The sequence below is a fragment of the Felis catus genome, chromosome D1 (genome assembly GCF_018350175.1).
Source record: "Felis catus isolate Fca126 chromosome D1, F.catus_Fca126_mat1.0, whole genome shotgun sequence".
Taxonomy (NCBI): domain Eukaryota; kingdom Metazoa; phylum Chordata; class Mammalia; order Carnivora; family Felidae; genus Felis; species Felis catus.
The window spans coordinates 74,861,524-75,900,010 of record NC_058377.1 but is presented as its reverse complement, the minus strand read 5'-3'; the positions used below and the strand labels follow the sequence as shown (position 1 = coordinate 75,900,010).

The 1,038,487-nt window shown below is 47.2% G+C and overlaps 3 protein-coding genes, 5 long non-coding RNA genes, 4 other non-coding genes and 2 pseudogenes across 29 annotated transcripts in view; 7 read left to right on the top strand and 7 right to left on the bottom strand.

Annotated features, from left to right (window-relative positions):
• Positions 1 to 36,449: 36,449 nt before the first annotated feature.
• LOC111556905 lies at positions 36,450 to 36,556 on the bottom strand. The gene has a single exon (XR_002736610.1). It is a non-coding gene; the product is annotated as a U6 spliceosomal RNA (small nuclear RNA).
• Positions 36,557 to 41,018: 4,462 nt separating this feature from the next.
• Positions 41,019 to 60,942, bottom strand: LOC123380537. The gene is made up of 4 exons (XR_006586443.1): positions 60,447 to 60,942; positions 55,536 to 55,689; positions 43,864 to 44,027; positions 41,019 to 42,396 (listed from the first exon to the last, which is right to left on the bottom strand). It is a non-coding gene; the product is annotated as an uncharacterized LOC123380537 (long non-coding RNA).
• Positions 60,943 to 82,958: 22,016 nt separating this feature from the next.
• On the bottom strand, positions 82,959 to 148,618 carry LOC123380536. The gene is made up of 8 exons (XR_006586442.1): positions 148,436 to 148,618; positions 141,733 to 141,817; positions 140,782 to 140,858; positions 139,081 to 139,157; positions 138,247 to 138,396; positions 137,127 to 137,319; positions 134,615 to 134,818; positions 82,959 to 84,326 (listed from the first exon to the last, which is right to left on the bottom strand). It is a non-coding gene; the product is annotated as an uncharacterized LOC123380536 (long non-coding RNA).
• Positions 148,619 to 153,557: 4,939 nt separating this feature from the next.
• Positions 153,558 to 158,940, top strand: DBX1 (developing brain homeobox 1). The gene is made up of 4 exons (XM_003993062.3): positions 153,558 to 154,092; positions 154,725 to 154,826; positions 156,774 to 156,976; positions 157,422 to 158,940. Exons 1-4 carry the CDS (start codon positions 153,726 to 153,728, stop codon positions 157,779 to 157,781), a joined length of 1,032 nt encoding a protein of 343 aa, XP_003993111.2. The 5' UTR covers positions 153,558 to 153,725; the 3' UTR covers positions 157,782 to 158,940.
• Positions 158,941 to 160,967: 2,027 nt separating this feature from the next.
• LOC101083963 lies at positions 160,968 to 161,695 on the top strand (annotated as a pseudogene).
• A 22,857-nt stretch (positions 161,696 to 184,552) lies between these two features.
• On the bottom strand, positions 184,553 to 927,354 carry NAV2 (neuron navigator 2). Of its 17 annotated transcripts, none has more exons than XM_023239646.2 (41): positions 927,236 to 927,354; positions 921,474 to 922,129; positions 455,929 to 456,046; positions 445,139 to 445,191; positions 423,142 to 423,214; positions 413,002 to 413,260; positions 408,242 to 408,310; positions 399,665 to 399,831; positions 355,647 to 356,748; positions 350,526 to 350,638; positions 345,122 to 345,230; positions 342,824 to 343,213; positions 310,674 to 310,796; positions 262,000 to 262,138; positions 253,238 to 253,529; positions 251,788 to 252,490; positions 248,664 to 249,131; positions 247,923 to 247,988; positions 246,494 to 246,538; positions 243,873 to 244,033; positions 241,884 to 242,072; positions 235,747 to 235,799; positions 230,781 to 230,804; positions 230,592 to 230,666; positions 225,967 to 226,050; positions 225,469 to 225,580; positions 224,001 to 224,221; positions 221,214 to 221,222; positions 220,626 to 220,798; positions 212,625 to 212,778; positions 211,069 to 211,231; positions 210,245 to 210,345; positions 208,045 to 208,140; positions 206,073 to 206,241; positions 202,268 to 202,503; positions 200,381 to 200,535; positions 200,093 to 200,164; positions 198,381 to 198,577; positions 197,069 to 197,187; positions 190,700 to 190,903; positions 184,553 to 188,016 (listed from the first exon to the last, which is right to left on the bottom strand). In XM_023239646.2, the coding sequence occupies exons 2-41, from the start codon at positions 921,546 to 921,548 to the stop codon at positions 187,891 to 187,893; spliced, it is 7,257 nt and encodes a 2,418-aa protein (XP_023095414.2). In that variant the 5' UTR covers positions 921,549 to 922,129; positions 927,236 to 927,354; the 3' UTR covers positions 184,553 to 187,890. The 17 variants fall into 17 exon arrangements, 16 of the variants coding, with proteins under 16 accessions (XP_023095414.2, XP_044894994.1, XP_019667727.3 ...); XM_045039059.1 differs by lacking the exons at positions 921,474 to 922,129; positions 927,236 to 927,354 and adding exons at positions 241,255 to 241,350; positions 582,856 to 583,998 and having other exon boundaries at positions 224,001 to 224,146; positions 235,747 to 235,801; positions 241,880 to 242,072; XR_002145764.3 differs by lacking the exons at positions 921,474 to 922,129; positions 927,236 to 927,354 and adding an exon at positions 582,856 to 583,998 and having other exon boundaries at positions 184,553 to 185,489; positions 185,588 to 188,016.
• Positions 403,958 to 406,082, top strand: LOC123380534. Its single transcript, XR_006586440.1, has 2 exons — positions 403,958 to 404,882; positions 405,733 to 406,082. It is a non-coding gene; the product is annotated as an uncharacterized LOC123380534 (long non-coding RNA).
• On the top strand, positions 419,563 to 420,018 carry LOC123380533 (annotated as a pseudogene).
• On the bottom strand, positions 531,183 to 531,254 carry LOC111556837. The gene has a single exon (XR_002736553.2). It is a non-coding gene; the product is annotated as a small nucleolar RNA SNORD45 (small nucleolar RNA).
• TRNAQ-UUG lies at positions 671,109 to 671,193 on the bottom strand. Its single transcript has one exon. It is a non-coding gene; the product is annotated as a tRNA-Gln (tRNA).
• Positions 692,727 to 692,861, top strand: LOC111556847. The gene has a single exon (XR_002736563.1). It is a non-coding gene; the product is annotated as a small nucleolar RNA SNORA1 (small nucleolar RNA).
• LOC109492048 lies at positions 767,779 to 770,779 on the top strand. Its single transcript, XR_006586439.1, has 3 exons — positions 767,779 to 767,985; positions 769,580 to 769,662; positions 770,096 to 770,779. It is a non-coding gene; the product is annotated as an uncharacterized LOC109492048 (long non-coding RNA).
• LOC123380535 lies at positions 879,624 to 915,954 on the bottom strand. Its single transcript, XR_006586441.1, has 2 exons — positions 912,734 to 915,954; positions 879,624 to 879,815 (listed from the first exon to the last, which is right to left on the bottom strand). It is a non-coding gene; the product is annotated as an uncharacterized LOC123380535 (long non-coding RNA).
• A 94,831-nt stretch (positions 927,355 to 1,022,185) lies between the features above and the next one.
• Positions 1,022,186 to 1,038,487, top strand: part of E2F8 (E2F transcription factor 8) — a 17,096-nt gene continuing 794 nt past the window's right edge. Inside the window, exons 1-13 of one of the 2 annotated variants that reach the window (XM_045039051.1) lie at positions 1,022,191 to 1,022,323; positions 1,023,107 to 1,023,183; positions 1,023,513 to 1,023,639; positions 1,025,407 to 1,025,685; positions 1,026,077 to 1,026,233; positions 1,028,629 to 1,028,943; positions 1,029,169 to 1,029,330; positions 1,030,918 to 1,031,055; positions 1,032,799 to 1,033,002; positions 1,033,315 to 1,033,402; positions 1,033,653 to 1,034,184; positions 1,037,565 to 1,037,697; positions 1,037,812 to 1,038,200. In XM_045039051.1, the coding sequence (XP_044894986.1) occupies positions 1,023,625 to 1,023,639; positions 1,025,407 to 1,025,685; positions 1,026,077 to 1,026,233; positions 1,028,629 to 1,028,943; positions 1,029,169 to 1,029,330; positions 1,030,918 to 1,031,055; positions 1,032,799 to 1,033,002; positions 1,033,315 to 1,033,402; positions 1,033,653 to 1,034,184; positions 1,037,565 to 1,037,697; positions 1,037,812 to 1,038,200 (2,412 nt within the window). In that variant the 5' untranslated portion in view covers positions 1,022,191 to 1,022,323; positions 1,023,107 to 1,023,183; positions 1,023,513 to 1,023,624. Of the gene's footprint in view, positions 1,022,324 to 1,023,106; positions 1,023,184 to 1,023,512; positions 1,023,640 to 1,025,406; positions 1,025,686 to 1,026,076; positions 1,026,234 to 1,028,628; positions 1,028,944 to 1,029,168; positions 1,029,331 to 1,030,917; positions 1,031,056 to 1,032,798; positions 1,033,003 to 1,033,314; positions 1,033,403 to 1,033,652; positions 1,034,185 to 1,037,564; positions 1,037,698 to 1,037,811; positions 1,038,201 to 1,038,487 lie in introns of both variants that reach the window. The other variant, XM_019812163.3, reaches the window with a different exon arrangement.

Genomic DNA, 1,038,487 nt, shown 5'->3' with positions numbered 1-1,038,487 from the left:
TCCTATTAAGGTAGAATCTGGGGATGTAGGGTGGGGAGGGAGTATCCATGAAGTTTATGTCTTAATAATATTTCAGGTAACTCTTAAGCATACTAAAGACTGGGAACCATTGGATAGCCCTGAAAGAGCAAGGTTGGAAGAACATAGTCTATTCCAGATTTTCCTGTCACAACCTTTAATGACTATAAGGCTGTAAGCTAACTACTTGGTAAAGCACAAGTCCATTTATTCTTATTCCAAAGGTACTCAGAGAGAAAGAGGTCTGAGATTCATGTTTATACATGGTACTCTATAAACAAGAGCTCAGGTCTCTTGCCTGTCTCTTCGAACATTTAATACATACACCACTTTCTTCACATGGGAGTCTATAGAGGAAGAGGCAGGTGGAAAGTGAACTTACAAAGAATATCATTAAAATTTTTTTATTGCAACAATGAAAACAGACTCTGGCCATATTAGGGAAAAAAGAGGTCCATTAAGTAGACACTAGGTACTCACAAAATTGACAGGAGGCTGAGGGACCAGGCTTGGAGACAATGAAGAAAGCATGAGATACCTGGAAGGTTAAGCATCGGGATCGGCCACACCAACAGTCAAGCCAAAGTCTGTGAAATCTAGCACTTTGGACTTCTGGGGTAGGAACTAGCTACTACCTCCTACCAAGACTACACAAAAAAGAGAACTATCCAGAAAGGAAGTAAGAAGTGGGACTACCTACAATTCAATAGCAAAAAAACCCCAAGTAACCTGATTAATACATGGGTAAAGGACGTGGATAGACATTTCTCCAAAGACAATATATGAAATGGCCACTGATGCATGAATATGTGCTCAACATCACTAACATCAGGCAAATGCAAATCAAAACCACAATGATGTATCACCTCACACCATTTAGGAGAGCTATTATTAAAAAAAAAAAAAAAAAAGATAAGCATGGGCCAGGATGTGAAGAAATTGGAACCCTTGTACAATGTTGGTGGGAATGCAAAATGGTGCAACTCCTAAGGAAAACAGTATAGAGATTCCTCAAATAATTAAAAATTAAATTATCATATTATCTAGGAATTCTACTTCCGGGTATATATACAAAAGAATTGCAATCAGCAAATGAATGGATAAAAAAATGTGGCATATACACACAATGAAATACTCTTCTGCCTTAAAAAAGAAGGAAATCCTACCGCTTGCAATAATATGGATTAACCTGGAAGACAGCACTGGAGGTGAAATAAGCCGATCTCAGAAAGACAAATACCTAGGATTCCACTTACATGAACAGTCAGACTTATAAAAGCGGAGTAGAATGGTGGTTGCCAGGAGCTATACAAGATGAATAAGTTCTAAAGTTCTGCTGTACGACATCGTGCCTATAGTTAGCCTGGTATCGTGCGCTTGAAGATTTATTAAATGGGTGCATCTCGCATTAAGCATTCTTACCAGGATGGACACAAAAGAAAAAAGGAGGACACAAAAAACCTTTTGAAGGTGAAGGTTACGTTTATTACCTTCATTGTGGTGTTAGTTCCATCACATATGTCTAAACTCATCAAATTGTATATGTTAAATACGTGCAGTTTTTGTGTATGAATTATATCTCAATAAAAGGCATTTTTAAAACGTAGTGGGACTAATGGGACAAATAGTGGCAACTGCCCAGTACAGGGGCTTCTACACTAAAGCATTTTCCAAAGACAACTGAGCTTGCCATCTGAAAAAGCCACCTACCCCACCACCCGGGGACTGAAAGGTAGCATGATATGGGCAGCCAGACAGCACCACTGATGAGTACCAAGAAGAGACCTAACGAAGTTCCAAATTCTCATTTGTCTCATTTGTGTGACATGCAGGGTGTCTGAGGAATGGCTCGGGAAAGGTCCGATGGGTAGAGCTGTTTTCCCCTTCCCTGTGGTATTTATTTCTGGGATTCACATTTACTTCCAGTGAGACTAAAATTCAGAACTCGGGAGTTTTCATAGAATCCTAACAGCTCCACTCTGTAAAAATTGTTAGATCAAATAGCACGTTGGTTTGAGAATGCTTTTGCTTTGGACACCCTTCTTCAAAGCCTGGTATGCAAAGTAGATAAAAGTACGCTGCTGTGATTAAAGCCGGGTGCAGCCCTGAGCCACCTGTGTAGCTTCCCCTACTTCATCCACATCCTCCCTGCCCCCACCCGACAAGCCCCTCCAGGTACCTGTGCAACACTTCGTCATCTATTGCTGCAATAAAGCTGCATCATAAACCATTCCCCAAACTCAATGATTTGTAACAGAGGGCATTTATTTGATCTCTTATGGTTCTGCGGAATGCATGGGGTCTTGCGTGGATTAGGCAAAGAAAGCGTTACTGTTTAGGGCTTAACAGAATGCAAGCAGACCCTGCCACCATAGTATATATTGTAAATCCTTCCATTGATGACACCCTCCTTTGGGGTCCTCTTCCTCCACTCCTGTTTCAATCAAATTCTACAAATTTATACATTGTCTACTCAGTGCTTGGCCCTATTCTGGATGCTTGAGAAGCAGAATTCAACCTATGGTGGGAGTTTTTGACACTAATTTGCACTAAAGTGTGAATGACTATTGGATCTGTTTTCCTTATAACTGGTAGGACTTATAACCACAGAGAGCACAGATATCCAGGTGAATGAAGGCAGTAGGGCCATTTTGGGCAGAAGGGCAGGGCACAAACAGGGTTGCTGAGGGCTGCCTCTGCCTATTTTGCAAAAATCTGTGTCTTATACTTTTTAAAAAACATATTTCCCAGGACCCCTAACACAGAGCTGTATGTTCAGTCCGTGCTCAGTAAATACTTCACTAATTTTTTCATTTGATGAATATTCATGTACCTGCTATCTCCCAGGCAGCAGGTACTTGTCAACTGATTGATCTGTCTAGCAAAACAACAACTCCAAGAGATCATCAACATTTTTCTTGACTCACTATTTCTGAAAGGCACTGGTACCATAGGTCCAACAGGACAGGTTAGAGAGCCAGGCTCTGTGAACTATAGAGTATCACACAGATAATTAGGGATTTCCATTATTATCAACATCATTATGGAGCAGATTTGAGAGGTTCGAAATATGATCCTTGCTTCAGTTTCCAGAAGTCTAGAGCCTTGTGTTGATGAGGAAGGAACTCCAAAACTATTTTTTGAGCATTTGATCTTTTACTATATTCCCCAGACACTATGGTAGCTGCCAAGGATACAGCAGCAAACAAGATATTGCATTCGGTGTCCTCACGGAATTTACAATGCAGCAGGCTGAGGGCTGAGAGCCATGTGATGAATATAATTTCCTCCCAGGCCTGTGCTAGGGGTACAAAGATTAAAAAAAATAAAATAAAGGAGAACAACCACAACTCCTTCTTGCTGACAGGCTACTCACAAACACACAAATAAGCAGCTAGAATGACATACTAAAATTATCATCATCCAACATGTACTGGGACAGCTACAGGCACAGAGGAGGCTGCTGTTATTTCTTTGTTTTTTAATGTTATTTGTTTGTTTGAGAGAGAGAGAGAGACAAAGAGAGAGAGAGGCAGGCAGAGCATGAGCAGGGCAGGGGCAGAGAGAGAGAGAGAGAGAGAGAGAGAGAGAGAGACGGAGATACAGAATCCCAACCCGAGATGCCAGCACAGAGCCTGACGCGGGACTCAAACCCACAAACCTGTGAGATTGTGACCTGAGCCGAAGTCTGATGCTTAACTGACTGAAGCACCCTGGTGCCCCCACTGCTGTTACTTCTTTTTTTTTTTTAAATTTTTTTCCACGTTTTTTATTTATTTTTGGGACAGAGAGAGACAGAGCATGAACGGGGGAGGGGCAGAGAGAGAGAGGGAGACACAGAATCGGAAACAGGCTCCAGGCTCTGAGCCATCAGTCCAGAGCCTGACGCGGGGCTCGAACTCACAGACCGTGAGATCGTGACCTGGCTGAAGTCGGACGCTTAACCGGCTGCGCCACCCAGGCGCCCCAGCCCACTGCTGTTACTTCTAATTGAAGAGAGGGTGTCAGAGGAAGCTCCAAGGAAACAGTGACATGGGCTGAGCTTTGTCAGAAGCTGAGTTCATCAGACGGATCTGTGAATGTTAAGACTTGATCCTTATGGTTAATGCTGTAGCATTCAAAATATCCAGCTTCAGAAGACACTCATGAAACAGAAACTACTGCAGCAAGGTGGATTTAGGCTTAATTTGGCTCATTTATATGTGCAGTTATTTAAAAATTAGTTCTCCCCTGATTTTGTTAAAATGTCCCCGGTGAGACCTTGTCATCAGTAACATACCACCGTGAGATCAGGGATTTGTTGACAAGTGTGGTTGACAGTCACTTAGTTTCCTTTTTTAACTTTTTCTCTCCTAGACAATGTTTACCAACCTGAACAATGGAAAAGCAGAGAGAATGTGAAGGAGAGGGAAAGGAGAGAGAGAGAGGGAGGGAGGGAGGAGGAGGGGAAGGAGGGAAGGGAGAGTAAAGGAAGGAGGGCGGAAGGGAAGGAAGGGAGGGATGGTGGAAGCGAGGGAAAGAAGGAAGGGATAGAGATTATTCCAGAGACATGTTGATTTGGAGATTAGAATCCAGTGCAAAAGAGACACTAGTTTTAGGGCCACCTGGGTGGCTGTCTGTTGAGCATCCAACTTCAGCTCAGGTCATGATCTCATGGTTCTTGAGTTCCAGCAGGCTCTGTGCTGTCAGTGGGGAACCACTTCAGATCCTCTGTCCCCCTCACCCACTGGCTCCTTCTCTGTATCTCTCTCTCTCTCTCTCTAAAATAAATAAGCATTAAAAAGGAGAGAGAGTTTTAAAAAGGAACAGCGTGGCCCAGCACCAAATAAGATGTGAGACAAGAAGGTTAAAAGAGTCAAAAGAGGGGCGCCTGGGTGGCTCATTCGGTTAAGCATCCGACTTCGGCTCAGATCATGATCTCATGGTCCGTGAGTTGGAGCCCCGCGTCAGGCTTTGTGCTGACCGCTCAGAGCCTGGAGCCTGCTTCAGATTCTGTGCACCCTCTCTCTGACCCTCCTCCGTTCATGCTCTGTCTCTGTCTCAAAAATAAATAAATGTTAAAACAAAATTAAAAAAAAAAGTCAAAATAATAACAACCAAATAAGCAGCTGAAAACAACCTGGCAGGAGTAAGTGAGAAAAGAAAGGCGATGGAGCAGTACCGAGTGGAGGTGACCTAATTCCAAAAACAGGCAGACTAGGCTGTTGCTCTACTTACTAGAAAAAAGGGGTAAAAAGCACGTAAAATTTTACCCTGTGCACAAAATCACCTAAAAATAAAGATTGCTTCAGCAGAGGGAAAGCAGTTAAAAATTGGCTGTTTGCACAGAAAGAAAATGATCATTTCATATCCGGTGCAAAGTGAGCAGGCTGAAAACGGTCGTCCAAAGCCAGCTGAGTGCTGGAAAGCAGACCAGGGTAGTTTCCCGTCACTCTATTGAGTCTTTCACCCAGAGCTATTTCCCACTTTGATGGTGATTCCTATTTGTCCCCAGCTTGGGTTCCACTAAGAATCCCTTTTCAGCTATTTTGCAAGAGAACAGTTGGAAGAGATTCCCAGGGAAGATGATGAGGCCGTCCTATTTCTGATTGCTATGGCTGACTCCTAGAAAGTTCCAACCCTTGAAATGTTTGGATCCCAGGCAGCTGCACATGGCTTGATTTTCAAATAGAGTCCTGGGACCGTCACTTCCCAGGGGATTTTCCCCTTAAGCTGCAAAGCGACAGGCGTCAAATGATACCCATCCTGACATGGGGAGCCCAGGGAGAATTTTTACGTTTCACAGCTGAACCAAACTTCACAATGCGCCAGGGAAGAATTGGTAAAAGGTTGAGCTAGAGCGACAGTCTTCAAATTGGAATACTAATGATGACCTTTAATGAAGCCTGACAGTACAATCTGTTTCTCATTGTTGCTTAAGTGCCAGCTCCCAGGCTCACCCTGGCTTTCAAGGAAGGGACAGACTGGGATAAATGGACCCTGCTGGTGAGCAGGCCTGAGCACAGCTGATCTTTCAGCCGGGATTAAATTAATTAAAGTGATTCTCCCAGCCAAAGAATTAGTCTTTTTATCTGTCATTATTGTATTGTTTATTAATCTCCAATGGAGGCTAATTGGTATCTGAGCTTTTGGGGATGAGGGATCTTGCAGTGATAGGGATGAAATTGTTCTCATTTGGAATGGGGAGAACAGGAAGGGTTGTCTTAGTTCTAGATGTGAAACGAGCTTGTTAATTTAAGACCTTCATCAAAAGACTACAACAGCCCAAGGCAAGAACAGTAAGGCAAAATGAACCTATATGGAAAAAGGTTTAGCTGTGTTGGCTTTGCCCCAGATTAGTAATCAATAGAATAGTAACTAAGAAACCTACTGAAGCCATGGCATTGTGCCAGGGAATTAGAGGGACCCATTCATATGCCGTGGCTCCTTAAATAGGGTGCACTTTAGTTAATGAGATGCCTGAGTCCCATGCCCCAGAGGAATCTGGAAAAAAAAACTTGAATACTCTTATAGTTCAAACTCTCAATTTAACAGATAATAAGGAAATTGCAATCAGTAGTGATGAAGTCTATCAAAACTGGGATCTTTCTTAAAGTGGGAAAAACATACCAGGCCAGGCTTGGAACATCCAGATGTCGGCTGCGTTCAAAGGGAATACGGTCCCTCTTTCTTCTCTGCTTTCAGTTCTACTCTCAGGATGAACTTGGAGGGATGACTCCCAGAGGGGATCTTGGGTCTGGTAAGAGCTGGGAGGAGTATATACATCAGGCGTCTTGAGACATCCTCGCCAGGAAAAGAGAGAAACAAAGTTCTGTTTGTATTAGTAAAGGCTTTTTAGTTTGCAAGTGACAGAAATCCAATTGTCTTTTGCCTCGTGGCCACTCCAGGAAGGTATATTCTGGGGGAATTCCTGTTCTGAGGGCTGTACTGCTTTAGCAGTTCTGTCTACTGGTTTCATTTCTGGCATCTAGGGATTGCCAGATCTAGGGATCGATTTCAAGACATTATTTTGCAAGCTTGTGATCTCTCTGGCAACAACAACCCTTCAAATCAGGGTAGGCTGCTAGACTGTGAGTATTCTGTTAGTGGCAGTGGAGTAAGGTCCAAAGCCAGAAATCCTGTTTCTAACCCCTGAATAGAGACACCAGTCTTGTGGTTTGGGTCTCCTAGCAAGAATCTTGCCACTCTATTTCCCACCCTGATCACCAGGTGTCACCTTGGTGGCAAGCAAGCAAAATAATATCCTCAGGTAGGAAATAGTGCATGATCTCTTGCCTCCAGGCCACGTCCCAATGGATGGCTGTCTACGAGAGCCAGATAGGGATTACACAGCAGCAGATGTTTAGGAGCAACAGAGAGGGTCAGGCTTCCTTGTTGCATGGTTATACTGAGGTCCCAATATTATTTTCTCTTCTATAGTCTGTCTCCTTCCTCTGTTTGTACTATCCATAGGATTGCTAAAGGATTTAGGTTTTTTCCAACTCAAGGAGAAACAACCATCCTGAATTGTTGGCCACAGCAGAAAGAGTATCTCAGTAATGCCCCTTTGTTGCTGGTGCTCGCTTGGTATATGTTGGAAACTCACAAGGGCTCAGCCCTGTGGTGGAAACCTCCAACCACACCTATGAAGCTCACCTGGTAAAGGGTGGGGAAAATCCCAGGAGCTTCACACTGCAGGGGCCACTTCCAGTGCTGCTGCTGCCACTGAAGAGGAGGGGTGACCTGCTGGCTCTCATTCGGAGGGGGAGAGTCAAAAGACCTGTGTCTCACAGGACTCCCCTCTCTAAGTCATCTCGTTACAAAGCACGGGCTTTTCTTAAAGCCTTTTCTGTCAGCACCCACTTGTAGTTTTAGGGTATAGGCTGCCCTAGGGCCTGAGACAGGATACCTAGGAGAGGAAAGAGAAGCAGTCTAGGAGGTCCATTGCTGGGTTGTCCCTCAAACAATGGGTTTCCTGACACGATCCCCTGCGCCATCCCCCTTCCAGAGTCCTCTGATGGTTGCTTCACACATTCTATACAGGGTTTTAGTTGTAGCCAATGGAAGCAGTGGAGTGAAGTATGCGTTTTCCATCCTGATCAAAACTCCTCTGTGTCTTTTTAACGTGTCTCCATTATTCTTTGAACAAATCCTTGCCTTCTGATTCAACAAGATACTCTGGACCATATCTTCCTTGCCCTTGCCCTTGAATCAGTCATTTCTCGAAGGAACTCTGTGGTCCCTTTTAGTAGGAAATGGTATTCAAGAGCCAAGATCTGGGCACTAGATCATTGTGCTTTTGGGTCTTGCTTCTTCTAGGCCCTTTCCTGCTCCAGGTTCTCTCGGTAGTGAAACTTTAAAAGAAGAAGCCACAGAGCCACAGACAATAGTGCTCCCTGCCTGTTTAAATTCATCATTAAAATAAGTAAAATTAAAAGTTCAATACTTGAGTTGCACTAACCACATTTCAAGTGGTCAAGAGCCACATGAGGACAGTGACAACCACAGAGAATATTACCAAGATGGAACACTTTTACCATTGCTGTGCCAATGTAGTAATTTCAACCAAAAGGGTCTGCATTATCTATATGGTTTGTGAACATAAAGCATAAAACCTACATCAATGTTTTCATAATATCTAGTTATTAGAGTAAATATACAACATCACCTATAACAGGCATAGCATACAACCCAGGATTTGCTTTAGAGCAAAAGGATGATCAATACCTTCAAACAATCAAGCTGCTTTTGCGGCTAGCAGTTTATTTAGTCAGCATTAGCTCTCAAAGAAGAACAGGGATTATAACTGAGCATCTTCTTAAGAATGCAGTCCAACCACTTTCTTACACCATGCACAAAAATAAACTCGGAATGGATTCAAAACCTGTATGTGAGACATTAAACTATAAAGCTCCTAGCAGAAAACATAGGCAGTAATTTCTTTGACTTTGGCTATAGCAACATTCTTCTAGATATGTCTCAGGCAAGGGTAACAAACACAAAAGTAAATTATTGGGATTATGTCAAATTAAAGGTTTTGCACAGCAAATATTTATATTTATCATCATTTGTAAATGATATAATTATATGAGATAATGTACATATATAAGCTTAATATAAGACTTATAAGAGCTTAATATAAGATTTGGCACAAACAGTAAGTCCCTGTTACATTTTAGCCTTTGATTCCTTTTTTTTTTTTAAATGGAAGTTTAGTTTCTGAGTGCAAGTATATTTCTCTTTCTCCTTCTCTTATGCTGATGAATAGTAATTCCACAACTATATGGAGCCCTTTTTGTAAGCTCTCTGCATATATTATCTCATTTAAGCCTCAAATAACTCAGGGAGGTAAGTACCGTTAGATTAAATAACTTGCCTGGATCACATAGTTTCCAAGTAGTTGAGGACAGATTTTGTGCATGTAGTCTGTCTCTAGAGCCAGGATTCCTAATCCCCGTGTGAGAAATTCCAAAACGAGTTGCAAAATACTTTCACACCAATTTGTTATGTGAAAAGGTTCAGAAAATACTGATCCCTAACTATAAAATCTTATACCTCATAAGACACACCTAGCACTCCAATACCTAGCGAAAAGAGAGGTTGGGGACACAGACTCAGAAACAATGTTGATGATCAATGGTGATGAAAATGATAGTACACACATACAGTACTTATTTTGTATCAGATACTGTCCCTAGCACTTTATGTATTCTAACTCATTCAATTCACTTCAAGGTAAGTACTATTATTATACCCATTTTTCAGAAGAGGAAATGAAGCAGAGCGGTTTAGTGACTTACTCAACACTACATACAACCAGTAAGTTTTGAATCTGGGATTTGAGCTCAGGTAGTCTGACTCAGAGTCCACGCTCCTACCCCCCATATCATATTGTCCCAAATGTTGCTATTATATGGCCGGTGATGTCTGTTATTAGAGAAACCATCCAGCCATGCCTACCACTACCATGACAAACTTAAAAATTACTAAAAATTGAGGCTACAAAGTCTTTAGCCTTATCTGAAGAGAAGCATATAAATAAAAAAATTTAAAGAGTAAATCCAGCTGCTGTGGGTATTCTATTCCCATAGGCTACTGGAATTCTTATTCTCCACCACCCCTCTCCCACATTCGCTTATTATTTCTTTATCATTCACATAAACACACACACACACACACACACACACACACACACACACACAGTTCCTTCAGAAAAACTCAACCATTATGTTTGTCTTTCTGAATTATTCTGACTCTTCGCACTTGAGACTTGTAGCTCCTTGAGTTGCAATATGCCTGAAACAAAAGAGGAGATCAGTTGAAACACATGAGTGGATTTTCTTAGAAAATTGCATGCTTCCATCACAGGGCTGATGTGAGGATCAAAGTGAGAATGTGCGTGATCTCGCTTTGAAAATTCTGAAGGCCTTCAGAAATGTAAGGGATCGTTATTGTCACCACCCTAAAAACAAAACCCCAAGCTCTCTTCCGAAAACAATTCCCCCAAACGCAATAATCAATGGGACGGCAGAGTTGTGGTTCACAGTCTTTCTTTATATTGTGTTGGACTTGAGGGTTTTGGTGGGTTTTTTCATAGCCATTAATATTTGTTTCCCTGGGGCTGCACAAGGCTTACACAAGCTCTTGGAGACTGTGCAGTAAGATTCATTTATGAATTGGCCAACAGATGACACATTTTTTTTCAAGGAAATTTGCATTTGTCATTGCAATAATTGAATTCACTGCTCAACACATGAATAAATTCCTCAAAGAAGTCTTTGTGTTGTGCTTGGGATTAAGAGTACTTCTCTCTGTCAAAGCAAGGCAAATTCTGCCTGAAATGAGTTTCTTTTTGCAGCACAAAAAAAAGTGACTTGGTGAAAGGATGTTAAGACAATCCTTTGCATATGATGACCTCTGTTGAACTAACTTGCCCTATGGCCTGAGTAAAGTCAGAACATTTCCCTTGCCCTTAGTTTTCCTAACTACAGAATGGGAGAGTGGCCTGGGATTTTGTGATTTCTTCAGACTCTAATATTTTATCATTCTATGATTCTTCTCTTCCGAGGTGCCCCAAAAATTAAATGCGGCGCACCTAGTCCTAACAATAGAAAAACCTTAATGCTCCAGGAGTAAATGTGAGACTTATTTCATCCTACCTGCATTATAATCAAAAAATATGTACCTCTAACTTTATAGTTAACAAGGTGTTTTCACATATATTATTTCATTTGATCCCTACCATAAATCTTTGAAGTAGCAATTTTTATTCCATTTTACAGATGATGAAATTGAAACTCAGAGGGAGTTGTTAAAAGTCTCTTCAAAAATTCCACACTTAATAAATGGTGAGCCCAGGACTCAAAAAGTAGGTCTGGAAGAGTATAATTTCACCTACTACTCCATGATGCCTGACAACTTATTATAGGAGGAGATTTTTATTCCCTCCTTATGGATTGCAGATGTTGGTATTGAAAATTAGGCCGGTGACGCATATATTCTTGCATGAAAAGATGATAAGAAACTGGCTGAGCAAGAAAGTTTAAATCTTATTGAGCCTATTTCATAAGCATTGTAAAGGCAAAAATCCCACAAAAAACCCAAATGCTGTATCTCAACATTCACTCACTTATTCATTCATCCGTGAGTTCAGCACGTATTTGTCAAGCATTTAACTATTGCTGGGCTTGGTGTTAGGAGACATAGCATTATTCAAGCCAAAGTTCCTACTCTTCCAAAATGCATACATAACAGGAAAAACAGACAGAAAGGAATTGTTATGATTCTTCTGCTAGGAAATATTTAGGGTGCCGTAGGAGCATAGAGAACAAGCATGTGACTGTCTGGAGCCTTCACAAAGGACTTAATGTTCAAACTGAGAACTGGAGGAAGAACAGACCACTGCTAACATAAAACAAGAGGGAGATGTTCTACATAGAAAGAACAGCATGTGCAAAGGCAACCCTTGCTTTTACTTTAAAAAATATTTTTTAAGTTTATTTTTGAGACAGAGAGAGAGAGAGAGAGACAGAGCATGAGTGGGGGAGGGGCAGAGAGAGAGGGAGACCCAGAATCCAAAGCAGGCTCCAGGCTCTGAGCTGTCAGCACAGTGCCTGACACAGGGCTCGAACCCACAAGCTATGAGATCATGACCTGAGCCGAAGTCGGACACTTAACCGACTGAACTACCCAGGCACCCCTCCTTGCTTTTACTTTTTAAAAGTTACCCCCTCTTTCAAAAACAATGTTAAGATTGTTAAGCACAAAAATGATATGAGTATGTTGGGCCAAATGAAATGATATAAAGGTCTATATAAAATAAGTTAATATTCTCTCTCCAGTCCTCATGCCATTTCTACCAAACCAATATGAATTGCTCTTGTGTAGAATACTCTACCTCCTTCCTGTTGTTCTGCTTTGTGTAGCTAATTTGTTTTAAAATGCTTAAAACCAGACAATGTGACATTAACGTGTATTAGTTGGTTTAAGTCACAAGCCAAGAAAAGTCTGTTGCTTTAATTCAGATGTGGCTCCTATAAACTGCATCAGTAATCCTCATCTTTGACAATGCAAAGACATTTTGCTGATTAGTATAGTGGATATTAGAAATGGGTTTTCACAGGTGAAATTTGTAGCTTGTTTGCATGATAGATGTTTAAAATGGGTTTCCATTGGTGAAATTGGTGGTATTCAATGACTTACCTCAACTCTTTTAAGAGCCACTCCACTTCCATGCATGGATAAGGTTTAAAAGTCTAGCAAAGTCTGTATAGCCTGCTCCTTTACAGATGGTGTCTAAGACTTGATCCTAAAGGGTCCTGGGCCAGTCTGGGAGGATTTCTGATGGGAGCATAAAGGGAGCAGAATCCTGCTCCTGCCATATTGTCACATCGGGCTCAAGGGAACCTGTCATGCAGGATGTTAAGTAAAACAACTGAAGGATCGAGCTCGACTTAATTGAGCTTCCAGAACTGGTGATGTGAAATGAACTGTGTGTGCTTGCTGGCTATGAATGTCCATACATGCAGTGGGATTGAGTCTGAGACTCGCTAACTAAACCTACCTAAAACTTTTAAGGTTAATATTATTTACCAATATGACCCTAAAAGTGGTGCATAACTAAATTGGCTTAGAGAAGTTGATAGTATATACAGATACACATCCCCCCCACACACACTTGTAAAATTATATTTATAAAGTAAAAATGTACCATACCAGATTCACTTCTCTCTCTCTCTCTTTTTCATTTAATAAATACATCGTGGTCCATCTGGGTTGAGAGGTAAAGACATCATGTAATTTGTTTAGAAACTGAAAATATTCTATAGATATTCTAAAAATATTTATTTTACCATTTCTTTCCAAAAGAAGGTTGTAGTAATAGACTTTCCAAAAAGGTTGTAGTAATAGACTACCCACATCCCATTAATTTATGGGAGTAACAGTTTCCTAGCATCCTCTCCAATTCACAACAATATTGCTCTTTTTATGTTTTGCCAGTTTGATGGGTCAAAATGATACTTCATTATTACTGTATTTGGTATCTCCCTGATTGCTGAGGTTAAGTGTTTTTTTCTTGTGTTTCGGGACTTTTGGATTTCCTCTTATGTGAATTTCCTGTTTATACTATTTGCCCAATTCTAAGGTTTGCTTTTAAGATTTATGGGAGCACATAGTATAGTAGAAATATTAAGCTTTGTTTGCCATGTATTTCATATTTTTTCCTCGGCTACCCCTGCTTTTTAAATTTTGTCGTGGTATATCTGTCACATAAAAAACATCTCTCTTTTGTTATAGCTTCTGGGTTTCCTGTGAATAGGAACATTTCCAACCAAACAGGTTTCTACAAATATTTTTCTAAAATTATAATTTTATTTTAGGGGACCCTGGGTGGCTTTGTCAGTTAAGCATCCAACTTTGGCTTAGGTCATGATCTCATGGTTCATGAGTTCGATCCCCGCGTCGGGCTCTGTGCTGACAGCTCAGAGCCTGGAGCCTGCTTTGGATTCTGGGTCTCCCCCTCTCTCTGCCCCTTCTGTACTTGTGCTCTGCCTCTCAAAAACAAACAAACGTTAAAAAAATTTTTTTAAATAAAAATAAAATTGTAATTTTATTTTAAAACATTGAAATATTTAATCCACCGATAATTTTTATATAAGGTGTGAGTTAAGGGGGTCTTTTTCTTCTAGGAAGGTAGTCAATACCATTTATAAAATGAAACATTTATTTTTCCTAAAATAGAATGCCATGTCTCATATCTTAAGTTCTCAATGCATTAGATCTTTTTTGAGATTTTTTATTTGGCTCCAATGCTTTATTTTTCTTTTATTTTTCTATGCTCTTGCCAGTCCTATACTGTGAGAGCAGTAGACTTATGGTAAGTCCTACTTTCCTTGGCTGGTTGTTATTTAATAAGAAAAATGAATTAATCAAGTGAAACAGCAAATTATTTAAATTTTAAAAGTATATTATTCAAGTGAAAAAAGGAAATGGAAACAGGCAAGTCAGTTTTACCTAACTGAGCGACTTTGGAAATTTCCACTGCTTCTCTCACTGTTAGTTTGCTCGTCTGAAAACTTGGCATTTAGAATCGCCACCTACCCCGCAGGTTTACTGTAAGTAGCTAAGGAAGCTAGACATAGAAAATAATTTTGAATTCCAAATGGTGTCACAAATGTCAATTATAGTTATTAATATATGTTGAAATACGTGGCATACCTCTTTATGGAGTATGTTTGGATCTGTAAGCATGATGCCATTTTACCAAATGTCATGAGCCTGCTCTCATTTCTCATTGTCAGAATAGAGGAATGGTCTACAAGGCATTAGAATCACATGTGCTGTCAAAGCCCTGGCCAACTAATTGGAAAGAACTACAGAAAACAAATGCCGATGATGAACAATGCCGGGTGGAAAAGCTGCCTCCCCAAATCCCGAGGTTAAATAGACTTAAGAATCCCATGTTGTGGCCTTGCCTGGGGAGGATTCTAAGAGGATCATTCCCCCATGGCAGCCTGGGTAAAGGGTGAAAGGTTAACAGGCCAATCCCAGGACAAGGTGTCGGCCCAAATTAGGTGTTTAGAACATTTGCTGAAGGACTTAACTCTGCTGAGTTCTTTATTTCCAACAGAAAAAGTATTTAGCGAACAACAACAAAAAAAGACTTTTGTAAGGAAGAATTCAAGAAATCTAGTTGGGTCCTCTCTTCTCCAAGGGAACCAAAAACATTAAAAATTTCACCTCTATTTCAAGGAGACAATTAAACATAAAAAAATGATAAAGCTTGTTTTGTGTTCTGTGTTCTCAGCATCAATTGGCACAATTCCCTGTTGAACAACTTTCACTTGGAATTACTCTCCCACTGAGGCCAAGCAGAACTTCCAAGAAGTACCTACAATTGCCTGGTACTCTGGCATCTAAATACTTCCAATATCTTTTCTACATTTTGGGACTATGAATTCTCCAGTGAAATCCAGGCTTGGGGAAAGGGCAGGAAGAAGGAGACCATTTTAGAGCTGGAGGAAAGAAGAGTGTAATTGGACACCTGCCCCCACCCCCTAACCCCACGCACTCCAAAGGCCAGAAAAATTTTCTTCAGTCATCCTGCAAAGTACTTAAGCACTGACTTTGGCTATGTTGTTATCCAAAGATGGAATTCTAGAGCAATGAGATCATGTGCCTGGAAAATGACATTTTTGAAGGGAGAAAAAAGCATTTCTTCAGGCATTTGTACAACATACTCTGAAAAGGTACCTGGTCAATTTCATCTAGCACCAGAATTCTCATATCACCTCCCTGAGTTCTGAAGGTGTTGGCATAGATAGAACACACAGAATCACATTGGTGAATCCATAGGAAACTGATACCAATCAAATAAGAGTTTTCCTTGATTTTGCAATGACAGGGCAGAACATTTTAAAAACCAAGTTTTTGTACATGACACTAACTCCAAACTCTATAAAGTACAAAATTTAGAGAATTTAGTGTATGGATCCAGACAAAAGGTAAAAGGGGGAGGGGCAATGGCGGTGGCAAATACTCAGTTTACAGAAGGAATGGCAAATAGAATTCTTTCAGACTGCAAGGTGCCTTAATGGATTTAAATATGATATACAGGAAACAAAAAGGTGAGTCGTGTACCTTCTGTGTAAGCTAAAATAAAATGCCTCAAAGGTAAACAACAAGCCTGAAACCCCAACCCTTAGCAACATGAAATTCTTCTCATCTCTGGTCTCTTGTAACCAAGTGCACATTTTCAAAAGATGGCTGATGGCGATCGAGGTGCTATTTGTAGAAGATGGAACAAAGCTATCTCTCCTGGAGAGCCATCCCACATGATCTCACACATTCCTAGCTGCTTCTCCCTGTATCGCTGCCTGTGGGTACCTACCTCCATGGAGCATTTCTGTCTCAGTATCCTGCCTGCGACCCTTCAGGGGGCTTTGGGCTTTGTTTCCCTGTACCTGGTCAAGGGCCCAGGACATACTAGTTTTCAAGTGGAGAACTGAAGGGACACCCTTTTAGAAAGTCTTTGTCTCTGCTGTTTTTCTGCTAGACCCCATTTACTCATGTTCCATATTTTGCCTCTGAATAAGCCAAAGAAGCTATGTTCCCAGTTAAGGGGGAAGCAAGAAAGTTAATCATTCTCTGACTTTTGTCCTGAGCCCCAAATACCTGTTAACACCTAAGAAGAGCCAGATCCTAAACATGTTCCAAGATGTTAGCTTCAAGCAAACCTCAGCTAACATTGGCATCAATACCCCTACCTTCAGCAATTTGTCTGACACCTTTGATAGGACCCTACCCTAAATTCCCAAAAGAACACCTACCCTGGACCCCTTTCCAATATAAATCCCTAACCCCAAGCAACAATGAGACTTTCTTCTCTCCTTTCCTAGTCTCCCACACGCTCCATCTACTATTCTCTGTCACTCATACTATTCAATAAACTGTTCCCACTTTCTCTGGCTTGCGTTTGATTTCTATCCTGTGTGACGCCAAGGACACCTCTTGGCTGGTCCTGTGGGACCCTCCCCTGGGTTCTCGGACCTGGCTGGCCTGCATCGGTTTAATTAAATTTTGTCAAATAAAGTAAGCAAGGAAGAGGAGGCCCTCATTAGCCCTAAACTCTGAGAAAGGTGGGTGCAGGGGCTGCATTTATCCAACAAGTATTGATTCAATACCTGTGACTTACCAGACACTGTGCTAGGTGCTGGGATAAAGATAAGTAACACTACCTTCACGCAGTTTATAATGGACTAGAAATGGACTAGATTATAGGGAAGCCAACATGAGTTACAGCATTGGAAATGATGAAGCAACATGGAGAAAATACAACGCAAAGAGGAAGGGGATGTCCCGCCAGAGAAAGGGGGTTTGAATCCTTCCTCAATGTCATTCACGAGCTGGTTAACTTGATAACCAATTCGGATTAGTCGAACCTCTAATTATGTCATGCAACCTCTGCGTCAAAGTCTGAATAATACCCACTTTGTTAAACACCTGTAAGAATCAACAAGATAAAGCATGTTATACATCTAGCAATCTCTGGCATGGAGCAGGCATTCGGGTGTGTCCATTTTCTCTTTGCCTTACTGAAAAGTAAGGGTAGGATATAAAATTATTTCCAGCCTATGATGACAACTACATAATAATTATGTATGTGTGGGGGCCAACACTGAGAGAGACCATGAAAGAAAGAATAAAAACCGTGTGGAGGGGGATTAGAGGTAATTTGTCTTTCTTTCCTCCCCCCTTGACCTGAGGCTTTTTATTATGACTCACTGATCCTTGCAAAATAAATAAGAGTTATAATTTTTAAAAGTCCAACATATCGTGGGGCACCTGGGTGGCTCAGTCGGTTAGGCGTCTGACTCTTAATTTCGGCTCAGGTCGTGATCTCACGGCTTGTGGGTTCAAGCCCCACACGGGGCTCTGCGCTGACCCTGCAGAGCCTGCTTGGAATTCGCTCTCTCCCCTGTCTCTCTGCCCCTACCACGCTTGCTCTCTCCCCCCCCCCCCCCCTCTCTCAAAATAAATAAACTTAAAAAAAAAAAAAAAAGTCCAACGTATTGTAACATTGTTCCCAGGAGAGTAAGAGATACTCCTTATGACAACAGGCATGTAAATTTACTATTTTCCAGAAAAGATAGTTTGTAGAAGAACACCTCATAACATGTAATGGTCTTTCTTCACTAAGAGAACATTAGAGAACTCTTAAAGAGATCTAAAATTCTCTAAGCCTGATTTTGCCCTTTACACAAGCCCTTCTTTTCTTTCTGTTTGTGCCAAAGATCACTTGCATTTCAAAAAACCCTTGGACCAAAGAGAACCCTCACAGAGCGTGGAGAAGTCCCCAGTTTTGCCCAGTAGAGAGAATGTACCCATGAGTGTACCCATCTTCCCCTTGGTTCTCAGGTTCACACATCCTAAGGACTAGGAAGATAACATCAACACAGGGGTTGGGGAGTGTAAGACCACAGAGAATGATGGGGCCTGGAACAAGACAGTTGTCAAATTCTAAACTTTCAAACCACAGTGTCAGCTAAAGAAAACTTCTGAAACTGGACTCTCACTCATCAGCCTTTCGCCTGTGGATAAATGTGCTAAGACCCCTGGGGTCAGAGTGATCTTTCTAAGTTGTAGATCAGGTCATGACCCTGCTTAAAGGCTTCCTGTGGCTCCTGGATGCCACAAAATATGTAGGGAGGGGACAAGGCCCCCACCTACTCCTGCAGCTTTACAAGCTGTCTTTGCCCCAGCTTGCTCCCCTCCTGCCACACACACACACCTCATGCCCCGTGGTACTGACTCTCCCACGAAGGCCAAGTACATGTCCTCTTGGCTTTGCACTTCTTGTTTGATCTCTCCTTCCCATCACCTTCATCAAGCAAACTCCTACTCCTTGTTAATGACAAAAAGTACTGTTCATTAGACCAATGGTTCTTAAACTTTTGGTCTTGGGACCCCTGGTCACTCTTACAAGTTATTGAGAATGACAAAGGTTTTTGTTGGTAAGGGTTATATATCTCTTGAGACTTGCAGTATGAGAAGTTAAAACTGAAAAGCTTAAAAATATTTATTCACTAAAAGAAACATAATGCATCCGGGGGCCCTGGGTAGCTCAGTTGGTTAACTGTCCGACTTCAGCTCACGTCATGATCTCACAGTCTGTGAGTTCAAGCCCTACATCAGGTTCTGTGCTGACAGCTCAGAGCCTGGAGCCTGCTTTGGATTCTGGGTCTCCCTCTCTCTCTGTCCTCCCCTGCATTCTCGCACGTGCACGCTCTCTCAAAAATAAACATTAAAAAAAATAAAAAATAAAATGTTTACTAATGAAAATATAGCAATAATTAATTTTAAAAATGAAATTTCAGGGTTTTTTTTTTTTTTTTTTTTGGATCCCACAAGTGTGTTCCATGATGGTGATATTTGGTTTGGGCCAGATATCGATGTTACACTAGACCTTTTAGCATTTGATATTTGTCAATCTCTTATTGCTTATTGCTTTACCACATATATTGCTTATCTTTGTTCTTTAACTGAACTTTCTGTAAATGATATTGACTGTACATCGTCTCCTGGGCTTGCTTTTTTTTCATTGAACATTATATTTGAGATTTGTTTTCTTTACTGCATATTTTATGCATATGCCTCAATTTCTCCTTTCTGTCAGTAGACATTGGTGTTGTTTCTTGTTTTGTGTTTTACTATTATCAGTAAAACTTTTCTGAATATTAAAAAAAATTTAAATAAAAGCAAAATACATAGCATTTTTTTAATGAAAGTAACTATTTTCCAAAACAAAACATGTTTGGTAAAAGAGAGTGGCTTTGTTTCACATTTTTGCAAATCCTCTTAGCGTGTGGCTCAGTAGAGGACAGGTGCATTCTCCTATCTGCCTCTGCACTTGGCTTGTTGGGATACATTGTTTTGGTTGCAGTGTATGAAGACTATCTGGCCTCACAGATATGTGGCTGGGTGAAAAAATGAGCATTTTAATAAACATTTCATGTGACTGGGTTTTATTCTTCAACATTAAACCTAAACTAAACAAGCAGTAATTTCTTCTTTCTCTTAAAAAAATTTTTTTAATGTTTATTTATTTTTGAGAGACAGACAGAGAGAGCCAGGGAGGGATGGGGGTGGGGGGAGGGGACAGAGAATCCAAAACAGGCTCCAGGCTCTGAGCTGTCAGCACAGAGCCCGATGCGGGGCCTGAACTCCGGAAGCGCAAGATCATGACCTGAGTTGAAGTCGGGTGCTTAACCGACTGAGCCACCCAGGTGCCCCAACAAGCAGTAATTTCTTAAAGGTTAGAGTTGCAACATGAAATTTGAAACTGTTTTAATGGGATTTTCATACCTCTCGGTCTATCTGGCACTCTGAATGGATTTTTTTTAATCCATGCCTGATTTTATAACATCGCATGCTGATCATTTGGAAAATATCGGTTCACTCAGGCAGATCTTCCAAATGTTGACATATTTCATGATACAACTTTGAAATATCACTTGCACTAATATCACTACTAATCTCATATAAGTCTTTATATTGGGATGTGTCAAATTCACGACGGGGGGAGACAGCTTTCTAAGGTTTTAATTTTTGCTTGAAATCTCAAATTTTACCATTAGCAACAGATACGGTGAGTTGTAATGACAGACCCATCTCATTCATTTGCAAGAAAATGTCTGTCAAACAACCAGGTCTGAATAAGCATAGCTTGTCACTCTTTCAAGTCAAAATGGCATTTCATGAGAAAGCAGTTAGTTCAGAACTTAAACAATCAGTTCTTGCCTTGTAATCATCATGTTTTGGTGTGAGGACATGCTTTATATGCACTTCCTCAGTCGTCACACACAATATTAAAAAGACATGCATTCAAGGGTCAAGGTTTGATAAAATTAATGATTTTTACTGCTTCATCAAGGAAATTCTTAAGAGAGGCTGGAATTTTTTTGTTTTCCTGCAAGCGAGTGGCGGGAGAACACAGAGACTGTAACAGCGTTGATCTGGGCTAAGCGTCCAGTTACACCACCATTGTTTCTGCACCAACGGGGCAAATGTCAACCTGGGAAACAAAGGCAAGTAGCATCTTAGCATAAAGTAAAAATTTTCTGAGACCTCACAGACTCACGCTGAGTGACTGTGCTAGACTATAAGTAACCTGGGGGCAAGGCCTGTGTCCAGTGGGGTGCTGGAGCCACCTCGTGGCTCGCGAGAGCTGACTCGTTAACTTTTTGAGAATTCTTTGCAAGACGCTCGACGTCACATTGGCCATTTGGTGTGATCCAGGGTAGGAGCATTTACTCCATAGAAATCAGTGGACTCATGAATCAGGGCCTTTTTTTCCTCTTCTAGAGAGCTGATTGTTAAACATGTCTATGTCCCTGTTTCTTTGTGAATCAAAGTAAGTGGTGAATGATGTTGAGTCAGACTCCCTCTCACTGCTCCCCGGCAGTTTCTCAGGCCCTTCCCCCCGTGGGGAAAGAAAAAAGCCCCTACCAGAGGCCACTCTGATGTCGCTGTGTATGCCTAAACACCCAATGGCCGGATTTATTAACTTCATATCTTTAGCAAGGAGTTCATGTGAGACCTACCACAGGCCTAAAGATGGCTCCTGCTGGGCCCCCAGGACGAGGACAAATGTTTAGGCTAAGAGTGCAAGCGCAGCATGAATAGACCTAAATTAGGCCGGGCCTAATAACCCGTTTACTAACACCTGTATTAGTCCTCTATCACTAGGGGTGAACTGCTGTCGGACAAGCCATAATCCCATAAGCTTTTCATTTGCATATCCCTCATTAGCTGATTAAAACCTGAAGAAGGCAGGTTTCTGCAGCTGGTGGGCCCATTCCTTCACACTGTCTGCCTGGGTGGTTTGGGTAATGAAGTCATGTGGGTGGATGTGAGGTTTATATGTATGGAAGGGATTAAGAGTATTAGGATTTGTGTGAGCTGATGTTGCCATATTCTCTCTACTGGAACCCAGTAATTGGATGGGAGGAGAAATGGCAGACCCATTAGTTTTGTCTGTTTACTCAGGAGCAGGGTGCTAGAGATTCAATTTTGCTTTCTTTGGCTCCCTCGCCTTTGTGCAGCGGGCCCGCTTTGTCTCCTCTGGCCCTGAGCACCTCCAAACACCAGCCCTGCTAAGGCGATTCAGCCACAAAGGAGAGACGTCGGTGCCTAGGGGCCCAACGAGGAGAAAACGCAGCCCCGACTCAAGTACTACTTGAAGGCAGTCCCATCCTGCTAGTCCAATCCTGGGATACAGAGCAAGAGATAATTGAAATTTATCAACACTTCTGGGGTCCTTTTTTGATTATTTTATTAGTTCTCCACGTTTGGGATTAACAATCCTCAGCATCAAACGCACCGCAGGCTCCTTACTTGGGAAATGAATGGTTAGACATTTCGGAGTCTTAACAAAGCAATTGTATTTGCCGGGTTTGCATAATTTTAATAGACGAAACATAACACGAAGAAAAAAAATCCATTTCCTGTGCTGTTTGTACAGCTGGAGACAGAGCTCCTTGTGCCTGATGATGTAAGAGATGCGCCATTGTCTCGCCCCTAACCCCAACAATGCGGTCCCACTAATGTCGTTAACAAAACCGGACCAGGCAATTCTGAAAACTTTGAAGCTGAACATTGTCTCCAAAGTGTATGGGGCGCCACAGACGGAACGATGTTTATTCATCAGCAGTGCTGGGGTTTGCGAGGCTGAGAGATAACTGGCACCAGGAAAGAGTGAAGAAGGGGAATGTGGACGGATCACAAGGCCAGAGTTTGAAGCCAGGGAATACAGAAGGGAAACGCGGACGAGGAATTTTATTTTTCCTCCATAAAAATATTGGAGAAGTATAGGAGAATATTTCAACTCACTTCGATTCTCGGTGGGTTGATTTTATATTTTTAGTTTTCTTTATTAAAAGCCACAGCCCCTGCACACACAACCCAAATTCTGATGTGAAATGGACAGTGCAAATACTTTTTATCAATTGTTGAAATATTCCATTTCAATTAGGTTTATGCTTCTGAATGTCTTTACCGAAGGAACACATTAAAATATCCACCAAATGCAAGTCTGAGTGTCTGAGTTTGGTCATTTACGGGGTTTTTAGTGAAATTGGCTAGTGGGATTCAGGGATTCAAATGAGACCCCTATAAGCAACAGACAGAGATTCGGCAAGACCAGTTGTTATAAAAGGCTTCCCACTGGAAAGTCAAATCTTTAAAAACAAAATGAAAAACCAAGCTAGCAAGCCAGAAAAACAGATGAATAAAAACACCACATCATAATCATCCTATGGGCACATTGATGTGTGTTTTACCAGCCTGCAAAACAAAGATTTCCATTTCTATCTCCCTCTGCCTTTATTATTTTAATTACTTTGTCCACTCCTGGTAAGATTTTAGTAAAAGCGGTTGGATCATCCGTGTTGGATGCTCAATTTAGCTAACATTTTTGAGCCCCCACCCTCTACTGTGCTTAAATTAGTTAGCAAAGACATTCACTCGACAAATCATTCATAGTTTCAACCACAATTGGGCATTACCAGCATGCATTAAAGGAAATATAGTTAGGAAAGATAGGAAGGAAAAGAGAAGAGGAAAAGTTTTAACCTGGTTCATATGATCCATGATGCCAGAGATTCATCCAATCTCGAGAACAGAAAGAATGTTAAGGGTCCTCAAATCCAACCATGCAACCGAGACTCTGAATTCCCTCTTAGCAAAAATTCAATATACCCCCTTCCTTGTCTAGGCATTTGTGACCTACCATGTCCTTACATTTTTGTAATCCTAATCTACAAATTGATCTTCTAGCCACTTTGCATCCCTCTAAAGCTTGTCTTTGCATAATATATTCCTCATGGGGAAAAAACTTAACATTGTTTGAGTACCTCCTAATACATGCCAAACATAGTCTCCTGTGGAGTGGGAAAAATTCGTCTCACTTATAAGTGATGACATTGAGGTCAGTGAGGCTAAGCAGCCTACCCAAGGACACACAGCCTCTAAGCAGATCAACCTCCTGTTACATAACAAATCACTCCAAACCTCATGGTTGAAAACAACAGTCATTTTATTACCTCTCACGATTCTGTGGTTTGGCTCGGAGGTTATGCTGCTCTGGGCTGGTGTGGCTGGGGCTAGATGGTCTAAGATGGTCTCACTTACAGGGCTGATCCTCTCTCCACATCATCCTTAAGGAGGCTAATGTCAATCTGTTCAGATAGTGGCAGCCTTTCAAGACAGTGCGAACAGAAACTACAAGGCCTACTGAGGTCCAGGCTCAGAACTCATTCTGTTGATCAAAGCAAGTCACAAAGTCAGTCCAGGCTCAATGGGTGGGCAAATAAGAGTCTGACTCTTAATGGGAAGGGCTATAAAGAATTGTTGATCATTTGCAATTGAACACATGGTCTGTGATCTATGCTTTTAACTCTAGAGCCAGACAGTCTTTGTTTAAATCTTGGCTTTGCTAGGTGTTAGCTGTGATGCCTTGGGAAATGTAAGTGACCTCTTGTTGTCTGTTTCCTCATCTGTAAAATGAGGATAATACCAGGACTTTCCTAGAAGGGCAATTATGAGGATTAAGTGAGTAGATATATATAAAGCACTTAGAATACTGCCTGGTACAGAGTCTGCATGAGTATTAATAATGATTGTTATTGCTGTTGTTCATAATCCATATGTTGTAGTGCTATCTCAATATGTGCTAAAGTTTAATATGTGCTAAGAGCTGGAGACACAAAACAAAGGGGTTTGTGGGAGAGATTTAATATTCATTTCCCACCTCTTTATGTAGGCTCCGTGTTAGGTGCTTTACAGAGAGGTTTTCATTTGATTCTTAAAAGAATTTGGTAGTTTAGGTGTTATTCTCTCTGGCAACAGATCTCTTTTCTCAAAAAGCTCAGATTCTAGAGTGAGAAATATTACCCAAAAAATGTCATTTGTTTGGTTATTTCACAAGATACTGCTATGCATTACTAACTCGCTGGAGCTCAATAGCATTTTGTCATCCCTATTAAGCTCTGAAGACACTGGTGTGCTGAGAAGTTAAGCCTTGGAGAAGTCCAAAGCTAGCAGGGAGAAGAGCATGGATTAGGACTGGTGATTCAGGCACTCAGTTATAAGCTTTTCCACAATGTCTCAGTGTCTCACTTACTTAGATAAGTAATTGTCATGTGAGGAAGAAAAAGATGCCCAGAAATTGCTAAGAAAAACTTGGCTAGAAGAAGACAGAGCCAAGTGAAGGATAAGATGGCTGCCATTGGTGCATTCCACACCCTGGCATAACACTTGCAGTTGTTTGCTGAGATCATGCTTGGATGTGGTGTGCCTACTGAGAAGATCTGACAGCACTAATGGACCATGGCCTTCTTAGGCCTAGAGTCATGGAGGCCAGTTCATAAAAGGAAATACTTCCATGGCCAGCTTGGACTGTAATCACCTCACAAATGCAAAGCATTAACCAAAGACTAGGATGGTCATGACCGGAACAGCCTGTAAAAGACTGGGGATCTTCCATGAAATCTAGGATTGCTATAGCTCCAAGGCCAGGGCTGACTGGCACATGTGGGCTCCTTTTGCACATTGGAGGGGATCGAGAAATGCCATCAGAAAGAGCAGGGATGCAGTCAGACAGACCTGGTTTTTGATCCTGGTGGGATGGTCATGCACTGGGCAAGTCCTTCACTTTGTGAATCTTGATTTCCTCTTCAGTAATAAGAGTACCTTCAGATGGCTGATGTGTGTGGAGTATGTGAAATCCTGCACATGAAATGCTGAACACTGAGCCAGGTGCATGGTAAACTCTTCTTATGGGTGAGGGATGAATTGATAATATCAGAGTGAGGAGCCTAGGCAGCACCAAATCCTGCTCTGCAATCTCCCCTCCTTTTGAGGGAGCTAAACACGTGAAGAACAAAAGCAGATGGAAATCAAAGTTCCCTTTTTGGCATTAGCTGTTGGCACACCCTTGTTCTGCGTTTCGGAAAAGCTTTGGTGGAGCACATGGTTTCAGCTTGACAACCAGGTAGAACGTTTGCACTCTCCTCCCAAAATTCAACCTGAGAATCATCTACCTTCAAGGGGATTCACAGGAAAAGGAAGTAAAAAAAAAAAATCAGAAAAGAAAAAGGAAAAGTTGTCTGGGTTTGGAAAGAAGAAAAAGGGAGGAAAAAATAAAGGAAGCAGCAGCAGAGGAAGGAGGGGTGGGGCGGAAAAGGAAGAAAAAGAGAGATGATTGGGTCCACACTGATGTGCCAGGCCCTGTCTAGATCTGCTTATCACACAAAGTAGGAGGAAATGGTAGCACTGTTTTTTGTTTTTTTAAAGATTTATTTATTTTTGACAGTGAGAGAGAGCGCAATGGGGAAGGAACAGAGAGAGAGAGGGACAGAGGATCCAAAGTGGGCTCTGCTGAAAGCAGCGAGCCAGATGTGGGGTTTGAACTGATGAAGCATGAGATCATGACACGAGCTGAAGTCAGATGCTCCACCTACTGCCCCAACGGTAGCAGTGTTTTAGCATAGTGACCTTGTCTGTTGACAGCCATGGCCCATTCAATGTTTTAGATTCTTGTTATTCGTTTAGCAATTCTTCTTCCCTTGACAGGGGTCATGGAAGATGGTGAGTGGAGGTAGGCATTGGGAGACAAGGCTGGAGACTCACCTACCTTATAGCACCCAATGTACTGTAACTGTAATCACTGTCATTGATGTTGTTGCCGTTGTTACATTCCTGTGCTTCAGTGTCTTCACTATCAGTGAAAAGGAAATTGAATAGAAAGACTAAGGTTCCTTTCAGTTCTGGATTAATGATAATAATATTTTAGAAAAACTGTAGATAAATAAAAACCCATAAATCAAAATATTTATTTTCTAGTGATACACTGAGAGATAGCATGGCATAAAAATAGAACAGAGGATCATACTTGGGCACATTATTTAACCTCTCTGAGTCTTAGGTTCCTGATCTGTAAATAAGAACAAATGATAACTATCTCCAAAATTTGGGAGAATGAATGGGCTAATGTAGAATAAAGCTTTATATGTGGCCAAGATTCAAGATATGGTTGTTAATTATTATTATTAAATAGATGGTTTGATATATTCTCAAATATATGGCTTTATTTTATCATCAATTCAGATCTTCATTATGCTATTCGATGTACTCCTAATTTTCAGCTTTAATTTTATTATTTCTTACATATTATGAGCCCATGTCCAAGTGGAGCACAACTGTAGAAGCAGCATCAGATTCAGATTCAGTAAGAACTAGAATTGAATCTAAGATCTGCAGTGTTATGGTTTTGTGACTTGGAACAAATCATCTACCTTCTCTGAACACCTAGGTGATAATTCCGTGGCAAAACTTCCAGTTGTAAGAATGGGAGAAGATATTTGCAAATGACATATCAGATAAAGGGTTAGTATCCAAAATCTATAAAGAACTTATCAAACTCAACACCCAAAAAACAAATAATCCAGTGAAGAAATGGGCAAAAGACATGAACAGACACTTCTCCAAAGAAGATATCCGGATGGCCAACCGACACATGAAAAAATGCTCAACATCACTCATCATCAGGGAAATACAAATCAAAACCACAATGAAATACCACCTTACACCTGTCAGAACGGCTAACATTAACAACTCAGGCAACAAAAGATGTTGGCGAGGATGCACAGAAAGAGGATTTCTTCTGCATTGTTGGTGGGAATGCAAGCTGGTGTAGCCACTCTGGAAAACAGCATGGAGGTTCCTCAAAAAACTAAAAACAGAACTACCCTATGACCCAGCAATTTCACTACTAGGCATTTATCCACGAGATACAGGTGTGCTGTTTTGAAGGACACATGCACCCCCATGTTTATAGCAGTACTATCAACAATAGACAAAGTCTGGAAAGAGCCCAAATGCCCATCAATGGATGAATGGATAAAGAAAATGTGGTGTGTATACACACACACACACACACACACACACACACACACACACACAATGGAGTATTACTCGGCAATCAAAAAGAACGAAATCTTGCCATTTGCAACTACGTGGATAGAACTGGAGGGTATTATGCTAAGTGAAATTAATCAGAGAAAGACAAAAATCATATGACTTCACTCATATGAGGACTTTAAGATACAAGACAGATGAACATAAGGGAAGGGAAATAAAAAATATATAAAAACAGGGGGGACAAAACAGAAGAAACTCATAAATATGGAGAACAAACTGAGGATTACTGGAGGGGTTGTGAGAGGGGGGATGGGCTAAATGGGTAAGGGGCACTAAGGAATCTACTCCTGAAATCATTGTTACACTATATGCTAATTTGAATGTAAATTTTAAAAAATAAAAAAGAAAAAGAAACCAAAAAAAACCTTCCAGTTGTCAACCCCAGGATCCATGCTCTTCCTTTTTATCTGAGCATGTTGCTGCCTGATTAGAAGACTACATTTCCCAACATCCTCTGCAGCTAGCTGTGGGTCACATGACTAAATTGGGCCAGTAAGATTTAGTTAGAAGTGTCCCATGCCTTTCTTTAATTTTTCCTATTTCCTGGAACAAAGGCATGATGGCTAGAACTCAACAAACTCCTTGGCCCCTGAGGAAGACTGAACAGAGAGCTGGAGGAGCCTAAATCCTGACACAGTGGGTCTCCCGTGCCAGCCCTGCAAAGACTACCTCTGAATAACCTTATGAATAATTAAAAATAATCCACCTCTTTAAGCTAATTTTATTTTGAGTTTTCTGCCAGCTGTGGCCAAACCCATGTAAGATAATGAATGTTAAAAGGTTTGGCACATTGTAGGCCCTCAATAATTGTAGTTCCTTGTCTTCTCTTTCCATCAAGTTCATTCTTCTTACAAAAGCCAGAGAGCCTTTCTTGAATTCAAATATTAAACAACAATGTCCATAGATATGCCCATGTTATCCCCATTTAAAAGTCATTGGTAGGGTCATGATGAAGGTCAGACGAAATAATTCTGTAAGAGTACTTTGTATATTGTAAAACTCCATCTAAACAGGAGGCATCAAGACATCTTCTCAGTATGGCTGTAACTCCTCTGACCAGCCCTGTTCCTTCTCTCTTCTCCTGCCCATTCCAACCTCCCCTTCCAGGCATCTCATTTTCTAGCTATACCAAATTGAACACAAGTTTCGACTCTTTCTACTTATGGCAGAGAAGAATAAGCATAAACCCCAGGAATATCTGGGGAGACAGCCTGAAGCAGACTTATAGAAAAGCCCAGAATTTCTTGGAAGCATTAGATTTGATTTCAAAAAATTAATTTGAATTTTCATTCTCCTTTAGTATATACTTGTGTTTACATTAATAAAACCAAACTATTTAAATCACTCACCCTTGAGTAGACTGTGGTTTTGAGAATTCCTCACATACAGAACTGGGAAGGAAGGCCACATTTGTCATATCTGTGTTTTCTGTGTTGTTTTTTTTTCTGCCAGAAATGTCTTTCCTTGACTTTCTCCCTCCTACCCTCTTGTGTAAACATGTTCTTGATTCCTTCAAGCAGACTGAGTCACTCTCTGGCATGTTGTACATCCCTCCACTATACTACTTAAGGGTAGTATTATATCTAAACTAGTTTGGGGGTGGGGTGTTGGGAGTGTCTCTCTCATTAGTCTATAACACCCTCAGGGAAATGACTGCAATTTTGTACCATCATCACCACTACAACCACCATACCCCCATACCTAGTATGGCCTAGCACTGTGCCTAGTCCATAATAGATGCTTGTTCAAGATTAGATGGAGTGAACAAACTAATGAATGTTCAAATAAGTCAAAAGGAGAGGCATCTTTGTGGACCTTAAACCTCCAATTTCATACCCATGCACTATCTAGTTTGGCTTAGGTCAATGCCGGCTGTGACTTCCTCCATGTATATAGCTTAGTACACTTCTAAAATGGACCCTGAACTCTTCTGCATGTACAATGGAAAGATAAAGGCAACCACCTCCAACTCAAGTCAGCCTAGCCAGGAAAATCCACTGCCAATGTCCCAGTGGTGTCCGAAATGTCAATACTATGAAGGTTGACGCTAAGCTCCACACACCCCCACATTATCAAATGCCCGTTTGCTTCATGTTTTGTCTGGTCTGTCAGCACCATTTACTGCTGAGCAGGTCCCTTATCTTTATTGATCACTTAATTTATCTTTTCTTAACTTCCCTTGCACCGTCTGGTGCCGTGTGTCCGTCTGTTGAGGCTGTCATGACTGGTTTGCTCTTGAAATAATAGGGGCAGCAGGTGGTGTGACTAAGTCGACCCTTCGCAGAATGGGGGACCATTCCCAGTCCCTGTCTCAACCTGCCAGTGTGTCTACACCCTCCCAGCTGTTCCACATTAAAGCAGTCAACTGTGACTTTACAGTCCGAGTTTTACACAACTGTTTTACAAACCGGGAAGAAGGTCTTTTGTCACAAATCCTTTGTCAAGCAGTAGAATGGGGGGAGAGAAAGCCAGTTCTGAGACTTGGTGCATTTTAATGACTATGCAGATAGACGCATACTCCTTTGCTTTGGTAAAAGGGGTGTGAGTTGGGGGTGGGAGGCTGGCTGGGAGGAGAAAGCAAATGGACTCCTTGCTCTTGGGACACTTTAGTAAGAGGAGCAACTGTTCTTTCAACACTAGTTTCAGCTTCAAACACTGCACTTCATGAAAACCTTCGTTCCTCTTGTAAAGTGAGAATAAGGGCAATCAGTAGAGCCCTATGTCCCAGGGTCAGTACTCTGGGGGCAAGTGTTGTGCAATTGAGAAAACAGCAAGAAAATGATGCCTTTGGGACTCGACAGCCAAGTGCCTTTATGACTTGGGACTTGTAATCACATGTGAGAAGCAAAGAGACAAAATGAAAAGAGTACAGAGTTTTGAGTCCTACAGATCCCAGCTCCAAAGTTCAGTGACTCTGACATATCTCACTGTTGACAATATGGTATCTTCAAATTCCTATTTCTTAATACAGAAATCTTTGTTATGATATTCATATCTATTAACCAGAAGTTGATTAATCAAAACCTTTAAATAATGAAAATCCACATCTCTCTTTCTTTCTTTTCACACACACACACACACACACACACACACACACACACACACACACAGACACCTTCACTTTGACTATAAGCTAAAAGGCAAGGGAAAGATAATTTAAACTTACTATTGTGAAAAGAATACATTAGGCTAAGAGTCAAGAACTCTTTCATTCTCTTTGTTAACACTAACAAGCTGGTTGAGTTTATGCATAGCACTTAAGCACTGTGAGTTTAGTTAGGAAACTATTAAATATAATTGATTTTTAAGGTGGGCAAATCAGGGAAGTGGATGTAATAGGAGAGTAACAAGGCAAGTGGAATCATTGTCTCTCTCCTTATTTATATAGGTTTGTGGAGACAGAATTTCTACTTTCTTTTGGATATTAGAATGACCGTTAGTCCTTCCTCTTAATGGCTACTCCCTAAGGTGGGAGAGGGCTAGAGTCTGATTCCTTACAGCTATTTCTCTCTCCTGGGGGTGTGTGAGGCATTAAAGTTGCTGTTTCCACAAGGCCTGTCTCTTTCTCCTTCTGGGTGGCTGGCCCACAGGTTACAGGTGCAATAGTCTCCTTCCAGCCCTCACTACTTAATCCATGTGGTGAGCAAACCTGGGTTAGAACCCAGGTTCTATTATCTAAAGCAGAGATACTCAAATGTGACCTGCTGACCAAAATGATTATGACCAATCAATGATAAGTAACGCAGACACTGTCATTAAGCATTTAGAAATTGTCAATTCAACCTAGACTGGGTAAAATAAAAAGCATGAAACAAGTTCATTTTTCACATTCATGTCACCAAGAGGAAAGTAGATAGCACTAAATGTTTATATTGGAAAACAAGTAAGTCTTTTGGTCAATAATCTAAGATTCCATTTATGAAATTTAAAAAAATCAAATTAAAACCAAAGCAAGCAAAGGGAAGGACATAATAAAAGCAGAAATCAATAAAATATGAAAAATAGAGAAAAATCAATGAAGCTAAAAGTTTTTCTTTGAAAAGATCAATAAAATTGATAAACTTCTAGCCATGCTGATCACGAAAAAAAAAAGAGGGAAGACACAAATTACCAACATTAGCAATGAAAGAGAGGATGTCAATATAAGCCCTACAGAAACTAAAATTATAATAAGATAATATTGTAAACATCTTTATACCAATGAATTGATAGCTTAGGAAAAATGGACAAATTCCTTGAAAGATACAAACTACTTCAGGCCTAGATGGGTTCACTGGTGAACATTTAAGGAAGAAATATGCCAACTTTGTACAAATGTGTACATAAAATAGAAGAAAACATTTCCCAAGTCATTTTATGAAGCCAGCATCATCCTAATAGCAAACACAGAGGAAGACATTATAGGAAGAGAATCTTAGGAATCCTAACACAGAAATCCTTGATAAAATTTTGTCAAATTGAATCTATCAACATATAAAAGATTATATAACACAATCAAATTGAGGTTGTCCCCAAAATATTTGGGGACATTCAAATATTTAGGTTCATTCATTATTTGAAAGTTAACCAATCATGTCAATGAACTAAAAACAAAACGCTCTGCGCTCACATCAATAGATGCAAAAAAAAATTTGACAAAATCCAACATCCATTCATGATAACATTTTCAGCAAGCTAGAAATGGAAAGGCACTGCCTCAACCTTATAAAGGCCATCTATGAAAACCTATAGCTAATGTTATACTTAGTGGTAAGAAACTGAATGCTTTTCTCTTTAAAATCAAAGAAGCAAGGAAGTTTACTCTTACTACCCTTATTCATCATTATACTGGAGATTGTAACTAATGCAAAGATGCAAGAAAAAGAAATAAAATAATTGTAAAGGAAGAAATAAAACTATTTGCAGACAACATGATCATTTAAGTAGAAAATCCCACATAATCTACTTTTTTTAATGGTACTAGAATAGGTGAGTTTGGCAAGGCTGCAGTCTGCAAGTCAATATACAAAAATCAATTATTTCTATCTACTAGCAATGAAAAATCAGAAATTAAATTTTTAAATGCTATTTGCAATAGCATCAAAAAAGTGAAATAAATATAACCAAATATGTGCAAGATTTATGTGCTGAAAACTTCAAAACACTGATGAAAGAAATTGAATACCTACATAAACAGATATACTACATTCATGGATTGCAAGACCCAATACTGGGAAGATGTCAACTTTCCTCAAATTGATCTATATATCTGAATCAATCTCAATCAAAATTCCAGTAGGATATTTTGCAGAAATTATAAGTCAAAAGCTTATTCTAAAATTAATATAGAAAATCTAGTACCTAAAATAGCCAAAACAACTTTGAAAAAATAGAACATCAACTGATTTCAAGGAACCTTCGTGCACTATTGGCAGAAATATAAATTAGTACAGCCACTATAAAAAAAGTATGGAGCTTCCTAGAAAAATTAAAAATAAAAATACCATATGATCCAATAAATCTATTATTGGGTATTTACCCAAAGAAAACGAAAACACTAATTCAAGAAGACAAATGCACCACCATATTTATTGCAGCATTATTTACAATAGCCAAGATATGGAAGCAACCTAATTGTCTATCAGTAGATGAATGAATGGACACCTGGGTGGCTCAGTCAGTTCAGTGTCTGACTCTTGATTTCAGCTGAGGTCATAATCCCAGGGTTGTGGGATCGAGCCCCACGTTGGGCTGCATGCTGAGCATGGAATCTGCTTAAGATTCTCTCTCTCTCTCTCTCTCTCTCTCTCTCTCTCTCTCTCTCTCCCTCCCTCCCTCCCTCCCTCTCTCTCTCTCTCTGTCTCTCCCCCTTCCTCCCTCCCTCCCTCTCCTCGTCTCCCCAACTCACACACATACTCTCTCTCTCCTTCTCAAAAAAAATAAATAAAAAGAATGGATAAGGAAAATACAGCATATATAAACAAAGAAATATTACAGTCTTAAAAGGGATGAAATTGTGTCATTTGAGACAACATGAATGGACCTAAAGGGTATTATGCTAAGTGAAATAAGTCAGAATGAGAAAGACAAATACTATATGATTCCATTCATAAGTGCAGTCTAAAACAAACAAATGAATAACCAAACAAAAAGCACAATCAGACCTATAAATACAGAGAACAATCTGATGGTTGCCAGAGGGAAGGGGGGTGGGAGAATAGGCAAAATGGGTAAAGGGTGAGGGAGATACGGCCTTCCACTTATGGAATAAGTAAGTCACAGCAATAAAAAGCATAGCATAAGAAATATAGTCATGATATTATAATAGGGGTGGAATGGGATAGATGGTAGCTACACTTGTGGTGAACATAGCACAATATAAAAACTTGTTACATCACTAAGTGGTACACCTGAAACTAAGGTAACATTGTGCATCAACTATACTTAAAAAAAAAAAAAAGACTTACTCTAATGCTACACTAATAAAGACAGTGAGATATTCCAGTAGATAAAGACATATAGATCAATAAAACAGAATAGAGGGTCTACAAATATGTCACAGATCTAGTCAACTGATTTTTTTTTCAACGTTTTTTTTTTTTGTTTTGTTTTGTTTTGTTTTGTTTTAATTTTTGGGACAGAGAGAGACAGAGCATGAACGCGGGAGGGGCAGAGAGAGAGGGAGACACAGAATCGGAAACAGGCTCCAGGCTCCGAGCCATCAGCCCAGAGCCTGACGCGGGGCTCGAACTCACGGACCGCGAGATGGTGACCTGGCTGAAGTCGGACGCTTAACCGACTGCGCCACCCAGGCGCCCCTAGTCAACTGATTTTTGACAAAGGTTTCCATATATTTCAATGGACAGAGTGTAATCTTTTGAGGAAATGGTGATGGATAAATGGAACATTTATATGCCAAAAAAATTGAAATTAAATAAAATCTCAATGTTATTCACCATATATACAAAAGTTAACCAAAAATGGTCAGAGACCTAAATGTAAAGCCCAAAACTATAAAATTCATGGGAAAAAAATCTTTACGATTTTATATTTAAGCAAATATTTCTTAAATTTGAGACACATAAAAAGTCGACAAAATGGACTTAATAAAAAATTTAAATTTCTGTTCTTTCAAAGACATTACTAAGAAAATAAAAAATCAAACCACAAAGAGAAAATATCTGCAAAAAAAATTGATAAAGGGCTTACCTTCAGAATGTCTAAAGAACTCTTTATAACTCAGTAATAAGAAAAAACTGTTAATGTTTATTTATTTTTGAGAGAGAGACAGAGACAGAGCACGAACAGGGGAGGGGCAGAGAGAGAGGGAGACACTGAATCTGAAGCAGGCTCCAGGCTCTGAGCTGTCAGCAAAGAGCCTGACACGGGGCTCGAACCCACGAACCGCAAGATCATGACCTGAGCTGAAGTCGGAGGCTTAACTGACTGAGCCACCGAGGTGCCCCAGAAAATAATGTAATTAACAAAAAATCTGAACATCCACATCACCAAAAGAGAGATTTGGATGGCCAATAAGCACATGTAAACATGCTAACATCTTTAGGGAAACGCAAATTAAAGCTACAATGAGATACCACTTATTAGAATGGCCGTAAGGAAAGAAAGCTAGACAACAGGAAGCTCAAGTGAGGATGTGAAGCAAATGGAACTCTCATACATTGCTGGTGGATATATACAATAGTACAGTCACTTGGGAAAACAATTTGATACCTTCTAATAAAGTTAAAAATGTACTTACCAAATGACCCAGAAATTCCACTCCTAGCTATTTACCCAAAAGGAATGAAGACACACGTACAAACAAAACCTATAGGTGACTGTTGCTGGCAACTTCATTCATAGTCACTAAAAATTAGAAATAACCCAAATGTTTATCAACTGGTGAATGGATAAACAAAGTTTGTTAAATCCAGCTACTCAACAATGAAAAATACTACTCAACAATGAAAATGAATGAATGACTGATACATGTAATGACACCACGAATCACAAAAGCATTATGCTGAGTCAAAGAAGTCAGAGACCAAAGGCTATGTGCTATATGGTTCCATTTATATGACTTTTTATTACTTGTTCTGTTATTGTTTCTGGAGATTTTCTCTGTTCCTTTCTTGTCTTTGTCACTTCTGTCTTTCCTTTCCATTCAAAGAATCCCCTTTAATATTAATATGACTTTTGGGGTGCCTGGGTGGCTCAGTTGGTTAAGCGTCCAACTTTGGCTCAGGTCATGATCTCATGGTTTGTGGATTCAAGCCCCGCATCGGGTTCTGTGCTGACAGTTCAGAGCCCGAAGCCTGCTTCAGATTCTGTGTCTCCCTATCTCTCTGCCCCTTCCCTGCTTGTGCTTTGTCTCTCTCTCTCAAAAATAAAAAAATGTGAAAAAAAAATTTTTTTTAATTTATATGACTTTAAAAAAAAATATGGAATGCTTCACAAATTTGTGTGTCATCCTTGCTCAGGGGCCAAGCTCATCTTTTCTGTATCATTCCAATTTTAGTCTACGTGTTGCCAAAATGAGCACTATATGATATTTTTTAAAAGGCAAAACTATAAGGAACAGGTTCAGAGTTGTCAGGGGCTAGCATGAGGTAACATTTTGGAGATAACCGGACTGTTTTATATCTAGAGTGGTTGGTGTTTACGTGACTGCATGTATCGCAAAACTCATTGAGTTATACATCTAAAAAGGGTGAATTTTACTCTATGTAAATTATACCTCAACAAACCTGATTCCTTTTTTTAGAGTGTCATGACTGATGCCTCCTATAAAAGAGTTTGAAACAAAACCACTATGAAAACTGAGAACAAACTGAGGGTTGATGGGGGGTGGGAGGGAGGGGAGGGTGGGTGATGGGTATTGAGGAGGGCACCTTTTGGGATGAGCACTGGGTGTTGTATGGAAACCAATTTGACAATAAACTTCATATATTGAAAACAAAACAAAACAAAACAAAAACCCCAAAAAACAAAAACGAAAAAAAAAAAAAAGAAAGAAAGAAAACCACTATGTGAGATAAGTGTACCTCTTAAGGAACAGGTATGCTCCTGCATTTAAACTATTCCAGAGAACAGAAAACCATGAAGACTTTCCTAATGTTACAACATGAATATAGTTCAAAACTGATAGCGCATCTTAACAGATAGCAATTAAAAAAAAAATGCCAGGGTAGGATTATAGATATAAATATATCAGATGAAATAACAGCAAACCTATTGGGCATATTATTTTTTTTTTCATTTTTAAAACTTATTTTAAAGATTAAAAATTTTTTTTAATGTTTATTTTTGAGAGAGAGTGAGAGAGAAAGACAAAGCACAAGTGGGGGAGGGGCAGAGAGAGAGGGAGACACAGAATCTGAAGCAGGCTCCAGGCTCTGAGCTGTTAGCACAGAGCCCGATGAGGTGCTTGAACCCACCAACTGTGAGATCATGACCTCAGTCAAAGTCAGACGTTTAACCAACTGAGCCACCCAGGTGCCCTAAAACTTATTTGAGAGAGAGAGAGAGAGAGAGAGAGAGAGAGAGAGAGCGAGCAAGCTGGGGAGGAGGGAGAGGGAGAGGGAGAGGGAGAGGGAGAGGGAGAGGGAGAGGGAGAGGGAGAGGGAGAGGGAGAGGGAGAGGGAGAGAGAGAGAGAGAGAGAGAGAGAGAGAGAATCCCAAGCAGGCTCCATGATCAGTGTGGAGCCTGATGCAGGGCTTGATCCCATGACTCTGAGATCATGACCTGAGCCAAAATCAAGAGTGGGATGCTCAACCCACAGAGCCACGCAGGAGTCCCTATTTAAGCAAAATTAAAAAAAATTTTTTTGATGTTTATTTTATTTTTTGAGAGAGACAGAGACAGAGTGTGAGCAAGGGAAGGGCAGAGAGAAAGGAAGACAGAATCTGGAGCAGCCTCCAGGCTCTGAGCGAGCTGTCAGCACAGAGCCTGATGCGGGGCTTGAACTCACAAACTGCGAGATCATGACCTGAGCCAAAGTCGGACGCTTAACCGACTGAGCCACCCAGGCGCCCCTATTTGAGCATATTTTTAAAAGAGTGATGTAACATGGCCAAATAGGGTTTAATGTAAAATTTCAAAAATGTTTCAATGTAAGATTATCTATTAACATTTGTTCCTGACTTAAAACTTCAATGAACAAGTAACAATGTAACCTACTATGCTACTAAAATATGCCATTATGAGAAATTATCTCCAATTATCAGCCAAGATTCTTCTAAATAATAAAACACCAGAAGAAGATATGAAATGAAGAATCAGTAAAGTAGAGAAAGTGCTAATTATTTATAGATTATATGATTATATTGGCCATTTAGAAAATGCAAGAAAATAAAGTCAAGGGAATTGTGTTATATGGGACCGCATAGATGAACCTTGAGAACATTATGCTACGTAAAATAAGACAGTTACAAAAAGATATAAACTGCTTTCTCTTATTTCTATGAAGCATCCAAAGTTGTCAAACAATAGAGAAGTTACAATGTGGTTACCAGGGGCTGGGAGAGGGGGAAAGGGAGTCGTTATTCAGTGGATACAGAGTATCAGTTTTGCAAGGTGAGGAAGTTTTATAGATCTCATTGCATGACAATATGCATATAATGAACACTGCTGTGGTATACACTTAAAATGGTTAAGATTGTAAATTTTATGTTATATGTTTCTTTAACCACAAAAAACTACTGTTGGAACTAATTAGAGTATTTTTCTATTATTAAACAATAATTTATGAATAGAATGCTATAGAAAAGTAGCGACCAGTCAGAAAATATAATGGAAAAACAGGTGTCAGTATTAATGACAAGAACCACAATATAATATCTTGGATGAACCAAAATGTGCAGAACCTATTTGAAAAAATTATAATTTTCTAGATACATCTCCTGAGGCAAGGGAAAGAAAAGCAAAAATAAACTATTGGTACTACATCAAATTAAAAGCTTCGCTACAGCGAAGGAAACCACCAACAAAACTAAAAAGCAATTGGGGTGCCTGGGTGGCGCAGTCGGTTAAGCGTCCGACTTCAGCCAGGTCACGATCTCGCGGTCCGTGAGTTCGAGCCCCGCGTCAGGCTCTGGGCTGATGGCTCAGAGCCTGGAGCCTGTTTCCGATTCTGTGTCTCCCTCTCTCTCTGCCCCTCCCCCGTTCATGCTCTGTCTCTCTCTGTCCCAAAAATAAATAAAAACGTTGGAAAAAAAAAAATTTAAAAAGCAACCTACTGAATGGGAGAAGATATTTGCAAATAACATATCTAATAAAGGGTTAGTATACAGGATCTATAAAGAATTTATACAAATCAACACCCCCAAAAACAAATAATCCAATTAAAAAATGGGCAGGAGACATGAACAGACATTTCTCCAAAGAAGATATGCAGATGGCCAACAGACACATGAAAAGTGGCTCACCATCACTCATCAGCAGGTAAATGCAAATCAAAACTAGAATGAGGTATCACCTGAGACCTGTCAGAAGGGCTAAAATCAACAACACAAGAAAGAACAAGTGTTGGTGAGGATGTGGAGAAAAAGGAAACCTCTCCTACTGTTGGTGGGAATGCAAACTGGTGCAGCCACTGTGGAAAACAGTATGGAGATCCCTCAAAAAGCTAAAAAGAGAAATGCCCTATGATCCAGTAATCACACTACTGGATATTTACCCCCAAAATACAAAAACATTAATTCAAAGGGACATATGCACCTCTATATTTATTGCAGCATCTTATATAATAGCAAAATTATGGAAGCAGCCTAAGTGTCCATTGATAGATATATGGATAAAGAAGATGTGATATATATATTATATATATATATATAATATATATATATTGAATATAGAATATAGAATATATATATTGAATATTGAATATATATATATATATATATATATATATATATGAATATTGCTCAGCCATAAAAAAATGAAGTCTTGGGGCACCTGGGTGGCTCAGTCAGTTAAGCATCTGACTTTGACTCAGGTCGTGGTCTCATAGTTCATGAGTTCGAGCCCCACATTCGGCTCTGTGCTGACAGCACAGAACCTGCTTCAGATCCTCTGTCTCCCTCTCTCTCTGCCCCTCTCCTGCTTGTGTTCTCTCCCTCTCTCTCCCTCTCCCTCTCTGAAAAATAAATAAACACTAAAAAAAACAACAAAAAAATAAAATCTTACCATTTTCAATGGCATGGTTGGAGCTAGACAGTATAATGATAAGTAAAATATGTCAGAGAAAGACAAATACCACATGATTTCATTCATATGTGTAATTTTAAAAACAAGACAAATGATCAAAGAGAGACAAGCCAAGAAACAGACACTTAACTACAGAGAACAAACTGATGGTTACCAGAGGGGAGGCTGGGGGGGGGGGGGTTAAATAGGTGATGGGGACTAAGGAGGGCACCCATCATGATGAGCACTGGGTGGTGTATATAAGTGATGAATTGCTAAATTCTACACCTGAAACTAATATGACACAGTATGTTAACTATACTGGAATTAAAATAAGTAAACTAAAATAACTATAAAACTTTACTGAAGCACATAAATTAAAACTTGAGTAAATGCTGAGACCTAACATGTCCTTCAGTGACAAGACTGATTATTATAAAGATGTAAATTCTTTTCAGACTAATCTATAAATTTAATGAATTTTCAATAAAAATTCCAACTGAATATTTTAAAACCCAAATATAATTTTAAGTACATCCAGAACATTAAGGTCTGAGAATAGTCTAGAACTTTTTGAAAGGTATCACAAACAGTTTAAAAGGACACAGAGTTTGTCATCCTAGGTATTAGGTACTAGAACATATTAGAAAACTAAGTCAAAATGTTAATAGTGATTTTACTCTTTTTGTCTAAATTATCTAAATTTTCTAAAGTCAAAAATTTCATTCTAAATTGGTTCTTTAGCACAGATAGTTCTAGAAGTACCATTCTAGAGGCAGGCGTAGAGGCCCATCTGTGTGTGTGTGTGTGTGTGTGTGTGTGTGTGTGTGTGTATTCCCTTATAACTGCTTTGGGTCTCTGTCCATCCTGCAGACCCAATCTTCTCTTCATAAGCAGGTAACAATTTTAGAAATTCCACTGGATCTCGAGTACAAAAGTATTTTCCAATACAGCTCTACTGGCAATCTATGACTAATTCTCAACTCTTTCTGAAATTGGCAGGGCAGGGGGTATGATGGAACACATCAAACTTTAACACGAAGATCCTTCCAGTTTTAATACCCTAAGATTCTACCAAGGGTTTATTTAAAACAAACAAACAATCAACCAATGCTTGGGGTGATTGCCAGAGTCAATGCACGAGAAATCTCCTTACTCTAGTCCTTTTCACCATCGTGGACACTTCCCTTCAACCTCGCCAATGGTTATAGATACCTACCTACTCTTTACCAGGCGCCTGCTCATATAATAGCTCTATAACAGGGACGATGAACAAGGTAAAATCTGTGTCCTCCAAGAATGTATAGCTTATTTTATGATAAGAACTGTTCTTCAAAATGGTGATTTCAAAGCCAGTGAGATCAAAAATGGTCAAAAAACATTCAACTGGGTTTTCTTCCTTAGGTAACAGGCAATTAGATAATAAGCTTGATTTTGATAAACCACTGTTTTATCCTATTGTCTTGTGATTTTGCTTAAAATTTTTCTGTATTTACTTATATCTTTACTTAGAGGTTCTTCAGCCAAAATAATACACACAGCATTAATTTCCTCTGGTTTGTTGATACTTTCAAATGGTGGAATATAAGGTGTATATAGAGATCCTACCTTCCAGTCTTTTTCTCTGCTGAAACATGAAGGCCAGGACCTTAAGAGATAATGATCTAAATGATTTTCATTTTGAAACTAATTGTTTAAAACCCAACCATCAATAAAAAACTTCTTTCTGGATTTTTTTCTTTTAGAATAAGGTCTGACTTCCCTGATAAATCCATGTATTTCCATTAATTAGAAATTAGGATTTATATAATTTATCATATTTCCCTTTGGTTTAAGCCAAAAGTTATGTCTCTAGTTTATAATTACTTAATCTTTCCTTTATATGATCTTTAAAAAATCTGTCTTGCAACTTTATTTAAGCTCAGAACTTCTGTGGAAGTTGGCAGGTATACAACTCAAGAGCAGACTGATTAAATTAATATTGGCTGTTTAAGAACAGGTTCTATTAGATCCTTTCTCTATTTTCACTACTATTTTGTTTAATTACTTACCTCTTAAGGTCTTCCAAGAGCCTAGATGTATTTCTTTCAATGAAATCCACGTAATGATGTAATCAGGTAGAAATATTTATTACAGTAAAATTGGATATTGTTTATATTCCCTCCTAATGAAATCAAGGATGACTTATTAGGATGCTGAAAAAAAAAAGACTTTTTTTAAGCAAAAATTAAAAATTGCACAAGCAGCTAAATCCAGGTAGTGGGGAATCCTATTCCCTAAGAAAATCCCAGTGTAAACATCTGAAATGAGTCTTTAAGAACAAAAATCCAAAATAATATACAAGGTATTTGGGCTCCATGAATGATAAGCAACACGTTTTCTTAAGGAGAGCATCAAAAATTTCAACCTATGATCAAACTCTGGGGTTCAGGTTTACTGTGGAATACAAGCTTCATCAAAGATGATCCTATTTCCACTATCTCTTATACCCCTGCATCAGCAATAAAACAATGTGAGCAAGCAACTGAAGTGCCTGCCATCACATTCTGAAAGTTGGACTGTTTCTAAACATCTTCATTTAAAAGTTCTCTAGCTTGGTGTTATTTACTGTGGTCAGGCGATCAAATAGCAGGGTCTCTCACCTCAGGGACCCAGGGCGTAAATTAGAGAGAAAGCACAAGTGAACGGAGTTTGGTGGTCATTTGAGACCCTGATGGACATTTGTCTACCTCACAAAAGCCTCCATACAATTGGGCTCAATTTGTCACAACTGACAGTTTCTGCTCTAAAGAGGCCCAGATCTGGGGTGGCACAGATGTTATAGTTTTTCTCATTCCATTTTCTCAGTTTGGAACAGGGGGACAAAATTCACACAGCAGAGTTAATCCTTCCAAGCAATCTGTACAGCCCCAAACAGGCACCTTTTCTACCTCTTTTTTCCTATCTCCCTGATGTTCTGATATGTTTCCTTAGGGAGAGAGAAGTTGCCCCTCAGTCATTGCCAGATCTAAGCAGCAGAAGACCTACAGGAACACAATCATTTCATGAGCCATTAGAAGGGTCTAATAAATGCAAGCTGAGAGAACATCCCCACAGAAGTCTCTGAGCTTCTGGAAGGCAGAGCCCAGCCTACTCATTGCTGTATCCCCTGCCACATTTGGCATCCCAACTTGGCATCTCAGAATAGGTCCTCCATAAATGTTACATAGGATTGACAGAGGAGTTGACATGTCACCTTACATGTCAATGAGCTTACCTCATTCAAGTCCCCCTTACGCTAGTTTCAAAGAAAGCCCAATTTCTAATCAGATATCTACAGCAGAGCAACGAGAATGTACAACTCCAATTGTTTCTTGTGGCAAAACTCATTGAACTCCTGTGTTTTCTGTTTGTTCCCAGAAAAACGACTGAAGAAAGCAAAAATTGTGGTGTAGGCACCTTGCAGTGAGTACAGTTTCCATATAATTGTCTTAAGAGTAATTGAATCTGTCCTTTAACAACTCACAAATTATCTCCTGACAAGTTGAAATAATAGACTTTTTTGTTAAAAGGAGAAAGCTTGTGGAGACCAAAGGTTAAACAGGTCTTTTCATCATGATAAATCACTGGTTAATGAGGTCACTATTGTTGGGTATTATGACCATTCCCTTTAATGCCATTACCTCCTGGTTGTAAAGCTGACACTACTAATGGTCTGCATTCTTTGAACTTCTCCACAATATTGACTGGCTTCTCTGAGCAGATGTTCCTTGGATGAGATTGTGAGAGGGACTACAATTCTTAATCACGGAAAGAGTTTCAAGCAAGCTTCTGGAATCCAGACGGTCTAGGCATTTGCAGAGAGGCAGTAAGACATAGCAGAAAAAAACAAGGACACAGCTTTAACTCTGTGGTAATAACACCAATGTGCCATGAGAACCCGGCAATGTAAGGTGACAACTAGCACTGAGAGCTTAATGGTCATTATTTAGAAGTAAAGTGATAAATGTAACTAATATTTTATTACCTCTTACACATCATAATGGGATACACCATCTCACTTGATCCTTATGAAAACTCTGTAAGTTGCAAAATTATTATCACTTTTAGATAAAGAGGCTGCAGAGAAATTATTTTCCTAGGTCCTGCAGATACTAGATGGTAAGGAAACACTGACTTCAAACTTCATGCTCTCCCATACAGCCACTGCCACCAGGAGAAGAAATTAACCAATTATGCATCAGACTGTGTAGTATTAACAGCCACTTCAGAGAGTTCTCTCACAAACGCCAATTCCTCGATGGAGTAGTTCTTCCTCTGCATTTGATGACTGAACAGAAATACAGCTATCTACTTTTCACAATAGAGAGATTTTAGAGATCAGTGACACGAACGAATGTATCATCCATATCAAAATTGCAATAGCATTCTCAGGGCAGAATGGCTTCCTGGGTGCATCTGCAATTTTTGAATCACCAGATTTCCCTTCCTTTATTCTTGCTGTTGTTTTTGTGTTGTGTTGTGTTGTTGCTTTGTTTTGTTTTGTTAACCAGGGTCCAAACATTTTTAAATGAATAATCCAGATATATTGCTGATATGAAGTCAAATTTGTGAGATACACGTGATTAGTATTGTGTAGGCAAGACATGCGGATATTTTGGCATGAATTCTGCATTGTATACAACACCTACAGTCTACTGCCTTTGTGAAGGAAATCAGCGGAGGGATGCAATCGCCATCACTCAGGTGCTAGCAGTAGGCACACAATAAATAGTTGAGCTAAACCAAAAAACATTTGTATGAATTCATACCATTTTTGTTTCATAAAAATTGGAATCACTGAAATCAGGTAATGTTTTACTCTTCGACTTGCTATGAAAGAACTGTTCTCATAGTGGAATGAATGTGGAATGGCCAAAGTTTGCTGCCTTTTGTCCCCAGTAAGTGATCACATCCACCACTTTAGCCAACCTTTGCTGCGTCAACCTTGAGTCCAGCCAAAACAGCATGGGTTTGTGTCACTTTTGAAAGGACACTGACGATTCAGAGATGGGGGAAAGAACATTTTTAAAAAAAGGGAGAAAGCAAGAGAATCCTCTGTATCCAACATACTGGACTCTCACTAAAGACAAAGACTGTATCTTATGCACTTTTGTACCTGGCAGATAGAAGGCATCCAATACATGTCTGTTGAATTCATTAAATAGATACATAAAGACACAAATGCATGAATGAAAACTTCACATATACACTATAGATGATGGCTTAAGGACTTTAGACTTTATTTTCCAAAGGTGGCTCATTTCACTACTTCATTTGTTATCACAGTTTCCATGGGTCCATTAGGTGGGGAATCATCCTGCCTATTTTGAAAGATGAAGAAATGGACCCACAGACACCAAATGGCCTAAGAGTGAAATAGTAATGTCAACAATACTTTGTCCCATTTTTTAAAACTGTAAAAGGGAAAACTGATCAAGTTAATGCAAGAGACAGTCTTGGTTGTGTGCATTCCTGCAAAGAGGAAAGGGGTTTCTGTTCTTGGAAAAAGAGTTAAAATCTTTCCTTTTGCACAACAAAGAATGAAACCTGGTATTGAAACATTAAGTTAATCTCTCAAGTGCTTTGTCTCTGTACCACCAAAGACTGAAATGGGGGGAAAACTCTGGAAGTCTGGACTCCCATATCAAAGCCCTAATAATTAGCTCTTTTTCACTTTTTTTGAGAACACAACCCTGGAACCACAGGGGGGATTAGGCAAATGTTAATTAGCAGGGCTTAATGTCCAAACCAAAGCTCAGACCAGGCCTATTCAGCATTCAGATGAAATCTGAAAAAAAGTCAGGAAGACTTTGCAATGCTTTGCAATATATGAATATTAAGTCCTGTATTGGTAAAATAGATATTCTGCTTAATTTCATTTTTCAACACATCTCGGTGTCACAAAGAGTCTACATTGGAGATTAAACCCATTCTTTTACTTTACAGAGCCTCAATCACCAAATAAACTTTAAAAAAGTGATTCCAAGAAGCTTGGGACAGGTCAGTAGACAGAGATATAGTGAGAGGATGCCAATCTCCATTTCACTTCAACAACAGTCTTGTATGGTGTAAGGTTTGGCCGGTACAGTTATTCCTATATTAGACGAAGAAACTGAGGTTCTCAGAGGTAAAATGGGTCTAGGGCATAAAACTACTAAAGAAAGACTCTTGCCTCTCTGCTTGTATGACTAGGGGATTTTCCTGTCAACAGCTCAGTTTAGCGGTCAGCAGTATGCGGTTTCTGATGTCTGCAATGCCTTAAAACACCTTGGTGTAATTGTGTGATAGTATGGTTGGGCTGGGTGGCTCTCATTGGTGACGTGAGAGGCATTCAAGTCACAGGGATGGACTAAAACAGGTTAGGATCCCACCCCAACTTTGTGTGAACCGGGTGTTAGAGTCTACTGAGGCTATAGGCAACCCCTTAGGAATGGCACTCGTGGTTTGACCTTTAATTGGGCCTGCATTCAGCCACTGCCTTAGGAGGGTCTCTGGTTGTGTGATGCTAACTAGAAGGCAGAGAACATTACCCGGAAATGCTGCGGTGTCTACTGCAAGTGAATCTTTCATGCAAGTTATGGTTGGAATACCTGACAGAACAGATAGCTGGCACTTAATCAAGCCCACAGGACACAGTATAGAAACCACATACAACTGCTAATAAATGTCTGTATGTGTGCAGAGTTTAGTCTAAGACTTACCTTCATTACAGTCTTGTAACAGGGTTTGGGAGAAAAGCTAACTTACCCACCACTAACTACAACTATCTACCAAAACGAACCTGAGTTATTCATGGAGCAATTGGGTTAGGTCAATTCATAACAATAGGCATTAGTGTGAGCCAGACACAGGTTCAAGTCCAGCTTTGCAAATGAGTCACTGAACCACAGCTGTGGTGTTCTTGGTGATATTTCAGGCTCTGTGGTTCTTTGATTGCACATGAGCTCTGGGTTAGGATTTCTGCTAATGACCTGGACTAGTCACTTCACTCTGCATTTTAGTTTTCCCATCTATGAAATGCAGGTAATAATTCTGTCTACCTCATAGCATTGTTGTGGAGATTAAAAAAGATAATTATGCAAAGTTACATCGGTGCTTAACATAAAGTAAGTGCTCAGTACATGTGACCTGCTGGTAATTACTGTTGTAATTTCAAATATCCCAATTCTTCCACTTCATCTAAGATATGCTGTCTCCTGGAGGGAAAGGAGAGATTCTGCCCAGAGGAGAAGCTAGGCTCTACTGGAAGGCCTCAGCTCGTAGTTTTCTGTGAGTTGAATGATGCCCCACCCACAGCCAGCTGGCTGAGCAGCCATTCTGGCTGAAAGTTCTATAGACTGCGGTGCTCCTGATCCCACTGTTTCTATCTGGGTGGCTTAGGAGAGAAAGGAAGCAGAAGTAGAGTTCAGGATGCAAAGGCACCCCCCAGAGTTAGGCAGGTGAACAAAAAAGCATATTACCCACGTAGGCTCCTTGGGTTTCTCCTACAGTGCAGGAATGTATTTATAGAAAAAAAAAAGGCATCTCTTTGATTGATATTTCATTTCAAACAATTGTAGCAGACATTTGTCATTGTTTTTGGCTAGTAAGCACCAACCTCCCTGCCTTCATGGTCTTAGTATGAGAGTCAACTCTGCGTCCCACAGCAGTAACTGACAAATCAGACAGGCCCTCACGCTACATGACCAATGTTCCCATGGGGCCTCAGACACTCGGGGATGTATTCACACCTGCAGCAACACTGACATCCAGGATCCCCATGAGACTGTTGCTGTGTCATGATCTTAGTACTATTTCTTGCTACATAACCCTTTTCCTGAACCTAGCCCCCAACTTGCCCATCAGTTTGGTAATCTATCTTGTTCGTTAAAGCATGGTCCTCTTTGGATTAAGTTTTCCAGAGATACTTTCTGTGGCTTACAGGCAAAAGCCCAGGCTGATTTATCAAACTATTTCTGGCACTCCCTGATGCCCAAGGCATAGGGATAAACACTAAAGGAGCAAAACAAAGCGATCCAAACACCTGAGAAACTTGCCTTTGAGGAGGGGTAGAAGACAGGTACACAACCCATCAGACCCCCCCGACTCACTGCTGTGGTCACTTAGTGCCTACCTTCAGCCATAATGTTGCCCTAGTCGATAGGATAACTTCTGATTTCATATGCATTATATTCCCAGTGTTTAGCACAGAGCTTGGCAGGGAGATGGTTTCAGTATATGTTTGCTGAAGAAGTAAATGAATAAATGAAAGAATATATTATAATGATCTGATAGTATAGGAAGGCAGGATCAACGCTCAACTTTTCTCCCTTTGTTTATCAATTTTTAAAATAATGAGTTGGTTCCTTAAGATTTTCCAAAGATCACAAATGAAGCTCTATTTTGGAATCTTCTGATGAGCACTCTGAATTATGAATTTCATTATATTTAATGTGTTCAACCCATTGTCGCTATTAGACTCATTGATATTCAAATCGTGCCAGCTTAGGTCAGTAGAAGACTCTTCAAGTTAGCCTAATTAAATGGCTGCAGAAAATTTAAGAATGCATTTGAAAGTCAAGGCAAGGTGGTGTTTGAGAGTCAGATCAGCAACTGTTTAAAATTTCTTTTTAGTATTCTGTATTTTTTAACATTAAAGATGTTCTATTTTTATTCTTAAGAAAGTTATAAAAGTTGCTCTGTGTTCAGCCTGGTGAACAGTACTTGTGAGTGTCTATATCTGTGTCTGTCTTAGTGTCATACTTTGCCCGCTAGAGGGTCTTTTTCCCAGACAATTCTTTGCAGATCATGGCAACTGCAAGTATTGGGTAGTCCTAAGCTATATCCATGAAACACAAATGACAATCAATCACATAGGCACAATGAGAGCTCTAAGACAGTGCCACTGGGGTTGAAGGAGTGTAAGTTAATTAAAGTGTAAGTTAATTAAACAAGGGGACCATTAGATTCTGGTGGGGTCTAATGCAATGGGAGTGTATATATACAAACCAAAATCTAAGTGATCAGCAGGACGCGCGGTGAGCCCAGCGTCCTCCTACGCTGCCATCTTCCCAGGATCCTCTATACAAACCAAAATCTAACCCTATTAATGACTTACGGTTCTGGCATCAAAACCTAAGGACAATCAATCACCAACAGCGACCTGGGCTTTGAACTACAGCCGATCAAATAATTTCCTGGCTTCGCTTGTAACTCTTCTCTGTAAAAGTCTTTCCCTTAGCTCCTATGGTAGAGCACTCCTAACCACTTCTGGTCTAGTGTAGTCCAACTAGAGTCACTGTTTTCTCAGATAAACTCTTAAAAATTTTAATAAGCCTCAGTTTATCTTTTTTTCAAGTTTTTAAACATGTTTATTTATTTTTCAGAGAAAGAGAGACAGAGCATGAGCAGGGAAGGGGCAGAGAGAATCTGAAACAGGCTCCAGGCTCTGAGCTGTCAGCACAGAGCCTGACATGGGGCTCAAACTCACGAGCTGTGAGATCATGATCTGCCAAAGTCTGCCGCCCAACCAGCTGAGCCACCCAGGCACCCTGTAAGCCTCAGTTTATCTTTAAACAGGACGGAAAGACCACATCCTTTCTGAGATAAGAAATCAGGAAAGGGGAACCTGTATGGCTCAGCTGGTTAAGCGTCCGACTCTTGGTTTCTGCTCAGGTCATGACCTCCCAGTGCGTGGGATGGAGCCCCATGTCAGGTTCTGTGCTGACAGTGTGGGGTTGCTTGGGATTCTCTCCCCCCTCTCTGCCTCTCTAAACAAAAACCAAACAAACAAACAAAACAAAGAGGAAAAACTGGTGGGGATGGGGGTTGACTCTGAACATGAAGAAAATGAGTATGATTGTGGCAGATGAGGTAGATAAGGTAGATGAACAAAAGGCAACCACAGAGGTAGGAGAGCAGCGCGGTCAAGGGCAAAGCATGAAATCCGATGAGTTCGTAGACTGCTCAGCAGGAACATGAGGGCATAGGAGGCTTGTAGGGCATCTAGGAGGTTGGAGACACATTGTGAAGGACAGAAAGTGCCCACCAGAGTATGTGTAAGTGTTTCACTTTTTCAAAGGACTGGCCTTATTCTAGAAACCTTCCCTATATAGGTGCCTCTTGTAGGTCTGGTTAATGCAGCCTTTTTTCTACTCTCCTTTGCCTCTGACATTGGAGATAGTTCCCCTCTAACTGCAATACAGATTATCCTCTCCTCAAAAAGGTGAGTATATTAGTTTCATTTCCACTGTGACACTGCCCACAAATCCATAGACCCCAAGTTGGAGAACGAACTAAAGAGATTGCCAGGCCAGGCCAGGAGGGTTCTGTCACGTTCTCCACTGCCTGCACACATTCCTGACCAAAGCCCCACCAGCTGTGTGCCTCTGCTGAAGAATGCGGCTGCACAGCCTCCGCTCATTTATCAGGTTTCCAAGTGAAAGAAGTAAAATTTGTAAAAAATGCCCATTTCATGTACACTGATTAGCATAAAATTGCTCCTTTGTCTCAGCTGCTAGAAAGGACAAGGGCACGGAGACTCCTGCCTGAAGAGATTCTCCTTCTCCCTTCCTCTGCCCTGAGCACAACAGGCCAGGCCACACAAGGACCCCAAGGAACCAGGATCAGGCAGACTTCGAACTGTAAACACCAAGGGGAGAGCGTTCTGGCCCCAACCTCCTTCATGGCTGGGTTTAAGTATGAAACAGGACATGTTTAAGTATGAAACAGGCTGGACACCTGGACAGGACAGAAAATACTCCTCCCTAAAGTGCAATTTCTACTCTTGTTCAAGAGTTGAAAGTTAAGACAGGAAACACTTCATTTACTCATTTATTCTTTTGCTATTTATGCACTGGCTACTATGTTCTGGACATTTGCTAAGTACTGATTTTTCCAAAACCCTGGACTCTGAGAAAGAGATGGGAAACAGCAAATCAAGCCATTGTTTTTTGAAGAAGAACTTGGAACAATTCACCAGCCCCATGATACTGAGATCCAAATACATATACTTGATTTCCAAGACGCATAATTTTCTACATTTAATATTGTTCCAATAGGGATAAGCCACTTATAAATGGCAGGAAATTTTCTTTCTTGGTGGTATATAAAATAATGGTGTGGATAACAATTGAGGGTAACTTGGATTGGCAAAAAAACTCCCAGTGAAAGTCAATGACAAAATGTTTGAAATTGATAAACAAAGAAAAAAACCTCTTGTATTGGCAAACTCTGCTCATTTTGAAGACATTTCCCTCCCCATCCCAACCCACCAAAGAAATATCTTCCGGGAGGTGGATTTTGTTTTATCAGTCTGAATATGAGATTGTGTACTAGTTCACAGTCTGAATATGAGAGTACTTGGCTCCTAGCCAAACAGTATGGAAACAGACTCAACTTTGGGCAGATAGACTTGGTTCTAAATTATATTTGTAATATTTACTATCCACTTTCTGGGTTTGTTGTTGTTGTTGCTGTTGTTGTTGTTTTGAAAGTAGGCTTCATGATCAGTATGGAGCCCCGTGTGGGGCTTGAACCCACGATCCTGAAATCGAGACCTGAGCTGAGATCAAGAGTTGGATGCTTAATGAGAAAGAATGAAATCATGCCATTTGCAGCAATGTGGATGGAACTGGAAGGTATTATGCTGAGTGAAATAAGCCAGTCAGAGAAGGACAGATCATATGTTTTCACTCATATGTGGATCTTAAGAAACTTAACAGAAGACCATGGGGGAAGGGAAGGGGAAAAAGTTACAAACAGAGAGGGAGGAAGGCAAACCACAAGAGACTCTTAAATACAGAGAACAAACTGAGGGTGGATGGGGGGTGGGAAAGAGGGGGAAATGGGTGATGGGCATGGAGGAGGGCAGTTGTTGGGATGAGCACTGGGTGTTGTATGTAAGCCAATTTGACAATAAATTATATTCATAAAAAAAAAAAAAAAAAGAGTTGGATGCTTAACTGACTGAGCTGCCCAGGCATCTCTTGCTTTCTGTTTTGAAGCCTCACTTACCTGATCTGTAAAAGGTAGATTACAACATTTCTTTCCCAGAAGTTGTGGGGTTAAATGAGATAAAGCATGGCACATAGGAGATGCTCGATAAATGCTATTTCTCTTTTTATATAGAATTGTTTGTTATACTGGACAGATAGCTAAACAAAAATAAATAAAACTCATTCAATCTGCAAAACTTGCCCATCAGGTAAGGAACTGGTAATCTGAGCAAGGTCACACACCTGGTGAAAGAGACATAGCTGGGGTTTCCAGTCTAGTGCCCTACTTTCTATACAACAGCCAACTCCATCAAGATACTCATCACAGGCCCCAAGCCCCACACTCTGGGTCCTGAAGAGCCACAACCCATTGAAAGGACGAAGCTCAGAATAAACAAATCCAGAGAACAACATCAAAATGGGCTAGGGTACTTATAAGACGTTGACTGATTCTAGTGAACATCTGTGTGAGTTATTGTGTCAAAAATGCAGGGGTCATAATTAGCTCTGATATGATCCAATGCCTGCGACCCTCTTCCACTGACATCCTCTGGGGGCCACCAGTTCTGGCCCGACACAGCTGCTCTGCTACCCCAGTTTGAAGCTATATTGACACAGCCATTTTCATGGTAGGCCTGTTGTAAATTTGTTGTTACATGCTGCGTCTGCCCCAAATTGCACGGTGTACGTAAATTTTTGTGTGTGTGGCGGGCCTGGCACGGGGGTTGGGGGGGTACCGGGGCTGAATGGAGCGTGTGATGGGGCAACCCGCAGGAGACCTAACCCTGATAAATTGTTTACTTGTTAGCGATGGGGCTCAAGAGTGGGCCGGGGGGCTGCAGGCTCAGCGGGACAGACGTAGAAGGTGGACCCACGCCAATTACCAGCCATTGTGGTGTCCCACCCCATGATTGACACCAATGTCTCCCCTCTCACCATGGGTCCTTTTACTATCCCGGACCCAACACAAGCCCCACTGTGCTAATACCATGGTGTCTTCAATTTCCTCTGCTGCCAGCAAAAATTAACCTAGGTCTCCGGCCTGTAGAAAACCTAAGGCCTTTATTTTATTATGCATTTTCCCCCAGTTTTTCAAGGATGAGTTAAAAAATAGAGGTTGCTAAGGCCAGTTGGGCAACAAAGGAAGCAAAGGGACAAACATTATCTTTGGATGACTGACTTCAAAGTTAATGATCTTCCCCACTGAATTGCGCCCTCCACTCCTCAATGAGGTCTATGCCATCAGATAAAGAAGCGCTTCTTTAATCCACTAACACTTCTTTGTCCCTTTGTGGCAAAATGATCATTTCATCAGTTTTGGGTACTCTCTGCTCGGAGAGTTTTTAGCCTGAGTGATTCAGAGCAGGAGAGACAGAGAAGGGTATTTCTCTACTTCATTTTTCCTCAAGTGACGGCTGAATAACTATGCAAAAAAATTAAGGCATAATGACCCAGCAACAGTGACAAAACCTAATTAGTCACGGAGGCCACTGGGTAATGAGCCGCAAAACCTGGCTCTTGAGTGTGTAATAACTGTATTTTTCTCCATTTCTTCCCCTTTAGTCACAGCCTTGTGTGGCATTTTTAACAAACTAAAATGGCACCAGATGCAACAGGGTTCAGACATTTTAACTTGAATTAAGAAACCATATGTTCCGATAAGTCATGGTCTCTTCTTTCCCACAGACTAGGTCCTCCATCTGTGAGGTAACACTCCGGTGGCGAGGGAACGATGGCCATCGGGATGGTAACCCCACAAAGATGACTGCGTGTTGGGGTTGGGAGTGGGGCCTCCAGAACTCTCCCTAGACAAAGATTCCGGTTCCCGCAGGCAGCCTGGACGTTCCAGATGTGGGGCCCAGACACGCTCCCTGAGCACAGTAAGACTGAGAAGCTGAAGTAGGAAGAGAAGGCGGGAGGGGGTAGAGATGGGAAGGACTCTGTCCAAATAAGAGAGTCTGGAATGCTGAGCATTGCCTGTACCCATTTATGACAATGTTATCCACTTTCAAGTGGCTTAAGGCACACGTTAACCACGTCTGAGGTTCACAAAAACCTTGTGTAGGGTACAGGATAGGCCTTACTACCTCCAGCTTTTTAAGGTGAAGCAACCGATAGGAAATTGCCCATCGTCTGAGTTAGAAATGCAGAAATCAAGATTGGAAGCCACATCTATAATCGTTATTCCGGTATGTCTCTGATGTTTGTTGTCATTATTTTACTGTTTACAAATTTCCTCTTAAAATTAGAAAGTTTTTAAAGGGTAGAAAGTTTACAGATCACATATAGTTTGGCATGATATCTCTCTTCACCCCTGCCCAGGGTGTGCCCTTGGTCCTGCTCGAAGTTTCATGTGAGAGGTTTCCAATCTCAGTCCAGGGAGACACTGCCCCACAGAGTTAATCTGTATTCCTCCTTTGTTTTCTGTGAATATCGTCTTATTTCTGGCTATCACCAACTGTGGGGCTGTGATTGGGCTTATGAAACAGCAGGTATTATGATCTTTGTTCTGTGAGACAGGAAGGCTGGCTGACTTTCCTTTTGTTCCTCTCCGTACCTAGCAGACCAAGGAAAAGTCTCCCCAGGATGAATCCAGCTCCCCCTAGACTTCAGTAAGGACCTCATTTCCTCCTGAGCCTCTGGCCATGGAACCACATGAGAGACTCTTGAATGCAGAATCCCATATGGAATATGGGGTAAGAATTAGCCAGAGAACGCAGACACAGGTTTGGACAAAGACGACCACTTCCTTGGGGAATTTTAAAACAGCATGCATTAAAAAAGAAAATCCAGCACCGATTTTCTCCCTGTAACAGGAACAACACATAAAATGGAAAAAAACAGGACTGGCTATGCCAGTCAGGGATTTATAAAACATAAATTATATTTTTAACTCCCCATATAATTCTGACACAGCAAGGCCTGGTGTCTGGGACTGTGTAATGTGACAGCTCTTTGTCTCTCTAATCCAGGACCAGCTGCATAATTTGCTGGGTCCAGGGCAAGATAAAAATGTGGGGCCTTTGTTTAAATATGATGAATTTCAAGATAGCTAGAGCAGGGCATTAGACCAAGTGCAGGGCCCTTCCAAGCACAGGGTCCTGTATAACTGCACAGGTCACAAACCCATTAAGCCAGCCACGCAAAGAGAGCTACTGCATCAAGATTGTGTAGTAAAGGCACACACTAGACCACTGTGAACAGAGAAGGCCGCCCAGCATTATTCCACCTTCTCACTGCTAACTGTTCAGAGTTGACTCTTTCTTGTCTAAACTTTGAACTTGAGAAAGTCTACTTTGGCATCTCAGAAGTACTGTATGGAAAATGGGGAGTCTCACCATGCAGACAATGCCATTTCTTCTTGACTCTTCTCCAAACTTTCATCTATTCTCGTCCGGGCAAGCTTGGCTGCTCTGTTCATTGGGCCTTTTCCTGCACTCAAGTCAAGTCATTATCCTCTTTTTATATACTGCACTTCGTGCCCTTGTGAACCTGTTGAAAAATAGTGAAAGAGAGTTGAAAAGTACCACTGGCTCCTAAAAATAGTGCTGACTAGGAGGCAGAAAGGGGGAACTCCGGTTTTATTCAGTGCTAAAGATAACACCACCAGAATGATAGACTCCTCCGAATTGTTTGTCCCCACTGGCCATTGTCCCCTGAGCACTGAATGAGCCTCTTAGCAGCTCATGAGGGCCTGTCACAGGTAGGCACCCAACAGGGATAATTCCCAGCCTATGCTTGACTGCCCCTTTATAGACACTCACTCATGGTTCTGAAAGGGCTCAGACACTGTTGAATAAACTCCTACTCGCTTCCATAAACTTTTTCTCCCACTGAATTTTCCGGGGATGTGAGCAGCTTCCCAGCCTCGCCGGAGGATGCTTCTGAATGCACTCCTGTTCTGAATCAAAGCCTGACAGCCAAGCCTCTTTCCAAAACAAGAGAAAAAAAAAAACTGGGCCGTCAGTCCCCAGGAGGAATCTGTGCTTTCTTCTGCAGGTGAAGGCCAACTCCCAGTGGCTCAGACCTTCTTCCTGTTCTTATGGGTTTATTTATTTGAGTTGTAGGAGACTTTTTTTTTTTTTTCTGTAAAGGGAAAAAGCCACTGTCTGTTGTCTGAGCCCTGTCTCTTTTGGTTTTGAGAAAGAAGGGCATCCCTATAGGGCATAGAGTCTCTGGGGGCATGTTTGTTCAGAGAGTCCTAGAAGAGCGTGAGCTTTAGAGCTGCACCAAGCTGGATTTGAATACAAGCTCTACCTCTCCCTGGGCCTTGGGCAAGTCATCTGACTTTCAGAGCCATGGCTTTCTCAACTATAAAATACAGTTAACCCCTCTCTCTTTTCAAAGGGTAAAATAGATCATCTATGTGAAGCATTTAGTAAGATGCTCAGTATGAGAGAGAGCTCAATAAAAAGGTAGATTTCATTACTAATTATTACTCTGTTCTTCTTATGGTCTTTTTTGGATTTATCAGACTCTTAGGAGCCCCTTTAAACCAGTCTTTGGCTTCTGAAGGATATTTACCCACCTGCTATTCAGATCTCTCTAATCTGGCTTCTCAGTAAAGGAGACAATACTCTGTCCGTAACGCTTATAACCCAACTCTTTAAAATGTCCTAGGTAGATGCACATGGATATATTTCCCCATCCAAATAATTAGAGTAGAAATCCCTGGGACCCCAAAGGACTGTTTTTTTTTTTAATTTTTTTTTTCAACGTTTATTTATTTTTGGGACAGAGAGAGACACAGCATGAACGGGAGAGGGGCAGAGAGAGAGCGAGACACAGAATCGGAAACAGGCTCCAGACTCTGAGCCATCAGCCCAGAGCCTGACGCGGGGCTCGAACTCACGGACCGCGAGATCGTGACCTGGCTGAAGTCGGACGCTTAACCGACTCCGCCACCCAGGCGCCCCCCAAAGGACTGTTTTAAGGTCACTGAGGCAACAGGCATAAGAGTATCTAGGAAGGAAATCATCTGAGATTTTTATTATTGTTCTTTTTATTCTGTACTCCTTGCTCTCCTTTGATTTCATTGGGTGAAATAAACAAAATGAATGCTCTGTTCTCCTCTTCCACAAAGACTGAAAGATCCTTTGAAAGATCCTTTTAGCCAGAAAGAGGCAAATGAGTCAAAGCATGGTAGTGGCACCTCGCCCTTCCCTTTCCCCCAGCATGTCCCTCCCTGGAACATCACTGATACAATGTGCAGACTTCAAGGAGATCCATCTCTGAGATCTCAATTCTGAAATACCAGGCAAGCACTTCCTTGATGAAACCAGAAAGGATTTAATCCCCATGCTGATTGGTATGTGGATCTTCAAAAAACCAGTAGGGTTGGAGGCTAGAGAGGAGGCTGCCCCACTGAGCACATTAGGATTTTTTCTCTAATAAGAATCAACATATTCGTGCATGATTCTAGTTATTCCCCCTTTTGGATTAGTGCAAAGTTCCCTGAGGCAAAGCACTACCAGGATTTCTAGGAAGTCAAACCGGCATGACACTTGGTCCTTGTCCTCCTGGGGTCATGGCCCTGCTTCTCGGTCCTCTCCTCTCCCAACACTATAATGTTAACATCCCCTTTACTGTATTGAAATATAGATATTATCACATAGGATATAATCTACCGGCATATATCATCTCAGAAAAAGCAATGTATGCCCTATCAGTAATATAAAGGAGAAATAAAAAGAAAAGAATTTGTAATAGGACAACATGTATTTTAATATGTGAATACTTGAAGTAGGTTATGCTAGTCATTAAGAGAGGTCAGAAGTTTTCATCCACATATAGAATCGCTGTAAATGGAATAGCTATAAAAGCTGACTGTAATGTAATAGCTGTATTTTGTTGGAGACTCAAATACCACAAGCAGTGTTGCCATCAGTAGATGTAATTTTCTGAAATGGTGAAAAATTCTTGGCCAAAGGCCAAGCTAAACAAAGTATAATCATCCTCTCCCCCCCTCCCCCCACCAAAATGGTCCCTGCACTCCTGGAAAATTTCTATATGTTAAAACTGCACAGAAATTACTTAAAGTCTATATTTAAAGCAGACTTAGGTTTGAGCCTTATGGTTAATTATAAACAAGTCTTTAACTTTGGATGTCTAATAGAACATAGGAAAGTCTTACGGGCTATGGGATAATTCTTCATCATTGCCTGAGACTGTCCTGTGCACTGCCCTGCACAGTAAATAATAATGCTCCTCTCCAGCTAATGTGATGATCAATCCCCACATGCATACATTTCCAAAATGCCTCCTCGGGACAGAGCCACATCCGTTGAAAACCACTAACTTAGAGTTCAGTTGAGGGGCGTAAGTTCACACCCCAAAAAACAATCAACAGTATCATCTACTCAGTGTCAAATCAGTCATTCAGAATAGACATCAGATACTATTCAAAAGAGGGCAAAAAAACCATGGGTTCAAGTCCCCAGGAAGTTCTTCATAACTAAGTATAGTTTCAGAAGAAGTATAGACTTTGAAGTCAGATAGGCCCTGGGTTCAGATCCCAACTTTGACGCTTATTCCTTGGGTGCATTTGGGTAGGTAATTTAGCTTCTCCAAGTTTTCTTTTGTCTACCTATAGAATGAGAGTGAGAGTAACAATACCTACTTTGAAAGATATGGAGAAATAATTAAATTATATACATACATATATATATATATGTGTATATGTGTGTATATATATGTATGTATATAATATATGTATATACATATGTATGTATATAATATATGTGTGTATATATATATATATATATATATACACGTATATACATACACATATATACATATATAAAGTATCAAGAGAATACCTAGTTTGTGGCTGATGCCAAATAAATATTAACTGTCACTGGTTATAAAGAAAGTAAGTTCAGCCTGTCTTTGAAGGATGGCAGGAGTGGGGGAAGGGAAGGTAGGCACAGTATGAGCAGAGACCTGGAGGCAGGAATATGCATGGTGGGTATTTGGGTGCAAAGCAAATACTTCAGTTAGGCTGGCAAAGAGGGTGACAGTGGGTGGCATGATTGGCAGGGCAGACACATTCAGGAGTGTGAAGCCTTGGATGCTTGGCTAAGAAGGTTGTCATTTTTTCTTGTTGGTGAAGAAAGTAGTCAATGAACATGGAACAGTCCTAGATACAACTGAGGTTAGAGCCAATAGCAGGCAAGGTCTTCTCTAAACAGGCATGTTCTGTACCATGTGCTTCTCACACTGCTCTCTACACCTCAGCTGACATGAGCTGAAGTCAGTTTGGGTTTGAGGGCAGCCTGTCCATAACCTGTGATTTATGCTTTAACAGCCTGCAGCAAAATTAAGCTGAGCTAATCAGATTCTTCTTTGGGGAATTTGAAAAGAACAAGACACTAACGGCTAGAGCTGAGCAGAGAAATCTCAAGGCAGACCAGGGACCGGGGTATCCACTTGGGACCATGGGCACACTGAAGTTAGGAGGAAGCCAGTTGACAGACAGCTGGGAGACTGGATTAGACATAAACAGGAGTAGCAACTTCATTATGAGAAACCACATGGCCCATGAGAGAAACATAGAGAACAGATACCCATGATACAGGTAGTTTTCTGGTTCCAGATTCAGTTTATGTGCATCCTTACAAAAACCCCCCTTTCCTTAAGGTTAGTTGAGTGGATTTATGATCCTACATAACCAAACATCTCTAAGCATGGTCGTGTTTCTCTCCCCTGAAAGTTCCCGGAAAAAGTGATTCCAATCCTTTGAAAAGTCTTGATGCACATCAATATCTCAACTTTGGATGCAGTCTAGTTGTAGAGGGGATATGCCAAGTTACAATCCAGGAAACCATAAGAAAGACAAAGACTGGATTCTGATCCAAGAATGTGATAGTAAGCCTTATGTTTAACTTCCCTTCTCACGACAAAATTTCTACTAAAATTATCAAAGAAAATCAACTGTTATGAGGAAAAATCCATGTTATCCGTGGAAACTAGGGAATGGTGCCACTCACATGTCAACAATTTTAAAGAATTTCTGCAGACTGCAGTGTAAGCAGTACCATATTTCTGGAGGGACTAACAATATGCCATGTGGGAAAAAAGACTGCCTGAGTTATAAAGGAAGAAACCTCTATGGACCCAGACAACAGTCCCTAACTTGCATCATTTCTTGGGGAAATCAGTGAAGGGACAAATTTCAAGCTTTTTAAGCTGCAGAAGGAGAGAGTGCTATCATCCAAAAGAATCAGGAGCCCTGCTGCAGGAGACCATACCTGACATGGATGGACAGTCTGTCAGAACACCCAGAAGAACCCACCCTAGGTGGCTCCTAGCAAGAGTGGTCCTGTAAGGAAGAGAAAAGAATGTGGCGAGGTAAATTCAGACAACTACATCCAAGGAAAAAAGCAACTCACACACACAATTACATATCCCTGCTTTGACACCTCTGATGGCTGGCTACTTCCTTCTGCCCCATCAGGTGACGGTGTCTCTAATCAGTGAAAGATGGACAGAGACCAATGGGTTGCCCTTCACAGCCATTCTCCTCCTCTTCCTAAGTAATGACATGTTTATTGGGAAGGATGGCTGTTTAGAATAAAAAGAGCATTTCCCAGCCTTCCTTGCAGTTAGAATTTAGTCATGTGGCTAAGGTCTGGCCAATGGGGTGTAAGTGGGAGTATCACATGGCAGCTTCCATAAACCTCTGCCAGTCTCTTTTTTCTCCTTTCTTCTATCTGCTACTGGGAATGTGGGTGTGACAGCTGCAAATTTATGTTGGGCCATGAAAATAAGGAACACACCTTTATGGTGCTACAAGGAGCTACAAGGAGCCTGTATCCCTGAGGACTTGGAGAGAGCTGCCTTTCCACCCCTAGACTGATTACGTCCGAATTTTTATATGAGACAGAAACACATTTCTGTCTCATTTAAAATACTGTTATTTCATATCTCTAATACAGCCCAACCTAATTCTAACTGATTCAAAGAGTAAAACTATAGTAACTCTGAAGTGTGCACTTTCCCCTTCATCTGAGCTTAAAGAGCTATATAAAGGTCACACATAATTCATCACAGAACGTTCAATACTGGACAAATACTTTCCACTATAAACATGAGCAAAAGGAGAGACTTCCTTGCGTACACAGGAACATTCAGCAATTCAAAAGAAAGGGCCAATAAAGGGATGAGAAAATGTGGAGCCCTAAGAAACAAAGGAGAACTACAGAAACCAACTCAACTTGTACTGTCAGTAAGCTCTAGAAGCTACTGCATCTATAATATAGGATGAAACCTGCAACGAAAAGAAAAGAATGTATGTACAGGAAAGTTTTCTGAAATGAAGAAAGTATGACTAATGAACTTTAGAATGCAGCGAAGGCAATAAACAACAGACTGAATACTGCAGAAACCTGGGCGTCCCTGGTTGCCCACGTTGCACATTCCAAGCTTTTATTTTTCTTCCTCAAGCACAGTCTGTCCCACTCTTTCCAGCATTTGACATCACCATTTTCATGAATAGTTAAGTCTATCAGGTGTGAAATCTCTCCAACTTTTCTCTGTACACATACACCCAATTCCTACCTACCTGCACTCTCACCTAAAAATCTTCGAATCTAAGAGGAAAATGTTTATTTTCCTGTACTTTAATGCTGGTCTTTTCATCTCTAACCTTGATCCCCCCCTTTTCTGATTTGCCTAAGATCAGGACTTCTTTCTTCCTCTGTCTCCTACATCATTACCCTTTCATTCTTTGCCGAGTCCTTCTGTGCAGATTACAAATGTGTTCAAATCACCCATCTTTTTAAAAATCCTGCAATTCTTTATCCTTCACTAGTGCCACATCACCTATCATCTCCTGTCCCAGACATGGTGCCCAAAAGAATAGGTGACACTACCTCCATTTTCTCATTTCCCAAGCACTGTTCCTTAAATAAGTTGCTTAAACAAGCTGTTAAGTGAATTGGTTTTCCCTGTAGCAAAATATATTTATTGTAGAAAATTTGAAAAATGTAAAAAGATACATCAAATAAAAATCATCCATAGATTTGTGATTCAGTGACAATTACTGTGACTATTTTGGAGATTTTTCTATGCATCTAGTCTTTATATAGTAGAATATAAAATTGAATTCTACTGTAATTATAGTGTTATAGGCCTTTTATCACTTTATGTAATACTTTGTAATTTTTCTGTATCATCTTATTTAGTCCAAAAACATATTTATTTAAACAAAAACTTGTACACAAATGTTCATGGCAGCACTATTCACACAGCTAAAAGTATAAATAACTCAAATATCCATCAACTGATGAATCAATAAACAAAATGTGTTATAGCCACACAATGGAATATTATTCATCCATAAAAAGGAATGAAATGCATATACATGATACATTAATAAATCTTGAAAACATTATATTAAGTGAAAGAAAGAAGCCAGGCACAAAAGCCACATATTGTATGATTCTATATGTATGAAATGCCCAGAATAGGGAAATCCACAGAGAAGAAAGTAAATTAGTGGTTGCCAGAGGCTTGGGGAAGAAGGGCTGGGTTGATATGTTTAACAGGTAGGGAGTTTCCTTTTAGGATAATGAAAATATTCCAGAACTAGATGATGGAAATGATGGCACAACACTGTGAACGTAATAAGTGGCATTGAATTATATACATCTTAAAATGGTTAAAATAGTCCATTTTAAGGTTATTATATATTTTACCACAATTTATGAAAATGATAATAATTGCAAAAAATTACATTGTGTGGCCATGCCATAATTTATTTACTGATTCTTTTATTGTACAATATTTGAGTTATTTTAAGTTTTGCTTTTAACTCAATATTAAAATAAAGTTATTTTATCATTAATCTGACTCAGAATGTGATAAATGACAGTTGACTTGATATACATTTTAAAAATTAGATTAAAGTATTAATCTATTCTTAGTATTCTGACCAGAAATTTTAATCAGAAATTAGTCCTGAATTTTATCAAGCGCCTTTTCAACATTCATTGATCAAGATAATGACATTTTTTGTTTTGCCATAATAACTTCTACTTATATATTAGAGCAGACTGTTCTTGATTCCTGTTAATATATCTTACTTGGTCAAAAGGTACAACTGAATTCAGTGTAATAGCATTTTTTCCCATCCATATTCATAAATGAGAAGATCCATAGCAATGTTTCCATGCTGGTGCCTTGGAATATCTGCAGAACATCAAATACATTTGGAAAACATTTGGGGAAAGGCCTTTAGCAGGGTGTCTTTACAGCAGGAATCCTAGAGCCTTTAATATGCAAACATGCATTGTGAATCTCCAAGGCAAAGATCTGAGAATTTCCCACATTTATCTGACCACAGGACACATTTTTCAGGTCACACGTATTACTGGAACAGTGCTCATAATGTGGAAGTGTGTTGCCTATAATACCATTGGGAAATTCCGGCTGTATTTTTCTTGTGGGATAAATTTGTATATATTAACACTTTGTTTGCTTCAAAAACTAAAATTGGACACCACTTTATATTTTCCTGTGCTTTGAAACATATGTATTTTTACTCTCTCTCTCATGATTTTCCTGAGGCTTGTCTTTTTTATTGATTTTATCCAAGAACTACTGCATGATAACTGTAAATTCAGTCTCTCTCTTCTCTAATTCAGTGACTTGTTTTCTTATCTACATTATTTCCTTCTGTATCATCTAGTATCCTATTAGGAAAATAGAAACCACAACAGTATGTGAACAGAGAAAATGGATCATAAGGAATCAGTTATACTTATTTAAGTATGCAAAGACTTACAAGGTAGAGGGGCCTCTGAGGTGGCACAGAGCCAGTAAATACAAACAGCAGCTGCCAGTCCTCAGGGGAGCAAAGGCAAAGTTTGAGGTTTTAGAACCTGGAGTCTTAGAGGAGAGAACCCTGGAAAGTTGGGAGCTGGTCTCTGAGGAGGGGCAGTTATCTGCGGCTACAAGGATCTTTGAGGCGTCATGATGAGGCTGGCTCTGGGAGGGTGGACAGAAGCAGGAAACGGGACCCAATGTAGCCTCCATGCTGAAGAAACATTGTGAGACGATAGAGAAGCAGCAAGCAACAGCAGAAGCACATCACTTCCTCCTCCTCCAGCTTTCCAATCTCTCTCCAATTCCTCCTACGAGGTATCCACTAGCAGAAGAGGAATGAATGTGGTTTCCAGAATCCAGGCCCAGCATCACAGAGCAGGGAATAGCAGGATGAGTGTGGAGCTGAGAGATGGGAGCTTGACGGCCAGTGTGCCTTCCTTTGCTCTCATGTCTGAATGCTGCTTCCTTTTCTCCTCCTCCTTCTCTTCTTCTCCTTCTCTGCATATTTTGTTACTGAGATATAATTCACATGCCATGAAATTCACCTCCCTGCTTTTTTCCACCACTCATCTCCCCTCTGGCAACCACCAGTTCACTTTCTGTATTTAAGAGTCTGTCTCGGGGCACCTGGGTGGCTCAGTCGGTTGGGTGGCCGACTTGGACTCAGGTCACGATGTCGCAGTCCATGAGTTCGAGCCCCGCGTCGGGCTCTGGGCTGATGGCTCAGAGTCTGGAGCCTGCTTCCAATTCTGTGTCTCCCTCTCTCTCTGACCCTCCCCAATTCATGCTCTGTCTCTCTCTGTCTCAAAAATAAATAAAAACGTTAAAAAAAATTAAAAAAAAGAGTCTGTCTCTTTTTCCTTTGTTCCTTTGTTTTGTTTCATAAATTCTACATATGAGTGAAATCATATGGTGTTTGTCTTTCTCTGAGTTATTTCACTTAGCATAACACGCCTTAGGTCCATCCATGTTCTTGCAAATGGCAAGATCTCGTTCTTTTTTTATGGCTGAATAATATTCTATTATATATATATATACATACACCACATCTTCTTTATCTATTCATCTAATGATAAACATTTGGGTTGCTTCCATATCTTCATGATTGTAAATAATGTTGCAATAAACATAGGAATGCATATATCTTTTCAAATTAGTGTTTTTGTTTCCTTTGGATAAATACCCAGTAGTGGAATTACTGAATCACATTGTAATTCTTTTTTAATTTTTTGAGGAAGCTCCATACTGTTTTCCACAGTGGCTGCCTCAGTTTGCATTCCCACCAGCAATGCATAACGGTTCCTTTTTCTCTACATCTTTGCCAACACTTGTTATTTCTTGTCTTTTGAGTCTAGCTATTCTGACAGCTGTAAGGTGCTATCTCATTGCACTTTTGATTTACATTTCCCTGATTATTAGTGATGTTGAGCATCTTTTCATGTGTCTTTTGGTCATTTGTATGTCTTCTTTGGAAAAATGTCTATTCGGGTTCCCTGCCCATTTTTTAATCAGATGGCTTATTTTTTTGGTGTTAAGTTGTGTAAGTTCTTTATATAGTTTTACACTTGATCTTAGCCAAAAGGCTGAGAAGTGATAGTTCTTTATATAGTTTTATATTTTCTTCTCAAACTATTCCAAAAAGAAAAAAAAAGATGAATGACAGCTTCCAAATTCATTCTACAAGGCTAGAATTACCCTTATACCAAAACCAGATAAGATAAAGACACTACAAAAAAAGAAAACTATAGGTCAATATCACTGATGAACATAGATAAAGAAATCCTCAACAAAATATTAGGAAGCTGAATCCAACAATACATTTAAAAATCACTCACCATGACCAAGGGCAATTTATTCCAGGGTTGTAAGGGTGGTTCAATATTCACAAATCAATCAAAGTGATACACCATATTAACAAGAAACAGGATAAAAACCATATGGTTATCACAATAGATTCAGAAAAAGCATTTGACAACGTACAACATCCATTCATGATAAAAACTCTCAACAAAGTAGGTTTAGAGGAAACATCCCCAACATAATAAAGGCCATATCTGAAAAACCTGCTGCCAACATCATGCCCAATAGGGAAAAACTGAAAGTTTTTCCTCTAAGATAAGGACCAAGATAAGGATGTCCCCTCTTACTACTCTTATTCAACATAGTACTGAAGTCCTAGCCACAGCAATCAGACAAGGAGGAGGAGGAGAAATAAAAGGCATTCAAATCGGTAAGGAAGAAATAAAACTTTCATTATTTGCAGATCACATGGTACTATATACAGAAAACCCAAAACTCTACCAAAAAACTGCTAGAACCGATAAATGAATTCAGTAAGGTCGCAGGATACAAAATCCATATATAGAAAGCTGTTGCATTTGTATATACTAATAATAAACTAGCAGAAAGAGAAATTAAGAAAACAATCCTAATTACGATTGCATCAGAAAGAATAAAATACCTAGGAATAAACTTAACAAAGAAAGTAGAAGACCCGTACTCTGAAAATTTACCCTTTTAAAGTGAACAATTCAGTGATTTTTACTATATTCATGATGTTGTGCAACCATCACTTCTATCTAATTCTAGACATTTTTTATCATTCCCCAAAGAAACCTCATACCTATTAGTCACTCTGCATTCCTCACTGCCCCAGCCCCTGGCAACCATTGATATACTATCCGTCTCTATAGGCTTATCTTTTTGTACATTTCCTATAAATGGAATCATCCAACATATGACCCTTTGTGTCTTGCGTCTTTCACTCAGCATAATGTTTTCAAGGCTCATCCACATTGTAACATGTATTCAGTACTTCATTCTTTTCCTGACCAAGTAATATTCCATTATGTGAATATACCACATTTTATTTATTCATACATCAATTGATGGACTTTTGGATTGTTACCATTTTTTTTAGCAATTATGAATATTGCCACTATGAATATTCACATACAAGTTTTTGTGAGAGCAATTCTGTTGTGTATATAATCTTTCACTTATTTTCTTAATATAATTTTTTTAATGTTTATTTATTTTTGAGAGACAGAGAGAGACAGAGTGTGAGTTGGGAAGGGGCAGAGAGAGAGGGAGACACAGAATCCAAAGAAGTCTCCAGGCTCTGAGTTGCTAGCACAGAACCTGATGCAGGGTTCGAACCCATGAACTGTGAGATCATGACCTGAGCCGAAGTCAGATTCTTAACCAACTGAGACAGCCAGGTGCCCCAATCTTTCATTTATTCTTAAACATAATGTTCCATTTAATTATTAGTTATATTTAAAAGCTGATACCTCTAAGCTCATCAGTGTTGCTGCAGACACAGCTTTTCTGCATCTGATAGTGTCTGATATTCAGTGTTTTCACTTATGCCACTTCCTAAACAATTGTTAAAGCTTTGATTCTTTTTTTCTTTCACCCACTGGTTGTTTAGAAGAGTATTTTATTTTATTTTTTATGTTTATTTATTTTTGAGAGAGAGAAAGAGAGAGACAGAGAGCGTGAGTGGGAGAGGGACAGAGAGAGGGGGAGACACTGTATCTGAAGCAGGCTCCAGGCTCTGAGTTGTCAGCACAGAGCTTGACACAGAGCTCGAACCCATGAACAGCGTGATCATGACCTGAGCCGAAGCTGGATGCTTAACCAACTGAGCCACCCATGCACCCTCAGAAGAGTATTTTAAATTGTATACTTAAATTTTGTTTCAATTACAGAGGGCATTTAATGTTCTTAGAACATGCTGAGGCTTTCTTTGTGGACTAACATATTTTCAATGTTTTATATGAGTGATCCATGACTGCTTAAAAAGCTCTGTTATATACATTTTTCTAATTACATTCTGCAAACTGTCCTTTTTGTCTACTTGATATTGGATAATGATATCATCTTTCACAATAATTTTGTCTCTGTCGATTTCTCTTTATATTTCACACAATTTTGGCTTTATATATTTTTGATACTTCATTAGTTGACCCATAAAAGTTCTATTGATTCTCTCCTGTGAATTAAACTTCTTATCAATATAACTTGTACTATTTACTTTATTAAGGATTTTCTTTTACCATGAGCATACTCCAGACAAGAGAGTGTGCATGCCTTTATTAATTATCTTTTCTACCTTTGCAGTTGTTTTCAGTACTAATACCGAACTGTTTTTTATGGCAATCATTCAGCATTGATTCCAAGTATAATTTTGTCCCAAAATATTGCATGTACTGTCTCAGTCAGAGTGTCTAAAACACAGATGTATTTATTCTTCGAGCAAAAGATAGTGGAGTGACAATGTTTGGACAATGGTTCCCTAATACAAACCAAAAATACCAAATATTTACTGAGCATTATCTACCCCTAAAATATGCCATTATTATATGATTGCTCTCACAAAAACCCTACTTATATCAGATAACATAATCCTCACAAAAAGATGGTGACCTTAACCACTTCATTCCCTAACTCTTCACACCTCACCACCATGTTTCTTTCTTTGGCAGTGTCTCTTTCCACACCCCTGCCAGGAAGTCAAGTTCATATATAATGTGACATCCCTCCCGTGCCACAGCTGATGGGAATGGGGCTGGCTCGACATCTGAACCAGGGCATCAATCCATAGATTAGGCTGAATCACTTCTATATTTTGACCAAGAGACACAGAGACATTAGAAAATTGTGGGCACTTGTGTGACAAGTTTATACGGAGTTTGCTGGGCATCCATCTCCAACCGCATGAATGCTGACAATGCAGTCTGTGGGATTTTGAACCAAATGCCCAGGGAGAAGTTGTGTCAGAGATCATGTATCTCCTAAAGGAGAAGGAGATAGAAAGACAGCTTTCTGATCAATTTCCAGTTCCTCTGGGGCTGAGCTGTACTTCCTATATTTTGTTACTGTGAGATTTCCTTGCCTCATTATAATCTCCCTTTAACTTGCACTAGTTTGGGGGGCCTTCTGTTTTCTTGGATGAGCTCTGCTTAAAATGGGGCCCAATTGGGGCGCCTGGGTGGCGCAGTCGGTTAAGCGTCCGACTTCAGCCAGGTCACGATCTCGCGGTCCGGGAGTTCGAGCCCCGTGTCGGGCTCTGGGCTGATGGCTCAGAGCCTGGAGCCTGTTTCCGATTCTGTGTCTCCCTCTCTCTCTGCCCCTCCCCGTTCATGCTCTGTCTCTCTCTGTCCCAAAAATAAATAAAGGTTGAAAAAAAAAATTAAAAAAAAAATGGGGCCCAATTAGATGCATATTTATCTAGGTGAGATATAGTGGCTGAGATACTGAGACTGTATTTTCCAAAGAGGGACATGGTAACATCTCCTATACCATATACTCTTCTAGAACCTTGCTATTTTCAGCTGAAAGGTGAAATCTATGTCCTCTTCCCTTCAGTATGGGTGGGTCTTGGTGACTGCTGTTACCAATACTGTACAATGGAAATGACACTATGTGAATTACAAGGCTAGGTCGTAAAAGTGTCTTGTCCTCTTGGGATACTTGCTCTTGGAACCCAATTCCATGTTGTAAGGAAGTTGAAGCAGTTAGCAGACAGGCCCATGCCGAGGAACACGGACGGCTCCAGCCTATAGCCCCAGATGCACTCCCACCTGACAACCAGCATCAACTTGCCAGCCAAGCAAATGAGCCATTTGAAAATGAATCTTCCAGTTCTGAGCTAAGTTACCCCCACTGATACCACATGAATCATAGACAGAGCTGTTCTACGAGGACCTGCCCGAATTGCCAGATTCTTTTTTGTTTTTAATGTTTATTTATTTTTGAGAGAGAGACAGAGCATGAGTGGGGGAGGGGCAGAGAGAGATGGAGACAGAGTCTGAAGCAGGCTCCAGGTTCTGAGCTGTCAGCACAGAGCCTGACATGGGGCTCAAACTCAGGGACCCTGAGATCATGACCTGAGCCCAAGTCAGACGCTCAACTGACTGAGCCACCCAGGTGCCTCATTTTTCCCTCCTCTTAACGCACAGTTATTCCTTAGCAGGGACCTAGAAAACGGGACATGGAGAAGGAGGTTGTAAGATGGGAAGGCAGAGAACAAAGAGAAAACAGTCCACCTTATAGTGGCTCACATCAAGTGCATGTTGACACCTAAAGGGCAATTTACCAAAGAAACAAAGGGAAAAGGGAAGAAAGATTGGAGAAGAGGAAGACTGGAGCTTATTTCCCTGTGCTCATCAGCAGATGCTCCATGAGTGGCTTGGAGGAGGTGAAGGAGGCAGCGAAGGGAAATACAAGACGTGGACATGAACTGTAAACCCCTACAGAGGGTCTCCCCTGCCTTTTTCATTCATTATTGTATCCACAATGCCAGTTACATAGTAGGTGCTCAATAAATGTTTTAAATTAAATTAAAACACGGAAATTTCATAGTGCTCTAGCCACCGTATTTGCTTGTAAAGAACAGAAACCCCACCAAATTAGTTTAAGTAAAAGTGAGTTTAGTGTGAGGATAAAGGGGAGTTTCCCATAACCAAGCTTCTGAAGTATAGCAGGGTCTTGTGAGAACAGAAAAAATATCCACTCTTTCCCCTTACCTGAAGCCATGTGGATTTCTACCTTGGCTTCTTTGTCCATATCTCATCTACTCTTTCTCTATAAATTAGTTTCCTCTGTCAAGCTTTTAGTTTATATTCTCCCCAAATCCCATGTGCCTGCAGCTCCAATGACCAGCACTGACTACTGGCTCAATCTCCACCTAAATTTCAAACTTGCAGGAGAGAAACCCTAAATGGCTAATCTTAGGCCAGGTATCTACATCAGTCTAAGTACTTGTGACCAGGCTGGATTCACACAGTTCTTTGGGCTTCCTCTTATAAACTGTGAGGGAGCTAGGTTTTCTAAGATGGGGGAAATGGTGATGCTGTGACATGGGTAAACACAGAGTTAAGGGCATGGTTTTCCAACCTTCAAAGCTTTGGGCCACAGTCCATGGTCCTACGAAAATGTCTTTAGGATATAAACCACCACCATTTCCATTGAAATACCACCAGCAATCTTCTAATAATTGGCATCACCTCCCATGGGTACTCTCAGACTATTAGGGCCTATAGTCAGCCAATGATCAAGATCAGAGTCCCTCCCTAAGGGAGAAGTGCAAGTCCTTGCTGAACTTTCTAGGACCCCAACCTTCTAACAACTTGCATAGAAGCATGTAGGGACCAGTGTGTTTATTTGGATTAATCTGCTGTGTTGAGGCAGAAAAGAGAATGGTAGCTATCTGCAGAATACCCACGTAAGGCTGATGGTCTGGAAGGGCCTCCGACTCCGTGAGGGTCCCCTAGTGGCCTGAAGGGGGCAAGGCTACCACCCATGCTCCATCTTAGTCTTGGGGAGTAGCTCACAACAAAGACCATCCAGTTAATTATTTTTTACTCTTTGGGCCACATGCAAAAGAACACATATTAAGTTACAAAGTTAGACCTAGAAAAAGAATGACCTAAATATAATACATTCTAATCCTTGCTTGCATATATTGTTCTGATAAAAGGTGATCAAGACTGAAGTGGAATAGCTTTTAAAAATTACATTTCTTTTATTCTGGTATTCTATACTGTGTTCTAATTAGTGTGATGATAGAAGCCTCAGAAGCCATAATGTAGACTAAATTTACAAAACGATTTATTAGTGAAAGCTCCTAAATGCCAAGTTAATAGCCCATTCATTTCAAAAATGTCTATACGTAATCTGTTATTCTGTTTCTTAAAAAAGACACACACACACAAAAAGCCCACAAAAATCAGATCAACTCCAGTTCTTGCCTCAAAATACTTTTTTTTTTAAGAAATTCTTTTTTAAATCTTTGAAGATCCAGGCTGTTGGTTAACTGAGAGCGCCTGGCTTGATTGACAGTATCTGTCAGAGGCAATGAACTCCACTTCAACGTTGCCTTTATGCTGGTGTGTCAAGTTGTTCAACTGTGACCCTTCCATCTGTTCCAGCTAATCTGAAAGTCATTTAGACCCGCTTCCCCATTCATTTGAAACACAGCACATTCTCCTGTTAACACACATATGCAAAGTTGTCCCCTGTCAGCAACCTATGGGTTTTTTTTTTTGAAAAGTCTCACTTACAACATCTGTATAAACATTTACACAACAGAAAATCCATTTATTGACTATTACTGCCTCCCTAACTTACTTTTTCAGGCATTTCTCAGTATAGGGTCATTTTGAACAGACATTGAGAAGTTACTGCCCCAATTTAGTTTTTAAGCAGGAATGATCACTTGGCTTTGACATGTCAAAAAAAAATCTTTCTGTGTTGTATCTCAAGACTTCTTGAGAATTCAGTCTTACTTGCCGGGATTCAGTTAAAACTGAAAATGCTTGCATACTCCTTGTTTTTAAGCAAGTTTGGAAGGATGTAGTGAAGTTCACCTGATCTACTGAATAGACTCTCTGGGATGGGGCTCCGTGAATCTGCATATTCAAAAGTCCCCCAAGTGATTTTGGAAATCAACAGGTCTGGTTAGTTACACTTTACTAAGGTGCCTTATACTGCATGATTCTACTTTCTTATTTGTATGACTCATATGATCCTATTAAATAAAAGTACTTAGTGAAACATAAAAAAAAACAAACAAAATGTAAGAACACAAATAAAGAAAACAGAAAAGCTTACTTGACTGAGTTACATAAATGTTTCTTTGCTTTATGCGTGAACTGAACTGCATTTAAATGTGAAACAACAGGAATACGCAAACTATGCTAAATGAATTAAGACTCCTTTGGTCCAGAACTTTAAATTTGTTTTGCTTTATTTTAAACTGGTTTCTTCTCTGTACTCTGTTCAGATCCTACTGCATTTCTCAGGTGTGGCCTCAACCATGACATTGAAGCTCTGTGGGATCTTGAATGAATTAATTCTCCTCTATGAGATGTGGTTTGTATGACAGAGTTAGAGAAGATGATCTCTGAAGTCCCTTCCAGCACCGACATTGTCTGGGCATTTAAAACAAGTTCTAAATATCCTTCCCTCTCTGATAAAATCATCTCCAGCCCAGAATATTTATCTCCAACCATAAACATTTGGGGGCCCATGGAAGTACAAGCTGATCAGAGTATTTTAGGAAAGTATTTCTGAAGTATAAGAGCTTAAGGAACCACTCTTTATGAAATGTTCCTGAAATTTTCATTTATACCTCCAGCTCCAATAGTTTTTTTCTCACAAAACATTCCACTCTCTCCTTTGAGGTTGTATTTCCAATCTTCAAAGCTTGTTTTTATCACATGCATTGTATTTGTCCTTCCATTTCACCATCTCCTATTCTTTTTTAATTGAGATAGAATTGACATGTTATTATAACATTAATTTCACACGTATAAGCATAATGACTCACTATTTTGCATATACTGTGAAATGATCACCACAATAAATATAGTTAACATCCATGGTTACCCACAGTCAGAGACAAAATTTTGTCTTGTGATGAGAACCTTCAAAATTTACCCTGCTGTTCATTTTTGTATCTAGCCCTCTTGCTGTGGTCAAAAGGACGTGTAACACTCCTGCTGAGGTGTAAGACCTTGAACAAACCACTTAATCTTCTCAAGCTTTAGTTCTTTCATTTGTAAAATGGAAATAATATCTCCTTGAGTACAAAAGGAAATAAGTCTTAAGTACAAAAGGAGACAAGTGAGAAGTGCTTTCTAAACTGTAACTTACAGAGATGCCATTATTACTATCTTTCTTGTAATTATTATTGCTGTTGCTACTGCTGCTCGTAAATTGGTCCTTTCCTTTTTTTAAATTTTTTTTTTTCAACGTTTATTTATTTTTGGGACAGAGAGAGACAGAGCATGAACGGGGGAGGGGCAGAGAGAGAGGGAGACACAGAATCGGAAACAGGCTCCAGGCTCCGAGCCATCAGCCCAGAGCCTGACGCGGGGCTCGAACTCACGGACCGCGAGATCGTGACCTGGCTGAAGTCGGACGCTTAACCGACTGCGCCACCCAGGCGCCCCTGGTCCTTTCCTTTAACACTATCGTAAATACAGTGCTATCTGAAAAATTATTGCTTGGGACAAGTATGGAGAAAATAAAAGAGTATTGTAGACATGTGTATCAAAAGCCTCAAAAACATTCATAACTTTTGGCATAATAATTTTACTTCTAAGAATGTATCAAAATATACATCCTATCTTTTGTAAAAGGAAGTCCATCAAAGTAGTGTTTGCAGTAGCCCATTATCAACACCAGTCCAATGTCCATGAGTACATTATTTCTAGTCATCACTGAGATACTCTGTAGCCAATCAAAATAGTATTTTGGAATAGTACTTAATGACTGGGAAAATGCTCACAATACATAACAAGGAGCAAAAAAAAGCATGATGCACACTTGGATTCCAGTATTATTTCAATGTCATGGCGCAATATGTTGTCTAAATATGTCTTAAACAACAAAAAAAGATATAGTGAAGTATTTACAATGTCAACAATGGGAGTATAGACAACTTATGTTTTCTATTCGTCTCTGTGTTTTCTAAGCCTTTTTTGTAAAAAATGTATTATTTTTTAAAACTGCAACACAATCCTCCCTTCCCAAGTTTCAAACTATATGTTCAGTCATCCACCAAACAGTTGTTGAGTGCCTCCTGTGTGTCTTTGCCCTCTGTTGGACATGATAGCATGGTATTAGGCTTTAATTAAGGAGCTGATAGTCTAGAAGGAGAAATTGGTTCTTATACAGAGAAAAACAGTAATGAAAAATGGGTCTTAGAATATACAAATGCTTTGTCATAGAAATTAAGAGAGGAAGTTTCTCTGAAGATGTAACAGGTAAACTGTTTATTAAATCCTACAAGAACTGTTACTGAGGTGATAAGCAGTTCATAGGAATATTTTAATCTGAATAGAGGCTTCATAGACTATTTCTTCTCATCAGGAAATAGAGAGTGTTTCAGCTTCGTTTTTATTTACTCTAATGCACTTGTCAAATTAAGCCCCAGCCCATATTTGCCTAAAGAATGATAAAATTTAACTTCTCAGCAATCCATTGTTTAGAGGTGAGATAACCCAAGAAAGAATCTGAAGAGACTTCAAATAGCACGAGACCACCAAAATCATACGAGGGCACCTGGATTCATCTAGTTACTCTCAGAGTCCCCTAAACTCAGGAATACAACTCTAAATAGGCAGGAGCTAATGTAAAGAGAAAAAGAACACTTTCTATCCAGTCCAGGATCCTCTACCTAAGGGAGAAAATAAATAAAATATAGTTGGAGCCTGTGACACTGGAACCATAGTAGAAACACAAATGATCCACAGAGCTGTCCTACCATCCATCTTCTGCAGCATCATATTTTATTTGTGATTAGACTGCAGTTAGAATATTCTAATATTCTAGATGAGCACTAGAATAGATGAGCACATCTACGTCTAAAGCACGATGGGTCATGAACTTCCATTGCCTACAGTGGCCAAGCAGATATAGAGATGTGTGGACTGGAGTGATACAAAACACTGATACGGCAGTGCCACAATAAATTGGGAGAGTATGTGCCTCACCTAATGCCATACTATTTAAAATATAAAAAGCACCATGCCAGACCAATAATTTTACATCTGTAGGCTAGATTTGCCTCTCTATCCTGTAGCCAATCTGTGCCTTGTGCAGAAAGGCACAGGGAGAAATGTATCTATCAGCCTGTTATTCATGGTTCTGGATAAAAGCCATTAGTTTCCCCACCAATTCTAGTATCTGTTCCTGGAAATGATTCCTCCTCAATGAGGAACCTAGAATAAAGAGAAGCTGAGAGATAGCCCCATGTGACCAGAGAGTCAGGCAGAGCATAAGCCTTAACCAGAGGAATGTAAATGATGAGAGAAATCACAACAATCTTGGAAACAAGTTTGGTGTGGTTGAGGACAGAAATCTAACCCTGCTTCCCTTGGCCTTGTTCGCCATGAAATCTGGACATAAAAACAAATTGAAAAACAAATTTTAAATTCTTAATAGTATATTAGCAATCATGTTATAAATGGGGAAACCAAGACTCAGAGTCAAAGTAAGGTCATAAAACAAATCACTGGCAGAGAACTTGATCTGACTCTCAGTTTTGTACCCTTCTTAGGCATGGTGTTTTACCCATCACTGATATTGTTTCCTATCCTCCATTTACATAACATCTCTCTAAATAAAACTTACCGTGCAAGTACTTTAGGTATGCTTTTTTAAATGTGTTATCTTATAAAAGTATGCTGCATTATCTAATCATCACCATGATACTCTAAAGGAGGTATGAGTATCCCTGTTTTACAGATGGTAACTTAGAGATTCAGAGAGCAACTAACCCAAGATGACAGAGCTCATTAGCAGAAATAAGATGTAACCCAAGTAATGGCTGGCTTTAAGTTACTCTCCTGTGCAATACTCACCTCTTCTTGGTTAGATACATTCTAAAAGTCACCTGAGTGGTTGGCCTGCTGAAGTCTTCTGAAACTGTGGACAGAAAAAGAGGGCTCACAGCTGACCATCAGGAGCACTCCCAGATTTAAGTCCATGTAGAAAGGAACTATTTTCCAAAGATTATATACTCAGGGCTTCCTGGGATATAATTTTTCTCCCAGGTTTATTGAGGTATAGTTGACAAATAAAATTGTGTATATTTAAGGTGTACAATATGATTTAATATGTATACATTATGAATGATTTCCACAACTAAGTTAATTAACACATCCATCACCTCTCATAGTACCATTTGAATGTGTATGCATGTGTGTGCATGTGTATGTGTGATGGGAACACTTAAGATTTACTCTCTTAGCGATACATTATTATTAACTATTGTCACCATGAGGTACATTGGATCCCTAGAACTTATTCATCTTATAACTGAAAGTTTACATCCTTTGACAAATACCTCCCCATTTCCCCCACCACTCAACCGTTGGCGACTAACTACTCCATCCTCTGGTTCGGAGTTCATTTTTTTTTTTTTTAATTTCACATATAAATGAGATCATACAGTAGTTCTCTTTCTGTGTCTGGCTTATTTCACTTAGAATACTACTCTCCAGTTTCATCCATGTTGTCCTAAATGGCAAAATTTCCTTCTTTTCTATGATTGAACAATATTTCATTATGTATATATCACATTTTCTTCTTTCTTTAAATATAATCTATTGTCAAATTGGTTTCCATACACCTACTGCTCATCCCAACAAGTGCTCTTCTCAATGCCCATCACCCACTTTCCCCTCTCCCCCACCCCCCATTAACCCTCAGTTTGTTCTCTGTATTTAAGAGTCTCTAATGGTTTGCCTCCCTCCCTCTCTGTAACTTTTTTCCCCCTTCCCCTCCCCCATGGTCTTCTGTTAAGTTTCTCAAGATCCACATGAGTGAAAACATATGGTATTTGTCTTTCTCTGACTGACTTACTTCACTCAGCATAACACCCTCCAGTTTCATCCACATTGCTGCAAATGGCCAGATTTCATGGCTTCTCATTGCCAAGTAGTATTCCATTGTATATATAAACCACATCTTCTTTATCCATTCATCAGTTGATGGACACTTAAGCTCTTTCCCATAATTTGGCTATTGTTGAAAGTGCTGCTATAAACATTGGGGTACAAGTGCCCCTAGGCATAAGCATTCCTGTATCCCTTGGGTAAATTCCTAGCAGTGCTATTGCAGGGCCATAAGGTAGTTCTATTTTTAATTTTGTGAGAAATCTCCACACTCTTTTCCAGAGCGGCTGCACCAGTTTGCATTCCCACCAACAGTGCAAGAGGGTTCCCATTTCTCCACAACCTCACCAGCATTTATAGTCTCCTGATTTGTTCATTTTAGCCACTCTGACCAGTGTGAGATGGTATCTCAGTGTGGCTTTGATCTGTATTTCCCTGATGAGGAGTGACGGTGAGCATTGTTTCATGTGTCTGTTGGCTGTCTGGATGTCTTCTTTGGAGAAATGTCTCTTCATGTCTTCTGCATATTTCTTCATTGGATTATTTGTTTTTTGGGTGTTATGTATCACATTTTCTTTATGCATTCATCTGCTAACAAACACAGGTTGTTTCCATATCTTGGCTACTGTGAATAATGCTGCAATGAACATGGGAATAAAAATATCTCTTCGTGAGACTGATTTCATCTCCTTTGAATATATAACCAGAAGTGAAATTGCTGGATCGTATGGTAATTCTATTTTTAATTTCTTGAAGATACTCTATACTGTTTTCCAAATTGGCTGTACCAATTTGCTTCCCAACAAATAATGTATAATGGGTTCCCTTTTCTTCACATCCTCACCAACACTTGTTATTACCTTTTGTCTTTTTGATAACAGTCATCCTAACCAGTGTGAAGTGACATCTCATTGTGGTTGTAATTTGCATTTCCCTGATAATTAGTGATGGTGAGCATCTTTTCATGTACCTATTGGCCATCTATATGTTTTTCTTTTGGAAAAATGGCTATTCAGGCCCTTTGCCCACTTTTTGTTTTATTTTATTTTATTCTATTTTTTATTAAAAAAATTTTTTTAAACGCATATTTATTTTTGAGAGAGAGAGAGAGAGAGAGAGAGAGCGAGCGAGCATGATCAGGGGAGGGACAGAGAGGGAGACACAGAATCCAAAGTAGGTTCCAATCTCTGAGCTGTCAGCACAGAACCCAATGTGGGGCTCAAAGCTATGAACTGTGAGATCATGACCTGAGTTGAAGTCGGATGCTTAACTGACTAAGCCACCCAAGCACCCCTGCCCGCTTTTTAATTGAATCATTTGTTTTCTGTTATTGAACCGTATGAATTTTTATATATTTTATATAATAACCCCTTATCAGATCTGCAGTTTTTAAATATTTTCTCCTATTCTCTAGGTTGCCTCTTATTTTGCTGATTAGTTCTTTTGCTATACAGAAGCTTTTTGGTTTGATGTTTATTTTTGCTTTTGTTGCCTGTGCTTTTGGTGTCATATCCAAAAAATCACTGCCAAGACTAATGGCAAGGAGCTTTTTCCCTATGGTTTCTTCTAGGAGTTTTATGATTTCAGGTATTACATTTAAATCTTTAATTAATTTCAAGTTAAGTCTTGTGTATGGTGTAAGATAAGTGTCCAATTTTATTCACTTGTATGTGGATCCCTGGGATGGATGCCAGGATGGCTCAATATATGCAAAGCAATAAATGTGATACATCACATTAAGAGAACGAGGGATAAAAATCATAGTATTATTATCTCGATGCAAAAAAAGCATTTGATAAAATTCAATATCCGTTCATGATAAAAACTCTCAACATTTAAGTGTAGAAGAAATGTACTTCAACATAATAAAGGTTATATATGACAAGTCCACAGCTAACACTTATTTAACAGTGAAAGATTGAAAGAAAGCTTTTCTTCTAAGATCAGGAAAAAGACAAGGGTGCCCACCCTTACCAATTCTATTCAGTGCAGTATTAGCAGTGTTATCCAGAGCAGTTAGGCAAGAAAAAGAAATAAAAGGCATAAAATTTGGAAAGGAAGTTGCCTCTGTTTGCAGATAACATGCTCTTCCATATAGAAAGTCCTAAAGATTCCACTAAAAATTTGTTAGAATAAACAAATTAGATGAAGTTGCAGAATACAAAATCAACATATAAAAATCAGTTGTATTTCTAGACACTAACAATAAACTAACCAACAAAGAAATTAAGAAAAAAAAATCCCACTTATGATTGAATCAAAAGAATAAAATACTTAGGAATTAATTGAACCAAAGTGGTAGAAGATATAAACATTGAAAACTATGTATAAGACTTTGATGAAAGAAATTGAAGAAGACTTGAAGAAATGGAAAGGCCCTGTGTTCACGAATTAGAAAAATTAATATTATTAAATGTCAATACTACTCAAAGTGATTTACAGATTCAATGTAATCCCTATCCAAACTCCTATGGCATTTTTCACAGAAAAAGAAAAACACAATCCTAAAATCCCTATGGAACCTCAAAAGCCAAAGCAATCTCAAGAAAGAAAAAGATGGAGGGGCACTTGGGTGGCTTGGTCGGTCAAGCGTCCATCTTCGACTCAGGTCATGATCTCGCTCACGGTCCATGAGTTTGAGCCCCGCGTCGGGCTCTGTGCTGGCAGCTCAGAGTCTGGAGCCTGTTTCCGATTCTGTGTCTCCCTCTCTCTGCCCCTCCCCTGTTCATGCTCTGTCTCTCTCTGTCTCAAAAATAAATAAACGTTAAAAAAAAATTTTTTTTGAAAGAAATAAAAAGATGGAGGCATCACACTTCCTGGTTTCAAACTATATTAAAAAGCTATAGTAATCAACACAGTATGGGACTGGCACAGAAACAGACACACAGACCAACAGAACAGGAGAGCCCAGAAATAAACCCGTGCATACATGACCAACTAATATTTACGAGGGAATCAAGAACACTCACTGGGAAAGGATGGTCTCTGTATTTTTTAAAGATGATTTAATGTTTATTTTATTTTTGAGAGAGAGAGAGAGCAGGGCAGGGGCAGAGAGAGAGAGAGGGGAACACAGAATCCGAAGCAGGCTCCAGACTCTGAGCTGTCAGCACAGAGCCCAATGCAGGGCTCGAACCCATGAACCATAAGATCTTGATCTAAGCCAAAGTTGGACGCTCAACTGAGTCACCCAGACACCCAGGACGGTCTCTTTAATAAATGATTGGGGAAACTGGGGTGTGATCTTAAGGGCCAGGGAAGGACACTGTCTCAAACTTACCACACCCAGCTACTCACTCATGCTTTGAATTCCTTAGCCTGAACCAGCTTTCCAGAACAAAAGAACAGGCTTTAAATTGATGTCTCTGAGGGCGTTAGCACAGAGGTTGCTCATTCTAATGCTGAGGAACAAGATAGACCGGTATACTTCTGCCAGCAAACAGGCTTTGATGAGCTGGGGAAGGAGAGAGGGAGTGTGGAGCTGCTAAGGCGGGCATGGACATCAGAGCACTCCAAATTGCTGTCATTTCATCTCACTGCCCCAGAGACAGCACAGTAAGGGCTCTGTCAATACCGGCTGAATTGAGTGGAATTGCACTGGGTTTATTCACAATAGTATAATTAGGACAGTCTGGCTTCTGCCTATTGTCCTGGCATAATTATTCATAGCAGCCCTTGTACTCTCACACTGCCCCAGGTTGGATAATACATTGTATGCTCAGGAGCTCTAGGGCCCATGGACCATAGAAGCAGGGCAGCCCCAGGCAATGTTAAGATGGTCTCTGGTTGAATCTCAGCCTCTTTCTAACTAGACTCTGCTTAGGGGACAGTGAGCCAGCCAGAACAACAAACCAGCAATCAGCCAGGTGGAAGAAAGGCTCTATTCATTATTTGCCACTAGGTCCTATATGTGGCCTTAGTGGACACTTATTGCTTTTATCTATCTGTCGTTCATTCCCACACCTTCTGGAAATGCTCCTCACTGTGCTTAGGAAAACTCACTCCTATTACTATGAAGCCACAGGGCCTTGGGCATAAACATGTGCCCCAGGCTGGTCAGTCGCAGCATTTCAAATCCTTGGTCACAGGGTTTGGTTCAGGGATAGGCATGTGACCTAAGCCCGGACAATTATAGTTCAATACTGGATTGCCCACATTTGAAAAAAATTTTCTGTGCTACAAGGATGCCAGACAACCTTGAAACTCAATTCCAAAATATTCTGGAACCTGGCTGAACGGCTGAGAAGTTAAGTGGAAGCCTGGTGTCATTGCAAAGCCGGGCCAAGAATGGAGTCAACACAGAGGAAAGGCAGAACAGAGAATGGGAAAGAAAGAGATGAATCCTAAGGACAATGTTTAAATTCCTGTGTCCAGTGACCCAAAGCTAGTATTGCTCTAAGTTTTTTAGTTAGGGGTGATAAACTAGTAATTTCTTCCCCCTCCCCCCGCTTAATCCAATATAAACTGGATTTCTATCTTGTGGAAAACAACAGTGACAATCTGGCTAATATCAAGACATTAACCAAAAAAAGTCACCTTTTTACTTAAGAAACTTGAGAACAGATGCTAAGAAAGAAGAGTCACAGAACCTCGCCTTGAGCCATGTCCTCGTAGAAGCTCATTCGGGGCTGAGCAGTCGCTACAGTATTCCTGACAATCAGCTGCCCAGGCTGTTTGAACTCTTCCTATGATGGGAAACTCACTTCCGGAAGTATCCGCATCAGACATTCGTGCTGAGCTGAAATCTCTCCCTCTGCACCTTCTACAAATAGACTGAGTCAGTCCGCTGCAGCCACACAGAAGAACAAGCCTGCTTGCTCTTCCTTATGCGATGCTTCAGATACCTGAAGACAGATCTCTTTTCCCTCAGAGACAGCCTTTCCCAGAGCCTCTATCAGTGTTCGGACTCCTCTGGAGGTCTCACCAAATACACTCCCACGCTGTTAATTATAATCATAACCATAATGGCCAAGAGAGATTAAGTATTTACTATTAGCCAGGCATTGTGCTAGATTCTTGCCACAAGCTTTATCTCATTTAAGCTTTATCTCATTTAATCCTCACAACAACCCTCTACAAGACAGGTACTTTAATTATCTCCATTTTACAGATGGGAAAATGGAGGCTTATAAGAATTGAATTCATACTACATTCACCACTACATAATACTGCTTTTATGCCTGGGGCAAGGGGCTTTATACGGCACATAGGAACTTGGGTTATAACTCTGCATCATATTACATTTGTACAGATAGTTACACAATAGCAATACAATATCTATGAAGAAACACTTTTCTACTGTTTAAAACCACCAAATTTGTGGTAATTTGTTACAGTGGCCACAGGAAGCTAATGCAACTGCTGAGTCGTTTTGGATCCTAACTCCCTCTACCAATGATTAAATTATTCTCCCAACCTTAAGCTTGCAGCAATGTAAAAAAAAAAAAAAAATCACACCCTCTGCATGTATAATCATGTCACTGCTAAAATGTAGACCAAACACAGGATTCATCGATGTCATTGTCAGAGTGGGACTCTTGTCCCACAAAAGCAATTACCAGACAAAGGACTTTGTGGTTTAGTAAGGAAGTTTGGGAAACACTGAGTTGAAAATAGTTTTTTTAAGTTTATTTATGTATTTTGCAGGGAGACGGGCAGAGAGAGAGGAAGAGAGAGAATCCCAAGCAGGCTCCAAGCTGTTAGCTCCCAACGTGAGGCTTGAACTCAACGTACTGTATTTTTGTGAAGTTTCTTTACTACAGGACCTCTCAGAGCCTTTAATATGCTAATGGACACTGTGAATCTCCAAGCAGGATGTGGTCTTTACCAAGCTTGTTTGATTGTAATCATTCCACACCCCTATCCCCCCTCCAGGGAATACACTTCTAAGGACAAGTACTGAAAAGAGTACAGTTAGAAGGAAAATGTCTAGCCCAACCACCTCAGGGCCCTGATGGTAACACTGAAGTCCAGACCAGTTGCTCTGCCAAAATCCCACTGCCTACAGTGGCACGTTCAGTGTTATAACCCAGGCTTCCTCACATTCTGTTCAGTATTCCTTCTACAAGACATGCTGAACATCCAAAAATAAAGCACTGAATGTCATCTTTAAAATCAAGGCGTTGGGAAAATGAATAAAGTTTTACACCATAAGATGGCCAACGGGGCTAAAACAAGCTCTGGTCTCTAGCTTGGAGACCCCTCTTCCGGGTTCTTCTTGCCCTATTTGCCACGCGCGCGAAAACCCACCACAGATAGGGAAGCTGACAACTATAAATTACACTTCCCCCCTTCATTCGGAGCTCAGAGCTTTGGAGAAACGGTCTCCTCTGAGCCCGCCGGTGTTAAATAAATCTCCGATCCACCAAGATCTCCGAGTGCGGCTTGGTTTTTCCGCCAGCGTTCCAGCCTCGTTCCGTAACAAAGGGAGGAGGGTTCTCCAAAGACAACTTTATTGAAAGGAACATTTTCTGCAGTGAGTTAACAGCTTATAGAATGCAGCAATGAGATATGAGGAAAGGTGGATTTTTTTCCTATCTTTTGTTATTGGCATTGACCCTGAAGGCCCCCAGTCCTCCCCAGAAGCTTAAGGGGCTTAGATCAAGGGCAGATTTTGAAATTGAATTTATTCAGATTAAGCAAAACCTTCAGTGAGAGGATTTACTCGCCACAAGCTGTTGCCAGGTCGGGGCTGTCCAGGCCAGGCCCATTTTCCTGAGCCACAGTCGACTCGTTCCCAAGTTGCTGGCAGTGTCCTGGCAGCCAGTTTCCTGGGACATTAAACATTCACAGCCTCCTCAGCCTTCTGGATCCTTCTCTATTTCTCCGGTATTTTTTATGCAGGTTTCTGGTCAGCTGCAGGTTTTCTAACAATTGTATAAGGAGATGATCCTAGGGAACACAGCCAGAGATTCAGAGTCTAGAACAATACTCCTTCCTTATCAGTTAGCGTCTGACAAATCATAATGAGATTGTTCCTGGCAAAGAGGACATTTTGCCATAATACTCTAGAAGACAGGGAGCCGTTGGGAGCCCAGGGTTAAAAGAAGCTGTTTGTCTGGGGGTTTTGCTTTTAATGGTTTAAAGCTCTGGTTTGCCAGATGCTACTTTTACTTCCCAAATCTGAGAAATCGCCACTGATTTTGAGAGATGGATGTGACAGGGATAATAGTTGCAAAGATGTCTCTCAAAGTGGGTGTTCTGCTTCTGGGACGCAACATGATCAATCCTCTATTTCAAATGTGCTCTGCCTCAAACAATGAGTTTCTCTCGGTATTCGGAAAGCCTCGAGTCTCAAGCTCTTCTCTTTTGTGTCTGTATTGTAAAAAGAGCTTTTATGCTTTTTTTTCCTATAAAAAGTAATATATATATTTAGAAATGTTAAAAGAGAAACATGAATAAGGAAATAAAAATCTATAGTCTCACCTCTAAGAGATAGAGGTCATTAACATTTTAGGCTCCAAGTCCTTTTACTTATGATTATGATTATGATTAGTGTTCCATGTCCTTTTACAGTCATTTTTTTTTTAATTTTACATATTTATTTATTTTTGAGAGAGAGAGAGAGAGTGTGAGCAGGGGAGGGGCAGAGAGACAGGGAGATACAGAATCCGAAGCAGGCTCCAGGCTCTGAGCTGTCAGCACAGAGCCCGACGCAGGGCTCGAACTCACAGACCGTGAGATCATGACCTGAGCCGAAGTCAGACGGTTAACTGACTGAGCCACCCAGGCGCCCCTACAGTCATTTTTAAATACCATGACAGGATGTTGGTGAGTACAGACGTGGAGGTTGGTCCCTCTAATCCCTGCAAGATGGAAGGCAGTTCAGCGCTGTGTCAAGCACAAAAAGAATTGCCAATAATTTCTTGAGCTACTGTTTCCAGGAAATCTTAGTTTGTCAAGTTGGATGGAGTCTGAGAACCCCCTGAATAGGTGAGAAAACCAAGCACCAGAGAGTGACTGCCTTCCCCATAACACCTGACATCTCAGAGGGAGAACAGGGACCAAGAAAACCATCTTCTGGTTCTCATTTTAGTGTTTTTTTCCTATCACTATACCAGTTGTCTCATTATAGAAAGAATTATACTAATAAAATTCAATTTGAGTAAGAACATTTGGCTATGCCAGAACTCAAAGTACAAGGGCTTTTTATGTACTAATTATTTGGCATTACGGACAAAGAATCACATAAATACAAATTTCCAAACTACTAAGAGCCAGCTTTTTAAGCACAAAGACTTTTAGTTTAATTTTAACCAATTTCAGTGGAAATTATCTTAAATGTGCCTTTTTAAATACAGGCACATTTAATCACACTTAATCTTGTCTTGACTCAAAGTCATAATTATGAGCATCAGTTTCTAGTCTGTGCTGTAATACAGTGAGACCTTCTGGGGTTGGTAATTGTAAAACCCTGAATGGCTCCAGACTGCTAAGCTTTCATAGTTTTATGTTTGCTTTATATGGATTTTCTGTCTCCTCCTTCACAATCAAGCTGTCAGCTATTATTTCTTGCTGTTCCCAATATGTCTGAGACCCTCTCCTCATTTGTTTCCCATCTGCTATGCTGTTTTTAATCTATTGTGTGCTGGGCAGCAGATATCCATGTTTGTTAGAAGTATTTGTAATATAAGAGTAAATGGGCTCTGAGTGAGTACTAAGGGGCTCTCAGTCATAAAGCTAGTGAGCAGACTTATGGACATTTATTTTGATTGCTCAAAAGCCTTTTTAATTTTGTTTTCTCTTTAGATTGGCAAATAAATAATGCCTGAATAAATGATACAGCACAGTACTTTAATAAAGTAGATATAAACAGACATGAAGAATTCAGATATCTCTTGCTCATTTATGCACATCAGCCTTTTCTTGAGAAGACATCTAAATCTCTAAGCAAGAGTGGATTCTGGGTTCTTAAGTTATTGCTTTCATTTTTTTTTAAATTTCTAAAATCACTTTCCAGGGGCACATGGGTGGCTTAGTCAATTGAGTGTCTGACTTCAGCTCAGGTCACGATCTCACGGTTTGTGAGTTTAAGCCCTGCACCGGGCTCACTGCTGTCAGCGCAGAGCCTGCTTCCGATTCTGTGTGTGTGTCTCTCTCTCTGCCCCTCCCCTGCTCACTCTTTCTCAAAAATAAATAAACCTTTGAAAAAATAAAATAAAATAAAATAAAATAAAATAAAATAAAATAAAATAAAATAAAATAAAATAAAATAAAATCACTTTCCAACATAAAATTGGTCCTCCCTAAAGGAGAACGAACAGAAATATGGCCGTGGCTCCACTTGTGAGGGCCTGGCAAGTGGAGGGGACAGTCTCCTGTCTCAGGGTTGCTTTTGCCCGGCAGCTGCAACCCCTCCCCCCCCCCCCGGAAGTACAAAAGTTGCCAACATTGTCACTTCTTCACTTGTTGCTTGTGTATTTTTGGAAAGATTAAAACAAATGTCCCTTCTTCCAAACTCCACAATTCTTTTCAATGATCAGTAAGACTGATTTTCCTACTCTGTCACAATGTTTTCTCCCAGATTCTAGACTTCTAGGAATAAACCAAAACCTCACCAAGAATAAACAAGCACACGAGATGGACTAGTAAACAGCTAACGTCCAAGCTCACGTGATGCTGAAATAATTTTTAAAGCTACCATTAGGAATGGTGCTGTGGGAGCGGCATGGGCTGTAAAAGCCAAGCGATTTGCAAACGTATGCCAAGACGGGGAATTACTCAATGCAAACACCTGCTACGGAGCGATTATCAAATTATCCACAGCGTAACTATGACCCTGCAAGTTGACTTTCCTTCCCCCCCCACCCCCACCCCCTCCATGGTCTTTTGTATTTACCAGTAAACACCCACAAATCCCGCACTCTGCTAAACCAAAAGGCCAAATTAAGCAACTCACACAGGAGTTAATGAGGGGTTGTAATAACACCAGCCCGGCAACATCTGAACGAGGCATTAACAATTTGCTCAGGACTTCCACACACGGGATCTCACTTGTGGCTTGAAATCACTGCCACACTAAGACTGTGCCCTGGGAAAGTCACTACCAATGAGTTTCCTCAAAGAATGTGCAAAACTATAAAATTAAAAGTAAGGTTAAACTATAACCCCAAGATACCCTTCTATTTCATCCCACCGCCCCCCCCCCAACCTTTCTTTCCAGCTGTCAGTTTTTAAAGTGTATGTTTTAATTTTCCACGGTTGACCACATCCAAAGCTGTTTTAAGGGGCATGGGATTCTATTCTTCTCTAAAATCTATATGCAGCCGTGCATTGCCACAGCTGGCTCTGGTAACACTTGCAAATTCTAACTTACTATCTAAGACTATTTCTAAGGCTATTGTGAGTGACATTAGGCCCGTTTCTGGCAAGAAATCCTCTAGTTATAATGTAGACCATCTTAAATGGTCTTTTTGTGATCATGGTCTCTACCCTTAAACAAATGCAGGGCATATTTTCCCTGATGGGTGTCCCAAGGAGAGCTTGGGAAGAAATCATCATTATCAAGGCGGTTCACCCAGACACACAGACTTGCTTGTTACCGTATTTAAAGAAGTGGCCACAAAGAAATAGTCATTGGATTTACAATAGGGGAAACCTAGTATGCATTTCCAAGGAATCACATTTTGGGGAGAATTACAGAATAATTACACATATGCTTAGATCACGAGCATTCAATGAAGCGGACAGTATTTTGAGGATTTAAGATGTTGGTGTTGTGGTCGTCTCTAAGAAACCGGGATAATTCAGACATTCAAATGCAAAACTGCACCATTTGGAGAGTGTAATGCGGTCTGTTCTGGTCACTGTTACAAATTCGGAAAGGATTCCCTGGCTGCAGACATTAGAGGCACTTAATACTTAAATCTGTTTCCAAATGTAAAGCATAGAACAAAAGTGCTGGGCATTAATGAAACGTATCCTAACACTGGTGTGCTGACACATTTCATTAAAGTGTCACTTTGGGAGAGTAAAAAATAATGACAAGAGCTTTGCAGTGTGCAACTTGATAAGGTCCTCAGATGAAATATCATTAACTAATAACACATTAAACATCCATTTTAACACTATCAGGGTTTTCAGATTGGGCTTGAATTAATTTCATGCCTAGGATGTTGACTATAACCAATTACTATAAATGAGTCTCTTTTATAGGTCTAAATACTGATTGTTTATTCATGTTAGTTTTATTTTGACTGCCAGGAAATCGAGTATAATTGAAAGTTGTTGCAATTATCTTAAGAAAAAAATACTTTAAAAATATCAATCCTCACTTTCAAGACCAGCCATTGGTTATTTCCAGAAGGAATACGCTGCATTTTAAAAAATACACACTTTTCTCATTTTTGTTGGGTGAATGGCAAAATACTTTTCCATTGAGCTCTAAAAAGTTCAAGTGTTCTTCTAAGCTCAAAATAGTTTCTCTTCTTTCAATAACAAGGCAGATAAAAGTAAAGTTTCAAAAATATAGACGAAAACTCAGTATTTTATCAGTTCAAAAAGACTTCCAATTTGATGTTCCAGTTTAAAGCTAAGTAGTTTTCTCTTCAGGAAAATTTGTCCATGTGTAAATATATATAATTCGTATTTTCAGTAAATTTTCAAAACTTCCCTCTCAAAGACCTTGTGTTCAAAGTATCAAAATAACAAGAACTTTGCCATTTTAGCAGCTACACTGACACTCTTAACCGGCAGACTTAGGTTGAGTGCTTTCCAACATGTATAGATTTGTTTGATTTGGTGCAGAAGAGTCATTCTATAAAATGTAGCAAGGCAAGAAATTCTCCCAGGCTGGGCCTACGTAGCCAAGAAACGAGTTGCGAAATAACACAAAACAGAAGAGATGAAATAGAGAAATTAATCTAAAGCAAAACAAGAGAACCGCACAAGAAACTTGGGGCTGGCAATCTCGCAATGTGAAAGGTTAATCACAAGATTTAAAATCTAATCTTGCTTTCAAAGGCAGCTCATGTAATTGCATACATTGTAAAGGGACATGAGAACAGTGGGAACAGAAAAAAAAAATTAAACAAGCAGGCTCGATATAAGCTGTAAATTTAATATGGAGAAAAGCAGAAAATTAGCAAGAGCAGACACAGGCCTCAGTAAAGGGTCAGCCAGGGAACTGGAAGAGTAGGAATGGCCCCGAATAGCCATGTCTAAATAAAAGGGAACCTTTAACTTTGGATAAACATGTATTTGAATGGAATACCATCGAAAGATGTTTTGGATTAAATTGCACTCATTCATGTTGTCTAACAAGTATTTATAGGGGGGGGCTATCATGTGCTGATATTGTGGGAATGCAAAAATAAATTGGACACCACAGGAAGAAAGTCATAGCCCCCTGGACACCACAGGAAGAAAGTCATAGCCCCCTAAAATCCGAAGCAGGAAGTACTAAGTGAGGGTGGAGAGGTGGGAGAAATCACTCCATAAAAGGGATGGCATTTAAACTATGCCTGGGAGGTTGGGCGGGGCTTGGCCATAGGCAGGTGGGAAAGCCTGGAGTACTACAGAAGTCAGAAACCACTTCAGGCTGACTGGTAGTGGGGTCTACCTACACAGGAGAGGGTGGGCTGGAAAGGGAGATGTGTAGACATCAGGGGACCTGCAGGAGTTTGACTTAATTCTCTGGAAAGTGGGAAACCATTGGAGGTTTTGAATCCCAGGAAGGGTAAGATGCTGAAGGTGCTAACCTGTGTGGGGCAGCCTAGAAAAGGAAGGAGGAAACATAATCTCAGCAGACTATATTTCAGGACAGCAAAAATGTAGAGGTTTGTGTCCTTGGGCTAGAAAGTGCTAAAAGCATATTGATGAGTTAGGGTTTGTAAATTTCAAGACCGCCATTTCTTGCTAATTGGAAAAGCAATAAGAGGTGTCCCTGAGGAATACGCAGTTTATCAGAGAACCGTGGACGCGCCTCACGTCCAAATCTACTGGTTCCCCCAGAGAGAGAGGCAAGATCTGGGCTGTTTGTCCAATGCCAGGGACTGAAAAGATAAGAATCACCCCTGAGGGTATCTGTAATTCCTTATCGGAGCAGGCAATATTTGAGCTGCCCCTGCACCCACAAGTGTGCTATAACCAAGACAAAGACCTCATGAACTTTGGGGAAGGGGAGCAGGCCTCACCCTGTCAGCAAACATATTTAAAGGCTATGTGGGTTAGGGTTTACAAAAAAAGATAGTGTACCGGTGAGCACAAAAAAAAAAAAAAAATTTGGTTTGTTTTCATAGGGGCATTTATCTGTCATATATTTTACATTTCTTTATATTTATACTTTTCAAAATGACTTTTAAAAGTGATATTATTCAGAGTGCCTGAGTGGCTCAGTTGGTTAAGCATCCCACTTCAGCTCAGGTCAGGATCTCATGGTTCCTGCGTGAGTTCGAGCCCTGCGTCAGGCTCTGTGCTGACGGCTCAGGGCGTGGAGTCTGCTTCGGATCCTGCGTCTCCCTTTCCCTCTGTTCCTCCCCTGCTCACATTCTGTCTCTATCTCTCAAAAATAAATACAGATTTGAAAAAAAATGTTTAATGGTATTATTTCATTTCCCCCAATAACCCCATTATGTTCATTTTACAGGAGGAGTCACAGAAGCCCAGAGAGGTTGTGTGGCTTTCCCTCAGACCTCACAGCCACCTGGTAGAGGAGTGAGCACCCAGAACACAAGTCTTCTGATTCTCCCTCTACTTCATCACCTGGTCTCCTCTTATTTATCAGCAAAAAATACTTACTGAACAGCTATTCCATAGAAAGTGTGCTTCTCAAGTCTGAGGAAAGCCTCAAGTTTTCCCAAGAATTTGAACAGAAAAATCCTAGCAGGGTTTTTGGTCCCAAATGAAAACCTGGCTCGTCTTGCCTGCATTAGAGCCCCCTGGTGGCAGGTAAAATAAGAGTTGTGACTTAGGCTGTCCTGATAAGTTTTTAGGATCCAGACATGTTGAGAAGTTTTTAGGCTACGACTTTACGGAAAGATGAAAACACTGGGACATGGAAAATAATTTTTAGCAGGCTCATCTAATCCAGTGCAGTCACTTGGCATATTAAGAAACTGATGTCCAGGGAGACTGAGCAACGTGTTCGTTGCGGGACAGCATCTTAAGCTAGTGCTTCTCTCCAGGAAGAAAGGTACCCCTCAGCATCTTTCTCATTCACGCTCCTCTTGCGGATTAACATTAGTGCTATAGAGGCAACACTCTCCTTAGGAAGTAGGACACAGGGGTGCCTGGGTGGCTCAGTGGGTTAAGCATCCAACTTCAGCTCAGGTCATCATCTCACGGTTCATGGGATTTGAGTCCTGCGTCAGGCTCTGTGCTGACAGCTCAGAGCCTGGAGCCTGCTTTTTGGATCCTGCGTCCCCCTCTCTCTGTCCCTTCCCGGCTCATGCTCTGTCTCTTTCTCTTTCTCTCTCTCTCAAAAATAAACAAACATTAAGAAAAGGAAGTAGGACACAAAACGGATAAGCTGGTTCTTGCCCAAGTAATTGTACAGATGGATACCCCCTGCCTCCTGTTTTTACTAGTTACATGACCTGTGTGACTTCATCCTCCCTCATCCCACTCTTAGCCTCAGTTTCCTCATTTGTTAAGTAGGAACAGAGATAGTTCCCACCTCAAAGGGTTGGTTTAAGGGTTAAATGAAATAATGCAAGTCACATACTTAATACAAACCTTATTAAACACTTGATATGTGGTTATTATTATTGTTACTATTGATTAAATTTAAGATGAAATATAATTTATATTTATGAGAACACAGTAATATTAACAACAGCTATCAACAGAATGCCTGCTGTAGATTTGATGCTTACTTTATAAACAATAATAGCTACTTTGTTTGAATGCCTACCTATTTTGCAAATACTATGTAATTAGCTCACATGAAACCAATAGGTGGGTATTTACAGATAAAACCTTTGAAGTTGAAATAGGTACCATAACTTGCTGACAGCCTTATTTCAAATAACTGGCAAAGCCTAATTCTTCAAGTTAAATCCAGCATTCTTCTCACTGTGTGACTAACAACTATGTCATTAAAAGATTTTTGTTTGTCTTTATCCTTTGGGATTGTTGTATGGAGCAATCCTGAATTTTACTGTGCAAAATTGAATATAATATCTATCACCTGATGGGCACTTCACTCAATCTGTAACTTTATATCCCTTCTAAGACTCATATTTTTTGAAATCTAGTAGGAAAAATAAGACCCTCGCAAAATAAAATTATTCGAAGTTTTCAAGATTCTTTAGAGAATTAAATCAAAGCAGCGCAGTGGATATTTGTTTCTATGATAAATATTTGGCCCTGAATTTCTGTTATGTATCCAGAGGCAACTTGAGTTCATCTTGACAGAAACCATTGAAGAGAATGTTTGTTGTATCTATGTTCAGAATCTCAGGAGTCTATGGTACCTACGACAGAATATGACCTTCTTGGTGTCCATGGAATTAATTTTTAAGAGCACTCTCTTTCACCTTCAAAAGAGTGAAGGTTTGGGCAGTAAATTATACACCCACCCTACCAATAAATCCTGGGGATAAAGAAAATTTCCCATCGTCTTTGAAATTAAAAACTGGAAGGAGAATATTAACGTCCTATCATAAACTTCCATGAAACTTCCATGAAAACTGGACAAAAAATACGAAATAAGTACTTTCATACACTGGACAACAGTCAGCTCAGGGCTATGAGGTAAGTCATATGACTGTCCCAGATTTCTTTCCATAGGCATTTTCTAAACTTCACTGCAGATACAAAGAATCCAAGCAGAGCACAGTAGTCTCACTGAATAGAGGAGACAGAGGTCCGATTTCGGACAGGCTGAGACAGCCAGAATTTGGGGTGGGGGGAAGTACACAGTAGAAGATCCCTATAAATCTATATGAGGTCCCATGAGTCTTTGGCTAAATACTAAGCTGCACATGCACAGGGCGAGGCACCACGGTCCAGGCAGAGAATAACTGCTGGAGTGCTAGTTGCAGGAGCGTGCACAGGGCTGAGAACATTTGAATTTTCTAGAGTGGTGAGACCTGACAGAATATCAAGGACATGTAATAGAGATTCCAGAAAGATCACAACTTAAAGGTAGGGTTAAATTAGCCTAAGGGAAAAAGTTTTTCTAGTCTCACCCTAATAAGGCATTTTTTAAAAAGCCTTTGTAAGATAAATCTGATCTTCCAGAAAAACAGCTACCTGAAAAAAATAAAATTTAACACACTTTAAAGGAAGACCACAAGATCCAGACTCTCAAAGATTTAGCATCCGCAATGTCCAGAGTATAATTTTAAAATCAGAGCCTCAGGCACCTGAGTGGCTCAGTCGGTTAAGCATCTGACTTCGGCTTAGGTCATGATCTTACAGTTCGTGAGTTCGAGCCCCGCATCGGGCTCTGTGCTGACAGCTCGGAGCCTGGAGTCTGCTTCAGATTCTGTGTCTCCCTCTCTCTGACCCTCCCTCGTTCATGCTCTTTCTCTGTCTCAAAAATAAATAAATATTTAAAAAATAAATAAAAATAAATAAAATCAGAGCCTATGAAGAGATAGGAAATTATTATTCATGACTTACCAAAAAAAAGATAATAAATCACTAGAACAGACCCAGAAGAAAATATGGAAGAAGTGAAAAAAGATTTTAAAACATCTATTATAAATATGTTCAAGGACTTAAAGGAAAACATAAATACAATAAGGAGGCAGATGTAAACTATAAAAATTAAGTAAAAGGAAATGCTAGATTTTAAAAAGACAATTTCTTTTTTTTTTTTAAAGACAACTTCTGAAATGAAAAAACTCACTGGATAGATTTAATAGAAGATTAGGTACTGCAGAAGAAAATATTAGTGAATTTACCATGTATCATAAGTGATCCAAACTATAGCAATAGAGAAAAAAAGGTCCAGAAATTTAACAGTGCCTCAGTGAACTGTGGGATAACGTGAAGTAGTCATTTGACTCCCAGAAAAGAGAAGATGGAGTAATGGGAAAGGACAAAATTTAATGAATTGTGGCTGGAAATTTTCCAGATTTAATAAAAAATATTAATCTGCAGATACACAAAACACAGTGAATTCTAATAAAAACTTACAACAAGGTAGATCTTAATCAAATTGCTAAAAAAACAGTTATAAAAAGACAATCTTAAAAGCAATCAGAGGGGCGCCTGGGTGGCTCAGTCGGTTAAGCGTCCGACTTCAGCTCAGGTCATGATCTCATGGTTTGTGAATTCAAGCCTGTGTTGGGCTCTGCGCTGACAGCTCAGAGCCTGGAGACTGCTTCAGATTCTGTGTCTCCTTCTCTCTTTGCCCCTCCCCAACTTGTGCTCTGTCTCTTTATGTCTCTCAAAAAATAAATAAGTGTAAAAAAAAAATTAAAAATAAAAATCAATCAGAGAGGGGAAGAAAAGACAATACATATAAAGGAATGAAGAGAAGGATAATCATTGATTTCACAATAAATAATGCAAACCAAATGATAATGGAATGACATTTTTTTTTTAATGTTGGAAGGAAAGAAAAAAATGACTTTAAATCTGTACAATGACTTTAAAAATGACTTACAGGGGCGCCTGGGTGGCTCAGTCGGTTAAGCATCCGATTTCGGCTCAGGTCACGATCTCACGGTATGTGAGTTCGAGCCCCGCATCGGGCTCTGTGCTGACTGCTCAGAGCCTGGAGCCTGTTTCAGATTCTGTGTCTCCCTCTCTCTCTGACCCTCTCCCATTCATGCTCTGTCTCTCTCTGTCTCAAAAATAAAGAAATTAAAAAAATAATAATAATAATAAAAAAATAAAAATGACTTATAAAAGCATCAAAAAACATGAAAACCTAGGGATAGGTTTAACAAAATATCGTTAGGATCAGTACATTAAAACCACAAACCCCTGTACTGGTAAAAATTAAAGAAGTCCCAAATGTTCATGGATAAGAAGACTCGTTATCACTTAAGTGTCTATTTTCCATAAATTGATCTATATATTCCAAGTGTTCAAATGAAAATTCAAGCCGGTAAATGTGGAAATGCAAAATAACTAGAAAAATTAAGGCAATTTTGAAAAGGAAGAGTCAGTTTAGAGGGCTTTTGATGCCTGATTTTAAGACTGCTAAAGTTACAGCCATCAAGGCAGTGTGCGATTACAGTAAGGATAAACAAAGATAAATGGAAGAGAAAAGAGGAGAAGAGGAGAGAGAGAGAGAGATGAAGAGAGAAGGAGAGTTCACTTAATTTTCAAAAATCGTATCAATAACATAATTCAATGGTAAAAGAAAGGAATTCATTTCAACTAATGGTTAATGGCGCTGGAAGACTGGTTACCCCTGTGGGAGAAGATAAACTAACCACTGCCTCCCACCTCTACAAAAATAAACCCAAAATGGATCGTAGGTCTAAACGTAAAACCCGAAACCACAAAATGTCTAGAAGATAGAAGAAACCCCTCACGTTTGTGATAGGCAAAGATTTCTTAAACATAATATAAATACACTAGCAATAAGAGAAAAATATTGACAAATTGGATTTTACCAAAATTTAAAAGTCTGATTTTCAAAAAACACACACAAAAAAGGTCAATCTTAGAGGCACCTGGGTGGTTCAGTTGGTTAAGGGTCTAGCTCTTGATTTCAGCTGACAACACAGAGCCTGCTTGGGATTCTCTTTCTCCTCTCTCTCTGCCCCTCCTCTGCTTGCTCACTAGCTCTCTTTCTCTCTCTCTCAAAATAAATAAATACACATCTTTTTTTAAAAAAAGAAAGATCAATTTTCTCTTTTTTAAAAAAATTTTTTTAATGTTTATTTATTTTTGAGACAGAGAGAGACAGAGCATGAACGGGAGAGGGTCAGAGAGAGAGGGAGACAGAATCTGAAGCAGGCTCCAGGCTCTGAGCACAGACTCTGAGCCTCAGCACAGAGCCCGTTGCGGGGCTCGAACTCATGGACCGTGAGATCCTGACCTGAGCTGAAGTCGGACGCTTAACTGACTGAGCCACCCAGGCGCCCCGAAAGATCAATTTTCATGCTGGGAAAAAAAAAATAACCATGACACATATATCCGACAACGGACTTGTGTCCAGAATAAATACAAAGAGCACTTACAACTCAATACTAAGAAGAGAACCTACTTTAAAAATAAGCAAAGATTGGGGCGCCTGGGTGGCTCAGTCGGTTAAGCATCCGACTCTCAATTTCAGCTCAGGTCATAATCTCCCAGTTCGTGAGACAGCACACCATGTTCTGCTCTGTGCTGACAGCGCAGAGCCTGCTTGGGATTCTCTCTCTTCCTCTTTCTCTGCCCCTCACCTGCGTGCACGCACTCTTGCTCTCAAAATAAGTAAATGAACATTAAAACAAAACATCAAATTCATGTAAGAGAGTATGAGAAGGTATTTATGAGGAAGAGTATAATCCTAAAAATAAAATATGTATGAACAGTTTAAAAAAAATTTTTTTTAACATTTATTCATTTTTGAGAGACAGAGCACAAGCAGGGGAAGGGGCAGAGAGAAAGGGAGACACAGGATCCGAACTAGGTTCCAGGCTCTGAGCTGTCAGCACAGAGCCGGACGTGGGGCTCGAACTCACAAACCGGGAGATCATGACCTGAGTTCAAGTCAGACGCTTAGCCCACCCAGCCACCCAGTGCCCTTGTATGAACAGTTTCAATAAAAATTAAGAATAACTAAAACTAACATTTATTGAGTGTATGTGCCAAGCACTGATCTAAGCATTTTAGAGGTATTAACAAACTTAAGTCTCATAACAATCTTTTTCTTTTTTTAAGTTTATTTATTTATTTATTTCGAGAAAGACAGAGAGGGCTTGAGCGCGGGAGGGGCAGAAAGCAAGGGAGAGAGGGAGAATCCTAAACAGACTCTGGGTGGTTAGTGCACAGAGCCCAATGGAGGGCTTGAACTCATGAAACCATGAGATCATGACCTGAGCCAAAATCAGGAGTTGGGCGCTTAACTGACTGAGCCACCCAGGCGCCCCTCATAACAATCTTCTGAAGCAGGTATTACTATTATCATTTAACGTGTGAGAGAACTGAGGCACAGAAAAACTACAAAACTTACCCAGAGTCATACAGCCAACAATTAGGACAGTGAGAAATAATTTCAAGCAGCAATGAGTTGCCCCCACATGTCATAGTTCTTTCAACATTCAGTAGGTTTTATCATAATTTACAACAATACATTTTAAAAGAATAAACGCACTTATTCTCATTTTAAAGCCATATGAGTGGTGTAGGAAATGCAAAGAGAAGTAAATTTGTTATTATAAATGCTACCCATGGCTTTTACTTTGATTCGGGAAGAAAAGAAGAGCCAGACTTTTTAAGCACCAATATTGTAGGGCTCAAAAACAAGTGACTTTTGGAAACGATTTTGGCTTTCTTGTCACCTGAAGAGACTGGGCAAGGGGATGGGTGGGTGGAGCCCGGAGGGTGGGGAGTAAGGTCTGCCACTGACATCAACACAAAAGAAAGAGAAAGCAAAGGAAAGCCTACACCCAGAGGCATGTTCAAGCCAATATGAGACGCACCATATTTCTGATGGGGTCTTCACGCCTTCCTTGTCTTCAAGTGAAAACTGGAGCCATGAAATTCCCGTTTTGTTAACACTAAGATATGGTAATGCCAAGCATTCATGACCATAAGCATGGAAAATTGATGAAATTACAGTCTGTTCAGAGAAGTAATATGGGGATGAGAGAAAAAAAAAATCTTTGCCTGTGTCAGAATCCTGGTGGCAGCTTTTTGAAACAGGTGAACATTTTCTTCCCCCTCTGCTGGAAAACATCCCTTTGTGCAATATGCCAAGTTGGATGCTTATGGAAAAAGGCCAGAAAAAAGAAAATGACACAAATAATTGAGATATTTTTATGGGCATGTAAGTCAGTGAGCATTTCATTAGTATCATTTCAGCAATTTTCTGCTCTCAAAGAAGTAGCCAAATTGAAATTCTATCCTACTACTTACTTAATGAGCAAAAGAATGCGATTATGTTGCCATAACATTGAGATTCGAGACGGTCATATGACAGGCATGAAGAAAGTCAGGGTTAAAGAATCTAAGTAAAATTAACCTGGCCTTTTCCCATGAATGCTTTTCAACAGAATACATCAAAAACTCATCACTCCGTTATGAACTAATAACAGCCACAACGCAATGTTCAGAGCAACGCATTTCTGGCATGTGCGATACTGAATTTTCAAGCAATTGCTAAGTGTTGCTCTATGTAATCACAGAGCACTCAGCTTCCATCTTTCGTACTATTTCCCAAGGCTCAAGGCTACATAATTGTGTCAGCTAGTTATGGCTGTTTAGCCATAACCAAGTCAACCCAAAACGTTGTGACTTAACTACGTTAAGTTCTCAGGAGTTCGCTGATGTGGATGAGATACGGCTGATCTCAGGCTCACTCATAATGCTCATTGGGGGTTGACTGGTCTATTGATGGCTTTGGCTGCTCTGGTATGACTTTGCTCTGCCCTCACATGGTGAGGCGTCTTCCAGCAGACTAGTCCAAATTTATTTTTACAGCAATGGCAAAGTTCTGAGAGAATAAAAGCAATCAAGGCCTCTTGACCTCTCGCCTCAGAACTGACACAAAGTCTTTTTACCACCTTCTGTTAGCTCCAAATAAGGCATTGTTAGTTCAGATTCAAAGGTGGGGAAACAGAGTCCATCTCTGGATGTGAGGAACTGCAAAATAACACTGCCAAGGGGAAGAATGGAAGCCACCATAATGATCTCTTTGGAAAAGGATTGCCCCAAATTTACAAATAGATTGGAACCCAAAAGTACATTGTACTCTATTATTTGACTCTTGGAACACATATTCCCAAGATAACAAGTGTTGTTAGGTTCCCAAGTTAATTAACGAGTCTATTAGTACATAAGGTTGAAGAAACAAGTACGCATTGCTAATGTACTCTAAAAATAAATAATATAGTTTCTGGTAAACTAATGAAGAAGAAATTAGCATGAAACCAGAAATTGCTTTTATTGCTTCTAGAAAGGTGCCTTAGGAAAGCAAGTTTTGTTAGAGGAGGGTGCCTATACAGATATTTTGAACCACTAAGATAGTAAGGGACCTGTGAGAAAATGAGTGCCCAGTCTCCAAGCGCTTCTTCACCATCTACTACCCTCTCTGTGCCCTACCCACCAGACAGTAGTAGTTTCGGTTCCATCCCCCACTCCACTCCAATCCCATTCTTGTACTTACTAGTGGGAAATGCAGCCAACTAGAATAATGTTTAGGCTAGAGGCCTTGAGTCCAATGAAGATTTTTTGTGATGACCCTGAAAAGAACTACTGTTCACTTTCAAGTGATCGGAACTTAATGTTGTTTATTCCTTTTCTTGAAATTTATTTTTTAGGTTTCAAACGCAGGGAAAAATACAGAGAATCCCAAGCAAACACTCTTGTATCTACTCTTCAGCTCTACACAATCCTAAAATTGTGGTCACGTTTGCTTCATATTTCTTACAAAGAAATAAAGCCTTACTGACGCGGTTGTCCCTGTATTTCCCTCCCTGATCCTCTGTCTCTCCCTCCTTCCTCAGAAGTAGCCACCACCCTCAATTGTGTAATCATTTATCAGACCCATGAATATTTGATACTTCTCCCTGTGTGTATTCATAAATATATAGCTTTGTCTCATAGGTTTTAAACTTTATATAAATTGCTATCATATTGTACCTACAAATCTATGCCTTACTTTTTTACTCGATATTTTAATTTTTTAAAAAATTTTAAATTTATTTCTTTAAGTAATCTCTATATCCAACATGGGGCTCAAACTCATGACCCCAAGATCAAGAGTTGCATGCTCTGCTGACTGAGCCTGCCAGGTGCCTCTCACTCAACATCTTAAAAAGGTTTCTCTATGCCGGGGCACCTGAGTGGCTCAGTTGGGCATCCAACTTCAGCTCAGGTCATGATCTCTGCTGTCAGCACGGAGTCAGCTTCTGATACTCTGTCCTCAACTGTCTGTCCCTCCCTTGCTCTCTCTCTCAAAAATAAACATAAAAAAAAAGATTTTTCTAAGTTGATGTACAACACTAGTTTACTAATTTTCAGTGTTGAAGAGTTTTCAATTGCATGGCTATACCAGATATATTTTTCCAATCTCCTGTTGATGGACATTAAGTTGTTTGTCATTTTCTCTATTATAAACAGTATTTTAATTACTATTTGTGTGCATATTTTTGTGTAATATCTACAAGAATTTCTCTGGCATATATGTCTAGAAGTGGAATTTCTATATTTTAGTGTATGAGCATCTTCAACTCTATTAAATATTACCAAATTACTTCCACCAGCTGTGTTTGGGAGTTGATGCTAATTCACCTCTAGCATTGTCAGTTTTTCACGTTTTGCCATGAGTATGGTAGTGTATCTCAGTTATTTTAATTACCTTCATTACTATGGAGATAGAATTTTTTTGTTTACTGAGCTCTTCATTTGTGAATTACCTGTTCATCTCTCTTGTCGATTTATTATTGTGTTGTTCTTTCCTATGGCTTTGTATATTCTTTCAACATGAATATAATTAACCATTTGTCACATAAATTGCAAATATTTTCCCCTCTCTCACATTTATGGGGGTTTTTGTTTTACAGAATTTTAAAGCTCATACTCAAATGCACCAAAGCTTTCCCTAATTTTTATCAAATGCAATTTTCTGAGCCATGTCTTAGATCTTCATTACTCAAAATGTGGTCCACAGACCACCAGCATTAGTATCACTGGGGAATCACTGTTTGAGAAATACTGCTCCAGATTCTCTTCCCTCTCACTTCCTCCAGGACTGTAGGTACCCCTTCAGTTATTCCCTCTTTCTCTTGCATCATCCGAACCTTCCTCTGTTAAATCTTTCCTGTTAGGATACAAGTACACTCCAGCATATGCAATCTCAAACGTTCCTTGATCCAGATTCTCCGCCAGCTGCTCTTTATTTTTTTGTCTCCTTTTTGACAAAACTTTTCACATCAGCTATCCAGATGCATGGTCCCTCCATGATCAGCTTCTTCTCTAGCTGGCTTCTCCACCTGGCTTCCGCTCCCATCACTACCCTGAAAGTGACCCTGTTAAAGTCAGCAACCAGATCTTGGCTGCAGAATTCAAAGGTCATGTTTTAGTCATCATCTCACATGATCTTTGAGCAGCACTGGACCCCACCAACTGCACTCTCCGTGAAACACATTTCTGTCCTTGCTTCTATGAAACTAGACTCCTGATTTTCCTCCTACTTCACTGGCTGCTCTTTCTATGCCTCCTTTGCTGGTTCACCCTTCTTTCTCTAAGTCCCCGCATATAAGAATGTGGCAAGGTGTGGTCCTAGTCTTTTTTTCTCCAGATGTACGTTCTTCCCAGGCTTAAAATTGGAAGCATACCAAGGGCAGAGCAGAGGGTACTGCTCATCTGGTACCAGCAATAAGAGAGTGCATGGTCTATAGAGATTTTCAAAACAATAAGATCAATTACGTATAGGTCTGAATTTCAGTATCACCAATTCTAGGCACCATCAGTCATAAAATACTCTTTTTAGAGGGAGAGCTTTCTTTTATTGATTTATGTTCTAAACAATGGTTTAATTGTTGATTTTTAATAAACATACGAATGCTTCAAATTGTCATATTTTTAATACTTTTCTTTAGTAAGTGTTATATTCTACAGGGAATTTGGAAAAAAACATTTATTCAGTCAGCCCTTCCTTTCTCCCACAGAACACCTGCATACTCAGCTACATGCATTCCTTTCAAGAGAGGTTCACAATACTTTGAAGTTATTCAATTTTGTGTCAGATACTGTTCATGTCTCTAACCCCTGGAGTACCACATATTCCTGTGGCATTAGGCAGTTGATTCAAAATGAACAACAGCACAGTGACTATAAAAATGACAAAATCAAAGTTATTTCAATCCTGTCATTCCATGTGAGCATTCAGAGTATTTGTCTTCAACATTTAAAACAGTGAAGCTGAGTGTGAATGGCAAAGGGTAATATTTTTGTTGGTAAGTATAAAATATAATTCATAAATATTTTACTAAATTTGAAGAACATCTTTGAAACGAAAATTCATTCTTTTAATTTTAATTAATTTTTTATTTTAAAACTAAAGAATAAATCAAGAAAATTTGAGTATTACCAACTGTTACATGACTATTATGAAAAATATTCTGTCATGTAAAGGAGGGAGTGTTAAATGACCCATGTTGGTTATCAAGCACATTATTTGTGCTCCCACTTGAAATCCTGATTTATGTGTGCACTTCCAAATTTCAGTGTCTAGCCTCCATCTCTCTTAACAGCTCCAAATTAATGTGTCCGAGTGACTGCTTGATGACTCTACTCGGATAGCCTACAGACACCTCAGAATTAGTCATCTAAATGGACCTACTGATTTTATCCCATCCCACCACCCCAGGCTATAACTCCTTCCAGGCTTTTCAGTAAATGATACCACAATGACCCACCCAACTATTCAAGCCAAATCGCAGGGGACATTGTGGATTCCTCTCTTTTCCTCATTTCCCTATCCAAGTAATGCCCAATGGGATTTCTGCTAGTATCATCAGAGGTTAAATCATCTACAGATCGTTCTCAATTTATGTCTGGATAAATCCACTGTAAGTTGAAAATACCATAAATCGAAAATGCATCTAATACACCTAAGCTACTGAACAAAAGAATTTAGTCTTACCTACCTTAAACATTCTCAGAACACTTACATTAGCCTACAGTTGGGCCAAAGCTTCTAATGCAAAGCCTATTTTATCGTAAAGCATGGGATATCTCATGCAATTTATAGAATACTATACTGAAAGTGAAAAACAGAATGATTTAAAGTGTATTGGTTGTTCCACCACGTGATTGCACGGATGACCTAGAGCTGTGGCTCACTGCTCCTGCCAAGCGTGACATGAGAGGATCCTATTGCATATCACTAGCCCAGGAAAAGATCAAAATTCACACTTCCAAGTACAGTTTCTACAAAAGGCATATTGCCTTCAAACAATGGCAAAGTTGAAAAATTGTAAATTGAACCACCGTAAGCTGGGGATCGTCTGTAGTGCCCAAAGCTCCCCAGTCTCCCAACATTTGCACCCACCTGTCCAATATCCATGCCTCCCATACAGCCTCTGGACCCAGCAATGCTGATGCCTCTCAAAACCTTTCCACTGCTGAGTGTTACTGTGGTGGCCAGCAAGTGTTTCCTGTCCAACATCATCTCAGAACACGTGCATCCTCAACTCACTCTGTTATTTTAGAGGGCTTGCCTCTGATTCCCAGACCCCCATACCTTCCCTCCAACTCAGAGCCTTTGCACTTGCTCTCTCCTTGTCCCTGAGAAGCCTGGGAGGTTTTTACCCCAGCTCTTATAAGGGCTCACTCATTGTCATCCTTCAACTTATAGTTTAAGTGTCACTTCTTCAGAGCAGCCTTCTTTGATCTTATTTATACCCATTATCAACTTAACCTTGTTCATTTGGCTCTTAGCTAATGGTTTATCTCCCTTGTTATAATATAAGCTCCAAGAGAACAGGTCTGCTTTCTCACCACTATCTCTCCAGTGTCTAGGACAGTGTGGACACACATCGGGTACATGGTAAACCCTTGTTGAGAGTGAATTAATGAACTCTCCCTTCCTGCTCTGTCTGTATATGATTGCTGTAGAAGCTACCACACTTTTATGTGACGTTCCCCACTGGGCCAGGACAGTACATCTGGCTCACACTGAAACACCAACACTCTGCGTCAGAATTTTGCAAGTGGCATTAAGAGAGTCATTCAATCTCTCTCAGGTAGACAAAGTTACACCACAAAAACCTAGGGCCTCTCAATGACTTTGTTTTTTTTTTTTTTATTGTGTAGCCAGAAAAACAGAGACAACAACTTAGCAGAGAGATAAATAAAGCAGACATGCATAGGGCAGGAAATGCAAGAGACAGAGGGATCCTGATGGCATTCTTGTGCCTAGTCCCAGGTGCTCTGAGGCCGCTGCAGCCCTGTCCTTGGTGTCCACTAGATATAGCAGAATCCACATACTAAAGACCCCTTTTGCTTAAGTTTATTCAGATTAAGTTGCTCTCATTGGCAACCTTAGAAATACCATAAAAGCATACTTTTCTCATCAAGAAATCACATGAATAAACGATGGCTATAAATTGCTGTGTTCATCAAATGAGTAGGTCAGGAAGGTAAGGTTACATAAATGGACATAAGTCAATGTCATTCTGAAAAAAAGACATTGACAATCTGAACTGGCATTACCAGCCAAAAAAGATGGCAAGAAAATGAAATAAAGGACCAAAGGACTCACTGGGAAGAGTCCAGTGTGATGGGGCAGGAGGATGGTGGCAGCAAATAAGAAGGCATCCTCAGGGAGAAGAGAGTCGCCAACAGGGAGGGTGGTGTTATAGCACATGCCCTTTGGTAGGCTTGGTGTAACAATGATGAAACTAGGTGATTTCACAGCCTAGAAGACATTCAGCCATCAGATATTCACCCAGGCTCTGCTATGTGCAGAGTACTGGCATGACCTGCATCTTTGGTTTGGAATACAGTCTGTGCACTGAACAAAAAGTGGGTAGGATTAGTGGTCCAAAATCTAGGCCAAGCTCTGCTTTCCAACTGTGAGTTTATGGGAGCTGTAACTGCCCAGAGGGTCCCCTGTTTAAAGTTCACACAAAGATCAGTAGGGGTCCTGAAGCCCAAAACTTCTTGAAAGTGTCTCACCCTCCAGGTACTCTTACGCTAAATCCACACATTGTTATATTACAAAAGTCATCCCCAGTAATGGTCCTTTGAGCTAAATCTTGAATTATTTCAGGCAGGCAGCAAGAGGGCTAAGCATTTTAAGCAAAGGAATATCGTACAAAAACATGACACATGATGGTTTGTGTCAGGTAGTGTAAGCAAGTCATAAAAACTAGAGTGCATGCAGAGAAGAAATGGGCAGGAACGATGCCAGAAAGGAAAGAAGCCATCAAGAAGGGACTTGTGTTCTATACTAAGGAGTCTGGTCTTTATCCTCTAGTCCATAGAGCCACTGAGGGGACTTAAGCCAGAGAGTGACCTACATGGGGTGGACGAATTGAAGAAGGCCAGGCCTGGAAGCAGGGAGACTAGTTAGGAAGTTGGTATAACGGTCCAGGTCAGGGCTGATGAGGGCCTAAACCAAAGCAATGGCAAAGGCAAGTTAAAGGAGGAGATAGGTTAAGTGACATTTAAGGAGTACAGTGGAAATAATTTGGAGACCTTAGGTCCCAGTTTGCCCAAGACAATTTCAATTTACATCTGTTCTGGCCTAATCATTAACAGTACCCCCTTGGATTTACAAAAGGGTCCTGATTTGGGGGATAAATTATATGTTTTCCCTAGGTGTAGAGCACAAAAGAGAGAGAAAAGTCTAGGATTCCCTTTGGGATCCAGCTTAGACAGCTCTGAGCTTCATGGTTCTAATTACTAGTGCAGAGAATAGAAAAAGAGAATAGAAAAATATGTGGGCCAGGAAATAACACGATTATCACATATTGGCTTTAAGGTGCTAGTGCGACACTTGAATGAAATTCTAATAGCTTAAAATACACGAAAACATAGTACAAGAAATGCTGTAACTCAAAAGACCAGAAGAGATCATAAAAGACCATCTGTCATTGTTACAAGATACTTTCCCCCCAAATTGTCCTCCAATCCTCAAATGTATGAAGTTCTACATCGGAAACTCAAAATCACTGATACAAAGTGGAGACAGACACATGGAGAGAGTAAAACCTGTGGATTTTACCAATGGACACAGACAAAGGAATTTGGTTTCTGTTACTAAATTTTTCCCCAATGGGAACCTTCCTGCCTTGGATAGGAATTATTTTATAGAAATGTCAGCATGTCTAGGCTCCCAAAGAAGGGATTTAAATTATATACAATAGGCGGTGCCTAGGTGGCTCAGTCGGTTGAGTGTCCGACTTCGGCTCAGGTCATGATCTCACGGTTGTGAGCACAAGGCTGTGCTGACTGCTTGCTTAGAGCCTGGAGCCTGCTTCAGATTCTGTGTCTCCTTCTCTCTCTGCCCCTCTCCCGCTCATGCTTTGTCTCACTCTGTTTCTTAAAAATAAATAAATGTAAAAAAAAATTTTTTTAATTATATACAATAATTCAATAAAGGAACTTTTCATGTAGTCTTTTGAAGATAAAACATTCCAAAACATAAAGTAGAAATGTTCACAGACTATAATTAAAAGCCACTTTCTGCATTTGGGATTAAAATTAAATGAGAAGACTCATATAAGATAAACTGAGAAGTAGTTACTTTTGTGACTTCCACCAGGCATTCTACAGTTTCCTGAAATTTAGACACTTCCTTAAACAATCCCCAAAACACACACACACACACACACACACACACACACACACACACACACACACACCACTGATATGTGGGATGAACTTTAGCAAAGGAACAATTTGTCATAGCACCAGGTGAAACAGGAAGTGTTAGCAAGATTGATTAGACTTACTATTATAGGCTCCAGCACTCATCAGAACCATGCTGACTGTGCCTTCTTCTTATAGCACGGGTTAGGGAGAAATAATCAGGCAGAACCTGAAGGCCACGCAAGCTGACAGCCTGGCCAACTTTGCCACCTTCTGACATGACCACCCTGCCCATCTTGCCCTATTACCAGCTTCATTAGGCTCTATATACACCCGTACAATCCAAACTACACAGCAGTACCATCATGATTGATTAAGGAGACCTACCAAAGAGCAGTTTTGCCCTTTGAAATGTTTTTCAATTCCAATGGTATATCTTCGACAAAGAGGTATATTTTTGACAAGCCCTAGAGTGTGCCCACTTCTCTTCTGCCTTTGATTGGTTGAGGTTTCGAGAGGAAAGAAATCAGGGGAGGATGATGAGAAGAGGGGCAGAAAGATAATCTGGTCAAGGCCCTTGATTTACAAATAAGGAGAGAGTAGCAAGAGCAACTGGCATCAACAAGTTTGGGAACAGACAGCTCACTCTTGGTAAGCATACAGCTCAACCTCTGAGGGCAGACGCACATAAATATGCTACAGGGTGCTCAACAAGCCAAGAGTATTCATGGGGCCTCAAGCCTGGGTCTGTATAAAGAGAATGGAAAGCAGTGTTTTATCTGAATTAGTGAAGTGAAAATTGTTTAAGAGAGCTTCTGTAAACGTCCTTTCCATCAACATCATTCTATCACCCTCTTTGACTTTGACCTTCAAAACTAATTTTTTTTTTAATTTTTTTTTTCAACGTTTATTTATTTTTGGGACAGAGAGAGACAGAGCATGAACGGGCGAGGGGCAGAGAGAGAGGGAGACACAGAATAGGAAACAGGCTCCAGGCTCTGAGCCATCAGCCCAGAGCCCGATGCGGGGCTCAAACTCACGGACCGCGAGATCGTGACCTGGCTGAAGTCGGACGCTTAACTGACTGCGCCACCCAGGCGCCCCTCAAAACTAATTTTTTAATGGGGGCAGTCTCCACAGAGAGACTAGATTATTTAAGAAAGAGTAATTAAGGGGCGCCTGGGTGGCTCAGTTGGTTGGGCGTCTGACTTCAGCTCAGGTCACGATCTCACAGTTCGTGGGTTCGAGCACCATATGAGGCTCTGCACTGACGGCTCAGAGTCTGGAGCCTGGTTCAAATTCTGTCTCCCTCTCTCTCTACCCCTCCCCCGCTTGCACTCTGTCTTTCAAAAATAAACGTTAAAAAAAATTTAAGAAAGAAGGAAAGAAAGAGAAAGAAAGAAAGAAAGAAAGAAAGAAAGAAAGAAAGAAAGAAAGAAAGAAAAAGAGTAATTAAGGTCAAGAAGTAGTTAATACGTAAAATGGCTGACCTTAAGGAAAGGAGATTACCTTTGAGAATATGGGTGGGTGTCATTCAATCAGTTGAAGGTCCTAAGAGAAAAAACGGTTCCCCAAAGAAGGAATTCTGCCTCAAAACTGCAGCATCAATTCTGTCTGAGTTTCCAGTCTGCCAGCCTGCCCTACAGATTTCAGATTTGCTAGGCTCCAAAATTCTTTAAAATAAATACCTCTCTCTATATATGTCTATCCATATGTGTATATGTTTGTGCATGTGTGTGTGTGCGTGTGTATCCTATGGGTCTGTTTCCTAGGAAACCCTTGAGAGTGCCTATGAAGTTAGCACAGAATAGGAAGAATTTGATAATGTCCATTCTCATTATAGGCTTTTAGTTTCCATCTCAGAAAGAAGCAAGAAAAGTAGGCCGGGGGCTTTGACTCTAAATTCTAAAATTCTTTAAAAGTGGGGCACCTAGGCTCAGTCAGTTAAGCATCCAACTCTTGGTTTCAGCTCAGATCATAATCTCACAGTTTTTGAGTTTGAGCCCCACATTGGGCTCCAAGCTGACAGTGTGGAGACTGCTTGGGACTGACTCTCTCTCTCTCTCTCTCCCTCTCTTCCCCTTCCCCACACACTCTTTCTCTATCTCAAAATAAATATGCTTTAAAAATATATAATATGATTCTTTAAAATCACTGTAATATCTTCAGGTTGGCTACTTTTGTTATTTCCTGTTTCCCACATTATTAGTCATAAAACAGTTCAACGCCAAAATGTCACAGCTAGTTTCTGATGTGGCATAAAAGGGGCAGCAAATCAGGGTGCACTCTAGTCTCTAGCTATACTAATCAAGGAGAGAATCCCAAAGAGGAAAGTTGGGGAGGAGGACCTAAAGTCAAAAGAGTAGGCTGGGTCCCCAAATCCATGACAAAGAAGAAAAAAGCACACAGGAAGGCAAACCAAAGCCAGGTTCTAAGGCTTAAGGGGAGAAGGGCCTCTCACGTCCCCCCTTCCACAAAAGTCCACGATTTCCAGCGCTGGTTAGGGGATGTACAGATATCATCTGAATGTCTAATATTGCCTCTCTTTTCTGCGCTGATTTACTGCCCTGACTTGCAGGATAATAAGCATCTTACAGAAAACAAAACAAAACAAAAAACAAAGAAACAAAAAAACCTACCAATGAAACTGACAGGTGTCCCCACAACGAATTTAAGCTTTCCCAGGCAGTCAGGCTAAGAAAGCAGTTATTGCTCAGGGCCAAAGGGACGTCTTCAGCAGGTGACCCTTTCATTCTCCACTAATTCAATTTGTGTCGAAATAGGCATAGCTCATGGACTAAATCTTCTTTTCTCTTAGAGAGGAACTTGATAGGGCTTGAAGTTGCTAACTTAATTCTCATCTCCTGTTACAATCAGGAAGCTATATTTTTACTTGATTAAAGTGAAGAAATCTGAGATCTGGAAAAAAACGTAGAATACATCAAGTTTAGCCTCTCCATTAGTGGTAGGACCTGGAAGGGCACAGAGAAAGAGCCATGTAAGACATGGCAGGGAATGAGAGGTGGGACAAGAAACTACAGACTGAGGGTGCCCTCATAAGCTGCCCACAGTGTGTGGGGTCAGGCGAAGGTGAAGATGGTTCCTGGGGGTGACAGGACAGATGTTCCATCTGCCAGCAGGAATGGTCCTCTGGTGATCAGGCTCACTCTCTCTGACATCTGCTCAGATGCTTTCCGTGAAGGGGGTTTCACCATTTTGTTAGGCAGACCCAAAACAAAAGTTTGTTTTTCTGGTGGAAGTGAATCCGTTTCCTTTAAATTTCACATCCATTCCCTCAGCAGTTCACACTTTGGCTGACATTTAGGCTTACCTGTGGAACTACACCTGGCCGGTCAAATCAGAATTTCTGAGCGTCAAACCCAGGCTGATGAATATTGCCTACAGTGCCTCAGGTGGTCCCACCTGGAAGCCAAGTTTGATAACCCCTGCGTTTGGCCCCGTTCCTATATTCGCTAGGGCTGTCACAATCAAATGCTGCAGACCAGGTGGCTTAAACAACAGAAATTAATTTTCTCATAAGCACAGAGCCTGGAAGTCTAAGATCAAGGTATCGGCCTCTCTCCTAAGCTTGCAGATGGCCATCTTCTCACTGTGTTCTCAGTGTCCTCACGTGGCCTTTCTTCTGTACCTGTGTTTCCCTGATGTCCGTGTGTCTGTCTCTCTCTTCTAACCAGCTCCACCCTTATGATCTCACATAACCTTCATCACCTCCATAAAGGCCCTGTCTCCAAACACAGTCATGTTGGAAGGTAGGACTTTGCACATGAACTCGGGGAGATGAAGGACACATTTCTGTCCCTAACAATTCTGCTCACCGACTAGAACTAGTTAAGAGAGAGCACCTTACACAAAGTGCCACAGCACCCGGGTGTGTGCCATGGGATGTCAGCTTAGGAGGGTGGCCAATTGAATTCTGGGGCCGTCAGGGGTGCCATGCAGCTACCCAAGCATCCTCTGAAAGCAGCGCCACCGGACAGGACCAGACGCCATGCCAGCAATCTCATGAACCCCAAAACCAGCCAGTAAAGTGAGCCATGTCTGGCCCTCACTTTTCTGCCTGATGGGTTGAGCCTGGCCAAGAATCTCTTTGGCAGACAGCCGCAGAGCACCAAGGAGCTACTGGAGGAGTTCCAGGTGCCCGAGGAACACAGAGCATGGGACAAAGAGGGGCCAGAGGCCACACAGGTGAGGCTCCAGGTGGTGGCTTCCACCCTCTCCCTTCACAGAGATCAGATGACAGACTGTAACAGATGAGCTAGTGGCAAGCAAGCAGATTCTGCATCTTACAGCTTCATTGTTATTTCGATGCACTAGCTATTTAGGTGCCTAGAATAGTACCTGGCACTTAGCAAGCCTCGATGAATAATCGTTGAATAACAAATAGATAAGTGGAAATACTCAGCTGGGTTTGAAATCCATCAGAAATATTACAAGAGATTTCTATACACACCTTAAAAGTCCTTAAGTTTCATTTTAATTCTTGAAATTTTTGAATGGTTGGAAAACTATTTCAAATTCTGTCTCCTGTGTACAGTGACAAAGAGTTTTTTAAGAATTTGAAGAGCTTATCGTTAAACAGTCTTGATCATGATTGGGTGTAGCTACTTCAAGTTTGAAACCTGATATTAAAAGACTAAAAAGTCATGTTCACTAAGGCAACGTAGCTCACTGATTCCAAGCAGTGTTCCAAAGCAAATGCAGCATTACATTTTTTAAAAGATTCCATTGGACAGGTATTTTTTAAACATATTTGATATATCTTCCTTAGTACTTTGTATTTTATTTTTCTTATCATCATTACATGACATATAAAGAAAATATAAGGAAAAAAACTTCACTAGACCTCATGTAGACATCTGCAAATCCCCCTCAAGTTTACTACTGTATCTTTCGAATGTTATTTTTGTGTGTGTCATAACATGAAAAAAGTAAGGAGCTACGGCCTTCTACTTCTATCAATAAATGGTACCATCATCGAAAGTATTAAGTCTGACACCTGGAAGTTATCCTGACTTCTCTTTTTCCCTTGTGTTCTAAATCAAATCCTCCAACCAGTCCAACTGTGGCTACTTTCAAAATTATGCCTTCTTTGTCCATTTCTCTCCATCTCCAATGCTTCTACTTGGACTAAGTCACCATCATCTCTTGTCTGGATTATTGCACAAGACTCTTAACTGAGCTTCTGTTTTCTGTATTTCTTGCCCTTCTCCAATTCCTTCTCTACACGGCAGCTAGAGTGTTCTTTTAATATCTCAATTAGATCAGGTAGACTAGACTCCTTCCTATGGCCTCAAGGCTCTAATTATCTGGCCTTTGCCTTTCTCTCCAACTACATCTCTAGTGCCCTCCCACTCTTGCATGATATGCTCCAGCCACACTGGCCTTCTCTCTCGTAGGTGGGGAGAGAATATCCTAGGCTAAAAGTCAAGGCCAAGGGGAGATCCACACAGGCAACTGGATAGATGAAGAGTCTAGAATTTTGGGAAAATCTGAGCTGGAGCTGTAACTTCAGGAGTCTGGCCACAAGGTAGGAAGCCACAAGGTAGATGAGGTCACCAAGGAGGTGAATTTAGAAAAAGAGAAAACTGGGGCGCCTGGGTGGCGCAGTCGGTTAAGCGTCCGACTTCAGCCAGGTCACGATCTCGCGGTCCGTGAGTTCGAGCCCCGCGTCGGGCTCTGGGCTGATGGCTCAGAGCCTGGAGCCTGTTTCTGATTCTGTGTCTCCCTCTCTCTCTGCCCCTCCCCCGTTCATGCTCTGTCTCTCTCTGTCCCAAAAATAAAAAATAAAAAAAAAAAAAAAAAAAAAAAAGAAAAAAGAAAAAGAGAAAACTAAAGACTGGGTCTTAGCCGCAGCAATCAGACAACAAAAGAGATAAAAGGCATCCAAATCAGTAAGGAAGATGGAAGACTGTCACTATTTGCAGATGACATGATACTACATATAGAAAACCTAAAAAGGGGCACCTGGGTGGCTCAGTTGGTTAAGTATCTGACTTTGGCCCAGGTCGTGATCTCACAGTTCATGAGTACAAGACCCACATTGGACTTACACTGCTTGTGTGGGGCCTGCTTGGGATGCTCTCTGTCTCTCTTTCGCTGCCCCTCCCCCACTTGTGTTTTCTCTCTCTCTCTCTCTCTCTCTCTCTCTCTCTCTCTCTCTCAAAATAAGTAAGTAAACTTGAAAAGAAAACCCAAAAGATTCTACCAAGAAACTGCTAGAACTGACAAATGAATTCAGTAAAGTCGCAGGATACAAAATCGACATACAGGTATCTGTTGCATTTCTATATACCCATAACGAAGAAGCATAAAGAGAAATTAAGAAAACAATCCCATTTATAATTGCATGAAAAATAAGACACTTAGGAATAAACCTAACCAAAGAGGTAAAAGACCTGTACTATGAAAACTATAAAACATGAATGAAATAAATTGAAGATGACAAAACACATGGAAAGACATTCTATACTCGTGGATCGGAAGGGCAAATATTGTTAAAATGTCTATACTACCCAAAGCAATCTACACACTTAATGTAATCTCTACCAAGATACCAATGGCATTTTTCACAGAAGTAGAACAATCCTGAAATTTGTATGGAACCATAGAAGACTCCAAATAGCTATAGCAATCTTGAAAAAGAAAAGCAGAGGCACCTGGGTGGCTCTGGCAGTTAAGCATCCAACTTCGACTCAGGTCATGATCTAACAGTCTGTGGGTCCAGCCCTGTGTTGGGCTCTGTGCTGACAGCTGGGAGCCTGGAGCCCGCTTTGGGTTCTGTGTCTCCCTCTAACTCTCTGCCCCTCCCCCACTCATGCTCTGTCTCTCAAAACTAAATAAACATTAAAAAAAATTTTTTTAAGAAAATAAAAGCAAAGTTGGAGGCATTATAATTCCAGACTTCAAGTTATATTACAAAGCTATAGTTATGAAAACAGTATGGTACTGGCACAAAAATAGACACATAAATCAATAGAACAGAATAGAAAACCCAAAAGTGAACCCATGATTATATGGCCAATTAATCTTCCACAAAACCGGAAAGAATATGCAATAGGAAAAAGACAGTCTCTTCAACAAATGGTGCTGGAAAAATTTGACAGCTACGTGTAAGAGAATGAAACTGTGCCACTTTCTTAACACCATACACAAAATTAAATTCAAAATGGATTAAAGATCTAAATGTGAGACCTAAAACCATAAAAATCCTAGAAGAGAGTTGAGGCAGTAACTTCTTTGACATCAGACATTCCAATTTTTTTCTAGATAGGTCCCCTGAGGCAAGAAAGACAAAAGCAAAAATAAACTTTTGGGACTACATTAAAATAAAAAGCTTCTGCACAGTGAAGGAAACAATCAACAAAACTAAAAGGCAACCCACGGAATGGCAGAACATATTTGAAATGACATATCCAATAAAGGCTTAGTATCCACAATATATAAAGAACTTATAAAGCTCAACACCCAAAAAACAAATAACTCAATTAAAAAATGGCCAGAAGACACAAACAGACATTTCTCCAAAGAAGACATACAGATGATCAACAGACACATGAAAAGATGTTCATCATCACTTACCATCAGGGAGATGCCAATCAAAACTACGACATATCACCTGACACCTGTCAGAATGGCTAAAATCAACAATACAAGAAACAACAGGTGTCTACGAGGATACGGAGACAAACCCTCATGCACTGTTGGTGGGAATGCAAACTGGCGTAGCCACTCTGGAAAACACTTTGGAGGTTCCTCAGAAAGTTAAAAATAGAACTACTCTACAATCCAGCAATCAAACTGCTTGGTATTTACCCAAAGAATACAAAATCACTAATTCAAAGGGATACATGCACCCCTATGCTTATAGCAGCCATTATTTAAAATAGCCAAATTATGGAAGGAACCCAAGAGTCCATTGATAGATGAATGGATAAAGAAGATGTGATATATAATGTATGTAATGTATATATAATATTCATGTTAATATATAACATATATAACACATAATGTATGCAATGTATATATATGTGTATATAGATGTTATATATTATATATATATGAAACATATATAATATATAACATGTATATATAGCTCCATCCATGTCATTCCAAATGAATTTCATTCTTTTTTGATGGCTGAATAAGACACCATTATATATTTTTATATATACATGTTATATACATATATGTTTCATATATAACATATTATGTTTCATTATATATATTATATATACACGTTACATAGTGAATGTATGTATATATGTATGTATACATGTATACATAGTGAACATATATATATGTTTCATATATATAACATGTATATATAATATATATATAATGGTGTATTATTCAGCCATCAAAAAAGAATGAAATCCATTTGCAATGACACGGATGGAGCTAGAGAGTATAATCCTAAGTGAAATAAGTCAGAGAAAGACAAATATCATATGACTGCATTCATATGTGGAATTTCAGAAAGAAAGGGAAAAAGAGAGAGACAAGCCAAAAAACAAGAGTCTTAACTATAGAGAACAAACTGATGGTCACCAGAGGGGAGCTGGGTGATGGCATGAGTGAAATATGTAATGGGGATTAAGAGTACACTCATCATGCTGAGCACTGAGTATAGAATTGTTTTATCAGTATATTGTACACCTGGACTAATAGAACAGTGTATGCTAACTAACTGGAATGAAAATAAATCTTAAAAAAAATTTTTTTAATGTTTATTCTTGAGACAGAAAGAAAGAGACAGAGTATGAGCAGGGGAGGAGCAAAGAGAAGGAGACCTAGAATCTGAAGCAGGCTCCAGGCTCCGAGCTGTCAGCACAGAGCTCGAAGTGGGGCTTGAACCCATGAACTGTGAGACCATGACCTGAGCCAAAGTCAGACGCTTAACCAACTGAACCACCCAGGCGCCCCTGGAATTAAAATAAATCTTAAAAAAAAAAAAAAAGACTGTCCCATGGTGTTCTCTCAACGTTTAAAGGTCAGGGAAAGGGAAAGGGAAAGGAACCTGTAAGGGAGAGTGAGAAGCAGCGACCAGTGGCACAGGGGGAAAAGCCAGGAGATTTGGGGGCCTTGGAAGTTCTCTGGGAAGCTTGTTAGAAATATACATTTTTTCAGAAATATCCATTGGTGTTTACAGTATGAAGACAGGCACCAAAATTGTATGTGTATGTGTGTTTTAAGCAAGTACTCCTAGTCTTGTTACCATCAGAGAAGCCTAGGAAACATTACCCTAGAGCTCAGCCCTCTCAGAAGAATCACCTGCCTGGGGCCCTTTTCAAGCATATACTTTCCAGGGACCTCACCCCCAAATACACTTAATCTGAATCTCCAAGGGACTTCGAATTTGGAAGTTCATCGTCCAAACTTATTATTTCTTCCTGGGACTTGTTTTAAAACAACTCACACTTTTGCTCTTGAACCAATGAATCAGCAGTCCTCTCTTCATTTACAAAGACTGATACACCGTTTCCACCTAAATCTCTAAAACTAGAGATGCATTCAGGAAAACAACATGGAATTTATTTTAGCATATGCGTGGTATGTCCAGGTCCTGGCCGAGAGTCAGAGGTTTGAACTAGAATTAAAACCAACTTACAGGGAATCCCCAAGTCCAGACCTAAGAGTAAACCACAGGTTAGAGCTCTCCACTCAAATTTCCGAGCTGGTTTAGCTCTGAAAAGCAAACGGTGTTATTTTCTGAGTCTCAGGAACCACATTTACCTTTCCCCGATGTTCTGATGCTGGCCATGTCAAGATGATACTTACACAACTCCTGTTACTGGCGTCCTCGCGCTGTGGCTCCCAACCCCACATGCTCCAACTGGCTTTTCAAATTCTGTGAGCAGAGACCCTTCCTAAATTTCCTTACTCTGAACGTTAAAAACTGTCCCCATCCGTTTGATCAAAATGGGAAACTTTTTGCCCTCTCTGACAGAAATCATTCCATGTTGGCCACCTGATGGGTACTTGGGGTTAATTAGAAAATCCCCATCAAGAGTTCAGAGGCCAATATCAGCTGTCAAAATCCCACATTCCCCTCTCTCCTCTCTTTCAAGTGCAAAACAACCTGTGTCTGAAGATGTGCCCGAGATAAAAGGGCACACAGCAGCGCTGGGGGCTTTGACTCAGTCCTATTCACCGCCCCACCACCATGAATACGGCAAAATCTCAAATGAAAGTTTTAATCTCCTCACTGCATTCAGCCTAAAGAGAAAAGGGCTTCCTTTTAACATTTTCCCCCCTTAAACCTTTTGTGTTACAATGCTCCTGAAAAAAGCGGAGATTTCACTCTGACCCGGCGAGGGCTTTACGCCAAAGAAAGCAATGCACCTCAAACTCTTTGTGCTGAAATAAGAAGGGCCCGCCGGCCGGAGGAGGCAACGCGCGCGAAAGCAGCAACCCATGGTGGCCCGCGCCTCTGCACACGCCCGGCTCTGGGCTCTCCACCGACCGGACTACCGGGACAAGTGTGATCGCGCCGTGGGCTCCACTGCTCTCAAAACCGAGGAGTCTGGGATGGGAGCGCAAGTGTGGATGATTTACCAGCCAGGAACACCCGCAGACCAGGAGGCCCAATCAGGTCCTTTGTTTTCACACTCAAAAGGAGAAAGAACAACTCCACTCCAGGATCAGTGCTCTCCCAGCCAGCCTTGGGGAGGACCTCGGGCCCGGTGTCCACAGGACCCTCGATGATTGTAGGAAGCAGATCTGGCTGCCTCTACATGCCTACCTTCGGGCGCAGCCCCCACCCCCTCCCCGGGTTAGCGCGGGCTCCCGCCCTGTGCACAGCCCCTTTGCGTGCAAATCGTGCCTCCCCGGCGGGCCCTCAGTTCCCAGCAGGACCTGGAGAAAGGCAGAGCGATGGTTTTTCCTGCCTTCACAGTCACTCCCTTTGCATGTAATTAATGCTACTGGGGTGTTGGTGACAAGAAATGCAACCCTCCCCCCAGCTCTTCTAGCATTAAAACAAAAGTTTAAAAAGTATGACGTTTCCTTATTTCCTCCAAAGAGCTGCCCCAGATGTTTGAAATTCGCACCTGATAGGAATCCAAAACGTCGAGAATCAAACCAAACTCACAGTTCGAAGCCCGACACGTTTATGTTAGAGCCTTAATTTGGTGCCGCTTGATTCTGAAAGCTCAGTGGACGCCACTTTTTCAAAAGGGTGTTTTTGTCGAGCGGCCAGAGTTCAAAAGGTCCTAAGGGCGCGCCCAGCCCTCCGCCCGAGCTGCGTGCAGGGGCAGCCGGAGCCCGTTCCAAAGCAGCCCCTGCGGGTCGCTCCATTAAGTCTACAAAACGGTGGACGCACCCCTTTCCTCCGCGTTTCTGCCTCTTCTTGGTTCGCGGTCTGCCTCGCCTGACCTTTCCGCCATTTCTGAACATGATTTTTACTGACGGTCATAGACGGCCTGGCAGGTCCAGAGACTGTCACTGACCCTGGCAAAACCGCACCAACTGCATTCGATAGTTTTCTTTAAAAAATGTGTGTGCAAAATCCTCCTGCTTCCCTCTCTGACCAGTTCTTTTTGGTGTGAGTGACTCAGAGTGTGTGTCATCTTCAGTCTACAGGACTGCGGCGGGGGGGGGGGGGGGGGGGGGGGGGTAGTTTCAAAAGATACCTCAAATTCGCAAGTTTGAAAAAAGCATTGAGAAGGGGTGGGGTGGAGGTGAACAAAGGCCAAATAGCAGTTAACATTATTACATATATCTGTGCTGAATGGCATGTATTAAGATGAAAAGCACATACAGTGACTTTAAGATTCCTTCCATTTCCTTGGCCACTTGCCAAATAAAAGGTTGTAGAAAATGTGCCTTTCATCATTTTCAGGCTGTTAAATTTTAGCCAGTATCTTACACCAAACACAAACACACGTACAAACACTACCAAACTGAGAGCAGGTTTAAGTTGAAAATGCCTATCAGCTTTTCTCCAACTACAGCAAGGTCAACATTAAAGAACTAAATGGATACATGCCTCATTAAATGTTTCTAAATTCCCTTCCAGTTCTAATCTATAAATAACATGATTTCACTTTGAGTAATTCAAGTGAAAGTGTATCTTTTTTTTTTTTAAGCCATAACTATCTGGATAATTAGACCAATGCAATAAAACATAAGTACTAGTTTGAACACCAATAAGCACATACTTCTGAAAAATTCTGTGTATACAAGATCATACTACAAATGTACAAAAACTTCATTTAAAGGAACATGGGTGCAAATTATTCTGTGAAGAAGACTTTTCTAATGTGACTAAACACCCCTCTATTGATCTGTTTTGTATATCTGATATTTCTTAAACCAGCATAGCTGTTTTATACACACATAATGTACTCAAATTAAGAGTTCTCCAGAACCAAATACAAACTAAATAGGTTGGGTGGCATTTCTTTTTTGTAAGCAAGAAAAAAGGGGGCCTAAATGTCACTTTTATAATTATGTCATAGATTTAAAATCATATGATTTTAAGGACACTTGATATTTTCTCTCATTAGGGAAAATGATAAGAGATATATAAAACCTAGGGATACCTCTCCAGGGGTATATCTTGAGCAGTGAAAAAAAAAAGTCACTTAGAGAAGATGAAGCTATTTTTAACTCCTTCACTAACTAATAGTGTCAAATTTACATCTTTATGAAGAGGACATAAGATCATCAAATTTAAGTATCCTATGTTGTAGCTGAATTATGAGTAATGTACCTTTCACATTAGTCAATTTAATGTGGCTCTTTGAGGAAAAGTTTTCATTTGATTTTGATACTTTCTCCAGAAGTTTTAGAAAGGGAGAAAAGGAAAAATAATGACTGTAATTGCTTATAAATTTCACTTAAGGCAAGACAGAAGAAGAGTAAAGTGGTAGGGTATGGTGATATCCAAGCTTTATGAGAACTCAGCAATTTGGAAATTAATTTGTGAACCTTGTTACAAATTGGAATAATATTTCTCATCTAAACATGTTCTGCTTGCCTTAAATGAAAAGCCAAGCTGGTATAAGTCACCTGTTATGCTACCTAGCTAGTCCAATTAGACAAGTCTTTTGCCTTTGTGGGAATAATTACCCACATGAGTCATTACTTTCAGACTAACTGAATCTGAAAACCCCAGAGTGGCCTTTTCATGCTCACAAAGTCAGCAGGCATCTTGCCTCTCATAAAGCCTGAAATCTAGCAAGCACATGCAGAATAATTCACATCATTGCCCCTGAAACCCTTTGAAGCAAATAAACAGAAAAGAAAAGAAAAAGAAAAAGATTAAGATTTGATCTCAATCTAAACATGTTAACAGTAACCCTATATTATTCCAGATTTTACCCAGCTGTTTTGGATCTTTAGTGAATTTGAACAAGAGAGCAAACCTGTTTTAAGGATTAGAGAATATAAAGGTTCAAAAGAAGTTGAACCCTTTTCTGAACTACATATCTCCTACCCTGGCTTCTTGCTTGGCAGACTTTTAGGATTCAGTGCCATTGATTTCTTTCTCACTTTCTTTTGCTGCAATGATCTGGCTCTTATAATTACTTCCCAACCCAGATCCCCCATATTCTTAAAAACTATAAAGATCTTGGGTCACACAGGGTGGGCTCAAAATCATTTGTCTCATGGGCCATTGGGATTTACTTCTGAAGGCACTCATAATCATCTGTCAAGTTCAATGAAAGAGGGCTTCGTTTTACTCCCTTTTTTAGGAAGACATGAGAAAGAAAAAAAAATAAATATGACCACATTTAGGGTAAAGGGACAACCACTTATCAAATAATCACTCCCCTAAAAGGAATGAATTTGCCTAGTTTTCCCAAAACTGTATAGAAAAAGACATTCTCGTGAACAAGAAAGCTTAATGATTGATAGAAGCTGATTCTGTAGATTAAGTTCACATGGGAAATATTGAAGCGTGAAAGCAGGTAAAGAACTTTGAAAGTGAATGACTGGAAGGGAACTATTTGTATATAGGAGCAATCAGAAGGGGGTTTGCCATTACAATTGAGTTAATCAAGCTCCGTAGAAGGTACTTCAGAAGCTACAGTGAACAGTCATTCTTGAGTGTCCTTAATTTTTGGGTTAGAGATCAAGTGCCTGGAAAGGTACACTTCATTTGTTTGGGAAAGAGAGAAAAGGGTTTGGGGATAGAGGTGTACAGTAATATTTATTGAAGAGTCCTACTAGGTGGGTATTCGTCACAAGATTTCTCTGTGATCCCCATTTTTACAGATGAGTAAAATGAGTTTGGAAAGTTCAAGTTTCTTGCACAAGGACAGCAACTACTTGGTGAGGCTGAAATTCTGATTCAAGGCTCTCCTAAAATAACATGCTGCCACTCTACTCAAGACTCAGAAGGCACATGTTAAATGTTCATAGGAAGTGGTTCACAGAGATGTAGGTATTGAGGCCCCTGTCTTTTTTATTATCTGTTCTTGCATCATTCATTTCAACAAGTTCAAATATTCATTAAGCATCTTTTACTTTCCACCACTCCCCAAAGATTTTTGGTGAAGGTTATATGCCTTGTGTAAGGCTTCACAGAACCCAGGCAGTCTACAGTCCGTGCCCTTGAGTAAGCATCGTTCCTGACGGCTACTACTGTAGTCCTGCAAAACAAGTGATCCGGCCAAAGAAGGAGAGGACATTGTATAAAGTTAATGTGGCAAGAGGATGTGTGCTTCCTAACTCAATGGGAAATATGGCATGGAAACAAGATTCTAGAGTAGCAAGAATAAACCATTGACCCAACGTGAAAAAAGCAACAAGGATGGAGACTTCCAAACAACTGGGACTGATTTCCTACAAAGCAAAACAATAGCATTAGTACTTGCCTGTTAAATTAAGAATAAGTGGAAAGCCACAACACATACAAAGGAACAAATAACACTTGGAAAAGTTAGAAAACATTCAAAAATTATAAATTGAAAACAAAAGTAATCCAGTCCCAATACTCAGAGATAGTCACTATTTTCTTTTCTTTCTTTCTTTTTTGTTTTGTAAACATACATATATAGCTACATATATAGTATACATTTATAGGTATACTTCAAATAGTATATCTTATATGTAATTAAAATTTTTTTTAATGTTTATTTGTGTGTGTGTGTGTGTGTGTGTGAGAGAGAGAGAGAGAGAGAGAGAGAGAGAGAGAGAGAGAGCGCAAGCTAGCAGGGAGGGGCAGAGAGAGAGGGAGACACAAAATCCAAAACAGCCTCCAGGCTCTGAGTTGTCAGCACAGAGCCCAATACAGGGCTTGAACTCACCAACCATGAGATCATGACCTGAGCCAAAGTCAGATGCTTAACCCACTGAGCCACCCAGGTGCTCCTCTTATATGTAATTTTCTTTTTCATCACTAATTTTATGTCAGATGCATTCTCCCATGCCATTAAGAAGTCAGTCTTTGGAAACATTCTTATTAATATTGTATATGGTAATTTATTAAACCAATTCCCTATAGTTGAGAACCTAGTAACTCTAGTTTTTGCTACTATAAGTTGCTTCATGTTGTACAAGTATTTTGTATTTTGTGGATATCTCTGATGATTTCATCAACACTTCCAAAATGATTGTGTTCATTTGCCCTCCATGAACAAAATACAAAAAGAATCTTTTTACGACTAAAAAAAAAAGTCTACCAACTGAATGTAAAGGAGAGAATATATTATTACTTGAAATTCCTTCATTATTAGGCTGAATATTTTAACATGTTTCTTGGTATTTTTGTCTTTTATGCATAATCTCTAAGTCCTTTGCCTTTTCTGTTATTGGTTTGTTTGACTTGTTGATTTTAAAGAGCTCTTTGCATATTGAGAATATTAAATAATTCCAAAAAAAAAAAAAGAATATTAAGTAGTTGCATAAAACTACACTTTGACCTATTTTTCAAGGCCCAGATCAAATTATGCATCTTTCATTGTGCCTTTCCTGACTCTAACCCTAACTCCAGTCTCCTGCTGCTAAAATCCTGATACAATATTTAATATGGAATTATACACTTTTAACAAGCCTTTGGAGCTCTTTCTTTTGTCCTCCATAATAACTTTTCAGAAGAGAGTTTATGTCTTTTAACAACTACAAAGATGACCAACTTGGCATCTCTGAGTTCTCAGTGTCATTAGCTATGACAGTGTTGTAATTTAACAGATGATGGTACTGGGAGTTCAGCCTATACCATCAGCTACTACATGTTCACCCTAAGGACTTGACCAGCTTTCTGACTCTTCCCACAGTGCACCTCCCAATTCTCACATTAGGATGTTTAAATTGAGATAAAATCCTAACCTTATTTTCACATTTTCTCTTATATATGAGAGAACATTTTAAATATACGAGACACAATTCAAAGAGCTCACAAAAGAGACTGAGTTGATAAGAAACAGAACAAAGTCTTTTGGATTTTTTGTAAAGAATACTGAATTCTCTTTGTTTTTTTTTTCCTGATCATAATTACTTTATGATACTTTCTTTGCCTTTAAAGAATATAAAATTTCCCCAGAACCTGATTTTATGGGCTGTTTATATATAAAGGACTTAAATGAGTCACCCAATGGCTTTCAACATTTGGTTCCTCCCAAATCTTGCTCCAGAAGTCTTTACAAATCATTTAGATGTTCTGAATGAATGGCTTTATCTTTCTTTTTATTAGAATGGGAACCTACCCAGTACTCAGAAAACACTTGCATTTAAAAATCACTCTCTCTGTATTTACAATAGCCAAATTATGGAAGAAGCTCAAGTGTCCATCGACAGATGAATGGATAAAGAAGTCACACACACACACACACACACACACACACACACACACACACACAGGAATACTACTCAGTCATAAAAAGGAATGAGATCTTGCCATTTGCAACAACACGAATGGAGCTAGAGAGTATAATGCTAAGCGAAGTAAGTCAGTTAAAGACAAATACCATATGATTTCATTTAAATGTGGGATTTAAAAAACAAAACAACAAAGGAAAAAAGAGACAAACCAAAAAACAGACTCTTAACTATACAGAACAAACTGATGGTCACAGAGGGGAGGTGGGTGAGGGGATGAGTGAGATAGGTATAGGGGATTAAGAGTACACTTATGCTGAGCACTGAGTAATGCATGGAATTGTTGAATCACTATATTTTGTACCTGCAACTAATAAAACACTGCATACTAACTACACTGGAATTTAAATTTTAAAAGAATAAAAATTAAAAAACAAAATAAAAATCACTCTTTCTGAAGTGAAGAAGATTCTAGGGATGGCTTAGAATCTGGAAAGGAATCTGAAAAATGACTTTTTATTGGGGATGGAGAAGAAATAGAGAGAGAAAGAAAGAAAGGATCATATTTGATTTACACACAATGCATTCTTTTTGTACAATCCAATACAACTTAGCTGGAGCGAGGATGAGTAAGGAGAAAAAAAAAAGGCCATTCGAAAAGGTGAAATTCATGCCTCCTGTCTGGAATTGGGCAGGTATGTGTTTTAAAAAGGCCTTCAACCTTCTTCTAGAGAAAAGGCCTGATTTGAATGTCATTAACATGGCTGGACTTCCAGGCTTTCTAAAATGGTCTTTCATTTCCATGTGAGGATTGGAAAATGCCCTTCGTAGGGGTGGGGAGTGTGGGCAGGGGGACCAGACCTCTTTGCCTACATCTTGGCTAATTTACATGCTCTCCAATGGAGGTCATATCAATATGAGACCCAACCTCTGTCAGTTTTGCGGGTCCCTTAACCTGAGAACCTTGAAGCCCATTGAGAGCCATTCATACTTGGCAGATTGATTTCTTCAGTCATTTTGTCATAGTAACTGACAATTCACTGCCATCCAAGTGTATCTGGGAGCACAATGCCCACATAAATATTGTTGGCAATTCTCAGCATATCCTTTTGTGGAAATTGTAGGCTAATTTACTTCTGCCACTCGGCTTTCTATAGCTATGTGACAGAAGATCATTTCCTCTGCAACCATACAGCTGACAGACCCAGTAGGGCTTATTTCACAGAAGCACAGAGTTCAGAATCCCCCATCAATACAGAATAAAATGAATCAAAACTTCAAACACAGGTTAATCTGGAAGTGGAGACAGGGGGTCAATAAGAACATAAAAACTTCAGAATCAGGTGCAGCCCAAGTCCTAAAGCTATTCTGGAGAGTTTGGAGCATAGGCATAATAAACAGGGAAACAGCTCTACTTAAAAAAAAAAAAAAAAAATCACAAGAATGACAAAGGGCAGAGAATCCTCCTTAATCACACCAGCTAATTTGAAAGGTGCATTCTACGCTGTGCTGACTCACAGAGCAGGTGGGAAAGTTCCTGAGAGCAGTGCAGACAGCTCCAGGGTGGCCTTGGTCTACAGAGGATTTTCTTGTTGCTTCCCCAGCTGTGAAACCAACGATCTCTGGATGGAGAGATGGCTGCAGGTGCGACATGGCAGAAAGAGCAAGGGTTTTGGCGGTAGACATTCCTGGATTTGATACCTGCCCCCACTGCTTAGCCATGGAAACCTAAGCCCCTTAACCTTTCTGAGCACAGTTTCACCACCTACAAAACGGTAAGATTATAAAGGTACCCACTTTATGGGGTGGTCGTAAGGATTAAATGAGATCATTCATTTTCCATAAACTTTGCTAAGTTCCTTCTCGGCATTAGGCACAGGATTTAGGGCTGGGAAATGAAAATATTTGAGAGGGGATGTCTCTATCTTTGATTTTAGTGCATGGAAAATAAAATTGCTCTGACACAAGATGCGACTCTCTGAGTTGGCTCGGAAGAATGAGAGAGAGCTCAGAGAAGATAGCTCTTGAGATTTGAAAGAAGAGGGGTGCCCGGGTGACAGCCGGTTAAGCGTCCAACGCTTGGTTTCCACTCAGGTCATGATCTCACAGCTCATGAGTTTGAGCCCTGCATCAGGCTCTGTGCTGACAACGAGGGCCCTGCTTGGGATTCTCTCTCTCTTCCTCTCTCTCTGCCCATCCCCTGCTCGTATGCTCTCTCTCCCTCAAAATAAGTAAATCAACTTAAAAAAAAAAAAAAAGAAAGAAGAGAAGTTTGTCAAGCAGATTGCCAGAAAGGAGGCAACCCAGGCAGACACGAAGGCAAGAGGGGTAGGTAATAGCACTCTTCTTGTTGCTGGAGTATGATGTACAAGAAGCATGTGGCAGAATTCTGACAAGGCTGGGCAGGGAGAGGACCAAGTCGTAAAGAGTTTTGTGCGTGCCCAGTGCAGGAGTTCAGTTTTTATCCTGTAATTGCAAGGGGCCTTGGACACACGCCTGCTCTTGTTGAGCATTACAATGTACCATGTGCTGTGCTCAATCACTGTGGTACCCTTTGTCTAGTCAGCGGAAATCAAAGCTGATGTCTCCGTGGGAGTTTATTTTCCACTTAGTTCCTTGTGATGAAAACAGTGAATCAAGTTTGTGTCCGGGTGTGGGGGGAGGGGGTTTCAGATAAACCTTTTGAAAAATTCTATCCATGTCTGGGGTCAAGAGGCATGGACCCACCTCCAACTGGTTTCTTTATCTCTCTGAACCTTTCTCTGTCTCTCTGCTCTGTGTGTCAGTGACATCTGCCAAGCTTCAATATAGAACTTTTATGGCATCAGAGATTGCTAGCACCTTGAAAAACTCTGTGCTATCTAAGGCTACCATCTGCTCCGGTTTTCTCCTTCCTGTCTCCCGAGTGTGTGACCAGGACACTTGCATATCTAAAGGAGCCCATGCCCCAAGAGAAGGGAGCTCTAAGCCTCTCAGGCCCAATTAAACAGAATATAAATTTTCTCAGAGGGTTAATACCACCCGTTAGTTCCAAGGCCCACGTAAGGAAAGTCAAGACTTTTTGGGTACTGGGAAAACAAATCCTAGAAATCCAGATGCTTGGGCTTTATCTATCACTCACCAGCTATGTGACCTTGGGGATGTCACTTAACTCCTGTGAGCTTCAGCTCCCTGATCTAAAAAATGGAAATACATGGCGATACTCACACTCTGCTGACTGAATAGTACAGCAAGGTCTCTGTTCAGGTTATATATCGCTGCATAACAATTACTCCAAAATATAGTGTCCTTTTTTCTAATTTCTGAGAGAGAGACAGACAGACAGACAGCGTGAACGGAGGAGGGGCAGAGAGAGAGGGAGACACAGAATCCGAAGCAGGCTCCAAGCTGTCAGCACAGAGTCCAATGGCCCTATGTGGGGCTAGAACTCATGACCCGTGAGACCATGACCCGAGCTGAAATTGGACATTCAACTGACTGAGCCACCCAGGCACCCCCAAAATATAGTGTCTTAAAACCACAACATTGCCCTTGACCTTGCTAATGAATCTGCCATCTGGACAGGGCTTGGTAGAGATAGCTTGTCTCTGCTCCACTTGGTTCTATCAGCTAGGGCATTCCATGGCTGGCGCTGGAAACTCAGAAGGCTCATGCGCTCACATGCCTGGCAATCAGTGCCGACTGTTGACTATCTCAGTGCTTACTCATGACATGGCAGCAGGTTAAAGGGAAAGTGCCCGAGATAGGCAGAGCACCAGGCCAAAGCCATATTGTTCTGTGACCTAGCCTTGGAAGTCACATAGCATCGCATCCGCCATCTTCCCATTAGTTACAACAGTTGCAACTCCTACTATGATTCCAAAAGAGGGAACATAGACCCCACCTCTCCAGAGGTAGAGTGTCAGTGAACTTGTAAGAAGGTGATGTGAGATGGGATATTCATAGGGCCATCTTTGGAAAATACAATCTGCCACTTTGTATAGAGCAAACAGCTTTGTTAAGTATAAAGCAGCAGATGAACGGTGTTGCTGATACTCAGGCCTTCCCCTTAAGTGCTGTTCCACATATTTAAGAAGTACTATTATTATTAAGCTCGTTATTTGTCTAAGATCTATCAATGTCTACTAGACGCAGACACTGTCCAAGATGCTCTCAAGTGCAGGACCTCATTTCACCCATATAACGAGCATGAGAAGTAGGATATATGAGCCTGAGGCTCAGGGCATTTAAGTGACAGCTTTTATTCACTCACTCAGTAAATATATACTAAACTTCTACTTTCTGTCAGGCAATATGCTCAAAGGGAAACAACAATAAACAAAACAGGCATGATCCCTGTCCCATCTACTGGAGGAGAAAAAAAAAAACCAAACCAAATAATCATAAAATAAGTTAACTATCATTGTGATCAACACTGTGGTGGTAAGACCCCATGTAGACTGGCAATGAGGGAAGGCTTCCCGAAAAAATAACACTTTATTTTTTAAAAAAATGTTTAGTTATTTTTGAGAGAGAGAATGTGAGCAGGGAAGGGGCAGAAAGAGAGAGGATCCAAGCGGGCTCTCTGTTTCAGCACAGAGCCCAATGTGGGGCTCAATGCCACAAACCGCAAGATCATTTAACCACCTGAGCCACCCAGGTGCCCCCAAAATAACATTTTAAATGACATCTGAAGAATGAGTGGCAATGAGATAGGGGTGGGAGTGCAGGAGAGCATTGCAGGCAGGGGGGACAGCCCGTGCAAAGGCCCTGTGGTGGAGGGAAAGGGTTATAGCTGGAGTAAAGTGAGTAAGGATGAGCTTACATCCTTACCCCTTACCCCTCTGGATGACACGCAGCCAGAGGGGTAAACAGGAAAAACACCAAACCAAACCGAACCAACCAACAAACAAAAAACCACAACAACACGCCAAGCTTTGGCCAGTCATGAGCCAAAACCTGCAGAGTCAGGTCCTGAACTTAGAGCTTCTGGGCACCCACACCGCCCTGTATAGGGCTCTCTCTATACAGGACAACTGCCTGCATTGCATTAGGCAGACAGCCACTTTCCTGCCATCTCCAACAGATTATTACACAGGTTAGGGTAGGCCACATGTTTTCCCACTCAGATGACAGGTTTTGAAGGGCTAACGATCTCCCTCTATGATTAATCTCTGTACAGGATTGAAGTGCAGAGCCTCAGCAGGCACTAAGAGCTTGTTACTCAGCTCACTATTCTCAGCATGACAATGAACAGTGCAAACTTCCTCATATCAAACCCCCAAAATGCAGATACCCAGACACTGCTCTAAGAACAAGGAAGCTCCCTGGAATCTGGATGGCACTTTACTGTGTGGAAATGAGAAAGCAGGATGGTTTCAAGCCTCAATTGGCCCTTTTATGAAATGGGGGAAATTCTACTCAATTACTCCCTGTCCAATTTATTAAAAATTAATTGCACTAAATCTAAAATTATCAACTCAGTTATGCCCCCCCCCCCAACACACACACACAGGGACACTATTCCTTGCTGTTTCTGCAGAAGAATCAGTAAGGTGAGGAGGGTAGCATGGCAGGACTCCAAGGAGAGAGAATCTCAGTGCTGAGTTGGATAGTCAGAAAAGAATGTTTGCAGATAGAAAAATGTTTTCACAGAGCAGGCTTCACAGCAGCCCTCTGGATCTCTTGCCCAGAGGCTGGAACTCTTTCCAGGGTTCCGTTTAGGCTTTTGAAAGAAAACAGCCTGGTTTCTCTCCTGGCAACTGTTTAGGGTACTGGAGGCTTGGAATTAAAAAAATTTTTCTCTCTCTCTGTAGTAAAAGATTCATTACTGGGCACTCAGACACTGGGACAAAATGGGGGTAATTTTGGAGACGGGCACTAGGTACAAAATATTCTGTTTCACACTGTCATTCACAATGATCAGGTCTGTTTTATTGTGATATCAAGTAATATAATGATTAGATCATGATCCTCTACATAAATCTCTTACCACGTGTTTATTCATAATTCTAAAAAACCTCAAAAGACAAGTTTAGAATTACTCACCAAAGCCTGATAAAGCATCACAGAGGTAAAAAGAAAGGCCACCTCTTCCCAGATCCATTTCTGCAAGTGACAGTTTCATAGTAACTCGGTCATTCTTCTGGGAACAAGACCATAACTGTTTTCATCTTAAGCAGCTATTATTGGATGAGCTACACCTGGAACTGCCATGCACTCATAAGGATTATTATAACCTCACTACAAATTAAAAAAAAAATTTTTTTAATGTTTATTTATTTCTGAGAGAGAGACAGACAGACAGACAGACAGAGCATGAGGTGGGGAGGGGCAGAGAGAGAGGGAAACACAGAATCTGAAGCAGGCTCCAGGCTCCGAGCTGTCAGCACAGAGCCTAACGCAGGACCTGAATTCATGAACCTGAATTCAAGATCATGACCTGAGCTGCAGTTGGATGCTTAACGACTAAGCCAACAAGGCACCCCTAACCGCACTACAAATTTCTCAACAGAGATCATATTTGGTGAAATGATTCTTAGCTCAGAAACCATCCAAATAGCCCCTGAGATGAGAATAGGCTAGAAATAAGGCGGTGCTCAGGTAAAGAGATAACTCTTTGGGGAAAATATCCCCGCTGTAGTTTTCTTCTTTATTTACATAGCTCTCTACATAGCTATCATTATGTTCTTCCAAAACTTTCCCTCAGAATTATAGCACAGCTCTAAATACTGTCCTCTTTTCCACGTTGTCAAATGAATCAGATGATCATTAGCTCTCTGGCTTCTCCTGGGCCATTCCATCCACCTGCTTTTCTCTGGAGCCTCTAGTCCTGCTGCCCCAGACTTCCCTTTGCTTCTCTCCTGGCTTGGATCCCTTATTTCTAGGACCCCAAGTCTTCTTCCTTGGATGTGGTAAAGTGTCTCCTTCTGAAGCTTCTTGAGAAAAGGTGGAAGGAAGGTCTTCTCACTGCTACGAATCCCACTCCTCATTTCTGAGAATCCTGCTCCATTGCAATCTCCTTTAAAGCAGGGGTCATGGGCTATTTTTCTTTTAATCTCCCAGGCCATCCAGCACCTTTCCCCCATTAGTCATTACTCACCACAGAACCCTGACTTATCTTGGTCATTTATCTGTTCATTAATCGCTCATCTTTCTGCCTTGCATGCCTTATTCAATCAATGTATCCTTAGTGCATGGTAGCTGCCCGCCCACCCACCCAAACCGCTGAATGAATAAATACATAAAGGAATAAAAATGTGCAGAAGGAGCATGAGTTTGAGAGCTAGACAGACTTGTACTCAACCACTGGCTTTGTACTTTAGTTCTGAGACTAAGAAATTTACTTAACGTTGCTGAGATTCCATTTTCCCATTTGTCAAATAAAAGTAACTACTTTTCATTTGTCAAATCAGTAAGAATGCTGATGTATTTAGGGTTGAAATATGATATCTATAACTTACTTTCAAATGGTTCAGCTTCCTCCTCCCCAAATATATATACACACACACACACACACACACACACACACACACACACACACACAGAATAGATGTGGCAAAATGGTAACACAGGTAAAGGATATACAGGTGTTCACTGTACTTTTCTTTCAACTCTTCTCTGCATTTTACATTTTTCAAAATACAAAGTTGAGAGGGGGAAAAACAGCACAGCTATCTCAGAGGATCTTTGTTAGAATTAAAGAAATCTGATAATGAAGCACTTAGCAGTGTGCCTGTCAGTACCAGATGCTCAATAAATGTTAATGTCCTTCATTGCCTGGAACTAATCCCAACCACCTGCAGTGGGCCCCCTCTGACTTCACAGCCCAGCTCCAGAAACTTCTCACTCAACTTGACTCCCCACGGTAAGCTGAAAAATGCACCTGCCCCCACACCAAATATCCATGTCAAACGCTTGGAATCAGTGAATGTTACTTTACTTGGTAAAAGGGTCTCCAGGGATGTAATTAAGTTGTGAACCTTGAAATGAGGTCATTTTGAGTTATCTGAGTGAGCCCTAAGTCCAATGACAAGTCTCCTCGGAGGAAACACACTGAGGAAAAAGTCAAGAAGGGAAGGAGGCAGTATGAAGAAAGAGGCAGAGATTGGAGGCATGTGGCCACAAGCCATGAGGTCAAGGAATGCTGACAGCTGCTGGAAGTTGGAAGAAGCAAAGAATGTGTCTTCCCCTTTGAGCTTCCAGAGAGAGCGTAGCTGTCCAGTACTTTGGGTTTGGACTTCTGGGCTCCAGAACTGTGAGGGAAGACATTCTGTCATTTTAAGCCACCACATTTGTGGTTCATTTGTTGTGGCAGCCCTAGGAAATGCATACACTCCCCCTGACCAAGCTCTCAACGTGTCTTCCTTCCTGTCTGCCAGTAGCCTTCATTCAGCAACTTGACCCACATTTCTACCTCCAGGGCCCTGCTCCCTGCCATTGGCACTTTGTTTCTCTCCTTACAGCATCTCTGTCAGCTCTTGGCTGCAAGATCTCTCTGATGCCCGCTACCTGCTTGTTTCTCTTTGCATGGGACTTGTGCTTCCTATCTCTCAAGCCTCACTCTTGTGGTCTAGCTCTCTGGCCCCTGGGGTCTAATCATCTCTGATCTAACTATCAACTACCATGCCCCAGATTTGACATCTTAAAAATTGTTTTTAACGTTTACTTATTTTTGAGAGAGAGAGAGAGAGCGAGAGAGCGAGCAAGTGCATGAGTGGGGAGGGGAAAGAGGGAGACACAGAATCCAAAGCAGGCTCCAGGTTCTGGGCTGTGATCACAAAGGAAAAGAAAATTGGTTGCCAGGGATGTGGGCATGATCTGATATTTCTCCGCTTTTCAGTTCTGGTTGTAAAAAGAAAAAGAAGTAGAAAGACACCTATAGAATAAGAATACCCAGAATGGTAGTATAGTACCATTTATTTTAGTAATTGTTGTAGGGGTGGTGATATCACACCAACGATGACTGTCGTTTATGCATAGTATATATTTTAGGTCCTTTAAAAATTCACTGATTTCCCCCCAACGATATCCCTTTGAGGAAGTTACCTATTCATTTCTCTACTTTATGACAAGAAATTTCATATTTAAAAAAAAAAGTAAAAAGTAAAAAAAAAAATTTCTCTACTTTATAAAGAAATCAGGAGACCGTAAAACCAACACTACCCTATATGTTAACCAACTTGAATGTAAATAAAAAAATAAAAATAAAAATAAAAAAATCAGGAGGCCAGGGTTAAGTGATTGCCCAAGGTCACAGTGAGTTAAAAGAACAGCTGGAGCCATGACCTAACCCCTGGTCTCCTGGAGGCAGGATACAAATCAGAGAAAACTGTATGTCTGGAAGGAAATCGGTAATCAACCTGGCTCTGCAGACCCAAATTCACCTATGCTAATAATGCATAGTAAGAACTAACGATTTTACTTTTGAAACTACAGTCATTGAAGATTTTCTTCTTCAACATGGTGTGCAGGAGCACACTCTGGGAGGATGTATGTGCAGTTACAGTGACGGCAGTTCCCAGCACAAAGGGAAACTGAGAAACTCCAGGAGAATGTTTCCCTGAAATGTAAAGCCCCGTTGTCAGGCCAAGATGCCCCACTTGTCAGAGGCCTGGCTGTGTTGTAATCTCTGTAAAGGCAGAGGCCTCATTGTCTCTTTCTTTATATGCCCCAAGTGTAGTTTTTATGTAATATATGCACAACCTGCTTGTAGTGAATTAAACAGATTTCAGCGATGTAGAATATCTGAAAGGGCTTTTCACAGGATCCTGCACTTAGCTCCAGTGTTCATCAGTAACATCCCATTTGCCTGGTAAATTCCCCACCAACTTACCAACTTGCCTGAAACAATGGCTTCACCAAGACTTTCTACTTAAAAGTTCCCAAGGGTTCTTCACTTCCTACCAGAGTATTTGGTCTGGCTTTGAATACGTCTCACAACTTGACAGCAGTCAATTTATCCAAAGTGATTATCTACTCCCCACAATCTCATTCCTAGGCTCCAGCCATACGAAAACCACCATAAGCCCCTGAATGAGTCAAGCTCTTTCCAAGCCTCTACTTTTGGGACTGTAAGGGGTGGGGATGTTCTCCTTAAAACAGGGGGTTCAGGAAGAGACTCACTAGCTAAATTAAGGTGAGATTGGAGGAGGGAGGTGAGGGATGAGCCATGTGAGTAGCTGGAAGGTGAGCATTCAGAGGGAACATCCAGGCAAAGGCCTTAAATTGAGAATACACCTGTCAAGTTCAAAGAGCCACCAGGATGGCTACTCTATCCCAGGATGGATAGGAATCAGCCAGGATTGAGAATAACCTCCACACAGGCCCTAAAAGCACAGAAGAGCATGGCTCCTTCCAGGACCTAAAGCCAAAGGAGCTGGAACTTAGTGAACACAGAGGGAACATAGTAAGAGGAGGCTAGTGACATGGGCAGGGGCCATTGAGGTAGAGCACAGGAGTCCAGGGGGAGGGGTCTGGACAATGGGAAGTCTTGAACGGGATCTGAGCAGGGGCATAACTTGATGCAATTTATTATTATTTTTTTTGTTATGGGTTTTTTTTTTGTAAATCTCTGAACTATTTATTGAGGTATATCATATATACAGAAAAATGCATGTGTAAGTGTACAGCTCATTAAATACTCACAAATTAATCCCAATTATGTAAGTGCCTCCCAAATTAAAAAGCAGAACATTTACCAAGCACGTTGGAGCATTCCTCAATATTATCTTCTAAGCAATTTAGAAGGTTGCTGTCACTGCTAGGTTGAGACTAAATGGATTGGAGAGGGAACTATTAAAGTCTTATTTATATTCAGCCAAATATGGGTGCCTCCACTAGTCCCAGTTCTATTTGCTTGGGGCCATGTGGAATGGGCCTGATTTCCTTCTCTGAGACTCGCTGCAGTCCTCAGAACCCCTCCGCCTTCTTCAGCACCTCCCACATGCAGTTACCCAGGACTAAGTGTAGTATCAGAGCTGAGACCCACCCGGGACAAAACCAGATTCCGTGCCTGGAACCTGAGATCCATTGCTTACCATTAGTAGCAACCAGGACGAGCCTCCACACGCTGCTCACGAGGCTACATGCCCTGACTGGTCTCAGTGACTTCTCCATATCTGTGATGGGTTGCACAAAGCGAGCACCATGATCATTTTGGCCTTCAGTCCTAATGGCTTCTCACAAATGCTCAACTGGTCAGAATCCACGTATGTAGGAGGGAATGTGTTTGTTTTGTGTCCCTGAAATATAAGAAGATGTTGAGGGGAATGAGAATTGGTTAACTTCTCCCTCTCTCTTAGTAGCCAGCCTAATTTTATGTATATAAACCGCTAATTCTCTTTAGGCATAAGTATACTCTTTGATTTGTAACAGGAAAATGCAAATTAACAACATTGAGGGGTACCTGGGTGGCTCAGTCGGTTGAGCATCCCACTCGTGATTTTGGCCCGGGTCATGATTCCAGCGTTGTGGGATCCAGCCCTGCGTCGGGCTCCGTGCAGAGTGTGTGGGTCCTGCTTAAGATTCATCTCTATCTCTCTCTCTCTCTCTCTCTCTCTCTCTCTCTCTCTCTCTCTCTCCCCCCCTTCTCCCCCTCCGCTCCTCTCCCTCACTCACACTCTCTAAAATAAAAATTAAAACAACAATGAGATACCACCACATACCCATTAGAATGAGCAAAATCTGAAACACTGATAGCACTGAACACTGGCAAGAATCTGGCCCAATAGGAGCTCTCATACATTGCTGGTGGGAATGCCAAATGACACAAGTGCCTAGGAAGGCAATTTGGAGGTTTCTTACAAACTAAACCTACCCTTACTACAAAATCCAGCAATTGTATTCCTTATAATTTACCCCCAAAGGACTGACTTGAAAACTTATGTCCACAAAAACCTGCACACAGATGTGTATAGCAGCTCTATTCAAAATTGCATGGATGTGGAAACAACTAAGATGTCCTTCAGTAGGTAAATGGGTAAAGAAACTGTGGGACATCCAAACGATGGGATATTATTCAGTACCAAAAAGAGATGAGCCACCAAAGCCATGAAAAGACATGGAGGAAATTTAAATGCCTATTGCTAAGCAAAAGAAGCCAATCTGTATGAATCCAACTACATGACATTCTTGAAAAGGCAAAACTATGGAGACAATAAGATCAGTGGTAGCCAAGGATGTGTGGGGGAGAGAAATAAGTAGGGAGAGGATTTTTAGGGCAGTGAAAATCCTCTGGATGACATTACAATGATGGATTGATGTCATCATACACTTGTCCAGGCCTATAGACTGCAACACCAGCAGTGAACCCTAAGGTAAACTGTGGACTTGGGGTAAATATAACATGTCAATGTGGGTTCATCCCTGGTAAAAAGCGTACAGTTCCGGAGGTTGATAATGGGGGAGGCTACGCACATGTGAAGCAGGGGTATGTGGGAAATCTCTGTACTTTCTTCTCAATTCTGTTGTAAATCTAGAATTGCTCTAATAAAAAAACAAGTGTCTTTTTTAAAAAGCCGTTAGAGGCTTACCCGTGTTCATAGGAGATGGGGAGTACAGATTCCAAAGAAAGGGGGGTACTAGGCTGAGTGGAATTGTGTAGAACAGCCTTTCCCTCTACTTTATTAGGCTCTTGTTCCTTGATATTCCTAAGTAACGAAGGCATTTGCTAATTGTCATCCTGGATGCATTTAAGCAAAGAGAAAGTGAAAGTAACATTAATGGAGCATCTACCATAGGCATTTCTTTGATAGTAGGAAGTTCTCATGATAAAATTTGGAATTAATCATGCAATCAATTAGAAAATAGGATTTGCCCTGCTATTGTTTTTAAAGTATCTCCATCTGGAACTTGTAGAAATAGAACTTGAGCCAACATGGCAGCTTCATTTGAATGGCTTTGGTGCTTTATTTGCCACAACAATGGATGATGAGGGAATAAAAGTAATAAGAATGAGTAAGAAATACTAAAGATAGTATCTGTAGTCCTGTGAAAAGAGAGCTCTTTATTCTTGAGCAAAGGCTGGAAGTAATCAAAGCTGGATTTGCTAAGCAATGTTTATAGCAATATTTAAAGTTTCTTTTCTATTTTTGAAATGTAAGTAGGAAAAATCACTTTGATATTGAAAATCTGAAACTCATGAATCTTCAGCCCCCTTTCTTCCATTCTGTTTTTGTAATGTAAGTTTCTTTAAAAAAAATAACACTGATCCCACTGGCACACCCACCATCACATACTGAACCAGGCTGTGCTAGGCAAGTACTTATTAAATAAACATGCTGAGTCAAAACAGGTCATGAATGGCATGAAGTTTTGTAAACCAAATTACTTTGTTTCTCTCTGGGATGGCAAACAGACCTGAAAAGCTTTTCAGAAATACCAGTGAAGCTGAGTAAGTCAAAACTGAACCTATCTGTTTTCTCAAACTATGGATGTCCTTGGACCAGAACCTGAACCCACGGGATATTTCGCTTGGGCCAGACAGCCTGTCCCTTCTCTGAAGCTGACACTACCATCTGAGCCAAGAGCTAAGTCCCCCAGAGCAAGTACCGAGAAAGGGCCTCAGAAGGAGTTGCTTCATCCCAGGAAGAGTTAAACTTCTTGCACAGAGCAGGCCTTCCTTCAGCTCCAACCATGCTCACTCCAGAAAACAGCTCTGGGAGCCCCAGAGGGGGCTTTAGCTGCTCTGACTTCTCACACACTCTTCTTTCAAATGAATTTAAACCTTTTCTTGTCCAAATCCCTACAGAAGGAAAAAAAAAAAAAAAAGTAACCACTCTGTAGTTTTTCTACTATTATGCAAATAAATTAATCAGGCAATGCTCCTGTGAGAATTAATTTATATTTGAATCCAATGAGGCCTGGATGCTTGCTAACTGAACCCCCAGGCCAAAGCCTCAGCTAGGTAGCACCTCATATTATTCCTTTGACGAAATGTGAACTGACATAAATACTATGGCCCCCTTTCAATCCGATTACCCCGTAACTTCACATCAATGCTACCCTAGCCATCAGATTCTGGCGTCTTTCCTTTCACCGGCTCCAGGAACAACAGACAACTCCTCCTTGATAAACAAGTGCCCACGCTGCCACCTCGTACCCCCACTCTTAACCCATCATCCTCACTCAATGGGCTCCATTCGACAAGGTATTTTATTTTGTTTGTAGGAATCAAGGACTGAAAAACAGTTCGAAATCAGGCCTGGCTGGGGCTGTTCATTCAAAGCTGCCCTTTTCACACAATCAGTCACTAAGAGCCTCTGGAAATAACACCCCTGAAGTATCCACCCTTTAATGGACGTCATTCCCTTGGGACGCTCCCTACCCCTCCCCTCCCGCCCAAACCCATTTCATCTCCCTCCATTACGTCTTAAGGACTCTTTTTAAAACACACAAAAAACAAACAGCAGCACAGGTCTCCCTTGGCTTGCGTGACCTGAAGCTCAGTCAAAATGAACCTACATTTTAAACCATACCTTTGTACTAAACTCATGTTGACAACCACTAAATTCTTTCCGTTGCTCTGCATAGAAACTTAAAAAAAAAAAAAAAAGATTCATTTCGATCCCCACCCCCCAAACTCTGCCCATTTAAAAAGCTTGGCTAAATAATCCACCAGGTGGGGGAAAAGCTTTTTCTATGTGGGCAGCTCAGTTTCTGGAGCCCCTACCTTGGTAATTAGATTAACAGGCAAACGTGAACAGCGGCAACCAAAACAGTCCCCACTCTCTTCATTCTTTCTGCCATTTAAGCACGAAACTCATCGCAAAATATCTTGAACGGTGGCAGAAAAAAATATGGATTTGTGAAGTGCTCTATGCTGAACGTGGAAACGAGAGAGGAAGAAAACAAAGCAAGCTTTGTGTTAAAAAAAAAAAACCCGCAAGTAATCGTAATACTTGTTTTTTTGAGAAAAGGGCAGGAGTTATATATGCTCATCAACAACTATGTTTGTTAGCTTTGTAGTTAATTAGTTTAAACATTTCGGTGCCTCCTTTTAGCACAGTCTAAAATAGAGGACAGTGACCCTAGAGGCAATGCTTTTCTTTCTGAATCAATGAAGGCCAAATACTTTCTGTAACCACGGTCCCACAATAGGCTTTGAATTTTGAGAAACCCTTTGAAACATGTTCTAACTAAATATGTACATATTTTTTAATATCTTTTTTTTTAAACATTTTATTTTATTCTTGAGAGACAGAGAGAGAACGTGAGCAGGGGAGGGACAGGAAAGAGGGAGAGACACAGGATCTGAAGCAGGCCTTAGGCTCTGAGCTATCAGCACAGAGCCTGACCTGGGGCTCCAACCACGAACCGCAAGATCATGACCTGAGCTCGAAGTCAGATGCCCAACTGACTGAGCCACCCAGGCACCCCCCTAAATATGTATATTAAGAAGCTATTCACTTTTTAGAAATAAGAGAAAGAAAAATAAGTATATGAATTGAAACACATGAACACTCACTCAGCTACCTACAAGGAAAGTTATGGTTTTACCAAATACCTTTCATATTTTTCCAAAGCAACTTGCTTTCTGCTATGCCAGAGGAGAACATCTCTGTTTTCATATAAAGTAAACTTCTGTTTAAAAGAAAAAGAGACCCTTAGTGAATTTATTAGATTTTGGTGATAAATTATCACTAAAAGTGACCCTCTCTTTCCTTTCATCCTAGTACTGGTGACTTGCCCAAACATTTAAAATTTGTTGCCTGGGATCTGCCAGATGCAGGTTTAGTGGCTGTTCAAGAACATTGTTACATACCATATTTTTAGTCAAAAACAGGCACAACTGCTTTATTCCCTTCCCTTGGCCTGGTTGTTCACTATTCATTCAACAATGAATGGTTCCTAGATGTGCCACAGCGGCAGGCTCTCTTGTACTTAGGATGAACAGTGTGGTTAAAATCCTCACTCCACATCCTTCCTTTACCTTCAATTTGAGGCCACAGGAATCTTCTGCGGCAAGCTCAGCCCTACTCAGTCCTGCCCCCTAATAAGAAACATCGAGGAGACGTAGTTCATGAACTTCGGGGACTGAGCAGTCAGTCACCTTCCATGTTGTTGCCCTCATCAGGTGACAAAGGCTCCTAGGCTACCCAGATTGACCCCTTGGCCCTTAAGTTCCCGCACTGACCCTTTGTCTTCTTGTTCTTCAGTCCCTTCCCAGATCACCAGCCTGCCCAGAACGAGAATTGCTTCAAATATAGAGCTGGCCTTCCTCTAACCCAGTGGTCCTCAACCAGGGGCAATTTGGGCTCCCTCCTATGACTAGGGGGGTACCCCTGGCATCTAATGGGCAGAAGTCAGCAATGCTGCTAAGCATCCTGCAGTGTACCACATAGCACCCCAAACAAAAACTGAAGTTAAGAAAACTGGCTATAATCAGTCCCCTCTCCAATCTCACAGGCTGCGTAGGCTACCGAGTAGGAACACGGACATTGAGTCAAATCTACCTCTGCCACTGAATTAAGTACAGGATGCCCTGTAAGCTACTTTATGCTTTTTGAGTCTCAGTTTCTTTGTCTATAAAATGGACTTGTTGTGAGACAAGGAAATAATATATCTACGAAGCACCAGCACAGCACTCACTAAATGAAGCCATAATTCTCATTGCAACTATATTATCATCCCTAGAAATGTACCCCAAGATCCAACCCCCCTGAGTTCTGTTACTTCTTATAAGCTTTCCCCCCACTGCTGATAGTTTTCAGAGCACAGAAGCTATATGGAGGCGTGGGTCTACCATTCCTGCCTCCAGAGTCCTGGAGGCATTGTTAATTACCCAGAGTTGGTCTTAGAATCCTTCTCTACATAGTACTTTAGATGCCACTTCCAATCAGTGAGATTCAGCACAGGAATGAAAGTCTATTTGCCATCTATAATCCATGTTATCTCTTATTAACTAGAGGTTATTTCTTCCTAGAAATACTGTGTTCCCTATAGCTGCAAGTGTTTAAGTAAGGCTAACATGAAAGGGATTTTATTTTTAATATGCATAGGACTTCATGCATATTAGGATAACCATCTTGGTGGTACAAGACACGCACACCACATGTGCAACCCATATGCTCACTGGGCATGAGGAAGATGATTTGGGTGGGTCCATTAGTCAAAACGGGATAAATTCTCTGATAACTCCAAAATCTTATAATAGAAGCTTTTTTTCTTGTCTATGTCACAGACCAATACAAGATGGGTTGCTCACCTCCAAGCCATGACTCAGGGATCTGCACTCTCATTACATGCTGTACCTCTTCCACTCCATCATGGGGCCTCCTTGCCCTAATGGAAGGAAAGAGAAAAAGGATTGTGTATAAGAGATTTTATATGCCAAGCCTGGAAATGATGCACATTACTTCTGCCCACATTCTGTTGCCCAGAGCTGAGTGTATGGCTCCATCTAACTGTGAGGAAAGATAGGAAATGCTGTCTGTGTGTCCATAAGGAGGAGAAAAATGACTACTGGTGGGCATTAGCAATGAATATCTGTGATAATCATTAAAATTTTTTATAAAACAGGAGTCAGATAGTAGTAAAGAACAGCTACTAGGACTCAGCCGTGAGTCTAACTTTGGGTAAGGCACACTTCATGCACTGTGTTTCAAGATGTCATAATAGACCCTGTTTGTTGCATATATAAAACCAGACCCCTTTACCTTTCTTAATAGGGATCCTCTCTGTTCAGAAGTCTAATACCTATGTATCTCTAGGAAAGTGACCCTTGATCTATTTAATTAAAAACACTAGATGGGCACTGAGAAGGGCGCTTGTTGGGATGAGCACTGGGTGTGTATGCAAGCAATGAACCATGGGAATCTACCCCCCAAACCAAGAGCACACTGTATACGCTGTATGTTAACCAATTTGACAATAAATTGTATTTTTAAAAAATAACAAATAAATACCCCCAAAATGCTAATTCCAGGGATCCTGGGTGGCTCGGTCATTTAAGCATCCAACTCTTGATTTCTGCTCAAGTCATGGTCTCACAGGTTCATAGTATGGAGCCCTGAGCTGTCAGCCCAGAGATTGGGATTCTCTCTCTCCCTTGCTGCCCCTCCCCTGCTTGCATGTGTGTGCGCGCTCTCTCTCTCTCTCTCTCTTTCTCAAAATAAATAAACATTTGTTTTAAAAACGTTAATTCCATTTTCCTTACCAATGACTGGCTTAGATGTGAGCAACTGACACTACTCTGGCCAATGAGACAGGAGGAGGCATCTTCCAGGTGGGCTTTTTTCCTGCTGATAAAAGGAAAGAGAAGACAAACTGACTCTGCTGCTGAATGTTGTCACTTGCATGTGATGCTAGAGCTGGGGCAGCCGTCAGAGACCATGAGGGAGCTGGCCAGAGGACAAGCCAACATGTGAAGGACAGCAGAGAAGACAGACAGAATGAATCTTGATTTTTAATGTTATCAATGAGACAATGAGTTAATGAACTCTGAACCTGTTGTGCTTCTGGAACTCTTGCTTGATGACATAATAACTTTTCTTTACAATTTCTGCTATTTTTGAATAGGTGTTTTGCTAATGCAGCCAGAAGTACCACAGCTGACAGACAGATATGCACTAAGCACTTTAGATAAATGCTCTCCAAAATGGAGCCAACGGAGACCTGTGGTTCATATATATCTACCTCCCTTTATCAGAGCAGGGAACTAAGGGCTCTCCTAACTCTGGGTCCCTTGCCCACACAAAGTTCACTGTTTATAAATCTAATGCTTACTTTTATGAATAAAACAAGTGTTTGAAATACTGCTTCTATTTCTTAAGAAGTTTGTGAAGATTGACTTGATACAGAAGCACTTAGAACAGTACCTGAAATTCAGTAAATGCTAAATACTTATGTCATTACTACTAGAAGTAGAATTTTCGATTTTTATAAACTAAGGTAAATTTTATCAGTTGCGAAATGTCCTCTGATTGTTTGGCCTATGAGTATAAGGACTTCTTAATCCCACTGTACTTAAAAGCAGAAGGAAAGGGCTCCAGACCAAGCCACAAATTAGTTTAAATCCCAAAACTTTCTTCAGAGGTTGGTTCTGAGTCAGTACAGAATAATGGCTATGAACATAGGTCCCCGCGTGAGACCGAGCTCCAAACCTCAGCTCTGGGATTAACTGCGTGTCAGGATTCAATCAGAGAGGCAGAACCAATAGGCAATATACCATCTATATCCTATATGTATCACGAGCAGGCTGAAATCCACAAACATAGGCTGGAACTCCACAAGAACGGACTGGAATCTAGGTCAGTCCCTGCTGCATCTGACCTTGTGGGTGTGGCTGCCCTGCAAAATCCAGAGCCCTTCTCCAGGGAGGTACACACACACACACACACACACACACACACACACACACACACACACCTGGCCCTGCTCACGTGTGCACACATGCTCGCTCACTCCATCTCCCTTTCTCTCAAAATAAATACACATTTATTGATGTAAAGAATTTTAAAAATAAAAAATTAAAAAAGAAACTGTAATTTGAAGGATGAGCATGAGCTAACCAAATGAATCAAGCAGAGAGAATAATATAGGCAAAGGTATACTGATTAGAAAGAGCCTGGCACCTTAGAGGAGGGAAGAGAATGAGGAGGCAGAACTGTGGTAGAGGATGGGCGGGGACAGCAACTGTGTGGGGCTCATTCCTTCTACTTGGTCCTAAGTGGAATGGGAAGATCCAGGATGGCACAAGCTGTGTCTGGCTTGTTCACTCCAGTATTCCCAGACCTTGAATAGTGCCTGCTGGTACACTGTAGAATCTCAATAAATGTTTGTTGGTTGAAGGAAAGGATGGGGTGATAAGATATAATTTATATATCAAAATCTCTAGTTGCTATAAAGTATACCTCCTCCCTCTCTTTGGTTCCTCCTACTAACACAGAACTGGCTACTTATTTTCTTTCTCTCGGCAACCCTTCAAATGCTTGAATATGGCAGTCATGTCCCCCCAGTCTCCACGTCCCTAGACCGACAGCCTCAGCTTCTTGGCATCAGTTTCCCATATTCAGGAACTCTAGTCAATACTGTCCAAGAAACTTCTGCAATGATGGAAATGTTTTATATCTGTCCCATCCAATATGGTGGCCTTATGTGGCTATTGAGTCATGTGTGGCTATTGAGTATTTGAATTGTGGCTAATGTGACTGGGAACTATATTTTAAATTTTATTTACATTTAAATTATTTACATTTTATTTATTTAGTTTGAATTTGAATAGTCCCATGTGTCTATTGGCTACTGAATTGGACAGTATGGCACTAGCTCTCCACTCTCTTTCAGATAATAAGGTGGACATCTCTGAATTTTCCCATTTACCCATTTTATTTATTAGCCACCTCTGGCTTCCCATTTTATTTACCTTCCTTTCCACCAGAATTAACCAATTTTGCTACTCTGTACCCTATGCTGGGCTTCTGACTCATGTCAGCTAATTTAGCACCCAGCGCACAAAGATTAGCTGGAACCCCTTTCTTTGGCAAATGCCAGTTATCAGAATAGCAGCTTTTGGCTTTCTGGGTCACACAATTTCTCTCAGAGATGAGTTCATTCAGACACATATTTATACACATAGTTTCTGTCTAAGAACCTAAATGAGGGCTGGTTAAGGATCTGCCAGTACATCCATTAATTACACTATAAAAATTAAGCGTTTACTCCATTTAATGCTGTGAGTTAGTACACATGTGTTACCCTGAGTGTGGTTCCTGTGCTATGGGATGTGACTCTTTATTAAACATGTTTTGTCAACTAAGCATATTCACTGATAATGTCCGCTAATGGCCAACAGTATTAACTAAAGTCATCACCTAATCATTCAATCAGCAAAGAGGACTCGCCTAGGGCATACAGATGAAAATTAGACAGCCTTTTGACAAAATCTGAAGCTTCCCAATCTGACTATCATCTAGAGAACCAAACTGTATAAATGAAGAACTGTGAACAACAAGACTTTATAAGAGGCTAGAAGAGAGATCAGTGAATGAAATACACTGAACTTTAAGGCAGGAAAGGTCCTTTTAGATGAGACAAGAGAGTGCTCCCAGAACTTAAAGAACTTGTCACCCTGCACACATTTCTCTTAATGCATGCCACATGCCAGGCACCAGGACACAGAGACAAAGGATACGGTGCCTGCCCTCAATGAGTCTATGGTCTACGAGAGAAACAAACATGTAAATTATTCTAACATAATAGGTACAGCCGCCAGATTTAGCAAATAAAAATACAGACCATCCCATTAAATTTAATTTTCTGATAAATAATAAATAACTTTTTTTAGTATAGGTATATCCCACATAATATTTGGGACATACTTATACAAAAAATAATATTTGTTTGAAATTCAAATGTAACTGTGCATTTAGTATTCTATCTGGCAATTCTAAATACAAGGTCAAAAAATGCAATGATCAAAGGGGATATTAGGTACTCCAAGGGAATGCAGACCACAGAGTACATGTCAGAGAAAGGTTACAGAGGAGGCAAGGCTTAGGCCAAATCTTTCCCAACCAGCAGAAGTTCACCAGGCAAAGAGAGTACGGAAGGAGTGATGTGCACAAAGGCACTGGGGTTTGAGAGAGCAGGGCACACTTGAGGAAGAGCAGGTAGCTCAACAGGAATAGAGTAACTAATAGGTTATAATCTCAATAAGTAGGAGAAAAGCCCAAGTCAGAATCCAAGATAACACCACAAGCTAAGGGATGAACAGAGAAAAGCGAGTTCATAAAAAGAGTAAGAAGCAGTCTGACAAGGAAAAAAAGAAAACCGTGAGGCCAAGATGGAGGGAGAAATGAGGCCAAGATGGAGGGAGTGATGAAGGCTGCAGGTGGTCCAAGTAAAGTGAGTTCACTGACAATCCTAACGGGGACATCAGTGACACTGACAACAGCCATTTCAATGGAATGTGACGGCAGCAGGTTGAGAAAGGTCATGGAAGTGGCAAAAATAAGAGAACCCAAGGGTAGACATTGTTTTCAAAAAGTATGATTGTTAAAAAAAAGCATCATGCTTAGAACTGAACCATCAGGGAACTTGCCTGGGCCCTGAACTTTAAGGAGAGCCCCCAGTCTGGCTCCCCTCCGGCTCCACCCATGTCCATGTGGCTAAGGGGACATGCTCACCTAGAGCCCGTACACTCCCTTTTAGGCCTTGGAATTCTTTACTCGGTTGGAACCAAGTCTACTTTCCAAGATTACACAAGCCTCTTCCTAGGTCTCTCTTTCCATGAGTTAACTCAGCCCCTCGCATGCTCATTTCTAAACCTGAGGCACAGATCACGGATGACTGTTAGGGGTGGAAGGGTGTGGATGGATCTTGGACATGTGGACCAGGTGTCTGCACTCTTGGATGCATGACCATTCATGATGTAGGGTGGAGTCAGCATAGAAAGTGAAGTAGGGTGTGCCACAGGCTTCCACCTACAGTCTTATCTCAGGCTTCAGAAAACTTAGAGGAAATGTGTAAGAAGGAATTATTGGTGATGGAATGAGGCCAAGAGAGGGTGCTTTTGAAAATTAGCACTATTTGATGTTTTGTTTTACTTTTAAGTAAACTTTACGCCCAGTGTGGGGGGTTGAACTCACAACCCTGAGATCAAGAGTCACATGCTCCACTGACGGAGCCAGCCAGGTGCCCCCAAAATGAGCATCGTTCGGACAAATCTGTGGTAAAGGGGATATTGAAGCTACAGATAGAGAAACTAGGTCCCCATATTGGTGAGGAGTTCAGCAGCAAATATTTCCAAAAAAGAAACCAATTACAGACATGGGGACAGGGTTAAGGAACTAAAGAAGGGATGTCAATGCACCAAAGACGAGCAACAGTGAGAAGCCATTATATCCCATTATATCCCTAGGCCTGTAAGTGCAGTAGGTTGTCAAGATAATATTGCCAGAGCCTAGGGAGCTTGGGATCTGCAGCTGCAGTCACTCCCAGAAATTCAACAAATCAAGAGGAAAGCAAGAGGAATAAATACCTCAGCCTTCCTCTCCTCCAGCCCTTGACTTGGTGCAATTGCCTGCCATGGACTGAAACCAACTAGAAGAAACCAGCCAGCAAAGTATCCCGGGGGCAATGCATTCCCTAGAGGCCAGCCTCTTCAGGCAAAAGCAGGGAAAGAAGGGTTGCAAGTAAATTTGGAAGGGCAAACAAAGAATAAATAATTAATACTGTCCCCAAGAAGGCAGAAGATGACTTAACTAAGTGGAAATGTGAATACAGTGGAAAGGAAGTTGGCAGGAAGGAAATGGGAGGCATTTATGTCGAATAACCATCTCTTTTGCTCTCTGCAGTTAGAGGGGAAGGTTGATAGTGGATGAGGTAAGCAGGCAAGGGAATGTTTTGGCTTAACGCCTGTAGATGGCGGTTGACTTAAGGCCATTGTACAGTATAGGTAATACCCTAAGATAAGGCTATTTTCCACATGCCTTCTCAATGTAAGAGATGTCACATTTCCCAAGTCTCCCTCTCCTTTCCCTACATTAAACAGAACCACATAGCAGGTAAAAGTCTTGGGAGGATTTTTTCCTTCCCTCTTTCCTGAAATTACCTCTAGAACCACCTCAGCCTCTGCCAACAAACCTCCAGCAACTTAGAGGCCCACACACTTCAGAATACTTACCTCTGAAATACGGATTCATGATTCAAAACAGCCTCTCTAGGGACACCTGGCTGGCTCAGTCATAAGAGCATGCAACTCTTGATCTTGGGGTTGTGAGTTCGAGCCCCATGTTGGGTTTAGAATAAACAAACTTTTTTTTTTTAAGGCTTTCTATCTGATAGGTTCCTCCTCTAACCAAATCAAGACTCCCTACCTGTTAGAAGAAAAATATTTCTTACAGCTAATTTTCACCACATTATAAAGAACTAGTAGTCTTACCTCTAATCCTCCCATGGGTATCTGCACTGGAAAAATACCTCTTTGTCCCAAAAAAGCAATCTCTAAATTTCAGAGAAAATGAGCTTAAGAATTTGGGATGTTTAGACAAGGATATTTCCCCCACTACCCCCTCCAACCAACTGACCCTAAATCTAACAATGACTCCTTTTCCTTTATGTTTTAGAACATACCATCTGTTTTTGTTGTTGTTTAACAAACAGAGGAAGAAAAAGGAGAAGGTGAAACAAGATTCTGTTTTGGAAAAGAGTGTCTCAGTGCATAGGCAAACATCTTTTTCCCTTGTGGGCTCTTAAGTGTTGGACACGATTGGGTTTCATATCAAGACAACAAACCCAGAGGTAGTTTTAACATTGGTATGAACCTCACAACACCGACTTCTCACACCCACTCAAAGGAAACAAGACCAGTCTCCTCTGGGGTCCCCTGTTCGTGTGTGGGGGTGGGGGCGGTGGGCAGTGGGCCAGTTCATTTCTCCAGGACCGGTCACCCAACTCACTAGACCGAATTCCCCCCCTGCACCCTAGGGGGCAGCTCCACCCCAACACAAAACCAGACTCGCTAAGAGGCGTCTGCTCGGGATCCCGGGGGCCTGGGGCCTGGAAAGAAGGCGGAATAGATTCCATACTCTCTCTTCTCCCTCCAGCCGTCGACAAACGCGGCCCTTTCAGGCCCAGGGAAAGGTCCTATACCCTTTCCCACCCAGCGCCCCGTCAGGTCAGCCAACTTCACCTTCATCCAAGCCTCTTTATCCAGAAGGACTCTGGGACAGGAAATCAATAGTTGCAGCTCGAGGCGAGGGGAAAGGGCGGGGAGAAAAGGGAAGCTGGGACAGGTTGGTGGGGAGGTGGCGAGGCGGTGAGGAAGCGGTTCATTGTGGGGCCTCTACGGGTAATTAAAGCGGCTGAAAGGCGTTGCCAGGACCAGGGGAGCGTGCGGGGGGGGGGGGGGGGATCACCTGTTTTACCCCTGGCGTCGGGCCACACTTCGTGGCGGGACCAAGACGGAAGAGGAGAGCGCTCAGAGGGCGATGCATGGTAGGACGCGGGGCTGGACCCGAGGGCCCAGGGGCCCCGGGGCTTTGCTCTCCGCACCGAGGGGATCACGAGACCCGAGGCGCAGGAACCGCGCCGGCGCAGTCTTCCCGGGCTGGCCGCTCTGCCCCGAAGCCCCCAGCGCACTGGGCGCTCGATCTCTCCACGCCCGGCGCGCCCTGGGCACCCGGAAATGCTGTCTTTCCAGGGGCCTGACGGGACGAGGCGCTGGGAGCTGATGGGGCCCGCGGTGGGGCGACAAAGAGCTGAGCGTTTTTAAACTTCAGAAGGTCAGATCTGGAAGGAAGGGCCTATAGAGAGCTCGCTAGGGGAGTCCCTCCTTTCACACACAGGGACACTGAGGCCCGGGAGACAAGGGCTGTCACCAAGGACCCCCAGTGAAGTGAAATGGATCCAAATGTGAGTTAAAAGGATATTTAACTCGGCAGTCTGAGGGAGAGCTGGTCAAGCAAGGGAAAGCGAAGGCAATTTATTTTTAAGGCGAGAGAGAGAGAGAGAGAGAGAGAGAGAGAGAGAAACATTAGCTTTGAGAAGAAACAATACGAAAGTGATTTCCCAGACAAGGGGGCGGGGGGAGTGTGGTGTGATGGAGAGAAAAAGTAGTCAAGGTCCAACTCATCTAAATTTAATTTTGATCGTTTTGAATGGGCCGAGATCGCCTGTGCCGACGCCTCACCGTGTTAATATCGTTGGGCCTTGGCGTCCAAGCCCCGCGTTAAAGTAAACTCCCGCCAGGCAGGCACTGCTCGCCGAGCTGCTCTACACAGATCCTCTTTCTTCGGGTTCAAAAAGAAGAAGAAGAAGAAAAAGAAAACACAAAAAACCCACAAAAAAACACAACACACAGTTAACCACCTGTCAGGGCTGAGGATACAATGAGGCTCCTCGAAAAAGAGCTTTTCATGCATGCGTAATATATTTGTTCAGCTATTCACTTAATGAAGCTGATAAATGTGATGCAAGACAATAGTCAAGTTAATCTATTTAGTAAAATGTTTTGAGACTTTCAGGCTACGTTAAGGAGGGGAGCGTTGGGCGACATTTTCATTTAAATGCGCTCATCTCCCCTCTTAGGCTGCACAGGGGGGTTCAGGCAATCTATGTGAATATAATTTCTTATAAATGTGTCTTTAATGGGTTTAATTCACCCTTGCCAGCTGTTTTGGGGGCTATTTTGTAAGAGCAAAACAAACGTTTCAGGCTTGGAAAGCTAGTTAAAATTAGTTTCGGTCAGCGAGGCCAAGCTATATTTCCTGCAAACCATCTGCTTGATTGGCACAATAGAAGGATTTTCAAGGAAAAGAGGGGGGGAGTGAGTGTGAAAGGAATGAGGGGTGGGGAGAGACGACAGAAAGGGCTGGGGAGGCCGGTAGTTCCTAGTGGCCTATTCTGAAGGTGAACCCCTTAGAGGTGTCTTAATAGAGCGGCTTGCCTAGAGGGTGGGACGGCTGGAAAGCGCTTGCAGCCCGAGCCTCGTCGCCCTCCTCCTTTGCCCAGGGGGTCAGCTCCCTCTTTTCCCCCCAAGACCGGAGAAACCAGGCAGCGGGGCCCTTTCCCGGTTGCCGCCTTTCCGCGTCCTAACTTCCGAGGCGTGCTCCAACTGTCTGCAGCCCCAGCCCCAGAGAGCCACGGCCAGGGGATTCAAACCCTTGCAAAGTGCTACCTTGAGGTCCCAACCTTCCCTAACTTCCCTAACTGGTTATGTTTTCTGACGGCCGGGAATCTTAAGTCACTCTACTTTGCAGGCCCTTCTCCCTCTGCGGCCTGCGGTTACCGAGGTGCTCCCGACTCCGCCCATATTGCAAGGGGCCCCACAACTGCAAGAGCTTGGCGCGTGGGGCTGGGACCCGCCCGCTCTCCACTGCCGGGGAGGAAAGAAATTCCCCATAGCGGGTTCTGAGAGCCCACCCTGCGGTCCCAGGGAGGCTCTGGCAGCTTTGGCTTTGTAGGCCCCAGGAGTCCGGCCAGCTTTGCTGCAGCCTCCCGCAGCAAGCAGTTGCGCCCGCGGCACAGGCAAGGACCTTAAAGGCAGCCAGGGCCTCCGATTCTCTCTTTGCCTCTCGCGCTTTTTCCTTTGAAAGAGAAATAAACAACGCAGCTCTGGGAGAGAGGACGTGAGCGACTTCTTTGAAATAAACTTGAAGATAACGACATTACAATGAATGGCAGGACGCACAAAACCCCATGGGCTCAGGTCAAACGGCATTAGTCACAGGTCTTAGCCGCAGCCGCCGCGCCGCGCAGCCCCTTAGGCTATCGCGGAGTTTGAAAAGACGCGTTCAAGGAGATCACTTAAAGTAAGATCCTTTCGTCCGATTTCTTGCTTCCTTAGGATTTATTCTGCCTTTTCACGGGCGGCCAGCCCTCGCCCCCGCCCTCACTTTTCCTCTTTGCGCCTTAGGAATTCCTTAGGGGACTCTGCAGACGGACCGCTGGAGGCAAGGTCCACGTGGATCTCAGCAAGGGGTTGACCCACCTTCCAAAAATGTCAGGGCCCCTTTTACAAGCGGCGAAGTTAGCAGCAGTTAGTCTATAGTAAGACAGAATGACCCGGGAGCTGGGGAGGCATGTGTACGCGCGCGCCCGCGCGCCCGCGCGCGCGTGATAGTAAAGGGCCAATGGAGCGTGTCAATCTACAGGATAATAACTAAAAACTACACCCCAGCGAAATGCCCCAGCAGGAGAAGAGGCCTGGGGAAGAGGATGGCACTAGGAAGGCCCCAGACTAGCTTTGAGTTCTGAGCACTCCCCTCCTCCTCGCCAAAACCCCTGCAAACCGAGGCTCTATTCCGATCTTCCGGAAGACCTGGGCAAGCGCTTCTCTGATGGGTAATTCAACACCTGTTGTTACCGCTCTTCTCCACCCCTGGAACAAGCCACAGCTCCAGGCGGGGAGGAAAGGAACGAGGGAGGGAGGGAGAAGTGGAGGAAGGTGGAAGGAGGAGGAAGAGAAGGAGGCGTTGGCGATGGAGAATTAGAGATGAGAAGAGTTGGAGGGAGAGAATGCAAAAAACAGAGCCGATCTTCCAGCTTCCACAAAGCAGTTGGGGACGGGGGTAGCGGGAAATTGACTGCGATGGAAAACTTCGTCTTGTGGCAAGATGAAAGTGCAGGTGTTCAAACAGTTTAGACTTTTCTCCCCTATTTTATTGCAAGACTTCAAAAAGAGAAACTTTGGAAGTTCTTCACACACGTCCCTCGTCCGTTTCCAGAGGTCTCCAATTAACTGGAGCGATGCATTTCCCATATTTAAATACCCACTTATTTAGAAGTCATTCCTTTCCTTAGAGGTTTTCGACAGCCTGCCTGGCCAGTACGCCTCCATAAGAGTCTCGGGCTCAGAAACTCCATACTTGCGTCATCGTAAAGCATTATAATTCGGCTCCAGAGCCTGGCCCTAAATAACTTTTTAATTTGAATCAAGGGAGGGCTTTAGCGGGCTCCGTTTCTGGTTTAATGTGATATAAATCGCAGATGCACTTTTATTGAATGGTTAAAGCAGCGACATGGAGATCATCAACACAAAACGCCCTGAACAAAACCATCGAGAGAAATAAAGCTGGTTAATAAGATTTTTGAGAAAGCTTTGTGTTAAAAAGCAAAAAGGAAAACCAGCTGAAGGTGACAGTTAGTTCATGGTTAATAGGATCAGGGCGGCCTGGCTGGGCTGCACACTTCTCTTTGGGGAGGTTCAGCCACACCAGAGAAATGAATGGGACGTTTAACACATCTGTTATCTCGCCGAACAGAGAAACGGGGGGATCGAGGTTCGGCATTACCCCAGCCCCAGCCCCCCAGTGAAGAGAAAGACTGTCTCCGGGAAGACTCTCATTTGAGGTCCCCGATTAAGCATAGGGTCTCCTGACGTGGGACCAGCATTCTTGAGAACTGCGATCTTCCCAGGCTGTTTTCAGGCGTTTGTATACTGCAGTTAATTAAGAAGCTGCAAAACTTTGGCCAAAGTTAAGCACCCGGCAATGGGTAGGGCTCTCTCGAGGAATCTCAACTTTTGCTGCTATGGCTTCAAAAGTCCAGGCCGTAAGTTTCAAATGAAATTTCTGAGGGCTCCTTGAGGTGGGAAAAGGGCCGGCATAGCACTTCTAGCATTCAGGTCGCCTGGCCTGAGGCTGCTCAAGTGGAATCCAGCAGCCTGGACCCCGTGCGTTGCTCCCCTCTGATCCTCCCCCAGGCAAGCTGCGGAGTGCTCCTTGCTGACACTTCTAAAGAAATCTCGCTGAAATCGTTTTTCCAAGTTTCTGGGAGTTTGCAGGAGACACATTTTACTATTCAGGTATCTACCAACTCTCTCAAACTCTTAGTTTCCCGACCCGAAATAACTCAAATCCAGACCTCCCCCTCCATCCTTATGGACTCCACCCAATAACCCCAAAGCATTAATTCCAAATCTCCCTGTGTTGTCAGAATAGCACCCCACAAACACTGATTTTACCCACCCCTCACATCTGCTTTATGCCTCCGCTGGAGTAACCTATACAGCTAGAGACTGAAGAGGGAGTATATTTTCGTGTTCACTGACTTGAAATCTTCCGTTGCCCTCCCCACAAGGGGGAGGGCTATTTTACTGATTGCCTGGAGACGAATTTCTATGAATATTTATTGATTTATTTTCCAGACTCGGCAGGGGAGCTGCAAATAAATTTAGTACGTTCTTTAAATAATTCCTTTTCTATGAGGCAAGATGTCATCTGAAACTTCTAAATAGGCATTTAATTAGCCCGGGTGTTGCTTCGGAACAAAAACTCCCGGCGAGAGCTTTGGGGGCGCACTGTATTGCAAAGAGGCGGTCGATATGCAGAATTGATGCGCGCCAGCCTTTGTTGCCGGCCCATTGTGCGGGCCATGCTTATGAAGACTAATCCAATCATAAATTGCACCCCTGCGCCAATCAGAGCGCCCAGAGCCTCCGGCGAATGAAGCTCGAGTGGAGAACTTTGTTGAACTTCATTGTCAGAGCTGTCACTTTTCAAAGCGCTTTAACGGGCGGGCCACTATAAAACCATCACCTCGACGGGAGGACCACGGAGGACTCGCAGACGCCCAAGTGGGATCATTACTTGGAGACGTTTGCTAAGCCCAAGAGAGAGGGCATCACGGGGGCGGGAGGGGCGGGAAGCGAGGTATTTACCCTCAGGCCACTGGAAGAAGGGTTATTCCGCCCGCCCCGCGCCTAACATGATGTTCCCTGGCCTCCTCGCGCCCCCCGCCGGGTACCCGAGCCTCTTGCGCCCCACGCCCACCTTAACGCTGCCCCAGTCCCTGCAGTCGGCATTTTCCGGCCACTCGAGCTTCCTGGTGGAGGATCTGATCCGCATCAGCCGGCCTCCGGCTTACCTGCCCCGCAGCTTACCCACGGCCAGCATGTCGCCCCCTAGGCAGGGGGCCCCCGCGACTCTCACAGACACCGGGACCTCGGACCTGGGCTCCCCGGGTCCAGGCAGCCGACCGGACGGTTCACCTCAGACGGCCGCCGCCCCTGCCAGCGAGCCAACGTTTCTGAAGTTTGGGGTTAACGCCATCCTCTCCTCTGCTCCCAGAACCGGTAAGTGAGCGCAGGGCACTGAGGGCCGGTCCAGGTGCGAGTCCTTCTTGCCCCGGTTTCCTGTTTCCTTGCCCACTCACACATCTGCGCACATACACTCACGCAGGGTCCCCGGGACCCCACTCGCGCAATGTGAGACTCAGGTCCAGCCAATTCCCGGAAGAAAAGCCTCCAGGTTCGCCCCACCCTCAGAACGAACTTGATTACCTGCAGTCGGAGAGAGCGCCCGCCCCTAGGCGTGTTGTGTTTCTGCCCTCAAACTTTTGGAAGCCAGTTTTTATAAACCCAAGACAATATATTTACTAGCTTAGCTAGTATAATGGATCTACAATTCTTTTCCTACCCTCCCTAATACTACATATCTCGTTAGTACCTAGGATGAGAATCGGGACAGGGAGCCAACTCTGAGGTGGGGGGGGGGAGGGCGGGTGGTGGTGGAAGGATTCCACAGATGACATGATGTTAGGAAAAGGTTTCTTCTACTTTGTCAAAACATTGAGAAAGATGCCTTTGAAGCCAGCTGAAGGGTTAATCATATCATATATTCAATGCTCTGTACAATAACCAAGTACCTAATCAAATTCCCTTTCTGTCTCTCTCCCTCTTTTCCTTTCTCCTTTACTCTCTGCCAGAAACATCCCCTGCCTTACTCCAGAGCGTCCCTCCCAAGACCTTCGCCTTTCCCTACTTTGAAGGCTCCTTCCAGCCTTTCATCAGATCTTCTTATTTCCCAGGTAGGTCTCATCCCCCTTCCTGGGGGGCGGCGCCCCAGCCCCAGCCCGTCGCTCCCTGCTCCGAAAGCCATATTTCTCCGTCCACCCCTCGGGGTTATGCTCTGGTTCAGAGGTTGCGAGGCGTACAACATTCACGAATCCGTCGCGCCAATTTGATGCCCTATTTAGCACAAGCAGTGACTGCTTGACACTTTGCACCAATTCCCTGCTCTACAAATTAGCAGGAATTGTCATGGTCCCAATTTGAGGCGGTTCCCTTCCCGGCGAGGAGCTGTTGGCATCCCTTCACGCCGCCGTTTTCCCACAGAGTCAGTGCACTTGGCCACGATTCCGCCACAAAGGTTTCAGCACCATGACCAATTGGTCAGCTCCTCCGGGCAGCCACACACAGACCGGCCCTCGCCCCTCCACGCCGCCGAGAGACACCTACCAGCCGGGGCTAATTTCTCTTTAAGACTCATTCAGGGTTTCGGGCTTTTCACAAGACCACATGGGGTGCCCTCTTGTGTGGGATGCCTGGGGTCGCCCAGGGGGAGGGGGACTAGATCCTCCCACAACCCCAACCTTCTATTTCCAACCTGATTTCCCAACCTCTTCTCGTACCCTTCCCCCCACCGCCTTATCTTTTTTAAAGACCTTCAACTTCTAAAATAAGTCTGAGGGAAGCCCGTAATGGGGTCCTAGTCTGGAGGAGAAACACCTTCAACAGTTTACACGAGGTTTTTATCCATCCTGGAATCCCAGTGGTGCCTCAAAGTATAGCTGAAAACTCAGCAACCGGTCAAGACTCAGGAGACAGAGGAGAGCCTATAAAGAGAAGGGAGACTGGGCACGGTTGGTGGGGGATGGGTAGAACCACGACAACACTCCCAAATATCAGAGAAAGAAATAAGCAATTGATTTTTAAAAGGGGGAGAGAGAATTCACCAACAGCCCCCCACCACCATTCATGCTGCTGCTGATAATGGCATTTGCTGCCTTTCTCCCTCATCTCAATGCTCCAACAAAAACAACCCGAGCTTTATAAATAGCTTTTCATGTCCATTTAATGAAAATGATTCCGGGAAGAGAAGCCTCTGCCATCAGTATTCTCCCAATGGTCTTGGCCTGCAGTTGTGTTTAGTTTGAAAGTGTAAATCTCTTTTGTCCCAGTAATATATGGCTTTCGCTGCTTGTCCTCAGTCTTTTTCTGTTAGTTCATTACTACACAATTACCATTCACGCTTCATTAGAGTCTCTGTTTCTTTTTGGTTTTTTTTTTCCCCTCCCTTAAAGGAAAACTCTCCCCCTTTTTATCATGCCAATACCCATTGGGGAGCGGTCAATGTGCTAATTAGCTGCCACTTTTCATGTATTCGGGCCGAATTCTTTACGTTTTGTGGGGGAGGGGAAGAAAGATTAATATGAAAAAGATGAATGCTGATTGGATTTTTCAAAAAAAAAAAAATCCAAAGCGGATTTTCTTCTGTCAAATAAGTAAGGCACCTCATTTTCATCTAAAGAATGCAAAAGCCACCAAGGTGATAAAAGCATAAGGGGGAAACCCAGCGGCCTCAGCTGGATATTTTTATTTTTATTTTTGTAAATTTTTTCTGCTGCTATTTTAGCCGATATACGCAGGTTTGTTCCCTTGACACTGTTCCCCTGAGACTGTTGAATGGAAAAACGAAACAGGCTATTGTGGAGGCTGTTTTCTGTGTTTCCGTGGTTTTACCTAATCCGGGTTTGCCTGGTTGAAAGGGAAAGTTATTTGGGCGGAAAGCGCCTTTCAGTCTCGCAGGTTTGTAGGTTCCTGGCCTATTCTCCAAGGGGAGAAAAAGGAGAGCTTTAAAGAGATGAAGGGATCAGAGAGAAAAACCGAGGGAGGCCACGAGGGAGGGGCAGACGCTACTGCCGCGGCGGGACGCCGCCCACTCACTCGCAACCCCCCACCCCACCCCTCCGCAGCGTCCTCGAGCGTCGTGCCCATCCCGGGGACCTTCTCCTGGCCGCTTGCTGCCCGCGGCAAGCCTCGCCGAGGCATGCTGCGACGAGCCGTGTTCTCCGACGTGCAGCGCAAGGCGCTGGAGAAGATGTTCCAGAAGCAGAAGTACATCAGCAAGCCCGACCGCAAGAAGCTGGCGGCCAAGTTGGGCTTGAAAGACTCACAAGTGAGGGCGGTCTCCCCAAAGCCCCACCCTCCCCGCTTCACCCCTCCCCCACGCATCGTGCAATTGGAAGGGTCCTCTGAAACCCGTTAGGTCCCCTCCCACGGATGGGGAAAGTAAAGTCTAGAGAGGGAATGAGCGCACGAGCCAGCTTCCTTGAGGCCACTCGGGACAGCTTGCTTCTCTCCCCGGCTCATTGCCCCCCACCTGCGCCCAGCCGCGTCAGGTGCGTGAGGATGGGGCTAGAGGAGCGAGAAGCTGAGAAGGGGGTGAGGGTAGGGTGAGTCCTTGACCATCTGAACTCACTGGGCAGCGGGCAAGGAGGGGGAGAAGGACAGAGCCTCTTACCTCCTCGACGGTCCTGCCGGAGCCCCTCCCCCACGCCCTTGGTGGGGAGCGCCTGCGATAACCGCCGCTTGTCCCCCGCTCTCTCCCCTCCCCGCTCCAGGTGAAAATCTGGTTCCAGAACCGACGCATGAAGTGGCGGAACTCCAAGGAGCGCGAGCTTCTGTCTAGCGGGGGCTGCCGAGAGCAGACCCTTCCCACGAAACTCAATCCGCACCCGGACCTCAGCGACGTGGGCCAGAAGGGCCCAGGGGATGACGAGGAGGAAGACGACGGCCCGGGCAGCCCCCGCCACCGCCTGGTCTATCACGCGTCCCCCGACCCTGGGCACCTGCGGGACCCGCGGCTGGAAGGGCCGCTGCCTGCCTCACCGGCTCACTCCAGCAGCCCCGGCAAGCCTTCGGACTTCTCCGACTCCGAGGACGATGAGGAGGGCGAAGAGGAGGAGATCACCGTGTCTTAGAAGCTCTCCCGTGCCCTGCGTACTGTTTCAAAGTACTTTGAAATTGAAGAGGTGTGATTCAGTCTGCTTGTCCGCTTAGTCCCCGCTGTCCAGACGCTGCCGCTTCCCTTTGCAGAACCTCAGCCTGGTCAAGGGCGCCGCAGCCCCTTCCATTGCCCAAAATGGCGTTTCCTTGCCCCACACACCTCCCAGCAGCTCTCTCCACGTAAGTGAAGTTTAGGTCTTGGTCCCAGCCTTAACTTCCCACCGGAGCTCCTATTTTGCTTATTGCAAGCTATTTAAAACACAGTGGGGTGTTCACTCCTATAGCCTGGGTCTTGCTGTGAGCCAGGCCCTGCTGGTCTTTAGAAGCCACAACTCTGTAAGACAGGAAACTCTTTATGGAGAAGGAAACGGAGTTAGGAGTCACAACATCAAGCATATAACTCTAAGACCTCCGACTTCCTAGATCCACCCCCCTGTCTTAGGTGGAACGGTCTCCTACCCATGTCGACTCTGGTAACCCAGTCTTTCCATAGCAGCTCCCTTAGATATCTGAATTAAAAAAAAACCTTTTTTTTTTTTTTTAATTTTATACACATATACACCTTCTGGTCTAAGGCACAACATAAATACGGAGTCCTTCCTGTTGTATTCCAAATGCTCTCTGGGCAAAGAAGTGAGTTATTGAAGGAAGAGTCAGTCTCTATTTCTGTATGTGTCTTTCAGAGCTTTTTCTTTTTAATTTCTGCATCCATAGTATATGCACCAAGCACTCTACCTTGTGCCCTTTTATTATTTCTGGGGAGATTACACTGACCTGCAAGACTCGAGCACTGGGCATGACATAAGCAGAGAGAGAACCCACAGCCTCTTTGATTTTGATTTTTTTTTTTTTTACAGAACTTTGCTGTCTTTGCACAGCTTTTATGAACTGTACACTATTTTGTACACATGTGTTGTATGATATTTTATACCAATGTTATTTTGAATGACTATAAAGGATTGACTAGACTTTTCTCTCTGTCTCTCTCTGCAATGGCTTTTAAACTTTAAAAAGGTAGCTGTTGAATTGCATAACTTATAAAGAAATACTTATTTTGTATTTGTACCTTGTACAGATTTTTATATATGTATATATGTATCAAATGAACAAATGCCAAATAAAAAGTAGAATGGACATAGTGGTCAAGTATATCATTAATTCACAGAATGTCAGAGCTGAAAGGGATGATGAGCTTCTCATCCAAGCGCTACTGGGATTTCAGGAAGGGAAGCTGACATTCGAGAGAGAATGGCACATGTCTAAAGCCATCCAGCTGTTTAGTGGCCGAGCTGGAACTAGAACCCATCTCTGACTCTCAGGCCAGTGCCTTTTCTGCTTCCCTGTACCATCGATAACCACATTTGCTATGGTTACGAGGAAAGGAGCTCCAGTAAAGTGGTACCAACAAGTTGAGTCTGCAGTAATCCTTCTTCTCTAAGTCCTGAAATCATTGAAAGTCAGTTTAAGCTGTTCAAGTTTACGATGGCTTTACTTTCCCTTCTTGAAAGTTTATACAATTTCTATTCCCCAGCGAAGCTCAAAATTGGTCTTATCTTTTGTGTGTAAGCTGATTTTCTCAGGAATGTCATCCATAGCCATGACTTGTGGGCCCAGATACAGACTCTGGGGCTCACAAGTGAAACTAAATTTCTTTAAAGACTAGCTTTCAACAGAAACAATTTAAACAGCAACGTAGGAGCAAAAAACATCAGGTAGAACCCTGGTAAAGGCTTCTGTGGGCTTTCAGAGATTGGTATTTGCTGCCACAGCCACACAGACCCACACTTAATTATCCTAACCCATACCCCAATAGTCGGGGGGGGGGAGTTGTTAAACTTAAATTTCAATAGTTTGTATCCTATCTGAAATCTGAATTTTTCTATTCTCAGTTTAATTCTCTTTCCAAATAACACGAGCCCTCTCTCCATGTAAGGTTCTGATATCTTCCTGTGCTGGGACTGTTCCTGACACTGGTGATCACTATTTTCATTATTATTTAGAAATGATCCTGAGAACTTGAAAAAAAAATCTTATTGTCATAATTATCTTAATCCAAGAAACCCTCCACATTCCCCCCCCCCCCCAAAACATATGAAACCACCTAGCATGGTGTTCTGCCCATGGTAGACATATAACCTTTTAGATAAGAAATTCTGCTCTGAGTGATTCAGGCTATTTTTTCTCCTTCCCTCCACTGTTGCCTGGACATCCATAGATGGGATCCTGACCAGAGTGGCCCCACTTTACCCTCCCTGCTAGCTCAAGCCCACAGTTCTTACTTACCGTCAAGAACTATTTTCAGGCATGGGGGTAGATTAGTGTCTACATTCAAAGCACTTTGGGGGCACCCCAAAGTGGCATTGTTCACAATAGCCAAGAGATAGTCACATCTCATCATTCACATCATTCACAATAGCTTCTGCAACCTAAATGTCCACCGATGGATGAATAAATAAAGAAAATGTGGTATATACACACAACGGATTATTATTCAGCTTAAGGAAAGAAATCTTGTCACATGCCAAACATGAACGAACCTTGAGGACATTATGCTAAGTGAAATAAGCTGGTAAAAAAAAAGACAAGGACTATACGATTCCACCTATATGAGGTATCCAACACATTCAAACTCAGAAACGGAGAGTAGAATTGTGGTTGCCAAGGGTTGGGGTCAGTTGGGGAAACAGTTGTTCAACGGGTACAGACTTTCAGTTTTACAAGATGAAAGAGTTCTAGAGATTTGTTGTGCAACGATGTGAATACGGCTAACATTACTGAAATGCAATTTAAAAATGATTAAGATGGAAAATGTGTGATTTTTAATTTCAATTAAAACATTTAAAAAATTTTAAATAAACTGGAAAAATAACTCACATGTTAGAAGAACTAAAAGTCCAGTAATGGTCAAAATTATGACCAAATGAAAAAATTCATGGTAAGCAATATTATCATAACACAATGTGAATGTATTGCATAATATAATGTAAGAAGCAATATATGGTGTAAAAGTTTTTCTATATTAGGAAAAGTTAACAGGGCACCTGGCTAGCTCAGTCAGTAGAGCATGCAACTCTTGATTTCCAGGTCGTGAGTTCAAGCCCCATGTTGGCAGTAGGGTTTACGTAAGAAGAGACAGAATTTCCTCTTTTCCAGATGGACTCATGGAGGGTGCAGAAGAGAAGAAAAAGAAGGTTCCTGCTGTGGCAGAAACCCTTTAAACGTAGCAAAGGAATTTTGCAGAGTTGAAAATCAACGATCTGAGAAAGAAGTTTGCCCAAAAGATGCTTCGAAAGGCAAGGAGGAAGCTTATCTATGAAAAAGCTAAGCATTACCACAAGGAATATAGGCAGATGGACAAAAATGAGATTCTGTTGCCAGAAAAGCTGGCAACTTCTACAAACCTGAGGAACCCAAATTGACTTTTGTCATCAGGATCAGAGGTATCAATAGTGTGAGCCCAAAGGTTTGAAAGGTGCTGCAGCTCCTTTGCCTTTGTCAGATATTCAACGGCACCTTTGGAAAGCTCAACAAGGCTTCAGATAACTTGCTGAGGACTGTGGAACCATCTATAGCATGGGGGTACCCAAACCAGAAGTCAGTGAATGAACGGATCTACAAGCGTGGTAAGAGAAAAATCAACAAGAAGCGAATTGCCCTGACAGAGAGCACATTGATCGCTCTATCTCCTGGTAAATATGGCATCGTCTGCATGGAGGATCTGATTCTTGAGATCTATACTGTTGGAGAATGTTTCAAAGAAGCAAACAACTTCCTATGGCCCTTCAAATTATCTTCTCCACAAGAAGCAATGAAGAAAAAGACTACCCATTTTGTGGATGCTGGCAACAGAGAAAATCAGATCAATAGGCTTCCTAGAAGGATGAACTAAGGTATCCACCATGATTATTTTTGTAATCTGGTCAGTTAATAAAGGACTATGTTCAAATTCGAAAAAAAAAGAAAAGAAGAAAAGGGAAATGAGAGAGAAAAAGAAAGAGAGAAAAAGAGAGAAGTTAAGAAAACTCAGAAAAGGAAAGAAAAACCAGCCTAAACTTTTTAAAATGTGTATGCTACTCCCTTATAATCACAAAGGTCTACATCTTCAGAACTACAAATGCCATGTTTTGGCTTTTTAGTGTCTCTTTTAGCTGAACCAAAGGATGAGGACCATGCCCGTTTTGCACACTGTTTCCCTGGTGACATGCATAGCCCCTGACACATACTGAGTGTTTGAGTTCTGTTGAGCGAATAAATAAATTACAAGGTGAGACACTCAAGAGCCTAGACCATAAGTCTGGAAGTTATAAATCTTTCAAATGAGTTGAAGGATAACTTAGGTCAATAATTAAGACAATGAGACTAAATAAACTGGTCAAATGTGTTTTTCAAAGTCAAACCAATTAGCTTAATCCAAAAGACTGAAATAGTTGTATCTCTCCGCTGAAGGAAAAAAAAATACTAAAATGTGTGGCAGGCAGGCATTCCACTGGGTGCATTCTGCTGAGTGGAGATCTCATCGAAATGTAGATCAGGATTCAGAGCTCTGGGTGTGCAGCATGGCTAACCTCTGTTGGTTTACAGAACACACTTTAAGTAGCAACGACTTGATACTCACATGAGTTTTATCCTTGTGGTACGTCATCTAAGGTGGATACTATTATCCCCATATAGAGATGCAAAAACTGAGGCTGGGAGTTTGAGTGATTTCCCATGGGTACCTCAGCCAGAATTCAAACTCAGTTTCATTTAACTCTACGACGCCATCCTGCTCCCTTGACTAAACTGGTAAAACTCCACCTAACCAAACTCCAACCAGTAAGAACTCTCTATTAGAGCTTTATGCATTTTAATATTCTGAAGTTACCGGGAAAAAAAATCAATGGTTATTTAAAACCTTTATTATGCTCCTAAATCTCCTACTGTATCACCAGACTGCCTCTCTGTGGCCTAAATCAGTGATACTGAAACTGGTGTTAAAACTCTTTTATGCTTTTATTTTTTTTATTTTTATTTTTAAACGTTTATTTATTTTTTTGAGACAGAGAGAGACAGAGCATGAACGGGGGAGGGTCAGAGAGAGGGAGACACAGAATCTGAAACAGGCTCCAGGCTCTGAGCTGTCAGCACAGAGCCCGACGTGGGGCTCGAACTCAAACAGTGCGAGATCATGACCTGAGCCGAAGTCGGCCGCTTAACCAACTGAACCACCCAGGCGCCCCGATGCTTTTAAAAACCATTGAATATCTGAAAGATTTTTTGTAACCGTGAGCTTTATCTATCTACATTTTTGGTAGAAGAGATTGAGACTGAGGAAAATAAAATATGTATTCATCACTTCCTGTTAAAACAATTTCATCAAATATCAATATAAATACCATATTTTTGAAAAATAAATACATATTATAAAACAAAAAAATAAAGGAGTATTGTTTTTACATTTTTGCAAATCTCTTTCATGGTTGGCTTAAGAAAAGACAACTGGATTCTCTTATCTATTTCTTTTTTTAAAAAAAATTTTAAAATGTTTACTTAGTTTTGAGAGAGAGTGCAAGCAGGAGAGAGGCAGAGAGAGAGGGAGACACAGAATCCGAAGCAGGCTCCAGGCTCTGAGCTGTCAGCACAGAGCCCGACGCGGGGCTCGAACTCGTGAACTGTGAGATCATGACCTGAGCTGAAGTTGGACGCTTAGCCAACTGAGCTACCCAGGCCCCCTCTCTTAATTATTTCTTCACTCTATCATGATATGAAGAAAATTTGTCTTCACACAGATATGTAATTAGAAAGGGAGGCGTATTTGTACAGCTTTCTTAGATAATTGTGGCTATTCTTTGATACAATGGCAAAACTTGACAAGTGGTAGGTTTTTTTTTTAAAGGGTAGTCACAATTTGGAATCTAAAATCCTATCAATGAACTTTCCAACTCTGATACTCTGTCATCTATTGGTCTATCTTGCATGTTGAATGGATATTTTACCCATGCATGGTTTTGTAACATCATGCATCAGTCATTTGGAAAATATTGGTTCATTGAGTCATGCAGCTATGCTAAATGTTGACACTTTCACGTATTATCAAATAACACATTTGTTCATATCACCACCCATCTCATCATAAAAGTCTTTAAGTACTGAGAAACTGTTAAGTTCATGGTGGTAGATACAAGTTTTCCAAACTTTACATTTGTATTTGAAATCTCAGTTTTTATTATTGAGACAAGTTCTTTTTTGTTTTTCAAACAAAAGGCTCACTTCATTCATTTTTGAGAGAATGTTTATGAGATACTACTGTCAGTCATTCTTTCAAGTGAAGATGAAGTACCGCAAAAAATGCATTAGTTCAAACAGCTGCACAAGTTCTAGTCTTTGAAAAAAAAAAATCACACTTCAGTGCGTAGCAGAAGTGCTTTATTCACACTTCTCATTTCATTGTGCATACTATCCAAAAATCGTATGTTTTAGGGGCACCTGGGTGGCTCAGTTGGTTGAGTGACCGACTCCAGCTCACGCTGTGATCTCACCATTAGGGAGTTCAAGCCCCCATAAGGCTCTCTGCTGTAAGTGAGGAACAAATTTGGATCCTCTGTCACTGTCTCTCTCTGCCCCTCCTCTGCTCACGCTCTCTCTGTCTCAAAAATAAACATACTTTAAAAAAAAGATTATATACTCTATCCTTAAGTGTTGGAATTTAATGACAATAATTGTTACTGGCCCATCAGGCACATTCTTTTTTTTTTTTTCTTCTTCAAGTTTTTATTTAAATTCTCTTTAGTTAACTCTTATAGTAAAATTGGTTTCAGGTAGAATTTGATGATTCATCACTTACATACAACACCCAGTGCTCATCACAAGTGTCCTCCTTAATTCCCATCACCCATTTAGCCCCCCCCCCCCATCTCCTGCCATCAGGCACATCCTTAGGGGAAGCTGGCTGTCTGTAAGATGAGACAGTAGAGAATGCAGTGACCACTAATCACTTGCAGCATTTCCTTGATTTGTGCTATGGTGCCAGCAGTCTTACTGACGGTTGCTTTTGCACTACCAATAAAAATGTCAATAGAGTTGTTCCAGGATAGAGCATGAGATTCAAAAAGGCATTCGACACTTTGAATATTTCAGCCACCCTTGCGCTTGTTGTCAAGAATGCGCGTAACTTCTTTGATGATTAGATGTTGCGAATACTAAACAAACACAAGCAGAAAAGGAAGTCCAGGCGCTTCTGTAGATTTGTCCATTTTCGAAGCAAATCACCATTTTGCAGATGATTTGTTAACTCGGTCCTTGACAAGTTACCCTCTTATTGGAAAGTGGCACTGTTGTGATTTCTCTTACTGACTTTTCATCCAGCAATGCCAAGTGTACAGGGTTTAATTAGTCTCTATTACTTAATTAGTCTCTACTGTCAGCTATTGAGTATTCTTCCTTAGATAATGCAATATGCCAACTTACTCTGTAAGATGCTTTAGTGGCCTTTTCATCTCTAGTCTGAAAGGTTGTAACAATTTCTGGTTCTTAAAGAGTGTCTCACATCCAGGTCTTAAAAATTCAATTCCTTTCTTTAAACTTCAACAGCTGGTTTCGAGGGGCACTTGGGTGGCTCAGTCGGTTAAGCGTCTGACTTCGGCTCAGGTCATGATCTCGCAGTTTGTGAGTTCGAGCCCCGTGTCGGGCTCTGTGCTGACAGCTCAGAGCCTGGAGCCTGCTTCAGATTCTGTGTCTCCGTCTCTCTCTGGCCCTCCCCCGTTCATGCTCTGTCTCTCTCTGTCTCAAAAATAAATAAACGTTAAAAAAAAATTGTTTAAAAAAAACCAGTTGGTTTCGAAAGGAGAGCGCAATTTCATTAGAACCATGATACTATCCAAAAATTGTCTGTTGTGTAAGACAATAAAGGTAAGTTACTGACATCCTTGAAGCTGATGGGAGAGATAACTTTGGACACATTTTCTTTCTTTAAAAAAATTTTTAAAAATGTTTATTTACTTTTGAGAGAGAGAGAGAGAGATCATGAGCGAGGGAGGAGCAGACACACACACACACACACACACACACACACACACACACACAATGCAAACCAGGCTCTGGGCTCTGAACTGTCAGCAGAGTCCAACGTGGGGCTCAGACTCACAAGCAGTGAGATCATGATCTGAGCCAAAATCGGACGCTTAAATGACTGAGCCACCCAGGTGCCCCAATATATTTTCTTTCTTATTTACAGTTGCATCCATTTTTTTTTGGAGTGGGTATATTCCTCCCTTCTGCAGTCAGAGATCCTTGATGTGTTACTGTCATCTGTTTTGGTATCTTTGGAAGTAGACCATGCAGTTAAGACCGTGCCATGGGTTAAGAAAAGGAGAGTTCTAGCACCCCTTTCAAAAGCCAACAATTTGTCCTTAAATATAAGAACACATATGACAAACACATTTTCTTTTACTTTACAATAAAATCTAGGACTCTACAATAGTAGCACTTTTGGAGGAAATCTTACAGTACAGAACATTTACAAGACAATAAAGTGTACTTACTTCTTGTGTTTTGGCGTAGACTCAAGGAAAACTTGGGATTTCAAAACAATAATTAATGGAAGATTATGAGGTTACTGACGTTATAGCAGATATAACTGAAAAGAGTAAGAGCACAGTAGAAGTACTGAGAGAAGAAACTGAGTTAAACACTAAAAACGCGCATCAATCTAAGTCTACTATCTTAGAAAATTCTAAGAAACACAGAGTCTGTAATCACATATTCTGATAGCTGTCAGAAGAAGACACCATGACACATGCCACCTCTGGAAAATCCCACTGGAGGGGTCTTGGGGAGACTCCTGGGGTCCCCCAGGTCACACTTTGAGAACCACTTATTTAAAACCATAAAGAGATTTGCGAGAGGAGAGATGGCAGAAAACGAGCAGGCCAAGTTCCTACTGCCCCATGTACGAAACTTAGCTGCAACCACATGTGCCTTCCACACATCCTTATTTCACCCCCTCCTCTGTCAGCTCCTGTCTTTCCTGGAGTAACCCCTTCTCCATCCACATTCAGCCCATCTTTCTCTCCTGGGACCTTCCTATGAGCATTTAAATGCGATCAAGTCTATCCCTTTCCCAGAACACACCCTAAAACATCTCTTTCTGCTGTTTCCCTCTAGTTACTGCCAGATAGATGTCTCTCAGCCCCCAGAGCTGCCTGAGCCTCATTCTGGGTCTCCTCACCCTCTGTATTTCCCTTAACTGTCGATGTTCCTCAAAGGTTCTATCTATCCTTAACCCTCGCTGCCTCGTCCCGTACAAGCAACGTCAGTGATCTCTCCTCTCTGGTTCCAGCTAACATCTGTCTGATGAGTCCCAATCTCAGAGATCTCTCTCTTGAGTTCCAGACCTAATCAACAGGATTTGGATATTGGGCCTTGAGTGTCCCAAGAACTTGTTAAATTCCACATGCCCAGGACTAAGTGCCATGTTTTCTAGTTGCAACACTCCATTCAAACAAAGGAAAGCAAAACAAAATACTCTGGCCCCTAACTCCACAAATGCTTTTATCTCCCTTGCTCAAAAAATTTGCTCAAAAACCCAAGTGCTGTTCCTGACATTGCTTCCCCTCTCATCCACTCCGTACAAGGAATCAACCACTAAGGCCTGTCCCTTATTAACTCCTTAAGAGATTTTCTATTCTTCTTTTCATTCTTATTGCTACTATCTAAAAGAAAAGCTATTTTATTATTATTTTTATAGGCTAGATGCAGACTGGCATTATATATATATATATATATATATATATATATATATATATATTATTTCCTTTAATCTACACTACGAATTTTTTTTTAAGTTTGTTTTTTTGAAAGGGAGAGAGAGAGAGAACAGAGGAGGGGCAGAGAGAAAGAGAGAGAGAGAGAAAATCTCAAGCAAGCTCTGCTTTGTCAGTGCTTAGCCTGACTTGGGGTTTGAACTCACGAACTGTGAGATCATGGCCTGAGTTGAAATTAAGAGTCGAATGCTTAACCAACTGAGCCACCCAGGCACCCCTACATGATGACTTTTTAATTCCATTTTACAGATGAGGAAACAGACTCAGACAGTTTCCTGATTATCCCCTTTCCCCAGCACTGAGAGCATCAAGGAAGGCTTCATGGAGAAATGGGACCAGGGCCTTGAGGGATGGTATGTTTTTTTCAGGGGGTAGGAAGAGACAACCATATACCAGACCAGTTCAAGAAAGACTTAAAAGAAAGAGAGCAGAGGGCGGAATGTTTTTGGAATGTGTTTGAGGACACTGACGTTATGAGGAGATGTTTCTACTTGGAGGCAATGAGTTAAAACAAGCAACTGCTGAGCAAAACGTTTCCAAAAATGCCTCTTTCCTTTTCTTTAATATAAAAGAATAACAACAATGACTACTCAGCCCTGGTGGGCCGGGTAGAATGCTAAAGCTTTCATTTACTTTGCATGGAACCTTTGCTACAACCCTGCTTGGGAGTTCTCAGCATCTGCATGTGACAGTATGGGAAACTGAGGCTGAGTTATCCCCCCAGCTATCCAGATGACAGAGATTCAAGCACACTTGCTTTTTGAAAAGGGCAGAGGCGCCACAGAACCCAAACCTCCACCCCCTTCCCTACCCCACTACCAACTTCAGCCTCAACCCGGCTTCTTTCGGTGAATATTTACACCCTTTGAAAAGTGTCTTTAGCTGGAGCTTCACCATCTGAATTTGGAAAGACAGTATTCACTAACTGTGGAAATGGTTTTCCTGGCAAAGACCTGCCTAAGTCTCTGACTTTACACTCTTCAGAAAGAAAAACATTTCCCTGATTTAAAGTTGATGGCTTAACTTTAAAAGAAAAAAAGGGGGCTGCCAAGAAAGGGGGTGCCTGGATGACTCAGTCGGTTAAGCCTCTGACTTCAGCTCAGGTCTTGATCTCACAGTTCATTAGTTCAAGCCCCGTGTCAGGCTCTGTGCTCCCTCTCTGCTTCCACTTCTGTGTCTCCCTCTCTCTCTGCCCCTCCCCTGCTCATGCTCTGTCTGTCTCTCTCTCTCTCAAAAATAAACATTTAAAAAAAGATTTTAAAAGAAAGAAAGAAAGAAAACAGACTTTTCAGTGCTAGTGTAAAACCAAACCTAATTAAATGCAGATTTATTTGGAATCCCAGATGGGATCCCGGAACAGAAAAAGGACATTAGGGAAAAACTGAGACAGTCGGAATAAAGCATTGGCTTCAGTTAACAAAAATGTATCATTATTGGCTTATTCATTGTGCCAAGCGTACCACAGAAAGGTAAGATGTCAACACTGGGGAAGATGAGCACCCAACATCTGTACTATTTGTGCAGCTCTTTCTGTAAACCTAAAATTATCCCCAAGTAAAACTTGTAAAATTAAAAAAAAATTTTGAATCTAAATCTGTTTGCGTAGATGTGATCAGGAGAAAACGTGACTACATTCTGTCTAGTTTAAATGGCAAAAATACTGCCCGACTGCGGTACTTACGAGGAGGAAAAGCGAAGTTTCAATGCATTCTTTGGTAATCCAAAGCAACAAAAGTGTGCACTCCACCCCCTGCCCGAACTCCGTGGGGCTGATGATTCTATTATTTAACCCACTCATCCTTACTCCCCACCCCCACCCCCCACCACCAGGATAATGCCTCCTGGAATTCCTTTTGGCACAAACATCTTGTTTTAGGACCATGTGTAGACTGGGATGGAAAGAGGATTATTTACACCACATAGGCATCCCTACGTGAAAGGACAGGCCACCCCCTACACTTTCCTAAACTTTTCTGTCAATACCACACCCCAGCAATCACTAACCAACTAAGCAAAGCAGATCAAGGGGTGAGAGAGCTGAGTTTTTATTGTTCTTAGGGAAAAGTTTCATTTCAACTAACAGCTGTCACTAAACTCCTCATTCTCAAGTCAAAAGGACTTTTTTTTTTTTTTTTCCACTGGGATTGATGATTAAGTAGTGCTAAGGTTTGTATTCCAAGAAAACTCCCCATTTGGAAGCTGTAGTTATAAGGGGAGATGACCAGGAATGAACACTAATTAATTACTGACAAGGCACTGGACTGACTAGTTTACAGAGACCTATTTTGTGTACAAGTATTTGAGAAAGTAGGCTGCATACGAAGTTCACCCAAGGGCTCCTTGCCCCAATAGTAAATTACCCCTCATATGTGTTCAGAGTTTCACATTTTTGCCTCACATCATCTCCTTTGGTTTTTGCAGCAAACCCTCTTTGATAATCAGGGCAGGATTAATTTTTTTTCCATGTTCCACACAGGCTCAGAAAGGTTGATTGATTTCCCCAAGTTGGCACAGCTTGTAAATAGTAAAGATGGTGCTTAAACCAAGGTTTCTTAACTGTAAGTCAGGGATCTTTCATTTGACAAGTATATTTATTGAATGCCTCCTCTGTGGCTAGATCTCTGGTTGTTCCTGGGGTACCTGAAATAAACACAGACCTTGGTTTCAGGGAGCTTATAGTCCAGTGGAAGAGGAAAAGAATAACCAAGTCGGTGAAGGCAATGACAATTACAGATTATCCTAAGGGCCATCAGGGAAACAGGTGGCAAAGCTAGCTGGGAAAGCCTCTTTAAGATGACATTTTAGGGGCACCTGGGTGGCTCAGTCGGTTGAGCGTCTGACTTCAGCTCAGGCCATGATCTCACGGTTTGTGGGTTTGAGCCCCGCATCGGGCTCTGTGCTGACAGCTCAGAGCCTGGAGCCTGCTTCAGAGTCTGTGTGTGTGTCTCTCTCTGCTCCTCCCCCACTCACACTCTGTCTCTATCTCTCTCTCTCAAAAATCAAAAAATAAACATAAAAAATTTTTTTTAAAAAGATGCCATTTTAGCAGCGAGCGATCAGAAGGACCAGGGGGACATGTATTGTGGAAAGGATGTTCCAGACTTATTATGGAGGCTGCAAAGGGCATGATGAGGTGGAAGATGCTTCCAAGGAACTAAGAGACGGGATGTGGTCAAAGAGAAGGCTAGCCTGGACCAAGATGGAGTCAGAGGTGGGCAAAGAGGGAATCCCTCAGAGCTTGGTGGGCCCATAAAGGGGCTTAAGGTTCATTTCATGCAGGTCAGGAAAGTACAGAAGGGCTTTAAGTATGGATTGACATGATTTGATATGTGTTTTTAAAAAACTGTCCTGAACATAGATGAAGAATGGATTGAAGACTGATCTAGTTCTATCTCAGGCAAGAGCGGAAGCAGGATAATCAGTTGGCATTAGTTAGGAATTACGGTGGCCTGGACTAGGCGAGTGCAGTGAGGGTGAAAAGAGATCAGGGGCTAAAAGGAGAATCAACAGGTTGTAGGAATCGATTAAATGGGGGAGGGGAGGGAGTCAGAGGAATGTATTGTTCAGTAAAGAAATCAGCCACAGACCATATGTGGATTCATTTATGAAAAAGAAGAGGTACATTTATTAATAAATATTCTAAGGAATATATAGTCAGAGCTGGTAAGTCAATTTTGGGTGTAAGAGAGAGAGAAAATCCCAAATGACAACAGTTTACAAAAATATACACATTCTTTTTCTACATACACATATGGGGCTGGAATGGTGGCTCCAAGTTCATCAGCATCTCAGACCTTCTGGAACTTTCTCTGTTTTCCTCAATACACAGCTCCCATTTTGGGGTCTCTGATATTGTGATTTATAATAAGAAATTTGTATTTGGTTGTCGCCCCTGTTTCTGGCACAGAGCTCCTAAAATCTTTGCGATTTTGTAAGTGATTATTAGGATGGTAAAGTCATGTTAATGAGGTGAATTCTGGAAAGCACCTAAGGATGAGGGCTGGTTGCCCATGGAGCCAACCATGTGACTACAGGTTTGGAACTTTCAGTGCCACCCCCGCCTGGGGAGGGGTGAAAGGCTGGAGATTGACTTCAATTCCCAATGGCCAATGATTTAATCAGTTCTGTTTACCTAATGAAGCCTCCATAAAACCCCAAAGGATGGGGTTTGGAGAGCTAGTGGGTTGGTGGCTTGTGGAGATTTGGGGAGAGTGGTGAACACAGAGGGAGCACCCCCAATGACTTTGCCCTATGCATCTCCTCCACCTGTCTGTCCCACCTGAGTTCTATCCCTTTTTAATAAACCAGTAATCTAGTAAGTATACTGGTCTCTTGAGTTCTGTGAGCCCCTCTAGCAAATTAATGGAAGCCAAGGAAGGGACTGTGGGAACCTCCACCTTTTAGCCAGTCGATCAGCGGCACAGCTAACAACCGGGTCTGGCAGCTGGTATCTGAAGTGGGCATAGTCTCGTGGGACTGAGTCCTTTACCTGCGGGACCTGACGCTGTCTCTGGGTAGAGAATGCCAGAATTGAGTTGTACTGTAGGACAACCAGCTGGCATCACAGATTGCTTGGTTTGGGGAAAAACTCCATATAGTGGAGGGTCCCGGCGGGCTGCTCTGGCTGTGGCTATCAAACAGTAGAAGGGACAAAAGAGAAGGAGAAGGGCCCGTCCTTTCCTCAGAAGAAGAGTCCCTGCAGTTGAACGTGCTAATTCCACTTTGTTGCCGTGAGCCACAACTCCGTCACAGAAATGAACAGAACTGCAAGGGAGGGAAGTGTAATCTAACTCCTGGGAGCTTCTATGACAGAAGATGAAGGGGAGATTCGATATTGTGGGCAACTCTCATTCTCTGCTCTGTGCACCCAGCTGTCGGCAGTGCCTCTGTTGGGGAAGCAGGTGGTAAGCAGTGATGGAAGGACATTTCACATTTCCCCTTATGGTCAGGCTTTGCTTCATTTGTCTACTTTGGGAACGCATGCATGCATTATTTGTGTACTTTTTTTTTTTTAAGCCAAAGAAGGATTGGAGAAGGAGAAGGAGCTTGTGCCAGGACTGGGTAGAGTAGAAGGCACCACCAAAGGAGATGGAAGGGAGGCAGCCGTAGAGGTGGGAGGAAAACCAGGAAAATATGTTGTCGTAGAGGCAAAGACATTTCAAGAAGTAGGGGCATGTCTTTGTACCCAAAATTTCTAAAACAGCAGTAAAGATGAAAGTAGAAGCTGCTTGACTAGATAGAAATCACCGGGGACCCTGGGAGGATCAGTTTTGCTTGAGACATGGGGGTGTAAGCCAAATGGAAGTGAAGTGAATAACAGATGCCCCGGAAACAGAGGAAGTGATCTAGGAGGTGAACTTTCTCAGGGGTCGTGTACCTTGGGGTAGACTCAGGGATAGACGCTGAATAGGGCAAGTAGCAAAGGTGCACTGGGGAATCTGGGTTTCCTGCAGAGGGGGAGTGGAGAGAAAGAAGTGGGTTTTGATAAAGGGGAACAGAGGAGAGACAGGCACAGGGCTTTAAATTCCAGTCCAGAGATGGGTACTGGGGAGGCCAAGATGGCACTCTCATACTCAAGGCCAAGTTACAGGTAGACAGAGTAATAACATCTAAATACCTCTTACTGTTTCCTGGGTACTAGTCTACAAATCATACATTTATTTCCTAACTTACTCATCATAACAACCCTAGATGGTCGGTTTTGTTGAATAAATTGTTTCACGTTTACAGATAGTGAAACCGAGGTACAAAGTGTTAAGAAACTTGCTGGAGGTCACACAACTAGCAAGTGGCAAAGCAGAGCTTCAAATCTAAGCAATCCTGCCCCCGGAGGCCATGCTCCTAATCATTACTAGTCTATACCACCTCCAATAGTTAGCTACTTTATGGTAGATGGCACACAGTTATTCCAGACATGACTGGATCACAAGAGGAAGGGCAGTTATTAGGAAAATAACGGAAGAACCCCCTCCCCCACTCGGTGTCTGTCCTCTTGTGCCTCAAACTTGCTATTTGATCTGAATTACACCCACAAGTCATTTGCTGAGCATGTGCTGTGTGCTAGGCATGCTACTGAAATTGGTTAAGGCACTGCCCATAAAACCTCTCCTAAGCATAGTTGTGTTGCCTGACCGAGAAGAGCAGCAAGGCTTCTTTGATCTTGAACTAACTTTTAAGGTAAAATGTATATCATCAGAGAGGCAATATGATCTATGAGAAGACAGAGATCTTGGCTCACGTCTTATCTCTGCCATTTATTGCCGCGTGTATCTTGGCTAAGTCTGCCATGTATTCCTGTACTTTGGCTAAGACACTCAAGTGTTTAGTGTTTCCATAATTAAAATGGCAGAATATTGGCAGGGGCCAAAGAGAACGAGAAAGGAAACAAAGATCAGCTTGCTGAATTGGCTCTAAATGACCATGTTTTGATCTACCAATTAACATTGAATAAGATCACACATTTATGTTGAAATAAGAAAAGAAATTAATACGGAGCAACAAGTCACCAAGCAGCTCACAGAGGGTGTGGAGATCTGTGATCAAATGCCATGTTTCTTTAGCAGAAAAGAAACTGAAGCTGGAGTTCTCTGGCATGGTTTTCACGCTCTGTAGGTAGAATATTGCATACTAACAATTGTTTTATGCTTTCTTACCATTTGGCATCATCAACCTCCCTCATATGTTAAGCTTCTCGTTGGGAAAAAGGAGGTTTTCCTCTTAAATTCTTTCCAGTTTTTGCTTGGTAGTGCATCCACAATAGCCCTCTTGCCACTTAGAGCTTCCCCAAGGGCCATCACTCATTTCTTGGCTCACCACCATTTAAGACACTCGGACTCCTCTTCTAAGATCCTGCCACCTCCCCATGGGCAGTGATGAAGGAGTAAATGTGGACCAAGCCATGCTCCCCTTACTGCTGTGTCCCTAGGTTCTACACACCCCCCTACGCATGCTTTCTGAAGGGCAGAATCACTAAAGGGGGAAGGCTTCCAGCTGAACAGCAAACACAATGCTCCCTTAATCCTTGAAAAAAGCAGGTGTACTAGTTAGGAGTGTTTCGGATGCAAATCTCACTAACAGTGGCTTAAATGGTAGGAGCATTTATTATTTCCTTTCATAAGAAAATCAGATATAGGGCATCCTAGAGTTGAGTCAACTTTATCATCGAGGTCCATTTTCTGTTCATCCTTCACCCTCTACTCAACCTTCCTCAGCATGTGGGCTTTTGAGGTGCTTTTTTTAATTGAAAAATAGTCAAAGTATTAGTTTCAGGTGTACAACATAGTGATTCACCAATTGTACACGTTATGCTACGCTCAGCACGGTTAAGTGTAGTTACCATCTGTCGCCATACAAAGTTGCTACAATATTGACCATATGCCCATAGCTGGCTCATTTCATCCCTACGACTCATTTATTTTAGAACTTATTTTATAACTGGAAATTTTTACCTTTTAATCCCCTTCCCTATTTCACGCATCCCCCCACCTACCTCCCCTCTGACAACCACTAGCTTGTTCTCTTTGATTCTACTTCTCTTTTGTTGTTGTCTGTTTTGTTTTTCAAGTTACGCATATAAGTGAAAATCATGTGCTATTTGCATTTCTCTGACTGACTTAATGCACTTAGCATAATTCTCTCTGGGTCTATCCATGTTGTCGTGAGTGGCACGAACCCATTCCTTTTATGTCTGAGTAATACTCCATTGTGTATATATACCACATCTTCTTTATCCATTCATCCATCGATGGACATTTGGGCTGCTTCCATATTTGGCTATTGTAAATAATGCAACAATAAATATAGGGATATATCTGAACTAGTGTTTTCATCTGCTTCAGGAAAATATCCAGAAGTGGAATTGCTGGATCGTATGGTATTTCACCTTTTAGTTTTTTGAAGAACCTCTATACTGTTTCTCACAGTGGCTATCCTAATTTACATTTCCACCAAGACTGTACAAGTGTTCCTTTTTCTGCATCGTTAGTAACACTTGTTATTTCTCATCTTTTTGGTACCACCCATTCTGACTGGTGTGAGGTGATAACTCATGGTATTGGCATGCATTTCTGTGATAATTAGTGATGTTGAACATTTTTTTAGGTTTCTGTTGGCTATCTGTATGTCTTCTTTGGACAAATGTCTGTTCAGGTCCTCTGCCCATTTTTTAATTGGATTATTTGTGGGATTTGTGTGTGTGTGTGTGTGTGTGTGTGTGTGTGCATGTGTGTGTGTTCAGTTGTGTAAATTCTTTATATACTTCGGATACTAACCCTTTATCAGATATATCATTTGCAAGTATTTTCTCCCATTCAGTAGATTGCTTTTTTGTTTTGTTGATGGTTTCCTTCACTGTGCAGAAACTTTTTTATTTTGGCGTGGTCCCAGTTGTTTAATTATGCATGTTTCCCTTGCCTCAGGAGATATATCTGGAAAATGTTGCTATGGTCAATTCTAAGAGATTATTGCCTGTATTTTATTCTAGGAATTTTATTGTTCTGAGTCTTACATTTGGTTTTTAAATCCATGTTGAGTCTACTTTTGGATATGGTGTAAGAAAGTGGTCCAGTTTCATTCTTTTGCATTTGTTGAAGAGACTGTCTTTTCCCTATTGTATATTATTTTTTAAATTAATTAATTAATTAATTAATATATAGAGAGAAAGCGGGGAAGGGGCAGAGCGAGAGGGAGAAAAAGAGAATTACAAGCAGGCTCTGCACTGTCAGCATGGAGCCGACGCGGGGCTTGAACTCACCAACTGGGAAATGTGAGATCGTGACCTGAGCTGAAATCAAGAGTCAGATGCTTAGCTGACTGAGCCACCCAGGCTGTTGTATATTCTTGTCCCCTTTGTCACAGATTAGCTGACCGTATAAGCGCGGGTTTAAATTTTTTTTTTTTTATGGTGGCAAAATGGCTGTGGCAGTTCTAAGCATCACTTCACATGACAGCATTCATAATAGAAAGTAAGAGGGACAATGGCAAAGGGAACTTTTTTTCACACACGAATCTCTTTTACCTTGGAGGAAAATCCTTCCCAGAAGCCTCCAGCCGACATCTGACGTCTCATTGGACAGAACTGGACCCTTGTGCATCATAGGCAAAGCAGTTGTCAGTTTGGCTTTGGCCAATTATGATCAATTTCTGTGTTTGGGCACATTGTTGCCTGAAGAAAATTGGAACTCTGTTAGTCGAAAAGGGTAGGAGAAGGATTGGGCAGACAACCACCAGGGTCTTCTGCAGCAGCTAAGAACTTAAGTCCTTCTTTCTGTTCCTAACTTTGCCCTTCCACTCTACCTCATCATTGCATTTGGTCTCTCTTCAAAAAACTTCCCTCTTCACACACTAATCAGAAAGCTTTCCGTTGACTTTTTGGAAAACTCCTTACCCCTAGGGAAAAGTCTTACGTCAGTTCTAGCCTTTTCTCCTTCTGTTTTACATGACCATCCCTTCCCTCAACCCTGAAGGAGGTAGAGAGGCATCTGTATGACAAATGGGGCAGGTGGGGTGCTCCAGGTCTAGGAAAGAGAACTTTGATGCTCTCATTTTTCTCAAGTCCAGGAAGAATCTTTTCAAATCTAAACTTTATAAGTGGGAGTTCACCTCTTCACTCTCGCAATTGTTCTGTTAAGAAATGTTGAATCAAATACTGTCACGCACACACACTTGTCTCCTAATGACAGACACTAACCTCTCAGAGGCAGTCCAGTAGAAACCTGGATTCTAATGCCTCTGGGGGTCAGGCAGGTGACAGAAATCAGTGCAGAGGGCTCTGGTGGGGACCCTGGTGAGTCGCAGAATGTGGAGCACACTGAACAGGTTAAGTCCTGTTTGCTCTAGCTGATTGTTTCCATGTGGGAATGTAGGTCAGCTTGCCTGGTTTTTAAGAGAAGCTGGAAATCTAGAATTTAAGTGCATGTTCCTAATTAAAAAAAAAAAACTGGTGAGGACACATATCTGTGGGTGATTGCAGGATTTTAAGCCACTGGGTTTGGAGACCTTGTCTACATCTCTACCTAGAAGTCTCTATGACATCGCGTATACAGGACCGTGGACACTTCCTCTACTTTCCCCCAGCTTCTTTAAAATGGTCCCTTTTATGCCCTCCTGGCAAAGAAAGAGGCTCATGGCTGAGTTGTACGTGTCTGAGTAATGACACTCTCAGCCTTTTGTTATCGAAATGGACTTGCAGATTTTTGTTTCTTTCCATTATGTCATAATATATCACCACTAGTATTTCTTTTGATGTGCAGTTTTTTTCTGGACTTAGCCAAAAGGAGCCCCTTGAAGCTGGCTCCGGTGTCCCTTAGATATGTCTCCAACGGTTCTTGAGCACCGGGCTTACCTTGTAATTTTTCTGCACCATGCCTGAAATCAGCCACTTCTCCAAGAAGCTCAGGTTTATTTTTTCTTAGTGGAGGATGGTATTTAGAAATCAAGATCTGGCTGCTAAGTGTGCTTAGTTGTACGATAATATCAGTGTTTCTATGCCCTGTCCTTAGAGAGTTTTGGCAAGAAAGGTAAGCCAGCCAGACGGAGGATTGGCATTTACTGGGCTTTGCTGCCCCCTCGTGGCCACTGTGAAGGGTAATAAGCCGCCCATAACCGCAGCCTGCAATGCAGGAGCTGGGAGAGGTCGGCTGTCCCAGGCACATTCTAATTCCCCAGTACCAAGGGGAGGCCACAGTCTGTTTCTGTCCTGCTTCCTGGGCTAGTGGTGATGAGCCACACTAGGAAACCGCTGAGCTAGTCTAATCCTTCCATTAGACAAATGAGAAAACCATGGCCCTGAGAGTAGGTGGGACATCTCTAAGGCAGACAGCCAGCGTAGGAGCCAAAGACTCAGGTCTCTCCACCCCGACACTCTTTCCACTGTGTCCTGCCTGAAGCAATCCTGCCAGGCAAGCTAAACCCTGGACTCACCGGCCAACCAGGGTGGGGATCCCTCTGCTGCTACCGTGTCAGGTGGCCCTCCAGCTTTCGCTTGGACTCCCATGAGGATGGTGCACCCACTGCCTTAAAAAGCAGCCTCTTCCCTGTTTGTGACAGTAGGAAGTCTCCACTTGTCCGGAGCCCCGCACGCCTCTCTGCATCCTCCCCTTTTGCACCCAGTTCCAGGCTCTGAGGCCCCACAGCTCCAGCCTCTGACACTGCAGAGATCGCAAGGCCAGAAAAGGCCGAGCCCGGAGGACAAGGAAAATGGAGGAAGTGCTTCACGGCATTGGCGCGGTCTGCACACATCACCCCGCTGGCTCCTGCAAGACACGTGTGGTTAGTCCCCTTTCACTCAAGGGGGGCGGAGGCCTCGGGAAGTGGCATTCACCTGTCCAAGTTCCCACGTCCGTCAGTGTCAAAGGTGTAGAAAAACCGCGCCCTCGGTTTACGGATTCAGGAACCAACTTCTGAGAATTCAAACCATGAGCCAGCGGTGGGACCAGGGTCAAAACCTTCCTCTGTTCATTGTCAAGAGCCGCATTCCGGCTTCCCTGCAGCGCTCACTGAATGTGGTGGCCAGGCGGGCCACCTGGAGTAGTGTTTACTTCCTCAAAACCTCATTTTGCAGTATAACACTCACAGAAAAGAAGGTCACAAAAAACAAAGACACACAGCCCAGTGAACTCTCACAACGCAACTGCCTGTGGGATCACCATCCAAGTCAAGAAGTAGGATGATGCCAGCAGCCCCGAGGCCCTTTACCCCTGCCGACCCCTGCCCCTGCTCTCTGTATGGTTTTACCATCTACACACGCACCCACCCCTGAATGGTAGTGTGCACTTTATATAAACTGAATCACACTTTTGGCATCCTTCTGCATCTGGCTGCTTTCACTCAACATTCACTCAACATTTATCTACAAATATTTTCACTGCTGTGTGACACAGACCTATCGCGATTTTATTTGTCTTCTATTGCCAGTGGACGTGTGTGGATTGTTCCCATGGTTTGTGATGATAAATATTTGAACTGCTATTAACAATTGTGTGTATATTGCTTTTTTTTTTAATATTTTTTTTCAACGGTTTTTAATTTATTTTTGGGACAGAGAGAGACAGAGCATGAACGGGGGAGGGGCAGAGAGAGAGGGAGACACAGAATCGGAAACAGGCTCCAGGCTCCCAGCCATCAGCCCAGAGCCCGACGCGGGGCTCGAACTCACGGACCGCGGGATCGTGACCTGGCTGAAGTCGGACGCTTAACCGACTGCGCCACCCAGGCGCCCCAATTGTGTGTATATTTCTTTATACGTAAATATATGTGTGTGCGTTTCTGTTCGGCATATAACTATATCGATCAGCGAGAGTTGCCATCATGAAGTACCACAAACTGGCTGAAAGCAACGGAAATGTATTCTCTTTTATTTTGGAAAGCTGAAAGTCCAAAACTAAGGTGTCAGCAGGGTCAAGTTCCCTTTGAGACGCCAGGTAGAATCTTGCCTCCATCAGTCCTTAGTGCTCCTCGGCTTACAGCTACACCACTCCTGTCTCTGCCTCCATTTCCACACGGCATTCTTCCCTCGTATCTTTACACGATCTTCTTATGAGGACGCCAGTCATACTGCCTTAAGGGCTCACCCTACTCCAGTATGACCTCATCTTAATTAATCACATCTACAAAGATGCTAGTTCTAAATAAGGTCACATTTGGAGGTTCTGGGGGTGAGGACTTCAACATATCCTTTCATGGGGCACAATTCGATCCAGAATAGCAAGTAAGAGTGGAATTGCTGCATTGGCTCATCCGATTCTGAGAAAGGACGGAAGTGTAGATAGCTGAATTGTCCTGTGGTGTCAGGAAGCACAACTGAGGGTAGGGCTGGGACCAAGGTGAGGTAAGTGAGCTGTCCGGGCACAGAGTTTAAGGCAGACTCACTCTCAAGGGTATGCCCTCGCTCCATCATCCTCAAGCAGCCCCGAGGGAAGGAGGAGACAGATGTGACAAGGAAGAGGGAAAGCCAATAAAGAGCTCCTTAACTGCCACTGTGGGCAATTGGGACTCAGTCCCATTGGGAGCTTCAAAACAGCCCTGGAGACCGTGCCTCCCACTTATCCCACAGAAGGATGGGAATGCTGGGTGTTCTTCCACCAACTTCTATACCTTGTTGGTTGCAGGTTGTTGCGCAGGGCATTAAATCTCCCGTGGGCTGCTCTGCACTTGGGCTGAAGAAGCTTCAGTGGCACTGGAGAAGGGTCTCAGACACGGGAGCGGGGACACTTGGGGGCTTGTGGCGGGATGCCGTCAGCACGCCAGTTGTCCACTGCAGGCTCGGATGAACTCAGGGGTATGGATTGAGGTATCAGCAGTATCTGCTACAGCTCATGCCTTGCAATGTTCTCACATAGAGAACAACGTTCTCTCGCAAGAACGTTGCAACGTTCTCTCGCATGTCTCACTCGGTGCATTGAGTCTATTCTGTTGCTTATAGTCCAAGGTCATTGCTGGTCACAATCTCTAAAGAGAACACTTCCGGTGGGAGAGTTAGAGGAACATGCTAACAGCTGGTCCTTGGGCCATCACTGATACTCAGCACCTCTTTTCTCAGTCCTGCATTCTGTGCTACCCTCAGCCAGCGCTTCCTTCCTGAAGGGTCTGAGCAACTAACTTGGCCTTGCTGGGCTATGCTGGCTGCAAATGCCCTTTCACAGTTATCACCAGGCAGGGACATACTTGCCCCTGCTCCCGTTATGCAGCCCTAGCTCTTCGTGATAATCAGGGTCAGTTACCCTGCCAGCACAGTACCTCCAGTCACTTAGCACTGGAGGTCCCAAGCGGTCCGGTAGCAGAGGTAGTTCTAAATGCAGTGGTAGAAGAGAAGTATCCCTCCTCCCACCTTCCCCTGTCTGCCCACACACACCAGGGACAGGCACCTCTAATTTTGGAGAGCCTAAAGTTGTAGGACAGGAAGCAAAAAATTCCCTAAGCGGGTTGCTGGAGGGGCCACTCCCACTTCCACTCCTCATTCCCCAAACTCATGTATTCTATTCTTAAAATTTTTAATGTTTATTATTTTGAGGGAGAGAGACAGAGGGTGAGCAGGGGAGGGGCAGAGAGAGGGGGAGACACAGAATCTGAAGCAGGCTCCAGGCTCTGAGCTGTCAGCACAGGGCCCATCGCGGGGCTCAAACTCGTGAGCGGTGAGATCATGACCTGAGCCGAAGTTGGACGCTTAACCGACTTAACCTGAGCCACCCAGGTGCCCCCTCCCCCCCCCCCCCCAAACTCATGTATTGGGTGCCAGCAACAGATAATGGACAATGGTTGCAAATGTACTGTTTCCTGGAAAACAATGCTCTAACACAGAATGCCTTTCCCAAGCTGGTGTCCTGAGTCTTTAAGAGGATAGTTCAACCTCCAGCTTTACAGTAGGGATCAGTAGATCCTACTGTCATGAGTCCTTGGTCAAGTTCCCTTCTCCATGAAATAGGTCCTTTGGTCTGAGATGTTCACAATTCCAAGTAGGAAAGCAAGCATGCGTTGGGCTTATTTGGGGAACGTCTATTCTATCTTCTTGAACTATTGTCAGCTTTATAGTCAGTCTTGATATCTGGTAGAGAGATCCAGTTTTCTTCTTCATTGGCTACGCTTCACCATTTGCATTTCAAAATACATTTAAAATCATCTTGTCAATTCTGTAAGACCATGTTGAGCTTTTGAGTGGGATCTCATCAAACTATAGTCCATTTTGGAAAAACTGACCTCTTTACATTAACTCTTCTAATCCGCACACATAATATGTATCTCCACATTTCTTTGGGTCTTCCCCCATTTCTCCCAACAATGTTTTATATATTTCTGTATAGAAGTCTTTCACATCTTACATTCTTTTCCAAGGTATCAGGTATTTTTGATGCTCTGAAACTGGTACCTTTTCAAACTCTGGCTGCATATAGATATTGATTTAAAAAAAATTTTTTTAAGTAGGCTCTACCCTCGATGTGGGGCTTGAACTCACAACCCCAAGATCAAGAGTCACCTGTTCTACTAACTGAGGCAGCCAGGCACCCCTGTTCAGTTGGTTTTTGTGTATTGACTTTGTATCCAGCAAATGTAGCCAACTCATTATTTCTAATAATCTGTGAATTCTTTCAGATTATCTAACTGCATAGTGTCATCTGTGAACAAAAAGGGTAATTTTTTCCTTTCTATTCCTTTTGCTTCACTCCGCTGATTACGGTCTCTACTGTGATATTAAGTGGTGACAGGCACTTGATCTGCCTCCTACACAGGAAAACATTTGACATTTTATAATTAAATACGATTTCCGGGGTGCCTGGCTAGCTTAGTGGGTGGAGCATGTGACTCTCAATCTTGGGGGTGTGAGTGCGAGCCCCATGTTGGGAGTAGGGATTACTTAAAAATTAAAATAAACAATGCTGTCTATAGTTCCTGCTTTTGAATATTCCTTGTAAATATTTAAGACATGCTGATGGCAGCCTGGTGAGAAACTCCGAATCAGATGACCCAGCCACGCCACATCCAGATTCCTGCTTCACACAAACGGAGAGAAGATGTTCGTTGCCTGAAGCTGCTAAATTCTGAGGGTGATTTGTTACACAGCAATAAGTAACAGGCGTGGAAGGGATGTGTAAACCTCCCCCTCCAAGTCCAACCTAAGAGACTAGCATCATGTGGCACAAAGGGCGGGGGTTTTAGAACCAGACACACCGAGAACTCCATTTCTACAATACGGTAAGTCCCGTAACGTTACTCAGCCTCAGGTTTCTCCCTGTGAAACGGAGTCAAGAGCGCCCACCTCTTGGAGGTGCTATGACTGTGCGTGATGAAGTGAAGTTCTCGGTACGGCATCCAGCACACAGGAAAGACTTCAATGCACAGCTCCGTTCCTTCTTCCTTTTTGAAGTCCTCCAGCTAATCACGTCCTTTATAAATGCCGACCCCATTTCCTAGAGAACATCAGAAACGATTGTGTAGCCACGGGTAGAATATCTGATGTGGAAACGCTTAGAAACCAGGATATCTAGTTGCCAGACCACTGTGCCAGCTCCCCTTCGTGTTTTTGGACCGGCATTTAAAACTGCCTCTGCTGAACATCTGGATTCTCTCTCCCTGGCTGGGCCACTGCGGTGCATTATAGGAGCTGTGCCTTAGGAGTTGGACACCTCACATCGCTAGCAGTTGAGCTAGCTGTGTAGAATCGGGTTCAGAGCAAAACCAAAGGCCTCACTTCAAGCCTTTAAAATTTTTGTTGTTGCTGTTAAACGTGAATGCTAAGGCGTGATATCATCTCCCACCGCCTGTGCTCTGCAATGCACGCCAGCTGCTGCGTGGAATGGGGCCCTTCAGAGGCGGCCCAGAGAGGCAGGATTTGGATTTGGAAGATGAGGCTGAAACTCCCAACTCCCACACCTCTTAGCCGACAGGATCCTTGGCAAGTTGTTTTCTCTGAGCCTGTTTTTTTTTTCATTTGTAAAATGGAAGAATATTTACCTCCTCGGGGTCATTTTGCAGGTTATATTGGGGCGCTTGGGAAAGCAAGCTGACCATTAATAGGTTCTCAATACATTAAAAAAAAAAATCTTTCTTGTGCCAAGATGTTGACCGGGGGTCCAGCTGGAGAATGATATAGCTTGCTGCTCGAGGTGTGGTGTAGGGCCCACAGCACTGGCACTGCCTAGAAGGAGGTTAGAAATTAAGAACCTGGCCCCACTCTGGTCCCACCAAATCAGAATCTTCATTTCCACAAGATCCTCCATGATTCATAAAGGTGGAGAGGAGTCTGGTGTTTTACATTTCCAAAAAGCGCCACACAAGTAGTCACTTAGATGAGAAACTGCGAAGAGGTAGGATGTTGATGACAGAGCGGCAAAGATAGGTTTGCAAGTGTTTTGGGCTCTCCCTGGTTGCTGTACCCAAGGAAGAATGGCTTCCTGTCGGAATGAAATTGAACTCTGACAAGGACTTGCTCCAGCACAGAAAAGCCAAACCACGAATCTGAATAAATAAGCATCAATTTTATTGAATCATGAATAATTTAAGACTGGTACAATCATCAGCTTTATTCTCTATGACGTGGGGCATGATCTCCAGTAGATCATTGGCAAATCCGAAAACCTCATGACAAATGAAAATTAAATAGGGAGGGAGGGAGGGAAGGAGGAAGGAAACATACCGTACACAAAATACTCAATTCCTAGTTTTCTCTTTAAAAATGGCTAGAAAAAATTCATCAAAATGCAGCACTTTAATCAATTATTTACAATTTCTATGTTACAATGAAAAAATGTACATCTTATAGGACATATTTCATAAACTGCTCCACTGGAAACTAGATTAAAACAGCAAACCTTCCATTTAATATCCACAAAGTTGGATTATTTTTTCCTTTTGAAGTAGATTCGCCACGATCAAATTTGAATACACAGAATTTTGAAGTTGAAGCATCAACAGTAAAATAAAAAATGTCCCCAAGACACAACAAATGTCTAGGTAAGTCTCGTTCCTTGTCCCACCCCTACCCCACCCCCAAATTTAAATTAAAAGATATTCCCCTCTCATTTATGGCCTGTAGAATTCTTGGCAGTTTGGGAAGAAGACTTTTGGCTTCCATTGGTAACTCAACATAAATGTTGCATAGAATTTCATACATTTCAAGATTAGCCTAACTGTAGAAAAAGGCAAAATGGAAGCATTTTGGACAGAGCCCTAAATGAGTACAAAGTCACTTTGTCAAAGGTGAGTGACACTAAAGTAAAATATGGCCAAAATAAGAATTGTGCATATCAGACAACCCTGCTTCCCGAAACTTTAGGAAGGACACGGAGTTGTGAATCACACAAGGGCTACGCTACTTGAAATCACCAGTCACTAGTCAGGCAGCACCAGGGACAGAGATCTTGGTTCTGAGCCTGGACCCAGTGGGAGGGAAGTCTGTAGGAGAGGGGAGAAGAGAAAGAGAAGGTATCACTAAAAAAGAAAAAAAAAAAAAGTTAAAAAGTTTCAAACAATATTGACAGGTGTCTACTCACAAGGTGACTGGGAAAACTGCCCCCAAGGAGAAGTCCATTTTACCTCCTCCCAAATTCACAGTATGAGCGTGTAAGGTCATCGTTGGGAAACAGATTGAGAAGGACCACTCTTCAGGTTTACCAGAAGGCTCAGGGTGTGGCCCGTGGTCACAGGCTAAATTCATGGTTTCAAATTTTTATGGAAAAAAAAAAAAAACAAAAACAACAACAGAACAAGACACACACACCCAGATGGCTAATGAAGGCTGCGCACGAGAGAGTCTGAGTTTACGGTGAATAAAGCAAGGTCGGCACGGAGAGGTTTTCCGTTCACCAGCTAGTGGGACACATTCTCCTTTTCCTTTAAGGAGGAAGACAATGGTGTCGTCCAATATCATGTGAGCAGTTTCAGGTCAAGTTCTTGTGATAAGAAAATGAAAGTGTATAGAGATGGACCTTCAGAAATGGGAAAGATGGAATAAAAACCCTGATCATTAACAGAGACACCCCCACTGGGGTCCAATAAAGATTCTTTTTATAAAGCAGAAACAAACAACTTAAAGATTTACCACTCTCTGTAAAGAAAATACCAGTATGTTGAAGACGCATACTAGCAGGGTATGTATCAGCAATGTCATGTGAACTTGTAGGAACTTTTGCCTTTTCCTGCACAAGACAGATCATTGTCCAGTCAGAGTGTTAGCTGGAGACTGAGAAGAACCTAAAAAAAAAATGCATCTTTTTTTTTTTTCCTTCTTTTTCTCATGGTCACACATCCACACAAATGAGTCTTTTGGATGAGAAAAGTCACAGCAACTTGAGTCCTCCTAATGGGTAGATGACTTTTTAGCCCTGTTTGCTGATGGGGAAAACAAAAAATGGACCCCAGGCAGGCACAACACTTGTAAATGAACACGGTTAGTACAAAACCAGTAAGGCATCGCTTTGGGAAGGTCAGCACCGAAGAGGTCAGGCAAGACTCGTCCGGACAGAGGCCGGGGCTTCTGGAAAGGAGCGGCCGCCGGCCCCTTGCTGAGTTGCGTCGCTCGCGTTGGTTCTGAGGAAAGTGCAAGTCTTTTGCGAGGTGACCTCAGCACCCCCACCTGAGGCTGGGGCTGGCACGCCTGAGGTGTCAATGTGCGTTCTGAAGCCTCAAGGACGAGAAGGAAAGGCAAGGTCCCGGCTCACCCACGCGTGGAGGATGGGGTCCTGGTCCACCAGGAAGGACACAACCACCCCCCGGCCACAGCAGGAGGCGGCGAGGTGTAAAACGGTGAGGATGGACAACTGAAAAACCAGAACTCAGCAGGACCAAACCGAAACTCAACTCCTGCGGTTCTTTCTTTCACCAAAGGACTGATTCTGACCGAAGGGGGGGGCTGGGGTTGGGGGTGGGGGGAAATCTTCAAAATCAAAGAGTCAGAAAGGGGGAAACTCAACCTCACTGGCAAAGGGGTAACCAGTTCTCCAAAATAGACCAACTCTCACTGTACACAGTGTTTGTAGAAAGAAAAACCTGATTCATTTCTAGAGAAGGAGGAAGTAGACACGTGCTGTCTGCGTCGCGGCCACATCGGCTCGCGCTCGCTCCGCTCACGCGTAGGGATCGACTGGGGGCTGACGGATCTGAAAGGTGTGGTTGAACTTGAACAGGCAAAATACCTCTCGGGTAAGGAGAGCACCATTTAAAAAAGCAAAACAAAACAGCAAGCGCGCTTTGCTTTTCCCTAAGGTTTCCCTGTGTTGTAGCTCTGTAGTGCCCTAGTTAACACAGTTCTCTTCCGGGGTCGGCGGGGACGAAGGCGGGGAGGCAGATGCGGGGGTGCTGGCGACACCACCTGGTTGCGGTTTCTGGGCTGAGTGGAAGCTAGGGAGTCCACATTTCCAGCTTGGTTCCGGCCTCTTCTGCCCTGGGCAGCTCCTTGGCAGGATGCTGTTTGGTTTCAGAGCTTCTAGTGGGTTCTTGGTTTCCTTTTTTTTTTTTTTCTTTTATAATCTTTTCATTTCAACGGTGACGATCCTTTCCCGAGAAGTGTCTTCAGTGTCTTAGGGAGGTCACAGCAACAAGGCAAACGATAATTAAAATAAACGGAAGATAGTGCAGTTCTCACTGTGGAAGGAAGCGGTCCCAAGGCGGCCGGCCCGGGAGGCCTGCACCCGGGGCCAAGGCTGGAGGATGAGGGGTCTGGGTATCCCTGCAGCTCTCACGCTGCGGCCGGGGGGGGGGGGCTGGCTCAGGAGGGCATGTTCAGGATGGTGCAGGGGACGCAGGTGGAGCAGGGCGAGGACGGGGGGAGGTGGGCGGGCTCCATGGCTGGCCCCCGTCACAGAGTAGACTCTAGGGACGAGTCCAGGATATCATCGTGATGGCTGTTGCTGTTGGAGTCGCTGTCATAGCTCTGGGGGCTGGAGTAGTTGGCCGCCTCCTGCAGCCTCATCAGCATGTTCATCTGGGGGGAGAGAGGGAGAGCATGAGCAGCTTTCAGTCTGGCAGCTGCCCACCTCTGGCCTTTTCCAAGCTCACGCTACCCCCTCCACACTCGCTCCGGGTTGCCGCCCATAGTGGGGGCTGTGGACACAGGTGTGGGCTATGGGCCAGGCTTCCAGGGTTCAAATCCTGTCTTTACCACTTACTAGTTGCATAAGCATGGGTAAGTTACTTAACCTTTTTGTGCCTTAGTTTCTTCACTGGCCACAGGCGAACAATAATCGTACCTGTCCCACAACGTTATGGTGTGGATTGAGTTCACATATGTAGAGCACAGAAAACAAAATAGGAAGTCGTCTGTGAATACAGGATTTATTTTTTATTTGGAAGGGACACACTTTACTCAAACACGGGCCTCAAACTGGATAAAGATGCCAGTCCAGCGTCCCTGCTGCTGACATATGACGCACACGGCTCCCCATTCAGGGAGCATCCAGCCCATGGGTGCATCTGGCTCTGGCCAGAGGGCAGCCCGGAGCCGGTCGTGTGCCCGCTCCTGTCAAGGCCGCCGCGGGAGAGAAAGGTCAGCACCGGTTACAAGCAGAGCCACGAGGCACACAGAAACCTGGATTCCAAGTCAGAGAACTCCGAACAATTACCTAAGACACCTGAGCCACCAGTTCCTCATCGATAGAGTGGAGAGAACAATAGCGCCTGTATCTCAGAGGGTTGAAACAGGGAACAAGATGACGTGATGTGCATCAGACCCTCAGAATAGGGCCTGGTGCCTGGTTAAGTGCTCAATAAACGAGATCTGCAAGTGCCATCCTTTGCCTTAAAGAGCTTGAAGGGTGTTCCTCCAACCTTCCCTGGTCTATACTCTATTGGTCATTTGTTTAGGAGTGAAGGGGGGAATTGGGAACTTACTTGCAACCGTCAATTGGGTACTTTATGTTCTATGTAGCAAGTAAGTTAGAAAGTAGGGTCTCTCTGAGCTAAGGCCAAGACGTGATGCAGCTGGGCAGGAAATCCAGCTGCTTCCTCGCCAGCTGGCCCTCAGGATGCTGTGCGGCGTCCTAGGGTGAGCCAGGGCACGGGAACACCATCTGCTGGTGCCTACCCGCAAAGCCGCGAGGGGGGAAGAGATGGAGCCGTGGCACCATGGACGATCCTTTGCGGCCGTGATTCCTCACTCATCAACCCACCCCCGGACCCCCGGCACTTACAGCAGGTGTTCTGGAGCAAAAACCAGTCAGTCCTGTTCTCTTGGAGGTCTCAGTCTCACGAGGGAGACAGACCAGGACACACGAGAGCTATTCTAACAGAGATCTCTGGCGCTGGGCAGGGAGAAACAGCCAACTATCAAGTGGGGGGAACGGAGCTGGCGCAACTCCCTTCTGAGGGCCCGGGGTTGGAGGGAGAATTCTGGGTAACTGTTCCAAGAGCTCCAGGTTTTACCTAAATCCCCTCAGGTTTAATCAGGGACACAAATATTGCTGGGTAAGAAAAGAGGGTCTGGGGATGAGGGAGCCATTCTTTCCTCTAGATATCTGCTAAGTTCTCTTCTATTCCTGAGGGAAGATCTCATGAGCCTGCAGCCACAAAAAGCTCGCCATGACTCTGGCTTTCAGCCATCGTTAATGTTAGAAGCGGCTTCTTCAAGCCGAATCCTTTCCTCTGCAACACTGTTGTCTGCCAACGCTGTAAATGAGGTCGTGCATAGAACAAATAATAACACCATTTCGAACAGAGGTCCTGTTTAAAAAGTCTCCACAGGACCACAGCTCCTTGCTGCCAGTCGGGAGGATGGCAGACAAGCCAAAGCAGCTATTGTAATTTTTATCTAGCAAATCAGTTAGTCATCAGGCATAGAACAACACGTTAGCTGCCTTTTAATCCCGCTGCATCCCTTATGAATATGTTCTTTCATTAAGTAATGCCAGTAATAGTCTCTGCTGTGTTTTTCCTTTTGCCTTAGCTGCCAAGGTAGCTCAAGGGTAAACTGAAGGCGTGATAATGGTCATTTAAGTATGGGAGGCTCTGGGATATGTGCTTCCACCTTCTTTTATGGAGCTTTTGATTTATTAGATGTAATTTCGCAGTAGGACTATGTACAGGTCTCATAGGCAGGGAACACTGTAATTATAGTGTTATCGTCTCTGGTCCAGGTTCTTCTCAAAGGACCTTTATTTGCTTTAGCAGTGGTGGGGGTAAATAAGAAACTCAGGCAGTGTTAAAGGCTTAACTCATATCATTGGCCTTGGGACCCGTATTCAGGCCTCCCTGTCCTTTGCGAGTCCTTCCTGCCCTCAAACCTCTCCCTGCCTGTGCTCCTGATCAGTTGGCTTGGGCTTCTGCTCCTTAGGAATCTCCCCGCCTCTGCCCCGTTACTAGGGGGAGAGATAAATGGAGGACAGTACTTGATAAAGGTGGCACTCAAATCAGAAGGCAAAGAGTGGTACGGGGATGTTTGCGGGGAGGGGGATCAAATTCTTAACCTTTTACCTTATACCAGAACACATTTCAGAGGGTTAAAGGACAGTGAAAAACTGACACCATGGAAGAAAATATTGGCAAAAATGTGACTAATCTTGGGATGGGTCTGGCCTTCCAAAGCAAGACCCGGGCTCGGTCATGTCTGTATTCCCAGCATGCCTTGCATGATGACGGATACACAGTAAGTGCTCTGGGAGCCGAGGACTCACCAGCGGGTCTCCTTCAGCGTCACTGGGGGGCACCTGCTTGCTCGCAGACCCTTCCCGAGGTATGGAGTAGCCATCAAAGCCGACGTCCTCAGGCCGGAGCTGCAGCAGGGGAGGCCACTCGTGTTGCTGTGGGCTGGCTGCCCAGGGGTAGGTCTCCATCACCCACTTGGCAGGATCCTCCCAGGGGGCCCGCCTTCCGTAGAGCTGAAAACAGGCAAAGAAGGAATAGTCTGGGTGTGGCTGGAGACCTCTTCTGCAGGCCTGGTGTGGCAGTCATCTGAAAAACTCCTCAAGCCCAGTGTTATGCCTTCCCTGATGGCACAATTCCACTTCCAGAATTCTACCTTAAGGAGGTCACCCGAGGCACACACAGCTCGATGTATGTACTAAGACTGAAGGCAACATGACTTGGAGGGGGGGGGGATGAGGGTCAAAGGCGCCAACTTTGGAGTTCGGCTGACCTGGGTTCACCTCTTAGCTCTGCCACTGCCTCACCGTGTCACCCTAAGCTTTAAGCTTTGCTGACCTAATCTGAAAAGTAGCCACCTGGGGTGGGGGAACGACCACCATGTAATTTGAAGCGTTTGCCAATTTCTGTGGTATAAATAGACCTACTACGGCCAATTTCAAGCTACCAGTATGGTACCACTGAACCTGGAGTTGGAAGGAGGTGTTGACCATCAGCTCACACAGGCCGGTTCTAGTATCCCATTCGGTACACCCCTCTGCAAAGATGACCTCCCACACAGATCGAGTGCTGGGCATCAACACCACAGGAGGGGTCGCAAACAGCCCTGGTTTGAGAAAACCCCATTTCCTGAAGCAGGTCGGACTCTCTGAGGCCCTCTATAGCAGCGCTGGTCACTTTCAAAACAGCAGACTGTTAACAGAGGTTACACATGGGCGTTGGAATTTTAAATCTCTCTCTCATGTATCCTTCCAAACTAACAACTAATTTGCTCTTAAAACAGAAAACTACATGAGCAACTCAAGGCCTTTTCTTAAGCCTTAAATACTGATGCGACTATTCTAGTGATTTTCAAAAATATTTGTTTATTTCTTTATTTAGGGAGAGTGAGTGGGTGTGGGTGTCAGCAAGCATGCGAGCAGGGGAGGGGCAGAGAGGGAGGGGCAGAGAGGGAGGGGCAGAGAGGGAGGGGCAGAGAGGGAGGGGCAGAGAGGGAGGGGCAGAGAATCCCAAGCAGGCCTCGTGCTGTCAGTGCCGAGCCTGACGTGGGGCTCGATCCCATGAACCGTGAGATCATGACCTGAGCCGAAATCGCGTGTTGGACGCTTAACAGGCTGAGCCGCCCAGGCAGGCGCCCCCTCCAGTGACTTCTACGAGCAATGTCAAGAGACACATATACTCTTTCAAGGACAGAAGCCCAGGCTGCAGCACCTCCCAAGGCCGGGCTCTGAATGTGGCACGGCTAGGTGTCATCTCCATCCTTTCTCTGTAATGCCGGCACCGCGGCCACATCTCATAGGTTACGGTGTGCCAGCGGCGCTTTACGAATATCTTGTTTAACTACCATGTGGTTCCCAGGGACGACCCTACGACCCGAGTCTCCCAGATGACGGGACAGGCCCAGAGAGGAAAGACAGCAAAACTGGAGTCCAAGTCTGTCCGCGTCCACGCAGCACTGAGTCTAAGGAGATGGGGTAGATGTGCTCGCTCAGCGTGGTGCCGGCTGTGGCTCTGGAAGATGCCCCCTTCTCCAGGGGACCACGGGTATAAAGACCGAAGACTCCTGAACCACAATGGCGCAGGGGGCACCAGAGTGAAACTGCACCCAGCCCCCAGCCTGTCTGCTCCCTCTGCTCTCCCAGTGGAGAGGGGAGAGAGGACTGGCTAACAGAACAGAGCCGAGCTCTGACAAAACCACATCTACACAAGTCATAGGTTGTCCTGGCTGGAAGGAACTGGTGTCACCTAGCCTCATTGACCGGATGGGGAAGTCAGGGCCTAGACAGAAGCACCAGTTGTGGAAGGTTATGGAGCGGAGCTGGATCAGACCTCGGACCTCAGTTTCCTTGTCTGGGCCTTTTCCCTCTCCAGCCCTCCTGAATGACTCCACTCTGAACCCCTCGGTATCAGCGAGAGCCACGTGACTCAGCCAAACCCGGAGCAGAGAGATGCAGACCAGATTGTCCACCAGACAAGGACATGTCAACTTGGCTGACTCACCATTGCCTAAGGCACCTGTGACCTTTACGTATGATTTGCCGGGAAGCCGCCCGCCCTGCTTGCAGGGCAGAGGCGCTTACCCATCTCTCCCCGTCAGCCACTGACTCCTTCTGCACTCAGCACACACAGACACAACCTCCTATGACCTCACTGCTTTCTCAGACGCTAGCACCCCTCCCGTCTAGCGCTCTGACCCTGTCTGTCACTCAACCTTCCTTAACCCTGGGGCAATGGTGAGTCTCGGGCCTGAGCATTCAGTCTGGTGTTCTAAAGGCAACTCATAGTCTGAGCGAGAAGGGATCACTTGAAGGAAAGTGTGTGTGTACACATGCATGCATGCCGGGGAGGGAGGGAACACACCCGCATGTGGGGGGTATTCAGAACTGGAGAAGGTTGGTCTCGATTAGAAACATTCCTGCAATTTTTAGAAGCTTCTCCCTCCGAAGGGAGGATTGGACCAGCTTTCCCAAGCCAGACCTCCTGGATGAGGCTGAACCAGACCCTTACTTCTGGAGCCAGTCTGGAGGAGGAGAGGCTCCGGGCTGCAGAGCAACAGAGGCCGGGATGTGGAGCTCATCAAGCCCTTAGACATAATATGGCCCAGTGGTTTTTCAAATATTTACTCTTCCCCACCACCGAGGAATCTGAGCACCTTCTGGGCTCCACAGAAGACCGCTGGAGAAAATACGAGAAAATACTTCTAGTCTAAGCTTTTCAGATCACAGACAGGGAACCTGAGGCTTACAGACAGGAGACTTGCCCAGGGTCTCAGAGCAGATTGGGCCATCTGATAAATGGCCCAAAGCTCTCCTCCCCCCGGGGCCACCAGAGGGACGCAGGTCTTCTGAGCTGCTCTGTAGACTTGGGACACTTTGGCAAATGTTAACAGTGACAGCTCCAAAGGGTAACAGGACTGGGAACTGAGTCATAAGACAAATGTACATCAGGCGCGTGTGAACATCATCTGCGAGAACAGAAAATATTTTTACAAGCCTCCACACTTGCCACTAGACATGTTCAAGACCAGGTGATGAATGGTTGGGTAAGTACCATGGCAAGCACAGGAATTATCATAAAAGCTCCTCGGCCCCACTGCAGAGCCCCGAGGCAGCTCTGGGAAGCAGCAGAGACAGATGGAAAGAGAGACAGACAGATGGGCCATGCACTTGCCCCAAGGCAGGGAGGAGCCTGCCGTGCCCACTGGCTCAGGAACTGTGGGCCGAGACACTGGGAACTAAAAGCTGGGCCTCTGTGAGCCTTCTGACTCTGCAGCGCACTCCCCTCATGGCCATGACACTCACTCTGCAGGGACAGGTGAGGAGCCGATGACCCCACACGGCGCCCAGCACACAGTAAGTGTGGACTCAAGGTAACACGAAGGACAGTAGGGAATCAAACTTTAAGATAGAGGAATCCTTGGGGCACCTGGGCGGCTCAGTTGGTTAAGTGTCCAACTTCGGTTCAGGTCAGGATCTTGCAGCCCATGAGTTTGAGCTCCGCATCGGGCTCTGTGCGGACAGCTCAGAGCCTGGAGCCTGCTTTAGATTCTGTGTCGTCTTCTCTCTCTCTGCCCTTCCCCTGCTTGTGCTCTCTCTCAAAAATAAACATTAAAAAAAAAAAAAATCGAGGAATCCTTTTGTCACATGCCATCTCATGTAGAAAACCATTGTATAAAACACAACACTTTGTTCCCTGAGCCACCTGAGGCTTCTGGGAGTTATGGGGGTCCTCGAGACAGCCTGAAAATCAGAGAAGTAATGGAGGGGTCAGCCAGACCTGGCTCTAATGCTGGTGCATCACACCCCACTGTGTGAACCTGGGTAACAGTCAAAAACTCTTGTGAGCCTGGTCTCGTTTATGAAGTATACTCGCTGAGCTGTTAGAACTAAATGAGAGCGTGCACATCAGGCCCCTCACACGGTGCCCAGCAAGTAGCAGGCCCTCAATAAACGTCAGCAGACTTTTCCTTCAAAACCAGAGGCATGAGGAACACGCCAGGTTTCCTCATGAGCCAGCAGATGCTGTGGGTTTTCCTTTGGCTCCTCAGGATGAGGTCACAGGCAAGATGGCTCACTTTTGAGCAATTTGATAAAATGAAAATGCTAACTCTGGCTGCCTCCCCCTGGTAGCTCCCACACTCTTAAAAGATTGTCTTTTAAATGACCTCACAGGGGCGCCTGGGTGGCTCAGTCGGTTGAGTGTCCGACTTCGGCTCAGGTCATGATCCTGTGGTTCACGAGTTCGAGCCCCGTGTCGGGCTCTGTGCTGACAGCTCGGAGCCTGGAGCCTGCTTCCGATTCTGTGTCTCCCTCTTTCTCTGACCCTCCCCCCATTCATGCTCTGTCTCTGTCTTGAAAATAAATAAACATTAAAAAAAAATTTAAAAAAAATGACCTCACAGCACAGAGAATCAACGACTTTTCTTGCCTCATACTGAACTGGTGAGTCCCATCAGATGGTGGCATGTCTCTGTTCCTTGCCCAATGGACTGTTCTATAGCCATCCCCAAATTCTTTCAACCTGTTGCCTCCTCCCTCTCGGTGGGAAAGAGACCAAGTGCTCCTTCACAGTGAGCTCCAGGAAGGGAAGGGAGTTCAGACTCCACCTTTACAGCCATGCCCAGAAGGCCTTCTCTGAAATTCAGGTCCAAGGGAGCAGCGTCTTGGCATATCTATCCTTGGTGAGGACAAAGGGCCAGCTGATGTGTATGTGGTCTGGGGCTGCACGGCCTTACCACTGCTGGTTTGTGCCTCCTCGGGCAAAGGAGGCCCTTACCCAACAGAGCCCATGGGTGCTTCCAAGCACACTCTGAAGTTACTCCCCATCCCTCATCACAAGACAGATTTGGAGCAAAGAAGCAGCAAATGGACAACTGACAGGTGAGGCAAGAATAAGAGGAAACGGTACACTTCCTCCACTTCTAACTCCCCTGCTGCTTTTCAGCAGTGTGGGTCTCCCAGAGGTGCAGGGGACATCACAGCCCCCGGAGGCCCCTGATGGAGAACAGAGAGGGGCTTCTGAAACGAAACAGGCGTCAGGAATCCAGCACGTAGGAAGATGCTTCTACGGGCCCCACAAAATAGGAGTGGCTGCGTGGCTGCTTGGGTGTGTGGTGCTAACAGATCATGGGAATAAAGGCTTCGTCCTGAACGCCTCTGAAACCATAGGTGCTGCTGCACGTTACAAAGCAGCCAGGCTCAGCCAAACGTACAGAAGGGACGAGCACAGACCGCAGCCGTTAATGGGCTTTACCCCATACGTGCATGTGGGCGTGCCCCTCCCACACCCTCCACAGGCTCACGACAGCACCTTGTGTCTCCCGTTGCCCAGTACGGAGGACACCGAGGAGCCCCTGGGAACACGGCTGGTTCAGTTGTGCCTGATGCCTGCTGTTAACTCAGCAAGAAAGCTGCAGGGGCCTCCAGGCTCAACAGGGGCACCACTGCAAGCTTCAATTTACTGCTCAGCCCCTGGCATTCAATGCTGGGCTGAATGAGCAGTAAAGGGTGTTGCCTTCCTGCCGCGGCAGGGCCAGGACTTGCAGCCTTGTGGGCCCCAGGGTCACCCGGGAGGGGTCCTGGGACAGGTATAAGTGCACGGGGTCGAGGACTCAGAACCTGGAATTCGAGCCAGAGGCCTGGACTCCAATCCCAGATTCCTCAAGTTTCACTTTTATATTCTTGGGCAAGTCGTTGATTCCCTTTGAGCCTCGACTGTCCTCTTCTGAAAAATGAAGACCCAAAAACAAATGTTTACTGCTCAAGTCCCGAGACCAATGCCGGGCTTGGATCAAACAGCAGACAGGAGAATACTTTGCAAACTGTGACGTGCTACACACAGGTATGCTTCCATTTCTTGTGCACTGTGCTGAGCACTTGCCGGCCATGACCGCATTTAGCGCTCGCAATAACCCTTCGTGGCAGAGGATTATCATTCTCCTCTTCCATCAGTGAGGGCACTGTGGCACAGAGGCTGAACAACTTGCCTGGGGTCACACATAACAGTGGCAGGGCCCGGATTTACAGCTCAGTGTGTGTCCCACTCTGTGCTGGACTGATGGCCTCGCCGGTGAGGCGTTGGCACCCCACGTCAGACCCCTAAAGGAGGAGATGAAAACAACTCATCTGGTCACCCGAATGACCCCCGATTTTGAGGAGGCCAGTAGCAAGTGTGTTCCTCACCTGGAGTCCTTCTCTGACGGCTTCGAGGAGATAGGGGATAATTGAGTAGTTCCACAAGTCGGTGAACCACACCCTCGAGCCATCCACATCGATGGGGCAGGACAGGAAGAGCCGGGGGCCTGGGGACCAGAGGGAAAAATCAAGAGCTGAAATTGGGGTGTTAAGAGAAGCCACGTTCCGAACAAACCCCACACAGGGCTCCTGTGATCTTTCTGAATGAGAGCAGGAATGCCAACTGTCGGGTGCTGGGCACAGGGCATTACACTCGGGATCCCTAACCCCACCCTGGGATCTCTCTCCCCCAGAAAAATCGCACAGAAGCGAGGAGAGGCTTTACAGAGAAAGATGTTCACTGCAGTATTATTAATCCTGACCTTTGAAACAGAAGCGCATGAAATGTCCAAGAGAAGAGACACGGTTAAGCAAACAGCGGTACACCTGCGTTTGCCTATTTTGCAGCCTTTGAAAAGGACTGTAAAAACGGAGACTGCTCTTAGGACAAAGTGAAAAGAGCATCCTGTGTGCACACTAGGATCGTAACTACATGAAGCACATCTGTGTAGACACAGAAAACAGAAGCTCAAATTAAGATGATCACGTCAGGATGTGGGAATGATCGGTGGCCTTTTTTTTCTCTGAACCCTAAGCTTCAGGAATGTTGATAACACTTTATTGTTTTTTAAAAAAAATTTTTTTTTCAACGTTTATTTATTTTTGGGACAGAGAGAGACAGAGCATGAATGGGGGAGGGGCAGAGAGAGAGGGAGACACAGAATGGGAAACAGGCTCCAGGCTCTGAGCCATCAGCCCAGAGCCTGACGCGGGGCTCGAACCCACGGACCGCAAGATCGTGACCTGGCTGAAGTCGGACCCTTAACCGACTGCGCCACCCAGGCGCCCCAATAACACTTTATTGTTAAAGCAAAGCCAGTGTTGCAGGGTGGTTTGCTCCTGCGGGAGCCTTGTCGTGGGGGCTCGCTCTTTGCTGAGCCAGGAGTTTTGGCAACGGCCAAGGCTGGATGCCCCTCTCTGCTGCTGATCAGCCCTGGTGCACTGGGCCGAGATGGAGGGGCGGTGGAGACATTGCACCGGATGCAGATGACTGCCAGTCTAGGGTCTGCCTTGGGCTGTGACTGTCCCTCTGTCCCCTTCTCATCCATATGGACAGTGCAGCGTCCAGCTGACTTGTGCCTGCAAAGTGCTCTCCTGGCCAAGGCCCTGAGGACACTCATCTGAGAACACCAGAGCTCCAGGAGCAGTGCCTGTCCTCCAGCCAGGCCACCCACCTGCCCCTGCCCAGCCTCCCACCTACCTATGGTGACATCCGAGGAGCTGTGAGCCTCCAGGAAGCGGTTGAGGTGATGCCAGACCTTGGGAATCCAGTCAATGATTTTTACCAGCTCCACATTCCGTACCCGCCCACTGATCTCTGTTTCCATGAGCTTCCGCCTTAGGAACCGGCCAAGGAAGCCCTTCACGGGCTCTGTGTGGTTGGCACAAAGCACCCACCTGGAGGAAAGTCAGCGATAATTTTCAATGATGCTGACTGATAAAAACGACACCAGCCTCCCCAGTCAAAGCTCATTAGATCTGGAGAGTGTCTATGTTAATAGGACAGGCCTCACTATACAACAAACACTGATCTAATGCTGGACACACATGAACTCCCAATTCATTACAGCAGCCCTATGACTGCCATCCCCATTTCACAGACAGATATGCTGAGGCATAGACAGGTTGCACAACTTGCCCAAGAGCAAACAGCTAGTTAACAGAAGGGCTAAGATTAGAACTAGGACAGTCCTGCCCCAGTGTCTGGGCTCTAACCACCAAGGCTGCTGCCTCTTGTGTTGGAAGTCAGGCCCTGTGTCGGCCTCTGGAACTATAACCAAGGCTAAGAAACAGTTCCTGTTTCCTAGAAGCACACAGCCCAGCGGAGGAAGCAGAGAAGCAAACAGAGGAATGAGACATAATGAAACCTGGAGAATTAGGAAAGGCTCCTCAGAGGAGGGGATGTCTGAGACCAGAAGGGGGCTGGGGTGCGGGCCGCAGGCCATGCTGCACCATCTGCACACGTACGTGGGGTGTGTGGGAAACTGCCAGAGATTCAGAGCAACCAGTGTAATTCAGTGTTTAGACTTGACCAGCCCACCTAAGGAGTCTGATTCCATCCTGGAGCCAATGGGGAGCCCCTGAAGGACATTAAAGCACGAGGGCTTTATGGTCAGATTTGAATTCTAGAATGCTCACTTGGATGCCGCTGGCACAGGAGATTGCCTGCAGGGAGCCAAGCTGCAGGCAGGCCCACTGGCCACAAAATGATCGCAGTGGTGTATTGGGAGACGGGGTGGTGCCGGGGGCAGGAGGAGAAAGCGTGGACGGGACAGGACAGCCTGGATGCAGAGGTGGCCATGATGTCAGGCCCGGGGGCATCGCCATTTCTGATGGTTACGATGCAGGTCCACTTCCAACAGATCGCCCTCTAGGATGCGTGCAGTGCCGCCAGTGTAAGGGAGCCGGGGGGTCGCCCCAGAGCGGCTTCTCAGCCGCACGTAAGGGCCCAGGCAAGCAGCAACACAACCTCCCACGACTGATCTGGACAGCCCCTCCTGCACCCCCGCTGGGACGGCTCCCTACTACAGCGCTGGGGCAGAGGGACTCGCGGGGGACTCACAGGCCCACAGACCCAGCGACGAGGGGACATTCATAAGCAAGAGCTTCCGTTGCTCAAGTTCACTAGGGATGGAGAGACGCGTCGCAAGAAACGCACAGGGGACGCAAGCCCAGAGCTGCCATCCTGACACTGCCACCCCCGGGGCAGAGAGTCAGGGAGACCTGGGCTCCTGTCTCCACTCTTCCACGGGCCAGCTGTGTGACCTCACACGAATCAATTCTCTCAGCCCCGGTCTCCCCACCAGCAAGACAAACTAGTGACGCTGCCATGAGAATTAAATGAGTGAGGCTGGGGAGGATCCCCAGCACGACGCCCAACCCAGTGCTGGCCCTCGAAAAGCGATCCCTTACCTGAAGTTGTGGTGAAGCTGCAGGTTAGGGGTAGAAGAGGTAGCCTGGTTCATTGTGCCAATTATGTAAGGGCTGCGGGGGACAGGAAGGAAAAGAAGGCTCTGTGACTCGAAGCCAAGCCAGAGCAGGTGCTCACAGAAGCCCGTGTTGTCTGAGCGTCCAGGCAGGTGGCTGGTTGCCTCCCCCACCACCCCCACCCCAACCCCCACGTGAGCACGGTGCCCACGCAGCACACATCATGTGGCTGCCGGCTTCCTGGGGGCCAGGAGGCCCGGAACCGGCCTTTACCATTTATGGTCCTTGCAGTTGAGCAGCCCATTGAAGATCTCGCCCAGGGAGCTGACGTGATGCAGGTTGTCCAGGATGATGACGAGGGGCATGTCCGCAGCGTTGTTCTCGCTGGTGCATTGGTCAGCAAGGTTGGACAGGTACTGGCGCAATTCCTGTGGAGGCCAGGTAAAGAATAAGTGGGTGAACGCACCCCGGAAAGATGCACATACTCGGAGCCTTCACTTTGCCCGGGTCAACGCAGGTGCAAAGGCCTTTCAGGAGGCCGTGCGGTGAACAAGTGTTGCGTGCCCATCTACTGCACAGCACTGAGCTGGGCAGGGGGTGGGGAAGGCCTGGGTCCAGACTCCTGGAATTCACCAGGTAACAGAATTCCTTCCGCCTGGGGCAGGAGCACAGCACCATGGGATGCCCAGGCATGGTTTTATGTCTCTGCTCTGACACTTTTCTAGAAGTATTGTCATTCTTCTTGATATTGCTTACCATGCCCACCCTCCAGTAAGCTCGCACTTGCCTGAGAGCTGTTTACACAGAAGCCCTCGATGAATCAATACAACAAAGGAACCATCCCCACACAGAGGTAAGCACTGCTGACTGGTGCCATCACAGACAGAAAACCAACAGTGCAGGGGCAGAGGGTCTACATGCACGGGAAGCCCCGGGATATCTGGTGGAAAGGGTAAGCTCTGAACTGAACTGTGGAGAACACAAGGGGGATTGGCTTGATCTGGAGCTGGTATGCAGCCCAGCACGGCTAGGGTTAGGGATGTGTGTCAGGGGAGGAAGAGGAGGAGGAAGAGACTGAGCTGGCACAATTTCCTGGCCAGTTGGTTCCCATTCAACCTACTGAAAGCAATCATCTGGGAACGAGGTCTAGGAATCTACATCTTTGAGCATGCCAGGTGATTCAAGGCAGAAGAGTCATTTCCCAATCACCTTTGACTCAGGGCCAGCCAGAGCGAATCATCCATCACCTCCCACTGTGTTGAACAGTGATCAAGTTTGAGAAAACATTTCCCAACCCTCGCCCGGGCCTAGGTCTAAACGTCTCCACTGGTCCCCATGAAGCAGGATTGAGCCCATCTGCTAGCTCTAGAGTCTAAGACTCCGACTTGAGCCCTAGTCCACTGCCCTGTACCATTCAAGGGGTCCTAGGCACATGGCCACTTGCCTCAAGCCTCAGGTTCCTCTTCTGTGATACCAAGGTAACAACAACCTCTCCTGTGAGGATACTGCTGTAAGGCAGTCAGTTTGCTGGTCATGGGAAGCAGTGTGTGATGTGAGCTGTTGTTATTATTAGTGTCATCGCTGTTCCTGAAGAGGTTACATTTGGGAGAAACGACAGCACCGAGATGGCACGTGACAAGTTCTTGGTAAACTACAATAGATGCATTGGGGGCGAACCTAAAGACCTACTAACACTGAGCTTCATACGCGGCTCATAGCGGACGAGTGAGGAATGAGCCAGCTTGCCTTACAGATGGCGCTTTTCACTGAAGCTGTGGATGAAAGGCTTCCTTTCTGCTCCCCCACCGTGACTTCCTTCACCAGGCTTTCATAACCACCAAGGGAGAACACAGAGGAAATGCTGATTTCCCATCAGGGTGGCAGTGGCATTAACAGTTCTTTTTTTCTTTTTTTTAATGTTTATTTCGTTTTGAGAGAGACAGAGCACAAGCAGGAGAAGAGCAGAGAGAGAGAGAGAGACAGAATCAGAAGCAGGCTCCAGGCTCCTGTCAGCACAGAGCCCGATGCAGGGCTCGAACCCATGAACTGCGAGATCACGACCTGAGCCAAAGTCGGATGCCTAATCGACCGAGCCATCTAGGCGCTCTGCATCAACAGTTCTGAAGGGGCCAAACAGCAGCCTCTGGATGACCGCCTCACCTTGCTGGACTTGTGGTCCACGTTGAAGGTGGCGATGACGCCGTCTGTCAGCTCCCGTCCCTCCCGAAGCACCAGGTACTCGGACAGCCGGTTGGCCAGGTAGGTTTTCCCGGTGCCGCTGGGGCCGGAGAGGATGATCCGCCGGTGCTCCACCAGCAGGGAGACGTAGCGCTGCAGGATGGGCTTGGGGATCAGGGATTCGAACACCAGCGAGTCCAGGCTGTTCTCCGCAAGCCCTGCGTTGGAGAGGGACGGGAAGCGTCTGAAAACCACTGCCCACCCAGGTAGGTGGCAGGCTGGGCACAAGTGGCCGTTGCTCCCTGATCACGAGTACCACGTGCTCCAGCCCCTGGCTGGACACAGACTCAACTTTAATACCCGGGCCCTTGGGCCCCCGTCTGTCCTCTGCAGAGTTCCTAAGACTGGGCTCTGCTTGGCTGTCTGGATTTACCCACTGGAGTTTGCCCAAACCAAACCTGGGTCTCCCGTGTCTGCCAGGACCCCAGGGGTTGCCCTGTCACCCTGTTTGCTCCCGCGTGCCACTGCTGCCCACACTCACATACGCCACAAAGGCAGCAACGCTTTCATCTTTAAAACGAAGAAATGCAATTTGATTTGGGGATATGATGATCGGCAGGCAAAGGCTACGATGTTAAGACCTCTGAGTCTCAAAGTCAAGAGGAAATGCATTCTTCCCTTCTCCTACCTGAGACATCTCCACCAATCAGGGCTGTTGGCTTTTTTTTTTTTTTATAAATTTTTTTTAAACGTTTATTTATTTTTGAGACAGAGAGAGACACAGCATGAACGGGGGAGGGTCAGAGAGAGGGAGACACAGAATCCGAAACAGGCTCCAGGCTCTGAGCTGTCAGCACAGAGCCCGATGTGGGGCTCGAACTCACGGACCGCGAGATCATGACCTGAGCCGAAGTCAGCCGCCTAACTGACTGAGCCACCCAGGCGCCCCGCTGTTGGCTTTTTAAAAAGAGTTATTGTCTTGATACCATTCTCAAAAGAAGGTCCATCCAAGGTTACCTGTCTGAAACCTAAGGCAATTCTGTTAAAACTCACCTCAAGAAAACCAGTATACGTATGTGAAAAAAAAAAGAAGAGCATTTATTCTTTCTTATTTTATTTTTTAAAGATTTTATTTTTAAGTAATCTCTACACTCAGTGTGGGACTTGAACTCACAACCTGTGACAAGAGTTACATGCTCTACCGACTGAGCCAGGCAGGTTCCCCCATTTACTCGATTTTATAATAGCATCTTCCTTCCACATAATAATTCACTGCAAACAGACCCCTCAAATGCATTTATATGCTTGTCTCTAATCCTCCCCTAACCAAGAACAGTCCCTAAATGCAAGGGACTATTCCAGAATGACCAAGGTGGAGGCTCCTGAATGACTTGGCTTCTGGGTATAGGCCCGAGACTTCCCTGGTACTGAGTTCAGTGTAGTCTACACTGGCTCAAACTTGATGCGAAGTGCAGAGTGTAAGGTCTCTCGTCTAAACTTAATAGTAAGGGAGGAAAAAACCCACAAAAACAACTCTCTCTACATATAGGCTGCTCTTTTGGTCTTTTGCCCTAAAACCCCCTGGGAGTGACTATTCTGCAGATGAACTCACTTCAGGCATGCTTAGTCACATCCCTGCCTCTGGTACCACTTAGGTGGACCATCCACAGCCCACGGACCTCTTGGCTCAAACCCTTGCGTGGTTTATCATGCCTTGAAGGCGTAAGTTTCAAGCACCACCAGAAAACAGAAGAGTCAGGTGTCACTTAAAAATAAACCTGAGCTGGGGCACCTGGGTGGCTCAGTCGGGTGAACGTCTGACTCTTGATTTTGGCTCCCGTCATGATCCCAGGGTTGTAGGATTGGGCCCCACATCGGGCTCTGCTCTGAGCATGAAGCCTGCTTGATATTCTCTCTCTCTCTCTCTCTCTCTCCTTCTGCCTCTCTCCTTTGTTCATACTCTCTCTCTCTAAAAAATAAAAGTAAATTAAGTAAATAAATCTGAGCTGATGCCTTGAGATGCTGAACAACCTGGTGTGCTGACAGTGGCAGACCGGGATCCGTGGTGGGGTGGCACGTTCCACTGCGGCAGACCGCCTTGTCACTGTCTGTGCAGAGGTCTGGTCTCTGCAGCGGATCACTTCTTTCGCCCCTCAATGCCTGTAGCTGTCGCCTACAAGTGACGACGTGTGCTCACCAGCGTGGATGAGACACGGCTTAAACCGGCGACATAAGAGGCTTTCCTTGAAGCGTTCGTTGTTTCGGTGTGCCTGGTCCCCCCTCCTCCTGCCCCTTATAGCAGGACTCGTCTTCCTCATGGGGGGCTTGTTCAAGGTGGTTCAAGAGGGGCCGACCCAGCACCTTCAGCCACCAAGGGGCGAACGTGGGGCCAGGCTGGGCCAAACCATCTCCCTGGTCATAATAACTGGTTCGGTGATGGCCATCTGACCCAGGTGGGCCAGAATCACCTGTAAGGATTTTCTGTCATACCTTTCCAGAAGGACATTCTCTTTCTTGGTGAATCCCAAGCCAGAAGGATTTATCAGGGCTACCAGGGCCATTTTAGCAGCCACATGCAGAGAATTCAGATAATACGCAAGGCTGAGGCGGGTCTGGTTCTGATGGCACTCTTGGGATACCTGGATCCAGCAGTGTTTGAAGCGTATTCCAGGATTTTCCAGGTGCGTTTCCTTTTTTGATAAAGCTAGTTTGGGGTAGGTTTCTGTCATTTACAGCCTGAGACCACGTTTGTGCAATTTCGCTTGCTAGCCAGATAAGAAGGCTGTGGGTGAGGCTCAAGGAGTAGTAACAGACAGCTCGTCATTGTCAGAGCAAGCATATAGATTTTTGCTGATAAGGAATGGTGAGGTGCTTCTGGAAAACCTTGCAACCAGGAAACAAAGCTTGCATCAAACCACCCCCAAAGTGCACTGTTAAAACTCCAGTCAAGAGCTGCGCCTTCCAGGGAATTAAGAAATGGGACAACCTGAATGCTGAGCCTCATATACTGTTTATTGATCTATTCTTTGTGGGTTCATAAAATACAGGGAAAAAAGGGGGTTGCACTCAAATACATTGGTGTCAGACTGGATTAAACAGCCTTTTTAACGGCAAGAGTTAGTGTATTAAATTATAGAGTCAGTGCACCGGCACATTCTTCTCTTTCTGCCCCTACATCCAAATGGGTATAATGATGTAGTATTCTAGACTTATTTGGCCACGACACTGTTTTTTCCCCCACAAGATACTTTGTGGGCCTAGAGTTCCACGGAATACACTTTGGCCTGGGGCTTAACATCCGAGGTGATGAGGCAATTGGAAGCACCAGCAGCACTGTGTGTGGGCAAGAGCTTCAGAAATTTCATCAGAGTGCTCTGAGCAATGCCTCTAGAGCAGATTGTGGCTCCCATCCATAGAATGGGACCACGTCCAAGGCTAGCTGGCAAGAGGAGTCCACTGGTATTGGTGGAGCCCCACTTCAGCAGGGTTATTAAGATTCCATCATCTTACAGTCAGAAGGCTAATGGGACGTTTTGTTATATAATTTCGGCAATAAACTAAAATTGTTTGTTTCCGGTGGTGGTTGAAAAAGCTAAAAACCGTTCAACTTGCTTAGGTAAGAATGACTGCGGTTGCAGTGGGGCGGGGGGTGGGGGAGGAGAAACCACCCCCCCACACACACATGTGCAAACAAAACTGTGGCCATGGTTTCCAACCGTGTTTTGCCAAGTCACAAGACAAAAGCTCAATTCTTGAAAACTCCGACCTCCACAATCGGCCGAGTTACCTTTGACAGTCACGGAGATGGTCGTGTTCTCTCCGACCAGATAGCCACAGGGAAGAAGCTCGGGGGTCTCCGAGGTGTGGCTGCGCTTGATTTCCCCAATGCTGTAGCCCAGAACGCTATCTGAATTCAGCCCCAGCTGACTCACGGGGTCGACGTGAATGATGTACTCCTGGGAAGAATAAAATCAAGACCCTATCAAAGATGTGGCTAGAATCTGCCCATGACTCATGTTTTCCTTGGGTGATTTATGGTCATTTTCTTTCTCAGTTGACGCCTGGGTTGAAACCGAGCTGTGGAACGAGGTGAGAAGAGCTGGCTTTCCACGGGGATGATTCCCAAGTATCACAGGTCTCTTAAAGTACAGATTTATTTGGTTAGTGATGTGGGGGGAGCCCTAACACAATCGTGAACGTTTAGTCTGGATGAACCAAGCAAGGAAAACTTAGGCTGCGTTGCGTCAGTTTAGCTGAAGTCCTAAAGGTGCCAGGGCCTGTGAATAGTGCTGGAAAATGCACGAGAAAGTAATTCTGACAAGAAATCCCTCCACTGGCCCCTTTCCTTGGCTCAGAACAAAGACTACACCGATGACAAAGGGAACAAGCCCCGGGCTGCAAGAAAAAAAAAACAGCTCCTGATCTTTAAACAGGAAAAGTTGGGTTTCATTTGGAAGGTGTTCCCTCTGAGGTGAGTGACCAAAAGGTTTTAGGTCAGTGAACTTGGACCAAAGGTCCGTGGGCTAGGTGGTGGCTGGACAATGACTTGATGTGAAATACTGGTAACAGGCCTCTCTACCTTTAATGGTCTCATTTCCTCACATATGATGCCCCAACAGGCTCTTTTCAGCCCAAACTGTTGGTCGTTTTGATCCAAGGATGTCCCGACTGCCCATCAGCAGAATTAAGGTTTTGGTTCTAGACAGCAGGAGTGGGTTGCCCTCAACCATTCACATCTCTTTGCCCAGTCACATTTCTGCAGCCTGCCAAGATGGGGAATGATCTCTGGTCAGAGAACAGAAGTTCCTGTGTGTGAAACCAGCTGAAACCAGATGCTTAACTAGTATACTGGAGTATACTAGTTAAGTCAGGTTTTGAAGTCAGACCAGCTCAATTAGACCAACATGGTTGACTTCTAGGTCCACGACCTTGGGCAAGTGACGTGATCTGAGCCTCACTTTCCTCCTCTTTAAGTGGGAAACTAATAGGACCTTCCTCACAGGCCTGAAGATAAATTGGGGTTATGTTAGCATGACCTCTAGTACCAAAAATATAGGTTACCACTATTGCTCAGGGGATATGATTAATGAACACATAAGATTGCTGACTCACTTCAGAATGATAGAAAAAACATGTATGAAAAGCTTCTTCCAAAACCACCTTGTGATTGAAGGTTCACTTCAGGACTCATTAGTTATCTCTCCTGTGACAAACACCCACCCACTCCAGTAGAACAACTACAAAAATAACTATGCCGACATCCTTGACTCTGGCCATTGATGAGATGTTAATGTTACATGAAGCACAGATCACAGACTCTGCAGTGTTGGCAAGGATGCTGGGCAAGTCAGGTCAAATCCTCCCGAAATGAAGAATGGAAATTTGACGTTTTAGCTTTGGCCACAGGGCACTCACTCCAAAGCGTATTCAACAGGACATGCTTCTAAGGTGAAGGGAGAATTTGAACATAAGCAGCTCACCACAAGAGGCTCAAATACTTGATCAAGGCTGGGGAGATGACCCTCGCTGGCTGGCCAATCACTGCCAAGGGTACCCGAGAACAGTGTGGTCAATCATCAGTCTGTACTTACCATTTTCCTATTACTTGAGTGCCAGGGGACAAGTCCCAGCAACACAAGGATGGGGTGGGGAGCAGGCCCAAGAAGTGGCCAGGTTCGGGACACAAACCGCCCCTTCCCTCCCTGAGCCCAGGCACCCACTTCAGGCAGACTACTGCAGCTGTCTTCTTAGACACTTACTTTGAAGAGTCGTCTAACCACCCCATCGAGCACATCCCACTTCGTCTTGCCACTAACTCCAATGCAGCCAATAAGAAAGAGGTGTGGTCTGGAATCCTAAGGGTAAGGAAATGTATGCAGGGGAAAAACAGGTGAATCTTTTTTTGACACACGTTAGCAAGGACTCAGATTGCCTTAGAACTCCACCAATGGTTTGAGAGGGAAATAAAAGTCCTATTTGTTTTAACACCAGATTACAACTTAGATCGAATGCAATGGTCTTAAATCTTTCCCCGCCCCACTGCAAAAATACCAACCCGTGGGTCAGGAAAAGAGGATCTCCTCTCTGGAATCTAGGACCTTCTACCAAAGGTACACCTTGTGTAGGTGCGTAGATCACATCCCTTGCCTGGAATGCTTTCCCCTCTCCTATCTGCCATCTCTCCCTTTCCAAACCTTGCTTGCAAACTCACCTCTTCTAAGAAGCCTTCAATGATTGATCCACCAGGCTCAGAGCTGACACTGCTTCAGTGGTTCTGTATGTAACTTATATATTGATATCTTCTATACTTGTTTATTTTTAGGTATCTATGTCTTATTTGTAAATCAAGTTTGTCTCCTAGCCAAATCTTAAACTTCCTCAGGATAGAGTATGTTCAATTTCTGTTTTCTTTTTAAGAACGTTTATTGCTTTTCTGCTAATTAAAACATACTCGATTCAGAAAACAAAACTCTGGGAAGTTCATAAAAAAATACTCTTTTTCTCTTTCTTTTGAATTTGTGTGCACAGGGCTCTGCATGGTCAGGGCTAACTAATCACAACAGTAATAAAAACTAATAGAACATTCCGTTTTGTTGGATTTTAAAATCTTATATCTGACATGCTCATAAGGATACCGAAATATGAGGGTGGCAGCAGGGGGTGGGGACAGTGGCATATGTGGCAATTAAGCAAAATCATCAGAGAAAAGAGCACCGGCCTTGCAGTGAGAAGATCTGGCCTCCCCAGCTCCCTTGTAATCTTAAGTAAGTGATGCTCAGGCATTATGTTTCTCAGTTGTAAACTGAGGGGACATCATCTGGTCAACCAACTTCATCTGGATGCTGTGGTGATCCAATTTTTAAGAGGGACTCAAACTTTTGTGAAATGTACTATTTACCTGTTCATGTTGAGGACCACGAGAAAGATGCAAATCCACAGGTATCCCCTGATTTTTTTTTTTTTACAAGAATGTTCCAAGAATGGATTTTCCCCTGATAGTCCTATCACTAGTCAAGCTCTGAAAATGGAGCTCTTTATACGTATTGGATCTTTTTTAGGCTAGATGATGAGAAAATCACTGGCAGCTCCAAACTCTGGGCCTATCCCCTCCCGTAAGACTCAAGGGCCAGCCACACAGCGGAATCCTCTGGCAAAGAAAGTCTGGCCGCACACGCTTTGTTTCGGTGGGCACTGTGGGTTCCCTAGCACTCCGAGAGTACAAATAGTGTGTTGGCGAGAATGCTAAGAAACATCCAACAAAAAACTGAAGAGGACTTGAAATAGCGACTTGTGAAGTCTTTCTCCACTTATATGAGATGGTCATTTGGATTTAATCAGTGACTAAAAATGAACTTTGTCAACCCCCACCCCTACCCCAAAATAGTCCCTAGTGCGGGTGTGGCCTCCTCAGACTCTGGAAGAGAACAGAAACTCCTCAGAAAACTGAGATTCCTCAGCTTCGGGGAGTCAGGACGCCCCGCTGGCTTCACTTTTAGCCACGTGTGTCACCGGGCCACCTCAGTCTCCCACGTTCTCCGCAGTCTCTGAACACCGGGCAAAACGGGTGCTCTCGGGTCAGCTGGGATTGGTCAGTTTGCTTCTGTGCCTTCTGTGCTCACGGTGCTTAGCTGCCTCAGAAGTGCTTTGGGAACACATGACCTCAGAAAGGCCATTTCTGACTGATGGCAGCGTTTACTTGGTTCCGTGGAAAGGCAGCAGGGGAATATTTTTAGCACCCTTTATTACACTTCGCAAACACGAGAGGGAGGGAAGAGCCGTTCGCTCCCTTTAATTGTGTCAAGATGCTGCTGGGGATTATGGTTAGTGAAGGAAGGGGTTAGTAGTACTTCCAGATCACCTCAGGTGCTGAGGTGATCCGGTTTGACGATGACATCACTAAGCTAGGTAGTTCTACCTGGGGGAAGGGACAAGCAGAGCAGGGAAAGGGATCCAACTAACCTCCTTCCACTTCATTTCCTCCTGAAAGCTGACAACTATCTTAACATGCCTGCCTCCTTCCTTCCGAGCCGAGCATTCACCAGTGTCATCCAGCAACATGTCTGCGAATGGAAAACATCAACAGCCTTAGGCACATGGGGACAGCAAAGCCGGCTTCCTGACACCCCCGCTGCTTGTCCGCACGGCAGCGGGACAAACCAGGTGTCGGGGTGCGGGGAAGGGGGGAGGGCGGGATGGAGAATGCAACCACAGAAACCAACGGTGGACCGACCGAGGAGCCAGCAGGCTGACGATGTACCTTGCCAAATGGAAGTGCGAGGCAGAGGCTCAACCAAAATGACAGCAACGCAGCATCATGGGTAAGAAATCAAAGCGTCAGCCTCAATATGCTTACAAAGAAAACCTGGATCGTGTTGGCTAGTTACGGTGCCGGCCTGGAATCCACCCTGAAGGCGGGAAGACCGTACGTACACCAAGCCATTGCCCCAACTGGGACCTGCTACTACGGGGTTTCTATGCAGCATTCGGCTTGCAGGTCACAGCCTCTTCAAATGGATCAAACGGAAGTCAACACGGTGGACGAGAGGATCCAAGCGTGTGGCTTGGAGAATTCGGGGCACTGGAGCAAAGCATGACAGCAGTCTAACGGCTGGGCTCATGTTGGTAGCAGACGCACACCCAGACACACACACACACCCCAAGTGCACACACGCCTGTTGCCTCTCCATTTGATCTGTTCACCTGCTTATCTCGGGGCTCTTGCTTGGAGAGTGGAGTGCCAGCTGCAGGCCCCGACCTGCCCCCAGTCCCGTGATGCCACTCACCCAGGCTGGTTGACTCGGTGAGGTTCAAGCTGTGCTGGGAGAGGCCCATGGACTGCCTAGGGGAGGCGGAGAGCGACACCTGGGAGGGCGCCCGGCTGCACCCGCTGCCTTGAGACTCCGACTTTAGCCGGTCGTTCTCAGCTTTCAGCTTCTCTATCTCACTCTGCGAAGAGTAAGGGAGAGGTTCACTTACTAGGTGGAGGTAACGCGGACGAGCCTTATTCTGGAGGGGGAATCGGAAGGTTCCCTGCAGGGATCAAGTGGGTATCCCAGCCGAGGCTGTCAGTCACACCGCCAGAGAGATTCGGCTGTGCTTGCTGTTTGCATATATACAAGACCTGTCTGGCAGGGCAAGGGCCATCCTTTCAGAGAGATGGCCTCTGAAAAGAACTCAGAAATGTTTCCCAGAGTCTGCTGCCCGAGTCCTAAGTGAAAAAGGGGCCTACAATCTAAGAGGTTTCAGTGACTCTGGGCTTGACAGGTGTCTTTCCTGCAGGACTCAGAGGCTTTATGAACTCCTCTGCACTGGGGAGCTCAGAGGGGCACACAATGTGTAGCAACCCTCAACACAATTGATCAAGGAGTTCTCCTTTCGCTGAGCCTCTCCTGGAACAAGTGTTCCATGGAACCCCCTTTGGAAAATGCTGTCCTCCAGTGAGGTCCCGTTCGGCAGAGCCCACAGGGCTCTTTCATTTTTATGAATATTTAGAGAAAACCCTACTATGTGCAAGGCATGGGTGCTACAGCCTGAGAAAGGGATGCAAAAAAAAAAAAAAAAAAAGAAAAAGCTAAAAGACCCAAATGCCTTCTAATCCATGATGGAAGGCAAGGGGTTGTAAGAACAAATCTATAGGAATTCAGACGAGGGCACTAACGCTTCCAGAATGCAGGGCCTGGGAAAACTTTGCAGAGTAAGAGGCTCAACTTTAAGGAAAGGGTCCAATTCAGATATGCAGAAAGAGATCCTTGTGGAGGGAACTAGATGAAACAGAAATCCCTGGGCAGCCAAAGGGAGCAGGGGCTCCCTCTGGCCATTGAGTTGAGTCTGGAAAGTGGAACTGTGAATAGGTGGGTAGTAGATTATGAGCAAAAAGAGGGGCGCCTGGGTGGCTCAGTAGACTGAGCATCCGGCTGTTGGTTTTGGCTCAGGTCACGATCTCACGGTTCGTGAGTTCGAGCCCCATGTCAGGCTCTGTGCCAGCAGTGCGGAGCCTGCTTGGGATCCTTTCTCTTCCTCTCTCTGCCCCTCCCCAGCTCGCTCTCTCTCAAAAATAAATAAATAAACTTGCAAGAGCCAATGGCAGAGCCACTGAAAGTTACACAAAGGGGAGACGTATGGTTCCTCCTATACCTTGAAAAGACTCATCTTTGGGCAATATCCGGGAGGACATGAAAAGAGGAGGAGCCTTGCTGCTTTGGAAAAGAAAGAGAAAAGAGAGAAAGAGGCTAGGAAAGCAGAGGGCTGCAACGGTCTGCAGCTCTAGCTTGGCAGAGAGCAGCCTCCTGCCACTCCCTCCCCAGACAGCCTTGGGCCCAGCCCATGCTCCCGGGCTCACCTGCATCCTGTTCATGGCCTCCCGGAGCTGGTCGAGCTGGTGTGCGGAGCTGAGGGCTTCTAGGCGGATGTCTGTCAGCTTCATCTCCTTGTCTCTCAGCTCATTTCGGAGCTGCATGACTGTCTCGGCTTCACTATCCATGCACTCTGAAATTCTAGGGAAGGGGGGTGGGTGTTACTGATGAGAACAGCTCTGAGTTCATCTCCCTCCAGTCCTCCACTGACCACTGGTCCACTGGTCTGTGCAGCAGTGACCCTGTCTAACCATCTTCCCAGTGCTTCCTGGAGGCAATAAGATCAAAGCACCTGAAATTCACAGATTGTATTACCATCTTCCCTTGCAGAGCTCTGGCACTCAGAATGGCTTTGGTGTGCCTTTCGACAAAGTTCCAATAATCTGGGATAAGCAGGAGCTGGCCAAAGGGAGTAGTAATCTTTGGGGCTTGAAACCACCCCCCACTCCAATGTGTACCCAGCTGGGTCCCTTTAATGACACCACAGGCTCCTTGAGATCTGAACCCACTCAGAGAAGGAAGTGGGTTCCTTCCTGTTTTAAAGATTAGACACTCTGGGGCGCCTGGGTGGCGCAGTCGGTTAAGCGTCTGACTTCAGCCAGGTCACCATCTCGCGGTCCGGGAGTTCGAGCCCCGCGTCGGGCTCTGGGCTGATGGCTCAGAGCCTGGAGCCTGTTTCCGATTCTGTGTCTCCCTCTCTCTCTGCCCCTCCCCCGTTCATGCTCTGTCTCTCTCTGTCCCAAAAATAAATAAACGTTGAAAAAAAAATTAAAAAAAAAAAAAAAGATTAGACACTCTAAGGTCAGAAAGCTGAGGAGTGATTTTTATTTGCCCCCAAATGAAAGTAACCTAAAGATTCCTGTGGAGGGAGTTAGTCTATTTTTGGTCACATTCTGAAACTCAGTCTTTTGAAAGTATCTTGAGAGAACAACATTCCTTCCTTCCCCCACCCATCCACACTGCTTCATAAGCTCTCAGCAAGGAAGGGAAACATCGTGCAGAGTCAGCAGACAGGGTGATAGGATACAGAAGCCAGTTTTAGGTGAAAATTGAGCAACAGCGGTTTTCAGTGTCGTCCTTTCCACCCATATGCCATTATCACCTTCTAGGCTGGGTTCCCTATGTGATTAGTCAGATTTGCTGTTCAGATACCTGGCAGGTCAGCACTAAGTGGAAGACCAAATCTCCATGTTAGAAAAGGTGGCTCTATGAAAAAAAAAAAAAAAGGATGGTGATTTCAAAGATCATTGGTTCTGGGGTGAGGAGTGATCCAGAATAAGAAGCTTTGACATTTCTTGGACTGAAGACTGGAAAAAAAAAAAAAAAAAAAAAAAAAAGGACATGTTCCTAAAGTTACAAAGCTGAAGCTGATTATCTCTGAAAGATATGATGAACATGTGGTCTCTGCAGAAATAACTGTGCAGCCTGCTCTCCAAGACCAAATTCTGGATCTGAGGCCAAAAAAAGCCTGACCTGTAAAACGGGTTGAGGGTGTGGAAGTGTTCATTGCCAGGGGGAAACCATTTATAATCGTTGAAAGAAGTGTAATTGTATTTGGGGGGCAGAAAGGACTAGAAGAAAAATTTAACACCTGAATAGCCAAACTGTTCTGTTGTTATTTTCTTGACCTACACCTGAATGGTTTTCATTTGAGGGATGCAAAGAGAGGAAAACCACCTCCTACTTTTAAAAGTTGTCAGTAGCCAAGGGAGTTTCTTGGCTTTAAAATCTTCTAAAAACTCTGACGCCTGAAAATATTATGATCATTCCCATTCTATACCCATGACAAACCGAGGCCAACAGATCTAGGACTAAGAGGGCTAGAAAATGTCTCTAGAAATCAGATCTTGCCCCTCCCCCAACCCTCACCCCTCTCTGTGCTGTGAGTAGGCTATAGTTTGTAAGGTTTAACTAAATGGTCATGCCTTTCTGGTTTGCAAGGTTTGCAGTGGGAGCTTGCAAACACTAGTTTCTTCTTGAGAGAGGAGTACGGGTTCCTGGTTTAAATGGAGAGTAAAGTCTGAGCAAAATTCCATTGTGACACTCCAGGCTTCGCTAAACCACGCCCTGCACAGACTTGGAAGGCTCCAATTCACTGTAGAGAACAGTTAGCCTCCATTCACACCATCAGTCGGGTGCGTCTGGCGCTCCAGGGCAAGGCATTTTGCCCCAGTCTCCTTCACATGATCTGTACATTTTCCCCAGAAGCTTCCTCAACAAGACAGACAAGACTTCCTCAGCACCCACCTCAGTGGGCTGTATCACATGAGCTACTCTGCGAAGCTTGGCCAATGAGAGGGGATGTCCTCCTACTTAGCACAGAGATGTTGAAAATTAAGGTTTTTTTTTTTTTTTTTAAAGATTTTGTTTTCAAGCAATCTCTACACCCAACAACGTGGGGCTTGAACCCACAACCCCAAGATCAAGAGTGTCATGCTCCACTGACTGAATCGGCTATGTGCCCTGAAAATTAAGTTCTTCTGCAGCAGCCCCAGCTAGGTTTTAGTTTCTATCTATCCCTCTTGCCCAGGACAGCACTTTTTCCCTTGGTTTCTTCCATGCTAGACCTTTGTACATCTCTGATAATTTGGTTGCACTCAACAGGTTACCCCCTACATGGCTGGCTGCTCCAGGACCAGGGTTCTCTGCATCATTTCTGGTGTCTGATCACACTGATCAAATGTAACAGGTGCTCAGTAAATTCATATGGAATACACAAACGACTATGCCAGGCATGTGAAGCATATTATTTAATTTACTACATCTACTAACAACTCCTTGAAGAGGTATTGCCATGATCTCCTTTTAAAAGGGGGGGGGAGGAGTCCTAGAAATATTAACAGGCCCATTAAAAATGACAGAATCATGGGCAGCTGGGTGGCTCCGTTGTTTAAGTGCCCAACTCTTGGTTTTGGCTCAGGTCACGATCTCACAGTTCGTGAGTGTGAGTGCTGCACTGGGCTCTCTGCTGTCAGCACAGAGGTCGCTTTGGATCCCCTGTCCCCATCTCTCTCTGCCCCTCCCCTGCTCATGATCTTTCTCCCTCAAAAAAAAAATAAACATTAAAAAACAACAACAAGCCTCCCCGCTCCCCAAAATGACAAAATCAGGATCAAGTCTGGTGGGTCTACGTAACTCTAGAGCCCACGCTCCTGAATTATATCCAGCAGGCACTCAGTACATGCTCATCCACTTCATGGACTACTTCCTGAAGCAACCTGATGTAGATTTTCTCCTACTCAGTCCCTAACATGATACTCCCATATTTCCACTGTCTTGGCCCAAAGGCAGGGTTGGTGGCATACCTAATTTTAAATGCCTCCAGTATGGGAAACACTGCCTTCCCACGTTACCATTCCTTTCGCCCACAGGGTAGGAACTTTTCTGAGCCCCCTACCCCACCCTCCACTTCTCTGCCTCGGGTTTCTTCTTTGAACTTCCTCTCACATCTAGATTTGCACATTCTTACAAGCCCTTCAAGGTTGGAAAGAAGCATTTGCTCTCTGCCCACCCTTTGGAAAACCAGACCCAAAACAAACATCTCCAGTGTGCATGGATGCTGTGGAATGTCAGAGAAGGTCAGCAGTGCCCAGAGTCTGCCCCACCCCATCCCTCCGGGGAAAGTGGTTTGGAGGGAGCCTTCTCACAGTGGCCGCTGGGAACGCTGCACAGCCCAGTGCGGCATCCTCTCTCTTCCTCATCCTCCCTGGCCGCCCAGCAGCACTTGACCCTGCTACCAGAAGTTTCTTCTCTCTGCTTCTGTTTTCCTCCCACCTCCTCTCATCTCGCTGGCTGCTCTCCTTTCTCTTCAGAGCACCCAAAGTTCAGTCCTTGGCCCTCTGGCTCTTTTCCATCTCCATTCAACCCCGTAGAGAACCCTCCAGATTCCAGCTTTCGATACCACCTATGAGCCCATGTCCACCAGATCTACGCCTCCAGGAGTCCCAGGCTGGTTGGCAGGTCCATGTGGATGCCTCCTGAGCAGCTCTGACTTCAAATAGCCAAACCAGAGCTCCTGATGCTCCCCCCACTCTGCCCCATCTGCACCTCTTACCGATTCAAGAAACAATACCTTCACATACCCAGGTACTCAAGTTGCAAATCTAGGAATATTCAAGGATTATTCTTCTCTTTGCCCTCACACTCCACATCACCATGTGCTGTCAACTTTCTTCTTCTTGAACACATCTTAAACTCACCTGTGCTATGAATTACCATTTGTTTCACTTACGATCTGAACGTCTACAAATCCAATGGTATCTACCTCCATGCAGCTTATACTGTAGATTTTTGGGTGGCGGTGTGTGTGTTGGCGGAGGGTGGGGGGGTACAAAAAAACAAATAACCTGGGGCAATCTACATGTCAGGTGGTGGTATGTGCCATGGTAAAAAATAAAACAGGGGAAAGGGAGGTGATGGGGAGTGCGGGCGGTCATGGGGGCGTTATTTTACACAAGGTGCACAGACAAGGCATTACTGAAAAGGTAACACTGAACAGAGACGTGAAGGAAGAGAATATCTAGAGGAAGAGTGTACCAGGCAGAGAACAAAGAAAGGGCAAGGGGGTGTGATTAGAGTGCTCAAAGGACACGAACCAGGCCATCGTGGGGAGGATGAGGAGGAGAGTGCTATTGGCCTCTTATGTGGTTGCCCTTCCTCTCTATTCCTTATCTACAGAAAGGAGACTGATCTTTGTGAAACATGAATTCAGATGATCTTACATTCCTGCTTAAAACTCTCCAGTGAATGGGCTGTCTGGCTGGCTCGGTCGCTAGAGCAAGTGGCTCTTGAAGTCGGGGTCGTGAGTTCAACCCCCACGTTGTGTGTACAGATTACTTAAATAAACTTCAAGAACAAACAAACAAAAGAAACCTCTCCAACGGCTGATAACCCATCACACATAGAAGCAGATGCAAATTTACTTTGACTTCAAAGTCTCCCGTGGTCTGGCCCTGCCTATCTCCATGGCCTCCTTTCTTACCACTTTCCTACTTCCTAACCATGCCGCAGCCACACTGGCCACACACGGGCCATCCCTTGTTCCCAGTCTCCACCTGAGGCTCCTTGCATTATCTGGGGCGAAGGCTGCCCTGCTCACCACAGTCTATTTCCTTTCCCTCCTGGGTGCGGAGATTTCATTTCTTCCCTTGTGGGTGGGATGACCCTGTTCAGTGGACTGTGGACAGAGAGGACGTGTGTCTCCTCTAGGTCTGGCTCATAAAACTCTCTAAGAGAAACCCCTCTTAGAAACCCCTGCACTCTCTCCCCTCCCCCACCTCACCTGCTGGCTGGACACAGAGCACTCAGTGAAAGACTCAGATCCAGTGGGATGGCTGGATCCAGATGGAAGGAGTCTTCCACGCAGGCTGCCCGACCCAGAATTGGGTTCTGAGCTTTGGGACTCCATGTATTACAGCAGCTAGGGTCACTGACCAGAACTAACCAACGGTCCCTCTTGTCTTGAAGATCTCAGCTGCAATGTCGCCTCCTTTCCGGACCATTCTGTCTACAGTTGCTGTAGTACTCCGTATCCCAACACCCTATTTTAATTCCTAGCATTAACCTAACCCTGAGCTGTTTTCTAGTTTATTCAGATTTACTTGTTTGATGTCTGCTTTTCGCCCTGGTCTACCAGAACTGAACTTTATCCGTCTTGTACGTCCTTGTAACCGGTGACTGGCACAGAGCCAGAGCAGAAGCTCGGAAGTAAAACAGCTACACTGGGTGGTGTCCCCGCTGGTCCCTAATCCCTAGGGGTGGGACTCTGGTGAGCATCACCTTAGGCCTCTTCAGAACATCTAGAGTTGTGCCCCGCTTACATGGGTTGTTACATACAATGTTTAAAACCACAAATAAGGAACAGGCGAGTTCCTTTTTCTCCTGGTCAAACTGAGGTGCTCTGGGATGATGGCATGTGTGTCACAGGCAACTGGCCTCTTATTAACTTCTGAGGCACCTAGCGGGTCAAATAGGACTGACACTCTTGGGCATTTACCTAATTCTTTACACAAGAACACGGGCCTAGACGCACTGTGGCCCTGTCCTCAGTGGAGCTGCTAACCTAAGTAAAACGGAGACCCCCCCCCAACAGAGCCATACTTCATGGGTGGGTGGGACTGCTGAAAACTCAAGGCCTTAGGCTGTTTTCCTGTCTTCCACTTTCTGTCTTCCACGGTGACCACGTGGCTGGTGTGCTGCAAAGACCTGGCCAAGCCCCCTGCTCACAGGGCATGCACCCATCTGGTAAGCTGGCCTTCGGACACTTATGCAGGCTGCTGTCATCAGCAGGTGCTGCTGTCTTCAGCTCCGGCGGCTGGATGGCTAAGCGGACTTACAGTCAGCACCACATACCTGGCTTCCTGAGACTGAAGGAGAAGAGGAAGGAGGCCCTTTAGGCACAGTGTCTGACTAGGCCCTCACGAGGATCCAGGGAAGCAGATGTAATTAATCTCCTTTTTACCAATGAGGAAACTGAGGTGTCTACAACGACCCACTCCCTTGTCCAACCCTAGCTCAGTGGCTGTTTGGACCCCGGCCACAGCAGCTCTCTTCTCCTGGGTACTGGCTCATCTTACTAACGGTACCGCAAACCACACGAGCTCCAGGTCTTTCACTCTTGGCCTGGTATACTCATGGTCCCTAAGGGAATGCAGTCCTATGGGGCAAGGGTAATCTTTCTCACTACTCCAGGAGCTGACACTTGGGTCCCCATTTGTCCATCCCAAGCCATTCCTGACGCACTGCTCTCTGTGGAGTCTGGGCCTTCTGTTATTAGATGGGGCACAGGACTGTCTCCCTATACCTCTGATGGAGCAATGATCAGTGGGTGCTCAGTGGAAATCACGGGAGGTTGGCGACTCTTCCCTTCTACCTACCTAGTTGCCAAGGGGAATAGCAGAGAAGCCAAGGTCACGTGAGCAAATGCCTATCTCACTTAACAGGAGCAGTGGCGCTCCCGAGGAGCTCTGTACAAACTGACTCATCTAAAATTTACTATCCGTAGATTTCAGTTAATCAGTAAACCACTCAGCCATCAAAAAGAATCAAATCTTGCCATTTGTAATGACGTGGATGGAGCTAGAATGTATTATGCTAAGTGAAATAAATCAATCAGTGAGAGGCAAATACCCTATGATTTCACTCATACGTGGTGGGATTTAAGAAACAAAACAGATGACCATATGGGAAGGGAGGAAGAGATGGAAACAAACCACAAGAGACTCTTGACGATAGAGAACAGAGGGTCGACAGGGGTAGGTGGATGGGAGATGGGCTAGATGGGGAATGGGTATTAAGGGGGGCACTTGCTGTGATGAGCACTGGGTGTTGTATGTGAATGATGAATCGCTGAATTCTACTCCTGAAACCAATACTGCACTGTATGTTAATTCACTAGGGGAGTTCATGGAGATGAATCATTTTACCAAAGATAGAACCCTTTGGTAAAGACAATTGTCACCGAGTCTTTCTCCATTTTTTTAACTTCCAAATGCTGAGTGTTGACCTTGGAGAAAAGAGTCAACACCAAATTTTGATCACAGAAGGATGGCATCATCTCTTTACGCTCTGTCACGAAAATGAACTGGAACTTCAGCAAAAACTGTGAACATGCGTAACACCATCTTTCCTCCCGGTAAGATGGTTGTAGTTCTTTCCCATCCATTTATCTCGTTCAATCCTTAGGACTGGATAAGTAGCCAAGAACCATTATCCTACTTTGGCAAATAAAACAACGTAAACAGAGAGGTTAAGCAACTTGCTCATGGCTGCTACAGCAACGCCACTGGGACAACGGAAGATTCCTTTCTCTTTCAACCTCTCCAGTCCTGAAACATTGGTGGAAAATGCCCAGTCCTGTGAAACACGCCATACAAGACCCCAAGGGGCAGACGTATCCTAACAGGACACCTAGCCCTTCCTGTTTGAGGGAGTTCTTAGAGGCCAAAGGCATCATCAGCCCAGCGTGTGTCCCTGACAGACAGACTTACAGGGAGTTGGAGTGAGAGCCCCTCAGCAGCGGAGTGGAACCCGTGGAGCCATTGTGTGGTAACTTTGGCGAGGAAGGCAACGAAGAATCTGTCATCTCCTCGATGTCTGAATGAGAGGATGCAGACTTGGGGGACTTCTTCTTCCCGAAGGCTTGCTTGAAGGAGCTGCGTAACTGAATATCGGAGACTGTCAGCCTGGCACGGGCTGCCACCCAACACCCAGGCCTCGGCAACACAGAGACATGCAGACAAAAGAGCAATTAATTCTCCCACGACTCCCCCCCCACCCCCCAACCAATGACAGAGGTTCCCAACAGCTCTCTTGAATCAGTGCAGTAAGGGAAGAAGAGTTATCTGGTGCTGACAGCTCAAAGGACTGGACCTGTGGGTGACATTCCATGCCTACTCCTGCTTCGAGGCTAGATGCCAACAGCAAGACAGAGCCTGGCTCAGCAGATGGATGTCGGGAGGATGAGGTTACACAGCAACAAAGCAGGATGCTCAGACATGGTGGCGGATGCGGGTGAGATTAGTCATATCAATGGATGGGTTAGCTTGGTATCTGATATTAACGGTGGTCTTGCTTACCTCATTGACCTGCCAGGGAAAACGCAAGCAAAAATGGGGGAGGGGAAGGAAAAAAGACAATTTTTAACAGAGAAAGCCAGTGACAGGGAAAGCTACGGACTTCTCAGACACGACATGGCTAATGATAAACACCACACACACAGGAGGTTTCCGGTAAGAACGCGAATCTTTCAGGGCATTAGGGGCATCTTCCTCCGTGAGGAAAGGCAAGGACTAGTGCTTCTGGAAGGCCCTATAGTCCGAGTTCTTCCAGCTTCTTTGTCTAGTTGAAATGACGGCCCTCACCTTCCTGTGCTTCTCACCCTGTGTCTTTTGTCAGCCATCTCTCTGCACCTTAACTTGTTTGTGGCATGTCTGTGTCTTCTTGTCTCAGCAAGAAGGGCTTCACTGCTGCACTAGGCCCCAACGCAGCCCTTTGGAAGATCTCCTCAGGAGTTCCAGCTATCCTGGCGTACGCGTAAGAACAAGCAGGGAACTAGCCACCTCGCTTACTACTCAACCAGTGGGTATTTGTGAGAAATTCATTAGCCATATTGGGTACAGGGAACTGGTACCTCACAAATTCCCCACATCATGCGACGGATCTGAAAAGTCCAACGAGAGTATTCTAATGAGAATCAAGAGTTAAAGTGCAGGGTCTTCTCTGAAAGCCACAAGCACGTGTTTTCTAGAGCCGAAAAGTTAAGTTTTGTCTTAAAAAAAGGTCTTTTAAAAAAGGGATTTCCTTTTTCCTAAAATCCTTCTTTCCTTCTGAAAACATCCTGGAGGTTTTCTTAGCCATTAAAGAATTCAGAAACAGGCCATTCTGAAATAATTAATGGGATTTTTTTTTACCCATCAGGATTTCATCCATAATGAATGGCATGTCCAGCGTGTGGTTGATCAAGTTCCCGTTTCCTGCTTTTCACCGTATTTCCAGTTATAGAAACAGAAGGATCTAGTACACAAGCCATCAACCTAAATCCTTGCCTCTCCCTGTGGTAAAAGGCCAGGTGGAAGAGGAGATTGCAAAGATCAGACGGAATTAAGCTTCGGGATGATCTGAGAGTGTCAATTATCCATCCTCCCCAATTCTACCAATAACCTGGAACTGTCTTAAAGCAAATAAATATGTTTTATTTTTTGAATTGGAGAAAATGGATATACACTTTTTCATAGAAAAGAATTCTCTCTCATCACCTTGACAATCAAGTCAGACCATAGTTACCAACAATATATTAGAAACAGCAACATACGTTAATCCTCTAAAAGGCACGGCGAAGGAGTTGACTGAAAGCCGTTAGTAACAAAGAAAAAATTTAATCATTAGGACAGGGTTGCACTGAACCGGCCTTACGGTCTTCCAGCGCAAGCGATCAATAACCGAAATCACTCAAACCTCAACTCCTCTATTGGTAGACCTCGCCACCCATCCAAGATAACACGAAATGAGGGAGAAGTATGTGGTATGAATGAGGACGTTGAAGCTACTCTGAACACACGATGCGGTCAGCACTGACAGATGGGGCCCTTTGAGCACTAGCCCCCTTCAGATCAATCTGGGGTATCCCTGTGCTGAAGACAGGGGGCAGCAAATGTCTCAGAACTCCACAGCCTCCACACAACCAAAACTGGGTGGGTAGGGGGCTCCTGGCTGGCTCAGTCTGTGGACTGTGCAACTCTTGATCTCAGGATGGTGAGTTCAAGCCCCATGGTGGGGGTAGAGCTTACTTAAAAAAAAAAATGGCGGGCGTGTGAAATATTTCCAGGAGAATGGGAAAAAAACTTCTCCAGACACCACAGCACAGAAATTCAAGCAGTTCATTGGGATTATGGAAACATGGAGAAACAATGTATTGGAAACTGGGTCTATCAAACTCGCTGTTTTGAAGTACAACTCTCCAGTTTAAAACCTTGTCCTAACTCCTAACATCTAAATTGTGACACTTTTTTTTTTTTAATGTTTCTTTCTTTCTTGGGGAGAGAGAGAGAGAGAGAGAGAGAGAGAGAGAGAGAGAGAAAGAGAGAGAGAGAGAAAGAGAGAGAGAGAGAGAGAAAGAGAGAGAGAGAGAGAAAGAGAAAGAGAGAGAGAGAGAAAGAGAGAGAGAAAGAGAAAGAGAGAGAGAAAGAGAAAGAGAAAGAGAGAGAGAGAGAGAGAAAGAGAGAGAGAGAATATCTCAAGCAGGCTCCTCACTGTCAGTGCAGAGCCTGACACAGGGCTCCAACTCACCAACTGTGAGATCATGACCTGAGCCAAAACCAAGAGTGGATGCTTAACGGACTGAGTCACCCGGGCGCCCCTACACCATGACACTTTTACTTACAGGACACGGTCAAGAATTGTTTAGAGAAAAGTTGGTTTAACGCTGTCACAGCAGTCAATTGTGTCAGTAAGCAGATAAGGATTATCAATGATGACGGGATAACTGGTAACACACACCCTCCACCCCAGAATAGCTAAGAAGAAACCACTGCAGAGTACCCTTGCTCTAGTGCCTGGAACTCTGTGGCTATAACATGGGATGATGACGACATAACATGTATATGAAATGGAAGATGAGTATGCCACGTAAAGTCTCATGAAACAGAAAAACTACAAGGTGGTGGTGGTTTCGTAAGTCCTGGTGTTTGGCTGAGCACAGCACTGAATTTGGTAGAAACCTATCCATAGGCTTCTTTGGACCCGCTCTCAAAGGCCTATGCTCTGAAGTTAAGAGCGAGCCTGGGCTCTTTCGGGGGGGGGGGGGGGGGGGGAGGGCGGGGCACTGGTCTGCTAGGACCCACGGAAGTCTTGGGATGCACACTCACCCAATTCTTCCTCTTCTTCTTCTTCGAGTCACTCTCTATGTTGCTGCCCACACTGGAGTGGCTGGTGGCACTGTTGATGCTGGAGACGCTGTCAGAGGAGTGCTGTCTGCGGATGCGGAGGTCTGCAGACTGGGAGGTACCATTTCCTGGAGACCCAAGGCAGGAGATCAGCAGCTGCTGCCTGGAGCCCAGTCCTTTGTCCCAGGGAATGGCTTTTATACCTGAATCCACACACACCCGAGTATTTCCCATTAGACACCACCTTCTGCCCTCAGCAGCTGGTTTGAAGATCCGTGAGCAGGTGGAAGTTACGCCCCCTTTAGTCAATTCAATGAGGGCCCATTCTATCCGCTTCAAACAGAAGTCAGGGGAGGCGTCAAGACAATCCCCCCCTAACACCAGCTCTCTCAAGCTTGAGACAGGCACCCAATCCTGTTTCTGAACCGTGACAAGTCACCTGTATTGTCAGGCCACCCGAGCCCCATTCTGCTCTGTACGCTCTTGCTTCACGAGCCTTCTTTTGGCTCCTTGGAGATGCTGAGCCCATCTCATCTCGGGGTCCTAACGTGTACTATTCCCTCTTCCTGGAATGCCCCTTGCGCTTCCTCGGGCTGGCCGGCTCTTGCCAACCCCTCCCATTTCGATCCTGTCATTACTCTTCAGGAGGCCTGACAGCTGAAATAACGGTGACGCCAGAAATCACACTGTCTGAAAGAGCAGTGACACCGAAATAAAATTTGCAGCCAGTTTTCTGCACAAGCACAGAACGAAATCCAAGAGCACTGGTGTCAGAGTCAGAGAGACCTGGGTTCCAGTCCCACTTCTGCATCTTATACTCTGGAAGTGACTCAAGCAGCCCGATGCAGAGAGGACCAACACTGCACTCATAAGGTTGTTGCGGAAGCGAACGAGATAACTAATAATCAAAAACACTGAGCGGAGGGGCTTAGAACACAGCGCGTGTTCCATAAATGCTAGCTATCACCGTTACTTCTACCATGACCACTAAGGCCACCGTTGTGGGAGGTGGAGGGTAACTCCGCCTCACAACTCCATTTCTCCCCGTAAGTAAGACACACGCGGATGAAGCAATTCGCTCGGGAAGATTTTCCCGGGCAAACAAGAGATACCTACTTCAGGGTAGCCCGAGTCAATATGGAGATACCAGAGCACGACTGAGGTTAAGGGCTTCAGGCATAAGGACACAGGCGAAGCGCAACACTTCGCCACTTTGCCGATGAAACGTATTTTCTTCCATTTTTGAGACACAGCAGGGAAGAGGCTGAGCCAGAAGAGCTACCTTCCCGGAGGCCTGGAGTTACTGGATTCAAAGTGTTTGCCTCCCAGGACCTGAGTGACTGACGTGGACACACACCCTGGGGCAGGGAGACTGCAGCGTGTGTTGTCAGGGGAGGGCTCCTAAGGGCAGGCAGGTTGTTGGTCTAGAAGGCTGCTCTCCTTCCTTTACCTTTGCAGTTGAGCTCTGGTGTGTTAATTACTCCATTAATGGCAGCCTGAGCAGCTGCGTTCTGTTTCTTTAGCAGCTCGATGGTTTTTCTTAACTCATTCAGCTCTGAATCCTGGGGGACAGAAAAAAATACCGGTCACCCTACCATCATTCTGGACCGAGCTCAAAAGAAGTGCGACTGGGTTTCAGCACAGGCGGGGAGGGAATGAAGGAGTTCCACAAAACCTCTGTCCCATGTATTTAGGTTGCATCAATCTTAAACGGGCACATAAGCACACGGAAGCCGTAGAAATAGGACTGTGAGATGGGTCACGGGTGCTGGGGCCGCCCCTTCGTTTAGGTCACTTTTGCACTCAACAGACCTACTCTTCACGATTCAATTCCCATAGTTCAAGTGCACTAAAATCTCTACTACTCTCTGGAACCAAAGAGAGTATTATTCTTAGGTGTGCTGTTCATCCCAAGCAGGGAGGAGGGAGGCACCCTTTCTTGCTTTACCTTTTGCTCAGCCGTCATGGTCAGACTCTGGAGCCTGATTGTCATGTTTCCAAGACTCTGTTCAAAGGCTGCCACCAGGTGAGCCTGGAGGAGAAAAGACACCACCTCAGTCAGATCACCCTGCAAGGCAAGAGAGCCTATTGGGTGCTGGGTCTTAAGGACTGCAATCCTCACCGGGGCCATGTGAGTTAGCCCCCGCCTAATTCTTCAGCCCTTGGAGCCCCAGTCTCCATCTCTCTTTGGGATCCAGTCACTCCAGCTTTTCACATCCTCAAAAATCCCATGCTGCTTCCCACCTCAGGGCCTTCCTATGTGTTTCCCTGCTGTCTCCCTAATTTTTACACAACCTTCTCAAGAGATGGAAGCTCACGCCTTCATGACGGCTCTCTCACGTTCACCCTCAAAAGCACGTGGACTGCCGACCTATGTGCATTATGGTGTCACCGTCAGAGACACATGCACTCCTGTGACTGCTGCTTCATTTCTAGCTCCTCTGCTCTACGGCACTTTTGTTCACTAAATGCCAAGCTCACAGGAGAGGCTCGTATCAAGCATGTTTGTACAAATGGAGGAACAAAGGGGCGCCTGGGTGGCTCAGTCGGTTAAGCGTCCGACTTCGGCTCAGGTCATGATCTCACAGTCCGTGAGTTCGAGCCCCGCATCGGGCTCTGTGCTGACGGCTCAGAGCCTGGAGCCTGTTTCGGATTCTGTGTCTCCCTCTCTCTCTGACCCTCCCCCGGTCATGCTCTGTCTCTCTCTGTCTCAAAAATAAATAAAACGTTAAAAAAAAACAACGGATGAACAAAGAGGTTGGCATTATTTTGCTTGTTATAATCCTGGTTAATAAAAAGTCACCGAAAGGCCCATCTGCTACCTCCTTGGAGAAACCTTCCCCTGTTCCTCCAGGGAGTTAGGACTTTCCCCCAAGGCCCCTCTCTACTTTTATACGCTTCTGTTAGAACGCGACATCAGACACACCACTATGCTCTATAGTGCTAGGACATCTTGAAAAATACGTATCCCACTTTCCGACATGTTAAAAATGTAGGGAAAAAAACATGTGTCTTAGAATTGAGAAATGCGATGTTTTTCTGTCTGCCCCTTTCTCTGCAACCTTCTTCAAGGGTAAGATGCAAGCTTGTGTCCTAACATGAAGCCTCTTCCTTCCTCTGTACAGCAGCAGGTGAAATATCGGTTGGTTGACTGAGGATCCTGATAATATGGTTAAAACCGAGAATAAAGAATGGACAAGTGAGCTGATCCTACTGACTGTTGTTTCTCCATCTATAAAATGGGGGGCGATGTCTGTTTTCCTCCCAGGGTTATCGTGAGCCTTAAGTGAAACAACACAGGCGGAAATGGTCTGTACTGTTATGGAATTGCAAAACAAAGGAATGAATGGACACTTTGGGGGGAAGGAAGAGGTTTGGGGCTGGGAAAACAATAAAAAATAGGATGAGAACACAGGTGGGAAGAGATCAAGAAAGGACTCTAGGAGAGGGGTGGGAAGATACAGGAGGCAGAGGAAGTGGGAGTCTGGGGAGGAGGGAGAAGTAAGATATGATCACATATGTAACATTCTAGAGGAACATAGGACTGAGGTGCTCAGTGAAGAATAAAAGTGAGGTAACAACCAGGGGAGGGTTGGGACACTGTCCTGGGTTGTGGAGAGGGTCAGCAGACATGTCACTTGAAAGAGGAGAGATGGGAGAGAAGTCAGAGCTCTTGGTCACTAGACTTCATCAAGCAGGGACAGGTGAGGAGAAGACATATCCAGCATAAACTGTTGGGTCTTTTCTCTAACAGCTGTAGGAGTTATCAGGGAGCAGGACCGCTTATAATAAAAATATTAAGTGGTTACTCAGTTTCTTTCTGATTGCATTGCCCTCTCATCATTAAAAATTGAGAAAATGTCGATGCAGCTTGAAATCAAGAGATACGCTTTAGCATGCCTGGGGAGAATATGGCAAAGCCAACCAATTTAAGACAGTTTACACAGTGGATGAAGGAAACAGGGCCAGGGCAAAGACGGTGAAAAGAAATGACTGTTAACCTTGCCATTTCAAAGGAACGCCAAGGTTAAATTTAAAGGACTGAATTTCCATTTATCTTAATTCTTTGATTGCCACCCAGGCCTCTACTTGTAGGCACTCGCACTTTCCGTTCAGTTAAAGACAAAAACCTAACCCAAGAAGACTAGCTACTGAGAAGTGTTTTTGCAAACTCAAGAAGAAGCCGTGTTTGCTCTGAAGAGCTAGAGGTTTGCATTTTGCTGTCTAGAGAAAGGACCGACTTTAGGTCACGAGCAACTGTGAAAACACAGGCCGAGAGGCCGTCCCGAGCCTGGTTCAAAGCCACACAACAGCCTCCTTACCAAGTGCCATTCTCACATTCCCAGGAAAACAAACACGAGTGGTATAAAAACACCCAGAGAAGGTGGCTTTGAGTAGTTTGGCCTAGAAAAACAAATACAGCTTGGCCTGTGAGAAAGACGGCAGACAATAAAACACGTTAGGGCTGCCGGTGGTGTGTGGTAAGACTAAATATTTACTTTGAAACAATACTGGATTTCAATGGCTTTTGTGAGGAGCAAGACACACTTTTGGAATAATAACGATGATGTAAGAGACCTCACCCTGAGTCTTCTGGAGCAGAGGGTAGAGTTCCAAATGGCCCAGCGTAAGGCCCTTTGGGCAGCACGAGGCCACTGGAGGAATTAACCCGAGTTTTCTGATAAGTCAATTCATCTATTTTTTGATATGTAGGGGGCACCAATGGAGAGCAGTAATCCTTAACCAGGGGAGTAGCTCCAAAAATCATCTGAGATGGGGCTTGCTATTAAATCTCACATTCGGATTATATCCAGATTGCCTCAGTGAGTTTGGGGTTTGGTTTTGGATTCGAATGGTACCCACATGAAGACTAACCCACGGAACATCTCTGGGTTGTTTTTTTCTTTTAAATAAGTTCTAAGCTTCAAAATTCAGATCTCAATCTTTGATCTTCTTTTGATAGCGTTACTGACGGTGGAAGCCGAAAAGAAAACAAAGGAGGATAACGAAACACACAGTGGCCTGGTACATGAGGGTTTAAAAAAATTCAAACACTCCCAGAAATGTGAGAGAACTCAGGAGAATGAACAATGGTGACAGAAGTTAGCAGTTCCTGAGCTTTTAATTAAGGTCAAGTACCACATGAAGCATTTCATGTGCAGATTTTAAGAGAAATAGTTTCCTTCAGTTGACTCAGGCTCAAGCCAGGCATTACCTGGGCAAAAACTCCAGGCAAATGATTGCTTGGAGTACTGACTCAGCTTCCTGGTCCAAGGAAGACAACCTTTTGAAGTTGCTTTTCATCTTACCAGCATACTATGGGGTTGTGCAGGCTGCTTTGGGACAGGCTCCCACACATGTATCTGTGGTCTCAGATTGGCCCACGCGCTCCCGCAGGAAGCCTTGCTTCAGGAACATCTCAGTGCCTCCTAAAACTGCAGGCTCTGCCTGCTAAACTTCAGGCCTCCCTGGCTCATAGCTCTTCAGCAGGGCTCCTTTGCAGACCAGAGGTCTCTGCCTCCACTCGGACCCCTTAATTCCATAACCATGCCATAGTCAGGAAGCTTCATGAGGAGCAAATCGAACCACCACACTGCTCTGCTTCAAACACACAGATTCAGTAGGAAACCCAAACTCTCCCCCTAACAGCCGGGAGCCAGTGTGATGCGACCTGCCCCTTGCTTTTCTTTGCTGCCTCTTCCTGACTTCCTTCTCCCCTCCACCCGCGCCACTGCCCCATATCCAAGCCATAGATTCTAATTACAATGAGCTTACTTATACTTTCTAAACGCACCAAGACTTCCCCTTGGGCGTCTGCACAAATACATGTATGTGTACAGTGGGTAGAACGCTGCCCTCCCCATGCACCCTCCCCTATACAGCATCGCTCAGGTCACCTCCTCCAAGAAGCCCTTCCTGACCTCCCCCCCGCACCACCAGACTGAGTTCTGCACGCCTCCTACATGTTCCCACAACCTTCTGCCTCTCTCTCTTAACAGTTAGCCTATTATAGAAAAGTGTTTTGTCTCTCTGCCGTACCAAAGTACACGAAGATGACAGTGATGGTGTCTGCTCTGCTGTTGAACCCACAGTGCCCGGGGCACAGTTGGCACATAAACAGTTGTTGAATTGAATGCTGGTTGGCAGCCCTTCCTGAACACGTAATTGTGCATATTGTAATTACAGAACAGTCAGCTATTTATCTGGAGCCTTCGCTTTTTTTTTTTTTTCCTCCTGAAGATGAACATTTTCAGAAAGAGGAAGAAAAGGGAAATGAACTTTTCTGACCACTTAATGGATTCCAGAACTGATCACCTGACGACCCAGAGCGCTAAGTATCACCATCCGCCACTGCACAGAGGGGCGCGTGCAGGCTCAGAGGTGAAAGAAGCTTCCCGAAGCACAGAGCCAGAAAGTGCCGGAGCGGACGTTTACACTCACGATGCTCAAAGCTCCTGCCCTTCACACTGTACTGCTTCCATGGTGCTCGGGGGCAGGCGGCCGTGAGGAAATGTCGGAAGGGAGCAGTGGCTGCCCCCCCTCCCATGGCTACCACCCTGCATCTGTACTCACATTTGCTGTCAGCTGGGTGGTCAAAGCTGAAACCTTTTCCTGTGAGGCATCCAGCTCCCGCCGCAGCTTGCGAATCTAAAGACGGCAAGGGACAGAGTTACTTGCTCAAAGCGTCCATTCCCAGCTGGAGCTGGGTGAAGTAACAGATAATAGTGACAGAGGAAATCCAGCCGGCAAACTGTTCCTTACCTCTGACTGGCATTTTTCTTCTGGCTGTAAAGAAATCATAAGGGAAATTAGACCAGTTGAGGAACAAAGAACAGCGCAATGCAGCCCGTGGGGAAGAGCACATTTGGATGCTTACAGAAGTCCCGAAGTTATGAGTTTTGTTCCTGGTGTTATTTTTCTGGATAAACTGGTTCAGTTAATTTGACCAATCAGAACGGCCAAATACAAACGGCATATTATTTTAAGAAATTAGGGAGACTTTTGGTTGTGATTTTGGTTGTGAGGAGCCACTCTGCTCCCGTGTGGAGATAATAAGTTTGGGTGTTCAGGAGAAGGTGTGATGAGAAGGGGATGAGCCAGGGTAGGGATGCCAGATTTAGCAAATAAAAATAAGTATATCCCATGCTACACTGGGGACAATTTATATTAAAAGGTTATTTTTTTTTAATGTTTATTTTTGAGAGAGGAGGAGGAGGAGGAGGAGGAGGAGGAGGAGGAGGAGGAGGAGGGAGGGCGGAGGGAGGGAGGGGCAGACAGAGGGAGACACAGAATCCAAAGCAGGCTCCAGGCTCTGAGCTGTCAGCACACAGCCCGATGCAGGGCTCCAACTCACGAGTCGTGAGATCATGACCTGAGCTGAAGTTGGATGCTTAACCCACTGAGCCACCCAGGCGCCCCAGAAATTATGTGTTGTCAATCTGAATTTCTAATTTAACTGGGCGTCCTGTATTTAATCTGGCAATCCTAGCTGGGGGAAAAGGACTGTTCACGGGGTAACTGCCCATGTCATTCCTCCCTCTCCTGTTTCCAGGGCACTGCCTCCGAAGTGAGGGAAGCTGGAAGCCCCATCAGCCTGTCTGCTGATTCCCCAGGTTGTGAGGAAGAACGAGCCTTCACCTTCCTGCTGCCCCAACTCAAGTCCCCCAGTTTCCTGCTACTCTGGGAAGTAAAGGTGAAGCCCGTGGGCCCTTGACTGGCAGAATCTTCCATCCAGGGCCCTGTGTCTGCGGTGACACAGCCACCTGCTAGCCAGGAACCATAAGACTACCTCTCTCCTCCTATAGGGGGAACCTGCAGCAGGAGGAACCTTTCTTTCACTCTCCTTGGGTTCTCACAGGGGCCCAGAAAGGAAGACACCCCCCCCCCCCATTCTGGGCAATGTTGGAAGTGTTCCCACCTTCTTTCCACCCCTCCATTTGCACTTCCCCAGGGTTGGAGCAGTGACTTGGGAGCCAGGTAGGCGAGTGAAAATCAGTAAGGACTGTTTTGTCCTTGGGTGCTAGATGTGTGTCTTAAGCCAATTTCACCAGTGATAAACCCATTATTAAAATATCAGCATCTGACTCTGGTGTCTACTTTTGTATTAGTTCAGAATGCAGAACTACCAGTATGATTCATTAGACCCTGCAGACCCTACACCCATCGGCTGGGGCAGGTGGGGGCTGTTTCCTGTCTGGTCTCCCTTCGCCCTGTTCCTCACCCCATTGCCCTGACTCCTGATCCTCTCCAGGAGGGTCCTTCCTCCAGCTGGCTCCGAACAGCAGCAGCTGGGTTTTAGGAACACGGGGGCCAAATCGTTTAATTCTGGCAGTAACTCCACAGAGTAGGTCTGTATTCCTTCTCAGGCACAGAGAGGTTAGGTTATCTTGCCTGAAGTCACACAGCTGGACACTCTCATCTAAGAAACACTTTCAGGAAAATGCTGGGAGGTGTCCTCGGGACTTCCTCTTCCCTCTCTGGGAATATTCACCCGTCCCTCTTTGTTTATCTGTTCATCCATTCATGCCCACTACCACCACCTATCAAATATTTGCTGATATCCTACTACGTGCCAGGCACTGTTTGAAGAACCTGGGATACAGCTGTGAGCATGACCAAGTCCCTCACCGCATGCTGCTTACAGTCTGGTACTAAGTAGCATTTACGGAATGCTTATCGCGTGCCAGAGACTGTTCTAAGCCCTTTCTACTCTTTAGTCTTCATAACAACCCTTTGGGTAGGTACTAACATTATTCACTTACATTTCACAAATGAGGAAACTGAGGCACAGGGAGGTTGAATAATTTGCCCATGGTCACAGCTATTCAGAGGGAGAGGTGGGACTGGACCCAAGGTAGTCTGGCTCTCGAGTCTAGGATCTTAACAAACACATTCTCCTGCTTTTTTACTACAGCTACCTTCTTATGGAGGCCTTCTAGAAATAAGGTCCCTGACTTTTGAGTCTGACCCAAAGGACAAAGTTAACAGTGAGAATGTCACAGCAATCTAACATTTGGGTGGCTGACGGAGGTCGGTCCGCAGGGTGAACCATCCATATAGGATGAGCCCCACTTCTAAACACTCCTATCCACGGGCCTAATACTCCCCCCCTTCCCCGTACCTCTGCCACTGTCACTCTGCCCACTGTCTCAGGGTTGGACCCCTGTTCTTAATCTTACCCCCAGCTGCTGCTCTGGGAGCTCTTAAGTGAAGCTAGGAGCCTCCCTCCATTTAGCAGTTCCTGCCCTCTACCGGCCAAGAAAGCCGGTCTAATGCCCGATGTGGCACCTTCCATTTTCAAGGCAAAGTCTACTCCATGACTTCTTCATGGCAGTTATTCAGCAACTGTTGCCTTTTCTTTCCTTTATAATTAAAATCACAGGCAATTTTCAGCCAGAATGAGCATTCTTGAATATCCAAGAATCACAGAGATTTCAGGGAAAAACCTATTATCATCCAATAAGAGCCTTCAACAACACTCAGCTCTTAAACAGACTCTTTGGTCTGGGTTGGTGGCAACTTAACGAAACTCCAACAATCTCTTTTTAGAACGAGAACTTGTTCACTTTAACATTTGCCAAGGTGTCTGAGTCTCAGAATTCTATTATTACCAAGTGGCTGATAACAGATGAGGGACCACATGTCCACGCTTGGTGGCAGCAACGTAGTCAGATACAGTTTGGAATTCGCAGACTACTGTGGCGTGGAAACAGGCAAATGTTAGACTTATTTATTTTTTAAGTCTGCAAAAGTAACCTATATGCTCAGAGAAGGCACATGTAGAGGACAGTATAGGGGAACCTTTGATCAATGATTTGGTGGAATGTCAGAAGTTGTGGGCACCTACCTCTGAGACCACTGGCTTCCTGACAGCAAGGACAAACTGATAACTACCAGGAATAATGACATAATTTGTACAAAGTCATACAGTGAGGAAAAAACCAAAGATTAGGCCTCGGGGCTCTTGTCTAGTTACACATGAAGTTGAAACTTATTATTAGGTCTTTGGTAACGTGTGAATTTTTATCAACTCAGCATAATTTGAAATTTCATGAAAACATCAGCTTCCTGTCCACACACCCAGAGCAAGAGCGACCGAAAGGCCTTGGACGCTAAGAGCCTCCAGCGGGCTGCACGAAGGCAGTGCAGCCAGGAAACGCAAGTGATGGCTTCCTAGGTCCGAATTCTCACAGCGGGGGGATTCGTGCTCTTTCCCTCCAAGGCTGGCCGGTGCAGGCCGGCCCCCATTTCTCACTCTTCTGAGAAGAACCTTCCTGCTCCGCGCTGACGGGAAACCCCGGGCACTCCGCTGGGAAAACAAGGGGCTTGGGCATGGTGATGCCTGTGGTAGCCTCTGCACCCACCCTATGGAACTAGAGTCCCAGGTCCCGAGGTGTCCTTGGGTGCGTCTGGCCTCCTCCTTCAGCAGCAGGCTCCTCTGCCCACCCGCACCACATCCTTGGGGTGTAGCCCAGAGCCTCACATCCACACAGGGCCAGTAAATCCTATCAAAGCAGTAAATCTAGGTTTGAAAGTACTATCTTGGCGCCCATGTCGCAGAGTTGCCCTCTAGAAGACAGGACTTCGTGTATGTACTAGTTGAGAGTTAGAAGGTCATGTCTATGGCTTTCTTAGTAGGTAGTGGCTTCGGCAATCCCTCTTACTAACGAAAGTGAGGACTCTGTGATGAAATTTTGGACAAGGTGACCGGCTGAGGAACGAGGTGTTTGGAGGTGGCAAGGTGGGTCGGAGCAGAAAAGATCCTTTCTAGGTCCTTCAAATCAGAGCATGTCAGCGCTCACTCAAGTCTGTTTGTGCTTGCTATCGGCCTAAGAAAGAGCAGTTAGGCTCTGGTCTCTTTAACTTGACTCCAGGATGGCCTTTAAACTTCTAAGGGGCCATAGACAGTTTGTCCCGCGAGGTCTCTAGCCCAGGAGCCTGGCGTTACCAAAAACTGACTTACTAAAATATCTGTCCTCCATGGAATTAAAGGCTAAAGGATTTCCAATTCTTAATTAGTAAAATTTTTTTCCTATAGGAATTCCCAAGTTAAAAATTTTAAGATAAATAGTCATGCACAGAGCTATAAAAAGCAAAATCCTCTGAACAAATCCAGTACCATCTTTCGATTCCATTTGGCTTTTGTTCAGTAGACCACTCAGTGATGATAGCCAACCTTCGAGAGCTTACTCTGTGCTGTGCACACTGTATTTAGTGCTTCCCATGCATTTTCTTATTTCATTCAAGCCTATTTTCTGAACACCTACTGTATGCTAGGCTTTGCTCTAGGCACTAGGAATGAAAACAGAAAAAGTCCTTGCCCTCAAGGAATTTATACTGTCGTGAAAGGTCATCTCCCTCACAGTAGGGGCTGCTATTCTTTCCACTTCACAGATAAAGAAACTGAGGCAGACAGAAGACTAAGTTATTTAGGGCCTTTCTTTTCTAAGGCTACCAGCAGGTGGCCAAGGCTTTTCACACATTCTAACTAGTTACCACCCAAAGCACAATGCCACTTTAACAAAGTGAGCTCCTGCCTTATTGGTTGATACATTATGCTCAACAGCTGTTTGTGAATTTCAAATCTTGTTCCCTATTAAACGATTCCCTTATAAAGGAAATGCTTTCTCTAGGAGAAATGACTTTATATTTTATTCTTGATACACTTGATAAAGGAGCCCCAGTTCTCATGATCATAGCAATGCATACAGCATTGATTTATACTCACCGTAGAATAAATTGAAGACGTGCTGGAAACCAAGGAGAGCGAGGATCCGTGAACTGTTTAAAAAGAAAAAAAAAAAAAAGGTGAACTGCACAACCGGCTACTATGGAGTCTAAGAAGGAGAGAGAAACTCAACATTATAGGCAGCTTAATCTCGCCTGGACCCAACTTTTCCTCATTGGGTGACAGAGTCAAATAAAATAATTTGCTAAGGGAGTCTCTTCTCTTTTAGCACATTTTTTTCCTACAACCTCTAAATACCTTTCTCCCCTATGAAAATAACACATGATTACTAAATAAAAGTTTTCAAGTACAGAGAAGTGTTAAAAAAAAAACATACTCACTGCCATTATCTATGTGACTCATAATTCTATTACCCAGAGGCAACCTGGTACCTGTTCCATTCCAGCACATTTTACTCCTTTCTTTTTTTCTAACATATTCCTTCAGGGTTGAGATTGTGTTGCACATCTATTTCGTACCCTGCTAGCAACTCTCACTTGTGTATGCACAAAGATGAGCCGATTATTATCAACACAGGAGGCTGGCTGCTGACCATAGCAAATTCATTCTAGATCTACTTGTAGTAGAGCACTTGTCTAGAAGATACATCTACTGAAACAGAGATTCTTCTTTCGATTTCTACCATGTGTACAAAATGACAAGCAAGCGGTGCCCTCTTTTTCGTTCCTGACTGGTACCTTTGACTTAGAACCATCTTCACACCCTCTTCGCGCCCCTTCCTGTCCCCAGCCAGGGGAGACATTTTAATTGTTTTCATACAACTTTAAAACATGGTCTTTTCTTGGACTAAGTATCCCAGCTGACTTCTCTTTCTGGGAACTAGATTCTTTAATGACATTTTCTTAGGAATCTCTCGACAACTTTGTGAAAGATGTAAATATGCCCGTGGAGACATCAGAGACCTTTAATTGGGCACAGCTTTCCTGACCACGAGTGGAATGTTCTACCCCCACACTCGCTGTCCCCTGTGGTCTGAGAGTGGGAGGCCGGGGAGTAACTTTCCACGTGCACTAAACGGCTTGCACTTACCACCCAAGAAGCGAGCTCAACTTAGATCAGCAGTCGGCAGAAGCTACCTGCCCACAAGATATCCGACCAACAGTTCAGCCCGCCACCCAGGTGTCTCCACACTGTGTTCCCATAAACCTCCCGACCTCCAGCTCTTCCTTTATGCGCTCCTATCACATTCTGAATCCCGCACTTCTCTCTCGAGCATGCCCTTCATTGCACTCATCTGCCTCAGAGTCTCTGCCCACGCAGTTCCCTTTGTTTAGGACGCTTCTCATTTCTGCCTACCCACATCGCCAGGATCAGCTGAGACAATGTCTCTCCATGGACCTTTTCCTCGTTTCCCTGCCCGCCGCCACTGGATGCACCTCCTCCCTCCTCTGAACCCACACAGTTCCTTGCTTGCCTGTCCAGCCCTCTTCTCTCTCAGAAGGAGCCTGCTTTTCTGAGGCTATCCTTACACCATCACTCACATCCACCTTCCTTAGCAATGCTTAGGGTTACAGATCTTCTCCACCCACAACTTCTCTGGCCCATGGCCCATAAGAAATCAGTTTATGGTGTTCATGGCCAATAACGGCTTTCAGTGTTAATACGTTCAGATGTTAGCAGACACCTCTCATGCTCCAACCTAGTGGCCTCATGTTCTAAAGGGGTAAGTAACTTTAGTCCCATGACACGGGTAGCAGGGGCAGATTATACTGGAGGCCAAGTTGGGGGAACTTTTTTCCTTCTCTCTAGCTTGTACACACAGACTTACTGACACTGCCTTCAGGAATATCCTAGTGCAAGCTTAGGGCCGCAGGCGGAGAACAGCATATCTGGCAGGCTTCAGTGGAGGTAATTATTTTTCGCTGCAATTAACTCCTCTCACTTGGTAAATAGCAATAGCAAGGCCAAAAGAATAGCAATCCAAAAGAAGATTTCTTGATTTCCAGAGTCAACCCCAAACTGAATGTGGCTTGCCTGAACCATTACGGTTGGCCTTGTTTCAAGTGAACTGAACCAAATCAGAGCCTGGGTTATGTGGCTTGGATACTTTTGGACAGCAAAATGCACACAAGACCTACAAAGCCAGAACAGCAAAAGCACGCCATGCATTTCCCACCCTATACCCATAGCTCTAAAACTCTGAAGCTACGAGGCCCAGCAGAGGCTTGTGTGGGCCATCTCTGCCCCTGAGTAATCTCAAATCCAGAGAGGTTAAATGGTCTGCTTAAGGTCACACAGCATTCAGGAACGGGATTGCTGATCAGAAGTCTGGAGATACTTTTGCCCTTGATTTACTGGTTCTACTGGATTTACTGATTTCTGAAAGGCTTTTTTTGTTAAAGCCTTCTGGTATGTTTTAGAATGGTTTCCCCAGCCCCTCATCCAATGTACACAGACACAAGCTGCAACCAAACAAGCGAAAAATGCATATTTGAGAAAAACATGGTTTCACCCCCTCTTTAAGCACAGGTGTGTGTGTGTGTGTGTGTGTGTGTGTGTGTGTGTGTGTGTGTGTGTATAGACGCAGTGAAACAACAGGGCATATTCTAGCCAATAAAGCAATCAAATGCCCCTGCTGCTACACCTGGCATCTCATGTATATATACACATATATATTCAGCTTCATATTAATCAAAGCGCTTTCTCATTTACACTATTGTTTGAAGTGATCCCCATCACCACAGAGAATTTGTAGGTAATATTCCCAGACAGCGCAGGAGTGGCTACCACTAAGAGACAAAAGAGTCATTTAAGACCCAGAGAAGCTAAGTGACGTGGCCAAGCACACACAGCTCGTCAGGAGCAGAGAATGTGCATCTAGGCATTGTATCCTACTTCTTGCTCCACTGCTGGTACGATCAGATGACAAGGAGACACCGTTCAGATGGCAAATGGACCACCCTCTGGAAGGTGAGCATAAGTGAAAACAGAACACACCGATGAAGGATCAGGTAAAAAAAAAAAAAAAAAAAAAAAGCCCAGTTGTGACCAAGGCAGAGCCAAATGTCAAGGTAGGACTGAATAGAGAAACAGAAGGCTGAGAATCGAGAGCTTAGGACCTTAGCCCCCAGGCTACTTCTTCTGCCTGGATTTTGCCATAAATAAAACAGCAATGAAATGGCCCTTGGGGAGGAGGATAAAACCAAACATGACAATTTTAACAATAGCCACCACTGACTGAATACTTGCTATAAACCTCTTTCGAAGTCATTTTGCATTAAATGCTTTCCGGGATTTATCTCACCTAATCTTCCCTTCAATCCTCTGAAGGAGGTACAATTATTTTCTACCTTTTAGCGAACAGGAAATAGGCTGAGCGGGGCCAAGTCCCTTACCCAAGGTCTCATTCATGGCTAACAACAGACATGACAGGATTTAAATCACAAATACGACTCAGGGGCTAGAAACACAAGTAAAATGCAAAAAAAAAAAAAAAAAAATGGATTTATTAACAAGCTGTTCTGTTCCTATGGATTCCATAAGAACCGATTTAGATTGCACTAGCAATTAGGGATGATCGGTAAAGTCCCTGGATTTTTTTTTCATCCAAAGACATACATTTTAAAAATGCCTCAAGCATCTCCCTAAATGTGCGCTATTAAAGTTGACTCTGAGCGCATAATGCATCTGATGGAAATTAATTTACCTGAAATAACTTTGAAAGGTTGCATCTGGGCCATGCCTGCACCTAATCTACATATTTATGATTCCAACTTCCTTCAAAATGGAAAGTGCTAATTAAATCCCACAAAAACCTCACACAAGTACTTGTGCTAATTCTTTTTAAATTTCTATCCTGCTTTCTGGCAGATGATATACCTAATGGACTCTTGTAAGGAGGTTCTATTTGGCCCAAACATGAGATGTAAAAATTTCCCCCAACTGTTTCCACAACACGGGGATTTAAAAATTCAAAAGGGGGGCGGGACTCTTTACCCAGCGGAATTGAAAACACCTAATTGCACAAGCTCTATTTTGTTTTTGTAATGTAATATCCCTGGAAGAAAGAAAATCAATTTGATGCAAAATTTCCCAAAAGATGAAACTGTTACGTGTTCATAGTATATCGACAGCAGTCCCTACCTTCTACCTCTCAAATTTGAGTTTTACCTCTGCCCTTCAGTTCCACATCACCATGAATCATTAGGGTTTACAAAAGTCTAGACACTGCTTGTGGGCAAGCATTTTTTATCAATGTCACTTTGACATCCCAGATATTCAACGGTTGTGCTGCCTGACAGCTTGATTCCAGATGGAATAAATAAAAGCTCTCTGATGATGATACTGTAATGGTTCTGGATCTTTATGAGGCGAAGTCTGCTTGTTTGGACAAGTTTCAGTTCTGAACACGGTGCACTCAGGTACACACATGACAGGGAAGATGAATAGAGCACAGGACCCACTCCCTATGGGAATCGTCACCGGGAGGGCTGGGGGATGCTCTGTGGCCATGCTTTGGCCAGCACATTGACTAGAAAAAAGTTCAAGACAAACTGCCTATTTCACCTTAGGGTCAACATAGCCACTATTACTACTGCCCTGAGTGGTTAGAGAGCTCATTTCTAACTCTTCAATCCAGCAAAACACTCTTGGGGAACTCAGGCTCCACCCTTCCTTAATCCTCTGTCCCAGCAGGCTCCCAAATATGGATTTACAGACTTGCTCCCTGTCACTCACTGGATGTCACTGGACACAAGTGACACATAAATCAGGGTGAAGGAAGGGACTGAAGTCTCTAGGAAGATGAACCAGGGGGCTACTGCCCTGTAACTAAACTCTTACAATTTTTGTAAACAAGTATACACTGGGCAAAAGCAGAAGCTTTTATTCGGTTTCTTTCCCTCTTGATTTGTTCCAGGATTTCTTAAGACAAGTTTGTTTGTTCTCTCCTCCCAGAAGGATGCTGGGCATATACTTTCCCACTCTTACAGGGGCTGGGAGTAGAGGGAAGCACCTGTAACACCCTCCCCTCCTCCACATTCTCTTCTGCCACTGACACACACACACACACACACACACACACACACACACACACACACACACACACACACAAGGCACAACCAGAGCTATGGCCTTAGCCTGGGCTTCAATTGCTCTGGGAGTCCCCATCCCCTAGCTAGGGACTCCTAGTTGCCTAGCTGCCAAGACATCTCGGCTGACACTGAGTCTACAGCCTAGGACGTATAGTAACATTACTGGGTTAACATTTGTATATGTTATTGAATTCTCATAATTTCATGAGCTGGTTTCTATTACCACTCTCAAAAACAAAAAACAAAAAAAGGAAGTACAGAGACACGAAGCAACCCGTCCAAGATCATATACCCAAGTTGGAGTGCTAGGTTCAGACCTTCGAAGTCTTCCTCTATCTTTTTAACCACTAGTCAAATGAGGACTGATTCTAATGTCCTGTCATTCCCACCTTCAGGAAGCTTTTCAGGGGTGGGGCTGATGCCCCTCCACAGCATTTTGACTGCTTGCTTCCCTAGCTCCCACCTCAAGTGAAAGAACAAAGGGACAGAGAGATGAACCGAGTTAGGAAGACAGCTGGCAAAGAAGCCCACAGCTATGTTCTCCCAAATTCTGATTAAAATGAACAAAACATAAAGATCTGAGCCAACGTATTCACAATTTGTGAGCAAAGAAGAAAAAGGGCATACCTGAAGGGAAAGGGTTTAACCGAATAAACCTAGTAAACTGAGAGATAGAAACTTCTGGAGCTGCCCACAGGCCCCCAGAGCCACAAGGGTGCGTCAGCACAGGGAAATGCACTAACTCTCCAGAAACTCACTCTGCCAACATGGTGAGCCAGCAGCGGAACCTCAAGATGGAGGCACATGCCAAGAAGCTGTGGCCCGAGTCCAAGAGGGAGAAGCCCAGAGTGGAACTTGGTCAGCTCCAAGTTCACTCATGTTTCTTCAGAAGCCTCTTCCCTGAAGTCTGCGAGGTCAATGAAGAGCCAGACCCTGCTATTCAGAGCTCCCCAGCCCCAACCCCCAGAGTGAGTGAGATAGCTGGCTGGAAACCCTTAGAGGTGGGCTCTCAGGTCATGAACTTGGTGTGGAGGGCCAATTAACCACACTGCATAACCTCAGATGGTAAACCTCCTTGCTTACCTTCTTCAAACCCATCCCGGAATGACCCCGAGCGGCTCATGGTTCTGCTCTTCTCATCCAGGGACATGGAGCTATTCCGGAATCGGCTGTCAGTGTACGGGTCATACTGCCCATCGGCATTGGAGAGGCTGTGGGTCCTCAGCATGGTTGGGTTGGACAAGCTCATCTGGGTAACAGTGGTGGGACTTGCTGGAATAAAAGGAAAGGAACTGAAAGGTTGGAAGTTCACGTCTCTGTGCAAATCCTGGATGGGGACGGCGAGGGGACTGATTGGTATCAGCCACATCTGTCCATGCCAACTTCCCTCCCTTGTCTGTTTTCTAGAAGGTAGTCACACCAGCATTTGAATAACAAACTGAGAGCTAAAAATAAGGGAGGAAAGGTGGGTCAGTTCCAAAGCAAGGCTCTGGGCTTCAGCTTTCCAATTTGGCACGTTCGGACAAGCTGGTGTCACCTTCCAGGCATGAGCTAATTACTCCCTGGGCTCATCTGGAACAACTCCCTCTAAAGCCAAAGCCCAAAATAGTCTAACCAGGCTTTTGATCAGACGGGAAGCATTTGTGCATGACAAGAAACTCTTGCCTCAAAGAGTTACTCCGGGAAGGAACAATATGAACACAGGTCTCACTGCCTCCAATGGGGCCCACTTGGTAAGGGTGCCTAAAAGAGCTTCATTGCGAAGGGGTACATCCACCTTGGCTCAAATGAGCTTTTAAAATTAAAGCCCTTTCCATTTTAGTACAGTACAGTATTTCCAAAGTATCCATTCACAGTTAATTAAAAATGAAAAGTCAAGCCTCACTTGATTACAAGCCACACCTGTCCTTTAAAGATTCTGTGTTTTGGGGCACCTGGGTGGCTCAGTCAGGTGAGCATCTGACTTTGACTCAGGTCATGATCTCGCATTTCAGGAGTTCAAGCTCCACACAGGACTCACTGCTGTCAGCCTGTCAACGCAGAGCCTGCTTCGGATCCTCTGTCCCCCTCTCTTTCTGCCCCTCCCCCACATTTGTTTTCCCCAAATAAATATTAAAAAAAGATTCCGTGTTTATTATTCACAATATTCAGAAAAGGCTGCCCTCTGAAGAGTGAGATGAGATTGAGCAAGATGATTCCCCCCCATCAGTCTTTGAAGAGTGAGCTCCCATCCTTCCAATCATTTTTTAAGGAATGTTTACTGATTTATTTTGGGTGGGGGAGGGGCAGAGGGAGGGGGGAGAGAGAAAATCCGAAGCAGACTCCGTGCTGTCATCGCAGAGCCTGACACAGGGCTTGATCCCGTGAACCACGAGATCATAACCTGAACCGAAAGCAAGAGTTGGACGCTTAACCAACTGAGCCACCCAGGTGCCCCCCCCCCCTTCCCAGTGATCTTCTCTTTTTCTAATACTTGCTACCTGATCATATTCAGTTTTTATTACATGGTTTCATATAAAGCTTTGGGTTGTTCTCTTTTACCCTATTTATGAGTCTGTGTGGGTGTGTTTGTTCCTCTAAAAAAGAATCCATTAACATGTCATCAGGGACTGTGTTACAAATTCTTTTCCTCTCCCCACTGTGCCAGTCAAAGCATTATGTCAGTAGTAGGCATTTCCAAGAATAGTTGTTCACTCAAAACCTGATCTTTATTTTCCAGCTTAACAGAGCAATACAGATGACCAAACATGGGGTATGCTACTATTTCTTCAGATAGAAACTTACATCTTCAGAGGTCTTGGAAATGGAATACATTCTTCTCAAAAACGGAACGATTTGCTCTTTGCTACTACCCTACTTACATCAAACACGTAAATGAATTACTGACTAGAGTACCAAAATCTCTTCTATTTTTTCCTCTTTCTTTTGCCACCAATCTCCTATAATCAAACCACATTGCTGAGGGCTGATCAGACACGGAGAAAGATGTGACCACATGCCTCTTTCACAACAGAAGAGTGACCTCTGCCCCATGGAACTGATCAACGCAGCTAATGATCAGAGGCTACTCACCAAGCTGGGAAAAGTTGAATCTTGTTCCGGAGGGAGAAGTTACACTGGAGCCAGAGGAAAAAGGGGAACTGGCAGCGGTGTCCTGTAGGCCTCCTGCAGAGTGGGACCGTAACCATTCTTTTGCGTCTTCTTGTGTACGAAGCTGGGAGGTGGGAGTATACCTGGACAGACCGAAATTAGGCTGGGATTAACTATGAACAGCGCTTATGAAAATGAGCACTGTGGAGCTGATGATAAACATACAAAAAAGAAATACAGATCCAAAGATGATGTTAAAAAAAAAAAAAACCCACATCACTCCACATCCTGAAACTTATGAAGTTTCTCCAAACCTTTTTTGCTACTTGGCTGCCTTTGGGGAAAACTGTAATTCCTTTCAGTTTGGAGGGAACACATCAAGAAAGCAAGACCGGTAAATGCTCAAAGGAGCCGTCACTGGGCGTATCTGCAGCATGTTGATTCATGATAGTGTCATTTCAAAGCCCCCACCTTGACAGGACCGAACCAACAAAATGAGCTGCTGTCAGAGCTTCGAGGACGTTTTAATTAGATAGCTCATGGCATCTGCATTCTAGAGCGCAAGCAAGTAGCCATGAATCCCCGTGTATCAGAAACCAGACACGTAATGGAAGGCGTGAGGACACCAATGCTTACAGTCCTTGCTGCAATCGATTATCAGAGAAGTCTCCATAAAAGGAACCCCAAATCACTGGGTTCCACGGAAGTCACGGGCCCACGTCCTCCTTTATTAGGAAATGTATCTGGTCGTGGCCTACTGAAAGCCTCTGATGTGCTGGGGGCCTTCACAGACATTATGTTGCCAATGCCTCCAACCCAGCCGGCAAGGCAGATGCTGTCATTCCCATTTTATATTCATTGAAGGGGAGGGCCTGCCTCGAATCACGTGCTGAGATTCCAATCCATCATATGTCTGATTCCAAAATCCATGCTGTTCGCATTATGCCCGCGGGCAGCATCTCAAATTTCTGAAATGCACAGTGACCAGTGTGCCTTTGGACTTATATACAGATTACCATGGGGTCACTACTGATCAGGTCAACAGAGGGGTTTCACTTGATTCAAGAAAAAGAGTTGTTGGTGTTTTGGCATCGGACATGAATGTGTGGGGAGGGAGGGAGCTAGGAGGGGGAGGCAGAGTGGGAGGGGACAAAAAAAAAGTTTCTCCCTTAATGTTTTGGCTATGGTTGACGGACATTCAACTTTCTAGGTCACATCGACTGCATGAAGATAGCCTAGCGCGTAGCCCTATTCTGAAAATTTTTTAAATAATTAAAAAAAAACCCAGAGCTGCATCACTTTGATAGATTAGATCTGCTGCAGAAACATATATACACATATATCATTTCAAAATATTCATATTTAGAGGGGTTTGCTTGCTCTTAGGGCAACAGTGGGGCTTCAGTGTTGGACTCCTATGAAGAGTGGCCATGATGGAAGCACTCACAAGCAGCCCTCATAGGCATGAAGAAAACTGCTAAGCACAACAGGCCTTGCCAACTCCCCCCTCTCTATGGCCACGGTGCTGAACTTCCTCCCACAGGACGTCCTTTGGGAAATTTTCAATACTTTTATTCTTAAGATTCTCAGAATTGGCTTTCCTTGAGCCCCTACTGAAAGGCAGCATTGATACCTACCTCGCATTACTGTTCAAAAAGCTCTCGGCCTTAAGAGCGGCAGGTTATTAACTACAGACATACATGACAGCAACGAAACATTTCATTCCAAGTTCCATTTTTTTTTTTTTTTGTGAAAGCACTTAATGCTTAGTGCAGGGTGCAGCAAATGCTACAAAGAACAAGATGTTTAAGGAGCAGGAGAAGTGACAGCTGCGACCATAAGACCACGGGACAGGCGTTAGAACTGGGGTCCCGCTGGTCGGCACAGTGAAGGAGATGGTGTGAGCAATGGGGAACTTACAGCATCTTGTTTAACCAGGACACCCGCCCAAAAGTGAGCCATGACTTAGAAAGAATGGAAGGACATTCCTTCCTGGCAGTCTTTTCTTTCTTTACACCAAAGCCAATCACAGCCATGTTTTCTTGTTGGGCACTGAAAACTGACACACCTCTTGATCAGAACATTTAGGAAGCGCAAAGGCTCTGTCTTTGGCAATCTTCTGTGGGCCGAAAAGTTAAGTATTTTCAAATTCGAGGGAAATCGTTATCTCCTCTGCCCTTGTCCTGGCTAACAAACCAACATGCTGTAAGTCATGTCCTTTCTTTTGGAAGACAGCCGTGAACAGAATGATCATGGTGAAGAGCTCATCGATTAAACCCACTGGCCCCAGAAGTAGCAGTAACTGCTCTCTGGGCTTGCCCAGGGATGTCCTTCGTGAGATGGTTTTTTTACCACAGGAAGCCTGAAAAAGCACAGCCTCTGCTCAAGCAAAAAAAAAAAAAAAAAAAAAAAAAAAAAAAAAAGCCAACAAATGGAGAGAGGGGAATGAGAGGTGCCAGGGGAGCCATCGTTCAGAAGGCCCCGCTGCGGTGGCCAAAGCAGGGACCCCAGCCCAGCCCGAACCCCCGCCAGCCATGAGAGTCACACAGCCAAGCCCCAAAGCCACACCGGATGGCATGGATGCAAGGAGGAAACACAGATACCTGAGTCCTTTTTTAGGCAAAGTGTTCCTATCAAGGTGCGGGTCACTGTAGGAGAGTTAAAACAAAAATGAGAACTTCAGAGAAGCGCAGGGAAAAGCAGGCAAGGTGAGGAGGGGCCGAAGATACGGAGCAAGAGACTCACGTCACCAGGGAGTTTTCCCTTATCCAGCTGCACATGCAACACATCCACAGGAAACAAGAGAAGCCTAATCCTGGGGCTGGCTGACCCTAGTCCGTACCTTCCCCCAAGTCACCAGGAGGCCCGAGGCATCCACTCAACTCCGACTCCTCCTCCTTTTCCACAGGCTCACAGCACAACTCAGGGGCCACCCCACGTCGAAGCAGAGCCCACACCTCCTGCTGCCCAGTCACCCACCTTTGTCCTACCACCACTGCTTCTCGGGGAGAGAGAGAGATGCCAGCTTCCCTGCACCCCTAACCCTGGCCCAGCCTTAAATGCCACTGACAATGATTCCAAGCGAGAGAAGGGACTTGCTGGAGGCTTTCAAGAGACCAGCGGTCTGCATATTTGGAATTCATCTGTAACAGAGTGAATTCCAGGTCCCTCTTAGCTTGGCGTATCTGGGAGCTGAGCCCCCCCCTGGCCGAGCTGGGGCAGGTTACAACTTGCTGGCTGATAAAGTCAAGGCATTTGCATTTCCAAAGAACAAGGGTGTAAAAGCTTGGTCTGTGAGTCCAACGAAAAGCAAAGTTTTTGCCGTTGACGGGGTAAAGAGGGTTTTCGTTATTTTTTTTTTCCCTAGCATAAAACAACATCTGGTTATTATGCTTGGCCAAGCTGTGGCTCCCCCACAAATTGAAGGTCCGTATCCATCTCTGAGGCCCACCCACAGGGCAGCTGGGGGCACACAAGCCGCTTAGTTTGTAAAGCCTCAACACTCCACGGATTCTTTTTCGTTGTCATTACGGGAAACGGGCACACAGAACACAACAGCCTGCAAGACGCAACAGCCAAAGGGCAGCAAAGGACTTTTCCAGGGAAAAGGGCCAGCCGTGTGGGGAGTAGGGGTGGGGGAGACAAAGGTGAGGGTCGAGTGGCACGCACGGTGGGTGGTAGATCGGTTCTGGGCTGGGAGGGAGAGGGGAGAGATGAGGGAGAGAGGGTGGGAAGCCGGGAAGCAGGAACATGCCACGGGAAGGCTGAGATGCAGGTGAGAGCTTCTGCCGTCCCGGTCCCAAGGTCCCAAGCTGGGTAGGGAGAGGGGCCAGCCCGACCCCACTGCCTCCGGGGCTTTAGCGGACAGCGGAACAGACCCTCACTGGCATGTCTGGGGTCACAGAGTGCACCAGAGCCACGAACACAAGCGGAAGCCTCAGGCCAACAGCCTCACACAAGACGTCTGGCTCGACACAGACGGGCAGAGGGACCCGGAGGCTCGGTGCGGTCCCCGGCCTACAATGTCATTACCTGTCCTGTTTCCTGGGCAGAGTACTTCTGCAGAACTTAGGGCTAGCGGCAGGGGAAGAGAGAGGGCTAGAAGTCCAGGCAGGTGGAAAATAAGAGAAGGAACGTTAGACGGGAAGAAAGGGGAGGTGTGGTCACACACAACGATTAGAACATTCTTCTCATTCCCAGTGCTGTTCCCGGCGTTCTTGCCTATGTGGAGAGACTAACACACACCACACTGCAGCAGAACCCAGAGCGCTGAGGATGCTTTTAGCCTCTTGATGCCCTGCCGCTCGGGCTGGCAACCCTTCGGTAAGAGGGTGTCTGCCGTGATGACCACCGAATCCACCCAGCCGCCTCGAGTTTCCTGCCACCCACGCCACGGCCAGCCGGCCACCTACTCTGCCTGCACAATCACGGGGTGGGGGTGGGGGGGCGGTGTGCAAACAAGCAGCTGATGAGCGAACAGAATAAAAAGGAAGGACCTCAAAGGCGGAATGCCGTTTCAAACGGAAGCGTGAAACCTGCCCCCAAGAGACTTCCAGCACCTCCAAACACGGAGGATAATCACGCGGGAAAAGATGACGGGAAGCAGAGCCGAGCTTATTTCCATCCCAAACGGGCTTCCCCATGGAAAGACAGCAGCGGTTAGAAAGAGCGCAGCCTTCCAGGCAAAGGGGAATGGACGCTCGGGACTCCTAACATAACCCGTGGACTGCTGGAAGGGTGTCCTTCTGAGAGACACAGGTGCACGGCACTCACCTTTCCGACAGTGTGGTCTTTACACTGTTGGTTCTGACGAAGGGGGTCAGGGAGTCGTCTTTAGAGGGGGCGATGAGGCCCGTGGAGGAATTGTGACTCAGGCCCCCTCCGCTGCCCAGGGAGACGTCAATGGACTCGCAGCTGGTGTGGAGGCTGCTGACGGACTGGAAGCCCGGGCCGTCCTTGCTGACCGCCGAGGAGCTGCTGGCATTGGTGCCCCAGGTGAGGCTGTTGGAGGGGCCCGAGTGGCCTGAGCTGGGGCTGGAGGCTAGAGGAGACTGGTTGCTATCCACATTCTTACTGTAGAGAGGGCTGCTGCTCCCGCTGCTCAGGGCGCCGCTGCCTGAGGGGGACTCTAAGTTACCTTGCTGGGTGGAGGGGGCGTGAGGATTGGAGATCACCACCGAGTTTTTCATGGTTTCAGCTGTGGCAATGGGCACTTGCTTGGTCGGCTTCCCACCAAAGAGTCTGTGAAGAGACAAAGGGTTGTGCGGGTCGGACACCCAGCACCAAGGGGCGCCGAGCACTTAAAGGAGGGTGGGGCACAGGTACGGGAGCGGTGGGAATCCTGGGGAGGGGCACGGTCATCGCCACTGAAACGGTGCTCCGTTGGGAAAGGCCGCCACGCAGCGGGCCTGGACACTGGCCATCACAAGGCTCCAGCTTCAAGTGCTAAGCTGCAGCCGAGACCCCAAAGGCAATGCAGAATAATTTCTAATAGGCCTAGCCATGGTGGCCCCGGATCTTACTTCCCTCTATTTCCATAAACGGAGTAGCTGGGAAACTGCCTGGCCCAGGAAACATCTAGAGGGAAAAGAGCTACCCAAATCATCTTGGTATCTGAGACCCCAAGGACAAAGCAGGTGCTCAGTTTATGACAGCTCTGTTCCAAGGGACTCGGGTGCTTTGGCGTCTAAGGACAACATGAACAGTCAAGAACACGAGTCTAGGTCTGGATGGGGCCTTCAGAGATTTACGCTCACGTGAACACCCGGTCTGAAAGCTGGGTGGCTAGTCCTACCCAGGGATCTAGAGAGAGATCTTGCTGGGGTCACAAGATGTTAGACCAGACACATTGGGTCTTTGTGACAGAAATGTCATTCCAAGTCATCCCCCCGCCCGTGACCAAAAACGTGCTGTCCAAAAACAGGAAACGGCACATATGTCTCTCCCTTTGGCAACAGGGCTCTCCAGTAAGAGTGGAAGAACTGTCTTCAAGTCAAAGGGCGGGTATGTGCTCTAGTAACACAAATAATTCCGTCCACCGAAATCCTTGCGGAATGTGCATCTCTGCAAAGGGATGAAACTACTATGTGTTATGACGGGCACGTTGCCTTTCAGCCAGCTACTCAATGGTATGATCCCGATCTCTGTTCTCTCCAGAAGAGTCCTTAGAAATCCCAGTTATTGTAAACACAAACATCCACACACATCATCAATCCTCACTTGGGTGTCTGGTGACAGATTAGAAAACACTTTTGCCTGATGACAATCAGAGAATGAAATAGCCTCTTGCTCAAGGAATCTTGGCTTTAGAATGCTTACATACTTCCAGTAACAGGAACCTCACGACTTCAAAGGGTAACACCCTCCATTGTCAAGCACTTCCCAACCACTAGAAAACTGAAATCTGATCTACCTTTTTCCCTTTTACTCATTGCCCCTAATTCTCCACTACAGAGAGGAAGCCCAACTTTTTGTCTGCTAGTCCTTCAAATCATTTGAAGATTCAGAGCTTATCGCGTCATCTAAGATTTCTCCTCTCCATACTAATGCACAAAGAGAGAATTGAGAACACCTCTTAATGATTTAGGAAAAATGTAATTAACAGGCATTGGCTGAAAGTTAGTCGATCTAGAGCCTAAGAATCTGCATGCATTTTCCAGTATTCTATTACAGTAGCCTAAGGGTCTAGTAAAATACCTTTGTAGTTACTAAAGGAAATCTATAATACCAGAGAGTGAATATTACATATAATACTTGAGGCAAGAAACAGAGAAAACTTTCATTTACAAGGCAATCTGCTAAAACAACAAAGAGCAGCTCAAGAGGACCTTCCCCTGAAAAATTAATCATTACTGAAATTCTAATAATCAAGTCCAGACAAAGACCAGTGAACTGCTTCGTTACACCTTTCACATGGCAGGCTTCTTCTGAAGTCTTTTCAAACATTCCTATTCGCCCCCAAATACATACATGTGCACCTAGTTTTTATTTTTCGCGACTTAATTTTTTATTCTTGGGACTTCTACTCTTTCCTGTGATAAGACATTTCCAGGGAAGATGAGTTCTCCCCTATGCGGCTGCAGTTTGAGGACGGTCCAGTAGCCATTATAACGAGGCAATATAAACAAATAGAATTTGTCTAAATTTAAAAGGACCTGTTTAAAAAATAATAGTATTTTCACACGAGAATTTCCATTCGGTGTGGAAATTAGGGAGAATGTCTTTTTGAGGTAATAAGAAATTAATTTCTCTTTTTCAGAAACACTTCTGTTTTAAAAGTTTTTTTTTTTCTTTCTTTTTTTTAAAGGAAGCTCAAATTTCAGAGACAAATTTGGAATTAAGCATGCAGTATGAAAATAAGTAGGTGGGGGATATACCGGGCTATTTGAGAGAAGGATCTGGCTGAGATCACAGTCTGGCATAATGATGAAGAATCTCACCCACAGAACTAGTAAGACAAGGGGGTAAAAAAGCCCTCTGCCTTCCCCTCTGTACCCACTCGGGTCTAGGGGTATATTAAGATCTCATCTCGGACAGTAGCCAGCTTTGACTGTGTACTTCCCATGGGCCAGATATGGCCACACAGGTTAATCTTCGCAAGCACTCTCGGGTAGGTGTTCCATTTTACAGATGAGCAAACTGAAGCAAATGGTTAAGAAAGGATACGTGGTGGCTACTTAAGGAGGACCCAGGATTCAAACCCAGGATGCTGACTCAGGTTTTTCATCCCAATATGGGAAAATATAAATAACCAGCTGACTGCAAAACCGCTGGCAGGATCCGACCAAACAGAAGTGGAGAAAAACAGAAGCTTTTTTCACCAAGGCACAAAAACATTATTCATTCAGGAGGCCATTCCATGTACTCCAGTTCGGCTCAGTGCCGTCTACCCCCTTACCTGCGGAGCGTGGGAGAGGCCACATCGGGGTACTTGGCCCCTGGCTGGAGCGCAGCCTGAGCCGCACTGGACATAGGCTGGGATGCTGGGTTCACTTTCACAGAGTTACAGGAAGCCACACTCTCGTTGTCGGACGAGATGCCTTTCTCCTTATCCGTCTGGTTGACCAGACCCGGCAGAGAACTGCCCAGGGCCGTTTTGGAAGGCTCCCTCAGCTTGGGCACAGGCAGGCCTGCGGACTTGCTGCTGATGTTGGAATCTATGCTGCTGGTGCTAGACCTGTTCCCAGCCCCGTTCCGGCTGGCGGACTTACTGGGCCTGGGCAAACTCCGGTACTGCAAGTTCGTCCGGGAGCTGAGAGCCAGATACCCATCGTCCTGATTCTGAGCCCCATCCATGCTCGTCTTCCGGCCGGTAGACCGACCGACGAGCGCAGACGACTTTGGGATCTTGCCCAGCGTGGCCGACCTGCTGGTGACGGTAGCACCACTGGCTGTGATCATGGCCAGACCAGCGGCCGAGCCGCTCTGCTTCTTGAACCCAAAGCTGTTGGCATTGGCAGTGGGCGTCCTGGAGCTGCCCGAGAGGGACTTCTTGGACTCATCACCACTGCTGCGGCCTGCGTCGGATGGGGACCGCTTCACCTGGGAGGCTTTGGGAGACAGCCTTCCTTTCTCAGACACCTTTGCATCGTCTGTCTTTCCTAAGAGAGAGAGCAGCAAGGTTAGCTTGCAAACCGAGAAGCCAGCTTGTACGACTCCTTTTGTTAAAAACCCTCCCCTCCTCCAAAGAACTGGTTCACTTTTTCCTTGGGGAAAGCAGTAGCCTTGGGAGGCAAAGGAAAGAGCTTTTTATAAAGATAATCGAGCCTACCACTGTCACCGCGAGCCTTCTCGGAGATGTCAATGGTTTCGTTCCTTTGCAAAAGCGGTCTAAATTTACCCAGAACATAGCAAAGCCAGCCAATCACTGATACGTCTGGGAAAGAGATCCTGCCCTTTCCTGACCCCTCCTTCTCTGTCCATTAAGATGCTGTCCCTAACAGCACCCTCTGCCTTCCTGCAAAAACACCAGCTTTGTTTACACACATCCCTAAATCACGGACAACATTAACTCGACACGAAGACAGCTCGTCAACACGTGCCCTTGAAAAGCCTGCACTGGGGCATGTTGGCTCTTCCCTAGCACATGGTGAAACTAAATCAACACGTCTCAGCAGCAGGACCACCTTTGGAGCTTGAGGCTTGCACACTTACGTATTTCCGCTTAGAAAAAGGTAGAGATGTGAACCTTTCTGAAAGCTGGTTAATAGCAGAGTCTAAACTCTAAGAAGAAACACCTGAGCATTTCTGGGGACTTACAAACAAGGTCAAGTTCTCGCGAGAGAAACCACGGTTTTGGTTTTCAGACCGACAAGTGCAGAGGTGAGACGGCACAACCTCTTACTCACCAGTGCCTGGGGTCTTGAGCGTGCCTGCCGGGGCAGCCGCCTTCGTCCTGGGCATGGTGATGCCCACCTGAGCCGTCATGCCTCGTCGCCACGAGCCCGTCTGGGAGATGACAGAATTCTTCTTGCCCGACGTGCTTTTGTCAGACTCGTCAGACACGTCCGAGGGATTCCGCCTCCACTTAGACCCTGGCTCCATCTTTATGCCGCTGTCTGACCCTCCGTCTGACTTCTTGACATCATCGCCCGACCACAGGGAACCCCTCTCCACCTGTGAGTGCTTCTCAGCGTCGGTCTGTGGATGAGACTCTGAATCAGTCCTTCCCAAATGCCAGGCCAGGAGGCCCTCAGCCCAGAGTAAAAATGCCAATACGATGAGAGGTAAATACTTGAAAATGTTTGGGCCTCTGCAGTCTGGTTATCTCGCTAGAAAGCCTGTTTTGGTTCAAGGAAAGTAGAGGATATAACTATGTCCAAGAAGGGAGTACGGAGGGAGAGTAGGAGGGGGATTAAGGGGGCCAGAGCCCCACGGAGGAGAACCATGCGCAGATGGAGACGTGGGGAGAATTCAGCCAACTCTCTGCCACCTGGCTTCTAACTCCGGAGACCAATCTTCATCCAGCATCCAGCCTCCTGGCCTGTTTCCCTTTGTTCTGCCGTCTTCCTATCTCTCCACTGGCAGCAGTCTTTGAATACAGCACAGCACCACAGTCTAACACACAGCCCGAGCAAGCGAGGGTGGCTGCAAGTTCCACACGGATCAGGGAGAGAGAGGGGCTGGGAGGAAACAAATCCTCAAAAGCCACTCCCCCCCACCCCCCTGCCCGTGCTAGTCAGAGGTGCCCGCTCCCACCCGGCTCCATTTATATGCCACCGCTTTGCTCCTCTTGTGGGATTTTGTTCAGACAAGGGATATAATTAGCCAGCTTTCTTTGGAAGAGCCCTGACCTGCTGGCCATGGAACCCAGGAGGGGACAGAAGTGTGATGTTAATGATTCACTGCGGTGAAAAAGCGCAAAGCTAACCAGAATGCTTTGGGGGCCTCCCTAGGGGGCTGGGGCCAGTTGGGGGGGATGCCGGGGGGAGAAACAGTGCAGGGAATGGGGACGGGAGTTAGCGACACTTTAAGGTGGCCACCCTGAGTTACACGTCCTGTGTGTGCTATACTCAAATACCAACGGTGGGCAATGCCAGCAGGGTAGGAAATGAGAATGATTACCTGGCAAGAATCTGGCCTAATGCCTTTCCTCCCCGAGTAGTACCCGTGCCTTCCTCTGCAGACACACTGCCGAATGAGACAAAGCTAACTACTGAGAAGCAGCCCCAGTTAAATCGCCTGTCAGCACCGTGGCCTCTCTACCACCCCCCCCCCCAACCCCGAACCCCTTATAAATTCCTCTCATCCATCACAGCCACCCTGTGTGTGGCTTCGCTTGTTTCGCCATCCTCAAACACATACTGAGTTCCTTCTGGGTACTAGGCACCAGAAATAGGAGGGGGACAGGACGCTCACTCCCTGACTGTGGGAAGCTCCCCATTCACCTGTGGCAAGGGACACAAGACAGAGTGTTCCCACATCCGAACACAGAGCAGGAGCTCAACCAGGGAACCAAGGAACACAAGCTTTTCAAGCTACTGCACACTTCAACAGAATGATCTCTGATCCTGACCACTCTCTGGTCAAAGAAGGTAAGGACAGCACCCCTCAGTTTTACAGACGAGCAGAGACCAAAGCTACCCACTCCCGGTCCTAGTCCCAACTACCACAGCCCGTGTTCCTTCCTGTCAACACTTCAGTTTGTTAATTCAACCAGAATATCCTCAGCTGTCTGCTGTTTGCCAGGCTCCATGGACGGTCTGAGGATCTGTGGGTAAGACTAATCTCTAGCCCTTCTGTGGCATTTGCAATCCAGTGAAAGAGGTAAAGGTTGGATAAATACAAATAAATGAGTTGTCGTGAATTATGAAGAATCTTACATGAAAAAGGACACGGAGTATGCGAGTGAAGTACGTTGATGTAATTTAGACGATGATGATGAGGGTGGGGGGTGGCAGTCAGGTAATAAGGCCTTTTGGAAGAAGTGCCCTCAAGAGTGACAAGAAACTTACTGAGAAGAGTTTAGGGAGGAGGATGCCAGGCAGAGGAAAGAGTACATGCAAAGGCCCCGAGGCAGGAAAGAGACTGGCTCTGGAAGGATTCAATCCACAAATATTTACCAGGTGCCACTAGATGCCAGGCAAACTTACAGGGACTAGGAATACTACAATGAATAAGAACAAGTCCAAGTCCTTGATTTCCTGGAGTTTTCGTTCAAGTACATTCTGACCCATTCTTTTTTTTTTTTTTTTTAAACATTTATTTATCTCTTAGAGACAGAGAGAGACAGGCATGAGTAGGGAAGGAGCAGAGAGAAAGGGAGACACAGAATCCGAAGGAGGCTCCAGGCTCTGAGCTGTCAGCACAGAGCCCGACGCAGGGCTCGAACCCACGGACCGCGAGATCATGACCTGAGCCGAAGTCGGATGCCCAACCGACTGAGCCACCCAGACGCCCCCGGACCCATTCTAATGCACTCTAGGAAGTACCGAGAATGTAGCACATACCACAGTCTGGGTTACTGTATTATTGTTTTCATGTTCTCGTACCTTATTTTCCCTAATCAAATTGTAGCAATGCCAAAAGCAGTAGCAGTAACAACTAACATTTATTAAGTACTTACTATGCGCTGGGCACTGGGCTAAAAAAAAAAAAATCTCTGAGGAAGTTACAGTTCACGTTCTCAATTTTACCTAAGAAAACTGAGGCACAGAGTAGAAAAGAAAATTGCCCAAGACCACACAGTGAAAAAGCGGAGACACGAGGATTCTAGGGAATCTGAAACGCAGAGCCCATCTCTTAACCACTACGCCACACGGCCTTCCCGGAAAAGAGGTCCGAGGACATGACACATTTCCGCATGCCTAGCAACACCTAACACAATACCTACACCCAGTAGATTCTCCTTCCATACTGGCTGGTTGGCTGTTCCCCAAGTCCAGCCGTGGAGCAGCTCCAGCCTAGCCTTGGGTGAGACCCCCCAGAACGCTGACGTAACCAGAGGCAGAGAGCGCGTGCGTGGTCTTGACCCAGGACTGTGGTGTGAATCCCCCTCTAGAAAGAACAATCGTCCAACCATCACAGCCCCAAGTCGGTCCAGGGCGGGTAGCCTTCCCAGCTCTACTCTGCATAGCGGGCATCTGTCCTGGGACACTCTCTTGGCTCGTATGGGGGCACCACTAGGGATACAACGAAGAAGGCCCAGTGTCTCTGTTCCCAGAGCTGAGAAGCAAAGGGCAGCAGGCCAGCTGCAGGGGGACGTACAAAGAGCCGCTCCCTTCTCTTGGCTCTCAATGCCCTCATCAGTTGTTCTCATTTCAAATGGCGCCTAATTTTGAGAAGATTTCCCTACTGCCCCTACCTGGAAGTAGTCCACTCACTCCTTCAACATCTCAGAGGGAAGGCAGGGAAACAACCACACATAGGTGGGGAGGAGGCCCGAAATTCTGGAGGGCTCACCCCTGAGGGCCCAGGTCGCTCCGGGATCATAGGGGGGAAAGTGAGAGGGTGGAAGCCAGGTGGGCCTGAGAAGCGAGGTGGGGGCCACATGGCCCGATGTGGGGGGGAGAACACGGGCATGGCGTGAGCTCACATACTGGGTGCTGCCAGTCCTTTGTTGTGCGTGACCCTGAGAGCATGGCTTACCTCCTCTGGGCTCTGACCTGTGTATAAAATGGAGATACGACAGACGGGAGTCTTAGAGACCTGATGCGCTAAGTGTGGAGGAACTCAAACAGTGGCTCTTTTGTCAGCAACTCTCCCACCTCCGAAAATCCCTAGCACTTGGTTGTCCTTCTTTAGCACTTCTCCCGTTTCTGTGTTACATTAGGGTGAACAGGGTACTCGTCTTCCTGGCTTTCGGGCCACAAGCCTCTAGAAGCCAGGACCCTGCCCTCTTCATGCCTACATCCCCGGCAGATCAAGAAACTGAGAGCTTCAACTATCATAATTACAGAAAACATCAGCAACGTCAGCATTATCCCTGGCCACCTCTCTTGCCAGGTAGGCACCGTGTCCCTCTGCATACGTTATTAGTTCATCTAATCCTCTGACCTTGTACTATTATCACATTTCACAGACCAGGAAAGTACAGGGGTGAAGAAGGAAAGTAACCCGCCTAAAGTCACAAACAGCAGCACCTAGCAGGTGAGCAGAAGGGGCGCCCCTCCTCCTCGCCAAACCCTATCCCTGAATCCAGTCTAACATCCAGAGAACATCCAGAGAGCTCCAGGCTCATTTGAGGCCACACAGGACAGGAATCCCTGCCACGGAATTCAGAACTTTATTTCCTGGAGCAGCAAAAACTAAACTCACACGGAATTATCTGCCCCGCCTTGCATATTTTATTAAAAACTTCGGGGCGCCTGGGTGGCGCAGTCGGTTGAGCGTCCGACTTCGGCCAGGTCACGATCTTGCGGTCCGTGAGTTCGAGTCCCGCGTCGGGCTCTGGGCTGATGGCTCAGAGCCTGGAGCCTGTTTCCGATTCTGTGTCTCCCTCTCTCTCTGCCCCTCCCCCGTTCATGCTCTGTCTCTCTCTGTCCCAAAAATAAATAAAACGTTGGAAAAAAAAAAATTAAAAAAAAAAAAAAAACTTCACAGGAAGTGAAAATGTAAGGCGGTGTGCCATAGGCCTCTTTGGACCTTGGCACCTGGAATGGAACCTTCCACAGACCGAGAGGAAACACTGAATGACCAAGGGCGTGAATGGATAGACGATTACGTGGGGGAGAGATGCGTGTGTGTTTGTTAAAGCCATCTGCCACCAACACACCGTCCTAAAAATAAAACGCGGCACAACAGAAGGTGAATTGCAAAATATATTAAGAACACAGTCAAATTCTGGTTACTGACATGAATGGAGGAAGGAGGCAGAGGGACAGGTAACCCAGAGGAAGGAAGAAAGGGAGGAAAGAAGAAAAAGGAAGAAGAAACTTGAGTACCTACCAAGAATTAGACACCGAGAGAGCATGTTGAGATAAGTATTTCCATGCCACCACCACACTCATCCTTCAAGACAAGTCTAATTACCGTGATGCTATAGACCAGGAGGCAGAGGCTTGAAGAGTCTGATCAGCTTATCCAAGGATGCCACAGAAGCAGGAGCTCAACCCTGACTTCAGAGTCTTCTCCTCCCTGACACCGCAACTGGTTTGGCTGCTCAACCAGACTCACCAGTGCAAATGGGGAACGTCTACCAAGAGGCTGTCAAACCTCAAGCGGGGAGATCCTCTGCCCAGCCGCGCAGCAGTGACCGGAGGCCCAGTGCTGGACACCTGGGCATAGGCGTCCCGCTGAGGGCACCCTCAGTGCCCCTCAACATCCTCGAGGAGAACAGTCACTCAGAGACAAAGCGGACTTTCACCTCCCAGGGACGGCTCCTCTGTTATCCTCTCCGCTAACAAGGCTGCTCCTTAGGCTTCCGAACAACCTTCCCGTTCCTTGGATGTATTTCCTTTTAGCTGTTCCTCAGAGGCTTTCCAAATTCGAAAACCCGGCCGGGCAACCTGTCCTCAGCCTGCTTTCCCGCTGGACGCACTGACCCGCTGCTGCTCCCCGCCTCTCCATGCCTTGCCTGGAACACTGTGTGCTCCCCCTTCGATCGGGGGAAACCAGTCTGCGACAGAAACCTGAATGAGCCCTGGGGAATGATGGCAGTGCGCATCTTCCCGTTGCCTGATGCTGCTCAGAGAGGAGTAATGGCCCTTAGCTTTCCTCAGAGTGGTAAGAGGGGAGGAGTGGGGGAGGCTGCAATTTACGCTGATTCAAATATTTGGAGATGCTCCCTGGACAGGAACAAAGAGATGCCAGAGAAACCACCTCTGCAGGAATCCTAGTAACCATGGGTGCAAGTCTGCCTTTATTTTATTCCAAGACCTACCTGCTTAATTTTTCTTTAAATATTTTAAACTCAGGTAGTTTTATAGCAAAGAAAACGACGAATATAACCCCTTGCGTCCCTTGAAATTAACTTTCTAAGCCTGATCAAAAGACGTGTTTGTGTAACGTTTGAACCTTTTTTGAGGTGACATTTTCAAGATCAAAGCCAAAGATGGTCAAAGAGGAGGAGGTCCTGGCATTAACCAGACCTGAGTATATCAAATAGGAAATCATTTGCAGATCCCAGAGGCTTACTCTGTATCAACGTGGGAAACAGATGCCAATTTTGGCTTTGCGGGAGGGAAACAAAGGACAAGGAGATTCTTCCAACACAGGGTTTTGTTGGTTCAACGTCATCCTACCTCAAAAGTGAACAAAAGAGGGGCACCTGGGTGGCGCAGTCGGTTAAGCGTCCAACTTCAGCCAGGTCACGATCTCGCGGTCCGTGAGTTCGAGCCCCGCGTCAGGCTCTGGGCTGATGGCTCAGAGCCTGGAGCCTGTTTCCGATTCTGTGTCTCCCTCTCTCTCTGCCCCTCCCCCATTCATGCTCTGTCTCTCTCTGTCCCAAAAATAAATAAACGTTGAAAAAAAAAATTAAAAAAAAAAAAGTAAACAAAAGAGAAACCTAATGATTTACTCATCTCTCCCTCCCTCCCCCCTTTCCGTCTCTTTCTCTACCCCCGGCCGTCCCTATCTGTCTGTCTCTCTCTCTCCTCTCTTGGTTCCCCACCTCAGTATCTAATGAGAGTCTAAAAGCTTGGTTGTTATTGTTACCCTGAAATTAGAAAGAGTCTCAGAAAAAAAAAAAAGCGTCCATGAGGAAAGGAAAACAGGTAGATACTGTGACAGTTGGCAAGGGGTAGGTGGCAGGGACACAGGCTGGCTGGGTGTTTCTAACTTGTGTCTAATCACTGATCAGTGATGCTTCTTAGGCAGTGATTTAAATCTCAGGTGATTTAGATCACCTTTTTAAATAGAAGTATAACATCCATATACTAAACGCACAATCTTAAGTACACGGCTTGAATGCATTTTATAAAATTAACATACTTCTATAACTACCACTGAGATCAAGATCTAGAATATTATCAGCACCTCCAACATCTCTGTGCCTACCCACGTTTTTTTTCCCCTTAATAACCACCACAATTCACCTCTCACTCAACAATAATTAGAAATTCTGGCAAAAGTGCAAATTCAAAAAGTCACAGGCAATCCCAGAGCTAACACCTAATATATTTCCTCAGGCAGTCAGTGTCCACATTTCTGTGGGACAGAAGTACTCCCACACTCTGACATGTTCTTTATTTAGCCCTGTCCTCAAAAAAAAAAAAAAAAAAAAAAAAAGAAAAAGAAAAAAAAGATACCTTTGAAAGCACAGAAATTTCCAAAGCAGGTCCTATCTTGCAGAGAAAGAGCTGAGAAAGGAGACGAGTGTGGAAGGCAGTGAAGGCAGGGGGGCAGGGTCATTTTTGCCCTCCCCGAGAGCCTTCTGGGAGACTGGCCCAATCAGACCTTCACGTGGTTTCACTGGCGGTAGTGGCCCCCACTGGTGGGAGGGACCCACCATCAAAGTTCCCAGTCCCAGTGCCACCACAGTCGGCCAGTCCTTGTGCTGGTCAGTCCCAACTTGGAGGCTGGTCATGAGGAGGGCCCCTCAGTTTTCCACTAGTAAAACAGACTTGCTAGAACCAGTCCCCCTGACCACCAAGGAGCGCTGTGAAGAAAGTGAACGTGCCCACATGAAGCTACTTTGGAAGCAAATATAAGGTGGTACAGTACCCGGGGAATACAATCTCAGAGTTTCCAAGGAGGGGTTGAAAACTAACCACCTGGGCATCTGGCAGGTACACGGAAGGGCGCAGCTGGCCAGCGGCAACTGTGGCACACAGGGACATGTGTCTGAAGGGTGGGGACACTTGGACACCTGTTGACTGTTGCCATGCGGAGAACACAGGTTTAAGAGAGCAAGAGCTTCCGATTTTTGAGGAGAAGCCAGAATCTCATTTTTCGGGTGAAATGATGCAATTTTAAAAAGAGAATGATACCATAAAGCAAAGAAAACCCACCAGCAGGAGGGTGTGACCTACAGATTGACGGTTGCCAACCTGTGGGCAGGACAGGCTGGTCTTCCAGACCAGGACTGTCAGTGTCTGCTCCCACCTCATTACTCTACAGAGACCAGCATGTGCCCTGGACGGCAGTGGCTCCTGGGGCCCAGGAGGGGACACACTCCAGGTTCAGAATGACCAACTGAGTCCAGCATCCTCTTTAAAACAACAACAACATGGGGCGCCTGGGTGGCTCAGTCAGTTGGGCGACCGACTTTGGCTCAGGTCATGATCTTGCAGTCTGTGAGTTCGAGCCCCGCATCGGGCTCTGTGCTGACAGCTCAGAGCCTGGAGCCTGTTTCAGATTCTGTGTCTCCGTCTCTCTCTGACCCTCCCCCCTTCATGCTCTCTCTCTGTGTCTCAAAAATAAATAAACATTAAAAAATAAATAAAACAACAACAACAACAACAACAAGATGATTCTGAAACTAAGGTTCAGGAAGGAAATATGGTTTTATCAAGGCCTTCAGAGACAATGGTGAGGCGTCTCCACTCCTGTTTCTGGTGCCCCATTACCTGACCCCCTTTCTCTTGCAGGTGGAGAAATGAGTGCACGGGCACTGAGCGGATCAGGCCTCATCTCACGGACCTGGGGATTCTGCTCACCCCGCATGGCCCCCTTGGTCCACAAGCGCGAGGCTCCCTGCTGGCAGGGGCCTTTGGGGGAGCCTGTTCCTTACCTGCACATCGAGGTTTTTGCGAGAGGAGGCAGGTGTGTTGGCATAGGAACTGATGGAGGAGCTGGTGTTGATGTCATCGGTGCTGAGGTTGTCTATGGTGTCGCTGATGCCGCTGCTGACGGAGCTGCTGTCATCCCAGCTGCCGAGACAAACACATCCTGAGCACAAAAGCCTCACGTTGCGTCAGCTCAAGCCAACAATGTGGCCAAGTGCATACCGTCCCCGAAGGGTCCCTGTGTCCTAAGACCCCAGGCAAAGTTCTTGTGCCCCTAATGTGACTCATCTCAAGGGCACCACCTTTTTTTATCCTTGCTCTTCTGGATGGGCAGATGGGTGAAATGGCTGAAACAAACCTTCCCGCCAATGGAGAACGCTCTCCAGAGCAGAGGTGGCTGACCCACCCACCTGCCACCCCCCTCAACTTTATCTCGGGAACTCTGTAGAAGCCGATGGTTACTTCCCAGACCCGGCAGCGGAGGAAGAGTGACAGGTGTGGGGACTATTGCTGGATGCAGGACAGGGAGAGTCCAGAGCAGCATGCTCCCTGGGGTGACAGTGGGAAGACAGGCTGCAGTCCGAATTCTCTGGACTCCACTCCCGAATTGAGATGCCAAGGGAAGGAAAGCCACGGCAGTCGGCAGAAGCCTGTCAACTCCATTAGCAGCTGTACCTCTAAAAGCATCCCAGGACATATCTGAAAGAGTTCACTTCCCAACCCACAAATCCACTGAGACCATGCCTACCGCTCAAATCAAGTCTCCAAGCAACTGTTCCTCCTCCTCCTCATCACCGTCTCCCACCACCAGCAAGACTTTCAACCCATCACCCGGTCCTGCCACGTCTCCCTGCAAAATGTATCCCCGTGCGCACAGCCCTCCGCCTCTCCTGCCGCTGTGCCCTTCCAGCGGCTCTCAGCACCCCCTGGGTTACTGCAAAGAGGCCGCCAGGCCCGCTTCTCCCTAACAATCTGTTTCCCTCACAGCAGGCAGGACGATCCTTCCGAAAAAAGGAACATATCCTATGGCTCCACTGCCTAATACTTGAGAGCAGGGGCTTCTCAGGCACTGAAAGTCCCAACTCCTTACTCTGCTGCTCAAGACCCTCTGATCCGGCCTCCCTCTCCAGTCTGGCCTCGTGCCCCCCTCTCCATCGCCCGCTGGCTCTGGCCACGTGGGTTCCTGTTCCTTCTAGGCCAACAGGGTTCTTGTGTTCAAGACCCTACATTTGTTTTCCCTCTTTCTGGACACTGGCTCCTGCCTCCTTCTCATCTCAAGTGTTACCTCCTCAGAAAGGCCTCCCCTAGTCCTTGCATCTACAAGGCCCACCTCCCTCCCAACCAAGCCTGCTGCACCTTCTCCTCTGTTTGCTTGCAGGGTGGCAGGCACACAGCAGGTGCTCGGTAAACACTTGTGGATTTAAACTCACGGGAGTGAGAAGTCGAGTGTTCCGCCAAGTAAGCTTCCGACAGAAATGAAACCCCATCTACTTGATCTAGTGGAACAAGGTTTTTCTATCGCGCAGGTGGAGAGACCGAGGCTTAGAAAGGTAAAAAAGGCAACGCTGCCCTAGACCGACCAGCCAGCCAGTAAAAGGAGGAACAGAACCTGGATCCAGACGTTTGTGACTCCAGAGCTACCTCTTTACTGGGACGCCAAATGGCTTTCCATTACGTCAACTTTCAGTGCAGGTCGGAGTGTGGCGTGGCTCACTTTCTCAGGAGGAAGCCTGGGCTTGGAGGGCCTCACCGCAAAGGCCTCCTCACTCCCTGGCTCCGCCTGCAGGGTGAGTCTGTCCCCTCCACCTCCGGGCACACGGTACACGCTTATTAACCCCTCTAGACTGAACTCATGTTCAGCGAGACAGGACAAGCTCTGACGAAAAGTTGCCACCAGCTAGGGACTCTGAGTTCAGCCCCCTCCCCCAGCTCATTCTTAGACAAGTCACAACTCCCGTGCCTCAGTTTCCTTATGGGTGACACGTGGATGATACCACTAGGCTGGCTACCTATGTGAAGCTCTGTGGCAGAAAGCGTGACCTAACAGATGGAAAAGGACCCAAATCTACTCTCACGAGTGTGTGTGTGTGTTGGGGGGGTGGTGGTGAAAAATCACACGAGTCTTTAATTGTATCTGTTCTCTGGAGTTACCAATGTAATATATCTAAGATTTCCTATAATCCAGGGAAGAAGGAGGATTGAGGAGGGTAGGGTGGCTGGCAAGGAGGAAGGAGGGAAGTTAGGAACAGACGCCCATAAATCCAAGCCCCAGAGATTCTGCTCTGAATTTGAACCCGCTCCTCACGTATGGCCTTTCAACGCCAAGCTGTTACTCTGGAGGCGAGTGTGGCGCTGACTGTACACGAGACTGTTCTCACGCTGGTGCCCGGAGCATCACGGGGTTACCCTGGCTGAGCCGGCCCAGATGGGGAGAAGCCAGGGTAGGTGGGAGTGGGGAAACCAGTGACGAGGATGAAGGGGCAGGGACACTGAGGGAAGCCCCGGCTGAGCAAGAGCCTTCTTTCTGCCAGAAACCAGCTGTCCCTGCGGCCGGAGAACCAGTCACGCCTCCTTCACTTCTGGATCCTTCGGGATACTGGCCACGCTAGCTAGGTGTAAAATCGGCTACTTGGAACTTGCCCTTTCCCCCAAGTTCAGGGTGTAAGTGGCCATGAGCCACCAAGATCAGAGTCGGTGAGTTCCAAGACGGACTCCAAATACTTCCAGGAGACGCCCTGCGATAACAATGCCACCCTCGCAAGGGAATGTGGGCTACATGCTGGCTCTTCTGGGCCCCTCCTAGACATTCACGTTCTCTGTACACGTCTTAACAGCTGTGAAGTGCTGGGATGATCTCTTTCACTTGGCCTCAAACACAGTCCCCCAACTTGCGTGACCACACAGGAGATGCTGAGACGAACAAAGCACAACTCGGGAGGAGATGAAGGTAGAGCCTGAACTGCCAGTGGCCACTCCATCGTCACCTGCCCAAGAAGGCAGCAGAGTCAGGGGGAGTGATGTCGTGTGAGCGCCCGTATGGAGCCATACCTGAGGCTCCGAAGAGACAGAAGCACCCCTGGGAGACCGAATGTGAGGATAAATCCGTTCTTTTGCTCAAAACGAGTTTGCTCAGGTTTGTGTCAGTTGGTATCTTCGCGCTACTGAATGGGGAACTGCGATGTGTTTGCAAAAGGATTCCAGGCATGTGGCTGAGAGTCTGACAGGAAAGGTGCAGAAAAGCGTTCGGAATTCATTCATGCGGTTAACAAGAGGAGTCGCGTCCAAGCGAGTGGCAGAGGAAACTGTGTACGACCTGCACCAGGGGTTCGAAAGTCCACTGACCCAGGTCGGGGGAGAGATGGTGAAAGGGACTACAGAAACTGATTACAACAGAAATGTGAAAGAAACACAGAGGATCTGTGTTTGCTATGTGGCGAGACGAAATTTCAGCTACGAGGCTCAAGGGACCCGGGTGACACAGCAGAAAGAACTACAGTGTATTCAGCAACGGCTCTGGAACAATCACTCTGGAATATGATGTGGCCATCCGTGCATTCTGCTCTTGAATCTGACTGTGAAACACCATACAATGGCCCCGGAGCCTGCCGGAGATGATGAAGGTTTCAAAAGATGAAGGCAGATATGAAGTAAATCATAATATTAATGCTTAAATATAGGATGAAATCTTTGTCATCACTGGGATAATCTCTGTATATGTATAACACTTAAAAGAACAGGGGGGCATATTAAACAATCTAAAGAAAAAGGGTCTTGTGATTTCAATTTTGAATGAGTACTGATTTCTGACTTGAGATTTTTAAGATGAAAGGTTTAAGAACTGGGAGTCAGGCTGTAAAAAGAGTTACAGTACTTGAGAAAACTTAATTTATGACACATATAACTTTAGTTTATTTGACTTGCAAGAGTTATGTGCTTAGAAAGATTTTGCTCGTTAGGCCGGTAAGTCCCCACTGTCAGACATTTGAAGAGCTCGAGGAAACCATGCGTGTTAAACTTATGAATGCCATCTAAAATGTTTAAGGAAGCTTAATTATCCAAGTTTCCAAACAGTACTAATCATTAAAATTCAATTTGTTCAGTCTAAATTTATAAAGTACTAACCAAATAACAAATGGAAATCAGCTTAATTTATACAAAAATACTTGTTGTATAGATGAGATCTATAAGAAAACCTAGGTTTAAAAATTAACGCTTTTGGGGCGCCTGGGTGGCTCAGTTGATTAGGCATCCAACTTGGGCTCAGGTCATGATCTCACTGTTCATGAGTTCGAGCACCGCATCAGACTCTCCGCTGTCAGCACAAAGCCTGCTTCAGATCCTCTGTCTCCCTCTCTCTCTCTGCCCCTACCCTGCTTGTGCTCTATTCTTTCTCAAAAAAAAAATAAAAAAAAAAAAAATAAATAAATAAATAAATAAATAAGTAAATAAATAAATAAAAACTTAAATCATTAATAAACTGAATAGTAAAACCTAATAAATTCTAAGACGTTCTTTTTGGGCACAAAAGCGCTCCTTAAACATTAGCAAACTATTAAGGCAGATTTCGTTCTGTGAATGAATGAATGATTTCTATATGAACGACCAGAAGAACAAATGAACCCAAGAGAGCACCCCTCCTCGCCAGTTTTTTTCCCCGCTCCAGTTCATCTTTGCTCTACGTTGCAAGACTTCCAAAGCCATTCCAAAATCGCTCCCCAAATCTTGGTGGAAACGACACTGTGTTTGACATCCTTGGGAAGAAGCTGAATCCCAGGGCCTCCTCCTGCCTCACAGCCTGTATTATAGGAAATTCAGAGGAATGTGGGACGCAGAGCTTGGCTGGTTTCCCTGTCTTTTTTAAAAAATTTCAAGACAGCATATCATGTTTATGCCCTATAAATTCTTTGGCAGAGACACAGACAAATGGCAGGAAGATGCTTCCACTGATTCCTCAAGAACCATTAATGCCAACACATCGTTTCCCAGCCAGATCACAGGCATGTACCTTTTTCACTAATCAGTGAAGTGTCCCCCATTGGCGCAGTCATACAATGGCGTCTGGGAGTGATCAGTGATCCGATTTGAAAACAACCTTCCACCATTTGGAGCCAATGGGTGGGTGGAAGGAACTCTATCAAACATTCGCTATTGTTCTTTAAGACTCCTAAACTCAACACTTTTGGATCCTGATACAAGGGCTTTGAATTCATCTGTTCTTCTTACCCAGTCCAGTCAGCACCCTCTCTGTGCCAGACACCGTACAAGGCAGTGGAGACACAGTGATGACTCCCAGTTGTCCTTACCCCCGACAGCAAGGCCAGGGGATGTGACAGACAAGAATACATAGCCCAGACACAAATGAAAATGTAAATCGGGAAGGTGAGCAAAGGGTACCAAGTAGAAACTGCACTGGTTCCAGACATTTCTACAGCGTTTGATGTCTCAAGCCACCAGCCGGGTACCAGCACACGGTAACAGGAATAGCCTGCAGCGTGCCCGATCCCAGGCCCACCGACACTCGCTGCTATACGGCAGTCTCCTTCAAGGCATGGAAGTGGCAAAGGGGCCGGGAGAGCCAGGCCCTGTCCTCAGCCATCCCTAGAACTACTCCTTGTTACTCATTTTCTCTCTACGCCCCAGACTTCCAAATCAGGAGGGAGCTGAATGCAGCCATCCCAAAGGCTGCTTTCTTTTCTTTTTTTAATTTTTTTAATGTTTATTCATTTTTGAAAGACAGAGACAGAGCACAGGTAAGGGTGGGTGGAGAGAGGGGGGCGGGACACAGAATGTGAAGCAGGCTCCAGGCTCTGAGCTGTCAGCACAGAGCCTGACATGGGGCTTGAACTCATGAACTGAGAGATCATGACCTGAGCCAAAGTTGGCCACTCGACCGACGGAGCCACACGGGCGCCCCTCAAAGGCTGCTTTCTAACTGACATCCTAGGAGTTTAAACTCAGAGAAAAGTTGGTACAGAGACAAATGGGCACATGGAAGGTCCCCACGGATCTTAGAGCATCTCCTCTCCTTCAGTAAAAACTGCCCAACAGGTAACTGCACCTTCTAGTCTTTGGGTTTGTTACTTCATCACTAATTTCACCCCTCAGCTTATTTTTTTTAAGCCCACACAATCTTTTTTCTTTTTTTAGTTTATTTTTATTTACTTATTTACATTCAAGTTAGTTAACATACAACGTAATCTTGGCTTCAGGAGTAGGATGCAGTGATTCACCTCTTATATATGATGCCCAGTGCTCATCCTGAAATGTGCTCTCCATAATGCCCATCACCCATTTACCCCACACCCCCACCCACCTCTCCTCCAGCAACCCTCAGTTTGTTTACTGTATTTAAGAGTCTCTTATGGTTTGCTTTCCTCTGTTATCACCTGAGTTTTGAGAGGGAGATAGCAAGCAGGGGAGGGGCAGAGACAGAGGGAGAGAGAGAACCCCAAGCAGGAGTTACACTGTCAGCACGCGGGGCTGGAACTCATGAACCGTGAGACCGTGACCTGAAGTCAAGAGTATGATGCTTAACTGACTGAGCCACCCAGGCGCCCCTAAGCCCACACAATCTTTTAAATACTTGGAATAGGTGCCAATATCTTGTACATAGGAGACAATTAGCTAGCCCTGAGTAGTAACTGCCCTTTTTAGACAGAGATGCACTTTCCCATTTGACACAACCCCTAGCTAAGCCTCTTCACTCACCCTGCAATTTGAGTTTGCAAACTTTCCTAGAGAGGCAACAACCCAAGTCATAACATAGAGTCTGCGTTAGACCACACTATTTATCCACAAAGGAACAGAATGCAATCTTAACTAATATTTATAGGCACCACTGAAGATGTTTACCAAATGCCAGGTACCCCACTAGGCACATTATATATATTATTCCATTCCCATTTTCCACTGGATGAAACAGAGGCTTAGGGCCCAGAGCTCATCAGAAGAATGGGATTCAAACCAGACTCCATGCACCCTTCCAGCTCGTCTGAAATCAAGCACATACAGATCAGCTTGGAAATCTGTCTGCTAACCAGCCTAATCACAAAAGAACCTCCACCAGCTGATAGCAACCAAGTGTATCAAAAAGGGACCCCATTTTGGACAAGACACAGCATTTTGACCAGAACCATGGCCTCAACTGTTTGTCTACTATCTCTTGAAATACAGATGGGAAATGATTTGCCAAAAGTGATCAGAAAATCCACTCAAAAATGGAAAGACCCATAAAGCTAGGAGGATCCTATTTCAGTCTTATAAGAGATGCTGACATCACTGTGTCAGGAATTCAAATGCCACTCACAAGGCTTAAAGCACAAGTTTAACAGCCAAACAAGCTATCTGCTATGAAGAATGCAGGTGAAAGCATCATAAATTATTTTAGCTCCTCACATTCCCTGTTTTCCTCCCTGTTGTGGGGAGTGAGCATTCCACACAACCGAGGAGACAAACCTGCCTTCACCAGTGTACCCCCTTCCCCCTTCCCTGAAGAACCACCTTTAATCTGGACACATTTTTAATATCAAGCTCTTCCGGGGAGTTTCCAAATGCAGCAGGAATTGGTAATGGTCCTGAATTAATGTGATTTCATATTTGTAACTTCATCTCCCATAAAGCAAAAAAGCAAAGAGGAATGATTAAACGGATTTTTCCACTAGGATTTACACACCCATGTGTGAGGAATCCTGGGTTTCAGCTAAAGACTCCAACTCTGAGGAGTTACTGAAGGGTCCAGAGGGTCATTACACTCTTCAAATGGACTCCCTGTGAGATAATGTTGTTTACTCAAGGGAAAGACATGCTAACCCAAGTAAAAAAAAAAAAAAAAAAAAAAAAAAAAAAAAAAATCAATCAGATTGCAGATACATATTTGTTGTCTGTTCACTGATAAATCACCATGCAGAGAGGAAGGACTCTAACTATGGTTCTCGAAAGCAGTCTTCACAAAGCAGCAGCTCCTCACACCCAACCCCCCTAACCCCAAAGACTGGGTCCACTTCCAGAAGGCCCTTAGCGCGTCCTCAGGAGCAGTCGGGGGCAGCCCCTGCCCCACTTTCTGCCTCTCTCCTGGTGGCTGAGCGCTCGATTCAGAGACACCAAGGGCTGGGCCCAGGCCTTACCTGCTTACTTTTCCAGTTCTGCCCTAGAATCACAGCAGAGCTCATTTTCACGGCCCTGTGCCCCCCGCCAGACAGCTGTATTCAGTTGCAAAAGCCCAGACTGGTGGAACTTGTTTTCTGGCTATTGTTCAAGGCAATTGTTCCTGTGAAACCCCAGGGCCCGGGCGGAATGAGATCTTTTGGTGTGGATGAGTGAGCAAGCCCAACTGTAGGCTGAGTAGTAACCCCTGGGGAAGGGAAAGGGTTTGGCTACCTTCACTTCCCACCAGACAGGTATGTTAACTATTTCCTTCCCAGGAGGTATTCTCCAGGGCATCACCTCCTCCACCCACTGCTGGCAGTCTATTTAGAAAACCTACCTTCACAGAAAGCAAGAGCACTTCCTCAGAATCCCACCTTTCATTGTCTATCTGGGAATGATAATAGTGTAATAACCAACTTTAAATGAAGTTCAAAGTTGTGCCAGACCTCATGCTAATTACATGCATTATTTCCTTTCATCCCCCACAACTCCACGGTACAAATAACAACTCTTACTGGGGGCTTGCTTCCGTGCCAGGTCCTGTTCACTTACATTTTCTCTGGGTACTCACACTATACCCATTTTAGAGATGAGACAACTGAGGCTTGGAAAGAAAGGCCCAAAGGTCATACAGCTAAGAAATGCTGAAGCTGGTTGGGGCGCCTGGGTGGCACAGTCGGTTAAGCGGCCGACTTCAGCCAGGTCACGATCTCGCGGTCCGTGAGTTCGAGCCCCGCGTCAGGCTCTGGGCTGATGGCTCAGAGCCTGGAGCCTGTTTCCGATTCTGTGTCTCCCTCTCTCTCTGCCCCTCCCCCATTCATGCTCTGTCTCTCTCTGTCCCAAAAATAAATAAATGTTGAAAAAAAAATTAAAAAAAAAAAGAAATGCTGAAGCTGGGATTCAAACACAGATCCAAGAGTGTTCAACCACCCCCGTTTATTTAATCATTTGGCATCCTTTATTCCATGCCTATCATGTAAACAACAAGGACTTCAAAATTTTCCACACCAAAAAAAGAGACAGTTACTCGAAAAAAAGCCATAAGCAAGCCTCTTGTCTCTAGAGTTCACCTTCTGAGATCAGCCTACATGGTTTGCAAAATGTGCTAGAACTTGAGCTCGAATGAAAGTAGGGGCAGACACGAACCCTAGTGAATTTAGTCTCCTCTAGCAGTGGGCCAGGGGACCACTAAGCCCTGGAGGCTCCAGATGGAGGCAGCACACAGCTCCAGAGAGAAAAGTAAAATAGATTTATTTGAAGCCTGGCTCCACCATTTACTTTGTCAGAGGCACCTCCTCCCACTCCCCGCTAGCTCCCTACCCCTGCGCAGGAGACCCAGGCTTCCCTTTGTGTGATACGGTGCTAACACCAGGCCCCATGAGCCTCTTGTGGGGACCAGATCAGACCTGCAGGCACTCAGGAGATAACCAGCTCAGCTGCGGTACAGAATCCGGGGAGCCTGAAAGGACCGCAGGAAGGAAATGCAGGACCGCACTACAAAAGAGATGATAAAGTACCAGGGCAAGAACTTGCTTCTTGCGGCTTCGGTGTCCCAGGGGAGAAGCAGCCTCTACAGACGGTGCCAGGTGCAAGGCCAATCACTCGGGGTGGAGAGAAACAAGAGCCCCATAAAGAGGGCTCCGAGGGGATTTAGCAGCATTCAGAATGCCAGGGGTTGAGTTTCACCCCACAGCACCTTTGTCCCATTTTGGTAACTCATTCCTTTAACAAGTAGGTGGTCCCCTGAGTAAGCGTGAAATTCCTCCCTTTGGCTCCAGGGCCTTGGTGGGGCTAGAAACCCCAGAGGGATGCCTTCTGGCCTCATTGTTACAATAGGCACCAGCGTGTCTGCTGACCTCAGCTACACAAAGCCGTCTCTCGTCCAAGGCTCCTCCAGAGAGGGCTGCTGACACTTGGTCCACTGCCGGTCAGCTTTTGCCAAAGATCTCAACAAACTCATCCTGGTGTTCTGTTTACCAGAAGATACGTGTACCCTAAACATCAACGGGATTCAGCACATTATACACAGCTAAGGCAAATAATAGCAAACGCCTACAACGAGGTGACAAACTTTAAAGGTGGGATCTAGGCCCGCTGGTAGGTACTTTACACACATTATTCCACACACTCCTTTCTGTTACCCTATGAGACACAGACTATTAACGTTTCCTTTACATAAATGTGGAAACTGAGGCTTCCAGAGCCCAGGCCATCTGCCCAAGACGCCAGACCTAATAAACGGAGCTGGACTGGAACCTAGATCTGCCGATGCTAAACCCAAGCTCTTAACCACATTCATTCAACTTAAGAGCAGAAGGAAGGATTCTTTTAACTAGATCCCAGTCATATAAGAACTTACAACTCCCACATGTTATCCAAAAAGCCCAGGACACTTTTTCATGCAATCAAGTTATTCTTAAAACATCTCCAAGGAGGTAAATGAAAGGGGGGAGGGGCAAATCCCACACAGAGCCTTGGCTGGCTGCCTTAGGTCTAGAGTAGGTGAAGGGGGATGCGGAGTCCCAACATTTCTATCACCTACCCTGCCACACCCACGCACTCCACTCACTTTCAATTCCCAATACCTCTTTAGAGGTCTGGGACCTCTAATTCCCAACCTGAACGCACAAAACAGAACCACGACTGCCTCAGGGAAGCTGAGACAGGGGAGTGTCCCCCCAAAACCAATCCGCCCGGCCTCGTTTTGCAGTGTTGTCTTGTCGGGGGCCTGACCTTACAAGTTATCCCTTCTGGGGCAAAAGGGAAGCAAAGAGAACTCAGGTCCAGAAACAACCGCTCAAAATCAGCTCTGCAGCCCCCAAACACTTCAGCTCTAGCTAATTAGCCAAGCCTAGCACACATGTGAGCAGCTAGTGCCAAGCTTGGGTCAGCATTAACATGCCGGGCGTATAACCTCTCCTTCCAGGACTCAATAAATCCAGCTTCCCAGGAGGCAGCCCCAGAGTTCCAGGGCACAGTCCCAGGAGCCCAAGGCCAGCTCCAAGGCCACTGGCTGTCCCAGATTTGACTTCCACTTGGGCTCCTGCCCCGCTGAACCTGGTACAAGCAGAAACCCAGTCACTGGCCCAGAAGCCTCAAAGGGATGAGAGAGCTCCCAGGCAGGTCCTGCTGCAAAACAGAGTTGCTTTTTAATATCCCACCCCCGCCCTCTCTGAAATAAGCAGAATCTGAGAAGCCCAGGCAGGCCACGCTTGCCCGTCTCATGTGCGCTTTGGTGAGTCCTCTGCAACAAAAAGTGCCCTTCGTCCAGCTGAATCCACATTTAAACCTGTAGCTAAAACCATCCCGAGCCATCTGCCAAGCCCAACAAGGAAGGCAGAGTGGTGTCTAGACCCAGGTTCCCATGCCAGCTTGGCCTCTTACTAGCTGTGTGACTTTGAGCAATTCCTTAACCTCTCTTGGTTCCCATTGCCGCACCTCGAAATTGAGGATAATATTGCTGGCTCTGCAAAGAAAATTACATGAGACCGTGTCTGTTAGATGCTTGGAGAGCAGTAGGTGATAATGAACATCTTTTTTTCTCTTCCCCCTTGTCTGGCTTAAAATAGAAACGCTTCTCTTCGGGCAGCGTTATAGCAGCCCCAGCGAATAAGAAAAGTACTCATATTTAAATCTCCCATGCTATCTCTCTTGGAGCCCAGTTTCCAGAAAAAAAAAAAAAGCCACCCAGTAATTTGCAGTATTAGTAAACATAACCGCAAACTCACCCGGCTTCTTAGATTCCAAACAAAACCTCCAACTGCAAGTCATTTTCATCAGGGCCCTCCAAACCACTAGCAACCCTTGCTGGGGCCCACATGGCCTCTCTCGAGCTCTCTCCTCCCCCCAAACTGGAAGGTCCCCCCCTCAAAAAAAAAACAAAAAACAAAAAACAACACCTGGAATAAGGATCTAAGACAGTTGGGAGGTCAGCACCCAGTTTTTCAGTTTTAAGAGCCTCCTTTGCTAAGTTGGTCTGTAAAAGCCTGACATTCCCCAAATGTCCAGGTGGACAAGGACAATTGGGGAAGGCTCCGGCTTCCTCCAGGATTATCAAGGCTGGCGCGAAAGGAGTTGGGGGTGGCAGGGAAAAGGATGCTGTGATTCCGGACCAGCCGCTTCCCCCCATCGCAGAGCCCACGGGGATTTTGGCAGCTGTACCACTGGCTGCTCTGCAGGGCTTTCCAATATCACCCAAGGAACGACAAGGCAGGACACGCGGCACACCCCGCCCCAGGCCCCAGAAATTTGAGGAAATCATCCTACCTGGTAAGGTTCCTGGGCCAGAGCATTTCACTACATTGTGGTCCTTAGAGAAAGCGGACAAAGAAGCCGAATGAGTCTCACGATGGCAACTCAGCCAGCCAGCCAGCCGAGCTAGAGCTGGCCCACGTTGGGCCAGGGAATCCCGGGCACCCAGCAACTCTCCTACTGAAGGACCAGTCAGACGGGGATCACTATGCCCCAGCCCAGAAAAGAAATCTGATCCACCAACAAAATTAACCCCTTAAGTGCTGAAGGAGCGAGAGGTCAGGCCTGAGTGCTAGCATCAAGTCAGCTGTGAAAAGTTTCAGCCAGGCAAAAGCTAACACCAAACTCTGAAACCATTACCGTAAAGAACCTAGTGGGAGGGCCCTCGCTATGGTCCCGGGGAATCTGCAACAGTGGGTCAAGTTGAATAAAACCTAAACGTGAAAAAAGATTTTTAGTCCCCCTGGACTGTGCCAAAATGTTGGGAAAAGTCCTTTCAGCCAAAAGTGTTACTATTAACAACGACACAGAAAAACCACTCGTGATAACATTTCTCAGCTCATTCCATAGACCACTGAAAACAAAGTATTTGATTGAAATGATTAGCCTACACAAGTAACTTCTGAACCTAAAGGGGAAGATACCTATTTGTATAGTGAACAATGATGTACATAATTTCCGGTGATGTCAGTTTTGATGCGGTGCCAACAAAAATAGGCATTAATTCCTGATGCTATTTTTTTTTTAAAGGAGGCTCAGTCTATGCATGGCTACTTTAAACATTACGGTACAAAGGCTGGGAGGGGAGGTGGGATGGGAGAGAGTCCCAGTTCTGGGATGGGAAGGGGTTGCACCGGCTAATCCCTATTAAAACCTGTAATCAAGGAATTCAGAAGGAACTATGTAAACAGATGCTGTGAACAATGAACAACTGTTTTACTATTGAAAATTCAAAAGCAAAATTATGTTATAGCCACAAGCTTTTATTTTAAAACGAAGAAGGATTAAGATGCTCTCCAAAACTCCAACTCCCTCTCCAAAAAATCCTAACAGTTGGCTCCTGACAGCTTTCAAAGACTTTCTCTGAGAAAAGCTACCCGCTGCCCCCTCCCTACCCCCCCGCCCCCCCCCCCCCCCCCCCCCCCCCCCCCCCCGCCTTGGTTGGGCCGCCTCTCTAGAAGGATGGGGGAGTAGGGGGTTGTGTGTGTGTGTGTGTGTGTGTGTGTGTGTGTGTGTGTGTGTGTGTTGGGGGGTGGGGTGGGGTCAGGGAGAAGTACAGGGTCTTGTGTGGTCAGCCTTTGCTCAGCAAACAGAAGCCTTTCAAAGGCGAATGAAGAGCCATTCCTCCCCCAACCAAGAGGGAGGGAATAAAAGGTCAGCTCAAAAGGGAAACAGGGTCTAGTAGGGCTTCCCAGGTGAATGCAAAAGGCAAACGTGTCCAGGAGCAGAGATTGTAATCTTGAAGGAGTCCCAACCGAGGTTAATCATTCGCATCTCATCCCTCGGGCCCTCCCCCACTAGAAAAAAAAATGCTGCCATCATCTGTAGCAGGGGGGTGGGGTGGGGGGAAGACAGAGGTCAAGGGGTGGGAGAGGGGTGGATTTGGGGAGACGTGTGGCTCAGATTTGAGACAAAAAGTCAGGATGGATCCAAGCTCTGGCTGACAAAGAGGCTGTAAACCATTCTGTGTACTTTCTACACCGTCCTGGGAACTGAATTCATCTTTATAACAAGACTTGATAATCTGGTTGACTTCTGTGTTAATTTGGGTAGAATGAGGCAGTGACTATATATGCATGGACACATACAGACATATGTATACACATGCACATACACATGCAAAAAAATTTCCACTGTTTGCTATACTGTTCCTTGTTTTAGGCAAATGTGTAAAAATCCAGATTAACTGCCAACAGAAATTAAGGGCTGTGTATCCATGCATTTAGTCATTCATTCAACTAACTGCTATTTATTGAGCACTTGGTATAAGCCAAATCACATTGTTCTAACTGCTGAGGACACAAAATAGACCGAAAATTCCCTATGCTAATGGAACCTACCTTTTAAAGGTGGAACTATAAAATAAATGACATAAAATGTAAATTACATAGTATATCAGTGATAAATGTTAAGGAAGAAAAGTAACACAGGGAAGAGGATGTGATTTTTGGGGGAGCGTGGTGTCTGAAATTTTTTCATAAGGTGGTTAGGGAAGGCCTGCTGAGGGGATGATTGTTACTATAGACCTGAATGAATTGTAGAATATGGTTATGTGAATATCTGGGGGTAAAGAGCCTTCCAAGAGAGGAAATGGTCAGTGCAAATGTCCTGCGGCAGGATACAACTTACACATCATTCCAAGAACCACTGTGGCTAGAGCAGAGAGAACAGTGAAGCAAGGGAAACCCAGGAGTAGGTCAGGTCCAAGGGGCAAGGGAGAAGGGAGGAGGGAAGATACTTAAGGAGAGTCTGGCAAATTGCTGTATCTTGGCTTTTCCTCTCACAGAGGGTGCACGGGAAGGTGAATCAATGGAATTTCTCCTTGAATAAAAGTTTGTTTAAATCTCCTACAACACTAAATATATTTTAATTATTCAAAAATTTTACAAGGGCAAATTTATTGCACAAGACAACGTGCGTGAAGGGGGGGTCTCAGTCCTTTTTCTGTGGTTAAAACAATCACATCCTTAGGGGCACCTGGGTGGCTCAGTCAGTTAAGCACCTGACTTCGGCTCAGGTTAGTGTCATGGTTTGTGAGTTTGAGCCCTGCATCAGGCTGTCAGCTGTCAGCACAGAGCCCACTGTGGTTCCTCTGTCCCCCCCCCACCTCTGCCTCTCACTGCCCCCCAAAATAAATAAAGATTAAAAAAAAAGAATCACATCTTCAACATGAAATACTGAAGTTGTAGCTAGAGGTTCAAATTTAGGCAGGGCGTTTTCATGCTATGAAAGATAACCATCAATGTGGCTAAGAGATCTAACCGGGGGTGGGGGGGTGGGGAGGGGAAGCAAGGTAGGTCAACCAACTCTATCAGAACTGATGACCTTTGGCTCTTTTCAAAGAGCCAATCTTCCCCTGTCATTTCTGAACCTGACTTCTAAACAGGCCAAATTTCAAAGACCTTCTAGAACTCAGAGCATTCTTCTCCATAGAAACAGTGTTATCAATCATGTTAAGGCTCTCAGGTGAATTCACAGAGCCATTTTGTAAACCAAAAAGGAGCTAATAAACTCTGCCCAGGTACCAAAGAGTAGCAGGAAAGAAACATTATTCTTGGGCTACAGTATGTAATTAGAGAAAACAAAAAACCACTGAAGTGAATCTAAAAAGATGTTCACTTATATCTAATGAGTGCTTTATTAAAACAATAGTAATAAAGATACTTTACTGCTTCCTCCAACGTCGTTAGTTTCTCCCTTTTTACGGACTCTTTCCCATTGGCCATTCCACCAAAATAAAACCGATTTTCTTTAACCCCCATGTCTGTATTCTCCTCTGCAACCACGCCAGTCTTTGTTCCATGTTACAGCAAAACACCTTGAGGGGCACCTGGGCGGCTCAGTCGGTTAAGTGTCTGACTTGGGCTCAGGTCATGATCTCAGGTTTTGTGAGTTCGAGCCCGGCATCAGGCTCACTGTTGTCAGCATAGAGCCCACTTCAGGATCCTCTGTCCTTCTCATGCTCTCTGTCCCTCCCCCATTCATGCTTTCTCTCCCAAAAATAAAAAAAAATAAAAAAAAAATAAAACCCAAAAACACCTTGAAGGAGCTGACAGCATTCCAACTCCCCTGGCCTGTTCTCTCTTCATTCCAACTTGAGTCCCCACCACTTCAAGGAAAAAATGCTTTGTTTCTCCCAAGCGCATCCATAGCTTAGTTTCTGCTACAGCCAATGGCCTTTATCCTACCTGGGTTTTTAGAAGCTTGTTGCATGATGAGAGCGGCCTTCCTTCTTGACTGGGTCTCCTGTCTAGCTTCCATGCCTGGTTTCTTCCTCCCTCACTGCCTGTGCCTAAGTCTCTTTAGCTGGCCCTCCTCCCCTCCTCTCTAGACCTCGAGGGTTCCAGACCTCATCCCCTATCTTCTCTACCTCGTCTTTTCCTTGGGGATCTTACCCAGGGCTTCAAACATGAGACACAGACAGACAATCCTATTTGGGTGCTTGATGCATCTCAAACCTATTGCACCTTATGCGAAACTCTTGCTTCCAACTTCCAGCTTGTCTGCACTCTCCTCTCCCAGTCTTCCGTCTCAGCGAATGTACGACCGTCCTTATCCACCCTTGGTTCTGTCTTCCCTTACTGCCTCCTATATGATCCGTTAACAAGTCCTTTTGGCTACATCTCCCCAGTATACTGTGAACTGGTCATTACTCAGTGTCTACGGTAAGACAGCCTTGGTCTAAGCCACCACCATCTCTCCTTCAACAGCCACCTCCCTGGTCATTCAGCTTCCCTCTTGCCCCGCGGGGCTCCATCCTCCACACGGCAATGACAGTTCTCGTTTTCAAATGTACATCAGGTCGAGTTACCTTCTGCCCCAAACTCTCTAAGAGCTTACCAGGGACTTGGAATAAAATCCAAATTCGCCTAGAAGGTTCTATATCATCTGGCTCCTGCCCACTCTCTCTGCCACTCTGCCCCCCTCCTTCATTATGTTCAAATACAGGGCCTGGGCCCTCCAATGTACCAGCCTCTCCCCATTTCATAGGCCCTTTGCTAGGGTTCCTTCTGGAATGCCCGTCCCCACCTCTGACTGTGGCTGCCTTCCTTCTCATGGTTCAGGTCTTGGTTGGGATGTCACCTCCTCAGGGATAGCTCCCTAGACTCTGGCCCAGTTACTTTCTACCCCATGATACCTCCTGGCACTTGCCAGTCAGCACATTACCCCTTTTTGTTGGGGAGGGGTGTTTGTATTTTCCAAAAAATAAGTAAGCTCCTTGAGGATAGGTGTGATACCTTCTCTTGTTCTGAGTGATTTCCTCCCAGTGCCAATGGTACCACTGATGTGGTCCTGAACCAAATGGGCACAGGAATACAAAACAGGGAACTGAACATTCTATGTAGTCTCTGGGACTCTTGGTACTTCCAAGGACTTCAGCTCAGTGGTTTTTAATTGTATATTTGGTCAAAGACCCATTTAAGAATCTGATGGAGGGATGCCTCAGTTGGTCAGCTCAGTCGGTTAAGCCTCCGACTTCGGCTCAGGTCATGATCTAGCGGTCCATGGGTTTGAGCCCTATGTCGGGCTCTGTGCTGACAACTCAGAGCCTGGAGCCTGCTTCAGATTCTGTGTCTCCCTCTCTCTGCTCCTCCCCTGCTCATGCTCTGTCTCTCAAAAATAAATAAAAGTTAAAAAAAAAAAAAAGAATCTGATGGAAGCTCAAGTCTGCCTGCCCATAAGGAAAATGCATACAGACAACATTTTGCACACAATTTCAGGGATTAGCTGACCACCTGAAGCCTGTCCATCAACCCCAGGTTAAGGGCAGTTGCTTCTGAGTTTTATGGCACTGACTTCATACAAGGTCTAGTCCCACTTTTATACTACGATTGTTTCCTTCATTCACAAGCCAGTCTTAGATTCATTTGCTTTCGTTGGACTTGCTAATACACACACACACACACACACACACACACACACAAAGGGAAGGAAGGCAGGCTCTCCTGGATGGACAAAAAAGAACGGGAAGAGGTTCAAAGATCTGTGCAAACAAGAAGCATTGCTCTTCTGCTGTGGAATTTTGCTGAATGTGATCTGCACTAGATGGTGGAAAGCAGAGAAATACTCCAGAGGGCTTTAGCAAAGCTTCCAAAGTACAGGAGTCAACACTAGGGACTTTGTGATTGTAACAGAAATCATAAGAAACTAGGTAGATTAGGCCTAGAAAATGAACATTCAACAAATAGCCACGGAGTGTCTAACCTGTGCCAGACCAGACACTGGGAAACAGAGGGCGAGTAAGAGAAAATGCCCCAGCTCTGATGGGACTACTTACTTGAAAGAGACAAAGAAGGAAAGCAAAATCATTCTGCGTGTTATGGCAAAAGCGATGAAGGAAACAAACAGGGTGCCGGGAGACAGAGTCACAGGAGGCACCTTTTGAAATAAAGTGGTCGGGAAGGGCATCTCAGGAAGTGATATTGAAGCTAGATGTGAAAGGTGAGGGGGAGTTAGCTGGCCATCCAAAGGAGGGAAGTCAGGTGTTCCAGGAGGAGGGGATGTCAAGTGCAAAGGCCAAAGAGAGGGAAGAGCTGTGTGTTTGAGAAACCCAAGGGTGGCTACCATACTTAGAGCACGGGTGGGGAGGTGTTAATGGAAAAGGAAGTTGGTCCCCTGGAGAACTCCAAACCCATTAGTAACAAGTGGTGATCCCAGTGAGGCGTCAATAAGGAACTCCGGAGATACAGTCAGTGCCTCTGCCCCTCCAGCCTTCTTTCTCCATTTCCTCAATTCTTTTCGGGGCCACAGGCTCTGTAGCATAAATGAGAAATCCCCCTTTCCTGTTGAGGTGCTTGTGCAGAATCTCTGCTTGCACCCGTCCTGGCCCAGCTTATTCTTTGCATTTACACACATTGTGGATCCTGCCCTACTTCTCCAGTGAGGGGGAGAGGTCCTGTCCTCCAATTTTATTACAAAGACGACAGGCTGCATTTCGGCCTCAAATCTCTTATCTTGTGGACTTGCAGGTTTCTGTTCCCTTCAACTGGTTGTGTCAGGATCGTCTGGAGCCCACACTCGTGGGTCTTCAGACCTAAAAGCAAACATATTCCTCCTCTGTCTCTAAACAAAAGGCTTTCTTCGTCAGGAAGAGGATCTTCGATCTGTGATCCATGCTTACTCCCTTCCCATTCCGAATCTGAAACTTGATGCTCGTTAAGAAACATTGGACGGAGAAGCCTGGAAAAGCGACCACTGAGTGCCAGCATCTTCTGCCTCAATCAAATCAAAATGCAGACATTCCATCCTTAATCCAACATCAGAGATGCCTTTTTTAACAGGGTGCCGGTCAACTACAAACCCATTCCTAAACAGCCTCTTTTCCACCAAAGGACGCGTGAGGCCCGAGTTCTTTTCAATGACAAAAATAATTCAGGTTTACAGACTTTACGCCTATAAATCTCATCTAATTGCCACAACTATGCTGACATGCATTATTAGAGAAAAACAAACTTGAACTCAGAAAATTTACTCATCGTCCTACAACTGCTAAGAGACAGACTGAAGACCACACCGTCAAATGCTATAAACCCCGTTTGGTTTCTGCCACCACACTGAACAGAGCAGCGAACACCTCCAACGTATGCCCACAGATGCCACGAACACATTTAGTGGGGCATTAACAGGTTATCCCCAAGTCCTTTAGCCCACTTCTCACACTTTTGGGCTTGGTCCAGTCTAGGTCTACTCTTTCACCAAATTCCATGATATCACGGCTGCTGCTATACTTCCAGTTGACTGTTCTCTTGAAGGTACTGGCTGGATGTTGACTTTTATGTGCCAGACATTGTGCTGGGGCACCAGTGGTATGCAAAAGGCTTTATCCTCATGAAGCTTATAGTCTGATGTACGGGAGTAAAAAACACGTTTCGTTGCAAACCATTAGACGTGCCATGAAAGAACAGCGAGCTGTGAGAGCATATTACAGGGGAAAAGAGAAGATTACTGTCCATAAACATCAGAAAAATGTGTTGCTAGGCTGCCCAAGAATGCTGCGTAATGCTGAAAGTTGGCAATTTGGTGAAAATGTCCAAATTTGGGCCTAGCTTATCCCATAAAATCCCATCCAAACACCCTTGGCTAACAATGGCAGCCACAGAGATTCTGGTGCCATTGTGTCCAAGGCCAACAGGAGTAAGAGCACATCACAAGTCAGTTCATCTGGGGGCGCCTGGGTGGCTCAGTCGGTTAATCGGCCGACTTCAGCGCAGGTCATGATCTCATGGTTCGTGGGTTCGAGCCTCATGTGGGGCTCTGTGCTCAGAGCCTGGAGCCTGCTTCGGATTCTATGTCTCCCTCTCTCTCTCTGCCCCTCCCCTGCTTGTACTCTGTCTCTCTCTCCCTCAAAAATGAAGAAACATTAAAAAAATTAAAAAAAAAAAAAAAGAAAGTTCCTCTGGTATTTACGAAACAATTTAGAGCTAAGTTCTTCCTGCATCTTTGGTAATAAATGTGATTATTTAGAAGTAAATATGAAAAAAAAAAAGCCCCAAAGTGGCAAATCCATGCGGCAATCTGCTCTTTTAATAAACAGAAAAATTAAAGGAAATTTAAAATCATACCACTGACTATAAGGAATTGTATTTATATCATGGTGGTGCAGGTGCACAGGGCAAGTCCTAAGAGTTCAAATGCTTATTTTTGGAGCTGCAAGATGATCTCTATTAGAATGGATGGGTCATGAATAAGATATTTCAAAGCGACCCTTTGGCTTTTTCTAACGTGGCTCCAGCTACAAGGACATCTTTAAGCGTGCCCCACAGCAGGGTGAGATAAGGAGGGAGGGGGAGGGCCGAACTGGGAAGGAAACCTGGAAGGTACTAGTCAGGGTCCGCCTTGAGCCGACTGTGATGTAAGCCAGCAGCTCTCACACTGTGGAGGCCACGGCAGAGCAGTGGAGAAGCCACCAAACGGGAGCTGAGTTTGGCCAGATCGTGTCCTGGCTGGAGCTCTCAGATCGCTCACCTGTTTGAGCCGCCGACGGCCTCCCCGAGTCCACCCCGAGGTTCTTGAAGACGCCTCCATCTCCCCCTGAAATCCCTTTTCGAGAGAAAACTGATTTGCCTTGTGAATCCGACTGATGTTCCATCTGTCCCCTGCTGGGGACGACAGCCCTAAACTTACTGCAGACCTTCTAGGTGTCAGGTGTTGTAGCAAATGAGGCAAATATCTCATCCCACAGAACCCTTCTGGCAACACCATGAGATAGCAGTCTCTTGTAAGAAAACCTGTTCTGTACTTTAGCTTTGGTATTTCATTGTTTCCTCTGTGAGTTTATAGGGGCTATAAAATAGGTTCACAAAACCTTCCACAATCTCTAAACCACAATCTTGTCTCAGTCAAAAGAAAAAAAGTTAGGTTGGCAAAGAGCCCAACTCATTCTAGGTATTTGCCTAGTCGTGAGGCTAGCTGAAAAGTTACAGACTGGCTGAGAATTAAACTCCTTTTTCTTTTTTTCCAAAAAAAAATTTTTTTTAACGTTTATTTATTCTTGAGAGATAGAGAGAGACAGGGCACGAGCGGGGGAGGGGGACAGAGAGAGAGGGAGACACAGAATCCGAAGCAGGCTCCAGGCTCTGAGCTGTCAGCACAGAGCCCGACGCAGGGCTCAAACCCGGAGAACTGCGAGATCACAACCTGAGGCGAAGTCAGACACCCAACCTAGCCACCCCGGCGCCCTAGAAGAACTACACTCCTTCTATTCGACCACTATTCTCTAAGAGAAAAACTGCTCTGAATGAGGGAAGGGAAATAAAACACAGTAGCACATAATAACTGCTTACAAATTTTGCTAGGGGTATTAAAAACCACATGTGTGCCAGGGAGGTACAGTGTTGATATTAAAACTCACAATACCCTAGAGTAAGATAGATTTTATTATCTCCAACTCACAGATAATCTACTCTGAGAAGTTAGGTAAATTGTTCAAGGTCACACAGTTAATAAAGGCTAAAGCACACGTCTGCCTGATTCATAAATCAGTATCCTTGGATTTTTTTTTTAAGCTTTCATTTTCACTGAGGTCTCATCATGGAGGTTACTACGCTAAATTCTCTAGTTTTATTTAATCCTTCTGCCATTCCCTATGGAGTAGGTATTATCATCCCCAGCAACATGAAGATATTAAGAAGCAGTGAGCTAAATAGTTTGCCCAAGGCCACATCACTGATAAGAACCCACTGGGCAGAGTCCATGATTGAGATCACCTTAATTATCTCTGAATTTTGCCTTGAGCCAAGCATCTGGCACATGGGGGGACAATTTTCATGGTGTCACCAAAAGCCACTACACTGGTGGCACATTAAGAATGCATTGACAGGGGCGCCTGGGTGGCGCAGTCGGTTAAGCGTCCGACTTCAGCCAGGTCATGATCTCGCGGTCCGTGAGTTCGAGCCCCGCGTCAGGCTCTGGGCTGATGGCTCAGAGCCTGGAGCCTGTTTCCGATTCTGTGTCTCCCTCTCTCTCTGCCCCTCCCCCGTTCATGCTCTGTCTCTCTCTGTCCCAAAAATAAATAAACGTTGAAAAAAAGAATGCATTGACAACTTTTATCCATGGGGCCCTTTTTCTCCTTCCCTTCCTCTTTCCATCTCGACAGGAGTAGGTGACCCCACGGCTAGGTAACAACGCAGTTATTCCTAGGTCTGTGCTTTCATTTAAGTTCAGCGAGAAAGATAAAAACTCTCATTCAATTCAGAGCACAGTGTAACCAATGTTGCATTTGTAGGTTCAGCTGCAGGCAGTTAGCTGGACTTCCACAGAAACGCCATTCTTTGGCCAACCTTCTCCCATACGCGGCAGCGGGAACAATGGAGTATGGATACACAAAGGGTGTGAATGGTTCACGGCAGCCCCATCACCATGGCCACAACATACTTGAGACTATGTTCTTCCATGGGGCCTCAAGAGCATCATCTGGCCACACAAATGTCAGAATTATTAGGAAAATATAGAATACGGCCTTTATTCACAGCCCAAGCTAGTGTGCCTACGTTCAGCTCCAAGCATGGGCTTTGCGCTGTTGTCTCTTGAGAACAAAAGGAGTGGAACGTCGGGAACATCCATCAGTAGGGAAAGAGTTAAGCAAACTGTAGCTCCTATATAGAACAGAATACTGTGTGGCCATTAAAAATGATGCTGATAAGTCTGGATACAAAACGATGCCCATGCTGCAGTATCGAATTACAAAAGTAGACTATAAAACACGTCTTATTTTTTAGAGCCTGTAGAGTGTAGCAGTTACAATCAAGGGCTGGGGAGTCATGCTCCCTGGGTCTGCCACTTCTGGCTGTCTGACTTTGGACATGTGGCTTAAGCAGTGTCCATCTGTTTCATGCTCCATACAGTGGGTTCTTAGAGTTACTGAAAAAGTGGAATCAGTATATGTAAAGAGCTTAGAACGGTGCCTGGCTCACAGCAAGTACTCAAGGAATTTTGATCCTTTAGAAAATAAAATGTGTAAGGCTTACATGAATAGAAAATTGTCTGCAAGGGGCACCTGGGTGGCTCAGTTGGTTAAGCGGCCGACTTCGGCTCAGGTCACGATCTCACGGTCCGTGAGTTCGAGCCCCGCGTCAGGCTCTGGGCTGGTGGCTCAGAGCCTGGAGCTTGCTTCCAATTCTGTGTCTCCCTCTCTCTCTGCCCCTCCCCTGTTCATGCTCTGTCTCTGTCTCAAAAATAAAATAAATGTTAAAAAAAAATTAAAAAAAAAAAAAAAAAGAAAATTGTCTGCAAGGCACCAAGGTGCTACCAGTGGTCACAGCATATCACTGCATCATATGATCTTAAGACCTTTTACCGTTTCCTGTTTGCTTATCTGTATTTTCTATTTTTCCATAATAAAACATAAGCTTTTTTTTCTTTAATACGAAAGAAGACCACTTTTTTTTTTTTTTAAATCCTAAACTTTTAATGAGAAACAGAAACTTCACCAAAACTTGTGTTTTAAAAAAACTGTGGGTCAGGCCAGGCAATACAAACCGTGGAGTCTGGAGAAACTGCGTGGTGTTTCCCGGTCCTTTCTAGTTTGGTGCCCTAAGAGCAAGAAAGAATTTGCACCCTAGCACCTTGGCTCTAAATATGCATAGGCAGGACTGTGGAGAGGAAGAGAGCAGAGAGCTGGGAAAGCCTGATTTCATTTGTAGCAATCCACTTAGTTAAAAATGTCAGGAAGTTTAGTGGATTAAGGGTATTACGGCCGCTATTCATAAAGGTGTTTTGTTAGAACTTCCAAATAGCAATCTGGTGAAATAAGCCTTGCACAGCCTTAAATGAAAGCCTGTTACAGTACTTAAAGTTTCCTAGAGAAGGAAAAAGACCCCCAGGTATTAATTTACCTAAAGAGCAGCTGTCTCGAAGATACTGTAATGGATCCTATGTAGCCAAGCTATAAAATAGGTTACCCGTCACAGAACGAGGAGGTTTGAGCCCAGATCACCCAGTGGTAGAGCTGCAATTAACGGTAATGAGAGGCATGTCTGCATTCTGATAAGAGCCACAGCTGTACACATATTATAGACTTGGGTCCCTTCTTACAAAATCCAAGGACATTTAAGGCTGCTGGAATCCAAGAGACGGAAAGCGTGTTCAGATTTCAAAATTCACAATTTTTTTTTTTTTTTGAATAAAGGGGCCAATACACTTATCTCACAAATGCGCCTGGCATGGCAATGTTGTGACGAACGCTAGGAAGAAAATAGAGAGAGATTCGCTTACTGAGCCCCCATCAGCAAGGCACTCCCTCTTAAGCCAGTAGATGTAAGGCCTCAGTCTTACATCTGTGGAGCAGACAGTCTTGTCGATGAGGCTCTCAATCCCATGTCCCAGGGAAATTCCATTTTCCCTCACCATTTCTTACCAGATCATAGGAGGTAGCAAGAGAGAGAAGACTCCATCACAATTAGAAGAAGGTCAGGTGAAGGTGAGAAGTTTTACAGAGTAGAAAAGGGGTGGGGCTTGGAAACGTGAATTCTTTTTTTTTTATCTTTTTTTTTTCAATATATGAAATTTATTGTCAAATTGGTTTCCATACAACACCCAGTGCTCATCCCAAAAGGTGCCCTCCTCAATACCCATTGGAAACGTGAATTCTGAGGGGTGAATTCTGGCTCCGTGAACAAGCTGAGCTATGTGAACTCGAGCTCACCCACCTGTCTGAGCAGGCTCCTCATTTGGCCTGAGTACTGACAATACAATGGTGATAAGACAGGTCCTTGCCCTCAAGATGCTTGGCGTATAGATGATGTGGCAGGAGAGCAACAGACATTTAAAATATGATGTGTTTGGTACTACGGTAAGGAAAAGTTCGGGAGACTACGTAAAGCAAACAGGAGGGTCACCCAATCCGGTCTTGGGGATTGGGGTGGTTAGGGAAGGCTTCCCGGAGGAGGTAACATGTAATGTGAGCTCTGAAGAGTAAGAGCCAAGCTATGGGTGCGATGGGGTAAAGGTGGAGAAAACACTGCACTTAGAGGGAACGGCCTTTGCAAAGGCTATGAAAAGAGACAAAAGGCACTTTTTGGGGGAATGGCAAATAGTTCAGTGTGGTTGGAGAGAGGGGGAGAAGGGCCAAGAAATAATGGGGCCAGATCTCACAGTAAAGCCTAGTAACAGAGTTTGAACTGCCCCCCCAGGGAGACTGGGGAGCTCTGATGCATTCACTGCTTCTGGAAAAGCCTCGGGAAGCAGGGATGCAGACCTACCAAAGGCAAATTACCCCAGGTTTGTTTCCCAGTTCAGAAATCTCCCTCTACTGTGTTCATTTTACCTCATTCCTTTGACAACCTCAGCATTTTTCAAATTATGCGGTCTACCCCATGGAAACCTCTGAACCACACCACTATCTCAGAGCTCATCTGTGGACGGTCCCACGGTCTCCGTGCAGACACTACCGATCTCAACAAGCACCTACCTCCATGTAATTTACTTTCAACCATCAACCCCCACATCTTAAGCAGGGTTGGCTATCTGGTAAACTGAGGTCACCTCAGACGCGCAGATCTGAAAAGAAAGCTTAGGAGCCACTTGCCTCCGTTCCCTCATTTCAAGGCTGAGTTGAGGAGGAGAGCAAGTACTTTGCGTGACGTCTTGGGTGTTAGTGGTAGATTCAAAGTTAGACCTCAGATCTCCAACCCCTGACTCATGCTTTTGTTCTACCTCCTGCCCCCCACCCCCATCTCTCTCCACTGAGACCAGGGACACCAAATTCCCATCCCAAAGTCAGAGGGGTCTCTCACACACCTGTGCAGCCATGCGGGCACATGAAGTCTCATTTGCCAGGAAGCACCCGGGAAGGAACGGAAAAGATTGGTTGAACAGGATGGAAATGATAAGAAGGGAAGCTAGTTAGAGCGATCTTATCCACTAGAAAAAAAGCAGTAACATCACAGCAGTTGAGGAAAAGAATCAATTCCATTTACACCAAGCGCTTTAAGGTAATGAAAAGTGCTTCCAGCATTACCCTATTTCAAAACATTTATCAGATGCCAGGGAAATTAAGCATGTGCAGGCATACACATTATTCTGTGCAAATGGTTTATCTAGCAAAATAACCAGGGGGAAGAACACATCTGAGGAACTTCAATTTTCAAAGGCCAAGTGGATCAAAGACAAGCAACAGAAAAAGAAATACTAAATTTAGTCGTCCCCCACACTGGATAATTTCTTTTCCAGGTCTGTTGGCTGTTGCATGGCCATGGCCATGGTGTGAATGAACTTCAACTGAGCCTCTCTCTATCTTTGCCTGAGCCGAGTCCAAAGGGTCAAGCTGAAGGTGCTGATTGCAAGCATGCTTTGCTTGTGTCCCTGAAATATCTGTTGGGTGTTGGCGGGGGGGGGGGGGGCAGAGAAAACTCTGGAAGTTTTTGGACCTCAAGAAGTAGCTGAGGAAAGGATAAGAAAGGTGAGAGAGAAAGAGAGAGAGAAAAGACAGATACAGATGAAGACAGACATTTTAGTGAAAATGAAACGTCACCCAAAGAACATTTCAATATAAATTTAAATAAAAGGTCTAGTAGGGGAAAAGCAGAGTGATTGACTTAAGCTTAATATACAGGAGCTGAGAATTCTGAAACCCTCGCGTTCTGCTCCCTTGCCTCCACAAAACAGGGCTCCTGCGTTCAACAGTCTCATAAGACGTGCACAAGGTGTTAAGCATAATGATGTTCTTCTCCCATTTTGAGGACATAAAGTATTTTGACAAATTCTAAACAGCACCGTGAAACGAACGATCCAAGGTGCGGGGCTGGGTGTAGTGGCCGGTTACAGCTGATGCCGGCTGATCTGGGGAGACGGCCCCAGCACAAGTGCCCGCTAGTGACTGTTCCGCCTCCTGGTGCCCACCACTCCGTGCTCCTGTTGCAGCTGCTGGACGTGGGGCTCCCACTCCGGGCTCAACGGAAATACGGACTCCGCCCTACCTTTCAAAGGAGAACTGATTTCTTCAAGGGCTGGCTTCTGTCCTCTAGCCAACCTGTCAAACCTATCTTTCTCCCGACGACCACGGATACACTGCCGGCTAAATTTAGATGATGTGAGCATTTTCGAACCTCTCATTTCACTCCAGACAAGGGCAGATCAACGTGCCCTTCCCAGATCATGTTTCTCCCGTGAAAATAATACTGCCACCCCAAGCAATGGGGGGAGATGAAGCCAGACCCCAGGGGAACTCCCGGATTCTCTCTTCTTGGCCCTACACCTCCAGGAACGATTCCTGCCACACACCCTAGGTACACGGACAGGGCGGTGAGCCTCATTTTACAGACCTGTAGGAAAGGAAGTGCCACCCTTTTACGTAGGAGCCTAATTCTTCTGTTTCAGAAAGCTCACCGCTACAGAGTCCTTACTGATGCTTTCTGGGAGACGAGAAGAAAATGATCTTCGGAGACCCAGCCTCCAGCCTCAGCCGCACCTCCAAATTATCAAACCTCTTTGTACCTCAGTCCTCTCATCTGGAAAATGAGAGTGCCTCATTGGTTATCAAGAGGGCCAAGTGAGCAGATTTCCGTGAAGTGCCTGGCTTGTCCTAAGTACTCCATACGCGTCAGCTGCTGTTACTACTGCTAGGACCACTGCTTCTGTTGTTGCTGTTCCTCAGTTTCCCCAGCTGTCTGACCTCAGGCAAGCTCACCTCCCTGAGCCTCACTGTAGTTTCCTGACCTGACCAGTAAAGGTCACACTGACTTTGCAGGAGGAAGTCTTACAGGATGAAATGAGGTCAAATCCTTGGAGCATCTCGCCCACTGCCAGGCACACAGGAAGAGCTCAAAAATGTCAGAAAACCTCTCTTGTTCCAGATGGGAACCATTTCCCCTTGTTCTGTTGTTCGAGAATGACTTAAAAATAGGAGGAACCACTTGGGATTGAAATCATCCACAAACATTTATTCAATTTCTGGTAGGTGATGAGGACTTCCCAGGTCCTGGCTTTTAAGGTTATGCCAGGACAGACAGAGAGGGTCTCTATTGTCAGAGAGCTCAGAGAGTCTAGTGAGAATAAATCAGTAGACATTTCTGTTCCTGCCCTGCCCTGGAGCTGAATCTTCCTTCGGAATAACAGCTACCATTTATTGGGCTTATCACAGGCGGGCCTCAACCCCAACTCCACCAAGAAGGGCCTTTATTATCTGCATTAACTGACTCTTCAGTCATTTGGTTCGTAAGCGGCTGAGCTGAGATTTTGTTATCCCCGCCAAATTATTTAGGTAAGAGGCTATTCCAGGGCCTCTGTTCTTAACCACTGCATTATATTGCCTCAGGTTCAAGGTCTTGCATCAAAAGCAGCATGAAAAGAAAAAGAAAGGCAGACGAGAAACTCTGACTCCCCAAAAGCCCATTTGGTGGTTTCTGGAACGAGGGCCATGGCCAGTGCCGGCCAGGATGGGGGCTAGCGCTTGTAATCTGAAAAGCAACCCGGCGGATCTAGATGCATCTTCTTTTAGTACTGCCTTATGTTACACAAAGGCACAGGCAGGGAGAGGGAATTTGTGAGAAAAGCAGGGTCTAGACTCTCAGGGAGGGCGGTTCTGAAAGAATTAACCATGACCTGATTAGGACATCAAAAGGGCCCAGCATTCAAGCCCAAAGCTTTATGTTCCATTATGCTCCACCATTTCCTCGGTGGCAGCAGGGAGAGTCCGGGCTGCTCTAGCCAGGGCCCCGCCATTCGCAATATGGCCAAGCTCCTAGGGAGGCAGCAAACTCCACAGGAAGGGAAAGGCCAGAACTTCTGTGCCCATTTCACAGAAGGAGAAGCCGAAACACAAAGGTGGCGTGGATTACACTAGAAACGTAGATCCTAAAACTCAAGGTTCTTCTTCAGAACATTTCAGCTGGGTAGGCTCACTCTTTGACACGCAATACAGACGGAACAAGTTCAGCCTTTCCAGATGCCATGGAGGGGAATGTAGGGCCAGTGTAGGTACAACAGCTGCTGGGAATACCAGGTGAGCTTCTGGATGGCCTAGAGGTGTCTCCACCACCGCAGTTCCAAGAGCTCGGGTGTTTCCGAACCAATTCTCAACGATTGCTGGGGTTTGCCAACAAGCAAGTTTTTTCAGCTCACTCAGACTAGATGGAATTCTAGATGTTCTTTTCTCAAAATTTCCTTAATGCCACACAAGCCCTCCATGCTCCCCAGTGGCCACCAGATATTATTATTAACAGTATGCCCAAACCAGAAGCTAATGGAATGGTTGTCTTCCTCACTGAAGAATGAGAGCCCTGGATCCTAGTAATTCAAGATGGCCTGTGGCAAGTGAGGGCTTTGCTCTCATTCTTGGCTCTCAGAGGCTAGTGAGGGTCGGCTTCCCATCCACAGCCCGGGTCTAGCCCTTCTACACCACCAGGAAGAGAGTATGTGCAGGTAGGTGGGCATGAACCTTTCCTACCGGTAGGGCCTGGTGGCCTCCTTCTTGGAGGCAACAGACAGGAGCAGGTGTGTTTCTTTCACCTGTTGGACTCAAGTGCAGTTAACATAAAGATGGTGACAGTGGGTACACACAGAATAGGAGAGACAATGTCCTGCATCTTGTACTTGGAGTCACTTTACCCCGGGAATGGCTGGGGGCAAAGTGTAATCATTTGAGATAATGGAGAAGCTTATATTAGAGAGTCAGACAACTGGGTTCTAGTCCTGCTTGCTCTGTGACTCCAGACAAATGACCTAGTAGTCTCTCTGAGTCAGTTACATCATCTAACTAGAGGATGGTAGTGATAGTTTTCCCCTCATAGATGGGCATGCAGATGAAATGGAGTATCAATGCAGATCTTGTTTGAGTGCAGGCCCATCAATTACTACCTCTATTTCCACAACTACAATATCGAATCTGCCAGGCCGTAATGCATACTAATGCACAGCCCATTTAGAGCACCTAGCACAGGGGAGAGGAGGAGGGCAGTTGTTATTTTCCACTCTCAGTGACCTCAGAACCCTAGCTCTCTCCTCTCTGACCTCCCTCCTGGTTGCATAAATGGATCTGTTGCTTAGGGCAGAAAGCATTTCTCCAGCCTCACTTCCTCCCAGCTCAGAGGACAGCTGCTCCCCCCCCACCCCGGGTTTACAATCCATTGACAGTGGGACACCCGGGTGTTTGTATAGTGTTTAATCATTAGGAGGTGACCAGCTCTAACACCATGAGCCCCAGCACATCTACAAATAAGTCAGCTATTTGCCTCAGTCCATAAGTGTCTGTTTTCAGGAGGCTTCTCTTGAAGGACATGGGGATAACCTGGGAAGTAGCTTAGAGGTGGGGAGGTTACTTCCGAAGGGCACGGTGGGACGTGGCTACCAGAGGCGAGGCTTTAAGTGCCAGACTGAAGCACCCACCAGCCTGGAAAGTACAGTCAGCTTTCGGAGAAGGGACTTCCTCTCCCAGAGATGGAATCCCTAGGCTTTCCTCTTTCCTTCTGTCCCATTTCCCTCCCTGCCAAACCTGGATTGCTCTTTTTCCTCCTCACCACCTACAAATCCGAGTCTTACAAAGACCCACCTAAAAGTCCCCTCTTCCAGGAATCCTTCTCAGTCTACCTAGGCTACAGTGCTCTCATTTTGACCTCGGAACTGGAAAGCAGTGACATTCCCCTGTCTGCACTGCCCCTCCCCTCAGTCGCCCATGACCAGGTCTTTGAGATAAGGGAGAGGGCTTTGGGCTTTGGTATCTGTAAAGAAGGCTCCACTCCAGACCCCTGTGTCCCCACAGCACTAACACAACACCTCATACACAGTAAGCTTCTGGCAAGTGCCGTGCCAGATGGGTGGGCCGGCCACACCCAAGTCATCTCCATCAGACTTGCATCTGATCCTCATTGAAGACCTACTCTGCGCCAGCCACTCTGCAAAGGGCTGAGTCGGTGCTGAGAGTGAGAAAAACAAGGGTGTTCATAATGAAAAACCTGGGGAGACAGGACTCATCTGGCTAAAATCGGAGTTCAGTTCAACAAGTATTGACTGAGGACCTACTATGTGTCAGACACTATATTATTAGGTCCTAAAAACCCTGTGATAAATAAGATAATCCCTGCTTTTAAGCTTCAGAAAAAATGGTGGGGGGAAGGACAAGAGTTTGTTAGAAGTTAAAGGATCGCATGGGGTCCTTTGGGAGTGCAAGGAGGGAAACTTACTAAGTCTGAGATGCCCAGCAAGGTGACACTGGAACTGAATGTTGACAGAAGCATACGTGTCAGCCTGGCAAAGCAGGCTCAGGAGAGGGGATTCTATGGGCAGGGGCACAGCGACTCAGAACACTGTGCAGTATGCTGGAGACAGCTAAGAGTTTGGTGCTGTGGATTAGGACATGGACAGTGAGGCTGGTGTGGCAGCAAAGGCCAAGGCTGGGGGACCTCTGGAGGCTGGCACTCTATCTTGTCTGTGATGTGGGGGCCGCAAAGGATTTTAAGCAGGCGAGGGATGCACACAGTCAGATCGCTGTGTCTGTGCTGGGGACGGTGTCATGAGTAAGAGGACAGCGGCAATACAGCAGAGGGACTGTGCCAGGAACCACAGAACATGCCAGGAAGGGGGGTGGGGTGGGGAGGAGAGACAGAGAGACAGAGACAGAGACAGAGAGGCCGCTCTCTGGCTCCAGCTTTAGCAGAGCTCAAATCTGAAATCTGGGAGCTGACCTCAGTGGCACCAGAGTGGCTGAGTCATTAACATGACAAGTGCTGCTTGTGGACAGAGCAGCTCCCCTACAGACTTCCTGCAGGGCCATTCAAGGCCAGGGCTGTATTAGCCACACAGGCTTGCTGGCTTTGCTCTCTACCCCTTTATTCCAGATCATTAAGACTGCAGCCCTCTGGGAGACTACCTCGGGCCTCTGTTTAAAGTGAGAAGCAAGGACATTTAATTGCCTCAGCTAGACACCCTGCTTGACTCTCCTCTCCCCTCCCCGCCATACCCCCTGCCCGTTCAGCACCCCAGACCCTCCCACGGCAGCTTCACCGTCCCACAGCGTGTATCTTGAAACATAATCAGAGCACGATCCAAGGCCCTCTTCAAATTATGGCTCTGATCTCTACTTCCAAAAGCGAGAGGGAATTATAGCTTGGCGCAGAGAGACGTTCAAATCCACAGGGTCATAAACCCTTTCAAGTTCTGTTTTAAGACCTTTGCTAGGGATTTTCACAGGTTTGCACCTCTGATGTTGTTACATGGCGGTTAGTCTGCTGGTTCCAAAGAGCAGGATCTCCTGCCAGGACGTGGAGTGTGTAATGCTTTGGCTTTTGCCAGTTACCCACTGGGGTCTCAGGCCTTCAATGGCGTCATCTGCCTTTCTCCCGACAGAGTGCCCCAAGGACAGGAGAAGCAGGGGGACCAGGGCTGGGTGAGCAGAATCAAAGAGAAGGGTATGTTGAGGGATGGAGGGGCTGCCGGCAGGTGGCCACAGTGCTGGACCTGAGGCTGAAAGGACCCATGTCTCGTTCCTGGTTCCCCAGTTTAGCTACTGGAACTTTTCTGTGCCTCCCTTTCCTCATCTATGCCATTGGCATGCTAGTCCTTTGCTACGTGAAACCTGCTGCCAGGTGCTGAGGGTGTGGGCTGGGCTCAGCCACTGTGCTGACACCATCCCTGCACGACCCTCACTCGTCCTTCAGCAGCTCTATGAAGTGGGCTCATTAATTTTATTTTTCAGATGAGGACACAGGAGCTCAGGATGGTTAAATTAACTGACGTCTTATATAGCTGAGAAATCACGTAGCTGAAAAGTGGCATAGTCGGGGTCTGAACACGTCGGAGGGTCAAAGGTTTGAAATCATTTTTCCAAATAAGATAGTAGACTGACTCAAACCATTCAGTCTTCCATAGGAGAAGCTCCTGGACACCAATAAACCCATTTTTTTGAAGGCAGGTTGGGGCCATGGTTAACTTATTGCAAAGACTGGATAAGGACTTAGTGGGTTGGTTGGTTCACTATAAGCCTGAGCATCAGATTAATTTTATGAGGCCATGAGTTGTTTACAGCTGCTGATGCCTGATTGGCCAATGCCTTGTTCTGTTTGGTCAGTGTCATGTTCTGATTGGCCAGTGCCTTGATCTGACTGGATGGTACCTTGTTCTGATTGGCCAGTGCCTTGATCTGGTTGGGTGGTGCCTGTATCACATGGTTTTAAATATTTTGCACATTAGCCCTGCATCACAGAGCTGCACAGTCATTCGTCCATTCATGGTCCAGGTAATGAACACCCCTCTGAGCCAGGCACTGTGCTAGGAAGGAGAATAAGCTGCAAACAGAAGTGACCTGGTTACTGTTTTACTGATGCTTACAGTTAAATGGAGAGACATAACATACAAATAAAAAAATCACGGATGTGATATAGACTGGATCCTCTAAAAGACACTAACAGCTGAGACCTTTGTTAGATCGAATGGTCAGGGGCAGTGTCTCTGAGAAGGCGTTGATGTCTGAGTTGAGACCTGAAGGACAGGGTGAGTCGGCCTTGTAAATGGAACGGGAGAGGGGTAGGAAGCACATGCCAGGCAGAGGGAAGAGAAAGCTCAAGGGACTGGATGAAGGCATGAGTCACAGAGGGGAAAGGGGGATGAGGTGAGGCCAGAGAGATGGGCAGGGGCTAGAACATGTCCTTGGAGGCCATAGTAAGGAGTCTGGGTTTTATTCTATGTGTAGTGGGAAGCCACTAAGGTAAAGTTCTAGGCAGGGGGCAGAGGGGATCTGATGTGTTCAGAAGATCACAGTGGCTAGACAATGTACATGAAGCTTTCAGAGAACACAATGAGCCCAGGCAGGAGGCCACAGTAGGAGCTCGTGAGAGATGAGGGCAGCCTGGATCCATGTGATGGCAGATATGGGGAGGGGGGAGAGAGAGAGAAAAAGAGAGAACGAGAGAGAGAGAAGGGAGTAGAGAAGTTTGAGAGATCATTTGGAGGGGTGTGCCCACCAACACTTGCCAATGGATGGGATAGAAAAGGAGAGGGAATCTAAATTTTCAGTTAAGTCTTACTAATCATTCTTAGGATAATATTAATTAACTAAATATACAGCAAACACCTGCTACGATATATGGAGGCTCTGCAAAGCCTGGGAATGCCAAGGAGAGTAACATAGTCTTCTGGTTCCTCTCTCTTAGTTTAGCAGGAGGCACCACAATCCACATACCATATAAGTATTTTTAAGTAGGCTCTATGCCTAACATGGGGCTCGAACTCATGACCCCAGGATCTAGAGTCGCATGCTGTACTGACTGAGCCAGCCAGGCACCCCAAAGGAGACCATGTTCCAAATGCATGTTACTACCAGAGAGCAAAGCATAGGTGACAGGGAGACCCTGGGTGGATGAGAGATGCCTAGAGGACCCTGTCTGGGTTTATGGGATAAGGGGGAGAGGGCAGGGAGGCTTCCCAGGGAAGGCTGGAGCCAGTCCTGAAGCATGAGCAGAAGGTTACTTGGTAGGAAGCCGGGAGGTCATTCTTGATTATTCAAAGAGAGAGCTGGATACATGGACCAACTGTCATTGGCACACCCCACACCCACCCACCCTTTCAGAGACAGGCATCATGATGTCCTGAAGAGAATATCAGCTTTGAAGTCAGACAGACGGGGGCCACTCACTGGCTGTGTGCCCCTGGGCCGGTCACTTCGACTCACTGACCCAGGACTCCTCATCTGTGAAACGGGGATGACGCCTGTCCCATGGGGTCCTTTGGCACATTCAAGCAAATATGCACACCATCTGAGAGAATACCTGGAACACGCTGGGTGCTCAAGAAGTGAGAGCTGTTGCTGCTAACGAGACTCAGAGCACAGACTGCAAACTGCTGAGCCCTGCGCGTGCATTTAGGCAGCCTCCCAAGGAACCTCTGTCCCTAGCGCTCCCAGAGCCTCGTGACTTGCTTCCACCCTGACAGCGGAGAAATGGATCCCTTCTCCCCACAGGAACTCCTGTGGTCCGACGCAGAAGGTCCCAGAGTCCACCCTCCTCTGTCCACACGGTACTCAGCCAGCGAAGCAAGCTCTGGCTGACTGGAGGACACCCCAAATGACTCCTGTTCTCGCCTCCAGTCTACCTGAGCACCCTGCAAAAGGTGACACGGCAGATTCATCCCATGCCCTGTGGGTCCGCTGCACATCTGCATCTACTACGTGCTCGTGGGTTACCCCCAATGCACGTCACGACAGCCCAAAGCGGCGGCCAGCAAGTTTTTTCAAGCCTGATGTTGCCCCTGGTAGTGTTGTGAGTCCCTGTCCCCAAATCTCAGGGTTAAGCTGAGGGAGAGGTGCGGCTTTGAGCCCACCGAGCCATGAAACCACCTCATTTCCCTCAGTCCCTGTTTAATCTCCTCCACACAAGCCCGCGACATCCCTCAACATGTCAGAGTCTCTCTCCAGCTCTCATTTCAGGCAACATGACAGGGCCGAGCATCACGGATTAATGAGGGAGATAAATCAAAGTGCGCCGTGGACAAGGGGAAACAACAGGGCTGCGGGGGAGCAGACACAGCCGGCCCCCTCTCCCTGTAGCACTGAGACCCGGGGGTCTGTGCCTGGCAGTAGCCTTCTCCCTGGGAGAAGGCGGTGGACGGCAGACCCAAAGGTCCAGGGGTCCACTATGACAAAGGCAACTCCGAAGACGGCTGGAGGTTCAGACACCGAAGTCATTCAATGTTCTTCAGAGGAAAACGATATGCTCACGGCTTCAGGCATCCCTAAAATCCTCCCAAGTAAGGGACAGAGTTCCCTCAGCAAGAGCAGAGGTTGGCATGACGCTGAGCTACCCCCTGGGCTCTCCTTTCACGGAGCCTCCAGATGGGCACAACGAGACCTGGGGAAAGGACCATCTTAAAGGTCAGCAGTCCAGAGGCTGTCCCCTTTGCGAGTCTCTAAATCGGTGCTAGGCACCAGGAAGACGCCCAGCAAGTACCTGTGCAGCCCCACGTAAATTTCACCTTCAGGAGGGCTGGAAACTGAGCTGTTGAACAAAGGAAGAGGAAAACACAATGGTTTTGTGCCCAGAGAGCCCCGAGTTCGAATCCTGACTTGGCCCTGCACAGCACTGCGGCTTTGGCGAAGGAATGTCACCTTTCGGAGCCTGATTGCTCATACGGAAAACCCACGGTCTTCTTGTGTGAACCCACCCCACGTGCTGTTCTGCCCTTCAGGACTCCGGTGTATCTTGCAAAGCCTGACAACTGGATGAAAAGTCACAGCATAGGGAAGTCCTTCCAAATTCCTGACAACGCCCGTTCCCAAGGCGGGCTGTCCCCTCTCTGCATAGGCAGCTCCCACTCTTTGTGCTGATTTAGGGAGCGTTGTACATCCAAGTCTAACTAAATCCTGAGTCAAGACACCCACCCAAATAAACACAATTCGCTGCTTATCAGTCACTTGGAATTTTATCTCGATGAAAATAAGACTATAGTCCCATGAGCTGCAACTCCTAACGTAATTTTGGTGAAGCTCCAAGTTAGAGCAGAATCTACTGCAATGTATGACTGCAGAATCCCTCCAAAGCATCAGGAAGGTCCACGGTGCCATGACTCATGCACAGCTCTGTCCATCCCACAGTTCCCCTTTGCACGATTTCATCCTGGGCCTTCTATTTGGGGGCCTTCCCCTGCATTCACCATCAGCAGTAGCTTAGAACAGGCTTGGCTTTGAAGAGCAGTGAGGACAGAGGCTTTCTCTCTTCTGGAAGGGGTCTGCTAGCAGAAGGGGGCGGTGCTCAGCCCACTGGATCTGCATACACCAGAGGCCTTGGGAAAGAACCACACTCTTAACTGACACACCATCACACAATGACACCTGTCATCATGCCTATCGGAGATGAAAAGGTCCTGGGGTCCCCGCCCTGTGCGGATGAGCTACACTCATGAGTCATTCTGCAAACTCGGCCCTTAAGTGACAAACACGAACAATGACTCAGGAGCTTGGGGACCTTAGAATCAGCCGGTCTGAGTGCACATGAAAAACTGGAGGACACAAGGCGCCTGGGTGGCTCAGTCGGTTAACCAACCGACTCTTTGATTTTGGCTTAGATCATGATCTCACCGTTTGTGAATTTGAGACCCACATTGGGCTCTGCACGGTCACAATGTGGGACTGGGATCCCCTCTCTCTCCCTCTCTCTGCCCCTCCTGTGCGTTCTCTCAATTTTTAATATTTATTTCTGAGAGAGAGCAAGCAAGTGAGCAGGGGAGGGCAGAGAAAGAGAGGGAGACACAGAATCTGAAGCAGGCTCTAGGCTGCCAGCTGTTAGCACGGGCCCGACACAGGGCTTGAACTCATGAATGGCGAGATCATGACCCGAGCCGAAGTCGGACACTTAGCCGACTGAGCCACCCGGGCGCCCCAAGAGTTACTCTTGAGTTCATCCTTTCCAAATTCACACTGAGATGTCACCCTGTTTGCTAAAGCCTGGAAGACAGACTGGTCACTGGGCCACTAACAGTCTCCCTGGGCCTCAGTTTCCCTTGGCAAAGGGAGAGGGCTGCAACAGGTGACTCCAAAGGTCTCCTTCCCCACCAGCTTTGCTCTGTAACCTTCTATTCCATACGGACTGGCCTGGGAGAGGCAGTCTGGGGAAAACGCATTTACGTGCAAGGTAACCTTGAATAAAAACCCTGGGCTGGCACAGCTGTCCAGCATGACACAAGTCTAAAGGTTACACTGTAACCAGGGACATTTCACAGGCAGGTGTAAGGGCTGCCTTATCCACAGGGCTTATTTCCATCAGCTCTTCCATTTCAGTAACAGAAGTCAAGGCTATGGTGCTCTTAAAAAATGACCAAGGACATTAAAGGAAATAAAAAGAAAATCTCAAACAGATGAGATAAGCAGGCCTATTTTGACACTTGGGTAATGTTTCTGCAGGATCTTTCAAATCATCACTGGCAGGAAAAGAGCCTTCCCCTACGTTTTACTATGATAAGTTTAGAACGACATTTAACCCCCAGGGATACTCCTGGTCCTTTCTGCTCCCGTGCCACATGGTGGAAGTCTCTATGGCCCTGGGCAAAGTGCATTATGATGGCTTATTTGGCTTCTAACCCCTCTATTTGATTGCAAGCTTTTTTTTTTCAAAAATGTTTATTTTTGAGAGAGAGAGACAGAGCATGAGCAGGGGAGGGGCAGAGACAGAGGGAGACACAAAATCCGAAACAGGCTCCAGGCTGAGCTGTCAGCACAGAGCCCAACGCGGGGCTTGAACTCATGAGGCAGGAGACCATGACCTGAGCCGAAGTTGGACACCCAACGGACTGAGCCAGCCAGGCGCCCCTGACTGCAAGCTTCCTGACAGCAGGGAGCAGGGACTATGTCCTACTCATCCCTGGATCCCCAGGGCATAGTACATAGTACGTACTCAGTAAATATTAAATAACCCCATAAGCATTTCCCATAAGCTGTCACATATCAAAACACAGTCCAAATACTTTGTTGAAACACAGCTGACCCATAGCATTGGTTACAATGCCTTTTCTAACTCAGTTATCGTACTATTCAGCCATTTCCTCCCTCTTCCCAGCCCAGAGGAGCTACCAAAGACCATCAGTCAGACTGGCGGCACAGTGCCTGACGATGCAGAGGTACCAAATACGTGACAGACTGCATGATACAGAATTGGTTCAATAATGGGGAGGGGGTGGTAGGAAGCCAGGGCAGTCACCTGCAGGTAATAAAACAATGACAGTCACTAGTATCGTTCACCATATATTTTCTATTCTCACAGGCATGTATGTGGTAGAATTATACTCGCATTCACGTGTGAAGTGTAGCCACATGACTTCCTTCAGCCAACAACCAATCAGTGGAAGTCATATGGGCCATGTCTGGGCAGAAGTTTAAGAGATGGCACATGGCTCACCACACTCTCCTCCTCCTGGCCATGGTCTGCCAGTGCTTTAAATGGTCAGGACTCTGGCACCCTGGGTCCTGAGTGAAAATGATGTACAACACGGCCTCTTACTGAGCTGCAGTGAACTGGGTGTTTTGGAGTTGTTTGTCACACAGCACAGATGATCCCATCCTGACTGATGCAAAGACTTGCCCAGGTACCTGGATTAAAACACACGATGCCATTTTCTGCTGCAGGGCACAGATGTAGTCAGATTTTCGGCTTGGGGTTGGGGGCTAAGCTTTGGGTTGCTAAGGGAGTAAGCACAGAAAAAGGTACCCCATTTTGGCTTCTCTCTTTGACCTCGCGTGCCTGCTTTCATATTGCTAGATGTCTTCTCAAACTCTGAACCACCATCAAGTCTAAAAACTACCCGTACGCAACTACTGAAAAGGCCCTAGCTTTGGGAAATGTACTTTGGAGGAATGGTTGTGCGCCCCACCCCCACACGCACACACACTCAGCTGTGCTTCTGCTCGCGTGTGACCTGGGACACAGTTAGGAAGTCGGGCAGCAGTGACGACTGAAAGATTCTCCTGGGGCCACGATGCTGCCTTATTCTTTTCTTTCTTTCTTTTTTTTTTTTTTTAAGTGAAAACACGGCACACACATGAAATGATACTCCACAGACTATTCATTCTCTTCTCTGCACAACCCCTCTGGGAGAATTCCTTTGTGGCTTAAAGTGCAGATGGTTTGCTTCCTGTCAGCACCACCCTCCTGTTCAGCACAGGTGGCCCCTGCCCACCCATTCCACAAGAAGCAGCGCTTCCTTGAAAAGGAAGCCAGTGGTACCAGCAGCAAAGAGGCCCTTGGGAAAAGCCAATGCAGTAATTACTACCCTGTTACCACGGAAATAGAGATTTGCCTCTAAGGCTCCTTTTATGAGCTTGAAGATGAATGCGACTCTCACTCTCTCCCACTTTGTCTCCCTTGCTGTCCACAAGCAGGAGAGAAGGGGGAGAGGGACTGAAAGGATCATGGATGCTGGGTGCTGTGCTAGAGGCATCTTCTTGTCCCAAAATAGGAGCATAAGCCTTGAATGCAGAACTAAGAAAATGCCATGGAGCACTAGTAGGTGTTAACAGGCAGTCAAAAGGGGGAAGCAAGGAGAATGAGAGAGGGAAGAAAGGGGGTGGGAGATGGAGAAGGGGAGAGGGAGAAAGAGAGGGAGAGGGAGAGAGAGAGAGAGAGAGAGAGAGAGAGAGAGAGAGAGAGAGATCAGCTGATGGACCCAAGCAAGGAGAGATGAACGCAGACTAGGATGGGCAAAGTCACAAGGGAGGAGAAAGCAAGTCGAAGTTCACTTCACTTAAGCTGGTAGGAGGCTCGGTGCTGAGGTACCGCTAAAATGTGCCACCACGTAGGATCTTCTGGTGAGTTTGTCTGTATTCTCAATTCTCTCCTCTTCTACATGTCCTACTCTAACTTACATCCCCAGCCCACGGTCCTCATGCTTCACTGCCTTAATTTACAACCCTTCTATTTCATGTAGTTATTCTAAGCTGTTATGGAAAGAAGAGGGCTTAATTATGTTAATTAATATAAAGAAAAGAGAATCACAAAGAGTCAGAGCCCAGAGTGCTCCGAACGGCTTGTAGGACTGAGGAGTATCCGAGTATTTATCTTTGCTCAGTACTTTACAAAACGCTTTTATCACCTCCATCTCGTGTACTCAGGACAACGGTCCTGGGAGACATGTATGAGCGCTGTCCTCATGTTAGAGACAAACCCCCAAAACACAGAGAGTTAAGGAACTTGCCTGAAAGTGAAGACTGGAACCTGGGTCTCCTTACAGCCAACCCTGCCTCTTCCCTTCACTCCACAGCTGCCTTTTTAAAAAAATGTTTATTTATTTGAGAGAGTATGTGTGCGCACATGAGTGGGCAGGGGAAGAGAGAGAGGGAGAGGGAGAATCCCAAGCAGGCTCCACGCTGTCAGTGAGAAGTCCGACATGGAGCTTGAACCCACAAACCATGAGACTGTGACCTGAGCCAAAATCAAGAGTCGGATGCTCAACCAACCGAGCCACCCAGACGCCCCCATGGCTGCCTTCTGAAATATGACTAGGTGGTTTATCTGAGTGCTGTCCAAAAATACCTTCTACAAGGATGGAAATGTTCTGTCTACATTGTCCAGTAGGGAAGCCAGGAACCACATGGGACTTGCGAGCACCTGGAATGTGTGGCTAGTGCGACTAAGAAACCCACCTTTCAATTTCTGTTAATTTTACGTTCCGATGGCCACATTTCATTAGTGGCTCTTCTACTGGGCAGTGCCAATCTATATTCTCTCACTCCCACCACATGACTGTAAGGGAAACGGGGTTCAGCTACTGACACCTAGAGATGGCATGAGGTGGGATTAACAGTAAGAGAAGGAAAACTCCCCTGTGCCTTTCCTGGTGTTGGCGAGGAACTCGCAGCGCAGGGCAGACCCAGAACGGGGCAGTGAGTGAGGAGGGAGGAAGGGTTGGGGGAGCTCCTTAAATCATGGCCCGGCCATGGAGGCCCACTGCCCTCTACGCTCTGGGCAGAGAGACTCCAGCAGTGGTTCAGGGACCACTGAGTAGTTAGTCAGGACCGGGAAAGAGAATTTTTCAGATGACTGCAGGCTCTCTGCAGACTCTTGGTGGGGGTGGGGGGAGGGGGGTCCTGGATGTCCTGGATCATGAAAGGGAAGCACCAGCCCTCACTTGGGGAGGTTCCTCCCCTAGCCAACCATACAAGTCTGCAAGAGGTCAGATTTAAAAACTGAGCACCACTAGTCTAAACCCACAGGAGGCCACAGAGTAACCGGCTCATTCTGTGTAAGAAAGGGCCTTTTCCTTGAGGTCTGAGAGCAGTGATGGAAAAGGGGGTGAGGGCAAGCCCACCTGCAGTGTCCAGGTGCCAATAGTCTGGGATGGGGGGAGGGGAGAGGAGTCATAAAATATCCCCTTGTCCCTCTTAAGGCAAATTGTTTTGCACTCTTCCTCGAGGAGGTCCAGGTGCTTGCATTTTCAGTGACTAGGGGCTTATTTAAAGATATGATACCAGGGGGCGCCTGGGTGGCTCAGTTGTTTAACTGTCAAGACTCTTGGTTTCCGCTCAGGTCATGATCCTGTTTCATGAGTTCGAGCCCCGTGCTGGGCTCTGTGCTGACAGCGCAGAGCCTGCTTGGGATATTCTTTTTCTTTCTTTCTTTCTTTCTTTCTTTCTTTCTTTCTTTCTTTCTTTCTTTCTTTCTTTCTTTCTCTCTCTCTCTCTCTCTCTCTCTCTCTCTCTCTCTCCCCCCCCAACATAAAAAAAATGTGAAAAATAAATAAATAAATAAAGAGAGGACACCAGGATAAGGGCCTGGAACAAGGGAATCCAAGAATCTCTGCACCAAGGGCTCCCTGAAGAGGCAGTAATGTTAAGTGGTTAGAGCACCTGGGAGGGTCTGGAGGGCCTGGCTTTCCATCCAGCCTGGACACCTGTTAGGGGTGTATGTGACCTTCAGCACGTTTACTGACACTCTCAGGGCACCACTCCTGCAAGTCTATGAAACCGGGATCATACCGCCCCTCAAAGGCTCAGAGTTAGGAGGAAAGGACATCATGCATGTCAGGTGCTTGACATAGGGATCCATCGGGAAATGGCGACTATTACTGTTTTTATTGTCACCTGGTAAGGGACTGTATTAGTTTTGTATTGCTGCCGTAAAAAATTATTATAAGCATGGTGTCAAAAACAACAAAAACAGGGGCACCTGAGTGGCTCAGTTGGTTAAGCGTCTGACTCTCGGTTTCGGCTCAGGTCATGACCTCATGCTTTCATGGGTTCAAGCCGTGCAGACCCTGCTTGAGATTCTCTTTCTCTCTCCCTCTTTCCCTGCCCCTCCCCTGCTTGTGCTGTCTCTATCTCTCTCAAAATAAATAAACTTTAAAAACAATTTAAAAAAACCACACAACAAAAACGTACTATCTTACAATTTTGTAAGGCAGGGGTCCAAGTGGAGTCCTGTGGACCGAAAGCAATGGGTGTTGGTAGGGCTGCACTCACTTGAGAGGCTCTGGGAGAACGTCTGTTCCTTGCCTTTGCCCCTTTAGAGACGCCACGGGCACTCCTTGGCTGTGGCCCCTTCGGCGGTCTTCAGAGCCAGCAAGGACAAGTGGGGTCCCTCTTACATCTCCCTGCTCTGCCTCCTCTCCCGCCTACCTCTTCCACTTTTAAGGACCTGTGATCACGCTGGGCCTGCTAGGATAGTTCAGAGTAATCCCTCTATCTAAACATCTGCTGATAAACAACTGTAACTCCTCCTGGCCATGCGGTGTAACATATCCACAGGTTCTGGGTACTAGGCTGTGGACACCATGGGACCATTACCCGGTCTACGTGGGCTTGGGAGGGAGGGCAAGGGAGTGGTTCCCACTGGGCTTCCTCTCATCTGCATACCCCAGCAGGGGCTGTAACTAAGAAATATCTGAGTTGGGGACCTACCACCTGATAAGGGGTCCCACCGATTCCATCAGCTGGCTGGGGACCCTTGGCCTGGGTTAAACTCCTCTCTGCAGGTCAGGCCTGAATCTGTGAATACATGATTTGGTGCCAGGAGGCCGCCCTGTTCTACACAAATCACAAAGCTCAGCGGTGCCCTAGGGCTCTTGGAGATCTTGTGACATAACCGGTGAGAAGGAAGGCTCGGCTTGGCAGGCTGGTCAAATACCAGGTTGCATAGTTACGTCCTCACACCGTGGGACTCTCAATTCAAGCTGAAACTGGGACAGCTCTGAGCACCAACGTCAGGGCCCTAAATGCAGACGGTCAAGTCTGTACGATGACTGTGACTCCTAACGGAAAGTGCAATCTCAATAGCGAAAACATTCACAATTTGGAGGGGAATGAAAACCTTGTAAAGGAGGAATAAAAATGGCTTTTTCTTCCTGCTCGGTTTCTTGGCGTGACATCAGAGGGCAATTGTCATTTTGGGCAAGTCTCAGGCGGACATGCTACCACGCAAGCATTCGTGTTTTGCTATTTTTATTACTCGTTAATAAAAACCAGTGGAGTTCAATAAACATTCTAATGGTTTGGAGGAAAGTTACCAAGTAATTCTGTAGCCCCCCCCCCCCCCCGATCTAAATGTGCACAAAGAGCCTGGTTCCTCAGTGACACTTGTATGACTGGGGGATGCCATTTAGAAGCCTCTAACTGCATCAGCCCACTGCACACAACAGCATGACAGTGATGACAGAAAAGGCCACGAGCACAGCAATTGTTTCGGAGGGACGAAGAAATGTTCTTGGGGATGGAAACTTTCCAGAGCCGAGCTTTAAGCTATGAAAGCACTCAACTGGCGGGAGTGTAAGAACTTTTGATGGGTTCTGAGGGCACAGCATGCAGGAACCCGCGGGAGTTCAATAAACCATCTGACTGTCTGCGAGACTGGTCTCTGGGCTCTCCGTGTTGTATTTCTTCTTCCTCCCAGGCTGCCAACCCAGGGGCCTCCATGCCCAACTTTTCTTTATTTGTCTGCTATCTGGGGCCCGTGACTTGTAACAAGCTGCCTCCATTTGTCCCTTTTGATCCTGCTCCCTCAGCCGGCTGGCTCTAGTTTGCTGGAAGTCGCTACTGATGACTATCAGGTAAAAGCTGGAGCCCAGGGGTGGTAACCCCAAAGAGTGACAGGAGATCAAGGGCAGACGTGGCACTGTGGATTTATTATCATCATTTATTATTACTCAGAAGCCGGCTGCTGACATACAAGACTCACAGACCGACAAGGCCCCTATCTCCCAGGCTCCGAAGGTACACATTCCTATCGGTTACTTTTAATAGCCCTGAAGATACCCAAGCCACATCCTGTTGCAAACAGCCACGGTCTGTCTGGTAGGTCAGCATCTTTTGGGGCCTTATCCTGGAATAGCTGTACTCCACAGCCGAGCTGCTGTGGTTAATGATTTTCCTACTGGTGCGGTGAGGTGATCTGTCCGTCTTGGGCACTTCTTCCCTTGGCTGAGGTCTGATCACTCAGTACTTTCCTATTTCCTTTGTGGAACTCGTGTAGTCTGCTGCCTATGCATGAATCCTTAAGAAGTGGGCTTTTTTCCTTTTTTTTTTTTTTTTTTTAGTAGGCTTCATGCCCAGCGTGGAGCCCAAAGTGGGGCTTGAACCCACAACCCTGAGATCAAGACCTGAGCTGAGATCAAGAGTTGGATGCTTAACTGACTGAGCCACCCAGGTGCCCCTGAGCTGTCTCTTTTAAAAAGAACTTCCTGGGAATACCTCTGCTCTGGGAACTTCTTTTTTCAGGTTAAAAGGGAAGAATTCTGGAAAGGGGTTGCCTCTTTTGTCTATATTTTTTCACTTGTCTAATTTAAATAATGTAAAGGACATATTTCTTATTTAAAGGACTACCTAGTCTGCAGTCATTTGCATACTACTTTAAAAAAAAAACCTGCACACCATCTGTGATATCTTCCTTGATATTTCACATTCAGTTGTCTCACACCTACACTATTCTTTACCCTAAACAATATTTGTAAAATCTTGGGTTTGATGCACTAGTTATAATTTTTTTAAACATTACAATTAAAGTGTAATTGTTGAAAATATCTCCCTGTCTACTATCTAAAATTACTTCCTATAACACTAATGTTAGTCTCCCACTTTGGGAAACACTCAGGTAGGATATAGTTTTTGGAAGAGACGTACATGAAGAACTTTAGAGCAACAAATCTACTATTATTTCAACTTAGCCAAACTGAAGCATTTACATGGTCAACTTTAGAATCAAAGAAATTTAACATATTTGAGAACAACCTAAAATATCTCACTGGCTCCAGGTCCAAACTTACATGAAATAGGAAATTTAGAAGCATTATTAAATCCTACTTTTTTTTTTTAAGTTTTTTTTTTTAATGTTTATTTACTTTTGAGACAGAGAGAGACAGAGAGAGACAGAGCATGAATGGGGGAGGGTCAGAGAGAGAGAGGGAGACACAGAATCTAAAACAGGCTCCCTGACGCGGGGCTCGAACTCATGAACCGTGAGATCATGACCTGAGCGGAAGCCAGATGCTTAACCAACTGAGCCACCCATGCGCCCCTATTAAATCCTACTTTTAAAAAAACCCACCTGAATTCTTTTTCTTTTCTTTTCTTTTCTTTTCTTTTCTTTTCTTTTCTTTTCTTTTCTTTTCTTTTCTTTTCTTTTCTTTTCTTTCCTTCCTTCCTTCCTTTCCTTCCTTTCCTTCCTTTCCTTCCTTTCCTTCCTTTCACGTTTATTTTTGAGAGAGAAAAAGAGAGAGAGAGCACGCACGCGAGCAGGGAAGGGACAGAGAGAGAGGAGGACCGAGGATCTACAGTGGGCTCTGCACTGACAGCAGAGAGCCCGACGTGGGGCTCGAACTCACAAACTGTGAGATGATGACTGGAGCCAAAGTCGGACACTTAACCGACTGAGCCACCCAGGCGCCCCTGAAATCTTTCTTTAAAAGTTGGTCAGTTATCCATTTGGTCTTAAGTGATCACATCTGAGCAGTCCAGTCTGGGGAGAACCAGAAGACACTGTGGTCCAACTGGTCCCATCACACAGGCTAAACTAGAACGACATGACAAACACCATCCAGCTCTCTAGCCCCCACTGCAATCCTCTACCTCCAAAAGCAGAAAAGAGCTCAGCTGTGATCTATAATAATTCCATTAACCCCGCAATGAAGCATTAAATTAAACTGCCTAGGCACAGATTCTTCTTTTGCTACAAGGGAAAATGTACCTTGTAAAGCCCGAATTTCACTCTCATAGATTTACTAACCAGATACATGTTTACAGGAAAAGACCAATCACCAAAATAACTGGGTAAATTGTGAAATCTCCAGTGGGGGTGTTACAGCAGCTGATTTTCTCCCTGATAGTATTGACTCCAAAGATTTTAGTTACAGAGCATTTTAGCCTTAGAAAGAGCAGTTCTCAAAAGGTCCACCTTTCTATGGAATTTTCAAACCAATACTTTTAAATGAATTACAGGAACAAAGCTGACCTGAACTGGCACTGTGGTGAAAAGCCTTTGTCATGTGGGTATAAATCACCAGCCTGGACACCGGGGAGGACTCTGAGAAGGACATATTCAAGTTAGTGGCAGAGCCTGGGCCAGATCCCAAGTTCCTGACAACGAATTCAGTGTTCTCTACTGAAGCCCAGGCTTCTGAGCCTTCCCGGAGAGAAGATGAAGATTCCTCTTGAGCAAATGCCATTCCTGGGGGTAACTTCAGCCTCTCTTTCCTTACTGTGCTGTCCTATTTCTCTGAAGCCAGAGAATCACAGATGTCACTTAGCTCTTTGTAAAAAGTATGTCCGGCAAAGAGAATAGCAAGAAACCAGGTCTGTGCTACGAATATGTGGCTTTCTGGCACATGAGGATTAACACCCAAAAGTGTAAGGTGACTCCAAGCCCACACATCTAAATTCCATGTTCTGTCTCCTCACCCCACATGAAAGATGTCAAGCAAGCCAGTAAAATCCTTCAACAGTCACATCACCAAAAGGTATTGAAATCAAATACAGCACATCAGAGCTGCAAGGGATTTTGGAAATCATAAGGTCCAAACCCCTACTTTAATAGATTGCTCAAGGCCATAGAATCCATCTGTGTCAGACTAAGGATTACCAAATAGTCCTCTATATTGTAATGGTCTCTGAAGCTCTTTTCATCTCGAAAGGTGGCTGCAGCGAAGACTGGCCAAGCCCTATAATGTCAACTAATCACCATAAACTACATCCTTAGGCCTTGCTTTCTATCACCAGGCCACAGGAGACCTACAGTGAAGCCCGATCAGCCACGGCCAAGAGCACTCCCTTCTGCACACAGACCTTCTGTGTATCATTAGGGACTCTGTTCCAAGACATAATACCTAGAAAGCTTGCTAATAGAAGAAGTAAAGCAGATCCCCGGGGCCTGCTGAATTAAAGATGCAGTAGCAACGGTCAAAACAAAACAAAAAGTACCCGAGCCTGAACTCCCTCTATTATTGCTCTCAGGAGCACTACCCTAGCCAGAAGCAGGACTCAAGAACCCCTTTCAGCAGCCGCCTCCTACCTGCTGTGCCAGCTCCTGACCCCAGGCACGGCTTCAAGGCCTCCCAACCCCCCAGGTGGATTAAAACAGTGCCCATCGGCTCGCTCTCAATATCACACCCTCGTTCCTCAGCCCACTCTGGAAGGATCTCTGCACCTGGTCAGTCCCAAGTGGAGCAAACTTACCTGTCGGCATCTCCGAGGCCCAGGGAGGTATTTCTCTGTAGGGTCTCCCGCACCACAGCCATCCCATCAGGGAGCCGGTTCAGGCGACGAGTATAGAGGCCAAGTCCACCATCGGTCATGTACCTTTAATAGGAGCACAGGATGATGCAAATGTATGGTCAAAAGCAATTTGTGTACAGTCCCGTTGTTCACATCCAGAAGCTCTCCACGGCCACCCTGTGCTCTAAGGGGGGAAGGAACTGAGGCTTTCCCGAGGCTCTGTCACTAATCACAGCCCAGGGATAACTCGGCTGTTGATTCAACACAAAAGATCACCCACTTGATAGCAAAAATAGAACACAGCTTAATTAACCCAAACTCAACAGGAATCTATAGAGCAGAAGGGAACTAGTGAATAAAATTAACTGTCAGATGTATTCGTGACATTCTTTTTAATGTCAGCATTTATACAAGCAGGTGTTTTACCTAAGTGATGCGAATGGGACTGACAATCATCAGCGAATCATAGGGGGGAACAATTACAGAACAGCGCAGTGGAGAAAGTAGGCAAGCTTTTAAGAGTGGAAAGAAAAGACCGAGGACAGATGAGCCACCTTTGTCATCGTGGGCAAGTTACTTCTCTGGGCTCTGAGCCTTTCATCTAAACTATGGGAATACTACAGCTTTCCTGCTTCCCAAGGCAGACATGAGCATTAGCCAGATAAGGCACATGAAAGTGCTCTGCAATGTGTATAAGACCATACATGTGGGAGACATTATTAGGTTGTCATCATCTTGAAGTATCTACCTACAATGGTGAATTTCACCTTTGATACCAATGTCTTAAGAGGGCTGTCACAAAACTCTCTGAATAACACTCACACTAACTTACCCCTTTCCAGATCTCTTGCTGAGGCCACAAAGCTATCTTCCGAGGAAGTCAGTGTTATCGGGGGGGAAAGGGTAGCCCTGGAACTTCTGCATAGATGGCTGTCTGCCAACCAGACCAGTTCCCGAGAGCTTAGCCACCAGTAGGAGGTAGTTCAGGTACAAAGCAGCTTTAGCACTCCTACACTGCCTCCTTCACAATACCCCATAAGGGAGACTGCTTGCATCTTCAGAGAACAGGAAGACAAACCAAAGAGCAAGAAACCAAACTCAGATCCCTTTAATTCCTACACGGCCCCCAGCAGACAAACCTGCAAGGTGTGTGAAAATGCAGACGCCTTACGTTTCAAGTAAAATGACATGTACGAAGAAGACCAACGAGTGGCGATTTTCCTGAAACAGTCAGCTGAGCTGCATCACGGAAAGTTTTACTGCCTTTGGAATTTGAACTTTAGAATATATGGGGTAGATCCTGAGGGCTGTCAATTCCTGACTTTCTTCTACTTCTCGTTTGGGACCTTCTTGGGATATACTCTCAGAAAAATGGAATTAGAGGATACTATGGGAGGCGGCCCAGAACCAGTTAAGTTCAAGTTGGGGGCAGAGAAGAAAGTTCTCACTGGAGCATCTGCGGTAAGAAGAAGCTTCCACGTGTGTCAAAAGAATTCTTCCTTAGAGCAGCTTCGAGGACACCATGTCTAACTTGAACTTCTCCCATGTCCCCTCCTGCCCCTCCTTTATGACGTTAAAGATCACAGACAATGCAATGCCCACATAATGTAAAGTCTGTTGGAGCAGTCAAACCAATTATTTGTGGTTGTGCCAACAAAACAACAACAGATTAGAATCCATTTTTCACTCAATTGTATCATTTTAATTTTTTTTTAACATTTATTTATTTTTGAGAGACAGAGACAGACAGAGCATGAGTTGAGGCAGGCAGAGAGAGAGGGAGACACAGAATCTGAAGGAGGCGCCAGGCTCCAAGCTGTCAGCACAGAGCCTGACGTGGGGCTCGAACCCATGAACCGTGAGATCATGACCCAAGCTGAAGTTGGACGTTTAACTGACTGAGCCTCCCAGGCACCCCTCAACTGTATCATTTTAAAAGCAAAAAAAATTTTGTAAATACACCAAACACCACTAAATTATATGCCTTTAAAGGGTGAATTTTATGAATTGTATCTCAATAAAACAAAAAAAACCATAGTGACGACAGCTATAGTTAAACAATTATTTGTGTAATCACCTTTCATGCTTATCTCCTACACTACACAGTGAGCTCCCTGAAGACAGGGACTGTTATAATGTTGTTCAAATCTGTATCCCATGTACCTAACACGTGTTAAGTGCTTAAGACAAACGGGTTTTGTTGAATGAAGACCAGAATGGGGTCTAGCAAAAACTTTTTGGGAGGACACCAATTACAGGTTTTCTTTCCTCTTTTTATTTTATTTATTTTTTAAGATTTTTTAAGTAGTCCGTACACCCAACGTGGGGCTCAAACCCCAACATCAAGAGTCACATGCTCTTCCAACTGAGCCAGCCAGCAGCCCTTCCTTTTTTTTTAAATATTTTTTTTTTCCTTTGGAAAGTTTACTTTTTTTAGTAATCTCTACCCCCAACACGGGTCTCAAACTCATAACCCCGAGATCAAGAGTCACATGTTCTACCGATGAAGCCCAGGTTTTCCTTCCTCTTAAATGTCAGGGAACATGACATCTAAGACACATAGAAATGCAAATTAAACCATTTACCTGTCTGTGTACCCATCCATCAGTCCATCCATCCACCCACCCATTCAATGTGACCCAGGGTCCAGTAGTAGGCTCTCTGCACACATTCTACACTAGCACAACGAGAAAAAACCCACCTACGTCAAAATGCAGCGACTTTGCCGGAAGCTAGACTTCCCAGATCAAATGTCCTTTCAAGGAGAATTCAGGGGAAGCTCTTCAGAACACAATCTGTTGCACCATAAAGCAAGGCAGTTAATTTTGATTTTAGCAAAGCCCACTCAGCCATGGAAATGAAAACTTTTTAACTGCAGGGATCTTATCAAAGGACAAACAAACTAATTTTAGCGTTCATTTCCCTGCTGGATTTTCACCCCTGGTGAAACAACACATACGGATGGGCAATGACACGCACCCAGGCGTGCAGACGAGGCCCACACGTACACACCCCTGGCTTTCCGTGGAGGCGCAGAGCAGGGCCCAGAGAGCATTCCAGAGACCATGCTGAGACGTGCCATGGCCCTCAACCCAGTAACACCCCAACAGAGCAGCGTGGTTTTGTTGAAAATGACAACCTAGAAAGGTGGAAGGACCCTGGAGAGATGGCGACCTTGGCCTGTCCACTGCTGCGGGGAATTCTTTGTTTAGGCAGAGAGGAGGGGAAAGGCAAGGATCCATCGGATCCTCCGCCTTCTCCAATGCACAGGGAACTAAAGTGCTTTGAATGCAAGTAATCTGACCATGATCCAGCTTCGCGGCGAATCTATTTCATTCACTGCGTGCGGAAGTTGGGTGGTGGAAATGAGGAACTGGGGAGTTTACCTCTTTTCCCAGGCGATTGTGAAAACTATATTCAACCATGTATCTTTTAAGATATTCTTAAAAATTAATTCTGTTATATGTCCTCTCACTAGGAGACAGCATAGCATTGGAGACAGCTGTCACTACAACGAGGCTCACACTCAAGAATCTAACTTAAAATATTTCTTGGGGCACTTGGGTGGCTCTGTCGGTTGAGTGTCTGACTTCAGCTCAGGTCATGATCTCAAGGTTCATGAATAGGAGCCCTGTATTGGGCTTGCTGCTGTCAGTGCAGAGCCCCCTTTGGGTCCTCTGCCCTTCTGTCTCCCTCTCTCCCTGCCCCTCCCCAGCTCGTGCTCCCTCTCAAAAATAAACATTAAAAAAATATATAATAAAACATTTATTTCTAAAATATTACACGCTGATTCCAATAGTTTCATTTACAAAGAGCTCCATATATAAATATTTAAATAACTCTTCTACTCTCAATGAAAAATATAATTTTGGCTTGACCCAAATTTGTGTAGGAATTGGCTACTGAACGTATTAATATAAACTGCCTTCATCAGGTTAATCCCTTAAGAAAGCATAGTTTGCAGGTGAAGCAATCGCTGCTGTACCCATCTGAATCAGCAGCCCTTGTTCAGGAGGGCTTGAAGGCTGAGGGGTGGGGGGCCAGGAAGTGATAGCCATGCCCCGTCTTTGGAAGCCTTAGCAAGGCTCACCCTGGGTACAGATGAAAGGGCCTGCCTGAGGTCATAAGGAAAGGAAGCAGTTGATCTAGGGACTGAATCTCCCAGCACCAACACTGTAACGTTCCTTCTCTTTGGGGAAATAAATAATTAGTGCTGGAGCCTAATGATGCGCTGGTAACATCCTAATGTTTGCTTGGTGAGGTCCTAGGTCACCAAGCAACTCAACAATTTACTCATTATCCTCTCGAGTTCTGCAGTGATGGGTGCAGGGGCTCTGCCTCCACCTTCCACAGCTTCCCCAGAGGCCCCCGAATGGAGCCCCTGCTAAAGACACAAGGTGTGTGGTAGGTATCTTCTATTCAAGGCTGGGGCACCCTGGACTGGCCCATGAGCATAAGAGTTAGGAACAAGTCTCTGTTGTCAGAAAGATCTGGGTTCAAATGTCTCCTCTGTCCCTTGCCAGCTGGGAGACGTTGTATGCATCATTACTGATAAAAACTCATGGATATGGAGGCTACTTGGGTACTGTGCTAAGTGTTTCCCATAAGCCATGATACTGTACCTTCAAGACTCTCGTCAAGTGTATTATCTGTTTTTCAGACGAGAAAAATGACATTGTGGTCAGGATCACAGTGCAAGTAGGGGAGTTCAAATCCCAGCTTTGTCACCCTTTTTGGTTGTAATTCTTAGGAGTTTCATTTCCTCAGCTACAAGATGGGTAGAACTACAGATTAATCTCACAAGGCTGCGGTGGGTTAAATACGCCAGCGCGTGCAAAGCTCAGGGCCTGGTGTGTTGGGGGCACTTGAAATTTATTAGCTGCTGTGACTATCAACGGCAGCGATTGCCCATACCACAGGGTAGTGACTGTGTACCCTCTTCTCATTTTTCGATACCACAATTGTTAGGTACCAGGCTCTGTACCAGGCTGGGGTTACAGAGGAGGAAAAACCTAGTTCCTGTCCTGGTAAAGCTCAAAAGCTACAGGGGACCCAGACATTGAACAGATGAAGAGCAGTATTACAGATGGGTGCAGGACAGGCTCAGAGCACATGGGGAGGAGTCAAAGAGGAGCTATTTAAGCTGGTCCTTGAAGGGTGCATAGGAGTTTGCCAGCCAGAGGAGGAGGATCCATCTAGGCACATTGGTATCACATACAAAAGCAGAGAGAAACAGACAAGAGGGTAAGTTAGGAGAACGGCAAGTAGTTCACTGTTGCCGGAGCATCAGGAATAGATAGGAGCTGGGCAGCGTGGGGACCGGGGCTCAGTCAGGGAGGGTGTGGGACCCAGGTGGTTTGAGCCCACTGGCTGTGAGCCAGGAGAGCTATGAAGGTACAAAGCAAATGACTAGCAGGCTCTGGCTTTTGTGCCAAAGAGAGCACTGACTTGTCAAAACTTCCATCATTCAATACTCCAGTTTGGGGGAGCATCTTCTCATCAATAATTCCTTCTACAGACTTTTCAGAATACGCATTGTCTGAATCCCACCTGAGTTGTCTCAGACCTTTGCAGGATGACCAGACTTGTAGGGTGGCCTCACCATCGCTCAGGCCAGAAGAGACATGTGAGGGCCAAATGCCTCTTAAGAGGAACATTCTAGACAAGAAGAGTGCATCCTATGTAACTGACACCGGTTACAAAATACTTACGGAATCTAATAGGACCTGTTAGAACAGATACACCAGATTTTGAATCCAGTGCTTAGTTAAGAGATTCCTTCTTTAAACATGAGACAGCAACGCGGAATAAATGAAACTGGCTTTGTGACTCGCCTTCGGAAGGAGGGGGAAGGTGGCTCCCCATTCCCAAAGTTCACAGTTCAATGTGACCTGCGTAAGTAACACAAACTGACTTCCACTGGGTGCAGAAGAAATCACCTTCTGTCAAGGGCTGGGGGAGGAGGGGTGGACGGGAAGGGGAAGAAATCTGTACTGACCTGATCTGGCTCAGTGAGTTTCTAATGGAGCATGACATTAAAAGACAAAACAAAAGAACAACAAAAATACTCAGAGGCAAGAAATTAAAGTAGTACAAAACAGAAGGGAAAAAAAAAATCAAGCCAAGGTGATTATTTTTTCTTCAAAGACGTGTCAACCTGTCTATATGTTCTGGATGCACTTTTGATTTAAATGTGAAGAGAGCAAAGAAAATGGAATAAAAGAAACAAATACACACACACATACACAATTCCTTGCCAATATCAATATAACTATATAAGCATATATGTCAACACATACTTTGTCATCTACCGTTAAAGAAAACGATGTGGGCTGATGAAAAGTCTCTGCAGTGGAGCATTTCACCAGCGTCCAAGACCCTAAACAACATGTGCTTTCATAGTGCCCGCTGCTCTCCTGCAATGTGGCAGGACGCATGTACGCTCTAGGTTTATGAGGATGTTAACGGGGTTTCTGGACAAACCTGGAAAAGGATGCCTTTAGTGTCGGGCCTCTTAGAAGTCAGACGAATAAACTTCACTCCGGGTCATAGAAGGACAATCGGACAATCCAGTCCAACAAAACTGCCTACAACCTTTTGAAGAGAGCTGATCTCTAGGACAGAAAGGAAGTTGTTCCCCTTGACTTAATTAAGGGGAGAGGAGAAGGCACTGGCAATGCAAAAATAGGGTCGGGGGAAAAAGGTGGTTTAATTTTTCCGTGCTAATTTTAAAACTGTAGTACTAAAATTTAAGCAAAGACTTAAGTTTCTACTAAGGAGGCATTTGGAAACCACTTTGTTCTCAAAGTTTTTCGGCACCAAAGCTGAGGCAAATGCAGCAAGTTTCTTTTATCCAAGGCCAACCCACTCCCATCCTTCACCCCAAATGACAACTACACAGATACGTCACTGAGTGACTCTAATACCCTCGTCATGGCATATCTTTAATGGTTTTTTTTTTGTTTGTTTTTAAGATTTTTAATTATTTAAAATTATTTATTTTTGTTTTAGAGAGAAAGACTGTGAGCAGGGGACAGAGAGAATGTTAAGCAGGCTCCATTGCTCAGGGCAAAGCCCACCACGGGGCTCAATCCCACACCTGTGGGATCATGACCCGAGCTGAAATCAAGAGTTGGACGTTCAACTGACTAAGCCACCCAGGCTCTTCAAAATGAGTTTTTAATTTTTAGGTCATCTCTACACCCAACCTGGGGCTCGAACTTTGAGCTCTAATCGAACACCCTGGTGCTGCTGCTTCCCTATTATGGGCCATCTCAAATGGATACCAATGACACAGGATCAGCAGCTGCCTTTGGGGAAAGTCTCAGGTCTGAACGTCCTTCTCAGTAGGTTTCCCTGTGACAATAGGACTCTAACCTGGGCTAGAAGACACAAGTCATCAAGAAGCATTTCTTTGGTTTCCATGTCTTTGGGGGGCCCTTCCAAAGACTCTGCTGGCAAAGGCAGAGGGGAGACATGGACCCAGAGATCCAAGCAGTTTCCTACCTTCCTCCTTGAGGCAGAGCTGGGGTACCTTTGAGCCCTGTTTCCCACTGTGCTGTATAAGTGCCAGCTCTTCAGGACATCACTAGGATGGTGTACGGCTCTTTTTAGGAGGATGTGGGTGTTCACTTCTCATCTCCAGCAAAATCTTCCCTCCTTCTTTCATTCAAGTCTGGAGCAGCCACCCGAGGCCACGCGATGAGCCACCTCGGCTCAGAGCACACAACACAACCATGAGCCACCAGGTGGGAATACCCACAGCTCAACGGGCACCAGCCCCTTCCCTGGCTTGTCCGCATTTCCCTTCCATCTCACCGAGTCCTGGCTGCAAGGTAGGCCAGATGACCAGGCAGACCTGGCCCAGTTCTCTGATCCTGCTTGTGGCAGGAGGAAAAGCCTCTGCAGAAGTGAGCAGGGAGCAGGAGGCCTGGAGGCTGCTCTGGCTAGCCTCGTCACCAGAGCATGCCTCTCTGGGGAGCACTACAAAGACGTTGCTAAGCTAGTCAGACAAGAGCTCAGCTTCGGGAGGCCACAGGGACAGAGGGTGTGGCAGGAAAAGGCAGGCCTGGATAGAGGAGGAGTCAAAGGGTCCCAGGGGCCCCCTTTAAGCCTCAAAGGGGCAAACTGGTGCCACAGACTTCATCTCCTAAAGCTAGGTGCTGCAAAGCTGCTTGAAGTGAACTGAAGGCACACCGTAGAGGTTCCTGCAACAGAACTCAACACGTACGTGCCTCACCCTACCTGCCGCTCATAACGGGGGCCACGTGCTAGCAGCTTTAGTGTCACTGGCAATATTGCAGACCTCCCGAATCAGACTTTGGTTCAGGAAGACCCCCCATGCGGTTCTAATACACATCAAAGAGTGGGAAGCACAGGTTTCAGGCAGTGGTCTCTGCGATGAGGAAGATGAGACGACCCATATGAGCAAAAACTAAAGTATTTCTATTTGTATGTATTTCTTTAAAAAAATTTTTTTTTTCAACGTTTATTTTTTGGGACAGAGAGAGACAGAGCATGAACGGGGGAGGGGCAGAGAGAGAGGGAGACACAGAATCAGAAACAGGCTCCAGGCTCTGAGCCATCAGCCCAGAGCCTGACGCGGGGCTCGAACTCACGGACCGCGAGATCGTGACCTGGATGAAGTCGGACGCTTAACTGACTGCGCCACCCAGGCGCCCCAATTTGCATGTATTTCTTAACACGTCCCACTTCCTAAGTTTTGTGCAGGTTTTATACTGTGCACAATATTTGCGTAACGTGGTACATATACTGTATTTGAAAACACAGTGTTTAAAGCAGTAACAGTTTTTTTTTTAACACAATCAAAATGTTCAGAGACCATTATCTAAAGCAGAAATTGCTAAATTTTCTTAAGTTATGGACCCCATCTCACATATGTGTAAAATGTGCACCCAGTTGGAGTCAGCCCAAACGCCTCTGCCAGGGCCTCTGAGTTTGGGCAGAAGTGGATCCCGGCTGAGTGGGTCCCTTCGGCATATTCTGCAAATTTCCGCACAGGATTTTTGCCTCTGTTTGCTATAAACTGACTCAGCAGTGGCACATGGCATGGCTGTAACTCACACATCACCCTGACTTTTAGCACACAGACTCGATCTCACCATGGCCTTGGGCTTGCTTTTGCTTTTTCCTCAAACTCCTAGCTGGAGTGACTTGATCAAGTGGGAAAATTCTTGCTGCGAAGGTCCTTGTGTATTTGCAACATGCAATGTGAATATTCACAGGTTCAACCAAATTCCACTTAGCATGACTATCCAGAGTGTTCTGGTTTAGCTTAGTACCTAGGATCTAGACACACAGAAACTCGAACGAGCATCTGAATGCAAAAAACTCCAGAATACGTTCAATCACACAGCCAGCCAAGGATTATAATGACAGTGGATTTGTCCCCCCTATTTAAATAAATACACGTATGTAAAATTTTCATGATACTCCATAACTCTGCTTGTTTAAAATGGGGGCTGGTGGGGCATCTTTCTGAAGAAGGGCTGCACACTTTGGAGCTCTGACAGTCCCCGTGTCTGGAATCTGGTCTGGCCTGAATTCTCTCTACTGTGGTTCAACTGTCAGTGTGATGTTATAGTATTTCTAGCACTGGCAGGAAGCTTTCTGTCCACCTACTGAAAGATGAAACACACTCTCACACGCAGGAGACAATTCTCCAGACAAAGCCCCTTTAAGCTCTTTCTTGGAATGAAACAGATGGTGAGAGCAGACTGACTTATCTCCAGGAATCCTCAAACCTTAAAACGCACCTGAGTCAGTGGGAGAACCGAAGAAAATGCAGATTCCGTGGCCCCAGCTTTGTAGATACAGAACATCACTGGTGGGGCCCAAACTGTGCATTAAAACCACAACAACAACAAAATTTTTTTAAAAGAACGGTTTGAGGTTTACAGAGAATTTGCACAGAAAGCAGACTTCCCACATAGCCCCTCTCCCCTTCCACTGGCTTCTCTGTTGTTAATACTTGGTATCAGTGTGCTGCACTCTGATGCAACCAATGCTGACAGAGTTGCATTAACCAAACTCCATAGTTCACCTTAGGGTCCACTCTGTGTGGTCCAGCTCTTTTTGTGTGGCACAGGTTTTGACAAATGCATAATGTCATGTATCCTCCATTATAGTGTCATACAGAGTAGTTTTACTGCCCCCCCCAAATGCCCTGTGTTCCCCCATTCATCCTTTCCCCCCAAACCCACATTTTTAACAGATACGTAAGTGATTCTCCTGCAAGCGGTCAGGGTCAGACTCTGAGAAATGCTGCCTTAAATCTTGAGGCTTGGATGGAAGAACTGGGAGCTAGACTGGCCTCAGTTTCCCTAAGAGGTAAATATTCGCCACAATGGGACTACAGTATAATGGTAACTTAAATCTCAAATCCTCATAGTAACTAGTCTTGGACCTCCATATTATGAGTACCTGATCCCTGATGGCCGCTCCATCTCAGATCAAAGGTCAGTAAGAGTTGTTAGAACTCCAAGGCTTTACTAAAATACCAATTAATTCATAACCTTGGACTTACAGACCTGCAGACCTCAGAACCATGTCAGTGTGGAAGCCCAGGCCGAGAGGGAACGTGAGGAGGCAACACCAGGCGTGCTGAATAGCGAGGATCATGGGCAACATGTGGGTGGTTCAGTGAGGGTGCCATGAGTTGATGCCCCCCTACCCTGGAAAAGCCTTCCGCTTGGCCTGAAGAATCCCTCCTCCCAGGCACTTCTACACGGAGGCATGCCTGCCAATCCTCTGGATGCCACTACATCTGATAATTCTTGCGAATTTTTTTTTTAGTTTTTTAAGTATATTCAGAGAGAGAGAGAGCACGCATGAGTAAGGGAGGGGCAGAGAGAGAGGGAAGGAGAGAGAATCTCAAGCAGGCTCTGCACTGTCAGCACAGAGCCCGACGCGTGGCTCAAACCCACGAAACTGTGAGATCGCGACCTGATCTGAAATCAAGAGTTGGACACTGACCCGACTGAGCTACCCAGGCGCCCCTCATTCCTGTGACTTCTGATACATTTCACAGGAGGTCAGAGGACTTTTATGTTGGCATTTAGGACCGTGAGATCTCTTCCGGAGATGACTAGAACCTCAGGGTGGAATCAGACTTCCAGTGTCTCTTTCTCTTCGGATTTCACGGAGACACCCCCAGGTAACAACCACACTCACTACCGGACTGGGGAGAGTCCAGATGGTGCTCTGGTTCAGGTTCATGCAAGTTTCGCCCTGTCTTCTCTGGACTGCAGCTGAAAGCAATGTCAGTATGCACTGAGGATAGACAGAGACAGACTGTAACTAACTTTTCGGTGCAAGAAAGACCCCTTCTGTAGATCGAAGCAGGAAAGCAGGCCTGGGGAACATCATCCAACGCCCACAAACAACCTGGTTTCTGGAAGCACCTAAGGGTTGCAGGAAGCAGGGCACTAGAGTCTAGGCTGTTGCTCTAGAGGTGGCCCCCATTTTGAGGTGCTGTCATTTGCAAGACACATTTATGCAGCCCCTACTATAAGGCAGGCACTGGCCTGGGTGCTGGGCAGAGGAGAATCAGACTTAGTCCTAGGCCCTGAGGGGCTTAAGGTAGACATGCAGATGTTTGCATGGGATTCAGCAAAGGCCAGACCAGAGAGAGGGGCTGAAAAGCCTTCTTACAGCAAAAAAAGGTGCAAGCAGCATGCTGAAGGGTGAGAAGGTATTTGCCAGGCAGCCTTGGGGGGGGGGGGGGGCAGGAAAATTAGGTACTTCTCGGAGATACAGATGTGCAAATCCAAAGGACCTAAAGATGTACAATGAATTCACTGTGTGGCCTTAGATGCTAACGTTCCACCAGGTAGCATTTTCATTAAAAAAAAAAAAAAAATCATCATTCTGAGCACTCATTCTAAATGGGATTCAGTAAATGTATTCCAATTCAAAGAAACAGATATGCAGGGCCTCTGGCCTTCAAGGGTAGGGATTAAGCCAAAACTGGGTGACTGCAGGATGCTCAAATTACCTGCCACTAAACCCAGCAAGACCCGTAGACACAACAGCTGACACACAGATGCCTGACCCCATTCATTTTTCCATGCGTCCAAGTGCACTGGGTCACCTTCAGAAAAAGCACCCAGGCAGCCAGGCACACTGGTCATGGGTGGAAGCGGACCCACCTGGGGGTGGGGCAGGCGTCTGAACATACCAGATTTACCATTTTTTTTTTTTGTTACTTTTAATTTTTTTTTTTTTAACATTTGTTTAGTTTTGAGAGGAACAATGAGACAGAGTGCAAGTGGCGGAGGGACAGAGAGGGAGGGAGACACAGAATCTGAAGCAGGCTCCAAGCTGCGGGCTGTCAGAACAGAGCCCGATGTGGGGCTCGAACTCACGAACTGTGAGATCACAACCTGGGCCGAAGTCAGACACCGAACCGACTGAGCCACCCAGGTGCCTCCCCAGATTTACCGTTTTCAACAAACAAATAAAAACACCCAATGTTTTTTGTAATCTACTCTGTAAATAAAAGTTTGACACAATCTTGGTTGGTGTGGAACTGCTGAAGACACAATGGTTCTCCAAAGTCACACCTATTCTTACCCTTGCCACAGCCTGCTCTCCAAAAATCAGAGTGTGATCTCGTTATGCTCATCAGGAAGGGATGAAAACAAAAAAGTTGGAAAAACGGTGGGTTAACATGTGTGAGCATGAGAGCCAGCCATTTTTCCTTCAAGAGGTCAGATTCTGAACTACTGAAGCGGCAGGCCTCCATATTAAGACACTGTTCAAAAATTATGTCCGTTGTCCACAAATGGGCAGAGGCTCTATTCCCGTGGACATGAGAAGGCTGTGGCTGTGAGTGCAGAAAGGCCCACTCGTGCCTCAGCCAGCTCCGGCTGATCTCACAGCTGCCTCTTTGGGGTCCCAACCCCCCCCCCCCAACCCCCCCCCCCCCCAAAGCTGCACTGCATAATCCTGGTAAGATAAGCCATGGTCAAAATTTTGAAAATCTTTTTTGTTAATATTTATTTATTTATTTTGAGAGAGAGAGAGAGCACAAGCACACAAGCAGGGGAGGGGCAGAGAGAGAGAGGGAAAGAGGGAATCTCAAGTAGGTTCTGTGCTGTCAATGAAGAGCCCAACGTGAGGCTCCAACTCACAAACCATGAGATCTGAGCAGAAATCAAGAGCCGGACGCTGGGGCGCCTGGGTGGCGCAGTTGGTTAAGCTTCCAACTCTTGATCTTGGCTCAGGTCGTGATCTCGCGGTTTGTGAGTTCGGGCCCCATATTGGGCCGTGTGCTGCTGCTAATGGTGTGGGGCCTGCTTGAGATTCTATTTCTCCTTCTCTCTCTGCCCTTCCCTAGCTGGGCTCTCTCTCTCTCTCTCAAAAGAAAAAAAAAAAAAAGAAAAAAAAAAAAGAGTTAGAGGCTAAACTGACTGAGCCATCCAGGCACCCCCAACTGAAATTCCGAAAATCTTAAAACTACAACAAAATCCTAAAGTGAAAAGCGAAAACTGAGCCCAGCCTCCAGCTGGGCACATCTGGTGTAACATCTGAGTCCTCAGGTGAACCAGAGAAAAATGCCCTTTTCTACCACAGCCGGTAAAAGCGTGTCCTACTCCAAGAAGTGCCTGTGGGGACTGACACGGTACAAACCCCAAGATGATGCGCTCCTTAGTGACTAAACACGGTGCTCCTCTCCCCTGACGTGGGGTAGTCTCAGTCCACACACTCTGCCTCATCCAGCTCCTCAGAGCTGAACTACAGAAGGCCTTTGCAGACCACGCCCCCATCTCCCACTTAGGATGAGGTCCTACCTCTCAAACTTCACCTTAAATGCAACTGAACATTATGCAAAACACCAATAAAACGCAGTTTCACAGAACTACAGAATATCAGATCTGGGGGAAGGGCAGGTGGTTCTCAAGGATTAATGACTTGATCTAATGAGTTTTCTGATGCAGAATCGAGTCACGGAGTTTAAGTGATGTGCTCAGGGACTCATAACTAGAGAGCAGGCATTGATATGGTTTCATTTTAACACGTTGTTGTGTTCAATAAATTCACTGTGTTTTTTCACGTTTAACATTTATTAATTTTTGAGAGAGAGAAAGAGACAGAGTGCGAGTGGGGGAGGGGCTGAGAGAGAAGAGAGGGAGACACAGAATCCGAAGCAGGCTCCAGGCTCTGAGCCAACAGCACAGAGCCCATAGCGAGGCTCAAACTCATGAACCATGAGACCATGGAGCCGAAGTCGGACGCTTAACTGACTGAGCCACTTAGACGCCCCAACAAATCTGTCTTTTATAATAAAATAGAAGCTTGGCTCCTTTATTCTACATTTTGGGATAACTGCTTATCTATCTTCTTGTGCTCCAGCTTCTGACCCACCAAATTCAGTAAAGGCAGGACTGTTGCTGTCACTATTATTATTTTAGGACCTGTGTTTTTGCTTCACTATCCCCTGCCCCTAGAACTCTTGAGATAGGTACCTAAAAACATTTTTGGTGTACTGAATGTAAGAATAAATAACAACCATGGATTTAATTGCTTTTATGTCTAATGAATGTAAAGCATTTGGGGAATAGGAAGAAAAATAAGACATCCTTGCATCTGTTTAGATAAGCCAGACCCTTCTAATAGTCGGCTATGGAACCCTGAAGACTCCAAGGAAGACTCCGAGGAAGAAGAGGCCTTCCGGGTAGAGGAGGCTACGGATGGAGGAGGGAGGAGTCACGGGTCCCATTCAAGGGACAGCATGGCTTGAGCAGAGTCCACAGCGTACTGAACACTGCCAGTGCTGTACCGGGCGGCATCCCAGATCTGAGCTGACTGCCGTCTCCTTGCCCACGGCTAAATTCCCCACTGTCCGTGATTTTTAAAAAAGAAGTAAAAAGCAAAACCAGTAGAGCAGGGAGTTCAGTCTGAAAGGCAAAAACAGTTTCCCCCTAGAATTTTGACATGTATGGGCCTGGATGGTGCCACAGGCGTGTTCAGAGGAGGGACAGGTGTAGCACACGCCGCTGACAAGCACGTCTCTCTGTGTAGCAAGGCGGCTGCCAGGGCTCCCGGGGGAGCTCAGGCACGAGCCACGGGCAGCCCAGCGGCCAAGCACGCAGGCAAACGGGCCAGCCTGCGGACAAAGAGCAGCCCAGGGCGGTATGAACTGGGGGTGGCGGGGGCACCTCAGCGGCAGCTGGAGCACTCTGGCAGGAAGGGCAGGCTAAGAGGGAGCCGAAATACAGGCCAGTGACCTCCAGAGCAGGAATCAAGCAGGAGTTGTTGCCCACAGGATGCTCAAATTACCTTCCATCGGTGCAGGAGGACAGCTGTCTGGTGTCACAAAGACGAAAGAACAGGGCCCCTGACTTTTTCTCGCTCTCCAATTTGTCCCAGTGCTTCCACTTTCACAAGGATGGGAGACAGACCAGGTCGAGTAGTTACTCAAGTGGGGCAGGGGCAAATTCCCTAGAGCCTGCCTAGTTAGAGTGAGCGTATCCGATATTATAACATGTGTACGCTGTTAAAACCTATCATTTTCATTACACAAACTATAGACGGCAACGTTCACTAACGTCTCGCCTGCTGTGCAGACCCTGAGCTCACAGTGATTCTCAACAGCCACAGTCCACTCCGCCTCCAAACCCCTACATCATCCGGATCACAGCTGGGGGCCAGGGAAGGAGGCAACACACTTTTTGTGTGTATTAGGGGAGAAAACGGGGGAGGAGATTTTCAGAAGAAACGACTTGAGTACTGTTATCCCCAGGCTGGCATATGTAAACCTGGCTGGTCAAAGAGACATCTTCCTCCGGAACACCCAGTTCTGCTCCCTCTGTAACAGAACCTTGGTGATTCCTATGGGAACCTGGGCACCTTGACCTTACACCTGGGAGAATTTTTGAAGGTCTTCTCTCTCAGCTTCTCACCTCATGCAGGAATCCCTTCTGCAACATGTGGACCCAGTTTCCCGCATTCTGCTTGATTACTCTCAGGAACAGGAGGCTCATGCCTTTGCAAGAGGACCCACCCACTCTTTTGCAGATCTAATCTTCAGCATATTTTTTTCCTAACACTGATTAACGGTCACCTTGGGGTGTAGGAAATGAAAACTGTAAGTGTAACTTCCATCTACAGTTCAAGTTTGGTCCTCTGGAAACTACTGCTTCCCTAAGTATTTTCCATGCCAAGAATATCTAGTTTCTACAAACATTTCTATTATGCTTTGGGTTTTGAACCCTTGGCCTTCCTGGTTCCCCTTCCCTAAACAAACCTCTGCCTGATTCTGAACTCCTTAAAACATGACGCTGAGAACAAAGCAGGCATTGTCTAACTAACAGATTATCTGTTGCCTCCCACATCACTGTTCTGTTCATCCAGTTGAAGGTTAGGATGGCAGAGCTCGCTAAAACCTACAGAAACCTGTGGGTCTCAGAGCGTAAGGCCCAGCAGGTGGCAGCACCAAAAGGGAAGAGGCTAGAATCTCAACAGCAGAGTGAGTCCTCGAGCTTCCCCCAAACTTTATGGCCTGGACAGGTGACTTCACTCATTTCCACTGGGAAAACCAGTCTTGCCAAAGGCCGTACTCCCACTGACTTCTCTGTTTGCACATCCATAAAACGGGGATAATAACATGTTATATAGGCCTTCTAGGATTTCTCTAAGAATTCAAAGAGATAATACCTGGAAAGTGCCCACACTATGTGAAAGCACCCCACAATCACTGGCTGCCATTATTACTATTAACGGTAGCAGAGGTGACAGTGCTGCTGTCACCACCTTCTTCCTTTCTCCCTTTACTCCATGCACATCGCTAAGCATATACGGAAGGTCTGGCAGAAGTTGTTAAGAGATGCAGGAGTAAAAAGACATAATCCCTCTGCTCAAGGATATCCCGGTCTAGGAGACGGACAGTCACACAGACAAACCAGAGGAAGTGAGAGGAAGGTGTCCCCAGGGGTTAGGGTGGCCAGGGAAGGCTACCTAGCTTCAGCAGATTCTTAGAGGGCTATGGCAGGCAGGTGGGAATGGAGGGGGGAGGAATCCGTAGAGAGAACGGACACAGGCAAAGGCACAGAGGTACAAGAGTGTGGGACCGACATCAAGGACAACGTCAGTGGTCCAGAGTGGCAGAACCAGCAGGCGAGATGGGCAGTGAGGAGAAGGAGGAGAGATGGTAAGAAATGAGGCTGGGCAAGCAGAACACTCATTAGCTGCCCAAATGTAAAGAGTGCCTCCTGTGGACCATGCTCTGTGCTAGGCATAAGAGCTAGCTAGTAAGACAGACAAGGTCTAGGGCTCCACAAAGCTGACTCTTCGGCGTGGGGGCCATGCAGGGCCTTTTATGCCATGCTGGGCAAAATAGGGTGTATGACGTGGCAGGCTGTATCTTCCAGAGACGACCATAGCAATATCTCCCATCCCACAGGCTCTTCTTCAAGGTGACCCTGCCACCTTCTCCCCTGAGAGGACATCTGTGTTCCCTTCCCTCCTCTTAATCTGGAGGGCTGACTACTTTGACCAAGACAGTATGGTATGAGTGACACTCTGTGACTCCCAAGGGTAGCTCATAAAAGGCGACACAGCTCTGCTTTGCTTCACGGTAACACTTGCCCTCGGAGCCCTAAGCATCCAGGTAAAAAGTCTGCCAATCCTGGGGCCTCACGCTGTGAGGTAGCTAAGCCACATGGAAAAGCCACGTTCATCCTAACCCTGAAGTCACCTCAGCCCAAGCGTCAGACACGTGAGTGAACAGCTTTGGAATGGTGTGGATCCCCGCCGTCCAGCTGGCTCCAGACATGGTGGAGCAGAGACAAGCCATCCCCATTGCACCTCGCCCCAGCTCTTGACACAGAGACCCCGGAAGCACGATACAGTGGTGGTTTCAAGCAGCTAGACTTTGAAGGCATCGGTCATACAGCAACAGGAACCAACACACAGGGTCTCCTCAGCAGGCAACGTGGAGCCATTGTAAGCAGGTGACAATGTAGTCAAATATGTGCCCTGGACAGATTTTTCTAGCTGAAGTGTCGCGTGGACTTGTTGGATGGGCCTTGAGATCAGAGGTAAGGAAAGCGACCGAGGGATGCCTAGGGAGAGACAAGAGCGGCGAGGCCAGAGAGAATCACAGCGTGAGATACTAAAGAGCGATCCCATCACACTTAGCGACTCGTGTTCCAGGAACAATGAACTGAAGAGTCTGAGATTCTTTCCAGGTTCTGGCTGTGGCAGGGAAATGGATATGGAAACACAGGAGGAGACACAGCGCTGGCGGGGGGTGGGGGCGGGGGGAAGAAGAGGAGTTATATTTCCATCATGTTTACCTGGCTCCAGTGAAAAAAGCCTGAACCGCCACGGCTGAGTTCCAGCTCTGAGTCCGGGCTCCCTAACTCACCAGCTCTGTGACCTTGGGTGTATTACTGATGATCCTCATCGGGGATGGGAAAAAGAGCATGTGGATTCAAGCGAGGGTGAAATGAGATAATGCATACAAAGCGGGGCACACAGCGCCTGGCATTCAGAAACGCTCCGTAAGTGGTAGCTGCTGTTGTTACAGCCACGATCATTATTATTAACTCGTAGGCATACTTGGTCAGAGGCGAGGCAGGATTTTTGTCCCCAGAGCCCGGCTGCAGAGCAGCACATGAAAGTTGTTCCCAAGGAACTGCATACACGTCTCTAGTGAATGGTTCATTCAACCGTAAAGTCCGTGTCAACTTAACTAGGTACGCAGGCTGCAAAGGAGGAAAACCAGTGTGTGAGCTGTCCCCCATCCTTGCCTCCCTCCCTCTCTCCCAACTCAATGGTTCAGTGGTTTTAATTAACAACTCCCACAGAGTAAGGCAAAAGTCCCTCGATTAATAAAGCTCCACCTTGTTCTGCGCCGTTCTGAGGCCTTGGGGGTGGCGTGGAGTTGGTAATTGTGTGTTTTGTTTGGGTTCACAGCTGGTGGGGGCTACAGGAGGGAGGAGAATTCCCTTGGATGAGTTCATGTATCACACTGAAGACTGGAAACTGTAGGTCACTGAAATGCCTACTTGCATGAGATCTAAGAGCAGGAAGCCATACAGTGGCGAGGCGCTTCGGTAAATCACTGCGTAGACGACTCTAGATCTGAACCTTCCTGCCCCTGAGCACCTCCTCAGTTCTCCTTTCCACTGTTGCCCCCATCCACTTTCTACACAGGCGCCTAGGGGATGGCGCCACAAGCGATTCCAATGCTTCAGTAGAGGCCTGTGACATTTAATAGAAATGAAACCTGTAATAATGCTCTGGAGGCAAAGGTATCTGCCTTTATCCCTGCTCCAGCTGGCCCCAAGGTTCTTGCTCAAGCAGTCATCCGTATTTGCAAGTTCCCATGCAACTCAACTCAGCCCTCTGAGCCTGACCCTTTTGAACACCACCTTCCATCTCTCTCCTTCCCAAAATGGCACAGGGCTTCCAATGCCCCAGAGGGTATCCACTCTTCTTTTTTGGTCTTGCTTTCTCCATCTACTCAGAGCGTGGGATCTGGCAACAGCGGGAGCCATGCTGCAAAGTTCTTGGAACGCTTTGAATTCAGCCCGATCAAATACTTGGTTCCAGTAGTCACCACCCACGTGATCTGCTCAAGAAACGTATCCTCTCTGAGCTTGGTCTCCCCCACTCTAAAAAGGGGACGAAAAACAGCCTCTCTCCCTCAAAGAGCTGGTATAAAGAATCGGCAATGTGCAGAAAGAGCTCGATACAGTGCCCAGCATACGAAAGAGCCGCAAAAACAGTGTGGCCTCACCAATTCCTGTACCGCTGCCACAGGATGGGTGAAAAGACCCGTGCCGGCAGGCACTGCGAGGCCACTTCCCCAGCCTACCCCTCCTCTGCAAGAGCCAACACTACATTTATTCTGTCCCATGTTTCTGGCAACTTGAGTTGACTTTACCCTTTAAACTTCACTGCTCAAGTATGTGAGCTTTCTCATTTCAAAACAGATGACTGAGCGATTACAAGCTCAAAGCTCTGGGAACTAGGACCTGGACTCCGCGACGCAGCAGAGAACCACAGACGCCTTTCTCCCACTTGTCGCAAGATCAAGGAGTTGAACGCGGGCTTGATTTACAGCTGGAAGACGCTTAGAGACGGACTTGAGCTTCTCTTTAGACTCGGAATCTTATTTTACTTTGGGGTCTCAAAAATCACGAGCCCTCCAGAAGTGTCCATGCCAGGGTAGCTGTCTCATTCCACATTTATTTCAGGATTAAGAGAAGAGGTCAAAACCTCCATTTCTCAGGGAGATTTCTTATCAGAACCCTGGGGATTCTGGAAGGGATGTGCTGATTCTTCCAAGGCATGCACAGACCCTTGATTTGTGATCGTACCCCAGGCAGGACGCACGAGCCGGATCCTCATAGATGTTTCCACAAGCTGACGCGTTGCTCTTTGTCTCTGAGCCACAGGTAGCTGCCTCCTGCCCCCAGATGACTCATTCCCACTGATCGCACGTAAGGCCTGCTTGCAGACTGTGATGGTTAATTTGTGCGTCAACCTGCCTAGGCTGTGATACCAGATACTGGGGCAAACATTAGACTAGCCATTGCTGGAAGCCAGCAGACTTCGAGTAAAGCAGATTACCTTCCAAAATGGCAGTGTGCCTCATCTAAGCAGTTGAAAAAAGAAGAGAAAAAAGGCTGCCATTCCCCAAGGAGCAGGGAATTTCTGCCTCCAGGTGGCCTTTGGACGTGAACTGACACATCCACTTTTCTTCTGGAGGCCACTAATACACAGATCCACTCTGATGCAGCCAGTAGAAATGTGATCACTGCACTCAAGAGTAAGAAATGGCAGGAGATCATCTCAGCGCATATTCTAAGCAGGATAGAAAACAAGGAAGGCAAATAAATGCAACTAGTCTGAGAAGGCGAAAGGGAACTACCATTCTGTGTGTCAAACGCTTTACAAACAGTGTTTCCCACCACACACCTAAGTTGGCTACCATCTAACAGATGGGAAGAGGCTCAGAAAAGGAAGCAACCTCCCTGAGGTCACACAGCTGGCAAGCGAATATGAAGTCAGGTCCTCTGAGGGCAGAGTCCGAAGTTTCTGCCATTATACCATGCCTCCAGAGCAGCCGAATGAGAGGGTCATGAGTTCCCATGAAAACTACAGTTTCTTATCTTGATCTGAGTAAAGGCACATACAGCCTATTTTTCTTCCTTCCTCCCTCCCACCCTCCCTCCCTCTCCCCCTCTCCTTCTCTCTTTCTCTCTTTCTTGAGTCTTTCAACATGGACTGACTCTGTCTCAGGGCCAAAATACTCCTAACCTCATCCAAATGTTTCTTTTCATATTCACCTCAACTCGAACTTAGTATTCTCCAACCTCACCATCATAAATCTATTGAGCCATTCTCTAGCTGCTGACCCTTGAGAACTAATGGAGAAGGGTATTTTCAGTGATCTATATGCTTAAGATAAAAATAAATCTGGACTGGGTTTTCTAGACGAGAGCTACACCAAAACTTAAATAGCCACACTAGGGGGCCTTGGGGTCTATCAGTGACACCTCAGTTCTCTCCATTTGAGGTACATTAGGAGCCTGCAGACATCAGGAGCACTTCAGCAAGGAAGGGGGCTGTGAAGGATACACGATTGAGTATCTGACTATGGCAAAGCAGCAAAGGCGCCACAGTCGCACTGAAATTCCCGCCCACAAAGGGAAAAAACACCAAAAAATTAGACCATCTTTATCATCTCTTCTATTGGTTGAAAACATTATCCTCTTGGGTCTTCGTTTGCCTTAATGAGAAAACGGAAATACCATATAAGGCCCGAGTTTGGGGGCTGTGTAAGATACTCAGCCCTCAGAAGGGGTGCGATGTTAGCCCCTGTTCCCTGTCATCTCATGAGAGCTACGGGGTTGGAATGTGTTTTTCCTGTATGTGTAAGTACCTCTTGGTTCATGTGAGCTCATGGGTCCCAGGTTTGCCCTGAGAAGGACCTGCAATGATCAAAAGTGAGTCCCCAGAATAAAAAGTACCAAATGATCCAGCCCGGAGACTAAATTCTGTCAGTCATACCCCAGAGCACAGCCCGGGAAGGAGGAGATACTTGTTAAGTATTTGTCACCTTGACGGGGCACCTGGGTAGCTCAGTCTATTAAGTGTCTGACTCTTGACCTCAGTTTGGGTCACGATCTTGTGGTTCATGTGATGGAGCCCCGTGTCGGACTCTGCACTGACAGCGTGGACCCTGCGTGGGATTCTCTTCCTCTCTCCCTGACCCTCCCCTGCCTGTGCACCTGCACTCTCCCTCTAAATAAGTACATAAACTTAAAAGAAGTTTAAAAAACGTTTGTCAACTTGAGAGAACTTGAATACAGTCTCCCTGTAGCGCTGATGAATGGACCCAAGATGGAAGCTCCCCTGGCTGAACACCTGGGGCCAATCTGATGCCCAAAGGCTGCCAGGTGTTTTGTGGGCGCCGCTTACTGACAAAGAGCCCTGTGAGGGGCAGGGAGTCTGTTCCAACAGGACAGCGGACAGTCCAGATGATGGGAAGGGGTATTCACGCTTCCCACGTGAGTATCAGTTATGGCCTCACCTCAAACCCCATGCCTCACGAGATGTCTCACTGGGGTCTGAGGACGTGTAAGGGTGGAAGAGAAGGAAACACAGTGAGCACCTTCACCCCTCACCAGGCACTGAACTAGGTAATGTACAGACATCACATCCCACGGAGCCTGGGCAACGCCATCACGATTAAGAGGATGATCCGGGGGCGCCTGGGGGGCTCGGCTGCTTAAGTGTCCAACTTCGGCTCAGGTCATCTCATCTCACAGCTGAGTTCGAGCCCCGCGTCGGGCTCTGTGCTGACAGCGTGGAGCCTGGAGCCTGCCGCGGAGTCTGTGTCTCCCTCCCTCTCCGCCCCTCCCCCAGCTCATGCTCTCTCTCTTAAAATTAAATAAACATTAAAAAAAAATTTTAAAAAAAGGTATGCTCTGTCTGGAAGGATCCAGGATGCCCAGGCACCGTACCAGCACTCTGCATGCGTGATCTCATCCAATCCACAGCAACTCTAGGCATGGTTTTTCTCATTTGCAGATGAGAAAAGCTGGTTTCCCATAAAGACAAAGTATAAAAGATCACCCCCCACCCTCCTCCCAGGGCCCACTCTATTCTCAGACCCAACTTGGAGCCCACACATTTTGCTTCTCAATGCTAACATTGATCACTACCTGCCCTGTGTTAGAATTAAATGCTGACCAACAGGGCACTCTTCGCCACTGGGCCCGGAGCTATTTCAGGGCAAGGACTGGAAGTTGTGGGACTGGAGTTTCCCTCAAGCCCCCAGAGGGACATTCTGTAGGCTGCCGCGTACTCTGCTTAAACATTCAGCCAGCCCTGGTCTGGAGATTCCTTGGAGGCTGACGCAACCTGTGGGCCCTGGGGGGGGGGGGGGGGGTGCCCACGCGCAAGAGGGAAATCTGGAAAAGGACGGAGGGTGCTGAGGACAACTGCCAACTATTTCCCAGCCACTTACGGCACAGGCCAAAACCCGGGAGCCGTCCTGGAGCCTTCATGCCCTTCGTCCATCCGGCCCCCACGTCAGGCTGTGTTCAATGTGACATCTCTCTGACCCTTGTGCGCGTCTGTTCCCACAGCCTTGGCCTTCCCAGAGCCTGATCACTGCTGTCTGGCTCTCACAGCTTCTGTGCCCATCCCCCTCCAGTCTTCAGTCTCCAACCCACCATAAAAACATGCCCATGCCCGTATGTCTCCGTGCCCTTGCTCTTGACCTTGGTGTGGCTGCTTGTTTATCCTTCAAGGCCCAGCTCATAGGCCCTGAAGGTGTTGCAGTTGCTGGATGCTATGGCAGTGAGCATCCTCTGGGTGCTGTGCCCGTGTGCCCCCTCAGGGAAGCCACACCAGAACGCCGTGGGAAGGGATGGAGAAACTTGCTCAAGGACACACATCTAAGGGTGGGGGAGCCAGCTCCGGAATCCCGGAGGGACTCCACAGCCCACACTCTGCCTGCTGCCCCTAGCTTGCGGTCCACTCTGTGTTCCCCATCAGTGGTGCCCACAGAACTCACTGCGTCTCCACTGGTCTCCCGGGCACACCATCCATATTGACTTACGCACTTGCCTGTGGCATAAGCTTCTCTCCGTGACGGCAGGATATAGAGGACTGGTCTTGTTCATTTCTCTTGACCTCAGTGCCTTTAGCATAGTCTCTAACTCAATAAACATGTCTCAATGGAATTTTACTGGGGCGCCAGGGGGGCTCAGTTGGTTAAGCATCCGACTCTTGATTTTGGCTCAGGTCGTGATCTTGTGGCTCGTGAGTTCAAGCCCTGCATCGGGCTCTTTCCTGTCAGCACGGAGCCCGCTTTGAATCCTCTGTCCCCCTCTCTCTCTGCCCCTCCCCGGCTCACACATTCCCCCCCCCCGCCCCCAAAAAATAAAACATTTGAGAAAAAAAATATATGGGATTTTACTGCCTTTTACCTGGAGCCTCCCCAGAAGGCAGTCCAAAGAAGCTTTCCAGATTCCAAGTCCATGAGAGCCCATGCTTTGGGAAGCTCTGGAACCGGTACTGGTAAGGGTGGAGAGCAGGCAGTCAGGCCCCTTTAAGGACCATTCGAGGCAGCCTGAGGTATGGCTTTCTCTTCTCAAAGCACCCACTTTTGTTCCCTTTCCCTCCCCTTTCCTGCAGGATGCTGGGGGAAAGAGGGAGGTAGGAAGGGATTCAAATCCCAAAGCAAGCTAGGAAATTCTCAAGAAGTCAGGGCCTGGTTTCCTGAGAAGACAAGACACCCCCTTTTTTTCTCTCTTCCCCATAAATTACCAGGCCAACATTTGCTATTAGTTATGAGCGGCAGTCTAGCCTGCCCATGCCGAAAGCGGACCACACGTCATTTCATGGAGCTGTTCCCAGTAAATCTTTCTTTAATCCTGGTCTCTGCCCACTCAATCTATCGTCACCCACGGTGGCTGGAGTCAGCTCGGGAATGCTGGGGAATTTCTCTACTTTCAGCCCGTTGTCAGCTCGATTGTTCTTTCTTCTCTGATAAAACTGCCTACCCAGCTGCCGATAAGGGCTGATAGATCTCCCACACTCAGTAAATCAAGGGGGTCGACTGCGGGTTGAAGAAGTGTGCAACCCATACCTCTGCAGGCATCAGGGACCATGGACACTGGTAGCCAGAGTCATCGGTCAGCCAAACCACCCACGTCCCATGACACCACAACCACGCGGGGAAAGCGGTCCCTGGTTCTGCAACGCTTGGGGAAATGAATCGTGCCCCCCGCACGACACCCTGTGCTTGCTTGCTCTAAAGCGAGCTTTTTAGGAAAACAGGGGTCACTGTACTTGCCTGGGATACGTAACACTGAGGAAAATATTAGACAGGGAAAAGCATTTATGGTTTCTGTGAATTCATACACCATTAAGACCTGTCAGTGAGGAAACACTGAGGGAAGCAGAGAGGAACGAACAGGCTGTGCACTGGGCCTGGCCCAGCCCCATCACTGGCCTGTGGAGCTACTCTGGGCCTGTGGCTTCATGCTGGAGCTCCACTGTACTTTTTATTTTTTTCAGTTTTTACTTCATTTTTTTAATGTCGTTTTTGAGAGACAGAAAGTGAGTGAGGGAGGGGCAGAGAGCAAGGGGGACAGAGGATCCGAAGCAGGCTCTGCACTGTCAGCATAGAGCCCGACGTGGGGCTGGAACTCACCAACTGTGAGATCACGACGTGAGCCCAAGTCGGATGCTCAGCTGACTCAGCCACCCAGACGCCTGTACATTATACTTTTTACGTGTGTGTGCGTGTATTGTGTGTGCGTGCACACGTGCACGTGAAGAGGGTGCAGTGCATTAGGGACAAGTGACTTACCCAAGGCCTTACACATCAGTCTGCCTACAGGGCTGAGTCTTTACCTTTCCATGAGAATGAAACCTTTCTAACTCCACCAGGACCTGCCCAGTGGCTGACTGGCGACTTGGTCTTCCCAAGCTTCCTAAGAGCCCTAACAAAGCAAGGTCATTGCAGAGGGACCAACCTGGAGAAACAAGAACCCATCCTTCCCAAATGCCAGGGGTGTCTGCCGTGCCCTGCCATGACCCAGGGCCTTTCAGGACAGTCTCACCTAAAATCATTTATGTTGGCTTCCTCTCTTACCAATCTGCCAGGAACAACAGCCTGTCAAGGTCACTGTGGGTCTGGCCTGGAAAGACCATGAGAAACATTCGCCAGATAAGAAAGAGCCTTTCATGCCATCGGCGCCCTCTTTTCGACTCTCGGTGCTGTCTGCCGTGATCTATGCTGACTTGGTGAGAAATATCTCGCACATCCGACCATGATGGTCAATGCAGGAAGGGAGAGAACAGCGGCACCCCATCTCCACTACCCCCAGGGCACACGGCCCTACTGTTCTGGGCTGTCTCCCTTTTCCTGTACTGTCCGTGTCCAGCTTACTATGATAGGGGTGGTCAAAGGTCTGGAATAATCCGACAGAAGACAGGGCCAAGCAGAGGGCAGACAACGCAGCTGGGCCTGAATTAAACTCAAGGGGCTTCTAACTTAGCTACACATTCATTCAGGGCCGTGTGATTGGTCTTGCTTCGCTCACGGTCAGTAGCAGCATTCATTCAACAAATATTTATTGGCTATTTACTATGCAACAGGAACTGTGCCAACCAATGAAGACACGGGAACGTCCAAGACAGATGTGACTTTCACCTTTAAGAGGCTGCAACAGGTGTGGGCTTTGTACCTTCTTCAGAATTAACACACTGAAATAGTCTAAAAATTATTTTGTGGGGGTCCCTTGTTTGATTTTATACACACACATATTTATTTTTTTTAAATGTTTGCTTATTTTTGAGAGAGAGTACGAGAAGGGCAGAGAGAGAGAGAGGGAGGGAGGATCCGAAGAGGGCTCTGTGCTCACAGCAGAGAGGCCAATGCAGGGCTCAAACTCACGAACTGTGAGATCGTAACTTGAGCCCAAGTCGGACACTCAACTGACTGAGCCACCCAGGCACCCCCATATGCATTTTTATAATAATTCTGATGTAGTGCTACTATTATGGGCAAGTCAAATACCACGGGTGCCCAGAGTCCCCACCTCCACTCGGAAAGAATCACGGAAGGCTTCTGCGAGGAGGTGACCTGGCAGCAATGATGGGAAAAGCAATCTAGGCACAGGTGGTGCACATGCAAATGATACACAGAAGCATCAAACACCCTGTGTTATAGATTAAATGCTTGTCTCCGTCACCCCCACCAATTCGTATGTTTGTTTGTTGTTCACATGTTGAATTAGCTGTGGGAGGTAACTGGGTTCAATGAGGTCATGAAGAGGGTGGGGCCCCCATGATGGGATTAGTGCCCTCCTAAGAAAAGAGAGACACATCAAAACACTTCTCTCTGCCATGTGAGGACACAGCAAACCAGGAAGGGGGCACTCACCAGAACCTGACCATGCTGGCACTCTGATGTTGGATTTCAGCCTCCAGAACTGTAGAAGTAAGTGTCTGCTATTTAAGGCCCCCAGTCCAAGGTATTTTGCTAGAGCCACCTGAGCTAAGACACGCCCCGACATATTTACGGAGCTATAGGAAATTCAGGGGGCATGGGTTGCTCTACTTCCGAAGATCAGAGTCCCCCAGCAGGGACCAGCACACATGTACTATCTGTTGATGGAGAAATCCCTGACACCTAACGGGGAAGACTGCAGCTATCACAGAGCCAGCCCGGAAGACCAGCTTGCTCCCAACCCTGCTTTCCCTCCCACACCACACTCCTGGTCAGGCCACACGTGAAAGACAAACCAGCTACTAGACTTACCACTTCCTGAGCCCTGAGTCCCAAAGCAACAGAAGGCAGAATTAAAAGCAATCAAAACCACAGCGTCACATCCCATACTGGCCACTAGATGGAGCTATGCATCGCACCAAAAAGACAAAGCAGCTGAAGTTGATTTTCTCCCAGGTCTGTAGATAGCATCATTGGGTTTTATAGCTGATGGTGGCAAGTTATAGAAGCTCAAGGTCCTGGGAGGGTACGCATGGAGAACAGGTCATGCACAGATATTCATTAAATACCCACTTGTAGTCTCTGAGTTTAGAAAAATACTGAGCACTGCCTGCCTTCCAGGAGCTCCACCTTTGGTGGAGGATGTTTATTTTTTAGAATCAGTCAGATGGGCCTGAGGGAAAGGAACGCCATGGAGAAATAGCCATGTCGTGAGGCACCAAGCTTTACACATACAGGACACATAGTCTTTGGTAATGAATAGCAGGTAACCCAGAGCAGTGGGGACCGTGGGGCATGTGAGGTGGGCTGTGGCCAGGGCTAAGGAAGGGAGGGCGGCTGACGAAAAGACCATAAAGAGCTTCCCACATTCAGTTGAGATCTGTTCCTACAAGAAATGGGAAGTCATCAAAGGTTCTCGCAAAAGGAACATGATACAACTGAGTGCCTCCTCTGAAAGGAAAAAAAAAAAAAATCATCTTTCCAAACATATGGACGCTAAGCCGGTCCCTTTAATTTTATTCTATACCATATGGCACTTTGAATTTTTAGAAGATCAGTAAATGGATTGACTTCACAGATCAAAACTTAGTAAGAAACATCTTCGTCTGTTATTTTAATTTCTCTTCCATGAAGTACAGCCAAAGCCCAATTTATCAATCTAATAAAAGGAAGTGGTGAGGTCAGGTGACAACCATAAAGTTCTTTGTCATGCCTGGTGCATACTAAGTGCGATAGAAGAGTTTAATAAATACACACTCATAAAGACAAAAGGCATTTGCTATTAGGTTCTTAGCGAAACTCAATGGAAACAGAGTAATTTCAGCCCCACCTTAGGGAGAATTGAATGATACACACAGGTGCATGTGCATACATATCCAGTGGAGACAATGAACTAGAGACAGCAAAAAACAGCTGCTAGACCAAGCTGGGGGGTACAGTGTGTCATTTTAAACCCCAAGGTCATGGGTTTTCAGAAACCAAGCTTAGTTCCACATCAGGCATTCTAAATAAACTTGGTGTAAACTTTTACAAAAACTTTAAGAGCCTCCACACGGATTTATATATTACTCACACATCAAGGCCGCTCCCACTAAGCCAAACAAACATCTGGATGAACACTTTAATCATCTCACTGTTTTCAAGTGTCTGGATATTTGAGGTTGATAAGACATCTAGATCCTGTCTGAAACCCTGTGTCTTCATCAGATATTTGCCATTAACCAGATACAACCTCAAAGAGAACTATCTAATTGTAGAGGGGTAAAGACCATATTAATTGTAGTGCTGCAAGGCTTAGGGGCGTTAAATGTTGTACTAACGTCACAGAGCTTGCAAGGGGGCCGAGCAGGGTTCCAGCTCAGGCTCATGACTCAGTCTGTTTTCTTTCCACTACATCCACTGCTTCAGCAAGGACTTATTTAGCAGATTCCAAAGCACGGAAGAATAGCTCAGTCCTTCAACACCTACACATAGTCATGTGTATAAGGGGAAAAAGAAAAGAGTACAAAGAACCTTAAACCTGCCTTGAACTCAGCATATGAAGGCAAACAGGTAACTTGGCCTCAAAACAGAAAACTCAACACGCGTTTCCATAGAGCGGAGTCTTACTTAACTCGTGTTCCAGAGCATTAGATGCCATCTGGGCTTCCCTCTCCTCATTTTGAAGGTAAAGTTCTGCATTAAAAGAAATGGGGAAGGAAACCAGACCAGAGTTCTCCAGTGTCAATAATTGGGTGGTTTGCTTACATTTCCGCACTTTTATCTGCACTTGCTCTGAGCATATCTCACTTGCTAAAAATGTAAGCTTTCCCGAAGCAGGAACTGAAATGTAAACATTTGTGCTACTTAGCAGCGATAAAGGTTATAGTTGAAGAGCTAAAAATCTAGGACCATCTCACTGGGACAGCACTCAGGTTCAGTGGAGAGTGTTCCAATGACGCCACCTTGTGGAAACTGTAAACACTACCTCAAAATCAGACACTGACCGTCTACTGAGGATTAAAAGACTAGCTTGACAATAAAATTAACTAATAGAGGACACACGCACAAAAAATCTCAGAATCACTAAAAAATATTTTCGTAGCATATTCCAGTGGGAATTGGTAATGACAATCTTGAGGCCACACTGGACACCAAAAGTCTTCTAAATAATAATAAAAAGGTTAAATTACAGGCAATTTTAGTAATAGGTATATGTGATTGTTTTTCGTGCTTATGGAAAACTAGCAACATATGATTATGCTCTCAGTTAACCAGATTTTACTAGTCCATTAGTGTTCCCAGCCATTCTGGAAAGCAGAAATTTGTCCCACTATAAGGGTTTGGTGGCTCCTGTCTTCCAAGATTTTGCTCACCAAGATGGTTCTAAAAGGGACGGGCAGAAAGCCAAAGCATGTCTATAGCTGAGGTTTTCATGAAATGAAAGAACATTTCTACTAAGACAAGTAAAACTGAGCAAAAGTAAATTAATTTTGAAATAAACTCCAGTAGTTGTGCTATTTTAGTGTAGTGATAAAATGTTGGACAAGATGGTTTAATAACAGGCTCAGGTTCTGAAGCCACGAACCCTGGGCTCTGTCTCCTCATCACTTTGAGACCTTAGGCAAGTTCTTTAACCTTCCTACTCATTCATAAAAATGGGGATTATGATATCACCTACTTGCCGTGACACAGAACAAGATAACGTATATGAAGCACAGTGCTCGGCACGTAGTGGGAACATTAGCTATTATTAAAATTATTTAAATACTGACTCACCCATGGGGGTCTTGATCACTCTGTTCATGGAAATGAGCAGGATGATTATTATGACTGGTTTTTTTTGTTTGTTTGTTTTAATGAGAAAGCGAGCAAGAGACAGAGAGAGAGAGAGACAGGGTGAGAACAGGGGAGGGGCAGAGAGAAAGAGAGGGAGACACAGAATTCGAAGCAGGCTCCAGGCTCCGAGCTGTCAGCACAGAGCCCGAGGCAGGACTCGAACCCACAGGGTGCAAGATCATGACCTGAGCCAAAGTCGGATGCTTAACCGACTGAGCCATCCAGGTGCCCCACGCCTGATTTCTATTAGCTGCAATTCTGACTGCTAATTTCGGGAGAGGAGGAAAAGATCTTGGAGAGTTTGTGCACAAGTTCTCAAATGAAGAAGTCTCAGGCAAGTGAAATAAACAGGGGCTCCTTCAGTTTTCACAGAGATCTGGGAGTGAAGTTAATATCAGGAAGCCTTGCCTCGTGCCATACGTGGCCACAGGGCAACTTAGTCATCATCCCACCGCTCGCTTTAAGTTCCCATGTGAACAAATGGAGAAACAGGGTGGCTGGGTTTTTTCCTTCATCTCTCAATCCACACATTCATGAAGTCAGCCATATTTATAAGTTTCTGTATGTACCACGTATGGGGGATAAGGCGGCGAATAGGCCAGACGATGTCCCTCCTTCATGGTGCTTTATTGTGGCAAGCAGGAGGGGGCAGGGGGACAAGAAAATATAAACATGTCGTCAGGATAATTTCCAATAGGGACAAGCTTTCGGGGGAGCATAAGACGGCGATGGAGATGATCAGGGCACGGGGCAGGCCACATAACTACTTCAAGCTGAGTAGTCGAGGAGGGTTCCTCCAAAGAGCTGCTGGCCGAGGATCACAGGAACCGAATCCAGGTGGAGAGCCCACAGCCCATGAGGCAGGAAGAAGCTTGATGAGAATGAGGAAGAGAAGGAAGCCAGGAAGCAGAGGAAGCAAGACGGATGGAGAAGGAGGACCTCTAAGAAGGCGACGGCCGAACTAAGGAGTCTGGATTCCATCTTCCGCGCGAGTCTTGGTTTAAAGGACCAACACGATCAGTCTGTTGCCAAGTGCCACTCCGGCCGCTGGTGGAACCTTGCTAGACCTCCCCTAGCAAGTTACTGGCTAAGTCTGGACTGGGGGCTCAGGTCTGGTGACTGTCAGCCCAGAAAGTTCCCCCTCACACCACACCACCTTTGACAGGGACAGCAGAGTGCAGTAGACAGTCTGATCTCAGAGAACTTACACAAAGCCCCACCAGAGAGAAACCAGCTGCCAAGCCTTCTCCCGCTCTGTGGAGAGAGAGAAGCCCCAGGGACTCACCCGCTTGTGATGTCATCAGTCCGGATGTTCTTGCTCAGAACGTCCCCGTCACTCATGTAGCCGGGGGCGTCCATGCTGATGCCTTCCAGGTCCATCTCGTCTCCTGCCTTGTCTGAGACGTCCACGTGGCAGACGCTGCTTCCCCTGGAGGCCAGCTGCCTCCTCAGAGGGGCAGAGTACACGTAGCGGCCCGACTCGGTGTTGATGAACCGGCTGGCGTTGGCTCGAGGCGGGTACCCGTTGCCCATAGAGGGGGCATCTCCCGCTTGGAGCCGGGGGCTGGACTGGCCGAGTCTCCAGGACAGAGGAGTGGGTCTGCCTGTCAGGCTGAGGATACTGCGCCCACTTATCTCCGTGGTGACGTTGGTGTCAAATGTGGTTTCCAATGTGCTGAAAACATAAAAGCGGCCTTGGCTTAGAACCTCATTAACTCAGGATCCTTTGTAGCTTTTTTTATTTTTTTTTAGAATTATGTAATTTTTTTTTTAGAACTACGAAATACTTCCCATACACGAAATAGGATCAAGCAATAGCCACCAATGCACTACCCGCTGTATTTCCTGTTAAAAATGAGAAGACGAAGCTGTACATGAATAGAACACTCTGAGAAGCCCAGCAGAGACCTTCCCCCTAAAACATGGTACCAGATCCCCACTTACCCCTGACTTCAATGAAATGATCTTAACTACTGGACTCTTCTTTCCAACCCAAGAAAGGAAAAATGCCAAAATGACAGGGAGGGGGCATAACACATCCTCTGACCCACACATTCCAGGATGCTGTGTGACAGCTCCCCTTTTCCACTCCCGAGCTCCCAGTGTCACCTGTCACATGCTCAGCTCCCTCTACACCAAGCAGGTGGGGAGAGCCCTGATTTTCTAACTCTAAGCTCTATTTCCCCCACACTTTTGCTTCTCCCACGTCTCGTCCAAAAGGACAACTAAATTTCAGGGGCAAGAGGCTGGGAGAGTGGTAATTACCCAGGTTTAAGGTCCATAATAAATTAAGTTACAAGGATCTGAATCTGCCAGGAGACTGAGTGCATCCCTGGCCATTAGAAAGACTCTTCCATCACTCTTTCCAGCCCTGCAGATTTTGTGGCACAAGCAGGCTGGTTAATGTACCTCTGCAGAGCGCACTGGGGTCTCCCAACTGAGCTGAGAGAGCCTTCCCTGAAGAAAAGCCATCAAAGGTCTCCCCGCTGTCATCGTGACTGTCCTGGCCCAAACCAAGAAAGCCACCAAACTGCCACAACCCCCAGCAAGTCAGTTTCGGTGATTAAGGTGGAAAGAGGGATGTTTCATACTTGATCATGGCGTCACGGGGTCTAGCAGCTGGCTCCATGCCATCAAATATGTAAAGGTTTGGCAAGGGGGCACCACACTACGACCCGTCAAGTTTACTGTCCTCGGGAAGAACCAGTTTGGTGCCTCAACTATTTCTGTTTCCCTTTCGTCCTAGAAGCGGCCTTACTACCCTCATACTGGGGACCCCTAAGGTTCAGGCTCCTGTCTCATTTAAGATGGAACCCACAGCGCTCAGCCCCGTTCTGCCAAAGCTGCCGGGAGTTGGGGAAGCCCTGCTGTCCCTGTGCTATGTTCATTTATCAAAGAAACTGAAATTGGAGAAGCAAGGGAGACTCCCTGGGAGTTACCGGGGTAACTAGCACTTTGCCTTCATCATCAAGGCCAAAGGCAAACCGTCAACTTTGGTTCTGCCAAAATCCACGAAGGGGGTCAGAGGGTTGCAACCTCTTCGACTTCACGCTCAACAATGAAAACAACCTGATGCATGTTTCCAATGTAATCCTAGATCTCATCCAACGCAATCACAGTTTAAACACGATCATAAGTTTTTATAAATATTTCCTTACGTGTTTTATGCGCGGGCATGACTAACAACATTACAGAGCATTGTGTATCAGAAGACTGGGTAGGAATTCAAGTTATTCACTTTATCACGCAGGTCAAATATAGTTCACCTGCTCATTTTAACAGCACAATACAGGCTTGGAAAATGCAAGTCAAGTGAAATTTAAATGGAACTGGTCCACAGTATCCACTGACAAATGGATTTAGCGACCTTCTGCTTTGGGGAGGAACCAGTCTATACTGATTTTTGCCCCTGACATTTCTCTTCTGCACATTGTATGGCCTGCTCTGTGAATTCCAGCACATTTGGGGATCAAAATTATTCATTCCATTATTAACCAAGTCGCATTGCTGGTGGCATGAACAAACATGGGAGAAGCTGCATGAAAATCAAGTCGCCCGTGATGCAGTGAAGACATTCATTCACCTGTGTGTGACCTGAGTTCCCCGTAAACTAGACATGGTCTCCTCCAAGTTCTGCCGCAGGTCAGCGATGTTCTTCACTGTTCGCAGCCGTCGAGCTTCAGGGTCTTCCCCTGGAAAGATGAGGGGTAAGACTTTTAATCCTCTGACAGATCGTGAGCTCCATGGAACACGCCATGTTCGATGCTCAGGGCCTGGCTCACCGTGGGCGCTTAAGGATTTGAGGACAAATGGATGGATGGACACCCAAAGGAAGTCGCTAAATCCAAGGAGAGAAGTCTTTCTTTTCCCTCCAGGTCCCTTCTGAAACAGGTAAAGTCTACCTTGCAGGAGAAGCAAAGCACCTGGCCTGAAGGGCAAACACATTTACAAACTGTCTCCAATGAAGACAAACACAAGTTAGGTCTAAGCACCTCCCACCAATCATTTTCTGCCCGTGCAGAAGTGGGTGAAGCATTTTATTTTCTCACCCATTGGTGGTAACACTCTGCTTTCTACCAGCCCTATTTGGTAAACACAACTTGCGGCGCCTAAAAGATCTTCACTTATTAATCACAAATATTTCTACAGAGAGAGGTTTGCCTCTTTCTGTTGGATTTGTATGTCACCTCAAATTCTGGTTCTTCTAACTCACTGGCTGTGTGACCGTGGGGAAGGTGCTGACCTTCTCTATCGCTCAGATTCCACAGTCCTCAAAAGAGGACAGTAACAGTACTGACGTAGGACAGCTGTAAACGGGATAGGGCCTGGAGATTCCTGAGCACAGCATCCACCTCAGGCACTAAGTCATGCCAGCTGGTGCTGCAGAGCAGGAAGCCATCAAGAGGACCGAGGGTTTCTCTTCGGGGGATGAAACTTCCATTCTCTGGGCAAGATTTTCCACAGAACACCCGGCCAGTCAGAGGTCAAGCTGGCATAAGGGTACCAGCAGAAACGGGCCCTACACAAGCTAGGAAGCCACATGCCCTCCAGAGAAGCCTTGCTCTGGGTTCTCTGGCTCTTCTGCTTCGTGTGGGCTTACATGGGGCAGAGGAGATGGGGAATAATGACAAGAATGATGGAAGGAAGCAAACACCTGTCCCTCAGAATAATTCCAGGGAAGGCTGAGAAGCCTGCCGAAGAACCACAATCGAGGCTCCTTAAAAGCCTATGACTATCTCAAGCTTTGAGCAACATTTTTAAGGACATCTCCGCATAGAACTGGTACACATGAGCGGGCAGCAGCGAGTGGAATTGACATCAGGCACTACATGGAACTCCCAGCAGCTGTCATTAATAAGGGAACAGGCAGCTAACGGGGCACCTGGGTGGCTCAGTCAGTTGGGTGTCAGACTTCAGCTCAGGTCATGATCTCGCAGTTCACGGGTTCGAGCCCTGCATCGGGCTCTGTGCTGACAGTTCAGAGCCTGGAGCCTACTTCAGATTCTGTGTCTCCCTCTCTCTCTGTCCCTCCCTCGTTCACACTATGTTTCTGTCTCCTAACAATAAATAAACATTAAAAATAATTTAAATAAGGGAACAGGCAGCTAAGAAATGTTATGGAATTGACTTTCTTTCTGAGGCAGAAAGCTTCTATAGTTGTTCTTGACACGGTGCCTGGAGACCGGGCGATGGACTGAATGACACATGTGTGATTTTATGGAGGAAATTTGCTCTAGCAAACTCTCTGGTCCTTGAAAATACCAAGTGTTTCCAATTTTCTCCTCCTTTTGAACCAAGAGAAAGTTGGAAGGCATTTTTCTCTTATCTGAACAGTGGTCCAGGCTTGCATTTCCCACCCAATTCTTTAAACATACATATACATGTGTGTTTTCAAACAAAAGCAGTGATGAAAGTTTACTTCCCTTCCTGCATGGCACTGGAAGAATGTAACTACATCTATTTCCTGGCCTATCCAGTATCTTTTGCTGTCACTTTGGCCATATTCTATCATAAGAAGGCCAAAAAGGTACTGATCCTTGGGGCAGCTCTAGGCCCTGCAGTAAACATTAATCAAAGCTAAACCTAGGGGCGCCTGGGTGGCTCAGTCGGTTAAGCATCCGACTCTTTATGTCAGCTCAGGTCATGATCTCACAGTCTGTGCGATCGAGCCCCTCATCAGGATTCGCTCTCTCTCTCTCTGTCCCTCTCCCATGCACATATGTGCACTCTCTCTCTCTCAAAAATAAACAAACTTAAAATAAATTAATAATAAAGAAAGCTAAATCTAGGCACAAACTTCCCAATTAGTTAACTTAATCCCCTATAAAAGCATCATAATTGTACCTATTTTCCCATGTCTCTCCTAATTGGCATGTTCACCTGTAAACTCTCCTTTAGAAATTCAAAAGACCTTTGAGATGGGAAGGTATCTCACCCTTACTCTTAGTAACTCTCACACAAATCCGCAGTTGCCCGAGAGATATTTATTGTCCAAAAATGTTTGGTCAGCGTAGGGCTGAAAGAAAAAGCACACACTGCCTGCATCTCGACAAAGGTTTGAACTCTGGTGATGCTATCTATTAGCCGCTTGACTTCGAGCGAGCCATTTGATCCTTTCTGAATGTCATCTGTCAAATGGGGATAAAAACCTTCCCTGAAAGGGGCAGTAGGAGGATCGCATGAGATGCTTATGATACGCCTGGCACAAAATGAGGGCTTGCTGAATTCGAGTTTCCTGTTTCCCTTGTTGGGGCGTGCGGCTTTGTGCTGGGAAACGCCTGCAACCCCCCAGCCCCAGCCCAGAGCACGACACATACCAGATTCCAAGAGCAGCGCAGAAGCGCAAACCAGGACCCACCCGCCTCGCTCAGGTGATCACATTCTCAATTGCCATTTCTGTCTCCTCAGATGCTGCACGATGTGAGCAAGGGTGTGCACCAGCTCACAGCCTGAGCAGAATGAACACACAACTATGCTCCGGTGGAAATGGAGGCCCCTTCTGCTCGCGTACAGAGGTCTTAAGGAATTCCCTGTCCCTCTGCAGCTCTTCTGTATTCACAAGGTCAGCCCTCCCTTGGGCGACCGTCCACGATGGACAGAACACCACACTGTGACCCAACAGGGCTGACCTTGGAGGACGCCAGGGTGTTACAAGAGGAACTTGGAGGGAGCCCAGGATTTTCCCTTGGAGGGAGGAGGCTCAAGGGAGAAGCTGTTGTACGACAAAGAATGGAAATTAGCTGTGGGCTGTAAGAGGATGGCTTATATCCGGTGACTAGAAACGAAAGAATAAAGAATTTCTGTTACCAGTGAAGGCCAACAAAAAAATGGAAGGGCTGCCTTACGAACGAATAATTTCCTGTCGCAAACGTTCAAGCAGAGACTGAAAGACAATTTGTCAGTGAAGGACAGAAGGGATTCGTGGACTGGATGATCAACAGGTGTGTGTGCTCCCTTCTGACTCTATGATCCAAGTTACAAGGTCTCAACTGTAATGTCATACAAATGACAAAGCACCACGGGAAAACCCACCTAGTTCGCCACCTGAAGAGGGGCAGAGCTAAGCAATCGGTCAGTGTCATAAATGTCCATTTCTAAATATACCCGCTACTCATTGTCACTTCAAGGGATCAGCTGTGGATAGGTTCATTCGACCTTATACTACTATCCGTTGTGTCCATAAAATGATTCACAGCATAGTCACACATGTGATGTCTACTGCTTGAACGTAAAGACAAGTCACTCTAAGAAATTCCACTTAGCAATTAAAAAAAAAAGGAAGGAGGGAAGGAAGGAAGAAAAAAGGGAGGGAAGTGTGATGTGGAATGTTCTCTGGCCGCTGCTTCTGCTTTTCAAATGTGAATTTTGCAGAGCCTCAGAGTCTGACATGAATCCACACGACTCCACGGGACACACATCTGATATATGCCGGGCTCTCGGAGCTCTAGCCTGCCTCTTTTGATGTGTGCCCGTAAGAATACAGTCTGGAATGTGTGTGGAGACCTGAGTAGTCACTGAACGCCACACCCTTCTCGTAGCGGGCCCTTTTGCTGGGCTGGCCATGTCCTCATATGCAAGGAGGTACAAAGCTTGGAGGGAAGGAAGCACAAGATCAATCCCAAATGTGGGGTCCTGAACCACTGCAAGATGGATCACTTCTAAATGGCTTGAAAACTCTGCCTCATCACTGTGCCCGGCCAGCAGAACCAGAAGGAAATAGTTAAATAGCTCAGATCCTCTGAAATTAATACTCAGAGCTAATGGTGAGATGGGTATGATCCCCTCACGTGGGCTGCAGACCAACTCCACAGCTGTGATGTGGCTATTAAAACGGTGTGGTCGTGGATATTTAGCCTAGTAAACGGACTTGAAACATGGATTCGATTTTTAAGCCAACCCTGGAAGTGGTAAGATATGCAAAGAATAACACAACCACTGCTAAATGTGTGGTTTACCACTCACTTCCCTGATTAGAAGTTGCTGGAACATAGGACACAGAAGTGGGGAACGGGGCAGACAGACAGAGGTGGTGATAAACCCCGAATGCAGCGCAGTAGGAATCCTGACTCATACGCTAACTTTTCTCCTTTGAGGATGTGACAGGTTTATAACCTTAATAAATCAATACCCGTGGAATTAACTACATGGCAACCGTGGATTTTATGTTTTCATGTAACATAATAGCCCTTTAATCATCATCGTCTAGGTTAAACTTAAATAAAATTTAGATATGTTTATTTTTTTGGTAAAAAAAACATATATATATTTTTTTACCAAATGTTTATTTTTGGTAAAAGAAGCATGCTGTGTTCTCCTTTCCGATTAATGCAGGATGACAAGAATGCATTTTCAATCAGTGCTTCCCTACAGGAAAGAAAAAAAAAAAAGGCAAGATATGATAGTTCCAGATCTTGTTCAAAAGTGACTTGATCTGAAGAGTGAACAAGGAGATTCAAAGTTAAGTGTCAGAGCAGCCCAGGTCTGCTACTGAAATGGAACATGTATTAAAACAGGATTTGCCGGGGCGCCTGGGTGGCGCAGTCGGTTAAGCGTCCGACTTCAGCCAGGTCACAATCTTGCGGTCCGTGAGTTCGAGCCCCGCGTCGGGCTCTGGGCTGATGGCTCAGAGCCTGGAGCCTGTTTCCGTTTCTGTGTCTCCCTCTCTCTCTGCCCCTCCCCCGTTCGTGCTCTGTCTCTCTCTGTCTCAAAAATAAATAAACGTTGAAAAAAAATTTAAAAAAATAAATAAATAAAAACAGGATTTGCCAGTAAGCAAGAGATTTACTTATAATTCTGGGGACAAGGGAGTAGACTGTGCGAGAGAGGGCAGGGAAGAAAGAGAAGACGGAGGAAAACAAAAAATAACACTAGTAACTCTGTTTAGGTTATCCGTCAGTGCAACAGTAAGGCGATTCCAATCAGGCCGGGTGGTTATATGGGAGGTCTCATCGGCAGCAGACACAGACTTTCTGGGGCTCCATACTCACCAGTGAGCTCCTCCAGAGCAGGCTGTCCACTCTTAGTGTAGTGGGTGGGTTCCATGCTCACGCCCGCGGAGCTGGATTCAGCAGTAACATTCCCTTCGGTGTCTGTCTGGGACCTTCACACACAAACCAAAGCAGACACACTTGTCACGAGCAGTAGCTACCACATCTGGACCACTGTGGTCTGACCACAGCACACGCCATCACCCCCTTCAACGAGACGCTTTAGAACAGAGCAGACCAGCAGACTGACTCTAAATAATTCATCAGCACATGTGGAGCAATGTCCTAGAAACGGAGAGAGCCAGTGAACTGTAAAAGATGAAATATTCGTTGCCCAAACAGAGGGTCTGCAATCCCTCACTGGGGAATGCTTCTCTGAATCCCTATCAGGGAGCTAGGTCTGGCCAGAAAAAGGCTGGAGAGTACTGAGTGGTTTGGATCACTTAACCTCCGCCAAAGAGCAACTTCTAAGTACTCAGCAATACCAGAAAGTCAAGCATAAAGATGACTCCACTGACAGCCCCGTGGCCCTCCCCAAATCCTCCTGTCATGGCTCTCTCTGGAAAGGTGACTACAAAACCGGTCAGGAGTGGGTGCCAAGCAGGTGTGTTGGCCCTCTACGTCTCGGATTCAGAGCTCAGATCTTCGGAGATGAAAGGTCTCATCGATCATTATTTCAACACTTTGAAATCTGTACTTCCCCAAACCTTCTCTGTGCCTTTATTTGTCCAGTAAATCAAGGCCACTGCTTCATGCAATGCGTTCTTGCCACAACTACCTCGGCTGACCTAGGCGTGGCGTGCAAATGTGTAATTACACTCAGATGCGTAACCCTGGGTGTAGCATTATTAATTCATTAGCGTCCTGAACTCATTCACCCAGACTTCACTCTCCATGAAAAAAGTGTTTGCCAGGAACGTGGACTGTCTTAAACGTGGGGGACGTACCGAGAAACCTCAAGTCACCCATCCTTCCCCACCTTCGCCCTCCTAATGAAGCCGTCAATTCCAAATTCCTGCAGTCCCCACCCCTTGAGGATTTTTGGATTCGTGTTGCTCCTTTTGACTCACTGGCCGGAGTCCAGGCTTTCATCATCTCTGACCTATAAGCACTTTGTAAACACTGCTTCCAGCCTGGAGGTTGCAAACGGCAGCCAGGTGTCGGAACCAGCCCGTAGATTCTTATTGGTCTGTGTAGTATTTTGAAGCTTTTTGAATTCATTTCAACGTTTTAAAATTGGGAGATTTCACAAGAAATATCTGGATTTCTACCTTGTCCGTTTCTCCACTTGCAGTGAAAACAAGAAAGTCTACATGAACTTTCTTGCAGGGCGCCACCTGCTGGTGCCAAGTGATGGCTGCTCCCTCTAGACAGTCTAGCGCTCCCTCTGCCGCGGTCCCATTACCCCCGGCCACTCATTTCTATTACCTTTTGGGTCGGAATCAGGCATCTGAGTCTGTGGCCTCTATTCTAGACTGTCTATAGGTCCAGTCTACTCCCCGCACCATCCTCCACTGATTTTTGTGACACCGATACGATCACATCACCCTCTGATCAAAGGCCTCCGATGCTTTCCATGGCCCATAGAGTAAGGTCTAACGTCCTAACTGTGGTAGACAACGCCCTACATGGGTATTCATTTCCAGCCCTGTCTTGTGCCACCCTGCCCTGTACACACAGCCCTGCTGTGTCTTCTCTTCCACCTGTGTCTTCATTCCTTAGAGCACACCATGCCCTTAAGGGTTTTGCCTTTGTAGTTAGTGTGACCTGTGCCTAAAGGCTCTTTTCCTCTTCATTTCTCTCTTGCTCCTAATCAGCCTTTAACACACAGTTCCCGTGTCATCTTGGCCGGGAAACCTTCCCTGACTCTGCTGGCTAAGCGTTCCACCTGTGCGTTTCTACAGCATTCTTATTCTCCTGATGCCGATGTATTACAATGAGATCTAATTAATAAATCTTGCCTCAACTAGAGAGCTCTCTGAAAGCAAAGACTGGCTCTTTTGACATGTACATGTAAGAACTTAAGCTGTTCAAGTTCACATGTAGAGCGGGCCCTTAAGCAGGGTGTACTGAATGTATAAACGAGAAATGTTTAAGTCTAGAAAGATGCTGGGTCCTAGAAGGAGCATTAGACTTGGAGTCTGAACATTTCGCTGGCTGCAGGTAGCCAAGCACATGTGAGAAGTCACTTCACACCTCTGACCCTCAGGTCCCCCATGTGTACAGCAGGGCTAGCCACAGTGACCTCTCCTGGCTGCCACAAAAATCACGTGACAGGACTCAAGAAGCATTCAGTCAAGTGTAAAGTGATCCATGTCCATGTCACTTCTCAATATAATTCATTCAGTGTGATTCAAAAAGATGACTTATCTTTCTTTTATGCCTTGGTAACATCGCCAATGTTGACAGGTTCTGGGGAGGGGAAGACGGCAAGTTCTCTACAGTAAGTAACCCATGAACTCGAGAGAATTTTAGAGCACAAGGGGAGTCTAACCCATTTAAAAAAATCTTCTCATCTCATCTCATCTCCTTGCTCTATAGATGAAGACAATGAGGTTCAGGGAGCTGCACTGACTCAGAGAGCCAAGACTGTTTGGTGCTTAAGAACTTGGCCCCTCTAGTTAGACTTGGGTTTAGACACTAGCTCTTCTAGCTATTAGCTCTGGACTTGGTGTGAGTTATTTAATCGCTCAGAGCCTCAGTTTGCTCACCTACAGAACGGGGATCTCAAAAGTAGCGAGCTTGTGAAGTCTCGGGGATGATTCTATGGGCGAAGGCACGAAAAGCCTTAGCAGGGTCTCTGCACATATGTAGCATGTGCTCCATAGCTGTCCCCACAGGGAAGGGTCCCAGACCACCCAGGGATTTGTAAGCTAATAAAAGACAGAGCCCAGGCATCCTGACTCCCATCCTGGCTCACCTGAGAAGGAAAAGCACATCAGAGGGGCCAGAGGGACATCACACAGGGTGAACATGGACATTCAAGTACAGCTTGACAGATACGCATGACATTTTCTCATGTCTCGTATTTGTCAGACATTTGCTCTTTCGTTAAGAGTTTTCCTCTCACAGAGAAGCGTGAAATTTTAAAAGAGGTTAAATGTTTTACAATCTTTCAAATGATTCCAGAAAAAAAAGAAAAAGGGAGTGAAATGGATGGCGTCCAAACACCATCATATATTTTAATTTCGAAAATGCAAATCAAGACTCTGGGAGCAGTAGCTTGAATATGTATTACCTCAAGACTATTAATGTTACTGGAATGATAAAAATTTCATGGGGAGCAATTCAGCTGCCTCCATGGTTCAGAGAACAACTGTATTAAAAGCCCTGCATGGAGACGAATGCTGAGTCATTATCTAAAAGCCCTGGCACTCTTCTCCAATGGTTAGCTGAGCTAATGACTGGATGTAATAAAAAGATGACCTTCTCCCAATTAAAAAGTCCGGGTGTGACCCCTGTTGAGGGGGAGGGTACGAAGAAGAGAAAGAAGGAGGGATGGGACAAAGAGAAGCCTGGCCTTGCCTCACTGGCTGGACCTGCCTGGCTTTACTCTGAATCACTCAGGCCAGTCTTCCCACTCGCTGTTGGCAGGCATGGTAACACAGCCTACGAGAACACAACTCAGGCAGGGAGAGAGGGGATATCCATTTCTTCGGGGGGAACCATACAAACACAGGAAGCTGAAAGTATGGGCACGAGTCTGCATGCAAACAGGTGTGAAAATATATGTGTGCATATGCACACTAGCATTTTATATACGTATGTGAACTTGTGTCCATACTTGGACGTGGCTGTCAATGTACGTCCATGCCTACGGGCGTCCGGGTGTGTGTGTGTGTGTGTGTGTGTGCAGTGTATATGTATACATACTTAGGGCAGAAGCTGTAAAGTAAGTGCCTAGATAATGGCATTCACTCATCAGGCCCCTTTTGCTATGCAGAGGTATTAGTAACATTCTGCTGTGCAGAATGGCCAAATGTACTCCACGTCTCAAGTACAGGATTAAGCTGGGCACTGTGAGCAAAGCTCTGGGAGTCCCTTAAAGCACAGCTGCCATCTGTTGGAGAGGACTTGTCCACGTGGCCAAGGACCACCCAGAGCCCGTGTCCTCCATCCTGCAAAGGTGCGTGGTGCAGGCTGGGCAATGAGAGGCTCTCACAGGCCACAAGCACACAGAGCAAGCGGCACCTGGCTCCACGTGGTCTCCCACAGTCCTATGGATGTGCCATTAGAGAGAGAGGGTGTGGGGGACAGATAATGGACAGAATGGAGTCAGACAAGCAAGCATCCAGGCTTGTCTCCTCAATACAACCTGATTCTTTTGTTCTTCTAGAACTGATCTCTCCCTGGGGCTCCTGGGTGGCTTAGTCAGTGAAGCATCCAACTCTTGATTTAAACTCAGGTCACGATCTCACGGTTCGTGAGTTCAAGCCTTGCATCAGGCTGCCCAATGCACTGTCAGTGCAAAGCCTGCTTGGGATTCTCTCTCTCTCTCTCTCTCTCTCTCTCTCTCTGCCCCTCCCTCCCCCAAAATAAACTTAAAAAAACAAACTGATCCCTTCCTATCACTACCTTGACCTTTCACGCTGCTCTCTTGAAGAAAGATTCTAGCAAGGACTGAAAAAATACTTAACACGTGCCATGTGTAGGCAGCTGTGAGGATCTGGAAGCTCAAGACGAACGCCTCTGTGAGAAGAGGTCTCACCCACTCAGCAAGGTGACATCTGTGTTTCTCATTTTTTAAGGTACGTTCAGAAAACGTTAGGACCGATGTCGGGGCCGGTCACGCTGAGTGATACCAAATCACACTTACCGCGTCTGCTCCTGAAACGCCCCTGGGTCCCCACGTGCCTGGCCAACTCCTCCTCATCCTGGGGTCAGCTCGAATTTTGCTTCCTCTCTTTAGCTTCCTCTCCCCCTCCCCCAAGCCGTGTTGTACTAGTTGCTCCCTCAAGCACACGTGTAAGGCTCTACTGGGAGCTTATCGAGGCGTACGTTAGCTGTCAGCTTTCATGTTCCTAGAGGGCAGGCCGGGTTCCTGCCCTCAAAGACCTGGGACCTACCAGAAAGGCTCCTCTGCCCACGGCCCAGCAAGGGCGGACGGGCGGCCGCACCTACCTGTACAGGAAAGGCGCGACGGTGGCAGTGTTGGGATGGTTGTATTGCTGCTGGGGCTGAGGTAGCTGAACACTGACGGTATTGCTTCCTGTGGTCTGGGTGGTCCCGACGGACCCGCTGACGGTCTGGCTGCTGATGCTGTGGTTCAGGGTGGTCCCTCCAGGGCCTCTTCCTTCTGAGGACGCCAGGCTGGAGGAGGAACTGGAGTGTCTGCCGTCCAGCTGGGGCTTCTGCTGGGGGAGCCCCGAGCTCGGCTTCCCACCCCGGCTCCGCTCCCCCTCCTTGGAAGGGGCAGGGGCACTTGGGGACTTCCCGGGCATGCTCTTCATTCCTGGTTTTGGTATTCCACTGTGGGAAGGGGCTGTGGCCTCCTTCTTGGCACTGTTGAGCTTCCCCCCCTTGGGGATGAAGCTGGCGATCTTGGAGGACTTTTTTGGCATCTCGGTCACCGCCGCCCCGCTGGGGTCTTCTTTCGGCCCCTCTTTGAGGTCCGGCCTGTCTGTCACAGAGGCTCTCTTGGCGAGGTCCTTGCTTTTCTCCTTTTCCTTCTCCCGCTGTTGTTTCTCCTTTTCCTTCTCGTTGCCTTTCGGGGAACTCTTCTTGGTGGTCAGCGCCCGGCTAAAAGTTCTCTGGGCGATGCCCTTGAGGGCGATCTTGGGGCTGTTGGAAGCGGGACCCGCCGTGGACAGCGAGCGACTGGTGGCTTCCGTCTCTTCGCTCTCTTCAAAGCTGGGTAGAATCTCGAGCCGCTCACAGCTCGTGTCCCGCGACCCCGGGCCCTCGCCTGCCTTGGAACCCCCTTTGCTGTTGAAAAGCTTTAGTTTTTCCAGCATGGACCTCTGACTGTTGGGGGCTGGCTTCATGGCTTCAGGGCTGGGCCTGGGGGCCTCGGGCATGGGCTGCTTGACCGAGAGCATGGACGGTGTGGCACTGTGCTTCACGCTGACCGACTTGCTGCGCCAGGGCTTGGAAGCAGCACCGGGCTGGGGGATGGCCGAGGAGGTGCCGCTGTTAGCAGGGGAGGGGCTGCTGCCACTTTCCAGAGGAACAGGTGCATTTTCACTCATTCCGGGGTGGGAGGAGGCTGGGCTCGCCAATGGCTCTGCAGAGATGGGGAAGAGAAGGAAACCCGAATTACACCTGTGGACCTGCGTTGACGGCCAGGGAGGGTGGACCATGGTTCCACGGCTCATCACTCTCAACCCAAACGCTCAGATAGCTCCACCACCCTCCCGTGCCTTACCCGTGGTTAAGTTGTTGTTTTTTTAATCTTTATTTATTTTGAGACAGAGACAGAGTCTGAGCAGGGGAGTTGCTGAGGGGAGGGAGACACAGAATCCGAAGCAGGCTCCAGGCCCTGAGCTGTTAGCACAAAGCCCGGCGTGGGGCTCGAACTCACGAATCATGAGATCGTGACCTGAGCCGAAGTCAGACGCTTAACTGACTGAGCCACCTAGGCGCCCCACCGGTGGATAAGTTTTTAAATCCCACCTTGACTTCCTCCTGCTCTCCATCACACACAGTTCACATTTCCCGTCCTATCCTGGTATCTGCTGTGCAAATGCACACTGATCTTAATATCAACATGTGCAAAGCACAATTAAGCATGCGTTTCTGGTAAAAAACCAAAAACCTACACCACGAAAGATGTAGGAAACACATACTGTTTTTGAATTATTCAACCCACAACCCAATTTCCCGGTTAATGCGAAATAATTGAAAATTAGCCGCCTTTAAGAAAATGTAGGAGAGACATTAAAACGGAACAAAAAAGAAAGAGAAACCAAGCATAACCTTTACCGAAGAATAATTACCCAAGGAAGTTGCTAAGTCCTATCAAAGCATAGACGCTTTTTCCTATGTTGACATTTTGAAAGCGGTACCAGCATGATTCAGGCAAGACTTAAAAAAGATTTTTTAGCTTAAGAGTATAAACCGCACATCGATTTACTGTAGGCATGAAAACACACAGGTTATCTGAAAGTCAAGGTCTCCCCTTTGGCGCTTAGGGTGTATTTCCCCAGCCAGACTCTCTTCTCAGAAACGCCTCAAGATATTTGCAAAGTGGAATCAGAATGATTCTAAGAAGGGCGGGTTCCAAGCTGGAGTTCTGCTGGCCGAGGCGGCCCATACCACGGAAACGAGATCAGGGATGCCCTCCTCCACGAGCACTCAGAACCAAGCAGCTCTATCGCCCACACAGGGGCAGCTGTCAGACAGAAAGTGGCCGGGAAGGCATGTCACGGCTGAGCCCGGCGCCGTGCCACCCACACCCCACACAGCCCGGTGCACGGAACGGAGAGGATGCGGCCCTTCAGCCCCCGAAGAGCACGTCCGTGTCTGCAAAGTCACCACAACACGACTTACCTAGCGGCAGCCACTTTCTCCCACCACGGTTCCCTAGGAAAAATTCTCTGACCGGAGAGGCTGCCCTTCCAATTGTCACAAGTGTTTTCAGTTAAACTGCTCATGTTTCTAATTAACTTTTGTCATCCGCAACTGCTCCAGTGCCCAGAAGCCTGGCGGGATTAACGGCTGCTTCTTCTGCCCGTTTTTTTTTTTTTTTTTTTTTAATACCTATGTTCCGCTGCCTTCTAGCAACAGAGTAAACTGTGTATAGAGCGGCTTTTTATGATTTAAAAGTCAACGGCCGCCAAAGCCGAGTGCAGGCAGCCCCTGTGTGGGACATGAGCACCGAGCCGGGAGAACTCCCGACAGAGGAACGGCTTTCCTCCACTCACTCCCAGCTGCTCCGGGAAGCCACAGCTCCAGGGTGATCCAAAGCAGACCTCCCAATGTTTTAAAACACATACATCTTCCTGACTTACTGGGGATTTGGGTTTGGAGCGGGGGGTGCTGCACAATCCTCCCTAACAAAACTCACGAGGCGTTGTTGGATCTTTTCCTGGGGAGAGCTGGAGACCGGCTTGCAAACAGGGTCGGGAACCCACCCACACTGCCGGCCTTTCAGAGGGTCTCCAGCAGCCTGACGCTGCTTAGGGAGGGTCTCCTGGTATCAGGAGGTACGGAGCTAGGCACATTGTGAAGAGGGGCTCACTATCCCCCTTTTGTGAGTGAGGAAACCGCGGCTCATGGGAGCGCTAGTAACGGACCCTAAACCACAGAGCTAGGCATGGACATAGCTGGGACTTGAACCCAGGTCTCCTGACACAGTGCTCATGGGACTGTATCACAGCTACCTCCTTTGGTGAAGGATATGTTTAAACAAGAGGCACTTAAATGGTAGGAGTGCTTTTTAGGCATCAACTTTTCTGTTGCTAAGGTATGTTCATGACATCCTTTTTGGGGCACAGCCCAGCCCAGCCTCTGGAAAGGAGGCAGCCTATAGTGCAGAGGCTGGCTCTCTGCAGTAAATACTGGTGACCTCCAATCCTGAGTTCCACTTCTCATAAGGCAACTGTCTTTCCCTTAACCTGGGTTCAGATCTGAGGCAAAAGGATTCATTTGTTCACTGAGTATATTCATTCATGTCAATATTCACTCATTCAATGTGTATGTCAGATGCTGTTCTAGGCACCTGGGATACATCAATGCAAAACAAAATCCCTGCCTTCTTAGAATTTACAGTCCAGCAGGGGAACGGATAACTAACATGGCTGATAAATTTTATCATTTGTTAGAAAATAAGAGGTAAAGAAAAGGGGGTCTTTTGGGGCAGGTTGTAACAATGTCCTCACAAGAACTGCATCATATTCAGAGGTGTGCCCCTCTTTCCTAAAGAAGTCTTAGGCACATTCCACTGAGTGTAAGTGCACGGATCAGTAGGACTTCTCTGCTCCCACACATTCCTTAGAACCTCAAGAAAGCTTGCTTGCAATGGTTTGACAAATGCTCCTACTTAGCAGGTCTGTGTATTTCTAACACTAACAAACACAGGTAGAAATCAACCAACAACTAACTAGCCAAGGACTAACCCAGAGTGAAACAGACACCTGGCTCATCTAAGTGAAATGCGCAGACTAAGCTAAAGATGTTGTCTCCTTCAGATCCAAGGTGCCAGGCCAGGGGCGGGGGAAAGAGGGAGGCTGGGGAAGGGCTTGCACGATGTAGGTAGGACGCATACCACGCTGGGCCAAAACAGCTCGCTCCCAGAAACTTCCACGTGTCTTTTAAACCCCTGCTCAAATGCCTTCTGTGTCACGCTGAGACCTTCGAGCTGACTGACCCACTTGGTTGGCGTCACATGGCATTTTCCGAGGACTTTGCTCATACCTCCCCATAAAAGGATTTTAGAGGGCCACCTACATATTCTAGCCACTGGGAATACAGAGGAATACAAAATAAGGTCTACCCACTAGGAACTCACTGTCCAAAGAGGCAACAGGCCTCAAGCAGAGCAGAGAACAATGTAAAGGACTACAGAGGGCTGTGTAGGGTACCATGATACCTAAGGGTTGGGATCCATTAACTCTCCCATTTGGGAAACCTTCACAGAGCCAATGACCTCTGACTTGTCACACCATGTTTCTGCTCTAGGTTGGCTGGCTAGCCCACTGGTCCACGCTCCCTGACTCATCTTTGTGTGCGACAGCCTGCCAGAGCATAGGAAACCCTTGGTATGTGGCTATCAGATTGGAGGTTGGTAGTTTTGACTTTTGCAATTCACAGTTAAGGCAACAGAGCCACAGCCTTCTGATGAGTCATGAGCCAAAAGTTTTTAGCCTAAACTCCCGGCAAAACCAAAAAACACTATCAGGACTCAGAGCTCCAGAATTTCCACTTAGCATGTGGCGTGGGCTCCTCTGGTTATCAAATCATGGGGACATTTCAAGGCTATTCGCTGCAGCTGTTAACTGTAGAGATGATCTGAATTTGGTTTCTAGAACACGAGTTTCCTGAGTAGGGCTGCAGGGCACCAGATCACCTGAGGATAAGACAATCTATACTTTGCACTTATGTCATGGCTAGAAATCCCCTTAACAGTGAAGCGGGCTCCAGGTCACGAGTGGTTTTGCCATATTCCCATCATTCTGAAGGTTTCACACCAGTGACCTTGGCTGTTTAGGGCCTGTTCTTCTTTCTTTGGAAAACAGCCATTCCTAATGCCGGGATTTTATGATTCCCAGCATGAGACTGTCCTTACCATGCTTCTGAGACAGTGAAGTAAATATGAGAGAGATATGGGTAGGTGAGTGAAGCTTTAAGCTTTGTTACCAACCAACAGTGTGACCCACGATGTGCCATTTTGCCCCTCTGGGCCTCAGTTGCCCCATTTGTAAGAAGGATGAGCCGTTTCTCTAGAGTCTTTTCCACTCTGCTTCCATTCAAATCTCAGTGAGTCTCCGAGAGGCCCGGTGAGGCTGAGGCCAGAGAATGCAGCCCTCAGTTCTATCATTACTCTGTGCTGCGGCATACAGGTGTTTACCTTCAAACATTCTCCCTCCACAGCTCTCTTAGGATGTTTACTAGTAGACATCAGTGAAAACTGGCTGGGTCAAGGGACAGTCAGCCTTGAATGAGGGACTTGTGAATTCAGAAATTCTGGTATCCTATGAAAACAAGCCTGGGGAAGGGAAGGCGGGGAGAGGTCTATAAAATTAAGAGCACTTCGCTCCCTAATGAGGAACAGCTCTAGTTTCGGCTCTCATGTATACACACCTCTGTGAGAGTAAAGGAATCTAATAGGGAGGAAAGAGAAAAACATAAAAGAACGTTCTGAACATCAGTATTTCTCTGGCAATTAATGGTATGCGGGCCACTGTAGTAGGTGAGCCTATTTTCAATGGCACATGGATGAGTATTTTTATATTTTAAAAGTCATATATTTATCTTATTGCAATAGAACAGATAACTAGCCCATATATAAATGAACAGTTTCATGATTATTAGACATACATTTAAAACTGGAGCTGATTTAAGGAAAACAAGAAACAAAAACACACAGATTTGGTTCACAGATTTGGCAAAACTCACACAGGTCTGTGGAAGACTGAAGCTGGGGAGACACTTCTCCATTAAATCAAGAAATGCTTATTTTATATATAAAATCTGTAATAAATATTTTATAAATACCTACCTGTGTTAAGTCCACGCTTTTGGAAAATGTAATCAACAAAACAGAAATCAAACCAGAAGGTCCAAATAAGGACGAGGTTTAAAGCTAACCTGAAATGGCCACCTTTTAGAGTTTTATTTCTTTGTGTGTATTCGTTTAGAGAATTTTGCTGAGAGTGGCTAGCCTAGCACTGGCACCATGACCAGGCCTTGTTTAGCCAAAGACCATTTAAAAACTAACGGCTTTCCAAGTCTGGACTACTGACCAGTAAGAATGACACATTACATCACCCCCCGTAAACATCCAAATGTCCATATGCAAAACTGAAAAATATCAAGACGTACTATTATATGCAATAGACTCTGATCTACTCTACCCTAATCCATTTTTTTAAACGCCTATCCCTGAGCCCCTGAACAGATTTTATGACCCTCGAGGGGACTGTGCCCTGAAGCCTCAGCAGCTCAGTTCTAAAAGACCAGCTTCCAAGGTTCCCCCACCACCAACTGACAAACCACCACAAGAAGGAAAAGTCTCATTTGAAACAGTGCAGACAGGATGTCTTTGAAGAAGAGAAAGGGCTTTTTTGCTTTTTTTTCAGGGTTTACAGAGAACATTAATCCTCCTGGAGGGAGGGGGAAAGTTTGGTTTTTCTGGCAACCAGCCTTAACCTTCCCTGACAGTAACCAAAATACTTTCTAAATGAAAATACTGTCTAAGGCAGATAAATAAGCATTTCTTCCTCTCTCCCTCCGACAGGGCCAACACTGGCCGCCAGTCCCTTCTGTCCCCAGCCTCCCAGTTAGGGGGACATTGGTGGTCTGATCCTGATGCCAGCAGGCACCCAGGGAGCATGTTCTAGGCTGGCTGATCCCAGCTCCTGTCACCCCCATTGTGATTTTAAACCTGCCCTGGGGACATTTCCCCGCCTAAATCCTCTCAGTAGTCTTCAGGAAAAGACCTGATAATTGGGTCTGGGAAAATGTTTGCAATTTCCTACAATTTGTCAAGGTGTCAATCTTGAGCATTCAAATTTGTTAGGATAACTGAAACCTGTTTTGCGTGTGCGTGCGTGCGTGTGTGTGTGTGTGTGTGTGTGTGTTTGAAAGTACATGGACTCTAGCCACACAGGCTGGAGACGGTTTTCAGAGTTGCTCAGGTCAATTTCTCGACAACTCTGTTACCCACCACATCACAGAGGGGCACAGGAACCTCGCTCGATCTGCTAAATAGTTCTGGAGGATTCCTTAAACCTAGCCAGGGAGCATTCTCAGCACTGCTGTGATCAATGTCTAATCTTAATGGTGTGGGCTTAAACATAGTTTTCTCTCTGATCCTTCTTAGGGAGGATCATTGCAGGTATAGAAAGAGAGAGAAGGGGTATAAGAACCACCAAGGAAAGCGGGCAGGAAAGTGCCAGGGCACGGAGCTGGGTTTGGGACCCATACTTTCTTTTTTTTTTTTTTTTTTTATATGTTAATTTCTTTTTTTTTTTTTTAACGTTTTTATTTTATTTTTGAGACAGAGAGAGACAAAGCATGAACGGGGAGGGCCAGAGAGAGGAAGACACAGAATCTGAAACAGGCTCCAGGCTCTGAGCTGTCAGCACAGAGCTCGACGTGGGGCTCGAACTCACGGACTGCGAGATCGTGACCTGAGCCCAAGTTGGCCACTTAACCAACTGAGCCACCCAGGCGCCCCGGGACCCATACTTTCTAAGAACCTTCTTGTGTCTGCAATTTCAGAGGCTCTGAGAACATCCAAGTTAGAATAAGGATGATGATCTACATAAACAAACGTTTTTTACAAAGTTGCTCTGTTAATCCCTATCAAAATCCCAGTGATGACTTTTGCAGAAAGAGAACAACACATCCTAAAATTCATATAGAATCTTAAAGGACTCCAAATGGCCGAAATAATCTTACAAAAGAACAAAGTTTGAGGTCTCAGAGTTTCTGATTTCTAAACTTATTACAAAGCTACAGTAATCAAATTGGTGTGGTACTGGCCTAAGGACAAATGGACCAATGGATTAGACTTGAGAGCCCACAAATAAACCTTTGTGTCTGTGGTCCAATGGTCTTTAATACTGTTCAATAAAGTCACGGTGGCCTTTTTAACAAATGGCGCTGGACAAACAATATCCACATGCAAAAAAAAAAAAAATCAAGTTGGATTCTTATCGTATACCATATAAAAAAATTAACCCAAAATGGCTCAAAGACCTACATGCAAGAGCTAAATTATAACTCTTAGAAGAAAGCTTAAGGACACTGGATTTGCAATGACTTTTTGGATATGACCCTAAAAGCACAGGCACAAAAAAAAAAAAAAAAGAGAAGCCAGGTAAGTTGGATTTCATCAAAATGAAAAACTTTAGTGCATCAAAGGACACTGTTCACAGAGTGAAAAGGCAATCTACAGAAAGGGAGAAAATACTTGCAAGTCAGCTATCTGATAAGGAATTGGTGGCCAGAATAATAAAGCACTCCTATAACTTACAAACAGCGATACAACAATCCGATGGAAAAATGGGCAAATGGACATTTCTCCAAAGAAGATACACAAATGGCCGATGCACACATGGAAAGATGTTCAATATCATTAATCATGAGAATGCAAATTGAAACTACAATAAGATACCACTTCATACCCATTAGGATAGCTATTATCAATTTTTTTGTGTGTTTTTATTTATTTTTGAGAGAAAGAGACAAAGTGCAAGCGGGGGAGGAGCAGACAGGAAGGGAGACACAGAATCCGTAGCAGGCTCCGGGCTCAGAGCTGTCAGCACAGAGTCCGACGTGGGGCTCAATCCCACAAACTGTGAGATCATGATCTAAGCCGAAGTTGGACGCTTAACCGACTGAGCCACCCAGGTGTCCCTAGGATAGCTATTATTTAAAAAAAAACCAAACCCCCTCCCCCTCAAAAAACAAAACAAAACAAAAAAAACAAAAAAAAACCCAGAAAATAAGTCTTTGTGGAAGACGTGGAGAAATTAGATCGCTTGTAAACTACCATGAGAATGTAAGATAGAGCCACTGTGGAAAACAAAACAGGAGTTCCTCAAAAAATTTAAACCTAAACTATGATCCAGCAATTCCATTTCTAGGTACATATCCAAAAGAAGTGAAGGCAGGGACCTGAGCAGATATTTGTGCACTTATGCTCACAGCAGTCTTATGCACAATAGCCAGGGGCGCCTGGGTGGCTCAGTCGGTTAAGCGGCCGACTTCGGCTCAGGTCATGATCTTGCAGACCGTGAATTCAAGCCCCGCGTCAGGCTCTGTGCTGATGGCTCAGAGCCTGGAGCCTGTTTCAGATTCTGTGTCTCCCTCTCTCTGACCCTCCCCCGTTCATGCTCTGTCTCTCTCTCTGTCTCAAAAATAAATAAACGTTAAAAAAAATTTAAAACAAACAAACAAACAAAAAAACAATAGCCAAAAGGCAGAAGCAAGCTGAGTGTCCATCGGTGGATAAACAATGGATATTGTTTGGATAAGTACACGGATAAACGAAACACGGTATATACATACAATGAAATATCGTTTCAGTCTTCAAAGGGAATAACATTCTGACACATAGTACAGCATGGATGAACCTCGAAGACATTATGCCAAGTGGAATGAGCCAGCCATGAAAGGACAAAGACTGTGCGGTTCCACTTAGAAGAGGTCCCCAGAGTGGGCAAATTCACAGAAGGATGATTGCCAGGAGCTGAGGGGAGGGGGCAACAACGAGGACAGTTTCAGTTCGGGAAGATGCCGTCTGGAGACGGCGGTAACGTCCGCATCTGCAAGGTGAATGTACTTAATGTCATGGAACCATATGTTTTAAAATGGTTCAAATGGTAATTATCATATGAGACCTACTTCAGCACAATGAAAAAAATCAGATTGTATTTGGCCGCGAGTGACACGGAATTCTGACCGTCGTGGCCTATACCTCATTCCCAGCTCCTACCACAGGACTGCCACACCCCAAAGGGCTCAATGAATATTTGCTAAATTAAAGAAAAAGCTTCTGTTAGTGTGATGGTTAACTAATCACATGAGACTATGTAGTCAGCATATTACTTTATTAGTATTATTTTACTCCAGACTGAGAAAACAATTTCTGCGTCAAAGGAACAGCGATCCTTTTAACAGACCCTAGTAGACAAGCAAACTACATCACTTGAATTCCTCCTCCCTCAACTGGCTGTCACCAGCTCTCTGGCCAAGCTGTTTGCTCTGAACGGGGTGCCTCACTGCCCTCTTCCCTGCTCCCCCACCATACCCAACATTAGCCCCCGTTTATGTTCCAGACCTTCCATTTTACCTTCCATTCCAGGAAACCTCCAGAACCCCCACACAGAGGCCATCACTTTTGACTTGAGGCTTCTCTGGGGTCCCTGACCTTTCCCGGCCTGTATTGGGGTTATAGCAGCCGCACTTCCCTTACGTACAAGAACGGCTGATGCACTGATAGGTGCCCAGCATGGCTGGTGGAAAAACCAACAAACAAATAAAACCTACTACCCACGCTGGATCCCTCCACATGGCTCGAAATTAAAATCAGGTGTGCCGGGCTTCAGCCTCTCGGCTGATGATGCCAGTTCCCTTTAAAGCTAAGTGAACTGAAAAGACTAGAAGCTGTGGTGGTGCTTTTAGTGCTTTTCCTTCTACTTGTGGTGGAAATTTTGCTGCAACAGGTCCCCGAAAGGGTCACGTCCAAAAACTCCGGTATCCTGTAAGGGTGTGGCCAGAAAGAAATGGACGGAATGTACAAGTGCATTTCCCATTAGACTGAAGGCAGCTCTTCACCGTGTGAGCTGGGGGGGTTCCCGGTCTTCCTCACTGACTTTTTCACCCCGGAGGAAGTTTTGGAAAAAAGGGGCCCTCGACAGCTGCAGCAATTACAGTTGTGTTTCTTTTTAACACATGACAAGGTAATTCTTTTTCTTCAGTGGCTCCTTTCAGATAAAATGGAGTGGAGAGATGGGTAATGAGGTCATCCGTTTCTCTCCTGGCAGTGAAACAGCAGTCAAGGAAAATCACGAAGTGCGCTTTCCTACCCACTGTTCACTACATGGTCTGAAGTTTTACAAGACACGTTTTCTAATCCCACTTTAAGGCCGTGAGAAACTGGTAAAGCTACACGAAGGTTGGCTTGCTGGAAATATTAGTATGCAGATGGCCTTATCGACATAAGGACTTTGCAGTAAGGTCTTTAAAACAAACAAACAAACAAACAAAAAACAAAAACAAAAACATGGGGCACCTGGGTGGCTCAGTCGGTTAGGCGGCCGACTTCAGCCCAGGTCATGATCTCGGGGTCCGTGAGTTCGAGCCCCGCGTCGGGCTCTGTGCTGACAGCTCGGAGCCTGGAGCCTGTTTCAGATTCTGTGTCTCCCTCTCTCTGACCCTCCCCCGTTCATGCTTTGTCTCTCTCTGTCTCAAAAATAAATAAACGCTAAAAACAAACAAACAAACAAAAAAAACAACTTAAAAGTTTTACTTGAGAGAGAGGGAGGGGAGAGAAAGTGAACGCGCCTGCACAGGGAGGGGCAGAGAGAGAGAGAGAGAGAGAGAGAGAGAGAGAGAGACTCCCAAGCAGGCTCTGCACAACACGGGGCTTGAACTCACGAACCATGGGATGCTGACCCGAGCCGAGACTAAGAGTCGGATGCTTAACCGACTGAGCCACCCAGGCACCCCCGTAGTAACGTCTTAAAAAGAGAGTTCGTAAAATCTCTCTCTCCCTCCCCCATACACATCACACATCAAAAGGTGTCCTGTGCATATTTTTAAAACCCTCCCAACTCGGCTGGGTAAGGAGACGAATCATTTGCTGGCATCTGAAGGAAAATACCTTTAAAAATAAAAAGGGTTCCTATTCTTTATCTTTCATTTCTTGAAGGCACATCACCCTCAAAACACCCCCTTCCTCTCTCTTGAACTATTTGTTTGAAATCCCACGCAACAGGCTTCAGGAGAAAGCTTTTGTTTTAATTGGTCAAGCCATTTCTCTATCTTGTACCATATATGGCTATAAGAAAGCACAAAACTGGCCGCAGAAAACTTTCTCCCTTCTTTCAAGGGCATATGAAATTTCACAGAGAGATTATAAACACTTTACAAGGGGGCAAATCTTATTCTTACAAGAGGTCACTGTCCACAGCTAACAGCTCTTTGGCAGAGTGCAATGGCAGTATGCTATTATAAATACATCCAAGACAGAATTAGTTAAGGAATTCTGCAGGCTTTCTCCCCTAAGATACCAGCCCAATCTCCCTTACTCTCGGGGCAAAAGATGGACACTCTGAAATACAAGGCTCCACACCAGCGTTACACCAGAATGCTTTCCAAGGAACAATGCAAACGGGCATTAATAGAGAGAAGGAGTTCCAAGGTTAGGTAAGTTGGGAAAATAGAGGCCTAAATGGCGGTCAGTTTCCTTGCTTGCAGGACTTCTCAGAGCCTTTACTAGGCTTACTTGCACCGGGAAATATCCAAAATGATAATGGGATAGTATGGATCCTAAATGTATTTTTGCCACAAACTGATTTTATGGGGCAGTTTCAGGAAATAGCCTGTCATAGTATGCATTTTGGTAAACCCTGTCTCCACGGAGAGGGTAGAAAATGGCACGTAACCTAACTCAGATAAGATAGCTGTCCAACAGGTAACCGTCACTAACCAGGAAGGGTATACAAGGGAGAGGAAGAAGATGTACCCCCTTTCCTCCTGTGAAGTTATAATCTAGTAGACTGGAGAATGCTTTCCTGATATGCATTCTGAGCACAAAGTATCCTTAACATGTATCTGTTCCCTTTTGTTACAATAAGATTAGTCTAAGACTCTGCACTAAAGCCAAACGAGTATGATAACAGGAAGCAGGAATAAAGGCTGCTCGGTGGCATGCCTAAAATGATTTCCATCAACAGTTAGGCTCCCTGTGACTCAGGGCTGGGACACAGCAACCACAAAAACGGATGTGATCTTGACCTGTATTAATACAAGAATGACATTCAGAACAAAGGAAGTGAGGATCTTGCCCTGCGGTGCCCAGCTCAGACCGGAGCTAGGATGGTACACAACATCAGAATTTGGTGCCCTAGAGATCTGTTATTTTAAGTCACTCATTTCCCAAAAAGGGAAGGAACAGAGCTCTGGGCAGGTAATGACTTCTCCAAGGTCTCGCCATCAGTGAGTGGCACTGGACTTCAGTCTCTGAAGCTTGCTCAATAAAGTAACTTTGCTGGCCCTGCTCCCAAACCTAGCCACTCAGACTCTCTGGGGATGGACCCAGGGAGTTAGAGTTCTAACTAGCTCCTCGGGTGACTGTCATGCATACTGAACTTGGAAAAGCAGGTACTGAAGAATGTGAACACTACTACCGTGCACAGAGAAACCGCAGTTTTCCCAGGACAGGGGGTAGAATCTGAGGATGACCGTAAACCACTCTCCACAAAGAGCGGCCAGAAAGGATGGAGACATTCAACTTGGAAGAAAGAGGACTTAGAAGAAAGTAAACGTGGAAGAACTCTTCTACGGCGGCTGGTTTTCCCCTTTGATCCTTCTGCCCACTGACACTGAACAGCAGCAAAAACGGGTTAAAGCCACACCTGTCAGGACAGGCCCAGGATTCAGGTCTGTTCAGTGTGTGCTCTTGTGAATAGCCAAGGACCCTTTTTGGCACTGAGGGTGCAAGGCCCCGGGTTCCATGGAGCAGCTTAGGGGACAGCCAGAGCGGGTGGGGGATGTTGACAGCAGCTGTGGAAAAGGGGAGTTAAGCCAACCTGCTTTAATATATTCTCTGCTCCACTTCGACCAGAGCAGCTCTCTGTACACGGAAGATTCTATTTGACAAAAGGTTTCCTTTGGGGGGGGGGGACCCTCTGACCATATTAATAATCGTATGTTAGTAACAGCCAACATTTACGGAGCTTACTTACGTTTTGTCCCAGACACTGCCAGGAGGCATTTTTATTATACTGACTTTTTTCTTTTGTCATTTGCAGGGTAAATCCAGTGAGGTAGGTAATAATGATTCCACTTTACCAATGAGGAAACTGAGGCACAGGGCTTTAGTAGGTCACCCAAGATCAAACAGATTACTGCCAGGCTCCTTTACCTCAAAGTCCGCATACTTTAGCTGCAACCCTAGTGACCCTCCTGTCCTCCCCCCTTCCCCCCAAGAAGAGACAGTAAACTTTCAAAGCCCACGCTCCTTTCTTGGTACAAGATCCAGTATTTTCATCGAGTCTCTGTCAACAGCTTGCAGAGATCCTAAAGCAAAATCCTCTGACCTATAACTTCTTCCCCGAGGAAAAAGAGAATTTCTCCCTCCAGGAAGTTCTTTTTTAAAAATGGGAACGTCGGGGCGCCTGGGTGGCGCAGTCGGTTAAGTGTCCGACTTCAGCCAGGTCACGATCTCGCGGTCCGTGAGTTCGAGCCCCGCGTTGGGCTCTGGGCTGATGGCTCGGAGCCTGGAGCTTGTTTCCGATTCTGTGTCTCCCTCTCTCTCTGCCCCTCCCCCGTTCATGCTCTGTCTCTCTCTGTCCCAAAAATAAATAAACGTTGAAAAAAAAATTAAAAAAAAAATAATAAAAATGGGAACGTCAAACAACTGAGCAATAATTTGAGTATGGTTTTTGTTCTCCAAAATTTAGGATGCAAGCAAAATGTAATCTTTCTGCTGTTATTTTTTCTGCCAATCAAAATCAGAAGCCAACCAAAGAACTGGCTTATTGTATTTCTCTGGGGGAATCAATGCAGAAACCGAGAGCTGAATTGCGCTATTATTCACTACCTATGATTGTATTATGCCAAATGTGCAGGAACAGAAGGAAAAAAAGCAGTCATTCATCCTGATTCTGCCAAGTATACAGACACTTGGTATCAGATAGATCAAATAATTTCAGGGCTTCACGGACGTCACTGATCCACACAGACTTCTGAGCCTTTTTACCTGACAGTTGTCTTCTTAATGAAAAGACAGAATTTTTCTTCTGGAAAGAAAAAAAAAAAAAAGAAGAAGAAGAAATATGCTGAGGTAGAAAATGGCCCTGGAGACTGCTCACTGGCTTTACTCACCTAAATCAGGAAGCAATTTCCTCCAGGTGTCTGTTTTGTTTTATACAACAGCCCTGGCTGTGACAAGTTGGGGGCAGATGAAGGTTTTGTAAGTAGAGGGCTCATTCCGATGAATCCTAGTAACTTCTGTAAGGCTGAGACATCTTTGAGAAACAGGATAAACATGACGATGTGGAAGGGGTGCCAAGGTAAAGGTCTTGCTCTGCTCTGTGCTCAGAGCCCCACCTTTAGGACGTTGGGGATGGGCTCAAGTCCAACTTAATAGCTCGGTACCCTGGAGTTAGTTACTTAGTCTAGCTGAGCTCTGGTTTGTATTCGTAAGTAAAAATAAGACCAACACCAATAACTACCATCTGCTGAGAGCCAACCGTGTGCCAGGTATGGTACTAAGTGATTTATATAATTCCATTTAACAAATCCACTTAAGGATTTCCTTAGTGCACGTACAAGCATCTTGTGAAGTGGATTACTGCAGCTCAGAGATGTTAGGATGGCCAGGGAACGGTAGAGCAAGAATTTAAACACTCAAGCCCGTGTTCTTCTTAATCCACAGACTCCACTAAATGAGGACGCTGACCCCAGCTTGCCTTCTTCACCCCGAGGAACAAAGGAGTAATGACAGAAAAAAGCATCCTGCAAAAGAGCCCTGCACACAGATTTGTCTTCATTCCCCCTACGAATACTGGGTTTTCTCAGAGTGAGGTATAGTAGCCGTAGCCAAAAGGGGTGGAAGGGCTGTCTTCTGAGGCAGGATGGGCCCGGGGACCCGGCACAAGGGCCGTCTGACCCGACTCTATAGAGAAAGCGAGAATGCCCCCCGGAGGCCCTGTGCATTCTAAAGCTCCCACCTTTTGCAGGTAGCTCCCTGCAGCCCCACCCAGGCTGACTGCAGACTGGAGGCAAGCCCCTCCTAGTTCCTCTCCAAACCCGGGGGGGGGGGGGGGGGGCGGGCAAGGCAGGTTTTGGCCCGTGGGCCTCGTCCACCTCACCAGGCTTGCTGGAGGCAGCCTGGTGAACACACAACTCTGTCTGCTGAGATGACTCAGACACTCCTGGCAACATCTACTCTGTTTCTGTAAGACTCACAGGGCTCTTCCCATGAATGACGGTGAAAAGGAATTCAAGGAGCCTCTCGCCCGTGTGCAGGGCGAGGAGATATAATGTGGAAACCAGGCTGCTCACAGACCAGCTTGGAGGTTTTAATGCACACTTACACACGCCAAAGCTTATTAAAATGTTGTTCCAGGGGACCTCTGTCATCTTCAATAATGAATTCTGGAAGTACAGTAACCAGGGTATATGATTGGGGCTCCAAGTTATTTGGTGATGTTTGTCCCTGGAACCCTAAAACCACCATGACATTTAGTGTTTGCCCCTCCATCCATCCTATCCCATCCCATCCCTCCAACATTTTTGACACCTCTGTTCCAGGTACTTTCCCAGGTGCTGGGAACGTGTCAGGAAGTGTGGATAACAAAGAGGGTCATCCAACCCCGTCTGGGAGCAAGGTGGAAGAAAGGAATCCAGGAAGTCATTCCAGCCATGTTTCACCACCTCTGCCTAGAGCTTTTAGAACTTGATTCTTTACAAAGTATTAAAAGGAAGTAAAGTTTTTAGGTACCCAAGCCTAGTGACTAAAATCAAACCCACAAGGACAGTTTATATATATATATATATATATATATATATATATATATATATATATATATATATATTCATTCTCCACTTGATCAGAGTAATATCTGGTCAGCCAAGTGCATCTGTGATACTAATCATAACCAGGAATCTCAGGGGCATATCCATTGCATCCAGGCATAATGGAAAATGGGACGTAGAGCTTCATCGAGAATGTTCCTCTTCCCCACTCACCACGCACACACGTCTTCTTCATTCAGTGCACGTACTGAATTTATTCCCACAACGAAGGGTCCCTTACAAGTCACCTCCTAGTCTGGGCTGGGAAAAATAGGCACACACACTTGACTCTTTCATTCTTTCCCAAATTGGGCTGACAAGCCAAAAGCAAAGTTGGCGGTTTCAAATACTATCAAACGGAGCACTGATCTAGTCACTCCCAGTTGTCAATCCAGATGCCACGAGTAGATGCAAACGCCTACACTTCCTCCATCAAGAGTTATATATCGCAATAATGAAAACGTAAATGAGGGACCAAGACCCAAATGCAATTTTATACTCCCAATTTGAGACCTAGAGGAGGAAACGAAGGCAGGAAAAGACAACAAGCATTAGCCTCCCATCAACCAGGACTGAACATGGCAGCTGGGTTCTTGTCCCGAATCTTCACCGACACCCCTGAGGAGGGTACCGAGTCTATTTTACAGAACTGTACGCTTAAGTTCAGGGAGGTTGAGTCGCCAGCCTGATATCACACAACAGGGAACTGCAAAGGTGGGGTTCAAGCTGAGGTCTGTCCACATGGACACTATGACTTGTTGCTTCAGCCTCGTTCTCCTCTGTGAAAATTAATACACCTGCAGGACCAAAGCCACGGATGAGAGTGGGTGTGTGGAATGAGAAGGGGGTAGCAGAATATTTCTGGAAGCCACTGTTCATGAGGGTAATGAAGGCACCAGACTTTCTGTTAGGGTGGGAGAGCCATCTTTGGTAGGACAATTCCTTGATAAGCCACTTTGGGCCAGAAGCTCAAGCCGAGGAGAACTTGAGCACCTGTCTGGCAGAAGACAAGGAACAAATTGCTTGCTTACATCAAAAAGAGAGAAAAGAGGGGCGGTTAAGTGTCCAACTTTGGCTCAGGACATGATCTCGGGGTTCATGAGTTCAAGCCCCACATAGGGCTGTCTGCAGTTGGCACAGAGCCTGCTTCAGGTCCTCTGTCCCACTCTCTCTCTGTCCCTACCCCACTCGCACTCCCTCTCTCTCAAAAATAAGTAAACATTAAAAAAAAAAAAAAGCGAGAAAAGCAGTAAAAAGTGGGCGGGCCAAGCAAACTAGGGGACATGATGTGCACCATTTCCCTCCCTGTGACATCACAATAAACTGTCATCAAAGTTCCTAAACATTAGGAAATGCTTGCTGTGGAGGCAGGCTTCTGTGTGCAGGCTGTCGGGGCGGACTGGATACAACCTTCACAGAGCGCTGTAGGAAAGCAGAAATCCTTGGGGCGCCTGGGTGGCGCAGTCGGTTAAGCGTCCCGACTTCAGCCAGGTCACGATCTCGCGGTCTGGGAGTTCGAGCCCCGCATTGGGCTCTGGGCTGATGATAGCTCAGAGCCTGGAGCCTGTTTCCGATTCTGTGTCTCCCTCTCTCTCTGCCCCTCCCCCATTCATGCTCTGTCTCTCTCTGTCCCAAAAATAAATAAACGTTGAAAAAAAAAATTTTTTTTTAAAAAATAAAAAAAAAAAAAGGAAAGCAGAAATCCTGAGGAGGGGGTCAAGGCTATTGAGTCAGATCTCCCAAGAGCAGGAAGGTCTTTGTGAGTATCCGGCCTGATTGGTGCTGCTCCAGGACAGCGGCTCTCTTGGCTACACCAGTTTATACGTCAGGGCCCAGCCCTGCAGCTCCCTCTTGGCCTTAGTTAGCTCTCCCCTGCCTCGCAAGGCACTGCCATTTCCCTAAGCTATTCCCCCAGAGAGGGTCACAGCCCAACTCAGCCTCTTCTCTCCATCCTCTGTCCTTCGTGGATGGACAGCCCTTTGTGCTGACTGCCAGTCTGGTACAGACTAAGCCCACTTTAAGCACTCTTCCTCTAGCAGAGAGGTCAGCAGAGCAAATCTGGCCCACCATTTGCTTCTGTAAATAAAGTTAAATAAAGTTTTATTGCAACACAGCCATGCTCATTCATTTACATATTGTCTATAGCTGCTTTCTCACTATAGTGGCAGAACTGAGTAACTACAACAGGGACTCCATGGCCCACAAAACCCAAAATATTTACCATCTGGCCATATAAGGGAAAATTTGCTAGGCCTCGTTTCAGAATATTAATTCCTTGAGGCCAGGGGCTCTGTTTCATCTTTTTGTCTCTCCAGTTCCTGATCCAGGATAAATGTTGCCAGATTAAGTGGGTGAATGCATGCATGAGGGATAAACATGAAGTCAGGAACCTAACAGAGCAGTTACTACAAAGATGCTAATTAGAAATGCCTTAAGGGGTGCCTGGGTGGCTCAGTCTGTTGAGCATCCGACTTTGGCTCAGGTCATGATTTCGCGGGTCATGATTCGAGCCCTGCATCGGGCTCTGTGCTGATGGCCTGGAGCCTGCTTCAGATTCTGTGTCTCCCTCTCTCCCTCTTCCCCTCCCCTGCTCATGCTCTGTCTCTCTGTCAAAACTAAATAAACATCAAAAAAAATTTTTTTTTAATTAAAAAAAAAGTCCTTCAAAAACAGAGGCAAAATAAAGACATTTTAGAAATGCCTTAAACAACTAAAAAGAGATATTCTGATTAACTATATTCTAGTTACGCCAGTTAACAGCAATAGGAATTTGATTTTTTTTTTCTCAAAAGCACGTGATTCCATTTCTCTTCTTCAGGAAACTTGAGTCTAACTGGAAACCCTTTGTGATGGCTTCAGGCTGCAGCTCTCAATATTAGTATCGACCACCGAAAATCACAGATACAGTTTTAGATGTTATTTGGAAGTAGGATAATTTGTCTTCCAGTTAAACGCTGGAAGTTATTGCTTTTTGGTACATACACCAAAAATACCAGCTTATTTCCTTATCATTTGCTTTTCTGATTTCAATCATTCAATATGATTAATCATTAATAACTGATTGAGCATATGTACTGTATAAAAATCACTGTGTTAAGTACTTTACTTGCACTGTCTAATTTAACTCTCACAAGAACCCTAAGAAGTAAACACTGATACATGCCCCTTTTACAGATGAGAAAATTGAGGCTTGGAAAGATTAAGTAGCTTGTCCAATATCAAATGACAGGTACATATTTGCTGGGTCCAGTGTCTGAGCTGTAAATAAATTACCCTGTAGCTCATCCACAAATTCATTTTTTCACCTTACCAACAAATATCTATTGAGAATCTCTGTATACCAAGTTCTGTGACAGCAGTGGAGAGAGAAGAGAATAAGGCTCAGTCCCCAATCTCAAGGAGCCTGCCTGCTAGGGAAGGATTGGCAAGATAACCATACAGCATGATGAGGACAACCAGAGAGTAAGGGCAGGGTGCTGGGGACACTGGGAGAAGGGGCTTCAAACTCAGTCTCAGGGGTCAGCAAAGGCTTTCTAGAGGAAACAAAGTCTAACCTGAAACATACAAAAGATGAATTGGACATTTGGTGGGAAGAACAAGGAAGGAGGAGAATGGAGAACATTTCCAAAAGAGAGCACTGACAGACCGGATGAGACAGAGAACGGGTCCCTGCACAGAACCGCTCCTATGCCCTCCAGAGGGAGCTGCGTGGGAAAGCAGGCCAGCTCACAGGATCTCCTAGGCGATGGTGATGTGCCTTCACCCTCTGAAAGGTCCAACAGAGAGCAGAAAGGCAGAAATGGTACTTAGGTGTTCCAAAGTCCATGTTCTAGGGGTTTACCTAAGTTCCCTCTTCTGAGTAAAAGTCATTTTCTTCTTTATGAAAAACAGGTAACTTCTGATTGGGATTTCCACAGCCCCCACTCACCCTCCCCCCCCCCAAAAAAAAAACTAAGCCCTTGATGGACTCCATGAAACCTTAATGGCTAACGCAAAGTCAACACCTAATAAATGTGCACCAAATGGATACATTGGATTGGTGCAGCAGAGCTGTGTATCATCTATGAGTTAAAATGAATTATTAACTGGAGACAGTAGGCTACCCATTTGGAGAGGAATGAGAAAAAAACAATATGATTTTGACAGCTGCTACTAGAGGTCTTAGAAGCTCTGGTTAAAAGAAATGCCTTGTGGGGCGCCTGGGTGGCTTGGTCGGTTAAGCGTCTGACTTCGGCTCAGGTCATGATCTCACGGTCCGTGAGTTCGAGCCCCGCGTCGGGCTCTGTGCTGACAGCTCAGAGCCTGGAGCCTGTTTCAGATTCTGTGTCTCCCTCTCTCTCTGCCCCTCCCCTGTTCATGCTCTGTCTCTCTCTGTCTCAAAAATAAATAAACGTTAAAAAAAATTAAAAAAAAAAAAAAAGAAATGCCTTGAATATAGGCCACGCCAAGTATGGAAGAAGAGGCTCTGGAGGGCAGGGTCTGGAAGGAGATAAGAAAACAGAGATAAACTGCTCTGTATAAGAAAGGGAGAGGGTAAGAAGGACAGCTGAGTACAGCAGGAGGAGGAATTTTAAAAACAAAAGCTGGCCCCTGAGAAATTCCCAGTGACAGGGAAGCGGAAGGACTTTTAAGAATAAGAACATCCAGGGGCACCGGGGTGGCTCAGTCAGTTAAAAAACTGACTCTTGATTTTGGCTCAGGTCGTGATCTCATGGTTCATGAGGCTGAACCCCGAGTTGGGCTCTGTGCTGACTGTGTGGAGCCTGCTTAGAATCAGCCCCACTCATGTATGTTCTCTCTGAAAACAAATAAACTTAAAAAAAAAAAAAAGAAAGAAAGAAAAGAACAGGAACATCCAATATTCAATTTTAAGCTGTTTTCATTGCAACACTTTAACTCCTCCATGGCCTTAAACCTTCAGGAAAAATCTATGCCCAAGGCCTTAGGTCACTCTTTGGAAGACAGAATGAGTTGAGGCAGTTCCAGTGGGCGAGAGAAGGATATTGCACATAGAATGGTAAGATACATGACCTAAAGCTCAAGTATTTCAGCAAAACAGTAACTAGGAAGATACTGACCAACAGTAATGTAACCGGGTCCTCACACCAATCAAACAAAATAAGCAAAAAAAAAAAAAAAAAACCACTCCCAGAAAGATTGGAAAGGACATTAGGTCTTCTTCCACCTGTTAGCTGGTGGATCAATTTCATTTGAATTTCAGTGGTAGGCTGGTGAACATCTAACAGGCGATTCTCTGGAGAAGAGTAAGAAACGCTCTAATGCACAGAGTGTGCCGATTTCTGTGGTGTAAATATTCCGCTAGGGAAGATTTCCAACTACCAACATGGCATCAACAGTTTTGGAAAACGCCTAAAAATTCTGAAATTGGCTCTCATGAGCCAGTACCAGCTGGCTCAGCTGGCTCAGCCTATCGCTGGCTCAGGAGTCCACAGAGCTGGTATTGGTTAAAGGCACTTTCCAAGGATGAAGTCCTCGTTTTGGCTTTGACAAGAAAAAGGTTTATCCAGCGTCATGTTAGCTCTTAGAGACTGGGCAATACTTGTAAGGTAGTAAGGAAAGCAAAGGGATGAGAAAGGCATAGAAGTGGGCACCACTGAGTGATCAACGTACATTACAGCTGAAAGGAAACACTCAGGTGGGGGTGGAGAGGGCACATGCCTGACTTAGTGGGTGGAGCATGTGACTTTCGATCTCAGGGTTGTGAGTTCAAGGCCCATGTTAGGCATGGAGACTCTTTAAAAAAAAAAAAAAAAAGACCCAGGTCAGTTAGTGCAAGGCCCCTTCTGAAAGAGGAGAAACTGGAGACCCAGAGAGTATGATTACTGCTCAAGATCACTCTTTGAATTAGCAGTAGATCTGGAACGTGAGTGGGGGCTACCAGCCTCCCTCTTGTCTCAAAGCTTCCCTTCTCAGGGAAAGGCAGGCATGAGTGTTGCTTGTACCTGGCCGGGGGCATACACAGGCTTACCATTTACAGAACACCTGAATCCCTCTGTATGAAGGGCAACAGCTGTGTCACAGATCCAGGGGAGTTTAAGAAAACCGGCCAGAGACCCAGCTGAAAGGCAGAGAAGGCCCAACTGGTGTGGCCAGCAGCAAAGGGGTGAGTGGGCAGACTGCTCCAAGAATTGTACCCCAAGTGGGTAGAAGCAGTGGCTTGATGGGATATTCCTAAGTGTGAAAGGATCCCCCACTCCCATGCTGATCAGTGGGAACTAGGAGGGGCAGAAAAGGGAGGTCCTTGTATGTTCTTAATAAATCTCCAAACCCAAAATGTACCAGGCAATGCCTCCCTCTCATTGAAAAGATCAAATTAGGCATCTGAAATGTTTTTCAAATGATTTCTGGCCTGGTTATGTTACAGAAAACAGGGCAGGGTGATTCAAACCTGCTGTCAATACAGAGTGAAGGACAGAAAAATGCCAGCTATTCTGCAGCTGTCCAGCCCGAGTCCTGGAGGAGCCGCTTTCATGACCATTCTGATGCGCAGAAACAAGCCAGCTTCCAGAGCAGGAGTTAAACCAAATAAACCTGAAGGATATCAGTTTAGAAGGAGAGTCTTAAAATAGCAACCAGGAATGCATGGATTCTCTCAGACAACTCTGATTACATGCCCCATCCCTGCCTTTAGTAAAACTGCACACTGGATGGGTCAGCCTCAACGGGTTTCTTTCTCATTTGCCAGTAAGTTTTCAGCTCACGGAAATGAGTGTAGAGCTAAACATGCCGGGTGAGCAAATGTCGAACAAAGGGACGCTCCTTGGAAGGGTGTGCAGGGTACCTGGAAAAGTAAGACATAGTCTGGGTCCCCAGGAAACTCATTCAAGGGTTAGGAAGAGACATCCCACAGGGCCATGTTCCCAAGGGTGAGGATTTCCAGTTAGACTGATGGGATGGTCTTTGTGCAGATGGGTGTTTGATGTGGACTGTGCAGATGTGTTCATTCATTGAATGAAGGTCTATTCCGTGCCAGGTGCCGACGACACAGAGAGCAGTAGCGACCAGTTTTGTGGGGTGGATGAGGAGTCAGGCATCCTAAAATATTACATTTAAACACTCTTTTCCCTGTTTCCTTTACTTAACATTTTAGGAACCAACAGCAAGGACATTAAAGTCCAAGTGTGTTTAAGTAGAATGTAAACATCTGCTCAGAGCTGCAGGTGTTTGAAAGCAAAGCAGGCCTTTTCAAGAGATACAGAAAATGCAGAATCATTTTTGTGCATCTTTTCTACAAGTGAAGAGGCAAAGGCATCCCAGAGTCCAGATAAAAATTCCATTGAAAAAAAATTTTTTGAACATTTATTTATTATTGAAAGACAGAGACAGAGCATGAGCATGGGAGGACAGAGAGACAGGGAGACACAGAATCCAAAGCAGGCTCCAGGCTCTGAGCTGTCAGCACAGGGCCCAACGCGGGGCTCGAATTCACAAACCACGAGATTGTGACCTGAGCTGAAGTCAGACACTTAACCAACTCAGCCACCCAGGCGCCCCTCCACTTTCTTAATTTGAGTAACAATGGCCCTAGACATCTTGCTGTTCATAGTTCATTCACCTTTATTTAATGAGATAAAGTTAAAGCATTACTACCAAACACAGGCATTTTGCTTAAAAATTAGAATGTAAGCACCAAAAGAAGTTACATCCCTGCCGTCTATCATCTCACCTGTTAGAACTGCCACACTGGCTGTAAAAGTTACCGTGTGTGCTCCCAAAGGCAGGGCTGCCTTTTGCTAACAGACACTGAAAATTACTGAGAGCTCTGCCAGGTTCCCTGTGTCCACAGATAAGCCTGTCACTGGATCTGATGTCCTGTCTGTTTTTTTTTTTTTTACCGTAAGCCCATCAGGTCCACGAAGCCTCTGGACAGAACTTCGTAAGTTTCTTTTCTCCACCTCTGTTGCAGCCCTATCTCCAGGCTGGGGTTTCTTACTCCAGTACTGTGAAAATTGGTTTCTGCCATGACCGGCCTGTGTAGGCACACTAGGTCATTACAAGGATTTGGGGGAGGGGTGGGCAGGGGTAGTTGGTTTCCCCACACTCCCAAGCAATTCTCTTACACCAACTGGGTGTCCTACATTTCAACTCAGTTCTGACACGGTCTACCCAGAGTTTGCATGAGATCTCACAGGTTAAGGGCTCAGTCCCACAAGACTGTCCCCTAACCCCTGACACTTCAGACACCAGTCGAAAGCACAAGTTAATGCCTCTGTGCTTCTAAACAACTGGCTGTAGATTGGAGGTACCCAAAACCCCTCCTTGGGTTTGATTAATTTGCTAAAGCAGCTCAGAGAACTCAGAGAAACATTTTACTTACTAGATTACTAGACCATTATATAAGGATATAACTCAGGAACAGCAAGATGCAACAGGTGCATAGGGCAAGGCAGGGGGAAGGGCATGGAGCTTCCGTGACACCATTGTTCCCACATCTCCACGTGTACGTCAATCTAGAAGCTATCCAAGTCCCATCCTTCTGGGCTTTTATGGAGGCTTCATTACTAAGGCATGATTGATGAAATCATTGGCCACTGGTGAGTGAACTCAATCACTAGCCCCTCCTTCCTTTCCTGAGGTCAGGGGGTGGGACTGAAAGTTTCAGTCCTTCAGTCACTTGGCTGCCTCCACTGGCAACCAGCCCCCATCCTTGGGTGTGGTAGGAGTCCCTTCATTAGCATAAAGACAAACACCTTTATTGTGCTCATCACTTGGGAAATTCCAAGAATTCTAGGAGCTCTGTGCCAGAAATGGGGATGAAGACCAAATTTGGGACTTATTATAAAACACAATACTATAAACATCCACTGTCCAAGGCCAGTTTGGAATTTGTCCAAGGGTTCTCTGAGTGATATGACGGGGCAGAACACTAAACAGATTCAGGGAACCTGGGTTCTAATCCCATTTCGGCTACCATCTATTCTTTCGACAAGATTTTACTGAACATGATCGCATGCTCCCTGCCCTCACAGAACTCCATCGAGCCCTGATTTGCTGGGTAGAAGTGAAAAAGTCATTTTGCCTGCTTCAGACAGGCACACACACACTTAACTTTCATTTCCTTGATGAGGCCCTGCTTTTCCTAGTTTTGGAGCATGTGATTCCCTCTTTCTAGAACACTCTTTCCTCTTCTGTGTAATTAATTCAACACCTGTCTGACATTTGCTGGCTTCAGTCATTGCTGCATCTTGAGAAATTTGTACAGCACCTGACACAAAAAAAGGGGCTCGATGATTAGTGAATTTAGTCGAAGCCAGCTTGTCTGATCGTATGATGGTTAAAAGCAAAATACCAGATTCAGAATCACGTAGATCCTAGTTCAGATCTCAGCTCCGGCCTTATCAGCTGCCTGATATTAGCAACTTATTTAACTCTGAGCCTCAGTTTGTGCATCCATAAAATGGAGAAGATACTACTCACCCTCTTGAGTATGAGAAATTAAAGGAGGCCAGCATGCAATGTACCTAAAATAACTCCAGGCATACAGGAATACCTAATAACCATCAGGTACCATTATCATCACTTCGTTGTTACAAGTCCTTCTGTTTACAGTTCATTGCCTGAGCTACATTAAATACAGGCCCTAAAGTTACTTATAAGGCAGGTATCTGTAACATCTGCTTGTTGACAGACTATAGGCTTTATGATGGCAACAAAGAGGAGGAGGAAGATAACAGTAACAATTACTTCCTCTGAAGTCACTGATTTGTGACGCTTTGGCAGGCCTTTGTTCTCAAAAGCCCATAGGAGAAGTGGGAGAAGAAAAAGACCCGCTCAGACATGCTCCTGAAGAATGTCCTTCCCAGAAATTCTACAAACCACAAACCATGAAAAATTGCAGGATGTTTTACAACCAGGAATCTCCTCCTTGTCCCCTAGGAATCTTTGCTTGCTAAGGGTATGGAAAGCCATTTCTACCCATTAGATCAATTGACAACTCAAAGTTACGATCTGTTTTTATCTGGATCAAAGGCAAAACATATGACTATCTTAGCTGTTACTTAACCTTCCTAGACCAGCATCAAACGCTCTCTATACTGCAGTAACAGAGGGAATGGATGGAACAGGGAGGATAGTACTGGCTCAAAGCTCTGCTTAGTGCCTGGGGCTCTCCTGGAACCAGGCAGCTTCTGGGACTAGGTTCCCAGAAAAAGAGGGTGCATGCTCTATACCCAGGACCATCCTACCTGAAATGGACTAAAGTCATAAAGATACAACGGAGGACCAGAAATTCTCTTCTTTGCTACCCTTGAGGCAAAGGCAATACCCTTATTTTGCCAAGGAGAAACTGAAGCTCAGGGAAAGGTAGGTACTTAACCACGCACTCTACTGGGTAGCTGCAGAGCTAGGGTCCGAACATCTACTTGGATCTGGCATGAACGCAAACTATTTTGGGGGCGCCTGAGTGGCTCGGTCGGTTAAGCATCCAACTCTTGGTTTCGGCTCAGGTCATGATCTCACGATTTGGGAGTCCAAGCCTCACATCGGGCTCCACACCAACAGTGCGGGGCCTGCTTGGGATTCACTCTCTGCCCCTCCCCTGTGCTCGCGTGCGTGAGCTCTCTCTCTCCATTACCATCTCTCTCTCTCCCAAATAAATAAACTTCAAAAAAAATTAAAAAAAGAAAGCAAACTGTTTTGCTTTCTCTCAAAATAAATAAACATCACAAAAATTAAAAAAAAAAAAGAAAGCAAACTATTTTTAAAAACCACTTCACTGAGATATAACTCACCATAACATTCACCAAGGGTATGATTCCATACTTTTTAGTATATTCATGAAGCTAGGCCACTATCCCCACAATCTAATTTTAAAACACTTTGTTACAGGAGTGCCTGGGTGGCTTAGTCGGTTAAGCGTCCAACTTCGGCTCAGGTCATGATCTCACGGTTCATGGGTTTGAGACCTGCATTGTGCTCTGTGCTGACAGCTTAGAGCCTGGAACCTGCTTCAGGTTCTGTGTCTCCCTCTCTCTCGACCCTCCCCCACGCACGCTCTGTCTCTACCTCTCAAAAATAAATAAATGTTAAAAAAAAATTATTATAGCAAAAAGAAACTCTGTAGCCATTAGCAGTCATTCACCACGGCTCCTCTCTCTACCTGCCCACCCTGACCCCTAGCCCTGGCAAATACTGCTGTCTGTTGCTAGAGATTTGCCTATTCTCCACATTTTCATATAAATGGAATCTAACAGGGTGCCAGGGTGGCTCCGTTAGTTAAGCGTCTGACTTCAGCTCAGGTCATGATCTCGCGGTCTGTGGGTTCGAGCCCCGCATCGGGCTCTGTGCTGACAGCTCAGAGCCTGGAGCCTGGTTTGGATTCTCTGTCTCCCTCTCTCTCTCAGTGCCCACCCCCACCCCCTGCTTGCACTCTCTCTCTCAAAAATGAATATTAAAAAAAAATTTTTTAATGGAATCTAACAGTATTTGGTCTTTAGTGATGAGGAAGCCATTTCTAAATGATAGACTTCATTCAGAGATATGTTGTCAAATACCGGAGCCACTAGCCACGTGTGGCCATTTAAATTCACTAAAATTGAAAACATTCAAATGTCAGTTCCTCCTCTCAGCAGCCACATTTCAAGGGTCTCACAGCCCCACGCAGCCAGCTGACTCGCCTAGCGGCACCAATGGGGGGCACCACCAGGTGGAGCTGAAGAAAGGTCTACTGGATGGCACTACCCTGAAGGAATCAGAGGCGTCTGCTGCTCAGCCACACACTCGACTCGCTCTCTGGGAAATGTCTGTTCCTCCAGGTGTTGGGCAGTTACCTTCTCGGGTGGATAGCGACAGCAAGAACGGCTTAAAGGAGAAGACAAAGAATAAGCAGCGAGCCACCAAGAGCCAAACCTCTCTTTCTTCCCATCCTTCCTACTCCCCCAACCTCGGGGTGACTTCCAGTGCCCAGGGGGAGCTCCCGCCACCCAGACACCAGACCTGAAAAGTTCTCTGTTTAGTTAAGCTCATCCAAAAGGCAGACACGCCAAAGCCTTTGGAAGCACTTCAAGGAATCCAGCTTCAACCTCGGCCGTTTAATGGTTTCTGAAGCGTTTCATGCCAGAAGGTGATCTGAGGGGCTCCAAAATGAGACTGAACAGTCCTGGTCAGTTTCCGGCCAGCAGTGGCTACTTCGCTTGCCAAGACATGACCACGAAGGCTGACCAACACCCTGAGGCCAGAGCCATGGCGTCTTGGCATGCGCAGACGGAAGGGAGCTCAGAAATCGCCACGCTCAGGGTGGGCGCCCCTCCCCTTTCCTTGGACCGTTCTTTAGTTCAGCTACAACGTCTTTCCTTTCATTGTCCGAAGATGCTCCACTCGCCAGCCCCCAGGAGTGGGGCGGTAGGTTTGGACGCATTAAAAAAGATCAGAGAACGCAGACTGAAGGATGATGGACAAACAAAAGGAAAAATAGAATCACATTCAGGAAAAAACTCCTTTACTAGTCAAAGGGTCCTTTGTTCCAAAACACTGTGCAAATACCATCAATCATGACCTTTTAAGTTGTTTTAGGAGTATAATTAAGTTGGCTAATATCCTTTTGCTTAATAATATCCTTTTGTTCAGAACTCTGTTGAAAGATGTATCTTCTTTCTCCTACTTTAGCAGCCAAATTATGAAAAATACAAATGGCTAACAAATGCTTCTTCCAATATGTTCGCTTGTCTAAATCAATACTTTTATCCTGAACCTCCCCTCCCCCGACGAGTGCAGTGGGGGGATTTCAAGAATCAATAGGTTACACATTTGTAAGATAACCGAGCTATGACAAGTGTTCAATTGTTAGAAGCTGTTTTGTTTACTGAAGGTCACTCTGGGTTTCTTGGTCCTTTTGGTTTTCAAAAACATCCTTCACGATAGTTCATCCATGACAGATGTAGCTAAGACGCTGTAATACGGGCACTTTAGACGTCTGATCTGAAGCAAAATACCGGGAGTGGAGAGCTGGCTCCTAGGGGTTCTGCGTCCAGCTGCCGTGGTTACTTTGCCCATTGTAGTCATTTTAGACTGTATACGCTCATGAATTAATTCACGCGTTTGACAATCGCGACATACATAATTCAGTGTTGTTTTTTTCCATATGCTTCATCACATGTCACCCTCACCATAACTCTATGAGGTCGGTGCTACTCTTGCTTCCATTTTCAGAGCTGAGGAACCGGAAGTTCAGAGATGTTCAAGTCACGTGGCCATCAAGTGGGATCGCTGGGAACAGGCCCCTGGTGCCCTGAACGCCAGTCTGGCATTCAGACCACCTTCATCACACAACTCGCACCAGCTGGCACGAGAAAGAAAAAGCAGAGCAGCATGGGTATTTGAAGACCAAGGACTCCAGAGGCCTGACACGGCTGACGTGGAGCCAGTCCCGTTCTGCAGGATGCTACTCTCGCAGACAGCTCCTGGTGTGGCCAGAGGGGGCTTCAGACAGCAAGGGGGCTGTGTCTGCTCTTCAGAGACCTTCTGTGGGGCTGGAGTAAAAGGATCCTTCAGCCACTCACCCCACTGAGAGCTGGCAAAGCGATATACCCCCATACTTGCAGGAAACGACGTGTGTCTTAGCCTTTTATTAAAAATTTTTAATGTTTATTATTTATGTTAGAGAGAGAGAGAAACAGAGCGCAAGCAGGGGAGGGGCCGAGAGAGAGGGACACAGATGCCAAAGCAGGCTCCAGGCTCCGAGCTGTCAGCACAGAGCCAGACACGGGGCTCAAACCCACGAACCACGAGATCAAGACCTGAGCCGAAGTCGACGCTTAACTGACTGAGCCACCCAGGCGCCCCAGCCTATCTTTTATGAGCTCAGAGCAGGAGTCTCATTTTCATGGGATTCCATGAAAACAGTCTATTACCCCGACAAGTGGAATCAATCCATCAATAAGATACATGCATTGTGTCCTGCTTATTTACTGTGGTAGACTGACTGCAAAAACAGCCCCAGTCTCCACCCTCTCCGTATCACAGACGTTCTGCAGTGGGGCTCCGCAGCTCCTCCCTCAATTGGTGCAGGATTCCCAATCCCATGCACCTGGCCAGGTCATGTGACTTGCTCTGGCCAACAGAACGCTGTAGAAGAGAACCAACGTTCCATTCCTTTCCAGGGTTTAGGCCTCACAGGGCTGTGCTCTTAGCCCGTCTTGGAACTCATCCACCACGAGGACAGCCTGGACTGGCCCGTTGGAGGACCAAAGACCAGGGGGAGAAAGGGGAGCATCTCTGATGAGGGCAGTACAGATTAGCCAGCATCCAGTGGACGCCCAGACGACCCCAGATGCATGAGCGAGTCCAAGTGAGATCAGCCAAGCCTGGCACGCCTCAGCAGAGCCGTCCCATCAACCTGTAGGCTGGCGTATACATGGCTATTATTCGAAGCCCTACTTTTTAGGGCCTGGGGAGATAGGGGTCAACCAACAAGTCACAACTTGCTTCTCCAACTTTCTCAGGACGGGAGGATGCAGAAAAAGGTTAGCCCCCACAAGTTTCACTAATATTTATGATTTGCTGGGCAGTAACAGGATTGAAGCAGTTCCATGGCAAACAGTCACTATGTCTTTTTTCTTTTTTTGTAATTTTTTTAAGTTTATTTTGAGAAAGAGTGGGAGATGGTGTGAGTGGGGGAGGGGCAGAGAGAGAGGGACAGAGAGACTCCCAAGCAGGCTCTGCACTGTTGGCACAGAGCCCAATGCAGGGCTCGAACTCATGACTTGAGCTGAAGTCAAGAGTCAGATGCTTAACTGAGTCACCTGGGAGCCCCAAATAGTCACTGTTTCTCATTGGAGGGCTGGAGACTGCAAAGGCTCAGAACATGGCTAAAAGAACACAAGCTTGGCATCAGCCATCAGGGTCAGAATCTGCACCCTAGCATATACATCCTCTGTGGAAAAGTCACTCTCCCGCACAGGTGCTCACTGGTATAGACTCCAGACCAGATAAATTTCATAGGAGATAGGGTGATCCTGGCGCCCTAAAGAATATTATTACTGAAGGGCCAGAGCCTTGTCCATAAATGAGCAACAGGACAGTATGAGTGTCTCTGGTGCATAGAAATCTTTACAAACGGGGCCCAGTTTCTTCCCTAAAAGGTCTAAATAATTCCTCTTTCTGGCGGGCTATCCTCTGACTTTCCTTAATGAATGCTGCCCTCTACAGCATGTGCATTAAATACACACACACACACACACACACACACACACACACACACACACATATATATTTATTTATTTAAATAACTCTCCCGGAAGATATTTGTATCTGGCTCTTCTGAGAAGAGGACAAGGAAATGAATCCAAGTGTTAAATGATCGAAACTACCCCTGAACAACTTCTCACTCAGTAGCCATTACTTCTTTTACATGGTAGAGATCCTGGCCTGTGGCCTCTTTGATGGCCTCACAGTATGAGCTTTGCGAGTTCTAGACAACTTATCTGAAGTTACAGGAGAGATCTTTCCCAACTGTGTGAATGGAGGGAAAGAAGTCATCATAAACTGTACACAGGCCATTGCCTACATAAAACGCAACTTCTTTTGTTCAGCACAGAAACGAACCCCAGAATGGAAGCAGCACCACCCAGAATAAGATGTTGTTTTGGAAGGAATGAATACCTTCAAAGGAACCAACCCAAAGGCGAGCCTTTGTGAACGCTGATCAACCATGATGGATACGTGTCATTATTAGGCCTTTTCAGAACCATATCACCTCTAAAATCATACCAACTCTACCCTTTGCCTAAGATAATCAAATCCTGTATCGGCCAGGGATTTTAGAGAATATCTATCCCAGTCCATTTGCTAATACAGGAAACCCCACCTTTAGTAACGTCGGTGAGGGACGATCTAGCCTCTGTTTCTGTTTCTATGAGGTCAGGAAACTCTCTACTCCCATGATGAGCCTCTGTTCAACTGTGAGAAGAAAAATGTGAATAAGTTCTTTTTGAAATTTTGCACCAAAAGTTTGAGTCCCTGTGATTTTTTTTACTTCTCCTGTGACCAGAGAGAGAAAAAATAGATGGCCCAAGATATAGACTTTCATTTATTTTTTTATTGTTTATTTTTATTTTTTAGTGTTTTTGAGAGAAAGAGCAAGCAAGCACAAACAGGGGAGGGGCACAGAGAGAGAGAGAGAGAGAGAGAGAGAGAGAGAGAGACAGAACCTGAAGTAGGCTCCAGGATCTGAGATGTTAGCACAGAGCCCCACATGGGGCTCAAACCCATGAGATTTGAGACCATGACCTGAGCCGAAGTCAGACGCTTGACCCACCAGCCACCCAGGTGCCCCATAAATTGTTTTTAGGTTTCTTTATTATTTTTTGAGAGAGACACAGAGCATGAGTGGGGGAGGAGCAGAGAGAGAGGGAGACACAGAATCCAAAACAGGCTCCAGGCTCTGAGCTGTCAGCACAGAGCCCGACGTGGGGCACGAACCCATGAATCGCAAGATCATGACCTGAGCCGAAGTCAAACGCTTAACCGACTGAGCCACCCAGGCACCCTTAGACTTTCATTTCTAAAAGGAAAATGACCTCTCTTCACAAAACTGTTTACTAAAACATCCTTTATTTCTAAACTCTGGATGAGAGTGGCTGCTCTGTGCAAAGTAGACCCCTGCAGACTTCTCTGGGTGTCACCCCAATGAGGCTCTACCTAAACGCACAGAATTGGCTTCATCTCTCCTTTATTCTCCCTCTTAGCATCTTATCGTCTTCTTAAAAGCACTTAACACAGGACTTGGTGGAGAGGAACGTATGTTATTAGTCTTTGGGAAAAAAAAGCAGTTGACACAAAATGTCATGAGATTATTCGTGGTTTGATATTGGTCTCTTCCACCAGACCCCAAGTTCCACGAGGGCAAAGATGACATTATCGACTTTTTCGCTTTTGAGTATTTAGCATGAGGCTGGATATCTAGAGGGCACCCAATAATGTGCTGAACTGAGTTTCAAGTACATGAGTGCATAAAAGAAGGGAGACTCATGTACTCCACACTGTACAGTCGGGTCGGCATGAGTAAAAATACAGCCAGATCTAGCAGAACTTTTCCTGTAGCAAAAATCAACCAGTGCCTTCATAGATCCTTATTCTTAGGGCTAAATTGGATTCTTAAATCCACCAGCTGGTGGCTGCTGAAGGGGGCGGACGGCCCTGCGAAGATGAGTTTAGCTTGGGCCTGCTGTCAGCTCCTGACCGTGCCGCATGAGCCTGGTCGCGTCCAGAACGTGGCTTTTCTTCCATTCGCACGCGTTCTCTCAAATGAGGAAGCAAATGTGGGGAGGCCTTGTCCGGAAGAAAACACCTAGACAATCTCAAGTCATTATCCTCCCAGAGTGCCCTGAGAGCGCCAGGCAGGACACCCAGGCTCTACCCGGAGACACAATACAGAACCTGGGCAGTAGGGGGCAGCAGAGACTCAGTGTCTGGACCGCCCTGAGGCAAGCTTTTTTTGTAAAACTGCTTTACCCACGTGAGTTATTACAAGTCACCGATTCCCACCTCCATTTCATATTTCATAAAAATGCCGTGCTTCTCTCATTTTGAAAACGGCAAAGCGAGCATTAGGTGTTGAGGGGCCTTCCTTATTTACCTTTGTTCTCACAAGGCAAGCAGGCCAGGCTGCGGATTTCCAGCAGCAGCTTGTGTCTATCCACAAAGTTCCGACAGCCTTGCTCACCGCACGAGTCAACGTGACTGCAGCTAAAGATTCATGACAGGAGCTCCTGGGACACTAAGCACGTAAACTGTGACCACGGTGCCTTGGCATAAACCACTCTGCAGCATGACCACTAACATGGCACGATGCCTGCAGATGGCCTGTGCGTCACGCCTACCACGACATGGCTGCATGGGGACCGCTGTCTTGGAAACAAACGTTCTCCAGGTGACCCCCTCATTCGTCATTCTCATCAGGGGAAGACAGGTTCCCTAGCATATGTGCTACGTGTTGGAATCCTAACGAAACACACACTGGCAGAATTGTGAAGGCAGGCTATGGTGCAGAAATGGGCATTTTATCCATGAGGTTCATTTAAGCCCCAGAATGCCAAGTCCTCAACACAGAGAGAAGCCACGCACGCATGCACAAGCGACTCCCTGTCGAGTTGCTACGCCAGCTGCCGAGTTTATTGTTCAGGAGCTCTCCCCTCGTTTTGACCGGCCTTCTGTTCTTGTCCGTTTGATCAGCACAGTGTTCCTTCTGTGTGTCGTGAACACGGGCCACTTGCGCCCAGAGAAAAGTTAAGCGCATTTATCCCAAACTGTATTTACCTCCTCGTGCTCATCAACTTTGTCAAATACTTAAATATTTAAAAAGAACATTTAAAGGAATGACAGCAAGGCCCTGGCTGCAGATGAGACCTGGATAAAAATGACGATGAGAGCACCAAGAAACATAAATACTTTCCCCTACCAATGATCCTTGAAATTAAATTGAATTCACGTCTGTGTGACGCTTGCCACATAGCAGATGGAAGCAAAAGAAATGCGGAGATTTATCATCTGAAGATCAGAAGCACATCAACGAGCCATCTTCCATTCCTGACACAAGCTAATCAAATAGATACTTCATCTCCTGAAATGATTTATTTTTCTCTCTCCTTTACTCATTCTTCCTGTTACAACAGGCCAGGTTTATTGTATTTTAGAAACAGGACACACAGCAGAGAGCCATAAGCTCACACGTTGGCTTCGAAACACATCCATATTTAGAGGAAAGCAAACATGGTTATATCTGTCGTCTTCTCCGTGAAAAAGGATGGCTTTAGCATTAAAGGTTATTAATTTCCCACATTAGAAGGACTGATGCACCTTCTCTGAAGGCCCTTCTGAATTACACAGATCAAGAAAATGGCTCCCAAAGGTTGCCAGAGAGACTCTACCAGAAACGATTTCTTTCACCTTCAAGTCTGACTTTAATTTGATGCTCCAGCTAAGAACAGCAGCTAGGATGGAGTTTGGCTAGGAAGCTTTACTAGTGTTCATCCTTCCCTCTGAATAGGGCAGTGCCCTGGTAAAGTAACATCAAGCTCTTCGAGCGCCAAGTAGGGAAAGAACCAGAAGATGATTCTCCAATCGGAGAAAGGGTGGGCTGACTTCCCCCCCAAAACACTTCTTTGCAGCACACTACCTCTGCTACCGTACCGAGACCCCCACAGTGATGCTCCCTTTTTCATATTTCTAGGCTAAGTATGGGATCAAAATCCTTTTCCTTTGTTTTCTATTAGCTCAGCTGACACAAGGGAATACTGAAGATTTTTTTTTTTTAATTACAATAAGAATTCCACTACAGATTAGTGAGGCAATGGAACGGAGCCAAAAGAAGGTATGAAGACCCAAACAAGGAGGTAAGTTCACACAGTATAAGTTACGGGCGCTGAGAGTAAGTTTAAATATATGTACAGCAAAACATATATGCAAATTTGAATGGTTTCCCATTTACTGGGCTCCTGCTGCACGCCAGGCATTAGTCTGGGTGTCTCACTACGTTATCTCTATTCCCTACAACAACACGCTACAAAGAGGCTGCTGGGAATGGAAGGGCAGCTGGAGGGCGGCATGCCCTTTCAAAGGTGACCCAGAAGTCCTCCCTAGGAGAGGGGTTCTCAAACTTCACTGCTGTAAGAGTATCAGGGGTAGAAAACATGGATTTCCAGGCTCATTCAGAAATCTGACTTAGAAGGACTAGGTTTGCAAAGCCTCGGGATTTGGGTTTCTAGCAATTACCTCAAAGGATGCTGGTGTCCACGATCCATTAATCACGCCCTGAGAGACAACACTTCAGAGTCTTGAGTGTACTGTCCCACCAGATCATGGGACTTGAGCTGCGCCCTTTAGACTTAACAGAGACCTACCACGCTGTCCCTTCTTGGATTTGCATATGGGCAATTTACATACACTGTGTCAGAGTGGAACAATATTAGTGTTTAAGGTGTTATTTGGGAGACTGGTACCACGTGTTTAGGACTTTTCATCTATTCAGTTAGACAATGTCAATCCTTTGTTTAGAACAAAAGGAAACTGGTGTGAAATACAAACTAAAACAATGAAACCTGCGTTTGCCAAAGAGCGGTTGACCTCCACCTGCCCTGCTTGTGAAAGGGCACCATTAACAGACAGCAAATGAACGGACTCTACCACGTTTCGAACACTCAGAGCTCAGCAATTTTTTCACACCATGCAACGAAACCCACAAGGTCAATAAGCTCCAGCTATCAGGAAACAAGAAGTCATAATACTTCATAGCGATGTCTGCAATCGGTAGAGACAACAAAGACAAAACGTGAATTGTGCTATGCAAAAAAAGAGAATCCTTCACATCTGACTTTCTACCATCATTTGGACTAGGGCAGACTGATGCCACTCCACAGATGAATCAACTGGATCTCTGAGAGGTAAGCTGACCTACTGTGGGAGAAGGATTGACAAAATCTCTTCCCCTTCTGCATGAGAATTTAACCTTCAGTTTACCTTGTAACTCTGTTCCCCTGGAAACTTGATAAAGATAGAATGCCAGCTATGTTACTAAGCAACACTGCTCCTGGTAAAAATGACCCTTGGTAGTTAAACCACATCTGGACTGAGAAGAGCTATAAATGGAGTATAAACACCTCTTGGGGGACACCATCATTTTAGGTTTCTCTAAGTACTGTGACTACTAATCAGACCTCATCCTTGCAGGAACCGTAGAAGTTAGTTGGGCATACTGTGTATTTACGAGAGATCTTGGCTCCCACGGAGCATGTGGCCTTTATGCTAGAGTGACTCTTGCACCTGCCCTGTGGGAGTCTTGTAGCCTCACACCTGAGTGGTCCCATAGGTGGGAGGAGGCAGCGACAGCATCTGGGTGGCTATGCAGCAAACCCCTGGTACAGGACCATGCCTGTGGGAGAGAAACACTTTCCCTGCCAGCAACCTGTGATTCCTGTCTACATCCTGAGGAGGACAGTGCCATGTGGGGTTCATGGTGGTCCTAAGGGGGATCCTGAGCAGATGCCCCGGTGAGCACTACACTTGCCCCAAAAGCCACACTTCTGGGAAGTATTGGAAGGCCAGAGCTCAAACTCAATTGTCTGCTTCAGTGTAAAGTCTTTCTCTGTTCATTTGCAGGCTCTAAACCTTCCCCTACTTTCCCCCAAACTCCCGCCAAGATAACTATATTCTGGCCCAAGAGACTGGCGCAGCTTCTCAAATACTTGCTAGGCTTTTTTTTCCTCCCAGTGCCAGGTGTGAGGTCGCTTTTCGCTGGTCACTTTTAATTCATCCTGCTTGCCCAGCCTCAACAGCTGATCTAACAGTTCACTGATTCCATTTCCAGATGATCCCCCCTGAGACTCCTTTAAATTCAGCGATACCTCCTCAGTTCAAATCTTTAAACTGGCTTTTTTTTTTTTTTTTTTTTTTTTTTAGCCCTCAGACAATTAAGGCTTCTGCTCAGAGGGTCAAGGCGACCTCACGGTTGCTTCCCAACCAGAGAGGACGGAGCATGGACAGGCATGTGAGCTCTCCCTGGTCCAGGACTGCCCTGCAACTGCTGGGGTCTCCTGATGGCCAAGGGAGGCCTCACCCCACCGCTGAAATGATCTTGTAGACATTTCCCTCTACAGGTCTTCCATAGGACAAAAGTTTATTAACACAGTGACCCCAGCAGATGTCCTGTTGGATTAACACCTGGACCCAAACAGTGGGATGAGTCACTCCTTCCCAGCCTCCCGGTCTCTTTCCGTGAAAATCTGGAGCTAGAAATCACTGCACATGCTATCACTCCTCGGAAGTCCTCCTGGAGCCTTCCTGACTAAGCCCCTCTTTTTCCTCATGGCTTTGAAGGAATCTCTCTTACAGGACTTGTGAGCACCCCCCGCCCCTGGGGTTGTGAGCCCTGGAAACTCTGAATCTGTGTCTCAGTCCCTTCAGTCATGATGACAAGCCCAAGGCTGGACATAAGCAGTGACAAGATGAACAAATGAAAGAAACAACCTGAAACGGGCACACCCAACCGTATGCTTTTCTGTGTGATGTGGACCACTGAATTAATCCCATGTAACCTGTAATTTTATGCCAGGATCCTGGTTAATGGCAGGCCATGGGCAACTTCTTCACAGTTCTCTCTCCCAATCATTAACTCAGATAAATAACTTACTTTGCCAACCATAAAGTGACAAGTTTACAGAGATTCTAAATCAATGGCTCCAGTGTTACTCAGACAAGACATAGTGCTGAAGGCTATAAAACTCTGTCTCCACCCCTGTCTGGCTCTTCTTTTCTACTCATGACAGCAGAGAGTGAACAAGAGGGAGAAAATGACATAGGATGAAGACCAGGGGAGGGAACCTATGAGAAAGCACTTATAGGGCTCCCATTAGACAAGGCCAAGGGGCCAGGGAAAACAAGCATTCATACCTCACAGTGGCTTAGGGAGGGATGACCTCAGACTCACTTTACAGAAGGAGAAACCGAGGCCCAGAGAAATTAAGCATTTTTTTAAAAAAATTTTTTTAATGTTTATTTATTTATTTAAAAAAAAATTTTTTTTCAACGTTTTTTTATTTATTTTTGGGACAGAGAGAGACAGAGCATGAACGGGGGAGGGGCAGAGAGAGAGGGAGACACAGAACCAGAAACAGGCTCTAGGCTCTGAGACATCAGCCCAGAGCCTGATGCGGAGCTCGAACTCACGGACCGCGAGATCGTGACCTGGTTGAAGTCGGACGCTTAACCGACTGCGCCACCCAGGCGCCCCTGTTTATTTATTTTTGAGACAGAGACAGAGCTCGGGCGGGGAGGGTCAGAGAGAGAGAGGCAGACACAGAATCCGAATCAGGCTCCAGGCTCCGAGCTGTCAGCACAGAGCCCGATGAGGGGCTTGAACCCACAGACGGTGAGATCATGGCCTGCGCGGAAGTCGGATGCCCAACCGATTGAGCCACCCAGGCACCCCGAGAAATTAAGCATCTTGAGTGAGGCCACACTGGTTGGCAGACAGCTTGATCTCAAACCCAAGTGCTTTCTGTACATGCCAAAGTCTGTCCATGTCACTAGTCATAACTCATAGCAAGGCGGCAGTTAAAAGGGCCAGTTGTTAGCAAAGGATCTTGTTATTTCAGCTTACTGTAACCCACCTCATTTCAAAGGCAGTATTTTTTGTCCAAGAGAATGAAAACAAGTGCGTAGGGAAACTGACCTCTCACACGTTGCTGATGGGAACAGACGTAGGTATAACCTTTTGGAAGCAAAATCTGGCAACGTTAAAACACCTGCAAAATGTGTATACCCTTAAATGAAATGGTATACACGTGCAAAAAAGACATGAGGATGTTAATTTCAGTACTATTTATAATATCAAAGAATTAGGGGTGGCTCAGCCGGTTAAGCGTCTAACTTTAGCTCAGGTCATGATCTCACAGTTCGTGAGTTCGAGCCCCACGTCGGGCTCTGTGCTGACAGCTCAGAGCCTGGAGCCTACTTCTGATTCTGTATCTCCCTCTCTCTGCGCCTCCCCTGCCCGTGCTCTAAGAATAAACAAACATTAAAAAGTTTTTTTTAATTAAAAAAAAAAGAATTGGAAGCAACCAAAATGAAAGTAGTTAGGAATATTAAGGTGAATTTATGCGATGGAGTCCTATGCAACTATTATAAAGAGAGAATAAACTATAAAAAGGTTGTCCATGATTGGTTGATTTTATTTACAAGATTTTAAGTCATATACAATGTATGTCAGAGTGTCTGTGTACAGAGTTCCTGTAACAATTAAATTATTACTTACAAAGCCCTTAGAACAGTACTTGGCAAATATTAAACAGTAGGAAAAATTTATCAAAATGTGATAGTATATGCATAAAGAAAATACAGAAGAATATGAGTGATAAACAGGAGCTAATTCTGAGAGCAGGGGTTATGCAGGGTTCTCTTTCAATAAATTTATGCTGTTTAAAAATTTTTTACATGACGATTTTTATCACAAAAATATAATAAACATACACTTTCTCTAAAATGAAGAAAACCATATTATTCAGGAGAGACCATCTTCCATTTGCACAGACTTTAGTTTAGGAATAGTAAATATTTCAAATTCATAGGATGGACCAAATACTTTAGAAATGTATTTGATTTCTGGCAGTGCTAACCCACCCAGAGGATGTAAGTGAGGGGATGGAAGGAAAAGATAATGTCACCAATGTTGAAAATGACAGCTCTTTCCTCTTCCTGAAAAGCTGTGATTCTGGTCTGGAGCCGTAGGGCCAAGGGAGGAAGCGAGGAGCTGCCGTATTCCAGGCCATCCCCCAACAGATCCGCAGGGGAACCTGCTCCCAGCATCCTGCGGGCCAGGCAAGGTGCCTCACTGCTGCCCCCTGCAGGAGTGAGTGGGGGAAGCCAAAGAGGAACCTAACCACGCTAGTGAAAACTGCCCAACTAGCAGCTTTTCCTATAGGCTAAGGATTTGTAGACTTTCCTCCAAACCTCACAAATTCCTGGGATTTACACACCCACTGTGCACTTGGTCACCTCATGGACTAAGCCAATACAGTGTGTGTGTGTGTGTGTGTGTGTGTGTTTGTCCCTAGACTTTTTCCCCCCCCCCGCTGTGAAGTATTTTACATATCTATTCTTCTTCTGTTTCACATCTCAGTTGACCAGAACAAAATTCAGCGATGATGGCAGGAAGGCATTCGCTTCTTTGGACGTGATTTTCGGAGGAATCTTTCAGTTATTTCCTCACAAAGGATTAAGTGCTCTGGGGCTTTGGAAAAGCTGCTTGTTATAATTTCCTTTTATTCCTTTTTATCCTTTTAAAAAATCAAGACTAAGTGTTGAAATATTTTTGTCATATGTTGGAAGAGTAGTGAATTTCTTGTTCCCCTTTCTGGTGGGATCAGATCAACTCCTAGAAGAATCCCTGGTCCAATGGGTCACATGTACAAGCCTACGAAATGGGTTACCTGAGAGAAAATGCCAGCATGCAATGCGATCAGGGCCTGTCCGACTCATAAGACAGCTTCGAGAAGGATAGGTCATGAGATTATATCGTGGACTTTAACTCATCTGAAAGCAGTCCATACCTCAACTACAGCACCCACCACACTGAGCTACAACGTATCTGCTCACTAGTGTGCACCTCTCCAGGACCTGTCAAGATGAGGGATGCTACCCTGAGCACCCAAAAACCTGCTGTGCCTCCCGATGGCCAGGTGGGGGAGCCACTTCTCCCACCACATGATCCATGACGCATGGAGCTGGCTACCTCATAGGCTGCCGTCAAGGTCAGATTCAACAGAGGACACAGGGACTGTGAGAAAGGAGGAGGAAATACAAAAGCCTCTTTAGGTACAATTGTGCTGTCCCTTTACCTCAGGATGGTGGGAAAAGTATTAGAATAAAAACTACCCAGGTCTGCCGAAGCCTGCTTGACCTAAGCTCTCCAGGCTAGGAGAGGGATCATAAATGCACTCTCCCATGCACCTGGAGCCCCGGTCAGTTATTTTTATCATTCTGGGAGGGAATCCTTAGGGGATTTTGTGAGTCCCAGCTCACAAGATATTCTCACACTTACTACCTCGCTCGATCCTCCCAGGAGACAGGACAGAGCCCGAGTTCAAACCCAGGACTCAAACCTTGATCCGAATTCCAGTGCTCAATTACCAGAGAGGGCAAGTTACTAAATCCCAATTAGCCTCAGTTCTTTTATCTGTAAAATTGGGTTAATGATATTTACCACACAGAATGTTTGTGAAGACCAAGTAACACAGTGAAAATCAAAGTCCCTGGCAAATGATACTTATTTTTATTAATTTTTTTATTTAGAGAGAGAGAGAGAGTGCATGCGCACATGCGAGGGGAGACGAGGGGCAGAGAGAGAAACAGAATTTTTAGCAGGCTCCATACTTGGTGCAGAGCCCAACATGGGGCTCGATCCCACAACCCTGGGATCATGACCTGAGCCAAAATCAAGAGTCTGACACTTAACCAACTGAGCCACCCAGGTGCCTCTTAAACACACTTTTAAGAAGACCATACTTTTGAAAGGAACATGTTTGGCTACGGTTGAAGAGGAGAAAAGGAGGGGAGGGGAAGGGGGTGGAAAGAGGGAAGACGATGACAAATGACTTTCTTAAGGCAGGAGCCAAGGGCTGGATCACAAAGAACTTGACTGGTTGAGACCTCCCACTGCTGGCTGCAGAGTTTCCAATGCCCTGATGCAAAACTTTCTGCCATATATAGGTCAGCCATACCAAACCTCCCTTCCTATTTTCTCAAGTATGCTAGCTGAGGGTAGGGCAGAAACCAAGCTCCACTAAATGAAACCATCCCGGGCTAGAGGGTAGGTCCAGGAGCCTCGGATCTCGTTCACAGTGGGAGGGCTGCCCAGGCTCCTGGAACACTTTCAGAGTGGGAGGCAGCTCTCCTGAGTCTCGAGGGAGTTGAGGGGCACATCTAGGACAACTCCTACCATAGAAAATGCTTCCAAGAGATCTGGGCACATCACCCCCACCAAGAAGTCTAGACGACTTAGCCTGGGAGGAATGAAGGAGGGCTCTGCTTCTGACTGTACAATCTTCTAAGCTCAGTTTCTCCAAGGTCTCACGAGACACAGACCGAAGCAAGCAAATGTTTGTTTCACCATCTTCTGTGCAATAGCCCCCACACAACTACTCACCTCTTCCCCCATCCTAAGATCTCAGGGCTATGTAGAGCAAAAAGTCATATCCTCTTTTGGTAAAAGTTACATCATCGGAACACTAAGAATAATGTTGCATATTCCTCATATGTAGCCAAGATATTCATTTACACAACCCACATTTCTGCCTTTTTCAAAGGGTGAAAATTCCCTTGTTCTTAACTTCCCTCATATCACTTTTAACGGGTAGAAAGCTTATCAGGTCACAAAACGCACACTCCGAGAACCTTGCATTTCTGGAAAACCATCTACCATACAGAGCACGTTCTGTGACAGTTTACTTTCAAGTTGTAAATGCTATATTGCTTCTCTCTGTAGCCAGGTGTCTTCCGGACCCCTATTGAAACAAATACTCCTAATTCCTTCTGGCAACCATGAACCTATTTCCACCACTTTATTAACGCCTCTGCTAACAAAGTTCCTGCCAGCCAAGTATGTCCTATGGCCCATGCTATGTGCAACCTTGTTCCCAACCCTAGCAAACTCACCCAAAGGAACCGGATCTGTATACAGGAAAATGCCAGAAAGGACCCTCAAGAAGTTGACTTACCTTTCTCGTGGCTGCTTGGCAGTGGTGGTGGAAGTGGGGAGGTGACCGGTTTGGACTTGTCATAGTTGTTAAAGCTCTGGCTGCGTCGGTTGTTGGCAGTGGCTGACCCTCCACGTGTTTTGGCTTCACTGCCTGCAGTGGATACCCTTGCAGTAGGACCTGGAAGCCTAAAATGCAAAAGCAACAGGAAAATGGATTCAGTCTCAGGAGAACAGCAGTGTCTCAGAAGAAGGAACTGCAACCATGCAGGAGGTAGAGGAAACCATTCAAGACATTGGGTCTGTGGAGATTTGCCAGTCAAAAAATTCAATGGAACTACCACAAACATCTAGGCTACTAATGACCCCAGCAAAGTCCAACAGCAAAACATGAGTTTTCCTTTGAGCAAAGAGAAATTCTGAAGGAAAAGTAAATGAATATGTTTGCTGATTAAAAAATACGAACTTTATCTTCCTTTTTCTCTTGAATGAGTAATTTATTTTTCAATAGGGCCAAACCATGTCAACTCTAATTCTATCAAGTGTGGAACATAAGGGCCTACTAAGACTTTAAACTTTTTTTACCTTCTGCGCGCATCTCTTCTAGTAGGTATTAATATGGCCATAATCCGTATTAATCATAACGTCATAATCCAGGGTTGCAGTATCAAGAAAATGACGTAATTTATAATAGAGAACCGTTAGCACTCAGGACCCAATACAACTGCAACGAGAAAACTTACGGCCTGGATGAAAACATGTGTTCAGACATACATTCTCCCTCAACACCTGACAACATGTCCCTGTAGGTATTATTTAGAGACTGAAGCCCAGCTTCTCTGCACAGCAGACAGAAAAAAATCATACGTTCTTTCTGTAGAATAAGCAGGAATCTATTAACCTAAGGACAAACAAACACCTTCTCTTAAGTAAAGTACCTCATTTAGAGTGGTTTGGGAAATAAAGTTAGTGGACATTTTTGTAATATGTCTACAGATCTTACGGCCTCCTCCCCAAAGAGTTAAGGGTAAGACTCCCTCAGAATTTTGGGTCAGAGAGTACTAAGCAGGCTGTTTCTAATCGTTAAAAACGGAAAGAGAAACAAATAATGAAATCTTTAGTTATATCTTTCAGCTAAAACCCACTTAGCTGTTTAAAAGCCACTGGAACCTCCACTGACTAGCAAAAGATCTAGTGAGAAGTCTGAATTTTCAACCCATAAAGCTTTCAACTTTCTCTCCCCATTGCAAATCTGTAAGCGCCAAAGAAGTCTGCAGTCTGGAAGCATTTTAGATATAAGCAGGCGATCACTTTAAACTTTTTTCTTGCTGGCTGAGCAAGAAAGATGGTTGTAGAATAAACAGAGAACATGAGCTGGTGAGAGAAGACTGTAAAATTTATACAGTTAAGAAGGTGGCCCAATTCCCTGACGGGGAGCTAGGAGGGAAGGAAGGGGCTGAGTTCTCTCCCCTAACAAGAGGCAGAGGGAAGTGCACTTTCCACTGCACTAGGACGATTTGCCCCTTTTACCCCATCTTGTTTTGGAGAAAAGATTCACCCCACATAGACAGGCAAAGAGTGGGGTATAAAGCCAGCATCTATATTTGGATACCAGATGTGGCCAGCACAACTGAACAAGGAGGCCCAGCAAGGGGATTTTGGTACCTCTTGGTTCTGCCTTTAATACAAATGGCATCCCGAGAGCCCTCCAGGTCAGTGTTAGCTGAGTACTCAGAGCCAATGGCAGAGCTTCTGCAGATACAGACATGGGGTCCTCTGGGCTGGACTCCTTTAACCCAGCTATAGTCCGCAGGAACCTTAATGCCCACAGACAGGCCTGGGAAAGAATTATAGACTTCTTTCAAGATGATGTCACAGCAATAGTATTCTGTGGTACAGGGTAACAGGCCACAGCATTCTACTTCAGTAGGGAACTTGCAAGAAGTAGGTAAGCAAAAAGCAACAAGAAGGGAAAACAGGCTTCCTTTTGGAGTTGCTGCAGAGCTCCCACTGCCCCAACTCAGGGCTCTCCAGGGCCTCTATGGAAATAAGATCGATCAAAGCATAGGATGGGATGGATACAACCTTGAATTGGGTAGGCAATCTGGTCCTCTGTGAGGCAGCATGGAGTAATGGATAAAATAAGGACTTTTTCCACACATAGAACACTGGACCAGTCTTGTCATTTCTCCAAGATTCATGTTCCAGATCAGATAACTTTGGAATAATAATAAACTATCCAATGGGATAGTTGTTCGTTTGAAATGGGGCTTAATGTCGGGCCTGTTGTGAGTATTCAATTCATGTTAGTTTCCCCTTCTCATCCTCTCTGTTGAGCATAAACTTATAAATGAGTTGGGCATTGTCATAAAGGAAACATGCTTTGGTACAAAAAAGAATCAGACAAAATAATGAAGGAAATTGATGGATCTAGATGAAAGTATCAGAAGAAAGCAGATAAAAATCAACACACACAAGACAGAGATCTACATTTTCAAAGAGGTAAGCCAGGCGTTGGCAGATGGTACTTATTTCCCTAAGAAACATTCCAGAAGAGGAACTGCTCTATGGAGGAACATTCCAGAAGAGGAAGATCTGTGACTAAGACCTTCTACTTAGGGCATCTCTGAGCCATCTGTAGGCCCCATTCCCCACAGTGAAACATTCCTGGTCTTGGATCAATAAGCTAGTTCTGGTCTCTCCTGGGTCGTCATCATCAGATTCCCTTCACTGGGTCAGGACCTAGAGGTACACCTTGGATGAGAGTGGCATAGCCATCAAGCGGCTACAGGGTTGAACCAAGTTTTCTAGGACTTCAAGAAGGACTTCTTGAAGGCTTTGAGGGCAGCTGACAAGGAAAAGAATGGTTGGCACATACTTAGCAAGGGCCACCACAAAGTTCAAGCCAACTCATGTCATCTTCTACCCCCATCACTTTTACACTGTAGTCAGCTCAGCAACCTGAACTTGACCAAATGGGAAGACAGGGTGGAGACCAAGTAATTTCTTCCAAGTTTCAGTGGGTGTCTATGACAACACAATGCTTTACAATGCGAGTTGTGAATGGGCTTGAGTAGTTGCTTGCTCCAAAGCAAGCCCCCTCCATCCCTCTGAAATTTTCAACAAAGTCTGCCTGAGACACAAAGGCCATGAATGTGTGGTGGGTAGGAAGTAAGAAAAAAGGCTTCTTTGGATCCACCCATGAGGGAACCAAAATATTCTTTGATTGTGAGTCAATCTACCAAATTGATTCAGGCTGAATTATAAGTATAGGATTTCAAATGTTTCACTTCAAAGACAATGCTGACCTTGAGGACCTAAGGTACATGAGCAATCATTGGGGCATGACTTTCTGCAGGTTGAAGAAGAGTTTTCCACGGTGTGAATGTTTATGCCCCCTTCACATTCAGATGTTGAAATCCTAATGTCTAGTGTGGTGGTGTTAGAACGTGGGGGACTTTGGGAGGTGATCAGGTCATTACACAGAGCCCTCATGAATGAAATTAATGACCTTATAAAAGACAGTCCAGAATGCTGGCTGGCCCCAGGTAGGGATGGAGTGAGAAGTCAGCAGTCTGCAACCTGGAAGTCAGCACTCACCAGAACCTGGCAAGGCTGGCATCCTGATCTTGGACGTCCAGCTTCCAGAAATGTGAGTGACAAATTTCTGTTGTGTATCAGCCACTGAGTCTGTGGTATTTCACTGTGGCAGTCCAAACAAAGACAGGGTTCTAGTCCGATCTCATCTAGATCTTAAGGTAAGGCTGACTGATCCTAGAAAACATCTAAATTACCCATGTATTGATAAAAGAATATACAAAGGTCGGAAGTAATTCAAAGAAGGAAAATGATAACCTTGGAGGTTGGTGGGATGGTCAGGGAAGGTTCCAGATAGACGTGACCCCAGAGCAAGGTGGCATGTGGAATGGAAATGTGAGTGGAGAACAAGAAGGTACAGAGTCATGGAGAGAGGCAGAGGTCTCCGGCAGAGGGAAGCCTATTAAAAAAAGTGCAGAGGAAGGAGGGTCTGGTGTGTTCTGGGGAGTGGGGGACAGACTGGGAGGAAAGGAGGCTGAAGCGGGCAGGGCCAGAATAGAGAGGCCCTTGTACGTTGCAGTATGAATCTGGACTTTTTCCTGCTCTCCAGCAAATGAGTCATAAATTAGGGAGGCTGGGAGCAGTATCTTCTAGTTCACGGTAACGCAGACCTCAGGCTCTCCAGCTCACGTTCTCCAGTTCATAACTGTTAACATCCTGATGCATCACGGGAACTTCTATCAAGTCTCGGCCTGGAAACAGCTGCTGTCTGTACTTTAGGATCCTCTGCAGCAGAGGTGGGTCTCGCTCATGTGGAACAGCCATGGGTAAAACAGACGCTGCCCAAGGTACCTGCCTCAGTGAAGAAAAGCAGGGAGAGGGGAGCCCATCAAGTCAACCTGTATCATTTATGGTGCCAGAAGAGTTCCAAGGCTCTGTGCAAGCACAACTCCACTTCTCAAGACCATTCCCTGTTCCAAACGTAGTTACGAAATGACAGAGGACACAGATGGGTTCTTTGAAACATACACGTCGTATCAAAAGAATAAGTTTAAGGGAAGTGGCATAAAAGAGAGGCAGAAGAGAAATCCTGCTGCTATTGAAGCCGTGGTCAATTTCTCCAACATGTGCAGAGCCGAGCAGGCAGGGTGGTAAATTGTCATTCTCGGCACATGACCTCGGAGTACATCCCGGCTCCACGCGCTGTGTGTGCTGATGGGAGGAAAGCTGTTTTTCCCCTGCAAAACCACTTCAAAGGCCGGGAGAAGATGGCCCTCCCAGGGGGAATGGCAGCTTGTGTGCACATGCTTGGGACCTCAGGTGGCAGGCATTGTGATGGGAGATGCTTTCTGCCAGAGGAGGTTATTAAATGTTGAATCTCTCATCTCCATGGCCTCTGCTTTTCAGCAGCTGGACAAAGAGGACAGAAGTAACAGTCCCACTGCTTCCTCTCCACGAGATGGTCATGTGATCAACTCTGTGGGGTTTTGCTGGAGACAGGTGGTCTGGTGGCCCTCCCTGGCCCAGATCAACCCCAAACACCAACCTCACTGTATCTGCTAGTTATGGTGTATAGACCAGATATCAAAGGACTGGAAATGACTTCATTTAACCCATGTATCATGTGTGAGGCAGCACTACCCCGTTTTGCTGGTAAGCAAACACAGGCTCCTGGAGAAGAAAGAATTTGCCCAGGATACGTGGTAAGTGATGAAGATGGGCTTTCACTAGGTTTGACTAGCTGCACTCCCAGCCACGTACCTCTCTACCTCCACAGATAGAACACACCTGCAAACCCAGGGCTCACCAGGGTTGCCAAAGGACGATAATTGTAGTCGAAGGCAGAAATTCATGAAAATCCTTCATCCCTGTATGGATTCCCTCTATAAGCATCCAGATTCAACGGAGAGGCTTCCTACCCTGTTCAGTATCCCTGGTACTTATCCAAGGTGTTTGACTCTGGCAGGTGTTCAAAGTTTGCACTTGAACTCTATTTCCAAAGCTCTGGGAGAGTTGTCTTGCTTAGCCAGCAGGGGTAAGGTGGTTTCTTTTGACAACTAATTTTACAGCTATGTTTGGTGATGCTCGGATTAGCTAAAATGCTTATCAGAATTGTGCTCAAGGCTGGGGATGGGAAATGGAGGGGGGTTAGGGAAGGCAAGGAGGAGTATTAGGCAAATAATGAAAGAACATCCTTTCACTGGCCTCATCAGAGACAAAGATGCATCCAAAAGAAACCCTAGGTGAGGGATGTGACCCTGAAAGAAAGCCAGACCTTGGCTTTCAGTCAACTTGGAAGCCCTGTGCCCAGCACACCCTGGGGTCAGGAGCAGACATGGCCTCTTCCTTCGGTTCTTCCGCTCTTCCCACTGCCTCCTTCCATCATCTGGGACTGATAACCACTCACACTCGGGATGGGCATGTGCTTCCAATTAAATATTTTCCCAGCCAGCTCCTGCTTATCTTCTAGAACTGAGTACATCGTGGGAACAAACACCAGACTTCAGGTTCCCTCCAAGCTCACTTAACTTCCTTTCCTTTTATCTGTGAAAGAATTTCAATTTGCAATGGAACCGGAGAATGGGAAATGGAGAATCCCACACAGGTGCCCTCAGAAGACCCAAGTTTAAAAACTGAAAATCGCATTTCCCATAAACGCCTGACTTACAGAAGACAGAAACCTATCTCCTGACCAATGAATATCTGCCTAGAATCCCTCTCTATCCTCAAGCCAATGAATTTACCACTTGGACTCTGGCTAGATCTCCCCTTCTTGCACTCCTGGCCCATCAATACAGCACACCCCGAACCCTCAACAGACTCACCGGTTTCTTGCTATGGCTGCATTTCCCAAGCTGCAATTCCTCTGCTATTCCCAAATAAACTCGATTTGAGTTTGGTAATTTGAGCTCACCTCAGTTTACGTCTCTATTTAGGTTGACGCTCAAAAACTGGGAACCCAGTTTGCCAGTGCAGGGGGTGTCTGAGGGTGGCCTGGTGTGATTTTTCAGGGAAAGGAGGCACTCTAGCATGGAGTCATGAACTGCACGTTTAAGTCCTCCAGCCCCACCCTGGCCAAATTCAGGTGTCCTCACCCTAATCCCCACGTGATGGTATCTGGAAATGGGGCTTATGGGAGGGACTTCATGTGGCTGAAGACCTCATGATGGGCTCGGTGCCTTGTAAGAAGAGAATGGAGAGGGCTTCCTTCCTCTCTCTCTGCTCTCCGTGTGAGGACACAGCAAGAACATGGCCATCCAGAAACCAGGAACAGGGCCCTCATTACAATCTGACTGTGCGGGCACCCTGATCTTGGACTTCCTAGCCTCCAGAACTATAAGGGAAATAGTTTAAGTCAGCCAGTTTATGGTGATTTGTTGTAGCAGCCCAAACTGACAAAGGCACATGATTATGAAAAGCACTGATGAACGTCGGTTCCCTCTTGTCTCCCAGAACCAAGTCTGGGTAACATATGGACTTGTTCTACAGAGAAGCAATGGCCCCGTGGCTTCTCCCCAACAGCCAGGCAGATCCTGAGTTGGGTCTCCCTATGTCTAACTTTTTAGAAAAGAAAAAGTAAACTCTGGCTAGAAAAAGGCACTGAGAACTTGACAGAGTGGGGCAGCAAGTAGACATTCAGTATGTATTTGTTACACGAATACAGATAGAAATGTAGTGTGGCGTGGGGGCGCGCCTGGTGGCTCAGTCGGTTGAGCGTCCAACTTCAGCTCAGGTCACGATCTCGCGGTCTGTGGGTCCGAGCCCCGCGTCGGGCTCTGTGCCGACAGCTCGGAGCCTGGAGCCTGCTTAGGATTCTGTGTCTCCCTCTCTCCCTGTCCCTCCCCCACTTGCACTCTGTCTCTCTCAAATATAAACATTGGAAAAAAAAAAAGTGTAGTGTGGATATCCCTTTAGCTTTAAATGAGAATTCAATGAAAATAATGAACCAGCATCAGGTTCTATTAGGATGCTACAAAGGGCAAAGTGAGGCAAAAGGCCAAGAGTAACAGCTGAAACGTAAGATTTTTTAAAAGCAGCCTTGACAACCCCATAAATACCAGAATTCAAGGGGGAGGAAGAGAGAAAGAGTGTAAACACAGTGGTTAAAGCGAGGGTTCTGGAGTTAGGTCAACTGGGCTCAAGTCCTAGCTTTTCCATTTTCTGTATCATCTTGAGTAACTTAACTAACTTCCTAGACTTTAGTTTTCTTATCTGTAAAATGGGGATAAAACTAAAACTAAAGTGAAAACTAAAGCATGAAAACTAAAGGATGAAAACTAAAGTGAGGATTAAATAAGGCATTCAAACTGATGCATAACAAGCATTCAATAAATGTCAGCTCTTGCTGCCTTTAAAAGAAGAGTAGATCCCAAAGATGTGACTGGCATTTTCCATACCCTGGAATCGGTCCTTACAGTATGCAGTAAATGTCAAACTCTGTGTCAGGAGAATTAGTTAGTGAGCAAGACTAACTTTTATTTTTAGGTAACTGAGGCAACCTCTCCAAGGTACAAAGAGCATCCGGAAACGAAAAGGAGACACAGCCACCTTGCTGCTTTGTCTCCTCCGACCAATTGGATTCATGCTTTGGGTGCTTTAGAACTCAAGAGAAACCAAACCCGCATTAGTAATTTTAGCAATAACAGCAACGATAAAAAGCACGACACACATAAAGGAGGTGCAGATGACGTGGGATCAGGGCCAGGCCAGAGCAGGGAGCCAAACTCATCATAAAACCACCACAAAAACCACCTAGAAACTTACCTCTCCCTAAATCAGAAAAGATTTTGATACGAAGCAATGAAAGCCCAAATCAATGAAATGCATTGATTTGAAACATTTATATACACCTTAACGCCAGCCACACACACATTCCCCCTTTCAACGGCCCCACAGGCACTCTCCAAACTCTCCCACATTGGGTCATTAGCCAAAGCATGTTTGGTTTTCTCAAACTGCAAACATGAAACGGGCAGAGGGACCAAAAGGAAACTTAGCCAGAACAAAGCGATCAATGAGTTGGGTTGAAACCATGCTTTGCAGGACACAGAGAAAGTCTAACCTAGAGATCTTTTTCTGACCCAGAGTGAAGCGGATGATTTTGCTTTGAGAGGAGTCCTTGGATGATGCACTGCATGACAGGAAAGAAAAAAGTGGGAGAGATGAGTGAGGGGAGAGAAGATACGTTAGACACGCACATCACTAACGGGAGTCTGTGACAACGGGGACGCGCCTGGGTTGCCCTCTGCCCACTTTTCCCGTAATGGGCAGCCTTCCTTCCGAGTCTGGCTTTTCTGATTTGGTGACATTCCAATGTGAAGCAATTGCTATCAAGATTATCTAAGAACATTTGATTTCTTTTTTTTTTTTTTTCGTTTTTCTCAAGACCAAGTATCTTTTCTACTACCTGTGACATGAGGCCGCCTTCTTCCCGCAAAAAAAAACACTGAAGCGCAGGATCCTGGACACGTAAACAAACTTGACAACTTTCCCAGAGCATCTAGATGCTTCCATCTCACATGCTTCTTTTACCAGGGTGCTTTTCGGAAAACGTGTCATAAAATGTTGACCCAAAACAAGGGTACAGATGTGTACAAGTTTTGCTGGTCTTGGGAATATTTGCTCTCAGTGATATAGAAATGTTCATTTAAAGTCTTATGAGCTTGTTATATTCTAGATTTTGGACCGTAAGTTGGTGTAATGGAGAATCTTGATTGGGCTTCATCAAAAGGTAAGCTCATTTACTGTCTTGTGAAAGGAGAAATATTTATCTTTCTTGTATCCACACACCGTATACCAGGTTCAACCTGTACCAACCTGTGTTTCTCAACACACGTTCCCTGGAACCCTAATGCAGTGATCTGAGGCGGGAAAAACAACGTTGGTGTCACTAGACTCTGAAAGTAAAGGAAGAGACAGGAGAGACGGCAGGAAAAAAAAAAGAAAATCAACTGTCTGGATTTTTCCTAAACAGCTAAATATTGATAATATGTAAGGCAGACACAGAGGAAGAAGGAAGCGAGTCTTGGGAAGTATGCTCCTCTCCTGGACTCTGGGACTGGTGAGGAATTTCATGAGGTAGAACGTGGATCAAGTTCTCAGCCTCACACAGATTAACGAGAAGAGAGGAGGTAAACGTGAGCCTGCATTTGGCCATCATCGAGGAGTCGCTCTGATTCCCTCATGCCAGCATCTCGAATTTCCTTTGCCAGTTTCCATGAGTCCTTTCTTAAACAAATTTCATGGAAAAGCTGCCAAGTTTTAATATTTGCTACCCCATGAGGTACAGTGTTTAGGCATATTTGTATCTGGCAGAGTTCTAACAGAGGACTAAAACAAACCTGGCGTTTGGGGCTTCCATCAACATTTGACACTGATGATCAAAGGCCCAAACCATTACCCTTGGGATCGTGATTATCAGAGACAGAATCTGGGATAGAAATACAGCAGAACTAAGCCAGTGATGCCCTAATACCAGTCTTAAATCTACAGCCAGAGTGTAAGCAGGAGATGTTAGACCCCTAGAATTTGAGAATAAGATTGTCCTCTGGAAGTAAAATGATAAAGTATCAGTATATAATGGATGAGACCAGTTGTCTGCAGAAGTAACCCAGTCTGGGCCAGACAAAGGAGGAGTGAGGACACCGAGCAACTCTGAAGCCCAGTCCGTGTCACCACAGTGCAGAGTCAGGGGGCCAGGATGGGAGGAATCACTCTGGAATAAGTGGATATAAAAACCTGCCTTAAGTAAGTTTGGCTGCTATTTAGGTAAAGCATTTATTAGTAGTAGGGTTTTTTTTTTTTTTTTTTTTTTTTTTTAACTGGGAGATGGGCGTCCTGACTGGGACATCTGGTTCTTTTAAGAAAACAAACACTTACCATGGAAATGGGTGCCTCAGGCTAGCACAGCTTAGTGACACAACCCAGGGTTTCTCAACACATGCTCCTTGGAATCGTATATGCAGTGAGATGCTCTATGAAACAAGTTCCGTGGCTGAGCTGGAGGAATGCTTTCTACAGCCTCTTCTGAAGAGTCACAGTGCACACGTGTTCCTCTCTCAGGCTCCCTCGTCTCAATAAATAGCGCCATTTACCGCTGCTCACGCCCGAAACCCAGCAGTATCTGGGATTCCTCTCCCTTACTCCAGACAGGCCATCTATTCGGTCCCCTTGGCTCAACCTCCTGAAGTGGCCCATCAACATGTCAGCTCCACACCTTGGTTCAAGCCACTGTCATCCGGGGGACTACAAAAGCCTCTTAATAGTCTTATTCTCCAGAGAGGAGATAAGAAGTTATTATTTTTTTAACTGTCAGTTAAATCAAGTTTCTCTCTTGCTCAAGACTGCCCCCCGCCCCAACCCAGTGGCTTCCTGTTATCTATAAAATGAAATGCAGACTCTTTACCCAGTTTAACTAGCACTCTGTGACTTGGCCTCATGGCCAACAGCACTATGCAACTCCAGGGGCCATCGGTCACACTGTCTACCATGGAAACAAGAGGCTTTGCTTACAGGTACCTTATCATTTCCCACCTCCCCTCACCTACTAAACTCCAGCCACACCAGCCTTCTTTCTGGTCCTCCAACCTTCCAAGCATACTCTTACACCACAGGGCCTTTGCACCAGCTGCTTCCTCTGGCTGATCTATTCTACACCTAAATTTTACATGGTTTGCTCAGTGTCATTTCTATCTTCACTTTGGTATCATATCCCCAGAAAGAATTTCCTATCAGTCCAACCTATCAACCTAATCCTTCTGAATCCCATCATCTTATTGTAATACCACTATCTGATATTTCTCTTCCCTGTTTATTTGCCTTCGTCCTCCAGTAGAAGGCAGCGAGCGGGCACACTGGTAATCTCATTCATCCGTGAACCCCAAGTGCCTAAAACAGTGCCTGGCACACAGAAGGCATTCAGACACTAAAAATAAATAAATGAATGCATATGGCAGATGCAAGGATCTGAGTAGACCTGTCTGTATGAACAGTTCTAACAACCCAACCCAGATTATTTACCAACTTTTCCCCCTATGAAACCCTTTCCCTAGCAAGTTACCATCAAGGGAATAACCACTCTGTAGAACATAGTGTGGGAAATGATACCCTGATCATTCAATCACCCAGGGCCATCAGGGACCTCTGATCAGAGAGTGGCTCTCACTCTGGTGCTTCTTCAGGGGAGGGGTGCCAAGGCTTGCTGCCTGGCTGGCTGTTCTTCACCACTAGTCCAGGCATTTCTGCTAGTCTACAAATTTCCATAATGTAAATTGGATATAATTAGACAATTAATTAGGGGATCTGATGGACAGCACATCCATCACGTTGGTTTTAACACCATCATGAATGGGAAATAGCCCTTCTCGCGGGGAGGAAGATGCTGCAACCAACTATAAGGCACCTCTCTTGTGTGAACCACTCTGTGCTTTGCCCAACTACAATGGGCTGCTAAGCCTAGTGATTATTAATGCTGGTGCTTTGGGGGCCTGGAAAGGAAAAGCCATTACTCTTTAGCACATAGTAAATGAAATCAAGCAATCAATTTCATTAGTGACATCCAGGTTTGATAACAAAAGGTGTACACCTTTAAACGACAATTACTGTGGACTTTTCTCCACACAGTTTTGACTAGGAGTCAAAAACTTTCTAGTTCCTGGGGCAGCTGGTGGCTCAGCTGGTTAAGCGCTGGACTATTGATTTCAGCTCAGGTCAAGATCTCACAGCTCCTGAGTTCAAGTCCCACATCGGGCTCTGAGCTTACAGTGTAGAACCTGCTTGGGATTCTCTCTCTCCCCCCCCCCCGCCCCTCCCCTGCTTCCTCTCTCCCAAAAATAAATAAATAGGGGTGCATGGGTGGCTCAGTCAGTGAAGCGTCTGACTCTTCAGCTCAGGTCATGGTCTCATGGTTTGTGGGTTTGAGCCCCACATCGGGCTCTTCACTGATAGGGCAGAGCCTGCTTGGGATTCTCTCTCTCTGCCTGTCCCCTCCTCACACATGCAGGCTTTCTCTCCCTCTTCTCAAAATAAAGTTAAAAATAAATACACAAACATTAAAAAAAAATCTTTCTAGTTCCTAATCCCCTCCTTCCTCCATGCCCCTGCCATTAAAATGCAGGTTTTACAAGGCGATCTTCTGCAGAGCTGTTCAGGAATACACCTATGCCCCCTGTAACACAGTGGACGTAAGTGCCCTGATGCTCTGCTTACACGTCACCCTACAGCAAGTCCCGCTAGCAAGCATCGGTCCCCCTGGGAGCATCAACCAAACCTGAGCCCTAATCCTGTAACACTGAGGACCACCCCTGAGGCTGCTGCCAGCCCTTTAAGGTTAACAGAACCCAGTTGTGGGCCCTCTCGGGGAAGGCGGCTGCCCCCTTCCTTGCTAGGCATCTGCCATCTTCCTTCTGTGTTCTTGCTATCTCTTCTCTGGTGAAGCAGAGGCGTCTGCTGCAGAACTCTAACCTCCGCTAAGTAAAACGACTCACACATATGACATCGAATACCCAGCCTGTAGGCGAACATGCAAAGCAAGTCTGAAGTCTATTTTCGGGGCCGTTTCTTGCACAGGAGCATGTGCATAATAGGTCAGAGCAGCTAATTAGCTCTGGCCGCTGGCCATCGTGACCTATAAAAGCACACATCTCCGCCAGGCACAGGAGGCAGCCCGCCGCATCTATTTCAAGGTCATGCTAATCCCCCGCCACCAGTAGTTCTCAGCCCTGAAGAGGCCCAAACGAAAAGGCATTCGCCTAGGCTAGCATTCGGCCAGTGTGGAGGAGGACCCACGAAAAACAGAATTATCCGTTGGCAAGGAGCCCCCACCTGGACTGCATTTCAGCTTGTGCTTTTGACTGCTGATGTGGCGCTGGCTGGAGAGGCTGGCCCGGGGCTTGGGGAGTGGCCGGCACCTGTTGCTGAAGAGTGCCAGCCTGGCACTGGGAGGGGGCCCCGGCCGCCTGGGACGCGGCAGGCGGCAGTGGAGCAGGGAGGTGCTGCTTCTGGGGCTGCTGCTGCTGCTGTTTGTACCGGGACAGGCTGAAGAAGAGGCCTAGGATGGCCTTGAGGTTGCCATTCCTGATTTCTGCAAGACAATAAAGAAATTCTTTTAGAGAAGGAGTCCCATCCTGGGAGCCCTTTCTTGCTCACAAGCCTAGCTTCTCGAGGATAGGACCGAGTTCCTGCACACTTCATCGCCATCACCGTCGATCAGAGTCGGGCCTCAGCCACAAAGAAATTAGCTCCCTCTCCCCCACTGGGATTAGAGCGGATACGCCAGGCAAGTTTCAGCTGGATGTCTGGCAAGTGCCAGGAGGAAATTCTCAGCAAGGACACAGCCAAAAAAAGTCCGAGTCCCGAGCAAGACTGTGCTTGTTCTCAGGCAAAGCAACCAATCCGGGACAGAGGTGCTCTCGGGCGCTGGGGGAGATTCATGGGTCTCCACTCGAGAGCTCAGCCAAGTCTGTGCTCTGTGCCGTCAGCCACGTGTGAGTGCCAGGCGGCTCCTGCCCCCCTCCACCATCCTCCCTCTGCTCTCCCCGACCGCCCTGCCCCCGGACACACGGCTCTGTGTCCCTCTCGTCTACTGAATCACTAACTTTAATTTCGCACGGGTGGGGGATAGGACTTGCTTTCACAGAGAACGCACACAAAAAATAATGTATTAAAAAAAATGAAAGCAGAGTGGGGGTGAGAACATTTTTATTCCAGACAGGATTTTTTAGATGTTAAAATGCATTTGCCTCAAGGCATGCATAAAAAGCTGCAGGGAAGGAATAAAATATTTATTCACAGGCAGAAGCTATGGGTCGAAGGTGTTTCTCCTTGGGGAATCCCTCCTTTTATGTTCTCTTAACACCAGATCCAATGGCTGGGGTCTGAATTGATCCTGAGGGTGAGGTAATAGGGCCACCCAGCCTGAGGGACAGGAAGAAGGAATTTTAGGGGCTCCCTCTGCTTTGTGTCAACCTAAGGCTCAATTTCCTTCTCTCAACTGGTCAGGGGGGTGGAGGAAGAAGAGTATCTCCTGTTTGGGGAATGCCCATGTCCAGGTTAGCCCCAGGCAAGGAAGAGACTGCTGATAAAGGAGCACAGGTTTCCTCCGGCAGCAGTTGCTGGGCAGAGGGTATGAATGGGGTCCTTTCAGAAACAAGCCCATTCCCTGCGTGCCTGCCAGTGCCCTGGGCGTGACGATGAGGCCAGGCTGAATGACTGCCAGACTCTGAAGACACAGAGATTGCAACTGATGATGCAAAGACGTGGGTTCCAGTCTGGACTCCAGTATGTACTAGCTGTGCAACTCTGGGAAGTCACTTCATCCCTGGGCCTCACTGGCCTTATGGACGCAGCTTGCCCCATCACACAAGGTTGCTCTCGGATCCAGTAAGAGCGTATCTGTGAAAGCAAGCCGCGAACAGTGAAGTCCTTCACTGGTCTTGGTTACGAATAACTGGAGCTCCCAGAATCCTACAGGAGATTGCCATACAGGTCCCAATCCATATGCCTTAGACATGGCTTTACTAAGGTCATCTTATAACTTACCATGCAATCCATGATAGTTTTTGAGAGTGAAAGGGGGAAGCTTTTAATTGTGTCAGCACAGGTGTAAGCCAGGATTGATCTGGCCAAGGAGGAGGCTTATAAACTGTCACGTGCAATATGGCGAGAAAGCCCCATAGATCTGAGTGAGCTCCCCCCGCACCCCCCGTTTCTGAAAGTAGTTCAGCTTTAACCCTTCTGTGCTGTTTCCTTCTCCATGCTAAGGAAACCAAAAAAAGCAGCACACACACCCCTGTGGCTTGCTCGGTTTCTGCTTCTAAATGTTCCTACAAACACATCAGGGTCACAGAATGTGAGGTTTGGACGGGATGAATCAGTTGGCTCTGGAGGGTGAAGTGACACTCCCGTGGTCACCCAGCTGGGCACTGATGAGAGTTGGGAAATAATTTCCCCTCAAAATCAAATTCAAGGGAGGGGCGCCTGGGTGGCTCAGTCGGTTAACCGTCCGAGTTTGGCTCAGGTCATGATCTCACAGTCCGTGAGTTCGAGCCCCACGTCGGGCTCTGGGCTGACAGCTCAGAGCCTGGAGCCTGCTTCAGATTCTGTGTCTCCCTCTCTCTCTCTGACCCTCCCCCATTCATGTTCTGTCTCTGTCTGTCTCAAAAATAAACAAACATTAAAAAAATTAAAAAAAAATCATATTCAAGGGAGGGGGAAGGTAGAGCTAATCATGGAGATTGGTGAAATCTATGTAAGACTTGCTTTTAGTGCCTTTTATAATTGTCACGTTATTAGGTTTGTAATAACAAGGACTGCTACTAATTAGTACGTATCAGGTTAAGCTCTTTATGTACATGAGTTCACTCAATCCCTACAACCTGGGGAGTGAATATTATTGTTCCCCTTTATAAGAGAAACAGAGGCTCATAAAACCTTATGACCTCTCCAAGGGAATAAACGCTGGAGCTGGGGTTTGCGATTTGAATCTAGTTTTTTCAGCACAAAGCCCAGTCTCCCAACACTGTGTAACTTGGCTTACTTGTATACCCATCATATGTGGTAAACTTAAAAGTGCACCGGCTAATGTTTTATTTATTAAGCTAGCTGGTGGGCATCTAAGTATTCTTTATTCTTCTGTAAGTGTTCTATTATGGAATGTGCCAAACATTCCACAATACTTTTTTTTTTTGACCCATGGAAGAAAAAACAAAGGAGGGAGGGAGGAACTAAAAATTCAGCACATCCCGGGGCTGACAGTTTGTCCCTTGCAAGAGGCAGGCATGTCCACATGAGCACCTCATAACAGACCAGCCCAACCCAGGGCAAATGGAGACAGCTCTGTCATATTCTCTACCTACTGTGGTTGCGAAGTCACTTCCTATTCATATCTCAGCATTTTTCCCTCAAACGTTCTGTCAAAGAGCACAGTTCTCCTGCAAATATACTTCTTAGGAGGGAGCATTTTTATTACAAAGATCACGGATTTCTTTCTAGAGCCAGGAAAACCTGGGTTGGAATGTCTACGGTTCATGTACAGACTGAGTTTTCGGAAGACTTAAGCTCTCTGAGCCTCACTCTTTATCTTTAAAATGGGCATAGGCCCCGCTGCACCTTTTACACAGGGTTGTTAGAATTAAGTGAACATTAAATGGGGAAATGAGTACAAAACACCCAGGACACTGCCTGACTCTACTTCTCCTTTTCCAAAAATATAGCCACTCTACCTCTAGTCTCCTCAGAACCCACCACTGGGCTCTGCCCCTAAAGGAAGCCTACGAAGCTGTCCATCCTCCCTGCTCCTCCCTCCTTGATGCCGCAGTGACAGGCTTCAAGAAGGAAATTAATCGTGAATAATCTCCTATTAGAGGAAAGTCGATGGTGAGCTTCCGGTTCTTCAAACGGCCTTACTGAAGCGTAATCTGCATCCATAAAAGTGTAGAATGATTTTCAGTAAATTCCATAAATTCTAATCTTACACTATTTCCGTCACCCTGAAAAGGGTCCTCATGCTTATCTGCAATCAACTCGCAAACCCATTCCCAGGTGATGTTGAATCTGCTTTCTGTTTCTACAAGGTTGGGCTCTTTTAGACATTCCCTATAAATGGAACCATGTAACATGTAGCCCTTTGCACGCAGCTGCTTTCAACTTCGCACGTTTTGAAGGTTGCTCCGTGGTAGAGCAGTTCTCACTGGCTTGTTTCTTGGCATTGCTGAGTAATACCCTATTGTATGGATGCACCACGCCGTGTTTATCCGTTCACCAGTTGGTGGACGTCTGGACTGTAATTTTCTTTTCAGAGCACAAAAACTAGAGAGTGGTAAATGCGCTGTTTGGGGTTGGAAGCCACACAGTGTATGCCATGGGTGGTCTATAACAGACAGTATCCAAAATAGCTAGAATTGTATCCTTTCCACATTTCCAAGTGGCATGCGTCTGTGTTCTAGGAGGCCTCCTAAGTAAGCCGGCTGCACTGGCAGTCTAAAAAAATCCATCAGCCCACAAAAATGTTTCCCTCCTGACATTTCCCAAGGTTTGGAAAAAGAGTATCATTTTGTGTCTGATCAACTATCCTTACTCTCTTGATTTCTAGAGAAAGAAGAAGAAAACAAACCCGTAGACCTAGCTAGAACTGACACTAGCTAGCTAGTATCTAAACCAGCATGAGAACCCTGACTGCATTTCTCTGCTTGTGGCCACGCCCATGTCTAATGAATAAACTGCACAGACCATTTTTCCATTTCCATTAGGATTCAGTATCGCCTTGACTCTTAATTCCCTTGGGTACTGGCTGATTTCTTTGCTCCCCCGGGCTGGTACAAATCTGCACAGATGTGGTAGGAGATGTTGGGCAGGAAAGGGTAGGAAGAACAGAGTTCTCTGCTTGCAACATTATTGAAGAGAAATCTCAGGCCTGGTTTACAAAGGCACAAACACTGGAATACTCTAATACGAAGAAATCTGCTTTGGAAAAAGGGACTGATGGGGAGCCAAAGGGAGGGCTACCTTGGACCAGACCGCAGAGTCAGAATTCCTAACCAGTTCCCTTAAACCACAGGGCTGTTAAGGCTCACCCAGCTGATTCGGGACGTGGATCCTGTGGCCATCTGCATAACCGACATTCACCACATAACTTCCCACCCGATTCCTGCAGCCCTCCTGTGTACTGCTCACCAAGCCAGTCACAGGCTTCCTGACCGGGGAAGTGGGACGAGGGGGTGAGTGACACAATCGGTCCCACTCACTGCCAAACAGGTAATGTGGGTAGGAGGAAACGGAAACAATCAACCTGCTGCTTTTCTCCTAACGGTCCAGAAAGACCTTCTGCTCTCTGGCTCAGAATAAAAGGGGGACAAGCTCAGCATCTAGGTTTCTGGCCAAACCGGGTCTGAGCTCATCAAGTCAGCAAGCAATTTCACTCCAAAAGCATACACTCCTTCCTGGAGGCGCCTGGAAGGATCTTCCTGCCTCTGTCTCTCTACTCCACAAGGTTGATAAAGAGCTAGTCTTTGCTCCTGTCATATCACTCATGCTTCGTCTTCTGTCTCGATTTCCCTCTACCTGCCTTTCCTGTCTGGTGAATGCCTATTTATCCTGTAAAGCCCAGGGGTTAATGCCACTGCCTCTGTAAAGCCCCCTGACCGCCTCAGAGGGCTAATCACTGCCCTTCTTTGGGCACTACTGTGCACGTACTGCTCAGCTCTTGAACATACCATTAGCACAACTCTCCTACTAATTGAAATTAAAGTTCATTCTGTACGACTGACACTATGCCTGGCATACAGGATGTGCCCAGCAAACGTTTGCTGAACTAAATAGGATATGCCTCATCCCCAGACCTTCTCCGTGATAGGAGGATGGGCTCCGGGACAGGTGTTGTCGAAACTCCTAAGGATAAAGGCCATCCTTCCTCACAGGACGGGTTTACAGACAGTCATGACAGGTGGAGTGTGTGCTGGGGAGGGGGTTCAAGGGATCTTGAACATCACCCAGCTTAGGGTGAGGCCCAAGCTCACAGGATTCCAGCAGGTTTCCAAGAGCAAACAGATGGGCCCAACCTTCTGGAACACAGAGGGGGTAGGAGGGCCTAGTCCAGGGGAAGTGCTCCAAACCAGCAGTGTCTCCATGGGGATCTACTCTGGAACCAAGCTCTCTGTGGTCCTCTAACAGGCAGGCTGGGGCAGGGCATGGTCTGCTGGGATGTTTCAAGGGCAGGTACCTAAACCCTCCCGGGGTTCCAAACCCTGCTTTAGTCACTGGTAAAGGGCAGAGAAGTACCTATGGGGCTTTCCAACCGCTGATGGTTCTCATCAGAGGAGGAGCCTCGGGGCACTCAATAGTCTTCAAAAGGAAAACAAAAAGCATTACAACTGCATTATTTCTTTACACAGTATAATGCTTTTCTAGTTAATTATGCAGGTGGTTAGAAGTGTGGGCAGTGGGGAGTAGCAGAAAATACCAGGTCTCTGAAACTGACGTGAGTAGCTTAGTCACTCCTAAGTGGGCCTCCCTTTTCCCACGTGGAACTTCAATCTCTCTGGGCCTTAGTTTCCTCATCTGTAGACGATGGGGATAGTACGATTATTGATTTCAAAAAGTTGCTGAGGGAATTAAAAAAAGATATACAACATGTACACAGCACTTAGCTCAGTGACTGATACATGGTGGGTTCTCCACAAATGGCTTCTATTCCTATAATTTAACAGTATGTCGAGTGAGGTTTCCTGTAACCCTCAAATTGTAAATAAGGCCCATTTGAGGATAAAAGTCTCTAAGTACCCTTGCTTTGTAAGTTTAAGGAGCTGACAAAAGTTGGGGCCAGTTACCTTCCCACAAGACTGCATGAGTCCAGAATCAGTCTTACTACCAAACACCATGATCATCGCCCAACCCCAAGAGTCAGTGTAAGAAGATCTCGAGGACTCCTGCCATATTTCCGTGCTGCCACATGGCATGCATTAATGTCCTGGCAGATGTTCTCAAGAACGTTAACAATGCTGAAGAGAGAGGCAGATGCCAGGTTCTTATTGCGCCACGCTCCAAAGTCATCGTCCAGCTGACAAACACGGTTGATGACGAAGCACGGTTGCGTTGGCCAATTTCAAATCGTTGATGATCACAGAGCCGGAGAAATGGCTGTGAACCTCACACGCAGGTTAAACAAGAGTGGAGTGATCGGCCCCAAATTGGATGTGCAACTTAAAGATCTAGAAAAATGGCGGAATAATCTGCTTCTGTCCCACCAGTTTGGTTTCATGATACTGACCATCTCACCGGGCATCATGGACCAGGAAGAAGCAAGATGAGAATACAGGAGGGAAAATCCTGGGATTCTTTTTCTAAGGATGTAATATATATGTGCAAATAAAATGCCTCGATGGACAAACAAAAACAAAAAAAACCAACAAAAACAAAAACCCCAAGATCTAGATGAGAAAGTATCACAGAGTGGGGGAGAGTTGTAATGTCTGATGATCACAGAGACCGGTCATTTCCTCCCCTCACCAAAGAACAAGAAGGTGGGGTCCCTGTGCTCCTTGAAGACAAAGGAGGCACCAAGAAAATCACTCCAAGTCGGGTGCTGCATTCCGGTCCCCAATTGGACATCTACTCAGCACAGACTTGGCAGACCTGCCTCTTGGCCACTAAGTTGGGGATGAAAGAGTTGGGAGAGAAAGTGTATGGTGGGGGCTTCCAGGTGACAGAAAGACCGTTCCACCTACTGCAAGTGGAAGATGGTGTCCACGCCTTCCTGCCGGTTCTACAGTGCAGAATACAGGGATGATGAGACTGAGGTCTACGGTCTCACTGAGACCACCTTAGGTGGGGACAATGAAGGCCTGAATCAGGGGGATGGAACATAAATGCTACCCATTGAGAGTGAGCCAGAATTGCCGGGCAAATCTCAAGAAAGGCTCCTAATGTCCTGGGAGCAGCAGGGGATCAAGTCCATGGTTAGTGGGGCATGCAGAGATTCCCACGTGGGGACAGTGGCGATTATGGCCACCCAAGAAAATGGCAGCAACTTCAGCAGAATTCTGCCTGCTCTCTCTGTCCCATCCTGGAGGCTCAGGCGAAGGAAGGAGGGGAGGCAAAGAAGTCATTAGGCCCTCATCACTCTTCAATCTTCTAAACCCACTTGCCCTGGGGCACAGGGGTGAAAAAAGAGCTTTGAGTCTGAAATTAAAGTTTAGAAACAAACAAAAGAGTCATAAGCACTGACATAAAACTGTTCTAATAACTAACCATGACTGACAAGTTATGTATTCTGGCCAAGACATCAGCAAGTGAGTCTCGACAGCAGGAAAGATGGAGGGGGTTGACATCACACAGCTGGGGGTGGTTACTGAAACACCATGAACCCACTTCACAGGTATGCCCCAATGACTGATACCTCAGCACACGGGTTACACTGTGCTCTTCTAGGCTCAGAGACCCCCAAGGGCCACAAACTAACGTGGACAAGGCGGGGGCAGAGTATCTGTATGATACTCAGCCTCTGTGGGCTGCACATTATCTTCTGACGTTCCAGCCTACAAAGTTCTAAATCTTTTCTGATTTCTTTCACCTGTACACAACATGCCTAGACTTTACCCATCTGCTGTCTCAAAGGACACCATGAATAGGAGTTCTGAAATCACACAGACCTGGGCTCACACCCTGTCTTCCGCTCACTAGCTACAGGCCTTGAGGTTGTCACCTGCAATCTCTTTAAGCCAAGGTTTCCCAGTTCAGTTGTGAATGCTGGAGCTGCTGCATCGAAAAGCCTTGGGAGCACAGGCTTTGGGAGCACCTGTTTACTCAGCAAGTATGTGAAATAGATAATCTATGCCTGAAGGTATAAAGAGGATGGTGCAGAGGGACAAACAAGGCAGCAGGACAAGGCAGAGATAGATGGCCGGCTGTCACCTCCAGGCCACGGGAGACAGAGTCCACCCCCTCCCCCACTGCCTCGAGCCCTTTCTGCCGAGCAGGACTCTGAAACTCCCTGCTGATGCTCTGCCGGTGGGCAGAGGCCCGGGGTCCAACTCCTTCCACAAACTATGAAGAGTGTGTCCCAGACACCCACCAGCTAGCACAAGAACTCTGAACCAGAAGGAAGTGATATCCCTTGGAAAGGCAATTTGCATCTCTGTACTTACCCATGGAAACACCACACCAACACCAACACCCCCACGCCCCCCGGCAACTTGTGTCGCAAAGCCCAGACTCATTCAGCCCGGAGCTCCTCCCCACAGAGGAGAGCTCATTCCCCAGGGAGAAGGAACCCTCCAACCACCCCACCCCTGCCAGATCTGGGATTGGTGCTGACCACCCAGCAGCAGCAATGGAGACCTCTGGAAGGAGGGTGTCCATCCCTGACCTGGGGCAGGCCCGGCATAGGAGAGGTCGCGTTCAGAAACGACAAGCCCACGAGGCTCCAAGAGTAGCCACCCGGCCCCGATACCGGAAGAGACTACAGTTCCAACAGCCCGGAAAACCAAGCTTGCACCGCAGGGCAAAGACAAGGAACGGGCCCCAAACAGATCACGCTGGCCAACTTACCTGCTCCACTGGGCTGCTTCCTTCCTCACTGCCCGCCCCCCTCCCCACCCTGACCACCGGAGTCGATGCTACCAGGCATCTTTTCAAACAGCAACCTTGCTAGGGAAAAGGTGGTGTCATCTGAAGCCCAAACTGCTTTACCTGTTCTGGGAAAACTGGAGGCAGGTGCAGCCTAAGGAGTTTGGGAGGATGCCGGGGCCTGTGGCAGCTTCTGAGCTGGCAGCTGCTTGTATTTACAAACAGGAGAGAGCAAAAGATTCCAGGGCGAGATGTTGCCTGAGGCGGCTGAGAATTCGGACCAGCCATCTCCAGACCGATACCTAATTGAATAGCAAACCACCAGCACAAGCTAATGTGCTAATTAGCCACCCAATTGGAGTTAATTAAAAACTAATCGGGATGTCAAAACGCAGCATCTCATTAATGCATCACGTGTTTGGGGTTTGGTTTTCTTTGAGCTAGGAAAAGTGCTGCTGCTGCTTCTAATAAAAGTCAGAGATAAGGATTGGGCGTTTTTCCCTGGGAACTGTACAACTTAAATATGTGCTGTGGCTAAGTGTTCTCTCTCCCACAGATAAGGCCTGGCTTGATAATTAACTGAATTGCTAGCCGGGTGAATCGGATCAGTATTGTTTGATTAAGCCCTTCTCCAGAGAAGCAGCTCCACCGCTGGTACCCGCTCGGTGTGGCGGACACGGCCAGCATGGTGGGCTCTACGTTCCTGGAGTGATTCGGGATGTGTCAAAAAGCTGGCATCCTCCGGTCTAGACAAGCATTGAGCTGCCCTAAAACCAACAGGAAAACAAAAGCAGAAGAGCCCACAAGCACCCCTGGGCTGAGCTGTATTCAAGGCATCAGTAAGCAACAGGTGGGCGCTTCTAACGATGAGAAGGCAGCTTTAGAACCAGCGCTCTGACTCACCTTCTGCAGACAGCCCCTGGATGTTTATTCCCTTAGCTGCCAGGAAATTCAAGCAGGCATCTATGTTTTCAATCTAAGGGGAAAAAAAAAGAACGACATACACTCAATCAACGTTCAGCCTTCTCCAGAGCCATCTTTTATCAGGAACAAAGGGCTATGTCAGAGAGAGGGTTCATGGTGCATTTGCAAAGATTCACAACAAGCAAAAACGACTCGGAAACGGCAGATGAATGGACGGACGGAGGGACGGGTGCGGGTCAGGACTCTCTGTCTGTACTTGCACAGGAAAAAGTTACCTAATATCCCAACCACACAGCTCCAGAAGTCGAGGCCCTGGCTTGCTCAGGGCTGCCAAAAATAACCAGGGTGGAATGAGTCCCTATGTTCACCACTGTCACTACAGCTATCCTGAAAATTTGAGCAGCTGCCAGAAAAACGGAGTGGGGACGAAGGGGGATACCGGACCCACCCGTCCACCAGCAGCTGGGAGGAATTTCCAGCATGGAGGCAGCACACCGTCAAATGGGAAAACAGTGAACGGGAGTTTCGGCAGGGCCCTGGGCTGCGTTTACTCACAAAATTCTCAGGACGCCAGGCACTGCAGATGACGAGGGAGGGCTGTGACAGAACGAGCCCCTCTGTCCTTTGTGTTTTCTGTGACAAGAAGGAACCCACCTGCCACAGTCTGGGAGGCCTCCCAGGCCTGGCAGGGCTGATGCCACGGCCAAGGGCAAGCTAACATCCAGCCCTCGGGAAAGAACAATTAGGTCATTCCCAAAGGTCTGATTTGACTTCAGTTGTCAGGGCTAATGATTTTTTAGTCTACAGGAAAATGTTCAGGCTCGATTAACGTCAATGGTGACCATAAATAAAAGAAACTGCTTTTGGCTTGGCACAAGGATCTTTGAACTAACTGCAGTTTGCAATCCACAATGGAGAGCCTCCTCACCACAGCACACCCCCCCACCCCGCCCCCCGACTTCCTGGGCTCCATCAGCATTCTTATGAACTCAAATAGGTGTTTAACCCATAAAGTGGATCTCAAATAAATGACCATCTTTCACAGTGTACCTGTGACCGCTCCCCCCACCCCCAAGTGGTATTCCGAAGGCTATTTCACCAGGCACAGAGCTAAGCGTCTACAGTGTAAGAGATCTCACGAGTAGAGTAGGGTTCCAAGGCAGTCTTCCCGAAACGCACGTCTGGCATCTTCCTTCTCTGCTCCTCGTCTGCAGACCTTCCGAGCACTCCATTAAGCTATGGGCCACCTGAATAAAACTGCCCTGGTTTTACAGACTCCAGTACACCCGGAGCCTGAGACTGCTCTACCCTTTTTTTTTTTTTTTTTAAGTTTATTTATTTTGAGAGCAAGTGAAGCAGGGGAGGGGCAGAGAGAGAGAAGGAGAAAGAAAATCCCAAGCCGGCTTCATACTGTCAGCACAGAGCTCCATGCAGGGCTCAATCTCACGAACCAGGAGGAGATCATGGCCTGAGCCAAAATCAAGAATTGGATGGTTAACAGACTGAGCCACCCACACACCCCCAACCTTGCAGCTTTTAGCACAGGTTCCCAACTCCCAGCCTCCAGCTCTCCCTCAAAGATCCTCATCTGGGAGGTGTTTTATCTCCAGGCAAAGGGGCAAAATGCAATTTCCTGCAAACTAAGTCAACGCTGATGCTATGAGCAAGGCCTGCCGCCACTGCAGAAAGCCATTTCTTATCAAGGCGAGTGCAAAGGGGGGTTGCTTTTAACTCTTCCTTCCTTCCACATCAGAGCAACGGCAGTGACAACCAGGTGCTACCATCTTAGAGGGAAGAGGAAGGGGAAAGAAGGAAGAGAATGGCCAGGAGGGCCCCGTGGAAGGTGTTCTGAAGGCATATGCTTACATTTGTAACTAATGAAAATTCTCTCTCTAAATGCTCTTTCCCCATTACAAAACCCTGCTTTTGCTAAAAATAACCATCGGTCCTTAATTCCTCAAGTGTACACAAAGGTAATCTACCAAAACCACACCAGAGGATTTGTTGCCCCCACAAAGAAGCACGGATATTTAAATCATGATAGAACTATAAAATTCTTCTACCTTTTTCTTTGAATAACCCTACCCTACTTTCTTCAGTAGATCTTGCACATGGTGGACTAGTGAGGCTTTGGCAATTAGGTCCCCACAAAAAATGAGAAAAAGAGAAAGCTGACCACTGCTGAATCTGTTAATGTAAAATCAAAAATAGTACCCTTGGTATTTATCCTGGCAAGCACAGGTGCGCAGGCATGGGCAGGTTAAGGTTTTCAAGAACAGTGCAGCACAGTGACATTGATTAAAAAGACAAAAAAAAAAAGACACCCACCAACATATTCAAGAAAAGCACCGCTCTCCTAGAACACTGTAATTCTATAGAAATTCCCTTCCAAAGGGCATAAAGCACATTTACTTGGCACATTCACGGAGCAATTCAACACATTTATCACTTAAAGTACATGGTCATTTCTTCCTGCAAGGCTAACACTTGGTTCATTTCGATTTGGCCATCTACTGAGCTTTCTTTTAATTTAAGTTCTAGTAAAGGAATGAAGAAGTTTAAATAGGTTACCTAGACTACTTTTTCCTCCTGTTGCTTTTGAAAATCCCTATCATGCTTTCAAAGATTTCATAATTTAGATCAGTTCTCTACAGGGCAGGGAGAGTGGGAGAGAAGGGGCCATAGTTTCGCCATCCCCAGGGGGCATCTGCCTACATTCTGTTATCACGATGTGGGGGTGCCACTGGTATCTAGCGGGTTAGGCCAAGGAGGTTACTAAACATCCTACAATGCACAGGACTGGCCCCCATAACAGGAAATCCTACCCCAAATGTCAATAGTGCTAGGGATGAGAAACCTGCATTATAGGATTTTCGTCATTCAATCAATATAATTAATTGTGTAGATGTCTGCTCTGTTCCAGGCACTGTGTCCGATTCTTCTCACCATGTTGGTGCAGAGTCCTCCTCCCTGTCCAGAAGCCCACATTTACATAACCCTTCTCTTTAGGGTCCAGACACACCCCCCAACTCACATCCATCTCCGGGAGAATCAGAGCATATGAACAAAGGAAGCACCAGGATCTTCATTAGGCGAAGAGAGAAGGCTTAAGGTCATCAAGAATGCTTTCTCCTAAAGAGGAGATAAAACAGGGAGCAATATTTGGATGGCTGGGTTGCACTCCTGGAATATGTTAAAACTAAAAATAAGAACTCGGGTCATCATTTAAAAGACGATTCATAAGCTCATCAAGCGCCTTGAATTTGTTCCCCCTCCACTATGATTTCTCTGCTCACAGAAGGAGTTCAAAAAACATTCCTCAAGCCTCAAATCCACTCTTTAATAATGTTCTGTTAAGGTTAAAAATCACTCCTGACAAGGCTGCTGAGACCCACGCTCTTTTCATCTGCACCCCAGGAAGAGAGCAGGGCTGGGAAGCAGAATAGGGTCAGATGTGCATTCCAACCTCCTGGCTTCACTTGGAAGGAGATCAGAAGGGGAGAATGTTTCTTTGATCCAGCCTCTCTTGTGATTAAAATTCACCTTAAGGTTTTCTTCCAGTACCATACAGGTAAACAATTCATTCTCCTGCCCTGTTGAAACTGCAAACTGCCACCACACCAGGTAAGGGGCATGTCCCGGGCACTCATAGCACAAGGGTGTCCGCATGCCCATCTTTAATGAGGCTCATGGCTCATGTGCAATCCAGACCTGCAGTGTGAGAGGCAGATCTGGTTAAAGCTGGGATACAGAGTGATGGGAAAGGCTCTTAACCAGCAAAGTATGTAAATACAACCCAAGTTGTTCATTAACACATAGCAGCCAATATAAACTACTTTCCAAAATTAGCCAAAAAAAAAAAATCTTTGCAAAACCGGACATTCCAATGTTGCTGAGCAGGGGTGGAAAGCTGCACTTCACACCGGGTGAGAAGGCTGTCATAGTTGCTACCGTAGAAATGGGTCCAGGAGCTCTGAGATGGAGTTCCTGGAATTTGGAGCATCAGCTGGGGTGGAGCGGGGAAGCCCAGAAGTGGGACCACAATGTAACTTGGAGACCCTGGGAGCAGAAAGGGGCTGGATAAGGCACGTGTGGAGTAAAGGGAAAAAACAAGACTAAGATGCATTTCCCAGTCCTCCCTTTGTTTGGGGCCACACAGGGCCTCCACCATGTGCATCTGTGAAGATCTGGGAGAGAAAGGCTGCCATGGAGGCTCTCTTGCCGTCTCAGCTGGTATCTCCAACCCAAAGGTGAATCGTTTCTCAACCACCTTGGAACTGGAGACATGCAAGGCAACTTCCATGCACTGTGTCTGCTGTGGTCTTTGTTTCCCACTTCCAAGAGCACATCTCCACCCAGGCCAGCCAGAGAGCGAGGAAAGTCAAAACAAATGCCAAACAACTGGAAAGACAAGGGGGAGGGACAGAAGGCAAATGGAAAACTTTGCATTTCAACCATGATTAAGGCTGGACTGGGTCTCATGATAAAGTAAAATATGCAAAGCTTGAAAGAACTGTTGTAGATCTCCTTGGTAGCTTAGAGACTGATCAAATACCATCTGTTGTGGCAGTTGTCATGGCAGCATTTTTCTCTGAATACCAGTGTAGCTGAGTGCAAAGCGCATGAAAATGATTAATGCAAACGAAGACCATCTCTATGGGCACCACCACGGCCAAGGGGAGGATGGGCTCCAGGCATACAGGTAAATGGGGCACTAGTTTTCAGGAGTTAAGAGTGTCTCATCAGGTCCCTTAGAGATCTCCATCCTGGGAAGAGAGGCAAACAGCAGCTGCACTCAAGTCAGGCACGGTTACAGCCATTTTCTAGAAGTCATGAAATACCTAAAGCCTAGGCAATGGAAGATCCAGATGGCAGACAAGGTTGAGTAAGAACCTCCAGGTTCTGGGGACTTTAAAAGCACAGTGCAGCTTCTTCATGAGCCCCATACATCCGCTCAGACAGCTTCCTTCCAAAAGTGTGACCCTCACACCTGGCACTGCTACTTGTCACTTATTAACCCATTCCTTGACCCATATTCACTGAGCACCTACTGGATGTCAGGCAATGTGCGGTACTGCGTATACAGTGGTGAATAATCCCTGACCTCAAAAGAACCTAAAGTTTAGTGTAGGGCACTGGGCATTAAGTCAATGCACAAGTAAGTATAGACAACATCTATCATGTACAGAAGACCGGATCTAGCCAGGGGCATGGTAGGTAGGTAAAAATTTCTCAAGGAAGAGACAGCATGTAGGTTCAGAGACAGGACTTTTTGTTGGTCTATTCACTGATGTCGCCCCAGGCACCCAGAACAGTGAGGACCCCATCGCAGATATTCAGGACGATTTTGTTGACTGATGGGAAATTTGAGCAGAGACCTGAGTTAGCTGGACACAGAGCGGGGAGAAAAACCACACTACACCCAGTGAATCTAAGACTCAAAAGCTTCCAGGCAGGATGCAGCATACCACGTTCTGGCAACCAAAAGGGAGCTGACATGGCTGGCAGCCAGGTGGCAGAGGACAAGAGCTAAGAGACAGGACACTGAGCAAGAGCAGAGGGCCGGCCACATGGGGCCACATTCAAGAGCTGACAGGAGAGAGAAGGCAGAGGTCCTCCCAGGTGTTAGGGAAGCCTTGAACCATGTCACCTCCCCAACCATTACCAGGGCAACAGCAGCCAGACCAAGCCCTTCTGATCTGAAAGCTTGAGGACAGGCTATTTTGTGTCAGGGATGGCTCAAGCAGCATCCTTGATGTGGGGGCTCCAGTGACATCTGGGCTGGGCATGGAGACAGGGAGGGATGGGAAGGGAAGGTCAGCATCTGTGGTCACATGTACTAGGAAGGTCTGCTTCCTATCCAACAGGCCTCCGTGCCTTTCTGACACTCCCACCTCTGCCCCTTTCCAAAAATAAAAATAGAAAAGAGGAAGAAAAAAAAAAAAGAAATCCAACCGTGAAACCAAATCAAAAAGCAAAATGAACTTTGGGGGAACACTCTCCTAAATGCCCATCTGTGATGTCTCTTGCCTCTGTTCCTAGGCCGTGGCCTGATGCAGGATCTGTCCAGCTGAACTTTTTTTTTTTTTTTGGACACCTCCATCAGTGTTGGAGCCCAGCATCATCCCATGATCACAAGGCTCGTGGGCCACAATGTGGTCCTGGAGACACAATCCCGTGAGACAGAGCTGGTGGGGCCTAGACATTATAGTTTTCATTTTAGGAGACCCCAGAAATGGGAGTCATGTATGGTGGTACTTCGAATTATCTCAGGTGGAGAGATATTCAAGAGCATCTCCCCTTGTGAGTGCCACAAGCTGCGGCTAGCTTAGCTGATGCAAGAAGCCATCCTAGCCCAGTAGCACGAGGGGTTCCACGTCCTGTGTCCCAGCTTTGGCCATTCATACCAGCTCTCGCTTTCTTGGTGCCTTTCAAACAGCTGAAGAATGTGGGACTTGGGAGCTGGATGGGGCTTTGGTTCCTAGGTCTGTTCTTGCTAGTGCTTTGCCCAGCTCCTTCCTTTAATTTGGCAATGTTATCCACCTTATCGTATATGATATTTATAACTTCAGCTGAGATGTTGTCAAGAATTCCTTAAAAAAAAAAAACTTTATAGGAGTCTCTCTGCTGTTAAGGCACATGGCTAAGTCCATATGGATACAAAAAATCCTTTCAAGGAGAAACAACAATCGAAAACAAGAATCTCAAATTCCTCCAGTGATTATCTTTTTCCACTTTGCTTCCAAATGCTTAGACTATTTCATTTTCCTATTACACTCTGACTTCTCGATTTTTCCCTCGAGACAAAGAGAAATCTGGAAAGGGAGGTATAGCTCAAATTCTAGAAAGCAGTCCTTACTCTGGAGGCTCCCATAAAAAACGCTTACACCTGAGCTCTGTAGGGATGAGGGGGAAAAGTCCTCTGGGCATCGGCATGGTCAGAAAGGCGCACAGATGTCCCTGGGTGCGTTTATCTAGCACGCCATTGCCAACACCATTTTCCCTGCTCCGGTTTCAGAGGAATGTGGCCTAACTTCCTAATACTCCCCAAAGGGAGGAGCCTAAGCTCCTCCAAGTTAGGAGCTGGACCCAAATGCTAGAGGGAAGTGATTAGGGCTAGGGAGTGGCATTCAGGGATGTATCCCAGGTTTTTGAGTCAGACAAACCTGGCCTCAAATCCTGATTCTGCCCCTGATCTCCACTAAGTTACCTCCATGGTCTGATCTGTGGAATGAGCATTATAACACCCATTGCACAGGGTGGTGGAGGATATATACGTGGTGCTTCCTAAGTGCCCCATAACTAGCAGTTTTTGTTACAGTGTTGTCATTTTTGACAGGACATCCCTGTACTATACTTCTAAGGCTATGACATGCCCATGGCTATGTGTAGAGCTGGCCCCTGACAAAGCAGAGAGTTCGACAAGCTTATTACCTGGGCTGCCTTCCGTTTGCTCCTGACTTTCCCCTCAAGCCCAGACGGAGACTCTGGGTCCTCTCTATCACCTGATGTCGGGCCTAGGTCTCAGCAAGCTCACTCTAAAAAGACAGCGGTAAACTAATTCACAACAGGGCAGAGGGATTGCTGCCGTCTTCCCATGGGTTACGTCTCCCACGGGTACCTGTATCCCATCACAATTATTAGAGGACCATAATCTGTTGGAAGAATACAGACTCTGGGCTTCTCCCCGCTGGATTCTGGCTCTCTCTCAGACTACCCACAAGACTCTAGCAAAATTACTAACTGCTTCAAGCTTCAAATTCCTCCTCGAGAACATGGGAAGGTGGGTAACTATCTCAACAGAGATGCTGAGGCATAGATAGGCTGACCTCGACCAAGGGTCTGGAAGTTCATATAGCCAGAGCTTCAAAAGACTCTTTCTTCATACCCTTCCGTAATGGCAGAATATTATAGATCACTGGCCATCTCCTGAAAGGGATCACTCGGGAGTTATGAGATGCCCTGAAGCTCGCTAAAGTGCATGATGCTAGTATGGCCTCTCTACGAGGGGGTTCCTTGTAGCTAGAATCCATTTTGACCCTGTTAGAATTAGTACTTCCCGTCCCGAAAGATTTCTGGTCAAAGTCTCCTTTATCCTTTACTAAGTGACATAAAAAACCCTAAGACAGCAGACCAATAGTTCCGTTAAGAAGGAGCAAGTACTTTTCACAGAAAACCCTGGCTTTTCCTACAGAGAAGGGGACAAACCCAGGCGCCAACCTAAACAAGAAAATCCTGCTTTCTGGACCCCAAATGCGAGGCTGCTTCTTGAACCAACAGAGAAGAGTGGTACTGTGGATACTTGCTAGAGAATTCCACCCAAGAGCTAACTAAAACTTGGTCGCCTCATTCATTCCTTGATGAATAACGACTATACTCTCTTGCAGCCTCTGCTCTAGAGGAAGGAGAAACAGAAGTGACAAGCCAGCGTGGTCCTTCCTCACGTAGCAAACACAGCGCACACAAGAGCAGACTCCCCACTCAACAGAGGTCGCCAACGAGGTAAGGGTTAGCTTACACTTATCAGCTCACCAACTCAAAAGCCTGACGCTGACTCACTGTGCTCTTTTTAGCCTGGTTCTTTCTGTAGCTTTGTCATATTTACATCCTGAAACCCATAAACCACGCAAGGTCTTCAAGAGACAGAGTATATACGCAATAGAAAACAAAACAGCAGATCTTTGATATACTCCACAAGGGCAGCAAACCCTCCACTTCGGCAATACCACTAGAACAGATCATTTTACCCACAAAGCAAGTACATAGAAAGGAACAGGGTAACGGGAATCATTTGCAGATGAAGGCCAAGAGTTAAACTTGCTCCCCGGTTTGGTGGCCAGTTCCCTCATAGCAGCCTCTGAATGCAGTTTTGTGCTTCAGCCGATTTACCATCATCTGTAGCTATGGTCCTTCCAGGCTGCCCATGAACGGTCTGTCTGTGGACGTCAACCCTGCAATTCCAAGGATAACCGGCACACAAGTGCAAAACACCCTGGCAGCATCACTAACCTGGAAAGCAAAGCCAAGCAGAATGCCTCAATACTCAATCCTGTAAGACTCTGCCCTCCCACTGGTGACGGCTGGCATGAAGGCACCTGCTGTCATCCTGTGCCTGTACATATCACCCTGCAGTGTTCATTTCTGCAGGAGATGGAATTCAAAAATTGCCCTTCCCTTTCCACTCCAATTCCAGATGCTACTAGCAATTAGTGGGTCATTATTATATGCCAGGCACACTATTAGCACCTTTAATATATAGGACGTCAATCTTTTTTTTTTTTTTAAAGTTCTAAGAGCTGTTAGCAGGTATGGCTATGGAGCAGAGCCTGAATTCTAGACCACTGGTGATGATTAATATAGAATTTGGGAGATCTTGCAAGTAGTACACAAAATATACCAAGGAACTAGATGTGACGGATCTGAGCAAAGAGCTACATGACAACCCATCAGAAAACATAGGATATCAAAAGTAATTAAGAACATTATTAATAATGAAAATAATCCTCAACTCTGTTTCCTGCCACAGGCAGCATGTCAGAGGCATGAATTCCACTGGAAGAGGAGAACAAGCTAGACCAGGAAGGTCTCTATTTCAGGATATCCTCGAGCTTTCCAAGGCTATAAGATATCTAATGCACCTGGGAAGAAATAGTGACAATTTTTAACGTGTCATATAATGCTAATCTCTGCTACTATTTCTGTCCTTGTCAAGTATTCAGTCGAGCAAGGTTGCAATTTTTTGGAGGTAAAAATGGTTAAATATTGGCCACTTAATAAAATGTAATTTTACCTATATTATTAGGAAGATAGCCTCCTCCTAAAGGTGCAATTTAAGCTGTTGGGTCGCCATAAAAATGGAGCGCTTGAGAGCTATTCATAAATAAACTATTAGTACATCTTAAACTCAGAATAAAACCTCTTCAAGTCTCTGTGAAAAAGGTCTCACAAGACAGAGAGGGGAAAAAAATCAAGTCAAAAGAAATGCCCCATCCTCAGGCTAACCCTTAAAAGGCCTTCTGTTTTAGTTAGGGCTTCCTCTGTAGGATTCCCACAGAGAACCAGAATAGGCCCCAGGAAAGGCTTTAATTCCGAGTTGGTTTCCCCTCAAAACCTCCCAGAAAAGGTAACTAGTTATCCTTCACAATAGTGAAGAGAATCCTGATTGCATGTTCTCGGTCTTCCTGCTCCTTCAGGGCAAAGTGTGAGAATGAGGGGATTTTGTCACCTGCCCCCATCCCCTCCATAGGAAAAGCTCCCGTCCAAATGTCATTTACACGGTAACTGGAGCCATTACTAAGAGGAAGTTTTACCTTCCGAGAGAGGAATTAGGGATTTCACGGGACCAGAGGGGAAGTCTGGATTTCTCAGCTCCTTGGCTATTTTGGGGCAAGGTCCTTGATTTCCCTGAGTCCCAGTTTTCTTTTCAGAAAAATGGGGATAATTATCCCTTTCTTGAAAGCCTTACAGAGGCCTTCCAAGAAACTAATATTTACACTCTTAGAAAACACAAAACACTGGGATAAATTCTTTTCCATACATTATTATTTCAGTTCATTTTCACCACTAGATGAGGTAGCTACTAATGCCATTTTCCAGATGGGGAAATGGAGGCACAAGGGGCTTAAGTGCCTTCCTAAAACTGCGGTCATTAAACGGCAGAGTTAGAATTTGAACACTTAATGGAAAGGGATCTAAGAGGCCCTCTACAAACACGGAATATTAACAACCAAATGGCAGGAGCTTTACTATCGCTCTTGACCACTCCAGTCACCTTCCCTACCCTGGGACTCCAGCTGACCAGGAGACCAGGCAGGCAATCAATCCCTTTGAATGAAATCTCATCTTCACATCAAAAGGACGCAGGACACTTCAACAGAGGAAGGAGCTGACTTTTCCCATATTTTTTTCTACATGTTTTGCAGGAGACATTTATGTTTTTATACTGATGGAACTCTTTAGGAGCAGAAATTAATACAATATAAGCATTTATGAGCATCATTTTGAAGTACAAATGCTCTCCCAACAGGGCTCTTTCAAACCACCATATGCCAGTGCTTAGGATCCCTGAGCAAGTTCATGATACTTGTAAGAACAGGACAATTTGGGGGTCACAAACCTCAAATGTGTGCAGGGGGCAAACAGGTAACAAATAACAAAAGCTGGTTTTATGACAATAGAGAATGGTGGGGAGTAGGACAAATACAGCCCCTAACCATCTAAAAGGGGCAGCTGCTACCCAGTTTTAGCCAACTTGGGCCTAGGGAGTGCCAACCCAGCACTGGCAGATCATCTTATCTTTTCTTTAAAAACAAGAAAAAAAAAGAAAAAGAAAAAGCTAGAAGATCAATTTTTATGAAGTACATGGATTTTCAACTAATAGCATCTATTTGGTTTTTATTTTTGTTGCAAAAGGCCTTCTCGGGGCACTGGGTGACTCGGTTAAGCGTGCATCTCTTGATTTTGGTTTAGATCATGATCTCACGGTTTGTGGATTTAAGCCCTGTGTTGGGCTGAGCATGGAGCCTGCTTGGGATGGTCTCTGTCCCACCTCTGTTTGTGCTTTCTCTCTCAAAATAAACAAACATTTAAAAAATAAATAAAAGGTCTTCTGGGGCCTGACCTCAGATTGGCATCCATCCACCTCCCTTTGCTGAAGTGAGCACACCTACTGACCGGCTCCCAATATGCAAATGTCATAGGCTAACTGTGCTTTAACAGAATGCAAACAGGAATTCTTTGCTAAGCTCTGCTTCATGGAAAAATTTAAAAACAAAAAACAAAAAACAAACACATACAAAAACACTCTTTTGACATGATGCTGAAAGAGAAGAACTCCACAAAGACATATGCAGGGAGGTGGATCCAAGCATGAGGCCCAGATGGCTGTTATATAAACCACAGTCTACATGGTTATAAATTACCATCCGATTTCCCTCTCAGCTCAAAAAGATGTGTAGCTATTCTTCCTTCACTTACCCTCATATTTGCTAAGTTCTTCAACCTTACAGAGCTCCATGTTTGCCACTCATAGTGCCTCAGTCCTAAGGCTGTGCTGAGAATTTCTTAAGTAAATATTCACAAAGCATCTACCAGTGCCAGGTGATGGGGACAGGTGGACAGATGTAACAGTGCTCTCAAAGAAGTTAATCTCTACTTGGACATTGGCAGTAGAGTACAATGTGCTAAAGGATTATTGCTTCAATTTTGCAATAGAGGAAACCAAGGGTCACACAGGTTAAGTGAGCTAGAAGAGGTAGTAGAGAATGCACTTGAAGGCTCCAAGACCACAGCCACGTGCACAATTCAGATCTTATCCATGCAGAGCTTACTACAGTGCTCAGACAAGAGGATGTCTACAGCAGCTTAACCTTTCCAAAAAAAGCCAATTGACTGGCTCATTCAAAATATTTACATTTCAATAAACCCTATAGAGATACTCTTAATTTTTTAAATTTTAAACAACTCTGCAAACTCATTTATGTTTAAATGCATGTTTGCACAGGCAGAGCCCAAGAGACATTTTGTACTTGGCTTGAAGACAGCGTTGGCAAAGTGTGGTCACCAGGCAAGCAGCATCAGCATCACCCAAGAAGCTTGTTAAAAATGCAAATACTCCAGCTCCACCCCAGAAGTCCTGAATCAGAAACTCTGGGAGTAGGACCCTGTACTGTTTTAACAAGCACTCCAGGTGATTCTCATGCACACTAAGGCTGGAGCAGCACAGCCCTAGGAGGTTTTGCCAAACCAAACACTACTTCCCTTATTGATGAAAATAATCTGCTATAATGGTGTCTTTTCCACACACCTTTATCATGAAGTGAAAATAGAAAACTGTGAGAGATTTGAGAGAATTTCTTAGGACAACTCAAGTTTCTTTACAGCATTTAAAAATACAAAATCCATATTGCATATTTGACGTATTAGAATTTGATGTATAACATCACCCCCACTCTCTGGGAAGTTGTTGGACAGTTGGGCCATTATTTGTTGAGCTCACTCATCTAAGAAACACGGGCTGAGCACTTCCAACGTACCTAGCACCATGCCAGGTGCCGAGAATACACAGATTTTTATTGAACTAAAAGATGAAAAACACTATACGTATTATAAAGTTTTGATGTCATAAAATAACAAAATGTGACAAAGACCTCAAAATTTATTTAAATGTGCTATTAGTTACAAGACAAACGTGCATTAGTTGAAGAACACAAATACCTATACATAAGTATATGTCCACAAAGAGGTCAGGATACCTGAAGCCCAACTTCTAACTGGCACTTCTGGCTCCCATGACAGCTTAGTGTCTGAAGTGACCCACAACAAGGACGTGCAGTACTGAAAATGAAATGGGGGGCTCTGTTCTCCCCATACTTCCCTACAATGACCTGATGTAAACTCAGTACAAATGTGGAAAACTCTATTCTGAAGTGTTCTAACAATGGAAGCGACTTCCAGCCAACTCAGAAATCCAAGGAGCTTGCAGTAGCAAAATGAGCCTCTGCTAGCAACCCAAATAGCTTACTGTCCAATATAGCAAGAAATATTTTGGTTGGTTCCCAGAGAGTATTGGTTTCATACTGGTGCTTCAACAGGTGACCAAAATTTAGTGGCTTAAAGCAGCCTAAAATTATCTTATAATTTCAGAGGAAAATCATTATCATTCTCGGTGAGCTTGAAAATCAAGGAGTCGGCTGGCTGTATCCACTCTGGAGGTTCTAGGGGAGAATTTATTTCGTCCTCTTTTCTAGCTGCTAGAGGAGACGTGCAGGCCTTGGTTCATAGCCCCTTCTTCCATCTTCAAAGACAGAGAATAGCATCTTCCAATCTCTCGTCCCCCACTCTCCCACTGCTCCCATAGTTAAATGTCCTCGCTCACCTTCTTGCCACCCTCTTAGAAGGATTCTGGTGACCACACCGGGCCTGCCCAGATGATCCAGGATGATTTTCCAGTCTTAAAACCCTTAACTTAATCACACCTGCAAAGTCCCTTTTGTTATGTAACCTAGCATATTCACAGGTTCTGAAGATTAATACGTGGACATCTTTGGGGGTCCACTGTTCACCCTACCATATTGGGTGCCTACTTGGAGTATGAAAAAACCTTTCAATGCACAATAGTTAGGATATACAGGACCTGTAAGCGGGCCAGGGAACGGACATGAGACGTGTTCTCTCCACGAGCCAGGACGATGCCAGATGATTATCATCCCACTGCTCATCCATCCCTGGCAGCAACCCTAGGGGGCAGCTTCCATCATAACCCCACTTTCACAGATGAGAAAGGCTCAGATTTAGTAAGTTGCCCAGCACACATGCCTTGGGATGGGAGACCCAAGTCTGCCTGATTCCAGTCTTCTTATTCTTCTTCAAACCAAATCTCCTTCCCAAGATGGAAGGCCTCATCTCCAGGCTCCATCTAGACCTACACAAGTGCGAGTATTACAAATACAATCTTTGTACCTCCATGTCACATTCCATTTTTTATACTTCAATTTCCTTATATGCAGAATAGACTAACAGTTAAGGAAACAGACTCTAGAGTCAGGCTGGCTTCCAGAGTTCAAGCCCCAGCTTGTCACTTATTAGTTATGTGACCTCATGCACACTACTAAATCTCTGTTTCTTTATCTGTGAAGTGAGAATAAAGGTAACTGCTCTCATAGGGTTTTATGGAGCTAAAATCCATCAATGCAGAGGTCTAAGACATTGCCCAGTCATAGGTATATAGGATAGATGTTTGCTATTCTAATCACGTAAGAACACAGAATCCAGGACAAGGGCCATAACCCCAGGCTCTACAGCACAAGTGGAAAAGAAGGAGACGTTCTTTTAAAAAAAAACATTTTTTTAAATGTTTTTATTTTTGAGACAGAGACAGAGCATGAGCAGGGGAGGGGCAGAGAGAGAGGGAGACACAGAATCCAAAGCAGGCTCCAGGCTCGAGCTGTCAGCACAGAGCCCGACGCAGGGCTCGAACTCACAAACCATGAGATCATGACCTGAGCCGAAGTCAGACGCTTAACCGACTGAGCCACCCAGGCGCCCCAAGGAGAGGTTCTTTAACATGACTCACACTTAGCTTCTGGCAGAGCGCAGCATCAGGGTCTAAGTTCTCCAAGCCATTTAATGGAATGACAAAATCTATTTCCCATTCTAGCAAAATAAAAGGAGTTAAGATATGTAAAGCACTTACCTTTTTTTTTTTTTTTTAATTTCTGGTCATAAGGACACCTAAAAATGCTTACCTCAAGCAACATAAACGAACTTAATAAACTAAAAGTTAACTGCAATGTCCTATGGATAAACTGAGAAAAAAAAAAAAAGGAATTGAGAAGGAGAGATACTTCTAGGGTAATGCTGGAAAACTTCTAATACCCACATGGCTGCTCAGCCGTAGACAAGGATGAAGAGTGGAATGTCACAACCCTTCAGTCACATGGACAAGTCCAGGCCAGCTCCCTTCTTAGTCATTCCATCCATCCATCCGTCCATCCATTTAACATTTATTAAACGCCTACTAGACGCCAGTCATCTAAGTACATCCTAAGTTAGAATACTCAGGTGAAAGATATGGCATCTCCTTCAAGAAGATAATTCAACCACAAGGGAGTGTTATGAGAAATGCAGGTACCTGGGGACACCCAAGCCATCAGGCATCTAATAGATCTCAACTCCTTGAGATAACAATTGACCTGAAGGTTAAAGGTTACCTGATCCAGGTGGGACAGGCATCAGATCTTCCAGGCAGTCTGGAGAGCATGTGGTAAGTACAAAGACAAGAGGGCACAGTCTCTCTGTGGGCACCTCAAGTTCCAGTATGCCTGGGACGTAGAGGATGAGTGGCCGAGTGGCAAGAAACGCTGGTAACTCGATTGTGAAAGACTTTCCATTGTGTGCTTCAGAGTACAGAAGGGGAAAGGAGTAGCCGAGGAGGGTTTAAACAGAGGTGTGACCAAAGAGGCAGAGAGAGAGAGAGAGAGAGAGAGAGAGAGAGAGACACACACACACACACACACACACACACACCCGGAAGTTGCCTCCACGTTGAAAGAGACTGCTGGCCAGAACAGTACCACTGAGTCAAGTGGCAGATGCCACCTACTAACCTTGGCCCTGAACTCTTTCCACTTTGCTTTAAATTTTAAGTGGCCTGTAGACTTTTCTTCATTCCTTCTTGGTTCTGTAACATGTGTGTGCCCTTAGGGTGGTGTAAAAATAGGCCCGGGGCCCGGGGAAGAGGCAACTCAGCTGCCCAAGGAGCTCAGACACTCCCTAGGCATGTGGCCTGCTTTCTCTCAGCTGTTAGGAGGGCTCAAGGTCACTGGGCCTGGAAACCCGATTCTGTTGCAGATGGCCTTCCCGTGGCCCAGGAAGCTCTGTGGAGAACGCTGTGGGAGGTACCTGGCGCCAGGGCTCCCCAACGCCATCTTAACGGGCTGCCTCTCACTAGGGGCCCCTACTCCTTTTTCCGCTCTTATGGATTCATCAACAGGTCAACTCAGGCCCTTTCCAGAAATACTCCAGCTCTTCCCTTCTGCTGATTCTGCTGTATGCACACGTGAAAAATAAGAGCAGGGATTGGGAGGTGCAGACTTTTTATTACACCCCTTCTCTCCCACAGAAGCCAACACCACGACTAGACAGACCTGGGTTCAAGCTCCAACTCTGCTTCCTAGGTCAGTAATCTAGAACAACAACAACAAAAAGACCTTGAAAAGCCTCAGTCCCATGTACGATTTTTGGGGGGAGGGGAAAAAAAGGAATTCTGCTCACGTAAAGGAAGTTTGAAAACTACTGCCCGGTCCTTTCTCTGTGTCTATGTGCTAACTCCTACAGTCTTGGGAACTCAGGGCTACCATTTCCAAGGAGACCCCTGAAGGACAGGGCGGGGTGCAGAGCTGTGCCCAAAGCAGCAGGGGCACTGAAGTTTGGGTCTGTGGAGCCCTAGGGGACACGTAGGCCAGCCTCTGGGATCTACAATCTGCTCAGGCCATATGCAAAATTCTGGGGTGTGTGCAATCTGGGAAGGAGGGAGCCCTAGCTTTCCTCAGATTTCCAGAGGACTCCATGTTTCCAACACATGAACTACATGCATAAATCATCACCAGAGAAACTACCATGTTTTGAGTGCTGCTCATAGGCGAGGAGCATGAGGGTAAGATCACCTACCTGCAAGGGCTATTGGGAGGATGGAGGGAGAGGACGGCTGGGCAGCACTTAGCAAGGCACCTGGCACAAGGCCGACACTTTACAGGCTCCAGTTATATTTTATCATGGTGATCAGTATTCTCCATTATCGTCTCCTTTACCACCTCATTAGTACTGCAAAAACGTTTTGAGGGACGTATTATCAACCCCACTTTACAGAGCAGGAATAGAGCCTTCAAAAAAGGTTCACTAGTGAGCTCAAGGCCACAGAATAGCAGAGAAGGAGCTCGAACTTGGCCTGTCTGGTTCCCAAGCCCAGCCGGCCCTCAGTCTAGAAGCATTAAGTGAAGAAGGCAGAGCCCTCCCGGAGAGCTCAGGAGGAGGCTGTGGGCTGGAAGCCCCCAGATGACCCCGGGCCTGAGATCAGCAGCCAGAGGGGTAAACAGGCCTGGGGCTTTCCGCCGAAAGGGCCAGCAGGCCTTGCTAACTTTCACCTCTCCTAACCGACAAGAGAAAGTCAAGCCATGTAAGATAATAATGATTAAAAAAGAAAACCACTCCCTGTGGCAGCCATTCCAAGGCTCCAAAGTGAGGCCCTGTCTTGGAGTACAGGATTCAGGGTCGAGGAGGCAGGCAGTGCCCTCGGGCCAGGCTCCAGGCAAGGTTTCTCCTTCCAAACTAATGCAGAACTCTGCTGAACTCACGCTTGAAAGCCAAAAAGATGCCTCTGGGTTGCCATGGCAACGCTCAACAGACAAAACATTTTACCCGCCTCTGACGCACACACACAAACTTATTTAAGGGCCAAATGGATGGACTGGTGGGTGAAAGGGGGTGGGAATGTTTCCACGGCTCCGTCTCCAAGGACGCGGCCCCCACGGTGTCTAGGTCAGCCTGAAACCGGGCAAAGAACTCCTTCCACACAAGCTGAGGCCAGCTTGCTAGGGAAAGGGAAGTCCCTGCCGTGCCTGTCTTGTCACAGTCACGGTCTCGTCCTAGGAGGCCAAGGAGAGAGTGACAGTATATGCCGACGGTCCCGGCTCAGCCTCTTCCTGGGCACAGCCTTTCACCACCTGGCACTTCATTCTCTTCACCAGAAAGGGGGGCATGTTGTGCAGGCCCACAGCAGAGTTGGGAGGACAGGATGTGCCCGTAAGTATGAACGGTCTCACAAACCTCACAGCACTGTGCAGATACAAGTTAGTGCTGATATTAAAATCATGGACGACCATTTCCCACCAGGTAGGGTTCTCACCTCCCAGATCCCATGATTGAACTTCCCTCCACAAGGCTGGATGACCAAGGGTATTTCCCTTTAAAGAACTTCACTCCAGGGGGCACCTGGGTGGCTCACATCAGTTAAGCATCTGACTTCAGCTCAGGTCACGATCTCATGGTTCGGTTCGTGGGTTTGACGCCTGCATCGGGCTTGCTGCTGTCAGTGCCCACTTTGGATCCTCTGTCCCCTGTCTCTCTGCCCCTCCTCTGCTTGCATGCTCGCTCTCAAAAATAAACTTTTTGTTGCTGTAGTTTTTTAAATTTCACTCCAGGACCCAACAGGAATTGCCCTCCCAAAATGCGGTGATCCGGGTAGTGATGATGAATGTGGACCCGTCCTAGACCCAAAGACCTCCATGCCCATGGGGTGTGTTGTACTCTGGCTCTTCCGTGCCCCACTCCTCACCTCAGAAGAGGGGTCTCACCAGAGACAGCTTATGGCACTGCAGCAGGATCATCAACAAATGTTGCAAAACCTTCCTTTGCAAGGGTCCAGGACATCCTTTAGCAAAGGGATGCCCCAGGGATGTGAATCTTCTTCCACCTATCACTCCCCCGTGGTGCACCCTCTTACGTTTCAGACTCCCTCCCGAGAAGTTATTCTTAAACCTCCCCTTGTCCTCAGATGGAACAGGCCCCCACTGTGCCGTGCACAGAGGTCTATGGAAACAGCTGCACTGTTATTCTCTGGTCTCCTGGTTCCTTAAGGGCAGGGATCACATCTTGCCCACCTGAGCATTCACTTGGCCCACCCCAGTGCCTGGCATTGGTCGGCACTCTGTGAATGCTGACTGGCAGGCTACAAGTGACAATGCCACACCCATCATGTCTGTGCATCAGTGCCCTTGGGATTTTCAAGTCCATATGCCACAGGCATCTGCTCTCACTTCCCCATCCTCCTGGAAAAGGACATTTGAAGCAAAGCCTGGGGTGCAAGAGTTTGAGACCTGAGCTCCTCAGCAACCTAGTGGGTCAGAAGCAAGGGGGCTGGGCCTCCTACCCACCAAAATCAAAGCTCTTGGCCCAACCCCCAGATTAGCTGATGGACTGAACTTGCCCCTTAAAAACTGGAACAGCATCCATTCCTCCTGCTCTGAAACATCATTGTTTTTCTTTGGCTCCGTTACTCAAGGCCCCTGAAGAGTCCCTACTTTCTCAGGGAGTGAGCACATCAGCTCTGCTGATTATTTTCAGGGAGGTGCAGTTACCCTCTGAGCAGGTGCACTGCCCAAGTTCTCATCTCTCTGTAGGTCATCTCCCTTCTACCAACATGGTGCTCCCCACATGCTTCCCACTCGGTTTCCTCCAAATCTGTTATCACTGGCTGCCCTAAATAAAGCCTCCTTTGGAGTCTGACCTTCTAGGAATCCAGAAGTGGTGGCTCACCACTGTGCCACATCCCCAAAGGATGCTTCCCATGAGTAGAAATGCATTAACTCTGTATATGCCCATACGGATGCACGCGCGCGCACACACACACACACACACACACACACACACACACACACAGGGGTCCTCGTAGATGGAACACCACCCATGCTGGTCTAAGGAGCACTTCCTGCGTGCTCTAGGGGAGCTTCTGCCATAGGCATTTGTCACAGTTCGTGATGTAGGGAAAAATGACAATAGCCCTGTTGTCTTTATCATCTTTCTCATTTCCTATAGAACAGAATGATTGCGGTGGCGGTTTTCACATTTTCTTGGACTCACATCCTGTATGAAATATTCTGTGCTTCGTTCACCACCAGACCGTGTCTGCCTCCCCACCCTTACGCTGGAACTAATTATCACCGACAATTATAGGATTTTATATTCCTATGTTCAAAAAAAAAAAAAAAAAAGAACACAGGCCATAAAAAAACAATACTTTCACAGCTGAAAGAGTTAGAGAAGCCACAAAATTTCATCGGTGCCATGGTAGCATTTATAAATAACATTTTGCATGGAGAGCTAAATTTGCACCACGGAACCTGAGGTGGCAATATTATTTTATAATCTTGAAACTGGACTTTAACACCTCCCACAGAAGGCGCAGAAAATACAGAAGTGCCAAAGAGAATAAAAGGTTCATTGCCTTCAAATACCAGGTCTACACATGCATCACAATGGGCTGGGACAAATGCATCGGTATCTTTCCCAGGGGAAAGTACTGCCTCTCTTTCGCGCGAAGAGAGGACCTGCATGTGTAAAATGCTTACCCTAAATTAAGTCTTCTATCTTCCACGTTTTCCCAATTATTAATATACTAGACAGCTGCAGTAGCTCTAACAAAAATAGCAGCCAAGCTTTTCCAAAAGTCAAAGCGGCCAGGGGAGATCTGCATGGGGACTTTCCTATGTAAGGAGTGGTTGCTCTCTGGAGCAAACCAACAGAAAAAAATCTCCAGTGAAAGGACAAAAAAAAAAAAAAAACAACCAACCAAAACAAACAGAAAACTTGTTGTTTCAAAACGTAAACTGAAAAATGACTCCCATCACACCACACACACTCCTCTTTATAGTGAAAAATAAAGGTCACTGAAAAGGCTGTCTGGCCGACTCACTGGCATTAACAACCCTGAAAATTAAGAAGTAAAACCAAGGATCGCCAATCACTTTGCTATACTTTGGAATGAGACTATCAAATTGTGTCAACTCAAAGGGAGTAGGGGGAGGTCAGAAAAAACAGATTATGCCTTTTTTTAGTTTTAGATTTCTGAAAGCAAATTAAGGTCCTGGGGGAAAAAAAAAAGAAAAAAGAAAAAATTGCCCTTAAATTGCCACCTTCATATGTCAAGCAGGTAGGACCGTCATCTTAACGAACTGATATGTACACAATTCGTGTCAACATTCACATCTGAAAAGCACGATGAAGGGAAAAACCAGGTATTAAGAGCACTGCAATTTAACGTGCTCTGACCTCAACAGTGATCATGAATGTTAATTCAAAGATTATGAGGACACATAACAAGAACAGATGTTAAAAGGCTCATTTGTTTTTGTTTTTTTAACAGCTCTAATATCAGAGCTTAAGCAGATCACACCAGAGAGAAGATCCCTTGTCAAGGTCACGTTAACAATGGTCTGGATAGTATCGTACACTTCACATTTCCTGCCACCGTTCTGATTTCACATCATTCCAACCTTTGAAGGCAATCAGATCACATGCCCCCATTTCTGAGCAAGACGCCATGACCTCATCTGTGCCCTAGCACCATATACACAAACAGAAATCGCTGTGTGTCTTTGAGAAAGCAGAACTGAGTCCCAACAGTCCAAGTTCTCAACAAGCGTAGGTTTGCACCAGGTCTGCATAATGTGTTTCTACAAGAAAGACAGGGAACGTGAAATGCTGACCTAAGACTCTCTGTAAAAATCACGGCCACTTTTTAGTAAATGCCAACAAATATCAGAGAGAAGCAGAACACGGCTGCTTGGAAATAGCTGTTAAGTTTATTAATATAATCCCTTAGAGTAAAGCTTACAGTGTGGCTGTTTCCAAGACGGTCACTATCATTGAGAGGAAGGGCTACTTCCTTAATATAAACACTCACCAGCCATGTACCACTTACCATTTGTGATCTGTTCTTGGGACAGCCATTGATGTCTTCAATCTTCTCATTGGCTGAAAAAGGAAACACAAGTCAGAAAAATAAACAATCATCCCCAACACCTTGAGTAGTGATGTTCAGAACGCTTGAGGCCAACCAAGTCCTAAGGCCCATCCTGGGGTCTGTCCAATCAGCGCAGGCATGTGAAACGCTGAGCCGCAGCTAGCAAGCTTCAGGACTTACTCATCCAGCCACCGTCCCCCAGGGACAGCTGGGGCAAGGTCGTCGGCATCTAAAGCAGAGACAACTGCATTGACGACAGTCTTGGAGCACTGGGACATCACAGAAATGTGTGGAGACTGGGAAACAGAGCTCTGATTATGCTTTCGGCTCTTAGACAGCTACGACCTCCCCACAGAAGATGGGATGGTTCAGAGTGGGTCAGTCCAGCTAGAACTCCACTCCTGGGGACAAGAGGCACAGATGAAGTATCTTACCTCATCCTTTCCTTTTACTTAATTAAAACAAAATTAATTCCAGTGTAGTTAACATACAGCATTATAGTTTCAGGGGTACGATATAGTGATTCAACGGTTCTGTCCATGACTCAGTGCTCATCACAACAAGTGCACTCCTTAATCCCCATCCCCTGCCCACCTCCCATCTGATAATCATCAGTTTGTTCTCTGTAGTTGAGTCCATTTTTTGGTTTTGTCTCATTTTTTTCCTTTTGTTTCCTAAATTCTACCTGAGTAGAATAATGTGGGATTTGTCTTTTTGACTTTTTTCACTTCGCATTATATTCTCTAGCCCATCCATGTCACAAATGGCAAGATTTCATTCTTTATGGCTGAATAATATTCCATTGTGTGTTTGTCCATCTTTATCCATTCATCTGTCAATAAAGATTTGGGCTGTTTCCATAGTTTGGCTCTTGTAAATAATGATGCCATAAACATAAGGGGGCATGTATCCCTTTGAATTAGTGTTTTTGTAGTCTTTGGGTAGATACCCAGTAGTGCCGGATCGTATGGTAATTCTATTTTTATTTTTTTGAAGAACCTCCATCCTGTCTTGCAGTGGGGCTGCACCAGTTTGCATTCCCACCAATAGTGCACAAGGGTTCCTTTTTCTCCACATCCTCACCAACACTTGTTTCTGGTGTTGTTGGTTTTAACCATTCTGACAGGTGTGAGGTGATCTCATTGTGGTTCTGATTTGCATTTCCCTGGCAAGTTGAGTACCTTTTCATGTGTCTGTTGGCCGTCTCACCTCATCTTTAGCCAGAAATGCTAATATTGCTTAATACAAATAGGATTACTAATAATCCTATTCCCAGAGTGATAGCACACAGAGAAAATAAGAGAGCGAGACTTAAAAGGGATGCAACCCAGGCCACATAGTGAGTCCGGGTTAGATCTGAAACACGCTCCTAAAGTCATAATAGCACCTGGCTATTTAGAGAAGTGGGAGAAAGAGGTTGTGTTAAATTAACTGGAAATCGATCCAAGTGACAAGGAAGAAAGGCCCAGGTTCCCACAGTGAAGTAAGGAGGAATCCCTATAAGACACAGCCCAAGCTATCTATGGTGGATGCAGGGGGGTTTCAGTTTGCCACAGCAGCACTACATAAAAGCAACATATGTAGAGGTTGGGGCACTAGCCTTGGGAGGCAAAGATACCTCCATGTTTGAATCTCAGATCTACAGCTTGTTAGCTGTGTGATCTCAGCCATGTCCCTCAACCTCTCTGGGCCACAGGTTCCCCATCTATAGGATGGAGCTAATACTACCTGCTTTAGAGGAAGAGCTATGATAGACTATAGGATGCCAGAAAAATACTTCATGCAGTGCCTAGCACACAGTAGGTATCCTACAAATGGCAGCTATCATTTACCCAATAATACATACCATCTATGTAAAGTATGTAAGATATGAATTTCCTTTCTGAAGTCTCCATCTGAGTTAAGCCCACAAACTCAGCTAGGAGTCCACAGTCAAGCACTGAGGTTCTGCTGCCTCTGGGAAGCCCCTGTAAGCTTCCTCCCCAGTCCCTTTGGTCCTTTTACTTAGGGTCCCCACCCCTAGAAGAAGAAAGCACATGCAAGTCTGTGTTCTCTCAGCACTGTGTACCTTCCTCTGTTTTGGTCTGAATCATTTAAGGTGTAACTCCTTTTCTGGTCTCCACCAGCTATGCTGTTGAAAGCCTGGCAGACATACAGATTTTGGTTTTCATATTTGTGTGTTTGGGGCTCAAGAAGTGCTTACAAAATCAAATTTCAAAAACAAACGATCATGTCAGATTTTAATGAATATGATGCCAAAAATCCCCATGAAGAGGAAAGATATTAAAAACTATCTGAAAAGAATAACCAAATCAAAGTGTCTCAAGCTCCAATTTTAGAACTCCTGAATCTAATACATAATACAGCTCAGCATTACCTCAATTGGACTCCTCCCCCACCCCCCCCCTCTGGTGTTCTCTACTTCGAGAAAGAAGGGAGAAATAAAGCTAGTGTCAAGAAATTGTTTAAGGGAGAAGTGGGGGAGAGGGGAAAATGGGGAATGGGCACTGAGGAGGGCACTTGTTGGAATGAGCACTGGGTGTTGTATGGAAGCCAATTTGACAATAAATTATATTAAAAGAAAAAAATTGTTTAAAAATCTCATTCCTAGGAGATAGTCTGGTTAGTATACATTCAGCCTAATCTACACCTTCTTTAGAATTTGCTCAGGCTAACAGATACTTCACTCTATGATCTACCTTAGAAGATGTCAATCTTCAGAGATCCAACTCTTTAAGAACACTGGGATAGACATTTTAGGAAGCCTTTTCTACCCGTTTCCCTTACCCCCAAAAGAGGTGCCATAAAGCCTTTAAAAAGCACATAAGAAATGCCCAGTGAATGGGATGACTCATGGGTATCTGTTCTTTAGTTCACCAGAAAATGACAGAATTACAATCAGTCAGAATAGGTCACTAGCATGTCAGCTCCAGAAGAACAAGCTTTATCATCTGCTTCCTATTGTAACCCCAGAGCTTAAGATAGTGCTGGTCACACAGAAGCCAACTCAAATATTTGTTGAAAGGAGCTAAGGAATGAGTATCCTGAACGCTTCAAAGAATCAAAGTTTTACTGCCTATTCGGAGGCAATGGTCTTTTCACTTGTCAATACAGAGGCACATACTAAAGATGAAAAAAAAAAAAAAAAAAAAGATCCTGGACAAATGGCATGCCTTCAAACAAGGGAAATTATGGCAGGCCTGCACTCAGACCCTGGGTTTTGATATACAACAATGGAGAATAAATACGTGGCTTCTGAGAATCCAGGCCGCTCAAGGTATCTTCCAATTGGATACTCATGATGGCCAAAGTCATAAGTCATTAGATTCTGATCAATACCCAGTTCAGCATTAGGTCATTAGTGCTCATTCAAGTAAAGGATGGATGACTGTGATCTTAAGAAATCATTTTAAAGATTCTTTATATACCATCCAGATAAAAATGCCAAAGGACTTGGTCTAATTGTTACTCTACTTCCTTTTTGTAGTCTGTCACCTAAACCACAGTCAGGTGCTGCCTGAATTCAAATACTGCAGCTCCTAGGAGCTTAATGCCATTTTACAACATTAGAAATACACCAATGGAGTGGAGCCTACGGATGACCACTCTAAAGAATATGCGGGAAGAGATCAACTAAATGCCTAAGCCCAAACTCAAAAAGCTTAATAAAAATGCAAACAAAATCTTGAACCTCCTAGTTTCCAATTTCATGTAATTTAAATACTTCTCCTTTGCTTAAATTCTCAAGAATTTCCATAACTGTCATAAATACTCAGAGCAATAACAGCAGTTCTGATTCTGCCGAAAAGGAAGAAGAACTTGGTTAACTTGTGGTAGGGGGTCTTTGGCTGCAACACAAAAGTAGATAACCAAAGAAGCAAAGGCATTTGTCCCCCAAGTCTTCAACTACGATTCAAACTGGCATCCCTAAGTGCCAGTGCCCATTTAGGTATTCTAGCAGGTTCAAGACCTTCTCAATCCACAAATGCGGTAACCTGCCTGCACACAAGGTGACGAGTTATTAGTTGGAAAGCTTCAGTGCACTTTTCAAGAAAGGAGAGTGGCACCAGCTCACTGCTTTCCAGCGGACTTCTTTGGAAGGGATGACAACATGTCATATGCATCCATGCACAGGGCAGCTGGCAGCCCGGCCAACAGGAGAGAGAGAAACTGGCTGCCCAGAAAGGCAGAGGACTTACCCAAAGACACACAACAGTAGCAGGTCATCAATGGAAAGAGGGCACAATCCTAGGTGTTGTCTGAATTTCCTGGTTGTGCTCAGAGGCCACCCAAATGGTGATGGAAAATGGGCTGCTATCAGCTCTCGTCACCTCTGATGGGAAATCTCTTCCCTTATCCTCTGTCCTTGCTTCCTCCTTCTCTCCAATCCTCTTTTGTTCATCCTATTTCCCTCCTTCTCTCTCCTTTCATCCCTGCCTCCCACCCCTTTTCCCCTACCCTCCCTTCCACCCCCTTCTGGCATTCTCCCTGAGTGACAGCAATGTAAGCTGGAGGAGGGAGGCCTGTCTCTCCCTCTTGATTCATGCTGTTTATCCTGGCCTCGTAAACCTCTCTAATAACTCATGGCGATGGCACCATGATGGGCTGGCAGGCAACTGCCGGCTTTGGGCAGCTCATGACTCCAGAAGATAATCACACTAATAAGAGGTTGAACAGAGACCGGACCCTCGGTCACGGAAAGCAGGACACGAAAGGCAGGAGGGAAAGATCCATTTCTGCCTAAAGGGCAGAAGCGATGGTATAAAAGCGTGGGCTCCAAATCATCCCACTACCCGAGAAACCCAACTCCTGGGATAGGTAGACGGACTCTAGAATTGATCTATCCAGGGTAGCTGAAGACTCAGGAGCAGTGTCTATGGTTAACACTTCAGGGTTCCCTTCAAGCCACACATCTGATCATGGCACTCCCTGCTGTGAAAAATTAACTCTTCAACCACTAGCCTCGGTGCTAAGGCAGAAGCCCAGAATTCACTCCCCTGTGCCTGGCAGCCTGCCTGATTTTGCCTCGTTGACCCTTTGGCTCTCTACCCCCCAAGCATCTCTGCACACTCTTCATCTGCCAGGAATGCCCTCCCGACTGCTCCACCTAGCTAACTCCAAGTTTGAGGTCTTGGCTTAAAGGTAAAGTCCTCAAGGAACCCTTCCTTGATTCTACCCCCATACTCTATCATGGGTCAGGTCTCAAAGCACCACTGGTCCTCAATCATTATGTATTATACTCCCCGGCCTAGATAGGGGTTGTCCTCTCAAAGGGACCATCTCTCTGCTTGTAAGTTTTGATGGGCCTGCTCTTATTTATCTATCATTTTTCAAATTTGTTTTGAGAGAGAGTGAGTGAGAGATAGAGAGAGAGCAAGTGAGCTCATGTGCAACCCATGAGCACAAGGAGGAGAGGGGCATGGGGAAAGGGAGAGACAAAATCCTGAGCAGGCTCCACACCGTCAGTGTGGAGCCCGATGTGGGGCTCGAACTCATGAAACGCAAGATCATGACCTGAGCCGAAACCAAGAGCCAGTCAGGTGCCTCTGATGGACCTTCTTTTCAATGTGTTCTTTTCTCTACTTTGAAGTAACTTCACGCTGACAGAAAAGTCACAGGAATAGTACAGAAAATCCACATATACCATCCATTCTCATATCCTCCCTCCCTCTCCTCTGTATGTGTGTATATTTTTCTGAAATCATTTCAGTTTAGACTACATAGATCATGTCCTTTGCCCCTTATACTTAACATCCTGTTCTTTGCAAATATATACTATCTCATGGTACAATTAGAACATTCCAATTGTGCCAACTGCCTTAAAAATGTCCTTTATAGCATTTTAGTCCCCTAATCAGGATCTAGTAGCACATTTAGTTGTCACAGCTGTTAAATCTCCTTTATATTGGAACAATTTCTCAGCCTTTGGCTTTCACAGAAGTGATAGTTTTGAACAATATAGGCCTTTTTTCTTTTTTGGTAATAGAAAGTTCTACAATTGGAGTTTGTCTAAGATTCCTCATGATTAGTTTCAGGTTTTCCAGCCCTGACGGGAATTCAACATAAGTGATGTTATGTTCTTCTCAGGGCATCACATCAGCAAGCACAGGACATCCATCTACCCCTTGCCAATGATACAATTTTGATCTCCTGGTCATGACATCTGGATACTCCCCTGTGGGGATACCTTCCCCTTACAACTAATAAGCCATCAGCGGAGAGACACTTTGAGACCACACAAATAGCTTGCCCCTCAAACTTTCTCCTCCAGATGTCAGCATCCATGGATTCTTGCCTTAACTAATCTTTACCATCATGGTTGCAATTTCCTCTATATTTGTTAGTCAGTGTTCTCCAGTACAGTGAAGTCCGGTCTTCTCCTGATAGATGTTTCTGTCAGTACAGATTCCTATCCCTATTAAAGAGGAATTCCTAGTTTATTTCACAGTTCTAATCCACAACTGTCCTCAATTTTGAGGCTCCTGGCTCAGATTACGGTCATTCTTCATAGCCACAGAGGGTACAACTAGCACTTACAGGGAGATACTACCAAGGGGAGTGGATTTTGACCTAGTCAAGGAAAAGGTTCAAAAGGATTCCAAATCGCCATCAACAGAACTAGCTGATTGGGGAAGTAGTAAGCTGCCCATCACAGGAAGTATTTAGCTGTCTGTTGACTGCTCTTTCTAGAAAAAAAAACCATGTATCAGGTTGGGGCTTTTAGAGATCCCTTCCAAACCTTTGAGTTGAGACCTGCGACAGAATCCTGGAAAGGAAGAGAGCATGACATCTGGTTTAGAGGCATATTCAGAAGAATACTAGGCTGACAAGGGAAAACATCCAGCCACCCGTTGGACACAATCCAACCAGGCTTGTAGAAGCAGGAGCTGTGATGAGTGAAAGTCTAATCCCTAGTCCTCTTGATTTTTCTTGACCATCATTGCACGCCGGCCGCCATGTTAAATGCCAGGAGCCGAAAAAGACCACTCAGACCCAGGCCCAACACAGAAACCAGTGGAATGATAGAGGAGAGTCCCTCCAGCTCTGCCTGGGAGAGCTAGGGAAGATAGGGACTTTTCCAGAATGAGTGGAGGCTCATCAGCCAAAACAACTGCAACACCAAAACTCTGTCCAGCACACAACAGACTCCAATTCTGGGAAAATCTTAGACCAACAGAGATACACACGCACATATGTGCATGTTAAATACATACACACATACGTATGTACCTTTTTACATTTTATTTTAAAGGACACGTGTGGGAGAAGGCACGGACTTCAAAGTAAAGAGTACAACTGGTCAATAGTTCAGGATGCTGGTCAGAAAACGCCACTCCCCTCCTGCACCAAGAGATGGGTATTCACAAGACCCTCAAAGATGAAATGCTCTGAACTGGCTGATAAACAATCTAGAGTAGTCACGTAGAACTCCTACGTGTACCTACCTTTTCAGCTCCTCACTTTCTGGGTCTCTGTCCTCTACACACAGAGCACAGGGTGTAAGCCCAGTAAAGTCCAGGGCAGAGACAGAGGTGCTAATGCCTGCCTTGCTCATAGAGTCCCCAGCAGAACCGAGCCTCGCTTGGAGGGGCAAGGGAAAGCAACCTGGGGGCCTCACAGGCAGCCGGCCACTGGGACTAACGAGAGGCCCTGAAACTGGTCCAGTGGCTTAGGCCTAGAAAGGTCACTGTCTAGGCAAATTCATATCATCTCAATACATTCAGGGAAGCCTCCCCGTGAGCAAGGATAAAAACTGTGCTGGCAGACATTTCCGTAGCACCATACTTCGTCAATTCTGGACACCCGTGCTACCGTTCACCTCTTCTGAGCCCTGACAGACCTAACGCATCTATCATGCGTACTCTAACACGGACACCAAAGCCTGGTCATCCTCGTACTCCTACCTTTCTAGAGGGCGGTTACCAGGAACACTGGTTTCCAAACACGTTTCATGTTCGATACCTACCTTGCACTTCCTAAGACTGCTACAAAAATCAGGCCATGCCTATTTTAAAGACAGAGAAACAGAGGCAGCGGAGGAAAAGGGCTCGGAGGGCCCACGGTTGGAAGCAAGGAAGCTGGGATGAGAGTGAGGCCTCTTGCTTTCACCCTTTCCCCTTTATCTCTTGCTCCCAGGGCTGGAAGCAGAGAAGGTCCTGGCAGAAATCCTGCACCGCCCCCAGATTCAGCCACAGTCGTGCTGCTAACGTATCGAATGGGACACGGCTGATGTGGAGATCAAAACTCCGCTCAAGTGCAAGTCCTCTCTTCTCTGAGGACCTCACCAAGAAGATGCTGCTCTTTCTTCCAAGGTTACAGGCCTTGCACACTTGTCTCTTTATTCCTAGCTTGGAGCACAATGCTGGCACACAGTCAGGACTCCAGAAACAGTTACTAACGCGAAGTGAAAGGAGGTAGATTCTTGTACGGGGTTCCGTGTCTCTAGATTGAGAGGGGAGATATAGGATATAGCAGAACAAGGAACAGAAGCTTTAGAAGCAAAATAACCCAGGTTAGAATCCCCTTGCAGACTAGTTGGGTAATACTGAGCTGAGACTCAGTGAGCCTCAGTTTTCGCAACTGTAAAATGGGGTGAATCTCACCCACTTTGTAGGGATGTTGAGGAAACGGAAAGAAATTTGTCAAAGACTAGCATGAGTGATGAAGAGTGCGAGGAAGAAAAAATAGGTTCCAGTCCAAGATGGCCACAGAGGAAGAGGGAAGGGGAGGGGGTGGAAAAGGCAAAATGGGTGAAAGGGAGTGGGAGATACAGGCCTCCAGTTACAGAATGAATGAGTCATGGGGATGAAAGGCACAGCATAGGGAATATAGTCAATAATAATACAATTGCATTGTATGGGGACAGATCGTAGCTACACCTGCGGTGAGTATAACAAAGGAGTTGAGTCACTATGTTGTACACCTGAAACGCACGTGACATTCAGGGTCAACAATTGTCAGAAAAGTTTGTGGGGGAAAAAGCGTGGGAGGAGAAAGAGATGAAAAGGAAGAAGTGTAGTGGACAGACTTCTAGAGGACCCCCAACTCTCCTCCCACTCAGCTTCGAGCCCTTGTACCGTCCCCTCGCATCGAGTAGGACAGGACCTGCGATTTGCTTTTAACCAACAAAATATGGCAAAGGACATGGGATGTCACTCCTACGATCATGTTACATCGTAGAGGACAAATCGCTAGCCAACTTGCTCTAGGAACTTTCTCCCTTTCTGGCGTTGAAAAAAATGAAAGCAACCACACTGGCGGCAGGAGGGGGTGGGCACCTGGGTGGCTCAGTTGGTTAAGCATCCGACTTCAGCTCGGATCACGATCTTATGGTTTTTGAGTGCAAGCCTCACATCGGGCTCTCTGCTGTCAGCTCAGAGCCCACTTCGGATCCTCTGCCTCCCTGTCTCTCTGCTCCTCCCCTGCTCACTCACCCGTGTGTGCTGTCTCAAAAATATATACAGACATTAAATTAAAAAACAACCACACTAAGAGATGCACGTGGCAAGGAGCCGAGAGGGATTTCTGAGAGCCAAGACTTCCAGCCAACAGTAAGAAATCAAGACTTACCTCCTGTAACTGCAAGGAAGTGAATCCTGCCAACACTGAGTGAACCTGGTCCCCTCCCCAGTCAAGCCTCTGTGTGAGGACCCAGCCCAGGCCTACATCTTGACTGCAGCCTTGCAGAGGCACCGGCCAAGCCATGCTTGCATTCCGACCCCCAGAAACCACAAGACGATACGTACATGCAAAGTGTGTGGCCATGTGTTACATGGCAAGAGGCAGCTAACACAAGGGGGGGAAGACAGAAGGGGAACCAGGCTCAAGCTCATCTTAAGAAACCCATCTTAGGACATCAGGGACCCTTGTATCTGAGTGGCAGCAGTTCTCCAAAAGTCATCAGCCAAGGCCAGCTTGCCTATGTTTTTAGGTACAATCTCCACAGATGTGAGCAGGGCTACAACTATTAAGGCCGCTTTTCTCACACTGAAACGATAAGCAACTCTTCCAAAACAACACATGCCCAAGGGGCTGGGGTTTCTGTCCTTATGCCTTTTCCCTGGGCATGAGGCAGCCACAGAAGCTGCCAGCGACAACAATCAGCCTAATGTCATCTAATTGACCTCCTGCCTCCTGAGTCTGAGCTCTCCAGCAGGGATGCAGGGGGCACTTCCCTTAAGTCTTTAAGGCTGGAGGCAGAGCTGCGCCCAGCCTGTGCCTGACTTCCCAGGGAGAGCCCACTCTCCCAAGCATGCGGCCCCAGCTCCCTTCCCCCAGTATTAAAACCAAAACCAACCTTCTGCAAAATTCAATCCTTTGATTTCTCAGTCCCAATTAAAGTTGGCAGGACTAAACCAGTCGAGTAGCGCATTTTTTTGTTTTTGGTATTTACCAAATATTTGGAAATATTTATTTCCAAAATAACCCATTAAAAAAAAATACCATCAGAGGGGGGAATGGAGAGCCAGACAGATCAGGAGCAAGAAAGGGACAGAGAGCCCTCCCCAAACCACCAGCACTTCCCTCCAGCCCTTCTCAGAGCATCAAGGGGGTCCTCTTATCGGAAAAAGCAAACTGGCACCCACGACCCCCAAGCACAAAACAGAATCGAATAAATGGTCAACCCACGTGGCAGAAACACTGTATTCTCCTGAGATTTCAGTGTGCCATGCCCCTTGCCCAGCTCAACAACCCCTTCTAGGTCTCCACCGTAACTCCTCAATCCCTGACGTAAAACCCACTCTTACCCACAACCTGGATAATCTGAGCCAGGAGGACGCCGTCTGTCACATCTTGCTGGAGGTCCTTGATGAGACGTTTGTGGCCCGACTTGGCTAAATAATGATTGGCCCAGTCCGTGTAGATCTGCAAAAACAAAAACAAAAACCAAAGAGGCAACTTTAGGAACCCGCTCAGATCCTATCCCGTGTCAGAGGCAGCTGCTGGGGCCTGCGCAGCAGCCAGGGTCCCACCAGCTCGCTACCCTGGGCCAGCCGGTGCCATTAACATGCAGAGCCTCGTGCTGAGGGCCATTCAGCTACCCATAGCCGGGCTTTCGCCTATTGAGAGCTCTGCCATCAAGAGGCAGGGAAAAGCTAAAGAAAGCTTCAAAGCATGCAAAGGCCTGAATGGGATGGGGACACAGAACTCAACAGTCTGCTCCAGACGGCTTTGAGAGGCAGTGCCTCTAAAGGCAAGAGAAGCCTCCCCCGCCCCACCGCCATCACCCTCCTTCCCCCCGCCCCTGCCCATCTTTTTCTCTTTATTGAGAAAACGTATGGGGAGGTTACCACCCAACAGGCATCTTTTAATGGGCCATTTCAGGGTAAGGAGGGCTATTGAGTTAGCGGAGCTCTCAGGAGCCTGGGTCCCTTGTAAAGAAGCCAAGTACACAAACACAGAGCCCCTCAATTACTCGTGTGTGAGTGGCGTTATTTACGGCCTCACGATCGCCTCGAATGTAATCGGTTTCATTTAAAAGCCCAGCATCATTTTCACTGTTGGGATTCTGTGACTAATAAGAATTTTAAAAACCCAGCAAATTCTGACATATTTAAACACAGCACTGGTGCACACAGCATCCTGAAAGGCAGAGGCTAGGTCACCCATGGGATCAGGAAAGCAGACCCCCTTCGGGGACATACAGACCTGCTCCTGTCACAGAACTGTCACTACAAGAGAATCTTTTCTTGCAGAACAGCACAAGAAAACTCACCTGAGATCTTTCTCCCTAACTGAAAAAAAAAAAAAAAAAAAAAAAAGGCCAAAAAACAAAATTAGACACCTCGTCAATTTTGAGTGCTAGGTTCCACAGATTTGTGAGTCTACGGAGGGACATGTAGGCCCTATAGGTCGGCACCCTTTCTTCTCCCCTACAGGGATACGAACAAATGACTACTCAAAAGAGAATACCGTACCCCTGCTGGTCCATCTATTAGTAACAAGTTCACATACTAACTCCCATGACGTCTCCACCCAAACGGAGGTGATCACTGTATCTCCAGCAGGCCTGCTCGGGGATCTTGTGTGTGACTTCTAGAGCAGGGGGAGCCTTCCCCTCACCCTGGCTCTCCTCCATTCTATTCTTCCAATGGGCCCAGAGCAATCTCAAGCAATGGGGCACTGCCCCTTGAGGCTCGTAAAATGGGACAACAGGCCAGGGCCTGGAATCACAGAGTGGACCCGTTAGGGAGCCTCATTCTAAGACGGGGCGGCAGAGAAGCACTTCCTACTTCATCAAGAGCAGGGGACAGACACCCCCTGGCTATTCCCACCCCCAACCTCAGAGCTGGGTCTTCCACCGCAGAGACCCACGAGCTGAAGAGGTACGCCGCAGGATGATTCTGTGTCATACCTCGGTCCAAGGCATCTAATCCTTAAATCCATGTTACTTTCCTGCCCTAGGATTCTCAAGTTGTCAGAGATGAAAAGCCTAATAAAGCAAGATCATCTTCGATTCTGTGATCACCGAGAAAGCGAAGGACATGGGGAGCCATCTTGGTCATTTTACGGCCAGTCCTAAATGCCAATGATTATTAGATTGTTAAGAGGGAGAGAAAAAACATGAGAAGGAAAAGAGGCAGTCCCGGGTTCAAGTCCCAGTTCTGGAGGTTCCATGGGGTAGGGATTTGGATCGCTTTTGTCCAGTGATGTGTCCAAGGTGGTTACAGCATTAAGCACATAGTTCTCAATATGTGTCTGTGAAGAATGAATGAAGGACCTCAGGCAAGCTCTTTAAACTCACTGAAGCTAGTTTTTCTTAGCCATGAAATGGGATCAACACCATCTACTTGTCATTTATTATGAGGACTGAGTGATAAAACTTTTTAAAAAAGGGATTTATGCACAGTAGGAGCTTAATAAATGACCTATAGTGCCTACTGTATACCGGGCACCAGTATAAACACTTTGCACATATTAATTCATTTAATACTTATTCTAGGAGGTGGATACCATTGTTAGGTCTATTTTTTTTTTTTTCCAGAGAAATGTGAAACGTAGAGAGGTAAACTAACTTGTCCGAGGTAACAAGTGGCAGAGCCAGGATTTGAACCCAGGCTGACTGGCTCTGTAATCCCTTAGACATTCAACAATGCTCCTTCTCTGAATACAAATACAAATGTTATTCCTAGCTTTTACCTTCTCCATGACACCCTCCTACGGACTCTAGGCTCATTCCCCTATTCAGTTTTGTTCCGGCTGAAAGAACTGAACAATAAATAAACAAAAACCCAAAGCCTAGTTCTATCCCTTGCTGTCTGAATGCCCCGGGGCAAGTTACTCAACTTGTCTGAGCTTCAGTTTACTCAGCTGTAAGATGGGCATAAGAAAGACTACTTCAGAAAGCAGTTATGAAGACTTTTACATCTAAAGGGCATAGCATCTGCCACATGCTAAGTGTTCAGTAAATGAAGTATTTAGAAATGTGGCTACCAGCATTATGAAATGGGCCAGAACAAAATCAGCCCAGCCTCTCCCCTGAGCTTCCAGGACACAGACGACTCAGGGACTCCTTCTCCTTCTCCCTCACAAGGTAGAATTTCAGGAGCGAAGCATCCACCATCTGGAATCACAAACTATGACGGACTGAAAGAAAAGGAGGTCAGAGATTGACCAGGCTGGTTCCTAGAGCCAAGCTCCCTTCCCCAGCTAGGAGATGCACCCAAGATGCCCTCAAGCACTACAGGGATCCCACAAGCTACGTCTGAAGGACTGTGGAAACATTCCAAAGCTTAAAGCCATCCACCCCCAAGGTCATCAGCTGAGGGGAGAAGGGGTCATGGACAAGGATACTGCTGAGTGGGAGGTGATGCTGGTACCTCTTGCTCATTCTCTTCCTGGAAGTTAAAGGTACTTTAAAATAGATCTACTCTCCAAAACCAGTCTTCTGTGTGTCCACACAATCCAGCAAGAAACCAAGGTTAAGCAAACTTCTTTCAACAAGTATATGTGTGTACACACACACACACACACACACACACACACTCACCTTGGAGCCATGGTGGGGCCACGTGGGTATCTGGTATACCAAGGAGAACTTCTACAGTGGTCAGAAATGGCTCTGCCGAAGAAGTGAGCTTCTCTACCCAAAAACTATGTAAAAGAAGAGCCTTTCTTTCACTTTGGCCTACCACACACCACTGCAACTTTGTCTTCCCAGAGCACAGCTCTAGGAAGCTGTGCTCCTGCTCAAAAAAAAACAACTCATCAACAGCTCCCCACTTCCCACTGAACTAAAGTCTGGCTTTTCACACTGCTATTCAAGGCAGTCTGATCCACCCACTCTATCCCAGACCGCGCTCAACCCTTGCGGGGGAGGCGGTGTATGTGGAAGTTAAGAGGATAGGCTTTGGAAATGACCAAGTACAGCTGGCCCTCGGCCCCGGGCAAATGAATTTCCATTAACCTTTCTGTATCTCAGTTTTACCCTCCATAAAATGGGGATTATACCTAAGGTATTGTAAAACAGCTGGCAAACCGTGACCCAGGCCAAACCCAGCTGACCATCTGTTTTTTTTGTAAACAAAGCTCTATTTGGAACACGGCCACACTCACTTGTCATCTTTGGATGCTTTCATGCCACAGTGGCACAGTTGAGCAGCTGTGACAGAGAACTTTTGGCCTGTAAAGCTTTAAATATTTACCATCCAGCTCTTTACAGAAAAGATTTGCCAGTGTTACAGGGACCGAATGAGAGACCACGCCCACCACACCAAGTGCTCAGTGGTCATGATTACCATCACCTTCAGGAAAACTTGACCCCACAATTCCCCATCTCTGAATTCACGCCATCCTATCTGCCTGAGTACCGCCACCAGGGTCACCTGGCAAGACTCAATTTCTAGGTCAGTCCCTCCATGAGGTCACTCTGGATTTCCCGACTGCCTCCTGAGCTACACACGATGCGGAGAATGTAGATAACACGTACGTCGGTGCCATCTTCCCACCTTCACCACCAGATGAGGGCAGAGACCATGCATGTCTCACCCATCTTTGCTGCTCAGCAGTGCCTCCCTAGGTGCGGGCCCACAGCAGGGGCCCGTATGTGGTTGCCAAGTTGAGCTGAACACAGAGAAAGAGGGCAAATCTCCGGGAAACCAATTACATTGGAGATAAATAATGTAAGTCCTCAGCAAATCCTCAAACCAGGATTTCACAGCTCTTTATTGATTCAAACAGGAAGGGACAGAGAAAATAAATCATGCTGTGGCTCAAGCTCATTAATCAGGACCCATCCAATAAGAGTCATTAATTACCCGGAGTTTCCCCTCCCCTCCTTTCTCCCCAGCTCTCAACTTTTTAAAGAAGTCACAAGCAAACACCTAGATTCATTGTAAGAACCCATTTTTAGGGGCCAGGCTAAGCAGAGGTATTATTCAGCCCCATCTCCCCACTTGCTCTTTCAGTAGCACGTGCGCGGAGCACCATTCTTTCAAGGGGCACCCTTGGAAAATGAACTCACAACATCCCTAGTCGTCGGACTCCATCAGCTTTGGCAACTCACAGAAATGGCAGCGATGCGTGTTTCAAAGATTTTAAGCCAGGGCTAGAGCACGCAGAGCTTCCTGCCCAAGCCTCAGCGTCCCAGAATCAGCTGTTCCAGAGCAACTCGGATGGAGAGCTCCACGGCTGTAAAGACTTGGGGGCTGCGGATGCTGCAACCCGAGTGATCCTCGTTCTCCGAGCTTCCAGTGGCAATGGAGAAAAAAAGGACCTCGTGGTAGGAAAGAGCGCAACCACCATTCCCACCTCCACCTCCAAATCAGATCGTTCTAGAACAAAGCTCCGGAATAACTCTACACTAGTACCTGAGGAGCCTTTCTCACTCGGTCCTTCATCTCACCAGCTGCCTCTTCCCCCACCCCCTCCTAACAGGAGAATCAGTACTCCAGAAGCACTCAGCCAGGGAGAGAAGCTGCTGTCAGAAGCTGGAAGAGATAAAAGGGGGAAAGCAGGCAATGACAGCTGAAGAGCGAATTCGTTTTGACTCACTTATTACCCCTGACAGAATTTCAAGGAGTACGTCATTTGTTTGCTTATAAGCAATCATTCCGTATCCACATCATTCCGTATCACAGAGGCAGAAATCAAAGCAGGAAAATTTTGACAGATCAACTGAAGTCAAAAACCTGATTATTAGTTGTAACAAGAAAACCGATAATAATTGCACTGCGTTCAATCAGAGGGGATAATGTTGCTAAATTTATACGGCAATTAGCCCTCAGTGAAGGGGCGGGGGTAGCACTCCGCAAAACCCAAGAACAATTCCACTGAGGAACTGCACCAAAAGTTGGGGCCATTTACAACCCAGCTAGAAATCCCCAGACCAGTATGCCGGACAGCCTGATGGATCCAGAAGGCAGTGGGCAGGAGGTCAGCCATTCCAGGAGAGAGACAATAGAACCAAGCTTTCAGAAGGAAGTGCCAAGGCGGAGATTAAAGTCAACCAGTCATGTAGCATCAGAGGTGGTTTCCAGTCAAGCAGGTGCAAAGGAAATGCTGCTGTTTGGCTACAGTTCAGTGGAGGTCTGGCTCCAGACTTTGGCCACGTCATCAACCCAGTATTTCCATGACTAGGCAGTATGTGATTAAATGGCTTAGTTCTGATGGTTCTGAAGTAGAAGAACGATATTGCAACAACATCTAGAGCGCTCACCTAGTCCCTGAATACCACAAAGAATAACTATTCAATGACTAACAGTTTCAAGAAAATCAAAACGTACCATCTGTTATCAAGGGCAAAGCTGGAAACACACTGACTGCTGCATCTCCGGCATCTAGCAAGGAGCATGGCACCTACCCCACAGGTGCAGCCACGTGTCCACAGGACCTTTAACTGCATGGGATGGGTGAGGGGCGTCGGAGTAGCTGCTGACCTTTTCCTCCACACCCCCTCTCTCAATATAGACCTCTGCCTTGTTTAAAACCACTGCCTCGAGGGGTGCCTGGGTGGCTGAGTCGGTTAAGCACCCGATTTTGAATTTTGGCTCAGGTCATGATCTCATGGTTCATGGGACAGTGCTGAGAGCACAGAGCCTGCTTGAGATTCTCTCTCCCTCTCTCTCTCTGCCCCTCCCCGGCTCAGGCTCACATGCTCTCTAAAGAGGTAAAAATTTAAAATAAATAAATAAAACCACTGCCTCAAAACAAACACTCAGGTGAAATGGTATCCCTACACACTGGAGAAAGAGGTGGCACACAGAGAAGTCAATCTCTTTGTTCAAGATCACCCGGCACAGGAGAGGCCGGGCTGGACCAGCGGCCCCGCCCCTGGTTTCTCAAGAGAAGAATCCAGTTCTGTTCTGCGTCCCCAGTGCTCACAACATGCCCACCCTGAAGGGCAAGGACTCTCCTTCCATCCCCATCTCGGCCATCTGATGCATTACTCAGGTCGTTTGTGGTTTTTCCATCAACCGCAGCCATCACGAGGGCAGGGTGTCTACACAAGGGCAGTCTCAGGAGCTGGCACGGACCAGGGCGGAGGTCTGGCTCTGCGTCTTACCAGCTGGGTGGCCTTGGTGAGTCACGGCCCTGCTGAGCATCTGCGTCCCTCACTTGTGTGGCAGTGATACACAGGGTTGCTTTATGGACTAAAGAAGAGCATATATGTAAGTGGTTAACACAATGTCTGGCACACAGTATTAAGTAAGTGGGGGTTACTGACATTCAAGTCAATAAACCCTTGACTAAGTTAGGGGGAATAAATCATTCTAGATTGCTCAGAGTTGATCCTTCTGAGAGCCTTACCTATTTGGAAATCTTTCCCAAATGGATTATCGTGATCCTTGCTTCTTAAATTAACCTAATTTTACTTTTTTCTCAATGGCCCACAGACATTAGCATAGGTAACAGCGTTTTGACGCACACACAGATGCCCTTAGGGCCTGCTGAGCCCTCCTTAAAAGATCCCACAGTCCTTTAAAATTGGGTACAAAGTTAACGTTCAAGCAAGAACTTTGAAGAGACTTCTCCAGCAACGAAGATACGAAAGCAGAAGGATTCTGTGGCACACCTTGGGGTTGCCCCAAGGTTCAATAGGGAAGGCTTTTGGTCAGTCTCCAGTCAGGTCAGAGTGCGAGAAAGCTGGGCTCCAAGAGTGCTGAGTGAGACATTGACTGGGTTCTAGATCCCTTACCTGGGCACATGCAGAATAGTACTGTCCACTCTCAACCTACGTTTTCTAACACGCACTTATATATACCAAGGTATAGACCTCTTTCTCTGGAGCCAGAAGATAGGAGCAATGGGAGGGAGGACCCCACTGCCGGATTTCGTTGCTCTGGGTTTCCATCTTGCTCCACATTCTGGCACCATCCTTCCTCCTACTTGACCTCCGAATATCCAATCAACATAAACCACTTCGAACCACATGCACGCCTTGACAGCAACAGTCTGAGCACGACCTGTGCCAGGTTCTGCTCTTGCTGTGGGCTTGTGTAGGACAGCAACGCCCATCGGCCAGATGCCTGCGATGAACGGAGTAAAAGAACGCCTTCTAGAGTCAGACCACTTTAGTTCCGACCATGCCTCGACCGCTTCCCGGCAGACTTATCCTGGGCAAGTTACTTCAACTATCCAAGCCTGAGTTTCCTCATTTGTAAAATGAGCCAACCACCTATTCAGTGTATTCGGAGATTGAGCAGAGATCACCTAACAATGCCTGGCACATAGTAGGTATGTTAGCTAGGATTCTAATTACCATGAAGATGATGACCTACAAGGTGAACACCCTGCAAACAATGGACTCCTTTAGTGCCCCGCTCACTTGTGAGGAAGATACTATTTGCCCCATTCTACAGATGAGAAAGTTGAGGCTCAGAGCTGAAAGGACTCTCCCAAGATCACATGAAATGTATGCAGGGTTTAAAGGCAGTGACTGGCTCTTGGAAACTTTCCACTGCTACTGAGAGGCCCACCCAAGGAATCACCATCCAGAGAAGGTCAACTGTCATGGTAGTGTGGGAAAAGCAACAAGGGAGGAAGGCTTATTGCATAATAGCCACAGTGTCACCCTCTCCTGCCCCTGGGAACAGAGCTGGCCGCTTGTCACTCAGGACCTAACAGATCTAAGAGTGGAACGGACACTTTCCTATGTCACCAAAGTGCAAGGCTGACATGATTCACAGCAGCGTCACTATAGTAAAAACTGAAATGCCAATATAACACGAGTTACCATGGTCGGGCTGCCCCTGAATCGGGAAATGCTCGGGAGTCAGGTGCCTCAGCTCTTCCAGCCTGAAGTAGGGCAAGGCTGGCCTAGGACCCTGTGCGGATCTAGGGGCCATGCCTGGAAATAGCCCCACAGCCGTACAAGGATGGCATTGTCTGTCAGGAGCAATGACAAGCCACAGGTGGGTGTGCACAGCAGCTTCAGAGGTTTTGAAACGGTCTTTAAAAAAATAAATACACCAGGCTGGTGAACTCTCCAGGATGAGTACATAGGTTCCTGCCTATCCCACACCATGGAGTAATGCCTGGGATCCCCTCTCTTGCTGCTGTCGTCCTGAACAGGAGGTGCCCCGCACCATACCTCACAGGAGAGGTGGGACTCTCCCTTCTTTTCCTCACTTGATCACGACCACCTGCTATGAGGGGTGTGCGCTTCTGTGGAGGGCCTACTGTGCGCCACGTGTCTTATACCTGTGCTCTCATCTATAGGCTCTCCCCACGGGAGTGCCAGCTCCCAGAGGACAGGAATTCTTAGCTGTTCTACTCATTGCATTTTCCCCAAACATCTGGTAGAATGCCCAGCGTGTATTAGGTGCTCACTAAATACCTGTTGTATAAATGAATGATCACCTCCGTATTATACACTGGAAAACAGAAGCTCTAAAAGGTTAAGGCATGTGCCCAGGGTCATACAGCTAATAAAAGGGGATCCTCCACTTGACCCAGAAAGCCTCGCCCCACAGCCACCACCTCTCACAACAGCAAAATGCGGATCCAAGTCTCCCTTGGGCCTGCCTAAAAGCCAAATAAGGCCACCCAAGGATCAAGACTGGAACGCTTACTGGTTGCTTGAGAACAAAATCAGGGCCCCCTCTGCAGGACTTCCTCCCCACCCCCTCCAACCTTAGGCACAGGATTGGAACAACATTCAACCACGAGGTCTGGTGGCTCCGAGACAGCCAGATGTCCTAGCCCACTCGAAATGTCTGGAGTATTTTTTCTCCCTTCCTAGGTTCATTAGTTACTGAATACACATGCCCTCCTTCCCAGGGCTTCCTCCGTGGCTGTGATGGAAATCAGGCCCTTCCCAGAAGCTGAGGCAGCCGCTGCAAACACTCTCTTGACAGCAACCATCTCAAACCTCAAGAGCTTTTCAGGGATGCCTGGCAGGGCAGCCACACCTGAGGGGCTGACAACCACCTGAGCGAGTATTCGGGCGCTCTCCAGTCTGCTCATCAATGTGCCTTTTATGTATTAGTTTCCACCTGGCCTCCAAAAAGCCACAGTCCCCTCATCTGCAGACCACAGGTAGAGGGGATACCACCAATTGTGCTTCTTGGCCACTCCATCCAGCCCCAAGGCCTCAGCTCAGCTAGACAGGCACAGCACCCCCAGGACTTTGGGCCCCACCAGGCCCAACCAAGACCTTGGAGTCCCGCGTGACCTCTGACAGGCTGCTTGACCTCTCAAGTCGGTTTCCCCTTCGCAGGTTTGTTGAATCGACAGTGACTGGATATCACAGCTCAAGAACCCCCCATGTGTTTGGACACAGAGCACGCCAGGGCCTTTTCACCACGGGCAAACGACCTCTCTCTGGACCTCAGCTTCCACTTCTGGAAAATGGGCCATCCATCTGTTATCTATCATGAGGACTACGGTGTCCATCATGAGAACGGAAATAATGTTTCCAAGACGCTTAGCACAGCACCTGGCACACAGGTGGTACCTTCCTATGTCCGTTTCCTTTCCTGCCTCGTCTCCAGGTCCCCAACTACCAACCCCTCTGGCCCACCACTCACAGCACAGGCTCCATGCCATGCCAACCTTCAGTCGCCGCTGGAAGGGGGGCGGTTTCTGGTCTGGAATGTCCTCCCTTATCCCCTCCACTCAGCAGAATGTCCCCTTTTCCTAGACACCAAACCCGACTCCAGGCTTCTCTCCCTTTTTCTGAGATTCTGGGGTCCTCACGCTTCAAACATCCTGTGTGCTGGCTCCCCAAACCCTACGCTCTTGCCCACGTGGTCTTCTCTGCCAGCGGTGCCATCACTACCCCACTGCCTGGCAAATGTCTACTCGGTCTCCTAAAACCCGGGCCAAGGGTCAAGCCCTCTAAAGCCCTTCCCAGCCCACTTGCTCACGCTCATCAGAGTTACTGGTTCCTTCTTCTTGGATCCAAAAGCACTTTGCACGTGCTTTTTATCATGGCTGTTATACCTATTCACCTTTCTCCAGTCAGGAGCTTCCCGGGAATAGAGCACAAGTGTGGTAACATCTTTGAAACATTGGCGCCATGCCGGACTCACTGCAGGGGCTTCATCAACAAGCACGCGCTGACTTCCTGGAGGGTAAGTGGGTGGGTTAATGGACGCAAAATGAAGGAACAGACTGGTTAATGTTCAGATGGGTGGACATATGGATGGGTGGGTACGAGAAAAGATAGGTGAATGATTAAATGGGGAGAGGAGTAGACAGATGGATAGATAGAATGGGTGAGCAAATCTGTTCCTTTTCATTGCCTAGATTAGAAAGTCAATGAAATCAGGATGGTGTTTCACCTATCTTTCAGACCAGTCAGTGCACAAGGCCTAGAACAGGAACTAGTAGCTAACATTTTGCTGAGACCATTTCCAGGAGCATAGTAGCAGGACCCTCTTGACAGCGGGCATTTAAAAGCTATGTAACAAGATACATACACACACAAAACATACAATGGTCTACTAGAGTGGGCTTATACTGGGTCAGGAGAGTTGATAAGTTTTATGAACCTTTGTGAGCTGTTTGTTAAAAACAGTCATTATTTATAATGGCTCGAATTTCTCAGAAAGAGAAATTAGAAAAATACCATCAAAAAGAATAAAATACTTAGGAATAAATTTAACCACCAAGGTGAAAAGCCAGGTGTATTGAAAGCTGTAAACCATTAATAAAATTGAAAAAGACACACATGGAAAGACAGTCCATGTTCATGGATTGGAAAAACACAATGTTCATACTACCCAAATCAATATACACATTCAATGCAATTGCTATTAGAATTCCAGTGACATTTTCCACAGAAATAGAACAATCCTAAAGCGTGTATGGAAGCACACAAGACCCTGAATAGCCAAAGCAATCTTAAGAACAAAACTGAAGGCATCACATGGTCGGATTTCAAACTATATTACAATGCTAGAGTAATCCGAACAGTTTTTATTGGCATAAAAACAGACATTTGACAGCCACATGCAGAAAGAATGAAACTGGACCACTGTCATGCTATACACAAAAAGTGCCTCAAAATGGATGAAAGACTTGAATGTAAGACCTGAAACCATAAAAGTCCTGGGGGGGCAGGAGGAACAGGAGGTAAGCTCCTTGCCATAGGTCTTGGCAATGATTCATTGAATCGGACACCAAAAGCAAAGACAAAACAAACAAATGCAGACTCACAGATACAGAGAACGGGTTGGTGGTTGCCAGAGGTGAGGGAAAAGGGGGCAAACAGTTGAAGGAGAATCAAATACAAATGTCCTCTTAAATAAGTCATGAGCTCACGTACAGCATGAGGAACACAATGAATAGTACGGTATTAACTTTGTATGGTGTCGGGTAACTAGCCTTACTGTGGTGATCATCTTGCAGTGTATACAAATACTGAATTCCTACGTTGTACATCTGAAACTAACAGCGTATGTGACTTACACCTCAATAATTAACAACAAACAAGCAGGGCTACATGAAACTAAAAGGCTCCTGCACAACAAAGAGAATCATCAACAAAGGAAGGCAACCTACTGAAGGGGAGAAGATATTTATTTACAAATCATATAGCTCATAAGGGGCTACTATCCAAGATCTATTAAGACCTCCTAAAATCCAATCACAAAAAACCCAATGTGACTAAAAAACCAGAAAGATCTCAACAGGCACTTTTCCGAGAACGACCTACAGGTGGCCAACGGGTGGTTGCAAAGATGCTTATCAGTAACCATTAGGGGAATGCAAATCAGAACTTCAAGGAGCGATCACCTCACACCTGTCAGAAGAGCTTTTTCCAAAGCACAAGTAACTGTTGGCTAGGAAGCGGAAAAAAGGAAGCTCTCCTTCACTGCTGGTGGCAAGGTCACGTGCTGCAGCCACTACAGAAAGCAGTGTGGAGGTTCCTCCAAAAATTAAGACTAAAAATACCAGATGATCCAGCAACTCCACTTCTGGGCATCTACCCGGACAAAATACACTGACATGAAATGATACATTCACCCCACGTGCACTGCAGCATTATTTACAGTAACAAAGGTATGGAAACGAGCCACCACAGACAAATGGATAAAGCAATCGTGATACACCTACGGGAGTATTATTCAGCAACAAAAAGGAATGAAATCTTGTCATTTGTTTCAGCACAGATGCACCCTGAGGTCATTTATGGGAAGTAAAAGAAGTCAGAGAAAGACAAACACCGGGTCATCTCTCCTGTATGTGGAATCTTAAAAAACAAGCTCATGGATAAAAAGAACAGATTGGTGGTTGCCGGGGCGGGGGGGGGGGGGGGGGGGGGGGGGGGGTGTGGAGAGAAATGGGCGAACTGGTTTTAAATAAAGTGTCTAATATTTTATTCTTTAATTCAAAGACTGGGTTTTCATCTTTGGGCAGTTTTTTGCTTGTCCAACTTTGCATTACCAAATTGATCTAAAATTATTCAAAATATTCTCGGAAGGGATTAACATGATCTCTGCGATTAGATATTGCTGGTCCCTCTCCAGTGTTTTTCTGGAGGGATTCTGAATCCCCAAAGGCCACTTCATCCACAATTACGATTACAGAACCAGTAAGAAAAGAACCTGTGGTGATCTGAGACACCCCTGAATTTATAGCGGAAAAAAAGGCAATGAAATGGAATTATTTTTATATTATCCCCAACCCTAAATATATGGCACTGCATTTTCCTAAAAATAAGGCCGTAACTTGAAAAAAATAAATACATGAAGCAAAAATGTCGTTCTTGTGGATCCTCAAGCTTAACTTAGAAAAGTGAACAGTCTGCAGGGACCTGGTGGGGGCTCAGTCGATGGAGCGTTTGACTCTTGATTTCAGGCTCAGGTCATGATCCCCGGGTTGTGGGATCAAGCCCCGCGTTGGGCTCCACACTCAGCATGGAGCCTGCTTGAGATTCTCTTTCTCCCTCTGCCCCTCTCCCCTGCTCATGTTCTCACTCTCTAAAATTAAAAAAAAAATTAAAAAAATTAATAAAAACTGAACAGTCTGAAAAATATTTAAAATTGTCTCATTAAAATTCCTTTTCCAATCTTATTGAGATTTAATTGACATACCACAACCTGAATATACTGATAGTGTACAATTCGATGAGTTCTGACCCATGAAATCATCCCTACAATCAAGATAACAAAGTTTCTCCCAGCCCCAGGAACTTCCTTGCAACAATTTTTTTTGTTTTCAATATATGAAATTTATTGTCAGATTGGTTTCCATACAACACCCAGTGCTCATCCCAAAAGGTGCCCTCCTCAATACCCATCACCCTCCCCTCCCTCCCACCCCCCATCAACCCTCAGTTTGTTCTCAGTTTTTAAGAGTCTCGTATGCTTTGGCTCTCTCCCACTCTAATCTTTTTTTTCTTCCCCTCCCCCATGGGTTTCTGTTAAGTTTCTCAGGATACCTTGCAACACTTTAGAGTCTATCCCTCAGCTCTACTAAGGTTGCAAAGCTAACACGGATCTGCTTTATGTCATTACAGGTTCATTTGGCCTTTCTAGAACTGTACAAACAGTTTAATTTACATACAGTATAATTTTTGAAAAACTATATAAAACAATTAAATTTCATAAAGGTGGTACTACTCAAAACTCCTTGTTTCCTACTTTATGACATTTTACTATTGTTTAGGCTCTTTGGGTTATTTACATCTCTTAGATCTGTGTGAAGGAAACAGAGCACATCTCTTGCCAACCCTGTGCAGAGTGGTCATTTTGGTAAAGTCAGCCTTGATAGGAGGAGTTACCACGGAAAACATCAAGTGCTATTCCTCAGGATTTTTTTCCTTGGAAAACTGATTGTTAAATGCCACTAGGATACAAAAGGTGAAATGGGAAAAAATTATGTCACTTATTCCCACCCCCACCTTCCCCAAGGAGGTTTCTTTGTTATGCAGAAGAAGGAGCCAGGGGATGCAAATGTAGGGGAGTGTAGACGGAGATTAAATGCTTTGCATGAGAAAAAGTGAATTCAGAAGAGGGAGGGGAGGTTTGGAACTCCAGAGACTGGGAAGCGGAGAGGTTGTGGGATGGGAGGAGGGAGAAACCCCGGAGACAAGATCGTGAGGCATTTAATAAAGTTGTACACTATCTAAATGCTCCCCTCTGAAATCTTCAATAAAATCTAGACTCCTACCAGTGCTTTCTAGGGTAAGCAGACTCCTTCCGAGGAAGGCCTAGAGGTGCCAAGGCCTGCCTCCCAGCGAGCGAAGGGACAGGACGGGATAGAGTGAGCCTGAACCCAGGTTCGGTTTACTTCCGGCTAAGAGAGTGCAGGGGTCTACCCACAGGGCCAAGTGGGTAGACGGGGAGTTAGTTCATGGTGTCCCTTTGCAGCACCCAATGGGGAATTTGTCATGGGGGCACTTGCTCCAGGAATACTGGCTGAAACCCTCTCTCGGCTTGCGTCATCCCTCCTCCCGCACAGGCCTCCTGGGTTTTGGTGAAGGTCTCTCTAACCTTATGGTGCACAGCTTCCTGGCCCCTCCTGGACCCCCACACCGACTCCCCCCTGCCCCTGAAGGTGTCTCAACAGGCCTTACTTACAGTGGTCTCCCTGCACGGGGGACCTTCCCAGGCACGGGGCCTGACCTTGTCTCACCCCGACCAGGCTGCTCCCAACTCCCCTGACTCGTTTCTTTCCATCAGGCTTGTTAGGTCCCAGGCTCGCCGCTTTCCAGGGATGGCCTGGTGAGAATCACTGTTCCCAGCTAACATTTACATCTCTAAATGGGATCATCAGTGGTTTAAAGGCCAGAGATTCGGATGAGGAAATGTAATCACTCTAGCAGGCTTAAGAGTGATTTTTGTTTTTTTCTTTTAAATGGTAAATAGGTTTGTGGTTTTGGTTTCTTAGGGCCAATCCCAGACCACTGCAGGTGAGTGGCTATATAACCTGTAGATTGCTTATTAAAATTCACAACACCCAAGGCAAACCCTTGCGCATGCTTGTTGTTTAAGGATGCTCCCTTGCCCAGGAAGCCTGAGTAGTGGATGCTAGTTAAAGGATTAACCCTGGGTCAGATTTCTAAGATTATAGAGCAGCCTGATTTATCAGGGAGAAGCCCTCAGAGAGGGTCCCAAGCGTGGGGTATGGACAGTCCCCCTTTCCAGCAGGAGAAGGTGTGACTTAAGGCAAGGTGGTAGGGTCCTTCTTTAGTTCTACCTAGAAAAATTAGGAGGTACAAGACCTTAGGTAGGGGCCCAGATCTCCTTATTCTCCCCACTGCCAAACAGGTTTATGGTTGGCACATCAAGGGTAACTTCCGTGAACATCTATTTTGTGACAAGGAGAAAATGTTTGCATAGTTACAAGTGTGAAGTCAGATCAGACCTCTGCTGAAAACAAGAAAATGGGCCTAAAGGGAGTTGCTTATATTAACTCCCACATCACTGAACTCGAGACTTAATGACAGTTTTGCCTCCCCCAGAAAATCATCTTAAACTGTCCGTCAATCATCTGTTCAGCCCTAGCTAGGTAATCTGCCCAATTTTGCCGATAAAAGTCTTCCCTTTTGCTGATAAAAGTCTCCTCTGGGACCCTTTGCATCCGCTAGACTGGACACAGTCTGATTCGAATCGATTTTTTGTTCAAACAGGCTCTTAAAATGTTTAATATGGGGGAACCTGGGTGGCTCAGTCGGTTAAGTATCTGACTTTGGATTGGGTCATGATCTCACGGTTTGTGGGTTCGAGCCCCACATCAGGCTCTCTGATGTCAGCACAGAGCCTGCTTTGGATCCTCTGGCTCCCTCTCTGTCTCTCTGCCCCTCCCCCACGCTTGCTTTTGCACGCGCACACGTGTGTGCGCGCGTGCTCTCTAAGATAAACATTTGGAAACAATATTTAGTGTGCCTCAGTTGATCTTTTAATACCCTGGCTTTACCTCTTATACAAACCCAGGTAAGTCACTGAAACTCAAGCTCAGTTTCATCTATAAAACGGAGAAAATAATAGCACCTAGCATAAACTTCTAAGGATCAAAGGAGGAAAAGAAAATGTGAGCACCTGTGAACACGCACACACACAGGTACTCAGTGAAATGTAAAGGAGGACCAGGTACTCAAAGTCACTGGGCCCAGGGGGACCTTAGAAGGTCCGACATCCTCACAAGTGTTCAGGGAGCTACATCCCACTGGGCACAGTGCTGGCCAAGACACTTCTGTGCCATTTGTGGGAAAGATGCACAGGCTTTAAAATCTCTGGCGGGCCAGCAGTTCCCAGCAGGGGCTGGCGTTTCCCCGCCCTAGGAAATGCTGTCCTGCTCCTCCCCTTCTCAGGAACTTCATGGCCAAGAGACTTGGCCACAGTGGAAGTGGCTGTTGTGCCCCGGGCCCTTCTCCAAGCCCAGATGTCAGGCCTGGGGCATCTCAGGTTTCTTATGTTTTGTGTTTTTATAATAGGCTTTTACTAGGAAGACTACCAGATATCAAGCTGGCACCCAGGAAAGAAGGGGCGTCTCCCCTACCCGGGAGACAATCTGGCCCAGAGCACAAAGATAGTATTTATTCTATTGGGTCCTGAAGAAAGCCCCGATTGATTCAGCTCAAGAAGAATAAAGACTTAATAACAACAGCACGGCCTCGGCCTCCCATCCGCAGTGCTTACGATTAATAAGGCTCTTTCATAAACACAATCTAATCAGAGCCACACACATTCTCCCCATTTAACAGATGGGGAAAGGGAGAGCTCAGCTGGACAAGATTTAACATCAGCACTGCAGCCCAGATACTCAAACTCAGTCCAGCCATTTTGGGGTCACATGGCAGTCATAAAACCCAGGCCAGGTCAGCGGACGTCCAGGATAGGGGGGGAAGTTCCAGGATGAAACTGGAGAGCCCTCTCTTCCGGAGAAAATAGAAATTGGAGGTCAGTGTCTATCCAGGTTCAGCAGGAGACAGAGATCCCATGCAGCCTGTGAGAGGTGTTCATCAAAGCTCGGAACCACATACCATAGCTTCCTCTACTGAAATGTCTATTTTTAACGTCCTACCTCGAAAGGAATCTCTTTCACAGGGCAACGAGTCTAGATCTGGGGGCTAAAAAATAAGAAAAAAAAATCTAAAGACGCCCCCATTAATTGTGCTTAGCCTGGGCAGTGTTAGACATACAAAGCACAAAAGACACACCAGCTCCGGCATCCCAGCAGCCTGCCAGCTTTTATAAGCCAATGCCCCAGAGGAGTGAGGTAACAAGAGGATGAAAATAATTCAGAGAGCTCAGCAGAGCGGTTCACGTGGAAAAATGCCCTCAAAACGACATCAAGAGATAGCTTCTTACAGTGAGTTTTCCTATATCATTCATACCAACACCATTCCTATTCTTGAAGATAAGGGCAATCCAGACCTGCTCACCTAAGGAAATGTTTTGGAGGCTTAAACAGTTTACAGTGAACCATTCCAAAGTCACTTATACGCAGCCATCATTAAGCAAATAAGAGAAGTACACACGCCACCCTGGAAAAGGAGTCCTTCCCAAGCCTTATAACATGAATGATGCCTGTGACATTGGCATGGGGGCTGGAGGGAATAAACGGTCTCGTTTGGTTTTTTTTGCAAACTAGGCAAACCACATCAAAGTGACCATTCTGATTCTGCCACCAAAGTGCCACTGGACCAGGAGCATCTGGACCGTCATTAGCCCCAGGGCTGAAGGTTAAGGCGGCATAAAGAAAAAGAAGTCTCCCCCTTTGGCCCTGTGTTGCAAGTTCCCACACGGATTCCCCACAGTAAGTGGAAAGTCACGGAGGCAGTTACCAACTCGCTTGAAAGATCCCACGAGGGTGACCCCGGCCAGGGGTGGGAGAGGTCAGCAGCGTGCTTCTTCCCGGGCTTCACAGGAAGAGAAGTCGCTTCAATTTGCCCCGGAACAAATCCTTTCTATGGTAAAGCCCTCTAGAACACCCCCCCTTATAGCTCTTCAAACCCTTAACAGAGGTCAATCTTTCTCCCTATTTGCACCTGCTGAGGCCCACAATTGAGAAAACACACCACACCTGTTGGCTTACGCAAGTGTATTTTTTAAGGCCATCAACAACTTCCAGACAAGTCCTCTCTACCTGCTCTAAAAATACACCGCTGGGTCCTCACGAGGTGGCGGCCAGCCCAGCAAAGTGTTAGGCAGATGAAAGGCCTCCCGTGGAGCCCTTGGGGTCCCAGCCGGCATAGAAAACCACCTGGAACCATGTCTACACTGGAGCCTGATTCAAACAAACTTCATCATCCCTCCCCAGAGACCCTGCCGGCGTCCCTGAGCGTTGCTTACCACTTTGTAATGGTCGCAGGAATCCCGACTCTGGCCCCGGGCGGGAACCCACAAGTTGATGCTTATAGGCATGGCTCGTCCCCCACAGCCGCGCGGTGCGGGCAGCCACCGGCCTGCACCCTCTCGGGGTGTCTAGTTCAAAGCACTGTGGAGGCGTGTGAAGCCTCGAAGGTTAATTTTAGCTGAAGTCACGCTCCCGCTGTGGTCAGATTTTCTTACACGGGCCACCTCCTGAATAGCGGCAGCTTATGTTACCCCGGCCCGCTGGGCGGCCCTCTGGCCCTCAGCCCTGGCTGCAGAGCGCTGTGATGCGGCCCCCTCCACCTCCCCGGCCAAATTCTCTTCGCCCTCCAAAATAACCCGACTCTCTGTGCTGACATTTTCATGACACACTCAAGGGAAATAAATCGCGGTTCCTTTGGCTGTCCCAGGCGAACAAACCTGGGGGCTCGCTCCCCGCTTAGCAAAGGCCGAGCGAGGAAGCTTGAGGCCGCGGGGGCCGCGCAAACCTCGCGTCAGCCAGGCGGTGGCTGCGGGGGCCACACAAGAGCAGAAGCCTGACGTGCCTGCATCTCCTGAAGTGCGGTTTTGACAACCTCTGTCTGTGTGTGTTGCCTACAAGCGTCTCATCTTTTGCCTGACACACTCTCTCTCCGAGAGGAACGACAGGCCCTTCCGTTTCTCTGAGAGGCTGATGAAGGAGAGGAATCCACCTGTTCCCACCCCAAAAGTCTCACGCCTGCACAAGGAAGAGAGTGTGAGCCCTCATTCAACCCTGCAGGGGTTTGGAAAGGGCTACCCAGGCCCCCACAGGGCTGCAGGTTCCAGATCTCGGCGAGTGGATGGGTGTGGATACCAGGAGGAAGGTCATTAGAAGAGGCGCATTGCAGGCAGGCCTTCCTTGCATCCTGCCAAGCTTGGTAATCTGGGACCCGGCAGTTTGCCGAACCCGTCTGTAAAGGGTCGGTTGCCTGCCTGAGGGAATTCTGGTCTGCTCTCGAGATGACCTTTTTCAATGTGGAAAGGACCATGGAAAGGCTATGGAGCAATTAAATCCCATGTGGCCTATGACCTGGCAAGCAATACACTGGGGTACAATATCTGAAATAGACGCCACGGCCACACCATTGCTCCCTGTAGGATGCAATGGGATGTCTTTGCCCTCCCTGAGGTCTACCAGTTCCACTCCCATGGCATCCGAGGCCTCTCCTTTGTAACACTCACGCTTGTGAGGGTTTCATTCATTCAAGTATTTACTGAGCATGTTCTCTGCAGCAGATACTAGTTAGGCTTGGAGGAGTCAGAGTCAAAAGGCACGCTCTCATGTGCCTCTATTCTATTGTGGAGGAGGGGGGAGGGAGAGAGACAAAACGGCAATAAACTAACAAGCAAGCTCATACCAGAGAATGATAAATACCATGGAGAAAACGCAATAGAGAATGAATGGCAAGGGTGGAGAGATACTATGGTAAGGAAATCAAGAACAGCCTCTCGAAGGAGGGGACATTTACATAGGGACCTAACTGATAAGAAGAAGACAACCATGCAACGATGAAGGACAGTGGTTCTCCCAGAGCAGTATCAGCATCACTTGGGGATCTGTTGGAAATGGAGATTCTCAGGGCTCGCTCCAGACCTCCCGAATCCAAAACTCTGAGGGTGGGCCCCAGCAGTCTGGGTTTGAACAAACCCTCTGGGTGATTCGCATACACACTACACTTTGGGACCCACCGATCTAGGGGAATAGCATTCTAGGTGGAGGACTGTATAAACAACAGGAATCTTTGGTTCTGCTCACCGCTAAAGTCCCCAGCCACTAGCTCAGTGCCTACCACATAGTAGGAAACCAATAAATAATTCTGACTACTGGCCAGGCTTTCAGTCCCGGCCTCTAGAAGCCAGACAAAAATCACAAAAAGATACAAACTGTAAAAATGTTACATTCATAAAACTTCAGCAAAAGCACTCACAAAGGAAGCAGAGAAGGTCATTTAGAACCCAGGTGGCCAGGGGGAAGCTTTCTGGAGTGCCTGATACTGGCAGCCGCTAAGACTGACTCTTGCCAATCTAATAAAACTTGGCACCACGAAGCTGGCAATTAGATTTCCTGTAAAAGGCTAAATGTGGTGGCCTTCTGCTTCCTGATTCTGAAACTCAGTAAGAAAGGCATTAGTGTGTGGCAGCTGGGATAATCATTTAATTGATCTTTTCCACCCATAGAAGCCTCCTTTCCCTGCTCCAACCCACTGAATTGTAAATCAATGTCACCTTCATTGTGAGCATGAAAAGGAAGGAGAAAACACCGCTCTCCCCAAACCAAATTGGAGTCAATTTCCTAATGGGGCCTTGGTGAGACTCTAAATGGGTGCTGCCATTTCTCCCCCTCTGGCCTCCTCCTGGGCCACCCACACAGCTCCATCAGGGCCAGTGGCAGCTCCAGTGACATGCAAAGCAGGAAACAAGGGGCTTCCTATGGTAGGATTTCCGTAACATAAAGGGCTTGGATTCTGTTGTCAGCCAGACCCAATTCAAATCCCCAAAGTGGACCATATTGCAAAAAGCAGCTAGAAAGGTGTTGGGAATGTAGGAAGGGGTGTATAAATATTTATTTTCCCTTCCCTCATTACTGCCGTGTGTAATTGCATTCACTGATCCAACAAATACTTACAGTGCTTATGCACCGTGCACCCTTACTGGGGGATATAGAGTGATGAGCATAACAGACAAGGAGCTTACTGTCTTCAGAGAGTGACAAACATTAATCACATAAGGATATCAAATAAAGATATAAGAAGATGGCAGAGAACAATTGTGGCAAATGCTATAAAGATGAGTACATGGTTCTATGAGCCTACAGTGGGATTTTTCAACCTATGGAGAGCTTTTTAAAATACAGATGCCCAGGGGTGCCTGGGTGGCTCAGTCGGTTAAGCAGCCGACTTGGGCTCAGGCCATGATCTCACGGTCCATGAGTTCGAGCCCCGCGTCAGGCTCTGTGCTGACAGCTCAGAGCCTGGAGCCTGTTTCTGATTCTGTGTCTCCCTCTCTCTCTGACCCTCCCCTGTTCATGCTCTGTCTCTCTCTGTCTCAAAAATAAATAAACGTTAAAAACAAAATATGTTAAAAAAAATAAAATAAAATAAAAAATAAAATAAAATACAGATGCCCAGGCTCCAGGTGGGCATCTAACTCAACCTTAGGACGTGGGTCCTGGTACATGCATGTTTAACAAACCTCACAGATGCTTCTCACTGTTGTAGTCAGTGAGCAAGGGGGGAAGGCAGGAAGGGGGGGAAGCAAGGGGGGGAAGGCAGGAATGATCCATGTGGTAATTGATCAGAGTTGGAAATACTATATAAATTATCAGCTAAGTTTATAAACTAAATGATAATACAGTTTATCAGCATAAACTATATACTGATCTATATACTATATAACTACAAACTAATGTTTACTTTAATCTTAATATAATAGTTGTAGTTATGTATATATACATGGGTTAATATACACACATTTATTTCCTTGCTCTGCCAAGTGAAAAGGTCTAAAAACAGCGACACCCTAGTAACAACAAGCACACTCAGTACCCATATCTTGGTTTCTAACACCATTCTCCAATATAAGGAACCAGGGATCCTCAGAGAAACCACCGATTCTTGGAAAGAGACAGGAAATATTCAAGATGGGTCTGGAGCAATCATAGTGCCAGAGAGTAATGATGTGTGCCCGCACCAAAACACACTGATGGGGCTATGTCACAGAAACACGGGAGCTAACTGAAAGAGCTCCCGATGGCCAAAGGTGGAACAGTTTGGAGCAATGAGGCGGTACTGGGTTAAAACCCAAAGTATGAAACAAATATCCATGAGTCTATTCTGATATAACTAGGGGACCGAATAAATAAATAAATGGGGAGAGTAAAAAAAATCCTCTGTGCAAAAAGAATGCCAAATAATTTACGTAGATATTCTGTTCTCAAGGAAGTGGAGTGTGAACTGCCACTCTTCAAGTGTGGGCTGCACAGAGAACAGTACACAGAGGGGGACAAGAGTAGCTCTACAGGTGTGAAACCTGACAAACTCCACCACAGCCAGACAGTCGAGATTAACCTCACCATCAATAAGTCATGTTGATGGCACGTACCCTTGATAGGATGTGATGAAAATGGCACTTTGCCTTTGTGGTTTTTCCCTCCAAAACCCACAGTCCAATCATAAGAAAAGCACAAGACGAATCTCAGCTGGGGGTGGGGTAGGGGCCCATTCTACAAAACACCTGACCAGTAATCCTCAAAACCATCAAGGTCATCCAAACAAGGAAAGCTGGAGAAACCGTCACAGCCGAGAGGGACCTAAGCGGATAGGGCAACTAAATCTAACATGGCGTCCTGGATGGGATCCGGGGACACACAAAGGTCATTAGATTTTTTAAAAAATCTAAGGAACTCTGACTAAAGTATAGACTTCAGCTCATGATAATTTTAAAATATTGGTTCATTCATCGTGGCAAATATACTATAGTGAAAGGGGTTGCTAACACGAGGGGAAACTCGATGTGGAGTAAACGGAAGCTCTCTGTACCATCTTCACAACTTCCCTGTAAATTTAAATCTATTGTAAAATGAAAAGTCTACTTGAAAAGAAAAAGTATGAAGCTCCACAACTGATGACAGTGAGCAGCCAGGTTTGAAAACCGAACTCTTAAATACCCCATGAGTGTGTGTGGATTCGGCCATTTCAAGGGCAGAATGCCTTGCCTGAAGTTAGATTTGAGACCACAAAACTTCACAAACAGCATTCACTTGTATACACACACACACACACACACACACACACACACACCACACATGGGCATACGTCAAAGTTTATACGTTAGTTATCATGTACCAGAAGCTCTTCCAGTGTGGGTGAGTTGCCTGGAATGCTCATTAGTAACTCTGAATGATAAAAGGACTTAAAAGAGAAGCCATTCAAAACTCCAAGTTTTGCTTTGATCCTTTCAAAAGAGCCATGAAAAGAACTATTTGTGCCCAAAGAACAACTGTCGGGAATCTCCCAGTTAATAACCCTGAGCCCAATCTCAAAAGAGCCTATTTGTTCCGAAAGATTTTCCATTTGAGTCTTCCTCACCTTTAAGAGAAGGAATCAAAATCCCTGAGGCTCCCCCAGGTTAACCAGATCAAAAGTGATGGGAGACATTGTAATTCATAAGGTAAGTTAGAAAACACCAGATTCCAAGAACTTCAGCAGAGGAAAAGTGTCTCCAAAATGAATCAATGGCCCACTGTCTGAAGATTTTTAAGGATGATTTTTTAAATCCCCCATGTGCTTGGAAACATAAGCCAGCTTTTGCCAGCAATAGGTGGCAGCATTTCTGTTCTCTTGGCCACATTCTACATAATTTACTATTAACAGACAATTAGAATATAAGGGTTTTCAAGGTCCTACTACCTCCCTGGTTTTCCATTAAAGGATAAACTTTCTCGACAAATCGCTTTTACCAGAGACAAAAATCACATCTTTTAAGGAAAAAAAAAAAAAAAACAAAAGAAAAAAGTGACAAATTAATTTCCCCTAACATAATAAAACTAATTTCATCATCTTGTCCTGGCCATCTGCTTTGTAGACACAAATCAAACTGCGTTTTCCACTGCCTGATAACTTGCTTAATTCAGTTAGCTCTTGCGACCCTGCTTTTGTGACCAGTGCTCCATGAGACCTTCCCCTGGTGACTTCTAGACAAGCAACCTGCTGAGCCAGAGTGTTTCTCCCCAGAGCACCCATGAAGCAGTCCCTCTCTACAGCTGGCTGTCTATTCGTGAATGAAGTTTGAGAGAAGGCAGCTATGATGGCTAGAGCTTTAGCTGAACTGGGTTGGATAACGGGTACCACTTTCCTGGGTGTCAAGCACAAAGCCCTTTATACACACTTGTCACATTTAATTCTTACAATGTCAAACTTAGTGTCTATGACTGGTCCCATTTTAATTCTGAGAAATCAGAGATCCACAGAGGTTAAAACACTTGCTTAAGGTCTCAAAACCAATGCTGTCTGACCCCCAGCCTAAGCCTTTGGCCACTATGCAGGTAACTCATCGCGACAAACTGAGCTGCTTCTAAGCCTGGGCTTCAACAGAGGCACCAAGTTAAGTGTGAGACAAATGTGCAAAATGTAGGATTTCAAGGGAATATCAAAAAGCCAGTTTCAAGTCGTTTCCTGCTCCATCAGATGGTGGATATAAAAAGAGAGGGAAGTGTGGTGAGAGAGGATTTTTTGAGAGGAGGGTGTCATTGGAGAACTCTGTACTCTAAGCACATCCTCTTACCCACCTGCTCAAACCTGGTGCTTCACTGGGGTCATGAGGGGTCTTGAGATGAGCATTCCTGCCATGGTCTGAAATCTGCTTTCTGCCCTGAGAATCTTGAGGGAGAGAGAGGGCATCGCTGATGGTTCCAGCGGTGGAGCCAGGGACCATGACAGGTTAGGATTGGTCTGTAGACCACGCTGTTGGGGCAAGAAAATTGAGTATCTCCTTGGAGAGATTGCACACTGGGGTTCATCGCGGGTCCTAGAAAGGGGCCCTTGAAGCACCCCACAAAAGAAAACCACAGCTTTCAACAGAGCAGGGAACCAGCTTAGGAAGGCACCTTTGTGTAGGCATCTTTGAATTTTTTTTTTCCAACGTTTTTTTTTTTATTTAATTTTGAGACAGAGAGAGACAGAGCATGAACGGGGGAGGGGCAGAGAGAGAGGGAGACACAGAATCGGAAACAGGCTCCAGGCTCCAAGCCATCAGCCCAGAGCCTGACGCGGGGCTCGAACTCACGGACCGCGAGATCGTGACCTGGCTGAAGTTGGACGCTTAACCGACTGTGCCACCCAGGCGCCCCGTGTGTAGGCATCTTTGGTTGTGCACAGCTCCCTGGGAGTGGAGAGGGAAGGCCAACTGTTCTCACCCTCCCTTTGCAGGGTCTTGATCAGATTCCAAGTTGGGAGTTTTTGATTAGTATTACAGGCAGGGATATTCAAATTCCTCATTTGAGACTATCTTTGCAAATTATGGTGATCACAGGCCTCTGTATAAATGAGCAGAAAAGGCCACGGGCTGTGAGAGCCTTAGTCCTGTGGCAGGAAAAAAGAAAAAGAAAAAAAAAAAAACCCAAGGGGCTTTATCCATAATCCACACATCGCACTTGCCCCATTTGCTGGTTATACGAGTAGTCTCAATTCTAGCTGCTAGTCAAGAGTCCCTGGGGAGTTTTACTTTTTTATTTTTTTTAACGTTTATTTATTTTTGAGACAGAGACAGAGCATGAACGGGGGAGGGGCAGAGAGAGAGGGAGACACAGAATCGGAAGCAGGCTCCAAGCTCTGAGCCATCAGCTCAGAGCCCGACACGGGGCTCGAACCCATGGACTGAGAGATAGTGACCCGAGCTGAAGTCAGACGCTTAACCGACTGAGCCACCCAGGCGCCCCCCTGGGGAGTTTTAAAAAACACAGATGTCTAGGCCCCACTTTTGAAGAGTGATTCAGTACGTCTGAATGACACATCTGCCTTTTTGGTTTTTTTTCTTTTCAAAGTTTTCTAGAGAATTCTGATGCATAGGCAGGGTTGAGAATGATCAGATCATGCTCTACATATAGATAATCTGGGTAATTATCTCTGGAAAGAGGAAGGGGGAGCATTTCATCCACACCTGTTACTTCTTAATATTTAGATAATCTATATCACGTGGTGAACAGGGCAGCACGGTTACTAAGTATGTGCTACCAAGGAGGGCCTGAGCATTGTTCTTTCTCATCTCAAAGTATTATCTTCCAGTGGCACACACAGACCATATGGGAGTATCAAAAGCCAATTCCCTACCCTCTCTCCAGAGGGGAATCTTCACTTTATAAAGAACCGAGTCAGAGACGTTAGTTGCCTAAGGTCTGGCAATGAACAAGAAGCAGGGTTGACATTCAACCCAGGCCTTCCGCTTTCCCAAACCACTGCACCTTCATCCTTCTAACAACTGTCACTAATGTAGAGATCAAGACATTCTCTCCCCTGGCCCTGGGCCTGACCGTATTCCACAGTTCAAGCTAAAGAAGGGGCAGGTACTTGAGAAGGAATCTGATGACAGTACAGGTGAAAGAGCTTCAACGTCAAGGCCACTAAGAAATAAGGATCACGCACCATGTGATATCCCTTTGATGGAGAAACAGAATTCAGGAAGAGAATCTTTTCCAATGAGAAGTGTACTAGAGAATTCAACCATCTACCAAGTACATCGGATTAGAAAGCCCGAAGGGATGTTGCCTGACATTTTAGGGCCTTGTTTATTTTCCAAGAAGGGGGTGGGAAAGAAACTCTGGAGAGATGGCGCACTGTGACTACTGAGGCAAATTCGGCATGAACGAGCTTTTAACAATTGCACGTGTGATCAACTACTGAGCTCCGAGTGAGTGACACATCAGAGGACAAAATAAATAAAACCCTCGGTAGTGACATGCCAGGTTCAGAAATCAGACACGCATGGTTTCGTGGAAATTATCTAGGCTTTGATTCCAGGCAGGAGTCGGTTTGAATTCTGGCTCTGTGACTTACCAACTGACCTGGTGACTCTGGGTAAGCCACTTAGCCTTTGGAAAATCCCAGAAGCCAGAACACAGGAGTCCCCCAAGACTTTGTCGCTCATCTTTTTTTAAGGACTTAGACCAATGTGGTTACATATTTCAAATAAATGGAAAGAGACAGCCCAATAGGGAAAGGCAGCTTCACTGCAAATGAAATTTTAATGTCACTGGCAGTTCAGGTTTGGCCCTGGTCAATAGGAACCATAAATAGCTGTCACCTAATGGCCAGGTCCTCTTGAAAATGGGTTATTCATCTAAGCCCATCTCCCAGGGGACAGCTGCAAATACCATCGATGGTGGCACTAAGCAACGGCCTTATTTATAGCCAAGGAACAGATTCCAAAGATAGAAGAGGTCATGGAGGCTGAACTCCCTTCTCCAAATTCCCAAATTCCTGGAGGGCTGGGAGGTGAGGCTGGAGAACAGGTCTTACAGGAATGGCTGAAGACGGTGGGAAAAACTGTCAATAAAAGTGAGAAAAACCGAAAAGTAAGGAGAGGTTTGAAAAGAAGCCATGAAAGGAGAAGGAAATGTAGGTCGTGCTACATATGCCTGCTGAATCAGCCACCACCCATCAGTGAGACGGCCCCATCTCTCAGCTAATACCTACTCTTTAACGGGTAGAAGACTTCTCAAAATCTCTCAGCATGCATTCAGGTTTAGGTGAGGGCCAGAAAGTCTTCCCTTAGCCACACCTGCTGTGAAAGCATTCTCTGATGCCTACGGAGGCAAGTCCCAATCCTTAACTTGACTTCTACGAACTGCTGTTTACCTCGGTGCCCCTAAATGCACACTCCTTTCAGCCCAACGCAAATGCTGGTGATTCCTCACTCAGACCCACCTGTTTCCAGCCTCAAGGCCTTCACGCCTACGGTGAGGATGGACAGTTTTCACACACTGGGATCCTGTGTGTGTTTCTCAAACAGCAGTCGGTTCAAAGCCCACTCTTTCCCTCACCAAAATTTTCCTTGAGCTTTCATCCATGTACTTAAACGTCTTGACTCCCATTTTCCATTTTAAGGTCTCTAAGGGCAGGATCTACGATCATGACCTCCATATTCTCTGGCAGTTTAGTGCCAGCTATGCCAAGAAGTGTTTGCTGGCTGGCTGGCTGGACGGATGGACGGACGGAAAGAGGGACAGAAGGAAGAATGGAGGGATTTGATGGGTTACAAAGGCAACAGCAGGGAACACATGATCCACTATGTCACTGTCATCTAGTACAGCCAGGAAAGGGCATGTCTGGGCCATCACAACAGTCTGATGAAGACAGAGCTCCTCCCACGACACCATTCACAGATTTGGCCGCTGAGAACTACCATAAGACTGGAAACAAGACTGTCTTTGGTTGACAATTCACAAAGCACTTGGATATCCTGCAAGACTCAGGGTTAGGAATCTCACCATTGCTGCCATATTGTGGTGAAGGATGGGTTTGCAGAGTACTGATTAAAAGCATCACAGACGGGGCACCTGGGTGGCTCAGTTGGTTAAGAGTCCGATTCTTGGTTTCGGCTCAGGTCATGATCTCATGGTTCGTGAGTTTGAGCCCCACGTCAGACTCAGTGCTGACAGCACAGAGCCTGCTTGGGATTCTCTCTCTCCTTCTTTCTCTGCCCCTCCCCTACTTGCTCTCTCTCTCTCACTCTCTCTCTCAAAATAAATAAGTTAAAAACTTTTAAAAACCATCAGAGATAATTAGACATGTTTGGTGAAAACATAATTGAAAACACATAATTTTTCTACTTTCCCTTCTTCAGTGGAGTCTTATAAAAAGCCCATATGAACATTACACACTTTAAAAAATTTTTTTTAATGTTTATTTATCTTTGAGAGAGAGACAGAACATGAGCAGAGGAGGAGCACAGAGAGAGGGAGACACAGAATCCAAAGCAGGCTCCGGGCTTTGAGCTGTCAGCACAGAAGCCGATGCGGGGCTTGAACTCACAAACTGTGAGATCATGACCTGAGCCGAAGTCACACCCTTAACTGACTGAGCCACCCAGGCGCCCTGAACATTACATACTTTTAACTAGATGGCACTACAAATCAGCAGAGGGATAAGGACACACACACACACACACACACACACACACACACACCCCAAACTGCAGGAGATCGAGCTCTTCCCACTCTGATCCAATGAGCAGACCTGAGCTCAGAAAGTCAGTAGTATAAGTCATTAAGCACACCAGCCAGAGATCATTTTATAACATCACACTCTTGTCTCGTCCTTAATCCCAGCACCCCCTTGCCTTCAAGCTCTCCTCACCTCTGCCAAACGTCCATACACATGGCCCCTGTTTGTCTGACTACTTCCCAAACCCACCAGCCACAGATGGGGTGAGGCAGAGGAAACACACGTCAGACAAGTCAGGCTGCTATTATTTTTAACTTGGTTCCTCAGCGCTCACAGGTAGAACCGGTTCTGTCGTACACAGTCTCTGTGTCACAAAAGCACGGAGAACTGCGAGGGGCTTCCCTGGCTGGTACTTTATCCTCTGCCACCGGGGAGCTCCCAGGATTCCTGACAGTTCCCTCTCACAAGCACCTGCCTGCTTTTTCTCAATGATAGGCAGTGTCCCGATTAATCCTCACACCCTCTGAGGCATGAATTACCACCCCACTGTACAGTTGAGAAAACTGCCACTCTGCAGGGTGAAGTGACTCACTTCAGCCGCGCGGGATTTGAACCCACATCTGCCATCATTAAGCTCTGCTCCCACTACTTCAGCAGAGAACTCAGAAGGATGTAACATTCCACGCTGCCGCGTGCTCTCGTCCTCTGCCCCTGTCCCCGAGCGAATAGCTGTGGCAGCCTCTGCAGCTCGAGAGGAACGTGAAAGGTGAGCTGAAACCGGAGGAAATGTCGCCCGGCATGATTCCCGACGCGAAGCCGCCACACTCTGTGCAATCAGAGGCCCCGTCTGAGTTTAAACAGATGCACTGGTGATTCCCTTGTACAGTTTTGATATATGGCACCAAGCACGATATGCCCACCTGGGAGTTCTTTGGTGCCAAGAACGAACAGAAGGGAATGTATTGCAGAAATATTAACCTTGGCAGTCTCCTGCCACAGAAAACCGCTGGTTGAGCTTTAATGAAATCTTGCACAAGAGCAGAAACATCTGTATCGCTGGTAAAAATAAACCCCAGCCTGGAACGCGTGCCCTTCTTTGCACAAGGACGTGACAACCCTGGAGAGGAATGGAAAGGAAGCCTTTCCCTGTGATCAAAATGACTGTTCATAACAAACAGAGAGGACAGGGCTCCTCACCTCCACGTCCCCCAGTTAGGCTCACTGGCTTTTTGCAAATGAAGACGTATTCTGAGTTTGTGCAACTCAGGCTCTGCTGCCAGGCTTACTTGTGCGGGAGAGCAAAAGTCCTGCAAACTGCCTGTGCCCACTGACTCTTGTCCCACAGAACCGTTCTCCAGGATGAGTAAACATGGACCTACTGCTTTGAGCCCGGCCGGCACAATGAGGTCTGATTGCTTTAAGCATCCTGAAGTAATCATTCAGCCAAGCCAAAATTAAGAGCATGGACACTGTCTCACATAAAAGATGTCACAATAAGAAGCCAGTTCCCAGACCCCAGGTGGTCAGGGGAGGCCTCAGCAATCACATAGTAAACATCACCGCGTAAGGAGGGAGTGTGGCATCTTTTGCTAAGTGGCTTTTCCTAAAAGACAAACAGCACAGGGCCTCCTGGAACCCGGAACCGGGAAGTCTTCTTGCCCAATCTCGCTCCTCCCTGATGCACTTACCCTCTGTACGAAACCCCATGCCACATTTCCCCAAAATCCAAGGATGAAGACCCCCCCCGCCCTTGGGGCACCTGGGTGCGGCTCAGTCGGTTGAGCGTCTGACTTTGGCTCAGGTCATGATCTAGCGGTCTGTGAGTTTGAACCCCGCGTTGGGCTCTGTGCTGACAGCTCAGAGCCCGGAGCCTGCTTTGGATTCTGTGTCTCCCCCTCTCTGCCCCTCGCCTGCTCACACTCTATCTCTCTCCTCTCAAAACTAAATAAACATTTAAAAAAAAGTCCCCCCCCGCCAGCCCCCAAGGAAGTCATCCGACACTACCTTTAAAAGCTCTTCCTCGGGGCGCCTGGGTGGCTCAGTCGGCTAAGCATCCGACTTCAGCTCAGGTCATGATCTCACGGTCCATGAGTTCGAGCCCCATGTCCGGCTCTGTGCTGATGGCTTGGAGACTGGAGCCTGCTTCAGATTCTATGTCTCCCTCTCTCTCTGCTCCTCCACCGCTCACACTCTGACTCTCTCTCTCAAAAATAAATAAACGTTAAAAAAAATTTAAAAATACATAAATAAATAAATAAATAAATAAATAAATAAATAAATAAATAAAGCTCTTCCTCCCACTAAGCTGAATTTTGGTCTTTATTTGGTGGGGAGAACCCCAGAGATTAATCCTTCTGGGCCTTGAGCACCATGTCTCCTTCATGAGACCTCACATAATGTTTTGCTCTCCTATAAATACTCTTCGTGGAACAAGGCTTTGGTTCTCTCAGTCCCTCGCGGTTCTCCTCCAGCCAGGGTGATGATGAATAACAATGACAATGATTATGAAAATAAAAGCAACGATATCAGCTCTCACTCATGAAGCACGTACTGTATGGCACTATGTCGTGCACTTTATAGGCACTTCTAATTAAACTGTCACAGCAACCCTGGGAGTTCAGGACTATCATTCTGTTCGGCCCTATTCCAATCCAGCCATATCCTGCTAAAACGGCCCCTGATATGGTCAGTCTGCTTCATGGTACACAGGGCTACCGACGTCCGCGGGCCTGACATGTGCTCCCTCCAGTGGAGCCCCAAACTGCCTTCTACTGGGCAGACACAGATCTCGAACAAGCACAGGCAGCACTCCACCCGAGTAGAAGTAGCATTAAAGAGGGTCCAGCAAACAAAAGTGGGAGGCAGTAAAGACAAAGTGTGTGTCATGTAACAGTCCGGGGGGATGTTGAGCCTAGAGAAGGCACGGCAAAGGGAGAGGTGTCGGTGGATACAGCGGAAGGCTCATCCCTGTGGCTGCCAAGGAAGCTGCAGACAAGAGACCCAATGGGGGCAAGGGGGGAAATGGGCCGGTGTGCTGGCTGTAGGGGGCAGGCTGCTGTATGACAGGCTGACTCCGTGCCCACCATTTTTCACTCCCCACGCTCGGACGGGACCCTGCTGTTGCCAAACTGGTTGGACTAAGTCACAGACAGTAAAAATGACCTGTCTGGCTGCCATATCCCTGATCAAAGCAGACTCATTTCAAAGGCGAACTGTCAGCAACTAGGGAGATTGCAATCAGACAAGGAAAAATAAACGATAAGGTTACCTCAGGGGTTAAAAAAAAAAAAAAAACTCCCTGAAAAATAAAGTTCTCTTTTGTGCTTCTGAAATTCTCAGTCCCCATAACTCCATGAGGAAAGACAGACACTAATTAAGGAATATGTTTGGGTCCTAGATGAGACCCTCACGTCCACTTGGCCCCATGCTTTGTCTAAGGTGGGGAAATTTTCTGAAGCCGTGAGCTTCAAGAGCTTACCCAACACTAGAGATCAGGTTGGGATCCCAGGTGTTTGGATACCCCAACTTTTCTCCCACACATCCTCTTGTGTTAATCACGGTGCAATGAAACCACAAAAGGTTCCAAAGGGCACATACACACCTACACAGACGCACATACACACACGCACGCACACACACACAAACACACAGACATCTGTTCTCCTTCCTTTTCACTCTCTCTTGAGAAAGACAAGGAATCTCCAAGCCACCAAGCTAGACCCACAGAAAGCTTACACCTCAGGATAACTGGGTTTCAGACCAGTCCGGGGTCTGGATCTTCAGAGTAAAACAATTTGGTCATGAGAGGACTTTACTTGGACAGGTTTCCGGGGGTCTCCATAGAAATGGGCAGAATTACTTTACTTGTGATATGATGGGGAAAATGGAAACTCTACTTGTTCCTCAAGCCCTGGGGACTTGCTAACATCTGTGCAATGTACGGATGTGCCTAGGAAGGGGCAGCTTTGCCTGGAAACCAATGGGGTCCTCTCTTCCCCTTTCGTGAGGCACCCCCAAGCGCTGCAACAGCCAGAGGACACACACCACCCAGGCCTGTCAGCAACGGGCCCGGGGCCACTCTCTATGCAGACCTACTGGCAAGGACAGCACGCTCGAGTTGCCGGGGGAGTGGGGGGACTTCAGTCTAGCTGGGGGGAGGACGGAGGTGCAGCAGGGGCAATGGTGGTGGTGGGGGAAGCATTATAAAACCGTCACTAATGTCATACCTGCATTAATCAAACAAAGTGTGTCAATTTAGTAAAAGATGAGGGGCTCCCTTGGGCTCCGGAAAGCTGCCAAGATAGACTCTTTTATCCAAGTTTGAGGCCCTGGGCTGAAACCCAGGAGCAGTCAGTTAAAACAATTTCTCCATCAAATTGCTCTCCTGAAAAGGAGTATGCAGCCTCCTCTTGACTGCTGAAAGTCGCAGGAGTCCCACACAAAGTGGAGCCTTGAGGTGCTCTCGCCAATATACATGGAGTAAGGCAAGGAGAAGACAAAGAAAGGAGTGTGGATTGAGCACCCACACACCTGCTCTCTTCCTGCTGCTGGGGCTGCTGCTGCACTGGGGCCTCTATTTCCTTAAGGGTTTGCAAAAGCTCTGCGGGAGAAACAAGCAAACGCCGGACTGTCCTGGCAGAGGCAGGCAACAGGCTTTCTGAGGCTCAAGGGATTCCCCTGGTCCCCAGTCCCCACACCAGCACGGCAGATGCCCTGGCCAGCTGCAGCCCAGCACCTAAGGTGCGCAGACTTGGCAGAAAACCGGGTTCACGGCAGCGGGCCGCTGACTCCCGATCACACGCTGCCTGCCCACACGCGAGACCCATCGGGTGATTTGCTCCATTCACCTGGGGTTGCTGCTGCATCGCAGAGTTTTGGTGGCAGGGACACAACAGTCTGAGCACTTACAGAACTGCCTCGGTGAAGCTCTGTAACCTGGAATGCCCTCTCTCTACTCTTCCTCACCTTTCTAGATCCCGCAAAAATGTTCTCTATTGGCAGGTTCCCCACCAGGGGGCGTAGGATCCTTGAGTCTTGAAGGTAGAGCAGTCGAGTCTCTGAGAGTTCCCAGGCTCGTGAGAATGCTTCCAGTCAACCACCAGGAAGAGGACAAGGACGTGCACGTGTCCCACAGAAAAGACCATGAGTAACCGCTGACGTGGATTCGTGCCACTCTCCCGCAAAAGCCTTCAACAGCATCCCACTACCCTTGAGATGAAGCACCAACTACTCCCGAGCCCTTGGCAAAGTCTTTCAGGGCCCAGCCTGTGTGCACCTCTCCTGCCTTAACCCCCCGCCCCACCCCTGAGTGCAGCGGAGGAGATGGGTGCTGAGGGGTTAAAAGAATGCCAGCTAGGGCAGGCCCAGTGTCTCTGATCTATGGATTTAAGGATTTTGCTTCCAAGAATCCACAGATGAATGGGAGCTGTCAGTATACTGGAAAGAGACGGGCTCTGAAGTCAGTTAAAGCCAGACTTCAAAATCCTCTCCAGCTTCCGCTTGGTGACCTCAGGCAAGTTACTTAATACATCTGAACCTCAGTTTTCCTCTATCTGTACAATGGGTGTCACGTGAAGAGAGAGCAGTGAGATGACATACATAAAGCACCCAGCTCAGTGCCCGGCACAGTGCAAGTTCTGGATCCCAAAGCCCTCGCGCAGGATTCCAAAGCGGAGTTACTGTAAAACAGTGCTTGGTCCACAGTCAGAGACAAGTGCCGCTCCCCACCCACAGCCTCCCTCCCAACAGGCCCCATGCACTCTCCAGGCATCCCCATACAGGGGCAAGCCAGCCTCTCCCTGTGTCTCTTTCAAGCCATTTTCCCACAGCAGATGAGACTGGCAGTGATGATTTCAAACCAGATTTATGAAAACCCATAACTAGAAGATTAAAATTCCAAATGTCATCTGGATAAGACGGGCCAGATGCTTGGAGAATTGCAAAAGCCTCAAGCTCTGTGCCCTGGCAAAGAAGTTGTCAAGGAGCTCGCGTCAGAGGGTTTCACTCAGTTGAGAGGGGCGTGCACCTTGTCCACAACGGAAAAGAAGAGACGCATCTTATGTGGACCGAGTGCGCACGCTGCACCTGCTAGATGAACTCAAACACCATCGACTGGCGTTTGGGGTGGGCTCTCATTCGCTGGTAGGTCACCATGCTCCCGGGTTGGCTCGCCAGCCCTTCTCCTGGGTACGTTTGGAATGTGAGTCTGTCTCCCCTGAGACCTGTGGCAGGGACCAGAGGGAGGGAATCAGATCAGGACCACTAGGAGAGAAAAGCCCTAGAAGCTAAATCATCAGGACGAAGTGCACAGCAAATGGCTTCAGCTGGCTGGAACTACCTCCCACAGATCCCAAAGAGCTCAAAAGGGAAGGTGACAATTATTTCCCAAACTCCTATCATATGCACGTCCACACATGACTTTGTTGAGTCCTAACAACCATCTCATGAGGGTCAGCACTGCCATCCCTACTCTGTACAGGAGGAGACCGCTGCTCCGAGAAGCTAAGCTAGTCTTCTGAGTCCTATAAGCTCCGAACACAAAGTGGCAGAGTAGGAATTTGAACCCGGTATTTCTGATGAGAAAACTCATCCACTGTCTGGGGACGGGCTCCTTTCCACCAGAACTGCCACATCTCACGGTCCGTTTCCACAGAGGCTGGCCCGCTTCCACTGACTACCTGGACCGGAGCAGCTCAGGTAGGAATATAAATCATGAAAGTCATGGTCAGAGCATTAAAAAAAAAAAAAAAAAAAAAAAAAAAGGCACTAAAAAGAAAAGAAAAAAAGAATGATTTGTGTCAGAAAGTTGACCCTTGGCCATAGTCTAAGCTGAAAACTATCAGTGAATAGAGGAAAAATGCTTTTGAGAAGGAATCTGCTTCACCAACCAAGCTGAAAGCCTAAAATCGCCTGGGAGTCAGGAATCCCAGGCAAAGAGCTCACCCTCTTGGAAAACCAATGAGGAAGATGAGCAAGAACCTGCAGGAACATCTCATCTACCGCCCGCTGGCCCAGCTGCTCTCCACCCCTGGCCTTTTCCAATGTCACTCCAGCCTACATTCTCCTGCTCCCTCTGTCTGCGTGCCTCCATCATTTCACTCCCCTGCTCTCAAACCTCCAAAGATGCCCCTTATCATCTGAGATCAAGTCCAGAATCCCTAGCCTGGCACTCGTGGCTCAGTCTCACCTCCACCCTCCCTGCCCGCCTCAGAGAGACAGTGTGGCTTTGTCACTGGGCACACCGGCCTCAGTGTCAGGCTTACCAGGGTTTAGTACCAACGTGTGACCTTGGGTACGTTACTAAGGCTGAGGCTAAAATGGGAAGAAGTCACTTTCGGGGAGGGGGGGTGGAGAACTGAAACACTGTACGTAAAATGTGTTTAGTATAATGCATGGAACCCAGAGAGTGTCCAAGAAAAAGGAGATGGGAGATTTCAAGCCTTCATGCCAGAAGACAGATTGGTAGCATTATACTGCTCCATCTCTGACTTTCCCTGACCAAGAGCCTCTCTACCACATCCCCCCTACACACCCTGACCAGAATTCTGCAGGGTCCGGATCAAGCCCAAACGATTCTTCCCTTCCCGGGACCTCACTGGTAGTCACTGCTTGTTAGCACGTAGCTGGGATTTGCACGCTTCCCCTGGTTAACTGTCTGCCGTATCTCCCCATGGTTATATCGTCTACTGGCACACAGTATTTACTCCCACCCCTTCCTACACTCTCCTCCATCTCCACACTGCAGTCTGGACGCACATCCCAGACTCCCTTGCAGTTGGGCTTCCGGGTGTGATCTAGGTTCTGCCAATGAGGTCTGGAAGGCAGGAGCAAGGCAGAGGGAGCTGGCGAGCAACCCGCAACAGACAGAAATGATCGTGGAAGCCAGATTCCAGGTTCCAACACGTAGTCATCAGCTTCATGAGAGTCAGAGGCGGATGGGTGGCGGCAGCTGGGCAGCAGCACAGGGCCGGCATCACCAGGCCCTCTAGATCTCCGATGTGGTGGTACGGCCTCAAAACCAAGGGTACGACTGCATCCTCTTCTGTCCTTCCATCAATTCTGTATGCCATCAATATCTGGTATTAAATCCCTTCCTGCTTGAGTTGCCTAGAATGATTCCAAGTTCCTCAACGGACCCCAACTAAGTCCCCAATTTGCTCAGCACCTTCAGCTCAGTAACTATGTATCACATGATCTATTATGCAATTAAGGGTTCGGCCCTGGTCTTAGGAGCTGCTCACTACAAGAGTCCATCCAGGGTCCAGATTTCTATTACCCTTGGAAGCTGGCTCAATCCAAACAGGCACCACAGCCCCTCTGAAAGCCACTGGTCTGCGGGACTGACAGACTAGGCTGTGTATCACCCAGCAGTTCCCACAGCCAAGGAGGGCTCAGAACATCTGCAGAACTGTATTCTGGGAAAGGAAATAACCACCACCATCTGTCCCAGAGCAAACCTGGATGACAAAACCAGACCTGTCACAGGAAAAGATTTTTACCACACTTATGAGGTGGCTAGCTCAGCACTTAATTTTCAGATGAAATCTTTTTGACCATTCTGTGCCCTTTGATAGTCCCTCCTCCTTTCCCTGGTCTGTCTTCCTTTCGATTTCCTTTATCAACCTGTGTCACAAAGTATGGCAGACAAACTGCTGTGGCACACTTTGCAAAAGTTTGGATTGCGCTCTGGAAAACATGGTATTTAATTTTTTTTTTAATCTTTATGTATTTTTGAGAGAGAGAGAGAGAGAGAGAGACAGAGAGACAGAGCATGAGCAGGGGAGGAACAGAGAGAGAAGGAGACACAGAATCCAAAGCAGGCTCCAGGATCTGAGCTGTCAGCACAGAGCCCAACGTGGGGCTCGAACTCACAAACTGCGAGATCATGACCTAAGCCGAAGTCAGACGCTTAACCGACTGAGCCACCCAGGCGCCCCAACACGGTATTTTAATAGCTATGTATTTATTTCTAGGATTATGTTTTATTATGCCCAATGATTCTGCTTTTGCTTTTAGAGATGGGAATAGGCAGTTTCCTCTTTAAATGAATTTCTGAAAAGTAAGTGGTCAACCTGAAGGCAACTAGTAAATACATAAGCATTTACCGCTTGTAGCGGTAGACAAATATAGCCAAATAAATATGAATATGATAAAAGAACAGTGATGTCTGGGTGACACAGACTTAAATCTTACAAATATATTTTCTGGGGAATTTCACAGATCTAATCTACTTGGCTTATCGGGGTAGTAGGAGATAGCTCTAAGAATGTTCCCAATTCCTTTTGAATAATGTTCTGTCCCACTTCTCTTTGGGGCTCTTAAAGGAAGACTGTCAGATGGAGTTAGGAATTTCAATAGCCGTTTGCAGACTGCAGCACTGTGCAGGTTATTCAACCTTGTTTGCTTCACTCCCATGCCCGAGGAAAGACGCCAGTGCACACGCCTCTTGATCCACAGGGCACTACTAAGCAGAGCACAAGCATGCGGCTACATCTTCTAAATTAAGTCATTAAACTCAATGGTTACTTTTAGTTGAACTTATTTATCTAAATGCCATACATATACGCATACATACATACATACACATATATACATATGTATATTCCTAGAGTTGAGGGAAGATCAAGATTTGGAGTAAATTATTCAAATAAATGAATGTTAACTGGGAAAAATGTTAGTATCTGGATCTAGTCTTTTTTTAAAAATACTTGTTTATTTTGAGTCTTCGTGAATATTCATTAACACAAATGAAACTGAGGCTAGAATAAACAGCCTACCCCCCCTTTGTTCCAGTGTAGAGAGGGGGATGAGAACTTTCTGGGCAATCCTCAGAAGCATGGGCTTCTCCTGTTCCAACCAGATGTGACAGAACAAAGGGTCAGGCGCCCTAAGTGGGATGCAGATGCTCCAGCTCTCGTCTCAGGATCCGGCTTCCAAAGAAGGCAGGTAACAACAGCTGTGTTAGCATGCATTGGCCCCAAATGTAAGCAGCGCCAGGCTGCGGCTGACTTCCTTAGCCACAGAGCCATGACTGCAGAGCGAAGTGAACTCCAGGGTGCAGATTCACAGTTACGAGAGGGAGTGGAAGTGGGTGATCTTCTCTCTAGCCATCCCATAAGGATGCTGCTGGCACTGAGGGTCCCCCCAAACTCAGCATAAGAGGGCATACGAGAAAAGGCTGGAAACAATGCCAAGGAAGGGACTCACTACCAACAGTGCAGGATGAGACCAAATTCCCTATGGATCTACCGCAGTCATTTTGGGCAGAGATGTCACAAATCATAGCCTGGAATGTGCTTGGTAAGGGAAAAAGTCTTCTGGAGAAATAGTTGTAATACTCACTACAAATGACACATTTGCTCCCAATGTTTTCTGGAGGGTGGGGCCACACCTGCTACATAAAGCAACTGAGGTTCTTCAGACACAAAGTCTACCCACAAGACTAGGATCTCGAGAAGCATGCAAGAAACACAGTGTAAGAAAGACACTGCGGGGGCACCTGGGTGGCTCAGTTAAGCGTCTGATTCTTGATTTCAGTGCAGGTCGTGACATCGCAGTTCATGAGATCAAGCCCCACGTCGGGGGTGGGGGGGTGGGGCAGCTCAGAGCCTGCCTGAGATCCTCTCTCTCCCTCTCTCTCTCTGCCCCTCCCCCCTACCTCTCAAAATCAATAAATAAAACATGTTAAAAAGGAAAAAAGAAAGAGGCCACAATTCAGTATAGCCAATGCAACAAGAGCATGCTAATAGCTGGTGGGGGAGGAAACCTTGCTGGCTTAGGTGAGGAAAGAAGGATGCCTCCTCATAGCTCCAGATACAGGTTCCACTTCAGAAGACCCTGCTCGCGTGGTCTGCCCGTCTGCTCGGGCATCCATTCACTCGGCAAATAGTTTGAACCTTTGAACCAGGTGCTGTACTAGGTACCAGGAATTCAGCAGAATGTCAGACATGTCCCTGAAGTCATGGAACTTACCTACAAGTTGAATGAGATGGATGCTAAACAAGTTGATACATTTATAAACGCCAATTTCAGTGCCTGCGGTGTGTTATGAGGGAAGGACAGAGAGTGACGTGAGGTAGTGGCTGAATGAACGTCAGGGGGAGTTCTCGGAGGATAAAATGAGAAGGGCCGGGTGAGAATAATCAGGGCAAGGGAACGGCGGAGACAAAGGCTTAGAGGTGGCAAAGAGCCAGAAACTGTGAAAAGAACATAAAGGAGTCCCTGGTGCCTGCCCTCAAAGAGAAAAGGGTAATGTGGGGTACTACCAGGGGGTAGATGACATGAGACCCCCCCCAAGCCTCGTCACAACGGGCGGTCCTAGGGAGGCTTAAGTGGGGAGCAACATAATCTAAGCTTTCACAAGGTCACTCTGGCCACCTGTGGGAACAATGGAGGCACGGGCTCAGGAGTGGAAGCAGGGAGCCCAGGTGCCTGGCTAGAGGAATAGTCCAGGAGCAAGAGGCTTGGGTCCGGTGATGGGAGTGGAGACCAACGAACGTGAGGAAAAGCAACGAATGAAGACTGGGCGCACTGCATCACTGAATCAATACTTCCCGGATGAATAAATTATAACTTGGCTGGAATTCTACCTACCTGATTTGATTGGCTTCCCTCAATTCAATCATCCTGAAAGTGAAACAGATTATACATACAGCCACTGGTTCTAGAGCAGAGATGGGCAACAAACAACATCTTCGAATGCTACGACAGCCAACTGTTATACAAAATGTGCATTCAGACCAGCTCAGGGCAGCACCTCCATCCTTATTAAAGACAAATGGCTCCCCCCAACAGTAAGCGGCTGGGTGCGCCCTGTGTTCCTCTGCCTCTCCCCTCCCCCCACAATCCGAGCCCATTCTAACTTTGTGGTTTCAGAGTTAAGAGCCCGAAACCTCCCCAGAACAAGCTGTAACTTCCAAGGAGCAATGTGCTCTGGCATCATGCTTCAGTAAACCCAGAAGGCACGTGGAGATAAGAGTATTAAAGGTACCTATCAATGAAGCCGGAAGTCCTTAATCAAGAAGAGATGTTCCAAAGGGAGACACAAACTAGAGCCCGCATCCCGGCAGGGGCTGAGCTCCGTAACTGCTGACACGCTCGCAGAGAAGGCCTTTGCTTCCCAGCTTCCTCAAAGAGCAGCAGAGAGGAGGAGCAGGGAGGAGCGGAGGTTTCTCTCCATCCCTCCGGACGTTTGTCATGCATGCCAGACAGCAGAACTCAAGCCTTCAGCAGAACTCAGGTTCTTGTTTAAAAGGAGTGCTGTCCCCCGCAGCAGACCACAGTGTCGGGACTGGCACCAAGAAGGGACCGTGCTTCCACGGCTTAGGGGAAACTCCCCCCTGGCAGTGACGGTTCTGCCCTCCAGAAGAACTTGTGGAGGAAAAGGGAGAGGCTAAGGGGCTGATGGCAGGCAGGAATGTCACGACATAGTTCTGACAGCCTGTGACCTGGACCTAAGTACGTGTGTGTTAGAGAGACAGGCAGGCAACGAGGTGAATTTAATCACCTCCCACTACCATTTAGGTACATCAATTAGCCATGCATGTGCAGAACAGGTACCCCTCCCTGCCCCCACGCCCAGGGTAGTCCTTCCCGCATGGTGGCCCAGTGGGAGGGCTGTACGGAGCCATCAGGAGAAGGTGAACATCTGCAAAGCATCTCCTAGGGGCTCAGCACCGTGTTAGCATCTCTGCTGACGTAAGGCCTCTATATAACCCCACTAGAAATGTTCTTAGGTGGGAAGGACAGACCATCTCCATACCGGGAGGGAGTAAATGAGGCCCAGAGTCACATAACTGGTGCACAACAGAGCTGAAATCTGAAGGAATCGATCCCAAGTCCCACATGCTTTCCACACCTACCTAGCACTGCCCTCAGGATAGAACCAGGGTTCTATCCAACCACTCAGCTTGCCCCAAACTCTTACCTGGCTTAAGAAAGGTGCTCAGTCACAGAGGTTCTCACATGGAAACTTTAAGGGAAGGAAAGATCTCCACAGCACCCCAGCTCTGTGTATTCACCAACAGCAATGGGATGGGGTCTCTCACCTCTGTAGAGTAAGATCGTCCTTTGAAAAGCTCCAGGCACAGCTTCTTCCTGCCCGGCGCTGGGCACGGAGACCTGCCATGCCAATGTCTGCTTCCCATGGCTCTGCACCTGGGCCAGGAAGGGAACTTGGCCGGCTTGCCACACTCATGGGCTGCAGCAGATTGGTGTAGGTGGGTGTGGTGTGAGGTGAGGTGGGAAGGCAAGGGGAGGAGTCCCTTTGCCGTGCCCTCCTCACCTGGCAGCTGGTGAGGCGGCAGTGGTTAGCCCAGGAGGGATGCCCCATCCTCCTCTGGTGTCCTTGGTGTGAGTGATGTTAACCCCTGCAGGCCTCGTCTACAACCAGGCCTGGCACAGTTACTGGCAGTGACTGGTTAAGAGTATGGATTTTTCAAGCTGGACTGATCTGGGTTCAGTAGCGTGGCTCCCCTTCTCATTAACTATGTGAGTTGGGGAAGTTACTATCTGTGGGGATTTTGTTTCCTTATATATAAAATGGGGGTAATAACAGCACTTATAGTATAGGGCTAATGTGTAGATGAAATGAGATGATGCGTGTAAAGAATAATGCAAGTGCTCAGTGCCTGTTACTAGTAGAAAACATGCATACTTTCTAAACAAACGTCGCTGAGGTGAAAGGTCTTCCTTGGAAGCAGCAGAATATCCAACCTGCATAGTCCTCCCTTTTGCAAACCGAAAACGAAAGGAACAGCTTAAGAACCCACGTGGGGGCGGACTCTGCGTGGACTGCCTTGGAAGCACAACATTCTCATCCCTTTGGAGGCAATAAAAGATCCGGCCATTGCCTCAGCACCTCCTATCCAGGCAGGTGCTTCCAATAGGCATGACCTCGAGTCTAGTCAACCATCCCGCTGAGGCAGAATTACTCCTATAGAGGAATCTGAGGCTCAGAGATGTCAGGTAACTTGACCAGAGTCACACAGCTAGTGCATGGTTGGGATTCACACAACAACAAGAGCAGCATTTTGTAGTCCTTACACTGCGTCAGGTGTTGTTCTGAGACCTTTCCATGTATCAATCCACTTACTCCTCAGCACACTCTAGAGAGGGAGGTACTGTGACTATCCCTACTTCACTGATGAGAAAACTGAGGCCCAGACAGATTCAGCAAAGTCATGCAGTGAACAGCTGGGAACCAAGGCAGGCTGGCTCCAGAGGCTTTCTTTAACCCTAAGTACCTCTCAAAAAAAACCCCAAATACAAACAAACAAACAAAAAACCCAAACCAGCCCTTGTTCTGCTCACTGCACTATCCTGCCTCTCAGAAATGAAACCTCGTGGGAGTGGAAGACACGTTCCTAATAAGAGACAACTGTGCTGGAATAAAAAAAGAGCTGGGCTGGAAGTCAGGAGGCTCTGGGCTGTGACCTTAAGCAAATCACTTTCCCTCTCTGGATTTCAGTTGGCCCAAGGATAAAAGGATTGGTTTGGACTGGAACTTTGCACTGAAAATGTACAGCTCTAACAGTATATGGTTCTCTGAAATGGGCCTTCCCCCTTCCTGAGGAAGACCATGAAGTCCATGGAAATGTGGGCTGAGGTTGCTGACAGGCCCTTCCAAGAGCAGCCAAAGCACGTCTAATGGAAGGAGCCAGCATGTGGCCGGGGGCATGAAGGCCGGCCCACAAGTGAGCATCTGAGGCTGGGAGGTCCTGGGCAATTTACCAGGCCCTTGGTTTTTCCCCTTTGGCAAAGACAGGGAAATAACTTGCTTTAGTGGGTTGCTTTGAGGTCGTAAAAATGGTCATAAAGCATTTTCCCAGATTCAAAGTCCGGGTTTGCAAAATGCTCTTGAACTCAGCCATGAGAAGAGTAATCAGAGAAGAAGTCGGGACTTTGCAGGATTCCCAGAAAGCAGTCTGAGAATGTAAAGAATCTTCATTACTTCTCCATGCTTCTTACAGCGAAGAGTCTGGTCCAGAAAGAGGGGAAAAAGCCCCAACACTAATTTAAAGCAACTCAGAAGATACTCAAAAGAGTACCGTGCTGTTTAGTATACTTATATACTATCCTGTTCTCCAAAGACTTCATGTCTCCCATCGGACAGTAAATTCTCAGAGGATATGAAATGTGTCTGTCTCTAATCAAGACCTGCCGAGCTCCTGATTCATTTCCAAGGTGAGATATGAGTATACCTCCCTGTACACCAACCCACCTAATCCTCCTCTCCTTTCCTTGAGTGCCTTGATTCAAGTCAAGTCAACACACATGCACTGAACACATACTATGGGCCAGGCAGTACCCCATTTGTACATTCTGGCTACAATAATGTCTGAAAATAGCATCAGCGTCTTAGACTTTGAGCTAGGTATGAGGTTGGGGGATCAAACCTCCCCTATAAAGGTTTGAAAAGGTCAAAGAAGGATCCTGGGGTTTCAACTACTTGCTTAAGGTCTGTCTTAATCATTATGCATTCGTATAATACTTATCACGTACATTCTTACTACATAAGAACCAGTGATTCGCTCATTCAACCATTACTTCTTTGGCAGCCACTCCTTATCAGGCACTTGCTGACAGTCCTGAGAGGTTCAAAGAAGAAAACTGGCATATTACTTCTTTTATTGAAAGTCTAATTCCAAAGATGTGCTGTTACCGATTTTATTTTATTTTTTAATGTTTATTTTTGAGAGAGAGAGACAGAACACAAGCAGGGGAAGGGCAGAGAGAAAGGGAGACACAGAATCCAAAGCACGCTCCAGGTTCTGTGCTGTCTGCACAGAGCCTGGTGCAGGGCTCAAACTCGGGAACCTTGAGATCGTGACCTGAGCTGAAGTCGGATGCTTAGCCAACTGAGCCACCCAAGTGCCCCAAGCTGCTACCAATTTTAAACTAGATTAATGGCATCTCTCCTTAACTCATTTATTTAGTCAACATATATTGGGCACCTATCCTGCACCTTGACGTTTAAAAGCTGTCAAGCATGGTTCTTGCCATCTCGGAGGCCAGCAACCTGATTAAGGTGACAGCTGATCACTGCGAGAGGTGTTATAAAGGAAAAAACAAGGGCCTGAGATTTTAAAGAGGATGCCTACATGACGGACGGACCAGGGAAGGTCTCTGTTGAAGGATCTCCCCTGGGTTGAGTTCTAACAGATGGGAAAGAGCCAGTCCTGTGAAAAGTGGGAAGGGCACGCGGGTCAAGGGAATAGCACAGGTGCGCTCCCCGAGGTGGGAAAGACTTGGTGAGTTCAAGGCAAGATGCTGCAGCTGGAGGCTGGTGAGCAACCAAAGAGGATGCGGGAGAGAGAGGAGAGGAGGCAGAGCAGATGGTGCAGGGTCTTCTACGCCACGGCAAGGAGTTGGGGTTTTATTCTTTGTGGGAGGCGAAGCACACAAAACGCACTTGACGCGGGAGAGTGAAATGGTGCTGTTTCTATTTTGACCCTCCCCTGGTGCTGTACGGCGAAGGGACTGACAGCAGACAACCGTGAAACTATGAAGACTAGTTAGGAGACCACCGAAGTTCTCCGAGTGAAGGACGATGGTGTCCTAAGAGAAAACCAGAAGCGGTCAGGTTTCAGACCTGCTGGGGAGGTACAAACAGAAGTACTACGTGTTGGAGTGAAGGTCTGCGGGAAAAGGAGGAATCAAGGATTCTAGTGAGGAACTGAGCTCTGGCTTGAGCAGCTGGTAAACGGCAGGACCCTTTGCTGCAGTGGTTCTCGACCAGCGGTGATTCTGCTCCCTAAGGGGACATCTGGAAATTCATGGAGACACTTTGGATTATCGCCACTTGGCATTGCTACGGACTATTCTATAACGGGTAGAAGCCAGAGATGCTGCTAAACATCCCACAATGCCAAGATAGCCCCCAACGACAAATAATTCGCGGGCCCCAAACACCTACAGCCCCAAGGCGGAGAAAGCCTGGCTTCCAGAAGTGCAAAGAGTGAGGTGAAGAGACGGTCTGAGGGTTACCTTAGTACCACATCTGGGACATATTAAATCTGAAATATTCATGTTAAATTGTCCTTGGAACCACACTGCTCAGAATGGAGAAAGTAAAAAAGCAAGATTGATATCCTGGTTCCCTTGAGGAGAAGAGAACGAGTCCTCTCTCTCTCTGAGCCAGGAGAACCCGTGGTCTTACTCATAATCCTCTCACCTGCTAACTTGTGAAAGAGAGTTCATAAAATCAAGGCAACAGGAGTCTTTACACTTGCCATTCACCCTGTCTGCAACCCTTCCTTTCTCACGCTCCGAATTCTGCTCCGTGTGCAAGCCCAGCACTAAGTCCTAGATTTGTGAGGCTTCCCTAAAGACACCCATCCTGGCTGTGTCTGAATTCAGACAAGTCTGACTTCTTCAGCACCTGCCGTGTGCCAGCCCCTCTCTAGGTATGCCATCACGTTATCACATACATATCTCTTCAAGATTTCTGACATGCTTGGCAGGAAAAGATTCCACCAATCTTCCAGATACAGAAACTGAAGCCCAGACAAGTTAAGTAATGATTTGGACCAAGTTCTTTTGGCTTCCGAGATCAATGCACTATGCGGGCTGCCTCCCTCTCATCTCCCCCAGCGCTTCACCTACACCCTTTGGACGACGACTAGGTCCTGCCTCAGACCACAGCTCCCCGGAACACGGTTCACCCGTGCATGCGAGTAGCTGGCACACAGTTCTTGCTCAATAACCTGTAGATGCGTGTTCCCCCTGTGTTAGTCTGGCCTCACCAGCTGGTCTGTCAAGAGCTTGATGGCAGGGAGCATGTTGAGGAAATTCTCCCCTCTTCCCTCTTTCCCAAGATCCCACTTGGATTCCCTGAAGAAGGAAGTGCCACCGTTATTTCTGGCCTCCCTCTCCACACCCACAGGAGATGCGGTGTCTAATCTGACCTGGCAGAAATCAGTACTCTTAGGGCCCTGACTTACTGGCGGCGGGGGATGGGGAGGTGGGATGGGGTGGGGGTGGGGTTCAAAGGCAGGAATCAGGCTCCCAGCAGTCTTCCTTTACTTCTGGGATGCAGACACTCCTGGGCCCTCTTTTCCTCTCTGTTTTGTATCCACCCGGGAGTCTAGGTGGCAGGTTACATTCGCTGGACCCTGTGACCCATTCGGGGGAGCGAAGGCAGGAAGCCTTCCTTTGCACTCAGGCCTGAGTTGTGTTCTTTAGAATTCATCAGCAGTCCCGGAGTCGGGGAGTTACAAGGTGATTACCAAAAAGGTGCTCTGCCAGGTGAATAAAGCCCACTTGTCTTTGTCCCCAGGAGGGAGAGGAGGTGAGGGCACAGTCTTGATTTATGTTGCATTCTCATCCCCCCACCTAGCTTGCACCACAGTGTAGACAAGCATTCAGTAAAACCTGGAAAGTGATATAAATAACCTCAAGCATGGTCCTGCCAAACCAACCCATCATGTCTCGTTCTCCCGTCTTTCCAACCTGCTCCTCCTCCTGACCCTCTGACTTCTCTCAGTGACAGTGCTGCAGTCCAAATTTCCCAGGCTGAAAGCCTCAGGAGTCTCTCAATCCTCCTTCCCGTTTGCACGCCAGTAACGATCGGGTCAGCCGGCTCTGTCAATTCTGCCTCCACAACAGCATCCCTACCAAAAGAATGCCTTTGCCATGCCAACACCTTAGTCTTGGCTGGCCCTATCTACAGAAGCCCACCAAAGCGTAAACCCTGGGAGGAAGGCTACGGCCTCTCCATCACTTTTGTACTCCCCATAAATGAACACAGCACTGGGACACACCAAATGTCCACAAGCTGGAGCAGCTGTAAAACCCCCTTTCCCACCGTCAGTCTTAAGCCACAAAATTCAAAGAGGGACAGGTGGCACGGGCTGCAGCTTTTCTTCTTCCAAACGGGACATCAACGATCAGAATCGGTCAGACCCCCACATTCCTCTGCTGCCAGAGCACAGCCATACCTCACAGAGGGCACAAGGTGAGTGAACTCTACCTTCGGTCAACAACTACTAGCTTGGGACACACAGTAAAAGCCCGAGAGAGCTGGGCCTCACGATAGCTTGAATTCTGATATAAAGGGCCTGGTTATTTGCTCCGGAACTCCATCCAGAACCCCAATCTCAGATGACAGTAGGTAAAGATCTTCTCTTGTGTTCCGTGTGTGGGAGCATCTGTGTGCATGCATGCATGAAGGAGAGGGGAGGGAAGGATTGGGGAGATAGGGAGATGAGCACCCCCTCCTCCTTGGAAGGTACAAGGTGGATCCCCACATCTCTTGTATTCCCCAGGCCCCGTCTACCTGGGGAGCCACCCAGGAGCCACCACACTAAACTGCCATGACTTAGACAACCCAAGCAGCTACAAACCCAGAAACACTCAACCAACACTGGATCTGGAGTGGACCTCTACTGCAAGGGAGCCAGACTACACCCTGGACCAAGACCCAGGAATCTTGGCTAGCCGCTGCTCAGATTCACTCAAGTTATTTCATTAACCTTACGATAAGAAACCCTGCATTTTAGGTGATTCGACTTTGCATTATGTTGAAAATCAGAATGGTGATGTCAGAGTCGCCCCATTAACTGAACACAGAGTGTGTGGCAGGTGCTGTGTTGGGTCCGGGGAATACAAAGATGACAGAGATTCAACTGCTGTCTCCCAACCCCTGCCCCAACACTCTCCCAACTCCCAACCAAGGCTTATGCTTTAATAGGTGTCTGCAGAGAGTCAAGGTAAGCTGAAAGCAAAGGGGTGGCATGGCGGATGGGATCCTTTACCCACAATAGCTACTGTGAAGACGTGATGAATAGGGTTTGGCTCCCAAAACATCTTGGAACCGCACCATACATGGCCTTGAAACGCGAACAGTCTCCTTGAAGAAGTGTATTTCAGTCATACGTCAATCTCCATATTGTTAGACTATAGGAAACCTCCAGGAGTTAAGTGAAAGGATAATGCACACCAAATTCCTAGCATTGTCTGATTATACACATGCTCTTTTTCTCGTTTTAACCAACTTACTCTCCAAGAATATCCATGAATAGAACTTTTCTCCTCCTTACCTGGTGTAAGGTAGGAAGGTACCCATCCTTTACTGAGTGATAAGCATCTAGGAAAAAAGGGAGAGTGCAAAGTATATAGCATGTATTCAGGAAATATAATGGAAAACAAACCCCGTGGTCCCCAAATTGGCCAGGGTCAGAAATCGATTTATTCAAATAGGGGTCCCCTTAAACCACAATATGGCTCAGCCTGCAAAAGTACCTAACCAGAGAGGCAGAGAGACAACTTCTGAGGACTGAAAACTCCCGTGTCTACAGCTCCCCACTCCTCCCCATACAGCAGCCAGACATTACTCTGCAGAGAGAACATTTACTACCATACTTAGTGTTTAAAAAAAAAAAAAAAAGCCAACCGACGCAATAAACTCAGTTCATTTAATTTCAAAACATGAACTCACAGCTATCTCAGGAAATATCACCTTACTCTTTAGATTAAATGTTAGCCCAAGTCTAGAAGGCATTCAATAGTGAGAAAGTAGTGTACTTTAGTTGGCTTCTCCAGGCTCAAGTTTCACCAAAACAAGTTTCATACAAAGATTAGCCAAGTACTGGGTAATGGGATATGGCAGGCTTACATCATCTGTGGCCCATTTCCAAAGCAGCATAACTTTTCCAGGTGGAATTCTAAGTGCTCCCTTCTTGCTCTGTATAATCTTTGTTATACCAATTTGCAAGGTGGGTAACGGCAGATGCATTAAAACCAGTTACAGGCCAGGAGACCTTAGGCAGATCATTTCATCTCTCTGGGTCCCTGCTTCCACCATTGTGAAGTGGATTGTTGGCGGGCACCGGTCATAGGCCCCTTCCTGAACTCACTTTCCAAAATTGTCAGTCTTGGACTCAACTGTCTAACTCTTCCTCTGGCTGCCCCGGCATGAAGTCCCCCATCTGAGCTTTGAGTCCAACATTCAAGCACTGTGGGTCTTAATTTCTATGAGTATGGATGGAAGCAATTATTGGCAGACCCAGTCAGCTCACCTCCCAAGTGTACCGCTAAGCTACACTTCTAACCCTAGCATTAATGAATCCACTTTGCATCTCGCTAACCCCTACCCTACAGTGAGAGATACAAAAAAGAACAATGCTTGCCCTTGGTGATGATGATAATGAATTTTTATTGAGTGCTTATGAAGTGTTGGGTTCTACACTGAAGGTTTTACTTGCATTATCCCATTTAATTCTCACAAAATCCCTATTGCATACACATCATAGATGAGGGAACTAAAACATCAAGAGATTAAATGATTCACCCAAGATCTCGCTGTGAATCTGGGTCTGTCTTATCTTTTAGCCAATCTCCATACAGTAAAACCTTGGTTTACAAGCATAATTCGTTCTGGAAACATGCTTGTAATCCAAAGCACTTGTATATCAAAGCGAATTTCCCCTTAAGAAATCACGGAAACTCAGACGATTCGTTCCACAACGCAAAAATATTCACATAAAAATTATTATAATACCGTAATATAATACAACATAATAAAGAAAATACAAAACATAAAGGAAAATAAACATTAACCTGCACTTACCTTTGAAAACCTTCATGGCTGGTGTGAGGGAGACGAGAGAGAGGAGGGTTATTGTGTAGGACGTCTTTTGCTATCACTAACGGAATCGCTGCTATCTCTTGGCTCAATGGAAACGTTTTCTTCTCGCGCAACTTTAACAAGGAACCTATCTGATAACACTTGCTTTTGCCTCCTTTTGAGGATTTCACGGAAACGTGACATTGCATTGACAATCACCCATAATCCCGCAGTAAGAAAGAGAGACTGAGACAGAGGGAAGAACCATTGGCTCAGTTGTGATCATGTGACATTTGGCATCAGATGCTACTTGTATTGCAAGACATCGCTTGTTTATTAACAAGTTAATTTTTTTAAATTTTTTTTTAACATTTATTTATTTTTGAGACAGAGAGAGACAGAGCACGAACAGGGGAGGGGCAGAGAAAGGGAGACACAATCGGAAACAGGCTCCAGGCTCTGAGCCATCAGCACAGAGCCCGACGCGGGGCTCGAACTCACGGACCGCGAGATCATGACCTGAGCCGAAGCTGGCCGCTTAACCGACTGAGCCACCCAGGCACCCCAACAAGTTAATTTTTAAGTTAAAATTTATTAGAAATGTTTGCTCAGCTTGTGGAACACTTGTAGAACAAGTTACAATCCAAGGTTTTACCACACTCAGACTAAGCAAGTTTAAGTATAAAAGCATCTCACTTTGCCCAGGACAGGCCTGGTTTATACCCACATCCTACTGCAATTATTGATAGCACCCCTTTCGCTCTCAGACGTGCTCTAGCTTGGATAATAAATTATACCCATAGTCACGATGCCTCCCTGAGGAGCGATAATAATGATTGTTACGCAGTCACGTCACATTTGCAGTGAAGCCCTTCTTAACCACCCTATGTTAAACGGTGACCTCTCCCGGACTCCCTATCCTTCTTATCCTGCTGTATTTTTCTCCATACCACCCATCACCATAAAAAAGGAATATGCATTTTATTTATTGTCTGATCCCTTCACTAAAATACAGATGTCTCCTCCTTTTCGGAAGTTCACATTATGCCACTGTACTTTTATGAAACACCTACATTAGTACCTGTTTTCGCTCACCAAAAAAATATTCGGAGGGGATTTTCACTTTTACGAAAAAGAGCAAAAAGCAAAAATTGCATTCTGCATTTGTTTTGCAGGGAGCCCTGACCGAGGCAGCGCCTATCCCGAGCAGTGAGTGGCACCACCAAGCTCCTTCCCAGGGAACTACACTCAGCATCTCAAGCTGCCATGGGCTTTGAGCTGTGTCTGCGAGCATCTGTGCTTTATCTTGACTTATTTTGTGCATCCGTTAGCGAGCCGTGTCCTAAGGTATCAGAAAAACCTAAGAGAGGATGTCTTTGGGGTCGGAGAACACTCAAAAAAATTTCCATATAAATGAATGGCAATTGCTTCTTCACTTTACATGATTTCATCTTAAGAAAGGTTTTATAGGAACACTCTACTTTCAGCGGAAGCAGGGAGCCTGTATAAATTCCATGTGGCAAAAATTTCCTTTTGGTTAGGAGTGTATCCCCCAGAATGTAGTAACTGTTTCATAATTACATAAATATCTCTTGAGTGAATGAATGAATGTACCGACGTCATCATAACAAAAGCGAACATTTATTGAGCATTTACTATGCGCTGGGTGTCGCTCAAAAGACATATATTTTATCAAACAACCCCAACAAGCCCAAGTTTGGAATAGTTACCACCATCATGGAGAAACTGAGCCTCAGAAAGACGAGGCAGTACCTGCTCCAGGGCACGCTGCACTTGGTAGTTGAGCTGGGAGGGTACTGAGGCTGGCATTTTATACTCCTAACCTCTACTCTGGTAATGCACACCAGCAGCTCAGGATTTGGGGCAGTATGGGATCAAAGACAGGCTAGCATTACTGCCTCTCAGAGATCCCAGGAGGCGGTATGGCCAGGCAGAGCTTCACAGAAGAAAGGGGACTTGATTTGAGCTTTGGAAGATAGGATAGTACATGGAGACAGAAGAAGCGTTTAGTCCCAGGAAGTAGTAGTGAACGCGGAAAATCACAGCGCTGGCCATGCTGCTTGGATTGAACAAATTCTTGCAGAAGTTGCCCTGCAGAGTAAGATTTAAAACAGTACTGTCACCCAGAGAGCCTTGCACACCGTGGAGGAATCGGACTTCATTCACTAGTGAGCAGGACTCCTCACAAAAGGTTTCGGACCAGAAACAACTTAGTCTGCAATTTCAATTCCGGAAGCCTCATAATAACGTCAGAGAAGTTGACAGGAGCTACAGGTGAGGACCAAGGCTCACCTCTGGACCCTCTGCCGCCAAGGCATATACTGCAATTGGTAAAATCTCTGTTTAAAGCACCTGTTTTCCTATAGATCTGTTTGTGCTTAGGGTCCCTTCATGGTCCCTGTGAACGGGCAGCCCTTCTCTCACTATGCCAAAGAGAACGTATAATGCAGGCGTTTACTCTTCTCCCACACCACAGCATCAGGACCACATGTGGTTAGTATCTCTGGTGGCAAGGACAGTCCTCTCCTACTTCCCAGTCTTCCTAAATATCTCCATCACACTTTCTTGTTTCTCTGTTTAAACCTCTGTCAACTCATTTTAACCCCTCGTCTTGTTTCACGGCCTCTCAGCCTCCCTGGCTGCATCTCCTATGACATCACGTCTGCAACATCTGAGTCAAGAAGAATAATCCTTGGGAATAGCCCACGTGTCACCAGCCTTAGGCAGTCTGGTCCACACATCCTGGACAACCCTGGAGACAGAAAGAAAAGCTTAGCCACACACGCCTTCTGGGTGGTTGGCAAAGTATGATGGAAGCCAGAAACGAAACCAAAAAAAGAAAAAAAACCTTTTTTTTTTTTGCTGAGTCCACTCAAAAACAATTGCATAAGTAACACAAGAATGCTACATCACCAAAGGGACCGATTATAAATCTCTATGTCTCTATTAACATAAAAATGAGGGGGGGGCGCGGTGGTTTGGGGCGCCTGGGTGGCGCAGTCGGTTAAGCGTCCGACTTCAGCCAGGTCACGATCTCGCAGTCCGTGAGTTCGAGCCCCGCGTCGGGCTCTGGGCTGATGGCTCGGAGCCTGGAGCCTGTTTCCGATTCTGTGTCTCCCTCTCTCTCTCTGCCCCTCCCCCGTTCATGCTCTGTCTCTCTCTGTCCCAAAAATAAATAAACGTTGAAAAAAAAATTAAAAAAAAAAAATGAAGGAAAATGTGTTACCTCAAAATGTCATCCAAAGGAAGTCACTTACCACTTTCAGGGTTTTTCTTTCTTCTCTTCCCAAGATTTTATTCTTAATTTTCCCAATAATTAACCTGAGTCAAACCTTCCTTCCACGCTTTGGTTTCAGTTCCAAAAAGTGTATCAAGGTTATGATGGCTCATTACCCGCAGCAGAAATGCAGATGGAAACATTCCTGTATATTTCAACCTGGTTTCTCCAGGAAAGGATGGAATTTCTTCCCTCGAGATTTTTGGAATTAACAGAAAATGGACATGATTTCAATACCCTGGGAGATGGTAAAATCTATGCCAGTCACAATTAGTGGAAAGCAGGAGAAAGTTCTAGAAGTCCCCAATAGTGGAAATGACTGATATTTTCCAGCAGAAGAGGGGAGTACCTCCAAATGAGCGGTAAACGAGCTTTATTCAGAAAAAACAAAAAACAAAAACTAGAAGTTGTTAAGAGGGCAATCAGTTTTTGTGCAGAAAGCGGAGGAAGAGCTGAAGGATCGTAGTATTTTCAACACGGAACCTGGGAGCTCAGGACCTGCAGGGCCCATAGCATCCCTGACTTTGGGAGGGAGCAACAGAACTGCAGAAAGCCAGCCGGGGCCCTTTAACCCACTGACCTCTTTTAATCTGCTTGTTAGCCTGGCTTCGGATGGGCCCAGGGGGTCTTTGACCAACCTCTGGGGGGAAAGGTCAAAGGTCAGAGGCACATTCCCCAGTCATCATTACTCTCAATTATTCTTCATTCTGAGCCACTTTCTCCTTCATTTTGAGGAAGGGCCCCATTAAGTGTTTTCCAGGACACTGAAGGGCGATGACCCAACCCAGGCCTGCTCGCTATGTTCCCTTTCCTCTCCACTTCAATCAGAGCATCTCCCTGAGCAAAGCAGGTATCCAGGGGGTAGCAACTCACAGAAGCACCTAGCCCTGTGTATCACACGCATACTCATATGTCCTATACTGAGCACAGCCGAGGGCCCTGCCGCTCTCCAGAACATGCCCAAGCTTTTACAGTAGAGCAGTTCCAAGCACAGCCTTTGCCATCAGACAAAGCAGAGGTTCCACAAATTTCCAGTCCTGGAATCTTAGGGAAGTCCCTTATTTCTCTGAGCCTTAACTTCCTCATCTGAATAATGGGGATAATAATAGTTTCCACTTCACAGGCTTATGGAGAGGTTGAAATGAGTAAAGCTTAAAGGCTCAGTATACGTTAGCTATTAATATATTTTAGCAGTAACATTTTTTTGTCTTTTTTGATAAGCATAATGTATTGTCATTGACAAAATCTGGACTATAAAAAAAAGTATGGACCAACAACAACAAAAAAATCTCCCTCCAGAGCTCAGCACTGTTAACACCAGGAACGTTTCTGTTGTGTCTTTTCTCCACACATGGAGACATGCACACACTACTGGACCATTTTCTAATCCTAAGAGCAACCATCCACTGCCTACCAACCACACTTCTAACTCTCACAGTAAGTCTGTGAGTCGCTGTGGGACCCATTTACAGAGGAGGACACCAAGGCTGGAAGAGGCCTGCCGATGCCCCCAGGTCACACAAGCCAGCACTTCCTCAACAGAGCTGTGACTGCAAGTCTCTCTGGCTGGAACACTTAGCTCTTAGATCTAAGCTGCTCCAGAAAGGGTCTCATTCTTCTCCTTGCCCTGCCTAAGGTGGAAGAATCTAAAAGAAGGGATCAAGGGGTAATACGAAAGTCAGAACCACCCATGTCATGCTCAGGGGGGTGTGCCTGGAGCTTACCCTTCCCAGTAGGTGTTTCAGGCCTGAGCAGTCAGCCCCTCTCACTTCCACCAAAGGCCCTGGTGACCCTGTCGGGTAGGATTTGGACAGAAGGAGGATTTGTCGGCTCCTGGCTTCTACCCTAGGTGGGCAGGTGCATTTCTGACATTCCCCTGCAGGGATAACACATTAAAATTCAAGTTTTGCCTCTAATTACTCTTGGCCTTATTTTGATCCAATTAGCCTTAAAATAGAACATAAAGTAAAACCTTTGGTTCCATTTTTCAGTCAGAACAGTGAATTTTCAACCTGCAGGTTAACTGACTTCATGTTTACTGAACTGCATGGGTGATAAAAGTTCAGACACTCACCTCTGGCCCCAGGGCGCATTTGGGGATGGTTATTCACACACAATTGACTTCCAAGATGTTTCCAGAGAGCTCCTTCCTACTGAGGGCTACTCATGATTCAAAGGTAAGAAAGGTTTATTTTCCCCAAGCTCATTAGAAGACCAAACCATTCACCATGGAGAGAAAATAACAACAACAACAACAACAACAACAACAACAACAACAACAGCTGTTCCCATCTATAGACGCCCATGTTTCAGACTCTGCCGGATAAAGTGGAAAACTGATTCCAAGATTAGTAAGTGACCAGGCTGGAATTCAAACCAAGAATCATCTGAGAGCAAAGCCCTTCACAATGAACACAGCCTCCACCACCACTGGGCTCTGCATACAGTGAGCACACAAATAACAAATAACTAGTAGATCAACCTGCCAGTAAATGATAAAACAAAAAGCATGCTAATGATGTGTGAACAAATGAAGTAGCCATGGTTTCCAGGATTCTGCAGAAAAGCTGAGGCCCATGCTTGAGTAGAGCCGAGGCTATGGGAATGTAGGGATGCAGTCTGGGGGCAGTGGGGTGCACAAGGGCAGTAGCTGCTGCCCTCCCAGTGCTTCCAGTTTCTTGGAGCTCCTCCAGCCCCTCCTCCACCCGGTAGGGGAGTACTATGGTGGACCCCAACTATCCTTGGGTGGTCCTCACACACTTAATTGGAAAAGTGAGACTCAGGTCTAAAGACTCAGACAGACCCAATAAAGGCTGACCTTTGACCAACACTGGGGAAAGCTCCCTCCACAGGATAAAAAGGCAGCTATGGTGAAGCAGTGAGGACATCCCAGCCCTCACCACAGCCACCTGCCACCAAGCTCTGTCCCCTGGGATGCTCCACGTTTTCTCTGCATGCCAAGTAATTCTGTTGCTTCTCTCTTCCTTGGAAGCCTCTAGGTCTGGCAGCCTGACACTATCTAGTCCACACCAGGACCCAACTTTCCCGTGCTATATCCTGGAGTGGCATCTCAGGTGGAGCTTGGAGAGAAAATGTGTGAAACTCTGGGCTCTCCCACGACAGTCTGGTTGGAGAAAGATTCCAGGAAAGGATTAGGGAACTGGAGTCCTGACACAGTGCAGCAAAGGTGCATAACGTCTGCTAATGTTACAGCACATTAAAAGAAGTTGTAAAATTGTAGCTTAAAGTTAGACAGGCCAACCATAACACAAGAAGTATGAAAAGCAAGGTGCCATTTTTCCAACAAATAAGTTCATTATATGAAGAACCAATGTAGGTTGTTTCAGCATCTTGTTATTGAATGCGGCAGCTGTGACTTTTTTGGTAGCATCTTTAAAGAGCTCAATCAGCATGAATTCCAGTTTATTAATGATACCTATTCTTTAGGTAGAGGTTCTTACTATGTGCCAGGAAATTTTCAAATATGGTTTCTTACCCTTACACCAGCAATACAAGGTGAGAACTTGCCCCATTTTACTCAGGAGGAAGCTGACATCCAAAGGGGCAGCCAACTTGGCCACAGCACTGGCTGACTTCAGTGGGGAATGAGGGTCTCCTCAAACCCATCTGATAAAAAATAAATCACAAAAGCAAAAACCCAGAGAAGAGCCTTCTGATTACAGTTTCTCCTTGGTCTGGAGAAACAAGTCAGGCTCCCTAGGGCAGAGAGGAAAAGGCTGCTCTCCTCAGCCCTCCCAGGAGTGATGAGCAGTTATTTTTGAAAAAGGAGGGAAAAAGTACCTGCAGCCTAGATGGTTCTTGCATACTAGAAAGAAAACTAAGCCATTGTGAGAGGCGGGAGAACAGGACTGGATGCTATTCAAGCTGGGCTCACTCCCCACCCCCCCCCGCCCCCTGCCCCCCGCCCAAAACAAGCCAAACCGCAATACAGATCAACACCCGCGTGCAACTCTAAGTATCATAACACAATGGGGGCGGGGAGCGGGGGCGGATGCAGACCATGCCGACCCGGGACAGCAGTGAGGGAGCAGACCCACTCGCAGGACACAATCCCGAGCGTGTGCAACCCCAGGAATTTGTGGGTGGAAGGGACCGGGGGAAATTGCAGTCCATTCCACCCCTTTCAGTCGCGAGCGCGCGCGCGCACACACAGATACACACACACACACACACACACACACACACACACACACACACACCGACTTTCCTGGCTTAAAAAAAAAAAAAAAAAAAAAAGCCTGAAATCTATCTTCAAAATATTACGGGAAACACCAAGTACGAAATGCGTTTCAGGGGCTTTCCGTCGCGGGAGATGATTCCCAGCGGGGATGGGAAGCGGGGTGGGGGATAAAAAGTGGAACGGCGCCCCCGGGAGTGAGGTCTGCAGTCCACCTTACCAGCTTCATGGTGGTGTTATTCTGTTCCCAGCGCCACAGCATCACGCTCATCTTACTTCAGGGCGAAGAGGGAAGTGGGGGGAGGAAGCGGGAGAAAAAGGGGGAGGGGGCCGAAGCACCTGCCCGCGCGCCCGGCAGGTCGGGCCGGCCCGGCCCGTCGTGGTCTCCGCCCCGGCCCCTCCGGGCATCCCCGCCGCCCGCGGCCTCCTCGCCCCCACCCCGGCGGCCGCTGCTGAGCGCGCGGGGACCTTGCCCGGAGCCCGGCGCCCGCGCTGCCCGGCTCGCGTGCCTCCCCCGCTCTCTCCCTGCCGGCCTCCCCGCCTCCGCCAAATCAAACAACTCCCCCTGCGTCCGAGCGCCCGCGCCTCGCAGCGCGGAGGCCGCTGGGGCCGCTACGGGGTGGGGGCGGGAGTCGGGGCCGCCGGGCTCCCCGCCCCCTCGCCGGTCCGCGGGCCCTCCGCGTGGCCCCCGGCTTTCTCCGGTGGGCCGGTTCGCCCCCGCGGTGCGTAGTGGGGGGGGGGGGGGAGGGGACGGGGGAAGGGGCAAGACGGTAGGAGGGGGAGGTACTTAACTCTTTCGGGAAGGGCGCGGGTAGGCGGGCCGGCCTTCGGCACAAACGGAGGGGCACGGAGGGGGGAGCGGGGGAGGACTGCGGGGGGCGCGGTGTGTGGCTGTCGGGTCCTCACTCCGGACACGGCCAGCGCCTCTCCCCGTGGCTGCTCGGCTCTGTGCGCGTTTGCATTCGGCACCGAACTCACTCAAGTTGGCTGACAGTAACCACTCCGGGAACATCCCCTGCCCCCCAGCAGCTGGAATCATGAGTGTGGGATGGATGAACCAGCACGCGCTGGAGCACCTCCACCCCTCCGCGCGCGCACACACACGCAGTCGCCCAGGCCCTGCCCCAGCCACACGCTGCTCCCCAGCCTCATTTGTTTCCTGCTACGTGAAGGACGGGGCTCCAGTGTTTTTAAACACACCTGGCCGCTGCCACAGATGGGACTTCCGTGGGCCTCGGGGAGGAGGTGGGGCAGGCGATGACAGGGGAGGCAGACAAGGGGAAAGGCCGTGTGGCCTTTGTTTCCTTTTCTGCTCGCCCCACCTGCCACAGGCTCTTTCTAGGGAGCCTAGGAAAGCACCCTCTACCTGGTGCTTTCCTCTGAGATTGGGGGAGGGGAGCGCTGGACACCTCCTCACCTTCCCGTCCAGCCCTTGTTGGGATCCCTGGCAACTTTCAGTAGCCTGAAAAGTCTCAGCAACCCAGCTCCTCGAGGCAAGATGGCACCGGCTACCCAGATCTCAGGACGTGTCTCTGATTTGGGCGGCAGTGACATTTTAGGATGAATACCTGGCTGGCCCCTGCTGATAGAGAGCTATGATGAGAATTCACGGAATTGCTTTATTACACATTCATTTCAATAGGCAAAACTGTTTAAAATGAGGGGAGGTGATAAAATGGGTCCTAACCTTTTAAAAGTGATCTTCCAAACATAGCAATTAGATCAAAATGTTGCTATGCCTGAAGCTTTCAGGATTTGGTTTCCCTTCACAGATGAAAAATCCCAACTCTTTCCTATGGCCTACAACTTTATGCCCATCCTCTCCCTTTTACCTACTGTGCTCCAACCACAGTGGTCGTCTTTCTTTTTCTCAAACACGTTGAAATCCGTCCCACCTCAGGACCTTTGCACCTGACAGTCCCTCTCCCTGGATCACTGTTCCCCCTAGACCTGCCTATGGTCTCATTTCTAATGTCACCTCCTCAAAGGGACTTTTAACTTAATGTGGTGACCATATTCTTCTATTACTATTGTCTTCCCTTTGTTCTGTTCACTGTGTGAACTTTAGCTAACTTGTATTCTTGTTTATTTTTTGCCCTGTCCCACTGGGCTATGAACTGCATGAGAGCAGGGGCCTCATCAGTTTTGTTCCCCCACGGCATCCCCAAGTGCCTGGAACAGTATGTTGCACATAGTGGGAACTCAGTAGATGTTTCCCAAATGAAAGTCTGTTGACAGTGTCCTAAGTTCCTGCAGCTTCCTCTGCAATAAGGACAGAGCCAGACCAGGGCAGCACATCCCATATCCAGCCTGGGCCCTGACCTGAACTGAGTGACTGCAAAAGACCCTGTTATGTCCATCACCACGTATATTTCCGGAGAGTGAAACATAGGCAGTGACATTTGCTGCTTAAAGAGAAGGGGCACATCCTAGCGAAACACAGGAGGGGAAACAGCATATGTCATTTGAGAAAGCATATTCCATATTAAAGTATACTTATGTACTTAGAAAATGAGATTTTAAAATAACTATTCTTTTTTCCTCTGAAAATAAAGCTGGACAAGATCATATTGGCCAAGAGAGCAAAACACAAGCTATCACAGCTGTGTTAAGCCAGGGGTTCTTGGAGCTGGGTGGGAAGATGTGCAGCCCAGAAACCTTCTGGTTGTATGAAAATGCTATGAGACTGGGTATTTGTGCATTTTGGGGGGAAGCATCTATAGTTTTCTCACATTCTCTAGGATACCCAAAACATTTTTTAAAAACTACACATTCCCAGAGAGTCATTGAATGAGCATTAGTTCCCAATCAAAACATTTGCCAGGGGCGCCTGGGTGGCTCAGTCTGTTAAGTGTCCGACTTCAGCTCAGGTCATGATCTCGTGCTTTGTGAGTTCGAGCCCCGCATCGGGCTCTGTGCTGACAGCTCAGAGCCTGGAGCCTGCTTCAGATTCTGTGTCTCCCTCTCTCTCTGCCCCTCCCCCATTCACACTCTGTCTCTCTCTCCTTCAAAAATAAATAAACATTAAAAAAATATTTGCTGGTCAAAGATAGAAAATATCACTTATGGTGGAAGGAGGAATCAGGGGGTGGCAGTAGAGAGGATGCCCAGCTTTAATTAAAAAGAATAAATCCTGTTGCCTTGCCTTTCAGATCTCACACACTTCAGACCATAGGTATGCTGACTCATTTAGCCAACATTCCTTGAACATCCACCATAATGCATTTACCCAGCTCTGTGCTGCGTATTGAGAATCAGAGAGGAGTCCCTACCACCCACACATACGGTCTATTAAAAGATGAACACATACAATTACAGTTGCAATACAATGTGACAGGTACTACAAAGGAGGGCTGTATGGTGTGTAGCTGGGCCATAAAGGAAAACAGCTATGCACAAGACTGGGAAGCATGGAATAATTTCGCAGAGGTGACACTGACTTACATCTGGAAGGATCAAGGCAAATTCAATAAGAGGAGGGAAGCATTCCAGGAAGGGAGAACAGCATGTGCAAGGGTATAGAGGGGTGAAAAAGCATGGCAGGTTCTGTGTGGTCAAAAGGTGGAGATCAAGGGGCAGGAAATGGGGCTATTTGTAAGGCTGAAGCAGGTCAAGTCCCTGTAAAGGGGATCCTACCCCTAATCCTTATAAACCAGGGGAATGATTTGACTGACTTCCCATTTTAGAAGGACCCCTCTAGTAACAGCAAGAAGGCAAGTTTGAAAAGGTGGAGGCTGGAGGGAGAGAGGCCAGTTAGAAGGCTGCTGAAAGCACGCAGGGGATAGAGAATGAAGACCCGAATAAGGCAAAGTGTAGAGAAAAGGACGCTGACATCACCAGCAATCTGCTGATGCAATGGGTGATTCACAGGGGTAATGGCTTTGAGTTCATCCAAGCAGATGTCAGGACCCTGCAGAATTTCAGAAACAGAAGCAGCTCCTTAAAACCTCCTACATCTTGGAGAGCTATTTATCATGCAACAAGCTGCCTTTCCTGGCACCTTTCTTCTCCTTCCTCCTATTTCTGTGATCTTCCACCAAGTCCTTTGATGGTGATTTAAGGGAAAGACATCAGCCTGTGTTGACCACATGGGACAAAGCAATGGGAACAATGCTTGTGAAGGTCGGTCCTACAGTGTGTCCTTGTTCCTCCTAACCGTTGGCCCCTTTTTTCAGCTCATGGCTTTCTGACCCATTCCCTGAACCTGACAGTCCAGCACTCACCCTTGCAGACAGTGACCCCCACCTTAGCGTAGGTCCCTGAACGTGACCTCTCTTGTACTCTCATGGTAACCACAAGGTAGAGTCCTAGGTCCTAGTACTGTGCAACCCTTTGTGGCACTGACCCCCTCCCCTCCCCAGAGGCTGGGTCTGCCCTTTGCTGACAGTGTCCTGTTCCAGACCTTTCCATCCTCAGCATCCAAGAGATGTGCCCCATATGGCTCAGCATTTGCTTACTTGCACGTCCGTCTTCCCCACTCTTCTACTTCTCTGAATTCTTAGCACCTCCCCAGCTGGGGGAGGCACGTGATAAATATCTCCAGAACGAAAGCCGGAGTGTCTATCTTGTTCCTCAAGACAGGAAGAAGAGGGGAAGAGATTTGGGCCAGAAAGCCCGGTTTGAGGCCTGGCGTCCCAAAGACCTGCTCATTCGAAGTCCTCCTTTCCCTCACCTATAAGATGATGATCTATAAAGTTCCTTTTCCCTCCTACATTCTGCAAGTCCAGCCCCTGTCTGATAAACTAATTTGTGTCCAGCTGTTAATGGCTTAATGTGTTTCCCAGATAACGCACTCCAGTTTAACAGGGGATCTTCCACTCTTTCAGCCAAAGCAGTGACTAACGGGGAAACGTTCAGACACTGCAGGGGCCAGCCCGGGGAACATCAGACAAAACGAGCTCTCTAGGCTGCCCCGAATGTGGGCTGATGCCTTTCCACCCACGCGCGAGGCTGACTGTGGACAGATGTCAGCTCTTACGTGGCACGGTGATGACAAAGGAAAGACCACAAGCAGCGTGTCACCCCCTGAGGTAGGGAATAAGCTAATAGCTTAACATAGGGAGTCCGTTATTTTTTCCCCAAATAACCAGGAGCGAATAGTAAATTAGCACAGAAGAGTTCAGCATCATCTGTCCAGTGAAAATCCTAGCCATAGTAGCAGGTGTTTCATAAGTGTGGCAGAGGACAATTTCCACTTACTCATGGCAGCAATGCTCAGAAAAGCCATCTTCCCCATTTTGCAGATAAAGGCTCCGAGAGGGTAAGTGACTGGCTCCGTCCAGTCACTTCAGACACTGCCAAACAGGAGCATCACTTGAGACGGCCTGCCTGCCCCCTATCTCTGCAGCGTGCACGCTATTGCTGTACTATGTACAACAAAGGAAATCTCAGAAATGCCGTCCCTGGGAAAATGAAGACCGTCTGTGAGCAGACGTCTCTGCAAGTGGCCTTAAGGCTTAGTGTGAGTCCCCTTCCCTTTCTGGGAGGGCCTGGAGATCTCGGATATGGAGGAAGATGTATAAAAGTGAAAATAAAAGATTTGGGGAAGTACACAGCAGGCAGTCTTTTTAGAAACCGAGAGTCAAATCTAAGCAAAGCACTAATCCTTCTCGGGGAAGAAAGCTGGGACAAGGAGGGCGAGCACAGAAGATGCCATCTCCCCTCCACCAGCTTTGGAGGGGAGTGAGCCCCCTGCCAAAAGGTCACTGGGAACACTGGGGTCTGCAGGGGGTCCACAGCGATTGGAGGGTTTGAAAGTAAGATGTATGGCTTTCAGGAGGCAGATACAATGTCACACTGACAAGCCCACAAATGAATGAATGCGGCCCTCCTCGAAAGGGCTGGGCTGGGCTGGGCTAGCAAAGGATTTCCCTCCCCCCCTCCTCCCTTTACTTTTTTCTTGAGATAAAGAATTATGTAAAGGCATCTCCCAGTGCGCACGCTAAATGCCACTGCCTTCGGTTTGTTCCCTGAACAGTGTTTAATGTGTGGCTTTCTGGGTCCCCCCACAATTCACTTTCTTCCTTCCAGGGATGGGGATCAGTGTCTGAGTGGTGCAGTGTCTCCCATGGCCCCTCCAACACGCTGCTCACTCTCCTGGGGGAGGCCGGGTACAGCCCCATCTCCACACCTTTGCTCGGGCTGTTCCCTCTGCACGGAAGTGCTTTTGCTTCCATTCTCTGCCAAACGATATCATGTAGATCTGGGAGGACCCAAAGCAAAGTTAAGTCAGTTGGTGAACTTCTCTTAGATCCCTCCCCTTGGAGAACTCGCTCTCCTCTCTTCTGTGGTCCCCAGCTCTTTGTTTCCATCTTCTCAACAGCCTTTGTAACAGTCTGTCTCCTTCTGCAGTTGGGGGTGGGCACATCTCATTAGCTGGTGCAAGTGTTAGTACTGATGGGAGTATTATCACAACCGGCTTACAAATTGCTTAGGAACAGGTACTCTAACTTACTCACCTTTGAACACTCAGAATAGGGTTTGGCTTGTCACTGGCACTACAAACAGAATTAATACATTCAGAAGGTCAGGACTATAGGAGGCTTAAAGATCATCCGGTCCCCTCCCCCATAATTGTCCAGGAAAATCCAGGTCCCCTCTATAGAACGCCTTCCGCTGTGCCGTGTGAAGTGCACTGAAAAGAAATCCAACTGAACTGTGGGAGGCTGGACACAGGACACGATGGCATCTCGGGAAGGCTCTCAGGAAGAAATCCGAAATCCGCGGTGACCTCGCCACACTAAAGATTCCCTTGCTTGTTGGGAACCTGGATACTGGACATTTCCTTTTAAATATTGCTAGAAGAGTTTTTGGAGAGCGAGGATTATGTCTTATTTTTCTCTATGGCCTCCCAAACACTGCCAAACATAGAAGGAGCTTAGGGTAAAAAATAATTTTCAGGAAGAATGGACAAATAATTAAAGACTAACTTTAAAGCTCTGGGGTAAGAGGCTTTTGACTTCTCCAAAGCAGCCAAACTGGTCCCAAGCAACTTAGAGCACACTTCCGAAGAGCAGGCACGCTTTTCCCTCAGATCCCAGGGTTGCCAGGTGCCCCTGGTATTTATTTGCTCTATTCAACATCCCAGGCCCAGGGGCTCCTCCTCCAGCCCCCTCCCCTCCCACTCCTTCATTGAGGCAGATAAGGGTGGAAATTGTGCAATCTCTGGGTGACCTCTGACCCCCCCTTTGAAGGGCCTCCACACTGCCAGCCCTCCCTCCTCCCTCTCTCCCACCCTCTGAGCAGCCACATCTCCTGCTCTGACCCCAGTGAGGTGTCCGGGCATGGGGACTGCAGACATTTTTGGAGGTAGCATAAAGACATTTTAGGCTTATCCATCCCGTTCCATTGAGCTAGGGGTTCATGTAAGGTGAAATAGAACTGTTTAAAGCAAGCAAAAAAAAAAAAAAAAAGCTTAAAAAATCCTACCACAGAAATATGGATAGCTATTGTCAAAGCACTTAAGAAAGTTAAATGGTTTCTAATTTTTGTCCTCTGTTCTGGTTTCGCGACTGAGTGATTCAGATGAACGGTCTGGAATGGAGTTGTCCTCAAACTCTCACTGGGTTGTGTTGGTTTGTTTTGTTTTCGGTGGTTGTGGTTTGGTGGGGGAGAGGGTGGTGTGGTTTTGTTTATTTTATTTTCCCTGTGGGATCAGCCCTTTCATTCTGGGCCGGTTCTGGTCACCAGGGATTAAGGTCAGCAATTTACGAGGCAGTCTTCTTTCCCAAGGGGCTGTGGTCCACACTTCCTGGGCACCGTTGAGGAACTCAGTGGCTCCCCAGTAATACTTGTGCTGTAGGAAATACCATTGCTTTTCATGATAGAGATATGAAAGGGACACAGATACCCTCGAAGTGGGTTAAATATTATTCCCCAATGGGGGCTCTGGAGGCTTTTCCTTTGGAACAAAAGCAGCGGCAGGTAAATTGATTCCACTTTTGTTAGGCATCCTGATTTCACAGGAGATTGCTTCTCTCTCTCTCTCTCTCTCTCTCTCTCTCTCTCTCTCTCTCACACACACACACACACACACACACACACACACACACACACACACCGCTGAGGGCCTCCTCCTTCCCCCAGCCCAAGAGAGGCTACCGGTGATGAATGCCGAGGGGGCTGGCACTGTGGGTCTGGTACGCAGGGCATGAGATGAGGGTAAACAGGAGGAAACAGATGTCTGAGATGCACCTACCAAGACAGTGTGAGTGTACACAATCACCCTCTACTCCAAAGTCAACAAGGACAACCTGGGAAATCCCAGAATGAGGGCACCATTGTTTAGCAGAGGAAAACTTTCAGCACTGCTAATGACTCACTTTTGGCTTCTGTGCGGGCCGTGAAATTACCACTGCTATTGATCACATGGCCTCCACACTCGTGGGCATTTCTCAGCTCCTAGAGCACAGTGAGTAGCGGGGTTCTTCCCAGCCAGCCCCCTTCCACAGCTTCCTGCCTGGTCATGCTTGGGTCAAATGTGGACCTCGAGAACTCACGATGACCTAATTTTATGTTTGTCAAAGCACTTTCATGTCAGTTACCCAGGTGGTTATTCTTAGAACCATTCTGTGATCTAAGCTAGATGGCTGGCCTGATCCCATTTTCCGAAGAGCTCACTGAGGCACAGAGAGGTTAAATGAGCTGTCCAGAGTTGCACAGCTGCTTAATGAGCAGGCCACATTAAGTCTTAGACCTACGGGCTCCTTTCTAAATACCCTCTTCCTGGGTTCTCAAGACAAGTGGACTTTACGTCGTATTCTTATTTTCAACAGAATTAATAGCAGCAACCAATAGCTAATAATAAAATAGATTTCAGGAGTGAATCTTCCATGTGCTACGTACCATTCTGAGAGGTCTGCATGTACTATCTCATTGAATCATCATAGTAACCATACGATATAGGTGTGAAAATTACATTGCCCAGAGGGGAAACCAGGCACAGGAAAGTCAAATAACTTGCCCAAGGTCACAGAGCTAGTAAGTGACACTGCTTGGATTCAAACACCGTGTAGCTACAGAATCTATGTTCTTAACCTGTGCTGTTCCACCTCTCTGTGTGGTGACATCATAATCATAATGTAAGCCTAAGATCAAAAGTAAAATAAATACTTCGCTGAAAGGGTTTTTACAAATAATAGGTGCTATTCCCAGTTAGTGGAGGTTTTGTTTTTGGTTTTGTTTTTTGCTTCTCCTTCTTTGGCTTTAATGATTGCTGCCACTACAAATAAACTTCCATTGAATCCACAAATTCTTCCTCAGATCGCGCAATGGTAGGCAGTATTCTATTTTATTATTTTTTCTAATGTTATTTTCTTTATTTTGAGGAGAGAGAGATTTCTGTATTTTGATGCACGCGAGCAGGGGAGAGGCGGAGAGAGAGAATCCCAAGCAGGCTCCGTGCAGAGCCTGACTTGGGGCTCGATCCCATGAACCGGACAGAGATCATGACCTGAGCTTCAGTCGAGAGTCAGATGCTCAACCGACTGAGCCACCCAGGTGCCCCAGTAGGCAGTATTTTAAATAGCTCTGTGACCTGGGGCAAGTTGTAAACATATCTACATCTCAGCCTCTTCTTCACGGAAACGGGTATGATTGTACTGACCTCTTAAAATCAGGGGAGCTCCGACATATGAAGGCCCCTGAAAAACTCTAAGTTCCTAGAACTAGTTTCCCCAAACTAATTGACGGGAAACATTTCAGTCTGTTCAACCACCTCACTTATGTGTCTTAACTGTAGGACTTTTGGGAAGCTTAAACACGCTAGTGAGCAGCCCAGAGCTCTAAGCAGCCATTTGGAAACGGAGCACTGCCCAAAGGTATTTGCCGCCAGAATCCTTCAGGTGGAACACTTCTCAAGCTACCGCTCCAAGAAACACACTTCAGGATCGGTACCTGCAAGGCTGCACCTGGCATATATTTTCCCAGCAGGCCCTCCTCTTCGGCAATGTTCAGAGCAGCCTGAGGCCATCTGAAGGCACCCCTAGATTTTTTTCTCACTCCATTTTGAGACCCTGCGGCGGGAGACTTAAGCCTGCACTTCTATCATTATAACTATCGGTCCAAAGACCACAGGATATGAGTGATGGGACCATGGGGGCCTTGGGGCTCCAACAGAAACATGACCAGAGAACTCAGATGACCCCACCCCTGTGTCCTACACACAATCTGGTTTCTATCAGGCGGGCTCCTGCAGTCACACTGAAGGTCAGTCATTCAGAATATGTGGCAGGCCCCCGACACAAAACCAAGGTTTGAAGGATGGCCTTACTGATAATGAATCCCCATCCTTCCAGCATGGAGCAGAGGGTAAGGAATGCCAATGGGATTGGTCCTACATCAGCGGGGGTGGGGGGGTGCCCAATTGGAGGAGGATGTGCGCCTTTGCTCCGATACCACTGTCCTATAGAGGTGGACACGGAGTGTCTGAAATAGCCATTGTCTTATTCTGATAATAAAATTGCTAATATTTATCAAGTATTTGCATACTTAGCACATCCCAGACACTGAGCTATTTATCGACATCACCATCTTCATCCTCGCAATAACTCTCTGAAAGTGGTACCATCACCAGTATCCAGAACTGGTAATAGAAGCACAAAGGTGTTAGGTAAATTACCTATCATCACACAGCTCATAAATGGTAGAATTCCATGGTGGAAGTCCAACGTGGGTTTGTCTGAATCTATAGCCTTGTACCGATGGTTATAGGCTTTGTAGGTCTTCTAGAGCAGTGGTTCACACAGTGCGGTCCCTGCACTTATGGTGTCAGCAATACCTGGGGATTTGTAACATATGCCAAGTCTTAGACCACACCCGCCATAGACCTGCGGAAAGAGAAACTCTAGTGCGACCCAGCAGTCTGTGTTTTGTTGTTGTTGTTGTTGTTGTTGTTGTTGTCTTATAAGGCCTGCAGCTCATTCTGATGCCCGCGAAAGATGGAGAATCACTGATCCAGAGGAAAGAGCTTTGTACTCAGGCTGTCTCTTCAGAAAGCCCCAGAATGAGTCATCTGGCCCATTGTCCACTAGCGTCACCCAGCAACAAGCAGCGCACAGAAGGGCAGGGTGCAGGGCCCGTAGTTATTCCAGGAAGAAAAAGTAATAGTGAGGGCTGGCGGTCGCAGGTCACTAGGGACCGAGACAGAACAGGGAGGGAGACCTGAGGCCAGCACAAGGCATGCCTGCATTGAATATGCCACACCATTCCCACCCCACTTGCTCACACAGCCACAGGTTCACAGAGGGCTGTGCAGGCCTTAAGGATCCCTGAGTTCTCTTCCTACCCGTGTGCACACCCTGACCTCAGCAAGGCCCCTGCCAACAGGGGCTCCTGCCTCTGCTCGAACCCCTGCAGTGATGGACAGCTCACTGCCCCCAGGGCAGTTCTTCCTTCTGTGGAGATTTCTGCATGTTTCCTTGCACTGTTCCCTGCCATTCCTTCCCCCACCCCACCGAACTCAGTCTGAACTAGACTGCCTCAGGGCAGCCCTTCAGATATTTGACAGGGCCCATGCTTGCCCGGTCTTCTCTTGTCCAGGCCCAAGGCCTTGGCTCTTTCAAGACTTCCTCTTCTACCTGTTTTCGTGTCCTTTCACTGTCCCGGTCCATCCGAAAAGGCTCCTGAGGTATTCTCAGAGAGGAATCCCCACAAGCCCTCATCTGCCACTTTCCGTTGGCCGAACTCAGCACACTCCACTTAATGGAATAGTTTCTTCGGGCAAGCTGAGCCAACAGCAGCCGGCCTGGCCACGCTGTCCCAAAAGAGGAAACGGGGAGGGGGCGCTGACCGCCTTTCCTTCTCTTCTACCTGATCAAGGCATGGAAAATGGCAGCCTGTCCTTCAGAGATTGCCTCCCTGCCTCTGCTTTCTCTAGGAAACGTTCTCCCCAAGCCCACCCAATGTAAAGTGAGGGAGGCCCATCCTGGATGGGGAAGATCCCCCCTATGTGCCCGCTCTGCGTAACCCGGAGGAGCCCCTGCTCCCTGGCATCTCCTCCTCCTTCCCAGGATTGGCAGGGGTCCACCAGCCCCATTGGAACCTTTGGCTCTCGGAGGTGGTAAACATCAGGCGGTGTCAAGGCCCCGCAGCCTCTCGCGGTTGGCAGTGATCAACCAGTCTGCAGGGAAGAGATAGTGATGAGTCTGTTTTCACTGGACGGACTTGTGGTTATCTTCCCTGAGGAAGCCAAGGCGGGGGCTGGGTTGGGAGCCTGGAGATCTGGCTACAGGCCCTCAAGCTCCCAATGCAAGCTCCCAGTGCCTACTCTGGAGACAAACTGCTTGAATTCAGAGTCTGGTCTACCTCGGCTTGCTGTGTGACCTGGGGCACGTTGTTTAACTTCTTTGTGTCTTGTGATCTCATCTGCTCATCTGCACCTCTCAATGGTGAGGCCCATGTGAAACATGCATATGAACAGCGGGCATGGTAGCTGACACACGGTCCGTGCTCACTGGATCCTTATTGTTCCTATTGGTACACTGCTTTATACAACTGGGTTAGGGAGCAAGTGATGCATGACTAGAGCCTTTCTAACTTTACAAAGACTTCATTCTCTTGTTCGAGCCTAACAGCTCATGAGACGAGAACATTAAGATTTATCATTACCATTGTATATGTGAAAACACTGAAGCCCAGAAAGGTCAAGTGACTAGTCCAAGGTCACACAGCAGACCCATCACCTGATCCCAGACCATCTGATCTCCTGCCTTGGGCTCCTGGGGTGTGGCTATGAGGGACAGTTTGATTTATACTATTACTGCATTTTCCCTCATGTTCTACAGCTGTCTTATTTTCTAAAATCAAGAGCTACACGTGTGATCTTGGACCTAAAATCCCCAATCTGGACACCACACAGGCTCCCTTGTCCCATGCCTCCCGGTTTCTATCCTAAGGGGCATCCAAGGAAGAGATTTCTCTGTCTCTTCACTCCCTGACCTGGTTTCTAGGCCGGGACTTATCTGGTCCCTGCCCGGTGTTCAAGTTTACAGCCAGGCTCGCTGTCCAACCCAAGGCTCACTGTCTGACCCTGAGCCAGAACTTGAAAGTGCACAGTACCCAGTCGTCCTGGAGACCTCCATGGGACGCCCCATGCCGCGCATCTCCTGAGTAGCCACCTACAATGTCCTCAGGAAGGGGCCCAGGCTCTCTTTTGCAATGACACAGACCCAAACCCATTTCTCCTAGGGTTTCTGGACTGGAGCAAGGCAGGGTGGGTGTGCGGGGTGGGAGAAGGGTATACCTGACTGCTTCAGATGCACCCCTCTAGTTTGCAAATCCCAAAGCCCTTCCTTAGAAGGAGATTCTAGGAGACTTGTGCCTGGGGCTGGGAGACGCCATGTTCTCTACTCAGTGGCTCCAGAAATACCAGATTTTTACACGGTGTCCCATCTGGGCCCAATAAGCACCATCTCTTCAATGTCTGCACTAAGTGGCTTGCAGGCTGTCTTGGCTGTGTGTTCCTGGGAAGGACAATTGATCTCAATGCTCCTCCTCTGGCTCTAAGACATGCTTTTCTCCCTCCTCAAGAGATGTCAGGCATTGGCTCCACTGAGCACTTATCATCCAGGGGTGCTCTAATGACATCAGTTTCCTGAGAGTTGGACAGTTCCCCTCACTTCAAGACCCCGCTTTGCTCTCCCTCCTCCTCCTGCTCCTCCCCATGTCCACACTTGGCTTCAGCCTGCAGACCCTGACAGCACGTGGAATTGGGTTCTCACTGTCCTCACCGTCACTCAGAGCCCAGCTTGGTGCTGTTAATAGATACAACCAACAGGGCTGAAAATTTATAAAGAGGGCCGCCTTGTTGCAGATGAGTGGTATTGCAGGGGTTGAAAACTAGCTGCAGAGCAGAATTGTTCTTACACTTATTCATGCACGCAACAGATATTCTTGAATGACCACCAAGCGCCCCCATCCTTTTTTGGGTGTTGGGGAGACACACAGCTGAACAAGACAGACAAAGCCTGCCCTCAAGGAATTTACATACAAGGGCAGCAGAACTGACAGGCAAGTAAATGTATAGTAAGTACCACAAGAGGTAGAGCCAGGTGAGGGATAGAATGTGCCTGGGGGTGGAAAGGCGTGCCCTAGAGAGGCAGCCCAGAGAGGCTTCTCCAAGGAGGCACCTGCCAGCAGAGACTCAAACAAAGGAAGTGAGCCCTGTAGCAGACCTGGGGGAACAGTGCCAGGGGCAGGGGGACAGGAGCGCACAAGCCCTGAGCAGAATGTGGTCAGTGTGCTCAAGGACAGCAAGAACGCCACTGAGACTGGAGCAGAGAGAGCAAGGCAGAGGGTGAGAGCAGATGAGCTGGAGAGAAAAGTTGAGGCCAGTGCCCGCAGCGCAAGAGTCTGCAAACTACTGCAAACTGACTCTGTCAGCCAATGAGCTAAGAACAGTGACTACGCTTTGAAAGGGTTAGAAGAAGAAGGAGACAAAGGTGGAGAAAAAAGGGAGACAATGATGAAGACAAAGAAAGATAAGAAGATGATGGCGATGTGACAGACTCCTATGGGACCCACAGAATCTAAAATATTAACTTGGGGCACGTGGGTGGCTCAGTCGGTTGAGCGTCCGACTTCGGCTCAGGTCATGATCTCACAGTTCGGGAGTTCAAGCCCTGCATCAGTCTCTGTGCTGACAGTTCGGAGCCTGGAGCGGGCTTCCGATTCTGTGTCTCTCTCTCTCTCTCTCTGCCCCTCCCCCGCTCATGCTCTGTCTCTCTCTGTCAAAAATAAATATTAAAAAAAAATTTTTAACTAAAAATAAAAAAATAAAATATTAACTACCTGGCCCCGTACCGAAGAGGTTTGCTTGTTCCCCAATATAGAGATCTGAGGGACAGTAAGCCATCTGGCTTTTATTTCCAGCATCACAGGAAGCCAAGGAAGTTCTGAGCAAGGAAGTGGCACAAGCCAAGGCTGGCGCAGGTCAGGGCTCACTCTGGCTCCCCGTGGGGAGGCAGCTGTGGGGTCTGGCACTGGGTGCAGGCAGGAGATTTTATACTCACGCGGGAATGAGAGGACGGGGACGGTGGCTGTGTCTGGGATGGGGGCAGTGGCTGCGGAAAGAAGGGGCTGATTCTGAGGCACATCAGCAGAGTGGCCACACTGGATCCGGGATGTGAGGGAGGGAGAGGAGCGAAGGACAACTCGGGTTTTGAGGTGGGACAACTAGGGGAGTGTCGGTGCAGGAGGCTAAGAGAGGAGCAGCTGGCGGGGCAGGTTCGAGAAATCAAGAGTTCCAGTGTGGCCATGATCAGGCTGAGACGATGATTCAACATCACAGTGCAGACATGTATGTACACATTTATATATACGCGTGTGTGCAAAATGTACACACGTAACGTAAAGGATGACGTCACCGACGCTATTAGGAAAACAGAAAGGAAACAAGAATGTATAGAACAGCTACTCTGCTGCGTGAAGTATCTGATATTCATTCCCACAGCAATCTATAAGGAAGAATCTCTCCATCTGTCTCTCCCACTTTACTGATGAGGAAAGTGAGGCTGAAACGGTTGAGCCATTTGTCCAAAGTTGCACGCAGAGCCGGGTAGTGGGGAGAGCCGGGAGATGAAGCCAGGGGTCCCTGCGCTTAACCCCACGACCACTAAACAGAGCAGCACATCCCTGTCTACTCCGGCATGCAGCCTTCCTTTCTTGGCACCTGTGTTTGGGCATTTTTATGTGGGCAACACAATGGACAAGTTGGGTTCCCCCGGGTTTCCTGGAATTGATTCTACAGACCAGAGACGATAAAATGTTCTTGTTTTCTACCTCTGAATTGAGCAACATGGGATAAACACATTTTTATTACAATACCTTTTTCTCATTCAGTACTTTTTAAATTATGAAGTAACACGTGCTTATTAATTGAAATTTTAAAATGTGGAAAAATAGGAAGGGAGGAAAGTAGTAATGTTCACAGCCCTTAAATGTAGCCATGATTGATTCTGGGACTTTCTTCAACATTTTTCTTTCAAAGTTTATTTATTTATTTTGAGATAGAGACAGAGTGTAAGTAGGGGTGGGGCAGAGAGACAGAGGAGAAGACAGAGGATCCGAAGAGGGCTCCGTGCCGACACCAGAGAGCCTGACGCGGGGCACAAAGTCACGAACCATGAGATCAAGACCTGAGCCAAAGCCAAACACTTGTCTGACTGAGCCACCCAGGTGCCCCTGATTCTGGGACTTTTAAAAGGCTGCACTTGACCCACTGTATAGTCAGCAACAGTTTCTGGGGTTCAGAGCTGTGAGCTAAGGGAAGAGAACCCAAAAGGAACCAATAAACTGTGCAGCAGAGGAGTTAGGTAATCATAAAAATGGCAGGCATTCATTAAGACAATATGTAGGTGTTGCTAAGAGTTGTGCTAAGGGTTTTAACCGCATAATTTTCTTTCTCATGTCCCATTTTACATTTGGGGAAACTGAGGCTCTTGTCACTCCCAAGCACTCCCAGAGCAGAAGCTCTTCAATCTCATGTCACTCTGTGCTTAGAGAACAAGTATGCCCCACCAGAAGGCTCTAACAAATACGGCTTTTTTTTCCCCACCCAAGGGTTTAGTGTAATTTTAGAATTGACCTCAACTGTGAATTCAACTAACACATGCCACCATATCACCGACCTCAACACACATTTCTCGAACAACTAAAGAAAAACTAAAATCTGATAAACCCACAACAAAATTAAGGAGAGGAAGCCAGAGTGAAGTGAGGCAACCCAGGCTAGTCTCATGGATTCATTCATTCAACAAGTATCTATTGAGCCCCTACTAAGTGCCAAGCACTGGAGTGAGACACTGAGGACCAGTGCTGAACGTGACAGACTAAGATCCTGGCCTCAAGGTGGATTTTGGCCAAGGGATCACCATGGTTGGCTAAATCTGGGGAAACACTCGGAGTAGCTTCCCCTCAGACCCTAGAGGTCTGCCTTACTTCGCTCTGATGCACATGGCCACCCTGTGCCGACCAACTTGCAAAGAACTATCTAATTACACAGTGCTTCTGTTTTATTCTTTGGGCCAAACATTGTGTAACTTGTCCTTCCACGTCATTTCTTACTAGCTTATTTCTGCTCAGTTTCCAACCAGATCCAGTAACTGGAATTTTTAACCTGAGGCTATGGCCCTCCAGGGGTCTCCATGGATGAGAGGATGTTGTTATATGGATATATATTTTGCAGAGGGTCAGGGACATGAAGGGGAGCAAGGGTCCATTGCTTCTGTCAGAGTTGCAAAGGGGTACATAACCTCAAAAAAGTAAAAATCCACGGCCATAATCTTTTTCCACTTCAGTGGTATTTCCCATAATCTGTGAGTGAATGTTGACTCTTTTCCTCTGTAACAGACTCTCATAGAGCCGAGACTGAGTGGCATTTGGGGTTTGCTTTCAGAAACTACGCGAGTATAGCATTGGTATTTTTCCAGGCACGGCATAAAACGGAACTTAATTCATTCACTTCCACATTGACACAAGGGGGAATGTTCCAATTCCTCGGCCGCTGAGAAAGGCAATGTCCCCCACCAGGCTTCACACAACCCTCTTCCACTTGATTATTATTTGAGTCTCACCCCTGGCCCTGGCTCCACACTGTGGGTCTATACCGTTTCCCTGAGTACACACAGTCTTAGACTTTTTGGGGCCAAAGAAAATAACCCTGTTCTGATAGTCGAAGGCAAGAACAGACTTCCTAAGCAGGTTGTTCATCTGCCAGAATTCCTGCTCACTATGCTTATTCTTGAACTCCAGATATCAATCACCATCTCTATAGGGTAGAGAAAAGGAACAGAAAATACAGACAGTCTCCTGTTATTTCATTTTGTTGAAAGCAAGTAGCACATTCAAGTGGAACATTTAGGAGTCAAGGTCTTTGCGAGCACTCATTCCTTCCCTGCCTCAGCAAATACAGATTGAGTGTCTGTGCACCAGACGCTAAGTGCTGAGGACACAGTAATGGACAAGACAAGCATGGTTCCCACCCTTCTGGAGCTTATGGACTAAGGCAGGAAAGAGCCATTGCAAGCAAATATACGTGTGTTGAGAGTTAGGACAACAATTATGAAGCACTACTGGGAACATGGAAGCAAAGACCCAGTGTAATATCACCATGGTGAAGAGCAAGGAAGACATCCCTGCTGAAGTAACAGATACGCTGAAGCCTGAGTAGAAGTTGCTAAGGCCAGGGTGCATGGAAGGAGAAGAGATTAATGGAGCCATTGAGTCTTGTGCAAAGGCCCTGAGGCCAAAACTAGTACAGCGTATTGGAGGAACTGGAAGAAAGCCTACGTAGCCAGAACAGAACGTGGAGCCACAAATGGCTGGAAACAGGCTAGAGAAGAAATAAGGGTCTGTATAGACAAAGCCTTGCATGTCATTGTGGGGACTTGGGTCCGAATCCTGACCCAGCAATGGGGAGTCATGGAAAAGTACTGTGAAGCGTATGGGGCATGATTAGCCCTGAAAGGGTCTTTTTACTGTTTTATTTATTTATTTTTAAAGATTTTACTTTCAAGTCATCTCTATACCCAATGCGGGGCCTGAACTCACAACCCCGAGATCAAGAGTCACATGCTCCCCGACTGACCCAGCCTGATGCCCCTAGATCTGAGGTTTTAAAAGATCATTCTGACCACAGTGTGGAGAGTAGACCAGGGACAGGCAAGACCATGCATGAGAAACCAGTTTCAGAGGCCTTTCCGGTAGACCTGGGGAGAGATGCTGGGTGGTTTGAATCAGGGTGAAAGTGGTGGGCATGATGAGAAGTGGACTTCCTAAGAGAAAACGGGGAGCGTGAGCCCACAGACTTGATGGTGGGTTAGCTGTGGAGGTGAGGAGGAGGGAAGGATTACTCCTCTAACCAATCATTCCTGCTTGTCTCCAAAGGAGTTCTAGACCCTCCTTCCCACCCTGCCTCCAGGAGATGGCTATCCAAGTGGACACTGCAGTGGGGTGATTTAGCACGTCACGTATCAATCTGAAAAGGAGCCACTGATTCTCGAGGCTCCAGTGACACTGGCCATTGTTATACACATTGCAGGAGCCACAGCTGTCCCCACTCGGAGCCTCTGTGTTGGTGATTCCACTACCTGGATCAGGCAGGCTCCCCTGGTCTTCCCACGGCTGGTCGTTCAGCTCTAACATGGTCTAACATCACCCCCAGTTGCTCGTGAACATGTCACCCTGCCTTCCCGTCTTCACAGCACTCGCCGCTCTCTGAAGTAAACGTATTAATGCACTTGCCTACTTGTGGTTTGTCTGTATCTCCCCACGAGAAGGTAAATCCCATGACGACAGAAACCTCGCTATTCTTGTTTTATCGTGCCTAGCACAGTGCCTGGTGCACAGCAGGTCCTCAATAAAAAGAAGATGAATGAGTAAATGACTCCCCAGAGCCCCAAGGGCCCCCCGAGTGCCTTCTCCCTGGGCAACATAGACGTCCTTGGCTCTGGGCCTGGGCACAGACTGAGCGGCCCCTGTGCTCAGATTCCCCACGAGCCCTTTCAGACTCACTCTGAACCTCCGTCCGAACACAGGGCTCCGGTGAGTAATGGTTTTCCAAGAAACAGGATTCTCATGGGAGTTTCCTTTTATTCCCCAAAGCAGAAGAACTGCCAGGGCTGGTATTTTTCCAAACTCCACACTTTGGGGCACAAAGCAAACTCTATAGGACCCTGGGACAGAATTCCTTATTCACGCACACGGCTAGAAGAGCTCACAAGCAAATATCACTTATGCTGCTGATTCGTTACTATTTCTTTTTCTGGTTTTCCCTACAGATCTCAGGGCCAAAGTCAACTGCATTTGCAGTTCATAGCTGGTTCTTTTTAACCCAGGGTATTAGACAGGATTCAGTCCTCCCAGCTAAAGGATTCAGTTCTCCCAGCTAAATTCCTTCTTGGAAAGGGCTCTTGATTCTTCTCTCTTGTTCTTCTCATTTTGTTTTCGACAAGATGTTTCCTAACATGAAGATGGGGACTGCATTCAGCAGAGGGGAAAGAAACAGGACGTGGTGAGGCCCAGCCAGGCCCCTGCAGAGTCAATGCCGAGGGTCGAGTCAATGCCGAGTCACCATGAATGGTCAGTTCTCAGGGCCTGTGAGTCACTGGCTGTGCGCATGGGGCTTCTGGTTCCTTCCACGTGCCTGCAGTCTCCTCCCCAAGCCAGAAGGGAAATGACTAATCACAGACATCACTGTCCAGTGATGATTTCACCTGAAATCATAACATGGTACCTGTAGGAGAAGATGAGCTGTCATCCTACAAATCTCCTGTGTTGTCCTGGGGTTGAGTTGAGTTGGGACAAAAGATGGGATCCCACAACCGCTGGGTGGGGCTAGGTACCTCTCTTCCACCTGCCTGTCACAGCAACAGTGCCTAGGCTCACACCCTGGCAGATGAGCTGGGGCGGCTTGTGGAATAGAGACCAGACTCTGTTCTAAAACTCTAATTCAGATGCTGGGATAGACTAGGGGATATTTTTCTCTTAGATATTGCCTTTCAGGAAATAGAGGCAAATGGAAAGATAAACTTTTGGGGGGGAATGGATAAAAATTCACTCTGAGGGACGTTTTGGCGGCCTCCGCTCAAGGTCACAGCAATGTCATCTGTAGGTGGGCTTGCCCTTCCTGAGCATTTTCATATGCTCTCCATCACTGCTGATCTGCACCCCCAAATGGCAATAGCAGTAATCTTTTATTGAACACTCACTGTGCGATGAGCCCTTGATATAGGTTATGTTATTTTATTCAGTTCCCATAAAAACCCCTTTAGGTGACTGTCTATTATTGTCTCTATTTTACGGACCAGGAAGCTGAAGAATCAGACATTAAGGGACTTGCCCAAGAACCGCCAGCCCATGAGTCCTGCATGGGGGACCAGCCCCTCACTGGATATCAGAAGCTCCACTCTCATCTGCTGCTAGCCTCTGTTCAGTGGAAGGATCAGTTCATTCCGTTTACTAAGCCAGGAAAAGTGTATTTGGTCAGCTTTCTCTCTTTCCCCAGAAAGCCTTTCACCAACTATTTTTTGTAACGCTGGGTTAAGTACCACCCGAGCCTTAGTCTCTTGTCATCAGTGAGAGTGCTGGGCAGGACTGTCTTGAGTGTCTTCCCGGTCCAAAGTTCAGGATCTCATTCTGACCTATCACACAAAGCATCTCCTTCCTCTCAAGGGGGGAAAAAAATCTTATTAGGCTCTTTAGAACATACACCTGCAATTCTCCATAGACAGGGTCCTGCAGAATCCCCAGAGGAGGTTATTAATTAAGATCAACACTCTCCTGGGCAGGAGAGTGTGTGAAGGTGGGCAGAAGAAAGCTGTTCTGCCAGGGCGCCTGAGTGGCCCAGTCGGTCAAGTGTCCGATTGCGGCTCAGGTCATGATATCATGGTTTGTGGGTTCAAGCCCCATGTGGGGCTCTGTGCTGACAGCACAGAGACTGCTTGGGATTCTCTCTCTCTCTCTCTCTCTCTCTCTCTCTCTGTCCCTCCCCCACGCTCTCTCTCTCAAACTTAAAAAAAAAAAAAAGAAAGAAAGAAACTGCTCTGCCCCGCTGGGAAGGTCTCACTCCCAGTTCGGCAGCCAGCTGTTTAGTCACAGCCAGGCCAGTTCCTGGATGCACAGGACTATGACGACCAGCCTGTGTAGCTGTGGAGGGAACCCCTAAGCCCTCAGACCCGCTGTCCGTTTGCCCTGCAGCAAAATGGAAGATGGTTCCACAGGCTGCAAGCCACGGCCCACCCACCAAGGATGCTGCCCACCTGCCCGGGCCTGGGCCTTTCCTCAGCCATCATCCCATCATCCCTCACTGGACACATGGCCGACAATGCCAAGAAACTGGCGTCGGTGAGAGAAGGTCCCTGGCCCTCACTGCCTCCTTTGATAGTCACCTCACTTTCTGCCGTGGCCACTGCCTCCTGCTCCCGTGGCCCGATCCATGCTTCCTCTCACTCCCTGGGCTCCCCTCCTCCAGCTGCTCCAGCCCCGTCTCTATTCCTCACAGACCCCCACTGTTCCTCCACCTGAGAAAGCCCCTCCTCACACATCTCACTACCTTTCCGGTCTCAGCTCCAACGTCCCCCCCTCAGAGAGGCCTTCCCTGGCCTCCCTTCCCTCTGTCGCTTCACTCGGTTTTATTTTCATCACCCTCACCATGGTTTGAAATGATTTTCTCCAGGCATTTCACTACCTGTCTCCCTGGCACTAAAATAGAAGGTCTATGAAGGCAAGAACCCCCTCATCTTGTTCACGGTTGTGTCCCCACCGCCTTGGATGGAGTAGTAGGTGCCCAATAAATGGAGGGAACTAACGTGTACAGATTCCTCACTCATAAGGTGGAGGAGATAATTTTGTCTCACAAGGCTTCTGTGAGGGGGAGAGATGACATATTTTCAGGGTTTGTCAAGACGAGGTCCCACTAACTGGAAGCTTTAAATTCATTCTTTGGGCATGGGAGAGAGGCGGTATAGACTGGCGGTGAGGCCTGCAGGCCCCAGAGTCTGAACTGGACCCTCACAGCTAATTAGCTTTTGGGCCTTCAGCAAATTATTTAACTTCTCTCGGCCACAGTTTCCTCGTCGGTAAAAGAGAGATAATAATAGTACTAACTCCCAGGGCGATTGTACGCATTATATTAAACGATCCATGAGAAGTACTCAGAGGAACCTGTAGCACGTATCACACCCTCGATAAATGTAAGCTATTACTGCGTAGCAGATACAAGAACGCATACCCTCTGTCCCACTCTCCCATTGCACACGATACAGCCTGCAAAGCACATGTATGTAAATCCTCTCATTCATGCCTCTAAAACCCTCCGAGGGCCAGGCATTACCTACCCGCTCTATTTTACAGCTGAAAAACCTGAGGCTCAGGACAGCTTGCCCGAGATCATACAGCTAGCCGGAGCAGAGGGCAGAAAGCCTCCGATTCAGGACCCCAAAAGGCTCTTCCTAGCCCCACGCCGTGCTTGCTTCCTCGCCTGACCTACAGCCCTGGAATCTGAACACGTGGTCAGGCCCAGGCTGGGGAAAGCCTGCCATGCTCTTTGTGTATTCCTGCTCAAAATAAATAGAAGCCCTGGGCCTCTGCACACTCACTGAGGCCAACCGTGTCTCTCCCGAGCCGGCTCCCATGCAGGCGGGTTGAGGGTTTGGCAAAGCCACAAAGGCAGATGGGGACTGTGGCTTCTGCCACTAGGGCAGGGCCAAAGTTCTAGTGCTCTCCCAGCTTCAAGGCACATCAACATAGCCCAGCGTTTCTGGGGGTGGGTCAGAGCAGGGCACTGACAAGGTCACCCCAGGCTTTTACAACTGCTTCCAGCTGGCATGGTGTGTCCGCTGAGCGTCAGGGTCTTTCCCGCGGATCAGGCAAGCCTAGCGGCCCCTCCTGCTCTCACTCCCTGCCCTGCCTCAGCCCCTGGCCCTCGTCTGCCCTTTCCAAGGTGCCCCGACTAGCCTTTGGCAGCTCTCCCTGCATCAGGGACAACTCAGGAAAGGGACTCTGTGCCTGAATCAGTCCAAGCAATCCAAGAGGCTGGGTGCAAATGACGTGAGGGGGAAAACAAACCGCACTTACCCAAAAGAAGCTGGCGCCCTGTTCAGTCTTTTCAACTCCCAGCGGGAGCAGATTTGTTGTGACTAATGCATCAGGCTTTAAATAGTTTCAAGCGGCATAGTGATTAGCCCAAGGCACGACGGAGGCAGGCGCAAAACGTCTCCAAAAGTGCAAAGTTTCCAAGAGAAAGGAAAGGCTGCCACTCTCAGAAAGCATTCACCTGCTGGCGGAAGCCCACCCAGTTCAAGTCCTTAATAAAGCAACAAGGCACAAGGAGCTGTGGCGATAAGGAAATCACACGGAACCAGGCGAGGGATTTTCGGTCGGATCCTGCCATCCTCCTCCTCACAAACCCTTCATGATTGTTCCTTGCCCACCATCTGCATTTCTCAGCATCACCTTCCAGGACCTTTATGAACCGGTCCTATACTGGGTTGAATGGTGTCTCATCAAAGCGTCATATCCACCTGAAACCTCAGAATGTGACCTTATTTGAAAATATGGTCTTTGCAGGTGTAATTAGTTGACATGAGTTCGCAATGGACTAGGGTGGGCTCTAAATCCAGTGACCGGTGTCCTCATAACAAGGCCACGTGAAGACACAGCGACACACAGAGAAGAGAATGCCATGCGAAAACGAGGACAGAGATCAGAACTCTGTGTCTACGTGCCAAGAATCGCTGGCAACCACCAGCAGCCAGGAGAGGCAGAAAGCAGATTCTCCTTCAGAAGGAAGGAACCTGGAGGAACCCTCTAGAAGGAACCAACCCCAGTAATGCCTTGATTTTGGACTCCGAGCCCCAAAATGATGAGCGAACACATCTATTATTTGAGGACACCCTGGCGTGGTATTTTTTTTTTTTATGGCAACCCTGGAACCTAACACAGGTCCCAATCTACCTGTCTAACCCTGCTCCCATCCAAGTCACCTTCCTCACATTCCCTGTAGAAGAGGCGGCTGTTATACATTTAAAAAGTGACAGTGTTCAGGTCTCACCTTTGCCTTGTTGGCTGCTGTGTGACTTTGGGCAAAGCAATTAATTTCTCTTTTTTTTCAGTTGTCTTATGTATACCATGAAGATAACAGAAGGGTAGTTGTAGGAGGTTGAAGGAGAAAATGTGCATGTAACAAGAAGGAGACTATATCAGCCACGGAATTTCTCTGGGGCTTGAAGGCATTATATTTGCTTGGAAAATTGAGCCAAATAAACCTCCTTGCAGGACGGTGGCTTCCAAGTGCTAAGATCAAGAAACTGAGGGGCTCTGTTGACTAACAGGATGCATCGGTAGTATATAAGTTGGGTGGTAAGAGTTGGCTGATGCAGTGTGAGAAAGGTGAAGTTCATAAGCAAGAATCGAGGAGATAAAAAGGGCCAGTAAGACAGAGACTGGGGGAAGGAGGGAGCAACACCCCTCCACACCATGGTGTGAGTAGGGAGTTTGGGGGGAACAGAAATATCTAATGGATATTTCCAGTTCTTTGTGGTGAAGTCTAAAATGTAAGCCCATTCCCGCATCTCTTCTACAACATATGCAGTGAACTCTACACTGGGTACCAATGTGTTTATGATCATGGATTCCTTAGGCTTGAGTTTGGAGAGGTACTGAGTTTAGAGGCTGGGTTGTCATAGGAGTAAAGTGAGGAGAGCCCACACCGATCCGTGAGCAGGAGAACCAAGGACTTGGGGGACATCTGGTTTACCCACACATGCAAGCGGGCAGCATATGGAGGGCACTTTGTAAACATTATACACGAATGCTTGCTTCAGCCTCAGTCCTCACCTTCCTGACCGTAACTTACTCCTGCCTGAGCTTGGAATGACGTTTCCCCTTCCTATACCGCTTCTTTAGCTATTTGAATCCTACCCATCCTTCAAGAATCAGCTGCCTCCTGCCTGAAGCCTTCCCCCACCTTCCCCAGCTGGAAAGGGACATCCTCTATCTCTTAGCTGTGGGCAGGGCGTATTCCCATACAACAGGTACTGTATTCTATCTGGAGTTAGAGTTAAGCAATAAAAAACAAGACAAAAAGTCACCCAGAGGCAGATTAAGGGAAGATGACCTCAGAACAAAGACAAAGACCCAGGAGGGAGAGTGGGGAGGGGAGAAAGTGGGAGGAGCGGACACTGAAAAGCTCAAATGGCCAACTTCATTCACAGTCACTGTCTGGGGCTGGTGGCAGGTCCAGCAGGGGAAAGGTGATATCTTCAGCAGGCCTTTTCGTAAAGCTGAAACTCAAGCATTTCCCCTGACTGAGTATCATTGCGAGGCACCGTGAAAACAGCTGCTGTGCTGGTAACTGGTTTCTTGGAAGCTCTCTACAGCCATGTGGACACAAATTACCAAAACTTCCCTCTGCCAAGCTTTCTCCCCACTCTTGCTCAGAGCAAATAAATACATCCACCATGGTCTGAAATGGCCCCTCAAAGGCGGGGCAGGTGAAATGCTCTGACCTACCCACAAAGAGCTCTGAGAAGGAGCTCTCCATGGGCCTGGAATGAGGAAATAAGTCCATTTACCTGTTCAGCGGGGGAGAAAGGAGACAATGAGACCTGCTCCCCACCTACCCCTGCCCTCGGCACCTGTCCCGGGGCCCGGCTACTGAGCTGCTAGGAGCTGGGTATACAGGAACAAAAAAATACATGTTTGCTGTTCTCAGGAAGGTCCTGATTCAGGAGGAGACAAACAAGCGGGCAACGGCAATGCAATGTGAGTAGTAGTAGAAAGAAAGATTAGCCCATGGGTTAGGACAACCCAGGAATTACTGCCTGGGCTAAGCTGTGCCTTAAAGAGTGAAGAGGGATTATGTCTACAACTCACTACCACCACAAATCCACACGCTGGCCGTTAGATTCATCATCTTTTTAAATATTCAAACGTAAGGAAATGTATGACTTGGGGCAGCAGGAAGACCCTATGATAATCAGGTGAAGAAGCTTGGAAAGGGTTAGGCAAGTAGAGGGAGCAGAACATGCAAAGGTCCAGAGGCAAGGTCATGGTTGCCATATAGACACCACTGTTGTAAGGATACGTGGAGGATTCAGTGAAGCAGCTTCTATAACAACAGGAGAGGCTGGGTAGCATAAATATCAGACATTTATTTCCCACAGTTCTGGAGCCTGCGTGCCAGCACGGTGGGGTTCTTGGCGAGGGCTCTCCTCTTGGTTGATGGATGGCTGTTTTCTCACTGAATCCTCACATGGCGGAGAGAGCAAGCTCTGGTCCCTCCATCCCCTTATAAGGACACTAATGCTAACATGGGGCTCCCCCCTCATGACCTTATCTGAACCTAATCATCTCCAAAGGCCTCACTTCCTAACACGTTGGGGATTACGGCTTCAACGCATGAGTTGGGGGGAGGGGGCGGGGGGGGGGGTAGGTCACACACATTCAGTCCATAGATTGAGTTTGCAATAATTGACATTAATGACTATGAGAATAATCACTATCTGTTCCAAGAAATACCAATGAGAAAGTCCATCCCAGTATTAACAATCTAGAGTCGGAAACAGTCTATCTGCCCAACAGTCGGGGATGGGTGAAATAAATTACCTGCGTACAACTAAATACTCTCTCGCTAGTAAAAGCGACGGTGTGTAGCTTGGAGGGATGTCCATGAGGGATGAAGTTTTTTAAACTGTAGGTCAGAAAAAACACAGATGTTAATCAGTTGGGAAAGAAGACTAGAAAAGCAAAACTGACCAAAACAGTCACAACGCTTACCTCGGAGGTATCATTAAAAGTAACTTTTAGCTATCCTTTTACCCTGTCCATATATTCTAAATTTTCTACAGTAAACATGTAAGATTTTTGAAATAAGAAAGGAAGGGATGGGTGTGTGTGTGTGTGTGTGTGTGAGAGAGAGAGAGAGAGAGAGAGAGAGAGAGAGAGAGAGAGAGTTTATGTATTTACTGCCAGACGTGACCCAGGCAATATGAGAAAGAGCTTCACTGTGACCCTGCAGGTCAGAATGAGTGAAAAGGCGCTCAGCCCAGGGTCCCTGCAGCCACTCCCATTGTGGGCTGTTACCTGAGTCCTTTCACATTCTCTTCTCAAAGGTCATGTTCAATCAGCCCCAACCATGCTCCTTAAATAGCCAGTGTCAATGGCATAGCCACATTTACCTTCTAAGGTGGGAATGCCATTAGTTCTTGGAGTCAAAAGTTCCTTTTAGAAATGTGTAATAATTATTTGTCAGCAAATCAGCAATGATAGATGTGACTGTTGGCCTATTGGGCAGGTCGGGGGGGAAGTGTGGGGCGGGGGGGAGAAGAAGTTGAAAGAAGCAGCTCCAGGGTAGACAGAAGGCAGCTGTGGTCTTTGAAGGGCCAGCGAAGTCAGAGAGCCAAGGAGAAGGCCCTTTGCCTTCACAAGTGAACATCTAGGCTGGCAGTCGACCACCTAAGGCACATCTAAGAAAGGCAGCAGGTAGGATTGAGTAACAGCTGAGACTGAGCACTTTATCCATCCGAGCCTGCCCTAGTCTACACTCTGAAGCTACAACGTGAGCCCGACACGGTTCTAACTTGCGTGGAGCTTACGTCCCCCCGGAGAGGAAGACTTTGAAAAGCAAAGGCACGTGTGTCACGAAGATAGGCAACAATAAGTACTACGAACATAAATGCCAGGGTGTGAATAGAAACGGACGCGCTGCTATTTTGGATGGGCTGCTCGAGGAAGAGCACAGACAAGAGGGAGGGGAGGGAGCAAGCTCTGTGCTTCCCTGTGGAAAAGCATTTAAGGCCGTGGGCACAGCCACAAAGGCCCTGAGGTTGAGTGTGTTTGGAAGACTTAAAAGCACAAGACCTCCTGTGACGTCTGGGAAACGCTCTGGGGGCACCTTCCCCCGCAACCGGGTGTGGGTTCTCGGCAGGTGGGCATCTCACACCCTGCCACCATCCTACGTAATCAGACCCAAGGAAGCTGCTTTCTCTGTACCACCACCACCATCCACAGGGGGAACGAGTCCCCGAAAACCTGGCTTTGGTGACTGGCAGCACAGGGTGATGGCTAAGAGCTCAGGCTTTGAAGTCAGACGCCCGTGGGTATACGTCCAAGCTCTCTCACATCCCTGCTGTGGGCCCCTGAGCAAGCTGCTTAGCTTATACGAAGCCAAGGAGTGTGCTGATAACTTGGATCTTCTGGGGAAGAGGGTGCAGGAGATGGAGGAAAGCCTCGATTTGCAGCATTCGCCAATTCTGTGGTGTAAATACAGCCACGGTGGCTGATTTCAGCGAGTGACGTGCACTCACGGACTACAGAACTAGGAAGAGACAGGTACAGTTGGCTCTCAAGAGCCAGCACCCGCCAGCGCACATCACCTCAGTGATCACCTCAGTTTCCTCATCTTTAAAATGGATTTCACCTCATAGAGTAGTTGGTGACAATGAGATGAGGTGTATATGAAAAGCACTTAGCACCATGCATCACACACAGTTAACACTCTATAAGTGGGAGCTATAATTCTTCTTTTTTAATTTTTCAATGTTTATTTATTTTTGAGAGAGAGAGAGAGAGAGCATGAATGGGGGCGGGGGGCAGAGAGAGAGGGAGACACAGAATCCGAAGCAGGCTCCAGGCTCAGAGCTTCAGCACAGAGCCTGATGTGGGGCTCGAACTCACAAACCGTGACATCATGACCTGAGCTGAAGTCGGACACTTAACCGCCTGAGCCACCCAGGTGCCCCGAGAGCTGTAATTCTTACTCAGTAAGGATGTTGAATTCTGGTCTGGCTCTTGTATGTAGAAATGAATCCTCAAAGGAAGGACAGCAGAGGGTGAACAGGAGGGGTGGGGCCTTATTCTGGCCCTGTCTCTGCTTCCTGTGTGACTTTGGGCAAGTTGCTTCTCCTCTCTGTGCTTCAGTTCCTCCATCTGAAGTGAGGGACAGAGCTAGTTATAAAGTTCCTTCCAGGGCGCCTGGGTGGCTCAGTCGGTTAAGCGTCCGACTTCAGCTCAGGTCATGATCTCGCGGTCCGTGGGTTCGAGCCCCGCGTCAGGCTCTGGGCTGATGGCTCAGAGCCTGGAGCCTGCTTCCAGTTCTGTGTCTCCCTCTCTCTCTGCCCCTCCCCCGTTCATGCTCTGTCTCTCTCTGTCTCAAAAATAAATAAATGTTAAAAAAAAAAAAAAAGTTCCTTCCAGATTGGACATTCTGCAACTTCCTACTTCGGGGACTGTTCTAGAAGCACCACTGGAAAGAGTAGGTGCTTACGGGTTACCAGGGCATCATAAGGATAGGATGGAGCTCCCTGGATTCTCACCAGTATTCAAAGCTACCTGAACAGAGGTGGCAAATGGGTACAGAGTCTAGGACGGCAAGCCTGAGTGAGTTCTTTCCTGACAAAGACCAAAGAACTGTTTAAAAGGTCAAGAGGAAAACACCTTGAAAGAGAGAGAGAGAAAGAGACCTGACAGTGGGTTGAGAAAAAAGAGATCTGAGTGAGTGGTTTGAGGACTAATATGTTCTCAGAAAAATGCCTTTAATAAGCATTTTATTTATTTTTTTAACGTTTATTTATTTTGAGAGCGAGAGAAAGTGCACACGAGCGAACAGGGAAGACACAGAAAGCGAGGGAGAGAGAGAATCCCAAGCAGGCTCCACGCTGTCAGCACAGAGCCTGACGTGGGGCTTGAACTCACAAACCGTGAGATCATGCCCTGGGCCGAAATCAGGAGTCGGATGCTTAACCACCTGAGCCACCCGGGCGCCCCTAAAAAGCAATTTAGGAAGGAGGGCTATGTGTGCCAAACCTCGCATGTAAAGAGAGAAAAGAACTCGGGAAGGAGCTGCAAATAAGATGGTGGGTGAGAGGAGTACGGCAGAGACACAGGGGAAAATGAAGGTGAGGACGACTCGGCTCTAAGAGCACTGTCGCCAGGCACAGGCAGGGGAGCGAGAGGCTGGCTAGAGAAACAAAGTAACGCCAACCTCGTGGACTTGTACACCAAATCTGTACAGCTCAGTTCCTTGTGCCTCCGATGTCCTCATTAGATTCCCTTTGAAGTACATCAGACTATAATTTTCAGGAGTCAAGAACAAAGCTCCCTGTAGCCTTTGGCTCATTCGGACCATCAGTAGGAACAAAGTATCTGACGCAGCTCCCTCAAAGCCACAGACATGAGGCAGGCCTGCCCGCCGATGACAAATGGCCCTGAAAGATTCTGTGGACTTTGCACTTTTCTTTATAAAAGTCTCTGGACTAGCCCACAGTTCTTCTCTCGGGAGGGGGCGGGGGGGGTGGGGGGGAACGAATGAATATCGAGTTTGAATGCTGCGATCCCAGCAATTGCTTTCACTGGCTATTATGGCTTGGAACTCAATTTCTCCTCCCAAATAAGTAGTTTTCTCAAGCAGCCTGAGAACTCACGGCTCTTCTCGTCATGACGAGTAGGTAAACTTAACTGAATTTCCATCTCGGTAATCCCTGCTCGAACATTTTTGGGTCAGACATTGTTCCCATAAGGAGCTTAATTCCGATGCCTTGACATCCAGGGAAATGAAAGGCGGAAGTCGGAACGCGTATTTCATTCTGACTGGAGCTAAACTCTGACAGGTAAGCTTAATTACTGCCTGCCTGCAGCTCCTAATCAAGCGGCTTCTGACGGAAAGAATAAAGTCATAATAACATGTGATGACATTCTAGTCAAACTGGGAACCAAGTCGCAGCAGCCGGTGACTGTAGTGGCAAAGCCAGACGCTCCAAGAGGTGGGGACAACACTGTGACAGGGATGCCTCCACCCACTCTCCCATCTCGGTGTCTTCATTTTAATGAGGACGCAAAGAGTCCCGGCCCTGTGGAGTCAGGAGCCATAAATGCTGTGTTAACTCTGTCTATAAACGATTATCAACCATAGCCTTTAAGCTTATTAAAAAGAAGCCGAGAAAGGAATCAATCATTGTCACAGGCTCAGCGTGAAGTTGCTTCTAAAAATAAGAGTCCATCTGAAATTCTAAGAGCATCTTACAGGCGGATGGCTACACAATCTGTTGGTAAAATGTAAGTGAGTAAAAAAAGAGACCTCAGAGTGGTCCAGAAATGACACTGAGAGTTTAGAGTCTCTGGGTTTCAATGCTGTCGTTTGCCTGCCTTGTAGTTTGGTCCGGTTCTGCCCCGTCTTGGCCCGTCAATATCTTCGATCTTGTTCACACACACCTTTGTCTTTCAGCATCACCATCTGCCTTGGAAGCCTGGCTGAGAGACGCCTTCACTCTCTGCCAATCCTGCTTCTCCTGGGTCCGCACCTCTCTGCAGAAGTGGTACTCAGCCCTCCAGGGAGGATGAAAGTCATTGTCCACAAGCACTTCCCACAGACGCCCGAACTGCGTGTTTTACCCACATCATCAATTTAATACTCGCAGAAACGCTCCCTCACTTACTGGGTGTTTATTTGCCCGTACCCTGTGCCAGGCACCATGCCAGACAGCAGGCAGACCTACGGGAGCTTGTAGTATAAGCGTCATTATACCCAGTTTACAGGAGAGGAAACTGAGGCTCAGAAAGGGCTAATTAGGGGGAAGTAGCAAAGGTGCGACCCGAACCCAGCCTGAGTTGTTTCGCTCCAGCCGTCCAGGTATGTTTCTTTTTCCTGCCCCCAGACTCCTCAAAAATGGGGCCTGGGTCTCTTGTGTTTGGCTGTCTTTCTTACGGATGCTCACTAACCGGGGCTGGCTTAACTGAACTCTGCAACCCTTAGCTAGCCATCTGTAAAATGCAGGTAAGTGGGTCTGCCTCACCGTCCCCTGCGGCTGATGTGAGACCCCAGGGCACACACGGGCATCTGGAGGGGCCTCTGAACAAGTCAGGGGAAGCAAATGTCCCTTGGACGCCCTGTGCTCCACAAGAAACACGATCTCCCTGGTACCACCATTCCACTGGTCAGCACTGCCTGGGCCAGAGAGCTCCCTCCTCCACAGCCGAGCCATCCCCACAAAGTCTCCAGAAGGTCCCGTTCCTTGCCTGACAGATCCCACAAGTGCTGCACGCAACGGCCCACGAGCTTAGGCTTCCTGGGCTACGCACAACCTCCCCAGTGCCCAGTCAGTGTGCCCTGGGGGGCTCCCAGGGCTCCATCTGAGCAGAGAGTTCTTGGTTTCCAGATAGGATCACTGGCTCCTTCCTGGAAGGGAAATAGCTGCCCAGGGAAAGTGTTATGTGAATCGTCTACACCAGCTCGGCTTGATTTGGTTTCAAGAAAACACACAGCCTGAAACCAGATCAACACCACTGCCTGGAGACACTCAGGGAGACACAAAGGGGGCCGGGGATGGGACAAAAGTTGACTCGCTTTTGTCACAAGACGGTTCAAGCATGGAGGTTCAGTTCTTACCCCAGGTTCTGTTCACCTCTGGCCACTTAGTGGGTTTGTTTTATTCAGCCCTTTCTGACTGCCATCCTGTCTGAGAATGCCACAGTCAGTGTGATAGAAGGTGATTAACTTGAGTCCTCTGTGCTGTGTGACCTTAGGCTATGGACTCAACCTCTCTGAGCCTTAAGTTTCACATCTATAAACTGGGCATAATTATTCCTACCCCAAAGCATTACTGGAAGGTAAAATAACATGAGTGATGTCAGTAAGTGTTCGATACAAGGTAGACAATAACGATAATAATCACAGTGGCTTTTTTTTTAAAGAGGGGATACAATGATGAGAGCCCAGCTTTGCCAAGCTTAACCTGCGGCCCCTGCCAGTCAGGGGTACAGATTGTGGGGAGCATCCTGGAAGGTGGATATGACCGACACTGTGCATAGGGCAACAGAATGGGAATGGAAGCAGGATTCCTAGAAGAGAAATGGCGGGGGCACGTGGCAAAGGGGTTAGATGAACCAGAAGAATGCGGGAATCTGATGAAATACGACTAACAAGGAAATAAATCCATTTCTAATTTCTCCATCCACAACCACTTATTAAATCCACCTTCTTTTGATTAATCCTCCTTCCATGCCCTTCCACCATCCTCCTAGTTAACGACAGCAACCACGCTCCATAAATAAAAAGTGCCATCGAGAGGTAATTAATGCTGAGCCATCTAATTCTGAATTTCAAATCATGCTCTACTTACATTAAAATAAGATTGCAGGCATGTGTGACAATCAATTTTCCTCTAGTTTAAAAAAAAAAAACATACACACGCAAACTGAAGTTTCGTTATTTAGGGAGAGATTTGGGAGGCATGGCTGCAATTGGCTTCCATATGTCACCCAAATATGTGGAGCTTCACTTGTGTGCCTGTCAGGAGGTGGCACTGTCTTCTGTAAAGTTGCACACTTGAGGATGTTCAAAGGACAAAGATGTATCATAGTCTCCGGGCTAAACGAGGCCAGGAGAGCTGGCCGTGCGGGAGGGTGTGAAGCGGGCCAAGGCTGGGGTTTCTGTTATTCTATCTCTTACCAACTCTATGTCTTGGACAAAACACTTCTCTATTCTCTGTCTCACTGTCTCCATTTCCTAATCTGTAAAATGGGCTGTATTTTAAGATAACCATGTTGGTAAGACACTCTGGAAACTGCAATTTTCTGCTGCTGTTAGTGGTTATTAACAGCCCTGACCTGGTCCAAAGGTTGCCCGGTGCTCTATGTGGTGGCCAGCTATATTCAGGTGGCCTGAATTTCATACCTTTCCAAGCCAGGGTGAAGGAGGAAGACAACAGGTAGCGAAGCAGGTGCATGGAGGGCTAACCTGGGGAACAAGTCCAGGGCTACAAGATCCATTAGGCACAGTGCTTAGGGCCCATGATATTTACAGAGCCCATGGAAATGTTTTTTTTTTTTTTTTTTTTTTATAATCAGAAGAAAAAAATGGATATAATCCATCTTGGATTATACTTGTTTTATACCAATGCAGTCATTAAATAAACTTTTATATATATATATATATATATATATATATATATATATATATTTTTTTTTTTTTTTTTTTTTTTTTTTTTAAATGGAGGAAGGGGAAGGCAGAAGAGCCAAGGGCTCATGAAAGTCATAACGTGGCCCTGACCAAGGCCATCACTAATGAATGCAGCAGGCTTTCCTTGTTACCATTCCCAGAGCCCAGATTTGTTCCTCTGGGACTGATGTCTGTTCCTAGACATCTGTGTCCTCTGGAGACAGCGCCAGGAATGCCAAGAGGCAATGCCAATTCCAGGTCAAGGAATGAGTGAAAATTCCTGACAGCATGGCAGGTTGGAAGGGGAGAGTCCTGAAGGGGGAAGTGGGGAGTGGTCCCTTGGTGCCTCTGGAATCACGCCTTCTAAACCGGTGTCCAACTTCACTACTGAACTGACTCGTTTTCCAGGTGGAGATACTTTCTCCCCTCACTGTTGGTGGGAGTATAACCTGGTACAAACTTTCCAGAGAGCCATTTGGCAGTATTTAGCAACATCTGAGAAGTCTGTACTTTGACCCAACAATTCTGCTTCCAGGAATCCATCTCACAGTTTTTCCTGTGCAACTGTGCAAAGATAAAGGTATAATGAACACGATGTTCATGACAGTAAAAACCCAGAACAGCCAAAATGTCCACCAGGAGGGCAATAACCAATAAACTGCATATAGCCAACAACCATATAAGAGACCGTAATACAGAAGTTAAAAAGAGGTCATGTGATCACTGTGTCAAGAGATGGTGAAGAGTGAAAAAAAGACCTCTGTAGGATGTGAATATGGAGCGATTCCAAATGGGGGAGGAAAGACGTATTCAAATATGCTTGTTTTTGTACAAAAATTTCTGGAATGATGAACAAGTAACTAATCACAGAGGCGACGGCTAGGAGAGAGTAGGGATGAGGTTGGCTGGGACGGCCAGGCCTCGCCAGGACGAGGCTGGCAGAGATGCATTTTGTTTTTAATTTTTTAACGTTTATTTATTTTTGAGAGAGACAGAGACAGAGCATGAGCGGAGGAGGGGCAGAGAGAGAAAGAGACACAGAATCCGAAGCAGGCTCCAGGCTCTGAGCTGTCAGCACAGAGCCCGACACGGGGCTTGAACTCAGACTGTGAGATCATGACCTGAGCTGAAGTCAGACGCTTAACCAACTCAGCCACTCAGGCGCCCCAGCAGAGACACGTTTCAAGGGGTCTCTGGCAAAGTGTGTTATTGGGATCCTCTCCTCTGCTCAGTGAAGCCTGGGACTCACCCCTTAGTTTAGGCCTTCATTCCAGGTCTCTTTCTGGAATGTCCTGCATTCTCAGATGGCATAAAGATAAGCAAGGGAAAAGTCTGAGCTGAAAACCAAGCTCCGACTTCACTAACTGAGTGGATAGTGGCAGCCTCAGTTGCTTCATCTGTAATAGGGAAACAATGCCCTCGCCCTTAAAGCACTGCTTTGAGGAAGAAATGAGACATATCTAAACATTCAGCACAATGTCTAGCACATAGTAGGTACTCAGTAAACACCAACTGCCTATGAAGCCAGTGGAAGGGAGGGGATGCTATGAGCAAGGGAGCACATCGCAATGGGAAGAGGACCCTTAGGGGCTGAGGATGGGGACCTGACCTCAACCCTCCACTGCTAGCGGGGCGAACACACACTCCAGGCTTCCCGGGCTGGATCAATCCAGACAGCTGTCCTAGCAGGACAGCGAGGAGCCTCTGGGATGCCTGTCTGACCCAGGGCCCTTTGCCCATCAGCAGGAAGGGATGAGCTAGTACTTCATGACCAGGCCCAGATACCCCTGCATTCCCGGGGCTGGAGAAGCAGCCTGGGGCTGAGACCAGCCCTTCTCTACGGCCTCATCTTGGAATGCTGTGTCCCTCATTCAGACTCAGAATTTTGTCCTTGGGGGAAACCCAGGCACAAGCTCCATGCCCAGAGCTGAGAACTGCAGGCACTACTCATTCTCCACCTGAAGCTGCCTTTGGGTAAGCAGGCCTCAGGCAAGGCCCAGGAGGAGAAAGGGCCTGGGCACACAGCTAGGCCTGGAGACCTCGGTGTGCCTCTCACCCTAAAGATATGCTGGGCCAGCAAAGAGGGAGGACCCACATCCAGTCCTGTTCCTGCCTCCCTGCTGGGCCTAGGCGGTCTGTGGTCCCTCCCAACAGGGTCAGGGGAGAGGCTAGTTCAGGAGCAACGATATCGCTTTGCAGCTATCTCGTAACCACTACCTCTCCCACCTCTCCCACTTGTAAGCTTCTTGGAAGTTTATGAAGTCCTTCACAGGAGCCTCACAATGGCCTTGTGCGTAGATGTGGATTTTTATCACATTCTAGGTAAGAAACAGGCTCCTAAAAGTTCAGTCGTTTGTCTGAAATCCCAATTAGGGGAGTGGAAGACGAACCTAGGTCACATGACCCCTCTCACAAGGCTCCTTCTCCTAAACCTCACTGTTTGACCCTCTGGATCTCAGCTTCGTCCCTCCGTACTGTGAGCAGGTTGAATTAGGCTTTACTTCCCAGGATGTCGCGAGCTCAATCGCCATAATGATACTGCAGGAGTCCCTATGCATGTGTTGCTGCAAAACGCCACCAGGTGGCAATAGCAGCCACAGCTTCCCAGGGCAGCCGGCAGGGTGCAGGGGAACATGGGTTTGTCGGCCACCCACAAGGTTCAGTGCTCCAGAGCTATAGCTTCTGCTCCACACATGGATGCATCTGGACAAGAGCAGAGGCGGCTTCTTGATTTCCTGCCCGTCTGGGCACCAAAGCCGAAGGATGGCTGCTCTCTCACTCTCGAGAGACACGCAGGGCTGACACCAGGCCAGGCCCCAGTGTCCCAACTATCTGCACAGGCACCCAGCAGAGCAAGGCTGCGTCAACTGTCAGCCGTCAGGCCCTGCCTGGTGCACCTCACATGGAGGATAGCACGCAGTTCCTGGACCCTCACTCACACCACACACACACTTGCCAATCCTAGACCTGTGTGATGGCCACTTGGGAAATGAATTCTGTGTTCAGAGCACCTGTCTGTCGGGCAATGCCTATGTGCCAACCCCGTGTTAAATGCCTTGCACTTACCTCCTTCACTTCTCATGAGACATCTATGAGGCAGGTACTGCTAAGACCCATGTTTTACAGATGAGGAACAGAGGCTCAAAGACGGTAAGTAACCTGCCCAGAGTCATCTGAGGTAGGAAGGGGTAAGTCAGAATTTGACCCTATGTCCACATGACTCCTGAGCTCATGCTCTTCCTGAGCTCTTGGTTGGGCTGGACTATAAGGTGCTCGGGTGGGGTAAGTGGGAGAAGACAAACTAAGGGGAGGGCGTGCCACCCAGGAAAGGGCCTTGATTCCAAGCTTTGAAAATGGTGCCACCAGCATCTAACCCTCTCCCGATCTCTTGCCACACAGTCTGATATCCCTTGTACCAGCCCAGCAGGCCGCTGTTGGAAAGAGCACGGGGCCAAGGTCAGGAAGCATGGGCTCTGGGCCAGACTGCCTGGGTTACTAGCTAGGTGACCCTGAACGTGACCCTGAGCTCTTTGCATCGGCTTCCTAATCTGCAAATGTGATCATGATAGGAAGAGCGTTCACCCTGCAGGCTTTTTGTAAAGTTCAAAGGAGATGAGATATATAACGTGCTCTTAACACTCCCTAGATATACAGTAAGTGCTCAATAAGCACTTGCTCCTATTAATGACTGGTCTAACAAAGCAAGTTTTGTCTATGGCTTGGTTCTCTGGTCATGCTCCTCCCCTCCACATCTTCCAGAACATCAGTGACTCTCCTTCCCCAAATGCCATCTGTGTTTTCCGACCTCTGTGCCTCTGTCCATCATGTTCTCTATACCTGGAGTGCCATTTCCCCTACTTCTTTTGAATAAACCCCTCCGAACTTCAAGGCCCACCACAAATGAGTACAGTCTGCCTTTAATTAGTTCTTTATGAATGAGTTGTATTGTCCCCAGATGCATGCAGGCACCACTCCCAGAATCTCCCACAGTACATTGGTCATAGTAGGTGCTCCCAAAGTGCACAGTGCAAATAACACCTTGCCAAGGGCTGAACGGCTGCAAGGCCTGCCTGCTTGGAGCCCTGATAAATATGAGAGAACTTTCCTCTGCCTCCCTAAGGACAGGATAAAGCATTTCCCTCTCCATTGTCCCCTTCAGATGTACTATGAACCTTGAATTCATGTATGCTGAACTTTGAGCACAAAAGCAAAACCTAAGGCCCCAGAAGTTCTTCAGTCCTCTAAAGTCTGGAATGACTTTAGACCTTCTTCCCTCTGTTTTTTAAGTTTATTTATTTATTGACAGAAAAAGGCAGGGGGAGAATGCGTGGGGGTAGGGGCAGAGAGAGAGAGAGAGAGAGAGAGAGAGAGAGAGAATCCCAAGCAGGCTCCACGCTGTCAGTGCAAGAGCCTGACCCAGGGCTCTATCTCATGAACGTGAGGTCATGACCTGAGATGAAATCAAGAGTCGGCTGCTTAACTGACTGAGCCACCCAGGAGCCCCAGATCTGTGTACATTTCTAAGTACACCGTACCTTCTGGTATTAGCTGTGCGTTCTCCCCAGCTATTGCCTCTTCTCCCAACAGGTACCAATGTGTGGTCCAGGGCACGGAACCTAAATGGCCAAGCTCTAAGGGGGTTCTGGGCTCCAGAATACGGCTCTGCACTGCTATAGGCAGCCAGACATTACGGCAGCAGAAGCCTTCCACCTGCGGTGGTTAAAACAGCTTCAAAGAACCGTCATAAAGCCCACGCACTAAAACCTACGTGACCTCCACTGCGGGGAAGAGACTCACCACAGTGGCCAGGAATCCCCTCCCTGGTGTCCCCTAACAAGCAAGCCCCATCTGCCAACTTCGCCCACCACATCAAGAGGCAGGATATCAGGTTTAGGTGTCCACGTCAGCTGTGAACACCTTCTCCCCGCTTGAAAACTCACCCACAAGTTCCCCATTAGGAAAAGCCATCGTCCACTTATCATGGTCTCCACACTTCCTCCAGACCCAAGTAGATGGGGTTGTCTTTTCATCTCCTAGATGGGCCTCTCCCACATCTGTCACCCACATTTAAGATCTACATCTCTGAAACTGGAAATCCAGCCCGGACAAGGCTGACAGGCTCTGGATGGCTCTTCAGCAGACAAACATCTAGGGGCCCCTGTTCTCTGCCTGGGCCTAGACCACGTGGCAAGGAAAGCATAACTGGTACCCAAACCTTTTTTAGCCCTTTTTATCCCCCATGAAGTTCTGTATTATACGTTCTGATCTTCCCAAACATCAGAGTGCATCGAACAGAAGTTTACCTTTTCTTCATGCCCAACAAGCATCAAAACCATCATTAATCACTCTACGGACTGATCAGACTGTGGATTTTTGGGTCCCCTCTTCCTTTGCTATCAAGTTGTGGGAGGTTTCGCTGTGCACATTGAATGGGCTGTCAGAGCACCTACTTAGCCCTCCTAATCAGCTGCTTTGGGTCTGCCTAGGTCTGAGAAATCACATTATCACCAGTAATACCCACAACTCACTGGGCACTATACGGGGAACAGCCTTCTTGCTAAGTGCTTTCTTTCCATAAGCAATTTCACTGGACCCTCCCAAGCACGCTGCATGGTAGAAACTCTTATCCCCAATTTTCAGATAAGAAAACCAAGTGTAGAGTTTAAGCATCTTGCATAGGAAGGAGCAAGAAGGTTCTCGAATCCAGTCTCTGACTCCAAAGTCTGTGATCATAACATACCACTTTCCACCATGCTACCCTGCTTTGAATTATCTACTGGACAGCTGGTCCCATTCCTGCCTCTTTTTTCCCTCCCCTCCTCCTTGAAATGGTATGATTCATGCATATTTCCCCCCACCTGGCTGTAAGGCCCATGAAAACATGAATTCTGTCCTTCTTGTTCACCCTGTACTGCCCTCTCCCTCCAAACACTGGACTGAACACATAGACGATGTTTAATAAACAGAATGACTCCCTTCTTCCTTTCTTTCCTTCATATTGTCTTGTCTCTGTGCTCACTAGTGCCCTTAAAATCAGGCTCTGGATTGCCTTCCTAGAAATTTCAGTCTCCTTCCAGTGGCTGGGGGTGGCTAGGGTGCCCCCACTCTGACCTGGAATCATGGGGGGCCCTGTCCCCAATTCTCCCTTCAGGACCTCCACTGAACATCCACCTGCTCGTAGTGTCAAGCAGATGCCACAAGGAGCTCCAGCAATTACTCCAATGCTGTTGCCTTGGGCTCTATGGCCGGGCCTCTCAATTCCAGAAGAGCAAGCGTTTGCTCCTCCTGGCTGGACTACAGTTCCTTCATGCGACGGTGCAAGGTCAGCCTGTCCAAATGGTGCTGGCACATTGACTTTTGGTGAGAAACTTTTTTCATACAGATAGGAATCCCTCAAAAATACTTGTTGGGGACCCTAAATAGCCTAGGAAAGCTGGGTCTATGCTCTCCCCACAGGAAGACCACACCAATATGTTTATATTGATGAAATCTGATGAAAAAGAACACGAAGGGAAGCTGTAATCAATCTCCAGAACGGCAGAGTTGGGGGACAAGAGGTCTTGAGAGTCTGGGCTTTGGAGGGGGCAGATATTAAGTTCGAATCCCAGCTCTGTCATTGGCCAGCTGAGTGACATCGGGCAAGTTCCATCCTACCTTCCTGTGGAGTCAAGCGTAAGCACTTTGGCATAGGAGCTTTGTGATAGGCTTTTGAAAAATTTATTTTATTTTATTTGAGAGGGAGAGAGAGAGAGAGAGAGTGCGTGAGAGCAGGGGAAGGGGAGAAGGAGAGAGAGAATCTCAAGCAGGATCCATGCTCAGCACAGAGCGTGACTTGGGGCTTGATCCCGTGACCCTGGGATCATGACCTGAGTCGCAATCAAGAGCAGGACACCCAAACCAACTAAGCCACCTAGGCAGCCCTGTGATGGTTTTTCTAAAAGTCCCAAATCTTTCCAAATTACAGTCGACCCTTGAAAAACAACATGGGTTTGAACTGCTTGAGTCCACTTAATACGTGGACTTTTTTTTTTTTTTGATAAATACAATACTGTAAATATATTTTCTCTTCCTTACGATTTTCTTAGTAACATTTTCTTTTATTTGGCTTACTTTAAAAATACAGTATAGGGGCGCCTGGGTGGCTCAGTTGGTTAAGCGTCCGACTTCGGCTCAGGTCATGATTTCGCGGTCTGTGAGTTCGAGCCCCGCGTTGGGCTCTGTGCTGACTGCTCAGAGCCTGGAGCCTGTTTCAGATTCTGTGTCTCCCTCTCTCTCTGACCCTCCCCCGTTCATGCTCTGTCTCTCTCTGTCTCAAAAATAAACGTTAAAAAAAATAAAAAAAAAAAGAATACAGTATATAGTACATATAATATACAAAGTATGTGCTAATCAACTATTTAGGTAATTGATAAGGCTTCTGGTCACAGTAGGCTATTAGTAAAGTCTTTGGGGGAGTCAAAGTTATACGTGGATTTTCAACTGTTCAGAGTGTGGGTGCTCCTAAACCCTACATTGATCACTGTGCTCGCATTTTGTGATCGGACTCCAGATGGCTGGGAAGGCAGGCTGGCAAAGTGATTATGAGTGTGGACACCTGGTCCAAACCTCGGCTCTGCCACCAGTTAGTTCTCTGATTTTTAGCAAGTAAATTATACAGAGTAACTCTCAGTTATCCCTTCTGCGAAATGGATATAACTGTAATTTCCTTATAATCTTATTATGAACAAGACATGAGAAATCTTATTTTAAAAAATCAACTCATGGTAGGCACTCAACAAATTATGGTTATTGGGGGCGCCCGGGTGGCTCGGTCAGCTAAGCGTCCTTTTCTCAATCTCTGCTCAGGTCCTGATCTCACGGTTCATGGGTTCTAGCCCTGTGTCAGGTTCTGTGCTGGCTGTGTGGAGCCTGCTTGGAATTCTCTGTCTCTTCCTCTCTTTGTGCCCCTTCCCTGCTCACACTAGCTGTCTTTATCTCTCAGAATAAATAAACATTAAAAAAAAACACAAAAAACAAAAACAAATTCTGGCTACTGGATTTGAAACTGACCTTCAAATCAATCAAGATTTTGTTTAGCACACACCTAACACAGTTGGCCAGGTGCCCCAGGAGATCCAGACCTAAAGAGCAGATACTCCCTGAGAAGGATTAGAATATTTCCCTGGGTATTTAATGCTGATAAGTGTTCTCAGTAAAGCTCAGTGAAGGCTTTGCTCTTGTCTATTTACCTTCCATTTCAGCAAAGCTCCAGAGCCTGGCATGGCCGAAGGTCCTCCTAATTGTGCCCTGTGTCCACCAGTCCCGGAACTCAACGGGAGGTGGCTTAGAAGGCAGACTGACAGTGAGTAGCTCCAGTTTTCCTAAAAGGAAGCTATTTTTAATCCTAGCAGCAGTGGAAACTGCATATATTAACATAATCTCAACCTCACCAACTACTTCGTTTTTCATTTTTTAAAAACAGGCTTCATGATCAAAAGCCATGCCCAGTTTGTGTCTAGAGCTGGTTGATATAAAGAGAGAGAGCTATGTGGTCACTGCTGCACCCTACGAATGGACAACCTGTTTTAAATGGCACCTCCCCTCCCCCTGTGGACCTCGCTCCGTCCCTTGAGCTGCCTTGGGCCAAAGTCTCTTTGGAAAGACACTGGGTTCCCAAAGGCTGATGCTGGTGGTCGGACAGGTGCTGGCAGGTCGGGCTGATGTTGCCCCCAGGCTGGGCAGATGGCATCGCATAGGCAGGTGGCACCCTGCAGTCAACCTCCTCCCCCCCCCCCCCACCCCCACCGCCACGATGTCAGCCTCCCAGCCTCCATTTGTTCTCCCATCCGTGCAGGTTATTTTTACCACGGGGGAAAAAAAAGTGATGCTATTTCTCTGCATTTTACCCTGAAACAAGTCACACCAGCTCCCTCGAAAAAGCACCCAACAGATGGCTCTGGTCCCCTGTGCTCAGAGAAACAGCAAACCTCCCGGGCTGTTGGCAGGTTATTAAAATTTCATGCATCGTGCAGAAGTAATGGCTTGAAACTCCTTTGCCTAGAATGGCAGGGAGGTTAGGAGCTTGATCGTGCCTCTGATTTTGGCTATACAACTCCAAGCACGTGCAAGCGATCTGGCTTTGCTGCGCCTCTGTTTCCTCCCGTGCAAAATGAGAGTAACAACGTTTATTTTACGGGATGGTCGCGAGGATCAAATTAATCAAGCCGGTGCCTGGCACTTAGTTGGTGCTCTGTAAGTAATGGCTAGAACTAATATTACCTCTGATGTAAATCTTGGTGGAGCTGGAAAAGAATTCTACGAGGCCCCATCTAGGATTCCAGGGGTGAGGGCTGCTCCCAGAGCAACATTAACCCCGGAAACCCATGTATCTAGCAGAGAGAGCCAGGGAGGGCAGATAAGGGCCCAGGCTGAACTCACTACCACCGAGCAACAGTAGCACTGAGCTGCTAGGTACCAGGCTTAGTCACAACGCCCGTGGAGAAGGCTTGGATCTCCTAGAGGGGTTCAGAGTGGGACCAGGGCAGCGAGCACACCTTGCATTTAGTGAACACTTACTACGTGCAGGCCTTTGAATTAGCACACTCCAGGATTTCGCTATTCAGTTCTCCCAACACTACAAGGAAGGTAATACCATTATCCCCATTTTGCAAATGAGAAAACTAAGGTCACACAGTAAGGACCCACGAGGCCAGGGCCCAACTCTGGCCCAGCTGACTGGAGAGGCCACATAATACATACCACTGCGGTGGGACGGGAGGGCTGAGGGCTGCTTTCCACACTGCCGGCCTGAGAGGAGGATGGTGGGCCTGAGCTCGCCTTCCATGGCAGATCTGGCTACGTGTGTGATTTATGACCTTAGTGGGTGTCTGGGTCCAAGGCCTCTGGATTCCAGGCACTGCCTGCGTGAAGCCCAAGCTAAGACTCCAACTCTCTTACTGTACATTTTGTGGGGGTGCAGGGAGGGGGGGGGTTGGGGAATGCATAAGTCTCTCCTGTCCCTGCCCGACTCACAGGGATTGCCCATAGCCCCACCTCCACTAGCCAAACTTCTGACAGTCTGTTAAAATGCCAAGGTGCGGGGGCGCCTGGGTGGCTCAGGTCATTAAGTGTCCGGCTCTTGACTTCAGCTTAGGTCACAATCTCATGGTCTGTGGGTTCAAGCCTCACGTCCGGCTCTGTGCTGACAGCAAGGAGCCTGCTTGGGATTCTCTCCCTCTCTTCCTGTCTCGGCCCCTCCCCCACTCGTGGGCAGTGTCTCTAAATGAATGAATGAATGAATGAATGAATGTAAAAGAAATGCCAATGCGTGACCTGGAAGGAGGGATGCTTAGTAACCCAGGACTGGCCATAAGTGCTTGAGTATGGGTTGTTTTGGGTCAGACTGAGGATGGGTAGGAAGGAAGGGCAAGAGGTTCAAGACAAAGAGACCCAAGGCAGTCATGTTTTGAGGCGGCACGCCCTAATGGAAGGCACTGGCCAGTACGGGTCTCAAAACTGACCCATCAGGGTCCCCTCCTCTCAAGCCATCCTCCCCGTGCTGAAGCTGATGCTCTTACTCACGTTGAGCTGTCTGTGTCTGGTACTGGTTTATCATATTCTTCCTTGAACATATCACATTTAGGAAATGGCCACCTTGCTTCTGCTGGCCAGGTGGCAATTCTACCAATAACACCCGCCAGGAAACTGGCTCGTATAAAAAAAGCAATAGCTTACAGCGGGAATCCTTGCAGGGCCTCTCTGCCTTCCTCCCTTCCTCGACAGGAGGCACCAAGTCCTGTGTTCATTCTTCCTCTGATGGTCTTAGATCTACTCGTTCCTCTTCCGCCTCAATACCCACCCCGATTCCAGGCCTTTATTGCCTGTCGGGGCCACAGCTGCCCCATCTGTAAAATGGGGCTAATTATATAGTTCCTTCCTTAAAAGACAGTTGCAATCATTAAGTAAGCTAACACCTGTAAAATTCTTAGAATAGTACCTAGCACACAGTGCATCCTCGATAAACGTTGGCCGTCATTACTACCGTCAACAGCAGCACCAAGATTAGCAACAATCCCTGGTCAGGCCTCTAGTCTCCATCCTTTTCAGTGTCCTGAGGTGAATCCCTTAGACAGTATTTTCAGCCTGCCTTCCCCTATTCAGAATCCCATCACGGTTCCCACTTTCTGGGACTGAGACCAAATGTCCCCGACTATCTCCAAGGCCCTCATTCTTCAGCCTCCCGCCTGCCTCGCGCCATCGCCTTCCCTGACGTACCCCATCCAGAGCCGGTCTCCTCACATCATCCCTCACTGCACAACACTTCCTTTCCTCAGAAGGGCGCCTGGGTGGCTCAGTTGGTTAAGCGTCTGACTCTTGGTTTCCGCTCAGGTCATGATTTCACGGTTGTGGGATCAAGCGCCACATCTGGCTGGGCACTGACAGCATAGAGCCTGCTTAGGATTCTTGCTCTCCCTCTCTCTCTGCCCCTATCCTGCGCGCTCTCTCTCTCTCTCTCTCTATATATATATATATACACACACACACACACATACACACAAACTCTCTCTGCCCCATCCTTCTCTCTCTCTCAATATATATATATATATATATATATATATATATATATATATATATACACACACACACACACACAAACTTAAAAAAGAAAACCTTTTCTCCTCCCTCCATGGATCCAAAATCCTTTATCCTCTTTAAGAAAAGAGGTGAGGGGCACCTGGGTGGCGCAGTCGGTTAAGCGTCCGACTTCAGCCAGGTCACGATCTCGCGGTCTGTGAGTTCGAGCCCCGCGTCAGGCTCTGGGCTGATGGCTTGGAGCCTGGAGCCTGTTTCCGATTCTGTGTCTCCCTCTCTCTCTGCCCCTCCCCCGCTCATGCTCTGTCTCTCTCTGTCCCAAAAATAAATAAACGTTGAAAAAAAAATTAAAAAAAAAAAAAAAGAAAAGAGGTGAGATCAGAACATAGCTCTTGTCCCATCTCTCCCATCTTCTGTTCTGAAGTCGGGTTGTACCGGCACCAGGTGGCTTAATGTCCACTCTGTGGCAGGTGGGGCACCTTATGTCCTTAGCTAAAACCTTGAAGGGGAGCTGGGCACACGGGTGATAGCAAGGCAGGGACTCGGGAGTCACTCAAGAGCTCAAAAGTTGGTGCTACCATTTACCAGCCATTTGACTTAGATCAAATCAGCCAGCCTCTCCAGCCTCATTTTACTCATCTGCAAAGTGGCTCTAAGGCCTAACCCCAGAGGGCAGTTGGGGCACCTACCCTGATACTGCGGAAGGGGTCCCGCCGCAGCACGGCACACAGCGAGTACCCGGGAAAGGTTAGCTCCCTTCTCCTTCCCTTCGACACACAATCACCGGCAATAATGGGTTGTTGACTATTATTCTATTACCAACCAGAGAACGGCCTAAAGGAGCAATTTAATCCACCTGCTCCCACAGGAGAGGAACGTGGTCAGGGGAAGTTTGCCTTCTGTGAGAGGCCCACCTCCAGCCTCTTCCCAGAAATGCCCCCTCTTTTTAAAGCTGCTTTTGTGTTCAAGACAACGAAACTAGCATCCACGCCAACAGCATAACTGTGCGGGCATCAGTGAACAGAAAGGTTTAAGAGGGTAATAAAAACGCCCACATCTCACACTTCAAGCCCAGCAAAGGAAGAGTGGATATGTGAGGCACATAAATCCTCAGATGCCTAAAGGATGCTCTTTCTCCGCCCCCCCCCCCCAACCGCCTCCAGGAGGCTGGGCAGGGCACGACTTAACACAAATAGGCATGCCAAGATCTCCAGGAGACATCCAGCTATCTAGACCAGACCGCCACCGTGCAAGGAGGGCCGAATAGCGGCCAGACCCTGGGGAGGCCCCCGGCTGAAAGCTAGAAGGCAGAGTCCCCTCAAGGCTTAGCTGACCACAGGCCTCCTAGGAAGCCTGGGGTTTATTCTCCCACAGCTATTCCTTCTGCCTATGCCTCTTTGGGCTAGTTACCTAACCTCTCCGAGCTTCATTCTCTACCTGATAATGACCACCTCGCAAGGCTGGTCATGATAAACAAGGTCCTTTTAACAGCGTCCCACTTGCGGGGCATTTGCTATGGACCAGGGTCCCCGCTAAGGCTCCATTTTACAGATGAGGAAACTAAGGCACAGAGAAGGTAAGTACTTACCTGAGATCACAGAGTGGAGACAGGGCTTGAACCCAGGCCAGTCTGAATCCCCAGCCCATGCTCTTAATCAGTGTGCTGTGCCAACAGCAAAACACCACACAAACTCTGTTATCACTGTTATTCGCCTGAGAGACAAGGGAGATAATGATGCCCCGAGATGCAAGTAGAGACAGAGAACTAGCATCCGTAGGCGGTTGGTAAGGAGGGGCATGGAGCAGGCATGGGACTCACGCATTCCTGCCCACCCCCTGTATTTCTCCCCTCCTTTAACTCTTACTTCCACTCCCCAGCACACACACACATGTTCCATTTAGAACCCTACCTTGTAGGTAGTACAAGTTCACACTCATCATACGTGGAGCCTCACACTGGTCCCCAGAGGCAAGGCATATTGTTTCCACTTTACAGATGAGGAAAACCGAGGCTCAGAGAGGTTGAATGATGTGCCCAGGGCCACGCAGCTGGTCAGCCCTGTGACATGGGCTGCACATGCATCCAGCATATCCACTTGGAGCCTCTACCTCCACGGCCCGACTCTCTTTGTTAATCTGGCCCTGCAGGTGTGGGTGAGATGTCCTCCTGGGATTTCAGAACCCATGACTCCCTCCACCTACCCACGGTGTTTATGGTTTGCTGTATCATGGCCCCTCTTTGTTCACTGCTGTCTCCCCTACTGGCCTGTGAGCTCCTTTGAGAACAGAGGGTATGTCGGGCTCATCTATCATTAAATCGACAGTGTTCAGCCAGTGTGAAATCAGGTGCTCAATACAGAGTCACCAACTGGAAATGTACCTCGAAGCTTCCCTTCTTGCCATGGGAGTTGAGGGACAGAGACCCAGCTCCCGGAAGTGGGGGTGAGTAACAACAGGACGAGAGCTGTGTTGAAAGGGGCTGCATTTTATGTCTGGGAATTAGGAGGTGGACAGCTTTGTCTCCCCATGCCCCACTTGGTGGCATCCCAGAAAACCTAGCTGAGTGCTAGTGCCCCCAAATATGTGCCCATATGGCTCCCTTGGCTCGGTTTGTCAGATTTAGCAACTGAAAATTGAGGGTACCCAGTTAAGTTGGAATTTCAGAGAAACAACCAATAGTTCTTTTCTCTCTCTCTCTCTCTCTTTTTTTTTTTTAGAAAAAAAATAGTCTTATTTATTTTAAAGTTTATTCATGTATTTTTGAGAGAGAAAGAGAGAACCAACAGGGGAGAGGTAGAGAGAGAGGGAGACAGAGGATCTGAACCAGGCTCTATGCTGAGAGCAGAGAGCCCCATCTGGGGCTCAAACTGACGAGCCATGAGATCATGGCCCGAGTTGCAGTCAGACGCTTAACCCACTGAGCTACCCAGGCGTCCCAACAACCAATAGTTCTTTAGTTTAGGTATGACCCATGACATAACCAAGGGGCCCATATCTTGGTTCAGTCTTTATCATTCATTAATATTTGTTACATGCTTAAAACATTATTTATCTGAAATTCAGATTTAACTGCATTTTATCTAGCAACCCCAGCTGTGGGTGCCCTAAGTTGTTGGGAGGGGTGTTATTTCTCCAAAGGGGCTGAGGACAATGTTCCTGAGAACCAAAGGGACGCTGGAAAGGGCCAACCACAGTCCCCGGGGTCCAGGGAGCAGGGCCTAGCCCAGAGAGAGATGAGCAGGGAAAAGGCCCAGGGCTGGCCGTGGCCTCAGGGACGGGGTTCACGTGGTCTTCCTGGCATGGGGAGGAATGTGGAGCCCGCCCCAGCTGCTCCCCATTAAGCAGAGTTGGCATTTCAGAGCACGTCAGAGGCGCTGGCTCCCAGCCCTGGAAGTCAGCATCTGGCCTCTGAGCCGGCACTGCCTGCCCAGCCCCAGCCCTCTCACCTCAGTGGACCCTGACTGAGGGCCCCAACAGGCCCATTGTCATCCTGCCCGGCCTCAATGGGGCCATTCAGGGGCTTCGAAACAGGCCCCTCTGGAGGGCACTTCCTCCTCCCCCTCTAGAGTGCCCTTGGCCACAGCCTTCGCCTGTGTGGGTGGGGGGTCTGGCTGTGGTGAGAGCGGCCGGCAGCCGGGGCAACATTACTGAGGCTGGATTGTTGACAGAGGGCATGGAAATGCCCCACACGTCACGGGACTTCAGGGCGCTCTGCCCACACTGTGCCCCTCACCCCACCAGAGGCAGCCGGGCCTCGGAGTGGCCTACACCTGAGGACAGAGCAGCACTGCCTCCCCCCTACATTCACTGAGAAGCTGAGGTGATTCGCTGGAGGCAGGTAGAGAAAGTTCAAGCCCAGGCTTTACCAAATCCTAGCTGTGTGGATCGGTTAGGCAAGTTGCTTCCCCTCTCTGGGCCTCTGTTTCTCCATCTGTAGAATGAGCCTAACGATACCTACCTCCTCAGGTGGAGCTGGAAGGAGATAAATCACATTAGCCTGGAACATGCATCCTGGCACATAGGTGCTGAATAAACACCCCCTTCCCCTCTGTCCCTTCTTATGTCCAGCTCTTCCCGATCCACTCAAGACCCCAGAAAATGTGCTCTCCTGTGACCAGCAGATCCAAAGGCCACTGACGGGGATATCTTGGTTCAGACGTTATCAAGAGGACACCGGCCCTTTGCAGACCCGGGGACTCCAGCTGCAGCCCCACTCAGCTCACACTGCCTATAACAAGGACCACTGGCATTCAAATCCACAGCTCCTCCTCCTGTCTCTGGGGCTCCTTCTGCCACCCCACTCCTGCGTCCTCAGTATCTCACATCTGCTCTGCACACCCAGATCTCCCACCCCAGGTTGCTCGTAAGCCCTGATTTCCGGATGAGCACACAGAGCCACGGATGCTGAACTCTGCGGGCACGGTCGGGCAACTTAGAGGCAGCCAGCTTGGGCTCGGGCCTTCAATAGAGGACAAAGGGACACACACTCGGGGTTCATCACCCCTCACCAGGCGCCTGCCTAACCCTTCCCAGTGGCTGACATCCTCGTGTGCTGCCTACCCTACATGGCAACGCTAGCCGCTGGCAGCAGAGAGAAGGGCCAGGGCTCCCTGTTCACCATCTGCCATCTGCTCGCCACACCTAATCCAGAACATGCTGCCCCATTGTCTCTAGATCCCGGATGCATGCATTCAAGCCTCAGCTCCGCTCACTTTGTCTGGGACCCCGTTCTGGCCCGCCCGACCCACCTAGCTCCCCTTTCTCTTAATCATCCAATTTGATCTTTTACTCTGGACCAGTCTTTGTCAGAGCAGGGGCTACAGACCAAAATACAAATTCGTGGGCCCCACCCAGGTCTGCAAAATCAGAGGCTCTGAGGCCGGGGTCCCAGGGCTCTGCCCCTTTAACAAGCACCGAGGCAATGCCGATGCACACTGAAGTTGAAGAATCACTATTGTGGAGCAAGAGAGCACACTCCCATAGGACCACTCTTTGCACACTCCCTTTCCTGTTAATAACTATTACAAAGAATGCATTAGCTGGTTTCCTTATTGCCAAATAACACTCATATAACTGAGCTCTGCCGTCTCATTTCTCGACTGCATTCTGCCTTGGACTTAATTGAGAGGTTTCTATCCATATAGTAGGGTGCAGCAAAAAATACACACACACAAACCCAAGACCTAACATTTATGGAGAACTCATCACATGCCAGGTGCTTGCCACATGCTTCATATACTTTGTGGCATGTAATGCTCAGAGCAGCCCTGTGAGGTCATTCATCTCACGCCCCTAGAGCAGATGAGGAGGCGGGGGCAAATTTAGCAACCCACCTAAGCTGGTATCCTATGTGGAGAGAGCCGGAATCCAAACCCTGGTCTGCGTGGCCGTGACCACTTGCTCTTACCCACTTCATTATCCTGCCTTCTCTGACGGAGCTGGTCTCAAGTCTGAGAAATCGCACCCCGACGTGTACCTTGGAATCTGCTGCAGAACCCTGAGAAATACAGATGCTGAAGCCTCACCCCAGGCCTGCCTCTGTAAGGGAGACGTCTGGACATGTGTACTATCTGAATAGCTCCACATGCTCCTGGCAAAGAACTATGTGCCTGGGTCACGCAGTTTGTTAAAGGAGGGTCTAGAAAGAGAACTCAAGTCTCTTGACTCCAAGAACAGTGCTCTTTCGGCCTCCCCGCACTGCCTTGCTGCTATGGTGCTGCTAGGGGTCAAAATGAATTTTCTATAGCCTCTCAAGGAGCATCTGGACAGAAACACACACACACACATGCTTGTGCACACGCACACACGTACACGTGCCTGTGCACACACAGGCGCTCACACGCATACATGCACGTATGCATACACATACACAAGTACCTTCTGGGTATCAGGCTTGTCACAGGGCAGTTTCTCTGCCTCCACTCAGGGCCAGGGCTGGACTTGAGGGTGGCTGGGGATGTCTCCTCCACGTGGCTTGGATGGAGTTACGTGAGACAAGTCTAGAGGAGCTGGGGAGTGGGGAAGAAAGCACCCCTTTGCCCCCTCCACTACCTTTCTTCCTCCTGCAGACTCCCACGAGGACACCAAGCCTCTTTCTCCTCCTGCAATGGCCCATGCCTGACTGAGACAGGCGTGTGCACAAGGACAGGCCGTTTCTATGGCACCAGTGACCGTATGAGCAGCTTTTAAATAGCCCCGATTTATACAGAATGCAGCAGAAAAGCTCCAATGTCAGCATTAGACAACAATTTCACCAAACAGCCTGATTCAGAGGCTCAGTTAATCTGCTCCACTCTTATCAATGGGTTGTCCCCAAATCAATACATAACCACAGCATGACTGAAAGAAATGCCTCAGCAGGCAGGCAGATTGCATATGCACGGCACCTGCCCATTGAGAAGGCTTCCCTAGGCAGAGAAGGAAGGCCCAGAATCACCGCAGCGAGCCCCTCCCCCTGGTACTCAGAGGATGCATCCTGCCTCCTTCCCAACCACGTGCTGAAATCAAGCAATCTAATTTCCAATTGCAATTCAAGGAGAATGGGAAGGAGACTTCCAAACAGCAAGGGATTGTGGGAGTTGGGCTCTGTAAGGCAGTGGGAATGGCTGTCCTCCGTTTGCTGAAGGGGCTAGAAAGGATCTCACAGCCCATCTGTGAGAAGCTGGAACTGCCTCCAGCTTCTGGAAGATGCCATCTCAACTAGCCCAGAGCACACCCGGCAGGGTGGAGAGCTGCAACTCTAATCCTGAGCTCTTGCATCAAAGACTAGCTCTCCCCTCCTTCTGCAGTTACCAGAGAGATTACAGACGCCCATCGTGCTGACCAAACATCAGCTGCAAAGCCCAGCACACAGGCCAGTAAGACAGAGCAATGTAAGAAATTGAGTGGGCATGGATTCTAGAGTCTCTTTCATGATACCCTCCCTCTAGGGCTGCCCTGTCCATCCTTCCCATCCCTAATCACAGGGTAAAGTAATTGTAAGCAATGGGGCCTGTGCCTCCAGACAGAGGTGGTGACTGAGTATAGTAAGGGGGCTTCTCGTAAGTCCTGGTTCTGAAGGGGTAAGGGCATAAATGCTCCTCTGCTTCTTAAACTTTAATTCACCTATGACTGGGGCGGGGGGTCTTGTTAAAATGCAAATCTGATTCAGAAGGTTTGGGGCTAGGCCCAAGACTCTGCATTTCTACCAAGCCTCCAAGTAATGTCATTACTGCTGGTCCACAGACCGTACTCTTATTAACAAAGGTGAAAGCACAAAAAGAGGCCTGAAAAAAGACAGGCAGGGAGAGAGGAGGAAGGAAGGCAGGGAGGGAAGGAGGAAGGAAAGGGAGAAGGAAGGGAAACTGAAGACAACATGGGGCCAGTGCCTGTTGGCAAACCCAATTTTTAGCCCCACATTCTACTGTGAACATCTCAGAGCCAGCCCTAAACTTGGACAAAGTAAGAGTCTGCTCATAAGTTAAGAATTCCCCAACCTGAGCAAAAATATTACCCTTTCCCAGAAACCTACACCCACATCTCTGTGTGAAGACACTGACTTTTGGGCTAAGACAACCACCCACTCTTTGCACTAAGAGCCCCCATGAAAGACATAAAACTGCCAAAAGGGTGACATTTTGACCCATTAGCATCTTTAAAAAAATTTTTTTTAAGTTTATTTATTTTTGAGAGAGAGACAGAGCGTGAGCAGGGGTGGGGCAGAGAGAGAAGAAGACACAGCGTCCAAAGCGGGCTCCAGGCTCTGAGCTGTCAGCACAGAGCCCAACGTGGGGCTCGAACTCAAAGACCACGAGATCATGACCCGAGCCGAAGTCGGATGCTTAACCGACTGAGCCACCCAGGAGCCCCAGCCCATTAGCATCTTAAGGAACACACTGTCGATTTCTCAGTAGGGTGTGAGGAAACAGAGTCCGAGCCCTCGACTGGGAGTCATAGCTGGATGCTAGTCCCAGCTCTGCCTAAAATCCTGCATGAGCCCCTGTCACTTACTCACTAAATACTTAGTAAGCACTTACCATGTGCTGGGCACTGTTCTAGGTGCAGTGCACAAGATGGACAAACCCCTTGTCCTCATGGAGCTGAAAGTCTAGTAGAGGAAGGCACATAATAAACAAACACATAACACGCCAGGAGACTGCTCTGGTTCTGGAGAAAAACAAAGCAAGGTAAGGAGACATAAAAGGACAGATTGCTATTTTATACAGGGTGGTCAGAAAAGGTACCTTTAACAAAGTGACATCTGAACAGAGCCCAAAGGTCACGGAATGAACCATGTCAATATCTGGGAATACATTTCAGGCAGAAGGAGAAGTGCAAAGGCCCTGAGGCTTGGCTTTCTCATCCATAGAATAAAGGATAAGAAAACAGGGTCTTTGTGATATAGCTCTAAGGTTCCCAAGTCTGCCCAGCAGGAGCGGGAGAGGCTTTGGAGGTTGGGGGTGGGTCAGGGTGGTACAACCAACAGGACACCTTGCCAGTCCTTTCCTTTTTTATAGTCCTGTACATCTCTCTTTCTAGCTCTGTTTCGAGGAGCAAATGACCAATTGTTTTTAAGAAACAAAAATAATCTGCCCTGTTAAGGGTGAGATATTTTAAAACCACTGAATGGATTTTTCCTTCCTTGCTTTCTTTCTTTCTTTCTTTCTTTCTTTCTTTCTTTCTTTCTTTCTTTCTTTTTTTTTATTGATACATCTCCTCTCCTTCCAGTTCTAAAATAAGCACCCTGTCTGCCCATACACGAGTCCAAAGGCAACACACTGCAGATGGCGTGGGCCTGGGGAGAGCCAGATGGAGGTCGCTTGGAAGTCACCAGACCTGGAGAAGCCACCAAGCCAGCCTGGCCGGCCTGGCCTCACCCATGGTCTGCTTCCTCTGAATCCAGGTGACGAGACGCTCTTAAAAACAGCAGTGGAATGTGGTGAGAGTTGGCATTTGTAAATGACAAATTTCTGACCGAATTCCAGTTCTTTGGAATGGAAAACCAGCAGCTTCCTGTTACAAAATGTACCAACAGTTCATGCCTAATACATGGGTGTGGGCAATTCATATATTTCAATCTAAATTTGGCTAAAAATATAACAAAGCCGGCATATTTTTAGCCAGGTAAACATTTCTAGGGACTAGGTCAGATTTATATTGGTTTCTGCTCTGCAATCCAGAGGAGGAACGATTCCAAATGAGTGTGAAGGAGGGACCAAAGGGGAAAGCCACACAGTCTACCAGGCACTCGGGAGTCACTGATTCTTGGTGACCACGTCCAGTTTGGGAGTGCTTCCCAGGGCTGAACGGTTTGTCCCTTCCCATTGGAGAGACAGTGCCTTTTCTTTTTTTTTTTTTTTTTTAAATTTTTTTTTTCAACGTTTTTTTATTTATTTTTGGGACAGAGAGAGACAGAGCATGAACGGGGGAGGGGCAGAGAGAGAGGGAGACACAGAATCAGAAACAGGCTCCAGGCCCTCAGCCATCAGCCCAGAGCCCGACGCGGGGCTCGAACTCACGGACCGCAAGATCATGACCTGGCTGAAGTCGGACGCTTAACCGACTGCGCCACCCAGGCGCCCCAAGAGACAGTGCCTTTTAAAGAACTAAGCCCCACGCTTCTTTGGAAGGCAAGTCTCAGTTGGGTTTTACTACTTCTCTCCCTGGACAGCCTTCAACGAGTCATTTCTCCTCTCTGTGCCTTCAGCTCTATGTGTCTCTCTCCTCCCCGCCCTCAGCTAGCCTTGGGTTTAATTAGAAGCAGCACAGACGGAGGACCATGCAATGGGTAAAAGATTCAGGCTCTGCAGGTTCTCAGTTGCAAGCCCGGCTCTTGCAGTTATAGGTGGGGGACCTCGGACAAGTCGCTGAGCTCTCTCTACTTGCCTTACTTCAGCTACAGAGCGGAGACAATGACTGAAGTGCCTAACTCAGAGGCGATTGCTTTTGTGATGATTAGGTCGGAAAATCCACATAAAATGCCTAGAAGACTATCCAGCACATAGTAAGTCCTCAGTAAATAACAGCATCTACCCCACACCAGGCATTTTTACACACACGCTAATTGCTTGAATCTGCACGACCCATTGAGATGCCACACTTTCCCTGAGGAAACTGAGGCTTGGTGGGACTGTCTTGTCTAAGCTGCGGTTCAACAACTATTTCTTGAGCCTGCAGTGTCCCAGGCCCCACACCAGCACTGGGGACGTTAGGCACCTGGGCAATAAACGAGGCGGTAAGATTTTAAGCCGGGTCACTCTCACCTCCAGCTTGGGAGGTGGAGGGGATCCAAGAGGCTGGACAGAAAGAGCAAGGACATGAAATCAGAGTTTCAGTACTGACTCCGTGTAGTCTTGGTCAAACCACTGAGTTCCTCTGAGCCTCACACAAAACGTAGTCTCTTGCTACAATTGCACCAACCACAAAGGGATCCTGGTTTTCTGATCCACTGAACCAAATGCAAAAGCTTTCTAATACGAAGGGATTAAGAATACTTAATTACTTGGTAGAAGGAGGGGGGAAAAGAACATAGCTTAGGGCTGGTTCCACTTCTTCAAACCATCAGGCCTCCACTCAGGAGAGTAGACCCTCTCCTTACAATGCGTGAGGTGGAAAGAATCCTGGGGCCAGGAGACGGGAGGCCTAAGTTCCAGTTTTGTTCTGCTCTCATAGCTGGGTGACTGTGGGCAAGTCTTACCCCTCTCTGGGCCATGCTGTCCCCACTTGCTCAATGGAGCTGTGGAAATAGGCCTCTAAGGCCTCCAAGGCCCACCCTGGCTCAGATGTCCCAAGCGTCAAGTCCAGAGAGGCACAGATGGCTAAGCAGACATCCCAATGAGCCTGGTTATTCTGAATCTGGCTTTGTCACCTACATAGCGCTTTTCCCCCCAAAGCTGCATTCTTCTGTCCAGAGACAGTAAACAACCAAAGTTCCCACACCGGAAGGTCTGACAGCTCTAGAACACTTGTGGCCCACACATTTTGACGTAAACATGCGTCACTCCCAGGTCTGAAAAGAATCAAAGCAAATCAGCATGAAATGGGGACTGTCTGCAGTGCTGCAGCCGAGCGGCCTGTGGCGAGAGGACAGGAAGAGAGGTCCTGCCAGCTGTTAAGCACATGGACCCCGCTGGGCCCTGCAGCACAGGGGTGACCTGGGGGGCGGCAGCCACAGCAGTGAGAGAACGAGATCGTGCCCACATGGAGGCAGGATGTGGGCAAAAGCCAATGGGGATCCTTATTCTGTAAACGCGGAGCCTCTGGAGACGGGCTGGGTCAGGCACAGAAGGCCCCGGCAAGAAGGAAACAGGAGGCCAAGGCCAGGGAAGTGGGGGGCAGGCTCCAAGGAGAAGAGGGTTTGGACATTTGGTTGTCTAAAGCAGCACCTCCGTATGGGCTCAGGACTCCTCCAGTTACTGGCACAAGAAGGCAGAGGTCAAGAGATTTGGGAATTGGAGACACCCAGCTATGAATTCTGTCACCCGTCCATACCACCTGTGTGACTTGAGTAAGTTCCACGGCCCCTCTCAGGCTTATCTCCCTACTGACTCCATTTTTCTCCTTTCCGGTAAAACAGGATCAATATTGGCTCAGAACATTCGTGTGAGGATTAACTGTATGGAAATGGCACGTAAATGGTTGCTGTCATCATTATTCCTGGAAGGCTGTCCCATCCTGGGACTCTTGAAGCCCTCCCCTTTTCTTCACCAGCTAAAATCCTTCACAACCTTTCTCAGGTCCCCCTTCCAAAGTGTGTGCGCGCACGTATCTGCCGAAGCCCTCCAGAGCCCGCAGTGCTCTCTCCCCCTCCACCCCTCCAGTCTACCGCACAGTCATTGTCACATCCTGAGAGGTCTTCCATTGGATCAGCCGGACAGTTTAGACACTGTAAACAGCCTTGCGTAAGGGAATCTGCCTCCTTCTTCTACCCAGCCAGCCCAGCCGCGTTTCTCTAAGACCCGGTGTTGGAGAGCTTTGGTGCTGGCCTCAGCCAAGGTTCAGGTTGCCCTCTCTGTGTCTCCTACACTTGGCCACCCACCATCACATGATCTTCTCAGTGCACAAGCCAAGAGGGAGTTCTGCAGAACACATGGCTTAGCCATAGCTTCATGAACACAGCTGGTGCTCAATATCCACTTACTCCTGTGTTTCAATTCTTTCTTTCATCTTCCCCCTCCCATCCTTCTTTTCTTCTGCAAATATTAACTAAGAACCTACTATGTGCTGACCCTGTATCAGTAGAGATCAAAAGACACACATCCCTGACTCAGGGAAGCCATGGTCTGGCTAAATAAGCAATCACAGGCTAAGCTGTCGGGGCTACAGAGCAGGCTATGGGACCATATAGGAGAGATACTATCCTGGTGATGGTGGAAGGCTTCCTGGAGGAGGTGACACAAAGCCTGAGCTTGAATGGGTGAAGGACAAGGAGGATTTAGCCAGTCAAAGGAGACCTACGTAGTGGTAGATGAGTAAGACTCAACCAGGGGTTTTGATATTTTTAAAAGTTCCCTCATTAAAAACAATTTCTTTTATGCTTTCAACTTTGGAAACATCTTAGATTTTTACAAAAGATTATCAAATCAACCTGAATCTTGTGATTCCATAAACCGTCAGCAACTATTCTCATGAAAGAATAGGAATTAAGCCAAGATTCTCACACTGCACCAGAAAAGAGATAAAGAGTCCAGATCCTAAACCCAGTGAAATAAACTTGGCTGGGCTATTTATTATCAGCGAGCACACACAAACACACACACACACACACACACACACACACACACACACTCACTCACCCCTTCCTATCTCATTTATGTTCTCCTGGGTACACTGTAGACGTCAAGGGGACTGCTAATGTGTACTCTTTAGCCAGGGCTTTGCTTTGTCTCTCAACATTTTATTTTGAAAAATTTCAAACAGAAAAGTTGAAAGAACTGCACATGTATCTTCACCTAGATTTATCAGCTGTTAACATTTTATGACATTTACTTTCTCCTCTCTGCAGATATACTAACCTTTTTTTTCCCCTGGATGATCTGAGAATTAGTTGCTGACACCAAGATATCTCTAGATATTTCAGTATGTATCTCCCAAGAAAAAGGACATTTTCTTACATAACCCTAATACCATTAACACTGATAGAATACTATCTAATACACCATCTGAATTCAAATATCTCCAATTGTCTCCAAAAGGAACTTTCTTTTTTTTTTTTTTTTAATTTTTTTTAACGTTTATTTATTTTTGAGACAGAGAGAGACACAGCATGAACGGGGGAGGGTCAGAGAGAGGGAGACACAGAATCCGAAACAGGCTCCAGGCTCCGAGCTGTCAGCACAGAGCCCGACGTGGGGCTTGAACTCACGGACCGTGAGATCATGACCTGAGCCGAAGTTGGCCGCTCAACCGACTGAGCCACCCAGGCGCCCCACCAAAAGGAACTTTCTAGAATTTATGGTTTTGCTCATCCAGGATGCAGTCAAGAATCTCACTGGATTTGGTCATCATAGGTCTTTGGTCTCCATCTACCTTTTACAATTTTTTGTCTTTCATGACACTGTCCATTTGGAAGACACCAGGCCTGTTGTTTTAAAGAATGATCCATAATCTGAATTTACCTGATTGCTTCCTCATGCTAACAAATGATTCTGATCAAATTCCTCATTTTTCCCTTCTCTCCAGGACCAGCCCTGCCAGCGACACCATGATAAACACTTAGTGGACCTTGTGGCCTCAGTGCACTTGGAATTTTACAAATCCCAGAGGGATTTAACTAATAACTAAATAAACTAACATTTATTTAATTTTGAAAGAATATTTTCAATATTTCCAAACTCTAGGGGCAGAGGCGAGGGGCCAAATGTCACATGTGCCAACCCAAAGGAAATTTTATAGCGATTTACTTTGATTCAGTATTAACAATGGCTTTTCAGATTTCTTTAAAGAATTTTTAATGCTTATTTATTTTTGAGAGAGAGAGAGAGTGAGACAGAGCATGAGCGGGGTAGGGGCAGAGAGAGGGAGACACAGAATCGGAAACAGGTTCCAGGCTCCACACTGTCAGCACAGAGCCTGACGCGGGGCTCGAACTCATGAACTGCAAGATCATGACCTGAGCCAAAGTCGGACGCTTAACCAACTGAGCCACCTAGGTGCTCCACTTTTCAGATTTTTAAAAAATGTTTGTTAATTTATTTTGAGAGAGAGAGAGTTCATGCATGCACGTGAGCAGGGGAGAGGCAGAGAGAGAGAGGGAGAGAGAGAGAGAATCCAAGGCAGGGTCCGTGCTATCAGCACACAGCCTGATGCGGGGCTCGAGCTCACGGACCGTGAGATCATGACGTGAGCCGAAATCAAGAGTCGGACACTTGATTGTCGGACGAGAGTCAGTAGCTTAACTGACTGAGCCACCCAGGATCAGGTATTTTTTTCAAAGTGCTTTCACCCTTGCTATTGAGGAACCCTTGCTTTGGGGTGAAACAGATATGGGCTCAAATTCTGGGTCTATCACTTACTAGCCGTGCTACTTGGAAAAGTAGTTTAACCTCTCTCAGCCTTGGTCGCCTTAAAGGATATTTATGGTGTAAGGTGCTTAAGCCAGTGTCTCGGTCCTAATCGTTGCATCTGTTAAGCTTTGCAAGAACCCTTCAAAAAAGGTAGAGCAAGAATTATCCTCTCCATTTCACAGGTGAGGTAACTGAAGCTCAAAAGACAATGGGACCTGTCGAAGGTCATGCAACAAAGCGTCCAACGCGATCGAACTAGAACCAAAGTTGCTGACTCCCAGAGCTGTCATTTCCACTTCTCCTCAGGAAGTAGCATCTTCCTCATGGGATGTTGTGAGGCTTGATCGACATGATACATGTCTGGTGCTATGCATTATGCTCGTACAGAGGCTATGTTCAGTGTCAGTGACCCTTATTGTCATTATTTCTATGGTGTCACACTGCTGTGAGTAACGGATTTTTTGTTTCAAAGGCCCCACAAGAACTCTGGGAACCAGGCTCCTAATTATCCTGACTCCCACCAAGACAGGGTGGGGGTTAGAACAACCTAAACTTCACTGAAGGTATGAAGGTTTCGCTTGGAAGGAAAGACAGAATATTCTGAGGCTGTGGGGCCATTGTTTGCAAAACACAAGAGAGGGTCTGTTTTCTTGGGAAAGGGACATAAATCATGAGTCATGCTTTAGGTTCTGTGTGGGTGACTTGAGGTTCCTGAGAAAACTTTTGTGTCACTCACTATTGTCGGGTGTGGACTGAAAACACAAAAAGCCTGACCCAGTTTTATTCCCCAAATCACATGACCCATCCTGACCAAGACATTCTAGGAACACATTGTCCATCTCCTTGAACAATGTGAGCAGGAGACAGAGTAGCCATTCAAATTGGCCACGAGGCAATTAGTAAAACACCGTTGAGCAGCTGGCCATGCCTTGGGGCAACTCAATGACCAAACAGATCACAAGGTCCGGCTCCCACCGTAATCATGCCAGCCGCGAGGGAAGAGGGCTTTCCTTCTACCCTCGAAACAATAAGCAGCCATTCAGAAGCCCAATCAATGGGACTGTTCCATTCTTGGTCCTGGGCAAGGCCATTATATTGTCCAGTGGCTACAGTGCTAGCTCAGTGTTACAAAGAAGACTTTTCCATAAGTTTGGTGTGCAATAGATCCCTCAGCTTGGTTGGTGCTAGAGGGACGGCATGTCTGGAACCAAAATGTGGAGGTTTCATTTCACAACTCTGGATATGACTCATTTAGAGGCCATTGTTCTTAATTTATTCTTGCTTCCCATTCATCTAACCAAAGCCCTGCTACACTCTCTGTTTTCACATCTGTCCTTCTAAGTAATGAACCGTGCGCTGGGGAGAGAGGTAGGGAGGGTGGAAAGAACATGAGCTTGGAATGAGGCAGATCTGGTTTCTGAACTTGGCTCTGACCTTAGGTGATAAAAATAGGCAATACCATGCTTACTATATGCCAGGCACTGTGCTCAATAACCTACCTGTACCCGTTTCTACTTCATAGGTGAAGACACTGACAATTAGAGATGTTAAGTAATGTGCCCCAAGCCTGGATTCAAACCTTGCTGTGTCTCTCAGTGAAGCCCAATCTACCATGTAAAACTGCCTTGAAATGCAAATTTCCTTTGCTCTAAGCTTCCTCATATGAAACGCATAGACCACTTTACATTTTACCCATTTCTTGTGTCTCAAGTCGTATAGAAACAAATACACCCAAATATATATTTAAGAAATAGGTGTATAAAGCAATATATGTACAAAATACATTTACAAAACAAATATGTTTGTTTTATATATATAATATATGTATACATATGTTTAATAAGCACATGCGAAGGAACCGCTTGAGCTAAAGCCGACCATATATACATTTTTTTAAAGCAGCAGAAACTAACAGGCACGTAGCAGATACTCCATAAATGCCCCCTTCCCTGCGGCCGAGGCTGATTCTAAGATATCAAATCTCTGACCCCAAGCCAAAATCTCACTGGGCAGTTTGTCTTTTTCAGACGAGCCTCGGGAACTTCACAAAGGCTTAATTAAAACACCTCTCTCACGGCCCCATCTCTTGCCGTATAAGTCAATAACACAGGACACCAAGATTTGGTTGCCTCAGCCTCGGTCACAGAGGAAGACGGTGTGAGGAGGGGGGAGGCCAATCCAGCTATCCTGAAAGCTGGAAATCGGGCTGCAACTCCTCCAGCCGGGCCTTTGATGTGTGTGTGCCTGCTTCCATGTGCTCATTACTTTAAGCTGTTCCATGTGTATATGTTTGTATATGTGTGTGTATACATGTGTATTATGCATAGCCAGAAGTAGATGTATTTACATACATATAGACACACACATAACGATATCCTAAATAAGCCACCAGTCCCACCTTTAAAGTGTCTTCAGAAAATTAACCCACGGAATAAGCAATAATATGTGAAATATAAACATTCTTGCATGTTGGCAGATAACCATGCTATACATTCCCCTCGAAGAACTGAGAAGGAGAAGAAAGGGAATAACACAATGGCAGAAAAATGCACTAATCAAATCCATAATCAACTTTGATGATGGAGTAAGGAGTCTAATCAAAACACAATGGGACAAAGTTGCAACAGGTTGTAAGCTTGGAGCTGTGCTCTCCTCCCAGGGGCCTCGCCTGCTCTTTCTTTTTAAACATCTAAAACACCCACAGAGGATTTCAATCACTTCTAATTACTTTTTTAAAGAAATGAGTTGCAAGTTGAACACCAGGCTCCTAAAAACAGGAAATATCAAAGTATTATATATATAATTTTTTCCCTGCAGCTGCTTCTTAAAAATAAGCTAACCTCTCCTCAAATAGCTCATGCGCATTCCTTATCTGAAGGTCGGCCGGCCAGGGTTTCTGAACTAACGCAGAGCACGCCTCTAAAACAATTCTTTGCATATGGTCATAATTTATACACCACGTTAACAGAGCAGATGCTATAAATGTTCACTCTTGGGGGAAGGCCCAGGTATCCCAGCACCAGGAGGAGAATTCGGGAGGGATGTGCTGCTCCACAGCAGTCCCCTCCCCCCAGTGGGGGTGGAGCCGAGCTGTAGGTTTGTGGGAGAGGTTCAAGGTGAGGGGCCTGGGCAGTTGACAGAGGGGACGCACCTAACGCTGTCTGCTGGCTACCTTAGGTCTTCTCACACTTATTGGACATGGAGAGCCAGCTTGGGAGGAGAGGGCTGTCACTGGCCGAAGAGAGTGGCTGCATAATAAAAGGAGCCATGAGAACTGCCTCTCTTCCCCTGTAACTACCATGTTGAATATTCCGAACCCCAAGCTAATAACGATAATCACTGTCATTTCCCAAAGGTCTATTATGAACCAGGTCTTTATGGACACCACCTCCCACCTTCTCCTAAGGAGCCTGCATGCGCAGAATTCTCATTCACCAGCCAGCATGCAAAGCCCATCCTTCAGGGGCACCTGGGTGGCTCAGTCCATTAAGTGTCTGCTTAAGTGTCCGACTCAGGTCATGATGTCACGGTTCGTGAGTTCGAGCCCCACGGCGGGCTCTGCCTCTGCACTGATAGTGCGGAGCCTGCTTGGGATTCTCTTTCTCTGTGCCTCCCCTGCTCGTGCACATGCGTGCTCTCCTTCTCAAAACAAACAAACTTTAGAAAGGGCCAGTCCTTCAACTGCGAGATGCTTTTGTTGTTCCCTCATCACCATGTTTTAAAAGGAAGATACTAGGGGTGCCTGGATGGCTCAGTCGGTTAAGCGTCCGACTTCAGCTCAGGTCACGATCTCACGGTCCGTGAGTTCGAGCCCCGCGTCGGGCTGTGGGCTGATGGCTCAGAGCCTGGAGCCTGCTTCCAATTCTGTGTCTCCCTCTCTCTCTGCCCCTCCCCCGTTCATGCTCTGTCTCTCTCTGTCTCAAAAATAAATAAACGTTAAAAAAAAATTTTAAAAAAAAGGAAGATACGAGATACAGAACAATTACCTGTTGTATGAAAGTGCGGCTTCTCTGCAGTGACATCATCTTCTGCTCTGCACCAACACATGGCCCTGCTCCTCATCCTTCCCTCTCATGAGCGTGTCACTTCCTCTTCTCCCCACCCAACCAGGGCTGCCCATCTCTGAAGCCCAGTCTCCTCCAGGAGGCCCTCTGGATTTCTCCAGCCATCGTGGCCCTTCCCTTCCTTTGAGCCCCAACCATCCCTTCCAGCCCTCTCTGTGTTGTGTCCTGTTACGAGGCACATTGGTTACATCTCCCAACTAGACTAGGAAATCCCCAAGGCCCAGGCCATGTCTATGTACCCCATCCACCCGCCAGGGTAAATGATGGAGGTAGGCAGCTATGAAGGGTGCCGGACCACCAGTGTTGAAGCTACACCAACCTGAGTCGGACTCTCTGTTCCATCACACTGGAGCACGATGACTTGGAGCAAGTTCCCCCAGACTTGCAGAGTCTCACTCGCTCTTCTAGCTCAAGGGTTAGAGCAGTGGTCTCACTAGGGCCTGCCAGTAAGCCGAAAGTCTCTGTGCTTACCCGTGTATAGTGGTTAAGGGCATGGACTCCAGAGCCAGACCGTCCAAGTTTTAATTCTACTTCTGCTACTCCCCAGGTTACTAACCCAGTCTTTGCCTCAGTTTCCTTGTGTGTAAAATGAGAATACTAACATTTATGTCATTGCATTGTCATAAGAATCAAATGAGGTCTTTTACGTGCTAGTCTTTAGAACAATTCCTGGCATGTAGGAAGTAATTGTATTGTTTGATTTGTCATTATTATATCATTATTGATTTGTCATTATTATATCATTGGACTTGCCATTATTATATTATTGGATTGCCATTATTGTATTATTATTGTTATAGAACATTATTGTTATACAAAAGGTCCCATCTGCTTTAAATGTTACTATGGGTGAAATGATATCATATATAAAAAGCCGGGCACCGTGAGCACTAAACAAGTAGTCATGTCCTTCCCTCACCTTCCCACCGTGCCTGGTACTGAGAGATGCTCTTTAAATTCTTGTGAACTGATGAATACCTTTTCAAGGGCTAGAGAAATAAGCTATGCCTTTTCTCACTTAGAGGCTATTAGATCTAGGTTCTAATAGCCTTATCTCTTGGTTTGGCAATATAAATAGCTAATTATATTAAGTGTTGCTTACTTGCCAGACACTGGGCTAAATACTTCATAGGTTATTTTTCTCAGTCCTTACAATTTGTGTGGTTGTTTCTGCCCATTTGTACAGAGGGGAACACTGAGGCCCAGAGAGGTTAACCGACCAGGTCACTCAGCAGGTGCACGGCAGAAACAGGACGCCACGGATATCCACCTGACTTTAAAATCTGTGTACTGACCCCTGCACAACTCATCCTCCTGAGAGAAACTCCCCGAATAAAAGGGAGAGTCAGAGGCCCCAAGATATCATCTGCCCTATAACTCAACATTTCCTGAGTATCTTCTAGTGACAAATACCAGGTTTTGTATTAGAGACCACAGAAGTCCAGCCAGACACAGTCCTTAAGCTATAATAGAGAGGCTTTCCTGGATGGCGAATGGGCTACTATGTTAGGTAGAGTGAAAGAAGGCCCTGTCCAAAGAAGGCAAAACTGCCTTTGCCAAAGTCACTTTGATGCCAGTGTGGGGCAGTAAGTAAGGGCAAGGATCTGCTGCTTGCCGCAGGGAAGAGCCCTCAGGAAGCCCAAACATGGATAAGGAAAGCAGGCTGATAAGAAATAGGATAGCCCACCAGGAAGGAGTCAATTTCCTGCCAAGGAAATTGTCCATCCAAACCATCCTCATGATCAGAAGGATTGGCCTCCTCCCCCGAGGGCAAGACAGGTGCAATGGGGGCATTTGGGTATGGTGGGCCAAGAGTGAGGGAAGAGAGCAAAGCCGAGGGACCAGGCCCCTGCCAGCCCCTCCATGAACAGCTGGAGAATATTTTTTCAGGAAAGAAGGTGATGAATCACCTTTCCAGAACCTGCCCCCTGCAAGTCCTCCAACCATGTTTGTTAAATATAGGGTCAAATGGGCAAAGGCAGAACAGCTGCCTGGGTGGAAACAATCCCTGTGTCTACTTTCCCTCTCATTCCTCAGTTCCTTCTCATCAGGCTGGAGGGTGTGTGTCACATCCCAGAGTCACTGTTCTGGCCTCCCACATACCACCCACCATACCTGATAAACCCCGTCTCCAAGGATGGATAGGAAAACCTCCCAAGAGTGAATCCCTGAGCTCATTCCCATTTCGGAGCCCACTGGACAAGTCCTGTGGCTAACAGCAGAAAAAGAGAACACAGCACAAACTCCTAGCAGAGACAGGCCCTCTGGAGCACAGGGTGAAATCTTGCTTTCCTCCCACACGCCATCACTCAAACCTGTCAGCTTCCAAAAATGTTTAGCAAGTGCAGCAGCAAGGGGCATGCTTATCAGCCTGGCCTGGGAGCTTAATCTGCTTCGAGAGCCTTCTCCAGCCCAGAGTTCCAAAAGTCTGCTTACAATTAGCTCCCAGCTCCAGTTCCTCCATCGGAAAGGTTAGCAATGTGTTGAGTTCTAGCCTCTGATCAGAGAAAGCTCCAGGAGAAGGTGGAGACAGTGTCAGCAGAAAAGAAAGTGCCAAAAAGGTCAGCTGGTCTGTTGCCACTTCCCTGACACCAGCCCCAAACCACCTCCCCCTCTGGCTTCCTGCCTCTCCTGACTGGGACAGTCACATCCGTCAGGTCAGCCTGTCCCCAAAAGTCCCTGCTGAATGACTGCCAAGAAAATACAGCATGCCCCTGCTCCCTCCTACCAGATGAGGAAAAAAAAAAAAAGGGAGCAGGGAGGGCAGAAGGCCAAGAGAAACTGATTGGCCCTTGCTGATTTCCTTAAAAGAGATTGCATGGCCAAGGCCTGTCACCCAGCCGGACTGGGTGATGCAGGCTCTGTCTGGAAAGGTAGAAGTCACCAATTCTCTTCAAGCCCAAGCCATCAGCCATCCCCACACCCAGTCACCCAGGCTACCCAGGAAGGAGGGGCTTAACTTCAGGCAGCCATTTGGAAACAGCCACCCCCACCCCCACCGCCATCCTCACCCCCCACCGCCACAGCCAGCCAAGACGCCAGGAGTCTCCAGCTGCCTGCTTCCGCTGGTGCAGCGGGCACTCCTAGGGCAGTCCCAGCACAGTGCCTGGAATCCTGTCGGCCCAAGGGACGGGCAGGGGCAGGTCATCTTCAAACCGAGGGGAACAGGTTGACTGCACTCCCCAGACACCTTTTCCTGGATCTTGCAGCCAGACCAGGGGGCATCGAGCCCAAGAGACTTCAGACCATTCCTTGGCAGACACAGAATCTCTGCAGAACCGACAGCCAACCAGCCGCTGCAGAAGACACTGCCTTCTTGAGGCCAAGCTCTCAACATGCAGGAACTGACATTTCCAGAGCCGCACGGTTGTGTGTGTGCGTGCGTGCGTGCGTGTGTGTGTGTATGGACACGCCACCCGTATCCCCCAGAAGGAAGCTGCTGGCATACCCCCACCCCGGTCTCTCAAAGCTCCTGAAGGCAAACCTCTGGCACCCGGGCCACACCCACCGGCCAGCCCACTCTCCTAGCGCATCCCCAGATCTGCCAGCCTAAGTAGAACGGCTCCCTTCTCCGCCCACCGGGTAGCCCTTTCACTCCTCCAGCCGTGCCACCTTCCCCCCAAGAAGTATTCGCCCGCCCACCCTCCCAGAACAGTGCCCCGGCACACATCGCCTCTCACCTGGGTATCGAACCCGTTTTCCACCGAGCCGCTCTTCCGCAGCGGGAGCCCCTCCCCCGCCGGCTCCTGCAGCCCCTGGGATTTCAGGGGGATCTGGCTAGGGTAGGTAGTCTTGCTCACCTCCACCTTGCTTCCCAGCTTGAGGTAGCAGGGCTGGGGGCCGGCCCGGGCTGGGGGCACGTGCAGGATGGGCGCGGCGCTGTGCACGGGTTTGGGCAGTCCCGACTTCATTTTGGAGGCGACCAGGATGGCCGGCATCTTCTCCCGGGGCTTCGGCTTTCCCAGCACGTCCCTGGCAGCGGCGGCGGAGGCGACCGCTAAAGGCAGCGCGGGCAGCAGAGCAGGCGCCGGGCCTCGGCCCGCGAGGCGCCCACCACCAGCGGAGGAAAAAAAAAAAAAAAAGAAAAAAAAGAAAGCCCCGGGTCTGGGAGTCAGAGCAAACCGGCGAGCGCGCCTTCGGGTTGTAGGATGGGGCAGAGGACTGGTCGCTGCGCTCAGCTGGTTCCACCTGGACGGATGCTGAAGGCGGGTTTCTCGCGCGTCCTAGGCGGCCTGTTCAAGGGATCTGGGCGCTCAGGGGCTGTTCCCTCTTTCGATTCTCCTCCTGGGAAACCGAGGCTTGGACGCCCATATTAACTTGTCACTGCATCTCCGAAGTGAGGAGGCCCCTTTGGGAGAGGAACGGCGGGGCCGCGCGGCTTCCCGCTCCGGGAGGCTGCGGGTGTGAGAGGGTGAGGGAAGCAGCGAGCAGCGGGGGGAGGAAGGCGCGAGCAGAGGAGGAAGGAGAGGGAGGACGCACGGAGCCCAAGACGCCTCCACCAAGAGGCAGCTGCTGCCCTAACCGCGAGCACCGCAGTGTCACCCGCGACGCAGAGGCGCGGCGACAGCCCCCGAAAGGTCTCTCTAGGCGTGACAGTCACGACTGCTCATAAGTCCCCCGGACAGATAGCACCTTAGCGCCTGTAGGTCTGCACATGCTCCGTGAGCTTTAGCGCAGCTAGGCTGTGGCCGTGGGACGCGGGCACCCGGACGCGCGGCTGGCGGGCTGGGCAGGGCTGCGCTCGCGAGCGGCGGCCCCGCTTCCCGGGAAGACTGCGCTGGCTGCGGGGCTCCGAGCAGGGGAGGACAGGCTGCGGCCGGCGCTGCTGCGGCGCGCGCTGACAGCCCGGGCCGCCCCGGCGCGCCCATTGGTCCGTGGCGCGCCAATCAGCGACTGCAGCTCGCTCTGCAAAGGGGGCGTGGCCTCAACTCCCGGGCCGTGGCCGAAACTCCGGGGCCGCGCTTGGCCGCCAAGTACAAAGCCGGCTGGTGGCCGCTCTGCGGCACTGCTCCTGCTGCGCGCTTCCCAGCGGGCCGACACTCCCGCGACCCTGCAACCCTCTTTTGAAAAATGCCCTTTCGAATGCAAAGGCCCGCCTCGGGGCCCCGCGGGCGAGGCTCGGGGGGAAGTTTGTTTCCTTTTTCAAATTGTTCTGGTCACCTTAACGGTTTGAATCTTCCGGAATCGCGCCCGCCGCCCTGCGGCCCCCCATCTGGACTGGGCAGGGCTGTTCCTCGTCTCCGGCGTTAAGGACTCGCCAGCCATTTCTCCTCTTTTCTGCCTCACTTCCAGGCGGGCCGGGGGCCCTCCCAAGAGCTTCCTCTCCCGCTTTCAAAGCCTTCAGTTTTCACTTAACTATTTGAAGTATTTATAGGCAAATACACTACCCAGGGAAGCCTCCCGCCCCGAGTCAGCTCCCCCGTGCAACCTACTACAGATTCTGTCATCAGAGTGGCCGGAGGAAGCCAGGAGAGGTTCCATGACCCCGGCTGGCTCAGGCTAACCCTTGTTGCATTTCATGTAGCAGCCCCTCCCTGTCCGCGCCTTGGATGCACTGGCCCCACAGGTTCCTCGACTTTAATGCGTCCGAGGATTTCTCTCCTCTCAATTGCTCTTTGGGTTCCTCGCTGACGCAGAGTTTATGAGAACTGGAACGTATGATCCAGACAGGCCCGAGCCCTCTCGATTCATGGATTGGGACCCCCCACCCTGGAGAACTGCCTGGATTTAAACTGGGCGAGACCTTAAATCGTAATGCATCCTTAAAAAGCTTCGGTTTTCACTTGGAGCAAGGAGGTTTGAGTACATTTATATCATGCGCTGTTGTTTGGATTAAATGAATAGTGCATGACAGTTGTTAAGCACAAGTACCTGGCAGTGTAAGGGGTCAGTAGAAGTTGGGCATTATTATCCCTGTTATTAAATTACTACGGCTACTTCCCATCGCCCCCCTCCCCCCAGTCATCTCTGCTTATAAGTTGTTTGTCTTTTCTCTCTGTCTCTAAGATACAGGTTTTCCCAGTATGTCCACCCTGTAGCATGATTTACAATGCTGATAGCATTGATTTATCATTATCCAGACCAGAGGAAACCTCAAAGTTTTAAAACAACCTCTTGAAAAGGCATTAAGAAATGAGAAGGTGCTTTCTTACCCTGGCCTGCTCCCTCCCCAACCTTATCTTCCACAGATTCTATACGGCGACTTTCTACTCTAGCTAGGCTGAAGTACATAGTCTTGTATATAATTTCAGGTATTCCCCCTCTCTCTGAAATTAAATCATACGTGGTCTGTGCCACTTACTTAACACTCAGCCCTTCGCCATCTGATGCCACCGTTATTTATCATTTAATTTTTATTTTCTTTGAGAGTAAGCCTCATGGAGTTAGGAACTGTGTTTTGAACTTTCATTAGAGTCTCTCGGCATCAAGTATGCGGTGGACCCAACAGCTACCCAGAGTGTTATCGAATAAATGAGTAAGGGATGACAGCAGCAATTCTCCAGGAAGGGAGCCTTTTAGATTTAGGTATATAATGTCATAAGACACGTTATACTATGTTAAACCTTAGGACTCTCTCCCCAGAATTCTGGTTCATACAGACATACCAAGCGTCATGGGAAGATATTGCAGTCTTCGATAAAGTTCACAGAGATATTCCAAAGTAATTCCATGGCAGTGCTTCTCAAAGTATGGTTACCAGACCAGCTGCAGCAGCAGCACCTGAAAACTTGTTTGAAAACCCCACCCCTGAGCAACTCAACCAAAAGATCTGGAGGTGGGGCCTAGCAATCTAGGTTCAACAAGGGCTTAAGTCAGTGATTCTGATGCATATTAAAGTTTGACAGCTTACACCCTAATGAATATACCAGGCACTCAGTGCTCTTCCAGGGCTGCCTAAACCTTAATGTACATAGGAAGTACTGGAGATCTTGCTAAAATACAGATTCTGATTCAGAAGTTCTGGAATAGGGCTGAGGTTCTGCTTTCAGAATATGCTCCCATGCGATGCCCCTGCTGGTGGCTTGGAGATCACACTTTGAGTAGTAAGGCTAAACTGTAGGTAACAAAAGGGTTTCATCTCAAGGACCATCTGTACTTAAGTGACTTTCTGTCACACTGTGCTGAAAAGAATTGAGGCTGCATCTACCAGTTTAGTTGGAAACAGCAGCCTAATCAATTAATAATGTCTGTCATGGATGCAGAAATAGAAATAATGACAGACGTGCTAAGTATTTGCCATCTTTGATCTCCTGTTTAAATCATATTTGCTGCCAAGGTCATTTTTTGGGTTCTTAGACCCTCAACTATGTGCTAATATGAAAAACAGTACATTCTTTTTGGACTTCTTCCTAATCCTCTAGAATTTGGTAAACATTGAGCATGCACCTTAACCCTTTGTGAGTTTATAACTAAAGACTGCTAATTTCTCATCTTTCTTGATGGAAGCTGAGTGAATCTTTTAGTCTATTTCCAATTTCTTTGCCCACCTCTTCATCCTTCAATAATGTTATTTGCTCTTTCCCGGAACATTTTTCATTTCCCTTTATATCTTTCCTATTAACCTTCATTTTCCTTATTTAAAGCAAAATAATTTATCATCATAACCAGACAAAGTGAGAGTAAATCTACTTTTCCCCTGAGGCAAAAAAGGTAGTTACAAGATTCCTCCTTAAATAAGATCATTGCGAATTATAAAAATGCCCTATAAATTTACTCCTTTCATATGTATGCTATGTTAACATGTAAGAAGTCATTTTAAATCAATATGTTTGGCATTGGCAGCTAAAGAAGGTACTGGTTCAGAGAATAGCAAACTGCTTTGGAAAGAACAAACTATCCATATATATATATATATTTTTTTAAATTCTTTTAATATTTATTTATTTTTGAGGGAGAGACAGAGTGTGAGTGGGGGAGGGGCAGAGAGAGAGGGAGACACAGAATCTGAAGCAGGCTCCAGGCTCTGAGCTGTTGGCACAGAGCCCCATGTGGGGCTCAAACTCACAAACTGCAAGACCATAACCTGAGCTGAAGTTGGACGCCTAAGTGAATGAGCCACCCACGTGCCCCCCAAAAAATATTTTTAATTGTTTTCACTATGGATAGCGCACCATTTAAAAAAAATTTTTTTTTCAACGTTTATTTATTTTTGGGACAGAGAGACACAGAGCATGAACGGGGCAGGGGCAGAGAGAGAGGGAGACACAGAATTGGAAACAGGCTCCAGGCTCTGAGCCATCAGCCCAGAGCCTGACGCGGGGCTCGAACTCACGGACCGCGAGATCGTGACCTGGCTGAAGTCGGAGGCTTAACCGACTGCGCCACCCAGGCGCCCCAAGTGCACCATTTTAAATCTCAACTTTGACAACTTTCCTTTTCTCTAACTCTGAACTTTCCAACTCACCCATGTGTCAGTGACGGCCTAATTTGAAACTTACCACCAAAGCTCTCAGGATCACTGAATCATCCTAAGAGCTCCGACAGTTCCCAGGTTCTAAGAGCCATCCTCACATCCGGATGTTCCAACTGCATTGCTTTCTGATCCTCAATATCAGCCACTGGTGATTAGGTGGGTGTGAATTAGGCTTCAGAGCTGACCTGCAGTTGACCAGCCCCATCAACCCATCCTTCATCTGAGTGAAAGACCCCTCGCTGTGCTTGACCTCCCAAGAAGACAGTCCTGCGAAGAACCTGAGACATCTAAACCCCAGCCTATCACAGAAAAATGGAAGGGTCTTGAGAAAAAGTCAGCAGTCTCTTGGAAACCCTTGACTATAAATGACGAAGGGAAAGGTTGCAAGTCTCTGGAATAATATAAAAAGCATTCATGAGTTTATACGGGAGTAAAAAAAAAAAAGTCACACTAGCTTATTTTTGAAAACACACTTTTCCTTAATTTTCTATGGCATGGGTTGGCAACTTATGACACATATCTCAGAGGTGGTACAAATACCCACATTTTGGTAGGGCCCAAAGCGAGAGCATACCTATCTCAGACTGCAGAGAAGCCAGGCTAAGAATCTTAGCCCAGCTCTTTAGAAAGCCCACTCACCCTGCTCCTCGCTCACTTTTAACCTACCTTCTTCCAGATGGCTCTGTGTGCAGAGCAATATGCATAATGGTGACCTCTGGGAGACTGTGGGTTTGCCTACCTGTAGATGTTGGATTGTGGGGAGTGTGTTTGTGTGTGTGCGCATGCGCATGCATGTATGCTTGCGTTCACTCAAATAGGGAGGGGCTCAATCATTAATTCAATGAATAAATTGTTGAGGGTCATTTGTGTGCCAGGCTTTGGGCATTATGATAGAGGGTAAGCAAGAGTAAACTCTTGTTCCCTGCTTTCAAGGTCCAAAGAACGATGCACCTGCTGTTTCCCAGTCAGAGGATTGCCCTTTTACGCAATTAAAAAATGGAAATCTGAAAGCGATGGAGGTCAGCTCTGAAGCCTAATTCACACCCACCTAATCACCAGTGGCTGATACTGAGGATCAGAGAGCAATGCAGTTGGAGCATCCTGATGTGAGGATGGCTCTTAGTTTACGCAATTTAGGAAGGGGAGCAAACCGGGAAATAAATGACAAGTAGTAAAACTAATACGCTAATAGTTTTAGAGTACTGCAAAATATACTGCGATAAATGAGGCACAAAGGAGAATCCACTCTCTGTGAGGTTAACAGCTACTTTGATTAATGAAACTTTCTTTTTTTCCAATGAATTCCATTCATTATTATTAAAGGTTGTGGGAAAATGTTGATAAAACAAAATATACACAGCCAATTCCTCACAATTGTTATGACCCCTTATACTTAAAAATAAATTTCTGTTAAAAAAATAATAAACAGATATTGATCTACCCTGAAGAATTTCAGAAAACTCTCACATCAAAAGAACATTGAGGGGCGCCTGGGTGGCTCAGTCGGTTGAGCGTCCGACTTCAGCTCAGGTCATGATCTCACAGCTTGTAAAGTCGGGCTCTGTGCGGACAGCTCAAAGCCTGGAGCCTGCTTCTGCTTCTGTGTCTCCCTCTCTCTCTGCCCCTAGCCCACTCGCATTCTGTCTCTGTTTCTCTCAAAAATAAACAAACATTAAAAAATAAAAATAAAAAAAATAAAAGAACATTGATCTGCTAATAATGGAATTGGGTTTTTTTTTTTTTCCTGTAGCTGTAAAGCAACTTTCTGACCAACAAAACACTGAAGGGTAATGGAGAGTAATCTCCTTTCTCCACCATTAGTGTTGAAACTCTAAGTGACAATGGTCCACTCTCCCATCTTTGTAAGTTAAGTCTAGTAAATATTCTTTAAAAAAAATTTTTTTTAACGTTTATTTATTTTTGAGACAGAGAGAGACAGAGCATGAACGGGGGAGGGTCAGAGAGAGGGAGACACAGAATCTGAAACAGGCTCCAGGTTCTGAGCTGTCAGCACAGAGCCCGATGGCGGGGCCCGAACTCACGAACTGCAAGATCATGACCTGAGCCGAAGTCTGACGCTTAACCGACTGAGCCACCCAGGCGCCCCTAGTAAATATTCTTCTGTTGACATCTTCCCTCATTCCACAAAGGATTTGAGAAAAGCCCATATTCAATAAAATAACGTCTAAATATTAGTAGCAATAAATGCAACATGGGCGCCTGGGTGGCTCAGTCAGTTGAGCATCCAACTCTTGATTTCAGCTCAGGTCACGATCCCAGGGTCATGGGATGGAGCCCCACATTGGGCTCTGCCCTGAGCATGCTTAAGATTCTCTCTCTCTCTATCTCTCTATCTCTTCTCTCTCCCCTCTCTACAATTCATGGTCTCTCTCTCTCTTGAAAAAGAATACAATTTTTTTCAACTAAAAAAATAAAGGATAAATGTGGTAGAGGAAACATTCTTATTTAAAATGTAGACTGTGATTACTTTTGCCTTCTGAAGGTGGGGTAGGATGTGTAAATAAGCCATAGCAGTGGGAATACAAATAATACATCCCTTCCATATTCAGACTATCTATCTATCTATCTATTTATCTATATACATTATATATATTTTTATTATATATATAATATAATATATATTTTAAATGTTTATTTGGTTTTGAGAGAGAGAGTGCCAGTGGGGGAGAGCAGGGAGAGAGGGGGACAGAGGATCCAGAGGGGGCTCCATGCTGACAGCAGCCGGGTTGATGCGGGCTTGAACTCACAAACCGTGAGATCATGATCTGAGCTGAAGTCAGTCGCTCAACTGACTGAGCCATCCAGGCACCCTCTTCAGACAGTGTATTAAATAGACAAGTCTAGAATCCCAAATCAGCCAGTGCAGGGCTACTGAAGAAAGAGCCTCTGAGTGTGTGGTCTTAGAGATAACATTAGTGATCACTGAGATCTCTGAAGGCCAGCCCAGAGCTCAGGAGTCAAGCTATACGGTTGTCTATGACAAATAAGAGAGATTCAGTTTCCTGGGGAGGGTTTCATGTAAAGGGCCCCCTAAAACAGAGTGGCCAGAGCACTGTAAAGAGACCCATGACAGGAACCGAAAAAGCAGAGCATAGTGGCATAGGAGAACCCTTTCTTTTCCCCAAAATAGCAGTAAAGCCCACTGTGCTACGAAACGCTTGAGTGCCAAGATTTTTCTTTTGATGGGAGAGAATTATTTTTAAAAAGAGCTGAGTTTTGAATCTGGGTTCCTTTCAAAGCAGAAGAAAGAGAACAGTGAGGTTCTGAGTTTAATTGAAGCAGAAATTCAGAGTCAGGAATGCCAAGTGAATGGAAACTGCCTCGCTGCCTCACATCCTTACCCCACTCAGTGATTTGCAGAACACTGGGGGCGGGGGGATTGTCAAGCAAATCCAAATAAGAATGTCTCCCAACCAATAGACAGTACCAGGGAAAATGTAAATAAAACATGAATATTGAGATTATAGGTGTAGGCAAAAAGGGGAAGCAGGGGAAGAGGAAAATAAAATGTCTGGACTCTCTAGTCCATGCCTTTGGCTATCACCTAGTCAGCACGAGTGGCTTCGTTCAAACCTTCCTATGTTGTAGAGTGAGCACGACCTAGGACTATACCTGCAGGTAGTAAGGGTGAAGGGGGCTGAGCTGAATATGTCCAGATTATAGCTGGATCCTACCTTCAAGCTCTTGTGTTTGCTTGTTATTTTTTTTTAATTAAAAAAATGCTTTTAATGTTTATTTATGGGGGGAGGAGGGGCAGAGAGAGAGGGAGACACAGAATCTGAAGCAGTCTCCAGCTCTGAGCTGTCAGCACAGAGCCTGACGTGGGGCTTGAACCCACGAACTGTGAGATCATAACCTGAGCCGAAGTCAGACGCTTAACCCAATGAGCCACTTAGGCGCCGCATGAAGTTATTCTTAATATGTGCCAGGGTCTGTGGTAAGCATTCTCACAACAATCCCACGAGGTGGATCATTAATGGTCATTTCCATTACACAGAAAAGAAAACTGAGGTCCAGAGAGGGCTCAGTATTTTACCTAAGTCCCTACAGCTAATTAAGCAGAAAAGTTGGATTCGAACCCAGGCACTCAGACTCAAGAGCCTGGACTCTGAATACTCCTAGCCACAGACTAGTCTTCATAACAATAACAGTAGAGCGTCCCTGTAGGGAGGCACAATTACTGCATTTTGCAGTTGCAGAAACAGGCAAAAGGTTTGGTAACGGCCCAGGCTGTGAATAGTGGTGTTAATAGCGAGGCAAAGGATGAGCACCACACAGGTTATGGAGAGTCTTTTTGGGTGATGCTCAGGTTCTGAGACAGAGCTGCCTGCTGGTGACCACCGGGAGGCAAAGACGCCTGGACCAGTGGCCTCAGATAAGAAACCCAAGCATCACCAAGGGTGCCGGTTAAAGAAACAGATCCCTAAGCACCCTCTTCCTCCAAAAACACCCTGGAACGCTGAATCTGTGAATCTGCATCTTTTTAATTTTTTTTTTATTTATTTTTTATTTTTTTTTTCAACTTTTATTTATTTTTGGGACAGAGAGAGACAGAGCATGAATGGCGGAGGGGCAGAGAGAGAGGGAGACACAGAATCGGAAGCAGGCTCCAGGCTCTGAGCCATCAGCCCAGAGCCTGACGCGGGGCTCGAACTCACGGACCGCGAGATCGTGACCTGGCTGAAGTCGGACGCTCAACCGACTGCGCCACCCAGGTGCCCCGTGAATCTGCATCTTAAAGGGGGAGTCTGAATCAGCTAGTCCTCACTCTTTGCTTTGCAGCCTTGGCTGTCCATGACAGTCACCTGGGGAATTAATAAACTAAGGCTGCCCAGGCCCAACCCTGGACCAGCTAAAGCAGACTCTCTGGAAATGGGGCCCAGACACTTGCATGGTAGTAAAGCTCTCCGCATGTAGGCAAGTGGAAAAGCATGGGCTTTGAGAAACGCTACAAATCAACGCTTTAGAGGGGAGGATTATTATGGCAATAACCTGGATAGTTCCAATCAATAACGGCCAATCTGGAAAAACTCAGGCCTTCTACTACTTTCTGAGCAGGATTTTCTCTTTGAGAGACACACTCAGCCAGCTCAGCTGTCCCTGTAGCCTGAACACAGCTGGGTAAGTGCCCAAACGCTGCCTCCAGTCCGTTCTGCGGATGACATCAAGCAGCCTGACAGTTGCTGGGTGTGGGCCTCCAGGGAAGGAGCGGCGATGCTTCCCCGCTGCTCCCTCGGCCGCATTTCCTCTTTTGGTTACTGTGATCATCCTGGGAGCCTTCATGCCTACCCTCTGACTCTGCCCCAGGCACAGAGCCTGGTGAGCATCCACTGGGAGAGGCTAGGAGAGGCGCTCCTGGCCAGTGTCTGACCCACAGGGAAGGCGTGTGGTGCCCAGGGTTCAGGGCTGTCAAAGGAGAGCTTGGAGCACAGTTAACTCTTGGAGGTCTGTGTGCTCATAAAAGAATGCGCCGGCGTGAAAAATCCTGGCAGTGGATAACTTAAAAAATAAATCACTTAGGGCTTCGGTATCCATTTTGTGATTCTTTTTGCTTTATTTAAATGTATTCTTAGCGGGGGTATTTATCTTATTTACATGTATGTTTCATTACTATTAAAATTTACTCATATATTTGTGTGTTTACATATGTATGAATAAGTACGTTTACCAAGAAGGAAAAGGAAGGAAGGAATCATATGAAACATATGTCAACAGCAGTTATTTCTTAAATTTCTTTTAACGTTTATTTATTTTTGAGAGAGAGAGTCAGAGTGCGAGCGGTGGAGGGGCAGAGAGAGAGGGAGACATAGAATCTGAAGCAGGCTCCAGCCTCCGAGCCATCAGCACAGAGCCCGATGCGGGGCTCAAACTCACGAACCGTGAGATCATGACCTGAGCCAAAGTCGGACGCTCAACCAACTAAGCCTCCCAACAGCAGTTATTTCTGAGGGGTAAGTTAGGAGACGGATAATTTCTTCTTATTTTATATCATTGTTTTAAAGGGTTGGAATTATGAGTGATTTTAGCTTACTTTTCCATGGCATTTTCTGTATATTTCAAATAAATGTCTGAACTTGTTTTAATCTTCTATCCACTCAGGAAGCATTTAGTAAGCCTTATGGTGAACCAAGAACCGTGCCAAATGTCCATGATATGGAAGTTAGCTCTGCCCTCTGTCTTTGCAGGCAGGAGAGATGAGCCTTCTCCCAAACAAACAGGAAACAAACACTTTGTTAGCTATCAAAGATTAAAGATCCAGTCTTAATGAAAAAGCTATCTATGTATATGTAACAAAGTCACTGAACATAGGGTTCTCTCCTTCTAAGACAATCAGGACCTGTTACTCCGGAGAACCTGCCTAGTTTCCCTTCCTTCCAAGGAAGCAGCTCCTAGCGGAATCATTCTCTACAGAACTGCCAAGACCACCCCTGTGCAGAGGGGCTAGGAAATCAATTCTTTTCTGACTGATCTACCATGCTGTTTCTATAACCAACAATGCTGCAGACAACCTTTCTGCAGAAAGAGAGAGGAAGAAAATGGACCCCCGTATGGCTGAAATGAACTCTGCCGGGCACTTGTAAAAGGGAATTCTAGTTCACGCTACCCTTGGCTGAGCTTAAAGCTGGTCTAAAAACCGTCAACAAAGCAGAGACACCCGTGAGGATCTTTTGCGCCCTGAGATCATTCGAAGCCACTAAACATAAACAGCTGTGTTGATTTCCGCTCACTCTCCAAACCCGAGGCAAATAAAACCTCAAAGCGAAATGGGTGGAAAACAGAAAAATATACAGGGATTTTCTTTTATTTTCTGGCTTAGGAAGATGTTGTTTTACAAACAGTGGGGCAAGACACCATTAAATCTTAAAAACATTTTTTTTTTTGTTTTGGCTTGACAACTTTCTTGAAACTCCACGTTATGCAAGAATTTCAGACATTCACTGATAAATATATCAGAATGTTCTCCTCAAGGCAGTCTGGACATGCTTCAAATGTGAATCTGACAAAGTCAGTCTCTCTAAAGACTGCATCTGAGATTGTCAAGAATTGTCATCCTGGCTTCCTTGTTTCCACAAAAACCATCTTTTCAAACTTCGGGATGTTGAATGAACTCGAGTTCAGAATCATTTGCTTGTTAGGGTTTTATCCTTCCCGTTGTGGGGGTGGGGGGAGGGGACCATGATGGGGTTGGGGCTGAAGATGGAGAATCCAGTGTTCAAAGGCATCTGGCCTGCAAAGCTGACTTCCTGCTGAGTTATCAAAGACAGGTTTCTAGAATCCCCTCCCATGACCATTTTAGCCCTTTCCTTGCCTTTGATCCTTTATTCTTGACTTTCAATCCTGGCTGGCCTCCACAACCCCTTTTCTTCTGTTCTCCCCAGTGGAGGAACTTGAGCAGAGCCCCTTTATCAATACCCCTTGTTTCCAGGTTCCTTTTTGACAGAGTGGAGCAAAGGCAAGAAAACAGTGGGGGTGCAGTCAGGCGGACCTGAGTGTGAATCCTGACTTCACCTGAGATTGACTGAGCCAGGATCACTTTGCTTCTCTGACTCTCAGTTTGTTCATCAGTAAAATGGGCATGATCATAACTATTTCACAGGATTGTTGGGAGGATTTGAGATAATGGAGGCAGAGGGCCTGGTATGAGTCTAGAACCTGACAGGTGTTACACTCATTCATTGATTTAAATAGTATTTTAATGCTACTGAATGCCAGACAACATGCTAATCACCGGTGATATTAGTAAGAACCAAGGTTCATTTCTCATGGAGCTTATAATGTAATCAGGGAAATTGATAATAATTACGTACTCACATCAGTGAATGTGTAATTACTAAGTGAGCCAAGTGCTACATTCTCAGATAAAGAACTTAGACCCCTTTAGACTGTCAAAGCTTCAAGGCTTCTCTGGAGAAGTGATGTCTGGGGTGATGTTGGGGTGAGGTCTGAAAGGTAAAGAGGGCAGCCAGGCAATGGGGTTTTCATGCCCACCTGCCAGTGTCATCAGCTAGACCCCAAGAGCTGACCTTTACTCCTCACCTGCTTGTACCCACCGAAATTTTGTCCCACAGTTTTCCTCAAACTCTTCTTTCCGGTTTATTTCTTAAGTCAGGCAAAAGACCCGAGGGCCATAACATCTCGTGATGGAAACCGAAACTACCCCTCAAGCAGTAACAACTGCCTGGACAAGAGCTCTATTGGCCCAGGTGGCCCAGACCAGTTTGAGCTTAACCCCTGACTCATGCCTATGCAGATGGACCGAGGAGTGACGAAGGGGATTAGGACAGTTACCTTTACCTCATTAGAATACTAAAATCTCCACCCACAAAGGAGCATAGACCTCCTCGACATAACAAACAAGGTACGTATAGGCATGTTTCCTTAAGGAGCGTGTGTGACCTTATACTTGCCTCTACATACAGGTGACATGGCTCCCCATCTAAATATTCATCCTAACCCTAAGTAAAAGACACCCTTTCACCCTTGTTCAGGGAGTCACAAGTTTGCAAATTATCCCCTGGGATCTCCTTATTTGCTGCAAATAGTTTCTTTTGTGCTACAGCTCACTTGGTGGCATTCCTATCTGTGACTCCCCAAGGAGCAAATTCACATTAGTTTGGTTACACCAGTGTGCTTGGGGTAGAGGTTTGGGCTGGGTCCCCCCCACAATCTCCTCCCTTTTACCCTTGGCATACCCTCGTAAGAGACAATGTCAAGGTTTCCCTCGCTCCTTTGGAAGTCCCTTAGTGCAGTGGGAAGAGTCTGACACATGTCCACAGCCACTCAACTGGTTGCGTGGTCTTGGCTGAGTCATTTAAACTCTCTGAGCCTCAGTTTCCCCACCTATGTCATTAATAAGACCTGCCTCCTGGGACTTTCGGGGAAAATTAAACGAGAGGCAGTTACGTAGGACAGAGCGGTTAAAAGGATGGTGACTTTGGAGTTTGCATGAATGTGACCACATGGGCTTGAGCTCTGCCACTTACTAGCAGTGTGACCTTGGACATATTACTCAACCTCTCAGTGCTTCAGGTTTCTCATCTGTAAAATGGGGTTAATAACAGTCCCTCCCTCACAGGGTTGAAGGAGGGATTAAATGAATTAATATGTACAAAGCACTAAATCAGTGCTTGATACATGGTCACTGGTACCGCCACTATGATTATCATTTTTCCTGGCATACAGTAAGTGCTCAAGCCATAGTTCCTTTCCCACCCACCCTGGAGTCACCACATGACCCCTTGTGGTGGGTGTCGCTGTGTGTGGAAATTTCTGTTGCTAAGACGTCAAGTGAAGACCCAGAACCTGAGGCTATGAGCCCGATGGGGAGCAGTGCCTCTCTGATAGGGGCTAAGGCACCACCCAGCGCTCTGGGAGAGGGATCTGTATCCCCAGACCTGAGCATCCAGAATGGGCCAGGCAGGAACGAGAAGCTAGAGAGAAGGGGCTGGAACCTCTCCGTAAACAGTCTCCTTGCAGCTCTATAGGCCGCGAGACGCACAGCAAGGCCCAGCCTCTCTCCTTGCAGTCTGAGCTCACACCTGCCCACTCCTCACCTGGCCTCCCACCAGACCCGGTGAAGGGGTACAAGGTCAGGCCAAGAGCACGTCTGTTTCCTCTAAGACATTTCTTCAGGGCGCTGTGCCATTCTTCTGCCATGGGGTACCAAATGCAGGCATCTCCCCATCACCACCAACGGCCTGAGGCCATCATCTCCAGGGGAGATGCCTGGGGAGACAGGCTTTGTTTTCAACAACCGCCTCATCACCCTGGTGTTCTCTTGGGCTTGTCCAAATCCGCCATCAATATCAACACATCATGGCCCGGGCACTGTGATAACCCGATGCAGAAAGCCACTGGGATGGTGACGGGGCTTGGAGTGGGAATGGACCCGTTACGTGTCCGAGTCTCCATCTCTGTCTCTAAATGGTGCTTGGAAGCAAGTAATAGATCTTCCTTTTACAGATGAAGGAACAGAGGTGCAGACAGGTAAAGGAGTCCTTCTCCTATGATCACACAGCTAGGGAGCAGTAGAACTGGGATTCAAATCCTGAACTAATTCCAAATCCACGCTTTCTCCATGACACCCAGTTTGACACTTGCAACCTGCCCTGAGTCTCTGACTCTGCTCCTTGTTTGCTCAAGTTGAGGCAAATCACTGCCCCTCAGCAATGTGACCCCGATTCACCATGGGGTGAATGGGGATGCAGAGGACCCGAGAAGCATCATAGGGCAGGGGACTAAGCCATGGGGTGAGTTCAGGTACAGAAATAGTCTCTGGAAAATCTGAGGCTTCTATGTGCTCCTCTCCCTACTCCCTTTCCTTACTTCTTGCACACACATGCACACGCACACATGCACGCGCATGCTGTCCTTAGGCAGTTGCATCTGACAGGAAGGCATGCCAGCCGAGGTGTTGAAATCCACAGAGAGTCATGATTTGGCACCTGCAGAGTACTTTTCAGCACCCTGGAATGACAGCTTATTCGTCCACACAACCCTTCCAGAAAGGTTGTATCTGTGCCATCATGGAGGGAGGAAATCAGAGCAAAGGCTGTCAGTGGCTGCGGCCAAGCTGGAATTGAACTTCTCACCCCTGCTCAGTGAGGCCTCTCACAGGTACTTCTTGCCCCTGGCTCTGCTGTTCAAATTCCAGGTGATTTTGGAAAAGCCACTGCTCCCTTTCAGGCCTCAGTTGTCTCAGCTGCAAATAAGGGGTCCATCTGGGCTCTTCGGACCTGCAGGGTCGTCGAATATGGCAATGGCAATTAACCAGGCATAATAATAGCTGCCTTTGTTGAGGGCCTCAGAGACATTTATTAGATATTTTATGAATACCCCCAATTTTTAAAACAAACCTGTAAGGTAGGAATGGCCACCCCATTTTACACGTGAAAAAATTGATCTTCCTAGAGGTCAGTGATTTGCGCAAAATTGCATCGTGAGCGGTAGAGTGGAATTTGAACCCTGGCTCACTTGTGCAATGATTACCACCTACTGCTTCCAAGGGGGTAGCCTCTCTCCTGGCTTAGACCATGGGCAGGGACGTGGGTTTCCGGCTTTGGCACGGCCGCCCCCTCGGCACTCAGGCCTGTGCCCTGTGAAGAGCCAGTCCTGGACAATGGCATGGAAGGTTCTGGTGGGCTTGATGAGCAGAGAGGGCCCAGATGCTGGGTAGGCAGTGCAGCTTGTGCAGAAGGAAGGCACGGGCCAGCTGCTCTGGAGCTGCCCCCAGAGGTCCTGGTGATGTGTGGAAGCAAGAGTTCAGTGGGGCAAGGGGCGGGAGGCCTTTCTTGTATCCTTCCCTCCTCAGCACGAAGCCGCTGTCAAAACCAATTGCCATCACAGAGAGCCTGCGCCTCACAGCTCTCTTCCGAAGACACTGACCTACTTTTCTGTTGTGTAGACATGTATCCCGAGTCCCCCAGCTACTGCCTTCTTACCCCAGTTGATAGAGGTCAGAGCTATCCCGATGTCTCCTGGATAGAACCCAGCCTTCGAGGGTGGGTTCCTGCGGCCCTCCCTGCCCTGCTCTTGCCCACTTCTCCATCTGTTTCTCCTAGTTTTTCTTTTGCCACATGCTCAGCCGTTTCCAGACACGCTGCCCCACTTGTGCTGCCACACATGAAGAGGCCGAACGTTTCAGAGGAACGCGCAGCTCTCGGAAGGCAGACAGCCCATGGTCCTGTTCTGCCTCTGTGATGCTGTATAACCTTGAGCAAGCCGCTCTACCAATCCATGCCTCAGTTTCCTCATCCAAAAAATGAGTACAATGGCAGCATCTATTTTGTCAGATTGTTGTGAGGACTAAAACAAAAATACATGTAAAGAGTACTTTTAAAAAGCTCCAGGATGATTCCAATGTGTAGCGAGGGTCAGGGAACCTCTGGTATCAGACTAATGTCCAAGAGAGGGGAGAAGGCATCTTACCGTGTGTACTTCAAGTTCAACATGCTTCAGCGCACAGTGCCTGGCACAAGGCTGGCATTCTGGAAATAAATTTTGAATGCATGGATGATTCTATTTATTTGGAAGATTAAAGGGTAAACGATCCTGGCCCCAAAGCCAGACGTCCAATCACTACCAAAACCCAGTTTCAGCCTGAAACCACCAGACCATGATCCTGGTCATGAAAAGGTCCTTCTGGTTGAGGGCTCTGCTATGAGACGCTGAGCTGAACTGGGTCCCATCTGAGTACATAAAATAGAGATGTAAACCTGGGTCCTGGACACATCAGGAAGAACAGACTAAACAAGATGCACATAACACACAAAAGAGAAAAAGAAGACTTTCAACATGAGACAGAGTCTAGGTAAGTCATCGTTTGGACATTTACTGTATATTTCTTGTTTTTGTGACAGGCTTCCAAGCTTTAGGGACCGTGTCAGCCTCTGACTCGAAACTGGACAAATACGCTTTCTGAATCCTCACACCTGATTCCAGATGGAAACACGGGGAAGTGGTTTTGGCCAGCCCCGCTGCTGGGATAGAAGTTATTCTTAGCACAATGGTGTGGGTGGCAAACGAGGTTCTTTTCTTATATGACTGATGTTCAATTAGGCTGCTGGAAACTGGGACAGCATTTCTATGTATGGGGGATATGGGTGGAGCGGGGCATGACCCAGCATCTCAGTGTCATGTACCATTTTGCTTCTTTTCTTGTGGTATGCCATCCAAGAGGGCCTCATGTGAGGAGCTGTTAACATACGGAGTATAATGGAATTCAATGAAGAAGGCCAGGTGCTAGCTTTGCGTTAGTCAAGATCGATGGCGGGGGGGGGGGGGGGGGGGGCGGGGAAGCAGGCCATCCAGTGTTCTTTGACAGAACAGTAACCAAGAAGGGACAAAACCTTTTAAAACACATGACAATAAAGGACACATTTCCCTAGCCTGCACCCTGCACCCAATCAAGACCAGGGCAGCGAGGCTGTATTAAATGCACATGGTGACCCAAGGTTAAGACAGGTAATGTGACAGAAAACAATGCCAGCAAAGCCTAGAAAAAAAAAGGCTGGGACCAAACATTCCTAATGCTCACTCTGCGGTAGGCACTTACAGATAACATCTCATTTAATCTTCGCAGGGTATTGTTATTTCCTGTTCATAGCTAACAAGGTTGAGATACAAAGAAATTCACCGCCTCCGTTGGTACATGGCTGAACTGGGCTGTGAACTTAGATCCCAGCCTCTGGAGTCTCTATCCTTCCCACTGCGGTATGTGTTGAGCCAGAAAGTTCTGACTCAGCGCCCTCAGGAAGGCCACCTTCTCTGCCAAATAAGGGCAAGTGATGGCACTTGTCCGGGGGAGTGCCACGGTTGGTGGTGATCCCTCACCAGGTGTTCTGCTATTCATGTGTCCCTTGGTCTTGTTCAGGTGGGAGTGAGCTCCTCACCCAAGAAGCAAGAGGCCTCTCAGGCACCGGCATTGGATAGCTCTTTGGCCACAGCTATGGAGAGCAGTAGGTCACAGCTGCCTATGCAGGGGGACCCTTGAGTGGGAGGACAGACTCCAGGGACAGTAGAGGAACACAGCAGATCCCACAGAGCAGGGAGCAGGGAAGATCCCCTTTCCAGCCTACAGAGGTACGAGGGAGAGCTAGTGACGAGCTTGTTGTCAAATCGACTCGGACAAACTCTGGTGGCTGGCCGCTGGGTTGGGCCCCTCCAAATCCATCTGCATGAGCCAACTTGGTTCTAAAATCTCATTCTAAGGGAGGGAGGAGCCAGGTACCACCAGCTGGACCCCAGTGACCAAGGACGCTGGAGGTGACATTGAGTATAAGCCAGTGGCCAGTTCTGGCCCTGCCTCTTTGTGATCAGAGCGGAGTTACTTGGACCTTTCTGAATCTCAGTTGCTCCGTACGCAAAAACGGTGATAAAACGAACACCTGTCTCCAGCGGTCTCCAAAGATGCTCTGCCAAGGCCCATGGCCATCTCTTAGCATTGCCACTGGCCTCCCTCCCACAGCCGCCGTGTGCTTTGCCTCCCATAGCCAGTGCTTGTGGTCTTGCTCAGAGGCCTGCCTTTGGGCTACGAGAGTGCTTCACCCACGCGTACAGAGAGTGCACACGTCTCAGTGTTTACTCCCTGGGGGCAGCTCACAGCCAGTGAGGGACTGCGGGCACACGAGAGCCCGGCTTGCTTGTCTCGAGGTGGGACAAACGCGGAGGTGTCACTGAAGCTCCAGATCCCCCGGCAGGATCAGGCTGAGGCTGAGACCATGCCTGAAATGTCCCTGTCCTGCTTCTGTCCCCGAGCATTTCTTTAACAAATCACGGATCTTCATCTTACAGTCCACTTCTGGGGCACTCAACCTAAGATGCCATTCCTCTGGGTCATTGTGAACATTAAATGATATAATTCACGTACAGTGCTCAGTTCAGTGCCTGGTCCACAGACAGTAATCAATAAATGGTCACTGCCCTTTAGTTTTAGATGGGACCAGATGAAGTTGCCAATAAGGACAATTTGTAATTAAAAAATGGTAATTTGATATGGATCAGCCTAACGATCCAGTCTCCCACCAGCTACACTGAGAATATTTTTCTAACGAGGATCAGAGCCTGCCCTGGTGGGTTCCCAAGTCAGTGCCTTTTCTACCTGTTCTATCCTTCCCAGAATGGTGCTGGCCTCAACTATCTCCCCGGTTTGCTGGGCTGGGGCTGGGCACAGAGGCACTTGTTATTTTATCAGGAGACCATGTGAACCGGAGCCCCACCCGATTCAGCCAAAACAGGAGAAAGGGCAGGGGTGTGGGTGGGGGAGAGTGATCAATATTTGTGAAGTGGAAAAGAACAGATCATAAACAAGAAAAATGTTTTCAACTGCCCCCGAGGGCAGTGTTCTGTAAGTATATTGTTATTAAATCTCCTTGAGAAGATGACTTTGGTGGCTTCTTAAAGCAAGCCAACATCGTGGACCAACGCTTTGAAGGGCCATTTGTATTTGTGGCCCACTTTAGCTCCCAACACTGGACAAAGGAAGACTGTGTTCACGTGAGCATGGCACTCCTGGCTGACAGAGACGTAAAAAGTGCACGGAAAATTGTTGTTTATATTTCCTCTCGCTATCACTGCTCCAACCTCATGACGCTGGGGAAAGTTTACGGCACACAAACAACCCATCTGCTATCTCACCCCAAACACAGCGTCCCCTCCCTTCCCATCAGGAGAGGACTCTGTGGAGGCGAGAGTCATGTTCAGTCACGGCTTCAAACACAGAGGAAACCGAGAGCCAGGCAGAGACAGGCAGGTGGCCCGTAAGTGAAAGACAGAACATGAATCTGAAAATACGGGGGCAGGAGGGCACCAAATGACCTGCCTAATTGGCACGTCCCAGCCATTAATAAACAGGGAGCTATTGAACATGAAGAGAAGGTCTTGGCAGGGTAGCATAACCTGTTCTGTTTGGTGGGGGCAGGGGGGGTTGCTGCCTGCTGTCTGGGAGCCTTGTCTGCCCTGTGACCTCCGTTTGGAGCCTATCAAGTGCACACAGTGCACAGAATACTCCCTCCACCCCCGCCCCGGTACAATCCGTATGCTGCTCATTTGTTTCTTGTCCATCCCTGTCCCCCGCCTCATAGCGACACACATGAGCACATTTGCATATAAGCTCCACAGGAGCAGGTTTTTTTGTTGGTTTTTTTTTTTTTTCTGATGCATTCCCCAGAGCCTAGAACTACACCTGGTACATGACAGGTACTCAATACATATCTGTTGATTGAATGAACGAACTATAATTGCCTATACGGTCAATATACAAAAATGCCAGCGGAGGCAACTAATGATACTGAAGCATCAGATAACATTTGATTTTGCTCATTATACTCTCCTTATTAAGGCAGGAAAGACTCCATCCAAGTTTAGAAGGATTTGCAACAATAACCAGTGAAAGAGGAACAGTTTCTGCTTTAGCAGAAAACGCCATTCATGAGACCACCGCTATGTAGATGTTTTGTCTATAGCGTGCAGCGTATTTAGATGTTTCCAGATATCCATATGTTTAGCATCAGGTAGCACCACGCTACGTGTTTTCTTAGACAAAAGCAAACATTTGATTGAGGAGACAAATGACCAGCTTCTCAGACATGGGTTTCGAGGGGTACAAGGGAACAGAAGTGCCTGGTGAGTTACCCGCAAGTCACAGACTGGGAAAAATCCTGTAGCTTTCCTTCCGGCTCAGAGGACCCAGACCCCCAGGGTGAGGCCCTGAGCAGGTGCGGGGATTTCTCCCGGTGAGTCTGCGAGCTCAGCTAGAGCTGTGGAATGTTCCCATTGATGCCTCTCCGGCAGGAGAAGAGCCTCACCCGAAGTCACAGAGGGCCAGCGGATGTCACATTGGCGCTCCACCACGGAATCACGGCCTATGTCTCTCACCATCGTGGTTGGCCCCACGCAAAACCCTTCAAACTACCAGGCCCGACAGTGGCAGGGGCTGAGTCATGTGGAAAGTGTTCTCAGTCCCCCTTTTCAATTGAGAGCAGAGTGCACAGGCCTTCCTGCATTCAATGGTATATTCCAACACCACGGAGCCAGTCAGACTGAGGCCTTTTGGCTCAGATAAAATGAGTGTTACCCAAAAATGAAGGAGGGAAGGTGGGGTTTGGCCTTCCTATCCAGGCTGTTATATTCCCAGAAAGCCAGGGATGGGTGGGAGTCAGGGCTGTTATTCCTCATGGCTGAGGGCTGGAGCAGACCTCACCCATGACAAGGGTGCAAGGGTGGGCTAGGCGGGTCTGCCAAGGTGGGAAAAGCCAGAGGAAGACCCCAGAAGGCCACATGTGACTGGTGCGGAGGATGGGGCGTGGGGCTAGAATCCCCCCAGGGATTGTCTAGAACTGCCCTGTAGCCATTAGCCACATGTGGCAACTTCGTAACCGAAATGTGGCAAGTCGGAATGGAGATGCCCTCTAAGTGTTAAATGCACATTGAATTCTGCAGATTTTTGTACGAAAGTAAAGAATGCAAAATATCTCACTAATAATTTTTATCTTGGCTATATGTCGAAATGAGAATATTCTAGATATATTGGATGAAATGAAGTACATTAAAGTGAATGCCATCTGTTTCTTTTTTCATGTTGCTACTGCACAATTTTAATTTTTTTCAATGTTTATTTACTTTTGAGAGAGAGAGAGAGAGAGAGAGAGAGCGCACGAGCTGGGGAGGGGCAGAGAGAGAGGGAGACACAGAATCCGAAGCAGGCTCCAGGCTCAGAGCTGTCAGCACAGAGCCCATGAGGAGCGGAACTCAGGAAGGGCGAGATGGTGACCTGGGCGGAAGTCTGATGCTTAATCAACTGAGCCACCCAGGCGCCCCGCTACTATGCACCATGCAATTTTAAACTATGTGCCTCCTACACTATTTCTATTGGACAGCACTTATTCTTTTTTGTTTGCTTGTTTTTTTAACAATTTTTAAAATTTAAAATTTTAATTTTAATTTTAAATTTTTTTAATTTTTTAAAATTTTTTCTTTCTTTCTTTCTTTCTTTCTTTCTTTCTTTCTTTCTTTCTTTCTTTCTTTCTTTCTTTCTTTCTTTCTCTCTTTTTTTCCAGTTTATTTATTTATTTTGAGAGACAGAGAGCGTGCACGAGAATGCGAGCATGAGCAGGGGAAGGGCAGAGAAAGGAGAGAGAATCCTAAGCAGACCCACCCCCACGCTGTCTGCGTGGAACCTGACGTGGGGCTCAAACCCATGAACTGTGAGATCATGACCTGAGCCAAAACCAAGAGTCAGATGCTTAACCAACTGAGCCACTCAGGCGCCCCAAGATTTTTTTTTCAAGTAACCTCTACACCCAACATAGGGCTTGAACCTAAACACCACCACCCCCCCCAGCCCCCGCCGAGATTGAGAGTTGCATGTTCTATCGACTGAGCCAGCCAGGTGCCCCTAGAGCCTTGTTAACTCTAAGAGTGATTCTGGGGAGCAGTAGCAGTGTCCTTCCCGCCCCCCCAGCTTGTCAGAAGTGCAGGTTTTCAGGCTGCACCTTACACCTACTGAAATAGACTTTACATTTTTAACAAAATGCCCCAGGTGGTTCATGTGCACATTAAAGTTTGAGAAGCCCTGGCTTAAGTCTTTCCCTGGATATCTGACCTCACCGTAGGTGATTGGGCCAGCTTTGAGGGCTATGGCAGAACAGACCCCAAGAGAAAAACATCTGGTCTGCGCGGTGTTATGGACTTGTTTGGAAGTCATGGGATCTTGCTTCTATTCTTGGGTCTGCCTCGAAATTGCTATATGATTTTGGGTGAGTCACTGCCCCTGTGGGGCCAGTTAGTCATGCTGCAATTGTAGAACCTGGAGTAGAAGACCTTCAAAGCTCCTGCAAGAGCTCTCCCTCACATCAGCTGGTGTGACTGGAACTTCCTCCTTTTACCAAGCATCCACGACAAATCCCTGGGATGGTTTTGTTTTCACCCTGGCTTTGTATCCATCCCATTCAGAATGGCCACATACGGTGGGGAACCACTATGTATGTTCTACTAAGTCCTTCTTTGGGTCCTGAGAACTTTAGTTAATGAATTAATATTTTGATTACAGTATATTGAGCACTTACTGTGTGTTAGGACTGATTATATGTAAATGTTTGACATGGAGTATCTCCTTTAATACTTGCAATGACCTCAAGAAGTAAGGCTCAGTATAACTTCTTTATATCTGAGGCAATTAAAAAAACAGAGAGATCAATTAAGTTGCCCAAGATCACACAGCTGATAGGTGGTCAAATCTGGATTTTATTCCAGGTAAGCTCAACTCTTTGTTCTTGACCAAAATAAGGAACTCCCTCTGGGCTGTTCTGAGACTCCTTACACGTGTTCTCAGCCCCCAATCTGCCAGGGATGCCTATTCTCAACTTGCCACATTTGCTTTTTGTTTCCAGGATCCAAAATTTCCCCCTGACATTGCTGAAATCGAAACCCCAGAGAACATCACCTTTGTTAGTTGTCCCCTCAGCCTTCTGGCCCATCACTGGATAAGCCCATCCCTCTGTCCAGGGAGCAAGCACTAAACCCTGACTGCTGACCAGGGTTCCCAGCCTCTGGCTATGTGGTCATGACTGGTGAAGAGAGGAGTGGTCTAGATGGGCAGGCCGAGGTGGCAAAAATAGGCATGAAAAAAGGCAGTATTAAAATAGATACTCACGAATCAGATCAGTGCACGAGAACAAACCCTCAGTTCTTTCTGTACAATTGGTTGGATTGTCATACGAGGGTCAATATCGTGCATCTGATAGCCATGGTGATCTCTCTATTTCAACTCAGCACCCACAAGACAGAAGCCTCATGGGGAAGACACTCTGTCCTGTTGCTGCACTTGACATCAATACCCGGTACACACACATTATGGCAAGGTTGGTTTCAATAGACGGGCCAGGCTGATTAACTTGTCCCCAAGGAAATGATCTGAAAAGGGTTCATGCTAAAATAGCCCCTTTCTTTTTTTAAGCTCCCTCTCTTCTCTCATGAATAATTTCTTCTATAAAAATAACTACATATAAGTTAATCATAGCAATGCACCAGAGCCAGAAATCAAAAGGCAATTTGGTTGGCTGACTGTGAATGCACTTGGGGGTGGGCTTGTCCTGGCCAGTCGATGGCTCCTCCCCAGCCCTGCTGTACCCATTCTGATGCCAGCCTCCAGCCACTGAAGTTGTCATAGCCTTGGCCAATTTTGTCTGAGCCCTGTTCCCAACACCCCCTTTTCCCGTCACCCTGTACTCTTCTTCCCAAACTTTTCCCCCTGTTCCTGGTTGCAGGTTTCTTGCCTCATCTGATGATGTCTTTGTACTTATCCCTTGGAACTGACCCATTATTTTGACTTTAATGCCAACCTCCCCGACTTGTTCCCGGACACTATGCCTCTTTGGCTGCTCCAGAGACTGGCTGAGGCCGAGTCAGGCTGCCCTCCTTGACTCTGTCCTGGCATTGTCACATGACCCTGGCCCACAGCAAGTTTACCTTGACCAAGGGGGCCAAGAATGGACCACTGACAGTGGCCACATCAGGATTCTCCCTTCTTATAGATCCCCAAAGTCTCTGAGAGTTCTCTGGGTCGGGGGGGACATACAAGGCTCTCCCTTTATTGAGTTACTTCCAGCCAGGGAATGTGCGTCCAGGCCTCCTCCCCTAATCATCCTGGGTTTTCATAGCTAGAATGACTATACGATTTTTCATTCAAATTGAGCTCTTTTGGCAGTGGAAGAGGATGCTCTTAATAATGATGTCTGGACAACAGGCACAAACTGAGACTGCCCCAGGCTGACTGGGGTATAAAGTACCCTTACTCAACCAGCCCAACTTTCTTCTCAGTGATAAAGCCTGATAATAACTGTACTCCTCTGTTGTATAATACATACCGATTCTGTTTCGTATCACTCAGACCGGTCCGCCAAAGTACCCCAATGCAGAGGAGCGCTCACGTGTGTACCCCCGGGTGACAGGTTCACAGTACAAAGGGACACCTAAAGCTTCTTGACAGCAGAACTTTTCTTTGAAGTCTCAAAAGGGCATGTGAATTTTGTCACTCTACTTAGTAACATACTCTTGTTTTCTTTCTTAAAACAACTACCTACTACATTTTTTTTTGTCTCAAAAGTTAAAGTGAAATCGATGTCCAGGAAGAGGCTTCCCCGCGGTTTTGTGTATGTACCTCCTGACTCTACGCTGTCGTCTGAAAAACACGACATGACAACAGCCTCTCACCGGACAGGGGTGGGGGGGGGGTAGACACAGCTCACACTCACCACTTCTGCAGCATTTGTTGGAATGAATAGGAATCCCACAGCTCAGGGTCTAGCTCGGAGTCTGGACTTGCCTGAGCATTTGACTTTCCCCTCTACTGAATCTCTGTTCCGCCACGTACAGCAAATATAAGGCCAATAGCCCCCCATTCAAGAGTCTTAAGGGGCTTCCAGATCATGCACTCAAGGCCCCAGATGGGATTCTTCGTCCTTCATGTAGATTCTTGAGCTTGACAACAGGCCAACTCTGTAGGAGACCCTCTCCAAATGGGAGGTGTTTTGGGGGGGTGCCATCCCTTCTTCACCCCGTTCCACAGTTTCTGAAGAAACCCAAGGACAACTCCCCCAGCAGGCATACCTACTGGAGTCTGCAACAATGTCATCTGGATGGAGGATGGAAGGCAGGCTGGGCACAGAGGCCCAGGTCAAATCTTCTAAACTCAGCTAAGCGTGGCCCCCTTTGTGAGGCCTGACCTAACTCTGCAGATAGAGTGAAGCACTCATCCTCTGTGATATCACAATCTCCCTGGGCACCCTTCCCACCTAGTAATGTCCTACACCACACACACACACACACACACACACACACACACAGGGAGTCCAGTCCAAGAACATCAAGTCTCTCTTCCTTTTTTCTGGCACCTGCAGCCCTTTGCCATATCTGAAGGTTTAGTACATCTTAGGTTGAATTCCTCCCTTCCTCCACCTCATTCCTGCAGACTTACAAGTTCCCTGGAGATGAAAGGATAATTTGAAAATTCACTTATTTCAGCCTTTCTCCACAGCTCCAGGGAATGTTCTCAGATCAAAACACACAGGGGCTGGAAGGTAATGATTAGGAGGGGGCAGGATGGAGACTCTGGGTTGTTGGTAATGTTCTCTGCCTTGACCTGGGTGGTGGCGGCACGGGTGTGTTCGTTTTAAGATGATTCATTCCGCTGTATATGTGTAGTATGTGCTCTTCTGAACGCATGTGATACTCAATGAAAATTTAAATTGGAAAACAAGGACAGGACCTGGTTGCGGCTGAGAAAGAAGGCTGTAACTGGGAGACCTGCTGTTTGGGTAAGAAATACTTCCAGCTCTTTTCTGTGCAGCTCACAGCTGCTATAGCACTACCAGGGCCGCTCATGTTTCGAAGATGTGGGCTGAAGGCCGGCACTGTCTCCCTGCTTCCAGGGAGAAAGCTGTAGGAAGAGCATACGGGGGTCGCCTGGGGGGGGGGGGCTCAGTCAGTTAAGGGTCTGACTCTTGATTTCTGCTCAGGTCATGATCTCACAGTTTGTGAGATCCCTCTGCTTGGGAATCCCTCTCTCCTTCGCTCTCGGCCCCTCCCCTGCACTTGCTCTCTCTCTCTCTCTCTCTCTCTCAAATAAATATTTAAAAACATTTAAAAAATTTTTAAAAAGAGAGTATATTGGTCTTAGGTTTCACACTGCCCTTTCTAAGGCTCTGGGCAGATTCATACTCCTAGGAGAACAAATCAGGAGGTCGTTAGAGGGGAGGCAAAATGGGCAAGAGAAGAGCGGCTGGAGTCTGGCAGGTGAACCTGTGTTCAAACCCTGGCTCTGCCACTTTCTAGCCATGTGACCTTGGGAAAGTTATATAAGCTTTCTAATCTTCAGCTTTCTCATCTGTAAAATGGGGCTAATAACAGTGCCTGTCTTATATGGTTGCTGTGGGAATTACCTGCACTGCATATAAAGAGTTTAGCCCAGGGCCTGGCAAAAATATAAGTAGCCATTAAAGACTAAATGTTATAATCGAGTGCAACCCCCTCAGTTTGTATGAGGAAACCAAGACCCGGAGAAGGGACTATCTGGGTGAAGGTCACAGAGCCAGGATGTTACAATGACAAGGACCAGTATGCTGCCCTTCCCCCACACTGGGGACACAGGGCATGACCGTGCTGCCATACCTGACTCATTCAAGCAGTGTGGTTTCTATTGTGGGTCATGCAACTTTTAGACGAGGGTCTGGGGTGAGTGCAGTTTTGCTGGTGGGCCGATCCCCAGGTTGGGGGGTGGGGGTGGGGGGCGGGCGGTGAGCACCATGACAGGAGCGCTTTGCTGTGAATCACAACCTGAGACCAAGCAGTAAGACAGCTCGGCGGGAAAGAGAGACTCTTCCAGTAAACATGGAGGGTCTGCATGGTGGCCAGGCCAGGTGCTGGGGAGGACACGCAGGACAAGAAGGGCCCTGCCCTCCTGGAGCTCACAATATGGGAGGGCATGGGTGGAGAGATGTCAGACCATGGTGATGCCAAGAGATGGGCTGGTTATTTAAGGGAAAAGCAAGGGGGAACATAGCACGTGGGTGGGGTGCCTAAAAGAAATGAAGAGGGCAGAGGAGGACGTGTGGGAAGGCACTGGGCAGGGCAGGTGTGGGCATGAAGAATTGGAGCCTGAGCTCAGGAAGCCAGGGGGGTGTGCAAGAGCCACCCTGGGAATTCTGGACTTTATCCTGTGGGTTGTGAGAAGCCTCCACAGGGTTTTAAGTTGGGAAGTGACCTGATGAGATTTGCCTTTCAGCAAATCCCCGAGCCCTGAGAGCTAGCCCGGTCCAAAGGCACCAGCTGGTGCAGCAAGTCAGAGGGGTCCCACAGCTGCACGCAGTTTCCAGGGCCACAGCAGTAGGGGCCCCGAGGGACTGATGCATCTGCATTAGACAGATAAGGAAACTGAGGACCGGCGAGGGAGGGTGACTTACCCAGGATCACTCAGCACCTGACAGGCAGGGCTAGGTCTGGTCCCCAGGTCTCCAGGCACAGTCCCTGCTGCACCTGCCTTGCATGGTTGCCTCACTAGTTTGTGTGAAAATCTTTCAGCCCCAAATACACCAATAGGCTCTTAATGGGCAGGAACACGGCTTGTCTAGAGGCATTAAATACATCTTTGCAGAATAAAGGAATGTAAGTGCATGGCCTTTTGTGGGGACCCTGGATCTTCTCCCCTGCCTTCCATTCTCCCATCCTCTTCTTCACAGTATCCTGGAGTCTGCAGAGCTTGATGCCCCCACCTGGCCACATCTGCAGACCTTTCCTAGTCGACGGCTGCCCGAAGCCTGCTTCCCTCCACCCCACTGCTGGCATCTGGAATTTCCCAAGGCTTCTTTGTCAACGGGCCCCCACTGACAGATGAGATCAAGGACCTTTGAAATAAGAGGAAATCTGCTAGGCTGCAGGTTAAGGTGATGTAGAGCCAGGTGGCACAGCTTCTGAACAGAGAGGGTAGGACAAGTCATCCAAACGCCCCAAGCTGGAAGCCGGCTGGGCTTTCTGGAAGGAAGGTGTTGGGGTTGTGGTGGAGGCAGGGCCTGGCATGGCGGGGCAGGGGCTTCACCACCGGGCCCTCCTCTGAAGGTCAGGACTGGGGTCAGCATTTGGGCTTTCCTCCCATTCCACCCCAAATCCATGTTAACCGCAGGTAGAATCTTTGCCTCTTTCCCAGAGAGACTTCCAGGTCCCAGGCCCGCTTGAAGATGTGTTCTTGTGGAGTGAAGGACTCAGGATGGGAAATCAAGGCTCATCAACACCTGCGATGTGCCAGGCACTGTGCTGGGGGGGTGGCGCATGGGTTATAATGACCTAAACTGTGGCTCTTCAGCCCGCCCTGGCAAGAGCAGCCCTGAAATGCAGGGGAGGGCTCTCCCCCAGAAGGGAATGGGTGCTCCCATATTTGCTCTTCCTAAAAGGAGCAGGAAATGCGATGAGCCTTCGGGACTGGAGGAGGGAGACAGGAACTCCTCACTAGGGTGCCTGTGGGACCTGAAGTGCGGAGAGGCCGTGAGCAGGGGGGGTGTGGGCAGTGGCTACGTGGAGGCCCTCCAGGGGCCGGGAAGCCCCTGGCCTCCGCCACTGTTCACCACGGTGGAAGCAGCAGCAGCTCAAAGAAGAAACACGTTTTGGTGATAATCAGCATTTCGGCAATGCTCCAGGGCACGTCTGAGTGCCTGCCCTTCTTCTGAGAGGAGAGAGCAACCCCCACTGTCCCTTGGATCGCCTCTGGGGTCTCAGAGACAGCCAGGGGTGGTGACACCTGGGCCAGGCAAGCGGTGACCCCACATGGACATTAAAAACCCAGACTGTGCTGTGGGGACAAGAGGGATACCATGGAAGAGAAAGGCCTCAGGACTGTCTCTGCAGCACATGTGAGCCAATGCCCTGGGAAACTCCTCAAAAATGGTGGTGGCGGGGGGAACATGGCGACAAGGGCTGCAATCGTGGGCATGAAAAGGAAGTATAATTCCACTTCAACTGAATTCAGGAGCATACAGATTATATATGACCTCACTTTTCAAAGGAAATGGCATGACTTATCCCCATTTTACAGACAAAGAAGCTAGTATTCAGAGAGGCTATGTCAGTGATTTCCAGTTTGTTTGTTTGTTTGTTTGTTTTGAGGGGGGAGGGGCAGAGAGAGAGGGAGAGAGAGCATCCAAAGCAGGCTCCGCGCCCAGTGCAGAGTCCGACGTGGGGCTCCATATCACAACTGTGAGATCATGACCTGAGCTGAAATCAAGAGTCAGAAGCTTAACCAAGGAAGCCACCCAGGTGCCCTAGTGATTTCCAGTTTTTAGAGTTCACAAATGAGCAAGTTAAAAAACTCTGGGGAGTAGGGGCACCTGGGTGGTTCAGTCAGTTAGGCATCTGACTCTTGATCTCAGCTCAGGTCTTGCAGGGATGTGAGTTCAAGCCCTGTGTTGGACTTTACGCTGGGGGTGGAGCCCACTTAAAAAAAAACAAAACAAAACCTCTGTGGAGTATACATCGGTTGCTGACTGTAATTTTCCTAAGAAATTAAAAAAAACCCAAAACTGCTATATTTATATTCATCATCACTCGTTGGTAAAGGAAAGGATATTTTAATGTCAAGAATCTAGAGACAATCGATCAAAATAAATGTTGATATTTTAATACACTTCTATTGTGGAACCACACACAGCAATCAGTATATACTTCCTTCTGGGCACTTTGCTAACATCTCTAAGGCTCAATATTCCTGCCTGTTAAGTGGGGATAATGATTGGATTATAGGAGCTAATGGATGTATGTAAAAGGTTTAGCCCAGTGCTCAGCATATAAGAAGCCCATGGAAACAACTATTATTAGCATATTATCATTATCAGCTCTTTCTTTGTCTCTTCCCTTCTTCCCCCTCGCCTCCATGCCTTAATGCAGATAAGTGAAAAAACGCAACAAGTAAGGTGTACCATGAGTAAGTACATCCTATGGTGGGCCAGGGGCTATCAGGTGGGTTTACTGTTCAGCCTGAGGCTCTGGCGGTGGTCAGCAGCCCCGGAGCCCCACAGGGTGAAGTCTACTCCATTGGCTTGTCCCTCCCTGTGGTGCTTAGTCAGGGTCAGGTGGCTAACACTAGCTTCCTCAAGGATCTGGACACCTAGTTCCCAGGTCAGCGTATTCCGTCCGGCGTCCTAAATCCTGTGTGGAACCACGAGGCAGCCTCCGAGACTGTCAGCCACCTGACACATTCCATTCCACGAAATTCCATTCACATGTGCCCTTGGTGTCTCGGCAGATTCCCCAAGTGGCTTCCTGACCATCTGGTCTGGAGGAAATGCTCACTAGGCATTGGCGAGAGGCTCTGAACACTGTAGACACGTGCTGCGCAAAGGGTATCCCTGGACCTCACACCCTCCCTTGCCAGAGACTGGCCAGATCCTCTGAGAGCCACAGACCATCGGCCCGAAGGAGCAAGGGGGGATTCTGTTGCTGGATCCCATCAAACTGGTCTCCTGTTCAGGGGGATTTAGGCAGCCCAGTGGGTCACTGATGACAAATGGTCAGGTCAGTAAGCTTCAAAGACACCAAGTGGACCTGCTCCCCACGTGGCCAGTCACTTCACACAAAGTGGTGGAAATAAGCCGGACTTTTCGACACTTGGGTTCGGGGGCTGACTCTGGCACTAAGCGACGCTGGGTGTTTCTTCACCACTCAAACCCTCAACGTTCTCATCTGTGAAAGGAGGACAATTGAAACTGTCTTTTATAAATGCTGCGAAAATTAAGCCGAAGGTTGATGGTGCTCAGGATGTTGCCTGCCACACTGTCATTTATTTTTTTTATTTAAAATGCTTATTTATTTTTGAGAGAGTGCAGGAGGGGGAGGGGCAGAGAGCAGGAGGGAGAGAGAGGATCCGAAGCAGGCTCTGCACTGACAGCAGAGAGCCCGACGCGGGGCTTGAACTCATGAGCCGTGAGATCATGACCTGAGTCAAAGTTAGACGCTCAATGGACTGAGCCACCCAGGCGCCCCAACAGACTGTCCTTATTAATGATGACCCAGTCAGGCCAAAGTATAAGGACAGCCAGGCCAGGGACGTCCCTGAGAGATTCTTCCTGCCATGCATGACATCGTCTCCTAAAACCTGCTCATTTCTATTCAAACCCTGGCTCTGTCTCTCTCTAGCAAGTGAGTGAGCCTTTCTGTGCCTCGGCTTCTCTATATGTACTTGGGGATAATAAAAACACCTACTTCAAACGGGCTTATGATGATTAACTTCCCAACATAAAATGCTGAGCACAGTACCTGGTCCACCGTAAGTGCTCAGTGAAGGTTGTTATTACCAGTAGAGCTCAATGAATTACCAGCAGCCTGCAATAAACTCCAAAAGTATGAGTTTCACGAAGCTCATTACTGTTCTGTCTTCCTGAAATGATAGGTGAGCAGAAGGCCTGAGACCCACACCTGCATGAGCTCCTTCCTCAGCAGAGGAGTCCGCCTTTTGGATCATAATTACCATTCCTAGAATGCTTGCCAAGTGCCAGTTGCTTGACAGACTGCCTCCAATCCTCATAATAACCCTCCGAAATAGGCATTCTTCTCCTTTTACAGATAAGGAAGCCGGGGTTCAGAGAGGTGTAGTGACTTGCTCAAGGGAGCACAGCAGGGAGGTATAGAAGCAGGATTCGAACGTCAGTCTATCTGGACCCATCTCCACGGCTGCCTTGCTTCCCTGAACAGAACGGGGCTTTGTGTCCCTCGTGCGTGTGGGTGCGTCCAGCAGCTCTGCCGGCCTGGCTGAGGTGGTTGATATTTAAAAACTGGACGGTAGGGGAAAAAAAAAAACCCTAAAAACAATAAACGGTGATTCAGACTGAGTCTTTACTCAGGCAGTTACGGGAAACTGGCGGGAAGTGATAGCCTTAGTCACTTAGGAATGGCTGAGCCCCTGAGTCATGGGCAGGAGGCCACGCTGCTCAGGACTGAAGCCAGCACTGTTTTTAGTGCCAAAAAGGCAGGAACAAGCTCTGGTGAGGGGGGAGGGAAATCAAAGGAAAGATGAACTGGAGCCAGAGTGGCTTCTGTAAGTGAGGGGTCAGGCTTACCCTGGTTCCTGAAACAATATCCGACTCCCATGTTTGACGGGCCAGCCCCCATCTATAGCCCCCCTCATCTTTTTCAACCACATTTCCCTCCACTCTCATTCAAACACCCCCATCCAGAGAGATGGGGTGATCCACCGTGCCAGGGATGCATCCCGGTTCTCTTTCCTTCCTGGAATGTCCTTGCCCCTTGTTCCAGGTGCTTCAGCCCCCCACCCTTGCGCCTCCACAGGGGCCCTGCCTCCTGCCTTCAGCTCCAAATCCGGTCCCCCACTCCTCAAATGTTTATGGAGCACATCCCGTGTATTAAGTTCAGTGCACCTGCTGGAGGTACACACAGATGGGTTAGCCCCCGTCCCCACCCTAGTGTCCATTTGAGCAGGGAACAGATACCCACAGGTAACTGGACAATGACCTCCCCCAAAGAAGGGCTCTGATGGAGGGAGCACAGAGCCCTTCTGGGGGCCCCTAAGCTACTCTAGGAACCAGTGAGGTTCCCTGGAGGAGCGATGTTTGAGTTGAATCTTGAAGAGTGGGAATTCAGAGATGGTGGATTGGAAAAGAATACAATCACTCTCGAAAAAAAGAAAGAAAGGGAAAAGAAAGAAAGAAAGAAAGAAAGAAAGAAAGAAAGAAAGAAAGAAAGAAAGAAAGAAAGAAAGAAAGAAGGGGACATAGGCAAATAATATGTTTATTGTACAAAAAAAGGGGAAAATGGAGGAAAACACAGAGAAGCAAAATAATAGCCCCCAGAAATCCTATTTAAATTTTGGAGTAATTCCTTCTTCCTTGGCATAGTTTTATGTGTATAGACAGATACATTTAAAAAGAAAACCCCAGAATATAGTAACGTGACTGTTTCATAACCTCCTTTTTACAGTTAACAATATATTATGGAAACTTTTCATGTCAATAAATACTAGCCACAACTTATCTGGCCTGATGGAGGTTTTGTTTGGCCCCTGGGGGTGCTGGAAAATCGTGCACGTGAACACCTACCATTGGGGTATGTGCTAGCCAGTTCTCCGAAGACCTCGCCTTTCCTTGTTGTCCTATACAAATGAGATGGGCTTCTCTGTTTACATCACCTGCCCGGCTGATCCAGGCATTGGCATTCAGGGCCCTGATCCTGAATACTTACGTGGCTATTTGGTATTCCAGAATATGACATGCCTGGATTTCCCCGACATCCTACTTGTTCTTCTCTTTTGATGCTGCCAATTTCTACTATAGATAGTGACTAATCATCCACGGTTCACATCTGATTATGCCAGGCACCCGAGACAACTCCTCTGTGGAGAGCAAGGTGGCAGGCAGGCTGGGTGTGGTGCCACCGTGGCCTGGACCAGACCACAGTGGCTATAGGGATGTGGAGATTCCTGCTCTACAAGGCCAACCTTAGTGCCTCTGTGGCTGGCAGGCTTTGTTGTGCCCTTCAGAGTCAACGTCTTCACTCCTGGCCTGGTTAATACGCACGCAACACACACACACACACACACACACACACACACACACACATACACACACACACGATCACAGGGTAATCTTGTGGTCTTTACATCCTATGTTTTAAAGATCTAAGAGGAGTCAGGAAGCTCTCCAGACCCAACCAAATGCTGCTTTTATCCCCATAAAAAAAGCCAGCCAGCTGCTCTGGCCTGACCCACAGCGAAACAGGCCTTAGAAGATGAATAGAGTCACCAGTGGGGCCTGACCACAAGTCATCCTTGTGGCCTGATCGCTAAGGGACAGGACTGGGATAGCCTCAGTTCAACTGGGAGCCAAGGTGCCAATAACAATGACACCAGCATCAGCTTGGGCTGTGACTTCCATATCTTCCCTGGGGTACTGGGATAACAAAGGCTATGTCCCAGCACTGTTGTACAGCTGGGGAAGGCCGGAAACCAAGCTGCAGGAAACTGGTTGCTATGGTTTCCTTGAGTGTAATGCCATAGAAATTGCTTTCAAAAAAAAAATTTTTTTTTAAGATTTTTGTTGCTTTTTTTCAGGGAGAGGTGGGGAGGGAAACATTTATTTCAGTATTTACAGTAAGCCAGGCTTTGGGCTAGGTTCTAAATCCTTACAGCAAACCACTAGGCTTAGTAATATTCTCCCCATTTTTCAAATGAAAATATAGACGCACAGAGAGGCTAAGACACCTGCTCACAGACATACAGATGGAAGGTGCCAGAGCCAGTTGTGAACTCAATGTGGTCATATTCCAGTGCCTGCTCTCTTTCTAATCATATACTGGGGTTCAGGAGCTCCTGCAACCCACATTGCTCTTATCATGAGGCCAGGCCCTGGAGCAGGGAGTGGATAGGGGAGCTAAAGCATGGGAAGGAGCTCAATCAGAAATGCGAGCTGAGGAATGAGGACCCTGGTAGCCTCTGATGGCCTAGCAGCAGGTCCTCAGGGTAGATGGAAGGATCACAGGGTTTGGCCTCACAGGTCCCGAGGATAAGGTCCATTTCCCCTACTCTCAGTCTGAGTCTCAGTTCCTACCTCTGTCAAATGGGTGTAACAGCCCTATCTGCCTCACAGGGTGGTAAGAATTAAGCGAAATAATGCATGTCAAATGCATGGCACAGAGTAAGCACTCGGTAGATGTTAGCATTCTGAGTATTGTTACCACTGTTAATTACACTATTTGCAAAAACTTATAAATTATGAACTGCTGTGCAAACATCAATTAATTTAAGGGGGTCTTGGGCAACTTTGGGGAGGGACTCTGGGAATGGCCACGCCGGTGGTATGCTGACCATCCAGAGAGGCCCTGATTTATTTGGAGGATAGGAGAAAGCTTCCTACCATGCATCCCTCAGTGAGAATGGTGATGCGCGCATTAGTCCCACAGGTATTTATGGAACACCTAGAACGTGCCATATCCTGTGCCAGGAGGAATACAGGAATAGGGCACGGCCCCATTCTGCAAGAGACAGAAAAGGCACACGCACCGACTACTCATTTACAGTGATGCCTCATACAGGGGGGATGTGCAGTGGGGGTCCAAAGACGGGGAGGCACGTCCTACAGGGAATGTGAGTGTATGTGTGTGAGGGAATGTGAGGGAATGTATGTGTGTGTGTGTAATGGTGGGCAGGGAAGACTTCTCTGAGAAGGGGGCATTTAAAGTAAGTCTTGCAAGATCTGTAGGAGTTTATCAAGTAAGAAATAGGAGAGGGCACACCAGAAAGGAGGAACAGATATCCTACAAGGGTATCAGGGCATTTGGGGAACGAGTCATCAGTTTCCTGTGTATGTGCATGGCAGAGAGTTGGGGAAGTCCAGAGGAGTGGCGAGGGTGAGAGACGAAATGTGAAAGAGGGCCACGGCCAAGTGGTGTAGGGCCTTTTGCACTTTGCTGCTGAGGCAAGAGAAGGAGGCAGCTGGGTGCCGATGTGATGGGGAGGTCTGCCAGGCTCACGGGGGATGGGATAGAAGCCCGAGGCTAACGGAAGAGCCACCCTTTATCTCAGGTTCTTATTCTCTGCAAGGCACCCTGCCGAGCTCTTTCTAAGGATTCCCTACTTAATCCTCACCTCCACAACATGGTCCAACTATGTCCCCATTTTGTAGATGAGGAAACTGAGGCTTGGCAAATGTCTACACCAGATTTGAACCTCGGCAGGCTGGCTCTTCCCCTTATAGGGGCTTCTGCATCCTACTATGGACAGGGAGCACATTTCAAAGAGGCCAGGAGAGAAGTGTGACATCGGATGGAGGGCAGTAGGCCTGGGGCCGGGGGAGGAGAGACTGAGGGGGACGTGGTGATGGCAGAGGCCGAGAGTAGAAAGCCTGAGGTTCCAGGCAGAGAACTGAAGAAATACCCAGGAAGCCTGACACTCAGGAAAGCCTGCTTGTCTGTGTGACCTCGCTAGCAGAAACTTCCGGCTGTCACCACATATCCACTTAGGCTCCTTTCCAGGCCTGCCCCCACTTTTCCCTTGGAGAAGGTAAGCCTGGCCTGGGACCACACCTCTGAGAACAAACTCGCCACTCCAAAGCTGCAGGAAGGGAGCAGAGGTATTCTACCTTCAGGGCTGGTTGCTTAGAACATTCCACTGAGGAAAACTGCTGGCTGGGGGCTGCACCATTCCTGCCTGTCAAGGGTGGCCTTGGCCCAAAGGCTGGCCCCGAGAAGGGATGTCTTCCTGGGAAGAAGACACGTGCATGTGCTCCCCCTGAGATCCTGTCCTCACATCCCTCTTGTGCCAAAATCACCCCAGTGTGGAAAAGGAAATGACATTTGGGGCTCAGTGATCCTCAAGCCAGTCTCAGAAGGTTTCTAGGTAGCTCACAGAAGAAGGGGCGTCAAGGGTTCCTGATCACAGGGAACAGGGAAGGTGAGTCAGGACCGGCAGGAGAGAGGGCCGAGGGAGAGCTGGACACTCAGCCGGGAGCTCCTTCCACAGCCCAGGCCAGAGGCACTTGGCTCCCTGGCCCAGGCCTGATGAGGACCAGAGCTGCTCTCCAAGCACTCCTGCGTCGCTGTTACTTAATTAGCTCCATGGCCATAAAAGGCTGGGTCCGCTCAGAGGAGGCACCCGGGGCCTGAGAAGCAGCAAACTGAAGGGTCATAAAAACACAGCCCCAAGAAGGGGAAAGGGGAGGGCAGGTTAGTAAATTCAAATCGTCCTGGTGCGCTGTTGTGAACAGCTGCTGCCCACCCTGTCTGAAAGCATGCCGGGTCCCTGTCCCTGAGCCCTGCTGTGCCCAGGCCTAGCTGCTCATGGAAGGAAGGTAACAGGTCCCAGGAGGAAAAAGACATGGGCCAAGGGCTTTGGTCTATATATGCTGTTTATCAAAACCGAAGACAAAGAACAAACACTTCCAACCCACCATCTAAAACGAATTCTGAGATTTCTGGAAAGTTGCCTATTGTGTCACTCAATGTCCCCTTCTCCCCCTAGTTAAGAGTCTATGTGAGAAATTTCTTATAGAATTTAGTGCCGAGGAAGCTATTCTCGGAGAAGCAGGGTTAACAAGGTGGTGAAAGAAAGAGGTTTAGAACCAAACTCCTCTGGGTGTGAATCTTGGCTTGGGCACTTACTGGCTGTGTGATGTTGAGGAAATCACTTCGCCTCTCTGATCTTGGATGGTTCCTTGTCTGTTAAGTGATGATAACGATAATATTTACTTCTGAGAATTATTAAAAGAATTAGAATCCTGTGTGTGAGACATTTAGCACACTGCCCGCTATGTAGTAGATGCTTAATAAACACAGGCATACGGGAATATATTTTTAAAACACAACATAGTCTCTCTAACTTCTTCGTCCTGTAAATGGAGATCATAGTATTTATCGCCAGGGGGTTGTTGCGTGCAAATGCCCTCCACGATAATGGTGCTCACTATGTCCTCAGTATTCGTCCCTTGTTCTTTCTCTCCCTCGTCTCCGCTAATGCCTCAACTGCTCACAGGTTCCGAGCTAAATCCAATGTTTAATCCAGCTCTTGGGCTATGGCTGCTTCTGACTTCTCCATCAATCATATCGTAGACATGTAGTTTGCTGCAACCTGTCTCAAACTCCTTTTTGGGAAAGGCCAAGGGCAAATAAACATATAAACACTCACAAATCCACATTCTGCACCATAAGAAACTTTTCCTGTCTCTCCGTCTGCCTCGCTAAGACACATCTTCTTGCTTGGAAGATGCCTGCTGGCCTAGAGCCACATGGTCCCCTGGTCCCTGACTCCAAGACGGAGGGCACTCTGCCGGGCTGCAGGCCACTCCTGGGCCTGGCTCGTGCGGGATGTGCCAGCTCTGAGCTTCTGTTGGCTCCTTCCCCATGTGCTCCTACCCGGTCTGTGCCAATAATCCTCAGCGCATCCCTCCTGCCCAAATGCTGGTCCCAAATGCTGGTCACCATTTGCAGGATATTTACCAGACACTCACTAATTCCCAAAAACACTGCCAAGAGGCAGGCCTCATCATCATGCCCGCTTTGCAGGTAGAGGGTCAGCACTTAGAGAAGTGGAATAGCTTGGTCACTCAAGGTCAGTTAGTGACAGAGCTGGGAATAGAACCCAGGGCCGACAGTGCCCCTCTGACTCGCACTGACTCGCACCCCAGTGGGCTGCCCCACAGCTAAGGGTCAGATGTAGACCCACCCTCTGCCTTTATGAAAATAAAGTATCCCGAGAAGAAAAGCAACCACCCAAATCCTATCTCTCTCTTTCTTAAAATATCTGTTTATTTTGAGAGAGAGAGAGAGAGAGAGAGAGAGAGAGAGAGAGAGAGAGAGAGAAAGTACACTAGTGAGATGGGGCAGAGAAAGAAGGAGAGAGAGCATCGCAGGCGGGCTCCACGCTGTCAGCACAGAGCCCCACACAGGGCTCATTCTTACGAACGGTGAGATCGTGACCCGAGCTGAAGTCCAGAGTCAGACACTTAACTGACTGAGCCACCCGGGCGCCCGTAAATCCTGACTGTTTCTTGAGCACAGGCTCAGGACCTGGCGTGGAGGTGGCTGACGTGACGGAGCCGCTCGGCGCGTTGCACTCTCAGTGGGCACTTAATTGTGTGCCAGGTACTGGGCCAGCACCTCCACTCAGAGTTCCCAGAACACGCAAGGCTGGCTCACCCCTCCGTGCCCTCACCCTGCTGGTCCCTCTGCCTTGTCTCATTCCTCCTGCTTTCCATCTCATTCCTAGACATTCAGGCTCAGCTCAAAAATCTCCCCAGAAAGTCTGCATTCCCGGAGTCGTCTTGCGGCACCCATCACGCTGTGGCCTATTGGTGAGTGTCTCTGCCTCCAGTCAGGGCGTTCCCTGCGGACACGGGCTGTGCTTTGGACATCCTTGGGTTTCCCACACGCAGAATCATGCTAAGCACACAGCAGCGGCACCTGAAAATTTGTTGACCTAAATCAGTAGTTGGCAAGCTACGGCCCATGGCCTTTGGCCTGTTTTTGTATGACCTCTGAGCTAAGAACGATTTCTACATTTTTACAGGGCTGTAAACAAACGAAAATGCAAACATACAACAGACACCACATGTGGCCCTGCAAAAGCCCAAAATATTTACTATCTGGCGCTTTACGGAAAAAAAATTGCCAACTCCTGCTCTAAACTGTTGAAACTCAGTGTTGAGGGGCAGATGGGGCAATGGAGCTACTAGGATGAGTGGGTTCAGTCCGACCCCCAGGAGCTTATCTGGCCGCAGGAGAAGACAGGAGGCAGAAGGAGGAACAGAGCAGGGAGTGAACAATGCCAGCATGAGGCTGGAGCAGAGAGTGTCAGGAAGATTTCAAGGAGGAGCTAAGTTCAAAGGGTGAACACAATTTCCAGAATCACCATGAATAAGAGTATTCCCAGCTGAAGGACGGGACATAATGACAAAACGAAGTAAGAGGCCCTGTATGAAGGACACAATACCCAAGGGCTCACATCGTCAGAACCATGGAGCGATGGATCTGCGCATGTGTGCGCACGTGGGCTAGAGATCGTTCAGTATGTGAAATGAGTTTGTAAAGCATATACAAGCTGTTGGTGAAACAAGAACAGAGCAAACGATGCCAAACAAGGCAGGTCGCAAGAACGAGATCAGAGACGCATAGTGAAGGGCGCTAACTGACCACCACCCTCTTTTATGATAGGCTTGCATGCAGCTTCAAAACACCTTGCAACCCAAGTTCCAGCCCCCCGTTCCCATTTGGAGTTGAGGCACGAGATGTAACCTACTTGCCATCTTTAGACTAGATGGAGTCCCCAGATCTTGGCACAGCAAGGGCTTTGAGGACAGGAGTCAGGAGGGCTGGCCTAGCCAGGTAGGCTACACTAGGGTGGAGGGGGGCTGGAAGGACGTGCAGGGCTCCTCCATTATCTGCCCTGGCATTCCAAGGGGGCCGGATGAACCAGATTGTGGCTGGAAAGTGCTTAGGCCAGGCTGTCAGGGAAGACAGGGTGTCATTATTTATCCACACAAAGTGCTCCGCGGTTGTTATTTCTTTATTAATAATTTCCTGTGGGCTCAGAGGTGCCCACAGCCAAGGCATCTCCTCATTGGCTGCTTCCACCCCCTCCATGGCCCAGCTGCAGCTTCAAAGGCTGGGCCTTTCTTTGGGTGTGGAGGGATCAGGCAATTAGCACCCGCCTCCTCCCTTCTCTGCCCAGTGAGTCAGAGAGATGCTTGGTCAGCAGCCCCTTTCTGCTGGCCTGGCCCCTGAGGACTCCATACATCCTGAGTGTGGGGCTGTGGGCAGCATGGGGTGAGGAGCCACGGCATGGCTACAGCTGTCTCCTTAGAATGCCATGGAAGCGTGCACACTGTTCCCTCTCCACAGAGCTCCCTGAGCAATGCAAAAGCGGGCACCTCATTCTATGGGCACTTACTGAGCCTACACTCTATAGAGTTCCAAGAGAGACACCAGGGACACAGCAATGACGAGGAGAGGCCTGTGCCCTTCCTCTTGGAGCTCAGCAAGGCTGAGACTGCCCAGTGAGTTCAGGGTTAGGCAAGGAGGCAACACACTCAGATTTTGAGGGTTGAGACTTCCTGGAGGAGGTGAGGCCCAAGCAGACATAAAGCACAGCAAGGGAGGTTACTGGTGGTAAATATGGAGGTGTGGGTGTATGGTACTCCAGACAGAGGGAGCATGCGTGTAAGCGGAAGCCAGACAAAGTGTGTGTTACATCTAAGGGGCTGAGGTTCAGAGATACTGGGTCATCGAGTGCAACATGGGCATGATGAGGAGTAACTGGAGTCCCTAATCTACGTGGGTGGGAGCTGAATCACATGGAACCTTGTGGCAAGCTGACAGCATTAGGACTTTTTCCTGAGTGTATCAGTGGTCATATGCAGGGAAGTGATGTGATTAGATTAATATTTTAGAGGAACTTAAAATCTGGATGCCAAGTGGGATTCCATGTCTGACCCCCTGGGCATCATCCAGGACAAGGGAAGAAGGAATCCCACCCACTGTGGGCCATCATGGGCAGCCCAAGTCTACTTGTGGGCACCTGACCTTAACAGGATGTTGAATGACCTAGAATTTACTAAAACAAAAAGAATAGGATGTGATAGGATCCTCTAACCAAGCTCCAACCACTCAGCCAGGTTCATATAGACTCAAAAGAACAATAGAACAGATCAATAAAACCAGGAGCTGGTTGCTTGACAAGAAAAATTGATAAATCTTTAGTTAGACTCATCAAGAAAAACAGAGAGAGTACTTAAATAAAATCAGAAATAAAGTAGGAAACATAACAACCAACACCACAAAAATATAAAGGATTACAAGAGAATATCATGAAAAATAATATGCCACCAAATGGAACAAACTAGAGGAATGGATAACTTCCTAGAAATATATACATTTCAAAACTGAATCAGGAAAAAATAGAAAATCTGGACAGACCAATCTGAACAGTAATGAAATTGAGTCAGTAATCAAAGAACTCCCAACAAAGAGAAGTCCAGGACCCAGACAGCTTCAAAGGTGACTTCTACCAAACATTTAAGGAGGAGTTAATAGCTACTCTTCTCAAACTATTCCAAAAAATAGAAGAGGAAGGAAAGCTTCCAAATTCCTTCTACAAGGCCAGCATTACCCTGATACCAAAACCAGATAAAGACATTACAAAAAATAAACAAGCAAACAAACAAGGAAAAATTACAGGCCACTATCTCGGATGTATACAGATGCAAACATCCTCAACAAAATATTAGCAAACCAAATCCAGCAATACATTAAAAAAATCATTCATCACAATCAAGTGGGATTTATTCTGGGGATGCAAGAGTGGTTCAGTATTCCCAAATCAATCAACATGATACATCACAAAAATAAGAGAAAGGATAAAAACCATATGATCACATGAATAGATACAGAAAAAGCCTTTGACAAAGTACAACATCCATTCATGATAAAATTCTCAGCAAAGTAGGTTTAGAGGGAAAATACCTCAATATAATAAAGTCCATATATGAAAAACTCATAGCCAACATCATACTCAATGGTAAAAACTGAGAGCTTTGTCTCCCTAAATTCAGGAAAAAGAAAAAGATGTTCACTCTCACCACTTTTATTCAACATACTAGAAGTCCTTGTCACAGCAATCAGACAAGGAAAAGAAATAAAAGCCATCCAAATTGGTAAGACAAAAGTAAAACTTCCACTATTTGCAGATGAAATAATACTATGTATAGAAAACTCTACTAGAGTTTAAAGAGGAGTTAAACCCTACTAGAACTAAATGAATTCAGCAAAGTCACAGGATACAAAATTAACATACAGAAATCTGTTGTATTTCTATATGCTAATAATGAAGTAGCAGAAAGAAAAATTAAGAAAACAATTCAATTTACAAATGCACCAAAAAGAATAAAGTACTTAAGAATAAACTTAACCAAGAAGGTAAAAGACTCTGTACTCCAAAATCTATAAAACACTGATGAAAGAAATTGAAGATGACACAAACAAATGGAAAGGAATTTCATGCTCGTGGATTGGAGGAAATAATATTGTTAAAATGTCTATACTACCCAAAGAAATCTACAAATTTAATGCAATCCTTGTCAAAGTACCAACAATATTTTTCAAAGAACTAGAACAGATAATCCTAAAATTTGTTTGGAACCACAAAGACCCTGAATAAACAAAGCAATCTCGAGAAAGAAGAACAAAGCTGGAAGTATTACAATCCCAGATTTAAAGACATACTATAAAGCTGTAGTAATGAAAACAGTATGGTACTGGCACAAAAGTAGGCACACAGATCAAAGAGCCCAGAAACAAACCCGTGTTTATATGTCAATTAATCTATAATAAAGGAGGCAAGAATATACAATGGGAAAAAGACAGTCACTTTGATGAATGCTGCTGGGAAAACTGGACAGCTACATGCAAAAGAATGAAAGTGGATCATTTTGAACACCACACACAAAAATAAACTCAAAATGGAAAGAACAAGACCTAAATGTGAGACCTCAAACCATAAAACCTCTTTGACATTAGGTGTAGAAAAAATTTTCTAGATACATCTCCTCAGGCAAGAGAAATAAAAAACAAAATTACACTATGGGGACTACATCAAAATAAAAGCTTTTGCACAGTGAAGAAAACCATCATCAAAACAAAAAGGCAATCTTGAATGCGAGAAGATATTTGCAAATCATGTATCTAATAAGGGGGTTAATATCAAAGATACACAAACAACTTATACAACTCAAGACCAAAACAATGAATAATCTGATTAAAAATGGGCAGACGAGGGGCGCCTGGGTGGCGCAGTCGGTTAAGCATCCGACTTCAGCCAGGTCACGATCTCGCGGTCCATGAGTTCAAGTCCCGCATCAGGATCTGGGCTGATGGCTCGGAGCCTGGAGCCTGTTTCCGATTCTGTGTCTCCCTCTCTCTCTGCCCCTCCCCCGTTCATGCTCTGTCTCTCTCTGTCCCAAAAATAAATAAAAAATGTTGGAAAAAAAATTAAAAAAAAATGGGCAGAGGAAAAAAAAGAATGGTATGCAACCATAAAAAAATTACAATTATAAGGGGCACCTAGCTTGCTTAGTTGGTAGAGCATGTGACTCTTGATCTTGGGGTTGTGAGTTAGAGCCCCATGTTGGGCACAGAGCCTACTTAAAAAAATGCGCAGAGGACCTGAACAGACATTTTTCCAAAGAAGACTTACACAAGGCCAACAGACACTTGAAAAGATGCTCTGCAACACTAATCATCAGGGAAGTGCCAGTCAAAACCACAAGGAGATATCACTTTGCACCTGTCAGAAAGGCTAACGTCAAAAACACAAGAAATAACAAGTTGTTGGAGAAGATGTGGAGAAAAGGGAACCCCCCTCATGTATTGTTGGTGGGAGTGGAAATTGGTACAGCCAATGTGGAAAACAGCATGGGGCTTCCTCAAAAATTAAGAATAGAATCACAATCTGATTCAGTAATTCCACTACTGGGTATTTACCCAGAGAAATCCAAAACACTCATTTGAAAAGATACACACACCCCAAACTTATTGCAGCATTGTTTACAATAGCCAAGATATGGAAGCAACTCAAGTGTCCATCCATACATAAATGGACACAGATGTGATGTGTATGTATTCCACATAATGGACTATTAGCCATAAAAATGAAGGAGGTCTCGCCATTTGAAATGAAGGATGGACGCAGAGGGTATAATGCCAAGTGAAATAGAAAACAAAAAAGAGGGGTGTTAAATGATCTGGAATTTCCTAAGAGAAACGGGAAGAGGGTAGGGCAGGACCCTCTAACCAAGCTCAAACCGCTCAGCCAGGTGCTTCTGGCTCAAAGCCCCTGCTCACAAGTACTGAACTACATCAGAGGCAGGATATCACCAGTGAAGGAAGAGGAGGAATGCTGTGAGCTGCCCGGCATTTAGTAGGTTCTATACAGGTAGCACTTATCTAGAACATAGTGTGCCTCATGCACTGTGCTTTACATATACTAATTCATTCTATCAACTCAAGACTCTATGAAAGAGGTGCCATTGTTAGCCACATTTGACGGATGTTAACATTGAGGCCCAGAGAGGATAAGTAATTTGTCCAAGGCTATACAGCCAGCAAGTGGTAGAGCTGTTTCAAATGAATAAGTGAAGGAAGAGAGAAAGAGATGAGAAAGGTCACTGAGGGCTTAGGAATAGGCAAGCCAGGTGAAATGGAGCTGAGGAGAACCAAGGAGATGGCCGTGCACGTAGGCTCTGACATGTCTGGAGCCTGTGGGACACGGGCAGCGCTCCGGAGCCCACCTTGCAGATGTCTTGTACCGTTCAGTGGCCTTTCATACGGAATGGCCCGGTACAGCTCGGACACCAAGGGGCAGCTCAATACATCTTTAGCTGCCGGCTGCACTTCTCTGTGCTGCTGTCGCTCCTGCATCGGCTGGAGCTGTCTGCCTCTCTGATTGCCATGTGTGGTGGTCACTTGTCCATCTCTCCATTAGCCCACTTGTCCATCTGCTCGTCCTTCATTGTGCTGGCCCCGCAAGAGGATGGAGAGTAGAGGAAAACCCCAGTTTTCCTAACTGTCTCCCATAGGCCTGAAGCATAGATGGAATCACTTGATAAGAACGAATCGGGATGCTCTTCTCCATTGCAAATGTCCTGCCTCCCCAGAATCCTATTTAATACCTCAGCGGAGGGAGGCAGGGAGCCAGTGGTCTCACCTCTGATTCTGCGAGCAGATGAGTTGACAGGAAAGAGCCTGAATTCTGGGCAGCCACAGCTTGGGCACCCGGGCAAGGCGGCTCAGTGTCCCCTTCCTCAACTCAGCCTGGAAGCAGGGCTCAGTGAAAGGCCTAAATGAGGAGGGACAGAAAGAGGAGGATCTCACTCTAGACTTAAATGGTATGAGAGCGTCACAGAGCTGCAGACATACTTCAAATCACTGGGCTGTAGAACCCAAGGTTGCTTTTTGAGGCAGTTGATGGAATAGCATTTCACATGGGAAGGGCAGGCCTTACTTATATTTGGTCAAAAAAAAGTTCTCTTTGGTACATTTTAAAGTGTTTCCTTTCCTGCTCTGCCTGCTCAGATTCCCTCCTGCCTCTGTCCTCTCTCCTCCCCAGAGGTGTCCTCTTGGATGCGGGAGGACAGGGAGAGAGGAGTCTGGGCGTCTGGGCTGGGGGAACTGGGGAGGTTTTGGCTAAGACGGGCTCCAGGAGCACTGAGAGGGGTAAGGGCAGTGGATGGGAGTGCCGAAAAATAAGCCAACAGACACCCTGAGACGCATCACAGTGGATTTTCAGTCTCTTTCACCGTGTTTGGGAAATACAAATAAAGGACTTGAGTTTTGTTCAAGTTCCTTTTGGCCTCTGAAATGTTCTTTTAACTATGACACTGCTCCAGGCCTGAAGCCCGTGGGTCACTGTTTTACAAACTGTTCTTTTAACTCATCTCATGGCAAAGAAATCTAAAAAACACACATTGATATTTGCCCGGTGAGTTCCCCGGTTCCTGAGACTAGGCACTGATCGGCCTCATTCAATCATTTATTCACCAATTCGCTCAACAAGCTCTAAAAAAGCACCCAGCAAATTCCTCTCCCAGCTCCCCCCAGCTCCCCCAGCTCCCCAGCCCCAGTCCTGGATCCTACAACTCACCAATTGAGCTGCCTCCTCATTTTCATGTTCTTTCCCCACCTCCGGGTGCCCTCAAGGCATACCCACAGGTGTCCCAACTGGGGTCCTCAGGCTTGAAGACATTGTCAACCTTCCATCTGTGCCTCTAGTCAGATGTCATATCATAACTATTTGTTCACACGTCTGTCTTCCCTGTCTGACTTTGAGCATCTCAAGATCAAGGGCCATGTTGCACTGAGCCTTAAATCCCCAGGGCCCAGCACGGGATCTGGCAAGTATCCTGTGAATAAGTACCAGTGAATAACGGTAGAATTTCAGAATGTCTGTTTGGTCTCATTCCATCAGCCAGCCAATCAGAACATGTCCTTCCTAGGTGCATACACGGCACTGGCTGTGAGGCCCAGGCAGTGAACATGGTGGATTCGGTCGCTCTGCCCAAGAGCTAACAACTTCTTGGGAGACTGACTGGCTTCTTCTAGTCTGAAGATGGGGGCCCTGTGGTGGGGTGGGAGCTAGACTGGGGAAGGGTTTCTGGAGGAAGTGACATTTGAATCAAGTGGAACTAGCTAGAATCATCAGTTTTCAACACCGGCTGCATATAAAAATAACCTGGAGACAGGGACTCACTCCCAGAAATACTGCTTCAGTTGGTCTAAGGTGAGGCCTGAACGTCATCTTTTTAAAAATTAATTAATTATTTATTTTTTTAACTTCCTTGTTGATTCTAATTTGAGAGGCCAGGGTGGAGCCTCATTAAGCTGTATAAAGGTAGATATGGAGGTAGCTGTGTGTAGTGAGCAAGAAGAGGCTTCCAGGCCCGCATGTGTGAAGGTCCTGAGCTAGAAAAGAGCACAGCATAGTCTAGGAACTCAAAGAAACATAGGGAGGTGGAGGCAAAGACTGGGAGGGAGGCAGCATCTCAGCTCTATGCCTGCATCAGGACACCCCAAGTTCTACCAGCTACCTGGAAGGCTGTCAGCTACAGGGGAAAAGCAAACTTCCTAGGCTCCAGCCTCCCACGTGCGAGCTGTCACCTCCCTTGATGACAGCCATGCTCAGTGGTGGCTATCTTCTACTGCTTACAGGCTGCTGGAGGAGGCACTGTGACAAACACCTAGCCAGGTAGGGGCTGTGCACTGTGATGGCATCAGGGTGACCATCGGTTTCTGCAAAGGCTTAAGGTGGCCTTTCTACACTATCCCAGATGCTGATGGAAGGGCACCCGGCTTCTGCTGTACGTGCTGGGCCCCAATCCAGACCACCTGAGTCAGTGGGGCTGGTCTCACTGGCCGGTGGGGCCAGTGAAAAAAGACATGAGATACTGGAAGCCAGCTGATACAGTGGGGAAAGTGCGTGCTTTTAGAATCAGAGAGAACAAAGTTCAAATTCTAGCCCTGAGACTTTGCCATTTGAAGCTACACGGTTATGTAACTTCGCAGAAAGAAGACCCAGTTTTATTTTATTTGCACAAGGAGGCTGACGGTACCTCATTTGTAGGCATGTGGAGGGTCCAATTCCGTAGATGGAAGACTGTCATAGTGATGATGGGATAATGGTGATGCTGCTGCTGCTGCTATTTCATTCTTTGAAATTACATTGCAATTCATAATCATGGGATGACGTAATCTTCAATTATGCCCATAATTGATCATAAATACATTCACATACTATACTTTGGTTGATTAAAAAAGCTCTTTATGAGAACAGTGATGAGAACACTCTGCCAAGTGTTTCGTTGTTAAATTGATTTTGTCATGCCTTTCTGCTCTTCCCAGAGGAGATGATAAATACTTTTGATGGTGAGATGTTTGAGATAGATTTATCCTCAAATCTATATCTTAATGAATCAGAAATCAAGAGATAATAACAGTAAGGGCAATGGGGTATCGGTAATCTCTTAAGGCTTTTACATATATTGATTTTAATATGAGTGACAAGTTTTCCAGGTAAATATTAATATATCTTCATTTTACAAAAGGGCCAGTTCCTTAGAATGAACAAGCCCCAAGCTTCTTCTTGGCTCGTCACCCATGAGCAGGGGTGTCAGGAAGCCACCCCCTAGATCCTGTCCCACTTCCTTCCCCGCCTTGAAAATGGCATCTGCTCCAGAGGCCCAGAGGGACTCCTGGGTAATGGTGAGCTGAAGAGAAAGAGGACCCCAGCTGGTCATCTGCAGCCCAGGGAGCGCCAAGAGCCACAAGGTAGGAGCTGCTGTCCCTGCAGTGGATGCAAGCATGCCTCTGGTTTTCTTGGGGTTAAGTGCTCATTGTTGTGCTCTTGGTGCTGGTCTCCACAATGGCTTTCTCTTTGCTCAGTCCTTCAGCTCAGCTCTCACGCCTGGGACTGCCTCTCCCCGACGAGCCCCCACAGGAAATACAGGTGATAAGCTCCTTGGCTTTCAAGCCTCAAGGATGCATTCACAAGGATCTGAATTCCATTTCTGCTACTCACAAGCTATGTGGCTTCAGCAAGTTCCTTAACTTCTCTGAGTTCTAGGTATTTCTTGTGTGAGGGAGGGATAATCTATCCCCCATTTAACCGTTCTGAAGTTTGAACGTGGGAATGGATATAAATATGTCTTGCACATTGCAGGCACACAGTAGGTGCTCAGTAAATGTTCACCAATTCCTCCTTCTTTGGGCAGGTGGAGTCCAACATTCTCTTCCATGGCAAGAGCTTCCTGGCATCTTGAAGTTCTTGGGATGTACTGGTTCAAACACAGGCAAACTAAAGCTCAAGAATTGAATGCTGTCTGGCTCTCAGTTTCTAATGAGATTCAGAGTTCTATAATTCACCCTTTTTTAAAGCTTGCCAGAAGCTCTAAGAATGGCAGACTCAACTCATCTAAGGCTGACAGACTCACTCTCCTCTGGGAGACTCACTTCTCTGGTTAACCCTGTCACCACCACATTGACTTGTGGTGGTGGGGGCGGGGGAGGGATGCTTCTCTAAATGGCTCTAAATTAAGTCTGGACTCATGAGCTCCTCATTTATGTCTTGCAGACCAGTCATGACCAGGATCGGACATGTAACATGACCACTACAGACTCTGAGATAGCAACAGGGAGACTCAGGCAGTGCTAGGAAACTGGCGAATCTGGTTTGTCTTCAGTTTGGAGTCCTCATAGCTGCCCCCATACTGTTACAGGAAATCCTTGGCACCTACCCAGCTGTGAGACGTGCATCCATGTGACAAGGAGTCAACTTTCTTCTCTCACCCAAAAGAGCCTTCAACTAAAACAGACTAGGCTGAAGAGAGAGGCCAGAGAAAGGAGTTGAGGGCCAGTAGAAGGCCCATCGTTCAAGTCCAGTCTCTTCTAATGACTAAAGTTGGGTTTTGCCTTTCCCTTTGAAGGGCAGCCTGGTCTCATTTCTGTATAGTCATGGCTTCGCCAGATGGGAGGGAAGGAAGCAGGTTTCATTTTATGCAACTGGCCAGATCAGCTGGCGATGGCTTGCTGGGGCTCTGTGCCGTGGGTACCGAAACTGCGTCCAAGCTCCACAGGAAGGCGTGCTGTCATTAATTTGTGATGTCTGCCACGGGTATGGGAGCGGGGAGTGGTAGCCACATGCCACGCACTTGTCATCCCTGCCTTGCAGCAGAAAACGTGAGTATTATGAGTCCACGCCCCTAACCTCAAAGGTGTGTGGATGCGATTACACACAAAGCCTTCTCTTCTGCCGAGAACGTTGATGGAATCTGACATAGAAGAGGAGGCTGGGAACAAAGGGCTGGGGAGCCTAGAATTGTTCTCAAGAACACAAGGAGAAAGTACAGGAGTCTTCATGCTCAGTTGGAAGGAAGGAGATGCGGCTGAGGACTGAGAATGGGAAGAAAAGAGAATCTGTTATGGGGCTGGTGTGAGGCTAGAGAGCTGTGTGGTAAAGCAGACAGTGAAAAATCCAAGCCAGTCAGAGTGGGAGGTTGGAGACCAGGGGAGCAGTTGGGGTGACAGGCTTGGAACCAGACTGCCTGAGTCTGACTCCTCAGCCCTGCTACTTCCCAGCTGTGTCATCTTGAACAAGTTTCTTATCCCTTCTAAGCCTCCGTTTTATTTGTAAAGTAGGCATAACAATATGTCTAATCCATAGGGTGATGGAGACCATCAAATCAGGTCATGTATATACAGTACTCACACGGTGCCTCCTGTGATGATCAGCACCCCGTAAACGTCAGCTTTTGTCATTTTTATTTATCACACACAGTGCCCATTATTCAATATGAAACTAACACATTTCTGAAATACGTACCCCTTCTTTGTCTCACCGGCAAATTTTTCGTATGCTTTCGTAGGCTTGGTGTGAAAGGGACGGGGTTCCCAACCCGGAAATATGATGCAGAATCAACACGGGCATGTGGGAAGACGACCATTCAACTAAGGAGGCAACAGCGTGCGACGTGAGGCGACTGTGCCAACGGCTCTTTTGCCAGGACCCCAGCCAGGAACGGACTGAAATTGAGGAGACCTTTGGTTTTCCACTGGGTATGGAAGGTGGAGTTCAAGCTAATGGTGTCTGGCCCTGTGAATGGAGAGGGCTCTGGCTGGCATCGGGTTACACGTACACGAAATCAGGCAGTAGTGCAGCCAGAGGAGGGCACACCAGGCTAGGGAAGGTCCAAAATGCATAGTCCGCTTGCCACTGGACTTCGGGTGTGAGTGTCTCAGGCATGGCTGATGCAGGGAGGTGCTGCTATACGGAACCCTTGCGCCGCAGAGGGAATCCCTGAGCCAATGGTACAGAGTCATCACCAGAACGTGACTACATGGAAAGGAGGCTCAAGGGCAGGACTGACCGGTGCCTCTGGGGTGCCAGCTGTGCAGGGTCACACAACATCCCTGTAGCTACTTGGCACGTGGTGGTTAGCAGGAACGACAGACAGGGGCCATGAGGCTCACTTGGGGTCTGAAAGGTTGAAAGGCAGGTGGAAGGATAATCGCCACTCTTTCCCTGAGGACACAGGGATCTGTCTGATCCTACATGCAACAATGGATCTTACCAATGAGTTTCTATCAGACCATCCCACTGCCTGGCTCCTGGGGCCATCCTTGAAGTGTGGGTGGGAAACGAGGCCTCCTTGGGAAGGCTGCCTCTTTACTCTGAAATCCAGAGGGACTCTGATAACAGCAAGTACCCTTCTGGCGTGGGATCAGCTGCCAATTATAATATTGCTCTTAATCGCTTTGGACAACAACCTTCTGGTCTTTGATGGTAGGCAAACTAGAAATCTAACATCTATGCAATCATTTTTTTTTTCTATTATTTTTGCAATGAACATGTTTTTTTAAAAATACACAGCAGAGGTTCCTTCCCTTCAGAAGTTTAAAAAGTAATGATTTTTTTTTAAATTTTTTTTTCAACGTTTATTTGTTTTTGGGACAGAGAGAGACAGAGCATGAATGGGGGAGGGGCAGAGAGAGAGGGAGACACAGAATCGGAAACAGGCTCCAGGCTCTGAGCCATCAGCCCAGAGCCCGACGCGGGGCTCGAACTCACGGACCGCGAGATCATGACCTGGCTGAAGTCGGACGCTTAACCGACTGCGCCATCCAGGCGCCCCTAAAAAGTAATGATTTTTAAAATGCCAGAAACTATCATCGAGGCTAGAGGTAGCGGACATGTATGCGGCTGCCGTGGCCCAGTCCTCGTTCCCATACCTGGGGCAGACATTGCTAACCAAGCACAAAACTCTTCTACTACATTCCAGGCAGCCCTGGCAATCGATTGGGGTTTGACAGGTAATTAAATGTGCTTTGCTCCGTGATCATCCCTCACGTGACAAACAGGAGAACAGGGTTCCAATCTGACCTTTGCCATTAATCAACTGTTTTAGTGTCCTTACCCATTATATGAGACAAATGTCACACACCCTATCTAACCAGAAATTCTCATTTGAATCAGATGGGTGAAATGAAATAACATGAAATTAACAATGGCATCTATTAAATACAAGTGTCGGGCCTCTGCTCAACATTTTCACACTTGCTCTCTTATTTACTGTCACAATAACTGTCCATCCCAGGCATAATCGCCTCACTGCTTGGCACATAAGGATGCGGAGACACAGCACATCTGAGGACCTTGTTCCGAGTCATACAACTGGTAAGGGACAAAGAAAGCCAGGATCACAACCCAGGCCCATCTGGCCTTCAAACTCCTATTCTGCCACACCTTAGTTTCAAAAGCCTTCGGACAAGTTAAAAACACTGCACAAACAAAAGATACTCATGCCTCTTACTTCATAGGCTGTTTTGACTTTGAATCATGTCATCAAACCTAGCCTCAAGACTTACACTGCAACAACAGCCCCAGAGTGGAAGTAACCCAAGGGTTCGTCAGTGAATGAAGGGATACATAAAATGTGGTATATCCATGGGCTATACCGTGGGATATTATTCAGCCTTAAAAAGGAATGCAATTCTGACACCACACTACAATGTGGATGAACCTTGAAGACACTGTGCTAAATGAAACAGGCAGACAAGAACAAATATGGTATAATTCCACTTCTACGGAGTATCTTGAATAGTCAGATCAACAGAGGCAGAAAGTAGAATGGTGATTGCCAGGGGCTAGGAGTGGGGGTGGGGGAGTAGGAAGTTTATTGGTTAATGGGTCCGGTGTTAGTTTGGGAAGATAAAAAGTTTTGGAGATGGATGGTGGTGATGGGTTAACTTATCTTTTTAAAGTTCTATTTATTTGTTTCTGAGGGCAAGGGAGAGAGATAGCAGGAGAGAGGGAGAGAGAGAGAATCCCAAGCAGGCTCCTCCCTGTCAGCATGGAGCTCGATGCAGGGCTTGAACCCACGTTACCGTGAGATCTTGACCTGAGCCAAAATCTAAAGCTGGAGGCGTAACTGACTGAGCCAGCCAAGCGCCCCTTACGTACATTTTACAATTTTAAAAGAAAAGACTGATACTGCGTAAAAGCTCCATTTTCCCTCAGTTATTAGAGATTTGCACAGAAAATGGCTATTATTACCACCACCATAATCAGAAGGCAGCTCTCCATTCTCTACTGGGGCCACGCCACCTTCACACTCCTATCAGAACCGTGTAGCAGACATATACGGTTTAGAAATTATATTCAATATTGTCATTTCACATTTAGAAAGCAAGCAGAGTTACTGATCACTTTTGTAACATGCCCAGTCCAAATCTTCCAGGCTGCTGGGACATGGGACCAGGAGGTTGAGAAACCCTGAGTCGAGGCGTCTGAGGCTGGAGGTAGCTGGGAATCTCCGGCTTCCGTTAGGATCTGCCGTCCCCTCCCCCATGTGCTTGCCTTTCTCTCCTCCCCAGGGCCCTGCAGACCTCCAATTACTCCTGACATAGCCTAGTTGTACTGTCGCCCACTGTCCACTTGCTTTCTTCCAGACCCCACCTCTTGTTGCTGCCTGGATATCAGGTTCAAGAGCCTGTGAATCACAATGTCCAGGCCAGGAAGTGGTGAATGACAGTGGTGACTCACTCCATGCCACACCAGAAGAGGGACCAGACAACACAGGTGATGAGTTGCAGATGATGGCCCCACCTGCCAAAGTGGCCCACCCTGCTGGGCAGCCCCTGGGACGCAGCGAGCTGGCGAGGTCAGCATAAAGCAAGCCTGTTTGCTCCTGTCCTGTCCAACAGGGGTGTGTGTCTGGCCTTTGCTGTGCTGCCTAACCTGATATTTTCTGGGGCACCGGACCTGTGTTTATTTTGAACAGCTCCTCCTGCCAAACTCACGCAGGGGAAGGGAACACAAACACAGGGAAAGAGGGACGCCTGCGGTACTCGCTCTAGAACATTTTCTTTCCAAACAAGACTTGTTTGCCTTGCAAGACTCAATCTCTTGATGGCAGGCAGAAAAACTACCAATAGACTAATAATAATGACAATAATTCTTTTTTTCACGTAGTGCTCGCTGTATTCATGTATTATATCAAGCACGTTATCCAAAATAACTCATTGAAACCTCACAACAACCCTGTGAAGGAAGAACTCTATCTTATCGATGGGGCAACGGAGGCCCTCGGGGGTTGAGTCACTTGAGTCACTAGCCACTGGGCTAGGAAGAGGGATGGTCTCGATTTGAACTCAGGGAGTCTGGTTCAGGCCTCTTGTCTTCAGTGTCTTAAGGAAACTGAGCTTTAGACCAGGGAGACATCCTTGATTCTACCCTCTCTCTCGCCTTAAAGGCCATATCAGTCCATCAGCTTGTTCTAATGATTCTGCCTCCTGAAATACATCTCAAATGTGTCCCCATCTAGTCCAGGCTGTCATCGTCTCTTGCCTGAATCCCTACCATATCCTCTTAAGAGACCTCTCTCCTTCTGCTCCGACACCCTCCCGCCAGTCTACTTTCCATACCCACACCAAAGGCATTCTTTCATTACGAGAAACCGAAACATGTCACCAACCTGACCTAACTCCCACCCAAAACCCTTCTCTGATAGCTTCCCACTGCACCACACCCTTTCCCATGGTGCACAGGACACCATCTAGCCATATCTTGTGCTCTTTTTCTCCCTCGCCCACCACCCACTGCACCTGAGCTGGCCTCCAACATTTGCCAAGTTTCTTCCCAGCACCTGAACTTCACATGCATTCCTCTGTCTCCTGGGTCTTGCTGGCTTCTTTTCATCCCAGAGATCTCTGGTTTAAAGTCCAACCCCTTACAGTCGCCTTCCTTACCTCTTTATCCAACTACATTCTCCTCTATTTCCTTCACGATGACACAACTTGAAAATGTATGCTTACATTTCTTCATTTCTCCTTTTTTTTTTAATCCATCTCACCCACTGGACTGTATAAGGTTCACAGGATCAGAGGCATGTCTGTTAAAGTCACTGATATAGTTTCATGGCCTAATTTCATGACAACAGAGCACTCTTGAACACTAGGTATGCATTTATAGAATGTTTTTACTGATTTCTGCCTCCCCTAGGGCACTGGAGAGATGTACCTGGTTTTCTGACTCCACAACCCTCCTCCGGCCCCAACGGAGCACACTTGATTGTAAATGTCAGCTCAAGTCTAATCAGTGGTATTCTGGTACATCGGCTCTCTGGAAAAAAATAATCCTTGATTTGTAGCACTTGCTGATTTCCATGGTGTAATCACTCCCACTGTAGCTGATTTTAAGCAACCAACATAATGCAGTGAATGCAGAGTTGGAAAGAACGAGTGCAATTAGCTCTGGTGAGACAATAAGAGCCCACATCTGCACGTTGCTGGGGTCATTGGTGCTAGAGCCCATCTGATCCTCAGTAAGGGATTCAAGGACTTTGACTTCCATACTCAAAGGGCTCTGCATGAAGCATCCTCTTTGCCGGCTCCACCTTTGGCCAGGTGGCATGGTTCTGGTGCTATGGCTGGTGGTTCAAAGTTTGGACTTTGGTATCCGTAATCCACCTCCCCTGCCTCCCAGCTATGTGACCTTGAACAAATCACACAGCCTTCTAAGACTCACTTTCCTCATATATAAAATGAAGATAATAATGGTACCTATGTGGTTGTCATGATGATTAAGTGAGTTTCTCTGTGTAAAGTGCTCACTATAGAGTAGCAGTCAAAAGCCTAAAGTTGGAGTCAGACAGCCTAGGTTCAAATCCTAGTTGTGCCATTTATTGGCTGTGTGACCTTGGGAAAGCTACTCAACTTCTCTGTACTTCAGGCATCTTAAGTTGTAAAATGGAACAGTATCTGCCTCATAGACTTGCGAAAATGAAGCGAGTTCACAAATGTATGATGTCTAACAGAGTAAAAACTCTGCTGCTATTGTTTGGGACTAAATGTCAGTAGCACATATAAAAAAGTCCTTAGCATAGTACCTGGCACACAGTATGGGCTTGGTAAATAGTAGTAGCTTTCATTATTAATAATACCTGATGTTGGACTATGTTCCCAGCCCAAGTCCTCGGCTGTGCCCCAGATCTAATATATACCACTCAGTGCTTCTGTCCTTGATCTAATGATGTATCCAGAAAGCTGCTCTGTTACCCTGGGCTCCTCTCCCTGGGGAGGTCTTATTGTTTGGACCTATTGTTTGTCTAATCCTCTTGGAACACCGGCTCTTCTTCATGCTTCCCTTCCTCACTTCCTGCCTGCCCTGGAGCCTCAGGGCAGCCGATGAAGCTTGCTTGAGTGTTGAGAGACATGAGCACCGTCTTTTATGCAAGGTCCTCCCCATCTGGTCTAACCTGTCTGCTGTCACCAACTCATGTGTTCCTGGCCCTCTCGGGATACAGGACTGAAGTGCGTTCAGAGAGCCTACGGGGGTGGGTAGCACAGGATGGTGGGAAATGGGCAACAATTCAGACATAGGCGCATTTCCCTCATATATAGAATCCACTTGAAGATCAGCCCCGGATGGGGGCATAGAGTCAAAAGAACACAGACATTGAAAATTGACCTGAGTCCAGATCCTCAGCTCCATACCTACCCTCTCTGAACCTCACACTTGTTTTTGTACCTTTTTGCATATTCGATGTGTAAAACAAGTGCTACCTGCTCAGCGGAGACGTACAAACAAGCTAACAATATACTTATGCACCTGCCGTAAGTCATGTCCTTAAAAAGGAGTGGCCATGATGGTGGCTCTCCTAATTTGCCCTAGGCTCTCCCCCTTTTTCCGACTCTACATATTGCAAGGCTAGGTTCAGTCCTCGGCCTTACTCTATTCTCCTCATACTTGTGAGAATTCCCCATGGATTTCTTACAGTCAGATTTATATCCCCAGCCCTGACCTCTCCCCTCAGCTCTGGATCTGGAGAGCTAACAGCACCACTTGGGTCTCTAGAGGGTGTCTCAGATGTATCACAGTCAAGACACGACTCAGGTGTCCCCCTCCCCGCCACGGGCCTTCCCTCCTTGGCATTCTCCATCTTGAGTAAATGGCACCTCCATTCACCCAGCTGCTCAGGCTGAAAGCCTAGGTGACAGCCAGTAATTCCTCTGTCTGCCAGACACCCCACACCCAAATCATTAGCAAACACTGTCAGCCCTACCTTTAAAATGCAGCCTGAATCTGATCACTTCTTAGCTTCTCCCCTGTCCCCACCTCAGTCCAGAGACCATGACCTCCCTCTCTAGAGCAGTCCTCTCTGATTCCGAGTCAGTGGGTCTGGGGTGAGGCCTGAAGGTCCGCGTTTCAAGCACACTCCCAGGTGAGGTGGGTGCTGCCCGGTGCCCAAGTCATATTGGGAAGCACTGAGCCTCTGACAAAGTCATCCTGCTTCCTCTCTTGTCCACTTCCTCAGCAGCCAGGGGCTTGACATTAAAACGTGAAGCAAATAAAACCGCTCCCCTACTCAAACCGCCCCCCGACGTCTTCCCTTCCAACTTGGAGGGAAATCCCAGCCCGCAAGTCTCAGCCCAGTCTGGCTCCCTTGCTCACGGCACTTCACCACAGAAGCCTTCTTTCTGTTCCCCAAGTGAACCAAGCTGCCTCCCGTCTCCAGCACTTTGCATTTTCGGGTCCCTCGGTGAGATCAATGCTGAGCTGCGGAGTCCAGTACAGTGCAAAGCTCCGTGAAAACACGTAAGGATAGACTCTCTCCTGAGATGCGGGATGGGACTTCGTCCCTGAGAATCGACTCTGCAGCTGCTGCAGCCATTTTCCCTGGAAGTTTGGTGCCCCCACACAGTCCCTCTGTGCTCTGCCTTCTGTCATTTGTTTGCCATTTGGAGAGAAAGGTAGCTGGAGACGGTGATGTGAGATAACCAGGGTGCAGCAGGGCCACTGACACCTTCGAGCCCCTACTCAGAAAAGTCTTCTCCAGGTAACCCCCCCACCCCCCCAGCGCCCATCAGACTCCTGACTCCTTAGAAACCAAGAGAACAGCTGGACAATCTTTCCAGCCAGTAGCCCAGAGGAATGGGAAGCTGCCGTCTGATCTTTGCAATCGCCCCTAAAGGTCTGTCCTGTTGGGTCATCCAGAGGGTCTGGGGCCAACCTGCTCAGATTCAAGTCCCAGCTCTGCTAGCTAGGATTATGTCACCATGGGCAAGTTACATAAGCTCTCTCAGCCTGTGTTCCTTGTCTGTAAAATGGGTACAAGAGTGGCTCACTACCTCACACGACCAGAAATGTGTTCATGCACGTCGTGGGCTTAGAATGGCGCCTGGCACGTAGCAAGCGCCCAGTAAGTGTTCGCTATTATTGTCACGCCTCATTATCTCTGATGTCTTCCAATAATGCGGCACCCAGGGCGGCAGAGTTGGATGGGGAAAGCGTGAGGTGATGCCAGGCACGTCTAGCTTTTGAATCCCAGCTCTGCCTGTCTGTATGTCTTTGGGCAAGTGGCCGCGCCTCAGTTTTCTCATCCGCACAATGAGGATATCGCGAGCAACATCCTGGGTACACGAGGAGTATTCATGAGCGCACAATCTAAAATGCCTGGCACTCACTAGGGATCTAATAAATGTTAATGTTCTCCCTCTTGTCCTCCTTTACCTCCCTTTGGAGCTCGCCTCTGCATTCACAGTACTCTTTTCCCCCTCTTTTACTGTCACACTGAATAAATGAATACATTAAGTTAGCGTGAGCAGATACTTTAAGAATCCAGGCTGGTACATTTCCCAGGTTTCACCGCCATCCATCATGGAACATTAACAAGAGCACTTAAAGAAACACAGCGCATCAGAGACAGAGTGGAGCTCCTCCTTGGCTCTGTAGTTCTTGTGCCAAGTGTCACATGTTATTAAGGCCGAGGGCAGGAGAGGCTGAGACGAGGGGGAGCCTGAAGCAGAGCATGGAAAAAGAAAAAGATGATGACCGAGGAGGTCCCTTGTGCAGAGCTAGGGCTCAGTGCCGGGCGGCCTCCTGCCTTCCCCAGAGCTTCGCAAAGAAAAACCCATGCTTTGTAGTCTCGAAAGAGGTGGGGATGGCGTAAATACTCATCAGCAGGAAGCTAGTTAAAGAAATTATAGTCCGTGCAAAGTATGAAATACCCTGCTTCCATTAGAAGGAAAGAAGTGAATTTATATATGCTGCCGTGGAAAGCTGCCAAGCGAAAAAGCAAGGTGGAGAACGCTCTGTATGGGATGGTTCCATTTATGCTAACAAAGCTCTATAGTTGGATACGGACATATATGCATGTAAATGCATGAGCTGTGCACCAAACTGTTAATAGTGGTTACCCCCGCGCGGGGGGAGGGGGGAGGGCATCCAGGACAGGCATGGAGGCTGAAGCCACGCTTCTGCATTATACCACATATACATGGATGCTGTTGGTTGTCGCATGCATGTAGTACCGGGGAAGTTAAGGGAGGGAAAGAGAAAAAGGAGACGAAAACCAGTAATTCTCTGTCCACAAACCCAAGCACATCCAGTCAAGGATGTTCAGGGTCTGCAGGAAGCTTGGTCTCTCACTCACATCACGGTTGATTCAGAGAAATGTGCAGGCACACACATCCCTCGCTGCCAATCCTCGGCCTGCTTCTTGGGCACCTCTGCAGGTGGGGATTGGGGCTGGGATTGGGGCTGCCGTGACCCAGGGCTCCAGCAGAAACCCATCCTGTGGCTCAGCCGTGCCTGCCCAGGCCAGAGCAGCCCCAGGAGGAAGCTGGTCCCAAAGAGTGCTTGCCCAGCCAAGGCCCCTCCAAACATTCCCTCCCAGAACCCCCGGTCCTGGTGGAGACTCTGGATGAAGGCTTCTGTGAGCTGGGATCATAGGGACACAGACTGTATTTTTCCCAGTAAATTTCATTTGACTTGTTGATATCCTCGGTTCATCTTTGCCCGGTCACCCCTTGCTCCAGGATGCTCTGTGGTCTACCACTGCAACACGGTACATGGGATACAAAACAAAGCCTTTACCCCGGCACTCAAGGTCCTCCAGGATCTGGCCTAACCAGACACTCATCCTTCTAGGTCAGAAAGAAAGCATATCCTGTTAACACTGTGCGACTCATCTTGCCAGAAATGGTTTCTAGAAACAGATGCCATCTGTCAAAGCTGCCATCTGCCCTGTCTTCGCTCTGAAGCCTAGAGCGGATAACCAGCCAGTCTCCCCGCCTCCATTTCTCCTTTGGATCATCCGCAGACTCTTAAATGAAGCCAGAAGGGTGATGCCAATTAAAATGGTAAAACAGGTTCCCACACGTGGAGCTTTGACCTTATGCCACGAGGGGTTAAGTGCTCCACAGATATCGTCTCACTTATTTCTCAGTGAAATTTCAGTCGTATCATGTGCTCCCTTTACAGATGAAGAAACCGAGGCCCGGCAAGCATCGGGTGAAAGGGGGTTCTTGACCTCTCAGCCATACTCTTCAGCGGGGGTTCACAGCTGTGTGGGCGCCTGTGGCCTGCTGAGGTGGCAGTGAAGGATATTCAGTTGAGCATGTCCCGTGTATATGCCACACAATGTGTCCCACTGTGTGCAACACGTCCCAGAGTGACTCATCCCTCCATCCCACAGGGAAGTGCACCTGAGCCTCCCTTCCCCCGGTGGGGCCTGGCAGGTTGAAAATGGCTTGAGTCAAGCTCTTCCTTCATTTCTGTGCTCTTACAGGGCCCTTGAGAAAAGACATCCTCCCCGATGAGCTGTAAAGAATGCCTTCCAGGGAAAAGCTTTTCAAGTGTGTCAAGAGGGTCTATACAGCACGCCTAAGGGCTTCGCACAGCAAACCCGGTGGGATGGTGTTTTTCTCCCAAGAGCCGTCTTGAACTAAGACTCTGATAATGGGACTCATGTTCTCTTTTGGCCATCAGAACTGTGTGACCCTGGGCAAATAGCTCTCCCACTCAGGCCGACTTTATTGAGAAATAACTTACGTACGTAGAACAAAATGCACCCACTTTACGTGTTCAGTTTAATGGGTTTTTTAAATGTGACGCTGTAACCGCCACCCCACTCAAGACATAGACGTTTCCATCGCCCCAAAAGCTCCACCTTCTGCTTTCAGTCATTAAGGATTAAATTTGTCTTTTCTAGCATTTCACATGGATGGAATTATTCGCTATGCAGTCTTTTTGTTTGGCTTCTATCATTCAACATATTTTTGAGATTCATTCATGTTGGCACACGTATTGGCAGTTTATTCCTTTTAATTTGTGGCTAGTGCTCTATTGTGTGGCTATAACACAATTTGCATATCCATTACTTACTGGCTATTTGGATTGTTTCTAATTTGGGGCTATTACAAATAAAGCTGCTGTGCTCGTATGTAAAGAAGTCTTTTGTGTAACTCAGTATTTTCACTTCTCTTGGTTAAGTGCCTAGGCAGGGACGTTCTGGGTCACAAGTGTATACAGTTTTCTAGGACTGCCACACAAAGTACCACCAACTGGGGGGCTTAAAACAACAGAAATCTGTTGTCGCACAGAGCTGTAGGTTGGAAATCCAAAATCAAGGTGTCGGCAGGGCCCTGCTCCCTCAGAACCCTCTCGGGGAGTCTTTCTTCCGTCTTCCAGCTTCCGGCAGCCTCGTCTTCCAGCTCCGGCTCTGTTTCCTGGGCCATCTCACCTCTTCGTCTGTGTCATGACACAGTGCTCTCTCCTGTGTGTCTGTGGCTAAATTTCCCTCTTCTTAATATTAAGGACATTGGCCACACTGGGTTAGGGCCACCCAAATGGCCTCGTCTTAATTCGACTACATCTGCACAGACCCTATTTCCAAATAAGGTCAAGTTCATAGGTACCAGGGGTTAGGACTTCCACATATCTTCTGTGGGGGGGGCTACAGTTCAAACCCTAACATGTGGTAAATAGACGTTTGACTTTCCAAGAGCTGCTGAACTATTTTGCAGAGTAGTAGCATCATTTCACATGTCCACCCGCAAACATAAGAAAGTTCCGGTTGCTTCAGAGCCTTGCCAACACTTGGTATCCATCACACTTTTGTATTTAAGTATTCCGGTGGCTGTGTGGAGGCATCTCGTTAGGGTTTTATTTTGCATTTCCCTGATTACCAGTGATATTGAGTGTCTTTTTATGTGCTTATTCGCCATTCGTACATCTTCTTGGGTCAAGAGTCCGTTCAAACATTTTCCCCAATTTTTATCTGCAATTGTTTATCTTCTTATTGAACTGTAAGCGTCCTTTACAACATATCCTCCGCAGACTTTTAAAAACAGGAGTGATAGTCTCATGCTAAAATCCCTTAGACTTCTTTGTTTCAATCTCAAATTAAATGGCGGAAGTGGTAGGAACATGTAACCCACTGACTAGATGCAAATACTGGAGGGTATTATGTCCCTTATAACACAGCAGTCTTACTCTAGAGAACTTATCCAGAGGAGACATACAAAGATTAAGCGACAAGAATGTTCCTTCTAGCACAGTGTTTTCTAGAGAAAAACGGGAATTAACCTAAATGCCCTAAAGCAGGATGCGTCCATAAGTCTATATGATGCAACACTAAGACACTAAGCCACTAAGACAAATACCATAAAAATTAACATGGGAAGATGCTTATAATACAATGTGCAATGAAAATAAGACCAGTTATAAAACATACATGCAATATCATCTTTTAAAAGTGTTCACCAACCACGTAGAAAGATAGGTAGGAAATATATCTAAATGTTAACAGTAATTATTTCTAGATGGTGGGTGTTTGGGTCATTTCTATTTCCTTTTGACTTTTCTGTATTCTCGGATTTCTCTGCATTTAGTTAATAATTGTACAAGTGTTGAACTGTGTTACTGCCAGGGCATGATGGTCAAAGGACACACATTTGGCATTGCCTGTCTAATCCTAAAGGCCGACCATAGCAGAGTGGAAAGAGCACACCCCGGTGACCTCCCAGGGGTCCCCATCAGCAGCCACTCTCGAGAACTGGTCCTCCCTCGCACATCTTAGCCCATCAGCAGCGACAGTGGGACAAAACGACTTCCCAGCCTGGCGAAGAGCCATCCTCAGTGGGGACTGGGCTACTCAGACTCGTGACCATAGTCTCCTTCCTCGGGATGACTGGGCTGGCCTGAAACATGACACAGCTGAGGGCTATCGGGCAGTGGGGTGCAGGTAAATGGTAAACAGCTGGATGTCCAGGAAAAATAAAAACAGCCCTGATTTGGAGTCTTTGCCTTTTTCTTTCTTTTTTTTTTAATTTTTTTAAAGTTTATTTACTTTGAGAGAGTAAGAGTGCACAGAAAGGGGCAGTGTGAGAGGGGGAGAGATTGAATCTCAAGCAGGCTCCATGCAGTTCACTGGGAACCCGATGCAGGGCTCGATCCCACGAACCATGAGATGGTGACCTTAGCCCAAATCAAGAGTCGGACTCCCAGGGAACTGAGTCACCCAGGTGCCCGTGGAGTGTTTGCTTATTTCTGTGGTATGAATACCCACTCATGGCTGATTTCAAGCTACTGATGGGACACCTCTGAATGTGGCATTGGGAAGAAATGTGCATAACTAACCATAAGATAGTATTTTATTTTTAAGATTTTATTTTTTGAGTAATCTCTCCACCCAACATGAAGCTCGAACTCACAACCCCAGGATCAAGAGTCACATGCTCCACCGACTGAGCCAGCCAGGAGCCCCGCCCCCCTCTGTACAGTATTTTAAATAGTATTCCCATCGCAGTGCAACAGGTGACGTAAATAACTTCGAGCACATGCAGACCCGTAAAGTTATCGAGCAAGCGATTTGCACGATGACTTTGGAGTTATTACCTTTGTTTTTAATACTTTGAATTTCATCGACAGGTTATGTAATTGAACTTTTAACAACAACTGTCTTGAACAAGTAGCTCATGAAATTCCTAACGAATTAGCCACCGGCTCTCATGCACAGGCACTAGCCTTCTCTGGCACACCCCTGCAAACCTGGCCGCCCTCCCTCACAGACAGCCTCGGCCCCACACATGCTCAAGGAAGCTATTAAACTGCCTGAGCCTCTCCGTGTTCTCGTTTTTCTGTAAAATGAGACTAATACTCTAACTCGCTGCAGTGGAGGGGGGGCGGTGGATTAACGTAAAAGCCCTACACTGTGTCTGGCACACAAGAGGTGCTCCATGACCATTAGTTTCCAAACACTCCCTGAAGCAGACACAGGAGGAAGAGCCAGAGCTCACCCCACCCCTCACCCTCCCCCCCCCTTGGGCCCACCTCCTCTTCTCCCCCTTCATTCTCCCCCTTCGGGAAAGGGTGGGTCAGGAGGTCTGACTTTGCATCCATTCCACACCTGTCAGTGGTCAGGGCGCAGCCCCTAACGGGGACCGGCCACAGGGACAGCAAGGTGTGGTGGGCATCCAGGTTGGAGAGCTGGGACGTCTGGAAGCAGGTGCTGCTGCTGCCTCTTGCTTGTTGGGGACACAAGTCATTTCACTTTCTTAAGCCTCAGTTTCCTCGTCTGTAGAAGGGGCCCGGCTGCCTGCCTCATAGTCATTAACGGCGATGGAAGATGGGGCTGGTGCCGTTGGCGGTGAGGGCAGATGCCAGCCGTCCAGCACAGGCTCATTTTGCGCCGCAGTTAGGTCTTGGCTGGGTGGGGACCGAGGGGGCAGGGATGTTTCAGAGAGCAGAGGGCAGCTTTCACCTTGGGTCTGACCCGAGGACCGTTCCCCACGCTGACGCATGGTGCCTGCTTCTCCATGACGACTGGGAGTCCAGCAACAGATCCCAACCCGGGTCTGCCGCGGTGGACAGACGCACACATGGGCGGGTGTGTGGGCACTCGGCCTCAGCCCCCTCAGGGTTGTGGTTTTCATGCGCTGAGGGTAGTTTGGTATGGGAACCGTGTCGGGGCAATTCAGACCACGGACCTGCGGCCGGCTGGTTACAGCAGTTCAAGCCAGAGACCCGGAGGGAAAGTGCCATCTCCTACCCTGCCTCTGCTTTGCATAGAAGAGGCTGGCGTCTCCTGGGCCCCCACCCCCTCCCTGCGGCAGATCCTTCAGAAATTCTGGAGGCTCGGGCTTGAGGGGGTTAGTGCCGGCCTTCAGTACTTGCAGGGAGACACGGCTACAGAGTGATGCCTCAGTTCAAGTCCTAGCTCTGCCACATCCCAGCTGTGTGATTTTGTGCAAGTGCCTCAACCTCTCTGGGCCTCATGTTCCGTATCTCCAAACTGGGGGAAATCAATGATACGTACCTGATGGTGTTTTGAATAGGATTAATGATTTTATATTTTTAAAAAATTTTTTTTTAACATTTATTTATTTTTGAGACAGAGAGAGACAGAGCATGAACGGGGGAGGGGCAGAGAGAGAGGAAGACACAGAATCGGAAGCAGGTTCCAGGCTCCGGGCCATCAGCCCAGAGCCCAACGCGGGGCTCGAACTCACGGACCGCAAGATCGTGACCTGAGCTGAAGTCAGACGCTCAACCGACTGAGCCACCCAGGCGCCCCTAATGATTTTATATTTAAAGCACCTAGCATGGTGCCCAGAGCATAACCACTACTTGCAAATTGTTGCCTGTGATTCCTTCTAAACATGTGTACGGACCACCACAGGCCCTCAGCTTGGATGGCGTCAGAGATCCACATCCCTGCCTGCCACGTGTGGCTGTCCAACCCTGTCCGCACAAAGGACAAAAGGCAGGAGGAAGCCAGCCTGCCCGCCTCTTCTGCCCCACTTCAAATAGTCCTGATGTGCCGATTAGAATATTTGTATTAAAAACACAGAGCTCCCACACCACACACTCATTTTTTTCTCAGCCAGCTTCACTCCGCAGCCCCCTCGAGGTGGGTAATAGACAATTGGAACGCAAACCACGTTCACGCAAAGTCACACTCAGAGATGCTGGGTGTGCGTTTTCTGACGTTTGCTATAGAGGCCATGAGGATTTCTGCTGATGGGGCCGAAGCTCCCAGCCCTGGCCTCTCCCTCAAGCCTGCTTGCACAGCTCGGGAATACTCTGCAAGGTGGGCAAGGCTCCAGGGGAAAGCTCTGTGTCAGGTGCGGTCAGCCATCCGGCACAGCACCACTGCCCTTGCAGCCAACTCCACTTTAAAGGACTTGGTTTTGGGGTGCCCGGGTGGCCCAGTCAGCTAAACATCTGACTCTTGGTTTCAGCTCAGGTCATGATCTCACAGTTCGTGGGTTCAGGTTCGTGGGTTTGGGCCCCATGTCAGGCTCTGCACTGGCAGTGTGGAGCCTGCTTAGGATTCTCTCTCTCCCCCTCTCTCTGCCTCTCTGTCTCTCTCTCCAGATAAATAAATAGACTTAAAAAAAAAAAGGACTTGGTTTTGCATTTCTACCTTGTCATTTACCAGCTGGGTGACTTCGAGTGAGTCCCGTGACCTCTCTGGGCTTCAGTTTTCTCCACCGTAAAATACTAGCTACCAGTTTACCCAAAGAGTTGTGACGATAATGAAATGAGATGTGCCTCTGAGTCATATAGCAGGTGCCTGACACAGAGTAAAGGCTCAATAAATGTCAGTCCCCTTTTCTTCTTGTCACCCCTCACCCCCGCCAGCCTGTTACTGGCCCTCATCCAACTTGATGTGTAATCGGCTACCAGACTAGGGATGGTGAATATCTGGCATTCTTATCACCCCAAACTCCTACCAGGGCCTTGGCAGACATTACTAATCTATCCCTATTGTGGTAGGCAGAATCACGGCCCCTCAAAGATGTCTGCATTATAATCTCTGAACTCTGTGAATGTGCTACACGCCACGGCAAGAGGAAATTCGCAGCTGTGATTAATATGAGGATCTTGTGGCTGGGTGATCTGGGTGGGCCCAGGGCAAACACAAAGGTCCTTATGCCTGTAAGGGGGAGGCAGGAGGGTCGGTATCAGAGAGATGCAGTGTGAAAGACTCCACTGGCCGTTGAAGACGGAGGAAGGGGCCGCACACCGAGGAATATGACCGGCTATTGGACTCTGACACGGGTAGGGAAACCGATTCCCCCCTAGAGCCTCCAGAAGGAATGTAGCTCTCCTGACACTTTGATTTCAGCCCAGTGAGACCGTGTTGGACTTCTGACTTCCCAAACTGGAAGAGAATAACCTTCTGTGTTATAAGCCACCAAATTTCTGTAATTGGTTACAGCAGCAATGGGAAACTAATATACCCATCATCATCTTTCCCCATAATAATGTACTTGGCCTGAGAAGTCTTCCCAATAGAGTGTTCCCTGCAACCACCACTGAGAAATAGCAGATGGGGCCTTCAGTCAAGCCCGTCCCCCCCCCCCCCCGGGTACACATAATGCCACTAACTGGTTCATCTTGCAGTGCTCTGATTATAGCCTGCCCTGGCCCAATGGCCCATGTCCTGATTTGGGACCTTTCTGGTCCCACCTTTACTACCTCCTCACGCACACCTTCCCCTTAGCTTGAAACCCAATGACCCCAACCATCTCTGGACCTCTTCCTGTAGGCTCAGACCCCTTAATGGCCCTAGAAAGCAGACTGCTCCCTCCCAGAGCTTCATTCTCTAGTTCCAGCAAGGGCCTAGCTTCCGTGGCTGCCTCGTGACCCATAGCTGTGGGATCCTCTGAGCAAAGGAAGCCACATGAAATGGCTGGATCAGAAGGAATGTTAGACCACAGCCTGCCTCCTGGCCCCCACAACTCTCAGCTTCAGTACAAAGGCCTTCACCACAAGGGGTTATATTAGATGCATAAATTCATATCCACTGGCCTGTGGCCACCATAGGAACAAAGGCTTCTTGCAGCAACACCCTGCACAGAGGAATGCTTCCTATAGAGGAACAAAGGGTCTCAAATAGAGATGTTTTTCTTCCACTTGTGAATGCGGAGGAGCTACAGACAAGGACAAGGCTCCCAGGGGATGGGCACCAAAGGGGGAAAAATAATGACTTACAGTTCAAAACGCCCTGAGATCAAACACCTTTGCCCTCGCATCCGTTTCTGGCGTTCACCCCACGTAAATACAACCACACATGCACCCTTCTGTTGTGTGCATATGCCATCCTCCTCCAGGACACCCAAGCCACCAAAAGATAGCCAGTACACACGTGTAGGTATGCACACCACCCAGCATGCCACTCCACGGATGTCTGCGTGCACACGCATAGCCCTAGGCACCCACATGCTCATCCCCGCGATGACAGGGCACACGTGGAGGCATCGCTGTGCATACAGATGGGGCACCTATTTTCCACCCCGAGACACTAACACATTTGTGTGTTTGACTGCCCGGAGGTGGCTAAATACCAACTTCACGGTGAGCATGTGCCCAGACACGTCACGCATCCTTGGAAGCACGGATACGTCCATACTGTGGCATACATACGATAGCACCCAGGACCCACACCTGAAAACCACGGTGACTCCCACTTCACGCACACAGCCGAGGCCCACGCCAGACGGACAGCCATGCAGAACGCCACCTGGCACACCATCTCCGAATGTCTTCGTGAAAACAAGCAAAAGCCAAGTAAATAGAAGCAAAGGCCTTTGATGTTTTTGTTTCTCCAACAAGACTGCCTCTTGGTTCAAGGGGCTCCCTGCTGCAAGGTGCCCGCTCTCTCAGCCGGTGCACACTGGTAGCATGGTAATCATCTCCCAGGGGCCTTGGGTGCTCACATTAACATGAGCGCTCACACACACACACACACACACACACACACACACACACTCACAGGCATACACACATACCCCTGACTGTTTGCAGCTGCCTTTTCTTTTTAAATCTCTCATATAATACACTTGCAATCCAGCCCCCCTCCTGCTTGCCTGGGCTAAACTATTTTGGGAATTGGCACAGATGCTGAGAGCAAAGATATTATTCTGAGATGCTCAACAGAGATCAAAGCTGCTTAATCAAAGCCGTCAACTCAGTGCACGGTGCCTTGGTGCATCCAGAGCCCAGGTGGAGAGGAAGCAGCCAGAGCGATTGGTTAGGAGCCAGGGAGAGCCCAGCAGTGGGACGCCAGATCCGACAAGAACGGAGCCTTCGATTCCTGACTCCTGAGGTCATCTAAGGCCCTAGCTTGTCTCACTCGCCATCTCCAGACGGAAGTCGGCTCGCTCCACACAGCCCCAGAAGGACGAGAATCTCTCTGCTTAAAAAGCCCTCCAGGAAAGAAGATTTCCTAACCCTGTACTGAGCAATTGTCACACCGAGGAAAGGAAAGGGCTTTGTCTCTTGCTGTAGGTCTGATGAAACACTCCAGAACTTTCATGGACTGGCCCCTCTCCCAGGAGTGTTGCTGGGTGGGCCTGGCTGATATTCGAAGTGGGTTGTGTGTGGTATGAATGGGAAAGTCATGGTGGGGGGGCAGGTGCAGCTCTTTGTGGGACAGTGGAGACAGAGGGAGCTCCAGGGGAATCCTCCCGGCTTACATTCTTCCCCTATGGTACACAACCAAGAGAACCCCCATCGCTGCCACCCCTTCTGCCCCCCCAACACACATAAAGTGGTCACTAATTCATTAATTCAACCTGAATTTGCCACACACTTTTCTGAGAACAAAACAGTCTCTCCCCGAGGAGGCTTACGTTTTAGATGGAAATGGCAGGGATGGGGGAGGGAGATGGGTCAGGTTATAAGTAAATAAAACTTATATTTCAGATTATCAGAAGGGCCAGGAAGGAGACAAAGTGCTCTGAAAAACAGAGAGAGTAAGTACAAGCTGTGGGGCTGGAAGGCTGGATTCGTTTAGATAGGGTGACCACAGAGGCATCTTTGAGGAGGTGACATCCGAGCCCAAACCTGAAGGGTGAGAAGGACCCGCCACGCAGGGAGCAGAGGGAGCTGTATTTCACACAGCGAGCGTAGAGCCTCCTGTGTCTGCTCAGGGAGGGCTTTGCGGGTGGGTGAGGAGGGTGTCCTTCTTCCAAGAGGCTTAACTCCATCATCACTGAGGGGAATGGGTTAAAAGAGGGCAAGAGGAGAAGCAGAGAGACCAGCTAAGAGGCCACAGTACTCTAGGCAGTACTGGAGTACTCTACGGTACTCCACGCACAAGGTGATGGTCACCTGGAATAGCACGGGGCAGTGGAGGAGGACCGAGAAGGGTGCGTTTGAGATTCATCTGTAGATCGAAGTGATGGGCTTGCTGATGGGTTGAACGTAGCAGGTCAGGGGACTGGAGAATGCCGTCATCAGTCAATTCACAAAGTCCAACTACCCACACTCAAAAAGCCCATGGCTGGGAGAGACCTCCGTGAAATCTCAGCCAGAGTTTAAATGGACCCTTAGCCCACCAGGAGGTCATCAGCGCCTGCTCGCATGAGATGGCGAGCTGACCAGCTCCAGGGTCTACCTGCCTATGGCCCGATAGTCGGCAGTGGTCACGGGAGAGCTCTCCTTTGGCTGTGCTGAACTCTGTCAGAGTCACAATGTTCCTTCACAAGTGCGACACCCGGGTGGACTTCAACACATCCAAGTTCAGAGAATCCCCAAAGGACAAGAAGCTAAGATGTCATCTTTCTCGAACCCTGCATTTGTATCCCTGAGGTCATAGCGCTGCCACTTGGCCCCAAGAAACTGGGCTGGCTAAACCCTGTCCCTGTTCTTTTAGGTCTCAGGAATGGGGTATCACCATCTAAAACTGTGTTTCCCAAAAGCAGCCCTGAAATGATGACCCCATAAGATACTGCATAGCAAGAGATCCTTGGATGAATATGTCTGGGCAATGCTGTGTGTGTGTGTGTGTGTGTGTGTGTGTGTGTATACGTATATATATGCATATATACGTATATACATGTATATGTATACATACATGTATACATATACATGTATATACATACATATGTATATATATACGTATATATATGTATATACGTATATATATACATATGTATATACGTATATACATGTATATATATACGTGTATATATACACGTATGTGTATATATATATATACGTGTCACGTATATATATATATATACGTGTATATATACACGTATATATATATATATGTATATACATATATATATTACAGATACTTGCATAACACATACGTATGTGTGTGTATATATTAGAATACTCTACCGCAAACTTCTCTTAGAGTTTCACAATGCACATGAGCAGGCTCTCACAAGTGCTGCAGTGAAGATTCCCACTCAACTTTGGTGACTAGTACATTACCTAAACTTATCGACCAAAGCAACCTTCCTTCCCAGAGCACCTCCTATAAATAGCTCCACTTTGGGAAATACCATTCCAGGTGACCGAGTTATGACATGGAATTTGTTAAACGGGGAACTTCAGCCCCAAGTCCCACTTTGCTCTGAACCATTTAGATGTTTTCAAGCCCAAATGGTGTTTTTGAATTCAATAACTTGCTTAGTGGGTTCTGTCTTTTTTATTGGCACTTACAGACCCGGCTTCGTTTACATATACACACTGGGTTTGATGAACAAGCTGGAAGCCACTAGTTGCCTTTCCTCCTTCCTCTCAGCCCCGCCGAATTCAAATTCGTCATCCCATGGCTGACAACCAGGTCTTAGATGGAACTGAATGTTTATACTCTGTTGTCCATTCCTAAGAGGGGATCCCAATGGTTGGGCCCTTTCTCTGTGTTTTTCCCACTTTCTACTCTACCTCTCTGAGCGCACACAAGGCTGGTGGGTCAGTGTGGGGTCCCCTGGCTCCATTAGGACAAGTGGAACCCTGTGGCCAGCCCTGCAGCCAGGTCTCACTCTGCTGTGGGCCACCTGTGAGACACCCAGAAAATCTCTTTCCTCTGGGCCCCCATTTCCTCCTCTGAGGAGAAAGTAGGAGACCACGAAGGCCTCTATCAGCTACCTCAGCCTCTGTGGGCCTGTGGCGCTCAGTTTCCCAGAGAAGCAGCCTAAAAACACAGCAACGGTAAGTGTCCTCTCCGTGCACAACCTTATTAAAAACTGGAAAACCTCTTGAAATCAATACTTCCTTTGTTGAGAAAATATGTAGAAATATTTTGCCATTCGATGCGGGATACCAGTCCTAAAGAACAGTTATCGGAGGAATAAAAACAGTAATGGGGGTGGCAGTGGAAAGACACCAGGGGCCAGCATGCAGACTATGCCCCCTATTTGGGGGCACTCACAGAGGGCCTGTTTCATCGGCACTGCTGGTGACCAGACCCTCTCCAAAGCAGTGAATCCACTTCCTCCCCTCCTTAGGGCAACAGAGCCGAAGTAGAGACCTGTCAGGGGTCGTCAAGCAAAAGCCATGTTGTTTGCCCAAATATTTAAGCACAGCGAGGCACCCTTCTCAAGGAATAGTGGGAACCCTCCAGAAATCCACCTGACAAGGGACAACCTTCATAAGGAGAGCGGCCTCAGCCTGCTGTGTTAACTCTTTCCTGCACAAAGGCCAGTACTGTCTCTGTTTCCGGATGGGTAGGTTAAGGCTCAAGACATGCATCCAGGCACCTGTACACATTCAGGTACTCTGATAACCATGCTGGGCCTTTGTGTCCTCATGGGTAAAAAGTGTCCTTGTGAGGTGATAATAGAAACTACCCTATGTTGTTGTGAGGGCAAAGGGATAGTGTTTGTAAGTCTGCATATAAGGCATTTGGAACAGCGCCTGTACGTAGTAAGGACTCAATATGTGTTAGATAATATTAGTATTATTGGTCCAAACCACATGGGTAGTAACTGGCAAAGCGAGGCTTCAAAGCCTGGTCTGTTTCATCCCACCACATCTATCTTATTCTACCACATTATTGCTTCCAGAAAGTTCTGCTTTCTCAAGCCCAAGGCTTGTTTTTTTCGGTTCATGTGGTAGAAAGCATGGCTATGGAAGGTCTCCGTGTTTTACTCATTACTGTTCAGACACTGAGAGAGAAACTGATTTCCTTCTTTTAGTCCCAACACCAAACTTCTTAGGGAAGGAACTGGCTCAGCCATTGTCAAGTGCTCACCCTGGGATCACTCATGTGGGCTCAGGGGGTGGGGTCAGGTAGCTCCTGCTGAAACCACATGGATTTGCAGAAGGGACTCCTGGAAAAGGGGACTCGAAGCACACAATCCTGTAACCGTGCCTTACAAGTGGGATAATTATATGCACCTCCCAGGATTACTGTGAGGATTTGATAAAGTACCATGTGCAGAATGTTGAGCACACAGTAAGTGTTCAATAAATGAGTGCTTATTTCATCAGAAGTCTATACCTGAAATAAAAGCCAATTTGCCAGTCTAGCCTAAGAAGTCTCCTAGAAACAAAGAGAACCAAACTCCCACTAGTTACGATGGGCCCCAGATCACCTTACATGTGTCGGCACTGGCAGTCTGGATTGGGAAAAGGAACAGTGTCAGGGAATCATGAGCACAGAGGTAAGCTGGGACTCAAAACAGGTGTGCAGAAGTGGAAGGCAGACACAGGGCCAGTAGCCAGGGAACACAGAAGCTAGAAGTGCATGGTCCTTCATGTGGCCAGGAGATCAAACCCAACTCCTGGATGGACAGAAACAAGAAGGCTCAGAAATTCTTTCACCTGCTACTTCAGAGAAGCCTTACCTTGGAAGGATGAGCTACACTGGGACCAGCATTTGGCCCATTGGAATTTGTTTTTAAATTTTTTTTAATGTTTATTTATTTTTGACAGAGAGAGAGAGAGACAGAGCATGAGCGGGGGAGGGGCAGAGAGAGAGGGAGACACAGAATCTGAAGCAGGCTCCAGGCTCTGAGCTGTCAGCACAGAGCCTGAGGCAGGGCTTGAACTCACAGACCGCAAGATCATGACCTGAGCCGAAGTCAGATGCTCAACAGACTGAGCCACCCAGGCGCCCCTCCCATTGGAATATTTTTAATCTCCAGTGCTAAAACCCCCTTTTCTCAAGAGGAAACTCATCACTTTTCACAACGTGTGGGTCTCTGCCAAGTGGGTCTGGATGGACGAGGTCTTGTATCTTAATCCAGAAGGTGTGAGGCACCCTGAAGTTCCAGCACCCTTTAGAGTAAGTAAAAGACTCAAAGATTTCAAGAGAAGAACGGCTTGTAGGGACTTGGATCTCTTCTTTCACTCAGCACGAAGCAAAAGGGCAGCCTTCTGGACTCAAGAACTGGGGGCAACAGGGCCCCTTCTTGGTGGTGTGCCCTGAGTTTTAGGGGGCCTTCCAAAGAATACAGAGCCATGGACCCAGAGCCCCTTACCAAAGGCAAGCAAACCTCATCTTCCCCCTGACATTCAAGAGCGAGTCCTTGCTTCTCTAGGGGCAGACAAAGGTATTGAGAAACTGGCCTGGAGAACAGAGCACGACAGGAAGAAAGACACAGATGTTCAGAGAACAACACAAACATGTCTGATTCCTGCAAAAGCTAGCAAATGTGTTGTCCAAATCTATTGACTGGTCGCTAATGGATGAGATTCAGGCTGGTGGAAACAGCACTCAGACAAGCTGCTCTGTATTGACTATAATTTCATGAGCATGAGGTTCAATTAGCCATTGAACTAGATACGGAAACTAAAGCTATTTGAGGCTTTGCAGCGATGCGGATGCCAATCGATGACCCAGACTGCCTCTTAGGATGACTTCCAATCCCCACACTTCCTTCCAACCCCCACCTGCCCACTATCCTTAAGGTAAGATGGCCTGGATCACTAGAATATCTCTCTGGCTGGTTCCACTGCCCCCATTCTCTCTCCCCCAATCTATCCTCCACACAGCAGCTGAAGTAATTGGTCTAAAAAGCAAATCTGATCATGTCACCCCCTGCTTAAAAATTTCTGATGACTCAGGGCATCTGGGTGGCTTAGTCGGTTAAGCACTCAACTCTTGGTTTCGTCTCAGGTCATGTGGCTTATCTCACCTTCACGCTGTGGTCTTGCCTAACAATACAACCACGTCTCTTGCCACGCCATTGTATAACTTGTTCCCACTTTCTCCAACTCTTGGAAATTTTTCACACAGGTTGATGGAGATAGTGCTATGTACTCACTAAAAGGCACTTCATCTTCCTCCCAGGGACATGGCTAGAAGTGATGAATGACGAGGCTCTCAAGGACGGCAGAGTCATATACAGAAGGTGCCTGGGTCCCTGAATCATCGTTTGGAAGACAGCATCTAGAACCACCCAATCAGAAACACCACGAACAAGGAACAGTTTTATTGTATGACATCACTGACACTTGGGGACATTTGTTACAGCAGTCGGAAAATTCCAGCTAGTACACGGCCCGTTCTCTTGGCCAATAGGCCTTCGCAAGTGTGCGCTCTCTCCCTACAACCTCTTTCTCTTTATTTTTCTGCCCGGAAAATATCTACTTATCCCGTAATATTCTGGCATCACCTCTTCTGGGAAGCATACCTTAGTTCTCTAGGGTGAGTTAGGAGCCTCTCTCTGAAGTTTCCCAGAATTCTGTGCTTTTCTCAGTGCACACAGTGTACCTCACCCAAAGAATATGGTTTGTTTTCCCTATGTTTATTCATTTTTGAGAGACAGAGAGAACAGAGCATGAGCTGGGGAGGGACAGGAAGAGGGGGAGACAGAATCCGAAGCAGGCTCCAGGCTCTGAGCTGTCAGCACAGAGCCCAACGCGGGGCTTGAACTCACTGACCGCGAGATCATGACCTGAGGCAAAGTCGGATTCTTAACCGACTGAGCCACCCAGGGGCCCCCACCCAAGGAATCTTAATTATCTCTTTCCTTGCCCATCTGCTCCAGTAACTAGACTCTGGGCAGGGACTGTGTCTTGTTCATGCCTGCATTTCTGGGGTCCCTTCCCAGAGCAGAAGTTGAGTAAATGTTTTATGGACGAATGACTGAAGTAGGTTAATACATAGATTTGTGAACAGGCTATTCTCTGATGATAACCTATGCCTTTACATAACGCCACCTCCCTCACTTGTGTGTGTTGAGGACAATGTGGGGACAGTTAGGTCAGCAGCCCAGGCTGTAGGGAAGCCCTTATAGCAAACTTGCTGGACCGCGGTCGGTGTAGAAGCCAGAGCTCTGGGTTCTCTGCATGTTGTAGACACAGGTGAGAGGCAAGACATATGTCAGGAAACATTGGCATGGTGTGAAAGGAGAAAGGAATGTACCTTCATTAAGCACCTGCCATATGCTAGACAATTTAAACATATTATTTCAGTGAGTCTGTCCTCACAACAACCCTGTAAGTTTGCTGTTATTATCCCCATCTGGCAAATAAAGAAGCAGGCTCAGAGAAGTTAAGTGACTTGCCCAAGGCCACACAGCTGGTAAGTGGCAGAGCTGGAATCCAAAACAGGGCCTTCCCGTCTTCTGAGCAGGGGCTCCACCCAATGCATCTCAGCAGACAAAAGGAGAAGCCAGACATGCCTAGTTTCTCCACGACACCCAGGGCCCGGGCCTCGTGTAGATATGAGGCCCACGCATCAGTCCTGGCCTGACAAAAAAGCTCAGAAGGCTTCTCCTAGCAGCGGCCTGTTGAACACGGACTGGAGGAGAGAGTAAAGAAACAGGCTGCTTTTCCCCGGGCCCAGGCTCTGTCAGGCAGGCCTGATTTGTATGACTGCTCCAGACGCTGCAGAAACAAACACTGGGCTGTTGGGTCAGGTTCCCCTGTTTCTCAGATGAAGGAGCCAGACCGGAGCCAGCGCATTTCTCAACCCCCAGGCAACCGCTGACCAGGCCTCCTGGGCTCTGTCTCCACTGGCAGCTGTGAGCGGCGCAGCCTCCTGGCTGGCTGAGCAGCCCCCGGCCCTGCTGGCAGGTAAGGGCCCAGGGTCCTGCATGCCAGGGACCTCCCCCTCTGTCTGGGAAGCTCGGCCAGGAGCCCCAGGCCCCAGTCAAGCCTTCGCTTGCCTCGACGCCCTGGCAGCTGAGCAGAGGCCCCTGAATTGCTGGGGGGCAGATCGGGAAGGCAGAAGTCCTTGTGGGATGTGACTAGGAGGGGAGGTTAGTGGGGAGAGACTGGGAAGAGTTTGGGCGCCAGAATGAGCGCTCTCAGGGGCCAGCATCTGAAGAGGGGGCCTCTGCCAGCCACTCTGATGGAGAGAGATAGCTCCTGCCCCCGAGGAGCTCAGAGTCTGGAGGGGGTGATGGACGCAGGGCAGACAATCTCAGCAAGTGGCAAAGGGACTCAGCTTCTTCAGGCTGCACCCCTTATCGGCTATGTGGCTTTGGACTAGTGACAAACGCTCTGGGCCTCAGTTTTCTCGTCTGTGAAATGGAACTAATGATATCCACTTAACAGGTTCGGAGGAGAAGCGCATAAGTGCTTTGCTCATAAAGTACGTTGCTCATAAAAATGGTGCTTGCTACAGGATCTTGGCCCTTCCAGTTAGACGGACTGTGTAGGAGTCAGGGACCTGAGCCTTTATTTCTTTCACAGCACCCGTGGTTTCTTACTTAGTTTTCCAAGTAAGAGAGAGGTTGAATGTATATCCTGATGGGATAGAAACTGCCCTCAATAATAACTTCAGGAGATAAGTCTCCCTCTACTGGGCTTGCTCCAAGGAATCAGCCTCTTTGAACGGACCAAGAAGAAAACCACAAAACAGGCAACGACAGGCGGGAAGGGGGTAGCCAGAGCCTAATAATCTTCTAATAATGAGTCTGGATCGTCTAAACTTGATAAAACCTCCTTGAATAATCAAGGGCAGACTGCAATTGTGAGAATCAGTCCCCTCTAGACAGCACTCTCAGTCTGTGAAGCTCCATCACGAACATCATTTATGTCATCTGGGGGAGCCCCATCAATATGCGTTGAAGGACAGAGCCTTGCAACCGTCTCTTAATGCAAGGAATTAGGATCCTGATTTAACTGATAAGGAAGCCAGGGCTCAGCGAGGGGCATTAGATTTTGCTAGACAGAGATGGGTCCTGTTTGCTGCCACACCTAGTGTCCTTCACACCATTCCACGCCTGCCAGACAGACATATGGTGAACGGGGGTAGGCAGTCACTGGCCCTCCCTGGAGCCAGTCAGGAGGTCCAAGCGACAGAGCTCCTCTCAGTGTGCTGGTCTTGGGGATGGGTCTTTGAAGCAGCACGTAAAACTTCTTGCTTGTACCCCTACCCTGCCCGCCGGCAGGCGTGTTCCCCGGTGGGTGGGAACCGTGCAAAGCCGGAAGGGGGCAACTGGCACAGCTGGAATGCAAACAAACAATGAGGCTGGTGAAAGATTGGCCCAGGTCTCTTTTGCTGAGGGAGGGTGTATAAAATATGGAAATAAAAATTACACAACTGAGCTGTCTCCTGGGAAGATGATGGCTAATTAGATGTCTCACGGCACACTGGCTCCGAATCATAGAGCACTCTTCACTGGGGGTTGCAAACCCCAGCCACGAGCCAGGCACGATGCCCAGAGAGGCTCCCGGGACTCCGGTGGTCACCAAAGCCACCGCTCAGAGCACACTTTCCAGGTGCCGTGCTCTGCGCTGGGGATTTGCATTCATCACTCACTGAATACAAGTCCCTTTCTCTCTCTTTTTTAAAGTGTTATTTATTTATTTATTTATTTATTTATTTATTTATTTATTTATTTATTTATTTTAAGAGAGACAGAGATAGCACAAGCAGGGGAGGGGCAGAGAGAGAGGGAGAATCCAAAGCAGACTCCAGCCTGACACGGGGCTCGAACCCACGAAGCCATAAGATCATAACCTGAGCCGGAACCAAGAGTCGGACGCTCAACTGACTGAGCCACCCAGGCGCCCCCTGAAGACAAGTCTCCTTAAAAGCCCGAGAGTTAAGTGCTCAAGCGTCCTCATTTGCTAGAAGAGGAAGTAGAGGCGAGGGGAGGTTATCTACGCACCCCTGGTCTTGCTGGGGAGGTGAAAGGTGGTCACTGACTCTAGAAACAAAAGGAAAGACAGCCCTAAATCCGTAAAGAAAGAATTGCTTTTGCTTTCTCTTCCATGGGCATTTTATGAGGTGACACAGATGACAAATCCTGGCTTGTCAGAGCTGGAAAGGCCCTCGCACAGCATCTAGGCCCATGTTTTACAGAGTTTTCTTTTTCCTTTTTTAGCCACGGGACACGTTGTCTAGCTGCAATCTCGAGTGGAACCGTAGTCGACGAAACAGAGCGAGGAGCTGCCTCGCCTCGCCTGCTTGCCTTGCTCTCACCCATCACATTTTCCTGGAACCCTGGGATTCCTTAGAATCCAGTCTGAAAAGCACTGTCCGCATTCAATTCCTGTACCTCATGCGTGGGAAACAGAGATCTGGAGAAGCTAAGTGTCAAAAGGCCAGGAAGCGGTGGAGGCACAACCAGCCATCAAGCTTCCTGGTGTCCAGGTCAAGGGCTTTTGGCTGGGCCCGGCAGCCTTCCCTGCTCTCACCTACTATGCAGGTGGGTATAGCTGTAGGTGATGCAGATACTCATCGTGTATAGACACAGAGAAAAGAAGATAAAGGCATATCATTTATTGAGTGTTCTTTGTACCGGGCTGTGTGGCTGTATAGGGGGCCCAGAGTTGGGGGAACAGGGGCCCTATTCCTCAGGAGCTCACAACAGAGTTGGGGAGACAGACAGGGGCTCCCAGGGCTGCCCCACAAACCAGAGGGTGGAGGAAATTTTATCCAAAGTGCCCATGACAGCCCATGAGGAGTACAGAATGGCAGAGAGTCCTTTAGGACTGACAGGGGCAAGGGCCTTTGCAAAGGGGATACTTGGACCAGCAGAGTCGGGATCATTGATGGGACCAAACGGGAGAGCCTCGGAGAGTAAAGGCCAAGAGGCAGAGAAGCGCCGGGTGTGACGGTCGAACCATCCAAAACAGATCAGCTCAGCCTCTGCCCTGTCCCCTTTGCGAACAGGATTTGTCCTTCCCACCCTAGCCCACCTTGCCTTTCTGGGATCTGTTTGGGGGTTTAGCCTCTTTCTTTCCAGCAACTGTCCTGAAGATGGGAGGCAGAAGAAGGAGAGAGCAGGAAAAAGGAAATTAATTCTCCCAGGCTGTGTGTGTGTGTGTGTGTGCATGTGTGCATGTGTGTGTGTATGTGTGTGCACGTAAGAACAAAATACCACTGATATTAAATACTACCTGAAGCTACTTCTCCCTTCTTTTAGAGAGCCACAATTTACCATGGGGGAGTTGTTCTAACATAGATTTATTATTAACATAAATATTCTTCTTATTATTCTTATTCTAGGAAAATGCCTTGATGGCCTCTCTGGAAGGGGAAGGAGAAACAAAGAGGAGGCTAAACTGTTCTACCTGAAATGACATTTGAGCTTTGCTCCCTGGAAGCCCCAGAGGCTGGATGGGTGAAGGCTGGGTCGTGGAGCTGGGCAGGGCTCAGAAATGGAGTGTGACAAGGGAAATGAAGACAGAATCCCAAAACGGAGTAGGAGATGCACTCTATGGGGGACAGGACATGGCCACCCTCTTTCTGGGAACATCGAGCTGTTTCTGCCTACTCCTGTATTTCCAGCAAAGGTCTGGTGGCTCCAGGAACCTTATGTCGATGGCTTGTGGAATGGCGATGGGCAACAGGAGAGGGAGCTCGAGTCTCCAGTGCTGAGAGTGAGCTCAGGAAGACAGAAGCATCACGGATGGAAGGGGTGAACACCTGGGCGTGCTGGAGAGAGGGGGTTTCTCAGAGTAGGGGGGACTGGGCACGCGCTGTTTGATTTGGAGGGTCAAGCGATGGATGCTGCCAGAAGGCTAAAAGGTGAGGGTGTTTGACGTACCTGGCGATGTGTGTGCATGTTTCCACGATGCATATTTACATCAGTGTGTTCACGAGGGCCACTACCTGTGTGGTCGTGCAGGTGTGTGTGTGTGTGAGTACGTGTAAGTATGGAAATGCAGACATACCCCATATATGTAGGAGTACGTGCATAGGGGGCCTGGGCTTCAGGATGTGTGGTTACGTGTGTACAAATGAATAAAGATGAGCAGTGGCCATGTGGGTGTGGATGTGAGAAGGCCTGTGAGCGCAGCTGTGTGTCACTCCATGTGCGTGGAGGGCCGTGGGGAGATTTGTAAATGTGCAGACCCTGTGTGTGTGCACAGATGTGCCAGGGACCCAACAACCTCTGCAGCGTGCCTCCCTCCCCTTGGGGTCCAGCACAGCCGGCGAGGCTCCGGGCAGCAGGGAAGGGGGAGTAGATGTTCCCGGGCGTGCTTGCCCCAGAGTGTTGCTCCTTGCCCAAGAACATTCCCACTTTCCCATTCCTGGGAAGGAACATAATGTCCACTGGCTCCTCTCCTGCCCGATGAGTCCAACTCCCTTGTCTTGGGCTGCAAGGCGCTTCCTGACCAGGACAGGGAGCATCCAGGGAGCCAAACCCCGGGGGCAGAGTGGGAGGGAAACATACCGGCTCCAAGAGTGTCAGCAACAGGAGATCTTCCCGGGGTGATTAAAGTAGCCATCATTTATTGGGTGTTTGCCATGCGCCAGCCCCGTGCAGAACATTTCACATGAATAAACTCATTTAAGCCTCCCTACAGCCATAGTTGCTAGGGATTACCACGATCTCGTTTGGGCAGATGAGGACACTGAGGCTCAGGTGAAGGAACTTGCACAAGATGTCACAGGCAGAGCTGAGACTGGAACCGCCGAGGTTCCTATACCCCTCAGCCAGCCTCGCCTTTTCCAAATACCTTTTTAGAACTTGAGGTCCTACTATGTGCCAGGCCATGCGCTGAGCCCTTTCATATCATAAATGACACATATCACGCTTTCCATTTATTATCTTATTTCACCTCCATAACTACATTATCAGGTTGATGTGATGTCCATTTACCATTAAAGAAACTGAGGAACAGAGAGGTTGAGTCACTTTCCTAAGGACACACAGCTTGTAAAAATTGGAACCAGAACTTGAACTTGAGCCCATGTTTGTAATAAATTAGATTATCACATTTTAGACCTATGATATTCTCATGAAGTAGGGAATATTTAGCCCAGGATCAGAGACAGGGCACAGAACTGCTATGTAACTGAGTAAGGAGCAGAGACAGGATAGGAACTCAGGTCTGTGGGAACATCGATGTGCTTCTGTGGATGCACATCTGAGACTGAATTATAAGAATATGGTCAGGCATGTGCATGCGTGTGTGTGGGGTGTGTGTGTGTGTGTGTGTGTGTGTGTGTGTGTATGTGTTGGATCTTTCCATCTTTTTTCTGCCACCCCAACCCTTCAGCTCTAGCCCTCAGGGTCCCAGAGAGGCCCTCCTCCTTCTCACTCCACTTGTCTCTGTCCCTCTCCCACCCCTGACTCTCCCCTTCTCAGATTTCTCATGGCCCTCAGACCACATATCTCCTCACAGAGCCTGGTTCTCCTCCACCTGACTCTAAGTTTTTCGGCTGATTTTTCTTTGTCCGGTCCCATCTCCATGTCAGATCTTGAGCTCCCCATCTCCACGGCTTAGCGTGGGGCTAGGCCCATGGTAGAGACTCAGACAGTACTCACTGCTTCTCCTGATGATAAGGGTGAGCCTTGAGTCACCCGGAGCCCATCCATCCATCCATCCAACAAATATTTGTTAAACAACTACTATATCCCAGGCACAGTTCTAGATATTTGTTTACATCAAAGAATAAAACCTAACAATAATACCTGCCCTTATGGGTCTTATCATCGAAGAAGGAGAGAAAGACAATAACTGATAAATAAGTAAATTACAGAGTATGTTAGAAGATGATGGCTAACAGAAAAAATAGCACAAGGTGAGGAGACTCCAGGGCCCATGGAGAAGGTGATCTTTAATCAAGTCTTGAAAGAGGGAGTGAGGGGCGCCTGGGTGGCGCAGTCGGTTAAGCGGCCGACTTCAGCCAGGTCACAATCTTGCGGTCCGTGAGTTCGAGCCCCGCCTCAGGCTCTGGGCTGATGGCTCAGAGCCTGGAGCCTGTTTCCGATTCTGTGTCTCCCTCTCTCTCTCTGCCCTTCCCCCGTTCATGCTCTCTCTCTGTCCCCCCCCAAAAAAATAAATAAAAGTTGAAAAAAAAAATTTTAAAAAAAAAAAAAAAGAAAGAGGGAGTGAGTTAGCCACGTGGATATCCATGGAACAATGCTCCGGGTGGAACAGACAGCAAGTACAAAGGCCCTGAGGTGGATATGTGCCAGTATGGCTGGAGTGGAATGACCCGGAGGAGAGTAATAGAGGAGCAAGTCAGATTGTGCAGGGATGTGACAGCCACCGTCACGACTTGGATTTGGACTCTGAAGACGAGGAGGGCTTTAGAAGTTCCTCTTCCTCCTCATCCCCACCCCAGATCTTCGTTTTGCTGTCTTTTTCTCATTCAGGTCTGAACCAAAGCCGTCTCCTCAGGGAGGCTTGTCCTAGGACCACCTTATCTAAGTGGCATCCCGCATCTCACCACTCACTCTTCATCACAACGACCATGTTTCATCTTTTTCACAGCACGTGCTGTTCTGGAAGTTAGCTAATATGGGTTTCCTTGGTTCCTGTGTTTATTCTGTGTCTTCATCCACCCGAGTGAAAGTTGCCGGAGAGCGGGCCTTGTGTCTGTCTCGTTTCGTGTGGAGTCCCCACGGCCTAGGGGAGTGCCTCTCAGCACCAGAGTGCTATATGGCAATGCGGCATGTAGTGAGCCACTCCTCCTACCGGCCCATTAACAGCTGCACGTTCCCCAGTGAGGCCGGTTACCGGCTCATAAACCCGGCTCCTGTCGGGAAGGCAGGTGCGTGCCTCCTGCAGAAACTCCACCCTGCCCCTCCTGCCCGCTAACACCCCCTAAAGTTGAATATCGGGGTTTAAACCCAAGTTACCACAAGCTAACAGAAGCCATTTGCAAAGCAGAGCCTTTCTCTCTGCCCTTCGACTAGGTCATCAGAGATAAATAGCTCTTTTATTAGCGATTCATGGCATTGCCCTGCTGGTCCAGTCACAAAGCTGTTTCCCAGAGAACTCCACAACACCAAGCGGGGCAAGAAGTGATAGAGAATCTACTAAGGACTTCACATAGACCTCATCACTGGGCTCCTGAACAAGCCTGCAATGCCACGTTTTTACACCTGTTTTACAGGTAAGGAAGTCGAGGCTCAGGAGTGCAGTGACTGACCCTGTCTAGGTACTGTGTGATTCGTTTATGGCAGAGTCAGCATTCAGTCTTAGGACTGCCAGACGCCAGACTGCATGCTCTTTCTACACGCCCGTGCCAACCCAGCTTCAATTCAGCACAAAAATCTATCCTTCAGAGGTCTGAAAAGAACCAAGAAAAGGAAAATAAAAGTAAGGAGCCTGTCTCAGTGGGACTGGGGTAGGCTAAGAGCCGGCTCTGTATTCACGCCAGAAGAGCCGTCCTGAGCCCAGCATTGGCCAAACAGGGGCATCCTGCGCCATGGACAGCCTCGTCTTCCCCACCATCTGGGGCACTTGGAGCGGCCCTGGGGTCCGGCTCGCCCGCCTGGGTACTCCACGGGGAGTCTCGGCAGCCTGCCTGCCCGCCAGACTAAACATTCCCTCTCCCAGCTCTCCCAGCTCCACCGGCCAGAGTGTCCTAGGAGAGAGTCTCAACAACAGAAGAGAGGGATAGTTGACACGCATCTACGGACACCCTCGGGAGAGAGGGTCATATACCCAGGCTTCCAAACACACACGCACAGGGATGAATGGGTCTTTGGACACTGCCTGGGGGAGATAGACCAGCCCACAGACCCACGATGACCACTCACTCTCTCTCTCTCTCTCTCTCTCTCTCTCTCTCTCTCTCTCACACACACACACACACACACACACACAGAGGCAGAAACGGTTATCTTTGAATACTGATAAAGAGCGCTGGGCCCACACTAAATGCACACGCACATAAATACCCAGATGCCACTTGCCCTGGGCTCCTGGACACCCACAGGGACATGTAGGGCTAAATGTGGACACATACACAGTGTGCAGGGCTGTCTTTTGGAAAATAGGGGAAAAGATCCTGCCAATGTTTCCACTGTGTGCTGCGTCTAAAAATTTTGCAGCCAGGAGAGATGCCCCCAAGCTGTGTAGCTATGTGTGGGCTCTCAGATAAAGTGGGGATCACGAAAACAAACAGCCGGAGAACATGTCGGGGGAGGAGGGAGGACGGCGCTTTGCCGACAGGGTTGAGGTAAAGGCTGTATCGAGAGCGGGGTCCCCCGATGGCTGAGACAGAGACAGCTGGAGCCTGTAGCTGATAGGCTTATGGCTTCAATTTCCTGAAAGGAACAAAAACAAAAAAGCAAAAAACCGCAAGCCTACCCTGATGGTTGCTTTGGAAAGATTCACTGAAATCACATTGGAAGCACTGCGCCCAGCACATCCCAGGGACTGAACACAGGAAAGCCGTTAATGTGATTACACTCACAAATACCACCGGTGATGGCGACACGAATCAGTCCACTGTCACCTTTGATAACTGCCCCTTTGCGAGCTGATTCCTTACAGCACTGTATGTCTCAGAAATATTTTATGGAACACATATGTGTATGAGATGCATTTGTAATAAGTACAAAAACAACAACCAACACTTACTGAATATTCGCTCAGTGCCAGGCACTGTCCTGAGCACTTTACACGTATTATCTGTTTTAAGAAATTGTTTTTAATGTTTTTAAAAAATATTTACTTAATTTTGAGAGAGAGAGGAAGAGAGCACGTGCACGAGTAAGGGGCCGAAAGAGAGGGAGACAGAGGATCCGAAGCGGGCTCCACCCTGAGAGCGGAGAACCTGACGCGGGGCTCGAACCCACAAGCTGCAAGATCATGACCTGAGCCGAAGTCAGATGCCTAACCGACTAAGCCACACAGGTGCCCCTTTATATATATTATCTTGTTTGGCTTTCACAATAACCCTATGAGGAGGTAGCATTTTATACCCATTTTACAGATGAGGAAATTTACCCAAGTGGAGTTTGAATATGAATACAAATCCACTTAAGTGCTAAAAAACTGTGTGTGTGTGTGTGTGTGTGTGTGTGTGTGTGTGTGTTATATTTACTGTCAAGGAAGTCAGCCAGAACAGTCAAGTGGGCACCAACAATCCTAGCCTCTCATGCAATGAATTCTGAGTTTTCCTCAGTTTGGGGCAGGCAGCTATTTGGTGACAATTATGGTTCTCTTTTGGACGTTATCTTGAGCATAAAGAGACGGTGCCGGAGGTAGTCCAGATGTCACAAAGGAGGGGACCATGTCGGATGTTAAAAATGAGAATTTTCTGGTAGCCAGAGGGGCCATTAAGGAAAAGTTCCAAAGAAACCCAGAGAGCATATAGGGATCCGGGGAGGTTCTGATCATAATCCTCACTGAGGCCTGCAGGGCCTGGCCATCCACTGTATAGAAGGAGCTGAGGGACATTCTAGACAGAGGCTCCAAGGAGAAGACGAAAGCCAAAGGCGTCTCCACTCAGCATGACCTCGGTCACCTGGCCCACGAGCTGGGTGCCTGGGTTCCCAGCATCCAGACATGTACCCGCCATGCTGACGGGATGTATGTTCAAAAGACAGTGGGGTACCAGAAGTGAACCCTAAAGGAACCCACAGATTTGGGGTGACAACGCACCACGCTGGGGCAGAAAGTTGGTAGCAGGGAAGGCAGGGACGCAAGGTACGTGGGGGCATATGGGAACTCTCTGTACTTCCCTTTGTTTTTTGCTGTGAAAATAAAACGGCTCTAAAAAGTAAACTGTATTAGGGGCGCCTGGGTGGCGCAGTCGGTTAAGCGTCCGACTTCAGCCAGGTCACGATCTCGCGGTCCGGGAGTTCGAGCCCCGCGTCGGGCTCTATGCTGACGGCTCAGAGCCTGGAGCCTGTTTCCGATTCTGTGTCTCCCTCTCTCTCTGCCCCTCCCCCGTTCATGCTCTGTCTCTCTCTGTCCTAAAAATAAATAAACGTTGAAAAAAAAAAGTAAACTGTATTAAATTAAAAGGGAGAGGGAGAGAGGTGTGGCGCCCCCCAAAAAGGCACAAGCCACTCCAGGTCCAAGAGTCCCAGCGTGCTCTAAGTAGCCAAGGAGGTTCTGGGAGGCATCCTCCAGGCCACCAGGGCCGGCGAAAGAGCAGAGAGCAACAGAGCCCTCGGTGCAACAGCATGCAGCCCCTCGCGTCACACCCACGCCCCCCAGCCACTGCTGCCCTGTTTTTGTTTGTTCTATCGGTTGGGGTTCTGCATAAACCCCACTCGGTGAGGGTTGTGATGAAGAGTCATGTTTTACAGACCTCCGTTCAGAGCTCAAACGTGGGTGAGACCCCAGCCCTCCGTCTTCTGCGTACAACCTGTAGTTTGCAAAGCCCTTTTACAAAAGAGCCCCAAAGGCAGGCATCTACCACTAGGCCCTCTTGCCAGGTTGGGCATGTAGAAAGTGCTCAATAATTATTTACCATGGGATTGAATGGCTCCTGTGAGATTTATAGCAAATCTTAAGAGGTGGGCAAGGCAATTCGGGGCAACTTTTATGTCACGTTTATTGAGTTGCTTACAACAGGCCAGACACTGGGCGAATCACCCCACAGGAATTAACCCATTTAATCTTCATTACTAACCTAATATTAGTAAGTAATATTATTTTATTTTCTTAATGTTTATTTTTGAGAGAGAGGGAGACAGAGAGAATGAATGAATGAGTGGGGGAGGAGCAGAGAGGAGGAGACACAAAATCCAAAATGGGCTCCGGGCTCTGAGGTGTCAGCACAGAGCCCGACGTGGGGCTCGAACCCACACACCGGGAGATCATGACCTGAGCCAAAGTCAGACGCTTAACCGACTGAGCCACCCAGGCGCCCTGAGGTAAGTAATATAATTATTGATAAAACAAGGGCACAGTGAAGTCCACTAACTTGCTAAAGGTCACGCAGCCAGTCAACAGCAGACATCCCAACTCCAGCAGCTTGGCTCTGAACCACCACGAACAGTTGTTTCAACCCAGCAAAACCTGGGCTAGGAGAGTTACGGCGATCCCCCAAGTCCAAGGGAAGGTTATTGGTGGGGTCCAGGCTTGGATCTCAAGAACAGCTCAGATGCCCTCCCATTTCCTCGTGACGAGGTTACTGCAGTCTGGGCAGGGTGTGGCACGGCCAGCTCCCCACCACCTAGTAAACATCAGGACACGCCCAGCCTGGGAGGCCAAGGGCAGCCCTTTCCAGGAGATCCACCCATACCCAAGGCCTGTCTGATGCAGAAACAGGCTGGGGAAAGAAACAGGAAGACATATTCAGAACAGTAATAAAAAAGAAAAATTGAAAACACATCTCTTTTCCTACAGCCTCTCGTTCCATTCATATCCTCAGCTCAGACACCGGGTGGACCTCCGCCACTGGTGGAACTTTGCCCGCTAGGCCCCTCCGATCGGGGAAGGGGTTGACCTGGGCCCAAAGGGAGATGAGGCGGTGCTTAACGTCCAGGCACGTGGGCAGGTAGACTGAGGCTCCCGCTGCTGCAGCATCCGGGTTGTCTGCCATCCACCTGCTGGAACTACAAAGAATAAATGCCAACATCTGTTCTTAAGCCGATTGACCTCTGGGCTTCCTCGCTAAGACTGAAGGTCGCCATGTGAGAAGTGGATGTAGGCAGGCTGTGACAAAACCCCCTAAGCCATGAGGCATTTTAAGTGTGAGAGGCTGTGTTCTGTACATATTATACAGCAATTAGAGATTTCTGGGACTTTTTAAAAAATGTTTTCGTTAGTGTTTTTTTTTTTTTTGCACTTAGAATTATATTTTTAATGCATTGTATAATATTTATACAGTCCTTCCCTGTCTGAAACACACACACACAGACTCACACACCTAATCTATAGGGCAAAATCACAACCTATCTTCTGTTTTATTATTGTGTTGGTCAATAACGCCACTTTCCTCATTAACATTACCATATTCTATAGAAAAGCATTGCAAAACCCATGACTAGTTATTGATAGCACAAAGTCATGAGAATTGCAAGTGACAAGATGCAAGTAAATTACTCTGTTCAGTGGTAGAAACCAAGCTGGCAATTTCAAAAAAAGGGAAAAAATTTTTTGCATGGATGAATTCCAATAAAAACGTTTTGTTAATGTTTATTTTTGAGACAGAGAGAGTCAGAGAGACAGAGAGAGGGAGACCAAGAATCCAAAGCAGGCTCCAAGCTCTCAGCTGTCAGCACAGAGCCCGATGCAGGGCTCGAGTTCACGAACTGTGACATCACGACCTGAGCCGAAGTCGGACGCTTAACCGACTGAGCCACCCAGGTGCCGCGAGATTTCTGAGACTTTGAAGGGAGTTCATTTTATAGACAACTCAGTGCCACAATTATAGTCCACATGCGTGTAGCGTGTATGAGCCCAGGGCGCTCATTGCCTTGGAAATCATTTCCTGATTTCTTCTCTCCTTATTTTCCTCCTTCCTCTGACTTTCTTGACTGCATATAGGTTAGTACCTTGCATTAGCTTATATATTTTAAGCCTCCTCGCATCCTTTTTTGGAATCAGGTTGAATCACGAAGGGAAAAGGTGATTGCATTGAACTCATGCAGCTGGAGTCAAGAGGGGATTTATTTCAGAAACTGAGAGGAGCTCCCCGGCAAACCCCCGAGCAGAGACTTCAACACTCTCTATTACCCTCACCCAGATCCCCGAGGATGTGATTAAAGTGCTGCCTCTTGTTGGCCAAGGGACGGTAGCCTTTTAAGAAGCAACCGTGAGACCTGATTCGGCACATCCGAGGAGGGGGCTCCCGCTTTGGTGTTCTCACTGTGAAATGGGGATCCGATCAGCTCCTGGCCTGCAGGACTGCTGGGAAGATGTGTGGTAAGCTCTGTAGGGTTGGCTGTGATTGCTGGTGGGTGTAAGGTGGCCACGACTTCAGCCAGTTTAAGTCTTTGCACCAGAGCCTGTGTGGACAGCCTGAGCAGCGCCTTCTCCCTTCTGCTCAGCCTTTGAAAGTGGAGCAGGAGTGGAATCTTTGAGAACACAGAGGCTCCCATGGCCGAGAACCAATTGTTCAAGTAATCCCAGATACTGAATGGTAACAGCCCCCCTAGTTAGGGCTGGAGGAGGCTTGCAGGGGTCAGGTTGTCTGCTGAGCCTTCGGGGTATACAGAAGTGAAGACACGATCCCTGATGGCAGAGAGATGGGTGTCTACCAAGGGAGGCCAACCTGCAAACCACCAGCGACAGCCCCAGGAAGATCGAGCTGGGTGTGGCTCCATCTTGCCTTTAGGCCTTTGCCTACGCTGTTCCCTCCACCTGTAACACCATTCCATCCCACAAGCCTCCCTTCGCATCTCTCTCCTCTGCACGTCTTCCTTAACTTGCGTTTCTACCCATTTGTTCTTGCCACATTTTGTGATGCCCTTTTCTCCCTCCCTTCCTCTCCCTTTTGTCAACTTCGAGTTTTGTCCCAATTTTATATTTGGAATTGGTTACTGTCCTTTTGGTAGTAATGTAAATGGCTAAAATATGCCTGAATTTTTTTTAATGTTTATTTATTTTTGAGAGAGAGAAAGAGAGAGACAGAGTGCGAACAGAGGAGGGGCAGAGAGAGGGGGAGACACAGAATCTGAAAAGGCTCCGGGCTCTGAGCTGTCAGCACAGAGCCCAATGCGGGGCTCAAATCCATGAACCATGAGATCATGATCTGAGCCGAAGTCCGACACTTAACCAACTGAGCCGCCCAGACACCCCAAAATACACGTGAATTTTATTAATTTATTAATAAATCTCATGTTTTACTTGCTTTTACAAAGGCCTATGCTAGTGTGTAAGGCAGAATAATGGCCCTCTAGAGATCTCCATGACCTACTTCTCTGAACCTGGGAATATGTTACTTTTCATGACAAAAGAAATTTTGCAGATGTGATTAAGGTAAGGATCTTAAAACAGGGAGATAATCCTGGGTTATCCAGGTGGATCCAATGAAATCACAAGGGTCTTTAAAGATGGAAGAGAGAGGTTGATGAGCACAAGAGGGGACAGAGACACAAAAAAAATGGAGGTCCCAATGATGGGATGGATTGCCGGCTCGGGGACACCACAAGGGGTGTGGGAAGCCTCTGGAAACTGGGAAAGACAAGGAAAGAGTCTTCCCTACAGCCTTCAGAAACCCTGTTGGCATCTTTTTTTTTTCATGTTTTACCTTTTTTTTCCTGATTGTTATTTATTTTTTTAATTTACATCCAAATTAGTGAGCATATAGTGCAACAATGATTCCAGGAGTAGATTCCTTAGTGCCCCTTACCCATCTAGCCCACCCCCCCTCCTTAATCCCTCCCGTAACCCTCGGTTTGTTCTCCGTATTTATGAGCCTCTTCTGTTTTGTCCCCCTCCCTGTTTTTATATTATTTTTGTTTCCCTTCCCTTATGTTCATTTGTTTTGTCTCTTAAAGTCCTCATATGAGTGAAGTTCTAGGATTTGTTACTTCCTATGATTGACTAATTTCACTTAGCATAATACCCTCAAGTTCCATCCACGTAGTTGCAAATGGCAGGATTTCATTCTTTTTGATTGCCGAGTAATACTCCATTGTATATAAATACCACATCTTCTTTATCCATTCATCCATCGATGGACATTTGGGCTCTTTCCATACTTTGGCTATTGTCGATAGTGCTGCTATAACCATGGGGGTGCATGTGTCCCTTCGAAGCAGCACACCTGTATCCCTTGGATAAATACCTAGTAGTGCAATTGCTGGGTCGTAGGGTAGTTCTACTTTCAATTTTTTGAGGAACCTCCATACTATTTCCAGAGTGGCTGCACCAGCTTGCATTCCCACCAGCAGTGCAAGAGAGATCCTCTTTCTCTGCACCCTCACCAACATCTGTTGTTGTCTGAGTTGTTAATGTTAGCCATTCTGACAGGTGTGAGGTGCTATCTCATTGTGGTTTTGATTCGTATTTCCCTGATGATGAGTGATGTAGATAGAGCATTTTTTCATGTGTCGGTTGACCATCTGGATGTCTTCCTTGGAAAAGTGTCTGTTCATGTCTTTAGCCCATTTCTTCACTGGATTCTTTGTTTTTTCGGTGTTGAGTTTGATAAGTTCTTTATAGATTTTGGATACTAAACCTTTATCCGATGTGTCATTTGCAAATATCTTCTCCCATTCTGTCGGTTGCCTTTTAGTTTTGCTGATTGTTTCCTTTGCTGTGCAAGAGCATTTTATTTTATTCTATTTTATTTTATTTTATTTTATTTTATTAATGTTTATTAATGTTTATTTATTATTGAGAGAGAGAGAGACAGACAGACAGACAGAGCATGAGCATGGGAGGGGCAGAGAGAGGGAAAGACACAGAATCCGAAGCAGGCTCCAGCCTCTGAGCTGTCAGCACAGAGCCCAATGTGGGGCTCGAACCCACGAGATCATGACCTGAGCCAAAGTCGGATGCTTAACCGACTGAGCCACCCAGGCACCCCGGAAGCTTTTTATTTTGATGAGGTCCCAATAGTTTGTTTTTGTTTTTGTTTCCCCTGCCTCCAGAGACGTGTTGAGTAAGAAGTTGCCGCAACCTGTTGACATCTTGATTTTAGACTCTGACATCCAGAAGATAATAAATTTGTGTTGCTTTAACCACAAAGTTAGTGATAATTTGTTACAGTAGCAGTAGCAGACTAATACAGCTGGCTTCAGAAGAGAGAGAGAGAAACTGTTTCTCACAGGAAATTTATATTTCCTAGTGTCAGTACAACCAGAGTTTCTGGGAGAGAGAGAGAGAGAGAGAGAGAGAGAGAGAGAGAGAGAGAGAGAGTGTGTGTGTGTGTGTGTGTATGATGGGACTTGCCCAGATGGCATATGGACATCTTTTCTCTCCCAGACCATGGCTGACACAGGACAGGTTTCCTCAAAATGAATGGACGCTCTCCTCTCAATTGAACCTTTGTGTGGAGAGGGGCTCACATGCCGAAGTGGATTTGGCCTGCACACCCCCTCCTCTGAAAGACATCAAGGGTATCATTGTCTTCACGCACTAATAAGCACTGCCAGGCAGTTGGCTTTGCCTACCTTGTGCTCTCTGTTCGCAGTGACATCTGCGGGTCTTCAGCTGGCATTCCGGGTACCGTGCAAGAGAGGGCAGGAGGGTGAATGACGGGGGGAGGGCGGCCCCAGTCCCAATGGCAATTTTTTACCACTTGTAAATGTACCTACATTTTTGCCGTTAAAAGTGCGCTCTACAAGAAGGACCCCAGACCTTTTATTGGACAAATGGAGCTCTGAAAAGTCCTAAACCGGCCCACGTGCTCTGTTGGGATGTAGAACGGCGTAGAACACGGTGATGCAGAAGTGCCGAAAGCTGGATTTGAATGCTGGTTCCTACTGGCTGTGGTCCCTGGGTTTGTTACTGTTCTTTTCCTCATCTGTGAAATGGGAGAATAGGGTGGTTCTGGGTACCCAGTGAGATACTGCGTTTATGTGCATAGCACAGCGCCCCCGAGAGAAATCGCTCTCGACCCATGGTAGCTCTTGCACCTAGCCCCTGATCTGGTGTCAAAATGAAGGATGGTAAAGAAATAACACTAGGGTTCTGGGGGCAGTTATCTCGCTGGAGGAATCTCTGCGGAAAGGTTTCCAAAAGGCATGAAATATTTTTTTCCTGGGTTCCCTCTGGGCGTGAAGCCTCTCTTCCATGCTGTGATTAGACGCCTGTAATCTGAGCTTCCCATCTTGCGGTCCTGCTCAATGGACCTGTTTTCCTTCTTGTCCCCCCCCAGCAGTGTTCTCAGGCTGGCCAGACCCATCCATCAGAGGCTCTGAGGCTTGCAGGGGGAAGAGCTGAGCTGGGAGTGGAGCAGTCAGTCTGCAAGGAGAAGCGGCCACTTACTCCCACCTCTGCAGCCAGAAGTTCAATCCGCTGATGGGGCAGGAAACCTTCAGGATGGGCTCAAGTAGCAGCCGGGCACGTGTAAATGCAGGACCGGCCATCCGTTGGCCGCCACCTCAAATGACAGGTGCCCCAGCTCTGCCTGCAAAGGCAGTGCCTCCCTGCTCACCAAGGCGGGGGCTGCCTTGCAGAACTGGTCCCTGTGCTGAGCAGAGACAGGAAGGCTAAGAAGGAATCATCCTGTTTCTGCCCTGGGCCCAGAGGGTTCCCAGCTCCAAGGGCAGACAAGAGGGGAGATCTGGGAAAGAAGTCAGGATGGGGGGGTCACGCTCACCCCCAGGGGCCCGTCTGAGCAGAAGCTGAAAGGCTAACTGTGAAGCTGGGGTCACTTCCCCACTGTGCCCTCACCAGACCCCCGAGGATACGAAACAAGAGAGGGTCTCTAACCAGCGAGGAGGGGAACAGAGCCCAGCTGTGGGCAAACCCCTGCTCCCTTCCCTGGCCCGGGCCCTGGGCCGTGGGTGTGGAGGGAGTACCCCAGCCAGAGTAGCGCCCCTCCAGCTTCAGGGTGTGGGCCCTGAATCACGTGCGGCCTTGCTAAGATGCAGACCTAAGATGCAGGGCCTGACTCTGCATTTCGAGGAGACCTCAGGCGGGGCCGTGCTGCTGGCCCACCTTGCGGACCGCACTTGGCCTGAGAAAGCATCGGGGTAAACGACGACACAGAAACAAGGCAAGGGCTGGCAGGGGGCCTTTCTCTTGACTTCCACAGTGTTCTGGGCGCCACGCCTCTCAGCACAGGTAATTAAGAGCGCTCTCACTTCTTCTGGCCTTTGGGGCTCCCCGGAGTGCCATTCTGGAGAAGGAGCAGGGCTAGGGCAGGGCTCAGGGATTTGGATGTGGATTTGACGCTCACCAGGTAGAGACGCAGGGCTAGGACCCAGCATAGCCTAGCTGTAGCAGCTGGGGGTGGGGGCAGGCAGATAAGAGAGAGGCAGGTGGAAAAGAGAGAGGCGCGAGGGTGGAGTCACGGGGGAGCTCTGGACACAGGGCTGGGGCTCTGACCCTCATCGGCTGTGACACCTGGGGCAGGCTGACTCCCTGAGCCTCAGTTTCCTCTCGATAAGTGAGTACTAAACATTTAGACGTCAGGATTAGAATAAGGACTAAATAAAGCAACAATTGTGAAAGCATCCAGTGAACTGCTTGGCCCATAACGGTCTCCAATAGCCAATACATTTGGAAATAAAAAGCAAATAAGCCCATGCGGGATCTTGACAGGCAAACAAAGGAGCTTGGCTTGTGCTACCAAGAAGCCAGCCACAAATTAGCCCCAACTCTTCAGTAAAGCTAGCCACCCCCCTCCTGCCTCTCTGCTGAACTGCCTCTGAGCGATTATGAGCCCTTACACGGAGCTCAAACAGACACAATTATAGAATTCAAAACCAGTCCTGAATGCAGACCTCTTGCTAATTCCCATCAGTCTTTTGCTTTGGTCTGAACTGGTGTGATTCCACAGACCCCGACTTCCTGGAATTATTGGCCTGCTCTCGCCGCCCTCACAGCCTCCAAGAGCAGAGGCAGGTTGCAGGGGACGGCACCCCACCCGGGCGTCCTGGGGACACAGCACAGCCTGGGCCTGGGGCCTTGAATCTGAAACCTGTCGAAGGTAACAAAAGAAATGACCCATTTTTCAGGGTCCTCGGTAGAAGCTCTCAGAAAAAGGCAGCCTCCAGAATGAATCCTTCCCAAACAAATCAAGCCAAGGAGGCAGCGTTGCCAGGAAGGCTCTGTCTGCGAGGCCGGGCGTGGGCCCTCCTCCCTCCTCTCTGCTCTCCCGGCCTCCCCCTCTTCAGGCCTTCTGGGCTAGACACAGCCTAGGCCACTTTTCATGATTTTTTTTTTCATTTTTTAGGAATAATATTTATAAATGGTTTTGGACCCGGAAACTTTCAACGTTTCCACTGAGTTATTTCCCCGCCCCCCTCTCCCCCGCCCCCCGCCCGCCACGGTGTATTTTTTTTTTTTTTAAGTAGATAGAAACAAAGCCAGCATCTCACAAACAGACCAAGAGGGAATGATGGCAAATCCACTTAAAATCAGCATAGAGGAGCGCGACCTTACCCCCCTTGTGAGAGAATCTTAGCTGAGGCTGGGCTGGAGGGCCAGGAGTTTCTCCCCAAGCGCAAAGATCTAGGTGAGAATAGGAGCCGAGAGGAGGCTGGGTGGGGGCCCATCAGCATCTCCTCTGGGCGTTTTTCTCCCAAATACCCCTTGCCCTGCCTCCTCCCCTCGACCTCTCCAAAAGTCCAGTGGCCGTCCTATGTCGTGATCGGGAACCTACCTGAGCTCCCTCCCTGGGAGACCGCAGGGAAGGTAACTAAGTTCTCAGTGCCTTAGTTTCGTCACCAGTCAATGGGGCACTACCATATGCATCTCACAGGGCTGCTGTGAGTTTCAGAGGAGTTAATACCCGTGAGGCATCTAGAACACGGCTCAGCACAAAGCAAGGTTCAATAACTTAGTATGTCCCAAACCACCAGCAACAACCTCTTGATCCCACCTGGGACACCCCAGTCCTTCCTTGGTCCCCCATCTCAGTACGACAACCGCATCCTTCCTGTGGCTCAGGTCCCAAGGCTCGGAGTCATTTTTTTTTCCTCTCCTTTCTCTCTCATACCCCACAGGCAATCCACCTGCAAATTTTGTCAATTCCACACTCACATTCAGACTCCAGTGGGTTCAGCCCCCGACCGACACCACACTCCAAGCTAAGTGTCACCTTTCGTATACACTACTGCTGTAGCCTATGCTACTCTCTTGTCCTGGCCCCCAATCTCTCCTCCACACAGCCTCCAGAGTAATCCTTTAAAAAAGCCAAGTTTTCACTAGGGCCTAGAAGGTCCTACGTGACCCAGACCCCCCCTCCTCTGGGATGCTATCACCTCCTTCTCTTCCCCTTGCTCACTTTCCCCAGCCACACTCTCTTCCTTCCTGCTCCTTAAACCCGCCAAGAATGCTCCTGCCTCGGCATTTGCACTTTCTATTCCCTCTGCCTAAAACACTGTTCCCTCAGAAACCTTAGGGCTCCTCTTTCGCTTCCGTCAGGTTCTGCCCACACGTCACCTCATCAGAGAGGTCTTCCTCGAACCTCCTGTATAAAAACCTTTCCTCAGCAGCGCCTGGGTGGCTCAGTCGGTTACGCATCCAACTCTCGATTTAGGCTCAGGTCATGATCTCACGGTTTGTCGGTTTGAGTTCCTGCGTGAGGCTCCATGCTGACAGTGAGGAGCCTGCTTGGGATTCTCCCTCTCTCTCTTCTCTTCTCTCTCTCTCTCTCTCTCTCTCTCTCTCTCTCTCTCAAAATAAATACTCCCCCCCCGCCCAAACAAAAAGACAAAAAAGAAAAACCTTTCATCATGTGCTATGCCCATTTCTCTGCTTTATTTTCCTTTTTAGCTTATTGCTGGTTAATATTATAAATCTGGGGGTTTTGTGGGTTTGTTCCCCCTCTCCTTTCTCTATTTTAAGCCCTAATATAGCAGTGGCTTCGTTGCTTTTCCCCAGTGCTTTATTCTAAGTCTGCAGAAACATGCCAGGCACATAGTAGGTGCTTTGTAACCATTTATTGAACAACTCTCTCCCTCCATTCCCATCCCCCTCTAAGACAGCTCCAGGCTGTGCCCAGTTTCATTTGCCTACAACACAGATCACATGATGCTCCTTCATTGCTTAAGAACCACCTGTGGCCCCTTGCTGCCCACAGGGCAAAGCTACTGTATCATATAGAAGCTCTCTTGGGGTCTGGTCCCACCTGGCCTCAGATCCCTCTATTGCCGTCAGCAAACCCTGTTCTCCTGGAGCAGTAGTGTGTCATTGTCCCCTGAGTCACGGTGATCTTTTGCTCACACTGTTCCTTCAGCTTGGTCCATCTGTCAGACTCACTAGAGGGGGTTGAAGGTGCCCCCCCCCAAAATGATATGTCCATCCAGAACCTGTGTCGGTGACCTTTATATGGAAAAAGGGTCTGTGCAAATGTAATTAAGTTAAGGATCTCAAGATGAGATCATCATGGATTAGGGTGAGGTCTGCATCCAATCACAAGCTGTCCTTGTGAGAGACGAGATGGAGAGAAGACACAGAGGACAAGATGATGCGAAGACAGAGGCAGAGACTGGAGTGCTGTGGCCCCAAGCCAAGAAACACCAGAGCCACCGGAAGCTGGAAGAGGCATGGAACAGACACGTCCCAGACACCTGCCAGCACCTTGATTTTGGACTTCTGGCCTCCAGAACGGTGAGGGCATAAACTCCTGTCATTTTAAGGCACCAAGTTTGTGGTTATTTGTTACAACAGCCACAGGAAATTCGCATGCTCCCCTTCAAAACTGTTGCACAGATGCAGTCCTGGGCTCCCAGCCGTGCTGGGTCTGAGGTGACCTTTCTGCACTTAGATGCCCCTGCTTCCCTGGCCAAAGCTGATTGGACCAAGGATAGACAGGCGGCCCAGGCTGGGCCGGACAGTGGCACGGGCCTTGGGAACTGTATGGTGAGGCCACAGGGCGGGCGCTGATGGAGGAAGGTCATCCAGGCTCAGAGCTGGGACACATGGGGTCGTACAGGGAAAGGGGGCTGAGCAGAGGTGTGCAGGATGGACACCAGCGACAAAGGAGACCAGGGGTCATGACGACTCTCTGGCTCCCAGAGGGAAGGTCCTGCTCATTGCTTTCCAAAGGCTCCCTTGTACTTCTCTGTTATCCACCTCCCCACCCCACTTTCCCTTGACCTGGCTTTTCCTTGAGAAAACTGCTTTTCCTTCCAACCAAATCAATCCTGATCTAATGGCCGAGCTCCAGTGTCACCTCTGTAAGGGCTTCCTTGACTCCACTTCATGGAGACAGAAGGCCCGAGATTTGGGGCGCCTTCAGCTCTGGGTCCCCACCAAGATTCGTTGTCATCGCCAGTGGTGTTCGCATGCCAGTCTCCCTGTAGACTGAGCTCCTCTAGTCATGCGATGATCTCCATGTGTGGGTCCCCATTTCCTAGTCGATTACCCAAACGGATACGGTGGCTGGAACCACAGTGGACAAACAGATGAAGAAAGGAATGAATGCCACCCATCTCTGCCCTTGAACTTGGGGTCAGGGTGGGGAGAGAGCAGCTCGTGAGGAGCTTGTGATGGAGCACACGTCGGGGTAGGGGTTGGAGAAAGTAGAGGGATGCTCTGAGCCCGGGGGTGGGGGGGGTGGGGGGCGGTGGTCAGCGGGGGGGCTGCTGGGGGAGGCAAGGGGAAGGAGACACCACACTGCGGAGGCCGTGGCTTGGGTGACGGCGATCCCTGGAGCAGGCAGAAGACAGTGCGGAGTGGGACAGAGACAGCATCGGGGGCAAGTGGTGGGGAGGGCCTGACTCGGACAGAAGTTCCAAGGTGGGAGCTCTGACGGGAGGTGTGAGCGGGGCCTATCCTGGGCCTGTGGCAACTCATCCGCTTAGCTGACGTCCAGCCAGCCTCCGCGCCCAGTGCCAGCCGTGGAGCGATGACAGATAGCAGAGTTCAAAAACCAGACTAGAGCTCTTGAGCGAACAAGACTGTATCTGCTGTTACAAGGACTGAGACAGAGTCAGCACATAACCAAAGCATTTAGGGAGCACTTTACAGTTTATAAAGTGCTTCCTCACACATAAATGATTACAAGGTCATGTGGCAGAGTAGGCAAGTGGTGACTGTTGCTGCAGAAGGCCCGAGTTAAGGCCTTGAATCCACCATTTGATGGCTACACAACCTTCAGCTCATAATAACCTCCTTGAGCTTCAAAGTCCTTCCTTGTCTGTAGAATGACACCAATGGTTAGGGTTTATTGAACACTTAATGTATGCCAGCTACTGTTGGAAGTGCCTTTATTTATTTTTTTAACTTTTTAAGACGTTTATTCATTTTTGAGAGACAGAGACAGAGCACGAGCCAGGGAGGAACAGAGAGAGAGGGAGACACAGAATCTGAAGCAGGCCCCAGGCTCTGAGCTGCCAGCACAGAGACCGACGCGGGGCTCGAACTCACGGACCGCGAGATCATGGCCTGAGCTGAAGTCCAACGCTTAACAGACTGAGCCACCCAGGCGCCCCTGTTGCAAGTGCTTTTATATGTGTCAGCGATTTTGAGCATCAACACAACCCTCTGAAATAAGTACTATAGTTATCCCCATTTTGCAGGTGTGGAAACTGAGGCTTAAAGAGGCTAGGTAACTTGCCTGAGTCACACAACCAACCGCTCAGCCGAAAAGATGACATTTGAACCTACTTATTCCGGTTCCAGAATCCATGACAGCAGTCCTATCTCCGAGGCTTTGGGGGGCCGGTAAGGTTAATATACACATAGCTGGTTAGCGGTTAGAGGTAAATACTGGCCATGGTTATTGTTTTGTTCCACACTCGTGGTGGTGTTAGACCATCCGGCTGCTGTAGCAGATGCTGTTGACATCCAGGCATCGCTGTTGGCCTAGCCTAGCGGTCACTCACAATGGTAACAGTGCCCCTCTGCATGGAGGTGCTCTCTCTCTCTCTGAGGGGGATGCTGCACCATCGAAGAGGGCAGGCCGGTAGCGCTGGGGTGCTCACACCCCAGGAGCGTCCTGAGGCATGTGAATCAGTGAATAAATAGCCCATGGGATCACTTCCCAAATCAACGACTTGCATGGCCATCCCTCCCTCGGGGTCTGTTTGGAGGACGAAGCTAAGACATGACGCGAATCAGTTTGGAGAGAGAGGAAAAGAAGAGACATCACCTGTTGAGGCTTGCGGTTTTTCTGGATGCTGTCAGGAGAAGAGCTAGAGAGAGGAGAGGCACAGATAAGCCCTCAGACAGAAGGGGAAACTCCCAGTAAGGGCACCTGGACCAGGTTCCCCTCACACCGATTCTCAAGCAGAACAGCCCCTCAGCCCACATGTCACTCGACACTTCAAAAAGGCTGGCCTTCAAGGGATTCTGGCAAGATCCCCGGTGCCTACGGAGTAGCATACAGGGGCATTCCTTGAAGCTCTGGGACATGAGTGTAGAACGTGCACAAACGAGCCCCTCTGGCCTAAATAAACTGAGGTACGGTTTCATGAGGCCATTTTCTTTTCTCCCCACCCGCCCATACTCCTCTACTCAAAGGCCATGCTTGTTTGCTTACTTACTTAATCCCGGGCCCTTTGCACCTTCAAACGGCCCCTTTGTGTCGGGGATGAAGTGGAGCATTTCGGCCTCTTGGACACCGTTTTCCAAACGAACTTCCAAACACAGAAGAGCCCAGCTTATGAACCGTAAGACAGCACTGCGATGTGGGCTCAACGATTCAATGAACGGGAGGCAAGAAGAAAAAGCAAGAGACAGGATGAATTTTCAGCAGGTTCCTCCAGACAAACGGTTTGCAATTTCATTGAAAAGGATGCTCAGGAGGAAGGAGACCAAAGAACATGATGGAAAAAAGAAAATCACTGGCTCAGCAACGTGGCTTCTTCCCCTGACAAGACGGTCATGAGGGAACGGGGACAGGACACTTTGAAAAGGGCTGAGAGCCGGCCAGAATGATGGGGAAGGGGGACCGTGTCACCTCAGAATGAGGGCCACTGAAGTCACAGTCCCGGGGCTGGGTCCCAAAGGTTCCCTGCCCATTTTATTTGTGACGAATAAAGCTGTAGAAACACTGGAAATGGAGGTCATCTGGCTGGAAGTGCCCTGGAAGGTCCACATGGGGAGAAGCTTTCAGGGAACGCAGTCGGAGTGAAAAAGCAACACAAGAATTTTTTAAAAAAGAAAAAAAAACCCTGGCCATGAAAGATTATATATTATTCATATTAATATTTATAGGGTATATCTGAATGTATTATTCAGAACTGACTAAAGAAAACATGGGGGGTGGGGGGTATTTGCATTGCAATGCCCCCAGTTCCAGGGGTTCAGGCTCTTCCAGTAAGAGGAAGGATGACCCACTGGGCAAAAGCTTGGCTATGGAGCCAAACCTCCTGTGAAGGGATCCCCCAGCTATGCCACTGATGTGCTGGGTGACCTTGGGCAAATGCTTGACCTTTCTGTGTGCTTTAGTTTCCCCATCTGCAAATCGGAGCTGATGATAATAAACGTACCCACTTCAGAGAGTTGTCTGCGAGGATTGAATGAGCCAGTATGTCTAACGCACCCGGAAAAGGAGCTGGCGTATCCTGAGCACCCGATGCGTTACCTGTAGTTACCACACGGCTTCAGCAGACAATAGCTCCCCGGCACTACAACGTTCTCACGAGTGCAACAGACCGAAAGTTGAAAAGGCAAAGCGCACGAAAGCGGGTCAGACCAAAGAAGGATTCCCGGAAGCCGGGAGACCGTCGTGCCTAGAACAAAGCCGCGATGGCCTTACCTGTGCACAGCTGTGAGGGAGCACGGATGGCTGATGGCTGTGCGTGCCACAGGTGCAGTGAGAGCTCTGAGGTCCCCCCGGCATTCCCAAGTTCACCTCGGTGTGGTAGAAAGGCCCGGATAGATGGCAGACCAGAAGCGTGGCTGAGACTGGGGCTCTGTCCCCGCAAAGGAACGGGCACAGCCCCTGCTTGCCCTGGAAAGCAGCTCTGTCATCCGGCTGTGCCTGTCGCTGCTGTGGTTAGTGACCGGAGGCCGGCCCCCCGGGGCCGCGGAGGGGCAGGGCACAGGCACGGTTCACGACCGGAAGCCGGCAGCTCTGTGGTCTCTCTGCGAGGAGGGCGGCATGTCTCAGACCCACTTGCCCTCGACAGCAGAACCCCACCTCCATCCTTTGCTCACGATAAAGGCCCCGGGCTTTCCCCTGACTCCAGAGGTGTCTTCAGGGGTCAGGGATGGCCCTTTCAGACAGGTGCATGCACCCTAGCCACACCGACGGTTCCGTGCAAACATTCCTCGCGCACCCCCGGAACCCCCAAGTTTTTCACTCAGATTCCTGCAGCTTGAGAATGAAGTGGGAATTACAACGAAGACAAAGGGCCACTATCGGTAATTATTTCTGAATAACGAGCAACTAATTGGGACTCACGGTTATTAAAAACCTATATTGCAGGCAGTAATTAAACCACAGCTAACGAGGATTTCAGCACCAGGCTCTGCAGCCACCGGTCCAGCCCCCTGGTTCCCCGGGGCGGAGGGGTCTGTTGTTAGAGAAAACGAACGGCTTCTGCACAGTCCTCCAAGAGATCTTAGTCATTCTGGAGGTTTCTGCCGGGGAAGTCAGTACGGCCAGGCAGCGGAGCAAGGCAGGGCCCGAACGGGAGAAGCGGAGGAGCACATGGAGGTTTCTAGATGGGCTGCCGTCCCCCTGGGGATGGTGACATCATGCCTTTGGGAAAGGGCCGCAGGCTATTGTCAAGTCAGTGGGAAAAGAGCTGAGTTGGCTCTTTTATAAATAGATGCACTGAGCACCTCTAACTTGTCTCGAGGGCCAAGAGATGCATGTGTGCACACGATTTCATTTATTCCTCCTAGCAACCTTAGGAAGGACGTGCCATGAGGAAGTGCTTTAGAGATGAGGGTACCGGGCTCAGAGAGGTGATGTCACCTGTGGGAACTCACCTGGCCGCTACAGAGAGGGAAGCCGAGGTTGGAACCCAGAAGGACGGGGAAACGTTGGGTCGCGTTCTCACAGGCAACATGGCGATATGAGGCAGGTGCGGCGTCAGTGGGGACAGCTGGATGTGGCCCCCTTCTAGTCGACTGGAGAGCTTGTCGACTTACCAAAACATTCCATGCCTTAGTTTCTACATCCGCAAAGTGGGGATAATCATGCCTATCTAGCGGGTTTGCGATAATGACTACACAGCATGCTGCATATAGAGCATTCGGCACAGTGCTCGGTGCACGGCAGATGTCCAGTAAATGCCAGCTGTTATTACAAGAGCTGTTCGGATGCTCTCAGAAGCAGCAAACTCATCATCGGAGCATGGCAGAGTTTGTGCAGTAGTGGAAGCCATGGAGGTCTCAGTAGAGTGTCTGTCTGCCTCTGTCCCTTGGGAAGGGGGCAAACAAACCCAGAGGGCTGGCTCAGCTCTGAGGCCACTGCCCTGGTGTTCAGGGCAGCGGGAAGCTGGCCAAGCTCCCAGACAGCCTGTCTCGGGCCGGGAGCACAGAGCCGTTGCCTCACCAGCTTGTAATGAGCTGTGTCTCCATCCTGATTAGGGGAACAATCTCCACTCAGAAAGACTCAGGGGAAGGAAGTGACAGCATCGTGGGGACAGGGCATAACCTCGCCTCCCAAGGAGGGGCTGGCTTCTGGGGAGCTGGTGTCTTGAAGGTCACAGCCCAAGATGGTGCCCATCTCCAGGGAGGGGGCTGTGCAGACCCCACCGAGGCAAGTCCGGGTCAGAGCAGGAGACACGCTGGGGCCAGCCCAAGCCTCTGTCTGCAAGCCTGGAAGGCAGCTGCTCGCAGGCTCTGGTTTGCCAGGAAGGCAAGTAAGGAAACCAACATTCTCTGGGCACCTTCTGGGCACCGGGCCTGATGCCAGCCTATGACATCATCACTGCCATCAACATTGTCCTAGTAAACAGAATGTTAGGGCACCGGCTTTTTCCAAAACCGTGGATTGCAGCCCATTACTGGATTGTGAAACCAGTTTAGTGGGTAATAAATAGCAGTTTTTAAATTTTTAAAAATGTTTTCCTCCTTATTATTTCAAAAGACTGTTTTAAGTTTATTTATTTTGAGGGAGACAGAGTGTGAACAGGTGAGGGATAGAGAGAGAGGGAGGATCCCAAGCAGGCTGAGTGCGGAGCCAGAGGCGGGGCTCGAACTCACGAACCTGTGACATCCTGACCTGGGCCGAAGTCAGGAGTCCGACACGGAACCGAGTGAGCCATCCAGGTGCCCCGACAAATAGCATTTTAAAAATAACATGATTAAACAAACAAACAAACAAACAAAGAAAACCAGAAAATCTTAGAGTGCACTGACTGCACAGAGCAAGGATTAGCATTGCCTTGTGGAAGGTTGCGTTTCTTTAGCGTGTTTGGGAGCTGGGTTGTAATGGGGATAGAGATCGTGCCCATTTCATAGAATTGTTGTAGGCCCTGAATGGATTAACATTTTAAGTGGTTGAAGCAGTGGAGCAGAGGCCACCAGCACCACCCATGTCCCCTTGGAGGTAGTCCAGTTTCCCAGCATGTGCCAACAGCATCCTGAGTCACTCTCCTGAGGGTGCTCTCTGGCTGTGGGATACACTTAGCGCGAGCCCAAGGCAAGTGTCAGTGTGGTGGAATTAATACCCCAGGAGCAGCTCTCAGCCAATGAGGACTCCTCAGTGCAGGGATTCTGAATATCCCCCCCCAGGGGTACCCGGGTGGCTCGGTTGGTTCCACGTCCAACTTTGGCTCAGGTCATGATCTCGCCATTTCCGAGTTTGAGCCCCGCGTCGGGTTCTGTGCTGACAGCTCAGAGCCTGGAGCCTGTTTCAGATCCTGTGTCTCCTTCTCTCTCTCTCTGCCCCTCCCCCACTCACGCTGTCTCTCTCTCTCTCTCTCTCTCTCTCAAAAATAAACATTAAAAAAAAATTAAAAGACTGAGTATCCCCCCCCCCAGTCTCTCAGAGGGTGCCCAGTGGGGCTGAGCCCCAGTGGCCCATGGAAGCACTCCCTTCCTCGTCTCCTTGCCCCTCTCTCACTCTGCTTCCTGGGATCCCCTCCCAAATAAACTTCCTGCATCTATACCCTTTTCTGGTGCCTAATCTTATTTTGGATGAGACCAACTTAAGACAAGCAGACCTGGCACAAAGTCAGTGCTCAATAAGTATTAGTTTGTATGAAGCATATTCCTCTTGAGATAGGATCTGTGTAAATATTTGATATGCATCGTCTCATATAATCTTTGCCCAGATGTTCTGAGGTAGGAACTGTGATTGCCCCCATTTTCCAGATAAGGAAACCGAGGCTTAGAAATCTTAAGCTCTTGGGTCAAGGTTACATAGAAAGCTTACACAGAAACCCATAGAAAGGGGAGAGCCCTGCCAGTTAACAGTTAGCGCCTGTTGTTTCTCCCATTTGACAGATGTGCAGATGGAAAGTTCAGGAAAGTAAAGCACTCAGTTTCCACACTAGTCACCGGCAGGCTGGGACCAGCCCCAGGCACTCTGACTCCCGGCCCTGTGCCTCCCATGACAGCAGGCGGCCTCCCAGCACCCTGGAAAGGGCAGGCATGGGAGAAATCCCCTCCCTTAGAGACAAGACCCTGATGTGGACACTGGCCGGCTGTGCATTAAACTTGCAATTTAGGAGAGGGATAGGATGTCGATGGAAAGAAGGAACAGTCTTAGCAGGCTTACTGGGACTTCTGGACAGACGGAAATCGACTTTAATTGTTGTACCTCAACTTCTCAGCCTGTCAAATGGGCCTGCGGCCAGGTATTAAGTCCCCTATTTGCGGCTTCAACCTGCATCTTCTTATCTTATCTCCACCTGCCCCACCATTTCCACAAAAGCACCATGAGTTGTGTGTGCCTTAGTCTGAGCTCCATCTGTGTAAAGCTCCCCGTGATTATTCGCTAAACGTCTGCTGTGTGCTGGGCGCCAGGATAACCGCTCGGTGCCTCCACTGCCTCATCTAGTAAATCGCAACAATCTTCGTGTCCTCTTCATGGGAATGTTATGAGGATTACACAAGCAAATGGTGCAAACCACATAGGTAACGAAGGACTCGTATCTAGCATATAGAAGGGCTCCCCAAACTCCGCACTAAAAAACCAAGCAATTCAATTAGAAAACGAGCAAATGACAGGAAAAGCCATTTTACCAAAGAGGATATATAAGTGGAAAATAAGCACCTGAAAAGATACGCAACATCACTAGCTATTGGGGAAATGAAAGCTAAGTCCCTGATGAGATGCCACCATACACATATTAGAACAGCTAAAATAAAAAATAGTGATAACACCAAATGCTGGGAAAGATGTGAAAAAACTGAGTCACTCATACATTGCTGGAGGAAATGTAAAATGGTACAGCCACTCTGGGAAACAGGTGACTCTTAAAAAACTAAACATATCCTTGTCCTTATTATAACCTAACAACTGTACTCCTGGGCATTCATCCCAGAGAAATGAAGACTTACGTTCAAATAAAATCTATACACCCAGCCTTATCTGGAATAGCCCAAGCTAGAAACAACCCAGAAGTCCTTTAATGGTTAAACTATGGTACATCCACACCCTGGGATATTACTCAGCAACAACAAAGGGATGAACTATTTATTGGTACACAGAACAACTTGGATAGATTATGCTGAGTGAAAAAAATCCAGCTTTACAAGGTCACGTACTATGTCATTCCGTGTAGATAACACTGTTGCAGCGACAAAATTCTGCAGATGGAGAACATACGAATGGTTGCCAGAAGTTAGGGATGGAAGAAGGGAGAAGGCTGGGTATTCCTATAAAGGGGGAGCACAAGGGAGATCCTTGCCGAGACAGAATAGATCTGCATCGTCATTGCGGTGGTGGTTCCACAAATCTACACAAGTGATAAAACAACGTATAACTACACTCACACGCCATCATAAGGATGTCAGTTTCCTAGTTTTTATACTGTACTACAATTATGTAAGATGTAACCACTGGAGAAAACCAGGTGGAGGGTGTGAGGGAATTCTTTGTACTATTGTGCAACTTCTGCAAATCCATGTTTGTTTGTTTTTTTATTTTTTCCACGTTTTTTATTTATCTTTGGGACAGAGAGAGACAGAGCATGAACGGGGGAGGGGCAGAGAGAGAGGGAGACACAGAATCGGAAACAGCCTCCAGGCTCCGAGCCATCAGCCCAGAGCCCGACGCGGGGCTCGAACTCCCGGACCGCGAGATCGTGACCTGGCTGAAGTCGGACGCTCAACCGACTGCGCCACCCAGGCGCCCCTGCAAATCCATGTTTTAAACGAACGGTAAAGAGTTTAGATCAGTGCCTAAGCGAGTACTTAATCAATATTAGCTCTCATGCTTATTATGTCATTTTCATTATTACACCATAGAAGTCATTTCATTTAATGCTCACAATAAGCTTATGAGGAAGGGTTTTTTGTTTTTTGTTTTGTTTTGTTTTGTTTTGTTTTTACCATTTTTTGGACAGGAATGCTAAGACTAAGGTACATTAGATAACTTGCCTAAGCTCACACACCCAGAAAGACTGAGAAATTGAAGCCCAAATCCATAGACCTCCTATATATATATGTGGGTACAAAGACCACTAAGGTAAAAATCTTTGCTCTAGTCAAGCTTATAACATAGTGACCAAAGTAAGAGATATAACTCAAACCCAAGCAGAACCTAAGTTCTGTGGGAGGACAGGAGATAGACTATAAAATTTCAACTGAGGAGACCTAGGAAGGCTTCCTGGAGAAGGTGGCATTTGGGATTGTTTTGAAAGATGAGTAGGAGAGGCACCTGGGTGGCTCAGTTGGTTAACCGTCCGACTGCAGCTCAGATCATGATCTCGCAGTTTGTGAGTTCAAACCCTGCGCCAGGCTCTGTGCTGACAGCTCAGAGACTGGAGCCTGCTTTGGATTCTGTGTCTCCCTCTCTCTCTTTGCTCCTGCCCCACTCATGCCCTCTCTCTCTCTCTCACTCAAAAAAAAAAAAAAAAACAGTAAAAGAAAGAGGAATAGGGTTAAGTAGGCGTGGAAGGGAATAGCGGTACAGGAAAAGGCATTTCAGACAGAAAGAACCTGACGGTTAAGTGGCGGGAGTGCTTGGAGAACAGCAACGACCCAGGGTAGCGACAGCAGATGAAGGAAAAGCAGAAAGCAGCCAGTGAAGATGGGCTCTGGATGACAGGCTGGGGACTGGGCTCCTTCACTGTAACCTGCAAAGGCCCGGCGAGTTGAAAGGCAATGTGGAAAGTGCACGTGTAGTTAAAACAAAGTACACAAGGGGCCAGCCTTCTGTTTATGCTGAAACAGTCAGGCTGAGCTGCACAGTGGGTTCTGGGCTCCCAGGAAGCGGGGAGGTCCTTGAGGTCCATTTAAGGACCTCAAGACAAAGTTTTCCAGGGTCGTTCCAAGGCCCAGACCTAGCAGATCCTGAAGCAACCTCTGTTGCCCACAACAGAAGTCCCACCTAGCAACCTCTGTCTCTTGTGCGTCCTAGGGCCCCACAACAGTTATCCTGGGCTTTGGAGTTTTAAGTCTCAACAGTGAGTTAGGAACTCTATCACACTTGTACTTATTTATCTTCCTTCCCTGACAATAACTTCTGTGTGGTCAGAATCCAAGGCAGTCTGGGTCATCGCTGAACCCAGGCTGGAGTCGACCTCATAGAGGTGTCCAGATTCAACTCCATCCGATGGACCCAGTGTTGACTTATTGGGTGCCTGCTACACGCAGACCCTGTGCTCAGGGATTGGAGGTGAAGGAACAAGACGCAGTCCCTTAGTGGGGAAGAGTCAACCCCGGTGCACCACACTCAGGGCAACGGCAGGGCCGACCGCGGCCAGTGGAGACAGTCACATCGACATAACTTGTCTTAAAAACTGAGGAGGTGAAGCCTCACTTCCCATGAGAATGGGCACCGTCAGTCCCGGTGTCCAGAAATTCTTAATGGGGCTAACCTGAGACACAGATCATGCTTCCGTCTCAGTAAATGTCTTGCAACCGTGACAGCGAGACCTGCAATTTTTTTGCTAAGATCACGAGGGAAATTGAAAGCAACACGACCTCCATCTTACAAACGTATTAAGACATAATACTTTTTTTAATGTTTATTTATCTTTGAGACACAGAGAGGGTGCAAGCAGGGGAGGGGCAGAGAGAGAGAGAGAGAGAGAGAGAGGGAGACACAGAATCCGAAGCAGGCTCCAGTCTCTGAGCTGTCAGCACAGAGCTCGACATGGGGCTCGAACTCACAAACGGCGAGATCATGACCTGAGCTGAAGTTGGACGCTTAACCGACTGAGCCACCCAGGTGCCCCTGGAACAATATGTTTTAAAAAATATTGACTCATTTTCAGTGACAGTGAGAAAGAGTGTGCTTGTGCCAGAGAGTGGGGCAGACGGAGAGGGAGAGAGAGAATCTCAAGCAGGTTCCGTGCTGTCAGCACCGAACCCGATGCGGGGCTCATTGATCTCATGACTATGAGATCATGACCTGAGCTGAAATTAAGAGCTGGATGCTCAACCAATTGAGCCACCCAGGTGCCCCAAGGAATAATACATTTTATTTATTTATTTTTTTTAAGGAATAATACATTTTAGATCACTAGCCAAAAGAGCAATGTACTTTCTGCATTTCAGCTTGTAGAGACATGAGATCTTTTTTCTTCTACTTTTTTTTTTCTGTTTTTAATTTTATTTTTCTAATTTACATCCAAATTAGTTACTATATAGTGCAACAATGATTTCAGGAGTCTATTCCTTAGTGCCCCTTTACCCATTTAGCCCATCTCCCCCTCCCACAACCCCTCCAGTAACCCTCTGTTTGTTCTCCCTATTGAAGAGTCTCTTATGTTTTGTCCCCCTCCCTGTTTTTATACTCTTTTTGCTTCCCTTCTCTTATGTTCATCTGTTCTGTGTCTTAAAGTCCTCATATGAGGGAAGTCATATGATATTTGTCTTTCTCTGACTGTCTAATTTCGCTTAGCATAATACCCTCAAGTTCCATCCACGTAGTTGCAAATGGCAAGATTTCATTCTTTTTGATTGCCGAGTAATACTCCATTGTATATGTACACCACTTCTTTATCCATTCATCCATCGATGGACATTTGGGCTCTTTCCATACTTTGGCTATTGTTGATAGTGCTGCTATAAACATGGGGGTGCATGTGTTCCTTCAAAACAGCACACCTGTATACCTTGGATAAATGCCTAGTAGTGCAATTGCTGGGTCGTAGGGTAGTTCTGTTTTTAGTTTTCTGAGGAACCTCCATCCTGTTTTCCAGAGTGGCTGCACCAGCTTGCATTGCCACCAACAATGCAAAAGAGTTCCTCTTCCTCCTCATCCTCGTCAACATCTGTTATTGCCTGAGTTGTTCATGTTAGCCATTCTGACGGGTATAAGGTGGTATCTCATCGTGGTTTTGATCTGAATTTCCCTGATGATGAGCATTTTTTCATGGGTCAGTTGGTTATCTGGATGTCTTCTTTGGAGAAGTGTCTATTCAAGAGACATGAGATCTTTTAAAAAGGCCTATCTTTTAAAAAAAATTAATGTTTATGTATTTTTAGAGAGAGATACACACACAGAGTGTGAGCAGGGGAGGGGTGGAGAGAGAGGGAGACACAGAATCTGAAGCAGGCTCCAGGCTCCGAGCTGTCAGCAGAGACAAGGGACATGAGGCTTACACCCATGAACTGCGAGATCATGACCTGAGCCGAAGTCAGATGCTTAACCGACTGAGCCACCCAGGCACCCCAAAAAGGTCTATCTTAAAGATAAGTTGACTCAGACTTTGCAGGAACTAAAGTGACTCTGAGGGACAGTGGAATGAATCATAACATGTAAACTTTCTTAAATAAAAATTTACGGGCTTAAAAAAATGTGGGGTTGGTATTTAGTTGTCTGTGGGTCTTTGCAGTCAGGATTGTTGCTCGCGTGTCCACTTTGCTTTGCCCTCACTGGGCTATTCCTGGGGCCTGGCTCAGCTAATGCTTTTGGAACATGATTTTGAGCTGTACAGTTAGTTTTTCCAGATGTATACTCAAGCTACAGAAGGAAGAAATAGATAAAAAGGAGCAGCTGAGGGGGACCTCAAAGATCCTCTGGGACAGCCGCTTTCAATCTTGGTTTTCTGCAGCCTAAGGCTTCTGCAGAGGTGCCCCCGCTGGGCTGGGAGACAGCTCTGGGGAAGGGGGTGCTGAGGGTCTGGGCTCAGGGTCTCCTGCCTCAACAGGAAGAGCTTGGGGTGCCTAGGTGGCACAGTCGGTTAAGCGTCTGACTCTTGATCTTGGATCAGGTCATGATCTCACGGTTTGGGACTTTGAGCCCTGCATCGGGCTTTGCCATGATGGTGCGGAGCCTGCTTGGGATTCCGCCTCTCCTTCTCTCTGCCCCTCCCTGCCTTGTGCTGGCTCGCTCGCTCTCTCTCTCTCAAAATAAATAAACATTAAAAAAAAAAAAAAAGAGCTCAATGTAACCTTTTCTGCACGTTGATGTTCCAAATATGTTGGAAGAAAGGTTCCATGGTTTAAGATTTAAAACCCACTAAGCTAGTCCTACACAACCAATCATCATCACCGCCACTTTTCACAATAGCTGATTTGGGGAGTTTCACGCGTGCCAGGTGCCGTTGAATGTGCTTTGCATGTATTATCTCATGCAATCCCCAGAGCAACTCTAAAGAACAGGTACCATTATTATCCCATTCCACATAGGAGAAGACTTAGACCCAGAGGTTATGTAATTCGGCCAACTGATCTAAGCAATCTGATCTAACAATACGATCTAAGCAAGATCATAAGCAAGAGAGCCTGGCTTTGAACCCACGCAGCTGGCTCCTGCACCCGCATGGTTTTCCACTACCAGGTCCCGAGGAAGGGGGAGCCCAGAGGGCAGCAGGGACTTGCCCCACACCCCCCAGGGTGCTCAGCAGGGGCAGAGCAATTTCCTCTCAGAGCGTCTTCCTCCCCACGTGCTCCTTCCCTCTCTCCCTCATCCTCAGTGTGCCTTCTAGAACCAGCTCGCAAGTGGCTTTACACAGACCATCTCTTGGTTGCCACGCACCTGTGCTCCTGCTCTGGGAGCCGCTGACAGAGAGGAGCCGCCAGGGCGGGTTTAGCTGCAATGCTGTTCTGAATGGGGCTGGGGCTCGCTCCCTCCTGGCCTGAGGCCTCATTGCTCGCCCTCTGCTCTAGCGGAAGTGGGCTTTGGACATGGCATTCTAGGCACTTCACAGGCTTCTCTGTCTGAACACCCTCACCTCAGTCTCTCCCTCTGTGTACACGGTTGCAGATATGCATACGCCCTGGCCCTTTGCCGGTGCTGTTCCCTCTGCTGAGAATACCCTTCCTGACTTGTCGGCCTGGCACACTGCTCCTCAGATGTCCCCTCTCTAGGGCCCTGACCTCCCGCCAAGGCAGGAACAATCACACCCTCCCCACCATCCTCCCCGTAACAGCACAAAGCACCCGGTACTCTAGCCATTGATTGACTCCACTTTCTTGATTCAAAGCCGTGCAGGTGGTCCCATTTTTACTCTACTAAAATCGGGATAGTTCCGCCAACCCCGTGCTTCTCATTAATTTGGGAGTATTTCTTGCCTCCTGAAACACCGTTGCTGAATTGGTAACGTATTTTGTCGTCAATGTCGTCTTAGGATCCAGGAAACACATTACTCTTCTTAGCTCCAGACCGAGCTCACCCAGGGTTGGGAGCCGTGACCCTTGTGGCTCTGGACCCCCAGCCGGCAGCACGGGGAGGGACAGAGGAGGGACCAGTTGGTGATGGGTTGTGGGGCTCATGGACTGGATGGTGCCCTTTGTGTCCAGGTCACCATGAGATGCCTGCTGGACTCTAAACTCCAGGGAGTCCTAGAGGCCCAGGAAGGCCTCGAGCCATCTGCTCACTGCCCAGTGACTTCATGGGTCTGCCTTATGGCACATGCCCTAGACAGAAACGCAGGCAAGAACAGCAGACTTCATTTTCCCCTTCTTTTCCTCTGCTAGGGCTGCCATAACAGAGTCCCACAGACTTGGTGGCTTGAACAGCAGAAGCTTATCTTCTCACAATTCTGGAGGCTGGCAACCTAAGACCGAGGTGTCAGCAGAGTAGGTTTCTTCTGAGGCCTCTCTCCCTCGCTTGTAGATGGCCGTCTCCTCCCTGTGTCTTCACGTGGGCTTCCCTCTGTTCACGTATCCGTGTCCTAATCTCCTCTCCCTGTAAGGACCCTAGTCACATTAGACTGGAGTCTGCTCCAATGACCTCGCTTTAACTTTATGACGTCTTCAAAGACCCTATCTCAGAATACAGTCACATTCTAAGGTACCGGGTAGTAGGACTTCAACATATGAGTTTTGGGGAGATACGATTTGGACCACAACCCCTCTAAGGCTGACCAAGCTCAGTAGAAAGCATGTCAGTCAAAGAGTCGAAACGGTGCTCTGCCTCCACTTTTCTCTTTCGGAAGTAGTCACGATAGACCAGTCTTGTAGCCCCTGGCTCCCTTGGATTTCCAAGAGAATTTTCCAGCATGCCTTCTTCTGATCTCTGTCATCATCTACTTAGTTCCTGGCTCTAATCACCTCCTCATCCAGGCCTTCCAACGAGTCTCCAAAGGCAGCTGCCCACCACTCTCCTCTCTGAGCCTCGCCCCTATGTATAAATTATGGGGGATCTCAGGCTTGATAGGATTTGTCAAAAACTTAGCTTACCATATTGTCCTTCCCCTTGCCTGTGGTACACATCACCAGTCAATCACAGCACATTTTCCTGCAGACTCCAATGCCAGGCGGTCACTGCATTAGCTTGTGAGTTGGGACACATTTGCAGTTATGGGCCTAGATGTCCTCGAAGGGATCTTCTAATCAGAAATCCTGTGAAACCTTGGGTACAACACCTATACACTAGATTGTCCGGGATAGTCCCAAATTTATATGATTTTTACTGCCTTCAATAAAAGCAACTTGTAAATTGAATAAGTAACTATAAGCGTCTCGATCCCTTTTGGGGAAACATTGGGCCAGCCCTTGGACTCTGGGCCACTTATTTCTTATTTCTTTCACTTTCTCATTTCTGTTTCACTTATTTCTTTCACAGACATTTACTCAGCACCTACTGTATGCTTGGCACTGCTCTAAGGGATGGGGATTCACAGGCAAGGATAGTTATGGTCCTTATTATTGGCCAAATGGCATCCTCTCTGTATTTAATCTTCGATGGCCTTTTCTCTTTTGATACTTTTCTCTTTCTATAGCAAATACTGCTGATTGCCTACTAAAATTCATGTGCCCCCTTCCTTTGCACACAGCTGTCCATGTGAAGTGGTTTCCCATCAAACGACTGCAGTCCCCAGCCCCACGGGCATTTAGGTATAGCCGTGTACTTCACCAATGGAATGCAAGGCATGGTAACACTCACTTCTGGGCCAAGGCTTATATGAAGAAGGTGAGCCTTCCCTGCGCCCTTTTGCAACTCCATTGGCTAGATGCAGGTTACTTCAAGGCTCTAGAGAGGATGATGAAGCCATAAGGTAGAAGGAGCCAGGGTTCCTGAGTCACTGGGTGGATGAAAGCCACCCACTGTTAACCAGAAATATCAGCCTTGGATGACTATGTAAATGAGAAACAAATTTCTATTGTGTTTGAGCCTTTATCCATTTTGGAATCTGTTTGTTTTAGAAATGTACATTACCCTAACCAACACAGTTTTTAAGTAAAGTCAGTCTCATTAGTACGCTGATCGAGACACATCTTGGTAGCTGCATTGCCTACCTTCAAACGAGCTCTTGGATGAGGGCGCCCAGAGGAAACGTCCCTCAGCCAGAAATCGGCCCTTTCTCTAAGACCAGTGCCTTTTATGTAGACGGTGAGAGTTTCCTATGAGAGGAACTGAAACAGCCCGGTAAAAACAAGCTTTCAAAATTTAAGAGAAAAACTATACAGCTTCCCTGAGAAATTCCCAAGCACTCTATTTCTTTGCCTGGGAAATCAATCTGGGTCCAGAACAATATTTTAGCCCCTTTCGACCCCCTTCTGGGGCTCAGTACCCACTGGCTGTGGCTCACTGAGGCAGAGCAAGGACCACCTGGCAAAGAGAAATTAGCAAGTAACGGAAGCCCAGCCCCCCAACTGGATCAACAGCATGAGTCAGAGTGTTACAGAAATAAAGAAATCCCATTCATAAATTTTCTCTCGCCCCAGCTTAAGAGCTTTCAAAGTCATAAAGTCTACATAAAGCCAGAAGACCTACAATTGTCCAATTAGAGGTTTTATCCAGGAAAACACACATTTTCAAAGTCACTACTTGGTCCCCATGCCAGGAGCGTAGCAGGCTGGTTTGGCATGTGGTGCCTCTGGGTTTTATAGAACTTTCCACTTCAGTGAGACAAAACAGAGGACTTGTCAGAGCCTTTCACTCCCAAGGTGAAGTCCACGAGGGGCCTAGAGACACCCATAGCCACCGGTCCTGGGAAACTCAGGAAAAGCTGGAATAAACCTAAACCAGCTCCGCAGGGGAACAACAACTAAATGCTTACTATTTACTCTTCTGGATCGCCAGGTCCTGCGCTGAATACACAGCACACATTATTGCGTTTAATCTTTATTACTACCCTGCAGGGAAGGCTCTAGTTTTCCTTCCGCCTTTCAGAGAGTGAGGCTCGGAGAGGTCTACCGACACGCTCAAGGTTATGTGGCTCGGTGAGTAGTAACACCCAGCTCTGAACTAGTGATTCCCAAGTACTTCAACCTCTACATCCTGTTCCCACTCGTGATCCCAGGACCCTTACTCTATCTAGCCATGTAAGCCGTGTAGGAAGGACCTTCAGATAGAGGCTAGGATAGAACATGTCGTCCATTACCAGTCGGAGCTCAGTTGTGACCAGTGAGGGGAACCAGGGCTGGAGAAGGCCCCCAGTATTTGCCAGGCAATGTCCTAGCTCGGGAGGGATTCCTGTTCTAGCAAATCCCAACTCCACTTGTGCACATTTAATTGAGAACATCCCTGACAGTCTGGGGCACTGAGGCTTCCGCATTCATATTTCCTTTCAGGCCTGGCTGAGTAATCTTGAGAAGTGTCTCTAAACCTTCTGTGGGACTCACCAGCTAGACCAGGGGGTGGCAAACTTCTCCGGTCAAAAGCCGAAGAGTAAATATTTTAGGTTTTAGGGCCCATCCCATCTCTGCGGGACAACTGCTCAGCTCTGCCACTGTCTTGTGAAAGCAGCCACAGACCAGACAACATAAACGCGTATGGCCAGATTCGGCCCATGGGCCTAAAAAGTATGCAGGCCCGTGATCGAAGTGGCCAAACTGCCCCAGAAGTAAGAGCTAAGTTCCCACGGGGCAAGCGCTCTAAAGGAGAGGGAGCAGCCTGCTCTGAGAGTTGACTCCCCAGGAACCTGGTCTCACGGGAAGCGGCGGCTTGGACAAGGCCGCTCGGGGAGTCAGCACAGGGGTAAGACTGGAGTCCAGGGGTCGTGCCGTCCCCCTTGAGACTCCTCCTGATGCACGCGGCCTCCCCGGCCCCCAAGGAGTCTCCTGCAGAAGCTGAGGCCGGTGCCGTAAGCGCTGCGAGGGGCCGCGGCCGGAGAGGGGCCACCGCGGGGCTGGTGTCAGCTGGGACTGGGGCCGAGGGGCTCCCACCAGCAAACCGCTGGCTCGGTCCTCTCCAGCAGGGCCTGGCTCTCGCAGCCCCTCCTGGAGAGCTGTCACGGCAGCTGCGGCGAGCGGCACGCGCCCTGGCGCTAATTTATTAAAATCCCCGCTTGTAAAAGGCGAGCCCGGGGAGGCAGAGGCTCCTTGCGCCGGAACCCGCGTGAGCTGCTATTCCCTCCTCTTGCAGCCACAAAAGGAAATGTTGGCGAGGTCTTCAGAGAAGGGGTGGCTGGTGGGGAGGGGACGCTGCTGGGTTTAATAGCAGGAATACGAGTCATTTGTCTTATTGTAAAAAAGATGTGTGTTTGGACGCAGAAAATGCTCTGGATCCTTTCTTTCCTCCCCTCGCAGGCATGAAAAGCCTGGAGCAAAACAAAACGCCGCTGATTCCGAGGCTATTTTGGGCGCCTGTCACTGATTGTCTGCTTCCGAGGCCCCTCGCACACGCTGCCTTCTCAGAGAATGGTTTTAACAAATTGAAATGGGGGGGGGGGGCGGATGAATGAGCCTCTTGCTGCCACTGCCGTCGGCACCGAACACAGTCCCCCAGCGCCGGGCCCGGCCCCTGTCGCTCGTTCCTCCCTCTCCCAGATGCCCACCGGCCCCGCACCTCCTGCCTGCATGTGCTTGCTGGCACCTGAGTGAGGCTGCCCACCCTGTGCCAGGGAGCTATTTACCAAAGGAAATAACTCTGATAAAGGGATAAAAATAGCCAGCAGTGATGGAAAACATTTGTTGAGAGATCTGTTGACGGGAGGGGAAGCAGAGCTGTGAAAAAGATCGGCGGTGAAGGACACAGAGGAAGAAGAAGGGCTGACGGTGATAGTCCGGGGAACCCAGAAGTAGCTGGGACAGAGCCCAGAGACCAGGACGGCCACCTGGATGCCCAGTCTGCGCTCGCACTCAGGGGTCCCAATCTTGTGCTGTGTCACCTGGCCTCAAGGCAAGGAAAGGGGGTGAGCTGGCAAGTTCCTTCACGTAGGACAGATGTCGGAGGATGGGGATCTGAAATGCAGCCCTACAGGGGAAGCGGGTAGAGTGCAGGGTAGAGGCTAACCAAGAACTTGGCTTTTGGAGTTCCATCACTAACACGGTGACCGTGGACAAACCGCTTAACTTCTCTGAGCCGCAGTTTCCTTATGTGGTAAATAAACACAGTGTTAGAGTCATGTCATAGGGCTGTGGTGATAATCCCTGCATTCTAACTACCAAAGCGGCATTATTCGGATCATTTGGGCTTTTACGAACATGGACTGAGGACATTCTGTGTACCAGGCGCTGTCCTGGGAACCCGGCCTACTCTGATGAGGAAGATAAAATCCTGCTGTCGGGTATTTCGGTTCCTTGGGGGACACAGCAGGGAAGGGAGAACGCTCCTCTGAAATACAGAACCAGCACTGCTTGCCCGGAAACAGCTGAATCGAAGAGCCCCACGGCACCTTGTCAGGGCCACAGACAGTCCTTCCAACTCTACGTACCTACTATGCATTACATTCTGGAGAAAGAATAATAGAAAGGCTCGGTCTACCTTTTTGAAAAAGAAAACTGGGTAGAGAAGACAGGTAGGAGGTGCCTGGGTGGCTCAGTCCTCTAAGCGTCAAACTCTTGATTTTGGCTCAGGTCATGTTTCCAGGGTCATGGGATCAAGCACTCACGTTGGACTCTGCACTGGGTGTGGAGCCTGCTTAAGATTCTCTCTCTCTCTCTCTCTCTCTCTCTCTCTCTCTCTCTCTCTCTCACACACACACACACACACACACACACACACACAATTAAACAAAAAGACAGAGGTGAACAGATACATGTCTTTGGGGCACAAAAAGGACCACAAGAGAATTAAGTTTAAAAGAGAACCATGCACACTGCCTTGGGAGCAGCACGGAAGGCCTCAGGAGGTGATATGTGCTAAGTCTTGCAGGATGTGCGGGAGCCGGCCAGGCAGAAAGGAGAAGAAAGCATTCCCATGAGAAGGAACAAATACCATGGTATTTCTGAGACCAATGTCCATAGTTGGAAATGGCTGGTGTGCAAGATATAAGGACTAGTGGTATTCAACAGATTTAATCATTGCCACGGCAAGGGTCCAACCAGTCAACAGATGCTGGCCACAGTGCTGGAGAATTGGGTCCCTCTGTGTGCCTGGACCTGCCCCACTGGCTTCTGGACTGTTGGGAGGTCTAAGAACTGTGGCAGGGGCTGGATATTTGGAGGCTATTGAGCAGGGAGGCACATAGAGGGCTCAGGGCAGTGGATGTCACCAACTGGTTGAGATGTGGTTGTACCAATGTGTGCCAGCTAAATGTCTGCCCCCAAATGGAGGAAGAATTGGAGGAAGAGGAACTCTAAGGATGGGAACAGGGTCTCTAGAACCCATTAGGAGACAATGGTCACCCCAGTGGGCAGAGGTTTGGGATCCCTATCATGACTTTTGCCCAAACAAAATATAACCTCTCTATATAAGCTGTTTATATGCGTATCTCCCATTTAAGATTTCACCCGGAGGAAGTATTTTGATGTTAAAAAGATGACTCACATGACTAGGTTCTGTTGTTCAATGAGTGTACTGGCCATCTGAATGTCGCCTCCCTCAGCCCTTGCCACGATACTGTGGAAGGATGTATCTTAAAAGGTTCTGAAAGTCATTCTTTCTTCTTCATTCCCAGGGCAGCCACCCCAGTTCAGGCCTCATCATCTCTTCTCTGGACTAGTACAATCCTCTCTTCACTATGAACCTTCCTCCTTCCTGTCCTGCCTCCTTCAATCCATGCTCCAAGTGATGGGCAAAGTGATGTTCCAAAAATATGCATCCGATCATGCCACTGCCCCACCAAGAGCTCCCCTTGGCTTTCAGAAGAAAATACAACTTCGTTAGTCTGACATCCAAGGGCCTTCATGGCCGGGTTATCTCTTTACAAGTTTATCCCCTGTCAACCATCCCCGCCCTATAGAGGCAGGATGGACTCATCCAGGCAAGACTTGTGTCCGGGTCAGTTACATTAGGCAGACTCTGTCCATGTAAAGAGGGGCTAGGAGTTGTTATGGGCTGAATTATGTCCCCTAGAACACACAGGGAGACACTGGGGCACCATGTGAAGAGGGAGTGAGAGAACAGCCGTGTGCACACCAAGGACAGAGGACTCAGAGAAAACCAAGGGCGCCAGCACCTTCATCTGACTTCCAGACTCCGGAACAGAGACAGAATAAATTTTTGTTGTGTAAGCTATTCAGTCTGATACTTGGTGATGGCCGCCCTCGCAAATTCATACAAGGGGCAATAAAAGCCTAACGTAAGAGCAGGTCAGCTTGTCACCTTGTCGGATTACCTTAGCCTGGTGCCGTTAAGGATTTCGACTTTACAATTCCTACGGTCTGATTCCATGCCCACCCGGTACCCTTCGGATCCTATTTGGCTTCCCACATTGCTCTTCCATGCGGGGTGAATTCACTGATGAAGCCGACAGGAGCCTTCTAGACCCTGTGGTGGTTAGATTTCTCCTTGTGTGGCAGACACAGAGATGCGTGGCTCGAGTCCTCCTGCCAAAAAGGAGCGGATGCCCAGCTGCAGGGCGTGCGATGCGCCTTTGGGCGTGCTTTCCTCAGTGACTGAGCAAGGCAGTGTAGCAAGGCCCCAGCCACTTTTGTCCAATGTGAGACCCCTCTGGTGGCAATCTCTGCTTGGGCGCTTGCTCTCTCCTGGGCTGGCAGAGGCTCTGTCCTGTATGCATCACCATCCAGGCTTCTCCTGCACAAGCAAGCCTTCTGCCCTCTTCTTTCTAAGGTGTTACTCCCTGGGACGCCATCGACACCTCTTATCCCATCTCAACCTGCAGAATCCAGGCTCCAACACCCTGCAGATCAATACCTTCATGTCTGGAATATCGACTGGTGTGTGGGGGGTGGCTGCTACGAGGCAGCTTCTGGGCCCTACAGGCTTAGGGTCAGGCCTTGGGCTGCTGTCATCATGACAGGAGATCTATTTTGGGAGGCCTTCTGGCTGGCGGCCAGCAGAGGTGTCTCCCGGGGAATCTACAACCTCAGACCCCGTTTCTTCTTTCAAGTGCAGTGACTGCCACAGCTCTTAGCTGATCTCTGTGTCCCTTTCCCTCCTCTGAAGGCTGAGGTCTCTCAGCAACCTCAGAATACTGGGAGAAGCCTATTTCCCTGTGAGTCCCCCAGAGACTGGCCCCGGGTTTGGTCTGCCAGAGGGCTGGATAAAGAAATGATGGTGACATCCAGCCGTTGGCCATTAGTCACCTCCGCTTGGCCATCTCTAAGGGCAGCATGCGTGCGTTCTCTCCGAGGCCTCTGATAAGGATGTGGGACTTCACGACAGGGAGAATGAACATGCACTTTGAAAGCAGGATGGACCAGGAGCTCGCTCCCAGGCCGACTGCATCCCAGCTCTGTGCTCTTGGCTAAGGGATTACTGGTCTTGCCTCCTTTATTTTGTTTTCGGTTTTATTTTTTTAATCTGTCAAGTGGAAATAAGAACAACAGCCATCTGATGGGTCGCCATCAGGATAAATGAGAGAACGTCTGCTTCATCACAGAAGGGCGACTCTCGCATTGTCAGTACAAAGAGTGTGAGTTGCAGCAGGGCACGTGGTAGGTCAGCAATAAGAGCTAATTCTTTTTTTAAATTTTTTATTTATTTAAAAAAATTTTTTTTAAGGTTTTTTTTTATTTTTTTTAAATGTTTATTTATTTTTGAGACAGAGAGAGACAGAGCATGAATGGGGGAGGGTCAGAGAGAGAGGGAGACACAGAATCTGAAGCAGACTCCAGGCTCTGAGCTGTCAGCACAGAGCCCGACGCAGGGTTCAAACTCACGGACCTCGAGATCGTGACCCGAGCCGAAGTCGGATGCTTAACCTACTGAGCCACCCAGGCGCCCCCCCAATTTTTTTTTAACATTTATTTATTTTTGAGACAGAGAGAGAGCATGAACAGAGGAGGGTCAGAGAAAGAGGGAGACACAGAATCTGAAACAGGCTCCAGGCTCTGAGCTGTCAGCACAGAGCCCAATGAGGGGCTCGAACCCACGGACCGCAAGATCATGACCTGAGTCGAAGTCGGACACTTAACCGACTGAGCCACCCAGGCGCCCCAGAGCTACTTCTTTCACGCTCTCCGTCTTTGAGGTTTCCAGGCAGTAGAGGGTGCAAATCTTTACAATAAGCTAAATACATACAAGGTAATTATATTCATATATTTGCATATATTAATAAGCAGTAATTATATATTGTAGCGACTTCTAAATAAAATCCCAAAGTAACTATCTCAGTATGCCGAAACGTTAACAATGGTTATTTCTGGGTCGTGAAATTATGGGCGATTTGCATTTTCTCCCCAAATTTTCTACAATTAGTATGCATTATTTTGAAACGGGGGTGAAAAAAAAGAAACAACCGCCAGTAGGAAGCGAGCTGTCCCACAATACCCTGCGGTGGGAAATCTGTTCACTGGCCTCGGATTTTGCTGACAGTCTCTGCGACTCCAAGGACCTGGTGAGTCATCACAAGTCTGAAGTGGCTTGGAAACAGAAGATTTTGCAGCAGAACGTGGCAAGGCTTTGAGCAAGTGGGTCTGACACTTTTCCTTCTTACCCTGTGGGGCAGGATCAGAGAGGAGTGTGCTAACTTGGGGGGGGGGCGGTGTGATAGGCAGGGAACCCACTCTGGCACTGATGTGGGCCCCGATTTGAGAGCTCACTCTGCCATGCGCTACACGGGAGATCCGGGGCCAGCCATCCTACCCCCCGACCCTCACTGTCCTCCGTCTACGAGTCATGGCTATCACTTTCTCTGAGAAACCTTCCTGGGCACCCCTTACGAGAGCATGCACCCTGATCCGCTCAGCCCTCCGTGTCACAATGTCCCTTCATGGCCTGTCCCCTGTCCTAAGCCAGGAGCAAGCTAAGAGCAAGAAGCATGCTTCGCCCAGAGCTATTCCCCCTTTGCCTGTCATGGAGCCTGGGACAGAGAGGACATTGGCTGGATGAATTAACATTTGCTGAATGCATGATGTGCGAGGCCCCGGAAAGGCAGAGACGAACACCTGGGAGCCCTGCCCTCAAGGCGCTCACACTCCAGTGGAACTCAGTCTCCCCAGTTCAATTGCCACTACGGCCAATGCCTTAAAGACCATAAGAGAAATGAGGAGACTAAAGGAGAAAAGGTTCCCCCAGGGAGTGTCTGTAAAGTCTTTCTCTAGGAGGCAGATCCTGGGACAGTGAGCAGACCTTCCCATGTGGGGACAGAAGGCAGGGGAGGCAAAGGCACGGAGCTAGGCAGGAGGGCGTGCACAGGGAGGAAGAGGGAGGAGCCAGGTGGGGGCCAAGCCTGGAGCACCTCAAACGGGGGACCAGCAGGTCTGGTCGGCATCCTGGCAGGAGGGGGGCTGATGGGGCTTGACTTGCTTCTCACTGGACTGGCAGGACCTGGCACCCCCCCCCCCCCCACCTGTCAAGATGCCAGCCTAGCCCAGCATTCTTTTTGTTGCCTGCCATTAGGAAGGCTCAGAAATAGGACCAGTTTGGAATCTCATCTTCCGAAAACAATCCCTCTAATTTAAACCAGCATCTGTGAGAAGGGCCGGCTTTGGCAGGGGTCCTGAGGAACATGAACAGGATTAACCTCTGCCAATTGCAGCAAATTAAGTGCAGAAAGGACATCCTGGGAGCAGGATCTTAAGTGCAGCCAAGCCTCGAGGACGGAGCCTGCCTGCCTTGCCTGAGCCGGGGGAGCAGAGATGGGGCTTCATTTGGGGGCCCACTGTCCCCACTGAAAAGTACAGCCTTCCCCAGGGCCTTTGCACACGCTGCGCCTGCAGCCTGAGACCCCTTTTCCCGAGGCTGAACGTGGTGGGCCTACCCTGATCTTTCAAGTCTGGATTCAAATATCGCTTCCTTAGCAATGCTTTTCCTAGCTCCCCATTTAAAGTAGTTTTACTAGCCCTCCTTCAGCTCCTAGTATATGATTCTATTTTCTGCTTTTATAAGGCTTATTTTATTTCCTTGTATACTTGTTTATTTTCTCCTCCATCACCAGACTCCACCTACACTTAAGCTCCATGATAGCAGGGATCTTGTCTTGCTCACTGAGGTATTCACAGCACCTAGCACCGTGACTGACACTTAGTAGGTACTCACTAAAAATGAATTGAATAGAAGGAAGAAAGGAGAGAGAGACGGAGGGAAGCAAGGAAGGGAGAGAGAAAAGAAGGAAGAAGGGAGGGGGCTCCTAACATAATCGTTCCAAAATGACCATACCAGTCCCCCGTTAACCAGGAGCCCACAGAATCCCCCCCCCCCAGGGCAGGGGCAGGGATGTCACGTCCCCAGGGACAAAGAGGCCTGGAACTTGGCGCCGAAGGATGGGAAGGGGAAGAGCTAGGGGACTGACCTTTATTCAGTGCCTACTGTGTGCCAGGCCTGTTCTGCTGAATGAAACCTTTCATTCCACACTTCACAAGACAGGAAGTCACATGTTGCAATGGATACACATAAAACAGCTAGCATCTATTTTGTGCCTGCGGTAAGCATGCTGCTGACGTTGTCTCGTGGATCGTGCCCCCAAGTTTGGGAGGCATGCCTGGGTTACCGCTGGGGTTGTATGAGCAGAGGACTCAGGGATATTGAGCAAACGTAGTCAATTTCACACAACTCATCAGTGGCAGAGCCAGGATCAGAATCCAGGTCTTTCTAACTCTTGTCTAATATCTTCCTTGGGCAGAAAACACCCTTCACGCTATCACGTTGCCTGTCCTGGCCCTGCCCTGCACCCCGCTCCCCCAGGGAAGGAGGTGGAGGGCGTCCTGCTCCAGGCCACGGTTCTAGGCGGACTTTTCAGACAATCCCCAGTACGTCCACCCGCTGCTCCCGGAGCCGATAATTAGCCTGCCACCTCCGACCGCTGAAAGCTGCTTGGGCCACCTGACTCCGTGCACATGCCAAAAACGCCTCCGCACACAGACAGGTGAGGAGGGATGGGCCTTCTGGCCCTGCAAAGCAGCCAGCTCAGAAACCACCCGCGGAGGCCTCCCCGACAGGCTGGGGTGCGGCAGAGGGCAAAGGCACTGCTTTCTGTCCAGGATGGGAGGGCACAGTCCTTAGACTCTGTTGCCCATAAACTGTGTGACAGGGAAGCTTCTTCATCTCTCTGAGCCCCAACTTTCCCATCCAGAAGGCCACCGTGAAGATGGAAGGAAGTGACGTGTCAAGCACTACCCAAGGCTGGCCCAGACGGACAGCTCAGGGAAGATTGGTTCTCCCTGCTAAGCATATACCTGTATCAGGTGGGTTCTGAATTCAGAACCTGCCAACAAACCCTCCTTCCCACCCATACACTCAAATGCATAACAAACATGCACGGAGCCCGTGCTCTGTGCCTGGCACGTTCTGGGCCCTGGAGAAAAGGCAATGAGCAAAACGGTCAAAATCTCTGAGTTCAAAGACTTTGCCGTCTAGTTAGGGGGCTGGGGGAGGAGAGGGAACCATCAACAAGGCACCGATGATACAGCGGGTCGGATAATGTCTGAACAAGGAAAAGTGCGATCAGAGGGAGGTTCGGAAGTGGGGGAGAGGCAGCCGGAGGGTCAGAAAGGGTGGCCAGGGAGGGCACGCCAAGAGGGTGACTTCTGAGAAGTACAGACAGCGATGAGGCTGGCCCTTGGCCATCAGGGGGCGGAGGGTAACCTGTAGACAGTGGACACAGCCCGGGCACACCTGGAAGAAAGGGGACTGCCTTCTGAGCCGAAACGCCAAGGCAGAATCCTCCCTAGGCTTCAGAGAACAAACAGGTCCCAAACCAAAAGCCAACGAGAGATTTTGTAAAATGCAATTTGGGGCCAGGTTTTCAAAAGAAATGATGCTGTCCCCCTGTTGGTCTCGCGGTGTGCCATTTCTGGGAAGTTGTCCTTGGCAAGCTTCAGCGTGTTGGCATAGGTTTCCCCAGGTGATTATGCTAATTAATATCACGCTACGACCTATCACAAAATCACCGTCATTTATTAAGCACCTAGCACAGGCCAGGCACAGTGCCGGAAGCTTTCAGGTACACCGTTACTAGTTCCTCTTTGACAGATGAGGAAACCGAGGCACAGAGAGAGACGAGCCCTTTAAGCAGACTCACACAGAACGTAAGTGTGAAGCACGGAGGAGGGTGTGTCAGGCCGAGGGGACCACGGTGACAAATGAGTACAGACCCTTACTTATTCTCTAGCTTGCTCACTCACGCTCTCATCAACTGGATGTTTATTGAGCACCTACGGTGGGTCAGGCCGGGCATCCGTTGCTGGGGTTGCAGCTGTAAAGAAGCCTCCACCCTCAGAGAGCTCACGGTCGGGGAATCAGAAAATGAAATGAGAAGTCCCACTGAGTGCGATCAGCGCTGGGATGAGGGGGGAGCCTTTTACAAGGAGTGAGGCGGGCGACAGGGTATGTGCACTAGGGAGGAGCAGGTGAATAAGTGACGGGAGACCCCTCAGAAGAGGAGATCTTTAAGCTGAGCATGACTGTATGAAGGTTCCCTGAGGACCTTTCTTATTCAGAGAGGATAACATGAACAAAGGGAGTCCCAGGCAGCAGGAGCGGCCCCAGCAAGGTCTAAAGACGAGGAAGAAAGTTTCCGTTGGAGGGGTTGGTACACAGCAGGCCGGAGCAGAGAGGGCTATCGTGAGGTGCCCGAGGATGAGCTTGGGGACAAAGGCCTTTTGATTACAGAGCAGCAGGGGCAGTAGGCAAGGTCATCACTAGGGAGGTGGAAAGCCAGCACTAACTAGTTGCGAGGCCTTGGGCAAGTTATTCAACCTCTCCGAGAGGTACTGATGAGAAAGAAGAGAAGGGGACAGAATGGATGTGAGACCATTATAGCAGCAAGTCTGCAAGATGACCTCAAAGAACCACCTACACCCTAGCTTGGCTCTCCGGCAGGTGAGTCTTCCCCCAGGATTACCACAGGGGACCCAACCTGACCCCTCCCCTCCCCAGCCCCGCCCCCTGTCCTTGGTCGGGACCCTAGTTGGGTCACTTGCCTGCCTGCCTGCCTGCCTGCCTTCCTTTGGTGGCAAGAAGTCCACGGTCGAAAATGAAAAGAACCTGTTGTGTCCCTGTCTCTAGCGACGGCTAAATGTTCAAGAGGAAAGAAAAAGAAGCTGTGAAGCTGTCAACTGGGAAATTCTGGAATGATGGAGACAGAAATATTTACTCTGCAGGGATAAATATTTCAGAAACAACCTTCCGTTGTCCAGTCTCTGGTCTGACGTAGATTTCCCTCGCCAGGACGGTGTTCTCACTGCCTGCAGAAATGACAGCGACAGAAAGTATGGGCCCCTTCCCATAAAACAAATGAAGACGCACCTCTGTGATACTTGGGACGTTTTATCCCACAGGCAATAGTGAAAACGCATGGATTTGCGTTAGACCTACCTAGATTTGCTCCTGGAACCTTTCTGTGCCACTTGGGTGACCATGGGCTGGGTCCTATACCTACATGGAGTTTATACAGACATCTTCGTGATGTGACCATAAGATGCAGCATCTGGGTGCTGAGTCAAGGTAAATTCCCTTCTTCTGGTCTTCTGCTCCACCGCATGAACTTCCTATGTGACCAGCAGGTCAGAAATGCCTGAGTCCCCAAGTAGTACCAAGACGAGGCCATTTGCCACAAGCTGCCTGGGCTCCCCATCTCTCTGACACTGGGACGGCTATCACAACGACAGAAAGAATCTCAGAACTCTGCCAAATGGTGTTCACAGAACTCAAGTTTACAGATAACCTTGAGGCTTACGGTGGTATTCAGCCCCAGTCTCCTTTGGATTCGGAGAGGTCATTAGAGACGAGAGCCTGTTATCCTGCCTGTAACCACTATAAATTACAATGACCCCCGAGGCTAGCCCTCCGACAGGGATGCCGGGCGCTGTCCTGCAGTGCATCTTTTTTTAACGTTTATTTATTTTTGAAACCGAGAGAGAGCATGAACGGGGGAGGGTCAGAGAGAGAGAGGGAGACACAGAATCCGAAGCAGACTCCAGGCTCTGAGCTGTCAGCACAGAGCCCAACACGGGGCTCGAACTCACAGACTGCGAGATTATGACCTGAGCCGAAGTCGGACCATGGCCCCTCTCACCAAAGTACTCTTGGGTAAGAGGGAAGAGAGGACTTCAAACCATGGGGCAAAAGGGAATTTCAGCAACTTAAAAGACTGGGGAAACAGGAGAGTGGTCCATTGAAGGGTCCGGAGGCAGTGCGGAGTTGAGGGCAGAAGAGAGGCTTTACAAAGCTGGTTGTAGGATTGAGCATATGTGATGGGACTGCCGTGAAGCCTGCCAACGGTGAGGCTCTCAGTTAGTGGCATATGGCATTATCATCTTTGCTTGCTAGCTGTGTGGCTCCGGGCAAGTCACCAGACCTCTCTGAGCCTCCATTCTACCTCGGTAGAATGCTCTTGAGGTGCAGAACAGGTCACAGAGGTGCTCACACCACGGTGACTGGCTTCCTCGTCCCTTGTTCCATAGGGAACGGCAGCAAACGGACTTAGCTGGGGATCGGAGGGCAGGTCTATACACCTTCATGCCTCCACCCCACTCTCCACCCCCACTCGGAGGTGAAGGAAGGTTGCTAAGCATGGCCAGCCACCCCACGCAGTTCTGCTCCTTCAGACGGAGCGAAGAACACGAGGCCCAGCTCACAGCTCTGCCAAGAGGCTCCTTAGAAAGGCACTGCAGCCAGCAGTCTGCGGAGGGCCTGCCAGAGCCAGGCTGGGTGGTGAAAATAAAATCAACAGCTCATAAGGCGCTTTCTGAGGCCTCAGGGGAGGCCTCCAGCATCAAGCCAGCTCAAGTTCTCACTTTTTTCCAGCAACCAGAGCAAAAGCAGCACCTTGCCTTGTGAATATCCCCAGACACTCCTCTCCACAATGGGAGGAAGATTCCAGAAAACATGCTGATGCCAGCTTCAACCCATTCCCCATAGAAAGCCCTCTTCCTCAGGGATCGCCCGCAGGCCTGGCACTGAAATGTGTGTGTGTATGGCTCCCCCTGCAGGTGGCCATTGCCACTGCACCCACCAAGACCGCTGCCACTGTGGGGGGACAGGGTGGGTCCAGATTTCTTACACTAGCATATGCCCCCTGAGAGGGGCAGAGCAGGATTGAGTGGGGGACCGGCTCCTGGGACCCCCAGGACCTCCAGGTGGCCTCTATGTGGATAGCTGAAAACAGGGACTATGTCTAAACGAGCACTTGCAAGATGCCAAGGAGTTTACCTGGCTGACCTCCCTAAACTCTCTCAATCACCCTGTGAGGTAAGAAAAGAAAAGAAAAGAAAAGAAAAGAAAAGAGAAGAGAAGAGAAGAGAAGAGAAGAGAAGAGAAGAGAAGAGAAGAGAAGAGAAGAGAAGAGAAGAAAAGAAAAGAAAAGAAAAAAGAAAGAAAGAAAGAAAGAAAGAAAGAAAGAAAGAAAGAAAGAAAGAAGAAAAAAGAAAGAGGGTGGAGACAGAGGTCCCACTCAACACACTCAGTGTCCAAGAGGTGTAGGAAGCAGAAATCTTAGGAAGGGCTTTTCCTACCTGTAGGCTATGGAATTTGGGGTTCACCACAATTCAACTGAGATGCTAGGGAGTCCCCATCATATACCTAAATTAAACAAGTTGATGGAAATGATTAAGTGACTTCTGGATGCCTAGTAATAGTGAGTGCTCATACAATGTTCACTGATTTACTTTTCTTCCATCACTAACGGGGAGACACTCAAAGTATTAGCACAATAAAAGCAAAGGCCAGCCTCAAATGGCCTTTGGTGCAGGCCTTGGACTTCTGAACCTCACCCTTGTTATGCCAAGGTTGAGCCCAGCCAATGCGAAGTCCGGACGATTCCTGGTTTTCCCCAAATAACAGAGGGACCCCAGCACCGTGCCCCTTCCCTAGCCTCCCACTGACTCCCCCATCTCTGTCTCTGATGGAAGTTCAGCTTGGTTGGGAGCATCTATGCCCAGACATGTGCTTCACCGATAGCTGACCACACCAAGCTATACTGTCATATGAACAGAATTCATTGTAATTTTGGTGACAATCAACAATAAAAGGAAAAACCCCACATGCCTTTTATCATCTATGAGAAGTTCCTCTTTCTGACATACAGACAGAAGCAAAAGAGAGGGTTGGCCGAACGGCAGAACTGGAAGGGATGGTTGAGATCAGGCCGGCAAAGTGCCAGGGCATTCAATATAACACTGGTCTTAGTGGGAAGAGGGTTCTGTAGTCAGAGAGGTTTGGAAAACACTGTACACATGTATGTATTCTCCTTCCCTTATGCACTGTGCAGGTGGGCACTTTATTTTTAATTTTTTTCAATGTTTATTCATTTTTGAGAGACAGAGAGAGACAGAGCGTGAGCAGGGGAGGGGCAGAGAGAGGGGGAGACACAGAATCTGAAGCGGGCTCCAGGCTCCGAGCTGTTGGCACAGAGCCTGATGTGGGACTCGGACCCCCAAACTGCGAGATCATGACCCAAGCCGAAGTCCTGAGCCACTCAGGTGCCCCGCAGGTGGGCATTTTAAAGGCTCAGAGGAATCCTGCATAAAGATACCTGTTCCATTTTGTTCCCAAACTTATTTAACTTTGGAACTTTTTTCTATACTAATAACTATGGGCATAACACTTCTACCGGGTCCACTTTACTCATTTCCAGTACATTCCTGCTTACTGAAGGCAACTGAATTTGTAACCCATTACCTAGTCCAGATATCTGGAAAGCTAATGAGAGTTACCCAAGGCCAGATAGCTAATTATTACTATTATTTTTTTAGAGATAGAGAAAGTGTGAACAAGCAGGGGAGAGGGGCAGAGGGAGGGAGGGAGAGAGAGATTGAGAATCCCAGGCAGGCTCCACACTCAGCACAGAGCCCCCCCACATGGGGCTTGATCCCACAACCCTGGGATCATGACCTGAGCTGAAATCAAGAGTCAGATGCTCAACCGACTGAGCCACCCAGGCACCCCTCATGGCATTTCATTTTATCCTCAGGATATAATAAGAGTTGTCAGTGTTGTTGAGGACCTTCTCCAAGGCAGGGCTTTTTTTTTTACAGATAGGACGTTAGTTGAGCTATGCAGTAGACCCCTGAAGTATGTACTTACCTTTCTCATTGTAAAGATGAAGACACGGAGGCCCAGAGAACCCAATGAATGTGCCCGGGGTCACACAGCTGGGAAATAGCAGAGCCAAGGTTTGAACCCAGAAAGTTTGCAAAGCCCAACTCCCAGCCCCTGCCCAGCTGCCGAGCAGACGCTGTTTCCCTGCACGCAGGAAGCAGATGTCTGCGCTGCTGATAACCTGGGAATATCAGGGTTTTTCCAAAGCTATGATTAGTTATCAGATGTCTCAGGAAGCATATCCTTGCTCTCTTATTTTTTGTTAAGTGGGGGAAATAATCAAAGGAGGCCAGACCATCAAGAAAATGGGGGCCATTTTACCACTGACTCCAAACGAAGCAATGAAAAATAGCTTCAACAAAGAGCTAATTAGGAAGTCATAACTTGGAAAACTACCAAATGCAATTTTGATGGGGATGAAATTTAATAAAAGCACGGCTTCTGGTCCCTGCAGCTATAGGAGGCAGGCACGTGAGGTGAATGGCTAAGGGGGAGGCCACTCAGGAAGTGGAGACTCAAGGTAGAACAGGCAGGAGTGGGGGGGGGGGTCTGTCTGTCCACTCTCCAAAGAGCAGAAGGGCTCAGGGCGCAGAGCAGTTTACTGAGGCGGTGGGGGGGGGCGGGTAGTGCTCTGGAGACTTTACCAGAAGAGACAGTACAAACACCAGACTGGCCTTGAGAAAGAGAAAAGCCCAGAGGCTTTAAAAGAAAGCAACTTCCTGTCTCCAGATTCATCTTTCATATTAAAGAGGTTCTTGGGAAATTTTTTACTAAACAGATCAGAGTGGCTTGTAATTAACATTCATGTCAATGGCTGCTTCCCAAAGGCTTGGAAACGGCTACTGCTTGTGGGTTACGCACTGTATACCCGCTACAGTCATCTACCCTTAGCCGGCCTAGTTTCACTGCCAGCGCCAGAGAAGGTAAACGTGAATCCAGGTTCTATCAGCAAGAGACAAATTCCAGATGAACGAGGTTCAAAGTAACGTCTCCAAATAATGCCTGCTCCCACAATGCTTCATAGGTTATAAGATGATTTCTCGGGCATTTCCTTCTTTAATCTACACGGTCATTTTATGACGTCGTTCTCTCTACTATATCCGTCTGGTATCACGTGAGGAGAAAAAGGCTCAGAGAGGTTCAATGACTTGGCCAAAGGCACACAGCTTGCGTGGATGATGAGGTAAGTGAATGTGCTTTGGATTCAGAAAGCCTTGGGTTTAAATTCCAGTTCTACCCTTACCAGCTGTGGGAACTTGGGAAAAATCTCTGTAGTGCCTCTCGGCCTTGGTCTGCTCAGTTGCAACAGGGACTACCGTTTAGGGAGAGTCTCATCTGTGCCAGGCACTGTTCTAGGTATCTGTGCTCGACTGTTTGCAGAGATGGCCACCAATATTTCCGCCCATCGCTGAAGTGCAAGTCAGTACTCCCATCAAGAAACGGGGCTTATTCTCTCCTCCGTGAATCTGGGCTGGCCTTGTAACTTGCCTTGACTTACAGAATGTGGTACAAGTTCCTCTGTCAGCTTCTAGTCTGGGCCTGAAGAGGGTGGCAGCTTTTATACTCATTCCGTTGGAGTCCTGAGCCACCATGTAAAAACACTTTGATGATCCTGCTGGACAGAGAGGTCCGGCAAGCCCCTAGATGAGGTACCATACGTTTGAGGAAGCCTCGTGGATCATCTGGCCCCATCTGAACCGTCTCGGCCAACATCACATGGAGGAGAGAGTTGCCCCCCCCCCCACACACACACCCCCGGAGCTCTGCTCTAATTGCAGAATCGTGAGCAAACAGTTGCTGTTCTGGGTGATTTGTTTTGCGAAGGTAGACAAATAAACCAGTGCCTAATTTGTATACATTTGTTTACTCTTCATGGAGAAACTGAGGCACAGAAAGTTTAAAGAACTTGCCCGAAGTTACACACCCAACAAACGGCAGAGCTGTATTTAAACCCAGGCGAGCTAACTCCATCATCCACGTTTGTAAGCACCACGTTATAAAAGCCCATGCCTCTCAGAGTCATTAAAGAGACTGTCCCTCCAGAGTGTGGTCCCGCAGTGGCATCCCCTCCTCGGAGAGGAAGCTCCACGTGGGCTCAGGTAGTAACTGGAATCTGTAATCTGACTCAATGCTGCCCTCCAGTGGCCACTGACTATTATAGCCTTGTATTGGCCTATGACACATCCCCAAGCAAAGGCAGGCAGTTTAGGAATCTGTCATTCCTTCAGGAACCCTCTTGAGCCCCGCCCCCATGCTTCCCAATTGGAGCTGCAGCTCCCTTCCGTCCTGTTTGTATCTTGCTCCAGCCATGGCTTGTCGTGTTAACTGCTCAGAAGAAAGCTGCCCACCTGAAGCTCAAGCTGGGGTGCCTCTAGACTCCTGGAGAACCGACAGAGCAGTTGGGGAAAGAGAACGCCCCTGCCCAAACCATCGGCGGAAGCGAAGCTCCCAGAAACCCTTAGTTTTCTTCCTCCAAGCCCAGCACACCGAGAACTGCAGAGACAGGATGTAATCAAAGGCAGCTGTTCTTCAGAAATGGAGACGTTCACATTGAAATTGTTTCACAGTGGCTATGACAGACCAAGCAGACACATGCAACATTCACCTTACTCATCATTAGCCACAGACTAGAAGAATCAGTGGAATCTAACAAGTAAAAGTATGGGCTCTTGGGAAGACAGACCTGGGTTCGAGTTCTGGTTCTATCACTTACTGGCTGTGTGACCTCGGACAAGTCCTTTAACCTCCCTTGGCCTCAAAGTGTTCATTCGCAAAATGCTATCCTGACAGCATCTCTCTCACAAAGTTAACCTGGGAGTAAATGATAGGACACCTCAGAGCCCAAGCGATCGAGAAGTCTGAACCCTACTTTCTTTTCTTTGCTCATTTGCTTTTTTAGTTTTAATTTTCCTCTATTATTTTACATTATAGAAGTAATGCATGTTTGTTACATAAAATGTGGGTACTGAAAGAGAAAGAAAGAGAGAAAGGAAGGAAAGAAGGAAGGAAGAAAGGAAGGAAAGAAAGGAAGGAAGGAAGAAGAGGGAGGGAGATAGAGAAAAAAGAGAGAAAGAAAGAGGGAGGGAGATAGAGGAAAGAAAGAAAGAAAGAAAGAAAGAAAGAAAGAAAGAAAGAAAGAAAGAAAGAAAGAAAGAAGGAAGGAAGGAGGGAAGGAAGGAGGGAAGGAGGGAAGGAAGGAAGGAAGGAAGGAAGGAAGGAAGGAAGGAAGGAAGGAAGGAAGGAGGAAAAGGAAAGAAAGACTTTGATGCATGGGTTTTTAAATCAGCAGCCATTCAGAGGGTCCATGAACTTGGATGGGAAAAGTGACATACTTACTTCATCAGGCTCTAACTAAAATGCAGCATTTCCATCCATTATGAATACAGGCATCAAACCACAGTAAGTCTTGGCTGTACAAGCTACACTGTCCCTGATAGAAATCTCAGACATTTTTATGCCACATTTTAATTTCTGCAAGGATTTTGAAATTGTATTTGCGTTTGTCACTCCTTTGTAGGTATAGTAGTCATTTGACCTCCTGCTAGATAATCCTTATTACTCAAGGTAGTAAAAGGAAGCATACACATTACTATATGGCAAATTTGTTTCAACACTTTGATATCCGTATTTCAATATCATTGGGTGTTTTTGAAATTCTATGTTGTATATTTCACGCACTTAAAAACATGCTGAGAGGGGCCCACAGGCTTACCAAGCAGCCAGAAAGATTTTGTTGCCCACAGAGAGGTAAGTCCTACTGCTGTGGAGTCTCCACTCAAGCCCGTGAACAGGGAAGATTCTCTTCTCAGTCTTATTTCACATTGTTGTGATCAGGTTGTGTACTCCAACCTTGTACCCCGCATTGTTAACTAGCCACAAACATGTTTTCATGGTATCTCTTGCCTTATAATTTTTAATGGTGGCATAATAGTCTATTTTGTTGATCCACCATAATATACCATTCCCCTATCGTTGGCTACCAGCCAGGATGGTTTGAATCTGTCACTTTTATAAATGACATTGGGAGAAGCGTCTTCCTGCATACTTTAGTTCGTTTCCTTGAGCAAAGACTCCCAGCAGTGGCAAAGTGAACACTTTCAAAGCTCGGACATCTTCCCTGACTCCCAGAGTGCAGAATGCACTCACAATCAGGAGAGAGAGAAAAGAGAGAATGCTTTAAAAGGTACAGGAAAGAGAGGCTGTAGAGCCAGAAAAACAAATGGGAGGACAAGGCTGCCATGGACAGGTGTGCAGGCTGTGCACTGAGCAAGGGTATCTGACCCAGGTGATAATTATGCACTGAGCTTTCTACTCAGTCTCCCTTACAATCCATGCACAATGCCTGGGGCTGACAGCCCAGAGGAAGGCGTGTCTTTCCAAAAGAACCATGGGAACAGAGGCAGACCTACTGGAGAAATCCACCACTGCTCCCTAGTGGTGGCATCTCCTGCGGTTTCTGGGATATACAAGCATACCCTTAGATAATGCTACAAAGGAGGAAGCACATTTTTAGCCTGGGCCTATAGTATCTGGGGAAGCACAAATGTGGGCTCATGAGCATGCTTTACTTCCGAAACATCGAATAAAAATTAACAATGACCTTCTATAGGTTGAAGGTCATTGCAGTCTCTTGTTCCTTAAGAACACACAGTTATTATAGTGGATGCTGTGCTGTGCTTCCCAGATCCCAGTTTCAGGACCGAGGCCCTCATGTCCCCAGCTCTGTTGAGGGCTCCGTCCCTCCCCAGGAGCTGCACTGGCCTGAAGGGAGCTGTCTTACCCAAGCTTGTGGCCCCGGCCTGATTGATGTCTGGTCCACAGGCCCAGCACCCTCACTCGGTGGAGACAGTTCCACAGCCCCTCTGATCAGCACTGTCTGGGGATGAACTCAGGCCCTTGTTTCAAACGCATCTCGCCAACCTCTCTTCTGCCCACTCCCACCGCCCTCCCTCACTCCCTCACGGATGGCTTGCCACAGCAAACCCCGACTTTCTGCATTCTCTGGGAACCCTAAGACGGTTCCATATCTTGATTTAATAAAAAATCAGAGAAGGAATAAATGATTACAACACACAATGGTAGATATGATTTTTTTCAGAACATGGTGCCCATGAGGTAGGAAACCATTTTTACAAAGATCCTTGTGGGCTAAAACAACAACATCCAGTTCCAGTCCCCGCCTACTCCCTCGTTTTATAGATGAGGAAACAGAATCCCACAGAATCCCACAAGGCAAGTGACTTGAAAGTCACACGGCCCATAAACATCAGAGCCCGAGCTCAAAGCTGGACGAATGGTGCTTGTGTCCCACAAGACTGCCTCTCACTAGCTTTGTTTAAAATAACCCACTATCTAGACAGGAGTTGATTCCATTAGTGGGGAGAAGCAGGGCCCTGAAGGCTGGCGTCTCTCCCCACAGGGTCTGGCATCTCCCCTGCCCTCACTCTCACATCCAGAGAGAAATCCTGACCTGTATGGTGGTCATCGCATGGGCATTGGCATCAGGCATGCTGAATTCAATCCTGACTCTGCAGCTTGCTAGCTTTGTGTCTTCAGGACAGCTTAGTTATTCACTGAGCCACACATTAAAATAAAAACCTATATGTAGGTTTTTCAGCACTTCCAGGCCCTGGAGAGCACGACCCAGCCTTTGTTTCCTAGGGCCTCCCTCATCTTGCATTACCACCTGGGCATAGAGCACAGTATTTCCAAAAAGAAAGAACACTCACAGATTTTCAGGATGGAATTAGATCAGATTCTCTGTCCCCTTCTCTCCGTGCCAGAGGGCAGAAGCCAGCCTCCCTTTCCACTGGGTGCAAGGCCCTTTGAGCCTTACCAGGGAGGGAATGTCTAAGAAACAGTGCTATCCAGGCAGTGACTTAGCCCAGACTTGCCAGCAGAGGGCAGCACCACTCTGCCTAAAGCCCAGAGGATTTGCCACCCATTCAGGGCCTCCACCATCTGACTACTTCCCAGACTCCCACAGACAGCCAGGTCCAGCCTCGGAACCTCTCTTTTCCTGGAGCCAGGCAGCTGTGAAATGTCTCTCCAAAACCAGAATGGCTAGACCTTCAGCTGTTGCAGCAGCAGCAAAGGCTGGATTCAATTTGCGATGCCAAAGCATGTTTGAAAGGGCTCTTCTGTTAAACACCTCCATTTGTTACAAACAATGCAGCCTGGAGGTGGAGATTCGAACCAGATTGCAGCCACCAGCGACCCCAGCCCACCGTTTCCTGGGCATTTGACAACCTGGTGGCCAATGCCTTTGCTCAGCCATCCTAGGGGTGGGGGGAGGGAGAGACAAAGTGTATGTGTGCACGTGTGTGCACGTGCTTTGTCTTCGTCTGAGTATATGGATGCTCTGGAGGCCATGAGCCCTAAGTGAAGGGCACCAGGAGGGAACATGGAGTGAAGCAGGGGTGCCCCCCAACCTTTTTTCCTCCTTCCGTAGGGAATCTGGGCAAACTCTGGAGCAGAGCCCTCACATGCCCCCTGACAGATGGGAGTCCTGCTCGAGACAGTGAAATTAACAAGTGAGAAGCCCAGAGTTGGGGTCAGAGTGTATGCTGATTTCCTGTATCTCAGATTCTAGAGACCAGGCAAAGCTTTGGGGAACCTGCTAGAAAGAGGCTCTGGCTGAGGGAGTTGGGGTCAGAGTGTATGTTGATTTCCTGTATCTCAGATTCTAGAGACCAGGCAAAGCTTTGGGGAACCTTCTAGAAAGAGGCTCTGGCTGAGGGGCCTCCTGGGCTGGTCCAGGACCATGCATCCAAAGAGTGCTGCCCTTCTCAAGAATCCATCTAAGCAGGGCTCTTTCAAGGGACAGGGACAGCCTCCCCTCACCCTAGTGACATTTCCCAGTACAATGTGTTCATGGAGAGCATATTACACAGCCTTGCTGAGGGCAGAGACAGGGCTGCCGAAATTTGCCTTCTTTATCACTCCATAGATGCAGTGGACGAGAATTTCTGCTTACACATTAATTTCACCGTCTTGAGTCAAACACACACACGCTCTCTCTCTCTCTCACACACACACACAGGCACATGCACATGCACACACTCACAATTCAACATTAATGCTAACGGAGTAAGCAAATTCCTCCTTGGATAGAATTATTGCCCAGGAAACAGCTCCTCAGAGAAAGCTACTTTAAGGCAGAAAATCCTCACAGCATGCTGGCCAATGAATGTGGTTCAGCTCTTTCAGACTACAGCGTTGAAATAATCTCTCTCTTTTTTTTTTTTTCACTTTCTCTCCAAAATGCCTATAAGATCTGCTACTCTGAATAACTTACGGTTCTGCCTGTCCGTCATGCCTCAGAGTGGTTCCCCTGAATGTTGTTCCATGGCCTTGTGACACATAGAGCTTCTTCTTGGTTCTTGGACCCAAATGGGATTCTGGCTGGGGGAGATCCTGCCCTGCTCTGGGTGGGATGGCAGGGGGCCGGGAGTGGGGTTTGCTCCTGACCCCAGCAAGGCGGGCACTGGCCTCCGGGCCCCCTCGCCATGACGGGGCTGCCCTTGGGTCTCTAAGAATTGCTTCGGAGAAGAGGAGCACAGTGGGGAGGCTGAACACCCAGTGATGGTAAACTGTGAATTCCCTACAGGAGTCACACACACCCCTCCCCTCTCCTGGCTCCATCTGTCTGCAGATTCCCAGTAACCCCAGTGGTCCCAGGAGGAGCAAAGAGGAAACCGTAGGTGAGAAGCACTTTCCCCCTTGCAGAACCTCTGCCATCCGCACCCTACAGGCTCCCAAACTGACCAGTCTTGTGCCCTCTCCAGGGGCCCGGGCCACCCCAGCTTCAGCCCCGGACCTCCATGGAGTGCTGCGCTTCATCAATTATTCACCAGCCTCCCCTCTGCTCTGCAGACAAAGGAAAGGGGAATGTGCGGGCCTAGGAAGCGCCTGGAACCCAGGGCTGTAGAGTCAGGCAGCTAAAGTCCTCTCCAAAGGAGAAGAGAGGCGGGGAGAGCCAGGAGAGGATTCGAGGGGTGAGGGGCAGAGGGGGAGGAAGGCAAGGGTGAGGAAAGGCAGGAGAATCAACCTGACCTAGAATAACAATTCTAGAAGCTGTGCGTGCATCGCGCATGAAATGCACCATTCGAACAGAACTAAAAGCCATTTTTCCCCCCGCTGCTATTTTACCCCAGAAATGAGAGGAAGCAGGACACGGCTGGGTTTCACAGACTATTTCTTCACAGTTTCTTATTCTGTTTTGACAAGACATCTGCTTAAGCTACTAGTCTGAACCACGCACTGTGGAGCCTCGTCAGCCCTGCCAATTCCAATGTTCTGCAACACGGCGCAGAGGAAGCTGACTGCTCGCGCACCTGGCGGCTGCCAGGCCAGAGGGGAGGGGGGAGGGCTGAGGGCCAGAGGTGGGGGGGACGCTGCGAGCCAGAGGAACACTTGCGGGGGCCAGGCCCGGAGCAGCCACCTGGGTCCTCGGCTCGGCAAGGAGGACACGCTGGCTGACTGGGGGTATGTCCCGTGACCTCTCTGATGCTCAGCCCGGTCCCCTACCCCCTCCTCAGGTGGTAATTTTCAGGAGGTCCCTGTGGGCAAGAGAACGTGGGCTGTTCCCCTGCAGCGTGTACGCTCTGGAACCTGATCCCAAGTGCCAATCAGCCTGCTACCTGCACACAGTCTCGCGCAAGTTGCAGAAAGAAAGAGGTGGGTGAGCTACTCTAAGTCCCCCACGAGGTGGGCTTTGAGCAAATATTTATGGAGCATCCATGACGTGCCAGGCCCCGAAGACAGAGCAGCGAGCGCACGTACGTAGTTCCTGCCCATGTGGTACATGGTCTTGTAAATTCTAATCCCTGCTCCAGGTTCCACGTGTCCCTGCCCTCAGGCAAGTCACCTGACCTCTGTGGGTCCCCGTTTCCTTATCTATGAAACAGAAATTATTAATCGTTAATCCCAAACCCATGCGATTACTGGCAGGATTTAATGATGTTTTAGGTACAAGGGTTCTGGCATAGTGCCTACATTCAGTAAGTGCTTAATTAATGTGCCTCCTCTTCCCCTCCTCTTTCCTGTTACAAGACGGGCTCTGGAAGGACATTTGGAGTTTCTCCGCCGTTGATTCCCTTCACGTGGCCAGTTTATTAAATGAACGCCAGGAAGAGCTTTATTCGTGTCTCCCTTCAGATATTGCCCTGTCAGACTTCCCTTCCTTGCCCCTAGACAAGATCTCAGGCAGGTCCCAGGGTTTCTCTGGTTGCCTTTGGATATTTGAACAATCTCATTTTCAGGTAATAAAAAGTCCACTGCCATCTAAATCAAAACGTGGCTCTCTTCCAGCTCCACGTGTGTCCTCTGTCCCTGGCTGAGGTGTGAGCCGTGGATCCCGACAAGCCGAAGAGGGCAGGAAGAGGCGGTCTCCTATTTTGTTTTCCTGGCCCCATCTCCCTTCCACTTGCCTTCCTGTTCTGGCCCCTCTAGAGCCGGGGGAAGGGGATGAGAGGCTACGGGGAAAGGGCAGATTCGGACACAAGTAGTGTGAGTGATGTCATTGTCACCTGGCTTAGGGAGCCCTCGATGGCAGATGACGTGGTGCTCGTGGGAGCAGTTTGAATTCTGCCCCCTGGGGCCTCCACGTCCTGTGGGTGCCTCTTACTCCTCCTGGGAGCCTGCCCTCCGGCACTCCCCTGAAATTCTGCTGCTCTTGTCCCCTCTCTCTGGCACGCAGCCCTCCCTCCGGGATGGGGTCCTGAAAGATGACTCAGCCTGGCTACCACTCACTGTCCACTTGCCACACTATTGAGGAAAGGTCACACTCTCTCATGGTGCCTGCCTTCCTTGCTCTGGAGTCAAGGGCATCTCTTTTTGTCAGGTGAACCCGCAAGCTCTTGGGGACCCTTGTCCTTCAATCCCAAGAGACAGCACAAGGCGGACAGAGGATGCCTATGGGTTTCCACAAGGACTGACAGGCATATGGCTGGGATAAGATGCCAGTCTCCCTTCCTGAAGGCAGCCTCAGTCTCTCTGAGTGGTTCCAGGGGATCTTCCTTATCACCCACCCCGGGCTGCCTTTTTTCCCCCTGGAAGAAGGAGCCTCAGGAGTGATGTTAGTCACCTCTTAGCCAGTCCAGAGAGGACAGCTCAGCTCCTGCTTTACAAAGTGTGGACACCTTGGGGCGCCTGGGTGGCGCAGTCCGTTGGGCGTCTGACTTCAGCCAGGTCACGATCTCGCGGTCCGTGAGTTCGAGCCCCGCGTCAGGCTCTGGGCTGATGGCTCGGAGCCTGGAGCCTGTTTCCGATTCTGTGTCTCCCTCTCTCTCTGCCCCTCCCCCGTTCATGCTCTGTCTCTCTCTGTCCCAAAAATAAATAAACGTTAAAACCTTTAAAAAAAAAAAAACAACCCAAAGTGTGGACACCTGCCGTCAGCTCAGGAGCCTCAGACAAAACTCCAAGACAGTAAGAAATGTCCCTCTTAATATCCTGTCATAGTCATAAAGAGAAGAATGACTTTGGGTCCCCAAAGCTGAGACGTTCACCTACTTTGGGGCCCAGATGACCTCTGAACCCTTCTTGGAGAAGGGTTGGGGAATCAGTAATTCGAAAGGATAGTCTCATCTCTCTTGTCTGTTACCCCAGGTCAGGCAAGAAGGAAGGTGTGGAGAGAATCAGTCACCCCTACTTAACACAAATTATCTCATCTTTGAGGAGCTTACACATGTTTAAACACTCCGGAATGTTTTTAAATATTCTGTTACTCGTGGTTGGCAGGTAATCGGCAAAGGGCACCCTCTTTTGTTACAAAGGCAAAGTGTGGCCTCGACAATATGGGTCCATGAATCCCCACTCTTCCACTATCGGTGTGGCCTTGGGCAAATGACTTGATATCTCTGTACCTCCATTACTGCATCTGCAAGATGGAGACCAGAATGGGTCCCACCTCCTGGGGCCTGGGATGCCACGTCGCTCAGAATTACACCTGGCACCCAGTACGTGCTGCAGGGATGTTTGCGGGTGGGAGCAAAATGCTGTAACCGAAGTCCCCCTTCATCTGACTTCCCTTTGACTGCTCGTGTTTGCAGTTTCAGGATTTCACTTTATTGTCATGCCCTTTCCTTAAGTTTCTTTCCTTTTTGTTCATGGCGAACTGCTCTTTGGAGATACTCATTATAGACAGCCATGAAAGTGTCAAGTAACAGACATCATGGCTAACTAACCTCACCCTGTGAACAGAGATACTCAGGGTAGATCAATGCAGCCAGAGTGAGGCTGCCCGAATCTCAACCATTTCTTAAAGACCCACCAAGTTGCAGAAACTGAAATTTTACTCTCCACTCTGCACTTGCTGTGTTTTAATTAGCAAGGAATCGAAGCCCAGAAACATCTCAGAAAGCCAGCCCAATCCTCCAGCGAAAGTGTGTTCTCACGCCCTTTGCTGTTATTATTGTCATCGTCATTACCGCTATTGTGACTAATCCAGAAGCAAGGATGGGCAGGTCTTGGAGAAAAGGAGACGTGCAGGGCAGGGTCTTCCCCCAGCCTCTCAGCCACCAGCTCATCCTTCGTAAAGGGCCCCAAGGGAAAAGCCGCAGAAGAGGGAGAGAAGACAGGAACTGCGGCCAGAAGCCAGCAGCCTCTTGTCAATGCCTGACCGTCCGGCCTGCAGAGCAAGAACACAGTCACCTCCACCAAGGGGGGGGGGGGGGGGGCAGTGGCGGGAGAAGGAAGAAGGCGGGGAAACCAGCTTCAACCACTTATCCCGAGTCTGCAGTCAGAAAAAGCAGAAGGAAGCTATTTTCACGTCCCAGTTGTGTGTTTCGTGGTGAAGTATTGCTTTTATCTGGCATTACATTTGGGGGTGGGCGAGCGGGGCTCAAGTGTCTGCAGCCTCTTTGGGGCCCTCCATCTGCCGGGCCAGAAAGCAGGCACTCCACTGAGCTCCACCGAGGGCTTCACAGGCTCGGCTACCTCAATTAACAACTGCACTCCAACCTGAGAGTTGGCCTCCGGAGTCAAAGTTGCATCACTAAACCCCACATGCAGGGCTGAGAGGCCCACCCCCCTCTGTCAATATCTGCTCCCCACCCCCCACCCCCGGCAGCACACGTGACACGATCTCTGTGCACCCACCCCTGATTCTCTACCTGCCATTCAGAAGGAAGGTGCGAAGGCTAAGCCGGGCTTCCTGAATCCAGGTATTAACTATGGCCTAAATCTCAATGGATTTCCCAGATCCTGATCTAAAAATGAGTCAGAAGTGGTGTTGGCTAGAGGGTACCCAGAGGCTCCTTGTTGTATAGATGGGGAGATGTTTGCATCTGGGGGTTAGAAAATGACATGTATTAGGCATGGGTCTTCCCATCTCAAGGAGAAAAATGGAGGGAAAAAAGAGTCTAAAATGGTTACATTTACTTTGGAGGAACTTTAAAGAAAGAGAGAGAGCGCGCGCGCGAGCACTAGCTCAAAACCTGGGAAATAAAATCTTTTCTACGTTCCCCAAGGCAATCTAAATAATAGAAAACACCTCCAAATAGCCCAGGGTGATTAACGCTGGAGTTTGGACAACAGAGGGTGGTTACCACGGGAACCAGCCCCTCCTTCAGTGCTTCCCCCCTCCTCCCCCCACCCCTCCTCCAAGTCAGCCCACCCTGCAGGTGGCTTTGGAGAGCCTGGGATTCTGAGCTGAGGCAGTCCAGCCGGCTCCACTACCCAGCTGCCAGGCTGTTCTCCTACCTGCCCCCAGCGGCTCAGCCTTTGCCACCCAGACCCCACACCCTGGGCCCCCAGCACGGGCCACCACAGCGCCTGCATTAGTCACGGCAGCCGGACCCCCACCGGCCAGTCCGTCAGTCAGTCCCGCCCTCAGTATGGCGGCAGTTATGAAACAGCCAGGCTTGAAAGCAGAGGAAGTCTCTCAGCTAGGGACTCAGGCTGCCCTGTCATCCCCTCTTCAGAAATCCGTCGGGCCTTGTTAGAGGCTCCAAATTAAGACCAAATGGGGAGGAGATTTCTTTGCAAGAACACATCTATTTGCTTCCATGCCTGCTTGAACACAGTTTGGTGTGGTTTTCTGGAGAAGGACTTCCCTTGGCTATAAAACAGAGCTCCGCTGGGGTGCCTGGGTGGCTCAGTCGGTTGAACGGCCGACTTCGGTTCAGGCCATGATCTCATGGTCAATGAGTTCGAGCCCCACATCGGGCTCTGTGCCAACAGCTTGGACCCTGGAGCCCGCTTTGGATTCTGTGTCTCTCCCTCTCTCTGCCCCTCCCCCACTCCTTCTCTCTCTCTCTCTCTCTCTCTCTCTCTCTCTCTCTCTCTCTCTGTCAATAATAAATAAACATTAAAATAAATAAGTAAAACAGTTCCGTGGAATTCTAGTGTTCTCTGGCAGCACCTGTTGGAAACTTCCTCAGCAGGGGAGAAGCCTGACCCACTGAGAGCTGCTCTGCCTTCAGTCACAGCTCAGGTACAATTTTATTTGAGGACAAACAACAAAAGAGTTCCTCTGCTTAAACAAAGGTTGCAACTATTAGGTGACTTCCCCAAACAATTAGTACCCTCAAGGAAAAAAAAATGCCCTGTGGCCTATTCATCCTAAGTTAAATGGACAAGAAGCTGACTCCTAGTTATTCAACGCCAGCCTCCAGGCAGGAGAGAGGCCTCCAGGCAGGAGCGCCATGGCAAAGGTGACGACCCCCCAGGACCTTCGTCTTTGACCATCCTCATGGTGGGCCAGATGTCCTGTAGGAGGAAGGAGCTCTATCCCTGGAGGCCACACCCAGCACAACCGTCAGTCTTTAAACCAAACAGGGGCGCCTGAGTGGCTCAGTCGGTTAGGCGACCGGCTTCGGTTCAGGCCATGATCTCATGGTCCATGAGTTCAAGCCCCACGTCGGGCTCTGTGCTGACAGCTCAGAGCCTGGAGCCCGCTTTGGATTCTGTGTCTCCCCTTCTCTCTGCCCCTCCCCTGCTCACGCTCTGTGTCTGTCTCTCAATAATAAATAAACGTTAAAAAAAAAAAAAAAAAGAAAGAAACCAAACAAGAGTCTCCAAGGGAAAGAGACGAAGATCAAGCACACATGTAGCCAATAACTCCATGGGCTGCCATGTGCAAACCAAGCTGGAGGCAGCGTTGAGATGCACGTCTGTCCACCTTAGGAAACTTTACAACGGTCGCCAGTTAGGGCTGGCCAGCAACTTGGCCCTCTGGGAGCCCCTAATCATAAATGCCCACGTTGGCAAGGAGGGCTGGGGCATACAGGAGGCGGACGAGAAAACAAATGACGGATGAGAACCACAGGGCCCAGAGCAGCTTCGGTGGGAGGAAAGGGTCTAATCCCGGTGACCTCTCTCCTCCAAACTGGCTTCACTGCCTCCTGTGCTGAAAGCAGGGTGGAGAGGTGGAGAATCTAACATTGACCATAGTCTAGGCACGTGCTAGGTGCTCTACACGTGTGGAGCCTTTCGATGAGGCAGGTGTTATTCCCGTTCCCATCCCTTTGCTTTAAGTCATTTGCAAGGATTTAGGCTGAGGGAGAGGCTGGAAGATTTGCCTGTGGTCTTACAGCTAGTGGGTGGAGCCAGGCTCCTTCTACCTCCGCCTGGCTCCAGAGCCAGGGCTCATTCTGCTGGATTCAGTCGCCCACTCTGGCTTCCCATGCTTTCTTCTCACTGTTCCCGGGAGGATGGGGTGGCCAGGTAAGCAGCCAGGGGGTGAGGAACTGGGAAGAGGCTGCACAGGAAAACCCATTTCTTCTGAAGAGTGGATTCGCTCCCCAACTTTAGCCATCAGCACAGACAAGTGCCCCCAGTGAAACACGGCCCGCCCGAATCCTGCCTCACTTCAATTTCCCAAGTGTGGAACGGAGACTCCCGGGAGGGAGAACCCAGCTCAAGCCTTGATGGTTGCTCAAAACGTTGGGTTTCCAACTCTGCCTAAGCAGGGCCCTGGAACCAGTGAGTGCTGGGGATGACAGATCTGAACCGGCCTTTATGGTGACCTGCATCTACACTGTCACCCTTGAAATCTGTGGCTGGCTTATAGCATGGATCCCATCCTGCTCATCCTGGAAACTCACAGCAGAAAGAACTCAAGAGTTAGAGGGTCTGAAACCAAAGTCTATCTCCTTCTCACACCCCTTAAGTCACTTGGTTTAGATGGCAGCCAGCTCGGCCCGTGTCCCGCTACCTTGAAGTAATCCATTCATTCATTCCATCACTTATTCAGCAACCAAACATCTATCAAGCACTTACTATGCACCAGGCATAGTACTAATCACTACCCACCCACATGATACTCAAGAAATATTATCTGAATGCATGCATACAGTGCAAATCATATTGCTATAGTAATGTATTTAATTCACAAGATGTGGCCTGGAAGGACAAAAAGAAGTGGTTTACATTGGCATGCTCCTTTTTATAAGGCTATAAAGTACACTTGTGTCCATCGTAACACTTGATAGATTATCCTTCAGCTCGAACCAAGAGCATGAGCCTGGAAACACAAGAGGGAGAGGAGGTGATACTGCTGGGAGGTCGGCCTCAGAGGTGGCCAAAGGGAGAGCGCAGAGGGCAAGGAATAGGAAGAGAAATGATGTTTGATGGCGACGAGGAACATGTCTTTAACCTTGAACGACTCTAGCTCAGGGAGGCCGGCTCAGCTAGGTTGCCTGACTTGTGTGAGATCACACAGCCCACAGTGGCAAAACGCCTGACTCCAGAGCCTGTGGAGTTTAACTCCTACAACGGGCTGAACCTTTCTTAAAGGAGGAGTCAAGTTGGAGAGACTGGGTCAATGGGATTAGGTGGGGTTTGTTGTGGGGACAAAGGAAGCACAAACAGACATGAGAGCGTGCAAGCAAACACAGAAAACACAGGGATGTCTCCTCAGCCATAGCAGTGGTTGCTGCTATATTAGCGGGCAACACAGGTTATCAACAGCTCAAACTATGTTTCCTGGAACTTCAGAGATACCTTTAGAAAGTATTTCCAGGAGGGGGGCGCCTGGGTGGCGCAGTCAGTTAAGCGTCCGACTTCAGCCAGGTCACGATCTCACGGTCCGTGAGTTCGAGCCCCGCATCAGGCTCTGGGCTGATGGCTCAGAGCCTGGAGCCTGTTTCCGATTCTGTGTCTCCCTCTCTCTCTGCCCCTCCCCCGTTCATGCTCTGTCTCTCTCTGTCCCAAAAATAAATAAACGTTGAAAAAAAAAATTAAAAAAAAAAAAAAGAAAGTATTTCCAGGAGGGGGGGCACCTGGGTGGCTCAGTCGGTTGAGCATCCGACTTCGGCTCAGGTCAAGATCTCATGGCTCATGAGTTCGAGCCCCACATTGGGCTCTGTGCTGACAGCTCGGAGCCTGGAGCCTGCTTTGGATTCTGTGTCTTCCCCTCTCTCTGCCCCTGCCCTGCTCGCACTCTGTCTCTGTCTCTCTCTCTCTCTCTCTCAAAAAGAAATAAACATTAAAAAAAAAGAGGAAGAAAGTACTTCTAGGAGGAAGCCCCTCTTCCAAAACAGGCAGACTGACTACCATGCGAGGCAGTCATTTTTATCTCCATCCTGTAGACAAGGAAACCGCACCTCTGGGAGGTTGCTCAATCTGCTTTTAGTCACACAGAGGAGATTGGAACCCACGTCTTTCTGACTTTCAAATTTACATTGCTTTACATGACCCTCTTCTGAAGATGACCAAGGAGAGATGGAGGGATTCTTAGAACTCCAAACTTGGAAGAGACCATGAGTTGTCTCTAGTTGGTCCTCACACTTGGGCAATTAGACCCACACTTAACCAGCTACATGGAAAGCATGTTAAAGCTATTGGGGGAGACAGGGAGGTGGGTTAGCCTCTCCTCAGAGGGCCCTGTCTTGTCTTCCAGGACCCAGGTGACAGGAGAGGGAAGGCGCAGGGTTGGAGGTGAGCAGGAAGCCAAGGAAGAGCTCGTGGTCGAGTCGGGCCACCTCCTGAGTTCTGCCACTTCTAGCTCAAACCTCAGACAAACTCCTGAATTTCCAGAGTCTCAGTTTCCAGAATGGCAGCTTTTGACAAGTGTGGCTCTGCTGGTGACCTTGGCTGAATCACAGTCTCTGGACACTTCGGTCCTCATTTCTAACACAGGCACACTAAGAACTGCCTCACAGCTTGTTACGATGAAACGCGACAGCATATAGGGGACACCCCAGAACACAGCCCGGTTTCTAGTAAATATTCAACCAACATGAGCTCTTCTTCTCCAAGGCCGAAAGCCACGGGCTTACAAGTTCTGGAATGAGCCTTCCGGAAACCACCAGCTCCATCACTTACTGCCTGTGGGACCCTGAACAGCTTCCTGAACCCTCTGTGACTTGTTTTGCTCATTCTTCAAAGTGGGGATAATAAGAGTACCTACCTTCGAGAGTTATTACGAGGACGAAAGAAGACCTGCACAGGAAATGCCTGGCATAGTCTGGCAGATAGTGAGCATTCCTTGAAGGGCACACGTCCCTAGCTCCAAGTGGGGTCAAAGAACTGAGGGGTGGCCGGCAGCAGGCAGGTCTGCACAGTGAGGGAGTGAGTTCCCCGTCTGTGGTGGCGCTCAGCCAAAGATGAAAGACCATCTGTCAAGGGTAGGTGGAAGGGATTCCCATACGAGGTCAACGGTGGCCCTTGCTGACCTCTAAAACCCTGCCTGTCACTCCCATGCTGGGACTCTCACTTTGAATTAATAGAGAAGACACTGACCCTTCAGTTCAACAAATCAGAAGTGAAGAAATGACTTCCCGGCTTAGTTTTAAAAATCAAAGCCCCCCTTTCAGCCAAAGGCAATTACAGACTGATCCGCAGTAGGGCAGAAGCATATTTCAATTGAAAAATGGCATCTTCCTAGCCGTTGCCATATGGAGCCAGGACACCAGGTGGCCCAGGGCTGAGACCAATCACAGGGTCCAATTGGAACTAAATAAAATGACCCCCTGGAGGAAATGGCTCCAGCGAGGCCCACAAATCCCCATGACATGTCATTTGGGCATGTCCCACATCAGCCTGGACCTCGTGCTCTGCCTGACGCCTGAGGCTCTGTCCCTTCCCTCCAGTGGGACAAAGAGATGAGGGGTCTCAGCTGTGAGAACATCCCAGTGTAGAGGATGAGCCCCCGGGGCACAGTGGAGGAGCCCTGGCCTCAGCCTGCTGCTGCGGAGAGCCCCAGGGACAGCCAAAATCACATGGGGACCCTGCCGTGGGCTTCCAGTCCAGAGGGGGCAGGGCAGTAGAGTCTCAAAACAGCACTCTATCTCTCCTTCCCCGTATTCTGGAACAGTTTGTCTTTTTCCCCTATTATGGGAAAGCAGGTCACATGGTTAGTATCAAAGGTGGGATAGTCGACGCTGGAAGGTGGAGCTCTGAGCTGCCACCAGAGCGCTGTAAGAGGACGTGGCTGTGATTCCCTCGTCGGCCACCCAAAGCCAAAGCAGCAGTCAGTAGCTCTGCCACGGCTGGCGGAGGGGCTGAATGCAAGAGCTGCACACATTTAGAACTCCTTCTAGCCCGCCTCCCCGCACCAACACAATGTGGCCTTGACCTTAACTAAGTGTGATCTGGGCTGTGCAAAAAAGGATAAAAACTTGGGGTATACTGAGTTAAGCAAGTTCACAAGGTTCCTTCTTGCAGGACGTCCAGACCTTTGAATAAACTAAAGTGCATTGGGAATCTCCAAGAGAGGGACTGGGATGGAGTGGGCAGGTATATTGCACAGCATTTCTGAAACTTTGTCTCGGAGTGTCTCCAAGGAAACAGTCGCAGAACTTGGGGCGCGGCATTTGGACACTGAATAGCCCTGGGAGTTTGAGAAGGGGTTCTACAGTTTACCAGATGCAGGGCTCTGTTTTGCCTTGTTTAATGGGAACAATGACATTTACCCTGCCAAAAGCATTTGTAGCTAAATGAGTCAATGTATATAAAATGCTTAGTGTCTGGGCTAATAATAAGTGCTCGATAAATGGTGGCAATTCTTATTATTGATACGATCATGATTTCGTTGTGAAGAATGAACTAGAAAAGGCTCTTCGGGTTTGTCTTTAGAAAGAGTGAGAAGCAAGGAGGAGAGAAGGTGGGAAGGCCTCCTGCAACCAGTCTTGGCTGCAAGTTCGGGAGATGCCTCAGAGATAGGTCGCCACTGGAGGTGGGGATGGCAGTCACTGAAGGAAAGACAGGCCACGTCCTCGTCCGCCATCCTCCAGCTCTGCAGCTTAACAAAGAAAGGGCTTTGGGGGCTCAGCCGGGCCCTTCCTGGATGGTGGCTGGGAACAGCCAATTGTGTTTACCCCCTCAGTTGCTGGGAACAATTGCCCCTCTCAGACGGCCTATTGTCTCCAGTACCGCAGGCACATAACTCCCATTGGCGCTGATGGGATTATGCGTTCCTATCGGGCGAGAAACAGAGCCCAGGCTTGGATAAGGGATGGGGGTGCGGTGGGTCCCCCTTGGCGACCTATCTCAATGTAGCCATTCGTTTGATTATCAGCTCAACACAGTGAGGCCTCTTTCAAGGGAACTATTCAACCCTGAGCATTTGTAGCCTGGCTGCTTCTTGATAACTTTTCAGGGAGTAGACTAATTGCATCAAATTTGGGATGCAATAAAAAAGCTTCCAAATGCCAATGACATTAAATCTTGAATCAAAATGGCAGCTGATAATGGGCTTCCCAAATGGCTGTGTTGTGTCTGTCAGTGGCTTTCAATCTTTTTGCTCCAATCACACCCCCACCAAGAATGTTGAAAAAACATTTGTGCATTGTTAAACTGATCAGCTCAAAGTTGTCATTATGCATATACATAAGTGTACTTTGGGTCAATAGGAAGTAGCAAATAGTATACATTTTATAAGATGGAACAAAATTAGAAGGAGGTATAATTGGAATAAGTATCTCATGATGTGATTTAAAAAATAAGGTTGAACCACCTTAATGGAAGAAAGCATATCAAATAGGAAAGAGATCACATATCAATTTTATCCATGGATTCTTACCAATACAGCCTGAAAAAAATGGTCGTCCTGAAAAACATCCAAGCACCTTGAGAAGATCAATATCACCAAGCTATACTTCTTTGTGTATTCTGGATTCAAAACATCTCAACGCAAGCTCAAAGACCGTATTTCCAGTGCTATGCTTTGCCTATATCAGGAATATGCACAATTCAGGAAAAGACAGAAAGCTCTGTGTGTTTAAGGTACCATAGTTAACCATTAAAGATGACTTACTCCAAACTAGCATTTCAACTTATGCCTTTGTTTGACACCACAGGTGGTTTGAAATCCAAGGGCAAAACATCCTGTTGAGGTTTGGGAAGAGAGGGGTCTATTTTTTGTCAAGCAGGAGAAGAGCCTCTGTGAACCCTTCTGGGTAGGTCTCCTTCTTGGGCAGATCAGTCGTGGAAAAGAGAAGAACAAATTGAGTAAGTATCTGGAAACTGAGTCCCTTCAAACTATGCATACTTATTACCCCCCGCAAAATCTTCACCCCACTTTGAAGGCTAACTGATCTTAACAAGACTCAGAGACTCAGTACGCAGAGCTTGGATAAACTTGTGACTTTTCCATAGTAAGGCTGTCTGGGTATCACAGAGACACTAAAAGACTGCGTAGAGAGAGGGAACGGATGGAAAATGACACAGGCTCTTGCATTGTATTTTTGTATTCATATGTGTAGCAAACATTTAACACTACCCTTCTGTATGTCAGGCACTGTTCTAGATGTTGAGAATATTGTGCCAAACAAGACAACGTCACTGGTTTAATGGCCTAAATTTCTAGTGGAAGGAACTTTTTTTTTATAAAAAAATTTTTTTTTTATTTAAAAAAAAATTTTTTTTTCAACGTTTACTTATTTTTGCGACAGAGAGAGACAGAGCATGAACGGGGGAGGGGCAGAGAGAAAGGGAGACACAGAATCAGAAACAGGCTCCAGGCTCTGAGCCATCAGCCCAGAGCCTGACGCGGGGCTCGAACTCACGGACCGCGAGATCGTGACCTGGCTGAAGTCGGACGCTTAACCGACTGCGCCACCCAGGCGCCCCCCAAAAAAATTTTTTTTTTAACATTTATTCATTTTTTGAGAGACAGAGAGAGAGCACAAGCAGGGGAGGGGCAGAGAGAGGGGGAGACACAGAATCGAAAGCAGGCTCCGGGGCTCTGAGCTGCCAGCACAGAGCCTGACGTTGGGCTCGAACCCACGAACCACGAGATCATGACCTGAGCTGAAGTCGGACACTTAACCGACTGAGCCACCCAGGCACCCTGGAAGAAACTTTTTTTTTAAAAAAAGAAACACAATGTCAGTATCTTGGTTGTGATATTACACCATAATCTTACAAGGTTTGACCATTGGGGGGAACTGGATGAAGGATAAACAAGATCTCCCTGTATTACTTCTTATAGCAGCATGTGAGTTATTTCAAAATCAAAAGTTTAATTAAAAAAGACATTAAATAGATAGAACACAAACTTACATGCAGAATGGCATGAAGCATACAAATATAAATAAGAAAGCTGTAAATCGAAAATAAAACAGAGGACTATACGAGGATATGAACAGTGAGCTTCCAAAGCTTGATTGGTCACGGGAGACCTCTCAGAAAAGGTCACGGTTAGGGGGCGCCTGGGTGGCTCAGTCGGTTAAGTGTCCCACTTCGGCTCAGGTCATGATCTCACCATCTCACGGCTTGTGGGTTCTAGCCCCGTATCGGGCTCTGTGCTGACAGCTCGGAGCCTGGGGCCTGTTTCGGATTCTGTGTCTCCCTCTCTCTCTGCCCCTCCTCCACTTGTGCTCGCTTGCTCTCTTTCTGTCTCTCTCAAAAATAAACATTATATATATATAAATAATGTTATAAATAAATATATAAATAAATAAAAAATATATTAAAAAAGAAAAGAAAAGTTCACAGTTAAACCGAATGATAGGTGAGAGCCCTCTGGGCCAGGCCACTCTAGAGAAGTCACCTTTTCTAGCTCAGCTGCCTTACTGGACTTCACCTGGGCCCTTCCAATGTCAACGATTCGTAAAGGGATGGGAACCAAAAAGCAAACTGAGATTCTCCAGTGGTCTGAGTGGCTTTCTGTGTGGCATTTTGCCATCAAACCCACTGCAGAGCACAGATGGTGCAGAAGGTGAGGTGAGGTAAGTGACCCTGGCCTGGATTCCAGCCCCTCCTCTGAGAAGCCTCAGAACCTTGCCAAGTTGCTCCTTCCTCTGGAACTCAGGTGCTTTCCCTGCAAAATGCAACCTCCAGGCCAATTCTTTCACATATATTTTACCTCTCAATCCTCACTACACCCTAGGAGGTGGGTGCTATCGTTATTTCCATTTTAGAGAAACCAAAGCTTAGGAAGATGAAGAAACTTGCCCAGGTCACGCAGAAAGTGGCAAAGCCAGGACTTGAATCCAGGTCTGTTTGACTTGAAAAAGGCACTTGGTCTAGACCTGAAATAGCTGTGAGTTTGTGTCCAGAACTAGAGAAGCCAGTCTGCCAACGGAGAGTAAAGGTGACCGTGTCCAGAATTCACTTAAGAGAGGGAAGAAAAGACAAGGTCCACTTAGTGGCTGCTGAGAGAGGGTCAATTCTAAAGCCCTGACTCTGAAATGCTGAAGTGTAGCTGTCAACCTCAATGGGATGACATACAGAAGCCATGCAGCAGGAGAGGCAGGGTGCTGTGGAAAGTACTCCCAGGGTACCTGGGAGATGGGTCTGAATCCAGGCTCCATCATTTATCAGGTCAGTTGCCTTGGGCAAGTCACGTACTCTCCCCGAGTCCCCCTTTCCTCAGCTGTAAAATGGGGGTGACAAATGCATCTAATGGTAGTCCTTCCTCATAAAATTTTGGGAGGCTGGCTTAGAACATCAGCTGACACAGAGTGGGCAGTTTTTTCATATTGGATGCCATGATTATTATTAATATTATATGTTGCTGTTACCGTTGCAATTATCATAGGGTTAGTGAGAAATAGAGACCGCGTGTGATAACACCCATGTCAGCCCTCCCTGCAGTTCTATGGGTTTTCTCTTCTTTTAACTTGGAAATTTTAATTTTATTTTTCCAGCCCTATTGAGCTAAAACTGACATGTAGCATTGCATAAGTTTAAGGAGTACACTGTAATGATCCGATATCTGTATGTTTTGCAAAATGATTACCGCAATAAGTCTAGTTAGCACATCCGTCATCCATCATCTCACGTAGTTACACTTTGCGTGTGCGTGTGGCGAGGACTTTTAAAATCTGTTCTCTTAGCAACTGTCTAATATATGATACAGCATTGTTAACGATAGTCACCACACTGTCCGTTACATCCCCAGGACTTATTCAACTTTGAACTGGAAGTCTGTACCCTTTGATCACCTTCACACGTTCCCCTGAATCCCCAGCCTCCAGCCCCCCCACTTCTGGTAACCACTAGTCTGTTCTCTTTGGGTTTGGATTTTTCAGATTAAATTTATAAGTGAGGTCATACAGTATTTGTCTTTGTCTGACTTATTTTACCTAGCATAAAACCCTCAAGGTCCATCCGTGGTATTACAAATGGCAGGGTTTCTTTCTTTTTTTATGGCTGAATAATATTCCAGTGTGTGTGTGTGTGTGTGTGTGTGTGTGTGTGTGTGTGCGCGCGCGCGTGCGCGCACATGCACAAGTGCATGCACGTGCATAGACCACATTTTCTTTATCCATTCTTCCACCAATAAACACTTAGGTTGTTTCCATGTCTTGGCTACTGTAAATAATGCTGCAATAAACATGGGGGTGCACATCTCTCTTCAAGTTAGTGTCTTCCTTCCCTTTGGATAAATGCCCATTGAGTCACTCAATCATACGGTAGTTCTGTTTTTAATTTTTTGAGGAACTTCCTTACTATTTTCCACAGTAGCCGCACCAATTTACATTCCCACCAACAGGTGTGTGAGGGTTCCCTTTCCTCCACAGCCTCTCCAGTGCTTGTTATCTCTTGTCTTTCTGATAATATCCATTCCAACGGGTGTGAAGTGACAGCTCATTGTGGTTTTGACTTGCATTTCCCTGATGGTTAGTGACATTGGTCCACGGGCTTTCTTCTTCAACACAAATGAAAAGTTGTTACTAAACCCCTAGAGACTCCTTTTATAATCTCCTCCCCACTATGAACTTTGCAATTTGAAAGCCATTGTCTCCTATACACGTCAAATTTTTGAAAGGTAATTAATTTATGTCTCCATTTTTCATTAATCAAGGACATGTATGATTGCCAGTCCAAACTCCTTCTCCCCAGGAAATAACCAGTTTCCAGGATGGCCCATTATAATTCTTGCCAAAAGCAAAGGCATTTGTGCCTGAGCTCATGTCCCTACGATCTGACTAGGATGAAGTAGGAGATAACAGTTGGGCTTTGAGGAATGCTAAAAATGGCTCCCAGTAGCCATTACCATCTTCCTGAAGTCCAAGGACACCAACCTGAAAATAACAGGATAATCTCAGACCTCAGCTTCTAGAATCCAGGTCAGGGCCACGCCTAGGGCCCACATCTGGATTCTGCCACTAACTGCATATGAGACCCGGGAGAAGTCACAAACCCTTTTCCATGTTTGTTCAGTTGTAATAGCATTGACCTTGGCAGGCTGGTGCAGATATGTACTAGGCACGGAACAAATATCAAATCTCTAATCTGTCTCCCGAACTTTGGTGAGTATTGGAACAACCTGAAGGTCTTGTCAAAATGCAGATTCTTCACACGTGTTGTTTGGGGACAGAGATTCGGCATCTGTAACACGAACCCAAGTGAGCTGATAGTACTGGTCCCTGGACCACAGCTTGAGTAGCAAGGGTCTAACAACACCCTCCAGATGGGACCTTAAAGGACATTGGGGCGCCTGGGTGGCGCAGTCGGTTAAGCGTCCGACTTCAGCCAGGTCACGATCTCGCGGTCCGGGAGTTCGAGTCCCGCGTCAGGCTCTGGGCTGATGGCTCAGAGCCTGGAGCCTGTTTCCGATTCTGTGTCTCCCTCTCTCTCTGCTCCTCCCCCGTTCATGCTCTGTCTCTCTCTGTCGCAAAAATAAATAAACGTTGAAAAAAAAAATTAAAAAAAAAAAAAAGACAGGTCAGGGGGTTCAACCTGTTAGATCTTGGTTCTAACGCAGGCAGCATGGTGCAGTCAGCTGAGAGAGGTCTTTGATGGACAGACCTTGACTTTAACGCCAGTGGACCTCTTGCTAGCTGGGTAACTTTAGGGATATTGGTTAATTTCACCAAGACTTGGTTTTCTTTTTTGGAGACTGGAGACAAAATTGTCTACACCTGCGTAGCTGGCTTGGACTAGTACCAGGGACCATGAGCAGAGGGCACCTAACGTGGGACTTGGTACATGGTACATACCCAGTAAATGTGAGTCTCTGTTGATTCCCTAACCTTTGACTACCTGAATTTGTGACCCGAATCAGGTTACTTAACCTTTCTGAGCCTGGGGTTGAAGCATGAGCTACCCCACTAGCTCCTGCTGCTGTTTTCCTAGTTCTGGTCCTGGATTCCTAATATATCTGTGGCCACTGCCTCGGGCCTATCTGCCTAATCTAGGTCCTTCCTCAAAAGGTCTGCCCCCATGGGGTCCTGCACTATTGACCTCAGAGGCGCACCTGTTGTATGTTTGCCTGCGGCTCGGCTGGGCAGCAAGAAGATGGGTCCCTATGTTGTTGGGAGTCGAGGACCCTAATTCTCAAGCCCCAAGTTTGGGTCTACGGCACCCTGAATGTCAACACGGAATGGAGTTTGGCTCAGAAATGCTGCAACTCTGTGATCAAAGGAGGTGGAGGAAACTGCTGAGATACAATTTATTAATAAGAGATAAAGGGAATGCAAATTAGGGCAGAGCTGGCAAGAAGGCAAATTCCCAAAGTAAAACTTTAAGGAATGCTCAAATGATTACCATTTTAATTAAAAGTATATCACCCATGCAAACGGCAAGCCGCCCCTTCTCACGATGAGAGCTGTCTGAAACGCAGGGCTGGCTGTATCTTCCAGGGGTGCAGAGGCTGTGAGCCGCTGAGGGAGCCCAGGTCAGGCTGAGCCGTAGTCCCCACCTGTCCTCACTAGGTGTCTATTACCTGTCAGGCTTGGGGTCTCCTCCTCTACCCCCCATGCCCTTCCTTTGAGGGGTGGAGTATGGCCATACCTCCTGCCACTGCAGTTTGCCACACTAGAGGCTCCAGGTCCCAGGACACATGCCCCCCCTCCCCTGCCTCCCTTTTCATTCCAGCAACCTCCTAACTGGCTCCCGTCTCACCTGCTTTCCCACCGCTGCCTGAGCGACCTTGCTAAGATGCTACCGTCACATCCCTCGTCTGTTTGGAAACCCCCCAATGCCTCCCTGTTAACCACGCCAGGAGGAACAGCAATGAGTTCCCGAGTACTTACTATGTGCCAGGCCCTGTGCTAAGCACTCATCTTTCACTCACAACAACCCAACAAGATAAACGTTAACCCCATTTCAAAAACGAGAAAGTTGAGGTTAAAAGACATGACATTTCTGGGACAGTCACGCAATGCGGTAGCGTCAGAGTAAGGATTTGAACCAAGATCTGAAACGAACGTCAACACCAAAGTTCTTAACCGTGAGCCTGTGCTGCCTCTGTGGCTCCCGTTTGCTACGGGATAAGGTCACAGCTTCCTCATATGGGATATCCCAGGCCTCTTGTACTCCACACCCTCACGTCCTGCTGCATCAGACATTACACTGGCCCTCCTGCAGCACCCAGCTTTGGGCTACACTCCTTCTCTGTCCCCTAGCGTCACCCATGATCCCCTGTATGTCCATGACTGTGTGACTGCTGTGTGCTCCCCTTTCCCCTCGAACGACCTCCCCAGAGAGGACCTCCCCTGTCCGCACCTCCCAGGCAGGTTTACCTGCTCCTATACTTCTCTGTCCTCACTTCCTTCATTGCTGTCCCTCCACAAGGCACTGAGTTCCCAGGAGGCAGGGACTGTGCTATTCACCTTGACATTCTCAGCGACTAGCACAGTGCCTGGCACAGAGTAGGTGCCTAATAAGTGCTCACCAAAATCATTCAAGCAACAATGAGCCGATGCCCTGCAGCTGGCGTTGTGGATACAGCCAGGAACGGACTAGACCACGTCTCTGTCCTTGGGAAGCTTACAGTCCCGTGGGGGAGGAACGCAAGAAACCAATAAGCAAATTAATGAACAAGATGATACCAGTGTGTGGAAAAATGCTCTGAAGGAACTCAGGCAGAGAGATACAGTAAGTCATAACTGGAGTGATAATCAGGAGGGCCCATAAGATGATGCAGTGTGAATGGAGACCTGCATGATGAGAAGGAGATGCACAGACAGGCAGAACGAGGTGGGAACACATTTGGTGTGTCTGAGGAGAAGAAGAAGGTGCCCAGTGGACATAGAAGGGAGTGGGAGAAAGCACCTGTCCAGAGAAGGTTTCGCTCTGAGGTGGCTCTAGCAGGACAATTAGTAAAAGGACAGGGAGAACCTGGTTACACCGGAGTCCAGGTTTCACTCTCCCCTGCAGTCAGATGCCACGTGGAGAATCCCCAGGAAGTCCCCGGTACATGCAAAGAAGCGGTTAGCTGATGACCTTCTTTGGAGGGTAAGGAAAGTGCTCACACCGAGGTTCTCAAACTGGGGAAGGGGCTGGTGCAATTTTGCTCCTCGAGGAACACGTGGCAATGCCTGGAGATATTTTTTGTTGTCTCAACTGGGGTTGGGGGGCCGCTACTGGCATCTAGTGGGTAGAGGGCAGGGATGCTGCTAAATATCCTATAATGCACAGGACATCCCCCCAGTGCCAAGATTTACACTACAACCGTGATGCAGGTGCTGACAGCAACTGACCCCGGGCAGCTCTGGGCCTAGGCCAACAGTCAGCTCTGCCCCGTCACACAAACTCACTCAAATCCAGGTCTTCCCTCCCACCTCCTGCCCAAGAAACCCTCTCATGACAACAGAGGAGATCAGGCAAACTTGGCCAGCTGCTCTGACCAAGGGAACCCCATTCAGCACCACTCTGTGTAGACAATGGCCCTTGACATGTAAAAATGTGGTCTAAGAGAGCACTGGACTCTGAGTCCACAGGATTGGGTATGAGTTACCTCTACACCCAACGTCAGTTGCCCCACTTTCTATTCCCTTTTCCAGGAGCCACTCCATTTCCGTAAGAGCATGGGAGTTTAGTTCGAGAGAATTACACATCAGTCCCAGCAGGGGGACAGGTGGCTTGGTTAGAAGCCAGAGACCTTGGCTTTAAATACTCAGCTTTGGGGCGCCTGGGTGGCTCAGTCGGTTAAGCGGCCGACTTCGGCTCAGGTCATGATCTCGCAGTCCGTGAGTTCGAGCCCCGCGTCAGGCTCTGTGCTGACAGCTCGGAGCCTGGAGCCTGTTTCGGATTCTGTGTCTCCCTCTCTCTGACCCTCCCCTGTTCATGCTCTGTCTCTCCCTGTCTCAAAAATAAATAAAACGTTAAAAAAAAATTTAAATATTCATTTTTGCAGCCTGGCTCCACTGCTCTGAGTGGCCTGCCCCACTTCTCGATCTCAGCTACCTCATGTGTGAAATGAGACTAATAATATACTTACTTGAATGGCCTTTTTTTGTTTACCGTGTAAAAAAGTAAAACTTTTTGGGGTGCCTGGGTGCTCGGTCAGTTAAGCGTCCAACTTCAGCTCAGGTCATGATCTCCCAGTTCATGGGTTCAAGCCCCGCATTCCGGCTCTGTGCTGACAGCTCAGAGCCTGGAGCCTGCTTCCGATTCTCTCTCTCTCTCTCTCTCTCTCTCTCTGTCTCCACCCTTCTTCCCCTTGTGCTCTCTCTCTCTCAAAAATAAAGAAACATTAAAAAAAATTTTTTTTAAGTAAAACTTTGTATCACGTTGTTTTTTGTTCAAGAAACACATAAGTGTGATAGAGGCTGTGGCAAACTCTCGAAGGGATCAAAACTGGACGGAAAGTTGCTCCGAGCCAGCATGCTCCAGTTTTGTAGAATAGCTTGGGAGCAGCAGCCATGAAGATTGCATCGATATCCACAAGACAGGTGGCCGTCCCCCTCACGCACCTGGAAGCCGGTACTCAGCAGCACTGTGGGGACTTCCAGCCTGGAGCCAGGGGCACGGGGGCTGCAGTGAATGGGGGGAGCTGAAAGCAGGAGGGGGTAGGGCAGGCGCGAACTCCACTGGGTGCAGAGCGTACGAGGGCTACTGGGGTGACGCACGGGCATCGTGTGCTCACGTGGGTCTCTGGCGGCGAACCGCGTGCGGTACGATCTTGGGCAGAGAAGTAGGGTTTGGAGGCCCGGCGGGTTTGTTCTTGGCCACGCTCGGGTTTGCCTTTAGCAGCGTTTGTGGAACTTGGGGATCGAAGTGGATGCCATTCAAAGCTTGCTTTGTGGCTTCCGCTTCTGAGCGACTGTCAGAGCTGACAACACCTGCAGGCCGCTTAGATGTAAGCTTTATCAGAGAACCCTCGTAGCCCCGAAACGGTCTGAAAAGCAGAGAGAGCTCCCGAGGTTTGACATCCAGCGGGAGGTCACTGACCAACAGGGTGCAACGGGGTTTTGGGCTCTCGGTGGTCCGACCTTCTCCCAGGATGGCTGAATGGTTGTTTGTGATGATGAACAGCTCTGTAAATCACCTTGTAGACGCTCAAAGCCCTGCTGCTCACGTTATTGCCGCAACGCCCGAATTAGAAGGGGGCTGAGAGATTACTCTGGCCAACATCTTCATTTTGTAGGGGCAGAATCCGAGGCCCAGAAGAGAGACCGGCTTGTTTCCTGGGTTTGGGGAGGGTAGAGCGGACACGGTGTGCGTGTGTCTCTGGTGAGGAAACCGAGGCCAGGACTGAAGCCAGGTGAGGCTTTCTGGACGACGCCACGTAGCGGAGCCAGGTGATGCCGTGTGCTGTGCAGCCAGCCTGGATTCGGAGCTCTGAACCCTCAGGCTGGAGCCTCACGGGGAGGGGCCTGAGGGCACCTGCCTGTGAAGAAGAGCGTGACCCGCCTGACTTCGCATTTGGCTGGAACGGGGCCACGGGGGTGCCTGCTGAAAACTCTGCCGTCCGGCGGGCAGAGTCTTCAGGCTTCCATTTCTTGTCTCTCTCTAGGCTCCGTCACGCTCCCGGTGATTTCTTCCCTCCCCACCACCTTGAGTACCGTCTCTATTCTGGACACTCCCACGCTGACGATGCCCTGTTGATTCTAAGACACATTTTAATACCTTCGAAGTTGGGACGTGCCCTAGTTTAACTGGCAGCGCGTTTTCATACTAGTACATAAAATAATGGGGGTCCCGGTCAGTGGCATCTCATATTTGATGAAATATGGTACAGGCTTACTGCAGAATACCCTCTGAATTCCAGACTCATAAATCACAATGGCTTTTCCACATCTCCCCTTGGATGGGGGATAAACACCTCAAACACAAATAATGAAATTGAATTCCCGACCTTCCGGCCTCCCCCGGCTCGGCAACTGGCAATTCCGCCCTGTTAGTTGTTTAGCCTAAAATCTGGGGGGTCACCCTTGACCCCTCACTTTCTTTCTTAATCTACATCCAATCTATCAACAAATCTTGCTGATTCCCTTCAAAATAAACCCTGAATCCACCCGCCTCCCACCAATCCACCACCACCATCCTGCTCCAGGCCACCCCCATCCCTTTCCGGGATTATAGCAATGGCCTCTGCACTGGTCCCCTGCTGTCCCGCCCACCTACAGTGTCCACTCTGTGTGCCACTGGAGGGGGCCGGTGGTTAAGACAGGCTGCCGGACCCCCCAGCTCCCTACCACCCTCACTCCTGCTTCATGACTCTGTTTAATTTTTTAAGAAAAATTTTTAACATTTATTTATTTTGGGGAGAGAGAGAGGCAGAGCATCAGCGGGGGAGGGGTAGAGAGAGAGGGAGACACAGAATCCGAAGCAGGCTCCAGGCTCTGAGCTGTGAGCACAGAGCCCGAGGGGGGGCTCGACCCACGAGCCATGAGATCATGACCTGAGCCGATGTTGGACGCCTGACTGAGCCACCCAGGTGCCCCACTCTGTTTAATTTTTTAAATAACTTGTAATTCACTGAAATTACACAGGGTTATTGCTTTCTGCATTTATCGTCTGTTTTCTCCACCAGGATGCGAGCCCCACAAAGGAAAAGATTTTTGTCTCTCCTGTTTAGTGCCTAATCCCTGTCCTCTGGGACAGTGCCTGGCATATAGTCAGTGCTCCATAAATATTTGAGTGAATTATTTTCCCCAGGATGATGGTTCTGAGGGAGCACTGATGTCAGACAAACCTGAGTTCAAATTCTGAATCTACTGCTTTGTGGCTGTGTGACTTGGAAGATTCATTCAAACTACTGGGGTCTGTTTCTCACCTGCATTAATGGGGATGGGAACATGTACCTCTCAGGGCTGTCGTGACAATTAAATGAGTTAATATTCACTAAGCACCTGCACAGGGGCGCCTGGTGGCTCAGTCGGTTAGGTGTCTTACTCCTGATTTCAGCTCAGGTCATGATCTCACAGTTCGTGGGTTCAAGGCTCCCCATGTTGGGCTTCACGCTAGCAGCACAGAGCCTGCTTGGGATTCTCTCTCTCTCTCTCTCTCTCTCTCTCTCTCTCTGCCCCTCCCCCACTCATTTGCACACGCTCTCTCTGTCAAAATAAATAAACTTAAAAAAAAAGGCAACTTCACAGTGTCTGACACTTAATAGGTACTCTGTAGTCATTTATTACTATTATTATTCTTGTTGTTTCAACCTCTAGAATTTGAGCTCTGGGGCTTATCACCAAACCAGGGCGTGCTGGAGGTGAGCTCAGAGATGTGCATGCACTCAGTGGGAGCCGAGGAGGGGGCAGCGGGGGGTGGCAGGCAGCCTGGGATCCGAGTCCCTGCAAAGTCATACATCAGCAGTGTGACTGCAGGGGAAATACCTAACCCCTCCGAGCTTCAGTGTCCTCACGCATGAAGAGCAGATAATGATCACATCTATTTTATATGATTGTTATGAGCATTTCTGGTGCACGCACATAGCACATGGCAAATTCTGAGCAAATATTAACTCACATTATTACCATCTAACCGGCTTCTCCCACAAACGCAGAGCTCACTCTCTGGGTCCTGATGCCCAGGGCGTGGCTTTGAGCTTCACCTTAGCCTGCCTTCCTGTAGCTACACCCGGCGGAAGGAGCTTGCAATCGCTTCTCTGTAACTACAACGATCCCCTGAGAAACAACCACACTGTGCCCAGCCCCACACAGAGGCAGTCCCCACACCTGCCTCCTTGCCAGGGCGACGGGGATGCTAATGCCTGAGACCTCTCTGACCACTTCCGACGTGAGCCAGTGAGGGAGATCGTCCTGCTGCCCCCAGTGTGCTTTGCTGGGCTCGCTGACTTCCACTGGAGGGAGGGCAGTGGGGAACCTTTTCGGTTTTCTATTTTAAATATTGTCCATGACCTTCCAGCAACCTCTACATTCTGAGCAAAGGAACTAAATGGTAGACGGCAGATTTTTTTTTTCCCTTCCTCTAAAGAAACACTATTGTTCCACTCCAAGTTATTTTCCTGACTGGAGCTCCAGTGACTCAGAAGCCAGATCAGCCATTCATAGTAGCTGTCCTCCAATCTTCTCACCTGACCACTGAGTGGTTTGAGGAGGTTATGTGCAGAGTGAGGAGGCCCAGGATAGTGAGGCCATTCCTTCCAGCCCTTGCTCCAGCCTTGGGATCCCTCCCTACCCCAACCGCCCTGGGGAATCCCGGTTCCTCCATGTGGGAGCATCGGTGGTGAATCAGGAGGGAATGGTTTCTGCACCTCCAGGGCTTACATTCTAGAGAGCAGAGATGGGCCACAAAGGAAGATGGGCCACAAAGACACAAACTAGGCAATTTCCATGAAGGCAAGGGCTCTGAAGAAAAAAAAAAAGGTGACATTAGAAAATTACTGGGGATGCTGAGGGGGGAGGGTCTCAGCTGCCAGTATGGATGGGGTAGTCTAGGAGGACCTCTCTGAGGAGGTGACAGTTCCATATCCCAGACCCAGGTACACACTCCCTTGAGGTCAGGGAGCCACGTGTATCTCCACACAAACCCAGCGCCCAGGGAGAACTAGGCAATCCACACCCGTATGTTAAACACTGACATCCGGAAATGCAGTGATATGCCGCTGTTTGTATACACGACTGCACTTAACCTTGTGACTAATTCAGTGACTCCAGCTCATGCTTTCTCAGCTTTAATCCAAGAAACAGACTACAGTGAAGTTTTAACTTCACTGCAAGTGAGAAATAAGAAAAGTAAGGACCGTTTTCAGACAAAAGTCTAAATTCATTTATCATAAAGGGTTGTTTATTCTGAGATTAGGTTCCTTCCTACTTGGTGTGTGTGTGTGTGTGTGTGTGTGTGTGTGTGTGTGTGTGTGTGCGCGCGCACACTACGATGTCCTTTGTTTTATGAAATGATGGTGCTAGGAAATGTTCTTTTGGGTTTCTTTTTTCTTCGATGCCCTTCCTTGACAAAAGAAGTTTCTTCCCAGCCTTAAAAAATTCTATTGGTCTGTGAAATCCAAAGACACGGGAACCACTGTTTTCATAGCCTTTCTCCTTGGCAGCCTCAAGGTTAAAGGAAACGGGCTCCCTCCTAGAGGGAGATGGTAAATGCTCCTGAATAACTCTGTGCACCTGCCAGATTCGTCCCTGGTTTGGGGCTGGGGTGATGGGGTTCAGGCCTCTGGCAGTCATACTGCGCATGTGAGAAATACAGTCATCTACAGGCTGCCCCTAAACTGCAAAACACTCATTATTGTTACAAAGGGCTTGGGAAGGGGAAATGCCCAGGATGTACCAGGGCAGATTTAACGGGGGCTCATGCAAAAGGTCTTCTCTGAAACCATCTTCTTCTTGTTTTTTTTTTTTCCATTCTACCATCGCTCTTTCATTCCCTTTGCTGCCCCCTGGCCCTCTCTAAGATTGAAAAGTGCAGCTGGCCTGGGGGGCAGGCACTAAGAGTGTGTTATGTTTCCTTGGTGCAAAAGTTATTAATCCTTCATGTCTGCCACCGTATCACAGAGCAGGGAATGAAGGGATGAACGCGGTTTGCTTTAACAAAGCTCCCGGAGAAGTCTCCCCTCCCATGCCCCAACCATTTGCTAAGAGGAACAATTGTAGCCTAATCTTCAGGACTGGTGGGGAGGAGGGGGTTATCTCCTTGTGACCTGGCTGCTCTCAGCCCTCAGGGGGAGACTCAGGGAAGCCTGCGGATTTCTCCACTGTAGGAGTTCTGGTGGGAGACAGGCCCCACCACGCAGAAGGGACCAGCCCAGCCTGTGAATCAGGACTAAGAGTCCATTTCAGCCAAGACACGAAGACAGACAAAAAGATATTGTGTATTTTGCATAGTGTCGTGAAGGCCAGGATGCAGAAGTTCATGGTCAGTGTCTGATAAATTCAAGACAGTCCTGGATTTGAAGAGGGCTACCGGGGGCAGCAGTGGGGGCTGAGGGGGCCACTACCTCAAGCTTAGAGAAAGTGGTGGAGAGTGCTGGAGAGCCTGAAGTATGTCCACCGGAGACTGGAGGTTCATTGGGCCGGTGCCTGATACCGGCCTGAGAAAATTAAAGGCAAGGGAGCATGGTTGTCAGTAGAGAGACAGACAGACAGACAGAGGTGCTGTTGCACAGAGCAAAAACTAACTCTCCCTCCCCAGCAGTGGTTAAGGGGGCATGAACCCCAGGGACCTGGGACTTCTATAGAAATACCAGCCATACGGGATACTTGGACACAAAGAAGAGTTTCTGTTCCCCTATTCCTAGGGTTTGCGGGTACAAAAACGGTGTTTTCCAGACGTGGAAGGGAGAGCTATGCAGGAGGAGCTGACCGGGGATACGACGGACCTCAGCAGAAAGAAAGCTTCAGGCTTCCTGTGGGGCACCAGGCCAGCAGTGACTTCAGGGTCAAGTGCAAGCAGCCAGGGTCAGGAACTGCAGGAGCAACACGGGGGTCTCGGAGAAAGTGTGCAGGGGCCCGGCTGCAGAGGCAGCTTTAAGTGTCGGCCCCACCGAGGAGCCCAAAGCCGGCTGCCACGACATGCCAATTCAGTGACATCTTCTCTTTCCTGCTTTCCCCTTCTCCTTCTCTCTGCCCTGGCCTGGAGCCGGCAGTCTGTCAACCGAGGGTGAAGGGAGAACAGAGGGAGGAGAGTCTGATCCTACGCACGCCCAGAGACAAGGCTGGCCCTGAGGCTGGCCCCGGAAGGAGAAGTGGAGATTCCCCCTTTAAACGGCTTGCAGAGCTGGAGTTAGCACACAGGACCCGGCATCCCAGTTCCAGGGCGGAGACTGGGCTTTGTGATTTCCAGAGACGTAACATATGCCTAACAGTGCGTGCACAAGTCAGGGGCCCTCTCTGCGTTTTCATTTGAGAGAAGCAGAAAAACTCGTCAGAGACAAAGAGGAAGTCGTTCCGTTCATCCCCAGAGTTGTGCTTGACTAAAGCGCACAGGAATGAGGAACCAGGAGGAGCATTCCGCTGGCATGGCAGAAGCAGCAGAGGCCACGTTCAGTGTCCAGCAGTGGCCGTGGCAGCTGTGACAAGGGCTGCAGCCAGGCTGCCCAAGGGAGACAGCCGTGCAAGCCGACGGGGTCAGGGCCACTGCGGGAGCCCCAGCAGACTGCCCCTGAGGCACCTGGTGGGGTCCTGGCCACCCCCCGGCGTCCCCCCTGCCTGCCCATTCCTAAGCCTGGCCTCCAGCCTCTTGGCAGGTCCACAAGCTGCCTCCATTCCTATCAGTGAACTCATTTCCTTACTGCAGCAAGAGTGCTTCCTTGTTTCTTGTCATCGGGAACCCTAACACGCCCTTCCTCCCCAGCTCCTCGAAACCAGTCCCCAAAGCGAGCCTCAAGTCCTTCCCCAGCACCCCAGGCATCTATCTATCTGCCTTGCTTTCTTCCAGCTGTGGAGACTCCCGGTCTCACCTCTACCAAGGCGGGAACTTTTGCCCAGGCGACTCCGGCCCGAATCTTATCTCTGGCCCTTCCGATCTTGGTGACCATGCTCCCCCAAAAAGACTGTGAGGCAGAGCATGTGAAGTCCTACCCTAGCTCTGTCGCATACTAGCTGAGGGACCCCGGGAGGGTGACTTTTTCCCATCTGTGAAACAGGTATGGTAATCCTCCAAAGGATAAGGTCAGGATTAGAAGGAATTTTCACATTTCAAGCACAGAGCACATTAGCTGGGACACAGCACTACTCAATGAATGTTGGGTAATAGCAGTATTGGGAGCAGCGTGGTATGGTTATATACTAACACTAGTATAGTGGTAATGGTCGTTATAAAGGTAGACACTTATCTCTGGGTTCTCACATCAAAGAGAAACTTCTGCTTTGCTCAAACCACTGGTTTTAGGGGCTCTTTGTTAAACAAAGTAATAAAAGCTTATTCTGCACCCTAATAGAGCACGTAAAATGAATTTTATAAATTTTAAAAGTACAAAGAAAGTTATGTTTATACTAAAGTGACAGTTACGTGAAATATACGTGCCCACGCAAAGCCTGGAAGGAAAAATTATTATGATACGATGACGGGGTTAAAGGAGAAATGTTTTTTTTCCCATCAAAATTTCTTCCTGTTACCTTTATATTTTGATTAAAAAAACTGTCTTCCAAGAAGAAAAGGAGAAAATGTCCCCAAGACTAGATAAATTTTGATCATGGTTTTGTGTCCTAAGAGGGGAATGTGTGCCTGAACCCTCCTTCAGCGGTAGGGCCCTGGGACAAGTTTCTAAAATGACAAAGACCGGGGCGCCTGGGTGGCGCAGTCGGTTAAGCATCCGACTTCAGCCAGGTCACGATCTCGCGGTCCGTGAGTTCGAGCCCCGCGTCGGGCTCTGGGCTGATGGCTCAGAGCCTGGAGCCTGTTTCCGATTCTGTGTCTCCCTCTCTCTCTGCCCCTCCCCCGTTCATGCTCTGTCTCTCTCTGTCCCAAAAATAAATAAACGTTGAAAAAAAAATTTTTTTAAATGACAAAGACCAAAAAAATGAAATGAAATGAAATGAAATGAAATGAAATGAAATAAAATAAAATAAAATAAAATAAAATAAAATAAAATAAAATATAAAAAGACAAAGACAGGGGCATCTGGTTGGCTCAGTTGGTAGAGCATGTGGCTCTTGATCTCGGGGCTGTACGTTGGTGCCCCACGTTGGGTGCAGAGATTACTGAAAAACTAAAAAATCTTCAAAAAAATAAAAAGACAAAAAAAGGACAGGTTTGCCCCAGTGACAACTGAGAATAAGGCCATGGACATTCTTGGCATGATGCTGAGAGAGAATGAACCCTTCTTCCAGGACTTTTTACAATGCCCCCCTAAACCTTGGCATGTCCAGACAGGGGGGTGGGGAACACTGCCAGGGGAGGTGGGACCTGCCCCTGGGTCACCAAGACCACGTGGACCTCAGCTCTAAGACATTGGTCTCAGGAATCCTTTTCTCTGTCCTCTGATGACAAACTGCACATAAGGCTGAAGATTCAGGAGGACCAAGTTCTTCCTCACAGCGCCCTCAGCAGGTCATCAGATCAATACCTAGGATTACAGACCGACGAGGGAGGAAGGGGAGAGCGAGGGCCTACAGCAAATGGAGCATGGGAAGCACCGGAAGGTTCTCTCCAGGAAGTCTGTCCATTTGGTAAGAAGATTTGTTGAGGGCAGGTCATTACACCACGGGTATCTCTCCTACCAGCACTTACGGGAACCAATCCTGCCTGCAGCCCCCCATCCAAGAGAAGTGCCACGGCACAAAGGCTCCCTACTGGGGGACTCCTCAACCGTAGCTAACATTCTTCTCTAGCAGGGCTCCTTGTCAACACCTCTCACAACCAGACGTGTGCTTTCTGCATGACTAACAACAGACCACAGCCTTCCTCAGTCCACACCCTCTCTTCCGTTTGACTCAGACTGAGTCTGTTGACAGGCCATGGAGAAAGCATACCCCATACCTGTTAAAGAACCTGCTGGAGCGGTTTGAGGTGGGCACATGGCAAAGCTTGAGCATTTCTGATGATCTGAAACACGGTGTAGGGAAGAGGTTCCAGCTGGGCCACTAGCTTGCTGTGTGTTCTTGGGCAAATCAATGTACCTCTCTGGGTCCTAGTTTCCCTGTGTGTGGCGGGGAGGAAGGGATGGACAAGAAGATCCTTTCTAGCTCCATCTCAGGATAGATAGCAGGATAACTCTGGGATGGATTCCAGCTCTGTGAAACTCACTCTGGTTTAGGATACTACACTCTGGCTTGAATTTACGACCAAGACAGCCATCTGAATGCCAATCTGATATTTCTTTCATGGAGGAATGAGTATTCCTGAGCCAATTCAAACCAGGGATTAAAAGGAAGGAAAAAAAATTCTCTCCCCGAAGTCACCTAAATATAATTGTGTTTATACAAACATAGATCTTACACAACTCCTAATACTAAATTCTACGTGTCCGTTAGCTTAAGCCAAGGGGCCTGGTCATTACAAGTCTAAAAAATGATTGCAGAAAGCCGCGCAGAAGCTTCTAAGGAATTAATAGGAAAGGGACACCAGCTCCCAGAGAATTCTCTAGAGCTTAGTGGCTTGAGAAAATCAAGGGCTTCGCAATATGAAATTCAGATCTTTAAAAAAAAAACAAAAATGCTAGGATTAGAATGGCAGCAGGACGCGCTCCCAGCCTCTCCAAGCGCTAGTTCCAAGGCCTGGCCCTTTTAGGCCCAGCCCCCACCAACGCCGGCGCTGACGTCAGCTCACTTTTTCCATTGCCGGCAGCCCTGGGAGCTCAGACTTGCTAGATCAATGAAAACATCAACCTTGCCAGACGTGTCTGCCCCACTCCAAACCCACCGTGGAGCCAGGGGTTCAGGCACGCAGCCGGACCATCTGTCATTAGGCGCTGCTGTTAATTGCTGTGCTAATGAACAAGGTTTGAATTGGAAGCACGAAATGCACATGCAGATTTAGACACCGTTCTGCAGTTCTGGGTCCTGTCCCCTAACAGCCTGGTGCAGTCTCCAGGATGCAACGGCAAAAGTGGCCGAGTCACATCGTGGGCACAGACAGTGCATAAGCCAGTCAGCAGATACTTCAAATAGCAAGTGTTGAGAATTTTTCAGCCAGGCACTCATCCATCCATTCATCCCTCTATCCTCTCAACAACCACTGGCTTTACGGTGAACGCTGTGTCAAATGCCAGGGCTCCAAAAACGACCGTGACGTAGTCCCTGCCCCCAGGGGATCGCAGCCTAGCAGCCAAGATAGACAACTGGACAAATAGAGCAAATACATTGTGACAAGTGCTAGGAGAGGTCAGCAGAGGGGCCGAGGGAACATAGAAGAGGGGTATCTAACCGGACTGGAGTATCAGGGAAGACTTCCTGGAGGAGGAGAGACTGCCTGAACCAAATCTTAAAGGAGGAGCAGAAGCTACCCAGGGAAAGAATGGAGGTAGGCGATACAGACAGAGGGACTAGGAGGGAGGAGAGAACACTGACGTCTGAGGCAGCACAGGTAGTTGGCACGGTGAGGCACAAGTGTGGGATGAGGGAGTGAAGGGTCAAGACCCTGGGGTACGGAGTGAGGGTGCTGGAGAGGGAGACGACGTACAGACGGTGAAGAGCCCTGCGGCAGTTATTCCACAAATCTTGATCAAGCTCTTGCATGTTACAGGGGATAGAACTAGGTCAATGTCAGCCTCTGCCTTCAAGTGATATGATGAGCAAGGGACATACATAGTGGTGGCACAGAGTAGTTCAGAAGAAGAAATGTCAACTGATCGGGTCAGTCAGAGAAGTTCTCGATGGAGGGGACGATAGAGGCGACGCCAGGGCTGGGCCTCCAGTTTCAGGCAGAACTCGGACAGGTGAGCCGTGTTACCAACCAGGTGCTAAGCATATGTTGACTCATCGAATCAGCGAGGCCATGCCATGCTCCTATTTTCCAGGTGAGGAAACTGAGGCCCAGGGAGCCTAAATAGGTTGGCAGCTGGGACACGGGATAGCCAGGACTCCAACCCCTGGTGTGCCTGACTCTATCTGGAGCCTGTGTCCTACCCATTACACCATGCTGCCTCTTAAGGACTTCCTGGTAGAGGAATAGCATGCGCAGGCCTGAGGGAAGATGGTGGAAGGCACACAGGAAGAGAAGATTGGGCCTTGGCTCTATGGGTAATGGTCTTGTAGAGGGAGGTCTGGGCTCTGGAGTCCAGCAGCCTCTGGACTTGCCCTCTCTCGGCCTCAGTCTCCTCACTGGAAAACGGGGACCTAACATCTACCTCCTGAGGTCGTCATCAAAATTCAGCGAGGTAACACAAGCAAAGTGCTTAGGACATCGCCTCTCGCCTTGTGAGGCCTCAAAGGTAGATGGCTGATTATGTTAATCAACAACCATCATTATTCCCCATCACAACTATAACTATTAGTATGATCCCAGAGGTGGGTCCGGGTGCATGGAGAACTTTGAGTGTCAGCTCAGGCACGTGTTCTTGATCTTGTTGACATGGGAGAGTCATGGGCGGGGGGGCGGTAAGCACAGACACGAAACAACGGCTCGGCCGGAGCGTATTTTCCTCTCCTGAAGGATGACACCGCAGTCCCCTCTTCAGAAGTTTCCTGATTTTTCTCCTATGTGGAAAGATGGCTTTACAGTGAAGAAAGGCCCTTTTGACACATGCAAATGCAGGCCACAAGGTGCCCGTGGAGGGCCCAGTGACCGTCTGAAGCCTGGGTGCACACCACAGGGAGAGCAAGAGGGCCTCAGGCGCTCCTGCTGGGGTCAGAGGTCGGGGGGCTCGGTTGCCCCCAGCTGGTGAGAAAGCTGGGAAGGAGGAGGCATCTCCGCGGGCCCCTTGAAGGTGTGAGGCAGCTTTCCCTGGGCCATTCATCACCAGATCAGAAAGAAGCCTCTGGAGGCCACACTCCTGTAACCATAGAAACAGGAGCTCTGTGGACCATTCCTCTCTTATTAAAAAGGATGAGGTGGTGGGTCCCCTGGCACGGAGATGACTGAGAAAGGGCAGGCCTTTGTGAGGGGCCTACTCTGGCTTCATGTCCAGCCTGCCCCCAACCCTCTCGCTGGTCTGCAGAAGGAGGCTCTGTGGAGACTTCCAAGCTGCACAGCTGTCCCTGAGGAAGGGACAGAGATCTGGCATCTTTCTGGGCACTGGCATGTCCAGGAACTCCTCTATTCTTTTGGGATCTCTCTGTGAAGCAGACCTTATCTTCACTTCACAAACAGGGAGGTGTGATCCAAAGAGGGCAAACGACTTGTCTGAGCCATGCAGCTAGTAAGGGCTGGGCTGGATCCAGACGCTCGTCTGTCTGAACTCCCCAAACCTGGTTTAACTCCGGCTGCATTCCACCTCTTGGAGCAGGGGACGGAAAGATAAAGTTGGCCGGGGCCCTAAAGTTGGCTAACCAAATGACAGTGGCCAAAGAGAAAGGAAGGATCCAGCCAACCCCCGGTCCCAAGCCGGGCAGAGGGACAGGCCTGGGTTTGAATCTCCCGAGTGACCTTGGGCAAGTTTCTTATCCTCTCTGATTCCTGCGTTCTCACCTGGGAAATGGATCTCAGAGGACCTAGCGTGGTTGTAAGACCAGAAATATGCTATTTAAGCTCTGGCCTTTAAAAAGTGCTCCCTAAAGGCAGCTCTGGTTCATGGTTATTAGTACAGAGCTGCAGATAGGATGGGGGGGGGGGTCCTCAAACAGCCCCACTAACATGGAAGATAAGCCAAGAATGGAACTGTGCTCTGGGCAGGGCATGAGAATTTTCTCCCTCCCTGACAATTGGCTCTTGGAAGCCACCCTTTATTGCTAAGCACTTATGCACATTGTCTAATTTCATCTTCCTCACGGCCCGGAGAGGGGAGGATTACTCTCCCACATTACAGGTGAGGAAACTGAGACTCAGAGATGAAATGACCTGCCACTTGAAGCCAGCCAGGTCCTGCTGGTCAGCCTCCTGAGCCTATGCTCTCCAGAGCCCTGCTCCCTGCTGTTCTGGCTCCCCATGGCCGCCCAGGACCTGGGGACTGGCTTCTGGATCCGTGGTCTCCAGAAGGAAGTCCTGTGTCTACCCTTGGCCCCCACTACCCCCCTCAGAAAGTCAGCCCAGCAGCCACACATGACCTAGCACTCTTCTCAGCCCAGTGGGAACGACTGACCACCAGATGTGAACGATCCAAGCTGCCGATTTCACTAAGACGCGGGAGAAGCAGGGTTCGGCCTGGAATCTATGGGTCCCTACCCTCCCTGCCTCATCACCAAACGGTTACAGGACCCAGTCTCAGGCTCACAAGACCCACATGAACCAGCCAGGCAGACATGGGCCCCTTGAAAGGATTCTCAGGCTGGCCTTCCTCCCCCCACCCCTTCTCCATCAAAGCACTGCCACAGCTCACAATGAGGGCCAGGGGAGCTGTAAAATCCCCATTTGCCACAATTAGCAGATGAGTAATGAAATGACAGTGGCAGCTGGCAGTGGCCTCTGCTCTCTCGAGGCCCACACCCCTTCCTCCTGTGAATGCCAGATCATGACAGAAACCAGCAGAATGTCTGGTACCCAGAGATACCTGGAAATATACCACTGGGCTCTCTTACTCTTCTTTTCGGAAATCCGGACCATCTTTCATGTTACTGGGGAGCTCCTGTTCTCTGCAAGAGGCCTGCAGTTAGAGTCCCTAAAGACAGAGTGAACTAGGGGAGGGCAACCCCAAAGGAGGAGAAAAGAGGAAGGAACAGTGTTTGCAAGGACCCTGAGCCAGGAAGGAGCTGGCATGGGACCAGAAAGCAAGCAGTGTGGCTGGAGCACGGAGTAGGGTGTGAGGATGGGGAAAGTGCTGAACAGATGGGGCAGAGACAGTTGGGGGGGGGGGGCATAGGCCATGGGGAGAATTTTGCCATGCTATAGGCATCACGTGGCTTGTTCTCTTCTGTACGGGTAAGTCCTTTAATAGTTTCCTAGATTTCAGCAAACTGTTTAAATTCATCTGTAGATGGCCACACGTGCCTTAAAATGGTACGGTGTTAGCGTCTGGACCATAATCTGGCAAAATTGCCACGCGTGTTTGTTTACAGGTGCATGGCACGTAAAAGGGCTAGAGGCAGCCATATCATCCCGAAAGCCAGGGGCCACCTGAGCAGGAGGACAGCCCAGCTCCAGGTGCCCTGCCAGAAACCTTCTGCCTTCTCTGGGCCAGCAAAGAAAGGACCTCGGGGCCCTCAGGCCCAAAGAGAGCTGAACAAAGTCTCCTCCAGAGAGAAAGAACTATTCCCTCAAAACGTTCCCGTCCGGCTCAGTTCATCAAATCTGCTTTATGTAGCGCAAAATAAACACAACCCTAATTAGCAGGTTCGTGCTGCAGCTGAATTGTCTCTCAAAAGCGCATCCTGCTTCCAGCCTCAGCATCCCCAGAGGAGGCACAGCATCTCCCCGAGAGGCCGGCCAGGCTTTGTGGAATCGTCATTCCTGTGGCGTTCATGCTCTTTCCTCCCAAGAGCTGTTTGCCGAAGGACAGCTCCTCCAGGTCTGATCTCAGTAAACTCCCGTGCCCTGGCCAAGTCCGCTCAGTCAGGAGGAATAATATGGCTCACCAGTGAGCTTGGCTGGATCACAAGCTAAAGCAGGTAGGGCCAGGGAAAGTCTTCCTGAATGCCGGAGCTGGAAGGCGGTCAGCCTTGCATGCCTTCATTCACTGAGCAAATATGTATGGACTGGCCCCTCTCCTGTAGGTGGTGGGAGCCCGCAGGCTGTGCTACCTACTGCTAGAGTTTCTAGAGCTACGTGGACAGAGTTCGAATCCCAGCTCTACCACCCAGTTACAACAAAATTACTTTCACCCATTGATTCTAGTTGGTTTTCTCCCCCGTGAAGGGTGCTGGGCATACCAGGGTGGGGGCCACGGAACCCCGGTTGAGAACCACTCCACCTGGCCAGTGTGTCACTGGCTCCCGGTGCAACATCTGGGTAAGCCTAGTCTCGAGCCTCATCTAGCTCTGTGGTTGGACCTGGAATTCCGGAATGACTCCCAGACGTTTGGTGGCCAACCACACCCAGAGCCCCTCCAGGCTGGCGCTAGGGTGACCAAGCACGTCTGCAAGATACAGCTCTGAGATGACCCCGTAACAACTGCGGGCAACCGAGAGGGTGGACCGCGGGGCCAGAGCAAGGGAATCAGCAATGATTCCTTCTGTCATCTTCTCACCAAGCCGAATTCATCCTCCCGCGTGCCAGACGCCATGCAACGTGCTTTATAAATACCGTAACGTTACTCGTCACACGAGCTGTCTCAAGTTAGGTGTTTCCCTCTCCCCCACGTCACCTCGTGCCACATTCGAGGAACCTGAAGCTTATGGGTGTTATGTTATACAGCCCAGAATCACACGGCTGGTCATGTTCAGAGCTGGGGTTCAAAACCCCAAGTCCATGTGCTTCACTATTATTTTCTTCCTTTACAAAGTCATACATTCAGTGGGAGTGGGGAGCCTCAGCTTCCAAACTCCCCGGTCAGCTGTCCTATTTTATTTTATTTTTTTCTAATTTTTTTTTCAACGTTTATTTATTTTTGGGACAGAGAGAGACAGAGCATGAACGGGGGAGGGGCAGAGAGAGAGGGAGACACAGAATCAGAAACAGGCTCCAGGTTCTGAGCCATCAGCCCAGAGCCTGACGCGGGGCTCGAACTCACGGACCGTGAGATCGTGACCTGGCTGAAGTCGGACGCTTAACCGACTGTGCCACCCAGGCGCCCCAACTGTCCTATTTTAAAACAGAAGGTGGATGTGCTCAGAAGCCCCTCAACACTCGTCCTCTGGGCTTGGTCTCAGCCTGGCACACAGCCTGGGCCAGCCTGGGCTTGCCTGGGCCACGCCGCCTGCTCTGGTCAGGCTCCCGAGTCCAAAGCTTCCCCCTCATAAAAGAAGAAGCTGCTGCAGGGAAGGTTTTCGGAAAGCCTGGAGCTCTGCTATGGATGGCCAAGCAGCCAACTGGCCTGGGAGGCGGGAGTTCGCCCCGGGCAGCCTGAGTGGCTTCCTCCCAGGCTTTAAATGCATAGTTGATTTAGGGAACATTTCCTCGGGTTAAATGTCAAATACACCTCCAAATCAAACATCAGAGATTAAAAAAAAAAAAGCTAGTGAGCTTCTCGGAGATGAGGAGAAAGTGGACTCTGGTCCCATCAGCAGCTTTCAGGCTGTGTCGGGGTGGGAGCCATACCTGAGTGACTCTTGCGGCCCGATGGGAAGATCTGAGCTGGGCGGTTGGCAAATAATTTCACCTACAATGTCTGTAAAAGTAAGGTTCTGAGGACAACAGTCCCACCTTGAAGCTTGAAAATGGGCAAATTAGGATGTCCCCCGCTATAGGCACCCTAGAGACAAACACAACAGGGCCTGGAGCAGGGCACTGCAAAAGCATCTTGAGGAGGAAGAACGGCCCGTGGGCCTGTGGGCCTGGATGCTGCCCTCGATGCAGGCATTAGAATTTGTAAAGAAAAAATACACGTCAGGCTGCAATGGCGGGGCATGATGGGGGTTGGCGTATTAGCATTCTAGGGCTACCGTGACAAGGTACACAAACTGGGTGGCCCCCACAAACTGGGGGCTCCTGGGTGGCTCAGTCGGTTGAGCGTCCGACTTTGGCTCAGGCCACGATCTCGCGATTTGTGGGTTTGAGCCCTGCATCGGGCTCTGTGCTGACAGCTCGGAGCCTGGAGCCTGCTTCGGATTCTGTGTCTTTCTCTCTCTGCCCCTCCCCTGCTTGTGCACACTCCCGCACTCTTTCGTGCTCTCTCTGTCTCTCAAATAAATAAAAACAAAAACAAACAAACGAAAAGTTTAAAAAAATAAAGCAACGTGTATCGTTTTACAGTTCTGGAGGCCAGAAATCCAAAATCAAGGTGTCAGCAGGCTATGCTCACTCTGGGACTCTGGGTGGGATCCTTCTTTGCCTGTTCCTGGCTTCTGGGGGCAGCCGGCAATCCCTGCCATTCCTTGGCTGGCAGCCTGCCCCACTCTGATCTCCGCCTCCATCATCCCATGGCGGTCCGCTCTCCATGTGTCTGTCTCTCCTCTTCTTATAAGGACACGGGTCATATTGGATCAGGGGCCCATTCCATTCCAATGTGGCCTCATTTGAACGAGTTGCATCTTGTGAGGACCCTATTTCCAAATAAGGTTGCATTCTGAGGCAGTGAGAGTTAGAACCTCAATCTATCTTCTTGGGGGATGCGATTCTACCCATAACAACTGGCCACAAAAGAAACAAAATAATGGGAGCGTGGGGGCAGGGCACGAATACTGTGTGTGCATCACTGTGCACCGGCCGGTCCACCGGAGCCCCATCCAGCCCAGGAACGCCCGTCCGTCCCTTTCATGGAGACACCCTGCTGCTCAATGACAAGAGCACGGCAGCCACATCAGGGTGCCACCACTCTGCGATTTGAGAACCCAGAGGCCTTCCCTGGGGGACACTCACCCCCACCACACGGTTTTCCATACAAACGGCCGCTGCAATTAATAGGGTCATTACGCATTCCACCTGCTCCTTGACCCTACTGGGGCGCAACTTTTTTTGGTTGAGAATAACACCCCTTCAAGTACAAAAGCTGCGGATGACACGCTCTTGAGCAATAAAAAGACGTGAAGCACCCCGAACCGAGTTGGCGATAATCACATAGTTGCCGCTGCAACAGAACCAAGTTTCACCCTTTCTATAAAAGTGCCCAGCTGTCACACTTGTGTGAGTGGAGTTCTTTATTGGCCTTTCTGTGCTCTCCTACATATGATCCAAGCCAAGTTCTCACATCTTTCAAGTCAATCGTGAGAAGTAACTTTCTACTTCTTTTTTTTTTTTTTCAACGTTTATTTATTTTTGGGACAGAGAGAGACAGAGCATGAACAGGGGAGGGGCAGAGAGAGAGGGAGACACGGAATCGGAAACAGGCTCCAGGCTCTGAGCCATCAGCCCAGAGCCGGACGCGGGGCTCGAACTCACGGACCGCGAGATCGTGACCTGGCTGAAGTCGGACGCTTAACCGACTGCGCCACCCAGGCGCTCCGTAACTTTCTACTTCTTATCCACAGCAGCTTGTGCGCCCTCGTTGTCGCAACGCCCAGACCAGTGGAAACAGGACGTGTATTCTGTGGCTGCAAAAGCCAACTTTACTTGTGGATCTGATCACAATTTGGTGGGCATGCCTGGGAAGGGGTGTGAGATATCGACACTGAGACATATTGCTAGAAAGCCACCCAGGACAGACAAGGAGGAGACAGAGGCTACCTCCAAACTCTTTTCCTGCAAAGCTTGAAACAGAAAAGTGGTTTGTGCCTGAGCTACCTAGAAATTCAAATTAGCCATTTTGCCCCATCCTAGGGAATTGAGTTTCTACTCTAAGAATTTAAACAAAATGAGAATGCGTTACAGTCACCGCGTGATGTTAGCCTACCATCAGGGGACGGGACTCTCTTTCCTTGTTCCCCCCGCTCCCTGGCGAAGCCTCTCTTCTGGCTCCCCAGACACTTGGACCTCTTGGCAGTTGGCCCCTCCATACGTACCACTTCCCATAGCTTCCTTCCCTTCTCAGATTTCCCTCCACCTTCATCTCTAATTAAGTCCCAGCGTCTGCGCCCAGCGGCTGCCCAAGAAGGGAAGCTGCCAGCTACGGGTTTCAGTTACAGCGAATGAAAGAGGCTATTTTCCCTGGAGACAAAGTCAGAGGAGTCTGCAAAGTACCACTCACCCCCCTCCCTGCGGCCCCCATCTCTCAGCATTGACCAGACACCCCCACCTCCCTCCCACCCTCAGGAAGGGCACCTAAGCGTCCCAACAGAACCTTCTGGGTGGAGAGATCCCCAGGGAACAGAGTAGTTTCCTGGTGGGAAGGACAACAGAGTTTGTCTATTTCCTTTGGAATCTGTCCAGGCGGAGCTATGTCAAAGACTGGGCTGGGGTACAAAAGGCATTAGGCAGGGACCCCAGAGGACAGCGTGCAGAATTCTGGCCATTAGACATCAGAATGTGTTGTTACTGGCTACATCCACTCCTATTTGGCAAATGCAGTTTTTGGATAGGACTTTGTTTTTCAGTCTGGGTTGGATGTGCAAAGTGCCCGGGGTCAGAAGGGAAAGCCTGGGCCAGATGGCAAGGCCTGAGGCCGGGACGAGGCTGCTGGGCTCTCCAGGGCCCCAGCAAAGGCAGAGGCCCTATGGGGTGGTCCTCAGGGCACTGATGCCTGGGCGATGAGGGCAGCGATCCCCTCCAGCATCACCTCCCAGGTCCAAACAGAAGGGTGACGGAGACTGGCAGAGAAATAGCAGTTGTTTGATGAGAAGTCAGCAGCCTCTGCTTGCACAAGTTTTATGGACCAGAAAGGCTGCCGGAACAAGCTCCCGTCCCCAGCCCGGCCCTTCTCACGCACTTGCCTTTGCTTTTCCTCACCCCCAAATGCCTTCCTCAAGTTTGTTTAGATAATAGCAGCTCTATTGATACATCTTGCTCACACAATTCATCCAATTAAAGTGCACAAGTGGTTTTTAATACGTTCAGAGTTGGGCAACCATCACCATAATCAATTTTAGAACATTTTTAAGCCCGCCAAAAAAAAACCCCCCACGTCCACAAGCAGTCACTCCTTTCCCCCCATTCTTCCCCAACTCTGGGCAACCATGAATTGACTTTCTATTTCTACATTTGCCTGTTCTGGGTATTTCGTGTCAGTGAAATCAGACCTTCCTCACTTTTTAAGCCCCACCCCGGGACCCAGTTCAAGCATCCTGGGGCCACAGCCTGACAAGACCCACATACTCGGCCTCGGGAAATATGGGCAGAGGGACAGGCTTTGCCATTTCCTGGTGTGAGACCCTGACCAAGCCTCCTGGACCTGTCCCTTGGCCACAAACCAAGATTAATAAACAAGTGTCCCAGAGCCTTGCGGTGAGGACCCACCAAGATGGGGCGTGTGAACACACACATTGTACATGATAAAGCACATCCCATGCAAATAAACAGAGCCCAATCCCAGCTTTTTTGGAGTTTATAAAGAAAAATAAAGAGTTGGTCTTCCTACCCTGATAATTCCAAGTCCTCTGCCCCAGCACCCACCTTTACTCTTCTTTTAAAACACTTTTTTAATGTTCATTATTTATTTTTGAGAGAGAGAGAGAGAGCATGAGGAGGGGAGGGGCAGAGAGAGAGGGAGACACAGAATCTGAAGCAGGCTCCAGGCTCTGAGCTGTCGGCACACTCAGAGCCCGACACGGGGCTCGAACCCACGAACCGTGAGATCATGACCTGAGCCGAAGTCAGATGCTTAACTGACCGAGCTACCCAGGCACCCCCCACCTTTATTCTTCATATTCTTTTCTCCATGTGCCTAGGACACAGTTGCCAAAGAAAACTCAAGAGATGCTACCCTGACAAGCCAGGAGGAGAAGAGCTGCCCACTTCTCGGTGCTCTTTGGTGAGAAAAGGACAGGATCGTCCTCACCGGGCAGGGTGTCAATGGAAAAGGTGCTGTGCAGTGACGAAAAATGGGTTGGACCGAGATGGTCCTGGGCCTAATGGCTGGTGCTGTTCTGCCACCTCTGGAAGCCCAATTGACCACCTCCCACCTTCTTCCTCCCCTGCACGATTTGGGATAAAAATAGGTACAACCTCCTGAGGTGTGTGCTCGGATCACCTGGGATAGGACTTAGCCCAGAGCTGGGCTATTGGTCAGCAGTGAATTGTAGCCACCGCTGCTAATATCATCATGGTTCTAATCATCACTGCCATTATCAGAGGGCAAGGCTAGCCAATCTGTGAAGAGCACTGGCTCCCACCTCTTTATGCCTCAGTTTCCTCATGTTTAAATTAGACACAAATGGTACCAAACTCATAGGGTAACTGCGGGGTTCGGTGGGTTCATGCACATAATGTGCTTAGAGCAGTGCCTGGCACACAGAGCTCTAGGTGGATTGATTAGTATTACTTCCTAAAAGGGTTTTTCCTCATTTCCTCATAGACCAACCCCAATCCCTGGATTTCTTCCTCTCACTGTATCTTCCTTTCACTGGATAGCTTCCTCTCCCTGAATACCTTCTCTGGTCCCTGTTTTCCACTGCAAGTGTCCTTCTGGCATATCCCCAACTTGTAAAATGGCCTCTGGCTTTCCAGTCTCATTGGACAGTCTGTCTGCGCCTACAAAAGTCAAGGAACTAAAACCACCAGATAGTTCTTTAATACCCTGGGGAAGGAGGAGAGACCCAGACCCATCCTTTGGGATGGGTCCCTGCAAGATCCAGCTCATAACACTTCCGGCTGAATGTTTTGGGCAAGATGAAAGCAATTCCAGCAAATATCAAGGGTTCAACTGATCAGCCTCCAGCATAAAATTCCATTTCTTCCTTAGAGTTCTAGGCATGGCAAATCAGTGGCTTAAGGGGGTAAACATTGGTGAAATCCAAAGAACCAGCAAAAAGAAGGTGGGACAACTGATTACCGTCCCATCTTGCTTCTGCTGATTGCATTATCATTTATCACAGCTCAGCAGGAAAAAGCTAGGAGAAGCATCCTATGATCCTGGGTTGAATAAATATCCCACTATCAGTGCTGGAAATACAAGCCTGATTCAGCCAAATCTTAAATGCATTTGCATCTAATCCCTTTATAATCCTTCCTATGGCATAGTATAAAAGCTGAACAAGATATTCCAGCCTCCCCAGGGTGCACAGGACAGGGACACTCCTGTCCAAACTTTGGGATGTAATTATCTAAGGCTGGGTGCTCCTCTGAGAATTTGCAGCCCCTGCACTCGTGCTAACGACAACGTTCCTGTCCCAGATGATTTTGTGTACTCACAGACACACACACATACACAGATGGACATCAGGAGGCTAAACTTCAGTCAGAAGGACCAGGTTGAAAGGGATCCTTGTTTAAGTTTTGGAGAGAGAGAGAGAGAGAGAGAATGTATGAGCAGGGGAGGAGCAGAGAGAGAGAGAGAGAGAGAGAGAGGGAGGGAGGGAGGGAGGGAGAGGATCCCAAGCAGGTTCCACACTGTCAGTGCAGAGTCAGATGGGGGGCTTGAATCCACGAACCATGAGATCATGACCTGAGCTGAAATCAAGAGTCGGACGATTAACCGACTGAGCCATTCAGGCACCCCCAGGTTGAAAGGGATCTCAAGGGTTGTCCCAGCCACCTATCTCTATCGTCATTTTACAGGACAGAGCACTGGAGTGCAGAGCAAGGACTAATTTGCCCTAATTAATGCTCTGTTCTCTTTTTTGTTTCCTCATTTGTCCAATGCAAACCATTTCCCCTGTATGTCAGGGGTTTTGAGGACGAAATTCGAACTGCAATACATGCTTAGGAATTTTACTTTCTTCTCTTCCTTCCCATGCTGACCTGCTATGTAATGACTCTGTTTTGTTTTCTCTTGAACACTTGGTAGGACCACAGCCATCCTGCCAAATATTGCGGAAGCCGGAAAAGCTACGACGTTTTCCCCTTGCGAGGCACAAGCTTTCCCCCCAGTGCAGATGGGAGGACTTTGGAGGTTATAGCCGTTCATCTATTTATTCAGCAAATTCAGAGTCGGCCATTGTCATAAGCATTAAGGGATACAAGAGTAATAAAAGATTTACTAAGAGAGACAGATCTTAATCAAATCATTACTCTCATAGTTAATTAAAGGTTTCATAAATGATACAAAAGGCAGACAGGTGGCTGTAAGAGTGTATAACAGGAGGACTTAGCATAGCCTGGGATCGGGGGTAGTCAGGGAAGGCTTCCCTGAGGAAGAAATATTTCCCTCAGATATGAAGGACGATCAGGTATCTGTCCAACAACGAGTGGGACTAGGGGTGAGGGCTGGAGCGAGCAGCTCAGAAAGTGAGAGCGACGAGTGCAGAGGCCTTGGGGAGAGGCGTTACCTGCCAGATTTGGGGAACCAGATCGGACTAGAGAGAAGTCTGGTTTTGTGCTTGAATACTTATTTGTTTTTGTTTAGCTCGGAGGAAGACGAAGATCATCAGCCCCAGAGCCCTGGGGAAGAAGGTCCGTTGGAGGGGGTAGTCAGTGAGTCAACCCACTGATCCTGACCCATAATTCAGACCAGGGTAGGAGCTGCTACACCTCCAGAGGAATGGGTGAGACAGTCCTAGGAAGAGATCTCTGAACCCCTGAGACTGAGCAAGGCTGGTCCACAGAGCAGTCCCCACCAGTAGACCCTTATTCAAACACCCCTCTCCCCCAATCTTGCCTCACCACTGCCTTTGCTACAGAAAGAAATGTATTCCTATTTCATCAAGGACCCATCTTCCAGAACCAACTTGAAATCTAGAAGACCGCATAGCTCCCAGTGTTTTTCGGGTTTCATGTCTTTATTAATCCTTATCCCAGGGACACTGTATATAGCACTTAAGAGCTTGGGTTCTATAGTTAGACCTCAGAGGTCTGAATCCTGACATTGTCATTGACTAGCTATGTAACCTCAGGCAAGTCTCTTAACCTTTCTGTGTCCTCATCTATAAAATGAAGATGACAATTTACTCACCTGATAGGGTTGCTTATAAAAACTAAATGAAACAATGTAGGTAAACATTAGGACAATAGGTGGGATTCCTCGATAAATGGAAGTTGCATTATTATTATTAATTATTATCAATAATATCACCATCAGAGCAACCATGTAATACATGTCCACAATATTCCGGAAACTGAGCTAAGTGTTTCACATACCTTAATTTGAATGCCCCCACAGTTTGGCACAATGATCCCAATTTTCTAAATGAGGAAACTGAGGCTCCGAGGAATTCAGTGACACAGCTATTAAGTGACAATAAACATTCACACTCAGGCTCTAAAAGCAGTCCACTCTCTACATTTCTATCCCAAGTTGGCCACTTCTCATCAATGTGCTGTAAAATCCTGTTAATTACAACTAATGAGAATGAGGTTCTATACACTACCTGTTCATTGATTTGCAGATTTTTAATATCATTCCTTGCCCCAGGGGAACTCTCCAGGGGGCCATCATTACCATACAATTCTTTGGGGGAAAGGAAACAACAGCTGGCCCTGCCAATCACCATGGCAACACTCCTGTAAGTACATAGAATCGCATCAACAGAAAAAATCTATATATACGTATATGTTCTATATTTACCCTTAAACGCTACATTATACATTGACTCGCTGATGACACCATCAGGGCTCAGGTAGAGGCATTTTCAATCCGCTCCAAATCTCTCCCCCCTTCTAGGATGCTTCCAAGACCCCATCAAGCGGGCACAGGCAGGGAGAGACGTTGCTAGGGAAAAGGGATCATTGCCAAGTTCTGGCCCACAGCAGCATATGCTTCACGGTGACAATGTGTAAGTGTGGGGATGGGGATGGTGTCGTGGGCGTGTGACCTATATAGTTGCATAGGGCTCTGCCTTCAGAAGGGTCCATGCTTGGTTTAGTGCTCTGCTTCTGCCAACTTCAAATTCTTAATAATTTTTAAACGAGGGGCCATGCGTGTCCATTTTGCAGTGATCCCCACAAAATACGCAGTAGATCCTATGTGAGGAGTGAGCAATGGACAGGTACTTTATGCATTTCTTTTCTGGACGGCATTTTCCTCCTCTTTTCATCTCTCTCTCAGATCTGTGAATCCACCCAATATTCTAGCTCAAGAGTTGTTTTTTTTTTTTTTAATTTTTATGTATTTTTATTTTTTCATTTTATTGTTTGGTTTTTTTTTTTAATTTACATCCAAATTAGTTAGCAGATAGTGCAACAATGATTCCAGGAGTAGATTCCTTAGTGCCCCTTACCCATCTAGCCCACCCCCCCTCCTTAATCCCTCCCATAACCCTCTGTTTGTTCTCCATATTTATGAGTCTCTTCTGTTTCGTCCCCCTCCCTGTTTTTATATTATTTTTGTTTCCCTTCCCTTATGTTCATCTGTTTTGTCTCTTAAAGTCCCCATATGAGTGAAGTCATATGATTTTTGTCTTTCTCTGACTAATTTCACTTAGCATAATACCCTCCAGTTCCATCCACGTAGCTGCAAATGGCAAGATTTCATTCTTTTTGACTGCCGAGTAATACTCCATTGTATATATATCCCACATCTTCTTTATCCATTCATCCATCGATGGACATTTGGGCTGTTTCCATACTTTGGCTATTGTTGACAGTGCTGCTATAACCATGGGGGTGCATGTGTCCCTTCGAAACAGCACACCTGTATCCCTTGGATAAATGCCTAGTAGTGCAATTGCTGGGTCGTAGGGTAGTTCTGTTTTTAGTTTTTTGAGGAGCCTCCACACTGTTTTCCAGAGTGGCTACACCAGCTTGCATTCCCATAGCTCAAGAGTTTTTATCAAAACTCAATGGTTTTCCCCCAGGGAATGCAACCATGCTAACGTCACCAGAGCGGAGCCACTCATGACCCTACAGATAATAGTCGCTCTGTGCTTCGTGCTGGCTAGGTGCTGGGCACCACACTCAACTGGAACTGATGCGATTTCTGATCTGGAAGATGGGTGGGTACTATCAAACCCATTTTACAGTTGAGGACACTGAGGCTCAGAGAAATCCAGTCACTTCCCAAAGTCCTTGGGACATAAATCTTATGAACAGTCCCAAAGGCCTTCTCAAGGCTGCTCACTCTCCCTTGGCTGCTGCTGTGCCTCACTTGGGCCCAGGTGATTCTGCCAAACCTCTTATAAGTCTTAGGAGTGGGGGCCCTTCCCAGCCACCTGCCCAGAGGTCCTGGCTCCTCTGACCTCTTCTAGACTTGGATGAAATACTATGCAGCCTGGTGTGAGAACTGACATCCCAGAGGCTGCTGATGGCACTGGGGGACACAGTCATTAAGAAGAGTGAACTCCCACTGGGGCATGCTGGCCACATCCTCCCCTTCTCTTCTTCTCTCCATGGACTATTTCACGACAGTCTCCTCTTGCTGCCCGTTCACAGAATCCCCATGCGCCAAGCCAAGAGATCTTGTGTGGTGACCTGGGTGTTTCTCCACGGCTCTTTGTGAGACAACAGCCATCAAGGTAAGACACCACAGCATTGTTTCGCACCCTCTCACCTCATTTCCCTTTTGTCTCACCTTCGTGGCCTGGGTTGGCAGCCCCCAAATGAAGCCTCCAAATCTTCATCTTTGCTTCAGGCTCTGTATCCTAGAGAAGCTGGTCTAAGACACATCTAGGCAGACTGCCGTCTCACTATGGGAGGTGGAGCTTCCTACAGGCTGAACTTGGAAGTGAGGTGTGATTTATGGCTCGTTGGTCCTGCCATGAGCTGTAGGAATGACTACCTCACATGTCATATAGCTTCACCGTTCACACCGGACCACTTTGAAAATGCTCAAGAAGTGGTCATTTAGCTTGGCCCTAATACCTTCAGTGACAGGACACTCACTGCCTCACAAAGGCAGCACATTCAAGTTTTACATAGCTATGACATTTACTTTGCCTCCTCCAACAGGCTTGGAGTCTTTGACATGTTGGAAGTCCCAGATTTCTGTAACACAGTGGGATCAAAGCCTTGAAGCTCTTCTGCGTACGTCACCATCATGAGCCAAGGAGAGACCTTGGAAAAAGACAACAGATAGCTCCCTTTCACACGCACCATGTTAGCACAGTACTTGGTGTCCACACGCCATGATCATAAGGCCAGAATCATCTCGAAGATTGAAGATGGCAAATTCTTTGACACACTGCCCATCCAGAGGCGAAGTCTACGTCCCATCCCCTTGAATCTGAGTGGGCTCTATTTCCACTCTGAAAGAATATGGCAGAAGTGACACTGTGCCGCTTCCCAAAGCCAGGCCTTATGAAGCTGGCAGTGCCCATCCTCTGTCATTCGGAACACTGTCTCTGGGAGCATCGGACTTCAAACCCTCAAGCCACCATGCTGATGCAGCCCGATGTAGGTGCTCCAGCTCAGAGTTCCACCTGAGCCCAGCCTTCGAGGCATCTCTCCAGCCAAGGCCCCGTACGTTGGGTGAAACCATCTTCTACCCTCCAGGTCAACTCATCGCTGGTTGAATCCCACAAGTGACCTTACTCCACACGATGCCATATGGAGCAGAAGAATCACTCAGCTGAGCCCTGCCCGAGTTCCTAACCCACAAAATTATAAATTAGAATAAAATGGTTGTTATTTTAAGTCACTGACTTTGGAGGTGATTTGTTACGTGGTGACATATAACTGGAACAATTATTACCTCATCCAACAGATGAGAAGACAGAGGCTGAGTAAGGTAAATGAATTATCCAGACGTTTGGGGACCAACAGGTGGGGCTGGAACCCAAGACTTCTCATTCTTAGTCTTGTTTTTCTATTTGATCTTGATGACACTGTGAACACCTAGACCATCAGCAGCAAAGATCACCAACCATTCATTTCAATTTTAGCTGAAGTAACATTATCTGGCACTTCCGTGGCCTGGTGTCAGTAGAGCTCTTTGGCTTTGTTCTAAGTGCTTTCTTCCCATTTACTTATTTGACCCTCACAACAACCCTACGAGGTAAATGTTATTATAAGGTCTACTCGGTAGATAGGGAAACTGAGGCACAGACTAAGTGTCTTGCCAAAGGCCACGTAGCTAGAGAGGCACAAAGCAGGGATCTGAACGCAGTTACTCTGGCTCCTGGGACCATGCGCCTAACCACTAAGGAGACCGTCATTCGAAAGAGCCAGGCCGTCTTAGGTCAACTCAGAGGTGATCTGAACTCATGGCCACTGTGTGTGGCTCAGTGCCACATTGACTTCCACCCCGAGCTCTCAAGTCCTTAACGGTCTTTAGAAGCTTTTAGACTTGAGACCCGCCCATTGTTCACTTACAATATGGAGCAAAGCTGTAAAGGACATAGATGTTTTACATCCAGTTGGGTGAAGGGAAGCATCTTTGTGTCTGCCTGAAACCCTGAAAGAGAAGCCGGGGCCACCCAATGAATGCCACAATTAATTTCCCAGTGCGCAATATTGCCTGTGGGGAGAGGAGGCACTGGTTCATTTCTTATTCATGAAGTCACACTGCCAAGCTTCATTTGCATGAAGTAATTTCTGCTGCTGCTACCCCGCCATAAAACACATCCGTTTCTCCTACAGGATCTGGTCTCTTTGCACCAACAGAGATGAGTAAGCAGTAAATGCTGAAGGAACACACCCTTTGGACCATTTTAATCAGAAAGGTGTCGGTAGCTAACAATAAGTGATTTTATAGGAATCTAAAATACCTTGGACTCAAAGTACTCAAATGCAACTCTGCCTCGAGATCTATTTTGGGGAAAGTGTTTAGCATTTCTCTCTGCTTGGCCAAACGCTGATTTCATAACCAGTGGAGCTAAAGAACTATAGTTGTCCAGGAAAAAAAGAAGAAGAAAAAGAAGCAGGAGAAAGGTGGGGGGGGGGGGGTGTCAATAACCTGCCAAAGCCTGATGAGTTAAGTCACTGGAAATGACCCTTTGTATGGCACATCCTGCAAAGATGTCCACACCCTCGCCGCTGGAACCTGTGAATATATCCCTTTACATGCAGATGGGGCTTTGCAAATGTAATTAAGGTGATGGACCTTGACACAGGGAGAGAATGCTGGATTATCCAGGTGAACCCAGTCTAGTCATGCGAATCCTTAAAATGGAGGAACTTTCCAGACTACAGTCAGTCAGAGAGCTATGACTATAAATGAATGTTCAGAGGGACGCAACATTGCTGGCTTTGAAGACAGAGGAAAGCAGCCACAGACCAAGAGACATGGGTAGTCTCTAGAAGCTGGAAAAATCAAGGGAACAGATTTATTCCTAGATTCTCCAGAAAAAAAATCACAGTTCTCCTGACACCGCAATTTTGAGACCCTGTCAGACTTCTAACCTAAAGAACAGTAAGATAATACATTTGTGTTGTTTTAGGTCACGATAGTTGCGGTATAGTTTGCTACAGCCACCATAGAAAATGAATATACCTTGTATTAAGAGTTCTCCACCATTCATTAGCTGTGTGACCCTGCCTGAGTCACCTCACCTATCAGAAGTAGGGAGGGTTTTGTGAGTCTTAAAGTGCATTGTGGAGGTAAGATTTTAATATCATTAATATTATTATTCCAGCTGACCACACTCCATGCGAGAAACAGCCCAACTGGGATGGCTGGGACTTTCCAATTCATAAGGCTTAAAAATCATTTAAGCAATTAATGCCAGCCTCCTCCTGGCCAAATATTTTCCCAGGCACAGTTTAAAAAAAATGACAGGAAGTGCTTCATCATTTCGCCCGGCCGCTGTTTAAGATCCATCCCAGATACTAACTGGGGAGGGCCGTATCAGCTATTTATTGGCACAATAATGCTATGTAACAAGATACCTGAAAAATCCGTTGCTGAAAACAATAAATGTTAATTTCGTTCACGAGCCTGTGGGTCTGTGGTTTAGGCTGGGCTTGTCTGGGAAGTGCTGGCCGCGACTCAGTTCACTCTCATGACTGGTGGCCAGATGGCTGTTGGGTGACCAAACTCTTGTCTGTGTGCTTCTCACCATCTACCAGGCCAGCTTGAGCATCTTCTCATGGCAACAGAATTAAGCAAGAGCAGGAGCAGAGATGTGCCAATGTCTTTTCAAACCTCTGTATGTGTCACAGGTAACATCCCATTGGCTGAAACATGTCACGGGTTGAGCCTTAGAGCCAAGTAAATGATTCTTTAGTGCAAGGAATGCGGACACATGGCTAAGGGCATGGATAGAATGGTGTGTGTGTGTGTGTGTGTGTGTGTGTGTGTGTGCGCGCGCGCGCGCACGTATGAAGAATTGGGACCATTGATATAGTTAATCTACCCCAGAGAAGGAAAGCAAAGAAAACCGGGTCATCTTTATTTGAGATTTATTAAGCACCTACTGTAAATCGGAAACTCATCTAGGGGATATGGAGATTAACAAAACCTCTTAGGGAGGGAGTCTTTTTTCTAACGGAATGCCTAACATGAGTGCTCAAGGAGCAAAAGAACAACATTTGATGCACTCCTACAACGTGCCAGGCCCAGGTCAGTCACTGGGGACATAGCTGCAAACACTCTTACCTCATTGACTGTATGGTAGCTCTATACTCATCTCTATTTAAGAGGCAGGGAAATCAAAGCTGAGCAAGGTGGAGCTGTGTAGATGCCCAAGTTCAAGACACTGAGCTACATCGATCTCATTCCAAAACTCAGATTCATCCTACTCCACTCTGAAAAACGTTCTTTCGTTGGTTTAAGAGACACTTAAGTGCCCGGCACTGTCCACATCTCCTGAGAGATGACTCATGACACTTCCCCCTTCCAGCATCTATCAGACATCACCAACTGCAAAGAGAATCCCTACCTTCTCCCACCTTTACCCTGGTGTGGTGTCATCATGGTTGAGAGATGCTAACTAGCTCCTTTTAAAAAAAATGCAACAACAGAAACCTTCTAGGAGAAACAATTCATCATCGTTACGGCAACCTCTGGTTCACTTCAATCTTAGGTGCCCGGCCTTTTATTTATAGTGCCTTCAAAGAGGTTCCAAGTCATTAATTGCTCACCACTTACACCAATTAGATGAGGTGAGCACTCCTGGAGAAATCACGTTACCCAGGTAGCAAAGGCAGCTGTGCCTGCCTAAGGTTTGGCTCTGCTCTCTAAGAAATCTACGTGACAGCCCAGAGGTGGTCTGAGCAGGTTGCCTGGGCCATATGGTTCAAATAAAATGAATGGGCTATAGACAAATGTTGACTGTGGATTTACTTCAACAACACAGATTTGAACATGATGAGAGGTTAAACTAATGGTTTAACCATAGTACCTCGCTACTAAGTGAGAAAAAACCTTGGGGAAAAGCTACTTTAATAACAGAGTTGTCAACTTAGTGAATTAAACTTGACTGAGCGAGGCTTTGTACGTCTGGTTGTGACATGACACTCGACAGCATATGCTGAACCCAGATTGTGAGCTACTTGAGAGCAAGCACCTTAGTTTTCCCATCTTTGGAACCCAGCAGACAGTCAGCGTTCAATCAATATTTCAGGGAATGAATGTGTGGATGAGTGAATGGATGGATAGGAGGAGGACGGACAGGCAGATGGATAGATGAATGAACGTAATAGCATAAATCTGGGGATAAACAGGTAGGAGTGAATGTTTGCGGAATAAATAAATGGGTGTGGATTTTTTAAAAGTCAAGTTCCACAATATTTACAGGGTTGGGTGGGAACAGGAAGAAAACATTTACTGAGCACCTTCTGGAGATCAACATGATGTATATATTTTCTCATTCAGGTCTAACTGCACGCCTCCAGAGTTGGCTTAACCATCCTCTGTGTATAGAAAAGGACACTGAGGCTCAGAGAGGGGAGCCTCTACTTAGGGGACCTGGTCAAAGAAGCCAGGGTTCACAGCTAAGTCTGCCAATTTCCTAAAGCCCGTGCCCTTCTCACTGGGAGTTGGGAGGACTCTGGGGGATCTGGTTTTGCAGCTGGGGAAACTGAGGCAGAGGGAAGTACAATGATTTAATCACAGCCCCCAGCGGGTCTGTGGCAAATAAGAACCAGGGAGCTGCCTGGGTCTGTTGTCCTCTTCTCCAAAGGAGCCATATAGTGCATGGGGACGGCCCAGAGAGACTGGAGCCACCAGGGCAGCATAGAGAGACAGGAGCCACCAGGGCAGCATACAGAGCCCGGAGCCTGAGCTCTGAAGTCACGCTGCCTGTGTTTGAATCCTGGCTCTATAACTTCCCAAGTGCGTGTTCTTATGCAAGTTACTTAACTTCTTAGTGCCTCAGTTTCCTTATCTGTAAAATTAGGACAAAGATAAAATGATCCGAGGATGAGCTCTAATAGTATCTGGCTGCGAATAAGCAAGCCATGGACGTTCGCGACCATTCTTAGAGTTGGCTGCTCCAAGGTCCTTTTTGTTGCTTGCCGTTCCAAACCTGACAACCCCCACCTCAACATTTGAGCAGAAAGGGACTCCTGGGGGACCTTCTGCCAGCTGATGTTTAGGAGCAAGACATTCTGAAAGGGAACTGCATTTTCTCTCTGTGGCTTTCAGGTCACAAGTTCAGGTGGTGGGCTTACCCCCTGGTTAGCAAAATTCATTCACTCCCACTCTGTGATTAATGACTCCTGAACTCCCGGAGCCATGCGGACCCTGGGGCCTGGGGCTGCAGCTGTTTGCATAACCACGGAAAAGCAAGGAGAAAATTCTAAAATAGGAAGGGAGCCTGGGAAATCGGAGGCAGTGAAAAGCCAAGCAACAGCAAACACATTACACCACTCCAGGGAGGCTCCCAACCCCACATTCTGAAAGTGCCCTCTCAACCGGGGGAATGAACCTTTTTTTCCCCAGTACGTTCTGGTACCTTCAGTCTCTGTCATGGGGCAAAAGCCTGGATGGAGGGAAGAGAGTTACCCATTATTGAACGCCTACTACATACTAAGACTATTTTATTTCCCACATATTCACGTAGCACTTAGGATGTGCCAGACACAGTGCTAAGTAAGCACTTAATAAAAATGCTCGTTCAGGGTGCTGGGCATCGAGGAGGGCACCTGTTGGGATGAGCACTGGGTGTTGTATGGAAACCGATTTGACACTAAATTTCATTTAAAAAATGCTCGTTCAATCTTCGTAACAACCCCATGAAGCAGAGACTGTGACTATTGCCATTTTATAGGAGTGGAGGGGCAAAAAGAAGTAAAGAAACTTTCTCGAAGCCAAACAGCCAATATCTGGTAGCACCAGGATTCAACTCTGTAACTCTGCACGCTGGGATGGCTGCTGTTCACCGTGAGTCCCATGAGCAATCTAGAAGGTGGCTGTCATCGCTCTCCACTTTACAGGTGAGGAATCCGAGGCACAGAATGATTAAGTAATGTGTCCAAGCACAACAAGTGAAATTCTGAATTAACCCTAGGTTTGGATGAACTCAAAGCCTGTATCCCCTGTTTTGTCACTAGGAGCCAACCTGGCCTTAAGCAATAACAGTCAAGCGGAATGGATTTTTTAGTGATGACTTACCAAAAATGTCCTGGAATAATGCTCACTTCATTTTTGAGAGAGAGAGAGAGAACAGGAAGAGACAGAGGGAGAGGGAGAGAAAGAATCTTAAGCAGGCCCCATGCTCAGCATGAAGCCCAACACAGGACTTGATCTCACACCTGTGAGATCATGACCTGAGCCAAGATCAAGAGTCAGATGCTTAACCAACTGAGCCACCCAGGTGCACCTCATGTCATTTTAAAAACAGATTTCTCTTAGGTGCCTGTTTTGACAGCCAGTCTCCCAGATGGCCCCCAGTGATCCTTGCCTCCTGGTAATCATGCCTGTGTATAGTCTTCTCCCACAGTGAACAGGACTGACCTGTGTAATGAATAGGACACTCCAGATCTGATGTCCTGTGACTTCTAAGGCTAGATCCTAAAACACGTTGGGGAACATGCCTTGTTCCTTCTCGAATCACTTGCTTTGGAAGAAGTCAACTGCCATGTTGTCAGGACACTCAAGCAGCCCTCTGGAGAGGTCCACCAGACAAGGACCTTCTCCAACCATCAGCCCCAACATGCCGGGCATGCGACTGAATCATCTTAGAAGTGGATCCTCCAGCCGAGCTCGTAGCCGAGTTTGCTTCCATTTCTCCCAGCAGAGAACACAGCACGCAGCACACACAGTGGTCTGGTTACGGTCTGTCACGCCCAGTTGAGTCCGTGCGTCGGGACACTGCCTCATCTCTGGCTGCCCTAACGAAAAGCCTGGTGCTCCCTTGCTGAATGAATGAAGGAGACAGCCAAGGTGAGGTAAGGAAAGAACCAAGAAGATAAGGGAACCTAGCTGTCACAGGCTGAGCAGACAGCTGGCTTCACGCTGTGACCTGAGCAGTTAATGCGTGTTCCCCTCCCAACTGTCCAGCCACAGGGTTACCTCCGGGTCCTCTGGAGACCAGGGCCCTAGAGGGTAGGCATAAGTTTCCCTGCCAGGCGGCCCCTGATCTGTCCCCACAACTCTCCCCTAAGGGACAGAGACGAGGCCCAGCAGAGGCAGAGGGGGAGACGGGTGCAGTGGTCCTGATCGGGAGCCCCAGTACCACAGTAGTCCAGTGGCCAGCTGGGGTCTGCAGGAGGCTAACTGGGAATGGGGTGAGGAGGACAGGGAAGAGGATGGCAGGGCCCCAAGACCAGACCAGCCATGTGCTCCACGGCCACAGCCACAGCCACCATGGGCTCTTAGGCCTAGCAACCCTGCTCCCATAGGAACCAGTGGACTGAGCCACGCAGGGCAAGCACTCAGGATTCTGAGGGCCTCCGATGACCTCCAGCCAGGCTGTACATCAGACTCATCTGCGAAACAGTGATTCAGGAAACCCGGGGTGGGGCCCTACTATCTCTAGAATAGACAAGCTCCACAGGCGACTCTGATATGCGACCTGGGCTGAGAACTTCCCCATGTAGAGCATAAGCTTTGCAACCAGACACATCGGGGTTCAAACCCTGGCCCAGCTACGAATGTTCTGTGTGGTATTACCTCTCGGAGTCTTAACTTTCCTCATCTGTAAAATGGAGACGACTTTATAGGGAGGCATGAGGGTTAAATGGCATGTCAACATTGCCTCATAAAGAGCACATATTTATTAAGTGTATGGTAAGTACCAGTACATGGCAGCTCAAAGAAGAAAGGTTTGGAGCCTAGGAAGAATACCAACCTATAAGCCATGCCGTTGTCACCTATGAGCCGAGACTTCAGAGATCCCAGGGAGCCTGGCCTGAGTCCCTTGGACAACTAAGTGAATGACGACTTACAACAGGAAGCCCCCACCCAGTTGGTGGGTGCTCCTGCCTCAGTGACCCAACTGGGCCCCTCCACCGCCCTGCTCCAACCTCACTGAGCTGTCTTGTCTTCCGTTCCCCAGGGCAGTCAAACCAGGCACTGAAACGCCACGGCACCTGGGGCAGCGACTCAGCTGCCGGGGGGCCTGTGTCCCAGAGGCTTTCTGCTGGGCGTGCAGGGGCCAGGCCGGCATCAGTCAGCACCACAGCGGCAGACCCAGCCGGAGGGGAGATAAAACAATTCTCTACTAAGAGGATTTGCAAAATACACAGCACATTAGCTAAGCGTATGTGGCTAGTGGGCTAATGTCTTCTTCCCTGCATGGTTTTTGTTTTTGTTTTTTTTAGGCAAATAACTTTTCTTCATCATAGAGAAGAGAGAACTGAAATCCACTCTCTGGCTGACATTCATTAGGTGCAGGAGACCTTCCTCCAGGTCAAAGAAGAGGCTGGGAGGAAATGCTCAGGAGAGATGACGGGAAAGGTAGCAGTTTTCCCTGGTAACTCTGCTTAGAGACGCGTCTCTCCCACATCTCCTGTGCCTGCCCTACCATGAGGGCTCCATCTGGCCAGAGAGGGCTGAGTCAGCCACCTGGGGGCTTTCTACTCACCAGGTCTCTACAGAATCAGCTCCTCCAAGGCTGGGGATAGCTCAGGGATGCCTACCTTTTTTATGTAGGAAAGGGAAATAATAAGTCATGTGTAGTGATAAATTATGACAATATTTCATGTCCATCGCCATAATGTAGACATTACAGAGAGGCTTAAAGGACAAGGTAGAATTACTAAAACCCACATCTTCGAGATAAGTGCTGCTGGTTGTGTTTCCCTCCTGATACATACAAACTTCTAGAGTCATGCTGAACAAGTACGTGTGAATGGGCTCTCCAATTTCCACTAGCGTATCTTTTGATCATCTTTATCGTGTTAGTCGTAGTGGTAGGGATGCAGCTTCCTTTAGTCCCAGGATACTATCCCATTGGAGAAGAAGGAGAGTGGGGGAGGGGAAGAACAGGAGGGAGGAGAGGGGAGAGGAGAGAAGGATCGCTAGCTTTCACAGTAATTACACTGAGCGAGGCATTACGCTAAGTGCTCTGCACACCTTATTTGATTCTATCCTTCTGACAACATTACAGACCCACACTGTCATCGTCAGCCTGCTTCGTAGATAAGGAAACAACACACAGAGGTGAAGCAGAAGTGGCTGCAGTCACAGAGCTGGTAAGCGGCCAAGGGGAGATTCGGACTCAGGTCTCTGACTCCAGAGTCCACGTCCTTAACTCCCAGCCACTGCTCTATTATGTACCACGTTCCAGCTAACCTCTCCATTACTAGTGGAAATGTAGGTTGTATCCACTTCCCGTGCATAAACAAATGATTACACTGAATATCTTTTTGCACGTGACATTATGCATTATCTAATTATACCCTTTGGATAAATTCCCGGAAGACAAGGTTTTTAACCCTTTTGGAAAAGAGAGCTTTACTATCTGTATCCATTGGGATGGAGTTGTGCTAAATATAGCCGAGAAAGTAAAAACAGCACTGGCGTAAATGAGGCAGAGGTTTATTCTTATATAAAGAAGTCTGAAGATAGACACTGTATAGTGGCACATGAGGAAGTCAGGCTCCGTCTGCCTTACCTTCTGCCCTCCTTAGGGTATGGAATTGATCCTCATAGTCCAAGATGGCTGCAAGAGCCACAGCCATCACAACCAAGTTCCAGGCAGCTGGATGGAGGAAGTGACAAACAAGAGAGTGGCCCACCTCTTTAAATACCTGCTGATAGATAACTTAACAGACTTAGTAACGTGTCTACATTTAGCTATAAAGGAAGCTGAGAAGGACAGTGTTTCCCAGAGTGGGAATAGGCACCCAGCTAAAATACTGGAGTTCTGGTGGAACTGTGGAAATAAAAAACGAATGTATTTTCCAGCCTCCCTGCAGGTCTCATGGCAGTATCCTTTTCAAGAGGCAGTGGGAGAATCATGGGCCTAGAAGTCAGGCATGAATTGGGGGAGGAAAGCTATCTTTATAAGAAACATTTTAACCATGATACTTAACACTTACCCAGTACCTAGTATATCCCAACACTCCCCAAGATAGTTCCCATGTCATCTCTGATTTCCCAGGGCAAAGTTGAGAATCAGGCTCAGGTGATTTCCCATCATGTACTGACCACCTACTCTGTGCATCTCGTTTTAATGCCTGGCATCCAGGTGGCTGCTTTGCCTCTCAAAGTGTCCTCCTGCAAGGCTGGGGCCAGACTGTCATTTACGAAAGAAGGATTGAGATATAGAAAAGTGCTAAAAGCTACTCAAACAGCCTTGACTCGTGAAGCTAGAATTAAACGCTACTGTGCTTAAAACCAGAATCTCTGCCTTTTCACATCATAATGCAGAGTCTTGCTTTCTTTTCAAAGAAACATATTATTAGAAGTGAGAGCAGAGGGAGAAAGGCACCAGGATTCCAGACTATAGAACACCCTCCTTCCCTGCCCACCCCCTACAGGGGCTTAAGACACTATTGTTGAGCTTCAGGGTTTGGGTGATTTGCAGGCGGAGCTTCACCCCAAGGTACAACTCTCTGGGGAAGGGGTGGGGGGCCTTGGATCTTCACAGTCCCAGGGATACCCTCTCCTCAGCTGAGACAGTCTCATCGCCTCTGTTGGGCAGGGGAGCCTTCTGGACGTGACCCACTCTGCCCAGGGAGCAGCAGACCCTTGGAGAGCAGAAGCGATGCAGGATTCTGGACCCAGGAAAGCATCAACTGTGTGACCAACTCCTGAGAGCAGACACCTCGATGTCCTCGAGAGGGTGGCCCGCCCAAGTGATCCAAAGCATCCCAAGGGAGAAAGCTGTCTGCTTTACCCCCATAGGGATGAGAACAGGCAGAGCCACCCTCCAGACTGGAAGTTCTGTAAGTGGGCGTCTGAAATGCTATGCCAAGAGTTTTGCCCGCAAAGAATTGCTCATAGCAAACACTCAATAAATGGCAGCTGCTAGTTCTGTCGATTACCTAATTTAATTCTCATCACAACACTGGGGTGAGTGTTGCGATCCCCACTTCAGAGATGAAGAGGTGGCACATGGCCGGGAAGGGGCAGACCTGGGAAATGAACCCAAGGCTGTCTGACCCCAGCATCCCCACCCCCAAACTTCACTTTGCCACCTGCGCGTTTGTGCCCCTGAGTCTCGTCTTCGTTGTGCTCAAAGAGAACGTCTTCCCTCCATAGCCATTCCCTGCCCAGCAGTGCCTACAGGTTGAATCAGTAAAAGGGATGGAAAACCCTCAAACGTACAGAAGTGCAACTGGGACTAATAAAGTGGATTGAAGCATCACTGTAGTTAGAGTAGTTTTTTGCTGTTTGCACCTTTTCAATCCACTGATACAGGAAGCAAAATTACCAAGGTGGAGTAAGGCAGCGATCCCTGGAACCTTGAAATTGTGACTCATTAAGGTCATCGCGCTAACCCAACCCCCTCTTTGACACATGGAGAAACTGAGGCAGGGGAGGGCCAGTGCCATGTCTGAGGTCATTCTGTGTCAGCACCTAATGTTCTCCTTCCTTCTCTGAAGTTGGAGAAGGAACTTCCCAATTTTGAGGATATCTCCATTTCTTAGGGCTTCTATCCATGGCTCCCTCAAACCCCAGGAGCATGTGTAAGTTACCTATTCTGTAACAAATTACCCCAAAACTCTGTGGCTTGAAACACAAATGTTATCTGTGGGTCGGTAATTTCTTTTTTTTTTTTTTAACGCTTATTTATTTTTGAGACAGAGAGAGACAGAGCATGAACGGGGGAGGGTCAGAGAGAGGGAGACACAGAATCCGAAACAGGCTCCAGGCTCTAAGCTGTCAGCCCAGAGCCCGACGCGGGGCTCGAACTCACGGACCGCGAGATCATGACCCGAGCCGAAGTCGGCCACCCAACCGACTGAGCCACCCAGGCGCCCCATGGGTCGGTAATTTCTGTGGGTCAGTAATCCAGGATTCTCTACTGCAGCGTCTCTTACAGGCTTCGATCCAGGTGCTCCCTGGGTTAGAGTCATGTCAAAGGTCAACTGGGGAAGGATGTACTTCCAAGTTCACGCACACGGTTGTTGGCATGATTCAGTTCCCTGAACACAGTTGGACTAAGGGCCTTAGTTTCTCACCGGTTGTTGGCCAGAGGCTGCCCCCAGTTTTGCCACCTGGATCTTTCCAACTGGCAGTTTGCTTCATCAAGAGCAAGCTGAGAAACCAATAGAGGGAATCCAGCAGGACAGAGGTCACAGTCTTTTGTAACCTGATAGGAGTGCAACATCCCTATGTCACTGCGGTATTCTACTTCGTAAAAACAAGTCACTAGGGGAGGGGACCATATGAGGGAGTGAACTCTAGAAGGCAGAGGTCATTAGGAATAAGTCAGAAGCTACGTACAGCAAAGCACTATCTCCGTTTCCCATTTTGTGAAGCTGTTTCTTTCCCGTAGGAAGAAAATGTAAACAGGAATGCCTTTCAGCATCACTTCTGGGTGACCTCGCCAGCGTCAAGTCTTTGCATTTTAAAACCACTGAGTCAGCCTCTCTCGGCTTCAGGATCCAGACTCCAGGAGCAGTACACCTGCCCTCTAGGCATTTTCCAGACAAAGGCACCCAGAAGGGGAAGCGACTTAGCCCAGGTAATGTGCTTAGGCCCCATCCTTTGGTCTTTGAGCCCAGGTAGGGTGGATACCCACCCCAATCCTGATTACCCTCTCAAGTTCAGGACAAAATTTGCAGCTTGTAGCTAATTGATTGCCATTTTGCCTGGGCATCCTGTGGGGCCTCAGGAGCTCTTTGGGGGTGCAGAGCACTGACTCAAGGATCCTAGAAAGTGCTTTGATAGACCGAGGATGGTTCTAGATCTGAGGGACTATGCACATTCATTCCTCCATTCACTCACTCACAGCAGGCTTCAGAGAGAAGAGTCTGAGCCGAGTCTTGCAGGATGAAAGGTGGGGAGGGCGACTGAGATGGAAGAACCTGAAAGACCCAAGGCCTGAGTATTGAGAGAACAGTGGAGAAACCCATTAGCCAGCGGCTTCAGAGGCACAGGGTCCCAGGGGAGATTAGAGGTGGACGCATGGAAACCCTCCCTGCTCCTCGGCAGCCACCCTCAACTCCACCCATAGCTATTCTGATGCCACCTGCTTTTGCCTGGTTGGTCTTGCATCCCAGAGGCTACTTGGAGCAAACATCAGAGGAAGGTTATTTTGTGCCTCTTGGGCAAGGCTACTGGGGGAGATGCTTTTGCTGTACCCCACTCCTGAAGGGCTGCAAAACTCACCCCACTCAGAGAAGTGGGCCGTGCCAAGCTTCCACAGCTGGGTCAGGTTGAGGTATGTGGTAAAGGAGATTTTGCAGGTTCCTTTCCCCAGCCCTGCAGCCTGGCTCAGGCCCACCCTGCACAATGCAATGCCACAGGGCCTATCGTTGGCATAATCAGGACCCAGGCCATGTTTATGCCAGAGCACCTCCATGCCTCAGCATCCCACCCCTGGACACTCTGTGCCTTAACATTTGAAGCCATCCCCTGCCCTGCAGACACCATTTCTTTTCCTTTTCCTCCCTCCCTTTCATCCTTCCTTCCTTCCTTCCTTCCTTCCTTCCTTCCTTCCTTCCTCCCTCCCTCCCTCCCTCCTTCCCTCCCTCCCTCCTTCCTTCCTCCCTCCCTTCCATCCTTCCTTCCTTCCTTCCTCCCTCCCTCCTTCCCTTCCTCCTTCCTCCCTTCCTTCCTCCCTTCCTTCCTTCCTCCCTCCCTTCCTTCCTTCCTTCCTTCCTTCCTTCCTTCCTTCCATCCTTCCTTCCTCCCTCCCTCCGTCCTTCCTTTCCTCCTTCCTTCCTTCTTTTCTCCCTCCCTCCCTCCCTCCCTCCCTCTCTCCCTTCCTCCCTTCCTTCCTTCCTTCCTTCCTTCCTTCCTTCCTCCCTTCCCCTTGATAGACTCTCCCATATCAAAATTCATTCCACCCATGTGCTCCTTCAAGAATCTTCTTCACAGGAAACAAATTCAGTCTGTTGGGAGTTAATGGGTGGGAATGAGTTTATTCAACTTGCTTCCAAGATACCATATTTAAATATTGACAGGTGAGTTCTGGATACCACGTGTTCCCAAAAGAGTGACTGCCGTTGCTGAATTAACAGGGGTGGAAAAGATTATTTAGAGGTGGATGGGTCTTCCAATGTCTCCCAAATCAAGCCCTGTATGCTGGTAACATTCCAGTAGTCTTATCCCAGGAAGAAGGGAGGGCAGAGGTAGACGAAGTGACCTTATTTTTCTCTATTCTTTCACTTCCCACTTGAACTTGACACCCAGGGGAAATCTCAAGTCAGCAGGTTCTGGCGATGAAAAGTCAGGACCAGAAAGAGCCTTGGATGTTACCTGGCCTCAAGGCTTCTCCAGAAATTCACACAAGACCTTTGTGGATGGGAATATCAGCACCCAAGCAGGGCAAGTGACTTGCCTAAGGTCACATAGTAAGTGAATAGCAAAGTAAAGATCCTGGGACTCTGGAATCCCAGGCCTGTGCTTTGTCCAATGCACCACGCTGATTTACAGTGGGGGGGGGGGGGGTGTCCGTGGGAGTTTCCTGTGATAAGTTCTAGGGAAGAGCTGAAGTGGGGAATCAAACAACTGAGTGTGCAGCCTGAGCCTCTAGTGCACAGGAAGGACTGAAGCCATCCCAAGAAACAGAGATTTCTCTTGGCCTTGAGGGCACGGCTATCCCATCAGTCCCTATGGAAGTCCCCTCCCAGCCCTGTCTGGATGGGTGCTGGGTGGGGCAGGAATGTGGGCAGGAGAGCAGGCAGATAAAAGCCGGGCCCTGTGCCAGCTGCCAGAGACTCAACCCTGAGAGGTTTTCCTTGCACCTGCTGGCCCATCCATCAGCCCTCTGCCTGCCTGACCTCAGCAGCTGGCAGCTGTGTGGCTAGAAAGGGTGTGGGCTGGAGGGTTCAGGTGCTGGCAGGCTGATGAGGGAGGGGGTGGGGTCAGGGTGGACAAAGTCTATTGTCACCTCCCTCTGGGAAAGAAAGGAGACCAGAAGCCGGAACTTCCCCCAAAAGGATCCAGCTTTGGGAACAGTGAGCAATCACAGCCCAAGGTCTAAAAGAACGGACTTCAGGGTCCAAGCAAAGGCTTCTCAGGGTCAAGAGCTAAAGTTTCCCTTCCTCCACACAGAAAAACACCAGTTGGTCGAACTGCTCATCTGGGGCAAGGTTTTCCAGGGGACGATCATGGCTCCCTAGGAAGAGATGCTTTCTAACATCCAGGGCTTTGCAATAGTGGAACCAGCAGTGACCTCCCCGTCATCAGAGGGGTATAGAAGTGGTTGGACCAGTACCTGAGAATGCTGAGGAGGTAAGTGACCCCAAAGTATCCCCGATCTCCCGAAGCAGGAGGCAGCATGGTTTAAAGGAAAGAGCATTTAGGCAATATTCTCTGAATGAGTGAGTGAGTGTGTGTGTGTGTGTGTGTGTGTGTGTGTGTGTGTGTATGTGAAGAGCAGTCACAAATCCAAGGTCATGAGGGGCAGGGAGGAGACGGAGATCAGCATAACTAGACTCGAGACGCAGAAGAGACAGTACTTCATTCAGCAACAGGGTGCTTGAAGCCCATCTCACAATGGTCCGCAACACCCAGAGGGGCGGCACGCTGTGGCTAAGACCTACTGAGTAAACCATCGGGGCTTCAGAATCAAGAATTTGGTTTGCATTCTGGCTCTGCTACTTTGCCTCTCTGTGCTCCCACCTCTGCTTCTGAAAACCAAGTAGAATTACAGTGCTCACTCACCTACAACAGGTGTTCGAGGGTCTGACTGAACCAGAGGACAGGCTCAAAGGCTTGCACAGTGCCCGGTACACAGTCAGCAGGCTCAGTGAGCAGGCTCACAACGCTTAGGGAGAGGCCGAAGTTTATCCCACCTGCCTTCGAGAAAATACCTTTACCTGTAATGAGTAGCACTAAGGTGTGCTGGGTATTTCTCTGGTGGTCCTGAGAGTGATTCCAGATCACTGCCCACCTGGCCAGCTCAGGCTGACTCCTTAGCCTCTCAGGACCTTGCCTGGCCTGTGCCAGCCGTCCTGGCTTGTGAAGGCTGCTGGAGAGGGCTGCGCCGAGCGGTCAGGGTGGCTCACATCAACCAAGGCCTGACCTTCCCCCGTCATTACGATCAACTGCCACCTCCATTTACAGTGAGTTGACCTACATCTGCAAGTATTGCTCTGGCCATGGCTTGACTTGGGGAAAACTGCCGTCTCCTTCCACAGGCAACGATAACCCAGGGGTCCCCAGGGACTTCCATTCTGGTCTAGGACAGTTGAGTGTAGATAGAGTCAGTCCAGGTAACAAGGTACTAATTCAGCAGCACATTCTCATTACTGGAGGCTCACTACAGAATCGGGAGGCTAACCACAGAGCAGCAGAGGGCTTGTAGGGGAAATTCATCTTGGAGTTGATTCTGGAGCTGATGCCTTCCTCCTTCCAGTGACGAGGTAGAGGGCTTTTAGTTTCATCATCTATAAAATGGGAATGATAACGGCACCTGCCTTCCTGGCTTGTTGTGGAACATAATTACAGTAAAGTTCCAGGCAGAGTGCTTGCACATAGCAAGCTTTCAATAAATGAATTATAAATTTAAAATTACGAATGTAACTTGTATTTTTCCTTTTAAATTATCCTTCTCTAGAGATAGCATTAAGAATTTTCCACCGGAGCCAGATCTCTTGATTATTTCCCCAGGATTCTGTCTCTGACAACAACACTTAAGGGACATGCTATCAGTGATATTTACGGAAGCCACCTGTCATTGGCCTTTTACTATTAAAGTGCCTGGTGTTCAGTAAATGTTCAGTAAGGGGTAGATTCTTTCTTGCCCCTCCCCACCTTTGTGGGATACCCCTAGACCCACTGTTGGTATTCAGTGGCCTTGAGGCACTTTGGTAGACATGCCAAAGTCTACCACGAGTTATGTCTTCAGACACACCTGGCATAGGACAAAAATTTACGTTAAGAGCAGCCTCGCTGTATTGACCATTTGCTACGTGCCAGGCACTGTTCTAGATGCTTCACGTGCATTATTTCATTTAATCTTCCAAATAAGTTCACGGAAGGGGCTGTTGCTCTGACTCCGTTTTATAGACTGGTAAAGCAGAGGTTTAGAGGGGTTAAGTAATTTACCCAAGGTCACCCAATTAATAAGTGGAAAATATAGAACTTGAACCCTGGTCTTTCTGCCTCCAGAAATACCGCTGACGTATTTAGCAAGAAATAGTCACAATATAAAAATGAGGCTTAAGGGCTTTACGGAGCAGCGGTACAGATGTCCACACTTGAAGTCTCACCAAGTGATACAGCCTATGTGTCAGAGACAGCTCTTGCGAGAACTTGTTCCTTTCCACCAAACCTCGGGCTGGTTTGCAAGCCACGGTTCACAGGCCCAGCCCGGGGGCCAGGTCCCCACCTGGCTCCTGGCGCTTCTATCAGCCAGAAGCCACCTCTGTCCTCATCCATCCAGTAACAGGTGCCAGGAGCTGCAGATTTTCCAGGGCCCCTCGGGGAATATTTGAAAGTGCGGCACTCTTGAGGATACCGGTGGTTTGATTCGGTCGTGGACCAAGAATTGCAAATGTCCCTGTGGCTCGTCTCTACAAACCCAGTTGGTCACCAGTCTACACTGCAGGAGCTGCAGATCCCCCTAGCTGAGGTCTCAAGACTTCCACGCACCCTATCTGTTCAGCCCCCACACCACCGTCCCTGTCGGGTGGGTTTCATCTGCAGAGGGCATGACTGGCCAGCTAGCAGCCCCCACGACAATTCTAGAGAGGGAGAGCGTGAATGAGAAAAGACAGACAGACAGACAAAGAGCCCAGCAGCAGCTGGTGGGGAAGGCTGGAATCACACCTCTAATCTGCTTCTACAGATTATGCTTCATGCAGTCAATAGGGGAGAAATGCCACGATTTCCATGACAAGAACCAAAGGAGAGAATTACAGCAAATCAATTCTGCACGAGGAGATAAAGCCCCATGTTTAATGTATGCAGTGAAAGGTAGAAATTCAATTCTCATAATGTCAGATGATACTGATTAAACCTGACATTCATTATTAGTATGATGATTTTTCCTTCTCTTCTTGGGCTTGAAGAACAAACAGGCCCCATAAAGACGGCGTTGTAGAACATCATTGTAATCGGACAGCTGAATGCAGAAAAGGCTGCTCCATGGCCACCACCGCGGACGACCCCCTCAGGAGAAGGAGCCCCTGGACCTACACCAGTCACTCTTACCGAAGCGGGCAAAGGCCAAACGGCACGGCACAGCTTTGGGGAACTCTCGGAATCGAAATCAAATCCTGGTGCAGCCATACACAAGCTGCACGCCTTTGGACCAATTTGTCATCTCTGAGCCCATCTTCTCCTTGACCAAATGACTGAGTTTAGTCTCCAGTAGTGCTCCCCAAAGCTCAAGGATGCCTCGTGAAAAGGGGGTCCTCTAGACAGATACGTGAGGACTTGCCACATACGATGGCCTTTTCTCGGACCTTCACGATGTCTGCAAAGTCATGTGGCAAAGAAACCTATTTAATTTTGCATCGCCCTGGCTTTCCTTAAATAGGGGTTGACAAACTTTTTTGTGAACGGGGTCAGATAGTAAATATTTTAGGCTTGGCCGACCATCTAGACTGTTGTAACTACTCAACTCTACCGTTACAGTGGAAAGCAGCCATAGGCAATGTATAAACAAAAAAGCGTGAGTGCATGCCAATAAAACTTTATTTAAAATACAGCTGGAGGGCCACAGTTTGCCAATCTTTGCCCTAGGCCATGAACTACACCAGCCCTGCCTTCCTTTCTAGGCAAGACCTACTAAAAGGTCAAATAACACAGCAGGTGAGAGGTTAGGTCAAAATCCCAGTTCTGCCAGTTAGTGATTCCGACTTTTCGGTAAATGACTTAAGCTCTGTTACAGCTCCTGAGGTAGAGATGTGGAGTCAACGTGACAGTTTATGAAAGACTATGAAACATTTGGCACAGCCACTGTCACATAAGCACCCACTAATTATTCATGTTGTTGATGACAGTTCAGTTTTATTACTAATACCATTATCTAGCAGTGGAGTGTTCTTTGGAATGCCCAGAAGAAACAATCCCCCAAAGAGGCCCCTCGGGTGCTTATGTTCTGTTAGGAGGTAAGGAATGGGAAAGACCAACCACTAGTCTGCCACCAGAGCAAGGGAGCCAAAGCCCTCTCATGGAGTTTCCAGACTCTCATCATTAATTTCCCATCAGAGTTCATCCTCTCTGACCTCCCTGTCAGAGAAGTTTCTTTAGCCTCCTTTCAGCTCAGTTAATTACACCCGACACGGTGACCGGGCCACCAAATGAACTATGGCTCAACTCACAGCTGCCCCCCAGACTCAGCCCCAGCCAGCTGGCCGGGACAGCCTGGGGGAAAAGTCCACCCACCTCTGTAGGCCAGGTCCAGACCGCCAACATCAGGGACACCTTGGAAGCTGGGAAAACACCTGTCTCACGTAACGAAAAACAGATGCCTGGCAAAGCCTCCGTTTTCATGATCTCATTCCGGGGGAAGCCTTGTTTCTAGAGTAGACATTGTACCTGCATCAGAATTTCTGACCTGACAAGTTGGGAGCCTTGCCTTGGGACGGAGGAGGAGGGATGCCTGGTGACATTTATAGAAACTAGCAGAAACAGGAAATGGGGACGTGTGTGCACGCGTGAGTGTGTGTGTGCACTCATGTACACGGGCGTGCGTATGGCGGAGGGGCTAGGGCAGCAGGCAGGACTACGGCTCTCATCTTGCTTGGCTGAGATTGGGCCCTATCACCTCGTTGTACTATCTTGGTGCTTGCGGAAGCAGCTCCTAAGCCCGACACACAGGAGGAACTTCATAAACTTGTGTGGACTGAAAAATCTGGTTATGTATCAACTAGTTCATAAGCCCCTCCTTTTCTCTTGTCCTTTGGTCTGCTAGGCCCTTGCTGATTTCCTCGTGGGTGAATCCCAAGCTGGCTGCACTGTCTATTGCTTTGACATTGTCTCCTGCAACCCCCCACCCGCTCCTCTGTCATCCCCTCACGTTGAAAGGCCTCCATCAGCGATTCTTGCGGGCACCTGGCTCTGGATGTGCCTGTCCGGTCACCCTGAATGACCCAGACCCCCCCTTTGCTTTGCTGATGCGGAGCTTTGTTCTCGGGGCCTCCTCTGCCTGTCCCTCCTGCTGTGCCTCTGTGAATCCCACCTCCCAGAGGGGGCTCTAGCTGCAGTGCCCCCCCCACCTCTCCCCAGACATGCACACACTTTCCTAGGTGATCCTGACCACTTTCTACCTGGTAAAACTCTTTTTTAATGGATGCAGCTTATTATCCTTCTACAGGCTCTTCGAGGGCTCTAGCACATCTTTCTAGGAGAGATCCTTGCCCATAGCATTAAATGCTGAGTTTGTCACAACAATACATTAGCCCACGTACTAAACGCTGTCTGCATTTGGCAAGCCATCGTCACGCGGGAACCGGTGCTGTGCAGGAGGCCACCCAGAGCGCAGAAGAGAAGGTCCAAACTTTAAAGCCTGGTTCCCACCGTCCTCTTGGCTGAGAAACCTCTGGCAAGCCCCTCCACCTCTCTGAGCTTCTGTTTCCTCATTTGCGAAATGCAGATCGTCCAGATCCTGGCTTTACCTAGCTGCAGGAGAATGGAATGAGATGATGTACGTGGAAGGAAGCCTCTAGCAAACCTTCAGGCATCACAACAACAGTATTCTCCTGTAGCCTGCTATGTACCAAGCTCTATGCCGGGAATCCTCATGAAGGCTGTGACTTTTCTAGTACGATCCCCACTTTACAGATGAGGAGACTGAGGCTCAAAGAGAAGCGATGTGACCAAGGTCACATAGACCATTTTATCCCTGTTCTATCTGATTGCAAAGTTCACAGCTTTCACTCGGCCACTCTGTGGGCATTTTGTTATTCATAACTCTAACGTAACATAGGATCCTCTACCTGAGGGGTCAGCAACCCCACTCACTAAATCCTCTTGATTAACTGTTTGAATGTATAGGATATAATAATAGATCATGCAAATAAAATCAATGCAGGCCCCTGCCCTCTAGGACTTCTGGTTTAACACAAGCAGCAAACCCTGCAGGAGACAGAACAGCAGAGTCTGACAAAAAGGGCCATAAACAAGACAGGTTTTACACGCTTTGCAATTTTTTCTTACTGATACCCTCACTGGTGTTCATCTGCCAACATTAACGGAGGGCTGTGTGAGTGTCTGATTCACCTTGAAAAGTGTCTTTATATTCTTACCCAAACAGACCATTTTTCTTAGCCGAGGACTGTCTACTTTTATCCTACTGTGGCCCAGTCTGGGGGGGGAAGGACCTCTGAGGAACATGATATGATGGTGATGATTTCTTGCCTTCCAGACTCCCCTAATGCCCGGGGGGGCTGGGAGTGGAAGCTGGGAGGAAGACAGAAGGAAGCCCCATTGCAAGGTGGCAGCTGGGCCTGCTGATACCAGGCAAGACGCCCTGATGCAGGACCAGGAGGCCAAGCCTGGGCACTGAGCCTTCCTGCTGGGCAGGAACTTGGGCATCACTCTTCCCGTCCCTGGGATCCGGGCCAGAGAACTCTAATGTCCCAAGACGCTCCATGAAAATAGGTTTCCTTGGTAAATTCATTTGGGAAACAGATGCATGTCAGTGCATTCAGGGCTCTGGAAAGGCCTGCGTTTGGGGACTGACCTAACTGTTTCTAACAGCACTTCTCAGGTTACCGGATCATGGAACCCTATTTATGTTCCACAGAGCTAATGCCACTTGAAACACAGCTCGGGATGCTCTTTCTTTTCACATACGGGGACACTGGAACCCAAAGTGGGGGGCAGAGGGGTTGCTTGCCTAAAATCAGTCGGTGAAGAACTGAGACCAATGTCCAGGCCTAGCGGCTTCGGCAGTAACCCAGTGATCGGCCACACAACCACCCACAGGAGTAAAGCTGGCTATGAGAGAAGCGGCCTCTGGATGATCCACCTCGTGTTATCTTACATTTTAGTATGCCACGGGTTTGGTGAAATAAATAATTTTAGCCTAAAGATGAACAATAGGCCAGGAGTGATAAGCTCATGATGGCAATGACATTCAGCCTGAGGGCTTTGGGGGTGGGGGGAGGCAGTAAGAGAGAGTGGTAGGGACTGCGGCTAGGGGCAGAGAGAGAGAGAGAGACAGAGAGAGAGAGAGAGAGAGAGAGAGAGAGAATACCTCAAGTAGGCTCCACGCTATCAGCGCAGAATCTGACACGGGGCTCGATCTCACGAACCCATGGAGATCATGACCTGAGCCAAAATCAAGGGTCGGATGCTTAATCAACTGAGCCAACCAGGAACCCCTGAATTGTTTTCCTATGGGTCCCCAGCTTGTCTGTGCTAGAACCTTCTCCTTCCACCTCCATCCATTTCTCCCTGCAGATAGCCAAACCCCAGCACTCTGGCAATCTGGGCAGAGCCAGGCAGGTCAGCAGGAGGCAAAGGTTTCCCTCGCCCAGCTTGCTTTGCTTGGAGGGATTCCCCACAGAGATAAACTGGGACAATAGGGCTCAGCAAACAGCAGTTTTCAACATAAATATTGCCAGGTTTGAGCTAATGTGATATCGGCCCGGCCTGTAATCCAAACAAACTAGATCATTGTCCTGTGATTACTTTTCCTCTGGACAAAAGGCTCTGAGCACTTGGTGTCCCATTTTGTAACCTCTGTATTTATGGGCCATGTTAATTTAATTCAGCAGCTCCGCCTTCAACGCAGTTCAAAAGCAGCCAGTATTTGCATTTCATGATTTCAAAGCCTTTCTGGTCTGCTGGGCTTCATTGAGAGAGAGGGAGGCTTTGTCCTTTTCATTCTGAGAAAGAAGAGGACAGAAAAACCACCCGAACCCTCTGACATAATACAAAATACATCCTCGGGAGCTACACAAGCTGCTGCTCATATCCCAGAAACTGAGACCCAGTCCCAGAACACCTGGAGCGTTCTGGAACAGTCTGTCTCGGCCCCCCACAGATGCAGGCTGTGACCAGGGAAAGAAGCCCTCCCCTTCCCTGTGGCTGCTGACCCAGGGCCCAGCTGAAGGCTGTCCAAGCTGCTGGCCGCTGGCCAGTCGGGCTGAGCCAGACCGTTGTTCATTTGACCAGCCCGGAACCCCTGTCAAGAACTGCCAGGCTGTTTCCTCCAGAAGCAGAGGACCTCTTCTTGAAGTCCATCAGCCCCTTTTTCACGGTGTGCACTGAACTAACAGCTTCGTCAGTTTTGCCTGATTCAACCTTGCAACACGTGAGATGAGGTTTGTGACTGCTACTTCACAGATGGGGAAACTGAGGCTAGAGGGTGGTAAAGTGACTTGCCCAAGGCCTCGAGGTCTCTTGAAATGAAAATAAAGGATTGTCTTTGGAAAGCAAAACTGGCTTTTTTCATCTGCCCTCAGGAGATGACTTGGGAGTATGATTCCCATGAGTGTGCATGGATTTCTATTTTCCTTTTTAATATAAATTTCTAACGAAACAAATAATCCACGAATGTAGGCTAATATACTCTTTTTACAAAACAGTCTACAGATAAGGCTTAAAAAGCTCTTGGGGTTGGGGTGCCTGGGTGGCTCAGTTGGTTGAGCCTCTGACTTCGGCTCGGGGCATGATATCACAGTCTGTGAGTTCGAGCCCCACGTCGGGCTCTGTGCTGACAGCTCAGAGCCTGGAGCCTGTTTCAGATTCTGTGTCTTCCTCTCTCTGACCCTCCCCCACTCGTGCTCTGTCTCTCTCTGTGTCAAAAATAAACATTAAAAAAATTTTAAAAAAAAAGGCTCTTGGGGCACCTGGGTGGCTCAGTCAGTTAAGCATCCGACTTCGGCTCAGGTCATGATCTTGCAGTTTGTGAGTTTGAGCCCCTCATCGAGCTCTGTGCAGACAGCTCAGAGCCTGGAGCCTGCTTCAGATTCTGTGTCTCCCTCTCTCTCTCTGCCCCTCCCCTGCTCACACTCTGTCTCTCCCTGTTTCCAAATAAGAAATAAACATTTAAAAAAATTTTTTAAAAAAGCTCTTTATACCACCCTACTCCATCTTCTCACCCCACCCCTACACTCACACATCCAAATCTCTCCTTTGCTTCCCAAAGTCTACCACCATGAGAAGCTTCTACAGCGACCTTCCGCTGTTTTTCTAAGTATTTATCATCTATATACATCCATAGCTACCCATTTATGTAGTGCTCATCACTTTTCCATAATTATACTGCGTGTATGTTTCCCCAACTTACTTTTTATACTCAGTAAACTCTTGGAGAATACAGAAGGCAGCAAATCTAGAACTTTCTCAGTCTTCTTAACATGTTCCATAATACAGCCACAGTGTGATTCGTTAGCTGTTCAGTTTTTGCCCTCACCGACCACGCTGCAGGTGTGGCCTGCACCCTGTTCCGGGGCACATTTGCAAGTATTTTTTCAGAGCCGATGTGAGAAATGGGATTGCAGCAGGCGACAGGGAAGACTTGCTCCTGGCATCCTTCTACCTCTCTTCTGGTACAGAGCACAGATTTCTTCATTTGGGCTCCCTGAAACTGTCTCTGGTGTGGAGTGTTGCAGGCAGAAGTTCTCCTGGGAGCATTTTTTATGCCCGTGTAATCTAATTATTGGCAAAAATAGCCTCTCTCTCTTTTTTTTTTTTTTTTTTTACTTTTTTTTTAAGTTTATTTATTTTTGAGAGACAGAGATAGAATGTGAGAGAGAGGGAGACATGGAATCTGAAGCAGGCTCCAGGCTCTGAGCTCTTGGCACAGAGCCCCACGCGGGGCTTGAACTCATGAATCGCGAGATCATGACCTGAGCTGAAGTCAGGCGCTTAACTGACTGAGCCACCCAGGGCCTCCAGCCTCTCTTCTTCAAGGGAGTGCGATTGGGCAAGACGATTCCCTGCAACTCTGGGCAATGACCAGAGAGACACCGCTGTGTACCATCAGTCCCCGATATTTCCAGCAGCTGGGGATGGTTACGTCAGCCCTGATGAAGGAATTCATCAGGCGATTCAGCATCCTCCACACCCACTTCCAGAACAGCAGCCCCATTTCCCAGGCCCGTGCACGGTGGAGTACAAGTGGCCAGGTTCTGACCAACAGGACCCAGCAGGTTTAGCCATAAAGAGATCATTTGCAGCTTTTAAAGGAAAGAAAAGTTAACTTGAGTGCTATTTAGATCTATTTGATTTGAAGTTTCTCTAAAAAACAGCTTAAAGTATGGGGTGCCTGGGTGGCTCAGTTGGTTAAGCATCTGACTTCGGCTCAGGTCATGATCTTGCAATTCGTGAGTTCAAGTCCTGTGTAGGGCTCTGTGCTGACGGCTCGGGGCCTGGAGCCTGCTTTGGATTTTGTGTCTCCCTCTCTCTCTCTCTCTCTGCCCCTCCCCAGCTTGCACTCTGTCTCTGTCTCTCTCAAAAATAAATACATGTTAAAATTTTTTTTAAAAAAAATAAGAAAAACAGCTTAAAGTATATACTAATGTTCAAAGTCATTGGGTAGGCACTTTTAAATACGTTTAAAATAAGTTTAGGGGCGTCTGGGTGGCTCAGTGGGTTAAGCGTCCGACTTCGGGTCATGATCTCATGGTTCGTGGGTTCGAGACCCGCATCGGGTTCTGTGCTGACAGCTCAGAGCCCGGAGCCTGTTTCAGATTCTGTGTCTCCCTCTCTCTATGCCCCTCCCCAACTCATGTTCTGTCTCCCTCTGTCTCAAAAATAAATAAACATTAAAAATAAATAAATTAATTAATTAAATTAAATAAGTTTAACAGCTATAGTTCTACCAGCCCTTCCCCCTTCACCTATGCCTGTGCGGATTTATACACCCACCTGCAGAGTATGAGCAAGCCCGTTTCATGGAAATGACTTTGAACTGAGCTATCTGTACCCTCCAACCTGGGCCCATTTCTGACCTATTCTGCAAGGATTCTAGCAACGGTCAAAGATCCTGTCAGATGCATGAACAAAGCAAGCCTAACTTGGCAGGAAATAGACCCACATAGATGCCACTAAGCCACGTTAGCTTCTGGCTTCAGCTGGCTCTGATCTCAGAAAACATAGCTGGGAGAATCAGGACCAAAGATGCAGGGACGGGTCTGAGCCGGAATGCCAAACTCTGAAACTCCGGCTCCAATCCCAGCTTGGCTGCTCTCTTGGGGAGAGATTCCCATGGGCCCTGGGTCTTCTCATCTGGAAAATGGGGCCTACCAGCCTGCAGCACAAAGGGTGGGATCCACATCCAGACCTGGAAAACCTCCAGTTCATCGTGGTGCTCATGCGAGCCTCACAGCTGAGCTGCTGGGGCCGGGGAGGGGGGGGTTGGGGGTGGGGTGGGGAGGGGTCCCACCTCAGGTAGGGGAGCGGCACCAGGCTCAGCTGCCTCGGTGGTGGTTCCACCACTGAAGTACAGGCAGAGTTTCATCTTCCCTCCAGGCACCACCGGATTTATGAACAGCACTGCCCAAACTGACCAAGAAACAAGGGCCTTGGAGAAACAGCCTTGAGGTCCAATCTCCCCATTCTACAGATAGACAAACTGAGAACCAGAGATGAAAAGAGACTTGCCTAATAACACACACGGCAGCAACAATACCGGCAGCAGAACCAAGATCTAGGAAATGGGGAGGAAGTTATAATCAAGTTTAAGCGCAAAGCACTCTTGGGGCGCCTGGGTGGCTCAGTCAGCTGAGTGTCTGACTTCGGCTCAGGTCATGATCTCGCAGTTCTTGGGTTTGAGCCCCGCGTTGGTATCCGTGCCGACAGCTCAGAGCCTGGAGCCTCCTTCGGATTCTCTCTCTCTCTCTCTCTCTCTCTCAAAAATAAATAAACATTAAATGAAGTTTAAAGCAAAGCACTCTTTACCCCCTTGACCTTCATATTTTATATCAACAGATCTGGGAATATGGCAGATCTCACTGGTGCTCAGTGAAGGTGCCTATAGGAGGGAGGATCTGAGGGCAGCACCTATGGGAAAAGAAGCAGAGTGAAGCTGGAAGTGGAAGAGAAGGTTCCGGTGGCTCTGGAAGCCAGACGGATGGGTACCAGGGCAGCCCCAAGCAGGTACAGCAGGGGCTGCAATGCTCCCAGGTTCTCTGATTGGGCTAAGCAGTGCCCTCTTCACGCTTACTCTTTGCTGGTTGAAAATCAAAGGTGAATACCTAGTGAGGATGGTGATGTACTCACTCTTGAGAAGCAGTAGAGGCTAATGGTTATAAGCATAAAGTCCTAGGGCAACTCTCTCGTTTGCTCTCCGTGTGACTACGGACAGCTGCTTAATCTCTACCCCTCAGGTCCTGCACAGACACAATCGCGATGGAAAGAGTGCCTCGTCCACCAAAGGGAACCGAATCTGTAGATGGTCCTAAAGTCAATAACATACGCCCAGCACAGAGCAAGTGCTCCAGAAATAGTTATTGCTGTTCCTCATTAGTAATACTGTTACTTGCTGGGCATCGACCATGTGCCGGGCACTGGCCAAGGGCATTATGAACATTTTCTCATCTCAACCACCTGCTGGGGAGGGTATTAGCATCTCCGACCTACAGACGAATAAATGGAGACTTTGAAAGGTTCAGTAACTTGCACAGGGGAACGAGCTGACTCCTGGTTGTGAGTGCTTTACATGGAGCCCCACCTCCCCCTCAGAATAGTGTTCAATAGCGCTTGGAATAGCTCCTGCTTTTGTCAGTTCCTGTTGGTTCCCTCATCCCTGCCCAGGCCTTTGTAAACAGGGAATCTCTGCAGAAACAAATCCCCACCAGGCACAGGAAGGGCTGCCTGGTAATGGCCTGGGCTGACCCTCTAACCAGAGGCAAGCTCAACGTCAAGCTACCACCAGGTCACCCGGTAACCCTCCTCTCTGAGTAGTAATAAAGATACTGAAGCGACAGACAAGACACAGGGCCTACCTTATTTTGCATTCTTGCCTCCTTCCAAGAAGACAGGGAATCAAAGTGAGAGCCTCTCCAGGGGCTTTCGTGCGGCTGGCCAGAGCCGCCTAGTTGGAAAAATTCGATACGGCAAGAAAAAAAATTTAACTAAAAGTGGTCCAGCAAGAAAATATAGGACAGGTTGAAGGGCAGGAGGGCCAGAGACAAATGTGGCCCGATCAGAAAGATAACTTTTGGACTTCAGTGGGTTTCTTCCTTCCTTCACCTGCCCTTTCTAATGCCTGCCAAAGTTGCCAAGGGAAAGTCTGCCAGGATCCCACAGGCTGGTGACAGTCCACCTGGTGAGGTGAGATGAGAGGTCATAGTGACATACTGGAGATGAGACAGCACAGGCACCAGCACCACTGGCCACTCGGGGAAAATGGCTCTGGTTGACCAGATGGCTTTATTGGCGGGGTCAGTGAAGCTGGGCTCTAAGAATGGTGGGTCTTTGTTGCCCAGTCTGGAAGGGACGGCAGAAGATACCCAATCCTCTGGAAGCCAGAGGCTGATCTTTTAAGCCCCATGTTTTCTCCCACCCCACCCCCACAGAGTTGATGGCAAAGGCCACCGATCACAGTCTGAAGAGATGGCTTCCCCACCACCTCTGCCTCATCCCGGGGGCCTGCCTCAGCTTTTCCTCGACTCGCATGCGTACATAGGCATTCTCGGGGCCAGAACTGGAGCCAGGGGAGCATCCGCCTTTGGGAGGCAGCGGGTTCCCTGGAAGGGGCGAAACTCAGATGTTGCACTTATCTGGGGTTTGCTCCCAGCTCTGCCTCGTGGGCAAAATGACTGTCAGTTTGTGAGTACTTTCCATATGCAGGGACTAGACTCGGAGCATTACATGAAATTCTCTCATTTGGTCCTCTCATCATGAGAGCTCATGATGATCCCACGAGGTCAGTCTGATCGTCCCTGTTACACAGCTCCGGGGTCACTGACAGAGTATGTGGGAACTCACACTTCAGCTCTCCGTCTCCCGAATCTCTGCACTTAACCGTTATGGGATCTGTATTTCACATAACCTCGTTGCACCTCAATTTCCTCCTCAAAAAATGGGGGACAAATAGCTTCCACAAATGCAGTAACAACACAGAGAGGCCTCTATCTCTACGCAGCAACGGTAATAACAGCTTCCAATGATAGCTTCCAGTTTTTTTTAGATTGACTACAGCCAGCCACTGGACTATGAGTTTTACTTCAATTCAATCCCCCTGACCAACCTGTAACGGGCTGAATTGTGTCCCCAAAAAAGATACGCTGAAGTCGTGATCCCCAGTATCTCAGAATATGACCTTATTTGGAAATAGGGTCATTGCCGCTGTAGTCAGGTAACACGAGGTCACATCGGAGGAGGACGGGGCCTCAAGTAACGGTGGCCTTATAAGAAGAGGAGAGAGACACAGAGAGGAGAGAGACAGGTGAAGACACAGGGACGCACAAGGAGAGGGCAGATGGGAGTTACGCTGTCACAAGCCAAGAGAGGCCTGGAATACCAGAAACTGGAAGAGGCTAGGAAGATCCTGCCCCAGTGGCTTTGGAGGGAGGGTGGCCCTGCCGACACCTTGCCCTGGGACCTCTGGTCTCCAGACTGTGAAGCCATCATTTGCTGTTGTTTTAAGTCGTCCAGCTAATGGTACCGTTACAGCAGGCCTAGAAATTAATGGACAACCCTAGGCAATTGCTTTTCTGTTTTTAAAGAGAAGAAAAATGAGGAGGCTCAGAGGAATTAACTGGCTTGTCTGGGATCACACAGAGAGTGAGTAGCGGAGCTAGGAATGGAATGTGAGGCTGCCCGACTCCAACCTGCTCCACCACTAAGCCTATGGCCTGTCTGCGGGAGAAGGCTCAGTACATGTCAATCCTTTGCATGCACCGCTGCCCTCACGGCTCCTGCTGCCCGCCCCGTGGCCCACCTCCCTTCAGAAGCCTTCCCTGTTGACTCTTGTCCACATGGCCTCTCCCTTCTCTGGGTTCCCACACTCCCACAGAGCGGGCAGGGCCATGTGGCACCTTCTTTAAGCCCCCCTCTGTGGGCCTTCTTCAGTCCAGGGTGAGCCTGGGCTCCATTATTAGACTGAAACCTCCTTCGGCCAGGATCCAGTGAGGTCTTCTGCTGCTCTGCCTAGAGCCCAGGGCAGGGCGTTCAGGCTCACCTGGTACTTGCCCATCTGCCCTTGGACTGCCCCATCCAGTGACAGGACACTGAGCCTGGCGGCAAGAGGTCATTCTGATTCATTAGAAGACTTGAGAGATTCACAGACGCTCATGAGACACAAGATATTTCCGACATATTTTGGGCAGCATCGGACATCAGGTTTGTCCCTCCAACTTACTCTAAATTCAGTGCTGTCTCCCAAGGAAAAATCTGTGTCCATCCAGGCTCTGCTGAAACAAGCTATTTGGGCTCCAACGAAAATGTAAATTGGTACAAACTTCCCGGAAAATGAGAAAGCCACGAATATCACACGTGGTTTTTCCTTTTATTTAAGTTCATAGTTTCTATCCACTTCTAGAAATCTTCCCTAAGAAAATGGTCAGAAATGCCAACTGAGACTTATGTTCAAAGATGCTCATCACAATACTATTTGTTATTTTGAAAAAACTGAAAACAGCCTAAATGTCTGGCCATAGGTGATGGATTAAATTGTAGTGTGCTCATAGAATATTATGCCTTACTGACTTAAAAAATCATTCCAGGGGCGCCTGGGTGGCGCAGTCGGTTAAGTGTCCGACTTCAGCCAGGTCATGATCTCGCGGTCCGTGAGTTCGAGCCCCGCGTCAGGCTCTGGGCTGATGGCTCGGAGCCTGGAGCCTGTTTCCGATTCTGTGTCTCCCTCTCTCTCTGCCCCTCCCGCGTTCATGCTCTGTCTCTCTCTGTCCAAAAAATAAATAAACATTGAAAAAAAAATTTTTTTAAAAATCATTCCAAAAATTAAGTATCATACCTGGCATATAAACAAGGTAAATTCTGAAGAAAATGTAATATCATGGGATAATACGGGTGCTATAAGGTTAAATGAAAACAAATCAAGCTACAAAATTGTACATACAATATGACCCCAATTTGGACTGTAGGAAGGAAAGAAAAAGAAAGAAAAATAGATAGATGGGGGAGAAGAAGGGTGAGGGAGAGAGAGATTCGCGGATTTACAGGAGATACATTTTCAAAAATCCTTTTCGTGTGAGTAGCAGACTAGAAGTGAATTTCTTTTCTTCTTTGTAATTTTCTAAGCTCTCTACAATGTCTTACAACTGGAGGGGAAGCAGGAGAGTGGCATCTCTGTCCAGTGATATGTCCCAGACACCAACCTTTCCCCTCCCTGCTTTAACTGGCGGACTACACGGGGCTCCTCCCGTGGCTCATCCAGAGCTTTCATGTGTGGCTCATTCCTGAGCCACGCGGAGCTGTAGACTAAGCAAACGTCAGTGCATTCAAGAGTCAAAGAGCGGGCACAGTGAATGGACAATTTTCCGGTGCATCTCTCTGTACCACGCGAGCCATTCATCATCTGGGACTATTTCCAAGAAACGCTCATCTGCTCTGAGCAGCAGCTGGCTCCGGCACCTGCACACCTCTTACCTTGTTCCCAGACTTTCACAAACAAAAGCTAGGAGGACCTGGGGGCGAGCCCATTCACCCCCAAACTGGGAACAGTCCCTCCCACGTGTGTGGCTGTCAGACGCATCTCAGGGACAGGCGCGGTAGGGATGCTTGGTGGAGGAAACAAGGGATGCTGGACAGGATTGTGGACAGGTGCAAATGGATTTTCCACAGTGAGGTCACAGGAGGAGAAATCCCACCACTACAGACAAAATGAAATGTCTAACTCATCACTTTGGCCTATCACCCAGCGCAGCAACAAGGCTTTTATAAATGCTGCCTCTCTTTCCATCTGGCACGTTGCTATAAAAATTTAAATAAAATACCAAACACACACAGCACCAATATTATCATCATCATCACTCTCTCATGGAAACAAGAAATTCAACTAAATGAACTCTACCGTGAACTGCATTTTAATGATGCTCCCGTTCACGAGCATTTCTGGACCCCTGTGTTTCTCCAGAAAGCATCATACATTATAGGGACCAGTTGGTGCTCTTCTATCTAGAGCATTAACTGTTTCGTTTCCTCTCTACCGATTGCCTTCCGGGTTCGTTCCTTGGGACAAAGGCCATCTCTAATTCTAAGACATTAGAAAGAGTAAAGAAATCAGACAGCTGGGTTTGAACCACAGCTCCACCACTCGTGAGCTAAACCTCAATTTCCCCAACTGTAAAACACCTACATCTCAGGCTGGCTTTGAGGAAAATGTGAAATGTTACGAATAAATGATGGCTGGCCACCACACATCCTCAAACAAATGTTTTATGCGACACCATCTTCTATTCTTCGAGTTCAGCCATCAACCTGGTCTAATCACTTTCTCAAAAGCCCTACTCAGGGGACTTTTCTCTCACGTTCCCCCTCCTGGAACTTCGTAACACCCAAAAAGTCCAGAGTTTCTTTCCTAGTCTTTCATTATGAATCTGAAATGTTATAGGCTTTTTTTTTTCTTTGTTGAGCTGGTTAATTAAATTTGATTTATTTAATAACAACTAAAATCTTTGGAAAGACAATGGTTATTTAATAGGAAAACACTTAAAAAAAATTTTTTTAATTACGATCTTTGATTCTACTCTATCCATAGGTCAGACAAATCTTGAAATAGAAATGTTGACGTCTTTGTGGCTAGGACAGCAGGGCAGTCCTCCCTCCAGCAGGGGGCTCCTTTCTCTTTGGGCAATCAGAAACACTCAAGCCTTGCCACCATAGTTGACATACCTGCAGGAGAAAACATACCCCTGGGGTCCTCTTACCCCAAGGAAAGCAGAAAATGCTAATTCACAGATGGTTTCCTGGGTCCACCTGCAAGATAGCTTCATCCCAAGTCAGCCTGTCAAAGCCAACACTATTCCAAATCAACCCAAAGAAATGGGACTAGTCCACAGAAGGCCCATCAGAAAAGTACTCTTCCAAGCTAGCTCATGAAAGAGCTCCACAGGTTGCTCCACAGAAATAGTTTTATTATCAGCTTAGTCATAAAACCAACATTATGTTCGTTCCGCTGAGGGCTAAGCAGCGTCTTTGTAGGTTGGCCAAGAAAGTTACCTCCAAATGGAGTATTTCCTGGAAAGCGCATTCTGAGTTTGACACAAGAGACCCCAAAACCAGCTATAGGGACACAGCACAGGTCTCAGCAGGCACCTGCCAGCAACGGATAACTTTCTTGCACCACATGGTTTGCTTCTGATCATGGAAGCAAATTTGGATGAGGCATGTTAGCGGCATGCGTCCCTCTGATGGATGAGAAGGGCCTGGAAACTCTGCTGACCAAACTCCCTATGAACTAAATCTGCCAGGCAACTGCCGTCTAAACGAGGAACGTTACAGATGGTGGGAAATGTAGACAGTATGATTCCAACTTCTCCTTCCTGCAGGTGAGAAACTGAGGCCCAGCAAGGGGAAGAGTCTTGCTCAAGGTCCAGCAGGTGTGAGTCTGAATGCCAGACCGAGAGGGGTGCCGCCTCTGCATCCCTCTGCACTAACCAGGGGGGATTTTCCAACATACAGTCACTTCCTTTCTACTCCCTCACCTCGAAAGCCTATTAACCAGAAAGTTCTGCAGCCAAAATTCAAAGGCAATCATCCCCAAGAGTGGGACCTTAAATATTTTTTCCAGTCCCGTCCCCTGACAGTAGCAACAGAGCTCGGGCTCAGCGAGAAGGACATTCTTTTCAAGCAGGGATGGCATTTTTTTAAACAAACAATCCCATTAGAGTGTAGCCTGCAGTCAGCTCGTGATGGAAACGGGTGCTCTGGGCTGCTTTGGCCCAGCACTAATCAGGTTCTGTGCTTGATCCTGAGGGACCCGGATTACTACCATATGAAATAGAGAAATGCCTCCATTATCCCTTAAATCTTTTCACGGGATTCAGGGGTTTTCACACAGAGCAGGAACATTTCTTGCCTGTTGGCTTCTTTTCTCCAGGTTAATCCGCATCAGTTCAGCCTTCCCTCCCATGCAGCATAGCAGTGGCCACTGAGCTCCCTCATAGGGAGCTGGGGACGCTCACCTGCTGGCTTCCAGGGCCACAGAGAAGGTCCGCTGATGCCAATACGGCTGGAAGGCCCCTCCTTACTGCTGCAATCTTAAAAACATCCTATCCCCACACTCTGTCTGCCCTTCAGGTCCCCAAATGCTCCTCGCTCCTGTTTGCCTCCAGAACCAGAGATAGGGATAGGGAGATAGATATCTGCCTGCCTGCCTGTCTGTCTTATATGTATGAGTGCATGCATGCTGTCCTCCCCTCTCCCTGATCACTCCTATTTGTCCTTCCAGACTTAGGTGTTTCTGGAAGTCTTACACATCATACTCTCCCTCACACTGCTCCTGAGGACCTCTGTTTTCCCCAAGTGACGTTACGCACATCACATAATTGTCCATTTCTGGGTCTCACTCATTAACCTAGGGAAGGCAGAGAAGCTAGTGGTTTATGCTCACTCATCTGCTGGGTAACGCTGCCCGAATTGCCATGGAGATTGATGCTAAAGTTGCATACTGAGCTCACTGTGAAATGATAAAACAATTAACCCTGTCAGCCCCAAGCATGGGCTCCGAGAGTGGAGACAGACATGCCAGTTTAGCAATAGACTGGGAGCTGCCTAAAGGGAGGAGCAGGGCCATAGTCAGCTTTGTAGCTTTGGCATACATAGAACAGTGCACGGAACAGAGTAGGTGCTCAGTAAACATTTGTGAGTTGACAAACGGAGACTATAGTAGCTGCTATCTATTGAGGACTTATTAACCACCAAATGCCATTAAGTGGTTTTTGTATGTTATTTAATTTTCAAAGGATTCCTATGAGGTCATACGTATTTTTAGTCCTATACAAAAAAACGGCAAATCAGAACCTGGAGAAAATTCAGTAGATGGCTCAGGATCACATTGTAACAGACCCAGGATTTAACCCAGCTCTTTCTAGTCCCATAGCTACTCCTCTTTCAACTCAGCTAAACTTAGAAGAAAAGTATCATCTGATACGATACTCAATACAGTACTCTGAGTTCTGTATTCAAGTACCCTTTCAATACTATACTCTCAATATTATACTCATTGTCCCAGCCCAGGAAGTACCAAAGTTTGGCCTTTATGAGTGCCCTTCCAGAAACAAAGTTGATATAGGGAATATTCCTGAACAGTGGGGCTTCCTCCTGGCCTTGGGATCTTCAATGAACCAAGCAATGCATGCGTCAAGACTCCAACTAAGACCCAAGCAGGAAGGAATTAACAGAGTGCTGTAGCGTGGGGTCGCAAAGCTTGATGTAAATGAAAGATGCTGCCTGGCTTCTCATCCAGCCTGTGCTACTCAAAAGCGATATGATCTTCAAATCACTCCCCCAGTCTGGGTGTGAGGCCCTCATCTGGATAGTGCGGGGGTTAGACTTGCAAATACCATGTTTCTTCTACCTTGGGCTGTTCATATGGGACTTCGAAAATGCAAACATACACAAAATACACAGTGAGAAATTCCTGCCAGATCCAATCGTTGAAGACAGATTATTTCCAAAACCAAAGTAAGGCTGGCAAGGTTTACAGTTTTGGGGTCAGGCTGATTGGATCTGAATTCTAGCTCTTTAATCGTACCAATGGTGGACCATGGTGAGTTACTTTATCTCTCCGAATCTCAGCCTCCTCAACTATGAGATGGGGATAATTAGGCCAGTAATTTTCAAACGTAGTTTGGAGCTAGCAGAAGCAGCAACTGGAAACATGTTAACAAATCTTTAGGCCCTACCCAGCCCCATTTACAGAAACGCTGGAGAGGGGTCAAGCCTGCCGCTTTAGCAGGCTTCCAGGTGATTCTGCTGTACACAAAAGCTTGGGAACCACTGAAGGAGGCCTGCTGTGTTCACACTACTCTCACCCAACCCACAGGAAGAAATCTATTTTCCGTCATAACTTCATACCCCAACACACGCATTACGTTCATAGCTGAGACACACGTGTCTTGCAACATTCTTCCCCTTCCTACTAGAAATGCTCTCTGATACTTGCTATTCTACTTCATATCATTTTACCCTATTTCATTTTCTAAATGCCGGTTCCAGTTCTTCAAATTGATTTCATGACCCATTAGTGGATCTCAAGCTATGGCTTGAAAAGAAACAATGATCCAAGCAGTCCCTTCCAACTGGGCTGATCAGAAGAGATGTTTGTAAAATGCCTCGCCCATTGCCTGTTGCTCAATTAATGGTAGCTTCCACCATCATCATCATCATCATCATCATCATCATCATCATTAACGAAGTAAGCATCAGGTAGACACTAAGTATTTTGAGGGAAATGAAACTCATGTTCACATCTAAAACCGCATAAAATGCTCAGGTTCCAAACCTCTTCTTCGATTTCTGCATAAATCTAAGTGTATCTTTTCCTAGGAAATCCCTCCAAAAGTTATAATTATTCTGATTCTTGGCAATAAAATAATCATAGCCCTAGAAAATCCCCATGGAGGAGTGTTGGCAATGGACCAGTGAGGGGGGAGGCAGGGTCGGAGATGATCATTCTGTGGGGCCTAAGAAGGGAATCTCTGTGGTGCACTGAGCTCTGACGGGTAAATTTCGACTTTCCCGTGGCATTTGCTCTGTGCAATAGTTGCCAACAAAACAGATCTCTGCTAAAGGGACCAGATGGCCGCAAAGGAGCCAAATGGGAAGGTGCTGGTTACAAATTACAATCACAGCACCTGAACTCTGCAGACGGAAGCCGCTGCAGTTGTTAATCGCCCCCTCCTGGAAAATCAGACCCGAATTTAATTCTAAGGACCTGAAATTATGAATCCCATCAGAAATATGCTGTTAAGTCTCAACTCCTTCTGTTGCATGTGGAAGGAAATGAGGAGTATAAAGGACCCCACCCACTAAGCAAGGGGGAATCTCTCCTACAGGGCCGCCAGGTGAGATATTCATATACCTAGCAAGTTCATCTTTGATCTTCCTGCCCAGGAGTTGTTTTAAATGATGATTTCTAATAACTACTATCCGGGGGTCACCTGCCATGTGCCAAGCAGGCAACATGCCGAGCTTTCTTTGTTAGGTAAGGTAGGATTGTAAATGAAAATTTTCAGATAAGGAAAGAGGCTCAGAGAGGTTGACTAAGTTGTCCATGGCCACAGAGCCAGTAAATAGGGAGGTTGGATTTGATCCAGGTGTCTGGCTTCAAAGCCCAAGCATATACTCTTTTAAGTCAGTACCTACTTCCTCAAGCTCTTCAGTCGAATGGGATCACAGGAAGAGGAAGGGGAAAAAAGACGAGACTAGGATTTGCTGCATACTGGCAAATTTGCTCTATACAGGCTAGGTGCTCATAGAAGTTTTCTGTATCACAAAGTTTCTTTCAGACCAAGATTATTATCTCATTTTCCAGATGAGAAAACCAAAGCAAAGGAAGGTTGAGTACCTTGTCCAGGGTCACATAATTTAAAAGTGGAGGAGCCAGACTTGAATCCCACTCCCCGAGTCTAAATCTCTTGCTTTCTCCACTACAGCACGATGATTAGAATTCGGAAGGGCTTCTCCTTCCCACTCCCAATCCACCCTATAGGTTACTGTGGTTATTAATCGTCGTAAAACACAACTCAGGCTGTAGCACTCTGTCGCTCAAAAACATACTATGGCTCCCAAGCGCCTAGGGAATACTTAGCCCGGCTTCAGGCTCTCCTCAGCCTAGATCCAAACAGTCTTTCCAGGGTTCATACCCAACAGTGCTTTTTAAGCACAAGTAGATAACCACTCCTTCCCCATCTCCCTGGACAGGTCCATCCTTCTCCCACCACCAAAGCATTCTTTTCAAAATATTGCTCGATTACACTATTCCTTTGCTTGAACATGACTCTATGAAGACCTCTGCTGTATTTGTGGCCATCATTCATCACACTGGTAATAGAGGTGGCTGTCCTCCACTCAGTCTACCTTGGGGTGAGCCTGTGACCAGACCTGACCAATCAGAGCACCACACCCCCCAGGCCGCAGTGATAGGTTCAAGTACGGGCAAGTAAGCTAAACCAAGCCAATGTTAACCCCGGAGCTAATTCTAGGACTGGGCTAAGGCAAAAACATCCTCTGTTCTTGGGGATTTTAAGTGCAGGGACATTGATATCCCCCTTGCCACCCTGGGGAGATTGCATATGAGAATGTAGTTTGCAGAAACAAGATGCATGTTCTTAATGACATGGTGTGCCAAGATCTGGCCTGGGCCGAAATGCCTTTACCCCTGGATGTTTGCTTTATGTTGAAGCTAGTTTGGGTTGGACTTTCTTGCAGCTTACAACTGGCAGTCTCCTTACAACTGGGAAATTCGGTCCCCTGAGTGACCTTGAAGACCCGAGCCATCAGGAGCCCAGCCTACCTTTCCAGGGCCATCACCTAGGACTTCCCTTCCCCCACGCCAGCACCAGTGTCATCACCTGAACTCACACACCCAAGCCTCCCTGCCAGTAGCTGAGCTGCTCTCTGTCTGAGTAACCTGCACCCCTCCCCACCGTCACAAGGTTACTCAAGGCCAGGGCAGGATTGGAACCTGCACTCCCCAACCTCAGCATTTGAACGCATGACCACCCGCCGTGGAAGACTGCCTTTCAGAGGTGGGAGATGTGGCTGAAGGTGGCATGAGGGACCAACGCGCGCAGTGTGCCATGAGAGGACTCTGAGCTCTATTCTTCATTTACTATGTGTAGGGAACTAGTTAAACACGGGGGCTCAGGAGCCAGACTTCTTGGGCTTAAATCCTAACTCCACCCCTAACCAGCTGGGAGACTTGAACATCGTAACCCCTCTGTGCCTTGGCTTCCTGATCTATAAATCAGTAGCAATGATAGATTCTACCTTGAAGGGTCACTGTAAGGATTAAATGAATTAACAAACACAAAGCACTTAGAGCAGTGCTTAATACGTACTACGCAGGGTGCCTGGGTGGCTCTGTCGGTTAAGTGTCCGACTTTGGCTCAGGTCATGATCTCACAGTTCATGAGTTTGAGCCCCACGTCGGGCTCCGTGCTGACAGCTCAGAGCCTGCAGCCTGCTTCACATTCTGTGTCTCCCTCTCTCTCTGCCCCTTCCCTGCTCATGCTCTGTTTCTGTCTCAAAAATCAATAAACATTAAAAAAAAATACGTGCTACAAGCGATCTAAGTCTTGTCTGTAGGACACAGGGAGCCATGAAATACTCCTGGGCAGGTCCGAGGGGCAGGTGCAGGGCTGGCCTTTACCAAGAGCTACAGGAAGGCTTTGGTGAATTCCGTGCACATGTGGAGGGTCCCTCATCTAATGCCACCTCTGCACTGAGACCCGACATCCATGGGAGGGGGGCTCGCGGAGCAGCCACAGCTGGCTGGTCACCTTTGCATCTCCCTGACTCCCCAGCACCGGCACCCTCTGTTCCCAGCTACAGTGTGGTTGTCACTGGGATGACCTCTTGTTCACATGCTTTGGGAGCAGGCCATGAGCCACTCTTTGGGACAGCGATGGGCACCAGACCCAAAGGCCACCTCGTGTCCTCCTCTTCCCATGAAGCTTCCGCCTCCCAGATGCTCTCATCTGGCGGGGCTTGCAGACTGGGTGAGAGCAGGGTGCGTGCACACAGGTGCCTTACGTGTCCTCCAACCGTCAGTGAGGAGGGAGAGCAGACAGAGGTTGTGGGGCCAGAAAGGAGGCAGGAGTAGGCAAGCGGGCCTAGGAGGGAGACCCCCTGCCTCCTTTCCTTCTCTAATTCCTTGGGCACCTGCAGACCACCCCCGTGCCCCCACAACCCACCCCTGTGTTTCATTCTCTTTTATTCTCCATAATCATTTCCTGGGGGTAAAACACAAGTTTGCAACTAGTCTGTAAGATCCTTTAGGGCAGGGGCTCTGTCACACACTTCTCTGTTCTCCCCTGTGCCCAGTACAGTCCTGCCCTAAAACTTGTTATAAAATCTGTCTGCTTTTCCTCACATTGCCTCCTATACACCAGGCCGGGGCACCTCCTACGGGGATGACTGGTCTTCCTGCTCCCCACCCCCGCCCCCTGCCATTTCTCCTTCACGTGGCAGCCTGAGTGACCTTTTAAAAATGCAAATCAGAGAGTGTCATTTGCTGCTTACATCTTTCAAATGGCCTCCCACACTAATTAAATGAAACCTAAGCTCACCACAGCCAACAAGGCCCTCCCGGAGCTGGCTCTGTCGGGTCTCTTCCCTCACTCTTCCCAGGGATAGGACTACTGTTCCCTGCCTCCCACCCACTGAGCCTCAGAGCATCTGTGTTCGCCCTTCCCCTGCCTGGTCTTCACAATCCTGACTCCTTCTTGCCTCCAAGTCACCGTCCTAGAGACATGCTTCCTGTCCACGCAATCTGAGTCAGCCTCCCCACCCCACACAGCCTTTTCTCTTTCTTTTTTTTTAAATTTTTTAATGTTTATTTCTTTTTGAAGGAGAGAGAGACAGAGCATGATTGGGGGAGGGGCAGAGAGAGAGAGAGAGAGAGAGAGACGCAGACTCCGCAACAGGCTCCAGGCTCTGAGCCATCAGCACAGAGCTCCATGCAGGGCTGGAACACAAGTTGTGAGATCATGACCTGAGCCGAGGTCAGAGGCCCAACCGACTGAGCCACCCAGGTGCCCCCCCCACACAGCCTATTCTATCACATCTTTCTACTGTGGTTTCTTCCCAATACTTAGCATTACTCCCCCAAACGACATGGGTGGTGGCATTGTTCCCCTGCTCTTCCATTCTATCTATCTATCTTCTTCTTATATTCTTCCCCCACCGGAATGTGAATTCTATGAGAGTGGAGACGTTATCGGCTTCACGTCCCCTCCAATCCCCAGAACCTTGAACGGGGTCTGGCTAGTACACAGAAGCTCAATAACTGTTTTTGATAAAAGAAAGGACCTGAAAAGTCTCCTGATCGCCCCTACCTTGGTCACATTTTGCAGAAATGCTGAGTCCTAGAGAAGTGACAGAGTAAGGGCACATCAGAGGACAGGGCAACAGGAGCTTTAGTCTGAAAGGCCTTGAGTTCATCTCTGAGTCTCCTCCCCTCCGTCGCCCTGCATGGTAGGAGAGCTCGCCAGAAAGCAGAGTCCAGTCCTGGGCAGGGACCAGCAAGCCATCCCGGAAGACTGCTCCCAGGGGAGAGCACGGGGTGGGGCAGGGAGGGGGAGCTCTGGAGTCAGACAGACCTGGTGCAGGTCCCTCTCCGGTGCTTCCACCTGGAAGGTCAGGCAAGTTCTTTGCCTGCTCTCCAGCCCCAGGTGTTTTGGCTGTGTAACAGCTACTTTACAGGATGTTATTTATCAATAATCATCATTAATACCTCTGAACGGTATTTGAGGATGAAATAGTGCCCGTGGATCTATCGTGGCAACTGGGACGCGGTAGGTGCTCTTAAATAGCTGTTATGACTTACAGTCACAGTAGGGAATATCCCAGGAACACCTGGTGTATCACATGTATCCTTCCTTCCTTTCTTTTTTTTTCTTTTTGAGAGAGGGAGAGAGCACGAGCATGTGTTAGCGAGCAGGGGAGATCATCTTTTTTTTTTTTAAGTTATTTATTTATTTTGAGAGAGACAGAGGCGGTGCAAACAGGGGAGGGGCAGAGAGAGAGAGGGAGAGAGACAGAATCCCAAGCAGGCTCTGGACTGTCAGCGCAGAGACCAAGGCGGGGCTTGAACTCACAAAACCGAGAGATCATGACCCTAGTCGAAACCAAGAGTCAGCCGCTTAACCCACTGAGCCACCCAGGTGCCCTCGCATGTGTCCTTTAAAGGCACATTCTTTTACTTTCCTTCTCCTACCTATAAAAGAGCCTTCTGATTATGATCTTCAGAGCTGGGTCCTCACCTGGTTGGAAGGAGCTGATGGGAGGGATCCAGGTAGCTGAGGGATCCACACCTCCCAGTACTCAAGCCCAGATCCACAGGAGCTGCTGGTGCTGCCCGGCTTGGCCTCCTCCCGTCCCCCTCTGCAGGGCAGGCCTCCCCATGAATATGCACACTCAGGCCTCAGCCACAGCAAGGATGCCTCTGACTTCAATAGGTCAAATACCATGGCAACCCGGCAGGCCCCAAAATATCCCCGGCCTTTTGATGCTGTGGTTCTGGTGCAGTTGCTCAAGGCTGGGAACCATTCTCAGAACTGTTTCGCCAGCACAGACGTTCCCCCGGAATTCTACTGATGATTTTTCTTAAACAGCACAAACGTAAAAGGACAAAGGAGGGAGGAGTCAACATAGTCCTGAAGAGCTTGGCTTCAGATTCTAGCCCCTCCACTCCCCTGCTCTGGGAGGAAGACAACTTACTTACCCCTTGAAATGTTCCATCTCTTGCAAAATGGGAATAAGAAGAACGCCCATTATAGTGATGCCATGATTACGTTCGATTATTCATTCAGCATATGTTCCCTCGGGCCCTAAGTGGCAGGCATTGTGCCTGGTACCTGTTCTGGCTTTGTAGAAGTCGTAGCAGAGAGGCAGAAACATACCAACAATGACGCACGAGTCACTTACTTCCGTATGTGGCAAATGCTATGCATGCAGTTTACAGGATGCTTTGAGAGTGTGTGACGGTCTAAAATGTGATCGTTCTGTCAATAAACAGCTAGTGGACATATACTCTGCACCACGTGTGGTTCTAGGTGCTAGGGGTAACGGTCAACGGCCTCCCGGCTGGCCTTCCGTCTTCTGTGGTCTATCCCCCACCCACACGGCAGCCAGAGTATTTAACATTAAAAGTCAGATCATGTCACCCAAGTGCTGGAGATCCTTTGGTGACTCCCTGTAGCACTTACCATCTGGACTTGCTACGGCCCCTTCTCTGACCCCGCCCAGCTCTGCAGCTCATTCAAGGCAACTGCCCAGGACTCACTGCTCACGGGGCTCAAGCCCACTGGCTCCCCAACTCTGCCGGCATCAGAATCACCGGGGGCGGTGGGGGGCTGGCTGCGGCCAACCCCAGGGTCCCTGACTCCGTAGATCTGCGGCGGACCTGAGAACTTGCACTTCTAACCTGTTCTCAGGTGACGCTGGTTGGTGCTCCTGGTCTCCGGATGCACATTGAGAACTGAGCCTTAGCCACTGGCCTTCGTTTCGTTCCTTGAAGGCACAAACGCTTGTCGCCTCTCAGGACCTGTACCTGCTGTTTCCTCTGTCCATCTGTCCCCCTATCTCCCAGCTCTCCCCTGGCCGGCTCTTCCTCATATTAGTTTCCAGTTCCTCAGAAATATCTTCATCTGCCTCCTGTATTGTTTTCGGCTCCGTTGGCCTGATAATTCTGGGTCTGGGTGCCCGTTCCTGACACCACCCATTCTCCTGTGGGCTCCACAATGCAAGGGCTGCCTCTGCTTTGCCCACCACCTCAGCACAGGGCAGGCAGGTGGGGAGCCGCCAATAAGCATATGCAGAATGAATAAAGAACAGGACCCTCGCCCTCAGGGATGTTCCAGTCTGGGACAGTCCACATAGAGCCCTTAAGCACAGGCCGAGCACAGGATAAATGACAGGTGTCACGGACAACCTCCAGGCCTCAGGGCGATGGGCCTGAAAGAGAGATCCATGCTTCAGTGGGAGGCACAGAGAAGCTGTGTCCTCAAAGCTCCCCGAGACCTACTTTCTTGGCCGGCACTGAGGTGGCTATTTGGAGCTGGTGTTGGCCGCTACCAGATGAGGCCGGGTAGATGGCTCCCTCTCTGCACACGGCCTGCCTCTGGTATAATCAAGTCAACCCCCACGCTGTTGAGGCGTCACCCTTGGGGGACCGAGCCCTTCCTCCTGCTTCTCCAGTCCCCCTCCCAGGGAGGCCTTGCAGCCCCTCAGCCCCCTCAGCCCTCAGCCCCCTCAGCCCTGCCCTCAGCCCCCTCAGCACTGCCCCGGGAGGAGGGGTGTTGACTTCGAGCTGTGGACTCACAGTCCTGTGTCCCTTGTTTTGTTCAAGCCAGCATCTCTCCGTGAGAAGAACCTGTGTCCACGGCGGCGGCAGAGAATGATGTCCAAAATTGCCCATGAAGGCTATTCAGAGGCATAAACGGATGAGCAATTAATAACGAAAAATGATCGTAATGGCCTCGCCCCACATAAAGGGGTTCAATTAAGGCACAATAGTGACAGGAAGGCAGACGGATGGCTCCGGATGGGCTCTCTCCTCCCTTTTCTAAAGAGCTGACTCTGGCCTTGAGCAGGAGACAAAACCTTAAAGGAGTCATTTTTAAAAAGAAAGGGTTTATCAGTGAAAGGTTAAGACTCCTGGCTGGAAGGATTTCAGGAGGCGGAGAGCGGCTGGGGCCTCAAGGATTGGGCAGCACTGAGGCCCTGTGGCTACAGGAGGAGCAGAAACTTGGAGGGGCTGGTGGCCCAGTGGGGTCTCAGCCAAAAACCATGACCGTGGCTCCAGGAGCCCCTCCAGTCAATTTGAAAAGAATTAATAAGAGAGGTTAGAAATGACTATGATGGGGCGCCAGGGTGGCGCAGTCGGTTAAGCGTCCGACTTCAGCCAGGTCACGATCTCGCGGTCCGGGAGTTCGAGCCCCGCGTCGGGCTCTGGGCTGATGGCTCAGAGCCTGGATCCTGTTTCGGATTCTGTGTCTCCCTCTCTCTCTGCCCCTCCCCCGTTCGTGCTCTGTCTCTCTCTGTCCCAAAAATAAATAAACGTTGAAAAAAAGAATTAAAAAAAAGAAATGACTATGAGCACTGGGTGTTGTATGGAAACCAATTTGACAATAAATTTCATATCAAAAAAAAAATAAAGAAATTTTTAAGGAGACAGGGCTGTGACAAGTCCAGAGGAAGCCAGAGCCCTCGAGGTACTCCAGGGGAGGTGAAGACGGCCCCCTGACGAAGGAAGTGCCTTCTGGATGGAGCTACAGTGCTCAGCAGACGGGCCGACCACGCTGACGGACCTGGCTGGTAGGATCAGCATGGCCGAGCCTCCTGGCCACGCGGATAAGGTGCAGGTTCCCTCAGAGATGACACACAGCCCATGGGAGTCTCCAGGGGGCCTCTGGGGGACACATCCACATATACCAGAAAATGTCAGCAAGGTCAGGGATCCTCCAAATACACGTGTAACATCCAGTTTAAGATGAAATAGCAATTTTCCTGAACTGATCTACATCTCTCTGGCCAGAGAGATTCCAGATGGAATTTTGTCAAGGCTGGACCACAGCCCTCCTTAAGGACCTCCTCAGGGGCCTCTAGTCCCGAGAGGTTTACTCTGTCCCTGGCCCCATATCTGTTGACCAGGATTTTACTTGGCCCTTATTAGAAATGAGCAAGTCTCCATGTGTTTATTTTGAACACCTGTGATGTGCCAGGTACAAGGCTAAGTGCTGAGGGATCCAGCGGGAACAACGGAGACATGGTGGGGCCCCTGGGTGGCTCAGTCGGTTAAGCGTCCGACTCTTGGATTCAACTCAGGTCATGACCTCACAGTTCTGTGGGTTCGAGCCTCTCATCAGGGTTTGTGCTGCCAGCGCAGAGCCTGCTTGGGATTCTCTCTCTCTCTCTCTCTCTCTCTGCCCCTCCCCAACTTGTGTTGTCTCTGTCTCTCCGAAAAAAAAAAAAAAACTTTAAAAAAACGTAGACATGGCATCTGCTGTTAGCATCTAGAGGGGAATTCACACCAGTAAACAGTTGAATATAGGCAATGTGCTGTCACAGTTATGACCCCAGCCTCTGGAGTCAGACTGCCTGGGGTCAAAATCGAGCTCTCCCACTTGCCAACCCTATGACTTTGAGTTTATGTGATATCGACCAAGTTACTTCACGTCTCTGTGCGTCAGTTTCAACGTCTATAAAATGGGACTAACAAGTGCCTTTATCACGGGTTGTTTTGAGGACTGAGTTGATGCATGTTAAAACATGTTCCCTATAGTAACCGCTGGGTAAGTGCGTGGTATCTTGGTTGCTACTGTGTGAGTGGAAATACAGGACCGTGGAAGAGAGAGAGCATTTGGCATCCAGACAGTGTGGGGAGGGGGCCCGGGTAACATTTCTGGAAGAGAGGGAGGGCACGGGGCCATTTGTTTGTGGCCCTTTCCCCACCCTGTGAGCGTGTCTTCCTCACTGGCCTCCATGTCTCAGGGCCCAGCGTGGCCTGGAGCACGGTAGGTGCTCGGCAACTATTTAGCATTTTGAATGAGTTTTCAGAAAGCATTTCCTTTTCTCCATCCTCGCCAGCATCAACAATAGCCAAATTATGGAAAGAGCCTAAATGTCCAGCAACTGACGAATGGGTAAAGAAGATGTGGTTTATATACACGATGGAATACTACTTGGCAATGAGAAAGAATGGAATCCTGGCATTTGCAGCAACGGGGATGGAACTGGAAGGTATTATGCTGAGTGAAATAAGTCAGTCAGACAAGGACAGATATATGTTTTCACTCATACATATGTGGATCTTGAGAAAATGAGCAAAAGACCATGCTCATGAGGGAGGGGAAGGGGAAAAAATACAATAGGTACAAACAGAGAGGGAGAGAGGCAAACCACAAGAGACTATCAAATACAGAGAACAAACTGAGGGAGGATGCGGGTGGGGGAGAGGGGAAAATGGGTGATGAGGATTGAGAAGGGCACTGGTGGGGATGAGCACTGGGTGTGGTATGTAAGCCAATTTGACGATAAATTATATTCATAAAAAAACATAAAAAAAGAAAGGATGTCCTTAAGTTTGCCTTAGTTGGATTGACTTTTGGAGGACTATCCACTTAGATGGAAGGAATAGAAAGGAAACAAGGAGAAGGGGACCTTTGGTTTCATACATATGTGCACACGCACGTGTGTGCGCGCGCGTGCACACACACACACACACACACACACACACACACACACACACATTGTTAACCTAACAGAACTGACCAAACAGGGTTGCATATCACAGGATAATGGAACCACATAGTGAGGGCGGGACAGCTGATACCACCCTTATGGGGATACTTTACAGGAAGATACTTCCTTGCTCGACTCTCCCCAGTGACCCCTCTCTTTCAGGACAAAGACCCCTGCCCTCGGTCTGGCCCGTGGGGACCTGCTGTGCTGGTCCTTGCCCACCTCGGCAGCTGCTGCTCATCCCTCAGCCTCCAGGCGCCAGCCAGCCTCTGTCCTGTCCAAGTGTCTGACCTTACTTACCTCCTTCCTGCCTCAAGGACTTTGAACGAGCCATGAAGCTGTTCCTTCCGCTGGAGCTCTGTCCCTCTCCCCTTCCTGCCTTTTAGGAAATGGAAGCCTGTCCTCCATCTCAGCGGGAACATCCTCAGGGCAGGGAAGCCTCTCAGATTCCTGGGCCTGACACTGGAGCTCTGGCATCCCCCACTTCTCCTCCACAGCACTCGGGTCACCTGTAACGTTCGCACAGGCACAATGGCTGTGCCACCTCCAGACCCTGGGCTCCACTGCTGTGTGCTTCCAGCCCAGAGCTGACAAGTAGCAGGTGTTCACTAGACAAACTGCTGGAAGGAAGGAAGGAGGAAGGAAGGAAGGAAGGAGAGGTAGAGAGGGGGGGAGGGAGGCAGGAAGGGAGTGAGGGAGAAGGGAGGGAGGGAGGGAGGGAGGGAAGGGAGGAAGAGAGGGGGGGAGGGAGGCAGGAAGGGAGTGAGGGAGAAGGAAAGGAGGAAGGAAGGGAGGGAAGGAGGGAGGGAGGGAGGAAAGAGGGAGGGAGGAAGAGAAGGAGGGAGGAAGGAAGGAAGGAAGGAAGGAAGGAAGGAAGGAAGGAAGGAAGGAAGGAAGAGAGGGAGGAAGGGAGAAAGGAAGGAAGGAAGAGAGGGAGGGAGGGAGGAAGAGAGGGAGGGAGGGAGGGAGGGAGGGAGGAAGGAAGGAAGGAAGGAAGAGAGGGAGGGAGGGAGAAAGGAAGGAAGGAAGGAAGGAAGAGAGGGAGGGAGGGAGGAAGTGAGGGAGGGAGGAAGGAAGGAAGGGAGAGAGGGAGGGAGGGAGGAAGGAAGGAAGGAAGGAAGGAAGGAAGGAAGGAAGAGAGGGAGGGAGGAAGTGAGGGAGGGAGGAAGTGAGGGAGGGAGGAAGGAAGGAAGGGAGAGAGGGAGGGAGGGAGGGAGGAGGGAAGGAAGGAAAGAAGGAAGGAGAGGTAGAGAGGGGGGAGGGAGGCAGGAAGGGAGTGAGGGAGAAGGAAAGGAGGAAGGAAGGGAGGGAAGGAGGGAGGGAGGGAGGAAAGAAGAGAGGGAGGGAGGAAGAGAGGGAGGAAGGAAGGAAGGAAGAAAGGAAGGAAGGAAGGAAGGAAGGAAGGAAGAGAGAGAGGGAGGGAGGAAGTGAGGGAGGGAGGAAGGAAGGGAGAGAGGGAGGGAGGGAGGAAGGAAGGAAAGAAGGAAGGAAGGAAGGGAGGAAGGAAGGAAGGGAGGGAGGAAGGAAGAGAGGGAGGGAGGGAGGAAGAGAGGGAGGGAGGAAGAGAGGGAGGGAGGGAGGAAGAAAGGAAGGAAGGAAGAGAGGGAGGGAGGGAGGAAGGGAAGAAGGGAGAAGGAAGGAAGGGAGGGAGGAAGGGAGGGAGGAAGGAAGGAAGAGGTGGAGGAGGGAAGGGAGGGAGGAAGACAAAATGTGTATCATTTAGGGAGAGGTGTAGATGGACAATGAGCCCATTAGCAAGTGATATGCTTTCCTTTCTGAGGTGTCACAGGTTCTGTGCTGCTTGGGGGACAGGAAGATGTCTAGGAATACCTGGGTGTCAAAAAAAGAGGAGAGAGTGGGAGAGGGGCAGGGAACAGAGAAGAGGGAGACAATACACAGCAGCCTTGGGACTTGGTTCTGGAGCAAGAGGGAGAGAGCTGTGGACATCGTTAAGGGGCAAAGCTAGATTCTTGTGTCCTATCAGCTCCTTCCATGCTTCAGGGTAGAGTTCATGTGGGGTGAGCTTAAGCTTCCGTCCTGTGTATTCTGGGAGGGTAACTGGAGGAGTCCCTACCATGTGGTCACTTACTAACTGGTCACTCCTATCAGAGGCCTCCAAGTGGTTCTGTCCTCTTTGACCCTAAGCCCACACCTTACTCGGAAATTGCGATAGACTTCTACCCCACCCAGCAGGCCCAAACAATCACCTACCAGTTGGAACCCCAGTGCTCAGGCAGCCCAGACCAGGAAGCATCAGCTACGTCAAGGACAGACCGGTCGCACACATGACCTTGTTCCTGAGAGAGAAGAATCGATGCCACTCGGTGGCCACCGTTCACGACCATGCTGCTACCTCAAGCCAAACCGAGTAAGCCAGTCGAGCGGCGGGATTTTGCCGTGAGTTGCCTAAGTTATGTGGGCAAATCTTATTAATTCAACACGCAGGAGACCAGACCTTCCTTCAAAAGTCAAAAGGAGACTACAAATGTGACCGTTTCTGATAATTTTATTAATAGGGCATTTTTTTCCGCCGGGGAATAGCAAAGGTTCTGAATTATGTGCTGCTTTGAATAAGCCATTCACAGATTAGGAAAGGGTTTTGTGTGTGTGTGGTTTGATTTTTTTTTTTTTTTTTTTTGCCATTTATGCTACATACATAGCAAATGACTTCAGGGCTTAGAACCAGTGATTCGCCTGGGCCAGCTCTGGCCAGAAAATTGACTGTCCAAGCCATTTTCCTGCAACCCGATAGTTTCCCTCCAGTGCCCCGCGACTCTAAGGAGCTGGTCTTTGGACACTGACTGATAAAGAAGGAAATGAAAGGGGGAAGAAGTTAGGGGACAGCGCACCTGTGAATGCTGCTGATTGCAACTGACCCTGTGCCATCCAGGAGCCAAATCACTGGATGCCGTTCAGGGAAATTAGCTGCTCCTTGACTTCCAATGTGCCTCAGAAGGGGATTTTTAAAAATCCACACATTCCCCACTATCACTCACCCCTGCAGCTCCACTGTATGGCAACACATGGACTTCTAAGGTCCTGGACCAGACCCTCACTCTCGTCGTAAAAGGTCTTTTTTACCCCATTCCAAACACGAAGGCAATTAATTTTTTTTATGAAGTCCCAGGGGTGAGTTGAAAATGATTTTCAGGTCAGCATCCCTCCCTGTCATGCCTTTCCCCAGAAAGCAAATAAGGCTCCTTGCTGGTCCCTGCTCTGGATGTCTGGTTCGTTCTCAGCATAACAGAACGAAGCCACAGATCTTCAGGGTTGAGGGCAAGGTACAAGAGAAGCTGGCAGAAGGAAGAGGGGTCACTGGAGCCCACAACTGTTTTCTTAGCACCACTACTGACTTGCTCTGGACCAGACCCTGTGCCAGGCACCAGGGACATAGAAGGCACTGCCGTGGTCCAGCCCTGCCCTCCGTGACCACACAGCCTGGGGTGGGGGGCAGATAGGGAAAGAGACTATAATAATAGGTTGCACCACACCCCTTGCTCCTACCCCTGCCTACTCACCACCCCCCCATACCCACACTCCACCTGAACTTCCCCTTTGCCCTCCATGAAGAGCGAAGAGGATCAGACCCGAGACGAGGCGTGGCAGTCCCTGCCTAGGAAGACGGAAGTAGCATCATTAGGCAGCAAAGTGCATCCCCTGAGCTCACAGCCCTCCCTGCAGGGTTGGTCCACACATTCTGCCTGCAGCTGTTACTTCTCAACTCCCACATTTCAAACCAGGCCTCCACATTCCTCAGATGCCTCCCTTAGGGAGGGTTTCAAGAGCCCCACCCCCACCCCACACACACCACCATGGACAAAGCCATGCGTGTGTCTTTCCTCAGCACAGAGCCCACCTAGCTTGGGGTCCAGCTCCCCAAAGTAGAGGCAAAGTCCAGGATGGCTTGTCAGACCTAGAGGCTGGAGCTGGGAAGGAGGGGGTAGGGAGAGGTGAAAATAATCGCTCAATTTCAGGCTTGCTCGAGGCTAAGTGAATTTAATAATCCATAGATCATGTTATACAAATTGCATTTCACAGTTTGAAAAAAATAATCCCACACTGCGTACAATCCTGGGTGGTTTATTTTACAAATAAATAACCGTGCTCTAAACAGCTCTATTTCCTCAGCTATCACTCTTAGCAGATTGACTCTGGCTCCCCTCTCTTTCTCCTGCACAGACTGTAATTTCATTGCCAAAGAGGCTTTATTTATACAACTAATCACTATGTGAACAAAACAGAAAACAGACGGTGTCTACTGAGTGCTTAGTATGTACTAGGTAATATGCAGCACGTCATATACATGCATTATTGCATTTAATGCTCTTACTATGAAGTAAGGATTGTTGTCTCATTTTGCAGATGAAGAAACTGAGGATCAGCGAGGTTAGGCTTGAACTTACTCAAGTTCAGGTAACTAATACTCATAGCTCAGAGCACAAAACACAATGGCCCTCCCCAAATTATCCAGCTAAACAGCAACTGGCCTCCCCTAGGAGAAACATATGCCAGGATCCAGTATAAAATGGACTTGGGATGGAGTAGGGATCCAGAACTCCTAGGGTGTCCCAGCCTCAGGCGTCCTTGCCATCTCTCTCTCTCTCTCTCTCTCTCTCTCTGGGGAAGAGGGAGGTGGCTGCCACCTCTGTTTATCTTTTTGATTCATGCAACGAGACAGTCAGGCCTGCTGGGGATGCTGAAGAAGCATCCAGACCATACCTATCACCTTCAACCATTTCCCACCACTTGTGATGGGCAATAGCTTAGGCTAAACCATGGTGCTGGGGTGTTTGCTTGTAAGACCGAGAAGGAAGGTGGGTTGGTGTGGATTCGTGTGTTCTGAATTGTGCCTCATCTTTCATGCCTCCCTGCAAGAATCCAGCAGAAGGACCTGTTCATGGAACATCAAGGATAAGAAGACAGAATTCTTCCCGGGACGTCTTCACAAATCAATGCAAGTTCCTCATTAGTCCAGAAATTGACCTTTTGTGACTTTCTCTAGTAAGTGAAAAGAGATAGGGTGTCCGGCCATGAGGCAAACGTATAGTCTGAGTCAAGGATGCATACTATTTATGCATACATCTCCCTAGTCACTCATAGAGTATTACCTCATAGCTCATAGCATTTTGAGAATTATTTATAGTGATAATAATAGCAGTGAACTCAATGCTAGACCCTGAATTAGTGCCTTAAATTTATCACCTCATTTCATCTTCTCCCAAAGCTCTGCGAGACCGGAATTGCTATCTCTGCTTTGCAGTTCAGGAAGCTGAGGCCGAACACATGGTCCCAATGACTCCGCCAGGAAGTGGAAGAGCTGGGGTCGGAACCTACTCCGTTAGATTCCAGAGCCCAGGCCCTGAACCTGCACCTCACACGAGCTGCTCAAACAAGGGTAAGTGGGAGTGCTTTGAGAACCACGAAGCAAGGTACAAAAGCCAGTGGTCCCTCGGGTCTCTGCAGAACAGTCTGATGAAAATCTACCAGTGAAGCTTTGGAAAAAACCGTCCCGCTCAATTTCAGGGGAGCCACAAGTAGGCTAAAAAGAGACGGCCAGCGTCTTGTTTCCGACTGGTTTGTCCATTTGGAAAAGGCTTTCACGTCAGGATCAGAAGGGAGAGAACCCTCTTTTACCACAGGCCTTCTGGACAAGAGTGGATCCCAAATCGTACAATGAGTGGGTGCAAAACCATCTAGGTTCTGAGACGGGAATACACAGAACACCCTTCTGGCCCAACTGACACTGCCATCACCTCACGGGCTCACGCCGTGTTCTTTTTCTCACTGTTGATTCCCTCTCTTTGGTGAGAAATTGAATCGCGCCTGCCTGAAGGACTCTCAGGACACTTGAGGGGCCAGGCTGACACTGGCTCTCTCTCTCCACTGGGCCCAGGATATATCAGCATGTGTTCCACACAGCTGTCGACACGGATCACGGATCCACATCTGGCAGCTGTGGGGCCCCCAGTCTGTAGATGTGGATGTCATATTCCAAGGGTACCCTTACAATGCCCCGACTCTCCCTCCAGCTCCCATGCACCCAAGAAGCGTGGGCAGTTCAGCACTTCAGCTGTTTGTCTTAATGCGGCCAGGGGGACGCGCTCTGTCTGAGATGCAGTCCTCACTCTCGTTATCAAATCCCCTAAAGCAATCGCTGACCCCCTGCTGTCACCTGGCGGGGTACAAGCAGCTCATGAAGAGGCAAAAAACTCCCTCCCACAAGTCCAAAAACTCCACTCTCTGGAGAGCTGTCCACTGAGACAGATACACCCCGAGTTGTGCATCTGCACTTTCTTCTAAACCCAAACAACCCCTGGTCTTGTTCTCTGTGCTGGGTGGGAGTTGGTCAATGACACAGAACATGTGGTAGAAGATCTGGGGGGAAGGGATGTGAAATTGGCATGGAAGTCACGTCTCCCCATCCTTAAAGAAATAGAGGAAGCTGGGTGCCATGGCCAGGATGGCAGCAGGGGAGGAGCAGGAAGACAGGGGTTCACAGCCAGAAGAACCAAGATCCCTGATCCTGTGCTTCAAAAGGGCCTACTAGGCTCCATTTCCATGATCTTAGGCTTCTGCAAATGGCTGCTTTCCTTGCATTGCTTCTTGGAGAAGTTCTGCAGAAAGAAGACTGAACAAATTAAGAGCTGGAAGAGGTCTTGAAGACACCCAGTGTGTCTTCATCCAGGCACAATAACCTGGGACCTCACACCACTGAAATGTTGTTGACACACACACCCAGGAAGTTGGCTATGCCACAGAGATTTGGGACAAGCAACTCACTCTCTTCGGGTCTCAGTTTGCCATGGCAATCACCTACCTTGTAAACTACTGGAAAGGTAATGAGTCCGTTGTTGCCCTGAAAGAATCCAGTATGGCACCTGACACGTGTGGCTTTTCCCTTCAGAGCCTTTCCCCACTTATTAAAAAAAAAAAAAAAAAAAAAAGCATCAGAGACAACGAAATGGCTAGTGGTAGGTGTTCTGCTGGCTTCTGCACATGGTTAAAAGGCAGCAAGCCCATTTCCCGGGCCAGGCCCGGAGGAGGCGGCACGTCCCCTCTACCGAACATTCCATCACCCAGAACTTAGGAATGCGGCTTTTCCTAGATTGGAGGAAGGCTGAAGAATGAAGTCCCTGGTCGGACAGGGCTTCTGAGCAGTAACTCTTCATCGTGGAAGGCGTCTTTGGTGGACAGCTAGCCCTTTCTGTCACAAACAGGAACTGTGGCGGTAATCAAGATAATAAAAAGGAGCCCCCGTCAGTTAAGCACTCACTATGCATACACACCAGGCTGTGTGCAAGGCACCCGTACACTTTATATCTAGTTTCCAGACTCTAGAAGATAGGTCTTATGATCCCTCTTCTGGAGTAAAGGAAATGGACGTTTTAGGAGATGCGAAGAATTTGCACAAGTGCGCACAGCTGGGCAGCGGCAGACCCAAACGCCAAGCCGGATGTCTTAGCCCGGGCCTCCTAGAAAGCAGAGCTTCTTCAGGAATTCAAGCGCAAACACTCTTTGGGAGGTGTGGCTCCAGGACAGTGAGAACGGGGAAAAGGGAAGAGGGAAAGGGATACAATAAGATGCCTCGCCGTGCTGGCCACCGCTTCCCCACAAGCTGCTACGACACACAGCAGGTCACGTGGCAGAGGGGTGCTTGCGCCACAAGGGACAAGACGTACCTCAGAGCGGTCCATGGGAGGGACAGAGAGCGGGGAGGGATCTGCCCAGCTCCCCCAAGTTTCCTCTTCCCATTGGCCCACGTCTGTGGAGACCTGACTGTGTGTCGACATTGTATCACTCAGCCCCTTGGTGGGCACTGAGGACAAACTAGAACCTGCAGTGTGACGTTCCGTCCACGTGTCACAGCTAGGAGCGAGCCCGCGAGGACGAGGGCCCGCGCGGAGGGTGTGGAGCACCTGCGGGCCCACAGCTTCAGCTCGGATTGTCTGGCAAGGGTGCTGCCCCAGGCGGTAGTGGGACTCAGAGGCGGCAGCATCTTCACAAAGACGGCGGGGTGAGCAACCTGGAAAATGCCCGGTGCTCGTGTCTCATCACCAGAGCTCGAGCTCTCCCCACTACAGTATCCTGTCCCCCTCTCGAATCAGATGCAAATGTGGGCATTTCAGGCACTTTGATGGGGAAACAGGGAGACCTCTCGGGGCAGGACTGCATCCCAGATCTCTCCCCGGAAGAAACCATCTTTCTCCCCACGATGGAAGGGGCAGCTGGGATGAAAACGTTAGGAACACAGGGCACTCTACCTGTGCAGCTTCTCTGGTCAAGGGAGATGAGCCACACGCCTGAAAATGGCGGTTGAGAGGGAGGAGGTGAAACTTTGGATACAGCCCGTTGCCACAGAAATTTTAAAGATGGGGACTCTGAGAGCAAGGCAGCGGAAGGGCATCTTGTCTACGGTCATACAGCCAACTGGTGGCTGGCTGGGAGCAGAGCTCTGGGCCTTTTCTCTGATGCCACCATCTCCCAAACTCTGCAGGCTTCTGCAAAAAACCGAGGCCCTCGCCCTAACTCCAACCAGCCCTCCAATGCCCGGACTCCCCCAGGAAGAGCACAGAATGGTCACCTCCCCACGTTTGAGAAATGTACCTTCTTCCTAGCCACACCTACCACAGGATATGAGTCATTTCTTCGGGGAAAGCCCTCCTCTGAGGTGAATCATTTCACCTTTGGTTCTGAGGGATTCCAAACCCGCAGACATAATTATCCTGTTTATCAGCTGGCCTAATCCCAAGAAGTCAGCAGCTTGTCCGTGCTGCCCGCAAAAGCCACATAGGAGCAAGGGACCTACTCGAAACGCTGAGGCAGTGAACACAAGAAGCGAGACACGAGACACGGGAGTGGAGGCCCGGCCGCTCACGTCAGCCCCCTTCCCTCAACCCATTAGCATTCCTGAAAGGGTCTCTGGGGACACGGGCAGGAGGAAGCGCACAGATGGGACCGTCTGTGGTCTCCCCTCCCCAGCGCCCCGACCCCTCCGAGCTCCACTCCATTTCAGCTGCGATGGTCCCTGTTTCTGAAACTGGAGATTTCTTAAGGGAAGGCAGGCCCGGACCGGTAATTTCGAGCTGCCGCTCCCCCTGCCAAGCCATTAGGAGAAGGATTAAGATGATGGGGCGTCAGGGCCGCCACAATTAGGCCAGCACATCACTATCTCTGCAAACGGCATGAGCAATGTGATTTAACAGCTCATTATTAATGGGAAAAATGAGATAAGGACCAGGTTCGGTGTCCGAGGGGAGCTCCTATACCAAATTGAATACGTGCTAATGCTCGTTTGCCAGCCAACGCTGACACGGGGGTGAATTCCACTCCTGTCCAACTTTAGCACCCCCGGCCTGGACCCTCCCCCCCAACACCACGGGAGAAAACGGGCTCTGATAAAAGCACACTGTCTGCTGTGACCCTCACGGTCTCCCTGAGAGTAACGACCACGTGGGAAGCGGCGTCTGCTGCTTCGCGAAATTGGTTAAAAGTAACAGGTGGCAGCCGTCTTTCTAGGGGCAGCTTCCACGCAGGATGAGGGGGCGAGTCGTTTCAGAAAGACTAGCAAGAAATAATGTGGAGATTTCGGGCCTCTCTCAGAGCTCAGTCTGGGGCTCCCACAGTTATCTGTACACAAATCTGTCAGACAGGCTGGAGGCTCTGTATGTATGAGTGGGTGTGAGTGACTGTGTGTGTGTAGGTCAGTGTGTGAGTGTGTGAATGTATGAGTGTGTGAGCGTGTGAGTCAGCGTTACTGAGTGTAGGTGAGTGTGAGTGTGCACGTGTGTAGGTGAGTGTGTATGTAGTGAGTGTGTGAGAGCAAGTGTGTGAGTCACTGTGTGTAAGCACAGGTAAGTACGTGAGTGTGTCCATGTGTGAATGTATGAGTGTGTGAGTGTGTGTGTATGAGAGTCAGTGTGTGAGTCAGTGTGAGTACAGGTGAGTGTGTGAGAATGAGTGTGCATGTGTGTAGGTGAGTGAGTGTGTGTAGGTCAGTGTGTAAGAGTGTGTGAATGTATGAGTGTGTGAGAGTCAGTGTGTGAGTCAGTGTGAGTGTAGGTGAGTGTGCGCACATGGAGGTGAGTGTGTACGTAGTGAGTGTGTGAGAGCAAGTGAGTCAGCGTGTGTGAGTGTAGGTGAGTGTGTGTGTCCATGTGTGAATGGGTGAGTGTATATGTGTGTGTGAGAGTCAGTGTATGTGAGGCAGTATGAGTGCAGGTGAGTGTGTGAGAACGAGTGTGTGAGTGGGCACATGTGTGGGTGAGTGTGTGTAGTGAGTGTGTGAGAGCAAGTGTGCAAGTCAGTAGGTGTTGAGTATAGGTGAGTGTGTGAGTGTCCATGTGTGAATGTATGAGTGTGTGAGTACGTGAGTTTGTCTCAGTGTGTGAGTGTGAGTGTGAGAATGAGTGTGTGAGTGTGCATGTGTGTGGGTGTGTATGTAGTGAGTGTGTATGTGAGCGTGTGAGAGCAAGTGTGTGAGAGTTGTGTGAATGGGTATGAGTGCGTGTAGGTGAGTGTGTGAGAGTGAGTGTGTGTGTGTCTGGGGGGGGTGAGTGTCCTTTGGGCTCCCCTCTAATCTGCCTGCCTCACAGTGTGATTGATCGTGTCTCTTCCTTGTTTAAAACCTTGCCGCAGCTCCCAGTTCTCTTAGGCCAAAGATCACAACCTCTAACGTGGCTGACAGACCTCCCGCCAGGAGCCCTGCATCCAGTCCCATCCCCATCCCCAGCCACTCTGCCAGCTAACACCTGGGTGCGGCCCCACTGGCCTTCTGTCGTGTCCTTGAACACACGACGCTCTTGCTTGTCTTGGAGATTTTGCCTCTGCTCCTCCTTCAGGCTGAGACATTCTTCCCAGCCACCTTTGCCCCTTCTGAGCCTCATGCAAACAGCAATTCCTAAGAAAGCTTTTCTTGGCCCCTTTATGTGCCTTTACATCACCCGGTACATCTTCTTTGTATCGTGTGTCACCATTTTAATTACATAATTATTTGTGTGCTTAGTTATTTAATGCCTGTCTTCCCCACTCCACTGTGAGCTCCACGGCAGCAAGGTCAAACTGCATTTTCCCTGTACTGATTTCCAGAACACCGTACAGGACGACTGGCCTGCATTGCGATGGGACAGAGGTGTTTGCAGATGTGAACGCAACACAGACCGAAGAGGACACGTTGAGTAGCTTCCGAGCAGGGAGGGTTGAGCCACTCCCCCATTCGTTCATTTGTTCAGTCAGTCAATCACCAAATGCTCACTGGATGCCTTTCACTGCTGCCAGAGGATGTGTGGGCTGTGCACTCAGGTTCCAGCAGTTAACGAGATAGGCATGGACCAGGCACGAGGCACAGTTCATGTGTCCTGTCCTCTACAGAGTCATTCTTGAGACTTTCGCCTCCCGAGCGGAGATACCACTTCCTCCTGTATGATCTGTGCCCATCTCCTTACCTCCACCGTGCTTGACGGCACCAACGTGACTCTCTTCCCCACTGACTGTGGGAATCCTGAGGCCCAGGGCCATGACCTGCTTATTGTGTGTACCCAGTGTCTAACACACTCAATGTCTCCAGCACCACCCCCGGTGCCAAATAAATGGCCAACGAAAGAATGGGAGAATGACTGGAGCCCCACAAACCACCCCCCACACAGTCAGTCAGGGCATAACCTGGCCCCTCTCCTCTACCCTTTCTCAATCCCCCTGGAACCCCTACTCTCTGTTCCAGCTCCGATGACCCCAGCACTCTGGATAACCCCAGGCACACTCTTGCACACTCTGAGTCTCCTGCACAGAAAACCTTACTTCTGTCCAACTCCAACTCATCCGTCAGCTCACGCTGCCTGACCACTTCCTGCAGAATGCCTGCCCTGTCCTGACCATCACCACCTTCACCGTCACCAGTCACCAAACCCAGACGAGGTAGGAATCCCTGACATGGCTTCCCATAGCTCCCAGGACGTCCCCTACCAATTGGCTGTCTTCCCCACTAGACAGTAACTTCATGTAACAGCAACCAAGATCTGTCTTGCACAAGATCTATCTTCGCCTGACACATAATAGGCTCTGAATGAATTTTTTGAATGAATGATTGTACAAATACTCGAGTAACAATTGCATATAAAGATAGAATGCTTCTAATATCTTGCCTTCGTGGCATAACTTCAAATGCATAGGCATTTCGCTGGAGGCCTTAAAGTGCACATTTGGAATTAATTTTTTTAACCAATTTGCATGTTATCCTCAATATCCTACATCATTCTTGGCTATACCTGCAGTCCTGGGTAATGAGGACTGATGTTAGGAATGAATCAAAGATTAAATCATGCCCACGGCATGTAAGAAAAATGGGTTCTGACATTTTCCAAGTAGTTTTAACAAGGGTTGGAACAAAAGAGGATTTCTAATTAACCCCCAGTTACCTAGGAAATTACATCCATCATGACATTCATTCACAAAAATATATTTCTTGATTGTGTACTGTGTGAATGATTAAGGGCCAAATATGTGAGTGAGCATATGTGGGGGGCAGGAAGTGAACATGGCAGCATGTTGGGCCTGTTATACAGATCACCCACCCAAGCCCTCACCACCTCTCTGTGAGGTCAATATTATTACCATCGCTTCTAAACTGGGGAAACAGACTCAGAAAAGTTGAACAATTCTCCCAGGGTCACACTGCTGATAAAGGCTGGAGACAGAACTTGAATTGGGGGCTGTGTGACTCCAGACCTGAGCCTCCCCTAACCCTCTGACTCGCACATGTCATAGCTGAGGTGATATGTCAACAATATAATGTCAACGATCCTAACAGCACTGAGGGTATAAGCAGACAGGCCAACAAGGTTCAAACTCTGACCCGCCGTTAACTGTGTCTCAGACACATTAACCTCTGGAAGCCTCGGTTTCTTCAACTGTAAACTAGCATCATTACAGCACCTTCCTCGTAGGGTGGTTGTAAGGATCAATGAGATCATCCATGTAAGGAGCCATGTAAGGAGATCATCCACGTAAGGAGCCTCAGCAAAGGACTCTTTTAATCCCAAGAATTGAATGCTTATAAGATAAAGGATGGGGCGAATCAGAAGCCAAGTGAAGCAGGAGTCGAAAGTAGGCTCACTCTACGTAATTGCCAAAGCAGCTGGAGGGCCCAGCACCAACGGGTTTTCATTTTAAGAATTCATTTCAGGAGCGCCTGGGTGGCGCAGTCGGTTAAGCGTCCGACTTCAGCCAGGTCACGATCTCGCGGTCCGGGAGTTCGAGCCCCGCGTCGGGCTCTGGGCTGATGGCTCAGAGCCTGGAGCCTGTTTCCGATTCTGTGTCTCCCTCTCTCTCTGCCCCTCCCCCGTTCATGCTGTCTCTCTCTGTCCCAAAAATAAATAAACGTTGAAAAAAAAAAAAAAGAATTCATTTCAGAAACACGGAACCACCAATGCCTGTGTTGGCATTGCTAGAGAATGACGTTATGTGGGAAGACACACACAGATGACTCGAAAAATGATTCGGAAATCTCAGGCTCCACTTGGAGACACGTTCGGAATCTCTAACTCAATTTATCTCGCCTGTGTCTTTTTTACGTACGCACAGGAGTGATATGATAGCAAGCTATGTCTAATTAAATGTAAGAGAACTCTTTCAGTAAGGAGGGAAATTCTAAGGGATGAGAATGCATTGTGTCATCGTTTCATCGGCAATCTTTTTTTTTTTTTTTCTGAGTGGCACATAAAATCGCTGTGAATTTTACCACCAGTGGCATCTGAGATTTGATGAAATTCACTAACTCACAGACACTTGGCACATGACCCGTTTGTGAGGATTAGCTGCCAAAAAATGGGAATTCACCCTAAAGTATTGAGGCTGCTCTCCCTTATGTCCCCAATACTCCCCACAGATAATTTTGCTGGAAAACGAGGAAGCTAAAAAGATATGAAGGGAGAAGGATGGGGATAGAAAAGAAAGATGAACAGCAGAGTGCACAGAGGTGGCAGAAGCAATTATTATCCATATACGGGGCTAATCCTGACAGGAATCAGTATTTAGAAGACTGACCCCGAGACACTTGAAATCCTCAATTATCAAGCAAAGATTCTATTGCATTTGCCACATAGGTTTGGAAAAGAAAGTAGATTTGAGGTTATTGACAAATTGGCAAGGACTGGAAACAAAAGATTTTTCTTGTTGGCCTCAGATAACCAGAAATATATGACCTTGGGACAGTCCAGTTAAGTGAGAGTTGAGGATGGTAATAGCTTCAGCTCATGAGTGGTCACTGTCTCCTTTGTGACAGATCACATGATCGAGAATGCCTTTGCCGTCCCTTCTGCACTCCACTTACCTCACCCCACCACCGACAGATTGGCACCATCGAGATTTAGGAGACATGAAAGCCAATGTGAGAAGTCAAAACAGATTTGGGGAACACGAAGAACTCATTACCTTTGCTGAAAAGGACCTTGGCAAAAGTCTCCCACAGGCTTTTGCTTCTTTCCTGTGCTTCTATTGGACCATAAAAGTAGGAGAGATTTGAATTACAGTTGAAATTTCCATGTGCAATGTCATTGAACATCTTTTTGATATTCAAAGGCTCATTTATAACAAAGCCAAGGTGTTAGCTCCCACCTCCCCGTCTAGAATAATTTGACTGCACAAGCCAGGAAAACACCTTGAGACCTGTTAAAACAGGACTTGCCTCTTGAAGGAGCTAAAGAAGAAATGTGCAATAAAAGGGCAACATAAGGAGTCTTTGTGGTTTTAGAACAGGTGATAAAATCTACATAGAACTTACACACCCACATACACAAATAAGCACAAGTTAGGAAGAAGGAGGAGGAGGGAAAGGAAGAAGCAATGAGGACCAAACATGGGGGTAAACCACTGTGGATCCATCGATCACAACCTCACGCAGAGCCCAGGGAGGCAGAGGCTCACTCGGTGATACATTCCATGCTTCCAATGGGAAGGACCTCAGCTCCTTCCTGCTTCCCAAGGCTGTACTGCACAACCCCTCCCTTCCCTTCTTTCTCTCCTGGCTTTTAATTCTTCTTTTTCTAATTATCAGTAATAAAACACTGGCCATTCTGACATAGTATTTCTTCTATGAGAATTTCTTCATTTCTCCATCCCTGCATTGCACAGAAATGACCCCCAGTGCCACCTCCTCCCTTGAGGAACCAAGACGCCTTACTATCTTTAACGTCCACATCATCAACAGCCACCGATCACCTACTGTGTATAAAATCAGATGCCTGGCTCCAACTGCACTGATAAATTTGTAGCAGCCATCTCTTGAGACACATAGAAAGTCATATCCTCCGTTTCTTATGAGAGACGGCTGGTGTTCACCAATATCCATGTTATCTTTCTTCTTTGGCCTATTTCCCAGGCCCCTTCCCTCAAGGGAGGCCATGTGATTATTTTGTACCAATAGAGTGTGGGCAAAGTGACAAACACCACTTCCGGGCCTGGCGCCTAAACCACCTGCATCATCTTTATGCTTTGTCTTCTGCCTATTGACCAGATGCTAAAGATCCAGCCACTCCGGAGAGTGGTCCGTAAGGTCAATGATAGTTTCACGGTATGGAGGATACTAACAGGCCCTGGGTGATGTGAGTTCCCTGAGCTGGAAGAAGCCTGGGTCCTCGAATATTTATATAAAGCACAGCCCCCTGCTGATCCACTTCAAACCATGGCACGAGTGAGAAACACACCGTTGTTGTGTTAAGCTATTGAGATTTTAAGGTTTATCTGTTACAGCACCTAGCACTATTTACTGTAACACAATTCTGTCTTTTGAGAACTCTTTTCTAATGCAGATTTTATTTGTGCTTAAACATTTCAATTGGATTTGGGATTTTTTTTTGGAAAGCACAGATCTGCCTTCGAGTTGGGGGAAATGCAATTTGCCAGCAGTGGTCACAACAGCAAGGAGTTAATATAAAGCTCCCAACTAGATTCGTGGGTCTAATCAGGCAGTCCCCGTGTAGCAAACGGGGACTTCAACAAGTTATGCTTGGTCCACACTTGAGCAGATGGGGGGTTTGACATAAATTGTGCTGGCATGTGCTGCTCCGAAAATAGACCTGGTTTTGCCTGCTTCTGAACTCAGTTTTTTAAATTTTTTTTTTCAACGTTTATTTATTTTTGGGACAGAGAGAGACAGAGCATGAACGGGGGAGGGGCAGAGAGAGAGGGAGACACAGAATCGGAAACAGGCTCCAGGCTCTGAGCCATCAGCCCAGAGCCCGATGCGGGGCTCAAACTCACGGACCGCGAGATTGTGACCTGGCTGAAGTCGGATGCTTAACCGACTGCGCCACCCAGGCGCCCCTGAACTCAGTTTTAAAAAGCAACAGTCAACATGTTCCAGTTCCTCCCTTGATGCAGGTCAGTAGGGTTAGACCTCTGTTCCCTATGAAAATGCACAGGAATTAAGAATCCAAGCATCTCACACTTGCGAGGACTCTTGGGCTTTGTCTTGTTGCCCAATCAAATGCAGAAATCCCCTTTAGAGCATTCTAGATGGAGCGCCCAACCTGTGTTTGCTGGCTCTCGTCGTGGGGAGCTCACCACTCGATGAAGAAGCATGCTCTAGCGTTGAAAGGCACTGCAGTTAGAAAATTAAAGTGGCCAACCACAATAATGCCATTCTTCAGTCCCACATCTGCCCTTTAGAGGCACCCCCCCCCAAAAAAAAGCTCAATCCCATCTCTACAGGTTGACTCTTCATGCATTTGATGACAGAACTGAAAGCTGAACACTTATCTTTTTCTGATCTCTGTCCCAAAGTCCTCTCTTCTCCATAGAGCACAATGTCTAGGACCTTCTTCAGAACATACTCCAGCTCCTCAGTATCCTGTGAGAACTGAAGAGCCAGCAACAGCCTCAAGCCTGACAGGTATTTCGAGAGGACTGGGGCTACCTTCCCGGGTGCTCAGGACATTATGGCTCTCGGTGAGCAGACTCTTCTGCTCGAGAACAAATCGCCTGAGTGGAAGGCAAGGCTCTCCTCAACGGTACAGTTGGCTGGGAAGATGAAAGTGAAGATGAGGAAGCAAGAACCTGGAGCTCGTGGAAACCCTGGAATGGATTCGCACCAGAATACGCTTTGGAAGTGTAAGGGAACTCAGGACGACACAGTTCTAACTACAAGGAGGCCTTAGGGGCTCCTCAGGGGCCCCAGCCCCATCCCGTCCCATCTTCTGCTGCTCCTGATCCTGTCCACCAACTGCCTCCCCCTCCATTCCTCAGGCCTGTTTGCATCTGCTTACTCCTGGCGACACCCGCTCACGCCCATCATGGCTCTTGGCTTCTCCTCCCACCTGCCTCCTCTGTGTGTGTGGCTTGTGGTCTTCCCCAAAATATTCTCTATGACTTAAATTCTAAACTTCCACGGGGAGAGAACTTGATATCTTCATCACTGAATCACCATCAACCCAGTCACGCACAGTTTTAGCAGCAGGTTGCCCTCTCAGCTGCCACCCAGCCTACGGCCTAGTTAGAACGCTGACCAACCAACGTGGAGGGGAGGGGCAGGCAATTTCTACACGAGGAGCTCCATCAGGGTCTTACAAGATGGCGAGCCTATCCTGGCTCGGCCTGTCCTATGCCACGTCACGAATCAGGTGGAACGACACTTTCGACGGCCGCGTCGCACTCTAAGCCCCCCAGAAAAATCCCAAAGTTGTGCTTTTACTAGCTGCTGCTAAGCTGCCCATCTCCACCCTGCACCTGTGTGTGCAAAACCTTTTCTTCTCACGACTCGCCTTCACAGCTTCTGCCCGAGGTCCCAGGCCTGCAGGTTCTCGCTTAATCGAGATTCTGTCTTCTGACACTGGACTTTCTGTCTCCGCTCTGTAAATCCCAAAGATTCCCAAGAGCCCTCTCGGAACCGTGAAGAGAGGAAGCAGAACCAGAGGGCGTGAGTAGCACCGAGCCCCGCCCCTACTTTGGCCAGGAAAACTGTTGAACGCAATTAAATTCCGGGTAAGAGTTTGTGGGAACAGTGCTGTCTGAAACAAAAGTAAAACTTGAAAACGGCAGAGGCCAGGCCCCTCTCGGGCTTCTGCGCTTCACGTGGCTGGTCTCGCTTTTCAGCGCGTGCACGATCCCCCAGGCCCCCTCCTGGGGCAGGCTGAAGCCAACGGGCACACTCCACCTCCCCGTCGTGGCTCCAGCAGTCCTTAAATGCAGCAAAGAGCTGGAGAAATGACAGCTGACCTGCTTGCTCCCGGAAGCAATGGCCCGCTGTGTCAGTAATAGTTTTTCTTTTTAAATTTTTTTTTAAGCAGCACCAATTCAGCCTGGCTTAAAGGGATGAGCTGTTTATCTCCGGCATCATCTGACCACCGAGGGCAGAGGGACAGCGGGCGAAACTGGCCGTTGGCAACTCCCAGGCGGGAGATGAGATGCCCCTCCACCCTCACTTCCACGTTGCCTTTAGTAATGCTAAAATAAGCCCAATAAGCATTGTAGAGATTTAACAGGCCGTGGAAAGAGGCTTTTCCTGCTGTGTCCAAATCTTGGCTAAAGCCTCCAACTAAAGGTAATAGGTGACAAACAGCCCATGTTCTAGAGAGCTGTGTGACACCTCCCAGCAGCATGACCCGAGAGATGGTGAAGCCAGCTCTGAGACCCCCTCTCCATCCAGGCTGCATAAGAGGAGCCTGGAGCTTCAGGCCTCTCTCTCTAAGGACGTTTCTAGAGGAAAGGGAAGGGAGAGAAAGGTGGTGCCTTCCACCCTCACCCCTCATTGGGTGAAGAACCCTACAGAGACAGAAGATCCATGCGGCAGGGGAGAATGGCTTCTCACCTCCAAAACTGGTGTGTGTTGAGTTCTAGAAATTTGTAAAAACAAACAAACAAACAAACAAACAAAAAACTCCTTGGCATTAGTGAAGCAGACAGAAGTGAGAAAATATGTGGGAACTCAGCGTGCATGCCCCCAGGAATTTGAAAGTGAACCTAAAATGAAAGCACTGCCAGGCTGAGGCGGCCGTGGCAGCAGGTCAAGGGTGCATTGTACCCACGGGACAGAGAACACTGGAGAAGGCCAGCTGGGCTTGAACTGTCTCAGAAGGACCCCACTGAAGAAGGCTGCGGGAGAGGGGCCTGAAGGAGGGGAGCAGGCCCCAGAGGAGTCAGCTGGGGTGGGGGAATCGTCCATGTTGTGGGGGGCAGTGCAGAGAGCTCTGAGGACCCACCACCGCTCGTGGAAGTGCTGACTTTGGAAAACCACCCTGGCAAAGACAAGTGGATAGCTAAGCAAGGAGTGCAAACAGCATCAGCTGCATGAAGAAGGCTCTGCCGCGCTCCTTCCTCTGCCCAACCCCGAGGAGCAGAGCTGGGGGAGTAAGGAGGAGAGGCCGGTGACAAGTAGAGAATGGAGAACGAAAGGCAGAGGGCACGCCTCCTTCCCCACCCTTGCTCCCTGAGTTCCAGAACAGGTTGGAGCTGATGGGAGGGATAAAGTTTTGTTTTTTAAGGTTTATTTTTGAGAGAGAGAGCGCGCGCACAAGCAGAGCAGGGGAAGAGAGAGAGAGGGAGACACAGAATCCGGAGCAGGCTCCAGGCTCTGAGCTGTCAGCACAGAGCCCAAAGCGGGGCTCGAACCCATAAACCGCGAGATCATGACGTGAGCCAAAGTCGGATGTTTAACCGACTGAGCCACCCAGGTGCCCCCGGAGATATAAAGTTTTAAACTGAATATCAAAGTTTTTGATTGAAATTGGACTCGATGTTCAAATAGGTCAAGCTGAGAATTCTTTTTAATGGCTGAAAAGGACTAGAAAGTGTGTGTCACCAAATGACAGGGAAGTGAGATACTGAAGGCACTGTCAGGAGAAAAAACAATGTGCTTTCCCATCAAAGCCTCCCGAGTTCAGAAAACTTGAAACACTGGTGGTACGGCATCCAAACCTGACCTTCCTAAGCCTTCGATTCCTCACCCGTTAAGCGGAATAACAATACTCACCTCCTAGAGAGGTTTTGAAGACTAAAATGAAAGTGTTTATGCCAACGTCTAGGAAGTGGCACTTGGGGGTGCCCAGCGCATGTCTGCCATTACTGAACACAGGTTCCCCTCCCCTTAGTCCCTGAAACCAGTGGGCTTCTAGAACAGCAGGGCTGAAGAGACTGTGGAGAGCCAGAATCCTCTTTACACTATACATGACCAAACCGAGGTTCAGAGTCAGCCAGTAGGTTGATGGCAGAGTCAAAATTGGGACCAAAATCTCCCCCCAAAGCCAGTCTTCCTTCTACCAAGCCCCCGGACATTTCCATAATAGCTCAGTGAAGATCGGTTGATTGATTGATTGATTGATTGATTGATTGAGTCATTGATTGAGTCACTGATCGAAAAGTAACCAGAGGCCTGGCCCCCTTGGCCGTGCCAGAAGCTGCCAGATGCATGAACGCATTGGCGCAAGTTTTCATTCACCCAGTAAACCTTTACCAAGTACCAGCCTGTGCCAGGAGCTGCGAGTGGAGCTGATATGGATCTGGAAACCACTGTCTGTATTCTAATTGAGCTCCCAATCCCGAGAAGGAAGGCAGAAGGCTCTGAGGTTCTAGAAAGTCTTCATAGAGGGGTGCGTGAGCTTGTGTGATGGATGGAAAAGGACGGAGGTCCATTCAGGATTTTGCCTGGCCCCTTTCTCCCCGGGCAACCTCTCTTTCAGGAGTATCCAAATTTGAGCTCCCCAGCTCTGTGATCAGGCTGACAGAAAGTCCTCTATCAGCTTACTTTCAAGTGCAAGAACCTTACTGCCCTGCATACAAGTCATGGCTCTTGGACGAGAGCTTTCTCGATACAGATGAAGGAAGGATCACATGGGAAAATGTCTGCCAACAATTAGTTTGTGCATCTCTGCTCATTTCATAATTTAACAGTCGGGCCAATCACCCCTTCTCTTCTCAGCCTGATTCCCTGCTTATAAACTTTTACAGCAGGAGGTGACTGAGTGACAGGAAAGGTGACGGCAAGGCACAGGACCTCCCTCAAGAGAGCAAAGGGAACAGAGCTGAAGGTTTAGCTCCCAGGGTATCGAACTTCACGTCTGAGTAGCACCATTCACCCAGTGATCTCAAAGCACTTAGGGGGAAGGACAGGAGCTGCGTTTTTTTTTTTTTTTAAATCAGGTAATCCAAAACTGAATTCAGTGTCGGCGTAAGTAATACCAGGGATAAGCACTTACCTCTTTGGGTGCAAAACCAATTATATACGCCCAGGCAGTACAGTGGCTTGAGTGTGTCAAGGAGATAATTCCCAGCGATGGCCAATCGGATTAGCCCCTATCTGCAGCTGGCAAAACTTTCAGTGGCTGTCAAAGCTCAGTACTGGCCAACAGAGGACCCTTCTAAGCCAAAGGCACTGGTAGACAGAGGGCAAAAGCTTCGGTACAAATTGGGAAATGACCGTACTAGGGGAATGGAGACGTACTTCAGAAATAGCACACCTCCGCTGCCCAATTAGTTGACATTGTCAAGCAAGATGACAGTCTGGTCTTAAACCAGAGACTGCAGATCAGGGGTCCACAGACCAAATCTGGCTCGTGTGTGTGGTTTTGTTAGGCCAATAGAACATGTGTATATATTATGTGAGTGAGTTGCCAGTATTAACAACTGGAACGTTTAGCAAAATATCTGACTTCCGCAGTTTAATTAAAAACTTGGAAGATCTCAAAGATTTAAACATATTAAAGGAAACTATCATAATAGAAGAAGAAATCATTGGAGAATTCTTTTATAACCTCAGGATAAAGAAGGCTTTCCCAAGAAAAGGATCCAGAAGCTATTTTTTAAAAAGTGACTGATAAATTTGACTCCATAAAAACCAGAAACACGGTAAACAAAGTCAAAAAGACAAACAGCAAATTGGGGGGAAACTGCAGTTCACATTCCACAGGTACAGCCTCTCTAGTATATAAAGATTTCAAGAAATCAATAAGTAAAAGATCAACAACCCAGTAAGACATAAGCAAATGATATAAACTGACACTTCACAGATAATGATATACTAGTGGCTCTTAAACATAGAAAAGATGTTCAGCTCCACTCATAATTTAAAGAAAAAAAAATTACATCGAGATGCCATTTTTCACAGGTTGGAATGGCAAGTATCCAAAACCTTAATAATACACTCTGTTGGCGAGGCCGTCTGCAACTCCGCCTCCAGAAAATTAAACAACAACTATTTTGTGCCACGGTCCAGAAACCATCGGACTTTTAATCATGTGTGCCAATGAGGAGAGGCCCTTCAGAGTTTCATACCTGCATTCGGAAGATGGAAACACGAACTTTGGGTCCTATTTGGCATTTAATTTGCACATGCCGTGCTTGCTTCAGCAGCACGTATGATAATTTGTACATGTCTTTTGTAATTAGACAAAAGTTCTAGTTAAAAATACGAAGAGTGTGGGGCACCTGGGTGGCTCAGTTGGTTGAGTGTCTGACTCTTGGTTTCAGCTCAGGTCATGATCCCAAGGTTGTGGGATTGAGTCCCGCATCAGGCTCCGTGTGAGCCTAGAGCCTGCTTTAAGATTCTCTCTCTCCTTCTGCCCCTCTCCCTATTTGTACTCTCTCTAAAATAATAATAATAATAATAATAATAATAATAATAATAAATGAGGGAGTTCCTGCAGCATTATTTACAATAGCCAAGATAGGGAAGCAACCTAAGTGCCCATTGGTAGATGAACAGATAAAGATTTGGTATACACACGCACATATTCACACACACACACACACACACACACACACACACACACCTATATACATGCAGTGGGATATTACACAGCCACAAAAAAGGATGAGATCTTGCCATCTGCCACACAGATACAGTATGATTTCACTCAAGTGGAATCTAAAAAAAAAAAAAAAATGAATAAACAAACAAAAAGCAGAATCAGACCTAAAAATACAGAGAACGAATTGATGGTTGCCAGAGAGAAGGGGGCTTGGGGGGGACGGGCAAAATGGATTAAAGGGGCGTGGAGGACCCAGGTTTCTAGTTATGGCATGAATAAGTCATGGAGATAAAGGGTACAGCGTGGGGAATGTAGTCAGGGATATTGTAATCCCATTGTACGGTGACAGATGGCAGCCACACTTGTGGTGAGCATAGCATCATGTTTAGAGAAGTTGAATCACTACGTTGTACCCCTGAAACTAACGTAATAATAACGTGTGTCAACTACACTCGAATACAAGAATTTGAAAATAAATAAATAAATAAGCTCCAGCCATCATCCGAGCTGCGTGCGCTCTTCCATTTCCTATCAAAAGAGAGAAAGAAAAAAGGAAGCAGCGGGAGGGCCGGAGGGGGTCTAGCACTGTTGCAACTTCACGGTGCGCCAGGAGCCACGCCGAGCTTCGTGCACAGTATCTCACTTTTCCCCTACAACGGACCCCTGCGCGCTGTCATCCTCTTGTTATAGGGGTGAACACAGATTCAGAGAAGCCATGGGACTTGACCTTCTTTGACAGATGTGTATAGGGAGTTGCTGAACAAAGGAGCCACAGCTTGGGACTGTGTGGAGGAGAAGCATGGTTTTATATGGGTCGTTTTGGTTGAAGGAGAGAAAGGAAATCCAGGAGCTAAGAGTGCCCTCGGCAACTGAGATGCCTCAGTCACACTGTAGCAGGGTGCCATGCCAGAGATTTAATTTGTGCTTTCCTTTAATCCTCTTCCTCAGTGAGAGAGGGGCCAAGCCCAGTCTCCAACGGCCGCTCTGCATAAAGGAAACAGCCACGGTGAACCCGTCAAATGCCATTGCTTCCTCCGATTAGAGCAGAAAGCATGACTGGCCCTTTGCACTGCATAAATCATCAGGTTCCTGGGTAATGTGGTGGGGGTGGGGAGGGGCACACAGCACCTGAGAGGGACACGAATTTCCTACTACAACAGAGCGCCTGGGGGAGGAGTAACAAAAAATGACACGACTTCGCACTCTGGGACTGCAAAGAGGTTCTCACTGGTTACAGCCTCCTTGGCTTCCCTCTCCCCATGGCTCGAATCACATTCCTTTCTTGGCAAGTCCGCCATGAGAGACACTAGGATTCCTGCTGACCTGTCCCTCCTCGTTAATGGAACCATTTGTGGGTAGATGTTGTTATCGTTGGCGAGAGACTATCTTTGGAAACCAGCGACTAGAGTGGAAAAGCCAATATTTTTTCTGTGACCGAGGAGCATCCCTGATTTATTTCTTTATTTTTGATGGCGAAAATTCCCAGGGAAGAGTGATGGGGGGACAAGCCACCACCCAGTGGCCCTGGGAAAGCTGGTTCCTTAGAGATGGACAGCAGCACTTCTCCATCCCAGAAACCTCCCTTGTGACCTGGCCCAGGCCCTCTTCAGGGAAGAGACAGCTCTTTGCATCTGGAGCTGTGATGCCAAGTGCTCTGAGCGCTGATTACAGCCACAGAGTAAGGGAGAAGGTGGGCAGGAAGCTGTCAAATTTTGCAGAAAACCACATTCCCAGAGTCTCTCCAAACCCCAACTCGCGTTTCCTCTCACCATTACTCAAAATCACTGAGCTGGGGTTGTCAAAACAGCGCATTTCTCTGAAAGAGCACAACTTCAGTTAATCAAACCTTGCCATATCAGAGCCCTCGGTAACTCGGAAGCCATCTAGCTCCCTCTTTCCCTCTGTCATGGAAACAAAAAGGCAAAAAGATAAGAAAACAATCTCACCTGAGGGCTCTGGACAATAACTTCTAGCAGCTATCTTGGGCTTGACATCAGCAATAGAGAGCTGTAAGCACGGATGCTCAGAATTACAGGCCTGGGGTGCTTTAACATCTTTAATCGTCCAAAAAAGATTGAGGGCGGGGGTGGGATTCGATATGAGCCTTGTGCTGTATACACTAGAGTATGAACAAGAACTCAGACCTAGGGCGTCTGGGTGGCTCAGTCGGTTAAGTGACTCGATTTCGGCTCAAGATCATGACCTTCCGGTTCGTGAGTTCAAGCCCTGCATTGGTGGAGCTGCTTGGGATTTTCTCTTTCCTTCTCTCTGTGCCCCTCCCCCATATGTTCATTGTCTCTCTCTCTCTCTCTCTCTCTCTCTCTCTCTCTCAAAATAAATAAACTTAAAAAACAAAAAAGAACTCAGAACTAACAATGGTTGATGCCAAAAGGGTTTTCTGGATAGGTCTCTATTATCCAGAACCATCCCTGTCCCCAGGTCTAGCAATTAATGGAAGCAGCACTGACCTTCCCATGCTGGAGGAATGTTTCTTGGCCATTATTCTCTGACATAATGGATCATAAATATATGAATGCAGAGAAGAGTAAACCACAAGGATCCAGTTCTAGTTAAGGCTATAACCAAGTAGCTTCATGTCCTTTTAACTCTCTGGCTCTTAGCTTCTCTGCCTGATGTGAGATGAGCCAGTTGAATTAGCACAGGCTGACCTTGGATGGGAGGAAAAACAGGGAGGGACCAGCAGGACAAGGAGACCTACCATGCTGGAAGAAGGAAAAGGCATTCTCAAAGGAGGGAAGAGCATGAATGAAGACACATCATTGATAAAGCATGTTATTATTTTCCTCAGATCTGGTGACCCTGTCCCCACTTGTCTTGGATATGAATTGGCTATTCCATCTCTAAGAATGGCTTTCCTTTCTCTAAGAATGCATCCTCAAAGGTCCAGTTGAAAAGTTATGTCCATACTCTCTCTTCTACAAACAATCTCTTTACTGCACTGTTCGAGCACTAATTTGCCTGCATGATGATACTTATCACTTTGCCTTATATTAAAATATTCCAGGGGCACCTGGGTGGCTCAGTCAGTTAAGCGGCCGACTTCGGCTCAGGTCATGATCTCGCGGTCCGTGAGTTCAAGCCCCGCGTTGGGCTCTGTGCTGATAGCTCAGAGCCTGGAGCCTGTTTCGGATTCTGTGTCTCCCTCTTTCTCTGAGCCTCCCCAGTTCATGCTCTGTCTCTCTCTGTCTCAAAAATAAAATAAATGTTAAAAAAAATTTAAAATATTCCATAGTGAACTGTAGTCTCCTAGACCCCATGACTAGATTTCATATTTTGTACCTGATAATGTCAGAATGCCCTGTGCATAGCAGGTGTTCAAATTACTACAGAATGAATGAATGAATGAGTGAGTGAATGAATGAATGAATGGAATCCCATAATGTCTGAACATAGCAAAACTACTCCAGTTTTAATATTTTAAGTATTAAATAAATATTTTTTGTTTGAAATTCTGGCTTGGATCCTCTTATAAAAATACTGGAATAATCCCATTCCAAATTCTATGGCTTGTTTAGTTATGGGTCCCACATGTGACGGCTTCTTATGGAAGACCCTTTAATTTCTGACAGTCAAATCTTTGGTTAGTGCCATAGAGTGCTATAAATGTCCATGACAGCATTTCGGCTCAAGCCTGCTGGGAAAATTTAACTCCTCTCTTGCAGCCCCATCTCCCAGGAACCAGCAAATAATACTTAGAGAACCAGTAATCTTTGTTCAACACAAATAGAGGGGGAAACAATACCCATGGCTCCTTAAAGCTGTATATTAGCCACACTGATGAAAGTATCTCATTGATATTAATGTGCTTACAGCTTATTACACAAAAATTAATTAAAAATGAATAAGGCCAGAGCTTAAAATTTTGCATGTCTAATTTCCCTGCCAAAGCAGCTCATACAATGAATAGCTAAAATTCTAAGAGCATTAGTTTATCACAGAGCAGCCTACAACTTCCATTGCAGATCACTCCTTTCACAGGATATGGGAGCTTTGGGGCTCTAGAGGTCCTGTGTTAATGTGGCATCTTTGTAAAGGGGAGTTCTATCTAAAGGGACGTGATGCTATTTTAGGACTCCCAGCTCAAGCTTCAACACTAAGGAAGTGCCCAGTTATTTCTGAGCCACAAAGATACCACCCCAGGAAAGATGGAAAAGCCTGTCAGAAGTCTCCCCTGACCCCAGACATCTCTGCAGACTCATGAGTAACTCAGAGGAAGGAAACCCATAGCAAGTCAGATCAAGCTGCCTGCTACATTCAGGTTCTCAGTCACTTCTGTTCCCCACCTCTGTTCCCTGGGGGGCAGCCACGTAAAGTAAGAAGATAATGAACACTGGAGGTAGACAGACATTAGTAAACAACTTCTGTCTCTGAACTACAGATCCTCACGTAATACCTCCCTCCTAGGCTTGTGTCCAAGCTAAATGGGACCATGTGTATGTTGCATCCAGCACAGAATAGATGCTCAATAAATGCTCCTCCCACTTAAGACAAAACTCAGTCTGAGTTCAGCAGTCTGACAGCTCCATTTATTTCCCACAACATAAAGCATTCACGAGCCCTTTGCCTGTCAAGTCTACTGGATGGCAAACCCTTATTTTTTTAAGTTCATCTATCTATCTATCTATCTATCTATCTATCTATCTATCTGAGAGAGAGCACAGGTGGGGTCAAGACAGACAGAGATGAAGAGAGAAGCCCAAGCAGGCTCTATGCTGTGAGCACAGAGCCCAACGTGCAGCTCAACACAGGGCTCAATGCGGAGCTTGATCCCACAACCTGTGAGATCAGGACCTGGGCTGAAACCAAGAGTCAGACACTTAACCAACTGAGCCATCCAGGCGTCCCTCCTGGAAGGCAAATTCTTAAAGGAAACGGCCATGTCTCCTTCATCTCTGTGTTTCCCGCACCTTGCACTGAGCCTGGAACAGCTGTTAGCTGAGAAATGTCTGTAGAATGAATGAATGAATGAATGAATGAATGAATGAATGAATGAATGAATGAAAGGAAGGAAGAAAAAGAATAGCCAGAAGTTGTTGGACGCTTACCACCAGCACTTTACACACATTAGCTCATTTGATCTATACAACAACCCTCTGAGGTCGATACTGTTTTACAGTTAAGGACACAAAAGTTCAAAGAGACTTGCCATGGCAACTTCCCAGAGGCTATGTGAGTCAGAGATAAACCATATGAAATTGCCTATACCCCACCTTTAAGAAAATACAAATGACTATTTACACCTTGTGAGACAAGTGAAGTTGCAGGTGGGGAAACTGAGGCTCAGAGGGGTTAAGCAACTGGCCCACAGTTCTCGACCATTTTAGACTTACAACATGGCCGTTTCAGATGGATCGACCTGATATTAAAAGGGAAAGCCAGGACTCAAACTCGGGTCTCTCTGCCTGTGGGTCCCTGAGGTGCCGCTGTACCTCTTGAATAAATGAATCAGCGAATGCCAGATGAGGGGGAAGGAGGAAAAGAAGAGGCAGAAGAGAGGAGTAAGAACGAGAAGGAGGATGCTCACAAATGCTCTAACTAATCTGAGCAGCTCCTATAAGGCCAGATCGTTCCCATTCGATCTTCTGCATAATTGCTGCCATGGGGACCTACTGGTCTCCAAACCTGCAATGCCCGGCCAGCGTATAAAACACCAAAGGGCGGCCCTCTCATTTGCACTTGGCCCCAGAAGGCCCATGGGGATGGTTTCCTGCTGGATGGGGATGGGACCCTCCAGCACCTGCCCAGCCCAGAACCCTACACAGGTGGCCACTGGGGCTGGCATCACAGGTGCATTGCTTCCCCTTGCAGAAACTCAGATTGCTCCCCAGGGCAACGGGGGGCCTCCCCCTCCAGCCGGCAGCCCATGTGGCTGGGCAGACCCAGCCCAATGCTCCACAGTCTCAGTCATGGGGGCTTCTTAAAATCACTGATACTCGTGCCACCAGCAGTTGGGCCGGCCCAGCAGAGATCGGGGTGAACCACACTCCTGCCCTCCTCCCAGCTAGCACCGCCCCACTGGGGCAATGACTTGCAGAACTGAAATGAGGAGGGATTGGCCCTGGGTTCCAGGTCTGTCTCTGCCTCTGAACACTGCCCTGGGGGAAATCCCTCCTCTCTCTAGGGACAGAGATGGGCCAGCTGTGGGCCTGGGACTTGATCATCTCTTTTAAGCCTTACAACACCACCATGATGCGTGCATAAGGTTTTTTATTACAGATAAGGAACCTGCAGCTCAGAGAGGTTAAGTGACACGTACAATGTCACACGGCAAGAAAATGGGGAGTTGGGGTATGACTCCAGGCTGATCTGGCTTTGAAACCTACATTCTCATCACTGCCCCATCAGAAATCCTGCCCCTTCATTTGTAGGAAGGAATGATGGTCATTATCTTAACCTCTCATGCCAGGCCAAATCTATCTAATAAGAAAACCTCTCTGTTAAAGGCACTTACTAGGCATCAAGTGTAGGATCAATGTTAGGAGTCAGAATCATCATGCTTTTCCTCCCATCTCAGGCCTCAGTTTCCCCATTGTAAACTGAGGAAACTAGATTAGTGTTTCCCAAGCCTCCACTTCATGACTTTTACCATATGCTTATATCGCATATACTAATATTTAACGTTTGTCTTTAAATCAAATTCAAATCAAGTTGTTTTAAAATGTTTAACACCGGGGCGCCTGGGTGGCTCAGTCGGTTAAGCGTCCGACTTCAGCTCAGGTCATGATCTCACAGTCTGTGAGTTCGAGCCCCGCATCGGGCTCTGTGCTGATGGCTCGGAGACTGGAGCCTGCTTCGGATTCTGTGTCTCCCTCTCTCCCTGCCCCTCCCCTGCTCATGCTCTGTCTCTCTCTGTCTCAAAAATAAATAAAAACATTAAAAATTTAAAAAATAAATAAATGAAATAAAATGTTTAACATCGTCCTAGGTAATACTATACATGAAATCAAGAATGTAAATGCCCTGGTTATATTCTTTCCTAATCCACAACAAAAGAAATTGACAATTAAATTACAAACTCCAGGTAACACTTAGAAGCATGCCATCAGAGGCAAGTGAGCCTTGCTTGGGGAAAGTGCTGAACTCGGTGACCTCTGAGCTTCCATTCAGCTCTTGCTGAGTCTCTACCCCTGTCTGCCTGGGGGGACGCACGTGTGTGTGCTTGGGTCTGGGTCATTCCCCAGACGTGTGGTCTGGTCTTCCATGGTGGATGCTGGCTAATGTGGAGGCAGCTGTGGGATGGGAACCGGGACCACAGCAGGCAGGCAAAGGAGGCAGAAGTTGATCCCTGAGAACCCAGAGAATAGTTTCCAGCGGGGATGCAGCCAGCGAGGGCTGTGGGGTCTGATCTGGTGCAGGAGACTGGTGAGCATGAAGAGGTGGAGGGCGGGAAAGGGGCAGGGCCCCCAGCCACACATCAAACCCAAGCTCTGACTGCCCAAGCTGTGTTACTAAGGTGAGCAAATGGCCAGCGCCTTCAAGGGCAGTGGTATCCTCAGGGGTCTGATTATGGCTGGAGTCAGGGGATTGAAGGGGAGGCCCCCCAAGCACCCCGCCATGCACACCGTGGAATGCACCCTTTAGTTGCACGTAGCTTTAGCTGGTTTGTTCTCATTGGTGGCTAATTGTCCATTCTCGGGAGCAGAACTTCCTGTTCCAGTTCATTCATTCTACTCTTACGGGGCATCTGTATAGTACTCAGGTCTTTGTTGTTATGAATAATGTTGCTGTGAACCTTCTAGCACAATATTTGCCCTCAGTTCTCTTGGGTGTATACACTGAAATGCAACAGCTCAGTCATGGTACGTGTACGTGTTCAGGTTTAGTGGTTCTTGCCAGTTTTCCAAAACAGGTGCGCCGATTTCCACTCCCACCAATAGTACGTGAGCATTTCAGTTGTCCTTGCCAACGCTTGGGATTTTTTTGTCTTTTTAATTTCAGCCATTCTGGTAGATTATAAATCACCCATATTTCGGTTTTGTCCAATCTGCACGACTAGCCCGTCGGCTGATGTCATTTCTCAGAAGCAACGTGGTCTAGCAGAGAGTGCCTAGATGCCGACTCAGAAGACCTAGCCTAGTGTCTGCTCTCCAGCTGCTAGCTTGACGCCATTAGGCAACAACTGCTACTCGTCTTTACAAAGCGCAAACCCCTACTTGAGCCCTCGCTCATTCATCTGTCCCTTATGACACACTGATGAAGGCAGGCAAGGAAGAAATTATTCTCGAGAGCTTGTGAACTGAGTAGCAGACACAAACTTCAGGCCTATTTTCATCTTTATTTTATTGTGAAACATTTTTTAATGTTTATTTTTTGTGAGGGAGAGAGAGAGAGAGAGAGAGAGAGAGAGAGAGAGAGAGAGAGAGCAGAGGAGGAGCAGAGAAAGAGGGAGGCACAGAATCCGAAGCAGCCTCCAGGCTCTGAGCTGTCAGCACAGAGCCCAACGCAGGGCTCAAACTCACGAACTGCAAGATCATGACCTAAGCCAAAGTCAGACGCTTGACTGCCTGAGTCACCCAGGCGCCCCAGGCCTATTTTCTTCTGATTCCAGTCCAACATGCTTTCACTGAGCTTCTACTGACTCAACTCACTTCCTCCCCATTTCTAAGAAGGTGTTGAACTGCATGATCTCTGACGTTCCTTCCAATTTAAATATGGTGGACTGATTTGTTTCTAAACATTTGAGTGGTTTACTCACTACATGTAGAAACAAGCAGAAGATCCTTCGTCAATCCTAAGAGGAAGCTGAGCCAAACTCATCTGGTAAATCAAATGCCAAATGAAGCAGGTCTTTGGGAGTATAAGCTGTTGGAAAGGACAGAGTGTCCGCAAGACTGAGTGAATAAAGACTATAGTCTGGTCACGGAAATGACGAAATATATTCTGTACACACATTTTATGATTCAGGATTTCTTGCAACTAAAGAGTATCCAACCATCTACTCATCCACACATCCAACCAACAAACCGCCTCCATCCATCCACTCAACAATCCATCCATCCTTCTATTCAACAAGCATTTTTGGAGCACCTGCTCTGCCAGCCCGCACGCTAGCTTCTGAGACGACAGAAATGAATCAGAAACAATTCCTGCTCTCAAGAAATTGAAATTCTCCATTTAGGCAAGAGTCTCATCCTATTATCACCTCCCTATACTGTCAGTTGCTAGAAGGCAGGGCCTTATCTCACATCTTTCATTCCCAAATCATCTATTACTAAGCCTGGTATAAGGTATTACTAAGAAGCCATTAATGACAGGGGTGCCTTGGTGGTTCAGTCGGTTAAGCATCTTACTTCGGCTCGGGCCATGATCTCAGGGTTCGTGAGTTCAAGCCCCGCATCAGGCTCTCTGCCGTCAGCCCAGAACCCACTTCAGATCCTCTGTCTCCCTCTCCCTCTGCCCCTCCCTGACTCATGCATCACTCTCTCTCTCTCTCTCTCAAAAACAAACTAAAACATTAAAAAAAGAAGCCAGTAAAGAAGAGAGAACTATTAATCCCGAAGAATTCTGAAAAAGAACTTGGACTAATAGCCAGGTGTTCAGGCTTCACCTGCTGTGGCTCCTTCCTCATACCAGCCAAAGTGCAGAAACGAAGAAGCAAGGGGACTGTCGCACCAACATCCGTTCTCAGCGGTCCCGATGGGTGCAAACTGCTGGGAAACACGTTCTGCCCACATTCCCTGGAGAACCTTATTCATGAGGCCCATCCACATCAGACCCGTTGCCCCAGTTTTCTAAGTGCTCGTGATGGATTTCTCCAGTGGTTTGGAAGAGACTCGTCTGCAGCACGTTCGCTCTAAAGACGGCAGGAAAGCTACATGCTCCCTAAAAAGTAAATAATTGTCAGACATAGCGTTTCAACAACAAATACATGCGTAGAGTATAGTTCAGAGGAGACAGGCAGCTTGCAGGAAGGGGCCATGAAAGACAGAGAAAAGCACTCCAAACTCCAACATAGAGCCAGCCCCGCAGGACCACTGACCCCCACACCTCCAGGGCTCAGTGCTCAGCGTTCAAGGCATGTGTCTGCCATCAGATGTGTTCAGGTCCGTAAACGTTCTCTGAACTGTTATGTACAACCAGTGGCCGGGTGTCACCCTTGCCCTCTCCCCTCCCTTGCCTCCCAAATGCCATTAAACACTGCATCCTACAAACCGTCTCTCCAGGATCCATCCCCAGCTTTCACTCCTTCCTGCCACCACCTGAGGCCAGCCCACCACCCTCTTCCTCCCTGGACTCCCGCAACAACCTCCTGACCAACTGCTCTCCTTACCCCCACCGTGGTGCGCCAGCCACATTAGAGACGGGAATCTGAGCACAATACTCTGTTGCCATCAACACTCCAATGGCTTTGAATGGCCCTCAGAAAAATGCTCAAATCCTTTCGATGATCTGGCTGCTGCCTCCCTTTCCAGCCTCATCTCAAGCTTTTCTCCTCTTGACTTATTTTGCTCCAGACCCAGAGGTCTTTCCTAACTATACTCTACTCTCTCCTGCCAGCAGACCTTTTTACACATGCTGGGCTCTGTTTGGAATGTCCTTTCTCTGTCCCTCATCTCCTAAACCGTCAATATTCATCCTTGAATAAGAGTTTCAGCTTGGACAACAGTTTGTCAGCGGGCGCTTATCGGAGCCCAGAGAGAGGGAGTTCTTTCTCAACTCCCATAGCCACAAGCCATGTTACCTTGGTCAGATGATTTCACCCCCCTGAGCCTTAATTTCTTCACCTCTACATTCATGACAGTAATACCTCCCCTTTCTGCCTCATGGATGCTGTGACATAAAGTGAGATACCAGCTGTGAAGATGCTTCACAAAACGAAGACGTGCCAAGCAGGGCAGACCCCGTGGCAGGGCTGTGCTCTAGAGTAAGTACGATCTCCGGTCCTCTTCTCGCCAGATGGAAGGGAACAGTCTCTCCACATAACCTCTCCCCATTCCCCAGCCCTTAGTATATTCCCAGGGCACCTTGGGATTGGGCTAAAAGCCTCTTAATAAATAATAAATAGGACACAATGAGAAGGAGGAAAGCCAGAAGAGACTGACAGAATAAAGACACCCTGGCCAAACACACACACACACACACACACACACACACACACACACACACAAAATGGCTCCTAGTCGTCCATGTATCTGGGGTCTTGTAATGAAGGAGAAAGACTCTGGATACATTTGGGAAGGGGAAGGAAATGCTATTGATGGCATGTGGGTAGAAAATGTGTTCTGGTTCCTATAAGGTCCTTTAAATGCCCCATAACCCAGGGACTTTCAATTCTTCAGGAGTTCAAATGAATTCATAAGATGGTCCGGAATAGGAAGTACCTTTTGCCGCTAATGCAGTGATATTCAAAGTGCAGATCCCAGAGCAGCAAAAGCACCACTTGGGCACTTGTTAAAATTCAGATTTTCAGACTCTCAGGACTCACTTCGCCTTGATACATCGGAAACTCAGGGAATGGTGCCTGAACCACCTGAAAGCCCTCCAGGTGACTCTACGACACATTCAGGTGGAGACCTTCTGAGCTAACTGGCCGGAAGAACATGAGAGAGAGCTGGAGGTGGCATGGAAGCTTCCACAGTTGTGGGCATATGCCCTCCAGCACCACCAACACCTGTTTCCCCGTATTCCAGACCAGCTAAAGGCAGACCTGATGCCAATTTGCTCTGTACACATGTCTTTGATTCTCTTCGTGGTAAAAAAAAAATGATCCCGGAACTCAAATAAAGTCTTAAATATAGGGGCTCAACAAGCAAACAAATATTTATGCCTCCTGCCCTTCCTCCCCTGTTACCTCGGGAAACACTGGCTACAGGCAGGACAGGGATGAATTGCTCAATCCCTAGTGAGTCTAGAAAGTCTCACAATGGAGAGGACAGAAAGCCTATGGGTGATGGGACAAAAATTGGTTGACTTTAAGTGTTTCAGTGTTTATATTTACCTTCACCTGCTAAGGAAGATCCCGTATTGCCATCTTGGTTTTCCTGCTTCCTTCTCTTAAAAAGGAAAGATTTTTACTTGCTAAGAAAGGAACCATATCCACAGACAAGGAATAGAGAACATGCAGAGGGAAGAAAGAGACAGAAAATTCTCGCACATCATGTGTTATGAGATTTGGGGTTTGAGGCAGAGAGAGGGGTCGGCTCTAACGAGAGAGGAGAGAAAAGGGAGCTTTGCCAAGGATTGTGGCAGATGATGATGAGTATATTTGGTGTCTCCGGGACATGTAAGTAATGGATTTCAGTTACTTTTTAATTTGAATTTAATTACTTTAAAATTTTAATTTTGATTGTTAATCCTTGGATACAACAACGCTCCAAAACTGGATCATGTGCTTGCCTCATCTTCCTGTGGTTACTCGTGCACCCTGACAATCGCAGCACCACTACAGAGCTGTAGGGACAGCTGTAGGGACAGCATGCTGTGCACAGAGCACTCTGCCCAAGCCACGCAGGGATGGTTTCTCTCTAGAGATATTAACACTGGGTCTGAAAGAATGAACGGAGGTCAGTCAGGCAATGAAGGGCAACTGATCAAATGATAGATGACCTGTATTTCTAATTTTTTACATTTTTTTAATATTTATTCATTTGAGGGGGGGAGGGGTGGAGGTGCAGAGAGAGGGAGACACAGAATCCAAAGCAGGCTCCAGGCTCCGAGATGTCAGCACAGAGCCCAACACAGGGCTTGAACCCACAAACCGTAGATCATAACCTGAGCTGAAGTTGGACACTTAACCGACTGAGCCACTCAGGCGCCCCAGGACCTGTCCTTCCAAAGAGCAATTTGGTGCAGAAAAGACCCACAGCCCTCAACTAAAGAGCGAGTGATCGTTCTAAATATTGTGGGTAACCAAAAGCACAGCCAGGTACTCTTTGGACAAATGGCATTCGCCTCAATTGTATGGGGAGAATTTATGACTAGAGGACCAGACATCTCCAGATGCCTGGGACCACTATTAAATGGAGTTTTCCAGTGCTGAGTCACCTCTTCTTACCCTTTGCCACTCCACTTAAGAATATAACCCTTGTCAGGGTGCCTGGGTGGCTCAGTCAGTTGAGCGTCCGACTTCGGCTCAGGTCACGATCTCACGGTTCATGGGTTCGAGCCCCATGTCGGGCTCTGTGCTGACAGCTTAGAGCCTTGAACCTGCTTCTGATTCTGTGTCTCCCTCTCTCTCTCTCCCTCCCCTGCTCACGCTGTCTCTCTCTGTCTCTCAAAAATGGATAAATGCAAAAAAAAATTAAAAAAAAAAAAAGAATATAACCCTTGTCTAGAAATCGAACTGTGTGCTCCCGCCATCTGGATCTTCGGAAAATCATCACGTTCCATCAGTGATCATTTTTAATGGTGGCAGCAGCATTCACTTCTCATTTGCTGACAGCTGGGCCAGGTTTAAAAGAGAACTGAGAGCTACACCATAATATAATGTTATTCCCGCTTTCCAGAGTGGGACTACAGAAAACTGAGGCACTTCTGGTCTGTGATGGAGCCAGACTGAACCCAGGTAAAGTTGGTGCCAAAGTCTGTTGTCTTACCCATTAAGCTCTCCTGACCCTCCACCCTAAGCCTTGTCATACGTCGTCCCTTTCTCTGTCCCCTGCACTCTATTACGATGTTCCCAAGTGAAGAGGTTTCATGTAAGTCCTCACCACCCAGCACAGTGCCTGGTATATACTAGGCGCTCAGGAAACATCTGTTCAGCAATTAAGGGAAAGAGCCCTTCTTGTGTCAAGGAAGCCTGGCTCTACGGGAGATCTGGCCTCCCCGCCTAGTCTGAAGTGTGATGTTAAGACAGACGACCCTACTATGCAGCAGTCTATCCCATTAAACCTTCATTATCCATACCTGAAAGGGTTTTTTTTTTTAATTTTTTTTTCAACGTTTATTTATTTTTGCGACACAGAGAGACAGAGCATGAACGGGGGAGGGGCAGAGAGAGAGGGAGACACAGAATCGGAAGCAGGCTCCAGGCTCTGAGCCATCAGCCCAGAGCCTGACGCGGGGCTCGAACTCACAGACCGCGAGATCGTGACCTGGCTGAAGTCAGACGCTTAACCGACTGCGCCACCCAGGCGCCCCTTGAAAGGGTTTTTTTTGTTTGCTTGTTTGTTTTTTAAATTTTTCTTTGGAATGAAAACATCCCATCAAAGAGCTGTCAGAAGCATCGGCACAATGTAGTGGTCAGGAGTCCAGAGGCTGGAGTCATATTCGTTGGGTTTAAATTCCAGCTTAGCTATGTCCTAACTGTGGTCTTGCAGAAGTTCATGAACTTCTCCATGCCTCAGTATCCTTATTTGTAAAACAGGGGTGGTAGTATCTACTTAGTAGAGTAGTTGTGGATATTAAGTGAGTTAGTGTTTGTAAAGTGCTTAAAATAGTGCCCGGCACACTTAAAACCATTTAAGTGTGTGCTGAATACGTAAATCAATCAGCAGGGATTAGATGAAAACCAGTGGACAGTCAGAATCAAGTTCCACATAATAGAGGAAAGGGAGGGAAGGGCCCCAATGAAGGGGGGCAGGAGTTGTCTGATACAAGAAGTTTGATAACCTTAGAACGCACCCAGGACTGCCCTGCCTGTTCCAAGCTCTCAGAAAGGTGCCCCTTCCATCAGTGCCCCCGGAAGTCAAGCAGGAGACATGGGTTAGAAGGAAGAGAAACATTTCCACAGAGGACGCTGGGGCACAGAGGTGCTGTGGATATCCTGGGTCTCTCTGTAGGGTCTGGTCTCCTGTGCCCAGGTCCCGGCCCCTCCCCCATGGAATCCTGAATCCTGGCCCAGACTAGAACATTCAGTCATTACTCTCCAACTCCAGGTCAAGTAAAGATCCCAAACTTGGAAGTCAATTAGACTTTGGTTCAAGTCCCAGCTCTGCAACAGATTAGGTCTGTGACCTTGGGTAAGTAACTACCCTCTCTGGGTCTGTTTCTTCATCTTTAGAACAGGGATGAGGTAATAAAGTCTACCACCAAGGGTTTTTGAGAAAATGTAATTCAATAGCAATGGTAAATTCTGGGGCATGGAGTCTGGAGTGTCCTGGGCGTTCTGTGAAGATTTGTTGAATGAATGAATGAATGAATGAATGAATGAATGAATGAATGAATGAATGATTACACAGACCAGAGTCTTGGACTCTAGCTCATGGCCTCCCCCACTCCATTTAGGGAAGAGCACCAAATCACTTGTCCCTTCATCCTTGCCAAAGCCCCCCCAGGCAGCCCAGGGGACTGCCTAAATGACAGGAACAGAAAGGCAGCTTCCAGGTGCCACCCACCACTCAAGAACGCGGCTGAGAGCTTAGGGGATGACTGGCAGAGGTTCGCAGCTTCCCAGAAAACCAAGTTCTGTTCATGAAAGCTCAGGACGAGGCGACACCTAAATTAGCCTCCGTGCTTTGTTAAGTCTGGAAGTCCCATTTAGTAAAACCCCAGCAACCGAAAGGGGATTCTTTCTTACTTTCTCTTTCTTAAACCCTCACACACCATTCAGCTTTTTTCCTTGCAGAATGAACCATGTTTCTAGATTCCCGGAGGCCCCAGCTGACACGAGGTAGGCCAGTGATTTGCTCACCAAGGGATGCTGATGTTCCCAAAGGGGGGAAAAAAGGCGTGTGATTTACATGGCTTAATATACTCATTAAAGGTTTAATTGGAGTCACTTTGCCACTGATCCTCCAACAGCCCCGTTTCTTCCCCATTTAATTAACAGAGTAACCTTTAGCTTCACAACTCATAAAGAAAGCCAAGTATAAAAGACGGAGCTCTATCCACTTCTCCCTCCTGATCCGACCAGGCAGCTTAAAACCCCAGTGGGACTCACAGGTTCTGGGGTGGGGTAGGGGGGTGCCTATCTTCCGTCTGGAGTACTAACATCCTCAGAAAAAAAGAAGCTGGACTCCGAGTCAGCCAGGCTCAAGTTCAAATCCCAGCTCTGTCATTCACTAGCTGTGATCTTGGCAAGGTATTTAATCTCTTTGGCCTCAGTTTCCTCATCTGTAAAATGGGGATAATAATTAAACAGATAATTCATGGAGTTGTGAGGTTCAAATGAGCAGAACATTTGGAGCGACTCAGCACTGCACCTGGCATGCGGTGAATGTCCAACAAAGGTTTGCAGTTTGCGCTTATCACTGAAGTCACAACTGCGGAGGGCAATGAGTTTTGGGGTAGCAGGAACTGGACGGCCAAGGGACTTCCCAAAGAATGACAAATTGTTATTTTGCCTTATGGAGTCACCAAAGAGTTTCTGAGGAGCCACATAAAAAACGCCTAACAAAAATTATCTGGAATAGCACACACAATTACCCATACTTAATCAAGTTCAGAATATTTTAGCTGCTTGCTATGGTCCCAATTGGTCAGCTGTCCCTCTCCCAACCTCCCCGCCCCCCCCCCACTTCCTGCCCTTTCTCTGCCCGCTTGCAACATGAAATATAAATAATTAATGCTATCCAATTACCTAAGCCAAAAATAAATAAAGCTTCAAGGGTGTATTGGATTTCCACATGAATCCACCATTAGGAAGATGATGCATTCCACGTGCAGGTGTCTGCAGCCCAAGAGCCATTTGTGATGGGGCCGCTCAGTGGGTACCAGGGTTAGTTAAAGCTCGCTTCATTACGGTGGCATCGGGGCAGATGGGAACTGACAGTGCTGGCTTGTTTTCATAGGGAAATGTGCACGAAGTCCCAGGTCAGAGCGGTGATAAATGGGCTTGCCGACAATTTGCTGGGAGCGTGCATCTTGGGGGACTCCGGAGGTCATGAAATGTCTGCTGTTAAGCTACACAATTTTCTTTACTTATCAGTCCCAACCACATCGCAGACACATATTTGAACAATGAAACAAAGGAGGACACGCATTATCAGGCCCCAGCCAGGGAACGGAGCGGCACTGAGCCAGCCGGTGCTGATTGGACAAAGCCTGGGACACACTAAAAGCCAAGTGTGGAAGGGAAGGAAGGCTGGCATTTCGTTTTTAAGTGGCAAGTTGGCGGGCGGGGCGGGGGGGGGGGTGTGTGTGCATGGGGGCTGTGGGGGTGGGGCGTTCTCTACAGAGCACAAGTTCTAAGGGCTGAGGTCATCTATCACCACCACAGCCTGGGAGCTGGTTCCATCCTCCACAATGCAGCAGCAGGGGTCTCTCCACGATGCAAATCTGTTGTTTACAGCCATCCCGGGGCTCCCCATTGTCCACAGGAGAGAGTCCAAACTCCTTAGCACACTTAGACACCAGTCCACGTTCTGGACCCTGCCTGTACCACTTCTAGTCTCTCCCACACTCCCGCCACACTTCACTCATTCAGATGCCCTTGGATGTGGGCCCTTGCAACACTCTTTTCTCCACTCTTTCATGTGGCTAACTCCTAGTCGTCCTTTATGTGTCATCTGTGACTGGCTTCCTCCAGGAAGTCTTCCCTGACCACCATTAAACTGGGATTTAGTGTTCCCATGTCAGCCTCTCCCAGGACCGCCCCATTCAGCTGTATTGTTGAGGCCTCGTTACTTTTCCCCGGACTGTACGATCCACTGGGGCAAGGTCTGCCTTATTTGTGGCATTTTCAGTACCTGCCCCATGCCAGGCACAGAGTAAATGCTTGAAACTGTCTGTAAGATGAATAAGTAAACATGCACACGAAAGAACCTTCACACCGGCAGGATGCAGCAGTCCTAAGTGGGCCGCACGTCCTGCCAGGGTGAGGTCGGGATCCCCGCCCCCTCCTCTGCCCTCATCCGAAGGAGGCTCCATCTGGCACTGGAAGACAGAGATCAAATGAGTTAACAAAGCTGAAAGCCATACAGGACACCAGAAACAAAACCTCCAAGAGGGAGCTTGGAAGTTACCCCAAATAGGGGAGCAGAGGTAGAGATATTTGGCACATGAAGGAGCAGCCTGGGGCCAGAAAGATAAGAGATGGTGCTGGAGAATTAGGAGCAGATGGGGAAGAAGGTGATTCCAGGGAGTTTCCTAAAACAGTCACGAGTACGTGCTGCCTTTATGGGTGTGTTTTAAAGGCCAGGAGCAAATGAGACCCTCTTGGCTAGAGGATGCTCAGGCCGTGAGGCCCACGTTCCCTACAAGGCAGTGGTAACAGTAGGGGTTCCGAGAGAAAAGAAGTTTGGTTAATTGCAAAGAGAAGCCGGGGTGAGGGGAAATAGGAGAAGACTCCTATTAGAGTCCATGAGCCATGAGCAATGGGCTCCTATTGGCCATGAGCCCATCCCAAGGGAATGAACCGTCCCAGGGAGACACCCAGGAAAAGTACCAGGAAGCATCTGAGCCGGCCAGCCTGGAGAAGAGGGGGCCGTGGCTTTCAGCAAGTTGCCCACTGTCTGTGTTCCCTTTTCCTCTTCTTGAAAACTTCCCCCTCCATGGTTTGCTTCGCACCCTGTCGTTCCTTCATGTGCTTTCCCATGTACACCATTTAATCTCCCACACCCTAGCAGTTAAGTCCCTCTGTTAGCAGGTAAGGAAGCAGGGAATCAGAACAATAGAGTCACCTGTCCAGGCTCACCAGCTAGTCAGTGGCCACGCCCCGACTCAAACCGGGTTAAGTCCAAACTGTGCACTCCCTCGAGCCCGGCAGGCTGCCAGGCAGCCCAAGCTGCCAAGTGAGAACACGGAAGCCAAGCCAGCCTGGGCCGACCACCGGAAGTCAGCAAAACGTGTTCCACCTGTGCCTGCCTCACCAGGCACCCAGGAGCTCTTCCTGTATATTCGTTTATTTGCGCCCAGCATCAAATTGCATATCCCCCCAAACTCACACACACACGCACACACACACACGCGCGCACACAACACCATGTTTCTCCTACTCACCATAGCCCTGTCTTGCCTACCCGGTAAGCAATCCATTCCAGGGTGATCCATCCAGGTGACAGCATCATACAGCATCCATCCTACATAATAACCCTTTTGCGGTTTTACGGGGCTGTGTCTGGAGGCCCAATGCCTTCACCCAAAGGCCTAATAAAAGTCGCAAAAACGAGAACAGTCACTGTTCCCTAATACCCCTGCTCTGTGACGGGCATGTGCTCAAGTATCACAAAGAAAGTACTGCCAGTCCCATTTTACAGATGAGGGGACTGAGGCCTGGCAAAACTCAATAGTTCATCCAATGCCACAGCTGGGAGGGGCAGAGTAAAACTTCCAACCTAGGCCTCTCTGAACCTTGAACGTGGCTTATTCCACTGTGTCAAGCTGGCTTTCAGTGGGGTGGTGTTTTCAAGCACCTGTGGGTACGTGGCGGGGGTCGGGGCGGTCAGGGGTGGTTTGCTTGCAGCGTGCAAAGGGTGACGGTCTTAGAACAAACACACCTTTTGGTAGCCTCCACGTCAGTCCTTCACATAAGGGTAAAAACAGCCCTGACTACAGAAAGAATTCCGTGGAGAACAGAACCAACCACTACAGAAAAGAAGGGGTGGGGGAGGGAGACCCAGGTGGGAAAGGAGAAGGGGAGGGGAGTCAGTCCGGTGTCAAAACCTGGGTGAAAAACTATCAATATCCTGGCAGGCACTTCGCAAACATCTGCTTCCCTGTTTGGTTGGGGGGGTGTGGGGGACCTAGTGGTCTAAAGCCAGCAGCCTTCGGCAATCCTGTCAGTGAGTATTTCTCTTCTTATTCGTGAACGTTCAGAGAGGCATCAGGACTCTGGGCTCTCCTAGGACAGTGAATACCAATTCTTATCTTCCAGGGGCTAGAGACAAAATATCTAGGATGGACAGGCCAGCCACATTTGCCTCTGTCCTTGGTCCACACTCCTTGTCCACTGCCTTGGGGAACTGGAGATCCAGGCGGATGGTGGAGAGAGGGAGCTGAGAAGGCAGACGTTCAGCAATGGGGGCTGTGAAGACCAGACAGACAGCACTCCCAGATTAAAACTTAAAAATAGAAAAAGGAAAAAAAAAGTCATTTTACCCTCTGTGCTGTGAATCCCTGCTGAATAGGAGTGTGGGCTTAAAATTTAATCATGAATTCATCGGAAGGAAATAAATCACGGAGTCAATGTTTAAAGTGCAAACTTGCTGAGCTCTTGGGCTGTGATCACTCACTTTAGCGTAAAAATTACGAGTGTTTTCCAAGAACAGAGACAAAGACACATTAAAAAAATTTTTTAATGACAGATGACATTATTTTTAAATAATCTGATTTATATTGCAGTATGCAGTATAAAAATGTCTCCGTGTTGTAAACCCAGGCTTGGAGCTGCAGAAATTTTATCTATGAAAGATACACAGAGACGCGCAAGGTGCCTTCTGACTGTTGCTGTCTTGGCCTTTCCCGCCCACAATTCAATTAGGAGGCAATGCTTACACCAGGTGAGGCACTGGGGTAGGGGGAGAAGGCCTTGGGGGGAAAGGAGGTTGCCAATAGTGAACGAGACAGACGCAGGTGAAATCAGGTCTGCTCTCCCCACCAAGTTCAAGCCTCCCTCCTCTCTCACCTAGGTGACCCCACGAGCTCCTCACCTGACTCCTACCCTCTCCCATAAACTCTCAGTACAGAGTTATCATTGTCAAACACAACATCATCACAACGCTCATGATGAAAATCTCCGTGGCTCCCCTGGCTCTCATGAAGAAAATCCAATCACCTGGCAGACTTGTCCCAGGGGCCCTGAGCAGTCAGAACCCCCAAGTGCTCTGTATTCCTTTCCACTCTGGACTCAAGGTTTCCAACTTGTCATCACAAGGCCCAAGAGCACACCGCCATGCCTCCTCCCTCTCCCCTTGAGCACTCTCCAGACCGGCTTCTTTGCTATTTTTCAAACAGATCCAGCCCGTTCCTACCTCAGGGACTGTCTCTCTACTCAGACCAGTGTCCACTTGGAGAGTCACATGGCTCCCTCCTTCACTTCCATCAGGCTCTGTACAAACGTCGCTTGTCAAAGAGGCCTTCCCTACCACCCCATCTAAAATAACACCCCTTCCCCTATCTACATGCCCTATGGCCCCTACTTTGCTTTATCCTTTCCCAGAGCATTCATGGTTCATCACAAGATACCCACATCGGTTTACCGTCTTCCCATGCTAGAATAGAGGCTTCATGGCACCAGGGACTTCACCCCATTTTGTTCTCTGCACTATCCTCAGGGCACAGAACAGTGCCTTCCCCTCACATTGTTGGTGCTCATGAATACCGACAGAATGAATGAAATGGATGAACGGCATCCAGTTCTGTCTGCTGTTCTCATAGTGTGCTGCTGAGTGCCTCCTTTTATCTCTGAACACGTTCCTTTGTGGGGGATGCCCTTCCTCCCATTTCTATCACTAGGCTAACCCCAGCTTTTCTTTACCCCCGCCCCCTCCTTCTCTGGGACCTTCCATGTCCCTGTGCCTTGGACCCAGGCCTGGCAAGGTGCCAGCTCTATCCTGACTCTATTGCTGACTCCATTGCTGACTCCGTTGCACCAGAACATAACTGTTGATGTGCTTCTCTTTCTCCCCTAGGAGATTCTGAGCTCCCCAGGGAGGAATGTATTGTTTGTTCTGTATATCCTGAGCACGGAGCAAGGGCCTGGAGGATAGTAAACGCTCCATAAACGTTTGCCGAATTAGCAAATACATGGTAATTACAGCTGTCACCCATGGAGCATTTAGTATTTGCCTGGCAGTACCCCAAGCACTTTGCAGAGGTTAATTCGCCATCCTTTTAACAACCTTAGAAGGCAGGTGCTAATATAACCCCATATTTCAGATAGATAGATAGAGGCACAGAGAGGTTAACTAAGTTGCCCCAAATTCATACAGTATAAGTGGCTGAAATGAGCCACTCAATGAGCTGGTTTGACACCAGCTCTGGATTCTGGGCTCTTAAACACCACCCCCTATTGCCTTAGTAATGAATGAATGGGTGAGTGCCATACATGTTGGACCTTAAATATTATCCTTTCTCTCTCTCTTTCCCTCTTCTCTCTATTCTCCCTCTGTCATTCTTAGTCCTGCCTCCATATAAACATTCATACATTCAGTTAACACATATTTATTGAGAACCCCCAATGTGCCAGGCACAGCACTGAAGGCTAGAGAGAACTTCTGTGATACTCTCATGGAACTTCCTATTGGGAGGTTCCAAGTAGGAGGGAGACAGATGCTATTTAATCACATGAGTACCTGGGGACAGATTATAATAAGGGCCATTCATTCATTCATTCATTCACCCAATAAATGTCTATTGTTGGCTTACTATGTGCCAAGGGCCATTCTAAATATTGGGGATGAAGCCATATCTGTTTACACTCAAATAAACCGAAAACAAATAAGCAAACATATAGTCAAGATAATTTCCGAGGGGGCGCCTGGGTGGCGCAGTCGGTTAAGCATCCGACTTCAGCCAGGTCACGATCTCGCGGTGAGTTCGAGCCCCGCGTCAGGCTCTGGGCTGATGGCTCAGAGCCTGGAACCTGTTCCCGATTCTGTGTCTCCCTCTCTCTCTGCCCCTCCCCCGTTCATGCTGTGTCTCTCTCTGTCCCAAAAATAAATAAACATTGAAAAAAAAAATTAAAAAAAAAAAAAAAAAAGATAATTTCCGAGGGGCGCCTGGGTGGCGCAGTCGGTTAAGCGTCCGACTTCAGCCAGGTCACGATCTCGCGGTCCGGGAGTTCGAGCCCCGCGTCAGGCTCTGGGCTGATGGCTCGGAGCCTGGAGCCTGTTTCCGATTCTGTGTCTCCCTCTCTCTCTGCCCCTCCCCCGTTCAAGCTCTGTCTCTCTCTGTCCCAAAAATAAATAAACGTTGAAAAAAAAAATTAAAAAAAAAAAAAGATAATTTCCGATAGATATCAATTACATTACAGGCACAATGAAGGGGAAAGCACCAGACTGAGAAGAAAACATACAAGGAACTAGGAAAGCACATCGCAGGGGACCTTGATCTAGATATACAATGACAGAAACCAATATATACAAAGTGCTTACTGTGTTGCAAGTACCAAGCTCTCCATACATCAGTCCATTTATCATTCACACCAACACGTCTGTGTAGTGGGTACCATTGTTGTTTTCATTTTACACGTGAGGACATTTTAGGCACAGAAAGATAAATGACTTGCTCAAGGTCAAACCACCAATAAGTAGCAAACCTACTGTATCAACCAAAGAAGTCTTGCTCTAGAGTCTATACTCCTCCATGCCAAGTCAACACGTTCCTCTACCATCTAGAGCGGTGGTATTGAGACAAGGCACCAGGAACTGTGTGATCCAGGACAGGCCACCCCCTCTATGATTTTCGGCATTCTGGGGTGAAAAACAGGGCTGCTGGACTAGATCAGAGCTGAGAGTCCCCGCTGGATGCCCAACTGACTGAGCCACCTGGGCGCCCCAATGACCACACTTCTTAAGTGCAGCACTACGGTTTAAATTTTCACTGTGGTCCGTGGCCCCCTAAAAAGCGCAGTAAATCACTCCTTCCAGAACGTAGTTAGTGTTCCATGAAATATACCAAGGAACATCCCACGGGTACTTTTGTATAGTTTACGCCGTGCCCACTCACAGGAGAGTCCAAATAAATGTCTACAGTACCTTCTGGCTAGAAGGTGAATTCTGGGTCGATCTTAAACAGTATTCCAGATTGCTTCCTTTGATTTGCAATCACTCCTCCTTCAACTGCAACATTGTGTACGTTGAAGATCCAGATACAACCCTCCCCAGCCCTGATGTCATTAAGGCCAAATAAAGCTGAGCTGTACCGTTGTGATTTCATAAACATGCCCAGTAAATCCAACAGTGAAACATTTTATTGGGTGGGAAATGTCATACATAAGTTATTTATTTGCCCATCCAGACGCAAATAAAACAACTTCATGGCATAAGGGTATGGATGGATCCCATGGCTGTCAACGCCTGGTTGACAGCACGGTTAGTGGGGTGTGGTTTTTGTCGTTATAGTTTACATTTATATCACAGAGAAAAATAAATTTGGTCATTCAATGTTCAGGCCTTGAGTCACTTAACATTATAAGCACTTTTTAATAATGCATTGACATATAAAATATATACTTAAAGACAAACAGAGAGAATTAATATTTTATGGGCTACAACCCACAAATGTCTTTAGAAGCATTGATTGCTTCCTAAATCCATTAGGTTCTATTTTGATCTCCAATGGCTGGAGACAGTCTGCTCTGTGGTAGGAGTTATTGTGGCAACACAATAATTTGGAGATGGCCAATGTTTTGGTGACCTTCAGATTTTGACTCCAAGTGTTAAAGAAGCTCTAATAAGAAGACACAGCTCCTGTCACACCCCTGCTGTTGTCATGATTATATATTAGCTGGTCAGAAGAGAACTGCTCTTCTGTGATGAAATTAGATTAATCAGGCATCAGGCTGATCCAACTAACCCACCCAAAGGTCAGGTTGGAGCTATTTTCCATCAAGGTGAAAACAATGATTATAACAGGAGCAGCCATCATTTATGGAAAGGATAATGTGTCATCCTATATAACCCTAGGGGGCACCATTCATGTCATAGGCCAGAAGATGACAGCAACGGTGTTGTGAGGAAGGGATATCTTTTTCTAATTCAAACTCTCACAAAGGCACTATCTAAGCTAGTCATCTTCTAACGAATGGCCTGCAAATCAGAGATCATTATCCCCATTCTACACTTGGAGAGACGGACTTAGACAGCCCCACAGCTGGCCAAGACTGATGCTGAGATTCAAACTCAGTCCCCCGGGCTTCAAATCCTGTGGGTTGTTTCCCCCGCAGCACAAGCCTGAACAACATATGAGCTGGCCAGTCGGAGGGACCAACGTAACTCCAGGAGACTGAAGGAAGATACCAGCCGGAACAGATGGGAAAACCAGGGCCTTGCTTCCCCGTGATGCAGGCGGCTAGCTAGAGCTAGCAAAGCCCCTCACCAGAGCCTCCATCTGGAACACAGTGAGGACATCTCTACGCCTTTGATGAAGACAATCCAGCTCCTTCTTGACTCGCGATCTACCAGATTCTCCACAGCTCTTACTGAATTAAACCCTTGCTTCTCAGGTTTGTGTCTACTATGAGAGGCCTCTCTTCAATGCTGCCACAGCCCCTTTGCCCATCCCATCAGAGAACTCACCACACCGGATCATCAACGTGATCTCTTATTCTTATATTCTCCTATATTCTCTTGCATCTCAAACACCCTACAAGCCTGGGAGTGCTTGAGGACAAAAACTTCTGTTATCTGTGCCATAGTTGCTGACAGTTTCTGCTGAATGAATGAATGAGTTCAAATAAAGTGGATTTTCATTTACCTGTCTCACCTCTGGACCATCCAGAACTACATGTAGATAGAGATGCTCTCTCCAGGTCACCCATCCGTACTCTGTCCATTCTTCTTGGCTCAGCCATGTTTGAAGCCTCCTCTCTCCCCTCAGACTGTCTCCTCCACAGGACTCTTCTATACGCTCTCAAGCAAGCAGCTTTGTGTCTCCAAATGATTGAGGAGTGCTCGTGAGAGAGGGCTATTTTCAGAATTGGAGGCACATATATATGTGTGTTTAACCTTCCTAAAAAGCCCCAGCCCTTCCTAGAGGAAAGCAAAGAAAAGCAACGGACTCTCCTGAAACTAATATTACACTTTATGTCAACTAACTGGCATTTAAATAAAAACTAAAAAAAAAAAACAAAAAACCAAAAAACAAAATACAGTATTGAATACATATTTCTGAAAAGGAAAAAAACCGAGATCCAAGTTCTTAAGTAGTCAGACAGATGACTCATCAGGAGCGGATCTGGAATTTGAATTAAGATGGGGTCTCTTGTTCTTTCCAAGACACCAGGCTACATTCTGACTGAAGTGAAATAATGGTCTCTTCCTTCTGCCATTTTCTGTGGAAGCCACGGCAGCTCAGTTTCTAGCAGCCAACGCCTGCTCAGGAGTGGTTCCATGATTACTCCCCAGAAACGTCACCAGGTTTTATGGTCTCTTTATACCAAGACCAGACTTCCAACTCAGATTTCGCACTGGAAGATGTCTGTGTGCTCTTGCTTTGTAATTCAAAGTCTAAAGATTCTCATCCCTTCTTCCATCCAGAAGCAAACTTCATCCATCCTGACTACTGGGATGGCCTAAGACTACTTGTCACCTGAAATGTAGTCCTGAGTCCTCCTGGCCAAAGACCAGTGGATCTCCCTAGAAACCCACACAGGACATATAATAGAATGAGGAGTCTGCATCTCTGAGTCTACTGTGATATACTCTTGGGGTGAACCCTGCTCCCTCTGCAGGAGGAGCCCAAAGTCAGAGACCCGAAGTGGATGGAAGAAGCAGAGAATGGCAAGGAACTGTATTTTTCTGATGCGGGTCACAATGTGACGCATCATTTGCTTCTCTTCCCATTTCGTTGGCTGTTCCTTCTTTCTCCTGCACTGATGCTCTTTGTCTTCCTGATATTTTAATGTTGGAGTGAGCACCCAGAGATCAGTCCTCAGATCTCTTTTCTATCTATACTTATTCCCAGTGTCATGGTTTTAAATACCATTTATTTATAGTCTGATGACTTCCAAAGGTATATATCAGGACTAGTCTTCTCCTCTGAACCTCAGACTCCTACACAGCCACCTACGCAGCACCTCCACTTGGAGGTCCCTAGTAGAGACATCTCACCCTTAGTGTGTCCAAAGTTTAACCTTCCACATTTTCTTCTCCCCACACCTGCTTCTTCAAGTGCATTTCCAGGTTCATTGAAGAACAACTCCATTTTTCCACTGGCTCAGGCCAACAATTTCAGCCTTCCTTAACTCCTCACTTTCTCTCACAATCCAGAACTAATCCGTCAGCAAGTATGGTTTGTCACATATTCAAAACATACCCACGGGCACTCGTGTGGCTCAGTCAGTTAAGCGTCTGACTCAATCTCAGCTCAGGTCATGATCCCACAAAATGCAAGATCGAGCCCTGCACTGGGCTCTGTCCTGACAGCAAGGAGCCTGCTTGGGATATTCATTCATTCATATTCTCTCTCTCTCTAAAAATAAGTACACTTAAAAACATATCCAGATTCAGTCCACTTCTCTACACCTCCATGGCTACAGCCACTGTTTGGGTCAGCCTCACCGCCCATGAGGATCACCGCAACACCTTCTAACTGCTCTCCTCATGCCCTCACACCCCTTCCAGGCACCGTCCACACAGCAGCTCAAGTGAATCCTTGAAAAGTAAGCCAGATGTTGTCTTTCCTCTGCTCAAAACCCTCTCCTGGGTTTTCATATCCCTCCATGTAAAAACCAAAGTCCTTATTATTGCCTATAAGACCCCAAGCACCCACCACTCTCCCGGGTCCAGTCACAGCGGCTCCCTGTTCATCCTGGAACACCAAACACACTGCCATTGCAAGGCCTTTGTGTTTGCTCTTGTCTCTTCTCTACACACCCTCATGCCTCAGTCCGTCACCTCAGGACTCTGCTGAAATGTGAGCCATGCCCACGAGGCCCTCCCCGACCAGCCTGGGTAACATACCGCCAGCATTCTGTCACCACGTTTCTAGGCTTTGTACCCGCCTTCGTTTTTGTTCCCAGCGCTTATAACCATCTAACATGTTATATGTTTTATTCATTTTATCTTGATTAGTTACTATCCCTTCTCCTCACTAGAGTATAACCTCAGAACAGGACTCATCTGTTTGCATCCCTAGTGCCTAGGACAGTGCCTGGTACACATTAGAAACACAGAGAGTCATTTTCCAATGAATGAATGAATGAATGGTAGACAGGAGAGTGTTCAGAGGCCCAAGAAACTAACCAAAAATATCTGCCAGTCCAAAGTAGTCCTAAGAGCTTTAGAAATGCCCAACAGGCCAGACTCATGGCCCAGTCCTTGCTGTGCCTTCCTCCAGTGATGAGTAGGAAGGCTCTGGGACCTTCCCTGGAGATTGTCCTTAGGTAGTGGAGTATTTACCCCGAGGAATCTCCAGGTTTTTTACAGAGCTCTTATCTAGAGTTATCTCTGCAAAGAGATGAAACGCTACAATGGTGGATCTTTTGGGATACTAGTACCCTAGAGACACAAAGATTTAGTTAGTAGCAGATAGGGGAAGAAATAACCTCTTGTCCCCATTTCTTTGCCACTCCCTCTACGAGAGAGCCCAGCCACACCAAAGAGCGAGTCAACCTTAGGAGCACCGTCTCCAGGTGGGTGCTGGCACCCGTGTTTACTGCAGAGTTGAACGGGGAGAAGCGAGGCTAGGGTAGGGATACAGGAAGAGGTGGCTTTTTGGCGTACTTTCCCACCCGCCTTGAGGCTGGTTTTACCTGAGTCCACAGCTGTCCCTCGACTCACTCTAGCACCCACCCCAATTTTCTTTAAACACACCCTTTGGATAACAGGCATGGTCCCTTTTGCCCTGGCCTCAAAACAGTGCCTCAAGGCAGACTGGTCTCTCATCTCCAGACGCAGGAATCTGTCATTTGAGAGCATTAACCTGCTACTGAGAACCATTCATGGGATGTTTATTAATGTGAAAATGGCATTCAAGGGGGTTGGCTTCACAAGCTAAAGATGCTTCTCCAGCATCTGGATCGGGGCCTGGGGCTTCTCTGGGTGCTGAGGGGCAGTCCCATAAGTGGGGTAATGAGCTGGCTGACTTTGGAGACCAGCAGATCTGGTTCCAGCCTTGGCTCCACCACCGGCCCGGGGCAGGTGAACCTCTCTACGCCTCAGTTTCCTCACCATATCTGGAGTTGCCCCAAGTACCTAGAGCTTAGGATAGAGGAGAGAATGTACATAGAATACTTAGAGCAGGGCCTGCCATCTCTCCCAGAAGCACTGAGGGCAGAAGGGGGCTCTGACCACATCTCCCCATCTCTCTCCCGGAGGCCTGGAGGCTCTGAGGTCAGGAGCCCTGTCCTATTCCTCTGTGTCCCCTGTCCAAGCACACTGTGCCTGGCACACAGCAAGGCCATCCACAAGGGCTTGCTGAACTGCCCAGAACTGAAAATACCTGGGCTGAGGGGTAGATCCGACCTTGGAGACTTGTAGGAGAGAAGAGAGCCGCCCGTGTGACTGCCCAGAGAAATTACCATTCTGGTAATGTCGAGGCTGAAATAAAGAGCCGCTGACGATCTTTCCAGGTTGGAATCTGATTTCTGAAGGTGGCAGGGAGTACAGCGCGGGGAGAGGGAGCTCTAATTTTTTTTTTTTCCTTGCAAAATTCATCACAGACACTCAGCTTAAGACACAGGGGAAAACAGCACTGTGTTTTGACTTCTAATTTATCTTCTTAATATCCACTTCCCCGTGCCCTGGACCAGAGCCAACGAGTCTCAAAGATCACATTTCACCAGCGACCTTGAAAGTGTGATTCAACATCTCTTTTTGCAGTAATAAGATCTTTTAACCAAAAGTGACCATTTTATGAGACTGATACATTACAAAGGAGCCAATAGGCAAACCGGAGCTCAGGGTTATTAAAGTCCTGGGAGAAATCAGTGTGCTCTGAAGTCAGCATCCAGCTGTGACTTAAGCAATAGTGACCCAGGGTTCAGGAAAGGTGTTTGCCAGGGGCTGAGATGGTGTCCAAAAGCACTGCTCACCCACCAACTATGCGCATGTCTACGGGTGAAGGAAAGGGCCCAAATCCTCCTCTCCTGGAAGGTCAGGGGTGTCAGAGGGGGACAGGGCAGGCTGTTGCTGAGGAGGGGATGCTGCACGCAGCTGACACTCGCAGGGCAATTCTTAGTCCCCAGCTGTGGGTCTAACCAGGATTGAGGGGCTGGGCGGAGCTGAGAGTCTGAAGGGAAACTGAGGTTCAGTGGCAAGGGAGGGAGGACCTCCAGTAGGTGGGAGAATGGAAGCAGGGGTGAGGAGTTCGGGGATGGGAGTGCAGAGGGGTGGGTGGAACACAGAGGGGACTCAGGAATGACGAGCCAGTACGTGAGTACGGCCAGCAGCCCTGCTTCCCCATGGGGGCAGAAGCACGATGCACAGGAAAGCCAGCTGCGTTTGAAGGGACAGAGACTGGCCGACAAACAGGGACGCCAGCAGTGCTAGCCCCCAGGCCAGCTTCTCCAGAGACCAGCCCTCCAGGCATCATGGAGTTTCTGGGACACGAGGGATGTGCCAACACCTCCCGCACATCTCCCAGGCAGAGGATGCCTAGGAGAATCGGGGAACAGAGCAGTATTGACAAAGTGCATGCAGTCCAAGGACATGCGTCCCTTTGCTGTCACTAGCCCTACCCCGATCCTATAGAGACACTGATATTGTCCTTTCTCCTTTTGTCCCTCTCTGACCCCCCACAGCAGCCAACCTGAGTATCAGAGCTGTACGAGTCCATGCTTATCATATACAGTCCCGTCCTCCCCTTCTACAGATGGGCAAACTGAGCCCAGAGTGGAACTGTACCCTGCCCAGTCACAGGGCGAGGGTGCAGTGAGGCTGAGGCTAGACCCCAGGTCTCCTGACTTGGAGTCTACCAGTCTTCTTTCTGTGACATGGAATTCAGGGGCAATTTTAATTCAGGGTATGACTTTGATATATTTGTATTATAAAACCCATGCTTGCTTGTTGTAACAAATTCAACTTAAATACGCATAAATAAAAATAAAATATTGAGATGATACACTTTCCCACCTACCCCCAAACACACACATCACTGGTAGTCACTATAACAGTTTGGGACATCAGGAGTCAGGAGTCTACAGCCCCCAACAGACACAAGGACAGTGCCCCCAACACACACACACACACACACACACACACACACACACACACACAAACACACACCCCTCAGAGAATCCTATCCTCTCTCCAACAGGCCTGCCAAGTGGTCCCTCAGTCCTGACTTGTGTACTTCCAACACCAAGAGAGGTCACTGCTTCTGGAAGCATCCCGTCCACTGATCGATAGCTCTGGTGGTCCGGGAGGTCCTCCTCTAACTGAACAGAACCTTGACTACCCACATCCCTAGTTTAGACCTTTTGACAACCCCAAACACACTGCTTCCTCTTTTAAGGAGGCCTTCAAGAATCGAAGAATACTACCCAAAGCCCTCGGAACCTTCTCACCAGGCAGCCCTCACCGGTTCTGTCAGTGGTACCTGTAGGACATGGTCCGGATTACCTGTCCCCACAAACATCACCAGGGCCCCGACCACAGAGAATTGCACATTTGTTGCTCCCTCACCCCTCCATGTTCCTCTTAAAACAAGGCAGCAGTCTCCAGTGAAGACTCATGAAACCCACTTTAGGAGAATCCAATGTCCCTAAGTCCACACACAGCAGCCTAACCACTATGGAAGGATGATGTGCTTGGATGGTTTGAATTCTTTGGAAGAGGGAAGATCTGCTTCAATGGAGAGCCCCACTGCACGACCCAGCCATGCTGCTGCAGAGGGCCCCACACCACCCATGAAACGCACGCCCCACGGGCCACCCCTTCGCCTAATATTACCCAACTCCTCCTCACCTCAGAAGGTGAGCACCTCAGAAGGGATGCCGGCAGAGAGCCTGAGAAGTAGCTCACAGTGGAGACTCCCTCGTCGGGCGCGGTGCCCCCAGAAGGAAGGAGCACGAGATTCCTTCTGGAAACCCTGCAGACTTCATGGATCTCACGGCGTGGCCCTGGGTGAGCCGTGGACGTGAGAGGAATGGCAGGATTAGGGCGTTCTGAATAACGCCGTAACTCTTCACAGAGAATCGGTGTTTAGCCATCCTCACGGGTTGTAGGTCAACGGTTGTACATCATGCACCAACCTAATACAGACATCGTGGGGCCGAGGCCTGGTCCGTGAGACAGAATCCCAAGCAGGCTCCACGCCATCATCACAGAGCCCGACGCAGGGCTCGAAATCACGAACCATGAGATCATGATCTGAGCCAAGATCAAGAGTCTGGTACTTAAGCCACCTGACTGAGCCACCCAGGGGCCCCGCAGGAGGTGGGTATTTTTACCCATAGCACAGATGAGGAAACTCTCAATTCCTGCCTGAGGCCAATGGAAAATTCTCCCAACTTAAGCCTTTGTGGGGGAGACTGCAAGGCTGGGATCAGTCTTCCAAGGCTGGGATGGGGTAGGAAATAAGACACGGTTCTGTCACAAGCACTCTGGGGTGAAGGGACAGAGAAGGGGCGGGAACAAAAGCAGAGACCAAAAGGAGAAAAGTGGGAAGAAAGACGTTGTCAAGGATGAGGCTGAAATAAAAACCGGAGCAACCAGTGTGCGGCAGTGGCCTCCAAAGGACACCCAGAAACCCGTGGCAGGCTCAGCCCCTCCTCTCCTTGGAGGCTCCCCCCTGCCCTGAGCACAGCGTGGACTGTGACAGGAGTTACAAGGAGTCGCGGGTTCCTCCACCCTCCCGAGAAGATGGTGCCTCCTCGGCCAGAACGTGAGCAGACACACCTGCCTCTGAGCAAAGGGGAGCTGGAGGCAGCCGCCCCTGCACAGCAGTGGCCTGAACCCTGTCTGGGTGTTCTTCTGGGGTGGTTTTGTCAGAAGCAAGAATCCTTTCTCCATCCCAGGCGGTTGGCACAGAGGAGCCCCTCACTGAATGAATGCACACTGAATGAATGAAGGACGGTAAAGCAAGCGCTGTCCAAGGTAGCAGCGGGTGGGCCTACGTGGGGGCTTCCTCTCCCCTCGCAGGGCCGACAATCAGGCATGTGCCCCCCTCGGGTGCAGACACGGACTGACGCACACACAGACACACGAGACATACATGCTCACGGGCCTCCTTCTCCCTCACTGACCCCAAAGCACATCACCAGAAGATTCCAAGATACTGTGTGAACCCAAAGACACAACAGCTGCCCACACCCGAAGGTCATGGGAACTGGCTCCTTCTCCCACTTCGCTGCCTGAGAAAGGCTTGCCGCTCACAAGAGGGGTTTAGCAGCTTCCTGCACCTCTGCCCTTACAGGGTTCGTACTGCTCATTAACACACAGCAGACCACACCAGGCCCTTCGCCATATTCCCGGACAAAGACGGCCTCCCTGCATGCGGTCTGCAGCGCGAGGTGGAGTGTCCCTGCCACCTCTCCTACTTCCTGGCCCAAGGGCTCAATCGCAGCCACACTGAGCCTTTTTCAAGCCCTCCTGCCTCCGTTGCCTCTTGACACTGGGCTTGTCATTCATGCTATTTCCTCTGCCTGGGACACGCTTCCCTCCCCTTGTACTCACCAGCTCCTTTTCTGCCTACAGATTGCAGCTCAGGAGAGCTTTATCTCACCTTCCTGCCTGGGTTGACTCTCCCCTTCCTACCCCCCAATGGCACCACATCCCTGTCTGGATGCTCCATTTCTGTGAGCTCCTATGATTACTGTTGTCATTTGTACAGACTCCCAAATGCTATAAGGACAGGAGCCACGGCTACTTACGTTTACCATGATGTCTGCAGGGTCGAGCACAGTGCCTGGAACATAGGAGGTGCTTCAGAAAATACTGCCTAAAGGTATAAATGACTGACCGCCCAACAACGCTGGAAACAGTCACTACAAACTGCAATTCCTTGGGTGTTGTGGTTTTGTTTGCAAATAAAAGGGTTTCTTTTCCCTAATAAAAGTAGTATCTATACCATAAAGAAAATTCAGAAGTGAAAAATATCTTCTTTCCCACCACCCAAAGCTGTCCCCCAAACAGTAAAATCACCAGATGCCGGTGCATGAAGCACCCAGAAGGCTGAGAGGACCCAACTACTTTCCTGGCTGTGACGCGGTCACTGGGAGGGGAACCATGCAGGGGAGTTTGCATTTTAGTTTCCAGAAGAGACCTAGGATGTGTCCTTCCACCTCCCACTGCACTCCCCACCTCCCACAAAGCAGGTCTTCGACGATGCTGCTCCTTAAACAGCTAAGTGTTCACAGTCCAAATGGAAAGAGAAGTTCCTGAGACCAGAGTCTATGTAAGTTTCACACTTTCGTAATTGAGATTTGACTTAAAAAAAAAAAAAACCGGGGCGCCTGGGTGGCGCAGTCGGTTAAGCGTCCGACTTCAGCCAGGTCACGATCTCGCGGTCCGTGAGTTCGAGCCCCGCGTCGGGCTCTGGGCTGATGGCTCGGAGCCTGGAGCCTGTTTCCGATTCTGTGTCTCCCTCTCTCTCTGCCCCTCCCCCGTTCATGCTCTGTCTCTCTCTGTCCCAAAAATAAATAAACGTTGAAAAAAAAATTTAAAAAAAAAAAAACCATCTTAAGTCATAAATTCTCCTTTTAAACATAACAAATAACATGGAGCAAAATGGCTCTAAGTTCAGCACATCTTAAATATAAAACAGGCAAACTGCTACTAGGAGAGAATAGCCAGATGTATGGGGGAGACAAAAAGAAAGAAAATCCAAACGCAAAAGCCTGCGGTAGTGGCCCAATTACATTCTCTTCTTCCTCACGGTTATCTACAAAAGGTACTTTTCATTTCACGGAAGAGGAATACATTCTAATGTGACAGCTGATATGATTCCCATTGTAAAATTAAAACACGTTTTGTCAATTTTTTTCAAAAACTATTTTATTGACACATAGAATTTCATGCTGCAGCCAGAGCTCATATTTTACAAGCCCTGTAAACAGACAAAGGGATCCACACCCTCCCTCTAAATCAGCGGAGCCCAGCGAGCGGAGTGGAGCACACTGGAAAATGCTTTAAAGATACAGATCAGCCCAACTGAGTGAAAGGCCGCAGTGGAAAACAGGAGCTTCTGGGGCAAGCCGGCAGGCCGTACGTGGGGTCAAGGTCCAAGGGGGTCTGGGCGCAGTGGGGGAACGTGCCGTCCAGGTCCCTCCAGCACCTTCGGCCTGGACCTTCTGGATGACCACCTAAGAAAGATGGAATCACAGCCCTATGGTGTCATTCCCTTAGCTGGGGGCACAGGGCAAAAGAAAATAGCACAGTCCTCACCTAATCAACCACCAAGGCCCTTTTCAAAGAAGACGGAAGGACGGACATTCTGGGAAAGGGGAAGAACGACCTCAGGCTGCAGAGCTAGATCGTTCAGTTCACAGATGCTTTCCCCGTAACTACGGGGACGGCATATTTCAACCTGGCCCGACGTGCAGACGTGCTCAGTGACGTCATTCAGTGCTGCCTGCCGGCCTCTGATGGAGCCGCGCACAGCCTGCAAGCGATGGTCCCAGCCTCAGCTCCGGTACTCCCCGGGAATCCGCGCAAGTCATTTAACCATGCAGAGCCTCAGTTTCTTCAACCGCAAGCTGGAAGTCTGATGTACGTCACATTGCTGTTGCCGTTACATATCTGTGCCAGGGTGCCTGGCTTTACTGCCACATGACATTCAAATCCTCACGACAGCCTAAGGAGGTGGGAAGTCTATGGTGGTTGTCAGCAGGGCTTCAAATCATTTCCCTCTCCTCCCATCAAAAGGTGGAAACTAATTCCCACCCCACCGCCCCCATTTAGGCCAGACTTCAAGACTCACGTCTAATGAATAGAATATAGCAGAAGTGAGGTGGGACCAATTCTGAGGCTAGGTCACTAAAGACAATCGGTCTTCTGTCTAGCATCCCTCACTCTCTCTCAGGATGCTCTCCTTTGGATCCAGCCACCATGTGGCGAGGTAACCCAGCTACATACAGAGGCCACATGTGGCCCAGGTAGATCCCTAGCTAACTATCAGCACCAACGACCCAAGATGTGAGTGAGTCGGTGAGTGACTGACTGACTGACTCACTGACTCACTGACTGAGTGAACCTCTGGATGATTCCAGCTTCTGTCCCAGTTGAGGCTGAACGGAGCAAAGAAAACTATCCTTGCTGAATTCTGCCCAAATCATAGATTGTGAGCAAGATAAATGCTGTCATTGCTTTAAATCACCGTTGGGATTGTTTTTTTACAGACCAAAAGGTTTCTGCAACAAATTATTGTCACACCCATTTTACAGATGGGAAGACTGAGGCTTAGAGAGATGAAGTTGCTTCACACAGTTAGCAACTGGCACCTGTAAGGACTTGAACCCAGCTGGCAAAGTTTGTACCCACAACGACTACACAGTACCTTCGTAGCCTGATTCTTCATCATCAAATCATTGCCTAAAACAGAGTCTGATTAATTCTCACTTTTCAGAAAACACTAACCTAGATTCTCCATTCCCTGGGCATTCTGGTCAAGAGTTTAATGTATTCCCTCCTTAGCTATTATTTGTAATCATTATTTATTTTTTAGCTTTATTTAAATATTATTTTCTCTAGGAGAACAACTTTAAAATAAACACATATCCAGGATATCTGGTTAATTTGCTGTGGGCTGAGCTCCTGGGGTGGGGTGGGGGTGGGAAACTAACATTTAATAGCATCTATGTGCACAGCACTGTGCTAAGGATTTGTCATTCATTATTCTAGACACATAGATTTTTTTTTAAGTTATAGTTAGTTAAGATTGAACTCCATGGGGCGCCTGGATGGCTCAGTCAGTCGGTTGAGCATCTGAAGTCGTGATCTCACGGTTCATGAGTTCGAGCCCCACGTCAGGCTCTGTGCTGACAGCTCAGAGTCTGGAGCCTACTTTGGATTCTATGTCTCCCTCTCTCTGCCCCTCCCCCACTCATACTCTGTCTCTCTTTCTCTCTCAAAGATGAATAAACATCAAAAAATTTCTTTTAAAGATTGAACTCCAGTGTTTGCTTATATGCACATATAAAATCCTCCTCCTCTACCCATTCTTGCTCCTCTCTCACTGCCCACACCCCAAGGATAGGTGCTAAAATCCCTATTACTTTCTCACTGCGATGCCATTCGCAACACCCAAATTCAAAGTCATCGTCCACTCTTTCTGCTACTTAAAGGCACAGGACTCTTTTCAGGACACACATTAACAGTCAACGTCTTGTTGGCTCCAGTGTCCTCCTCAAATTCAAAGGGTCCTCCTTAATGTCGCTAATAAGGTTTAAACTATCTGATCTCCTTTGAAATTCAGAGCATTCAGAGTCACCGAAGGTTTAACTCAAGGGTGGTGAGGAAGTCACAGACAAGGGCAATTCTTCCAGCAAAGGTGAATGGACAGGACAGGCAGAAGCCAGGCTGAGAGAGTTGGGAACAGGTGAAATGCAACTGGGAAGGGACAGAGGTGACATACGGAAAAGGAACTGACTAGGCACTGGGCGCAAGGCACGGGATGGGCCAGAGATGGCATGGAGGGGCTCGGATGGGTAAGGCGTGGGAGGGGAGCCCCCTTGGAGGCAAGTGTAGTGAAGACAGGAGGCGAAGTTCCATCAGAAAGGAGGCACTCACTTGGTCTGGGACACCTGCGGACAAGCCACTTAGCCTCCCACCCCCCAGCACCTTCATCCTTAGAGGAGGAATGAGACCGGAGCTGCTCCCACATCTTGAGTCACTGGAAGAGGTCATGTCAGCATCTCTTCGTAGGATGGATGAAGAACCAGGCACAGTGCCTGGCACTTACTCACTGCATGATAAATGGTCACTGTTCCTCAAACCCACCACACTTCTCCCACCTCAGGGCCTCTTGTACATTCTGCCTCCTTCTCCCCAGACCGCCCAGCTCCCCTTACTTTCCTCAGAGTAGGCACTCCAGAGGCGTGGCTCATTTATTTGTTCTCGGTTATGAGACAGGCCGTCAACCCAGTCTCTCCCCTCCCTGACCATTTGGTCCGATGCTTCATTTCCGCCCACCACCCAACTGAAACTTTATGATGCATTTCTTTGTTTTGCTTGTTTATGATAGCAGGGCTATCTGTCACATTCACTCAGAATCCCCGGGACGGGCACATAGTGGGAGCTCAGTGAGTGTTTGCAGAAGGATGGAATTCACATTGATTATTGTTCTGCAGGCAAGGGAGCAGGACAGATCTGGAAGTTCTCCACCAAAGACCGAACGAACGCTGAGGTGGGGAGACAGTGAGCTCTTGCTTGGGAAGATGCAGGAGGCAGAAAACTGTGGGTCAGGGACCAGCCGTCATGAAAGGCCACCGGGGGGCTGAGGGAAAGCGTCAAGAGGGCCAGAACAGAATCATTACAGCCTCAGGCCACCAGGGCCCGCACAGCTGGGCCCAGGAGAAAGGGAGAGCTACAGGGAGGACCCTGCAATGGGCCCTGAGCCCCCAGAAGATTATCATTTAATTGGACTCCATATGTAAACTGTCCTACAAATTTATGAGCCTGTACAAACAATTGTTTCCTGGAATGTTTGTACAAATGGTGATTACAAAACTCTGGCCAAAGGATAAAAATATCACATGTGGCCAGGGACAGAGAGCAGCCTGGGCCACTGAATAGAAGATGGGGTTCTACCTCAGACCCTAGGCCTCGGTTTTCCTGGTCTGAGCAGCTCATAGGTGAGAAGTGATACAGGAACACAGCCATTCCCTCACTGCGTAGAGCTTAGGCCTGGGGGCTGGGCTGAAGGCTTTCAGGGAAGTTCAAGAGGCTTAGGCCAACCTATCTATCCCACAGAAGCACAGATGAGACGTTTGGGAACAGCAACGCTTTGAAAACAATAAAGACTAAATACCCAGAAGTCCACGAACATGTTTAAAGCAACTACTGTGTGTCGCGCATTGTGTTGGCTCCTTCCCATACATTGTATGGCCTTTGACCCTTATAACAGCTCTTGGAGATGCCCGTTCCTAGTTTCTCATGATCCACAGGAGGAACCTGAGACTCAGAGAGGAAAACGGATCTGTTCAGCATCACCAGTCTAGTGGATAGGAGAGCAAGGCTCCAATCCAGACATCCGGAGTCCAAATTCTGTGCCCTCTCTGATAGGCTGCGGCAGTCTCTGAAATGCAAGAGACTTTGCAAAAGCACACTGTGACGTCAATATGCTTCTTAGCGTGTACAGGTGTGTGGTGAGTGCATTTATTTCCCCAGCCCCATAAGACTAAAGACCCTGTCTTAACAACTCCTACCTCCCTCTGGGACCTAGAACCCTGCCTGGGCACAGTAGCGATTTACCCAATGTTGGTGGAATTGACTAGCCGGTAGACTGACTTGTTACCAGACGGGACGGGCCACAGGCCAGGGCACCCTCCGCTGCTCGTGGATGAACACGTTCATGAGACTTGCTTCCACCAGTCGAGAAAGAAATCTGGTAGGTTCTGCGGCATGCCATGCCCAAAATGAATCTGGCTCATAATGGACTACTGAGGGCAGAGCAAAGAGAGCGTCGCTCTGGAGTTAAAAGGGCCTGGATTCCGATCCCGGCATCCCTGCCAGTGCTATGGCTTCAGACAAGGTATTTAATTGTTCGGAACCCTGGCTCCCTCACCTCTACATGGAGAGAATGCCACCTGCGTGGTGCGGCTGCTGTAGATAATGCATGTAAAATCTGCGACGTGAGGTGTTTGATACACTAGGGCTATTACGAATTTTAGGGCTGACGTCCATGACAGAATAAGATCTCACAGACTTTGTTGGGCGCAGTGTGCCGACACTGTTGATGTTTATTTTATGATCCAACGCTAGAATCGCAGCCATTCTCCAAATCCACCCAAATTCACCACCACGGCCACTCCCCCTCAGATTTCCTCCCGGCCGCAAAGCCGCCTCTCATCTACAACTCAATCTTTCTGTACAGATTCCATTACAAGGCGTTTCAAAAAACAGATTCTCAGACGGAATATGGTATCACACGGGTGTTTTTAATGCCCGGCAGTTAAAATCTTCAGAACGAGAAAGAGGATCAGCAGGGAAACTTTCAACGTCTCCAGGGAGGCTCGACCTCGGAGAAGCCAGACTCGGCACGTCAGATGTAAAGCTGGTCTTTCGGGGACTGGGAACAGCTGGAGGAGAAAGCCATCCTCTTGCAAGGTCTGTCAGAGAAGAGCGATGCGCTCACCAGGGGAGTCGCACATGTCCCGTTATCCGGAGAAACTCCAACATGCAATTTATAATCTGCTGTTTTACAAAGTATTCCCAAACAAAGATTTACACATTGTTTCTAAAACCCCTTAACTCCCTTTCCTTCCATTCCAAAGTGTGAGGTTTTTAGCATGGCCTTCTCAAGGTCTCACCTCCTGGAAAGCTGGCCATGCCTTCTATCATCGGCATTTATTTTTTTTTTTTTCCACGCCTGTCATGTGCATTCAAATCACCTAAGGCTCTTGTTAAAATGCAGATTCCCACCCAGTGAGGCTGGCAAAGGCCTGGGATTCTGCATTTCCAGTGAGTCCCTGGCCGATGCCCTTGCCACTGGTCACATACGACTGGGGAGGTGTGAGGAATATAGTGGGTACCTAATGCCCGGGGTTCATCAGAGGAGGCCTGACATCAGCAGGTTTTTCCTCTCACTGAGCTTTTCTCCTAAGAACAGAGCTCTTCAGTGAGGCTTTGAACTCAAGTTAAATTACAGCAAAGAGCAAGATTTAAAGAAAATGCATGACTTGTCCAAGGTTGTTACTCTGAACCGCCCTCCGCCATCTTCACTGACATCACAAAGTTCCCTGCCCTCTCTTCACCGTCTCCAGGACTCTATGGGTCAAGGGTCCTGAAGTCCACCCTTCCCTGGACAGCCAGAGCCCCTGCATTTCCCACCACCCGGCAGCCTCACTCAACACCCACCACCTACCCAACCCCCCTGGCACTTCACCAGAGGAAGAAAATACTTTTCTGGTTCACTTGGTTGGCCACATTGGGAAGAGAAAGAACGTGTCCCACGGAGGAGGAGATGCGAGAGCCTCAGCAGCTACTCGGCCCCCACAGCCCCCCTCACAGTCCATACTCCTGCCTCGGCCACAGGCGCTTTCTCCAATGTTCCCCGCTTCTCGGCCCTGGGTCGCTGCACCTGCTGTGAAGGGCCTTTCTACCCTGAGCCCCTCCCTGTTTATGCGGTCTGGTGCCCTCACCCATCCTTAAGCTCAGCTCAGGGAAGCTCCCAGTACCCTGGGTCTCAGCCGGCACCTTCCCCTTTGCTGCTCCTCCTTCAACAGCCTCCATGTCCCATGGCACCAGGCTGGCCTGCGTCACACACGTTTAAAGCACATCGAACAGGATAAGGGAGATTTTAATTTTTTAAGTTTATTTATTTATGTATTTATTTAGAGACAGAGTGTGAGCGGGTTAGGGGCAGAGACAGGGGGATGAGAGAGAGAATCCCGAGCAGGCTCCACACCGTCAGCGCAGAGCCTGATGCAGGGCTCGAACTCACAAACCGCCAGATCATGACCTGGGCCAAAATCAAGAGGCAGACGCTTCACTGACTAAGCCACCCAGGTGCCCCAGGATAAGGAAGATTTTAAGTCAGAAATGTGAACTGATGAGCCAAACTTGTTTCCCACAGATAGGCCTTGCCAACTTGTATATGCATACGCAGGGTGGTGTGTGTGTGTGTGTGTGTGTGTGTGTGTGTGTGTGTGTGTGCGCGCACGCGTGCGCACCCACTCAGCGCGTGAGAGACTGAGAAAGTGTTACTGAAGAAAAATTCGAAAGGAGACAAAAAAGGATATTTGGGGACAAAATGTGAGTTTCTCATCCTGAATTAACCACCTACGTAACCTTGAGAACCCACTCCCACCACCTCTTGCCTATACCTCAGGCAAAACAAAGGCTGCCTGTCCTCCCACTGAATGGGTGGCCTCCCTCACCTCTCCCTGTCCCCATTTTTACCACCGGCCCTTTTCATGCCTGATTCTTTTTTTTTTCAGATTTTACTTTTGAGTAACCCCTATACCCAACATGGGGCTCAAACTCACAACCCTGAGATCAAGAGTCGTGTGCTCCACCGACTGAGCCAGCCAGATGCCCCACAAGCCTGCTTCTTTTCCAGAAAATTATTTCTAACTACCATGCCCCTGCCATCGCCTTTTTGAACCCTTCACCTGCTGCCCTTCTGCATCATGGAGACAATAGTTTGAGGCTTCTTTCAAAACTCACTTCAGTTTTGCCAAGTCACATCTCCTGTCTACCAAACCAAGGTCAAAGTTAGGGACACATTTCCAAATGCTGTCCTATGACTCACTGGAAACTGCAGAAACATCCTTGGATAGAAGTCACTCTAAAAGGCGTGCCGTCCCAGTCTTGAACTTCACACTACAGGCCCTGCACTGTCTCGTGTTGTCTCACAGAATCTGTTCAGGGACATCTGGCGTCTCTGTTGAGATTCAGATTCAACATGCATTCGTTGAGCACCTATCACAATGCAAGGTTTTTGTTTTACGTGATCCATTAAACCAACCACATGAGATAGGTAATACTGTGCTCCTTCCAACCAGGAGAAAACAAAGGCTCAGAAAATTAAAATGACTTGCCCAAGATCATATAGAGAAGACAGCGCTGCACACTCCCCTAAGCTCAGAGCCCTTCTCATTGTAAAGCGATATCAGTTTCTCATATCAGAATCAAGTAAATAAAGCCATGCCGACTTACAGCTTAAGACTGTATGCATCCAGGATAATTTTCTTATACTGAAAGGTCAAAATGCAGCTATATTTAAGAAGAGACTGAGAGAGGAAAAAGCAAGAACAGATGAAACAATATCATTTTAATGCCATGCATTCCCATTCACTTCTTTTCAAAAAACTTAAATGTTGGAGGCAAAGGGCAACAGGATGAAAATGGTCTCTTTTCTGAGGAAGCCAGGCCCAAGGGTGAAAAAGAATGACATGCAGACAAAGGCACCTGGAGACTCTCATTTTCTGGTGCAAAAACACGTTTGTTTGTTTTTTTTCTTCAGTTGTCAGATTAGTTTTGAGATTGGTTGTAAACTAATACGCGTACCTGAGACTCAAGAAAATATAGTTAATAACACTAGCTGTACGGTAGCTGACTTAACAAGGCTTCACTTTGCAAACTATCTATATGCCCCTTGAAGACATCAACTCTGTTTTATCTATCATGAACTCTACATGACTGTTAGATCAATGCATGAGTAAACATATTTATCCTGAAAGTACCTTATCATATAAATCAAATGATTTTGAACAGAATGGACGTGGACAGAAATTTACAAACAGCCCTGAACTGAGATCCATATCCAGTTCTCCATATCCTTACCAACTTTGAGAATTATCAGACTTTTTACATTTTGGCCATTGTAATAGGTATGAAATGGTATTTCATCACGGCTTTAAATTACATTTTTCTGATCACTAATAATGTGGAACTCCTTTTAGGTGCTTATTAGCCATTCTTGTAACTTCCTTTTTGAAGAGCTTATTGAGGTTTTTGCCCTTTTTTTGTTGAGGTGTCTTTTTATTGTCAGTTTGTAGGACATCTTTATATATTCTGGACATCTAAAAGGGAGTCCTTTGCCAGAGGTGTGCACTGTGAACACTTTCTCCCAGTCTGTGGTTCACTTATTCCTGAAAAAGCATGTTGTGGACAAGCTTAAAAGAAAGTCCTATACATCCATCAGTCCCCAGCTTGGAGTGGGGGCAGGTGGGAAGAGAGCCGGTGGTGAGCCTATCAGCCCAGAGAAGTCTGCTCCTCCACATGTTTCCATGCCAGACGCCTTGTTATATCAAGGCTGGGAGTTTCCACTTTTCATCTTGTGGTCATTAGTCTGTCCAGAGGGTCTCATGGTCACTGGGCACCTGGAGAGTGTCTCAGGGCACATGGAGTAGGATCAAGGACAAGGTTCACCTTAGCAGCAGCGCTTTTTCAGGCACAGGAAGGAGTAGAAAGATTCATGAGCAGGTGCGTCCATGCAAATAATACCCATAATATTAAACATCCAACAACGAGCACCCAACCAAACCACCAATGACAGCAATACAACCCCATGCTAGATATTTCCTGAGACACCCTGTGTCAATTCACATTTGTCTTTGCCTTTCACACCATCCAAGTCAACATCCACACAAAGTGATAACAGATGTCCAATGTCATGGCAAATGCAGACGAGGCCAAAAAAGAATTTTTATTACTTAGTTTTTTTTTTTCCTTTTACCAACGTAATGCCTATTTACGATAGAAAATCTAGAAAGTACAGATAAGGAAAGGAAAGAAAACAACTCACAACCCCACTCCCCAAAGGTAAACACTTTACTATTTTAGGGTATAATCCTTTAGTCTCTTTCCTCTGTGTATATTTCTATATGCTTTTATTTTTATTTTAAAAAATGGGTCCGTGCAATACATACTGTCTTATAATCTGCTTTTTTCACTTTTTTACTGTATTTTTTCATACCATTGCATGTCCTTCAATCCCATTATCTTTAATGGCTGGGTGGTTCTCAATTGAATAGATGAACCACGGTTTATTTAACCAATTTCCTACTGCTTAAAATTTAGCTTGTTTCCGATTTTTCACTTAAATGCAACACTGGGATAAACATTTCAATAGCGAAATCTTTGAGCATCCAAGATCATTTTCTTAGAATAAACTCCTGGAAGTGGAATTGCTCGGTTAACAGCCATGCAAACGTTTTAGGTTCAGACACATACTGGACAACTGCTCTCTCACCAAAGGGAAAAAAACTTTAACATTTACGGAGCTAGTGAGCGTCAGGCCCTGAGCTAGAGGCTTTAGCCGTATTATGGCTAACTCCTCACAACAACCCAGCATGGGTGGTATTGCCCCGATGTCACAGAGCCAGCCTGTGCAGCTCGGGAGGTTGAGGCACAGGGCTGCTGAGTCACAAGCCTGGAACTCCCTTGTGTCTGACCTAAAGCCTGTGCTCTTTCCACCTATCCCCCCCCTTCACAGCCTCTGTTTACTGTGGTGGAGAAATGGACGAAGGCACTGCTCAAGGGCTTTTTAAAAAGCTCTACGTTATTAGGGGTGGGGGAAGCTGACTGCTATAATAATATCAGTATCTCAGTGACTTAACCCAATAAAGATGTCCCCTTGCTTGCATCATAGTCCAATGAGGGGGGCGGGGCAGTGGGGGGAGGGGGGGAGGGAGGTTGCTCCGTGTAGTCATTCAGGCTCCCAGGCTCCTGCCATCTGTGACCCTCCTTCAAGTCCTCGAGGATCACGGATGCAAAGATTATTTGGGGGATGGGGGCAAATGTGTAGTGCACAACGATTTGCTCCTATTCTGTTGGCTAGAATTCACTGGCGTGGCCCCATTTCACTGCACAGGAAGCAGGGACATGTAATGGGGCTGTGAGCCCAGGAAGAAAACGCAGATACTAGTGGGCTCTAGCAGGGCCTGTCACAGTGTTGACAGCAACTGGGCTTTCTTACTAACCCCCAGTTAATTAGGAGAATCCACAAATCCCTCACTCAGCCTCATATAGACATTCAACGCAGATATCTTAGAGTCAGGAGACATCCTGCGTTCAATTCCAACTCTGCCCTCACAAGCTGTATGCTTTGGGGGCAGGGGGAGGTAATAAGAGTAACAGCAGCTAACAGTTATGGATCAGTCTCTGTACAAATATTTATTCATTTTTGAGGCAGAGAGAGACACAGAGTGCTAGTGGGGGGGGGGGGGGGGGGGAGCAGAGACAGAGAGGGAGACACACAATCCAAAGCAGGCTCCAGGCTCTGAGCTGTCAGCCCAGAGCCCGATGCGGGGCTCAAACTCACTAGCTGGGAGATCATGACCTGAGCTGAAGTCAGACGCTTAGCCGGCTGAGCCACCCAGGCGTCCTGGAGCATTCTCTATATACAACATAGTATTGTAAATGGTTGAGCGCTCACAATTCGGAGTCAGAGTACCTGGGTTCAAAATCTGGCACTGTTACTTACTAGCTGTGTGGCCTTGGGCAAGGTCCTTAACCTCTCAGTCTTCAGTTTCCTTATATGGAAAATGGAGCCAATAATGGAACCTCTGTCCCAGGTGGTTAGAAGGGTTCAATGCGCTGTCCTTATAAAAGTACTTGGCACAATGGCTGGCAAAGAGCAAACCTTATCTAAAACTAAGCTACTACGGTTGAGATGGTGTGGCAGGCATCGTGCTAGGGGCTTTGAAGTTCTTAGACTTCTTTGGGCCCCAGTTTCCTCCTCTGTAAGGCGGGAGAGATCATGTCTTGCCCCCAGGCTGTTGCTGTGACACAGTGAAGTCATTTACGTAAAGCGCAAGCCAGCCTCCGGTCGGAGTGAGCGGCTCCACGAACAGCAGGCACCGCTAGATTCCCCCACATGTTCCAATTCATCAGGGTCGGCACAACTGCCTCACCCTGCGCTGCTGTCGAAGGTCACTGGCGACAATTCCAGGCTCTCATTCAGTATTGGCAGAGAGGAAAAGAATTCTATAATCACAGCCCTCTCCCGCATTCGCCTCCCGTCCCATTGTACGCGGGGAACATGGTGTTGCCAGCACATTATTCCACTCCTGAGGACGCCGTGCCCTTCCCCCTCAGGCTCCTATTCAGCTTAGATTAAAAAGGCACTGCCTTTCCCAGCTGCCTTTCTGAAATATTCATCCTGCAGACAGAATTCCAGCGCACAAGCCAGCTCCCTCGGAAGCCCCAGGGGGACTTCTTTTCCCGGCAGCGTGCCCACCAGGGGGCCAGGTGGTGATGAGCCCAGGGAACGGCCTGTGGACTAGTCTTGGCCACCACCCAGCAGGCTGGCCCCGGACACACTGCCCATCCGAGCCTTGGCTCTACCAGGTTCGGCTTGGTGCCTTCACAGCTCCACTCCGCCCTTAAAAGCCCAGGCAGGGCCTCTCTGAAAGGAACCTCTGTCCTGGCCATCTTCTTGGGTCTCCCACCTCTCTCTTTCTCTCTGGCCCCCAACCCCTATTTGGGTAGACATCTTACTTAAGCATATCTCTTTGGCACCAAAGAGCCACCTGACCAATGACCTTCCATTTTCCCTGATGTTATATTTGGGTCACTTATACCCAGATCGTCCTCTCTCTCCACCCACCCACCCCCCCACCGCAGCTCCCAGGACACCAGCATGCTCTAGAGCCCCAGACTGCCACCACCCTCATCCCATAATCCCCTCCCTACTTCCAGCCCCACTTTCCCTGGGCCCTGAGTCACCCTGTCCCTCCCTGTCTTTCATGAACTGTTCCACATGCTTATCAGTAGAATGCAGGTGCACAGTTTCAGAAGTTCACCAATGCCTGGACTGTAACTTAATTCATCCATTCACTTAAATATTTAAATAGTTGAATAAATCTTTTAATTAAATATTTAATGAGTGCCTATGTCCAGGCGCCGTGCTAGGTGCCAGGAGTATCAAGTGTAATAGGTCATATTCCTGCCTCCGCCAAGATACATAATGAAGGGACAGAGCAATGACTCTAACAATGGGGACAAGCACAGAGGGGAGAAACTCCCCAGCTCAGGGCGTCAGCAAAGGCTTCCCAGATGAGACCATCCCTAGGTGAGTCTTAAAGGAGGAAGAGAATCAGGCAAACGGGGGAGCAGGGCAGACTTCCAGGCAGGGGTATAGGCAAAGAGGCAGGAAATAGCAGGTAACCATTATAACCCAGTTTGAACCAGTAGATAGAGAGGTGTGGAGATTGGGGTTGCAGATGGGTGGGCCTAAGTGGTGGTTATAGGATGTCCAACTCAGTCTCATTTGCCCCAACTTTCTAGTTTCAGTGCTGAGAGTCCCACATCCCAGGAACGCCTCTCAAGCTCGGGCAAAGTAGGGTAGCTAGTCACCCTAGTCAAAGAGCTCTTTGTTGAGTTAAAGAGCTTGGACAGTTTGCAAAGGTGACGAGGACCCCATGGAGGATCATGAGCGGGCAAGTGACATGATCAGATCCATATTTACAACGTGCAGAGAGCCTACTCCAACGGCTTCTGCAGTCGGGCACACGGGGCACATCAACAATGGCATCACAACATCAGAGCACATTGACTAGTGATACTTTGCCATGAACCTGAAGGCTCTGCCACTTCCTGACGGCCTGCTGTCACAGAGGACATCACAGAGGATTGCTGGGAATGGAAGCCCTTCCCTCTCATACCCCCCCCCCCCCCACACACACACACACGTCTCCAGCAACCTGCTCAGAAGCACTCTGCTCCCGGGGCAGCCCATTACATAACAGAACGTGGAAATTCCAGAGACAGTTCAGGCATGCCATGGTTTTCCCAAACCAGCACAATTCCTAGCTAGTGTCTTCCAGACTTGCCACGGGGATAATGTCTCTAATGCAAGGGGATACCAACAGCCTCAGGAAATCCAATATAGAGAGGATCCCACTATAACAAGCTTGATGGATATCAATATCGCTGTGTTGGTTCAAATCTCATTAAGGCCAAGTGGATTGTTGCCAGAGTGAAGACAAGTCGTACTCTATTATTTATTAGTTTTATTTGTTTGCATAAAAAGATTCCACTTGCATGGTTAATTGCAAGTAATACAACAACGAGGGGGTGAGGAGGATTAGACAAAAGGGATGTCTGGAAGGTAAAAACCGTCACGGCAGTATTTATCCCTTGTGCAACTATCGTATAAGATATTAATTATATAACTTTATTATAAATGTCTATAATTATAGACACGGTAGCTACCCAAGATACTAATTAAATCCGTCTTTTAAGATGTTCTGTTGGTGATTTGGAAGGGCTTGTTCAATTCTTGGTGCTGGTGGAGGCAGGAAGTGCTCCCTGGGAAAGCGCTGCGGGCAGGCGAGCAGAGAGCTCCTGCGAAGGGGTCTGCATGCAGAAGGCAAAGCCATAAGGAAGATACGTGGGACTCGGGGGAGGGCCCGGCAAAGTTCAGGCGGTCTGAAGTGAGACAGAGAAAAAGCCCTTGAGAAGCACACACGGGGCTGAGGTCCGCACCCCAGGGTCATGGCCAGGTCAGAGTGATGCTGGGGGAGAGAGGCCTCAGGGCAGTGGAGGAGGCCATGCCCAGCAGGTGTTGGGGTCCAAGGTGGTTCTCACTGACCCACCTCTCCCCTTTCCTCCATAGTAGCCACTCAGAAGTCTGCTTCAGGACGTAACAGGGAACCAGAAAGAAGATGGACATTTTCTAGCGAGTCGAGTGTGAGGTACAAATTTCGTCCAGATCTCACTAGGAATTTTCCCTATCACTGTCACGGCTCCGTAGCACCCCATCCCCACTACCTGTCTTCCTCTCCGGTAATAGACTTTGTTCTCACTCTCTAAATAGGTCTCTCTCCAACCCTCTTGGCTTCTCCACCCTGTTCCCAGGACTTCAGTGTCCTTGCTCCCTGCTCCCCCTCCATCTAGCCTGCCTGACCGTGAACCACACTGCAAGTTTCCAGTCCTTTTCACTACTGGCTGCATGAGTCTATGCAGCCAACCTCACTTGCCCACCACGGAGCCCCACCTCTCCTCCTTCATCAAGACTCAGTTTGGGTGGCAGCCTATCCAGGAAACATCTCTGCCCCCCATCTCTGCACACACTGGGAAAAGAACTCAAGAGAGGTTGAGCAATTTGCCTTAGATCACGCAGCTAACAAAGGGTGAAGTCAGGGCTGAACTCAGGCCCATGGGCATCCACAGAGACATGTGCCTGGCACTGGGCCTGGGTTGAGAAACCAGGAAAATACAACAAAGGCCCTGCCCTCAAGGAGCTCAGAAGCTGGTCTGGCCAACATCCTGGGAGAACCGTCTTAGCAGTGCCTGGAGTGTGTGGATTGATCATCTACTCTTTAGGAGCAGAAATGCACAATCAAAGGGAGTGTCCAGCCTGCTCTGAGCCAGGCACCTTGAGGCTCTGGCAGGGACGAAGTCAGCTTTTACAAAAGGGAGCGTCTCCTCTGCCAGGGACCCCTCCTGCCCACCCCCGCCCAGCTCTCCATCTGCCGTTTAAAAAGCCAATCCGAACGAGATGCTTTTATCACGACCAGCCCTATCATAGCAAATAGCGAGACGGGGCTCTTCATTAAAGGCGCGTGCTGATCCCGCGAGTGGCGTCTATCAGAGATTCAGTGCGTGCACACGGCGCCACCACCCTGCGCCTGCCAGGGAACTGATAAGGTGCCTCTCGTTGGGTTTTGACAGGCAGCAGCTTGGGAAGCCACGCCAGGGGCCCCACAGGGCCAGAGGCACGTTGCCAAGGAATAAACTCAGGGGTAGAGGAACAAAGACCAAAGCAAAACCCCAAAGCAATGAAGACCGGACGTGAGAACGAAGCAGGCACCCCCAGGAAGCCCAGCCCCTGTTTTCCGATGGCCTGAAAGAGTCCGCTGCAACTTGGAAATGGAAATAAAAATGACATGTGCAGACGGGCCAGGTCTGTGACAGCGGAGGCGGGGGGAGAAACGTGTTTGTGGTACACATCACTTCACTGCACATGGAGCTTGTCTCACACACACGCTCTCTGAAACCCTCCCCTCCCTCCCCAGAGATGGGCTGTTTGTTCCGGGCCCAGACAGCTCCGCCTTGTCAAATGATGCCTCCTCTGATCTTCCACCTGCCCCCACAGCCTCACCATCTTAATCTATTCAAAAGGCTGTTACCCAAATGAACCTTCACACACTTCCCGTCATTCCTCTCCTCAAGCTGTTATACCCCAGCTCCTGGCTCCTTCAACTTACACCAGCAAAGGGGCGCCTGGGTGGCTCAGTCAGTTGAACGTCCGACTTCGGCTCAGGTCACGATCTCACGGTTCATGGGTTCGAGCCCCGCGTCAGGTTCTGTGCTGACAGCTCAGAGCCTGGAGCCTGCTTCAGATTCCGTCTCTCTCTCTCTCTTTCTCTCTCTGCCTGTGTCTGTCTCTTTCTCTGCCCCTCCCCCACTCGGGCTCTAGTCTCTCTCTCTCTGTCAAAAATAAACATTTAAAAAATTTTTTAAAAACAAAAAGCTTACACCAGCAAAAAATGCCTCTTCCGTTTTCCCAAAGGAATGAAATGCAATTGAAATCCCGGCAGTCTTGATGGAATGACAGAACCCTTGTCCTGGGAAGCAGGAAACCTGGCTTGTCATTTTCAGTAAGTCCTTTAACCTCTCTGGGCCTTGAGAGTTTTGTCTGTATAGTGGGCACGGCAATACTTTATTCTGAATACCCAAACCGTTTTTGGAAACCTCTTCCAATTCAAAGGTCTATCATCAAACCAAGCCCATAGCCCCCCATTGTTCATTCACACATTCTACATGCTAGGAACACAGAGGGAACACGTATGGTCCCTCTTCCATAGAGCCCACGCCTAGTGGAGAATCAAGCATGCAAACATCCAAACATGGTTTGTGGGACGAACATGCTGTAGCCTGGGGCTCCGTGGGAACTGAGAAGGGTTTCTGTATCTGCCTGGGAACAGGCAGAACAGGGCAGGGGGTGAGTTAGAGGTTAGCGGATGGACAAGATGGGCAAAGGCATTCCAGGCAGGCCAAATGAGGAAGAGCCAGTGTAGGCATGAGCCTATCCTGCCAAGTTCCCTGACAACACTCCTATCCGCCCCGTTCTCGTTGCCTGCTTGGGACATCACGTGTCAGTTTTTTTAAAGATCCAACTCCTATATACCACTGGTAAGAAAGCAAGACAACAGAACCAAATCTCCCAATTCTTGGCTGGTGGACTTTCTCCATCCCATGTGTTGACAGGCTTCTCTGGACCACCTTGTCACTCCAAGTTCCCTCACTGGCAATGCTCTTCCTTCCTGAACTGTCTCCACCCCACTACTTTCTTCACAACTGAGCTCCACTAAGAGCGATATAATGGGAAGGCAGAAAAGCGGTGCATAGGAAACATACCACTCCGGGAAATAAATGCTTGTTAAATACACTGCGTTAGCTTTCCCTGACTACCAGCCCAGGCCAGGAATCCTTCCTCTGCTTTTCCAGAGCCCTGATGCTAATGCCTGAGCACCTGTCATACTTGACTATCATTATCCTTCCATTCACTCACTGTCTTCCCTGCCAAACTGGAGTTCCAGACAGTATCAGGTATACAATGGGTGCTTAATGAATGGTTTGGGATGGATGATGGATGGATAGATGGATGGATGGGTGATGGGTGATGGATGGATGATGGATGGATGGATGGATGATGGATGGATGGATGGATGGATGGATGGATGGATGATGGATGGATGCCAGGCAGGCACACAGATGGGAAATCAAACAACCTCTCTCTTTGTAGGACAGTGTGAGATTATAGAAAGAATTTGAAGCAGAAACGAAAGGACCTGGGTTCAAGTGCAGCTCCACCACTGTGGGCAGTATGGCTCTGGATGAGTCTCCCACCCCTCAGAACCTCAGGCTCCTCTTCTGTGCTAGGGGAATCTGAATGTACCCAACCTAGGGTTGTCACGAGATCTGAATGTGATCATAAATATGAAGGTGCTTTCTAAACTCCTGAGTGTTGCATACATGTCACCTGCTTTTGCCAATTAGGACGCCCAAGACAGCAAGCAAAAGAAAATCCACTTTAACCTAGCTTAAACAAGGAAACGTGTTGGCTCACATAACCAGAAATGCACAACTCGGAAACATTTGGAGCAGAAAATGACTACAGAAAGTAGAAAACGTGATTTTTCTTAAAATCATCTCCACAAACTTGCCCTTTTCCTCCATGATATGCCTGGCTTCAAAACACCAAGCTTTTAGCATCGCACCCTATCTGAATGAGAACTAAGGCTTCCTGTAAGAAAAGTCTGTGGCTGTACTGTAGCCATTTGCTTAAGCAACAGGTCAAGCCTAGAGACCTTCAGTCCTTTGGCCTAGTCTCTCCTGGAATCCCCTTCAACTCCCCTGTCAAGATAGTTACAGTGATATTTGTGTTTTTAATAAAAATGAATCTTCTGGGGAAAGGCTGATAAAATATTCGTAAGCACACACGCACCCACCGTCAGCACTTGCAGATAATAACACCGGATTCTTTTGTTGAGACCTTCCAGGGGATCTTGGTGTTTTACTAGGTAGGGATGACAGGACCTGAATGCCCGCACAGATAAAGGCACGGGGCTTTCGTGTAATTCTGTAGGTTAATGCAGATCCAGTCACGCCACAGCATCCGACGGGTCGTGCACAGAGACTGCCAACTGTACCCCCAGAACAGCACCGGTTGATGGAAACTTCTAATATCTCATTTAATAGGAAGGCAAGGCTGGGAGAACAGTAAATTCAGACTGATGCACAGCAAGAGCTGAGATCGGAGGGGAGCGGAGGGAGTAGCTATTGAAATGCGAGCACTAGGAAAAGAAGAACCCCGAAGAATTTTGCTGCAGTGGAAGGAAAGCAAACAGCAATGCACCGCCAGCTTTCTCGATGCATGGCCTCTGGTCTGTGCCCACCCTCCTCTAGGATGGATTCTGACATGTCTGATTTTGAGCAGCTGCAGCGAGGAAATAGTGCTCCTGCAGGCATCGTCTGCCATAATGTCGTGAAGAATCTTTACCCAGATGTGTAGAGGGGATCGTGGACAGCAACAAGTAGCTGCCACCAGCCAAGAAGTTGGACAAATGGATCTTTACTGAGTGGCTCCAGGAAGCCAGGCTTGGGCTAAAACGTGGAATTGTCATTGTCGAGGAGGAGCTTTCAATGTGGCCAGAGAGGCTCACATCAGGGTCCTCGTCCTGATCCAAAGGCTTGGGTGACTCAGGCAGCATCCAGCCAGGAGGAACAGATACAATCAAAGTCCGTCTTTGTGTGCCTCCAGAGAACTGCCAGTCAGAAGGGAGGTGGAGCAAGGTCTAGATAGAGAGACTGGGACGGGCATCAAATCCAAAGAGAAGAAAAAGCCTTGCAGGGCAATTGAGTGAGATCAAGGACGCCCAACGGCCAAGTGGGATGCACAGTTAGGGAACCAAGTGGAGGAAAGACTATATACCCTGAATATCCAGATTCTGAACGTCCTGGATTTAGGATATTTCCAGAGTGTAGCCTTCTCAAAATTAAAAGGAAAGAGGAAGGAAGGAAGGAAGGAAGGAAGGAAGGAAGGAAGGAAGGAAGGAAGGAAAGAAGGATGGAAGGAAGGAAGGAAGGAAAGGAAGGAGAAAGAAAAGAAAAGAAAAGAAAAGAAAAGAAAAGAAAAGAAAAGAAAAGAAAAGAAAAGAGAAAAAAAGAAAAGAAAAGAGAAAAAAAAAGGAAAGGAAAGAAAGGAAAAGAAAAGAAAAAAGAAAAAAAGTTGTTGACCTGGCTCAGCAGCTTCAGGTGGGATTCTCTTGCTGTTTCCTCCCATTGTGCAGATTGAGAATGGATACATAAAATACACTTGCATAATTGCAACACAAAAGTTCAACAACTGGCTTCTGTTGAAGCACAGGAGTGACTGAGCACCCCCCCCAACTATGTGCAACCAGAGACTAGACCATGGGGCCCCGCGACCATTCAGTTGACCCTAGGTCACCCCATCATCCTGCACCAGGCACTATGGCAAATCATTTTTCAGTGAGGACGGTGATGAGTGTTTTATTTATTTATTTTTTTAATGTTTATTTATTTTTGAGAGAGAGAGAGACAGAATGTGAGCAGGGGAGGAGCAGAGAGAGAGGGAGACACAGAATCCGAAACAGGCTCCAGGCTCTGAGCTGTCAGCACACAGCCCGACGCAGGGCTCAAACTCACGGACCTCGAGATGATGACCCGAGCCGAAGTCGGATGTCCAACCGGCTGAGCCACCCAGGCGCCCCATGATGAGGAGTTTTTTAAATGGATACTTACTTTTTAAACCTTTTAAGAAAAATTCTCTTTGAATGCGTCGGGTATTTAGATTCCTAGATAAATGGTCATCTGCTGGAAGTGACGAAGAATTATGGGTGCCGATTACTGTCCACATAATAAATAACAAGACAACAAGATTATTTGTGAAGTCAGAAAAGCATGTGTTTCAGAGGAAAAAACAGACTGGTCATACATGAGGTAAATTATGGTCCTAATCCATTACTGTAATTGTTATGCAATGCACATACTGAGTTTTGCTGTCTGGACAGCAAAGAAAGATCTTTGCGATGAGAGCCTGGTGGCTCATTCAGTTAGGCGTCTGACTTCAGCCCCGGTCATGATCTCATGGTTCGTGAGCTCGAGCCCCACATCAGGCTCTGTACAGACAGCTCAGAGCCTGGAGCCTGCTTCCAATTCTGTGTCTCCCACTCTCTGTCCCTCTCCCCTTCACGCTCTGTCTCTTCCTCTCAAAAATAAATAAACATCTAAAAATTGAAAAAAAAATTATTATCAAAATAACTCAATGCAGTGTTTTCATGTATATCATCTCAATTAAAACTATTACACCTTTTCTGAGGGGGAAAAAAGTCTGGTACAGGGAATCTTCTATCTTTCAGCCTCCACTTCCTCACCTATAAAACTGGGAAAATGGTACCTATCTCTCACACTATTCTTTCATTCAACATCTAGCAAACATTCATCAGTCCCCGGCCACACGCCGTGACATTCCAGGTGCTGGTGCTCAGGAGGTGAATATGACAATGTGTTTGCCTTTGTGGATTTTACATCTCGGAGCGGGAGGGACCAATAGCAAACAAATAAGCATGCAACGCCAGTGCAGGTAGGATAAGGGCTGTGACCAAAACAAGGGCAGGAGAAGGGCACAGAGCAGGAGGTGGGACTCAGGAGAGGTTTGTTTAGATGATGCGATCAGAGCACATCTTTCAGAGGAGGTGCCCTGGGGGAAGGGCGAGGCGGCCAGGCAGACACCGGGGAGGAACCATTTCCAGGCACAGGGAACAGCAGATGCAAAGACCTTGAGGGAGAAACACACGGACAGGTTCAAGGAACAGCACAAAGGCCACTGTGCCTCACGGGGAGAGGAAGAGGCTGAAGAGACAGGCAGAAGCCAAGCTTTCTTGCAGACTTCTAAGTGGGGCATGGGAGTCTGGGGCACAGGAGCACGCTAGAGTCTGGAGACCTCAACTTAGACATTCTCAGCACAAAGATGCATGATAAAGCCAAAGGGCTGGACGAGCTCACCGACGAAGTCCTAGAGAAGAAAAAGGACTAAGGATTGAGCTAGGGGCACCTGAGGTTCAGAGAAGGAACCAACGAAAGAGACTGAAAAGGTGAAACCGTTCGAATGGGAGGAAAAGCAAGAGAATGTGAACGTTACAAGAAGAGGGTGATCTGGTTTTGTGGGAACAATGCAGGATAATGTATGTAAAAGTTTTAGCATGCTGCCCAGCAAAGAGAGGGCTCTCAACGATGTTACCTGCCTCCCCTAGGTTTCAGAGAGAATTAGGTAGTGCAGGACTTCAGAGAAGGAAGAAATCAGTGTAGACTAGAGAAAGAAACAATATTCCTCATCCCGATTAAAAAAAAAGAAAAAGAAAAAAAAAGAACACAATAAGCCTGGTTAAGGTTAAAATGAATTTTTTCTAGAAACCCCAAGGGCCCAAATGGCCAAACGTTGTGAAATGTTTACAATACATCACACTGATGCCGCCGGGAGGCCCTGAAACCTGGCTTCTACCGCCATTTCTCAGCATTACTTATTACCAAAAACCCTGCGGGCCCGGTCCTTCTTCCCCCAGCGCGTGGAAGTGCAGCAGGATCCTGAAGCAGGGTTCATCCTGTCTCGGTGTGGGGCCATTATTTTTTGTGCACTATCCTTCAGGCACAAAGACACAGGGACTTGGTGCTGGAGGTCCCACTGCTCTCTTCTGCGGTCAACCCCACACACCCGGAGGGAGCACTGCCAGCCCAGCTCTGTCGTCCCTCTGAGCAGCTAGAAAAGAGGTCTCGCTGACAGCCATTTAAGATCCAGGCCACGCTCCATCCGAAGAAAATAACAAACCCAGCTGTCATCTAACTCACAACAAATGTGGGCCCTCCAGTGGTGATCTGAATGGATGGAGCTGCAGAGAAAGCTGCCAGACCTCAAAGGATAGAGGGACCTAATGGAAAGAACCAAAATAATCCCCATTGAGCACTTCTTAGCTGGGGAAGCACATGCACATTCGCTGTCTCACAAGCCCGTGGGGCATAAATAAGGGAGCTACCCCTCTTCCACGAATAAGGAAACTGAGACCCACACACAGTGGGGGAAGTGGCTTGCATGAGAGCACATGATGCATTTAGTAGCAAAGCTAAGATTATACCTAGGTTTCCTGAGTCCTTGCCTGCGGTCACCATGAGGATTAAATGAGATACGGAAATGGGTGTGTGTAAGATTCTGAGATGCCAGGCCTCACAAACTAGAATTAGGATAGCCAAATTTTGGAGTTTCCACTGGAATCCTATCAATCACAGACAAGTTACTCTTAACCCCTCCAGACCTTAATTACCTCACCTAACGGCACCTGTCTTCTTCTAGGATGGTGGGAAAAATGAAAGAAAAAAATGTAAAGCACACAGCACAATCTCTGGTGCACAGTAAGTGCTCAATAAATGTCCACTACTTTCAATAGCAATAACAGTATTTTCCTCTGTGAGTGGCCTTGGGCAAGTGTTTTTCTTGTTGGAGTTACAGGTGTTCTTCTTACCTGTAAAATGAGGGGCAGTTAAACTAGGCTCAGTCAAAAGGAGGTAAGAACACGGTGATTCAGAATGAAGACTGGCGTCAGGTGGTGAGGATCTGAGTGCCGGCTCCTCTGAAAGTTACTGTCTCAAAACCGCGTTGTCCCGTCAGTAAAATGGAGATGATGAACAGTACCTGCCTGCTGGGATTTTTCTGAAGGCTCAATGAAATAATGCATCTAGAATTCTTAGTACAGAATAATACAGGAGAGTACATAATACGTGCTCAATAAACCTTGACTAATGCAGTAATTTCCACTTTTCTGCAATTCAGGAAAACGTGCCAAGACCCACCCCCCCCCCCCCCGGTTTTCCCATCTGTACAATGGGGACCCGGACTATATGGACTCAAAGAACCTCCACCTTTGACACTCTCTGGGGCTACAGGTATCTCAAGGCAATGCCTCTTGCCAGGGACCTGTGGAATCCACCCAAAACTCAGAGTTGGAGAGCCCAGCTAGCTGCTGTTACACAGCTTGGAAGCCACATCTCCTGGCGCATGTCCCCTTCACACTAACCGTCAGCAAACCCGGCCTTTGAAGCAACTGCAAATGATGTATCCGTGTAGGACGGAGAGTCAGCAAGTGCGGGTGCCACGTTCTCCCCTCTGGTTACCCAACTCCATCCTCTGACTTAGCACACTCCTGGGTCGTTTCAGGACACAAAGAAAGTTTCAGAGGAAAGAGAGGACAGTTCTCCCCCTCCCTTCCTAAATATATATTCTACTCCATGTTGCAATTACTCTCCTTTCGGCCCAAAATATTTAGCAGAAACATTTGAAAGGCAGACAAGCACCTGCCACAAAGCGGTGTCACACGAGGCCTTTACGGCTCAGAGTCCCCTGATATCACATGACATACTCTCTCCTGTACAAAAGCGGCATCTGGGTAATTAGAATCCGACTCTGCTGCAGAGTTGGGGAAAAACTTGCTGAACAAAATGTTATCATGCAGCTTCCTCTCTTCCCCCCATCTCCCAAGACCAGCTCAATGAAAAGACTTGTCCAATAAGAAGACTTAACCATTTCCTCATTAGCCATTCTTTCGCCCATTCAGGCCAAATTGGTATTTGATGCAACAGGGAAATGTGTCAAGTACATTATTAATCAGGCTCAGCAAAGGAAAGGTCAGGAGGGTTACTGGCACAATTACAGGATATGGGCAACAGGCCAATGAGAGAGCGTGTCAGGGAGGAGGGGAAATCGATGGCAATGAAATTATGGCGGGTTATGAGTAGTGGGAGGCAACTGAAAGGCTGACATTCCGCCCCAACTGGACACGTGCAAGGCTTCTGTCTTCAACTGTTTTCAACTGTTTACTATTCTTACGGGGAAAACTTCTTGGCTCCAAGGCCACCAGAAGGCTACAACCTGGTCTTGGGAACAAGAAGCACTCGATGCAAAAAAATTCAATTGGAAACGTATCAGACTGGTGAGAGCTCCAGCAAGGAAAAAGATGTCAAGGTGCCCACCGAAGGAAACGAGGCTTGTTATCTTTCGATTTCCTCATGCAGCTGCTCAATATTCTCAACAGCCTCGGGGGGACACAGGTTTCCAAAAGACTTTTCCAGATAAAGTATGCTGGGGTATGGAAATGGCCTCCAAACTGCCTTAACTGGGCATTGATTCTTTAGAATCGATGTGCATTTAATTCTACAATAAAATGGTAGTGAACCATCCAGAAGATCTCCCTCGGGCACGGCTCAAAGAAAATCTCTGAGGAAGTCCCAAAAGTTTGCAAAGGATGTTGCACCAGAAATGAGCCACACGGCATTAAAACCCTCAATCCCTGTAAATAGGCGTGGCTATGGAAAAAGGCATCACATTAAACTAGAACTACGGAGAGGATTACCCATCGAGTTTATCAAACACAGAGTAGACCAGGCAGAAATGAAGTCGTGGTCATTTTATAAAGGTTTTTACATTATTAATCTGAATCATCAATGAAAGCTTTCATTAAGTTGCACCCTAGGAATTGATTTGCAATGGGCCGTTCCAATGTGCTATGCAAACTTGCTGTATTAAATTAGTCATCCTAGACTCCCTGAAGAATACAGACATGACATCCGGGCATCTGTTAAGTTTGCTCAAAAACATATGCGAGCCTTTTTTTAAAGAACCATAATTACATCCTGCTGAAACCTCCAAGGACCCAGCTAACTGCCTTTGTATTACAACATCCATTTCCCACTTAGGCAGACTCAGCTCTGCTATTTAGATGTGCGTTGCAATCTGCTTGAGCCTCTACCACACTTTCTTGGCCAGAGGCTACACGTGGTCAAGTTCCTCCATGTTCAGAAGACCAGACCCGGAAGAAGCAAGGGTTGTAGGGCGGTGTGTGTCCGCATCCTTTGTTAAAAGGAAAGCAGGACTCTCAAGCTACAAGGGCCCTTAATTCTAATCCGGGCCAAGTCTCTCATTTTCAGAGGGTACCCCCTGAAGACCAGAGAGGGAAGTGACGGCCCCAATGTCACACAGCTCAAATACGAAACAGTAACAGTACACGACAGAGCAATGAAAAGATCAGGGTCCAGGGTAAGACAGACAATGAATCCACGCACTAATATTTATTTGCTGTGGGACTTGGAACACAGCGCTTCACCTCCCCAAGTCTCAGGTCCTTCATTTATAAAATGGGAACTGTGGGGCGCCTGGGTGGCGCAGTCGGTTAAGCGTCCGACTTCAGCCAGGTCACGATCTCGCGGTCCGTGAGTTCAAGCCCCGCGTCAGGCTCTGGGCTGATGGCTCGGAGCCTGGAGCCTGTTTCCGATTCTGTGTCTCCCTCTCTCTCTGCCCCTCCCCCGTTCATGCTCTGTCTCTCTCTGTCCCAAAAATAAAAATAAATAAATAAATAAATAAAATAAAATAAAATAAAATGGGAACTGTAACAGTGCCTGGGATGTAATAAGCACCCAAGGAACATTCGCTGCTAGTATCCTTTTCACTTTCACCAACATGACCTTATTTAATCCTCTGCACCATCTTATGAGGGGGAAATAACTGGAATGACCAGCCTCATCCTATAGGTAAGAAAACTGAGGCTCACAGCAGTAAAACGACTCTTCCAAGATCACACACGCCCCTGGTCCAGGTCCTTACAGTCCTGCTGAAGTACACGGGGGGAGCCTGGCCCCGTTCGGTGTCCCGCCAGTTTTCAGAGATGAACAAGGAGGCTTGCCTTGGAAGGAGGAAGCTTGCTTGTTTGTGTCTCTGAGAGTAAATTATCGTGGCTGCCATTCTTAGGGTTTCAAATCCTGCAGGGACTCCGGGTCTGGCCTGTTATTCCCTACCCCGGGGAAGGGAAGAGAGCAGTTGTATCTCCAAACCTGCTACTGGGTGTGGGGGACATGTGTATTCTGGGAGGGGCATAGTCTTCAGGATTCTACTGCATATTTTAAAGCTGACATCAGGGTACTTGTCAAAGCTCCATCAGCCTGCCCTCCTGACCCCTAAATCTGGCCTTTGGGAAAAATCTAATTGCCCACCCTGAGTGACACCAGAGCCATGTGAGTGATAAAGTTATGTACAGTCACTTTGTGATTATGTGTCCTAATGGAAGGAGAACTGCATTGAATGAATGCATGAGTGAATGAATGAATGCTCGTCAGGGTTATTTATGCTAAGCTCTGGAGTGGAATATAGTGATGTCTCCATTACTGCATCTTCTGGGAAATCAGCCCCTGTAAGGATGTTAGCCAAGGACAAAGCCACAAGAAAGCTGCAGGGGCTGTCTTAAACACAGACCCTAAGTATCAGGCTTTCCTAAATATCAGGGCTTCCAGTCCTTAGAGCCAGCAGGGGTAGGCACAGAGCTCAGGCAGTATGGGTTACTCGGTGGGAGGCCAGCCCAGAGGGAGGCAGAGAAGTGTCCAAGGGCAGATGGGCTGAAGGTCTGCCATCTTGCTTAACAGCACCTGGGGAAGCCTTTCTAAAAAAGCTGCCATCATAATCAATACCCTATATCCTTGCTATTTGTTCATTCACTAATTCATTCACTGTCTGAATAGTTCTTAGAGAATCTACAGTGTGCCAGACATGAAGCCAGAAATACAAGAACAAGTAAGACTTGGCCTAAATCCTTGAAAAGCTCATTGCTAGGCAGAGGAGACAGACAGGGAAACAGCCGTCCACAATGAAGTGTGAGAAGCCCACCATAGAGGTCATCTCCAGGGGTCCTGGAGGCACAGAGGAGGGGTCCCCAAGCCAGCCAGGGAGAAGGTGGTCAGGGAAGGCTTCCCAGAGGTGACTCCTGATCTGAATTTTCAAGGAGGACAGTCCAGCACAGTCGGCAGGTGGTTGTGCTCAACAGAGGGAAAAGCATGTGCAAATGCTCAGAGGCTGTGAGAAGATCCCAACGGGTCAGGAAATTACAAACGGTGCTGTGTGACAAGGATTGATGGTCCTGGGCCACGCTGGGCGTGACAATCCTGGGCCTCAGTGTTCTTGTGTGCACAATGACAGCTCTAGATTTAAAGAGCCAACTATCAAAGGCAGGATGCAACCAGATGTAAGAAACCTGCTGTAGATAGTGCCCCAAACAAAAAGTGCATAGCTGATGTAAGTTTAGTACAATCTGCCGTGTACAGAGCTCTTACTATGCACTGGACAGTCTCAGTGTTCTCTGAAAAGTGTTATTCTCCCCATTTTACAGATGAGGGCACAGGCTCAGAGACGAGAAGCAGGTTGCATATGGTCCCATCCTAAGGGCTGGATTCATACGGGGGTCTCCACCTCTCCCCAGAACATCCTTCTGCCTCCCATCCGCCATCAGCAGACCTGGGACCTGAAGCCCTTCCTCAACTCAGTACCCACGTTCTTGCTGGCGCAGGGACTCCTAGCTCGCCTCTGCAAACCGGCCCCGCAGGGAAAGTGGCAGAAAGGCAGACTTGCTAGGAGAACTGAGCAGAAGGAGCAGCCTCGGCTCCCCCACAAGTGAGGGGAGGCCGTTTACAGCCCTCCCTTCCCCTGACCACCCAGAGCTTCAGACCTAGAAGGGCACCATGGAGCGTGCTCAGTCCTCAGTGCAGCTGCTGCCTCTCCGTGAGGCCAGCACTGGGCTCTGAGCAGCCGGAGTCTCCTGACGTCATGCCCACTGGTAACCCGACCGCTGATGACTGCTCCCTTCTCGCCCCTTCTGGGCCCATCATGCCGGCACAGGGGAGAGGTCAGCTCCCGGGGGAAGGGGCCAGGTGGGGATCCTTTCAGTGGCTGCTGAAAGGAGAGATAATTTTGGTTCCTGACATCTCCCACAGGACGTCCCCATTCTCAGAGCTGCTCCTAAGTCTTCTCTGGCTGCCTCGAGACTAAGACCTGCTTCACTTCACACTAAGAGAACAAGGGTGGCTCTCCCTTTGGGTTTACACGCTGCATTAGCCGGCCAAGAGCGGAAGCAGGTTTGGTCAGGTGCGTTTTACTCTAAGAAGATAAACACTTATGACTAAACCCTTGATTTAATCACTGTAAGACAGGTCTAAGTACCAGCCCAACACTAAATTCATTTAAACACAATTCTAATTGGGCAGACATTAAGGGAAAGCATGAAATTTACAACTTCTTTAAATCCATCGGGTATTCATGGAGTGCTGTTCTAAGGTTAGCCTATGATCAACTCCGGAGGGTAAAAACAAATACGAGACCCAATCTCTGCTCTCCAGCATCTCACGCTCTAGTTGGGAACACAACTACCGTTATTCCCACTATCCCTGCTCCTGGTCAGCATTTCCCGAATAGTTTCCGTCTACTGGGCACCTGCTAAATATCTGTGTTATCTCATTCGATCCTCACAACAAGGCCAGGATACAGCAGCTATTGTTTTTCCCCCTGAACAAAGAAGGAAGCTAAGGCAGAGACGTGAAGTCACTTTGCGAAGGCCACAGAGCCTGGGTTTTCATTGTTTGACTCCACAGCTCATGCTCTTAACCCACATGTGATTCAATGAATAATGTATCGGGTAGGAAAAGGAGAGAGAGTTGAATAGAGTCAGAGAGGAAAGAGCAAGACAGAAGAGATGTAGGGAGAGTTTCAAGTGGCCAGAAACATAAGGTGAATGTTGGGAGAGTGGCCGGGGCTGGCTGGTTGGAGAAAAGGGGCAGGAAAAGGTAAAAGTGGACAGACAGCACCTCTATTTCCACGAGCAAAGCCAGTCCTGTCCAAGAAGGCTCGGACACAAGCGATGTCTCTACATCCTATGTCTCCCATATCCATGGAACCTGCACTCTAAACACACCTGAAAAGGTGCCTCAGATAGGATCATTTCTAGTTCATTCTTTCCAAAAGTGGGAGAAAGGTGAATTTCTTGCCCTCAAAAGGAAGGAAGCTCGGGTGTGCTTCATGATAAAATTTTGCCCAGAGATCTTCCTATGACAGGTGGCAAAAAGGCGAAATATTGTTGTGTGGGTAAACCTCGCTTTGCATATTAAACAAATTCACGAAAAGCAGTAAGAGATCACAATTTCCTGAAGTTCTCAGAGAACTCTACGATGGCATCTGTAAAGCAAACCACTGTTTTCTACAATGGAAAACAGATCCTTAACATCTGTACCTCGGAAAGCAAGATGTTTGTGTACGAACGCTGTGTTGTTACTGCCATGGAAGCATCTGTCTGTTCCAGGTCCCTGGGCCCGTAGTCCCGTGTCAACACATGTTGACCGCCCACTACGTGCAGGAGCTCTAGGGCTCTGGGTGCACACCGTGGGGGACACAAAGGTGCGTGGTCACCACAGGCTAACAGGAGCTGAAGACCCACTCACACACCACTAGAATCAAAGCTGTTAGAGACACACAGGGTACCACTGGTTGCCCTCAGGAAACTAGGCAAGGAGGCTCAGTTGGCCCAAGAAGATGAAGTCTGGCCATGCGTCTGAGAAATAAGTTGGTAGGCAGCCCTCTTTCAGGAAGTAGGGTAGTGATGGCAGAGTAAATTTTTTTTAAAAAGCTATCATTTCTATGATACTGTGATATACTAAGAAATGCGTATTTGGGGCTCCTGGTGCAGAGCTTCAAAAACCCTTGGAATTTCCTGACAGGGGTGAGAGAAGTGTCTTGTCCTTTGGTAAATGTGGGTATCAGCTAATGAGATGCTAATGAGATGACTCTTGGGGTGGGGAGGCCTAGGTAGCGTTAGGATGGGACTGGTTGCCAGAGAAACCAACGCTGTGATTAGAGGGTTGGAACTTTGAGCTCCCTGCCCCTCCAACCTCCAGGAAGGGGAGAGGGGGCTGGAGATTGTGTTCATCCCCAACAGTCAGTGATTTAGTCAACTATGCCTATTTCACGGAACCTCCATAAAAACCCCTAAACAACAGGGGTTGGGGAGCTTCAGATCTGGCGAACACATTGAGGTGATGGGAGGGTCCACCCCCCTTTCACATACCTTGCCTTATGCATCCCTTCCGTCTGGTTGTTGTATCCTTTATAATACACCAATAATAGTAAACTGTCTTCCTGAATTTTTCAAGCTATTCCAGCAAATTATTGAACCCATGGGGAGGGTCATGGGAACCTACAGTTTATAGCTGGGTGCTCAGAAGTACGAATGGTCTGCACTTCCAAACGGCATCTGAAGCGGGGCAGTCTTACGGGATGGAGCCCTAAACTTGCGAGGTCTGACGCTAACGCCAGGTAGATGGTGTCAGAATTCAATTGAATTGTAGGACACCCAGCTGGTGTCAGAGAATTGGTTGGTGTGTGTTGCGGGGGGGGGGGGGGGGGGGTGAAACCTGATGTCAAAAAACAAACGCCATATTTGGTGTCAGAAGTGTTCTGTGGGTATGGGGCGCCTGGGTGGCTCAGTCAGTTGAGCATCTGACTTTGGCTCAGGTCATGATCTCACAGTCTGTGAGTTTAAGCCCCACATCAGGCTCTGTGCTGACAGCTCAGAACCTGGAGCCTCCTTCAGATTCCGTGTCTCGCCCTCTCTCTGCTCCTCTCCCACTCGCTCTCTGTCTCTCTCTCAAAAATAAGTAAACATTAAAAAAAATTTTTTTAATAAAAAAGAAGTGTTCTGTGGGTAGAAACAGATCACAGATACACCTGGGTTTGAATTTCTGCTTCATCATATAGGCTGGGGGAAATTGCCCCATCTAAGTGTTCTCATCTGTAAATGTGGCTGACAGCAATAATAATACCCACGTCATTCAGATTGTTGAGAAGATTATACCAGAGAATGGTCTCTGGTATACAGAACATGCTCAAACATTAATTGTCGAATGTCCGGATGATTGGATGAGTGAATGAATGAGTGAATGAATGATGGCTAATACTTCCATAGCATTTAATAAGTGCAATGCACTTTTCTGAGTGTTATTAACTTGTTTCATTTTCAAAAGAGCCTTAGAAGGTTGTTATTGTCCCCATTTTACAGATGAAGAAACTGAGGCACAGAGAAGTTAACCAGGTTGCTGAAGTTAACTAGGCCACTTCAAGGAAGTGGCAAGTTTGAGTTTCAACCCCAGGTCTGACTACAAAGGCTGTGTTCTATCCCACTCGGAGGCTTTACACAGTGTTTGGTACATGCTGAGTGTTCAACAATTAGCAGGTGTCATTGTTGTTACATTGCTATTTACGTACAGGGTCATGTTTCCCGAACTGAGGTCTGCATATCCCTGGTGGTACACAACAGTATTTTAAGAGCATTAGTGAACTTTTAAAAAATGTCATGGCCATGATTTTATTTTAATGTATATTAGAAAGGAAAAATAAGCAGCCCATCAAATCCAGGATTTCACCAATATTATCCTTGTGACGAGGCTAAAATGTTTTTTAAGTGCGTCAATTTAAAGGCAGATATGGGGTAATAATATGACAGAAATCGGGTCAGTGGTCTATTAATGTCCGATTATGACTGGTATTTGTTGGAAAGGGGCAGAGGCCTTGAAGTCATGCAGACAGAGCTGGCTTCAACACCCAGGTCTGCCACTTGCTGCTGTTGAACCATGGGAAAGTTCCCTAACTTCTCTGAGCCTTTATTTCCCTATCTGTAAAATGGGCACAATGGCATCACCTCTCACATGTTGATGAAGTGAGGATTCAAGGTAATAGTGTCCTGAAAGCACCTTGCACCCCAATGCCTCGGCAATGGCCTCTCCAGCCCTCCCTCACCCTCCCATCTGCATTGCCCTCAGTCATGTCTCCGTCATCTCTACCTCATCCTCCTTAATCTAGCTGAGATCCATGATCTGTCGTCGGGCACCATTCTGCGGGCCCCGGGATTCTCCTCACAACTCGACTCCAGGGGGTGAATCCCTTCTGCCTCCTCAGTTGTGTTGATAATAAGATTTGGAGACTCCATAGGAATCCAAATGGGAAGATACTCCAGGGACATGGGCAGAAATTAGATTTTTCTCAATTACTGTAGCCAAAGCGCTTCATGTTGTTTTAGTAATGCAAACTGCTTATTTGCTGTTTCCCTCTTTACAGTCCTACCCTGGTCCTGCCAGTGATTGATGGCCATGAGAAAAGAGAGAGCATGCATCCAGCACTCCCATTTTTAAACACCCTTGATCTCAATCAGCAGAATGAGTTGGTTCCCTGGGCTTGGTGTAATAGCCTCAGTATTGTGGAAGGCGGCCAGGGAGGGAGTCACATTACAGCTGGGATCTTTGCCTTGCCTTACAGACACAAGGATCCCCCAAAGTGACCCACATACCAAATATCAGCAAAACATTGGACTACGGAGTCAAAGAATCTCACACCAGTCCAGCAGGAACGGAGGGCCAGGGAAAGGCAGGACTCATGCAGTCATAGCCATTACTCCAAGTGACAGGCTGGGATTGGAACCCAAGACCTCTCAAAGTGTGGCTTTTCTTCAGACTTCTGTAGACCAGGAATGGTGGTCCCAGAGCAGACCCACTGACCTCAACAACAAAGTGCAATTTCTCATGGCTTAGCAGGAGCTCAGAGACTCCTGAGAAGGAGAGTTCACTTTTGGTCAGCACCAATGCAATGTAGCAGGTCCTATGCTAAGTATTTTATACACATTATCTCATTTAATATAACCCTACAAGGTAGAAACTATTAGTATCCACTTTTTATAGACAAGGTAGTGAGGCTCAGAGATGTTGAGAAACTGGCCCAGGATCAAAAAGTCAGTACTTTCCGAGGCAGGGATTAAAACCCAGGTTGTTCTAATCGCCATTTTCCTAATCGCCACAAGTTCTTCCCACTGTACTGTCCAGCTTCCCGTTTTCCACCGTGGAAAGCTCTATCTTCCCTGGTATATCCCATTTGTCAATTTTAGGACCTACGTAGATATTTGTTTCACTATTCGTTTAACGCCTGGCTGCTCTGTTGGGCCGTGTGCTTTGTGAAGGCAGAGACAATCCAGTGAGAAAGACAAACATTCAATGGATGATTACATCACTCCCCTGACCACCCACCCCAGAGAGTGCCTTCTCCTCTTCAGCCTCCTCTTTCTGTCAAATTGTATCCAATAACTCAGAGATGTGACCCACTGCCTGTCCGTGCTTGCCTCCTCCTGGAGAACTCTACCCTCGAAGGCTGTGTACCATGTGACCCTGCCTCACCAAAGCCATAGTTGATTGGCCCAGGAACAGACACAGAATTCGTGAGTAGCCATTCTAGAGGCTAATCTACTTCTCTGGGTTTGCTTCTAAGCTGGACAAGTTGAGATGGGTTCATCAGATTATCTCATGACTCTGAACTAAAAAACACAGAGGGAAGTTCTCAGTGGAAAATGATATTGAGAGAGGTAGGTGGTGATGATGGGTAGAGGTGATCAGGATCAGCCTTGAAGTTAAGAGGGAAGAGAGAGAAACTATGGAGAGCAATGGAGGAAAGGGGTCAGGAAGAAGAGAAAAGAATGGATGTTCCAAGAGAGGCAGAGAAGTGACATGACAGGAAGGAGGAATGAATGGCCAGGACCTGGAGCTGCCTTATTCCCTGCCCTTCCTTGAAGACTGGTTCTTGACATTTCTCTGGGTTCCGAAGCACATGTGTCCTTTCTACCAACAAACAATAAATTTATTTTTTTGCCTAAGGGAACTTGAGTGAAACCCATGCAATTACATAAAAATCCTTTTCCTCCAACCCATTCCTGCAGACTCTGATGTTGGTGTTGATGGGGGTGGTCACAGGTTTTAATCCATTTGTGAAAGCAAACTTCTCAAACTTCAGTGTACATTAGAATCACTGGAATGCGGGGCGCCTGGGTGGCGCAGTCGGTTGAGCGTCCGACTTCAGCCAGGTCACGATCTCGCGGTCCGTGAGTTCGAGCCCCGCGTCAGGCTCTGGGCTGATGGCTCAGAGCCTGGAGCCTGTTTCCAATTCTGTGTCTCCCTCTCTCTCTGCCCCTCCCCCGTTCATGCTCTGTCTCTCTCTGTCCCAAAAATAAATAAACCTTGAAAAGAATCACTGGAATGCATTTTTTAAAATGCAGCTTCCTTAGCCCTAACCCCAGATATTCTAATTTGGTGGGTATGGATCTGAGCTGCTGTTTCAGGTCATTCTGATGCAAATGCTCGGGAACCAAATTTTAACAAACCTTGCATCTAATGACTTTTTGTCAATTGTATTATTTCTTCTTAAGGAAGAAGTATTTCTGTTGTTTATTTATTTTTGAGAGACAGAGACAGAGCGGGGGAGGGGCAGAGAGAGAGGGAGACACAGAATCCAGAGCAGGCTCCAGGCTCCGAGCTGTCAGCACAGAGCCTGACGCGGGGCTCCAACTCATGAACTGTGAGATCATGACCTGAGCCGAAATCAGACGCTTAACTGACTGAGCCACCCAGATGCCCCTGTCAATTGTATTATTGTTTTCTGGCAAGTGGGGTAACTATTAACCATCACACATGATGATACACTTTGTGCCCAGTAAAGGTCTATGTGATTCCAGGGTGTATTAGTCAGCTTTTGCTGCATAACAAACAACCAAAAAGAAAGTCTCAGTGGTGTCCACAAATAAGCATGTTTCCCAGGGCAACTCTGCCTCAGGTCTGTTCATGTGTTTCAGAGCCCCAGGATGGAATGGCAGCAGCCAGCTGGGACATGTTCTTTTCACAATGGAAGTCAGAAGCTCCCAGAAGGGCAGGTAGAAACACGCTATGTCTCTCAAGGCCTATACTTGGATCTGGCCCACTGAGCTGCCATCCACGCTCCACTAGTCAAGCAGGTCACCGGCTACATCGAACATCAGTGGGGCAGGAAAGTACCTTCCTCTCACAAGGGTGTAGGTGGGGGGAAATGACTATTTGTAGAATAATCATCTAATTCACAACAAGGAATATGCAGTCTAGTGATGGCACTTTGATCAGAGAGGTCATTGGGTCATACTAGGATCAAACGGCCCTGGCTGACATTCAAAGGACCAACCGTAATCAGCGCCTCTCGCACGGAGCTGTGCCTCTTTAACATCCTCCCATTGCTGTGTAAGAATCACCTGAGGAATAACACCATAAACCTACGGCTCTATGCCCTCTCTTCTGGACAAAAAGGGCCCAGGTAGGCTCAAGTATTTCTAATCAACGACTGTTTCATCAGTCTCCATTTGAGAACATTCCATGGGCTTCAACAGGACACTGTCTCCCTCCTTAACCCCTCGTTACTTGCTCTCAGAATTTGTCCCATCGTGCCGCAATATGTAAGGGCATATTTTGCACTGACATATTCAAGACATCCCCTTTTGAGGGCATCCTTGCCTCTCATCTCACCTCTAAATGATCAACTCATGCAGACACCAATGAAGTGACCTTCCAGGTCACCCATCACCATGGACCCATGGAAAATCAAAGGAAAAAAGACACATCTCTGCCGGGGGCAGTTTCAGGGGGTGGATAGTATATTCACAATAATAAAACTAGGTCTTCCCAGTTAAGATACCCCATACACATAAAAACATACAATTGCAGGACATTTACCTCTAAGCACTCCTTCCAGACACTCTCCAATCACAAAACCAAAGATAAGGAAAACCTTCTCCTTTCTAACATGCTCTATGTCACCGAGTCCAATAGAGAATCAGAGGACGGCCCTAACTTTCTCTCTTTACCTGCCCTCCAACCCATTCAGAAGGTTGGCTCTCATTCATTTGTTCATTCATTCATTCAACAACTATTTACTGACCGCCTACCTCGTGCCAAACAATGTAGCATGTGTTAGGAATATGGAAATGAAACTGAGTGGCTGGGGAAGAAGAAAGACTTCATGCAATTGATTAAATTCAGGTTTATACAAGTGAGACGCATGCGATGTACAAACTGTAATTCTTTGTTGTACCTTTTACCCTCATGAAGATTCTCCCATGTCCTTAAGCATTTTTGCTTCTTGCGTTTTTAATTATATCAGTGGAAAAATAGAAATATTTTAACTTAAACTTAGAATCATATGCTCCAAGGTAGCCTCTAAAAAACCCACCTGTCAGTGGGCATGGGGGGTACCAGAGGAACCTCACTCCCCTACCTAAGAAACTAGCAAACGCCTAGTTTCTGAACATAAAGGCACTATGTTCCCGGACGTCCAGATTGGTACTTCTGTGAAACCCTCACAAAAGATGAAAGACGTAGGACCCTGCCAGTTGTAACTGAGATGGTGACTCCCGTCCCTGAAGTGCCACTGTGATCCCAAAGGTGCAAGGGAGCATGGATGTAGGAAATGGACAAGGCTTTGAGTAACCTTGTCTGCATTACTCAGCTTAGCCAAGGGAGAAATCCCCACATACACCCCAACATACTTCTCGACCTCCCCCTCCAATGCATCCAGTTACACAGCCCGGGCTCATTCCCCCAAATGACCCTGTGGCACCACCTTGCTCTGGCCCCACCAGCCACCTGCCCCCATCCTAATCCTTGCCTCTGCTTCCCCCCCTCCTCCCCACGCCACCTGGGAAAGTGCACACAAAGCTTCCGTCGCTCCCGCCTCTCCTTGGAACAGGCTGCATTATACAAACATCCACTCTTGCTCTGCCATCCGCATCTCGTCCCATTCTCTTCCCAACCCCCACCTCCCTCTCTAATTATCCCAAAGAGAAGGAAGATTAAAAATTAATGCCCTGAGGATGGGAGTCAGAGATGTCATTATTTTGATTCACACTGCAGGCTTGGAAAAATCTGATCTAAGGTTTAGGAGCAAAGTAACAGAGGACAGGATTGGGAAAACCTTGATTAATTGGAACTCACCTCTACGTAACCAGATTTTTATCTTTCCTGGCACTGGGGTTTTAAAGGATGCCACAAAGTGGAAAGAATGAAATTCATAAAATATATTCAAGGAAAAGATGCAATTTACAGGCACGGGGGGGGGGGGTGTTTTGGAATCACACAAAAGGTTTAGCCTAACTCAAATACGCCAGATTCCTGTAAACTATAATTTAATGTGTGGAATGATGAGGCCAAGGTAGTTCCTACAGGATTGCTACCACAAAGGAAGATTTTGATGTTTTCACTGCTTGTACTCTAAAGCAAAACAGCAGACTTTCCTTTAGGAAGATGTGCAGTAACAAAAGTTTGAACTAGAAGGAATGCTATGTGACCTTCAGTTAGCCAGAAAAGTAAACTCGAATGAACTAGCAGCAGTCGCCCAATCTCCCCCACCCCCCCATCTTATTCTCCAAATGTGCCACTTAAAGGGTTTTGCCAAATGAGCAAAGAGAAACATATGAGGAGAATTCCAAGAGCTACCATTTAATACTTAAATGTGTGCTAAGTGCTGCGTTAAATACTTCAAGTGTATTATATCTCATAATCCTCACCAAAGGTTTTATTATTATCACCCTAATTTTCAAGGTGAAGCAGCACAGGCTGAAAGGATAAATACATTAGCCAAGGTAATAAGGTCCCAAGGTTGTGTTGTTAACAAATACCAAACAACCTAGGTGACATTGCCACTCGTCCCCTCCCGTTTAAAACCACACTTTCGAAAGTTTAAGAAAGGTATGAATGTGACACAGCACAGACCAACGGTAAAAAGTGAAGTTTAAAGAGATCAGATCTGGGGCGCCTGGGTGGCTCAGTCGGTTGGGCGGCTGACTTTGGCTCGGGTCATGATCTCGTGGTCCGTGAGTTCGAGCCCCGCATCGGGCTCTGTGCTGACGGCTCAGAGCTTGGAGCCTGTTTCAGATTCCGTGTCTCCCTCTCTCTGACCCTCCCCCATTCATGCTTTGTCTCTCTCTGTCTCAAAAATAAATAAACGTTAAAAAAATTAAAAAAAAAAAAGAGAGAGATCAGATCCGTAAAAGGGCTTTCACAGATATGCCAACCCCAGGTACCTACATAAGGTTACCAGCTGGAGAGTTGGCTACATGAATCTTGCAGATAAATGGGAATGGCCACCTATGAGGTGCCTGGGTTATCATTCAACATCTAGCACCGAAAGGTCCAAAAAATAACTTTACCAGCATCTTTAAAATTGAGCCCCCAAAATGCCAAGTCTTCTTTCCCAATGAAAAATTAAACGTCAGCAGTCATTTCTGCTGATTGAAGAAGGCAGTGTTATTCCCTGGAAAGTGACCCTAAACTGGAGGAGAAAAGGACAAGAGATCTTCGCCTTTACCTGGTGTGTGACCTTAGACAGGTCAGGTCACTTGTTCGTGCCTCGCTTACGACAGTGCAGGAGATCACAGGGCATCCAGGATGCATTAGAGAGTCATGATCCAAAGAGCCACTGGGCTATTAGATACCGTCCTACCAGACACAGAAGGGAGGCTCTAAAGCCTCGGGATCCATATCACCTAGGACAGGAGGGAACCATATCCAGTTGCTGGCCAAATTCTATTCCTCCAATTCTGACCCCCTGTATCTGTGCTCAATTTCCCCTTCCCTGTGTCCCAGCCCCAGAGTAGAAGCATATCACCAAGTGCCTACATTACTCCTGTGGCCTCCTAACCGGTCTCTTTGATCCCAGGCTCTCTCAGCTACACTGCTACCCACACTCCTTCTGATCTGCCCCAGTTTATCCTAAAACCCTCCCAAGTACCCCTTTCACCCAATCCCCAGTTCTGAAGCCTGGAGTGATTTCTCAGTGCCTACAGGATAAAATCCCCACTGTTTCCATGGGCTGTCCCATCTCGCCATTCTCCTTCCTCAACCTTTTCACTCATGCAATTGCTCATTAAACAAATATTTACAAAATACGCACCAGGCGTCAGGCAGTGTGTCAGATGCTAGGGAACAGATTTAGTATCTGCCCTCAGGGAGCTTACAATCAGGGTTGTTGTAGGCAAAATACCTTTAGCCAACTCTCTCTCTCTCTCTCTCTCTCTCTCTCTCTCTCTCTCTCTCCCTCTCTGTCTCTGTCTCTCTGTATACCAGCGTATTACTTTGCTAGGGCAACCATAATAAGATACCACTAACTGGGTGGCTGAAACAGAAGTTTACTATCTCACAGTTCTGGAGGCTGGAAGTCAAGATCAAGGTATCAGCAGGTTGGTTTCTCCTGTGGCCTCTCCCCTTGGTCTGCAGACAGTTGCCTTCTTGCTGCACCCTCACATGGCCCTTCCTCCGTGCACAGGCACCCCTGCCGTCTCTTCCTCTTCTAAGGACACCAGTCACAGTGGATTAGGGCTCCACCCTTATGACCTCATTTAGCCTTAATTACCTCTTTAAAGGCCATGTCTCCAAATACAGCCACATGGCGGGGTTAGGGCTTCACCTATGAACTTGGGGGTGACACAACTCAGTCCACCACGGGACCTGCTTATGTAGTCCTTCCTCCAGTCTGCTTCTCACTAGGGAAGCCTCCCCTGACCTCTTCAAACCAGACGTCCCAAATGTCACTGCTGGTTGAACTGACTTCTCCAAGATACTGAAAGTGCTAAGAGATTGGGGACAGTATCTAAGCTCATCATTATGACTCCAGGGCTCCATGCTGTGGCTGACTTGGCATATAGTAGGTACTCAATAAATAGTAAATAACACACGTGGGATGGATGAATGAATGAATGAATGAATGAGACTGATCTCGTATTCTGTCACATTCTCTCCTTTGAAATGAAGGCAGGGTGTTGGCCTGACCCCTTTGCTGTCCCCTCTCCTCCTATACCTGAATAGGGCCCCAAAACTTACTGAACCGAGTTATGTCTGGCTACCGTCTTTTTCCATCCTTCTTCAATGACACGTGAAATGTGCTGTGGTAGGTCTTGGGTGTCCATCCGTGGAGCACTTGGTTGCCACCCCCTCCACTGATGCCAGGAAGACAGGCAGGCCTTCCAGGAGGGAGCTGTCAGGAGGCAGATCAACTTGTAACTGCTGCTACCTCGGGCTCCAAAGGCACAGCAGCCCAGGCTGAAGACTAAGCATTTCAGCTCATCTGGAAAGAGCTCCAGGCCCTGCATCCTCACCGGATGCGTGAGCATCCATGTGTCCACAGCCCTGCCCACGCTGGCAGCACCTCAGAGTTCAGATCACTAGGGCAGAGGAGAATTCTTCTAATGCTGCTCAGCCTCATTACAGCCTTTGACCGACCTTGGGGAGGGTGGGGTGGCTTGTAGTGCTGATGTGATGAATAATATGGACATAGTTCCCAAACGAGCAAACACCTGTAAGGTGTCACAAAGCCAATCCTGCTATGGAGTATATATGTGTGTGTGTGTGTGTGTGTGTGTGTGTGTGTGCGTGTGTGTGTGTGTGTGTGTGTGTGTGCGTGTGTGTATGTACCCATGTATATACATATGTATGACTGCAACGAAGTTGGAAGAAACGATTTTCAAAGCAAAATCTGGTTTAAAAAAGTGTAGAGATATAACCCTAATGGCAAGGTAGAATGACAGTGAGGTGCTACAGTCAAGGGGCTTGGAGAGCCCCTTCATCGCAGCTTTTGTATCTATAAAATGGGTTAATAATATCTACATCAAGATCTAAGCGAGAGAAAACAAAAGGGGTGCCTACTACACTCTGCAGTACCCAGCGATTGTTCAATAGGACCCTTTCCCTCTCCTGAGCCTATTCATCTAGTTTCTCAATCCTTTTTGAAAAATTCACCGAGTTTAATCATGGGTGCTTGGGAAATGACCTTTAACTACGTGTGTCTTGATTTCCTTCTTTGTCTGAAAATACACGACACCTGCTTGAGCCCGCTGGTGCAAACCGAGTCAAGAGCCCTTCTGTGGAGACAAACAATCAGAAGATGTCATGACGTCAAACCCCCTCCAAGCTCCCTCCAGCCACCGAAGTGCCAAAGCTTAGCAACATCTTAGATTCACCCCCCGCCCTGCCTCTGTCGGTCTGGTGACCAGTCTAGCCATGAACCCCAACTCTCCTGCTTCTTCCTTCAAAACGTTGCTTCCCTCTACCCCTTTCTTCTATTCCACTCACCAGACCCAACCAATCTGTCCTCCTTTAATCAAACATATCAATCACCGCACAGAACTCCTAACCATCTCCTTGCATCTGATTTCTCCCTCTTCTTTCTATACGAGTGGACATGCTAAGCCAGCCACTTTGAAAGAACAGATCCAGCTTTAGGACCACAGGAAAAGAGGAATCTCAAAGCGACCATGTTCAACCAGTGTTTTGGGGGGCCTACTGTCTGCCAGGGGATGGAGAGATGGATGAGGCTGTTCCCTTCTCCAGCGAGTCGATAATCTGGGGCAGGGGTGTGACATGTGTAAAAACATCTGGGCCACAAAGAAAATGGGGTGAACTGTTAACTCTGGCAGCACTTGAGCGAGGTATAGGAACATGGGGAGGATCCACTTTTTTTTTTAATATTTTTAAGTCTATTTATTTTGAGAGAGAGCAAGTGTGTGAGCAGAGATGGGCAGAGAGAGAGAGAGAGTGAGAGAGAGAATCCCAAGCAGCCTCCATGCTGTCAGTGGAGAGCCCGACGCAGGGCTCGAACCCACAAACCGAACCGTGAGATCATGACCTGAGCCAAAATCAAGAGGCGGACGCTTAAGTGACTGAGCCGCCCAGGCTCTGAGGAGGATCCATTCTTCACAGAGGATGGATGAGGGGCCTCGAGGGGGCGCCGTCCAGGGGGACACAACGCATAAGCAAAGTCTCAGGAGTAGGAGGAAATGGGCAGGTTGTTCACAGAAGAGCAGAGTCTGGCAAGAGGACTGGGTAAGAGACATTGGGTGACTATGACGGTCACAGCAGTCCCCTCTTACCGATTACTTACTACGTGCCAGGCACGGTGCTAAGCACCTTACAACCTATGAGTAAATACCACTAGGAGCAAAGCTCAGGGAGGTTACAGAACTTCTCCAGGCTTGAAGCTGAGGTCAACAAGACTCCAACGAGAGTCAAACTTTTACCCATTACACGCCAGAAGTCGGCCACAGCGTAAAGTGCCAGGAGCGGAGGAGAGTGTCGTCTTCGGAGGATACGGTGGGGAAATCATTAACTAGGATATAATAGCTGGATTCCAGGAAGACTAATCTGGCCAGGAGCGGAGGATGGACCGAAGAAGAAATGGAGACTTCTCCAGGAGAAGCCAGGAGACTATGCTACCAACCAGGCAAGAATTCTCCAATCTGAAACTCGGTAGCGAGATCAGAAAGAGGAAAAAGAGCCCCCAGATACATGGTGGCTTAAGAGCAAGTGTGCCTGATGACTGTGTGGAAAAGTAGTGAACTTGGCTGGGGGGGAGGGGGTGCGGGGAGGGGCAGGGCAAAAGGCAAAAGATGATTCTGAGTGCAACCACAGGTGACAGGGAAGTTGGGGACGCCGTTAATAAAAACACAGAGGAGAACCTGATAGGGCAGTAGGATAATATACTCCCCTCTGCAGGGCAGGATTTGGCAATCCAGAGCAGTTCAGCCAACCTTGGAGATTTTAATTACACTAAGCCCGAGTTCACCCTCTCCAAAGTCATTTTTTTAAAACACTGTCTCCAGGATGCTTTCATGCTGAGAAGCTGACAGCCAGGGGAATTCACACTAAGCCATCTTTGTCACCACTCAGTCATCGAGTATCTTAAGAACCCCTGAACAATTCTTATTTTACAGTGTTCATCCTCTGTGGGAAAGCTCCATCTGTGAAGGACAAACTTCTGACGAGGAGTAGAGAAAAATCAATCAAAGAGTCATTCCCCTGACTGATCAATAGGTGTCTGTCAGGGAAATTTTACTTCTCCCATCTATGCGAGGTAAGTGGGTTCTTACCGCACTGAACAATACTTACCTCACTGAATTTCTGTCCGTAGCAATTTGCAGCCCTGTGCCTCTCTGGGTTTTTCCTGACTTCAGCACAGAATTTAAATTTGACAAGTGCTGGGGAATGCACGGGACCTACTGCCCAGAGTGATGCCAAGAGGAGTCACCCGAGGGGAAGTTCTGAATGGAACCCATCTAAGTAGCACGATGAGAGTGGGCACGTGCACATCTAAAATCAGCCATCTGATTGTCCCATGGCCAGCTCCTTCTTATCAGTGAGGTCTCCAGTCACAAGCACTTCCTCAGGGAGGCATCCCCTCCACTCCACTAAGTCACACCCTCTTGGGAGCAAAGAATTGTCTGTGTCTCGATCTGTATGGTAGCTACACAGATGTATAAGAGGCATAAAAATCCACCGAGCTGTAAACTTACGAAGCATGCACTTTACCGTTGTAAGTCACCCCTCTATTAAAAAGGAAGTGAAAACTGATTATAAATATGAAATCCACCCCTCCCTCACCCATTCCACCACTATGCCCTATTTGTTTTCTTTAGAGCATAAACCATCGTCCACAAATAAATGATGTAGTCACTTGCCAGCCGCTTACTGTTCGGAGAGGCACGCCCCCAACACAGTAGCCGCTAGTCACATGTGTTTATTTCAGTTTAAATAAACTAAATGAGATTTAAAATTAAGGTCCTCGGTCACACTAGCCACATCTCCATTGCTCCGTGGCTAGCTATGACTAGGGGCTACTACATTGTATGGTGCAGAAATAGAACATTTCCATCGCTGCAGAAAGTTATACAGGACAGCGCTGGTCTAAAATGTAAGCTTCAGGACAGAGACCTTGTGTATCTAGTTTATCCCTACCTCCTAGATGGTGCTTGGCACATGGAAGGCACTTATTAGAAATACTTGTTGAAAAAAATGAATGAAGGAATTTTGTAATACCAAAAAAAAAAAAAAATCAGAGAGCAAAAACAAAAACCTGGAAACATTCTAAATGTACATCTCTAAGGGATTATTCAAATAAACATCAGCACATCCTACAATGGAACTCTATTTAGTAATTAAAAGGCATGGGAAGGTGTGTATGTAGTGACTCAGACAGAGATGTACACTATATTAAGTGAAAAAGCAAGTTTCTTAAAAATATGTACAATGCGATTCCATTTTTTTTTATTAAGCAACACAAACTTAGTCAGGAGTGGTATATATCAAACTGTTAATAGCGGTCAGTGCTGGATAGAATTAGAAAGAAAAGGAATTTTCACTCTGTATTCTTCTGTAATGTTTGAATGTGTAATGAGGATGTATTACTTGAGGGTTTCTTTTTTAAGATTTAAGACAAAATCACATGCAACCCTCTAAGAACAAAAAAAGACTCCCGCATTGCAAACTGTCCCAAGAATGTACAGAACAGTACTTAAATAATTACCAAGTGCCAAATTCCTTACCAGCTTTATTTCATTTAATCTTAACAACCCTGCAATTAAATACTACCATCCTCTGTTAAAAATGTAGAATCTAAACATCAGAGAGGTTAAATAGCTTTCCCAGGGTTGCACAGCTAGCATGCAGCAGCACATTGGGCATCTGAACCCAGCTTTCTGGGGTCAGCAGCTCATGGCGCTCTTTATACAGAAAGCACAGGCAAATACCACCAAGAGGAGCCCAAAACTAGCCACTCCATCTATATGAAACCCCAAACAAGGGCCAAGCTACACTGAGTTGCATGAAACCAACCAAACCCTAGAGAAAGTGACTTGTGCTGCTCAGGACAATAGGAAATATATCAAAATTGAAGCTAATCGCCCTCCCTCTGCCTTGTCCCCCTAGCTCCCCACCACGGTCCTACACACATACACATGCACAACACGCACACATATGTGCACACATGCACACTTACATGCATTCACACACACATACGTGCACCCACATGCATGCACGAGCACACACACGTGCACACATGCACGCACACACACAAACTGACAGCAATGCCACAAGGATCAGGTGCCAATGAACGCCTGGTAACTTAAGCATGCTGGTGGAGACTTCCCAGCTCCCAGGCAGATGCCTTGATTGTGCCTTTGTTGGATTCTGAGCCAATCCCCCCTGAAGAGAGTTTTCAGCTCACCCGAGATATCTGAGCCAAAACGCTGCAGAGTCGCCTTTCAGCTCTGTGGACAAGACATTCCAGGCTGCACGCCGGGAGGCTTGTTTAGCTTCACACTTGACGCAAATGGGGTGTGTGTTTACCCACAAACACACACATGCACACACCAACAGAAGCTGCCGCCGCCACCAACAGAAGCTGCCGCGGTGGCAGTATTTCTAGAAGCCCAGAAACTGTACTCGAGCAAAACTGTACTTGAGCAAGACAGAACGGGATCCCGATGCCTATCGGGAAAAACAATCTCACTCCTCCTCAGCAAAGTTTCAACCACAGCCTGGAAAATTCAGTAGGAGATGAAATGTAATACTCTAGTAAGCCTTCTTTTGCCAGCGCAAGTGAGAGCTCACTCAAGCGTAGAGAGTCATTAAAATGGATCTTACATATATCATTATAAATTTAATAATCGCCATGACGGCTAGAGTTCAAGTTAAAATGAATGTCAGCTGAGCATGACCAATTGATGTTGCCCCAGCTGCTGCAGAGCCTCACTTGGGGTTATATTCTACTTGCAGAGGCTCCATAGTACATGTGGACCCAACACAGCCAGAGCCAAGAACACAGATGGGAAACGCAGACATCCGCACCTAGCCAAGGAGAGGCCGTCATAATTGCATATTATCTCGGTGTACCAGCCCAATTAAAATTTTCTACAGTGTCAGAGGTCCCAAATGTTCCTCCGCTAAGTGTCTGGATACCAAACTTGGCTAACCCTTCGTAAAATGCAGTCAATCTCAGGTTCTGTTCACAACAATTACCGATTGTCCTCCAGTCTCTCAGAAAGCTCCTGCAGAAATAGGAGCAGACAGACCCAGCAGGTTATACACTGAGTAAGTCAAACACCACAAAACAAATTTACTTATCTAGGCGCCTAAAATAGTGGGCATTCTTCCTGCATTAATGGTAAGTGTAGTTTCAGGAATGGAGTATTTTTCTTTAGGAATGGAGTCAGTATCTATGCTTATAAAATGTCATTTGTTTCCGTTGACTTTTATCCTTTGAAAGTCAGAGCGAAACCCCATCCAAAATCCTTTTCACGCACGCGCGCGCGCGCACACACACGCGCGCACACACACACACACACACACACACACACACACACACACAGCCATCTAAATTACAGGCAAAAGTTGTAAGGCTAATTTTCACCTCCACTTGTTTTTCTCCAGGAAGAAATGGTCTTTGGGAAACAGGGGAGGAATACTCCACTCCACACCAAGAGATCACCAGAAGTTTTTCTGACATCCACAACATTTCAAAGGAAATATCGGAAATTATTTTCAGATTAACACGGACCCTGGCTCTGCTTGAGCTGCATTTAACCCTTGCCATCGCCTGGTCCTCGCAGTTCCCCTGGGAGTGAGGAGACACAGCTTTGGCTTTCTTTCGAGACAACCAGCCACTCAGTGCTACTCCTGAATGTGTCTGGCTTTTAAAGGCAACTTGAACTTTAACCGGTAGACACGGGTCCTGGGTGACTGCAGCTTTCAGACCGATGACAGCAAATGACCCACACTCAACAGGCCTTTTTAAATGGCTGTGACATTCTCACAGATGGGGCCAAAGCCTGGAGTAGGGTATGTTTTTGATCCGTAAACACAAGAGCCAGCAGACCACGCGGAGCATAACTCAAACGAAACCACTGCTGTCAGGAGCGCCATTTCCAAAAGGTGCTAAGAGTGTGTGAATCCCAAAGGGGGCTTCCGTGCAAATAAGCTCATATTCGACTTCGAGAGCACACCACTTTTTGTTAACTCCTAGAGCAACAGCTTATAAATCTTTGACTTTCTGGCTTGCGGGCGAAATGCGGTTTTCTCCCCCTTCTTCCTCTGTCCCCTCGCGCACTTCAAGCCCAGCACTAGGACCTAGCAAGTCAGGAGCCCCCACCCCGCCTGCTTCACCCGAGAAAGACAAGCAAGCATAACGAGGACACAAGGTTCTGACCACCACCTGGGTTCTCTGCGTGGAGCTTAGCAATTCCAGCACCACAAGCCAAGAGACGGGAGTTCTACCCACTCACCCTCTTTTGATCTTCCAGTCCGTGGGTGACCAGCTTTCTCTTCTGCTGTTGGCTGGCCTCAGAAACCGGTTCCATTTCCCAGGAACAAAATCCCTCTCTCCTTCAGCGAGGCTTCCAAATCCACGGAGGAGGAAAATATCCCAGGCAAAAGGGGCGCATGCACGCGGCCGGACACGGCCCTCTCCAGCCGAGGAAACGCACGCGACCCTCTTCAAAGGTCTTCCCGACTTCTTAAAACCCACTCGGGGACCTCACTCGCCATCACTGCCTCAGCCATGAGGGCGGCTGCTGCTGGCATGGTGCGAGCTGGGAACTGGGGCTTTACTTCAGTTCCGAGACCGGCTTCCTGAGAGCCCAGGGGACAGATCTGGGCAAAGACGAGTCCATGTCCTGGGGCACGTGCCACATTACTGCCCCTGAAATCCTCTCCCTCACTGTCTCCTTGGCACCGATAATTTATATGTCAGTAACGATGTAAATGGGCATTTAATCCACCGCGCTGATAGCATCCACATCCCTCTCCGGCAGCCCCCGACTCCCATAAATCACCGCCGACGCTGCTCGCAAAGCCGCCCCTCACAGTTCCTGCGAGCGTTCATCACAGAGGCTGCTCCCCTCCCGGGCTGTCGTCTTTCTTCATGGAGTCAGACCCATACCTGAGGAGACAACGTTCAACAGATTTGTCTTCCGTGGAAGAACGCAGGTGTGAGCTGTCTTGCCCACCATCTGGAGCCCCAACCAAGCAATAGCCAGCGGTCTTGCTCCGAGCCCCTCAGCACCCCCAGCACATCCATGGACGAGCAACCGGGGGGGCCTCATGGGGTCCCCCACTCCTCCTGGTGAGAGGCACACAGAGGACCCTGTTCTTGAAATCGGCGCACCAGAGCCTGAAATGGCTTATCTTTCAAACCCGGGGCGGGGGGGTGCGTCACCATCACCACCACAGGAATAAGGCACCCAGGTAGGATGAGCCAGGGAAGCAGGGGTCTGTGAAGCAAAAAGCCATCACCATTTCCCCCTCGGTTACAGCTGCGGAGGCGGCGTGTGGCCGGCGGGACGCCAGGGTCGCCGGGGAGGCGAAAAAGAGCAGCCTCGATCAGCTGAGGGCTGAAAGGCGACTGTGCTACCGAGCTGCTGCGTTCCCTGCCTTGGAACCTGCAGGCAGAGCAGGCACCCAGTCACCTCCCGGCTGACGTCACAGAAGCTTGAAGGGACAGGGAGGGAGGAGAGGGGAGGGACCTCCCCACCCAGGAACACGTTTCGCACGGGGTGTGCCCTTCCTCGGGCGCATCCGAGAGGTGGGAACGTATTTGAGAATTCCCATGAAGAGGCACCAACGCATAATTATGAATGCCTCTTCCCATACATCGCACCAGCAGTACCAGGGGAGAAAGAAAAAAGGGGGCAAAGCCCTTCCCTGCAAGGCATGAGTTTCTTGCCAGCGTTTCTAATCAACTCGCTGGCCATTCTACAATTCAGGCCGCGCCAGCCTCCGGGAGAGCTGTGGGCAGATCCGGCCGCAGTGGGCACGAGACAGAAGCCCTCAGACCATCCCTTGCAGCTGTCCTGACCGGTGGCTACTTTGGAATGAGGCCGACGCCATCCCCTATCACAAAGGGCTTCCGCACGGCTCAATGCCAAAGCAGGTTAAAAGGGGGACAAGAGACTCAGCCACAAAGGGCTCGTGAGGAGGAAGAGGGGAAATGCTCCTCTCTCGGGGAGGGGAGAGAAGTGGCAGAAAGGTTGAAGGCTTGTCCTAAACCACAAAAGACACTCCACCAGAACAGATTTTGGCAAGTGAATTCCCAAGTCACAAATGCTCTGAATTTGGCAGGAATCGATGAGAAGGAAATGTCCAGAGGAGGGGCACCTCCTTTAGCCAAGGGCGGCTGACATTAAAGGCAGCACGGGTGAGGCCCTCTGCTAGCCCAGGAGACAGCTCAGCTTCCACAGAGAAGGAGGCACCCTCTGGTTGCCCACCACCACTACCTCCAAAGCGCCCTCGAGGGATCCCCGGCAAAGGTGAAACCTCAGATCCGTGCTTTTTCATTCCAGGTCGCAAGGCAAATACATTCCGGCAAAAGTACCCTTTTCTGAATCTACACCGAGACCTCAAACTAGGAGGCTCAGACAGATGTAGGTCTGAATCTCCGCAGGTGAACTCTTAAGCAAGTTACTTAAGCAAGTAACTTAACCGCTCTGAGCCTCAGTGTTCTCATCTGTAAAGCGGGGCTGATGATCGCACGCAAGAGTGGGAAGACGGATCACCTGCCGACAAAGGGCAGGTGAAATGTTCACCGCTAGCACGTATTGAATGCTTGCCACAGGGCAGGCACCGTCTACTGATTTACACATTCATTCATTCAGTTTATCTCTATCAAGGGCTTGTTGCCAGCTCTCTTGCCTCAGTGAGGGGTTCTTAGCTCTGTGTTAGAAATAAGACAACGGATAAGGAAGGTCAAGTAAGTTAACTAAAGCCACACAGTAAGTTGCAGGGCTGAAATTTGAACCCAGATCTGACCTCACAGTCCTTGCTCATATCCGGGCCTCTTTGGCAGGATCACTGTTATTTGGCTTTTCACAAGCAGCCTGAATCCAGAGTCCACACTTTTTACAGCTCCTGGCTCTCCTCGTGACGAATAACAATATTTTTTTTAAAAAGACAGGTGCCAAAGGGTCTCCTACTTGGAAGGGGCTTCTCCAGAGGAACTGTTTCATTCACAGCTCTGGGCTCCTTCACTCTGCACCCAGCCCTAGCTCTCTCTCTCCCGGGTGAGACCCTGTCACATCCCATCAGGCCAGCCGGCGCACACGCCCCAAGTGCACATGGGGACAGACGTTCTCACCACAGAAATCCCTCCCCATCAGCGGGGAGTGGGAGGGTGTTCAACCCCTCCTGGGAGCCTTTTGTTGTTTTCTGGGAGCCAGTCTCCACCAGTTCTGGGGCCATTGCTGGTGCTGGGGATGGTGGTGGAGGGGTGGAGGGTACAGGGTACCCAAGAAAGGGGACAGCAGAGATGCTGCTGTCAGCTAGCTGTTGTATCCAATCTGTTTCCCGATTCAGGAGGGAGGGCTTCCCTGGAGCAAGTCCTGATGTAAAATCTCTGGTTTCTCACTACCCAGAGAAATCTCAGAAAGTTTAAACACACTTAAAACAAAATCAAAAACAAAAACAAAAACCTGAAAGGTAGGACTAAGAGAACATTTAATGGATTGTTGAAAAAGCAACACATTTGCTGGAATGATCCCTCAATGCAGCAACATGTCACTAGCTTCTCTCTGTGCCATAAGTCAGCCAGGAGCAGCTGTAAGGGAAGGAGGAACGAGGAGGAGGAGGAGTCTGGACCCAATTGCACCATCAGATGGGGGATGGGATATTTAGGGCAAGTCCCCGCCTCCCCCTTAAAGTCCAGAAGATAAATCTAGTCATATTGAAGACATCCTGAACACATTGTCAGGGCTTTCTCTGGCCTGGACCAAACACAGTCTCCAAAAAAGCTTCAACTTCCCATTCCACAGCGGCTCAAATCCTTCCTGCTTTCTGGGCAATCCCCGAGGGGGAAAAAAATTTAAGACTCTGTTTGGAGGTACAGTCCCAAATATGGGGGTCCGGGAAAGGATCTACTCTCAGATATAGAGGCATCCTTCCAAGAGGCCCACTGAGGTTCCTTCCTGCAATAAAACTCTATCCCTTGATAAATGCCAATTTGGGATTCCAGGTGCTAGACAAGCCACAGGCCAGGCCCGCCCAGGTAGAAGGCACTCCTTCCTTCCTTCCGCCTCTGCGTTAGAATTGTGAGCCCATTTTATATGGTTTCGTAAAACATCCTTCTTAAATTCTCCAGAGTTTTTAAAACTGGGCAAAGCCCCTTCGGCTTTCTCGCCTCTCTCTCCCTCTCTAACCCCACCAAACCTCCCTCTCCCAGGTGGCTGGAGACTGGGAAAACTGGTTTTAAACCTGGATTAAATGTTGGGGGAGGGGGGCTTTCGGTGGTGGCGAGAAAGGGAAGCCTGACCTGTTTCATCTTATAACTGTAGTTCAGTTTCTGAAACAAGGGTGCATCCGTCTTTCCAATGGTCTAATTAACACTCATCACCAACACAGCATTTTTAATTAGTCTTCAGTGCCAATAGGGGAAACCAGGAGCTTCTTGGAAACCTAGCCTTTCATTAATCAATCAATAAATAAGTTACATAAGATGTAAGAAAGAGAGCCGAGGAACCAGGGTGGTTTCCAGGCTGGGTTTTTAATTTGGGTGGGTTTTTTTTGTTTGTTTTTTTCTTTTTTGTTTTTCTCTCCCGAAGGGAGTCGGCCGAGCCGGCCGCTACTGCTAAGCCGGAGAGGAGGGCTGACCCAGCCACCAACCCCCGCCTTTATTTGCGCCCGGCAAGCGAGCGGAGCGTGCTCCCGCCTCTTCCCTGAAGAAAAGAAAGGATCACACACAAAAATAAGTCACTAGGGCCCCAGCTGGGCCGCGCGGGCTGCCTCTGCCGCCACCGGGGTCCCTTTGCCCGCAAGAAAGGAGCCGGCTCAGCGGAGCGCACACCCGGGAGGCGCCGCGGCTCCCGGCGCTCGGGCGCCCCCTCCCCGCCCGCGCCCTCGCCCCTCGGCCTGCGGCTACCCCCAGCGTGGGAGAGAGAACGCCGGGGAAAGGAGAGGCCCGGCCTCGCTGCCCCCGGCTCGGATCCACCTACACACACACACACACACACACACACACACACACACACACACGGATATGGACACAGGGAAGAGACTCAGCCACACACGGACACAGGCGTAGTAGACACTCACAGAGATCCAGACATACACACACGTAGACTTAGAGGCACACACACACACACACACACACACACACACATACCCAGATACCTACAGAAGCTGAGATCACACACCAGGATGCACACCCACCCAGAGAGGGTCACACGCAAACAGGTACCAGAGCGAGGTGGCTAGAAAACGGAGGCACAGACAGAAAACACGCGCGCGCACACACCCACACACTCATAGGTACACAAGCATACAGAGAGGAAACACACGCACACAAAAACCGAAAATACACAGACATGCCGACAGAAGGAGCGGCAGAGATAATCAGACACAAGCACTCGGAGAGGGCGTTCACAGACACCCACGCCAACAGCAAACAGAGGGACCCAGACGTGAGGATACACCCAGAGATACAGTCAAGCAGAGGGGAACGCACAGAGGCACGCAGACACCAGACACCCGGAAACACGGGAACACGCACACGGAGATCCACCCAGCCTCGGGCACGCACACCCGGAGGGACGCACACCCACTCCGGCTGGGGGCGTGTGCCGCGCCGCCGAGGCGGGGAAAGTGCGCCGCGGAGCCCCAGCACCGCCTCGCAGCCCGGCGCCGCGCGCCCCAGCCCGCATCTGCCGGGGAACACTTTCCCAGCACGTTTCTGAACAAGGGCCCGCCGGCCGTCGGCGTGCGCGGGTGGCTGAGCGCCCGCCCGCGGGGTCTCTGTGCTGCGGCCGCGCCGGCTGAGGAGGCCCCGACCCTCCGCCAGGGTCCCCGAGCGCAGGTGTGGCCCCTGCGCGGGTCGGTGCGGGGCCAGCCCACTCCCCACCGGCAGTCCCCGCCCTGCCCGGCCCCGGAGCCCAGCACAGAGCATCCCCAAGTCCTCTCCTCGCTGCTCGTCCCGTCGCACTGCAAACTTTCCCCCGGCCGCTGGTGGCGCGGGGCAGCCCGGCCCAGCCCTGCCCTGGGAGGCGGCGCGGCGAGCTCCTACCTGCGCCCACGCGGCTTCGCGGAGCCGCAGCCTCCAGCCGGTCTCGCACCGCGCTCCGGCCAGCGCTCCTCAGCCGGGGCCGCCGCCGCTGCCGCCGCTCCTTCCCCTCCGTTACCCGGGAAACCGCCTCCTCCTCCCTCCCGCCAACCAACCAACAACGTTCACATGGCGCCGCGCAGCCAATGGGCGACCTCGCCATCCCGGTCCCCTTGCAGGGTCCCGAGCCCTTTCCCAGGCTAGGGGACCGAAGAGAGAGGCAGGGGCCTCCCTGGAGCTGCTGCTACTCAGAAGGTGGGCCCGGAGGGAGTTGAGGAGGGCTGGGTAGAGAGAATCATCCGGGCCTGCCTACTGGTGTCCTTCTTCTCCTGGACCTGACACTTTAAGGAAGACCTGCATCGCTGGAGAACCTGAGTCGACGTATGAGGTCACCTAGGTCAGTCTTCCACTAAATCCAGAAATCCTGGGGGCAGCTTCCCAACGGGGAGCTGTCCAGCCTATGAACACCTCTGGGGGGCAGGGGGGGCAGCCGGGTGGTGGGAGGGCTCACAATCTCCCATGCAATGCTTCGTTCTTCTTGTAGAGCTCTGACTGGGGGGACAAGTTCTTGCCAGCACCGACCTGAAGCCTGCCTCCATGCCAAGGTCCATTTCTGTTCTCTTGGACACGCAGAACGAGGCTTCCTGCCCAGCAAACAGGACTTCAGAAACTAGAAGGCAGTGCGTCCTACCCACCCCCCACCCCCCCCCCCCCCCCCCCCAGTGAGCCTTCTTCAGAAACGTCTTCATTCATCTTCCGTCTTCCCTCAGGGCCACTGTGATAGCAGAGAGGTTTGTGCTCAGCTGTGTCTGTCCACTTCTCTTTCATGAGGTGGTCGAGTATGTAAGTCCCTGGAGAGGAGGAATCTCAGGATCCCAGCACTATTTGCAAATAAGATTCGAACTGGGAAAAAAAAAAAAAACAAATCTCTCATCTCCTAAAACGAGGCCAGGCTCCAAAACATAGAGTACAAAGAGAGGTGCTAGGGTCCCTCCTATTTCATCCTCCAGTCAAAGCTTGCTCCATCAGGTGCGGGGTCCAAGGTGAGAAGGCAAGGAGCCTTGTTGGTCCTGATAAGAGGGTGGCCCGCCCTTTCCAGAGCCCACAGATGCTACTAAGCCACACAGGGTCTGTCCACCAGCTCACCAAAACAGGAGCTTGGGACAGAGGCCAAAACGGAAGGCCAGTTCTACTGCTGGTCCCCTGGGTGAGCCGTGGGAGGTGATCCCAGCTCAGAAAGTAGGCGTGCCATCTGCCATCAGAACAGGAGGGACTGACGAGGCACACACACCGCTCAGCTCCAACTACCACTCCCCAGGTCTGGTGGTAGGAAAGGTGCTGGAGCCTCCCTATCCTGGGAGCAGAGGGCCCAGCTGTGAGATGGCCGCCGTGAGGGAATCGCAGCAGGGGTGGGAGGCCACCTGTGCTCACGCTCACTCAAACGTGTACACACGCATTACACACCTGGGTCGTGCCCCAGAGCACCACACTTAGAACTGGAAAATGGTCTGCGGCCGTCCCACCCTCAACACGCCCGATCTCATCTCATCTCAGAAGCTAAGCGGGGTCAGGCCTGGTTAGTGCTTGGATGGGAGAATTGAAAAATGAAAACTGAAAACCATTTTCTTAGCCAATTCCTGCAAGTCTCTGTGAGGCCATGCAAGGAAGACCAGCAGGGGAATGGTAGTGAGTGACAGCATGTGCCCGGTTGTAGGGAGTGTGATATAGTTACGAGAACACAGAACTAAACCAAACGGCTTAGGCTGGGATCCCCTCTCTGTCATTTATCAGCTACACGTTCTTCTCCCTGCACCTAAATTTCCACATGTATGAAACAGAGAAGCTATATTCCTCCTGACAGAGATGTTCTGAGGATCGGATGTGACCATGAATGCTTTGTAAGCAATAATGCACCTTGCAGAGGAGGGCTTTGACCAAAAGATCCAGTTTGCCCTGTGATGGTTAGTTTTGTGTGTCAACTCAGCTAGGCTGTGGTACCCAGCTTTTGGTGAACTACCAGTCTAGATGTTGCTGTGGAGGTCATTTTTAGAGGTTTTCAGAGGTGATCGACATTTAAATCAGTAGACTAAGTAAAGCAAAGTACCCTCTATAATGACTAACTAATCGAGTTAGTCAAAGTCTGATGAGGAAAGACCAAGGTCACCGAGGAAGAAGAAATCCTGCCTCCATACTTGTCTTTGGACTCAAGACTACAACATCAACTCTTTGCTAGTTTTTTTTTTTTTTTACTTGAGTTACAAAGAGAGCTTCTCAAAGGAGCACCTCTTTTTTTTTTTTTCTGTCTCCTGCACCTGGTATAAATCAAACACATTAGATGCTTAGTGGATGGCTGGCTGGCTGGGTGGATGGATGGATGGATGGGTGGACGGATGGATGGATGGATGAGTGAATCCTCTACAAATACCTTGTTCACATCAGCCTGGGGAAAACAAGCAGGGAAAGGGGAGTGTCCACTCCTCCCTTCTATACCCTTGCATGATATCAGCTTTATCATCACCCACTATCTTGCCTTTCTTTTAAGACAGCTCAATTTGTCTCTTCCAGCATGCCTCACTTTAACCTCAAAGTCCTCAAATTAACTTCCCTCTATACTCCCCCACTTCATCCTTTCCTTCCGCACAGACCCCTTAGGTCTACAGTAAATTATGCCTGTGTTTTCTTGCTCCTTCATTTTGTTGATAGATTTTATTGAGTGCCTACATATGCCAAGAACTTTTATGTCCATGCAGTATGATTTCATCAGTGAGAACACAGGGAGAATGAGAAAATCGCTGAGAAGTCAAAAAAAGAGGACCCAAAGTTTGCAATAAAAGATACAGCTTTTCAGGTGCTCGTTCAAAACCTGTATGCCCTTGGTTTACTCACACTTTTCATGGGACTGATTATTTAGTTTCCAAGCCAAAGCAAATCAGAGGAAGGCATTTATCCCAAGCAGTTGGCAAACTGACAACTATAAGAAGTCAGAGAGGACAATTTGTCAGGAAGAGAGGAGGCCAATAAACCTATGAAAAACAAAACAAAAGGTACAGGCAATCTGGGACCATTTAGGGGATGGGCAATCAATCTTACACATCTCATCCATTCATTAAACTGCACCGACCCATCATAACACTGACTCGATTCAACAAAGGTCTTATAAGGCAGAGAAGATTTGACGACCCTAGAAAGCTTTTCATACAAATTGGCTAAATGGAACTTAGTGGACCAACTCAGAGCTAGTAGGAGGGTTCAGCTGACAAAAATGATTCAAAATCTGGACCGCCGATATTTTATGCTGATGGAATTATTAATGATAACTTACTGAGCAAGTCTAAGACATGCCTGTTGCTTTAAATACTTGACTTCATTCAAGCCCCACAAGAAGTCTATAACGTGGATACTGTTACTATCCTTGTTTTCTGAAGGAAGAAAGGGAAGGAAACAGGCTTGCCTTTGGTCACGAAGCTGGTTGGTAGCAGATCTTTTACAACCAAATCAAAACGTGGAGAGAACGGACTGTCTGTACCTCTTTTACTCCTCTTCACGCTTGGCATAGATCTGGGCATATAGTAAGTTCTCAAAGAAGGGGCTCAGGGTTCATCCACCCAGTAAGTTTGTCCCAGGAATTGTGCTAGAATCTGGAGATACATTGGAGAGTAAGCCAGAGACAGATCCTGTCCTCTGAATAGTGCTGCATCAAGAATGGATAAATCTATTCCACAGGTTTTTTGGGGGGAGGTGGGGATCCATTTTCTGTGATCATATTAAATATTACTCTTATTCTGAGTCTTTAGGGAGCAGCTGAAGTTTCCTTCTTGAGAAGCATAAGTTCCGGATAACAGCAGTCAGAGGTTTGCCTACAAAGAAAAGCCATCCCCCCCTGTACCGTTCCCTCACATTATGTTGCCATTCCCTGCAGCTTCACTGAAAAGTGACTTGATGGAAGTCACTTCAGCAGCAGCATCTGCAGAATGGTTACGGTGGCGGTGGCAGAGAGGGGAGATGTGGACGGGCTGACATTCTGGTCCTCTCTCCCTCCTGCCCTGGCGGGCTCCTCTCATCCATCCCCACTTGGTACTACCACACCGAGTAGCCAGAGTCAATGTAAGGAGACTGTTTACCCAACTGATCATGGCTGGAGACAATGCCACACTATCTAAAATAGACGGTGGCTGGGAGGGAGTTTATTGTCAGCCAGCAGGGGGTGGGAACGGGGTGGACGGGCTCAGGCTCCCCAGCCCTGGCCCTTGTTAAAGCATAGGAGGATGCTATAAAAACAAGCCTGCTGGCAACCTCCCACAGGCGACATGAGCGCCTCATTTGGGCTGTGGAGGAGTCAAATGTAGAGAAAGGGGCTCAGAGTGGAACATTCTAGCAAGGTGGAAATGGGTAAGAAGATCCAAGCTACTAGTTACTTTTAGTAGGCTCATTTGATTTTCAAGATACCTGTAAGAAAAGAGGGGACATACATGGACTGGGAATGGAGTGGAAACTACAATTTAAAACAAAAGATTTGAATGATTTGAGTGCCTACAATGTTCTGTGAGCGCACCATGGTCACTGCTGGAAATACCTACCGTAGTGAACACGGCAGGTCAGTTTCCTCTCCTTAAGAAATTTACATCCTAGCACTGGAGCCAGTCATTACACAGAGACACACGTAAATCACCTGGATAATGTTTTAAAGTCATTGACAAACAATGACGGGGGTCAGGGAGAACAGTATTTTATAGGGTGACCAGAGAGGGCCTCTTTGAGGAGATAACAATTCAAATGAGACCAGAAGGAACCAGCTGAAAGAAAGCCCCGGGGAAGAACTTCACAGACAGAGCAAATAGCAAGTGCAAAGGCCCTGAGACCGCAATGAGTTTGACGCATTCAAGAAACCAGTGCGGCTAGAGCGTGGAGAATGACGAGAAGGATGCTATGGAATTAGGCCCCAGAAGTCTGTCCTCCATGCAGTGGGAAGGTTTTAAGGGAACACGTTTTGAGAAGGTCACTGTGTCTGTGCCATTGGGACTGGATTGTAGGGGATAAGAGAAGAAGGGACACCAGTTAGAAGGCCGCCAAAGTCACCAGACAAGACACAACAGTGGCTTAGGGTGGAGATGGACATGAGAGGACCGATTTAGAATAAATTTTGGAAAGAGAAGCATCCAGGGGGTGTGCGGGAAAGTCAGCAGGAGCCTCGGCAGCCTTAGGGAAGAACCACCCACACGATCACTGAATCTCTCGTGACGTAAGCCTCTCTTTGAACATCTGTTCCGCCATTTACACACTGAGCTCCCTGGGACCTCAGCTCGCCCGCTGCCTCACCCAGGCCCAGAGCCCCCTCTGGCCTCCCTTCCCACTGACAGCCGGGTAGGCCCAGTTCAGGTGCCAGGCCATCCTATGAGTTATCTCTTCTCTCCGGATCAGGTGCTCACCCCTGGGACAGGTTGGGGAGGCAGGCCCCCTGACTGTCACAGCCGGGCCTATGGCGGGTCTGTCTGTCATGGAAGGTGCTGTGGACTGCAGGCCGCAATTAGCAGGTCTGGCAGTCATCTTAGCTGGCCCCTCCGTATCACTCACCGTTCCAGGCACTTTTCCAAGTCTTAGAGAACCCACTGAATCTTCACAGCTATACTTTAAAAGAAAAACTATTATTATCCTCCTTTTGCAGAAAAGGAAACAGGCACAGAGAGGCCAAGTGACCTTTCCAAGATCACACAGCTAGTAAGGGGTGGAGTTGGGGTTCAAACTCAAGTAGTCTGGCTACAGAGGCCTTGATCTTAGGCCTGTGCTGAAATCTGAAACCCTTTCTGAGCTTTAGATCAGACATTGCTGAGAAGGGATCTTGAACATGGACGTTGAAAAATACAGGAATAGATGTTGCCGTAGCTGCTGCTCCTGTTCCCAACAATGTCTTATCTAGCGAAGCCAAGAGGAGATGGAGTGCACTGCCCGGTTTGAGCTCCAGACCTTCCATTTACTAGTTCTATGATCTGGGTAAAGAACGGTAACTTCCTGGGGCCTCAAGTTTCTCATCCAAAAAAAAAAAAAAAAAAAAAAAAAACAGTTGAGGCGCCTGGGTGGCCCAGTCGGTTAAGCGTCTGACTCTTGGTTTCGGCTCAGGTCATGATCTCACGGTTTGTGAGTTCGAGGTTTGAGCCCCTCATCAGACTCTCTATCGACAGTGAGGAGGCTGCTTGGGGTTCTCTCTCTCTCCTCTCTCTCTCTGCCCTTCCCATTCTCCCTCTCGCCCTCTCTGGCTTTCTCTCAAAATAAGTAAACCTTAAAAATAAGAAAAAAACAGTTAATAACCTCTATCCTACCTGTTTGTAAGACAATCATTATGATGCTATGGGAAAGGCACACTGATCAATGAAGAGATTTGGGGAAAGCAAAGAGCAAGAACAAATCAGAGGAAGAAGAGGGATGGGGGGTCCAGCACAGGACACTCCGTGTCCAAAGGCCCGGAGACTGAAGGTGAGAGGTCAGCCACTGGTGAGGAAATACGCCGCCTCAAGGGCCAGCTTCCTCCTAAAGACCATAGGGAGCCAGTGAAGGATGTTTAGCAGGAGATACAAGAGTGATGTGGTCAGATGCACCGTTAGGAAAGATATCTCTGGTGACCAATGTGGAGAATGGACTAGAACAGGAAAGACCGCAGATGTGGGGACAGGAGGTGGTCACAGCAGTGCAAGAGAGAGAAAGAGAGAGAGGATCGGGACTCAAGGGATGGGAGAAATGCTTGGGCGTATCACCCAGAGACTGTGGGGGCCCAGGAGGGAACCACTTCCAAATCTAGAACAAGCCTATTGTCTAAAAGAGACGGGGTGGGTCCTCCCATACTTTGAATGAGTTTCACAGTTACTTCATATCTGAATAGTGTTCGTTTCTTGGGTGTGTGGCTCTCCATTGATACTTTGTTTATCTAAATTCTTCAAAGGGAAGGCTCTCTGCTTTGATGACAAGGCCCACCCTTGCTTCCTGTGTGTGGATGGATGGCAACTTTCCTGGGAAGGCAGGTGTGGGGCCTCTGGCTTGGCTACTTTGCATAGCACACTGGGAGTATTCGCATTTCCAGAATCTTGTTTCTCCATTGGAAAGGGGCCCCGTGTTATGCTATGTTATGTTATGTTATCTTCTCTTACCTTTTTTTTATTTCTATGGTCATGTTTATGTTTATTTTCATTTTTTGGTCCTGGTGCATCAGGTGAAAGTGACCTGGAAATCAAGGCGAATTCCTTTCCTCCCACCCTGTGTCAGTGGTCTAACCCCTCAAAGCCCAGCAGACTAAGCAAGGGCACACAGAAGAAAAACCCGACTTCGATTCTGGTGGGTGGCTTCCTGGTATCTCCTGACTGGTGCTTACATGCGCATGCACACACACTCGCACACGCACACATATGCACATGTGCCTGCACACACACAGCCCTGTACCAACAGGGCTCCCAGGGCCCCCACCCTCACATAAGTCCTGCTTCAAGGCATCTTTGCAGTCTGGTGATGTCACCACTCTATGCTGTTGTCTTGTCCCCTGGGGCTGCCTGATGGAAGCCTCCATTTTCCAAATCCCCAAAGAAAAAGGAGGAAAAAAAAACAAACTTTTTCTTTCCGGGTCAATAGGTTGGCTTTGTGGAAAAAAAACAAAGATGTATCGTTCATGGTAAAGTATCTCAGGATGAATGCTGTTGCCCCGAATCTCATTGTTTTCTTTTACCTGCGGAAATCTCCCACGGGGATGGGAGGCTTGGCTTTATGTGGTTGGGAGCAGGTTCGAGTCATAGCACCTTGAGCTTCAGGGAATCTCTGAAACCAGAGATCCCAGTTCTCTAAGAGCTTATGCCTGACTAGCTTTCGATCTTGAGAATAGTTTTTAAATATTTACATCCAACTACTGCAGGCTTATTAGGCACTTGGGGATAGAAGGTAGGACAGGTTTATGATTGTTAAATGTGGGAAGTGTTATATTTGCCATCAAGCTGGAAAAAAAAAACTTTTTAAAACAATAGTAAGCATTATTGGATACAAGGAAGCAAATTCAACACATACTTATTAAGAACCGACTGTATTAGGCATTGCTCTGTGTTGGGCATTGTCCTAGGCCAGGGTCACTGTGGTATAGTATACGACTGGACAAAATCCCTGCTTCATAAAATGTACATTCCAGTATAATCCATTGTTCTAGAAATACACACACCTTCTAGAAGGCAGAAGGCACCAAAGCCTTAAAAATGTGTGTCTGTGGGGGTGCCTGGGTAGCTCAGTCAATTAAGCGTCCAACTCTTGATTTCGGCTAAGGTCATGATCTCATGGTTGGTGGGATCAATCCCCAAGTTGGGCTCTGTGCTGACAGCGTGGAGCCTGCTTGGGATTCTCTCTCCCTCTCTCTCTACTCCTCTGCTCCGCCCTCTCAAAATAAATAAATAAACTTTAAAAATGCGTGTTACGTTCCCTTTGGGTGAACAATTGTGCAAGACTGTAAAGTTGTTTGGAGGAGTAAAAAGTTTAAGAAAAAAATCCTAAACGTATCACATTAAGAAACTAGTTAAATTAATTACAGTGCACGTTTACAACTGAATACCCTACTACTATTAAAATAATATTGAAGAATATGTATCGATTTAGGAAAATGTTAATGATATATTACTTCACAAAAAGTAGGTTACAAAACAGTAGGTAGAGTACGATTCTATTTGTATTAAACGGCCAGAAAAAATTAAGTGAAAGGTTATTAATTTAGCAATATGTACTGAGCACTTATCACGGGCCTTGGCCCTGGAGTTACAGAAGAGAACAAAATTAGCAACATCCTTTCTCTTGTGGAATTTGTGGGGATTGCCTTTGAATGGTAGAATTTGAAGTAACTTTAATTTTTTCCATTTCTTTTTCTGTGTTTTCCACATCTCCCAAGCTGATCAGATACTACTTTTTACATTACTTTAAAATTGGGGCTCCTGGCTGGCTCAGTCAGAGGAGCGTGTGACTCTTGATCTCGGGGGTCATGAGTTCAAGTCCTGAGTTGGGTGTAGGGATTACTTACATTTAAAAAAGATAATAAACTTAAAAAAATAAATTACTTTAAAATTAAACATAATTTTGAAGATAAACTTTGGAGGTATCATCTGTAGCTTGGGGTTAGGACACAGACCTTAGGAATTAAAGCCCACCTCTTATGTCCTTCCTCCCTCTGAGGAAGTAACCCAGGATGGCCCAGAGTGGTATAACCAAAAGGACAGTGTAAGACCCTTTTTGGGCAAAACCCGAAAAGACAGTGTGAGACAAGGACCAGCCTAAAAAGAAGATGCCACATCTCTAGCCAGGATCTAGCGTGAAGCAGAGACCAAGACTGGGAGGCAGGGAGAGTAAGCACAAAATGGAAGCTGAGAAGTCTCGTCTTTTTGCGATAAATAAGCCCAAGAGCCCCCTGCTCCTCCTTGTGCTGCCTTTAAGGTGCACAGGGGGTCAGCAGGGGATAAAGGCACAGGGGCAGGTGGCCATCTTCCGCCACCTTTTTTTAAACACACATCCACCATCTGATTGGTCATAAAACACTGAAAACCATCCGGATGTCCAAAAAGTAAGTTAAGTAAGTTAAGTTTCCTTTAATACGTATCCATACAAATGCAGCCAAATAAAACGTGGAGGTGTTAGCTCAAGTTTCACTTTTTCCTTAGTGTTCTTTAGGGACATGGACGTGAAGTGAGAGTGTTAGGTATTGGCAGGTACTCTGAGAAGGAAGTCCCATGCCCTCACCCACACCATCCTTCGTCTCCTTCTACCCCCAAGGCCAGCCCTGGAAGGAATACAAATAATTTTTAACAGTGGGATTGGGGGAATTTGAGAGGTGAGGACACCCATACCTTACTTCCTTAGGGAAGCTCAGGGAGATTGTCCGTACCATCCCTGCCTTAGCATGGTTTCACACAATGGGATAGGCATGCTGGCAAGACAAAACCAGACAGAGCAAGCCTGAGGTGGTCCTTTAAGTCTCCTGTGATAGCCCCCTCTCCAGAGCACGGTGAATTATCCAGACTTTGCCATCATCTCCAACAGGGGTGTACGTGGGTTGAAAGGGGGTCCGATGGGTTTGAAGGGGTATTAGGGAACAAGGAAATAAAGAGTCTATAAAACAATGACTAGAGGCCACAAGAGGCCCATGGACATCTCAGTGGAGGCCAACATGAATGGATGCCAGCCATCACACATCAGAGAGGGCCTGGTTCTTCCTCAACAGCTGCTAGCATAGGTCAAATAATGTCAGGCTTGGTCGTTTGTTTCTTCTCACATCCATTTCCTGCCCTCAGAGTACCCCATTTCTGTTCTCTATTCCAGGCAACTACATCTCCCAGGCTCCTCTGCCAACTGGTTTGGCCAACGAGAGGCAGTGGGGAGAGGCTGAAGTGATGGGGCAGGAGAGAAGTCAGGGTATTTCTCCCTGTCTCTGTCTCGCCTGCCTTACGCTGTCTCCTTTGATTCTAAGTCCTGCCAAATGGCCCATCCTACGTAGTCATGCTGCTCCAGCGAGGAGGCCTCTGCAATGGTTCTGGACAAAACGTCCTGGTGTGGGGGCACCACCATTTTGCTGTGTCCCTCCAACCTGATGGTGATAGCAGAATCCCTGCAGCTAATCTCTTTCCTTGTTTGGCTTCTCAGCACTTCCATAATCGATATGTCCAACTTTCTGTGTTATATTTGGCCTCTTTTTCCTCACTGGACTTTGACGAATGAGGATCAGAAGCCTCCCTCACCTTCAAGTGAAGTCTTAATACCATGTGAGACCCCTGGGGATTGATCACACTCTCAGAGGGGAGGATGGAGGTAGAACATTCTAAATCAACTGAATTTATCCAAAAGAGGTTTAGGAAACCTTTGGATGATGAAGTTCCTATAGAATTGACTAAATTAGGTAAGATGTGTGTGTGTGTGTGTGTGTGTGTGTGTGTGTGTGTGTGTGTGCCTTCATTTTTGCCACCAGGGGTAAAGGGAATTCAAAATAGAGATTTCAGTTATAGAAAAAATAAAATGACCATCTTTGCACACTTAAAATGCAACTTGTGAAATTCCTATTCACTATATTAAGTGTAAACAGAAAATGGATGTATGCCATCACCATGACTAAGTACAACTTATGTACGTGTGGACAAAGAAAGACAAGGAAGGAAACAGGACAAATGAATTCCTTATAATGAGGTGGGAAGATGATATGTGATTTTTTAAAAATCCATGCTATCCATTTAAAAATCTTTTTTAACATTTATTCATTTTTTGAGAGACAGAGAGAGAGCACAAGCAGGGCAGAGAGAGGGGGAGACACAGAATCCGAAGCAGGCTCCAGGCCCTGAGCTGTCAGCACAGAGCCCGATGCGGGGCTCGAACTCATGAAACGTGAGATCATGATCTGAGCCGAAGTCGGATGCTTAACCGACAGAGCCACCCAGGCGCCCTCATGCTATCCATTTGAAAAGGGTATGTCTTCAAAGGGAACTTTTTAAGGGTCACCTGGAACCGTAATGAAACAGATGTCTCCATCCCAGGGTCAACGTCTTTGGAAAGGGGTAAATGTTCTTCCTCTGGAGCAGCACCAAGTGAACAGGGACCTTTCAGCTTTTTGGAAAAGGTGAGAACACCTGAAGTGTAAAGTTAAAAATACAGGCAAGTAGCAAGGAATAGCAAAGGTGCTAATATACAAGCATCAGAAGCAAGTGTTAGAACCTTCCTGAAGTCACATCATAATGAAACTAGGTCAGATGGAAGGCTGTGACTACACAAGACAGATGAGGGGTGCACAGCCAAGGCACCCCAAGAAGATGAAGGCAGTGTGTCCAACTTGGGGCCACGTCCCTGCTGAGGCTAGAGGCGTCGTCCTGGTACCTAACAAACCAGCCTTTGACACGCCCTTGAAGGATACACTCCTGGGCTAGAGGAGCTGACCCGTCCTCCGTGTCCTTATACCCAAAGATAGGGATGAATGGTCCCTGCATGAAATTTTGAAAAGGAGACACCTAAGAAGTAACAGCCCAATAGGAGACAATTCAGCATAGTGGTCCTGACCATGGACCCGGAGCCTGGCAGACCAGCTTTGATCCCAGCTAACTCCACACTGTATATGTGACCCCAAGATGACCTTTAACCTCTCGTAGCCTCACCCTCTCCATCCACGTGATGGAGACAATAATAGGACCTACCCTGGAGGAGTTTGGGGAGTAGAAAATGAGATAAGGCGGGTAAAATGCTTAGCATATAAGGGCTCAATTAACATTATCTTCTACAATTATTTTAGAATCAGAATCCTTAAAGTAAATGTTTTAGAACAAACGAAGGAGTCAAAGGCGATAGATTACTGAGCCACAGACCCTGCACCAGTTACGATGAAAGACTATGAAACTCCTGTTAAACCCGTCTTCTTTTGTGTTCACTGTTGAGTGGAGAGTAGGGGGTGGAGAAGGAGGATGACAAACCATAAAACCCAATCAGAAAATCTGAAGGCCCAATGGAGGGCCATTTCCTGCAGTGACCTAGGGACCACACAGGTTGCAGGTTACTACCAGGTGTCTCTGAATGGACTGACAGGTCCTCGTGTCTTATAAGCAGCTCTTCCCTCAGGAGGGGAGACAAAACGGACATTTAGGTGAGTCAGAGTAAAGAGTCTGGGTCCCTGCCCTCTTGCTCAGCGTAAGACAAGCTCAAGGTAAACATCGCTCCTGAGTCAACTGCACCTGGGCAGACAGCCTTGGGGTGGGGAGGGAGAAGGGGCCACTAGCTAATTGGCTTATTCAGGCCACACAATCTTAGGACATTACATTCCAGATCCAAGCCTAATGCTTCCCAAGCCTGAGATTCCTTTTTTTTTTTTTGGGGGGGGGGGTGCACTGGTTCTTTATTTCAAAAAGACATTTGTCGAGGTGCCTGGGTGGCTCATTCGGTTGAGTGTCCAACTTCAGCTCAGGTCATGATCTCACTCCATGGGTTTGGGCCCTGCGTCAGGCTCTGTGCTGACAGCTCAGAGCCTAGAGCCTGCTTCGTGGATTCTGTTTCCCTTTCTCTCTCTATCCCTCGCCCACTCATGCTCTGTGTGTGTCTCTCTCTCTCAAAAATAAATAAACGTTATGGGGCGCCTGGGTGGTGCAGTCGGTTAAGCGGCCGACTTCGGCTCAGGTCACGATCTCACACTCCGTGAGTTCGAGCCCCGCGTCGGGCTCTGTACTGACCGCTCAGAGCCTGGAGCCTGTTTCCGATTCTGTGTCTCCCTCTCTCTCTGCCCCTCCCCCGTTCATGCTCTGTCTCTCTCTGTCCCAAAAATAAAATAAACGTTGAAAAAAAAATTAAAATAAATAAATAAATAAATAAATAAACGTTAAAAAAATTAAAAAATAAAAAGACACTTGTCAGTTTTCACTATCAAAACAGTTACACTCTTAGTTTCTTTCTCTCAATCGGCCCGCAAAGAGAGCGCCCCGGAGGAGAGTATACTGTAAGCCAAGAAGCTTCAGGATGCACACCTAACAGACCTCACAGAAACCTCACCAAGAAGGGGAATTGGGTAGGGAAAGAAACTTTTAAAAGATCAGCACGCTGTCAGCCCACAGACTGTAGAGAGTTCTCAGCCAGACAGGGTGGCCAGTGTGCCCCAACCCTAAAGAAGCAAAGTCTCAAAATAATATAAAATTTAAAAACAGTTTTGTACATAATCTCTTCAAGATTTCTCCGACACTAACTGACACAAACCCCAATGGCGTGGCACTTTAAGAGACAGCAGCTTCAGTCCCAGAAAAGGGTGACCCGATGAGTTTGTTCCGTATGGCTAAATCAGTCCGAGCCTGAGATGCTCAACATCGTGGACGACCAGTACTCCTGAAAATCTGATGACAACTTTGGACCCTTCCCCAGAAAAATATACACATGCAGATACATGTACTATTTCAGATACCGTTTCACATCTATGAAGTCTAAGGACTAGAGAGAAACTGACACGTATAGTTCGTCGCAAGACTTTAATCCGTGAACAGAAAAACCCAAAGGTCATCTTCTTAGGATAGATGATAATGCAAACACACACAACACACGAAAGGCATTCTCTCTGCAGCAGGGACCAGCTGCCCCCCTTACCAGACTTTTTGTGCGACCCTTACAAAATTCAGAGACTCGTGTGGTAAAGCCCAGATTCCATTCACGTTCTAAAATCCAATCACGCCTTCGTGGAATGGACTTCCTTCCAAACGCTTACTATCCTGCAACATCCCCAAAGGCACAGCCCAGTTGTCCCCTCCGAACCAGCTGGGCAGTCAAAGCAAGCCTCGCTGCGAAACTGTCAAGGCAAAGGCAAGAGGTTACATAACTCCAATTAGCAGAAGCCCCACTGATTCTGAACAGCTCCTACCACTTCATCATCTTTCCCCTCCAAGGAAATAATCACAATTGCCACCAACATCCTGGAAACAAAAGGCGACAGAATAAACATGGTGCTCACCCGGCAGACCCCAGGATTAAAATGTAATCTCAAAATAAAGTCTAATAACTTTCCCTCTTTTGAACACACTTGGAATAAAATTAGCATATAAATCAAAGCTTAATTAGGACATTGTAACAATGAACAGCACCGGCTGGTATTAAGGGTTTCAGGCCCAATATGATGCATCAAATAAACACCGTAATTAGAGAACAAAATCAGGGCGGTCTCCTGGTAATCAATCACCCAGCTAGGTTCAAGCCTTTCAACTTGAGGGTCACCTCTGTGTTTTATCTTGTGAATCTTGCCTTCCAGCCATTCTCTCCCGAGAGACTTCATGCATCTTCCAAGCTGGTCCCTGGCACATCTCTCCAGCTCTCGGCACTCAGAGGGGAGTCCTGGCACTAAGCAGGGATGGAAGAGACTTGCAGGGTGCTCAGAACAAAAGCCTGTGGGCTTCCGGATGGAAGCGTGTATTTGATATCTCAGGCGCGCTAGACTTTTTAGCTGCTGGTTTTATCCAATCCAAGTAAGTACCTATCTGAGTCGGAAAGCCAAGAATTCTTAAGAAACATCTTCTCTACTTTCACTATGTCCCAGCCATGCTGGCCTCCTTGATGTTACACACACACACACACACACACACACACACACACACACACACAGGAAATGCCTGCCTCAGGGCCTTTGCACGAGGCGTGTCCTCTCCCTAGAATGCTTGTCCCCCACATGGCATTCTTCCTCACTTCATTCAGATCTTTCTACTAAAATGTCGCTTCATCAGAAAGGTCTTCCTCAATCCTCTCATCACTCTGTAACTCTCTTGGCTGGAGAGTTTGAGGGGCCACTAAGCACGCTTCACCCCACATTAATTCTGATTCAATAGCAAAATAAGGGTGGGGGGAAGGCAAGGCAGATGGGAGGACAAAATGTTGCCTTCATTTCCAATAGAACTGATGTTAGCAAATGAGGCTTACACCTGTGGGCCAGTGGGCTTCTGGGTGCCAGCCAGCCGACCAGGCAGACGGACTCAGCCAGCCAGGAGCTGCTGGACTAGGCAGCCGAGACACCGAAGAGGTGAGGCTGGAGGAGTGCAGCAGGCTGGTGCTTGCAGACGGTAGGTTCACACCCAGCAGAATGGAAAGGAGGAGAACAGAATCCATTCTTTATCCCAGATCACCAAGAGTGGACAGCCCCTCCTTCCGGGAGGAGTGTTCCCGGAGGACGGGCACCCGCACTACAGGGGAGGGGGAAGAGGTAGGGGGCGATGTGACTCCCCCCGTCCCCCGTGCCCTCCTTATTTCCTTCATAGCTCTTTTCACCACCCGATGGTTTCGATCATATTTGTTTCTCTGCTGGCTTCCCACGCTAAATGCAAACTTCAGGAGGGTAATACTTTGCTTTGTTTACAGCTGCACCCTGAGACCCCAGGACCTAGAACCGTGCTTGGTAAACAGCAGACATTCAGAAAATAGCCGTGGAATGAATGAATAAGTGAGGGAGCCTTTTCTGCCATCTTTGAAGAAACATTGTATTCTAGGGCTGCAAAGTGTCTGGGCCACGGCTGCTTTTAGTCCTGTAGTTATGAGGACATTTTTTTAGAGTTGCTACCAAAGGACCAGAGCTTCCTGTGATCTCCTTGAATACTGACCTGATTTCTTACCTGGTTCAGCTCTCCCGACCTCTAATCCACCTAGTCTGAGCTCCATGAATGCAAGACACTGTCGGTCCTGCTTACCACTATGTTCCCTGCACCAAACGCAGTATTTGGCCCAGTAAATCGTGGCAGCAGAAGGGAAGGTAGGAGGGAGGAAGGAAAGATAGAAAGATGGATCCCCCTTGCTTCTAAGCCCCCTTCTGCAGGGCTGGTCCTCTCCCTTCAAGAGAACATGTGACCCAGCCTCCTGCATTCAGAGACAGAAGACATTATCATCTTCACATAACAGAGGAGACCAGAAGCCCAGAGAAGGTAAGCCACTTGCCCAAGGCCACAGGGAAGAGAGGTGAAAGAGACTACTAGGACCCAAACCTTCTGACTCCAAGGCCAGCGCTTATCATGCGGCATCTGCTCTCTTAGGACCCTCGGTCACGAGTGCCTAGGTCATGGCACTGTCCATCTGGAGAGGCTCTGATGAGAGGCGGCACGGCAAACCCTCTTCCCTGAAGCGTCCAGTGGGAGAGGAATCCCTGTGGCCCGAACTTGGGGCCCCAGCCACCTGGGGCTGAGCCCTCTGCTGGAGCACAGGCAGAGGCTGCCTCACCTTACCTGCCTGCCCCTCCCCTCCTCCCCAAGCGTCTGCTGGCCCCAGACCACCAGAGCCCTGCATGGAAGCAGAGATCCCAGCCCAAGTCACATTGAGCCATCTGGGCTCCATCCAGGCTCTGGCTCTGCTAGGGGTGGGCCGACCCAGATGAAGTGTCACAGCCCATGCCCAGAGCAACCCAGCCTGGTGAGGGAGGCAGAGGTATAGACAACTGCAGCGCGGTCTCCAGACCTTCCTCTTCTGCATTAGACCAACCTGCCGATGGTGCTATTACTGCATATGCACCAGGGCCAAATATCCATCAGTTCATTTCATCCACAGAACCCTATGAAGCAGGTATTATTACTGGTCCCATTTCACAGATGAGGAAACTGAGGCTGAGAAAGGTCACTTGTTGTTGAAAAACCAGTAGGTGGTGAGTAGTGAAGTCAAGACGCAAGTCCGGGTCTGTCTTCACTCCAAATCTTCCTGCCTGTCCGGTCCTCTTCTGGTTCCTCCTCAGGCTGCCTCTCCCCACGCTAAGAACACGGGATCAATTAGCAGGAGCCCCACAGTGTGGCAGCCCCCACAGCCTCCAGCCCTTTCCACGTACACGGTTTGCCAAACACATACTCTTAACTCGCCACACCCTTGTTTGTACCTTTTTCTCCGCACAGGACCCCCTTCCCCATCCTGCCCGACCCTGTTCATCCCTGAAGACCCAGTTCAAATGTTACCGCCAGTGTGACCACTCTCCCAGAGTGTAATCCAATCCCCCTGCCTCCCCCTGCCATGGAACATGCTTCTATTCTAGTGTCCTCAAGCCGTAGTCCCAAGACCAGTAGGGTCCACTGTACTTAGGACTTGTTAGAAATGCCAATCCTGGGACACCTGGCTGGCTCAGTCCGAAGAGCGCACAACTTCCGGGGTTGTGAGTTCAAGCCCCAAGATGGGTATAGAGATTCCTTGAAAAAATAAAATCTTTTTTAAATGCCAATTCTAGAAAGGCTACTGAATCGGAAACTCTGAGGGTGTCTTAACAATCTGTGTTTTAGGGGCGCCTGGGTGGCGCAGTCGGTTAAGCGTCCGACTTCAGCCAGGTCACGATCTCGCGGTCCATGAGTTCGAGCCCTGCGTCAGGCTCTGGGCTGATGGCTCGGAGCCTGGAGGCTGTTTCCAATTCTGTGTCTCCCTCTCTCTCTGCCCCTCCCCCGTTCATGCTCTGTCTCTCTCTGTCCCAAAAATAAATAAAAAATGTTGAAAAAAAAATTTTTTTTTAAATAATAAAAAAAATAAAAAAACAATCTGTGTTTTAACAAATCTGCAGCTCAGTCTGATGCATCCTGAAGTTGGAAAACCACTGCCCTATTTTAACACATTCTATTAGGACCGTTGGCGTGTGTTCGAGAAAATTACTAGGCTGTGAGGACTTGCCGGGCCAGGACAGGTTGGCGTTCGGGGTCTGTCCCACAGTGGGTGTGCTTGCTGTCGGCTTTGAAAGGGCTTCCTTTCCCAGCAGTCTCCAGACCTATGACATGGTGGTATTAGCAATGACAGGCACACTGGCAGACCAAGGGTGCTGGCACTTTGTCCAGCGGGCCTTTGCGTGTTCTCTGTAGCAGGCCCCCTCCCTCAGTACCACACCTGCTTGCTGAAGAAAAGCTCCACACTTCTTCATTCCAGACACCACTGAGCATCGGGGACACAATGGCGAGTAAAATAGAGACTCTGTGTCTCTTCCCCATGGAGCTTAAGGTCTAATGGAGGAGACACACATTCATCAAACAGTTATAGCTAACTTTAGGTGGCATTTACATTTATATGTTAAATTCTCACAACTACCCTAAAAGTGGGTACTGTTATCATTGTCTTCCATAGACGGGGAAGTGAATATTGAAAGGTGAAATATCTGGCCGAGGTTGATACAGCTTGTAGACGAAAAAGCTGATATCAGAGCCCAGTGGGGACTCATCCCTGCTTGTAATCACAACACAACGCGATCTGAAAATAAGAATCATATCATAAACTTTGACAATCACTACGAAAAGAAGTACACGAGAGGGGAAGTTGCTCGGGAGGGCAAAGGGACATCGTGGTGGGGGAGGGGACCGTCACAAAAACTTTGCATCATCTGAGCTGGGACCTGAAGGGAAAGTTGGAGTCAGTAAGACCAATCAGTGAAGTGAGGATGGGGTACAGGTGAGGCCTTTCCACAGAGGAACAGCACTTGCAAAGGCCCTGAGGAGGAGCTCTAGCAGAAGCCATCAGGGCCCCAGCACGGTGGGGGGGAGGGCGCAGGGGACGGGGCAGTGCCAGATCAGGCAGGCACCTGCGTACCATGTCAATGGTCCTAATCCATGGTCCGATTTTCAAAAGAAATGTTGTCAAACGAGGGACCCCAGGTGGATGTACGGTCCATTGTGCGTGAAAATGTGGTTGAAGTCCCGAAATGTCATCGATCACATTTCAGCCATTCGGACACATTGAGCACCTGCCACGTGTCAAGCACCGTTGCAGGTGTTGGGGACACCAGCCCCATCCTCCCGGAGCGCATCCATGGTCGGGGAGAGAGGACTCTTTGGTAACTGACATTTACACTCCTTCATCAGCACTGAGCACGGGCTGGGGGCCAGGCACTGCGTTGGGTGTTCTATTGAGGGTCTGGTTTATATGTCAATGAGAAATCAAAGCCACGTTCCAAACTCACAGCTAGAGCTCCTAGTCGAATGGACACCTCTTAACAATTCCATCAGCCACTCACAGTTCACGGGGCTTGAAACATTTCCTGAGAAGCTAGCCCAGGATAAATCATTTGGGGCTGCTCCATAAAGTGAGCTTTGTTAATAGAATCTATTTCTATTGAAACGAGCGTCTACAGACCTGTAATTCATTCTGCATACCATTCACACTCTCGACACCGCCGAAACCTTGTTAAATGACTTTAGTCAGCAAAGCTCAGCCTAAAGAGGAGGTGGAGAACTAACGCAGGTTGGTTCAAAGAGCCCTTCAGGGAGTACTTTCAAAATCTGTCTGCATCGCCCCTAGAAACCTAGTCTTTGTTTCTCTATGGAATGAGACAGGTGGTATCGTCATGCCCATACCCGTGAAACCATGACATCTTGGTTTCACATCGCTGGTGGGATAAAATCCCACTCCTCTACTTTTTCTGTAAGGTCCTGCCTAACCTGGCTGACCCCCATCCGTGATACCAGAACTTTCTCTTCACTCACTTCTCCAAACCAGGCTTCTTTGTGCAACTCCAGTAAGCCCAGCTCATTACGGTCTCAGAGACTTTTTCTTGCTTGTCCTCTGTCCAGAGTGCTATTCCCTCAGATGCCCACATGGGTGACCCCTCATCTTCATGAATGTCACAACTCAAATGTCACCTCCTGAGAGGCACTCACTGATTACCTCAGGTTCCCCACCTTTAGCACTTGCCACCCTTTGAAATTACCTGGTTTTTAAATTTTTGCTTGTTTTTTTCTCCAGTCTGCCTCCCCCGACTGAAATAAAAGCACCATTTTGAGCCAAGACCTTGACTTATGACCAGTGGAGTATGTTGAGCCTAAAAGCTACACGTGTCGCTTTCTGGGTCCCTGAGTCACTACTGTGGGACAGCTGCCACATAATTACACTCATTTCAGACTTTGCATGAGATTTGGGGGATATGTGTTACGTCAGCAAGCATTCCTTAAATAATCCAATACTTTGGGGCCATTTTCTATCAGATTGTTAGCACTTTTCTAACGGATTGCCAGGAATCTCTTATATCCTGTATAGAAATCCTTTCTCTGTGATACAACTTGCAAATATTTTTCTCATGGCCTGTCACTCATCTTTTACCTTCGTTTATGGTGTCTTTTGTTGTACAGATATTCAAAATTTGTATCTAGCCAAATCTGTCAGTCTTGTGTATCGCATTAGGGACTTCGATATATTTCAAGAAAAGCTTCCTCTGGGGCACCTGGGTGGCTCAGTCGGTTAAGCATCTGACTTAGGCTCAGGTCATGATCTCACGGTTCACGGGTTCAAGCCCCGCATCAGGCTGACAGCTTGGAGCCTGTTTCAGATTCTGTGTCTCCCTCTCTCTCCGACCCTCCTCAGCTCGTGCTCTGTCTCTCTATCTCTCGCAAAAATAAATAAACATTAAATTTTTTTTAAAGGAGAAAGAAAAGCTTCCTATATACTAAGATTATAAAAAATAACTCTTCAATATTTCCTTTGGGTTCTGTTTAGATCTTTTTTCTAAGTGGATAGTTCATTGTCGTAACAGTATTTAAATTACCTATTCTCATCACCACTGCCTTAAAATGCTACTATTGTTATTGGCTGAATTCCTATGTATTCTCTATTCTGTGCCACTGGTTTCTCTCCACCTGCACCAGCATTATACGCTTTGAGTCGCTGGAAATTCATAGTTTGTGTTAGTATTTAGTAATGTAAGTGTGCCCACATTATGCTTTTTTCTCGGAGTTTCTCAGCTGCTCTTTCATATTTATCCTTCCACATTAATTCTAGAATAAAATTCTCTGGCTTCACCAAAAATACCCCATCGGATTCTTTATTTAGGTAAACTTATGCGCTAACTCGAGGAGAATTATCGTCTTTACAATGTTGAGCCTTTGCATGCAGAAACGTGGTGTGTTTTGCCATCTAGTCAAGCCTCCTCTTGCGTATATAAAGTTTTATGATTTACTTCACACGGGTCTTGAAAGTTTTGAGCCACAATTATTCCTATGTCCTTCATAGACAGTACTGTTGTGAGAACCTCTTCCCTATTGTGTTGCCTCACTAGATATAACCAATATACACAAAGGTTGCTGTTGTTTTGTATATTTCTCTTGTACCCAGCACCTCGACTAAAAATTTTCTCGGATAAAAAAATTCATAAAAGTGTTTTGAAGTATCATTGGCGTCTAAGAAATATCCTAGTAGTTTCAGGTGCACATCCTAGTGGTTTGATATATTTTTTAAAAAATGTTTTGTTTTGTTTTTTTTAATTTTTTTTTCCAACGTTTATTTATTTTTGGGACAGAGAGAGACAGAGCATGAACGGGGGAGGGGCAGAGAGAGAGGGAGACACAGAATCGGAAGCAGGCTCCAGGCTCTGAGCCGTCAGCCCAGAGCCCGACGCGGGGCTCGAACTCACGGACCGCGAGATCGTGACCTGAGCTGAAGTCGGACGCTTAACCGACTGCACCACCCAGGCGCCCCTAAAAAATGTTTTTAATGTTTATTTATTTTTGAGAGATAGAGAGACAGAGCTCAAGCAGGGGAGGGGCAGAGAGAGGGAGACACAGAATCAGAAGCAGGCTCCAGGCTCCGAGCTGTCAGCACAGAGCCCGATGCGGGATTCAAACTCACGAACTGTGAGATCATGACCTGAGCTGAAGTCAGATGCTTAACCAACTGAGCCACCCAGGCGCCTCTGATATTTTTAGACATTATGAAATGATCCCCACGATAAGATTAGTTACCATCTGTCACCATACAAAGTTATTACCACTAAAAATTCTTTTTTTTCCTTTTTTTTAACCACTAAAAATTCTTAATAGTCGACCTTAGATAGTTCAGCCATACAATCTTACCATGCTTAAATACTTATAATTTGGGGGGCACCTGGGTGGCTCAGTCGTTAAGCATCTGACTTCGGCTCGGGTTATGATCTCACCATTCGTGAGTTCGAGTCCCACAACCGGTGAGCTCGTGCCCTGCTTCAGGTAAAACTCAAGCTCCAGGTGAGCCCCACTTCTCTCTCTTCCCCTCTGCCCCTTGTGTGCCCCTCTCTCTCTCTCTCTCTCTCTCTCTCTCTCTCTCTCTCTCTCTCTGCCCCTCACTCATTTGCGGCATCTCTCTCCCTCAAATAAATAAATAAATAAATTAATTAATTAATTAATTAAAATTAATAAAATGTTTGTCTCTCTTCCTCCAATATTTGAACCTCTCATTCCTTTCCCTTATCTCATTGCTTTGGCTAAGATTCCAGGTCCACTCTGACTAATCCCAGACAGAGACAGTAGGTCCCTTACATTGTCCTGTCTTTACAAGAGGGACCTCTATTGTTGTATTACTAAATGTGTGATGCTTGCGGCTCACTTCTTATATTCCTTCTATTTTAAGACTTTCCTCCTCTTCAGAACTTCTTAAGTTTTAATTAGGAAAAGATGATGAATTTTCTGAAGTGTATTTCAGCACTCATGGAGAAAGTCACATGTTTTTTCTCTTTTAATCTATTAGTAAAATGAATTCATTAACAGATTTCCTAATGTTGAGCCACACTGTCTTTCCTGGAACAAAACCTTTTTCCGTCATGGTTGTTGTGCTTTTAATACTTTCCTGGATCTAATTTGCTAACATTCTCTACAGAATGATTTTCATCTACATTCATAGTTGTATGTAGCCATTTGGGGCCAGTTTTCTTGAATGTTAGAAAAACATCGTATAGAAAATTATGGGTCCTTAAAAATCCGGTGGTTTGTTAGAAAGATACATGGCAGAAAGTAACAAAATTTATAGGCATATCTGAGACTGGTGGTTAAGCTCTTTGCCAAGCCAGTCTACTCTCCCACTTTAAAGGTGTTACCCTGACCTGTTGACCCTCTGGGACTGGAGAGAAAACTGGAACATGTGAGAGATTTGAGGTTTGGTGAATTGAATTTTGAAGGTGAAGAGGTATTCATCATTTCAATAAAAGATAATAGAGGCTAAAGCGACAGAAGAAGAAACCCAGATGGCACCCATGTATCTCAGGGGTACCTCTCCAGCTGAGAATGGGCAGGAAAAAAAAAAATTTGCAGAGAAGGAAATTGTGGACACTTTTCCTTTGGGATTTTACATGCAAAAGGAATTTAATTTTGAAACTTAATTTCTCAATGGAATCTTAAAATGGAAGAGAGTTATGTTCAAATTTGGAATGTCTCGTATGAATTTGGTTCATTGAATATTTTTCTGCACGAGGGTACATGACATAGCTGGGCATAATTTGAGATGAACAACATAAGAGCAAACTTTTAGATAATGTACGCTTACTTGAAATGTTCCTAAGAGTGACCCAAGTTAAATAACGCTCAGCTTTGACCCATTTCAGAGGCTGTACTGCCCGCCTGGTCCCAGGAGGACATGACAGAGCAACAGATGCCAACAGCCTTGCAAGGAGGGAGGAAGACCCTCCTGATGAGGAGAGTCCTGGCTGACCCAGGCCTGGCCCCTAAGACCAGTGGATTAAGACAGAACGAAAGGAGAGTAATACAGAGCAAGGGGGCATTGCCCCCCACCCCCGCCGGGGCCCATGAACCCAAGCTCTGCCTATTCCCTTGTCAGCTTTGCTGCTAACTACCGAAGGGACTGGCCATTGGTGACTTGATGGGGCAGAGCCCAGAATCTTCAGTGGGAAGTCTTTTGATGCACTTACTTTTCTTTAAAGGCCAATAACTGTTTACAGTTCTCTCCTCTGTTTCTAACCTCCACTTCCTATCCTCAGGAAAATCTGACCATGGCTTTCTTTTTCTCTGTTATCTCTGCACTTGCAAACAATTTGGATGGAGGCTGTTCTGTAGGTTGCTTGCTCACTCTATCTATCTATCTATCTATCATCTCTCCGTCCATCTATCGTCTATCTACTGACCCATTCATCCATCCACCCATCCACTCAATTCAACTTTTCCCACAAGGCCCTGTCCGCCCATCTGTACTGAACACTCTCACAAATATTGATAAGTTTATGCTTTGATTCTCATTCCTGCTTCTGTGGCACGCGTATCCTCAATTGCATAAGAAGAAGTCAGGGTCTAGCTATTGTCTGACGCTCCAACCATCACGAGAACCAGACATCTCCAGCTGCAACAGGACAAGGGTCAAGATTTGCACCCCGGCCCATCTCCCACCAGAGCGCACACTCTCAGCTGCTGCATTAGAGCACAGCCATGCTCTGTGAGCTCCATCACTCATCACTGTTTCCTGTGCCCTTGTCTTCCTCCTGCTTGAGCGTCTTGTGCTAATTCTTTTTTTAGTTGGCTGAAGAGCTTCCTTAAGGAATTATCTTTTAAAGGTTATGTGGGTAGCATACTTTCTGAGTCTGTCTTATAAACTTTTTTCTTATGCCTTCACATAAGAATAATTTGAGTGGTTACATACAGGGTCCCTATATTTCCCCCCTCTAACTCATATTCCCGCATTTAGTGTTACAGAGGAGAAATCCAATACTAACGTGACCTTTCCTCCTTTGTAGCCGATTTACTTTTCCTATTTGAAAGATTATAGGGTTTTTCTCTTGGTTAGAATTCTAAAACTTCAGATGCAGACCGGATTGTGCCTTGATAAAACTGAGACTTTTCAATCTAGATTCACGTATTCCTTCCATTAGGAGAATGTTTTATTTTTTTCTGTTTCCTTGATTCACTCTGTTTCCTACTTCAGTATTCTCATTTTGTGGATCTTGAACCTGCTAGCTTTATTTTAGATGTTTCTTACAATTTGTCATCATAATTCCCATCGCTTTGTCCTCATGCTCTGCATTCAGGAAAATTTCTCCAAGTTGTCTTTAAATTGAACTAATCCCATGGGGCGCCTGGGTGGCGCAGTCGGTTAAGCGTCTGACTTCAGCCAGGTCACGATCTCGCGGTCTGTGAGTTCGAGCCCCGCGTCGGGCTCTGGGCTGATGGCTCAGAGCCTGGAGCCTGTTTCCGATTCTGTGTCTCCTTCTCTCTCTGCCCCTCCCCCGTTCATGCTCTGTCTCTCTCTGTCCCAAAAATAAATAAATGTTGAAAAAAAATTAAAAATAAATAAATAAATAAATTGAACTAATCCTACTTTCAGCTGTAGCCCCTTCTACTAGTCACTATTGATTTTTTTTCTTTTTCATTTTATTTTTTGTTTTCATTTTATTTTTTGTTTTCATTTTAAAACACTTCTGTTTTCTGATTTCCGCTTTTTTCGACAGCCTTCTCTTGATTGATTCAGTATCTTTAAAAACACCTTTGATGATATTCATTGGACACTTAAGTTTTTTTCTTCTGTTTTCTACATTAATTCTATGTAAGTCAGAAGTATTTGGGGGCACCTGGGTGGCTCAGTAGGTTGAGTGTCTGACTCTTGATTTCGGCTCAGGTCATGATCCCAGGGTCAGATCAAGCCCTGTGTTGGGCTCCACACTGAGCATACAGCCTGCTTGAGAGTCTCTCTCTCTCTCTCTCTCTCTCTCTCTCTCTCTGCCCCTCTCCCTCACTTGTGCACTCTCTAAAATTTAAAAATTAAAAAAAAAATTTAAATTACAAAAAGAAATATTTGCTCTGAATTTTTTAGCCTGATCCCCCTCTTTGGAGTTGCTGATTCTCCTAGTAGTTCTGATGTGCTCTTTGGGTTTTGTTTGTTTGTTTTTTGTTTGTTTTTTGTTTTTTGTAATTCTAAATGCATCCCTATGCTTGTCAGGACTGGTAGCTGACGTGGATTTTGTCAGCTACTATAGAGATCGCTATTTGTGGGGCGCCTGGGTGGCGCAGTCGGTTAAGCGTCCGACTTCAGCCAGGTCACGATCTCGCGGTCCGGGAGTTCGAGCCCCGCGTCAGGCTCTGGGCTGATGGCTCAGAGCCTGGAGCCTGTTTCCGATTCTGTGTCTCCCTCTCTCTCTGCCCCTCCCCCGTTCATGCTCTGTCTCTCTCTGTCCCAAAAATAAATAAACGTTGAAAAAAAAAAATGGTTGTTATAGAGATCGCTATTTGAGTCCCTCTCCAAGGCCAGCTGTGCTGACTTAGAACCTCTCTTTGGGTCCACAGGACGAGGGCAGGCTCGGGGACAGATGAGCCCCTTCAGGCCCATGAATGGCATCAGCGACCCCCAGCAACCCCCCATCACAAATAATAGTGTTCACACCTTGTATATCCTGGAGATGAAAGCTGCGGTCAGTTTCTCGGTCAGTTTCTCTGTGCGAGGCTGGCACAAACTCCCAACTTCTTCGGTTTGATCTCAACTTCTTCCTGCACAATGACACCCTGGCTTCCCCCTTTCCACATCTATTGCTTTCCTTGATGACTGTGAGCCAGTCAACACTGAACGAGCCATCTGGCTCATTTGGCAACTGGCAGGCTTGGGAGGGAGCAGGAGATCACAGGGAGAGACACAGCCTTCTTGCCCAGACAGCGGGTGTGTCCCCGAGTAGTGAGGGGCCAGAAGAGAGCGGAGACCATCCCTCCCGTGTCTATCACCTAGCATAGCACCACCACAGGCTTGGTAAGTGAATGAAGGACATACACTTCCAAGCCCACAGGCCTTTGTTCCAATTTTACTGTTGTTTGGCATGTCCTTCCCACCCCCACTGTTACTCTCATGCCCAGTCTCTGGTTCAGACTTCAGGGCTCAGCTCAAATATCACCTGAAAGGAAAACTTGCCTGCCCCTTCCCCTGTGGCTCCATAGCTTCCGTCATGGCACCTGTTGCACTCTGTATATTTGTGCACAATTATCTCAGGCCTCTGGTAGATGCAAACAAATGCACACGGGAATAAATGCATGAATAAAGAAATCCGCAAGAAACTGTGAGCCCCAAGCAGGGGCCGCATCCCGTTCACGTTAACATCGCTGATGAGAGTGGCACCTGGGACAGAACAGCCAGATATTGTAGAACGGACCTGGATAATACACAGGGGATTCTTGTCCTCGAATTAGGGTATTTCCATATGATTGTCAGGCTCTAGGAGATCAAAAATTCCTAATGGTGGAATCTCAGGCACCACCATCCACCCCGGCTCAGAAAGGCGATTGAAAGGAAAGGTGTCATTGAGCAGCTTAACGTGTGCCAAGCACTGTATCGGGGAGCTCTCTTCGTCATAAAACAGGACCCAATGTTTACCGAGCGTGTACCTATTGCCAAACAATATTTTGAGGAGTTTACATACGAAAGTGTTATGAGATAGATATTTATATTGCTTTGCAAAAGAGTAACTTGCTCAAAACTGCAGAGCGTGAGACCCAAGGGTTGAACAAAAATCCCCTACCCCTGGACAAGCAGAGCAAGACTGACTCCATTTTGTGCTACACCCACCATCTCATGTATAACCCCCACATGACCCGCTTATTGCTTAAGACGCTCCCCCACCCTAGTCAAGCCGCTGAGCACACCCTTACTGCAAACCGGCTCATATAGGAATGCGGAACTCCTAACCGCCAAAGAATGTAAACCCCGCCTTTTGCCCGCCAAACTTGCACGCCAATTCTGACCAGAGTGATAGGCTAGTTCAAACAGTTACTATAGGGTAAATTGTAATTCAATTGGCCACCTGCGTGTGGACTGACATGACTATGCAACTTTCTGTGTGTGTTACAATCTCATTGGCCAATGGCCCCTATAAAACTGCTACGCCTCTTAACCTAGGGGTCCAAGTCCCTGCTCCGCTGTGTTGGGTATACTTGGGCCCAAGCTTGAGCTTGCAAATAAACCCTCGTGCGTTGGCATCGGTACTGGCTCCTTGGTGGTCTCTTGGATTCGAAATCGGGGGCATTACAAGAGCGAGCAAGTGTCAGAGCTTGGATTTGAACCCAGGCAGTCTGGTTCTAGAATCTGGCTGGGCTCCTGATCACTATGTTGTATCAACTCATTCATTCAGCACCTGCACCAGCCCTGATAGGTACTACACCCTGATGTCTAGGTCAGGGGACTGAGGCTCGCACCACATCCAAATGATGTTTACTGAGGTTAGACACGGGCACCGGCTGGGAGGCCACATCTGCCTGACATCTAAGCTGACACGGCCTCCCATCCCAGCCTCCCTGAAATGGGAGTGCAGAGGGCAGCCTCTGGAGGAACATCACTTCACAGTCCCCACGGGCTTTCCAAAGGAACGTGCCGAGAAAGTCAGGGTGCCAATGACATCCCCACATCCTGGGGGTCCTGAGCAGAGATAGGCCCTGGCACATAATCACTTAGAAAACCAGTGAGCTGAAGGCTTGGCATTAAAAAATGACTTCCATTTACTGAAGGCTGGCTAGGGGCCGGAGACATTACTCACATTTGGCATCTCTTAATTCTGTCCGCAATATGCTGACAGGTATTACCCCCCCCCCCACCACCACCACCACACACACACGCACCCATTTTACAGATAGAACTAGAGCTAGGAAAGAGGAAGCTCCTGCCCAAGTTCACCTGGCCGGTGAGTAGAACTGGATTTTGATTCCAGATGTGTCTGCTGCCAAAGCCAATGATCTTGACCAGGAAGTTTAGCCCTGAATTCACCTGCACCCTAAAGACATTTCCCTGCAGACCTGGTTCTGAGATGCCAGGTCTGAGGCAGCTGGCGGGGAGGCAGTTCAGATCTGGCTCAGAGAGAAGTGAAAAGGACATCCCAGGTAAGGGACAGGAAATGATGGGACACAGGGAGAGGGGCTGGGGAGAGGCACCGACTTCACAGGGCAATGGTGTACATGTGGGGTCTTCCCAGGGCCATCTTCCTGCCAGAGGTGGGCAAGGGAGACGGACTTAAGTCAGCCCTGTTTTGGCATCTTGAACGCGCAGCGAGGACCCGCTCCTGGGTGCAGGTGAGGAGTCAGTGCCACGAGCCCCAGGTCCCACCATCGTGCTTTGTGTAGGAGGAGCCTCCCAGGTCTCGGGCTCAAGGCGGCAGATGTTCAAACTTCCGTCTGTACACACCATCTGCCACATGACCGAGGGTCTGTCCAGAGGCTCCACCCCCGTGACCACAGTGGAGGCACTGTTGGCGGGGGCCCCGGCTGGGTCTGTGGATCCTCCTCTCCTGGGATCACACAGTCACGGAGCGGTAGGAAGCCCGATCAGCTTGTGCCCCTGGGACCGAGGTATGCTCCTGACGAGGGGAGGAAGACCACTCACCAGGAAGTCACGCTTTCACACTCTTCCTAGAGCAGACACAGCACCCAGTCTGACCATTTCCTCCCAGGCATCTCCTCCCCCAGCCTGTACCTGGCAGAAAGCTTATTTGAAATCGGCACACGGTGATTTACGGAGCATTGCCGGAATGTCCAGCGCTGTGCAGCTTGCAGTCGGGATAATGAGAGTGTAAGACATAATCCCTGCCCTCGAGGAATTTGCAAAGTCTTCGCCAGAATAAAACCCACAAAAACAGCAACGACAATGAAAATGGTTACCATCCGGTTAGCGCCCATCCACCACACTTTAGCCCCCATATTATTTCATCGTAAAAACGATACAGCAGACAGTCACGAGGACTTCAAGCCTCAGTGTTCCTGTCCGTCACGTGACTGTAAGATGTGTTCAACTGATATCTGAGTTGCAACTTAATGAAGCATCAAGTTGCTAAGTGCCCTACTAATCAATCAAGAGGTGGTAATCTGATAGAGACCAAAACACTAAAGAATGAAAATCAAAATAATTTAAAACTTAAAAACACCTGAAAGCCCTATTTAACCGAACTTCCTGTGAATCAGATGCCAAAGGACAGAGAAGGTAAGCAGTACGTTAGTGAGAAAATGCCTGAGGGCCCCCGGGTGGCTCAGTTGGTTAAGCGTTCAACTCTTAGTTTCGGCTCAGGTCATGAGCTCACGGTCCTGGGATCAAGCCCCACGTCAGGCTCTGTGCTGACGGTGTAGACCCTGCTTGGGATTCTCTCTCTCCCTTTCCCTGCCTCTCTCCCTCTCTTTCTTTCTCGCTCTCTCAAAAATAAAGAAATAAACTTAAACAAAATTTTTTTAAAAAGAAAGAAAATGCCTGCATGAGACCCATTTCACAGCTGGAGAAGGTCCTCACAGGAGGCCAGCTGGGTGGCCCATTGCATGAGCAGATGCTCAGGACCCAAGAAGGATGAAGGGAGAGCAAATGCCAGGAAAAACAGCTCCAGCCAACCTAACGGCCAGAGCCCTGATCAGAATTGCCAAGAAGATCAGCTAAGTACAGTGCATCCATTCCCTTGGGGAAATCGCGGAGGAAGCTGGGAACTTCCAGGGCTGATCCGTGAGGGCCTGGTGGGGGCACCTGTAGACCAGCTCTATGTGGCCCTGGGCGAGCTGCCCCCTCTAGGCTTCAGTATCTTCCTTTATAAAACAACAGAATTAGACGATACTAACAGTTCTTTAACCACCAGGGGTATATGGATCCTTCTGGTAACCTGAAGGTTATGGATTTGTTCCTCAGGAAAAAAAAATAGATAGATAGATAGATAGATAGATAGATAGATAGATAGGGAGGGCATAAAACAGTAGGGGAAGTTTCTGGCACCATCCACCCTACCCCAGGAGCCCCGATAACAACCGTGGGGTTAGGACATCTCTAATGACTACCTGAGATCTGGACAAGGTAAGTCGAGGTTCTGATGGTAGGAGGCCTCGAGTACCCGGTGAAGGAGGGTTTAGGCTCAAGCAGTAGCAAGCCATGGAAGGCAACAAGCAAGGAACGATGAGCTCAAAGTATCCGCGACCCAAGCTCAGTGTCTTCTTCACGAAGGACCCAGGACCAAGCAAGCTTCATTTACAATCCACAGCAGACATCCAGATGCCCATTTGCCATGGAAGCTGGAGAATTCTATGCCGTTGATCTGAAGTGACCCAACGGGCCCGAATTCCCCAGAATTGCATCTTGCTGACCCCACAACGGCAGGTAAATAACTCCATCTCACAGGGCTCACCAGAAAACGTGGGCACCCTGCCCTTTAGGTGCAAGATGCTTCTTGGTTCTCTGGGCAGCTTGTGGATGCATATGCTTACCTGGCTGTCCTGCTCAGGAGACATCTGTCGCTCACCCCAGTCCAGGCTGCCAGTTGGCCATAGGGGTTGGAACAGAAATTCAGGACCCGGCTGACACGGTGAATTAGGTTTTCCACTTCTTGCTGAAGACATCAAGTCCGAACTAAGATTTTCTCTTCATGGAAACTTGTCTCTCTTTTGGGGTCGAGAGGGAAAGGGGCCTGTGGGCTCTGAGAACAGACCTGGAGAAAAATTCCATGTGAGGTGGGAGGAGGTCTCAGCCCACGGTTCTCACCCCTGGCTGCACATTAGCCTGACCTGGGGAGCTTGTAAACGATACCGATGCCGATCTATGGGGCCAAGTGAGTCGAACGCTCCCCAGGAGTCTAATGTGCAGCCAGGGCTGAGAACCACTGTCCTCAGCAATCCAAACGTTGAATAAAGCAGTCAGTGGTGAATAGCACAGGCTATGTATGTGCAGTGCCCGAGAAAAAGCTCACTCCCCACTTAGAAGGTTCCAGAAAGGCCTCTTGGAAGCGGGGTCTTTCCACAGGCAGATGAGGGGAAGGGCACTGCAGACTGAGGAAACAGCTGAAGTGAGGACCCGAAGTTGGGAGAGCCTGCTGGCAATCGAGGCCCTTTGCTCTTTTTAGGTCTCATCGCACCAAATAAACTCTAAAATGCCTTTTTCATCAAGCAGGATCCCACAGTTCCTGCATTCTTTGAGGCTGATCTAAAATGTTCCCAACTTCTGTGCTTAATTCTTTGTTCTTATAAAGGACTGTTCTGGAATAGAAATTGGAGGTAAGAGAGGACGGGGTGGTCAATTTCTGAGTTCTTTTAGAAATGTTTTCACATACAGTTTTTTCATGTGCTCCTGGGAAATCCTTGGGAAAGGGGTAAGAGAACCGTAACCAGCATTTTGCAGAAGAGGACACGAGCAAAGGTAAGGTCCCCTGCTGAAGGGCATGCAGGCAGCTTCTATAAGAACAAGGGCCAACTCTTGATTCTGTTCACCCTGGGTCCCTTTCCTTTAGGACACAGAGCCCAGACAGCTGCTCGCCAAGACATCTGGAGAGAGGTTCCACAGTGCTTGGCCCAGGCTAAAGAGGGCAATGACGGGAATTTTCCATGGGCCACTAGACATTCACATCTATTCATTCAACCAGGAACAAGGAACCAAGAAATGACATACAAGGCAGAGGTATAGCCCCAGTATAGCTTGAAAAGTGGAGAATCCCTTGAATCTATATAATCCTCCAGTGTCCAAAACCATAGGAATAGTCAACACAGCTTAGCTGTCCATACCAGAAATGATTATCCAGCATTTAACATGATGCTTTTAGGGGCAGCTGGGCGGCTCAATCAGTTAAATGTCTGACTTCGGCTCAGGTCATGATCTCACGGTCTCTGAGTTTGAGCCCCCCGTTGGGCTCCATGCTGACAGCTCAGAGCCTGAGGCCTGCTTCAATTCTGTGTCTCCCCCTCTCTCTGCCCCTCTCCTACTCGTGCTCCCTCGTTCTCTCTCTCTCTAAATAAACATTTAAAAAATGATGCTTTGGGGCGCCTGGGTGGCGCAGTCGGTTAAGCGTCCGACTTCAGCCAGGTCACGATCCCGCGGTCCGTGAGTTCGAGCCCCGCGAGTTCGAGCCCCGCGTTAGGCTCTGGGCTGATGGCTCAGAGCCTGGAGCCTGTTTCCGATTCTGTGTCTCCCTCTCTCTCTGCCCCTCCCCCATTCATGCTCTGTCTCTCTCTGTCCCAAAAATAAATAAACGTTGAAAAAAAAATTTTTTAAAAAATGATGCTTTTGGGGAACACTTATTGGCACTGACAAATGCTCCCTGTAAAATGGTAAATAAAATTAGATCTGAGTTCATGGCATTATGAATTAAATTCACTCATTCTACAAATGTGCCAGGTGTCGTTCTGGGCACTAAGGAATGAGCAGTGAACAAGACACGAAAGACCCTCCTCCTGTCAAGCTCCTTTTCTGGAAGAGAAGACAGACAGTAATCACATAAATAAGGAAAAGATACGGGGCATCAGACAGTAGTAAGTGCATTCAAGAAGTGAATCAAGAAGCAGGGAATGGTAAAAGCAATTTTTTTCCATTATGCCTTAATATATTTTCTAAAAAATATTAATGACCAGAAAAAAATACTTTAAAAAAAGGCAACACCAAAGAAGTGATTGAGTCAGGAACTGAAGTTAGCTCACAAGTTGGACCTCAGCTGGGATTCAGCCACATGGTTTTATTGGTAGACTGCTGGGTGGGAGGAACGGACACTGTGGGGACCCAGGGGACAGGGCAGTGACTGAGGCAGCAGCCCAGTTCCTAGAACCGGGCCTGGATTCAGGAACATGACATTAGTAGAGTTCTCAGAATTGGGGGCAATGCTGACAGTAAGATGCCCTTGGTGCCAATGCCCCCAAGCCCACCTCTAAAATTTCAAATGTACATGAATATCCTCCCCTAAGTGAGGCCAGTCTTGATTTCTGAGCCCAGGTGGAGCTGAGGCATCCATAGGGGATGAGGGAGGCTCTATTCCCTGCTTAGTCCCTATCCTTCCGAGGTGACCTAACTACCTCCCAGATGGGTGATTAAGTCAATGGTCTCCATGATGAGCACTTGAAAGTTCCATACAACTTCCTACAGTCTTTCTTCCATCCCTTTCTAGGACTGTCCTTTGCCATGGCTCCAGTCCACACAGAGCAGATGAATCATTTGGGCCACTGAGTACAGAATAAATGGATGCACAGGATGAGGGCAGAAGGGAAGATATAAGGGCTTCAAATGGGAGTCGGGGGACAGAGGTAAGAAGAAGGACCTAGGAGATGGCTGGCCCAGGGTCAAGTGCTTCCTCAGGTCTTACTACAGGCTGACACTCTATGTTCTCACTCACCCAGCTGGAGGGCTTCCTTGGATAGACACGCCTTCGTGAGAACACCATCTCACTGATAGATTTCACTCCATCACCATCACTCATAGGCACTCTCACCGTGGTCCAGCGTCTCATCCCGGCCCTGCCTGGGATGGTGAATGGATCCAAGAGCCAATGAGTTGGCTAAATATGGTGGGGGCATCCATGGCCGTCAGGAGAGAGAAAACTGCACCAGGAGGGCTATTTGCCATTTCTTGGGCCGGCAGAACTCCCCCCAGGACACCCTAATGCCACATGCACCTTCCTGCCTCCTTTCTGGAAGAGCATGATAACTCAGAGGCTTGGGCAGATGAGAGTCCAAATTTTAGTTCAGTCCCTCTTTAGTCACGTGATTTGGGGTAAGTCTCTGGGTCCCTGTTTTCTCATCTGTAAACTAGAGATTTTGAAAAAGTGAATAGAAAGAACAGTCACAGGGGCGCCTGGGTGGCGCAGTCGGTTAAGCGTCCGACTTCAGCCAGGTCACGATCTCGCGGTCCGTAAGTTCGAGCCCCGCGTCGGGCTCTGGGCTGATGGCTCGGAGCCTGGAGCCTGTTTCCGATTCTGTGTCTCCCTCTCTCTCTGCCCCTCCCCTGTTCATGCTCATGCTCTGTCTCTCTCTGTCCCAAAAATAAATAAAAAACGTTGAAAAAAAAAATTAAAAAAAAAAAAAAAGAACAGTCACAGAGGGGCCTTATAGGTGCTGAGTAAATGGTAACTGTCACTCATTCTTTCTTATTCTTCCTCCTCCTCCCTATTCTCACAGCAGTGTGGCATCCAACAAAGGCTTTTGTCCACCTGAACCACAAAGAAAGTCTCCCGCCCTCTGGCTTTTCTTGCTGTGCCTTTGAACCACACCGCTGTGTGGACAACAGGCTCAACATTGTGAGCCCACAAGAATTCTCTTTCCAAGGGAGTAGAAGAAGATTGGAAGCGTTTTCCTGGGTATTGAGGGGGTGGGGGGGTGGGGGCAGGCAGACTGGCTCTTCTCCGCTCTCTGGTGCCCCCTGTTGGTTCAGAGCTTGAAGAGCCAGTTGCCCACTTTGCCCACGGGGTTATACCTTTCATGGGGATGATGATGATAGAAAGGTAACTCCAAGCAGTTAAAAAGCAAAACAAAATTAACAAACCAAAACACTCTTGGGGGTTGTAGACAAGAGTCTCAGATCCAGTCCTGCCTTGTGATGCTTGGTTGCTTGGGGTGCTAACGGCTCAGGGGCCGCTGTGACCTATGACTTTGACATCAAGGAGAAACCAGGCTTTGCTTTACCGCTTGGGGTCCCTCCCTACATCTTCCAGAGAGGATGACGTTGAATAAGTTCTGCAAGAACCTGGCAGGAATTGTCGCCCTGTCCTCCATGCTCCGGCCTACGTCAGGCATTATCAATCAACCGCTTTCTTTTTTCCCTGCGGAGCCCAGACCCAGCCTCAGGATCCTTCTTTTTTTTTTTTTTTTTAATTTTTTTTCAACGTTTTTATTTATTTTTGGGACAGAGAGAGACAGAGCATGAACGGGAGAGGGGCAGAGAGAGAGGGAGACACAGAATCAGAAACAGGCTCCAGGCTCCGAGCCATCAGCCCAGAGCCTGACGTGGGGCTCGAACTCACGGACCGCGAGATTGTGACCTGGCTGAAGTCGGACGCCTAACCGACTGCGCCACCCAGGCGCCCCTCAGGATCCTTCTTAACACAGCTTTACCCCAGTGGCCCTAGTCATTGCACGAAATTACACCTGTTTTACGTCTTGGGGTTTGGAGCTCAAACCTGGCCCCTGCAGCCAGCGAGAAGATATGGAACAAATGTCCTGCTCTGTGTCTGCTCCTGTGTCCCCTTTCTCCAAATGGTCTGGGTACTTCATAGTAGTACTGGGGCAGCCCTGGGCTTCTGTTCTTGAAATGCATTCGCTGTTTTATTTAGGAAATTTGCTAAAGACAAAGTATCAGTAAACTGACACTCAAAAGCATTACTGAGCCTAGGAAAAGCAAGTGAGGGGGCATGTGGACGAATAGATCTCCTTGCCCCCAGCATTTCCAGTTATCCCCCTCGGAGCAGCTAAACGGGGCCACAAGGCCGTTTGGGGGGATTAAGCAGAACAGGGAACCAGAAACAGAACCATAGAGCCAGATCCTTGGCCAGAGCCAAGCACCGAAGGGAAAATTAAGAAGAAATGGTTGCAAGAAATAGAACCTTCTGTGTTTTTCTGTACTAGAGCTGCAGAAACCTAATCTCAGTGGAATTTTATTCACTCTGGGTTTTTTTTTTCCTAGCTCTTCTCCTTTATGTTGCCTATTGTATGTTGGGGGTACCAAAGCATGTGGGAAAGAGGTGTCTTCTCAGTCATCACCTGGCCCACTGTCATCCACGGGGATGTTCCTGGGCCCATTTGGTCTCTGGGTGTGAGTCACACATATGGCTGCTCGGGTGGAGGCCCAAGGACCTCCATGTCCTGCTGTACAGGACCGCATTCGACTGCGTTCCATGCTTTGTGTGAGCGCGTGAGGACCCCAAGAGGTGGCCTCTGACCACTTGCCCTTAACACTCCTGCACATAACCTCTCCGTGCCTCAGTTTCCTCATCTGTAGAATGGGAATAACAATAGTTTGTACCTCACAGAGTTGCTGCGACAATGAAATGAACTAACGCATTTTAAAATGTCTAGAGTCCTACAGACGTATTCGCTCCTATGATTGTTTCCTACTAGTAGTAAAGGGGGTGATGTTGGAAAGGCTCTGGGTACAAATACCAAATATGTACTATTTTCCACCGGCAATTCTGATGCGCTTCCTGGGTGGGAGAGAAAAGCGAGGCTGCAGCCAGGGCTTTAGGAACGACACATCACATAACACTGGAAAGTGCTGCTATTCCACGTCGGACCCGACAGATCAGGCCTAGAGGCTGCCTCTGCGCCAGGCCTGGCTCTCAGCTGCCGGATGGGGAAGACGACCTGCAGGTCCTGGCGTGAAGGACAGTGGTGCCACAGCGGTAGGAAGGGAAAGAAGAGACGCGGCCCTCCGGGGCCTCGGGGCACCGGCTCTTCAACGAACCAACGTTAGACCCTTTCACTCTTTGGCAGCCAGCACGGCCTTACGAACGTGCCCCTGTCCTGTGCACATGAGCACCACTGTCCCGAGGCCGGACCCACCACACAGAGGAGGGGGAACAGAGGCCTGTTATGCTGCCCCGAGGTTGGGAGCTCAGCCAGGCTACCGGGTAAAGAGAGGGCACAGGCTTGAGTCCAGGTGGCACCAGAGGTCAGCCTGACCAAGAACCCTGAGGCCAGCTTACCACCCCCCTTACTGCAAGATCAGCACCCAGTCTGAAAACACTGGAAATGGGGCCTGCCCTGGATCGGTTGACCACCGTGGTGGCTCCTGCATTCCACGGTCCTCAAACCCTCCCCTTGGCCTGGTGCCCACGGTGCTTCACTGGCTGAGTCGTACCTTCAGCACTTTGGTTTCCGTTTGCAACTGTCCCTTGGGTCAAAGCAGCTTCTGGAGGAATGGCCCAGTGCAGAGATGACAGACGGGTCTTAATTTTTTGTGCCAACTTCTAGTGATTGGTAGAACTTGCCTGGGATTAGTGTTTGGGAAGAGGCCAACCTGGGTGGGGGGGGGGGGGGGGCAAGATCATTTAGCACTGACTGCCCAGGGTCAGGGAGCAAAAGAGGCAGTAAGCGTGTGGTGTGCAGGTCACCTCTGCCCCAGCTCATCTCTCCAAATGAGGATTCTTCGGCCCCTGCGGGAGAGACCTGGACACATGGAAAAAGGAAAGGGAAGGAGCAAAATGGGGCTCTGAAGGGCCCCAGTTGTTGCCAGAGGTGGGTTCGCCAAACCCTAGACACAATTGCCAGAGCCTTCCGGGGGACCATGAGCAATTTACCGGGTGGTGGCCTAGAACTGCCCGTCTGGCCTCACTGGTGGGAGTGGGGGTTGGTGGAGTGACCCACCACCCCAGTTGGCCTAGGACTGTTCTCGTTTGAACACTGAAATTCTCACATCCCAGGAAACTCCTCAGTCCCAGGCCAACTGGGTTGACTGATCGCCCTACCGACAGGAGGTATAAAAGCTTTACCCGCCCCCACGGGCACAAGGCTGATCCTGCAGCTTAGTAACCAGGAGCACACAGTCTCCTCTAGAAAAAAAGATGTGCCAGGTACCCTTCAAGAGCCTATCTCTGGACGCACTCAGTGACTCTTACTGAAATGTTTATCCAAGAGCCTAAGGACTTTCGATTCCCCTGACGCTTCCTTGTGAATGAAGTACAGGGGACTTTGGACAGAAATCCATCTGGAGCCAGCGAGCTCAGTGGCTCTTACCTTCTCCAGGAAATAAGACCTACAAGACGGCATCCATACAGCACCTCGGCTAGTGACTGACTCATCACAGAGAAAGCGCAGATAAAACGCCAGATGACCTGGCCATGGGCTTAGACAAGCATCTCTCCTCTAAAGAGGGAAGACACTTCAGACGCAGACTGGTTTCACTCACCTACTCCTCCTCTCGTCAGCTCTGCTGACCAATACGAGACCTCCCTTTTAAGTTCCCAACTGCTCGCACCAATAAGCCAGAAGCAACTAACAAGAAAGCTTTTCAGGTGCCCAAAAGACCTCTTCCTATGGCATCCAGGAAAGAGGAAAACAATCCTTTCTTGTCCCTAAAAATGTACTTTTCAAAGCCAAAAAGGGGGAAAGAGGGAAGGGAGGGGGAAGGAGGCGAAATCAGGGCACAGAGTAAAATCATTTGCATGAGTCAAATGTTCAGAATTAGCTATCCAAAGGAAAGGAGGAAATTGAAAAGTAGCTGCGGCTCCTGGTTTGTGTCCTTTCCACCTGCAACTTGCTAAGAAGAATCTGCACTTGCACTCGGCTATGTCTGCTCAGGGTGACATCTGTCAACCTGGGAGTTTAATTGTTGGTAATAGTATTTCCCTGTTATTCAGGCACCACACAAATAGCATAAATATGATTTAACCACCCTTGCCAGAAACCACAAATTTGTGTCGTGCATGCTGAACGCTAGGGCTGATTAGCACAAAATTTAATTTTCGTTAATATCAGCCCAAGACAAGCAGAGCATGAAATTAACCTGATGTGTTAATATTGTGCTTCACAGTTCCAACTCTATCCTGGAGATGCTCTCGCTGGAGACAGGTGCCGCTCTGCGCGGGGAAGAACTCCAGCAATCAGCGCGGTCTAGGGGGAGCGGAATGAGCTGACCCAGGAGGTGGTGTTTCCTGCAGCCGCAGGAGTCCAGGGAGGCACTGGATGACAACTCAGGGAGGCTGCCACTGGATGGCAGGTGGATATCATGGTGGGAATTAAGGACTAGTAGCCCCTGCAGTCCTCTCCGATCCTGGGGCTCTGGGATGTTGAATCTCAAAAGAGCCTCCACCGGTCAGATGTTATTATCGAAGACGGCCTGACAAACTACGGCCTGCGGACGAAATCGAGCCAGTTGCCTCTTTGCACAGACAGCTAAGAATTACCCATGAGCTAAGAATAATTTTTTTACTGGGGCTCCTGGGTGGCTCAGTTGGTTAAGCGGCCGACTTCGGCTCAGGTCATGATCTCACGGTTCGTGAGTTCGAGCCCTGCGTCGGGCTCTGTGCTGGCAGCTCAGAGCCTGGAGCCTGTTTCAGATTCTGTGTCTCCCTCTCTCTCTCTGACCCTCCCCTGTTCATGCTCTGTCTCAAAAATAAATGTTAAAAAAAAAAAAAGAATAATTTTTTTACATCTTTAAATGGCTGGAAAAAAATCAAAAGAATAATTTTATATCATGATGTGAAAATTATATGAAACTCAAATCTCAGTGTCCATTCAGACGGTAGCAACCCTCATGGCGAGCATAGCATAACGTATAGAGGAATTGAATCACTATGTTGCTATACTCAAACAACAAAATAAAACTTTTTAAACACAAAGTTCCGTGTCCATAAGCTAACTTTGGAACTCAGCCATGCCGTTTGTGTTTGTATGGTTTATAACAGCTGAATAGTTGCTACAGAGACCATGAGAACTGGAAAGCTCTAAATATTTACTCTCCGGCTCATTACTAGAAAAATTTGCCAACTCCTGATCTGAGACAACAGTAATTTTTAAATGGGCTCTTTGGAGAATGGACCAAGGGCATCAAGGAGAAGTGGGGCTCCAGGCTTTAGCTCTTTATCAGTTAACACACAACATGCTTTTGTTTGAAGAAAGGGATTACAGCTAAAAGCGGTTTAGGATACATACAAGAGTTCAAAATGTTTTCCCTCTGGAGGGGCACATGGAGGTTGGTGAAGTAAGGGCTATAGGTGACTCCAGATCTCTAGGCGATCCCAGACGAGGCTAAAGTTGTGTGTGCGTGCAAAGTGCACTCACATGTGTACATGTGCATAAATGTATGTGCTCCTCCAACCAAGGAGTTTGGGGCCAGGGGCAAGTATACAATGAAATATATTATAATCCTCATGAAGCACAGTCCAGGATTCTCCTATATACACAGACTTCCCTTCCCCTCTGCCTAGCAAACACCTACATATCCATTTTTAATAAGCTGGTATATATTATTGATTCAATACCATTTGTGGTAGGCTAATGTCTACATCAAATCCCTGGAACCAGTGAATGTTGCCTTTTTTGGAAAAAAAAAAGGGGGTCTTTGCAGATGTGACTAAATTAAGAATCCTGAGATGAAGATCAAGTCCTGGATTATCAGGGTGGGCCCTAACTGCCATCACAAGTATCTTTATAAAAGAGAAACACAGAGCAGGCAATGTGACAACAGGGGCAAAAACTGGAACCCTGCGGCCACAAGCCCAGGGATGTCAGGGCAGCTACCCGAAGCTGGATTTTTCTCAGAGACCTGCCAGATTTCAGACATCTGGCCTGCAAAACCCGTTGGAGAATAAATTTGTGTTGCATTAAACCACCACGTTTGTGTTAATGTGTTACAGCCGTCTCTGGAAACCAATGCGCCAAAAAGGTTTGATTGTAAATGGTCCCACAATCCTGCAATAATTGTTTTCATTACTTTGTGTTGAATGCCCACGTATCACTCAAAAGCCCATTCAGAGCTTTCCTGTGTTATAAATTATAGCATGGGAAGAGTATGCAGGACTAAATGAGGTAGCTTATTTAAAGCATCTTATACACACTAGACACTCTGTGCACACGAACTATTCCTTCCTTTCTGTTCTCCCAGGGGAATCCACTTGCCCCTTCCTCCGGGGTCCCATAGCACTTCATAAATTGGTTTTCATTGAAGTATGGTTGACATAGGCTATATTAGTTCCATATGGACTTACAACAGAGTGACTTGACAATTACATACATTACAAAATGCTCAGCACGGTAAATGTAGTTACCACTCGTCACCATACAACATTATTACAATATTATTGACTATATTCCCTATGCTGTGCTTTTCGTCTCTGCGACTTATTTATTTTATGACTGGAAATTTGTACCTTTTAATCCCTTTTATCTGTTCTGCCCACCCCTCACCCACCTCCCCTCTGGCAACCACCAGTCTGTTTTCTGTATTTATAAGTCTGTTTGGATGTTTTATTTGTTTTGTTCTTTAGATTCTACAGATAAGTGAAATCAGATGGTATTTATCTTTGACTTATTTCACTTAGCATAATACCTTCTAGATGCACCCATGTTGTCATGAGTGGCGAGATTTCATTCTTTTTTATGACTAACAGTCTGTTGTGTATATGTGTGTGTGTGTATATATATATATATATATATATATATATATATATATATATATATATACCACATCTTCTTTACCCGTTCATCTACCGATGGGCATTTCACAGTATTTTAATTAGCACTTACCTTCACAACTAAACTTTTTGGGTTTTTTAAATTTTTTAATGTTTATTTATTTTTGAGAGAGACAGACAGAGTGCAAGCAGGGGACGGTCAGAGAGAGAGGGAGACACAGAATCCGAAGCAGGCTCCAGGCTCCCAGCTGTCAGCACAGAGCCGGACGCGGGGCTCGAACTCACAAACTGCACCATCATGACCCGAGCTGAAGTCAGCAACCCAACCGAGAGCCATCCAGGCGCCCCACTTCTGTGTTTTTAATGTCAGTCACTTCCTTCCCTCTACTGGTGGGCTATGAATTTCTTAGAAGCAATGACTATATCTCGTTCTTTATCTTCTTTTATTTACTTTCTACTGAGGCTTACTGTACATACAGTAAAGAGCCTATATCTTAAGTGTATACCTCTAAGAACATTTAGACATGTTTATATCTGGGGAGCCGTCACCCAGATCAAGAGATGAATCACCCCCCAGTGCTTCCATGCCCCTCCCCGTCAGAACCTCCCAGAAGAGCTGATGCTATCCTGAATTTGTTTTAAGTTTGTGTATTTATTTTGAGGGTGGGGGAGGGGCAGAGACAGAGGGAGAGAAAGAATCCCAAGCCATCACCGTGAGCCAAACCCTGAGTCTATGACCTGAGCCAAAATCAAGAGCTTGACACCCAGCCCAACAAGCTACCCACATGCCCCTCTGACTTCTTTTATCATAGATTACTGATCTATTCTTGATTATATAAACAAAATCATACAGTATCTATTCTTCTGAATACCGCCTCGCTCACTCAGCATAATGTTTCTGAGATGTATCCACGTATCCATGCTGTTACGTGTGGCAACCACATTCTTTCCTGTTGCATGAAATTCGCAAGATTGCTTTCTTGCGAATGGACTCTAGGGAGTTTCCAGTGTGGAACTGTAACAGGCCGCGCTCTGAGGAAAATTCTCGTGAACGTCCTGTCATGGAAACCAGCCTTCGTTTCTGTTGGGTGTGAGCACGAGCAGAACTTCTGGATCACAGGGCAAGTATATGGCCAGCTTTAGTAGCTACTGCCGAATGGTTTTCTAACTAGCTGTACAAATTTTCATTTCCTCCAGCAATGTATGAAATCTGGAGCAGTGCCCCAAATCCTCACCAAGCTTTGTTGGTCTTTTTGATTTTATTCATTCCGGGAATAGCTAGTTCATCTTCTTTTTTCTAACTTTACTGAGGTACAATTGACATACAAAATGGTAAGAGATTGAAAGTGTACCTCATGGAGATTTGATATATGTATACATTGTGAAAGGCTTCCCCCATCTGGTTAATTAACACACCTCATCACCTCACATATTTATCTTTTTTTTTTTTTTTTTTGGTGAGAACATTTAAGTTCTACTCTGTTAGCAAATTTCAATGATAAAATACAGTGTTATCAATGATAGTCACGTTATACCTTTTAGATCCTCAGAGCTTATTCATCTGATAGCTGAAAGTCCGTACCCGTTTATCAACCTCTATGTTCCCCATTCTACTCCTAGTCCCTGGCAACCACTTTTCTAGTCTCTATTTCCATGAGTTTGACTTCCTTTTCCTTGTTGTTGTTGTTCCACATATGAGTGATAGCATACATACTTTTTGAGTTTCTCTGTCTGGTCTATTTCACTTTAGCTAACTCATCTTTTATATCCCTTACCTACTAGGTCAAAATTTGCACTGTGCGACCCTTCCTTCCTTCCCGGCCAGTAGTGGCCAGCGACAAGCGTTGGGCAGAAAGCCCGGTGAATCATAGGCCAGCTACCAACTGATACTACCTTCCGTGGAAAAACGAGCTGGACCCATCTGATCCCCCCCCCCCTCAGAAATTACAGCAGCAAATAAACAGCAGAGTGTAACAGAGTCTTCAACAGGAGCAAATAGCGAAAAGCTGGAATGGCTATGGTTAATCAATACAAGCCAAAGATATGAGAAATCATAAGGAGGCAGAAGCAATAACAGAGATGATATACGATGGGGGGGGGGGAGCCAACTGAGAAAAGGACAAAAGGAAGTAAGGACCATGAGAATAGCAGTGAACCAGAGCACAACCCCCAAGGCCGTGTGCTGGGGCCACTATGGTAGCCTTAGATCCAGACCCTCCAGCCCCCAGCTCCATCAGGCCCTTGGATAAGGGCCTGTTCTTGAATCTCCAGGATAGTCTAGCTCCTTTTTCTCACAATAAATGCCCTTAGCATAAACCCTTCCTCACTTGACCTGAACTAACACGAGTCTGCTTCTGGCAACCGAAACCGCTCAACTGCCACACCTCGTGTGCAGTTAGTGATGTGCTGGTAAATGTCAAACATTTACCCCCAGTGCTCCGGGGACGAACAGCCCTGATTTTAAGCGATTGCCAAAATCTCTGGTGTAAATACTCCCACCGTGGTCAGTTTCAAGCTACCAACATGCCATCACTGAAAACAGACGGGAAGAGAGGACATAGCACACCATGATAGAGTATTTTCACCACACAGATGCAATAAATGTCAATAACCTCAAAAGGCATAGGTACCAGGAAAATAATTAGTTGAGTATCATTATTTGTATTAGGAACAAAGTCTATAAGTTTTCATAACAGCTGCATTTAATAACCAGCTTGCAAAGCCCCTGAAAGTTTGACAGTGGAGCTATCTCTAGCACATCCCTGAGGTAGGTGCTCAGTAAATGTCTGACTCTTTTCCTGCCTTCTGTGCAAAACGCATTCTAGCAGACTCCTCACTGTGAAAGCCTCCGCCACCCGGTTCCTAGGCTGCTGGCATCCCCAAACATGAGTAAAACGAGTCATGTGACAAAAGCGTTGTACTCAATTTTCCACTGTAGATTTCCACCGGTGATATTCTAGACCATGGAAATAGACATGTCATGGCTATATTTACCCAGACAAAAGCGTCACAGCTTTTTGGTTCGGGAAGCTGGTTTGTTTTGTTTTTGTTTTGTCAAACAGCAGAACACAAGAACGCATGCACCGTAGTATGTTAACCAGTCACAGGAACTCGTGTCTCACGGGAACGGTCCCTGGATCCTAAATCCAGCAGATATCCAAGTTTCTCCCACATGCCTACCACTGTGCAGGGCATCATGGTCACATAAGTAAAGCAAGAGCTGTAGTTTTGCCCTTAAAGGGCTTTTAATAATAATGATCCTGCTGCTAAGAGCTAACGTTTATTAAGTGCCCACTGTATAACAAGATTCTTTTCTCTCTTTTTTTTTTTTTTTGTTAATATTTATTTTTGAGAGAGAGGGACAGAGTGCAAGTTGGGGAGGGGCAGAGACAGAGGGAGACACAGAATCCGAAGCAGGCTCCAGGCTCTGAGCCATCAGCACAGAGCCCAACACAGGGCTCTAACCCATGAACCACGAGATCACGACCTGGGCTGAAGTCGGATGCTTAATCGACTGAGCCACCCAGGCACCCCAACAAAATTCGTTTCTAAGTGCTCTATGTGGATAAATCAAATAAATCCTCACGATAACCCTTTGTGGTAGGTATTATATTATCTTCCCAATCTTACAGATTAGGACCAAGAGACACAGAGAGGTTAAGAAGAAGCCTGAGGCTAATATATGAACCCGAGTATCCAAGCCCGGAGTATATGCTGCTAACCACTGGGCCGCCTCACCTTAGGACAATAAGATACAAACATTGTTGCATGAGTAAATAAAGGCCATCAAGAGGCTCTGCATAAGTACATGAGTACCAGAGAAGGAAGTGGCAAGTGTAAGCCGGATTTTTCTTTAAAGCCCCATTAGCCGTCTGGGGAGTGACAGAAGAGACTTGAAAGATGGGCAGGATTTGGGCAGACCGAAAGGACGGGGTGGGTAGCTTTGCAGGAGGAGAACTTAAGAGTGCGAACAAGCACCAGGTACCAGGGAGGGTGAGGGGATCTGCAAGGATGCCCAGGGCAGGGGGAGGAGGTCGGGATAAGGCGTGAGGCCAAACAACAGAAGGAAAGGATCACCAGGGAGTGTTGGAACTTTTAGGGCTACGTGCCCTATCTTGATATGGTGATGAGATCACAAGTGTATACGTATGTCAAAACTTATCAAATTGTATACTTTAAATATGTACAGTTCATTTTATGTCAATTAAACCTCAATAATACTGCTTTTAAAACTGAGAAAATAGGGGCATCTGGGTGGCTCAGTCAGTTGCCCACCCGACTCTAGATTTTGGCTCAGGTCATGATCTCACGGTCTGTGGGATTGAGCCCTACATTGGGTTCTGCGCTGATGGCACAGAGCCTGCTTGAGATTCTCTCTCTTCCTCTCTCCACCCCTTCCCTGCTCACTCTCTCTCTCTGAAAAATAAACTTAAAAAAAAACAACCCTGAGAACGTAAAGGTTGCATACTGTATGACTTAATTTATATTTCATTCTGGAAAAGGCAAAATAGAGGCAAAAAACAGACAATAGTTGCCAGGGGCTGGGAATGGGAGAAAGGGTTGGAGACAAAGAAGCAGGAAGGAACTTGGAAGAGGAAGGGTTAATAGCCGTGATGACAGGGACACTTCACTTCAGTGGTCTTCCTCCCCCAAAACCAGTCTCAGCATCAGACGAACCCAAGCTAAGGGACATTCTATTCAATACCAACACCCCCCAAAACCGTCAAGGTCATCAGAAACAATGACTGACAAATTGTCACAGACCAGAGGACAGTAAAGAGACCCAAAGACTAAATGGAATATGCTATCCTAGATGAGATTCTGGAACAGAAAAAGGACACTAGATACTAATGGGCAAACTAATGGAATCTGCATAAAGACTTAAGTTAACACTAGGGATGTGCCAACCGTGGTGCCTTAGTTCCAATGAATATTGCAAGATGTGAACAACAGGAAAACTAGGAGAGGAGCATCTGAGTACTATCCTTGCAAATTTCAAAACTGAAGTTATTCCAAAATAAAAAGCGTCTTAAAAAAATCTCAGTGGATGGGGGGCCTGGGTGGCGCAGTCGGTTAAGCGACCGACTTCAGCCAGGTCACGATCTCGCGGTCCGTGAGTTCGAGCCCCGCGTCAGGCTCTGGGCCGATGGCTCGGAGCCTGGAGCCTGTTTCCGATTCTGTGTCTCCCTCTCTCTCTGCCCCTCCCCCGTTCATGCTCTGTCTCTCTCTGTCCCAAAAATAAATAAAAAACGTTGAAAAATTAAAAAAAAAAAATCTCAGTGGAGGCACTAGGCACTTGTGTTCTTCTTGTTGGATCTGCTCCCAAGAAGAGTAGATCTGCATTTTATTTTTCAGCCACGAATTAACTTCTAAGCCAAAGGCAGGAGCTTCTCTGCTGTGACTCATAAAACCCTACACAACAGGACAGCCAGGTCCTCCAACTCCTCCCCCACCGGAGCCCCTCTGCCTTCCAACCCCCTCCCCACCCCCCTTCCATCAGCAGCCCCAGCGGCCGTCTGAACTCAACAAAGCCATCCTGGTCATGCATGGATCCAGGCAGCCAAGGGTCAGAGGGCAGTGGTGCCTCTGCCATTGCTCCCTTGAAACCCCCCCACTGGCCAGATCTGTGCTGGAGGGGACCGCTACTGGGGTACAGGTGGGGAGGAGCATCCCAGCTGAGGCCGGGGGATTCCCGGCACTCCCTGTGTATGTGTGTGTGAGAGAGAGACACACAGACAGACACTCAGACAGACAGAGACAGGGAGGAACGGAGCACGGAGCGAGGAGGTTATGGCGAATGACCTGAAAACAGGCTCCTGGAAACAATCTCTCAGCAGGGAAGCGGCGAGTCCTTTTGGAAACCACTGAAGCAAGAAAGCGGTGTTGACCAACCTAGTGTGCAGGCCTTTTTTATTATGTGTAAATAAACGAAAGGCTGACACTGTCCTAATAATCCTCCTGGATGCCCTGTCTTTCCCCAGCCCCAGCCTCTGCCAGCCTTTGGTGACAGGTTTTCCACCTGGCCTTCGGCAACTCCTCCTCCCCAGAAACTGTCCTTCTTGACTCCCCTGGTCACCACAGCTCTCCCCTCTCGACCAGACTGACTTTCCACGGAAGTCTGAGCCCTGCTTCCCCGAGGCAACCCTGGCCCACAAAGCACAGTCAGGGGCCAGGTGGTGTCTCCTCAGCTGTTCTGAAGAGAGTCTACACAGAGCACCGGGATAAAGAGCAGACTCCCAGCACCCTTTGTGCAGTGCAACACTGAGATCTTTGCTCATAAAACGTAGGTGTCCCTCTCCAGTGACTCATTCAGGAAAAGCACGGTTTGTGGACAGTATCGGACAGGGTCTCGTCCACAAAAAAAAAAAAAAAAAAAAGTAAGAAGAAAAGAAAAAAAAATCGTCATTTTAAGAGAGGTCATCCGGTATAAAAAATTGTTCACAACTTATTGTGGTAATTGTTTCACAATAAATTCACGTATGAAATCATTACATTATACACTTCAGACTCATATCATGGTCCATGGCAATAATCTCTCAGTAAAACCAGGCAGGGGTGGGGGGCAGGGAGGGAGAATTTTTCGGTCCACCAGGGATCAGGAGACTGAAACAGCAGGGGGAACACTGAAGTCTCACCGCACTGACTGCAGGAAGCCACTCTGGCCGCCGCCGTGCCTGCAGGAACAAAGGGAAGAGGCTGGGGCTCTAGGACCCAGAAGCATGGAGGACGCCCCCAGAGATGCAACCCAGACCCCTGAGGAAGGCCCACCAACTGGCTGGGGCTGGGGTCTCCGAGGAGGGACAGAGACCGGTATCGAGAGTGTGAGAAAAAAACAAAACCAGGGTCAGCTGCTGTATTGAAATCAGCTGCCACCTGCCAAGGTGAGGGGGGTGATGCCGGAAAGAACTGGAAGCAAACAGGGAGAAGTACATCTCCTTTCCCTCCTCCAGCCTTCCAGTCCCCACCTAGCGCCCCCTGCTGCCAGAGCCTAATACGGACCCGCTGGCCAAGGAGACAGGGGCTTACAGGGTCCCAGCCCCCAGCCCCAGCATCACAACGCCAAGTATAAAAAGTAGTATTGAGACACAATAGCATTATAATAGAAACAGGAGGAAGAAGACATATAAATTGATAATTTACCAAATGACTGTTCCATAGATAAGCAGTGTGGATGTGTAAGCAGACAAACAGTGTGTGAGTGTACGGGTATAGGAATTATCTCTGGTTGTGAATATCACATTTGACGGCAGCTTCCCATTTCCAACAATAGTATCTACTATTTACTAAGAGGTTGCCGGTCACAAGGCAAAGGCTAAACTCTTCACATCAGTGATCTAATTTAGCCCTCACAAGAACCTAAGGAGGCCGATGCCGAAAAAAATCTAATTGTACAGACGTGAAAATTAAGGTGCGGAGACACTAAGTAGCTTTCTCGTGATGACCAGAAAGTAGCGGGTCCAAGGCCAGGTTCCACAAAGCTCATGAGTGGTCCCTGCATCACCTCTTAGCTACGGGGCAGCACAAATGCAAAGTCTTCTGCCCTCTACCCTGACATTGTCAGGAGCTCCTACAGCAAAAGGGTTAAAGGACTCCTCAGTTCTCTTTGCTCAGACGCACTCCACAACTCCAGCTCCCCGGTCCACAAAAACAAAGTATTAAAGCAGGTGTAGCCTCGAAGTGCACACACAACCACAAAACCAGGATCAGCAGGAAAGAGCGTTTGCACCCCTGTCCAATAGTACGACACGCAGAGAGTAAAATGATGACGTCACCGTGCGTGTATTGACGTGGAAAGATAATAACTGCTAATATTTAATGAGAGGCACGTTTTGGGCATCGTATCTTGAGCTTTTTTGTATTAACGTATTTGATCGTCACAACAACTAGATGTAGGAGATCCCATCGTTATCATGTCCATTTTACAGATGAGGAAATTGAGGCACTAGAAAGGTTACAGAAGGTAACCAAGGTGATCTAGCTAGTAATTGGTAGGGTTTGGATTTGAAGCCAGGCAGTCAGGCTTCAGAGTACATGATACCGACACCACACTATCCTGACCACAGCAGAGCGTACAAATTCTCGCGACAGGCTATTCAGTTAAAAAGAAAACATGGGGCGCCTGGGTGGCGCAGTCGGTTAAGCGTCCGACTTCAGCCAGGTCATGATCTCGCGGTCCGTGAGTTCGAGCCCCGCGTCAGGCTCTGGGCTGATGGCTCAGAGCCTGGAGCCTGTTTCCGATTCTGTGTCTCCCTCTCTCTCTCTGCCCCTCCCCTGTTCATGCTCTGTCTCTCTCTGTCCCAAAAAAAATAAAAAATAAATAAACATTGAAAAAGAAATAAAACAGATTACAGACTAGTGGGCCTAATACTTTGCCATGACTGCTTCATATATATTGTTTTATTTTAGCCCATAGGGAAAGTCTGGAAAAGTTTATAGTAAAATATTAACAATGGTTATTTCAGAGTAGCAGTTTGATCTTTTTGCTTTCCTATCTTTAAATAGCTGTCTGTTCTGGTGTTTCTACAATACACATGTTCTTTTTTGTAATAAACATTTCCTTTCTTTCTTTATTTTTTAAGAAATGAGTGTCATTCCAGGGAAAACAATCTGGCAAGGTGAATAGCTTCCTGATACTTTGGGCGGGTAAGAAAAGGAAACTAGCGTTCCCAGTAGACGCGTACAATAGAAAAGAGATTCAAATGCATCTAATTCATCCTGGCAAGGTAATAAAACGCTCCCTGACGACCACCCCATACCTGAGCCGAGTCCCATACGTGGTGGCAAGCGTGCTCCCTTCTCCACTGCACTACAAGGAAGACTTGCGGATTTATGGAACAGAAGCACGATTATTCCACTCTGAAACTCCAGCCTCCTAGATTCTAATCAAGATGCCTTGGTCCCTCTGAACATCCGACATTTACACGCAGGATAGCATTGTTGTGGTAGCTGTGATGTTATCCCTTTGCATCGAGAGTATTCTCTCCAATTTCCCCAAGCCATGTGTTGCCTTGGAAACATCATGATTCTTATAGAGATCTAAGCAAAGGGAAATAATAAAAATAATAAACTCTTACAGATGAAGTCTATCTTTCACGCCACCAAGGCGCGGTGCTAAACCCTTCCTCTAGATAAAAAGACGGACGGGCAGAGCGGCTCATATCACGTGTCATTCTGATAATTAACAATTAGAGAAAACACACTGATCTCTGTTCTCCGGATGATTCGGGTCAAAGTAGTTTTCCACCTGAATTAAGCAGATTGTCAAGGCCGACAATTTTATGAACAGGAAGGTTTGGTCCCGTATCTAAAGAGGCTGGCATGAAAGATGCCTCTGAGCTGGGAAGCAACAAAGCCTCTTGCCACCGCGGCATCCACTCACATGAAAGAAAGGTCTGAAGTAATCCGGAGAATCTTTCCTTTAGAGCAGCAGTTGGCAAACTTTTCTGTCAAAGCCCAGCTAGTAGAAATGTTCAGCTTTGCAGGCCATATGGTCTTTGTCTCACCAACTCAACACTGCTATTGTGGGGGGCGAATGGCCACAGATAATTTGGAAAGGAATGAGCATGGCCACGTTCTACTAAAATTTACTTACACGAAAACAGACGGCGGGCTGGATGTGCCGCAGGGGCCATAGTTTGCAGACCCTTCCTCCGGAGTGTAGACTGAAAATCCTCAAGGAGTACCTGGAGTGCTCAAGGATTGCCCTCAGGACAAGTATGAAGCTGGCAAAGTTGTTCCCATTCAGTTATTCAAGGAACACGTACCGGCTTCCTTCAGGGAGCCACGTTCTCGGTGAAACCCTGCAAGTCAGAAGCGGAAAAGCAAATAAAGTCCCCAGAGCTTACGCTGGACAGAGGAGGACACACTAACCCAGGAAACAGGCAAATGAGAATATTTCTGGTATCGATGAGTGATACAAAGATGATAACTGAAAGTAATGGTGAGAGAGGGGGAGGGCCCAGTCTGGCTAGAGTGGTCAGGGAAGGGCTCCTGAGGAGGGCGCTTCCTAGCTCGTGTCAGAGTGAAGAGAAGGGGCTCACACACAAAGACCTGGACACGGAACAGGCTGCCAGGCAGTGAGGACATGAATGCCAAGAGCCTGGAGGCAGGAACAGGCCTGGTGGGTCTGAGGAACAGAAAGGCCTGTCTGGCCAGAACATAGTAAGCAAGGAGAGTGTGGTTTGGGATGAGGCTAAGAGGAGGTCAAAGGTCACAGCAGACTTAGCCATCTGAGCCACAGGGCTTGGCCTTGACCTCACCTTGCCATTGTCCAGAAGTCCTGGCTCTCCCTGTAACCTCACCTGATCGCTCCCAGGCTCGGGACCTTGCTTGGGTCCACTGCATGCAGCGGGAGCTGTTCTAAAAATGCTACAAATAGGCTCCCCTACCAAAGAAAACATACCAATTTTCACTGGCACGATAGAAGACGGACTGAAATAAAATAGCTTCAGGCAGTAGTAAGATTTTAGGCACCTGATCGAGTGGCTTCTTAGCTTCCCCCTTTCTTAAAATCAACGTCCAGCCCAGGAAGAACAAGGAGGGGTGGTCTGAGATGCTCACAGATGAAAAATAAGAAAAGCAAAGCAAAATCTACTTAACTCCTTTAGCTCTATCAAGGACCATAACCTTCACACCTGAAAACATCGCATATACATGTTTAGGAAGACAATGAAGCACCCGGTAAACAGAACTGGTAAGGCGGTCTTAAGCTATTTTAAATGAGATGGATGGGCCAAGCCCACACCAACGAACCCAGGGCAGGGAGGCATCTCCAGTACCAGTGTTATAATATACTGGGATCTGTGAGATCAGGAGAGGAGCCAGGAAAGGCAGTATTCTTCTTTTCAGAAGGAGTAAAGAGACATATTCCAAAAGCCACAACCAATGAATTGACTATCCATCCCTACAAAAATCCTATGAGGGATAATTAGCTAATAACATTTCATGAGCAAAAGGGAAATGGGGAGCACTACCCGCAGCATGGGTTTCTGGAAACAAATCTCACAGGATCACCCTCATTTCTTTCTTTGATACGATTGTTACATTCAACAAATGTTCATTATGCAACAACTAAGTTCGCACGCAGGGGCTATATAGCACGAACAGGACAGCCACAGCGTCTGTCTACATCAGTGGAGGTTTCAGGAATATGCCCCTGGGCTTTCTCTTGGAGCCTCTCTTGCTCAACATTCTTATCACTAAGTTGGATGAAGACAAGGAAGGGTTAAACCCAAAATGGGATCCAAAATGGGTTAAACCCAATGAGAAATATTCTATCTTACACAAGTTAACTGGAAAGGAGCAGGATGTAGACTTCTGGTTTAGAATGACCCATTGATCTCCATATTTATGAGTAGAACAGACTGAGGGTTGCTGGCGGGGTTGTGGGAGGGGGGATGGCTAAATGGGTAAGGGTCCCTAAGGAATCTACTTCTGAAATCATTGTTGCACTATATGCTAACTAATTTGGATGTAAATTTTAAAAAATAAAAAATGAAATTAAAAAAAGAAAAAGAAAAAGAAAAAGAAAATAATAAAATGACCCATTGAGGGGCACCCGGGTGGCTCAGTCGGTTGAGCGTCCGACTTCGGCTCAGGTCATGATCTCACGGTCCGTGAGTTTGAGCCCCGCGTCGGGCTCTGTGCTGACAGCTTAGAGCCTGGAGCCTACTTTGGATTTTGTGTCTCCCTCGTTCTGTGCCCCTCCCCACTCATGCTCTGTCTCAAAAATTAATAAACATTTAAAAAAATGTTTTTTAAATGATCTGTTGATCACACACATGTATCTGCTCTCCTTCCCAGACAAAGAGAATGGGAAACGGGACATCAGTGGATGAGAGATTTCAATAATTTTTTGCAAGGGGAAAAGTTATTTGAACAGTGATGAAATGATACAGCAGGCCAGAGAAAGGCACAAATTAAAATGTTTGCAGAGGAGGCTAAGGAGAAAGGTTCCCCAGTTTGCCCCCACAGAACCCCAGAGAAGCTCAAGACTTGATTAAAATTGCCATGAATGGGGCTCCTGGGTGGCTCAGTCTGTTAAGCGTCTGACTTCGGCTTGGTCATGATCTCAGGGTTCCTGAGTTTGAGCCCCACCTGCGTCGGGCTCTGTGCTGACAGCTCAGAACCTGGAGCCTGTTTCAGATTCTGTGTCTCCCTTTCTCTCTCTGCCCCTCCCCTGCTTGCATTCTGTCAGTCTCTCTCTCAAAAAGAAATAAACATTAAAAAAAATTTTTTTTTAAAAACTGCCATGGAGAAGGGCGGGGACAGCACAGAGCTACACACGTTTTGTATCACAGGCCATTGTTTGGGTTTCCCTCAGTGCTAGCCTCCCACCCAATTGCCCAATGGTGCAGTCAACCAACTACCAAACCCCTATATCCATACTCACGCACAGATCTATACATCAGCTTTTTCATGCCTTATGATCAGGTAGGAATGGACAACCAAGACCTTGGACAATGTGAAGAGAGGCTAACTAAACTCAATCAATAGAAAAAAGGAAACAGATATAATGTAGGAAACAAAGACGAAAGAAAGAAAGACAGACAGACAGACATCTGGTCAGTTTCCTCAAAATAACTGATTGCTGCATTAAAAAACAACAACAACAACAACAACAAAACGAAAACAAGAAGGGGGCACCTGGGTGGCTCAGTCAGTTAAGCATTCGACTTCAGCTCAGGTCATGATCTCACGGTTCATGAGTTCAAGCCCAGCATCGGGCTCTGTGCTGACACCCCAGAGACTGGAGCCTGCTTCAGATCCCATGTCTCTTCTCTCTCTCTCTCTCTCTCTGCCCCTCTCCCACTCCCACTCTGTCTTTCTCAAAAATAAAAACATTAAAAAAAAACAAGAAGAAAATATTACCAAAAAAGAGGCAATCAAAAAAATAAGAATGAGTTATTGAAATTAAAACTATTGTTATATAGGGGCACCTGGCTGGCTCAGTCGGTAGAGCATGCGACTCTAGATCTTGAGGTTGTGAGTTCAAGGCCCACACTGGGGGTAGAGATTACTTAAGAATGAAATTCTTGGGGTGCCTCAATGGCTCAGTCAGTTGAACATCCAACTTCAGCTCAGGTCATGATCTCACAGTTTGTGAGTTTGAGCCCTGCATCGGGCTCTGTGCTGACAGCTCGGAGCCTGGAGCCTGCTTCGGATTTTATGTCTCCCCTTCTCTCTGACCCTCCCATGCTCATGCTCTGTCTCTGTCTCTCAAAGATGAATAAACATTAAAAAAATTTTTTTTTAGTGAAATTCCTTTTATTTATTTATTTTTTTAATTTTTTTTTTTTTACGTTTATTTATTTTTGAGACAGAGAGAGACAGAGCATGAACAGGGGAGGGGCAGAGAGAGAGGGAGACACAGAATCGGAAACAGGCTCCAGGCTCCGAGCCATCAGCCCAGAGCCCGACGCGGGGCTCGAACTCACGGACCGCGAGATCATGACCTGAGCTGAAGTCGGACGCTCAACCGACTGAGCCACCCAGGCGCCCCAGTGAAATTCCTTTTAAATGAGAGTATATATAAATAATAAATGATGGCTTAAATTAATAGATGAAAAAATAGGAAGATAAAGTTGAAGGCTCTTATAAGATGTAAAACAGAAAAACAGACTGAAAATATGGGGATAAATAGAAGATTCAACATATGAGCCAGGAGGCCCAATATCCAACTAATAAGAACTCCAGAAAAAGAGAACAGAGTGAAAAGAGAGGGAAGAAATTAATATGAATGAATGAATTTCCAGATTAAAGGACCCGTTGCAGCCCTGCACAATGAATCACAAAAGGTCCTCGCTAATGTTTCTCATAATAAAATTCTGAACCCTAGGGATAAGGAGGAAACCCTAAAAGCTTCAGAGAGGAAAAACTCACTATTTACAAAATACCAAAACCAGACTGACAAAGGACTTCTCAAGAATAGCTCCTTATAGGGGCGCCTGGGTGGCGTAGTCGGTTAAGCGCCCGATTTCAGCCAGGTCACGATCTCTCGGTCCGTGAGTTCGAGCCCCACGTCGGGCTCTGGGCTGATGGCTCAGAGCCAGGAGCCTGTTTCCAATTCTGTGTCTCCCTCTCTCTCTGCCCCTCCCCCGTTCATGCTCTGTCTCTCTCTGTCCCAAAAATAAATAAACGTTGAAAAAAAAATTAAAAAAAAAAAAAAGAATAGCTCCTTATGGGGGCACCTGGGTGGCTCATTGGGTTAAGTGTCTGACTTCGGCTCAGGCCATGATCTCATGGTTCAGGAGTTTGAGCCCAACATTGGGCTCTGTGCTAACAGCTCAGAGCCTGGAGCCTGCTTCAGATTCTGTGACTCCCTCTCTCTTTGCCCCTCTCCTGCTTGCTCTCTCTCTCTCTCTCTCTCAAAAATAAAATAAAGCATTAAATTTTTTTTTTGTTTTAAAGAACAGCACCTTATACTAGAACAGTGCTCCTCAAAATATGAATCAAAGAATTCGCTTGTTTCCAATCTGTCACTGGCTGCTACTTTTTTTAAAGTAGAGTAGAAAACAATTGCTAGACAAAACAAAGTAAAAGCCAAAGTAAAATGTTATCATCGGCTTCGATAGACAAACAATGATGCAAATTAGTATAAGTTTTGGAAAGCTTACTCTCAGTTTCTGTACTTCTCACGGATGGATGGCAGATAGTTTGCAGACTGATGCTGGCCCGCGGACCACGCTTTGAAGAGCAATGTGGAAGAAGAAATGCCTTCAAGATTCTGGTTCTCAGCCCCAAATTACACACCCAAACTATCAATCGTCAGAGAGCTGAACAATGGAATGTCGAGGCTGGCAAAAATGAAGACAATCTATCCTCTTGGATCCTTTCCTCCGAAGCTGCTAAGAGGTGTTCAAGCAAAATGAAGGAGTAAATGAAGAAAGCGTAAGACAAGTCCAGGCAAGGGGAACTAAGGATGGGGTCCTATCCGTGTCCACCTGGATGGCCGGTGTTAGTGACCGCCCCCATCCAGAGCCACTCGCTTTTCTATCTCCTGACAAACAACCGCCTGTAGCCTTCAGAGTCTAAATCCACAGGTGTGAACCTCCAGTGGGGCTGAGGTATTTGTGCACTTGTCGGAGAGAATCTATGACAACCAGGCAAGGAAAGTGCCAGAAAAAGAAAGGCCTCGGCTTCACCTGTGCCTTTGCGAGGACATTTGGACCCGTGAGCATACCCAGCGTCCAGGGGGCCTCGGCCCTCCTGCCACCATCCAGGCTCAAACCCGGAGGTTGCTTCTCTGGGAGACTTTAAGAGGGGCGGCACGGAGGTGAGTGTGAGCCTCTCCGCCCGGTGCCTGCTCCCTCCCCTTGTGTCTGCTGATGGGTATTTCACTCTCTTCCTTCCACGCTGGCGGTCCCGGAGAACAATAAAAAAATCTAAACTATTTGCATTCCATCCGAGTTAACACCACATTTTCTATAATTATCCCCGCTGCTAAAATCATTTTCTCCTGTGCTTTTTGAGCGAGAAGGGAGAGGCGGGGGGAGCAAATTAATTCCTTGGCAACAAAAATCTAATTAATCAGAAATGGTTCTGAGTCACTCAGAGCCTCTTCAGCCCGTGACAACAGCGGCCAACAGCAGGATCGCTTCGCTGGGTAGTAAGAAAAAAAGGAAAAAGAAAACTTCTTCAGATGGCAGTTTTCATGATCATGCAAGTGGAAGAAGCTAGCATGAGAATAAGAGCAGGGGGTTGGAGCCAGTCTGAGTTGGGCTTGAATCCCCGCTCTGCCACTTCCCGCTGAATAACCTTGAGCAAGTTACTTTGTCCCGTTGGGCCTTGCTTCTCCCATCTGTAAAGTGGGCATGACAACACTGTTTCATAAAGTCAGTGGAGAATCTGAAATGATGTCTGTAAAGCCTTCACCATATTTGTCACATGCAAAGCACTAAGCATCGGTGATGAGTTATTAGCAACCCCAAGTACTGATGCTATTACATAAATTACAAACTTTTGGGAGACATTCTTCTCAGCTTTTTCAAAAGCTGTCTTTAAACAGCCTCGACTAACTGCATTATATTTTCAGGAATACATCCTAAAGAAAGGATAAGAGATGTATGAAGACATTTAGTTGCAGGAAAGTCCATTGTGCTGTTCATTCTAGTAAAAAAAGGAAAGAAAAAGTAAGAAAGAAAGAAAGAAAGAAAGAAAGAAAGAAAGAAAGAAAGAAAGAAAGAAAAGAAAGAGAAAGAAAGAAAGAAAGAAAGAAAGAAAGAAAGAAAGAAAGAAAGAAAGAAAAGAAAGAGAAAGAAAGAAAGAAAGAAAGAAAGAAAGAAAGAAAGAAAGAAAGAAAGAAAGAAAGAAGAGAAAGAGAAAGAAAGGAAGGAAGGAAGGAAGGAAGGAAGGAAGGAAGAAAGAAAGAAAACAAACTTACTAAATGTCCTAAAATGAGAATTGGTAAAGTAAATCATGACACACCCATAAAATGAATAATCACTCTTCAAAGTGGGTGTCAAAAGGGAAATGCTTATTGATGGAAACATAGGGGTTAAGGGTAGGAAACTGAAGGAAGCCAGTTACCAGTATAAAGTATATACTGTAAAGTATAAGCCATGTGTATTTGCTTCAAAACATTTTCTACCTGTGTGTATATAGGTACAGAAAAAAATTTTCTGGAAATATGACCAAGGCTTTTTTTCTTTTCTGAGTATTTGCTCTCTTCTTTTGACCTTCTGTATTTGTAAATTTCTTCATTTTGAACACACTCCCTGTGATTTAAAATTTTTGAACGTTTACTTTCTATAGAGAACCACAGATTCCCTAGTTCTACTCTCAACCTCACAGCTCTCTGGATGTGACCCTTGAATGATTTAAAGACCACCTGGAGGCTCTGTAAACACAGCAGATGCACAGTTATCTGGGCCCCACTTGTCAGCCTGGCTCCCCGATGATTTCTGCAAAAGCTGCGAGCGCTGTGCCTCCCTGGTTGATAGGCAATAGCCCCTATGAAAGAAATAATTCCACATGGATGTTAACTGGGGTCACCAATGGAGCACGGGGTTTATTTGCTGAGCCATACCTGCTGGCTTCGTCCTCTTCGGGCAGGAGGAGCAGGGGACCCTGCCTGCCTGCCTTCTGCCTTCCCTCTACTCCCCAAGAGAGCTGTCAGCTCTAAGGTAGGACTGGGCTGCCAGTCTACCTGCTGTCCTTCTCCCCAGCCCTCAGCGGCCACCTGCCCACACAAACCCAGGGCTGCCAGAGGGCTATGCCCCCCTTCTCCCCTCTGGTCTTCCTCAACCAGTGCCCTATGTTCCGCTGAAGAAGCGACGTGCCTTTTCCTGCCCTCCCCGCAAAAAAAAACCCCACACCCATTCCTGCCTGGGAGAAAAAGACATAGAGCCACTATTGCGGTCTCACGGGCAGCAATGGGAGAGTCACGGGGCCACATACCGCCAGCCCTCAAATGTCCAAGACAAGCCTCAAGGCCACAGTTTCAGGTCCCCTGTCACCTCCAGGTACAGTCCATGGAAAGCTCAAGGGGAAGAAAACTCCCCAGGCTTTGAGCATGGCTGGGCAAAGGGGAAAGGCGATGTTGTCCTCAGAGTTCAAGGCTCTGACGGACGTTCGATGACATGGCTTCAAGGCTTTTAAGAGCTTTTCCCCCAGAGATTCCCGCGAGGCATGAGGCAGGTGTCCACAATGAAATGGCATCGCCTGGAATCCCTGGTGGAAGGAACAAATCTTGAGGCAAAACGATGAACTAGAGGCGCTTTGGCTGCAGAAGTTAAAAGCGGAAACAGTTAAGTGGAAAATCGGAAGAAGAATAAAGCCCCCAAAAGAGCTTGAAGAAGAATAAACCGGGTTGAGGTTGACTTGGATTTTTTGTATTTATTCATTTAACCCACCAAACACCACGCGTGTCTCCATGTGTTGGGTCTACGAGTGCTACAAAGATGGGGACAAAGCCGCCCTAGCGAGCCCACTGGATGCGTTCCTTTACGTGGCTGATTGTGTTTTCCAAAAGGAGCCAGCCATGGCAACATTTCTGTTCAGACATTGCCTTGCTACCCCTCCGCCAACATGTGGAGTCTAGTTCCCCTCCCCAGGGGTACACACAGCCCCCTGTGACGGCCTTGACCAGGGGGCAGAACTGCCCCCCTTCCGAGGCCGGGTCATAAAAGCCAGTATGACGTCTGCCTGGCTCTCTCTCTCTCTCCTTTCTGGACCCTCAAATGTGGGCGCCCCCGTAAGGTGGGGAGACATTTCAGAGACAGATCCATGTGGAGAGGAACAGAGCCACCACCCCTCCCCCCTTCAAGCCAGCCTTGCAGTGAGTACAGCCTGCAGCCTTTGAATCTCCCGGCTGAGGCTCTTAGCACCGTGGCGTGGAAGCAAGCCCTCCCCGCCATGCCCTCCCTGCATTTATACGGGAGTCCAATACATGGTCGTCTCATGCCACTGAAGTTTGGAGACACCTGTTACTCAGTCATAGTGACTGGGAACATCTTGGTTCCTTGAACAGAGCTTGGGTTTTCAGAGCCAGGCAGACCTATTTTTAGATCCTAGCCCTGCCATTTCCCAGTTGAGGGATGCTGGCAAAGTCACTTAATCTGTCTGAGCCTCGTCTTGCCTGTCCGTAAAATGGGAATAACATCTGCCTCACACGAAGGCTTGGAGGAGTACGTGCCACCTTGAGTATCAGGCGGCTGGCCCAGCACTGCGGAAACAGAGCCTGCTGTGAGCAGTCCAGGCGCAGCGGTGATCCACAGGCTACGGTCCGTCAGCCAGGCATCCCTGAAGGAGGGGAGACGAGCACGGGCTTGACCAGTCTGGACAGAAGGAGAGAAGGTGCGAAGCTTCCAGGTGGGCCCAGAGCGCTTCCTCTGTGGGCCCGGTTCGGGTGCGGATGGGCCTCCCTGCCCCCCTGCCCCTGGGGCCCTGCAGTCCCTGACCCAGGGGCTACCCGCGCAGTCATCCGGACCTTCTGCGTTACTCTGAAAACAGTCCTGGCCTAAGCCAGAGGGCAGCAATTTAGATGCCCCACTTTCTGCCCCCTCTGTCCAACCTCCCCAGCAGACAGCTGATAAAGGCAGCTGCTGAGAGCCCAGAAAAATTCCTGACGACTGTTGACGGCCTCCCCACATCTCTGACGTCCCACTCGCTTCCGACCTGAGTTGTGTCCCACTTTATCCCTCTGCCTGTTCTTTGTCTCTGAAAGGGATTGTGGTTTCTCCAGCTTGAACTTAAGTGCTCTGGGAGGACTCTGGCTCCTTCCCGTCTTCTGGTTCTTTCTGTCTGGCCCCAGCGTCAACACTAGCTTCACCTTAATAATAAAGAGTAGCCGTCATTCATTGACCTTGTAAACCTCCAACAATCTTCTGAGGTTGGTATGACTGGTCTCATTTAAGATGGGGACACACATGCCACTCGGAGACATTAAATCACTAGCCCAAGGACACCAACAAGCTAGTGGCAAAGGCTCTGGGACCCCTAAGATCTAAGATCTCTACCCCTGATACCTCATTGTCTTCGCTGGCCTTTGTAGCATGCATACACACACACACACACACACACACACACACACACACACACACACCCCATAGCCTGCAGTGTGCTAGATCATTCCCCACTGGCTCCCTCCCTCCTTCTGGCCCAGAGTCCTTCCCTGACATCCCACAGGTAGCTGTCTGGACACAGACACTCCAATGCTGCCTGCTCGTCTTGACTCCCTACTCAGCATCGAGGACACCCCTAGCCCCAATGGCCAGGCCATCCAGGATGCTGCAGGTACCAGAAGTGGGTCAGCTGTAGGTGATGGGAAGAAGGTGGGCTGAGACCAGGGAACTCACAGGATCCAGAGAACATAGAGGCAGTCCCTGGGGGTGGCTTCTCCGGGCCTGGCCTCTCCTGGGATGTTATTACGGGGCTTTTGGTAGTCACTCAGACCTACAGATAAGGCTCCAGCTCAGAAACTCTCGGAACTCTGCTTCTTGGGTAGAGAATGAATGTGTGCCAGGCTTTCCAGACAGTCCTTCTCATTCACTGCTAGCAATTATTAAAGCAATTGTCAAGCTGTTTATTGGAAACTGCCCCCACCCCTGCTCAGTACAACTGAGCAAGCAAAGGAGTTATTATTACCTCCAACTATCAGAAATCTCGGTCAACTAGACAAAGTCAACATGGCAGGTATTCAAATGAAGGGATGGGTGAACGTGGTCACCTGTAAGCTCCATGAGGGCAGACACCAGGTCTGCCTTGCCTACCAGGTACTCGCGACGCCCAGCACTGTCCCATGTAATAAAACCTTCGAGGGACAGGGATTATTATAGTCCAGGGGTGAGCTGATTGGGGTGTGATAAAGGGGCAGATGAAGGAGCCCCTGGGAAGAAAACGCTGGCAGACGGCATGATAGATTTAGCATGTGAAGGAAGAGAAGACTCTCGGACTTCCCCCAGTTTAGAACGTGGGAGAGCAGGAGGCACACCAGTGGGGAAGCAGAGGAGAGGGGATGCTTACAGGAAGGGGCGCTGGCCCCGTGTGAGTGCTCAGTGGGCAGGAAGGAGGGCATGCTGAGCTCTGGAGCCTGGAAGGATGTCACAAGAAAACGTCCCTCAGGCAGCTGGCTAGACAGGAGCCAACCTCTAGGGAGTCATCTGCAGAAGCGATAATTGAGGCTGGTGGAGGAGGGAGGGGAAAGGAAGTCACTGGGGAGGGAGTGGAGTGCCAAGGAGGCCTGTTTAGCCAGATGAGCCTTTTTCAGCTCAACGGAAGGACCTGCCATGTGAGTGAGGGGTCCCGGCGTGACACATCTAGGGGCAGTGAACCAACCCCAGGGTTTCAGAATCCCTACCTAAAGCTGCAGGACACCAAGACCACAAGAGCAAGCAGGGACTGTGCTGAGAGGCCTAAGGCAGAAGGGGCAGAAGGGGAGTTCAAAAAGCAGCCAAATCATATAGGTCAAAAGTATCAAAACGGATGAGGCCAAGAGTCTGGAAGGAAAGCAGGGGGTGGGGGGCGCTGCTCAGGGAAGAGAGAGAAAACAAGGAAGGGCTGGATGACGATCTGGGGAAGAGGGGCTCAAACCACCAGAGCAGGGGTGTGGCCACAAAAGGAACAGGATCAGGGAGATAAAGCCACAGGCGTGCAGATTTTTCACACCCAAAGATGGGACAGAGTAATTGGGAAGATGTGTCATTCCCATCACTAGGGGTATTTGACCCAAGACAGGATGACTGTGGAATAGACATGGAGAGCACCCAGAATCCTCACCTGGAGCTCTCACTTCTGGCACCTGCATCATCCCGGATGGCCTGGCCATTGGGGCTGGGGGTGTCCTCGATGCCGAGCACATAGATGTTCATTGTATATTTTTAAAAATTTTTTTTCAACGTTTATTTATTTTTGGGACAGAGAGAGACAGAGCATGAACAGGGGAGGAGCAGAGAGAGAGAGGGAGACACAGAATCGGAAACAGGCTCCAGGCTCTGAGCCATCAGCCCAGAGCCTGACGCGGGGCTCGAACCCACGGACCGCGAGATCGTGACCTGGCTGAAGTCGGACGCTCAACCGACTGCGCCACCCAGGCACCCCCTATATTTTTAAATGAACAAGGTAAGCCATAAGTTCCATGAGCTCCCAGTGCTGCACTATAGGATACATACTTGTTGAAGGAATGAATGAATGAGTAGATGAATGAGCTAAATGTCCCTTGGTAAACATTTGGCACAGTCCCTAAATCACTACTAAACATAAACTGAGGACACCTAGTGGTACCATGAAAAAAATAGAGGTTTTCAGGCCTAATTACCCATAAAACCCATGGTTTCCAAACCATGTGTCCATGAGGCCATTTTGAAGATGTGTAAATAACTTAGAAATCCTTCCAGAAGACGTGGCAAGAAGGCCTATTGCCTCTAGGGGAAAGGATGGAAGGCAGACCTTTATCCTCTTGCCAGGTCATGACAGGGGCTCTGGAGAATTTAAATTTGCATAATTGTTTCCCCCTGACTGGCTCCTCTCCCTGCTAAGGCTGATGTCCCAGAGATGCCTTTCCAAGTGACAAGTATATTGTCAACGCAGAGCAGATCCATGCACTAGGCCTGTTGATTGGCAGTCCTATCAAATCACAAAGGAGGCCCCAAATGAGCAACTTTGGGGACCCGCAGGAGAAGGCTGGTGAGAACATGTTCTCCCCGCCCCCACCCCCACCCCTACTATGGCTGTTAATTGAGAAGGGGAACCTCGATAAATTATATTGAAAACAGATAAACAACTCAAGCTGTGTTTATTAAAGAAATAGCAAATGGCACGATGCCAGCACGAATGAGCTTCGCTGTAATCAGTGTATTTATTTCACCAAAAAAAAAAAAAAAAAAAAAAAAAAAGCCTGTCTGGGCTTCTTTTAAGCCTGATAAATTCATTATGCTAAGTTTCAGCCTCCATAGAACTGAGGCTTTTCTATATGTTAATTCATTTTAGTAAATAATTATTCTGTTTGGTTGAGGGAATACGTGTCTCTATAATTTAATAATTGGGAGGGTTATTACATGTGATTAATAGGAATCATAAGCAAATACTGAGAGTATAATAAAGAAGGTGGGTGGGGAAGTGGGAAAGATTCTCCATCCCCCACCCTCACCCCTACCCCTTTGCAGAGTTTCGGTACCGGAATAGAGATTGTCTTTCTTATTCATCTGAGATCCGTATCGGATACATGACACGTTTCTCTTTGGAGCTTTGAAATGTGCCTCAGTGTGTCTGTATGCAAGAGGTGAGAAAGGACAAGAGAGAAAACCTAGAGAGAGAGAGAGAGAGGGAGAGGCAGGACCTTGAGTGACTGGTGCCTCCAGGCCAGAGGCTCCCAAATGCCCATCTGAGCCCTGATCTGTCCCTTCAATGCTGACCAGAAACAACCCTCAGTGAGAGGAGAACAATAAAAACAATCTAGTGGCTTTTCCACACAGCCACGATGTCCCCCATTTTAAAAAAATTATGGGATCATCCCTCACCCAACTGGAGTATTAGAAAGTGTCTTGGGGCGCCTGGGTGGCTCAGTGGATGAAGCGTCCCACTCTTGATTTCGGCTCAGGTCATGATCCCACAGTTTCATGAGTTCAAGCCGCGCCTCGGGCTCTGTGCTGACATTGTGGAGCCTGCCTGGGATTCTCGCTCCCTCCCTCTCTCTCTACCCCTCCCCTGCTCGTGCACTCGCTCTCTCTCTCTCTCTCTCTCTCAAAATAAATAAATTAAAATTAAAATTAAAAATGTCCTTTTGTAAAATAAAGATCATCAGTAACATCCGTCTCTATCTCCTTACTTGTAAAAATGAAAAGCTGGCAATGTTTGACCTCTTCCCTCCAATGTTTTTTGGCATTTTTCGTTAAGAAATGTACCGGTCTGTGAGGCCCCAAAGGCTTAGAACCTCTGCTTTAGACCAGAGCCCTTTGTCCTCAAGAGTGAGACCACCCTGGGACCAAACTCCCATATCTGACTTTCCTGGGCTATTTCCTTATTTATTGAATGGTGAAACTGATTAACCTATATATTAATCTAGCAATTCAAAAATATTGAGGATCTACTGCGTGACAGGCACTATTCTTAGAACTGACGATAAAGCACCTGATATATTTCAGTAAATAATTGATGGATTTAGTTGAAGAAACGCGTGGTGCTTAGGAAGGGATCAAGAGGGTTTGTTGACTACATGAATGGATGCATTACGCATGGTTGTTACGAGATCGTGGATATGAAGGGCATTTATACACTTTCAGTGTTGTTGTTGCTGCCCTTGTTCCTGCCAGGAAATGGACCTTCTGGGCCCAGCCAGGGCCAGCTGCCTGCAAGGAACAGAACATGAACTGGCACCCTGCTGGCATTCCAGACACACGGGCTACTGTGCCGCCCTGCCGGGTGGCTCCCCACGGCCTGCTTCCCCTCCCGACCTGCACACGAGACCTGCTCTCTGACCCCTGCCATCCTGATCCTGACCGCAGCCTTTCTCGGGCCTGATCTTTCCCAGCCCTGCCCACCCCTGACTGCTCTGGCCTACGGATCCGCATCCAGCCTCAGGGTCCTCCCGCCACTGCTGGTAACCCTGCTTCCCAGACTGGGACACGAAGCCCCAGAGGTTTCTGGGCCTGGGGCTGCCTCCTGCCAAACGTGCCTCCTCTCTACAAGGGACCGGTGAACTTGCTAAAGTACAAGTCCTGATGCCTTGGAGGCACTGGCCAGCTAGACCAGGATCGGTGTTCCTGTGAACGTGGCGCACCCAGAAGCCACAGAGAGGGGAACGCTTCAGAATGCACTAATTGGCTCACGAAATACATTTCGTTTGTGCCTAATACACGCCAGTCATTGTGCAAGGCGCTGAGCAGATGGCAGTGAAAAGGCACAAGTCCTTGCCGCCGTGATGCTTAATTTTCAGTGAACGGATACAAGTACATACATCCAGAGATGTGATCAATGTTAGGGAGAAAAATAAAGCAGGACAATGGGATAAGGTGGCAGAAAGGGCCTCTCTGAGGAGGCGACATTTGAAGTGGACTTCATAACATCTAGGGGAAAGGCATTTCCGGCGGAGGGAATGCCCAGTGCCAATGCCCTGAGGCCCAAGCACACCGGAATGTTTCAGAAATGGCAAAGGCCAACGTAACAAGACCTCAGTGGGCAGTCGGTTCATGTGGCACTTCGAAGACCATTGTGAGGGCTCTGGATTTATTCTAAGTCTTTAAGAGACCGATACGACATTTTCTGATAAATCGAAAGGAAGGGGAGGCTCGAGCTGAAGCCGGGCCTGGCCAACTGCATAGTCATGAAAAAGGGCACCTGTCTTCAGAGAGTTCCTTCTAGCTGTTTATTCCTCCTGCCCCTCCAGCCCCACCTGACACCCTTCTTACCACCAGCCCCTACCACAGATCTTTGGTCATCTGTCACTCCCACTGCTCATTTTGGTCACTGACCCATCAGCAAACAATCCTGAAGGTGGGCAACAGCCACCATGTGCCGAGGACCATGCTATGCCCAGGGCTGCTTGCTCAGAAAAACAGCCTGCTTTTTTTTAATGTTTATTCATGTTTGAGAGAGAGAGAGAGAGCGCCATCGGGTCAGGGGCAGAGAGAGGGGGCTCGGAGGATCTGAAGCAGGCTCCACGCTGACAGCAGCAAGCCTGATGCAGGGCTCCAGCTCATGAACCACGAGATCATGACCTGAGCCAAAGTCGGATGCTCAACGGACTGAGCCCCCCCAGACGCCCCAGAAAACAGCTTGGTTTGGTAGACAGTACCAGACGTGGGATCAGAGATATTGGTTCTAGTCCAGCTTTGCCATTCAATAGCTGTGTGACCTTGCACAAGTTACTTAACCTCTCTGACCTGTCTTTGTCTTTAAATGGCAGTTGTATCAACTGCTCTGTTAACCTCATGTGGTGGTGAGGATCCGTTGTGACAGTGCTTCAGGGAAACTGCACAGTGATAGACTCTGTCAGCTGCTCCTGCAACTTGGCTCTAATCATCAAACCCTAAACTTGCCTAGCAGATCTGGCCCTTACTGCTAAGTGCCTTCAAACACCATCCTTTCTGACTTCCCTGGGCCCTGGGCCCCTGAGTTGTCTTATTTCCCTTCCCTCCTTCAAACTCTTAGTTTTACTGTTTCTTGGCACTCTCGCAAATATGGACGCTTGAGGTCCCGAAGGGCACAGAAAACACGTATGACACATGTAGGGCACGGGTTCATGTCTGACACCTCCAGGGCTGGGCTAAGATCTCCTCCAGATACCTACCTTAACAGCTTCACACACACACACACACACAGACACACACACACACACACGTCAAGAGGGCCCTTGATAACACTCCTGTCAGGGATGATGGGGGATCATTGTTTACTCATTTATTCAGTCTGGCTGTCAGGAAGAAGGCAGTCATCAAACATTTATTTAGAGGCTTCTCTGGGCCAGGCTGCATGCTAGGTCCTGGGGCCCCATCAGCGAACTAGGCGGGCCTGGCCCTGGCCCGAGGGGAGCCCAGTCAGAGCTATGGTCAGTTTACCAGCACCCAGAGAGCTGTGGGGGACTCCAAGGGCCAAGGTGCAGCAGGGTTCCTCTGAGGAAATGTCTGCGTCCCCTCTCTTGAAGATGGTGTTCCCCATTTTGTGGAGTGGTCCGTGGGACGAATCACCTTTCTCCATGGAAGCGGCCACCCCTGGAGCCTGGCAGTGACCAGGGATTCCGACCTGGTTCCATGACGCCAGGTCAGTTTCTAACTTTGGACACCTCCCTTCTGCTCTCGGGGCCTCAGGATCCCGGGTCTGTCGTAGGAAGGTCTGCAGCAGTCAAGCTTTCTCCACCCTTCCGCTGTCCTGGAACTCTCCTTGTGATTTTGTCCCATACGCCCCCTCCACCTTCAGTTCGCCCCATTTTATTGAACAGTTACTTAGTATGAGCCGGGAAATGTTGTAAGAGCTTTGCATGTATTGACTCATTTAACCGTCAACACCGTCATGAAGTTCGCCCGCTAAACAACAGCTAGTAAGTGCCGAGCTGCGAATGCCACTCGGGCAACTTGGCTTCGGAGCTCATTCTCTTTATTATCATATGCTACTGCCCTAAATATTTTTTTCAACGAATTCACTTTTTAATGTCAATTTCTTTTTTTTTTTTTAATTTTTTTTTCAACGTTTATTTATTTTGGGGACAGAGAGAGACAGAGCATGAACGGGGGAGGGGCAGAGAGAGGGGGGGGACACAGAATCGGAAACAGGCTCCAGGCTCTGAGCCATCAGCCCAGAGCCTGACGCGGGGCTCGAACTCACGGACCGCGAGATCGTGACCTGGCTGAAGTCGGACGCTTAACGGACTGCGCCACCCAGGCGCCCCATGTCAATTTCTTTTTTTAAAAAACTCATATATCACATCCGTCAAGCGAAAAACTGTATGACTGGCCATGCATAGAAGAGACACATTAAAACACATGCCTGTGAAATTTAAAACTCAATATTTCTCCATGTGACTCCTAAGACCGTCTCTCAGACCACCAGGGGACACTCAGGGACACCTGGAGGGGACACGCTAATGGCTTTTCCAGCCCCATTACATCGTGACTTTCTGTCACTCCCAGACATCTGCAGGCTTCCTGAGGAGGAGCCTGGGGGCAGACGGTCTCACGCCTCTCCCCGCCCACGGGATTGCCACTCTGCCCTGCACACTGTGAGCGTGTCCGGGGGGATTTGGCTGCCACCAGCCTGGGGCTTCGATGACTCGCCTACCTCCTCCCTTGTGGATAAAGCGCCCACTCAGGGGCTGGCAGTGCTCCCTTTGCGCTTTGCTTTCTCCAAAGACAACCCACCAGAACTGTATCCAACCTCCTGCCAGAGTCACAGACAATTCTCCATCGCCCTGGGTCCACAGGGCCCTTCAGGGAACACCAGCAGCAACTGCATGTATAAGGCAGGTGATCAGAGGTGGGTGCAGGCCTCACGGCCCGGGGAACGTGCGTGAACCACACCTCTGCCGCTCCAGCTCGTCCCAGACTGGCATTTCTCCCACCCTCCTCCCCCTGCCCTGTGCTGGGCTCTTTATAAAACCAAGGGGGCTCTTGCATTGACAGTGAAAGGAAGGGAGGAGAAGAGGGAACTGATGACACAGGACAAAATGCTCCCCCTCACATTGAACAGTTTTCCTCAACTTGGAGTTCAAATTCACTTGGGCAAGACGTCATTGTTCGGAGAACCAAATTCTGCAAATGCCAGTGATGGGCAGGCTGGCTGCTCAGGGTATCCAGCTGGCTCCCTTCCAGAGGGCACAGCTGAGTCACAGAGAGAAGAGAAAAGGACGTGGAGCACCCCCCTCCAAATAAAGTTTGAACCCTGTCTCTACCACTCTGGCAAGGGTGAGCTTGGGTGAGTCATTCATCTTTTGGCCTCTACTTTTTCATCTGTAAAATGGGGGAAATATCTGGGACCCGCCAAATTCCAAGGGCCATTGTTGGGACAGAGCAAGAGGTGGCTCTGAATGTGTGCTGAAAGCAATGAAACTCCCTGTGGTTGTGGGCATTTGACACGACAAGGTGTTAAACACCATCACCTGGTGACACGGAAGCCAGTGCTGGGGACAAGGGACGTTGGCTTTGGATTTACCCTCTGAAAATGAGGGCCCAGTCCTCCCCACCTCTGAGGCTGTAGTAATGTGTCTAACGAGGCATCATTTAGCCTACAAGATGACCAGACTCTCGGGAGGGCAGGAGGCTAACGAAATGAAGTCTTGACTTAAGCAGGGTTGAAAATATTTTCAAACTCCTTATTTTGTTCTAGAAGGAGATAAAGGCCTGACTCCCACTCCAACTGGTTTACCAAGGAAAATTTGGCTGGGGCAGGAGGGAACAACTTCAGTTCCGTTGGAAATTCCGATAGATGGCCGATACTTGGGATGAGTTGAGGTTCCAAGCAGCAGGGTTGTTTGCTCTCATTTGGGTTTAGGGTCTGTTACATTTGGGATCCCGGGCCTTTGGTAATGGGGTCTGGCTGAGCAAATGGCATGCATCACACTGTGCCTTTCCAGTACGTCTGCAAGTCAGAATCCACTTGATAGACAGCATTCGGACTTCGCTGTGCCCACTATGAGAATACGCTGGCCCACACAGATGGAGCATCCGCCCACTACTTCATTCATTTCCTCATTCATTCGTTCCACAAACATGTATTAAACCCCTCTTGTGCCAGGCCCTCTCCATAATGCTGGGAACACACAGAGAAGACTTTGTCTCTGATCTCAAGAAGCCCGTAGTCAGGTGAAAAACAAGCTCGTAGGGAAATAGATTACAGTGTAGCATGTCAAGAGCCATGATCAAGGCCTATGCACAGAATAGGACAAGGACGAAAACTCAAAGCAGCATTGTGGACCAGGTAAGTCTTCCAGGATAAGGTGGCCCCTGGTCTGGACCGTGAAAGATGAGTAGAAGAGTTCATTAGCTCCACGACCTTTACTGCATTCTGATTTGTATTTATGTTCATGGCTGTGCTTATTTCCACGCAGATGTATGCACACACACACACACACACACACACACACACACACTCACAGAGGCCACTAGAACATCAGCACCGTGAAGGTGGGGAGTTGGGTCTTGTTCACTGCTACATCCCCAGCACCTAGACAAAGAATGGCACATATTTGTTAAATGAATAACAGGAAGGAGGCATTCAAGTCAAAGAGCAAAGCATGCTCAAAGTGGCCCTTAAGACGAACTAAGTTAAGGGGCGCCTGGGTGGCTCAGTCGGTTGAGCATCCAACTTCGGCTCAGGTCATGATCTCGCGGTTTGTGAGTTCGAGCCCCGCGTCGGCCTCTGTGCTGACAGCTCGGAGTCCGGAGCCTGCTTCCAATTCTCTGTCTCCTTCTCTCTCTCTGCCCCTCCCCCACTCATGCTCTGCCTCTCTGTCTCTCTCAAAAATAAATAAACATTAAAATATTTTTTTTTAATTTGCCAAGAAATAGGCAGGCGGAGAAGGTTGGCACCAGCAGTGGGGCAACAGCGTTAACCAGTGAGAAAAACGGAGCAAAAAAACCCAATCATTGGTACCTCAATTAACCCTTCCTCCTCTGACGAGCCAAAGCCCCTGCAATGGGCTGAGGTGACAGAGACAGAGCTAAGGAGGCCATTCTCATAGAGCTGCCACTTGGAATGGTTGCAAGTGAGCCAATAAAGTTCATTTCAGATTCTACAGACTTAGGACTGGGAGCCTTGGGACAACCAAGCAGCCACGACGCGGAGGGAAAGCAAAGAGTCTAAACCCTAATACCACACTCACCACTCATCACCGAGCCAGAAAGGACATCGGACATCGTGTCCGACAGCAAAGTAACGTCGGGCCTTGCCAAAGGGTGCAGATGATGTCACCAGGTCACCAGAGGGTGTTAGCCGCTGTGCACTTGCACAGGATCAGAGGGGAGGCGAAGGAAGGGACTTCATTCTCCAAGGGGAGAGGCTGGTGGAGGCAGCGAGCGCATCAGCGGTGGGCGGTGGGACTGGCCTGCCTAACTGTTCGCAGTGCAGAACAAGGCCCGAGGAAGACCCCTTTCCTGCGGCATCAGGAAAACGCCAGAGAGGAGGAGCAGAGCAAGGAAGAGGAACGCCCTTGATGCTGGTCACAAAGGCAAGCGGGAGAGCCTCCAGCCGGAAAGCAAGGCGGTGGGGTAAGGAGACAGCGGTCGAGAATCACCTATTCGGTGGAAACCGAGGGAGAGGGGATGGTCAGAAGAGCTGAAGCATCTCATAACGGCAGCGTCGGGATGAGTGTATTTAACCGACCGTGAAGACACGCCTACTGAGTCAACGAGGTCCCCTGCACACAACTCTTCCTTTTGAGGGGTGCTGACTCCTAGCGGGAGGGGTGGGGGGGGGGATGGATGGCCCTCGAAACCAATTCCCCATCTTACATCAGGGACATCAGTGATGGGGCAGGAGGAGGCCCGGGCTGCCAGGCCAAAGTTCTCCCTCTCACCAGCTCCTAGTCACCTCTGCCTCTCCAAGCTGCAATTTCCAGGTCAGCAAAACGGGAACCAACAAAACATGTCACATGAGAGTGGTGAAGCTCAAATAGCAGACGTGAGGATGCCTGGAAAGGGTAGGCATTTGCCTGTATTTTTAACCGGTGAGGACACTGAGGTTCTGAGGGGTGACGAGATTTACGCCCAAGAAATCAACAAATGGGGAGCAAAACTAAAATTCCCGTGTTAAAGAACAAAAATTCACCTGAGTAAATCTGGAGGTCTAATTGGCCTTATTGATTCATGGATCGGGTAACATCATCTCATCTAGCAGGTAGAAGAGAGGAGTTTAATAGGAATGAGGGTGTGAGGGTGGGGCAAGGAGTTATTAGCAAAAGAAAATTAAGTATTTTTTCTTATTAATTTTCTTAAGTAATTTTTTCTTATTTTTGAGAGAGAAAGAGAGCAGGAACAGGGGAGGGGCAGAGAGAGAGGGAGACACAGAATCCAAAGCAGGCTCCAGGCTCTGAGCAGTCAGCGCAGAGCCCCATGTGGGGCTCGAACTGATGAACCATGAGATCGCGACCTGAGCCCAAGTCAGACCCTTAACCGACTGAGCCACCCAAACGCCCCCGAAAAAGGTTTTTTTTTTTAATGATGATATCTAATGCTCCCAGATGTGGAGTAAAACACGCATTCTTACACCTTGCTAGTAACGATGCACATTGACTGTACTTCTCTGGAAAACAGTTTGGCCAAATTTAGTCGATTCTTGTTATTTCCATCAGTTCTGTATTATGAAGTCACCATGAACACTGACTTAGTGAATGCTGAACAACCAGTCCTAGGGGAAATACAAGGTTAGATTACTGTTGAGCCTCTGGTCACGATGGTTTTGTCTACCAATCAACACCCACCTTGTTTTACGTGTGTTTCTATTCAAAGACACCCTATTTAATATACCGTATATTGTTGATCCATTAACACTGAACTCATAGCCAATAGCCCTATATACCCCAGGCCTGAACAAAGCTTATCCAACACAGGTATGTTCTCCACAAGGCACATCCCAGCTTAGAAACATTAGCCTGTGCTTAGCAACACTAGCCAACACTTAAGCACTAGCTTGGAGGGACACGCTGTGTTATTATTGTTGTTGTGTAGCTTGCTCCTCCTGTGCTCACTAGAATGCCCATTTTCGGTACTACTCACCTCGATTGAGATCAGTGGAAGATTTGGGGGGGCTTCTCATTTTTCTCTAAACCTTCTTAAAAATTTGCATTGCAATACAATTGACATGTAACATTGTGTTAGTTTCAGGTGCACACGGTTCCAAATTTGTGTGTGAGATGGTTAGTCTCCTTAACGACCGTCACCACCCATAGGTACAATGTTTCTCTTGTGACGAGAACTCTTAAGATCTACTCTCTTAGCAAGTTTCAAATATACAATACGGTATTACTAGCTAGAGTCACCATCGAGGTTATTTTAACCAGAAACGATTACACTTTCTGTTTGCAAGCTCTTTCTCTTGTTAACTCTAATTTTTAAAACACACCTTAGGAAAACGGGATAGAAATGCTTCAACTTCTTGTATCAGTCGTATCGCCACTTTTCTTCCCACCTAACGCTCTGCTTTTGTAATGCCCTTCCTCAAAGAGCTTTCAGTATAATGGGGATAAGTCTGTGGGTTCTTTTCAGGTGTCCCCCACCCCCGACAATAGTCCTTGGTTTGTGGAAAGCACAAGAGGAGGGGAGTAAGGGGAATGAAGCTGCTGAGATTAGATCAGATTCCCTGACTCAACAAAACCCCTCATCTTTAAAACTCCTGGAAAAAAAAATGGAGTTTAAACTGAGTCAATAATGTGATCATATTTATCCCTTAAAAATGTAATTCAGAAATCACGGAGTAAGGATTAGTGAGAGAAGATTGATGGCTGAGAAATCAATTTTTCAATATTTGCATCTTTTTGCAGAATGGCTATTTCAATATAAGATATTCTCTGGTCTCTAATTATACCATGTAAAAGAGATACAATTTTTTTTTCCTTTCAACCTTTTGACCCCTTCATCCGTTTCTCCCACCCACCCACTCTGGCAACCACCAATCTATTCTCTGTGTCTGTGAGAGAGGTTTGGGGTTTTTGTTTGTTTTTCAGATTCCACATATAAGGGACCACGGATGTGGCATTTGTCTCTCTCTCTATCTGACTTACTCACTTAGCATAGTGCCCTGGAGGTCCATTCACGTTGCTGCAAATGGCAAGGATTTCATTCTTTTTATGGCTGAATAATATTCCATTTATATATGTGCACAATCTCCTTATCCACTCATCCATCAACAGACACTTAGCTTGTTTCCACGTCTTGGCTATTGTAAATAATGCTGCAATAAACATGGGGACACACATATCTCTTTAAGTTGCTGTTTTCATTTTCTTTGAATAAATACCCAGAAGTGGAATTTCTACATCATAGGGTAGTTCTGTTTTTAATTTTTTGAGGACCTTCCATTCTGTTTTCCACAGTGGTTGCACCAGTTAACATTCCCAAAGGTGCACAACAGTTGCCTTTTCCCCACGTCCTCACCAATACTTATTACTTCTTCTCTTTTTGATTCTAACCATTCTGGCAGGTGTGAGGTGCTATCTCATCGTGGTTTTGATTTGCATTTGCCTGATGATGAGTGATGCTGAGCATCTTTTCATGTACCTGTTGGCCATCTGGATGTCTTCTTTGGAAAAATGTCTGTTCAGATCCTCTGTCCATTTTTTTTTAAATTTTTTTTCAATGTTTATTTATTTTTGGGACAGAGAGAGACAGAGCATGAACGGGGGAGGGGCAGAGAGAGAGGGAGACCCAGAATCGGGAACAGGTTCCAGGCTCTGAGCCATCAGCCCAGAGCCTGACGCGGGGCTCGAACTCCCGGACCGCGAGATCGTGACCTGGCTGAAGTCGGACGCTTAACCGACTGCGCCACCCAGGCGCCCTCTGTCCATTTTTTAATGAGATTGCTTGGTTTCGTTTTTGTTTGGTTTTGTTTCGCTATTGAGTTGGAGTTCTTTATATATTTTGAATATTAGCCTTTTATCAGATATATGATTTGCATATATCTTTTACCATACAGGAGGTTGCTTTTTCATTTTGTTGATGGTTTCCTTTGCTGTATAGAAGCTTTTTAGTATAATGTAGCCCCACTCATTTATTTATGTGTTTGTTGCTTTTGCTGTCGGTGTCCGATTCAAAAAATCTTCGAGACCAATGTCAGGAAGCTTATGTCCTGTGTGTTCTTCTAGGAGGTTTATGGTTTCAGGTCCTACATTCAAGTCTTTAATCCATTTTGAGTTCATTTTTGTGTGTGGTGTAAGAAAGTGGGTCCAGTTTCATTGTTTTGCATGTGGCTGTCCGGTTGTCCCAGCACCATTTTTAAAAATTTTTTTATTATTCTTTTTAATTTTTTAAAAGAGAGAGACAGAGCAGGAGCAGGGGAGGGGCAGAGAGAGAGAGAGAGAGACAGAATCTGAAGCACGCTCCTCCAGGCTCTGAGCTGTCAGCCCAGAGCCCAACGCAGGGCTGGAACCCACAACCCGTGAGATCAGGACCTGAGCCGATCGGACGCTCAACCGACTGAGCCACCCAGGTGTCCCCTTCCCAGCACCATTTATTGAAGACACGTTTTAAGCAGTAAAATCAAGAAAAGGCACAAGAACGCAAAAACCTGGGCCCAAGGTAGACTGTGAGGGAATCCTTGTTCACAGTGTAACTGAAACAAGGAGGCGGGGCCTCACCTTGCTCCGCCTCACTGGGAATGCGCGCGCGTCAGCCAATGACCGTGAAGCCCAGGGAGCCCCCATTCGGAAGTCACAATCAGGTTTTAGCAAGCAGGTGAGTTTGCAAATACAGAATCTGCCGACCACAAGGATCAACTCTGTCTGTTAAGAACCTAAAAAACTCACCCTGAGACGGAGACAGGTAACGCAAATCTAGACTTGATTTCACAAGTGCTTTTTGAACTGGTCCTATTTCGGGTGAAAAAGATCCATCTGAGCCCCACAGCATGGGCTTGAGTGGGAAGAGCCACTGTGTATTCCAGGCTGCATCAAAGAGAGTGAAAGGCCCGCCAGTTGGGTTTGGGGACAGGGAGCATCACAGAGCCAGGCACAGGCTCCCCTGCTCCTCACAGACTCAAAGCTCTATCCCCATGGAACAAATTCCAACCAAGGAGCAAGCCCTTCTCAAGTGTGCGCTGAACCCATAGTTCTGGCGATGGCTCAGAGGTCAAAGCCCCTTCTGCTCTGGCTTATCTCCCTCCCCTCCCCTTATCTCTCTCCCCTTCTCTAACTTGTTTCTGTCACCCTGGCCTCTCTGCCGTTCCCTTGAACATACCAGGCAGGGTATGTCCCCACCTCAGGGCCTTTGCACTCACTGTCTGTCCAGCCTGAGACATTCTGTCGCCAGATATTCAGGTGGCTTTCTCCCTTACCTCTTTCCTTTCAGCTCAGGGAGGCTTTCTCTGCCTGCCCCCACCCATTCTCCCCTCCTCGTCCCTGTTCTGTCTCCATAACAGGTATCACAGTTTGTTTCACTTGTTCATTTATTGTTATCTCTCCCTGACAAAAGCTAGGAGAAGGGGATTTTTATCTCTTTATTTTTTTAAGTTTATTTATTTATTTTGAGAGAGAGTGACAGACTTTCTCTCTTCCTTCTTTATAAGACAAACTCCAGAAGGGCAGAAACCTGTCAGTGCATCGGGTTTCTCCCTAGTACCTGGCAGAGTTTGGCTCCCTGCAGGATTTGTTGAATGAATGCAATAAGAAAACAGAACCACAGAGTGGGAAAATATAGCTTACCTAAGGTGAAAATCAAGTAAATGCAGGAACTGGAAATCAGATCCGTTCAGTAATTCCCCAGATAATGTTGATGTGCCTCCTTCTCAGAGTCAGGCATGAGCTGGGCACTGGGGTGGGGGTGGCCAAGAGAGACCAGCTCCCTGTCCTGCCGGGGCTTACGGAGCCCAGTTCCAAACCTAGGGGTCCTCCTCTCTGCTTCTCTGGCCCTCTCTGGTTTCTTTCATCCACACATACTTTTCTACCTATGATGAACGCTTTCTCACAAACGATTGTGTTTGTGATTATACCTCTTTTTGGTGTTGCCAGTTAAAATAGAGTTATATCTGAATTACAATGAACAACGAGCAATTCTTTAGGATAAGTATATCCCACGTGATACTCAGGACATACTCATACCAAGAAATTATTCATCATTACCTGAAATTCAAATTTAACTAGATGCTCTGGTTTTTTTCTTTCTTCTCAATCTGGTAATGCTACACATTTACAGACAAGGAGACTGGGGCTCAGTGAGAACAAGGTGACTGAAAAGGCTTGCCCCGAGGGCACACAACCAGTGGGACAGCCACCGCCAGCCTATCCTAAATGGGCTAACCCTTCATTCTCTCTCAAAGACCCTGTGCCTCTGTGCCCAAGCCAATTCCTGTCATCTAAACTCATTGTGCTGACAGCACAGACCCTGCTTGGAATTCTGTGTCCCTCTCTCTCTCTGCCCCTCCCCTGCTCATGTGCTCTCTCTCTCTCTCTCTCTCAAAACAAACTTAAAAAAAAATACCTGCAATATATTCACACAATGGAATACTACGCATCAGTGAAAAAGAACAGGTTCCCACCACATGTGACAACCAGATTCGTGAGTTTTTCTGTGTTTAAACACATCAACTTAAAAACATGATCTTGAACAAGAAAGGTCCAGATACAAAAGAGGAGATCCTGTATAATTCTATCTATATGAAGTTCCAGAATTGGCAAAACTAAGCTATGGTAATAGGAAAATGATTCCTGTGGCACAAGAACAGACACTCAGATCAATGGAACCGAACAGAGAACCCAGAAATGGACCCACAAACGTATGGCCAAGTAATCTTTGACCAAGCAGGAAAGAATATCTAATGGAATAAAGACAGTCTCTTCAGCAAGTGGTCCTGGGGAAACTGGACAGCGACATGCAGAAGCATGAACCTGGACCACTTTCTTACACCAGACACAAAAATAAACTCAAAACGGATGAACCTAAATGTAAGACAGGAAGCCATCAAAATCCTCGAGGAGAAAGCAGGCAAAAACTGCTTTGATCTTGGCCACAGCAACTTCTTACTCGAAACGCCTCCGGAGGCAAGGGAAACGAAAGCAAAAATGAACCATTGGGACCTCATCAAAATAAAAAGCTTCTGCACAGTGAAGGAAACAATCACCAAAACTAAAAGGCAACTGGAGGAATGGGAGAAGATATTTGCAAACAACATATCAGATAAAGGCTTAGTATCCAAAATCTATAAAGAACTTATCAAACTCAACAGCCAAAAAACAAATAATCCAGTGAAGAAATGGGCAAAAGATATGCATAGACACTTTTCCAAAGAAGACATCCAGATGGCCAACCAACACATGAAAAGATGCTCAACGTCACTCATCGTCAGGGAAATACAAATCAAAACCACAATGAGATAGCACCTCACACCTGTCAGAATGGCTAAAATTAACAAGTCAGGCAACAACAGATGTTGGCAAGGATGCAGAGAAAGAGGATCTCTCTTGCACTGCTGGTGGGGATGCAAGCTGGTGCAGCCACTCTGGAAATAGTATGGAGGTTCCTCAAAAAATTAAAAGTAGAACTACCCTATGACCCAGCAATTGCACTACTAGGTATTTATCCAAGGGATACAGGTGTGCTGTTTCGAAGGGACACATGCACCCCCATGTTTATAGCAGCACTATCGACAATAGCCAAAGTATGGAAAGAGCCCAAATGTCCATCGATGGATGAATGGTTAAAGAAGTAGTGGTATATATATATATATATATATATATATATATATATATATATATACATACACACCATATGTAGAATCTTATATATATGTATATATATATATACATATATATGTATATATATATATACACACACACACACACACACACACAATGGAGTATTTCTCAGCAATTAAAAAGAATGAAATCTTGCCATTTGCAACTACGTGGACCTAGAGTATTATGCTAAGCAAAATTAGTCAGTCAAAGAAAGACAAATACTGTATGACTTCCCTCATATGAGGACTTTAAGACACAGAACAGATGAACATAAGGGAAGGGAAACAAAAATAATATAAAAACAGGAAAGGGGACAAACAGAAGAGACTTATAAATATGGAGAACAAACTGAGGGTTACTGGAGGGGTTGTGGGAGGGGGGATGGGCTAAACGGGTAAGGGGCACTAAGGAATCTACTCCTGAAATCATTGTTGCACTATATGCTAAGTAATTTGGATGTAAATTGAAAAAGAAAAAGAAAAAGAAAAGAAAAATGATTCCTGGGGGTAGGGAGGGTGACTAGAAAGGGACATGAGAGAGCTTTTGGGGGCTTTGGTAATGTATACCTTAATCTGGGTGAACATGAGGCATGTGTATAAATACATAAATCCAAGCTGATTGAAATTTGCACACTTTTCCATTTGTAGGTTATACTTCAGTGAAAAACTAAAAAATTAATACATGCTGTGAAAAATGAACAAAGTGAAGACAAATCTAAAAGAAAAAAGTCGATAGTCTCGCCACTAGGAGACTGCACAACTGACTCTTAAAGTGTATCCTTCCACATATTTTCCCAACAGTATTAACTTTTCCTACAAAAGGCGCATTTCCTACAAGAGGAATTCGGGAGCTAGTACCAATCACTAGAGGTGTTAATTTATTTAGGACTCTAAATTTCTGGACATGTCTTTTACTTACCCAGAAAGCCCTGACACAACTAGATTTAATTTAACCATTTTTAGAAGAGCATGAAACAATTAATATCAAATAAATGGAATTAAAACCAAATTGAACACAGTCTTTCAATGATATGACTCAGAATTTGATTTTAAGTACAGTAATGAATATAAAATGAAAGTGAGGCGTGGGAGGCTGAAAGGGCTCTGGAGCCTCCTGGGATCCAGAGTGCCACCTGCTGGTCATGGTCTGCAATGACATCCCACCACCCTATCTTGTAAAAGCGTGGCCTCCCTACTTACAAGCCCCAAATACACCTCCTTTTCTTGTAGAAGTTTGTATCTCTCCCAAGAGCTTCCCAGAAATCCTTGCTTCCCTGGTGCATTACACAGTCCCTAGCACAGAGGAGTAAGTTAATAAATATCTGTTAAAGAACGAATGAAAGGATGGATGAGTGGACAGATGGACAAAGGACAGAAAGGCCTTCTTGCCCTACCCATCTCTTTGTTTTTAATAAAAATTAGGATTTTATATACATATATATAGTGAAGTGATTACTAATAAAACTAACACATCTCTTTGCATTGTTACCTTTTTGTGATGAGAGCACCTGCATTCTACTTAGTATATTTCCAGTATGTAATAGTCTTATTAAGAACAGCCATCGGGGTGCCTGGGTGGCTCAGTCGGTTAAGCGGCCGACTTTGGCTCAGGGCTCAGGTCATGATCTCGTGGTCCATGAGTTCGAGCCCCGCGTCGGGCTCTGTGCTGACGGCTCAGAGCCTGGAGCCTGTTTCAGATTCTGTGTCTCCCCTTCTTTGACCCTCCCCCGTTCATGCTCTGTCTCTCTCTGTCTCAAAAATAAATAAACGTTAAAAAAAATTTTTTTTAAAAAAAGAACAGCCATCATGCTGTGCATGAGGTCTCTAGACATGGTCATCCCATATTACTGCAACTTTGTGCTCTTTGTCCAACATTTCCCCCACCTCCCAGCCTCCATTAACCATGGTTCTACACGCCGCTTCTATAGATTCAACTTTTTAAGATTCTACATATACGTGAGAGCATGCAGGGTTTTTTTTTTCTTCGTGGGCTTTTTTTTGGAAAGCGGGTAACCACTGGGGGGAGACCAGATGAATGTGCGGGATTATTATGACAACCCGACACAGGCGGTGGAGGAGTCAAACGGTGACCAGGGTGAGCAGTCAGGCTACAGAAACGGGCACTGCGTTAGAAACAGGAAACAAATATATGTGAGTGTCTTGACCCACTTAATAGGCATCTGACAGATGTTAGCTCTTTTCCTTTCCCTCTTCCTCCTTCACAGTCCAGCTCACAAATCCTTTCCATGGGACCCGACGAGCTAAGCATGAAGATTTGTCCTTTCCTGGGCTCATTCAGAGGTGAGGTGATGTTCGATGTTGGTCTGGTACCAGTTCTGACACAGGCCAGGGCCACTGCACCTGCGGCTGTGAGCTGGCCCGTCAGAGCCCTCCTGGGTTTGGAAAGGTGGTTTCTGAGACATCATTGTCAGGCTGTCTGATAGTGAGGTGCCCATCTGAGCGTGTCCGCTGTTGACAGCACTTGACAAGCGTCACGCTGGTCTTGCTTTTAGATGCTGCACAGTGGGGCTCTGGCCTGCATAAAGGCGGTGTGATGCAGCGGAAAGAGTACGGACAAGGGGTCAGAAGGCTGGGCTCTGCCACTCGCTGGCTAGGTGACCTTGAGCATGTCAGCTTGCCCTTGACGGTATAGAAACCATCTCTTTGGGACAGCGTGATGAGATAACGCCTGGGAAAACACTTCATAAACGAAAGCATTGGCTTGGTTAAAGTGTGGCTGTTCATGAAACCCCAAATGAGCGTTAGACACTAGATGTGACCTGAGCGGGCTCAAAACTACAGGCAGTGTCGCCTGCATTGGTCTGGACCCGGCCTCTACTTATGGAATCCAATCCCATTTTGGCAGCTGCATCACAATCTTATTCCCCATTGAGCTTAGGCCTGCCACGACCCACCCCCCTATGGCTTTGGAAAATATGGACCGGGCCTCATACCCCACTCTCTGTTTGGTAAGCAACTTTTTGAAACTCAAAGTAGATTTTGTGTCACATTTGCACTAGGTAAATTTAATCTTACTGCTCTGGCCCATCTATACACGTTATTAAAACGTTGTTGGGGGGCCTGGTGGCTCGGTCGGTCAAGCGCCCGACTTCGGCTCAGGTCATGATCTCACACAGTCCACGAATTCGAGCCCCGCATCGGGCTCTGTGCTGACAGCTCAGAGCCTAGAGCCTGCTTCAGATTCTGTGTCTCCCTCTCTCTCTGCCCCTCCCTTGCTCATGCTCTGTCTCTCTCTGTCTCAAAAATAAATGAAAACAGGGGCGCCTGGGTGGCTCGGTGGGTTAAGCGTCCAACTTCGGCTCAGGTCATGATCTCGCTGTCCATGAGTTCGAGCCCCATGTCGGGCTCTGTGCTCTGTGCTGACAGCTCAGAGCCTGGAGCCTGTTTCAGATTCTCTCTCTGCCCCTCCCCTGTTCATGCTCTGTCTCTGTCTCAAAAATAAATAAATGCTAAAATAAATAAATAAATAAATAAAAACATTAAAAAAAAATTTTAAAACGTTGTTAATACTACTTTGGCTTTCCATATGTTCTTTCTCCTTGCCAACTTGAGGACAGCCACACATTCCAACAGCATCCAGTGCACGCGTTCATTTGTTCCATATACGTTTACTGAGCACCTACTATTTCCTAGACACTGTGATAGGAGCCAAGAGATGAAGAGGGTGTATAGCTGACGGGGGTGGCAAGTGCCCCAGTAGCAGTCGCAGTGCCGTGGCAGCTAGAGGCTCAGAGAGCAGGGCCTCCCTATTGCTGTCGGCAGCAGTAGGAAGGTTTGCCAGTTCGGGAGATTTGGCAGAGGCCGATAGCCGTTCTCCTCTTCTTTCTCAGCACACCACTGGCCTATATTTTCCAGCCCCAATGATTCTTGGTGCTTCCACATTAATGATTGCGTCTTTCTTCTGGGGCAGGCGAAGGGACGAAGTCCACTGTGACAAGCCTCTTGTGATGTCCTCTGCCTTCTAAGCAAAGAAGCTCCAGGTAGCAATAGCTAGCCTCCTCTTACTTTTCTAGCCTCCCACCCACCTCATCCCCTGGCCGGTGCACATGCTCATTCTGCAAATACTGGAAGAGACCCTGCTGTGGACCAGACGCTTGTGTTGGGCTCCATTGCATTCTCTTAAATCCTGGGTTCAAAATCTCCGCAATGGGGAGCAGGTGCCTTCCCCATCGAGGGTGTTCCTTTCCCTAGCCCTCTCATCCCAAACAAGATGACTACCTTAACCTCTGCACCCCTACAACCCTGGCTTAGCACTCCCAGGCACGATGTAAAGGTGTGGAGGGAGGAAGGACAAGTGCAAGGTGTCAAGGCACACCTTGTCCTCTTGGTCTCTTCCTTAGCAGAGCGCTGTGTGGAGAAAAACCTGAGCCCCGAGTAAAGAGACACAGACTCGAGTCCCAGATCGGCTACCAACCAGCGCTGTGACTTTAGATGCCGGCCTATAGAGCAAGTTCTGTAGATTAGATCTTTGGGTCTCCACTCAGCAATAATACCATTCTGATTCTCTCTGTGCTGATCCCTAATTCCTGAGTGGATCGTCCACTCTCTTTTCACCTGGGCTTGGAGAGGAATAAAATATTTTACAAGAAGATGCCGAAGGAAGGGGAAAGAGGTTAGCCAGCCTCCCTTATAAGGAAACATGTGCTGGGGATAAGCAGCCTGACACTGCAAAACAATTGCTAAGGGTTGTAACTTCAGGATATCCTAAGATTCTTCCTTGCCAGTAACTTGATTTCTTTTAGGCCTGGCCTAATCTTGTCCAGACTTAAGTTCCACGCTAACCACCGAGGCTGGATTGAATTATTCACAGAATTTCTACCCTGGAATGGTTTGGGGGATATTCTTTGCAGATTACATTCATCCTTCCATGCCTTCGGGACTTCTCAGTAATGAGCTATTTGGATAGGGGGTCCCTTCGCTTTCTTGGGCCTTGTTTCCTCACCTGTGAACAAAAAAGGCCGCTCCTCCCAGCTCTCGAATGTCTTTGGTTCTGTCATTGCAGGTGCCTCAGCCTGTGACGCATGCAGCTCACGACCAGCAGCAAACCGTGGAGACGGACACACACACACACACACACACACGCGCGCGCGCAAAAAGGATGCCATCTGATAATTAAACGCAAAAGGAATTATGCAATTAGCAAAGGACGTTGATCACACAACATGTGAGGCTAATTGCAGCACGTGTAAATGTTTGCTAAATAAGATAAATACGGGTTTGCAGTCACTCTGGTGCACAGATTGAGTAGTAAAGTTAAGAAAAATATGAAAGTTGATTCTGAGATAGGACTGATAAACATAGGGCATGTGCACTAGGCTGATTAGGATTATTAACTGAGTAATCGTCTCATGCCTGAAGTGGAGGGTTCTAGGAGCCCCTGGCCCACAATCTGATGACTGTGTAATGAAGTTGCCATGTTTCCTAGGACGTGGAACACAGGCTCCATTGTTACACAGCGCCGGCCCAGCAGCTGAGACTGGTGACCCTGGCTCGCCAACTTGCCCAGTGCGCATCGCTGAGGTGGGCAAGGCTTTGCGGGCTGACGCAGAAAAGAAAGGCCGGATCCGGACCATCCTCGGAGTCTCCTGAACCACCTGCTTCAAGTCTGTGAAGCATCTCTTATGTGAGTGAACCTCTCAGGCTCAGGACTGTCCATGGAGAGGTGAAAAAGAGTCCTGGAGAGGTAGCCCCAGGGAGAACCTCGGTTCTGGAGACAGACGGCGTGGATTTGAATCCTGGATCCATCATTAATTCTCTGGCAAGTTACTTCAGCTGGTTGAGCCCTGGTTTCCTCATCGCTGTCACGGGGATAATAGTATCACCTATCTTTCGGGGTAGATGCAAGGAATAAAGGAATCGTTACCTATAAAAGTGCCAAGAACACTGTCTGGCACATATTAACACCCAAAAAGTGACCTATTTCTTCCCGTTTAGTTTCCTCCCTTCATTAGTTCATTCATTCAACCAAGTAATGGCCCACTGTGCACAAGGCACTATGCAAGTAACAACGAGCATAGCGGGAAACACACACACGCGCACGCGCACACGCACGCGGGTCCCCTCCTCACGTTGGGATTAGGTAGGAAACGTTGGCACACAGATAACTGCAGTGACGTTACATGTGAGATGTACTGCTTAAGTGTGACAAAATGCTCCGGGATGGGGCATCATGTCTGCAAGACAACTGGAGAAGGCTTCATTGACGACAGGCCAGGATGAGATTTTAACAGAGGGGAGACTGAGTAGAAGGATGTGTAACATTCTAGGTAGAAGGTACCGCATGGGCAAAGATGCTGAAGTGACGTGTGGGGCTGGAAAGCAGCTTTGAGGTCAATTGTGGCAGGGGGACATGGCAGCGGGCGGGGGGGGGGGGTGGATCTCAATTTCAAGCCCCGAGTAACTTTATTATTAACTATTATTAACTCTATCTATTATTAACTTTACCCTGTGAGCCACAGAAAGTCCTTGGAACATTTTAAATGATATTTTAGGACAAAGCAGTGTTAAAGGAAGATGAATCTGGCAGGACGAGCAGAAAGGATAGAAAAGGAAAAGACTGGTGACCATGTGAGCTAGGAGGCTACTGCAATAGTCCGAGCATGCAGTAACAAGGGTATGAATGAACAGAAATGCAAGGGACATTGGGAAGGACAAACTGACAGGACTCAGTGACCAAGAGGATGTGCGGAGCAAGGAGAAAGAGGAGGAGGAGATGACTATGGTTTTGAATGTGAATATCATGGACAGAAAAGGGGGCTTGCTAGTCAGCAAAGATTCTGATTCCCAGTTACCCAGCACATTATCCAAACAAAGCGCTCCCCATAGGAAGGAGCATAGAGTAGGAGTTCTGAACACGGGTTTACGAGTCAGTTAGGGACACCTGCTATGCTATTTGCTAACTGTGTCACCCTCAGCCAGTTTTCACCTCCCAGAGCTTTCCTCCGTTGCGAAATAGGGATAAAAACAACATACTCCTCAGGAATGTGAAGATTAAATAAGATAAAATGCGATGATAATGTGATGCACCTGCAAAGTACCTGTCCGAAGAGAGTACAAGGTAAACGCCGAACAAAAGAATGCCAGAGCCCCCAAGTAGGGGATACAAAATAATCATAATAATACTCCACACTCAAATTCTCCGGAACAAATATTCACATTTTGATGATTAAGCTTTTGAGCCAGAAGGAGAAACAGCAGTGAGGAACAATCTCTGCTAATGAAATTGGCCCATGAATTTGGGTGAATTCCTCCCGTCTTCTCATCAAGGGCTCCATCATTTTCCTGCCCATGCCTCTCAGGCAACACCAGCTTCCACATCCCTTTCTCGATTTCCGGGGACAGACGTGGCCAAGATGATCCCAGGGGCTGCTGACCAGTCAGCTGCTGTGTGTGAACTTCAAAGGCCTATTGACACAGCTGCAGGCCCCTGGGCGAGGGCCGGGGGGCGGGGCCCTGTCTGAAACGCTTGAGCTATACCTTGAGAGCAGCAAAATGGCAAAGGGGCCAATAAACCAGCCCGGTTCTTGGAGGGGGCACTGTCATGCACGCAACAAAAACTCAACCCGCCAAAGCAAACTGGTTCTATCAAATGGGCCCCTGGTGTTTGGAAATTACAGACCTAAATCTTGGTCTGATCCATTTTCTGTCACTGCAGAGCTCTGCTCACAGCTGCTGTCTTAACTGCAGGCACAACTGCCCTTCACCCAAACTGCTGTTAAGTTTTCACGAATACCCACAACCCTCTGAGACACTCCTGTAAGGGTCCAGAAAAACAAAGAAAGGCAGCAAACGATGAATCAGGGGATCGACCCCAGTGTGTCAGACTTCAAAGCCTGTGCCTTTTCCCGTTTCCAAGGGGACCTCAGCCTCGGCACAGAATCATACAATGTTGGGACACTCAAGTAATCAAGTCTGCTCTCCCCCTTCCATACCACAGAAGTGCAGCTCAGAGGAGTTGGGTGGCTTGTCTAAGATCACACAGCATGTGACAGTTCCTAGCAAGATACTAGATCATATTAATCAGACTATTTCCTTACAATCAAATACAAATGAATGTTTTCTTTTTTTTTTTTTTTTAAGTTTGTTGCCTCGGTTGGTCCCACACCATCCGTGAAGTCTTTATGTCACAGACATTTCCAGCCCCTTTCACAGAAAAGGAGCCTGAGGTACAAAGAGGTTCACGGCTTACCTTAGGTCACAGAGCCAGCACAGCCAGGGCTAGAGCCAGAGTCTTTGGGTTGTAAGCCAGTTGGCCAGTATTAACCAAATCAACTCAATGCCGGGGGCTGTGCTTAGAGCAATTAAGATGTTTATATGCTGGGAGAAGAGATACAACAGCAGAGAGCAGGAGAAGGCAATATGTACTAATAGAGCCAACAAACTAGATGAGAGACCTTAAATTAGGATGCACTTACCAATTCTACTAAGAGATAAGAATATGTTATCTTAGAGTACTTTTTCTTGTTCAGTGTATCTTTCTCCAGCATATCTGTAAATGAAGTCCGCCCTCCCCCCGCAAAAAAAAGCTGAAGCAGACTGTTAGTTGTAGGTTTCAAAGACCTGCCCCCACAGCTGAGCACTGAGCACAGCTTCCCTGTAGCAGGGGATGGCGGGAGGTAGCGGAAGGGGACAGAAGACGCAGACCCAGCTGGTCAGGAGGAACGATTTCCTGGCCAAATAGTCTGGCTCCTGGGAATCTCTTTCCCCAGAGTGATCACAACCAGAAAAAATAAAAAACAAAAAGGAATCTTGATTTGTCTGGATCATAAGAATGTAGAACAGGGGCACCTGGGTGACTCGGTGGGTTAAGTACGTGAGTTTGGTTCAGGTCATGATCTCACAGTCCAGGGGCTCAAGCTCCGTGTTCGTGGTTTCTGAGCGGTCAGCACAGAGCCTGGAGTCTGCTTTGGATTCTGTCTCCCTCTCTCTGCCCCTCCCCCGCTCACACTGTCTCTGTCTCTGTCTCTCTCTCTCAAAAATAAACAAGCATTACAAACTGGTGCAGCCAGTCTGGACAACAGTGTGGAGGTTCCTCAGAAAATTAAAAATAGACCTACCCTATGACCCAGCAATAGCACTGCTAGGAATTTACCCAAGGGATTCAGCAGTACTGATGCATAGGGGCACTTGTACCCCAATGTTTATAGCAGCACTCTCAACAATAGCCAAATTATGGAAAGAGCCTAAATGTCCATCAACTGATGAATGGATAAAGAAATTGTGGTTTATATACACATTGGAGTACTACGTGGCAATGAGAAAGAACGAACTATGGCCCTTTGTAGCAACATGGATGGAACTGGAGAGTGTGATGCTAAGTGAAATAAGCCATACAGAGAAAGACAGATACCATATGGTTTCACTCTTATGTGGATCCTGAGAAACTTAACAGAAACCCACGGGGGAGGGGAAGGAAAAAAAAAAAAAAAAGAGGTTAGAGTGGGAGAGAGCCAAAGCATGAGACTCTTAAAAACTGAGAACAGGGGCACCTGGATGGCTCAGTCGGTTGAGCATCCGACTTCGGCTCAGGTCATGATCTCGTGGTCCATGAGTTCGAGCCCCGCGTCGGGCTCTGTGCTGACAGCTCAGAGCCTGAAGTCTGCTTCGGATTCTGTGTCTCCCTCTCTCTCTCACCCTCCCCCATTCATGCTCTGTCTCTCTCTGTCTCAAAAATAAATAAACATTAAAAAAAAAACTGAGAACAAACTGAGGGTTGATGGGGGGTGGGAGGGAGGGGAGGGTGGGTGATGGGTATTGAGGAGGGCACCTTTTGGGATGAGTACTGGGTGTTGTATGGAAACCAATTTGACAATAAATTTCATTAAAAAAATAAATAAACAAGCATTAAACTTTTTTAAAAAAAGAATATAACAATTATTACTTAGTACTTACCCTAATGTGTGAATGTTGTGCTAAGTCCTTTACATCCCTTATCTCATCTAGCCCCACAGCAACCCTTCAAGGTGGGTGTTTTGATCCCTATTTCAGTGAGGAAGAGAATGTGAGGCTCAGAGATGTTAAATAATTTAGCTAAGGTCACACAGATGTAACGATGAGGTGACTTGGAACCACGGTCTATTTCCCTCCAAAGCCCTAACTTGTATCCACATCCTATCCTCGTTCAAAGAAGATAACCGACGGGAAGATGCCTCTCCCTTCTCCAAACCCCGAGTTTCCTTAAGAGGCAACCATCTATGATATGACGTAGATGCGACATTATCACAATGACACCAAGCCATAACGAGCATCTGAAAATTTTGGTTAACCAGTATCTTTCCTTTTGTAATAAAAAAATGTCATTTCATATCATTCGAACTAACTTGAAAACAATTATAGACTCTTATTTCCGAGATTGAATTTGGAACAAAGCTTAGCGCTATTTAACACGCACATGTAAAACTATCCATTTTGTGGGCAGATTCAAATGCAATCTACTGTAGCCAATTTCCATACTGAAACATACTGTGAGATTTTATTGAGCATTTGCAGTGAAAGCTGAGAGGAGAGTTACCTACTTCTTTTTGGAAGATCCTAAGTATTTTGTCAACAAAAGGAATTACGTATGTCCTAGTCAATCTCTGTATTGTATGATAAAGCAGTACAGTGAGCAGCTAAACTCTACCAAATTATGTCTGGGTATCGTGGGATATCTTAGGTCAGATCAGATCCTGAAATCCATGACTTCAAGGGGAATTCACAAGTGCCACGGAGGCACTGTTAGAGGAAGAAGTGGGAGACTGGAGGGCTCGGTGGCGGCCTGGAAGCCTGTGGGGAGATGCCACGGAGCCTGACGTGGCTGATCGGGACCCTGTTCTGTCTTCCCGGCTCCCCACTCCAGGACACACGTGACAGCGGGGCCGAGGTTGAAGTAACTAACTTAAGCTGACTTCAGTGATCATTCCATGAAGGTCATGTCCCTGCAAAAAGAAAAAGAGAGAAAGAAGAGTGGTAAGTGAAAGGCGGGCCTTGTCTCTGTCATCAGAGGACAAGTGCCCGGCACAGTCCCTGGGTTCAGAGCAAGTGACTCCTACATGTGGCTGAAAGGAGGAAAAGAACAGAATACGGGTTCCTAGGGGAGAAAAATACCTACGGAAAACTCACTAACTCGCTAAATAAGTCCAACAGAGGAAGAACGTAAAGTCACGTCTGCTAGACTGAGGAGCGGCAGAGAGGTCTCACATTTAGGAGAAAAAAATAAAATGATAATAGTAATAATAGTAACAGCAGTTAACGCTTTGTGCCGGACACTGTTCTCTTGCTTGACTGTAAATTCCAAAAGGGCAAGGACTTTGCCTCTTTCACTCACCTGTATACACAGCGCACCTAATTCAGGGCTTGGAAGGCATTCAGGACATGCTATGCATGTACTATGCTTTAGTAAATGAATAGATAAAACAGTTATGCGTATGGGGGGGGGGAGGTGGAAATAGTAGTTAAAGTAAAAAAAAAATTTTTTTTTAAGGATGGTAATTATGAGCTCATTTTCTCTAACATTATTGAGAACCAAGTAGGTGTCAGGCATTGAACTTGGCCCTGAAGATAAAGACGTTAACAGACAAGGTATCTTCTGGGCTTGGTGAGAGGGCACTCAAGACTAGGGCCTTATTCAATGAACCGACACTTACCAAGCTCACCAAGCTCCCGTTCTGGGATAGGTAACCAGCTGGGCACTCTGGGGAGAAAGAGATAAGGAAGTCCCTCTCCCCGCCCTCCAGGAGCTCACAGTGGTGTAGATGGGGTGTCTGTGCCAGAGATGGGTGTACAGGGTTGTGATCAAGACAGGACATAAGGAATCTGCCTAAAGGGGGTCAGCCCAGTTACCTTTCACGACCAGACTTCAAGCAAAAGGTGATCATTGCTAACCATGCAGCTTTTGGGATTCCTGCACTGACTGGGACTTTTTCATGTAATAAATTCCTGCCCCCACTCCCAGGAATCTGTATATATGCATTTTTAATGCTCTAGAACCTGGAAAAAAATGGGTTCTTCCAATCTACAAATAAGCACTAAGACTACATGATCCTCAGCTCTGTGATAATTTTAAGATCGGATGACATAGTAATACAGCGAGCACAGAACTCAGACTCCCATTCTATAAAAGGGTCTTCAGTATTTTGTGTTCAGTTATCCCCAAAGCATTTAAAAAATTTAGATGTGGTAATTGCTCGATATATGGAAGCAACTGTTGCGGCTGCAGCTGAGTCCAGGGCTGCAGATATCCATCCGGGGCTCATCAGTTGAGTGAGGTTTCCCACAGGAAGCCAAGGAGAGCTGCAGGGGACTGCTCCCACAGCCGCCTGCCCCTGCCAACGGGCTCGGACCAAATCTAGCCCCACAGTCGGCACAAGCCAGATCCAGGCTTGTCCCACCGCCTGCGTCCCTTGCTTGTATCCACCCTCTTTAAACCCTGCCCAGACTGGACCCAGCACAATTCATCTGGGGACAGAGTAACTAGTTGAAAGAACCGGGGAGGACTGAGATCTGGTCACGAGCAGCTGCGATCTAACCCCGCACCTGGGGATTTGTGCCATTTAAAGCACTAGACAGCTGTTTTGTGGTGGCTGTGCCAACTCATGCTGTTGAAAAAGCGCAACCCCCACATTGCCCCCTGGTCAAACTTGGGAGGTGGGCGGCAAGACAAAAAGGTCTAGGAGCCCCACCAGCTAGGGCACCTCCCTCTCTAGCCCTGGGGCGGGGGGCGGGGGACGCTGCTATTTTCACTGAGTGAGGCTCCGGTGGTGATGACAAACACAAGATTCCCAAACCCTGAATGTTACCTTTGAATCTAGACACCTCAGACAACACTCATCATTCCCCCTCACGTCTGGTATCTTTTCTCCTTGATTAGTGCTTAACGTATTACACAACATCTCACCCTCCAAGTTGTGCAAACCATAAAGGGTAGCAGCATAGAGTTGAAAAACTGGTCTAACTTCAGTGAGACACAGATTACACAACACGGTGAACAAAAGACCAGAAATAAATGAACGAATATTCCCTTGGACTTTATAACTAATCAACAGAATGCACGTTTGATGGCAAAGTTACAAGATTTCCAACCTGCCCCCTCATCCTCCCTTCTCAGCTGCGCAGTAAAGAGAAACGTTTTCAGTAGTCTCATAGCTTCCTTTTATATTCATGCTGAATTTCAAACCAACACACGATAGTGTCTGTCGAGGAGAAAGGCTTCAGCTTGCTTTTTCATTACCTCTTACATAAAAAAGAGTTAAGACTTCAAAACCACACCATTTCACTCTTCATAGAGCTACTTTTCATCAGTCAGTGACTTGGATTGTACTTTCACATGCTTCAATAAGATATGACAACTGTCACTAAAACAAGGATTACACGTCTTGCTTTTTCTCTATTTTGTTATGCTGGGGTGCGGGGAGGGGCAGACGCTTAAAGATCCTTCTCAGGTGTCGCCAACCTTGTTTTCATAGGAACTTTCAGAGACCGTGAAATCGGATGATATATGAACCGGGAGCAGGGAGACCTGGATTCCAATTCTGACTCAACAGCTAACGTGGCCATCACTTAACCCTTTCTGTGCCTCAGTTTCCTTCTCTATAAAGAGGGACACAACTTTCCTGTGAAGGAAGTGAGGGTCGGCACCAGCACAGTGAAGAAGAGAGCTTTCAGTGGAAAGCCCTTAGCGGTAAACAAGACTTGGCTTTAGATCCCAGCCCTGTCATTGAGGGACGGTTACTTTAAAATGCTCTGCTTCCCTTTCATGGCCCGTGGTTAACTAACACCTGTGCTGAGTATCAAATGAGATGCCATCTGTGCGGTGTCAGCAGAGGTGGCTGTTCCTTGCGCTGTGTGCCTCACAGGTCCTTGGCACTCAGACCTGGGGCATAAATGCGCACGTAGATCAGATATGAACCCATTCCTCACTGCCCCTGAACACAGGGGAACGGGAGCACTCCCCTAAGGGCTGGGGATGGGGGACAGGGAGGCAAAAATCTGAAACTGCGGCTAAAGCAGAAACACCCACTGCCCCCCTTTTGTTCATGCATGTGTCACCACACCTTGCTCTGGAAAAGGTGTACCCTAGTTCAATAAAAACCAGCTGCTTAGCGCTGCTGGTGGTGAGACTCTGCCCAGTGACTCTCTCTTTATTGTAAATCTGAGACCATCTGCACAGCACCCGCGAAAGGCCGACTTCCAAGTAGAAGCGCCTTCCTGAGCAACATTTGCCTGAAGTCGATATGGCCCGTGCCCCCCGGCTGGCGGCTGGAGGAGAGGACAGGGACACCAGGGCGCTAACCGTTGGGACAGCCACCCTGTGCACCCCTAGGCTTGAGATCTGCGGGGTGAAAAAGCCACTGCTCGCCACCCGGACCCCTGGTCCTACGGTCTGTCGCTGCAGCGCTGCGACCCCAGCCACCGTAGCACAGCATCCCCGCCCTTACATTGCGTTCGTTCGGGGATAGGAGACTGTCCCGCGCTGCAAATCAGCACTGGTGATTCACTGACACGTAAGTATGAGTGGGACTGGGGGATTGGGGTCGTGGGCCTTGCTGGAGCTTAGAGACGCGAGACCACAAAAAAGAGGGAAGAGCTCAAACCAAACCGTCGGTAGATGGGCGCCCTGATCTAGGCGCGGTTGGGCAATACATGCGGTACCGCGACTCCAGCGCAGGTCCCCAGAAAAGGGGAAACGCTTTAAGGCAGAGAACCGCCGGGCAAGCCAACGCAGGGCAACCCAATCCGGGCACAGGCAAGGCAGCTCTGCCGCCCCGGGCCTCGGTTTCCCTGTCTGCAAAACGAGGGTTTTGGACTAGAGCGTCTCCCAACCCTACTGTTAATCTAGAACTCTGCAATATTCCATGCTGAAACTGTCCGAGGATCGGAAACCGGAAAAAGAGGGGAAAGTGAGGGAAGACGACTAGGGAGGGGAAAAGGGCGAGCGGGTGGGAGACCACGGGAGGGAAGAAGGCAGACGCCCTGAACTGGCTTGGCGGGTTTTCAACCTTACTACTCCTCCTCCCACACCTGAGTTCTCACATCTCGGCCAAGACCCCACGCCTAACGAGTTTGGGCACCAGTTGGTCAGGCTTCCCCCTCTGCACACCAATTTTCTAGAGGCCGTGGGGCAGGTGGTGGGCAGCACAATAATGCATGCCAGAGATGGAAGGGGGGACGGTCCCGGCTGGGGTCCGGAGGGCAGGTGAGTGGATCTGGGGCTGGGCAGGGAGTGGGACGGCCAGACCGGGAATCGCCGAGCGCCCGCTTCTCAGTCCTCGTGCCCCGGGCGGGCCAAACTTCATTCCCCAACTTTAGCAAGGGGAGGGGGTATTCAGGGGAAAAAAAAAAAAAAAAAAAGGAAAAAAAAAGTTGCTGAACTTTTCCCCCAACTCTGCCTCGGAGGCGGACCAGAGGGCGGTGCCTGCACCCTGATTCGCCGCCGGCTCTTGTCTGGAGGCTGCGATTGGCGCGCGGGGTCCGGGGCCGGGAAGAGCGGGCGTGGGGGGAGGGGAGCGGCCCTCCCAGCCCGCGGGATCGGCTCGCGCCGGGAGCGGGTTAATTTCAAATCGGGGGCTTGACTGCTCCTGGACGGTCACGCTCCCTCTGCCCGCCCGCCGGCCCGCCAAGCCCGGTCCCGGCGTTTCCCTCCGTGGCACCCACCTCGGCGCAGCGTGAGGACCGACTGACGGCCCGACACGCGGGCTCCCGGACCTGAGCGGGGAAAGCGGTGCCGAAGTGTCCCCCGCTCAGCCCCCGCAGGCTCCAACCGTGAAGTGAACTGACAGGTCAGCGGGACGCAGAGGGATGCGGCACCCAGCCGGCCCGGCACCGGGAGAGGGATCGGGAGGGCTGCGGCAGCGACGGCCGTTTCCCGCCTCTCGCTCAGCCGGGGGCCGTGGAGGGAGGAGCTGAGCTCCCGCGCAGAGGGGAGGGGGCGAGCGAGGGGGAGGGGCGGGGATACCGTGGTTCCGGGCGCGGGTTTGCCCGCGCTCAAGCCCCGCGCAGCCAAGGGGCGGTGCCGGCCACGGTCCGGCTTTCCGCGCCAAATTTTTAAATCGAAGGCGGAAGGTCCGGACCCGCCCCTGGCGCCACCAACCAATCGCAGGCCCGCGTCCAGCTCTCTGATTGGTTAGGAATCGTTGCCCTGGGAACGGCGAGGATGCTGTCCGGGAACTGCAGGGCTGGTGGCGCGCGGACTGGGCCCGGGGGGAGGGGTAGTTGGCTGGGCGGAGGGGGAAGTGCGCGGGGCGCGGAGCGGGTGGCGGCCGGGGGACTGTACCTGGTGGCTTTACTGAACCAATGCAGCCTCCTTGGTGAGATCCAACATCGTGGCGTGAACGCGCCACCCGAATTGAGAGTACACCGCGCCTTTCATCTTTAAGGATGTCCCTAAAAAAAGAATAAGTCTTAATTATAAGGCGCTCTTTAAATACCCGGAGTATGTTCGGAACTTAAGAACTGAATTTGGAAGTTTCCCATCAAGCTATTTCCCAAGTCTTTACTGCTGAGCCTGTGCAAGTGTGTGTCAGGGGAAAAGTTCAGGCATCAAGATGTACACTTTTATCCAGATGCTTGGGGACATGTCTGCTCAGCCGGAAGCAGGGCTGGGACGCTGGCTCCGTCCCCAACCCTGACCTGTGAACAGGTGGGTGTTAGTGCTTGCTACAGTCCTTTTCGGTGGGGTCTGGAGAATGGCGTGCCGTCCCTGAAGGTGGGAGAAAGCTGTCACTGGAAGTTCTGTGGTTTGCTTTGAGTCTCATGACAGTGGCTCGGTTTGCTGAAGGAATTTACTGGCGTTTGATGGGAGTTCTCTGCCCAGGAGCGTGATCTCTGGTCGGGAATAAAATGTAAATGTAATTTGTCACTTTTTCGTTAGTCTTTGTTTAAGTGGCCTCTGGTGTCCATGAGGGAATATTCAGCCGATCTGCTGGTTTTATTTTTCTTTAACTTTTTCTATTTCCTTTTCTTTTTAAGGATATTAAACGTTTTAATAGAACTGATTGAACTACTTAAACCATCAGGGTGTTGGGAGCAACTCCAGTTTTTCATTTTTAAAGAAACTCTAAATGTATGAGAAATTTACAGAATGGAGAATGAAAAGGTACCTTTTTAACTTTAGTATTCATCCTCGCAGTTTTAAAAACAATGCCATCCTGATTTAACCCTATGGTTTTCCCATATCCAATATCTTATTAAAGCTACATCCCTTTTTAGTTAGCTTCTATAAAAACCCAGAAGAAAGGGAAATTTAATTTTTAAAGAAGGGAAGAGTTTGGCCAGAGTTAAGGTAATCCAAAGCTTTTAATAGTTTGATTGCAAATGGAAGTCTCAAAGAAATAAGCAGAGAGAAAAGGTATTTTTTTAAGAATACTAAAATTCGTTAGCTGCATTATGATATTTCTCAGAATTCTTGAACAATTAGAATTTAGAGAGGGCATCTGACGTGATTTGAGATCAGATTTCTTTTTAAGATGATTTTCTACTGAATCAGCAGCTTCTTAAACTTGGGGGCCATAAATACTATTTGTGAGATAGGCATTTTGTAAATAAGAATTGTCAGTAGGGGTGTCTTGATCAGCGTCCAGCTAGTGATAGGTTGAAAAATGCAAAGTTCCTAAAAGGTTTAGATACTAGTCAAATGAGAATGGCTATTGTGTCTGATAGTCTGAGGTAAAGGACAGCAGCCTTTAGAGAAATCCCATCCTTGGGTCAGCACCTTTCAGGTGCACCTGCCCAGGAGGGTCCCCCATTGTATTCGTCACACTGATTTCCCTGGAAGAACACCATAGCTGGATTGAGGACATTCAGGTTCAAGGCCTGTGTAACCTCTCTCAGCCAGCCTCTCCTCTTCTGCAGACCAGAATTACATGTAGGATATGGTGAGAATACAAATAGAAAAGCACTTGATAAATCCTAAGGAATCACGGACATGTTAAACAGCCCCATTAATCTTTGTTCCTAAAGTCACTGAGGAATTAGTGAGTCTCTGTGTTCTTTTACTTACTGTCATTCCAAGCATTTCCTTTAAAATAGCGATAGATAGAGAGTAAGAATGTGTGAAGTCCCCAGTGTCCGAAAGTGGAAGAAACACAGTCTCCATTACTCTTACTTGTGAACTGCTATTCATTTACCATCATGTCTCAGTGGCAGTCCTGCCTCTGCCAGGAACCATAACTAATTTTATCTTATGGGGCCCCATTTTTCCTTCTATAAAGTGAGAAGGGTAAATATTCTAAGAGCAGACTTTCTTTGCTCATCGGCACTCTGGGTTTTGCTCCCTTCTAGCTTTTGCCTGTAAGTATGACCATATGCCAGCCCTCACCCTGGTCTCCTTGGCTTTCTGACTCTTCCACATCAGTGGTGTTTTACTGAGCACTCAGTGTATGGAGCCATGTGCCAGATGAGACACACACAGATGAATGGGACATGGTTTCTGCCACGTAGGCCTTTACTTATTGCAGTGTTGTGAGTAAAAGTCACTCCTAGGAGCTTTGGATCATTTAAAATTAGCAGTCCTATTAGAGGAAGCTGAGTGAAAGGTGTATGGGAACGCTTTATACTAACTGCAACACTATTCTAAATCAAAAATGATGTCAAAAAGGTTTTAAAATTCTGCCTTAAAGGTTTTTTTGTTCAATTCTTGGAACATAGGATGAACTACAAAATTAAAAATGGGAAATTTAGCTAGTAAAAAGGACAGTAAGTGTCAAGTGATCATTGGGATAGTTACTAATTTAATCGGCCCTCTAACCTCATTAGGCACTTTTCCCTTGACAATATTTTATTTGTTGTACAATTTCTAGAATCGAAAGCTGTATGATAAATCCTGTTTTATGGTGGATTTAATTATTTACTTGTTTTAAACCAGGAAAATCTCTTTTTTGAGCCACATAAAAGAGGACTAATGAAAACACCTCTGAAAGAATCCACTGCAGCAAATATAGTGTTGACAGAGATACAGCCTGACTTTGGCCCTTTGACCACGCCCACCAAGCCCAAGGAACTCTCCCAGGGAGAACCGTGGACACCAACAGCCAACCTGAAAATGCTCATCAGTGCCGTGAGCCCCGAGATACGAAATAGAGATCAGAAAAGGGGGTTGTTTGATAGCAGAAACGGATTACCTGAGGCCAAAGATTGTTTGCACGTAGGTTTGCAAAAGGCTGGGAGGAGGCTGGTGTGTGTGTGTGTGTGTGTGTGTGTGTGTGTGTGTGTGTGTGTGTGTGTGTGTAGGAGCAGGGAGGAGTAGCTATTACAGAAGTGCCAGCAATATGAAGCATCGACACCCACAGACTTATTAGCCTGCTTCGGAGCACAGGACTCCATCAAATATAGCACTAGGAATCCTGAGCCTTTGACTTATTTCAGCACAAGCCTCCTTTTTCGATCTGCCACATGGTTTACACTGGCTCCCACCTTTCCACCCCCAGTTTTGCAGCTGTTGAAGCTAAGCATGTTAGCCATCGAGGGCAGATGACCCTAATAAATCTGTCCAACTCTATTTCCGATTCAGACATGATTTACCTCTTCTTTTGTAGGAACACTTATCTGGAGATGAATATGAGAAATCCCAACCAAGTCGAAAAGAAAAAAGTTTAGGATTGTTGTGTCATAAGTTCTTAGCACGATACCCTAACTACCCCAACCCTGCTGTGAACAATGACATCTGTCTTGATGAAGTAGCTGAAGAACTTAGTAAGTATGCAAAGAGCTCACCATTTAACCATATAACCATTTCAGGTTAATAATTAAAGTGACTTCATGGACTTACTCCTTCAGACCCACGCTCATCTAGCCAGTGTTCTTAACGACACAGATAATGCCACATAGAAATTATAAATCTCTGAAGCCTTTTATTTATTTATTATTTTTTAATGTTTATTTTTGAGAGAGAGACACACAGAGCGTGAGCAGGGGAGGGGCAGAGAGAGAGGGAGACTCACAATTTGAAGCAGGTTCCAGGCTCTGAACTGTCAGCACCGAGCCCAATGCCGGGCTGAATTCACGGACCGCAAGGTCATGACCTGAACCCAAGGTCAGTCGTTTAACCTACTGAGCCACGCAGGTGCCCCTCTGCAGCCCTTTTAATTTAAGAATAAAGGCATATAGTTTCCAACTTCCGTGAGTTTTCAAACAGAAGTAAAAAATCACAACGGAGATTGCTTCTGATTGCATTTCAAAAGCTCTGAAGCTGTAAAGAAAGACAACATTGGTTGTTGTTGTTGTTGTTGTTTTTTTTTGAATGTTTATTTATTTTGAGAAAGAGTGGGGAGGGGCGGAGACAGAATCGGGAGCAGGCTTCCAGGGCAGAGTCCCACACGGGGCTGGAACTCAGGAACAAGCCAGGAACCAACGGTGAGACGGTGACCTGAGCTGCAGTTCAACACTTAACCAACTGACCCACCCAGGCGCAGGGAGAAAGGCAACATTGTTTTATGACTTGTTTCAAAAACAGCTACAACTTTGAACTTTTGTCTGCACTCTCTGGGCTCCCTCGCTCTCTCCTTGAAGAGCTAGGCTGGAGAATGGTATCTTCCTGGTTTGTGATGAGGAGCCTGTTCTGTGAGTAGAAGCAGGGCTTTAGCATCGCCTGCCACTCGGCGCGATTCTGAGGACAATACGTTTTGGTGTTTGGCAAGTTACTGTGATCCTCCTACCCCTTTATTCTTGTCTTCATAGACTTGAATCTAGTTACAGCTAGAAAGGGGTCTGTGGTAAACTTGGGATATTTTTGGAGTCATGAAAATCTCAGAGTCTGAAACTGAAGAGATAGGAAGGATATTTTAATATATAGCTGTCACTCCAGGAAAGAAAGTTTTGCTCTTGGGATGCGTGTTTATAAATACTGACTTGATTTCCTATTTGAAGAATAGCCGTTTAGATTCATCTAGACACACACAATTGTAGCTTTGCAGGCTGTACTTTTAATTTCAGCAGGTAGCTGTTGATCACCTACTGTGTGCCAGGCAATACTGTAAACGCTTGGGATAACATCATTGGATAAAAAGAATAACACCCTGGGGTGCCTGGGTGGCTCAGTCAGCTAAACATCCAACTCTTGATTTCGGCTCAGCTTATGATCTCATGGTTTCTGAGTTCGAGCCCTGTGTGGGGCTCTGCCCTGGCAGCCCAGAGCCTGCTTTAGATTCTCTGTCTCCTTCTCTCTCTGCCCCTCCCTCCGCTAAATAAACATTTTTTAAACAAAGAATAAAATCTTTCCTCCTGTGGAACCTACTTTATAGCGGGGGGAATAGATGAGTATGCAAAGGACAGATAAGGAGAGATCATAACAGATATGCAAAGCACATAGCAAGCAAGGTATAACAACATGTTAGGAGGTGATAGATGCTGTGGGGAAAAATAGAATGTAGAACAGGGTAGAGGGGGACCAGGAGGGCTGGGAGTGTGTTTTTGCAATGTTACATTAGGTGGTCAGGTCAGGCCTCATTGAAAGGGTGACATCTGAGCAAGAACTTGAAAAAATGGAGGTGAGGAGTGATGAGGGCATCTGGAAGAGGGATTCCAGGCAGAAGGAGCAGCCCAGTAAAGGGGCTTCAGGCAAGGGCACATCTGGCAGGTTCCAGGAACAGCAAGAAATCTCAGTGCTTTGTACCTATTCTATGACAACTGCCTGTGTGTGTGCATGTGTGTGCACACACGTGCTTTGAAGAGTAATATAAAAAAAAAAACAGCTTGTAATGTGTGGGGTTTACAATATTAAAGGACTTGGTTTTGTCATTTACTGGCTCCGTGCCTTGGCCTGGGCTACGTAGCAGCCTGAGCCCCCTTCCCTCATCATTAAAGTGTGAATAATAATACCTGCCTCACCAGTTTAGGATAAAAATCTCCTAAAGCTGTGTGGCACAGAGTAGGTCCTCAATAAATGTTACCTTTCCAATTCCTATTATCGTTATTTACACGCTATGAGAGCAGAAACGTGTCTGGCTCGTCCTTACGCTCTTTCTTGAGTGTAAGTAGAATTGTGTCATCCAGACCCGCTGACCCATAAACCGTGGAAGAAAAAGTTACTCAGTTCTCTACACGTTGCAAAACCTGATCCTCGTTATGTACCGTTGCTCATTCTTCGCAGATGTTGAGCGGCGACGCATTTACGATATCGTGAATGTCCTAGAGAGTTTACACATGGTGAGCCGCCTGGCCAAAAACAGATACACTTGGCACGGGCGACATAATCTCCACAAAACCCTGGGGACTTTGAAAAGCATCGGGGAAGAGAACAAGTATGCCGAGCAGATTATGATGATCAAGAAGAAAGAATACGAACAAGAGTTTGACTTTGGTAAGACCATCAGCCTAGAGGATCATATCATCAAATCGAACACCGGCCAGAATGGACACGCGGACATGTGTTTTGTCGAACTCCCTGGAGTGGAATTTCGGGCAGGTGAGCCATGGTCGGAAGAGCCTGGGCCACAGGGCCCTCCTCCTGGGTCTAAAGAAAATGGTTTCTTAGAGAACGCGGTTCTAAAGCAAATCCTGCCTTTTAACATGCTAAAATGCTGCGGTTGTCAGCTGTCTGATCAGGTTGTGGTATTTTTAGCCCTGTTACTTTAGAAGTCACTTGTCCCTTCATGAATTTTAATTCTCTAATCCTCCTCCTCCTCCAAAGCTTCTGTAAACAGCCGCAAAGATAAGTCTCTAAGAGTGATGAGCCAGAAGTTTGTGATGCTGTTTCTGGTGTCGATGCCTCAGATAGTAAGCCTAGAAATTGCTGCCAAGATTCTAATTGGGGAAGACCACGTGGAAGATTTGGATAAAAGCAAGTTTAAAAGTAAGTGTCAGGACTGCCGTGGGCTTTGGGACCTATTCTGAAACCGTAAAATGTCGCTCAGAAACGTCTAAATGAGCAATACATTGTCAAGTGGGTCTGGAACCCAGATCTCTGCTCTTATAGGGAAGGGTATAAATAACTCTTCTAAAATTGTTCCCAGAAGTGACCTGCAGCCCAGTTGAAAGAATAGGTTCAGCCAGACCTGCTCAAAGTAGGAAAGGGGCCTGGGCTGGGTTCCTGATGCAGAGCTCTGCCCTCGCCTCAGTGACAGGCTTTGCAGGAGCCTCCAGAAGAGGAGAGTGTGGAAAGAAGTGCTCAGCACATGGGAAGGGTCTGCAGCATGCCCACATCTTCTGGGGGTATCAGCACACCTCCACGTAGGGCATGAGGCTAGCCTGAACAGGGGACCCGCCTGACGAGGGGACCGCTGTGGGGAGTGCCGGGAGCCATCACACCGACTCCTTTCCCGTTCCTGTAAAGCTGCACTAATCCCATGAAAGTATATTCAGACATCTCCAGGTTGATAGTGTCTCTATAAAGACAAAATTAAGTCGAGAGTAAAGGCAGTAATACTGGCGATTGGCTCGGGAGATGTGCAATTTCAACCCACTACGGATGGGCTGCCTGCTTTTTCTGACTCACCAGACAGTTTTCAGCTCTGCGTTTCGCTAGTCACAGCCTTGGAAACCATTCCAGGAACTGTGGATGTGTACTTTGCTGCATCCCCAGGGAATTCAAAACCTTCTGGCATGGCTACGAAGAACAAGGTCAATTTATAATTTTGTAGTATCAAGCTGGAAGTAAAGACCAGTTTCTTGTAATAAAACTTTTTAAGGTGTGTAAGATGTGTAGAATTAACGAATCAGTGATTTGCATATAACATAAGGACAATATAAAAGTTTACAAATTTGGGGGCACCTGGGTGGCTCAGTTGGTTAAGCATCCAACTCTTGATCTCCGCTCGGGTCATGATCTCACGGTTCGTGAGTTCGAGCCCCGCATCAGGCTCTGACCTGGCAGTGCAGAACCTGCTTGGATTTCTCTCTCTCTGCCCCTCCCGGACTCTGTCTCGCTTTCTCTCAAAAGAAATAAACATTAAAAAAAAATTTTTTTTAATTTACACATTTTGATGGGCTATAGCACCCTCCATGCTTATGATACTAAATAAATCTCATTGTTATAAACTGTCACAAGTTGGAAAGCAATACATTTATCATTGACGCTTCATTTCTATTTGTTCATAAAATTCTTCTGAATCGTCATTAGAGGATTACCAGTAATGGGGACTTTTTATTAAAAATTCTGTAACATAGTTCCCGATAGGGTGATCTCACAAAGTCATTTTTCCTTTTTCAACCTCTGTCATTTCTAAATTCAGTACCAGCAGTAACAGTCTTTTCAATATTTAAAACTATTTTCTTGTTTGAATTAGCGCAGTATCACCAGAATAACTTAAAAGAGTCACGTTTTTCTCTGCCTGACATTGATGACTCGGATAGCTTTTTGAATATATATGAAGTCCTCAAGAAGCAAAGTCCTTTGATCTTTCATTATTCCATTAAGTGGTATATATCTTTTATTTTCCAGCAAAAATTAGGAGGTTGTATGATATCGCTAATGTCCTGAGTAGCCTGAATCTTATCAAGAAAGTTCATGTTACGGAAGAAAGAGGCCGAAAACCAGCTTTTAAATGGACAGGCCCAGAAATCAGTCCAAATCCCAGTGGTATGTATTTGTTTTCCTTCATTCTTTGCTTCATTGTTTTCAATTAATGTGCGTTGGGAGATGTTCTCCCTTCCCCTTCCTGCCCACATTCCCACATGGAAAGAACATATATAAATTGTTGGAAAGACAAAGACGAGTGCCAATATGGAAAGTCTGGCTACTGGCTCCATCAACAACCCAAGGGCCAAAACACCTCCAACCCTGTACTCACGAGGCAGAATCTCTGTGCGTGACAGGATCTGAAAAAGTGGAAAGCATCACAAAACATAAGACACTATTGCTTAATTGTTAGGCTGCCCAGTGACCATAACAGAGCCTACACGCATCGAGAACATGAAGTGAATTCACTCCAGTATCAATATTCTAGTCTCCATCTCAGCTCCAGGGTTCTGACATTTTATGTTCCATCAAACATCCCATGCAGAAATGTTTAAAGTAGCAGGAACATGGGCCATGGGGGCAGAGGGAAACTTAGCCTCTTTTTGGCTATGTGGCCTTGAACAAGTTACATCTCCAAGGCGGTTTCCTCACCTGCAAGATGGGAAGAAGAGTGGTATCTTTGCAAGGTTATGGCAGTTTTGAATATACATTGACTGTTGAACAATGCAGGGGTTAGGAATGCAGTAAAAAATCTGCATATAACTTTTGACTCCCCAAAACTTAACTACTAATAGCCTATTGTTGACCAGAAGACTTACCAAGAAAATAGTTAAAACATACTTTGTATGTTTATGTATCATCTACTATATTCTTACAATAAAGTATGCTAGAAAAAAAAAATCTTACCAAGGAAACCATAAAGGAAGATACGTTTACAGCACTGCACTGTAAAAAATCTGTATATAAGTGGATCTGCAGAGTCCAAACCTGTTCAAGAGTCAACTGCCATCTCACAGAGAGGTCCTTTGGTGCAGGGGATTCAGAGTGCAGGCTCCAGGGCCAGACTGATGGGCTCATATCCCAGGCCCACGTTGTACTAGCTGAGAGAGCAAGGTCAGTTGATGAATGTCTCTGAAATGGGGATGCATTTCCTAAGAAGTACCTACCTGGTGGAGCTGTTGAGAGCGTCTTCGTCCATTCAGGCTGCCATAACCGAATACCATACACTGGGTGGCTTATAAACAACAGAAGTTTATTGCAGTTCTGGAGGCTGGGAAGTCTTGCGAGAGCCTGCTATCTAGATGGCTGTCTTCTCGTCATAACTTACATGGCAGAAGGGACTAGAGAGTGCTGTGGGGCCTCTTTTATAGGAGCACTTAAGAAGGCTCCACCCTCATGACCTAAGCACCTCCCAAAGGCCCCACCTCCTAATGCCATCACATTGAGGGTTAGGATTTCAACCTGTGGACTTGAGGGGACCCCATTATTCAGTCCATAGCAGTGAGAGCCACCATATTTCATCAGGGTAGGACTCCACTGATTATAAGATGCACGATTATATATATATATGATAAGAAAGAGAAACCACTAATGATTACACTCTAGCACACCACTGGTTGGCTGTAAGATGCTGTGGGTTTCAGAGATGTTGAGGTGTGAAATCTTACCTCAGAACTCAATTAAAATAAGATTAACAAGGCTTTGTACAGAAAGCCCTTCAGACAGTGTCTATCCCAGAGCTGGTGCTCTATAAATGTTGCTGCTTTCATTCCTAAAGATCATTCTCGACCTACACTTTGACTTCATCTCCTACAAGGAGGCCGAGCCAGCCGGGTTTCGACCCCCTGCCCTTCTCTCTTTCAGGACGTGGCCAAGTCCTTCCTTTCCCCCATTCCGATCTAGAAGTGAAGCGGCCTTCAAAAGACAACTGTGCCAAAAACCTCTTTTCCACGCGTGGGAAACCAAACTTCACTCGACACCCATCTCTGATCAAACTGGTTAAGAGCATAGAAAGTGACCGGAGAAAGATAAATTCTGCTCCCAGTAGCCCCATCAAGACAAGCAAAGGTATGTTTTCAGTCACATCAGGCTCTGCTCTGAAGAATTCCTTTTTATCTGATTTTTTTTTTTTCACTTACTTGATCCCTACGGTACTTGTTAGAGATTTGTTTCAATACCCATATACCCCGATCCACTCACTTGAAGCCTAACTCACGTATGAATGAAAAGACGAAAAATAATTGGTGGGTTTTAATGGTTATGTGATTTGGAAGGGAGGTGCGTGTTTTCTGTTCCTTTGACTTCAATGATGTTTTATCTGTGTGAACATTCCTTCTTCTGCCGTGACCAACACCACCGCCCCCCTTTCTGTTTTATCAGCTGAGAGCGCTCAGAATCCGGCACCCTTCCCAAGTAAAATGGCTCAGCTCGCAGCTATTTGCAAAATGCAGTTAGAAGAGCAGTCAAGGTAGGTTAGTAATACTCTTTAGTAGCAGGATGAATTACTTTTACGTTGCATTGTTAGGATTACTTGCTTTACGTAAGAATACGCACTAGCCTTGGAGACTGGTGAGACCGTCTTCTCTATAACTTTTATGCAGTCATTACAGAAGCTACCTGCTCGTCTCATAAACGCACGGCTACAATCTGGCCCAGTCTTAGAACATTTTAGAGAAGATGTGTTTCCACTGTGTCATATTTTACATCTTGTCTTTTAGCGAACCCAGCAATAAAGCGAAGGGACAGCTGGAAAGATGCGGGCACTGCAAACCAGTGTCTCCTCTGCACACCCCAGCAAACGCTGAGCTGGAACTGAAGGCCCCGCCCCTCATCCAGCCCCTGGGGGTGGTCCCCCTCATCCCCAGCCCATTGTCACCTGCAGTGCCCATGATCCTACCTCAGGCCCCTTCAGGCCCGTCCTATGCCATCTACCTGCAGCCTGCCCACGCCCAGACCGTGACGCCACCCCAAGGCCTGAGCCCGACAGTCTGCCCCGCCCCCTCTTCTAAAGCTACAAGATCAAAAGACTCCACAGATGCCACCACCGAGAAGGCAGCCAATGACGCCACCAAATCCGGTGCCTCCACCAGGCCTGGAAGCTTGCAGCCAGTGCCTGAGAGACCAGGTGCGAAGAACCGAGACAAGGAGCCTGCTGGAGAAAGAGGCCCAAAGAGGGCAAGCATGCTCGAGGACAGTGGTTCCAAAAAGAAGTTTAAAGAGGACCTGAAAGGACTTGACAGTGTCTCCACAGTAAGTACAGCCCCGAACCGTGTAAAGCTTTAGGAAGTGCACAGTTGATTAGAGGAGAATTTGGTAGCTTGTGAAATTTACCAGAGCAAAGAGCAGTTTCTCAGAAGACAAGGTTCTGTTCCTTAGTGTCCCATAATCCAAACAAAGCCCCAGACAGCTAATCCCCTGACTGGGATGACGGCAGGGACATTTTTAACCTTTGGAGGAAGGGATTATTTGCTCCCTTTTTAAAGCACCACGGGTGGTTGTCCTTAAGTCTGTTGCTGTGTCACATACTGGAATGCAAACAGCTGTCACGAAAGTCTTAAATAATTTACAAGCAGACGTAACCCCAAATGAATGGGTGGATGCATAGGGTTCCTGTAACTCCTGCTTTCTGAGTCATTACCTAATGTTTGTCGGATGTCACGTACCTGGCATCTGTTGCCCGGAAGATAAACCGTCCCCTCTGTTTTAACTGTCCACTTAAAATTTAAACCCAAATTTCTATTTTATGTAACAGAAAAGTCCAACGTATCTTGGCAGATTGTAGGTACACTTGATGCATTGGTTCCTAGAGACTTTGATGTTCCAGGTAATTGTTTTCCCTAGGTGGAGTTAGGTTCAGGAAGGAATTAACATTTATTAGATGCTTACCCATATACCGGGCAGCAGAAGTACTAGGCATTTTTATATAGGCTATCTCATTTTTCTCCCTCAGGACAATTACATATGGAGGACATTATCACCAAATAAACACCACTAAACATGGAGGCAGAAGTTAATCTCTCATTTTGTCCCTGCTATTAACTCCAGTTATTTTCCTTCTCGACATCTTGTTTTTCCACATCTATAAAGAATTTATTCCACGACTTTTTCCTGATCATCTACTGGGTATAAAGCACCGTGCTCTGGATCAAATCAAACCCAGCACCTGCCTTTGGTGACTGTTGCTTTTGAATACTTGCCCCAGGGCCACGTTACAGTTTTTGTGAGGTTAAGTGAATTTATTACATGATAATATACATAAAGGGGCTTGTGATCCTTTTAAGGCACCGTATAAGCTGAAGGGTATTATCTGCAACTGTTGTTATTAAAGAGGCTTTAGAGTTTGTCAAATCTTCCCTGAGGATGGCCTCATGGTAACCATTCAAAACATCTATTATCTTGGCATACTATCATTTTGCATGTAATATACATGCTAAGGGGACAATCACAAGGCTTTGGCTTGATTCAATTTTCTGGGAGGTCCATAATCTCTTTGGGCCAATGGATATGATTTAATAATGGTCTCCTGTTGCTCGCTTAGTTATTCAGGATTAGGATTTTCAGTAGATAGATTTTCCGTGTGCCCCTGCTTCTCTTTTCATCTCTGCGGCTTCATTTTGACCATTTCTTTTTAGCACGGACTAAGCTGAACAAAGGAAATGAGAGATTTGTGTGTTAATTCATTCAACAAACATTACCAAGAATCTGCACTTCTGTGGGTGGAGAGAAGAGAGTTTATAAACAAACACAAATATGTCAGGCAATGACCATAAAACAGGCTGATAGGATAGGAAGAAAGGGATAAGAGAGCTACTGTAGACTGGATGAGAAGTGTGCAAGCTGAAATATACCAAATTCATTCAACCTGCTAATTAACAGTTCTAATTAAAAAAAAAAAAAAAGGAACTGGCATCTTAGGTTGAAAGATTTTGTGATGAACGTAGTCTGTAGAAAATTGAAAAATAATTATTAGAGTACTATAGGTTTTGCTAAAGATTTGAAAGAATTAAACCAGCCACCAGAGTAACTTGTACCATGAGAGAGTGTGATGGACGGTAGTAAAGAACAGCTACTTGTAAATCGCCTAAATCCACCCATTAAAACTTTCTGTTCCTGCGGCTTTCAAGGAACCAACGAGTAAAGATAGGGAACAGTGCCAAACATTTCAGAAACAAAACTGATAAATAGCAGTGTCGTGGAACACTGTTAGCCTTGCAGATTTGGAATTCGCTGGTTCCCAAGGAAAAGATGGGACCTATTAACAGCTAGATCAAAGTGTAGACTGTTGTTTTGACAATGGTGAGAAGAAAGATCTGAAGGAAGATAAAAAGAGGGCCCCCAGGTTACAAGAGCTGCTTTTAGCTTTTGCCAGGCCTGCTCGTGGTAAGGCCGAAACAGACCTTTCAGGCAGTTCAGCCACCCATGCAGGCTCTCCGTTTGCTAAAGTACGGGGGCCAAGCAGGCGTGGTGGGGGGTACACACAACCCAACACTGGCCATTTCTCTTTAGGATATAACTTTATTGCCTGAAGCTTTTGCTCTGTGCCACGAGGGTCTCCAGTATGAACTAATCAGTTCTCTTTTCAACTATAGTTTTTGAACTCTGGTGCCCTGCCCTTCAGTTGGCGCGTTATAAGCGTGCTTGGTATCACCGGAACCTAAAGTGCTAGGAAGAATACATCTGTAGTTGTATAATTACTTTATTCTAAATCAGGGGTCAGCAAACCTTTTCTGTAAAGAGCCAGGTAGTAAATATTTTTGGCTCTGTGGGCCCTATGGTCTCCGTGCTGCCTATTCAACCATGCCATTGTAAAAATAGAAGAAAGCAGGTATGGACAGAACACAAATGAATGGGCATGGCTGTGTTCCCATACAATGTTCTTTACAAAAGTGGACAGGAGGCCAGATTTTGGCCCAGGATTTGGCAGCCCCCTTCTCTAAGTCAACATTTCTTAAAATGTTTTCCTTGAATACCAATACTACCAAAAGTTTAGCTGCTAAATTGCCTGGGAAATGCTACCTGCTGGATGCCCCTCGGGGATTTACAATGCATGCCATCATTAAAGCCCCCCAGGAATTCTCCAGTAAAGACACCATTGTCCTTTGTTCAGTTAACCATTTCCGTGGCAGGTTGGACCACGATTCAAGTAGGGACAACTTGCATCCCATGGAAGTAGGGTTCCTCGGAACACTCTGGGAAGTTACCACTCTACATAATTCAAGAACAACCATAGAATAATACAGCAATGCCATTATGGCATCCAACGGCATTAAACATGGTTCTGACAGCACCACATCACACCAAAAAGTCTGATAGCAGGACTTAGGCATGTCAGTGGGAAGGGATGTGTTGGGCAGATCCTATCTCTTGACAGGCTGACTGCTAGCTTTAGAATGCTTCCTAAGACCACAGATAACATTTAAGACACACATGGTTTTCAAAAGTCAGGAATAGAAGGGAGGGATATTGTCTTCAGGGAGCCATATAGCTGGGCCACCCATAGCCCATACCATTGGACGCTTTGGTCCTGATGAGACAACCAACCACTAAGGGATAGGAGTCCTGGAACAGGCACATGGCCATTTTTCTTCCATATTTGTGTGTAAAATAAATCCTTCCTCCTTGTTTTCTAGACCTTGTTCCCATCAGGATACCTAATCCCTCTCACCCAGTGCTCATCCCTGGGGGCAGAGTCTATTCTGTCTAGTAAAGAAAACTCAAGTACACTTTCCCCAAACCACAGGATCTACAGCTCCCCAATCACAGGTGAGTGTATGTAAAACTATTCAAACATGGGTCAGGCTCAAGTTCACTTAAGCCTTGTAAGCTTCTTGGACAAATGCCTGTGCTTTTAAGATATTTTCCCCCCTTGTCTTTCAGGTGTCATTCCAGTGACATCATCCGAACTCACCGCTGTTAATTTTCCCTCTTTTCATGTAACACCTTTGAAGCTAATGGTCTCACCAACTTCCGTGGCAGCTGTACCTGTCGGGAGCAGCCCGGCTCTCACTTCGAGCCACCCCATTCCCGGCCAGAACCCGAGCTCAGCCATTGTAAACTTCACACTGCAGCACTTGGGACTCATCTCCCCCAGTGTGCAGGTGTCTGCCAGCCCCGGAGCCGTTCCTGTGTCTCCAAGAATAGACCCTGTTAGTGTTGTACCAGAAAATGCAGGGACTCAGCAAGGAAGGGCCACCAGGTACGACTCTCCAGTCCCCGGCCAGAACCAACCGAGTGGACAATCAGTTGCTGCGACAGGGGCACAACAGGTGAGAGTATTTCCATTCAGTGGATTTTTTTCCTGGGGTTATTAAGGCTCAAATTATATCGCAGGAGATTCGCTTTTGCTTTGCTTCTTTGGAGAGGGGAAGGATGGGAGGAGGAGACTGAAGGCCTAGCTGCCTTCCAAACCCAGGAAGAGTACCCAGAGAGTCCACAGTACCCCCAGCCAATTGCAAACTATGCCAGGCTCCTACCATGCGATATGCCCTTCCGGTCCAGCCCTCTGAGGCTATTAGGCCATTCCTATCTGTGTGGGTTTGACTTCCTTTTCCTC

What these genes read in the sequence shown, in the direction of transcription:
- NAV2 (XM_045039059.1), bottom strand. Translation starts at nt 583,113, where the DNA reads ATGCCGGCCATCCTGGTCGCCTCCAAAATGAAGTCGGGACTGCCCAAA. An exon ending in CAAGCTGAAATGCAGTCCAG is followed by an intron (nt 408,311 to 413,001) that starts GTGGGGGCTCCT and finishes CCTGTCATGCAG; the next exon opens with TGCATCATCCAAGGACTCCT. An exon ending in CGTCTTCAATTTATTCTACG is followed by an intron (nt 230,805 to 235,746) that starts GTGAGTATAAAT and finishes ATTTCTTTACAG; the next exon opens with CCAGAAGAAAAATGCCAGTC.
- DBX1 (XM_003993062.3), top strand. Translation starts at nt 153,726, where the DNA reads ATGATGTTCCCTGGCCTCCTCGCGCCCCCCGCCGGGTACCCGAGCCTC. An exon ending in CAGATCTTCTTATTTCCCAG is followed by an intron (nt 154,827 to 156,773) that starts GTAGGTCTCATC and finishes ACCCCTCCGCAG; the next exon opens with CGTCCTCGAGCGTCGTGCCC. An exon ending in TGGGCTTGAAAGACTCACAA is followed by an intron (nt 156,977 to 157,421) that starts GTGAGGGCGGTC and finishes TCCCCGCTCCAG; the next exon opens with GTGAAAATCTGGTTCCAGAA.